At 43.6% G+C, this 1,153,433-nt stretch overlaps 1 protein-coding gene across 3 annotated transcripts; it reads right to left on the bottom strand.

Moving 5' to 3' along the window:
• Positions 1 to 198,299: 198,299 nt before the first annotated feature.
• LOC126198433 (phospholipid-transporting ATPase ID) lies at positions 198,300 to 1,094,949 on the bottom strand. 3 transcript variants are annotated; one of them, XM_049934743.1, is made up of 25 exons: positions 1,094,884 to 1,094,949; positions 946,649 to 946,739; positions 737,327 to 737,395; positions 514,334 to 514,392; positions 411,036 to 411,248; positions 399,069 to 399,274; positions 395,026 to 395,181; positions 394,700 to 394,874; positions 388,764 to 388,975; positions 380,184 to 380,346; positions 376,563 to 376,655; positions 342,214 to 342,376; positions 330,024 to 330,133; positions 314,922 to 315,113; positions 313,186 to 313,357; positions 312,579 to 312,683; positions 299,233 to 299,509; positions 269,909 to 270,063; positions 261,240 to 261,368; positions 244,709 to 244,932; positions 233,245 to 233,470; positions 227,286 to 227,389; positions 226,744 to 226,875; positions 219,006 to 219,154; positions 198,300 to 201,808 (listed from the first exon to the last, which is right to left on the bottom strand). In XM_049934743.1, exons 3-25 carry the CDS (start codon positions 737,340 to 737,342, stop codon positions 201,580 to 201,582), a joined length of 3,660 nt encoding a protein of 1,219 aa, XP_049790700.1. In that variant the 5' UTR covers positions 737,343 to 737,395; positions 946,649 to 946,739; positions 1,094,884 to 1,094,949; the 3' UTR covers positions 198,300 to 201,579. The 3 variants fall into 3 exon arrangements, with proteins under 3 accessions (XP_049790700.1, XP_049790698.1, XP_049790699.1); XM_049934741.1 differs by lacking the exons at positions 737,327 to 737,395; positions 946,649 to 946,739; positions 1,094,884 to 1,094,949 and adding an exon at positions 713,498 to 714,873; XM_049934742.1 differs by lacking the exons at positions 737,327 to 737,395; positions 946,649 to 946,739; positions 1,094,884 to 1,094,949 and adding an exon at positions 713,498 to 714,873 and having other exon boundaries at positions 299,248 to 299,509.
• Between the last annotated feature and the right edge of the window lie 58,484 nt (positions 1,094,950 to 1,153,433).

The raw sequence follows: 1,153,433 nt of genomic DNA, 5'->3' as shown, positions 1-1,153,433 counted from the left end.
TATTGAAATGGAAGAGGATGTAGATGAAGATGAAATGGGAGATACGATACTGCGTGAAGAGTTTGACAGAGCACTGAAAGACCTGAGTCGAAACAATGCCCCCGGAGTAGACAACATTCCATTAGAACTACTGACAACCTTGGGAGAGCCAGTCCTGACAAAATTCTACCATCTGGTGAGCAAGATGTATGAGACAGGCGAAATACCCTGAGACGTCAAGAAGAATATAATAATCCCAATCCCAAAGAAAGCAGGTGTTGACAGATGTGAAAATTACGGAACTATCAGTTTAATAAGTCACAGCTGCAAAATACTAACGCGAATTAGTTACAGACGAATAGAAAAACTGATAGAAGCCGACCTCGGGGAAGATCAGTTTGGATTCCGTAGAAATGTTGGAACACGTGAGTCAATACTGACCCTACGACTTATCTTAGAAGAAAGATTAAGGAAAGGCAAACCTACGTTTCTAGCATTTGTAGACTTAGACAAAGCTTTTGACAATGTTGATTGGAATACTCTCTTCCAAATTCTGAAGATGGCAGGGATAAAATACAGAGAGCGAAAGGCTATTTACAATTTGTACAGAAACCAGATGGCAGTTATAAGAGTCGAGCGGTATGAAAGGGAAGCAGTGGTTGGGAAGGGAGTGAGACAGGGTTGTAGCCTATCCCCGATGTTATTCAATCTGTATATTGAGCAAGCAATAAAGGAAACAAAAGAAAAATTCGGAGTAGGTATTAAAATCCATGGAGAAGAAATAAAAACTTTGAGGTTCGCCGATGACATTGTAATTCTGTCACAGACAGCAAAGTACTTGGAAGAGCAGTTGAACGGAATGGACAGTGTCTTGAAAAGAGGGTATAAGATGAACATCAACAAAAGCAAAACGAGGATAATAGAATGTAGTCGAATTAAGTTGGATGATATTGAGGGAATTAGATTAGTAAATGTGACACTTAAAGTAGTAAAGGAGTTTTGCTATTTGGGGAGCAAAGTAACTGATGATGGTCGAAGTAGAGAGGATATAAAATGTAGACTGGCAATGGCAAGGAGAGCGTTTCTTAAGAAGAGAAATTTGTTAACATCGAGTATTGATTTAAGTGTCAGGAAATTGTTTCTGAAAGTATTTGTATGGAGTGTAGCCATGTATGGAAGTGAAACGTGGACGATAAATAGCTTAGACAAGAAGAGACTAGAAGCTTTCGAAATGTGGTGCTACAGAAGAATGCTGAAGATTAGATGGGTATATCACATAACTAATGAGGAGGTATTGAATAGAATTGGGGAGAAGAGGAGTTTGTGGCACAACTTGACTAGAAGAAGGGATCGGTTGGTAGGACATGTTCTGAGCCATCGAGGGATCACCAATTTAGTATTGGAGGGCAGCGTGGAGGGTAAAAATCCTAGAGGGAGACCAAGAGATGAATACAATAAACAGATTAAGAAGGATGTAGGTTCCAGCAGGTACTGGGTGATGAAGAAGCTTGCACAGGATAGAGTAGCATGGAGAGCTGCATCAAACCAGTCTCAGGACTGAAGACCACAACAACAACAAAACGTGGCTACGGGCATTGTACAGACGTTCCGCTCAGAGTGAGGCTGCAGTTTTCCGATGTACCAGTGACAATTTACTATAACCCTCTCGATATGACAATGGAACAAAGAAATTGCGTCGCGATTCAATTCTACAGTCCCTAGGCGACTTCTCTCCAAGTGACCAACGTGGCTACGGGCATTGTACAGACGTTCCGCTGAGAGTCAGGCTCTAAGATTTTGATGCACCAGTAACAATTTGCTGTATCCGTGAAACTCTCGTAATGACAATGGCACAAAGAATTACGTCGCGATTCAATTCTACAGTCACTAGGCGACTTCTTTCTAAGTGACTAACGTGGCTACGGACATGGTACAGACGTTCCCCAGTGAGCAATGCTGCATGTTTCCGATGCACCAGTGACTATTTCCTGTATCCCTCAAACCCTTGAGCTGACGATGGAAAACAGAAATTGCATCGCGATGCAGTTTTACTGTCCCCAGGCGATTTCTCTCCAAGTGACTAACGTGGCTACGGGCATTTACAGACGTTCCTCTCAGGCTGCAGGTTTCCGATGCACCAGTTACAGTTTACTGTATCCCCCAAACCCTCATAATGGCAATGGAACAAAGAATTTGGGTTGCGATTCAATTCTACAGTCCCTAGGCGACTTCTCTCCAAGTGACTAACATGGCTACAGGCATAGTACAAACGTACCCCTGTGAGCAAGGCTGCATGTTTCCGATGCACCAGTGACAGTTTACTGTATCCCTCAAACCCTTGTGTTGACGATGGAAAACAGAAATTGCGTCGCGAATCAGTTCTACAGTCCCTAGGTGAATCTCTCCAAGTGACTAACATGGCTATGAGACTTGTACAGACGTTCCCCTGTGAGCCAGGCCGCATGTTTCCGAAGCACCAGTGACAGTTTACTGTATCCTTCAAAACTTTGTGTTGACGAGGGAATACAGAAATTCCGTTGCGAATCAAGTCTACAGTCGCTAGGCGAATACTCTCCAAGTCACTAACGTGGGTACGGGCATTGTACAGACGTTCCTCTGAGAGTTAGGCTCCAGGTTTCCCATGCACCAGTGACAATTTACTGTATCCCTTAAACCCTGGTAATGACAAAGGAACAATGAAATTGTGTTGAGATTCAGTTCTACAGTTCCTAAGCAACTTCTCTCAAAGTGACTAACGTGGCCACGGGCGTTGTACAGACGTGCCCCTGAGTGTCAGGCTCTAGTTTCCGATGCACCAATGACAAATTATTGTATCCCTCAAACCCTGGTAATGACAATCGAATAAAGAAATAGCGTTGCGATTCAATTCTACAGTCCCTAAGCAACTTCTCTCCAAGTGACTAACGTGGCTACAGGCATTGTACAGACGTTCCCCTGTGAGCCAGGCTGCAAGTTTCCGATGCACCTGGGACAGTTTACTGTATCCCTCAAACACTTGTGTTGACGATGGAAAACAGAAATTGCGTCGCAATTCTATTCTACAGTCCCTAGGCGACTTCTCTCCAAGTGACTAACGCTGCTATGGGCATTGTACAGACGGTCCCCTGAGAGCCAGGTAGTATGTTTCTGATGCACCAGTTCAGTTCACTGTATCCGTCAAACCCTCGTAATGACAAAGAAACAAGGAAATCGCGTTGCGATTCATTTGTACAGTCCCTAGCTGACTTCTCTCCAACTGACAAATATGGCTACAGGCATTGTACAGACGCTCCCCTGAGAGTCAGGCTGCTTATTTCCGATCCACCTGTTACAATTTACTGTATTCCTCAAGCCCTCGTATTGACCATGGAACACACAAAATGCGTCTCGATTCAATACAACACTCTCTAGCTGATTTGTATCCAAGCGACTAACATGGCTATTGGCATTGTACAGATATTCCCCTTAGAGTGAGGCTGCCTGTTTCCAATAGTCCAATTACAGTTTACTGTATCGCTCAAACCCTCGTATTGACGATGGAACACAGAAATTGCGTCGCGATTCAATATAAGTTGTATGTAGGCTGTTTAGGTTTTTATATTGGTAACGCCACGTAGCGCTCTGTATGATAATCACTGGCTGTGCTGTGTGCAGTCTAATCAGAGAAACACAGCAACAGTTAGACACAATGGAACAAAATGAGAGACAAACACAGCAAAAGCTTCAAAAGTTAGACACAACGGAACAAAATCAGAGACAAACACAGCAAAAGCTTCAAAAGTTAGACACAATGGAACAAAATCTTCGGAAGTTAGACATAATGGAACAAATTCTTCAAAAGTTAGACACCACACGTGAACAAACACGTGTAGATTTAACTACTGAGTTACATCCTAACATTGAATCGAAATGTCAAAAAGTCTGTAATGACGTAAAAACACAAATTTGTGAGCATTTTCAACCTATTTTTTCGCGGCATGAAAATGCATTACAGAATCACGAAGTAGCCATAAAAGAACTGCAAACCATTGTTCATGAAAATCATGTGAACTTGTGGGCTAAAATTGACTCAGTTTGTAACACCTCCGTTTATTTATCCCGACCTGATCTGATCGAATAGCAGCCCAATAATTATTATTAATGTGACCGCGTACGTAATGGGGCTGGCAATCGGAATTGACTGCTACGGAAGTTGTTACTTTCCAGTTCGCTCTTCTCAATACTGTAATAATGAAATGTCTGGTAATAAGAAAAACACCAACACAGTTTCACTAATTACGAACCTATATTCGTCTCAAAAACACAAAAAGGAGGAGACAGCCACTGCCTTCGTCATACATATCTAATTACGGCTAATCTCAGCACAGGCTTCTTCATTTTCCATTATCATCACACGCTAATCCATCACTGCATCCAACACTGCAATCCAACACTGCAATCCAAGGTGATACCAGCACGGTAGACGCGAAACCAAAACATCGGCACTAGAAATGTCACTGACCACTTCCGTAATGATACTTCTTCACTTTCCCGGTATTATTTCTAGTACAAAGGGGTCTAACCACGGCGATGGCGACTCCCTTCTCCGTTAAAGCCTTGCATTACAACAACTGGCCTCCACTCTCGCTCTACCCGCAACATGGCACTCGCTCAACTCCACACTCGCTCTCGCACCACGACACAATCGATTGTTCGCCCTATCGACCTGTGCCGAGTGCAAATTTATAGTAAGGGCCTACAGACCCCTTACTAGTTGCATCTACCGATTCGGTTACGCTACTTGCAAAAACTCAGGAAAACTTAAAGGACACAGTTGATACTCTGAAAATTGGTTCAGAAAGACACATGGGGGAAATTAGTTCATTATCAGAGAAAGTAGTGGAACTTTCGGATCAGCTAAATAATTTATCTACGAAGGTAAATGATAATCTGAATGACGCAAGACCGGTAGTCTTTAATGACACAGAAGAATACGAACAAATTAGGAAATTCAAACAAAATCAGAATCAAATTAATACGCAACACCAAAGAGAAATCCGGGAAGTACAAGTCCAGTTGGCACAAGTAATACAAGAATTACATATTTCAGAGGACACTCGCGCTCCAACACGGGAAGAGGGAGTTAGAAATACGGAAAAGCCTCAAAATAATAACACATTGGCAAGGTATACCGAATTTTGAGATGGAACCGCCGAAACGAAGTAACAATGACCGATATGCGACTTGCCGACATGATGATTTTGACTATAAGCTGTTTATTACTACACGTAAATTCAGAACATTTAAGAATTCTGGCAACGACATCCACAAGCGTGGATTGATCAATTCTCTCATTGTTTTTCTCCCAACAGGTCATTAGAGCACAGATTAGAATTTATGTGTGGCTCCTTAGAGAATGAACCAGCTGTAAGAATGCGATCGGTCATTCACGATTGTCACAGTGATGGAGAATTTTATCATGCCTTCCTCTTAGCTTATTGGTCTCAAGCTACACAAGACCGAGTAAAACATAGCATCATAATGATGAAACATTTCGAACAATCGGAATTTTCAGGTATTGTCAAATATTTCGAAGACATGTTACATAAGAATCAGTATCTGTCAAACCCTTACAGCCCCTCAGAACTCATCCGCATTTGCTTAATCAAATTGCCTGAACATTTACGACACATTATTTTGGCAGGACGTTGCAAAGACGACATTGAAGCTTTTCAGGGACTGTTACAAGAATGTGAAATTGACACTGACAATCGCGGAACACGAAAACAGGAGCAGAAATACAATCTATGCTTGACGAGGGCATTATTGAACCTGCAGTAAGCTCATACAACAATCCATTACATGTTGTTGAGAAGAAAAATGGATCTATCAGGCTTGTCTTAGATTCGAGACAAATCAATACTATCATCATTCCTGAAACAGACAGGCCGCAAACGTTGGAAGAACTTCTTCAAAATTTTAATGGTGTAAAGGTGTTGTCTTCTATTGATCTCAGATCCAGCTTTTATCACATCGAACTTCATCCAGAATGTAGAAAATACACAGCTTTTCTTTGTTTCGGCGTTTGTTATCAATTTCGGAAACTTCCTTTTGGTTTGAAAATTTCTTCGGCAGCGTTCATTCGCGGGCTAAATTCCATATTACCTGATTTCTTAAAACGTCACATCACCTTATATGTGGATGATATTCTAATAGCAGAAGCCTCATGGGAACAACATAATCGCATCCTCAACAGTTTGTTACGTATTTTTGCAGGATCTGGAATTACAGTTAACTTGGAAAAGTCTGAATTCGGTAGGTCAAAGGTGAGGTTTTTGGGACATATTATTTCTTCTGAAGGCATTCAGCCGGATCCTGAAAAGTTAGAAGTTCCATCCACAAGAAAACAAGTCCGCAGTTTCCTAGGTCTCGTAAAATTTTACCGTCGTTTTCTGACTATGCAAATTCTAGTTGAACCAAAAATTTGTTCTCTCACTGTGTAGGGAAGCAGCCTACTCATGCCTTATGAAATTCACATCAGTCTTTCCATTGTGTGCCAGCCAGTCCGCTGTAACTAGCTCTGTCGTCATAAATATTGCGCAATACTTTAAAATGAAGTAAATAACCTGAAACGTTTCTAGCATGTCAGGAGTAATACAAAATCAATATGTGTTGGATATCAGTTCAATAACTTTAACCATTTTCTAAATTTGAACGTTTTTCTGTAAAAATCATTGGCACAACAGAAAATAGCTAGAAACTTAAAAATTTATATTTAGATTCCTTTTGCATAACAATTTAGTAGAAACAGTATTCTGGATCTCACAAATTAAAATTTTAGTTGAAATTCATGATTTTCTGGTTTTTGTCTTAGAAATTAAGGAAGCGATATTGATTAAGTAGGCGAATAAATAAAGCTAGGATGTATAAATTTAAGTAAAAGGGAGATCCGCTAAAATCATAAAAATGTGAGAAGTTTCAACAGAATAACTATAAAACTATAGCTATAGCGTATCTCCAAAGAGCAGGTTCAGAGCTCGTCTACTGCGTGTAGTGTAATTAAATTAATTCTCTCACCCAAAATATTTGACTTAGCCACGTCAGACTTTTATTATGATTACTTACTTGTGTGATGATTGCACAATTACATTGAAAGCTTCATAGGCCATCAGCAAAGGAAGCAATGATTTATTCGATAACTTAAAGTGGTGCATTACTAACCCAGCGGCTAGTCGGGAGAGCAGATTTGATCAGGCATTCCCTTAGCTGTCCGCACCGCGGCTTTATATGTAAGAACGCTGCACGAGAGAAGGAAGGCCCCAGTTCTCTCCAGACGCTGATTAGCGCACCACCTGTGCCGGGAGTCGCGTCACGTCGGTATCGTTGATATAAACAGCCTCGGATGCAGTAATAAGTTACTCGGGATACGCGTAACCATGAAATCGTTTTCGAGTGAAGTGTTAATTTTGGGATGATGTTAATGATCTATCTTTAGTTTGCGTACGTCGTATTTTCACGTGCCACCCCAGGACAGACATTCTACCATTATTAGTGTGGCGTTTGATGAACATTATCATCAAATTATGGCGAGCATTCACCTAAACATTTAATTTGAACAGTTATAGTTGCATCAGCGCATTACACTCTGAACTGCTCTGGTAGTTGGATTGTGTGGATTCTTTTTGGTCTGTGACTTTCAGAATATAGTGAACATTTTAGAGAGAATGGTTTTTGATTATGAATCCCAGACAATCTCCTAATTCCTCAGAGCTATAAGCTGTAGCTATAAATGTATTTCTCAGATGAAGTGGGTACTAGGAATTCTAATTACAGGCTTCACGTTTTGCTAATCACTTTCTGGTTGCCAGTATTGTAGTTAGAGAGCCAGTGTTGAGAACTGCAAACAACAGCATTAAATAAATAATAGGAACATTTAACAAAAATATCCACCTGCTGCCCGACATATGGTGCCAATCGGCTGGGAAAGAAACTGAGTAAAAGTGAAAGTGATTTTTAAATATTCAGATTCGGGAGTGAAATGCGACCCGCAACTGAGTAATAGTTCAGTGATAGTGTTACTTGTGCATGTGGACGACGCAATTGGATTAACAACGCATCTGGATTGACGGAGCTGGCACTGAGTCTAGCGGCGCTGCCGGCATCACGAGAAGCCAGTTTCGCCTCACCGCAGTCGTCCACCGGAGCAACCGGAGCCGCGCCTGCAGTTGCAGGCCACGCAAACACACAGCAGCCGTCGAAGTGCCGTCTGCAGTTCAACACGACGCGTCGCATCAGTAATCCTGGTACGACGCACCGGCAACGTCGTGCAGAAGGAACTAAGTTAAGTGAAAAGCTGTTAAAATTTTTACTAACCTGCACTAAAAGACTGTCGGCGATGGAACCGCCAGAAGAAACTGAGGTTAAACTTAAATCAGAACCTATGTCTGTTGAGGGAACTGTAAATCCAGACAATGGTTCATGTGTAAATATGCATGAAAATAGTAATGTTTAAGTGAAATATGAAGTATTGTCTCCTGACAGTAATGTGAAAAGGGGCAATGATTCAATAATAGAGACCCCTGTAGTAAAGCAGAAATCAGAAATTGTTAATTTATTTGATGGTAGTTTATCTGATGAGTTAAAAACGAAACAGTCATCAGAGGTGGGTAGAGTTTAAAAAGGTTAAGTTAGATATGACTGATCAATCAGATGTTTCATTTCGTTTTGATGATTCTGGTATTGGAGCTAGTTTTTCGTCACCTGAGTGTGATAAAAAACCAGCTAGCGAGCAACCCAAAGATACTGGGGCTATTGATTTAAATGTTATATTACAAGCAATAGCTACCAGTAATGCTAAAATGACAGCTGAATTAAAGTCTGAAATAACTGAGGTCAAAAGCAGTAATGCTGAATTAAAGTATGAGATTGTGGCCAGCCAAACTAATTTTAATAAACGATTGGAGGTAATGGACAATACCTTCAAGGCTGGTTGCAATAAGTTGAAATAGGATCTGGACAGTTTGAATTATAAAATTGATTACAATCATGAGGATATTAAGAAAAACGTTGCTCAACAATTTTCTGAAATGTATAAAACAGTAAAATCCGAAGTTGCTGACGTTCGCAAAGACTTCCAAATGGAAGATGCGAAGCTGGAGCACAAGTTAACAGAAAAGATCGAGGCGTAATCTGAACTGTGCTCAGATAGGTTTAAAGATGTTAATATGAAAGTAAACATATGTCAAGCAGAAGTAGATGCAATCAAAACTGATACTACTCATATTGTGCAAGGAGTAGATAATGTTGAAATGAGAGTAGAAAATATTAGTACTAACATTGCTAACATTGAGAGTAAAGCAGCTTCAGTAACTTCTGGTAATGGTAGTATACAACAAGTTGTAGCTGCAAACGCCGCTTTTATCGGATGTCGGCAGTTCTTGCCGTTCGATCCAGATAAAAATATCCACCCGCTAGATTTCTGGAACGATTTTGAAGATGTGATTCCACCAACTTGGTCTGAACGAGAGAAAAATCTCATTTATTAGAAGCCATTTAGCAGGTGATGCCATGTGTTGGTCAGCTGATGTTGAAGTGTAAAACATTAGCGGAATTTAAAACAGCTTTCATTAATGAGTATTGGTCTAGCAATAAGCAAAATGAAGTGTTGAGAGAATTTGGGAGTGGAAAACGCTTCAATACAGGCAAGGAATCTATTAAAGAGTTTGCTAGGTCATGGATTTCACGTTTGTCACATTTGGCGGAAAACCTGAAACCTGAAATGATAGTACTAGGTCTTGAAACCAAACTGCCATGGTATTGGCAAACTAGAATTATATCTGCCCCTAGAGACAATCTTGATCGTTTCATTGAGTATTTGGAACGTGTAGAGCGTGTTGCTGCCAATGAGGAGCAAGCACGTAATAACAGAAATGGTAATAACACTGGTAGTAATTTTAAGAACGAGCAGAATGGCAATGGAAACATCAGAACAGTAGGTGTTCGCCATCCTAAGAAAGGTAGGAATTGGAGAAATAATTACCAGAACCAACAATGGCATCCAAATGATAGGAGGAGCTAGATAGGATGAGGAGGGAGAAGGGGGTTGGGGAATGGGAGCTGGCTGTTGGCAAGAGATCTGCTAGGAGAAGAAGATTTTCAGATAGTTTTACTATTGGTGTTTACAATAGATATCACCAACTGTCAGAGTCTAGTGGAGAGGAATCTCTAGTAGCTGTAGACGTAGGAAGTATGCAGCAGACCTCAGTAGTTACGGTGGGTAGAACAGGTGCAAAGTCGAAGAGGAAGAAGAAGGTTCTGCTGTTAGGTAGTTCTCATGGCAGAGGTGTAGGCCAGCAGTTGCAGGAAGTGCTGGGGAGTGACTACCAGGTCACCAGCATTGTGAAGCCTAATGCAGGATTGGCTCAGGTGACTGTTAACATAGGGGGGTTATGTAGGGATTTTACTAAAGAGGATCAGGTAGTGATAGTGGGTGGGGCTGGTAATAGTATTGATAGGGATGGGGAGTATGACATAGATGGTGACCTGGAAAAGATAGCCGCCACTCAGACTGGCAACACGAATGTGCAGTTCATGGAACTGTTTCAGCGTCACGATCGGCCTCATCTTAATACAGCCGTCAGGTGTAATAACATGAGACTCGGGGGTGCGCTGATGACAGAAAGCATGGGTCACATTTCAGTGGTGTCGGTGGAGTCTATCAGCAGGACGGGTTTCACTAGACATGGCCTGCACCTCAACAGGTATGGGAAGGGGAGGTTAGCAAAGCTTATAGGTGACATCATAGGTGGGGTTAGTGGGATCACTCATGGGAAAATTTCTGCAGTAGTGGGTGTTAGAGCTGCACCTTTTTTAGATTGAAGTCAGCTGATAGGTATTCCTGCTTAAGGGAAGTCTCTCTAACAAAGGAACCACTTTTGACAAAGCTTAGGTATCCGAGTAATGAGGGAATTAGTATATTTCATCAAAATATACAAGGTATTAGAGATAAAGTTAGTGAATTGCTTATAGATGTTGACTTTGAAATTATTGGTATATCTGAACACTTCTTAAATAAGGAGATAATTCAGAGGCTTCCTTTACCAGGATACAGGTTGGCTGGCAGCTTTTCGAGGAGCTCTTTGCAGTGTGGGGGAGTAGCCATGTATGTGAAAACGTCATCCCATTTGAATCAATTGATGTTTCAAAGTACTGCACTGAAAAGGTGTTTGAATGTTGTGCAGGTGTGGTTAAATTTAATGGAGCTAAACTTCTAACTGTTGTTATTTATAGATCCCCAGACTCCGATTTCACAACATTTTTGCTAAAGCTAGAGGAGGTTCTTGTTTCACTTTATAGGAAATACAAAAAGTTAGTTATATGTGGTGACTTCAATATTAATTGTATAAGTGATTGTGCAAGGAAGATGATGCTGGTAGACCTCCTTAATTCATATAATCTTATGCAAACCGTATTCTTTCCAACGAGAGTGCAAGGGAACAGTAGAACAACCATAGACAACATTTTTGTTCATTCCTCATTACTAGAAGGGCATTCTGTTAGCAAAAAGGTGAATGGCCTTTCAGATCATGATGCACAAATTTTAACTCTAAAAGATTTTTGTGCTGCAACACGTGTTAAATATAGTCATCAGCTATTTAGGAAAGCTGATCCAGTTGCTGTAGAGACCTTTGTAAACCTTATCAAGGAACAAGAGCGGCAAGATGTTTATAGCGCTGATACAGTAGACGATAAATATAATGCTTTTCTCAAGACTTTTCTCGTGCTCATTGAAAGTTCAAAACAGGGTACTAGCACAAACAGGCAGCCTGGGTGGCTGACTAGAGGGATAAAAATATCTTGTAGAACAAAGTGGCAATTATATCAAAACGTTAGAAACAGTCAGAATCTAAATGCAGCAGCCCATTACAAACAGTATTGTAAGGTGCTTAAAAAATTTATTAGGAAGGAAAAAAGTATGTGGTATGCAGATAGAATAGCTAAGTCTCAGGATAAAATTAAAACCATATGGTCAATCGTAAAGGAAGTGGCTGGTCTGCAGAGAGACAGGTCGAGGATATAGAATCAGTGCGTAGTGGGAATGTCCGTGTTACTGATAAGTCGCATATATGTACAGTATTTAATAATCACTTTCTGAATATAGCAGGTGAACTAAATAGAAACCTAGTCCCAACAGGGAATCATATAGCGCTCTTAGAGAAAAGTGTTCCGAGACTGTTACCTGAAATGCTCCTCCATGATACTGACAAGAGGGAGATTGAGTTAATAATTAAATCACTAAAGACCAAGAACTCTCATGGATATGACGGGGTATCTAGCAGAATGCTGAAGTATTGTTCTGTGTATGTTAGCCTAGTACTTAGCCATATCTGTAACTTTTCCTTTAGGAGTGGTCGGTTTCCTGACCGATTAAAGTACTCGGTAGTGAAGCCACTTTATAAAAAGGGAGACAGGGATAATATTGACAATTATAGACCTATTTCTATGCCATCGGTGTTTGCTAAAGTTATCGAGAAGGTTGTATCTACAAGGTTACTGGAGCACTTAAATTCACATAATTTGCTGTCAAATGTTCGGTTTGGTTTTAGAAATGGTTTAACAACTGAAAATGCTATATTCTCTTTTCTCAGTGAGGTTTTGGACGGATTAAATAAAAGATTGCGAAGGCTAGGTGTTTTCTTTGATTTAACGAAGGCTTTTGACTGTGTTGACCACAAAATATTACTGCAGAAGTTGGACCATTATGGAGTAAGGGGAGTAGCTTACAACTGGTTCGCCTCTTACTTTAAGAACAGAAAGCAGAAGGTAATTCTCCGCAATATTGACAGTGGTAGTGATGTTCAGTCCTAATGGGGCACTGTTAAGTGGGGCATTCCCCAAGGGTCGGTGCTGGGGCCACTGCTGTTTCTTATTTACATAAATGATATGCCTTCTAGTATTAAAGGTGATTCAAAAATATTTCTGTTTGCTGATGGCACCAGCTTGGTAGTGAAGGATCTTGTGTGTAATACTGAAACAGTATCAACTAATGTAGTTCATGAAATAAGTTCGTGGCTTGTGGAAAATAATTTGATGCTAAATCACAGTAAGACTCATTTTTACAGTTTCTAACTCACAATTCAACAAGAACCGATATTTTGATCAGACAGAATGGGCATATTATAAGCGAGACGGAACAGTTCAAGTTCCTAGGCGTTCGGATAGATAGTAAGCTGTTGTGGAAAGCCCATGTCCAGGATCTTGTTCAGAAACTAAATGCTGCTTTATTTACCATTAGAACAGTATCTGAAATAAGTGACACTTCAACACGAAAAGTAGTGTATTTCGCATATTTTCATACGCTTATGTCGTATGGTATTATTTTCTGGGGTAATTCTTCTGATTCAAAAGGGTATTTTTGGCTCAAAAACGGGCTGTTCGAGCTATATGTGGTGTAAGTTCGAGAACCTCTTGTCGACCCCTATTCTATAGTCTGGGAATTCTGACATTGCCCTCACAGTATATACACTACTGGAAATGGAAAAAAGAACACATTGACTCCGGTGTCTCAGACCCACCATACTTGCTCCGGACACTGCGAGAGGGCTGTACAAGCAATGATCACACGCACGGCACAGCGGACACACCAGGAACCGCGGTGTTGGCCGTCGAATGGCGCTAGCTGCGCAGCATTTGTGCACCGCCGCCGTCAGTGTCAGCCAGTTTGCCGTGGCATACGGAGCTCCATCGCAGTCTTTAACACTGGTAGCGTGCCGCGACAGCGTGGACGTGAACCGTATGTGCAGTTGACGGACTTTGAGCGAGGGCGTATAGTGGGCATGCGGGAGGCCGGGTGGACGTACCGCCGAATTGCTCAACACGTGGGGCGTGAGGTCTCCACAGTACATCGATGTTGTCGCCAGTGGTCGGCGGAAGGTGCACGTGCCCGTCGACCTGGGACCGGACCGCAGCGACGCACGGATGCACGCCAAGACCGTAGGATCCTACGCAGTGCCGTAGGGGACCGCACCGCCACTTCCCAGCAAATTAGGGACACTGTTGCTCCTGGGGTATCGGCGAGGACCATTCGCAACCGTCTCCATGAAGCTGGGCTACGGTCCCGCACACCGTTAGGCCGTCTTCCGCTCACGCCCCAACATCGTGCAGCCCGCCTCCAGTGGTGTCGCGACAGGCGTGAATGGAGGGACGAATGGAGACGTGTCGTCTTCAGCGATGAGAGTCGCTTCTGCCTTGGTGCCAATGATGGTCGTATGCGTGTTTGGCGCCGTGCAGGTGAGCGCCACAATCAGGACTGCATACGACCGAGGCACACAGGGCCAACACCCGGCATCATGGTGTGGGGAGCGATCTCCTACACTGGCCGTACACCACTGGTGATCGTCGAGGGGACACTGAATAGTGCACGGTACATCCAAACCGTCATCGAACCTATCGTTCTACCATTCCTAGACCGGCAAGGGAACTTGCTGTTCCAACAGGACAATGCACGTCCGCATGTATCCCGTGCCACCCAACGTGCTCTAGAAGGTGTAAGTCAACTACCCTGGCCAGCAAGATCTCCGGATCTGTCCCCCATTGAGCATGTTTGGGACTGGATGAAGCGTCGTCTCACGCGGTCTGCACGTCCAGCACGAACGCTGGTCCAACTGAGGCGCCAGGTGGAAATGGCATGGCAAGCCGTTCCACAGGACTACATCCAGCATCTCTACGATCGTCTCCATGGGAGAATAGCAGCCTGCATTGCTGCGAAAGGTGGATATACACTGTACTAGTGCCGACATTGTGCATGCTCTGTTGCCTGTGTCTATGTGCCTGTGGTTCTGTCAGTGTGATCATGTGATGTATCTGACCCCAGGAATGTGTCAATAAAGTTTCCCCTTCCTGGGACAATGAATTCACGGTGTTCTTATTTCAATTTCCAGGAGTGTATTTTCTTTAATGTCGTTTGTTGTTTGCAATATTAGCCTATTCAATAAGCTACCACAAGAACTCAAAAATCTTAGCAGTAGCCCAAACGCTTTTAAGTCTAAACTGATGAGTTTCCTCATGGCTCACTCCTTCTATTCTGTCGAGGAGCTCCTGGAAGAACTAAAAAATTAAGCAAATTCTAGTGTTACATTGTTGATTTTCTTTATTTAAACTTAGGACCTGTGACCTGAATATGTTTTTTTATATTTCATTTTATCTGTTTCTAATATCGTGTTATAATTTCATGTATTGACTCGTTCCATGACCATGGATACTTCTCCTTAATTTGGTCCCACGGAGCAATAAATAAATAAATAAATAAAATAAAAATAAAAAGTAATTTTGTTCCTAACAGAAATGTGCAAGTAAACACCATTGTTGAAAGCAATGCTGTGCCAGTTAACTACAATGGAAATAAAGGAAACAGTAGTAGGCCGAGGCAGGAAAACTAGTTCCCGTCTATGAGGACACTGGCGCTCACCAGGCGGTTACTTTTCCTAAGCCAGTAATTAGATCAGAATACTCAGACTGAACATGTGGTGAGGGGTCGGTAGCATCTAAGGATACAGCAGAAATATTAGATCACTCAGAGTATTTAATAGATACCATGTTAGAGACGCTTTCTAAGTGGGAAGAGAAAGAGAAGGCGCAGCAGTGTAATGGCAGGGAAGAGCTACAAAATACTGAATTGTCAGGTGAAGAGGCAGAAGAAATTCATGCTTATATTTACGATAAGGATGATGTGCTCTTATCTAAAGTGCCTGTGCAGGATGTTGATACTGTACTAATGTAATTCAGGAAACCCCTACACACTGTGTCCTAAATGTAATGAAGACAGATGTCGATCACTTTAGTTGGAGACAAATCCAAAAGGAACTATTGGATGAGTTTGAGGAACCACCTGTACAACCTAGAATAAGCCACCCTATAATAATAGTGAATATGTTGGGTATCAATGTACGTTGTCTCTTAGACAGTGGAAGTGAGGTGAGTGCGATATCTCAGTCCTTCTTTGATGCATTACCTGGTAAACACAAGCTTACAGTAATGAGGGTATCAGGACTAAGAATAATTGGTGCTACTGTCAAGGTGTCAAAAACGGTAAAGCAAGAAGCTTTACTGCCCTTCGATATTAATGGTAATTTAATTGATCATCCATGCTTAATTGCAAACAATCTCAGTATTGAGGTTTCAATTGGCATAGATTTCTTGTCAAAATATCAGAGTGTTGTTGACTTTGCAAGAAGCCAGTTAAAAATGGTCTTGCCGATAACCAGAGTAATTATGGTACCTTTTATCGATAAACATGTAGTAACTAATGATGAAACTTGGGAGCTGCCTATACGAGTTCTGAAAAATAGGAGATATTGGGACGAAGGTGTTAATCTTAGTAAAAGTAAGCTAAACACAGAAGAAGACGAAGAAGCAATTATTTTGGACAAGATAGAAGCTAAATTGCAGGAAATCGATAAAATTTCAGCTAATCAGAAGGAACAACTGAGACAGGTTTTAAAAAGGCATCATAAGGTATTTTCAAATCGACCTGGCGTGGTCAAAGGTTATGAATGTCAATTAAAGGTGAAACATGGCCAAGTGTTTTTCAGGAAGCCATACCAAATACATGCAGCTAGGAAGGAGGTGGTTCGAAAGGAGATACAGAGAATGCTAGAGTGGGGTGTGATTGAAAAAGCGGTCAGTGAATACAATAATCCTCTTGTTGTTGTACCAAAAAGAGACGGGAGTGTCAGATTGGTCTTGGACGCTCGTTGGTTGAATGAAATAATGGTTAGGGAAAGTGATAGACCGCAGAACATGGACGAGTTATTGCAAAAGTTCCGGGGAGTAAAATTCTTAACTTCCATGGATATCACTTGTGGATATTGGAATTTTCTACTAGCGGAAAGTTCAAGGAAGTACACAGCTTTCTTGTATGAAAGAGTTTGTTACCAACACCGTGTGGTACCTTTCGGACTTAATATCTCTGTTTGTGCCTTCGTACGTGTGATGTGCCATGTTTTAGGACCAGCTTAATTAATAAAATCACAGTCTACGTAGATGATCTGTTATAAAAAAAAAGTTGAATTCTTTTATCTTGGCGGCTCGCGCATGCCCGTCCAGACGCGGGAGATTGCTGCGTTGCCAGTTGCACACGACGCACGCGCCAAGAGAAGCAACGCCATAGTATAGTATAGTTCGCAAGCTTACGTTAAGGGGGGAGCGCGCAGTTTATGAAGTAAAGCCACCACGGCCGCATTAACCCTTTCGCTGCTACAGAGACGTGCTCCCCGCATTCCGCGCTGTGCGCGATTTTGTCACTGCACTGCTCGCCTGTGCTGACACATGGTGTTTCCGACTGCTTTGACACACTTATCATTCGATTCCACAAAAACTATTTGGCCCAAAAATTAGATTTTTACACATCTTCTTGACTGATACCTTCCCCCCACTTCCTTTGACTGATTGAAGTGCTTTAAAATGAAGCCAAACGCGCCCGGTGTAAATAAAACTTTTATTACAGTCGTGAAAGACGGAATATTTCTCAATATTACATACGCCAGCTATGTGGTACTTAAATTAAATGAAATATTGTTATACAGTAAATTTTATATGAAATTTAGGTACCTTGTCCACATTTCATTCTCAACATTGTGGCAACTAAAATCGACCATACGGAAAGTATACGCTATGGACTTTTACCTCTGCAAACTCTTCAAAATTTCGTGCAATAGTTTACTACATTTAATGCTGCACAATAACTGGGTTGAACATCGAAACAAAATTAAGTCATTTATGGGGGGAAGGTATCAGTCAAGAAGATATGTAAAAATCTAATTTTTGGGCCAAATAGTTTTTGTGAAATCGAATGATAAGTGTGTGAAAGAACACCATGTGTCTGCACAGGCGAGCAGTGCAGTGATGACAAAATCGCGCACAGCGCGGAATTCGGGGAGCACGTGACTGCAGCAGCGAAAGGATTAATGAAGAGACAAAGTACTAGAAATTTCAAAAAATTGCATTCAAACGAATAAAATTCGTGAAGTAAAACACTTCGATATTGTTTTTAAATAAAGAAAATATTATCATCACACAAGGTTTGAACTCTTCACCTTTCGCTTTCCAACCCAATGCCTTAACCGTTACGCTAGCACAGCTCGTCCTACAACTTCTCTCCATAAGGAGTCTAACAGGTGACGCAAAATTCTGACAAACACTGTTGGTATGCCTATGATTTATTCGCACTTCGTCGAAGTACAATAGGAAATAAACAATTACCGCAGTTCTTTATTGCGAAAAAGCGGTTCGTGAAATTGATACAAACACCTTTCCTTGCTATCGCCTGAATTAAGAGTCTTATTGCTTGTTTGGTTTAATTAATAGAAAATGAAGCAATTGGTATAAAAAATGGTTTTTCCAAACTTTCAAAAAACAAAGAGTCTGCTATCAAGACATTGCTTTTGTTCTATTACTTTATTTATGACTGAACGTTTCTAAAACTGAAGACACTCGTCCGTGCTCTGCTCTGCAGTCGAGATCTGGCAACATCGTTCTCTGTTCATTGGCTGACTGTATTTTTTGACGTCAGATGCGCAGAACGAACCTAAACTCGGCCGCCAACATAAATGACGCGCACTTTAATAGCAACTCATACCTGGGAAGAACACATAGTTTTATTAGAGGAAGTGTTAGAGGCTATTGAGAGAGGTGGCATGAAACTAAAGATTGAAAAGACAGAGTGCGTTAAAGAGGAAATAGGTTTCTTGGGATATATGATAAATGGAAAAGGTATTCTGCCTGACCCAGGAAAGCTAGCAGTCATTGAAAAATTTGAGGCTCCCAGAAACAAGGAGCAGTTGAGATCGATGTTCGGTCTTTTCGGCTTCTATAGGCGTTTTGGTAATGATCAGGCTTTTAATGCACCCTGTCTTCACCTCCTGCTGAAAAAGAATACCCCTTGGGTTTGGACAGCAGAATGCCAACAGGCGTTCGAGGTGCTTAAACAACCTTTAATTAATAGTCCTATTATACATCATCCTAATTTTGAAAAACCATTCTGTATGTCTGTTGATGCTAGTGGCTATGGTATAGCTGTGAAGATATTCCAAGTAGAAATAGAAAATGAACAAGAAGTGCACAAGACTATAGCTTTCGCAAGTCGATCTTTACAGGCAGCAGAGAGAAATTATGGCATCTCAGAACTGGAAGCATTGGCAATTGTATTTGGGGTACAGAAGTTTGAGCAGTAACTATTAGGTCACAAGATAATTGTTTACAGTGACCATAAGGCGTTGACCTTTCTAAAGACCTGTAAGTTGAGGAATGCTCGTTTGGTAAGATGGTCATTGTATCTCCAGCAGTTTGACCTTGAGGTTAGATATATTCAAGGGAAAGATAATTTGGTAGCTGATGGGTTATCTAGAAGTGCGGAGCTCTGTGATGACGCGGGAATTACAGCAACAGACCTAAGTGTAGTACGAATGTTTGCGTTGCACGAAGTAAAGGAAGAAAGTGCATTAAAGAGGATGATTAAGAACTTGAGACGTGAGCAGAATGCAGATGACCAGCTGAAATTAGTAAAGAGCTATTTAGGAAATGCGAACTATCCTAAGATTTCGCAATACTATTGTCTGCATAAAGGTATTCTGTTTAGAAGGAAAAATGTAGGAGTTTCAGAGTGGAAGCTGTGCTTTCCCTCACAACATGTAGACTTACTAATCGACTATGTACACCTGAGGTATGGGCACTACGGTGCAAAGAAGTGCATTGCCACATTAAAAGAGAAGGTTGTGTTTGACAACATGTACCACCGTGTTGCCAAGCGTCTAGCATCTTGTGTAGTGTGCCAGAAAATCCGTGCTGATAACACCAGAATACAAGGGGATATGCATTCAGTAGAGCCAAATGAAATCCTAGAATTACTGGCTTGTAATTTGTTTGGCCATCTTCCTGCTTCGAGAGGTGGGTGCACCCATGTTTTTGTTGTTGTGGATGGATTTAGTAAATATGTTAAGCTATACCCAATTAAAAGAGCAAATGCAAAAACGTTGGTAGAAAAGTTGGCGTTTCGAAGAATTTGCTGTCAGACAATGGGCCTCAATTTACTTCTGATAGACTTAAAGAATGTCTGGATAAGGCCGGAGTGAAACATCTGAAAATATCTGCGTATTTCCCCCAAGGAAATATGAGTGAACGTATTATGAGAGAATTGAATAGGCTTTGCGGACTTATTGTGCTCGGAAACACTCAAGTTGGGCAGAGCACATGAAGTATTTTGAGAATGTAATTAACAACTTAAGGCATGATGCAACTGGTTTAGTGCCGTGCGAATTGATGTTTGGCCAAGAACCACACAATGTGATTGCAGATATGGTAGAATTCCCTATTCTAACGCAAATATCCACATACGAAAAGAAGTTAAAGGCTAGGGCAAATATAAGGAAAAGAACATTAGAAAGAAAGAAGCGTCATGACGCAAAAGCTGTACCCACCAGTTTTGAAATAGGTCAGTTAGTCCTTGTCAAAACCAAGGAAAAATCAAAGAAAATAAATGCAGAAACAAAGAAATTCATGTTCGTATACCAAGGACCTTTCAGGATCATAGGAAAACCACATGCCAAGGCATATAGTCTAGAGTACCCTAAGAGTAAAAAGCTATTCGGTCTCAGGAACGTGATCGACCTAAAGAAGTTCATAGGTAGTGAATGAATTCTGTAGGGAGGAGGTTGTTCTGTAACCTCTACACAGTGTGGCAGCTGTACAGTCCCAGCTGTGTGAGATCTTCTTTCCTTTTCAGGTCTCACTCATTCTTCATCTTTCCTATCCACCAAAATTTCTGCTCTTACTCTCAAATAGTAAAATCTTCCGGTATGACTATCAAGCCATCATTAAGCTAATGAATTCTGTAGGGAGGAGGTTGTTCTGTAACCTTTACACAGTGTGGCAGCTGTGCAGTCCCAGCTGTGTGAGATCTTCTTTCCCATTTCAGATTTAACTCTCTCTTCATCTTTTCTATCCACCTAAAATTTCGACCTCCTCTTTCCAACACATTAAATTTTCCGTTATAGTTATCAAGCCAATAATAAACTAATGAATTCTGTAGGGAGGAGATTGTTCTGTAACCTCTACACAGTGTGGCAGCTGTGCAGTCCCAGCTGTGTGAGATCTTCTTTCCATTTCAGGTCTCACTCATTCTTTATCTTTTCTATCTACAAAAATTTCGACCCCTTCTTTCCAATACGAAAATTTTCTGAAACCAATGAATTCTGTAGGTAGGAGATTGTTCTGTAACCTCTACACAGTGTGGCAGCTGTGCAGTCCCAGCTGTGTGAGATCTTCTTTCCTTTTCAGGTCTCACTCATTCTTCATCTTTCCTATCTACAAAAATTTCGACCCCTTCTTTCCAATACGAAAATTTTCTGAAACCAATGAATTCTGTAGGGAGGAGATTGTTCTGTAACCTCTACACAGTGTGGCAGCTGTGCAGTCCCAGCTGTGTGAGATCTTCTTTCCTTTTCAGGTCTCACTCATTCTTCATCTTTCCTATCTACCAAACTTTCGACTCCTTCTTTGCAATACTAAAATTTTCTGTCATGGCTATCAAGCCATGAGATCTGTAACCATTCTATCCACCGATCAGTGAAGAAAATACCTACTGTGACAAACCTAACAGTGACATAAACAATAGAGAAGTATGACGTAATTAAGATACAAATGTATTTGAGTAACAAGTATATATAGAACCCTGGTAATATTGTAAGTACAAAGTGTTCTTTTATTGGAAATGGTCCCACAATAATATTTAAAAAAGATATACATGTTCGTTTACAAGCAGGATCTGAAGTGGCATTGAGACCTAGTGTATGCATTAGAGCTAACTAATAAATAGTAAGAGAGAGTGCTTATTGTTATGAAAAATAGACAGATAAGTTGTAAAAATGAACTCACCCTGTGTAGCAAGGAATGGCAGTGTAATAGAATTGAGTAGTGTATGTGGTTGAGACGTGAAGGACACGTCCCTGAAGTACTTATAAGGTTGGAGCTGGCCATTATTTTGGTGTTGGGTGTGCGGTGACACACCTACATGTATTTAGGTTATGAGTTGGAGGCGTGAATGCGACCATAGGTACCCTTATGTTAGATGAGACAGAGCAGCTCATGGTGTCCTACAGGTTTAAGGAAATTAGCATTACGCTCGTCCATAATTACTTAATGCACTTTAGTGGTAGGTCCAGAGAGACTACCTGTGGTTTCAGCGTCCGATCGAGTGGAAATGAATTGCCAAGTGAGCAAACTGATCAGCTGCAATACACTATAGATATGAAATAAATGTGCTATCCTATGCTTTAAATTTTAATGGAGTGAGTATTAGTAAAGTTCGTACACTAGGAAAGTAAGTAAGTACATAATTGCAGATGTGGAACTGACACAGCAGCAGAAGACCAATAAGTGGATTTAGCAGTCAACTAAAGGTAGTGTGTTTTGAACACTCAGAACTGTACTATTACCACAAGTTACTCACATGTACAAAGAAGCTGAGAAGACAACTACTAATCAAATATACTCATACTATCACTAAGAATAAGGTAATCGAAGATGAGTCAGCTAAGTAAATAAAATACAAATGTATCAATAATGTACCGAGCATTGGTTCAGTGTTCTGGCCCAGAAATAATAAATCGAGATTAAATAGGATTCATGATTGTATGCCTTGAGCATACATTTTCTCTAGTACGTGACTAACGGTGTTTTGAGCCATTTGTTTACAGATTTTATGACAGTTAAGTACCCACGAGAGTACCATTGAAAAAGTTCTGTTAACTTTGTTCCAGCAACATGTTGAAAGATAAAATGTATATATATCCCCATTTCATTGTGACCCACCCTTAGATATTAAGTGAACAGAGTCTGAGGCACTCTTTTTGTTTGTTCTACAGGACAAACCAGATAATGGCAGCCTGGTAGCTGCGTGAAAGTGTGGAGTGTCTTGGACACAACTCACAGTGACCCCTCCCCTTTCCCCATGTAATTTAGAGTGAACGTGAAGGACGCACACCATAGCAACTTCCCCTCCTCTATCCTTGTGAATGGAAGTGTAGAACGCCAGCCAAAGCGGCTACAACGACGTGTGTAAAAATGAAATTGTCATGATTTGTGAAATTTTCTTTCAGGTTTAGAAAAGACTGCTAATATATAATTATCTGTTTATGTATCATGAATAGGCAAAGGTCCCGAGTTCGAGACTCGGTAGGGCACACAGTTTTAATCTGCCAGGAAGTTTCATATCAGCACACACTCCGCTTCAGAGTGAAAATCTCATTCTGGAAACATCCCCCAGGCTGTGGCTAAGCCATGTCTCCGCTATATCCTTTCTTTCAGGAGTGCTAGTTCTGCAAGGTTCGCAGAAGAGCTTCTGTAAAGTTTGGAAGGTAGGAGACGAGATACTGGCAGAAGTAAAGCAGTGAGTACCGGGCGTGAGTTGTGCTTCGGTAGCTCAGATGGTAGAGCATTTGCCCGCGAAAGGTAAAGGTCCCAAGTTCGAGTCTCGGTCGGGCACACAGTTTTAATCTGCCAGGAAGTTTCATATCAGCGCACACTCCGCTGCAGAGTGAAAATCTCATTCTGGAAACTGTGTTATTTTCTTTGAATTTGTGTATGTAAAAATATTTACATACAATTTAATGGATTTAAGATTTTCATAATTTTACAAATTTTTATGTGTTTGTCTAACTAAGGCAATATGTATGCCAAAGTGCTTCATGGATTTTGCTTAAATTTTTAGTGATAATGTTGCTTAAGAGGCAGTGAACATGCCAGCAATTTACATAATTGAAGTAGGTAGTAAGTTTTCTTTAAATATTTCTATATGTTTACATTTCAATTTTAATTTTCATAGGGAGTTAAGCTGTACTCTTGCTTCCCTTTTTGTAATTAATTTTTTTTCAATTACATTAAAAAAAATTAGGTAGAGGGTGATGTAGGGAAGCAGCCTACTCACGCCTTATGAAATTCACATCATTCTTTCCATTGTGTGCCAGCCAGTCCGCTGTAACTAGCTCTGTCTTCATAAATGTTGCGCAATACTTTAAAATGAAGTAAATAACCTGAAACGTTTCTAGCATGTCAGGAGTAATACAAAATCAATATGTGTTGGATATCAGTTCAATAACTTTAACCATTTTCTAAATTTGAACGTTTTTCTGTAAAAATCATTGGCACAACAGAAAAGAGCTAGAAACTTAAAAATTTATATTTAGATTCCTTTTGCATAATAATTTAGTAGAAACAGTATTCTGGATCTCACAAATTAAAATTTTAGTTGAAATTCATGATTTTCTGGTTTTCGTCTTAGAAATTAAGGAAGCAAGATAGATTAAGTAGGCGAATAAATAAAGCTAGGATGTTTAAATTTAAGTAGAAGGGAGATCCGCTATAATCATAAAAATGTGAGAAGTTTCAACAGAATAACTATAAAACTATAGCTATAGCGTATCTCCAAAGAGCAAGTTCAGAGCTCGTCTACTGCGTGTAGTGTAATTAAATCTCTCACCCAAAATATTTGACTTAGCCACGTCAGACTTTTATTATGATTACTTACTTGTGTGATGATTGCACAATTAAATTGAAAGCTTCATCGGCCATCAGCAAAGGAAGCAATGATTTATTCGATAACTTAAAGTGGTGCATTACTAACCCAGCGGCCAGTCGGGAGAGCAGAAGTGATCAGGCGTTCTCTTAGCCGTCCGCACCGCGGCTTTATATGTAAGAACGCTGCGCGAGAGAAGGAAGGTCCCAGTTCTCTCCAGATGCTGATTAGCGCACCACCTGTGCCGGGAGTCGCGTCGCGTCGGTATCGTTGATATAAACAGCCTCGGATGCAGTAATAAGTTACTCGGGATACGCGTAACCATGAAATCGTTTTCGAGTGAAGTGTTAATTTTGGGATGATGTTAATGATCTATCTTTAGTTTGCGTACGTCGTATTTTCACGTGCCGCTGCAGGACAGACATTCTACGATTATTAGCATGCCGTTTGATGAACATTATCATCAAATTATGGCGAGCATTCACCTAAACATTTAATTTGAACAGATATAGTTGCATCAGCGCATTAGACTCTTAACTGCTCTGGTAGTTGGATTGTGTGGATTCTTTTTGATCTGTGACTTTCAGAATATAGTGAACATTTTAGAGAGAATGGTTTTTGATTATGAATCCCTGACAATCTCATAATTCCTCAGAGCTATAAGCTGTAGCTATAAATGTATTTCTCAGATGAAGTGGGTACTAGGAATTCTAATTACAGGCTTCACGTTTTGCTAATCACTTTCTGGTTGCCAGTATTGTAGTTAGAGAGCCAGTGTTGAGAACGGCAAACAACAGCATTAAATAAATAATAGGAACATTTAACAATTATTCCACCCGCCGCCCCACAACTGGAAAAAATACTATTTGGAACTGGGACGAACAAGCACAGTAGGAATTCAATTCTTTGAAAGAATCGCTTCTTAACACGCCAATACTAGCTCATCCACATCTGTCACAATATTTCTGCCTTAGCACGGATGCTTCTAAAGTCGGTCTTGGTGCCCATTTATTTCAAGAAGCTATAGAAAATGACACTACTGTTCAGAAAACCATTGCTTTTGCTAGCCGAGTGCTAACAAAATCTGAAAAAAATTATTCCGTTACTGAATTAGAAGCTTTAGCTATCGTTTGGGCATTTAACAAATTCCGTTTCTTTCTTTCTGGCAAGCACTTATAAGTATACAGTGATCATCATGCATTACAATTTCTTATGTCTTCAAAATTAAATCATGATGGGTTAAAACGTTGGGCATTGTTTCTGCAAGAATTCCACTTCACAATAGTCTACATTCCCGGCAAGGAGAACATTGTTGCGGACGCACTGTCACGCGCACCAGCTGGGCTTGAGAAAAGTAACACAGAAGGCAACCTCGAGAAAAATTTCAGTATTCTTTACATTCAGAAAGTCGCCTTTGAAAACTTCATCACCACATCTTTAAAGGACATTGCTCATGAACAAGATAAAGATCCGATTTGGAAAGACATCAAAAGTAAATGGCATGAAAAGACGCACACTCAGATTCGGCATTATTATCTGGTTAGAAACAACATACTCTTCAAACGCTGCACTGTTGATGACAAGCTATGGGTACTTTGCATTCCAGACAATTTTGTTAACAAGCTCATTTGGTACATTCATTTCAGCTACGCACATTTTGCTCCACGAAAATGTTATCATATTCTTCGAACGACTTGTTATTTTAACAATATGGAAAAGAGCATTCGAAGAGTCTTGTCTATTTGTAAATTTTGTGAAACGGCTAAACCATCTACTGTCTCACATCATGCTCCGTTGTTTCCTATCATTCCTTCTAAATTAAAAGAATTTGCTGCTGTTGATCTCTTGGGACCCCTTGTCAGAACATCAAATGGATTTTCGTACGTTCTAGTCGCTGTTGAACTTATTTCAAAATTTGTTTCTTTCACTCCGTTACGTAAAGCCACTGGACGGTCGGTATCCAAAGCCTTTGCTAAAAATTTCTTATGTGAAGTTGGACACGTTGGTAAAGTCATTTCAGATAACGGACCGCAATTCAGATCTGGTGTTTGGTCACGCATGCTTCGGAACCATAAAATCAAACCTGTTTTTATTTCATTGCACTCACCACATTGTAACCCATCTGAACGGATTATGAAAGAAATCAATAAGCTTTGCACACTTTATTGTCACAGAAAGCATCAGCATTGGGACAGATATTTACACTTATTTCAAAACGTGCTGAATGAAATGCCTTATGACTCCACTGCTTTACCATCTATTCTTGTACTGAAGAATGAAGAACCTCCTAACAGAATCAGAGAGCTTGTACCTTTTCCGAACACATGTAAACTTCGACACAAAGACATAATCAATTGATTTGGCTATTAAAAATATAAAATCTGCAGCAGACAAAAGGAGAAAACTACATGGTAAAGTAAATGCAAAGAAATTATATATTGCTCAGAAAGTTCTCATTGAAGCTCATTCATTGTCACATAAGAAGAAACACTTGAGTCACAAATTCTTTCTGATTTACAATGGACCTTACAGAATCCGACGTATACCACATGATAATTGCGTTGAAGTTGAAACTCTGCGTACTAGGAAGAGTAAAGGATTGCACCACATTTCACATGTAAAACCGTTTATTGAGAGATAATCTGTTTTTTTAACTTAGTCTTTGCTATACAATTTTTCACTTTACATTACTAGTAGGCTTTGTCAGACTTAGAATCTGTTAACATGCAACAATGTTTGAAGTTAAATATCCAGTCAAGAACGAAGAGAACTTATTTAATCAGAAATTACTAATGCATTGTTATAGTGAACAGAGGACACGGTGTTATTGTGTGTGTACATTCTTGCTTGTTAATTACACGATTATTTAACGACTATAAGGCTTACATACTTAGAACATATACTGCTAATGAGATTTTAATGCAACATTTTGGTTTAGTTGAAAAGACATTCTTTATTTGAAGTACTTTCTGTGAGATTAAAGATGACTTAGTATTTGGTTTCTTTGACAGCTACATGATTATATGCTTTTGCGGTGTATCTGTTTTATATCTGTACAGTTTTTATGTATTATTCTGGAAAGTAAAACATGTTTTAGTAGTAACTTTTGTGGTATAGCTACAATGAGACAGCCTTTTTCGTAGCACAACAATACATTACAGTACAGTACTTTCTTCATCACGGCAATAAGCACAATAACTACGATCTATACGCAAAGCATTTCACTTTTGTTTATGATGAGGTGAGTACACTGACTTCAGCAGAACTTTGCTTACAGAGGACAATAACTACAACACTTCCACAGAATTATCTTACAGCAAGACGCACATTTAGCGCTACAGGACACGCATTTGAGTGATTAATTTTGTACTTAAAACATTTATTTTTAAAGATTTTTGAATTACAAAGAAAGTTTTCTGTGATACATTTCATTCCATTGCTGTGATCTGTAACACCTGAGGGTATAATTACATTAATCCTCAGGGGGGTACGCGCTTACTTTGTGTACCATGTGTTTGGAAAGCACAAGGAGCCCTAGTTAATATGGTATTTGCTTATACAACTTTACACATCGGTACCATATTTCTCTAACACAGAATTACACAGCTATCTGATTATTTAACAGAGAAACAAACATTTTTTTTTTACTACGTCAGTGACACATGTTTACGCAATTACACAGTTGGATAACTTCACACTTATGAAATTGTACTTTGTGAACTGTTCATGTTTTTTTCAGGAACCATTGTGATACTATGAGAGCTTTGAATGATATATTTGGTATGGGATCACGATTTTTAAAGTACGATTGAGGTAGATGACACTATTGAAATGAGCAGAGAATTTTTTTAGGTTTTGAAATTATTGCAGAAAGCTACGACGTTTTTGAGATTTGGCTGAGTTTTTATGATTTTATTATTACGGTGATAATGTGTATTATGCTGTTGAGGTATGTTTATGATCAATAAGCTGATGCTATATGAGGAATTTGATTATGCTACGTATTTATTATGGTGAAATATTGAAGAAGTGTCGAAGAATATGTATATGTGTAATAAAGTAAGGAATAATGAGTAGTGGTTAGGGACTCTGACTTGTGAAAAAGGATGTTGGAAACCAAGAATCGTACTTTAAGAGTTATGAAATGTGTGTAAATGCATGAATGTATCACAATGCCGACGAATATTTTTTTTACACTCTTATATTTATAGGATTTTGTTTCTACAGATTTGCAACGCAAATTCTCGACCTGTGAAATTTTTATATTAGACTGTCACTGTAGTGCAAACTGGTGTCGTAAATATTTCGGTAAGAAAGTTAAGTGACCACCTTCATGTAATGCATCGTGGGCTCCCAGCTGCACTACAGTCGCCTGGAAAAAAGCCATTAGTGTGTGCCTTTCAGAGGTACAGGTGGAGAAAAAAGGAGGCCATTATCCTCTCTATTGACATTTCTTTGTAGAAAGCATCGCAAATACGACACGCTCAAACTTGAAAACATATGATTACACTGTGGAGCTCTTAATTATGATATTTACTAAAATGCCTAATGAAATGATGAGAAACATTCTACATCTGTTGTCTTTCTAGTTGAGGGATTACTCATTTTGTTTAATATCTAGTTTCTAGCTGCACTGCAGCATTGGTTAGAATAAAATTTAATAGATGTACTAATATAGATATTTTATGCCTACAGATCCAGTAAATAATAACTTTATGATCCACTAAAAGACAAAAAGTACAAAAAGACATTTCCCTTCACAGGAATTGCATAAATAATTTTTAATGACTTGGTAACTTTCTTGCAGAGTAAGTTTTTGTGATGCATCACTCTAGTGTTAAGATGTGACATAGGTATTAGACATGGCCTTCTTTACTGTAATATTTTTTCTGCTTGAGCCTAGTCATGATTAGTTATAAGTTATTGCATTTGCTGATGCTGCTTGCCAGGCATAGTGCTATTAAATTTCACTTTGTATTACTCTGTTAAGTCAGTTTTACTGCTGATTTATTTTTCTTATTTGCTGCACATTGCCTTATATTAGTTGTAATGTTGCATTTGCTTTGCTAATTTGGATATATACTGCTGCTTGCTTTGCCAATTTCCATTTTTTGTCATTGCTGTTTGTGTTAATTGTTTTGTGCTGCTGCATTGCCTCGTCCCTTAGTTTAGCATCTGACCTCAGTAGATTTAAGTTAGCTTAAGATGGGGTAGGCTATATAAGAGAACGAGTTGTGATGAATTGGAAGAAATGCATTGAGAAGCTATAAGAAAATGGTTTGGCCAAAAAAGTATTTTGAAAGAGGATATGAACAAAAAAGTAGGGTTTAGAGACAACAGGTTTAGGTAGGATTTTCTTTGAAATAAATGATGAGGTAAGATAATGGAAAATAAATAATGAGGTAAGAAATATGTGAACACATAAATACAGAAAGGATGCTTGGATTGGATTTTTTTGTGGAAACAAATGTTGAAATAAGACGAAAGATCTATGGAATGAAGTTTTGGGTTGGACTGCAGTACCAAATGTTACACTGAAAACAAACTCTGCCCTTTCCTCTTGTGTTATTCTGCTATGTGTTTGTGTACCCTTGTGTATTTGTGTTTTTCCTGTCTTTATGTGTTTAGCTGATGAGAGTTATGTTGTAGAATTTTTCTAATACTATGTTATTTACTTTGTAAAGATGTTTAGACATTATTAATTCTATTCTGTTTCAATGCTCATGTGTGAAATTAATGTTTCGAAAACTATTCTCATTATTTTATATATTTATTTATGTCATAATTCCTGTAACACTGATGTATATGTTTATTTCTGTTCTTTTGTAAAGCCTGCATTACTACAAATGTTATCTGTATTGTTATGTTTTTTAATGATGTGATGTACTGTATTTTGTACCTTTGTTATTGTATTCTCATGTTATAAAATTGTAATTGACACCAGTTCATCACATTAAGTAACTTGTAAGCATTCATTTCACTGCAGATATTTCTGTTGGTCATAGTATATGCACAATATGTGAAAAAAAGAGGACTGTTATTGTTTGGATGTGTGTTAATAATCCAGCAAGAGACTGGTTAACAGCATTGCTGGTTGTAAGGACAATTACAAAAACTTTGTGAGTGCACAAGTGGTGGTTTATGGACTTGCTATATTCTCCGCAAGACTCTTCGATGGTGATTGTGCACTCGCACACTCACAACAGATGGCTGCTGGCCGTCTCTACAAGGACTACAGTGGGTCTGCATCTTTGATGGCCCACCAATACCATTATTTCTACAAGGACTGCACTGGGTCTGCACCTCTGGTGGCCCACCAATACCATAATCTCTACCAGGACTACAGTGGGTCTACTCCGTGATGACCTACCTACCAATATTCTTCAAAACTTCGACTGACTCTGCAGTGGGTTTGCTCTGTTGTGGTCCATTACCTGTCTGCATGTGAAGAGTCAGCACTGTCTTTCCATTGGAAGGACAACACTACTTCTTCAAGACTGCATGGAAATCCACTACTTCCGTGTGCATTTTCTCTTACTGCTCACACTTTGAGAAAAAAAACACTGTAATTAATACTATGATGAACGATCAGGACTGTCTTTACGGACTGTGAGAAAATTTTAGGTTTTGACCAACATTCTATTGATAAGAGTGTGCATTTGATTTCTTTGTTATTGTAATTATGAAAAATTTTTTCAAATCTGTATTGGCCACTGCCCAAAACAATTTGTAAAATTTTTTGTGGTGTGCACGGGGGCTATGTAAGTAGGCTGTTTAGGTTTTTATATTGGTAACGCCACGTAGCGCTCTGTATGAAAATCACTGGCTGTGCTGTGTGCAGTCTGTGGCTGGTTTGCATTGGTGTTCGCTATTGTAGTGTTGGGCAGCTGGATGTTAACAGCGCATAGCGCTACGCAGTTGGAGGTGAGCCGCCAGCAATGGTGGATGTGAGGAGAGAGATGGCGGATTTTTGAGAGCGGATGATCTGGACGTGTGTCCATCAGAAACAGTACATTTGTAAGAATGGATGTCATGAACTACTATATATATTATGACTTTTGAACACTATTAAGGTAAATACATTGTTTGTTCTCTATCAAAATCTTTCATTTGCTAATTATGCTTATCAGTAGTAAGTGCCTTCAGTAGTTTGAATCTTTTATTTAGCTGGCAGTAGTGGCACTCGCTCTATTGCAGTAGGTCGAGTAACAAAGATTTTTGTGAGGTAAGTGATTTGTTAAACGTATAGGTTAATTTAGTCAGGGCCATTCTCTTGTAGGGATTATTGAAAGTCACATTGCTTTGCGCTAAAAAAATATTGTGTATCAGTTTAAGCACAGTCATGTGTAATTTTTCTAAGGGGACGTTGCAAAGTCAACAGCTGACTAGTCTCCAAGCGAATAACGTGGCTACAGTCATTGTACACAGATTTCCCTGGGAGTCAGGCAGCATATTTCCGATGCACCTGTCAAAGTTTACTGTATACCACAAACACTCGTATTGACGATGGACCATAGAAATTGCGTCCCGATTCAATACAACAGTCAATAGCCGACTTCTCTCCAAGTCAATAACATGACTACGGGCATTCGACAGACGTTACCCTGGAAGTCAGGCTGCATGTTTCTGATGAACCTGTTACACTTTACTGTAACCCTCAAACCCTCGTATTGACGATAGAACACACAAATTACGTCACGATTATATACATCAGCCTCCAGCTGACTTGTCTCCAAGCGACTAACGTGGCTGTGGGCATAATATAGACGTTCCCCTGAGAGTCAGGCTGCATGTTCCCGATTCACATGTTACAGTTTTCTCTATCCCTCAAACCATGGTACTGACGACGGATCAAACAAATTGCGTCGCGATTCAATCCAACAGTCTCCAGCTGACTTGTCTCTTAGCATCTTACGTGACTTTGGGCATTGCACCGACGTTCCCCTGAGAGTAAGGTTGCATGTTTCGGATGCACCTGTTACAGTTTACTGTATCCCTCAAACCCTCGTATTGACGATGGAACACACAAAATATACCGCGATTCAATAAAAAGTCTCCAGCTGACTCGTCTCCAAGCGACTAACGTGGCTATGGGCATTGTATAAACGTTCCCCTGAGGGTCAGTATGCATGTTTCCAATGCACCTGTTACGGTTTACTCTATTCCACAAACCATCGTACTGACGATGGATCACACAAATTGCGTCGCGATTCAATACAACAGTCTCCAGCTGACTTGTCTCCAAGCGACTAACGTGCCTGTGAGCATTGCACAGACGTTCCCCTGAGAGTCTGGCTGCATGTTTCCGAACCACCTATTACAGTTTAATGTATCCATGAAACGCTCGTATTGACAATAGAATACACAAATTGCGTCGCGATTCAATACAATAGACTGCAGCTGACTTCTCTCCAAGCGACTAATGTGCCTGAGGGCATTGTACAGACGTTCCCCTGAGAGTAAGGCTGCATGTTTACGATGCACCTGTTACAGTTTACTGTATCCCCCAAACCCTGGTATTGACGATGGAACACACAAATTGCGTTGCGATTCAATACAGCAGTCAATAGCCGACTTCTCTGCCAGTGACTAACATGGCTACGGGCATTGTACAGACGTTCTCCTGAGAGTCTGGCTGCATGTTTCCGATGCACCTGTTACAGTTTACTGTTTCCGTGAAACCCTCGTATTCACGATGGAACACACAAATTGCGTCGCGATTCAATAGAACAGCCTTCAGCTGACATGTCTCCAAACGACTACCTTGGCTATGTGCATTGTACAGACGTTCCCCTGAGAGTCAGGCTGCGTGCTTCCGACGTACCTGTTACAGTTTACTGTATCCCGCAAACCCTGGTATTGACGATGGAACACACAACTTGCGTCGCGATTCGCTACTACAGTCGCCAGCTGTCATGTCTCCAAGCAACTAACGTGCCTGAGGGCATTGTACAGACGTTCCCCTGAGAGTAAGGCTGCATGTTTACGATGCACCTGTTACAGTTTACCTTTTCCCTGAAACCCTTGTATTCACGATGGAACACACAAATTGCGTCGCGATTCAATACAACAGTCTGCAGCTGAGTTGTCTCCAAGCGACTAACGTGACTATGGGCATTGTACAGACGTTCCCTGAGAGTCAGGCTGCATGTTTCCTATGCACCTGTTACAGTTTACTGCACCCTCGAACTCTCCTATTGAAGATGGAAAACACAAATTCCGTCGCGATTCAAAACAACAGTCACCAACTGACTTGTCTCCTAGCGAACAACGTGGCTACAGTCATGTACAAAGGTTGCCCTTGGAGTCAGGCTGCATGTTTCCGATGCACGAGTGACAGTTTAGTGTATCCCTCAAATCCTCGTATTCAGTATGGAACACACAAATTGAATTGTGATTCAATAATACATCCTCCAGACGATTTTTCTCCAACTGACCAACCTGGCTACAGTCATTGTACTAAGGTTCCCTGCTGTGGGGCGGCGGGTGGAATTTTTATGTTGCTTTATATAAATATGTTTGGATGTTGAAACACTGCATTTCCCGGCCGATGCACCATATGTGGGGCGGCGGTTAGTAAATATGTTGCTGTTTAAAAATTCTGCAGAATGTAGAAACACTGCATTTCCTATTATTTAGAATGTTATTTATGCTGTCTTTCGCCGTTCTCAACACTGGCTCTCTAACTACAATATTGGCAACCAGAAAGTGATTAGCAAAACGTGAAGCCTGTAATTAGAATTCCTAGTGCCCACTTCATCTGAGAATACACTTATAGTTACAGCTTATAGCTCTGAGGAATTAGGAGATTGTCTGGGATTTCTAATTAAAAACGGTCGTGAAAAAAAAACGTTCTGTATTCTGGAGGTCACAGATGAAAACAAAAGAATCCACACAATCTAACTAACAGAGCAGTTCAGAGTCTAATGCGCTGATGCCACTATACTGTCCAAATTAAATATTTACATGAATGCTCGCCATAATTTGATGATTAGGTTCATCAAACGCCACGCTAAATAATGGTAGAATGTGTCCCACGGCGGCACGTGAAAATACGACATACACAAACTGAAGATCGATAATTAAAGTCAACCCAGAATTAACACTTCACTCGAAAATGATTTCATGGTTATGCGTATCCCGAGTAACTTACTACGGCATCCGAGGCTGTTTGTAGCAATGATACCGACGCGACGCGACGCGTCTCCCGACACAGATGACGTGCTATTCAGCGTCTGGAGAGAAATGGGGCCTTGCTTCCTCGCGCAGCGTTCTTATATATAAAGCCGCGGTGCGGACGGCTAAGGGAACGCCTGATCAAATCGGCTCTCCCGACTAGCCGCTAGGCTAGTAATGCACCACTTTAAGTTACCTAATAAATCATAGCTTCTCTTGCTGATGGCCGATGAAGCTCTTAATTTAAATGTGCATTCAGCACGCAGGTAAGTATTGATAATAAAATTTTGACGTGGCTAAGTTAAATATTTTGGGCGAGAGAATTAATTTAATTACACTGCACGCAGTAGACGAGCTCTGAACTGGCCCTTTGGAGATACGCTATCGCTATAGTTTTATAGGTATTCAAATGAAACTTCTCACATCTTCATAGTTATAGCGGATCTCCAACCTACTTAAATATAAACATCCTATCCTTATTTATTAGCCTACTTAATCTATCTTGCTTCCTTAAGTTTTAAGAAAAAAACCAGAAAATATTGAATTTCAACTAAAATCTTAAATTGTGAGATCCAGAAGACTGTTTCTATTAAATATTTATGAAAAAGGAATCTGATTATAAATTTTGAAGTCTCTAGCTCTTTTCTGTTGCGCCAATGATTTTTACAGAAAAACGTCCAAATTTCGAAAATGGCTAAAGTTATCGAACTGATATTCAACACATATTAATTTAGTATTACTCCTGACATGCTAGAAACATTTTAGGTTATTTATTTGATTTTTAAAGTATTGCGCAACATTTATGACGTCAGAGCTAGTTACAGCGGACTGGCTGGCACACAATGGAAAGACTGATGTGAATTTACTACGTCGTGAGTAGGCTGCTTCCCTACACTGGGACTAGGCTCCATGTTTCCGATGCACCTGTAAGAGTTTACTGTACCCCTCAAACACTCTTATTGACGATGGAACCCACAAATTGACTCGCGGTTCAATACAACAGTCTCCAGTTGATTTTCTCCAAGCTACAAACAAGGCTATGGGCATTGTACAGACCTTCCCCTGAGAGTCAGGCTGCATGCTTCCGATGCACCTTTTACAGTTAACTGTTTCCCTGAAAACCCTTGTATTGACGATGGAACACACAAAATGCGGCGCGATTCAACACAAGAGTCTCCAGCTAACTTGTCTCCAAGTGACTATCGTGCCTGTGACCATTGTACAGACGTTCCCCTGAGAGCTTGTGATGCACCTGTTACAGTTTACTGTATCCCTCAAACCCTCGTATTGACGGTGGAACACAGAAATTGCTTTGCGATTCAATACAACAGTCAATAGCCGAGTTGTCTCCAAGTGACTAACATGGCATTGGGCATTGTACAGACGTTCCCCTGAGAGTTAGGCTGCATGTTTCCGTTGCACGAGTGACACTTTACTGTATCCCTCAAACCCTCGTATTGACGGTGGAACACAGAAATTGCTACGCGGTTCAATACAACAGTCAATTGCCGATTTGTCTCCAAGAGACAACGTTGCTACAGTCGGTGTGTAACGGTTCACCTGGGAGGCTGGCTGCGTGTCCCCGATGCACCAGTTACAGTTTATTATATCCCTGAAACTCTCGTATTGACGATGAAAAACACAAATTGCGTTGCGATTCAATACAACAGTCAATAGCCGACTTCTCTCCAAGTGACTAACATAGCAACGGGCATTGTACAGACGTTCCCCCGAGAGTCAGGCTGTTTTGCGTCGCGATTCAACACAACAGTCTACAGCTGACTTGTTTCCAAGTGACTATCGTGGCTGTGTGCATGGTACAGACGTTCCCCTGAGAGCAGGGCTGCATCTTTCCGATGCACTTGTTACAGTTTACAATATCCCTCAAACCCTCCTTATTGACGATGGAACACACAAATTGCGTCGCGATTCAATACAACAATCTCCAGCTGGCTTGTCTCCAAACGACCAACGTGGCTATGTGTGTTGTACAGACGTTCCCCTGAGAGTCAGGCTGGTTGTTTCCGATGCACCTGTTACAGTTTACTGTATCCCTCAATCACGCGTATTGACGATGGTACACACACATTGTGTCGCTAATCAGTACAACAGTCCCCAGCTAACTTGTCTCCAAGTGACTAACATGTCTATGGGATTTGTACAGACATTCGCCTGAGAGTCAGGCAGCATGTTCCCGATGCACCTGTTACAGTTTACTGTATTCCTCAAAGCCTCGTATTGACGATATAACACACAAAGCGCGTCGCGATTCAACAGTCTCCAGCTGACTTGTCTCCAAGCGACAAACGTGACTATGGGCATTGTACAGACGTTCGCCTGAGAGTCAGGCTGCACGTTTCCTATGCACCTGTTACAGTTTACTGTATCCCTCAAACCCTTGTATTGAGGATGGAACACAAAAATTGCGTCGCGATTCAGTACAACTCTCTCCAGCCGACTTCTCTCCAAGTGACTAACATGGCAACGGGCATTGTACAGACGTTCCCCTGAGAGTCAGGCTGCATGTTTCCGATGGACCTGTTACAGTTTACTGTATTCCTCAAATCCTCGTTATGACGATGGGACACACAAATTGCTCCGCGATTCTATACAACAGTCTCACGAGTGAAAGTTTACTATGACCCTCAAACACTGGTATTGACGATGGAACACACAAATTTCGTCGCGATTCAACACAACACTCTACAGCTGACTTGTTTCCAAGTGACTATCGTGGCTGTGGGCATTGTACAGACGTTCTCTTGAGAGACGGGCTGCATCTTTCTGATGCACCTGTTACAGTTTACAATATCCCTCAAACCCTCCCTATTGACGATGGAACACACAAATTGCGGCGCGATTCAATACAACAGTCTCCAGCTGGCTTATCTCCAAACGACTAACGTGGCTATGTGCGTTGTACAGACGTTCCCCTGAGAGTCAGGCTGGGTGTTTCCGTGCACCTGTTACAGTTTACTGTATCCCTCAATAACGCGTATTGACGATGGTACACACAAATTGTGTCGCTGATCAGTACAACAGTCCCCAGCTTTCTTGTCTCCAAGTGACTAACATGTCTATGGGCTTTGTACAGACATTCGCCTGAGAGTCAGGCTGCATGTTCCCGATGCATCTGTTACAGTTTACTGTATTCCTCAAAGCCTCGCATTGAGGATGGAACACACAAATCGCGTCGCGATTCAATACAACAGTCTCCAGCTGACTTGTCTCCAAGCGACTAGCGTGGCTATGCGCATTGTACAAACGTGTCACTGTGAGTCAGGCTGCATGTTTCCTATGCTTCTGTTACAGTTTACTGCAGCCCTCAAACCCTCGTATTGGCGATGGAACACTCTAATTCCATCGCGATTCAATACAACAGTCTCCAGCTGACTTGTCTCCAAGTGAATAACGTGGCTATGGGCATTGCACAGGCGTTCCCCTGAGATTCAGGCTGCATATTTCCGATGCACGAGTGAAAATTTGCTGTATCCCTCAAATCCACGTATTGACGATGGAACACACAAATTCAGTTGTGATTCAATAATACGTTCTCCAGACGACTTCTCTCCAACCGTCCAACGTTGCTACAGTCAGTGTAGAAAGGTTCCTCCGGGAGTTAGGCTGCATGTTCCCGATGAACCTGTTACAGTTTACTTTATTCCTCAAACCCTCGTATCGACGATGGAACATAATTTGCGTCGAGGTTCAATACAACAGCCTCCAGCAGACTTTTGTCCAAGCGACTAACGTGACTATGGGCATTGTACAGACATTCCCCTGAGAGTTAGGCTGCATATTCCCGATGCACCTGTTACAGTTTACTGTATTCTCGAAATCCTCGTATTGACGATATAACACACAAATTGCGTCGCTATTCAATACAACAGTCTCCAGCTGACTTGTCTCAAAGCGACTAACGTGACTATGGGCTTGTACAGAGGCGTTCCTGAGAGTCAGGTTGCATGTTTCCTATGCACCTGTTACAGTTTACTGTATCCCTCAAACCCTCGCATTGAGGATGGAACACACAAATTGCGTCGCGATTCAATAGAACAGTCTCTAACTGACTTGTCTCCAATCGGCTAAAGTGGCTATGGGCATTGTACAGAAAATCCCCTGAGAGCCAGGCTGCATGTTTCCTATGCACCTGTTACAGTTTACTGTATTCCTCAAGCCATCGTATTGACGATGGAACATACAAATTGCGTCGCGATTCAATACAACAGTCAATAGCGGATATCTCTCCAAGTGAGTAATACGGCTACAGGCACCGTACAGATGTTCGCGTGGGAGTCAAGCTGCATGTTTCCGATTCAACAGTGTCATTTTACTGTAACCCACAAACACCCATATTGTCGATGGGACACACAAATTGTGTCGAGTCAATTTGCAGTCTCGAGCCGTCTTGTCTCCAATCCATAACGCAGCTATGGGCACCACACATACGTTCCCTTGGGACTCTCGCTGCATATTTCCGATGCACCAGTGACAGTTTACTGTAACACACAGACCCTCATATTGAAAAGGGGACACACAAATTGCTTTTCGATTCAATAGTACAGTTTCCAGCCGACTTCTCTCCAAGCAACTAAGTTAGGCTATGGGCATTGTACAAACATTCACTTTTGAGTCAAGTAGCAAATTTCCAATGCACTAGTGACAGTTTACTGTAACCCACAAACCCTCGTAGTTACTATGGGACATACACATAATTGTCGCGAATCAATAGTACTTGTCTGCAGGCGACATCTCTCCAAGTGACTAACGGTAAAGACGATGCACTGGGAGTCATGTTGCATGTTTCCATTGCACCAGTGACAGTTTAACACCCAAACCTTCATATTGACGATGGGGCACAAAACTTGCGTCGCGAGTCTACAGGCTACATCATTCAAAGTGACTAACCCGGCTGCAGGCACCGCAGAGAAATTCCCCTGGAAGTGAAGCTGCGTATTTCCGATGCGCCAGTGATAGTTTACTGTAACCCAGCAACCCTCATATTAACGATGGGACACACAAATTACATCGAGATTCAATACTACAGTCAGCAGCCAGGTTACCCCCAAGCGATCAACGCGGCTACGGGCACCGTACAGACGTTCCCCTGGGAGTGAAGCTGCATGTTTCCGATGCACCAGTGACAGTTTACTGTACCGCACAAACCCTCATATTGACGATGATGGGAGGTGCCTGGGTGGAGAAGAATTTGTACCTCTTTCATTCAGACGAATCTTGCATGAGAGCGAGACATGCACGTGACCCCCTTCTTATCTATCAGCTAATAAATTATGCACACAACGGTAACGGAAGGAAATGATGGTGGACCGTGCAAGTTGATAAAATAAGGAGTGCACACTCGAAATAATTTAATGAAAACTGTAATATACTCAAAAAAAGAGAACTTTACCATAATAAACAACATGGAAATAGGATTCTGTCTGTATCTACTAAATGATAAGTGGATTAAATATTACAATGAGATTTATTATGCATCAGAACATAAAGGCACATGATTGTCGACATACACAGTAGGTTAAAGGATAGGGTAAACTGGAATACTATGAGAATAAGTGTTGGCTCGAGAACAAGGGGCTCCTACTCTCTGTGATGCAATAGATTGACGATAGTGACTGGGGGTCCTAATGAAACAAATATTAATCTCCCGCCTATATAGCAGTATCGCAGTTAGTAGTGAGAGCTCAAATGGTTTCACATGGAGAAACAAGCAAGGTAGACTTGTAGCAAAGCGAACGCGCGTGCTGCTGAGGGATTGAGTATAAAATAGATAAGGTCCTACAATGCCGGAGCCGCAAAATACTGTTCCAGTACTGAAATCTACAGCACGTCAGTCGGTAGGCAGCTTCCTGATGGTGTAGGCGCCGACTTCTGACGTGCAGCAACTCTGTGTCAACCCCTGGCCGCGAAAGCTGTCCGAGAATTCTTTCTTCCGAAACGAGCGATCAAGTCGCAAGACCGTCCGACTCCAAGGAAGATCAGATCCCGAATCCACTGCCCGCGCAACGCAAGAGCGAAGTCAACATTGCTCTACTCCCACTCTCCTCGAAAAACTGCGGATCAGCATTCACTTCTGATTCGAAAATTCCCCCACACTGTCTCAGAACATCATTCGCGACGATAGCGACTGTTCCCTCCAATTTCGAGCAGGGCTTTATGACGTCAACTAGCCTCAGTTTAAGTTGACCAATCATGCCTCTGCTATTCAGCTGAGGGCACTGAACTTGCCGTTTGACCAGCTACGAAAACAACCTGCCTGGACCACCGGCCATCCTGTGCCAAACAGTCGCACTCAGCAGGGCACGGTCCACAAGTTTTCTCTGAATCAAGAGGACAATGCAGTCAGTCGGTGCCAGGAATCTTCGTTCCGGACGCGCGGAACGGTAAACACATAAACTGCGGCAACACTCAGACGTCTCGCAGGTCGTTTCACCCTGCATACAATAGGCGAAACTCAACCGAAGTCAGTCGTTCCACCAGGTCTTAAGCCTCTTGTACGAACTCCTCAGATTTCAGGGAATTGCAGCCTCCAACCAGAAACGCAGTGTGCCGCGTCCTATGATGCTCGCCTCGGACAAGCCACCCAGGGAAGTAAAACAACAAACTTAGGAATGGAGTGAAAAGTATTTTTTGAGCTCTCAGTACAAATACTCTCATTACAATAATCTTATTCGGTCTGTTACTACCGTGCAATGACATATAACATTAAAAAAATTGATGAAAATGAGAGGAGACATGCGAAAGAGGGCATGAAACATCTCAATAGGATACACAAATTGCGTCGCGATTCAGTACTAAGGTCTTCAACCGACTTCTCTCCAAGTGACTAACGCGGCTACCGGCACCGTACAGACGGTCCCCTGGGAGTCAAGCTGCATGTTTACGATTCACCAGTGACAGTTTACTGTAACCCACAAACCATCATATTGCCGAAGGGAAACACAAATTGCTTAGCGAGTCAATAATACAGTCTCCAGCCAACTTCGCTCCAAGCGAAAAACGCGGCTACAGGCACCGTAAAGATGTTCCCCTAGCAGAAAAGCTGCATGTTTCCGATGCACGAGTGACAGTTTACTTTAACGCACAAACCCTCATATTGTCGATGAAAAAAAAAAACAAATTGCGTCTCGACACAATAATACAGTCTCTATCCAACTTCTCTCCGAGCGACAAACGCAGCTACGGGCACTGTAGAGATGTTCTCTTGCTAGACAAGCTGTATGTTTCCGATGCACCAGTTATACGAGGGCAGTTCAATAAGTAATGCAACACATTTTTTTTCTCGGCCAATTTTGGTTGAAAAAACCGGAAATTTCTTGTGGAATATTTTCAAACATTCCCGCTTCGTCTCGTATAGTTTCATTGACTTCCGACAGGTGGCAGCGCTGTACGGAGCTGTTAAAATGGGGTCTGTAACGGATGTGCGTTGCAAACAACGGGCAGTGATCGAGTTTCTTTTGGCGGAAAACCAGGGCATCTCAGATATTCATAGGCGCTTGCAGAATGTCTACGGTGATCTGGCAGTGGACAAAAGCACGGTGAGTCGTTGGGCAAAGCGTGTGTCATCATCGCCCCAAGGTCAAGCAAGACTGTCTGATCTCCCGCGTGCGGGCCGGCCGTGCACAGCTGTGACTCCTGCAATGGCGGAGCGTGCGAACACACTCGTTCGAGATGATCGACGGATCACCATCAAACAACTCAGTGCTCAACTTGACATCTCTGTTGGTAGTGCTGTCACAATTGTTCACCAGTTGGGATATTCAAAGGTTTGTTCCCGCTGGGTCCCTCGTTGTCTAATCGAACACCATAAAGAGCAAAGGAGAACCATCTGTGCGGAATTGCTTGCTCGTCATGTGGCTGAGGGTGACAAGTTCTTGTCAAAGATTGTTACAGGCGATGAAACATGGGTTCATCACTTCGAACCTGAAACAAAACGGCAATCAATGAAGTGGCGCCACACCCACTCCCCTACCAAGAAAAAGTTTAAAGCCATACCCTCAGCCGGTAAAGTCATGGTTACAGTCTTTTGGGACACTGAAGGGGTTATTCTGTTCGATGTCCTTCCCCATGGTCAAACGATCAACTCTGAAGTGTATTGTGCTACTCTTCAGAAATTGAAGAAACGACTTCAGCGTGTTCGTAGGCACAAAAATCTGAACGAACTTCTCCTTCTTCATGACAACGCAAGACCTCACACAAGTCTTCACACCCGAGAGGAGCTCACAAAACTTCAGTGGACTGTTCTTCCTCGTGCACCCTACAGCCCCGATCTCGCACCGTCGGATTTCCATATGTTTGGCCCAATGAAGGACGCAATCCGTGGGACGCACTACGCGGATGATGAAGAAGTTATTGATGCAGTACGACGTTGGCTCCGACATCGACCAGTGGAATGGTACCGTGCAGGCATACAGGCCCTCATTTCAAGGTGGCGTAATGCCGTAGCATTGAATGGAGATTACGTTGAAAAATAGTGTTGTGTAGCTAAAAGATTGGGGAATAACCTGGTGTATTTCAATGCTGAATAAAACAACCCCTGTTTCAGAAAAAAAAGTGTTGCATTACTTATTGAACTGCCCTCGTAATTTACTGTAACCCTCAAACCCTCTTATTGACAATGGAAAACACAAATTGCGCCGCGATTCAATACTAGAGTCTCTAGCCGATTTCTCTCCAAGAGGCCTACGCAGCAATGGGCACAATACAACCATTCTTCTTGGAGTCAAGCTACATGTTTTCGATGCACCAGTGAATGTTTACTCTAACCCGCAAAACCTCTTATGGACGATGGAACACACAAATTGCGTCGCCAGTCATTACTACAGTCTCCAGCCAACTTCGCTCCAAGAGACTAATGCGGCTAGGGGCGCCGTCAGACATTCTTCTGGGAGTCAACCTGCATGTTTCCGACGCATTAGTCACAGTTTACTGTAACCCACAAATCCTCATGTTGATGATGGGACGCACATATTGCGTCGCGAGTCTATCCTACATCTCCAGCCAAATTCTCTCCAATCGACTAACACAGCTACGATCACCGTTGAGACGTTCCCCTGGGAGACAAGCTGCATGTTTCCGATTCACCAGTGATAGTTTACTGTAACCCTCATATTGACGATGGGACACACAAATTGCGTCACGAGTCAATACTACATTCTCCAAGTGACTAACATGGCTACGGGCACCATACAATTTTTTCCATGGGAGTCAAGTTGCATGTTTCCGATGCACCAGTGACAGTTTACTGTAACCCACAAACCATCATATTGACGATGGGACTCACTAACTGCGACGCGACTCAATACTACGGTCCCCAACAAACTTCTCGCCAAGCGACTAACACGGCTACGGGCACCATACAACCGTTCCCTTGGGAGTGAAGCTGCAAGTTTCCGATGCACCAGTGACAGTTTACTGTAACCCACAAACCGTCATATTGACGATGGAACACACAAATTGCGTCGCGATCCAATACTACAATCGATTTCTGTCGAAGCGATTAACCTGGCTACAGTCACCGTATGGGCGTTCTCCTGTGAGTCAAGCTGCCAGTTTCCGATGCACCAGCGACAGCTATCTGTATCCTTCCACCCTTGTGATGACGATGGAACACACAAATTGAATCTTGATTCAATACCATTTTCTCCACACTATTTCTACCCAACTGCCTAACGTGGCTACAGTCTCCGTATCTACGATCTGCTAGTAGTCAAAATGCTAGTTTCCGATGCACCACTAGCAGTTTACTGTAACACTCGCACCCTTGTATTGATGATGGAATACACAAATTGCGTCGCAATACAATCCTACCGTCTCCAGCCGACTTCTCTCAAAGTAACTAACGATGCTTCGGCCACGGTATGGACGATCTCCTGAGAGTCAAGATGCTTGTTTCCGACGCACCAGCGTCAGTTTACAGTAACACTTGCACCCTCTTGCTGACGATGGAACACACTAATTTCGTCGCGATTCAATACTACAGTCTCCAGCCGACTTCTTTCCAAGAGACTAACTCGGCTATGGTCACGATATGGACGTTCTGTTGGGAGTCAAGTTAGTTGTTTCCGATGCACCTCTGGCAACTTACTGAATTCACTTCACCCTTACGTTGATGATGGAACATACAAATTCCGTCATGATTCCATACTATTTCTCCCAAAGCGACTAAATGGCTAAGGTCACCCTACAGACGTTCTCCTGGGCGTCAAGTTGCTTGTTTACAATACAACACTGACAGTTTACTGAAACGATCGCACCCTCGTATTGACAATGGAACACACAGATTGCGTCACAATGCAATACTACAGTCCTCAGCCAACTTCTCCCAAAAGCCACAAATGTGGCTACGGTCATTATAAGGACATTCTCCTGGGAGTCAAGGTGCTTGTTTAGGATGCACCAGAGACACTTTACATTAACACTCGCACCCACGTATTGACGATGGAACACACTAACTGCGTCGCGACTCGTTACTACAGTCTACAGACCACTTCCCTCCAAGCGACTAACGCAGCTACACTCACCGTATGGACGCTCTCCTGGGAGCCAAGTTCCCAGAAGCGCCACTGACAGTTCACATTATCACTCACACCCCCACATTGACTTGGGAACTCAAAAATCGCATCGCGATAAAAAACTTAAGTGTGCATCCGACTTCCCCACCAAGCGACTAATACGGCTATGGTCACCCTATGAACGATCTCCCGGGAGTTAAGCTGCTTGTTTCTGATGCACCACTGACAGCTTGCTGTAACCCTCGGCAACTTGCATTGACGATGGAACAAACAAATTGCTTTGCAGTTCAATACTACAGTGAGAAGCTGAATTCACTCCCTCGTATTGACAATGGTTCACACAAATTGCGTCGCGTTTCAGTACAACAGTATGCAGGCGACATCTCTCCAAGCGACTATCGCGGCAATGGACAGCTTATGAACGTTCTCCTGTGAGTCTAATTGCTTATTTCCGGTGCGCTACTGACAGTTTACTGTAACCCTCGCATCCACATATACACGAGGGACCACACAAATTGCGTGGCGATTCAATACTACATGCTCCAACCGAATTCTCTCCAAGCGACTTACACAGCTATGGTCACCATATGCACGGTCTCCAGTGTGTCAATTTACTTGTTTCCGATGCACCATTGAAAGTTTACTGTATTCCTCGCGGCCTCGTATTTATGATGAAGCACACAAATTGTGTCGCGATTCAATACTAGTCTCCAGTCACACTAACGATGGAACACACAAATTGCGTCGCGATTCAATATTATACTCCTTAGCCGAATTCTCTCCAAGCGATTAATGCAGTTATGGTCACTGTATCGACGGTCTCCTGGGTGTCAAGTTTCATGTTTGCGATGCACCACTGCACGTTTCGGTAACCCTCGCAGCCTCGTATTGACGGTGGAACAAACAAGTTGCGTCGCGATTCAATACTAGTCTCCAGCCAACGTCTCTCGAAGGGACTCACTTGGCTATGGTCACCCTATGGACGTTCTTCTGGGAGTCTACATGATTGTTTCCGATGCATCACTGCCAGTTTCTGTAACCCTCGCAGCCTCGTATTGACGATAGTATACACAAATTGCGTCGCGATTCAATACTAGTCTCCAGCCAAATTCTCACAAAGGGGCTCACGTGGCTACGGTTAGCTCATGGACGTTCTTCTGGGAACCTAGTTGAATGTTTCCGATGCACCACTGCCGCTTTCCGTAACACTCCCACCATTACATTGACGATGGAACCCACAAATTGCGTGGCGATTTGAAACTACAGTCAAGCCCAATTTTCTCCAAGCGACTAACGCAGCTATGGTCACCATATGGACAGGATCCTGGATGTCAAATTGCTTGTTTCTGATGCACCACTGACAGTTTACTGTACCCTCGCAGCCTCGTATTTATGACGAAGCGCACAATTACCGTCGCGATTCAATACCAGTCTCCACCCAAATTCTCTCATAGGGTCTCACTTGCCTACAGTCACCTTATGGACGTTCTTCTCGGAGTCTACTTAATTGTTTCCGATGCACCACTGCCAGTTTCTGTAACCCTCGCATCATCGTATTGACGACGGAAACCACAAATTGCATCGTGAATCACTCCAAGGCAGTAACATGGCTACAGTCACCTTACGGACTTTCTTCTGGGAGTCTAGTTGATTGTTTCCGATGCACCTCTACAAGTTACTGTAACCCACGCAGCCTCGTATTGGCGATGGAACACGCAAATTGCTTTGCGATCCAATACTAGTCTCCAGCCAACTTCTCTCCAAGGGACTAACGTGGCTATGGTCTCGTCATGGACGTTCTTCTGGGAATCTAGTCGATTGTTTCCGATGCACCACTGCCAGTTACTGTAACCATTGCACCGTCATATTGACGGTGGGACACATAAATTACTTCGCTATTCAGTTCTACAGCCTCATTCCTCCTGAGTCAGCCTGTATATACAGAAAATTTGAATTTTTTTTCTGAGACAATGACTACGTTCTTCCAGAAATACATTAAGATACGCTGCCTGACGAAAAGAAAAAGAAAATTAAGTTCTAAGAAGGAGCAGAGGAAATGAATTGCTTCACGGTTTGAGAGTTGATCCGCGCTGGCTCGCATCAGTCAGTCGATCGCTAGATCACGACAGCAGGGCACGATCTTCGGTGGTTCTCCTTGCGAGGGGCTTTGACCGGTGCGAATGAGGGGCCGATTTGGAAGGAACAGTTGCGGGGCGCTACAGTTTTCTACAGGTTGAGTACGCCGTTTTATAGAAACAGCTGGTTGGCTCGCAGCTATCTTGTAGCGCGACATGGTCGCTCGCACTCACGACATCCAAGCTTTTCGCCTGATGCTGCTGCTTGTCGCTGGTGTGTAGCATATCCAGAAGTCGCTCGCAGTCGCTAGCTTCTGTCGCTCACGTAGGACACGGCCTAAGCTGGTTCATTTTTGTCTGAAAACTAATTTTCCATTTTAATCATTAACATCTTAAGAACTGTGATTTGAAATTGTTATTTCTGCTGACATATAATTAAATAAGGTGGGTCAGTTTCATTGTCTTTGTGACAGTGCAGATCATATCCTCAATCTCAGCATACATAGAACATGATAATACTTGCCTTTTCTTCTCTGTGGCGTTGAACAAATAGAGATCGTTGGAATTGGAACTACTAATATTTTGAAACGTCTCGCTGCCAAATTTGGTAATGAAACGATGCTCTGCACAGTATACTTGACTATACAGTGGTCGTTTCTTAATCCTGTGTTTTGTCGTCGTCGTCGTCGTCAACTGACCAGACAGCGAGGTCATCGGTCCCATCGGATTAGGGAAGGATGGGGAAGGAATTCGGCCGTGCCCTTTCCGAGGAACCATCCCGGCATTTGCCTGGAGCGATTTAGGGAAATCACGGAAAACCTAAATCAGGATGGCCGGATGCGGGATTGAACCGTCGTCCTCCCGAATTCGAGTCCAGTGTCTAACCACCTGTGTTTTGTTTTTATGATAAATGATTTACAGCAATAAGTATCACTTGTACACGACGTCTTATGACCTTGTGTTCCTGGTCTGACACATCAGTAGTCAGGTCAGAGGCCAATGCATTTAAGTCCCCAAGATCAATATGTAGCTGGGAATCTCAGCAGCAAAATTGTCTACAACCGTCATCGAACACAAGGTGGTTAGCAAGAAATTTAACCATATCTTGAACGCTGCTGTGTCGGAAGTTTTGTCATGGAAAATTTCTGCTACGTTTAGCAGCAGTGATTTGGATCGCTGTTCTTGGGACCTAGTCTATCCTCTAAGGAAGGGTTCTGACATAAATTATCTGCTACTTACCTAATAAAAGACTTATTGAAAGTGTCTACTATTTTAGAGTGACCTTTAGTCAGTTCATTATTAACGTTAATGCTCCCCATTACCTTTATCCATTTTCCTCGCCTCAGTTTTATTCTGTTCCAAGTAGTTCTGATCGTACTACTGAAAAATTATTCAAATTTTTTTATGTTTTTGAAAATATATATAGTGCAACACTTTGGACTCCTATTTCGGTGGCTGGTGGTTCAGACCACCTTCGGGTCATCCAGACCTAGCTTTGGCGTAATTTTCCTAAATCGCTTAAGGCGATTTACTGCTGTTTTTGTATTGCTTTTATTTATTTATTTATTTATTTACCTTTCATTCCCTTGTGCACCACAGGGACCTTACCGTAGGAGGCGTGGGCCTTCGACCCGGTTGCCCAGCCTAGTTCGACCCCTGATTTGAACCTACTTAGGTATTATAGTCAGGCCTTGGTATCCCTCTACAACTTTAACTGCAACATTTTCTTCTATTACCAAACCCATGATTCCTTGACAACATGAAATGTGGCATTAGACAATCCGAGAAAGGTGGTGCCTAAACGAATTGTTGTTTTGCACATGTCTGCTGCAGCATTCAAAATTCGTTAATAAAAACGTCAGCAGATGATGGTTGAAGTGATCGCTATAGCAAAAATCTACTTATACCAGTATTGCTGGCCTCTGGTTTGATCACAACTGGCCGGCCGGAGTGGCCGTGCGATTCTAGGAACTGCAGTCTGGAGCCGGGCGACTGCTACGGTCGCAGGTTCGAATCCTGCCTCGGGCATGGATGTGTGTGATGTCCTTAGGTTAGTTAGGTTTAATTAGTTCTAAGTTCTAGGCGACTGATGACCTCAGAAGTTAAGTCGCATAGTGCTCAGAGCCATTTGAACTATTTTTTTTTTTTTTTATCACAGCTGAGGTAGAATCTTTCCACACGTCGGTCAGAGGCCTGAAGATGGCGTAGTAAAACGCTGAAACTTGTTGCCAAATAAAATAAGGTTGGAAATTAGACGGCTGAAAGGGCTTTAATTTGGCATTCTTATACTGATGAATATCTAAATGTATTACGCAAGTTGGAGATGGGTGATATCCCGAGAGATGTCCATGCTAAAATAAATCCATGAAAAAAGTGGCTGGTTGTTATATTTCTTCAGGCAAGTCTAGAAAGAAAATTATTTTTTATTGTTTGCTTAGGTATATTACTGAAAGACTGTTGTCTCCCGTTTCGAGTTGCGTAGGATAACGGTTTCCAGAGGCAACAGAAATTTGATTGTCAGTGCTTCATGTAATTAAACTGGGGGAAAAATGGTCCTGTCGGAGCACAGAAAAGGTGAATATGTTCATCTTTAAAAGACACTGATAGAAAAGTGGGGAACTTGCTACTTCATTCCGCTTTCCTCACCAAAACTTTTGGCACGCGAAAAAAAAAATCACTCTTTTAACACAGAACACATCAAATACTTCCACCTTGTCTCTCTCCGTAGTGAAACCTCCATACTCAACATCTCCCTCTCGCTGCCACTGTTCATATATGTCTCCCTCTCACTGTTTTATTTTCCTCCCACTGCCACAGTCTCCTTGCCAACTGCATTGCCTCCTTTTGTCTTTCATTCCCACTGTCACTGTCGCCACCATAGCTCGGAAGCTCAAAAATTTTCGATCGTCTAACTTATTTTGCCCCTATACCACCATGTTTAAAATTTCCATCCAAAATGAGCCGCCCCTATAACCTACGCGTTAAAGTTCGACCACCCAAGTCTTTGTACGGTCTGCAGTCAACTGTATTTTTCATTTGCATTGTCTTCTCTCTCTTTTGCTCCCATTGCTTCTATCCCCATCGACCATCTTTCTCTTTTACTACCGGTACCACTGCTTCTCACTGACCATCACCAACCGCTCTCTCTTCTGCTCCTCTTCTTATTGTCTTCACTCACTTCGCCTCATCTTTCAGTGCTACTTTCTCTTTCCCATCATCGCTGTCTCCTCTCTCTTTCTCTCCCACAGGCTCTGCGTCCTCTCTCTTCCGCCGCCGCTGTCTCTCTGCTACTCTCTTTCAGCACAAGAAAGCGGGAACATGTTCGCATTCCAAAATTTTCGGTGAGGAAGGCAGAATGAGGATCTGTCAGTCTTTTGAAGAGCAACATATTCGTCTCTTTTGTTCTCTGACAGGAGCATTTTTCCTCAGTTTCTCATCGTTTCCCTGCTACAGCAGGGTGTGTGCTGCTTATATGAAACGAATTCTATCGGTCAGTGAAGTTTTTCCAGTTTATTTATTAAGACCCTCCTTAGCCCATTTTTTGGCGCTTTAGCACCATTTTGCGTATAGAGTGTATATTACAGAGACCGCGCGTCATGACATTTTGTGGGCGAGAAAACGCTATGCCTCTATAGAACTTGCCATATGTTCTCTACGCCGGTTAAAGCTACATGAATACCTCGATGGGCATCTCCTTAATTCGTACTTTTGATATGGAAAAATTACGGTTTTTTTGGATGTATCTTTATGACGGATTTTTCGAAAACGGAAAAATGGCGTTTCTAGGTGAATGTGTAAAGAATGTACGGTTGAAATTTGCGGGCCACAGTGCAAAATGGTTTCAGCCGTTTTCTGCATAAGTACGCCAATTTCGAACATCTGAATCCCGGTGACGGATAATGACATCGACAAAATTTTCGAAGCTCCCCGAGAATATGATCTTAAGATCGTGTGGTAAAAAAAGTTCGACGATCTGCCACGAACAGAAATTATAGAAGTGGTCATTCCCACAATTGCTTCTTTTGGTACTCAAAAATCATGGTTTTTCGGGGATTTCTCAGGAACCGCCCGTAAATAAATGGTGATTTTATACGCCGCCCAAGGTCCACCCTAGACGACACCCGATGCAAAAGATCCGACCGATTTGCACAATTTGCCTGGCCTAGAGAAACTGTGTGATGTTTAAATTTTGGCCCTGTTCTGTACGACAGCTTCAGTATGTCCGTTCTTCCGATAGATATACAAATTGTCGCTAGGCCACGGGCTATCCAAAACACTTGACCTCTTATCTCTGTGATCAATAGAACCCGGTATATGATCCTCTGATTTTTGCGCGGATATTTGTAAAATACTGCTACCGTGCACTGCCGTGCAACGAACTTTGTATATAACTGAAAACTATTACGTAAATTTTTCACGCTGAGACCACCCACAAAATAACGATAGCAAATAAGTTTATTCCTTACATTTTCACTGAGTAAAACTCAGTAAAACTTAATTATCAGGTATGGCGTTTTAATTTATCACTTCTTTACTACTGACTGTATTGACAACACAAATTGTAAACAGTATCCAAATATACCGCAGAATGTACGTGCGAAATAATATCGTTGTATCACACATAGATCAGGAGATATGACGTCATAAACGTGAGAGTTGAATTCTGCAAGGGATCAGGTGGGGGGGGGGGGGGTTTAACTGTTCTATGAACGAGGTATTTGTTTTGGGTCGTTTGGATTTATAGTATACAGGGTGGTTCTAAGCTATATGTCAAAATTGTAACGGGAAGTAGAGGGGACCGAAACAAACACATGTCGTATGGGAATGTGTGTGCGGTAATTCCGCCTTGACCCGGTAGAGAGCGCTGATGATGGCGCCGTATAAAAGCGCTTCGCTAGCTGGATTCGCGGATCTCGAGCGGCATGCATCGTTTCACCAATACAGAGCTGGCCTACATGCATTTCATGTATGGGGCTGCTCAAGGAAATGGGTTAGCTGCTCAAAGGATGTACAGGGAGCGATTCCCAGATAGGAACCAGCCGGATCGCCGAACATTCGAGCGTCTTCATCGAGAGTTACACGCGAGTGGATCGTTTTATGCTTCCAGGCGTGGAATTGGCAGTCGAAGATATCGCAGAACCCCTGCAGTGGAAGAAAGAATACTAAATACAGTAAAGGATAATACATCGACAATTCCGAGGACTGTAGGACGTGAGCTGCGTGTGAGCCATCAAAGTGTTTTGAACACTTTACATGAAGACGGAAGGCATCCGTAACATTACCATTTATAGCGAGCCCAAGCAATGACCCCTGGCGATCATCTTCCAGTCTCAACTTTGCTCCTTGGTACCTACAGCAGACTGCAGCCTATGAAACCTGCCCTGCAGACGTTTTCTTTACTGATGAGGCGACTTCTACGCTGTCGGGTACGTTGAACATTCATAATTCTCACCTGTGGGCTCATGGTAAGCTACGTGGCACAATAGCACACGCCTACCAAGAAAGATTTTCCATTAATGTTTGGGCGGGCATTGTGCACAGTAACATAGTAGGAGCGTACATTCCACCTAATCGTTTAACTGGCAACATATACATCTTCCTACAGGAGGTCTTACTTTAAATTCTGGTCGATGTTCCTCCAGCTGTCTGCAGACGAATGTGCTTCCAGCACGATGGAGCCCCAGTTCACTTCAGTCGAAACGTCAGGAATTACCAGTACGTTGTCTACGGCCAGCAGTGGGTAGGACCGGCCGGTCTAGTTCAGTGGCCACTGCGTTCTCCCGATTTAACCTACATGGAGTTTGTCTTGTGGGGTCACATGAAAAGTCTAGTGCACAGGATACTGTCACATCTGAATGAAATCTAGTTCCCCACGTGTCTGTTGCTGCTGGACATGTGGTCGTCATGCCTGACGTTTCTTCTAATGTACGTCAATCCGTGATCCGTCGCTGTGAATCGTATATTGCTGTTGGTGGCCGCTCTTCCTAGTACCTCTTGCAAACTATTAATACACTACTGGCCGTTAAAATTGCTACACCACGAAGATGACGTGCTACAGACGCGAAATTTAACCGACAGGAAGAACATGCTCTGATATGCAAATGGTTAGCTTTTCAGAGCATTCGCACAAGAATGGCGCCGGTGAAGACACCTACAACGTGCTGACATGAGGAAAGTTTCCAACCGATTTCTCATACACAAACAGCAGTTGACGGGCGTTGCCTGGTGAAACGTTGTTGTGATGCCTCGTGTAAGGAGGAGAAATGCGTACCATTGCACCGTCCCCTTTGAACAATTATAAATGACTGTGCTTAAACTGACACGCAATATTTTTTTGCGCAACGCAATCTGACTTTCAATAATCCCTACAAAAGAATGGCCCTGACTAACATTAACCTATACCTTTCACAAATCACTTACCTCACAAAAATCTTCATTACTCGAACTCCTGCAATACAGCGAGCGCCACTATTGCCAGCTAAATAAAAGATTCAAACTACTGAAGGCACTGACTACTGATAGGCACAGTTAGCAAAGAAAGATTTTGATAGAGAACAAACAATGTATTTACCTCAATAGTGTTCAAAAGTCATTATATATATATATATATATATATATATATATATATATATATATATATATATATATATATATCAGTTCATGGCATCCAGTCTTACAAATTTCAAAACTCCGCCATTTCTCTCCCCACATCTACCACTGCTGGCGGCTCACCTCCAACTGCGCAACGCTACGCGCTGTTAACATCCAGCTGCCTCTGCCCAACACTACAATGGCAGACAACAATGCAAACTAGCCACAGAGTGCACACAGCACAGCCAGTGATTTTCATACAGAGCGCTACGTAACGTTGCCAATAAGAAAACATAAACAGCCTATAACACTCCTGTCTGCTACTGTTATACCTTAACCTCAAAACTGGGGCAGTTTACAAAACAGAATTATTTTGTTACAACGATTATGGTATAAAGCAACAGAGCAGTGTTACCCTCTGAGAGGAATTTTGTTAAGTTGACCGTGTTGTTCCTAACGGAAGTGGCTTATCGGAAATGAAAGTCAGAATTACGTAAATATTTGAACAGTACCAAACAAAATTTTGCCTATCTGCACTGTTCAACGGATAAAGAAAACGGCCGCCAGCCTAACTAGGCAAGAGAATGATTGACATTCTCGTTTAAGAAAGTAGGTATAAGTAACTATAACGGACAAACACAACCTAGACTTGGCCACACGCGAGTGCAATGAACTCTGACACACATATGTTTTACGATTGAAGCTACCCACTGGAGTAGCACAAACTATTTGCAAAATCATAACACGTACAGGAAAACACTATCACTTTCAAGGCTTACACAAACTGAGTGGTCTTTATACTGTTAATATGCACACAAGAGAGACAAACACTTAGTAATCATGAACATATAATTTCCTACTATGCAGTTTTCCACTTTTACTACCGTGAGACATAAAATTAACATTTATGTAAGATACTGACTCACATTCTGCGATTTACAACAGGCAGTAATGTGATCATTTACTAAGCAAAACTTTATAAGCCTGAGTCTTAAGAACTTTTAATTTTGCAGTTGGCAACAGCACTTTAATAAGCAGTATTAATAGGAAAATTCTTTTTATCAACCAACATTTATATTAACCCACTTTCTTGCCACATTAACTTTAACTTTCTTTTTACTAAGGACAAGAGACATTAATTAGCATAACATTGGTCATAAAAGTTCTTTCAATAAGGACACTCGGTAATTACTTTAGTTCAAACGGAAAGGACCCTGAGAGGTGTTATGATGAGGAGAAAAGTCAAGGTAGGTACATAAATCCAGATATCAATTACCTTATATTTCAGCACAATAACACATCCATTAAGCTGATCCTTCACTGTACATCATTATAGTATTACGTTGCAACGATTGCGCAATGTGGTGGCAACTGCATGCTGGTAGGTGGAATTGCAGGCAGAATTGCTGGACTCTGTAATTTCTTGGTGGCGATGATAGATACAAATTCCAGAATAGCCCAGCTATTTATCCATCAATCCGAGGCATTGGAAAATAACAGAAAAGCCCTCTCGAAACCAGCACTATGCAACTTTTACACGGCAGTGCACGGACTCGTAGCTCATCTCTGACTGCTGCTCGTCCCCGACTCGTTGCTTGTTCACGACTGCTGGCTCGTCCCCGACTGACTCTTGTTCCACCTTTTCCACCTACGCCAACCACATTTTGCGCGCGCTACACAGTTCCGTTCCCGAGGGGAACCACTACACCTCTTATACACAGAATACTAAGAGCCCTAAGTGAGGATCAGCAGTTTACATAACAGCAATTAAATACATTAAATAAGACAGAACATTTTCACATATTGACACCTCTACAAAAAAATTATTCATACAAAATTACAATTATATACAGTAAGTTTTGTTCCCTCCAAATGGGACAAAGAATTTTAAATTACAGATACACTACTTTGCATAGAATCAAATCACGACATCAAAGGCTTGACAAAGAAAAGAGTACACAATTTTATGTTATCGATTCAAACACATTTACAGACGATCAACAATGTAACATTAAATAAAGCAAAAAAAAAAAAAAAAAATAAATCCATACAGCATAAGAGCTGTGGTGTTACAAGCCTACTTACATAATCCCCATGCTCCCCACAAAAAATTTTACAAATTGTTTTGGGCAGTGGCCAATAATGATTTGATAAAATTTTTCATAATTACAATAACAAAGAAATCATATGCACACACTTATTGATACAACGTTGGTCAAAAGCTAAAATTTTCTCACAGTCCATAAAGACAGTCCTGATTCATCACAGTAAAATGGCAGTGTTTTTCTCAAAGTCCAAGAAGTAAAAGAAAATGCACTCAGAAGTAGTGGATTTCCATGCAGTGTTGAAGAAGTAGTGTTGTCCTTCCAACGGAAAGACAGTGCTGACTCTTGACATGCAGACGGGTAATGGGCCACAACAGAGCAAACCCACAGCAGAGTCAGTCGAATTGAAGAATTTTGGTAGGTAGGTCATCACAGAGCAGACCCACTATAGTCTTGGTATTGGTGCGCCACCAGAGGTGCAGACCCACTGCAGTCCTTGTAGAAATAATGGTATTGGTGGGTCATCAAAGGTGCAGACCCACTGTACTTCTTGTAGAGATGGCAAACAGCCATCTATTGCGACCGTGCAGGTGCACAATCACCATTGAAGAGTCTTGCGGATAATATAGCAAGTCCATAACCACCACTTGTGCACTCACAAAGTTTTTGGAATTGTCCTTAGAACCAGCAATGCTGTTCTCCAGTCCCTTGCTGAATTATTAACACACGTGCAAACACTATCAGTCCCTACTTCTCAAATATTGTCCATATACTATGACCAACAGAAACGTGTGCAGTGAAATGTAACTTACAAGTTACTTAATTCGATGAACTGGTGTCAATTACAATTTTATAACATAAGAATACAATAACAAAGGTACAAAATACATCATTAAAAACATAATAATACAGATAACATTTATAGTAATAGGGGCTTTACAAAAGAATAGGAATAAACATGTACATCAGTGTTACAAGAATTATGACATAAGTACATCTATAAAATAATGAGAATAGTTTTCGAAACATTAATTTCACACATGAGCATTAAAACAGAACAGAATTAATAATGTCCAAACATCTTTACAAAGAAAATAACTTAGTATTTGAAAAATTCTACAACATAAATCTTATTAGCTAAACACATAAAGACAGGAAAAAGACAAATTCACATAGTGTAATAACACAAGAATACAGGGCAGGGTTTGTTTTCAGTGTAACATTTGGTACTGCAGTCCAACCCAAAACGTCATTCCATAGATCTTTCGTCTTATCTCAACATTTGTTTCCACCAAAAAAAATCCTATCCAAGCATGCTTTCTGTATTCTGTTCACATCCTCTTTCAAAAATAGTTTTTCTCCACTGTACACTACTTTTTTGGCCAAACCATTTTCTTATAGCTTCTCAATGCATTTCTTCCAATTCATCATAGTTCGTTTCTTATATAGTCGACCCCCTCTTAAGCTAACTTAAATCTACTGAACTCAGATGCTAAACTAAGGGACGAGGCAATGCAGCAGCACAAAACAATTAATACAAACAGCAATGAGAAAAAATACTAATGGCAAAGCAAGCAGCATAAATTAGCAAAGCAAATGCAATATTACAACTAATATAAGGCAATGCGCAGCAAACAAGAAAAATAAATCAGTAGTAAAACTGGCTTAACAGAGTAATACAAAGTGAAATTTAGTAGCACTATACCTGGCACACAGCAGCAGCAAATGCAATAACTTATATCTAAACATGACAAAGCTCAAGCAGAAAGAATAGTAACCTAAAGACAACAATGCATATAAGGGAAATGTCTATACACATCTTAATGTCTATGTAATTAAAGTGGTGCACCACAAAAACTAATTCTACAAAAAATTACCAAGTACTTGAAAAGAAAATTATATATGCAGTTACTGTTATTAGTCCCTTCTTATTGTTCTTTCCATTCCAAGAGCTCCTTTTTCGAAGAATGTGGATCAGAAAATAATTATTTAATAGATCTGTTGACAGAAAATGTTTACATTAGCAAATGCATTTAATTTTATTTTATGAAACCAATGCTGCAAGACAGCTGGAAACCAGATATCAAATGAAATAGCAACTACGCAAACCCAAGCATAAAAACATCATTTAATAGCTATGTGGCATTTCGTAAGTCAGTAGCTCGCAACTCTCGTAGAAAGACACTTGTCATAATCAGGTTTGCAGATGTAAGAATATTTCCCATCAATTCATAAGCATTTCAGTAAGTAGCACAAAGTACGATATGTTTCCAAATAATGAGCGTGTCGTATTTGCGATGCTTTCTACAATGGAATGTCAATAGCGAGGATAATGGCCTCCTTTTTTCTCCACCTGTGCCTCTGAAAGGCACACACTAATGGCTTTTTTCCAGGCGACTGTCGTGTAGCTGCCCACGTAATGCGTCGTGCCCACGACGCATTACGTGAAGGTCACTTAACTTTCTTACCGAAATATTTACAACACCTAACATTAACCTATACCTTTCACAAATCACTTACCTCACAAAAATCTTCGTTACTCGAATTACTGCAATACAGCGAGCGCCACTATTGCCAGCTAAATAAAAGATTCAAACTACTGAAGGCACTAACTACTGATAGGCACAGTTAGCAAAGAAAGATTTTGATAGAGAACAAACAATGTATTTACCTCAATAGTGTTCAAAAGTCATTATATATATATATATATATATATATATATATATATTATATATATATATATATGTGTGTGTGTGTGTGTGTGTGTGTGTGTGTGTGTGTGTGTGTGTGTGTGTGTGTGTGTGTGTGTATATATATATATATATATATATATCAGTTTATGGCGTCCAGTCTTACAAATTTCAAAACTCCGCCATTTCTCTCCCCACATCCACCACTGCTGGCGGCTCACCTCCAACTGCACAACGCTACGCGCTGTTAACATCCAGCTGCCGCTGCCCAACACTACAATGGCAGACAACAATGCAAACTAGCCACAGACTGCACACAGCACAGCCAGTGATTTTCATACAGAGCGCTACGTAAAGTTGCCAATAAGAAAACATAAACAGCCTACTTACACCATCACGTTTCTGACTTTGATAAAGGTCGGATTGTAGCCTATCGCAATTGCGGTTTATCGTATCGCGAAATTTCTGCTCGCGTTGGTCGATATCCAATGACTGTTAGCAGAATATGGAATCGGTGGGTTCAGGAGAGTAATACGGGACGCCGTGCTGGATCCCAACGGCCTCGTATCACTAGCAGTCGAGATGACAGGCATCTTATCCGCATGGCTGTAACGGATCGTGCAGCCACGTCTCGATCCCTGAGTCAACAGATGAGGACGTTTGCAAGACAACAACCATCTGCACGAACAGTTCGACGACGTTGCAGCAGCATGGACTATCATCTCAGAGACCATGGCTGCTGTTACCCTAGACGCTGCATCACAGACAGGAACGCCTGCGATAGTGTACTCGACAACGAACCTGGGTGCACGAATGGCAAAACGTCATTTTTTCGGATGAATCCAGGTTCTGTTGGGCGACATCGCGGTGAACGCACATTGGAAGCGTGTATTCGTCATCGCCATTCTGGCGTATCAGCCGGCGTGATGGTATGGAGTGCCATTGGTTACACATCTCTGTCACTTCTTGTTCGCATTGACGGCGCTTTGGACAGTGGACGTTACATTTCAGATGTGTTACGAGTCGTGGCTCTACCCTTTATTCGATCCCTGCGAAACCCTACATTTCAGCTGGATAATGCACGACCGCATGTTGCAGGTCCTGTACGGGCCTTTCTGGATACAGAAAATGTTCGACTGCTGCCCTGGCCAGCACATTCTCCAGATCTCTCACCAACTGAAAACGTCTGGTCAATGGCGGCCGAACAACTGGCTCGTCACAATACGCCAGTCACTACTCTTGATGAATTGTGGTATCGTGTTGAAGCTGCATGGGCAGCTGCACCTGTACACGCCATCCAAGCTCTGTTTGACTCAATGCCCAGGCGTTTCAAGGCCCTTATTACGGCCAGAGGTGGTTGTTCTGGGTACTGATTTCTCAGGGTCTATGCACCAAAATTGCTTGAAAATGTAATCACATGTCAGTTGTAGCACAATATATTTGTCCAATGAATGCCCGTTTATCATCTGCATTTCTTCTTGGTGTAGAAATTTTAATGGCCAGTAGTGTAATTTTCTGACGTCATTTGCCTCTACATGCCTTTTCACTTTCCAGTTGTAACGTATCGAGGCAATACGCAATAGCATTTTATTGCAGTAAGCTACTTTGCAGTACGGCTTGTAGCTTTGGAGCCATTGGCGGTAATAACAGCTTCTTGTATCTTAGCGTGACTCATTCGCACCTGTCGCTAGCCTAGCCGTTGGAAGCGGTACCTGTGTCAATTCGAGTGACAGAATATTCAAGCCCCATAAGAGTGTAAATAAACGATATTAAATATTATTCAATTTACTTAAAAGTCAATATACTGTCCTTTGTTATTAAACCGACACTTGTAAGATTAAAGGCATTTAGGATTCATCATAACTGTTTGTCTTTTAGTATCATTTGGAATCATTAATGAAGCAAAATATTAGGTCAATGTGTTTGAATTTTCATAATTAAAAACGTTAATTATTTTTCATTTTCGTAATATAAAATTCAGAAAAGATCAGTATTTATTTAATGTGTTGTTATGTGAGTAAATGAGAATGAGTGAGTGTGTATGTGGGACATACGGACAAAATCAATATTATCTCATATTAAACATTACATAACTATGTCATGGGAAAGTGTTAAGCAAGTTGCAGTGAAAAATGTAATTTCCCCGCCGTGCTGATGACGTATGTCCATGGGTACTTGCTTTTGTAAGAAGGCAGCCAGAATAGCAATCTACAGAGTAATAGTTTTCTAAAGTTATTTCAAGATTAGTTTTCTTTTCAATAATTACTATTAAAAACAGTCTTGATCACGATTTATTTAACAAGGTGACCGGTTTCGACCACTACTGTGGTCATCTTCAGACCATTGAGTGGGAACCTCTTTCTGTTGGAGAATCACTAGTGATTCTCCAACAGAAAGAGGTTCCTACTCAATGGTCTGAAGATGACCACAGTAGTGGTCGAAACCGGTCACCTTGTTAAATAAATCGTGATCAAGACTGTTTTTAATAGTAATTATTTATAAGACATTGATCACTGCTGTTCCCGTAATGCATTCAAAAGTTTTCGTTTGGTTTTGTTAAACATTTTATTAATATTTGCATGTTGATGTGACGTAAATGCATCTGTGAATGTTGATTGACATAAGACAGTTTTAGGGCGAAAAAGAAGTCGAAGGATTGTTTTGATTGGCTGGTCATTTTGAACAACCAATCAGAGTTAAGCATTTCCCGCGCATTGCAGGTAGTTATAGGCCCTGGAAGGAACGGCAGTGAGTCAGTCACTAGTCAGCTATCGGACGTGCAGGTCATGTTGAACTCTTCCGTCTTTATTATGTGTAAAAAGAAAAAAATATTTGGCTTCTCGCGTCAAGATTGTGTGGCCATAATATCAGTTGCATTTACAGACAGATTTGTGAAGTTTGGAAGTATTTGGATTGTTTTGTTGGAAAGAGAACCGCGCGTGAACTTCCGGCCTTCCGTGGCATGTTTCATATTCGTCTATGGAATATTTGCCGAGCAATTTCTTTGTTAGATATCCACTGAAAAAGGGCCGAATGTGAAACTCGTATATTGTAGCAGAGTAATGACTGTAAATCGCGTGATAATTCTGGCTGCCTTGTGTGTGTACTGGGTTGTCTAACCTGTGAGCTGAGGACAGTGATATTATTCGTTAATCAAATACAGGCTGATGGCAAGTTTTATTTTGAACCTGAAGAAATAAAAGAAATTGTTGCAGGATTTTGACATTTTTCTAAAGAGATGAAGCAATCGCCCTCCACCCGAAAACTGTTATAAGATATTACGGGATAGTTTGCTACCAGAGTTTACGCAGACTTAGCAAACGTAAGTATTGACGGTGTTTTTTTTTTTTTTTTTTTTTTTTCTTCAACGCTGCTTTTAACGCCGTCTGAACAGTATTTACGTACGCAGAAAAAAATGGTTCAAATGGCTCTGAGCACTATGGGACTCAACTGCTGTGGTCATAGGTCCCCTAGAACTACTTAAACCTAACTAACCTAAGGACAGCACACAACACCCAGCCATCACGAGGCAGTGAAAATCCCTGACCCCGTCGGGAATCGAACCCGGGAACCCTGGCGTGGGAAGCGAGAACGCTACCGCACGACCACGAGATGCGGGCTACGTACGCAGCGAAACGGGCTGGTGATCAGACAGCGTACTGAGCTATGTGGAACTTTTGTAGCGCACAGTACGACGAGAGGCAGTGTTCAAACTTTACGCACAAATTGCAAACCCGCCCCACTGCACGGTGATTCATACTGCTGGATAAGCTAGTGCTATAATCTGCTTATTTAGGTCCGCTCTACCCGCCTCTACCTTTCTGGCATATCGTTTAGGACCACCCTGTATATCTAAATCCACATAAACCGAAATATAATTATTTGGTTAACTACAAATGTTTTATCAATTTTTTCTTTTGTAAAGAAGTGCCTGCAGAAATTAATGTAACGTATTTAGTTAAAAGGCAAAAGCAAATTTCATTTGCCAAAAATTAGCTGTATTTATTATTACCTACACGATAAGTCAGAGGAGCATTTTTAACTTAAACATATAGTTTTTCGTTCCGAAGCTGGAGAGTTTCTCCTTGCGCTCGAGCGTAACCGTGAAACACGACAAAAGTTAGTCACGATACGAAGGAATATGTGGAAAGGTCACCTTTCTAGTAGAAGCCGAGGAAGTGAAACTTATTCGAGAGTTGAGTTTAAACAGTTCACCCTTCGACGTGCCCATAACGTGAAACAATAGTTCTTTATCTGCTTCTGTGTTTGTGACAGTGTCATGCGCCTCTTAGATAACACCTGTGTTAGATACGGTATCATCTTCCTCTCGCATGCAGACGTTTCGGCTCTTACGAGATCATGCAGTCACTTGACATCAGGTAAAATCTTCAAAGTTCGTTACGAGGAAAAAAATTCGTACACAACATCCAACAGACCTTCATGAGCTCTTCAAAATACACTCCTGGAAATTGAAATAAGAACACCGTGAATTCATTGTCCCAGGAAGGGGAAACTTTATTGACACACTCCTGGGGTCAGATACATCACATGATCACACTGACAGAACCACAGGCACATAGACACAGGCAACAGAGCATGCACAATGTCGGCACCAGTACAGTGTATATCCACCTTTCGCAGCAATGCAGGCTGCTATTCTCCCATGGAGACGATCGTAGAGATGCTGGATGTAGTCCTGTGGAACGGCTTGCCATGCCATTTCCACCTGGCGCCTCAGTTGGACCAGCGTTCGTGCTGGACGTGCAGACCGCGTGAGACGACGCGTCATCCAGTCCCAAACATGCTCAATGGGGGACAGATCCGGAGATCTTGCTGGCCAGGGTAGTTGACTTACACCTTCTAGAGCACGTTGGGTGGCACGGAATACATGCGGACGTGCATTGTCCTGTTGGAACAGCAAGTTCCCTTGCCGGTCTAGGAATGGTAGAACGATGGGTTCGATGACGGTTTGATGTACCGTGCACTATTCAGTGTCCCCTCGACGATCACCAGTGGTGTACGGCCAGTGTAGGAGATCGCTCCCCACACCATGATGCCGGGTGTTGGCCCTGTGTGCCTCGGTCGTATGCAGTCCTGATAGTGGCGCTCACCTGCACGGCGCCAAACACGCATACGACCATCATTGGCACCAAGGCAGAAGCGACTCTCATCGCTGAAGACGACACGTCTCCATTCGTCCCTCCATTCACGCCTGTCGCGACACCACTGGAGGCGGGCTGCACGATGTTGGGGCGTGAGCGGAAGACGGCCTAACGGTGTGCGGGACCGTAGCCCAGCTTCATGGAGACGGTTGCGAATGGTCCTCGCCGATACCCCAGGAGCAACAGTGTCCCTAATTTGCTGGGAAGTGGCGGTGCGGTCCCCTACGGCACTGCGTAGGATCCTACGGTCTTGGCGTGCATCCGTGCGTCGCTGCGGTCCGGTCCCAGGTCGACGGGCACGTGCACCTTCCGCCGACCACTGGTGACAACATCGATGTACTGTGGAGACCTCACGCCCCACGTGTTGAGCAATTCGGCGGTACGTCCACCCGACCTCCCGCATGCCCACTATACGCCCTCGCTCAAAGTCCGTCAACTGCACATACGGTTCACGTCCACGCTGTCGCGGCATGCTACCAGTGTTAAAGACTGCGATGGAGCTCCGTATGCCACGGCAAACTGGCTGACACTGACGGCGGCGGTGCACAAATGCTGCACAGCTAGCGCCATTCGACGGCCAACACCGCGGTTCCTGGTGTGTCCGCTGTGCCGTGCGTGTGATCATTGCTTGTACAGCCCTCACGCAGTGTCCGGAGCAAGTATGGTGGGTCTGACACACCGGTGTCAATGTGTTCTTTTTTCCATTTCCAGGAGTGTAGCTCCTGGAATTAGGAAGGAACTGACATTTGACACTGCGGACTGCCCATGATGTACCAGCAATGTGCACAGAACCTGCCACACACGGTCTGCTGCGACGTGAAGAAGCTGATCCACTGTCTCGGCGACTGATCTCCGTCGTCATTTCTCTGTAACAACAAAATAGTTGTGTTGGGAGAGTCTTAGATCGCTAACTCAGATTTCCGACACTGACGATGGTCACTTTTCACCGTGTTGCGATGAATTTCCTCTTACTATTGAAATGACAGTAATCGCTATAGAATCGATATTTCCTCAAACTGTCCTCAGACTTCTTTGGCACAACTCCCGCCCCTAGGGGCTATTACTCTCTTCTATTACACCGTCGACCAACTGTTGATTAATAAACTCTTCGAAAATTGGCTACAGAGACCGTGGTATTTTGTACAGCCTCCGGTGCACCGGCGTTTCGTTCCTTGTGAGAATCCTGCTGAGTCACGGGTGTTGTACACAACGACTCACATGGCAAAAACAAATCCTGAAACTCTAACAACGGCTCTTACATCTGTGCCCTCGCTGTTCGTTACAAATGCTTCACTTTTCCACGAACGCAGTCTTAGCAGCGTCCTGGGCTCTCTTATAGTCTACACCTTCTGTGCGGCAGTCTTCCATCTCAGTAATTTCTAACACGCGAGCAATGTTCTCTTTAACTACTTAACCTCTTCGGCACCAAAATTTTCCACATTGAAAGGTTCTACCTTACCTCCGTCCCTTTCCTGTACGTGAACGATACTGAACAATACGCTGCACCTAATAAATCGCTATCTTCCAGCGGTTCCATTACGCACAGCATATCTACTGGCACGTCAGGCTCCTTCCCGGAGCCACTCGATACAAAGGCATATAAAATAAGCCTTAATGTTACAGCTCGCAGTTCAACTAGATTGCCTTGTTCGACAGACGCTCTTCGCGATGGATCAACATTTCAACGTTGGCGATAGCTTCCCCTAGCTGGAATGTTTTCCCACTAAGCCCCACCACACGCCGTTGAATGTCTTGTTATGGCATGATTCTGATACACTAGGATCATGGACTAGTCCTCACTCACATGGAACACCATATTCGCACATAGCCTAAATTTGGTTGCCTCCAATTACAGATTTATCATTATCGGTCCTAGTGGTCCTGTATCACTATCCTCTATCCGACGCAGCTTATAACGTGATGGTTCCACTGCCTCTTACCCATTAACTCTCTCGAAGCTACCGTCAAATGCGCCCCTGGACCAACAAAACTTACACTCTTTACTATAGTTGAATTCTTTTATCTTGGCGGCTCGCGCATGCCCGCCCAGACGCGGGAGATTGCTGCGTTGCCAGTTGCACACGACGCACGCGCCAAGAGAAACAGCGCCATAGTACAGTATAGTTCGCAAGCTTACGTTTAGGGGGGAGCGCGCAGTTTATGAAGTAAAGCCACCACGGCCGCATTAACCCTTTCGCTGCTACAGAGGCGTGCTCCCCGCATTCCGCGCTGTGCGCGATTTTGTCACTGCACTGATCGCCTGTGCTGACACATGGTGTTTCCGACTGCTTTGACACACTTATCATTCGATTCCACAACAACTATTTGGCCCAAAAATTAGATTTTTACACATCTTCTTGACTGATACCTTCCCCCCACTTCCTTTGACTGACTGAAGTGCTTTAAAATAAAGCCAAACGCGCCCGGTGTAAATAAAACTTTTATTACAGTCGCGAAAGACGGAATATTTCTCAATATTACATACGACACCTATGTGGTACTTAAATTAAATGAGATATTGTTATACAGTAAATTTTATATGAAATTTAGGTACCTTGTCCACATTTCATTCTCAACATTGTGGCAACTAAAATCGACCATACGGAAAGTATACGCTATGGACTTTTACCTCTGCAAACTCTTCAAAATTTCGTGCAATGGTTTACTACATTTAATGCTGCAAAATAACTGGGTTGAACATCGAAACAAAATTAAGTCATTTATAGGGGGAAGGTATCAGTCAAGAATATGTGTAAAAATCTAATTTTTGGGCCAAATAGTTTTTGTGAAATCGAATGATAAGTGTGTCAAAGCAGTGGAAACACCATGTGTCTGCACAGGCGAGCAGTGCAGTGATGACAAAATCGCGCACAGCGCGGAATGCGGGGAGCACGTGACTGCAGCAGCGAAAGGGTTAATGAAGAGACAAAGCACTAGAAATTTCAAAAAACTGCATTCAAACGAATAAAATTCGTGAAGTAAGACACTTCGATATTGTTTAAAAAAAAATATTTAACATCGCACAAGGTTTGAACTCGTTACCTATCGCTTTTTAATCCAACGCCTTGACCATTATGCTAACGCAGCTCGCCCCGCAATATGTCTCCATAAGGACTCTAACACGTCACGCAAAATTCTGACAAATACTGTCGGTATGCCTTGAATTACTCGCACTTCGTCGAAGTACAATAGGAAATAAACAATTACCGCTGTTCTTTATTGCGAAAAAGCGGTTCGTGAAATTGATACAAACACCTTTCCTTGCTATCGCCAGAATTGAGAGTCTTATTGCTTGTTTGATTTAATTAATTAATAGAAAATGAAGCAATTGGCATAAAGAATGGTTTTTCCAAACTTTCAAAAAACAAAGTCTGCTATCAAGACATTGCTTTTGTTCTATTACTTTATTTATGACTGAACGTTTCTAAAACTGAAGACACTCGTCCGTGCTCTGTACTACAGTCGAGATCTGGCAACGTCGTTCTCTGTTCATTGGCTGACTGTATGTTTTGACGTCAGATGCGCAGAACGAACCTAAACTCGGCCGCCAAGATATATGACGCGCACTTTACCTGTTACATCTCATGTGGCACATCCCGCGTCTGCTTTCGTTTTTACTGCATTTACTTTTATTGGGACCGACTTTCGGAGGGTGCGGGGTTCCCTCTTACATTTAACGGGTGCTTCTTACTACCCAGACCAACACTACTATCATTCCTGTTATACTTTTGCTGTTTTACACCATCCCTATTGCTATTCCCTCCAAACCGTTGATAGTTCGTACTTCCCTATTATTACATGGCTGACAGCATTGCCTCTGCACATGCAACGTGCATCCACAATTAGAACATCTTATATTTTCTGTCAATACACTTCGATGATCTCTACTTCTGTCGCAACATTAGTCTCCTGACAATAAAACGCCAACCTAACTGCTGCAGGGAGATATGTAGTAGCACTGGTGCGCACCCTCATAGACGTCACCGCGCGGTCTAGGGAGTCTTGTCACGGTTCGCGCGGGGAGTCCTCCCTCGGGCATGGATGTGTGTGTTGTCCTTAGCGTAAGTTAGGTTAAGTTAGAGTAATTAGTGTGTAAGCCTAAGAACCGATGACCTCAGTTAGTCCTTACCACAAATTTCCAAAAAATATTTCGTAGACGTCTCTGGTGCCAAACCCCTCACGAAAGCATTGAGTACTCATTGTTTGCCCTCCTGTAGTAACACCTTAATTACCTTCTCACTATGTTTGAACTCATATTTATGTCGGTTACGTTTTCCAATACTATCAGCAGAATCCTCCGTGACTTCGTTAGGCTTCTTAGAAATACCACTCATTTGTTCACGGAAAAACTGTGCTCTGTTTTATGTCCTGTATCTCTGTACCAATCCCAACTTGAGTTGCTCAAAATTTCTGCTGTGTCTAGCGCCTCCGTGCAACGTACGAATGACTTCACTTCCCCTGACAGGCACAGTCTTGCTATCTGTACAACTGTTTGTCTGATCAACCTCCTATGTCAGCAGATGACACGAGATCCTCTAAAATGATAACACATCCTCAGAAGACGTCCCGGAAAATAGAGACACAAGGTTCGCAACATCTGTATCTACCCCCCACCTCTGTGTTTTCAACAATCCTTATTCTTCACCCTTCTCTGCCATTTTATTATTCACAGACATATTCTCTGTCTTCAGCTGCGCTAACTGATTAATTTACGGTTGAATAGTCTGCTCTCCACTGACACATTGTGTCTCTGGTTTCGCCATTGCATCATAGTTACTCATTCTTACGACTGAGAAATAACAACTCGAAAATAATACGAACAGCACTCTTGTCAGCTAGTAACATTACCCTGCTCATTTCCTCTGTCTAATCATGAGGCACCTGTACTCCCTATACTGCCTAACCATATGACCAAAACAGCGACACGAGTGCCACAGCCTCGGCACAAGGGGAAGAATGCCAAAGTAAATTACAGTGCGCGCTTCGCACAGACTCTAGCCATTCGTGACTGGAGTTACATTTGAACTGAGAGATATCCACTGACCCTTCTGGCCTCACAAAAGTAACTCTACAGTTATTGCAACCCTTATCTCTTGATCCCATGATCGTCACCACACACTGTTGTTGTTGTTGTTGTTGTGGTCTTCAGTCCTGAGACTGATTTGATGCAGCTCTGCATGCTACTCTATCCTGTGCAAGCTTCTTCATCTCCCAGTACTTACTGCAACCTACATCCTTCTCAATCTGCTTATTGTATTCATCTCTTGGTCTCCCTCTGCGATTTTTAGCCTCCATGCTGCTCTCCAATGCTAAATTTGTGATCCCTTGATGCCTCAGTCAAGTTGTGCCACAAACTCCTCTTCTCCCCAATTCTATTCAATACCTCCTCATTAGTTATGTGATCTACCCATCTAATCTTCAGCATTCTTCTGTAGCACCACATTTCGAAAGCTTCTATTCTCTTCTTGTCAAAGCTATTTATCGACCATGTTTCACTTCCATACATGGCTACACTCCATACAAATACTTTCAGAAATGACTTCCTAACACTTAAATCTATACTCGATGTTAACAAATTTCTCTTCTTCAGAAACGCTCTCCTTCCCATTGCCAGTCTACATTTTATATCCTCTCTACTTCGACCATCATCAGTTATTTTGCTCCCCAAATAGCAAAGCTCCTTTACTACTTTAAGTGTCTCATTTCCTAATCTAATTCCCTCAGCATCACCCGACTTAATTCGACTGCATTCCATTATCCTCGTTTTGCTTTTGTTGATGTTCATCTTATACCCTCTTTTTAAGACACTGTCCATTCCGTTCAACTGCTCTGCCAAGTTCTTTGCTGTTTGTGACAGAATTACAATGTCATCGGCGAACCTCAAAGATTTTATTTCTTCTCCATGGATTTTAATACCTACTCTGAACTTTTCTTTGTTTCCTTTACTGCTCGCTCGATATACAGATTGAATAGCATCGGGGAGAGGCTACAACCCTGTCTCACTCCCTTCCCAACCACTGCTTCCCTTTCATGTCCCTCGACTCTTATAACTGCGATCTGCTTTCTGTACAAATTGTAAATAGCCTTTCGCTCCCTGTATTTTAACCCTGCCACCTTCAGAATTTGAAAGAGAGTATTCCAGTCAACATTGTCAAAAGCTTTCTCTAAGTCTACAAATGCTAGAAACGTAGGTTCACCACACACTAAGACTGCTGATATTTTTAAAACCGTCGGGAATCCGATGTGTCAATATTTAAAGAATATTTTTATCGGTCCTGGGTCAATCGAACAACATCGATATATCCATGGAAAAATATCGACATACCAGCCTATAAAAATACTAGCTGCGCATAGTAAATATACAGCCGGTTTTAGAGCTTTATATTTAAGCATTGATTTGTTATTAGGCACTGAGTACATCAACAAGCTAGCAGCCTGCTAATCCTCCTTAGAGCAAAAACTGAAAGGAAAACTGTTGTGGACTGTTAAGGCAGCCAGTCCACAGTGAAGTAGCCGAAAGGGCACACGTACACACACGTCGACTGGCGCGAAGTCTGGAACAGGATTCGTAATGAATGTGATAAAGAAAAGAACGTAGCTACTAGAACACTTAACTTTTATATTGTCCTTTGGTATACAGCATTCTGGATGATACAAGTGAGACTCTATCTTGAGGTACATGCAACGTTACAAATGGTTAATGGCGCCTTGCTAGGTCGTAGCCATTAACTTAGCTGAAGGCTATTCTGTCTCTCGGCAAATGAGAGAAAGGCTTCGTCAGTGTAGTCGCTAGCAACGTCGTCGTACAACTGGGGCGAATGCTAGTACGTCTCTCGAGACCTGCCTTGTGGTGGCGCTCGGTCTGCGATCCTGACAGTGGCGACACGCGGGTCCGACATGTACTAATGGACCGCGGCCGATTTAAGCTACCACCTAGCAAGTGTGGTGTCTGGCGGTGACACCACATTCCTCCCCCGCAAATCGGCGAACGGTCGTGTGATAAGGCTTCCGCCCGCCGTGGGGAGGACCCCATGTTGACGTATGCGATGAGGTGGGGAGCCTAACAACAGGCGAGGCTGTGCCACCCGCACCCGGCCATTCGGTCCGAGGGGAGCTAGGAAACGCCTGAAAACCTAGTCCAGGGTGCACGTCAACATGCGGTGTATGCGCCCGTAATGAGACAGGAGGGGCCGAAGGGTCGACCGCCATTGCGTCGGGGGATCCGACGCGCGACGACATCTGGCCCGGAGCGGACAAGAGTTCCATGGCGGAGGACAGCTGGTCACGGGAAGCGAGCGGCGGCGCGTGACCCAGGGAGGCGCCAGGCGGTTGCAGCGAAGCGTCCACTGCCGGCGGCGGCAGCGGCGAATTGCCATGGGGCAAAATGGAAGGCATCGTCGGGAACACCTGGGGATGAGGCGAGCCAGTAGATGGGTTCCCAGGGCGCTGACCGGACGGCCCCGTCGCTGAAAGCAGACGGGGAGCGGCAGAACCCAGGCGACGACAAAGGCGCAGCTGATTGAGATGCCGACGCACCTCACCTGAGGCCCCCAAAACCAAATACATCGCGCGGCCGAGGCAGCGAAGAATGCGCCCTGCGAGCCAACGCTGTGAACCGCGATAGTTGCGATAATAGACAACGTCGCCAGGAGCAAAAGCAGGAGTCTGCCGCTGCACAGGAACCTGATGCGGCGGATGCAGCAAAGACATCAGGGTGCGATGAGGACGACCGTGGAGCAATTCAGCCGGCGAGCGACCATCGCGGGGCTGAGAGCAATACGAAGACAAAAAGAGCAACAAAGCGTCCTCCCGAGAATGCGACTCCTTCAACTTCAACATTTGTGACTTGAAAGGCCGGACCAATCGTTCAGCGGCACCGTTTGACTGAGGCGAAAACGGCGCGGATGTCAGATGGTGAATACCATTGGCCTTGCAGAATGACTGAAATTCTGCGGACATGAATTGTGGGCCATTGTCGGAAACAATAGTCTGCGGAAGACCTTCAATGCAAAAGATAGCGGACAACGCTTGGATGGTGGCAGATGACGTCGTGGAAGACATCCGGACAACAAAAGGAAAATTACTGAAAGAATCGACCACAACCAACCATCGAGCATTCCAGAATGGACCAGCAAAATCGATGTGCAAGCGTTGCCAAGGGGAAGTGGCTTTCGGCCATGCAAAGAATTTCCGCGGCGGGGCGGATTGTTGTTCGACACACGCCATGCAAGAAGAGCACATAGTCGTAATCGCAGCATCGATTCCGAACCAAGTACAGTGCTGACGAGCAAGTTGTTTCGTTCGCACTATACCCCAATGTCCTTGGTGAAGAAGCCCTAAGACAGAGGACTGTAACGAACGTGGGACCACGACTCTGGACTGATCATTATCAGAACGCAACAACAAAACACCACGTCGTACAAAAAGTCTCTCCTTGTGAGCAAAAAATCGGCGAACCAACGGATCCGCGATCCGTGACTTCGACAAGGGCCATTGCGTAGCAACAAAACGCAAAACAGTAGCAAGGACAGGGTCAGCAGCTGTGGCGGTAGCTACCCGACGAAAATCAATCGGAAACGAGTCGACCACATCATCGGTTTCCGAATCAATGAACATGCAAGCAAGTTCGGAAGAATCGAATGCTTTATCCGCAGCAACAGGCAAACGGGACAACGCATCTGCTAAGTCCAACTTGGAAAAATATGTTCCCGGGCACAGTTTGTCAAAAAGATCTTCCGAGCGGGGCAAAGGAAAAGTAGCAGTCACAAGTTGTGGATTCACAGTTGCCTTGAAGTCCACGCAAAGTCTCAATTTTCCGGAAGGTTTTTTAAAAATTACTAATGGTGAGGCCCAGAGAGAAGCCTGCACACGTTCAATGACACCTTGTTATTCTAAATCGTTTAATGTTCTGGCGACCTCATCACGCAATGCGTGTGGAACATTGCGTGCTCTGAAAAATTTCGGTTGCGCATTTAATTTCAGGTCCAAATGAGCTTCATAGTTCTTAGCGCAACCAAGGCCCTGTGAAAAATTGTCTGCAAATTCTTCACATAGACTAGAAACACTGTCTGAAGGCACAGTCTCGTTCATTGATAGGACCTGATTGACTATAGACATGTTAAACAACTGAAATAAATCTAACCCAAACAAGTTCACTGCAGTAGAAGAACGAAGAACGGAAAATGACACAAGTTTTGTTTGTCCCTTGTATGTTGCAAGAAGAGTGCACTGCCCTAACACAGGGATCTTGTGACCTGAATACGTAGTTAGCTTAACATTTGCGGCACGCAACGGAGGTGTGCCCAGTTGTTTGTACGTGGCGTGATTGAGCAATGAAACTGCAGCTCCGGTATCGAGCTGGAACGGTATCACTTGTCCGGCAAAGTCCAAATCTACAAAAAGTTTATTGTCCTGCTGACGACAAGAGCGACTGTTTTGTGCAACTTGAACAGACACTGGAACAGAATCACGCGCGACGTGACGGGACTTCCGTCGACGTCGACGCACACTTTTTGTGGGACAAACACAGTCACTGTTAGCGAGAGGAACACTGGGCGGAGTGGCATGAACGACATGAACGTCCATGGGCAAAGGTTCACGAGCCTGAGTGTCCTTGGTGCGATTCCGGCGCGAAGCAAAGGGCCTGGAATGGTTGTGATTGTCTGATCTGAGCTTTTTCTGGCAAACACTTTGAACATGTCCTTTCTTATGACAGTAAAAGCAAATAGCTTGGCGTGACGGGCAATTCTCACGCGAATGTCGAGTTGCACACCGCGGGCATGATTTCACTGCATTTGCTTGCTTGCGCGGGACACGTGGCTGCGCGGACGTGCGCGAGGGCAGGTTAGCGTTCCGTGCAGCGGGCCCGGCGGGCCGGTTAATGTGACAGACGGCTGGCGAAGTTGCAAATGAGTCCTGAGCAAAGTCAAGTGTGTCTTGCCTATCCAATATGTCTATCACTTGTTGAAGGGAGGGATTGACGAGTTTCAAAATCTGTTCCCATATGCGAACATCAGAAACGTTCTGTGCAATTGCATCACGCACCATAGTATCTGAATACGGGACTCCACAGTCACATTCAAACGCACACTCCCTAGTAAGTCCTTGCAAAGTTGCAACCCACTCCCTATTAGTTTGACCGGCCGTACGTTTTGTACGGAAGAACGCATACCTTTTTGCAACTACATTAACTGTTTCTTTGAAATAGGCATCTAAAGCAGACAAAATTTCTTCGTAGGACAGAGTTGCTACGTCGCGTCGGGGAAACAATTTCACTATCACACGGTAGGTGGACACACCTACACACGAAAGCAAAAACGGCTGCCGCTCATTACCTTGAATTCTGTAGGCGGCGAGATGAAATCCAAATTGTCTGGACCATTCTGTCCAAGATTCGTTGGCTGCATCAAAACTACGGAAGGACGGTGCAACGGCGTGTTGTGGCTGCGGTAGCGATGAAGCGGCGGCGGCCGCATCGTTTTGCAGCGCATGTTGACCCTGGACGAGCTGTCCCAGGGCATCCAATAACGCCTGCGTCTGCTGATTCTGCAAGCGATAAAATTCGGACAGTACATCTGGAGAATGTGGCGAAGCCATGACACAAGTAAATGGAAGCAATGAGAAAGAACAAGATCCTGATCCCATCCTCGTCGCCAATGTTGTGGACTGTTAAGGCAGCCAGTCCACAGTGAAGTAGCCGAAAGGGCACACGTATACACACGTCGACTGGCGCGAAGTCTGGAACAGGATTCGTAATGAATGTGATAAAGAAAAGAACGTAGCTACTAGAACACTTAACTTTTATATTGTCCTTTGGTATACAGCATTCTGGATGATACAAGTGAGACTCTATCTTGATGTACATGCAACGTTACAAATGGTTAATGGCGCCTTGCTAGGTCGTAGCCATTAACTTAGCTGAAGGCTATTCTGTCTCTCGGCAAATGAGAGAAAGGCTTCGTCAGTGTAATCGCTAGCAACGTCGTCGTACAACTGGGGCGAGTGCTAGTACGTCTCTCGAGACCTGCCTTGTGGTGGCGCTCGGTCTGCGATCCTGACAGTGGCGACACGCGGGTCCGACATGTACTAATGGACCGCGGCCGATTTAAGCTACCACCTAGCAAGTGTGGTGTCTGGCGGTGACACCACAAAAACAATGCACATTAACCGTTGGTGATAACCACTTCGCTGACGATGGTAACTGCATGTAAGTGGCGCAGTACAAGATGTCCGGTGGGTCCGTCGTTCGCTTTTGTCACATATCGGATTTGTCCGGAACACTTCATGTCGACTTCCCTGATTTTTCATTTGTGCAAACGCCGGCAATCTAGAAGGCGTAGTGTCAAAATTGCGTGGTGAAGTTAAACATCGCAGTTTCTGTTGGTAGCGCCGAGCGCCGATTACGTCAGTATTTCCCCTCACACGTCTCCACCCAGCGCAAAGACCAATCTTATAATTTAGAATTTTGTTTATCGTTTTCAGCAGCCGTTTCTTAAAAATGCAATGTGAAGAAATAAAAAATTGCCTTTTAACGCAATTGGTGTGCAATTTCTTCACATCGTGTATCTTGTCATTCCATTTACATCCCCCCCCCCCCCCCCCGCAACCCCTCAGTGCAATCGGACTACTTCCTTTGCGTCATCTACACTTGCTTCACAAAGTCAAACAGAAAAACTGGACGTGATGAAAGCTCAAAAAGTAGTAAGATTCCTTCACACAGCGGAAGTAAAATTTTGTTCTACTACAATTTGAGAAAAACAATTTGAAATATTTGCCAAAAACTGCGAAAAAATATAATATAAAATGAAAATATCGGCACTCGATATTTAAATTTCGATATCGATGGTCCTCAGCTCGTGGTCTAACGGCCAGCGTTGCTGTCTCTGGATCACGGGATCCCGGGTTCGATTTCCGGCTGGGTTGGGGACTTTTTCTGCCAAGGGACTGGGTGTTTGTGTTGTCCTCGTCATTTCATTATCATCATCATCATTCGTGACAGAGGCTAGACTGGATTGTGTAAAAACTTGACTGTGTAAAAATTGAGATTTTGTACGGGCGCTGGTGACTGCGCAGTTGAGCACCCCACAAACCAAACATCATCATCATCATCATCTGAATGGTGGGCGCCATGTGGTTCCCAAGTTGTGCAGCGACCGTAAACTATAAAATTACCAAATAAGCAGCAACCAGTCGCAAAATCATGTTTTCTTTATTTACTTTTTCAAATCGATTTCAATTGATTAACAGCCATTATCGGTGCTTTCAACGAATATGTGCCCTGAGTAGTAACACTGTCTAAAGCAGAGGTCAAACATAACATATGTTTGACCCTGAGTAGTAACACTGTTTTAAGCAGAGGTCAAACATAACATATGTTTGACGTCTGCTTAAGACAGTGTTACTTCTCAGGGCACATATTCATTGAAAGCACCGATGATGGCTGTTAATCAGTTGAAACGGATTTGCAAAAGTAAATAAAGAAAACATGATTTGGTGACTGGTTGCTGCTTATTCGGTAATAATATCATCATCACCATCATCGTCGTTGACGTCAGTATCGATATGTAGCGACAAGTAACATCGCTGATGTCTACCGACATTTCATGGACAAAATATCGATGTACCGACCCATCGATACCTAATCAGCAGCCCTACCACACACCCTTCGCCGTTCAATGCGGCGACGTCATCTCTCTGACATCCTTGACGTCACTGATGAGTGCCAGAAGTTGTGACGAGTTGGCGGCGCCTAGCAGATATAGTGATGACCGAGAAACAATGCTTTATTAGCTTCAGATATACTTTACGTCGTTGGCGACGTGAGGCAGACATACCGGTCTCCAGCGACCCAGTCTGGCGACGCTCGTAGGTGGCGGCTTCCACCGCGGCGAGAAGGCACAGTGTCAGAGCCCTGCGATACTGAAGTCAGACGTAGGGAGGACATCCAATGGCCAAACAGTGGGCCACGGCTTCGACGTCAGCGGCGCTCTGTGTGTCGGGAAGTCGTTTCTGAAATTATTTGTGTGGAGTGTAGCCATGTATGGAAGTGAAACGTGGACGACAAATACACTCCTGGAAATGGAAAAAAGAACACATTGACACCGGTGTGTCAGACCCACCATACTTGCTCCGGACACTGCGAGAGGGCTGTACAAGCAATGATCACACGCACGGCACAGCGGACACACCAGGAACCGCGGTGTTGGCCGTCGAATGGCGCTAGCTGCGCAGCATTTGTGCACCGCCGCCGTCAGTGTCAGCCAGTTTGCCGTGGCATACGGAGCTCCATCGCAGTCTTTAACACTGGTAGCATGCCGCGACAGCGTGGACGTGAACCGTATGTGCAGTTGACGGACTTTGAGCGAGGGCGTATAGTGGGCATGCGGGAGGCCGGGTGGACGTACCGCCGAATTGCTCAACACGTGGGGCGTGAGGTCTCCACAGTACATCGATGTTGTCGCCAGTGGTCGGCGGAAGGTGCACGTGCCCGTCGACCTGGGACCGGACCGCAGCGACGCACGGATGCACGCCAAGACCGTAGGATCCTACGCAGTGCCGTAGGGGACCGCACCGCCACTTCCCAGCAAATTAGGGACACTGTTGCTCCTGGGGTATCGGCGAGGACCATTCGCAACCGTCTCCATGAAGCTGGGCTACGGTCCCGCACACCGTTAGGCCGTCTTCCGCTCACGCCCCAACATCGTGCAGCCCGCCTCCAGTGGTGTCGCGACAGGCGTGAATGGAGGGACGAATGGAGACGTGTCGTCTTCAGCGATGAGAGTCGCTTCTGCTTTGGTGCCAATGATGGTCGTATGCGTGTTTGGCGCCGTGCAGGTGAGCGCCACAATCAGGACTGCATACGACCGAGGCACACAGGGCCAACACCCGGCATCATGGTGTGGGGAGCGATCTCCTACACTGGCCGTACACCACTGGTGATCGTCGAGGGGACACTGAATAGTGCACGGTACATCCAAACCGTCATCGAACCCATCGTTCTACCATTCCTACACCGGCAAGGGAACTTGCTGTTCCAACAGGACAATGCACGTCCGCATGTATCCCGTGCCACCCAACGTGCTCTAGAAGGTGTAAGTCAACTACCCTGGCCAGCAAGATCTCCGGATCTGTCCCCCATTGAGCATGTTTGGGACTGGATGACGCGTCGTCTCACGCGGTCTGCACGTCCAGCACGAACGCTGGTCCAACTGAGGCGCCAGGTGGAAATGGCATGGCAAGCCGTTCCACAGGACTACATCCAGCATCTCTACGATCGTCTCCATGGGAGAATAGCAGCCTGCATTGCTGCGAAAGGTGGATATACACTGTACTAGTGCCGACATTGTGCACGCTCTGTTGCCTGTGTCTATGTGCCTGTGGTTCTGTCAGTGTGATCATGTGATGTATCTGACCCCAGGAATGTGTCAATAAAGTTTCCCCTTCCTGGGACAATGAATTCACGGTGTTCTTATTTCAATTTCCAGGAGTGTAGTTTAGACAAGAAGAGAATAGAAGGTTTCGAAATGTGGTGCTACAGAAGAATGCTGATGATTATATGGCTAGAATACATAACTTATGAGGAGATATTGAATAGAATTGGAGAGAAGAGAACTTTGTGGCACAACTTGACTAGAAGAAGGGATCGGTTGGTAGGACATATTCCGAGGCATCAAGGGATCACCAATTTAGTATTGGAGGGCAGCACGGAGGGTAAAAATCATAGAGGGAGACCGAGAGATGAATACACTAAACAGATTCAGGAGGATATAGGTTGCAGTAGGTACTGGGAGATGAAGCAGTTTGCACAGGATAGAGTGGCATGGAGAGCTGCATCAAACCAGTTTCTGGACTGAATACCACAACAACAACAAGAACAACCTCTTGATCCAGTCCCGAAAGGCGATTCAGCGTAGGAGCTGGGTGGCCCGACGCAGACTCCAACCCGTGGCTGCTCAGTCGTCTCGTCGTCTGGCGTGGCCCCGGTCTCGTAATGCTGCTGGTGGACTACGAATGCCTCTGCCTCAAAATCCACTGCTGTTTATATGGACTCGGCGTGCAGCTGTTACACTAAAACCCCACACCCAGTCCCGTAGCTCGTAACAAGACTCTTGCGCTGGTGTGCTGACACCGCCCTACCCACTCCGGCTATAACCGCTGACCGGTGCAGTTTTCCCACTGAGTGTGGCCACTCCATCTCGCAAACCTTTTGGTCCACGTTTGTTGTGACCCATACGTCGCCACATTGCGCTTACTGACCAGCGGTTTGCACTGCATTATTTCGCGGCGGCTTCATCCAAGTTCTGGTAAAAGTGGGTAGTGACACAACAACAAAAATCGGGAAACTTCAAGTACAGTCCGGAGGTGACAGCTCCTTTCTGTCATTCTGTCACGCCTTCGGGTCAGGGATGTAACTACAGTCACGAATCCCCCGGGCAATTTCCTAAATTACATTCACCCAGTTCCCAGGTCAACATAACATCGCCCTTACGTCATCCATCAGAGCACGTTCTTGCGAGATGTAACGCTTCCTGCTTTAAGTTTTGCCAGTTAAGATATTTCAACATTTCTCTTACGCTCGCTAACCATTCACACAATCCTGTGACCGTGTGCACTGCCCTTCTCCTATTCAGACAACCTTTTCTTACTCAATGTAGAACGAAGTATTTTAAATTTTTTAAATGCCGTCATCTTTCCACTGTTGATTGTATCGAAAAATAAATCATTACAGTAAACGATCGAAGATGATGTCCTTCTAAAAATTCGTTTTGGTGTGATGTTCCAAGCATCACAAGTTACATTTAAAAAAAATTTAAGCCGGAAAAGGAATGCTTCGCTTTTCCAGCAGCTGTAGATTCTTTTAGATACATCAGGAGGGCTGTACTTACGTAAGGGTAGATAGATATCAGCTCTTCTTAATTATGCAGTGATTATTTACTGCACGTCTTGAGTCGGAAACTATGTATACCGACGTGACGGAGTTCGCAACAATACACGATCCCCTGCTGCAGCCCATGCCGTTGCTTAGCATCAGTTTGAATCGAGACAGCAGCGAGTAACACGAATGTTTCCGTCCTCAGTCATCAAAATAAGGAAAACGTGAAATGTATGAACAGCACGCCGCAACGATAGCAATCAGAAGGTAAGCCGTCGACAAGCATCTGATTTCTGCCAATCCGTAGCACCAAAAACACAGGCGTACAGTCGACTGCACATTACTGCAGACGCTCAACATAAATTAGCGCAGCCGTATATGTGTAATGAATATGCAGATTTTGAATCAACTGAAGAATGGGATACAACCTGTCGGCTTCGACAAGTGACGTCTTAGTTTACTCATAGATATTAATGTATTTATTTTCGAGTCATAGATATTTCCGTTATCTTCTGTGGATAAGCGCCATCATTTAAATTTAAATAAATGTATGTATTATTGAAAGAAAGAGCTAGACATTGTGTAACATTTTTGTCGTTCGTATTCATTTAAATCATTTGTTCTTTCCAATTCACTCGGTACTTATTTCCGTTCTTAGTGAGTTTAAATATCCCGTATTGCAGTTAACCTATACAGACCAACTAAAGTTCGCGATATAATTTATATATATGTCAACTAATGAATTCCGTGTTACTTTTTTTTGCAGGAGTATCCCGTTTTCAGGTCAGCTATATAGGTCAGCTGAAGAATAGGATATTAGGACTCAAACAAGCGATACACTTTATATTATTTCGCAACATTAATGGACGTGATAAATTTCTACCATCTGTTTTCTCTCTCCTGCATTCCTTTGTTTCTGAACACTCGTCTTTGCTGTTAAGTCTGTGTAATATATCATATCTGGTAAATTCTGACGTCATTGGTCAAAGCCGACGGGTTGCATTCCATTCTTCAGTAGTCCCCAGATTTTCGAGACGGCGGTTATATTGTGGGTAATTTGAAGCTGCAAACCAGTCATCCAGAATGGTTATCATGGCCTGTCTGAAGCACTCTATCTTCGAAAAACCTGAATTTTGCAAATCTTGTAATTATACGAAAATCAGAATGCTACACGTTACTCGTTCTACTATGAAGTTTCCCTGCCAAGTTTAGTTCTGTGTTCGCTCGTAAAGAGACTTTTCGACTAGTTGAGTGTATCACCATGGTTTCTTGCAGCACACGTTTTCCTTGCACGTAACACAAGAAATAACGTATTTTTATAAAGATTTCTAACACATTGTAGATGGATTTCATGCATTAAGCTCTATTTCTCCCAAAAAAATAATTTGCCTATTAAATTAAAGATGGCTTGAAAAGTCTGGGTGTTAACGAAATTAAATGTGATTTGAAATTGATGCTTCTGCCGACAAATAATTAAATCTATCGTCTTTGTACCAGTGCAGTCTCTATACTCAGTGACCGTACAGCGTGCAAATATTGGCTTCTCGTCTCCCTAGTGCTGAATCGCTAGAGGTTGCTGGAACTTGAGCTGCTATATCAGAGGGTGGACAAAAATATGAAAAAAAAACAGAAATACAACACATTACCATGCATAATACAGTTCAGGAAACCTCTTGGCTTTCAAAACTGGTTCCAGTCGTCTCGAAATAGATAAATACGAATCCTGTATAGATTTCAGGAAATCTAATTCTTCCTGCAAGCCGCGCGGGATTAGCCGGGCGGTCTAGGGCGGTGCAGTCATGGAATGTGCGGCTGGTCCCGGCGGGGGTTCGAGTCCTCCCTCGGGCATGGGTGTGTGTGTGTGTTTGTCTTTAGGATACTTTAGGCTAAGTAGTGCGTAAGCTTAGGGACTGATGACCTTAGCAGTTAAGTCCCATAAGCTTTCACGCACATTTGAACTTTTTTTTCTTCCTGCAAAGTAATGGAAAGTAGTGGTAACATTGATGGAGGTGGATAACGATAACGCACCCTTCTCAACAAAGTAGATCACACAGAGTCAATAATATTGAGATCTGGGGCTGTGGTGGTCAGGGGAAATGCAACAATTAATGCGCACAAAATCAGTCCTGGGCAGATCGGTCTGTGTGAACAGGGGCCCTGTCATGGAACACAGCATCAATTAGGGAACAAACATTGTACCATGGGCTGCACGTTATCAGCCAAAATGGTTACATGTTCCTGGGCAGTAACGCGACCTTGGAGAGTAGCCATGGGGCCCATGGAATACCACGATGCGGCAGCCCAAATCATCTCGGAGTGTTCTATACTAGTCCCGTCGAGAGTCTTCATGCTGAAGCCGGTGAATTGCCACTAACCTACCAGCTATTGTCAATGACCGACCACCCGTCTTATCGTTCGATTTTTGACGACTGTCTCGACCGTCAATACGGGTTGTATGTATCTGCCCTGCTACCCCCTGGAGTTCGCTTTCGTCGCCTCCTTCAGCACCTTGATTTTTCACTCCCTGCAACCTTTCGAGTGGGCGAGAGCCAAACGCCACCTTGGCTCCAGGCTCAGGTTCGCGTTCACCTTGACCTCAGCTCGCTCCCGAAGGAGGTTACCCCAGCTTCGGTATACCGCTCCCAGTTTGTCGAACTTCGTTCGAAGTTCATTAATACGATCATCATTTATACAGATGGCTCTAAGACCAATGACGGTGTCGGGTGTTCTTTTATTGTCTAGGCACGCAGTTTCAAATACCGGCTCCATGGTCATTGTTCGGTCTTCACAGCTGAGCTATTTGCCCTCTGTCAGGCTGTCCTTTACGTCCGCCGCCACCGACGTTCTGCTTATGTCATCTGCTCTGATTCTCTGAGCGCCATCCAGAGCCTCTGTGATCCGTATCCGGTTCACCCTTTCGTGCACCGGATCCAACGCTCTCTTCAGCAGCTGGCGGACGACGGTTCTCCGGTTACCTTTATATGGGTTCCTGGCCATGTCAGTATCCCTGGGAACGAAACTGCAGATGCCGCAGCCAAGGCTGCGGTCCTCCAGCATCGGACAGCTTCTTATTGTGTGCCTTCATCTGATTTTAGCAGAGTCATTTGTCAGCGCATTTTGTCGCTGTGGCATGCCGATTGGGCTACACTTACTGACAACAAGCTTCGGGCCTCGAAACCTCTCCCCACGGCTTGGACGACCTCTTCACGCCATTCTCGGCGGGAGGAGGTCGTTTTGGTCCGGTTACGAATTGGACACTCCCGGTTCAGCCATCGCCATCTGCTGACGGCTGCGCCGGCGCCGTTCTGCCCATGTGGGCAATTGCTGGCGGTACGCCACATTTTAACGTCTTGTCCGAATTTTAATACACTGCGCGTTTATCTTGGCCTGCCATGTACTCTGGATGCCATATTAGCGGATGACCCAGGAGCAGCTGCTCGCGTTCTTCGTTTTATCCACTTGACAAACCTGTCTAAGGACATTTGATCTTTTAATCCCTTGCCTGTTAATGTGCCTTTTATACTGTTGTCCTTTTTAGTTGCTGTTTTAACCTTGTGCCTCGCAGTGCATTCCTAACTCAGTCTGGGCGCTAATGACCTCTAGTTGTGCGCCCTAAAACCACAAAAAAAAGTTTCACTCTTGGGACGTAAATTCTGCGAAAATCTTATCAAATGAAATTCTTCCATTTGTCGTATCCTGACAAAGGTGGGAGAGGGAAAAAGGGGTTGCTGATCAGTCTGCGCTCCGGAGCGGTACAGAGCAGAAGGCAGAAGGACAATTCACAGTGAAGGCAACTAATTGTTTTCTTCTATCTGAGCCAACACTAATACAGGCATTTACTAGAAATGCAGGTGGTGAGACTCGGTAGGGAACTCGTTGTGGAGACTCTTGGACAAACAGGGTTTTGAAATAGTTGTATATTCCAGACGGGACTAACTAATACACTGGAGGCTAGTTCTAGGGTTAGAAAAAGCATGAATAACACTGTTACAACAGAAGCCAGTGCAGAAGTCCCAGGAGTGGATGCTAGCCACAGTAGCAAACACTAACAGCACCTTAAGGCAACAACTTAGTTGCAAAGCAAAACATAATGAATGTGACACTGTTCACTGAGGCACTCCAAGTGAGAGAGAGCAGACTGGAGCTGGACCGAGGCTGGAGTCGACGGACGCGGATTCGGCGCCCAGATCGTCTGACTGAGATCTCTGCCAAAATGCGGAATCTAGGGGTTTTAAAGAGTCGCGTGGGGGCACTGTTTTTCCCACTTAAAGCCATCCAGCCAATCCCGTAGGTCTCTTGCAGGTGCCTGCCAATCATGGTTTAGTTAGGTCCCCTCTACTGCTCCTAAGGCGGGGATGTTAAGTCCGTATTTGGTATCAACATCGTTCACCTGAAAGCTAAACGTAACTGCTCTGCCAAATAAGGCTTGCAACATTATTGTTATACGTCATTTAGCCTCGCCCCTCGGGCTCCCCGGAGTAGGGACTGCTGGGTCAACAGTTTTTGGCGTTTTCGCTCTCTTTCTAACCCTTGTGAGTCTACTGACGTTGCTGTTCTCAGGGCTGATATCAAGCTGGCTTTATACACTAGTACGTGCCTGTTGGTTACAAAGTTCTACGGTGACAACCTACTACAGCGGCATGGCTGTAACGGATCGTGCAGCCACGTCTCGATCCCTGAGTCAACAGATGGGGACGTTTGCAAGACAACAACCATGTGGACGAACAGTTCGACGACGTTTGCAGCAACATGGGCTATCAGCTCGGAGACTGTGGATGCGGTTACCCTTGACGCTGCATCACAGACAGGAGCGCCTGCGATGGTGTACTTGACGACGAACCTGAGTGCACGAGTGGCAAAACGTCATTTTTTCGGATGAATCCAGGTTCTGTTTACAGCATCATGATGGTCGCATCCGTGTTTGGCGACATCGTGGTGAACGCACATTGGAAGCGTGTATTCCTCGTCGCCATACCGGCGTATCACCTGGCGTGATGGTATGGGGTGCCATTGGTTACACATCTCTGTCACCTCTTGTTCGCATTGACGGCACTTTGAACAGTGGACGCTACATTTCAGCAGGATAATTCACGACCGCATGTTGCAGGTCCTGTACGGGCCTTTTTGGATACAGAAAATGTTCGACTGCTGCCCTGCCCAGCACATTCTCCACATCTCTCACCAATTGAAAACGTCTGGTCAATGGTGGCCGAGCAACTGGCTCGTCACAATACACCAGTCACTACTCTTGATGAATTGTGGTATCGTGTTGAAGCTGCATGGGCAGCTGTACCTGTATACGCCATCCAAGCTCTGTTTGACTCAATGCCCAGGCGTATCAAGGCCGTTATTACGGCCAGAGGTGATTGATCTGGGTACTGATTTCTCAGGATCTATGCACCCAAATTGCGTAAAAATGTAATCACATGTCAGTTCTAGTATATTTGTCCAATGAATATCCGTTTATCATCTCCATTTCTTCTTGGTGTAGCAATTTTAATGGCCAGTAGTGTATAATTTTACGTGATCTCTTACGCAGTTGTGTTCCGCTTTGTCTGGTTCATCAAACAGTCCCATCGATGACGTGTTCATTATGGGCCTCATACACGAGAGATATATCGCTGGAAATATCGGGAGCAATTTCGCTTGCCATTGGCCGCTCTCATCGCTTACGTTACGTACGATTTACCAACCAATTTCAACCACCACTTCTCGAAAGCCACTACGCCGGCAAATTCCGTCATGTTATGTAGCAGCGGCACTTCATCTGGGTTATGTCAACCAATATTAGGACGGAAAAAATTAACAGGAATCTCTTGAGGAATCGATTTTACTAACATTTCGAATTCGCCCCTCCATTTTAACTTTCCTTATTCTTTTCTTCCTTTGATTGCTTCGGGCTGCAGAAGGTCCGTTGTTCCTACGCCCTCTCACCCTCTGTAATTCGTGTCGAGCCACGCAGGGTGCCCGTGCGGTCTAGGGCGCCTTGTCACGGTTCGCGCGGCTCCCCCCGTCGGAGGTTCGAGTCCAGCCTCGGACATGTGTGTGTATGTTGTCCTTAGCGTACGTTAGATTAAGTAGTGTGTAAGCCTAGGGACCGATGACCTCAGCAGTTTGGTCCCATAGAACTTACCATACATTTCCAATTCGTGTCGACTCATCACATCTTATTACGCTGAGTTCATACAACCGACTGTTACGTACAGATCATTTCACCGCCATGACTAAAGCCATCGATGGAGACTCACATAACGGCCACGTGCGACTACGAGCTCCACACCACCTACAGCGTTTAAAAGCGACCAGTGCGTTCTTTTATGGTGGTAACTAATGTTTTGTTCGGTGTTCTAAAATCTAAGATAACAGTTGGTTTTACAAGCCGCGACTTTATTCATTTTTCATTCTTTACCCATGAAGGCGTAGTTGGTTATTCGGCAATTTTTCCCATTTCAGCCAAATCTCAGCAAGATGGCAGTGGATTGGTTCAATTGGCTCTGAGCACTATGGGAGTTAACATCTGAGGTCATCAGTCCCCTAGAACTTAGAACTACTTAAAACTAACTAACTTAAGGACATCACACACATCCATGCCCGAGGCAGGATTCGAACCTGCGACCGTAGCGGTCGCGCGGTTCCAGACTGAAGCGCCCAGAACTGCTCGACCACATCGGCCGGCGTGGCAGTGCAGCAAAGGGACTTGCAGTCGGATATATTTGGAATTTCCAGTTCTGGCATTCAAACTGGAACTATTTTCAATATCAAACTGAAAAAATGTGAAAGTTCGTGTGATGATCGTGTGCTGGGAAGTGAATGAGAGTTGCCCCTCATCACTCAGCCACTCACCACCCGCTCTTTGTACGTCTCAGTGACTCAACAGAGAGATGACAGCCTGGAAGGCAATGACACATTGTGTTACCCTCTTGTCCCTTCAGCTATTTGTTACGATACATAAACAGTTGATAGACACGCGTTTCATACACATTGCTCAGTCATTACCTTGTACCCCCTGAAATATGCATTATTCGCTTCCGAATCATCTACTGTCTCCCTAATTTTGATCCTAAACGTCTGACAACGTGTCAAAACTGTAAAGAAATGTAGAAATTAGAGGAGTCGCGATGACGTGTTACCGAGGAAAGAGAATATTTACTTTACGCTACTTCATACAGACATTTAGTAAATCCACGACAACTCTCACCAGTAAATAAAAAACTGGAACTTCCCTGAGCATCCGTGTGTAGGTGTCTGTCTGTGGTGCGTGCGTCATAGGATGCCACAGTTGAACGCTGATTGGGATTGACAGATACAGATGGTCACTTTTTCTGCCAGCAACCTCATCGATCAAGCCATAGGTCCGGGACGTATCAACAGAATAGTAGTAAAAGTAGAGAATGTGATTGTTTTTCGGAACAAAAATCTCTTCCTCACTGTGATAACTGTCGATGACTTGCAGCTCAAGTTCAAACAGTGCAAATGGCTCTGAGCACTATGGTACTTAACTTCTGAGGTCATCAGTCCCCGAGAACTTAGAACTACTTAAGCCTAACTAACCTAAGGACATCACACACATCCATGCCGGAGGCAGGATTCGAACCTGCGACCGTAGCAGTAGCGCGGTTCCAGACTGTAGTGCCTAGAACCGCTCGGCCACCTCGGCCGGCTGCAGCTCAGGCTGTAGAAGAATGGTTATCGTTATGTAATGAGGGCGTTAACTTCAAAGGAACTTGGTATTGGGCTGTCCAACAGTTGAAACCACATACCCCGCGGTTTCTCATTCTTGTCCCAAGCAGAAGGGCATCGTCGCCATTAACGCATTAAGCGCAGGCCAACAAAGCGAAACATAGCTCACAATTAACACCCTCTCCAAATTACGATTCCTGTACAAAGGAAGATGACATCCTGCGTTTTTCATTGCAGCGTATTAAATATAAAGAAAACAAAGGAAGCAAACACTATACAAAGAACTCAATACCGCTCACTATTTCTCACACCAAATTCTTATAATTTGAAATCTACTGGCCAATCAAAACTGTGTGCTGGACCCGGATCAAGCACAGAACTTCGCCTTTCGTAGGCAATGTTTTTACCCACAGAGCTATTAAGTTAATTTAAATTATAAAACATGGTTCAAGTGGGTACAATTTTACGATAAAAAAGTTAGGATTTCATAGTGCGGCAATGAGTTGGCAGTTGACGCGCCGCTTACGCATATGTTTGTATTGTGACTAACACTGTGATTTGTTTTACGAGTTCTGTGTTTTAATGGTGAATTTTTACTTTTATTGACAGGTCATGTACACACAGTCTTTAACCTGGCCGTTAACCCGTATCTTCACGTCTAATAGTGAGTGTGGAAAAACGTCCCTTTGCGTTGCAAGAAGTAAATTATTTGGGTGACAGAAATAGTACGGATGGTGTCAAAACTGACCTGAGATTGATATACGCAGTGAGAGATTTTTTCAGTGCCAGGAATGAGCAAGATTACAGTCTTTTTTGAGCATCATAAATTATTATAGAGAGTTTATGAGAGGATTTGCGGATATAGCATGGCCACTTACACAGTATAAATTATGTGTCGTTTGGAAGTCAGATCTGGAAACTGGAGAGATGTGGAGAGATTGAATAAGAGTCCCTAACCGTTCTTTCCACCAACCTGTCGTGTTCTGAAGTTGTGTCCCCAGCGCAGAAGACAACTCGTCGGTCGTGGGATCTCCTTCGGCGGAGGCTGCTATGCTGTCATCTCGAACCTGTGATTGTGCATTTTATGGGATGCAACTTTCCCAGGTTAGTCTCTGTATCTACAGAGGGCAAGATCTGTAGTACTGACAATGATGGTAGTCGACACTTCTCATTAATGTATCCTGTTTGGTTATTATTAAAATATTCGCACATTTTATTCTATCTTTTACAACACTCGACATAGCTTTCTTGATTTCCATTCGACTTGTGATTTAGAGTACGACATGTCCGTCCCTCCAGAACGCCCGAAACCGAGTTACGTGTCCGGCTCTAAAGAACACCCGAAACAGAGCAGAGTTGTGGCGATTCGTGAATGAGTCGTTCATTGGAACGACTCTAAATAAAGAATCGTAAGAATCGAATCGTGATACGGACGAATCGTCGTTCAAAAGAATCGTAAGAACGATTGCGTGTTTCCGAGTCGTGACGATTCTAAGTTCCAACGATTCATCGATTCTTAGTACGCTATGCTTCGAAGGGAACTTCCCGAATCATGCCGAATCGTGCTGAATGATTACGACCGCCAGATGACAGTCAAGTGGAGGTTGCGTGTGAACAAAGGAAGCTCGGAACGAACCAACGAAGTTCGTGGGCCGTACTATTACTCGTGAAAGCAAGCTGACATTTGGCGGTGGCTGACGGGAACGAGCGTAAAGGCATTTCCCATTTACTATCCGTATATAGTGCGCATACGCGGATTCGTGTCATCCTACGTTTTTCTGCGCTCTTTACAATTCCACAGCACCTTATATTTCACAATAAAGCAACTGTCAGCCCTCACACACTGCAAATTTAGCTTAACTTTTGTTTCGTCATAATTCAAAGCATAGGTATTTTGCTTTTAATTTGTCTGAGAACTTGCTTCTGCCACTACTATTTATGTGAGAAGACGACATACTTCTAAAGTGTAGGATACAATCGTATTCAGCGACATTACTTCACTGCTAATTTGCCAATTCTGTTAGTTCCACCAGTCCCGGCACTAAATGGCTGTCGCACTAGACCAATATTACAGAGCCTATATAGAGAGAATATAGGCACTCTAACCAATACCTTTCTTGGCGGATCGCCGTGTAATACCGTCTTTAAACAAAACCTTTTTTATTAATAATTTCCAGTTCGAGTTTTCGAATGTTATCCTGTTCAGATTCATATTAAATTTTAGTGAAGTAATGTCGACGTATACGATTGAATCCTGTTGTTTAGAAGTATGTCGCCTTCTCACGTAAATAGTAGTGACAGCGGCAAGTTCTCCTACAAATTAAAAGCCAAATACCTATGCTTTGTATTTAGAAGAAATAAAAGTTAAGCTAAATTTGCTGTGTGGGAGGACTGTCAGCTGCGTTATGAATTACAAGGGTGATGTGGAATTGGAAAGACATCTTAGCACAGAAAAACTTAGAATGATATGAGCCAAACCACGGCTGCCTCACTACTAGATTTTGTTATTATAAAACAGACGTCAGTAGTTAGGCGCGTTCAAGCCACACAACCAAACTGGCATACCACGTAATTTTGCACCACCTTCCGCACACCTCCTGGCATGCTGAAATAAAACAATAGATGCAATCAAATCAAACGTGACCTTTCAACAATTAAAGGCATTACACGTATAAATCGAGAATCACACTTGTAACGTCATATGCATGTTTACTCATAAATAAACTATTTCTGGCATATCTTATCAGTTCGATTCTAACCCCATTGACAATTTTAGACTTGTCCTGCCATCTGTGAGTAAGATGTAGAACTTTTTGCATTCAGTAAGAATCGTGCCATCGCAGACTAGAATGAATCGTGAAAGAACCGTGAACGAATCGCAGGAATCGATTCGCAATGTGAGATTGAATCGTAGGAATCGAATTGGGAAAAAGAATCGTGTTGCCCAACTCTAAAACAGAGTGAAGTACCTTGTCTCCCAGGCGCGCCAAAGCGTCCCGAAGGTGTCCGAAGCACTTCGGTTGCAGTATCGTAACTCTTATGTTTCTAAAAACTAGTAAAATTTAATAAACAAAAACGATAGACTCGTAGGGTAACCATGAGAGATTCTCATACTAAAAACTGGGTTAAAAGTATATAAATAATTAACAAGAGAAGTTAGGCGTTTCGGCCCCTAGCACCCGAATGTGCCGACCAATCATAAGCAAGTTCAGTACAATTGGCGGCTCTCTCACGGGACAGGTACATACTGTACCATCTGTCGCTTGTACCTCAATCCACTTCTGTACCATATGCTGCTTCAGGTGTTTCAAGCTGCATCAAGGCGGGCTTCTAGCAAAATAAAATACTGGCGGCCACAGTCGGGAATACCACAACAGTTATTAAAGAAATGTATCTAACTTGTGTTGTCTGAAAGTGTCAGAGAGCATTTGTCGAATTAATGGAGGTACTAACGTCGAGTCCAATGGTAGTGTTCCCAAATTTTCATAACGAGTTTATATTATCATGTCATGCATCAAACTATGCTCTCGGGTGTATTCTGAGGCAGGAGATCGATTAGAGGAACACCCTATTACTTCTATGTCAAGACACTTCATGCTTCATGGAGCGGAGAGAATTTATTCTATGATGGAGAGAGAGATGCTTAGTCTGATGTAGGGAGTAACATGCTTCGGTGTTACCTGAACGGAAAAAGGTGTATAGTTGTGAAGGACCATGCTACTTTGAAGTGGTTACCGGGACTGCAGGACCTATCTAGTAAACAGCCAAGGCGGGCATTTAATTTAAGTGAATTTGAGTATGAAGTAATCCATAAACCAGGAAGAAGCATGGAAATGCAGATGCGCTAAGCAGGAAAACAGCAGCGTTCAAAAAAATGTGTGTCAAATCTTATGGGACTTAACTGCTAAGGTCTTCAGCCCCTAAGCTTACACATTACTTAACCTAAATTATCCTAAGGACAAACACGCACACCCATTACCCGAGGGAGGACTCGAACCTCCGCCGTGTGCCAGCCGCACAGTCTATGACTGCAGCGCCCTATACCGCTCGGCTAATCCAGCCCGGCGAAGATAGCAGTGGTCCAAGCATTAGGTCAAGACCTTGTTGAGTGGCAAGCAGCACAGAACGTCGACAGAGAATATAAGCAGCGTAGCCAGTAACAGCATTTTAGCAGCTACTGTACCGGGAGACGAAATTACGCAGCACGTGTGATTGTGCCAGCAAAGCTGGTAGAAGAAGTATGAGGAAAATGAAACTTCCTGGCAGATTAAAACTGTGTGCCCGACCGAGACTCGAACTCAGGACCTTTGCCTTTCGCGGGCAAGTGCTCTACCATCTGAGCTACCGAAGCACGACTCACGCCCGGTACTCACAGCTTTACTTCTGCCAGTATCTCGTCTCCTACCTTCCAAACTTTACAGAAGCTCTCCTTGGTAGAGCACTTGCCCGCGAAAGGCAAAGGTCCCGAGTTCGAGTCTCGGTCGGGCACTCAGTTTTAATCTGCCAGGAAGTTTTCATATCAGCGCACACTCCGCAGCAGAGTGAAAATCTCATGAGGAAAATGCATGATCACGTTTTATCTGGCCAAGGAGGGTGCAGAATGATGAATCGGAGGGTGGTGGAGAAGTACTGGTGGAGAGTTTGAAAAAATGAGGTCGATCAGTATGTCAGGAATTGTGTACAGTGTGTACAGCGTACGGATTTAAGTCGAAAGCAAATGCTGCTGCATAGGTTGCCAGAAGCAATGGAACCGAAATCGTTTTGTGTTAACGATCATAGATAACTTTTCTTGTTATTTCGAGATGGTGCTGATGTTTGATGTGGAACCAGCAGGCAGTCACAGCCACGCAAGCATTGCTGAATAGATGGGTACTGAAGTTTGGAGTGCCAGTAACAATAACAGCCGATCAAGGAACGAACAACATGTCAGACATGATAAAGGAATTGCGTCTGTTGGTGAAGGTGAAGATATTAGGGATCATTCAACTTCATCCTCAGTCAGACAGAAGGACGGTGCGAGTTCATCGGACGACCAGGAAGGTGCACCATGCAGACTGAGACACACATTTATCTTCTGGGGTGACGACGTTAATTCAGAAGTATTCGCTAGAACAGAGTTGTCGCCACTCGAGCTGTGTATGGTAAGAAGATGCTGTCGCCATTCGATATGATTAAGCAGAAAGTGAGCAGGAATGGAGAGTCAGACGGGAATTTGCATGAACAATGAGAGAGGTTTGTAAGACGTTTCACCAAACAAACACCAAGGCATTGTAAAGGCAAGAGGAAGCACTGAAACTTAAGGGGTTTTACCTCAGTAATGCTGTTAAGTTTGTGTGCTCCAAAAGGAAAGACAAAGAAATATGTAAAGGTTTTTTTTAAAAAAATTACCGCTACTAGTCACAAACTTTGTCAACTCTTGTATTACTCATTTATTTAGCGACATGTTTCGAGGGAATACCTCATCTTCAGGCTAAATGGCATCACAAAAACAATTTTACAATAAGGTCATACTGATGTAGACTACAGAACTATTTATGATCGTGTTTCCAAGTTACTGCTATGTTAGTGACAATTTGTGAACAGTGACTAAGAGAGCCACGGAAATGGAAACACCTCAACGCATCACAACGAGACTGCCACCAGAAAAACAAAGATGACCACAGCATTTACGAAAAGACTATATAACATCAGTATGACCTTACTGTAAAGTTGTTTTGGTAATCCCATTTAGCCTGAAGATGAGGTATTCCCTCGGAACATGTCGCTAAATAAATTAAATAAATAAGTAATACAATAGTTGACATAGTTTGTGAATGTTAGCGGTAATTAAAAAAAAACTTTACATATTTCTTGAGACAGTCAAAGACAAAGAAGTTTGTGACACGGTATCAGCGTCCGTGCTTAGTGATAGAAATCACATCACCTGTGAATGTGAAGCTACAGTTGCTGACGAGGTCAACAGTTGTACATGTCTGGCGCCTGCAACCGTTCAAAGGTGCGTCAGAAACAATCTTGTTATTGTTATTTGTGGAACAAAAGAACAAAACGAGAAAGGAGTGGAAGAATGAACGACAGGAGAAGGAGGTCCATATACCTCATATGTTGTATGTATTGAAGTCAAGGAAGTAGTTAATAAGTGGTTGCTCAATTTTGGTTATTTTTTGCATGAAGGCTGCTGGTCGGAAACAGCAGGCTCCTGTGGGGATGAGAGGTTATGTGGGTCCGCGTCCTCAGGTTTCTGGTCGGTGGACGCGAGGAAGGAAGGATATTACTGTTACGGCGCTGCACCTCTTCACCTGGGATGGAGTAGGGGAACTGCTGGATCATCGCGTTGATGAAGGAGTTTTGTTTTCCAGGCAGCAGGCTGTGATAATACTTAGCCACAAACGGAAATTAAGCTTAGCCTTCAATGTATGGGAGCTAAGGAATGAGATAAGGAGGTTGGGGGAAGTGTTTACAGAGATCCAGAGCCAGAGTGGTAAGGTTACTATATGTTCTATTCGCGAGATTCAGATGAGAGGAAGTACTTCTGCCATGTTCAGGAGCAAGGAAAAGGATCGTCCACGCCGAAAACAGGTGATAGCACCGAAACCATTCTTAATAGCGAGCAGGACTACATTGACTGTATGTAGTGTATGACAAAACAGTAGTGAATTCGAATTGTATGAGTAAGGGAATTACGAGGCAGTGGGTTGTTGATAAACTATGTGTAATATTACAGGGCTAACTTTTCATTTACCAGCTGCAATAATGGAAGTTACTCTGTTAAAAGTAACACAATTGCAGCTGTATTGGCCAGACCATCCTTTGTGATATTTCCTAAGAAAAACGTTACATTTTTAACAATACCTGGCAACCAGCCCTTGTTGTTTCGCTAAGCAGATGACAACTGCACAGAAGGGACGGATCACTGTGGAGCAGGTAATGCACCACATGGAACAGTATCAGGAAGACGGATGTGACCTGGAGTGTCGCAGTTGCTAGCTTCACGGTGACTCTGATTTTGCTGTGCATAGCTTTCGTTTATCTGAGACGACGAGCCACACAGAAATGTGATCTGTGAGAGCTACAGGTTCCGGTAGACTGGATCCCGAGAGCAAAAGATGGAGAGTGAATTTGTGGAGTGAAGAAGATAGGAGGCATCCATAAAATTTATTTTAAGACGGTAAAAGTGTGTAGCTTGGTATAAAGATGGAAGTGATCACAGTAAGGAACCAGTCATAAGTAAGATCTGAGGGACCAGGTCTTCATCGTGGAAGGGGGTAGTGTTGTGTGACTATCTAGTTTTGCAGAACCCAGAGTAATTTGGAATACACCTCAGCGAAATACTGCAGTAGCAACTTCTGGTCGGTAAGTGCAGTGCGGCGACATGTGGGACACAAACACGTACGGAAAAGGATTGCCAGACGGGCTAGCCGTACTCTTTGGAAATCTGCACCACGCGGCAGTAATAGTCGGCATGGCCAGGATGGTGTCACCATACCACGGTAAGTGTCTTGCTATGAGCTATGTAATTGAGTGCAGGGTTTTAGCTTATCGAGTGCACACCAGGGCCACGCCAGATGATGAGACGATTGGGCATCGTCAGCTGAGGCCACGGGCTTGAGACAGCGTCGGGCTAGCCAGCTCCTGTGCCGACTCTCGTTCCGGGACGTGGCCCAACAGCACTGCTGACCTGCTGTCCGTGACTACGACTCCGTCCAGGGGCCAACGGGTCGTGTTCCGTGCACGGCAGTTTCCCTTCGCCTTCACGAGCTTCATTACCGGACCTGAGCTGCCTAAGAGCGGACGTGTGACACTGCAGAGCACCTCGACAGCACAACACGGAGCACCGCCGACGTCAAAGTCGTGGCCCACAGTCAGGCCATCGGCCGTCGCTCTGATGTGTGAACCGCAAGGCGCCGACGTTGTTCCTTCTCACGACGGCAGAAACCGAAGCCTGTGAGCTTTCGCCAGCCTGGGTGGCTGGAGTGGGGCGTATCTGCTTCACATTGCTTATGACATAAGGTGTATCTGAAGCTAACAAAGTATTGTTTCTCCGTCATCAGTGTATCTACTGGGCCGCACTGGCCCGTCACCGCCACCACTCGCCCAACCGAGTGCCGTAGGGTCTCATCAGTGTATGAACAGGGCCGGTCCAAAGTGTCCACAGTAAATCGTGAACCACTCACAGCTATGTAACACAGAGTAAGAGTAGTGGTCGTAAGAGGATTCTAACTGACAGCGACTAGTGACAGCCGGCCGGGGTGGCCGAGCGGTTCTAGGCGCTACAGTCTGGAACCGCGCGACCGCTACTGTCGCAGGCTCGAATCCTGCCTCGGGCATGGATGTGTGCGATGTCCTTAGGTTAGTTAGGTTTACGTAGTTCAAAGTTCTAGGGGACTGATGACTTCAGAAGTTCCATAGTGCTCAGAGCCACTTGAACCATTTTTTGACTAGTAACAGATATCACAGGATGTCAGTAATGGCCGGCCGTTGTCGCCGAGCGGTTCTAGACGCTTCAGTCTGGAACCGCTACGGTCGCAGGTTCGAATCCTGCCTCGGGCATGGATGTGTGTGATGTCCTTAGGTTAGTTAGGTTTAAGTAGTTCTAAGCTCTAGGGGACTGGTGACCTCAGATGTTAAGTCCCATAGTGCTCAGAGCCATTTGAACCATTTTTTTGTCAGTAATGAATGCCTGCAAACACAACAGGAGCTGCTGCTATCAGTGAATGCAGGTCTATCTCAACTAACTTCCGAATGAACATTGCGATGGGAACTGTGTCCAATGGAAATTTGAACTCGAGTACCTCGCAGAAGGTCATTTCCCACAGCACATAGCGGTGCACACCTCCAACGATCCAAGCAACACAGAAGCTGGACAGTAACTAACTCGATAGGTGTGTGGTCCAACGAGTCGCCAGCTTCTCCTTTACCTGCTGATGCAAGGTGTCGAGTGCACCGTCGTCCCAATGAGGCGCTTAGCCCGTAGTCTGTGAAGGAAAAAAATGGTTCAAACGGCTCTGAGCACTATGGGACTCAACTGCTGAGGTCATTAGTCCCCTAGAACTTAGAACTAGTTAAACCTAACTAACCTAAGGACATCACAAACATCCATGCCCGAGGCAGGATTCGAACCTGCGACCGTAGCGGTCTTGCGGTTCCAGACTGCAGCGCCTTTAACCGCACGGCCACTTCGGCCGGTCTGTGAAGGATGTGGTTCACGCTGGTGATGGTTCTGCGCTGTTATGGTGCGCTTTTTGTACCACGACTTTTGTCTTCTCATTCATGTTACTGTGAACTTTAGCCAGGATATTAATTTCAACATTCTCGGTGATCTAGTATTACTCTTTGTTCTACACATTCATGATAAGTATGCAGTTGGCACTCCCATCATATCCGCCTCTATAGCTCAGTGGTCAGAGCGGCGGAATGCTGTGCAAAGGGTCCCGGGTTCGATTCCCGGCTGGGTTGGAGATTTTCTCCGCTCAGGGACTGGGTGTTGTGTTGTCTTCATCATCATCATCTCATCCCCATCGACGCGCAAGTAGCCGAAGTGGCGTCAGCTATAAAGACTTGCACTAGCCGATCGGTCTCCCTGACGGGAGGCCCTCGCCGCTCGACATTAATTAACTCCTATGATTCAAGATGACAGCAGCTGTGTTCGCAGGACTGCAAACGTACGTTCCTCGTTTGACGCCTGCTGAGGTACCCCATATCGCCTCGACCGGCCCGCTAAAGCAACCGAACTTAATCCCATAGAAAATGTCTGGGACCATTTCGAACAGCGGGTGGAACATATCGATCGACGTCCATGTAATCTGATAACGCTGAGGGATAAAATCGTCAACAGTAGGTTCATCTGGATAGGACATTCCTGAAAAAAAAAATGGACTAATTTTCTCACGGAATTGAAGCCATTATCAAAGCTAGATGCGATGTTATGCATTATGAACATGGGTTGTCATGGTGGTGACTAGTTTTTTTTTTTTTTCTCCCTGTGCATGTATGCAGGTCCGGTGTTATTTGTGTGTGCTCGCATGCAGAAGTGCACGTTTGTGTGTGTGTGTCTGTGTGTGTGTGTGATGCTGGCATTGCCTATCTTGAAATCAATCTGTGTTACTGGATTACTTCGCAGCTGATGGAATTCAGGGGTGACAGTTTTCCCAACCCTCATCGGGCCAAAATCTTCATATTCAACGTGAATGTATCCAGCAGTACTGCACGTTAAGTTTAATTTTATTCTGGAAAAACTAGGTCACTCAGTGTGGTTGACTGTTGTAATTCATTTATTAGCGTTTTGTGTATTACGAGACTTCAGTTACCGAAATTCATTTTATCGTTCGTTACCTCTGCAGGCTATCATTAACTCAACAGTTCTTTCAAACGCAGTTCTCATTTCTTGAGTTTAATTCCCAGCATTGCACGGGTGATGTTATCCATTCTCGCGGCCCTTTATGAGGATACTTTCCAAAAATGTTCAAATGTGTGTGAAATCTTATGGGACCTAATGCTAAGGTCATCAGTCCCAAAGCTTACACACTACTTAACCTAAATTATCCTAAGGACAAACACACACACCCATGCTCCAGGGAGGACTCGAACCTCCGCCGGGATCAGCCGCACAGTCCATGACTGCAGCGCCTTAGACCGATACTTTCCCCTCTCTTTGATAGAGTCGAAGAAAATCTTTCTTTTGACATTTCTCATAAAAACATCTAAGACAAAGAAATTTTTGGTAGCACAGTACTCCAGTTTATTGATCTGAACGGAATGCTACACACAGAAACGTAGCTATAAAGAGGCGTACAAACAAAAACTCCTCACATCAAGTTGACAATCAACTTACTTCGCTTTCCAATGTGCACGGAACTGATGAGAACTAAATTTCATTGACATTAACGGCATATGCAATGTGATTCATTTATCTTGAGCACTCCAAATAAATTTTTCTCCAGAAGTTAAATAAAAATTATCATACAAATGTTGTTTAGCTACCGGGGGGGGGGGGGGGGGGGGGGAACACACATTCACCAGTATGGCTCCCTTTCATGTAACTACTCGTTACAAAGATATGAAGAGCACTACCATACGTGTTTTTGTAAACAGAAACCTACAATTTTTGTTCGGTAATCGCTTTCTCTTTTTAAGATCTATTCGGCAAAGTATCACAGTGTGCCATTCGTGTCAGTATTATGTTATTAACACAACACAGCATTTTCTTTGACTGTCATGTACTAGCACACAGGGCAGTTAGCCGGGGTGACGTAACTCGTTCACTTGCTGAAGTTGGCAGTAAACCAACGGAAACACACTGAAAATGGATGCCGATCATTCAATAAACCGTCTTCAGTTGAAGGTTTGTGTGAGTACAGAGTACACCAACGACGAAATGGTAGAATTGCTGTTCACCTGTAGAGGAGGTAAGTTACCAGAACACTATCTGCAGTAATGTTCCCTTATTTAGAGTAGGGGTTGATTCAGTATGGTACTATGTACTTTTAAACGAAATGTTGTGTACAGTAAAGTGAAAGGTATATACACAGTGTACATTAATTGAAGTTTTAATTCGTTGACTAAATCTTCAGGTATGCATAAGACCAAACAGTCGCTGTGTGGATGTGTACATCGAAAGAGAATATTGTTACGTACTAAACTGTGATGTCTGATTGTAGAATTGGATTTGTCATGCCAAAGCTGCCTCAAATTTTTCCAGATTCAGCCCTTATCCTGTTCTTTGGAAATGTCTTTAAGAGATGAAAAAAAAAGTTTTCAAATGCTGCTTGCTGTATGTACAAAATACCGTAATTAGTTTGACAAAAATGTGTGGCAATGTCTTGATGCCTGGAAGTAAGAGAACGGGATAACGTATCAGCTACCATATTTTGAGAATCGGGAATATGGTTGCAGTAAAGTCAAATTCATGTAAATATAACTTCCATCTTCCAAGACGGTGGTGAGAAAATTTTGCGCAAATCAGAAATTGAACAGCACAGTGGTCAGTATAAACAGTGGTATGTCTTCCACACAAAAAGTGTCTATGTAGTATAGGCCCTAACGACAGATAAGGTTTCCAACTCTGTAATCGGATTGTCGAGTTCTGCAGCGGACAGAAAGCGGCTCTCAAATGCAATGGTTTTAATAACAATGATGGCAATTGTTCTCTCTTGGAAAATATATACGCCGAGGGCTGTTTTGGAACTGTCAGTGGCGATCGAAAAGTTCTTAGTGGCATCGGGGTGTGATGGTACCGGTGCCACAGCATGCTCTCGATCCACTATATCCCATTATACCCATTAAATTACGTCACATGACCGCCTTGGATATCTATGGACCAATTCCCAGAAGCAAAAGTGGATTTTATTACATTTTCGTAGCAGTAGAACTAACTTCTAAATTCGTAACATTCACACCGTATAGTAAATCTACAGCCAAAACTGTTTCAGCAGCTTTTACAAAACATTTCTTACCGATTGTGGCCACGTACAAAAAGTTATTTCTGAAAATGGACCACAATTCGGATCAGCTATATGGACATGTACTCTGAAAGCTAGGAAGATTACACCTATATAAAATGTCCAGTTACCATGGTCCATCAAACCCATCTGAACGCATTGTGAAACAAACTGGTAAGCTTTTTCGCCTATACTGTTCTAAGGATACCGATTGTGATAAATATATCTAAACATTTCAAGAAATTATTAACTCCATTCCAAATGACTTTACATTGTTGTCTCCGTACATGGTACTAAAGAATGTTGAACCGCCGCACAAAATTGAGGAATTAGTACCATTCCTGCTTCACGGCGACTACGTTACCATCAAGTCATGGACATTGCAATCAACAATATTAAGCGTGCACCTGAACGAACAAAGAAGCAACAGTAACAGTTAAGTCATCTCCACGAATTTAAAATCAGTCAAAAAGTATTAGTACGTACTCATCATCTTTCGAACAAAGCCAAAAATAGGTGCAACAAGTTCGAATTGCTGTGGAGTAGTCCGAACAGAATAAGACATATTTCGCATCCAAATGTTGTTCACTTTGAAACTTTGGGTGCGAAAACGCCACGAGGGAACCATCATATCAGTAATGTAAAACATTTTATTGAATGAAACCATTTTTCTCCTGATTGACGCTATATTTAATACTATACTGTCACAGCGTGACATGACAATTCCGTTTGCATTTTTCTCTAGTTTTAGCACTTTTATTTCCGCTATGTACTATGTATTTGTTATTTGTCTTGTAACTTAGTACCATTTTAGGCACTATTATGTTTTCACAGATAACCACCTTTTAGGTAGTGACAGTATTTCACATGTTTACTGTATATTATCATTACTATTTACTCATCATGCTTATTCACTGTTTCAGAAAAAGCTGTTACAATGTAAAGCAAAATAAAAACAAGTAAACACATATACATTTTGAAGCATCGGGGATATGCAACCAGTTAATTCGGAAAATGAATGAAACAAGTGCAACAAAGATCATCCTTCGTCATATACCATTTTTTTTTCTTGCGGGTTTTACAGGAAACAACAAAGTATGAACTTTAGGGTAACATCTGTATACTACAAACTCATTTATATGCTGTCGCTAATCACTTATTTTTCAGCGTGCTACATGAGTATTACAGCAATACCAAGAATGATATATACTAACGATTTTTCTATGCATGCTAGATATAAGTTTCAATTTGACTATGGTAATACTTTATGAAGTGATAATGATGAAGACTCAGAAATGTTCTACTAATGATAATGATTATATGTGAATGATAAGCTAAAGAAAAGTGATGACACAGAGGTCACACAGTTTTAATGAGAAATGTTTTATGATAATTTGAAGTTAATGAAAACACATTAATGGATTAGTGGAGGTACAGATACTATTTTTTTTAACTATTGTAAAATAACATGACATTACGTGGTACACACACATGTTACTCGTTGTATTACAAAGAAGAGATCTGCTTTTGAATGGTAGAGTAGTCATGCATATTCCGCTTGATACATTGCATTTTTCTGAACTAATGATGATTCTACATCATATGAACACTAACATTTAGCACCTGCTGATATTATCTTTGTGTGCATTAACTATGACATTAACAATTTCGGCGTAATAATTTCCTCATGCTTTACGGGTGCAACGAGCCATTTTTCATCACCCATTTTTTCTTTTGTATACTTGCAATCTATGCTTATGCTATATGCTTCTAGTTGTTAAGTCATTCTGATGTCTTTAACATTTTCAAGTCTATGCTCAGAATAGCCTTGCCATCATACATTTTTATCTTGCTTTATTTTGAATGACCTATTTGGTGACTATGGACGATAATGATTTTCTTTTGCAGCAAAAGTGCACTTTCCTTAGCCTAACACCCAATTTTCCCAGTAGTTCCTTACATCTGCTATTTTTAGGTTATTTTCACTTCCCTGTACGAGAAATATTACTTATGTACAGTCAATATTAGCAACAAATACCATTTTCAAATCTCATGTACTATAAAGGTAATCTACTATACTGATCTTTCTTATGAGCTCTGACAGCATATAGACTGATTAATTATTAACTATGTATTTTGTCATTTATTACTGTCAATCTTCATGTACTATTTTCTACAAGTTTTCGAGTCTACTTACTGGCACAGCCACTATTATTCTATGCGTAACCACTGCTGTTCTGCGGGCAGTCACTACCAGTAAATGTATTTATCACAAGCTTACTACTACAATAGCTCAACTATGGGTATAAAACATACTGTATGTATCACATTGTTAGTTAATGAACTTTGAACACAGTTTTTCATTTATACACTCCTGGAAATTGAAATAAGAACACCGTGAATTCATTGTCCCAGGAAGGGGAAACTTTATTGACACATTCCTGGGGTCAGATACATCACATGATCACACTGACAGAACCACAGGCACATAGACACAGGCAACAGAGCATGCACAATGTCGGCACTAGTACAGTGTATATCCACCTTTCGCAGCAATGCAGGCTGCTATTCTCCCATGGAGACGATCGTAGAGATGCTGGATGTAGTCCTGTGGAACGGCTTGCCATTCCATTTCCACCTGGCGCCTCAGTTGGACCAGCGTTCGTGCTGGACGTGCAGACCGCGTGAGACGACGCTTCATCCAGTCCCAAACATGCTCAATGGGGGACAGATCCGGAGATCTTGCTGGCCAGGGTAGTTGACTTACACCTTCTAGAGCACGTTGGGTGGCACGGGATACATGCGGACGTGCATTGTCCTGTTGGAACAGCAAGTTCCCTTGCCGGTCTAGGAATGGTAGAACGATGGGTTCGATGACGGTTTGGATGTACCGTGCACTATTCAGTGTCCCCTCGACGATCACCAGTGGTGTACGGCCAGTGTAGGAGATCGCTCCCCACACCATGATGCCGGGTGTTGGCCCTGTGTGCCTCGGTCGTATGCAGTCCTGATTGTGGCGCTCACCTGCACGGCGCCAAACACGCATACGACCATCATTGGCACCAAGGCAGAAGCGACTCTCATCGCTGAAGACGACACGTCTCCATTCGTCCCTCCATTCACGCCTGTCGCAACACCACTGGAGGCGGGCTGCACGATGTTGGGGCGTGAGCGGAAGACGGCCTAACGGTGTGCGGGACCGTAGCCCAGCTTCATGGAGACGGTTGCGAATGGTCCTCGCCGATACCCCAGGAGCAACAGTGTCCCTAATTTGCTGGGAAGTGGCGGTGCGGTCCCCTACGGCACTGCGTAGGATCCTACGGTCTTGGCGTGCATCCGTGCGTCGCTGCGGTCCGGTCCCAGGTCGACGGGCACGTGCACCTTCCGCCGACCACTGGCGACAACATCGATGTACTGTGGAGACCTCACGCCCCACGTGTTGAGCAATTCGGCGGTACGTCCACCCGGCCTCCCGCATGCCCACTATACGCCCTCGCTCAAAGTCCGTCAACTGCACATACGGTTCACGTCCACGCTGTCGCGGCATGCTACCAGTGTTAAAGACTGCGATGGAGCTCCGTATGGCACGGCAAACTGGCGGACACTGACGGCGGCGGTGCACAAATGCTGCGCAGCTAGCGCCATTCGACGGCCAACACCGCGGTTCCTGGTGTGTCCGCTGTGCCGTGCGTGTGATCATTGCTTGTACAACCCTCTCGCAGTGTCCGGAGATAGTATGGTGGGTCTGACACACCGGTGTCAATGTGTTCTTTTTTCCATTTCCAGGAGTGTATATTGATGGCGCTGCCATAAATAATGCAGTTGTTACGTGCATAAGTTTAGGGTTTTGTGTTAAAATCCATTTCTGTCATACTTTGTAATCTTAAAAGCAATTATTGCCTCTTTAAGTCCCATTCTCTCTTTGTGCTATTGTCCACTGCCTTATACACTGAGATGGTCATGAAACATACAGTTGTTTGCTTGTTTGCAAAAATATACATATAAGAAGCTTACTGATGTCGACGATAATTACAAATGAGAGAGCTGTAATGACACCATTCATAGTGCTCACGACTGTACTAGGCAGCATTTAATACATAATTGGCTGAGTTATCATTGTGTACCATATCTACCGCTACCACCAATGAGTCTGCTCATTGCCAAGACTCACTACTTTGACATACCTAGTGATATTCAAAAAAATATTCTAGTTATAACATGACTTAAGAATATAATCTTCTGATGAAATATGAACCAATGTTTATGGATTTGTAGACCATCCAGACTTTAACTTTACCTCAACCATAGCTTTATGCTTGCCTTTTCCACTCTTTACGTTATATTTTATACTCATGATATTGCTACACAATGCTTTGTGTAACAATGCCTATGATTAGTCATAACTACGGAAATGAGAGTTATAAATGACCACTTAATTCACATATTAGTGCACATAAGCACTACATTTCTTAACAAATTTGTAAATACTTAGTAATGTTTTTTCTGTAACTCTGTATTGTATAACGGAGGTTGTTTTAATTCATTTGTACTTTGTAAAGAGCGAGTTGCTCATACTATTGTATTTTTCTTAGCTATTAGGCTGCATTTTAAAGTTTCATATTACACATGACCACTATCATACCTGACTATTTATACATTCATAATTCCTAACCACAGATGTTTGATGGTTGAAGAAAATGCTTCACAATTAACCATGATACTTTTATGTTATTCAGAGAACCAGATGCTCACAAAGATTTGTATTTCTTTATTAATTATCTCTTTTATGTTACATTTCCGAACTTTTATCAGCCTATGCTTATGTAACGTTAAGAACCTGTTGTGTTATTATGGCCAATTGCCATAACGACCCTGCCAAATTCCTCAAAAGGAGGCAGCAGGGTTATGAAAGGTAAATTAATCCAAGTTTTCTAAGAAAAAATTATATTGAACCAGAGATGGTCAAATGTGGTGTCGATTGTGTAGTAGCGTTGCTGCTCAACAGTGATCGCTGATTCAAGGTGTTATGGGTAATGTGTTAGAGTAACTTTAGATCGAGTAATGTAGAGGACTCTAGAGTGTAAAGACGTTTTGTATCTGATGTGTGCTGGATATATAGTTACTCGCTATGGGCAGTAATGATTTTTTATTTGCAAGATACTATGATGTTTGTTAACTGTAAAATGAATCTCAACAGAAGTTGGTAATAGTTAAGGTAAAGAAAGTTGTTTTGTTACGAATGCAATGCGCGTATTCGTAAGTGATGATTGAGGCACATCCAACGATTTTGTCAAGCTAATTGTTAATGTACGCCCAGCAAAAAAAGTTCTGCATCACCCTGGTTCTCAGAACTCCTGAAGATAGACGTTGACTGCGGATATTGTATCACAGACACACTCCGTTTGACTGTTCAGATATGTCCCTAAGCCCGCCCAAAGATGTAAACAACCATCCATGAGCAGCGCCTATTAGACGGATGGGGTCCGACAGCCCATCAGTTCCAGTCATTCCACCAGGAAGGAGGTACACGGCTCATGTTGTCTGTAGTTCACCAAGCATGTCTAGACGATCAATAGCGCCGTTCGATCGCGTCCGCATTGTTACTTTGTGCCAGGAAGGGCTCCCAGCAAGGGAAGTGTCCAGGCGTCTCAAAGTGAACCAAAACGATATTGTTCGGACGTGGAGGATATACTGAGTGACGGGAGCTGTCGATGACATGCTTCGCTCAGGCCGCCCAAGGGCTACTACTGCAGTGGATGACCGCTACCTACGGATTATGGCTCGGAGGAACCCTGACAGCAACGCCACCATATTGAATAATGCTTTTCGTGAGCCACAGGACGTCGTGTTACGACTCATACTGTGCGCAATAGGCTGCATGATGTGCAACTTCACTCTCGATGTTGAAAGGTGGCTACACTGAGCCACAGCGCCAGAGATCGCGCTAGAGAGCATTGTTCCGCCGCCTCCACTGGCAGTGATTATTGAGAACTCGTAGTGGGCAGTGCTTTGGGAGAACTCGTGGTAGTCAGTGCTGAGATGTCGTAGTGAGGAGTGTTTGTTGAGATGAGCTAGTAGGCAGTGCTTGCTGAGATGTGATACTGAAAAGTTCTTGTTGAGATGTGATAGTAACGAGTCGGTGTGGAGAGATTGTAATGTCTAGAGTGCTTTTCATCAATATAAATTAAGGTAACAAACTACTTTTCTTTTCTTTCTCATTATTTCAATGTCCTGAATAATGCGTCATTACAGGTTCAGTCAACAAAGCATCTGGCTTGTGTTCTTGTATTAGAGTGTAATTCTGGTTTTCTTTCTTTAACTCATCTTTCATATTTTTGAAACATGTCCCTATTCGTAAATCTAACCGTGTTTCCAGTGTTCCCATATCAGTTTTTAATTCAGATCCCAAAGTTCCCATCTCGGTTTTAATTGTTCCTATTTCTGTTTTTAATTCAGATCCTTGTGAGTCTAACCGTGTTGCCAAAGTTCCTATCTCTGTTTTAATTGTTCCTATTTGTGATCCCAAATTTAATATTGCACCCATCAACTGCTCCATAATAGCCGGTTCGAAATTCCTTTCGCCCCTAACATTTCCCGCAAAACCAGTTTCATTCGTCATAGCTGTAAAGCTATCTGTGTTCGATGCTATTCCAGAATTTTCTATCGTTAATCTCGTATTCTGTGAATTTTCTGATTGAGAAAAATTTTGAAATGGTTCCGGACTGTCTTCCCGACTTATTAAATTGTTTTCAACTCCATTATTCATCATACTGTTGTCCTGTGTTGGCGAGTTCGCCATGTCGACAATTTCGTCATTCTCACTATTCATCATTTTCGCCTTTTTCATTGATCGCGTAATCATTTACAAAACATACAAAACTCGTTACTGTACGAAAATTACACACAATACCTCTTTATTTCCAACAATACCATTCACACGAAATGCTTCCCTCAACCACGATTAACGAACAATTGAAATCTTCCTAACTGCACAAAATTGTCAAGCCCGTATACAAGATAACAAAATTAAATTCTGCAAAAAAAATACCATTAGAAGAGTGACAATTACCAAATCTACACATGCAAAATAGACTACAATTACTAAACTACAAAGTACTACAACAATACTACTGTCTACTATTTTTACAATCAGAAGAATTCCAAGGGACGATCCGAAACAGCGGTCGCCACGTGCATGGGGGCTTAATTAAAATAGAATGCTAATAATTTTAATTTTTTTTTGATTTAGTAGTTTGTCCGATTACGAAGTCTCGTAACGGTTGGCCCTGACTAGTATTATTACGCAATCTGACTTCATAGAACAACAACAAAGAATGAAATGGAAATTTTCATTAACACAATTAATTAATTAAGTCCCCAGCAACTATAAAACCTACGAAACCAAAGCACAAGTGTAACTGTTCTGTGTGTGGAAGTATGACTCAACGTACGCATCTGGCACGGTTCTTCTTCAACAACACAAGAAATTTTAAATATCATTTATACTGAATTAATTAAAGAAAATAGAAATACCATAATTACTCAAGAAAACCAGAATTACACTCTAATACAAGAATACAAGCCAGATGCTTTGTTGACTGAACCTGTAATGACGCATTATTCAGGACATTGAAATAATGAGAAAGAAAAGAAAAGTAGTTTGTTACCTTAATTTATATTGATGAAAAGCACTCTAGACATTACAATCTCTCCACACCGACTCGCTACTATCACATCTCAACAAAAACTTTTCAGTATCACATCTCAGCAAGCACTGCCTACTAGCTCATCTCAACAAACACTCCTCACTACGACATCTCAGCACTGACTACCACGAGTTCTCCCAAAGCACTGCCCACTACGAGTTCTCAATAATCACTGCCAGTGGAGGCGGCAGAACAATGCTGTCTAGCGCGATCTCTGGCGCTGTGGCTCAGTGTAGCCACCTTTCAATGTCCATGGCGAGGTCTATCTTTGCAACCACGACACCATGCAGCGCTGTACAGATGGGTCCAACAACATGCCCAATGGACCACTCAGGGCTGGCATCGTTTCTTCACTGATCTGTGTCGCATATGTCTTCAACCAGACAATCGTCGCAGACATGTTTGGAGGCATCCCGGTCAGGCTGAACGCCTTAGACGCACTGTCCAGCGAATGCAGCAAGGTGGAGGTTCCCTGCTGTTTTGTGGTGGCATTATGTGGGGCCGACGTACGCCGCTGATGGTAATGTAAGGCCCCGTAACGGTTGTATGATACGTGAATTCCATCCTCCAACCGATAGTGAAACCATATCTGCAGCATATTGGCGAGGCGTTCGTCTTCATGGACGACTATTCGCGCTCCCATCGTGCACATCTTGAGAATGAATGGGCAACATGTTCTCCAGACATGAACCCTATCGAACATGCCTGGGATAGATTGAAAAGAGCTGTTTATGGACGACGTGACCTACCAACCACTCTGAGGGTTCTACGCCGAATCGCCGTTGAGGAGTGGGACAATCTGGACCAACAGTGCCTTGTGGATAGTGTGCCAAGACGAATACAGGCATGCATCAAAGCAAGAGGACGTGCTACTGGGTTATAGGTACCGGTGTGTACAGTAACCTGGACCACCACCTCTGAAGGTCTCGCTGTACGGTGATACGACATGCGATGTGTGGTTTTCATGAGCAATAAAAAGGGCGGAAATGATGTTTATGTTGATCTCTATTCCAATTTTCTATACAGGTTCCGGATCTCTCGAAACCGAGGTGATGCAATTTTTTTTATGTGTGTATAATATGTTTATTGAGTGTGTGAATTGTGAGTATTATCAATTCTGAAAGAGTCAAAATACAAGTTTTAAAGCTAGTGCCATATTGTTACTTACCCCATGTCAATACCAGTTCCCAGATCCATGTCATATTTGGTTAACTATTTTTCTCAGGAAGTTATTATCTCAGTAATATTCGATTTAATTAAAATGTATGCTAAGCAACACCCTTACACAACAGCTGTTTGATAACTATGCAATTTAAAGTAGTAACAGAGACCAGTGCGAAAAGCATTACCATTGCACAGATAAAGGTAAGAAATTTTATTGTTTCAGGGATAGCATTCATTAAGCACATTGACCATTATTTTCAAATTGATCAAGTTTTGTTTTATTACCAGGGCCAATTTAAAATCTACAGTGTCGCATCAGATGCAGTTTTTGTGTTCCGTAAATTCATACAGTTTCGGTTTGGTTTAAAGTTATTGACAATTTACATTTTCTCAGCAAAATTAAATTTACATTCTCGCAGTCAGAAAAGTTCAGTACAGGGCAAAGCGCAAAAGCGACGAGATAAAATCCACTCTCACATGCCATTCCCATTCTAACAGTTGTGTTTCAGACTGTCAGCTACGTAATTTGAAGTATATTTCAAACATACATGTTTTAAAGTAAGTCCTCGATTAACGACATTATCATTACTTTTGCTTTATAGTGGTTGAAGTTAGGCGCAGTGCTACTCAGACTGTGGAACTCTACAGAGAGCAGTATCGTGACAGGAACCCAACACCGCGAAAGACGTTTTCTCGTCTCGTTGTGACACTTCAGGAAACGGCAAGTTCCAACTCAAGGCAACGCAATCATTCTAGAACTTGCACAGACAAAGCAGCCGAAGTTACTGTTCTCGCTTCTGTTGCAGTGAATCCGCATGTGAGCACACGCTAGCCTGAACAGGAGATTAGCATTCCTAAAACCGATGCACTTCGTATACTAACACACCACCAGTTCCATCCTTATCGTATTCTTTAAGACACTGTACTCACACAAACGTTTCACTGAGGACGGTCGACTGAATGACCATAGTGCATATTCCATAAGTTTCCATTTGTTTACTGTCAACTGCAGAAAGTGTTCGAGTTACATTACCTGATCTGCGTGCTAGAACAAGACAGTCAAAGTCAGTATTGTGTTGCGTCAGATTTACGTGAACAGTAAACTGTGATATTTTTTTGAACAGGTCTTAAGAAGAAGAATAGATTAAGGAATGAAAAAATATAGGATGCTATTTATAAAAAAGACGTACTGCTGTTCATGTCTTAATAATGAACAAAGGCAGTCACGCTGGTTGACGCCCCCTGGTAGCTAAACAACATTGACATAAGTTTTGTATTTTGCTTCTGAAAAAAAGTTATGTGGATGGTCGAGATAAATGGTGGACACCTTGCATTTACCAACCTCACCGGGAACCGCCAACCGTGCGCTAGTACTGCGCGTGGAGTTCGTGCTTCGACTACATCTGTAACACTCGTTGATTCGTAGAATCCGGTGAGTGACTTAACCTTGGATGTGGAGGAGCAAAACAACTAAAGTCCACGAGTGAAAAGCTGTATCGTCACCAGCGCAGCGCTTCGATTAGGATCGGGGCAAAGTTACAGGGGGCGAGGATTCGCATCTCCCCGTCTGCTCGTGACGCAAGGGACAGGTCAAATGGTGCCAAACGCGTCTGCGGCCGCTGAATTGGAGCCGTTACTCGGCGCTGGCTCCGTCTGTTGGCACTCTGGAAACGCGTAGTTTGTACTCAATGGCGCACTTCTTGAATAGCGAGAATTATATTACAACACCGTGCAAAAAATGTAGTATATTATCTTTAATTAACGTTATCAGTCAATGGCTCTCCCAGCTAGCTAATTAGTTCACGATGCAACACGAGGCCGGTGTCTACCAAACCGGAGCGCAGCATCCATCTACGGAACAGGAAACAAAAAAGCTGATCAGAATTCCACGCTCGCACGAGTGAATGCGCAAGTGCATTATTGCAGGCTCCCTGTACTGGAATAATAACTTTACCGATTACTGTGAGTTACCAACTTCCGGCACCGAAAACCAGTAACACCGTCAAACAATTCCTGCGCGCCAGACGTCCCACGACTCGATTCGTTCTCTGGGGACGGCTGCAGGTGCCGAACGACTGCTGGGTTTCGTGGCTACGAGTCAACTCCCCAGATTGTAGCCCCTTCCCTTCGGTTTTCCAAGTGTGACTGTGCTTTCGGTTGTGTCAGCTGTTGTTTGTTTGTTTTCGACGACCACCGCTTGATCCTCTAGCTTTGAACTATTGTCCTATTTCGTCTTGGTGGAGATTTCTGCGGAAACAGCAGTTAATCACATGGGGCTGGTGCATTGGCTGTTTATGGTTTATGTTTTCCAATTCTGTAGTTTGAGTTTGGAATCTTTCAGAGAGTACTTAGATTGCTACTGTTCTTATTTCATAGGTGCAGTTGTGGTAACTGCTTTAACATTGTCTCGTGGGTCAAAGACACGCTGCTGGCCTTCTACAAACTCATTAGGATATGTATCTAAAGTTCACACAGATCCTCCTCACGGTGGTTTCTTTAAACTCATTCTGAGCCTCAAAGTTTGTCATTTGTGACTTTCAAATTTCAGAGCACGTACTGGTCTGTTGAGATCTGCCAAATCTCAAACATGAAACATGGTACTTCCTGGTTTATTGGGAGTCAAATTAATGGAAACGTAACGATGTGCAATAAGGTATAAACTCAGCTGGGAGACACCTATAGCGTGATGATTACGCACCGGGTGCGTGGTGCAGTATTTGAAACGACTGAAAAACATATTTCTCGTCTCAACTGGCTATCCAGTGCACGATTTTATTACGGAAGCGTTGTCTTTTCTGTCCTCTGACTAACGTTCGAGAATAGACACCAGGACAGCCTGGCTATAGGGTTAGCTAGGTCAGTCTGAGGGAGCACGTGAGTGGAGAAAAGACGTGCACAGTGCTGTCGCGTGTTGTAAATAGCACTGATTTTAACTGTGTTGTATTTCAACTTTGTAGAACGATTTATATTCTCACTAAACTAGACAAAGAGGCAGTGGAGTCATATTTCAACGAGGAACTTGAAACTTTTAGCTCAGGACAGGTGCATGTAGAGGAACTAAGGCTCAAGTTTAAAAGGGTATAGGTGACTCTGCACTGGATGGATGTGCAGCCCACGGACCCTCCGTGGTATACAGTCACTGTAAATGAACTTCTAAACAAACAGAGACTACTGCGCAGTGTGTGTAAAATGGAGACAGGGTTTACAGATAGAGAGCTGCTAAATGAAATGCAATTGCCAGTCAAGAGAGTAACGCGAGGAACCTTCAGTGACTACCGTAGCAGAATATTACCGGACGATCTTTTACAAGCACCAAAGAAATTGTCGCATGTAATGGCAGTTAGTGAGGCCAAAGTTAGTGTCCAGTCAGGAGAGACAGGAACCGAAATCGAGGGTAACAAAGCAGATATCATTAACTGTGTCTTCAAATTTTCCTTTAGATGGTAACACCCGGAAATATTGCCCAATTTACACTACTGACCATTAAAATTACTACACCATGAAGAAATGCAGATGATAAACGGGTATTCATTGGACAAATATATTATACTACAACTAATATGTGATTACATTTTCACGCAATTTGGGTGCATAGATCCTGAGACATCAGTACCCAGAACAACCACCTCTGGCCGTAATAACGGCGTTGATAAGCCTGGGCATTGAGTCAAACAGAGCTTGGATGGCGTGTACAGGTACAGCTGGCCATGCAGCTTCAACACGATACCACAATTCATCAAGAGTAGTGACTGGCGTATTGTGACGAGCCAGTTGTTCGGCCACCATTGACCAGACGTTTTCAATTGGTGAGATATCTGGAGAATGTGCTGGCCAGGGCAGCAGTCCAACATTTTCTGTATGCAGAAAGGCCTGTACAGGACCTGCAACATGCGGTCGTGCATTATCCTGCTGAAATGTAGGGTTTCGCAGGGATCGAATAAAGGGTAGAGCCACGGGTCATAACACATCTGAAATGTAACGTCACTGTTCAAAGTGCCGTCAAGGCGAACAAGAGGTGACCGAGACGTGTAACCAATGGCACCCCATACCACCATGCCGGGTGATGCGCTAGTATGACGATGACGAATACACGCTTCCTATGTGCGTTCACCGCGATGTCGCCAAACACGGATGCGACCATCATGATGCTGTAAACAGAACCTGCATTCATCCAAAAAAATGACGTTTTGCCATTCGTGCACCCAGGTTCGTCGTTGAGTACTCCATCGCAGGCGCTCCTGTCTGTGATGCAGCGTCAAGGGTAACCGCAGCCCTGGTCTCCGAGCTGATAGTCCATGCTGCTGCAAACGTTATCGAACTGTTCGTGCAGATGGTTGTTGTCTTGCAAACGTCCCCATCTGTTGACTCAGGAATCGAGACGTAGCTGCACGATCCGTTACAGCCATGCGGATAAGATGCCTCTCATCTCGACTGCTAGTGATTCGAGGCCGTTGAGATCCAGTACGGCGTTCCGTATTACCCTCCTGAACTCACCGATTCCATATTCTGCTAACAGTCATTGGATCTCGACCAACGCGAGCAGCAATGTCGCGATATTATAAACAGCAATCGCGATAGGCTTCAATCCGACCTTTATGAAAGTCGGAAACGTGATGGTGCGCATTTCTCCTCCTTACACGAGGCATCGCAACAACGTTTCACCAGGCAACGCAGGTCAACTGTTGTTTAATGTATGAGAAATCGGTTGGAAAGTTTCCTCATGTCAGCACGTTGTAGGTGTCGTCACCGGCGCCAACCTTGTGTGAATGCTCTGAAAAGCTAATCATTTGCATATCACAGCATCTTCTTCCTGTCGGTTAAATTTCGCGTCTGTAGCACGTCATCTTCGTGGTGTAGCTATTTTAATGGCCAGTAGTGTAATTCTCGTGCGCACAGAAAGATGAGTGAAATAGATATTAGTGTCAGTGTCGTTGAGAAACAGCTGAAACGTTGAAACTGAACAGAGTTCCAGGGCCCGACGCCATCTTTGTCAGATTATCCACCGAATTTGTGGCTGTGTTAGCCCATCTTTCAACTGTAATGTACATTAGGACCCTCGAACAAAAAAACCGCCTCCATTAGTTGGAAAGAAGCACAGGTCACACCCGTCTACAAGAAGGGTAGCAGAAGAGATCCACAAAAATACCGTCCAATGTCCTCGAATACTTTTGTTGCAGGCCCTTAGAAAATATTATGAGCTCAAACGTAATGAGGTATCTCGAACAGAAAGGCCACCTTCAGGCCAACCAGCATGAATTCCGAAAACATAGAAGGTGTTTTACTCAACTTGCACTTTTTCCGCATGACATTCTGAGAGCCGTGGCTGAAGGCAGTCAGGTAGATGCAGTATTCCTCGATTTCCCAGAAGCATTTCACTGTGTTCCACGTCTATACTTATTACCAAAAGTACGCTCGTATGCGGTATCAAGGGAAATTTGTGACTGGATTGAGGACTTTTTGTTAGTGTGGACGCAGGAAAAATGGAGAGTCATCGGCAGGCGTAGAAGTAACCTCGAATATGTCCCAGGGAAGTGTGTTGGGACCGTTGCTGTTCATGTTGTATATTAATGACTCTACGCACAACATTAATAGTAACCTCAGACTTTTCGCAGATGATGCAATTATCCATAATGAGATATCATCAGAAAAAAATGCACAAATATTCAGACGTATTTTGGTAAGATTTCAAATGGTTGTAAAGATAGGCCTCTTGATTTAAATGTTCAGAAATGTAAAATTGTCCTCTGTACAAAACGGTTGTCGTAAAGCTCTACTATCAGTAAGTCATAGTTGTAATCAGTAGATCTGTACAAATTCTTGAGTGTAACTTTTTGTAGGTATATGAAACTGGATGGCGACACCGTCTCAGTCGTAGGTAAAGCAGATGACATAGTGGTTCATTGTTTGAATGTCCGCCCGCGGTAGCTGAGTGGTCAGCGTGACAGACGGTCAATTCTAAGGGCCCGGGTTCGATTGCAGGCTGGGTCGGAGATTTTCTCCGCTCAGGGACTGGGTGTTTGTGTTGTCCTAATCATCATCATTTCATCCCCATCGACGCGCAAGTCGCCGAAGTGGCGTCAAATCGAAAGACTTGCACCAGGCGAACAGTCTACCCGACGGGAGGCCCTAGCCACACGACATTTTTATTGTTTGAATGATACACGACTGCAGTGAGTCTACAAAAAAGACTGCGTACAATGGACTTGTCGGTACCAAACAGGAGTAGCAGAGGATAATGGGGTCGACAGAAGCGTCCGATCCCACGCTTCAGCTTTGACCCGTGACGTAAGGGTGTCGTCGTGTGTGACGTCATGACGGCGCGGAGTTTGGTTTGAGTGTGGCTGTCTCCAGTTCTGTTTTATTTTATTTACTTTTCTGATCTGTTCGTTCTATCTCGTGAGATTATTTTTTTTTAATTTAAAAACACTTATTACTTATTTTAATTATCTGTTTCCTCCAATTTCTGTTTTAGTTTATTATATTTATCTTTCTGATCTGTTCGTTCTATCCCGTGAGATTTTTGTTTAAAAAAGACAAAAAACACTAATCAGCTACTGAAGCATCTTTATCTTCTATGGGTTGCAGGGGTTACGACCCCTGGGGAGGTGGGTGGGTATTCATGCATGGCTGTCTTCACTTACACGTTGTAGCTATGCAAGGCGTCTAAATTTGTTTATATTTAGTTTGCCCCCCACCCAAAAACACCCCATTTCCCGCGCTTGTCCCGTTAGTGTCATTAGGCTTCTTGTGGAAAGTGTGTGTGTTTGTTTTTGTTTCCGCCATATTTGTGACGTCATGGGTCAAAGCAGACGGGCGGGATCGGACGCTTCCGTATTTCCGGATAATGACAGGGTTCAAAGAAGGGCGGCATGGATTGTCACTCGTGGTAGTGTGTCACGGAGATGCTGGAAGAACTGAACTAGCATTGGCATGAGCAGAAACCGTGTGGTGTCGTCCGAAGAACGAGGCACCGTGACAGAGTTGATATCTGACGACGGGTCCACAAGTAGGCGCAGTCGCCGTCACTCGCAGCGACGAACGAAAGACGTCAGCGTAGACACGCTGTCAGGAGTTCCCACAGGCCGCCGCTGCTGGAGGCTGGCTTACGTCACAGCGGTGTGCAGACCATTCCGCTCTCCAATCATCGCCGAAGATGAAAGCATCGTCTCACTACAGAGCCAGCAACCAGAGAGTTTTAATACGGCTATGTAGCGAAGTCTATAGTCGATTGCACATTGAGAGAAGAGACTGCTGTTCTGTACTGTAACAAGTGATATTTTAGTTTTCAGCGACGGCAACAAATATACGTATACGGTCCGGTGCATAGGGATTATTTCAAAGTAAGTATTTCATCTCGTTAAAGTTATAATAAAGTGATTTAATATTCTATATTTGTTGTATTATCCATTCGGGCTCCTCCAGTGGTGCAAAAATTCTCCTTCCAGCCTCCCAACCCCTATGTCCGCCGCAACCATTAAAGCAACAGAAACACAAGAGTACATGTGTACTGAAGCACAGTGGTTTAGCAGGGCCTGGCAACCTTCACGGGACCCGCTCAGCCTGCTGCACCTAACGCCGGTATTACACTATCAAATTTCTTTGTCAAATATCTTTGTCAAAGATATTTGATGGTGTAATAGGGAACTTTGTCAAATGTCGTCCAATATTTGGTCAAATCTAGGACCTCGCTGTAGATTTGATCAAAGAAGTCGCTTGTCTTCTGTCCACTGCAATGTGACATGTTACCACATGGAGCGCTAGCATCGCTGCAGCGTTCTGTCGTCTGTAGTGTTTTTATAAACATTGCCGGTAAATACAATTGGTGTGTGCCGACAACTACAAAATTAATAGAGATGTATAAAGCAGATGAGGCGCTTTACAACGTGAGGTACCCTGAATACAAAAATTATTCATTCGGGCTAACCCTTGAAAGGTGGCTACACTGAGCCACAGCGCCAGAGATCGCTAGAGAGCATTGTTCCGCCGCCTCCACTGGCAGTGATTATTGAGATGTCGTAGTGGGAGTGCTTGTCGAGGACTCGTAGTAGTCAGTTCGTGTTCAGATGTGCTAGTAGGGAGTGCTTGCTGAGATGTGATACTGAAAAGTTCTTGTTGAGATGTGGTAATAGCGAGTCGGTGTGGAGATATATTGTAATGATTAGAGTGATTTTGGTCAATATATGAAGGTAACGAAACTTGATTTATTTTTCATTATTTCCATGTTTTAAATAATGCGTCATTACAGGTTCAGTCAACAAAGCATCTGGCTTGTGTTCTTGTATTAGAGTGTAATTCTGGTTTTCTTGAGTAATTATGGTATTTTTATTTTCTTTAATTAATTCAGTATAAATGATATTTAAAATTTCTTGTGTTATTGAAGAAGAACCGTGCCAGATGCGTACGTTGAGTCATACTTCCACACACAGAACAGTTACACTTGTGCTTTGGTTTCGTAGGTTTTTATAGTTGCTGGGGACTTAATTAATTAATTGTGTTAATGAAAATTTCCATTTCATTCTTTGTTATTGTTCTAAGCAGTCAGATTGCGTAATAATACTAGTCAGGGCCAACCGTTTACGAGACTTCGTAATCGAACAGACAGCTACTAAAGCAAGAAATTAAAATTATTTGCATTCCATTTTAATTAAGCCCCCATGCACGTGGCGACCCTACCAGGATCGTCCCTTGGAATTCTTCTGATTGTAGAAATAGTAGACAGTAGTATTGTTGTAGTAATTTGTAGTTTAGTAATTGTAGTCTATTTTGCATGTGTAGATTTGGTAATTGGCATTTTTCTAATGGTATTTTTTAAAATTTAATTTTTGTTGTCTTGTCTATGGGTTTGACAATTTAGTGCAATTATTTCAATTGTTTGATGATCGTGATTGAGGGAAGCATTTCATGTGAATGATATTGTTGGAGATATTGTGTCATTGTGTGTAATTTTTTTATAGTGACGAGTTTTGTATATTTTGTAAATGATCACGCGATCAATGAAAAAGGCAAAAATGATGGATAGTGAGAATGACGAAATTGTTAACATGGCGAACTCGCCAACAGAGGAAAACAGTATGATGGATAATGAAGTGGAAAACAATGTAATAAGTCGGGAAAATAGTCCGGAATCATTTCAAAATTTTTCTCAATCAGAAAATTCACAGAATACGAGATTAACGACAGAAGATTCTGTAATAGTATCGAACACAGATAGCTTTACAGCTATGACGAAGGAAACTGGTTTTGCGAGAAATGTTAGGGGCGAAAAGAATTTCGAACCAGATCATACGGAGCAGTTGATGAGTGCAATATTAAATTTGGGATCACAGTTACGATCTGAATTAAAAACAGAGATGGGAACTTTGGCAACACGGTTAGACTCACAAATGGAAACACGGATGGGAACAATGGAAACTCGGTTAGGATCTGAATTAAAAACAGTGGCAACACGTTTAGAAACAGAGTTGGAAACAATGGAAACATGGTTAGACTCACGAATAGGGACATGTTTCAAAAATATGAAAGATGAGTTAAAGAAAGAAATCAGAGAAGAAGTACAACCGATTTTGAATTCTCACAATAATAGATTAATTGCAGTAGAGATTAGACAAAGGGAACAGGATAGAGAACAGGAAGAAAGAGATCGCGTGATAGTACAAAAATTTTCTGAGTTAAATTTACAACGTGCACACGATAAGAAAGAAATATTTGAGAGAATCGAGGAATCCGTACCAAATGACAGAATAAATAATCTAACACAACAATATGAACAGTTAACTACCAAATGTGTCAACACTGAAACCCGAGTCGCGACACTTACGGAAGACGTAAATAAACAGAAAGAAAAAATAGGTGACTTATCGGAAAGAGTTGAGGAGATTTCAGATAAATTGACAAATCTTAGTTTACATGGGGACAGAGATTCAGATGATACAGCACCATTGCCATTTGCAGAAACCGAGGAGTGCCAGAACATAAATAAGCATGTTGAAAATCAGGGAAAATTTAATGAACTTGTTAAAGGGGAAGTTGAGGCGTTGCGAAGGCGAGTCAAACAAATTGAAGGGGAAATTGTAGGAAAGGACGGCAAAAGAAATTTGGAATCACAGATAGCAGAGGGGTTTGAAGAAAATAATTTGTTTCATTTACGGGATGCAACAAGAGAGCGCCAGGCGCGCGAACTTGACAATAATCGACATTCGGACTGGGACAGACGCGGTAGGTCTTTGTCGCCGCGAGGCGGAAGCTTTGACTGTAAACACTTCTTGACTGTTCGGAAATTTAAGATCTTTCGTAATTCTAAGAATGAGATACATCCATGTTCATGGTTAGATCAATTTATGTACGCACTTCCGCCAAATTTGCCACTAAGTCACAAACTGGAAATTATGTGCGGCTATTAAAGTCCTCAGGGGATTCACTACACTAAGTGAATATATGCAGTAGCGATCACAGGGCCCCGAGCTGTGGTGGTGCTATTTCCCTTTTAGTTTTCTGCACCGCTAACTACTCTTTCGCTATTCTTTGCATCTATAAAAAACAATTCTTCTACTATCCTTCTATCTAAACAGTAGGTAAACAATAACCGGATATGACTATTTTACCCAAAAGTGACTTTGGAAATTACCGTTTGGACTTACTATATTTTCTGCAGCATTCATTCGTAATTTAAACGAAATGTTACCTGATTATCTTCGTGACAATATTACTTCATATGTTGACGACATTCTTATTGCTAAACGTTCTTGGAGTGAGCATAACAAAATTTTGAATTCATTATTACGTATCTTTGCAAGAGTTGCCATTACAGTGAACTTAAAAAAAATCTGAATTTGGTCGTTCTCAGGTGAAATTTCTCGGTCACATTATTTCTACAGAAGGTATTCTTCCTGATCCAGAGAAACTAGACGCTATTCGTAATTATGCTGTTCCTACCACAAAACGTGATGTTCGTAGTTTCCTCGGTGTCTGTAATTTTCTTAGACGCTTTGTTAGATTGGACAATTTGGCTACACCTCGTTTATGTGAACTATCTGGAAAGAATTCTAATTGGTGTTGGGATGAGGAAGCTCAGTCAGAATTTGAACAACTTCGTGATGCTTTAGTTGTTGCTCCACTTCTTTCACATCCGGATTTATCTAAAGATTTTTGTTTGGCGACGGACTCATCGTACAAAGGCCTAGGTGCATATTTATTTCAAGAGATAGAAGAAAACGGCGTTGTAGTACAGAAAACTATTGCATTTGGAAGTCGTGTTCTCTCTAAATCAGAAAAGAATTATTCGATAACGGAACTTGAAGCTTTGGCTGTTGTATGGGCTTTCACAAAATTTCGCACATTTTTGTTTGGCAGACATACTAAGGTTTACACCGATCATCGAGCTCTGGAATTTCTTATGTCGACAAAATTAACTCATGGCAGATTGTCACGATGGGCGTTGTACCTACAGGAATTTGATTTTAGTATTGTTTACATACAGGGATCTTCAAATATTGTTGCTGATGCTTTATCACGTGCACCTATGGGTTTGAAACAAAGTGCTGAAGAGGACTGCAAGGGAAACAATTATTGTCTGATGTACATTCAAGGTGTTGCGTTTGAGAACTTTATTTCGTCTTCGCTCCAGGACATCGCTAAGGAGCAAAATAAGGATCCAATCTGGAAGGACATTAAGGACAAGTGGAGGAGAAAGGAAAGCGTAGCGATCAGACAGTATTATTTAGTTCGCAATGATATTCTTTTCAAACGAAAATCAGTCGACAACTCTGTTTGGTTAGTTTGTATTCGTGATGAGTGGGTCAATAAATTGATTTGGTACACACATTTTAGTTATGCGCATTTTGGTCCCAGAAAATGCTTTCATAAATTACGAGAAAATTGCTACTTCAGTAATATGGAAAAACGCATTCGATCTGTTCTTGCCAAATGCAAATTATGTCAACAGGCTAAGCCGCCAACTGTTTCTCACAGAGCACCGTTGTTTCTTATCATTCCAGCGAAATTAAAGGAGATGGCTGCAGTTGATTTGTTCGGTCCAGTGGTTCGATCTACTAATGGTTTTGCGTACATTTTTGTAGCAGTGGAATTGACATCAAAATATGTGTGTTTTACACCGTTACGCAAAGCAACAGCTCGTTCAGTATCTAATGCTTTCATCAAACATTTTCTTAAAGAAGTTGGTCATGTTGATAAGGTTATATCAGATAATGGATCACAGTTTCGCTCTAAAATTTGGCTTCGTACTCTACGGCGTCGTAAGATTAAACCAATTTTTATTTCACTTTTTCACCCTCAATCTAACGCTTCAGAAAGATGGACGAAGGAAATCAATAAATTGTGCCGTCTTTATTGTCATCAGAATCACAGAACTTGGGATCAGTATCTTCATATTTTTCAAAACATTCTGAATGAACTTCCTAATGACTCAACTTCTTTACCGCCTCTATTGATATTAAAAAATAAAGAACCAACAAATCGCATTTCTGAAATCGTTCCTTTTCCGCCTTCACGGAAACTGCGGCATTCTGAAGTTGTCAAACTGGCTCTACGAAATATTGCATTGGCGGCTGCTAGAAGAGAGAAATCAGCGAAACGTCCTGGTCGTTTAAAAATCTTGTCAGTTGGCCAGAAGGTGTTAATTAAGTCCCACCGTTTGTCTCATAAAGGAAAAGGCTTGTGTCGCAAATTTTTTCTGCTTTATAACGGTCCATATAGAATTCGCAAAATTATCCATGATAACACTGTTGAAGTAGAAACTCTTAAATCTCGACGCTCTAAGGGAATACATCACATATCTAACGTTAAAATTTTTGTGGAATGACATACTTTTGAGAAACCAACAGTTTACGTAAACATGGAGAGAGTACAAGGATACCGCGCTGTGTTTTGGCGGCGGCACATACTCAAAGCAACAGTCAGTCTGCGCGCCGCACAAGGCAGTCGTTGACCGCAAACTATTACTTCCTACGTCACGCGCCTACAGCTGATCGAGCGCTCAGTGCGAATGCACTGACAGCCGTAAACAAATACACAGTCTAATTTCTCGGATTAAATTCAGTATAAAGCTATGGTGACTTTATAAATTATGTCATTAACGTTCAGTATTTTTCAGGATACGGTTGTATAAAATATTTAAGAACTTCATGTAAATTCTGTGTGTGTCCGACGTTAAGAGGACTTGCTATCGAGAAATTTTCAGGAAGAATGTAATTTAAAAAAAAAAAAAAGGAGTAAAAAACCAAAAAGGTAACGATTAATTAAGTTTCCACTTAGGTACGTACTTTAGACGTAATTTGCTGCTTGCGATTACGTGATTCATACTTTGTGCTAAATCTCATGTTCTATGAATTTACTTGTGAAGCGACGTGCTTGTGTACATTTACTGATTATGACAATTGATTAATGAACAGTGTTATTACTTGTGTATATTATGCATCGCTTGGCTGCTATGCTTTTTCACTGATGTCATATTTTTTAATTATGTGCCTGCTGTGCTTATTTATTTAAATTATAATTGCCACCTGATTAGTTGTGCTGTTATGTATGTAGGTTACACTTTGTGATTTATCTGCTTACGCCTTCATGTTTACTTATTAAGATTACATATAAACATTTATTTGCTTATGCTGATATTATGCTAATGACTTGTTTATCACGTAAGATATATGTTTGCTGCTTTTTGTATGGATTGCATATTTACACATTTCTGTTTTGTTGTCATAACTACTCTTCAATTTAGAATATAGCAATGATGATGTACAGTGTACGAACATAGAGTTTAGGTTACACTGTGGTATTAATTATAGATTGTTCGCTTGGCAGAGCCTCGTTGTAAGAATTGTGCTGCATCCACTTGTTGACATTCTGTTCTCTACTGGTATATTTACTCGCTATTGCATGTTTTGCTTATGCTCAGTGCCTTATATTTTTAAGATAAGAAAATGAACTGCTATAATTCGACGAACGACATTAGTACAAGAAAGTTCAAATGGTTCAAATGGCTCTGAGCACTATGGGACTCAACTGCTGAGGTCATTAGTCCCCTAGAACTTAGAACTAGTTAAACCTAACGACATCACACACATCCATGCCCGAGGCAGGATTCGAACCCGCGACCGTAGCGGTCTTGCGGTTCCAGACTGCAGCGCCTTTAACCGCACGGCCACTTCGGCCGGCTACAAGAAAGTCATAGAAGTCACATGAGCTGAGGTTTTATGGAAGCTGTATAAATTTATGCTAATAGGAAGGAAGCTAACGACATGACATACCAAAACTAGGTTTAGACCATTGACAGTATCACACTGCATTTTTCGTGAGCAATTGAAATAGGAAGTGACACTTGACACAAAAAATACTCCACATGTTTGCTTCTGCTATGATTCTTGAAGTGGTGTACACACTGTGTAATATTATGATCATTCACACTCCGTAATCGTAGTTAATTACTGAGAGTTATTCGAACTTAGTCTGTTAGAGCTCATGTATGCATTTCTTTTATTTAATGATGGACAAGGAACCAAAATGTATCTTATAATTTATAATGAGTAGAAAATTTGGGTCAGATGGATTACACAGAGGTTGTGTGTAGACACTGTGTCTTCGGATTGTATGGGATGATGAATTGAAGTTGCACTAGGATTTTGTCTGTACTTGTTCGAGGAGACTGACTAGAGGAAAGAGTTGTTATGGAAGTGAAATGATATTGGTGCTGAGGTTTATATATATCGACGTAGTGAAGAGGTATTATTGAAGTATTAAGATTAAGTGATGATTATTGGAGTTTTCGTGGACAAGAGGTAAGGTAAATGATATTGATGATAAGGTTTATATGTATCGACGTATTGAAGAGGTATTAGTGAAGTATTGAGATTATGCTGATGATTATTGGAGTTTTGGTGGATAAGAGGTAAAGTAAGTGAGGAGCATATTTTTTTTGTTGGTCCATATGGAACAAGGAGGATGAAGATGGCAGACTAGAACACTCAAGTAGAAGGAAGATTGTCTACACACACACTTTGTCAAATCACTAAGCAGTATATACTTTTTTTTGAGAGAGGAAGCATTTGCATATCTTGGTACACTGACAGTTGTTCAGCAACCGTACATTTTGATCTGGCTTGGCAAACATTGGTCTTGACATGATGACTATGACGTTGACTTAACTATTATTGACTGTTATACATTGCTGCCACTACTACTTGGTACACATGATGAACATCAAATCTTGGACAGAGTTACATTTACACAGTTAACACTATTCAATTACACAGTAGTACTTAATGTGGATGAAAGATGAGTGAGTGTGTTTTGTGTGTTTTCCTTTCCTAATCCTACCCACCTATCTCCTAAATATTATTTTATTTGTTGGTAGTGGCTTGCACTGACACCCATAAATGTTATAGGTTTACTGGTATTTGTGTATTGTAATAGTTAATAGGACAATTATCTGATATCATTTGTGTGTTTGTTATGATTTGTATGTTTAGTGTAAAAGCATTGTATGTGTATTCAAACTATTGTTCATGCCTGAACTGTCTGATTAGTGATGGTGCTGCACTTTTCAACATGATGTGTGACATTTAGTCACATTTAATTTCTGCTAATGAACTGTGTGATCAGTGATTGTAAAAATTATGGACTGTTACTTGTACCTTTTCTACATGATTGGTGCCACTAGGACATGTTTAATTTCTGCTTATAAACTCTGATGAACAGTGTGATCAGTGATAGTGAATTTTATGGAACTGCTTCTGCTGAGAAATGTGACTTGTTGGTGTCTGCACCTATTCAACATTACTGGGTGCCACTGATGGACTACTGCTACTGAAAAGATGTCACCTGTTGATATCTGCACCTGCTCAACATTGCTGGTGCAACTAATGGAACTGCTTATACTGAAATGGTGTTCCCTGTTGATGTCTGCACCTGCTCAACATTGCTGGGTACCACTGATGGACTGCTTCTACTGAAATGATGTTGCTTCTTGCTGTCTGCACCTGGTCAACATTACTGGGTGCCACTGATGGACTGCTTCTACTGAAATGGTGTTACTTGTTGGTGTCTGCACCTGCTCAACATTGCTGGGTGCCACTGATGGACTGCTTCTACTGAAATGGAGTTACTTGTTGCTGTCTGCACCTGCTCAACATTGCTGGGTGCCACTGATGGACTGCTTCTACTGAAAAGATGTCACCTGTTGATGTCTGCACCTGCTCAACATTGCTGGGTGCCACTGATGGCCTGCTTCTACTGAAAAGATGTCACCTGTTGGTGTCTGCACCTGCTCAACATTGTTGGGTGCCACTGATGGACTGCGTCTACTGAAAAGATGTCACCTGTTGGTGTCTGCACCTGCTCAACATTGCTGGGTGCCACTGATGGACTGCTTCTACCGAAATGGTGTTACTTGTTGGTGTCTGCACCTATTCAACATTGCTGGGTGCCACTGATGGACTGCTTCTACTGAAAAGATGTCACCTGTTGCTGTGTGCACCTGCTCAACATTGCTGGTGCCACTAATGGAACTGCTTATACTGAAATGGTGTTACTTGTTGGTGTCTGCACCTATTCAACATTACTGTGTGCCACTGATGGACTGTTTCTACTGAAAAAATGTCACTTGTTGGTATTTGCACCTGTTGACCATTGCTGGGTGCTACTGCTAGAACTGTCAACTTCTTATTCTTGAGCTATGGAAAGCGTTTATGTGAATATTTGTATAAACTGATTTTTTTGTGTATTACTGTTTGTGAAAAGTTATGAGACTCTTACCTGCACATTTTCGTCATTGCTGACGCTATTGATTGAACTGTTTAACCACATAATACTTGTGTAAACTGTTATGTAAAGTCACATGTATGAAAGAATTTGTATTGCTTACTGTATTCTATATAATAGGTTATTGAAAGGTCAGTGCAAAGCCAAAATTTTATCTAGTTATATGATATTTACGTATTAATATTATCTTTTATTTTTGTCTGTATTTTTTTGACGAATTTAGTGGTATTTTCACCACCAATGCTGGCAAAAATACCATCAAATTCTAGCCGTGGAGGAAGGGCATATGAAAGGTGGCTACACTGAGCCACAGCGCCAGAGATCGCTAGAGAGCATTGTTCCGCCGCCTCCACTGGCAGTGATTATTGAGATGTCGTAGTGGGAGTGCTTGTCGAGGACTCGTAGTAGTCAGTTCGTGTTCAGATGTGCTAGTAGGGAGTGCTTGCTGAGATGTGATACTGAAAAGTTCTTGTTGAGATGTGGTAATAGCGAGTCGGTGTGGAGATATATTGTAATGATTAGAGTGATTTTGGTCAATATATGAAGGTAACGAAACTTGATTTATTTTTCATTATTTCCATGTTTTAAATAATGCGTCATTACAGGTTCAGTCAACAAAGCATCTGGCTTGTGTTCTTGTATTAGAGTGTAATTCTGGTTTTCTTGAGTAATTATGGTATTTTTATTTTCTTTAATTAATTCAGTATAAATGATATTTAAAATTTCTTGTGTTATTGAAGAAGAACCGTGCCAGATGCGTACGTTGAGTCATACTTCCACACACAGAACAGTTACACTTGTGCTTTGGTTTCGTAGGTTTTTATAGTTGCTGGGGACTTAATTAATTAATTGTGTTAATGAAAATTTCCATTTCATTCTTTGTTATTGTTCTAAGCAGTCAGATTGCGTAATAATACTAGTCAGGGCCAACCGTTTACGAGACTTCGTAATCGAACAGACAGCTACTAAAGCAAGAAATTAAAATTATTTTCATTTCATTTTAATTAAGCCCCCATGCACCCTCTCCTGTAGCAAGGAATCGGAGTGTTACAGTGAGCCTGTCTTCTGCAGATGTAGCAATTCATAAGTGAATATTGTGCTTTGTGATATGAGGATACACTTCACCGAGCACATACAGAAATGTATGCTCATCCATTCTTAAGTAATTGATGTACGACTTGACATCCTCCACTATAAGCTCACGCAACAAGTTTTGTTGAATGCTTTTATCGTGTCGTAAAACCCATGGCTTCACCCGGGTATGTTTCCTTTTTTTTCCCCCACTTCTCTTCCGCATGTGCACACAGTGCAATTGTGGTACATGCAACTGCTGCGGCTAATAACAAAGTCATTGTTGTCAGTCATCTTGAACTTTGACGAAAAATATGATGACAATGTAATATCCCTTCTAGCGCTATGTCAAAGATCTTTGTCAAATATATTTGATGAATATTTGATCACATCTTTGATCAAATCTTTGACAAAGACATTTGATAGTGTAATACCGGCCTAACCAACAGGTTCCACTGTCAATCCAACGTGACTACAGAGCAGCCAGGTATATGTTTGCGTAGGTATTTTCACTACAGGTCGTTTATCGCAACGGTGGGAGCAGCAAAATGAACAAACCAAACTTGAAGGAGATTGAGAAGAATTTAAGAACTGGGAAATTTCTACCAGTCACGAAACAGAGCCCACGTCCAGCAGGGGAAAAGTTTTCGTTGTTTATGAGGCAGCTTCAGGTAAATCGGTAGGTATCTCCAGTGCAAACTGCGTAAAAAGTTACTTCACAGTCATTCGGGAACCTCGAGTATGTTACAGCAGGTTTGTAAATGTGACTACCAGTTTCCTCACTACATGAATATTTTGAAACAGAACAAAGACTTAGAGGCTGCAAACTTTGTCGAAATATATGCTAAGGACATGAGGCACTTTAGCAGTATATACGCTTTCTGAATTCAGAGCAAACATTGACTGAAATAGGAAAAATATGTGGCTCAGTGGATATTAAAAAAATGTTCAAATGTGTGTGAAATCTTATGGGACTTAACTGCGAAGGTCATCAGTCCCTAAGCTTACACACTACTTAACCTAAATTATCCTAAGAACAAACACACACACCCATGCCCGAGGGGGGACGCGAACCTCCGCCGGGATCAGCTACACACTCCATGACTGCAGCGCCTAGACCGCCCGGCTAATTCTGCGCGGCGGATATTAAAAACCACATACCCATGCTATGTAACGTAGTGCGAAGAAAGCTTAGTATGAAATAAAAGCTTCTTCTTTCAGAAATGTACTTTTTAGATTAATATAATATGAAAAACGAACTTCGTGTTTGCTACATCGTATGTGGGGAATTTAGAATTAGCTATTTCGGCCACTAAGACTAAATTCAGCGAACCCGCAATACACATCCTGGAAAAAGAACTTAAAATTGGTTTAATTAGGGCCATATTTGTCTGAAACAGTCTAAGGTTACAGAAGCTAGACTTCCAAAAATTAACTTTAGTTACCGTTGCAGTATAATAGACACCTTCAGGTTCTCAGATGAAAAGGATCTCGATTTTCAGAGATGGTTGTGCTTTGTACAGAAAACATGTATTAGAGGTGGCCTGATGATGATTCCAGATGAGAATAGCCAGTACTCGTCGAAAGAGGGAGAAGTTGCAGAGAAAACCGTTCATATCGAATTAAATAAATAAGCCCGAAATACGCCAAACGGAAAAAAGGATAAATAAAATCCACCATTTTCTAGTCTATAGAGACACAAAATGGATATATACACTCCTGGAAATGGAAAAAAGAACACATTGACACCGGTGTGTCAGACCCACCATACTTGCTCCGGACACTGCGAGAGGGCTGTACAAGCAATGATCACACGCACGGCACAGCGGACACACCAGGAACCGCGGTGTTGGCCGTCGAATGGCGCTAGCTGCGCAGCATTTGTGCACCGCCGCCGTCAGTGTCAGCCAGTTTGCCGTGGCATACGGAGCTCCATCGCAGTCTTTAACACTGGTAGCATGCCGCGACAGCGTGGACGTGAACCGTATGTGCAGTTGACGGACTTTGAGCGAGGGCGTATAGTGGGCATGCGGGAGGCCGGGTGGACGTACCGCCGAATTGCTCAACACGTGGGGCGTGAGGTCTCCACAGTACATCGATGTTGTCGCCAGTGGTCGGCGGAAGGTGCACGTGCCCGTCGACCTGGGACCGGACAGCAGCGACGCACGGATGCACGCCAAGACCGTAGGATCCTACGCAGTGCCGTAGGGGACCGCACCGCCACTTCCCAGCAAATTAGGGACACTGTTGCTCCTGGGGTATCGGCGAGGACCATTCGCAACCGTCTCCATGAAGCTGGGCTACGGTCCCGCACACCGTTAGGCCGTCCTCCGCTCACGCCCCAACATCGTGCAGCCCGCCTCCAGTGGTGTCGCGACAGGCGTGAATAGAGGGACGAATGGAGACGTGTCGTCTTCAGCGATGAGAGTCGCTTCTGCCTTGGTGCCAATGATGGTCGTACGCGTGTTTGGCGCCGTGCAGGTGAGCGCCACAATCAGGACTGCATACGACCGAGGCACACAGGGCCAACACCCGGCATCATGGTGTGGGGAGCGATCTCCTACACTGGCCGTACACCACTGGTGATCGTCGAGGGGACACTGAATAGTGCACGGTACATCCAAACCGTCATCGAACCCATCGTTCTACCATTCCTAGACCGGCAAGGGAACTTGCTGTTCCAACAGGACAATGCGCGTCCGCATGTATCCCGTGCCACCCAACGTGCTGTAGAAGGTGTAAGTCAACTACCCTGGCCAGCAAGATCTCCGGATCTGTCCCCCATTGAGCATGTTTGGGACTGGATGAAGCGTCGTCTCACGCGGTCTGCACGTCCAGCACGAACGCTGGTCCAACTGAGGCGCCAGCTGGAAATGGCATGGCAAGCCGTTCCACAGGACTACATCCAGCATCTCTACGATCGTCTCCATGGGAGAATAGCAGCCTGCATTGCTGCGAAAGGTGGATATACACTGTACTAGTGCCGACATTGTGCATGCTCTGTTGCCTGTGTCTATGTGCCTGTGGTTCTGTCAGTGTGATCATGTGATGTATCTGACCCCAGGAATGTGTCAATAAAGTTTCCCCTTCCTGGGACAATGAATTCACGGTGTTCTTATTTCAATTTCCAGGAGTGTATTTGTTTGAGTCTCTTCATCTACATCTACATCTACATTTATACTCCGCAAGCCACCCAACGGTGTGTGGCGGAGGGCACTTACGTGCCACTGTCATTACCTCCCTTTCCTGTTCCAGTCGCGTATGGTTCGCGGGAAGAACGACTGTCTGAAAGCCTCCGTGAGCGCTCTAATCTCTCTAATTTTACATTCGTGATCTCCTCGGGAGGTATAAGTAGGGGGAAGCAATATATTCGATACCTCATCCAGAAACGCACCCTCTCGAAACCTGGCGAGCAAGCTACACCGCGATGCAGAGCGCCTCTCTTGCAGAGTCTGCCACTTGAGTTTATTAAACATCTCCGTAACGCTATCACGGTTACCAAATAACCCTGTGACGAAACGCGCCGCTCTTCTTTGGATCTTCTCTATCTCCTCCGTCAACCCGATCTGGTACGGATCCCACACTGATGAGCAGTACTCAAGTATAGGTCGAATGAGTGTTTTGTAAGCCACCTCCTTTGTTGATGGACTACATTTTCTAAGCACTCTCCCAATGAATCTCAACCTGGTACCCGCCTTACCAACAATTAATTTTATATGATCATTTCACTTCAAATCGTTCCGCACGCATACTCCCAGATATTTTACAGAAGTAACTGCTACCAGTGTTTGTTCCGTTATCATATAATCATACAATAAAGGATCCTTCTTTCTATGTATTCGCAATACGTTATGTTAAGGGACAGTTGCCACTCCCTGCACCAAGTGCCTATCAGCAGCAGATCTTCCTGCATTTCGCTACAATTTTCTAATGCTGCAACTTCTCTGTATACTACAGCATCATCCGCGAAAAGCCCCATGGAACTTCCGACACTATCTACTAGGTCATTTATATATATTGTGAAAAGCAATGGTCCCTTAACACTCCCCTGTGGCACGCCAGAGGTTACTTTAACGTCTGTAGACGTCTCTCCATTGATAAAAAAATGCTGTGTTCTGTTTGCTAAAAACTCTTCAATGCAGCCACACAGCTGGTCTGATATTCCGTAGGCTCTTACTTTGTTTATCAGGCGACAGTGCGGAACTGTATCGAACGCCTTCCGGAAGTCAAGAAAAATAGCATCTACCCGGGAGCCTGTATCTAATATTTTCTGGGTCTCATGAACAAATAAAGCGAGTTGGGTCTCACACGATCGCTGTTTCCGGAATCCATGTTGATTCCTGCATAGTAGATTCTGGGTTTCCAAAAACGACATGATACTCGAGCAAAAAACATGTTCTAAAATTCTACAACAGATCGACGTCAGAGATATTGGTCTATAGTTTTGCGCATCTGCTCGACGACCCTTCTTGAAGACTGGGACTACCTGTGCTCTTTTCCAATCATTTGGAACCCTCCGTTCCTCTAGAGACTTGCGGTACACGGCTGTTAGAAGGGCGGCAAGTTCTTTCGCGTACTCTGTGTAGAATCGAATTGGTATCCCGTCAGGTCCAGTGGACTTTCCTCTGTTGAGTGATTCCAGTTGCTTTTCTATTCCTTGGACACTTATTTCGATGTCAGCCATTTTTTCGTTTGTGCGAGGATTTAGAGAAGGAACTGCAGTGCGGTCTTCCTCTGTGAAACAGCTTTGGAAAAAGGTGTTAAGTATTTCAGCTTTACGCGTGTCATCCTCTGTTTCAATGCCATCATCATCCCGGAGTGTCTGGATATGCTGTTTCGAGCCACTTACTGATTTAACGTAAGACCAGAACTTCCTAGGATTTTCTGTCAAGTCGGTACATAGAATTTTACTTTCGAATTCACTGAACGCTTCACGCATAGCCCTCCTTACGCTAACTTTGACATCGTTTAGCTTCTGTTTGTCTGAAAGGTTTTGGCTGCGTTTAAACTTGGAGTGAAGCTCTCTTTGCTTTCGCAGTAGTTTCCTAACTTTGTTGTTGTACCACGGTGGGTTTTTCCCGTCCCTCACAGTTTTACTCGGCACGTACCTGTCTAAAACGCATTTTACAATTGCCTTGAACTTTTTCCATAAACACTCAACATTGTCAGAGTCGGATCAGAAATTTTCGTTTTGATCTGTTAGGTAGTCTGAAATCTGCCTTCTATTACTCTTGCTAAACAGATAAACCTTCCTCCCTTTTTTATATTCCTATTAACTTCCATATTCAGGGATGCTGCAACGGCCTTATGATCACTGATTCCCTGTTCTGCACATACAGAGTCGAAAAGTTCGGGTCTGTTTGTTATCAGTAGGTCCAAGATGTTATCTCCACGAGTCGGTTCTCTGTTTAATTGCTCGAGGTAATTTTCGGATAGTGCACTCAGTATAATGTCACTCGATGCTCTGTCCCTACCACCCGTCCTAAACATCTGAGTGTCCCAGTCTATATCTGGTAAATTGAAATCTCCACCTAAGACTATAACATGCTGAGAAAATTTATGTGAAATGTATTCCAAATTTTCTCTCAGTTGTTCTGCCACTAATGCTGCTGAGTCGGGAGGTCGGTAAAAGGAGCCAATTATTAACCTAGCTCGGTTGTTGAGTGTAACCTCCACCCATAATAATTCACAGGAACTATCCACTTCTACTTCACTACAGGATAAACTACTACTAACAGCGACGAATACTCCACCACCGGTTGCATGCAATCTATCCTTTCTAAACACCGTCTGTACCTTTGTAAAAATTTCGGCAGAATTTATCTCTGGCTTCAGCCAGCTTTCTGTACCTATAACGATTTCAGCTTCGGTGCCTTCTATCAGCGCTTGAAGTTCCGGTACTTTACCAACGCAGCTTCGACAGTTGACAATTACAATACCGATTGCTGCTTGGTCCCCGCATGTCCTGGCTTTGCCCCGCACCTGTTGCGGCTGTTGCCCTTTCTGTACTTGCCCAACGCCATCAAACCTAAAAAACCTCCGAGCCCACGCTACACAACCCCTGCTACCCGTGTAGCCGCTTGTTGCGTGTAGTGGACTCCTGACCTATCCAGCGGAACCCGAAACCCCACCACCCAATGGCGCAAGTCGAGGAATCTGCAGCCCACATGGTCGCGGAACCGTCTCAGCCTCTGATTCAGACCCTCCACTCGGCTCTGTACCAAAGGTCCGCAGTCAGTCCTGTCGACGATGCTGCAGATGGTGAGCTCTGCTTTCATCCCACTAGCGAGACTGGCAGTCTTCACCAAATCCGATAGCCGCCGAAAGCCAGAGAGGATTTCCTCCGATCCACAGCGACACACATCATTGGTGCCGACATGAGCAACCATCTGCAGATGGGTGCGCCCTGTACCCTTCATGGCATCCGGAAGGACCCTTTCCACATCTGGAATGACTCCCCCCGGTATGCACACGGAGTGCACATTGGTTTTCTTCCCCTCTCTTGCTGCCATTTCCCTAAGGGGCGCCATTACGCGCCTGACGTTGGAGATCCCAACTACCATTAAGGCCACCCTCTGCGACTGGCCGGATCTTGCAGACTGAGGGTCAACCTCTGGAACAGGACAAGCAGCCATGTCAGGCCGGAGATCAGTATCAGCCTGAGACACAGCCTGAAACCGGTTCGTCAGACAAACTGGAGAGGCCTTCCGTTCAGCCCTCCGGAATGTCTTTCGCCCCCTGCCACACTTTGAGACGACCTCCCACTCTACCACAGGTAAGGGATCAGCCTCAATGTGGGCAGTATCCCGGGCAACCACAGTCGTAGTCCGATCGGGGTATGCGTGGGACGAGCTGGCTATCCCCGACAAACCCCCATCCGGACCCCCACAGTGATGCCCATTGGCAACAGCCTCAAGCTGTGTGACCGAAGCCAACACTGCCTGAAGCTGGGAGCGAAGGGATGCCAACTCAGCCTGCATCCGAACACAGCAGTTGCAGTCCCTATCCATGCTAAAAACTGTTGTGCAAAGAACGTCTGAACTAATCTACAGAGAGCGCAAACAAATCGACAAAATTTAAACGGTTATTAAAATACAAGATTGCCTAGTAAATGCAGTAATGCTGCTACTTGCGCACTGCTGACACACTGCTCGTCGGCGGAAGGAGACTACGTGATTTTACACTATTCTTGTGATAGCCGGCCGTTGTGGCCGAGCGGTTCTAGGAGCTTCAGTCTGGAACCGCGCGACCGCTACAGTCACAGTTTCCAATCCTGCCTCGGGCATGAATGTGTGTGATGTCCTTAGGTTAGTTAGGTTTAAGTAGGTCTAAGTTCTAGGGGACTGATGACCTCAGATGTTAAGTCCCATAGTGCTCAGAGCCGTTTTCTTCTTGTGATATTCGGGTAAAAAAAAAGACTTTTCATCAACTTCCGAACAATGCTCATAACACTTTGATGAAAGCGTACAGAATAAACAGCCACGTAGCGTATCACAGCGGGCAGGCAGGCAAGAAAGACTCCACCAGCCGCCTTGGTTGGGCGTAGTCTGGCTTGGATGGAAGTAAAGGAGCCTGCCCATTTTCCTTTCGGCGGCTTGCCTAACTGGCTAGCACGCGAGCACGGGCAGCTTAAAAGCGCAATGTCTATACCTCAGGCCTCCTCCAGAAGTAAATCTAAAGATCCGTAGCACTGCCGACAGGCGTTGTTTCTTCCTGCACACCAGGCCCGTATTGTCAGTGAAAACCTACAAATAAAGCTTCTAGGGAAAACTTTAAATGATGGAGATAGGAATATATTACAATTCTCTACATATAGCACCCATAGGAATCGCGAAGACGAGAGGTAATCAAGTAATCATCTTTCGCACACTCCGTACTTGAATGGAATGGGAAGAAGCCCTGGTAACGGGTACAATGGGACGTACTTTCTGCCGTGTACTTCACAGTATTTTGCAGAGTACATATGTAGATGTAGATATTGGAATTTTTAAGGGCAGTTAGAACGGAAAAATTTTCTTTCACATATTCGGATTTTCATATCATTAAAAAATTTGCAATTTTCCGAATAAAATGATATATATATCACTTATAAACTCACATGGGAAGTATTTTTTTAATGTAATCTACACTGGTTGAAAATGTTAAAATTTTTAAGTGCGTTACTTCAAGATCTAATAAAATCGGTAAATTTTTATATAGAAGGCTGTGGATTTCCATGTTGGTCATATCCAGAAGAGTATGGGCACCAGGTTGAGGAAGTTGAAAGAAAGTTTGAGAGACAAGAAACTTCCTGATGGAAAACAGGCAGGCTGACAGACGAAATGATTCATGAACTACAGCAGTATTATGGGATGGCCATTAGAAATAACAGGATTTGTTGCAAATGAAGCAGGCAGTATTTTTCCACAGACTGTCAACTGATGTGATTACCACAGTGCCCAGTACTCAAACAGTTCATACAGCCATAAACATTCCATCCCAGCAGCAGTCATGGGTATCATAAAGCCTATTTACAAAGACCTGGCAAATCATGAATTACTGAAGAGGTGTCTGCATGGTCAGACTCAAAAACCCAGTGACTCGTTCAATAATCTTATATGGACTCGCTTACCAAAAAATGTTTTTGTTGGAATGAAGACACTAAAGTGGGAGTCAGTTATGCTGTTATTGCTTTTAATTATGGCAACATTGGTAGGGTGAAAGTGCTACAGCATATGGGAATTAATCTCTGGAGCAAACTGCATCAGAGAACATGAACGATAAAGCAGAGTATGCAGCACAGTTGGCCACTAAGGAGTTCAGAAAGAAGAAGAAACCTTGGAAAAAGATCAAGAGGATGATATACAGTATGGTGCAAGGTGCTTCTGAGTGACAAAATAAAAAATTAAACGTATGTTAAGTGAGTTACAGTCTTTTGAAACTTTAGAAGCCGTTCCTGAAAATTTACATTTTCTGTTGCATTTTTCCCTAAATCTCAGAAACCACTTCGAGTACAGTATTCAAATTTTCAGGGAGTAATAACATACATATCCAGAGTCTACTGAAGTAAAAGAAGAATATAATGTTATGTATAATTAAAATTATTTAGGATAACGTACAAAAAAGTACAGAAAATTTTAACCGTGTAATTAAAAAATTGTATTTCCGAAAGCAGTGGCTGAATGCAGTTCAGTAGACTCAGAAGATACAGTTTCATGTCCTTTAAAGTGGCTATAGTGATTCCTGAAATACAGGGAAGCCAAGTCACTAAATTTAACGTTGTCGGGAAAGGGTGTTCCAACTCCCCGTAAGTACTGTAAGTGAACTGGTTCCACCACCTTGGATTTTTACCCCAATTTTTCGTCATTTTAACGCAGAGCAACAGAGAGTTAATTCAACCATTTTCTATTTATAATTAGCAAGGCCCTGATTCAACACAAGGCATATGAAGATCACGGATTTCAGCTTTTCAGGTACCCGACATTTGCATACTTCCACTATTAATTTCCCGCCGTTTTGACTTGAGAGAAATAAACTACGTCTCCACGATTTTAAGTAGCACAACTGCGCTACACCTTAGACTTTTCACACCATACATAAGAAAATGCTGCAATGGAGAGGGGTAGTGGGGAGTAGGGAATTTGGCAACAGTGCAGCTTAACCCGGAATCAGGGTTCACCATGTCCTATCATTTCGATGTTTTGTTATCCCTTAGGATACAGCGATGACCTTCCTTCACCCATTCACCATCCTCTCACCTGAGTACAAATCCCGCATGCTCATATTTCAGTTCATTACATATTATACACTACTGGCCATTAAAATTGCTACACCAAGAAGAAATGCAGATGATAAACACGTATTCATTGGACAAATATATTATACTAGAACTGACATGTGATTACATTTTCACGCACTTTGGGTGCATAGATCCTGAGAAATCAGTACCCAGAACAACTACCTCTGGCCGTAATAACGGACTCGATACGCTTGGGCATAGAGTCAAACAGAGCTTGGATGGCGTGTACAGGTACAGCTGCCCATGCGGCTTCAACACGATACCACAATTCATCAAGAGTAGTAACTGGCGTATTGGGACGAGCCAGTTGCTCGGCCACCATTGACCAGACGTTTTCAATTGGTCAGAGATCTGGAGAATGTGCTGGCCAGGGCAGCAGTCCAACATTTTCTGTATCCATAAAGGCCTGTACAGGACCTGCAACATGCGGTCGTGCATTATCCTGCTGAAATGTAGGGTTTCACAGGGATCGAATGAAGGTTAGAGCCACGGGTCGTAACACATCTGAAATATAACATCCACTGTTCAAAGTGACGTCAATGCGAACAATAGGTGACCGAGACGTGTAATCAATGGCACCCCATACCATCACGCCGCGTGATACGCCAGTATGGCGATGACGAATACACGCTTCCAATGTGCGTTCACCGCCATGTCGCCCAACACGGATGCGACCATCATGATGCTGTAAACAGAACCTGGATTCATCCGAAAAAATGACGTTTTGCCAATCGTGCAGCCAGGTTCGTCGTTGATTACACCATCGCAGGCGCTCCTGTCTGTGATGGAGCGTCAAGGTTAACCGCAGCCATGGTCTCCGCGCTGATAGTCCATGCTGCTGCAAACGTCGTCGAACTGTTCGTGCAGATGGTTGTTGTCTTGCAAACGGCCCCATATGTTGACTCAGGGATCGAGACGTGGCTGCGCGATCCGTTACAGCCATGGGGATAAGATGCCTGTCATCTCGACTGCTAGCGATACGAGGCCGTTGGGATCCAGCACGGCGTTCCGTATTACCCTCCTGAACCCATCGATTCCATATTCTGCTAACAGTCATTGGATCTCGACCGACGCGAGCAGCAATGTTGCGATACGATAAACCGCAATCGCGATGGGCTACAATCCGACCTTTATCAAAGTCGGAAACGTGATGGTACGCATTTCTCCTTCTTGCACGAGGCATCACAACAACGTTTCGCCAGGCAACGCCGGTCAACTGCTGTTTGTGTATGAGAAATCAGTTGGAAACTTTCCCCGTGTCAGCACGTTGTAGGCGTCGCCACCGGCGCCAGCCTTGTGTGAATGCTCTGAAAAGCTAATCATTTGCATATCACAGCATCTTCTTCCTGTCAGTTAAATTTCACGTCCGTAGCACTTCATCTTCGTGGTGTAGCAATTTTAATGGCCAGTTGCAGCTTCCGTTTCTGATTGTTCCTGATGATCCTTTTGAATCATCTTATTGTATCACTTAGTAATTCCTGGGGTCCAACGTTCCATTGTTCGCTGGTTAGTCATCCGTTTCTTGCGTTAAATGCGTACATTTTAGGATAGGCTTGTTCGTGACCGTTATGAATAACAATAGTAAAGACGAATTGCTGTAACCAGTGAAATGTTCCTACTCTCGAACCGTACGTAATTCAAAATTGTTGCCGGCCGGTGTGGCCGTGCGGTCTAGGCGCTTCAGTCTGGAACCGCGTGACCGCTCCGGTCGCAGGTTCGAATCCTGCCTCGGGCATGGATGTGTGAGACGTCCTTAGGTTAGTTAGGTTTAAGTAGTTCTAAGTTCTAGGGGACTGATGACCGCAGATGTTAAGTCCCATAGTGCTCAGAGCCATTTGAACCATTTTTCAAAATTGTTCAGGCTTTCGTGATCCCTTGTTGACGTGTCACCTGTTGGCTTGTGTTTCAGGTTTTTTGGCTGAAGTTTGTTTGACGGTGTTTCTGACATTTAGCCACCACGAGTGACTTGCATTGTCAAAGCTTCACCCTGGATTCCAGCTCGTGGCCACAGATAATATGTACCTTTCAGGCCAACATCTGAGGGTTTTTCGCTGGCCATTGCCGCTGTGATTCTCCCGTTGCTATGTGAAACTCTCGTTCGTTGCAGCACGAGAATCCAGGATCTGTTCACCCTGAGACTTTCCTCTTTCCTGTCAAATCTGTTGTCATGCTTGTGGGGATTTCTATGGCTTCCCTGAACAAGCGGGTGAGCTAGCTCTTTTCCACAGCGAGAACTTCCGTGTCAGCAAATTTTATTATGTTTGCTCTCTCACACGACGCATTCTCCACTTGTCACAACCTGTAGTATCATTCATGTTCGGTGACCATGATGTTGATGGATCATCCCAGCACAGACATTTCCATACGCACAGGTTATGTGGTATATTCTTGACCTTTTAAGTGAATCCCTTTTTACCGTTTTCCGATTTTGAAACACTCTTTGATCATCTTGGTCGGTTTGTAGACAGTCCTTTCACCGTATCTGGACAATATGCAGCCGATTCTGTCCGTCACCCTGGTGATGTACGGCAGAAAGGCAGTAAGTATCCTACAGTTCTTATACCGACGTGTCAGTTCGTCGAGTATTTATTTCTTGACACTTCTTATGCGACAGATGGGGCATCCGTTGCTCTTCAGAACGCTTTCCAGGTGTTGAATCTCGCGTCTGAGGTGCTGCGGCTCACCTACTCGTCTTGTGAGCGTTTCGAGCGCGTTAATCATCCATCTTTTCTGCCTCAGGTGATGATTTGACAGTTGTCAAGGTATCGACCCATGATTCTGAACCTATTAGATCCGACGATGCACCGAAAGCAGAGTGCAGATCCGACACTACGGGTTACATGGACTACAAACCCGCCGGCCGGTGTGGCCGAGCGGTTCTAGGCGCCACAGTCTGGAACCGCGCGACCGCTACGGTCGCAGATTCGAATCCTGCCTCGGGCACGGATGTGTGTGATATCCTTAGGTTAGTTAGGTTTAAGTAGTTCTACGTTCTAGGGGACTGATGACCTCAGCAGTTAAGTTCCATAGTGCTCAGAGCCATTTTTTTTACTACAAACCCAAACCAGTTGTGTCGTCTCTCTCGGCAGATATACAGTGGAACTTGCGCAACACAGTAGCACTACAGCCTAGGCTGTATGGATTACCAAAACATCCATGAAGATGGTGCACTACTAGGACCAACAGTGAGCACTCTGGTGTATCAACTAGCAAAACACTTGCTGTCTCTGCTTCGGCCACACAGACTGATACAGACATAAATGACTCGGGACATTTCACTGAAAAGCTTGGACCAAACAACATTTGGCCAGCTTTGATGTTGATTCTGTGTTTACTGAACTATCACTTACTGATTCTCTGGAGCCGTTGGTTCCATTTTCCCTCCTAACTCTTTCATGCATGGCTTACTATGAGCTATTTCATGTGGAATGTCGATTCGTACGAACAGCTGGAAGGCATTGCCATGGGTCAATTTCTTCATGGAGCATTTCGAAACAAAGGCGCTGTACTTGGGATCTTGTAAACCAAAGGCGTGCTACAGGTGCACCGGCGACACCTTTGTCATGTGGAGCCACGATGAGGAACTGCTCGGTTACTTCCTAAGACATCTGAACAATCTTTACGCCAACATAAAATTGCTATGGACGTAGAAAAGGACCAACAGCTACCGTTTCTAGGTGTTCTGGTTACGTGGAATGGTGAGAACCTGGTAACAAAGCACGTACCGTAAGTTGACAAACGTTGACGGATACCCACACAAACCGTCAAATCATCACCTGAGCCAGAAAAGAGCAATGATTAACACACTCGTAAAGCGCACAAGACGAATATGCGAGCAGCAGCACCTCGAACGCCGGATGCAACACCTGGAAAGCGTTTTGAGGAGCAATGGGTACTTCATCAATTGCACAAGAGGTGTCACGAAATATAACACTCAGTGAAGTGACACGTCCGAATAACAAATATAGGCTATGGTCGAAAAACATCCGAAGGGTGACGGACAGAATCGACTGCATGTTGCCCAAATGCGGCTAAGAACTGTCTACTAACCGATCAGAAGGACCAAAGAGTGTCTCAAATCGGAAAAGGACAAAAGGGGCCCACTTAAGGGGAGTCGTACCGCCCTATGTCGACAATGTTAAACTGGCTATACAAATGCCCCATTTTCTCAGGAACTGTTGAGCATATAAACGTGGTGTTTTTATCACATGTTCTCCCATGTTTTGTGACTGTATTGCTCTACAATCACTTTAAAATAACAGCTTGAAAAAGTTATGTTTTTTCCCTAAACATATAATTTTTTCGTGTAAAGTTTCACAATTTTAATTTCTTGAATTTTAACTATTACAGTAAATACTACTAAAGTAGAGCTACAACATCATTGTACTATCTATGTTATGTGGTAAATAATTCACTGATGTAGATTCAGAAGTTTCTGAGAAAAAGGGGTTTTTGTACTGAAAAATGTCATGTTGAGAAATTTGCGTTTAAAGAAAAATTTTAATATACAGACAACTGACACATAAAGAATATGTTAGAATCCTCCTGGACGGTAGCCCTCATCTCCTTCCTCATCGAGTGCTGCCCTCCTTCTCTTGGATCTGGCTTCTTTTGACATATTGTTTGCTGCAATCTCTGCCTCCATGATTCGCAGTTGGTCCAAGTCCATCACACTTTTAGTGGTATTGTAACCTTTATGAATGCCAAGATATTCCAAAACCTGTAGTCGTCCAGAATAGCCATCATTAAAAGTAAGAACAGCATCTAAAACAGCAAGTTCAAAGACTGACCTCCCAACAAACACATTTTTTGGTGTCCTTGACCATACAACATTGTTAAATGATTCATTCGCATTTTGTGTTTTGCCCTTGAGACATTTCTTCAACAGCTCTGGTTGGGCAAGATCCTGAAACACAGGTTTCATGGCAAGCATAACAGCATTTGGTATAGTAATTTTGTGTGAGAAACTGTCTACTTTACCCTCCTCTTTTGCCTTCAAGTATTTACACCATTCAGTGGAACACAGGTTGTGTATTGGTTCAGCATCTGTAGTCAGCTTGTGAAAATAAATTGCCCAGACAGCTCTCTTCATACCATCTAAATTATCTCTGTTACTTCTAATAGTCATACCATAATATTGTGTAATCTGATCAATTTGTTTATCAGTCAGTCGACGTCTTATACTTAGATCATCAGATATCTTGGTACTTCCTAACTGCTGTTTGAGTCTACTTAGTCTCGCGCCCATCCTCTTTTGCACATGATTAATGCGCTCTAGTTTTGTAATTGACAAATCACCATAGGGTTTACTCTCCACCACTGCCTTATACGATCGTGAGTCTCCATCCCCAAGAAAACTCATGTAGCTAACGGCACGGTCATGCTGGGAACGTTGGAACATTTTCACTGCAGAAACAATCCACCATCCCTCCACTAGTTCCTTCATAGTTTCTCTGACAATTCATTTCATGCTTAGTTTGCTTTTCAGTACTCTTGCCTGCTTGCCTACAACCCTGACAGTACATGGTTAACACATCAACATCCAACACTTTCCCATTGTCGATGCTGATAACGGATGCACATGAATTCTTTGACTGGAAACCTCTTTTTTGCCAGGATCCGTCGAATGATATTGCTATGTCAGAACTTCCATTTTCTGCTGCAGCCTGCTCTGCTGCTGTAGTCATTGACTCCATACCACATGCCTTGACACTACTTCTTATTATGGAGTTGTATTTGATAGATTTTGTAGCGGGACTAGGGAGGTTCAGCAAGTCACAAACAACCTCACCAGCGTAATGGCCTTTTCCTGTGCATCTAAGTCCATAGAAGTATCTGAGATTAGTGTCAAAAAGTCCATTCTTTACACTTACTTCTGAAGTCTTGAAAGTATTTTCGCTTTTCACTTTATGTGTAAAGTGCTCACCACACCATTGCATTGAGGTAGCTTTCCAGAAATTTCAGTTTCCTCTCCACATACACGACAACACACTGTTTCATACAAAGCTGAAATACGTATATGGAGATTAATAATGATATTGCAGTTTGTTTCACTGTCTGAAGCTGCATTGTATTTTACATCATTGCCCAGCAGTTTTTCTTGGAAGCACTCGGAGGAGTAGAAGGACTGTCACTATTTACAACCAAATTATCACGCCCTTCGGCGCTAACCACTCTTTCTACCGCTGCTATATTTGTTCTGTAGTATGTTTCCTTTGTTTCGTATTTTTTTAAATACTCCTTTTGGTTTAGTCATGACGAAAACTATCACAGGAAACACAGAAACTAAAACGCGGCTAGTGGATAACTGTTATTGTCAAACACAAACAAATGTACAGTTCAAAGAGTTTACTGCGGAGAACCGCCAGTGTAGGCAACTTATGAAACGGTCAGTTCTCTACAAAACAAAAGGAACCACAGCCTTCTAGACTATATAGATCCAGAGAAAAATGCCAATATGCGAAATGATGGAAAACAAAATTCTCGGAAATGTCATTGCATGATTATTTTCAAATATTTATTTAAAACAGTAAATAATCGAATAATTCAATAAAACCAACGCCAAATTAAGCATAAACATCCATATTTTCATAATTTGCATAAAAGTAAAAATGTCAAATTTTGTCATTTTGGGCGGTATGACTCCCCTTAAAATATCGGGAATATACCGCATACCCTGTACGTATGGAAAAGTTTGTGTCGGGATGACTGGATGAGCCATAAACGCTGGGATCACCGAAATAAACGGTATTGCAGGTTGCAGAAATGGACCGTGGCTGTGCACACTCTCTGTGAGACTGACAGTATAATAAAATTGTTGACAAACGAAAGTTCTCGCTGTGGAGAAGAGTTATCAAGCCCACTTGTTCAGGGAAGCCATAGAAATCCAAAAACATGACAATAGTTCCAACAAGCCAACAAGAAAGAGGAAGGCCCCAAGGTGAAAAGAACTAGGACTCCCATGCTGCAGCAAACGATTGTTGCAGATAGCAAGGTGAGGTCCACAGTGGTAATCATCAGGAAAAAGCCCTCCGACTTTGGACTGACGGGCAAACGTAATCTGCGACCGCAATCTCGGCTCCAGTCCACCACCAGCAATGGCGGGTGAAGCTTCAGCAGTATCTGCCACTCGTGACGGCGTAACATAAGAAAACTCCTCAAACAAATGTCGGCCCAAGAACCCTAGACAGAAGCCAAGAGACAGTTCATCTGTACGCAAATCCATTTTTTTGTATTTTGAATTATACTCTACACTGGCAAGTACTTAAAAGAAGTTTGTTGGAGCAAGAAACATGTCGTTAAAAATTGATGCTTAAGTTGTTGAACTTGTTCAACTGGAGTCATACATCATTGTTGACCAATTTAACATAGTATTTTCGTACGCTGCACACAGTATTGTGGTGACTCTCTTTGACATATTTTCTGTTGTTATGACGTACCGAATGACTTTCCCATAAGTAATGTTGTTTTCCAGCATTCATTATTTATTTGTAGCTTCTTCATAACAAAATTTTTCATTAATGTTTCTGAATCGAATTCAACGAAATCTCAGCTGCAAGTTTTCACTTTTAAAATTTGCAACTGCATTCCCTATGTTTACAGCTGCTGTTGCTTATAAACTGAAGAGCCAAAGAAACTGGTAAACCTGCCTAATTCCGTGTAGGGCCCCCGAGAGCACGCAGAAGTGCCGCAACACTACGTGCTATGGACTCGACTAATATCTGAAGTAGTGCTGGAGGGAATTGACACCATGAATCCTGCAGGGCTGTCCATAAATCTGTAAGAGTACGAGGGGGTCGAGATCTCTTCTCAACAGCACGTTGCAAGGCATCCCACATATGCTCAATAATGTTCGTGTCTGGGGAGTTTGGTGGCCAGCGGAAGTGTTTAAAATCAGAAGAGTGTTGCTGGAGTCACTCTGTAGCCATTCTGGGCGCGTGGAACGTCGCATTGTCCTGCCGGAATCGCCTAAGTCGGTCGGAATGCACAATGGACATGAACGGATACAGGTGGTCAGACAGGACGCTTACGTACGTGTCTCCTGTCAGAATCGTATCTAGACGTATAAGGGGACCCATATCAGTCCAACTGCACACGTTCCAGACCATTACAGAGCCACCACCATCTTGAGCAGTCCCCTCCTGACATGCAGGTTCCATGATTCATAAGCCTGTCTTCAGATCCGTACACGTCCACCTCGCTCGATACAATTTGAAACGAGAATCGACCGACCAGGCAACATGTTTCCAGTCATCAACAGTCCAATGTCGGTGTTGACGGGCCCAGGCGAGGCGTAAGGCTTTATGTCGTGCAGTCATCAAGGGTACACGAGTAGGCCTTGGGCTCCGAAAGCCAATATCGATGATGTTTCGTTGAATGGTTCGCACGCTGACACTTGTTGATGGCCCAGCATTGAAACCTGCAGCAGTTTGCGAAAGCGTTGCATTTCTGTCACGATGAACGACTCTCTTCAGTCGCTGTTGGTCCCGTTCTTGCACGATCTTTTTCCGGCCGCAGCGATTTCGGAGATTTGACGTTTTACCGAATTCCCGAAATGCAGGGTACACTCGTGAAATGGTCCTACGGGAAATTCCCTACTTCATCGCTACCTCAGAGATGGTGTGCCCCATCGCCGTGCGCCGGCTATAATACCACGTTCAAACTCACGTAAATCTTGATAACCTTCCATTGTAGCAGCAGTAAGCGATCTAAGAACTGCGCCAGACACTTTTATTATATTGGCGTTGCCGACCGCAGCGCCGTATTCTGCTTGTTTACGTATCTCTGTATTTGAATACACATGTCTATTCCAGTTTCTTTGAAGCTTCAGTGTATAACATACCGACAATCTGAGGTATTTTAGTATTTACGTTATCTGTAGATTTCAGTGCAAAAAGATTAATATACATAATTTCACTTGTGACAGAAAGGTTAGCGGATAACAAAGACATCTTTTTAATAAATTGTTGTGTAAAATACGGGGCCTTTGAGTGCTAAATGTAACATAATCAATCTTTTTAACTATTAATATTATTAGGTTGGTGCATAAGTTCATAGAATTTTCCCATAAGTTTAATATACACAAGAGATATATATAACACAGATTTTAGTCATCACTAATGTATTCTTCTTCACTATTTACAACAAACTGCCCATGCAGGGGTAACTTTTCTATTAATCAACTGCAGAAATCACGTGGTTTTGAGGGAAAGAACTCATCAAGACTCTTCTGGAGAGCATTTTCATCCACAACGGAAATTTCTTGAAAGCTGTTCGATAAAGAGCACAAAAGATGAAACTCTAATGGTACAAGGTCACGTGAATAATTTGGGTGCAGAATGACTTCCCAACTCAGCTCCTGTATAGTGTGGATCTTTATCAATATAGCAGAATGCGGGTGGGTGTTGTAACATCCACACCTATATTTTAGTCAAAATAATATTCACGACAGCATTGCATTTGTAATGTGACTGAACTTTGATCGTATTTCTCGTGATACTGATAAAAGCGACTTCATCGTTAATAAAATAAAAAATAATTATTGTCAATGACGTAATTCAATATTTTGTAAAAAGTTATATCTCAGACAATACCTATGTAAAAATATAATGAAAATCTCAATCTTTTGTTATCTATGATTTTTGTAGAAAAATCCTTCTTCTTGTTCGAACTGTTGTACTGATAGGATGTGATTGATGTCTCGTAACACTGAGGTCAGTAAAAAACTGTGCTAAAGTATTGTTATGTTGCTACCTGATATTTGGAAATAGAGTTTATGTGCTGTTGAAATGAATCTTCTATGTTTGGAATTTTATTTCATCGTAATTCTCGTCCTATATAAATGTTTTCTGCTAAGCTATCAAAGAGCGTAGCCATTAGCGCTATTGATCTACATTGGTAGATAGTGAATATTAATGTGTCATGAAATATTAAGAAATATTTTCGAATGTTAATGCATATAGACAAGGTGAGAAAAGATTTAATATACACTCCTGGAAATTGAAATAAGAACACCGTGAATTCATTGTCCCAGGAAGGGGAAACTTTATTGACACATTCCTGGGGTCAGATACATCACATGATCACACTGACAGAACCACAGGCACATAGACACAGGCAACAGAGCATGCACAATGTCGGCACTAGTACAGTGTATATCCACCTTTCGCAGCAATGCAGGCTGCTATTCTCCCATGGAGACGATCGTAGAGATGCTGGATGTAGTCCTGTGGAACGGCTTGCCATGCCATTTCCACCTGGCGCCTCAGTTGGACCAGCGTTCGTGCTGGACGTGCAGACCGCGTGAGACGACGCTTCATCCAGTCCCAAACATGCTCAATGGGGGACAGATCCGGAGATCTTGCTGGCCAGGGTAGTTGACTTACACCTTCTAGAGCACGTTGGGTGGCACGGGATACATGCGGACGTGCATTGTCCTGTTGGAACAGCAAGTTCCCTTGGCGGTCTAGGAATGGTAGAACGATGGGTTCGATGACGGTTTGGATGTACCGTGCACTATTCAGTGTCCCCTCGACGATCACCAGTGGTGTACGGCCAGTGTAGGAGATCGCTCCCCACACCATGATGCCGGGTGTTGGCCCTGTGTGCCTCGGTCGTATGCAGTCCTGATTGTGGCGCTCACCTGCACGGCGCCAAACACGCATACGACCAACATTGGCACCAAGGCAGAAGCGACTCTCATCGCTGAAGACGACACGTCTCCATTCGTCCCTCCATTCACGCCTGTCGCGACACCACTGGAGGCGGGCTGCACGATGTTGGGGCGTGAGCGGAAGACGGCCTAACGGTGTGCGGGACCGTAGCCCAGCTTCATGGAGACGGTTGCGAATGGTCCTCGCCGATACCCCAGGAGCAACAGTGTCCCTAATTTGCTGGGAAGTGGCGGTGCGGTCCCCTACGGCACTGCGTAGGATCCTACGGTCTTGGCGTGCATCCGTGCGTCGCTGCGGTCCGGTCCCAGGTCGACGGGCACGTGCACCTTCCGCCGACCACTGGCGACAACATCGATGTACTGTGGAGACCTCACGCCCCACATGTTGAGCAATTCGGCGGTACGTCCACCCGGCCTCCCGCATGCCCACTATACGCCCTCGCTCAAAGTCCGTCAACTGCACATACGGTTCACGTCCACGCTGTCGCGGCATGCTACCAGTGTTAAAGACTGCGATGGAGCTCCGTATGCCACGGCAAACTGGCTGACACTGACGGCGGCGGTGCACAAATGCTGCGCAGCTAGCGCCATTCGACGGCCAACACCGCGGTTCCTGGTGTGTCCGCTGTGCCGTGCGTGTGATCATTGCTTGTACAGCCCTCTCGCAGTGTCCGGAGCAAGTATGGTGGGTCTGACACACCGGTGTCAATGTGTTCTTTTTTCCATTTCCAGGAGTGTATATTTCGTGGATGCACGGAGGTCAACTACAGGGAGTATCTGCTTTGTTTGGGCTTACCCATTCGTTTCTTTTTCTTATGTTAGCACAAGTACACCACTCTCATCACCAGTAACGACAAGGAATAGGAATGGTCGGTGTTGTTTGTGACCCATTTTATTGATGACAAGCAATCAGAAATGCTGATTTTTGTGGTTTTGGCTTAGAACATAAGGTACATGTGGAAGCAAGTTGCTCTGCCATGTGGTGTTTTGGTGTGTGTTAGTGAGTGTTTTGACATCGATAAGGTTGGCTTCCCCTGACGTCACAAGAGACAAAAGAAGATAGTCTTGTTTTAGTGAGTTGCAAATGTATCGTTGCCTAAGTAACGCGCCTATTCATGTCTTATAAAATTGTATAATAAAGAATTTATGAGTTCTTATTTGTGTGTGTTTACCTTAGTAAACACCAATAAGTGGTGACCCCGACGTGATCACCGAGGCCAAAAAAAAAAAAAAAAAAAACCTGCAACGTAATTATAGGCGAATTGTCCAGCGCGGAATCTGCTGGCATTCGTCGTAGACGGTGTTTAATAAAAATACTCAAAATCCCGACAGGAAGTGGACTTGAAGGGGGCAATCCTGTGAGTACTCCGGAAATCAATAAGGTAAGCAAAAAGCTTCCTCTCTTTTGGTTAGAAAAGCCCAATATTTGGTTTTGCCAAGCCGAAGCTCAGTCTGCAATCGCTGCTATAGCAACGGAAGCAACTAAGTTCACTTACCTGCTGGCCCAGCTTGAACCGAAATATGTCGGAAACATCTGGGATCTGGTAACCGGTGATGAAAATAATAAATATTCGCTGGCAAAAGAACGACTCTTAACAATTTTCAAGGAAAGTGAAGAGCGCAAAATTAAAAAAAAAAAACTGTTAGAACTGGGCGATATGAAACCTAGCCACTTATTACGAAACATGCGAAACTTTACTGGGATCAACTTGTCGGAAAACGCTTTAAAAACATTGTGGCTCGATAAACTTCCTAGTAGTAGTCGAAGTGTATTAGTGATATCGGAAGAAACAACGGACAAAATCGTGCAGATGGCCAATCGTATAGTGGAGATGCAATATGCTGAGGAGCTTCAAATTACCTCAGCCCTTCCACATCCTTATCAGTACAAGATCTTCTTGTAAAAATTAAAGATTTAGAAAATGAATTTAAGGTGCTCCGAGAACCAAATAGATGCAGATCGCGCAGCAGAAGTAGAAACAGAACACAGTTCAAAACAAATGGTAAATATTATTACTATCACATCAAATTTGGGTCACGGTGTGAACCTGAAAAGTTTGTACCGCCTTGCCAATGGAAAAATAAGGAAAACAAGGAAGGGTAGACTCAAAAGCGGCTGAGTGTTCTTCCCCAGTTCTTACAGTAAGCCGCCAATATCGATTATTTGTTAAAGACAGAACTTGTGGACGATCTTATCTGGTAGATAGTGCTACAGATTTGTCTGTTATACCTGTGTCAAAAACTAAAAACCTTGAACCCTCTGACTTTAGTCTCTATACCGCAAATGGTTCTGAAATAAAAACTTACGGGTCAAAGCTGTTAACCATTGATTTAGGTCTTAAACGTGAGATTGAATGGGTGTTTATAGTTGCAAATGTATCAAAAGGAATACTGAGAGCCTATTTTCTTCATCATTTTGTTTTACTCGTAGATCTGAAAAATAAAAAGCTGATAGATAACATTACTAAGTTAAAAATATCCACTGTGAATGCTAACGATTCACTAAGCTCACTCTATGCAAAATGTCAGTATTCAAAGCTGTTAGAGAAATTTCCTGAGCTAACAAAACCATCTATAAAGTGCAGCATTATATCACTACTTCTAGTGGGCCATCGGTGTATAGTAAAGCTCGTAGGTTGGACTCACATAAATTGCAAATAGCTAAGAAAGAATTTCAGTTTTTGTTGAGTAATGGTATTATACCTCCATCACAATCACAATGGGCCAGCCCACTGTATCTTATTAAGAAGTCAAATGGTCAGTGGCGAGTTTGTGGGGATTATCGTCGTCTTAATGACAGGATTCTCCCAGACCGGTATCCAGTCCTTCGAGTAGATGACGTAAATTTTGTGCTGCAGAGTAAGAAGATATTCTCCAAGATTGACCTACTAAAAGCGTATTATCAAATTCCGTTAGCCGAAGAACACAGACCAAATTACTCCTTTTGGTCTGTGTGAATTTAATTATATGCCCTTCGGATTTCGAAATGCACCTAGCACATTTCAGAGGTTTATACACGAAGTTATGAGAGAGTAGGATTTTTGCTTTTCATATCTGAATGATTTTTTAATAGCATCAGAATCTCCAGAACAACATATTGAGCATCTAAATTTACTCTTTAAACAATTGAATCAGTATGGTATGGTAATAAACGTTGGAATATCTGTATTTGAAGTGCAAGAAGTGACATTCTTAGGACAATTAAACACATCTGCAGGAACGAAGCCGGATCCAGAAAAAGAGTCTGCGCTGATGAACTACAAGCGACCTGAAACTGTTCGTGAACTTCGTAAATTTTTAGGAATCATAAATTTTTATCGTAGGCATTTAGAACATGCTGCAGAAAACCTAGCCTTGTTGAATGATTACCTAAAAGGAACAACTAAAAATGACCGAAGGCATATTGATTGGGCAGAAGAAGCAATTGCTCAGCTGCAAAAATGTAAAGAAGATCTCGCAAATGCAACGCTTTGAACATTTACGGGTATGCACAGCCAACTGGCATTATTTGTGGATGCATCAGGTTTTGCAGCTGGTGCTGTGTTGTAACAGTGGCAAGATGAACAATGGAAACCTATTGGATTCTTTTCAAAAATTTCACGATGGCACAGAAGAAGTATTCCACATATGACAGAGAACTACTTAGTATATATATGGCTGTCAAGTATTACAAGTATCTGTTAGAAGGTAGAGACTTTGTTATTTATACTGATCGTGCCACTCTAATATATGCATTCAAGCAGAAGAATGAGAAAGCAACGTCAACCCAATTACGTTATCTCCAATATATTTCACAGTTTACAACAGATTTGCGACATATTTCTGGTAAAGCAAATGTTGTGGCTGATAGCTTTTCAAGGCTTAAAGAATTGGTTCCAATTAATTTTTAAGAGATAGCCCAAGCACAAGGAAAGGACGAGGAGCTTAATCAACTGCAATCTGGCAATAATACTTCGCTTGAATTAAAATACTATTTGACTCACACAGGAAAGCAGTTGTGGTGTGATGTCTCGACACAGAGTATTCGACCCTATATTGCTGAACAACTCCGTTATGCTATTTTTCAACATTATCATAATTTGGCTCGTCCAGGTATCAAGACAACTGTAAAAATCCTTTCTTTCAGGAGTGCTAGTCCTGCATGGTTGCCGGCCGTGGTGGCCAAGCGGTTAAAGGCGCTACAGTCTGGAACCGCGCGACCGCTACGGTCGCAGGTTCGAATCCTTCCTCGGGCATGGATGTGTGTGATGTCCTTAAGTTAGTTAGGTTTAAGTAGTTCTAAGTTCTAGGGGACTGATGACCTTAGAAGTTAAGTCCCATAGTGCTCAGAGCCAGAGCCTGCATGGTTCGCAGAAGAGCTTCTGTAAAGTTTGGAAGGCAGGAGACGAGGTACTGGCGGAAGTAAAGCTGTGAGGACGGGGCGTGAGTCGTGCTTGGGTAGCTCAGTTGGAAGAGCACTTGCCCGTGAAAGGCAAAGGTCCCGGTTTCGAGCCTCGGTCCGGTACACAGTTTTAATCTGCCCGGAAGTTTCAACTGTAAAAATGATTACATCAAAATGTGTCTGGATGAATACGAAAAAGGATATTGCAAATTGGTCCCGAGCGTGTAATGCTTGTCGAAAAAACAAGGCATCACGACATGTGCATTCACCAATAGGACACTTTCCCGACACTGATAAACGTTTTAAAGTATTTCATCTGGATCTGATAGGGCCAATGCCTCCTTCTGATGAATATACGTATTGCTTAACATGCGTTGATAGAGTTAAGCGTTGGACAGAGGTAACACCACTTCGGGATATACAAGCAGAAGCTGTAGCTCAAGCTTTCATTAATTGTTGAATTACTAGATTTGGCACACGTTATCAAATACACTCCTGGAAATGGAAAAAAGAACACATTGACACCGGTGTGTCAGACCCACCATACTTGCTCCGGACACTGCGAGAGTGCTGTACAAGCAATGATCACACGCACGGCACAGCGGACACACCAGGAACCGCGGTGTTGGCCGTCGAATGGCGCTAGCTGCGCAGCATTTGTGCACCGCCGCCGTCAGTGTCAGCCAGTTTGCCGTGGCATACGAAGCTCCATCGCAGTCTTTAACACTGGTAGCATGCCGCGACAGCGTGGACGTGAACCGTATGTGCAGTTGACGGACTTTGAGCGAGGGCGTATAGTGGGCATGCGGGAGGCCGGGTGGACGTACCGCCGAATTGCTCAACACGTGGGGCGTGAGGTCTCCACAGTACATCGATGTTGTCGCCAGTGGTCGGCGGAAGGTGCACGTGCCCGTCGACCTGGGACCGGACCGCAGCGACGCACGGATGCACGCCAAGACCGTAGGATCCTACGCAGTGCCGTAGGGGACCGCACCGCCACTTCCCAGCAAATTAGGGACACTGTTGCTCCTGGGGTATCGGCGAGGACCATTCGCAACCGTCTCCATGAAGCTGGGCTACGGTCCCGCACACCGTTAAGCCGTCGGCACACGGACCGTGCTGTCAAACGTTAACGTTGAGCGTGCCAAGTTCAACGTGCTGCTGAACGCTCAGGAACGATGCGACTTGTGCATACGGTAGGTGGGTCCCAAGGTGGTATACGTGATCGCAACGCACTCCAGCGGCAGTTTGAGGGATGTTTCTAGTTCGTAAATCACACTGTTTACTCAACGGGCGCGCGTAAAATTCCCACGTTAGCTCTATTAAAACGCACATTTCCTCTATCGTCCACGAAAAGGAAAGTGCCATGTCCAATCAATAAGGACACAGGCTTATAAAAGTTCCATTACAAACAGTGCGGTACAAATTTAGAATACTTCTCCGAATAAGATAAACATTATTTCATCATTCCCACATTTTAGTAAAACCCCAAGGTCAGTCTTACTTGATCACTGTTCCTACCCAGCAGCAGAATCTCTGCAACATGTGAATTACGAAGCGTAAAAGAAAAAGGAGCAAAATATCTTTATACAAGTAGCGCAAGCTGTCCTGTAGATTAAGCCAACCCAACAAAGTCACCCCTCATAAAAAGGTGAACTTATATTTACATAACATCAAATATTGGAGCATATTCTTATATTAAACTAATAATAATAAAGTATCAGAACCTAATAAAAACGCGAATGTTGGGAAACAAAATTTGGACCTGCTCAGACGCGAACCACTGCCCCAACAAATGTTCATTACTGGATACTGACGCTACTCATTACGCTAAACACACAACACAATCGATGTCCTTAATCTTAATGGATTACCCCTTCCCAGATACGTTCATAGTAGATAATTATGTTACTAATTGAAATTTAATTATAACAAATTGTACTAAGAACAATGCGTTTTGGATGGATCTTCAGTGTGTCGCTGCCTTCAAATAGCCTACTCTCATAATACGCTCGTTACAATAATTCTTTTGCCACGACTATGATGTTTCTCATTATTTTATTGGAACGAATCACACAGTTAACAACGGGGTTCCCAGTGATTCTCACTTCGCTGGTGCTCAGAAACGGCATATACATGTATAGACTCGAAATGAGTGCCAATATGGCGCCTCACAACTCTGTGCTGAAGGGAGATGGCGTGCGTGTGACGTAGGTGGCGTTGTGCCATCTAATTGGTCAACGCTCAGACGCACGCTCAGAATATCTGACATGCTAGATATTGCTCTGCACGTTCGGAAAGACTGCCGAGCGTGCTGTTCCACGCTATGACGTCAGAAACTGGGCACGCTCAACGCTCAACGTTCGGATGCACGGTCCGTGTGCCGACGGCTTTAGGCCGTCTTCCGCTCACGCCCCAACATCGTGCAGCCCGCCTCCAGTGGTGTCGCGACAGGCGTGAATGGAGGGACGAATGGAGACGTGTCGTCTTCAGCGATGAGAGTCGCTTCTGCCTTGGTGCCAATGATGGTCGTATGCGTGTTTGGCGCCGTGCAGGTGAGCGCCACAATCAGGACTGCATACGACCGAGGCACACAGGGCCAACACCCGGCATCATGGTGTGGGGAGCGATCTCCTACACTGGCCGTACACCACTGGTGATCGTCGAGGGGACACTGAATAGTGCACGGTACATCCAAACCGTCATCGAACCCATCGTTCTACCATTCCTAGACTGGCAAGGGAACTTGCTGTTCCAACAGGACAATGCACGTCCGCATGTATCCCGTGCCACCCAACGTGCTCTAGAAGGTGTAAGTCAACTACCCTGGCCAGCAAGATCTCCGGATCTGTCCCCCATTGAGCATGTTTGGGACTGGATGAAGCGTCGTCTCACGCGGTCTGCACTTCCAGCACGAACGCTGGTCCAACTGAGGCGCCAGGTGGAAATGGCATGGCAAGCCGTTCCACAAGACTACATCCAGCATCTCTACGATCGTCTCCATGGGAGAATAGCAGCCTGCATTGCTGCGAAAGGTGGATATACACTGTACTAGTGCCGACATTGTGCATGCTCTGTTGCCTGTGTCTATGTGCCTGTGGTTCTGTCAGTGTGATCATGTGATGTATCTGACCCCAGGAATGTGTCAATAAAGTTTCCCCTTCCTGGGACAATGAATTCACGGTGTTCTTATTTCAATTTCCAGGAGTGTAGTAACCGATCGCGAAAGACAATTTCATTCTGAGCTATTTCAAGCCTATCAAAAATATGTGGTTGTAATCGGACTCAAACTACTGCATATCATCCACGATCCAATGGAAAAATAGAAAGATTTCATCGCACACTTAAAGCAGCAATCCGTTCACACTAAACTACGAAATGGGCTCAAACAATACCTGTAATCCTTCTTGGTCTTCGTTGCTCAATCAGAGAGTTTATGGTTCACCCATCAGGACACCTGATGATTTTTTTCAAGAATACGGAACAAAAAGGGATACAGACTGACCCCAATTTGTTTAACAACTAAAACAATATATGAACCGGCTGAAACCTGTGCAAATAGCTGACAAAGTAAAACAGACACATTTGTATACAAGGACCTTAGCACGTCAACACACATATTTGTAAGGATTGACAGACTTAAAAACTCGTTAGAACCTCCGTATGTAGGCCCATACGAAGTCTTGGAAGGAATACCAAAATTTTTTGGACTCAAATTGAAAAACCAAGTAAAAAACATTTCCATCGACCGATTGAAACCTGCATATTTGCTAAATGAAGACGTTAAACTGCCGGAAGATACTCCAGTTTCCCCACCACCCCAGGACAAACAATCTGACGATAAAAAAACCACGAACGTCAAGATCAGGTCGCGTAATTCGATTTCCCGCAAGACTAGTAGCAGTGGTACAGTGAATTGTGACCGTCTTACTGAGAAGGGGGTGATGTGATGTGGGAGCAGATTGCTCTGCCTTATGGTGTTTTATGTGTGTTAGTGACTGTTTTGACATCGATAAGGTTGGCTTCAGAGATATATGTTCTGTGACGTCACAAGAGACAAAAGAAGATTGTCTTGTTTTAGAGAGTTGTAAATGTATCGTTGCCTAAGTAACACGCCGTTCATGTATTATAAAATTATATAATAAAGAAGTTATGACTTCTTATTTGTGTGTGTTTACCTTAATTAGACACCACCAATATACCCATACACCCTACTTTTGAACCTCCCCCATCGCATGCAAATGGCGCACGATGGTGGAATGATCACAGCCCATCCATATTTGTCAGTTCTCGAGTACAGTGAGTGGATTATTATAGATTAATGTGTTTAAATGACTATCGTCAAACCCCAAAGGTCTTCCTGAACGTGGAGAGTCACTAATGTCAAAACGATCCTCCTTGAACCGAGAAAACGATTTCAGACCGCGCTCCGACCGTTGGCACTATTCCTATACAATGCGCAAATGTTTTGCAGCCGCCTCCACTGCTGTTATCCCTTTACTGAACTGAAACACAAGAATATGTCGGAAATGTTCCGATTCCTCCACTTGTCACTCAGTTTTCTAGTGTCCACTGCTCCACTCACTATCTCTAAATAACAAAATGACAACATGCAAACTCAAATACCAACAGTGAACTACAAATAAAAAATGACAGTCGCTAAATAAACCCATAACAACCGGAATACCTACATGCAAAATAAAAACGCTACGAGCTTACGCACCAATACAATATGGAAATTTTGATTGCAATTAAATAAATATTTCATTTGCTGGCAAACATGGTAGTTCCATTTATCACTCCTAATTACATCATATAAAATATACTATCCCAATTTATATTGAAAACTAGCAATTAAGGTATGTGTTCAAACATTGTTGCTCAAGAAGTCTTGAGCAACAATGTTTGAACAGAATTGTATTAAAGTATTTTCTTTATCGCTTCATATGTCATTAATGAATAATTAAGAAAGTTGAAAATAAAGACATGACCGAAGATATATGTAACAATGAAATAATACTACAGTGTATCATGTTCTTTATTAATCAGATTTATTATAGACTATAGTAGCTGAATCTCCATCCTTTACACCACACCAGTCATATTTATTGTATTATACTGTCCACAACTCGTTTCAAAGGTTTATAAACTCGATTCTCAGCCAGATTTCTGAGGCGCAGATGTACTGTGAGGAATACTTGTAGTTTCAAATGAACAGTTTTTGCGTTAACGTATTAACATTCCATTTCTTATTACCATAAACAAAGACTGGTAATACTCATTGTCCTTTTTTGGTGCTTCAGAAGCTTAGGTTTGAAACTCATATTTGATTTTGCGAAAAGCGCTCCAGGCCTATTTTGCTCTCCTGCTTTTTTATCTTCAACTGTGCCAATTACAAAAACTGGAGACCTGTATCTATGACTTAATTATTAGATTATACAGGTTTTTTTCCAGTGATCTGGCTGTATATTGATTTAATCTTAATGTGAGTGATTTTCAAGCCTACTTTCAAACCATTTCTGTTTTAGTTCTGCATTCCTTGACAAAGTGTATCTGCACTCGAGGCTAACAGTTGAATATTTTGGATATCACAGAGAGCCTCTCCCACGGTACACTGCCTTATCGAAGGCACCTTCAGGGTTTGCGTGCTTCGATGAAGTTGAATTCTGTGCCGGTGATAGCGAAGCTAATGTCAGCGTCACCAAGGACGAAGTGGTCTTGACTGAGGAACCAGACAAAGTGTGTCCCACAACTCAGGGCAGGGAGGGCTCTAGAGGCGTGGTGAAGACAGCTTCCCTAAGGGAGACAACCCCGACAGAAAATGAGGCAGGTCGCGATACCTAGAGGTGGCAGACCCATCACGTGACTCAACCTGCATATCGCTGCTAACACAGCCAGAGGGTTATAAAATTACTGGCAAACTCACAAACAGCCTCGGATACAAGAGTGGATCAATTGGTTACAACAGCAGGATCTTCAAGGACAAACGATTATGATGATGTTTGGTTTGTGGGGTGCTAACTGCACGGTCATTAGCGCCTGTACAACGTCCCAGTTTCTTACACACTGTGTTATAATAAAAAAAATATAATAATATTACATATATGAATGGAAATAAAAATTAATTTAAAGAATATTACAATTGCATTATTAGAAATGTTGTGCTTGTACGATTTGTGGCTAATCGGACTTCCTGTCTTACATTTCAATTGTAATGCAGGCAGCAGACTTCAAGGGCACCAGTGCGTGTCCTTACTTGGTTCCACTTCACTTCAATAAAGAAAACTTAATACTGATAACAAAACTTCTCTTATTTCGAACCATATATTCCTGTAAATTTTCCACCATAAAATTCAAGGAAGGGAATAATGAGAAAAGGTCTGTATCTACAACAAAAGAGGCGCTACAAAGCTTAACCATGCAAGCAACTTCGTGGCCGTCCTACCTGTGCTGCACCGAACAAAACACTCGTAGCCCGTCATACTCCGAGCCGCACTTGTTAACAGAAACTTCTACATACGAAGAGAGTCAGATACAAAATCATGTACAAGGGTAAAAATGAATGAAGGTTTTTATTTTTCTTTTGTCTGAGCCTTACCGCGCGTTCATAATTAACGTCTTTGCCATCGCTTATGGTCGATCGGTGTTTCATTTTTCGTTTTTTATCAATTTTAACTTTCGATATCCTGGGGGTCTTTCACCATGTACCTACACAATTTCCCCCACACAGTACATTGACATAATATGGAGATGTACAGTTGTTTTTTTTTCTTTTTTTGCATATGCCTATTTACATTTGCCGATAGGGGTCGATGCCCTTTATTCGTCGGCTTCTCTTTTATTTAATGGAATGCATATGCCAGCTTATCCTACGTATGTTAAAATTCTACAAGAAGTTGAAAGATTATGTACATAATAAGATAGTCCATTTCATATTTGAATTTAGCGCGCTGACAATAATGTACAGTTTGATTCGGCGTGACATTGTCTCGTCAATTGTAAACATTGTGTCGTCAAGGTTATACCGCTGTGGAGCGTCGCTATCATTTGCCACACCTGCGACACTCATCTCTGACCCACTTAAACTTTCTGCAGTAGTCATGCATGGCGCCTGAACTTCAATTGTTCGATTGCGCAATTCTCGCCATCTTGGCTGATAGCGTTTTCGCTATTGCTGCAACGATGGACATATATTTTTCTGCCTTGATGCATGAATATTCAAAAATAAAAATTTCATAAAAATGTTAAAATTTCATATGCTAATCATTACACTTGATAATTATAATTTACGTGATGTCAAAGCCTGTTTTACGTCTATTATGATAAAGTATTGGCCGCAATTCTTTGTGTTTTACTCATCACGCGTATCACAGTAAAAAATTCCTGTAAATTTTCCACCATAAAATTCAAGGAAGGGAATAATGAGAAAAGGTTTCTATCTACAACAAAAGAGGCGCTACAAAGCTTAACCATGCAAGCAACTTCGTGGCCGTCCTACCTTTGCTGCACCGAACAAAACTGCTTATTATGGAAAATTTTACGTAACTTGTGCCCAATTTTTATTTCTTTCCAAAATTTTCTCCTCAATTTTGCCTTTTTGCTTTACTTGCTCCACGTTGTGATTCATGCAAACAGAAAATACCGACAATTAGTTTTTATGACTAATAACAATGCCAGTTGTGTTACAATGAAAAATAATAATAATACTACATATATGAATGGAAAGAAAAATTAATTTAAAGTATATTACAACTGCCTTATTAGAAATGTTGTGCTTGTACAATTTTTGGCTAAAATTTTAACATATTTTAACTTTACAATATCCTGGGGGTCTTTCACCATTTACCTGCACAACAGTCCAATTTTTTTTACACAGTTCAATCTACCCACTGTCACCAACGACGGCGATGATGATGATGATGAAATGATGAGGACAACACAAACACCCAGCCCCCGGGCAGAGAAAATCCCCAACCCGGCCAGGAATCGACGCCGGGACCCCATGATGCAGAGCTAGCAAACGCTAGCCGCTAGACCACGAAGGACAAACGATTTCGCATTACTCATTATACAGGGTGACTTTCTCCACCGAGGACAAACTCCAGGGATTGATCGACGAGAGGACATCGAACAAAAAAGTCTAATGAACTTATGTCCGGAAATGCATGGTTTCCATGTTAGATATCGTGTTGTCGGCTTCTACTTAACCCTACCATATTTTCCCCATGAAAATACCGGGACCCCTGAAAAGCTGTGATAAACTAATCAGCAGTTTCTTCAACACTGTAACATGTGTGGACCTCAGTACGTAAAACCCGACTCTACTTACATTTATTATAGAAACTACGGGGAAGTATCAAGTCAATCATTCATTACTGTAATTGATGTGAAAGCTCTGTGATCTTCAATATCTGAGGTTCGATTTAATGACACCAGTTCAACAAAACATGTTGATACTGGGAATGTTTTACATGTTTAAACACATGTTTATACGAAAAGAACAATATCTAATATATCCATATCTAATATATCTAATATCTAATAATGTGTGAAATACACTTCACAACAGTTTAAAAGTTTTATTTATTTATTTACTAAGTTACTTTTTTTGCGAAAAAAGAAGAAGAAACAATCTTTCATTTTTCTCATTTATTGTGCGGCAGCCTGCACGATATCAAAGTTCCCACGCTCTGCAATCGAATAGTATGTGGCATTGCAAATTTTGTATTACACTTTTTAACCAAGCTTTTTTTCTTCGAAGAAAGGTTATTTTTATTTTATGTTGGAACAAAAGGTGCATTTACGTGAAGATGTAACAGCAGCGTTCACACAAATGAAAACACACCACATCAACTGCCAACAGGACTAATTAAACTTTGTAGTCTGTCTTCTCTGCCCGCAGAAACCGCTAAAATGTTATAAGAATAAGTGGGATAAGAGTCGATCCAGACACCTCACTGCAAGAAATTGCAAAAATTATTTGCTTTTGAAATTAGAAAGAGAGTCAAGAATATTCAGAACATATTTGCGTCCCAGCTAAAATTCCAGCGACACGGGAAACAGAGGCCAAAAAAGGGACTGCCCAGTTTTCTTTACGAGACGACTTCCAACCAGCAGGTGTGCTTCTACTGTTCACTGACAACAGAGAAACAGGCGACAATGAAATTAAATTATTCGGCATTGTTCGTCTTTCATAGCACTGTGCTCATGTGCGGTGGAGTACGATTGGAACTGGATACAGTCTTTCTTTCTTTCCTTCCTTTTACAATTTTTTTCTTTTGTTTGGCTGTTGGTTGGCAATTTTGCAAGTGCCTTAAATGAGTAAAAGTGAAAACAGCAAACGTGAAAAATTAAGTGAGGCTGCATTTCGGAAATTATCGAAGGAAAGGCGAGAACGAGAAGCCAATGTTCTAAAAACGCTTGGCTGAGTAGACAAATTTTTCGCAAAAAAATTTTGCTGGTTCGACTTCGAATTCCAGAAGTACGGATGATATTTTTGGCACTGCAGCTGTTGTAAAAGAAGTAAATACAGACGAAACAAAAGTTAAAAATGAAAACCAAATTGTTCCTGATTTCGAACTTCACGAAAAACTGTGTCGAGTGAGATATTACAAAAAGAAATAACCTCGTTAGTGATGATCCTGCCGAATGGTGAATTCTCTTACGACGTGGCATTAATCAAAATTGTAATGGTGATTTTTCTAATTCAAGAAGATGAATAGGCGATAAAACCAGATATTTGAACAAAAATGTATTTTACCGTAAACGTTTAACTGATGAATCAACTTTGCATGATTTTGTAGTACACTCCTGTAGTACCAGTGCTGTCTTTTGTGCACCATGTAAATTGTTCGGAGGTAAGGCCGTGATTGCTACTAATGGTATTGCAGATTGGAAAAATATTTATGATATTTTATCTCATCATGAGAATTCACTTGAACACAAAAATTCTGAGATATCTCTCTTAACAAGAAAAAAGTCACTTGGAACAACAGATAACCATTTCGAGTCATATGTTGAGACAGAAGAAATGTACTGGCGCAGTGTTTTGAAAAGGGTGTTCGCAGTCGTGAAGAAGCTAACAAGTCGTGGACTTCCCTACGTGGACGCGCTGGAAGATTCCATTCCCTACATAATGGTCAATTTATGATTTCTCTTGAACTGAGAGCCGAGTTTGATCCTTTTCTCGCAGAGCACGTTGAATGACACGGAAATCCAGGGCAGGGACATACAAGTTATGTTTCTTCAACAATCTGTGATGAAATAATAGAGCTTCTTTCTGAACAAATAAAAAGAATTATCTTAAGTGAAATAAAACAGGCCAAATATTTCTCTATAACAGTAGATTCTACCGCGGACATTTCACATATTGATCAATTATCTTTCATATTAAGTTATGTGAACGAGAATGGTGAACCTGTTGAACGTTTCTTTCTGTTTTTACCAAACCTGGGACGCAAGTCCGAAAACTTAGCTGAGGCCTTACCAAAAGTCGTGCCCACAAATTCCATTGATATAGGCCTAACTGACTGTAGAGGTCAGTCATATGACAACGCAAGCAATATGGCAGGGACCTACACTGGTTTGCAGGCACGCGTTAAAGAACGAAATCCGAAAGCCCACTATGTGCCTTGTGCAGCATATTGTTTGAATTTTTCTGGCACTAGTGCTGCAAGCTGTTGTCGGGAAGCATGTTCATTTTTCAATGTAGTGCAAAACCTTTATAATTTTTTCACTGCTTCTACACAGCGCTCGGATAAACTTCTTTCTTTCATGAAACCAAGAAGCAAAATGGTAAAAAGTTTATCAAAAACACGTTGGTCAGCAAGTGAGGAAGCGTATGTAAGTCTATATGAAAACTAGGACGGCGTTATCAATGCCGTCACACATGTTGCCAATAATACATTTGAAAAACCACTTGTACGAAATGAGGCTTCAGCTTTATTGAATCAACTGAGCAGACTAGAAACAGTATTCATGATGACAGTTTGGAATGACACACTCCAGAGATGTAATAGTGTGAATCTGAAATTGCAAATGTAAATATTGATATTAAAATGGTACATGAATTATATGAATCACTTGTAGGATTTATTGCATCTATTCGTGGCATGTTCGACTACTATGAAAATAAATCCACGGAGATTGCGACTGATATAAACTATGATTGCACCTGTAAAAGATCACAAAAACGCAAACTTCAAAAGTCAGGAGGAAGAAAAGTTATAGAACATTGCTGGACTATGGTTCACCTGACGATATTACTGAACATGCAGCAAAACTCGAAGCGTCATATGACACAGATTTAGAGCCTTCCTTCCCTAGTGAATGTGTACATTTCGCGGAACTTTTGAAATCTTCTGAGATTAGTGATATACTAGTCGAAATGAGCAAATTTTTACGAAAAGAGAGGTTACAGTCCATGTTTTCGAATGTTGACATTGCTCTTCGAATATTTCTATGTATGGCAATTACAAATTGTTCAGCAGAACGCTCGTTTTCGGCTCTTAAAAGACTGAAATCGTACCTTCGTTCTACGTTGTCTGAGGAGAAATTGAGCGCTTTGCCCATTCTTCACATCGAAGCCGACCTCCTAACTGATAACCGTCTCAACTATGAAGACATGATCAACGAGTTTTCTACCGTCAAAGCCAGACGCAAACTTTGCTGACTAGTGAGTTTGTTTATTTATTCATATTAGTTTTAAGAATTGAAGATTATAATGTGATTTTTATAATAACTTAGAGCAATTTCATTGGATTTACAAACTACGTATTACCTGTTTGTTTTACAAATCGCGGAACTAAACCTCGTTTAAGTGCAGACTTGACCCAAGGCGCCCGACAATACTAAACAATACCCGAGTGACCCAGGCCGCTCCGCGCTGTACAGTCAAGTCATACTGATACTGTAGTATATTAGAACTGATGCGTATTTCTGGCGTCTGCTGAAATGTATAGCTATCGCGGAAATATACGTTATCGGAGTGTTCGCTCAGATGAAAAAGTGTTAATAAATAACGTAGTTCAGTTCTGTCGATAAATTCGTAAAAGCTTTGTTAATACCGTTAGAAAGAGCTGTGGTGAGAGCAATAGCTGCAGTACAAAACTGTTTAGCCCTTACATGGATTAAAGGTATTGTGTACACTTATTATGCAGCATCTAGCTACACAGACCCTAATGCTTTACACGTTAACTATTAGATTATAAAACAAATTTGATTTTTCCACACTAGTCTGTAAAATTATGTGGTAGGAAATTCAGTTCTGTGTTTGTTTGTCTTTATTTAGTCATAAGTTCGTGCACCGAAATCTCTATTTCATTTTCATTTCTTATGCTTTCCTGTAGATTCACGTATCAATACCGGAATGGTTTTTTTTTCTGCTACACATTCAAGTTATTAGATCGTAAAACGACAGTTAAATTTTAATTTTGAACGCATCTCTGTAAAAGTACGTATTAATATCTAACGTATGACACGCTTGCTTCAATTTTTAGATCGTAACACAAATTTTTATTTTCATTTTTAACGGCTTCGTGTAAAAGAACATATTAAAAGCGAATGTATAGTGGAAAGTATCCATAAGTGCACCCCCCATTTTGTTTTTATTTTGTTTAAATATTTAATGTCTGAAATTTACGCTTTATTAGCATTCTATATATACTTCATTTAGTTTTAACTTGTTTAAGTGAAATTTTTAATAGTCTGAAACAATTTTCTTACTCTAAAAAAATTACAAAAAAGCTTACATTTTTTCTTTTTGAAAAATTGGTGCCCAATTCGGACCCCCTTCTAAAATATTTTAAATAGCAATGAAAATGTATCACAGAGATGTCACGGTGGAATACAACACAATTAAGGTTAGAAGTGTTGCTTTAATGAAACCAAGAACGTATTTTGAAGTAGAAAAAATTACAAAATGAAACAAAAATCGAACAATTTATGAATACATTGCCTTTAGCGGCATAAGTCACAAATGTAATTGTCTTTTTCAGCCCCTGCACACTCTGTATGGAAAACTTCCCAGAAAAGAAGATGCACTCAGTGTCTTCATCTTCTTGGGAAAGCGTAGCTCCTGGAACGACTTCTAATTTAAACGTTCCACTAGAGATGCTGGCATGTTCATCTTCATTGCTGTATTTATCGTCTTCTTCCTTGAAATGAAGTCGCTTTTTTACTGGAGCTTTTCCTTTTCCTGAAGACCTGACTGATGCGGAACCGTGACCGCAACCACGTCTGCCCTTTTGTCCTTGACCACGTCTCTCTTGCTTTGTAGCTTCTTTTTCTTCTTTAGCTTTCTGAGTTTCAACCAGTTGTGTTTTGTAGGGCGAGGAAGTGATCACAGTAGAACTACAACCTTTTCGTCCCGTAGTAGAGGTCCGCTTTTTGATATGCGATACCGGAAATAAGTCGAATGGACCTTTTTTTTTTTTTGGTAGCCGAGCTAAATTCTGGTTATGCACCACATAGTGGTGGAGTTAACCCCTGATCTGCCAAAGATGTTGATGGCTTGTTTGGACTGAATGGCAATGGCCGAGCTGCTGAAGATGTCGATTGCTTGTTTAGATTGAATGGCTCTGTCTGGTTTGCCAAACAAGTTGATGGGTTGTCTGATATCAACGGTTGTCTCTTAGCGGTTTCATAAAAAGAGGTTGTTTGCTTTTTATTTGCTTTGTCAATGTATTCTGCATCTGAGAAAAGTGTCTTGTTCAAGGGATATATCCCGGTAACTTTAAAACCATTGATAGCAATTCGAGCAGTTTGACATTTGACATAAGCTTCGCCAAGTAGCTCCATGATGTCATGAGCACAGAGAGCCCATTGATTTTTGTCTCAGCCACAGCCTGACTTCTTCACTGTAGTAGACTTTCAAAGGGCTCATAAACGTCCTATCCAATGGATGCTATTTATGCGAGCTATGAGGACGCAATGACACTATGGTAACATGGTTTGCTCTCGCCAGATCAATTAAGTCAATGTTCTGTGTACCGGTATGGCCATCCAAGATCAGTAGCACAGGCTTTTGCTTTGTAGGATTATTGTTTTCAATGAAATGTGCGAACCACTGAGTGAATAGATTGGTTTGGATCCAACCAGAAGGATGCACTGCAAATATTGTGCCTGGCGGTGCCCCTTTCTTCAATCGGTCACTCATATTTTTGCGCGGAAAAATTACCAGAGGAGGTAGGCCTACAAATGAACCAGCAGCATTCATACGCCAGACTATAGTTATATAAGGGTTCCTCTTTTTGCTTATGTTACAGTAGCTGTTTTTTCCCCTTAAGGCCGATTACTTTTGCAACTTTGGACTGTACAACACTAATCCCGATTTCGTCCACAGTATAGATTTTGTCTGGGGTGAACATTCCTTTATCGCAAACTTCCTCTTGAAGTTTGTAGAACTTCTGTGTATTTTCTTTGGTGAAACCAAAGGCCCTGCTGTGAGACGTACCAGTAGGTTTTCTTTCTGATAATTTAGGGTGATGACGTTTTCAAAAAGTCTAACCCACTTTCTTCCAGCGATGTCATTATTGAAAGGATGTTCAAGGCCATTGTTTTCTGCCAACTGGACAGCCATTCTCCTCACGTCACTACGAGTAAGCCCAAAACACAAAGCCTCCATTGCAAGACAATAATTGACAAGCTCATCTTCAAAGGTACTGCCTAAAACTCTACGTCTGCAGCTTTTAACATTCGCTGCTTCCTCTTCAGTGCCATATTTCATTTTAGATAATCTCATTAGTGTAGTTTTCGGGGCATTATATTGCTTACTTGCTTTTTTCCAGCCCATCTTTTTACTTCTAATAGCACCTATAGCCTCTTTCATTTTGGCTGCACTCCACCCCTTCTGTTTCGTTTCCACCATTTTATTCCCTTGGATTCTGGAACAGAAATCCAAAAGAATACTGGTACATTAAAAAACCAAGGGGGTCCAATTTTGGAACCGGAAGGCGGGTTCGATTTGAGGCACCTGTACTATCAGATTTATAATTAAAATACCATTTTAGATAAAGATGACCCCCCATCCTCCGCATTAAAGAATGTGTACAGATATTATTACTCACCTTCCAGTATCCTAATGAAAAGTAGCAATAAGTAGCACTGTCTCTAAACTTTGATTTCACGAAAAACACGTGTTCGTGTTGTCATCTGAGCAAGCGGCTCTTAATGTTTAGAGGGATTTACACCAGAATTCAGCACAATGCAGAGTCTGGAACCCTAATGGTCTGCTTTGGGGCCAATGTCCAGATTTAGATACTTTCCTCTAACAAAAATCCGTTCTCTCCTACACGCTCTGCAGAATTTTTAAGCGATAAAAGAAAATTTATTTTCCTTGTGTTCGTTTCTGTTGTCTTTCGACAGAAGAATGTGTTAACACAATGCAGTTATAAGTTTGTTTCATCCGTTGTTGTACACCAAGTACAGTTCAGGAACCATATTACATTTTGATTGAGAGCGACTAGACCGCTGACGCGTCCTTCAGAACAACGAATAGCAGAGTACGGAAACAGCTCACAGCACTCCCACCCAAAGCAGCAATTTTGAAGTGATCGGGTAATAGTTGTTATTTACAACATGTTTTCTTTTTATCTGGGGGGGGGGGGGGGCATATAATATGGTGTGCCTAGGGGTGCAAAATTTTTAAATCCGCCACTGATGATGCACCACCAAATGAGGCAACGAGGTCAGGGTTGGATCCAAACACAATAGTTCCTTTCTGCCGTCCTGGCACACCTCTACATTGATTCATCTTACTGTGTTGATTTGACAGAATGCACTGGCACTTACACACCACGTCACTGCCATGACAGGTCGACAGTGGGCAAGTGTACCCATGTCCATGAGCAAGGGGTTGGTGGGGTGTGTCCCCCCCCCCCCCTGTTAGCTCTCAGGGAAGGGAGAAAATATAGTGTATTCAGATGTTTTTCTTCCATGAGAACGATTTATTGCTGGGTTTTTAACAGGGTCGTACCTGAAAATTTTTTGTGCCTTCTTACATGTCACTATTCGTCTTCCAAAATATTAAAAATACACCACACCCCCAGGTCTATACACTGTTGTGTAGGTGCTTTTGGCGGTGGATGATCACATGATCATCTGGTAGTAGCTCTACACTATGTGCAGAGCACCAAAGTGGCCAATCTGCTCTTTTAAGGTGGTAAATAATATTTTCTCCAGTGGGGCAATATAAGTATATAAGAACATTTAGTAGCAGATATTAGCTAGGCTATGTTTCTATGCAGGCTCTCCATTACATCGGAGATCGTGAAGATGATATGTGACAGTAACAGCACATTTACTCTGTTAGTCTATAATAAGCAATATAAGCACAGTTCCAAGAGCAGACATCTTTGCATAGAAAATGTGAGGATTAAGAAATGATCTACAGAGTTCATTTACATGGCCTACAATCTTTAATTTTGTTATATTTTTCTGGATTCCTTATCATCAATTTTAACTGGGAATGCTAAAGCCGAGTGCCATTTGGATGTCGGGTGATTCTTCTGTTTCAATGGCCTATTGTTACATAAGCTATATTTTTCACGTGAAGAGGTGATTACAACATAGCGAAACTGGTCACTTATAATCTTGGAATCCACTAGTTAAAGCAATTTCTGAAAGTTTTTATAGAAGCTTTTAACAAAATTTCGAAAGAACATTTTTTATTAGGATTAAGAGGCTGAAATAGCAGCAGTTCTTTCCATAATGAAATGTAAATGAACAACATTATGTTCAAATGCAGCATGATTAGTATCAGACTGATACATTTGTTGCCTCCACACAAGATGAGAAAACAGAATATTATCAGTGCCTTGTGTACACAATCTTAAAAGGATTAAAGCGGTATATCATTCTGTATGAGATTAACTCTATGGGTTCAAAGCCCTGAAGATTATTCAGACAAATGCAAATTTCTGAAGACCAAATACTTTTCTGGAGGAGCGAATTCATGGAATCAAACTATTGGTGATATTCATGAGGAAACATGAATAACAAATCTATAAGAACAAAAGCTACTAGCTCTTCTACAGTTAATGGGCTTTTTAATGGTACCAATATGTCACCTGTTTACAGATCAAACACTATCTCTAATGGTAATCAAGTCATAACTACTTAGTATTCAGTGTGGCTATGCCAGATATAAATAAACAGATGGAAACATCCCAACAGCAGATTGGCAGGCAACAAAAATTATGCAGTAACTTTCAGACATCTGCACCATAATGCTAGAGAGCTCTTTACTGCCAGGCACATGAAGTTATATGTATTCTGCAGCTTTATTATGATGTAGCATTTCCAATCAAACTTGCATCTATGTCATACACATGCAAAGTGTCTAGTAATAAAGAGCTAATATCAGTAATACAAACCTCTCGCAGAAATACAAGATTGTGCTATGCTTGTATAAAATTAATGACAACAAATTATCGCATAAAAAATTCTGAACTAAGTCATCCATGAAGCCAATAAAATGTACTATTTTCAGTTTAAAGTCACTTTAAGGAATAAATTAAAATCAGTGTGGCAAGATTTCAATGAGACAGTTGATACAAAAAGCAAAACATAGATTAAGAATGGAGATAGTTTTTTTCTCTCTTGCCCTAAATAATTGCGAACTAAACTTTAATCCATTCTACTGCACCCACTCAGTGTGCAGATCTGGTGGCACTTCCAAGAGCAGTGTCTTCCTCCAGTCATTGGAAGTATTATATCACAGAAACCAAACAAACATCCCAGTGGTTTCGATGGTAAACCTGATTACCTCCTAGAACAGGGCTTCACAACATACGTGCTCGCGGAGCAAGCTGTGAGCAGCAAGGCGCGAGCACGGAGCATCGCGAGCACGCTACCCCCACTACCGGACCAGAGCGGAGAGTGGGGAGAGTCACGTGGGGTACACAACAGCTGCCGCCAGTCGATGTAAATCCGCGGCCACCTGCAGGGATATCACTCACGAATTATTACTGTAACAAATGAAACAAATAATGAAGAATGTACACGTGCCACATAATTTTATTAGCTTAGTGTATGCCTCTACCATCTGTAGACACTGAATCTAAAGAATTCCACGACAATCCTATATTTTCAACACTTTCTTCAACACTACTTACAATATCACCTCCGGTTGTAGTGTTCTTCATGGCTACTACATCGAGGAGCTCCTTCCTTACCTGAAGATCTCTATTAACACCTCTAATAAATATGGAAAGCTGCGCTGTTCCAGTGATATCAACACTTTCGTGCAGAGCTAGAGAATACACCATAAAATCTTTACAGATATTTGCAAGCTGACTCTGGACGTCGTCTGCCATGTCCTGTATGCGACGCATAATGGTCATGTTAGATAATGGCACAATCCGAAACTGTTCAACTTGAGATGGACACAAGTGTTCCGCTGCAACTACCAAACATTCTTTTATTAAATCGCCATCAGTTACGGGGCGCAGGGATTTTGCTAAAAGCAAAGCAATTTTGTAACCCACTCTGAGAGCTGCCTCAGTTGATTTTTCTTTGTCGTCCAGATCTTCAGATAGCTTCCTTTTAAGTTTAATAACTTCCTGTGCACGATCTGGTCAATCACATTTTCCACGTCCATAGTCATTCGCGTGGTACGACATATAATGTCGCTGCAAATTAAATTTCGTAAAAGAATTCAGCGTTTGTGACATACTAAACATTTTGCAACACCATCTTTTTCTGTGAACAGATACAATTCCTCCCAATGGGGGTTGAACTGCGAAAACATGGTTGGGGTTACACAACGGCGACTTCACATGATTCTTAACCAGCGAAGTGACTGCTAAGAGCTGAGCGTAGTACTTTAAACGTTACACAGTCGGCGTGAATTCAATAGGCACGCTGCGGCCCTATTCAAACCTGCGCGCGCATTTCCCCTCCCTCCCCTCCCTCCCTCCCTCCCCACTCCACGACCTTTCAGCTGCTCGCGAGCACGTGCCTGAGCAGACGCGAGTACTCGCGCTCAAAACCGGCCAGTTGTTAAGCCCTGTCCTAGATCAAAACTGCCGTCATGTGTCTGATCCCTGCCATCTACAAAAGTGATGCGTAGTTGACAAGATAAAGGCCTTTGTGAGATTAAGGAATAAGAATGCTGTATGTTTTCATTGACTGAGTACAAAACTGACTGATGCAGACTCATGAAACAACTGGTTTCCAGGAAATTGATAGTATGGCCATATGTTGCACCCCCAAGAAAATTTTGGTGTGCTTGAAAGAATAAAGATGGGCCTCTAGTTGCTGACATTACTCCTCTCATTTTAATGTTATCCATTTTTTGTACTTGAGGTAACAGAAGTACTTCATCAGTAATAATTATTTGCTATATTATATTTAGTGAAAATGATTCAATTCCACTACTTGTTTCAAAAGACAATGTATCTTTTATTTTATTTAATAAATGCCACAAACTGAATGTCAACAACCTAATGGTGAGAGCATTGTCTCTTGAAATAAGTAGTTGAATTGTCTCATGTACCGCTATAGTGATTGAATGCAAATAATTTTTACTGAATCCACATCTCTTTTAAACAAAGGAAAAACCTTTGTGGCTTCGATAATTTGGGGAAGTGACTATAGCAGTACGAAATTAGAGGACAGTATGACTGGTTGATTTGCATCTTTTGGACACAGCCCAAAAAGGGGTAATCATCTCAAAAAATGGTAAAAGTGTTGCGTCAAAGGAGCAGGTAGTAAGACAAGGCATTCCAAAGGTTTCACGAATTTGTTTATGATATTATTACCTAAAATAACAAAAGAAAGTTCAGCAGTATTGTTTGTTGATGATACCAATATATTCTTTTAAAATCACTGAACTCATCAACTCAAAACTATGAATGCTGGTCTAAACTCCAGGATGGTAAATTGGTTAAATATAAACAAGCCGCTACTCAAAAGACAAAAATCTGTACATACATTTTCCCTCATTACAAGAGACAATGTCAGTAATAGGTTATGTCATTAATCAAAAAGTTCTTTAGTGTGTGGAGACACAAAGCTCTACAGTGGTAAATAGGTAAACAGAAGTTATTAAACAGACTGAGCCAGTGGTCGTCAGCCTTTTTTGCCCAAGAGCCAAAACTGCCACTGAGGAGTGGCATCTCGGGCCACACTTGTGTCAATCTTGTTAGCAATTGGTAACCCACATACATCACTATGTTATGAGCTTCTGACATACTAGCTGTAGTAAGAGCGTGATAAGTTGGCTGCCAGCCCCCAAATACTGACTGTTATTCGGCACCATTTGGAATGCTGTGTGTCGACTGCTCTGTTTTAGATTTCTGCCACCCTCAGTGACCTCCAAGTGGTGACACTGCAGTGCTTGTGTCGTCTCTGCGAGTGGATGATAATTCCATAATAACAAAAATTGTACTTAGATTCAAATGATTTTTGCAGTATGAGACACAATTGCAAATGTTTACTAAATGTTTTTAATGTCACTTTTCTTCTACTCAATGCTCTACGAGGGCAGTTCAATAAGTAATGCAACACATTTTTTTTCTGAAACAGGGGTTGTTTTATTCAGCATTGAAATACACCAGGTTATTCCCCAATCTTTTAGCTACACAACACTATTTTTCAACGTAATCTCCATTCAATGCTACGGCCTTACGCCACCTTGAAATGAGGGCCTGTATGCCTGCACGGTACCATTCCACTGGTCGATGTCGGAGCCAACGTCGTACTGCATCAATAACTTCTTCATCATCCGCGTAGTGTGTCCCACGGATTGCGTCCTTCATTGGGCCAAACATATGGAAATCCGACGGTGCGAGATCGGGGCTGTAGGGTGCATGAGGAAGAACAGTCCACTGAAGTTTTGTGAGCTCCTCTCGGGTGCGAAGACTTGTGTGAGGTCATGCGTTGTCATGAAGAAGGAGAAGTTCGTTCAGATTTTTGTGCCTACGAACACGCTGAAGTCGTTTCTTCAATTTCTGAAGAGTAGCACAATACACGTCAGAGTTGATCATTTGACCATGGGGAAGGACATCGAACAGAATAACCCCTTCAGCGTCCCAGAAGACTGTAACCATGACTTTACCGGCTGAGGGTATGGCTTTAAACTTTTTCTTGGTAGGGGAGCGGGTGTGGCGCCACTCCATTGATTGCCGTTTTGTTTCAGGTTCGAAGTGATGAACCCATGTTTCATCGCCTGTAACAATCTTTGACAAGAAATTGTCACCCTCAGCCACATGACGAGCAAGCAATTCCGCACAGATGGTTCTCCTTTGCTCTTTATGGTGTTCGGTTAGAGAACGAGGGACCCAGCGGGAACAAACCTTTGAATATCCCAACTGGTGAACAATTGTGACAGCACTACCAACAGAGATGTCAAGTTGAGCATTGAGTTGTTTGATGGTGATCCGTCGATCATCTCGCTCCGCCATTGTAGGAGTCAGAGCTGTGCACGGCCGGCCCGCACGCGGGAGATCAGACAGTCTTGCTTGACCTTGCGGCGATGATGACACACGCTTTGCCCAACGACTCACCATGCTTTTGTCCACTGCCAGATCACCGTAGACATTCTGCAAGCGCCTAGGAATATCTGAGATGCCCTGGTTTTCCGCCAAAAGAAACTCGATCACTGCCCGTTGTTTGCAATGCACATCCGTTACAGACGCCATTTTAACAGCTCCGTACAGCGCTGCCACCTGTCGGAAGTCAACGAAACTATACCAGACGAAGCGGGAATGTTTGAAAATATTCCACAAGAAATTTCCGGTTTTTTCAACCAAAATTGGCCGAGAAAGAAAATGTGTTGCATTGCTTATTGAACTGCCCTCGTATATTGCAACAGCCTTAGTTTAACTCTATATCCATTGCTACAGACAAGTACCTCATTTTAAGATGACCATCTCTGTAAAGCACATTCAAGAATTCATGTTACTTCTGTGTCAAAATTTATGCAACGGCAGCTGATCGGTAAGAGTTGCACACATCCATGAGTTGTCAGTGCTGAGAAGACAAATGATAAAACGTTCCCCCTGTCACATCCTCTAAACCCACAGTGGCTGTGCAACTTCCCTCTTTGGCAGCTAATTTTACTTAGCTCACGTCCGAATTTACCACCATTTTACAATCACATCTTAAAAAAATATTACTGTCCTGTAAATATCTTTGTAACTGAGCAGAAGTTCTTAACATTAGGTGACATGTTTATATTTAGCTGTTAGTTGCAATGTGTGTGTGTGTGTGTGTGTGTGGTGTGTGTGTGTGTGTGTGTGTGTTACAAGAACACTAAAATGTGCCTACTTTGCACTCGTATATCACATACTGCATTCCATTTTGGCACATCTTTCATAAAAAAATATTTATTATACAGAAGTGGGTAATTAAGTAAATCAAGGACATAGCCAAAGACCAAAGGGGGGAAAGGGGGAAGGGGGGGCTTGTCCAGGGGTCCTAGCCGCCTATCACCTTAATGAAATTACATGTGACCTAGGTGATGTGTAATAAAATTGGAAAGTATACGGGACAATATAAAGTGTCTCAGGGTGCTGCTGCAGTGTATATGGAACACAGCATAACTTCAGTACAGGATATATAAGCACAAACATGTAGGCAAGGGATTAGTCATGGCATTTGTGTCTTTCCAAAATGCGTGCAGTAAATGTGGAAATGTGAACTGTAGTGACATTATTGCCAAATGTTTCCAAACACAACCCATGTACTGTTATTCTATTCTTGGCTGCTGAACAAAACATACTGGTAGACATCCATCAGAGAGTGACGAATGTGTGTGGAGCAGCACGTCCATTGAAAAGCACCATTGTGGAATGGTGCGATCACAGCTGCTGGTGATTCATGATAACACACACCCCATATCGCAATTGGCACAACAAAGAAGTTATGCAGACTCGAGTGGGAGACACTCGAGCACCTATCCTGTAGTCCTGACCTCTCCTCGTGCAATGATCACGACTTCAATCCCTTAAAACAGGTCTCAAAGGGTCGACGATTCCTGTCAGATGAGGATTTGCAGCAAGCAGTTACATAGTTCTTAACACAGCAGTGTGTTACCAAAAGGGTATCTTCAACCTGGTGCATCACTGGGTTGATTGCCTCAATGTCTGTGGCAATTTCACCTGAGTGCATACCGATCCCAGACTGTATGGCCATCAGACAGAAACTTTTTGATCGCCCCTTACATTTTGATTTTCAATCATACGATGAAAAAGAGATAAGCACTATCAACAGGCAGCAAAGTCATCAATAGACTTAAACTATTGTTATATCGATAGCCCTACCAGCTTTTGCTTAAGCCTGCTTTAACCAAGACCAACTACTATACATTGTTGGCCTTACCAGTTCAGTTTTTGTTTTGTTAATCAGTTCATTTCTTACTTGCAGATTAATTTAACGTATGTGCTACCATTTGTGGTTTGCACGCTGTGTGCTGTGCTCATAGTTGCTGATTATGGGTAAGTTTGTTACAAGAAATAAGAAAAACGATTTTGATTTGTCGACTAGCGTCATGATAAGTTAAAAATATGTATTCACTACTACAATAGTCTAATTACCCAACTGTAGCAATTTAATGTCGTCACTGGAATTGTTATTTGCAGACTGGTAGAAATTACAGGTTAAAATATTTCAGTATTTCCCAAAGCAGCAATCTGGTAAACATCATTGCATTTATACTCTTATTTATATGCGCATACACATGTTCACTCATACTGCGCTTCAAAACCATGTATCCACTACCAGATGCAGTAAGTTATCTTTCGATTTGTCTTAGTTTTGTAAACATATATTCACAATGTGCCACTTTGTAATATACTGCCGGCCGGCATAGCCGAGCGGTTCTAGGTGCTTCAGTCCGGAACTGCGCGACTGCTACGGTCGCAGGTTCGAATCCTGCCTCGGGCATGGATGTGTGTGATGTCCTTAGATTAGTTAGGTTTAAGTAGGTCTAAGTTCTAGGGGACTGATGACCTCAGATGTTAAGTCCCATAGCGCTCAGAGCCATTTGAACCATTTGATTTGTAATATACTGTTGTTATCTTATCAGAACCAGAATAAATCTAAATCTGGGAAAAGAAAGAAAAATGATATAGATAGTTAACTGAAGATGAACCCCCAGGACTCAAAATGTCTCGTGCATGGACATAAAATGACAATTGTGGCAGAAGACGGTTATTCTTTACTTCATGAAAGAAATATTAATTGCTCATTTGGGTATTCCTTAACATGTCTTATCAAACAATGGAAAATCCAGGCTGGAATGTATTATGAAAAGGAGAGTTGCTACTCAACATAACACCAGAGTCCCACTAATCCGAACCCCGGTAATCCAAACATCCGGTTAATCCGAACACGAAAAATGTTAGTCTAAGTATGGAAAACTGTGCAGTAAACTGCTATACATACACACTATTTTAATTTACACAGTACAGTAAACATATATTAGAAACATTGGCAAGAAAACATCAGGTTTAAACAATGCATAACAATGAAATAAAAGCTGTCAAACTCAGTCTTTTTTCTTTTTGGCATAATGAAGACAGTCTGTTATATGATGCATAGTTGCGCCATCGTCTCATATACATCAAATCAGCAAGTGTAGCAGTGTGCTGTTGCTCCAAATAACATAGCGCGAGGTCAAGGGCTTCTGCTGCGTCACTGTGCGGCACCAGCTCTCCTTTGTCGCTTTCAGGCTCATTGTCACTTCGGTCATAGCTGTCCACTTCTTCCTGATCTTGAGTCACATCAGCAACTAAATCAGCGTCAGTAAGGTTCTCCACACATGCCCCATCTGCTCCCATCCACTCATCTATGTCTCCTTCACTACCTGCTCCACATCCAGAGATTGTCTGTATCATTTGTAGTAGATTTTCCTCTTAATTTTCGATTAGGTTGTCCTGAAATTCAGGAGGTGTCCACAGTTTTCTCCACAATTTTCTCAGAGTATCCTTTACATTGGTATTTTTTATTTTGTCCACTAAAAGAATTCTATCATCTTGGATCAGCATTCTTAAAAATTGTTTTCCATAAATCGGTTTTAATGTTTGTAGTACGCCCTAATCCATCAGCTGTAGAAGTGGCGAAACATTCGGCAGCAAAAACTTTGTCACAATTTCTCCATACATAATTCTTCAGTGCTGGGGTGATATGGTGTGTTATCAATCAAAAGGATTGCATGGGGAGGCAAATGATTTTCCTTAGAAAAGAACAGCTTACCATTCATCCATGCTTTTTTCTGGTTGCGATAATATACGGGCAGCAACTTCATGTTGCGGTTAATAAAAGCTCTGGGCCTCACAGAGTTGCCGATCAGCATTAAAGGCAGCTTGTAATTACCAGCAGCATTGCTGCACACTAATAAAGTCACACGATGTTTGCACATTTTAAAACAAGGAGCATGGTCTTCTGCTTTTGATGCCAGGCTTTTTGTTGGCAATGCCCTAAAATTAAGGCCTGTCTTGTCAGCATTATAAATTTGTTGGGGAGAATACTTTCCCTCTCTTATCATTTTTTCACACTCGCCCAAGTATTCTTTCACTGCATCATGGTCAGAAAAAAGCTTCTCTCCAGTTATTGTTAGCTGACGGATTCCATGACATTTTTTGAATCTGTCCAACCAACCCGCACTCACACTAAAAGATTCATCAGTATTCATTAACTTGTTCAGGTAAACAGCCTTCTGAACCAGTGCTCCACTCAAAGGAGTTCGCCTTTCTCTTTCCTGCATAAACCAAAGGAAAAGAGCTTCATCCACTTTATCGTACTGGGACTGTTTGAAGGACTGCCCAATTTCGAGTGTTTTTCCCGAAGAGGCTGCACAAGATTGTTCTAGCTTCACTCGGTTCTTCTTCCAATCACAAATAGTTGCTTTACCTTTGCCAGTTTAGATACATTCTCACCATTGTCTATCCATTTCAAAGCATTCCGTTTTTCTTTGAGAGTTAACATTGTATGTTCCTGTTTACTCGTGACAAAAATACGTACGCCACTACACCTGAACGAATACAATACAACTGTTACCCATGTCAGCGATCGATAACTAACATAATCAAGCATTTTGCGAGCCAACTGGCAGTGCACTGACCTCACACAGTACAAAGGTCTCAACAATGCACAACAACAAGGGCAGGGAGTGAGAGTGAGCCATTGTCCCACACTTGTTACCACTTGTTACCATGGTGTACCTACTTCTCTACTTGCTATACTTCATTCTAGAAACTCATCACTGTATTTCCGGCTAATCCGAACAAATCGGTGATCCGAACAAGGTCCGGTCCCAATTAGTTCGGATTAACGGGACTCTACTGTATATACTGTATAAATACACTCCTGGAAATGGAAAAAAGAACACATTGACACCGGTGTGTCAGACCCACCATACTTGCTCCGGACACTGCGAGAGGGCTGTACAAGCAATGATCACACGCACGGCACAGCGGACACACCAGGAACCGCGGTGTTGGCCGTCGAATGGCGCTAGCTGCGCAGCATTTGTGCACCGCCGCCGTCAGTGTCAGCCAGTTTGCCGTGGCATACGGAGCTCCATCGCAGTCTTTAACACTGGTAGCATGCCGCGACAGCGTGGACGTGAACCGTATGTGCAGTTGACGGACTTTGAGCGAGGGCGTATAGTGGGCATGCGGGAGGCCGGGTGGACGTACCGCCGAATTGCTCAACACGTGGGGCGTGAGGTCTCCACAGTACATCGATGTTGTCGCCAATGGTCGGCGGAAGGTGCACGTACCCGTCGACCTGGGACCGGACCGCAGCGACGCACGGATGCACGCCAAGACCGTAGGATCCTACGCAGTGCCGTAGGGGACCGCACCGCCACTTCCCAGCAAATTAGGGACACTGTTGCTCCTGGGGTATCGGCGAGGACCATTCGCAACCGTCTCCATGAAGCTGGGCTACGGTCCCGCACACCGTTAGGCCGTCTTCCGCTCACGCCCCAACATCGTGCAGCCCGCCTCCAGTGGTGTCGCGACAGGCGTGAATGGAGGGACGAATGGAGACGTGTCGTCTTCAGCGATGAGAGTCGCTTCTGCCTTGGTGCCAATGATGGTCGTATGCGTGTTTGGCGCCGTGCAGGTGAGCGCCACAATCAGGACTGCATACGACCGAGGCACACAGGGCCAACACCCGGCATCATGGTGTGGGGAGCGATCTCCTACACTGGCCGTACACCACTGGTGATCGTCGAGGGGACACTGAATAGTGCACGGTACATCCAAACCGTCATCGAACCCATCGTTCTACCATTCCTAGACCGGCAAGGGAACTTGCTGTTCCAACAGGACAATGCACGTCCGCATGTATCCCGTGCCACCCAACGTGCTCTAGAAGGTGTAAGTCAACTACCCTGGCCAGCAAGATCTCCGGATCTGTCCCCCATTGAGCATGTTTGGGACTGGATGAAGCGTCGTCTCACGCGGTCTGCACGTCCAGCACGAACGCTGGTCCAACTGAGGCGCCAGGTGGAAATGGCATGGCAAGCCGTTCCACAGGACTACATCCAGCATCTCTACGATCGTCTCCATGGGAGAATAGCAGCCTGCATTGCTGCGAAAGGTGGATATACACTGTACTAGTGCCGACATTGTGCATGCTCTGTTGCCTGTGTCTATGTGCCTGTGGTTCTGTCAGTGTGATCATGTGATGTATCTGACCCCAGGAATGTGTCAATAAAGTTTCCCCTTCCTGGGACAATGAATTCACGGTGTTCTTATTTCAATTTCCAGGAGTGTATATACTGACTTCAGCTTCCGAGGCTGCGTGTGTGTGTGTGTGTTTTTTGCCCATTTTCGACAAATGCCTTGCTGGCCGAAAGCTCATTTTGTCGCAGTCTTTTTGTTGTGCCTATCTGCAATTCAGCATCTCTGCTATAGGGTAAGTAGCAGCTATACTCTCCACATTATTAATATATTTTATACTTTTTTAAAGAAAGCTTTTCCTGGATGATTTTAAAGACCAAATACTATTTGTATGAATACCTCCTGAAAACAAATTGTGTAACATACGATAAGTAGATAAATAAGTTTTCAAAATAGAAAGAAAAACATGAGGCTTCCTAACGTTCTCTTTAACAAATTTGACCCCTCGACACTCGACACTGCCCCTCCTCCCCCGCACACACATTTTTTCACAAAATCTTGGCTATGTTTTTGAGAAAATTAAACAAGTGCCCTCTCTTCCACTAATAGAGAAGTTGCCAGTGCATCACAATTATAGTCATGAAACAATGTGTATTCTCTTTGAAAAAAATAAAGATTTCTACGATCATCAAGCCCATGATTTTCTATGTAAAGGTCACAACAGTGTAAGACACACGAGCATACTTCTGTAGAAAAAGCTAGATGGATGTTAAAGCCTGTTGACTAAGGATTCAGGCCCAAAATAAAACCAATGCTACAGCACCCTGCTTTTATTCTGTGTAGGAATTAATGAGTCTTAATTGTAAAATAATACAATTTAATGCCCTTTATAAATTTACATATACTATGCGAGCAAAAGTAGCCGGACACCTGGCTGAAAATGACTTCCAAGTTCGTGGCGCCCTCCATTGGTAATGCTGGAATTCAATATGGTGTTGGTCCACTCTTAGTCTTGATGACACCTTCCACTCTTGCAAGCATACGTTCAATCAGGTGCTGCAAAGTTTCTTGGGGAATGGCAGCCCATTCTTCACGGAGTCTGATTAGAGGTATCGATGTTGGTAGGTGAGGCCTGCCATGAAGTCGGTGTTCCAAAACATCCCGAAGGTGTTCTATAGGACTCAGATCAGGACTCTGTGCAGGCCAGTCCATTACAAAAATGTTATTGTCGTGTAACCACTTTGCCACAGACCGTGCATTACGAACAGGTGCTCGATCGTGTTGAAGTTAATAATTGGCTCCTTCTACCGACCCCCAGACTCCGATGATATAGTTGCTGAACAGTTCAGAGAAAATTTGAGTCTCGTAACAAATAAATACCCCACTCATACAGTTATAGTTGGTGGGGACTTCAACCTTCCCTCGATATGTTGGCAAAAATAGTTGTTCAAAACCGGTGGTAGGCAGAAAACATCTTCCGAGATTGTCCTAAATGCTTTCTCCGAAAATTATTTCGAGCAGTTAGTCCACGAACCCACGCGAATTGTAAATGGTTGCGAAAACACACTTGACCTCTTAGCCACAAACAATCCAGAGCTAATAGAGAGCACTATGACTGATACAGGGATTAGTGATCACGGGGTCGTTGTAGCGAGGCTCAATACCGTTTCTTCCAAATCCACCAGAAACAAACGCAAAATAATTTTATTTAAAAAAGCAGATAAAGTGTCACTAGAAGCCTTCCTAAGAGACAATCTCCATTCCTTCCGAACTGACTATGCAAATGTAGAAGAGATGTGGCTCAAATTCAAAGATATAGTAACAACAGCAATTGAGAGATTCATACCTCATAAATTGGTAAGAGATTGAACTGATCCCCCATGGTACACAAAACAGGTCCAAACGCTGTTGCAGAGGCAACGGAAAAAGCATGCGAAGTTCAGAAGAACGCGAAATCCCGAAGATTGGTAAAATTTGCAGACACGTGAAATTTGGCACGGACTTCAATGCGAAATGCCTTTAATAGGTTCCACAACGAAACATTGTCTCGAAATTTGGTAGAAAATCCGAAGAAATTCTGGTCGTATGTAAAGCACACAAGCGGCAAGACGCAGTCAATACCTTCGTTGCGCAGTTCAAAACGGCTCTGAGCACTATGGGACTCAACTGCTGAGGTCATTAGTCCCCTAGAACTTAGAACTAGTTAAACCTAACTAACCTAAGGACATCACAAACATCCATGCCCGAGGCAGGATTCGAACCTGCGACCGTAGCGGTCTTGCGGTTCCAGACTGCAGCGCCTTTAACCGCACGGCCACTTCGGCCGGCGTTGCGCAGTGCCGATGGTACTGTTACCGACGACTGTGCCGCTAAAGCGGAATTATTGAACGCAGTTTTCCGAAATTCCTTCACCAGGGAAGACGAATGTAATATTCCAGAATTTGAAACACGAACAGCTGCTAGCATGAGTTTCTTAGAAGTAGATACCTTAGGGGTTGCGAAGCAACTCAGATCGCTTGATACGGGCAAGTCTTCAGGCCAGATTGTATACGATTAGGTTCCTTTCAAATTACGCTGATACAATAGCTCCCTACTTAGAAATCATATACAACCGCCCACTCACCGATAGATCTGTACCTACAGATTGGAAAATTGCGCAGGTTGCACCAGTGTTTAAGAAGGGCAGTAGGAGTAATCCATCGAACAACAGACCTATATCATTGACGTCGGTTTGTAGTAGGGTTTTGGAGCATATACTGTATTCAAACATTATGAATCACTTCGAAGGGAACGATCTATTGATATGTAATCAGCATGGTTTCAGAAAACATCGTTCTTGTGCAACGCAGCTCGCTCTTTATTCGCACGAAGTAATGGCCGCTATCGACAGGGGATCTCAAGTTGATTCCGTATTTCTAGATTTCCGGAAAGCTTTTGACACTGTTCCTCACAAGCGACTTCTAATCAAGCTGCAGGCCTATGGGGTATCGTCTCAGTTGTGCGACTGGATTCGTCATTCCCTGTCAGGAAGGTCACAGTTCGTAGTGATGGACGGCAAATCATCGAGTAAAACTGAAGTAATATCAGGTGTTCCCCAGGGAAGCGTCCTGGGACCTCTGCTGTTCTGATCTATATAAATGACCTGGGTGACCATCTGAGAAGTTCTCTTAGGTTGTTCGCAGATGATGCTGTAATTTACCGTCTAGTAAGGTCATCCGAAGACCAGTATCAGTCGCAAAGCGATTTAGAAAAGATTGCTGTATGGTGTAGCAGGTGGCAGTTGTCGCTAAATAACGAAAAGTGTGAGGTGATCCACATGAGTTCCAAAAGAAATCCGTTGGAATTCGATTACTCGATAAATAGTACAATTCTCAAGGCTGTCAATTCAACTAAGTACCTGGGTGTAAAAATTACGAACAACTTCAGTTGGAAAGACCACATAGATAATATTATGGGGAAGGCGAGCCAAAGGTTGCGTTTCATTGGCAGGACACTTAGAAGATGCAACAAGTCCACTAAAGAGACAGCTTACACTACACTCGTTCGTCCTCTGTTAGAATATTGCTGCGCGGTGTGGGATCCTTACCAGGTGGGATTGACGGGGGACATCGAAAGGGTGCAAGAAAGGGCAGCTCGTTTTGTATTATCACGTAATAGGGTAGAGAGTGTGGCAGATATGATACGCGAGTTGGGATGGAAGTCATTAAAGCAAAGACGTTTTTCGTCGCGGCGAGATCTATTTACGAAATTTCAGTCACCAACTTTCTCTTGCGAATGCGAAAATATTTTGTTGAGCCCAACCTACATAGGTAGGAATGATCATCAAAATAAAGTAAGAGAAATCAGAGCTCGAACATAAAGGTTTAGGTGTTCGTTTTTCCCGTGCTCTGTTCGGGAGTGGATTGGTAGGGAGGTAGTATGATTGTGGTTCGATGTAGAAGATGCAGTTTCCATCTGCGAATTGCTCTTTAACAGTGGGAAGCAAGAAGCTGCTTAAAACGTCAATGTAGGCCAGTGCTGTGATAGTGCCGTGCAAAACAACAAGGGGTGCAAGCTCCATCCATGAAAAACACGACCACACCATAACATCACCGCCTCTGAATTTTATTGTTGCCACTAGGCAGGCTGGCAGGTGACGTTCACCAGGCATTCGCCGTACCCACACGCTGCCATCAGATGGCCACATTGTGTACCGTGACTCGTCACTCCACACAACGTTTTCCCACAGTTCAATTGTCCAACGTTTATGCTCCTTACACCAAGCGAGGTGTCTTGGCATTTAATGGTGTGATGTGTGGCTTATGAGCAACCGCTCTACCATGAAATCCAAGTTTTCTCACATCCTGCCTAACTGTCATAGTACTTGCAGTGAATCTTGATGCAGTTTGGAATTCCTGTGTGATGGTCTGGATAGATGTCTGCCTATTACACATTACGACCCTCTTCAACTGACGGTGGTCTCTGTCAGTCAACAGAAGAGATCGGCCTATATGCTTTTGTGCTGTATGTGTCCCTTCTCGTTTCCACTTCACTATCACATCAGAAACAGTGAACCTAGGGATGTTTAGGAGTGTGGAAATCTCAAACACAAGTGAACCCCAATTGCCTGACCACGTTTGAAGCCCGTGAGTTCCGCGGAGTGCCCCATTCTACTCTCTAGCGATGTTTAATGACAACTGAGGTCGCTGATACGGAGTACCTGGCAGCAGCTGCCCCTAATATGAAAAATGTATGTTTTTGTGGGTGTCCAGATACTTTTGATCACATAGTGTATATATAATGGTTTTTTAATTTTTATCTTATTTATTGGTTTTATGTGATATGTTTATATGTAGTATAAGTGAGGTGGCATCAACTTTCTTCATAATTTACTTGTTTAAATTTAGCTGGCACAGCATTAATCATAATTGTGGCAGGCGATTGTTAGTAAAGTTTAGGCCTACACATTTTCTATGATATATCTTTTTTTCGTGTACATCTTGACTTGCTTCACAACGTTAAAGGTTCTCTTTCTTGATAGGGTCTATGGAAGTTAGTGAATGAACATGTAACTGCTGGGTTTTTGTTATAACTTATTTATAAATGGAACAACCTAGCAGAATTAGTACGCATGTATTTTGTTTTGTTTCAGGGTGCAAAAACAACTGGGGTCATACGCGCCCAGAACACGAAGACAGAGAGGAGTTAAAAAACAACTAAAAGTAAATCCCAATTACCATAAGAGAAGACAACTAAAAACAGGAACGTAGAGGAAGGGCTACAAAAGACACCAATAAGAAACAGAGTTTGAAAACTTAAAAATTAAATGGCCTAGGCCATATTACTTTGACGGATAAAAAGTAAAACGCAGTCAACTGCCCATGCATCATTTTCTAAAATGGCCGATAACTCGGATGGCAAACCCACGTGGGAATGTAAAGGTTAAAAAGTGGACTCCTAAACATCCCTTGGTCCACTATTTCTGATGTGATAGTGAAGTGAAAACAAGAAGGGACACGTACAGCACAAAAGCATACAGGCCGATCTCGTCTGTTGACTGACAGTTAAAACTTGGGCGCAATTTGTACAAAGTGGTGGGGGAGCACCACTTATGAAATGACGATGGCTGAAAAGGCAGTGCTCAGTACGCAACCCAGTTAAAATGTCCTCCCAGGAGGAGGGCCGACAGGAGTTCGTCCAAGCTCCTGGGAGAGGCTTAATAATCCTGATCTTACTCCCATGAAGGGAGGACCAATGGCCATGCCAAAGGGACACCACCTGCTGACAGACGGCAACACAGGGAATATAGGAACTAGTGGGCTTAGGTACGAGGACTGCAGCCTTGATAGCAGCATCGTTTCCTGGCAGACCGATATGACCAAGAACCCACATAAAATTCACAGTGGCTCCACCAAGAGTGAGCAAGTGATAGTTCTCCTGGACCCATTGCACTAAGGGATGGGTGGTGCACAGTGCACATAGACTTTGAAAGGTGCTTAGAAAGTGTGAGCAAATGACACAATTGAAAAGTCTGTGTCACTGGATGTACTCAGTGGCCTGATACAGGGTGAAGAGCTCGGTTGTAAATACTGAGCAGTGTGCCGGAAGCCGATATCGAAAGACACGGGTGCCAATGATGGAGGCACACCCGACACCGTGGTCAGTCCGAGAGCCATCAGTATACACAAAGGTACTATTGTGAAATTCCATGCGAAGGTCGTGAAACTGAATGCAATATAGAGTGAGTCTGGGGTAGTGTCCTTAGGAAGCGAATAAAGACCACTTCATGACGCCAAGGTGGTGAAGGGCTCACACCCACTGGGAAAGCGCAGGTAGTGTGAAGTTAAGCGGCCGGAGCAAGCGCCCAAAGCGAACTCCAGGAGTTAACATAGTAAAGGTATGCGCCCCATACTGACGATCAAAGGAATCATCGAAGGAGGAGGCACTGGATGGGTGGCCACACATGGCCAACAAACGGCACACATACCTGCTGAGGAGAAAGTCACGGCAGTAGGACAGTGGTGGTTCAGCAGCTTCAGCTAGTGTAAAAGGCACCAGTGGCCAAACGGATGCCACGATGGTGGTAGTGTTGAGACAGCATAACAGGTATCGATGTGCAGACGCATAAACAAAACACCCATAGTCTAGTTTCGAATGGACAAGGGACCGCTACAAATGGAGGAGGATGATTCAATTGGCACCCCAAGCAGTACCATTGAGGACATATAGGACATTTAGGGTCTGCATACAGTAGGCTGCCAGGTAAGACACATGGGAGGACCAAGAGAATTTCATATCGAGCATGAGCCCCAGGAATTTTGTAGTTTCAACAAATGGAGGGGCAACAGGCCCAAGACGTAAAAATGGTGGAAGAAACCATATGCACTGCCGGAAATTCATACAGATGGTTTTGTCAGTGGAGAAACAGAAGCCATTGTCGATGCTCCAGGAGTAAAGGTGGTCAAGACATTGCTGAAGACACTGCTCAGTGAGACAGGTTCATGGAGGACTGCTATAGATGGCAAAATCGTCAACAAAAAGGGATCCGGAGATGCCTGGCAGGAGACAGGCCTTTATAGGGTTACTGGCAATAGCAAAGAGGATGACACTCAGGACGGAACTGCGAGGCACACCGTTTTCCTGAATAAAGGTGTACAACAAGGCAGAACCAACACGCACCTTGAAAACTCGGTCTTTTAAAAATTTCCGTAGGAAACAGGTCAGGCAGCCATGGAAGCACCCCGTGTAAAGAGTACAGAGGATACCAGTTCTCCATAAGTGTCATAGGCCATCTCCAAATCAAAAAAATGGCCACAGTCATGGTTTTCCACAGAAAACCTTTCATGACATGGGTGGACAAAGTAACTAGATGTTCAACTGTAGAATGGCTTGCTCAAAATCCACTCTGTGCAGTGGTTAGTAAATTGTGAGACCCGAGCCACCATACCAGCTGAGTATGAACCATACATTCCACTACTTTGCAAACTCAGCTGGTGAGAAAGACGGGGTGATAGCTAGAAGGAAGGTTTTGGTCGTTACCAGGCTTAGATATGGGTATGACAGTGATTTCACACCAACATCCGGGAAATGTGCCCTCTGCCCAGATGCAGTTGTACGCATTAAGCAGAAAGTGCTTGCCTGCAAGAGAAAGGTGCAGCAACATCTGAATGTGGACAGCGTCTGGCCCTGGGGTGGAGGAGTGGGATGAACTGAGAACATGATCTAGCTCCCTCATAGTAAAGGCAGCATTGCAGCACTCATGATTCTGAGAAGAGAAGGGTATCACTCGAGCCTCCTCTGTTCGCTTCTGATGGAGGAAGGCAGGGTGATTGTGGGAAGAGCTATAAATTTCTGCAAAAATGGCGGCCAAAGGCATTGGAGACAGTAACAGGACCCACAATAACATTGTTCGATACTGTCGGGCTGGAAATTGGCGAATGGATCTTGGTTCCAGGCAGCCATCGGAAGTTGGCCCACACAACAGAGGAAGGGGTGGAACTGTTAAAGGAACTAGTGAATGAAATCCAGCTACCTTTTTTTGCTATCCCAAAGAATGCATCTGTTTGTAATGAATGCAGTTTGCTACCATAGCATGACAGTGAAAAACATGGAGAGCACATCTTCATGTGCGAATTGCATTGCAGCATGCCTCAGTCTACTAAGGGACTGGGACACAGCATGGTAAAGAGGAATTGTGAGGAATGGAATGTTCTCCAGCAGTAAGGTTTAACATTTGTGAGATATTCCACCTGGTAATCACAACTGGGGAAATCCTGTTCTTCGAAGGTCGACATGGAGGAGTAAAGCCACCAGCCATTCTTAGTAAGCTGCCATTTGGGTGTGCACGCAGGTGGAGTAGGAGTCAGGAAATGGATAGCACATGGGAAATGGTCACTCGAGTAGGTCTCAGAAAGAACGGACCACTCAAGACAACGGGCAAGCTGGGCAGTCCAGAAGGATAGGTCCAAATGGGAATAGGTGTGTGAGTAGTCGGAAAGGAATGTGGGTGCTCCACTGTTAAGGCAGAAGAGGTTGAGCTGATTAAGATGGCTCTGAGCACCATTGGACTCAATTTCTGAGGTCATTAGCCCCCTAGAACTTAGAACTACTTAAACCTAACTAACCTAAGGACAGCACACACATCCATGCCTGAGGCAGAAGTCGAACCTGTGACCGAAGTGGTCACGCGGTTCCAGACTGAAGCGCCTAGAACCGCTCGGCTATGAGCTGATTAAGAAGATCAGTCAAGAGGGCACCTCTCTGACAGGTTCTGGGAGAACCCCAAAGGGGATGATGTACATTAAAGTCACCAAGTAACAGAGATGGGGGAGGTAGCTGCACATTAAGCTGAAGGAAGTCTGCCTGGTGACATCGAATGATGGAGGGACATAAATGGTACAGAGGGAAAAGGTCACATGAGAAAGGAAAAGGCGAACTACAACAGTTTGAAGTTGGGTAGTTAAGGAGATGGGTTGAGAGTTCCTGGCAGATTAAAACTGGGTGCCGGACCGAGACTCGAACTCGAGACCTTTGCCTTTCGCGGGCAAGTGCTCTACTGACTGAGCTACCCAAGCACGACACACGCCCCGTCCTCACAGCTTTACTTCTTCCAGTACCTCGTCTCCTACCTTCCAAACTTTACAGAAGCTCTCCTTTGAACCTTGCAGAACTAGCACTCCTGAAAGAAAGGATATTGCGGAGACATGGCTTAGCCACAGCCTGGGGGATGTTTCTAGAATTAAATTTTCACTCTACAGCGGAGTGTGCGCTGATATGAAACTTCCTGGCAGATTAAAACTGTGTGCTTCACCGAGACTCGAACTCGGGACCTTTGCCTTTCGCGGGCAAGTGCTCTACCGACTGGGCTACCCAAGCACGACACACGCCCCATCCTCACAGCTTTACTTCTTCCAGTACCTCGTCTCCTACCTTCCAAACTTTACAGAAGCTCTCCTGCGAACCTTCGCAGGAGAGCTTCTGTAAAGTTTGGAAGGTAGGAGACGAGGTACTGGAAGAAGTAAAGCTGTGAGGACGGGGCGTGTGTCGTGCTTGGGTAGCTCAGTCGGTAGAGCACTTGCCCGCGAAAGGCAAAGGTCCCGAGTTCGAGTCTCGGTCAAGCACACAGTTTTAATCTGCCAGGAAGTTTTATATCAGCGCACACTCCGCTGTAGAGTGAAAATTTCATTCTAGAAGGAGATGTGTTGACTATGAACGTCATCCCACATGAGCAGCATGACAACCCCCCCCCCCAAGAGATAGAATGCTGACCTAAGGGGGAGGGTCAAAATGAACTGGGAAGAAATGTGAATGCTCAAAGCGGTCATGAGGAGGCAATTTTGTTTCCTTAAGGCAGAGTACAAGGGGACACTGCGAAGATAAAAGAAGGGAGGTGGCATGGCTGCCAATGGCAGTTGATATAGCAGGGAGAAGTAGGTGGACAACTGTCCTCGTGCGCATCCCTACCACAGGTTACACATTTGGCTGGGTGTTGACAAGACGTTGTTGGGTGTTTGAAACGATGAGACTGGGAGAAGTGCATTGGGTTCGGAATGCACGGTCGGACTGTGATAATTTCATAGCCTACTTCGATCTCGGACGGAAGCACCAATCTATCAAAGGTGAGAAAAAGAGTGCGGGTGGGCTCTAAGGAGGAATCTACCTTTTTTATCACCCAACGGACGGCAATGACACCCTGATCAGAGAGGTAAGATTGGATTTCAGCCATGGTCAGACCGTCAAGAAGCCTAGTGTAAATAATACCATGAGAAGAATTCAGAGTTGTTTAGGCCTCGGCACGAACAGTGTAGCCGTGGAAAGGCAAGGCGGCAAGCAGTTGTTGCGCTTGAGAATCAGAAGTAGTCTCCAATCTTCAGTTCGTGAGACCACGAGGAACCGTGATGCAGGTGCAAGGGTCTTTGAATCGTTAGCTTCATTCCATATCGATTATGAAGACAATTGACTCATTGCAAGAAAATCCCCCACAGTTTTCAGCGTCTCCGATGGCGTGTTCCTTCGAACTGGGATCCCCCTTCACAGAGGGGTGCACCCGCCTTAGGTGATTGTTTACACCTCAGGTCACACCTCCTGAACACCTGACAGAGGGAGTAATCAGTAATTTAGGAATGTAGGAGCTCAGGCAATCATCCCTTCCTGGGCCCAGCCTGTACCAGCGTACACGCGAACCCTACCTGTCGACCTGGGTCTGAAAAATATGCATTACCCTGTCACCTGTTGTGTGTCAAACGCATGGGCCAGCCTGGAGTGCACAGGGAGGAAGAAGAAAAAGAGGAGCCTGAAATGCCAAAGTGGAGGAACGAGAGGAGAAGGGAAAAAAAAGGGAATGAAAAACAGTGGTGACCGTTCTTATATCGGTGGCAGACAATGCAGAACATTCCCAACAACACCCTAGACACGTTTCCCAAGGGAGAGGAAAAAGAATAGCAAGAGGATAGACATGCAGCACGGAAGGGAAAAGATGCTGCAAAGAGTGGCGAGCCCCCTGAGGAGGGGTTACGAATGAATGTATGTACGTGTGTGTGTCACATTGTAACTGTATCACACTCAACAGATCCATGTAAAAAACATAAGTTAATAGTATTAGTTAATGACTTGCTATTAACAATCTGTGTCTTATATTACTGCATAAATAAAAAAGTGCATACGTTTATAACTTGAATGTATACAACTCTCCTGTGACTTGTCCCTTATCTATGTATAGTGACACAATGCATGATTTCTAGATCAATAAAAATAAAATAAAATAAAAACATCCAGCTAATTTAGTATGTACATTGAGAGCAGAGGTGGTGTGGGGGAGGGGATAAGGGAGAGGGTGAGGAGGGGGGGGGGAGGATAGGAAAGAAAAGAAAAGAAAAGAAAAGAAAAGGAAAAGAAAGGAAAGGATGGGAAAGGATGGGTCTGATGGCATCAGTTGCATCGGGTCTTTATGTGGAATTAGCAGTGAAGACAGAAAAAGTGTGCAGGACTGAAACTTGAAACGAAGGTCTTCTGTCCCCTAGGCTTAACCAATGCACCACCCAGAGATCCAATATCAATTGCAGATGCACAGACTATCTCAGTGCACTCCTCAGCTGACCCACATTTCCACGTAATGCCACTTATCCACAGCTCCTGTCAGTGTCCTCCATGCTCGCTAATTTTAGATTCCCACTGGAGGTCGACTGTAATTGTGCATCTGCACTAATGGTGGTGGATTCGTGATCCGTGTAAGAGTATCAGTTGTGTGAATGCACGATGTCTGTTCTTTTGGGTATCCAAAAGAGCAGACACTGTGCATTCGCACAACTGATACACCTCCATGGGTCATGAATCCACCACCCTCAATGCAGATGCACAACTAAAACTGACCTCCACTGGGAATCTAGAATTAGCTAGCACGGAGGACACAAGCAGTGACTGTGGATAAGTGGTGGCGCTAGATGGGAACTTGGATCAGTCGAGCAGCATGCTGAAATAGTCTGTGCTTTTGCGATTAACATTGCGTCCACGTGGTGCTGAGATTAATGTAACTGCCTAGTAGGTGGGAGATCCCAGGTTCCAGTCTAGTCCAGAACACATTTACACTTGTCGCCACTGATTCCACAAAAGGCCTGATGTAGCCGATATCATCAAATCCTTCTCTTCCCTTTCCTTTCTCCCCCTTCTTCAATTTAAATAATATGTATCACAGTTATGGATTCAGCACGGTGTATGTCCGAAAGAACAGACATCAAGTATTCATGTAGTAGTAGTAGTAGTAGTAGTAGTAGTAGTACTTGTACTTGTCCATGGATCATATTTTGTAATAACATGTAAACATCAATACTGAATTGCATAAATTTGCACGAGATATAGAAACCGTGTTTTGATTCTAGGAGCTGTATTTATAAATGAAAACTCAAAAGCATCAACTTTTAATAAGCACACGTTCTTCTGAGATGGTAAAGAATTAGTTCGTGCTATATCAGTTACTGTCAAAACCTATCAGGAAACTAAACAAATCCCAAAATCTATACACATAGTTAAAAATAAAATCACTGAAATTCCATGTTCCCTGGAAATAATCAGTCATCATTTCCAATAGCAAAACGCCACTAACTGCCACATATATTAGTTGTTATAAGTGGATTCAAGAGCTGTGCATACATGGTGAAGCCCTAAAGTCTTACAGAAGAGTGCTAAAACCTAAACTGTTATGCACATTCCAAAGGAAATCTGTATAGATTACACTGTGCACATAAAAAGGCAAAAAAATTCCCATGAAGGCAATCATACTTGGATCAATTTCTCAATTTCTCTCTCTCTCTCTCTCTCTCTCTCTCTCTACCTACGAGATGGAAGTCATTCTAGCCACATGCAGAGATGTTCCTCCTAAAGGAATTTCTCTGCTTGTGGCATTTACGTTATATGCACAGGCTGAGACAAAGAAGCACAAAGAGAGAATTTCTGAATACCTAGCTGCTTCTGTATGTATTGAGATGACAATGGACACTGGGGTCAACATTACTCACACATTACGAATTTATAAGCTGTAGTGGACGAACTAAAGAAACTAAAACAACCTATATTTCCTGTGCATTAGGTGCTGCCATAATAAAGGTTATTATTTTAAATGGGGAAGGTAAATTGCACAAAACGTAACAGGAAACACTTAGTATCCATTTGTGGTATCCACACCTTAACAGCTGACAAGGGTTTTCAGCTTTTCATATTTACAAACTGTCCAAGTGAGAATCTTAGAATCGACCATCAGTGGCAAATTGACACATGCTATGTCAGATATAGGAGGTCAGTTAAGATTCAGCGATCAGTCACTTATAGAGGCTTTGCATCTTTCTGTCTCACAAATCATAACTTTGGAAGTAATAAACTGTGAGTCAGCTGTGAATTCACCTTCCACACAAGAGACAGTATGTTTTAACATGAAATGTGCTCCACTATCACTCAAGTAGTGATTACAGCCTGGGTTCATAATACATGCGCCCATCAACCAATAGCTCTTGAAGTTATGACAGAAGAAACAACATTAGCATATCCACAAGAGGAACTGAAGATCTTACTATTCTTATACTTCATCGAATTGTTCACTATTGGAAGATCATAGCTATTGCACTACAAATTACGGTATGGCCTTCATTCACATAAAGTCAGCAATAAGCTCACACTTTCCCTGAACAGTATGGGTGTAGCTACTGTTACTGTTCTACTTACCATGCAGTACTGTGATACCCATTTTACGTGTGTGGTGGTGATGATTTTTGGTTTGTGGGGCACTCAACTGCGCGGTCATCAGCACCCGTACAATGTCCCAATCTTTACACAGTCCAATTGTAGCCACATTGACGAATGATGATGATGAAATGATGGGGATAAGACAAACACCCAGTCCCCGGGGCCCCATGATCAAGAGGCAGCAACGCTAGCCATTATACCACAAGCTGCGGACCCATTTTATGTGTAACTCTTTGAGTGCTGACTGGAGTCATGTTATTAGCACATGCGAGCACTGCTTCTTTCAAATCAGCAGTCCATTGAGTTCATTGGTCTCCTTGGGCGTTACCCTGTTTCTCTTGCCTGTTGCAACAGTTTTTGAAACATAATATGAGTTGGATGTCTCCTAAATGGGTGCCTAAATGGGTGTATGGGCTAACACATAGGGTGATTATAAAGTTTTCATTATCACATAAAAAAATAAAGTTAGTTTGTATGTACGTAACTGCAGTCCTGGCAGTGGTATACTTTGAAATTCCTGTCCACAGCACTGTAACCCAACACTACAGGATCTAAATCAAAATGCCACAGCTCACTGATAAAGTAGATTATCATGCAGTTTTTCGTTTTCTGCATTAGAAAGACAAACAATGGTATACCAATCTGTGCCAAACTGGTGAAATGCTCTACCACCTTTATGTATAGAACTGGGAATTGCAAGAGTAGTAATGACTCCGGCATTTCATAATCGAGCCAATAGCAGAAAAACTTGAGGGGATAGCAGAAAAAGCGAAAATCACATGCAGATTAATTTCAAATATCTTAACAACATTTTGAACATGACAAAAGTCTGCACACACTTGGTTCTGCAACTATTCATACTGATTCAGAAAGCACACTGAACTGTGACAAAAGTGGGAGTACTGCAGCTCACAGGTCAGTCCAAATAACTTCTTTAAGCAACCAATCATTGTGGACAAGTACAAGGTGGATTACTGAGACCCCAAGACAAAGGAGCAAAGCCAGCAGTGGAAATATGTGGATTCACCACTGCCAAAACAACTGTGAAGATGAAAAGTCTCGGGTAGTGCCGAATGAGATGTGTGTGTTCCGTGGCAGCGCCCCATAACATTCCGCAAAGGATGGTGCTTCTGTGGGCTATCGAATTTTGCCCCCTCTTGCAACCCAATTGGCTCCTGACGACTATGTCTTCACTCCTTGGGAATCATTGCATGGCAGGCATTTCCAGAATGACAATGAGCTGATTTTAAACATGGGAGGTTCCTTAAACAGTTGAAACTTAGACTTCTACAACTAAGGTCTTTGCCAATTCATCTATCACTGGGAAAAAATGTCACACACTGAAGAGTGTATATGTAGAGAAGGATTAATACCATCACCAAGTTTAACGGTCACAGTTTGACTATTAAAACATCATTACTAACACAGTACAACCTTCACCTTCCCTAGAGTTACCATTTGATAGTCTGTGCAAGTGAATCATTTCTGCTAATTCTGTAACTAGATGCAAAGTTCTATCATTATGGCTGATCAACTCTCTATACTTCAACTTGTAAAAAAAACTGTAGCTTTTGCAGCCCTTTACCCCAGGACTTATCATCAATGTGTACACATCATATCATCTGTAATATATTAGTGGAGCTTTCCGATTCTCCTCCTGACATATGCCTACATATTGGGTAAGTTTTCCCAGCCTATTATGTCAGCAATTCCAAACGTAACAAATTAATTTATTACAACAAACAAATGATGATTTACAGAATATTTTATTTTATTGGGATACTTATTCCAAAGTACATTTTGCATTGTAGCCTTGAAAACAGTTATTTCTGAAACAGGATCCAGTATCTCAAATTAATTCATTTGCCCTTTCCAATCGGTGCTGAAAGTCAGTATCATCATTATGGAAATCTACATCGATACTCTGCAAGTCACCATATGGTGTGTGGCAGAGGGCACCCTGTACCACTACTCATCATTTCCTTTCCTGTTCCACTCGCAAATAGAGCAAGGGAAAAAAGGACACTCTGTATGCCTTCGTACGAGCCCTAATTTCTCATATTTTTTTACGGTCCTTAAGCGCAGTGTATGTCGGTGGCAGTAGAATCGTTTGGCAATCAGCTTCAAATGCTGGTTCTCTAAATTTTCTCAACAGTGTTTTACAAAAAGAACATTCTCTTCTCTCCAGGGATTCCCATTCGAGTTCCCAAAGCATCTCTATAACACTTCTTGTTCAAACCCACTGGTAACAAATCCTGCAGCCCACCTCTGAATTGCGTCGATGTCTTCCTTCGGTACGGATCCCAAACACTCTATCAGTACTCAAGAACAGGTTGCACAAGTGCCTACATGCAATCTCCTTTATAGGTGAACCACTCTTTCCTAAATTTCTACCAATAAACCGAAGTAGACCATTCGCTTTCCCTACCACAGCTCTCACATGCTCGTTCCACCTCATGTCGCTTTACATTATTACGCCCACATATTTAAACGACTTGACTGTGTCAAGCAGGACAATAGTAATACTGTACCTGAACATTACGTGTTTGATCTTCTCACCCTGTATACTGTCCACATGTTAATTAAACTATTACTTACACAGGTACGAATGCTGCTTAAGACGACACAGAATGAAGAAGTATCAGTGTGTATCATTGTGGTTCATTCAGATTCCTGTGGTTAGACGGTACCCAATAACTGTCGATTTTTCCATTTACCTCACATTTGTACTGTGCTGGTGTTTGCCACACATCTGCAATTTATGGTGTGGCAAATTTTAGCAACATTTAACTTCCTAAACTCAAACAGAATCCTACAACACAATGCTGTTTGAAACTAAGAATTCCATTAACTGTACCAAATATGACACACGTGCATATTTCAAATAACACAATCAACTTTATGCTTCTTTTAAGTTTCCTGACAATCTTCAATGAAACACTGTAGAAATATCCAAAGATGGTCAATCTTTTCCAACCGTGATTTCTTCTGGCTGCTCCCTCTAATTTATAGATGCGGACTGAAATGCTCACCAAATCTGTGTTTATAGTATTCATACTGATGAAAAATGTCCTGTAAATGACTAATCTCATATTGTAAAGTTTTCAAATTTGAAGTGGCACTACATAGTTGGTTAGGACCACTATTATGTTATTTTCTATGAAACTAAAAGAAGCCTTTGCCAGTAGATATGCCTACTGGGAAAATTGGAAAAAATTAATGAGCACCTAAGGGGAACTGATCGAGAGACATTCTCAATAAAACTGAAAATTTTAAACCAAAATGGAAAGAGGATTCAAAGTAACTTCATGAGAGGAAGTGTCAAAAATAGTATAAGGGACTGTGAAATGAAAATAAAGACAGATGGAAAAATGTAAGTAAACTGTTTATTATTTCAAAAGTAATCACCTTAACTGTTAAAAAATTTATCCCACTGTCAGACAAGGTGGTCAATGTCTCGACGGAAAAATATTTGTGTTTGTCTACAGAACCATGATGGTACCCTGGCATGTACCTCTTCGTCCAAAGCGAATCGATGGCCACACATGTATTTCTTCAGAGCTCCAAAATATGGAAATTTTATGGAGAGAGATTGGGACTGCATGGAAGATGTGTGAGGGATGCCAAGCGAAACTTGTGCAGTATAGTCTGCACAATTTTGGCAATATATGGGCCCACTCACATCCTCCATACAGTCCCAATCTCTCCCTATGCGATTTCCATATTGCAGCAGTTGATTTGCTTTTAATTAAGAGGTACACACATTGGTACAATCGCAGTTCTGTAGGCAACCACCAACTTTTTACAGTGAAGGCATTGACCGCCTTATCTCAGTGTGATAAATGTATAAGCATTTAAGGCAATTACTAATGAAATGATAAACAGTTTGCTTATTTACAAAAAATCTATAATATTTTCTTCTTCGCTTTCCTCTCTCCTCTGAAAATCAGAATACCTGGATCCATAAACATGAGATACAACTGAGCTTTACTACAGAGTTCTCACTCTGCTCCCATTTGAAGAGGACCTATCTACTTTTGGTTGAAGCTCTTCAAAGAAATGAGGATTTAACAATAAGTAAAATAAGGGAAAGACAAGACTTCTGCTGTGGCCACAGGCATGTGCATTTGGGAGTGCTAGTTGTGTGTGTGACTGTGTGTACTCTTGCTAGGAAAAACAGCTACACCTTGACAGCTAATGTGAAAGCGTTTTCTGTCACATGTTTCTGTACCCAATGCATCGATCTGCTAGGGGTGGTAGGTTACCTTTCCCTTAAGTACTGCTCATCCAGGAATCTCCATTATTGTTATGATCTAACAAAAGAGTGGAGAAGACTGAAGTAACCGCAACTGCTCAGAGATTAAGAGTAGTAGTCTCCCATGAGAGCAACACAGTTCGCTTTCTACTTCATCGGCAACTCAATTCAGCTGTCAGTGACCAAGAAAATGAGTACATACAAGTAGTACCTTTAGTAGCTATATAATTCAAAGAGAATGATCTGTAAAACAACCTACTACACTACACAACCTTAACTCATAACTTTCCCAGTGGAAAATTTCTCTGCATTTGCTCATTTCTCATCTCCGATTGTCCTTAACTTCTGTTAATACCCCTGTTGTCCTTTTCTTCCTTATTGATTCTCACATCCGGTTTCTTCATCATTTTCATACTCTTCTACCATTCCCCCCCCCCCCCCCCCCCCCCTTTCCTGGTGTTTTCTTCACTACTTGCTTGTTTTTCTTTTATATCAGTCTGTCCACCCTTATATCTGAATTGCTGACATGCCCTTCTGCTTTTCTTCAATTTCTCAGAACTACTGAAGCCTCTCGACCCACCCCCAAGATGGCGAAGAGAGAGAAACTTTCAATTCCGTCAGATTTTACAGCTATGCAATTCATTACCAATCCTTTTGAATTTCTATTTAGACAGCTCCTTTGTCACACATCTGTACCAGACCAACAAAACTGATATGAGGGGCAGTAAGTACTGTGAATAAGCATGTGAGCATACTGTCAAGTTGTATCTCAGGATTTACAGACTTTTAATCAAAACTGCCTACTGAACCAATGAAGCTGTATAAGTATGCTGCAACTGTTGTTGGGATAATTTAAAGAGTGGAAGTCAGGACTGAGGGATAAAAGCACTATACATGAATGTTTGTATGAATTGCATGGTACAACTGTTCTCATTAAGTGAGGATGGAATTCCAAGGGTGAAGAAACATTTATATTACATCAAATTGTGCTAAACCAATATTAGTTTCACATGCAATGATGAAAATATGTGTAAATTGTAAGTGAAAAATGAGTGAAGCAGAGGGTAATCTTGTAGAATTTGGCTATCATGTTAAATGAGTTATGTTACATTAATTACTAAACAACTATAAACTGTGCAAGTGGATATTTGTGACATTATTGTGAACAAAAGTAACTGCTGCCAATGGCTCATTGTGATTGCTTCTGTAGTCAATTATTTGTAGCAACGATGTCATTTAATAAACAGCAGCAGCAACTATCTAGCTGAATTATTGTAGGAAAGGAAAGTACACAACGTTAAGATGCACAGTCTTCTAGAAGTTGATTAACCAGGTTCCATTAGACAGCATGTGGCCCTGCATGTTTACCTGTCATGTTTTCAGGGCGCTAGTGCCATAGTGTCATTTGTTGTCAAAAACAGTACCAGCAACACTATTTCAGGTTTCTATGTCGCATATCATTCAAATGACATAACTTCCAAATCAGGACATGAGAGTTGTACAATGCGAATGAAGACATATCGAATTCCACCACATTTTACTGTTGACATAAAAATTATAGTAACTGTTTATTTTACAGCACAGAATGGGCAAAACAACTTTAAGCACCACTTGGACATACATTCACATATATTACTGATAGAGTGTCTCTCTGTGCCATCTTTAGATTTTTACAATGCTGCTACTATTTTTTTTCATTTTTTACACATTACATACAAGAATATATCAACTAAGTACATTTATTTGATACATCCAATACTGATGAAAAAACAACAATAATGTATCACACGCAGCCTTCAATGATAGTCGCACTTTCATTTCACAATATAGTATTTAAAACAAAAATAGTTTTTCTCGTAACAACAAGAGATGGCAGTTTAATGTGCACTTAAATTGTGTTTCAGTACTGTTGTGAACATAATACTAACTAGAGATTGGAGTACAAAAATCATTAAACTATTTTTTATAAAACTTATAAATAGCTTTGTGATTTTTGTTGACATTTTTATAAATTATTAAATTCACATTCTTAGAAAATAAATTTATTCTGTAGCTTATTTTCAATCACATCAACAACATTTTTATACAGCAGATGACAAATTCAACATTCAGACACATCATTTATCACTATGCCATATAAATCTTCCACAAATCAATAAGGCATTTTTTAGAAAATCATATGCATATCACAAATACATCAAATGATGATTCAAAATTAAATGAATGGAATATGACCAAAAATATAGTTTTCACCAATTCTCATTTATAGCCTCATATTTACTTCTTTCAGAGATATGACTATCAAAAGAAGTTTAATTTGATAAAAAAAAGCTCAAACAGAGAATACTTTGAAATGATGACAAAACATGTACTCAAATAAGAAAAACTTTTAAGAAATATGAGGAAGTATGTATGTGGACAGACAACAATTATATACAGATAACCAGAATTTTATTTTGGAATCTTTTCATATGAAACTAGAACTTTAATCTAACATTGTTCTGGATGCTAATAGAAACTCTGCAATTTGTGTCACACAAAAGCCACACAAGCAAAATGCTTGCATCTCAGTCATCTTCAATATATTAGCTGACTTGTGTATCTTTAAGAAATAGAGGTTTAGGAAGAAATTAGGGTGAGAGTGGGTTGAGATGCATTATGATTTGAATAATCTTTGTAACATTAATGTAACTGAGTGTAGTCCAAGTAATGAGGACAGCACTTTGCATAGATCTTATATTGGGAGATAATGGATTCTAATATACAAAGCACTGCTAACATGAAGCTTCAGTCTTTGGTTTCAATAGTTTTACGAGTTTGTTACTCAGTTATGAAATCATTTTACAGAATCAGCTTGCATTAGGCAACACTGCAGCATACTAATATATCCATTGTGTTTAGTTATGGTCCCCAACAGAGCACCCAAACCCATGCCAGCCACAGCATTATAAATCTTTCTTACATAATATGACAAAAATCTGTATACCCATTACATACTTTTTGCAACAACCACAAATTATCTACCACATCTCCCACACTCCCATATATAGTTAAGTAAATTACAGGAATGGCCATAGCCCTTTAGACAGCAAAATATTTGAGAGGTGACTTACGAGCCTGACAACATTAATAGTTCTCCTTAAATTTTTTTCTTCTACAAAAATATGTGTTTCACTTACAGCATATCTCTTACTTAAAAGAGAAAGACAAGGTTATATGTTTGAAAACAAAGATTGTCTCTCATATTTTCCATTGTATGGTCTCTCACATTCACTCCAACATAAAGGCAAACGAATTATTATATTGTAACTCTGATTTAATTTTATTAAGACAGCAGTTACATAATGCCCAGCATATTGTCTCTTCAGAATAGCTGAACACACAGCCAATGATTTAGGACTAAAAAAAATTATATATATTTATTAATTTTTTTCAGGACACACTTCAAAATTAAAACTGTGTGCAAGTTTATGAACTCACAGGGAAGGGGGGAAACAAAATTACCTACTTTTCTGCAAGGCTCATCCGAACAATGACTGTGGCGCAAACGTGGTATGAAATAATCAAAGTCTACACCTTCTTCATTGAAGTTTTCAGCACGATTTGTGATAATGCACTCATTAACATGTAAGTATACAACATCTCATCTTATTGTACCACACTGTGTTTTGTGCATAAAAGTATTTGTACAGCTACAGACAGATTTGTAGCAACACTTAAAGAAACAAGTGAATTATTTTGAGAGTATGTACCTCAGCATTATTACACAACTCCCATCATAATCAAGTGGCAAATAAATAAAAAAATAAGAAATGCAGCAGAAATATTTACAATACCCTTCCACAAAAGTGGTAAAAACATACATTAATACTGTTTACAAAGTGAAAGCCAACAAGCATCATAGATATACATATAATTATATACATATTTTATAAAAGTTATGACGTCACTTAAGAGGTCTCTCCAATACATTAAGCTGAGCAGCGAAAAAAAAAAAAAAAAACACAGTTCCAACATGAGACTGAACCCAGCACCACACTACTTCCAGCAACTTTCAGTAGTGACTCATGAGGCAGTCAATAAAATTATCATCTTAAAAAAATGATACATTTTTAAAAAAATAAAGAGGGAGGATTATTTTCTTTGGTCACTTCACATCCAGCACATACCACTGCTAGAACTTCAGCAGAATAGCAGTATGACACTTTCATTTGTCAAGAACAAAAGAATCCTCCTCTCTGAGATCTCTTTTATTTCTAATTTTTTTAAAAGCAAAAATTTTTTGTGGAAGATTGACACATTTTACATTTTATGGATCCAGTATGACTAAAACATTTAATAGGAATTTTTACTACTGGTATAGACACAGAAAGACACAGACAATCATGTATCTTACAGGGGATAGTTTACAATAATTTTAATAGCTCCTGTTCATCAAATACTGTAGTATAAAATTAGACAATATAAATTTATTTTAGTATAGCTCCTCACAATTTCAAAATAAATGTCAGTTCCTACTTAGCGTCCTCTTTCAAACCAACGCCAGTTGTTTAACAGCCACTCACAAACTACACAACACGGACGAGATTGTTCAACTGACTGGAATGAATTGGAGACTGACAATCTGGCACAATTTAGAGGTAGTGAAATGCACTTAACAACAGAGGCAGCATATGGGAACTGCCAACAAAATCTGAGGCACTGTAACACTGCAATCACAAATGTGGTTGCATGTCCACAGAATTTGACGGTCCTCCCAACGAATGGTTGCTGAAGGATGGAAAGAAGAATTCTCCATTTGGCCTCGGTAACTTGCGCATTATCTTGCCTGATGTTATGAGACGTCCAAAACCCTCCTGGTGAGCAAAAGCATAGCCTGAGCGAATGGAACGACGCGTTCTGCGAGCAGATGGTGTACGTAAAACATCTTGTGACTGTCGTGACCTGGAAATTCAGAAGTTCAATATAAATTATGGGTGAACTGAATGCAACTTATCATAAAGTAATGATAATCACGGAATTACTAATGATGATGATGATGATGATGACAGTAATAGGAATTACACTGTTCTGTTGTATGTGAACTTCAAAACATTCTTGAAAATTCAACCAGGAGGCAGCACCTGCATCACACAACATTTCAGAAACACACAGTCGCATCTTTGAGCAGTTCTGTTGATTTCAAACTATTTTATGTGGATTACATGACATATTATTATTATTATTATTATTATTATTATTATTATTATTATTATTATTCTGTGCAATGACAAATGGGTATTTTGGAGTTAAAGAGTTCTGTAAGCCTTACTTGCAAATCAGGCACCTACATGACTGCCTGCTCAAAACTATTAGTATTAATGTATATTGATACAACACTAAGATTGACAAATTTAATTAAAGATGATAGCTGAACACAATATCCTTCTCATATGAGTATACATAACGGCTCACGAAGGGAAGTACACAAATTCGTCAGCAGCTTGTATCTCTAAAAATTAACAGCAATTTCTGGCACCCATATATGGCATGGAAAGAGATGGAACAGGTAGCTACTGCATGATGAGCGTAGTCTGGTGTGCATTTTGTCCACTGCGTTCTATACCATGTTTAATGTGTAAAACTAGGTACAAGATCAATGTGGCATAGGGGCGAAGGAGGGTGATTGACCTCACAGGTACTAAAGGTCTCTCTGTGACGAAGTGGTGGATTTCACAGGACTACTGCGGACTCTGTTCATTGGGTTCACTGGCAGTTGCAGAAATTGTTGCCAGAATTCAACATTACAGCTGAAAGATGATTGTAACAGATCAGTGTTGTCAGCATACGTCCCAACTTGGTGAGGTTTACAGTTCACTAATGGTGAATGGCAGAGTTCGAGTGTGAATACAGCAAGAGTGGGAGAGAAAATCACCTGCCTCTTTCTCAAAGGGATCATTCATGGCATTCACCTCACTGGATTTACGGGCAGTGGAGCAAACCAAAACCTGTATGGCTCAACGGAGGCGTGAACACCCGTCTTTACAAATGAGTCACTGCCTGAAACCCCTGCATCCTACTGGCCATAAATCTTTTCAGTTACAATGGGCAAAGGGACATAAACAGTGGATAACAGATGACCAATATGTGTTATATGGGCTAGAAGAATATTGCTCCAGCCTGTATAGGAATTACATGTTATGTTCGTCATAAATTACAGGAATCATTCTGGTTATGATTGCTGAGTAGGTGTTATGCAATGTCTAGGCCACTCTGTCGCATTCTGGGGATGTTTTAACTACAGTACATAAAAATGAGTCCTATGGGTAAGGTAACAGGTGTGTTAAGATTAACAGCAACAATGAACTACAACACAAAATGTTTTGTCATTTGAAGCGTTACCAGCCTTGCCTTTCAGTAATAACTACAAACCTGGACGCATCCATAAAGTTGAAACAGAGACTCCATAGAATTCACGACCTCAGTTATGCTACTTCACTTCTTGATTACATGATTCTTCAACCAACTGCACAATTCTGAAGACTTGTTACCCTCCCGCATATATAATTTTTCAATGTGTATTTCCATAAAATCGTTTAATGGCATATTACTAGCATCAGGTCATCCAACTTTTAGCATAACTGGCTTTGACGTTTTAGAAACTCATTACTAATGATTGTAATATGATGCGGAGTAACTCATCAAAAGGATGCCTACAGCACTTTGATAAAAAGTGCAGGTCAATTATATGCAGGACCACTGCAATTTTTACAGTGATTTATCCCAAGATCATGGAAGTGGTTCTATTAATAGTACTCTTCCAGCTACAACTCTCTCTCACCTTTCACATACATCAATCTTGCAATTACTTTCATTTACATAGGTATAAATGAGTAACTGTTATAGGTGTAAAATCTAAACAGATCAGGAAGTTAGCACCCTGTACTCCATTTATTTAATTTGTTATATTTGTCTAGAGATTACTGAAATAAAATTTATCAATGAAAATGACAGATTTAGATGCAATATAAATTGTCAAAGGGTTCAGTCCACAGGCTGGAACAAAATATTAATGATATATCATCTATGGGTATGAAAATGGTAGTCCGGAACACTGCTTCAGTGCCTCAGGTAACTGGCTAACATGGAAGACTGACAATGGCAATACCTGTCAAAACACTTTCCACTTCACAAGGTTCATTGCAAAAATAAACTCTGGAACAAGTAACTAGTTTAACTAAACTCGAACTCCTGAGTAGAAACCAGCTGATTACCATTTTGGACAATGTAGTTTGTATAAAAAACTGATACATAAATCTTCAATGCAAAGAATGAAATTTACTGTCTACTTTCATTTGCACCCATCAGTGGCAGTGAGGAAGACCTACATTTACTCTGAACTGCATAAAGACCAGTACAGTATAGTGGTCAATAGTGTATCATACCATACCATACCATACCATACTTTAAAAAGTAAATTACCACACAGGGTACAGTGGAGTTTGGCCTATGTGCCTGACGACACCACTGAAGAATTTTTAAGATTTGTAGGCAAATTGGACTTAGCATGGGAAAGAATCATACCACACCATAAAAATTGTCTTCGTTGAAAAGATTAAAGAAGTGAAGAATGGATACGAGTATCTGTAGCAGCCAGTTGTACGACTCCATATATTATTCTTCTGCTAAAAGGCACCTCCAGAGGCAAGCCGAGTGTGCACTGTGACACGGACCTGATCGCCCAAAGCATCCACACAATTCTTAACAGTGATCCAACCTTGCTGTCTGATGTTGGTCTAGCACACTAGCATGTTATAGTTACCCACATAATTACAGCATATCCACTATGATTCAGCTTGGCACGAGAAGGTGCTAATCACATACGCTATGACAGAAAAGAATTACAGAGACTGGCTGCAAGTGGGCATTGATTTAAATCAATTGGGAAGGTTGAAAATTTATGCCAGACTGGGATTCAAACCTGGATCTCCCGCTCACTAGGCAGATGTGCTGCCAACTACAGCCTTACTCAAAAGTCATGAGAATTAAGGGGTAAGGAGCACTACCTTCACAGTTGAGGAGCTGGGTCCGACTCGAGGCTGCTAGGGTAATTCACACAGTTGCGATGACAACTGTGTATATATGGTGCAGTGGTCAGCACATATACCTAGTAAGCACAAATCTTTGAACTTCCCCATCGATTCAAATCAATGCCCACTTGTAGCCAATGTTTGTAATTTTGTGTCTTTTATAGTGGCTGCTGGGCCAATATGATATCTGTTCTTTTGAATATGTCCATTCCTTTATATTTAATTTAGAACAAGCACATGCTTTCCCTGTGGTAAATGGATTATCTGACCATGATAAACAACTGATTAACTTACAAAACCTAACAGGGTGTACACTTCAGAAACCATTAAGTAAAAGGGTGAGGGTGCTCAACCCAGTATCTATAGATCACTTCAGAGGAAGTTTAGGAAATGTGAACTGGGAAGATGTATATAATGAGCCAAATGCTGATTATAAATGCAGCATATTTCTTGATAAATTTATATCTCTTTTTGAACATTGTTTTCTAAAGAAAATTACTAAATGTAACACCACAAATTTTTCAAAGAAACCTTGGATTACTACAGGTATTAAAGTGTCTTCAGAAAGAAAAAGAAAACTGTATCAACAGCAAGAACTAGTAAAGATCCAGAAGTAGTTTTACATTATAAAAATTACTGTAACATACTGAGAAAAGTTGTAAGGAAATCAAGAAATTTGTATGTTGGAGAAGAAATTAACAACTCCAGCAATAAAATCAAATCAGTAATGAATGTTGTTAGAAGGGAGACAGGAAAAGTAACCATTGGGGTAGGTAGTATTACTGTTAAAGAGAATGAGACCATCTTAACCAACGGTACACAGATAGACAATGTATTTAACAATCACTTCTTAAGTGTAGGAGAAAAAATTGGTGAGAATAGTGCAAAGGAAAAAGCCAGGCACTACATGGAAGAGTCAGTTTTGAAAAATTTTAGTCACATTAAGTTTCATCTAACAACCTCTTGTGAAATAAGGAACGTTATTAAATCTTTGAAAAATAAATGTTCTGTTGGAGTAGATGACATCTCTAACAAGTTATTAAAACAATGTGGAGCAATTACAGCTGATGTTCTGAGTCACATATGTAATGCATCACTGACTAAGGGTATTCTTCCAGACAGGTTAAAATATGCCATTGTCAGACCTCTCTACAGAAAGGGGGAAACCACAGATATCAATAATTACTGGCTAGTATCCTTGCTTACAGCATTTTCAAAAATCTTTGAGAAAGTAATGTACTCAAGAGTGGTTAGCCATCTCAACAGTAATGGGATGCTTAGTAAATCACAGTTCGGATTTCAGAAATGCTGCTCCACTGAGACAGCAATATACAGTTTTACTGTCCACAAAATAGAGTCTTTAAATAGTAAAATGTCACCACCATAGGAATATTCTGTGACTTATTCAAAGCATCTGATTGTGTGAACCATGACATTATGTTAGAGAAATTACAATTCTATGGTATAAATGGGACAGCATATGAGTGGTTTAAGTCATATCTACAGAACAGGAAGCAAAAAGTCTCTCTATATGCTTCAAGTGATTCAAAGGAGGTTGCCACTTCATCTAAATGGGGTGAAATTACATTAGGTGTTCCACAAGGTTCGATCATGGGTCCACTCCTGTTCTTGATATATGTGAATGACCTCCCTTCTTATGTGAAACAAGATGCTGAACTGACACTGTTTGCTGATGACACAAGCATAATTATTAATCCAGTAAAAGAAAGTCCGATAGAAAATGATACAAATAAGGTCTTTGGAAAAGTTATTAATTGGTTTTCTGCGAATGGGCTTGTTCTGAACTTTGAAAAAACGCAGTACATCCAATTTTCTGCTGCAAATAGTATAATTCCTTCAATAAACATAACACATCAAAAGAAAGTAGCCAGGGTAGAGCATACTAAGTTTTTGGGTGTACATATAGATGAGAATCTTAATTGGAAAATTCATATTTTGGATCCCCTAAAGTGACTAGGTTCGGCAACTTTTGCAATCAGAATAATTGCCAATTTTGAGGATGTAGAAATTAGTAAGCTAACATACTTTGCATACTTCCACTCTCTGATGTCATACAGAATAATATTCTGGGGCAACTCAACACTTAGACAAAAGGTATCCAATGCTCAAAAGAAAGTAGTTAGAGTAATGTGTGGGGTTCATAGTCACACATCTTGTAGCCATCTGTTTAAAAGGTTAGGAATTCTTACAACTGCTTCACAGTACATTTACTCAGTAATGAAATTTTTTCTCAACAACATGGACCAGCTTAAAATCAACAGCGACATTCATGTTTACAATACCAGAAAAAAGAAACACCTACACTATCCTTTACTCAGCCTATCTTTGGCATAGAAAGGGGTAAAATATGCTGCTATAAAACCTTTTGATAAATTATCAGATCAAATAAAATGTCTGACAGGCAGCAGTAATAGTTTCAAAAACAAATTGAAATCATACCTCCTTGACAACTCCTTCTATACCATAGATGAATTCTTGAATATGAGTAAATAAATCTGGAGATATAATATCCATTTAAGGGAATGGGATAGATAATAGAAATATTTAGGTATAACATGATAATGAAAAGAAAAGAAAAAGAAAAGAAAAAGAAAGGGGGGGGGGGGAACTTGTTTCCTGTGTGCATTTCTTATGAATTTGACACGTTCCACATCATAACGGTTTTTCCATCCTATTGATCAATGGAACACGTAACTAACTAACTAACTATCTTAATTCTTACTGACTGCTGGATCAAAATAGTGTCTGTTATTTCGGATTTGTCAAAAATAATCACTTCTCTTGGAAAAAAAAAAGAGTGATAATTCCTAAGACAGCTTTCAGCTGGATAGCAGTCAATTATTTGCATCTGTTAATGCACTATCTCTCAATTTCATCTTTCAAATGACTTTAAAATTGTGGCTGTTCAAGACAGGCAGTAATTCTCTCCACTCTTCATTACAGTAATGAATCTTAATCATGCCTTAAATAATAAAAAATGAATGAGGTGTGTCTGAGAGGATCTCTGCAGAATAATTTCAAGAAAAGATTGATGGTTTGACAGAGACAGCAAGTGTGTCTGGAGTTGTTGGCAATTCAGAGAATGGGCAGCTACAAGATTCCACTGTGAAGGGAAAAAAAATCATGATGGCATGTTTAAATGCCCAAGAGTTTCTCTTGATGAGGAAATTGACAACAGACACTATGCTCATAGGTTCCACATTGTTGCTACTGGTCTTATAACAAAAAAGCATCTTCAAAGTTAATCAATTTCAGTTTGATGGTAAAATGGTTTTGATTGTCTATCAGCAAATGTTATTTGCTTCAGAGGTAAGTTTAGCTTTGTTTAATTCAGCTATATGTGTTATGAATCATTTGTACAATATGCAGAATTGATGTGGAATCAGTTTACAGGCTGTGAATCTTCAAGCATTCACAGTGTATTACTTGACCCATAAAAATGTGGTAATTCAATTGTAACCAAACTGTCTAGCATTAATATTTTGGAAATTTGTGGTAAGTTCCTATGGGACCAAACTGCTGAGGTCATCGGTCCTTAAGCTTACACATTAATCCAACTTAAACTAAGTTACATGATACACACACACACACACACACACACACACACACACACACACACACACACACACTCACACCTGAGTGAGGATTCGAACCTCCAACGTAAGGAGCCGTGCGAACCATGGCGAAACGCCTCAGACTGCGCAGCTACCCTGCATGGCCGTGCACTAGCATTTCAGCTGTAAACCAACCAGCAATCCTCCCAGCAATCTGTAAAGATTGGTGGTAAAGCACTCCTGTACATGTTACGTACCAGTAGGATGAGCCACCTGTGCATGTATTCACAAAAAATTTGTGACAACATCCTTCACAGAAGGCATCATGGTGGCACACATCTACCCGCCTCTGTGGTTTTTCTTCCACTATGATTTTCTGTGTATGCTTATGCAGTTGGCATGCCCTACCATTATACAGAAGCATTTTGCTATCTGACTTTAGAGCTCACTCCAACGCTGGCTCAATGGTTTATGGCCAAAACATTAGCAGAAGACAGTTTTGTTACAGCTGAGTTCCCACAATTCTATGGACCAATTTACACACAGTTAAATGCAACTTATTTTAAACAAAGCTGCTTACTAGCCAATTACAGATAACAGAAGTAAAAAATTAATTCCTTTATATATCAGGCTGCACATTTTTTGTTCTTCTGTGGAACTCAAGGAGCTGCCCAGAAGAAACTTATTACCCTCTGGCACATTTTAACAGTATTTGAATATTAATAAAAAAAGAAAGAAAGGAAGATTGCATTAATTGCTCATTCTATGCTGAAGGCTTGAGTACCAGATCAGGTTATCCTTAGCACTATTATCCACATTTGGGGTCCATTTCCTTTTGAATAGACCCAATCCAGAGGCTGATTATTTGTCTGTATTTAATCTCACTCAAAAGCTGTTTCTGATTCATTCCAAGACCATCGCTCATTTGTAAGTAACATCAAACCATTTCCTGGCAGAAAAAAAAAAAAAAAAAAAAAAAAAAAAAAAAAAAAAAAAAAAAAGCTTCCATTATGCTATTCTCAGGATGTTTTTGGCTCTCGCATTGCAAAGAGCACTGAAACTGCCTGCCTGATGATATTCCTTCATTTTACACAGTAGTGTGTTGAAGTATTATGTAACAGAATATCACTGTTTGATTAATATTAGAGGTCATTTACGAGGCGTGTTTTTTAAGTAAGTACTGTTTTGAAATTAAAAAAAGACGTGCTAAGATACCTCAATTTTATTTTTACATGAAAGCCTGTACCTTAATCTACTTTTCTACATAATTTCAGTCAAAATTGAGGCACTTGTCATAACGTTGTACCAGGTTTTGAATACCCTTCTCATGGAAGTATGCCGCCTGACTTGTTAACCACTGCATCACCACTGCTTTGACTTCGTCATCGTCTTGAAGATGCTGACTTCCCAGGTGTTTCTTCAAGTGCAGGAATAGATGGTAGTCACTGGGCGTAAGATCAGGGCTGTACAGAGGATGATCTAGAGTTTCCCATTGAAAAGATGTGACGAGATCTTTGGTCTGATTCACCACATGCGGACGGGCAATGTCTTCCAGCAAAACGATGCCCTTGATCAACTTCCCACGTCTTTAGTTCTGAATTGAACAGTGCAAATTGTGCAATGTCTTACAGTAAGTTGCTGCATTGATTGTCTCACTAGGCAGAAATTTCACAAACAATACTCCTTTTCTGTCCCAAAAAAACTGTGCACATGATTTTCTGGGCAGAAATTGTTTGCTGAAACTTCACTTTTCTGGGCGAATCTGAATGCCGCCATTCCATGGACTGTTGCTTTGATGCTGGTGTGACGTAGGCCACCCATGTTTCATTGCCCGTAACAGTTTGGCTTAAGAAATCATCACCATCGTTGTGGTACCGCTCGATGAAAGTCAATGCACTGTCTAAACATTTGGTTTTGTGCACATCCGTCAACATTTTTGGTACCCAACGTGCACACAATTTTCGGTAATTCAAGTGCTTGATCACAATGCCATACAAAACACTAAGAGAAAAATTTGGAAAGTCATCCCGCAAGGAGGAAATCATAAAGTGTCTGTTTTCTCTCACGTTGTAGTCCACTTCCTGCACCAAACTTTCATTAACGACCGAAGGACTGTCACTCCATTGTTCATCATGCACATTTGTGCGGTCATCTTTAAGTGCTCTCACCCACTTTCTTAGCATTCCATCACTCATAATGTTTTCTCCATAAACTGCACAGGTCTCACAATTAATATCGATCACTTTTAGGCCTTTAGCAGTAAGAAATCTTATAACAGCCCGTACTTAACAGTCAGCGGGACTCACGATTATCGGAGGCTTCTTAAACACTCAGTACACAACGTAAACAAGGAAGAATCAGACTGTAATGGCATCAGTGCGTAGACAACAGATGTAGGTACCCAGTGTGCATATGCAGAATGCCGACCACAGCGCTGTGGCTGTGGTGTGACAAAACGGTACTTACTTAAAAAACACGCCTCGCATATCAAACAAGAGTAGAAGAGGATCCAATCGCAATCGCAAAAATCCAATTGCAAAAGCTCTGGCAAAACCAGGATGATCTGTTATTTACAGGATACAACTGATGAACATACCCAACATGTTTTGCTTCCACTTACTTAAATATGGACTAGATCAGTTTTTTAGGGAAACATTCCACGTGGGAAAAATATATCTAAAAACACAGATGATGTGACTTACCGAACGAAAGTGCTGGCAGGTCGATAGACACACAATCAAACACACGAAATTCAAGCTTTCGCAACAAACTGTTGCCTCATCAGAAAAGAGGGAAGGAGAGGGAAAGACGAAAGGATGTGGGTTTTAAGGGGAAGGGTAAGGAGTCATTCCAATCCCGGGAGCGAAAAGACTTACCTTAGGGGGAAAAAAGGACAGGTATACACACACGCGCGCGCGCGCGCGCGCGCGCACACGCGCACACACGCACACGCGCACACACGCGCACGCGCACACACACCCATCCGCACATACACAGACACTGCCTGGTCTGTGTATGTGCGGATATATATTATATCTGTGTGTGTGTGTGTGCGTGCGCGTGTATACCAGTCCTTTTTTCCCCCTAAGGTAAGTCTTTCCGCTCCCGGGATTGGAATGACTCCTTACCCTCTCCCTTAAAACCCACATCCTTTCGTCTTTCCCTCTCCTTCCCCTCTTTCCTGATAAGGCAACAGTTTGTTGCGAAAGCTTGAATTTTGTGTGTATGTTTGAGTTTGTTTGTGTGTCTGTCGACCTGCCAGCACTTTCATTTGGTAAGTCACATCATCTTTGTTTTTAGATATATTTTTCCTACGTGGAATGTTTCCCTCTATATATATATATATATATATATATATATATATATATATATATATATATATATATATCTGTGTGTGTGTGTGTATGTGTAAAAACAAAGATGATGTGACTTACCGAACGAAAGCGCTGGCAGGTCGATAGACACACAAACAAACACAAACACACCACAAAATTCAAGCTTTCGCAACAAACTGTTGCCTCATCAGGAAAGAGGGGAAGGAGAGGGAAAGACCAAAGGATATGGGTTTTAAGGGAGAGGGTAAGGAGTCATTCCAATCCCGGGAGCGGAAAGACTTACCTTAGGGGGAAAAAAGGACGGGTATACACTCGCGCACACACACACATATCCATCAACACATATACAGAAACAGACATATTTAAAGACAAAGAGTTTGGGCAGAGATGTCAGTCGAGGCAGAAGTGCAGAGGCAAAGATGTTGTTGAATGACAGGTGAGGTATGAGTGGCGGCAACTTGAAATTAGCGGAGATTGAGGCCTGGTGGATAACGGGAAGAGAGGATATACTGAAGAGCAAGTTCCCATCTCCGGAGTTCGGATAGGTTGGTGTACGAGTGTAGGACATTAAATCTTTGACGAGGGCTGTCCTACACTCGTACTCTCTGCTGGAAGTATCACATTGCCACGAAGAAAAATGATCCTACTCCTACTCCTAATGATCCAACTCCCCAAGACACTATCCAAATTGAACTCTGCCTGGTACAGTTCCGTCCTCCGTCACAGCGGGACCCACCTCCTCTTCCTCAAAATCACCGTCTCCAAACCTTTCAGGAATTTCTGACTTCCAGCCTTGCCTCTCAATCCTTCTTAAAAAACCTTAATCCTACTCCCAACATCACCACTGCTGAAGCCCAGGCTATCCGTGATCTGAAGGCTGACCGGTCCATCATCATCCTTCCAGCGGACAAGGGTTCCACGACCGTGGTACTTGACCGCCGGGAGTATGTGGCTGAGGGACTGCGTCAGCTTTCAGACAACACCACATACAAAGTTTGCCAAGGTAATCCCATTCCTGATGTCCAGGCAGAGCTTCAAGAAATCCTCAGAACCTTAGGCCCCCTGCAAAACCTTTCACCTGACTCAATCAACCTCCTGACCCCACCGACACCCCGCACCCCTACCTTCTACCTTCTTCCTAAAATTCACAAACCCAATCATCACAGCCGCCCCATTGTAGCTGGTTACCAAGCCCCCACCGAACGTATCTCCGCCTACGTAGATCAACACCTTCAACCCATTACATGCAGTCTCCCATCCTTCATCAAAAACACCAACCACTTCCTCGAACGCCTGGAATCCTTACCCAATCCGTTACACCCGGAAACCATCCTTGTAACCATTAATGCCACTTCCTTATACACAAATATCCCGCACGTCCAGGGCCTCGCTGCGATGGAGCACTTCCTTTCATGCCGATCACCTGCCACCCTACCTAAAACCTCTTTCCTCATTACCTTAGCCAGCTTCATCCTGACCCACAACTTCTTCACTTTTGAAGGCCAGAAATACCAACAATTAAAGGTAACAGCCATGGGTACCAGGATGGCCCCCTCATACGCCAACCTATTCGTGGGTCGCTTAGAGGAAGCCTTCTTGGTTACCCAGGCCTGACAACCCAAAGTTTGGTACAGATTTATTGATGACATCTTCATGATCTGGACTCACAGTGAAGAAGAACTCCAGAATTTCCTCTCCAACCTCAACTCCTTTGGTTCCATCAGATTCACCTGGTCTTACTCCAAATCCCATGCCACTTTCCTTGATGTTGACCTCCACCTGTCCAATGGCCAGCTTCACACGTCCGTCCACATCAAACCCACCAACAAGCAACAGTACCTCCATTACGACAGCTGCCACCCATTCCACATCAAACGGTCCCTTCCCTACAGCCTAGGTCTTCGTGGCAAACGAATCTGCTCCAGTCCGGAATCCCTGAAGCATTACACCAACAACCTGACAACAGCTTTCGCATCCCGCAACTACCCTCCCGACCTGGTACAGAAGCAAACAACCAGAGCCACTTCCTCATCCTCTCAAACCCAGAACCTCCCACAGAAGAACCACAAAAGTGCCCCACTTGTGACAGGATACTTTCCGGGACTGGATCAGATTCTGAATGTGGCTCTCCAGCAGGGATACGACTTCCTCAAATCCTGCCCTGAAATGACATTCATCCTTCATGAAATCCTCCCCACTCCACCAAGAGAGTCTTTCCGCCGTCCACCTAACATTCGTAACCTCTTAGTTCATCCCTATGAAATCCCCAAACCACCTTCCCTACCCTCTGGCTCCTACCCTTGTAACCGCCCCCGCTGTAAAACCTGTCCCATGCACCCTCCCACCACCACCTACTCCAGTCCTGTAACCCGGAAGGAGTACACGATCAAAGGCAGAGCCACGTGTGAAAGCACCCATGTGATTTACCAACTGACCTGCCTACACTGTGAAGCTTTCTATTTGGGAATGACCAGCAACAAACTGTCCATTCGCATGAATGGACACAGGCAGACAGTGTTTGTTGGTAATGAGGATCACCCTGTGGCTAAACATGCCTTGGTGCACGGCCAGCACGTCTTGGCACAGTGTTACACCGTCCGGGTTATCTGGATACTTCCCACTAACACCAACCTATCCGAACTCCGGAGATCGGAACTTGCTCTTCAATATATCCTCTCTTCCCGTTATCCACCAGGCCTCAATCTCCGCTAATTTCAAGTTGCCGCCACTCATACCTCACCTGTCATTCAACAACATCTTTGCCTCTGCACTTCTGCCTCGACTGACATCTCTGCCCAAACTCTTTGTCTTTAAATATGTCTGTTTGTGTCTGTATATGTGTGGATGGATATGTGTGTGTGTGTGCGCGCGCGAGTGTATACCAGTCCTTTTTTCCCCCTAAGGTAAGTCTTTCCGCTCCCGGGATTGGAATGACTCCTTACCCTCTCCCTTAAAACCCACATCCTTTGGTCTTTCCCTCTCCTTCCCTCTTTCCTGATGAGGCAACAGTTTGTTGCAAAAGCTTGAATTTTGTGTGTATGTTTGTGTTTGTTTGTGTGTCTACCGACGTGCCAGCGCTTTCGTTTGGTAAGTCACATCATCTTTGTTTTTAGATATATTTTTCCCACGTGGAATGTTTCCCTCTATTAATATATATATATATATATATTATATATATAACATTCCACGTAGGAAAAATATATCTATAAACAATGATGATGTGACATACCAAATGAAAGTGCTGGCAGGTCGACAGACACACAAACATACACACAAAATTCAAGCTTTCGCAACAAACTGTTGCCTCATCAGGAAAGAGGGAAGGAGAGGGAAAGACGAAAGGATGAGGGTTTTAAGGGAGAGGGTAAGGAGTCATTCCAATCCCAGGTAAGTCACATCATCTTTATATATATATATATATATACTTCCAGCTCCACTCCCTCCAAAACCTCATAATTCCAATCAACACAATCTGGAACCACAACACCCTAATTCAGTAGTTAACCTTTCCTCCAAACCTCTCTCCCAATCCGAAACCTCTGTCCTATCCAAAGGCCTCACCTTCAGCACCACTCCCAGATTCAACCAAACAGCCCTTGTCAACGATTTACTGTCCTACACACGTACTTCTGCTGGAAATATCACTTTGCCACGAGGAAAAATGATCCTAATCCTACTCCTAATGATCCAACTCCCCAAGACACCATCCAAATTGAACCCTGCCTGGAACAGTTCCGTCCTCCGTCACAGCGGGACCCACCTTCTCTTCCTCAAAATCACCCTCTCCAAACCTTCCAGGAATTTCTGACTTCCAGCCTTGCCTCTCAGTCCTTCATAAAAAACCTTAATCCTACTCCCAACATCACCACTGCTGAAGCCCAAGCTATCCGTGATCTGAAGGCTGACCGATCCATCGTCATTCTTCCGGGGGACAAGGGTTCCACGACCGTGGTACTTGATCGTCGGGAGTATGTGGCTGAGGGACTGCGTCAGCTTTCAGACAACACCACATACAAAGTTTACCAAGGTAATCCCATTCCTGATGTCCAGGCGGAGCTTCAAGGAATCCTCAGAACCTTAGGCCCCCTGCAAAATCTTTCACCTGATTCCATCAACCTCCTGACCCCACCAACACCCCCCACCCCTACCTTCTACCTAAAATTCACAAAACCAATCATCCCGGCCGCCCCATTGTAGCTGGCTACCAAGCCCCCACAGAACGTATCTCTGCCTACGTAGATCAACACCTTCAACACATTACACGCAGTCTCCCATCCTTCATCAAAGACACCAACCACTTTCTCGAACGCCTGGAATCCTTACCCAATCCGTTACCCCTGGAAACCATCCTTGTACCCATTGATGCCACTTCCTTATACACAAATATTCCGCACGTCCAGGGCCTCGCTGCGATGGAGCACTTCCTTTCACGCCGATCACCTGCCACCCTACCTAAAACCTCTTTCCTCATTACTTTAGCCAGCTTCATCCTGACCCACAACTTCTTCACTTTTGAAGGCCAGACATACCAACAATTAAAGGGAACAGCCATGGGCACCAGGATGGCCCCCTCGTACGCCAACCTATTAATGGGTCGCTTAGAGGAAGCCTTCTTGGTTACCCAGGCCTGACAACCCAAAGTTTGGTACATATTTATTGATGACATCTTCATGATCTGGGCTCACAGTGATGAAGAACTCCAGAATTTCCTCTCCAACCGCAACTCCTTTGGTTCCATCAGATTCACCTGGTCCTACTCCAAATCCCACGCCACTTTCCTTGACGTTGACCTCCATCTGTCCAATGGCCAGCTTCACACGTCCGTCCACATCAAACCCACCAACAAGAAAAAGTACCTCCATTATGACAGCTGCCACCCATTCCACATCAAACGGTCCCTTCCCTACAGCCTAGGTCTTCATGGCAAACAAATCTGCAGTCCGGAATCTCTGAACCATTACACCAACAACCCGACAACAGCTTTCGCATCCCGCAACTACCCTCCTGACCTGGTAGAGAAGCAAATAACCAGAGCCACTTCCTCATCCCCTCAAACCCAGAACCTCCCACAGAAGAACCACAAAAGTGCCCCACTTGTGACAGGATACTTTCCGGGACTGGACCAGACTCTGAATGTGGCTCTCCAGCAGGGATACGACTTCCTCAAATCCTGCCCTGAAATGAGATCCATCCTTCATGAAATCCTCCCCACTCCACCAAGAGTGTCTTTCCGCCGTCCACCTAACCTTCGTAACCTCATAGTTCATCCCTATGAAATCCCCAAACCACCTTCCCTACCCTCTGGCTCCTACCCTTGTAACCGCCCCCGCTGTAAAACCTGTCACATGCACCCTCCCACCACCACCTACTCCAGTCCTGTAACCCGGTAGGTGTACACGATCAAAGGCAGAGCCATGTGTGAAAGCACCCACGTGATTTACCAACTGAGCTGCCGACACTTTGAAGCTTTCCATGTGGGAATGACCAGCAACAAACTGTCCATTCGCATGAATGGACACAGGCAGACAGTGTTTGTTGGTAATGAGGATCACCCTGTGGCTAAACATGCCTTGGTGCACGGCCAGCACATCTTGGCACCGTGTTACACTGTCCGGGTTATCTGGATACTTCCCACTAACACCAACCTGTCAGAACTCCGGAGATGGGAACTTGCTCTTCAGTATATCCTCTCTTCTCGTTATCCGCCAGGCCTCAATCTCCTCTAATTTCAATTTGCCGCCGCTCATACCTCACCTGTCTTTCAACAACATCTTTGCCTCTACTTCCGCCTCGACTGACATCTCTGCCCAAACTCTTTGCCTTTACAAATGTCTGCTTGTGTCTGTGTATGTGCGGATGGATATGTGTGTGTGTGCGCGCGAGTGTATACCTGTCCTTTTTTCCCCCTAAGGTAAGTCTTTCCGCTCCCGGGATTGGAATGACTCCTTACCCTCTCCCTTAAAACCCACATCCTTTCGTCTTTCCCTCGCCTTCCCTCTTTCCTGATGAAGCAACCATTTGTTGCGAAAGCTTGAAATTTGTATGTATGTTTGTGTGTCTATCGACCTGCCAGCACTTTCGTTTGGTAAGTCACATCATCTTTGTTTTTATATATATATTTTTATTATTTAGTAGTTGAACTGATAGATAAAGCAAATTCTCAATTATGTGCAGGCCTGTTACTGCATGGATAACTGAAAATGACAGATAATTAAAAATATACATGTTTTAATGAGAAACTACTAATTGCTCTATTTACAAAACATCCTACATGTCATATGTGAAAGCTCACTAGATTGCTTGCACATTACGTGCCAGAAACAATGGACTGGAAATCATTGAACTTCAGCTCTGAGGGAAAAGTCCATGCACGCATAAAGACAGAAAATTGGCCCTGAATATGTTAAGAGGGTAGATTCCTCATTTTATGTTGTGATGAAATTAGAAACAATGGAAAAATATTTCGGAGATGTCCAGCAGTGGGACTGGGTCCTGCATCATCTGCCGGAAGCAGAATATTCGCACCAAATTATTACTGAATACCCTCTGTGTGTGTGTGTGTGTGTGTGTGTGTTTCCGTATCTCCTCCTAAACCACAAGAGCAATTTCAACCAAACTTTGTACACATGTCCCCTCCTGTCAGGCAACAATCACTGTGGGGGCAAGACCAACCCACCACCATAGTTCGGGAGACATGATGGCATAAACAATTAGATACATGATAAACTGCCATATCATGCATGATGTTTCAGTGTATTACTTATGTGCTACTAACTGTATCCACAATAAATTTTGTAGGCGGTATCCATATATACCACTAAATGCACCTACGAAAGTACCATATTTCATGGTACCACACATAGATCAGGAGATATGATGTATTAAACACTGAGATAAGTGCAAAATGCTACATCATGCATGATGTTTTAGTACATATATTCTTTACCGCTGAGGCACTCCTCTAATCAGGCCAACTTAAGGAAACCCCTAACATTTGGCAAAACTTTTGACAGTTTTCTACTATGCAGTGCAAACAACTGTAGGTGGAAACAAAAACTGCCTATAGAGCTATGAAGAAACGTTGCCATGGAGACATCTACAAAATCACATTGTAGATATGCGAAACAGCTGTGCCTAGCTTGTAAAAAGTGCAAGAACTAACCTGAGCTGTGCAAGGCGTTGCTTCAAGCGTACCCTGTCAGAGAGAGTTGGACGGACGTTCACAAAGTAGAACCTCCAGGCCAGCACAGGAACCATTAATACAGTTACTGTCAGCACCGTAGTGAACCAGAATGTCGCTTCACTCATTGCCTGCAGCAAGGAACAGTTACTTGTAGATTACTACCTCTAAATGTTGAAACAATGTTAATATTAAATGAGAAAGTGCATTATGTACAGAAATAAAAACTCTTTGATTTTAAAAAAAATTCCATTAAGCAAAATAACATAAGAATCAGTGCAGCTAAGTTAGAAAAAAAGCTATACAAGGAAGATGGTACATTATTAATATGAGAACAGTGTGTATTACTTGGCTACAATATTTCTCCTCAGGTTTTCCTATTTCGTTTGAAGCTGTACCTTCTTGTTTTGTACATATTTGTCTTTACGCACAAGTAACAGTTATATGGAAAGACAAGAAGTAACTGTTAATATACATACTAGAAATTCAAAGCACAAAGTCCTCTGTATATGTCTTGAACAAGAAATAAATAATTGTCTAATTGTAAGGTGTCGTTATGTCTGGTCAGTTCTTACCTTCAGGAAGCACAATACTAAGTACAACCAATAAACATCACCTATTACTTCCTTCCTCAGGGAGGCAAGTGGGAGAGATTGGGGAAAGGTTAGTACAGAAGGGCAGGTAACTCAAGATCGTGGAGTGAGTAACCTACCTGTTGGAGGATGAAGGTCTCCCCTCCCTTCTGCTTACAAAGAGAGCTAACTTTTAATCCTCATTTAAAAAATAAAGTTATACAATTAATTATTTGCTATTTTGTCAAAAATTGACATTTTGAGACTGTGGCAGTGCACAAAATACAAGTTACTTCTAGCAAGGAAGATAACAGCAACCAGTCACTGTCATTAATGCTATTTATTTACACTAATCACACAGTTACCAGTTTGAAAGATTCAACTTCAGACAGCTGTTCATATTTACACACATCAAAAGATGTTTTGCAACACCTCGGTTCCCAGAACTCCTGAAGATAGACATTGACTGTGGATACTGTATCACAGACACGGTCCCTTTGACTGTTCGATATGTAAACAACCATGCATGAGCAGCACTTATTAGATGGAGGGGGTCTGACAGCTGATCAGTTCCAGTCATTCCACCAGGAAAGAGGTACAGGAATGGTTCTCGACCAGGGAAGTATCCAGGCATATCAGAGCGAACCAAAGCGATGTTGTTTGGACATGCAAGGAGATACAGAGAGACAGGTACTGTCAATGACATACTTCGCTCAGGCCGCCCGAGGGTTACTACTGCAGTGGATGACCGCTACCTACGGATTATGGCTCGGAAGAACTCTGACAGCAACGCACCATGTTGAATAATGCTTTTCGTGCCGCCACAGGACGTCATGTTATGACTCAAACTGTGCGCAATAGGCTGCATGATGTGCAACTTCACTCCTGACGTCCATGGCAATGTTCATCTTTGCAACCACGACACCATGCAGCGTGGTACAGATGGGCGCAACAACAAGCCGAATGTACCACTCAGGATTGGCATCACATTCTCTTCACTGATAAGTGTCGCATATGCCTTCACCCAGGCAATCATTGGACACGTGTTTGGAGGCAACCCTGTCAAGCTGAACGCCTTAAACAGCGAGGACAGCAAGGTGGAGATTCCCTGTTGTTTTGGGGAGGCATTTATGTGGGGTCGACGTACGCCACTGGTAGCCGTGGAAGGCGCTGTAATGGCTGTACAATGCGTGAATGTCATCCTCCGACCGATAGTGCAACCATATCGGCAGCATATTGGCGAGGCATTCGTCTTCATAGATGTCAATTCGTGTCCCCATTGTGCACATCTTGTGAATGGCTTCCTTCAGGAAAATGACATCACTCGACTAGAGTGGCCAGCATGTTCTCCAGACATGAACCGTATCGAACATGCCTGGGGCAGATTGAAAAGGACTGTTTGTGGTCGACATGACCCACCAACCAGTCTGAGGGATCTAACCCGAATCGCCCTCTGAAGGTCTCACTGTATGGTGGTACAACACGCAATGTGTGGTTTTCATGAGTAATAAAAAGAATGGAAATGTTGTTTATGTTGATCTCTATTCCAATTTTCTGTACAGATTCCGGAACTCTCGGAACTGAGGTGATGCAAAACTTTTTTTTTTAATCTGTGTAGATTCCATTTGTTTCTGTTTACATTAATTGTACACTGTATTTTCCTCCTTAATGCCAAAAGTTCCTTGGAATGGTGGTGCTGTCATATTTCCCTCATATCATTATGTTGGACTGATAACTGATTGGGCAAAAAAACTATAAAACTTTTTTGATGTACAAATACGCAATGTGTTTTATATACTTTTTACCATTACATGAACACAGGCTGCCAACAATGCAACATAATGATGCAGGAATTTCTATGCTGCCGCCGCCACCACCTCAAGGAACTTAAGCCGCAATGGGGGAAAAAAACAGACAACAACAACTGTAATTTAAATGTGAACAGCTGTTTAAAGACAAACCTATCTGTTCAAAATTGGTAAGTGCACTATTTGTTTAATTAAATAATGCCATTAACAGTGGCTGGCTGTTGGTTTCTTCACTGCAAGAATAAACTATTAACTATTTCTTTCTTTTTTCCTAGGTACACGACTGCAATCCTGGTATGCACTGAAATCCTGAGCCCACAATATACAGGAGGCCATTGATAAAATGGAGTGTAGTAGATAAATCACTAGGTCTGGATGGAATTCCAGTTCGATTTTACAAAGAGTACTCTACGGCATTGGTTCCTTACCTAGCTTGCATTTATCATGCAACTCTCGTCCAGCATAAAATCCCAACTGGAAAAAGGCACAGTTGACTCCAGGATATAAGAAAGGTAAAAGACTGGACCTGCAAAATTACAGACCAATATCCCTAACTTTTGTTTGCTGCAGAATCCTTGAACAAATTCTCAGTTCGAATATAATAAATTTTCTTGAGACTGAAATGCTTGTATCCACGAATCAGCACGGTTTTAGGAAGCATCACTTGTGCGACACTCAGCTTGCCCTTTTCCTACATGATATACTCTGAACTATGGATGAAAGGCAACAGCCTTAACCCATATTTCTAGATTTCCAGGAAGCATTTGACACAGCACCCCACAGCAGGCTGTTAACGAAGGTACAAGTACAAAGAATAAGTTCACAGATATGTGTGTGGGTCGAAGACTTCTTAAATAATAGAACCCAGTATGTTGTCCTTGGCGGCGAGCATTCATCAGGGACAAGGGTATCAACACGAGTGCCCCAGGGAAGTGTGATAGGACTGCATTTGTTCTCTATGTACTTAAATGATTTGGTGGACAGAGTGGGTAGCAATCTGCAGTTGTTTGCTGATGTTGCCATGGTGTCAGTAACGTGTCGAAGATGAGTGAGTGTAGGAAGATACAAGATGCCTTAGACAAAACTTCCAGTTGGTGTGATGAATGGCAGCTAGCCCTAAATGTGTAAAAATTTAAGTTAATGCGGATGAGTAGGAAGAACAAACTTGTGAGGTTCGGATGCAGTATTGCTAGTGTCCTGCCTGACACAGTGAAGTTGTTTCAATATCTGGGAATAATGCTGCAAAGTGATACGAGATGGAACAAGCATGTGATAACTGTGGTGGGTAAGGCTAATGGTCGACTTTGGTTTATTGGGATAATTTTAGGAAAGAGTGGGTCTTCTTTAAAGTAAACCGCATATAGGATGCTGAGTAATGCTCGAGTATTTGGAATCCCTACAAGTTCAGATTGAAGGAAGACATCAAAGCAATCCAGAGGCAGGCTCCTAGATCTGTTATCAGTAGGTTCGAACAACATGTAAGCATTACAGAGAAGCTTCGGGAACTCAAAAGGGAATCCCTCGAGGGAAGGCGACTTTCTTTTTGTCAAACACTATTGAGAAAATTTACAGAACCAGTATCTGGAGCATACTGCCAAACGATTCTACAGCCACCCAACATACATTGGCATAAGGATCATGAAGATAAGATATGAAAAATTAGGGCTCACATAGAGGCATATACACAGTCATTTTTCCCTTGCTTTGTCTGCGAGTGGAACTGGAAAAGAAATGACTAGCAGTGGCAGAGGGCACCCTCCTACCATGCACCACATGTGACTTGCAGAGTATCTATGTAGATGTAGATGCATTGTGTAGTAACACATTTCCTGCATTTGAAGGGGAACAGCACAGCAGCAATCCATGTTGTGATGGTGGAAGGGTACAACAACGATGCACCATCAAATGTCAAGTCTCAATTGCAAAGAATGAATTGTCGGTTTCTCTCTCCTTGAAGAAATGTGAGACCTAGCACTCAAAGACCAGCATATCGCAGTCAAGGCAATAGTAGAAGAAATGAAAATCAGTCAGAGATCAGTTTTCAATAAGTTGCATAATATTTTGAAACTACAATGGTTGCCGCTCACTGGGTTCTGCAACTGCTCACACCCATTCAACTCATTCAACACGACTGTTGAATTGAGGTAACATTGCAACTGCATGAAGTCGATTGAGATTACTTCTTTAATCACTAAGGATGAGTGGTGTGTGGTATTACTATGAACCCGAGACAAAGGAGTAAAATAAGCAGTGGAGGGAGGGGGGGGGAAGGGAAGGGTGACACTGAGTGACTTTTGGGACTGCCATGGCAGAGTACCAACAGATTACGCTCAGAAGGGACAAACCATCACAGGAGCGTATTGCAAAAATCTCCTGGCGAGGTTATGGGAAGCTGTCCTGACAAACTGTCACGGCAAACTGACTGTTGGCGTGTTCTTACTCCACAACAATCTCCCAGCTTATCGGGCACAGGACACCGACTGCTTCTTTGGGTTATCAAACTCCTAAATTCTCCTGATATGATACCCAGTCACCCATTCCTCTTTCCTCAAGTAGAAAAACCATTGTGTGTTGAGCATTTCCAGAATGACAAACAGGTGATTTTTTGGGTAAAAGGTTTCCAGAATAGTCAAAATTCAGAGTTCTACAACTAAGGTGTCGGCCAAATCATACATTGTTGGGAAATAAATGTAACATTGTAGGCTGGAATAAGTAGACAAGGATTGATATCATTAGCACATTTCATGGATGCAACTTTATAGTTCCAAGGTCATAAATAATGCTTTATGAATACTCGTTGTATCTATCAGCAATACTTGTAATTTCACCTCCATAAGGTGAACACTGGCCAGACATTTTGTCTCCGTATAAGTTTACCGTTCTCAAGTGAGTTTTCCTTTTGAAGAAAAAAAATGTAGACCCAGTGGAGTCTGCATTTAATTTGACGCATTAGACTTGAAGGCTGGAATCAACCACTGCACACAGGAACATAGCACTACGAGAAAGACTAACATGCTGTAAGAATGCTTAGTAGTAAATTTTAGAATCACACTAATATCATCACTGAACTCTGTTCTAGATATGCACACTAATCTCGCTGAAGTTACAGTGAAGCTGCTATTAAATAAATTTATTCTAAGTTATTTTGTTTCATTTCATTCTTGTATATTTTCTGGTTATTTCCAGAATCTGAAGTCTGAGAAAGAAAATTTTGCAATACAGAGTGTAAATGATAACTGTTTACAATGAATCACAGTGATGTAGGCAAAGCTGAGGGTAACAATTTTATACAGGACACTTATGGTCCATCATGTCAGTAAAGTAGCTCAAACTGCCCTACAAAAACTACCTAAGTGACAGCGCAAATGCTTCACCTGAGACTTTCATATTCTCTCACTCTCTACATACAAACTATTTGTACTAAGAAAACATGAATAGGACCTTTTTTTACAGGTAATTTAATTTTGTACTGGGATATGTTTCCACAAGAGGCTGCTGTTTTCGAGTTATTCACGAAAAACATATGAAAGTTACTGCCAGACTTACACGTAATGTTGAGTACAATCAAATGAAAACAATCAATTGAATTGCTTGTTGGAAAACTACTGTCTCATTTGGTTGTAGCATTACGCATTTGTTGAATTATTCATTCATTCTTTTGAGTGAAACCAGTCTGTAGGAGCAACCTAATGAAAACAGTTGATGCAATATGTTGGTGTTTTGCATACTGATGGTTCTTCATTCTCTCTTTTCAAGTGAAATCAGTCTTTAGTTTTATGTCAGTTGAAGCATGTATTCATTCATTCATTCAACTGAGACCACTGTTTAGCACCTGCCTATCTTGGATGTCTTGGTTAGATGAAAGAATGATTTTTCTCTGGGGCTTTCAGTTTATCGTAAGCCCATTCGTACAGATTCATATTTGCAGGCATCAAATTATCAAAAATTTTATTACCATCTTGAAAAAAGAAGTTAAGCTAAATAATTAATTTTTTGTAAGTTTTCAGGTACATGGCTGCAGTACTGGAACACAACGAAATTCCTGTGACACAGTACCAGAGCATGCTGCAACATGAGCGAAAGCACAATAGCACAGCCCATTGATGAAGTGGAGTGTCGTGCAGTTTTTTCCCCCTTTGCAGCATCAGAAATGTTGGAGCTGTGTGAAGCCGACCCACATAGTGAGAGAAGTTGCCAGGATTCACCTTACATAGCTAAAACATTTCCATTGCTGTTGAAAACTAATCATCACATGATAATCTACTGTATTGACAGGCCTGTGTTATTTCATTTTGGCTCATTTATCAAAAAGTGAAGATACTGTAGTGTAAGGATTTCAATGTGTACCAGTACTGCAGAAGTGTACCTGCAAACAAACAAAAAATTAACTATATAACTTTACGCATGTCAGGTGATAATTAAAACTTTATGACTACCTCTGTTATAGTTTATGCTCTTTCTCGATTCATAGTCTACAGTCCCGAGCAGTGCTAGCTCTCATCACAATGATTAAAAGATCCTTTTTCGTTTTTTTGCATCAGTTTTGTTGGAACAGTATTCAAATCAAAGTTATGTAAGCTTCTACAGCTGCTGGAATGTTCTCCAAGGTGACTGGCTACCAACTGATGAAGATGTGTATGCAGCAGGCATAAGCTGGCCTCATTCATTTTAGAATGCATATTTACATCCGTATCTACACTCTACAGACTGCTATAAGTGCATGGCAAAGGGTACTTTCCACTGTACCACATATTAACATTTCTTTCCACTCTATGTGCTTATGGAGCATGGGAAGAGTGAGTGCTTATATGTCTCTGTACATGGTGTTATTCGTCTAATATGGCCTTCACTCCATAGTGTAGGACTGAAACAGCAGTATGTTCTTAATATGTAAAAGTTGAATCATCATCACTACTTACCTCAAGTTGGCAGCACAGGAGAAAGGAGACTTCTATTATGCTAGGTTATGTTTCCTTATGGGGGCAAGGCAAAAAATTCTGTCTAACAAACATTGCTACAGTGTGACATGTTGCATATGTGGTTCAACTGCCCACTGGATAACTCTCAGATTAAAAACCAAATGGTCAAGGATGCAAACCGAGTCAGATTGTTTATCTCCAAATTTATTTATACATAAGGAGACTAGGACAAAAAATAAGTCCATTTTTCACCCAGATAACAGTCTTTCATTGCCACACCAAGAGCTCCTCACTTTGCTCTTGCACTGTTATTACACAGCCAACATGAATGACCACTGAATATTTTTTATCCATTTCTTAATAGCTCTCATGAAAAATTATTTTTACTGGCTAAGCATAATTACTGAGAATCATACTGTACCATAGTGAGAGATCCAACGTAGCTCCCACCAATGACGTAATTGTAAAAGTATTGTAAAATAAAGTACCACACCAGGGATCCCCACACCATGATGTGGTTGAACACTGTCCAGTAAGCAGTATCTAAGGCAATCTGAAAAGGAAAGGAAGCACACAGTCACTTTTTAAGGAACCATCAATGAGCTGAATTTAAAGTCCAAGGACTACAGCTACAAAAAAGTAATAAAACTAATGAGCTATAGAAATCTGAATTACTGGAGGCTGGACAAGTGTCCTAGGTTGTTGGAGCTCCAATTCTGCTGTAATGATACAGTAATACCTATTCCAACAATGAAAAGTCCAGATTGGAGTAACCACTACCCTATTCATGTTATTATTGTAATACATGTTATATGTCCACCACTCATCATTGAGTAATTTCACATTTGAATAGTATTCCAATATCTTCTTAAATGCAAATAGCTTTGAAAATTACCTTCACTATCCAATAAATGTGTATAAATCGATTTTGAAAGATAAACTATTATATTAGTCTCAACTCACCTGTGCTGTGACCACAATAACAAGGTCTGTGGCAACAACACTCCCAAGGAGCATGTGATCTGACAGTACATAACCATTTGGTGAAACACCATCTTTGTACGTACCTGAAACAAAGCACAAAATCAAGTTCAGCACTGAAACTGACTTCTTATAAGAAAATGACACTTTCTTCCACGTTTGATCAAGCATTCTTCTCATATGAACATAAATATTTTTCTTCCAGGTTTGATCAATGCATTAAACTGTTAATTCGTAACAAGGAGCACACACTCAACTCACCATAATTTTAACAGAGAGAATTAATGAACTTGAACTTGTTGACTGAAGTCTAACTAAAAAAGCTATACCTGCACACACAATTTCAATGATAAAAAGGAACAAAGTCAATCTTATCTAAAATTGCATGGTCTCCTAGTTTCACTCAAGTTCATCATAAATTGAAGATACTGCAGATTTAGTCAAATGTGAAACATTCTATTAAAACAGAAGTACATACCATGTATGAGCCATTCAGCATAGTAGCACATTTACAACTTCTCCATAAAATTTTAAGGAACAAGTTTCACATTTCACAGAATCATAAAATCCACACCATGTTTGTCTCATACAGATTTAAAACAGAGACACCATACAGAGTGAGTGCTTGAGGTACCTAGATCTTGTGGACACGATCAAAGAAAACAACAGAGCAACCATAGGAGACCCCCCCTGTTAAGACCCATCTGCATTGTTGTTGTTGTTGTTGTTGTTTTCTGCTGCTGCTGCTGCTGCTGCTGCTGCTAGGTGAAAGTACCTGGCACATTAGGTGAGCAGCAACATTCAATTCTCTGTTTCCAACTTTTTGGGTTTGCAGCTGAGATGTAATTTTTTTTCTATTCTTTGCATGATATTTCACCAACTTCCCTAGTTGTCTTATCATGGTTTGAGCACTGGTTTCATTGTGGGCTGCTTGGACTTCTACCAAATTGAATGGTATACACTGTGTGCCACTCTAGCTATGGTTTCCTACACCTTAATGGAAGGGTGGGGAGAGAGTGGAGTCAACAGGAATTAAAAGCCAGTACAGAAGCTATGCGAAAACATGGATACCTGGAGGAGGATAGTGGAAGACAATATCCTTAAAAAAATCTAATAGTTACTTATCTATGAGCAGAGAGAGAGATTGCTTAAGTTGTTTGGAAAATCAATCAATCAAAGTGAGTGCAGTATCCCATTCTTAGCTTAAACTGCTCCTGTTGATTAAACTACACACCACTCTACTTTTGATGATCTTTATTACACTGTCCTAGAAATTCATCACCTGCATCATTATGCTAGTTGGAAAAACATTGTGAAAATGTTTGCAGCCCCACCAATTCCTTGTCAAAATGTGGCTCGAGTGACATATATTACAGTTAATTTTGATACGGTTTCTCTCTTCACGGCAATCCAAGTATAAAAGTCACAATGGAAATAGAACAAGAGGGTTTCTAGGGGACAGTGTCTACACGAGGCCCACCCATATCAACCTCTTATCTACAGGCCATGAGTCATCCCCACCCATTACAGAGAAGCTCCATACTTAGCACACTGGTCCACAGAACATGTACGCTCTCTGATAAAGAGTGCCCTGCGAAAGAACATAAGACTTCTGACAGAAGTTTTTAAAACTAATGTGTACTCAAAATAATATATTGAACATGTCCTACAATGCAAACTGACACTGCCAACAAAAGGAGATGATACCAATGAACAAAAAGCCAGAATCTTATGGTACCTTTTCCAGGAAGATAATGAAAATACTTTGAAAATATGGTTAAAATTTATACATCAATCATTCAAACAAAACTAAAAATTCTACTATGTTATGTGAAATATAATGTAGGACTCCAAGAACTAGGAGAATACTACAAACTGTGCGAATGTGGCAGGTCGTACATTGAAAAATTATAAGAACTTTTGAACAAAGACATTAAGCACAAAAGGATTAGATCCAACTTGAGCAACCAACTATATTAGTTGTCACTGAATACTGCCTGACCTGTGTGGATAACATGAAATCTGAAAATACCAACATTGTTGTGCAGTTGACATACTTGTGGGACAATCTAACAAAAGATGCAACTGAGATTTGAGTGGCCTGTAATTTAATCAACAAGAATAAGGCTTTGGCTTAAGCAAAACATTGTATCTAGCACATAATGTGCTTCAATCAGATAAGGAAACATTTCAATGCTCTCTCGCCATCTGTTTTGAGTTTCTGTGAGTCTGTTTTATTGTTTAATCATGCCACGAAACATTCCCAAGGGCAGTGTTTGGTTTGCATAAAAAATGCGAGAAACAAAATCCGCTCTTGATGCCTGATGAGAACAACTTGGGATGTTGTTCAAGTATTGTGGAAAGGGCAAATAACCTGTCTGCAAGACCAAAAAACTTTTAAATCATGAGTTCTGCTGAAGAAGGATCACACTCAACTTCTTGTTTATGTGCATATCCACTGTTCAACAACTCCTCTAGAAATTGTCTTTGCTCATCTCATTGTTTATTAATAATTATGTGTGTATGAAAATGTATGGAGCCATGAAAAGGCAGGCAGAATATCAACAAACTGCTTGGCTGCCAGATAGAAATCACCACCTCAAAGCTGACATTCAACTCCACTGGCACAGTACTATAAGATAGGCTTTGAACATCATGGAGCACCTCACAGTTAGATCTGTTCCACACATTCACAGTGAGGAGACCCTCAATGATGTATAACTTGTCATAAAACAACAATATATAATACATATTTAAAAGAAGGGGATGTGCTACTGACCCTTCCACATATCCTAACTGAAATGGTCCTCCTCATCAATGTGAAATAAAAATTCAAACTCCCATGGCTTGGCACCTCTTCTGCTTGGTGAGCAATGATCTGCTCTCATACATGTATTTTATCTCATACATGTATTTTACCTGGATTTTCCTTGTGTGTTTATTAATGTAAAGAAAAAACATTATACCAGAATGGAGGCCACCATCTTCCAACACAAATATGTTCTGAACTAGCTGAGTACCTGGGTACCGTATTTACTCGAATCTAAGCCGCACTCGAATCTAAGCCGCACCTGAAAAATGAGATTCGAAATTCAAGGGGAGAGAAAAGTTTTAGGCCGCACCTCCAAATCGAAACAAAGTTGGTCCATTGTAATATGAACCCAATTTAGGTTGAATGAATGACAATATAGCTACAGTAGTTTGGTTCGAGTCATAAGCTAAGCAGTTAAGCTTTACCAGGTAGCCATTGCTATGTGTCAGGCGCTCCGTCCGTATTTATACGGGTACCCTTCCTTTTTCACGTGCTTCGTCTGGTTTGAATCGATTGTTTATTTTGCTTTGATCTGATAAGTGCCATTTTCTTTGTTATAGGCGTTTACGTCACTCTAAGCTGAAAATGCATTTCTGTACTGTGTCATGCATTGATTGTCGCATTCTGATAGTGCGTGTTTACGGCCTGTCGCCGCTTCTTTAGTACATCAAATTCTGCACAGAAATTAGAGTCATCTTAGATTTAAAAATATAGTCAGTTGCCGTGCTTCATTTCTGACTGTATCACTATTAGGCATAAGAATAATACGAATATAAACATGACACGATATGTATATCCTTCCACATTTTCTGTTGTGTCACTCTAGTTTCGTAGTTTATTAGGCAGACAGGATTTAAATGAGATAGCAGCAAACACAAAAGAATACATGGCAAAATGTTTATATTCGTATTATTCTTATGGTGAAGAGAATACTACATGTGATTCACATTTCATCAGGTTCCTATTAGCAACAATCTCTTCTCACAGGCAGAAAAAATTCAGAATGTAGAGTTGGCCATATTGACAAACATCCCAAACAGTCTTGCCAGTCAGATTTTCGTAGTATATTGAAATTCTGCTACATTCGAAGATAAACAATACGGAATTTGTATTTCCTTCGTTGGATAATGTATGAAAATGCACTGGTCGAAACTCGGGGCGGAGAAAGAAAGCTCGTCTTCCACCTTCTTTTTAAAATTTATTTACTGACGCAGAGGTTTCGGCGCCAGTATTTATCTTTGTGCCTAAAAAGCATGCCTGTGGAGCGCTACATATATATTCAGTGGCAGAAGTTAGTTGTGGCGGCACCTACCAACATTTTTCAGAACTTCCGCTTGCTTTGCACTCTATTCTAAGCCGCAGGCAGTTTTTTGGATTACAAAAACCGGAAAAAAAGTGCGGCTTAGATTCGAGTAAATATGGTATATATTTATTACAGTTCTATTAGTCCACCTCCTCCTTCCCCCCTGTCTATCTCCTTCTACCTATTCTCTGTACCCATCTCCTCTGCCCCCTCCCCACCCACTCTGTCATCTCCTCCTGACCCTATCTCCATCCATCTACTACCCCCTTCCTCTCTTTGTCTATCTGCTCTGTCCATCTCCTTGCATCCCTCCGTGTCCTATCTCCTCCTCTTTCCTTCCTCTGTCCTCCTCTCTCTCTCTCTCTCTCTCTCTCTCTCTCTCTCTCTCTCTCTCTCACCCCACCCAACACACACACACACACACACACACACACACACACACACACTTTTTATTTCTTTCCAGTCAGTAACATGTGTACAAAGTTTGGTTGAAACTGGTCCAGTGGTTTAAGAGGGAGATGTGGAGCATATATCAATACACTCATTTTTATAATATGTATGAATTAATGTGATGAATTCATGTAGATATGTAAATACTCTTGGATGTGATGCAGTAAGACAGCTTATAGTTCACTGTCAAGTACTGGTTATAATTACTTCACTTTCTTACTTCTTTCTTAAGTAATGAGCAATAACACATCTCAGCTCTTGCCGGAGAAATAGTTTAGCATTCACCCAAATTACTGTACAGAAATAAGAAATATCTAGAGAGAGAGAGAGAGAGAGAGAGAGAGAGAGAGAGAAAGAGGAGGAGGAGAAGAGGAAGAATATTCTCTGAATAGTCAAAATACCAAATTTCAGTTACTTAAAGGAGGAGTTGTCCATGAAAAACACTATTTATAAAATGCACCAAATTCACAATTTTGAAGATACGGCAATGAAATTTTGTACCATGCTTTACTTGAAATTAACATATTTACTGCATTGCATTGTGTATATTTAACTTTTTTCATGGAATTAAAAATTTTATTTTCACAAATAATATATGTGACTAATAATTCTAGCCTTTGTAGAGTCTGAGAAAAAGAAACATCAACATTAAAAAACAATTTTCAGGAAATGCTGTTTAAAGTTCAACCTAATGTTTTCTCTTATGTCAACTCTTCAGAAGGCCCCAGACTTGTACTCAAGAGTCCTCTTCTCCTTCAAGGCTTTTCTTATGATTCTTTGTTTTCTCCCTTCTTCCTTTACAGTGTTCAACTAACTTTTCAGTTGCAGAGAGGTGTTGTAAATCTATTTCTTTCAAGATGTCTGGTGTGAAATTTCCTATCTTAATGCCCATTCTCCCTAATACCACCAGGCTCCCTACATTCCCATCTTAAAATACAAGAACAGCACTGTAAGTTGCAATTCTGACAAACTTTGCACATTAAAATTTGCTTTCAGGGCATCGTTCAATATGAGTGAAATCAGAGACTCATATGGATTCTGCGTTTTGCCATGAACACAGTTTTTAAAAGTTCAGGATCATCCAGAAACATGCAAGTGAACTTGGCAACATCATGGCAGGAATGTCGCATCAAACGTTTAATTATTTTCCAGGCACTTCAGATGCGATTTCATCACTGAAACTTTAGGAACCAGTTGTTCACAAGTTCTACCAATAAATAAAACATAAATTTAAAATTGACGTTCTAGGTCAATTACTTGTTTTGGAAAGACCTGCCACCCCCTCACTACCTTGACACACATAATTTATATTTAAAGTTACATGTAATCATAATTTGTTTCATAATCAAAGCAACACATTTGGACATACAACTTACCATATGGGATAAGAAACAGAACACATGATGTAAATATTCCATGCAATGCACTCCGAAAGAATTCCATCTTATTGAAGAGCAGGTTTGTATGTCCAGGAGTGTACAGTTTTGGGTACAATATGCTGTTACGATCATTGACATCCTGGTCAAAGATCCCCAGCGCCAGCACTGGTAGCGAAGTGTAGAAAAGGTTATAAACGGAGATGAACATAGGGTCGAAAACAGTCTGTAAAAGCACAAATCTCTATTAACAGTATTATTCTAATGGCAGTTACCATTCAACAACAACTTATAAAAAATACAAAAATGATTAGGGATACCCTCAAGTAAGCCGAAATAAGTCATTTAACTTTGAACAATAAAAATTTAATGTCCTTTAAAATAATTTACTTCTACTTTACCACATTACTGCCACATAATTCACTATGGCTGGCAGGTAGCATTAAATGTCAAAGGGACAACTTATATATGTTCTACACATATGATAGAAGAAACAGCTTCAAAAAATGGATCAGAGCTATGAAGGTAGTGGGTAATGTAACTATCCCCCTTTCTATTATTTAAAATCTCTCTTCCATCATTGATTTATCTAGTTTTCAAATTTCACCTGCTAATAATACTTCAATACTAATTTTCCTCACAGCCTATCCAGATTCTCTTGTGTGGAACAGTTTTTTTTTTACTTGTACACTCAAATTTTTGTACAGCTTTGTTTTAATGCACTTCTTGTTTGTGGCCAATGACTGGACCTCTCTACTAAAAACTAACAACTTATGTACCATTTGTACATCTTCCTTGCTTGTAGTAAATGTATAATGTACTTAAGAGTGAGGAGTGGCTCAGTGTAAATAATGATATAGTGTTGCAGCTGTCAACATATACAGCAGCAAGCTTCATCTCATTTTCATTTAATATACTATCAAAATTAGTAGGATCATTCAGTGCCAGCTGGTCCATCTTCCCCATCTCAGATTAGGTTGAAATTAACACTCACCAACATAGTTCCACAACTTTTTAATCCTGGTATGCAATATCTGAGTCACTGAATTTGTTCAGGATGTCTTAAGTGATAGTCCATATTTTCTGTCATTTCTGAAAAAAGATTACACAGTAGTTGCGAGCAGTTTCTCCTGGAAACTTTCTGCATCAACTCCCTGGTAAGTGTAATAACCAGCTTACAAATTAAAAGATTCAACATTGACAAGTCTCGTTACTGTGGCCACTCAAAGTTGAGAACAAATTTGTCACAGCCAATATTTACTGAAGGTTGGTCATTATGCTTTCCTAAAGAAAAAGCTTTGGGAAGGCCTCCTTGTGTAATTATGTAAAGTTCTTCCTAACCAGGAAAATCACCAACATCTATGCATTACAATCACTCAGTTTCAGATACATTTTAAGATAAAATGATTCTAAAAAATTTGGTACTGAATTTTACTCCTTTCTTTGAAATTCCTATATTCCTATAAGAGATGGGGAGGTACTCCATAGACTAGGGACACATGGAAAATACTGAGGAGGAGGAGGAGGAGGAGGAGGAGGAGGGAAAAGATGACAGGACTTGCATTAATGAGTGTATACAACAAATAACTGATAACTGAACACTGTGTGCAAGTGCTACTCTGAGACGGAGAGGTTGGCTTCAGAGAGGAACTCTTACTGGGTCACTCAAAACTGTCAGATGACAGATGAAAAAGAAAGAGGAGGGAGAAGAGGTCAAAAGAGAGAGGTCAAAAGAGAGAGGTCAAAAGAGAGAGGTGGGGGTGGGGTTAGAAAGGAAAGTTACCAAGCGTTTTCAAAGAAATAGCCCCAGGGGGAGGGGGAGATTGCACACCCTGATTTTTTAGCTTTAATAACCAGAAGTGAATCGATCTTTGCCACCAATCTTCAACACTAGTAGAAAGTGCTATGAAAAATGCATTCTGACAACTCGGACTTATGCCGCCACCATCAAATGGCAACCCAGCACTATCAGTGCAGGTAAAACCAGCTCCTCCCTAAGTATATCGTCCCAAAGAAGAACAGATACCGTGCCTGTCTGTCTGCCTCCACTGTGGCTGCTCTGGACACGTTGTATGTTTCTACAGAGAAAGTAAATGAGTGTTTGAAAAGTATTACGCAGCAAGACATCAATCATCACAACAGTCCCGTTCACGCCAGTCAACTGCAGACAATTACAGTCTACCTGTGGGACGAAGGCCATCCCAGTACTCCAGACACAGTTATTCCCAAACACGTTGTAGCTGTTCATACAGGTATGAGCTGCTCACCTAGCTGCCAAATTCAAGGAAACTAAGCAAGGCAACCATCTACAGAGGCTAGGCTGCCACAGATGAAAATCCTCCATGGACGACAGTCACGAAGATGTCAGGAAATGTCGGTGATGTCATTATTAACAGTCAACCTGTCCAGGCACTAGTCATCTCAATGGCTACCTTTTCTGTCATACTGAATGCTTATCGTTGACAGCTAAAGAAGACTATGTTCCATGATAAGAAAGTGACAGTACTGAAAGTTGCTAATGGGAAACACATCCAGCCAGCAGGAACACGAGTAGCAAGGATAATCATCAGTGACAGAACCAAACCCTTTGAATTTGTCATCTTAGCAGAATGTGATCAGCAATGTCATTCTCAGATGTGATTTCTTTTGCAGGCACTACAAATAATCGTAGACTGCAGAAGATCAGATCTTCAGACTGACAAAGCTGCTTCAACAAGCAAACATAACAAAAATTGCCCTGTGTGTTGTCTGCCACTGGAGACATTGCTATCCCACTGTCACCAGCGAGACGAGTTCCACTCGTCAATTGAAGTGTTCAGTTAAACTGTAAAGCTTTTGTCGATTGCAAAAAGCTACTTGGGCTCACAAAAGATATCTACACGCCAGCAGTAATCATAAACATAGTAGATAGTCAAGGAGAACTTTGGATCAGTAAATGTCATGAGCAGTCACAACTCCTCCCTAAAGGTATGTGCATAGGGCTTGCTGAACTAGTGTAGGAAGTGCAGTTTAGTGTGACAAGAAAAGAAGTGTGCTCTGCTATCACAAGAGACAACAAACAAGAGGAAGCTACTATCGAACTGCCAATAGTGTCTGGCCTCACAGAGCAACAACAATGGCGAGTGTTAGCAGTTCGGTACCAATTTTTGGATGCTTTCAAATCCGGAGTGGAGAAAAGAAATATCAAGCAGTCCATGGTAAAATATCATATCAACACTGAGGATCATCCATCAATTAACCGGCACTCATGTAACATGTTACTGGAAGAATAATGGATAACCCAGCAGGAAGTGAAGAAAATACTGCAAGCTGACATCATTGAAACTTTCAGAACGTCCTCAGTCCCCTCCTACGATCTTTGTGAAGGAGGATGGCAAATGATGTTTCTGCATCAACTACTGACAACTGACCAAAATCATGAAAAAGGTTGTCGATCCATTGCTGCGCACTGGCGACGCCCTCCTCCACTTGAAACAGGGAAGGTATTTCTCAACTATGGAAATTCAGACAGGCTACAGGCAAACAAACTGATGAGGCTGACAGGGAAAAGGTTGCCTTTGAACACCAGGAGGACTTCCTGAATTTGACATTATGCCCCTTCAACATTCCAGCCACCTTCGACACATTAATTGGACGACTTATCTTTGCTATCTGGATGACATTGTTGTTTTTTGAAGACATTTGAGGAACATTCAACATGCTTAACAACTGTGTTTAAGCGTATTCAAGCTGCAAGTCTCAACCTGAATCTGAAACAAGTGCCTCTTCATCACCCAAAAAATAAAAATTGAGCACCTAGCGAATGACGATGAAGTATGACTCAATCTAGAAAATAAAAACAGTCCATCACAGATTTTCTGATTCCTTGGTACATTGGTGATGAGAGAGATTTCATCGGAATATGCTCGTGCTACCAGCTACTCATATAGGACTTTTGTACCAAGGCACAACCCTTGCAAGAACTATTACAGGAAGATGCAAAATTTTCCTGAAATGAGAGACAAGAAAGATCTTTCTTTCTCTCAAAGTAAGTGCTATCATCATCTCCTGTTCTAATACTGAGACACAATAACGCCAAAACAGAACTTCACACCAATGCTAGTGTGCAAGTTAGGTGCAACTGCAGTACCAATTTCAGGAAGGTGCTGAAAAGGAGGGAGCTTATGTTTCGTGATTATTCTTGAAGTCCGAGATGATCTACTCTACAACTGAGAAAGAGTGCCTTGCAGTTGTTTGGACTGTCAACAAGTTCCAACCACATTTATTTGGCAAACTATTCATCTTTGTGATGGTCCACCATTCTTTTTGCTGACTGACTAATCTGAAAGATTTGTCTGGTTGACTGGTGAGACACATTCGATGTAGCTCCAAATAACTATGTAAGATGTGCCGCTTGCTTTCACATCAACAAGAACATTTATTTACATCAAAGTCAAAAAGAACACTTATGAAGATTTTGTAATATGTATTTCTACTTAATGCACAGCCATATCCTCGTAACCCTGGACAACCTCCAACAGTATAAGAAAAATCCTTTATCATTTAGCTACAATATAGCAGGAACCATGGACCTTGCCGTTGGTGGGGAGGCTTGCGTGCCTCAGCGATACAGATGGCCGTACCGTAGGTGCAACCACAACGGAGGGGTATCTGTTGAGAGGCCAGACAAACATGTGGTTCCTGAAGAGGGGCAGCAGCCTTTTCAGTAGTTGCAGGGGCAACAGTCTGGATGATTGACTGATCTGGCCTTGTAACATTAACCAAAACGGCCTTGCTGTGCTGGTACTGCGAACGGCTGAAAGCAAGGGGAAACTACAGCCGTAATTTTTCCCGAGGACATGCAGCTCTACTGTATGATTAAATGATGATGGCGTCCTCTTGGGTAAAATATTCCGGAGGTAAAATAGTCCCCCATTCGGATCTCCGGGCGGGGACTACTCAAGAGGACGTCGTTATCAGGAGATTGAAAACTGGCGTTCTACGGATCGGAGCGTGGAATGTCAGATCACTTAATCGGGCAGGTAGGTTAGAAAATTTGAAAAGAGAAATGGATAGGTTAAAGTTAGATATAGTGGGAATTAGTGAAGTTCGGTGGCAGGAGGAACAAGACTTTTGGTCAGGTGATTACAGGGTTATAAATACAAAATCAAATAGGGGTAATGCAGGAGTAGGTTTAATAATGAATAAAAAAATAGGAGTGCGGGTTAGCTACTACAAACAGCATAGTGAACGCATTATTGTGGCCAAGATAGACACAAAGCCCATGCGTACTACAGTAGTACAAGTTTATATGCCAACTAGCTCTGCAGATGATGAAGAAATAGATGAAATGTATGACGAGATAAAAGAATTTATTCAGGTAGTGAAAGGAGACGAAAATTTAATAGTCATGGGTGACTGGAATTCGTCAGTAGGAAAAGGGAGAGAAGGAAACATAGTAGGTGAATATGGATTGGGGGGAAGGAATGAAAGAGGAAGCCGCCTTGTAGAATTTTGCACAGAGCATAACTTAATCATAGCTAACACTTGGTTCAAGAATCATGAAAGGAGGCTGTATACATGGAAGAAGCCAGGAGATACTGACAGGTTTCAGATAGATTATATAATGGTAAGACAGAGATTTAGGAACCAGGTTTTAAATTGTAAGACATTTCCAGGGGCAGATGTGGATTCTGACCACAATCTATTGGTTATGAACTGCAGATTGAAACTGAAGAAACTGCAAAAAGGTGGGAATTTAAGGAGATGGGACCTGGATAAACTGAAAGAACCAGAGGTTGTAGAGAGTTTCAGGGAGAGCATAAGGGGACAATTGACAGGAATGGGGGAAAGAAATACAGTAGAAGAAGAATGGGTAGCTCTGAGGGATGAAGTGGTGAAGGCAGCAGACGATCAAGTAGGTAAAAAGACGAGGGCTAATACAAATCCTTGGGTAACAGAAGAAATACTGAATTTAATTGATGAAAGGAGAAAATATAAAAATGCAGTAAATGAAGCAGGCAAAAAGGAATACAAACGTCTCAAAAATGAAATCGACAGGAAGTGCAAAATGGCTAAGCAGGGATGGCTAGAGGACAAATGTAAGGATGTAGAGACTTGTCTCACTAGGGGTAAGATAGATACTGCCTACAGGAAAATTAAAGAGACCTTTGGAGAGAAGAGAACCACTTGTATGAATATCAAGAGCTCAGATGGAAACCGAGTTCTAAGCAAAGAAGGGAAGGCAGAAAGGTGGAAGGAGTATATAGAGGGTTTATACAAGGGAGACGTACTCGAGGACAATATTATGGAAATGGAAGAGGATGTAGATGAAGACGAAATGGGAGATAAGATACTGCGTGAAGAGTTTGACAGAGCACTGAAAGACCTGAGTCGAAACAAGGCCCCGGGAGTAGACAACATTCCACTAGAACTACTGATGGCCTCGGGAGAGCCAGTCATGACAAAACTCTACCATCTAGTGAGCACGATGTATGAGACAGGCGAAATACCCTCAGACTTCAAGAAGAATATAATAATTCCAATCCCAAAGAAAGCAGGTGTTGACAGATGTGAAAATTACCGAACTATCAGTTTAATAAGTCACAGCTGCAAAATACTAACGCGAATTCTTCACAGACGAATGGAAAAACTGGTAGAAGCCGACCTCGGGGAAGATCAGTTTGGATTCCGTAGAAATGTTGGAACACGTGAGGCAATACTGACCTTACGACTTATCTTGGAAGAAAGATTAAGAAAAGGCAAACCTACGTTTCTAGCATTTGTAGACTTAGAGAAAGCTTTTGACAATGTTGACTGGAATACTCTCTTTCAAATTCTGAAGGTGGCAGGGGTAAAATACAGGGAGCGAAAGGCTATTTACAATTTGTACAGAAACCAGATGGCAGTTATAAGAGTCGAGGGGCATGAAAGGGAAGCAGTGGTTGGGAAAGGAGTGAGACAGGGTTGTAGCCTCTCCCCAATGTTATTCAATCTGTATATTGAGCAAGCAGTAAAGGAAACAAAAGAAAAATTCGGAGTAGGTATTAAAATCCATGGAGAAGAAGTAAAAACTTTGAGGTTCGCCGATGACATTGTAATTCTGTCAGAGACAGCAAAGGACTTGGAAGAGCAGTTGAACGGAATGGACAGTGTCTTGAAAGGAGGATATAAGATGAACATCAACAAAAGCAAAACGAGGATAATGGAATGTAGTCAAATTAAGTCGGGTGATGCTGAGGGAATTGGATTAGGAAATGAGACACTTAAAGTAGTAAAGGAGTTTTGCTATTTAGGGAGTAAAATAACCGATGATGGTCGAAGTAGAGAGGATATAAAATGTAGACTGGCAATGGCAAGGAAAGCGTTTCTGAAGAAGAGAAATTTGTTAACATCGAGTATAGATTTAGGTGTCAGGAAGTCGTTTCTGAAAGTATTTGTATGGAGTGTAGCCATGTATGGAAGTGAGACATGGACGATAACTAGTTTGGACAAGAAGAGAATAGAAGCTTTCGAAATGTGGTGCTACAGAAGAATGCTGAAGATAAGGTGGGTAGATCACGTAACTAATGATGAGGTATTGAATAGGATTGGGGAGAAGAGAAGTTTGTGGCACAACTTGACTAAAAGAAGGGATCGGTTGGTAGGACATGTTTTGAGGCATCAAGGGATCACAAATTTAGCATTGGAGGGCAGCGTGGAGGGTAAAAATCGTAGAGGGAGACCAAGAGATCAATACACTAAGCAGATTCAGAAGGATGTAGGTTGCAGTAGGTACTGGGAGATGAAGAAGCTAGCACAGGATAGAGTAGCATGGAGAGCTGCATCAAACCAGTCTCAGGACTGAAGACCACAACAACAACAACATAGCAGGTCAGCAACTGGAAGCAGTTAAATCCATAAATTATCTGGGAATAAGCATTAGGAGTGATATAAAATGGAATGATCATATAAAATTGATCATCGGTAAAGCAGATGCCAGACTGAGATTCATTGGAAGAATCCTAAGGAAATGCAATCCGAAAATAAAGGAAGTAGGTTACAGTACACTTGTTCGCCCACTGCTTGAATATTGCTCAGCAGTGTGGGATCCGTACCAGACAGGGTTGATAGAGAAGATCCAACGGAGAGCAGCGCACTTCGTTACAGGATCATTTAGTAATCGCGAAAGCGTTACGGAGATGATAGATAAACTCCAGTGGAAGACTCTGCAGGAGAGACACTCAGCAGCTCGGTACAGGGTTTTGTTGAAGTTTCGAGAACATACCTTCACCGAGGAGTCAAGCAGTATATTGCTCCCTCCTACGTATATCTAGCGAAGAGACCATGAGGATAAAATCAGAGAGATTAGAGCCCACACAGAGGTATACCGACAATCTTTCTTTTCACGAACAATACGAGACTGGAATAGAAGGGAGAACCGATAGAGGTACTCAAAGTACCCTCCACCACACGCCGTCAGGTGGCTCGCGGAGTATGGATGTAGATGTAGATATAAACAGTTTGACTGACCTGGTAATCTTTATCCAAATGTGGGACCACTCTTAGGGAATGACGATGTTGCCAATTCCAATTTCTAGCTTCCAATTCTATTGACAGTCTGAACTTTATGAAAACTCCTGAGTAGCAGTAAATAGTTTATACTAGATCTTTAATTCTTCTACTAAATCAGCTGACTTTGAGGACTCGCTACCTCTTATTAAAGTAGTAAGTCTCCCCCCTTCAAGGAAGGGTGCTGGCAAGGGGACACCGTCATCGGTCAGGGAGATGTGTCTCAATCTGAGTGTGGCTACAGGGCTTACAAGAACAGTTTGAAGTCTCTGCTCGTCCAGACTGCTTCGCTCAAGTACTTTATCAAGGCATCATTTTACTGAACCAACTATTCTTTCTCAAAAGTTTCCCCACCAAACTGCAAATGGGGCGATGCTTCGGGCAACATACTGGTGTGCTCAATAGGATGGAAGGATTGTCCATAGTTCCAACAATTCTCAGTTAGCTGCCTGAAAGGTCTTAGCATTGTAACTGTAAATTTTATGCAGGACACCTCACTTACTAATAAATCTTTGAATGGCTAACAATAATTTATCTGCCATGGCAGCAGTAACAAGCTAAAGGTGGATAGCTCTGTTTACTGCACAGGAAAACAGAGCTATTTAACACTTGGTAACAAAGCTTCCAGTTTTAGAGAATAAAGGTCCTGTGAAATCAATTCCAGGGACTTTGAGGGATTTGAGTGGTATCACCCCATCCGTATGTAGTGAGGCCTCTTATTTCTTAACCTGCAATGCAATGAGCTATTTTGCTTGTAGACAGTGATGGAGGGCACATGTTATATAACACAGGAGACATGTAAAATCCAAAATAATGGTCTAAGTTCAAGATGTTCAATTCGAAGGACACACACACACACACACACACACACACACACACACACACACACACACACATATTATCAATAGCTTTATGAGATGGTCATTTCCTTCCAGAAAGAATGGCTGTTTTTCCTCTGAAATGAATTCTGAATACTGCATAAGACCACCTGGATGCAGTAGACCTTCACGTAAGAAAAGCTTTCAGTATGAACTAAATCTCTTGGTATCTGTTATTGGCTTTATAATGCGAGGACAAGTAAAACTTGCAAAGATTTGTATGATATCTTGTATTCCAATGAGGAAGCAAGAGTAGCAAATTCATTAAAGTCATCTGGCCATGGAGGTGGGTGCCAAGATAAACACATTGGGCCACATACCAAACTGATAACAATCCCTGTAGTGTTTCTGTACAGACTCCTCACAAAAGAATCAGGATATTTTACCCAATGAAGGATGATCAACTTGACCATCCTTTGCTGGCCAATGTCCACACTCAGATGGTGATGTGTGTATGTTTGAATTTCAGTAACACTTTTACAAATAAATGCTTCAAGGTGTTGGGTTTTCATAGTACCTATGGTGGGTCTACAGAGCAGTCAGTCCAAAGTGTTGCTTCGCCGAAGCCACAGTTGGTAACATTGCCATAAATATGCTGCAGCTTGCAATTTGAGATGTGGTATTGCCACTCTCTTGACTGTGCTAAATAGTTTTTACTGCGCATCAGGTGCGTATAGGTACAGTACACTACCAATTATTTGGTATAGTATGGAGGAGAAGATGCATGAATAATCGAAAAACATGAATAATCGAGAAATTTTCAAACATGTATTCTTAGCTTAAAAGTTTACAAAGTTCTGTGCATAGCTGTCATAGGCTTGTTTATTTCTTAAAATGGTCTGCAATGTTTCTCCGTTCATGAGAGGAGGTGACGTTTTTTCCGCACAGCATTTTGAATTTTTCTTGCAGCAATAATGTCACTATACTGAAACACCCTCTGGCCCATATAATCTAGAAGAGAATCAACAGACTGCAATGCAGTATGACGACTGACTAGGTTACTGACTTTATCCCCACTTTCACATTCACTGTCCTCTGCCATGTTTTGTTGTGAAGTAGCAGTCACAATTTAGGCATCACTCATGTACTGGAAGAGGGGTTGATATCCTTCAAACTTCAGCTACTCATTCAAGTTTTACCAGCCAAGATGGTTAGCACACTAAGACTTGCATTCAGGAGGACAACAGTTCAAACCCACATCTGACCATCCTAATTTAGGTTTTATCCGATTTACCTAGATTGCTTCAGGCAACAAATGCTGGGATGGTTCATGTGAAAGGGCACAGCCAACTTCCTTCCCCATTCTTCCCTAATCCAATGGGACCGATGAACTCGCTGTTTGGTATTCATCATTAAGTGAGCTTGCCCCATCATCTGTGAAGAGCAGCCTGGGTATTTGTTCCTTGTTTCTCTAGCAAAGATATATGCAATGAATACTGTGTGAGCATAGCATCCTTCCATAATCATATAGCTTGATCATTTTCTTTTCATAAAAGAACGCTATTTCAGTTCACAACAGGCATTATGTCCCACAGCTTGTCGTCAAATTCCTCACAAACTACAACTTTGTGTTCTGAATTAATATCATGAGCATAGAGATGAAAGGAGGAAGTCACTGCACATTTAAGAGATCCTTCTGAACTACTTCAAGTCTTCCCTGTACATTTCATTCAGAGATATCAGTTGGTTACTATTCTGATTCTGTCCTTAATTTCTTTTTTATTTTCCAATTGTACCATGTATAAAAAATACAGAGATTCAAAACAGTGCTTCTGTGTTAGGATTATCTTTTCAACTTAAACGAATAAATAAATAAATAACAACACAAACACAGTATTTCTTTACACAGTCTAGTGGTACGACAGGTAATCAATGTAGCCATAGCACGCAAACTGCAATGTTTCTAAAGTATATGAGCAGTATATATTGGGAAGGGGAGGGGGGGAGGGAGGGAGAGAGAGAGAGAGAGAGAGAGAGAGAGAGAGAGAGAGAGAGAGAGAGAGAGAGAAAGAGAGAGAGAGAGAGAGAGAGAGAGAGAGATATCATAATTTTCTTACCTGTGCACTAAATCCACAGAAGAAGGCGAACCAAAAATGGCACAATGTGAACGCAAAGTTCTTATAAAAAAAGTATCGAAGAAACTTGCACATGCGGTAATAGGACCATCGGCCATGAACTAGTAACAGTCGCTCAAGGAACCTGAACTGTGCTATGGAGTAGTCCGATGCCAACACAGCCTGCATTCCTTCTTGGCCACTGATGCCAACACCAATGTGTGCAGCTACAAGAAAATATTTGTACAATTACGTCTATGAAACACACATTCTGACAAGTGAAAATTTCAGTTATAAAGCTAATAAAATAAGTAATAAATTTGATTTAAAACTTGAAATGCTTTATTTTTCCTACGAAATAATATGTTAGTCCCCATGCAATAATGCTTTAATCACTAGGATGCAGAATCAAACACTGAAAGTCCTGGACAGAACAACAACAAATTTGAAACAGTAGATCGCTACTTACCACATAGGAGGAGGTGCTGAGTCCTGAAAGCTGAAATATTTCTAGTATTCTTTTTCACTGTGCTTGTTCATGGTTCAATGCCTCCTCTTAAAGGATGCAGAGTGTCACATTACTAAATCCAGGAAGAGCACAAAACCAAGCAGCCTCTTCAGAATGGGGAATAACCACTATACATGTACCAAAGGAACAGATACTGGGCACACTCATGTTCTTGTTATACACTAATGATCTGCCATCATACATCCAAGAAGCAGAAAGAGTTATCTTTCTGATGATGCAAGTATTATAATCAAGCCTAACAGAGTCTACATATAAAAAAGTAAATAAAACTTTCCAGAAAGTTAATATCGGGATCTCTGCAAATAGAATGTCACTGAAAAAACAAGTTCAATTCTTCACTGCTAAAGAAATAATCAGTAAGAGTAAATCACTAAATGAACCAGATAACTGTAAACTTTTTCGAGTTTGTAACCTACTCTTCCTGTTATCATTCACAGATGCTTTATGAAATTATAATGTGGGTAACTCACTCCTGAAGACTCTAGAACCACTGGCAAACAGCTTTTAAACAGTTGGGTGTACTGACAGTAGCTTCACAGTAAATTCATTTTCTTACAGGGTTTGTTGTTAACAATCAGTCATGGTTTGAAAAAACCAGTTACGTTTATACATTCCTGGAAATGGAAAAAAGAACACATTGACACCGGTGTGTCAGACCCACCATACTTGCTCCGGACACTGCGAGAGGGCTGTACAAGCAATGATCACACGCACGGCACAGCGGACACACCAGGAACCGCGGTGTTGGCCGTCGAATGGCGCTAGCTGCGCAGCATTTGTGCACCGCCGCCGTCAGTGTCAGCCAGTTTGCCGTGGCATACGGAGCTCCATCGCAGTCTTTAACACTGGTAGCATGCCGCGACAGCGTGGACGTGAACCGTATGTGCAGTTGACGGACTTTGAGCGAGGGCGTATAGTGGGCATGCGGGAGGCCGGGTGGACGTACCGCCGAATTGCTCAACACGTGGGGCGTGAGGTCTCCACAGTACATCGATGTTGTCGCCAGTGGTCGGCGGAAGGTGCACGTGCCCGTCGACCTTGGACCGGACCGCAGCGACGCACGGATGCACGCCAAGACCGTAGGATCCTACGCAGTGCCGTAGGGGACCGCACCGCCACTTCCCAGCAAATTAGGGACACTGTTGCTCCTGGGGTATCGGCGAGGACCATTCGCAACCGTCTCCATGAAGCTGGGCTACGGTCCCGCACACCCTTAGGCCGTCTTCCGCTCACGCCCCAACATCGTGCAGCCCGCCTCCAGTGGTGTCGCGACAGGCGTGAATGGAGGGACGAATGGAGACGTGTCATCTTCAGCGATGAGAGTCGCTTCTGCCTTGGTGCCAATGATGGTCGTATGCGTGTTTGGCGCCGTGCAGGTGAGCGCCACAATCAGGACTGCATACGACCGAGGCACACAGGGCCAACACCCGGCATCACGGTGTGGGGAGCGATCTCCTACACTGGCCGTACACCACTGGTGATCGTCGAGGGGACACTGAATAGTGCACGGTACATCCAAACCGTCATCGAACCCATCGTTCTACCATTCCTAGACCAGCAAGGGAACTTGCTGTTCCAACAGGACAATGCACGTCCGCATGTATCCCGTGCCACCCAACGTGCTCTACAAGGTGTAAGTCAACTACCCTGGCCAGCAAGATCTCCGGATCTATCCCCCATTGAGCATGTTTGGGGCTGGATGAAGCGTCGTCTCACGCGGTCTGCACGTCCAGCACGAACGCTGGTCCAACTGAGGCGCCAGGTGGAAATGGCATGGCAAGCCGTTCCACAGGACTACATCCAGCATCTCTACAATCGTCTCCATGGGAGAATAGCAGCCTGCATTGCTGCGAAAGGTGGATATACACTGTACTAGTGCCGACATTGTGCATGCTCTGTTGCCTGTGTCTATGTGCCTGTGGTTCTGTCAGTGTGATCATGTGATGTATCTGACCCCAGGAATGTGTCAATAAAGTTTCCCCTTCCTGGGACAATGAATTCACGGTGTTCTTATTTCAATTTCCAGGAGTGTAGATACAGTGTGTAAATGATATAAGCTGCCAAAATGATACAGACAGTACATCTCAGTACGCTTTACAAAAAGGTCTAGTGAAACGTCGTGTCACATTCTGTATTTCTTTGTTTCTAAAAGACAGACACTTGTAGCACTGATAGTAGACACATCTCTGTTTTCATTGTCAGCTGCAGCACACGATGTTGCTTGCATATTACTGACATCAACGTGGCGGTCTGAGAAAGTAACAGATGAACCAGAACAATGTAAACATTGGACATGAACAATGACACGGTGCGGTGGCTATGCATTACAATGTAAACGGTCACTGGGTTGTCAAGAACGTGTAATTCATTTTACATAAACAATGAATTAAGTACAACCAGACTTTTCTCTTTTACAACATTACCATAAAGGAGGTCATGGCAGTTAAAATAAAATGTGTACTTCATTGTGTGTTAATTACAATCAACTGCTTCCTCTTTTTACAACAGTACTACAACAAAAATTAAATTCAGATTATTTTCCTTTTCTACAACAGTATGATAACAAAAATGAAACCTACATTACTTTGTTTCCTGTTACACCAATACTACAATAAGTGTTAAAAATGTCCAACATTTGATTCAACACATGCTTCATTATGGCAAACCTAGTTTTGTCACACTCATTCATACACCGAATATTTGCCTTTATGGTACTGGCAACATCGAAAATCCTCTGCCCAATTTCATCCACATTATTTATTTGCTGAGCATAAATAGGTTCCTTCATATGGCCTCAAATGTAACAATCTAGTGGATTTAAATCAGCACTGTGTGCTGGCCATTAACATGGACCAAAATGTCCTATACATTGTCCTGGAAATTGTCTGTGAGCAATGTGGGGTGGAGCACCATCTTGGAGGAATCATGTGTTATGATGTACAGCTGCAAGAATATTTTCTAATAAAGACGGTAGCAACGTTTCCTCTACAAAAAAGGTTCGGTAATTGTTACCAGTCAATTGTGCAGATAAAACGTAAGGCCCAATACTGTTATCATCAATTATACCTGCCCATACACTTACGAAAGAGTGACGCTGAAAATATGTTGCTACTACTTGGCACAGATTCTGTACACGCTTTGTATGTACGTGTGTGTGAGGGGGCGGGGCCACATGCGCACAGCCGTGCACGTTTTCTACTTTAGTAGGAGACCTCTTTGCTGAACTCTCTAATGTATAGCTGTCTTTTTGTTGTGCCCTTCAGCAACTCAATGGCTCTTCTACATGGTGTTTATTCCGTTCTGGAGTTTCCATTTTTCCCACAGAAAGGAGTGAGGTGTTTATAGCGAAAGGTTGTAATTATGATCTGTTGAACATGCAAACAACTAAACTAAAACTAATCATGTTGTGCTTGTACAGTGCCAGCCTAATCATAGTAGTGATCAGAAGTGCGTTTTTGAAGTTAATGGAGGTTGACCAGAATATAAAAGCTTGTTTGACAATAAAGAACATGTCGAAGAATTCATTCATTAATTCCTTCCACAATTTGAGTCATGGCTGGGAGGTCTCAAGGCTTTAGAACAAGTCACATACATTACTGCAGAGATGCAAAATCAGAAAATTAGAACCATGGACCTTGCCGTTGGTGGGGAGGCTTGCGTGCCTCAGCGATACAGATAGCCCTACCGTAGGTACAACCACAACGGAGGGGTATCTGTTGAGAGGCCAGACAAACGTGTGGTTCCTGAAGAGGGGCAGCAGCCTTTTCAGTAGTTGCAAGGGCAACAGTCTGGATGATTGACTGATCTGGCCTTGTAACAATAACCAAAACGGCCTTGCTGTGCTGGTACTGCGAATGGCTGAAAGCAAGGGGAAACTACAGCCGTAATTTTTCCCGAGGACATGCAGCTTTACTGTATGATTAAATGATGATGGCGTCCTCTTGGGTAAAATATTCCGGAGGTAAAATAGTCCCCCATTCGGATCTCCGGGCGGGGACTACTCAAGAGGATGTCGTTATCAGGAGAAAGAAAACTGGCATTCTACGGATCGGAGCGTGGAATGTCAGGTTCCTTAATCGGGCAGGTAGGTTAGAAAATTAGAAAAGGGAAATGGATAGGTTAAAGTTAGATATAGTGGGAATTAGTGAAGTTCGGTGGCAGGAGGAACAAGACTTCTGGTCAGGTGACTACAGGGTTATAAACACAAAGTCAAATAGGGGTAATGCAGGAGTAGGTTTAATAATGAATAGGAAAATAGGAAGGCGGGTAAGCTACTACAAACAGCTTAGTGAACGCATTATTGTGGCCAAGATAGATACGAAGCCCACACCTACTACAGTAGTAGAAGTTTATATGCCAACTAGCTCTGCAGATGACGAAGAAATTGAAGAAATGTAGGATGAAATAAAAGAAATTATTCAGATAGTGAAGGGAGACGAAAATTTAATAGTCATGGGTGACGAATTCGAGTGTAGGAAAAGGGAGAGAAGGAAACGTAGTAGGTGAATATGGATTGGGGCTAAGAAATGAAAGAGGAAGCCGCCTGGTAGAATTTTGCACAGAGCACAACTTAATTATAGCTAACACTTGGTTTAAGAATCATAATAGAAGGTTGTATACATGGAAGAACCCTGGAGATACTAAAAGGTATCAGATAGATTATATAATGGTAAGACAGAGATTTAGGAACCAGGTTTTAAATTGTAAGACATTTGCGGTGGCAGATGTGGACTCTGACCACAATCTATTGGTTATGAAGTGTAGATTAAAACGGAAGAAACTGCAAAAACGTGGGATTTTAAGGAGATGGGACCTGGATAAACTGACTAAACCAGAGGTTGTACAGAGTTTCAGGGAGAGCATAAGGGAACAATTGACAGGAATGGGGGAAAGAAATACAGTAGAAGAAGAATGGGTAGCTCTGAGGGATGAAGTAGTGAAGGCAGCAGAAGATCAAGTAGGTAAAAAGACGAGGGCTAGTAGAAGTCCTTAGGTAACAGAAGAAATATTGAATTTAATTGATGAAAGGAGAAAATATAAAAATGCAGTAAATGAAGCAGGCAAAAAGGAATACAAACGTCTCAAAAATGAGTGGAAGGAAGTGCAAAACAGCTAAGCAGGGATGGCTAGAGGACAAATGTAAGGCTGTAGAGGCTTATCTCACTAGGGGCAAGATAGATACTGCCTACAGGAAAATTAAAGAGACCTTTGGAGATAAGAGAACCACTTGTATGAACATCAAGAGCTCAGATGGAAACCCAGTTCTAAGCAAAGAAGGGAAAGCAGAAAGGTGGAAGGAGTATATAGAGGGTTTATACAAGGGCGATGTACTTGAGGACAATATTATGGAAATGGAAGAGGATGTAGATGAAGATGAAATGGGAGATACAATACTGCGTGAAGAGTTTGACAGAGCACTGAAAGACCGGAGTCGGAACAAGGCCCCCGGAGTAGACAACATTCCATTGGAACTACTGGCGGCCTTGGGAGAGCCAGTCCTGACAAAACTCTACCATCTGGTGAGCAAGATGTATGAAACAGGTGAAATACCCTCAGACTTCAAGAAGAATATAATAATTCCAATCCCAAAGAAAGCAGGTGTTGACAGATGTGAGAATTACTGAACAATCAGTTTAATAAGCCACAGCTGCAAAATACTAAGGCGAATTCTTTACAGACGAATGGAAAAACTAGTAGAAGCCGACCTCGGGGAAGATCAGTTTGGATTCCGTAGAAATACTGGAACACGTGAGGCAATACTGACCTTACGACTTATCTTTGAAGAAAGATTAAGGAAAGGCAAACCTACGTTTCTAGCATTTGTAGACCTAGAGAAAGCTTTTGACAATGTTGACTGGAATACTCTCTTTCAAATTCTAAAGGTGGCAGGGGTAAAATACAGGGAGCGAAAGGCTATTTACAATTTGTACAGAAACCAGATGGCAGTTATAAGAGTCGAGGGACATGAAAGGGAAGCAGTGATTGGGAAGAGAGTAAGACAGGGTTGTAGCCTCTCCCCGATGTTATTCAATCTGTATATTGAGCAAGCAGTAAAGGAAACAAAAGAAAAATTCGGAGTAGGTATTAAAATCCATGGAGAAAAAATAAAAACTTTGAGGTTCGCCGAAGACATTGTAATTCTGTCAAGAGACAGCAAAGAACTTGGAAGAGCAGTTGAACGGAATGGATGGTGTCTTGAAGGGAGGATATAAGATGAACATCAACAAAAGCAAAACGAGGATAATGGAATGTAGTCGAATTAAGTCGGGTGATGTTGAGGGTATTAGATTAGGAATTGAGACACTTAAAGTAGTAAAAGAGTTTTGCTATTTGGGGAGCAAAATAACTGATGATGGTTGAAGTAGAAAGGATATAAAATGTAGACTGGCAATGGCAAGGAAATCGTTTCTGAAGAAGAGAAATTTGTTAACGTCGAGTATAGATTTAAGTGTCAGGAAGTCGTTTCTGAAAGTATTTGTATGGAGTGTAGCCATGTATGGAAGTGAAACATGGACGATAACTAGTTTGGACAAGAAGAGAATAGAAGCTTTCGAAGTGTGGTGCTACAGAAGAATGCTGAAGATAAGGTGGGTAGATCACGTAACTAATGAGGAGGTATTGAATAGGATTGGGGAGAAGAGAAGTTTGTGGCACAGCTTGACCAGAAGAAGGGATCGGTTGGTAGGACATGTTTTGAGGCATCAAGGGATCACAAATTTAGCATTGGAGGGCAGCGTGGAGGATAAAAATTGTAGAGGGAGACCAAGAGATGAATACACTAAGCAGATTTAGAAGGATGTAGGTTGCAGTAGGTACTGGGAGATGATGAAGCTTGCACAGAATAGAGTAGCATGGAGAGCTGCATCAAACCAGTCTCAGGACTGAAGACCACAACAACAACAACAACAACAACAACAGATTCATATCTGACTAGAAGTTTCACCATCGCTGCAAGTGACACAGGACATGTAATACTGTATAAATTATTGTATGAATATAACAGAGGGAAACATTCCACGTGGAAAAAAAATATATCTAAAAAGAAAGATGATGAGACTTACCAAACAAAAGCGCTGGCAGGTCGAAAGACACACAAACAAACACAAATATACACACAAAATTCAAGCTTTCGCAACAAACTGTTGCCTCATCAGGAAAGAGGGGAAGGAGAGGGAAAGACGAAAGGATGTGGGTTTTAAGGGAGAGGATAAGGAGTCATTCCAATCCCGGGAGCGGAAAGACTTACCTTAGGGGGAAAAAAGGACAGGTATACACTCGCACACACACACATATCCATCCACACATACAGACACAAGCTGTGTCTGCATGCGTGGATGGACATGCGTGTGTGTGCGAGTGCACACCTGTCCCTCCTTCCCCCCAAGGCAAGTCCCTCCGCCCCCGGGACCGGAACGACTCCCCATCCCCTCCCTCAAAACCCACATCCCCCCGTCCCCCCCCCCCCATTTTCTCAGGCTTGTCTCACATTTGGCATTACCCCCAAAGGCCTGACACTTAAAGTTCCCATCTCTGGCTGCAACCCTTCCTTCCATCAGTCCCTATACCAGTTCCAAACTGAACAATCCATTGCCCTCACCCACCTAATCCTGCACCTACACATCAACTCAGCCAATGAACACACCCGTCAACTCCTATCCTTAATAAAAGTCCTTAATCTTTCCTCTCCCACAGCCACACCGGCTGTTCAGAGCATCCTCCTACAGGCCAACCGTAAATTAGAACAGCATGCCACCCTCCACCTCAAAAAACTATCCAATCTCCTGGTTTCCCACCTCCGGAAAGGCAACTCACTCACCCTTCACAACCTTTCCAGCAAACCTCAACCTCCTCTCATTGCACACAAACCCAGTCTCTCCCATCTACTCAATCTCCCACTTCCAGCTCCACTCCCTCCAAAACCTCAAAATTCCTTTCAACACAATCTGGAACCACAACACCCTAACTCAGTAGTTAACCTTTCCTCCAAACCTCTCTCCCAATCCGAAACCTCTGTCCTATCCAAAGGCCTCACCTTCAGCCCCACTCCCAGATTCAACCAAACAGCCCTCGTCAAAGATTTACTGTCCTACACCCGTACTCTCTGCTGGAAATATCACTTTGCCACGAAGAAAAATGATCCTAATCCAACTCCTAATGTTCCAACTCCCCAAGACACCATCCAAATTGAACCCTGCCTGGAACAGTTCCGTCCTCCGTCACAGCGGGACCCACCTCCTCTTCCTCAAAATCACCCTCTCCAAACCTTCCAGGAATTTCTGACTTCCAGCCTTGCATCTCAATCCTTCTTAAAAAACCTTAATCCTACACCCAACATCACCACTGCTGAAGCCCAGGCTATCCGTGATCTGAAGGCTGACCAATCCATCGTCATTCTTCCGGCGGACAAGGGTTCCACGACCGTGGTACTTGATCGTCGGGAGTATGTGGCTGAGGGACTGCGTCAGCTTTCAGACAACACCACATACAAAGTTTGCCAAGGTAACCCCATTCCCGATGTCCAGGCGGAGCTTCAAGGAATCCTCAGAACCTTAGGCCCCCTGCAAAACCTTTCACCTGACTCCATCAACCTCCTGACCCCACCGACACCCCGCACCCCAACCTTCTACCTTCTTCCAAAAATCCACAAACCCAATCATCCCGGCCGCCCCATTGTAGCTGGTTACCAAGCCCCCACAGAACGTATCTCTGCCTACGTAGATCAACACCTTCAACCCATTACATGCAGTCTCCCATCCTTCATCAAAGACACCAACCACTTCCTTGAACGCCTGGAATCCTTACCCAATCTGTTACCCCCGGAAACCATCCTTGTAACCATTGATGCCACTTCCTTATACACAAATATTCCGCACGTCCAGGGCCTCGCTGCAATGGAGCATTTCCTTTCACGCCGATCACGTGCCACCCTACCTAAAACCTCTTTCCTCATTACCTTAGCCAGATTCATCCTGACCCACAACTTCTTCACTTTTGAAGGCCAGACATACCAACAATTAAAGGGAACAGCCATGGGTACCAGGATGGCCCCCTCGTACGCCAACCTATTCATGGGTCGCTTAGAGGAAGCCTTCTTGGTTACCCAGGTCTGCCAACCCAAAGTTTGGTACAGATTTATTGATGACATCTTCATGATCTGGACTCACAGTGAAGAAGAACTCCAGAATTTCCTCTCCAACCTCAACTCCTTTGGTTCTATCAGATTCACCTGGTCCTACTCCAAATCCCATGCCACTTTCCTTGACGTTGACCTCCACCTGTCCAATGGCCAACTTCACACGTCCGTCCACATCAAACCCACCAACAAGCAACAGTACCTCCATTATGACAGCTGCCACCCATTCCACATCAAACGGTCCCTTCCCTACAGCCTAGGTCTTCGTGGCAAACGAATCTGCTCCAGTCCGGAATCCCTGAAACATTACACCAACAACCTGACGACAGCTTTCGCATCCCGCAACTACCCTCCCGGCCTGGTACAGAAGCAAATAACCAGAGCCACTTCCTCATCCCCTCAAACCCAGAATCCCCCACAGAAGAACCACAAAAGTGCCCCACTTGTGACAGGATACTTTCCGGGACTTGACCAGACTCTGAATGTGGCTCTCCAGCAGGGATACGACTTCCTCAAATCCTGCCCTGAAATGAGATCCATCCTTCATGAAATCCTCCCCACTCCGCCAAGAGTGTCTTTCCGCCGTCCACCTAACCTTCGTAACCTGTTAGTTCATCCCTATGAAATCCCCAAACCACCTTCCCTACCCTTTGGCTCCTATCCTTGTAACCGCCCCCGGTGCAAAACCTGTCCCATGCACCCTCCCACCACCACCTACTCCAGTCCTGTAACCCGGAAGGTGTACACGATCAAAGGCAGAGCCACGTGTGAAAGCACCCACGTGATTTACCAACTGACCTGCCTACACTGTGATGCATTCTATGTGGGAATGACCAGCAACAAACTGTCCATTCGCATGAATGGACACAGGCAGACAGTGTTTGTTGGTAATGAGGATCACCCTGTGGCTAAACATGCCTTGGTGCACAGCCAGCACATCTTGGCACAGTGTTACACCGTCCGGGTTATCTGGATACTTCCCACCAACACCAACCTATCCGAACTCCGGAGATGGGAACTTGCCCTTCAGTATATCCTCTCTTCTCGTTATCCGCCAGGCCTCAATCTCCGCTAATTTCAAGTTGCCGCCACTCATACCTCACCTGTCTTTCAACAACTTCTTTGCCTCTACTCTTCCACCTCGACTGACATCTCTGCCCTAACTCTTTGTCTTTAAATATGTCTGCTTGTGTCTGTATGTGTGGATGGATGTGTGTGTGTGTGCGAGTGTGTGCCTGTCCTTTTTTCCCCCTAAGGTGGGTCTTTCCGCTCCCGGGATTGGGGTGGCTCCTTGTCCTCTCCCTTGAGACCCGCATCCTTTCGTCTTTCCCTCTCCTTCCCCTCTTTCCTGGTGGGGCGGCGGTTTGTTGCGAAAGCTTGAATTTTGTACAAACACAAATATACACACAAAATTCAAGCTTTCGCAGCGGGCTGTTGCCTCGTCGGGGGGGGGGGGGATGTGGGTTTTGAGGGAGGGGATGGGGAGTCGTTCCGGACCCGGGGGCGGAGGGACTTGCCTTGGGGGGAAGGAGGGACAGGTGTGCACTCGCACACACACGCATGTCCATCCACGCATGCAGACACAGCTTGTGTCTGTATGTGTGGATGGATATGTGTGTGTGTGCGAGTGTATACCTGTCCTTTTTTCCCCCTAAGGTAAGTCTTTCCGCTCCCGGGATTGGAATGACTCCTTATCCTCTCCCTTAAAACCCACATCCTTTCGTCTTTCCCTCTCCTTCCCCTCTTTCCTGATGAGGCAACAGTTTGTTGCGAAAGCTTGAATTTTGTGTGTATATTTGTGTTTGTTTGTGTGTCTTTCGACCTGCCAGCGCTTTTGTTTGGTAAGTCTCATCATCTTTCTTTTTAGATGTATAAATTATTGATATGAATATAACAGAGGGAAACATTCCACGTGGAAAAAATATATCTAAAAAGAAAGAAAGTGATGAGACTTACCAAACAAAAGCGCTGGCAGGTCGACCTGCCAGCGCTTTTGTTTGGTAAGTCTCATCACTTTCTTTCTTTTTAGATGTATAAATTATTGTATATACAATCGACACAGCAAGCAACAAATTTATACTACGACCTGTCTCTTGTAGCACCATCAATAACATGCTTTATATGTCAAAGTTTTGCATTTAATATTTGAAAATATATATATCTGACTACTTTCATAAAGAGCATAAGGTATTAAAAGTGACAAGCAACAATGCCAATTACATTTAGACTTTTATATTCAGTACGATAATGGAGGCATTTTGACACAAATATAAAAGCCAGAGTCACTGAAACAGGAATAGGACCAACACACAAATATTAAAACTGTTCATTTCACAGCCCCCCCCCCCCTACACATGTTAAGAAAAAGGAGAAAGATACAAGGGATAATTACCGTATATACACAAATAATCTGCACCATTGAAGAATCTGTGCACCTAATTTTAAGGGAGGGCAAAAAAAGATATAGTGGCTTTAATTTGTGTTTTATTCAAAAAAAATTATTCTGACATAATGATTCTATTCATGATTGCTTTCATTGTGAACATTAGTGGAAGAATCATGTTGCCTTCATCTTCCATAGAATTTTGTCCTTGCTTCCGTCCAGTGAAATTGTGATACCACATTTTTTGAAGGATTTTTCCACCAGTTGTAGCTGAATGGAGTCTCATACATGTTTCTCCCACTCATAAATCAGGAACAAAACTGCCTGATTTTTCCACTGAGCATGAACATGTGGTTTTCACCAGCCATTCATTGTGTGTATCGCTATTTAAGTGCAACCTTGATTGGTCGATTTATACACACATCTAGTGGTTGCAGGACAGATGTTAGGCTTTGAAGTATAGTGACTAAATCAGTTTTCCTGTTTTGTAACTTGTCTCGCACTTCTTCAGTTGTTTGTCTACGGAAGCTGGCCAAGACCAATGTGCTACATAAATTTAGTAACACACCAGGCCTTCATTGCCAAACATGAGTCACCCAGTCAACCCCAAGATCATCATCCATCTACCCTTTCAGATTCGCTCTCACCAATATGCCTTTCAAGCCTTTCACTGATATTTTCAGATTAGTTTTCATTTTAAATAACATGTAAAGTGGTAGCTTTCATCCAGCACCAATTGCACGCAACTTCACTGCACAGGCTTGCCTCTCATTACCACGAAGTTGAATTCCCCTCTCCTGTTCACTTTGTTGTTGAGTGGCATCTCAAAATAATCTGTTGTCTGATTCATGTAACTAATTTGTGATAATGTTTGCAGCACAAATTTATCACACAGCGACGAAAAATCACTAATTTTTCCTTATAATCACCTGGAAGACGTTGAGTTATGGTAGTTTTCCTCTGGAAGCCTAATCCATTTCAAATGAAAACTTTTGAGAGTCAGCCCTGGCTAGTTTTGAAACAAGTGATGCCTAGTTCTTTGGCTAAAGCCAATGCTTCACTAATCAACATGCATCCATACTGTAGCTTCTCATCTACTTAACCCACAGACTTTATTCAAGGTAGGGATGCTTCAGTTTTTGACCACAAAATGCCTAGTGATTATCTTTTATTTCTTGAAGCCGCACTTTGCTTTCTTGCTAGTCGAGAATATAACCACGGCTCACACAATACTTTCTTCCACTTCACAGTTTCCACTGTTCTCTGGTTTCTTCAATAATTTTAAGTTTTTCTTTAGCTGTGTATGAGCAATAACAAGAAATTGTAGCCATAATTAACAAGTTAATATGTGGTTTATACCTCAATTCTAATGTGTTACTGACTCATCACAGACTGAAGCCGCAACAATGCTTTAGTATAACACAATTTATTGTTGGAGGCGGAGCAGTACCAATATTATTACAATTAATCTCCACACCCCAGTTTTACATCCTTAAATTTGAGGAAAAATATGTGCAGATTGTCTGCATATGTATGATGTACATGGAGGCATCTGCATCTTAAACATGGTTCTTTTTCATAGGTGGTAGCATTTTACTAACTTACTGCTACAGTGATTGAGGATTTATCACATGCAGCATAGTCACACAACACAGGATCGTTTCACCTGCCCAACAGTATTACACTACATTTGGTAATATGAGAGCCTACGCTGAATTCCGTGAGTCAGCATGCTTTTAGCAAGAACTTCCTGTCACAGTGACCCACTTGTAAACAATACCACTGGTTGTGAACAGTCCAAGAAAATGTTTTTAATGTAGAGAGACACTAAGACAAACCTGAAAATAAATTTAATTTTATATTTATATTTTATATGCTGTGTCCTGTAGGATCAAATTAAGGAGCAAGTCTCAATGGTCATGAAACGAGTTAGTACTTGAAATTATAAAAGAAGAGTAATAATAGATAAAATGAAATGTATATAAATCCTACGCAGATGAAAAGCCATAAGTTTAAATCAACATAATTAACAATGTTAACAGAAGAATTAGCTTAATTTTTTTAAATTTTTCCAGGAGGTACTTGACAAAATAGAGAGTGAACCATGATGAAACCCTTCAGTTTATTGCATAGATTATTGCTAAGATTTTTGAATTCTTGTGGCAACGTATTGAAAATGGATGCTGCAGAATACGTCATGTCTTTCTGCATGAGAGTCAAGGAGGTGCGTTCCACATGCAGATTGGATTTCTGTCTAGTATTAACTGAGTGAAAGCTGCTATCTCTTGGGAATAAGCTGATACTGTTAACAACAAATGACATTAAAGAGAAAATATAATGAGAGGCCACTGTCAGAATTCTCAGACTAATGAACTGGGATCAACAAGAAGTTTGTGAACTTACACCACATACTGCTCAAACTGCCCGTTTCTGAGCCAAAGGTACCCTACTTTCACCAGAAGAGTAACCAAAAAATAATGTCATACATCACACGTGAATGAAAATAAGCAAAGTAGATCACTTTCGTGTGGAACTATCATTTATTTCAGACCTGTTCTAGTGGTAAATAGAGCAGCATTTAGGTTTTAATCCTGAACACGGGCTTTCCACAACAGATTACTATCTATCTGAATGCCTAGGAATTTGAAGTGTTCAGTCTCACTAATCAAATGCCCTTTCTGTGTGACTAAAAAGTCAGTTTTTGATTAAATGTGTATTTGAAAGTGTAAAAACTGAGTCTAACTGTGATTTAGCATCAATTTATTTTCTATGAACTTATGTCTTGGACGGCATTATTTGATAATAAGTCAATATGGCACACAATAGCCTTCATTATCTAGCTGGTGTCATCAGCAAACAGTAAATATTTTAGGATAACCTGTAGTACCAGAAGGCATATCATTTATGTAAACAACAAACAGCAGCAATCCCAGCACCAACCTGTGGGGTGCCCCCACTTAATTGATTCTTCTATTGATTCAGAGGCCTTGACAAATGCACATAATCTAATAATTGCTCATTTGGATCTGTCAGGCTTGTCAATGACCCACCCAGATAGCTAAGTGTATTAACACACTGCATCTGGGATATATGGAGGTGAGTTTGCCACAGATGAAATCGTGCCTTGTGGATTTGTTATAAGGGCTGGTGAACTGGCCAGCCTGGCTGTGTTTTTCAGGCAGCTTCCCCACATCTTACTAGGTAAATACTGAGCTGCTACCCACGTCCCACCTAAGGTACACAATGCACAAACATTTATAAAATATTCCTACACTTGAACATTGAGATCTAGTTTGGATGCAAACAGATGGGGTACACACAGACTGTGTCCTGGGAGGGGGGGGGGGCAGTGGTGGCATCAGGAAGAGCACTTTGGCACCTGGCCACCAACTGTCACTAACATTGCCCCAACCCATGTAACAATGCCAGCCCCACAGAGAAATGGGAAAAAAAACAGCGGAGAACGAGAAGGAGGTCTATCGGCATTGTCACTATCAAATGACATACTTTTGCAAGTGTGTGATAATCAGAAGCTAGGACTATGGCTTAATCTTCTTCAAGTAGCAATTTCGTAATGCAGAATTCCTTCTTTTATCATCTTCTATTTTAGTTCCTCCATCATTAGTGTGGGTAGGCCAGATAACCAATACAAAGGTACTGAACTGAACTGAGGAAAAAGAATTTACAGATCAACTTTACTAAAAGAAGCGATCGGTCGATAGGATACGTCCTGCAGCTTCAAGGCATCATCAATTTAGTAGTGGGTGGGAGGGAGGGAGAGGGGGAGAGGGGGAGAGGGGGAGAGGGGGAGAGGGGGTGAGGGGGAGAGGGGGAGAGGGGGAGAGGGGGAGAGGGGGAGAGGGGGAGAGGGGGAGAGGGGGAGAGGGGGAGAGGGGGAGAGGGGGAGAGGGGGAGAGGGGGAGAGGGGGAGAGGGGGAGGGGGGAGAGGGGGAGGGGGGAGAGGGGGAGGGGGGAGAGGGGGAGACTGGCCTTGTTCACCACCAAAAGATCTAGGGTATTACCACTTCAGGCAGGTAGACTCGCTGCCCCAGATAACATAATAAAATAAAATAAAATAAATATGTTTCCTTAATGACTGGACTTCCCAGTCAACAACAACTACCGCAGATTACTGTTGGACATTCAAAAACTTAAAACTGTGATAATGTGGAGAGGGAGCATTAAAAGTTCAATAAATCCATACAATAATTTATGTTGTCTTAGAATACGGTGTCTACACATACAAGGGGCGATCAAAAACCTTCCAATTGAGGATGCTGCTGCCGTATTTATGCAATGTAGTACAATTTCAACCAGCAGGACACAGGTCTCTTCAACCTGGTGCATATGTGTGATGATCACATCAATTGTCACTGTGATTTTGCAAGATGGGAATACTCATTCTGAACTATAGTCTTTAAAAGAAATGTTTAGATCGCCCCTTCCAGTAACATCTCCTTAGAAATCTTCATAACAATTGTATTTTTACCTTTTATCATAGATACATCATTGGCACCATCACCAATAGCGAGAGTTACTGCACTTTTGCTTTTCTTTATTAACTCTACCACCATTGCCTTTTGGAGTGGAGTCACTCGACAACAGATGACAGATTTACCTACAAGAGAAATAAAGGTAATCATTCATAATATGCTCTGGTATAAAAATGTCTTCAATAGTAAGCCTGAAGCCAATCACAAGTTATGCATATAATATTATTCTAAAATAGTACAGGGTGTCCCACATAAAACCAGTAAACCTCACATACTGGTCAATCATCTCTAGTTGAATTGCTTGTGAAGTGGCAAAATTTTATTAAAAGTTAGCTACATTGCATTTTATCGGAAAGCTGAGTGCAGCTGTGTGTTTGTGCATCAGTTGTTGTGAGAAGCTCATACTGTTGTTACAGAAATGGGGCAGTCTGCTTTAGAACAGTGAATTGATATTGTGAAGTATTACATAAAGGCAGGTTCCATAGGAATGTAAAGAAATTTTCAAGCAAAGAATCCTGGTAGGAAACTGCACACGACCAGTACTATTCAAGATCTCTACAAGTAATTGAGGGCTGCAGGATCCATTCAGAACATGCAGAGGAATAGACAAACGACAGTGACGACCCCTGAAACTATAGATAGAATTGCCACAGACATTACAAGAAGTCCCCGCAAGTCAATAAGGAAGTTATCACAGCAGGTTTGTGTATCTTGTACATTGTGTCATAAATGTACTAAAATATATGAAATTAAAAGCCTATCATGTAAGTGGTGGTGCAAAAGCTGAAATTTGAAGATCACAAGGGGGGGGGGGGGGGGGGAAGAACAACAACAACAAGAGAAAATTCATTACACAAAGAGCCTCTCCACTCGTAGCAGATAGGTGTTTGGTGTGCATTGTCCGGCATGTGCATAATTGGTTCCATATTTTTAAATTACACCTTAAACAGTGTCACATAACTACATATCTTTGACTGTTTCTATGCACAATTAACATATGCAGAGAAACCATATGCAGTATTCCAACAAGAGAGGCCAACAGCTCACACATCCGACCGAAGTACGGCCCTCACCACCAACATCTTCCCTGAAGACACACTTTCCAGTCGAGGCCTCTTTTTCCAAAGCCCCAGACTTAACATCATGTGATTTTCCCTTATGGGGCACACTAAAAATCAAATTATATGCTGACAATACTCACATAATAGACAATCTTAAACATAACAGAATTACAAATTGTTGATGGTAACGTCGTCACACAAAGTCAGCGATATCTGGATGCCCATGGCCACCACTTCCAGCTTCTTTCATAAACAGTAACTACATGTTTTTAATGTTACTATTATCTAGTCTTTTGAGTTAGTTCATTGTTGCTTAATCTCGGACATGTGGCATACCGGTTTTATTTTGGACACCCTGCATATAAGGCACAGTCAAATGGGAAAAAAAAGTAAGTGAACTGCTAATTATTTCAATAGTAATCATCATAACTGTTAATAGATTTATCCATCTGCAAGATAAGACAGTCAGCTATCTATTTGTTAGATAAGGTGTGCAGCTCTTCATTCAGAGCAAATTGATGTCCACAAAGGACTTTCTTCAGTTCTCCAAAAATATGGAAATCGCATGGAGAGAGATCGGGACTGAAGGGTGGGTGTGTAAGGGCTTCCTAGCAAAACTTCTGCAGCATAATTCAAACATCCAGGAATGTTGACAGAAGGCGGCATTCTGTCTCAGAATAATGCCCGCCCACATGTTGTCCAGGTTTTTGCAAATACACTACAGAAGCTTTGCTGGGCAGCTCTTACATATCCTCCATACAGTCCCAATCTCTCTCCATGCGGTTTCCACATTTTTGGAGCCCTGAAGAAAGACATTCATGGCTGAGAATTTGCTTCAGACAAAGAGGTGCACACTTGGTAACAATCATGGTTCTGTAGCCAACCACAGGTATTTTTCCTTAAAGGCACTGATCGTCTTGCTTGTTAATTGGATAAATGCATTAACAGTTACAGTGATTACTTTTTAAATAATAAAAAGTTACCTAATTTTTTCCATCTGCTTCATTTTTATTTGACTGTCCCTTATATTATCAAGCCCTCACTCTTTCGGAAAAGATAATCCTTGTCCTTCAGATCTACGTATCTCTTTCACAAACCTAACAGCATCTTCCTTGTAGGCCCTTACCTTATCTTTTTCTTGCATCTATTCATTCTGTAAGACACGGTTATCAAAAGTGTCATATTCACTAAGTGAAGATGATAAAAGCCAATGCCAACTGAACTATAAGCAAAAGTCTATTGTAGGTTCTGTATTCTCAGAATAACTTTTTCTATTATCAGCTCATTACAAAAGATAATCAGCTCTTCTTGAACAGACTTAGAACCACACAAAGTCTAACTTTAGGCACAAGATTTAGTTACAGTAGATATGCAAGAAAAACCGTTCTCATACTACAGTCTTAAGTGAGACACTTGAAAATGAGCTATGCATCTATCATACATACTGTTTTCAGCAGGTTCTACAGTTAATAAGAGTTATAGCTAAGTATTTTTACCTATGCTTTCTATTGTTATTTTCACCATCATGCACACCATTAGAATATTTTTATGGAAAACATTAATTGTTATATATGTTTATTATTTAAAAGCAAGAAAATTATTCCATTATCAGTTTTCTAAATCAGTATCACTCAGAAGCACAACTGATTCTTTTGTATTAGCTGTCTCAAGGTATTTTGTGGTTTTAGTTCCTTTAAATTGCCTAGGCTGTTCCACCTGCTTTCTGTTTAAAATCTTTTATTTCAACTAGTACTTCAGTATATTAAGTCTTGATCACTATCAATCACCTGAGTAACTCTCTGTGGTCCTTAAATTCTTTAATGAATCTCAGGTGTACCAAAATAGACAACTGATATCTTCTTTGCTCCCCTGGTGTCTTGACGTATACTTTCTTTTTAGGAGGCTTGCAAAATGTGTATTCCCAACAAACAAACAAAAACACAAGCTATGCACACTGCACAGAAACTTTATTTAAATTTGTAAAAAAAATCTCGGAGAATGATTTTCATGAAATAACAATTGTTTCACAAACTGAAACACATTACTGGTTCATTTAACAGATAAAAATCTGCTGAACACAGCTAAGTATTTATTATGAAAATTGTTAATGCTGTGTTTTCAAATGTATCCCATTTTCTTTCAATTACAAACTGACAAAAAATAGATCACCGTGAGATAGCTGCACACAACAGGCAAGCAAATATAGTACACAAAAAGTAAGTCCTAAGCTTGACAGAAGTGGCAACAGCTTAATAGTAATAACATGAGCCTTCTCAGTGTGGAGTACAGTAAATGTTGTCACTACACAGTTGTTAATTAGAAAGCTCATCACAAATTATTTCCTGGAACACATACCTACCACAACAGACAACAAAATCAGTATTCTCTCTCTCTCTCTCTCTCTCTCTCTCTCTCTCTCTCTCACACACACACACACACACACACACACTCACACACACAATTACTTGTTGTAGTTGGCTCTGTAGGCAGTGAATCAAGTACAAGTTCACAACTGTTCTGTATTCATATTGTGTGCACACAGAGCAGGTTTCAACATTCTGGGCATGAAAATGGAAATAGCAGTGGGATACATTAGACATCACAAGCAGTTCGCCAAACAGTTATCATCTAAATCTTAAAACTGTTGCAGTCATTTTTGTAAATAATGAAAGATAGGATTTGATGATGGAAGACATGAGTTCTATGGGCCTTTGCATTCAGTTTGTACATCTGAACTGGAAGAATGTACTGAACAATACACTGAGTAAAACCTGCACAAAGTTCCAGGATGGTGGACAACCCGCATGAAATAAATCAGTGGACTCTATTTCCCCACATGAAAGTCAATGCAATCTTGGCCACCCTTTGCAATATGTGTACAGTGATTGTTAGGAGCATGTGGTTTTTATAGACAGCTCTTGCAAGAAACCACCACTTTCCTTTGGCTTTCTATCTCGGCATTCTTCACTGATGAATTAACCTCTGACTGGGATGGCCCATTCACCAACGTATCATCATCTGCAAGCTGCAGAAAATACTGTACACAAGAATATTTTACATCTAAATCTACTCTGCAAACCACCGTGAGGTCCATGGCAGAGGGCACATCCCATTGTACCTGTTGTTAGGGCTTCCTCCCTTTCCATTCATGTACGAAGTGTGGGAAGAATGATTGATTGAATGCCTCTGTGCATGCAGTAATTATTCTAATCTTATCCTCAGAATCCCTATGTGAGCAATATGTAGGGGATAGTAGCATATTTCTCGAGTAATCATTTAAAGCCAGTTCTTGAAACTTTGTTAATAGACTTTCTCAGGATAGTTATATCTATCTTAAAGAGTCTTCCAGTTCAGTTCCTTCAGCATCTCCGTAACACTCCCCCATTTGTGCTGCCTTTCTCTGTATACATTCAATATCCCCCATTAGTCCTGGTTAGTACTATCTGGTACGGCTCCCACACACTTCAGAAATACTCTAGAACCAGTTGCACATGTGATTTGTAAGCAATCTACTAATAAACCGAAGTTGAGCACCTGCTTTACCCCAACTGAACCTATGTGACCATTCCATTTCGCATCAGTACAAATTGTATTTGTATGAGTCGGCTGATTCCAACAGTGACTCACTGACGTTAGTCATAGAATACTTTGTTTTTTGTTTTGTGAAGTGCACAAATTTACATTCTGAACATTTAAAGCAAGTTGCCAATTTTTCATCACTTTGAAATCTTATCATGATCTGACAGCTTCTTTCAGATAGTACTTCATTACAGATAACTGCATCTTCTGATATTTCTATTAATATTGTCTGCAAGGTCATTAATACACAACATGAACAGCAAGGGTCCCAACACACTTCCCTGGGGCACACCCAAAGTTACTTCTACATCTGATGACGACACTATCAGAGATAACAAGTTGCTTCCTCCCCCAAAAAGTACTCAATCCAGTCATAAATTTCACCTGATACTCCACGTGATCACACTTTTGACAATAAGTGTAGATGTGGTACTGAGTCAAATGCTTTTCGCATGTCAAGGAATAGAGCATCTCCTCGCTTCCTTCATCCAAAGCTTTCACTACGTCGTGTCATGTGTAGTGATAATATTTGGGCAGGTATTACACTTTACAGCAAAAATGCATTTGTTACTCTTGTAAAGCAAATTGCATTTTGGGTACAAGAGCATAACACAGAAGACACAGTAGAGGTCAAACATACTTGTCTCATTACTAACAATCGTGGTTGAAAACAAACCTTTCAATTTTTAATTTCAAAATAAATTACTAAAATATGAGGCCAATAGTAAATTTTGAATAAAAGCATGATGAAGAGAAGCATTTAGCTGGCAAAATGTACACTCTTTATGTGAGTATTAAGCAAACAACTTTCTCTCTCCATTGTGGTAGAGAGGGTGAGTGGTAAATGGCGAAGGTGGCAAGTTGAAGTAAGAGTTCTGGAGTCCCCATGTAAAGTGATACAAGCTGGAGAGAGGATACTGTATAGTTTCTCTGCCTGGATGCCCACTGGAGAGCACAAGGCCACCTTTCAGTCACAAAAAATTCCACCTTTTACATTTTGTTGATGCATTTGGGAAGCAATGTATTGCTGGGACTGGAGCAAATAACATCTGCTAAGAAGCAGATTTAGGACAAATAATGAAATATAGGCAACTACATATAGAAAGGAATTTTAAGTAAACGAAATCTGAAGGAGGCAAGATAAGCCCCTACCAGTGCACCAGGTAGGGAGAACAAAGCTCTTGGCGCGAGTTGCTGTTCCACCATTGCCACAGAAGCTCGCAGCTGCTGACTTCACTGCTAATGGGTGAATAATTGCTTTTGCACTCTAATTACCTAGGCATCATGCTTTACATAGCTGCTCGATTGCTGAATGGCTATAACAAAATATCTTAAATTGCATGCCTAGGTAGGTGCTGAATAATGTCTATTTAATTTTTTATTGCAAAGAAATTTTCCCTAAATCTGCAAGTCAATGAAAACACTGAAGAAGACCTGTGTACTACATACTGGTAACTGAAAGCCCATAGTCCACTGTGACGATCTATATACTAGGACACCATAATTATAAGTCCTAAAAAGGAGATTGCAAGAACTTTACTTCTAGGGCATGTAATTCATATCAAAAAATTGAGCACTTACATAGTATATCAAGTCAATGGTATTTCTCTTCTCTTTGTACTATCACCATTCACTGCCTGTACCTACTGAGAACTATGACCGCCATCGCAATTTTCTGCTGGTGCCCGGTACTCCCAGAAGATCAAGCTCAAAGTAGCAGTTGTGTGCAGTACAGGTAATATTGCAGCTCCCCATACTTTTCAGTATTACAGCATTAGTCTTACAGGCATGCAAAGCTCACCTTAGATACCTGCAATTTGACAAGTGTGTTGCAGATGTAACATGATCGATGTTTGGTTCTATGCAAGCACTCTTCCCTATTACTGTTCGCCAAAATATGGAAAATATCATCCCCCCTAAGATACAGACAGTGAGAAGGAACTGTTGCACAACCTAGCAAATTGCCATATTGATATCTCCTTCACTACTGTTTGTGAGGCATACGAAAAGCCTTTGTGTACTGAACCAGTTCTTAATGCAAGGCATGTTCTGAAACTTATGTAGTAGATTTTTATATATCTTTAGAAAAATGTACAGGGAAAAAATTATGGGTAAGTGTTGATACAATTGTTGACTATTTTTCCACATCATCACCATCCTGTACTATGCATGTGATGAGCTGTGGCACAAGCTTCTTTGTGCCCTCCTTGAAGAATTCTCCTGCCAGCTCCTTCTCCCATTTCAGAACCTTTCTGCATCTGCTTGTCTGGTGACAGTTTAATTCCAGTCATGCATGCCTTCAGGGAGAAGAAAAGATGATAATCTGGAGGCACCAAAGTCAGGGGGATACAGGTGCAGCACATGCTACAAAGTTCCCACCAGCTAACGATGTTATTGTATCCAGTGGGGCAGTGTTGAGTGCGTGCTCTGAGACGGTAAATGAGTCACAGCTGTCACACAGCTTCTGTGCCAGCCACCAGGGGTGCTATGTTTTGTAATACATTTTTACATTCTCTTATATTTTTTATTCTTTAGCATATATATTTTTATATGATTTTGTTTGTTCCATGTTTTTACGTTCTGTGATTATGTCTGTCAATTTGGGATACAGTGTCGGCGACCATTTTTGACTCTATTCTTCCCTTTGTTATATGCATATTCAGAAAGTTTCACCTGCTAGTTAACTTTTCGATTCAGATTCGACTTGGGGAGTAACTGCTTGTCCAATCTGTTCAGCAGATGCAGTTACCACAATAAAACAATTTTGTTCTATTGAAACCACCAGACTCAATTTTGTTCATGCTAAGCAAACACTCAAATACAGGCATTCTGTTCATAGCACCTTTACTATAAACCATTCTAATTAGCAAAAAAAAAATTCAGTAGGTGTTATTCCTTCCGCGAGATGGAAGCCGATTGCCACACACGGCTCACACTTAGTGGGATTTGTTACTGGCATCTTTCATGCACCTGGACACTATAACATGAGTTTATACAGTGTTCCTGGAATACTTGCTTTGGTTAGGAACACACCCATTACCACTCAGTGCTGCCAACCGTCAAATAAACAAAAAAACACAGCCCATTATGAACACAATAACTTACTTTCTGAACATGCTTCATACACATTCATGTTGCAATACATACATGTGACCCACAACATTATTCAGGAACTGAATGGAATATTCAAAGTTGGGGGACAGAAAAGGGAAGAAGAGTGAGGAAGGGAAGGGGGGTAACATCCACATATGCTCGCACTACATCACACGCTGACATGAAGATCGTTTCAAATAAGTACTGTAAAGTTATCAGCATTAATTCCAACATATTTTTCTATAATAAACACTCAATTTTAGACCCACAGCCCACTTCTGGAAGAAAGTTGAAATTAACTTACATGTACCTTTTCTTATCAATAACACTTTTCTGGAATTCCTCACTACCATTTTAATTCACCTTCTACAATAAGAAAATACAGTGATATAATAGCATCAAAATATAGCTAAGATAGAGAACAAATAACTGATAATACTAATAACATAATAAAATAGCAGTAGCAAATTATAAGCAAGTTCTCATACAGCGCAAAGTTATATGCTTTTACTATTCTTTAGGCAGACAGCACAGTCATACAAAATTTGACTGTGACTATTTTATTCTCTAACACTGGTACTCAGTGATTACAGCTAATGGCAGAAATGTTGCCAATTCATTTGTCTGCTTTTTGAGTATGGCATTACCTCCACTGCAGTGTATGGTACATTTTATTTTTTATATTCTTATGACTCATTCAGATGGAATTCACATAATACAGCTTTGTGTTTGTTCAGATTTCTAAATTGTTCCTTATCCTCCTGCCCTAAAGCAACACTTACCTCCGAAACACAAATAATTCACTGAATCTCTCATACTTTCATCGCCGGACTATTAATTCAGTGACTGATGTGCCAATGAGTGACCTAACGGATTCATTAACGCAAAAATCAAATTTTAAATCAAAATTTTTAGTATAACCAAATACTTACAAGCACTTGCTACTTCTAAGAACAGTGCCTCCATTTGCGGATGCAGAGCATGTACCAATGAGTGGCCATTGATGACAAGCGCAAATGAACTAGTTGGGTCCATCTCGTCATTACTGAGACCACCCGCACTTGTACCTCGCTGGTATTCCGATTCACTGTTGGAATGCATAAAATTTAAAATTTAGTATGACAAATTGCTAGAGCCATAATTCAAATCAGAATATAATCTATTCTACAAGTACTAAATGAAACAATTCCCTTTATATGTAAGTGTGGAAATTTTTGGCCATACTACATCAACATTTTTCCTGCATTTCAAACAAAGAAGTAGGGATGCAGAAGCGTGTGGGGTGGGGTGGGGTGGGGGTGGGGGGTGGGGGGTGGGGGGCAGGAAGATGACGATGAATTATCATATTGGAGTAGTTGGAAAGATCCTTATCAATAGGGAAAACTGGTGATGTTTTCAAGTGGCAGAATTTCACGGTAGCAAAAATAAAGAGGCTGAGGTCAAAGCTCAGTCACAACAGTTTAAGCTTAGCAACTAAAAATGTCACCAAGACAATCTTACAGCTGAAATACATTTTATTTTTGCATTCCAAACGAAAATCTTGATGGTCTGCTTAACACGGAACAAGTACAGATGGGATGCTTACCAACCTGCACTGTTGACAGCCTACCAACAAAACATACTACATGCGATAACAAAGACAGACTGCCAGTTACATGATGCTACCGATTGGAGATCACCAGGCTCTGCTGGTACGTGATCAGCAGGCGAACTCATTATGTTGATTCCAGGCTCTGACATGAGAAGCACTCAAGTCTTGGCAGAGAATGGTGTGACTGCAGCTCTGCTGAGGTTAGCACTGATCTCCTGTATCCCTGAATCCCTAGGACCCTAGCTGACTAGCAGAGGCTCTACTACTGCTGCAAGTTTCTAAGAAATTCATATTCTGGCCCACATCAAAGAACACTGGGAGTTACAGACTGAGGGAGCTCCAGGCAGAGGCTTTAGGCCATGGGGCTCACACCCAGCTTCCTCTACACCAGCCCTTTGTTACAGAAAGTTTGGCTGTATTAACAATTGCATGGACCTTGGAAATTCAACTGCTTCAACTACTTTTTTGAGACTGTGAAATGAGGAACTCAATGGACTGCACGAAGGTTAGTGGAATTATGCAAGATCAAAATGGGGTATAGAATGTTTAGCAAAAATGTTATGAAAATCAAAATTAAAATCAGGTCAGTATGTAAAATTAGGAAAAGGCAACCACTCAGCCATAGGAGATCAACACTTTGAGTATAGGACCACATAACAGTAAACAACATTCACACTAGCTTTCAATCACTAGCTGTTTTTCCAGAAAAAGTACACACAAAACACACACAAAACACACACACACACACACACACACACACACACACACACTGCAAAAACAACATTCACACTAGCTTTCAAGCACTAGCTCTTTTTCCAGAAAAAGTACACACACACACACACACACACACACACACACACACACACACACACACTGCAAACTCATGTGCCCACAGCTTGACTAATACCATGTCATATGCTTTACTACAGGTGAACAGAGCATGGTGCAATCTCACACACAGATATACTGTGAACAAGAAGATTAAACACAATGTTACAGACATAGAAAGAATCTCCGACAACAGCCATAACTGTTTTAAAAATCAATAAAAGATATGGCACAGGAATCATTAAAGCCCATACTGACAGAATGTAAAAAAACCTCTATGAGAATCTACAGAAACTGATAAATGATAGCAATTTCCTCTACAAGTTGTGAATGGGGAATTTTAATGTGAAAATAATGCTTCTTCAGTAAGAACTTTTTTCAGTATGACAGCAAAAATGACAGATGTCACATGTTAGTAAAATTTGGTGATGATAACATTTTGTCTTTAACATATTCTTCTGGAAGATACCAAATAGCAATTAGATTTGGCAAGAATGAAATGGAATTAAAAATGAAATTTACTTCATTTCATCAAATAATAAATCAATGGTACAGGATGTGATAGTCATACTCCAGTTTTTAACTACACATGTATGCAAAACTGGATACCATCCATGTCAAAAGGTAAGAAGCCAGAAATGTAGATTATAAGAATTTATTTAAAAATGGAAATACCTGATTAAATTCTCATCACATACAACTACAAAAGTATGTGACTACAAAAGTGAAGGTGAAGATTTTGAGCAAACAATAAAGGGATCAAAATAACACATGCTGATTTAAGCATTACTACTCAAACATTTCTTCAAGAGGACATGAGAACATACAATTAAATCTCAGTGAGAAAAACAATGGGAAACAACAGTACCATGAAGAAAACCGAAGAGAAACAAGTCATCCCATACGATCAGTTAAAATGGTTGGTGGCTCAATATTTAAGAATAAATTGTTACATTGGGAAACAGGAAAGAATACATGTTAATAAAACATATCTGAACAACCTTCATTTTGCAGACATACTGGTTGGCCCTTACGCAGATGAGATTCAACAATGACTGGAAGAACTTAACACAGCAAGGTTGAAAGCAGACCTACAAATTGGTTACCATTAGACTAAAGTCATACATCGACTGATATGCAAATGGCACAAGCTAACAAAAAGGTGACAGAACCGGTTGACAATTTTTTGTAATTAAGGAAGCTGACGACAATGACTAGATGGACAGTAAGAAATAAACAGAAAAATAAATATGGGCCACAGATAGGGTTTTCACAACCAATCTTCCAATGTTCCTGAGAAAGTGTATATCACTCTTCACTTGTGGCAGCGAGACATGTAGTTATGTGAAAAGCATCCAAAACAGGGGAGTTACTCCGTAAGCAATGGAGAAATGAGGGCCGAGAATAATCAGGAGAGACAGGAAAACAAACGAACTTACCAGAGAACACATTGGAGTTAAAGACGCATTACAACTGTAATGAAAATGAATTGAAGATCAGCAAGAAACGGAGCCCAACAAATTGATTGTAAGTGAACCGAGGATGGTCTTTGCTGGATTTCCAGAGACAAGGAAAGATCAAGGATACAATCTAATGGAAGCTGGATAAGTGAGTTTACAGGACAAGGAAGACCAACTTCAATGCATACAAATGAAAAGCATTATGCACAGAAAATTCTGGAGGAGACGTTTATCCAGAAGTGGTGGCAAGACAGTGTGGTGGAAAGAAGTGATAGATATAAAATACATAGTAGTGTAATGACATACAAAAAAATCCTTGAAAAGCAAATCTATAACTAAAAAGTTACAGGTACCCAAGTGATTTGGAGGTAAAGTACATTGACCTCTTACAATATTTGTCCTCTACATCGAAGTTAATGATACAAAGATAAAATACGAAATTTTTTAAAAAGTTGGATCGACTGATAATCCACCTTTGCAATATTTTAGATTACTAACCATCTGATCTGATTTTCCAGACTATTAAATACAAATAAATATCTACAGCTACACAAAATTCTTTTTGTATTATAAGAAACCAATTATAAAAGCCGATCACCCTAGCAATTTGATTCAAGCAAATTACAAGAAGAAAATATATAATCTGAAAGTATAAACTTAATCCAACATCAGCACATTCAAAAAAACATTCTCAGTCCAGTCTAATTTATTTCAGACATTCATTCAGGTAAGTGAAGATCTTTGCCTTTAGGCAAAATAAAAAAATCAGATGTGCAACCACAGCAAGCAATCAACATTTCCTGTTTGTTATCTAAGTATGAAGAGTACCTTTCTTTTAATAAACTGTGCTATCATGAAGTTAGGAAATTTACTTACCAAATGGCAACAGACATAGGCATACATAGAAAGTGGCACAAAAGCCAGCTTTCAAGACCATGGGGTCTTCAAAAAGGAAATGTAAAGGTATTGGTTCAAAGAATGAAAAATATTCAGGACTTAACTGAGAAAATGCCAAACACCACATATGAAGGACAGTTTACCAGATCCTCAGTCTTGTCTTGCACCTATCCTCCTCTGTCCACTATCTGGAAGACTTTTGTTACTGAATTCTTGAATAAACTTCATTCCCTCAACCTTTTTCTCCCTTCAAATGGACGGAGGAACATTTTGTTCCAAAACTTACTTCTCAGTGCTTCTGATACCTTTTTGTGTGCACCTACTGCCAGTCAGTAAGCAGAAGTTTATATCTTTAATGAGAACAAATTTGTCTGCCTTAGCATATCATATCACATGTACAAAATTATTTCCACACAAACTTAAAATAATTCATACCATATTACATTCGATTTACACAAGGAAAAGATATATATCATATAGTTTTCAGCTGGCAGAAAATAATGAAATTACATTACCTGAAAATAGTTAGTGTAGCTGTATGGGTTTTTCTAATGAACATTAAGATGAATGCAACATCTACTCGTCTGAAATATTGCAGCAGATTAAAAGTCACATTAAATAGTAAACAATCTCAAATTTTGTGAATTATGAGGTTCCTTTATATCGTTCTGTTTCTGCAGTATCTCTGAATCTAGAGTAATCTTGATAAATTTACATGCCCCCTTGCTTATCCTGTGGCCAAACAAAACTCTTGATTCCTAAAACATGAGAGCCATTCACTTTTCCATCAGTGACTGCTAATAAGCTGCTGGTTTCCAAGCTGTTAGATGTTTTTACTATTTGTGTTCTCTAGCTATATGTTACTTTGTCAAAAACTGCTCCACAATGACATTACAATTAAAAAAGAAGGAAGTATAAGAAAACTTCTAGAGTTCACAACCATATCAACAACACACAACCTCTAGTGTGACATTCTATGTTTAAAATAATGTTGGAATTTTGAGAAACAGGAAAAAGAATAACTGCAGCAGTGAACACAGATGAGCTGAAAAATGTACATTCACTGGAGGCAAGATGAGATCACAACGTAGGCAGCAAGTACCATTAAAAATAGGCACTGAGCACAATAAGATATTACAGATATGGCGCTGTGCGACAGGTTGGTGTTTGGACATAACTAAAATGGCAACAGATCCATTGTTATCTCTTATTAGGAGGAGAAAGGTGAAGTTACGAAGGAAATTGTAGAACACTACTGGTTTGCCTCCTTTGTTTGAATACAATCTCTCTTTTCTCTCTTCGTAGACCGACAGGAGAAATAATTTAATAACCACACTGACGTTTGCAACTGCTTAGCAACTTGTCTACCCTGATGTTATTTGTTTTAGGAATACGGGCTGTAGTTATTTTATTTCTGTGACCAGATATCATTTCTACCATCACATTATTATTATTATTATTATTATTATTATTACACTGTGCTTGAGAGTGGAAAGCCATTTATGTTTTATGCCTGCGAACTGTATTGTCTGTGTGTTTTGTTTCCCAGGTTTAGAAGTAGAATGGAATTTAGGATTAAGCTGGTCCTTTGGCAGTTGGATATGCCTCCCCAATTAAAAATGCCCACTCGAGCTGACTAGGTCATGGGAATGTAAACACTAATCAGATGAGCGACTGGATCCAATAAATGTCTGGCTCATATCAGTATTTTTCAAAGCTAGCATGCTACATGTTAAGTTACGTTAAGCAGGACTGTAAGGTCTTCATTCCACACAGTACTCTTATGTAGCCCCATTTTTGGGTGTATTACTTTCAAATCTTACACTAGAAAAGACTGAACATAAAAACCGACCATTATATTCTGTCAGGTTACTCTGCAGCACACATTTAACAAATTCATATAAAACAATAGATTTGGAAAAGTAAAAATATGCAAAATCATTAGGGGAGGGGAAGAGAAGGGGAAGGGAGGCAAGCGAGAAATGCACACCAACAATTTCGATCCACTGTGCAGGATACTTAATTCACAAATCTGCTCATTTCACAAATCTGCTCAATTCACAAATCTGCTCATCATTCTTTTTAATGTTCTAACAATTCCGTAATATTTTTAAGTTGTGTGTTGCTGAATAGTTGAGAATTAATTTTCAAGTTAAAAAGAATTTTAAGTTAAACAAGAGGAAAACTTTGAAGATTTATTTTGAAAAGCTCAGAAGCATCTACATATTGCACTTATGGAACATGTTACACACTACACTACACATCAGAAAGCAAGCACAAGTCCAGTCCAGTAACCACGACAGAGAGATCAGGCTCAAGATGACATTTCACAATCAGAGAAACACGAAATAGACAGAAACTCACAGTTCCTTACATGTCAATGTTTACATACATTGTGTTCAGCACCCATTTGTGCTTTGTTAGTGCATTTCATCTGCAGATGAACTAAAAGAAAAAACAGATTATGTAATAGTGTATAACATTAAGACAGGCAAGAAACTCAAAGCATGCTAGTTTTATCAAACTGTGCAGATATGATCTAATAAAACCTCTTCCCCCATTGCCGGCTACAGTAATTTATAAAAAAACTGCAAAAGTAAAGGTACAAGTTGAAAGATTCATAATTACTCTTCCAAAAGACACAGTAAAATACTTATATGATCTGTCAATTACCGATATCAAACATGCTCTACCTGTTATAAAATGAACTTAAGTTTATATCAATCGTCAGACAACAGTTACAATACTGCAAGCTGCTGAAACTAAATACTCCTTCCTCAGGAACAAGAAACAAAATATCATGAAACCAAAATGTCCCATCAAAGTTACTTGCACATATCCTCTTTTTTCTTGCACATCCCCATAAACTTGTCAGGAAGATTCTTCAACTTAAAACAGCTGTGAAATGTATTAGGTGTCACAACCAATTCAGCAATCATTAGAAATTTTCACGTAACACAAATTTAAGTGCCGAGTGAAATATATTGATTTTTCAGTACAAATATGAATTTGAATAAATAACTGACTGAAATAATAATCAGAGCCTACAATAAATTTAAACTCTTTCTCGTTTTTACATTGTGCACACTGCATTCATCAAAAATTATTTAGATTCACTATCTGTTGCTTCTGAGAGACCTCTCCAAACAACAGGGCAAAGTACACTTTCCTGACTAATGGTGCCCCAATTATCCAACACGAATAAAATCAGAGATATACAGCAAACATGGCAATATTCCCAGAGACCACTGTCTATAGTCAGGTGTGATCAATTCCCAAATTTGTAATTACCAATTACAGGGTGGCACACGAAATGTGTTACCAATTGTTTTTTTCACAATTTGCAACGCACATTAGATATCCCTCTGGGATCTCTACAGCAGTACCAGCAGAGCTTGGAAAAACAAATGAGTTACAACAGTTTAACACATGATGGGTCCCTTGCAAGAAGATCATCCACAGGTTGTACGATAAATTTGTACAGGAAGGAACAGTATTGGAAGCGAAGTGACCTCGGCCAAAGCCTGTTTGTTCGCCGGAGAATATTGAAGCAGTACATGTTGCTGCACAGAGAAGTCCCAGGAAATCGTGTAGAAAGGCAGCAGTGCAACTGGGAATTTCCAGATGCTCCATGAACGACAACATTATGCTCCGATGATTACAGCGTGGGCAGCAATTTCCAGTCATGGACTTATTGGACCCTTTTTCTTTGAAGAAACTGTGAACAGCGAGCGTTATTTGAGCATTCTTCGCAACAGCTTCATTCCACAGCTTCTTGCTACTACCTTGCCCTTCAACACGCAGTGGTTCATGCAAGAAGGAGCAAGGCCACATACTGCAAACACTGTGTTGGAGTTTTTACACGAGCATTTCGACATGCGTATCATTTCACTCAGGTTTCCAGGTCACTTCAATGACGGACAAAATTGGCCCCCCCAATAGTTCAGACCCCAATCCATGTGACTTTTTTCTTGGGGGGTAACTAAAGGAAAAAATTTTCCTGAAACGTCCACGTGATTTATGGAGCTCAGAAGACTTATTCTTCAAGGTTGCAGTGAAATTACGGAAGACATGTGCTGTAGGGTAATGACTAACTTCAGTGTTTATTTGAAGGAAGTTAGGAAACAAAATGGTGGACATATTGAGCATGTGCTGAGTTAGAACAAATCTCCATGGACGGCTCTTCATTGTAGTATATTTTCCTTTCAGATTGTATTGACAATAAACAAAATGGTAACACATTTTGTGCACCACCCTGCATATACTTCCAAACAACTGTATGAAATGTAGTGGATCCCATTTGGAAAATAAAACACTCTTCAATCTCTTCTGCTGCGAGTTTTATGATCAACTGATGTTAACCTCAACATTAACTCTGTGTGATTATCCCACCAGCCTAGTTCAAATGTGGATTTCCAGACCATTACATCTAAATTTGATATTGCTGATCCAACTTCAGAGAACCATAGTACTACACTGGACTTAAATGTATTGATCAGCTACTGTGACAGGGCTATAACTTCCTCAAATCATGCCCTGAAATGAGGTCCATTATGTTTGATATATTGCCCCCCCCCCCCCCCCTCCAAACAGAATAGCTTTTCGTCACTCTCCCAATATTCACAATACCCTGGTCAGACCCTTTCCTCCCTCTGCAACCATTTCTCTACCCTAGAACTCATAACCTGTGACTGTTGTCATTTAAGACTAGCCCAATGCACCCCACCTTTAATATCCGAGGTTCCCATATCTTGTCTGGTGCAATCTGTCTCTTCTTCTCATCCTGTCCACTAAGCCTTTCCTGATCTGCAAATCTGAAACTTTTCTGTAACTCTTCCCATTTTTTAACCTCACCAGTCCTTTCCTTACACACACACACACACACACACACACACACACACACAATCACATATACATGTGTCCCTCTAGAAGGCATATTGACAGCTTCACACATCAATGTCATAACTCAAAACTGTCAGAAAATGAAGTTTAAAAGTATAAATCCAAATTTACTTCAATTTTTTTGAAACTTCACAGATAAACAGATACAGATGAAGGGGTTTAAACATCCCATTCTAGAACACACTACCATTTTCAAAAATAAACTTTGGGGCCTTGACAATTTTTATCTCTGAAAAACATTGTAACATAAGTTGTGATATTTTTCACTGGTGAATGATTTCCTTTGACAACTTACGGTATTCTGAAGATTGGTATTGCTGCTTAAGTTCCGGTGCTACAGATATGATTTTTATACAGCACAATAACAATTCTAGTGAACATTATAACTAATGATGTTAATACTTAAGAGCCATCACTAAGTAAAATGTCAAAATTTGAAAATTTCCCCTCTAGTGGTTGTGGCTATTTATGTATGTATTTATATCTAAAAACAAAGATAATGTGACTTACTGAACGAAAGCGCTGGCAGATCGATAGACACACAAACAAACACAAACACACACACAAAATTCAAGCTTTCGCAACAAACTGTTGCCTCATCAGGAAAGACGGAAGGAGAGGGAAAGACGAAAGGATGTGGGTTTTAAGGGAGAGGGTAAGGAGTCATTCCAATCCTGGGAGCGGAAAGACTTACCTTAGGGGGGAAAAAGGACGGGTATACACTCGCGCACACACACACATATCCATCCACACATATACAGACACAAGCAGACATATTTAAAGACAAACTCTTTGTCTTTAAATATGTCTGCTTGTGAGATGTCTGCTTGTGTCTGTATATGTGGGGATGGATATGTGCGTGTGTGCGCGAGTGTATACCCGTCCATTTTCCCCCCTAAGGTAAGTCTTTCCGCTCCCGGGATTGGAATGACTCCTTACCCTCTCCCTTAAAACCCACATCCTTTCGTCTTTCCCTCTCCTTCCCTCTTTCCTGATGAGGCAACAGTTTGTTGTGAAAGCTTGAATTTTGTGTGTGTGTTTGTGTGTCTATCGACCTGCCAGCGCTTTCGTTCGGTAAGTCACATCATCTTTGTTTTTAGATATATTTTTCCCACGTGGAATGTTTCCCTCTATTATATGTATGTATTTATGTATGTACATACAATGTTGGTGGAAATAAGGCTTAATAAAACTGCATAAAAAATTATAAATCATCCTATACTTGGATAAGATTCATATTTCTTGCTTCTATATTATTACTATTATTATTATTATTATTATTATTATAAACTAATTTGTAAGTCTTTATATGATTGTGTTAGATTTCAAAATGTTCTCTTTTGAAAAGAATAATGCATAATTTTAATACCTGATGACAGAACTTATATAAAAATATTTCACAGGTCAAGAATTAGCGTTACCAATGTGTAGAAACAAAATCTTATGAATTACACATATGAGGAAGAAAAGCCCAATTTTGTCTAGAAGAACTAACTGGCACACGAAAGCAGCAATTCTTCATTCTGAAATTAGTGTCCTGCATTCAGAAGCAAACAAAAACAGGTGCTACAAAATAAGGAAAATGTCAAACATAAAAGCTATCAAAACAACAGAATATAAAATAATAGGAAGTTGAAGACTATAAACTAAACTGCGACATATAAGAAGAAAAGAAATCTGTGTGACCCATCAAAACTTGTATCTAGGAAAGATCCTGCAACTGAAATTGAGAAATCATGATTTATGAAAGTGCAATAAAGCACAAATATTCAATCAAAAATTAAAACAAAAAATTTTTTCCAACTAAAACGAAATCAAGAGAAGCAAAAATTATTTTTTAAGCAATAAAGCTAATTTTATCAAATGGAAAGTACCAACTTTTTGTTACAGTATCACAATTTAAAATTCACTGTAAATACAGATTTACATCCCAGCTATAGGGATGAATAACATGAATCTCAAGTCTTTAATTTAGATTACTTATAGTGTCACCAACACAGTGCACTGAAGTCCTTCAAGAGAGTTCCCTATGAAAAGCTAACTAAACTACTACAGAAAGTATGGTGTGTTGCAGGCTTCCACACATTGGTATTTATGTGTTACTAAATACACGAAAAGACGAACTGATGGCACTACGTCTGGCCTGTTAACTGAGTGTAAATTCCCACAATGTATCACTGGTGTTCCACAGACAAGCAAAAACACAAGGAAACTGTTTGTAAAACATATCATAAGAAGTAGTTTACACTGCACTTTTTTTTTGTATTTCCATCAAGTCATTCTCATAATAACGGATACAGAAGATGTTCTGTTACTTGCAATACAAACAAGAAGATTGCATATTATTGTGTAAGCTGAAAACATCCTCACTGGCATGTATGAACACACGTGTATCTTTTTAAGAGAAACAAAGACATCAGCCGCAATTGGGCATTGATATAAATTTAACAATAACAAGATTTAAATTTATGCTGGACTGGAACTTGAACCCGTATTTCCCACTTGATGCAAGTGGACACGTCTGACGGAACAGACACCACGCGTATACATAGTAATATCTACGAGCACAGGAAGCACACGGTAATTTTGCACGGATAGCATATAAAATCTTGAGTAGCATTTGCATAAACATGTGTGTGTGTGTGTGTGTGTGTGTGTGTGTGTGTGTGTGTGTGTGTGTGTGTCTGACGACTAATTCAGAAGAAGACCTTTTGGCCGAAAGCTTACATGTTTATCAATTTTTTTTTTTGGTGGGCCTGTCTGTGTCTCAACATTTCCACTATATGGTGAGTAGCAATTCATCCTTTTCACAATACTGTCATTATTCCATCCTGGATTTTCCATGGTTTGTTTTAATCTGACACTGATATCAACATGATAGCACACTGGTGCCTATTCACTGACCAATAGCTCTCAAGCACAGAGATACAAGACTCGTAGCATGTCAGTTTTCTTCGAGGATTCAGGTGAGCAACTGTGTTTCATGAGCCTTTTAGCACAGCCCATATAGTTATTTCCAGGCTTCTAATTACAAACTTTTGCAGGCCACATGATGAACTCACTTTCCGTTTGTCCAGAAAACCATGACATGATCCAGCAACTGGTGTGAATGACTGAACTATCCTGAAGTTTGATCTATCAAAATTCATATTATCACCCCCTCCCCCGCCTGCCACTCCCAAATTGGTTGTTGTTTCTGTGACATGCTTTATGCTCATGCAGTACGACTCTTACGGAGCACATGAATCTCATCTGTCAGATCAAAATGAATTCTGTACACAGCTGTCTTGTGAAAACTGGTCACTGGCCATTCAAGAGATTCAGAGTGAAGTAAATGAGAACACCCAAGATTATGCCATATTCTGCTTAGGGAAGGCATTCGATACAGTTCCACGCTGTTGCCTTGTGAGCAAACTATGAGCTGACAAATATCAGAGCACCTTTGCAACTGGATTCAGGACTTTTTAGCAAATTGTAATCAACATGTCATTCTTAATGGGGTGAAAACATGAGATATAACAGTAACTTATAGGAATGGTATTGGGCAATTAGTATACACAATATATGTGAATAACTAGCAAGCAAACCTGGCAATGCTTCACAACTGCTAAATATGTATGGGAATCAGATGTATGTCCTAATCTCCATCTCCCCCGTCTCTCTCTCTCTCTCTCTCTCTCTCTCTCTCTCCCTCTCTCTCTCTCTCTCCCCCCCCCCCATCTCCTCCTACCCCCTCTTTTTGCCCTCCATTTCCTCCTACCCCCTCTTTTTGCCCATCTCTTCCTCCTCCTCCCTCCCCCCCTTTCTCTGTGCATCACCTCCTGCTCCCCCTCTCAGTCATTTTCCTCTTCTCCTTCTCCTTGTCCATGTCCATCTCCTCCCTCCCCTTCTCCATGTTCCTCCCTACCCCTTCTGTCCACTTCCTCTTCCTCCCCCTCTCTCTGACTTTTGAGCAGTGTTTACTGTTGTTGCAAAAGAAACCTTGATTGGAAATTTGAAGTCACTTAAAATGAATGGGTAAATCCGTTAGGATCATTGGTACACGGGACATGAGAGAGACCTCCGCAGGTGCTGGATCTGTACAGATAGTAACTTCAGTGACAATACTTTGCACAGTTTTAATCTACGAATGTGCAGAATAAAATGAAACAGCACATTGTTGCCACTTAAATAGTGACAACTATTTATTCACAACCGATACAAAAGAGTTACATGTTTGCACCTTTTACTGGCCTTCAAAGTAGTCACCAGTGTCGTGTAGAACCCGTTGCCAGCAATGTGGAAGGCGTAGTATGCTGTTAGCAGGGCCTGTTCTGTTGATGGTGCGAATGGAGCTGTCTTTTGCATGTCGAATCTCTGGAACAGTTCTGAAGCGAATGCCATGAAGTGGTTCCTTCATCTTCGGAATTAAATAAAAGTCACAAGGACTGAAGTCTGGGGAGTATGGTGGATGGTACAGTACTTCCCAGTCCCACCGACCAAACAGAGCAGCCACAGCTTGCACTGTATGCACCCGCACATTTTCATGCAAATGATGGGTGGGTTACGCAGAAAGTGTCACCACTTCTTTCGCAAAGCTGGTTGCAGGTGATGCTCCAAAAATGAACAGTAATACTGTGCAATGATGGAATGCAGTGGAGGAACATAATGCACTAGGATAACACCATCACAGTCATACACGAGAATAACCATACTGGGGCTCTGACGCACTTTAGACTTTCGCGGCGACCCATAGTGACACCATTCGTAGGATTGACATTTCAGTTTTGGCTCTTAGGATGTGGCCCTTGTCTCATCCAGTGTTACGATATGGTGTAAGAAAGCCTCTCCTTCGTACTCTTAGTGCTCCACATGCGTCTGACCAGCATCGCAACGCATCCATTTCTGCATTTCGTCAGGTCACGCAAAACCCATCATGCTGCAATTTTTCTCATGCCCAGTGGTTCCTTCAGGATGCAAAGCACAGTTGTATGCGCTAATCCGGTTTCATGGGCGAGCTCACGAATGGTATGGCATCGATCACTGTAACAGCATGCACGTCTTCAGAGATGCTAGGATGACCTGCCCGATGCATGTCTGCCACAGTTTGCTGACCTTCGTTAAAGGCTTTTACCCAATGTGCCACTGTTCTGTATGGCAATGCCGATTCCCCGCACACCTCTTGATGATCTTTACAACACTGTCGTGCTGTGCGACCTCTGGCACAGTCAATCTTGATCCAACTCTGCTGTTCCTGTTTTGAAAATGTAGCAACACCATTACATTAAACCGCTCGCTCACAAATGACTGTGTTTCCCTTGATTGTGCGTACACCGGTGACGTGGGACGGGTGAGTCCATTTGCTCAGAGGTAAGGTAGGTATGTCAATAATGTGTGCTATCAGCAACAATAGCAAATTCCATTGCATAGTTTCTCCACAGCAGTGTTGCCACTATTTTAAGTTCAAACCTACGTATATACAAAGTTTGTTTGAAATTATACATAATTAGAAAGAATATAGAAGAAACAATTTGTATAATGGTTTAAATGTCTTGATGTCATAGCTAAAATTGACTGTGAGAAACAAAACTAAACCACACATTTTCACAGCACAGCATTTTTCTTTCTTGCAGTCAGTTTTAACAGAAACCTGTGCATCACTGTTTAGAGGGGGAAAAAAATTATATCCGTCTCAATGTTTATTACAGTAGTGTGCAAAAGTTTGAAATAAATTGCTCATGAACTTTTAGAGATGTTTGCTAACAATGTTTCTCTTATTTTATGAAATGTGCAGCCCATGTCTGTCCCAACATTTATTATAGCAACATGTAAAAATCTACACTAAATTGGTCAAGAAGCTTTCAAGATTTTTGGTAACAATATTTAAGTACGAATTGTCTTTATTCAGTACTACAGATAATTATTTGTGGGACACGTTACAAGCTCTTTAAGGCTGCTTACAGGCACTGTTTTTATATTCAGAAATGTTGTAACCTAGGAAAACTTCAGTGGAATGCCAGAAGACCTGCAGAGAACTAATGCTTGGTGCAGAGATTGTCTGTTTATGCTCAACAGAAACAAATATAGTGCAATTCGTGTTAAAAGGCAGAAAGTCCCTTATTGTTTTGTTATGCAATGGGCAACGAATGATAGTAACCCATATAGTTCAGACACTATAATGTGGCAGTCAAGTCCAAGAGTAAACAAATGAGAACTTAGACTGTTTTAGGGCAAACGAAGGTTAGAAGAAGACAGCCCACCTCCCTGTCAAAAACCTTGCTGCCTACCCTCATGTTATGTAGGACATGCAGAAAATTTTCAAGTTTCATGGTCACAGTTTGATTTTTTTTCCCCCCAAGGTGTTAATTAAAACTTTATGACTACTCTTTGTATGCACTGCAATGTTCATATGAAGAGGGTTTCAAGCCTTACCTCACAGAATAAACCTTAATGTGGAAACAAATGCCCAGCTACGCGGAGTGCAATCAGTTTTCGCAGTATGTTCTTGATCAAACTAGGGCTTTATAAGTAACACACAGACTGCCTGACAAAAAAAAAGTGAAGTAGCCAGACAACATAGCAGCTGCCAATGTAACTTCATTCAAGTACGCACTATCAGTGGGTATGTAAATGATTTGAGTTGCAACTCTCTGCGAGAGGTAGAACAGCTAACAGAATGCATTAGTGTCGTTTGTGTTTTTTATTGTTACCAGAATTGGTAGGGTATACAAGGGGCACGAACAGCGTCAGATGTCGAGTGATCACTGAAGGACATGGGATCCCCATACTTGTGCGAGATAGCAATATCAGCATCTGAGTGTGTTTGAAAATGGCCTCATTGCGGGTCTCTATTTGACCAGTTGTTGAATTTTGCAGTTTCCAGATTTGTGAGATATTCGGAGATGGCAGAGGCCTGATGTTAGACTGCTTGGGAACCTGAGGGCAGACATACTTGTCATCAAGGATCCAGTCCACCATGTCTGACTACCACAAAGTAGATTCACCACACTGAGTGCCAAGTGCATCATAACCCCTTCAACACTGTGTCTGCCATCTGAGAACAAGTAATTTACTCCCTCCAGCATTCTGCATCGTGCCACACTATTATTGGAGACTATCAGCAGCTGCACTAAGGGATTAGCATTCCACGTGTAGGCTAACATTAACAATACAGCACAAAGGGTACATTTGGGCTTGTGCTGTAACAAGGAAACATGGACTGTCAATGAATGGCATTGCACTGTGATCAGTGATGACCAGCAGTACAACACTACCACAGATGACCACCGTCATCATGTATGGTAGCAACCAACTCCAATACTTGGAGAGGCACAGCAGCGTTACTCTTAGTGTCATGTTTTGGGAAACCATCAGGTATGACTTCAGGTCACAGCTGGTAGTGACTGAGGGGACTCTGATGGCACAACAACTCATCACAAACACCTTAGGCCCTCACGTGTAACCTCTCTCACGAGAATGTGAAAGTTCAAATGGTTGGCTCTGAGCACTATGGGACTTAACATCTGTGGTCATCAGTCCTCTAGAACTTAGAACTACTTAAACTTAACTAACCTAAGGACATCACAAACATTCATGCCCGAGGCAGGATTCAAACCTGCGACGGTAGCAGTCGCGCGGTTCCGGACTGAGCGCCTAGAATCGCGAGACCACCGCGGCCGGCAATGTGAAAGTTCCTTTTTCAACAGGACAATTCTTGTCTACACAAGGCACATGTTTCTATGCACTGCCTGCATGGTGTTTGAGCTACTCCTGTGCCCAGAAAGATTCGTATATCTGTTCCAAAAGAAAGTGTGGGATCAGCTTAAATCAACTCTGACCCAGTGATGATATCAAGGATCAACTACAACTATTGTGAGCTTGTTTGCTGCAGGTGTGGATACAGCAGCCTTATGACCTCCTTCTCAATTGAATCAGTGCACACATCCAAGCTACGTCATACCGATAAGTGGGTTCATACCACCAAGTTCTTTCTAAATGTGAATCGATTTTATAATCAGCCAAATAACATCACACAGCTTCTCAATCTGTGATGTTTCATGCTGTTTCCTCCTCCCCTTCTGGGTGTTTCCACAGAGCGGCTAAAAGTGGGCAGTCCAGCAAGATGTGGACGACACTCATATGTGAGCCACAGTGACACCGATGTGGGTACTCGCGACGGAGTAGACAGCCATGTGTTAGCCACGTATGGCCAACGCGGAGCTGGCAGAGAACCACAGAGTCCCTGCGAGAGGCCCGTATGGAGGTCTTCCACACATTCGTAGTCTCCTCAAGGGCAGCAGTTTGCTGTGCGTACTGCGATTATGCCATTCCGTCTCCCAAACCTGAAAAACCTTGTAGCCTTAATAATGATCACAGGTCAGTTGCAGTGATGCCGATCTGCAGAAGCGGTTTCCGTGTAGCCTACATGGACAGCCTGTCGGCAAGTTCATTTCCTGGGATTCCGACCTGGTCTGGGGTCCACACAAACACCACAGAATGGTGGGTCTGTTCCAGGGCATGAATGGACGTTACCAGAGGGTGACGAGGGTAGCACTGTTTGATAGCTTGTAGGCTGCTCAATGAGTCAGTACACAGGAGAAATGACTTGCCAGGGCATGAGTGGGTGTACTCAAAAGCACGAGATATGGCCGCCAGCTCTGCAGTGAAAACACTGAAGCCAACTGGCAAGGAATGCTGTTCAAAATGTCCCCCATGAACATCTGCGAAGCCTATGTGACCATCAGCCATTGAGCCATCAGCGTAAACCACTTCAGATCCCTGGAACACATCAAGAATCTAGAGGAATTGACAGCGGAGAGCGGCGGGGTTAACGGAGTCCTTAGGGCCATGCAAAAGGTCCAGACGAAGCTGTGGCTGAGGTGTACACCACGGAGGCGTATGTGAACGTGCCGCAAGCAGAGGTGGTAAAGGGAAGGACTCCAGTTTGGAGAGAAGGGACCGTACACAAACCGCAACTGTTAGCCCCGATCTGGGCCGCCGATGTGGGAGATGGACTGCCACGGGCGGGAAAAGCAGATGCAGATGGTTATTCGGATGCGCAGGGAAACTATGAATGTGTGCTGCGTAACTGGTGACCAGTCTCGCACGTCTGATCTGTAGTGGAGGGACACCAGCCTCCACCAGTACGCTGGTCACCAGACTCATCCTAAAAGCTCCTGTCGCCGATCGAACCCCACAGTGGTGCACAGGGTCAAGTAAATGCAATGTTGAAAGTGCCGCCGAACCATAAACCACACTCCCATAATCAATTTGGGATTGGACAAGGGCTCTGTAGAGCTGCAGCAGCGTGCAGCGATCTGCACCCCAATTGGTGTTGCTCAGGCAATGGAGGGCATTGAGGTGCTGCCAGCACTTCTGCTTAAGCTGACGAAGATGAGGGAGCCAAGTCAATCACGTGTCGTAAACCAGTCCTATGAATTTATATGTCTCCACTACAGATAGTGGATCATCATTAAGGTAAAGTGTGGGTTCCGGATGAACTGTACAATGCCGACAGAAGTGCACGACACGTGACTTTGTGGCTGAAAACTGGAAGCTGTGGGCTAGAGCCCATGACTGCGCCTTATGGATGGCACCCTGGAGGCACCGCTCAGCAACAACAGTACTGGAGCAGCAGTACAAAATGCATAAGTTATCTGCATACAGAGAAGGTGAGATGGAGAGCCCAATAGCTGCTGCTAGACCGTTAATGGCCACTAAAAAGAGAGACACACTCAATACAGAGCCCTGCGGGATTCCATTCTCCTGGATAGGGATGGAACTATGGCAGTCACCAACTTGGACACGGAAAGTACGGAGCAACAGGAAGTTTTGGATAAAAATCGGGAGTGGTCCCCGGATAACTCACTCATATAATGTGGCAAGGATATGATGTCATCAAGTCGTGCTGTATGCTTTACATAAGTAAAAAAAGACCGCAATCAGATGTTGCCGTCTGGAAAAGGCTGTTCGGATGGGAGACTTGATGGACACAAGATTATCAGTGGTAGAGTGACCCTGGCAGAAGCCGCCCTGACATGGACCCAGCAAGCCACGTGACTCCAGGATCCGACCCAACCCAACAGCCGACATACCATATGTTCCAGCAGCTTACAAAGAACGTTGGTGAGGCTGATGGGCTGATAGCTATCCACATCAAGCGGGTTTTTACTGGGTTTGAGCACTGGATTGATGGTGCTCTCCCGCCATTGCGATGGAAAAACGCCATCACACCAGATCTGGTTGAAGATGACGAGAATATGTCGCTTGTAGTCAGCTGAGAGATGTTTTATCATCTGGCTGTGGATGTGATCAGGTCCAGGAGCTGTGTCAGGGCAATGTGCAAGGGCATTGAGGAGCTCCCACTCTGTAAATGGGGCGCTATAGGATTCCCTGAACCGTGTAGTGAATGAGAGGGCGTTCCGTTCTAGCCACGTTTGAGTGTGCGAAAGACTGGGGGAGGGGGGGTTTAATTGTTCAAGGCAGAGGCTCGAGCAAAGTGCTCGGCAATCGTGTTTGTATCTGTACATAACTCGCCATTTATGGTAACACTGGGGACAGCTGTTGGGTGGGGCCTGGAACCCGAAAAGACGTTTTATCTATGCCCAAACTTGGGAAGGGGATGTGTGGCACCCAATGGTGGAGACGTATCTCTCCCAACACTCCTCCTTCCATTGTTTGATTAAGGTAGCGAGCATGGGCATGGAGCCGTTTAAAGGCTATGAGGTGCTGCTGTAGAGCTCGAAGATGCTCCTTAATTGCTTCAGCGATTTCCGGCGACCACCTACGGACTGCCTTACACCTTGGGCACCCTAAAGAGAGAGGGATCGCATTTTCTGCAGCAGAAACAACTGTGGTAGTCACTTGCTCAACCATCACATCAATGTTACCTTGTGGGGGAGATTCAGCGGTGACAGCAGAGGTGAAAGTTCCCCAGTCCGCCTTGTTCAAAGCCCATCTGGACACACGTGTGTGTGCCTGACGCTGGGGCAGTGACAGGAAGATGGGGAAGTGGTCACTACCACACAGGTCATCATGTGCTCTCCAGTGTATAGATGTGAGAAGTCCTGGGCTGCAAATTGATAAAGCAATGGCCGAGTAACTACCATGAGTCACACTGAAATGTGTGGCAGCCCCAGTATTGAAGGGGCAGAGGTCGAATTGCGTCAGTAAAGTATCGACATCTCTGCCTCGGCCAGTAACCATGGTACCACCCCACAAGGGGTTATGGGCGTTAAAATCTCCCACAAGTAGGAAAGGTTTAGGGAGTTCATCAATCAGTGCAGCTAATACATTCAGGGGTACTACACCATCGGGAGGAAGATACACATTGCAGACAGTTATTCCGTGTGTTGTCCTTATTCTGATAGCCACAGCTTCAAGAGGGGTTTGAAGGGGCACATGTTCACTACAGACCAAGTTTAGGACATAAACACAAACTCCACCTGACACTATTATAGTTGCTACTGTTCCTGTAAAATCCCTTATAGACATGGAGGGCAGGGGTCCGCATTGCTGGGAACCAGGTTTCCTGGAGGGCAATGCAGAGAGCAGGTGTAAAGCTTAACAGTTGTCGTAGCTCAGAGAGGCGGTGGAAAAAAACCGCCGCGATTCCACTGGAGGAGGCATGGAACATTCAATGAGGCAGTTTATGCCTCACAGTAACTTCCTGCCACTGATTTACTGCTTGAGCAGTCTATATCCATTGTGTCTGAGGGTATGGCGAGATCTAGGGTATCAGCGGACACCAAAATCTCCACCCCGCCCTCTGCCACAGAGCTTGTAGGTAACGGTGGTGTGGGTGCCACTGCAATTTCCTTGGTCATAGGGCTTTTCTTTTTGGATTTCTCTCGCTGCTCCTTGGGTTTCCCTGGCTGGGAGGACTTCCCTAGGTCAGTCTCTGGGACTGAGGATGAACGTGAAGCCGTATGACCAGCTGCTTTTGGGCTCTTCAGCCACTGGCGGGTGTCGTCTTTCCCACTAGAAGAAACCTGGGAAGGGAGTGACCCAATTGACCCCTTCCTAGCGAGAGAAGCCGAAGAAGACTTACGCTTCTCCAGCTTAGAAGTGGGGACAGATGTCCCCGATGGTTGGGGGGGGGGGGTATTGCTCCTGAAGTAGGTGGTGCAGGAGCAACAGGGAAGGAAATGCCCCCCACCATCAAGGGTGCAGGTGTAGTCCTCCGTCTCTGAGAGGTGACCTGGGTTGGCGGAGCTGATGGTGCCACAACTGTTGTAGCAGCAGCATAAGACGATGTCATACACACAGGGTGCCGGCATTCAAATTTTCTCTTAGCCTCAGTGTAGGTCAGTCTGTCCAGGGTCTTGTACTCCATTATTTTCCTTTCTTTCTGAAGAATCCTGCAGTAAGGCAAGCAAGGCTCTCCACAGTTGACACAGATGGGAGGCGGGACAATTGAGTATTGGGATGTGATGGGCACCCACAAACTCTGCATGTGATGCTGGAAGTACAACAGGAAGACATATGGCCGAACTCCCAGCACTTAAAGCACCGCATCGGGGGAAGGGATATAGGGCTTTACATCACACCAGTAGACCATCACCTTGACCTTCTCGGGCAATGTATCACCCTCAAAGGCCAAGATGAAGGCACCAGCGGAAACCTGATTATCCTTCGGATCCCGGTGGACACGCCGGATGAAATATACACCTCGCCGCTCTAAATTGGCACGCAGCTCATCTTCAGGCTGCAAAAGGAGATCTCTATGAAATATGATACCCTGGAACATGGTGTGGCCATGGAGGGGAACGATTCGAGGTCGTACTTCTGTGCATTGAATTGAGCTTGTGATCGCTTATGAGACTGCTGGTGTTTCGCCACCAGCAAGAGATGATGGCCTACGCTTCATCGGATGTCATCCACCCTGATGCCACCCACTCTGACCAGGGGCCCTCCCCATGGGCGCCACCCAGCCACAGTAAAGGTCACCTGGCAGGATGGCCTCTGCCGGGAGTCCCGATGCCCCAGGGGGATGGGCATCTACCCCTTGGCATACGTGGGGAGTTAACAATGCAGGCATCAGCAGAGCGATCCCTGTGTGGTCAGGGGGCTACAACCAACAGGGTACATGGCGGCTCCAGCACAATGCACTGGCTACCGTGCTGGATATCAAGTGCAAAGAAGTCCATGATCATCGTCTACGCAGAAATCGACACTGCATAGTGCATGCACGATAATGCACCCAGGAAGGTGTCCTTGCCCAAGAGATGGAGAATGGGCAGGACTGCAATGCGACGATGAAAAAGTGGGCTACAGATCTCAATACACGATGCACCTTGTGAGGTGCCCTTCCCCATTTGTCTCGCTCTTCGGGAAAATTTTGAAGAATGGAGGTCAAACCATACAAGGGACCGTCACATAAAGGCCGAAACGTGTGAAACTCCTTTTAGTCGCCTTGTACGACAGGCAGGAATACCTCGGACCTATTCTAACCCCCTGACCCGCAGAGGGAGGGTCTAACACAGAGCGTGCTGTGCCATGACCGAATTCTCCACCTGCTTCAACCTGAAATATCGTTTGTGTTCTGTGATTCTGGTGTTGATTGATCATCCAGTCATTTCAACATAAACTTTTCTGCATGTGCATGGTATGCGGTATATTCCCCACATTGCAAGTGGGTCCCTTTTTTCCTTTGTCGATCTAAGACACACTTTGATTGTCTTTGGCAATTTGTAAATAGTCTTTACGCCGTGTCTGCACAACATACCACCAATTCTGTCCGCACCTGACATTTCTTTTTCTTATGTGTCACTTTGCCGAGTGTCTGACTTTGTTATACTTCTAATATAACTTTCAGAGTACCCACTGCTCCTCAGAACACTTTCCATGTGTTGCATTTCGTGTCTCAGGTGCTGCGGTTCTCATGTTATTAGCGTATTAATCATGCCTACTTTCTGGCTCGTGTGATGGTTTTATAGCTTGTGAAGTTATCTGTCCATGTGCGTCACAGTATGTCCCAGGTTTTCACCATCCCTTGTGACCAACACATCTACAAGGGTAGTTTTTTGTCTTTTTATATTTCCACGGTAAATTTTATGTCGGCATGGAGGCTGTTTAAGTTTCTTAGGAAGTCTTCAAGCTGTACCTCACCATGGCTCCAAACAACAAAGGTACCATTGACATATCTGTACCACACCTTAGGCTTATGAGGTGCCGAGTCCAGTGCATGTTCTTCAAAATGTTCCATGAAGAAGTTGGCGACCCCTGGCGACACCTTCCAGCTGTTCGTAGAAGTTGCCATTCCATGTGAAATAGCTCATGGTGAGACAGGCATGGAAGAACTTTGTGATGGCTTGTGGGAAAATGGAATTGATGTGCTCCATAGTGTCACTGAGTGGCACTACAGTAAACAAACAACAACACAGCTGACCAGGATGTTGTTTGAGGGAAGTTTTAGTTTATTCAGCTTCTCAAATGTCCTAAGTCCTTTACGAATGTGTAAGTCTGCCTTGCATGCGGCTGGAGCAGAGAGGCCAAGTGTTTTGCCAGTTTATTTGTCAGTTAGCCAGGAACACTAACGCTTGGTCTTAGTGGAACATTACTCTTATGGAACTTAGGTATTCCGTACAGCCAAGATGGTAGGGCTTACGTGTTGCACAGGTTCCTCTGTATGTCTGCCAACTGAGGAGACATAGTGCAAAGACTATTTACAAATCAACAAAGAAGGTCAAAGAGGGTCTCTGATTGGCAAAGGAGAAAATGGACCCACTTGTAATGTTGGGAATACACCACGTATCATGCACATGTGGAAAAGTGTGTGTTGGAATGACTGAACAATCAATCAACACCATGATCACAGAATACATGGAAGTTCTGGCTGTAGAGAAGAGCTATCATACCTGCTTGTTCAGACAAGCTACAGAAATACACAAACACGAGAAAAGCTTCAACAATAAAGAAGAAAGCCGCAAGGTAAATGGCTCCTGGCTTCTTGTGCTACAGCGAACAACTGTTGCAGGTAGCAAGAGGAGAACCGCACTGGAAATAACCGCAGAGAAGCCAGGTACATATAGTCTGTGGCTGTGAGCTCTGCTCCAGTCCATCACCAGCAATGGAAGGTGAAACTTTGACAGTGCCAGCCACTCGTGGTGACGAAACGTCAGAAAAATCATCATATGAACATCGGCCGAAGAATCTGAGACAGAAGCCAACAGACAGTTTGTCAACAACTGGCCATGAAAACCTTAATGTTTTGTATTATGGCACCACAGGGAGAAGATTTGCAGACTGTACTGATGTCTTGATCAACGATGGAGGAAGAAGGCGTGACTGATGTCCTCTCTTGCCTTTCTGTCGCGGTGCCGGGATGAAGGTGCTGCACCGAAGTTCTTTAAATGTAAGCTTGTTTGCCACCGCCCAAGCACTTCATATCTGTGACGGAAATGAATGCACTTTTCTTCACGAGTGAATTCATGCAACACAGAGATACTTGGCAAGAACACATGAGGAACTTTTGGATATTTTCTAACAACTAAGTAGCAGAATGCTTCGAGACAACTGGGAAAAGATCAACAGCATCACTCACAAAAGCATGCAGGATGGATCTGAGCACTGCACTGAGTGACAGAAGAAAAAGTTTGCAAGATTCTGGATGCAGACTGTAACGGAAATTCCCGATATGTCATGCACAGTGGTCAACCTCACAGACTGACTATTGACTGAACAGGAAAAGTCTGTCATTCAAAAAGGAGGGAATTTAGCTATCATCCCCAGAACTATACCTATGGAGGAAATCATTACTAATACTGAAGTGGTCATTTGGAGCCTTCCTTGTGAAAAAGCTGAAGAAATATGCACTGAAACAGCGAGATACTGTGCAGAGCAAAATCACCAGCTAGCAACCTGAAGAAAGAAGAAGTAAAAGCTATTACGAATCTTAATGTCAACAAGAGTACATTAGTACAGTCCGCTGATAAAGGAAATGTGACTGTCATAATGAGATTATGATCAGAAAATCATGGACCTATTAGATTCAATGACATACCAAAACCTAAACGCTGATCCAACGCAGTGTACCACATGGAATATGAATCAGCTAGGCAAGGCATCTTTTCTGCAGGTGAACATACAAAGGAACCTGCACAACACACAAGCCCTGCCACCTTGGCTGTATGGATTACCTAAGATCCATAAGAATAATGTTCCACTAAGACCAAGTGTTAGTGCTCCTGGCTCATCGACACACAAACTGACAGAACACTAAGCTTTCTGCTCCAGCTGCATAAAGGACATTCATAAAGGACTCAGGACATTCTGTTGGGAAGCTGAAGAAACAAAAAATTGCACCAAATAACATACTGCTCAGCTCTGATGATGTTTCTTTGTTTACTGAAGTGCCACTCAGTGACATTCTGGAGCACATCGGTTCCATTTTCCCCATAAGACATCACAAAGCTCTTTCATGCCTGTCTCACCACGAGCTATTTTACATGGAATGGCAACTTCCACAAACAGCTGGAAGGCGAAACCATAGGTAGTCCTCTTAGTCCATTGGTGGGCAACTTTTTTTATGGAACATTCTGAAGCACAGGCACTTGACTTGGCACCTCATAAGCCTAAGGTGTGATACACGATACATCGATGGTACCTTCATTGTGTGGAATCATGGTGAGGAACAGCTCGGAGACTTCTTAAGACACTTGAACAGCCTCCATGCCAACATAAAATTCACCATGGAAGTAGGAAAGGACAAAAAACTACCCTTTCTAGATGTGCTGGTCACAAGGGATGGTGAAAACCCGGGACACACCAAGTATCAAAAACTGACAAATATGGACCAATACCTGCACAAACTATCAAACCACCACCTGATCCAGAGAAAAGGCACGCAAAGTAACACTTGAGAAAAAGGAATGTCAGTTACGGCAGTTTTGCCATACATTCTCAGAGTGATGGACAGAATCGGCCATATATTGCGCAAACACGGAATAAAGACTATTTACAAACCGACAAAGAAGATCAGAGAATGTCTTAGATCGGCAAAGGAGAAAAGGGACCCCACTTGCAATGTCGGGAATATACTGCATACCATGGACAAGCATAAAAGTTATGTTTTAATGACTGGACAATCAATCAATGCCACCAGGATCAAAGAATACAAGCAACATTGCAAGTTGGGGCAGGTGGAGAAATCAGCTGTCGCAGAGCACAAACTGTGCGAGACCACCCACACAGTAAAGTTCACTGACATGGGAGTTCTGGCTGTAGAGAAGTGTTATCACACCTGCTTGTTCAGAGAAGCTATAGAAATACACAAACACGAGAACAGCTTCAACAAGAAAAAGAAAGCCTCAAGGTAAATGGATCCTGGCTTGCCGTTTTGCAGTGAATGACCGTTGCAGGTAGCAAGAGGAGAACCACACTGGAAATGACTGCAGAGAAGCCTTTGGACATTGGCATGCCAGGTATAAATAGTCTGCAGCCACAAGCTCAGCTCCTGTCCACCACCAGCAATGGAATGTGAAACTCTGACAATGCCAGCCACTTTTGCTGGTGAAACGTCACAAAAATCATCAGACGAACGTCGACCGAACAACCCGAGAAAGAAGCCAACAGGCAATTTGTCAGTTTTTATGTTATCTATTATCTGTATACATCTTCATAGTTGAGGTTGCTAAAGCATGCCTATGCAGTCTAGCTACACACTGATGTAAGCCAGTTCTAATCCCAATGGTGAAAAATTTTCACATCCAGTATCTGGACAGCAAAGGGTTGAGAGGTGGTTACATAAAGTTCCCAATCAACAGTCTTTGTGCAAAGTCATGGATTAAATTCCAAACTTCTCCACAGTGCCTCATGAAATGTATGTGACACTGATGGTGAATCACCAATCAGATGAGGTCATTTAGCTCGGCGGCCACCTTTGAGATATTTGAGAGGAACAGGATATGTGCCGGCACTGGATTTCACCCTCTCCCTTACCGTCATCCAAAACAACATAAACCCAACACTACACTATACAAGCACTTATCAGTCACACATTCAACACAGATACACGCGACACTTCACTTCATAACAGGTCACAAGAAGGCAACGGCAAAACGCTATGACCTTGTCTCGTATGGTGATGTACGATTCCCACATCTGCTCCCTATACTCAGTCCCCAAGTATGAGGCTAGTCCGATTATCAGTTATTATTCAAACTATTTATTTTATTATGTTTGCAAGAAAGTCCATCTATAAATTAATTTCTACTACTGAAAAATCCCAGTATATCAGCTGTTAACTGCTATATATGAGGTCTGTTCAAAAATAAGCTACATTTTTATAAACACCACTTATTTTACTTGCTAATGTTTACTGCTTCAAAGTACCCCAATCCTCTCATCACAGTTGTCATTAATATTACGGGTGGTGTCTAAACAGCACCTTTTCTGCACTCATATTAACTCTGGAAACAACAAAGTCACAAGTAGTAGAGTGATTAGAGGACAGTCATCTGATTTCTGGTACAAAATTTGCAAATTATGAAATCTAAGTGGTGGAGGCATGTTGTCACTGTCAAGGAACAAGGAGCTGTTATGCAACAACTGTAGTCTTCTTTTTCACATTTTCTCACACAACCTTTTCAAAATGTTTGGACAGTAATGATGGTCAACTGACTGACTTTGAGATAGAGCTTCATAAGGCACAATTCCATTGCATTCTAGTCTGACGTGTAGTTTCAATACAGGCACAACAGGTTGCTGATGTAACTACAAAGATCTGAAGATGATCCAGGGAGATCGAAATTAGTCATATCTTACAAAAATGTGCAAATGGGACTGAAAAATCATGATATTTTGAAACTGTTCTAAATATCACTAAAGTTGCCAATTTCTCTCGTGACGAATACGTCAGCTTCAGTAAATTCTGTTGAGTGAGGAAAGATAATCCACACTATCATGGTCACCACATACAAGACAACTTTACTTTTTCAGTAAAGCATATTTAAATATATCTGCAGTAACTATATTAGGGCCATGATACACAACTGGATGCAGAATAAATCCTTCAAAATGTTACTAACCTTCATTAAAATATATTGTTGCACAAGGCTCAACATTAAATGAACATTTAAATTTTAATTTTATTTCTGGTTATCTGTTATTTCTCATTGGACATATACCACACAGGTTCCAAAATTATAATAAAAGTAAATGCTAACCTATCCTGTTTTCCTGCAACACAGAATTAATGGCCAGTTAAAGGTGAATATGTTACTTCAATGAAATAGGGCAACACCAAAAAATGTCATTAAAGTATTACTGATAATAGTCATTACGGAATGACAAAGACGAAGTAAGAAGTTACTCATCACTCACTGAAAATGGCTTATCAAAGCAATGCTATGAACCAAATGACAGGAAGGAAGGAAGATTAGGATTTAACACACTCTCAACATTGAGGTCATTACAGGTAGGGCATAAGCTCTAAATGCTGCAAGGCTGGAGAAGGGAATCGGCCAAGCCCTTTCAAAGGAACCACTCCAGCATTTGCCTTGAGAGATTTAGGGAAATTGTGGAAAACTAAAATATGGGTGACCACATATGGATCTGAACCATTGTCATCCTTAATGCAAGTCCAATGTGCTACCCACAGTGTCACATTGTTCCATGAAAGACCACAATTCTCTAGCTTTTCAATATGACCGTTTCTCTCTCATGGGCAAAAGTCATAAACAAAGACCGCAAACAGCACAGAGACAGCAAGACAAAGTTTGCAGTGATTATGAAGTCCCACTATGGAAGTGATAAGACAGGGTTAAGCCTCTCAGTACAGATGCCCACTGGAATTTGCTCATGATGAAGAATCTACAAATTCAAATGTAACGAAATCTCTGTTTTTTCACTTATCCCTAATGCTACAATTGATTGAAGTGCAGGACTCAGTAAATAAGTACTCTAATATCATTCTCTTCCTTTTTTTCATTCTGTAATTTGTTATTTTGCTGAATATCCCTGCAAAGTGAAATGAATACAAACAACACATTCAACAGTGATCAAAACATAAACGAATATCCCCCTCCCCTTATCATTTTAAAGTTTGTCATGAAACTCTTGTTACCTCTTGACGATTATCTTCCCCCCTTCACTGCAATTATTAAAATAATGTTTACGAATAGCTTTTACTCATTCTCATGGCAATATTTCTAACTTTGTCAGTTCTGTTCCTCATATATTGCCAGTTCCACTGAATGTCACACAGCTAATTTTCTTATGCAAAGGAACAACTGTAACACTGTAACTAGCTACTAAGATATAGTGTGCTGTTAATTGACTATTCTGCTCATAACATGCTTTTTGCAACATGAGTTAACATGCTGAAACTATTAAGACAAATTTTCCTGCAAACTAACAAACAAAACATGCATAGGAAGAGAGATACTCCAGCTTGTGCAGTTAAATTGCCATTAAAAAGCAGATTAAAAGAAGCAGTGCTGATATACACTAATACGGACACAGTTTCCACGAGATCTCACAAACAGACACTAATTCGGCAGCCATATGCACAGTCAAGCAGTGAAATGATTTCTGAACGTCGAATCAACTTTTCCGAGTTCCATCGAGGCCTAGTCTCTCTGTCGTCAATTACGCTAACCTGTGACGGTCCCACCTGAAAGTGACCACGCTGACTGCACTATCAGGTTGACGATGACGATTGCCTAATGCCAATGTTTGATTCTGCAGCTGTACCCCATCTGGTGCATGATGGTTGCTGTTATCTCCAGCTACAAGGTTGGTGCTGCTTTGCACAGTATCTTTGAATTTCAAAAGCTGTGTCTCCACTTCATCATAGATATGGGCATCCACAATGAAGGTATCTGCCATCTCATCTGTCAATAACTGACACGAGTAGCCGATGTTTATTGCAGTCTCTGTAAATGAAAAATAAATCATTCAGATGTAAACACTTAACTCTTAATCATAACAGAGAGAACTACACAGTTCATTTGCTCAACCAACTTTGTGCATGTCATAAATGAAGAAACACTAAAAATGAAATTATTAAAATGAATGAATGTTGCCCATTCAGTGACAGAATTTCTAAAAGAACAATAATCGCATTACAATATGTACGATGCTTTATGACATTATCTGCTTACAAGAAAGGGTGGGACGAAGGAAGGCAGGAAGATCAGGGTGTAATTTCCCATGCACAACGAGATTATCAGAGATGGAACGTAAGCTCAGAATGGAGAAGGGAATCAAATGTGCCCTTTCAAACAGACCACCACAGCATTTGTCTTAAGCGATTTAGGGAAATTATGGAAGACCTAGATCAGGATTACCAGACAGGGTTTGAACTATCACCCTCCAGAATACAAGTATGCCACCTTTGCCAGTAGGCAGGAGGGAGAGAGGGAGTTTAATGTATCTTAACATGAAGGCTGCTAGTGAAAGAACACCCTCTTAGTTCGTTAAAGATGATGTCTTGTTGTAGGAACAACCCAGCATTTAACTGAAGTGATTTATATAAATAACAGAAAACTTTGTTCAGGAACTTTGCTTTATCCAAATACTGGTCCAGCGATTTAAGTACTACATCTTACTCTGTTTCTACTTCATGTGATATTGTACAATGTCTGTTCAAAAGATAAATGACTTTATAATAACATTTGACATAACATACAAAATTTTAATTCTTGTTTCCTTCAAAGTACTCCCCTTAATTCCCTCCTCTATCCATGCACACACAGTCATGGAAGGTCCTTGGATCCTTCCTTGCATATGACTTCTGATAAATGTCATCACTAGTGGCAAAACAGTGATCTTTCAGCACAGATTTCTATTTTGGAAGCAAGAGAAAGTCACATGGAATGAGGTGCAATGAGCAAGGTGGCTTGGAAAGGAAAGGCATCTATCTTTTTTATACAGAACACAAGAAATGATTAAGTTCAATCAGCAGGCAGAAAAAGAATCAAGAGTAGTCTTGGTGCAACTGCAGTCTCTTTTATCCAATTTTCTCACATCATGTTTTGAAAGTGAACCAGCTAAGAAACAAGTCTCTTCTTTAAGTTCTCTAAGAGTTTAATGACATTGCACTGGATCATGAATTTTTATGAATGTGAATGTTACCAGTTGAAGTATAGGGCCTTCTTGATCAAGGGTCACCTTCAACTGATTGACTACTACTTTTTAATTGGGTGAATCCTTCATTTTAAATGGGTGAATCATTCACAACACTATGCTCAATCCAGGGCATTACCTCCTAAAGCTTCTTAGAAAACATCAAAAGTTTTTTTTTATATTTTTTTTTTTGGGGCGCAAAACTGCTATGGTCATTAGCGCCCAGCCCGTGACTTAGGAAACAGTAAAAAAAACCGAAATTGAAAACCAGCAGCAATGGGAACAAAGTCATAAAATTGGAGAAACTAAAAGCAGAAGGAAGGCTTAAAAATCCGCTACAGAAAGGGGTTGGTTGTCCCCAAAAAAAGCTTCAAATGACTGACGTCATTTCACTGGCACTAATAAACTGGAGAACGCGGTCGGCTGAGCACGTGTTATCTGCTAAAATCGACGATAGATCAGGCGATAGCTGTAGACGGGCGCGTAATGGATTAAAATAGGAGCATTCAATTAAAAGGTGTCTTACCGTCCACAGCTGAGAGCAGTGGGGACAGAGTGGGGGAGGATCGCTGCTTAAAAGATGACGATGGCTAAAAAGACAGTGCCCTATCCGGAGTCTAGTTAAAATTACCTCCACCCGACGACGCGTTCGGGAGGAAGAAGTCCAAGTGCAAGGAAGAGCTTTCACTTCCCGCAATTTATTATTGGGAAGTGTTGACCAATGCGCGTGCCATAAATGAACAACACAACGACATAAAACGCTCCATAGATCGCAGAAAGGAATCGATGGAATAGCTGGCCGAGGAAGAGAGACTGCAGCCTTGGCTGCAATATCGGCCGCCTCATTTCCACAGATACCAACGTGTCCCGGGAGCCAGAGGAACGCCACTGAGACGCCCCCCAGGTGGAGCAAGCGCAGACAGTCCTGAATCCGGTGGACCAGAGGGTGCACAGGATAAAGAGCTTGGAGACTGAGGAGAGAGCTGAGAGAATCTGAGCAGATAACGTACTGTATCCACAGATAGCGGCGGATGTAGTGGACAGCCTGGAGAACAGCGTAAAGCTCCGCAGTATACACCGAACACTGGTCGGGAAGCCGAAATTGATTTGGGGTGTCGCCAACAATATAGGCACTCCCTACACCTAACGATGTTTTCGAGCCGTCAGTGTAAATAAATGTGGCGTCCGTCATTTGTGCACATAGAGCAGCAAATGCCCGATGATAAACAAGTGTAGGGGTACCATCCTTGGGAAATCGACAAAGGTCATGGAGCAGGCAGATCCGGGGACGGAGCCAAGGCGGTGCTGTACCCCAAGTTGTCAAGAAGGTTTTAGGAAAGCGGAAGGAAAGAGAATGGAGCAGCTGACGGAAGCGGATTCCCGGGGGTAGTAGGGAGGAGGAGCGGCCTGCATACCTTACATCAAAGGAGGCGTCGAAAAAGAATAGACGGCCGAGCAGAGGAGTAGACTATGCTTCCATAATCCAATTTCGAGCGCACTAAGGCGCGATAGAGGCGGAGAAGGACCACTCGGTCCGCTCCCCAGGAGGTACCATTCAGGACACGGAGGGTGTTAAGGGATCGCAGACAGAGAGCCGAAAGATAGGAAACATGGGAGGACCAGCACAGTTTTCTGTCAAACATAAGACCCAAGAATTTAGCAACGTCTGAAAACGGAAGGTTGACAGGTCCTAGATGTAAGGAGGGCGGAAGAAACTCCTTACGTCGCCAAAAATTAACACAAACGGTCTTACTGGGAGAGAAACGGAAGCCGGTTTCGATGCTCCAAGAGTGGAGGCGATCGAGACATCCTTGAAGACGTCGTTCAAGAAGGCTGGTCCGTTGAGAGCTGTAGTAGATCGCAAAATCGTCCACAAAGAGGGAGCCCGAGACATCAGGAAGGAGACAATCCATAATTGGATTTATAGCGATGGCAAACAGTACAACACTCAGCACGGAGCCGTGGGGTACCCCGTTTTCTTGGGAGAAAGTGCGGGGGAGAGTAGTGTTCACCCGCACCCTAAATGTGCGCTCTGCCATAAATTCGCGAAGAAAAAGGGGCAGCCGGCCTCGAAAGCCCCAAGAGAACAGTGTGCGGAGGATGCCTGTCCTCCAACAGGTATCGTATGCTCTCTCCAGATCAAAAAATACTGCTACCGTTTGCCGTTTCCGGAGAAAATTGTTCATGATATAAGTGGAGAGAGCAACAAGATGGTCAACTGCAGAACGATGCTTTCGGAATCCGCATTGGGCAGGTGTTAAAAGACTGTGGGATTCCAGCCACCAAGCTAACCGGTAATTCACCATACGCTCCAAAACCTTACAGACACTACTCGTGAGAGAAATGGGGCAATAGCTAGAGGGGAGATGTTTGTCCTTTCCAGGTTTCGGAACGGGAACGACGATAGCTTCCCGCCATCATCTGGGAAAAGTACTGTCGGTCCAAATTCGATTATAAAGGCGAAGGAGGTAACGCAGACTATGGGTTGATAAATGCAGCAACATTTGGACATGGATACCATCCGGTCCTGTGGCGGAGGAGCGAGAAGAAGAGAGGGCATGTTGGAGTTCCTGTATGGAGAAAACAGTATTGTAGCTTTCGTGATTTTGAGAGGAGAAAGCAAGATGTCGCACTTCCGCTGCACGTTTCTTCGGGAGAAACGCTGGCGGGTAATTTGAAGAGCTCGAAATCTCAGCAAAGTGCTGACCCAATGAGTTAGAAATTGCGATGGGGTCCACTAAGGTATCATGCGCAACAGTGAGCCCAGAGACCGGGGAGAAACTAGGCGCGCCTGAGAACCATCTAAGCCGACTCCAAACTTCCGAGGAGGGAGTGAAGGTGTTAAATGAGCTAATAAAGAATTTCCAGCTTGCCTTCTTGCTATCGCGGATGACGCGACGGCATTGCGCACGGAGCTGCTTATAGCGGATACAGTTGGCCAAAGTAGGATGGTGACGGAAAATGCGAAGAGCACGTCGCCGCTCACGTATTGCGTCACGGCATGCCTCATTCCACCAAGGAACTGGGGGGCGCCTGGGCAATTCGGAGGTGCGTGGTATTGAACGTTCCACAGCTGTAAGAATAACGTCGGTAATATGTGTGACCTCATCGCCGACGCTGGGAAAGCGACGGTCATCGAATGTCGCTAGAGACGAAAAAAGTGTCCAATCAGCTTGGGCAAACTTCCAGCGTCGCGGGCGCTTATATGGCAGTTGAGGCTACAGTCTAAGGACATATGGGAAGTGGTCACTCGAGTGTGTATCATCAAGGGCGAACCATTCGAAGCGCCGAGCGAGCGGAACAGTACCGATCGCAAGGTCCAAATGAGATAAATTTGTCGTGGAGGCAGACAAAAATGTGGGGACCCCAGTGTTGAGGCAAACTAGATCCGCTTGGTGGAAGACGTCTAGCAATAGGGAGCCACGTGGACAAGGATGTGGAGATCCCCAAAGCAGGTGGTGGGCATTGAAGTCCCCAACCAGCAAATAGGGGGGTGGAAGCTGACCAAGAAGATGAAGGAGATCAGCTCGTGCCATTGGTGTGGACGATGGAATGTATACAGTACAAAGAGAGAACGTTTATCCGGAAAGGGAAAGACAGACAGCGACAGCTTGGAAGGAACTGTTTAAGAGGATTGGGTGATAATGGAGAGTATCATGGAGAAGAATCATTAGTCCTCCATGGGCTGGAGTGCCTTCAACAGAGGGGAGGTCATATCGGACGGACTGAAAATGAGGGAGAACAAAGCGGTCATGGGGACGCAGCTTTGTTTCCTGAAGACAGAAGATGACCGGCGAGTAGGATCGTAAGAGGATCGACAATTCATCCCGATTGGCTCGAATGCCGCGGATATTCCAGTGGATAATGGACATCGGGTGAACGGAAAATGGAGGATTGTGACCAAGGGTGCTGTCAACTCAACGACTGCTCAGAGCTTGCGACCGACAGCATGGAATGGCATTCAGCCGAAGGCAGAAGATCCTGATCCATAGGTTGGTCAGGAGCAGCTCCTGCCACCAGCGATCGGCCGGTTGACCGGCCACCAGCAGGGCGCCTCGGCGACACAGAAGACGGCCGAGGGCGATTTCTGCCAGGTGGCGCTGTAGATGGGACACGCCTTCGCGGAGAAGGAGAGGAACTGTGTTTCTTTGTAGCCTTCTTGGAAGTATGATGTTTAGATGAAGGAGGAACCGATTGTTGTGAAATTGCGGTACGTAAAAACTCTTCACGAGTATGCTCTTTTTTCGAAGACTTGGTGTCTGACTTTTGGGCTCGAGATTTAGCAGAACTCGACGAAGGGTGAGCCATAGAGTGGGCAGGCGAAAGTGGTGAGGTTGATCGGGCGATCTTTGCGCTGGCCGATCTGATGACCGTGGCACTAAAGGTGAGGTCGCGAGTCTGCGTGGCCGCCTCCTTTGTTGGGCAAGGAGAAGCAAGGACAGTGCTGTATTTGCCTGTCTGAGGCACGGTGGGCTGTCGACTGGCGAATAATTTTCGAGCAGCAAAGGTCGACACCTTTTCCTTCACTCTAATTTCCTGGATGAGCTTTTCGTCCTTAAAAACGGGGCAATCTCGAGAGGAAGCAGCGTGGTCACCCATACAGTTGATGCAGCGAGGGGATGGAGGTGGACAAGCACCCTCATGGGCATCCTTGCCACACGTAACACATTTGGCCGGATTGGAACAGGACTGGCTGGTGTGATTAAACCACTGACATCGATAGCAACGCGTAGGGTTTGGGACGTAAGGGCGAACGGAAATTATCTCATAGCCTGCTTTGATTTTCGATGGGAGTTGAACTTTGTCAAATGTCAAGAAGACAGTGCGGGTTGGAATGATGTTCGTGTCAACCCTTTTCGTAACTCTATGAACAGCCGTTACGCCCTGGTCAGACAGGTAGTGCTGAATTTCTTCGTCAGACAGTCCATCGAGGGAGCGTGTATAAACAACTCCACGCGAGGAATTTAAGGTACGGTGCGGTTCCACCCGGACAGGGAAGGTGTGGAGCAGAGAAGTACGCAGCAATTTTTGTGCCTGGAGGGCACTGTGTGTTTCTAACAACAGGGTGCCATTCCGTAATCTGGAACAAGACTTTACAGGACCTGCAATTGCGTCGACACCTTTCTGAATAATGAAAGGGTTGACCGTGGAGAAGTCGTGACCTTCGTCAGACCGAGAAACAACAAGGAACTGTGGCAACGATGGAAGAACTGTCTGTGGCTGAGACTCAGTGAACTTACATTTGTGAGCAGACATAGTGGAAGGTGAGGAAACCATTGCGGAAGAATCCCCCATGATTACCGGCGTCCCCGATGGCGCGCTCCTCCCTTGTGGGGGCCCTCACTGAGGGCACTCCCGCCTTAGGTGATTGTTCACACCTCAGGTCACACCTCCCGACAAACGGACGGAGGGACCAATCGGCACTTTCGGAAGGTATCAGCTCGGGTAATCACCCCTCCCTGGGCCTGGCCATTACCAGGGGGTACGTACGTGTCCTACCCGTCTACCCGGGGCGGGGAATTACGCATTACCCCGTCACCGGCTACGCATGGAAGTGCGTGGGTCGGCCTTCAGACACGCACAGGGAGGAAAAAAGAGAAAGGGAAAGGAAAGAAGAGGGGTCTCAAACGCCGCAGCGGAGAAAAGGGCAAAGAGAAGAGGGAAGGAAAAGAGAAGGACAGAGGAAGGACGAAGACTTGCAAGTGTTGAAAGCAAGGAATTTGTAACAGTTTCGAGCGTCCGGGCGTCTCCGGATGTAGGCACAAACCATACTCCCAGAGGGGGAGAAAGGGAAGGAAAGAACCAGAGGCGGGGGGGGGGGGGGGGGGGGGGCGAAGATGAGGGACGGGGAAGGATGCGGAAAGTGAAGGTATGCAGCCCGGAAAGGAAGGAGGGCCACATTAGCTCGGGGTCCGTGCTCGCTACGCACGTGTCCCCAAAAGAGTTGTGGACCCCCTGGGGGGATCAAAAGTTGTGACAAACGTTGCACCAAGTTTCTGTATGTTCATCTTTATACAAATGGTTGTAGGACCTCGGCTGATCAGTACAGACTATCAACCAAAACACCTTGATGATTGTAGGAATTCTGGCCTCTATTTTGACTCTGCCAGAGTTGGCCATCTTCCTACATGTTGGGCATGGGGCCTGAAGATGTCATAATATATTGGCAAAATTGGTTGCTCAATAAAATGTAGACAGCTGAAAGGTGTTTTGATTTGACTTTCTGCAATGTTGCACCAGTTCCCTTGAAAATTTCACATGTAAATCAGACACTGCTAAAACCTCTAAGAACACTGCACCACATATCACTCAAATAAAAATTTTGTGGGTACTAAATGTGGCATCAGCTACGTAAAACACTGCGGTTGCTTTGCGAGCTGAGATGGATAGTGTTGTCATTCGCTTTGTTGTTTCATGTTGTGCAAAAATGTTCAATTACTTTTTCAATTGACTCTGCAAATAATGTGTCACTGCCAACAACTGCTCCACAGCTTTGAAGAGGAAATGACATTCATTCAAATTATGAGTAGCAACTCATCTCAGGGTGGAGTGATTTAGACATAACTGTTAAATTTGTACTGGAAGATCCATGATGGACACGTGTATCCCAGTGATGACTAATATTACTCACTTTGAAGACTGACGAGACAGTGAGCAGAAATGGCTAGTTGTCCAAACTAAGATTCATTATCAGTTAGATAGCAAAATTCATTCTAAACTTAAGAATAAAACTTCTTAAAATGCTAAATTCACCTACCCAATTTATGTGATAATCTAAACATTTAAAATTAACTGCATGAGACAGACATCCAGTAATTTCAATAAAATCTCTTCCCAAACAACCAAATGTTAAAAAACACACTCATTCTTAGGTCAGATTAAAATGTTATCCGACAATGGCCCTGTTTTCAAAAAGTGTACTGTAAATAAATGTATCTTCTAATAGCATTGTAAAATGGGGCTACGGCACATGTGTAACCAAATCAAAATAATTTAATATAATTGTAACTACAACTTGACAAAAACCATTGACACATCTGTTGAGTATCAACTGTGGCTTGTTCTTGCTCACTACGTCATCCTTCTTTCCAATGACACAACTTCTAAGCTAGCAGTGTTGTAATGACATGCAGTGGATTGCATATTCTCACTCCACATTCAGTATATAGGACTACTTTCCACTGAACATGTGACTGAGAATACTACTTATTACAAGGCCACAAGTTTTTAATGTCTTGTTGGAGATGATACCAACTGCAAATGACGTTTTTTTATTTTGTTTTTGAAAGTTGTTACGATATTCCTTATTTTGAATGAGAAACTGTGAAACATTTCAGTTCACTATTTTCTCTGTACTGCTTCTTCAGTACACTATACTCTACAGGATACTTTCTCTTCTGAACTTCTTGGCCAATTTTCTAACCTATTTTTTAAAAACTAGTTATTAAAAATATCTGCTTCACATGAACTTCTAGTCTCTCTAACAGAAATAGTTCCATCTACAACTGTTTCTTTCACTGCTTCTCTCTTAACAACCATCCATAATTATTTGATTTTTGTCACATTTGTCGCTTACTGACATATTTTTTACAACTTTTCCTAAAACACAACAGTTCAACAAGTACAGCAGACTGTGCCTGCACAATGTATGCAACATTATGTGCTATGTGGTCAGACTTAATGTTAAGCCGATGCAAAAGGAAGGGATAGTTTACTGTAAATTTTTGGTTTTATTAAGTGCTTTCTTTGATGAAGAATCTGTTCAGGCATCTTATTATTTGAGTGTATTTTGCTTGAGATGTTAATTTAGATGTTATAATGTGCATTTATTTGAACTGTATCTGGTGCATAGTAATTTTGGGAATTTGTTTCTTCTCTGCAAGAAACTATCAACGATGTGGGGTCATGGTTTTTTTTTTGTCAGATAAATGCAGGGTAACTAAGTATAGCTCCAAGTATTTTCTGATTATAGATTTAGAAGAAAAATTAGGAGTGGGTGTAACTCACAGTCGACACGTGGTGTGGCATTAGAAAAGTTATGGTGGCCAAAACTGTCACACAGGCATGTGAGATAGAGTTGATTCTAGGGGGATCAGTGTGGAAGGAAGTCAATGGGACATCCTCGCAATAAGACCATATTTCCAGAAGACAGTACCTAACTGGGTATTAACGGAGTTGCTGTCATTACCACTTGATATGAGGAGGGGTGTTCAAAGCTACAAACAGTGGGATACAGTTGGATGGGTCAAAGTGCAACATGTTGGGACCGACCTTTTGGCTTCTAGCAACAACAACTGGGGCTATGGCTCTGAACCTGACATACCCACTTCTGCAAGCATCCATTAATCCCCACGAAATACTGCCATCTAGGAACCAGACATGCCTGAACAATCCATTGGATTCCAACATACTCTGTTCTCTCAACAAGCTTACAGGCACACATAAGTGGTGCATCTGTAAGTGTTCAGACATACTCAGCAGTACCACAACAGGTACCAGCACAAGAATCTCATCTCTGGGTACTAGACTGATGACCATAGATATTAAGTCCCATAGTGCTCAAAGCCATTTGAACCATTTTGCTCTGTGTACCATCTCGATCCTGTACTTCACTTGCGTAACCTATGTCTATCGACGGTGAAGAACCATCTGCTCTTCCACACTTCCAGCCCATTAAATACAGACCCAGTGAGCAACCCCTAAGATTTGAACAGTGTACCACTTCCTATACAACTTGTGACAGAGTGAGCAAGGAAGAAAAGAAAGCCAATATGGAAATTGGAAATAAGAGTGTAAAACAGTGCAAACAGTACTATGTCATTTTAAGCAATTCACACGTATAGCAGCAGCCAGTAATTTCGGGGACCAAATCTTCCTTCCTGGCTTCATTACCCATGGCGAAGCGGGCAAGCTAGCTACCCGAGTGCCTCAGTGCTGTCTTGGTCCCCTAAGTGATTGAAGGTGGGCCTCTGTTGCATAAAGTTTGGCAGTGCCTCTCTGAATACTCCCCACTCAGACCCCAGCCGTACCTTTTCTTCAACTGTTGCCAATGTTGAGAAATATTCCACATTAGCCATCAGTCCACTGTGGGTCAGCTCTGTCTATGTCTAGCCACATTGCCCACTAACTGCTGGTCTGTGAGCCACTGGTAGAGCTGACGATTTCAAGACTTGAGCCAGCGCCACCAAAATGGGACCACTTCCCAGGTGACTTTGTCCACTCTCTGGACATCTCCACGAGAACCTGGGTACCAGGCCTGTACACCAGTGTGCCACAAGCCTGAATGAGTGCCAGAGCTGCTGGCTGCCTAGAGCATGTGTCTGCTGCCTGCTGACATCAGTCTCATGTCTGCAAGGTCACCAGCTGCTGCTACTTTGCTGAAGCAGCTCTCTTGCCCAGCATCCACATGCTACTGCAGCCAAACGTGCTGCTGTACATCATGGTACGCTAGCAGCTGCTGCCTGGGTGTCTTTTACACAGCACTGAGTCACCACTATCAGTGACTGTACAAGCGTCTTATTGAATAAATGATTATACTATTAACTGAACCCTTCTGATTCTGTAACCACTGGGGAGCTGGTAATATGCAACCCATAAACCTGCACATGCCAACCAGAGATGACCATCTTGACATAAATGGTGCCCGCCCCTTGACCCCATTGTAATATGCAAATAACTTATAAGCCCTTAGTTTCAAGATTCTCTTTCCCTGTGGTTATATGAGGCTCAGGGAGACAAATAACCAATTTCTTGCCAATTACTAAGATTTTCAAAATGAACTAAAATCTCAGGTCACTTACTTTATTTTTAACACTCCCACTTTTTTATAACATTTAACCTAAAACAGTTCCGTCACCTGATCCCAGCCATCAGAGGGATTTGTCTTTATGTGCTGGTGTACCTCTCATCCTTTTTTCTAACAGATCTGCTAACATGTCTTTAGACCAAAGGTCTGAATGTGGCACTTATGCACATGCAGAATGCTTATTGTATCTAATTCTGTGAAAGTCTAGTAGATACCAATGCAGTTGCTTTGGATCCTGTGGGTTGTTGAATTCGACTTCATTCATGCTCAGTGAAGTGTCTCGTCCTCAAATGGCCAACCCATGTAATTGCTTACTGCAGGATCATAGTATGTAAATATAAGTGGGGAGGGGTGGGCGGGAGAGGGAAGATTCTAAAGAATATGCCCCTAGTGTGAAAGGCACTGTTTGGGACAGCTTTTCATTAGTGACTTTTTATGATGGAAATCATGTTGATTATGCGTGCAGTTGTTTTGTCCTAGCATAGGACAAAGGGGGGAAACTGAGGATTACAGGTCAGTCTGCAATTTTGACAACGTTCGAAGAAATTTCAGAAAGACAAACTTCCAGTGATGGCAGGTTGAGTGCTTGGATCAGTTCCAAGCACACTTACAGGGTAATATTGAGAGGCGCAGATTTTGGAACTCTGTAGGGTACGTGCACGTGACTCTAGGGACTCAGTGTCTGAATAAACTTATTTATTTTCTTCAGAGAAACTGCTACATTGCAAGCTAATTCTAAGCACTAGAAAAGCAAATGAAGTGAATGGTTGCACAACAGATGTCACTATTGAGTCCCTGGGGGGCAAGAGCTAACAGAAGTAGCAATCACTAGCTGCACTGTAAAGTATTAACTTTGAGATCGTCATTCCAAGTGAGAGAACATACTTCTTGGAGTTTACCAGAAGCTGGTGACAAGTGACACACCGTGGGCACCTAACAATCTGACTCCCTTGAATACGAAAATCGAGGGTTTTTAAAAGGATTGCAGCTGTGCCCTGTTTCTCTATCTGTAGTCAGCAGCAAACTCAGCAGCATTTCACAGGCATCAGCCAATATGATGTGCAACTCTTCACCTCCAGAGTTATCCTGGTTGACCACATTCAGATGGCTTCCCTTCCCCTACTCTGTAGTCAGAGATGTTCCTGGCTTTTACACTAAAACTCCAAATTTGGTAGCACCATAACCTGGCTGAAAGCTTAATGACACTGCTTTTCCTACTGTCGCTGGCAACAACAGTCTCTGACATTACTTCATCCAACCCTGAGGTCTCTCTTGAGTTGGGACCACTGTTTGCGCAGTTCTACTCATTACTGTTTGCCTCTGGCAACCTAAGCTAACACTTCTGCTAGCTCTCTGCATTGTGTCTTTGACTTCCTACCTTGGAGTCTCCTTGCTGGCTACAGCAGCCTTAAGCTTAACAATCTACAAGTCAAAAAGCAGTCAATACATGACACTGTGACAGGTGCTATGCTTCTATCTCATTCAGGTCCACTACAATGGATTTGAAGGAAGATGTCTGCAGAAATTAAGTTTGAATTTTCTAATGAAATATTCAGCTATCTGCTCTTGCTTGCGACAATTTGCCAGGGAATTCTGCCGCCCACCACCATCCCAATCTACTGCTGTTTTGTATATTGTAGAATAGTTGGTGAAGTACTCAATTAAAGTTGTGACTTTGACTAACACTATACAAACTTCTGTCAGCTGAATGAGTGCAATACCACTAGGAATATGTCTGTAGTAAGTGGAAGAAAAAAATTAAAAAATATTACAGTTTAATTTTCTGCCAATAGAGGAGGCAAAAGAGAAAGAGCAGAAGCTCAGATTAGACAAGCATAAAGAAAGCCATTTCCTGTGTCCTTTTCAGAAGGATCAGTCCTACTGTTTCCCTTGAGTGATTTGGAGAAACCCTGGAAAACCTAACTCAGAATGGTTATAAAGCAGTTTGAACCTTCTCCTTCCAAATACAAACCCATTGCCTTAAGCACTGTGTCATCTATCTCGTCAACACATTTGTAAAATCCAGTTCTGTTACAATTACAATAATATAAAATCTGCAACTGATATATTACCTTGTTTATCACCTGTCAACACCCAAATCTTTATACCAGCCAGTCCCAAATTGGCAATAGTTTGTGGAACTCCATCTTGAAGTTTGTCTTCAATAGCTGTCGCTCCTGTAGACATCAAAACCAGAAATTATTGTATTACCAAATTGGGTATTACTTCCACATCTGAATTGCCATCACAGTTTTACAGACAGAGGCATTAAAAAATATCTAAGCAAAAAATAAAAAACAGGAAGGGAATCTCACCTGCAGAAGACTGAAGGGTGGCACCTAGACACACCTGATAAATTAACACCCCCCCCCCTTCTCTCTCTCTCTCTCTCTCTCTCTCTCTCTCTCTCTCTCTCTCTCTCTCGAGCAGTATAGGTAACACAGCTACACAGACTAAACCAGACCAGTACCCTCCCTAACACAAACTTCTATTCATTTCTTCAGTTTATTTTGCCCTTAAAAGTTAGTGCAACGTTCCGATTTGTTATGTGTCTATTTATTGTAGGTAAGTGGTTCACTTGCCTCATTTTTGTTTCTTGTTTCTGTCACAGAGTTTGCATTATCATAAGATACATACACGATCTTTCAAATACAAAACAGTTCCGAGACCAATATTTACCTAATAAAGTCATGTCTTTCTCAATTTCTTCATAAATTGCATCTAATTTTTCTTCCCGATTATCCATAGACACAGCTGCTTCCTGGTGACGTTGTTTCCAATTGTTGAAAAACACCTCATCCAGGTCACGAATAGCAAGGCACAAAGTACGCAGGCCCTCTCCTGCAAATTTCTGAAAGTGGTATTCTACATTATTACAAGGTTTTCACTTTAAAATGAAATGTTACGGTGGCTAATGTCTATAACATCCACAAAAAGTGAAATAATTAATTAAATAGTGAATCCAATTCTTCAGGTACTACATTTGCCATAGTCCAATGCTGAACACTTCGTACTGACACTAATATCAACCAACTTTTTTTACGCTCACTGCTGTTCTCATGTAGATATAGCATTCAAAAATAATTTATATGAAATTTCACTGAACCTCTTTATACAAAGCCCCATTAATTGAAGCATGTAATTACGTTGCAGAAATCCCTCACAAACAAAAATAATATTACAGGCATCTAATGAGCATAAACATTATCCTACACAGAATAATGAGCCACAATTGATAATTGTATGATGCCAGAAACCACATATTAAATGACATAACACAGAACAGTTTTGTCCTGTCAGTAACTGGTCAGTCCGAATTATCTTGCTTTGGAATATTGTCATCATATGGACATGTTGGGATGTGCTACAGCCTCACAAGTGCATGCAGGAAGTCACATGTATGTACTATTATAAAAGAGGGAATCTCTGTTTTGATTCAGTGTCTGTCCCACAACTTAAAGATGTAAACACACAATTAATGACCAGTGCCATGCCAGTCATAAGAATATGAATGACAGCAGCAGTATAATTCCCAACTCAGGAAAATACTTCACAGCCAAATGTGCATAACAGTAAACTGTTTCAGAATTGCATACTGTTTATATCAATCTTTCTCATTCATAATGACAATGACTACTGGACTGAAATCTCAGTGTGATAGAGACAGAAAAAAAATGTTCTTTTTGCCAAGAAGCACATGCAGCACAAACAATAAAAGGGGTGATACAAACATGAGATATCAAAACCAATGCATCATAACCACTGCAAATTTGCATTGTGACATACAGCAACAGCTGTACAGACTCATCCAAAATAAACAATTTATCACTCCTAACAACTGTGTTTATCTTATTATTAATCATGTCTTGTGACATGACAACCTCATAACAATTACTGAATGACTGTCTGACGCAATTTCTTCATCCTTCTTGCAGGCCTGAAGTGTGTGCCATTCTTTTCACATCTCTTATCATTTCTTGCTACTTAATGGTGTTATTGGAAGTATCTAAATGTTCATGTGATTGTGTTATAAAACATACAAAAATAGGTGACAATCAGTATTATCAAATGCTACATATCTATGAAATAATCCCATTTCTGTACAGAAGGCAATAAAATTCTATATATTTTCCTAACTTGTATGGGCACCAAAAATAAAAATTTAAAACTTTTCATTTTTTCTGTAATGAGTATATTTCTGGAACAACTGAAATCAAAAGTTTTAAACATAAAAAATGAAATATGAATTAAGAGTGCACTAAAACAATTTTATTGTTGCCATGAGTGTGAAAACAAATACGAGTTACAATCATCATCTCATTTAAAAACCTTTGTCTAAATAACAACCAAACCTATGGGAAATGATTCAATGCATTGGAAACTGGTTAACAGACAGTAGTATAGTAACAACTTACATTTAAATGTTCCTGCGTTTTTGTTTTTATATCGATGTCACCATCTTTTAATCGCTCATAGATCACATTGTCAGCCCCTTTGCAGTACAGCCTTAATTGTCCATTTTTTCTAAGTATTACTGACATCCGTTTACGGACGTTATTAAAATCCAGAATGCACAGGAGCTCATAGATTTCACTCTTACCATTCACCTAGAAAATTAAACACGAATTATCTGCTACAGTCACTCCAGTTAATCAAACAATGGAAAATCCAGTTACTCAGAGAAGAATATTCTAGTATTTTCATTAGAGTAATACACTACACATGAAGCTGACAATGATACGCACTTTAAAATTAAAGAAAATAAGCTGTAGGAATAGCATTTTGGGTACCAGAATGTGTAAATAACAAGAATTTTCACATTAAAATAAATGCCCAGAGAATCCATCAGGAACTGTGTATGTTGTTTAAGTTGGAAGAAATCTTCCTGGTGTGTTGAAATATACCAAAGTCAGACCTCTGTTCAAGAAAGTGTAATCCAATTGTGCATGAAGCTGCAATGGGATAGCCCCCTCTAGCATTACTTTTCCCCAACAGTAATTGTTGAGACAAGTATTACTTTTCGAATTTTGGAGAGGTCAATATTATCTCAGTTAGTTTTCTGTAAACTTTCATATAATTTTAGAGAAAGTATGCTATATTTCAAGCTAAAATTAATGAAAAGGAATTACTTTATAAAATATTTTAGTTTCGGTGTTATAATGTAAGTACTAGTTCTGAATGTACAGTTAAAATTATTTTTTTCACAAACATTTGAAATTACAAATTACTCGTACACTCAAAATTTCTATTATTAATTACACAATCCTGTACTGTTTACTATGTTTATTTCTGGATTTGTTTATGAAATAATAATCGAAATTAATAATGTAACAGAAATTAGTAGAAATCCATTTGTTACAAAAAATTGTAAACCATTTGGAACATCGTGATTTCTGCACAGTGAGAGAGTCTTGAGAATGCCTCTGATGTGATCGGACGTATTTTTGTGCAAACAGTGTAATTTTGGCTTCGTTAATGTGAAAAATCAAAAGACTGTATGATGTACTAAAATGTCAGACAAAATATTTACATAACAACAAAAACTCTGCAACAACATTCTACAAATTTATTTTGTTCAATCCAACCATGGTGACCTGATGTGACTTTCAGCTGCAAGAAGCAGACCCCTAGACAAGAAGAATTGGAGCCAACTCAACATGACAAGCTAAGTAAACTAGAAAGTTCATTGTAATCTTAATTCATTGTAATCTTAATTCATCTCAAATCTTCATAAGAGACTTTGCTTATTGCTTAATGTGACAATAGATGGAAGTAGCAAGGAGGGGGGAGGTTACAAAGTGGAGGAAAATTGACAACTCAAATGCCTCTGGATGTTCTGTATTTAGTTTAATTATGTCTCTTTGGAAGAGCTACGTAGGAAACTGTAGCATATTCCTAGATCACTCACTTACTACTGGTTCTTTAAACTTTTTAAGTAGGCTTTCTCAGGATAGTATGCATCTATCTTCAAGTGTCTCCTAGTTTAGATTTTTCGACATTTCCAGGTCTCTCTCCACGGGGCCGACATACTTGGGACCATTCATGCTGCCCTTCTTTGAGTATGATCAATATTCTCTGCTAGTCCTATTTGTATGGGTCCCATATATTTGAGCAGTATTCTAGGATGGGTCACATGAGAGTTTAGTAGGACTCCATAGACTTATTGCATTTCTCAGATCCTACCAATGAACCTGCTTTACTTATGGAGCAGCCAACGTGATCATTCCACTTCATATTCCTGCAAATTGTTACACCTAAGCTTTTGTATAACTTGCCCGAGTCCAACTGTGATTTGTGAATATTCAAGTTATAGGATACTATGTTTCTGCGTTTTGTGAAGTTCACAATTTTACATTTCTGGAGAATTAGACCAAACTGTCAATATTTTCGCTTTGAAATTCAAACAAGAGCTTTTGTCAATGACTCAAAGATAACATGCTGCATCCTCTCTACTGAGAAAATACTCAATTGAGTAGCAAATTTCATTTGATATCTCTCATATGATCATAGTTTCATTAGTAAGTGTTCGTGTGGTATTCAGTCAAATGCTGTTTTTAAAGTCACAGAATACTGCATCTATATAATCGCCTTTATCTATGGTTTCAGGTTGATACAGGAGGAAGGCATGTGATAGGTTTCACATGAGTGATGTTTATGGAATCTATGCTGGTTGGCCTGGAGGTGGCAGTCATTTCATTTGCCAATAGTTTTGTCGATCACTTCTGCAAATTCTTGTAGATATGGTGTGACCTATGCTTTCTTCCAATTACTGTGTACAGTCTGTCTGTCTGTGGGATCTGTGATGTATTTTTATCTCACTGCTGTAGATCAAAAAACAGAATAATAACTTTATATCAAAGAACGATATACATAAATGATGAATATCTAACAGTATTTTTGCTATATCTGCTAGGTAAACATTCAAATAAAAACATTCCACAATGATAAGATCCTGATATGATCCACAAAGCGTTGAAAAGCACATATTCTGAGAAATATCAGTTTTATTAATTACAGAACATTAATGTGTGACTATAGTCAAATTTCCTGAAAATTCTTCATACTGCCTTGGAACAATTAAAAAAATACTGTTTGTCTTAACAGGGATAGTGTCTTCCTAGAGTGATTTGCTAATATTTTGAACACTTTTGGGGTAACGTTCAGATTTGTGTGAATACATTCAACATTTACATTTTTAGTTCTCGACTTTGGCTGGTAAGGTGAGAAATAAAAGTGAACTGAAGGTGCATCAGTACTGGAAGCTTTAAGAACTCACAGTTATGTCATTTCCAGTTTCAAGGAGAATAGTGGTAAATAGGGAAATACTTTTGAAATTTCTTAACAAATCACTTCTGGTATGCATGCTACTATTAAATATCCGTTACAGGCTCTGGATTGCCTCAAACTGGTACTGCATTGGTATGTTCATGTGTGGTAGGGCAGGCTGCAAGGTCAATTCGCAAAAATCTGGCATCTGTCCACCACTTCTCTTGCTGAATATGGCCATGGACTTAGGTAGAGCACAAATCTGTTATTTGACTAATCAAAGCAACAAGCTATTGGATAACTGAAGGGAGTAGCAGATGTTTCTACCAATAATTTCTGGATCCCAGTAATTGGACACCCTAGTTCCAAAGGCCCATGTGCGAATTTGTGGGATCTCTGATAAAGTGGTCTAAGTAACAGGTGCAGGGACACGGGAGGTGGGGGGGGGGAGGGGAGGCTGTTCAGGGAGGAGGTGTGTGTGAGCTTAACCTTAAGCTACATATATAAACAGTCTCTGGACAGGATGTTGTTAACAAGAGAGATTTGCCTTCGCATTTTTAAGGCAATCTGGTCACAGAGACTACACTCCTGATTCATGAAGGACAGCCAATATGGCACCCTTACAAAAACCAAAGACGGAATGTACAATAGCACATATACTATCAGTTATTTTAGTGTCACTCTCACAAGCTACATAGGAAACCACTGTATGTAAATAAAATTGCATCTTAACTGAGTTCCAAAAATAAAATATTTGATAATTTGATCAAACAGGAGGCATTCACACAGGAAGCTTCCCTACACAAATCCATTTCTACTTCTGACACACCTCTGGTACTATATAGTACACACAGGCATGTTCACAGCTGCTGTGAAAGTTTGCATATTTGCTATAAAATCTTCCCTTTATAGTAGGTAATCTCCAATTGAACAGGGGACAAATTTGATGAAAGAGACTGGTAGCCTCCAGCTGTATCTACACATCATGTAAATGATATGGTGAAGTGTCCAGAGGAAATTTTTTTGTCTATTGATAATTTTATGATTTGCAGATCTTCCTACAGTTTCAAAACTGTAACTTCTCAATTATAACTATTATTTCCAAGACTGGAGGAATGGGCAAGAAAGAAAGGTTTTTACATTTTCTACAGAAAAAAAACAGTATTTGCCCATTTTAGCCATGTCTGTAGTAACCTTACTGTAACACTTATTTTTTAATAACTGTCATTTTCCACATTAATGGTTCAGTGAGGTTCCTGTGCCTCATATTTGATGAAAGGTTAAACAGGCATCACAGCTGTCAAACCTTAAGGTAAGAATACTACTAGAAACTCCGACATTTTAATGGTCTTCAGCAGTTAGATCAAAAATGCAGACAGATCCAGCCAACAAAAGTTTATGTATCATCCGAAAATGATTGTGGGGCATCATTTAAGGTTGATTTACTTTGGTGATCAATTGTTACAGGGTACCATGGTAGCATCTTGTCAAACGATCATGTGTTCACACAGTAAATGGAATATCATCATGATTTATCACAATGAAAAGCACTGAAAGGGTACAGCAGGGTACAGAGGGACCATCTAACTCTCAAAAATTCAGGATCAGGGAACTAACATTGGCAATAGTTGAATTTATTAAAGTCCAAAGCAGAATTCATAATTTATATTCTAGACAAATGTCATCTGCTAAATTCCACACAATGCTGGGAAAAGATAGAACAGGTTTTGCAGAAAAGATTTTGCAGAAAAGGTTTTGCACAGAAATTTTAATGTTCTCCATTTAGCTACCTTTTTCCGCTTTAGGAAGCAAACATTGACAAAGATGAGATTCTTGGAATTTGTTTATGGGAGGTCAAACTAATAGTTGAACACGAGACATGCCAATCAAGATTCTTCTGATGCAGGTTCACTTAGTTTCTATTCAAAGAGTATTAGATTACTCTAACAGTAGTTTAAAGAAAATGCTGCTCAACATGTTGTCAGTTAGCATAGCAATTTCTAATAGGGAAGGACACTGATGATACTGAGTAAGTGTCCTGTCAGATGCTGTCATAGGCAGATGTCCCGTCTAAGAAAGCACATGTGTAAATCTTCATCTTGCCCAAATTTCTTTTTATTATCTTTTCTTTTTTTCATTTGAGTTGCTATTCAATGAAACCGTCCACAACAGTCTTCCAGGTCTTAATTCAGTTTTTTTTAATGAAAATATTAGTTCATGATTTATTTTTGGGGGAAAGAAGTGGAGAGGGGGGTGGGAAGGATTCTAATTTGGTAATATCTCAATATCTCATTTGTAGAGTCGCAGGTTATGCAGCTTGGTTGAGCATTTTATATACTATATTTTCTTTTTAATGTTTGAGAATGTATATGCAGGACAGAGAACCTGTATTTCGGTCACTTCTTCACCTTAAAAGATTGTTTGTCAACAGAAAATTCACTGGGCTGTTTACTGCCAAGATTCCGGCAACTGCCACAGTGTCTGCGGTTGCAAGCCACGATGATACATAGGTACCAGTCATGATAATCAGTCACGTGTCCATGTGAAGCCACATCTGTATTTCTCTGTTGATGGGTGCTTAGGTGACCTCTCAGCCCCTCGACAGCCATTCCTGCTCCGGGCTAACAGCAGCCTAAGACCTACATTTTGGATCACTACATCTGTGCTGCTGTAGTTCCTCGCGCCTCTGCCGGGATTGTCAGCCACTGGACATTTATCAGCCACTCCTGCACTTGGGGCTGCATCTCGACAGCCCAGGAGCTCACAGCTTCATGATACACTGCCACCAATCATCCACGGTTTCTCTCAGCTCATCACCATTTCTGACGATCGTTGTGCTAGTGTTGGCACCAGCTACACATCGTCAAGCTGTGCTTTTCAGCTGTACTCGAGCATGGACTGTCATTCTCTGATGGTGTGATGTGTTTAGTTGCAGGTTAATAAAACAAACAAGTAGAGTTGTTATTCCAACAGGTGAATTCAACCTCTACCAGTTGCACCACTCAGCTAAGGATATACCACTGGCGATGAGGCTGACTCTCCCAGGTGTGAAACTCTTGGGTCATATGGATTTTCAATACATAGCCTGTTCACGATTCACAAACTCAAGCACCCAGTAAAGGTTTGCTGACTGCAGCTCCAGGTCCAGCTCCAGCTCTCATTTGAATGGGCTCTAGCAGCCAACCTCCTCCACACGTAGCCCGATGCTGCCGCAGCCAGCCCTCTTCCCGAGCATGGCACTGCCCAGACACAACAGGGATGAGGAGGCTGTTGTGTCTAGACAAGACAGCCTAGACACAATGAGAGGAAGCCGAAAGGCACGCGCTTAAACTCACGCAGGCTGGCGTGAGGTCTGAAACAGGATACATAATGAATGCTATAAAGAAAAGTACGTAGCTTCTGGAATACTTAACTTTAATCCACATTTGTAGAACATCGCTCTTGATGATACATTAATAGAATCTCAATATCAATTGAATACGGCGCCTTGCTAGGTCGTAGCAAATGTAGCTGAAGGCTATGCTAACTATCGTCTCGGCAAATGAGAGCGTATTTGTCAGTGAACCATTGCTATGAACGTCGGCTGTACAACTGGGGCGAGTGCTCGTACGTCTCTCTAGACCTGCCGTGTGGTGGCGCTCGGTCTGCTATCACTGACAGTGGCGACACGCGGGTCCGACGTATACTAGCGGACCGCGGCCGATTTAAAGGCTACCACCTAGTAAGTGTGGTGTCTGGCGGTGACACCACAGAGGCTGCTGCCTCACATATGTTTCAGTGATGTGTCTTTCTTCATTTCTGCTGGAGCTTGAGTTAATTCTTTCTCAATTCGTCTTGTGTTTTTCCAGCGAACGCATTTTTGCTTATGCGCCAGTTCAGCTCCGTGTTATTGTGTTGAGACAGTTTGTATTCAAATCTACCTCAGTGCAAGTGACCAACTGTGTATAGGACATGGACTGTTCCATTTTGGGTTACATATATGTGTTCATTTGTGTGGTTGTCTCGCTTTCAATAGGAGTTCATTTTGCAGTTACTGTACACATTTCTCAGTAGAAGCAAGTAATGGGCAATGTTCTCTCTTCAGCACAGTTCAGACACTCCATTCGTGTGTTTTCTAATGGTCATACTCTTGCACGATGTTGTTGGCCTGTGTTGTTTCCAGCAGTTCCTAGGTGTATTCCTCCTCTTTCTGTGTACCACGTCTGTTCAATTTCAGGAGCTGTCATTGCCTAAGGCACTTCCATTCCAGTGTCAGGCAATTCTGGGCGTGCTACAGAATCTCTCTCTGCTTACTCAGGATTTACAGTCACTCTCACAGTGTTTGAATGGGCTCGATAAGGACCAGCTTTCAGACAGAGTGCTCAGGAGTTTATGTACAACAAGCTGCTCCAGCTTCTGTTGAGTCTGTTGCATTGTTATCATACTGTGCAGCACTCTGCTTATTGTTAAGAATTCTCTGGCATCCCAGCCCTTGCGCACAACAATACTGGACACAAACTTCTTATTATCACCCCTTTAGCTATGGTTCAGTCATCACCAGCCTGATTACTGCTGCCCCTCTAGTCACCTCGGGCCCTATCACGGCCCGCCCTCACTGCCACTGCCTCTGCGGCCGGCCCAAACGTCTCCGCCGACACCACCGTGGCCGTCTGTGCAGCCACTTCTGCAGTTACCACCAGCCTTGTCACAGTCGGCCCTCTCAGCACCATCCCTAGCTACTGTTGTCCTCCCTGCCGGTATCACCAATCCCGCCGTGTGAACCAATCCTGTCACGCGGTCTTCCAGGCCTTGGGTTGAGACTTCTTGGAAACTCCTGGCCAGCTCTACCTCAGCTATATTTTCTTTTCACTGTTTAAAATGTATATGCAGGGCTGGTCTGTTGCACTTCGCCATCGCACGCACAGAGATGCCTCGCAGGGCAAGGTACACCCCTGCTTTACCCGGGGGTGGGAGGTTGTTTGTTTGTCAATAGAACATTAAATGGACTGTTTACCTCAAAGACTCTGGCAGCCACCACAGAGCTGGGGGCGCAAGCCATGCTGTTATGTGGCATTCAGGTCGCAGTAATCAGCACTGCGGTCGCAGGCGCCTACTTGTGTCCGTGCCATAATATGCCCATGTGTCGCTGCACCTGTATTCCTCCACTGACAGGTACTTAGGTCGCTAATCAGTCCCTCAACAGTGCATTCTGCTCCAGGCTGAATGATAGCCATCACGAGTCTATACTTTGAACCACTAAGCCAGCCACTTCTCCTATCCACCAGATGGCACCATCTCGTGCCTTTGCTGGCATCGTCGGCCACTGGACGTCAGTCAACTACTCACACAAACAGGCCTGTGTCTTGACAGCCTGTGAGCTCACAGCCTCGTGGTATAGTGCTCCTGATTATCCATGGTACCTCCCAACTCATCACCACTTCCAATGATCACAGATCTTGCCACAGGTTGGTTGGTTTGTTTGGGGAAGGAGACCAGACAGCGAGGTCATCGGTCTTATCGGATTAGGGAAGGATGGGGAAGGAAGTCGGCCGTGCCCTTTGAAAGGAACCATCCCGGCATTTGCCTGGAGCGATTTAGGGAAATCACGGAAAACCTAAATCAGGATGGCCGGACGCGGGATTGAACCGTCGTCCTCCCGAATGCGAGTCCAGTGTCTAACCACTGTGCCACCTCGCTCGGTTGTCTTGCCACAGTGGGCATCTCCTACACATCATCAAAATGTGCGTCTCAGTTGTGCTCAAGTGTGGACTGTCGTCCTATGAAGCTGTACTGAGTTTATGTTTTTTTATGTCCATCCTTTTAGCAGGACATCTCTGGGACGACGGCCGTTTACCATTGTGACAAAAAATAAAAACACCTACAGCCGTCCTTATGATTTTATTTTACTTTGTTGCTACCAGTTTCAACGCTTCATTGCATCATCTTCAGGCTGTTTTGATGTGGTACAGGTTGATACGATCCCCACGCATAACCCATCAGTTGCCAGCATTACTGGATTCACAGATAATGTTGATGGTTGGAGTGCTGACACATTATCTGCGAATCCAGTAATGCTGGCAACTGATGGGTTATGCGTGGGGATCATATCAACCTGTACCACATCAAAACAACCTGAAGATGATGCAGATAATGTTGATGGTTGGAGTGCTGACACATTATCTGCGAATCCAGTAATGCTGGCAACTGATGGGTTATGCGTGGGGATCGTATCAATCTCTACTGCATCAAAACAGCCTGAAGATGATGCAATGAAGTGTCGAAACTGCTAGCGACAAAATAAAATAAAATCATAAGGACGGCTGTAGGTGTTTTTATTTTTTGTCACGGTACTGAGTTTAGTTCAAAATTAATAAACTAACAGTTTTTACTGCAATGGGTGAATTTAGACATTCCCAGTCACACTACTCATCCAAGTTTACAACAAAAAACCTTACAAAATTGAACATTTTTTAAATGGACATAAAATACAGCATAACACTTTATGAAACTGGATAATAATTTTAGTTATTCCTATACCCAGCAACTAATTTCTTTCTCATGTTTTGGTGATTGGTTATGAAGTGTCAAGGTATGATGTGTATGTATATGAACATTACAAACAGCAGGAAATAAAATGTTTAAAAACAAAAATTCCACCTCCAGTTCAATGTCTCTTTCTTAAAATAAGAGTAACAAAATATGATATTTATAGTTACAAATAATAATTGACTCTTTATTCTGCTTAATAACCATGTTAAACTGATGCACCTCAATTACTGATAGTATTATACAGGCTCAGGTCTATTCTGTGTCTCTTCATCCATTTGTGTTGAGCGTTCCTTGACCAAAAGACCTTGGCATCATTTTAGAGATGTTACTAAATTAATATTACCCAGTAGGAATGTAGAACGTATATAGATTGAAACTGATGTACATTATGAGCTGCGTGATAACAGGTGTATTGAATATAAAAAGGCTAACATACATCTTTGTGATTGCACACAGAAATCGGTTATAAAAAATAAAGTAAATAAGAATATTCATCAGTTGGCCTGTTGAATTGCCAAGCCATAGGAGCACATGTCAGATGAATTCACTATTAAGTGCGTGGCAGACAGTTCATTAAACCACCTTCTAGCTATTTCTCTACTGTTCCACTTTCGTACAATACATGCAAATCTTTTTGTGTGAGCTCTGTTTTCTCAAATTTTATTATAATACTCAGGACCATCTCTCTCTATGTAAGGGGCACCAAAAAGATATTTTCACATTTGGAAGAGAAGGTTGGCGATTGAAATTTTGCGGAAAGATCTTGCAACAACACATCCCAACTCATTTATCATATCTGTGACACTGTCTCCCTCCTATTTCACAATAGTACAAAAAAATGCCATCTTTGAACTGTTTCAATGTCCTCCGTCTGTCCCATCTAATGCAGACCCCATATCATACAGCAGTACTCCAGAAGAGGATGGACATGCGTAGTGTAAGCAATCTCTTTAGTAGACCTGTTGCATCTTCTCCGTGCTCTGCCAGTAAAACACAGTCTTTAGTTCACTTCCTCCACAATATTAACCATGTGATCATTCCAGTTTCAATTATTCATAATTTTAATCCATAAGTATTTAGTTGAATTCACAGTCTTCATTTTTGTATGCTTTATCAAAATGTTTCCAATGTAATTATGGATGCACAATGGGAATTCACAAACTTTGAATGAGGATTAGGGAAGAATTGGATCTAGATCCATGGGACATTCTATTAAAGAACTCATTAGGGGATTCAATATTCCAAAATCCACAGTGTCAAAGAGTGTGCTGAGAATGCCAAATGTCTGGCATCACCTCTCACCACGGGTAATGCAGTTCCCGATGGCCTTCACTTAACGACAGAGAGCAGTGGCACATGCGTCGAGTTGTAAATGCTTACAGACAAGCAAAAACACATGAAATAAATGCAGAAATCAATGTGAGACGTACGACAAACGTATCAGTTAGGCCAGTATGGCGAAATCTGGTGTTAATGGGCTACGGCAGCATACGACTGACTTAAGTGCCTTTGCTGACAGTGGATCATTTCCTGCAGCGCCTCTCTCCTAGGCTTGTAACCATATCGGTTGGACCCTAGATGATGGGTAAACTGTGGCCTGGTCACAGGTGTCCCAGTTTCAGTTGGTAAGAGCTGACGGTAGTGTTCGAGTATGATGCAGAACCCACAAAGCCATGGACCCACGTTGCCAACAAGGCACTGTGCAAGCCGGTGCTGGCCCCATAATGGTGTGGGCTGTGTCTACATGGAACGGACTGGGTCCTCTGGTCCAAATGAACCGATAATTGACTGGAAATTATTATGTTTGGCTAGTTGGAGACCATTTGTAGCCATTTGTGGGCTTCACGTTGCCAAACTGCATTGGAATTTTTATGGATGGCGATGTGCCTTGTCAGAACATTTTGGATAATTCGAGTGAATGATCTGGCCACCCAGATCGTCCGACACAGATCCCATCGAACTTCTATGTGACGATTGAGAGGACAGTTCATGCACAAAATCCTGCACTGGCAACACTTTCACAATTATGAATGGTTACAGAGGCAGCATGGCTCAATATTTCTGCAAGAGACTTCCAACAACTCGTTGAGTCCATGCTGCACAGAGCTGCTGCACTACGCCTGTAAAAAGGAGATATCTCCTAGCTTGTCACCTCAGTGTATTTAGGGTCAACTGCCACTTTTCACACCATACAGACATCTTGTCTAAATCATTTTGCAACTTGTTTTGATCATCTGGTGACTTTATTAGATGGTAAATAAAAGCACTGTCTGCAAACAATTTAAGAAGGCCTCTTGGATTGTCTCCTAAAGTATTTATATGGATTAGGAGCAGCAGAGGGCTCTTAATACTTCCTTGTGCAATGCTAGATATCATTTCTGTTTCACTCTCAACTTTCCATCAATTACAATGAACTGTGAACTTTCTGACAGGAAATTAGGAATCCAGTCTCACATTTGAGACAGTACTCCACAGTCATGCAATTTGATTAGAAGCCACTTCTGGGAACCTTGAAATGTGGAATCAATTTGAGATTCCAAGTGGATAGCACCCACTTAAAATGTTCAAATGTATGTGAATTTCTAAGGGACCAAACTGCTGAGATCATTGGTCCCTAGACTTACACACTTCTTAAAATAAGTTATGCTAAGAATAACACCCACACCCATGCCCAAAGGACTCGAACCTCCGGTGGGAGGGGCAGGACAATCTGCGACATGGCACCTCTAACCACACGGCCACTCCGCGCAGCTAGCACTCATTAGTTCGTGTGAATGAAGAGCTAATTGTGTCACACAAACAATATTTTCTGAATCCCTGCCAACTGAGTGTCAATAAATCGCTTTCTTCTACGTAATTCACAATGTTTGAACACAGTATAGGTTCCAATATCCTATTGCACATCAATGTTAGTGATATACGTCTGTAAATCAGCAGATTAGTCCTATTTTCTTTCTTGAGTATTGGTGTGACCTTAGCTATTTTTCATCTTCAGGCTGTGTGTGATTGCTAGCATGGAGTCATCATATAAACATCTGCTTTGCGCACCAATGTTATCTACTTCTACATTACTTGGCAGCAGTTCTTGATTTGAATTCTGAAACATTTATCTCATCATCTTTGGTGAAACAATTTTGGAAAACCACATTTAGTAACTTCGCTTCAGTGGCACAGTTCAAATGGTTCAAATGGCTCTGAGCACTATGGGACTTAACATCTTAGGTCATCAGTCCCCTAGAACTTAGAACTACTTAAACCTAACTAACCTAAGGACATCACACACATCCATGCCCGAGGCAGGATTCGAACCTGCGACCGTAGCAGTCGCGCGGTTCCGGACTGAGCGCCTAGAACCGCGAGACCACCGCGGCCGGCAGCGGCACAGTCATCAGTAACATTACCATCGCTATTGTGCAGCGAAAGTACTAATTGTGTCTTGCCACTAGTGTACTTTAGATCTGTTCAGAATTTCTCAAGATTTTTTGCCAGGTTTTGAGACAAGGTTCTGTTGGGTAAAGCATTCAAAGCATCCTCAACTAAATCCGCCTCAAGTTTGAAGCTTCCCTAAAATATCACCAATCTTTGAGATCTTGAGTTATTTAAAATCTGGCAGTTGAGTGGGCTCCTGAAGTAATTGTTCAAAATAATTTTCGGGGAAAGCATTCAATACAATTCTGGATAATTTTTATGCATACCACCGATTCTAGATGTGTATTTTGCCAACACTGGTAGACTGAAGCCATTGCCAAATATAATTGTATGAATGCCTGCCCCCCCCCCCCCCCCCACACACACACACACACTAGATCCTTTGCAAAAATGTTGGCTGTTCTTATCTCTGGTTTCAACTGCTTACATTATCTTTCACTATTGAGCTTCAGTGCTTTCTATTAGCACTGAGTACTTGGTGCTCTGGTTTTTCTCCCAACACAGCTACAATTTACAATACCAACTGTTGCTATGTCTGTTCTCGTCCTGCATTTCCCCTGCACCCTTTTGCACTGATGCCCTTCCTGTAATTGCCTGAGACACTATAACCTAAAAAACAGCACACTCCCCCCTCCACAGCCCCTGCTACCAGTGTGTACTTAAGTATTATTTTTGTGTTTGTCAACACTAGTCTTTTCCTTTTAAATTTAACCATCTCTCTTTTCTGTATGAAATAAAATCTAAAAGATCCACAAAGACATTCTGAACTCATAAGAATTGTGCGATTATTATACTATTCTACAGGACAGGTTTTCATCTTTATAAGAGGAAAGATAATAATCATAATTCTAATATTAACAACATTCTGTTTCCACTGACAATGAACTTCTATAAGTAACACAGGACATCAGTACTCAAATTCAAATTTTCAGCTTTTACTCCATTGTATTGTGTGCAGTGCTCACATTTATTACAATCTCTTCAAGAAATCTCCAAAAACTCATGTTGTTGTTGTTGTTGTCTTCAGTCCTGAGACTGGTTTGATGCAGCTATCCATGCTACTCTATCCTGTGCTAGCTTCATCTCCCAGTACCTACTGCAACCTACATCCTTCTGAATCTGCTTAGTGTATTCATCTCTTTGTCTCCCTCTACGATTTTTACCCTCCACGCTGCCCTCTAATACCAAATTGGTGATCCCTTGATGCCTCAACACATGTCCTACCAACCGATCCCTTCTTCTAGTCAAGTTGTGCCACAAACTTCTCTTCTCCCCAATCCTATTCATTACTTCCTCATTAGTTATACGTTCTACCCATCTAATCTTCAGCATTATTCTGTAGCACCACATTTCAAATGCTTCTATTCTCTTCTTGTCCAAACTATTTATCATCCATGTTTCACTTCCATACATGGCTACACTCCATACAAATACTTTCCCACTATCAAGTACGGTATTGTTTTTTTGGGGTAACTCAAACATGGTGCGGATAAAAAAAAATCCATATGAAATATGGGCACTGTAAATCACAAATAACCACGTCGACCATTATTTAGAAAACCTAAAATATTAACTCTGCCATCCTTATACATATATGAGATTATCATATTTTTGTACACCAGACATGAATTATTTGAGGGAAACCATTTTGCCCATTCTCATGATACCAGAAACAAAGAAAATTTTATGCTCCCCATCCTCCACCTCAGACTGTATGCCCAGGGACGTCAATACACGAGATTGAAAATTTGTAATAAATTAAAAGGGAACAAGCTGATACAGATGAATTTAGGTTCACTTAAAAGAAAGCTATATGAGGTACTGACACTGAAGTGTTATTACTCAGTGGATGAATTCATGTGGGACAAACTGGAAATTTGAGCTGGGTACAATGTGTTACACGTTCCACGAAATAGCATTATAGTGTTGTTATTTATTATAGTTCTATTATTTATCAATGTAAAAATCATTGTAATTATTTTATAAATTTTTGACACATCTCCTGTATGCAGACCAAACGGATTGCAAATGTACGTCATGAGATGAATAAAACACAATTCACAACACATCTAATTGGCATTATGTATTTACAAGTACCATTTTAGATCTTCTATATTTGTATTGATATTATGCAAAGCCCATATTCGTAGTATTAAAATTTAGTAACTTAACCGAGACTTTTTCAGTGTTTCGGAAAAAACAAAGCGACAGACTAATACTAATACACTTACTCAGGTTTGAACTCCACAGTTCCAAAAACACCTGACAAAAAATATTAAAATGAATATATTTACCTCAATTGTAATGCTGTTTGGACTTCTCTCTCTGAAGACGAAACCAAAATTTCTAGCAGCAGATACGAGTGCTGCTTCATCTGGAGACTGGGCTTGGTACTCTAATCTCCCTGCAAATAAATAAGCAAACAACTTAATTCTAATTTTCTGTTGCCTATGTAGGACAGTGTCCACAGGTCCCAACTTTTACTTGCCTTCGGCAACTAGTAAGATGTGGAGGCTGCAGTTCAGAATCACAGAAGATAGTAACATGGGTTAAAGGGCACACATTACAAATTAAAATCAACATAGTGTACACAAGGAAGGCGGTGGAGGAGAGGACGAAATTTTGCCCTTTTCTCTATGCCTCCATCATAGAGTCATAATTATTTGTTCCAATGGGAAAAATTAACCTGTGGAAACAATAAAATTACAAAAGACAAAATTGCTTCACAGTACTTACCTTCAGAACGTGAAATTTTAAGTACTGTCAACAGACAGAGGTACAAATAGCTTAGCTTTAAGAACTCTCCTTTCCTTCCTCCGGGAGGAAACATAGGTATGTTGGAATTAAATTAGCAATAGGGGTCAAGTCACTCAGACAGCTGGATAAGATGAATCAATGTGTTGCGAGTACATGAGGAAAGTAAGGTGATAGAAGGACATAGAGAAAAGAAGGTAGATAAACAGGAAAGAAATGAGAATGCAATTTATACTGCAAGTGAGAACTAGGAGGAAAGCAGAACAAGAAATGGAGAAAAATGAAACAGGAAGGTTAGGGTAGGGGAGAAGACGGGGGGAGGAATGGAGAACCAATTCAAAAAGAGAGGAAACAACTGAGTTGATAAATGAATTAATTGGAGTGCATGTTAACAGAGTTTAAGTCCACAAGAGTGACAGGATGTGAGGATATGTTGGAGAAAAATGTGACATCTCTGAAGTTCAAAAACAGCTAGCACCAGATGAGAGGATCCAGAGCTCATGTTGGGCAGCAAGCACTCAGGTCCCTCGACTCACGCTATAGAGCATGCTCAGCAACTAAGTACTTAGCATTCCAAATATGGGCAGTAGTTTTGTGCCCATTCAGTGACTCTCAAGTGAATATGAAAGGCAGAGAAACATCTGAAACTAAATATTTTGTTTACTCATTCACTGCATGGAATTTTACATAGGAATGATCACCATTAACTGGCTGAGTGCTTGAACACATATAGAAGAACTGCCTACCTTCAGAACACTCAAGACTTAGTTCTGCTCATGTTGCACAACATGACTCGAGGGACATGGGTGCCTATTACTTAATACAGACTATTTAAATCTGCCCACCCAATATTAGTTTCCCTGAACCCCAGTGATGGCAACTCGTACGCCAACATATCTTCACATCTCACCACTCTCCTGGAGTTAACTCCATTAATATGTACCTATCCTTTATTTATTTTCTCTATGATCTTGAGCTTCTACCATCTCTGGACTGAAACTGACTCAGAGCTTACCAAAGTACTATCTTTGACCTTCTTCCATCTCTGAAACCTCACACTCCATTTTTGTCTCCCCTCATATAGAGAGTAGATATGTCCCTCTCATCAATGTGTGTGAGTAAGCTGCTGCTCTTTTCTAACCTCCGTAAACCTAATCCTCTTTCCTCCCTCAAGGTAGGGTACTTTTCCTGCTGTTACAGTTATGTTTATTTGAAAGACATTCTAAATTTTTTTAGAAGAACTAAACTTATACATTTTGAATATTTTTGAACACTATGATCCTATATTAAATCAACTATAGAACAAACAGCTGTACCCAATCACTTACTGAAATATTTACTTCTTTCTGTTACTAGTTTACTGTTCTTCAACCTCACAGGAAGTGTCCAGAATACTTACATTATAGTTATTAAAGCATTGTGATGGGCACTGTATGTCGTTTCATTATGTTAAAAGACTTAATATATTTAATAAAGTACTTTACATTGCAATTTTTTTTGCCTCTCATGTTGAAAGCAGAATTTATGTACTTAAAAATAACTGATAACTTTCACATTGGTATGAGGAAAACCAATATTAAATTTCCACACGTCAGTCCTCAACGGCAAGATAGAGACAGAAGTTTAAGCTATTGCAGCATCCCCACAAATTTTAAAATGATCGGCTAGTAATAGTTTTCTCCACAAGACCTGTAGCACAAAAACGCCACCATGCCCAGAGCTTTGTTTAAAAATACTGGTTCTTTAATGCTAATTATGAATTCAATTCTGTACCCTTCACAACTCTTCCCTCTTACAAAAACACTGCCTTAGTCTCTGTATTACTTCTACTTTCATGAGTATAGTGGACAATTGTTGAAATGACTCTTCTGCAATGCACTATATCTGAATTGTCAGTGTCATGAGGTGTAAACTCTCTGTGGTACAGATATTCTGTGCAAAGAAAGTTAATTCGGTCGATGTTCAAACTTCGCATTATAATCGTTTCCCGACATTTTTGGTGCTGAAACCCAGGAGGCAGCAGCACAGGTGGGAACTTTCAGAATCACGAGGATGTCAATAATCAGTAACAAGTCAAGTGAGTGCACACTGATTCCAAGCGACTACACAGTGACTCCACGGCGGGATATCTTTGCATGTAAATTGAAGTAACAAATGAGTAGAATGTAGGAGGATAATTGGTTGTTACGAAACATAGTTGACTCCTAGTGAGAAGGTCAACACAGAATCTTGCAGAGTACTATCATAGATCATGGCCACGAATACTGAAACAGTAGACTGTCTCTCCAAGCTAAAACTTAGATGAGGAATGCATTGTTCCAATGTTGCTCACTTCAACAGACAAATTCATTTCATGACTTAAAGCATAGAAATGAGGTGGAAAATGTTTGAACCTTCTATTTTTTTTAAGGAGCATCAGTTAGAAATTTGATGATTTTTAATTTACTACTGCTTCAGATACTTCATAAACAGGTGCACCAACTGATATTAAAAGGGTTTCTGTCCACCAGTTATTGTGTATTTTATGAGATACTGAAAAACAGTTATTTTTATAGTAGCATCAATCAATTATTCCTGCCCTTTTAAAAAAGAAGAATCATGGTTTGACTCATGCTCCCTTGAAAATAAAACTTTGGTGGCAGCACAAACTGATGTTGCAAATCCGCAATGCTTTCTAATCACACCACTAGATGGTGTCATTGGCAGTGTTGACAAACAATATGCTGCAACTGTGGGGATTTGATTGTTGTCCTTGTTTTCCATACCGTTAAATGTGCATTGTATTATATGTTGCCTTTAGCATCTACCGAGTATTTTACCATACAATGTGTGCTTCCAAAAGCGACAATAATATTGGAGAGTAAGGCTATAATTCGAAAAAATTGAAAGAAAGTTAATCAACCAGAATGTAATAAAGCCAATAAAATCAAATCTGCAATGATGTGAGGTGAAACATATGTGAATCACAGAGGGGAAAGTATTCCAGCAAAAAAGCCTGGATTCACTTGCAAATAAGTAGCTACTTTTCTATTGTCTTAGTAAATGAATAATATGAGGGTTGCCCAGAAAGTAATGCATCACATTTCTTTCTTTAACAATTCTTTATTGAACATAATGAGAACTAAACACATGAAAGAATGGTGTTTTATCTACATGTAATCTCCATCCCATTCTATGGTCTTCCTCCAGCACAAAACAAGGGCATGTATGGTTTCTCGGTACCAATCCTTGTCCCGGTGGTGGAGCCAGGGCATCACTACGTGAATTACTTCCTCATCATCCTCAAAATGTCTTCCACTAGTGGCATCCTTTAATGGCCCAAACAAGTGGAAGTCAGAAGGGGCTAGGTCATGTGTGTCAGCCATGGACAGTCTCCTCTACCACTGCAAATCATGGAGCTCCGCCAAACTGCCTTCCAATGACCTCACTCTCTGTGCCCAGCAAATAACTGTACTTCTGTCAACGGCAGATGCTCCATAGACTTTGCAGAAGTGTTTGTGAATGTTCCCTGCAGTTTCTTTCTCTGCAGTGAGAAATTCAATGATGGCACATTGCTTGTAATGTACATCACCTACAGATGCCATTTTGAAACTGTCCTGCAGCTACACTATCAGTCAGAAGTGACAGAAACTTGGCGGGCTCACTCAGGACACTTCATATAATATATATTTTGCATTTGTAGCATTGTATTTGGCTGAGCAAAAAAATGTGGTGCGTTACTTTCTGGGCAACCCTCATATATTATGCCACCTAAATCCTAGCCATAACTTCTAATGTTTCCACAATCTTATTTTGTAACCAAATCACATTATACCAATATTGTTTGATGAATGTTTGCTCACTGAAAAGCATACTGTGTACAGAGAATGTGAATGATTTAATGTTTCTTTGTTATCGGCATGTGTCCTTTATTTTTGTGTGTACTATGTTTTTATTTAGATGAGATGGATGTTCTATGTACAACACATTTTTTAAGTTCCACTCTTCTGCAATGGGTCTGCTATTGTAAATTCAGACCATTTTTAACCAGTAGCATTTACTCCAACAAATCTCAGTAATATTGTGTTACAGGAGTATTCTACACAAAGCACTTCCAGATAATGAAAGTCTGTTACATTGCTAGCAGAACACATGAAGAGAAGAGAGGAAGGCATATTTCCCAAAGCCTACTAACAGTGGTGGACGATTTGCTGCAAGATAATATATCACCCTTTGTGTGGAAAGAATCCCATTATGTAGGTAGGTCAACAAGATACTGCTGAAGTGCCAACCTCAACATCAAGGTGATGTGGAAATTATTCCTCGAAAAACACCCTCGAGAAAAAGTAAATTGTAATCTTTACTGGACATCCTCCAGCGACTATTTTAATTATAAATTTGAGAGGCCAAAGACAGACTTGTTGCACATGTGAGAAGCTAAATGTAAGTCTACACGATTAAAGGATACAGCAAGGGCAGAGCTGTGATTGAGCTGGTTCTCCATAAGCAGAGGAGCAGAAAATTTTACATTGCTCTTCAACATAAGAAATCTGAAGCAGAGATATTAGAAGACGAAATTTTTTCTTTGTCTGTCAATTTTGTGCAGAATGTCTTCCTACCAAAACTTCCAGTGTAAGATGCATTTTATTTAAGGCTACTTACTGTTAATGTATTTTGCATACACAATGTAAAGACTGACAAAAGCACAATGTAAGTCTATCACAAAGGTAAAGGAAAGGAAAGTCCTAATGAAGTGTCGCCATTTATAAATGGATACATAAGGGATATACCAAAAGAATACATCGAACATCTCTTTTCAAACAACTGCTAAGCTCAAAATAAGAATCATACCCTCAACAAATTTCTGTTGTAAGTAAACAATTCTGGGAGATTCAACAAAATTCAACAATACTTTCCAGTGAGGGAGCACAGTTTTCTGCTTGAGATAGAGGTTTTGGCATTATAAAAAAGAACCTAAGGACAAACTGTTACTGTGCACGATGTTACAGAGGTGGTTCTTACAAGTCTGAAGGAAGGTAAATTTCTTATTAAAGAAACTGGTGCTACTGAGATATTAGACTTAAAGTCATGGTGGTCACTGTGTAACAGAACAACCAGAATTTCTGAAGAAACTAAGAGTGGGAGACAAGGAAAGGTAACTTTCAGCACTTTTTCACATTTTAATTTTGATGGTACAAGATCGGGTTGTGTTAGAGCTTCTACAATGATCAAAGAACTTATTAGTCACACTTTTCTTCTGGAACTCCATCATGGTCCACTGACTGTGCTAAATAAACTAGGTTACTCATCAGAAAAGGTTCCGAGTAAGTTCAGTAAAATAAAATACTTGGAAAAATTGCAGTGTTATCTGCCTGAAGAACACAATTTTCTATGAAGAAATTCCGAAGCTGCCTGTCACAAACAACAACCAAGACAAAGATTAAATGGACTATGAAATACCAAATTTTGTTGTAGAATTGTGCATAACAACTGTAAAATGTAGAACTGTAAATTTTATATTGTTTGGTTTAATGGTAACAATAACTTGTATAAGAAGTATATAATTTCTGATTTTCTTTAAGGCATCAATTTCCAACTTTTACCAAAATCACTTTACTTTAATATTACACTAGCTATCCAATCTTTCATCAAACAATCACATTTGCATCATATTAAATAAAGAAATAATGAAATATGCCAATAAGTAGTTATTTTAGGATTTAAACAGTTTTTTTTATTTCCCACAAATATGTGTTAGTTGATTCAAGCCTATTTAAAAATATATGATTTGTTTGTAGTCACCTTCAGGAGACTTAAGTTATTTGATGACCTTGGATTACACTATTCAAGACTTACTTGCTGGAGTAGAGTATGAAGGTGGTGCTTCAGCACTAGAACAGTACACAAACTTGATGAAAAGAGCAATACTAAAAGCTAAACACAATATTGAGGAAAGAATTTCTGACATCAGGGCTGTCAGGATGACTTTGGGGTTTTCTATGTAGTCATGATTACCACAGATTAAGCTAGGACCAGTCTCTAGTAACATTGAGCATTAGGCTCACTTCTGGGAACAATCTGAATCTTCCACTGACACAGACCCAAACTTGTCAATTGCCAATATACACAAGTTTCTTAGAGCCTATCTTGAAGGGGAATTCAAGAGTTTGGTAGAAGGAACTGCTGTAACTGCAGCTTCCTTCGAGTGATGGTGACAAAGGCCGAATTATTGAGGCACATTTTATCTGGAAGCCATCCCGCATCTATCATCTGATTCCCCAGAGCTTACTACTTAGCATTTATTGGATGTAAAATGCACATCCACGCTGTACAGATGCTAGGGGAGAAAGCAGAACCTAATTGTCGAGTGTTAGTTCCTAAAATGTTTTGTGCTTTCCCAGAGGACATAATTATGTCAGTGCTGGATAATCTATACCTAAAAGAGTACTATTATCAGAAGGGAACATTCTGAAACTAATGTAAGTCTTGTCAGAACAGGTAGATGGGCGCTGACAACACAAAGCATTCAAGGGGAAGCTCTTACATTAACTAGCATTGTACCACCTACAGTAGCCTTCAGTGTTTGCTCTAAGCCAGGACAAAAGTACATAAGTCAGTACAGAAGGTACAACTCTCCTGTGTGTTTTGTAAGCACCGTGCTCACTGGGCTCAAGATTGTGAGACAGTAAAGAATGATCATGATCACCTCAAGATTTTGGGATTGAATAATAGATGGTTTCTTTGCCTTAAAACTTTCAGCACTATGCCCATGCATCATGCAGGCACGCACATTTCGGCTATGCAGATGTCTTCTGCATCTTGTACGGGTGCAGCTTTTCCATTTGCTGAAACTTGTTTTGCCCGCATGCTACACGACTGCAAGCTATAGGATATAAATAACAGATAGAATGCTAGATCTAGCAGGAGTTGATCTACAAGTGTGCATTTACTGAACATGTTGTAGGAACATCTGAAGACACTCGCTATCAGAACTGCCATCAGGAGCAGAAAGGGCCTACCAACAAGCTATGTCTCTGCATTTTCAAAAAGAGGTATAACATGAACAATAAAGCTAAACATTATTATAATCTAACATGAACAAGACTGGTGAAGACTGTGTTGGCCAGCTAACCAGCTACTACCCACTTGCAAGAAAAACAATAAATTGGTGGAAAATACTTTTCTTTCACATTTCCCCAATGTCTACTGTGAATAGTTTTATTTTGCACAAGGATGTCACCACGGAAAACATATCTTGTGGAATTTATAAAAAAATGTTAGCAAGGACTAGGTAGCTGCAGCTGACAAAGAAAAGAAAGAAACTAACAAGTAGGTCAGGAAAGAAAGCAGATGGTGGTACGAAGACCACAGTGTTCAACTTCACATACCCACAAACGCTCAACTATTAGGTTCTATGTTCTCCCCTAGCATCTGTACAGCCTGGATGTGATTTTTACATCCAATAAATGTTAAGTTGTAAGCTCTGGGGAATCAAATGATAGATGCGGGATGGCTTCCAGATAATCAAGATGCGCCTCAATAATTCGGCCTTTGTCACCATCACTCTAAGGAAGCTGCAGTTACAGCAGTTCCTTCTACCATTTGAAGAAGTAAATTATGTGTAAATTACATGTAATCATTTTTTTGTCATAAAATATGAAATATATATACCAGTGCTGATGTGAAGATATGCAAGCTTATTCCCTAATCGATAATGTATGGGGTTTAAAATGACACTCAATATGTGCCAGTAAGATGCTTCACTGTTGTGTAATTGTTCTTTACATTTTATGGAAAATTGTCAGTTCACCTACACAACTGAAGACAAGGGATAAGAGTGTAGAATGTGTTAACCAAGGCCATACAGCAAAAGACTGATGGAAGAAAGGAAAAGCATTTTGCCTCTTTTGCAAATATTTGTAATCATAAGTTGGTTTGAACAAATTTGAAACATTCTACTGTATCAGATCCTCTTGTTGAACACAGTTCCATCAGCAATGTGAACACTGAGCATTTAAGACACACATCTGTAGACAACCCACATGTGTGCAATAGGGCCCACTGGAGGAGTAAAAAGACTCACACACTGCATTCTATACCGTGGCAGCAAGTGTAGTTTTATCAGAACATCACTGATCTATAAGTTAAAACTAGAATTCACTGCAACCCATCCACTGAAAATCGATGCATTCGAGTCTTCATTTGCAACAACACACTCTCGACATCTGGTCTGACTGGCATTGAGAAGTGTATGTAGCTGTGCTGATTTAAGGTTACTGCATTTGAGAGTTTTCATTCCTTTTTAAGACACCTGTAGGTACCTAAAGAATTCAAAATGAAACACATTAATAATCTGCAAATGGTTGACTAGCAGAAGGATACGACGATCTTCCCATCGAGTTACTAATCAGAGCAGATTATTAGTGGAGAACTGTTAAGGACACAGCACCAATACATGTCTCTCAATCACTGGCATTACTGCCTTTGAAATACGGATGGATTCTTGGTGCAAACTGCTTAAGAATTTCTGCAGACTGAACTGTCATTAACCTCATCACCCTGCTGTGTAACCAGGCATCTGACAGTGCAGTCATGATTTTTGGGATTTATAGGCAGTAGGGATATGTGATGATCAAGATCATGCAAAGAGTATAAAAGATTCAGAATACTGAGGAATTGCACAATTACTACTCTATCAAGGATCAACAATAAGTAGTTTATCTTCCACAAACATTGGGAGTCATTCTTCCAAATATCCTCAGTAATGGTGAAAAATTTTCACTTATGTTGCAGAGACATCTGGATAAGAATGATGCCCTTCGTGTCATGTACGAGATTCAGATGTTGAACTACATCCAAAACGAACAAGTCGAAGTAGCCCCACCCCAGAATTCGACCAACTCCTTTCATTTGCCTCATTGAATAATAAGGAGGGAAAAACATGGAAGCACAAAACAGCAAATCGTATTCAATGCACCTTCACGTGAAAAGGGCTCTCCTTCACTTAATGATGTCTTAGAAAATAGACCTAACCTGCTTTTTGAAGTAAACACAGTGCTCAATACTCTTGCTCTATCAACTGTGGCATTTTGCCACTGTCACAGATATTACACAAGCATTTTTACAGTTAGTCCTCCACCCAGATGACAGAGAGCTGACTATATTCTTCTGGTAAAGTGACAATAAGCATGGCATACATGAAGCATATGGCAACTGAAGGACAGCTATGTATTAATTTAAAAAGACTTCCCTTTTGGCTGAAATGTAGTCTGTTCTTATGTTCAGTGGCTCTGAGAGAAGGCAAGCATGTATGCATCACAATTTTCTACCGCAAGTTTGTTGTTAGACCACAATACTTGCATGGAAACATTTTCAGGATGTGCTGCAGATGAGAATGGACTGATAACTCTTATTACAAACTGACCATACTCATGAATCAAATTAAACTGTGGGCAACAAACTCCCAGCAGTTAGTTGCAATATTAAATCTGAAGGACAAGAGCCCACAAAAACTTCGTACGTGTTGGGAGTTTACTCGAACACAGCAGACAATATGTTCTGTATGGGCCAACACCAAGTTATTGGCAAAATACCTCTGACTGTGGCCATCATCAAAATGAGCTTACTACAAGCAACCACTAGTTGCTATGACCCTCTGGGCTTAATAACACTATAACCATAATATTAAAGATATCAACTCTTGCCTCAGCACCTTGCCGTTTGTTGGCATACTTGGATCTCGATGGCTTACTTCAATCTCCGAACTTCCAAAACCATCACACATTTACGTAAAAAGGTGGGTGTAAGATTCCAGGACCACAGTCACTGACATCTTTTGTGATGCTTCAGAGAGAGCATACAACATAGTCTTGTATATTAGGTCAACTGCTAGTAGTAAGTCCCTTGTTCAATTAAGGTGTAGTAAAAGTAGACAAAACCCATAAAAAGGATTATGTTGCCACAACTGGAACTATACACTGTATTGATAGGAACATGACTTCTACATTACTACTGCAAAGCTACCAATCAGATGTAAGCAAGGCAATTCTTTGGATTGACTCCATGGTAACACAGTTGCATGGATAAATGGTAATCCTAGAACATGGAAAATCTTTACATCTAACAAGGTAATGAAAATTCAAAAGTACACCTCGCCATTCCAGAGGTAGCATTGCCCAGGTAAAGATAATCCTGTGGATCATCTATCTAGATGAATCACAACTCAGACTCCAGGTACAATGGACATATGGTGACACGGCCCACCATAGCTATTGCAATGGTGCTGTCTCTGTCCAAATGAGTATCTTGCACCATGTAAAATAGCACACAGTGTCACCGGTCAAGAAACAGAATTTGCACTGCCAGCCAACCAGATGACAATTGATTTTGCAGGACTGCTATACACCAAAGTAAGAAATACCAGTGCTAAAAGGTATGTTGCACTATTTACCTCCACTGTGATTGGAGCCACCCACCCGAGGTAGTCCGCAGTGCATCACAAAAATGTACTGGTCGACACTGCACTCCACGCACCATCTATGGCAACAATGCTCAAATATTCCATGTAGCCAACAAAAAAATACTGGAACTGTGATCGACATCATCCGCTGATATGACTCACAAACACTTCATTCAACAAGGTGTAACTTGTAAATTTATATCTCCACATTTGGCTTGATGGGGAGGGTTCTGGGAAAGAATGGTCAACTCAAAGAAAAGGTATCTCAAGAGTATTCAGACACTCAACTATAAACCAAGAATGGCTACACACTGTGCTTATAAATACTGAAGCTGCCCTGAACTCAAGACCCATTTTCAGTATTGAGGATGGAGTACTAACTCCAGCACATATCCTTGAGGGAGAGAGACTTACGTCACTGTCGACCAGACCTGAGCCACTGACGACAGCAGACTTGACAAGAGAATTCAAACTCCATCAGAAAACAGCAGAATATTTCTGGGAGTGCTGGGGTAAGGAGCACCTCAAGCTCTTGTGGAACATTCATTATGGTAAATGCCTGAATGGAGTAGCAGTGAGAATCCAAATTGGTGATGTTCTACTTCTACAAGTAGCAGTTGTTTCACAACATCTGTGGAAGAGGACAAGAGTACAGGAGCTGAAAGAAGGCAAAGACAGAATCCTGTGCACAGCCATCCTTGTGACTGCTGATGGGACGTACATCACTAGACCTGTCCAGCAGCTGGTGATACCTCTGGAGGTAGACCAGCATGGGGAGGATGTGGAGAACCACAGAAACAACACACTCACAATGCATTCTATCTGCGAATTGTTGGTGACATGTTATGTAATCTCTTTTTGATACTGATGCTCTGTGCAAATAAAGTTAATTGTGTCTGACATTCAAACTTTACATTCTACTTGTTCCCCAATGTGTAATGGACAGTCTTCTCAATACAGTCAAAAATAAATGTTACTACTGGATCATGGAATATAAATATACAAATAAGGCCATCACTACTAGATGAAAAGCTAAAACACAATTAAATAAAATAATCAACTAATAATGCAATAAGACAATCCATAAGCACTTGAAAATGAGGAATAACTTCATAATAATGAGTGTCACATTTGCCTACATCAACCTACTTTTCAAGTAGCTCATTGATATTTACTGCAACAGTTTCTTTCTTGCCTACATTTAGGTTTATAAAAGTATCTTAACTTAATATATTGCTTCACCTAAGATTTTGTATAAGGTTAACCATGTTGCTAAGTAAGAAATTACTCACCATTTCTTTCTTCGGGCATTACAGTGTGACAAAGAGCTAGCAAACGAAAAAAGTTGTGTGCATTCTGGTCCCCTTGTCTGACAGCATCCAAGAGGCTGCCATCATAAAACTTAAATTCTGGTTCATAGTCAGGATTTGCAGAAAAGTCCACTGTTGGCGTGCTCTGTATTATGAGTGGGAAGGAAGAGTATTAATTTCTGCAGTGTGAAAGGCTTCTAAATAGAATGACAGGCAAAACACAAGTGGTCAATTAAACACATATCTCAAGATTTACTGCATATGAGAAAATTTAAGAATGAATTGTCTGAAGTAAACACTTCTTTTGTGAAGTTAGCATACAAATGTAACATATATGCAAGCCTATTTCTAAGAGATGTCACACACTGGTGATGTGTAATTCTGGAAGTATAGTGAAGGTCAAATGTGAGACAAATTACATGCATTCCTGACGTTTTACAAAGAGCAATACATTACGAACTGCCTCTATTACTGTCAGTTTGCTGTAAGTAGTATGCAACACACAAAAAAGGTCAAGTGCTAAACTCAATAAAATTTACTATGCCCTCTTATTTCACAATGAAATCAGTTTTTGCTGTCACTTGAGATATACCCTCAAACCAAACTGTATCTAGGAAGACAGAAATGACAAACAATTAGATAGCAACTAGCCAAAGAGTTATTTCTGAGCTCTTGAACATCTGATGAACTTTTGCAGTTAAGTATTGTGTGTGTGTGTGTGTGTGGGCGTGCGCGCTCCCGTGTGTGCGAGACATGTACAGTAGCTAAACTTCATACTACAAATGGAAAGGTGTGCAGTTAAATCTTAGTCAGTCCTACAATATTGTTTCTATCATTTATCACTTCTTTCACCTCTGGCAATGATTAAAATATGCCATGTTGCAAAAACTGTCAGAGTTAGTTTTAAACTATACATGTTATAACCATCTCTGCAGATCAATTTGAAGGTTTGAGTGCAAGGCAATACCATGCCACCTCCAATAGGGTCATGCCTAGTACAGCATTGTAGTGGTTAACCCAATCTTTGGATTAAAGATTGCTTTGCACATGCACCACTAGTATGTTGTTTAATTTCTGATTCTCTTCTCAATTTCCCTTTCACATAACAGAAGTGAGTATCCCTCAACAGTACCACACACACACGTCAGATTTTCACAATAATACACTCACAACAGAAAAATAGTGGTTATCACCAAGGAAAGAGGATTAACAAAATGCTAGTGTTGCAAGGCTCACATGTTGAGTGAAATGAGGAGCTTGTGAGTAATTTAGACATGCACTTGTTCCCTTATATGCATGTATGTCTTAACAAACCTGTGAACAGGTGCAGTGTGAATATTCCAATACTTTGTGATCCCATAAATTTGTTTAAAATAAATTTCTGAATGATTATGAATATTAACTTAGTGCATTGTAACTCAAGATTCATTTATGACAGATGGAATATGAACTTATGCTGTTGTATTCCATAAGTCTTTGAATAATTTCATTTCATTAATAACTATTTTATAGTAAAAAATCTTTTGTCCAAATTGTGGTAAAATTATCATTGCAGAAATTATGACACTGAAAGTGACTAATTGTCTGAGCAAATGAAATTATTGAGAGGCAATAGATATGCAAGTAAAAGTATCAGTAAGAATTTTAATTTTACATTTTACTACTTTAAAATGCCAGACATTCATTCACCATGATACTAGCAGTTCCAGTTTCTTTAGTAAACAATCATTTATAAGTGAATTTTACAGCCACATTTACTGCCTGGTTTCAAACTTTCTTATAAAACCAAAACAGAACCAAACAAAGTAACCTGACTTTTGTCCAAACTATTTATGAATTATCAGACATTAATCAAAACCGTTGTAGTAGTTTTTAGGCTACCTGTGCAATTTCTCATATTAAATGAGAATTAGAGCTGGAAACACAACAACATCAAAGCCAGCTGCCTGCATCACACAATGTGATTATAAGAAACTGGGTACATTAAAAACATTTACATTCACAAGAAACTAGCACAGTAAATTAAAATATCCTTCATTATTTTTATTACAAAATCAGATAACAAATCAAAATGAAGGAAAACCAAAACTTTTGACACTGTCTGGAGCATCCACCTATAGTGTAGAACATTATGCTGCTGTGTTCCATGTAGTGTATAGTTTCCCATAATAAACGATAAAGTTGTAATAATACTGGGTGATTTTTATCCAAAATTTTGTAAAATGGTTTCTAGGATAAAAAAGAAGCCCCACTAAACAAAGTTACACATATTACAGTGAATAAAATAGCACGGCATTGTAAAATACTATGTACTTATCAGTATTCACAAATAAATATTTCCAAATTGTTGCCTTGATCTAAAAAGCAGAGTTGTCATGTAATGATATTTTAATTATATACACAGAAATTCATTGACTAAATACAAAATTATCAACACTGAGCTTTTGTTGAGACGGGAAATTGGGAGCTGATGGTATCTATAACGTACAGTAAGTATAATGGACACCCAAAATACCAAAGAAGATGCAGATTTGGTGAATGAGGTGCAAGTGCTTGATGGTGCTATGCATACAATCAATGTACTGATAAAGGATCAGTCATTATTGCCAGAACAGACTATCTTGACATTGTGCAAACACACTTATGCAGCAAACCAAGGTCTTGCTTAGCAATAGAAGATTGCAGGGCAAGATTAACGACAATGTGGAACAGCTGAAGGAAAACCTGAGCCTCAGGAAGATGACGGACAGGATATGAGGGGAGGGAGTTTATGAAGGTGGGAGATATCCCTGGGTAATTAATACAATGTCACTGGGACACATAGCATTGAACACATTTCTTATCATCATAAAGATGGTAGATACAAAATATTTATCATATGACATTTGGGATATTATGATATTAACTGGGAGTGAAAGCGCTGCTTGGAAATTGTTAGCTGCTCATCCAATGACATTATACATTTACGTGATTCAGATAATCTAACTTGTGTAACCTGCACTGATAATCAATGGCTTTAACGTAGTCTCCTAAGAAATAGATACACATTAAAACATTTAAGAACTGAGAAATAAACAGATCGTCACGAAAATGAGGGACCAAATAGCCAGAAAACACACTACACAGATAACCCTTAACACTGTGTGTGTGTGTGTGTGTGTGTGGTGTGTGTGTGTGTGTGTGTGTGTGTGTGTGTGTGTGCTCTTTTTATGAATGGGGAGGGGACAATACATAACATTTTGGTATATTCCCTATACCATCACTTCATGGACAGGAGGGCAGTATGTAATTCAGCTCAATACATTCATTACATGAATGACATGGAAGTACACTTCGCCACTCATTATGGTAATTGTTCCAATCTCATCGTAGTCATTGTCGTCGTCGTCATCGTCATCATCATCCCTTTTACAGATTATGCCAATTTCACCTTTCTGCCCCATCTTTCTACCAAATGTTTGCCAACTGACTAGCAAAGGTACTGTTGTTTGCATACTCTTCTGCATATGCTGTCTGCTCCTGCACTGTTCTGTAATGAGCAAGGCGGAGCAATGGTGAAGACATGGTGCCACATTTGAGAGGACAGTGGTTTAAGTCCCCTCATCCAGTGATCCATGTTTATACTTTCCAAAGTTTGTTCCATTAACTTAAGGCATATGTCATGATGGTTCCTCTTAAGAAGACATACCCATTTCCTTCCTCATCCTTTGCCAATCCAAGCTTGTGGTCCATTTCTCTTGGCCCCAAAAAAATGGCTCTGAGTACTATGGGACTTAACATCTGAGGTCATCAGTCCCCTAGAGCTTAGAACTACTTAAACCTAACTAACCTAAGGGCATCACACACAGCCATGCCCGAGGCAGGATTTGAACCTGCGACCGTAGCGGTCGTGCAGTTCCAGACTGAAGCGCCTAAAACCGCTTGGCCACACCGGCCAGCTCTCACGGCCTCATCGTTGACAGTTTGTTAAATCTTAGTCTTCTTTATGATTTGGTAGGTATGGATGTTCAATTTAAATTGCAAGCATCATGAACAAATTATTTTGTCATTTTTAGTCCAATAATTGTTTCAGCAGGATATATCATTGCCCTCCATGTTTTCTGGTAGCCTCAGTTGTTACTAATGCTGAGTTGCTGCCATTTTGGTAGAAATGCCATGTTTGGAATTACTACATCAATATGAACACAGTTCTCCAATTGTGAATGTCTTCACACCAACCACATGCAAAATACTTCCCAATTCTGAAGTACAGATCAACAACATAAATTCCTGCAGTGTAGCAATTGCTCAGAATGAAGCCCGACTTCTGTGTAATTACATACCGCTTGCATCATATTATCCATTTCAAAAATATGTGACAACCTTGGGACACTATTATTAGTAAATAAAGATCTGCACCAAATTATGGCCCCAAAAATAAATTTGCAGTGAAATGTAAGAACTGTAAGCAAGTTATTACCGTTATAATAGCCCATACTTCATATTAAATGTAAAGTTATTATCCCTTAAAAGATCAAGAGTGGTCTGGGTGGAAGAAATACAACTTGCTATAGGCTATACAAACTGCCCTCCTTTGTACCATGAGATGGTTTGTTGAAGGTCCTTAATATCCAGGTTTTTTCACGTGTTCCCACTACGCTCATTAGTCCAGAAAGTCCAACTGCTCAAAATGGAAGCATCATCTAATTATTTTGGTCAATACAATGTGCCGTGCTGACACTAAACAACTAATAACACTGTAAATAAATTCTCATTAAAATGTTTATATTATGTCTTAATTTCAGTGTGCAAACATAGTGCTACTTTCTACACACAGGCTTCTAGTGTACTGCACACTATACAATGATGTGCACAGAACTTTAGAAGTGCGTGCACACACACAGTAACTGCACAAACCACTGAAAACTTACTGGGAGCTGCAATCAAGAAAGAAGAAGAGAAAAAAAGAACAGACAAGGATTAGATTCTAGACTACAGAAAATCTAATGTACATGTAGCATTTACTACCATAATATAAAATACATATGAAATTCACTTATGGCATGACAGGCACCAACTAAGACTACATTTACTCCTCGTACTGCAAAAAAATTCTTATTTACATATTACATAACAGTAACTGTATTTTCTAGTGCAAGCTCTAAGTTAATCATCAGCATTTAAAGCCAAATATGAAGGCTAAACTGTATTTAGAGAGATGAAAGCACCTACTAGCCAGTTCTTCGACTAACATAAAAATTTTCCCAGATTTATTTTCTCTAGATTGCTGGGCCTTAGTGTATGTTCTGCCAATAGGTCACCTCTTTCTACATGGATCTTCTACACATTGTTACTTATGTAATCCATGTGTCACTTCTACATTTCACACTATGGTCAGGTCGCGCCAGTAGGATAACATAATCATCTTTATTGCCCCCACTGCTTGTGTCTGACACAAAATTTTCCAGTATAATATTAATTTGATTACTTTTTTGTACATTTAATTTTATACAAATTTCAAATATGTATTTTGCTAGTTTTCTTCATTTTTCTACTTATTTTCACTTTTATAACTACTTTCTCCCACTGTATACTTATGTCTCTTCTGGTCTGCTAATTTTAAGTGTGTTCACTCATTCGCCCTTTGCCATCACTCCTCCCCTTCACCTCACACTACATAAACAGTTGTTCTGCAAGCAGAAGATATGTCACATTTTATTACAATACGTTTTGCTGTAGTCCTTACCACAGCCCCAGGTGCTTTTCATCTATCTTGCTACAGGTTTCTCAAATTAACACAATTTTTAAAAGTATCCAAAATGTTCTTGGCATAGTTAAATGGCTCTTCAAATATTAGCTGCTAGAAATTCACCTGAAAGTTATATAGCAGTAAAGCTTTAATCAATATTTCAACATCAGATGTGCTGTGATTTTATCCTTTGCATTCCAAAACATATCAGTATATGAAATACAGCTAGCAATAAGTTGAGTGCTTATATGACATGTTTTCTTCAAGGTGAACTTCCAAGTTCAGTCAACCACAATGTAATACCAAATTAAAAATAACAAATCCCATTTGCTTCACAATCTAATAAGAAAATGTTGTACTGAAAGCACACAAACACAATTAAAAATGAATTTTTCTTCTCAGGTATCACATAGTTGACTGACAGCAGAAAAGAAAAATCTACATCTATTTGACGGTGTGCTGAGTGATTTTTTTTTTATTATTTTGTTTTTACCATATGATAAAACAGCTGACTGCACAACTGTATCTGAAGAACTGTAGTTTCTGGATCAGTATGTGACTAAACGAAATTGGCTTCTCCATATAAATTTATCTTTTAACTTATACTAGTTAGTGTGATATATATAATGTTAAGACAAGGCTAATATTATGCTACTAGTGCTCTGTCTATAATTACATATTCCAGCTTAGCTGTAATAAGCAAAAGCAACCTGAGGGAATGGAGTGGAGTTTGGAAGTAGGAAAAACAAAATGAAAGAATTAAGTTTGAAGAACATCATGAAATAGTTTCTAAGAATATTACTGAATAGGTAACGGGAAAATGGAAAACAGAAGATTCAAGATCAGTGGGACATGCAAGGAACTTCTAAAACTCAGCAGAATCTAGAATGCATTACAGTATCTCAGTAGAGTTTCATGCAATCTGATTAACTGTGAGTGCTAAGCTTTTTGTAGGCAAAAATCAGCAATTATGAAGCAGTTCTAAGACGTAGTGCAGTTTTATCCCTACCAAATTCTTTACGTAGTCAGTGTTCATGGGCTACTGTTAACATACACTTACTTTTACACATGTTTCTGTCTTCCCTTGATTATTTTTTGTTAGTAGTAACAGTCCCACAAAACAATGGTTGATAGTTTTGTGTCAACAAACAACCAGAAAATTAAGCACGTTCAGTCAATAGTTACTTTTCCTGCAAGTGTGCAATCCAAATCTTTGCAGCATTCATTGGCTGAAGCAAACTTTGTGCAATGATTGACTAGCCATGAATCACTTGATCTCACAAAACATTGTGTGACAGATGTAAGTGATTTCTAATAAAAAAAAAATAAAAATTGTGTGTGTTAAAGCTTAATGATGTCCAGAATATGGACAATATTTATGTGGAAGTGGAATTGATTAAATCATTTTGAGACACATTCCCTGTATGTGCATAAAATTTCTCTGACTATTCTGCTTTCATGATCCCATGTTAAACTGAAACTAAGATGAACATAAGGGAATGCTGCCTCTGCTGCATCTCATGTTCTGTGTTCTATATTCCACAAAATAATGAATGTTCCTCATGCATCAAAATTCAATTTATTTTTTCTAAGCACAACAAGTAAGTATCCCAGGTGATAAATGACAAACAGGTGATAAATGACAAAAACAGACTTGTTAGTACATCAAACACGGAATTAGCAGTACTACAAACTTGCATCTCATTTTAACAAATATAAACTGTACATTTAGTACAGATAACAAATAAGATGAGGACTAAGGTTGACATTAAGGGTTTCACATTGATGTTAATGGTGATGTTCTTGTTTTTGCTGACGTTTTCAGTCCAAAGAATTTACTGCTGTCAGTCATGATTCTGTTTGTGTAATTTATCTTGCATACGTTTCGGGAAGTAATTCATGTTGCAGCTTACCAACAAATAGCATCACATTCAGGTCACAAATAATGATGGGTTTGAAGCAGCTTTCCACACTATCCCATGAAAACCCATCTCTGCACAGCTGTTGTAACCCATATCCAACTGAAACATTTTACTCTAGTTAAGCTTTTGCCCTCATTTACAATAACTATTCGACCATGCCTTAGGACATGTCCTATCCACTTATTCCTGCTTTCAGTCAAGTTGTGCCATAAATTTCTTTCTTTCTCGATTTGATTCATCATTTATACAATCTATCCATCTAATCTCCAGCATTCTTCTGCAGTACCACACTTCCAAAACTTTTATCTTCTTCTTGTCCGTAGTGTTTATCATCCACATTTCACTTCTGTACAAGACCGAACACCAGACAAATGCATCCAGAAAAGATTTCCCAAAATTAAATTTATATTACAATGGCAAAAGAGATAGTCTTTGCCCCACCCCACTTTCTTCTTCTTCTTCTTCTTCTTCTTCTCCTTCTCCTCCTAGCCAAATTACACCTGTAAATGCGAAGTCAACATATCCATTCCCACCCTTGGATCTTTCTCGGTTCATGTCAGCCTTAACTGCCGGTAGTTCTGCCACATGGCGCAGCTGTCAGTTGTCAAAAATGGCAAATGCACGTCACAAATCCACGGTGTTAGAGCAACCTAGTGTGATTCACTTTCCATGGAGCAAGGAATGAACACACAGAGACCTACAGGGAAGTGCAACCCACATCTGGGGAAAACTGTCTCACTTCGACAATTGTGAGGTTGTGGTGTTGAGAGTTCAGCAAAGGCCGTGAAGTCTTGCATGACAATGAGCAGTTGGGGAGGACACACTCGTCACTGACAACATTTCCCGCATGGGTGCAATGGTGAAAGCAGATCAGTTTGTGCACATCACGGCCATATCCTGGAAGACTGGCATATTGTAGGGGAGTGTTTACATTGTTCAGGGTTCTTAGGGTACCAGAAGGTACCATGTTGGTGGGTGCCTAAGCAGTTGGATGACATTCTGAAAGACAAGCAAATGATGTCTTCGTTGAATCATCCGGGATGGTACTCCAAGGAGGGTGAAGCTTTCCTGGAGAGCATTGTTACTGACAATGAAACATGGATACTGCATTTCATGCCGGAATCCGAACAGCAGAGCACGGTGTGGAAACATTTGCGTTGATCTTGACAGCCTTCTCGGATAGCCAGGGACCGCTCCAGCTGGATTTCATGCCACAAAATGTTATCATCAATGCCGACAGTTATTGTTCTGCACAGTCACGTCCAAGAGCTGCCATCAGGCAGAGGCGCCATTGGATTCTCAATGTGGACATCCCGATTCTGCTCCACGTCAATGCACGAGCACACGTGGCAATCAGAACTGCCGAAAAGCGCCGAGCATTTCACTGGGAGATTCTGGACCACCCACCATACAGTCAAAACTTTGCCCCTAACAATTTCCACATTTTCGGAATGCTGAAGAAGTCCCTGGCAGGACAGTGATTCACAAGTAATGACGACGCCAAGACAACAGCTCAACAGTTGTTCCGTAGTCAGCCGGATGAATTCAACTGCACGGGCATCTCAAATTTAGTGCTGCAATGGGACATATATGTGAACTGGTGTCTCTAATAGACCTAGATGCAAGACCTGTCCCATACATCCTTCCATCACCACCTACTCCAGTCTGGTCACAAATATCACCCATCCCATCAAAGGCAAGGCTACCTGTGAAACCAGTCATGTAATCTACAAGCTAAGCTGCAACCACTGTGTTGCATTCTATGTGGGCATGACAACCAACAGGCTGTCTGTCTGCATGGATAGCCACCGACAAACTGTAGCCAAGAAACAAGTTGATGACCCTGCTGCCCAACACGACATCCTTCATTTCGATGACTGCTTCACAGCCTGTGCCGTGTGGATCCTTCCCACCAACATCACTGTATGGTACGTAGAGTAGCATGTATATTTATTATTTCCTGTACGTACCTTACTTTGGCTAGTAAAAAATAGGAGCAAAAATTTATCTGACTTTTCCTCGTATAACAAATTTATCTTTTTCAAATAAACTTTTCTTGTTATGGCCAGTCCGTATTTTATTTATTCTATAATTCTATTTGATTTAGTTAGCTTGGTGCCAAAGAAGCACAGCTTCTCAACTACCTTTAGTTTCCCATTTACTAAACCCTCAAGCACCATCTTATTTAATCTGACTCATGCTCCATTCTCCTCGTTTTCATTCGTTTACATTCATCTTATAAATTCTCCTCAGATAACTATTCATTCCATTCAACTGCTCTCCCAAGTATTGTAGTGCTTCTGAAGGAACTGCAACGCCACAGCCAAACATAAATGTTTCTAGCTCTTCTCCTTAATCTTAAACTCCTTTTCCAAGAAAATGGATATTCAGACACTACAAATATTTTTTTTTAATTACTAGGTTCTTCTCCCAAATATAGCACGTAAGTAAAAAATGTTAATATCAACATGTAAAGTTGTGTAGCAGAGCATGACACAAACCTTTATATCAGAATTTCTTGGGCACTGTTAAACCTATACTAGTGATGGAAGAAACCACATGATAATCACCATGCCAGTCATTTTAAGTTTTACACGATGGTTGTATTATTAATCATTTCTTTCTTTCATATGAAATCAGGCTGTGGAAGCAACAAGTCAAACCAGTCTATTATTTCTCTGCTAGTTGAAATATATGTTCGTTTTTTCAAGTGAAATTACTCTTTAGTGTTTCAGTTGACTGAGCTGTCTGTTTATTCTTCTGAATGAAAGCTTGAATCATTCCACCACCTATTATTCTGCACCTTTTAAATTATTATTTATTTTCCCCTTGATCTTCATCTAAACTTACTTATACAAATCATGTATAAGCGATGTGCACCTAAATCTACCAAAATGCTATTAATACAATGTTTTATGTAACTATTATTCAAACAGTGATTTTCAATATGATAATTATAGTGATGTATTTAATTTTGCTTGAAACCATGTACGTAAAGCTACTGATAATAGTGGTTCAAATGGCTCTGAGCACTATGGGACTCAACTGCTGTGGTCATCAGTCCCCTTGAACTTAGAACTACTTAAACCTAACTAACCTAATGACATCACACACATCCATGTCCGAGGCAGGATTCGAACCTGCGACCGTAGCAGTCGCACGGCTCCGGACTGCGCGCCTAGAACCGCGAGACCACCGCGGCCGGCTACTGATAATAGTAATTATTAAAACAGCATGAAGTATGAAAATCAGTGCAAGCTAACCAGCAGTTCACAAAGAATTGCCACCACTTATTAGAAAGCCCTCGGTTCATTCTTTCCAGCAACTTGTTCCAATTTTACGAAGACTAACGAGCTTAAAAGCTACCTGCAATCAAACATGGTCACACTCTAATTTAATTTTGCCATTTGAGTCACTGTACATGGTAAAATTTAATTCTAAAGATCACAAAATATCATTATACCAATCTTTATATACCACCACATCCCAAAAATCTTCAGTCAGCATCAAGTTCAGACACTGTTAACATTTTTCAATGACAGTGATTAAGAAATACGTAAAATTTGCACACGCTGCAATCCCTGTGCTAACATCTCTGCATCACTCACTTATTAATCAGCGTGTATCACTTATCTTTGTGAATGTGTTTGGAAAAAAAAAAAAAAAAAATCACCCTACGAGTATCTTTCATCCCATTTCTGAAAAAGGAAGTTGCTACTCACCATATAGCGGAGATGCTGAGTCACAGATAGGCACAACAAAAAGACTGTCACAATATGAGCTTTCGGCCATAAAAGTCTTTCTTGCAAATAGAACTCTCTCTCTCTCTCTCTCTCTCTCTCTCTCTCTCTCTCACACACACACACACACACACACACACACACACACACACAGAGAGAGACTGCAGCCTCTGGCAGCTGAAGCCACACTGCGAGCAAAAGTAGCAGTGCATGATGGGAGTGGCAACTGGGTGGGGTAAAGTGGCGGCTGGGGGCGGGGAGGGGGAGGGATAGCAGGGTAGGGGTGGGGGACAGTGACTTGCCGCTGGGGAGCACAGGAGGATGAGGTGGAGAGATGCTAGGGCAGCTAGGTGCAGTCGGGAGGTTAGACAGACGGCAGAGGAGAGGTGGGGGGAAAGGGTTGCAGGAAAGGAGAGAAGTAAACAGACTGGGTGCGTTGGTGGAATGAGGGCTGTGTAGTGCTGGAACGGGAACAGGGAAGGGGCTGGATGGGTGAGAAAAATGACTAACTAAGGCTGAGGCCAGGAGGGTTACAGCAACGTAGGATATATTGAAGGGAGAGTTCCCACCTGCACAATTCAGAAAAGCTGGTGTGGGTGAGAAGGATCCATATGGCACAGGCTGTGAAGCAGTCACTGAAATGAAGGATCTAATGTTGGGCAACATGTTCAGCAACAGGGTGGTTCACTTGTTTCTTCGCTATGGTTTTTCGGTGGCCATCCATGCAGACAGACAGCTTGTTGGTTTTCATGCCACATAGAATGGTCTGTGAAGGCCTCAGACAGTAATTAGCCTCCCAACCTTGTACAGAAACAAATCTCCCATGCCTTATCTTTCCAGTCTCCCACAACCTCCCAAAGTCTCACTGTCTGGCCTTGCAGGACCATTCCACTCTTAACTCGCCACCACCCAGGACTGGAGCAACTGAATTACATTCTCCACCAGGGTTTCGACTACCTCTCGCCGTGCCCTGAAATGAGAAATTTCCTGCCCACTATCCTTCCCACCACTCCCACAATGGTGTTCCTCTGTCCACCAAACCTACACAATATACTCATCCATCCCTACAAAACCCCTGCTCCCAACCCCTTACCTCATGGCCCATATCCCTCTAATAGACCTAGTCTAATAGACCTGTCCCATACATCCTTCCATCACCACCTACTCCAGTCTGGTCACAAATATCACCCATCCCATCAAAGGCAAGGCTACCTGTGAAACCAGTTATGTAATCTACAAGCTAAGCTGCAACCACTGTGTTGCATTCTATGTGGACATGACAACCAACAGGCTGTCTGTCTGCATGGATAGCCACCAACAAACTGCAGCCAAGAAACAAGTTGATGACCCTGCTGCCCAACACGACATCCTTCATTTCAATGACTGCTTCACAGCCTGTGCCATGTGGATCCTTCCCACCAACACCAGCTTTTCTGAATTGTGCAGGAGGGAAGTCTCCCTGCAATATATCCTGGCCTCAACCTTCGTTAGCCATTATTCTCATCCATCCAGCCCCTTCCCTGTTCCCATTCCAGCATTATGCAGCCCTCATTCCACCAACGCACTCAGTCTTTTCACTTCTCTCCTTTTCTGCAACCCCCTCCCCCCACCTCTCCCCTGCTATCTGTCTAACCTCCCAACTGCACCTAGCTGACCTAGCTGCCCTACCTTCTCTCCACCTCATCCTCCCATGCTCCCCAGCAACAAAGCAGCAATTCACTGACCCCCCCCCCCCCCTTTACCCCGCTATCTCTCCCCCTCTGCACCCCAGCCTCCACCTTACCCCCACCCAGCTGCCACTCCCATCATGCACTGCCGCTGTTATTCACAGTGTGGCTTCAGCTGCTAGAACTGCAGTCATGTTTGTGTCAGTTGTGTGTGTGTGTGTGTGTGTGTGTGTGTGTGTGTGTGTGTGTGTGTGTGTGTGTGTGTTCTATTAGCAACAAGGGCTTTGATGGCCAAAAGCTTATATTGTGACAGTCTTTTTGTTGCGCCTATCTGCAACTCAGCAACTCCACTACATGCGAGTAGCAACTTTCCCTTTTCATAATATTATTACATTCCATCTTGGATTTTCCATTGTTTGATTTCATTCCATTTGTTTTTCATGTCAACAACATGGGGATCTTGGTGTTTCTATCTGTGATCATAGTGTTTACCATGTTTAATGACTGGGTAATCAAAAATTATGCACTATGTGGATGTGCCTGTAAGTATTTTGCCATTATCATGCTCATTTGCAGATTATTTCAAGTGTGTGCCTACGATTAACATGTTAGGTGAGTTCTGAGACTCGTCATTGTGTTGCTGTAAGTTTCAATAAATGGGAAAATGAGCCAAATTAACTAGATATTGTGTTGAATACATTATTGGAGAATTTCCCACAAAACTAAAATTTCTGAATATGACGAATTTCTGACAAAAACCTTTTGAGTGCAAATAAGAAATCACTACAGGTAAGGCAGGATTAAAGTGGTACACAACCAGTGTACACGTACCTGAGAGGGTAGCCCTACCGCAAGGGACAGGTGAAGATGTTAAAGTTAAAAATAAACATTACACTAGGTAGTTACTATTCAACTGATGATGTTCCGAGTGCTGCCGTGTGGGATGAGCACATCACAGGACACAAACATTTTAGGCATATTTATTAATCTGCGAGTATGCTAGAAAAAAAGGAACTGTTCCAGTTTCCCGCCATCAGGTGAAAATATAGCACTGTACACAGTCCGAATATGAAATATTTCCTGTTTTGATGTCACTATGTTGCCTGCTGCTTCGCAACACACATTGATTTCTTTTGTGAAGTGACAGTTGATGCACAGCATTAAGAAGGTTGAAGTTTAACTACAATGTAGGAAAAGATAAGATTGCTGCTCACTGTAAAGATAACACACTAAGTTGCAAACTGGCACAATTAAAAGACACTTACACATAAGCTTTCAGCTGCAGCCTTCATCAGAAGAAGAGGAACACACACCATTCATTGCTGTAACTATAGCCAACCATGCAACACAAGCCTGGTCAACAGTTCAAAAGATTCTGCAGTGCATTTTACGTTGGTATTCCCACAAGATTCAGAGAGTGAAATAAGTGAAGCCCTAAGATAGGCTATACTTCCCAACAGCGTTGATGGCCTTTTGGCAGACGATGCGCAGTAGATGGCTGCGCAGCTGGCCAATGAGCACTCATTCGGTTTCTGCGCCTCGTGCTGTCTGAAGCTCTGTCATATTTCAGAGTTCTACAGTGTTTTACGTGCGGAACAGTGCGGTTGGCCAATTTCTGTTGTGTAGGGTCTTCTCTGAGTTTTGTCATAATGGCTGAAACACCTAAACATCGTCTAGTGTTTCACAAACAGGCAAGAGACCTTATTTTTAGAGTGTACTCTTTTTTCAAGCGTGTGGCAGTTTCAGGCGAGCTGATCTGCGAGGTTGCCAAGGTGCAGGAGCGCACTGCAGTGGCCTGTGGCGATATTGGTGTACGAACTGTCAGGCGAGTTATACAGGAGGCAAAGCTGTCAGAGCAGGCAGTTGGCAATGTGGTGTTTCGGTCTCCAGGGAAGAAACATAGCGTTCCAAAGAGGTTAACAGGAATCAACAATTTGATCAAAATGTGTTACGTCGCAAGGTTTTCGAATTTTATGAAAGAGGCGAGTTCCCCACAGCAGCGAAATTGTGCACTGTTATGCACGAAGCTACTGGGTTTGATGGAAGTGCAAGATCAATGCAAAGAATGTTGAAGAACATCAGATTTAAATATGTAAAGTCCAATGATGGGCACAAATTTTTAATGGAGTGTAATGATATTGCTGCTGCTAGGATTACGTTTCTAAGAAAAATGCATGACATCGGGTCAAAAGGAACATCAACTGTCTATTACTTGGATGAGACTTGGGTGAATCAAAACCATACTAGAAATTTTATTTGGCAAACAACAGATGGACAAGGCGGTTTGAAAGTTCCAGTGGGAAAAGGAGGGCGTCTTGTAATATGTCACACTGGTTCTGCTGATACAGGATTTGTGCCTGAAAGTAAACTTATTTTCAAGGCAAAATCAAAAACCACATCTGACTACCATACCGAAATGAATGGAGAAACATTTCGAGAATGGTTTCAGAATCAGCTGTTGCCTTATTTGCATCCAGACTCTGTCATTGTAATGGACAATGCAAGCTATCACTCTGTTGTTCTCAACAGGCCTCCCACTACAAGCCCAAGGAAAAGTGATATTGTTTCTCGGTTGTGAAATAATAATGTAATGCACAGTGAAACACAAACACAAGCAGAGCTTTTGGAACTGGCGAAGATGTCAAAGACCAGCGTTAAAAACTATGAAACTGACTCCATCGCTAAGCAACATGGACACACAGCGATACGAGTAGCTCCTTATCAGTGCCATTATAACCCCATTGAACTGGTGTGGGTACAGGTGAAGAAATACGTAGCAGACAAAAATACTACATTTAAAATAGCCGACACTGAAAGACTAACCCATGAAGCAATAGAGAAAATCACCATTGTTGATTGGGAAGCTTGTGTGCGTCACACTGGCAAATTGCAAGAAGAAGATTACCAGAAAGAAGTTGTCAGAGACGAAATAATGGATTCGTTAATCGTGAGTCTAGCTCTCACATCCAGCGACTCCAGTTCCGGAGGCAGCGACAATGAAAGATCCGAGTAAAAAGATATGTGAATGGACAACCCGTCTGTGCGGTAGAAAGTAGTTCAGTGGAATATCTATTCTGTAATGACAATTTTATTTTACTTCGTTTTCTTCTTTAAATTAAATGCCTTTTCATGCTGAAATCTGTTTTATTAATTCAGACACATTTAGAATTTTATTTTAAGGCATAATTGGTGGATATCATCTGATGTAGTACACTGTAGCTATTATATGCCGTCATGTAGATTTGAAAACAGTTTACGCCCTTATTTTCGCATAAATAAATTATTACTTACGATTATATGCAAAAATAAGGGCGTGAACTGTTCTTAAACCTACAGTGATGGCATATAGCCACAGTGTACTATTTCAGATGATATCCACCGATAATGCTTTAAAATAAAATGTGGAACGTGTCTGGATTAATAAAAGAGATTGCAGTTAGAAAAAGGCATTTACTTCAAAAAACGATTATTTATATACTAGCTGCAGTAATGGCCATTCAAACAAATTTGTTTATTTTACTTCTCTCTCTATTCTGTCTACGACATAACGTAGATTAAAATGCTGTTCGCCCTGGGGACTGGGGTAGGTATGTTAGATTTGATTCTTTCGTCTTTTTATTTATAAAGCAAAAGGAATGGAAGGCGTAATCTTTCTGTAATGTGCAATTTATTATAGAATCCATTCTGCAGTGAGAAAGTATGTATCACTATTTCATAAAGTAATTATGACTGGGAAAGATTGAATAGACATTCCATTCTGTTATGTGTATGTCACAGTTATTAGGCACATTTAATAAATTTATCACGGAACGGAGAGTAAAGCACCATGAACCTGACAGTAGCGAGACAGGTGAAACATCGGCTAAAGCAGCTGTCTGTAGCATAGCTGCCGTCAATTCGCCCAGCGCCGAGTTGACAACGCAGCATTCCTTGGAAGCTGCGCGGCGACAGACCATTAACGCTGTTGCGGACTATACAATGCTGTGACTGTCTTTCATTTTCTGGCACACATGGAAATTGATGATATGGCCAAGGAATATTCCATTGATGGACAAGGCGTGTTTTACTCCACATGGCGCCAGGAATGCACAGATCTGTCGTATGTATGGTTCTACTGTATCACATGTTGTCCAAAACATCCACAGCAATCAGCTTATGTGACTGTGTGGTGATGCTTCACAAGCTCCTTCACACTCAGTCCATTTTTCTTTGAAGACATTACATCACATGGGCCTGTCAGTTGTACAATGACATCTGCACGTTACAATGACCTTGTGAAACATGAGAGTCCAGCTTTGCAACATAACTGTGTCCCAACTACTATTTTCATGCAAGATGGGGTGACTCCACATGTTGCTTGCCAGGTGAAAGATTTACTTCAAGAAGCCTTTGGTAATGGCAGCATCATCTCTATGCAACTTCAAGATGTGTGGCCATCCAAGTCAACTGATCTAAACCCATGTGATTCTAGTTGTGGGGATATATGAAAGATTGTGCCTATCACGTATATATCCTAAGCTGAAGGACAGCATACGATGAGCTGGACTCTCATGTTTCACAAGGTCATTGTAACGTGCAGATGTCATTGTACAACTGACAGGCCCATGAGATGTAATGTCTTCAAAGAAAAACGGACTGAGTGTGAAGGAGCTTGTGAAGCATCACCACACAGTCACATAAGCTGATTGCTGTGGATGTTTCGGACAATATGTGATACAGTAGAACCATACATACGACAGATCTGTCAATTATTGGCGCCATCACACAGGACATGTTGTGAGCAACCACTGACCATGCTATGTTATGGATGCAGAACATCGATGAGTCGGGAGACCATAATGAACACACATTGTAACTTGTGACCATATCCTAACAAAAGTGGCAGAAACACTATTAGCAAGTGTCTGAGCATTCCTCTCCTTTTCCTGCACTGCTTCATATTCTGACTGCTTACAGCACCAGAGTTTCATCTAGTGGGAGAACATATATTTTTCAGCATCCTCTGCGAGTGTACCAATTACTGAACATACATACAACATTCCAGCAACTTACAATGTATACAGCCCACACAGCAGCACTTTGAAGACCATCAATTGAATTATCACCACTTAGTACATAGTCATTTAACTATGTAATCAACAGACTAACTCTTCTGTTCATCATTTAAAATTGATTAATATGAGGATGTTCCACAGCAAAGCAATGTTCCTAACCTTTTTTTTTTGTGAAAACACTTAAGTTTTTTAAATAAAACAAATGTTATTAACATTCTATATACCTTTATTCTTCATGTCGTCATATTTGCAGCCCTCTACAGTTACAGTGAGGCAATACAGACCTTACGACTTATCTTAGAAGAAAGATTAAGGAAAGGCAAACCTACGTTTCTAGCATTTGTAAACTTAGAGACAGCTTTTGACAATGTTGGCTGGAATACTCTCTTTCAAATTCTACAGGTGGCAGGGATAAAATACAGGGAGCGAAAGGCTATATACAATTTGTACAGAAACGAGATGGCAGTTATAAGACATGAGACATGAAAGGGAAGCAATGGTTGGGAAGGGAGTGAGACAGGGTTGTAGCCTCTCACCGATGCTATTCAATCTGTATACTGAGCAAGCAGTAAAGGAAACAAAAGAAAAGTTCGGAGTAGGCATTAAAATTCGTGGAGAAGAAATAAAAACTTTGAGGTTCGCCGATGACATTGTAATACTGTCAGAGACAGCAAAGGACTTGCGAGAGCAGTTGAACGGAATGGACAGAGTCTTGAAAGGAGGATATAAGATGAACATCAACAAAAGCAAAATGAGGATAATGGAATGCAGTCGAATTAAGTAGGGTGATGCTGAGGTAATTAGATTAGGAAATGAGACACTTAAAGTATTAAAGGAGTTTTGCTATTTGGGGAGCAAGATAACTGATGATGGTCGAAGTAGAGAAGATATAAAATGTAGACTGGCAATGGCAAGTTAAGCATTTCTGAAGAAGAGAAATTTGTTAACATCGAGTATAGATTTAACTGTGAGGAAGTAGTTTCTGAAAGTATTTGTGTGGAGTGTAGCCATGTATGGAAGTGAAACATGGACGATAAATAGTTTGGACAAGAAGAGAATAGAAGCTTTTGAAATGTGGTGCTACAGAAGAATGCTGAAGATTAGATGGGCAGATCACATAACTAACGAGGAGGTGTTGAATAGAATTGGGGAGAAGAGGAGTTTGTGGCACCACTTGACTAGAAGAAGGGATTGGTTGGTAGGACATGTTCTGAGGCATCAAGGGATCACAAATTTAGTATTGGAGGGGAGCGTGGGGGTAAAAATCGTACAGGGAGACCAAGACATGAATACACTAAACAGATTCAGAAGGATGTAGGTTGCAGTAAGTACTGGGAGATGAAGAAGCTTGCGCAGGATAGGGTAGCATGGAGAGCTGCATCAAACCAGTTTCAGGACTGAAGACCACAACAACAACAGTTACAGAGCTCCAAATTGCAGTAAGTGGTGTGTATAGGTGGACAAGGGAAAAACAATTCCTGGATTTTTCCTGTATTCCCTGGTTAAAAGTACACCTTTTCCTGGGTGAAGATACACTTTTTCTGTGTTAAGCAACAGTACATTTTCCTCGGAACTGTAAAACCTATCAATCCTTTAAATGGTTAATGTTTTATACACTGGTGTAGAACTCCCTGGCACCTTAGATAACAAAACCCACACAAAAAAGGCATTTTTGAAAGAACATTGATGTACAACAACATGTACACTGCACATTTTCTTGTTACAACATGCTGCATATTTTTGTATTACCAAAGTATATATTCGAATTCCACCAAACACAGCACGTTAGTTTCTGAAGCAATGAATTCGAAACTGCGATGCGCTTTTGCAAGCCAATCACAGCTTATGTCATGTGATCTTGCCAGCTGATGATAGCAGATATTCAGAGCATAAGACACATGGTGTAGCCAGCCAATAGCAATGCAACTGTTACGCAGCGCGAACACATGAATAGGAAAAGTTAATGGTTTAAATTAATATACATAGTGTGGCTATGAGAAAAGCTAAGCTGTAACATGTAATATTGGTCTTTTTTTTGTATATGTAACACTTTAAGATACATCAATCAAATTTGCCAGTAAAATTTCAAATAATGACATAAATGTCTGGTCTTCTGGGTCCAAAATTCTTCGAAGTCACTTGCCCTCAAAGTGTTAAGCATTAAATGAGAATCAAACGCTCTGTGATTTAAGAAATCAATCATCACATTCTCACATATAATTCATTTTGCGTAATCTGAAATTTATTTTGAAAGTAACGCTTTTCAAACCACCATTCTCAATATCTTCCTGCGACCTGTTAGAATTTGTTTCAACAGTTGTCAGAGAGTGCCAGAAAAGAGGCATTACTGCGCTTGCACAGCTATGATGATGTAGCAAGCCCCTATGTTCGTAAGTATATAGTATTAAGAGATCTTACAAACATCATAAATGAAACAGGACATCAGAGGATAATCCAAGAGCATTGGAAATTTTTAAGCCATACTAAATGTATAATTTGGCTTAAAGTGCACATTCATATATCTAGATTCACAAAGCAATAGGCCTCACCAGATATTAAACTTTTCAGTGTGGTTTTCAGAATGCAAATTGTCTTGGAGTACCAGTACTTTATTATCTAATGTTTGGTGCTTTATTATAGGACAATGCCATACATGCCAGAAGATGAAAATGTGCACTTGAAATTCAGCAAACAGTTGTAACTAGCCACTAGTGTGGAATGAGACAATTTGTTTCGAATAAATTGACTGCATCTGTGGAATACATTAATAAAAGCCAGATTTCTTTACCAAATCGACAAAAATTACTTCATTGTTCTGCAATGTGATTGATGCTTCACTGCCACAAGCACTTAAATAAAATAAAATTGATACTAATAATATATTTCAGCCTTTCGTAATTATGTGAATGTATTTTAATTCATTGATAGCTCTTGGCCATAGAAATCCATTTTCTTTTCATTTGACATGAGAGCTATAAACAAGAGGAAACAGAAAAATCACTAAACGTAAGCATGTATCACATGGAGACTAGTCCCCTCCCCACTAGAACTCTGACTGCTTTGCACTTGCTCGAATCTGGCGGCTTTAAGTAGCTGGATGGTACTGCTCTATGAGCAACTGAACTGCGCATGCCCATGAGCCCACTGCTGATTTCCCAATTGTCCCGGGGCATATGCACCCTGAGTAACATGGCAGTAAATATGTCGTTGCATGAGAAACAGTGAGCTGTAACCAAGTTTCGAATTGGAGAGTTCGTCCACAGTTGGAGCACTCCCCCTCGTTCAGCATGACAATGCCATACCACAAAAGAGCCCTGCGACATCTTCAGCAATCTGACACCTTGGGCTCACTACCATCAAACAGTCCTGACATAACACCACTTTATTTTCACCCGTTTCCAAAATTTGAACACCACCTTCAAAGACTTCACTTTGACAGTGATGAAACACTGCAAGCAAAGGTGAGCTTGTGGGTCCATCAAGAAAGTCATACGTTCCACAGAGAAGGTATCAACAAACTGGTCTCTCATTAGGAGAAATGTGTTCATCACAAGGATAATAAGTTGACAAATAGGTATAAAGACGTGAAGAATAAAGATGTAGGAAGTTAATAAAGTTTGTTCTATTTAAAGGGTTTTCACAGAAAAAATTCTGAGGCATTACTTTCCAGCCTGCCCTTGTACATTGCTGTGGATTAAGTGGTTCCAGATGCAATTAATAAGTAACTGATTAAACTGATGTATCACTTCGCAATGAAGTTGAGCAAAAAAGTTCCATTATGGGAATATGAACAAGAAAGGAAACTTTCCAAATTTCAGCAACTATTTGCATTCCATTTTACTGAAAAATGTGATCACGTCCATTAATTAAAAACACTTTACAGCTTATATGGACTTTTATATGCCTGGAAGATGAATACACTGTGCAGAAAATTATGTTACTGGTTAAGCAAGCACAAATCGTACTTCTGCACGCAAAGCCGTTTACACTTTGAAGCTTTTGAAAATTAGGAGGTGTAGTATTTCACAGGCACGAATAAGTACTTTTTTTCACATCTATATATTGGTACTTCAGTTTCACAGTTAACCTAACACTGTAAAAAGTCTGATGCCACATTCTTCGCACCCCTCTCGACAGTTTGAAGCAGCATGTTACTTGTTGCGTCACCTGTGCTGACACCCCAAGGCAGCAGATGCTGTGGAGAGGAGGAGCATATCGTCCGCTGGCTACAGCTGCCCATTACCAGCAGGCACTCACTACTTCCTGCACTTGGGAGCTCTCCTGACAAACCAGGAGGCTGGCTATGCTCTGTTCTGTCAGGTAGGTATGAAAATTGCCAGAGGAGGGGTGGGAAAGGTTTGGGTGGTGGGTGTTGGGTAGGTGGAAGGGTTGTTAATGTAAGCAGTAACCTTCCACTCATGTGAAGTAGCTCTCAGCACATTTGTTGGCATTCACAGCCCATACAATATCCAGTATTGGTCTGTCAAGAGTTCATGAAAGTGAAACATGCAAAATTCATCCCCCCCCCCCCCCCCAACAAAACCAATAACTCTAGAAATATATTCTTTACTCGCATCATGTTCAAATAAGATTCATTATTTGTCTCTAAAAAAGTTGGCAACCCTCGTCAGCATTCTTGTGTAACTGTACAGGCTGAAAAAGTATGTAACAGAATCAGTCAGTTCCAGAGAGTGAGTGAAAAACATTTGTATAGTTGATGCAGACACACAGGCTAGTTCAATTCAACTGAACAAACAAACTGTAGACTGGCTTATCAGTTGTTAAAACCAGTCGCTTAGTTCAAATAAAATAACCAATTTAATATTAAAAGAGCCCACGAATTAACACCAGTTTAGTATATACTGTTGGCTAATGGAAGTTAGAGTCATTTTTATGTTTGTCACTGTCGCAAACAGAAACATGGACATGAACATCTCTCCTTTATGTCTGTCCCAAATTTTGTTCAAAAGATTCAGAATCTTTTGAAAGACATTAATTCTTTTTATTTTAACAGCGCTTCATGTCTTGTTAAAACAGCATTCTAATAATTCAGAGAAAAATAAATGCAGACGCAATACTATCAACTGCCTTGATAGCTTCACAGCAGTGTTGTCATCCACAAAGTAAATAACTTGGCTGTCTACAAGCAACACTAAAAGATACACACACTCAGAATGGCAGTGTTGCAACTAAACCATATAATTTATATTGAAGGCTATTTCAAATTCAGAAAAAGCATTTAAAACAGCCTAAAAATTAAAAATGCTGCCAAAAGAACAGGGACAGAACATTAGCATCAGTCCATTATCACAATTTTCAGCATCGCGGAGTTATCTTGTCACATCACTCAACACACCAAGCAACCTACAAGGTTATTCATACTGGAGTGTGGCCTACATTTGGCCTTGCCGTGCCAGGATCAGAAATACCCCTCCGATATATGACCACGGATTTAGAGGAGCTCGAAGGACGCACGAAACGAGTCCAATCTTTGATCGCCGTGCGGTATGTAGCAGTAACCTGTGCCTACAAATCAGGGACACAACAAGACACATACATGCACAAAATGGGATGACTCAGGAAGTGCTGTGGGGAGACAAATAGTGGAACAGTCACACACACCTTGAAACAAAATGTGATGACTTTTTCAGTGTTTTTATACCATTTGCTGTCTCTATAAAAGAAGATAGTGTTGTTCAATGATGGCTCAAGAGTTCTTGTAATAGGATTCTGTACTGAATTCTGAAGGCACTGAATAGTCTATTAAATGGATCAATATTATGGAACACTTTTAGCCTTCTCCAACTCCTGTACAAAATAGGCCCCAATCGCAAAGGTCGTTGACTGCCGCTATCTGTGGCCCATGTCTCAATTACCCATTCTCTGTCCTCTATGCTTTATTTTCCCTTTCTTTCTTCTCACTGTATACCACATTAAATTTGAAGGATCTCTTCCCTCTCCGAACATTACATTCCATTCTGTTAGCTGGTTTCACACTCAGATCTGTCTAGACGAAATCATATGACTTGTATAACTTTTTGTCAAACAGTTTTCCAATTAACATTCCAAAAAGACTAACACTTAATTTATAACTCATTCACACATTGTAACCCAGAAAAAAAACCAGATTTTTCAATAGATTTTAGTTTTTAAGTGCCATTTTGTTAAATTAAGATACTACACAGTTTGCCAATACGGAAAAAATAATGCGCCACCTACATCTACAACCAATGGTGATTGATACCAACAATGTGTGCCAACTCCTTTCGCACTATACTCACAGACACACACCACTCCCTTGGCCACAGCACTCTGGGACCCAGCAGTTAAATCCTGATTCTCCAAAACATTTCAAGCACAAGATTTTCTGCAGTCCTGAGTTACCACCTCAGATCTCTTTGTGCAAATCAAGTGGTGTAACCTCATTATATATAATCATCGTAACTACAGAGTAATTTAAAAGATTTTATTCTGTAGTTGTAATGAATTTTTGCAACCAGAAACATGTGGTTCATTAAAGTGCGAGACTTAAGTGATGTGTGATTACAGAAATTACTTCCTTTACTGGCAAACATATGTATTTAAAACAACTGACTTTTTTTAAGATTTAGTATCCACTGTTCATTCTATTTGTCTCCGCACTGCTTATTGATACAGAAATGCATTACTGACTTAAAGTGCAAAAATGACACATACACACAAATACTGGATGCATAAACAAATGCAAGTGAGTGACAGGGGATATCAGGCAATAATTCATGCTATTAGATAACTAATTAAGGCATATATCATGTATTTTTGAAATTGATCTGAAGAGCATACAAGTAATAGACCAAGTTCTTTATTTATTACACTCATTAATGTTCTTCAGAGTCCATTTCACGTTGTTTTTTGCTGTGTGGATGTGTTCAGAAAAATGAATGTTCAACTTCAAGAATTCACAAAATTGTTTGCAAGCTGGGTGAGACTTTTGCATTTGTCACTTTCTAGTGAAGAAAATGTGGTCAGTTGAGAAACTGCTATTAGTTCAGAGAGAGAATACATTTCACTAAAGCAGTCATCAACAGAAGATTGTGTTAAGCACCACTTGATTTAACAGGCAAAGTCCCATTGGAGGAAGTATTCTCATATTTTGCTTTGACTTTTAAACCAACTCACTCAGCATATTTAATGATTTAATGTGAAATACAAAACATGCTGTGATTCAGTATGTTTCACATTCAGAAAATTTTTCCAGAGGTTAAAGTCACATTAGCAAAAATTCAAGGCTCCATCAGGAACCAAACGCTGAATTCAGTTCCAAGTACACACATTAAAAATGGAAGTAATAGGATTCAAAAGTTATGTTGTGTGCTTTGCTCAAGAAGAGCTACTTCTCATTGTAACCTTTTCTACAGCACAATGAGACACCCCTTTATATACACTGAACATGTCACAATATCACTTCCTCTTGTATACTATTGGAGCAATAACTAAAAATTTAATGTTGTTGCAAAATTTTCTGCTTAACTATTCACCAGCTGTGTATCATCTGAACGTATACATAAATATGTGTTGGTGGAAAAAAAAAATCTTAAAGGTTGTAGGATTAATCAGAATCCATATTAATAAATACTTCCCTCACTCTTCGGTGAAACAGTTTCATATTTGAGAAAGAAGAAATTCAATTTTGACTGCTGTGTTGTATTTCTGTTGCTTGCTAGTTTTTTGCTTACACATGCATCATCAGATACAGTCTCCAAATGGCCTTGTAAGCCAAAAACTGTCAGGAATAATAATTAATAGAAAATAACATTCTATGCAGTAACAGTACTACAAGTTGTGAAATTCATGTGAGATTTTGATGAGTAAGGTATCATCAAAACAACAACTATGTATTTGTCAAAATAATCTCCCATCCACATGTCCACACAGATACTATGCACGAATAAAACAGGTGCAATGTCAAAAGATATTTGCTCACTTTGCACGTTTCCGTATCTTATGTGTTCATTACATTTTTGTCATTTAAATCAAATCCTAAATTTATGAATTTTTTTCTTTATTTCCACAACGAAACTAAGAAATAATTACTTACACTGACTAAACAACAGTGCATATCCAATACCACTTGCATAAAAAAGAGAAGAGTTCACTACAATCATTACAAGCAAGAATGAGGGAATATGTGAAGAGACTCTTCTGTTCCTCATTTTTCTCTGTTGCTTGCAGTTCAGTATGAAAACTCATTGCATTAAGACATTTCCAAAAACACAAAGCTTGGCAGAAGATGGTTAAAAAGAAATAGCAATGAAGTGGACATAGCTGAATAAAACTAACTTTGAATTTCACTCTGTAGAAGCCTTCAATTGATCATTTGTTACAATTGCAAATAGTATTAAATGTAGAAATGAGAGAATAAACAAAACTGTCTAGGTATGGTACATATATGGTGTGAAGTCAAAGCCATGATTTATGCCTTTTTGTGTGGTGCAGTGCTTGCATGCACCAGACAGCTAGAACTTACTGACTCAGAGGTTTGTCAGTATAAGAATACACTATTAAAACCAACTATAAACTATGAGTTCATCAGTATATTTAAGTAACTCCAAAACTGTATTCTTCATATTCAACCTGAAACTTCCCATCTGCTACTACTTTCATCTGATACAATTCTAACAAGCTCCTAAGTATTTTAACAGTCACTTTTGCTAATATTTTGCAGTAAGGTTGCAAAGTAGAAGCTATTACTTGCCACCCAAAAACAGACATAGAAAATGTTGCATAGAAACCACGAGCTCACAGATGCTATATTCTAAACAGTCAAGAGCAGCAGGTCAAAACTGCAACAAGAAGTGCATTACACTTCGCTACGACTTAAGTATAGTAGTTCATTTTCTTCCAGTATTATCCCGCTTCATTGGGTGTGCACTTGATAGCTCTGCTCTCATCAAGCATCTCACACTTGTTTCTGTGGTTACATTCCCTTTTTAATAAAACTATGTCTATATTTTTTTTTAAGAGTATCAGTTATTGTCATACTTTCCCTCATTGTTTTCAGTATCTTCTAAGAAAGGTTTTTGCATACAAAAAATTTTCCAGTATCATTTGACTAAGCAAATAATTATTTAAATAAAAATCAGTTATTACAAAGATACACACATTTTTAAACTGAACTAAAAAGAACAAAAATTTCTCTGAGCCCCATACAGACTTCTAACACCATGCAGATAGACCTGGAAATTTGTGACTATGGATCTTTAATAGCTATCAAAATACTTTTAATATTTACAACAAGCAACGTGGAGTGCATGCAACAGATATTACTTATGAAGTAAACTATTCATGTATCACTTCTGTATTGCATGCTCTACACACTTTTCATTATAAATCTAGCACAAGTATTTTCACTGTTATTAAAAATTCACAATTACTAATTTTCAGAACAACTTTTATAGGTTTAGGAATTTGTATGGAGTTAGGATAAATTGTTTCATGCTTTTTAGTTCAGTTTGAAACTTGTTATGTTAAAAACTGATATTTACTTAATTATTTTTTCTGCTTTTTAGTCTTGTGTGTGTGGACTTTTTTTATCAATTTCAAATATTTTTATGAGCTTACCACAAAAACTTGTGGTATATTTCGGATTTATTTCAGCTTCTCTTCACCTGAGTCAACCTATCTATTGCTGCTTCTTATGCATTTCTTGCAAAGAGAATGTAAAAATTAGAGAGATTCAAGCTCACACATAAGACTACCAGTAACCATTCTTATTGCGGAAAAAAAAAAAAAAAAAAAAAAAAAAACGGGGTTGAGGGGGTTGGGGGGTGGGGTGGGGGGGAGGAACAACAGTGCTACACAAACTACCAGCCACACACTGCTCAAGAAAGCAAGTTAATATTGGTCTGTCATCCAGTTCTGAACCATGTTCAAAGTTTCTAGTCTCCACCAGTGGAGAAGGAAGCACATGCAAAATTTCCCAATTTAGCCTTGGAAATGGATTGGATCAAAACAAAGACAACAAGTACAAAGAAGAACAATGAGAATTGCAACATGGAATATAAAATGAATTTCCATAAAGAAACATGAAGTCTTTAAAGAAATAAAATTAAGAGAAAGGGCATGGTACAGAAGAGAGAGAGAATTACACAGACATTTATAGTGGTGTACCAAAAGAACAAGAAGTCCAAGTGAAGTTGTCAGTGCCATAAAAAACACCTTGAAAAAGCTAATCAGCTGGGAATACATCAGAAACAGAATTCTGCAAATACATACGAAGCTGAAGGATCACTTTGTCACGATTATCATATTCACCAAATGACAACACCGATTTATCGAAAGAAGGCTTATTCCACACCCAGTTGACAAAATTCCTTGAAAATATAGGGAATCACAAGGAAACAGTTTTACTATAAGACAAACACAAGAACAGGGTGGAAAGCCAACAATGATATAGTGGTGCAACATGATGAAAACCCCATAAAATAGTAATGGTGAAAGTTTGATACAATTCTGTCTGCAAAATGACCAAAGAATTCAAAATATCTGTTTCAAACACAAGATGTCCATAAGTGTAACTGGACGAAAACCAAGCATTAACCTTAAATCCATTATAGACTTTCTCACAATCAAGTGAACAATAAGGCTAGTAGTAAAAGATATGGGGGCTATGAGAGAGAGTGCTGATCACAGATTGTATCAGATCACTTTTTGCTAATATTTACGAAGTCTTAGCCATAATACCACCCCCGTTTTGTACCAGCTAAGGCTAGCGGAAAAACTTGCCACTGTTGAAGAAATTTCTACAGATAAGATGTATGAAATGATTAAAGATTCAATTCATAAGCCAGCTATGAAGAACTGGAAAACAAAGAAATCCAAGAGATATGGAAAATTTGAGGAGTGGTGGAATGACACAGTGCCAGAATAAGTAGAAAATAAGAAATCTTATAATAAATGGTGAAACCAGAAAGCATACAGTGGTTGGTGGGAATACAGAAATAGAAGAAAGGATACACAGAAAACAGTGATTAAGACTAAGTATGAAGCTTGGCATAAAACTGCCAAAGAGATAGAAAAAAAGCATGGAAAACACATGAGCAAATAAAACCTGGGAGGTAAAAATAAAGCACACATCAACCTAATTATTATGCAAGAATGTGTACAACACCACTAAGAATTACTGAGAATAGGGCAAAACACACACACACACACACACACACACACACACACACACACACACACAAAATGAGGTTATGCATATGCAAGCTTTTGGAGCCAGTGGCTCCTCCTACTGGGAGAAGGGCGGAAGGCAAAAGGAGACACGTGAAGCAAAAGGACTGGAGAGGTTTAGGAGAAGAGGTAGATTTCGGAAAAGTCACCAAGAGCTGTGAGTCAGGAGAGACTTAACAGACGGGATGAGAAGCACAGACTGATTGTTGGGGACTGCACCAGACAGAAATATCATCCCGTGCAGTCCCAAACAGTCTTTCCTTCTCATCCTGTCTGGTAAGTCTCCCAAAACTGACAGTTCTGTGGGACTTTTCCTGAAATCTACCCCTTTTCCTAAACCTCTCCAGTCCTTTTCCTTCACTCCTCTTCCTTCCCCTTCAATCTTTCTGCTGGAAGAAGGAGCCACTGCCTCCAAAAGCTTGCATATGTATAACCTCAATTTTTGTGTGCGTGTGGGTGTTCTCCTGCCGCTGCTTGGTGAACAGATTTTTATATCTACCCAAGTCAATTATATTGTCAAAAATGATTATTTTCATTGTTATAACTGAGAACAGAGTACCATTCACTGGGAACCCAATGGAAACTGTAATTAATAATGATAATATCCCACATACAACTCCTGAAGAGGTTCAACATGTCACAAAAAATGAAAGAGCATAGGTCCTGAAGTAATTTACATAGAACTGATTAAAGCAACACCATTGAAACTTAGAGATATTGGCAGTGGTCTTTGACCAAAAAAATCTTAGAGGTAACAAATTTCCAAAGGAGTGAAAAAAGGCTATGATCATGTACATATTTGAGGAGGAAATAGGGCGAGACTGTGCCAACTATCGTTTGATATTAGTGTGATGCCATCCACGACGACAATCTACAGTCGTATCCTAAGAGAAGACGATAGAAAAAGATAGAACTGAATCTGAAGAACAAAATGGATTCACATCTGGTCACACCAATACTGATAGACTCATTGTCTTCAAAAAATCTCATTGGGGAAAGGACAGCAAGGGGCTTACCATCCACCCACCTTGTCTTTATACACCTCCAAGAAGTTTATGACACAATTCTACAAAATAAGTTTAGACATGTCCTATTGATAATGGTGTGCCCTCAAGCTGCATGACAACTGTCAGATTGTACTACAAAGACTGTACGGCAATGGTAAAAGTGAAACATCAGCATTTCAAGAGTCTGATGTGACAAAGGGTCTACACCAGGGATGCACACTCACCCCCTACACTGTTTAAATTCTACCTGGAGGCGGTGTTGAAATCTTGGAAAGGAAATGTAGAAAATTTGGTATTCCCTTAGAAAATGAGATCTAGCTCACCTTATTTTTTGCTGACAACCAAGTGATAGTAAATGGGGACAAGGAATGTAATAACCACATGCTTTGCAAATTAAAAGAATAATATGAAAAATGGGGACATATTATATCATATCTGCAACAGGATATATGAAGGCGGGAGAAAATACTGTTTATGATACCCAAGTGCATGCTAATTTTGTTAAAGGGTATCATAACCTTAAATACTTCGGAGTGACACTGTAATCAAAAATAGAAGTCTGAATGATATAATCAATAAAACCCCCCACGAACCATGGACTTTGCCGTTGGTGGGGAGGCTTGCGTGCCTCAACGATACAGATAGCCATAACGTAGGTGCAACCACAATGGAGGGGTATCTGTTGAGAGGCCAGACAAACATGTGGTTCCTGAATAGGGGCAGCAGCCTTTTCAGTAGTTGCAGGGGCAACAGTCTGCATGATTGACTGATCTGGTCTTCTAACACTAACCAAAACGGCCTTACAGTTGCGGTACTGTGATCGGCTGGAAGCAAGGGGACACTACAGCCGTAATTTTTCCTGAGGGCATGCAGCTTTACTGTATGATTAAATGATGATGGCATCATATTGCGTAAAATATTCCAGAGGTAAAATAGTCCCCCATTTGGATCCCCGGGCGGGGACTACTCAAGAGGACGTCGTTATCAGGAGAAAGAAAACTGGCAGGTAGGTTAGAAAATTTTAAAAGGGAAATGGATAGGTTAAAGTTAGATATAGTGGGAATTAGTGAAGTTCAGTGGCAGGAGGAACAAGACTTTTGGTCAGGTGAATACAGGGTTATAAATACAAAATCAAATAGGGGTAATGCAGGAGTAGGTTTAATAATGAATAAAAAAAAATAGGAGTGCGGGTAAACTACTACAAAAAGCATAGTGAACGCATTATTGTGGCCAAGATAGACATGAAGCCCACGCCTACTACAGTAGTACAAGTTTATATGCCAACTAGCTCTGTAGATGATGAAGAAATTGATGAAATGTATGATGAGATAAAAGAAATTATTCAGGTAGTGAAGGGAGACGAAAATTTAATAGTCATGGGTGACTGGAATACAACAGTAGGAAAAGGAAGAGAAGGAAATGTAGTAGGAGAATATGGATTAGGGCTAAGAAATTAAAGAGGAAGCAGCCTGGTAGAATTTTGCACAAAGCATAACTTAATCACAGCTAACACTCGGTTCAAAAATCATGAAAGAAGGTTGTATACATGGAAGAACCCTGGAGATACGAGGTTTCAGATAGCTTATATAATGGTAAGACAGAGATTTAGGAACCAGGTTTTAAATTGTAAGACATTTCCAGGGGCAGATGTGGATTCTGACAACAATCTATTGGTTATGAACTACAGATTGAAACTGAAGAAACTGCAAAAAGGTGGGAATTTAAGGAGATGGGACCTGGATAAACTGAAAGAACCAGAGGTTGTAGAGAGTTTCAGGGAGAGCATAAGGGAACAATTGACAGGAATGGGGGAAAGAAATACAGTAGAAGAAGAATGGGTAGCTCTGAGGGATGAAGTAGTGAAGGCAGCAGAAGATCAAGTAGGTAAAAAGACGAGGGCTAGTAGAAATGCTTGGGTTCCAGAAGAGGTACTGAATTTAATTGATGAAAGGAGGAAATACAAAAATGCAGTAAATGAAGCAGGCAAAAAGGAATACAAATGTCTCAAAAATGAGATCGACAGGAAGTGCAAAATGGCTAAGCAGGGATGGCTAGAGGACAAATGTTAGGATGTAGAGGCTTATCTCACGAGGGGTAAGACAGATACTGCCTACAGGAAAATTAAAGAGACCTTTGGAGAAAAGAGAACCACTTGCATGAATATCAAGAGCTCAGATGGAAACCCAGTTCTAAGCAAAGAAGGGAAAGCAGAAAGGTGGAAGGAGTATATAGAGGGTCTATACAGGGGCGATGTTCTTGATGACAATATTATGGAAATGGAAGAGGATGTAGATGAAGATGAAGTGGGAGATATGATACTGCGTGAAGAGTTTGACAGAGCACTGTCTTGAAAGGAGGGTATAAGATGAACATCAACAAAAGCAAAACGAGGATAATGGAATGTAGTCTAATTACGTCGGGTGATGCTGAGGGAATTAGATTAGGAAATGACACACTTAACGTAGTAAAGGAGTTTTGCTATTTGGGGAGCAAAATAACTGGTGATGCTCGAAGTAGAGAGGATATAAAATGTTGACTGGCAATGGCAAGGAAAGCGTTTCTGAAGAAGAGAAGTTTGTTAACATTGAGTATAGATTTAAGTGTCAGGAAGTGGTTTCTGAAAGTATTTGTATGAAGTGTAGCCATGTACAGAAGTGAAACATGGATGATAAATAGTTTGAACAAGAAGAGAGTAGAAGCTTTCGAAATGTGGTGCTACAGAAGAATGCTGAAGATTAGATGGGTAGATCACATAACTAATGAGGATGTATTGAATAGAATTTGGGAGAAGAGGAGTTTGTGGCACAACTTTTGACTAGAAGAAGGGATCGGTTGGTAGGACATGTTCTGAGGCATCAAGGGATCACCAATTTAGTACTGGAGAGCAGCGTGGAGGGTAAAAATTGTAGAGGGAGACCAAGAGATGAATACACTAAGTAGACTCAAAAGGATGTAGGCTGCAGTAGGTACTGGGAGATGAACAAGCTTGCATAGGATAAGAGTAGCATGGAGAGTTGCATCAAACCAGTCTCAGGATTGAAGACAACAACAACAACAACAACAACAACAACAAGCAATAAAACTGGCCATGGCAAGCGACTCATAAAACAAATAAATGGCATCCTCTGGAATAACAATGCAACGCAAAACAGAACATATCACCTGTCATTCATTATTGAAATTATCACAACATGTGGTGCAGAGTTGTGGGAACTATATCAGAGGCAGACTGACTGACTGCCAAGATGGATTTTTGGAGACAGAGTTACAGATTTTCTGCCCTTACTCATGATAGATATTACAGAATCAGGGAGATCACGGATGTCAATAGCACAGTTCTCGGGCCTGCTCAGGTATGGACACACATGCCAGACACAAGATGGCAAGAAAGCATGGCAGACCTTCAAGGTGCTGGAAAGATGTCACAAAAGCAAGACCAGTGAGAGGCCTTAATGAAGGAGACTGGAACACCTGAAAATGTTGGAATCTGGGATGCGAGAGGTGGTGCGAGTCTTAGAAAACTTTGTGATGTGTACAAAAAAAGAAACTCAATATCATTATGATAGTGTGGGCAATGACACGTTTTCCTTATTCCTGACTCTCCACAAAAATTTTTCACTTTAAGCTTACGGTAAATGTACTTAACAAAATGATTCACTCTTCAAATACTACTCCTCTGTATTTTTTCTTCCTCATCATTTTAACTCTGATATTTCATTTCTCACTAACTCCAATTGAAAGCTGCCAGAACCAATGCATATTGGCTACATTTTCATCTACTGACATATTTAACACAATACTATTCTAATTGTATGTTTACATCAGTAACTAATGTACGTGTTAACCAAATGATAAGCATTTCCAAATGTTTAAGCAGGCATTTATAATCAAATAATTCTCATACTGACAAATTGTCTGAACCAGCAAGTTATCACTACCTAAATCCTACGTAAGGTGAGATGCTGAATAAGATCACAATTAAATGTCTTTCCATGCACTTACCTCAGTGATTTCTATAAGTTCATTAGTTTGTTCATCAAATATGTCCCCATAACATTTTCCAGCAATTGTACATTTGTTAAACGTCATTATATTCTGCAACAGAATTATTAAATTAAGAATTTCAGAATTATTAAATTAAGAATTTTAGAATTATTTCTCTCTCTCTCTCTCTCTCTCTCTCTCACACACACACACACACACACACACACACACACACACACACACAAGAAAAAAAAAAAGATAAAAGGAGTAGGAATGGGAAAGAGTAGACTTCTAAAATCTGTTTCTTATGAGCAAAATAATAACTCTCATAGATCCCCTAACTCAAAACAGAATAATATTGTTAAATAATACAAAATCATTGTTGCATCATTACATAGTTAAAATTACAGAATCATTTATTCTAAGATATAAACAGTGAACAAAAAAGAGAAAAGACAAATATATACTTGCATCAATGACCACACTTCAATCAGCTACAGGTGTGAATAGCTGTCTCTTTCCTCTCCTTTTTTCTCAGATACGTAAAATAGGTATCACTGTTACAGTTAGCACATTATCAAAAAATTTTATCTGGTTAAATTAACTAAATTTGATATGCTTATTGTCCTTCAGGCAAAATAAGTACACGTAATCTGAACTATAACACTCCAAGGAGGAAAGAGATGGGGTTCTGGGGAGAAGTGGCCAAGAATCAGTGGACAGGCAAATATTTTGTTGTCTAACTCAAAAGAAAGTTAATCAATAGATACTGCTCACTACTGGGATTAGAGGGGGGAAAACCTTATACAAATATATATAGATGTACACTGCCCCAGAACAATACTGGGAATCTTACAAATAAGTTGGGAGAAAAAAAGAATGAGAGCAGCAGGGGGGTGAAGGTGAGGGGAGTTAGTTTCAGCCAGTTAACAGACAACTTGGAAGCAACATTTAAGGATTTTAGCAGAGCCTCACTTGTGACATTTGAGGCAGCTGAAAACAGCCTGGATAAAAACGTAAAACACAGCAGTGTGTGGGTTTTGTGGAGGTTCTGTGGTGCCACGACCACCCACGACTTCGAGTAAACTTGGAGCTGGGCTGTCTCTTCAGCACGGCTGCAAGATCTCATATTGTTGCTGTTCCAGCAGATGCTATTGACGATTGGGCTGTACTTGTCCTGGTCTACACTTGAATAGAAAGGTAAAGACAAGACAGCTAATCTCCTAGAACAAAGTCTAAAGCAAGCCACCAACAAACACAGGTGCACACGAGTGTAGGTAAATAGTTGAGCCGAAACATTGTAAACATCTGTTTCGTGGCAAGTTTGTCCACCTCTGAAACCCAACACAGCCGTGATTCCCCATCATGTAGGTTTTACAAGACCTCGGTAGGTTTCCGGAGGTACATGGCACCAAATGTCTAAGCATACGACTCGCAGTTCCCAAAATTACATGCTGGTGGTTTGTGGGCCAGAGATGGCATCCGGTAGTGTCCCGAATGTATTCCCTTGGGTTCAGATTATGCAAGTTTGGTGGTCAGGGTACAAGTTCACTGTTATGTTCTTCAAAGTTGATTTCTGTGTGAATGCATCTGTGTTACTGGAAATTTTATTAATATAATTTCATATGTTGCACGGCTTTGTACAATTATTTGTTATTATTATTATTATATTATATTATTATTATTATTTCTTTCTTTTCTCAGACGTTATGTCTGGTCAAAAATGGAAAGTGATGCGGACCTTGACCAAGCGTGACTTCCTTTTAACTGTACGGTATGTGTTATATTGCATTTAGGAACTTTCGGGTAATTGAACATGTATCAATAATTACGGATTTCTGTAGTTGTATATATATGTAGCTGTATTGCATTGATGTACTGGTAGATATTGTGTGGTATGACTCCTGTAGTTGATAGTATAATTGGTATAATGTCAACTTTATCCTGATGCCACATGTCCTTGACTTCCTCAGCCAGTTGGATGTATTTTTCAATTTTTTCTCCTGTTTTCTTTTGTATATTTATTATTATTATTATTATTATTATTATTATTATTATTATTATTATTATTATTATTATTATTTATTATATTACATGCTTGGTAAAGAAGCCCACTCCTATGTGCTGGCTCTCAGGCTCCTCAATTGGCATCTAATTCTTAAAGCAACTAGCCAGCCAGTTAAATTTATGTGCTCCTACTATAATTTTGTATTCTTGAGCCACATTTTGGGTGAGCTGGACCCTTTGTGATACTGCCACCATTTTCTGTTATTATCCATTATTCTGCATATTTCTGCTGCCTCAGTGAGCACAAGCTAATTTAAGGATTTCGTACTTGCTATTTCTGGCTGTTCAATGGCGCGAACTGCTAATTTTTAAAAACTGATTATCAATAATTTAATTTTAGTTTAAAAAATTTTAATTTGTTTGTTGCCATAAGATGTTTTACCTGATTTATTAATCTGATACCAGAAAACGTTTTAAGTCAATATTTAGGTTGTACGAACCCGTTAGTGACATGTATTTACTACTCCATTAAGATGCTTCTTCTAAGCCTTATTGTAAGAAGCTGCGGATGGTGGTTCCTTTTGGTTAAAGCAACTAAAGTAAATCTTTGCTAGTACCATCATGAAGCTGTTTTCAGTCTCTAACTTGTAACCAGCCATAGTCGGCAAATAATGACTTAAATACTTTTCTGAGGTGCTCCACTTACTGTGAACTTTTAATTGGCTGTTGGCTGTAAATATTTTTTTTTTTTAAATTATCATTTATTTATTTGCCAGACGTCTTTATCATTCTTAAAATTTTGGAATTCTATGTTGTTTTTTATATATTGTCATGAGGCTTTTCCATTGTTATTAAGCTTGTATTTGTCTGTGGTGCTAAAAGAACAGTAACCAACTGTCTTTCTACATTAGCTTGTCAGTGGAGAACTGTAACACATATTTATTTATTTGCCTTACAAGGCACTTTCTCCAGAACCATAAGAGCTTGCAAATTAAGTGTTCACTGTTTGTTTATTTAGTGACTCTTAATGTTAATAAATTATTGTTAAGATTCTATACGCTTTTATTTGCTCAGCACATTGCCACTCCCCAAGAGACACTACACCTTGCATTCTAGTATTTCCGTAAGAGTCCATCAGAATGTGAATGCCAAAAGGTAGCATATCTTTCCAACGTCATCTTTAATATATTTTTCCTTTTTTCATTCAGGGAAATGACATTACTTAAAATTTCAATTTCCCTGCATCACCGTGTACTTGCGCATGTAATAATGGCACAGTTTTTTTTTTTAAGCCAGTGGCACAAAATATACTAATGAAATCTAAATGCCAACATAATTTTAATTATTTTATGATGACTGTACGTCAATGACCTTTCTGTTACGTCTACAAATTTAAGGAAACAATTGTTGCAGTTCTTGCTGGTGGCAGTGGTGGTAGTGTTTAGCACGCACAGGAATAGGCTCAGAAATGAGATGAGTCATATTCAGCGTATTGTAGAATGTACAAAATAGGTTCAAGAATGGTTGACTCCAATCGTCACTCATAGTTCCACAATGTATTCACTGTGCAGTGAATTGTTAAATGAATGTTCACTTTCTTGGATTACTACCAATAACCGGCATAAAACTTACCTGAGTAAGGGTTCCCGTTTTATCCGAGAAGATATACTCAATCTGTCCCAGTTCTTCATTTAGAGTGGTTGTACGAGCTTTTGCCGACGTATTTGTTTTGTCATAATGCATTTTTTCATCCCAATTTATTAAAAAACTCTGGGCAAATCTTATCACTTCCACACTACAAAAGAATTTGTTATGTTAAAAGCAATTGTGGATTTTGATAAAAATACGGTACTTAAAGTTTTATATGTAATGAGTATTATGTAGTGTTAACAAAAATTTCAAAAAACATTAATACACATTACATAGCATTCACCAATCTACACACAGCGCTGTATAAAAACTTGCATGAAGGAGAGCCTTCAGGAATGTTGAATGAATTTGTGTGTCTTGAAGGAGAGGGAGTAAAGGGGTACACAGGGGCAGAGGGTGACGGGTTAAAGGGGTACACAGGGGCAGAGGGTGACGGGTTAAAGGGGTACACAGGGGCAGAGGGTGACGGGTTAAAGGGGTACACAGGGGCAGAGGGTGACGGGTTAAAGGGGTACACAGGGGCAGAGGGTGACGGGTTAAAGGGGTACACAGGGGCAGAGGGTGACGGGTTAAAGGGGTACACAGGGGCAGAGGGTGACGGGTTAAAGGGGTACACAGGGGCAGAGGGTGACGGGTTAAAGGGGTACACAGGGGCAGAGGGTGACGGGTTAAAGGGGTACACAGGGGCAGAGGGTGACGGGTTAAAGGGGTACACAGGGGCAGAGGGTGACGGGTTAAAGGGGTACACAGGGGCAGAGGGTGACGGGTTAAAGGGGTACACAGGGGCAGAGGGTGACGGGTTAAAGGGGTACACAGGGTCAGAGGGTGACGGGTTAAAGGGGTACACAGGGTCAGAGGGTGACGGGTTAAAGGGGTACACAGGGGCAGAGGGTGACGGGTTAAAGGGGTACACAGGGGCAGAGGGTGACGGGTTAAAGGGGTACACAGGGGCAGAGGGTGACGGGTTAAAGGGGTACACAGGGGCAGAGGGTGACGGGTTAAAGGGGTACACAGGGGCAGAGGGTGACGGGTTAAAGGGGTACACAGGGGCAGAGGGTGACGGGTTAAAGGGGTACACAGGGGCAGAGGGTGACGGGTTAAAGGGGTACACAGGGGCAGAGGGTGACGGGTTAAAGGGGTACACAGGGGCAGATGGTGACGGGTTAAAGCAGGGCAGATGGGGAGGGAGTAAAGTGGGACAGAGGAACAAGGGGATAGGGTGGGGGTGGAGAAAAGGGGATAGGGTGGGGGGGGGTGGAGAAAAGGGGATAGGGTGGGGGGGTGGAGAAAAGGGGAGAGGGTGGGGGTGGAGAAAAGGGGAGAGGGTGGGGGGGTGGAGAAAATGGAGGAGGGTGGGGGGTGGAGAAAAGGGGAGAGGGTGGGGGGTGGAGAAAAGGGGAGAGGGTGGGGGGTGGAGAAAAGGGGAGAGGGTGGGGGGTGGAGAAAAGGGGAGAGGGTGGGGGGGTGGAGAAAAGGGGAGAGGGTGGGGGGTGGAGAAAAGGGGAGAGGGTGGGGGGGTGGAGAAAAGGGGAGAGGGTGGGGGGTGGAGAAAAGGGGAGAGGGTGGGGGGTGGAGAAAAGGGGAGAGGGTGGGGGGTGGAGAAAAGGGGAGAGGGTGGGGGGGTGGAGAAAAGGGGAGAGGGTGGGGGGGTGGAGAAAAGGGGAGAGGGTGGGGGGGTGGAGAAAAGGGGAGAGGGTGGGGGGGTGGAGAAAAGGGGATAGGGTGGGTGGGTGGGTGGAGTAAAGGGGAGAGGGTGGGTGGGTGGAGTAAAGGGGAGAGGGTGGGTGGGTGGAGTAAAGGGGAGAGGGTGGGTGGGTGGAGTAAAGGGGAGAGGGTGGGTGGGTGGAGTAAAGGAAAGAAGGTGGGTGGGTGGGTGGAGTAAAGGGGAGAGGGTGGGTGGGTGGAGAAAAGGAAAGAAGGTGGGTGGGTGGGTGGAGTAAAGGGGAGAGGGTGGGTGGGTGGAGAAAAGGAAAGAAGGTGGGTGGGTGGGTGGAGTAAAGGAAAGAAGGTGGGTGGGTGGGTGGAGTAAAGGGGAGAGGGTGGGTGGGTGGAGAAAAGGAAAGAAGGTGGGTGGGTGGGTGGAGTAAAGGGGAGAGGGTGGGTGGGTGGAGAAAAGGAAAGAAGGTGGGTGGGTGGGTGGAGTAAAGGAAAGAAGGTGGGTGGGTGGGTGGAGTAAAGGAAAGAAGGTGGGTGGGTGGGTGGAGTAAAGGGGAGAGGGTGGGTGGGTGGAGAAAAGGAAAGAAGGTGGGTGGGTGGGTGGAGTAAAGGGGAGAGGGTGGGTGGGTGGAGAAAAGGAAAGAAGGTGGGTGGGTGGAGAAAAGGGGAGAAGGTTGGGGGTGGTGAAAAGGGGAGAAGGTGGGGGGTGGTGAAAAGGGGAGAAGGTGGGGGGTGGTGAAAAGGGGAGAAGGTGGGGGGTGGTGAAAAGGGGAGAAGGTGGTGGGGTGGTGAAAAGGGGAGAAGGTGGGGGGTGGAGAAATGGGGAGAAGGTGGGGGGGTGGAGAAATGGGGAGAAGGTGGGGGTGGAGAAAAGGGGAGAAGGTGGGGGTGGAGAAAAGGGGAGAAGGTGGGGGTGGAGAAAAGGGGAGAAGGTGGGGGGTGGAGAAATGGGGAGAAGGTGGGGGGTGGAGAAAAGGGGGTGGATGGATGGATAGATGGATGGAGAGGTTGGTATGGGCGCATTACAGCAAGTTCTTCAGAGCCCGCTCAAAAACAGATTGAGATGGATGTCAAGAAGATACCCAGAACAGAAAGATAAAACAAAACATAAAACACAGGTAACAATGATTGGAAAACTATGTGCGTACCCACACCGAAGCATGGGCGAAGCATGGCGTCAGCAGTAAAACATGGACAACACAAGACGAAAGTGGTAGAAGTAGCTAAAACAATATAGCATATATGGAAGTGGCTGGCTGAACAGAAGGAAAAAAGGGAGGAGCCAGCCACTCTGAAATACACTAAAACCTCCAGCCTAAAAGTTTGGGGGGCCAGAGTCCAGATATCACAAAACTTTAAAACCCTAGTTACACTCGTCTCATCATCAGCTAAAATAGAGAACGGATCACCACCAATTGTTGCCTCTGCCCTTGCATCACGGTATAAAACTCGTTCTGTTAAAATGTGGCATACGGAGATGTGCACACCATAAGCATCACAAAACGGGGGATCCTCCTGCCATAATAGAAAGCTTCGTGTGAGAGGACAGTTCCAGATCAGAAGCTTGGTATGGGGCTAGTTCTCAGTGTCCCAGTGGCCAACCTAATCCCTTCATTGTGCACAACATCCAACATCTTTAAATAAGAAGGTCTTGCAGGCCCATACATCGTGCACCCATAATCAAGCTGAGATCGCACAAATGGTGAGATCAAACAAATGGTCTGTAAAACTGGAGCAGGCAAGTCCTGTCTGCTCCCCATGTACTGTGTCTAAGACATTTTAAAATACTTAAAACCTTAAGTGACCATTCTTTAAGGTCTCTAAGATGAGGTAACCATGTAAGCTTCGAGTAAAAAATGAGCCCCAGAAATCTCACAGTGTCTTTAAAAGTAAGGACAGTATCCCTCATCCTCAATTCAGGAAAGGTTAAAATTGAACGAGAACGGTGAAAAAGAACACACACAGACTTCTCGTTGGAAAAATTAAAACCACTCTTCTGCACCAATTCATCTGAACTTCTAAGAGGAAGTTGCAGCTGACGTGTTGTTGCAAAACTTGAAAAACAGCAAAACACAGAGAAATCATCCATGAACAAGGAACACTGGACAGGACTTTACACTATGGACTTAATCGTATTAATAGCTATGGCAACGACAGTCACACTTAAAATGCTACCTTGAGGGACACCTTTCTCCTACTCAAAGCGATCAGAGAGGAACATCACCAACTTGGTATTTGAAATATCATGACGAGAGGAAAGACTGAATAAAAATGGGAAGATAACCACGAAAACCCCATTTGTGAAGCTGCTCCAGGATGAGACACCTCCAAGTAGTATTGGAGGCCTTCTCGATGTCAAAAAATACACCCAGAAGGTGGTGATGGTGTAGGAAAGCTTGTACAGCCACCTCCAGCAGAGCCAGGTTATCAAAGGTTGAACCAAACCACCTGAACCCACACTGAAAGCAACTAAGAAGTTGCCGGGATACTAATATCCAGACAAGACGGTGGTTGACCATCTGCTCCAAGGACTTTCACACGTAACTAGTGAGGGCAACACTACGGTAACTACTTGGACATGTGTGGTCTTTCCCAGGTTTTAAAAGAGGAATTAAAACAGCCTCACGCCACAGGTCAGGAAAGCGACCTGATGCCCAAATGGCATTAAAAATTGCAAGGAGGATATCTTTGTTGCACCTTGTGAGGTGCCGTAGCATACTGTAATAGATCCTGTTGTGACCAGGGGATGTGTCACGAGCCGCAGACAATGCAGAATCCAGCTCCCACGTGGATAATGGGCAATTGTGAACGTCATTAGAGGTGGACTGGAAGTCCAAGCAACCCCTCTATGACACTGGAAACCTGGATCCTGACTGGCTGTTTCAGTAACTGTGGCAAAATATGCCACCATAGTCTGGGCAATGTCCTGCGAACCTGTGTGGAGAGTGCTGCTGTTATTTACAGCAGCCATGGGGCACTTCCCTCCCCACCCATAAATTCTCCTGATTGTCTCCCCCACAATGGAACTTTTGGTGGAACGATTAATGGTGTTCAGGAACTGTATCCATGACCTCTTCTTGCTCTCTCGAATAATTCAGCGACATTTTGCCCTCACCACCCAAAAGGCTCCAAGATTCTCAGCAATTGGCCAACACTGGAACCTACACAGAGCTGCACACCTAGTCCTAACTGCAGAGCGGCATTCGGCACACCACCCAGGGACAGGTTGACTCTTCTGGTGGCCCATGGACTGTGGAATGGATGTTGCAGCGGCGAGGTGGACCATTTTGGTAATATGATCCATCCGTGCCTCGACACGCACAATGCTCGAACTGTCCAGTTGGCTCTACTGAGCACCCATTGCAGCAGTTTCCATTCAGGGCCCATGCCATCTGGCAGGTGAATCCAGATTGGGAAGTGATCACTTCTGTGCAAGAGCTGGAGAGCAAAGTGAGAGGTCAATGGCAGAAAACGACCCAGTTGCTGTGCAGAAGTGACTGCTCTGTCCCACATTTATCAAGTATGCACAGGATGACAGGAGAAGCCTCTCAATTGCTTTACCCCTGGGACAGGTAATTGCAGAGCCTCAAAGCACATTCTGGGCATTAAAATCAGCTGATGAATGAATGGCTGGGGAAGGTGAGTAATAAGGTCAGTGAGGGCCTCTTCATTATCTGCATCATGTGGGGGCAAGTAAAGGGGACATATAGTCAATGGATAATACATGTGCACAGACACATCAACAGCTTATTAAAGTTGTCATAAGTGAGAGAGGAGAGGAGTGGTTATCCGTCCTGACGAAAATACCTACGCCTTCTCTAGCTCCCTCTCCACGCAGGTCACCCTTTTTGCAGAGTGTATAGCCTCGTAGCTCAGGGGAGTACGATTGATGGAAATAAATCTCCTGGAGACACAGACACAGTGGTCTACCCTGAGAGAGTAGACGAAGTTCCACCACATGTCGTGAACCCCTGCAAGTTATACTGAAGTACGGGAGTCATCTATGACAGGGGTAGCACCTTCATCCTATCTTTTTGACAGGGTGGGGAGACTGTAGCAGGTGGAGGGGCAGTCGTGGGGTGAGATGATTGCCCCACACATCCATCATACTCATCCAGCTCTGGGGAAGAGTCAGATGAAGCATCACATAAAATGACATTGACATGGTCAGACAGTTTATCACATGATTTGACCTGCTGTTGCTGCTTTATAGGAGCTTTTGCAGTTTGGTGGGCTATGGTGGTTGCCAAAATGGGAGTGGTAATGGCCATATGGGGCTTCTGAACCGTCTCAGGTGTCTGAGGCACCAGGGTCTGGCGCAAGTGGGCAACTGTACCTTTGTCTGCTGTTTGAGTAGGGGCTACGGGCTCTGAAACACTTGCTGCCTTGCAAGTGCACTGACATCTGCAGGTGTTAGTGCCAACACTCGCCACCTCCGTCTGTGTAGAGGCAACCACTTTTTGGAGTAGGCCTCTGAACCACTGACACAAAAGATGTAGCAAATGTGGCCTCACCGTGGGGGACACACTTGGTGGTTTTCATTTCCTGCACATTGCATTCCTCTAAAAAGATTCGGCAGTCCCTACTCCAAACAGGGTGGTTTCCAGAGCAATTTAAACATTTGGCTGGAGACGAGCAACCAACTCCTTAATGAGTGGCCTTACCACTGTTGCCCCAAGTCACTTCGTCTTTATACCCTAAGATGGTATGCCCAAAATGCTGGCAATTACAACAGCACATTGGGGTCAGGAAATAAGGCCTCACACTAAGGCGAAGGAAGCCAGCCTTAACACGCTCAAAAAGTTTTGTGCTACTGAAGATCAGAATAAAGGAGTCGGATTTGATAAGATTATCATCAACCCTCTTCACGATGTGTTTCGTGTCAACTATACCTTCCGCAGCCCACTCACGTTTCAGTTCCTCCTTGGGAATGTTGACTAGATCCCGGTATGTCAACACCTTTGCTATTATTCGAGGTGCGGTGCAGTTCAGTGTCTACGGCATATTACCCAAGGCATTTAGCAGTTTGGAGGTTAGCTGCCTGCTGGGAATTTGAAGTTTCCACTATCAAGGTCCCATTGCGCAAGCACCTCACCAATTTTAAGGAGCCACAGATTCCCTCCAAACCCTTTTGTATATAGAAGGGCAACACCTTCTCGAAACTACTCTCCTTCCATTCACTATGAGGAACACATTCTGAGGACCAGAATGCATTCTGTTATTAAAGACTGGACTTTTCAAAGAAGCAACGGAGTCAGGGGACTGACTACGCAAGCCCTCTTGATAGATTGGGTGTTAGAACCTTCCAGTGGCCCACCCTTTCCACTGGGAGGAGGAAAAAGAGGATTTCGGAGGATCCATTTCAGTCCCACGAGCAGCTACGGAAGTAAGGATCCACTCAGAAACAGCCCCGCATGCCTGAGTAAGCCTTATACAACTGAGATGCGGCAGGTTCCACAAGACTGTACCCAGAAAATGAATGCTGTGCCCTTGGGGGCAGGAGGAAAGGGAAGGGAAGGGAAGGGATGCAATCTGGGAGAGCGAAAGTAAGAAGATGGATGGCCAAGGAGAAGAATGAGGGGGGGAGCGAGAGAGAGGGGGGGAGCGAGAGAGAGAGGGGTGGCAGCGAGAGAGAGAGGGGGGGGCAGCGAGAGAGAGAGAGGGGGGGGCAGCGAGAGAGAGAGAGGGGGGGGCAGCGAGAGAGAGAGAGAGGGGGGGGCAGCGAGAGAGAGAGAGAGGGGGGGCAGCGAGAGAGAGAGAGGGGGGCAGCGAGAGAGAGAGAGGGGGGGCAGCGAGAGAGAGAGAGGGGGGCAGCGAGAGAGAGAGAGGGGAGGCAGCGAGAGAGAGAGGGGGGGCAGCGAGAGAGAGAGAGAGGGGGGCAGCGAGAGAGAGAGAGAGGGGGGCAGCGAGAGAGAGGGGGCAGCGAGAGAGAGAGAGGGGGAGCGAGAGAGAGAGGGGGGGGAGCGAGAGAGAGAGGGGGGGGAGCGAGGGAGAGAGGGGAGCGAGGGAGAGAGGGGGGAGCGAGAGAGAGGGGGGGAGCGAGAGAGAGAGGGGGGCGAGAGGGAGGGGGGAGCGAGAGGGAGGGGGGGCGAGAGGGAGGGGGGGCGAGAGGGAGGGGGGGCGAGAGGGATGGGGGCGAGAGGGATGGGGGGCGAGAGGGATGGGGGGCGAGAGGGATGGGGGGCGAGAGGGATGGGGGGCGAGAGGGATGGGGGGCGAGAGGGATGGGGGGCGAGAGGGATGGGGGAGCGAGAGGGATGGGGGAGCGAGAGGGAGGGGGGAGCGAGAGGGAGGGGGAGCGAGAGGGAGGGGGGAGCGAGAGGGAGGGGGGAGCGAGAGGGAGGGGGGAGCGAGAGGGAGCGAGAGGGAGGGGGGAGCGAGAGGGAGGGGGAGCTAGAGGGAGAGGGGAGCGAGAGGGAGGGGGGGAGCGAGAGAGAGGGGGGAGCGAGAGAGAGGGGGGAGCAAGAGAGAGGGGGGAGCGAGAGGGAGGGGGGAGCGAGAGGGAGGGGGGAGCGAGAGGGAGGGGGGAGCGAGAGGGAGGGGGGAGCGAGAGGGAGGGGGGAGCGAGAGGGAGGGGGGAGCGAGAGAGAGAGAGAGAGAGAGAGAGAGAGAGAGAGAGAGAGAGAGAGAGAGAGAGAGAGAGAGAGAGAGAGAATGGCGGAGAAGAAAATGCTGGGGGAAGGAAAAGGTGACGGGGCAATTGGGGGAGGGGGAAGGAGAGGTAGTATTGTTTTCTATTACTGGAGATGCATTATTGTACTAGACCAGACCAAAATTATGGTTTTAAACTATAAATTTACACTGGTAGAACATTAATCTTATTCATATTACTCTAAAAACATATTAAATTCATTACAGTGTTCTCTCCACTGAACATACATATTACCAGAATTATTACGAACATACCTGACATACAAAGAAATAGGCACGACGGTGTTGAGCACAATGGCATACGAGAAAAACACCAGCAGTGCAATAACGGTAGCACCCTCTAGAGGCTCAGAAGGAACCAGTTGGTCCCAAGGCAGGTATACTTGGAAATAACGACCTACCATTGTCTCCCAAATGCCACAAGCAATCATACAAAAGAGGCACATGGACAGTAGAAAAAATACAATCTGCAACATAAAACATACAAAACATTAAGTGAGATTTCACAAATATTAATATTACAGCAGATGTTAGTATGTTTCTCTGTAATGGAGTATGTCTGTATAAAACAATGGAAACTGCACATAGGAATGTCAACACTGTAGAAAAAGAGAGATTGCTACTTTCCGTAAAAAATACATTTCTATTTGTGACATGCACAATGTTGGTCTTTTAATTGAGACCTTCTGCAACTTGGCATGTCTTATGGTAAGTACCAATCTGTCTTTTCTTACCTAAGTCTTTAGTCTCATCTCAGTGATAGGTTTTGAGCTGGAATCAAACAAGCAAAATATCTGTGATATGGAACCATATGTTTTCTAGATGCAAAGAAGTTATGAGAGGTGTGAGTATAATGCAGATGGGACGCAAAGAGCAAACTGCAGAGTGATTTTGTTTCACTATAAAATTTATTATATTAGTGATGCAAAGCTATATCCTCTCCTGAAATTGATTCTTCCATTAATATTTTAATTTCTGTAAAACAACTGAAAATCATGGTTTCTGGATTCCTGTGTTTCCATGAGTATGATAGTTTCTTCAGAAATTTTATGGAAGCTATTCAGTAAAGCAGCTAATACTTCCACTGTAGTCCAACAGTGCAAGATGACATTTAACTGTCAGCCTTCTTGTTACACGATGTGATCAAAAGTGTCCGGACACCCGCAGAAACATACATTTTTCATATTAGGTGCATTTTGCTGCCACCTACTGCCAGGTACTCCATAACAGCGACCTCAATAGTTATTAGACATCACGAGAGAGCAGAAGGGGGCGCTCCATGGAATTGAAGGACTTCGAACGTGATCAGGGGATTGGGTGTCATTTATATCATACATCTGTAAGAGAGATTTCCACACTCCTAAACATTCCTAGGTCCACTGTTTCAGATGTGATAGTGAAGTGGAACCGTGAAGGGACACATACAGCACAAAAGCGTACAGGCCGACCTTGTTTGTTGACTGACAGAGATCGCCAACAGTTGAAGAGGGTTGTAATATTTAACAGGCAGACATCCATCCAGACCATCACACAGGAATTTCAAACTGCATCAGCATCCACTGCAAGTACTATGACAGATAGGCGGGAGGTAAGAAAACTTGGATTTCACGGTCGAGAGGCTGCTCATTAGCACCTCTTCTGGTGTAAGGAGCATAAACATGGGACAATTTAACAGTGGAAAAACATTGTGTGGAGTGACGAGTCATGATACACAATGTGGCGATCCGATGGAAGAGTGTCAATATGGCAAATACCCGGTGAACGTCATCTGCCGGCATGTGTAGTGCCAACAATAAAATTCAGAGGCAGTGGTGTTAAGGTATGGTCGTGTTTTTCATGGAGGGGGCTTGCACCCCTTGTTGTTTTATGTGGCACTATCACATCACAGGCCTACAGTAACATTTTAATAATCTTCTTGCTTCCCACTGTTGAAGAGCAATTTGGGGATGGCGATTGCATCTTTTAACACAACTGAGCACCTGTTCATAATGCACGGCCTGTGGCGAAGTGCTTACACGACAACAACATCCCTGTAACTGACTGGCCTACACAGAGTACTGACCTGAATCCTACAGAACACCTTTGGGATGTTTTGGAATGCCTACTTCATGCCAGGCCTCACTGACCGTCATCGATACCTCTCCTCAGAGCAGCACTCCATGAAGAATGGGCTCCCATTCCACAAGAAACCTTCCAGCACCTGATTGAACGCATACCTGCGAGAGTGGAAGTTGTCATCAAGGCTAATGGTGAGCCAAAACCATAAATTCCAGCATTAACGATGGAAGGCGCCACAAACTTCAGTCATTTTCAGCCAGGTGTCCAGATACTTTTGACCACATAGTGTATTATTCATAGTTACAGTGATGATGTAGAATTAAATAAGCAACAGCATCTAACTGAAATAATTTGCATTGGAAGATACTTACACTAGATGATTCATATTAGATTCACATACAATGCTGATCCAAAAGATTATCACTATATGAAAATAGATGTTAAAGGTGGAAGCAGACTATGCATGCGTAGGAACAAGCAGAGAACAATTTAAATACTTATTAGTTTATGACATCAATGCTTTGTAAAATTTCCTTTCCCTAATAACACAGAAAAAAAGAATATTCAGACCTACTGTTTTGGTACCCTTCTAAAGTGATTGTTGTTGTTGTTGTTGTTGTTGTTGTTGTTGTTGTTGTGGTCTTCAGTCCTGAGACTGGTTTGATGCAGCTCTCCATGCTACTCTATCCTGTACAAGCTTCTTCATCTCCCAGTACCTACTGCAACCTACAGCCTTCTGAATCTGCTTAGTGTATTGATCTATTGGTCTCCCTCTACGATTTTTACCCTCCACGCTGCCCTCCAATGCTAAATTTGTGATCCCTTGATGCCTCAAAACATGTCCTACTAACCGATCCCTTCTTCTGGTCAAGTTTTGCCACAAACTTCTCTTCTCCCCAATCCTATTCAATACCTCCTCATTAGTTACGTGATCTATCCACCTTATCTTCAGCATTCTTCTGTAGCACCACATTTTGAAAGCTTCTATTCTCTTCTTTTCCAAACTGGTTATCGTCCATGTTTCACTTCCATACATGGCTACACTCCATACAAATACTTTCAGAAACGACTTCCTGACACTTAAATCTATACTCGATGTTAACAAATTTCTCTTCTTCAGAAACGATTTCCTTGCCATTGCCAGTCTACATTTTATATCCTCTCTACTTCGACCATCATCAGTTATTTTACTCCCTAAATAGCAAAACTCCTTTACTACTTTAAGTGTCTCATTTCCTAATCTAATCCCCTCAGCATCACCCGATTTAATTTGACTACATTCCATTATCCTCGTTTTACTTTTGTTGATGTTCATCTTATATCCTCCTTTCGAGACACTGTCCATTCCGTTCAACTGCTCTTCCAAGTCCTTTGCTGTCTCTGACATCGGCGAACCTCAAAGTTTTTACTTCTTCTCCATGAATTTTTCTTTTGTTTCCTTTACTGCTTGCTCAATATACAGATTGAGTAACATCGGGGAGAGGCTACAACCCTGCCTCACTCCTTTCCCAACCACTGCTTCCCTTTCATGCCCCTCGACTCTTATAACTGCCATCTGGTTTCTGTACAAACTGTAAATAGCCTTCCGCTCCCTGTATTTTACCCCTGCCACCTTCTGAATTTGAAAGAGAGTATTCCAGTTAACGTTGTCAAAAGCTTTCTCTAAGTCTACAAATGCTAGAAACGTAGGTTTGCCTTTTCTTAATCTTTCTTCTAAGATAAGTCGTAAGGTTAGTATTGCCTCACGTGTTCCAACATTTCTACGGAATCCAAACTGATCTTCCCCGAGGTCCGCTTCTACCAGTTTTTCCATTCGTCTGTAAAGAATTCACGTTAGTATTTTGCAGCTGTGACTTATTAAACTGATAGTTCGGTAATTTTCACATCTGTCAACACCTGCTTTCTTTGGGATTGGAATTATTATATTCTTCTTGAAGTCTGTGGGTATTTCGCCTGTCTCATACATCTTGCTCACCAGATGGTAGAGTTTTGTCATGACTGGCTCTCCCAAGGCCATCAGTAGTTCTAATGGAATGTTGTCTACTCCCGGGGCCTTGTTTCGACTCAGGTCTTTCAGTGCTCTGTCAAACTCTTCACGCAGTATCTTATCTCCCATTTCATCTTCATCTACATCCTCTTTCATTTCCATAATATTGTCCTCAAGTACATCGCCCTTGTATAAACCCTCTATATACTCCTTCCACCTTTCTGCCTTCCCTTCTTTGCTTAGAACTGGGTTGCCATCTGAGCTCTTGATATTCACACAAGTGGTTCTCTTCTCTCCAAAGGTCTCTTTAATTTTCCTGTAGGCAGTATCTATCTTACCCCTAGTGAGATAAGCCTCTACATCCTTACATTTGTCCTCTAGCCATCCCTGCTTAGCCATTTTGCACTTCCTGTCGATCTCATTTTTGAGACGTTTGTATTCCTTTTTGCCTGCTTCATTTACTGCATTTTATATTTTCTCCTTCCATCAATTAAATTCAATATTTCTTCTGTTACCCAAGGATTTCCATTAGCCCTCGTCTTTTTACCTACTTGATCCTCTGCTGCCTTCACTACTTCATCCCTCAGAGCTACCCATTCTTCTTCTACTGTATTCCTGTCAATTGTTCCCTTATGCTCTCCCTGAAACACTCTACAACCTCTGGTTCTTTCAGTTTATCCAGGTACCATCTCCTTAAATTCCCACCCTTTTGCAGTTTCTTCAGTTTCAATCTGCAGTTCATAACCAATAGATTGTGGTCAGAATCCACATCTGCCCCTGGAAATGTCTTACAATTTAAAACCTGGTTCCTAAATCTCTGTCTTACCATTATATAATCTATTTGATACCTTTTAGTATCTCCAGGATTCTTCCAGGTATACAACCTTCTTTTATGATTCTTGAACCAAGTGTTAGCTATGATTAAGTTCTGTGCAAAATTCTACAAGGCGGCTTCCTCTTTCATTTCTTCCCCCCCAATCCATATTCACCTACTATGTTTCCTTCTCTCCCTTTTCCTACTGATGAATTCCAGTCACCCATGACTATTCAATTTTCGTCTCCCTTCACTACCTGAATAATTTCTTTTATCTCGTCATACATTTCCTCAATTTCTTCATCATCTGCAGAGCTAGTTGGCATATAAACATGTACTACTGTAATAGGCATGGGTTTTGTGTCTATCTTGGCCACAATAATGCGTTCACTATGCTGTTTGTAGTAGCTTACCCGCCTTCCTATTTTCCTATTCATTATTAAACCTACTCCTGCATTACCCCTATTTGATTTTGTATTTATAACCCTGTAATCACCTGACCAGAAGTCTTGTTCCTCCTGCCACCAAACTTCACTAATTCCCACTATATCTAACTTTAACCTATCCATTTCCCTTTTTAAATTTTCTAACCTACCTGCCCGATTAAGGGATCTGACATTCCACGCTCCGATCCGTAGAATGCCAGTTTTCTTTCTCCTGATAACGACATCCTCTTGAGTAGTCCCTGCCCGGAGATCCGAATGGGGGACTATTTTACCTCCGGAATATTTTACCCAAGAGGACGCCATCATCATTTAATCATACAGTAAAGCTGCATGTCCTCGGGAAAAATTACGGCTGTAGTTTCCCCTTGCTTTCCGCCGTTCGCAGTACCAGCACAGCAAGGCCGTTTTGGTTAGTGTTACAAGGCCAGATCAGTCAATCATCCAGACTGTTGCCCTTGCAACTACTGAAAAGGCTGCTGCTCCTCTTCAGGAACCACATGTTTGTCTGGCCTCTCAACAGATACCCCTCCATTGTGGTTGTACCTACGGTACGGCCATCTGTATCGCTGAGGCACGCAAGCCTCCCCACTAACGGCAAGGTCCATGGTTCATGGGGGAAGCTAAAGTTACTACCTGTTATGTATTCATTCAAAGTGTACAGTGTTGTGTCCAAATTCCAGAATCATACAAAACACATGTATCAAAAACCAGAAAAATGTGTTGTATAATGAAGCACTTTATATTTCAATAAAGCAACAGACTATATTGGATTGTTTATGTATTCTGACCAGTAGAATGCAACAGTAGTGAGAAACAAGTAGCATCCTGCCATAATTCAATTAATCAACTTCCTGAAAGTTCTACAAATTAAAAAAGTTTTACTTACCCCAATAATAATGAAATTCAATAACCTATCAATGCTTGTGCGTTTGAATTTGGTTTTTCCAGAATTCATCATCAACTTCGTGTCTTTACCAGCAAATATAACAACTCCATAGCACCACTGTGTATTCCTGAGAACACATCCTCTCAAAACAACTTTGTCATTATCAAGAGGATACCTGAAACAGACACAACGTAAATTAGCTTTAGATTAACTGAGATTACTCACCTATAAATTTTAAAAAAACTTTCCTACAACACGGGCACACACTAATGCACATTTAATTTGTTTTATTTTTGTTGTTGATGTTTGGATGCTGCATACAATACCTTTTGCCTTTCCATGAAAGTGTTCCTTCAAATTTGTTAAGCAAATTATTCGGTGTTTCACAAACAATTTCCCCATCAAAGGCTCCAATCAATGCATCATCCTGACCCATTTCTGCTGTTTCTGGCAGACACTGCCTGCATTTTAAATTTGTCTCCCTGAAAATATAATTCAATTAATGCACCAAAGACATAAACGAAAAAAGTTGTTACATTCACTTTACTCTTTACTACAGTTCTTCTTCTGAATATGACTGCTGAGTGCGCTTCACCTCTTTTACAAAAAAAATGGGGAGGGCTCTCTGAAAAGCTCCTCAGGCGCTACTTTGGACATTATAAGGTTGTAAGACAGTTGTCTGATGTTACTTATGAAGTTGAAGATTTCGACCCGAACACAAGACGACGAAAGATCAGAGATACGGTCCACGTTCTTCGAATGAAGCCCTATAAGGATCCTGCAACCCAGGGTAAATTCAAAGCTCCAGTGAAAGGCAACAAGCGGAAAGGTGATGAAGAGTGTAGTGGGAAAATGAGTTCTAGGAAGATCACCACCAGGGCAAGAATCAGTCATCGGGAGTCGGAGTATGCAGGACCGATGACACATTCCCAGACTAGAAGGATGTAACATCGAGACGCTGTTCTCTTAAGGAAGGAGCAATGTTGCAGAAGAAGCCGAGTAGCACCGTGGTGTAGTGGTTATGATACTAAACTGTTGCATGGAATGTCGTGAGTTCAAAACTCACATGGACTGTACAATTTTAATTTCTATATTCGGTTCGAGTACATTCTAGAAGTATCCACAAATGTCAAGAATCATTCTACTGGAACGGTCAGTAGCTGTATATATACTGTATGTGTTCTGGCCGGAGCCAGTTTGCTCCGCGCTCTCGTAAGTGCAAATGCTGAATAAACCTTCATTACGTGAAGTTAGTGTCTGTCATTCATCTAATTACACCTTCTTCTATGTGACAATAGGAATTTCATCTGGTGCATCTGGATTAACATGAAACTATAATGGTAAAAAAAGGAAAGAAAGAAAGAAAGAAAGAAAGAAAGAAAGAGAGAGAGAGAGAGAGAGAGAGAGAGAGAGAGAGACAGATTACTCACATACAGAGGAAGCCAACTCATTAAACATTCATTCTCTTGTTCTTCAGAGGCTGTGGCAACAAATTTTAACAGATTCAGCACCTGACATAAGGGACAGTTTTTGAGGGTATGTATCATATCAATAGACAAACCCGTACTCCTACTAATATCGTTACTGGAACACCCAAGCCCAAAAGATTTTACATTCTGATACCTAGGAGGGTGTGCTGAAAAATAATGTCTTTGAATTTCTTATGTGAAAATTCTTCAAGCTATTTGAATAAAACAAACCTTATTAACATTCTGCACCTTTATTCTTCAAGTCTACACGTTTACTTTTCAACATAGTCAAACTATCACCAAACACATTTCTCCCAATGAGAGACCAGTTTGTCGATATCATCACTGGACAATGTCTGACTTTGTTGACACAGCCACAGCCTCACTTCTGTTTGCAACACTTCATCACTATCAATGTGAACTCCTCGAAGGTGTTCTTTAAGTTTGGGAAACAGATCAAAATAGGATGGTGCCAAGTTAGGGCTGTATGGAGGATGATCGATGACAGTGAACCGAATGTATCACAGCCCTGTGTGTGGTCTGACATTGTCATGCTAAAGTAGAGGGAGCTCCACATGTGGACGAATTCTTTTAACTCGAGTCGATTACAGCATGCTCTTTCTCACTAATTGAGATGGTAAAATTACACATTACCATGTTACATCCTACAATTTGGAGCCCTCTAGAGGCAGAGCGGTAAAAATATGTTGACGTGAAGGATAAAGACATAGACATGAAGGATGAAGATGTAGAATATTATAATGGTTGCTTAATTTAAAAAATTTGGAGGCATTATTTTTCATCACACCCTCCCATGGGCAGAGACTGGCCTGCAAACCTTGTGTTTCTCAGTGGGTACTGGATGACTTTTCTTAGGTTGTGTGCCCACTGACAAAATTTCTTACAACAGTATACTTATGAGAATGACATGGCCATGTCAATTTGTGCACTTGAAAATGAGTCAAAGCTCATAAGTAGCCAGCAGTGCTTAGTAACATACTTATTCTAACCTAACAGTGTGGTGATAATTATATCATACCTCGAAACACGAGCCTACATTTACGGCATTTGCATATTTACAAAAAGCTTACTATGTTGGTTGGAATACTCTCATTAATATTATGAAGTTAGCAGCAATTCTTTAAGAGGGGCTGGGGGGGAGGAGGGAGGGAGGGAGAGTTAGTCTTTGCTAAGTTTTAATACATCATAATAGCCGTATATGGCACCTAAAACTTTAATTGTAGAAAGTGCTCATCACAGCAGGAAATTTATTTGTGAATGAGATGACAAAGAAATTGTGACCTTACATTCAGATGTTACATCAGTTGATATTGGACTCTAGAATCAATACCCCCACTGATGCTGTCTGTTTCAACAATAAGCAAGTTCCAGTATCCATTCAAAAAATGTGCCTGCCACCTGCCACCCTACAACTGGTAGCCACAGAAACAGCTCTAAGATACAGTATGACAATCCAAGCTGACCATATCGTAATAACAGCAGAGTCCCTCTACACGTCAAAAAACACTATTATCAATTGGTAATGGTAAAAGGAGCTTCTATTGGGCGTATCAAATAGCTGATGTACCAAAAGCACAATGATACACTGGAAAGTGTGATATGAAGCATAGCTCCACCGGGAAAGGGAACAAGAGAGAATTCATAATGAGGAGATTTAATTGTGCCTGCTTTCAACACAACCTCAACAGAATTTACAGTATGTCATACCACTAACATCTGGGGGGACATTCACGACATCAACGACATGCACTTTGCCTGATCTAATAACAGAAAGAATCAGACTGGCTATATACGGAGCTGGCTGAAATGAAACAATAGGTTACCTCCAATGTGTCAATAGTCTTGAGAAGAGTGAATATAAATATTTATAAATTGTTCATGGAATTCCTGAGAACATGACAATTTGAGGAAAGGCAGCCACTATACGTCTGAACTGGTAGTATTTATGTGCTCACAGGCAAATGAAATTAAATAAAGTGAAATATAAAACAAATTACTACTTCTTTTTCTCCAGTTTTTATTTATTTATTTTTTTTATTTGGGTGGGGTGGGGGGGGGGTGGGGGGGGGGAGACAGGACTGACTGACTGACTGACTGGAGGCAGGAGGGTATCAAAATACGTAGAGCAAACCCTGTGGTAGAGTATTCCCAAGGGGTAAATATGTCTCAGTAATAATAAATAGCTACAAAATATGGAGAAAGGAAAACATCACTTCATATGAAATGTATTCAAACACTTATTTTTCAAATTTGAATCATCATAAACACTTCACTGTTTTGTGCATTTACATATCTTGTGAGAAGTTATTAAATGTTAAATTAAATAAAGGGGAGTAGTCAATCACCTTACGGGTTGTATATTCGAAGGCACCATTTGCTCGTAACAAGTAATTTCACATGAACTGATAGTTCTTTGTATCTCCTACATAAATAGTTTTGTCTTACTGTATTTATGTTCATTTCTTTGTATTTATAAACATATAACAACTCAAAATCTGCTTCTTCCACCGACACCTTCAAAAGTTTTATTTTTATATTTTTATTTTATATACATATTTCTTTACCATTTCTGCACCCATGGGGACCACTTTACTTCTGATCTGTGGAAGGGACATTAACATATTTATTTTTTGTAAATATGTATTATTTATTTTTTATGACCTGTCCTACATGCTTGAGGCTCTCCTCACTATGAATGTATGGAACAAAAACTACATCTAAAATATTATAATCTAATCTCCATGTATTTTGCAATTTCTACACACACCAAATTTTTTAAAATGACAAAGTTTGGGTGGCAATTGATCTAATGCAAACTTGTGTAATATTATCAATTATTGTGGTTTAGTAAATGCAAGAGTAAAGGTGAGTAATAGTACCCATCCAGCTCGGCAGTCTCGATGAAGCAGAGCCCGTTCGGCTCACTGGTGGTGAGCAGCAGCACGTCTGCAGCCACGAACTGGTCATTCTCCATGCGGATGACGTCGCCCACTTGCACTTGCGCCCAGCGCTCCTCCACCAACTTGCCCTCACGCAGTGCCTTTGAACGCCGCTTGTTCACCTGCCAGTCGCTCATGTGCCGTTGCTGCACTCCCAAACAACACAACATAAGTCAGCACTTGGTAACAGAAGGAATCACGTAAGGTGGACAAAGTGAAAAGTTGCCAAAGCTACAGCCATTCACAATGGGATGGTGGCAAAGACCATAGGATTGCCATTTTTTATATGACAGAGTTTGTGAGTTTGTTGGGTGTGTGTCATGCCACAAGAAAAATTTTATACGAGGTACAGAAAAAACATTATATCTCAGAGGCTCCAGGATGTTACCGATTCCCACAATATGTGTGGCCCTGTGCTCAAACCACAATTTCCCAAAAAGCCGCACATGTTAAATGAAAAATAAAGTGTGAGAAAGTTTGGATGGTGCCACATTAATTGACTGCTGACAGAAAGAAAATGTAAAAAGAATCACTCAGTAACATTTGGAACAATTTAAACAGACTCAACCTGATTTAGAGTGCCAATTTATTAATGTCGATGAGAAGGGGGTCATTCACTTCCCTCCACAAGCCAAACAGAAATCAAAGCTGGTGGCCCTGTGTCGTCTGTGATGCAAAAAGGAGTCCTCCAATTCACTTTCTATCATAGGTCGAAACAAAAACTGGTTAATACTTCTAAACCACCTAGTTGATAAAAATTGAACTAAGGATCTGGACTGAGAAAGAAAGAAACATCTTTCATCCAGAGAATGTGGCCAAGCGATTCTGTGTGCCATCTCAAGACACAAAAAGGAAACTGTGTGTGCTGCTTGCATAGGAAATCCTGTTGAATTGCCACCTGCAGCAGTGTCATGTAACCATCAATGGAATAATATTTTTTTAAACCCAACTGGAAGTGATTAAGAAGCTTCCTTTATTTGGGAACAGAGACAAGTCAGTGGTTCACCATTTGATATTTTCCTCCCTATACAGCCCATGAACGTCAGACTACTATTTATTTGGGCAAGTATCATCCTTCTCTGGTTTTAAAAAAGGGATTGAGGTGATCTCCTTTCCTATGTTGTGGAATTACCCCATCTCTCAGATTCAGCTGAATGCTACAAGGAAGACTACTGTGAGATGCTAACCAAAGAGTGTGAGTAGTTTCATGGGAGAAATGGCACTTGCTGGGAACAGAATAGTTATTCCCAGGGTGGAAACAACATAGTCGGTATCCTAAAACTCTCTCTTCAAAGGGAAAAGGGAAGCCAGTTTGAAACAATGGCCGGAGGAAGATGGTCCCTGCACAGGGCATCCGTATTCTTTAGGGTCAAAGTTATACAGACGTTAGACTATCCTAAACTGAGAAGCTACTTGACATTAACGGTCAGAAACGAATATTTTATTTTTTGTAGTGTAAACATTTTATATCTTATAACAATTCAGCAAGTTATGACATGTTCGTGGATTAAAACAGCAATAAAGGAAGTGTGGAATGAATTTATTTCTACTAATGATCACAAAACTTTTGGTCCTTAGACTACCAGTTTCAGTCAGCAGTGACAGATCTGAAGGTGGTCACTGTTGACTGAAACCGGTAGTCTAAGGACCAAAAGCTTTGTCATATTTGGCAGAAATAAAACAAATTCATAATAATTTAGGCACATAGCAATTGTTCAAAGTATTAGCTGCATGTCTCAATCCAGGCATTACTGACTATACAATCCATGGACAGAGATGAACTTTGGGCTCAAACACACGTGGCCCCAGAGCTTGCACATACTGTTCACGATAGGGGTGTAACCGATGCTATTAGTAATCTCTACACCAAGCTGTTCCGAACCAGCATAGACAGGCACACATGGGAAGGAGCGGCCAAAAGGCTGATGTACAGGCAGTCAGGCAGGAGCCTACGTGACAGTTCTGCACCAGCTGAGTGCACACGGGCAGGATTTGCCACATGGTTAGCCTATGTGCACAATGCGTGTAACAACATCACCTGGTGGGTAGCCTATGATGTCTGTGGCTAGCATTGAGAGAGCTGACGGCAGCCCGGCAGTACCCGGAACCTCATGGCAGCATTTGAGTAGTGTGCTGTACACTGTACTGTTAGAAGTATGTAATTTACGTGCAAGTTCACTGGTGTGTGGTGATGGATGAACCTTCTCGCACACAATCCAACACAAAACCTCAAATTCCACTTTGGTAACACTCCAATGTCAAGGATTTTGAATAGCTATCTGTGGCTTAACATGACCCATTACCCCCCTTGAATGATCCAGCTTTATGTAAGGTTTTACCCACTATGATGTACTGCTACTGATTAGGATGTTATCTATTCTGAAACCCATCTTTGGTACGTTCATCCAGTTTTACAGGTACAACAACCTCCAGCTTCATTAAATACATGTGTATTTACAAGTGCATCTAGCAACTGATGACCACATTTTCAATAGTCTTTTTTTTGCCCATCCCTCTTCTGACTAGTATAATGCAGCCTGCCATGACCCCTGTTGTACCTCCCTCACAGGATAGCACTTGTACCCAACATCTTTGATTATTTGTTGGATATATTTGTCTCTCTCTTCCCTTCCAGTTTTTGCCCTCTACAGCTCACTCCAGTACCACTGAAGTTATCAGCTTATGTCTTAACTGGTTTTGTGTTTCTTATGCTTAATACTATGTCACATAAAAGAGAAAGTTATTAGTTATAGACAATAAGGAGTGCAAATTTTCTGAAAAGTTCTTATACTCCCAGTTACAAATAATCCCACCCAACATTAATTGAGCAGAATGTCAAACTGGCTGACTGGGAGCAGGAAAGGAGTATACGAGTTTGAATTCCACAGAGTGAAATTCAGTGACATATGACAGAAGAATGCTGTGTGAAGAGGTGTGGCACTGCACTTTGGCACACTTAAGATCAAAAAACGTGTTACATTTCCTCAAACATATATGTGTTACATATTAAACTATTCAGAAAGATGTGCACTACAAAATGAACATATTTTAGAAAAATCATGTTTTTGAAAAATTTTTTATGTCCTACCTCAAACGCTCGAGGGGGACAGGGCACCACTATCAAGTTTTTGCCCTAGTTCGGGAATACTGTAGACCTGGGGCTGGAGTTCTTTCACTTACAATGTAGTCCACAATTTTGCTATGTATATCACCAATCTAATTTCTAATACTCCTCACTACTATCGTCTTTCTTTGATTTACTCTCAGTCAGTATCCTATTCTTATTAGACTCTTCATTCAATTCAACAGGTCCTGTAGGCCTAATTCTTCTTCACCTTCACTGAGGATAGTGCAATGTCATTAGCAACTCTTATCACTGGTGACCTCACACTGAAGTTTTAGCACACTTCCGAACCTTTCTTTCATTTCTTTAATTGCTTCTTCGAGGTATAGGTTGAAAATCAGTGCAGAAACAAAGGGAGTAAGACAGGAATGCAATCTATGTCAAGAACTACTTCTTGGTCACTCTAACATTTTATGTTGTCGAAGTCTTATTGCTCATTGATGAATCCAATAAAGTGGTCAAGTGGTCCTTATTTTCATTAAGTCTTGCTTCCATTATCAAGTGCAACATCAGAACTGCCACTCTGGTGTTTTTCCATTTCCTAAAGCCAAACTTATCATCTAACAGATCTTCAATTTTCCTTTCCATTCATCAGCATATTATTGTTGTCAGAAAATCAATGCCTTAGCTATTAAGCCACCTGTGCCATACACCTTGCATTTATCCACCCTTGCTGTCTTTGTAATTTCCTAAAATGAGTTACAGACTGTAGTATGTGGCGAACTCCACTATGGACTCATCAAAGATAACTGTGTACAGATTTACAACATAGTGTCACCAATGTCTGTACAGCAGGTAGTTGCTTGCAATGAAATAAAACCAATTCTCAAACACACTTGTCGCATAATTGTTCATTCAAGACCACAGGCGACCAGAAGTATTAATTTCCAACCCCTGATCTCAAAATACTCTCTTTACAATCCTCTACAGGGAATATAGTGGTGATCCTTAACCCTTGGGGCACCTTAGAAGTGAACTGATGATGAATATTGAGCCATGGTGAGTCTTCTATGAGCTAAGCCCTTTCCTGGCAAGAGCAAAGGAGATAGATCTATTGATTTTTTCAATATATGTCGTGACATTCATATGATCCTACATAACAAGGGGCTGTTCCTGTGTAATTTCTGTGTAAGTAAGTGGCCAGACACTTTGGGAAGCATTTTCAGTAAGTGTTGAATTATTGTCAAGAAAAACTGTTGTTGTTGTTGTTGTTGTCGTCATCTTCAGTCATGATGACTGGTTTCATGCAGCTCTCCATGCTACCCTATTCTGTGCAAGCTTCTTCATCTCCCAGTACTTACTGCAACCTACATCCTTCTGAATCTGTTTAGTGTATTCATCTCTTGGTCTCCCTCTATGATTTTTACCCTCCACGCTGCCCTCCAATGCTACATTTGTGATCCCTTGATGCCTCAGAACATGTCCTACCAACTGGTCCCTTCTTGTCAAGTCGTGCCACAAACTCCTCTTCAGCCCAATTCTATTCAATACCTCCTCATTAGTTACATGATCTACCCATCTAATCTTCAGCATTCTTCTGTAGCACCACATTTCGAAAGCTTCTATTCTCTTCTTGTCCAAACTATCTATCGTCCATGTTTCAATTCCATTCATAGCTACACTCCATACAAATACTTTCACAAACGACTTCCTGACACTTAATCTATGCTCAATGTTAACAAATTTCTCTTCTTCAGAAACGCTTTCCTTGCCATTGCCAGTCTACACTTTATATCCTCTCTACTTCGACCATCGTCAGTTATTTTGCTCCCCAAATAGCAAAACTCCTTTACTACTTTCTGTGTCTCATTACCTAATCTAATTCCCTCAGCATCATCTGACTTACTTCGACTACATTCCATTATCCTCGTTTTGCTTTTGTTGATGTTCATCTTATATCCTCCTTTCAAGACACTGTCTATTCCGTTCAACTGCTTTTCCAAGTCCTTTGCTGTCTCTGGCAGCATTACAATGTCATCAGCGAACTTCAAAGTTTTTGACATCTTCAACGTTTGTAGTCCTGTCTTCCTCAGTTGCGTGTAATATTACGGTATATTGATAATTTTTACTTATGGACCGTCTGACTGCAACTGAATAAAACACAATTTTAGTGCCATACACGTTTCGCCTTTATTTTTTGCAAGGCATCATCAGTGGCCTGGAGTATGTACATATGTTAGCTATTTTATTTACATTTTTGTCACTGTGCCTATAGGTTATAAACAGTTCTGGTGGTTGCTATTTCCTGTTAAGTTGTAATGTTTTGAACTGTACTTACAGGTTGCGTGGACAATTTCTTACATATTACGCTCCTGTTGCAGTTTTGGTGGTGTTCTTCTTCTTATGAACGCCAATTTGCGGATTTTTCCACATTCAACAGCACTATGCACTGAACGCTTGTTTTAATGCAATGTTTTGGTTTCTGTTGCCAACTGTCAAATGTTTTTGCCAAAGATCGAAACTTATGAGTGTAATTATTGAAGTATCTGTGGTCTGTTCGTGTATGCATTTGTGTGTGTGTGTGTGTGTGTGTGTGTGTGTGTGTGTGTGTGTGTGTGGGGAAGATTTTTCTTGTTTTATGTTATCATTTCCTTTATTAAGTGTCGTAGGGAGCCTGTGCTGATGTGTGTTTGTTCATTTATCACATGTTTGTTTTCTGCTATGGCTTTCTGGATGTGGAAGTTTCCTTGTGTTTGTATAAGATGTTTGTCATGGTTGCTTATTCTCATTATTTTCATTTCTTGTTCCATGTTTGTAGGATGATGGTTGTAGTGTTTTAAATGCTCTGCAAATGTGGAATGGTTTGTTTCATACTTCCAACATCTGATATGTTCTTTGTATCTTGTTTCAAAATTCCTGCATGTCATGCCTATGTATACTGTATCACAACTTAGACATTCAAGTTTATATATTCCTGATTGTTGGAATTTGTCCCTCTTGGTAGCTGACTGGCGTAGGTGTGATTGAAGGGTTTGCCAGGTTTATACGCTATTTTGAAGCCCTGTCTCTTTAGGATGTTTGCAACTCTGTGTGTTAGTTTATGTGTGTAGGTCATGGTGTACCATCTGGTTCTTTTCTGTGTGGTGTTGTCATTGCGTGTGTTTGTTGAGTGCGTTTGTAAGTTTTCAGCTTGTGAGTTCTTTTGTATTCTGGAAATGTTGTGTTTGGTTTTTATTTGTGTTCTTATTTTTTGATTGAGCCTGTGTACCACATGTGTGTCATACCCGTTGTTCCTAGCTATTTGTATGATTGTACTCATTTGTTGTTCATAGTTTCTCTTGCTGAGTGGGATTCTGTTTAATCTATGTAACATGTGTCTTAGTGCTGCAAGTTTCTGGCTATGGGGGTTGTTGGATGTGGAATGTATTATTGTGTCTGTGGCTGTTGGTTTTCTAAAGATGTTAAATGTATGTTTGCCATTTTCTTTTTTAATTGTAATGTCAAGAAAATTTATTTAATTTTCTTTTTCAAGTGTGAAAATATATATATTGTGTCTGTATATGTGTGGATGGATGTGTGTGTGCGCGCGCGAGTGTATACCCGTCCTTTTTTCCCCCTAAGGTAAGTCTTTCCGCTCCCGGGATTGGAATGACTCCTTACCCTCTCCCTAAAACCCACATCCTTTCGTCCTTCCCTCCTCCCTGATGAGGCAACAGTTTGTTGCGAAAGCTTGAATTTTGTGTGTGTGTGTGTGTGTGTGTTTGTGTGTCTAAATATATATCACACCAAAAAAAAAACACACACACACACACACACACACACACACACACACACACACACACACACACACACACACACACACACACAAATGCATACACGAACAGACCACAGATACTTCAATAATTACACTTGGCAAAAACATTTGACAGTTGGCAACAGAAACCAAAACATTGCATTAAAACAAGCGTTCAGTGCATAGGGCTGTGGAATGTGGAAAAATCCGCAAATTGGCGTTCATAAGAAGAAGAACAACACCAAAAATGTAACAGGAGCGTAATATGTAAGAAACTGCCCACGCAACCTGTAAGTACAGTTCAAAACATTGCAACTTAACAGGAAATAGCAACCACCAGAACTGTTTATAACCTATAGGCACAGTGACAAAAATGTAAATAAAATAGCTAACATATGTACATATTCCAGGCCACTGATGATGCCTTGCAAAAAATAAAGGCGAAAAACGTATGGCACTAAAATTGTGTTTTATTCAGTTGCTGTCAGACGGTCCATAAGTAAAAATTGTCAATATAACGTTCAAAGTTTTTATTTCTTCTCCATGGATTTTAATACCTACTCCAAATTTTTCTTTTGTTTCCTTTACTGCTTGCTCAATATACAGATTGAATAACAATGGGGATAGGCTACAACCCTGTCTCACTCCCTTCCCAACCATTGCTTCCCTTTCATGCCCCTCGACTCTTATAACTGCCATCTGCTTTCTGTACAAATTGTAAATAGCCTTTCACTCCCTGTATTTTACCCCTGCCACCTTTAGAATTTGAAAGAGTATTCCAGTGAACATTGTCAAAAGCTTTCTCTAAGTCTAGAAATGCTAGAAACGTAGGTTTGCCTTTCCTTAATCTATTTTCTAAGATAAATAGTAGGGTCAGTATTGCCTCACGTGTTCCAACATTTCAACTGAATCCAAACTGATCTTCCCCGAGGTCGGCTTGTACCAGTTTTTCCATTCACTGTAAAGAATTTGTGGTAGTATTTTGCAGCTGTGACTTATTCAACTGATAGTTCGGTAATTTTCATATCTGTCGACACCTGCTTTCTTTGGGATTGGAATTATTATATTCTTCTTGAAGTGTGAGGGTATTTCACCTGTCTCATACATCTTGCTCACCAGATGGTAGAGTTTTGTCAGGACTGGCTCTCCCAAGGCCGCCAGTAGTTCCAATGGAATGTTGTCTACTCCTGGGGCCTTGTTTAGGCTTAGGTCTTTCAGTGCTCTGTCAAACTCTTCACGCAGTATCATATCTCCCATTTCATCTTCATCTACATCCTCTTCCATTTCCATAATATTGTCCTCAGGTAGGTCGCCCTTGTATAGACCCTCTATATACTCCTTCCACCTTTCTGCTTTCCCTTCTTTGCTTAGAACTGGGTTTCCATCTGAGCTCTTGATGTTCATACAAGTGGTTCTCTTATCTCCAAAGGTCTCTTTAATTTTCCTGTAGGCAGTATCTATCTTACCCCTAGTGAGATAAGCCTCTACATCCTTACATTTGTCCTCTAGCCATCCCTGCTTAGCCATTTTGCACTTCCTGTCAATCTCATTTTCAAGACGTTTGTATACCTTTTTACCTGTTTCATTTACTGCATTTTTATATTTTCTCCTTTCACCAATTAAATTCAATATTTCTTCTGTTACCCAAGGATTTCTACTAGCCCTCGTCTTTTTACCTACTTGATCCTCTGCTGCCTTCACTACTTCATCCCTCAGAGCTACCCATTCTTCTTCTACTGTATTTCTTTCCCCCATTCCTGTCAATTGTTCCCTTATGCTCTCCCTGAAACTCTCTACAACCTCTGGTTCTTTCAGTTTATCCAGGTCCCATCTCCATAAATTCCCACCTTTTTGCAGTTTCTTCAGTTTTAATCTACAGTTCATAACCAATAGATTGTGGTCAGAGTCCATATCCGCCCCTGGAAATGTCTTAAAATTTAAAACCTGGTTCCTAAATCTCTGTCTTACCATTATATAATCAATCTGATACCTTCTAGTATCTCCAGGAGTCTTCCATGTATACAACCTTCTTTTATGATTATTGAACCAAATAATAGCTACGATTAAGTTACGCTCTGTGCAAAATTCTAGCAGACTGCTTCCTCTTTCGTTTCTTACCCCCTGTCCGTATTCACCTACTATGTTTCCTTCTCTCCCGTTTCCTACTCTCGAATTCCAGTCCCCCATGACTATTAAATTTTCGTCTCCCTTCACTGCCTGAATAATTTCTTTTATCTCATCATACATTTCATCAATTTCTTCATCATCTGCAGAGCTACTTGGCATATAAACGTGTACTACTGTAGTAGGTGTAGGCTTCGTATCGATCTTGGCCACAATAATGCGTTCACTATGCTGTTTGTAGTAGCTTACCCGCATTCCTATTCATTATTAAACCTACTCCTGCATTACCCCTATTTGATTTTGTATTTATAACCCTGTAGTCACCTGACCAGAAGTCTTGTTCCTCCTGCCACCAAACTTCACTAATTCCCACTATATCTAACTTTAACCTATCCATTTCCCTTTTTAAATTTTCTAACCTACCTGCCCGATTAATGGATCTGACATTCCACGCTCCGATCTGTAGAATGCCAGTTTTCTTTCTCCTGATAACGACGTCCTCTTGAGTAGTCCCTGCCCGGGGATCCAAATGGGGGACTATTTTACCTCCGGAATATTTTACCCAAGAGGACACCATCATCATTTAACCATACAGTAAATCTGCATGGCCTCAGGAAAGATTACGGCTGTAGTTTCCCCTTGCTTTTAGCCGTTTGCAGTACCAGCACAGCAAGGCTGTTTTGGTTAGTGTTAGAAGGCCAGATCAGTCAATCATCCACACTGTTGCCCCTGCAACTACTGAAAAGGCTGCTGCCCCTCTTCAGGAACCCAAGCCTCCCCACCAACGTCAAGGTCCATGATTCATGGGGGGGAGAAAAACTGTAAGCAACTGAAAATTAAATATCATTTTACAATAAACAACTGAATATATACTGTTACAGATTAAAAATTCTTACGGACTACAACAAAGAAGAAATAGTACAGTGTTCTTAGCATGCAAATGCACATTGCCTGTTACAGCATAATGCATTGTTCTGGTGAAACCTATATTTCACATATGTATCATTAAACACCCAAGTTCACAATAAGAAACTGTAAGAAGGAATGACTTTCACAGAAAACTACACAGCAATGTCCAAAATCAGAAAACATGTTACACCTACCTAAAGTGATCTTCAACAGACTGTTCACAGAAATAAAAACATGAAAACATTACATTTGTTAAAGAGTTTAATAGCATGCTAATATCAAATAGTAAACATCCACAGCAGTATAAAAAATATTGACACTGACATAGGTCTGCCAATTTTTCTATAATGTTTGTCACGTGGTTGAAACGTCTTTCGCATAAAGAGTATTTCCACTACTACTACTACTACTACTACTACTACTACTACTACTACTTCTTCTTCTTCCTCTTCTTCTTCGTTTAGTTTGTTTCAGTGTAACTAGGTAACAAACTGAAAATGAGCCTAATGAAGAGGAATAATTTGCCGAGGGTGTGAATATGCAAAATCCTAATTGTGTTGGTTTTTAGCGTTCTAGACTTTAATCGGTAAAAACGGAATCCTTATAGGATCATTTTGTTGTCCGTCTGTCTGTCTACCCGATGGTTAAAAACCCTTTTCTCTCCGGAATGAGTGGATGTATCAAGTTGAAAATTATGACACACATTAAGGTCTACAGTCCCTGGTAGTCTAATAAATATAAGCTTCTATGTCAATGCAGTTAAAAAGACAAGACCATTTATGTCAAATATTTTGATACTCGTAACCTCATTCATCAAAATGTATAGGGTATGTGCTGTTGGCATATAACCCTGAAATATAGCAAGAAGAGAGGTTACACAGTACAACTAAAGGAGGAACATTCAAAAATTGTTAATTTGTAACTGTAACACACGAAAAATGACTTTTTTGTCATTTGTTATCCTACTGCCTGTCTATCCTGCTAAGACTTCACTTTCTCAGGAATGGGTAAACGTATATCTTGCTTATATCAATATCATTAACAGGCGGAACCCTTTGAGGTTCTCAATCCTCAGTATACATAATTAAGTTTTTACCAAACCCACAGTACACAAGTTCTATCTGCACTTATGTGGATTTTACTAGTGTCGGGTGGGTACAGTCTACGTAATCTGTGCTACATTTTAAGGAAAGGTAGTTTTTCACACATCTTAATATTTATGACATCATATCTCCTGAACTGTGTGGCATATAACGATACTATTTTGCTTGCACCCTCAGTGTTCTATGCGGATACTGCTACAAAATGTGTTGCAAATAGACTTAGTAGTAAAGAAGTAATAAACCAAATTGTCATGCCCCATGTTTAATTGCTACTGCACGAACAATGAAAATGTAGCTTTCATTATTTTATGGGGTATGACTGCGAGAAAAAGTTTGGAATAGGTTACATTATGTGCAAAGTTTGTTGGAAGCCACCAAGTGCTCTCATTCTCAAACACTGGAGGAATGGTATGCACTGATGAGCCAAAACATTATGACCACCTGTTTAATAGCTTCTTTGTCCATCTTTAGAATGAAATACGTCACTGATTCTGCATATCAAGGATCCGACAGTTTGGTGGTAGGTTTGTGGAGGTATGTGGCACTACCTGTCTACACACAGGTCAAGTAATTCTCGAAAATAATGGGCTGCCGGTTTGCATACTTGGCGACGGCACCCGATAGCTACCCAGATGGGTTCCATAGGAATCGGGCGAGTTTGGTAGCCGACCCAACAACGTGAGTTCACTATAAGGCTCCTCAAAGCACTGTCGCACGGTTCTGGCTCCAAAATATGGACAGTTACACTGCTGAAAGATGACATCACTATCAAAGAAGATATGAAGCACGAAGGGATGCAGGTGTGACGCAGCTGGCAGCGTGTCTTCGGTAACTACCACTATGCAACCTGTGACGGACTAGGTGAGCGTTTTAACCGTAGCTTGTCTCTACTGCTACATGCTGCGAGCACTCACATAATCGTCGTAGGCGTCCTTGATGGCGGTGAGGGCGAGCACGCCGAGCAGCGGTACCGCCGTCGTAATGGGCGTCAGCGACGAGATGGCGGGGATCATCTGCAGCACGAGCAGGCACAGGAAGTAGAAGTTGGCGAGCCGCTGGAACTGCTCGAACAGGTTCAGCGGCAGGAACGTCAGCACGCTGTACTTGGACGTCTTGATGTAGTTGTTCTGCAACACAAATCCACCCTCGGTTAACCTCCCTCGGGATCGGAGACTCTGAGGCCAAAAGTTTAATCCTGGAACCCACGCCGGTTTTATAGATCCTGAAAAAGCTTTCGATCGAACAGATCGAAATAAATTGTGCGTAATAACGAATGGTTCCAATTACTGTTGACTAAGTCGTTAAAATTGGAAACCAGTTAATTATACAAGAATTAAACAAACAATGACCTAACTGCACTGTTAAGTGGGGCGTTCCCCAAGGGTAGGTGCTGGGGCCACTGCTGTTTCTTATTTATATAAATGATATGCCTTCTAGTATTGACAGTGCAACATGAAAAGTAGTCTACTTCGCATATTTTCATGCGCTTATGTCATATGGTATTTTTTGGGGTAATTCTTCTGATTCAAAAAGGGTACTTTTGGCTCAAAAACGGGCTGTTCGAGCTATATGTGGTGCAAGTTCGAGAACCTCTTGTCGACCTCTATTCAATAGTCTGGGAATTCTGACATTGCCCTGACAGTATATATTTTCTTTAATGTCGTTTGATGTTAGCAATATTAGCTTATTCCCAAGAGTTAGCAGCTTTCACTCAGTTAATACTATGCAGAAATCAAATCTGCATGTGGAATGCACCTCCTTGACTCTTGTGCAGAAAGGAGTGCAGTATTCTGCTGCATCCATTTTCAGTAAGCTACCACAAGAACTCAAAAATCTCAGCAGCAGCCCAAACGCTTTTAAGTCTAAACTGAAGAGTTTCCTCATGGCTCACTCCTTCTAGTCTGTGGAGGAGCTCCTGGAAGAGCTGGAAAATTCCAGTGTTACATTGTTGATTTTCTTTATTTTAAACTTACGAATTGTCGCCTGAATACGTTTCTTGTATTTCATTTTACCTGTTTCTACTATCGTGTTACAATTTCATGTATTGACTTGTTCCATGACCATGGAGACTTCTTAATTTGGTCCCACGGAACAATAAATAAATAAATAGAACATGCACGGCTGATACTTTTCCACGAGAGAGTTAAGATACCTTACCTCGGTGTCAGGCTGGTCAGGAAACTTCCACGGAGGAACCACACAGAATACGTTGCCAACAGAGCACACGTGAGGCTCAAACATCTCTACCCAATGCTCAATATGGAAAGCACACCAAATAATAGGGTATCGAGGTCGATATACGTAATACTGATCAGACCTCTGATGACGTACGCAGCTCCTGTCGGGGGATATGCAGCTCTTACACGCCTGCAGGTCGTACAGAAAAAAGTGCTACGTATCATTAGCAACGCTCCACGCTACACTAGCACCGCGGCTCTTCACAATGAATACCGCCTTGAAACACTCAAGGAAGTATTCAAAAAACTCGCCACACGACGATACTGGAACTCGAGACACTAACAATGGAACTCTGCGGAACTACGATCACAACCATAAGTGGAAGCATAAGCGGCCAAAGAGGCTGCTAGCTAGGGCATAACCACCTACGGCGAGCTAACACACACTCAAAAGCGACATCAGCGATGCCCTGCACATCAGCCGTACTGACTGGATATGCCAGCTACTCACAGCCGACCGGCAGGAAACAGCAGGGAAGGAAATAAAACTCGCACACTAACGCACAATCAAACCGCCAACACTACCGTACACTCTGCCCTTCAAACTACCCTTCGTTAAACTTTCGATCCAATCTGTCTACACACGATCGCGTATTAATGGTCAACCATAATCAGACGTACGCTAACATAGCAGTACCCACATCCTGCGAAGATCTCACTCAGTGAAAACTAACCACTATGCAGAGATGGCAGTAGATCTGTTTTGTCGACCAACCTGCCGGTGTGGGCATGGAGGAGCTCTACCCTATACAAAAATGTGATCGAACATTATGAATTACCTCGAAGAAATCGGTCTATTGACACACAGCCGACATGGGTTTAGAAAACATTGTTCCTGTGAAACACAACTAGCTCTTTATTCACATGAAGTGTTGAGTGCTATTGACAACGGATTTCAGATCGATTTCGTATTTCTGGGTTTCCGGAAGGCTTTTGACACTGTACCACAAAAGCGGCTCGAAGTGAAATTGCGTGCTTATGAAATATCGTCTCAGTTATGTGACTGGATTTGTGACTTCCTGTCAGAGAGGTCACAGTTCGTAGTAATTGACGGAAAGTCATCGAGTAAAACAGAAGTGATTTCTGGCGTTCACCAAGGTATTGTTATAGGCCCTTTGCTGTTCCTTATCTATATAGGCGATTTGGGAGACAATCTGAGCAGCCGTCTTCGGTTGTTTGCAGATGACGTTGTCGTTTATCGACTAATAAAATCATCAGAAGATCAAAACAAACTGCAAAACGATTTAGAAGAAATATCGGAATGGTGCAAAAAGTGGCAGTTGACACTAAATAACGAGACGTGTGAGGTCATCCACATGAGTGCTAAAAGGAACTCAAACTGTTGTTACACGATAAATCAGTCTTATCTAAAAGCCGTAAATTCAACTAAATACTTAGGTATTGCAATTACGAACTACTTAAATTGGAAGGAACACATAGAAAATGTTGTGGGCAAGGCTATCCAAAGACTGCGTTTTATTGGCAGGACACTTAGAAAATGTAATAGACCTACTAAGGAGACTGCCTACACTACGCTTGTCCGTTCTCTTTCAGAATACTGCTGCGCGGTGTGGGATCCTTACCAGAAAGGACTGACGGAGTACATCGAAAAAGTTCAAAGAAAGGCAGCAAGTTTTGTATTATCGCGAAATATGGGTGAGAGTGTCACAAAAATGATACAGGATTTGGGCTGGAAATCATTAAAAGAAGGCTTTTTCGTTGTGACGGAATCTTCTAACGAAATTCCAATCACCAACTTTTCATCCGAATGCGAAAATATTTTGTTGGCACCGACCTACATAGGGACGAACGATCAATACGATAAAATAAGGGAAATCAGAGCTCGTACGGAAAGATATAGGTGTTCATTCTTTCCGCGCGCTATACGAGATTGGAATAATAGAGAATTGTGAAGGTGGTTCGATGAACCCTCTGCCAGGCACCTAAATGTGACCATGTAGATGTAGATGTAAAGCCTGCCTCTGCGCATACGTCTCCGTACCAATACCTGGTAGAAAGTTGTGAACTAGCGATCTCCAGATAAAAACACTCACCTGAAAATGAGTGAATGGTTATCAGCCGAAATATCGTGCCAAGAGTCAGTCTCCATGAATGAATTTTCATTCTGCAGCGAGCGTGCGCTGACTTGAAACTTCCTGGCAGATTAAGACTGTGTTTCAAATCAGCGCAATACGCTTCACGGTGAAAAGTCATTCTGTAAACAATTCCCCAGGCCGTGGCTAAGCCACGCTTCAGCAATATGCTTTCCTCTAGGTGTGCTAATCTCCCAAAGTATGCGGGATAACTTCAGTGAAGTCTGAAAGGTAGGAGATGAGGTACTGACGGAAGGAGGACTGTGATGGCGAGACGTGAGTCATGTTTGGATACTCAATCTATACAGCACTTCCCTGCGAAAGACAAAGGTCCCAGATTCTTGTCACTGTCCGCCACACAGTTTTGATCTGCTAGGAAGTGGCAACCCGCCCTGTAATATGCAGACGCGAGAAATTGACCTTAAGCAGATCAAACAAGAGGAAATCACAAACCGCCGAGATGAGACATTTTTAATATCTTCGGCAGGCTGTATACTCTAAGATAAAAACGTGTAATGATACGCTGAAGAAACTAAACATTTTCAATACAAGTAACAAAATACTGTAAAGCAAGCTAATACAGTTGTTTAAACAAACGTTGAAAATTATAGCCATATCCTATACATTCACAGACAATTAAAGGCGGCTCATCTTGAACAGATGTCATACTTTAGTGACTTGTTGGTTGACAAAATTTACGATGAGATGGAGAACAACAAATACAACGCTGACAAGGCGTTGAAAGGCAACGGAACAAAAAAAAATCCTAAAATAATGGTGCCACATATTCTGAAATGGGACTGAGTCGTTGGGTCTCCTTACAAAGAGACTAACGATATTCAGATAGCGGAAATGAGATTTCTAAGAAAAGCGACAGACTGCTCTAGGTTGGATACTGTAAGTTCAAAATGGTTCAAATGGCTCTGAGCACTATGGGACTTAACATCTGAGTTCCTCAGCCCCCCTAGAACTTAGAACTACTTAAACCTAACTAACCACACACATCCACGACCGAGTCAGGATTCGAACCTGAGCCGGCCGAAGTGGCCGTGCGGTTAAAGGCGCTGCAGTCTGGAACCGCAAGACCGCTACGGTCGCAGGTTCGAATCCTGCCTCGGGCATGGATGTTTGTGATGTCCTTAGGTTAGTTAGGTTTAACTAGTTCTAAGTTCTAGGGGACTAATGACCTCAGCAGTTGAGTCCCATAGTGCTCAGAGCCATTTGAGCCATTCGAACCTGCGACCGTAGAAGTCGCGCGGTTCCGGACTGAAGCACCTAGAACCGCTCAGCCACAGTGGCCGGCGATACTATAAGTACTATGAGATAATAACAGAGTAAAACATTATGAAAACTGGAACGAAACAGAGGGGAATGAGATAAAATTTAAATCTCATACTAACAAAGTGAACAAGAGAAGATTTTGAAACGGAACGAGTCACCTGTGGTGTGATACGTGTACGACCCTAAATTGATAAATCGACAGCGAAGGGTGATCGACAGCAGAGAATGAAATACGGCAGTCGATGTATCTTTCGGCTTGAGACAGCAGTAGTTATGATTTCATATGACTGTAATAGCAGTTATTAATAGAAATGACTGGAGCCGCAGGAACAGTTACGTTTTTTCTGGTGGTTTATTGTTGATAAACAGTTAATTTGAAGAAAAATACTTGCGAAGTGAATGAAACTGAATGGACGAGTACAATAATGAACGGTTCCAGTTCAGTGTAGGAAACATTAATCAGGTTAAGTAAGTAGAAAGTTAACGCACGTTTGAGGAGAAAAACTGAGGAATTTTCAATGTCTTACATTCGGCAGAAAATACTGCAGTACAGTTCTTAACCGTTGTCTTTCCCTCAGCTGTCAGGGTTCTGTTTGAACTGAAGTGTAATAATCAACACACTATTTTAAATCTAATTTTTAAGAAGAGTTGCAGCAGGCGATCCTATAATTTTCCTGCACCTCAACTCCACTGAAGTCTGGAGGACAGTCCAGCTCATTAACGCTCGTGTAACCTCCAGATGCTTATGAGCACAAAACTATAATTATTGATGTTCTCGGCGGTGCAGATAAACAGCATTCAAATAAATAACATTTCAGGAGTGCATGCTGATCGTCACTACGAGGGTTGGAACTTTAATAGTGGCAACTATTTATTTACAGCTCGTACAAAATAGATACGTGTTTCAAAGTTTTACCGATCTTCAACGTAGTCACCAGCATTGTGTACAACCCGTTGCCAGCGATGTGGAAGTCGTAGGATACTCTTAGCAGTTCCAGTTGTGTTGACAGTTCGAGCGGCGCGGTCTATCGGCCGACGAATTTGTAGCAGTTCTGAAGCGAATCCCGTGAAAGGTTGCCTTCAGTTTAGAAATCGAGTTGAACTCACAAGGGCTGAAGTCAGGGGAGTCCAGTTGGTGGTATAGCACTTAGCAGCCCCATCAACAAACAAATCAGTAACAGCTTGCACTGTACGTGCTTGAGCATTGTCCTGCGAAATAGTGGTAAGGTCCTGCAGAAAGTGTCATCACTTCTGTCTTTAAGCTGGTGGTAGGTTGTGTTCCAAAAATGAACAGCATGTGCATGAACAAAAGACTAACAGTAACTAGTAACTTTTTTGTATACGATTGTTCGTTTTTGTGCTGCAATTGTGACTTTATTATTGCATAGACTTGTGAATCAAAGGCTGTATGATTACATCACGGAGAGTAAGATTCTGTCAATATGTATCTACCAGATATTGGCAATGGGGTTGGGAGCGGTTAGTATCGCGAAGTTTAACTGGACTGTGTACCAATTTGTAACTCTCTCTCTCTCTCTCTCTGATCAAATTTACTAAAGAGGCATATAGTAGCAGCTTCTGAAAGGATGTCAGCAAATTTAATAGCTTGCCTTTTGTCGCTACATGTTTCGTTGTGTGGCGCGACGTCATAGTGGCGCAGTGTTCTTGAGTTGGGTCGAGTCTGTAGACTGGGTATTTAGTATTCTGCGACGCTCTCTTGTCTTGGATGTTTATGTCCTGAAGCATGTTCTGTTAGGCAGGTAATATAGCCAGTGATTTGACGTTGAGAATTGAGTGTGTCAGTTTATTATTTCAGAAGTTTGTGTCGATTTGCTAGTGAGATACTTTGATTTTGTGTATTGTGGCTGATGTACGAGGGCTATTCAGAAAGTGCGGAACGTTTCCGTCTGACGCCGCTACGCGCGCGCCGATCGCGTATACACCACTGACCATTAAAATTGATACACCAAGAAGAAATGCAGATGATAAACGGGTATTCATTGGACAAACATATTATATTAGAACTGACATGTGATTACATTTTCACGCAATTTGGGTGCATAGATGCTGAGAAATGTACCCAGAACAACCACCTCTGACCGTAATAACGGCCTTGATACGCCTGGGCATTGAGTTAAACAGAGCTTGAATGGCGTGTACAGGTACAGCTGCCCATGCAGCGTCAATACGATACCACAGTTCATCAAGAGTAGTGACTGGCGTATTGTGACGAGCCAGTTGCTCGGCCACCATTGACCAGACGTTTTCAATTGGTCAGAGACCTGGAGAATGTGCTGGCCAGAGCAGCAGTCGAACATTTTCTGTATCCAGAAAGGCCCGTACAGGACCTGCAACATGCGGTCGTGCATTATCCTGCCGAAATGTAGGGTTTCGCAGGGATCGAATGATGGGTAGAGCCACGGGTCTTAACACATCTGAAATGTAACGTCCACTGTTCAAAGTGCCGTCAATGCGAACAAGAGGTGACCGAGACGTGTAACCAATGGCACCCCATACCATCACGCCGGGTGATAGGCCAGTATGGCGATGACGAATACACGCTTCCAATGTGCGTTCACCGCGATGTCGCCAAACACGGTTGCGACCATCATGATGCTGTAAACAAAACCTGTATTCATCCGAAAAAATGACGTTTTGCCCAGGTTCGTCGTTGAGTACACCATCGCAGGCGCTCCTGTCTGTGATGCAGCGTCAAGGGCAACCGCAGCCATGGTCTCCGAGCACATAGTCCATGCTGCTGCAAACGTCGTCGAACTGTTCGTGCAGATGGTTGTTGTCTTGCAAACGTCCCCATATGTTGACTCAGGGATCGAGACGTGACCGCACGATCCGCTACAGCCGTGCGGATAAGATGCCTGTCATCTCGACTGCTAGTGATACGAGGCCGTTGGGATCCAGCACGGCGTTCCGTATTACCCTCCTGAACCCACCGATTCCATATTCTGCTAGCAGTCATTGGATCTCGACCAACGCGGGCAGCAGTGTCGCGATACGATAAACCGAAATCGCGATAGACTACAATCCGACCTTTATCAAGGTGGGAAACGTGATGGTACGCATTTCTCCTCCTTACACGAGACATCACAACAACGTTTCACCAGTCAACGCCGGTCAACTGCTGTTTGTGTATGAGAAATCGGTTGGAAAGTTTCCTCATGTCGGCACGTTGTAGGTGTCGCCACCGGCACCAACCTTGTGTGAATGCTCTGAAAAGCTAATGATTTGCATATCACAGCATCTTCTTCCTGTTGGTTAAATTTCATGTCTGTAGCTCGCCATCTTCGTGGTGTAACAATTTTAATGGCCAGTAGTGTATTTTGGTATGTGCATGCTCGGCAGCTCAGTCGGCATCCATCCGTGACAGCGGAAACTTCTCTGCGCGTCTGGTTTTTTCGATATTCGAAAATCCCGCCAGTTGTGAGATGCAGTCTGTGATATGGTTTTTGTCGGCAAAAAACCTTAAAACCTACAGAAGTTTATAGTGAACTGTGCGAAGTGTACGGAAACAACGCAATGAGTGAATGCTCCGTCCAGAAATGGTGCATTCGGTTTAAAAATGGCCGAGCCAACGTTCATGACGAAGAGAAGAGTGGACGCCCAAGCATTGTGACTGACGGTCTTGTCGCTAGAGTTAATGAAATGATTCGTGAAAACCGTCGCTTCACAATAACGGAGCTTTCGCTTTGTTTTCCACAAGTTTCACGGACTTTCTTGTTTGAAATGGGTGCCCAAAATGATTACAGAGCACCTAAAGAACAGCTAATGGGAGCAACGTTGACATTTCTGGGAGCCTACCACAAACATGCTGATTCATTACTGGACCGAATCGCAACCGGTGACGATACTTGGGTGAAACACGTCAATTGAGAGACAAAATTTCAGTTCATAGAGTGAGGGCACACAAGGTCCCCCCAAAAGCCAAGAAAATGTTTGCAAACCTTGTCAGCAAGGAAGTTGATGGCGACAGTGTTTTGGGATAGGCGAGGTGTGCTTCTTATTGGTTTTCTCGAACGTGGAGCAACCATAAATTCTGCCCGGTACTGTCAAACTTGGCACAGTCTTAGAAGAGCAGCTCAAATCAAACGCCGAGGAAAGCTGACGTCCAAGATTTTGTTTTTGCACGACAATGCCCGACCTCACACCGCAAACAGCACTAAAGAACTCCTTAATTCATTCAAATTGGAAATTTTCCCTCATCCGCCTTACAGCCCCGATTTTGTATCAAGTGACTTCCACTTGTTTCCCAAGATGAAGAACTGGCATCCAACGCAACATTTTGATGACGACGCGGAACTCCAGGCGGGCGTGACTCGCTGGTTGAAGTCTCAGGCGGCAGAATTTTACGACGAAGATTTTTCAAAAACTTGTTCACTGTTATGATAATTGCCTCAATGTGTTTGGTGACTATGTGGAAAAGTAGTATGTCAGTCGTTCTTTCAGATGTATATAATAAAATGTTTTTCTTGTACTTAGTTTTTTTTTAAATACCAAAACGTTCCCTACTTTCTGAATAGCCCTCGTATTCGTGTTTGGATTGTGGATGATAGATAACGTGGATATTGGTTTATCATCGTTGGTTATGTTACGTTTGTGACAGTTACCAATGAAGAGGTGTTGACAAGAGTACAGCAAACTAAATCTCTGTTGAGGCACATCCAAACAAGAAGAGAGAACCTCGTAGAACACATTTTACGACAACAGCATCACTGGAACAATGAGGGAAGGAATCGCCACAGACGACCAAGTCTTACATGCAGCAGGTTATGTGTGACATGGAATGCTTTACATACGTGGAAATGAAGAGGAAGGCAGAAGTGGAGAATGGCGTACTGCTGCAAAACTAAACAGAGAAGAGAGAAAGAGAGAGGCTAAGGAAAGGTTTGGATAACTGATGTGACGATTTGAGTGTCCTCCCTACCCCTGTGGGGATCGTTTTAGCTGCCGAATAGGTCATCTGAAATTTGCGGTATTGGGTTTTCGAGTTGTATATTTGTTTCTCAGTAACGAGCGCTTAATTTCAGCTATATAAATCAAGTGAAATTTACGATACCCATGGTTTACGTTTTTGCATTTCTTGGTTGTGGGGAATGTTGGAAATTGTGTGTTCTTGATTTTTGGGTTAGTATCTGTTTTTGAATGGTGTCGTTATTCTTACTGCCGTACATTTAGTTTGTACCCACCCAAAACTACTACTTCCCAAAATTATTCCGTTTTTTTTAATTCTACAAGGGTGATTTGATAAGTCTGGTAAAGTTCCATGTAAGAATGGAACATTTCTGTTGCGCCTTCATGGTTGGTAAGCTTGATTACTCCAAGGATCGTGTAAAGAATTTCAACAATGCAGAATGAACAGTTCATTGTTGACAGCCAACTGGTCAATGTGTCGACTGTGACTGAAAATGGAGAAACCGAGTTTCGTGCTGTTATTAAACATTTTCATTTCAAGGATTGGATAGCCGCACAAGACAAAACATAACTGGATGAAGATTTATTTTGGATTTATGAATTGTGAATGTGGTCGGACAAGCACCGAAGACGAAGTGCACTCCGGCCGTCCAATTAAGGTCACCACAACGAAAACCATTGACTAAATCCATGATATGGTAATAAAAGACTGCCGAATAAAAGTTTATTAGATTGCTGAGGCTGTAGGCATCTCAAGTGAGCGAGTGCACAGTATGCTGCACGAAGGATTGGCTATGAAGTAACTGTATGAGAGGTGGGTGCTGCAATTGCTAACAATCGACCAAAATCGCATCCGGCACTACATTTCCACACAATGTCTGGCGATATTTAATCGCAATCCTCAAGATCTTTTGGGCTGGTCCGTGACTGTTGAGAAACCAGGATCCAGAGTCAAACTGGTAGTGAAAACAAAGAGCAAAGGCTGGCGAAAGCGCACTGAAGAAGGTGAAGACTATTTCGTCAGCTGGTTAAGGTGATGGGCACTGTCCCTGGGGATTTTTCAAGGAATAATCTTCATAGATTACCGGGGAAAAGGTAGAACAGTAACTGGACCTTATTATGCTTCAGTGTTGGATCATTTTACACTTGCATTAGCTGGAAAAAGACCAAGGTTTGGACGCAAAAATGTGTTCTTTCACCAGGATATTGCACAATCCCATGTATCATCAGCAATAACAATGGCATGAATTGGGCTTTTAATTGGTTCCTCATCCACCTCAGTCACCAGACTTAGCCATAAGTGACTTCATACAGTTCTCTACATTGAAACTTTGGATTGCTGGGAAGACAGGCAGTGATAGTTTCAATCAACGAGTGTTTTGCAGAGGTTGAATGAACCTATTTTTCCGATGGAATGAAAAAACCGGAAGAGACAATGCATATCCCTCAAAGGAGAATATGTCGAGACATAAGGTGCGTTGTGTATGAAACTTTTTTCCTTGTGAACAAACTTTTTTTCTTGCTTTTCTACTAGACTCATCAAACCTCTGTCATATTGTTGGGGTTAAATATTTCGTGTATTATTTAGGTTTGTTCTTATTTTATTTTTATTTTATTTTATTTTATCACAATAGTCGTTTTTACCTATATAGATGACCGTAAACAAAATATTTTGGCTTCTGGAAAAGGTGGTGACAGTAATTTCGTGGAAAGATCTTGCGGCAATGAAAAGTCATTGATTTTATGATTGTCACACCAACTCGCTTATCGTATCCATGATATACACGCCTCTATTTCGTGATGACACAAAACGAGCTCCATATCTTCAAACGTCTTCAATGTCCTCCGTGAATCCAATCGGCAAGGACTTGATGCCGCACATCGGTACTCCAGGGACGACGGACAAGCATAGTGTAGGCAGTCTCATTAGTAGACCTGTTGCACCTGGCAAGTGTTCTGACAGTAAAGCAGGCATTCAGTTGAAGCCAAGGGCTTTAAACGTTTGTCACTTGTCGTCTAACTGAAATTTAATGTGTTAGTTACAATTTTTTCCACACGATATAGATATCTTGTCTAAATAATTATATAATTCGTTTTGATCATCTGATGACTTTTCTAGACGGTAAACGGCAGCATCATCTGCAAACAATCTACGAGGGTTGCTCAGATTGCCCTTAGAGATACCTACTACTACTACTACTACTACTACTACTACTAGTACTTCTTCTTCTTCTTCTTCTTCTTCTTCTTCTTCTTCCGAATACCTTGCACACGACACGTCAACAGAAAGTGTATCACAGCAGACTGCATCCAAGCTTTAGATGATGTACCTTCGATAGAGCAATCACAACAGGACTGTCACGCATTATGGTTTTTGGTCTAAAACAGAAAACCAACCAGTGTCTAGGATTTTTTTACAGAAATAAAAACTACAGCGACCTCTTAATTTATTGATAGGGGATAAACGGCGAGACCGGTCAAAATGTTTTACTTCCGTGTTCATGGGAATAATGGCTATAGTAGCGTCGTGCACCGTCAGATCCAGGAAATCGCATTTTGAAGTCACATTCTTCATTTCTCGTCCAGTTTCACCCTCCATCACCAGCACCACTAAGCAGAAAGTAAGTTATCTAATGACGCTATACGAGAATGGAAAGGCTAATTTGATGGAGATATTCAAACACCCTTGTTTATTCGATGGACAGACGTCGTGAATATTATCTACCACGATCGAGACTGGTTGCAACGAAGAGGCAGCATGTGTTTGGAGCTGAGTCGGAACACGCACATTTGGTCTGTCACCCGACGTATGGTGTGTTAATTTACCTTTAATTTAATTAAAATGGTTCAAATGGCTCTGAGCACTATGGGACTTAACATCTAACGTCATCAGTCCCCTAGGACTTTGAACTACTTAAACCTAACTAACCTAAGGACATCACACAACATCCATACCCGAGGCAGGATTCGAACCTGCGACCGTAGCGGTCGCGCGGCTCCAGACCGTAGCGCCTAGAACCGCTCGGCCACCTCGGCCGGCTAATGTAATTATTTCGTCGTTATGTGGAGGTCCTCCAAAGCAGTATCTCCGTAGAACCGTGCGTAGCTCTGGCAAGACAAACTCTTCGCCTTTGCAGCTGTTACTGGTGGAAGGAAAAACGATGTCTACTCTAATCACGAAATGACTTCAAAATTCCATCATTGACTACCTTGTATTTGTTTAAATACGTGCACAGATCACAATTACTTCGTAACTTGGAGCAGACAGAACATAAACTGAATAGAACATCCGCCTTGAAACACTACAGAAGAAGAACTACAACAACAAGAACTACTACTACTACTACTACTACTACATTATCATTATTATTATTATTATTATTATTATTATTATTATTCTCTCTCTTCTCAGACGTTATGTCTGGTCAAAAATGGAAAGTGACGCGGACCTTGATCAAGCGTGACTTCCTTTTAACTGTACGGTATATGTTATATTGCATTTAGGAACTTTCGGGTAATTGAACATGTATCAATAATTACGGATTTCTGTAGTTGTATATATATGTTTGGATGTAGCTGTATTGCATTGATGTACTGGTGGATATTGTGTGGTATGACTCCTGTAGTTGATACTATAATTGGTATGATGTCAACTTTATCCTGATGCCACATGTCTTTGACTTCCTCAGCCAGTTGGATGTATTTTTCAATTTTTTCTCCTGTTTTCTTTTGTATATTTGTTGTATTGGGTATGGATATTTCGATTAGTTGTGTTAATTTCTTCTTTTTATTGGTGAGTATGATGTCAGGTTTGTTATGTGGCGTTGTTTTATCTGTTATAATGGGTCTGTTCCAGTATAATTTGTATTCATCATTCTCCAGTACATTTTGTGGTGCATACTTGTATGTAGGAACTTGTTTTAAAAGTTTATGTTGTAAGGCAAGCTGTTGATGTATTATTTTTGCGACATTGTCATGTCTTCTGGGGTATTCTGTATTTGCTAGTATTGTACATCCGCTTGTGATGTGATCTACTGTTTCTATTTGTTGTTTACAAAGTCTGCATTTATCTGTTGTGGTATTGGGATCTTTAATAATATGCTTGCTGTAATACCTGGTGTTTATTGTTTGATCCTGTATTGCAATCATGAATCCTTCTGTCTCACTGTATATATTGCCTTTTCTTAGCCATGTGTTGGATGCGTCTTGATCGATGTGTGGCTGTGTTAGATGATACGGGTGCTTGCCATGAAGTGTTTTCTTTTTCCAATTTACTTTCTTCGTATCTGTTGATGTTATGTGGTCTAAAGGGTTGTAGAGGTGGTTATGAAATTGTAGTGGTGTAGCCGATGTATTTATATGAGTGATTGCTTTGTGTATTTTGCTAGTTTCTGCTCGTTCTATAAAGAATTTTCTTAAATTGTCTACCTGTCCATAATGTAGGTTTTTTATATCGATAAATCCCCTTCCTCCTTCCTTTCTGCTTAATGTGAATCTTTCTGTTGCTGAATGTATGTGATGTATTCTATATTTATGGCATTGTGATCGTGTAAGTGTATTGAGTGCTTCTAGGTCTGTGTTACTCCATTTCATTACTCCAAATGAGTAGGTCAATATTGGTATGGCATAAGTATTTATAGCTTTGGTCTTGTTTCTTGCTGTCAATTCTGTTTTCAGTATTTTTGTTAGTCTTTGTCTATATTTTTCTTTTAGTTCTTCTTTAATATTTGTATTATCTATTCCTATTTTTTGTCTGTATCCTAGATATTTATAGGCATCCGTTTTTTCCATCGCTTCTATGCAGTCGCTGTGGTTATCCAATATGTAATCTTCTTGTTTAGTGTGTTTTCCCTTGACTATGCTATTTTTCTTACATTTGTCTGTTCCAAAAGCCATACTTATATCATTGCTGAATACTTCTGTTATCTTTAGTAATTGGTTGAGTTGTTGATTTGTTGCTGCCAGTAGTTTTAGATCATCCATGTATAGCAAATGTGTGATTTTGTGTGGGTATGTTCCAGTAATATTGTATCCATAATTTGTATTATTTAGCATGTTGGATAGTGGGTTCAGAGCAAGGCAGAACCAGAAAGGACTTAATGAGTCTCCTTGGTATATTCCACGCTTAATCTGTATTGGCTGTGATGTGATATTATTTGAATTTGTTTGGATATTAAGTGTGGTTTTCCAATTTTTCATTACTATGTTTAGGAACTGTATCAATTTAGGATCTACTTTGTATATTTCCAATATTTGTAGTAACCATGAGTGGGGTACACTATCAAAAGCTTTTTGGTAATCAATGTATGCGTAATGTAGTGACCTTTGTTTAGTTTTAGCTTGATATGTCACCTCTGCATCTATTATCAGTTGCTCTTTACATCCTCGTGCTCCTTTACAACATCCTTTTTGTTCTTCATTTATAATTTTGTTGTGTGTTGTATGTGTCATTAATTTCTGTTTAATGATTGAAGTTAATATTTTGTATATTGTTGGTAGGCATGTTATGGGGCGATATTTAGCTTGGTTCGCTGTGTCTGCTTGATGTTTAGGTTTCAGATAAGTTATTCCATGTGTAAGTGTATCAGGGAATGTGTATGGGTCTGCAATGTAACTGTTAAATAATTTAGTTAGATGTGAATGTGTTAAGGTGAACTTCTTTAACCAGAAATTTGCTATTTTATCATTTCCAGCGGCTTTCCAATTGTGAGTAGAATTAATTGCTTGGGTGACTTCATGTTGCAAAATTATCACTTCAGGCATTTGTGGTATCATCTTGTATGTGTCTGTTTCTGCTTGTATCCACCGTGCATGCCTGTTATGTTGTACCGGGTTAGACCATATGTTGCTCCAGAAGTGTTCCATGTCTGTTATGTTTGGTGGATTGTTTATTTTAATGTGTGTGTTATCTATTGTCTGGTAAAATTTCTTTTGGTTTGTGTTGAATGTTTGGTTTTGTTTCCTTCTATTTTCACTTTTTTTGTATCTTCTGAGTCGTTTGGCTAATGCTTGTAATTTCTGCTTCTTTTCGTCTAATTGCTCTGTCGCTTCTTGTTGTGAGATTTTACCTAACCTTTTTCGTTTTTTTTTCCGAGATTTCATTTCTTATAAACTGTGTTAGCTGTCCGATGTCTTTTCTCAGTTTTTCTATTCTGATCTGTAGCCTGTGTTGCCATGCTGGTTTTGTGGGTTTCTTCTGTGTGTTGGTTGGTTCTGATCTCTGTCTAGTGTGTATATTTAGTGTAGTGAGTGCTCCTACATAAACCAGTAGTTGTAACTCTTCCATAGTTGTGTTTTCATTTATTTTGTTGTGTATGATTGTGTTGATAGTTTTTATTGTTGTTTCGACTTGTGGGTTATTTGGTGGTCTATACAAGAATGGTCTAATGTCTGTATTTGTGTCTTTGTATTCTATATATGTCAGCTGAAATTTTTCTTCTATATCTAACATGTGTGTCACTTCGTGTTCTATTTGTGCTTGTTCTGGTGGCTACCGCAAGATTTCGTTTTCCTCTGATTGTTTAATTGGTGTGTGTTGTTCTTTGTTTGTTTGCTCTGGGATGTTTGAGTCCATTACTGTATTTTCTTCTTCTTCTTCTGATTGCACATTATTTTGTTCCAGTATTTGTTGTACTTGTTGTTTGATGTTTTCTAATTCTGACTGGGGTATCCTGTTATTTTTGATTATTACACGGATCTGATCAGCTAGTCGTTGTTCTGTTAAAAATTTTAATTCTGGGTATCTGGTAATAAATGTTGTGTATACTTGTGATCTGTATCCAGTTGTGTTGGTTCCTAGGTTTGTTGCTTGGTAATAACAGAACATAAGGTGTCGATTAACTTCATCTGACCATCTCATCTCTGTCTTTGTTTTCCTTCTAGGGTGGTTGCAGGAAGCATATCCTGCAAAACACCTCTATTTGGATTTAAATCATTTTCCAGTTGGCTAGCAGTGTCGTTACCATTGTGGGCAGGCATAGGGTTCAAGCGTCGTCCCCGACCATGACGGCGCTTGTCCGAGGCTTCTTTAGTTCTGTCCTGAACCAACTAATCACACTAAAGGGGGGTTAGCCTTATTAGTGGTTTGTTCTTTTCGTCGCCTTTTACGACTGGCAGAACATACCGGAGGCCTATTCTTTTCCTATTATTATTTCCTTACTTTCTCAGACGTTAAGTCTGGTTGAGAATGGAAAGTGACGCGGACCTTGATCAAGCGTCACTTCCTATTAACTGTACGGTATGTGTTATATTGCATTTAGGAACTTTCGGGTAATTGAACATGTATCAATAATTACGGATTTCTGTAGTTGTATATATATGTTTGGATGTAGCTGTATTGCATTGATGTACTGGTGGATATTGTGTGGTATGACTCCTGTAGTTGATACTATAATTGGTATGATGTCAACTTTATCCTGATGCCACATGTCTTTGACTTCCTCAGCCAGTTGGATGTATTTTTCAATTTTTTCTCCTGTTTTCTTTTGTATATTTGTTGTATTGGGTATGGATATTTCGATTAATTGTGTTAATTTCTTCTTTTTATTGGTGAGTATGATGTCAGGTTTGTTATGTGGCGTTGTTTTATCTGTTATAATGGTTCTGTTCCAGTATAATTTGTATTCATCATTCTCCAGTACATTTTGTGGTGCATACTTGTATGTAGGAACTTGTTGTTTTAAAAGTTTATGTTGTAAGGCAAGCTGTTGATGTATTATTTTTGCGACATTGTCATGTCTTCTGGGGTATTCTGTATTTGCTAGTATTGTACATCCGCTTGTGATGTGATCTACTGTTTCTATTTGTTGTTTACAAAGTCTGCATTTATCTGTTGTGGTATTGGGGTCTTTAATAATATGCTTGCTGTAATACCTGGTGTTTATTGTTTGATCCTGTATTGCAATCATGAATCCTTCTGTCTCACTGTATATATTGCCTTTTCTTAGCCATGTGTTGGATGCGTCTTGATCGATGTGTGGCTGTGTTATTATTTGTTATTATTATTATTATTATTATTATTATTATTAGGGCACTTAATCGTGGCACTTTGAGGGGTGGGGGGGTGGGGGTGTGGGGGGGGGGGGGGAGCTATGGCTGCATAACGTACCGCTACACGTCTGGCAACCTCAACGAGCATTCGCGCCTCAGCCGTTACCAAATGCTTTGTGTAGTCAGTTTTGCTTTAGGTTGCTTGTCGTTTTCTCGAAATGAGTGAAGAGACTAATCCTGGTCCACCACAGCGTTCGAGGACGGGTGTCTCGCAACGTCCTGGACGCGGGTGTGAATCACCAGCGCTGCGACAGGGAGGCGGGGCTTACAAGTGAACCCCTTACAGATGTTAGTCCCGCAGAAACACGTAACGAGAATGAATTCCCGAAACACGCCAACAAAGCATTAAGTGCGATAACTTCGCTCTTTTGAATCTACACTAAACAGCTGCAAATCGTCATCAGCATAATTTCTGATAGAAATAATCAAGTCAGGAAATATTTATGTGTATCGTTACTGTGACTACTCCAGATCCGCGGGGATGTAACGGTGCGCTGCCGACTGGTGACAGCTGCAACTGCTTACACAAGACCGAGCCGATCCCGACCTCGGCGCGAGTAAGTGGCCTCAACGGGTCGACAAGCAGAAAGGCCAACACACAGGAACGCTACCTCCCGAACAGATTATCTTCCAACTTTAATCCATCTCCGGCCCCGTTATAAGCTACTGCAAGATACAGTCAACTATGTTTTCGTCAACAGTAAAAAAATAAATTATCTTGGAACTATTTGAAAAACCGAAGTTGGGATGTTCGATTTTGGCTTATACACTACACCACTTTTGCTATGTAACATTAAACTGTTAAGATATTCAAACTTGTGTCGTCGTCTTCCCGTTAATAACAACGAAGCGAAACATTTATTTGCGTTAAATATACAATGACTAATCTCAAAAGCATCGTCAAACGTATTATTACATGAACGGGCTCTCTTATTATTGGGCTGCTCTCAAACACCGATGATCCTCAAACGCTTTTCATTTTATCATCGAGATATTAATATAAACATGTAGTCCCGGGGGTAGAGTGAACTCGTAAGGTCAGTTAACTATCTATCAGCACGTTCCAGTACAAACTAGCGCAGTAATCACTAGTAGTCGCTGATTTGTAAATAAAATACGCCTACATACAGTGTATTTGCATTTAGGCATCCATTCACGAAGAAATTTGGATGTTGCAACGCTCCTGCTCCATCTGAACATAAACTTCGAGACAAAGAGTACATGCGTCACTAGCGTAGTCTTCTTCTTCTTCTTCTTCTTCTTCTTCTTCTTCAGTCTGAAGACTGATTTGATGCGGCTATCCACGCCAGTCTATCCTCTGCAGTACTCTTCACCTCAGCGTAACTATTGCATTCTACATAGATTTCAACCTGCTCAGTGTAGTCACGCCTCGATCTCCCGCTTCTACAATTTTTACCTCTACACTTTCCGCCATTACCAAAACTGGCGATTTCTTGATGTCTCCTGTGTGGTATCAATCGATCCCTTCTTTCAGTCGAGTTGTGCTATGAGATTCTCCCCCCCCCCCCCCTCATTAGTTACCTGATCTCCCCAACAAATCTTTACCATTCTTCTGTAGCATCACGTTTCAGAAGCTTCTATTCTCTTCTTGTCAGCCCATGTTTCATTTTTGTACAAGCTTACATTCCCGATAAATACCATCAAAAAAGACTTCTCGACATTTACGTTCGAGAAGTCTACATTTTACATTCTTTCTACTTGGAATCTCGTCAATTATTTTGCTGAACAAACAGCACAACTCACTCATCTACTAATATTAGTGTATCATTTCCTGATATTCCCTCAGCACTGACTAAATTCCATTTATCTTGCTTTACTTTTGTTGCTGTCCATCTTATAAGTTTATATACTGATTGAATAACATGCGGGATACGTTACAAGCCAGCCTCACCCCCTTTGTAGCTACGATTTCCTATGCATTGCCTTCGACTCTTATAACAGCAGTCTGGTTTCTGTACCAGTTGTAAACAGCTATTCGCCCCCTGTATTTCATCACTGCAACTTCAGAACTTGGAAGAGCGTAGTCCAGTAAGCATTGTCAAAACCTTTGTCTAGCTCTACAAATGCTGTTAATGTAGGTTTGCCTTTTTCATCTTCGGCGAGAACTCGTAGGGTTATTATTGCCTTGTGAATTTTTACATTTCTCCGGAACCCAAACTGATATTTCTCGAGGTTCGTTGCTATCAGTTTTCTCCATTCCTCTGTAAGTAATTCGTGCCAATATTTTACAATCATTACTTCATTAACTGGCAGATCACTAATATTGACCTGTCAGCACCTGCTGCCTTTGGAACTCACAGGATGTAAATTGTTTATTTCAATGAAAAACTAAATTCTCCTTTCTGACGAATAATTCCTCGTCTGGAGGTACCCGAGTCATGATATATTAGCATCTATACAAATTTCACCCTGTATTATCTTCGTTTTCTCGTGATTCGACGCTGAGAGTTACAGTTAAGTTAACTACATTTCTCTATACGCAATAACATGAGACAGAACAATCTGATGGAACTTGCTCAATCTCCGGACTGTGTCATGCCACGGCTTATGAACAAAGCCTACTACCCACTACCTTGTACACGGTTTGTAGTAAATGTCAAGGAAGCGAAATCTAAGTTTCTGAGAGGCTGTGGTGCCCACCATGTACTGCCGCGCCTGGCTTTGGGCGAAGTACAGACATATCAACGCACGAAGATTAAAATGACCGTGCACTACGTCGTCAGTGCTACGCACAATTAAGCACGGCATGTTATTTTTGAATGACGAAAAAATGGTTCAAATGGCTCTGAGCACTATGGGACTTAACATCTGAGGTCGTCAGTCCCCTAGTACTTAGAACTACTTAAACCTATCAAACCTAAGGACATCACACACATCCATGCCCGAGGCAGGATTCGAACCTGCGACCGTAGCGGTCGCGCGGTTCCAGACTGTAGCGCCTTTAGCCGCTTGGCCACTCCGGCCGGCTTTGAATGACGAGATGAGGATGATGTATCATCATCTGTTACAGAGGCTTTTGAAAATAGGCCATGCTCAAAGAAAGTAGTTATGAATAAAGTGCAGTTTTAAAATACTGCCGGCCTGTATGGAATAATGCCTTTCTTTTTAGTTAAAATTTACTTTAAAAATGAGAAACTTGAGGAATATGCATATATGCAGACAGAAGCGACGAATGAAAATTTGAACAAGGCCAGGATTCGATGCCGGGTTTCCTGCTCACTTGGCAGGTGCGCTAACCACTGCGCCACCCCGTAACAGCGGCCTTCGACAACTGCATGGAGTACCCTACCGTGCCTCCCTCCTCAAACCAAATGCCCAATCACGCCTCAGCGTTTTTTCGCAGTACTGACCTTAATTATCATCACAAAAGTCTGATGACTGACTTTGTCAATTACCCCTTCAAATATTGGCGCTAACCCACAATCATACGGATGATGAGTGGTATAGTCGCGTTCTACTGCCTCGTGAGCCACACCGAATGTACGAACTATGTGACGACCGTATCAAAATTTTCGACTAGTATTATTGTTCAAAACTTGCTAATTTTCCAAAAGTAGGCCTACATTGTCACACTTCTTTTTCGACTTACGTAGATTCACCAACCCCGCTCTCTCAAATATCTTATCGCGTTACTATTAAAAACATCAAAGATGAAATCAATAATAATTCTCTATGAAAGCCAATCGATGAAACACGACTGAGCTGAAGTTCACTGCAAGTATTGTAATCGGATCAGTAAACAAAAATCTCTTAAAATTTGGAAATTTGTGCTAAGTTCGCCCGAGGGAGGACTCGAACCTCCGACGGGGGAAGCAGCGCGAACCGTGACAAGCTGCCTGAGAATGTGCGGCTATCCCTCGCGGCCACCAATTAGCTCTACAGTATCATCATTTTTTAGTCATCTCATTATTTAACTACGGCCGGTACTCAGTACGATTGCTTGTTGCTCTCAAAATTAATTTGAAACAGGATATCCGAGTTAACATGTACATGTACTACATCGCGTGGCGGGCACTATTCGCCTAGATTCCGAAAATGTTCAAATGTGTGTGAAATCTTATGGGACTTAACTGCTAAGGTCATCAGTCCCTAAGCTTACACACTACTTAACCTAAATTATCCTAAGGACAAACACACACACCCATGCCCGAGGGAGGACTCTAACCTCCGCCGGGACCAGCCGCACAGTCCACGACTGCAGCGGTTAAGACCGCTAGGATAATCCCGCGCGGCTCATAGATTCCGAGCCTGACGGTAAAGTGGTTTTCTCTGTTGGGATAGTGTTTTAAACGTTTGTTTTCTGTCTGGTGTGTTAAGAAGCACCAACATCTAACATACCGCTACCGTCTCAATGGTAAGCAACATGACAGTGTGCAATAATTTACTGTACTGACACTGGGAAACTCTTAATATATTCGACTCTCAACCTGTGCCTTGATTTCAAACTTGTCAAGACATCTGAAGATCGAATTTCTCAAGTCGACGTTAATCAAGCCAATATCAGTTGCATTTTCACAGTTGTGAATAAGATCCTTGACTGTGTGTTTACCTGGGGTTCGCTTGCTCGCCTGGGGCATTCTTATTTGAGGCATAGTAGCGACCTGTTGAGTTTTTAGATGAGATTTGATATTTGTGAATCTGAAATTATATGGAATACTTTACTATGGAGATGAAGACTGATTCATAAACGTATGTTATTGATTCTTCTACTGAGGAATAAGATTTCTGGAGGAATTTTTCAATGTGACGAATACATGCGCAAGAATGAAATTTTTGTTTGTCAGAACTATTAATTGAATCAAATCTTCGTCCCCCACAGCTAATAACATTCACTTCTATTGTTAATCTCATCTCTTAGTTTCCATTACGTCAGCTATAACGCAACGGGCTGGAATGTCTGTAATTTTTTACTTTCTTGAAAGTGAAACCCTCCTCCATCATTCGTTGTAAGGTTTTAAATATTCTGTCGTCTGTGCATTGCCAAGTGAAGCCACAGATTCTTTCTGACAAGCAAAGGGAAAAAAAATTTAGTGAGTAGTTTATTTTTTTCTTTACCTGATGTATCTGCTGATTTCTGATTGCTTTCGAGATCGTCAGTATACCAGACACGAAACAACTTGTTGAGCATAAGATAAATTACTTTTATTTCAGAGCAGATATCACTTTGCATTCTTATGAGTAAACAGTTCGTATTCAGAATTATCAGGCATTGTGGTAAGCTACCAGATTAATGTGAAGTGAACAGTGTAGGTTATCTCAAACAGTTATTTCTTCTTCAGAGTAGAGCACTACTTTATTTTTTTGCACATTTCAAGTTACAAATTCCATACTTGTCACACAACTTTCATAATGACTTCAGTATTGACTTGCAGTTATATAGTTTTCACTTCGCACACCGTTAGCTACTTTGGTATTTATTTAGCTATCATTATTTTAAATTCAGTATTTCACTAAGTTTTATTTCACCGCACAAAACAAAAAATGGTTCAAATGGCTCTGAGCACTAAGGGACTTAACTTCTGAGGTCATCAGTCCCCTAGAACTTAGAACTACTTAAACCTAACTAACCTAAGGACATCACACACATCCATGCCCGAGGCAGGATTCGAACCTGCGACCGTAGTGGTCGCGCGGTTCCAGAATGTAGCGCCTAGCACCGCTCGGCCACCCCTTTCACCACACAGTCCACACGCACTGCACAGGGTCAACCAACAGCCACTTTTTGATCAGTGATTGAATACGACATCCAAAGCACACGTTACACGAGAAAAAAGTTTTTGAAAAAGGAATATTCAGTACTTTCATTAATACATAAATTTTTATACAATGCTTGTACATGGGATGGCGAAATTTTCCCTATTTGTCGTGGACAAACTGCTAGAATGATTACGTTTCAACCTACAATCAACATGTATAGACCTTTCACACGGAATTTAGTCCTAGGATTGAAGATTTTGCCTATGGAAATACCACAGCGGATTGTCAAACCTTGCAGCGATATGAAGGAATGGACGTCATATTACGAGAAGTAGTCATCGGAATAAGCTCAAAAGAAAAACTTACGATGCAGTTTAGCCACAAATACCAGCAATTCTGGCTTCAAAGAGACGTACATGTTACTTAAACCGTATTAATGAGTATTCAGCGTAGATGCGTATCTTTTTTACATCAGCTGTCGAAAACACATTGCAAGTTGACTTAGTTGTAAAAAATCAATTGACGAAAGACAGTGGTCTACCGAAAACAGAAAAATAACTGACACGTTGTCTACGAGACAAAAATGTATGAGGATGAGTAAAGCTATGTTCAAGTGTGAGAACGTTTTCCTAATATTTGCGTGTCTTTTATCTAAGGCGGAACGTGGGTACCAGCCCGGTACTCAGCTAGCTGAATGTGGGAAACCGCCTAAAATCCAAATCCATGCTGGCCGGCTCACCGGCCCTCTTCGATAATCCGCGCGGTGGATTCGATCCGGGATATACCCATTTTCCCGTATTCCGGAAGCAGCGCTTTAACGCGATCGGCCATCTGGGCTGGTAGGAGCAAGTTACACTTACTGGAACAAAAGAAATTATGAAAACTGGAGAAACAAAAACATTCGTGAGACGACGAACGATACGTCGCTACTGTAATCTAAAAGCCCGCCATTTGGGTGAGAACTCGTGTAAGTGGAAATCGAGCACCTTGGCACACTCCTGACGCTGTACTGCAGCGAGTTGTTGCCCTGGATACATCAGCGCTTCTCGCGCCACTGCAGCTATCGCATCTTGGACTAGCTATCTATTTGCGAGACACGTAGTCAGCTCTACGTGTCCGGAATACGATCACTTGGCAGCGGCCCAACCAGCCTTCTCAGCGGTCGGGACCGATCAACTGGGGACCGGGTCGATGTTGCCTTGCGCCGAACCACGTCTAAATCACATTAAAGCTGCTGCATCAAAGAATGTGTACATGATAGGTGAGTTTTGTTGGATGAGCATTAGGCGGTGTTCTGAGGCATGTTTCTGTGCTTAGCGTTGCCTCTCCTGTTGCTAGAGGCATCATCTGATGCTATAACGACTTTTTTGGCTGCTTTTAAAAATGGAGTAAGCTCACCACACCGAACGACACTATCTACACCTTAACCGCGTAACGGTCGAGCAGTGACGTCACCCGACCGCTACCACAGATAGCGGAATATCGCCGTCGTTACGTGGGGGCATGTACTGCAGGCCGTTGCGCGGCTACGTACACTGTCCAGTCACATCAACGTGAGCACGTGTCAAAAGCCTAAACAACCACCCTTCGTAGTGCGAGAAGAGAGCCAGTGAGGTTCTGGAAGCTACCGACAGGTATAAGGAGGCCTACCAACTGCAGTGCCGTGGCTAGCGCTAGGTTTCTCGGTTGAGGATGTATAGTGCGAACAGCTGTAAGTAGGCTGTTTAGGTTTTTATATTGGTAACGCCACGTAGCACTCTGTATGAAAATCACTGGCTGTGCTGTGTGCATTCTGTGGCTCGTTTGCATTGTTGGAATTTGCTAGTGTAGCGTTGGGCAGTTGGCTGTTAACAGCGAGTAGCGTTTTACAGTTGGAGGTGAGCCGCCAGCAGTGGTAGATGTGGGGAGAGAGATGGAGTTTTGAGAGCGGATGATCTGGACGTGTGTCCATCAGAGACAGTAAATTTATAAGATTGGATGTCATGAACTGATATATACATGTATAATGACTTTTGAACACTATTAAGGTACACTGTTTGTTCTCTATCAAAATCTTTCATTTGCTACCTATGCCTATCAGTAGGTAGTGACTTCAGTAGTTAGAATCTTTTATTTAGCTGGCAGTATTGGCGCTCGCTGTATTGCAGTGGTTCGAGTAATGAAGATTTTTGTGAGGTAAGTGATTCATGAAAGGTATAGGTTAATGTTAGTCAGGGCCATTCTTTCGTAGGGATTATTGAAAGTCAGATTGCGTTGCGCTAAAAATATTGTGTCAGTTTAGTGATGATCAGAGTAAGTAAAGAGAGAAATGTCTGAGTACGTTCAGTTTTGCTCAGCTGTTTGAAAATCAAATAACGTAAGGGGTTTACCAGCACAATCATTCATAAATTTTTCTAAGGGGACGTTTCACAGCTCGATCGAGGTGGTCCCACAGATTCTCGATTGGGTTTTAATCCGGGGAGTCTGATGGCCAGGAGAGTACGGTAAACTCATCCCCTACTCTTCAAACCGCGCGCGTACTGCAGGCTGTGTGAACCGTTGCATTGTCTTACTGGTAGATGACACTGTGCCAAGGAAAAACAAACGCCAGTCCCAAGGATACAACATACTTCTGCTGATCCATTAAGCCTTCCAGAATGACGAGATCTCCCAGAAATGCCACGAAAATATCTCCCGTCTGTCCAACTAAGCATAAAACGTGATTCATCTGAGGAGGACACCTGTCGCTCCTCAGTGGACGACGAGTTGCGGTTTTTGCCTGCAAATTCCAGCCTTCGTCGCCGATGGACAGCAGTCAACATGGGTGCATGAACCGGACACCTGCTACATCGGACCATACGCAGCAACGTCCGCTCAACGGTTGTTGGAGAGACACTTTTGATAGGCCACTGGTTCATATGGGCAGCCTGTTGCCCAACAGTTGCACGTCTAGAAGACACCGAGAGGTAGCTACTGCTGCCAAATCTGAGAGCTTCTTTTAAAAAAAATTACCCCCATTTATTATATTGTCAAATTTATTTGAAAAAGATACTTGACCAAAGCCTTTGACAGTTTACTAGGAGAGGTTTTATCAAAGATTTCTTTGAGCGAAGATCTCTGTTCAAAGCTCGAGCATCGGCCGAGCTTTTACCAAAGTTCGACATATTACATACTTGACTCGCGAGAGATGCTTCTAATTTGTATACAGACTGTACTTGAATTACGTAACCATTACGGCACCTCATCTCAACCTCTCGATACCATCAATATTCTATTGTGTTTCTGTAAAATAGTTAACATATTTCTGTGACAACATTCAGATTTGGTTTCATTAATGTAGAGGTACTTTGATACATCGATATGTTTATGTTGCAATGATATTCTTGTGTGTATTTCTTTTGTCACTATGATCTTTAACGTACTTGTAACTCTGATTTTTGCGCGCGTAAGCGGTTATTAGAGAGTCAAGTCTTGGTCGTCATGTTGAAAAGACGCAAATTGCAGTCAGTTTATGAAATATGAACTTTAACAGTGAGGAAGATATTTTCAAGTATGTTTTATATTGTGAAGTGATATTACAACAAAAGTAATAAAAAAGTGTAACTTAAATTCGGAGTGCTGATCACTATTTTACATCATCATTGTCCTAACTTGCAAAAGTTTAATCTTCAAGAATGGTTTATGAAACACATCTATAAAACTTTTGAATATCGCAGAATAACACCTAGGCCTCTTTGCATCCGAGCTTGGAATCACCACCACCTAGATTTTCGACGATTGAGCCACGAGTTCACAACGAGACCAGCGTGGGAAACACGAAAATATGAGTGCCTAGTTTATCCATTATTTAATGAAATGACTTTATTAACTATGCTCTAATGACACCTGCCACATAATATAACTTTGTTGTTGCCCGAAAATGCAATATTTAGCAGCGTGAGCAACACTACAATCATAATTAAATTTTACCTTTGTTGTGGTAGGGTTGTTAGAAGACTTTAAAGTTTACTTTGCGTGTGGCTAGTGGCTATACCACACCACTGATAATTTCCAAGTATGAAGAAGGCATCATTCTGCATAACACCATACATACTGATTATAAAACCTCAAATAAGAGGTCAGAATGCCATAAATAAGTGCAGCCATCAGCTGTACTAGAAGTGTCGGCATTGTGAATGACGCGAGGAAGGACTTAAATGGACTAAGGTGTCTATATGACGTGAAAATAAGACAGTCGACAATAAATTGTATGTAAGTGAAATATGTGTCTGTTACTCGAAATAACGTGACCTAACCTACATAAAGACCAATTTAGGTGATTTTTATATTGGTTCACGTGTTTCTGGTACAATAAGTGATACGGTACGTTGTGTGATGCACGTATTATATTGCAAGCTCTCACAGCTTTCACCTGGTCCTAAAAATCTTAATGTAACCATGAAACTATCTTTAGCAGGAATCTCATTTCTTAAATGAGTGCATTATTTATAAATATAAGGGGCTACTTTCATCAGGGGAAACTGTTTGTTGGCACATTCTCAAATTATTTTCGTATCCCTTTATGTCCTTGTAACGTGTCTCACGAAGCAGACTCAAGTGAACGCTTCGCACAGCTTCTCTCGCTATCCGTGGTTTAACCCACAATCGTTTCCTTCTCTCTTTCACTTTAAGCAATGCTGCTCACCGATAAACATTCAATTAAATGCTGTTGCACAGACGATTAACTGTTCAGTACCCATTCTGCAACAAGAACGACGAAAAATCTGACGATAGTGTAACAGCCCCAGTGAAGTTGTTTGGTCGAAGACGTTTGACAAAATCTTTGCTCTAATAACTCTTCGTGAAAATTCAGACAATGAAGGGTCAATAATTACGTATGTTGGGATGATGTTCAACATATTATAAGTAGTATAATAGGTTATTATTTCATCAGTCTTCCAACGGAAATCATAAAACAAATAAAAACATTTACGAACTTAGTGGTTTGCGTGCAGTAAGGGATGATATTGTGTATTGAAGACACTGTGATGTAAATTTACTGACGTAACTGTTTACTTTTCAGAGAGTTACTATACAGCTTCGATTACATTAAGTGTATTTTTTTACGCTTTGCCGTATCTCATGTATGTTTATTGTATCAATGTGTGAATTTTATTTTTTATATTTTTCGTTTATTCTGACTGAAGGTAGTATTGAGTTAGTTTCCAATCTGTGATTTGAAAGGAATATTTTGAATTGTCATATGAGACTGCTTTATCGTCAGCTGGCTAACTGGAAATCAACAGATGCGAAGCATTCCGTTACAGCTCGTTCCAGACACGCATCACTGACGCCACAGTATAGTTGGCGGGGAGGGGGGTGGAGACATGAGCTGACACGCCCGTCAACTGGACATCATCTGCGTTTCCTGCAGACGCGCATCTGCTGCGGTACGGACAATAGGGGCATTTATAGTGTCGGAATGGAATGGCGCGCTAACTGGAAGCTTACTGTAAATTGGGAAAATTTTGCTATTAAAAGAAAAAATGAACGACAGACTTTTAACTTGGCAATGTTCCACGGGGAAGCTTAATAAAAATGGGCCAACTTGTCCAATCTAGATTTTAACCTTTTTCTTACCTGTTTCGCACTTTTTTCTAATCGAGTATTTTTGGGTCTCTTTACAGTTAAAATGTCAAGGCTCGCTAGAACTAAACTGGGAGCACACAGGTGTCAAAATTTTTGCTTTGAAGAGGATCGTAATTCAAACATATGTGAACATAATCAAATGAATCAAGCACGGCCCATGATATTACATAGCTACAATGAAGAGACAAAAGTGATGGGATAGCGATATGCACATGTAAGCAGTTGGCGGCAGTGTCACGCACACAAGGTATGAAAGGGCAGTCATTTGTACTCAGCTGAATAATGTAAAAAAAGTTTCCGACGTGATTACTTCTGAACACCGCAAATGAGGCGTGAGTGATAAACTACCCTCGTTTGATTTTGTCATCATACCTAAGCAGTGGTAAATACGGTTTCGACACCATGTATATCGGTCATGACTCACCCATACAATAGCTACCCAGGGCCCCCGACTTGAAGCTGTTCGATTTTGTGTGTGTGTGTGTGTGTGTGTGTGTGTGTGTGTGTGTGTGTGTGTGTGTGTGTGTGTGGTGGGGGGGGGGAGGGGATGGAGACATTTTAAAGGTTTAGTGCGTTCCAGCCCTGTTGACAGTGGTTGATGGTTGTCAATCTATTCACACAACACTCATGGGAGTTTACCATGTGTGCGCCGCCGATGAGCAGACATGCTAAAGACTGCCGTTTTATGAACGATGGCCATGTGCCGGCCGGTGTGGCCGTGCGGTTAAAGGCGCTTCAGTCTGGAACCGCGTGACCGCTACGGTCGCAGGTTCGAATCCTGCCTCGGGCATGGATGTGTGTGATGTCCTTAGGTTAGTTAGGTTTAATTAGTTCCAAGTTCTAGGCGACTGATGACCTCAGAAGTTAAGTCGCATAGTGCTCAGAGCCATTTGATGGCCATGTACAACACATGTTGTAATGTGTTTGTCCTCTTATGAGGTGTTCATGTACTCACATGTCATGTACTCACATTGTCAGTCATAATAGTCGTATCGGAGAAACCACTGGTTTCCGGACCTACATTTATTACCATTACTGGCGTATGGCACTGCTATCTATTCGCCCTGTACTTGTCAACACCGTGAATACGCCAAGGTCTATGCAATGCTAACCACTTATTACTAGTGTACATTGTATTCAGCTTCGAGTCTGCACTGATAAGGAATTTTTTTCTAGGTGTTTGGATCTCCGCAAACTTCGGTGTTTTATCAGCCTTTATATCGCCCCCTGGCAATGAGTCATCTATAAGTGAAGCTTATGGCTTTCTTCACGCCACGGTAGCAGCATTCGCTATGGTTATACAGCACCTAGCCGGGAGACGTCGGTTACCGCAGTGCTATCGACCACAAGGCTGAGATGTATGTTTCTTGCTCCTCCCCCGTAGTCGGTGACTTCCGGCTCGCTGTCTTCGTGTAAAGTGATGGGAGGAGGGGGAGAGAGGCCCATATATTCACAAGTGTAGATGTTAGCGCAACCGAAAATATCGAATGGATACCAAAATTTAGTTTAATATACAGACGTGTCCAAATTGTTAAGACTAAAGACATTTTTTTCTTCAAAACTTTACATTTATTACACAGTTGCATCCACATACAGACTATATTTGTAAATTCAATACTTCGTATGCATGCCTTTGTTCTTAATCAAAATTTTTATCCTCTTTGGCATAGTTTTTATTAACGTTTCATATGACATTTTAATATCATTGTCATCGTACCAGATTTCCTCTAGTTTCTCCACGAGATCTTGTTTGGTGGTTATTGTAAATCTCCTCATCCTCTGTTAGACAACAGCCCACAAATTTTCAACTGAGTTCATATCAGGACTATTCTCTGGCCAGGGCAACACTTTCAGTTGCTTTTCTTCCAAGTACTTGAAAATACTTTTGGTTTTGTGGCAAGGTGCCCCATCATGCATAAAAATGGTATCTTTGTTACGATACCACTCATTTATTTGGGGAAATGTCCTTTTCAAGGATTTCTTTATATTGTTCTTGCCTCATTGTCCCTTCAACAATGTGTAACCTGCTAGGACCTTTCACGTACATCACACTCCAGACCATAATGGAAGTTGGATGCTTCATACATTGCTGCACACATTCAGCTTTGAACTGATTTCCAGGTCTGCGACGAACATACTGGCCGCTTTCTTCCATCACAGTAAATACAGATTCATCACTTAAGCATACCAGAAGCATGTGTACAAAATTGCAAGTTAGAAAAGTTGGGAATAGTAGCATACGAGGCCTCAACAGTCCCAAAATTCAAATGTGCATTTCTTCAGTATCAATAAAACATCAAAATTTCAAGTGAAAACTCCTAACTTTAGAAATCAGACCCAGTTAATTTACCATACCACTGCACATACATTAGACCAGTCCTCACTTATCCACTCAAAAAGTTATTTAACCCACTGCAATCTTTTGGTTTTCATGGCAGGTGTGCTTTTGTTTTTCCCTTGGTCGGCATGCCTTTAAACCACATTCAAACAGCCTCCTCCTGACTGTCACATGTGAAAGTTCAACACCCAAAACTGTGAGCTGATGGCTCATGTATGTAGAAGTTGATGGTTCATTGTTGCGTGTTCGTAAGTCTTCTCATTGTTCTAGGACTGATTTTTCTTGTATGTCCACATTATCCTTTCCTGTTTGGCTTGTATTCACCACCTTTCTGCACTGAAAGTTTGATTCTGCTGACAGTTTTCTGTGCTATTCTAATTCAGTCAGCAGTTTCTTGCTGTGTAAAACGATTTTCAGCAAGAAGTGCTACTACAGCCGAAGCTTTCCGAGGTGAAACATCTTTTGTCTTCCCCATAACCTCACTTTCTTTGGAAACTCCAGGACTTATTTCTAAAACTCAAAACAAGCAAGTTTACAAGATACAGTATATAATGTCTTGTTAATGTACCAAGAAGTTGATAGAATAAATAACAAGCTAAAGTACACCACAAAAACGTAAAACATTACAGTAAACACAGTTTCAAAGCACATGTACACAGGCAACCAACACCAACACGATTTGGAGGAAAAATGACATGCTTCCAAGTGAGAAAAATTCAGTGATCTGTGAGTTGCTTCGAATGGAAATTTCGTGACATCAATCAAACCATTAAAACAAATGAATTATTACACTTTTCTCTCCTATTTTTTACACCAGAAAACTTAAAAGAGTGTCAAAAATAATCATTTAGTCTAATAATTTGAACACGTCTGTATAACAAAGACTAAGCGCCTGTCATAATTATTAGACATAAAATAAATGTTAGATATAGAATATAAAATCTTAGATATAAAATGAACTTTGATAAAACTTGAGTTTCTCAGTCCTGTGCAAAAAAATTAACAATAGTAAATTGTAAATTCTATATTCTGACATAATTGTCGTAAGGAGTGTGACCTAACCATAATTTAAATGTTTGACACTACATTAGTGAAGCCATAGTCAAGTCACAGTACATATTTGTTTCTTTAAAAAGAAAGAGTTACATTACCGGTTCAACGAACTACGTAGTCATTTGCAAATGTAACACATCAGCTGGAGAATATATATAATGGGAATTATGACCATACATCTGACAAAAATTACGAGAAACAATGAGACCAGTCAACCGAGGCAATGGTGGTACAACCAACAATGTAGAATGGGTAAGAACTACACCGTGGTGAGAATTACCCAGAATCCTTACAATGACCCTGCTGCGACACCACACTCATATGGCTGATATAAATTCACAAGTCTTAAAATGAAACACACACATGTATATTTAGTCACTGTCAGCGCGCAAACGTCCGTGAGATAAACACACACAATAGCCTCACGGTAAGCGTATCGAAGCACAGCAACATTCCATACATAATGCAGCACATAATTTTGCTATGTTTTGGAGAAAGAATCTCAAAACACAATGTACTTTCATGTAGGACTGACACACTACTAACTTGCTAACATGGCATTGCTCCATTTGCCCGGTAGCCCGTTCTGTCACTAGTGGGCATGAACGTATAATGGAAACTCAAACAAAACAGGCTAGATGGCGCCACTGTCAAGTCTTAACGGAACTAGTCTCTAGTTGAAATATAAACACAAACTGAACACTGGTACACAATGCAAACCATTGCTATACATTGTTTACAGATTTAAAATTAGCTAGCACGGCATAGTCGATAAGACATAACAAAGAAACGAAGTTTCGTCTCAGTACAGCATTATAACAACCAAAATATTCTTGTACACACGTTAGAAAATGCCAATCCCAAGCTTCCCATTAAAAGTCGTTTGTTTGAATCTTTACACAGGCAATTACAAAAACAAAATCCTATTTACTAGATATAATAACTGTGTATCGCGTATACACACTAGCTGTTATTATTATTATTATTATTTTATTATTATTGACACGAAATTGCCAGTTAAGGACCGTGTTACATATTCTATTTCATGTTCACTTTTCTTTCTCTTCTCTCGGGCTGCTCTTCTGCCTGCTGCCATTTTTGCCAGATGTTCAGCTGTTAGTTTCCTGTTGGTCTCATGTTTTGCAGCCTCCTCAAAAACCTCGAATTCAGTTATTGCCTTTCTGTACTTTCCCTATTCATTACATCCATTTCTGTAAGTCCAAGTTAACCGAGGTCTTCCTGTATTCCTTGCAACCAAGAGTTGGGTGTTTTCCTCTATTGAATTATATTGAAGATTTTCTTCGTTAATCTGCCATCATCTATCCACACCAGATGACCAAGGAACACCAGCCTTCTATTACTCATTTTCGTTGTGACTGGTTTAATAAATTGGTATATCTTCTCATTGCTCATGTTTACCCATTCTCACCAATTTTTTTGTGTCCACCAAGAACCTTCCTTAGAATTACTCTTTCCTTCTCGTCACTGTACTCGTATTGTGGTGTAATAACTTTGCATTTCGAGATTTGTTGTACAGCTTCTGTGTTAAAATGTGTACCCTCCTAAGTTTAGCTACTCGAAGTTTCACAGCTTCGTTTTCTATGCCAGTATCCGTCATTGTTTCTCCCAAATATTTAAAGTGTTTGACCCTTTCGATACATCCAGTAATTGTGTGTAATTCTTTGATTTCCTTATATTTGTTAGACATAAATTTAGCTTTTTCTTGTGATGTCCGTAAACCAAATTTAGCTGCATGCTTTGCTAAGATTTCTACTTGTTTAATTGCATCTGCTATATTTGTGGATAGAAGAGGAATATCATCTGCAAAAGCTAGTGCATGTATCGTAAGGTCTTTAACTGATCCTCCAAAAGACATTCCCTTTACTTTTTGTTGTGTGTATTCCTCCAATGTCTCCCTCATAATCTTTTCCAAAGTGATATTGAATAGTTTTGGGGAGAGTCCATCCCACTGCCTCAATCCCATTTGGATTTTAGACGGTTCAGAAATCTTGCCTAGAAATTTGACTTGGTATCTTTCAGTGCTTGCTTTACTACCTCTCTAGTTTTTCTGTCAATTCCAAATTCCTCCAGAGTTCTAATGAGGCTCTCTCTGTCTATGAAGTCATACGCTTTTCTAAAATCAATAAACGTCGTAACATATGGTTGACTAGCACGTGTTCAAATTATGTTTTTAAGGTTAATAATTTGCTCCGAACAGCTCCTCCCTTTTCTAAATTCACCTTGGTATTCTCCTATCCGTGCCTCGAGAACTGGTTCAATCCTATTTAGTAATATCTTGGAAAGGACCTTGTATGGAACGGATAGAAGGGAAATCCCCCTGTAAGTGTTCACATCTGATCTGTCACCCTTTTTGTGAAGTGGACGTATAAGTGGCGTCCTCCAATCATCTGTTACCTTCTCGGTTCTCCAAATTTCCTCAACAATTCTACCGAGGTGTAGTGGTACTGTTTCCTCACCTAGTTTCAAAAGTTCAGCTGTGATTCCATCTTCACCAGAAGACTTTTTGTTCTTGAGGGATTTTATAGCCTGACGGGCTTCATTTAGAGATGGTCGATGTGATTCTGCAGCGATTTCTTCTGGAGTTTTGAATTCCGGTTTCTCTGGAGGCACTTTGCAGTCGAGGTCTTCGAAATGGTATGCTAAAATGATGCAGTTTTCTTGGCCATTTGTGCCTAATTTCCCTGATTTTTCACGAAAATTTAAACTAGGTGATTCGTAACCTTTCAGGTGTCTTTTGAAAGATTTGTAATAGTCTCTGGATTTGTTTTGAGTGAAGTACATATGTATTTCTTGAAGGGATAGTCTTTCATACAGTCTCTTTTCGTTTCTGATTGTGTAGGAGACTATTTTTCTACCTTATCTGAACCTTTCCAGGTTGCTTTGTGTTAGATTCGATTTAAATTTTGGCCAAATCTTTTGTCTGTTTTCCAAAGCTTCATTGTACTTTTCATTCCACCAGATATTTTTCTGTTTCGTTTTGACTGGAAGAGATTCTTCTGCAGCTTTCATTATTTGAGACTTCAACTCGTCCCATGTCTCACCTTGCATGTTTGATTTGAAATAATTTTGAGTATCTGTCTCAATATTCCCGGTTTCAAAGTGCTATCTCATAAGTTTATTATAATTTCTTCCTGAATTTGGGATGAATTTAATTTTAGACTTAACAAGATAGTGATCCATATCTATTTTGGCTCCTTTCTGTACCTTAATATTTTGAATTGTCTTAAATTCTCTTCTAGGAATGGCTATGTGGTCAATTTGGAACACTACAAGGAGTTGATTTGGTGCTTTCCAAGTCTTCATCTTCTTGGGATGTTTCTTGAAGAGTGTAGTCATAATTTTCAGGTTGAAGATTCGGCAGAGTTGAAAATGGTTCAAATGGCTCTAAGCAGTATGGGACTTAACATCTGATGTCATCAGTCCCCTAGACTTAGAACTACTTAAACCTAACTAACCTAAGGACATCACACACAACGATACCCGAGGCAGGATTCGAAGCAGCGACCGTAGCAGCAGCGCAGTTCAGAACTGAAGCGCCTAGAACCATTCGGCCACAGCGGCCGGCATTTGGCAGAGTTCCACAAGTCTTATTCCATTGTTGTTTGTCCTCTCATCCGCTGGGTATTCACCAATGATGTTTTTGTATTTCTTCTCCTTGCCGAGCTGTGCATTAAAATCCCCGGGCAGAAGGATGGTACTTTCCTTCGGAATCTTCGGAATCGTGTCTTCTAATTCTTCCCAGAAACTCTGTACTTCGTTCGGATTTTTTTTATTGTCAATATTTGCTGGAGCATGACCATTTATTAGCATATACATTTTGTTTTTACATTTGATCATCAATTTTCAGAGACTGTTGGACGTAGATCTTAAGTTTCTTACGGACTGCGTTATATTTATTCTAACAAGACAGGCTGTACCTAATAGAGAACATATGGATGTGTTATGTATTTTGATCTAATAATTAAATTTAATTAAAATAGTAAGTAGTCAAATAACATGAAATTCACTAAAACTCCATGCAATACACTGTTTCTTTTTTTTTAAAAAAAATATATTACCTCTCAAATGTCATAATTTAAGTAATATCACTATTGATGAAAAAAATATAGATTAAAAATTGATTTTGTCTTACGGAGTTCCGCTAACCACTTGACCACCATGAACCCTAACACTTAGCATCTAGTTTAGATACATCCGGTACATTTTAGACGCGTAAAACTTCTCTTGCGATTTTCTCGGAACTGCCAAAGTAGTGCAGCTAACTACTTGTACGTTATGTTGTTTGAATGGCCTACTAAAGGTGTACAGAGTTCGAAGTAAATCTTTGATCCCACCGTCGTGACCTCCCCTTGTGAGATGGGACCACAACATAAATCCTTTAACAGAAACCCAAATGCCAGACAGATTCACTCTGTGTATCCTAGGAAAGTGGAACTGATCTATTAAAGAGGTGGCTCAACACCCGTCAAACTGTTTCTTGACCACTGGCTTCTTTACCTTGTTTCAATAGCAGAGATGAAGCCAGGCAGTACAGACGGAGAAACTGCACAAGAGAGCGCGAGTGTCTTACGGCAATGCTCAATAAACTCAACTGGGAGACGTTACAAGAGAAATATTTTGCGTGGCCTACAATGATTCACTTTCCGTAGACGTACTCCCTCTTTGTTTCTGTCTCGGGTTCTTCGCCGACATTTGACTGACGATTTTCCTGACGTTTCGCCAGCACGAGTGGCTGGCATTGTAAGCTTCACCCTACGTTGCTCGTGGCGACATGAAAACGAGCTCGTGGCCGAGGATCGTATGTACCTCACACAGCTCTTCCCTTTGTTCCTCTTGCTACCAGCAACGGTTGCACGGGATGCCAGGATACGATTACCTTGAGGCTTGCTCTCTAGTTGAAGCTATCGTCATGTTTGTGGATTTATATGGCTTCCCTGAACAAGCTAGCGCGGCGGCTCATGCTCAAGAAATACGAGAAGGGACCTGTTCCGCGCGTGATGCACACTTCCTCAGGAATGTCCCAACAAATTTGAGTCTGCCATCTGCGTTACCCACCGCTGGTTTCAGGTGGTCGTCCCATCTTAAATCTCTGAAGATAGATAGGCGTACTGTAGATACTTTAAGGTTCTATTAAGCTAGTGACTCATCGCCCATCGCTTATTCAAACGGAAACTTCTTTTTTTTTTCACAACTTTCCTCAGATTGATACGGCAACACCCTTTTCGTACTTTAAATGGGGAGATAGCATTGTAACACAAGCATCACAGAACAACTTAGATTTAATTTGGGAGTGAATTGTAACTTATACCAAGAGTAGAACTAATCAGTTACATTCTTCAAGTGATGCAGAAGGCCTGTTTGTGTGTTTGCCTAGCATTTTACCCAGTAAGTATTTTCTGTAGTTATAAACCTGCTAAGATTAGTTTTACGACGTCTGTTTTTTAGACGTCGAATTAACATCGTGAACCTTGACAGCGTGTCTTACACTGTGGTACATTACTCGAATTAAATGCGTTTACAAGTGCAATCATCTGTTCGTAATGACAAGCAACAGGAGCATAATGCAGCATTTGATTTTATTTCATGTTTTGAAGTGTTGTGGAATACCATGTAAAGTTAAACTCGTCTTCAGCAACTATGTATTACTAATCCGTTAATTACACTGCATTTGCAAATGTTGGTTGTAACTGTTTGTGGAAAGAATATTTTATATTCTTACTAATAATTCATAGCGAATGCTGTATAGATTCCAACAAAACTTACAGACTGGATTGACAAGACACTCCACAATCCATTTTTTTTTTTACTGAAAACATAGTTATAAGTTTCCTTTAATTTACGTCTATGCTCACAAATTTTTTGTTAACAGATTACCGGTTTCGGTCTTTAATGACCGTCATCAGGTCTGCAGCAAAAATGGGAAAAAAACATAAATACACTCGCAAACTGTCTACAGCTTAAGAACAATACACAGACCATAATGAAAAGTAGCACTGACAAAATTTACATTTGTGCGCTTTAAATATGAAGAGGCATACCTGTTTCATAAAAACTAAAATGGCTTGTGAAGCGGATGGGATGACTAAATTAGAAATCGCGGACACAGCTCTTAAGGTTGATAAGGGGTTGTCTGTTCAAAATAGTTCTAATAATTAATCACGAGAGCCGTATTTTAAAGGGTCTCAATACCAAGTTAGAGAAGGAGAAAGCAATGGTCATTCGTGCTGACAAGGGGAACACGCCAGTTCTTATATATGAAGATGACTACATCAAGAAAAACAGAAGAATTTTTTGCAGAAAACGATATAGAAATTCACAAAGACCCAACTGATAAGTTTCAGACTAATTTGCGGCGAAAGATTGACAGCTCCCAGTTTCTTCTTAACGATTATGAAAAGAAATGCTCAAAATGATGAATGTCAAAATTCCCCAGCTCAGATCTCAAGTTCCACAAAGATCGAAATCCAGTTCGTCCGACTGTGAACAATGTGTCATCACCATGCTATAAATTAAGTTCCTTAATAATAAACTTAAATCAGTTTACACGTTCAAAAATGGCTCTGTGCACTATGGGACTTAACATCAATGGTCATCAGTCCCCTAGAACTTAGAACTACTTAAACCTAACTAACCTAAGGACATCACACAACACCCAGTCATCACGAGGCAGAGAAAATCCCTGACCCCGCCGGGAATCGAACCCGGGAACCCGGGTGTGGGAAGCGAGAACGCTACCGCACGACCACGAGATGAGGACAGTTTACACGTTCAATAATTATTTTGGGGTCAAAAACAGTGCTGAGCTAGCCAATGTAATTAAGAATATACATATACCAAATAATGCGACATTAGCATGCTTGGATGTAAAAAATCTATAATAATGTCCCAGCAAAAGAAACTATTGACATTATTAGACGCAATCTCCTCTCCCACAACAAAACTAGTACTGCAGAGTGTACAGAACTAATTGAACTCCTACATTTTGTCTCAGCTTACAATTTTTTTGCCTTTAATGACAAAATTTATTATCAATAAATGTTTAATATTTATGTCATCGTCTACAATATTGCCACTAGAGCAGATGTCAACCACTGTTTCTTAACTCTTCCTCTTTTTAACAATCTTACTTTTGTCGTGTTCTTTTTCTTGCTTCTTATTATTGTAATGCCTTTTATACGTTATAAGCTTATTACAGACTTCAACTATTGTATCCCCCTTTATTTTCGCTGTTTCAATTAATTATTGAAAACTAGTGTATGCCGACATTAGCGACATCTGGTGAACTTATAACACAAACATCTTGTGGCTACTGTACGGCAGCTTGTTTTAAGCAGTAGTACTACTGACAACATGACTCGTGCATGTGATGTGACTCATATGTATTTGACGATGCTGGTGCTGATTCCGCATTTAACAGTTGACGATGGCTGTAGTACATTAGGACTTTGTTTTTATGAAACAGGTGTGCCTCTTCATATTTAAAGCGCACAAATGTAAATTTTGTCAGTACTACTTTCTATTATGAGCCATGTATTGTTCTTAAGCTGTAGACAGTTTGCGAGTGTATATGTTTTTTCCCCCATTTTTGCTGCAGATCTGATGATGGTCATTAAAGACCGAAACCGGTAATCTGTTAACAAAAAGTTTGTGACCATACACGGAAATTAGAGGAAACTTATTACATATACGGGTCACTGTTTTTTCGCGACGATGTCGCAGCTTGTGAAAACATAGTTGTCTTATTCTTTGGTACAATTTTAATCAATGTAAGGTGGAAGTTTCGTTTTTCTGAAATATGTGTTTTGATGATTATTTTAAGTGCGGAAATGCAGCAATGCAGCAAACATAATTTTTTGATAAATAATTCTGGTCGTTCGGATATTTTTGTGCACAGCTGAGTACTCTGCGACAACCTTGTGAATTCATTGTAATATCAGCTAAAATGCTACGCACTGATTCGAAGATAGGAGAAGGGTTACAAACCAGAATTGGCCTAGTTCCATCATCTTGGATTCTGACTGGCTGTTTCATTTTAATGACTCGTAAAATATTACATTGTGATCGGCTGTAAATGGAATGGGTGGGGAGGGGCTACAAACGACAATGGGCTAGTTCTGCCAGCTTGGCTTTTTGTAAATTTATTTTATGTCTACGTTTATTTTTTTATGTCTACTTTTATTTCATGTCTTCATTTATTTGTTTATTTACTGAAACTACATACTGACTGACTACCGCATTTTAATACTACGCTGTGACTGTCTGAGGAGGAGGAGGAGGAGGAGGAGGAGGAGGAGGAGGAGGAGGAGGAGGGGGGGAGGTGTATAGGGGGAGGGGGATGGAGGGGAGGGGGGGAGGGGAGGGAAAGGGAGATGGAAGGGACGGGAGACTGTGGTGAGGGAGGAGGCAGGACTTGTCACGTGTTGGTGATGACGTCATACGTACAAAGTTGGTGTGAACAAAATATGCTAGAATACTCAGTGTAAACAAAAAGCACCAGGATCGCCATATAAGTACTACTACTACTACTACTACTACTACTACTACAGCTACAGCTGTAGTAGTACCGTGGAAGTTATTCCCTGGTGTATGTCTTAGCACAGTCCTCCTTGTCAGTGTTCAGTACGGATTTCTTTCCTCGCCATTTCTGCGGAGAACCACTTCAAGTCTTATTTTCCATCTCCTCCTGACCTCTAACATGCAACTAATAAGGGAAAAGCATCGTAGTAATCCATGGAGAATAATCTTCGTTTCGGAGAGACATTGTGGGGTCTTTTTTTCCGAAATCCCATCACGTCTTTGCTGATCTTCACTTCCAGGTGGCCGAGGACGGTCTGAGGATCACCGGAGTCAAGACAGAGCTGGCAACACTCACGATCGACGACGACATCGCCTGGAGGATTACAAAGCAGTTTCTGCGGCGCAGCCTGAGCATCCCACAGTGCAAATGGCATGTGACGTTATCTGTGAGCCAGATGCCAAGGCCACCGACACATTCAACTAATTTCACGCCGATTAACTACAACACCGACGAAGACCACATCCGCCTGATGGCCGACCGGCTCCCGGTGCTCGTGGCAGACAGGGAAAACGATGACGTAATCAACGCCATCGTAGAGATGTTGGTCCTACAGCAGGTCGGCACCCGCAGCCCAGAAAACAGGAGGATGCGACCGGGTCAACAACGCGATGCTGAAGCAACTGCTGCCGAATGCAGTGCGCAGTCAGACGGCAATCTTCAACAGCATCCTCCGAACCTGCCGCTACCTACCTCCGTGGAAACGCGCGGAAGTGGTAGCCATACCAAATACAGGCAGAAACACTAGGCTGGCAAAGGACCACCGGTGCATTTTTAACTTACTGAACCACCGCCCCCCCTCCCTCCCCCCCTCTCTCCCCCCCCCTCTCTCTCTCTCTAACCTGCGCCAAAGGAACAAAGAAGCTGCCACCTGATCTACAGCTAGTGTTATCATGGAAGGCTCCATCCCCTGGCCTCGTACTGGCAAATACCTCGGCGTCACCATGGACCGACGCCTGACGTGGAAGCTTGCATATCCGAGAGCGAAGGGGTAACTGACAACACTGCGCTTACTGCACCCTTTACTGAAGCCCAAAACAACATGCAACACATTCGGCAGAAGATGAGTAGGATACCTGCCGAAACGGAAATTTTCCTTACCCCAAGAAGAATTCATCAGCGTTATTCGTAGGGAAAAAGTGTATCCGCGAGAAATAATTTATATTCACATGTCACCAATAAAATCTTTTCCTCCCAAACCGACTTCAATCAGGTAATTTTGAGCAATGATTCCATTCCAAAATAACTGACATTCTGTATGCACGATCGCCGCCTGCTATACAATGAGGCGATATGGAGATATACAGACAGCGCTAGTGTCGCGTCCACAAGGTATAGAAGGGCACGACACTGGCGGAGCTGTCATTTGTAATAACGTGATTATTTGTAATCAGGTGATTATTTAGTAACCTTGAGGTGATTCAGGTGAAAAGGCGTCGTACGCGATTATGGCCCACGATGCGAATTAACAGATTTTGAACGCGGAATAGTAGTTGGGAGCTAGACGCACGAGACATTCTATTCCAGAAATCGTTACGGAATTCAATATTCCGAGAACCACAACGTCAGGAGTGTGGCGAGAATATCAAATTTGAGGCATTACCTCTCACCTCTCGTCTGGCATGTCAGATATTCTAAGCGTGCGTCTGAGCGTTGACCAATGAGATGGCACAACGCCACCTACGTCACAAGAACGCCGTGTCCCTTCAGTACAGAGTTATGAGGCGCCATATTGGCATTCATTTCAAGCCTCTATGTACATATGCCGTTTCTGAGCACCAGCAAATTAATCACTGGAAAACCCGTTGTTAACTGTGTGATTCGTTCCAATAAAATAATGAGAAACATCATATTCGTGGCAAAAGAATTATTGTAACTTGCGTATTATGAGAGTAGGCTATTTGAAGGCAGCGACACACTGAAGATCCACTCAAAACGCAGTTCTTGGTACAATTTGTTATAATTAAATTTCAGTTAGTAACATAATTATCTACGATTAACGTTTTCAGTACGGGGTAAGATAATACGATTAAGTACAAGGAGCATGATGTTGGTTTAGCGTAATGAGTAGCGTCTCTGTCCGATAATGAGTTTTTATTGAGGCGGTGGTTCGGGTCTTAAGAATTCCAAATTTTTTCCTAACATTCGTGTTTTTATTAGGTTCTGATACTTTATTATTAGTTTAATATAAGTATATGCTATAATATTTGATGTTACGTAAATAAAGTTGACCTTTTTTTGAGGGGTGTCTTTGTTCGATTGGCTTTATCTATAGGACAGCTTGCGCTACTTGTATAAAGATATTTTGCTCCTTTTTCTTTTACGCTTCGTAATTCACATGTTGCAAAGACTCTGCTACTGGGTAGGAACAGTGATCAAGCAAGACTGACCATGGGGTTTTACTAAAATGTGGGAATGATGAAATAATGTTTATCTTATGCGGAGAAGTATTCCAAATTTGTACCGCACTGTTTGTAGTGGAACTTTTATAAGCCTGCGTCCTTATTGATTGGACATGGTACTTTCCTTTTCGTGGACGATGGAGGAGGTTGGTTAGGTTGTTTTGGAGAAGGAGACCAGACAGCGAGGTCATCGGTCTCATCGGATTAGGGAAGGTCGGGGAAGGAAGCCGGCCGTGCCCTTTGAAAGGAACCATCCCGGCATTTGCCTAGAGCGATTTAGGGAAATCACGGAAAACCTAAATCAGGATGGCCGGACGCGGGATTGAACCGTCGTCCTCCCGAATGCGAGTCCAGTGTCTAACCACTGCGCCACCTCGCTCGGTGACGATGGAGGAAATGTGCGTTTTAATAGAGCTAACGTGGGAATTTTACGCGCGCACATTGAGTAAACAGCGTGATTTACGAACCAGAAACATCCCTCAAACTGCCGCTGGAGTGCGTTGCGATCGCGTGTACCACGTTGGGGCCCACGTACCGTATGCACAAGTTGCATCGTTCCTGAGCGTTCAGCAGCAAGTTGAACTTGGCACGCTCAACGTTAACGTTCCACAGCACGGTCCGTGTGCCGACGGTTTTAGAGTTGTCATTGCTAAGATACAAGCAACACTGCGTGAAATAACCGCCGAAATCAATGTGGGACGTACTACGAACGTAGACGTTAGGAGAGTGCGGCGAAATTTGACAATGGCTACGGCAGCAGGCGATCGATGGGAGTGCCTTTGCTAACAGCACGACATCGCCTGCAGCGTCTCTCCTGGGCTCGTAATCATGTCGGTTGGATCCTAAACGAAAACCGTGGGCCCGTCAGGTGAGTCCTGATTTCAGTTGGCAAGAGCTGACGGTAGGGTTCGAGCGTAGCGTAGACGCCACGAGGCCATGGACCCGAGCCGTCAACAAGGCACTGTGCGACCTGGTGGTGGCTCCATAGCGGTGTGAGCCGTGTTTACGTAGAATGGACTGCGTCTTCTGGTCCTACGGAACCGATCATTAAATGGAAATGGTTATGTTCGGCTACTCGGAGACCATTTTCAGCCATTCATGGACTTCATGTTCCCAACCGGGCATCAATTGTTCGCGATTGGTTTGAAGAACATTCTGGACAATTCGAACTAATGATCTGGTCCCCAGATCGCCAAACATGAAACCTATCAAACATTTATCGGACATAGTCGAGAGGTCAGTTCGTGCACAAAATCCTGCATCGACAACACTTTCGCAATTACGGACGGCTATAGACACAGCAGGGCTCAATATTTCTGCATGCGATTGCCAGCGACTTGTTGAGTCCATGCCATGTCGAGTTGCTGCAGTAAGCCGGGCACAAGGTGGTCCGACACGGTATGAGAAAGTATCTCGTGACTTGTCACCGGAGTGCAGATTATTTATTTATTTATTTTTAAATTTTAAGCTAGCAACAGATTAGCCACGTTGGCTTGCAAGCAAGAGTAGTATTTTCCTTGTTCTTTACAAAATACGAACTTAGATAAATTAACCGTAGTCCTTTAATTAATGAGGTGATCTCCGAAAAACCAGTCATTTTCCAACGGTAAACCGCTGCACTACGCAACTGAGCAAAAAGCTAATTACGTGTAACTATTTTGTAAGTGGACAATCCTGAGTTTCCGGAGTTTACCAGATATATTCGAACAAATGCCTAAAAATGATTCGGAAATTATCATAAATAATAAAGTGATTCACGCAGATTTGTTCACAGCGCAGCTGCCACAGCAATGACCAATCCGACGATGAGCTTTTTCAAGCTTTCTATTCTCGTCAATGCTGTCATATCGGGTTGCTTCCTCATTTAACATATCATTATCACTTGCAGATCCGTTCTAGTTTCCATTCTTTCTCTGCGCGGTTTGTCTATTTTAAGTGACAGTCTCCGAAATTCTGCAGCAAGTGACTAGTTAACCGAAACCAAACGTTGAAGAGAGTGAGTGCATCCAGAACAGAAATGCACCTCTATTGCTGCAATCATTTTGTCAGCGTGGACCAAGACGAGCCAATAACATCACAGCCCCTTCAACACTCAACCGTCAATTACTTTGTTATTTTTAACGGTGTATATTCAAAAAACGAAAATAACATCGAGAACCTCCCGCGAGAATGTGCACCTCCGACGTTTAAAAACACGGCAAGCAATGGCAACATAACCATGCCTGCGCCAAGTCCCAGACTACAAATGAAAAAAAGTGTATAAAAATGAGAGCAGCGACAAATTTAAAAAATATATATATATTTAAACCAGTTAACTGAATAAAATCGCAGCCTTTTCAATGCAAGCGAAGTAGATTTTATCCGACGCGATTCGAAAGAATCTTCGGCATGTCATTCAAGTACATAAAATGTTAGCCTATGACGATGATTTGAATGAGTGATATTGTAAAGAACTTAGTCAATCAAAAGAAACTCTCAATTTTTTTTTTGTCCATTACTCGCAGATTAGGGTCCGCCAGAGTGAATGGCCGGAGGGTGCGATACTACACCGCCGTATACGAGGTTTCTAGAAAATCCACGCCTGGGAATCTCTCCTCGTTAGCTGGACGAGATAGGATGAACTGACGCCCAACGAGAATGCAGTGTGTCGGCACACACGCCTCCAAATCTCAACGAAACGTATGATTTCTCCAGCTCCAAATTTAAATGAAATTCAAATAATTATTTTATTGAAAGAAGCTAAAAATTATTTAACTGAAAGTGGAATTAAATGATTATTTTAACTGAAAATGAAATTAAATAATTATTTTAATTCAAACCGTTAGGGATACCTCACAGGAAGTGGCTAGGAACGATGTGTTCCAGTTCCAGTGTAATACTGATGCAACGGCTTTGTGTTCAGTGCGTTACTTTCTAATCGTCATATGCTCGGTTTCATGACGACAAAATCATTGTTGCTGACGCTCATGAGACTGCGAGAGTGAAGTGTTCCGGATGGAGTGTCCGTAAGGAAAGCATTGCCAAAAATTATTCTCTCCCTTCACCAGTCGGTGCATGTAAACGCCACAAACAGCTTTAATACGGATGAAATCACGGGATCCGCTTCGCTCGAAGCCCGAATGAGCTGTAACGGTACCCTGGAGCGCCATGAAGCGCGATGACCGTCGTGTTGTCTCCCTAATGGAGTCTCCCATCGGGTCAAAGCGGCCAACAGTGATGCGGGCGTAAAGTGAACAGCGGAACACGGCTCTGACGTTACGCCACCCACACAGGCAGCATGCACATCCAGACAGCGACAGCTCAAGGCACGTATTTCAGCGCTTGGGACCCGAAGTCGAACTGCCTTCTAAATAATCTGCTCATAAAAACTTACGCGTCGCTTGTACTCCTGCGAATTCGAGTGGACTTCGATTGGCAGGGAATACGGAACTAAAAAATGAGCCTTATGAAACTAAAACAAGAATCTGAATGCGAAATAACAACAACAAAAATTGCGAAAATAAAGACTGTCTGTTGGGAAGTGCTCATATCTCGACTTACACTGATGAGCCAAAATGACTACCCGATTAATAGCATTATAGTCCCATTTAGAAAGTAATACAGCGGCGTTTTTGCGTGGCATGGATTCGACAAGTCTACGGTAGGTTACCGAGGTATGAGGCACTACAAGTTACGCACAAATCACGCAAATTCCGTAAAATGCGGATCAGTTGTTTGTGGGCGCTGAGCTGCTGTCGGGCAGCTTCATTCCGTTTACGTTTGGTAGATATGGACGGCAAAGATGATGATCGGCTCATTGCGAGAAAATCCCCAATGACTACCGGCATCTCCGATGTCGGGCTCCTTCCACCTGGTGGCCACCCTCAGAGGGTTGCTCACCCGCCTTAGGTGATTGTTCACACCTCAGGTCGTACCTCCCCAACACGTGACAGAGGGAGGGATCGGCAATTTGGGAAGGTAGCAGCTCAGGCAATCAGCACTCCCTAGGCCTGGCCTATACAAGTGGGGTACGTGTGAACCCTATCTGTCGACCTGGGGCTGGAAATTACGCGTTGCCCAGTCGCCTGTTACAAGTCAGACGCCTGAGTGGAAGAAGGAGAGAAGGTGAACGAAGAAAGGAAAAAGGAACGAAAAACAGTGGTGAGACCGTTCTTACGTCAGCTACGGACAATGTGGAAGTTTCCCAAAAACACCCTAGACATGTTCCCCAAGGGAGGGGAAAAAAGGAACAGCGAAAGGATACACATGCAGCACGGAATGGAAAAGACGCTGCAAAGGCTGAGGATCCATGGTAGCCAAGCACGAACCCGCCAAAAAGCGGCGAGCCCCCTGGGGGGGGGGGGGGGGAAGAGTTCGTTTGAAGTGGTTGTATATGAAGTGTTACTGTAATAAATACGACGGGTTTTTCTGCCTGCAGTATTATTAAAGTTTAATGAACTTATTCAGTTAAGAGAGAAATTTATTGCATTAACGGAAGGACAGAAATGTTGAAAATAATCGTATAATAAAGCTTGTTATCAAGCCTCCTCACAACACATTTGCTGCAGTCCTCGTAAGGGACGTTTCTCAAAGCGAACACACCAAACGTGGGGAAAAGTGCTCCCCAACGTCACCGCAACCGCAGCGTTCTCTAGTCGCAGGTGTCTTATCTTTCAACGTCAAACATGTTAAGCATATTTAGTAATTTGCCCTCCCATTCCTTTGGAATGCATTTTAGTTTCTCAAATGGTAAAAAGCGCCTCTCCTCGTCAACGTTTACTGCAACCGTTGTTACTTTTAACATTATACAAAAACTGCTTCTGTTTCACTGTGTGTTGTTGTTGTTGTTGTTGTTGTTGTTGTTGTTGTTGTGGTCTTCAGTCCTGAGACTGGTTTGATGCAGCTTTCCATGCTACTCTATCCTGTGCAAGCTTCTTCATCTCTCAGTACCTACTGCAACATACATCCTTCTGAATCTGCTTAGTGTATTCATCTCTTGGTCTCCCTCTACGATTTTTACCCTCCACGCTGCACCCCAATGCTAAATTTGTGACCCCTTGATGCCTCAGAACATGTCCTACCAACCGGTCCCTTCTTCTTGTCAAGTTGTGCCACAAACTCCTCCCCAATTCTATTCAATACCTCCTCATTAGTTATGTGATCTACCCATCTAATCTTCAGCATTCTTCTGTAGCACCACATTTCGAAAGCTTCTATTCTCTTCTTGTCCAAACTATTTATCGTCCATGTTTCACTTCCATACATGGCTACACTCCATACAAATACTTTCAGAAACGACTTCCTGACACTTAAATCTACACTCGATGTTAACAAACTGTTAACACTGTGTGTATTGAACTGTATATTTGCTCTGATATCCATACGCTAGCCAAGTTGTTCTATCTATAGTGTAAATTGTTCGAAATGGCGACGGAATTACCCAGTGACACATCGCAATCCTCCAATTCGTTTGTCCATTTTCCCTGGCGCCTTCACAAAATCGAAAAACTCATTCAAAGGTGAATATAAAAATATTTGGAGAAAGCAAATGACCGGCTATCTGCCAGCTTAACCCTGCACATCTCTAACCCCTACACAACAGTTAACAGATGTTATTGCAGTCTTTATCTTATCTCACAATTCCGTAAAGGCTCTGATCGCAAATACGTCAATAACTGACATTGATTTATATCAGCTTGTACAGAAAACAGCACGTTTTTGATAAATCTTCAATGAGCCAGTGCTGTGAAAGAGCCTTCTTTCACAGAACGCCAGTTACATAACGATGTGACAAAATCATGGGATAGTGATACGCACATGTAATACATATGTGCGGTGGTATAGTATGGCGGTGGTATAGCGTACGCAAGATATAAAAGGGCAGTGCATTGGCGGAACTGTCATTTTTGCCCAGATGATTCATGTGAAAAGGTTTCCGATGTGATTATGGCCGCACCACGGGAATTAAACTATGAACGCTGAATGGCAGTTGGAACTAAGCGCATGTAACATTCCATTTCCGAAATCGTTGGGAATTCCGTACTCCGAGATTTTTAGTGTAAAGAGTGTGACGTGCAAACCAAAGATCAAGAAACGCAGTGGCCGACGGCCTTCACTTGGCCACCGAGATCAGCGGCGTTTGCACACAGTCGTCAGTGTTAACGGACAAGCAGCACTGCGTGAAATAATCGTAGATATCTGTGTGGGACTTTCGACGAATGTATCAGTTTGGACAGTGTATCGAAATCTGGCGTTGAAGGGCTATTGCAGCAGACGAGCGATGCGAGTGTCATTTCTAACGGTACGATGTAGCGTGCAGTACCTTTCTGGGTTCGTGACCATATCTGTTGGACCGTAGGGTACTGAAAAGTCGTGGCCTGTTCAAATGAGTCCTCATTTCGATTGGTAAGAAGAGCTGAGACTCATTTCAACTGGTAAGAAGAGCTGATGGTGGGATCCGAGTGTGGCGTAGAGCCGACGAAGCAATGGAGCCAAGTTGTCGATAGTGAACTGTGGAAGCTGGTGGTGGCACCATACTAGTATGGGCTGTGTTTATACGGAATGTAGTGGAAATTGGTATGTTCGGCTACTCTGAGACCTTTGCAGCCATTCATGGACCTCACACGATAGAATTTTTGTGGATGGCAATTAGCCATCGCAGCAGGCCACAATTTTTCGCGATTCGTTTGGAGAACATTTTGGACAATCCGAGCGAATGATTTGGCCACGCAGATGGCCAGACTTGAATCTCATGGAACATTAGGGGACGTAATCGAGACGTCAGTTCGTGCGCAAAATCCTGCATTCGTATCATTTTCGCAATTTCGCAAATTCGGTAGCTATAGAGACAGCATGGCTCAAGGTTTCTGTAGGGGGCTTCAACGACTGTCTGTCCATGCCAGTTGCTGCACTACGCCGGGAAAAAGAAAGTGCGACACACGTCACTTCAGTGTAATACGCGAAGCGACAAATAGGAAAAGCCTTCATCCGCTGGTATGTCTTACTGCATTATGCATTTGATGATCTGCAGCTTGTAGAAACTGCAAGTATGCCACAATTGAGCCCGCCCGGTTAGCCGTGCGGTTAACGCTCTGCTTTCCGAGCGGATTAAGAGTCGAGGTCCGGTTTGCCGGCCAGTCTGTGGATGGTTTTTAAGGCGGTTTTCCATCCGATCGCTGCGCAAACACTCTGTCCATGTACGCGTACACCATAATTACACCACAAACATTTGGGGTACACTGGTCTGGTGTGAAATGTTCCAGAGGGAGGGGGGATGGTCCACTGAATGCGAACCGCACAATAACCCTGGGTTCGGTGTGGGGCGGTGGCGGCGGGGTGAGTGGACTGCTGTAGCCTGTTCTGGCGTTGTGAACCACTGAGGCCTACGGCGGGGACGAAGCCTCTCCGTCGTTTTCTAGGTCCCCAGTTCCATACAATACAATGTCGTAATTAGGTATCTGACATAAGCTGATTTTTGTTCAATGCTGTAAGTGGTTTCAGAGGGACACGAGTTCTCCCTCCAAATCGTCTGTCAATTTCTGAAAAGCTGTTTTGTAGAATACCACAGGGAACACCCAGGGTCCAATTTCAAGGCCAGCTATGGCAGGTGGAAACAGGAGTCCGATGCAGAAAGGAGCGTGTTGTTTATCCCAAGAAGACCAAACGCCGAGCAGTAATTGAGAGGCCGTGGGCAGAAATATCGACAATTCTTGATTACAAAACATTAAGGTCAGAGGAAGTGTATTTCTCCTAAGCCTTTTGAAGGGAAAGATAGGACTGGATTTTGACACAGGCCCTACTTTGAAAAAGGCAGAGTGCAAGAATATATATATATATATATATATATATATATACCGGGCTAGTTTCGGACATTCACCCATTACTGGTGGTGTCTCTATTACAAAACACACGGTTTTTATAGTATGCTCAGTTGTGCCTTATGACTGTCGTATTTTACATTATTGCAATATTATTTGCATTTTATGTACTGCTTTTAGCTTATGCCAAAGACGATGTTCCGTAAAATTCATATAATATTATGATTATTACATAGGTTTGGCTGTACGCCCGAGGCGCAAGCGCACGCCATGCGTGGCCAGATCGGGCACAGTGACATGACACAAAAGAAATCTTATGAGGTAACTCAAACTGTCCGTTTCTTTCCATACTGTTGGTAAGGCATGCTATGTTACACAAGCCGAGCCAGACATGTCATGTGATAAACGTCCCACGCAGTTAGCGTCTGCACTTAATGTGACTACGAGTTCATTTGATAACGAAAAGCACGCAGTCCAACAGTGGCGACGCCACACTTTCTGAGGTTGTGTATTTGGCAACAGCTGAAAAAACTGCTCCGACACGTCGCCAACCTTCCGCCGGCATTGATCCCAAATGACCCTACATTGTATTCGTCGCGCAAAGCTTTTCCGGTACAGAAAGCATCAGTTCAGATTCCACGGCCGTCCAGCAATCCGAACAATAATCGTAATACTCAGAAACGCCAGGCGATGACTAGTGTTATAAAGAGGCACGACACATGTCTATGAAACACTAGGAAGTCGTTTCAGGCAGCGGGAAGTTATGCATACCGTTGCCGTCGAAGCGTACACAGTTGAAGAGCGTTTGGTGAGCAGCGTCAATCTCCCTGTGTAAGTTGCATAGTTTTAGCCCCAACGTCACAGACTATTTTCAGCGTACTGTTTCAGTACCACCTGTTAATCACCCTTCCGGCTGTAGCAGTCTTCCGAACAGCAGCAAATACCTTTAGATACATGGAAATGTTTGATGCGTACGAATTTAATCTTAAAAAATTCGTCCCGTGATTTCTGTGTAGGCATTCGTCGCAAGGTCCACTTAGGCGTCCACTAATTGTTCAATCATGGGAGTTGTATTATACCGCAGAAAGCAATGTACAAGTAGTCACGAAGTTTTAATCACTACTTCCTGAAAAGTCAAGTTACGTTCATCAAATTTGGTGATGGTGGTAGTCCTCTTTTAATTTCCCTTTAATGCGAGATATTTTTCATAACTATGGATGACTTGGGTGAAGCTAGGCTGAGGTAGGTGGGAGATGATTGTAGAAGTCTGCAATTTAGCCCGTGAGGAAACGTTCCACGGCGGAAATCAACTAAGTCATTCCGGAAATGCCGGTCTGTAATAGTTCCTTAACGTGAAGAAACGGGGCGAAGTCACTGGGCGCATTTCAGAAAAGTACAGAGGGTTAGACTAAATCTGATACCCCAACAGAACCATCGTGGATAGCTGGAGCGTTTTCATGGAGCAAAAACATCCCTCATGAAAGCCTCCCGAACCGCACCAGGAGATTGAGATATCTACATACACATTCCGCACACGTAGGGTGCAGTTACCACTGTTAGTCATTTCCTTTCCTGTTCCACTCGCAAACGCAACGAGGGAAAATGAATGTCCGTATGTCTCTGTACGAGACTTACATTGTCGTATCCTATCTTCGTGGTCCTTACGCAAAATGTATGTTCGCGGCAGTAGGATCGTTCTGCAGTCAACTTCAAATATCTGTTCTCTAAATGTTTCAATAGAGTTCCTCAAAAAGAATGTCGCCTTCCCTCCAGGGATTCCCATTTCAGTTCCGAACAGGCCTTCAAAGGCCCAACGGTACCGACCGGCCGCCGCATCATCCTCGGCCCACAGGCGTCACTGGATGCCGATACGGAGGGGGATGTGGTCAGCACGCAGCTCTCCCGGCCGTATGTCAGTTTACGAGACCGGAGCCGCTACTTCTTAATCAAATAGCTCCTTAGTTTGCCTCACAAGGGCTGAGTGCACCCCGCTTGCCAATAGCTCTCAGCAGACCGGATGGTTACCCATCCAAGTGCTAGCCCAGGCCGACAGTGCTTAATGCGATCTGACGGGAACCAGTGCTACCATTGCGGCAAGGCCGTTGGCTTCTAATGAAATTAGCGAAATTTTTATCAAATCTTCACGATTTTAGCTATTGTGTTCAAGTCGGGACGTTTCCTAAGCGCCTAACTGTCGAGAACATTTTCAATGCTGGCCTTTGTACTACAATTTAAAAATAAAGTAAGCAAAATTTTTTGTGTCTATTTAATATATTGAAGAAGGAAGAGAGTATTTCCTTTCAAAAGTAATTAATACTACCGTATGTAGGTCTAAACTGCCAAGAAATTGGTAAAATCTGTTTGTCGTCGGAACGTTCATGAAAATTAGGAAACTTCTGGAAATTTGTGGTAAGATCTTATGGGACCAAACTGCCGAGATCATCGGTCCCTACGCTTACACACTACTTAAGCTAACTTAAACCTACTTACGCTAAGGACAACACACAACCCATGACCGAGGGAGAACTCGAACATCTAATGGGGGGAGCCGAGCGAACTGTGCAAGGCGCCTCAGACGCCGCGGCTAACTTTTCGAACTGCTTTATATAACGCGCATATAAAAGAACTAGTTCATAATGAACTACTTCATAATGAACTAATAGTACAAGAATGTTTTCTGGTACAGTACTCTGAAAATGAACTACAATCGGCGCAAAGCATCAAAAAGAACGTGCCAAGCACACGGGTATTCACTTTATCATTTACTCCTGCAGTTTTGGTGACATTCTCCGCACAGTAATATCATGGCAACCATTTTCTCATTTGTAAATACCATGCTGAGTGCCTAGAACGGATGTTCAGGAAAATTAATGTCACGATTACAACAGTTACACCAATTACAGTGTACAGTACCAATACGTCCTTCCACACTTCATAGTGAGCCGTTCCCACGCAATGCGGCGATTGCGGCCTATTCCTGTACACAACTGCAGAGGCGGGGGGTTGACATGGGCGGTGTAACGGGGCAGCGTACACCGGCCAATGCTATTCCATAGTCTGTACATAGCTATATAACATCAACACGCACGAGGGACACCGTTATATACGTATCACTGTTTGTGGCAGGAATCCATATTATTACTTTCGGCCCTCATGATAATAGCGAAAGCAAGAATATTTAAGTCAGTCACATCGCGATTGTGAGCAACGAGCTGGAAGTGGGAAGTGCAACAGCGGAGCGTTTCGTTCTTTTCACGTGTCAACCCCGCGTTCTAATTTCTCGGGATGTAACTGACGTATTGCGATGCAACCAACGCCGTTATTTTTATGATTTCTCATGGTATTGATTGCATATGGAATAACATATGCATGGAATAAAATGTTGATTGGCAATGGCAAGGAAAGCGTTTCTGAAGAAGAGAAATTTGTTAACATCGGGTGTAGATTTAAGTGTCAGGAAGTCGTTTCTGAAAGTATTTGTATGGAGTGTAGCCATGTATTGAAGTGAAACATGGACGAAAATAGTTTGGACAAGAAGAGAATAGAAGCTTTCGAAATGTGGTGCTACAGAAGAATGCTGAAGATTAGATGGGTAGATCACATAACTAATGAAGAGGTATTGAATAGGATTGGGGAGAAGAGGAGTTTGTGGCACACCTTGACTAGAAGAAGGGATCGGTTGGTAGGTCATATTCTGAGGCATCAAAGGATCACAAATTTAGTATTGGAGGGCAGCATGGAGGGTAAAAATCGTAGGGGGAGACAACAGATGAGTACACTAAGCAGATTCAGAAGGATGTAGGTTGCAGTAGGTACTGGGAGATGAAGCTTGCACAGGGTAGAGTAGCATGGAAAGCTGCATCAAACCAGTCTCAGGACTGAAGACAACAACAACAACAACAACAACAACATGGAATAACTCTGAGTGTCCATAAATACGAGGGTTGTTCAATAAACAATGATTTTTTTTTGACAACATACCTTTGCTCATCCTCATAATTTTGATGGTCCTTCTCAAAGTAGTCTCCCATGAATGCGATGCACTTGTCCCAGCGTCTCCGCCGGTCTTCAAATACATGCTGGAAACTATTTTTTGAGAGGTCCTTCAGAATAGCCTCTGTAGCGTTCAGCACTGCTTCTGATGATTGATAATGCCTCCCACGAAGGCGTTTCTTCATGTTAGGGAATAGAAAAGAGTCACATGCGGATAAATCCGGACTATATGGAGGGTGAGGGATGCACTTCACGTTGATTTTTGCAAGATATTCAGCAACAACACTGGCAATACGCGGCCGCGCATTATCGTGGTGCAGCATCCAGCCTGCTTCACGGAAATGTGGTCTTTTGCGTATAATATGGACTTGCGATGTTTTCAGGGCATCCCTGTAGTATTGTCCAGTTACTGATGTGAATATCAAAGAATGAGATGACCATAACTTTCCCAGCAGAAGCAACCACTTTTGCTTTTTTAGGGGTTGGTGATGAAGATTTCCACTCTGAGCTTTTCTGTTTGCTCTCAGGACCAAAATGATGTAGCCAAGTTTCATCAGCAGTGATTTCATTTGAAAGAAACTCCGGATCTTCATCTAACATCAATTTAACTGCATGCAGACCTGCACGCGAATGTCCTTTTGTTCGGGAATCAACAGTCTTGGAACCCACAGCGCATAAGCACGTGTCATGTGTAACGTGTGGGTGGCACCCAAGGAAATGTTCAGTAGTTCAGAAAGTGATCTTAAGATAATCTGTCGATTCTCTGTCACAATGACAGCAGCAGTGTTATGTTTTCTTCCGTAAGAGCAGTAACTGGAGCACCGGGTCCACCGTTCTTTGAAATTGTCTCCCCTCTTTAAACATTTTAAACCACCTTCGAGCTGTGCTGTAGGGAAGAACAGACTCTCCATAGGCTCCTGTAACATTGTATAGGCCTCAGCTGAAGATTTGTAGAGACGAAAGCAGAATTTTAAGCCGCATATTGTTCCTCGCGTGTTACCTCCATTGCAGCGGTAGGCGATACTGAACATACCTGACCTTGCCTGCCTCTCACAGGCGGGAACCAGGAGTCCCCACAATGAAACTACTACGATGTGTTTGTTGCACATTAAGCTAACAGAATATCGTAAGATTAAAGTTTAGAGCGAGAAATTACGACCAAAAATAATTGTGATCATTCTTTGTTGAGAATGCCCTCGTATATATTTGCACACGGTTTAGAATGTGTCATAGTTTTTACTTTCGCGAGCCTCTGCCGTACATTCACACCCCTGAAAGCCGTTTGTCAATATCTATTGTGGTTACAGAGATATTGGCAGTGAAAAGTTTATGTAGGACACCCCGTATACGAGCGAGGGCGGCTGTAGTACTTTCAGTGCGTTTGTACCGTATCTTTTGAATCCCTGTGAGACTACGAATGCATGAAGGCACTACTTGTCCGTGACAGGTTGAGAATTTGGGAAAATGGGAAGCGTGGCGGAGGAAGGAGGAGGAGGAGGAGGAGGAAATTAGTATTTAACGTCCCGTCGACCGAAGCGGTTCAGGCAACCGTTCTACCCAAGCGGAGCACCAGGTTCGAGCCCCGGGCCGGCACAGATTTTCAACCTTCACCATTCATTTGATTCAATGTCTGTGAGGCGGCTGAAGTCCTGTTTCTCGTAAAATAGTGTTTGCACGTCACAGCAGATAGAGAAGCAAACGTTGACATCACCCCGTCCACTGTAGTGGGCCATGCTCACAAATGGCCTCATTCTTGTACCGCAGTGTATTCCTTTCACTGATAACTAACACTCCGATGAACTGCACTGGAACACCCTGTCCTCTCCTCTCTGGTTCCTCCTCACGTTACCACTATCGTCAACGCAAGGCGCCACGTGGGTGTAACTTTCCGTATAGCTTGACCGGCGCAAATCACGCGGGGTTTCGGGAGAAAGGGGAGTGTGTGTGTGTGTGTGTGTGTGTGTGTGTGTGTGTGTGTGTGTGTAAAAGCACTGGGTACCTACCGTATTGCCTGCCAAATACGAATACATATGTTGCGTGCACGTTTGACCTGTCGGGCGCTGTACGCCCGATACAGCCAGCTACATAATTGCTTTTTGCCTTTTTTTAAATTTCATTTCCGACGTCGCGTAACTGTCGCATTCGCTCAGCACTGGACTTTTTAGGCATTCGACTTTCCTCTGATTTTCTTTTTCTATATTTTCTGCTAATCCAGAGCACATCAGATATTTTCCATTACTTTGAGATTTTCTATTTAATTCCGATTTCCATTTACGTTTTATTGTCTCACTTTTGGCCTTAACAGTGCTCCCCATACTCTTCACAATGTAGTTGCTTAACGCGCTTCCACGCTATACCGATTTATAACCTTAAGGCCCCCTCCTCTCCCGAGAGGTGAATAATACAGCGCAATATTTGCTAACGAGCAATAATACTGAACGTGTACGGATGAGATTGAGAGAATATTAAAAACTTCTGAAATTTCTTGCGCTGGCTGGAAATATTGTGCCACCTACGGGCAGTGATAACAGAATACCTGGCAGTGTCTCGCGCGGTACAGACTTTTGCTATCACTGCTAATTGTTGTAAATAACCAACACAAGACGAAAGAGCATCGAAACGTATAGTTCACTACTGGCATTGTGGATGTTAGGGCATATGAGCACAAAAACCGAAATGTTAAGAATAAATCGTACCATTTGTTGCTCAGAAAATACAGGGAACGGCTAGGGAGGAAGCTGTTAAAAAATGAATTAGTGCAAAGCACATATATGATCGTGTGTACACTACTCACCCGAATATAAAGCTTTCGTGTACGTATTATTGCACGATAGGTTTCTATAACTATGTCTCAAACACTTTAAAGTGAAACTGTACTTGTAAATTTCAAGTCTTCGGGAGAGAAATAGACAAGCGCTGACTTGGTGGAGCTGCGTCTCTAATTGTATTATTTTGTTTTTTGATCATGGAGATATAGGATTCCGCAAAAATTTATCCAGGGGAAGGATGTGCAAGAAACAAATTATCAGTTTTGATTGAAATGAGGAGGAGGAAATCGATGTTTAACGTCCCGTCAGCAACGAGGTCATCAGAGAAGGAGCGGAGCACATCCTCGAATTTTGGAAGGATTAAAAAGGAAAGCGGCCGTGCCCCTCTGAAGGAACCATCCAGTCGTATGTCTTAAGCGATTTATGGAAGTCATGGAAAATCTACAGTAGGATGGCCGGACGCATATTTGAACCGTCGTCCTCCCGAATGCGTGTCCACAGTGCTACTCGGTTCGGTTTGACTGAAACGAGTTGGTCACTTTCGAGATGTGTCATACCACAAGAAATAAATTTTACACGTGCGTCACAAAACTTACTAAATCGCAGAGAACTGATGGTTACCGACTCAATTTTTATTGTAAGTAGATTACTCTGGTTGGCTGTTGGTTTTAAGTATCAATTATAAAGCAATTGTTGCAGCCGTATCTCACTGCAAGTAGCCACATTTGGCTAAACAAGAAATTTAGCAGAATCACAGGAAATCACTTCTTAAGTGTATTCTCTAATGGATAAAAGCTCCGTACTCCAGATTCCATGAGGGAAGGGGGTGGGGTGGAGATGGGGGGCGGGGGAGTCAAGTGGCTATGTATGGGATGCCTATGCATGGGGACAATGATTTTCAGTTGTGTGTCAAGAGTTTGGACCATCGACACACAAAATGTTACGATGATATATTTTTCGTTCAATCTCAACTCAAATTTTCGTGAGTGATCTTTGATACTCCTTGAACCAATTTTTCGATCCACCATTTTTTGTTTGCAAAAACGTACAGCAATTATCACAGCAGCAGTGTCTTAATCGCCCAACATCTCGCACGCAATATTCTTGCACAATATTACTGTGCAGTCTAGGGAAAACTTCATTAATATTATTGGCCGTCTAGTGAACACTTTACCCAAAGCTAATTCATAACACTCACTCCCACTCGCGTACACGGGGTGCATGACGTCAATGGCGAAACAATCCGTTGTGAGCTCCAACACTGTTTAAGTATTTAGCAATGTAATTACTAGCGACACAAATATGACGTTATTTGTCACACAAGGAAGTTCGACCGCAGAGCGATCAGTCATTTTCATCTCAAAATTAATTACGTCACTATTTTTTGAGTAGATCAGTAATACTGTGACTGGCCTTCGTTCAGTTTTCGTACGGACAGTAACCAAACACATTCCACTGGAGTGGAATGTAAACAGGTGGAGAGACTGTTACGAAAAACAAATCCGGTGGTTTGCAGCTGGCGTGCGATCCCGGAAGAGGAGCAACTCGCTACAGGAATACTCGTAGGCGCGAAGCAACAAGCAGCCGTGTCGGCTATCTGCGTGCAAACAAGCGACAGGCGGCGGCGCGCGCAGTCAAGTGCTCTCGCGTCGAGGGGACAGCTGAGAGAGAGAGAGAGAGAGAGAGAGAGAGAGAGAGAGAGAGAGTGAGTGAGAGAGAGAGACGGCGACACAAAACAATCGTTAGCGCGCCGCGACCACCTCCGCGCAGCCCGGAAATACGCATTTGACTCTGACTGCGGCATTAGTACCTCCTCCCCAGACTCTTTCGTCGCAGAGCAAAGTGGAGTACTTCACCGACGATGGACTGAAAAGGTATTTGGAAAGAAAACAGACACAAGGCACACTAGCTCTTGGTACAACATTTCGGCTGTTTACTTGTTACACTACCACCTCCGAAGCCACCTGGCTAGCCTTCGGTGCGGAAAGACCCGGGTTCAATTCCCAGTACAACCACAGATTGTCTTCTTAAGTAGGGATGTCTGGAAGGGGGTCCTTTCAGCCTCTTGACTCCAAAATAGGATGTGCTCGAATAAAGAAGTGGAAGCATGCCACGATTCGTCTAGATGCACTAACGGCCTGAAGGAATGCTGACCACATGTCCCACGACCAAAGATCGCTCCTCATACTGCTAGATAGCAGCAAGTCAGTCGAACAGGCCTATGGCCTAATGTACGAGCAGTGTTTACGTTACATTGTATCAGAATAGCTTCAAAGTTGGTCTCAAAGAGTCTTAACCAACTCCCTCCTATTCCTTCGCCGGCCGATGTGACCTAGCGGTTCTAGGCGCTTCAGTCCGGAACCGCACTGCTGCTACGGTCGCAGGTTCGAATCCTGCCTCGGGCATGGACGTGTGTGATGTCCTTAGGTCAGTTAGGTTTACGTAGTTTTAAGTCTATGGGACTGATGACCTTAGCTGTTAAGTCCCATAGTGCTTGGAGCCATTTGAACCTATGCCTTCCGGATGCAGCAAAATGTGAGATGGTCGTCGAGGATCAAAGCCGTATACACTTCGGTTCAGAAGTAAGCTGTGTGCATATTATGAATGTCACTATGTCGCGGGGCAGATACCGTTCTGAAGCACTGCGGATTTTGTACACGCGTTTCATGGGCATCCTAACAAATTGCTTTCTATATCTGAAACGAGCTTGATTTAAGACTTTGAAGAGATCAACGCATAGGGATATCGTTGGATTGTGACAATAGCCACCACTATTTTTCAGGTTTTGCACTCCACTCGATCGTATGGCCGTGCACTTGGTTTAATAAAGTATTAACTGAGAAACCTGGTATTGCGCGGGTATTTATTTATTCCCGTCTTCTGTTAGTCAGCCTGCTCCGACCTTCTCTCTCTGTCCATTTCCTCCTCCTCCTATCTGTGCCTATCTCCTCGTCTTCCCTTCTCTCTCCACGTTATCACACTCTCACCAATAGGAGGCTGGTGGTTCTTACCCTAGATTACTTCTTCCCAGACTGCAACTAAAATGTATACCAGATTTGATTGAAATCGTTACAGGGGTTTAGCCTTAGCTTTTACATTGCTTTTGCTCCCATGCGCATATGTCAAATATATTTCAGATCAGCGCATATGTCAAACATATTTCAGATCATATTTAATATATATTACGATTATTTGTACACATATTTCACTTGTATGTCTAGCGAATTCAGCCCTGCAGATTCATTTTCACGCAGCTTAATGTTTATGACGACATTTCTCCTGAACTTTGTGTCGTACAGTGATATATTTTTGCAGGTACTTTCAGAGACAAATGTCGATGCTGTCTGGGAAATGTGTTGCGAATAGAGTTACTAGCACCGAAGTAATATTTTAAAGTCTTGCACTATGCACTAGTTTTTCACGCATTAAGTATTTATGATTTATTTCCTGAACTAAGTGTCGGACAATGGTGTAATTTTTGGGGTACATTCTGTGTCATGTGTGAATACTGTCTGCACAATGTGTCACGAACACAGTTATTAGTAAGGAAGTAACAAATTAAAACGTCTTGCTTGATGTGGCGGTTTTACTGCACGAACAGCAAAAAGGTAATACCTTTCATTATTTTGAGGGGGTCGTCAGCGAGAAAAAGTTTGTAATGATTTGAAATTAAGTGTTAAGTTAGCTGCAAGTTTCATTCTCAAATAGTGGATAACGAAAGTACGGGTAATTTCGCGTCGTCGGCTACACTGCTTTCTCACCACCACCACCACTTTGACAGGTGGGTGCTTAACCCCGCACTGATTCTTTCCAGACAGTAAATGTTTACCAATTTTGATTGAAATCGGTCCAGTCGGATAGCAGATGTCTAACATACATACATCCATTTTTATAATTTGAATGGATTTGGATGTGCGGTGGTACTGGGGAATGTCCTATAGTCCGCCAAAGTGAAAGTGCCCCGAAAAACATCGCGTTTGGAGCTTTTGCATGTAACAAATTAGCGATGCCACTCTTCTAAATATTTAGGGAAGAAATTGTTTCGATTTCACTGTCCGCAACAATCTAAATTAATCCCTATGGAAACTAAAATATTAACTGAACAAGATCTACGACTTCAGAGGAACTTAAAACTAAGAAACAAAGTACGGAGACGTGTGTCCTACGATACATGAAGGTCATTTACCTGTAAAACTCAGCATTAATGTGCAATCGATGTCCAAAAATTAACTATAGAAGCACAAGTAGTTCAATAGACAATTGTGGCCAAGATTCACGAGAGACATAAATGAGGTGTTCCTTGACAAACAAACACCGTTTGTTTGAAACAATATATGTTAGCACGCAGTACTTATGAGACATAACCATAGCTTTAATTATCATGTCGAAAAAATCAAGTTGCGACCATGAAACTACAAATCCACCCTTCAAAGCGACGCATTTTTTTTTTTTTTTCCAACGATGGAGGAGTTTGCGAAGACCTTGGTTGCATTTTGTATAATTCTGTATGCTGAAAATACTATCCGGCGTAAGTCCAGTTTCCCCAAAACATGATTCCGTAAATCATTACGTTAATGAAAACATGTAAACTACTTTCTTCCTTTTTAACTCATATATAGTATTAGCGACATACAAGCTACATCAAACTACCTACATATACTATATCATGGAAGAACATTTGAGGATGGCGCTTACGTTTTGTTTCGAGCGAACGAACGTCTTGAAACACTATATTTCATTACTGAAGCGTTTGTAATTGTGCAAGTGCACACGCGAGGCAGATAAGCGTCGACTAATCAAACAGGAAAAAGTGATTACGAAGATCGGGCTAAGATAAAGTGCCACTTGAAAAACAATTCGAAAGACTGACTACGAGCAAGATTAAAATGTATGTTGAATAGCCCGCTCACAAGTGATCGATCTGTAGTATCATCATCATTATCTGCACAGTAGCATGCGAGACATATATTACTATCAAGAGCTCCAAAGTGACTGTATCAAATGCCCACCTGTGATTAGAAGAGACATGGAACCAATCTAACTGAAAAAGCAAGCGACAATAAATCACCTAAGCTGCTAAACCTATAAGGATCTGACATCAAACAAAAGGTCAACTCCTGGTATTACCAATTTTATACCACCTAGTGATGCGGAATACATATACTGATTGACTGATTACAGGAAAATTCGTATCTTGTTGACTCACTAACAAGGCCGGCTACAGGGATTTCGCGAACATTTCAGCACGCCCCCCTCCCCTCCCCCGATCCTTTTTTTTTCCTTCCACAAAGACATTCATCCACGACGTCGTCTTTTCACGTATCACACTTACACGTGTTTCCGGCTTGAACACACACACGTCTAAGACCAGAGCCAAATATTGGACGTCAGTCAGTGAAACAGAAGTGCAACGTTTACAGTGAATATTTCACTTATTCTTTACTTATTACAAAGTGATTTTTTCAGTGCCTCTGGTATAAGTGTTCAAGTTTGCTTTTTAAGAGCTGTTAGGTCATAATATACTGATAATCTTTATTTACTTTATATAAATTTTTTCGCTCCTGTAGAGGCCTTCAAGCCAACATAGGTACATTTCAAGATTGTTTACGCGCACGGCAGAGATTAAGTTGGCGACACTGCCACTAGCAAGTTTTACCATTTTGAAAGACGCACAGAATACAAGCAGGAAACCGATCTTACCACAGCCTAGCACAACTGGTTCTGTCCAAATCTCTCTCCAGACAGTTCAAGATTCGACTGTACAAAACCCTGATCCAGCCTGTTGTTCTATATGGTTGTGAGACTTGGAGAATCCGGAAACAGGAATTCCATAAGCTCCTTGTTTTTGAGAGAAAAGTGCTTCGGAACATCTTCGGTCCGGTTCTGGATGCAGATACAGGGAAATGGACAATCAACAGCTTGAGGAACTATACCAGAAGCCCAACATAGCAGCAACTGTCAAAGCCAAACGAATGCAGTGGGCCGGCCATGTGGCCCGGATGGAGGGTCACAGATGGCCTCGGAAGCTCCTGGATTTCACACCTACAGGAAAGAGACCGCCAGGGAGACCCAAGAAGCGTTGGAGGGATGGACTCCATGAAGATTTAAACCAAGTGTCAATAGATGTGGACGAATGGCGGATAGCAGCAATGGACAGAATACAAAAAAATGGCTCTGAGCACTATGGGACTTAACAGCTATGGTAATCAGTCCCCTAAAACTTAGAACCACTTAAACCTAACTAACGTAAGGACATCACAAAACACCCAGTCATCACGAGGCAGAGAAAATCCCTGACCCCGCCGGGAATCGAACCCGGGAACGCGGGCGTGGGAAGGGAGAACGCTACCGCACGAGACAGAATACAGTAGAGGAGGAAACTTGTAGATGCGTGCGGTCCACTGGGCCTGATCACGTAGTAGTAGTAGAAAGACGCACAAGGTCTCCAAATCCTGCGTTTCACGTGTGATCTGTTTCGCAATTCCACAGATAATTTCCACTGGATTTTATGAATGATTTGTATTTCGAATTTATTCTCACACTTCCTATTTGATGTAAAAAAAATTTCATTGTCCACCTGCCCTACAGTGCGGTGGTACGATTTGTCTCTCCCCCCCCCCCCCAAAAAAAAAAAAAAAAAAAAAAACAAAACGAATGGTCACACGCTGTAATGAAATGTGAATGTAGTGGGTTTAATGCCGCACGTCCTTAAAGAGATAATCTAATTAAACGATATCCCATCTTCTGCTCACGAATTAAGAAGGAAGTTGGATCCAAGTTTCTCGTGACAACTCCCTTGTCTAAAATGTTTTCGATTTTCTAGCGGCGTCACATTAGATTTACGTTGTTCGGCGCTATGAAAATCGCTTTAGAAACTCTCAAATGTTCGTTGACATAAACAAGCGAATATGATATGCCCCAAAAAATTTGACGGTCATCATGGATTTAGTCTCTCTGCTTACAATACTCACTGTGGGAGATACGCTGGACTTTACCGGTACATACCTTTTCTCTCGAGATCATAAACTTGTTTCGTCACACTTAGACGAATTCTAAGAAAATGGGTAGGGTCCTGGTTAGACAAGTCATTAGAACAAAGCACACAGGGGAAAAAACCGTTAGTCATTCCCCAAGGAAAAAAAATCACTCTCACACTGTGTAACACGGCCCCCAGCCTCTAAAATGCCATCAACTTGGCTTTTGAACAACATCAGCGATGGTTTGTTAGGCTCTTTACATTACGTCATGACTAATGAGGCATGTTTTCATCTTCTCGGTCATGTGAATTCACAGAACACAGGGTACTGTACAACGGAAAACCCTAACATTGTGTGTCAGCAACTGCTTTGATGGAAAAAATCTGCTTTTGGTGCGGTGTAACTGGGACGCGCATCATTGCGCCGGTGTTTTATGACCCTATCCTCAACACAGTTGCATATATGGAAATACATTTTGTGCTCAGCTCAAAAAAATGGTTCAAATGGCTCTGAGCACTATGGGACTCAACTGCTGAGGTCATCAGTCCCCTAGAACTTAGAACTAGTTAAACCTAACTAACCTAAGGACATCACAAACATCCATGCCCGAGGCAGGATTCGGACCTGCGACCGTAGCGGTCTTGCGGTTCCAGACTGCAGCGCCTTTAACCGCACGGCCACTTCGGCCGGCTGCTCAGCTCATTGAATATAAAACACAATACTGCTTCTTCCAACATGATGATGCAATATGCCACACGTCTAAGGTATCCCTGAAAACGAGTCCGTGCTGTCTTCTCTAAGGAATGAACTGTCAGCAAAAGTTTGTGGCCACCACGTTCGCCGGAGCTAACGACATTTGATTTTTTCCTGAGGGGTACTTGAGGAGCAAGGTCTACCAAACAAATCCACACACAGTACAGGAACTGAAAGAAAACAGCCGCGAAGTTACCGCCATCGATATCCGAACTTCACGCCGGGTGTATCTGAATATGCTTAGATCTGCACAGCTGAGTATTTATGTTGCAGGGGTCACTTTAAAGATCTCCTCTAATTGTGTTTTTCACTGTATTTTATCTGCTTCACCTTGTATAACTCTGTAATATCGGGAAAAAAGTATCGATATCGAGAATATCGCGGTGTGCCCATCACATTTTTGTCTATTTTTAAAACATTTATTTAACAGAGTGGCGACTTGTCTGGAAAATCTGAAATTTTCAGGGCATTGGGATTTACTGAGAAAGTCCTACTGTGACAGCGTTTCTTAATCTTCGAATCCTAAATAATGTCCACTTTTATCTAGAAACCCCTTATTTCAGTGAAGCCTGTCATTGTCAATGAGGAGGCGGCGGTCTTAATGTAGTTTATTTACTAAATTTTTTTATGACTTAAGAAAATTTGTAATGCCTTGACCATACTTTTCCTCTCACAAAATACGATAACTAGTTTCGGTCGCTTCTGCAACAGTCTTCAGATCGTTCAAAATGTGAAAAAGGGGTAGGCATGCAAGAACATACATTCGCAAATACCGAGACGACTACATACGTAGTTTAAAAACATCACAGTAAGCAAACCAGGTTGTAGACAGTAATCTCGCAGAATGGCGGTAGTATAGGAAAATGTCGAGTTGCATGATTAAAAGTTGCATCAAAGGCTCATTATTTGCAGTAGTACAGAATGTACTATCGTTAGAACAGTATATCCAATGGTTCCAAAAATTCACAGCTGTTCTGTAACATGTACTGTTCTCACGATAATACTTGCAATACTCTTGCAAGTAATGAGCCTTTGATGCCACTTTTACTCAGGATCTCGACATTTTCCTATATTACCGCCAGCCTGGCTATCTCACGGTGATGTTTTAAAACTACGTAGTCATTGTCGTATTTACAAATGTGATTGCGTGACTACAGCTAATAATGCTTTCCACTGCATATTCACCGCTTTTCCACATTTTGAACGATCTGAGGATGGTTGCAGATAGCAAGCGAAACTAGTTACCGTACTTTGTGATACGAAAATGGAGGTATCGGCATTTTAAATGTTTTTTTTTTACTTTATAAATTTTTAATAAACCCCTGATTTGTTTCTATACTATAATTTTAAAGCAACAGTGTGTTAATTGATTTTCTGCAAGGAGTGGCAGTTATTTCAAATACTATTTATTTGCTTCAAAAAGTAACTTCAAAACTGAAAACTTAAATTTAAATTAGCACCCTAAAGAGGACAGGAACATTAATTCTATGATTGGTGCTTATTCTTAACCTTCCAGACATACTTAATATTTGGATTTCTGGATGAAAATTTAATGCTCTAGACAGGTTCGGCATCAAGTCTGTTACACTACTGACTCCCGTCGACACAATCTGAAAATTGTTTTTTCACATATAGGGTGAGGCAGTCGAACAGGAAGATTTGACGACCGTCTCGCTGCGTGATGGTGGAGGGATGTTATAATGGCAGGATTTTAGCTTAGCTGTGCAGGCGGGTAGATGTCCCAGTAGCCGTGGAGCGTTGGTCAAATGCACTAAGTGTGTTGCTATAAAGGCATTTTACAAAAACTTACACAGTTTTGCTGGAGGGCAACGCGGTTACCGCATCGAAAGTTTAATTTACTCCCACAAACTTCTGTGGCATATGCCAATGCTATCAGCGTCTGGGTGAGAAACTTTGAAGCTACTATTAGCACGCAGAGAATAAACTCTATAAACGCTAAGCTGATACGTTGCTAACATTTTCTGTGCCTGAACTCGCTGTCTGTGATCATGGTGCAGAAACACACGTCCAGCACGAAGGTGCAAGAAGCCCGTACTGTTTGAGCGTCAATGGATTTGTATAGACGCGCATTTCCTGGTCGCCTCATGAGCTGACAGTGGCGCTTTCGGCTCCAGGCTTTTTCCTTTAGGTTATCTCAAGTCCAAAGTTTTACTAGAAAACCATCCAAGAACCAGTGATAACATAAACAAGCGAATTCACTAATAAAGTCCCAATAAGTGCGAGCAGGACTAGCGCACTGGCGGTTTTGTACAAACTTAATTGCGCACGCAGAAAGTTCATCCAGCCCAGAAATCGAGAATTTCCAAGATTTTTGCCTGTTATCGATACTGGCAAGATATAAAAATACGAGGGTAGGCTGAAAAGAGAGAAACACGTGCCTACCTATAGAAGACGATGTAAATGACCTCGAGAAACGCGCCAGGTGGCATACGTATGCGCAGTTTGAAAGTGTTGCGTTTATCCAGTGTATTTTGAGTAGCGGAACTACGGAGACGTGTTACAGTGCTGTGTCAACGCGAATTTTAGCGTGCTATTATCGAAATTTTAACTGCTGAAAAAGTGACTTGTGTGATTCATCGTCGTGTAAAGGCTGTTTATGGTAACGATGCTGTTGGTAGGGCTACCGTAAATGTGTGGATAGTAAAGCTTCGTGGCTCCGAGCGTGGAAAAGCCATAATTATTGATGAAATACGCAGCGGACGTTCGATCACTGCCATAGACGATAAACATCGCGAACTTGCCCACGGTTTGATTCAAAAAGACCGACGAATCGCTTAAATGAGTATCGCAAACCATATTGCAGTATCCAAGGAACGTGTCGGCTTCATTATGGAACGGTTAGGATTCCGTAAAATCTGTGCACGATAGGTACCACACCAGCTCTCAGACGAGAACAAACACTGTCGATTGAAATGCTGCGAGTAACTTCCGCAACGCCGCCGCCACGAAGGAGACAGACTTCCTTTTGAACATTGTCGGGGAACGAGTTACGGGTCTCGGAAGAGAAAAGACGCAGCGCCGAATATCGAAATCCGTCTTCTCCTTAGGCGAAAAGTTCAAAACAACCAACAAAATTCCTTTGCAGCCGGGCGCCAATAATCTTTGCAACGTGACATCGCTCGCCCACACACCTCGCGCGCAACTGAAGCAGGTCTGCGAAATCTGAAGTTTGTACCGATATCACACCCTCCTTATTACTGTACCGATGTTGCATCGTACGATTTTAATTTTTTCTTCTACTCAAGAGAGACCTCAAGGGTTATCGTCCCACTTCGGACGGTGAGCTGAAGGCAGCTGTGTGAAGTTCTGGACTGGAGAAAAGTCAGAAGAATTTTTCAGTATTGGAATGAAAGAACATGGTACTCGTTCGGAAAAATGTCTTGAATCTTAACGGTGACTATGTTGAAAAATAAATACATTATTTTCAGACTTAAGAATTGTACTTAAATGCGATTGTTCTACAAGCATGCTTTTCAGCCTAGCCTCCTACGTGACATAAATGGCGGGATCTTGTGACTGTATTGACGTAGAAGCTTAACTTTTTTACGCCGCCAAGGAACAATAGACTTTAGTGTGTGGCATAAAATTCAACTTTATACCTCCACTCGTTCGTGAGAGAAAGGCGTCTTAAGAGACGGACAGACAGTTGGTTGGATAGCAAGAGATAAAACACTTCCGTGTGACATACTTACGAATTAACAGTTTTCGGATTTTTAGGATTCAGTGCCTGAAGCGGTACCCTTGTAGGAAGACTTCGTTGTCCGCCTGTCGGTCCGACTGTTAATAACCCTTTTTTCACAAACGGGTATGTGTTTCACGTTCAAATTTATGTCACATGTTATGGCTTATTGTCCCTTGGAGATGTAAGAATTTTAAGCTTGTAAGAGCCTTCAGTCAAAAGATACAGCCGTTTGTCACATCTTTTGATACTCAAACTCACTCATCAAACTCTGTAGGGTGCTTCCCGTTGAATTGGAATCATGAAATTTGGCAAGAACCAAGGTTTCGCAGTACAGATAAAAAATGTGGAACTTGTTAAACTGAAATTCTATCTAATAAAAACTATCTTTTGTCATTTGAACATACATTGCATTCATTATCCCTCAAAAGCATAGGAGATCAACATTATTGCTGTTTTATTAAATCTTATTTCTCGACATATATAAATTGAAGCAGTCCCGTGCTCGCTTCTTTTTGTGTGTCCGGGCAGTCTGAGGAACTACTGTAGAGATTTTGATACGCTCTTGGAAGTCCTGGAACCAATATCTTGCCGGTATCGATAGCGATAATAGGCGAAAATCGTAGAGATTTTAGATTCCCAGGGAGGATGAACTAATACATATATTTTCAGAAGTGATGGTCAATATTCAGGGATGTGAGAGGAGTGAACATTCGAAACAAAGAGAGTCAAGTAAAATGAACTCTAAAACGCATAGCGTAAGAGCTATGAGCTATTCTTGACTGATACTGTGAAACAAATCTCGTCTACTGCAACCAATCTCTTTGCTTTCCATATTTTGGGAACGGGTGGTATGGAGGAAAAGAAGAAAAACGTGTGTGTACACAAGTGCTCTAAAATGCGTACCTTAAGAGCTGTGAGCACTTGTTCATCTTCGCTGTTTTGAAACAACTCTTGTGATGAACAAGTGCTCATGACTTTTAAGGTATCCATTTTAAAGCACATGTTTGCTGGTCACTGTTTTCTTGTTTCGGTCCGGCCGAAGTGGCCGCGTGGTTCTGGCGCTGCAGTCTGGAACCGCGAGACCGCTACGGTCGCAGGTTCGAATCCTGCCTCGGGCATGGATGTGTGTGATGTCCTTAGGTTAGTTAGGTGTAACTAGTTCTAAGTTCTAGGGGACTAATGACCTCAGCAGTTGAGTCCCATAGTGCTCAGAGCCATTTTTTTCTTGTTTCGGTCCATACTGCCACTTCTCAAAATATGGAAAGCAAAGAGATTTGTTCCACAGTATCGAAGATGAAGAATTGCTCATAATTCTTAAGGTATGCGTTTTAGAACGAATGTTTACTTGAGTTTTTTGTTTCGAATTATCATTCCTGTCATACCCCTGAATATTGAGCATTCCTCGTGGAACACTCTGGATTTGTACGGAATCCTCAGTCAACGATTCCTACTCAGACGTGGCCAATTTTATCCTTTAGTTGTGCTCTAAAACCTTGCTTCTTGCCAAATTTCATTATTGTAGGTGAACGCGAAGTAAGTTGTAGGTGTTTCTGATTAGCATGTTCATAAAATATCTATAGACCGATATATCGATGTATTTCCGACGAAATACTGATATATGTCGACAATGTTTTCGAGGTATAAATATATCAAAACGGCAATACCGTGAGCCGATATTTTTATTTTATGTTTTTTTTCAAAATTTTCGGAAAATATTTGAAGTTGTTCTTTTGAAATTGTAGGAGGACATAATTTTACTTTTACTGTGTGAAGGTGTCTTACAACTTATTGGGCTTTCTGACGCCCAATCTTTCTCTCTGACTGTGTGAAGCAAGTATATGTGAAACAAAAGGAGTTCGATTGCACTGAGGTGTGGCGATGTGAATCGAATAACGAGATTTCCAATGTGAAGAAACAGAACGCCAGTTGTATTAAAAAAACAATTTTTAACGTAACTAGTTTGCCATTTCTTCACATCGACATTCTTCAAAAACAGTTGCTGAAAATGACGAACAAAAATATAAATGATAGAGATTGGTCGTTGGGCAGGGCGGAGACGCGTGAGCGGAAACGCTGACGTAATCTGCGCTCGGCACTAACAACACGCACTGCGACGTTTAACTTTTGCACGCAATTTTGACAGGACTGCTACAGAATGTCAAATTAAACACATTTCAGCCGTCTAGTTTCCAAACTTGTTTTATTTAGCTACCAGTTTCAGCGTTTTAGTATGCTATCTTCAGGCTCCTTACCGACGTGTAGGAAGATTCTGCCTAGCTTCACAGCGGAACAGGGAACTGCATTACTGGTATTGGTTGAAGCGATCGCTATAGCAAAAATGTGCCATCATCTGCCGACTAATCGACGCTGAAGCTGGCAGCCAAATAAAACAAGTTTGGAAACTAGACGGCTGAAAGGTGTTTAATCTGACATCCTGTATTGAACAGCCGAGTCCGGCAACCGTCTCTAAAAAGATGGACATACCGGAGACTACAACCGCTAGGTCGCTGACGTTTGCAGAAATGATAAAACAGGGAAGTCGACACAAAGTGTTGCGGACAAATCCAATATGTGACGAAACCGAACGACGGACCCATCTGACACCTTTTATTGTGCCGCTTGCATTCAGTTACCATTGTTAGCAAAGTGGTCATCGCCAAACGTGAACGTGCATAATTTTGCTTTCAGTTCCTGCTCTAAGGGGGATAAGCAAGCTGCTAGCTTGTTGTGCAGAATATCTAATAATAAATCAATACTTAAATACACAGCTCTAAAACCGGCCGCAAATTTACAACGGGCTGCCGATATTTTTAAAGACAGATAGGTTGATACTTTTTCCGCCTATATATTGATATTTTTTTCCATTTATCGAGAGCCTATAATATTTTAAGAAATATCGATATATCGGAATCCCGATATTTTTTAAAATCTCAACAGTGCTATTTCTGACTGTCAGCCTCCCTAACCGCTGCACACCCGGCACACGAAATGGCTTCAAGTTAAGACTTCAATATCTGCTGGCAACTACTTACATGTGCTTGTTGGGCCAATTTACGTGTAGACTTCTCTCGGCTTTGAATAATTCTTCGGCGAATGTCTGCTATAATCTCTGGTGTGCGATCTTGACGAATTCTTTGTCGTTTTCCGGATACCTGATTGTGAAAATTTTTCGAGTTTCCTTAATCGAACCTGTTCTCACGTAAGCTTCTACAATTTCAATTCTTTTTCTACAGAAAACGTCATTTTGCACACCGCAAAGAGAAAAGTCTAACTTCACATACGAAATAAACTTAAATGCTGACGGGAATGATAACGATCTACACTAGTGGCCATTAAAATTAGTACACAAGAAGAAATGCAGATGATAAACGGGTATTCTTTGGACAAATATATTATACTAGAACTGACATGTGATTACATTTTCATGCAATTTAGGTGCAGAGATCCTGAGAAATCAGTACCAAGAACAATCAACTCTGGCCGTAACAACGGCCTTGATACGCCTGGGCATTGAGTCAAACAGAGCTTGGATGGTGTGTACAGGTACAGCTGCCCATGCAGCTTCAACACGATACCACAGTTCACCAAGAGTAGTGATTGGCGTATTGTGACGAGCAGTTGCTCGGCCACCATTGACCAGACATTTTCAATTGGTGAGAGATCTGGAGAATGTGCTGGCCAGGGTAGCAGTCGAACATTTTCTGTATCCAGAAAAGCCCGTACAGGACCTGCAACATGCGGTCGTGCATTATCCTGCTGAAATGTAGGGTTTCGCAGGGATCGAATGATGGGTAGAGCCACGGGTCGTAACACATCTGAAATGTAACGTCCACTGTTCAAAGTGCCGTCAATGCGAACAAGAGGTGACCGAGATGTGTAACCAATGGCACCCCATACCATCACGAGGGATGATACGCCAGTATGACAATAACGAATACACGCTTGCAGTGTGCGTTCACTGCGATGTCGCGAAACACGGATGCGACCATCATGATACTGTAAACAGAACCTGCATTCATCCGAAAAAATGACGTTTTGCCATTCGTGCACCCAGGTTCGTCGTTGAGTACACCATCGCAGGCGCTCCTGTCTGTGATGCAGCGTCAAGGGTAACTGCAGCCACGGTCTCCGAGCTGATAGTCCATGCTGCTGCAAACGTCGTCGAACTGTTCGTGCAGATGGTTGTTGTCTTACAAACGTCCCCATCTGCTGACTCAGGGATCGAGACGTGGCTGCACGACCCGTTACAGCCATGGATGCCTGTCATCTCGACTGCAAGTGATACGAGGCCGATGGGATCCAGCACGGCGTTCCGTATTACCCTCCTGAACCCACCGATTCCATATTCTGCGAACAGTCATTGGATCTCGACCAACGCGAGCAGCAATGTCGCGGTACGATAAACCGCAATCGCGATAGGCTACAATCCGAGCTGTACCAAAGTCGGAAACGTGTGATACGCATTTCTCCTCCTCACACGAGGTAACACGCCAACGTTTCACTGGGACAACGCCGGTCAACTGCTGTTTGTGTATGAGAAATCGGTTGGAAACTTTCCTCGTGTCAGCACGTTGTAGGTGTCGCCACCGGCGCCAGCCTCGAGTGAATGCTCTGAAAAGCTAATCATTTGCATATCACAGCATTTTCTTCCTGTCGGTTAAATTTCGCGTCATCTTCGTGGTGTAGCAATTTTAATGGCCAGTAGTGTATTACTGCACAAAACTGTCCACTGTTGTAGGTTTAGTCTATTTTATAAGTTGAAATATCGCATTCGCATTCAAAGAGGAGACGGCCTCATTTTAAGTGCGCCATTCTGTGTTCATGTGTTGGTATCGATTGCAGCTATCGTGTGGAATGTGGCGCTGGACCGTCCTGTGCCCTCCGCAGCCGCCCAGCAGTGGCTGCGGAGCCCCGGAGGGCGCGCCTCGGCCCTTCCGCGGCTGCAGCTGGGCGTGGTCGGCAGGGCGCAGGGCCACGGCCCACGGCCGCCGGGTTGTGGCAGGCGGCGGGGCGGCAGCAGGGAGCGGCGCCGATCAATAGCGGCGCGCCGGCGGCCGGCGCCCGGGGCAGCCATCCCACACTCCCCCGCCGGCGCCGCTGCTCCTTCTGCCGCTGCAGACGCCGCCTCGCCGCCCGGTACCGCGTGCTACCAATTACTTCCTCTTCCGAGAGTGCGTGGAGTGAAGTACGAATGGATGCTCAAATGCCTCAGGAGCGCACTGTAATTAGGCAAGCGAGGGGATTAGCCGAACGGTCTCAGGCGCTGCAGTCCTGGACTGTGCGGCTGGTACGGCGGAGGTTCGAGTCCTCCCTGGGGCATGGGTGTGTGTACGCTTAGGGACTGATGACCTTAGCAGTTAAGTCCCACAAGATTTCACACACATCTGAACATTTTGTAATTAGCCAAATACTGTCCTCGATCCCTGCGACAGCGACACGTCACCAAAGAGCTCCTTTTTTGTGCGGCAGCCGCAACTGTGCAAGTCCATTTTCAAAAATGAATAAACCGCAGAATAGTTGCTCAACCCACAATATTTTATCAGGTACACAACCGGTTTCGTAACACTAAAGTTCCATCACCTGGTGTAAACCGTAACAATAAAAATATTCTGTTACACGCGAATGGGAGGAAAGATAAGGAACTATGCGGCTAAAATTTCTAACTTAAAACAGAAGAGAAAACCGGGCGTTATATACAAATAAAATCAATCATCTGAGGTCCTCCTCACCCCAACGTTGACTGGAACCGAAGGTCCAGCGCCAAAAAGAGTACGTCGGACCTAAAAATTCCGAAAAACGGGCACCACGACTGGACACAAAGTTACTACAATAATGAAACACGTAAAAGGAAAAAAAATTGAAGGGGGGCAGAGAAATCACGTTGTTGTTGTTGTTGTTGTTGTTGTTGTACGCCACTGCGTACCTTCACCTTTCATTCAAACGTAACGGCAAGGAACTGTTGAGGAAATTCGCCATTTTGAGTATTTTCTACATTAACCAAATGGAGAAAGTGAAAATTACTCTGCCCCCTCCATTGTATTGACCGCCATGTAAGCAATCATTCGGTGACATTCGTTTGCTGGAGGAAATTACTCCAGTTGCATGAAATACCCGATTTAGTTCTATGACTTGTTGATTAAAGATCCGTCCGCTCTCAGGTCGTCATCAATGAGGTTGAAATTTTGTTGTTGTTGTGGTCTTCAGTCCAGAGACTGGTTTTATGTAGCTATCCATGCTACTCTATCCTGCACAAGCTGCTTCATCTCCCAGTACCTACTGCAACATACATCCTTCTGAATCTGCTTAGTGTATTCATCTCTTGGTCTCCCTCTTCGATTTTTACCTTCCACACTGCCCTCCAATACTACATTGGTGATCCCTCGATGCCTCTGAACATGCCCTACCAACCGATCCCTTCTTCTAGTCAAGTAGTGCCACCAACTTCCCTTCTCCCCAATCCTATTCAATACCTCATCATTAGTTATGTGATCTACCCATCTAATCTTCATAATTATTCTGTAGCACCACATTTCGAAAGCTTCTATTCTCTTCTTGCCCAAACTATTTATCATCCATGTTTTACTTCTGTACATGGCTACACTCCATACAAATACTTTTAGAAACGACTTCCTGACACTTAAACCTATACTCGATGTCAACAAATTCTTCTTCTTCAGAAACGCTTTCGTTGCCATTGCCAGTCTACATTTTATATCCTCTCTACTTCGACCATCATCAGTTATTTTGCTCCCCAAATAGCAAACTTCCCCCATGAACCATGGACCTTGCCGTTGGTGGGGAGGCTTGCGTGCCTCAGCGATACAGATGGCCGTACCGTAGGTGAAACCCCAACGGAGGGGTATCTGTTGAGAGGCCAGACAAACGTGTGGTTCCTGAAGAGGGGCAGCAGCCTTTTCAGTAGTTGCAGGGGCAACAACAGTCTGGATGATTGACTGATCTGGCCTTGTAACATTAACCAAAACGGCCTTGCTGTGCTGGTACTGCGAACGGCTGAAAGCAAGGGGAAACTACAGCCGTAATTTTTCCCGAGGACATGCAGCTTTACTGTATGATTAAATGATGATGGCGTCCTCTTGGGTAAAATATTCCGGAGGTAAAATAGTCCCCCATTCGGATCTCCGGGCGGGGACTACTCAAGAGGACGTCGTTATCAGGAGAATGAAAACTGGCATTCTACGGATCGGAGCTTGGAATGTCAGATCCCTTAATCGGGCAGGTAGGTTAGAAAATTTAAAAAGGGAAATGGATAGGTTAAAGTTAGATATAGTGGGAATTAGTGAAGTTCGGTGGCAGGAGGAACAAGACTTTTGGTCAGGTGATTACAGGGTTATAAACACAAAATCAAATAGGGGTAATGCAGGAGTAGGTTTAATAATGAATAAAAAAATAGGAGTGTGGGTTAGCTACTACAAACAGCATAGTGAACGCATTATTGTGGCCAAGATAGACACAAAGCCCATGCCTACTACAGTAGTACAAGTTTATATGCCAACTAGCTCTGCAGATGATGAAGAAATTGATGAAATGTATGACGAGATAAAAGAAATTATTCAGGTAGTGAAGGGAGACGAAAATTTAATAGTCATGGGTGACTGGAATTCGTCAGTGGGAAAAAAGAGAGAAGGAAACATAGTAGGTGAATATGGATTGGGGGGAAGAAATGAAAGAGGAAGCCGCCTTGTAGAATTTTGCACAGAGCATAACTTAATCATAGCTAACACTTGGTTCAAGAATCCTGGAGATACTAACAGGTATCAGATAGATTATATAATGGTAAGACAGAGATTTAGGAACCAGGTTTTAAATTGAAAGACATTTCCAGGGGCAGATGTGGATTCTGACCACAATCTATTGGTTATGAACTGCAGACTGAAACTGAAGAAACTGCAAAAAGGTGGGAATTTAAGGAGATGGTACCTGGATAAACTGAAAGAACCAGAGGTTGTAGAGAGTTTCAGGGAGAGCATAAGGGAACAATTGACAGGAATGGGGGAAAGAAATACAGTAGAAGAAGAATGGGTAGCTCTGAGGGATGAAGTAGTGAAGGCAGCAGAGGATCAAGTAGGTAAAAAGACGAGGGCTAGTAGAAATCCTTGGGTAACAGAAGAAATATTGAATTTAATTGATGAAAGGAGAAAATATAAAAATGCAGTAAATGAAGCAGGCAAAAAGGAATACAAACGTCTCAAAAATGAGATCGACAGGAAGTGCAAAACAGCTAAGCAGGGATGGCTAGAGGACAAATGTAAGGATGTAGAGGCTTGTCTCACTAGGGGTAAGATAGATACTGCCTACAGGAAAATTAAAGAGACCTTTGGAGAGAAGAGAACCACTTGTATGAATATCAAGAGCTCAGATGGCAACCCAGTTCTAAGCAAAGAAGGGAAGGCAGAAAGGTGGAAGGAGTATATAGAGCGTTTATACAAGGGCGATGTACTTGAGGACAATATTATGGAAATGGAAGAGGATGTAGATGAAGATGAAATGGGAGATAAGATACTGCGTGAAGAGTTTGACACAGCACTGAAAGACCTGAGTCGAAACAAGGCCCCGGGAGTAGACAACATTCCATTAGAACTACTGATGGCCTTGGGAGAGCCAGTCATGACAAAACTCTACAATCTGGTGAGCAAGATGTACGAGACAGGCGAAATACCCACAGACTTCAAGAAGAATATAATAATTCCAATACCAAAGAAAGCAGGTGTTGACAGATCTGAAAATTACCGAACTATCAGTTTAATAAGTCACAGCTGCAAAATACTAACGCGAATTCTTTACAGACGAATGGAAAAACTGGTAGAAGCGGACCTCGGGGAAGATCAGTTTGGATTCCGTAGAAATGTTGGAACACGTGAGGCAATACTAACCTAACGACTTATCTTAGACGAAAGATTAAGAAAAGGCAAACCTACGTTTCTAGGATTTGTAGACTTAGAGAAAGCTTTTGACAACGTTAACTGGAATACTCTCTTTCAAATTCTGAAGGTGGCAGGGGTAAAATACAGGGAGGGGAAGGCTATTTACAGTTTGTACAGAAACCAGATGGCAGTTATAAGAGTCGAGGGGCATGAAAGGGAAGCAGTGGTTGGGAAAGGAGTGAGACAGGGTTGTAGCCTCTCCCCGATGTTATTCAATCTGTATATTGAGCAAGCAGTAAAGGAAACAAAAGAAAAATTCGGAGTAGGTATTAAAATTCATGATGAAGAAGTAAAAACTTTGAGGTTCGCCGATGACATTGTAATTCTGTCAGAGACAGCAAAGGACTTGGAAGAGCAGTTGAACGGAATGGACAGTGTCTTGAAAGGAGGATATAAGATGAACATCAACAAAAGCAAAACGAGGATAATGGAATGTAGTCGAATTAAGTCGGGTGATGCTGAGGGTATTAGACTAGGAAATGAGACACTTAAAGTAGTAAAGGAGTTTTGCTATTTGGGGAGCAAAATAACTGATGATGGTCGAAGTAGAGAGGATATAAAATGTAGACTGGCAATGGCAAGGAAATCGTTTCTGAAGAAGAGAAATTTGTTAACATCGAGTATAGATTTAAGTGTCAGGTAGTCGTTTCTGAAAGTATTTGTATGGAGTTTAGCCATGTATGGAAGTGAAACATGGACGATAACCAGTTTGGACAAGAAGAGAATAGAAGCTTTCGAAATGTGGTGCTACAGAAGAATGCTGAAGATAAGGTGGGTAGATCAGGTAACTAATGAGGAGGTATTGAATAGGATTGGGGAGAAGAGAAGTTTGTGGCACAACTTGACTAGAAGAAGGGATCGGTTGGTAGGACATGTTTTGAGGCATCAAGGGATCACAAATTTAGCATTGGAGGGCAGCGTGGAGGGTAAAAATCGTAGAGGGAGACCAAGAGATCAATACACTAAGCAGATTCAGAAGGATGTAGCCTGCAGTAGGTACTGGGGGATGAAGAAGCTTGCATAGGATAGAGTAGCATGGAGAGCTGCATCAAACCAGTCTCAGGACTGAAGACCACAACAACAACAACAACAACAAATAGCAAAACTCCTTTACTACTTTAAGTGTCTCATTTCCTAACCTAATTCCCTCAGCATCACCCGATTTAATTCGACTACATTCCATTATCCTCGTTTTGCTTTTGTTGTTGTTCATCTTATACACTTCTTTCAAGACACTGTCCATTCCGTTCAACTGCTCTTCCAAGTCCTTTGCTATCTCAGACAGAATTACAATCTGTTTTCAATTCGTCTGTAAAGAATTCGCGTTAGTTTTTGCAGCCGTGACTTATTAAACTGATAGTTCGGTAATTTTCACATCTGTCAACACCTGCTTTCTTTGGGATTATTCTTTTTGAATTCTGAGGGTATTTCGCCTGTCTCATACATCTTGCTCACCAGATGGTAGAGTTTTATCAGGGCTGGCTCTCCCAAGGCTATCAGTAGTTCTAATGGAATGTTGTCTACTCCCGGGGCCTTGTTTCGACTCAGGTCTATTAGTGCTCTGTTAAACTCTTCACGCAGTATCGTATCTCCCATTTCATCTTCATCTACATCCTCTTCCATTTCCATACCCAAGTACATCGCCCTTGTATACACCCTCTCTATACTCCTTCCACCTTTCTGCTTTCCCTTCTTTGCTTAGAACTGGGCTTCCATCTGAGCTCTTGATATTCATGCAAGTGGTTCTCTTTTCTCCAAAGGTCTCTAATTTTCCAGTAGGCAATATCTGTCTTACCCCTAGTGATATGCGCCTCTAGATCCTTACATTTGTCCTCTAGCCATCCCTGCTTTGCCATTTTTCACTTCCTGTCGATGGAATTACAAAAATTACATAACAACTGTTCCCCCATGTTGCGACAGCGATAACACGAACAGGAAAGTTATGTAATAGTTAAGTATGGACCGTGAATACTGAAGCCGCAAACGACAAGCGCAGGTGCGGTATTCGGACACTATGAGATCTTTACGTTCTAGCTGGTTCAAATGGCTGAGCACTATGGGACTTAACATCTTAGGTCATCAGTCCCCTAGAACTTAGAACTACTTAAACCTAACTAACCGAAGGACATCACACACATCCATGCCCGAGGCAGGATTCTAACCTGCGATCGTAGCAGTCCCGCGGTTCCGGACTGCAGCGCCTAGAACCACACGGCCACCGCGGCCGGCTTTACGTTCTAGCATTATAACTTTATTCTAAACAAAATAAATCTAAAAAATAATCAAGTGTTATATTAAGGTAGATGTCCAGTAAATAACAGAATGAACGTTTTTTGCAGAACTTTTAACAGTTATGAAATAATACCATTTACATGAAAGATTTTTCGATTTTCATGTTACTTTAATATTCCGACAGCTGGCAGTGTAGCAATTTTTTGATCGTTGTGGCGAAGTTGTATACTCCGAGTTGGAAGGCAGTGTTTGTTCACAAGCGCGTTGGACTGTCCAGGCGGTACAATGCCACGCGAAACTACTACTAGTTTTGATACACAACAGTTTATGACTTTCATAACGCGAAAGGTAATCATATAGAAGAATTGCAGCCGTGCTCAAGATGAGTAAGGATACTGCGGCAGGTATCGTCAGACGATTCAAAAACGAGGACCGCACAAACTCTGGCCGCCCAGGGAAGTTCTTTGTACATGACAAAGAGGAATGTAATACGAAAAAATAAAAAAGGATTCTATGCTCAGTGCACCGAGATCAGCAAGTCAGCTTCCAAACGAGTCTATAATTATGGTATATGCTCAAACGATTCGCAGAGCGGCTAGGAAGAAACCATATGTGAATAAACACAACTGAAAGAGGACATTAGAAATTTCTAAAGAGCTTATTACGAAAGAAGAAAATTGGTGAAACAATGTTATTTTCACCGAAACAAGTAAATTTAATTCTTTTGAGATGGATGAACGAAGGAGGATGCGGCGAAAGATGAATTACGAATTTAAAGTCACAATTGTTAAGCCCACTATAAAGCATGGAGATGTTCTTGTCAGTCGGCAGCTCGTGGTCGTGCGGTAGCGTTCTCGCTTCCCGCGCCCCGGTTCCCGGGTTCGATTCCCGGCGGGGTCAGGGATTTTCTCTGCCTCGTGATGACTGGGTGTTGTGTGATGTCCTTAGGTTAGTTAGGTTTAAGTAGTTCTAAGTTCCAGGGGACTGATGATCATAGCTCTTAAGTCGCATAGTGCTCAGAGCCTTTTTTTTATGTTCTTGTATGGGGCTGTAAAACCACATTTGGACCGGGCGAATTGGTCTTCATCGTCAGTATTATGGATAAATATGTCTATCTGAACGTATTCAAAAACAAGTTACGCAAAAATGCTGTAAAAAAGCGGATATCAAACACTTTCAAGTTTTACCAGGACAATGACCCGAAACAGAGCTCGCATTGTGCAAGAATATTTGTTGTACTATTACACGAAAGAATTACACCTCGATTACCAACCTCCAACTCCACTGAGAATGTGTGTGAGAGCTAGAGCAACGTATTAACGAAACAATATCCTCCATTGAAACTCTGAAGCGTCGATTAAAAGAAGAACGGGGCGATCTATGGAACAACCATTTAAAAAAGGTCATTAGCAGTATTCCACAGCGTTTGAAAAAAGTGACGCAACACAATGGCTACCCGACAACATGAAACATACATTTATAACAAAACTTTGATCTGAAATAGTCAGTCCTGAAAAGTTTATGAACATTAAAGTAACGTGAAAGTAGGATAGAGTTTTATTTCAATCGTATTATTATAGAACTTACGTAATTTAGTTAATAAAGTTTATGCAGTTATATACAAGACATAAAACTTAATGTATTACTTGTTTGGTTAAAGATAAAGTTATGATGCTACAAAGTAAAAGTCTCATAGGGTCCGAATGTTAACGTTACTCACTGTACACTGACCAGACGGGCAGGAATTTTTATGCGTGATTCCAGGACAGCTCTGACAATACATTTAATACATTAAGGACCATGAATTGCAGCAGGTTAGCGATAACTTAACTGTCTCACACACTGCAGAGAAATAACGTATACTCGATGTTATGGAAGAAACTTAAATCTTAACAAGTCTCATTGCCATACTCTCGATACAAGTAATGAACGAACAGACCTACATCACAACAGTATTTTAGTTAATTATGAATTTATGACATTATTCAGGCAGAATAAGGCTTCCATATAACGGTTCAATTTTCGTGTTCTTTTACATGTACAGGTCCTCTTCCCTCTTTACTGTAGTGATGGTTTCGTCTCCTTTCTGTTGTTACTTCCCTCTTTTCCCCTCCAAACAATTCACCAGTGTCATGTCTGTTTCGTACCGTGCCTGCGCTTGGCTCTCGTGCGACTTCAGTACTCACAGCTAATACTGACTATTACCTAGTTCTCCTGTTTGTATTCCCGATCGCGCAGCACGGGGAGTGGTTGTTATAGAATTTTGTAAGTAATCCCACGCAATATCTAATCTCCCCTCTCCCAATTCTTATTTTATTTTACACTTTTCATTATTTCGGTAAATTCTTATTGTATTTTACACTTTTCATTATTTTGGTAAATTTTGGTGTCCGAAAGTGACGTGCGTTTTTTCGGATTTTAGGTGCCTTTTACTCTCTTGACACAGCACCTTGGTTCCATGACGAATTTTGCGTGAAGATGACCCCACACGATTAAGTGACTTCATTTGTAAGAAACGTGCGGTTCTGTCTTTTAATTTGTTTTAATTTAGGAATTTTAGCCATGTAGTTCCTTAATTGATATTTCAGACTTGAGAATCCCCTGCCACTCACGTGTAACACAATACTTTTATTATTACAGGTTACACCCGATGATGGAACTACAAATATTCCGAAGCCGGCCGCTTACCCACTAAAAGGTTGTGGATCAATTAAGTATTCTACGGTTTCTTCATTTCTGAAAAAATATACCTCTAAAGACGGTTCGTGAAACTTCGTCAGTAGGCTTTCCCGAGGTAAGCGCATCTATCTTTAAGCGTCTGGTTGTTCAGTCTCTGCAGCATCTCCGTGACTCAAACAAACCTGTAACCTCTCGTGTTGCCTTGTACACGATCAGGGTCCCTTTTTGGTCCTATCTGATATGGGTCCCACACACTTCTGAAATATTCCAACATATCTACATCTACATTTATACTCCGCAAGCCACCCAACTGTGTGTGGCGGAGGGCACTTCACGTGCCACTGTCATTACCTCCCTTTCCTGTTCCAGTCGCGTATGGTTCGCGGGAAGAACGACCGCCGGAAAGCCTCCGTGCGCGCTCGAATCTCTGAAGGAAGTGAACGAATCTGAAATACTTTTCGAGGTTTTTGACGCTAATTACTCACAAGGAACCTCTCGATTTCGATGTCGCAAAAGGTCAATGATGTTACGGCATTCGACACCTGTTGTGTACATAGTTCCGCGTAGTCAGCGCGTACACAACCTTCCCACTAGAGCGCGCCCCGCCAAGCACAACAGCGCAGGCGCAGCGCTCGTCCGTCTCCGCACTACGAGATGGCGCTGCCACAGAGACAGACCCAATGTGGTGTGCGTACTGTAAGACCTTCAGTACACACACCATCGGATTTTTTGGCTTGTCGCTCTAACGAAGTAGGCCAGTGTCAGCAATATGTCTCGTGGTCCTATCGTGGCGTGTTTATCTTCTGCCGTTAGGTCAGACGATAGAAATTCCACTTGCACGCTTAGAGTAGCAGATTGACAGTAACCAACTTTAAACAGAACTTGATTAATTTTCAAACACATTTATTAAAATAATAACAAGCATAAAAATTACTAAACTTGGTTCGGGATGCTATTTACAATTGTCAATATGAAGTTCCTTTGGTATTGGTACGTTAATCTTATTCTCACATATATCTCTGATACTTGACAAAAGTGTCAATACATTTATCTTCATGGCTGTGTACAGGAATATGGTAATCTTATTAGGCGCAGACTGAAACTTGACTATAGACTGGTACAGACAAATGCAGACTGACTAATCTGAGGTCTGTACACCGCGAGGAGAGAAGGTTCTACGTTAGCAGCAATCTCATTGGCTGCGTTAAATATTAATACGCGGATCGGCGGAAGCAGAATTTGGTCCGTCTCTAAGGCAGCGCCACCTCGTAGTGCTTAGACGGACGAGCGCTGCGCCTGCGCTGTTGTGCTTAGCGGGCCGCGCTGACTACGCGGAACTAGGTAGACAACAAAACGCCATATACTGACTACCATAGAACCACAGTATTGCCTGATAATGGCAACAAGGAGCGGGACTGCAGGTATCCAGCGGTGGACACGGTACGAGGCTACGGAGCAGAGTTGAACTGCTTAGTCAAGCACTATCTCACAACAGTGCTACAGTCCTACTGGTTTGATATAAAGCATAGCTATTGCACAAAGCAAGCATCGTATTATATCTATAACAGTTGCCGAAATTGACAATTCGTCAGGAAGGAAGCCAAGGAATTTTGCGGAATGAGAAAGAGGGCGGATGAAATACGAGGGTTGGAACTTAAATGGTGGCAACTATTTATTCACAAAGCCTTATGGGTCGCCGCGAAAGCCGAAAGTGCGTCACAGCCCCAGTATGATGAAAGTTACGGTGATTCTCGTGTACGACTGTGATGGTGTTATCCTAAAGCATTACGTTCCTCCACGGCAGGCCATCAATGCACCGTATTACTGTTCGTTGTTGGAGTCATTTGTAAGCATCATCCTTCGCAGACTCACTGCATTTCCCCAATATCGCGCTAGTGGAATGTGTTTTCCCAGATGCACTTGGCCATATGTGATCATTCTACTCCATTCCATTCCATTGCCTGCACATTGCTACAGGCAGGTATTTGTACCTGTTGAACGATTCAATTGACTCATCGGTATTATAAACTAAGGTATTTCCGTTTTGTGAGGTGCTACATTTTAAATTTCTGTAAATTTAAAGGGGTTACCAATCTTAAGAAAACTTTGTAATCTTATCAAGATCTTACTAACATCAGATCCAAAGCATTCTTCGAAGGAAATACGATTGCAACGTTCCTTTTTCTACTAATAACAATTTGAAGAAAAAAAACACTTCATTCATAATTTACATTCTATGCGTTCCCCTTTAGAAAATTCTGGTGTCTACAAAACTGTCTGCGATACTTGCTCCTCTTGCTATATAGGACAAACTGGAGGTGCCTTCACTACTACATATAAAGAACACTTGCTAAGAAAAAAATGGCACTAGCCCCCAAAATTCGTCTTCTGCCGACCATCTTCTAATTACAGGTCATTCACCTAACGCCATCTGCGATAGCAACATTTTGCACACCGAAAAGAAAGGACGTAGACTAGATATTCTAAAAGAATTAGAGATTTTCAAGCATTTTGCTCGAAATGACAGTCTCGTCCTTAACGAACAGCTACAGCTACGTAACAAAAATTATTTCAGCGGTATAAAGCCTTCACTCGATATCTGACTTCGGGTCTCCTTGTGCAGGTTGCCGAAATGTTCTCTTCCTTCTAAGGTTTTTCAATTATCAAATGTTTCTTGGCTGCATTTCACGTCAATGTTGCTTTCTACAAGTTGTCATTCAGTCCTACCTACATGTTCATAATGATGTTTTCATGTTTTAGCTTACTGGTTTTTAAGCTTCGATGTAGACAAAATGTTATGTTGTATGCTACTATCAGACAAACATTGCTTTCAATTATGTACCAAATACTGTTTATTTATAATCATTTCTGCCTATATTTCAATGTGAAGTAACCTAATTGTATCTACAGCTACTAGATGGTGCGCTCGTTGCATTGCCATGTTCACCTGGCCGCATTTGTTAACGCGGGCACCTCAGTCCGTTTTGCATCCTGCACCACGCAAGTAACGAGCAGCTCTTAGTGGCTCGCCATCACAGTTTTCTTTATCTTAAATATCTTTGTGACTAATGCCTTTTGGGATATTTATTATTTTATAAATGGCATATAAGTACTGCCAGTCTTTTACGATGATTCCATACTTATACCCTATCATACGTTTTAAGTCATAAGTCTGTTACCATGTTATAGGATATAGACCATTCTTTGATTTAAATTCTGAGGAAGACACTCCTAGCAGTGTTGAAACCAGGTTAATTTGTTAAAAATAGTGACAGAAGGCTGTTTTTCTTTCAGTTATATCAGTGCACCTTTTTTCAGACAGTACTTCGTCACAGATGACTATCATCAGCAAAATATATGTTGACTACCAATACAGTCTGGTATGTAACTACACTGAGATGATTAAAGTCATGGGATAGTGATATGCACATATACAGACGGCGGTAGCATCGCGTGCACAAGGTATAAAAGTGTAATGCATTGGCACAGCTACCTTTTTCACTCAGGTGATTCACACGGAAACGTTTCCGACACGATTATGGTCGCACAACAGAAATTAACAGACTTTCAACGCGGAATCTCAGTTGGAGCTAGACCAGTGGGACATTACGTTTCGGAAATCGCTAGAGAAATCAATATTCCGAGATCCACAGCGTGAAGAGTGTCCGAGAGCACCAAATTTCAAGCATCACCTCTCGCCACGTACAATGTTGCGGCCGACGGTCTTCACTTAACGAACTGCCTTTGGGTAGAGTTGTCAGTGCTAACAGACAAGCAACACCGCGCTAAATAACCGCAGAAATCAATGTGGGGCGTACGGCGAACGTGTTCGTTAGAACAGTGTGGCGAAATCTGGCGTTAATGGGACATGGCAGCAGGCGACTGACGCTGGTGCCACTGCTAACACCACGACACGGCCTGCAGCGCCTCTGTTGGGTTCGTGACCGTATCGGTTGGACACTACACGGCAGGAAAACCTAGGCACGGTCACATTATATGAAAGCGTGGTTTCTCTTCTTTCTTTGATACTGTGACAATTTATATTTAAATTGCAAAGGCAAGGAACGGACGTATTTGTGCATCTACATCATGGAGACTCTGCAAATCACACTTACATGCCTGACAGAGTTCATCGAACCACCCTCACAACAATTCGCTATTATTCCACTCTCGAACGGCGAGTGGAAAAAAAGAACACCTATATCTTTCCGTACGAGCTCTGATTTCCCTTATTTTTATCATGGTGATCGTTTCTCCCTATGCATTCGGAGGAGAAAGTTGATGATTAGAAATCCGGGAGAAGATTCCTCCGCAACGCCTTTTTTTAATGATGTCCATCCCAAATCCAGTACCATGTCCGTGATACACCCCTATTCCGCGATAATACAGAAAGTGCTGCTCTTCTTTGAACTTTCTCGATTTACTCCGTTAATCCTATCTGGCAAGGATCCCACACCGCGCAACAGTACTCCAAAAGAGGACGGACAAGCATAGTGTAGGCAGTCTCCTTAGTAGGTCTGTTACATTTTCTAAGTGTCCTGCCAATAAAACACAGTCTTTGGTTTGCCTTCCCCACAACATTTTCTGTGTCTTCTTTCCAATTTAAATTGTTCGTAACTGTAATTCCTAGGTATTTAGTTGAATTTACGGCATCAGTTTAGACTGATTTATCGTGTAACCGAAGTTTAACGGATTCCTTTTAGCACTGATGGGGATGGTCTCACACTTTCCGTTATTTAGCGTCAACTACCGATTTTCGCTCCATTCTAAATCGTTTTTGCAATTTATTTTGATCATCTGATGAGTTTACTAGACGATAAAAGTCAGCATCATCTGCAAAAAAACCTAAGACGGCTGCCCAGATTGTCTGCTAAATCGTTTATATGGACAAGGAACAGCAAAGGCCCTAGAACACTACATTGGTGAACGCCAGAATCATTTCTGTCAGTTACTACAAAATGTGACCTTTCTGACAGGAAATCTCGAAGCCAGTCACGTAACTGAGACGATATTCCGTAAGCATGTAATTTCACTACAAGCCGCTTGTGTGGTACATTGTCAAAAGCTTTTTGGGGATCTAGGAATACGGAATCAATCTGAAATCCCTTGTCAATAGCATCCAACAATTCGTGTGTGTATAGAGATAATTGTGTTTCACAACAACGATGTTTTCTAAATCCGTATTGACTGTTTGTCATTAGACCGTTGTTCTCTTCGAGGTAATTCATAACGTTCAAATGACTCTGGGCACTATGGGACTTACCGAGCGAGGTGGCGTAGTGGTTAGACACTGGACTCGCATTCGGGAGGACGACGGTTCAATCCCGCGTCCGGCCACCCTAATTTAGGTTTTCCGTGATTTCCCTAAATCGCTCCAGGCAAATGTCGGGATGGTTCCTTTGAAAGGGCACGGCCGACTTCCTTCCCTGATTCGATGAGACCGATGAGCTCGCTGTCTGGTCTCCTTCCCCAAACAACCCAACCCACTATGGGACTTAACTTCTGAGGTCATCAGTCCCCTAGAACTTAGAACTACTTAAACCTAACTAACCTAAGGACATGACACACATCCATGCCCGAGGCAGGATTCGAACCTGCGGCCGCAGCGGTCGCGCGGTTCCAGACTGTAGCGCCTAGAACCGCACGCATGTTCTAAAATCTTGCTGCATATCGACGTTATGGGCCTGTAATTTGGGGGAATATTCTTACTAGCTTTCTTGAATACTGGTATAACCCGTGCAACTTTCCAGTCTTTGGGTACGGATCTATCGTCGAGCGAACGGTTGTGTAAGATTGTCGAGTATGGAGCTATTGCATCAGTATACTCTGAAAGGAACCAAATTGGTAAACTGTCTGGAGAAGAAGGCTTGCTTTTATTACGTGATTGAAGTTTCTTCACTATTCCGAGGATGTTACTCATGCTGGCAGCTATTCTTGATTCGAATTCTGCAATATTTACTTCGTCTTCTTTGGTGAAGGAATTTCGAAAGGCTGTGATCAGTAACTCTGCTTTCGCAACACTGTCGTCGATAGTATTTTGGTTGCTATCGCACAGAGAAAGCATTGACTGTATATTGATGCTAGCATACTTTATATACGACCAGAATCTCTTTTGGATTTTCTGCCAGGTTTCGAGATAAAGTTTCGCTGTGGAAATTATTAGAAGCATCACGCATAAATGTCCGCGCTAAATTACGATCTTCTGAAAGAGATCGCCAATCTTGGAGATTTTGCATCCCCACTGAAGGTTGATTCGTTGCCCTTAGAGGCGAATTCGTTGTATGTATGAGTGGTGTGTGTGCTTTCGGATACGTTCGCTTTTGTCAGGGCTATTAAAGCTAACCCCTTCTAGCAAACAGAAGACAGAAAAAGTTCAACTGCGTTAAGAGGAAACTTTAATTTCTCGCTATCATTAGTTACCTGAAACTATCGTTTCAGTGGCTACACGAACTGCCGCATTATTAACCGATGACCAGTCCTCGTTGGCATTTGGTTGCAGATTATAGGCGACGCAGACGGCTCCAAAAGAAAAGAGAATGATAGGAAGAAAAATAAGAGCAAGTAAGAAAGTCAACACAATAATGAAAATGACGTGGCAAAGAATCAGAAATAAAAAATTACATTCAAACAAATTAGCTCAATAAAATTGATGATCAAATTCTTTTGATTAGATTTCGAAACAAAATAATTGCGATATTTGTCGAGATTCGATCGTATGACTTCAACACGGCAGGTTCATACGCCAACCATTGCGCTGTAGTACGACACTGAGATAATTTGTTATATTTTCTTCTGTGATCACCTAGTCGCAACTATGAATAGCAGCCTGCATAATCTCTGTTTCACGCAATGTCATGCGAAGCTTATGCAATGTAAGCCGATTTGTGAGTATGATAACCGAATCTGTGGCGCTGAACACGTTTGGCGCTGAACTCGTCTTGTGCCGAAGTATCGAGTACTTTTTAGTTATAGCTGTGTATGAAACGTGTGTATTTCATTGGCATTATTATGTGAGTGTTGTTTTTGATGTGGTTATGATGTATGATGAAATACGAAATAAAGTGCCAGGCCCGTGACTCGAGATTCAAACACATCAAGAAAAAATCGAGGACAAGGAATAGGACGTGAATTGACCGACAGCTGTGGCAGTTTGGCAATGGCGAACGGCTTGGGTGTGACGTTGAGCGCTCTGATTGGAGGAACACCGCTCCAATGCGTGAAGTGTCAACTACCAAGTAATTTTAATCAGACTATAGCGATCAGGGGATCCCAGCTTCGGGTCCCAGTCCGGCACACATTTTCACACGTCGCCACTGATTCCGCACGCAACTGAAAATAGTTTCCTTCCTTCTCTTCCCTCTGCTTTCAGTTTACATCATAGCGGCTTAGAAGGTTGTGAATAGGGTTGAGCCGCAGCGCTCTTACCGCACGGTGACGCTTACAGCGAAACCCCCACCACAGTGGTTGTTCCCTCGCCTACCACGCCACCTGCGCAGGTGCGGGCCAAGTTATTTTGCGCGCAGTCACTAGTGTTATCGACTATGGAAACTACGAAATATACAGTGTGAGTAGAAGCACTCTAGTTCACTCATTGATTCATCTATTCATTCAGGCACTCCCAGCGCCATTACGATGGCGCGCTCACACACGCGCGGTTCATTGAGTGGCCGCCCCGGAAATGTCGCGTGCAAGGCAGACCCCGCCTGTTGGCACGAACAGGCCCCAGCGGCATTTAACGCGCGGATTCTACAGCAAGCCGTCACAGCCAGGTTACAAGGCCGGCGCTCTGAGGTATCGCCGGTTGCCAATGGGCACGCGAGTTCACTCACTCAAAGCCTTCTAGATACGAGGCCTACGCACAAAGGCCATATTGGCACGTGCCGCCACAAACTGTTGGCCAACTTATCTTCAGTCGGCAGTCCTGTTGGCGTGTATGTTGTGTTGAAAGTGACATATTTCATACAGTATTCGCCTACAGTTCTTCGAAGTATGGGCTACAAGTGCTGCGTTCCCTTTTCCCAGGGAAATTATAAATCCCAAAAAGGCATAAAAGTGCACATTTTTAGAGTTCCCAAATGTGTGAAGTTGAGAAATCGCTGGATTGAAGCTATTCCCAGACAGGAATTTGTGTCTAGGCATCATTCAAGGATATGTAAATGACAAAAAATTTGTAGCGTGTTATTTGTTTCCATTGCAACACATTTGCCAATTGTTTTTAAAAGCAGTTGTGTATCATGTACCAATATCATTTGTTTCTGAATTCTGGATCATTGCTGCGAGGTTAATACGAAGCTGGCTGTGAAATGTGTCTCATATTTGCAACTATTGTCACACAGAATAGTTATTTTAATTAGTGTGACTCGAAAATGTTTAGTATTCCTTATAATTCCTACCAGATTATTGAGTTTCCAGTACTTTTATTTGGAAGAGCTACAGAATGATTTTGTTCAGTTTTAAATATACAGCTATTCGGAAATAATTTCAATTTGAGTAAACTACCTTAGAAAATTACTTTAATGAATTCAGTGTACGACAGTTAAGCAGTATAGAAAGAATAATTTCGAGGTAAGTGCATTATGATTAAATTAACAGCACTCTGTGACACGAATTTCAATCAAGGATATAGGAGAAAAATTTTTCATATTGAAGGTTCTAAATTTCTAGAGAAACAGGGAAATAAAATATTTTTCGGGTTTTTTGATTGGAAACCTTAAATTCTGTAGGAGCTCCAGCTGCTTTATTTAAAACCGGAAACGTCTGCTTGTTGTTGCATATTGCCGATTTTTTACTGCAAGAAAGCGTAGTTCCTGAGGTAAAAGACAGAATTTAAAATTACAGTTTGTATTCAAGCCTAGAAACGCGTATTTAAGGCAAATCGTCAAAATAATTTTACATCTTGAAATATCATAGGGCAGTTTTGTTCAGTTACTTTACGCAGTGATATAAATTTCCATACTTGCATTACAAGGACATGAAGAGGAAGGCACGAGTGTCTCTATGCGGTCTCAGCTCCAAAACTAGTAAAGTTCGTATAGTTGCAGAGTGCTTAACAGGAGCGTTCCCACACAGACCCGGCCATCAGTATGTGACGTCACAAGTGAGCGCGCAGGCCTGTAGTCTAGGAGGTGTTGGTTCACTGCGGGGAGCCCTCTCTCGGCCGACGTCAACCCTGCAGTTCCTGTGGACGTAAATACGTGAACAAGGAAAGGCAGTAGATAAAGGTAAATGTCGTGAACGTGAAGCGGTTCCCCGATGCCTTTCTTAGGTAACTGCTTGCTTAGTTGTGGCCTTTGGGTGCTGGTGGATGGAACTGCAGCAGATTAGAAAAGAAGCACCGACTATACGTCGTTCATTATACGAACAAACCAGATGTACACAAACACAAACGCGATGGTTGGCTAGCAGCCGCAGCTCTCGTATACTATTGCTGTTCCGCTCTTGGAAATACAGTAAGTCCAACTTACGTACTAGATATCTTATTACTATGTCGCTGTATATAAAACTTGAGAAATTCTACTGTATTAACTGCCTTCATAGTTTCCCTTAATCTTACTTTAGCTACGTAATTTTTATTTCAAAAGTCGTGTGCAGTCACAGTCTCTGTAAGCGCTGCTTGTGCTCTTGTTGTCCCGCTGTTCATACGTACCATGAAAATGGATGACACTGATAGTGAACTTCGTACTGAAACACACGTGCGAGAGAGAAGTTGTTCTTAATGTTTTTCACAACATTACAGAGAAAATTCGGTTTTGACGTTCTTTCGAGGAACATCGGTTCGTAACCCGTTGAGGTCTACAATTTTTTTTGTTCGGTTTGAATACCTAAATCATTTAAATATGAAATTTATCAACTATGTGGTAATTAACTCACAGCGAGCCATTATTTTTTCAACAAAAATGCACGTCTCGTAGTTTCTAGTTATATTATCACACGCAAAATTCTGGTCTTCATTGCAAACACACATTCTTAACTGTTGGTATTTTATAAAAGATTGTTAAAGATTTTAAAGTTAAGAAAACTTTACACAACTAAATTTTTGGATAAAAATACTCTGAATATCCCCATTGTTTTATGAGACAGAGTGATAAGCGTCGTAGAAACACGGAAAACTATTTTCAAGGCGTCGAGTGTTGTACAAATTCTACAGTTTTACAATTGTCACCGTAACAGTGACGCTTTCCCCGCGAATAGATCTTCACCAAGAGCCGTAATCGCAATGATTTGCGAATGAGTTCGTTGTTATATTTGTCGTCGTCAGGCCTAAGACAGATCTGATGCAGCTCTCTGTACTAGTCAATTTTTACCTCCTTCGCTTCCCTACATTACGAGATTGGCATTTCTTGATGTCTCATCATACGCCGTATGAATCAGTACCTTCTTTTCGTCAATTCAGTACCTTATCATCTATTCGATCTACTAATTGTCTGGGTTCTTAAGTAGCACGCCACAACAAAAATTTCTGTTCACTTATCTGAATTGCTTATCGTCCACGTCTCACTTCCGTGGAAGACTACACTCCAGAAAAGACTTCGGTACACTTAAATTTATGTTAGTGGTTGAGAGGAGGACGAGATTAATGTTTAACGTCCTGTCGCAATGAGGTCATTAGAGACGAAGCCCAAGCTCGGATTAGGGAAGGATGGGGAAGGAAGTCGGCCATGCCCTTTCAAAGAAGCATACCGGCAATTGTCTGAAGCGATTTAGGGAAATCACGGGAAACCTAAAACAGGATGGCCGGGCGCGGATTTGAACCACCGGCCTCCCGAATGTGTGTCCAGTGTGTAGTGATTAACAAATTATTCTTTTTCAGAATTGCTTTTCTTACTATTGACAGTCTGCTAATCCGGCCATGTACAGTACTGCCCAAATAACGAAACTCGTCTCCTACTTTTACTGCCTCATTTCCTAATTAGATTAGGATTCACTCAGCATAGCTTGATTCATTTCGACAACATTCTATTACCCTTGTTTCACTTTATGTGTATCCTATAATCTCTTTTCAAGGCACTACCTATTCCGCGTAACTGTTCTTCCAAGCCCTTTATAAGTCTCTTGACATAATTACGTCGTCGGCAAACTCAAAGTTTTTATTTCTTCTCCGTAAACCTTAACTCCCATCCCAACTCTCTTCTTTGTTTCCTTTACTGCTTGCTCTATGTTGCGGATTTAATAGAATTTGCAGTGGTTGTCCATTGAACATTTTCAGAAGCTACATGTAATACTTTTTTAACCACATATTCTTCTTACGACTGGTTACAGAAGCAAAACTGAGTAGATACTGCGATCAATATGGCGTGTGTCCATTAGTATTTCATTTTGGCCTGTATCGAGACTAACCGTTATTAGTTTGTGATTCGAAGGATTGACCACCATATATTTAGGTCTAAAAATACACCTGTCTATGTTAAAATTAAACTATGACTGGCTGCAATGAAAGCTCAAACTCCCTTTTGTAGCCGGTCGCCCTTGTCCATTAATCCTGAACTAAATTTAGATTGCTCTCTTTTATATCAGTTATACGGTCGGAGTGTTAGAAACCCAAATGCTGGTTCGAACACCACTAGGTATGGTTGTGTACTGGATGTTTGTATGCAGTTGCCTTCCACCCTTGAACTGACTTAATCAGCTAATTAAGGGGTGGGGCGGGGACGGGGGGATATACCGTCCAAGAAGGACTGGGAAACATGGTGATTTAGGAATGTTTAATTATTAAAGAGCAAAAACTTGGGAGGGTCGAACCCCAGACCTTTGAACCTAAGGCCGCACAGGTACTCAGACTTGTTGGAGGGGGGGGGGGGGAATGCCTGAGAATTCCATGTATGGACAGGTAGATGGTGTAAGAAGCTCCCTGATAAACTAACGGCGAGCGGGGAGGGGGAGATACCACAATAACGACTTTCCTTTCCTCTCAGCTGAAGTATAACAGCCGACAGTAGTAACTTAGCCGCAGTTTTTAAACATGGATAATTTATACGGAATAATACTCGTATAATCAATATTTTTAATATTAAGTATTTTAAAATTTTTGATTTATAAAATTCAATTAAAATTAAATTTCAAAGCTAAATTAAAACCACAGAATTTCCTGAGATTTTGCGAAATTTCTGAAATTCCCTGAGATTTTCCTGATTTCTCCAGCTAAAGTTTAATTCCTTGAGAATTTCAGGTTTTCGAGAAGAATCGTCATCCTATGTAGTTTCTCATGTAAAAACGGAGTCAAGGCTCAAAAAACTTAATCGACGAAGTTTCCTGGTATTTCAGATGTCCGGATGCTCTATTGAGCTATTACCTAAGATTACAGGAAGGCCTGCAGAGGTTATAGACTATTAGTGCACGGACTGGTAATGGGCCTAAATGCAACTTATTGCGCATGAAGTGGGAACCGCTCCATTACTGTTGGATTATATTACTGAAAATAAATCACTGGAAACAGGAACAACCGTGCGGATCGACTTAGTGTGAAATGACAAAGCGAAACGCATTACAGGAACTGCAGATACCAGCGTATGATTCATTGCAACAATCGGGGTTTAAGTCACCCATCAAAGAAGTGGCTTACATATGTCTCGTTAGACTTGTTCTTGGGCTTTACTTGTCAATCCAGGACCCGTACCACATAAGCATAATAGAACAGAATGAGAAGATCAAAGATGGGCGGCACGTTTCGTCGTGGGATTGTTTAGCGTTACAGAGGCGCTCCACAAACTCCTTGGTAGACGCGTAGTACAAAACCGTCGGCATGTCTAGTGCGTAAGTTACAAGAAAAATCGAGGAACTATCTTCCCCACACGCATCTCGCGAAATAACAAGAAAACATAATCAGAGAATTAGAGCGCATAAGGTGGTTCGTATGTACCATTCACATATAGACAGACCCTTAAAAGGATTGAAAACGTTAAGTTTGGTCTTGAATGTTTTGGTGTACCCAGATGCCAATAAATAAATAAAACTGCGAAGAAGACGAAAGGCCATCAGCGGTAGCGGAGCCAATGTAAGAGTGCGCGGGCACAGATATATGCGGACAGCAGGGTTTGCCGGAGATTTGTGGACACCACCTCTTAATATTTTGTTAAATGTAACCGTCGACATAATAAGAAAATGCATAAGTGAATAGTTAAGAAAAAACTACGACATGATCCATGTTAATATGTTACCTGAAATACGATATCTCTTGCAACTTATGAAAAATTATTAATGATGTCAAAGGACAGAACAGAAGGAAACATAGTAATTTGAGAGGAAACTGCAGTTGGAAAAAAGTCGGGAGTAATTGACATTTGTGGCGATAGGAAAGTAGTTTGAGTGAAGTTGTGATGTTAGCAGACACCTGAAGTATAGCTGTCAAGAACACCCGGAAAGCAATTCTATCTGTCGTGTAATTTGTTTTCTAATTATTATTTCTCACGGTACAAATATCAATGGTACTGTAGAGTATTATGCAAATATAGACGAATAGGGATAAAAGTCTTTAATATATGGAAATTTAGATCTTTATCAGCACAAAGTATTGTTACAGTTGGGTGTCCAGGTCCCTTAACCATTTGCGACAATTTCGTGAGACTGACATGCATTTTGCAGACTACCAATAGTATTATTCAACGCAGAAGCAGTTTTCCGCAGCAGCAATGTAGAATACTGGTGTTATTTAAATCGACAAGATAAAATAGTGTTTTAATATGTAAACTGAAACTGAAAGCATTGTTCCAGAGAATCATTTACAAACCACATTGCAAATTGCATAAAATTATGCTATCTATGAATTTCGCACGGAAATACTATTACAAATTGTTTTGTTTTAAATGCGCAGTACAGAGGTATGTATAGATGCACATGCCACTATTTCTGGGATATTCTTAGGCCAAATAATGGTTTCTGTTTATGAACTACAGAACAATGACTACTATCTGAACAATTTGCCTTTTTCATGTTAAACACCACGATGTCGTGCCCTTGATCCGGATACAAAGTAAGTAGCGGGAACTGTGCTTCGAGCAGCGCGACGTTGCTCAGTTCTTGCGAGGTGGGGAAGACGGGGTGAGACGACCAGGAAAATCCCTCCGTGAACCGCTTGCGTTTGCAAATCTCCGGTGTGCGCTGTCTTTGTGTCCGGACACTAGCGGAGCTACGTGATTGAAAACATTATTTGTCCACAGTACTCCCAGCAAAAAATATTTTGGAAAGATCTTTAACGCACGGCAACATGTACACTGCTGACTGTTGTAATACAAAATCATTAATACTAATTCACCAAATACAGCGCGGTATTTTCCGAACACAGACTACCAAAATGTAAGAAATGCGATGCCCATGCTACGATACGTAAATAGACCGCAGTAGCGCCCCGAGCGGCCTGGCAGTGAACTTCGGATTCGGGAAAATATGCGCACTAACAGCTATTCTTCCTTTGCGAAATCCGACTACTAGATGATATTTTTCTTCAAGAAAGACTAAGCTTTCACATATAATACTGGTCTTCAAGCATTTTTGCTGTTTTTTCCGAGCGTGTGGTTATTCAGGATCCTAAGAGCACAGCTTAAATTGCAGCAGCTTAATATTTCTGACAACCACGATCGCAAATTTCACTGCTGTGCATCGAACATTTCATGGGTTACCTGGCTAAATACGTGTTCCGTCGAGCACTTCGACTTTTCCACTGAAAAGATTCATGTGAAATTGCTCAAAAACTCACCCTGCACTTCAGTTTGAACGATAACTCTACTTTTTGGATCGTTATTGAGTAATTTGTAATCTATGAAAGAACTAAGATAAATATGAAAAACTAATCTTGACGAATGGTCTTTCTTAGCGTGTGTTGCCCTTTAAGATACATCAAACTCGAATTTGCCAGTAAAATTTTAAAGGATGGCATAAATGGCTGGTCTTCTGGGTCTGCAATTTTTCTACGTTGCTGGTCTTCGAAGTGTTAAGTTTTGAAAGAGTCAAATGCTCCACGATTTAGGAAACATAAATCGTCTTGCACTGAAACAAGTCTATCGTTTAGGTTAAGCATCCACAGAAGTTTTAGTTTTTCCATCGTAGCCGCCCGGATAAAAATTAAGACGGAGTTCGACACCCAGCTTCCCTTCTGCTGGCAATATTTGTATTTCGCAAACACTGGAGACCACTTCTTCGAGTCTCTGTGCCGTCATTACCTGTGTGTTCCGGCTGCCCAGTGTCTGCCACTGTCACAATGTGCTTTGAAACTTGTCTGAGTGGGATCATTTTTAAATATGATTTTTATAATCATACTTCTTCACGATTCAAAGAGAAATAACTACAATACAATCTTCAATAAATTTTAACCCATTTTCTTTTGACATTGAGAAGCTATTTGAGTGAGAAGTAGCGGTTGTCGTCCCGTAAACTGACACACGGCCAGAAGAGCGGGGTGCTGACACATGCCCCTCCATATCTGCATCCAGTGACACCTGTGGGTTGAGGATGACACGGCGGTCGGTCGGTATCGTTGGGGCTTCCTAGGCCTGCTCAGGAGGAGTTTAGTTTTTTAGTCATCACTCTTCTTGGTAAATAGATCCTTTATTATAATAAAATGGAATGCGAATGAGGTCCTGGACCAGAGGAATCTTCCAGACTTCCTAGATTCTTATACGGCAGACTTCGCTTTTGTACCGGAAACCTATCTAGCTGCTTCCAAAACACGAATTCAAAAACTGCAATATTTACAGGAACAAAAGGTTGTGTCTGCTTGGCGTTGGGAATGCCATTCATATGAAAAACAAACAGTACAGATACAGCGCTGCACCATTTAATAGAATACAAACTAAGACTGTCCGAAATCGCATAACAATGGAAGTATCTAGCACCAGCCTACAATCACCCGACCATACCAAAGATTCTGTCTCAAGAACTGCGTTCTCTGACCAACAGGAGTCATCAAGTATTGACTGGTAGCAGGCAAACCCCAAATATCGGTAGTGAACCGCAGGCCAACTAACACCCGTGGTAGAACGTTTCACGGATTTCTCGATGCAAATTGACTGGTGTGCAGATTATGCTGTTACATATCAGTCTACTACCACTACGACTCCGGACATTGGCTGATACACTACATATACTCCTACGCAAAACAATGTCATGGTAAATAACAAAACAGTCAATGGTGCAGCAGTCCAGTGCTTCTGGAAACTGACGGAGGCTTACTTCGCTAACTAGGAAACAGAATAACATTAAGGTACACAAACTGGACCAGATTTAATCCGATGGCATATAACAGTACGCCTTAGACATGCTGAGTCGATACGCACACCACGAGGAGATACTAATTTACTGTCGATGAGAAAATGGGCAGTGCGAGGTGTAATAGAGCGCGTTTGCAAAACGGTGAAGTTGGAACTGCAGGAAGCAGCGCACGGTGACGAGAGGAACGGGGTCCGAAGAATAGGAAGCAGAGAGTTCACACTGTCAGTTTCACTAATGATTTGCATAAATGTGCTACGAGAGAGCAATTTCTGTGGTACGATGAAGAAGTAAAAAGGGAGAAACTGCCCGTCGATGTTAGAAAATTCAAATGGCTAGTGATTTATTTCCATGTCATGGATCCACATACAACAGGCTCTGCATAACTGCCCGCAAAGTAACTATCTTTCAAGAGTACTGTCGAAGTATATACCTTACCGTTCCACTGTCGGATATCACTAAAGCCCCCACATATGAGACGCGGATATGACCTGCAGTCGGTCGTTCACATCGGCCCGCCATACACGAGCAATTTCAACCAGTATTTCGAATGCCACTGCGTGTCTTTTACCCCTGCTATGGAAAATGAACTATGTTTAGTAGCAGTGACAGTTAATTCCGACGTCGACTAATATTGTACTTTCAAAAAATTAAAAAACTGCAATTGAAAATTATTAAACATGTCTTCAACTTTTTTTAAATGACAACGTTTGACATCGACTGCACTATTAATTACAATTTCCACCATTGTAATTTTGAACGTCTTAACCACCTGAAACTGTCGAAACAGCAACCTGGAAAATTATAACTGCAATTTGGGAAATTGTAATAAATAGTATGGATGTTTAATTTAAAAATTAAACGAGACTGTAATCCCAAAGCAAATAAAATTGTTTCGAAACGTTTTTTGGGAACTGTGAGTTGCTTTCCAGAGCACCTTACATTTTTCATAGACGCCAACGTGGTTGTGTACATGTTTCTACACACATCAAACAAAGTATTGCGTCATCTCGGTTCCGAGAGTTCCGGAACCAGTACAGAAAATTGGAATAGAGATCAACATAATCACCATTTCCCTTTTTATTGCTAATGAAAACCACACATTGCATGCTGTACCACCATACAGCGAGACCTTCAGAAGTGGTGGTCGAGATTGCTATACATACCGGTACTTCAAATACCCAGTAGCATGTTCTTTTGTATTGATGCATGCCTGTATTCGTCGTGGCATACTATCCACATATTCATCAAGGCACTGTTGGTCCAGGCTGTCCCACTGCTCAACGGCGATTCGGCGTAGATCCCTCACGAGTGGATGGTGGGTCACGTCGCCCATAAACAGCCCTCTTCCATCTATCCCTGGCGTGTTCGATAAGGTTCATGTCTGGAGAACATGCTGGCCACTCTAGTCGAGCGATGATGTTATCCTGGAGAAAGATATTCACAAGATATGCACGATTGGGAAGGGAATTTTCGTCCATGAAGACGAATGATTCGCCAACATGCTGCCGATATGGTTGCACTATTGGTCGGAGGATGGCATCCACGTATCGTACAGCCGTTGCGGCGCCTTCCATGGAACATCCACCTAGCTGCACTCGCTGGACAGTGTGTCTAAGGCGTTCAGCCTGATGGGGTTGCCTTCAAAGACGTCTCCGACGATTGTCTAGTTGAAGGCATATGCGACACTCATCGGTGAAGAGAACGATGCCAATCCTGAGCGGTCCATTCGGCATGTTGTTAGACCCATCTGTACCGTGCTGCATGATGTGGTTGCAAAGATGGACCTCGCCATGGACGTCGGGAGGAAGTTGCGTATCATGCAGCCTATTGCGCATAGTATGAGTCGTAACAAGTCTCGTGGCTGCACGAAAAGCATTATTCAACATGGTGGCGTTGCTGCCAGGTTTCCTCCAAGCCATAATCCGTAGGTAGTGGTCATCCACTGCAGTAGTAACCCTTGGGCGGTCTGAACGATGCAGGTCATCGACAGTTCCTGTCTCTCTCCATCTCCTCCATGTCCGAGTGACATCGCTTTGGTTCACCCCGAGACGCTTTAACACTTCCCTTGTTGAGAGCCCTTCCTGGCACAAAGTAAAAATTCAGACGAGATCGTACCGCGGCATTGACGGCCTAGGCAAAGTTGAACTACAGAGAACACTAGCCGTGTACCTCCTTCCTGGTGGAATGACGAACTGAATCGAATGTCGGACGCCCTCCGTCTAACAGGCGCTGCTCATGAATGGTTGTTTACATCTTTGGGCGGGTTAGTGACATCTCTGAACAGTCAAAGGGACTGTCAAAGGGACTGTCAAAGGGACTGTCAAAGGGACTGTCAAAGGGACTGTCAAAGGGACTGTCAAAGGGACTGTCAAAGGGACTGTCAAAGGGACTGTCAAAGGGACTGTCAAAGGGACTGTCAAAGGGACTGTCAAAGGGACTGTCAAAGGGACTGTCAAAGGGACTGTCAAAGGGACTGTCAAAGGGACTGTCAAAGGGACTGTCAAAGGGACTGTCAAAGGGACTGTCAAAGGGACTGTCAAAGGGACTGTCAAAGGGACTGTCAAAGGGACTGTCAAAGGGACTGTCAAAGGGACTGTCAAAGGGACTGTCAAAGGGACTGTCAAAGGGACTGTCAAAGGGACTGTCAAAGGGACTGTCAAACGGACTGTCAAACGGACTGTCAAACGGACTGTCAAACGGACTGTCAAACGGACTGTCAAACGGACTGTCAAACGGACTGTCAAAGGGACTGTCTCTGTGATATGATACATATGATATAATATCCACAGTCAACGTCTATCATGAGAAGTTCTGGGAACTGTGATGTTTTCCATAGATCTCGTTGTAAATTGTTTGATGGGAAGTTAAAGTATATGAAATGAGGTACTTGACTTATGGCTGTAGCATAGGTACGCCCTTAACATTTACTTTAAAATTCTCCGTTAATATTACCTCACTCCGTTTAGAAGTTACAAACCGTAATACTGCGTTTCGTTGTTTCACCAAATCACCAGCGAAATTCACTGTATCGTGACTACTATTATGAACTTTCCACGAATTTCTACTTCCATAGTACAAGCTTCAAAATGCTGCCCACTGAAAAAAGAGGGTCTATGCTTTCAAATTCGTACTCAATGTAAGTCGCAACAGCGTCTTCAACTTCACTTTTCAGAGTGGTTCACGCTCTGTGAATAATTTTAAGAACTTAAGGCGAGGCACCAGAGTCTTAGTCACTACAGTTAATTCTGGTGATCGAACAAAAAGTGGTTACCAATGGGAATGGATATACGGCCCATTTAAGTAATTCACATCAGTCGTATACATAAACGCCACTATTTACAGTTGCATTCTCTAGAGGAAAAATGAAAAAGTGCAAGTACACAGGGTATGGCAATAGCCTATCCGAGGTTTTCCCACTGTTGTAAGACAAATAATGAAAACGGTAGCCCCCTTTAAGATCTTCCCAAGTGGATCTCCCGCTCCCAGAGTCAGCTCGATGGGATCTGGATGGAAAGAACCAATCACTTTACAAAAGTCCTCTCTTCATTCTCTGGGTAGGGAGTGTAAGGTATTAATTAACAAGGAATGAGCATAACTCGTTGAGGGACATATGGAATGCCTTAAAGAGACAGCTACATAAATAAATAGATGCTCGTAACAAAGGTACAAATAACGAACTAGAGCGTTCAGCCAAGTTGCAAACTGATGTGAATTCATCTTAAACATACTTCTTTTTGCATTCCTACTGTAAGGCACCATATTCCACAAAAATCAGCATATAACCTCTGTGTGTGTGTATTCTCGAGAAAAATTTAAGATCACCAACTACAATATCTGTGTTTAACATAAGGAGATGAGAGATGACTCACCGCGTAGCTGAACTGGGCATTGTACTCCCGGTCGTTGGCGCGGATGCGTCGCTCAGTCTCTGAAAAGACAAACAAAACCGCCAAGTCAGGCACGAAACATTCTGTGACAGCGCCAAACATCTGACACAGCACACTCCTTCAACACCACCAACTTCTCCGAGATTAGTCATTTGTGTACTCACCAACAACGACGGGCGGCGAAATGCATTTCTTTAAAATCGGTGTTTTAAGGAGCAGTCGTTGTAAACCTGTGTACATTTATCATAATTTCTCAACCCACCTGACACCTAAAAGGCTTCACCGTCTGTAGCCAAATATATTTAGACAATATAGTTGAGAACCAAAGTTAAATTTAAATAACGCGGCAAATTTTCGATAAGTCCGGTTGTCTGCTACAACAACCGGAGAAAAAGACCATTGCTGCAAAGACATTCATTCACCACGAAGATGTTGCACTCCATAAGCAGAGTCGTGACATGATTTGTCAATTAAATCGAGTCACATGGCGAGTACTTTTCTGCATGATCAACATGGACGTAAAAAAAATAAAACATAAATAAAATAAAATAAAAAAAAGAAGGGAGATGACGCTATCGACTTCCGCTAGAAGTTGTTTTGAAGCCGGAGTGGGCGGGGCCTGTCACCATCTTAAACAGCCTAAAACATTAGCGCACTACTGTTTACGATTGATCTTTTTCATTGTATCTGTTGCGCGCACGCACCAAATGTTAAGTACAAAAAATTACAAGGCTTGCATGAATAACATAACGGCAGGAAGGCAATTTCGAACGTTTTTCCGTTCTTGAATGCGTATTTGGTTTAGTAATACGACACATCTGGCATCATTAAGGTAACTCAATTTTTTTTTGTTGAAGTATTTCCAATGAGCAAGAAGAGATAAAAGTGGTGTGAAAAGCGCACTTTCGTAATCCATTTAATTCCACTTTTGGTATATTTGTATCGATAGCAAATGAAGCTGGAAATCGGAAAACAATGCTTGTTTATTTACCGGTACTGCTTCCTGTTCGTTACATTTTCAGCTTTCAACTCGTATGCACAACATTTTTAATGTTCACGTCTGCAAAAAACTTACCTACGTGTTCTTTCCAGCCCATAAACGTGTGCAATGAGGAAAGAGGCAAGGTATGTTATCGTATCTTGTACATGTCAAAGAAAAAGAACTGCACGGAGGTATATCTCCATACAGAATAGAGTTCTGTTTTATTAGATTGTCAGTCCATTAGTTTCATTGTAGTTAACAGTTCCTCAATTTGAAATCTTACGTATGCCCCGTCATTGTGTGTGAGATCAATAATAGTAACGCCTGTTCCACCATTGTGCAATACTATAAATGTGATCTCGCGAATGGTCTCAAACCCTTAGACCCCGTACAATGAGTATTCTGCTTTAAAATCTAAGTCACTTTTTGAGTAATGGTAGCCTAACCTGTGTAACATATAGGCTTACCTTTCCAACAACAGCCTATTTGCATCTTTTCCCGGAATATTTCTCGCCAGTAACTGTCAGTTTTTCTGAAATAACCAAACGCATCACAATTGAAATGGATCATCTGGTTCACTTTACATTTGACTTTCATTTTAGGATTTTCAACATGTCTACGCCTATATCAAGCTTCGTGATATACCAATAGTTATAGTTTCATGTTCCATGTAGCATTTGCACAAGTAGCAATGATGTGAAACGAGTAATTTTATATTAACATATTTTTTGTGTAAACATGCCGCTATGATAATCGTTTATTAGTTGTTTTTTTAATTAAATACCTATACATGTTAGTAATTCCTATCCATCACTAGTTACACATTACAATATTAGATAGTCTTCTGGGAAATAGGAGCTGTCAAAGTGGAACTGGGTAAGTGATTAACACTTTTCACTGCAGGATTGTGAACCCTTGTTTGCGCTGCAGAAAACTTTAATGGGGCGTAATGAATGTGTTTTTCTTCTGGTATTGTAATTATGTACAATCCTGGAAATTGAAATAAGAACACCGTGAATTCATTGTCCCAGGAAGGGGAAACTTTATTGACACATTCCTGGGGTCAGATACATCACATGATCACATTGACAGAACCACAGGCACATAGACACAGGCAACAGAGCATGCACAATGTCGGCACTAGTACAGTGTATATCCACCTTTCGCAGCAATGCACGCTGCTATTCTCCCATGGAGACGATCGTAGAGATGCTGGATGTAGTCCTGTGGAACGGCTTGCCATGCCATTTCCACCTGGCGCCTCAGTTGGACCAGCGTTCGTGCTGGACGTGCAGACCGCGTGAGACGATGCTTCATCCAGTCCCAAACATGCTCAATGGGGGCAGATCCGGAGATCTTGCTGGCCAGGGTAGTTGACTTACACCTTCTAGAGCACGTTGGGTGGCACGGGATACATGCGGACTTGCATTGTCCTGTTGGAACAGCAAGTTCCCTTGCCGGTCTAGGAATGGTAGAACGATGGGTTCGATGACGGTTTGGATGTACCGTACACTATTCAGTGTCCCCTCGACGATCACCAGTGGTGTACGGCCAGTGTAGGAGATCGCTCCCCACACCATGATGCCGGGTGTTGGCCCTGTGTGCCTCGGTCGTATGCAGTCCTGATTGTGGCGCTCACCTGCACGGCGCCAAACACGCATACGACCATCATTGGCACCAAGGCAGAAGCGACTCTCATCGCTGAAGACGACACGTCTCCATTCGTCCCTCCATTCACGCCTGTCGCGACACCACTGGAGGCGGGCTGCACGATGTTGGGGCGTGAGCGGAAGACGGCCTAACGGTGTGCGGGACCGTAGCCCAGCTTCATGGAGACGGTTGCGAATGGTCCTCGCCGATACCCCAGGAGCAACAGTGTCCCTAATTTGCTGGGAAGTAGCGGTGCGGTCCCCTACGGCACTGCGTAGGATCCTACGGTCTTGGCGTGCATCCGTGCGTCGCTGCGGTCCGGTCCCAGGTCGACGGGCACGTGCACCTTCCGCCGACCACTTGCGACAACATCGATGTACTCTGGAGACCTCACGCCCCCACGTGTTGAGCAATTCGGCGGTACGTCCACCCGGCCTCCCGCATGCCCACTATACGCCCTCGCTCAAAGTCCGTCAACTGCACATACGGTTCACGTCCACGCTGTCGCGGCATGCTACCAGTGTTAAAGACTGCGATGGAGCTCCGTATGCCACGTCAAACTGGCTGACACTGACGGCGGCGGTGCACTAATGCTGCGCAACTAGCGCCATTCGACGGCCAACACCGCGGTTCCTGGTGTGTCCGCTGTGCCGTGCGTGTGATCATTGCTTGTACAGCCCTCTGGCAGTGTCCGGAGCAAGTATGGTGGGTCTGACACACCGGTGTCAATGTGTTCTTTTTTCCATTTCCATTTCCAGGAGTGTATATCATTATTTCTGTTGAAGTGCAGCGGATTATTCGCAAAAAAATTCTTGAGGTAATATCTATACTGTGAGGCTGATAGATTGCTACTCTGACGCCGAGCGGCAGGCAGGCACAACGGAAAGAGTGTTCACATAACCTTTCGGCCTAAGTCGACTTCTGAAAGGAACCAAAGCACACACACACACACACACACACACACACACACACACACACACACACACACACAAAAACTACTGTCTTAGCCACAATATTTTTAAAGAGGGAGGAGACGTGAACAAAGAATAATTGTAGGCGGGAGGAATTTGGGGCACGAGATGCCGCATGAACAATCAGCGCGGTCATCTAGCTGTGTGTTGTGCGGGGACGAGACTTTCACTATGTGGCTATGGGATCGATTACTTCACCCGTAAATGACGCAAGCTGGCATTTCTGATGAAACAACTACGACTCCCAAAATCGAAGCACGAGATGCTAATTAGTAAACAACTACAAAAATCGATAGCTACCCCCACCGGTCGAAACTGAACAGGGACACGTCAGAATGACATCACGAGGAAGTATGACCGCGGTGAACCATGGACGTATAAATACGGTGAACCTACGCTCGCTGGTGTGGCCGTGCGGTTCTAGGCGCTTCAGTGTGGAACCTTGCAACCGCTACGGTCGCAGGTTCGAATTCTGCCTCGTACATGGATGTATGAGATGTCCTTAGGTTAGTTAGGTTTCAGCAATTCTAACTTCTATGGGTCTGATGACCTTAGATGTTAAGTCCCATAGTGCTCAGAACCATTTGAACTTAATGCTTTGGGTCATGTAAGATGGCGGAGATAGGCTTCATGTCTGAAGTAATGACAATTCCCTTCTTTTACCTCCATGATGATCACAGCACGCTATTGTATTTACTTTTTATGATTAAGGGGCTCCGGAACGCCCTATACTTGCAATGTTAAAATAACGCTTATAAATTACATCTTTCCTCACAAAGTATTTGAGGTAGGAAGTTGAATTTTTACAGATTATTTATTGGAATATGGGCTACGACTTAACACAGGGATTTTACAAAATTTTAGTTCAGTTATTAAAGATGATTTTTTTTCATTTGTAATGAAAATTCACAACATTTTTTTGCAATTTTTTATTTATATATTCAAAAATATACAGTTTTTTGGAAAAAGGCTGTGTTAAATTATGCAGAAGGTACTGTGTAACATTTACTGAAAGTTTGAAACAAATATGTTTGGAAGATCCTTAGAAAACATGTAATTAGTATGAGAAAATAAAAGTTTTGGGAATCGAGCGACAAAGATTGGATTAACTTTTTAGTGCATTCCAGGTCCATAGGATGGATTATCTTCATCCTCTGCAAACTCCTCCTCCAGCTTCCTCTTGTTCCTCCTCCTGTTTACTCTTGCTTGTATTTCTAGACTCTTTACAGCCCTGTCTGCAGCCCGAATGCGTTCCTTGTCTAAAGCAAGCATCGCTCGTACCATGTTAGAACCTATCTTCATTCCCATATTTCTAAATACCTTTGGCTTTCCAACATTTCTCCTTTTCTTAAAAGCCTTCAGAGGATTTCTAATAACTTTACTTTTACTCATTGTTATACTTCAACAAAACAGAGACTCAAGAAACAGAATTAATTACGAATATTTTCGAGATAACGACAGAGTAAATAAACATGAAACAATCGACAATCACACCAGCGATATATATTGAACCATCACAGGTTAGCCACAACACATACTTTATCTCACATCACTAAAATGTACCTGATGAACACGGACGTTAATAATAACACCATTTGACAGCAGTCTAACAGCGCCACAGTGGGTCACGCCCATGTAGAACACATTTCAAAAAAAATTTTAAAATAGTTGTAGTCTTCGGAATTGAATAAATTATATATCTATTAAAAGGTAATAGTCTGCAGATTCAGAAAACGCAAAAAAGTAAAAATTGAACTTTTCATGATTTTGAGCCTTTCCGGAGCCCCTTAAAAGATGTCGATGGCTAAAAGGACAGTGCCCTATCCGGAGTCTAGTTCAAATTACCTCCTCCCGACAACGAGGTCGGGAGGAAGAGGTCCAAGCACAGGAAAGAGCTTTCACGTCCTGCAATTTATTATTGGGAAGTGTCGACCAATGTGCGTGCCATAAAAGAGCAACACGACGACATAAAACACTCTGCAGATCGGCGATGGGAATCATGCGAATGGCTGGCTGAAGAAGAGAGATTGCAGCCTTGGCCGCTATATCTGCCGCCTCATTTCCACAGATACCAACATGTCCTGGGATCCAGAGGAACGCCACAGAGACGCCCACCCATGTGGAGCAAGTGGAGGCAGTCCACAGCAGCACGTCGTGTCGCACAGTTGGCGAATTTCGAGATGGCAGGGTTAGAGGGCAACGCGTCTGCATTAAATTTGGCGTGAAACTTACGAAAACCTTTACAGAGACACACCAAATGACGCAGGACGCCTGCGGTGATGAGTCGTTAAGCCATACTCGGTGTTACGAATGGTTCACACGGTTTAAAATTGGCCAGACGGAAGTTAAAGATGACCCTCGTTCGACGTCTACCGACAACGCTCATGCAGGAACGTCAACAAAATTGTGCGTGCCAATCGAAGACTGACTGTCGGAGAAATTGCAGAAGAATGTACATTTCAGTTGGATCATGTCACGAAATTATGACACACCATCTTTAAAGCATCGTGTTGGAGCCAATTTCGTCCCGTGGCTCACGAGTCAAGACCAGAAAGTCCTTTGCCTCGCAATCTATGAAGAGCTCCTCGATCGTGCAAATAAGAACGGCATGTTTCTTAAGAGAATCATACGTGGTGATGAGACGTTGATCTACGGTTATGATGTTGAGACCACAGTTCAATCTTCACAATGGGTCGGGGAAAGTTGTCGACTAATCAGAAAATCTGTGGTACGTGCCGCAACTGCTGTTTTGAGGAAATTGCAAAAAACTCCCAGAAAGCATTCTTATTTGATATCCTTATACTATCAGTTTAATAAGTCACGGTTGCAAAATACTAACGCGAATTCTTTACAGACGAATGGAAAAACTGGTAGAAGCCGACCTCGGGGAAGATCAGTTTCGATTCCATACAAATACGGGAACACGCGAGGCAATACTGACATTACGACTTATCTTAGAAGCTAGACTAACAAGGGAACCTCCCCGTCGCACCCCCCTCAGATTTAGTTATAAGTTGGCACAGTGGACAGGCCTTGAAAAACTGAACACAGATCAATCGAGAAAACAGGAAGAAGCTGTGTTGAACTATGGAAAAAAATAAGCAAAATATACAAACTGAGTAGTCCATGCGCAAGATAGGTAACATCAAGGATGTCAGTTCAGGAGCGGTGTGGTCCCGTGGTTAGCGTGAGTAACTGCGGAACGAGAAGTCCTTGGTTTAAGTCTTCCCTCGAGTGAAAAGTTCACTTTATTTATTTTCGCAAAGTTATGATCTGTCCGTTGGTTCATTGATGTCTCTGTTCACTGTAATAAGTTTAGTGTCTGTGTTTTGCGACCGCACCGCAAAACCGTGCGATTAGTAGACGAAAGGACATGCCTCTCCAATGGGAACCGAAAACATTTGATCGTAAGGTCAGAGGTCAACCGATTCCTCCACGGGAAAACACGTCTGATATATTCTATACGACACTGGTGACGGCGTGTGCGTCACATGACAGGAATATGTTGTCGACACACCTAACTTGTACACTTGGCGAATGGGTAAAAAGATTCTTCTAGGTTTTCTTGTGGATGTGATAATCACTCCCAAAAAAGTTATGGAAACATAAGAGTTTGTCACATAAACTGCAAGAAATGAATGCAACAGTTTCACAGTCGCACAGTTTTCCCTGTGCTCTGTCAAAACATATGTTTTTAACGTTTTCCAATTTTTTCCGTGTGTAGACCCTCAAACCCTGCATATGTCCAAGCAAATCTGAATATGTTCTGGAATTTTGGAGAGCGAAGTTGATTATGTGTGGGTACCTGAACTTTGATAATTGACACACGTTAATTGTCTGAAAAAAAAAGTTAAACTGTTTACTCGAGGGAAGACTTGAACTAAGGACCTCTCGAACCACAGTTGAGAGGGGACCAAGGCGCTCCTGAGCTCACAGTATCCTTGATGTTGCCTATGTTGCGCATGCACTACTCAGTTTGTATATTTTGCTATTTTTTTCATAGTTCCACAAAACTTCTTCCTGTTTTCTCGATTGACCTGTGTTCAGTTTTTCAAGGCCTATTAACTGTGCCAACTTATAACTAAATCTGAGGGGGGTGCGATGGGGAGGTTCCCTTGTAAGAAAGGGCAAATCTACGTTTCTAGCATTTGTAGACTTAGAGAAAGCTTTTCACAATTTTGACTGGAATACTCTCTTTCAAATTATGAAGGTGGCAGGGGTAAAATACAGGGAGCGAAAAGCTATTTACAATTTGTACAGAAAGCAGATGGCAGTTACAAGAGTCCAGGGACATGAAAGGGAAGCAGTGGTTGGGAAGGGAGTGAGACAGGGTTGTATATCCCCGATGCTATTCAATCTGTATATTGAGCAAGCAGTAAACGAAACAAAAGAAAAATTCGGAGTAGGTATTAAAACCCATGGAGAAGAAACAAAAACTTTAAGGTTCGCCGATGACATAACGGAATGGACAATGTCTTGAAAGGAGGATAAAGATGAACATCAACAAAAGCAAAACGAGGATAATGGAATGTAGTCGAATTAAATCGGGTGATGCTGAGGAATTAGATTAGGAAATGAGACACTTAAGGTAGTAAAGGAGTTTTGCTATTTAGGGAGCAAAATAACTGATGATGGTCGAAGTAGAGATGATATAAAATGTAGACTGGCAATGGGAAGGAAAGAGTTTCTGAAGAAGAGAAATTTGTTAACATCAAGTATAGATTTAAGTGTCAGGAAGTCGTTTCTCAAACTATCTGTATGGAGTGTAGCCATGTATGGAAGTGAAACATGGACGATAAATAGTTTATACAAGAAGAGAATAGAAGCTTTCGAAATGTGGTGCTACAAAAGAAGGCTGAAGATTAAATGGGTAGATCACATAACTAATGAGAAGGTATTGAACAGGATTGGGGAGAAGAGGACAAATTTAAGAAAAATAGCATAGTCAAGGGAAAACACACTAAACAAGAAGATTACATATTGGATAACCACAGTGACTGCACAGAAGCGATGGAAAAAACAGATGCCTATAAATATCTAGGATACAGACAAAAAATAGGAATAGATAATACAAATATTAAAGAAGAACTAAAAGAAAAATATAGACAAAGACTAACAAAAATACTGAAAACAGAATTGACAGCAAGAAACAAGACGAAAGCTATAAATACTTACGCTATACCAATATTGACCTACTCATTTGGAGTAGTGCAATGGAGTAACACAGACCTAGAACCACTCAATACACTTACACGATCACAATGCCACAAATATAGAATACATCACATACATTCAGCAACAGAAAGATTCACACTAAGCAGAAAGGAGGAAGGGGATTTATCGACATAAAAAACCTACATTATGGACAGGTAGACAATTTAAGAAAATTCTTTATAGAACGAGCAGAAACTAGCAAAATACACAAAGCAATCACTCATATAAATACATCGGCTACACCACTACAATTTCATAACCACCTCTACAACCCTTTAGATCACATAACATCAACAGATACGAAGAAAGTAAATTGGAAAAAGAAAACACTACATGGCAAGCACCCGTATCATTTAACACAGCCACACATCGATCAAGACGCATCCAACAGATGGCTAAGAAAAGGCAATATATACAGTGAAACGAAAGGATTCATGATTGCAATACAGGATCAAACAATAAACACCAGATATTACAGCAAGCATATTATTAAAGATCCCAATACCACAACAGATAAATGCAGACTTTGCAAACAACAAATAGAAACAGTAGATCACATCACAAGCGGATGTACAATACTAGCAAATACAGAATACCCCAGAAGACATGACAATGTAGCAAAAATAATACATCAACAGCTTGCCTAACAACATAAACTTATAAAACAACACGTTCCCACATACAAGTATGCACCACAAAATGCACTGGAGAATGATGAATACAAATTACAGCTTTTTCGTGTTGTGTTCTTTAGCTACTTTGGAGAAGTCATAAAAATCATCATCGTTCATCATAGTGGTTAGAAAACGAGTTTTGCTATTGGCTTTACACAAAACTTTCACAAGAGCCAAAGGAATTTCATATTTTTCTAGTCTTTTTCTGTCACAGGTTAAGTATGAGTGTCCAGAGACGACATACTTGTGGTGAACATCGTCAAAGAAATCATTACAGACCAAGTATATCCACAGGAATAATACCATTGATTTTTTTTAACCGCAGCTGTTGTCAGACCACGTTATTAACTTTTTTCTGGACAATTTTACTTTTAATCCTTCTTAACGCACAGCTCACTATTTCGTTGCCTCCCCTGCCACTCATGCCCTCGTCCCAAAGAAACATAAAACCTCTGTTATTATCTGCCATATGCAATCCCAAATTGTAGCAAGAAAGTTGACGTAAATAATATATTTGGCAGTGTGACAATGTTGGCAAAGAGAAACCCTGCTGTAAATCTATGGATACTGTATACGCATCACTTGTAGTGGTGGTAGAATGTACATGATCAAGCTTCGTCTCTTCTCTAGCTTTTTCAGCGCGTCTATGATGAAATTCTACCGAAGTACAATGTCCAGCTCTATTGGTTGAGTCATTCAACATTTTAATTTTAAGCAGATAATATGTGTTACATGTATCTTTCCTTGGGCGGTGAAATCTCAGTTTGGGAAAGTGTTCTTTCAGTACTTTTTTGTAGTGCAAATATCTAACATTTGTGTTTGCATAAAGCGTAACAAAAGCCTCATACATTCTGCTATAATGTAAATCTTGGTTTTAAAATAGAAGGGAGCTTCTAGCCCTTGTGTAATGGCTTTCGTCCTTGGGGAAACTTTTGATGTGTTCAACAACGCGTTTTACATCAGCAGCTGTATATTTCCTTTCTTTGTTTTTATTTCCACAGCGCTCCATGTAGGTAACATCCCCAGTTTTTTTTTTTTTTTTTGCTTTTACCAAGGTTCCCACTCTTCGCCCGGTAATTTTACGTATTTCCAGAAAGTTTTTTTTGCAAACTTGAAAATGTCCGCCTCCGTAATCAGGAACTGTATAAAAAACACTAGCCTGTCTATGACTCTCCTAAAGTTCTTCGTAAGAACCATCACGCCTTCTTTTAATATTGCATACACTTACGTTTCCCATCAAATAAGAGTTTTGCTTAACATTATCAACTAGCTCGTAGAATTGATTGAATATGTTTAATTTGTGCTCCAATGCAATGTGTCTACACGCGGCACCGGCATGAAACCTACAAACAAACAAACAAACACGGTAATTAGAGGCATTAAATAATTTGTGACTGCCACGAATAGCCTGTGTGTTTGCTACTCTGCACAGTTAGTAGGTCTACTATAGTCTAGAAACCAAGTCAAACGTAACCTAACGTGGTCTGCATAATCTAAACATAGGTTAGCTTAAAACGCCACAGAAAAATTATAATCGACCGAAGTTCTTCAAAATTGCGTTAGTCCTAAGGCGTTAAAGTTATCATATACACTTACCTCATCAGGTGGAGGTTGTTGTAGAGGTACAGTAACTTTCTTATTATTCTCACATGGTTTCCCCTCGGCTCTTAGCTTCTTATTTATTTGGGAAACACTAGCTTCATCCCTTTTCCGACTTTTTCTTGTTTCATCCATCACAGAAACCACAATAGTAAACACAACAGACAGGACTAATCACTGCAACTTGAACACAGTCGAATCTCAAACTAAAAACAACAGCACGGGCACATAGCCTGGATTTTCTTTCAGAACAGCACCTGGAGCATTCTGGTTGCAATGTTTTAAACCACTTCCATACTGATTACTAGATAGCCCCGTTTTTATCGACGAACGTTAGGCACATAGATCACATTTTGACAATAAAACGAAATTTATTTTTGGCACTTGGACCGAATTTTATAATTAGTCGACAGTTCTCCAAGACCACAAAAAGGTAGTCAGGTCAAATGTCAAAGCCACGCTGATAGTTTTCTTTGACTTTGAAGGATTAATTCATCATGAATTCCTGCCACAGGGTGAAACTGTTAATCGACAATACTATCGGGACGTGTTGCGACGTCTGCGAGAAATGTGAGAAGGAAACGGCCTGAAATGTGGCGAGACAATTCATGGGTCTTGCATCACAACACACCCGCACATTCATACCCGCTGGAGCGTGACTACTGCACAAAAAAATCACTCTGCTGCCTCGTCTTCCGTACTCTCCAGAGCTGGCACCTGCAGACTTTTTTTTAATTTCCAAAGGAGAAAACCCCGTTGAAAGGACGAAGATTTGCAACGATAGACGAGATAAAAGAAAATTAGCAAACGGCGCTTCGCACGATCCAGCAAGAGCCGTACCAAGACTGCTCCCGGAACTGGAAACTGGGTTGGCAGCCGTGTATCAACTGTGGAGGAGAGTATTTCGAAGCTGACCAACCACAATGAGTATAAGGTAACCGTAGAAAAATTTTGCGGACAAAGTTCCGGAATTTTTTGAACAGACGTCGTAACAAATAACATTGCGAGACCTTCCATCTACATTTGCTTCGAAGGAGTGGTTTTAGTGGCCAATCGCCGATGCCTACGACTTCGACGCTCTGTAGCGTCGTTGCATGACGTTCCAGAGACGGGTTCCCATCCTCTGTTTCCCAACGCACCATCTACAACACCTCCAAGTTAGTCTCAACTTTTCTGGGTCACGCTATATACTCGGCAAACTACTATACTTGCGATACCACTATCCCTTCCCTCCATTGCCGTTCCCTGTACGTGAAAAGGATTTTTGTCGCTCAATTAACGAATGGAGTTTTCAATTTCTCTGATTTTCACGTGATGGTCATTACGTTAGATGTACGAGGGAGGAAATAATACGCTGCCCGAAACTTATTTTGGAACAAACGCTGTGATTCACAAAGCCTCTCTTGTTGCGCTTGCCATTGCAGTTTGCGGAGCATCTCCGTAACAACCCCGCGCCGACTAAAAAATAAAACCGCCCCTCGAAATATTTTGAGACTGACACGGAATTGGCTCTTGTTAATGAACATGAGGAGGACTGCCCGTCAAAGAAACCGCTGGAAACACATGCGTTAATCGGTTGCTATAATTTGTCTGCGCATGCTCGTCTCTCGCATGCTCTGTCCCGAGTACTTCGTTGCGTCTTCAGATGAGGCCTGGTTCAGTCATGCACCATTATGCATCGGAAAATTCCCATCAGTACTTCGAAGAGCCGTTGAATAATATCAGGACTGGCAAAAATGGAAATGAGCGTACGACATCGTTGGCCGGGAGGCCCCATCCGGGTAAGTTCGGCGGCCAAGTGCAAGTCTTATTTCAGTCGACGCCATACAGGGCGAGTTACGCGCCGGTGATCAGGATAAAATGATGACAACCAACACCCAGTCCCCCGAGCGGAGAAAATCTCCAATCCGCATTGCGTGGGAGGCGAGCACGTTACCACCCAGATAAGCAGGCGGACATCAGGACTGGTGTTTGGTGCGCAATGTCTCGTGTCCGCAAAGTAATAGGAATCTTTCGTCATTACTTAATTCTAACTGTTATATCCAGAAACTGTTTAATCTGTAAGTGGAGAATAGTAGGCTATATGCCGGCACTGGGTTTCACCCTTCCCCTTACCTTCAGTTATAACAACACAAACCCCACACTACACTTAACAGCAGACAGAACAGCCAGCTACGCGACACAGATGCCCATTGGCACTACTTAACAGAACGGGTGAATGCAATGACAATACACCTCCACTAAGACCTTTCCCAGACAGGATCACGCGCATTCCCACAATGTGGGGCTACTTTGAATTTCGACCGTGGAAACTTGAGCCTATTCACTCTGAACTGTTATTCTGTTTTGCTTTCCAGCTCAAGCGCTGCGAACCAGCTGGTGACGGTGTACCGACTGTTACCGTGGTAGTTTTTCCGCTCCAGTGAACGGATCTCGGAAACTTTCTGAATGAAGTTAGGCTGCTACGGTACAATAAGTTTTTTCGGTGCACTGACAAGTTTAACCCTTTCTCGTGGTTCCAAGAAAGGTTAGCATCTCTTATTTAGACTGGTTTTAGTACTCTAACGGTGCAGTAAATTGATCCGCGTCTGCCAATCAATGTTTCCTCGTTATTCTTCGGAGTAGCACCTCACGTCGATCCTGGTTTATGCCGGAACTGACATAAGCCAACGAGTATCAGCGTACGAGCAACCTATGTGACAGGTCGGTATATATTATCATTTCAATAATCGTATCATACTGACAAGTACTTCAAATCTTTGAAGTGTTTCGCGTATGCCACTGCAAACATCAGAAACTATCTGAGATATGGCAGTAATTGAAAAGCGGAGCTACCACTAACGTAAACATCTTATTGCTAAAAATCACAGGGTAAATGTTACCCTTGTCTTCGCGTTATATTGGTCATCGGCAATTAAGTGTTCTGCTTTGTTCTGCTTTTAACTTTCCTACTCGATGGTAATGAGAAGGCAGCGAATAGCGTCAACCAACATACGTGCAAAGTTTTGGACTAATGGTAAATTTCTTTGATAAATATTTTAGAATAATCCCCATATTTCTTTGAGAAAGATCCTTGACTTGGTGCAAAAGTGGGTATTACACTATCATAAAATATTTCGTCTTATTTCCTTGAAAATGGCTGGCTTCTAATAACAGAAGAACGAAGTGGTACGAACTGAAAAAAAGAAAAATGGTTCAAATGGCTCTGAGCACTATGGGACTTAACATCTGTGGTCAGCAGTCCCCTAGAACTTAGAACTACTTAAACCTAACTAACCTAAGGACATCACGCACATCCATGCCCGAGACAGGATTCGAACCTGCGACCGTAGCGATCGCGCGGTTCCAGACTGAAGCGCCTAGAACCGCTCGGCCACACCGGCCGGCGATACCAATTGAGAAATTGATATTTTTAATGCTGTTAGTTTCATAGTTCCCAGTCACTACATAGAGAGCACTGAACAGATTAAGAACAGGAGTCGCAAAATGCAAAGTAAATATGTTTAAGTGGGGCTACTCTGAAGATGATCTGTGTGAATGTGGAGAAACACAAACGATTGAACATTTGTCATGTACCCATGGATGTTGTCTGCACAGCAGGAGATCTTTTTGTGCGGTGACAAGGCTATTGAAGCTGCAGGTTTTTTTAACGAGGGTTCACTTTATATTATACCAATACATTTGAGAAAACAACTTTATCAAACAAATAAATTTGATAGTGTAATACCAACATAAGGAAAGCTGGAGTTGCAGTTCAGTGTTAAGTACACTACCTCCACGCAGTTCACGCTTACATACGCAGTCTTCTCTGAACGTCAACGTTTCGCACTGTGACTAACTGCATAGTGTTGTATCCTATGTGGCGATTATCAGCGCCACAGAACAATAGCGTAGCGTTCATGGACTATGCTCGCTATCTCTTGTTCTCTTCCGTTCCCTCTGGTGTAAAGGCTTGTTCGCTTCCAATCGCTCCGCTGTAAACAAAGGTATCGCGCACCAACACAGCATGGAGCCGGTCGCGGCCGGACTCCACGACGCCACTCAATTCCGGGAACGAGACGAAGCGACTTTTCTTTCAAGATTACCCCTCTGACTGCTTTCTGAGTCCTCAGACTTTTGGGTCGTTTGATGCGGTTCGCCACGGATTCCTGTGCCAATCTTTTTATCTCATAGTAGCACTTGCAACCTACGTCCTCAATTATTTGATCGATATTGGAACGCCGGCCGCTGGTGGCCGAGCGGTTCTAGGCGCTTCAGCCTGGAACCGCGCGTCCGCTACGGTCGCAGGTTCTAATCCTTCCTCGGGCATGGATGTGTGTTATGTCCTTAGGCTGGTTAGGTTTAAGTAGTTCTCAGTTCTAGGGGACTGATGACCTCAGATGTTAAGTCCCGTAGTTCTCAGAGTCATTTGAACCATTTTTTGAAATTGGGTGCATGAGCTATTAAGCTGATTGTGCGATAATTTTCGCACGTCTTGGCTCTTGCAATCTTGGGAATTGTGTGGATGATGTTTTCCGAAAGTCTCATACATTCCACACGTCAACGTGAATAATTGTTTTGTAGCCAATCCCCCAGACTTGAGAAATCCCGATGGAGTGTTATCCATCCCTTCTGTCTTGTTTGGTTTTAAATCTTCCAAACTTCTAAATTCTGTTCTAATACTGGATCCCCTATCGACTCCTGTTTCTCCTACCAGGTCATCAGTAAGGCCCTGAATGTACTGTTCCTACCTGCCAGCTCTCTCCTCTGTATTTAACAGTGGAATTCCCATGTTACCACCAATCATCCTAATTTCACCGAAGATTGTTTCGACTTTTCTAATGCTGGATCAGTCCTTCCGACAGTCAATTCCTTCTCGATTTCTTCACATTTTTCATTTTGCCATTTCACCTTACCTTCCTTGCACTTCCTATTTAATTCATCCCTATGTGCTTTGCATTTGTGCGTTCCCGAGTTTCCCTGAACATTTTCGTACTTTCTTCTTTTGTCAATGAACTAAAGCATTTCTTCTGTCATCCATGGTTTCTTCGTAGTTACTTTCCTTGTACCCACGTTTTTCTCTCCAACTTCTGCGATGCCCTATTTTTAAATGTCCGTTCCATTTCAAATGAATTGCCTATTGCGCTATTCATTAGTGCAGTACCTACGGCTTCAGAGAAGTTCAAGCGTCTCTCTTCATTCCTTAGTACTTCCGCATTCCACTTCTTTGCGCATTGTCTCTTCCTGGCTACTCTCAAACTCCAGCATATTCTTCATCATAACCTCACTACGGAAGATCCTATAATCCAGCTGAACGAAGTACCCTGGGAACGTCGAGAATGAGACGGGCCACGCAGAGAGACATCATACATGAAGTGCAGAAATAGATGAACGAAGGAAGTAAAGAAAACAACTTTTGCATATTTTTCTTCGTCCATTTTATATGGCGCGAGGAAGGCTAAGATACTAATTTTCCATTAGCACATGGTGAGTAATAATGAATGGTGGTGGTGGTGGTGGTAGTGGTGATTTCCCTGCGGACGGGGCAACGCTGCAGAGGAGATACGGTTGTACAGCTGAAGCCTTTATATAAACGCGGCCTCTCGCAGAACTTCTGAACTTCTAAACTACAACTAGGGAGTCCACGAACGACCGCATTGGCAGGTTGTGCCAGGGCGACCAATAATTCAAGTCAACCGTTTATTATTAAACTCCCAATGGGTTATACGATTACGTTAAAATTGCAACAGAAGGGGGCGATTATTTCCGCCTGACTGCCAAACCCGTTCTTCTTTTCGATATCTCTAACTGCTTATGATATGTGAGAGAGATTATCAATACTTCTCTTTCACTCTATTACTTGTGCAGGGAATCAGAAGTCAGTCCACTAAAGACAATCTATTTTCTTAACATTGGAAATACGTATATATTTCGTCTCAAGTTTAATGTAAATTCGATACGTTCCCACGTACGACATAACGTGCACCAAAAGCAAACTCACAGCGACTTCTAGTTTTACACTGAATACTATTCGAATTTTGAGCAGTATCTTACTTAATGTCGAAAAATTTCAATAACTATGATCATTAACGAAATGATAGGCAGTTAATCGTGAATCTGACGAATATGGCTGTGAGATGCGAGAGAATCAATGGTTTTCACCGAGGAGTTTCCTTACAAATAGTTCTATAAAACAAACATTCACCAGCTTAAAATGTATTTCTTTTGTTGATAAACCGGTATTACAAGTCCTCCAACTGTATGCAACGCGCGCGAAATCCACGTCAAAAACAAGATTGATCCGTTTATAAAATTTACATTTCCTTTAAGTTATTGTGCAACATGCACCATAATTTCTGCTTTTCTAGCTGGTCTTTTTAGCACATTCCTATCATCACCGAATCTGTGGAGAACGTCCTCATTTCTTGTCTTACCAAGCCACTTATTCTGTAACATATTTTAAACGTCCATGATTCACTTCCACAGAATGCTGTGTCATTAATGTAATTTCCGCTGCTCCTTCAAAACACTTTCGTGTATCTCTCTTTACTCTCAATGCATATAGTTTAACCTCCAGTCCGTTCAACATAATCCATTCAACAGATCCTGTGATTCTTCCTCAGTATGGGTGAATGTGTCATCAACGAATCATATATCACTGGTATATTTTCACTCTTAATTTTAAACCCCACTTGCAACACAAAGTTGAGTAACTTCTGGAAATACAAGTCCACTTTCTGTATACATTATTTAAATGAACTCATTTCCGCTTTGGGTTCTAACTGTTTTCATTTAGCTATTAACAATTTCGGTTTTTTGTGTCACTGTAAAGTATCTCGAAAGATGTAATACACTGTTCCAAGAAAAACATAGGAGAACAACAGTATGTACGATGAATTTGCAGTCTTAAACTTAACATATTTGCAAGATTCTGTATCATATTACGGACAACAAAATTGGGAAATAGTCGGCACACCAATGTACTGGTAGTCCTGGAGAGAACAATATTTATTCAAATGGAATTACGAACGGTGCAATGAATTATGACTTTTATGATTCTTGAAAGACGTACGAAAAAATGTACAGAACAAACATTTATCATTCAACGTAATTGTATTTAAAAACAATATCGATTTATTATGTATATCAGTCTTTGTTCTGTGTTAAAAATATTAGTAACCGTGAAATAGTCAAATGATTTTATATAATTACTTACTCTGGTCTTAATGATAGATAATAATAGACGTGAGAGACAACACTTACATATGTTTTTATTTGTCTTTATGTATCTTTAGCACCCCTACACGTTAGAAAATTAATGACATTTTTTCAGCGTAACAGAACGCGCAATATAGCGCGAGCCTATGAATAATTGTTGTCGGCCATTTGCGCGGCCGCCACGTCTTATCTGAATATTGCCAATATAAAACGGCACAGAGCCGCGGGAATAATTACAAAGTTTGCATTTTAATTATATGATCTAACTTCAGTGTCATTTTAATTTATCTCCAGAGGTTAATTGTAGCTTTCATTAAATTCTTGTGGTTGCAGCATCTTTTATCTCACAGAAATTAACTTCCTCCGAAATGATCAGTGATAAATATGCCACACAATAATATTTCTCTAAGCGAACCCATGACATTTAAGCAGTATTAATTTCAAAGAAATCGCAGTGCAAAAAGAATCTGGGATGTTTTGCAAACAGACGAGCTAATACGGTAGTTCACACCGATTTTTGTGTATTTCATATCGCGCCCATTAAACCTACCAATTATATTTCCATAAAAAAGATTATGTAATTTGCCCGTGATAAGTTTTACTGTCACTTTAGTGTGTGTTGCGTCATTTTATGTATAACTATACGTATGTGCGCCTACAAATCATACAGTTTAATAAACTGCACATGTACAAACAATTAAAGCACACCACTTGACGTACAGAACGGAACACAACATACATATTTAAAAAAAACACCCACAAAAGAAAATCATTTACGTAATCAGGAATGTATACAATGAAATGTGGTGATGTGGAGTTTCTACGTGAAACGAGGGGGTAGGTGCATTTGAACCAGATTCAGAAAGCACACAAACACAAGCGAGTGTACATCTGTACAACACCAGCACCACTGAGGAATTTTTGGACGAACTGCATGGAGTGGAGAAGCGTAAACTGACAGAAATTCATATTCATACAATGAAGTCTTTCACGACCGGATGGTACTGTTGTCGATAATTCTTCCGGGTTATATGGCCGTGGTCCATAGAATTCTTCTATTCCTAACGTTTCGTCCAATACTACGTTGGACATCCTCAGAGGTATGGCCGGTCCTGCTGAGTCCCACCTCTGAGGATGTCCAACGTAGTATTGGACGAAACGTTAGGAATAGAAGAATTCTATGGACCACGGCCATATAACCCGGAAGAATTGTCAACAACAGAAATTCATACTTACAGTGCCTTCAAGAGCAACCGAAAGATATACTCAACGAACAAATTGAGCTTAGAAATAAGAGTTTTAGATTGCTTAAGGCAATAAGTACACACTTCTGGTTGTGTAACCTCTGTTGCGATGTACATGGTCCACTCAAGACTGCACTGTATAAAATTTAGTATCATGATCGATACTGTATTACTGACTAGTTACTGTCTTATACGTAAGTCTTTATCCCCAGGCTGACTGAATTCAACACGTACATAAGTTAGAAAAACGTACACATGTTACTTGTGTCACTGACAACAACAGTTGTCAATTACCATCAAGGGTTACACAGCCCTAGAAGGAAGTCAGTTTACTTTTAACCCGTCCTTGTGCTGTAATATTACATCGAATCTTTTAAGCATGTGAATGTCAACAGGCTGCAGATTTACTGTACATACTTCCACTGGGGAACAATTTCCGGACATTAGGACGGCGCATTCAAGAGTTGTTTTCCTCTGAGCGACGGGCGGGAAATCTCTCCCACCCGTTACTCATCGGCAGGAGATATTTTCCAACGGACAGCATAACCGTGCCCGAAACATGACGCGAAATCGTGGTTTGTAGAACTACATGCAATAAGCACTGTGATCAATCTGCATTAATAAATGAAAAGAGTAAGAAAGAAAGGCTACTTATGAAGGGAGAGCTAGGTCTTGAGTTAAGAATAATAAATTATTATTGTTCTGCGACAAGGTGTTGTGTGATTTGTAGTGTGGGATGTGGCAATCACCTATTTGGCTCAGTTCAAAACCGAACAGGTGCCGTTGCAGTAGCGCTGCCAGCCTGCTAAAAGGCATAGAGCAGTATATAAGAGCAGTCAAATATAAAGGAAACACATGGTAAAAAAAGTAAGTAAGGTGTTTATTATTTCAAATTTAATCGCCATAACGGTTAATACACTTTCCCCATTGAGCGACAAGACGGTCAATGCCTTCATGGAAAAATGTTCGCCGTTGCCGAAGGAACCACGACTGTACCCAGGACCTCTTCGACCGAAGAAAATCGACGACCACGAATGTCTTTCTTCAGGGTTTCTTGAGAAAGAGAGAAAGAGAGAGAGAGAGAGAGAGAGAGAGAGAGAGAGAGAGAGAGAGAGGGCGGGAGGGGGGGAATCGAAGGCGGAAAGACCGGGACTGTGGAAGAAGTGTAACGAGATGGACCCGCCCACATGGTGCCAATGTGCAAAGGAAGCCCTTACACATCCTCCAATAGTCGTGATCTCTCCCCAAACGATTTTCACAGCGCTGAAGAAAGACATTAGTCGCTGTCGTTTTGCTTTGGACGAAGAGTTGCACTCCTAGGTACAATCATGGTTCCGCATGCAATCGCAAACATTTTTCATTAAGGCACTGACCGTCTTGTCTCACTGTGAGGTAAATGTATTAACGGTTATGCCGAAAACTTTTCAAATAATTAACAGTTCACTTACTTTTTTACCATAGGTTTCGTTTCCATCTGACTGTCCCTTATATAAAATGACCAAAAATATCCCGACACCCCCAAAAACACGTTTCTCATATTAGGCGCATTGTACTGCCACCTTCTGACAGGTACTCCATATCAGCGACCTCAGGTGTCAGTAGACATCGTGTGGGAGCAGAATGGGGCGCTCGGCGGAACTCACGGAATTCGAACGTGGTCAGGTGATTGGGTGTCACTTCTGTCATACGTCTGTAATCGAGATTTCCACACTCCTAAGCGTCCACAGGCCCACTGTTTCCGATGTGATAGTGAAGTGGAAATGTGAAGGGACACGTACAGCACAAAAGCGTCCAGGCCGACCTCGTCTGTTGACTGACAGAGACCGCCGACAGTTGAAGAGGGTCGTAATGTGGAATAGGCAGACATCTATCCAGAAAATCACACAGGAATTCCAAACTGCATCGGGATCCACTGCAAGTACTATGACAGACGGGAGGTGAGAAAACTTGGATTTCATGGTCGAGCGGCTGCTTATAAGGCACACATCACGCCGGTAAATGCCGAACGACGCCTTGATTGGTGTAAGGAGCGTAACCTTCGACGATTGGACAGTGGAAAAACGTTGTGCGGAGTGAAGAAAAAAAAAAAAAAAAAAAGTTGTGCGGAGTGAAGAATCATGTTACACAACGTAGCGATCCGATGGCAGGGTGTGGGTATGGCGAAAGCCAGGTGAACGTCATCTGCCAGCGTGTGTAGTGCCAACAGTAAAATTCGGAGGCGGTGGTGTTATTGTGTTGCGTTTTTCAATGTTTTTCAAGGAGGGGCTCGCAGCCCTTATTGTTTTGCGTGGCACTATCACAGCACAGGGCTACATTCATGTTTTAAGCTGCTTCTTGCTTCCCACTGTTGAAGATCAATTCGAGGATGACGATTGCATCTTACAACACTGCACGACCTGTGGCGGAGTGGTTACACGACAATAACATCCCTGTACTGGACTGGCCTGAATCCTACAGAACACCTTCGGGATGTTTTGGTACGCCGACTTCGTGCCAGGTCTCACCGACCGACATCGATACCTCTTCTCCGTGCAGCACTCCGTGAAGAATGGACTGCCATTCCCCAAGAAACCTTCCACCACCTGGTTGAACGTATGCCTGCGAGAGTGGAAGCTGTCACGAAGGCTAAGGGTGGACCAATACCATATTGAATTCCAGCATTACCGATGGATGGCGCCACAAACTTTTAAATCATTTTCAGCAAGGTGTCCGGACATTTTGGATCACATAGTTTATGTAGGAAACGTTCGTTAGTATTGTTAGAGGTTTACGTTAGTATTGTTAGAGGTTTACAGACATAAAAACGCAGTTTGTTCACTAATAAGTAATAACAAATGTCTTACGCCGCCTCACGTTACAGCCACCATAACAAAACATTAGTACAGGTCCAGATTCAATGTTCCTACTTACGACTTAAAAATCATCTGAATTTTCTTTGATTCTTGTCTAGGTGATGAAGCCCTGTGGCGGCCGTATTTCGCAATATTTAATTTGTTTATATTGTTTCCCAACAGCATCAGTTGCCTTGTAACAGTGCTAGAAGTTGTGGGACAGTGTACGAGGGCAATAAAGGAGCGCAGAATGTTACAGCCACTTAGGAAAAGCCAGTAACGCCACATTCTACTGTTTTTCTGGGTATGTCGTGTTGTATGAATGTAGGTGCTCTATGAACCGAAACTGCAACAGCACAATAAAAAGTTACAGGTAAGAGGAAAATGGCGTCATTTACAAAGCAGTTTCATTGTTACCAACGCCATCTTTATGCAAAACAATTTTTTATCCTTACTGTAATATTTAGTCATAAGATTATGTCACTGCACTCTTTTTTAAAATTATCCAGTGACCTTTCGTCCCACAAAAAGTACTAAGGCAAACCTGTAAAAAGATAGGTGAGTCCATGGGCCAAGCAGACAGCCAACAGATGGGTTACTGAACAAAAGGAAGCTTAATTTGGTGTATTAATATTTATAGTCTATTAAATTTTGGATGGTCTTGGTGCCTAATTTGCGCAGTTAGAAAGAGAGAGAGAGAGAGAGAGAGAGAGAGAGAGAGAGAGAGTGTGTACTGGTCGTGGCATCAAGACAAGGAGCAAATTGAATTCTGCAGCCCCGGAGGCAGCTGCGTCGCTTATCGATTGTCCGCAGGCGGCAGCGTTGTGTGCTGTGCGGGCCAGCACGCATTATGAAGCCTAATGGAGCGAGCTCCGCCGATGTGCTCTTGGCCTAGGGGCAGCGACCCCAGCGCCCTGCGTAACACTGCCAAGTCTCGCAATTACTCGACATTAAATGTCTTTCGTATCGCGACTATCAAAATGTTTCACCACTCAACGGTCCAAATTCGTCCTTACGAAACAGCACAGATAACTGGACGGGCCTACGGCTGGTTCACTACAAAGCGGTTAAGTATTTATTTATCTGATACTCGTCTCATGGCGAACCACAAAAAATTAGTAGACGAGTATATATTTTTATTTAGCTATCGATTTCCCAATTTCACAGGTAACTTTCGGGGAATTAAGTGGCATGTTAGGTCAGGAGTCTCGGAAATTGCACGCAATTACAGAGATTACAAGCTGCACTTTATACTAGTTAGTTGTTGGCTGAAGGCCTGTCAAGGGGTGAGCCTGCCAGTAACATTTAGGGCAGGTACAGATGACGTTTATCGCTGGATCAACGGGTTTCAGTTTTATCTTTTTTTTTTCACACCAATTTAACCTGATTGTTAAAACCAATCAAAATAACCGTTTTCTGAAATAACCGATTTCCGGTTTTTTATCACTATTATACTACAATAAATACTGCCTACAGGAAAATTAAAGAGACCTCAAAGAAGGGAAAGCAGAAAGGTGGAAGGAGTATATAGAGGGTCTACACAAGGGCGATGTTCTTGAGGGCAATATTATCGAAATGGAAGAGGATATAGATGAAGATGAAATGGGAGATATTTAACAGAGCACTAATAGACCTGAGTCGAAACAAGGCCTCCGGAGTACACAACATTCCATTAGAACTACTGACAGCCTTGGGAGAGCCAGTCCTGACAAAACTCTACCATCTGGTGAGAAAGATGTACGAGACAAGCGAAATACCCTCAGACTTCAAGAAGAATATAACTCCAATCCCAAAGAAAGCAGGTGTTTACAGATGTGAAAATTACAGAACTATCAGTTTAATACGTCACTGCTGCAAAACACTAACGCGAATTCTTTACAGACGAATGGAAAAACTGGTAGAAGCCGACCTCGGGGAAGATCAGTTTCGATTCCGTAGAAATATGGGAACACGTGAGGCAATACTGACCTTACGACTTATCTTAGAAGAAAGATTAAGAAAAGGTAAACCTACGTTTCTAGCATTTGTAGACCTAGAGAAAGCTTTTGACAATGTTGACTGGAATACTCTCTTTCAAATTCTAAAGGTGGCAGGGGTAAAATACAGGGAGCGAAAGGCTATTTACAATTTGTACAGAAACCAGATGGCAGTTATAAGAGTCGAGGGACATGAAAGGGAAGCAGTGGTTGGGAAAGGAGTGAGACAGGGTTGGAGCCTGTCCACGATGTTATTCAATCTGTATATTGAGCAAGCAGTAAATGAAACAACAGGAAAATTCGGAGTAGGAATTAAAATCAATGGAGAAGAAATAAAAAACTTTGAGGTTCGCCGATGACATTGTAATTCCGTCAGAGACAGCAAAGGACTTGGAAGAGCAGTTTAACGGAATGGACAGTGTCTTGAAAGGAGGGTATAAGATGAACATCGACAAAAGCAAAACGAGGGTAATGGAATGTAGTCGAATTAAGTCGGGTGATGCTGAGGGAATTAGATCAGGAAATGAGACACTTAAAGTAGTAAAGGAGTTTTGCTATTTGGGGAGCAAAATAACTGACGATGGTCGAAGTAAAGAGGATATAAAATGTAGACTGGCAATGGCAAGGAAAGCATTTCTGAAGAAGAGAAATTTGTTAACATAGAGTATAGATTTAAGTGTCAGGAAGTCGTTTCTGAAAGTATTTTTATGGAGTGTAGCCATGTATGGAAGTGAAGCATGGACGATAAATAGTTTGGACAAGAACAGAATAGAAGCTTTCGAAATGTGGTGTTACAGAAGAATGCTGAAGATTGTATGGGTAGATTACATAACTAATGAGGAGGTATTGAATAGGATTGGGGAGAAGGGAAGTTTGTGGCACAACTTTACTAGAAGAAAGGATCCGTTGGTAGGACATGTTCTGAGGCATCGAGGGATCACAAATTTATCATTGGAGGGCAGCGTGGAGGGTAAAAATCGTAGAGGGAGACCAAGAGATGAATACACTAAGCAGATTCAGAAGGATGTAGGTTGCAGTAAGTACTGGGAGTGAAGAAGCTTGCACAGGATAGAATAGCATGGAGAGCTGCATCCAACCAGTCTCAGGACTGAAGACAACAACAACAAAAATATTAGCAACAATCAATTTTCGAATTTCACAGGTAAATTTCGGGGAATTAAGTGGCATGTCAAGTTGGGAACTCGGAAATTGCAGGGAATTACAGAAATTACAAGCTGAAGGCCTGTCCACGGGGATGAGCAAGTCAGTAACATTTCAGGCAAATTCATTGGCCAGCAGTAGGGATGACGGTTATCACTGGAACACCGGGTTTCAGTTGTGTCTTTTTTTCCACGTCAATTTAACCTGATTGTTAAAAGCATTCAAAATAACAGTTTTCTGAAATAACCGATTTCCCGTTTTCTATTGCTATGATACTACAAAAAATTAGAAATCTAACAAAGATTAAACATTTTGACTCTTCCAGTTTCGAGGTACACAGAATCAAAAAATTAAATAGCGAAATAAAAGAAAACTTATTCAGTTTACCGATCGCTGCTTTTCTCGAAAAGTGATAAATGGTTGAATACTACAGAAAATCACTAGTATCCTCCTACTGATTGTAATTTTTTTGAAACTCTACTCAAAAATCATGATGCAATCGGAGGACATACCAATATTCGTGCATTATATATAGTCTTTGTCAAGGGTGAAAACTGAGGTTGAAGGACACTGCTTCTCCTATTAATTTGTCTGGTTTCAATGGCTACAAGCATAGAAAAGGCATATTATACAGGCACAGGCAGCAGATCACCTACTTTCTATTTTTATTGTATCCTATGAATGAATTTTTGTTCGTTTTTAATTTATTACTGTTACCATAATTCCTTTCCTCTTATTATTTCATAGAAATGGGAGATAAATCTATAGTCTTTTAAGCAAATGAAGCATTGTACTTCATTTCTGTATCACTTCGTAAAAATATTTCCAGACTAGGGCTGGCGCCATTCTGCCATGCAACAGATGTCTGGTGACAACGAGAATGTGCCGTATAGACCATGTGGAGACAAGTATTGCGCAATGCACGTATCCACGTATCTTAAGCCATGACACACGGCAACGGGGACATTACTGTTTTATCAATGCTGTACCAATTCTTACGTCATGTCGCTCGTTTCCGCCGGCACTGATACTGAAACAGCACGGATCGCTTTTTCTATTTTCTATAGAACACAATACTTCAAAACCATGGAAATTTTACGAATAAAAATTCCTTCTTTTTTAAAAAGGTTTATTTGGACACGAAAAATATGGCATTGCTGCTATGGCTAATCGATGTTTCGGAGTTCTTACTTAGAACTAAAATACAGATATAGGTTCCAATCGGTCGGTTTTTCTTCACCCTAGGCAGAACCTTCTGTTAACAACTCATCCGACACGGTTCATGAATGATAAAACACCGGGAGTAAGGGGAAGACTCGCCATTACGTCAAAAATAAAATAAATCTAAAATTAATAATAATAATAATATTTATTATTATATAATAAAGAATAGGCCTCCGGTATGTTCTGCCAGTCGTAAAAGGCGACGAAAAGAACGAACCACTAATAGGGCTAAGCCCCCTTTAGTGTGATTAGTTGGTTCAGGACAGAACCAATGAAGCCTCGGACAAGCGCTGTCATGGTCGGGGACGACGCTTGAACCCTATGCCCGTCCACAATGGTAACGACACTGCTAGCCATACGGCAAATGATGTAAATCCAAATAGAGGTGTTTTGCAGGATATGCTGCCTGCAACCACTCTAAAAGGAAAACAAAGACAGAGGATGAGATGGTCACATGAAGTTAACCGACACCTCATGTTCTATTCTTACGAAGCAACAAACTTAGGAACCAACACAACTGGATACAGATCACAAGTATACACAACATTTATTACCAGATACCCAGAATTAAAATTTTTAACAGAACAACGACTAGCTGATCAGATTCGTGTAATAATCAAAAATAACAGGATACCCCAGGCAGAATTAGATAACATCAAACAACAAGTACAACAAATACTGGAACAAAATAATGTGCAAACAGAAGAAGAAGAAGAAAATACAGTAATGGACTCAAACATCCCAGAGCAAACAAAGAACAACACGCATCAATTAAACAATCAGAGGAAAACGAAATCTTAAGACAGCCACCAGAACAAGCACAAATAGAACACGAAGTGACACAAATGTTAGATATAGAAGAAAAATTTCAGCTGACATATATAGAATACAAAGACACAAATACAGACATTAGACCATTCTTGCATAGACCGCCAAATAACCCACAAGTCGAAACAACAATAAAAACTATAAACACAATCATACACAACAAAATAAATGAAAACACAACTATGGAAGACTTACAACTACTGGTTTATGTAGGAGCACTCACTACACTAAATATACACACTAGGCAGAGATCAGAACCAACCAACACACAGAAGAAACCCACAAAACCAGCATGGCAACACAGGCTACAGATCAGAATAAAAAAACTGAGAAAAGTCATCGGACAGCTAACACAATTTATAAGAAATGAAATGTCAGAAAAAAAACGAAAAAGGTTAGGTAAAATCTCAAAACAAGAAGCGATAGAGCAATTAGATGAAAAGAAGCAGAAATTACAAGCATTGGCCAAACGACTTAGGAGATACAAAAAAAGTGAAAACAGAAGGAAACAAAACCAAACATTCAACACAAACCAAAAGAAATTGTACCAGACAATAGATAACACACACATTAAGAAATTTTACCAGACAATAGATAACACACACATTAAAATAAAACACACAGAGCACCAACCAGCCATAGACCAAAAATTCAGGGCATGAAATTAGTTCTCGAGAGACCACACGAAAGGTACGGAAGTGCTATATTTGTGAAACCGAACTTAGACGTATGCTCCTGTGCTCTGACCTGCGAAAAAAATATAGAAATTTGAACTATTGAGCTACCTTCATGTACTGTAACATCCGTGTACAAACCACCCAGTGCGAAGTTCAAATTTACGGAGCCTGGAAATTTCCATTCAAAAAACATTAAAGTTGTACTAGGAGATTTTAACTGTCACGGTCTCGCATGGGGTTATAAAGAGACAAATGACGATGGCGAAATGCTGGAGACCTGGGCAGACCAGGCTAAACTGAAATTGATACATGACCCAAAGTTGCCTGCATCATTTAACAGCGGAAGATGGAAACGAGGATATAATCCAGATAACATCTTGGTCTCCGAACAGGTATCCCTGCAAACTGTAAAACAAATCGAGGACCCAATTCCAAGATCGCAACACAGAGCAATAACTTGCTGCATTACTGCAGTAATCAAATCAGATGTAATGCCCTTTAAGAGACGCTTCAATTTCAAAAAAGCTCATTGGGAACTTTTTACAGAGGACCTTGATAAGGAGATCTTGGAAATTAAACCAGAGATACAATCATATGAAACTTTTATAGACTTCGTCAAGAAAATCTCTCGACGGCGCATACCTAGAGGGTGCCGCACCCAGTATATCGCTGGACTAAATGGCAGCAGCAAGGAAGCTCTGAAAAAGTATGAAGAACTATACAATAAGGACCCCTTCTCAGAGGAAACGATCCAGGCAGGTGAGGCACTGATGTCTGGTATCTCCGAAGCGAGAAAGGAAAAGTGGTGCAACCTCCTACAAGAGACGGACATGAAGCACAGCAGTAGGAAGGCATGGAAACTGGTCAAAAGTCTCAACAACGACCCAACAGAACCACAACCAAATTACAGTGAAGTTACACCCGATCAGATAGCTCACCAACTACTCATGAACGGAAAAACTAAAAGGAAGATCAGGAATGGCAAAATTAAAAGAAAATTGAACGAGGAGATTAGCTTCCTAGCTCGCCCGTTCTTCATTCAGGAGCTACAAGATGCCATCAATGATTTGAAAAACAATAAGGCCGCTGGCCTCGAGGATCTGAGATCTGAGCAAATTAAACATTTTGGACCGGGAGTACAAGCATGGATCCTAGAGCTAATGAATAACTGTATTACAACAATGCAAATTCCTAAACTGTGGAGGAAAGCTCGGGTTATTGCGTTACTAAAACCAGGAAAAGACCCAGCTGAAGCTAAAAATTTCCGGCCTGTATCACTGCTTTGTCATTTATTTAAAGTGCTGGAGCGAATGGTCCTCAAACGCATAGCTGATTATGTGGACAAAGCCCTCATTAACGAACAAGCTGGATTCCGACCAGGAAAATCATGCTGTGGCCAAATTCTTAATCTCACACAGTACATCGAAGACGGCTATCAGAGAGGAGAAGTAACTGGGGTCGCATTCCTGGATCTCAGTGCTGCATATGACACAGTTAACCATAAGTTGCTTACCCAGAAAGTGTATAATGTCACTAAGGACTACACCCTTTCTATGTTCGTGCAATGTCTGCTACAAAACAGACGCTACTATGTAACCTTACAATCTAAAAACAGCCGTTGGAGGACACAGAAAAATGGACTTGCACAGGGTAGTGTCTTGGCTCCAATATTATTTAACATCTATACCAATGATCTTCCCATCAGCCGCCAGACACGAATGTTCGTATATGCTGATGATGCAGCAGTGGCCACACAGGATAAAACCTTTGAACAAGTGGAGGAGAATCTCACAGGAGCCTTAACAGAACTTGCTACCTATTACGACGGCAATAATCTCAAACCAAACCCTAGTAAATCTCAAGTATCCGCCTTCCATCTTAGGAACAAACAAGCCAAACGGAAACTCCGAGTCATGTGGCAAGGGGAAGAGCTGAAACATACAAACAGCCCAAAATACCTGGGAGTAACATTGGACAGAGCACTTACTTTTAAGCAGCACTGTCACAACACTAAAAAAAGGTCTGTGCCAGGAACAACATACTGCGGAAGCTAACAGGTTCATCGTGGGGAGCTCAACCACATGTTTTGCGCACCACGGGTCTGGTGCTGAGTATCTCAGCAGCGGAATATGCGGCGCCAGTTTGGAGGAACTCTGCTCACACTAAGCAAGTTGACGTCGCCGTAAACGAAACTGTACGTATTGCCACAGGATGCCTCAAACCAACTCCCACAGACATCATTTACCCCATCATAGGCGTAGCACCACCCACTATCCGCAGACAAGTAGCCCCCGAGATCGGAAGATCAAAACAAAAGAATGATCCTCGACACCCGATGCATATGCACCGAAAACAACGTGTCCGGCTGAAATCCCGCAGGAGTTTCATTGAAACTACTGAAGAGCTCGCCACCAAGCCCGTCGCAAGGCGGCTATCTCTTTGGGAAGAAATGGTGCCGCACTCCACAATGGAACTACTTGAGGAGGGATCTGCAGGATCTCTACTACCTTTTACAACTTGGAGGTCATTAAACCGGCTGCGAACTGGAGTAACTGGGTGCAAATCAAACCTATTTAAATGGGGTTACAGTGATAGCGATAGGTGTGAATGCGGAGCAATACAGGACTTGGACCACCTACTGATCTGCCCAGATATGTCTATGACATGCACTAAAGATGATATTTTGAAAGTCAATGACAAATCAATCTATGTTGCTAATTTCTGGGAAGGGAAGATATAATTGGTGCATCCGAACACGGAAGAAGAAGAAGAACATTAAAATAGACAATCCACCAAACATAACAGACATGGAACACTTCTGGAGCAACATATGGTCAAACCCGGTACAACATAACAGACATGCACGGTGGATACAAGAAGAAACAAATACATACAAGATGATACCACAAATGCCTGAAGTGATAATTTTGCAACATGAAGTCACCCAAGCAATTAATTCCACGCACAATTGGAAAGCCCCTGGAAAAGATAAAATAGCAAATTTCTGGCTAAAGAAGTTCACCTCAACACACACACACATCTAACTAAATTATTTAACAATTACATTGCAGACCCATACACAGTCCCTGATACACTTACACAAGGAATAACTTATCTGAAACCTAAAGATCAGGCAGATACAGCAAACCCAGCAAAATATCGCCCCATAACATGCCTACCAACAATATACAAAATATTAACTTCAGTCATTACACAGAAATTCATGACACATACAACACAGAACAAAATTATAAATTAAGAACAAAACGGCTGCTGCAAAGGAGCACGAGGATGTAAAGAGCAATTGATAATAGATGCAGAGGTGACGTATCAAGCTAAAACTAAACAAAGGTCACTACACTACGCATACATTCACTACCGAAAAGCTTTTGATAGTGTACCCCACTCAAGGTTACTACAAATATTGGAAATATACAAAGTAGATCCTAAATTGATACAGTTCCATAACATAGTAATGAAAAATTGGAAAACCACACTTAATATCCAAAGAAATTCAAATAGTATCACAGCCAATACAGATTAAGCGTGGAATATACCAAGGAGACTCATTAAGTCCTTTCTGGTTCTGCCTTGCTCTGAACCCACTATCCAACATGCCAAATAATACAGATTATGGATACAATATTACTGGAAAATACCCACACAAAATCACACGTTTGCTATACATGGATGATTTAAAACTACTGGCAGCAACAAATCAACAACTCAACCAATTACTAAAGATAACAGAAGTATTCAGCAATGATATAATGTAAGAACAATAGCATAGTCCAGGGAAAACACACTAAACAAGAAGATTACATATTGGATAACCACAGCCACTGCATAGAAGCGATGGAAAAAACAGATGCCTACAAATATCTAGGATACAGACAAAAAATAGGAATAGATAATACAAATATTAAAGAAGAACTAAAAGAAAAATATAGACAAAGACTAACAAAAATACTGAAAACAGAATTGACAGCAAGAAACAAGACAAAAGCTATAAATACTTATGCTATACCAATATTGCCCTACTCATTTGGAGTAGTTAAATGGAGTAACACAGACCTACAAGCACTCAATACACTTACACGATCACAATGCCACAAATATAGAATACACCACATACATTCAGCAACAGAAAGATTCACATTAAGCAGAAAGGAAGGAGGAAGGGGATTTATCGATATAAAAAACCTGCATTATGGACAGGTAGACAATTTAAGAAAATTCTTTATAGAACGAGCAGAAACTAGCAAAATACACAAAGCAATCACTCATATAAATACATTGGCTACACCACTGCAATTTCATAACCACTTCTACAACCCTTTAGATCACATAACATCAACAGATACGAAGAAAGTAAATTGGAAGGGGAAGGCACTACACGGCAAGCACCCGTATCATCTAACACAGCCACACATCGATCAAGACGCATCTAACACATGGCTAAGAAAGGCAATATATACAGTGAGACGGAAGGATTCATGATAGCAATACAGGATCAAACAAACACCAGATATTACAACAAGCATATTATTAAAGATCCCAATACCACAACAGATAAATGCAGACTTTGCAAACAACAAATAGAAACAGTAGATCACATCACAAGCCGGTGTACAATACTAGCAAATACAGAATACCCCAGAAGACATGACAATGTAGCAAAAATAATACATCAACAGCTTGCCTTACAACATAAACTTATAATACAACACGTTCCCATATACAATTATGCACCACAAAATGTACTGGAGAACGATGAATACAAATTATACTGGAACAGAACCATTATAACAGATAAAACAACACCACATAACAAACCTGACATCATACTCACCAATAAAAAGAAGAAATTAACACAACTAATCGAAATATCCATACCCAATGCAACAAATATACAAAAGAAAACAGGAGAAAAAAATTGAAAAATACATCCAACTGGCTGAGGAAGTCAAGGACATGTGGCATCAGGATAAAGTTGACATTATACCAATTATATTATCAACTACAAGAGTCATACCACACAATATCCACCAGTACGTCAAAGCAATACAGCTACATCCAAACTTATATACATAACTACAGAAATCTATAATTATTGATACATGTTCAATTACCCGAAAGTTCCTAAATGCAATATAACATATACCGTACAGTTAAAAGGAAATCACGCTTGATCAAGGTCCGCGTCACTTTCCATTTTTGACCAGACATAACGTCTGAGAAAAGAAAGGAAGAAATAATAATAATAATAATAATATAAAACGAGTAACTTTCACAAAGGCCAGGAAAAAATAATGAAGAAAACACCAGTCTCCTCATTTACACGCTGGCATAGGCACAATCGACAGACTTTAATGTACATTGCGGTTTCGTATTACGTTCTTTTCAACCTCTACTTGGAAAATATGATTGACCAATGTTCATTAGATGACAAAGGCGTAGAAATTGGAGGAAGAAGAGTAGGGTGTTTGAGGTTTGCTGATGACATGGTCCTTCTAGCCACAGGGGAAAAAGAATTATATTATTTGGTGGACACCATTGAAACTAATGGAAAAAATATGGAATAAAAATTAACACAAATAAAACAAAAGTATTGGCACTAGGAGAAAATAAGGAAAAAAATTATGCTGAATGGAGAATTACTAGAACAGGTGCAAAATTTTAAGAGAAGAAAAAGAAATTGGATTGGGCATATATTAAGAAAGAATGACGGACTGATCGAAACAGTTTTAGAAGGTTATGTAGAAGGGAAAAGGAAGCAAGGAAGGAATAGATTCCAGATACTGGATGACATGATGGATGGTACAACATACAGCAGCCTTAAGAAGGAAGCAATGGATCGCAGAAAATGGAGAGGTAAAGAATCTGCTAATATAGCAGATAACATGATGATGATGATGATGATGATGGATGATGATGATAACGTCTAAGTCTGGACAGTTTGTTATTACCATAGTACCTAAATCAACTGCGTGACACATTAACTTGTAAAATTATTTGATCAATCAATCCTTTTCAAATGGTACGTTTATCTGAATTGGTTGATCGTCATGCTAAAGCGATCCATTACAAGGAGACTGCGCGCCTACTCGTCATCACTGATTTGGTCCAAATTTATGGCAGATGCAGCTGCTGGCCAGATATAAAGTGGCAAAAGCGGAAGCTGCAGATGGAGAAAAGTTTCTAAGAGATACAGCATTTTCCCGTGGTTCGAGCGAGGCATGAGCAATTTATGTTAGAACAGTTTCCATGTGGCGGTCGGCGCAGCGGAAAGAGTACAGAACGGGAACCCAAGGATCGTGGGGTCGAATCCCATTTCACAATTTTGTTTTATTTTCGGTCATTATTTTCATATCTGGCCAACATCTCCATCTGCCGAAAATTTGGACCACTGCAATTCAGATAAATGTAGCATTTCGAAAGGACTGATCCAATTCCACTGTACATCACCGACTATCCTCTCATCACCACCATTGGCGAAATAACGCATTACGCGTAATTTGCTGGACGAGAGAGCCTTTTATGAATGCAAACAAAGTTTGTATTTCAGTATTTTAAACATAGCTGCACAACAGCAACGGTTCCACGTAATAAAATTATAAACAGCCGACCAGTTGCAATGGATATTTGTCGAAACCTATGTACAGAATTCTTTATCCATTGCAACTGTTCGGCTGTTTATAATTTTATTAAAGTTTGTATTTCTGTTGTTGTTGTCGTCTTCAGTCCTGAGACTGGTTTGCTGTAGCTCTCCATGCTACTCTATCCTGTGCAAGCCTCTTCATCTCCCAGTACCTACTGCAGCCTACATCCTTCTGAATCTCCTTAGTATATTCATCTCTTGGTCTCCCTCTATGATTTTTACCCTCCACGCTGCCCTCCAGTACTAAATTGGTGATCCCTTGATGCCTCAGAAGATGTATTACCAACCGATCCCTTCATCTAGTCAAGTTATGACACAAACTCCTCCCCAATTCTATTCAATACCTCCTCATTAGTTATGTGATCTACCCATCTAATCTTCATCATTCTTCTGTAGCACCACATTTCGAAAGCTTCTATTCTCTTCTTGTCCAAACTATTTATCGTCCATGTTTCACTTCCATACAAATACTTTCAGAAACGACTTCCTGACACTTAAATCTATACTCTATGTTAACAAATTTCTCTTCTTCAGAAAAGCTTTCCTTGCCATTGCTAGTCTACATTTTATATCCTCTCTACTTCGACCATCATCAGTTATTTTGCTCCCCAAATAGCAAAACTCCTTTACTACTTTAAGTGTCTCATTTCCTAATCTAATTCCCTCAGCATCACCCGACTTAATTCGACTACATGTCATTATCCTCGTTTTGCTTTTGTTGATGTTCATCTTATACCCTACTTTCAAGACACTATAGAAACTTTTACACAACCACGCAATTGCAATAAAGCGGCGTTTGTGTAAGATCCCGGTAACATTACTGGTTCCAGTCTTTTTTACGATAAATGTCAGCTCAGCAAGCGTAAATCAACCAAAAATAACAGAAGTATCTAATTTTATACACGAATTTGTGTAAGTCTTACAATCCCTTCCTGGAAGTTTATTTTCTATCACAAATTTTCTTTCACCTTCCCCTCTCATGCTTTTTGCTTTTATGGAAATAATAAACAACATGCCCTGCATACATCATAATTTTGATGAAACAGGTGATGACGAGTAGACGCAGAGCCTGTGTATACATAAATCGTTTCGCCCTCTAAGGGGCACGTGGAACCATTACTTGCTTTCTTTTTCTTCTTGTCTTCCCAAAATTTGCATCATTTCACTTCTAGCCTGTATTCCTTCCTGCGTCCATGCTTTTTCAAGTTCCAGATTCCTTCGTGTTGGGTTATTGGGTATGAAGTTGCGTGTATTCATCTTCTGCCTTCATTGTAGTCCGTGTAGTTGCCAGTGGGTCAATAACGATTTCTGTGAGGTCACTTCAGGTGTCCGCTAGCCAACGTATTTTTGATTATAGGGTTCCGGTGATGAGATGGAAGATTTTCTTAATCAGCCGAGAGTCGTCCATTTGTGCTATATGAAAGTACAATTTCATACGACTTTTCCGTGCAAGTGAGGTGAACATATCAGTCAGCGAATACAGTTGTTCTGAGAAGAGCGCATCAAGATACCATCTTGAATTTTGGGCCCAAATATTTTTATCATTATCTGTCGTTCTATTTTCTCGATGTGTCTGACATCGGTAGTTAATGATGACGTCTCTGTTGCGTGGAATGCTTCTGTACGGAGGACATTGTGGCAGTGACAAAGTTTGGCTCTTACGGACAGCAATTTCTTGTTTTACACATTTCAGGTAATTGTATAGGCTTTACGCAATTTTTCTGCAGGTGTTTTGTTTGCCTGTAATTTCACCTATGTTTAGCCTGTGTAACGATGCCGTACTTAGTTGGAAGTGATGCAACTTTTGGGCCCTTTTGAGTCTATTTATGGAGTATCTTGGTAAGATATTTGGACTCCGGTCTTGATGGCAGTCTCTTTAAGTTTCTGTATGGCGTGGTTGGCTTCATCTGGAGTCCAGGTAATTATTGCTAGGTCGCCGGCAAAAGCAGTTTACCTACTGCTGATTTGTTTATATTAAACAGGGTGAGGCTTTTTTGAAGTAAAATTACAGATGTCTGCACATGATCGGCCCGGCCGGGAGACTGCCTGGTATTCATCTATCATAGCCTATGTTCTGTCCGTTACTCGCTCCAGTCTAGTACGCAGCGCATGTAAGAAAACACTGAAGCCAACTGCTAGAAGTTAAGTACCTCGGCAATTGTTTGGACCCGCCTTATCGCCGTTTTTGTGTAATGGGTAGGTCAAAGCATTTTTCCAATCTGCTGGTATGATGCCGTTTCCTAATTTATTGACAATGGTGGCTTGTCAGTCAATCAAGACTTCACCTCGATCTTTGGCATTTCTACTATTATACCACCTTCCCCCAGCGCTTTGTTTTTTGTGAGATGCAAAATCATGTTTTGTATTTCCGCATGTGTAAGTGGAAGAGAGTTTTGACGTGATGCAGTTAAATGAAATTGGTTGGCATTTGTGTAGTTTTGCTTCAGGATTTCACAGTTTGTGTATTCGTCGTAAGTGTTCCAGCAGGGCGACGAAAACGAAGGCTGAATGGCTTATAGTTCATTACTTCTTCCCTAAATATTTTGTGAAAATTTCGTATGTTGTTCTTTTTGAAATCAATGTCGTTTTCCTCTAATCTTTCGAGGTAGTATACCTGTTTAATACGTACGAAGGTGCTTTCCTTCGCATTTCTAAGAAATTATGCCAATTATCTAGAGTTTCGTGGCTATACCGTGTCTTCAAGGATGTATGTTGCAGTAGGTACTGGGAGATGAAGAAGCTTGCACAGGACAGAAGCATGGAGAGCTGCATAAAAGCAGTCTCTGGACTGAAGACGACGACAACAACAATAACCACCGTGTCTTCCATGCTCTGATACGAGATTTTACGACTCTATCGCAGTCTGATGTCTGCCATTTGTGTTTACGTTTCCGCGGTGGTTTAGCAAGTTTTCTTGCTGATTGTAGGACGCCTCCAAGAAGTGAGTTCCATGTATGTATTTTCATCTGTAGTGATTGCACAAAGTTCTCTGCGTGTTCTTTTCAGTTTACACTTTCGGTACCTCTTTGTTGAATAAGAAACGGATTTTCATTACTGCGATTAAAGAGTTTCTTGTTTTATTAAAGCATTTTATTGTCATTACTAAAATCTTACGCATCTGTCGCACATTGAGAGTATGGCAGCTGGAAAGTTACATCGCTGGGTGTGGGGGCAGGGAGACAGTAGCAAACTTATCCCCTCCACCGAAACGAACCTTGCATGATCATACACTAAATTAAACAGTGTCTCTGAAATTCCTTTCGTGTCGAACTGGATACTAAATTAAAATGGAGTCGTAACGTACATAATACATCAGCTCAGGGTCTTTTGCTTTTAGAAGGGCCTCACTGTGTTTCTCTAAACGCAAGAGATTTTCCACTTCCTCTTGTCTTACGGTATTATCTACTGGGGCAGACCAACTCAAGTAAACAGTGTTCAGCTCAAACGAGCAGTGCTAATATTGCATACAATACAAGATAAGAAAATAATAACAAGTAGACTGTCAGTTTATGTCTCAGATCGGATTGGCGTATTCTCTTGAGAAGGTATTCAACTAACACCTATCGGGTATCGTCATCAATTCGAACGAAAATTAAAAACCGAACCTCAGTAGCTACTCTTTCACAAAATCATCTGAATATTTAGACCCAAAGATGAAAATTCCTGTTAGATACATGGCAAATAGCTGTGTTGATTGTAAAGCTGGATCACAACCAATAGCGTATTATAAGCAGACCTCTTGTTTTTACGACTGTACAGTGTCCCAGGAGGCGTAGTCAATAATCACGGACATGACAAAAAAGATCATTCGAAGCTGAAAAGTCTAGTATACAAGGGCTCTAAAACGCATACCATAAAAGCTGTGAGTGCTATTTCATCTTCAGTACCGTAAAGTACATCTCTTCTACTGCAAGCCATTTGGAAGCAGTGGTACATTAATATGTAGTAATCTAGTAATTAATATTTGCTTTTCGTATTTTGGGAGGAGGTAGTACGCACAAGAAAAGACTAGTTAACATGGGTTCTAAAATGCATACCGTAAGATCTATTAGGGGTTGTTAGTAGAAGAGACGAGTTTCACAGTAGCGAAGGTGAACAAGGGCTGATAGGTCTTCACGCATGCACTATAGAGTCCATGTTTACTCTATTTCTTTTGTTTTGCTCCATACTACTGCGTCTCAAAATATGGGAAAGAAAGCGCGGTACAGATGTTTGTTTCACAGTGTCGAAGGTGACGAAGTGCTTATAGCTCTTAATGTGTGGATTTCTGTACTCATGTTTGCCAGACTTTTGCTTCGATTTATAGTTCCTGTCATAAAACTGAATACTGACCACTTCTCCTGAGATACCACGTATGTCCATATTTTCTTTGCGAGTAACTGTATCCAAATATTAACAATCTACCACTAGAAAGTAAACAGCAGCTATTTAATGTGTTCACGGAAACAGTAGCTTTCTTTCAAAGCAACGAATATTCTTGGAAGTTATTAGGTTACGTTTAGCTGGCGTAATCTAAAATAGTAAGGAGTATACTGAAACTTCCTGGCGGATTAAAACTGTATGCCGGACCGAAATTCGAACTCGGGACCTTTACTTTTCGCGGGCAAGTGCTCAACCGACTGAGCTACCCAAGCACGACTCACGCCCCGTGCTCACAGCTTTATTTCTGCCAGTACCTCGTCTCCTACCTTCCAAACTTTACAGAAGCTCTCCTGGAAGGTAGGAGACGAGATAACTGGCAGAAGTAAGGCTGTGAGAACGGGGCGTGAGTCGTGCTTGGGTAACTCAGTTGGTAGAGCACTTGCCCGCGAAAGGCAAAGGTCTCGAGTTCGAGTCTCGGTCCGGCACAAAGTTTTAATCTGCCAGGAAGTTTCATATCAGCGCACACTCCGTATCAGAGTGAAAAACTCATTAAGGAGTATAATGAGTATTCCCAACACTTCAGTCCTTTACCAAATTGATGATTCCTTGACTCAGTACTTTCATATCAACCTGTATCTTCTAGTCACGTTTTACCCATCTTTCCTCCGTAATTCCATTCATTACACCCTCTTCCTAGTCATTCGAGCTACCATCCAAATGAAAACCTCGAAAAAGATTTTCTACCTCCATAAAGTCATTTGCGATGTTAACAAATCCCTCTTTTAAAGAAATGGTTTTCGTCTTATTTCCAGCCAGGATTTTAATACACACTACTTCGGCCATTGTCAGCTTTTTTTGCGCAAAAAGGCAAAACTAATCTACTTTCATCCCCTATTTTCCTAATTTAATTCCCTCAGAATCGCCTGACATTTCACTACATTTCATCACCCTTGTTTTACTTTTGTTGATGTTCATCTCATCACCTCTTTTAACGTTACTATTCATTACCTTCAACTGCTCTTCCAAGGCCGGCCGCTGGTGGCCGAGCGATTCTAGGTCTGGAACCGCGCGACCGCTACGGTCGAAGGTTCGAATCCTGCCTCGGGCATGGATGTGTGTGATGTCCTTAGGTTAGATAGGTTTAAGTAATTCTAAGTTCTAGGGGACTGATGACTCATATGTTAAGTCCCATAGTGCTCAGAGCCATATGAACCATTTTTTTGCTCTTCCAAGTCATTTGCTGTCGCATAGAATTACAATGTCAACAGCAAATCTCAACGTTTTAATTTCCTATCCTTGAACTTTCATTCAGTCCCCAAATTTCTTCTTGGCATTACTGAGTACTCAGATTGAATAACATGTTGGATAAACTACAACGCTGGCTCACCCCATTGTACATCACTGCTTCTCTTTCGTGTCTTTCGATTCGTACAACACAGGTTTTAGGTATACTTGGACTTCATGCATTTTATCCCTGTCAGGGTTAAAGGGTTTATTCCGGTCAACGGAATCGACAGAGTAGAAAAATCTTCGGTGTAATTTCTAAAATGGAGATGATGTAGGAATCGCTAACTCGTAATTGGAGACAGTAGTATTACTAAATCAGGGTGATGACTTATGTATGAAGACACTCTCTCTCTCTCTCTCTCTCTCTCTCTCTCTCTCTCTCTCTCTCTCTCTCTGTGTGTGTGTGTGTGTGTGTGTGTGTGTGTGTGTGTGTGTGTGTGTGTGTGTGTGTGAGAGAGAGAGAGAGAGAGAGAGAGAGAGAGAGAGAGAGAGAGAGAGACTGCTCCCCTCCCACAACATCGACCGCTGCCACTTATAGCGCCTAATGTTGCACACGCACCATCTCAGCTCCCCAACACCCTCCCTACCCTAATTCAGTGGTTCACTGTGAGGGGACTAACTGTCCAGTTCGCGACAAATGTTAAACTTGTTCAGAATAAAAAAAGCACGCTGCACGTATCAGCGATCGAGGAACGTACATTGCGACAATTTAACGCTTGAAGTGCCACTGGTAAAGAAATAACCCTGTATAAATGTTTTTCTCCTGACTCATTGGTGTGAATATCCTCACCCCACACTTCATGTTTAACTTAAAAATACATAACACATTCGGCAGATTTATTCATTGCTATTGCGAAAGAGTACATACTGACATGCTTTCCTTCGTTATGCTGGGAACGACCTTTTGCCGATTAAAGGTAAAATGCCCTTCCTCACATATCTTTACGAACTGATGACATAATTTCAAATTTTTGAAGTCAGTGCATGGGAATTACGTCTAGTGTCAGTTCCGGAAAACCCTTCACAGACTTCTTCAAACAACTTAGTACTTTATAACTACTTTGTTCCTAGTTCAAAAAATTTTCCCAATGTAAGATAGTAATCCTGAATCCCGCTCCTTCCGAGTGGGAGTCTATTGGTCTGAAGCGGTAGGGCACTACAGCTATGCCTTGTACCAAACAACCACACTACATGTGGTTGTACCGGTGCAGCTACTGACAGAGGTTCAGTGTGGGCTCTAATTATCATACGCCAACGGAACTATGTAAATATTCTAATGCGTAAACGCAGAACCGATTTACCACCAGGTGCAGTTCTGGCGTTGTTATTGCAATAAAGACGTACAGAAATGTTTCCATACGTAATGGATCAGAAACGGGATGTGGGTAAAAATGATAAAACAAGTGAGAAAGACCAACCACTTACACAATTTGTTCGATATGAGCGCCAAGAGACGACGAGATGCTGTAAGCGTCAGATTTGTACCTGAAGGCCGAAACTGCAATTAATTTTTACCAATGTAAATCTGTACAACATCAATGCATTAGAATGTCTACGAATTGCGATGGACATTCCAGCGAGTCGAAGCGTTAAGAGCCAATCGCGGTTCTCTCTCTCGAGTGCCACGTGCTCCCTGTGTTGGCTGTTTTATTTTGTAGGTACATATTTCACTCCGGCGACGCTGCCCACGCCACTGGGTAGTCAGCAAGCTGTTCCTACCCAGCAGTTGTGGTTAGCACGCGCGACGGATCGCACCCGTTCCACCACTCAGTCAAGCACAGACTGACAACAGACGCACGAAACCATTTCTTCAACAATGGCTACCACAGGACGACTGTACATAGTGTTTTTGAGTCACTAATATTTGCAATGGGCAGCCACAATAACGCGTTCGGGGCATTTTTTTGCGATGTTGGTTATTTTTTACAGTCGGTTATCTGCACTATGATTAGCTACTTGTTAGCTGACCGAGCAGATGCCATATTCGCTGTCAACGTTCTGGAGAGCAATGTACGGTATTTGATGATCTTCGCGTTACAATTCACATCCAACAGGTAAATTCAAAAGTGGTACGAATATAGGCCGGTATTACACTATCAAAATTCTTTGTCAAAGATATCTGATGGTGTAATAGGGAAGTTTGTCAAATATCAATATTTGATCAAATCTAGGGCGTCGCTGTAGATTTGATCAAAGAAGTCGCTTGTCTTCTGTTCACTGCAATGTGACATGTTGCCACATGGAGCGCTAGCATCGCTGCAGCGTTCTGTCGTCTGTAGTGTTTTTATAAACATTGCCGGTAAATACAATTGGTGTGTGCCGACAACTACAAAATTAATAGAGATGTATGAAGCTGATGACGCGCTTTACAACATGAGGCACCCTGAATACAAAAATAGATTAATAAGATTGGAGACCTAACCTAATCCTCTCCTGTAGCAAGGAATCGGAGTGTTACAGTGAGCCTGTCTTCTGCAGATGTAGCAGTTCTTGAGTGAGTATTGTGCTTTGCGATATGAGGATACACTTCACTGAGCACATACAGAAATGTATGTTCATCCATTCTTAAGTAATTGATGTACGACTTTACGTCCTCCACTATAAGCTCACGTAACAAGTTTTGTTGAATGCTTTTATCGTGTCGTCGTAAAACCCACGGCTTCACCCAGGTATGTTTCCTTTTCTCCCCCGCTTCTCTTCCGCATGTGCGCACAGTGCAATTGTGGTACATGCAACTGCTGCGGTTAATAACAAGTTGTTGTCAGCAATCTTGAACTTCGACGAAAAATATGACAGTGTAACACCCCTTCTAGCGCTACGTCAAAGTTCTTTGTCAAATATATTTGACGGAATATTTGAGCACATCTTTGATCAAATCCTTGACAAAGAAATTTGATGGTGTAATACCGGCCATACGTATGTAGCATAAATGTCGCCTACTGTCCTAAAGCTTGCGAAGTATTTCAATGACTAAAGTGAGTAAAATCATTAGGTCGTAAAATCATTGCTGGGTAATTAAATCGTAGAACTGACTACCGAACTACTTCCAGAATTTTCCCAAATGTCTTGTCACGTTACAATCCACTTAACGTCGTCTACAATAAAATTTATCGCTAAAAGAAGTAATTACAGCGACTCAAAATGGTCCCTGTGTTCGAGCACAAACAATTAATAAGCTACAAGCAGACATAAAGCACGAAACAGTCTGAATGAATTAACATATGGTTGACCTCAGTTTCATCAAGTTGGTAGTGGCCGATTCGTTTATTTACATAGAGCTATAAATCGACTGCCAACTGAATTTCTTGGCTCCGCTGACTTAGTGGTTAATTGTACGCGGGACAAATCGGCTCAGATCCGTACATTCTTTTACTGTTACTGCCACGTAACGGAAATAGGAATAAATACCGGACTTCAGTAATTTCCGCGGAACTAGGAATACCGTACGGTCAAGAAGCGCACTTCGGTAAATAGATGTCGTGCAGTTATTTGAATTACTGACAAATGCAAATGACTGGTTGCTGTAAAAAACGAACATTTAGCACATTTACGTTATTTCTTGCCAGATTTACAAATTACTAATGGTTACAAGCTCTCCTACTTCTACAGATTCCGAACTAGAAAACCGAGGAATCAAGACTATATAATATTCCTTTTTCCTTTCAAAATTAATTCCATGCATTCAGTTTTCGTCACATAATGATCACCAGTATCCCTCAGCTGCAGCATTGATAAAAATTTCCTTGGTTGCAAATAAGTGATTTTGTGAAACAAGCGCCGAACTATATATTCTGAGCATACAGCAAACATGTAGTGGAACTTTCAGATGATGAGGACCGTGACACTAATATGTGTTTACTAAATAGTTGGTATGTTGTAAGTCCACTGTTAATGCGTGGGTCCACTTTTCTGTCAATCTCAGATACTAACTACATTTGCTGCCTGTTAACAACACTCCGTCTTATAACTTACTATGTGCTCTATTCGTACTCTCAGAAATTTGATTTTTTGGTCAGTTTTTCCGCTAACGTAATATTACGCTTACTGGATGATATTTACACAAATGCCAATAAACAAAAAATTATATGCACGATATACTGGTCGCCCCATATTAACAAAAGAGCTATTGAGCGGTAACAATCAGCTTTTTAATAATCTGCGATAAAATTAGCAATAATGTCTTCAAAATTCTAACAATAGCTTTTACAATACTTAATAGCGTACTTCCAAAAGTAGGTCTGATTAGATATGAACGTGCGCCATGTCTCTAACCGTGAGATGTAAATTAAATGCATAAATATATAAAATGTGCTTACAGTGTAGTTGACACTAACAAATAAAATCCTTGCATATTTACCTTCGACACAAGGAAGATTCTTCCAGTCTATGTTTGAGTCGCCGCCTCCCCGAATGCACACGTACCACATTTCCAGAGTATTCATGGCAAATTGATAATATTTATTATTAATACTTCAACTGAAAATCAAGCTAGCTGACCCCCGTCCACTTTCATAAGTTCGGTTCTTGCTGACGCAAAACTTATTTCTTGAGCCGAGTTTCAACGAACGATTCGGTAAACATAACAGTTCAAATTTCCCGATAGTAACTTAGTATTTCCACACATCTTTACCGCTGCGACTGTCCACTAGGAATTGCACAGCCAGACTCGTCGTTTGACTGTCCACGTTGTGCGCATGCGCGGTTCAGCTAGTTCTGGAACAACGCCGCTATGCATCCAACCGCGACACTGCACCTCAGTCAACGCCACTCATTGCGGTCTGTGATGATGTGCCAACGGCTGAAAGTTAACTGCCGTGAAATACTAAGCTTTCGCTGCAGCAACAGTAGTTGCTGGCGGTGTCCTCTACAATGAAGAGCAAATACGGTGCGAGCTACGCAGCATGCCGCTTTCACATGAGCACGTTAATCGGTCATGTTGGAGAAAAAATGTACACAGAATGTGGCTGAAATTAAATGGTTACATTAATAAAACCCTGTCTAGGTTTGAAAGAATTACATGGTTACAGCTAATAAAGCTCCATCTCGATTGTTTAAGAAAAATTAAAGAGAGAACGCACAACGAGTTACTCGACTGTTTGCTTATTATCGTGCATACTGCTGAGTCCACCTTGGCTGTTAACGACTAGTTGAAAAGGACCCGCTTCCCTTGGTGCTTTTCTTCTAGTTGTTAACTGAATTGGAGCAAAATGTGCAGTTAATGGTTCAAATGGCTCTGAGCACTATGGCCGGTATTACACTATCAAATTTCTTTGTCAAAGATGTGATCCAATATTCCGTCCAATATATTTGACAAAGATCTTTGACGTAGCGCTACAAGGGGTATTACACTGTCATCAAATTTTTCGTCAAAGTTCAAGATGGCTGACAACTTGTTATTAACCGCAGCAGTTCTACGTACTCCAATTGCATTGTGTGCACATGCGGAAAAGAAGTGGGGGGGAAAAAATGGAACCATACATACGAGGTTGACAGTCTTAAAAATCCTGGGATTACAACTTGATAATAAATTCAGTTGGGAGGAGCACACCACAGAACTGCAGAAACGCCTTAACAAATCTGTATTTGCAATTCGAGTGTTAGCAGACATAGGCAACATAAAAATGGAAAAGCTTGCATACTTTCATTCCATAATGTCATATGGGATAATATTTTGGGGTAAATCTTGAAGTCAAACAAAAGTTTTCAAGGTCCAAAAGCGTGTAATACGTATTATTTGTGGAGTAAATTCACGTACCCCCTGCAGAAACCTCTTCAAAGAACTGGGTATACTAACTACTGCCTCTCAGTATATTTGCTTCTTAATAAAATTTGTCGTAAATAATATATCTCTTTTTCCAACAAACAACTCAGTTCATACATACAATACCAGGAACAAAAATGATCTGCACAAGGACTTAAAAGCACTTTAGTTCAAAAAGGGGTCCACTACTCAGGAACACTCATCTTCAATAATTTGCCAGGAAACATAAAAAATTTAGTTAGAAATAAAGATCAGTTTAAAAGGAGCCTGAAAGACTTACTACTGGCCAACTCCTACTCCATTGGCGAAATTTTTAATAGAAACAAATGATGTATTTATTCATACTATTAGTATTTTTATTTCAGCTTAAAAAAAATCGACATGCTCCACATCCACGAGGATCTCCTCAGCATGGATCTATGGAACGAAAAACTAATATAATCTGGGTGAAGCCGTGGGTTTTACGACGACACGATAAAAGCATTCAACAAAACTTGTTACGTGAGCTTACAGTGGAAGACGTCAAGTCGTACATCAATTACTTAAGAATGGATGAGCATACATTTCTGTATGTGCTCAATGAAGTGTATCCTCATATCACAAAGCACAATTTTCACTTAAGAACTGCTACATCTTCAGAAGACAGGCTCACTATAACACTCCGATTCCTTGCTACAGGAGAGGGTTATGTTATGTTAGGTCAGGTTAGGTCTCCAATCTTCTTAATCTATTTTTGTATTCAGGGTGCCTCAAGTTGTAAAGCGCCTCATCAGCTTCAGACATCTCTATTAATTCTGTAGTTGTCAGCACACACCAATTGTATTTACCGGCAATGGTTATAAAAACACTACAGATGACAGAACGCTGCAGCGATGCTAGCGCTCCGCGTGGTAACATATCGCATTGCAGTGAACAGAAGACAAGCGATTTCTTTGATCAAATATACGGCCTCGGCCTAGATTTGATCAAATATTGGACGACATTTGTCAAAGATCCCTATTACACTATCAAATATCTTTGACAAAGATATTGGACAAAGATATTGGACAAAGAAATTTGATAGTGTAATACCGGCCTATGGGACTCAACTGCTGAGGTTATTAGTCCCCTAGAACTTAGAACTAGTTAAACCTAACTAACCTAAGGACATCACAAACATCCATGCCCGAGGCAGGATTCGAACCTGCGACCGTAGCGGTCTTGCGGTTCCAGACTCCAGCGCCTTTAACCGCACGGCCACTTCGGCCGGCGTGCAGTTAATCATCTCATTTGTACCGCATCTAACTTCTACAAAATATATTCTTATAAATTAGAATTGGTGTTTTACTTTCAGGTGCAAAGGTGAATAAGTTTAGGGTTGTCTAACACACGAACACGGTACATGCAAAAAATGTGAGTCTTTTAAATTCACTCCGCAACATTGGAATGCTGCTGTTTTGATACGTAGTTATACTGCACGATATTCTTACTGGAAATTGCAGCCTTTTAAAGCTGAATGGTAAGTTAGCTGCAATGAGTGGAGTTCGTGGTATGAGTATTGACTTGCCATTTTCTTTCAAGTTTAATATTTTCACATTTATGGTGGTGGTAGAAGTTTTTTGGCGAGGGGATAACGGCAGCATTGCTTCATCGCTGTATCAATGGATTTAATCATTGTTTCTTCCCCTGGCATTATATTCTGAATTCGCTGATTTATTGTTTAAAATGTCGTTTTTTGTTTATGAAATTGTTCTCTCACTCCACCATTCCTTGTTTACGTAGTTTCCCTCTGAGCGGATACGCTTTTGCGATGAGTCGTTCCTCAATCTTCAGTACGTAGCACAATACATCAGTCGATCAGTGCGGTACGTGTCATTTCCGAGTTGTATTCTAGAACATTCATTGAATATTATTACAATTTTCAGAACATGAAAGAACAATTTCGAATTGTTTCCTTGAAAAAATACGTTAATGCGAACGAGAAGAGCGCCAGGTGACGGCTACAATGTGATGGCGATCACTTCAATCAATTTCCACAACAGCTGCAGCCACTATTGTGCACAACGGGAGAACCAAGGGAATCACCAGACAGAAAAACCATTGATTAGCTGTGGTGTTTCGTGACAGATTAGTCAGTTAATTCGCTCACTCATCGTGTTCCGTAGATTCCATCAGCTAGGAGAGTGTTCAGGGATATACAACGAGAGTCAAGACAACATAAATACAAGAGAAGCGACTGTGGAAAATTTAATTTATACATCTTATCAGCTAGGAGTGTGTTCAGGGATATAGAACGAGAGTCAAGGCAACATAAATACAAGAGAAGCGACTGTGGAAAATTTAATTTATACATCTTATTGTTAATAATCAACTATTTAATACTATTTGTGCTTATTCCAGCTCAACGTAACCTAGTAACAAGCAGGAAAACAGCTACTTTGGAGGAAAAGACTTGTTCCGTCGTCAGTTACATTAAATATTTGCTGTTTGTCTTTTTCTCGTAACTTAATGCTTAAATGACTATAATGGTACCTTTCAAAGAAAATGGTTAGCTCTATCGAAAGAACAGAGTCGCGTTTACAGTGCTACTGCTCGTCATGCAGCTAACAAGACATTTCAGTCCTTGAATATAGACAGCAACCGAGTTGTAGGTGTGGATCGAATATTACCACTTTTCTCAGCGTAAACGTCTTTTCATTTCTAAAATTAACTGCTGGGTAACACTTGTGCAACAGATCGTCTTTAGAGCGGCGCAGCCCTGTTGGGGCTTCCGCGCACGGGGATTTTTATAAAGTGGAGTGCGCTCACGAAAGATGACAGTCACTAAACTATTTTTGAAATCCAAGCGTCATTTGCCGATACGGATTTTAAAGAGAAGGTCATTACTTGCGAACTCATGAGACTAAAAGAAAATGTCGTAAAAAGAAATACTGGGTTCAAATGGCTCTGAGCACTATGGGACTTAACATCTGAGGTCATCAGTCCCCTAGAACTTACAACTACTTAAACCTAACCACCCTAAGGACATCACACACATCCATGCCCGAGACAGAATTCGAACCTGCGACCGTAGCAGTCGCGCGGCTCCGGACTGAAGCGCCTAGAACCGCTTGGCCACCGCGGCCGGCAGAAATAGTGGGTACATTCACGTTTGGAGTCACTGGCTAATAAGTGAAGTTTTCCAGAATGTTTCATAAACCTCGACAATATCCAGGTACTGGTAATTTTTCAGTGTTTTCGACTGAATGCTGGAAGTTATGACGAATTACTTCTAATTTTACCTACATTAACATACAGAAATACAAACATGAGAATGTCTGTCCCGGCTCTTCAGAAGTTCTCCCACGCACTTGAAAATATTATTCGGCTGATTTCTTCCTAACCTTTAATTTTCATAATTACGTCCGAATAATGCCACAAATTTTTGTAGAAAATGCTAGTCTTTTTTTCCACTTCTGTAAGAATATCGTTATCGACATCGTTTTCGTTCACAGTCAAGTTGTGTGAAGAAACTGACGCCACTGTTTCGCGTCGCTGTGTCGACAGTCGGAAAGCAAACGGGGAGCCGAGAAAGCACACTGAGAATTTTGTCACGCGTGCGCGCGCGGCCTTCAAAACCTAGCGGAGCAGTGACACATTGTCACTGGCTTGTTCCGAACTCAGCGGGGCAGCAGACAGAAGCATCACTGAGCTGCCACGCCGTAACACACACGCATCTACAGGGTGTTTCAAAAATGACCGGTATATTTGAAACGGCAATAAAAACTAAACGAGCAGCGATAGAAATACACCGTTTGTTGCAATATGCTTGGGACAACAGTACATTTTCAGGCGGACAAACTTTCGAAATTACAGTAGTTACAATTTTCAACACAGATGGCGCTGCAAGTGATGTGAAAGATATAGAAGACAACGCAGTCTGTGGGTGCGCCATTCTGTACGTCGTCTTTCTGCTGTAAGCGTGTGCTGTTCACAACGTGCAAGTGTGCTGTAGACAACATGGTTTATTCCTTAGAACAGAGGATTTTTCTGGTGTTGGAATTCCACCGCCTGGAACACAGTGTTGTTGCAACAAGACGAAGTTTTCAACGGAGGTTTAATGTAACCAAAGGACCGAAAAGCGATACAATAAAGGATCTGTTTGAAAAATTTCAACGGACTGGGAACGTGACGGATGAACGTGCTGGAAAGGTAGGGCGACCGCGTACGGCAACCACAGAGGGCAACGCGCAGCTAGTGCAGCAGGTGATCCAACAGCGGCCTCGGGTTTCCGTTCGCCGTGTTGCAGCTGCGGTCCAAATGACGCCAACGTCCACGTATCGTCTCATGCGCCAGAGTTTACACCTCTATCCATACAAAATTCAAACGCGGCAACCCCTCAGCGCCGCTACCATTGCTGCACGAGAGACATTCGCTAACGATATAGTGCACAGGATTGATGACGGCGATATGCATGTGGGCAGCATTTGGTTTACTGACGAAGCTTATTTTTACCTGGACGGCTTCGTCAATAAACAGAACTGGCGCATATGGGGAACCGAAAAGCCCCATGTTGCAGTCCCATCGTCCCTGCATCCTCAAAAAGTACTGGTCTGGGCCGCCATTTCTTCCAAAGGAATCATTGGCCCATTTTTCAGATCCGAAACGATTACTGCATCACGCTATCTGGACATTCTTCGTGAATTTGTGGCGGTACAAACTGCCTTAGACGACACTGCGAACACCTCGTGGTTTATGCAAGATGGTGCCCGGCATCGCACAGCCGACGTCTTTAATTTCCTGAATGAATATTTCGATGATCGTGTGATTGCTTTGGGCTATCCGAAACATACAGGAGGCGGCGTGGATTGGCCTCCCTATTCGCCAGACATGAACCCCTGTGACTTCTTTCTGTAGGGACACTTGAAAGACCAGGTGTACCGCCAGAATCCAGAAAAAACTGAACAGCTGAAGCAGTACATCTCATCTGCATGTGAAGCCATTCCGCCAGACACGTTGTCAAAGGTTTCGGGTAATTTCATTCAGAGACTACGCCATATTATTGCTACGCATGGGCCGGCCGCGGTGGTCTAGCGGTTCTGGCGCTGCAATCCGGAACCGCGGGACTGCTACGGTCGCAGGTTCGAATCCTGCCTCGGGCATGGGTGTGTGTGATGTCCTTAGGTTAGTTAGGTTTAAGTAGTTCTAAGTTCTAGGGGACTTATGACCTAAGATGTTGAGTCCCATAGTGCTCAGAGCCATTTTGCTACGCATGGTGCATATGTGGAAAATATCGTACTATAGAGTTTCCCAGACCGCAGCGCCATCTGTTGTTGAAAATTGTAACTACTGTAATTTCGAAAGTTTGTCTGCCTGAAAATGTACTGTTGTCCCAAGCATATTGCAACAAAGGGGAGTACAGGGATCATCTTGTAAACGAAATTATTTTATCAAGTTTTCGTGCTTCATCTCACATAAATGTTGCTCCAATCGGTTTCAAACTACTTACAAGGGCCAATCAAATAAACACGAGACAGATGGAAAAAGTAAGTAAACCATTTATTATTTCAGAAGTAATTGCTATTTCATTTAATAGATTTATCCCACTGCGAGACATTACGGTCCATGCCTTCATGGAAAAATGGTTTTGCAGTTCCTTAAAGACTCACGATTCTACCCAGTGGTGCAAATGTATACATCCAAAAAAATTATTAATCGAATTAATTACAATATTGTCATGTTTGAATTTCATGAACTTTGCAGCGAATGAATCGCTGCTCGTTTAGTTTTTATTTGTCGTTTCAAATATACCGGTCATTTTTGAAACACCCTGTATGTATGTGTGCACAGACTTGACAAAACAGACAGAACAATCACGGTGACAAAAATCCTCCTCGCGCGCTAGCCGTACTTTGAATGACACGTTGACAGTCTCATGTAAGTGACGTAATCGATTTGTTGTAGTACCGATCTTTACATCTTTGCGACAAATCGATGCAGCTAATTGTTGCTTTATAATATTTTCTGTTCATAATTGAGGACTTGGTCTTGTGGCTGTTAGCATTCAACATGTAAGACCGACGGCAAGGACGTACCAGTATGCGTATCGCTGGAAATGCTTCCTCCATCGAAGACAAAGAGAAAAGAAACAATGTGTGTTCACCTGGGAAATCTTTAGCGGCGGGAAGTACCAGAGTTAACTGCTCTCTCTCGACCGATACGCATCATTTCCTCCGAGTCGCGCAGGTGCGCGTTGCAGAATGTCAACTGCCTTTTTCCGTAACATAATTAGGATGCAGACACTGCCGAAGAAATGGTCGTGAGCGATTCGATCTCAGGACAGAAGATTCTCAAACGAAGTTTTTAACTACTATGAAGAATAAAACAAAAATACCTCACTGTTGTGTTGCACAAAGGTTAACGGATGGACATTACAATGAACTGTAAGTGATTACAGCAAGAACATATTACAAATTCCCATAATTAGAAAGGATGTAAAAGACAGTTAAAAAAATTTTTTTACGTTCTTTATATGACTCTCCTCGGTCATCACGGACAGTATCTAAGCGATAATCCGTCTCATGGCACACATTCTGAAGGATATGTCAAGTCATCGACACGAGTTCGTTAGAAACTCCTTACGGCAAAGGAGATCTAGGTGACCACGAGCAGAACACAGCGCTATCATGTATAGTACGAGTGATCAAACGGTTTCGAATATGGCGATTCAAAAAGTCAGCATCTTCACATCAAAATGGAGGGAGGGGAGGGGGGGGGTGGAATGGTCTATTTTACTGAAAGATGTAATCCGCGGAAACTGTATAAGGCTGTGGCATTTTCAACCATTACACAAGCGTCTGCAGGTAAACGTTTGTCAAACACGTATGCGTGGCTAGCCGGTACTTTTCCCTTCACACAAACATCCTGTTTGCACAAACCGCCGATGCCGTCTGCGTATGTTGTTGACAGGAGTGGGTGCTAGATTGCATCGCGGACGAAATTTTAACAGTTATACAGTTATAGTCGTTTGTAATCTCTGGTTCCATTCTGAACTGCCTGTACATTAACACGGTTGAGGCGCACACACACACACACACACACACACACACACACGTCTGCGACACAAGACATCTCCTAGTGAGAACAGTTACAAATTCTTAAAGCAAATAAGCCTAAGCCTTTGGGACAATCTTCGGCATTGTTCTGTAACATCATGGTTCAACAGCTTCTTGCCTGAGCAAATCGTCCGCGTTCCACTTACCTACAAATATCTTCCATACAAATACCTTCAGAAAAGACTTCCTAACATCAATTATAACAATGCGAAATGGACACGGGTGTTATCTTGCGCACCTCTACAGAATCAAAATTTTAATCTCTCCATACTACAACGATCATCCCTCAGAAGCAGCAGATCTAAATCACCTACTGTTCGGCTGTTTCAGCACGCCACTCAACACACCAAACCAAACTCCAAACGGCAGTTGTCAAACTGGGTGTTCCTCCACCCACAAAAGTGAGTAGCCTTGCCCGACTACCCAAAATTTATGTCCACATCGCAATATACTTTCAAGAGACGGATATTCGTCTCCGAATTCCAAGCTGTGAAGACATCGAGCCACAGTAAAGACAGTACTTTGATTCCACAGTTGCACACCAGGTGTCACTTATTTTGCACAAAATATGTTAAACTACATTGAATACAAATATGAGCTGCTAATAATAGAAACGCAAGAAAAGCGTATGGGCACGTTCTACGTAAATCTCTGCACACGCAGTTCTTGGAAAGGCGATTTCTGCACCATAAACACTACTAGCTTCCCAGTTTACAGACAGACCGTATCTCCCCAGCGTTTCCTGTCTAGTTCTCGAATTAAGCACACAAAATAACTTCACTGAGCTCGTGTTTACACGCTGCGGCAATTTTCAGTGCACACTGAGGTGACAAAAGTCATGGGACACCTCCCAACTTCGTGTCGGACCTCTTTTGGCCCGACTTAATGCAGCAACTCGACGTGGCACGGACTCAAAAAAACGTTCCGTCCCCTGCAGAAATATTGAGGCATGCTGCCTCTACAGCCGTCCACAATTCCGAAAGTGTTGCCAGTGCAGGATTTTGTGCATAAACTGACCTCTCGAGTATGTCCCATAAATGTGCGATGGGAATCACGTCGGGCGATGTGGGTGGCCGCGCGAACTTCCCGGCATGTTCTTCCAACCATTCGCGAACCATTTCGTCCTCCCGTATGCGAGTCTAGTGTGCTAACCACTGCGCCACCTCTCTCGGTTTAGTGATGATTTGGACAGCCATATCGTTATATTCCATAGAGCCCACGAATAATCTGAATGTCGCACTACTGCCAACACTTATGTGCATTTTGGCTGATCCCATTTATTCTTCAATGGTGATGGCGTGTTCCGTGACCAAAGGCCCCCTGTTCACACAGCTCGCATCGTCCAGGACTGGTTTTGTGAGCACGAGGATGAACTTTCGCATCTCCCCTGGCCAGCAGCCACCACATCTCAACATCACTGAGCCTTTGTCGTCTACTATGGGACGAAAACTGTCTGTTGGTACCCATCTCCATCATCGTTACCTCTAGGTGCCACTATTTTGCAGGAATAATTATATAAGACTCCAATGAGAACCGTACAGGACCTGTATTTCTCCATTCAGAGACGACTGTCAGCTGTTTTGAATGCCACCGGGTTTTCCTACAGCGTATTACGCACGGTAATGTGCTGTGCTTTTGGTGCTTCCACATTTCTGTCCGGCCCCTGAGTATACAGGGTGTTCGGAAATTCCCGTTACAAACTTCTAGAACTTGTAGAGGGAAGCGATTAGACAACATTTTGAATTGGAGACCATGTCTGGAGGTTGGAAAACATGTCTGCTAGGTAGGTAGGTATGCAACAGGGTGGTCATGGTGGGGGGGGGGGGGTGATTATGTCGAATCGGGCGATCATACCTTTCTGAACTGGTGCGAGCTTCCTTCACATGTCTGTGAGTGTTAGAGCAACATGGTTGTGTACATGTTTGTAGAATGCACCGACACGATCCTTCTGTATGGCGAAGCTCAGGGTATTGGAAGAGTTGCTCGTCGCCTTTTATCCAGAGCGTTATCCGCAACGTCCGACTCCATCGAATACCCCATTCGCCACAGTTACGCAACGGCTTCGAGAAAGCGTCAATATACGTGACTGTGTTGCTTCAAGGAAACGCCGTTCTCCTGAATTGGAAGAGTGTTTGTGGTTCAAATGGCTCTGAGCACTATGGGACTTAACTTCTGAGGTCATCAGTCCCCTAGAATTTAGAACTACTTAAAACTACCTAACCTAAGGACATCACACACATCCATGCCGCAGGTAGGATTCGAACCTGCGACCGTAGCGGTCGCGCTGATCCAGACTGTAGCGCCTAGAACCGCTCGGCCACTCCGGCCGGCGAGTGTTCGTGAAAACTGATTAAGTTTACTTTTTGTTTACAAGTGATGCACTGGGTCACGCCTAACAAATTACTTGTAAAAGTGGTCGCGTTATCAATATCTTTTCAAATAGTTGTTTCCGGACGTGGGCTGCTATTCAAAATATTATCTACTCACTTCCCCCTAGAAGTGCTACAAGTTTGTAACAAGAATCATCTTTTAGTCAGTAAGTTATGACACCTTTATGGCTTGCGCGCAACGAGTTACGCTGCCTCGGTCAATAATTTTTCGAAATACCGAAAATAAAATTTTTGTTGTCCCTGGAAGCAGTTAGAAGGCAACTTGCAACTGGTATTGGGTGACTGTTTCAGCTATTAAGTAATAGAGATTTCCATCCAATAATAAACCATATACAACTCCTCGAAGTCTTTTGCGACAGCCTGATTGAATGAAATGTTTTCGGTTTTCAAGCCGCGTCAGTTCCACTAAAATTCGAGCTTTCGATGTCTATCTCCGCCATCGTCGTCAGGCGTAAAACGACGCGGCTTCGAAACAGAGAAAATTTTATTCCCGCAAAACTTACTTGAATGAAATGTTATTGCCAACTATTGACTTGTTCACGATAAAAAGTGAAAACTTTATGTGTTTTCGTTATTTGTAGGGATCACTCACTCACTCCCTCCGTTAACTCCATCCGAACAGGTCTTTGAACGGCCAACGGTACCGACCGAACGCCGTGTCATTCTTAGCCGATAGGCGTTGCAGGGTGCGGATAGGGAGGGACATGTGGTCCAGCACACCTCTCTCCAGGCCCTTGTCGGTTTCCGTGGCGGGAGCCGCTACTTCTCACTCAAGCAGCTCCTCAATTGCCCTCAAAAGGGCTGAGTGCACGCCGCTTGCCACCAGCACTCTGCGGACCCGAACGGCGGTCACCCATCAAAGTGCTAGCCAAGGCTGACAATGCTTAACTTTGGAGATCTGATGGGAACCACTGCGGCAATGTTAACACAACAAATGAATATTTAATTGTTCATATACTAAATACACTAATGGCCATTACAATTCCTACGCCGAGAAGAAATGCAGATGATAAACGGGTATTCATTGGACAAATATATTATGCTAGAACTGACATGTGATTACATTTTCACGCAATTTGGGTGCATACTTCCTGAGAAATCAGTACGCAGAACAACCATCTCTGGCCGTAATAACGGCATTGATACGCCTGGGCATTGAGACAAACAGAGCTTGGTTTTCGTGTACAGGTACAGCTGCCCATGCAGCTTCCACAAGATACCACAGTTCATCAAGAGAAGTGACTGACGTATTGTGACGAGCCAGTTGCTCGGTCATCATTGACCAGACGTTTTCAATTGGTGAGATATCTGGAGAATGTGCTGGCCAGTTCAGCAGTCGAACATTTTCTGTATCTAGAAAGGCCCGTACAGGATCTGCAACATGCGGTCGTACATTATCCTGCTGAAATGTAAGGTTTCGCAGGGATCGAATGATGGGTAGAGCCACGGGTCGTAACACATCTGAAATGTAACGTCCACTATTCAAAGTGCCGTCAATGCGAACAAGACGTGACCGAGACGTGTAACCAATGGCACCCCATACCATAACGCCAGGTGATACGCCAGTATGGCGATGACGAATACACGCTTCCAATGTGCGTTCACCGCGATGTCGCCAAACACGGATGCGACCACCTTAATGCTATAAACAGAACCTGGATTCATCCGAAAAAATGACGTTTTGCCATTCGTGCACCCAGATTCGTCGTTGAGTGCACCATCGCAGGCGCTCCTGTCTGTGATGCTGCGTCAAGGATAACCGCAGCCATGGTCTCCGAGCACATAGTCCATGCTGCTGCAAACGTCGTCGAACTGTTCGAGCAGATGGTTGTTGTCTTGCAAACGTCCCCATCTGTTGACTCAGGGATCGAGACGTGGCTGCACGATCCGTTACAGCCATGCGGATAAGTTGCCTGTCATCTCGACTACTAGTGATACGAGGCCGTTGGGATCCAGCACGGCGTTCCGTATTACCCTCTGAACCCACCGATTCCATATTCTGCTGACAGTCATTGGATCTCGACCAACGGGAGCAACAATGTCGCGATACGATAAACCGAAATCGTGATAGGCTACAATCCGATCTTTATCAAAGGCGGAAACGTGATGGTACGCATTTCTCCTCCTTACACGAGGCATCACAACAACGTTTTACCAGGCAACTCCGGTCAACTGCTGTTTGTGTAAGAGAAATCGGTTGGAAACTTTCCTCATGTCAGCACGTTGTAGGTGTCGCCACCGGCTCCAACCTTGTGTGAATGCTCTGAGAAGCTAATCATTTGCATATCACAGCAACTTCTTCCTGTCTGTTAAATTTCGCGTCTGCAGCACGTCATCTTCGTGGTGTAGCAATTTTAATGGCCAGTAATGTAATATATAGTTGCCTAAATAGCTGAAAAACCAGACGCCAGACAAACGCAATAAAAAAAATGATGTTTCGAAACGGTTGGTATTTTGTATTTGCAGTTTCCCATTCCTCGTGGCGCGAAGTCGACTGCCACAGACAAAACGCCAACGGCCCCACCTCCCCCGCTTCTCTGCCTCCAATGGTAAATTCATATTATGCCAGACAATAAATCGCAGCTTATTGTTTTCATTCGCGGGGTGCTCGCTTCTGACGATGCTCCCCGTCCCTTCACTCGCCACACTGCCAATCAGAGCGCTGTTTCCTCGCCAGACCCTGATACAGGGTGACACACGGGAGACGGTTTTGAACTGCGTAGTTCTGAGGGCGCGGTGGTGGGAGGTGGCCGTGGTGGGGATAGTTCTGATCCACACAAGACGCCATTTCATTTACTCAGTGCGACTTGCAACGTCGAGTCTATGACAGTTTCGTGAAAAGTGGTGAGTCTATTATTGCTACGCAGCGATTGTTTCGTGCGCGGTTTAATGTCGGTCGACATGGAGCTGTTCCGAGCCGTAACACAATCCTCAGATGGGTGGAAAACTTTAGATCAACTGGAAACATACTGGATAAGAAGCACCCTGGCCCGAGACGCAGAGTAACGACACCAGAAAATGTTGAAAGGGTAAGGCAAGTGGCAGTCAGAAGCCCAGGACGGTCAACTAGACCTCATGCTAGTGAGTTACGAATCAGTTGTGAATCGGTTAGACGAATTTTGCATAAAGAATTAAAATTCCATCCCTACAAAATGCTCATTGTCCAACAACTTAAGGAAACTGATTTTGCTGTACGAGAAGACTTCGCTTACAGAATGCAAGTGATTTTGGTATCTAATGAAAATGAAATTTTATTGATGAGCGATGAAGCTCATTTCCATTTAAACGGGACCGTGAATAAGCAAAACCTACGTAACTGGGCTCCAGAGCATCCACACCTTATACCAGCGTCCTCCACACTCAGAAAAAGTAACAGTCTGGTGTGCTCTTGGCTCTGTTGGCATTATTGCACCTTATTTTTTGAAGAGAACGGGGCCATAGTTACTGTTAATTCGGTTCGCTACATTCGTATGCTTGAAACATTCTTGAAACCAGAACTAAGAAGGCGACGAATCCCTTTAAAATGCGTTTGGTTCCAGCAGGATGCGGCAACATCGCACACCGCAAACACTTGAATGACAGTTCTCAGACGCATGTTTCCTGGCCGGATTATCTCACGTTTTGGCAATGTTCCTTGGCCTCCCAGGTCTCCCGACATGTCAGTGACTTTTTTTTTTCTGTGGGGGTACCTTAAGAACTGTGTCTACAACCACAAACCACGAAATTTGGACGAGTTGAAGAATGCAATCAATCAAGAAACTGCTGCCATCCCTGCAGAGATTTTAGTCCGCGTGATGGGAGACTTGAGTCCTGCAACGAAATGATGGACATCACCTTGATGTCATTATTTTTCACAAATAACTTCGTTAACTAAAATGGCAAATAACGAGCTTTGATTTTGTGTAAATAAACATGCATTAATTTTAAAGTTTGAAAGGTGGCTACACTGAGTCGCAGCACCAGAGATTGCGTCAAAGATTATTATCCTGCCGCCTCCACTGGCAGTAGTAGTTCAGAGGATGTCGTTGTTCTGTTGGGCAAGAGACTAGACGATCTGAGCGTTGACTGAAATGTTGTACTGTTCGGTTGGTGTAATGTATAGATGGAAGAAGATGCAATTGTCAGAATATATTTGAGAAAGGAGATCGGCTTTTGATTTATGATGCTCGTGTAATGGAATATTTTCGTCAATATAATGAGGTAAAAAGGTAAAAAAGACGTTCATGGGGGCTTGATTAAAAATAAATGGTGCATCGGCCGGGAACGTGCATGGGGGCTTAATTAAAAAGAAAAGACTAATATTAATGAATAAATACAATAATTGTACTAGCTGTGAGACCGGTTACGAACTCCGTAACCGGTTGGCTCTGACTATTATTAGCATGCAATCTGTCTGCATAAATTAAAAATAATGACAAGGAATTTCCAATAACAAAATTGATTAAGTCCCCTGCAACTATAGAAGCTACGAAACAACAAAGCACAAGTGTAACTGTTCTTTGTGTGGTAGTGTGACTCAACGTACATGTATCTGGCTCGGTTCTTTCTCAATACGACAAAATATTTTAAACACCATTTACAATGAACTACAGTAGGGCGTCGATTATCCGAAGTAATTGGGGGGCATGGGTGTTCGGAAAACTGGTTTGTTCGGATAATCGAACTGTACATTGATTGGCGACTCCATGTTGTCTTGTGCACTACGACCAGATAACACCGAGCGGGGTGGCGCAGTGGTTAGACACTGGACTCGCATTCGGGAGGACGACGGTTCAATCCCGCGTCCGGCCATCCTGATTTAGGTTTTCCGTGATTTCCCTAAATCACTCCAGGCAAATGCCGGGATGGTTCCTCTGAAAGGGCACGGCCGACTTCCTTCCCCATCCTTCCCTAAACCGATGAGACCGATGACCACGCTGTCTGGTCTCCTTCCCCAAACCATCCAACCAACCAGATAACAGGTATACTTGAAAAAAGAGACAGCATTGGTCGTATATTTTTTACTATTTACTGAGTGACCATCTTCAGTGCTATATTGTATAACTTAAATTGGGATGCACTGTTGTCACTAAGCTTACGGCAATCACATGCTGTCTCTTTTTTCAAGTCGAACTGTACATGTTTATTTGCCAAAAAGAAGTGCAGCACAGCGTCGATTATCCGAACGACCGCTTAACCGAACTGTGTACTCGCTCGCACCTGTTACTTTCCCACCCTACCGTCCATCATCCCCCTCACTCCCAAACCCAGTTTCCCACAGTAGTCGCCCCCACCGGGCCACTGCTGGCGGAACATAGCTTCTAATGGGGCCTTCACAAGGCGCTGCTGACCGGCCGAGCCGCCAGTGGCTGTGTTTCAACAATCACTACACTTCTGTCGGCTTGGCACTGGCAGTGGAAGTAGCGGCAGTATCAAAGTTGTTCACAGCAACAGCTGCGCCAGCTTACAGTTGAGGCGTGCCGCTCCGCGCAGTTTGAAAGGTTGCGCGCCCCCAAGAAGAGCTTCTCACGGTGCAAACAGTCACCTTCTGTTCTCTGTTATGACCACTTCTGTGCTGCTGCGTGAAGAAGTGAACTTGACGATACAAAATGCTTAAACGTAAACGTGTTGTCCTTTCTATGAGGGACAAGTACGAAATTATTAAATGGTTAGAAGAAGGTGAATCTGCAACCACTTTATTCAATGAGTACACATACTAACCGAACAGTACAACATTTCAGTCAACACTCAGATCGTCTAGTCTCTCGCCCAAGAGAACAACGACAGCTCTCGACATCCTCTGAACTACTGCGGCCAGTGGAGGCGGCGGAATAATTATCTGTGGCGCAATCTCTGGCGCTGTGACTCAGTGTAGCCACCTTTCAAGTTGGCTGGGTGTTATTTGATTAAAAGCCGTCCGTCTGCCGTGTGTCACCCTGTACAACTGGCACACGTGGCGCGCACGGCACACTTGACGTATGTGAGGCTTCCCTTGCCGCCTTGTTTCCGCGTCAGCCTATCTGTCCCTGTCTCAGTCCAAGCACCGGCCACTGCACGCTCGGTACATGACGGGCTAGGCGGCCGGTTGCAGTTCACTCGTAGCCACGCAAAGGGTCTCCTCTTTACACGCCCACGCACTAACGAGTAACGAGTACAGGTAAGACACGACCACGCGATGCCCCTTTCCTCCCGCGCTTTCGCAGTCGTATGGGAACCGAGCCACTTGCGCAAAATGTACTGCGGACGTGCGCGCTGCCCCATTATTCGAGCAGTATTCTTCACGTCTACATCCGTAGTCTGCAAATCGCTGTTACGCTACTTCCCAGAGTGCCATTCACAAATGAACGCGTAGACGCTGACTGCTTACGCGAGATTAATGCATATGTTCGGGGCGTTTTTGCTTTGCACGTCGGTATTCCGGTTGCTGTGGGTTTATGTATCGATCGTCATTTGTATTTCCGTGTTGCTACGAGGGTGAGTCAAATGAAAACCTTAAATTTGTAATAACAAATCGAAATTTCGCGCCGTTATCCTGTAAGTTGGTAAGTGTGCTACAAACAGTGTGCAGAATGGCCCGTAGGTGGCAGCATAGTGCAGATGCACACATACCGTCGCAGTATCAGTATAAAGATGGCCGCCCCACTTGCGACTTGTACAAGGGAAAAACAGCGTTCTGTTATTCGGTTTTTGCGTAGTGAAGGTGTGAAACCTATTGAAATTCATCGACGAATGAAGGTTCAGTACGGTGATGTTTGTCACAGCAGCAAGTTTGCGAATGGAGTAGGAAGTTCGCATATGGTGTGACTTCAGTGAAAGATGCTCCTCGTCCAGGTTAGGCACAACGGGTAGTGACTCCACAGAACATTGCAGCAGTTGAAGCCATAGTGAAGGAAAGCCGCCGAGTGACACTGAATGACATTGCAGCATGTTTACGTATTAGTCATGGGTCAGCACAGCACGTTGTGATGGGTGCCACGGCAGCCGACTCCTAAAATGAGAGAACGACATGGTGATGCTTGTGAAGAACTTCTTGGGCGCTCTGAACGAGAAAGTGATGGCTTCCTTGCTAGAATCGTTACTGGGGACGAAAGCTGGGTTCACTTCCACCAACCGGAAACGAAGAGCGAGCAAGGAATGGCGCCATTCCTCATCACCAAAACCAAAGAAGTTTCGAACAGAACCATCAGCAGGGAAGGTTATGCTGACTCTCTTTTGGGACGAAAAAGGCGTCATTTTGGAGCATTACATGCGTAGAGGGACCACTGTCATCAGTGCATCGTACACAGATCTCCTAAAAATTCATCTGCGGCCTGCAATCAAATCAGAACGCAGTGGATTGCTGTCAGCAGGTGTCCTTTTGCAACATGACAATGCCCGTACAACAGTTGCAACACTCACAGACCTGCATTTTGAGTGTCTTCCTCATCCACCATACTCACCAGACCTTGCCCCAATTCATTTCCATATGTTTGGACCACCCAAAGACGCAATGGGAGGGAAGAAGTTCCGTTCTGATGAAGAGGTACGCCACGCGGTGCATGAGTGGTTGCGCAGACTACCAAAAGATTTTTTTTCTAAACGAATTTATGCACTTTGTAAGCGCTGGAGGACTTGCATTGAGCGTGGGGGAGATTATGTTGAAAGGTGATACAGCTTTGTACCACTTCTGTACAATAAGTAATACTTAAAAAAAATATTTAAGGTTTTTATTTGACTCACCCTCGTATTTGAGTTTACATAGTGTCATTTTGTCATTTGGAGATAGTGAGTGGAGCAGTGGGCGCTAGAAAGTGGAGTGCCAAGTGGAGGAATCGGAACATTTCCGACATGTTCCTCTGTATGAGTTCAGTAGAGGGGTGACAGCAGCGGAGGCTAACAGAAGGATTAGCGCCCGGTGTGGAGATAACGCAATTGGAAAGTGCGCGGCAAGAAAATAGTTTCCTCTTTTTAACAAACACCTTCGGGGTCTACATCTACATCCATACTCCGCAAGCCACCTGACGCTGTGTGGAGGAGGGTACTTTGAGTACCTCTATCGGTTCTCCCTTCTATTCCAGTCTCGTATTGTTCGTGGAAAGAAAGATGGTCGGTATGCCTCTGTGTGGGCTCTAATCTCTCTGATTTTATCCTCGTGGTCTCTTCGCGAGATATGCGTAGGAGGGACCAATATATTGCTTGACTCTTCGGTGAAGGTATGTTCTCTAAACTTCAACAAATTTTGATGGAGAGCGTTTAAACGCATTGATCCACAGTGATCCATGTTAGTGAACTCGAGAACTGGCAAATGTGATGAAATGTGATCATTCCACAACTGTGCGACATTCGCTTGGAATGTGGAAGGATCAAAAATTGGGTGTATTGGTGCAGCAGGCTCTAAGCCAAAAATCACAAAAATCAGCAACTGTGCCAGCGTTCTCGTCGGTAATTGGCTCGTGAAGAACACCGACCATTCCTAATTCTGCATCGTGACTGGTCACGAGAAATGGCGTCTTTATACTAACATACGGAAAAGAAAGGAGTGGTTGAGCCCAAACATTTAGCAACTCCCCATAAAGAGACCTGCGCGCATCCACAAAAGGTAATTACGATAAATTATGATGCATACATGGCCAAAGGAACAGGCACTGTGGCAATTACAGCCTTTATGAAATACATTAAATGTATTCACAATTGCAAAATTGGACTACCATCAGCTGTAGAACAGAATGGCGACAGTGAAAATTTGTGCCGGACTGGGACCCGAACCCAGATTTCCCCTTATCGCGAGCGGTTGCCTTAGCTTTTTTTTTTTTTGCGTTTTGTTCGTTGTTGATCGTTATGTTTGGTCGTTGCGGACGTCCCATGACATCTGATCAAGTTCGAATGTTGATCCTTCCACTTAGTTTTTTTTATTACAGAGGCCGTGCCGGCAGCATTTGACTATCCGTACAGACTCGAAATTCCATACGTCGTCAGTCATGTGTCTAAACATGGTTGACGACATATCGAAGTTTGGGTTAACCCGTACATGATTGACGACATATGGAAGTTTGGGTCTGCATGGACAGCCGCGAAATGCTAAGACGACCGCTCGGCATAAGCGAGAAATCTAGTATCCAGTGCTGGTCCGACACAAATTTTCATTGCCGCCATTTCATCCTACGGCTAATGGTAGTCCAATTTCGCAATTGAGAAAACACTTAATGTATGGTTAATATAAATATCGGGCAGCTACACTGCCGTTTCAATGATTTTTTTTTATAAATCACTCACGATGATCCCATTTCGGCACATTGTTGTTGTGGTCTTCAGTCCTGAGACTGGTTTGGTTCAGCTCTCCATGCTACTCTATCCTGTGCAAGCTGCTTCATCTCCTAGCACCTACTGCAGCCTACATCCACCTGAATCTGCTTATTATATTCATCTCTTGGTCTCCCTCTACGATTTTTACTGCCCTCCAATACTAAATTGGTGATCCCTTCATGCCTCAGAACATGTCCTACCAACCGATCCCTTCTTCTACTCAAGTTGTACCACAAACTCCTCTTCTCCCCAATCCTATTCAATACCTCCTCATTAGTTATGTGATCTACCCATCTAATCTTGAGCATTCGTCTGTAGCACCACATTTCGAAAGCTTCTATTCTCTTCTTGTCCGAAATATTTATCGTCCATGTTTCACTTCCGTACATAGCTACACTCCATACAAATATTCTCAGAAACGACTTCCTGACACTTAAGTCTCTACCCGATGTTAACAAATTTCTCTTCTTCAGAAAAGCTTTCCTTGCCATTGCTAGTCTACATTTTATATCCTCTCTACTTCGACCATCATCAGTTATTTTGCTCCCCAAATAGCAAAACTCCTTTACTACTTTAAGTGTCTCATTTCCTAATCTAATTGCCTCAGCATCACCCGAGTTAACTCGACTACATTCCATTATCCTCGTTTTGCTTTTGTTGATGTTCATCTTATATCCTCCTTTCAAGACTCTGTCCATTCCGTTCAACTGCTCTTCCAGGTCCTTCGGCATATGCCATATATAAGAAAAATTCAATGTAGTACAAACGATTACGTTATGCATCTGGTGGAACAGCGGCAACGTGGTGCACTACGAATTGCTTCCCCGGGGTGTTACCATCACTGCCGACACTTACTGTCAACCGAGACATCCTGCAGAAGCAGTCTATGAACAATGACAAGGAAGGCTGCCTTTAGTGATGCTACTTTACGTTAACGCCCGCGCACATTCTGCTAGACTGACAAAAAACACTCTACATGATTTGGGTTGGGAAGCCACTCCGCACGCACCTCATTCACCTGATCTAGCGCCATCAGATTTTCACTTTTTCCGCTTTCTAGCGAACAATCTTCAAGGATCTTCCTTTCCGCTTGAAACTAGCTCGACAAGTTCTTCGCATCGAAAGTTATCCCAGCGTTGGCAAACTGTTGTAAATAGTGAAGGAGAATATACAGCTGATGACTACAGCCTCTGTTCTGTTTATTAAACTCGAAAAACGCTACAAACTTATGTACCAACCAAACAGTTTGCGTCTGTTGCATCAAAAGAATCTGCGTCCATTCCTGTTGCCTTTATTTGTGTACGTGCATTATCTCATGTTAAGTCCTATTTGATACGGCTCCCATACACTTGAGCAGTACTGATTTTACTTAATACATCGTGGTTTATGTTTTGTAGTGAAGACGGATAAATGTCGTGTGTGTGTGTATCATTACGTCACATAGCTGTACCTCATCAACATGCTTTCGTTAAGAATTTGTTCGTTAACCGTGAGATCGTTACGCAAATGATCAAGATAACAAAGTGGCAGACGCTACAAGACTGGCGTTTTGTATCTTGGAGATTTTTACTGTTACCGTCACTATACTACGATTGTAGGTTCCAGGAAGAGAGGGGCAACAAACGTGCACCGTACAAATAATTATACTCTGTAGCGTTGCCTCTAGCATTGGCAGTGACCTAGATTCTCGACGAAGACACTCTACAAGTTTCTTCGAATATATCATATCCAACTGAAGCCACTTATCCATGATTAGATACCGTTAAGATATCCAATTGCGAGGATGTTGGTTGCTACAGCGTACTTAATATCACAAATAGACCGAATAACAGACCCAGTTGTAGTTAGTTACATAGAACATAGATGAATATAATAAGCAGATTCAGGTGGATGTAGGCTGCAGTAGGTGCTAGGAGATGAAGCAGCTTGCACAGGATAGAGTAGCATGGAGAGCTGAACCAAACCAGTCTCAGGACTGAAGACCACAACAACAATGTGCCGAAATGGGATCATCGTGTGAGTGATTTATAAAAAAAAATCATTGAAACGGCAGTGTAGCTGGCCGATATTTATAATAACCATACATTAAGTGTTTTCTCAATTGCGAAATTGGACTACCATTAGCCGTAGGATGAAATGGCGGCAATGAAAATTTGTGTCGGACCAGGACTGGATACTAGATTTCTCGCTTATGCCGAGCGGTCGTCTTAGCATTTCGCGGCTGTCCATGCAGACCCAAACTTCCATATGTCATCAATCATGTACGGGTTAACCCAAACTTCGATATGTCGTCAACCATGTTTAGACACATGACTGACGACGTATGGAATTTCGAGTCTGCCCCTATAGTCGTGTACGGATAGTAAAATGCTGCCGGCACGGCCTCTATAATAAAAAAATTGAGTGGAAGGATCAACATACGAACTTGATCAGATGTCATGGGACGTCCGCAACGACCAAACATCGTTATCGAAATGATACGAAACGAGTCAATTTACAGGGTATGTATACACGTTCAGTCCAAATATTAATACGAGTAAACATATTTTTTAGTACTACTCAAATAACTAGTTTTCATTATTACTGTGATTATTACACTGGGCGCCAGCTATAAACAGAAATTTGTCCACGGAATAGAAGGAGTTATCTAGGAGAAATCAAGTTAGCAACAGCTCCGATAGCACATTTGCTGACCACCTTGTAGCCAACAATCACCACCCAACCACAATAGAAACATACTTAAGAATACTAAAAGCCAGCCACAGCCTATACAGCAAACTGACCATTGAGGAAAACTTCCATATACAGAAGGCAATAGCAGAAGGAAAACAGGTCTTAAACGAGTACACTACACTCTGCAAGGCCACACTATGTAACACATTAAAGGAACTTTACAAATAAATACATCACAAACAGATAAAGTCTACCTACACACACACACACACACACACACGAAAAAAAGCACTGAAATCTGCAAAGACTCACCATTTACACACAGAAGGAATACCATATAAAAGACAACAAACACAGCTAAGAAGCGCACAGAAAACACACACATACACAAAGATAAAATGCAAACATAATTCAAATTTGGCGCAGAACTCTCTGCAGAACAAATGAACTGGGCTTGGACAAAATGGTTCAAATAGCTCTGAGCACTATGGGACTTAACTTATGAGGTCATCAGTCCACTAGAACTTGGAACTACTTAAACCTAACTAACCTAAGGACATCACACACATCCATGCCCTAGGCATGATTCGGACCTGCGAGCGTAGCGGTCGCGGAGTTCCAGACTGTAGCGCCTAGAACCGCTCGGCCACCTCGGCCGGCGGGCTGGGACACACAACAAATCACAATCACACTGTTTTGGTGGGGTGAAAAGTGTTTTTACTACGTTATTTGTGGAAAATACTTGTTATAGTTACGTGTGCATCACAACACCTCAGCATGAAGCGGCGAATGGAAGTGCTTGCCACACGATAAGTAAAAACGAATATAGCCGCGAAAACATCGCGACAAACTACATTACATTCTAGAAGATAGGTTAACTTCCAGCAAAAACTTTCTCATCAACATCGTTTCGTTGCAGATGACAAGCTACCTGTAGTACTTAACACACAAGTGATCCAGAAAATTCATGCACACCAAATGGAAAGGTATTTACAAAAAGAAACGATCTGTTGTTTGAACTAAAGATGCACATAATTTTATAATCACTTAACAAAAATGTTCACATTGCACAATAAATAAAAACGAAAACCCACTGATGATGGCACAGTGGTGCCGAAACATGTTTGGGTACTGAGAAAAAACGGTGTCTTGCATAACTGGCGGACCTTACATCCAACATTTTAAGTTAGACTTGAAACTTGCTTTGTTACCTGTCAGATATTCTTTATCACTGGGCAAATTGTCAAAAATTTTTGGATGCTGCATACTGAACTCTTTTCTGAGCCACTGATTGCTTTGACCTCCATTCCCTCAAGTGTTGTAGGCATGGACATCACTACTCTTCTCAAATTGAGATGGGACTATTTATAGTGAATTTCATTAACGAATGTGTCTACTGTCACGGTACAGTTAAAGTTATCGATCCACTGAAGAGGTTCACACACGGCGACTGCAGGTGAACGCCGCATATTAACTTACTGCCACCGTTTGTCCGATCAGTACTTTCTTTTCTAACTGAAGAATTACCCTACAAAACAGTTCCATAAGACATTATTGAGTGGAAATATGCAAAATATGCTAGGAGGTTGATTCGTTTGTTTACAGTACTAGCAATTATACGAAGAGCAAAATCTGAACTAAACTGTTTGAGAGGTTCAGTAATATGCTTCTTCAAGTCTTCATCAATACGTACACACAAAAATTTGGAGCATTCTGTACTATTTACTGACTCCTGTTCATGTGCTACATCAACTGTTATTATGACACTACTTCTTGTACATAACTGAAACGAGCGAGAACCACTTAATAATTCTTTGAAAAATATCATCAGCTGTCTCCTCTGTTGCTTTCTCTCTAATAAGATTTATTAAAACACTAGTATCGTCTGTGAAAAGGACCAATGCTGCTTGATGAATGTCAAGTGGAAGGTCATTCACATACAATCCTGGAAATTGAAATAAGAACACCGTGAATTCATTGTCCCAGGAAGGGGAAACTTTATTGACACATTCCTGGGGTCAGATACATCACATGATCACACTGACAGAACCACAGGCACATAGACACAGGCAACAGAGCATGCACAATGTCGGCACTAGTACAGTGTATATCCACCTTTCGCAGCAATGCAGGCTGCTATTCTCCCATGGAGACGATCGTAGAGATGCTGGATGTAGTCCTGTGGAACGGCTTGCCATGCCATTTCCACCTGGCGCCTCAGCTGGACCAGCGTTCGTGCTGGACGTGCAGACCGCGTGAGACGACGCTTCATCCAGTCCAAAACATGCTCAATGGGGGACAGATCCGGAGATCTTGCTGGCCAGGGTAGTTGACTTACACCTTCTAGAGCACGTTGGGTGGCACGGGATACATGCGGACGTGCATTGTCCTGTTGGAACAGCAAATTCCCTTGCCGGTCTAGGAATGGTAGAACGATGGGTTCGATGACGGTTTGGATGTACCGTGCACTATTCAGTGTCCCCTCGACGATCACCAGTGGTGTACGGCCAGTGTAGGAGATCGCTCCCCACACCATGATGCCGGGTGTTGGCCCTGTGTGCCTCGGTCGTATGCAGTCCTGATTGTGGCGCTCACCTGCACGGCGCCAAACACGCATACGACCATCATTGGCACCAAGGCAGAAGCGACTCTCATCGCTGAAGACGACACGTCTCCATTCGTCCCTCCATTCACGCCTGTCGCGACACCACTGGAGGCGGGCTGCACGATGTTGGGGCGTGAGCGGAAGACGGTCTAACGGTGTGCGGGACCGTAGCCCAGCTTCATGGAGACGGTTGCGAATGGTCCTCGCCGATACCTTAGGAGCAACAGTGTCCCTAATTTGCTGGGAAGTGGCGGTGCGGTCCCCTACGGCACTGCGTAGGATCCTACGGTCTTGACGTGCATCCGTGCGTCGCTGCGGTCCGGTCCCAGGTCGACGGGCACGTGCACTTTCCGCCGACCACTGGCGACAACATCGATGTACTGTGGAGACCTCACGCCCCACGTGTTGAGCAGTTCGGCGGTACGTCCACCCGGCCTCCCGCATGCCCACTATACGCCCTCGCTCAAAGTCCGTCAACTGCACATACGGTTCACGTCCACGCTGTCGCGGCATGCTACCAGTGTTAAAGACTGCGATGGAGCTCCGTATGCCATGGCAAACTGGCTGACACTGACGGCAGCGGTGCACAAATGCTGCGCAGCTAGCGCCATTCGACGGCCAACACCGCGGTTCCTGGTGTGTCCGCTGTGCCGTGCGTGTGATCTTTGCTTGTACAGCCCTCTCGCAGTGTCCGGAGCAAGTATGGTGGGTCTGACACACCGGTGTCAATGTGTTCTTTTTTCCATTTCCAGGAGTGTACATAAGAAATAGGAGTGGACCCAAAATTGAACCCTGTGGGACTCCCTTTGTGATTTCTCTCCAGTCGCTAGAATTTTCTACATTTCCAACGCTGCTTGAATTATTCAGCACAACGTGTTGCATTCTGTTCGTTACGTACGGATTAAACCAGTTGTGTTTATAGCCATAAATTGCAGAAAAGTTTTTCTTAGATGTAAGACTTGTAATATTCAGATTGGTTCAGATAGCGGCTCAGTCAAGATGCGATAGAGTACCTGCGTAGTCGTCGAGCCAGGAACGTATGCATGTAGCCCCGTTAACGCAGCTTTGGTCGTCTTGGAAGATGGTGTGTGCACAGCATACTCACCATGAAGATGTAGAAGAAAGGGCAACACCTGTCACAGAGAGTGTCGAAATAAATAAGCTGGTTCATGTTTTCAAAAACATGAATGACTGAGCGCAAGTTATGGTATTATAAACATTCCAAAACATCACATAACGAACTTCTCGCTGACGATAAACCAGCAAAACCTATGAATTCTTATGGCGACGCATTACTTCATTCTATTAATTTGAACTAGAGACACACAATTTTTTTTATAGTCATCCGTCTTCAAATTGGTTTGATGCGACTCGCGATGAATTCGTCTCTTGTCCCAACATCTTCATCTCTTGAGTAGCACTTGCAGCCTACGTCCTCAATTATTTGCTGGATGTATTCCAATCTCTGTCTTCCTACACAGTTTTAACCCCTACGTCTTCTTTACTGTCTAGGAAATTATTCCCTTACGACTGAACAAATGTCCTATCATCCTGTTCCGTCTTTTTGTGACTGTTTTCCATACGCTCCTTTCTTCTTTGATTCTGCGGAAAACGTCCTCATTCCTTAACACTCCACCTCTTTTTTTAACACTTCGATTCTCTTCTTTTCCGGTTTCCCACAGCCCACGCTTCACTGCCATATAATCTTGTGCACCAGACGGACATTGTTACAAATTTCTTCCTTAGATTAAGGCCAATGTTAATAGTGGTAGACTTACTCAGGCCAGGAATGTCCCCTTTGCCTGCGCTGATCTGCGTTATATGTGCTCCTTGCTTCGTCAGTCACGGGTTATTTGGGTGTTTCAAAAATCACCGGTATATTTGAAACGGCAATAAAAACTAAACGAGCAGCGATAGAAATACACCGTTTGTTGCAATATGCTTGGGACAACAGTACATTTTCAGGCAGACAAACTTTCGAAATTATAGTAGTTACAATTTTCAACAACAGATGGCGCTGCGGTCTGGGAAACTCTATAGTACGATATTTTCCACATATCCACCATGCGTAGCAATAATATGGCGTAGTCTCTGAATGAAATTACCCGAAACCTTTGACAACGTGTCTGGCGGAATGGCTTCACATGCAGATGAGATGTACTGCTTCAGCTGTTCAATTGTTTCTGGATTCTGGCGGTACACCTGGTCTTTCAAGTCTCCCCACAGAAAGAAGTCACAGGGGTTCATGTCTGGCGAATAGGGAGGCCAATCCACGCCGCCTCCTGTATGTTTCGGGTAGCCCAAAGCAATCACACGATCATCGACATATTCATTCAGGAAATTAAAGACGTCGGCCGTGCGATGTGGCCGGGCACCATCTTGCATAAACCACGAGGTGTTCGCAGTGTCGTCTAAGGCAGTTTGTACCGCCACAAATTCACGAAGAATGTCCAGATAGCGTGATGCAGTAATCGTTTCGGATCTGAAAAATGCGCCAATGATTCCTTTGGAAGAAATGGCGGCCCAGACCAGTACTTTTTGAGGATGCAGGGACGATGGGACTGCAACATGGGGCTTTTCGGTTCCCCATATGCGCCAGTTCTGTTTATTGACGAAGCCGTCCAGGTAAAAATAAGCTTCGTCAGTAAACCAAATGCTGCCCACATGCATATCGCCGTCATCAATCCTGTGCACTATATCGTTAGCGAATGTCTCTCGTGCAGCAATGGTAGCGGCGCTGAGGGGTTGCCGCATTTGAATTTTTTATGGATAGAGGTGTAAACTCTGGCGCATGAGACGATACGTGGACGTTGGCGTCATTTGGACCGCAGCTGCAACACGGCGAACGGAAAACCGAGGCCGCTGTTGGATCACCTGCTGCACTAGCTGCGCGTTGCCCTCTGTGGTTGCCGTACGCGGTCGCCCTACCTTTCCAGCATGTTCATCCGTCACGTTCCCAGTCCGTTGAAAACAGATCCTTTATTGTATCGCTTTTCGGTCCTTTGGTTACATTAAACCTCCGTTGAAAACTTCGTCTTGTTGCAACAACACTGTGTTCTAGGCGGTGGAATTCCAACACCAGAAAAAGCCTCTGTTCTAAGGAATAAACCATGTTGTCTACAGCACACGTGCACGTTGTGGACAGCACACACTTACAGCAGAAAGACGACGTACAGAATGGTGCACCCACAGACTGCGTTGTCTTCTATATCTTTCACATCACTTGCAGCGCCATCTGTTGTTGAAAATTGTAACTACTGTAATTTCGAAAGTTTGTCCGCCTGAAAATGTACTGTTGTCCCAAGCATATTGCAACAAACGGTGTATTTCTATCGCTGCTCGTTTGGTTTTTATTGCCGTTTCAAATATACCGGTCATTTTTGAAACACCCTGTAGCTTCGTACACTTTGTGGTGTCACTGCCAGACACCACACTTGCTAGGTGGTAGCTTAAATCGGCCGCGGTCCATTAGTACATGTCGGACCCGCGTGTCGCCACTGTGTGATCGCAGACCGAGCGCCACCACACGGCAGGTCTCGAGAGACGTACGAGAACTCGCCCCAGTTGTACGACGACGTTGCTAGCGACTATACGGACGAAGCCTTTGCTCTCATTTGCCGAGAGACAATTAGAATAGCCTTCAGCTAAGTTAATGGCTACGACTTAGCAAGGCGCCATTAGCCTTAAATAGCTTGTATATAAAGAGTCACTTGTATCGCCACAATCTCCAGATGTCTCATCAAGAACGATGTATACAAGGATGTATTAAAAGTTAAGTATATTCCAAAGATACGTATTTTCTTTATCACATTCATTAAGTCTCCTGTTTCAGACCTCACTCCATCCTTCGTGAGTTAGCGCGTGCATCTTGGCCGCCTCTTTCAATTAGTGTGCGTAGTGTTGGGAAGTCTGCCGACACTACACACTTCGTGGTCCCAATTTTTATAAGTTTATCGCTAATGTCACTTCTAGCATCCTCATTATTGTCACCTTTTTTTCTGTTTTTTACTTACTAGACTGTTCACTCATTCAACACGTCCTGTAATCTTCTCCACTTTCATTGGGCATAGGAATGTCATAAGTGAATCTTACACGTATCCTTTCCCGCTGAATTTCAATGCCACTCATAAACTTTTTTTTTCTTCAGTCACTGGTTCTTCGATGTATCGATTGAACAGTAAAGGGAAAGTCTACACTCATGTATACACGTTCGTAAATCCGAGCGGTTCGCTCTTGATCTTCTGTTCTTGTTGTCCCCTTTTGATTCTTGTAACCATTGTACACTGAAGTGCCAAAGACGCTCGTATAGGTAGGCGTATTTAAATACAGACAGAATACGGCGCTGCGGTCTGCAACGCCTATATACGACAACAAGTCTTCGGCGCAGTTCTTACACTGGTTACTCTGCCACAATGGCACGTTATCAAGATTTAAGTGAGCTTGAACGTGGTGTTACAGTCGGCGCACGAGCGACGGGACACAGCGGTTCCGAGGTAGCGATGAACTGGGGATCTTCGCTTGCCGGCCGGGATGGCCGAGCGGTTCTAGGCGGTACAGTCTGGAACCGCGCGACCGCTACTGTCGCAGGTTTGAATCCTGCCTCGGGCATGGGTGTGTGTGATGTCCTTAGGTTAGTTAGGTTTAAGTAGGGGACTGATGACCTCAGAAGTTAAGTCCCATAGTGCTCAGAGCCATTTGAACCATTTGATCTTCGCTTACGACCATTTCAAGAGTGTGCCATGAATATCAGGAATGCGGTATGGAGACAACCGCATGAATCCATGGACCCTGCATGTCAGCAGAGAACTGTTCAAGCTGATGGAGGCTCTGTAATGGTGTGGGGTGATGATGTTTGGTTTGTGGGGGGCTCAACTGCACAGTCATCAGTGTCCGAACAAAGTCCCAGTTTTTACACAGTCCAATCTGTTGAGAGGCCAGACAAACGTGTGGTTCCTGAAGAGGGGCAGCAGCCTTTTCAGTAGTTGCAAGAGCAACAGTCTGGATGACTGACTGATCTGGCCTTGTAACAATAACCAAAACGGCCTTGCTGTGCTGGTACTGCGAACGGCTGAAAGCAAGGGGAAACTACGGCCGTAATTTTTCCCGAGGGCATGCAGCTTTACTGTATGATTAAATGATGATGGCGTCCTCTTGGGTAAAATATTCCGGAGGTAAAATAGTCCCCCATTCGGATCTCCGGGCGGGGACTACTCAAGAGGATGTCGTTATCAAGAGAAAGAAAACTGGCATTCTACGGATCGGAGCGTGGAATCTCAGATCCCTTAATCGGGCAGGTAGGTTAGAAAATTTAAAAAGGGAAATGGATAGGTTAAAGTTAGATATAGTGGGAATTAGTGAAGTTCGGTGGCAGGAGGAACAAGACTTCTGGTCAAGTGACTACAGGGTTATCAACACAAAGTCAAATAGGGGTAATGCAGGAGTAGGTTTAATAATGAATAGGAAAATAGGAATGAGGGTAAGCTACTACAAACAGCATAGTGAACGCATTATTGTGGCCAAGATAGATACGAAGCCCACACCTACTACAGTAGTACAAGTTTATATGCCAACTAGCTCTGCAGATGACGAAGAAATTGAAGAAATGTATGATGAAATAAAAGAAATTATTCAGATAGTGAAGGGAGACGAAAATTTAATAGTCGTGGGTGACTGGAATTCGAGTGTAGGAAAAGGGAGAGAAGGAAACGTAGTAGGTGAATATGGATTGGGGCTAAGAAATGAAAGAGGAAGCCGTCTGGTAGAATTTTGCACAAAGCACAACTTAATCATAGCTAACACTTGGTTTAAGAATCATGATAGAAGGTTGTATACATGGAAGAACCCTGGAGATACTAAAAGGTATCAGATACATTATATAATGGTAAGACAGAGATTTAGGAACCAGGTTTTAAATTGTAAGACATTTCCAGGGGCAGATGTGGACTCTGACCACAATCTATTGGTTATGACCTGTAGATTAAAACTGAGGAAACTTTAAAAAGGTGGGAATTTAAGGAGATGGGACCTGGATAACTGAAAGAACCAGAGGTTGTACAGAATTTCAGGGAGAGCATAAGGGAACAATTGACAGGAATGGAGGAAATAAATACAGTAGAAGAGGAATGGGTAGCTTTGAGGGATGAAGTAGTGAAGGCAGCAGAGGATCAAATAGGTAAAAAGACGAGGGCTAGTAGAAATCCTTGGGTAACAGAAGAAATATTGAATTTAATTGATGAAAGGAGAAAATATAAAAATGCAGTAAATGAAGCAGGCAAAAAGGAATATAAACGTCTCAAAAATGAGATCGACAGGAAGTGCAAAATGGCTAAGCAGGGATGGCTAGAGGACAAATGTAAGGATGTAGAGGCTTTTCTCACTAGGGGTAAGATAGATACTGCCTACAGGAAAATTAAAGAGACCTTTGGAGATACGAGAACCACTTGTATGAACATCAAGAGCTCAGATGTAAACCCAGTTCTAAGCAAAGAAGGCAAAGCAGAAAGGTGGAAGGAGTATATAGAGGGTCTATACAAGGGCGATGTACTTGAGGACAATATTATGGAAATGGAAGAGGATGTAGATGAAGATGAAATGGGAGATACGATACTGCGTGAAGAGTTTGACAGAGCACTGAAAGACCTGAGTCGAAACAAGGCCCCCGGAGTAGACAACATTCCATTGGAACTACTGACGGCCTTGGGAGAGCCAGTCCTGACAAAACTCTACCATCTGGTGAGCAAGATGTATGAAACAGGTGAAATACCCACAGACTTCAAGAAGAATATAATAATTCCAATCCCAAAGAAAGCAGGTGTTGACAGATGTGAAAATTACCGAACTATCAGTTTAATAAGTCACAGCTGCAAAATACTGACACGAATTCTTTACAGACGAATGGAAAAACTAGTAGAAGCCGGCCTCGGGGAAGATCAGTTTGGATTCCGTAGAAATACTGGAACACGTGAGGCAATACTGACCTTACGACTTACCTTAGAAGAAAGATTAAGGAAAGGCAAACCTACGTATCTAGCATTTTTAGACTTAGAGAATGCTTTTGACAATGTTGACTGGAATACTCTCTTTCAAATTCTAAAGGTGGCAGGGGTAAAATACAGGGAGAGAAAGGCTATTTACAATTTGTACAGAAACCAGATGGCAGTTATAAGAGTCGAGGGACATGAAAGGGAAGCAGCGGTTGGGAAGGGAGTAAGACAGGGTTGTAGCCTCTCCCCGATGTTATTCAATCTGTATATTGAGCAAGCAGTAAAGGAAACAAAAGAAAAATTTGGAGTAGGTATTAAAATCCATGGAGAAGAAATAAAAACTTTGAGGTTTGCCGATGACATTGTAATTCTGTCAGAGACAGCAAAGGACTTGGAAGAGCAGTTGAACGGAATGGATGGTGTCTTGAAGGGAGGATATAAGATGAACATCAACAAAAGCAAAACGAGGATAATGGAATGTAGTCGAATTAAGTCGGGTGATGTTGAGGGTATTAGATTAGGAAATGAGAGGCTTAAAGTAGTAAATGAGTTTTGCTATTTGGGGAGCAAAATAACCGATGATGGTCGAAGTAGAGAGGATATAAAATGTAGGCTGGCAATGGCAAGGAAAGCATTTCTGAAGAAGAGAAATTTGTTAACATCGAGTATAGATTTAAGTGTCAGGAAGTCATTTCTGAAAGTATTTGTATGGAGTGTAGCCATGTATGGAAGTGAAACATGGACGTTAAATAGTTTGGACAAGAAGAGAATAGAAGCTTTCGAAATGTGGTGCTACAGAAGAATGCTGAAGATTAGATGGGTAGATCACATAACTAATGAGGAGGTACTGAATAGGATTGGGGAGAAGAGGAGTTTGTGGCACAACTTGACCAGAAGAAGGGATCGTTTGGTAGGACATGTTCTGAGGCATCAAGGGATCACCAATTTAGTATTGGAGGGCATCGTGGAGGGTAAAAATCGTAGGGGGAGACCAAGAGATGAATACACTAAGCAGATTCAGAAGGATGTAGGTTGCAGTAGGTACTGGGAGATGAAGAAGCTTGCACAGGATAGAGTAGCATGGAGAGCTGCATCAAACCAGTCTCAGGACTGAAGACCACAACAACAAACAACAAGTTTTTTCGCAATCAAATGTAGCCACTGTCACAAATAATGATGATGATGATGAAATGATGAGGACAACACGAACACCCAGCCCCCGAGCAGAGAAAATCCCCTACCCGTCCGGAACCGAAACCGGGACCCCATGATCCAGAGGCAGCAACGCTTGCAACCACGAGCCACCGAGAATGGTGTGTGGCGTGTGCAGTTGGAGTGAGATGGGTCCCGTGATACGTCTAGATGTGAGGTGACACGTACTAAGCACCCTGTCTGATAACTTGTATCCATTCATGTCCATTGTGCATCCCGACGGACTTGGGAAGTTCTAGAAGATCAATGCGACACCCTGCAAGTCCAGAATTGCTACAGAGTGGCTCTAGGATCACTCTTCTGAAATTCAACACTTCTGTTGGCCATCAAACTGCCCAGACGTAAACATTATTGAGCATATGTCGGATGCCTTGCAACGTGCTGTTCAGAAGAGATCTCCGGCCCCTCGTCCTCTTACGGAGTTTTGGACAGCCCTGTAGGAGTCATGGTGTCAATTCCCTCCAGCACTGCTTCAGTCGCCGCCCGGAGTGGCCAATGAGGTAAGCTTTGTGTCTAGGTCCTTGCTCCTGTTTTCGTTATACGGATCTCATGCCTAGCACCTTATCATTGTCTCGCTCAACCAATCCTCTGTGAGATGTATTTTCTTATTTCAAGTGCCGGCCGAAGTGGCCGGGCGGTTCTAGGTGCTATAGTCTGGAACCGCGCGACCGCCACGGTCGCTGTTTCGAAGCCTGCCTCGGGCATTGACGTGTGTGATATCCTTAGGTTGGTTAGGTTTAAGTAGTTCTAAGTTTTAGGGGACTGATGGCCTCAGAAGTTAAGTCTCATAGTGCTGAGAGCCATTTGAATCAACTGCTTCAGTTATTAGTCGAGTCCATGCCACGTTGCGTTGCGGCACTTGTGTGTGCTCGCGGGGGCCCTACACGATATTAGACAGCCCTACCAGTTTCTTTGGCTCTTCAGTGTATATTAACCGTGTTTCCCTAAAGCTTACTCCTATTCTTCTCAGAATTTCAAACATCTGTAGAACGTTTCTTTGAAAAGGTACGCGTAAAAATGGCGAATAAAGGAAACTACTCCGCGAATCAAGTTGGCACTGGACTCACGTGATTGAGTAACGTGAATCAAAACAACAAATACCTAGTACGACTGACACGAACGCCATCTATGCGACTGCCGGCGGGCTTTCCACCTCGAGCTCACGTACGACCCGTGGTCTGTCAGCTGGAATCGTGCCCTACAGAACCAGGTGTTGCCCCAGCCTGATAAACGCGAGCAGCCGAGAGCGGCGCAGTTTGTGCGGAGGCGACGGCCCGGGTCCGGCGATCGATGCCGGGAGCGCCAGCGTCCCGGATATTACCGACGCGGGCTGCTAATAGAAATCTGCCGGCCATCTCCAGCATCCAGCATCTGGCGCCTGACGAGCCAATTACTGGCCGGGCGCAGGGAAATGGACGACGCGACGGCTGGAAAACTCATTTCCCGACCCTCGCCCCGTGCACTCGGCTAACTCACTTTCTGCCTCCCAGTGAGTGATACACTCCTTTTTCTTACAAGGGAACCTCCCAATCGCACCCCCCTCAGATTTAGTTATAAGTTGGTACAGTGGATAGGCCTTCAAAAACTGAACACAGATCAATCGAGAAAACAGGAAGAAGTTGTGTGGAACTAGGAAAAAAATAAGCAAAATATACAAACTGAGTAGTGGCTGAGCGGTTCTAGGCGCTTCAGTCCGCAACCACGCGGCTGCTACGGTCGCAGGTTCGAATCCTGCCTCGGGTATGGATGTGTGTGACGTCCTTCGGTTAGTTAGGTTTAAGTAGTTCTAGGAGACTGGTGACCTCAGAGTCATTTGAACAATTTAGTTGTTTGCTCGTGTTCCGATGGCTGTCGACATTCTAGCTCAGTGGTCGTCAAACTCCAGCATGCGGCCTCAATCAATTAATCGTGCGGCCCGCGATCAACATCAGATATCCTGAATGAGATTTTCACTCTGCAGCGGAGTGTGCGCTGATATGAAACTTCCTGACAGATTAAAACTGTGTGCCCGACCGAGACTCGAACTCGGGACCTTTGCCTTTCGCGGGCAAGTGCTCTACCAACTGAGCTACCGAAGCACGACTCACGCCCGGTACTCACAGCTTTACTTCCGCCAGTACCTCGTCTCCTACCTTCCAAACTTTACAGAAGCTCTCCGGCGAACCTTGCAGAACTAGCACTCCTGAAAGAAAGGATATTGCGGAGACATGGCTTAGCCACAGCCTGGGGGATGTTTCCAGAATGAGATTTTCACTCCGCTGCTAACAAATGTTACAGTTTCAGAAAAACTGAATGGTTTATTCAAGAGAAAGAACTTCACAAATTGAGCAAGTCAATAACGCGCTGATTCACCTCTGCACCTTATCCAAGCAGTTATTCGGCTGGTATAACACCCTAATTACATAAACCCTAATAAACAACCCTTTGTTGTAAAAGAAGTAGGAAAATTAGCCATCCTGACAGTGACGGCGGCTACTGACGACGAAATTTACACTTGTGCTAATTTGATCAACAGGAATGTCATGAGAACAATAATATTTATCATGAAATATAGACTGAATGAAAGAATATGATAGGATACCCAACAAAACCATCAAAGAAAGAATTGCAAAATAATTAATAACGAAGGTTAAAGCCCAGATGGTAAATTGGCCAAAGATAGCATTTACCATAGAAGAGAGTTGTAGCCGCATCGAAAAGGAAGTTCCGTGTGACTACAATGTAACTCGGAAATGGAAATGTTAGCTTCAGTTGCTATCTAGTCGCTCTCTAGTACTATTGCGATAGTAGCATGCATGTAAGTGTTTTAAGCTTATCGGAAGTTTGAAAATTTTGCGGTATAGACTGAAGTATTATTCAGAAGTCATACTAAAGCAAAGTCATGTTTACCGTTAGCAAGATAACGGGATACGGAGATTCGCAACGAAATTAAATCGTGTGAGAGTTGTGATGGAACTCAGCCTTCGTGATACTGAATAAGCACGAACATTCAAGGACACTGAACAGGAAAGATCGCCGACAGAAAAACAATTATTACTCTCGAGTAGGTAACAGACAAAGGCCAACTCGAAGAACGCACAACCGCGCCGACTTGGTCAGAAGTTGTCGTCAACGACAGGATTACTGATGCAAACGGAAGCAATTCCCCGAGTGAGAAATCGGTGTGCGTGCTCAGCGTAGGGACAATTAATTACAAGGAACAATAAAATTGGATTCAAACTTTAAGTCTTCGTGTCGCCTACATAACTAAATAGACATTATCATGTGCATTAGTGAAAATTGGCTATTAGAATACTATGAAGTGAAAAGTGAATTCATGGTCATTTAACAGTGAACAGTCCTCAATTTGTCCCAAGATTACGACGCATTCTGAACATTGCTTAAGGGGCTCTGGAACGCCCTATACTTGCAATGTTAAAATAACGCTTATAAATTACATCTTTCCTCACAAAGTATTTGAGGTAGGAAGTTGAACTTTTTACAGATTATTTATTGGAATATGGGCTACAACTTAACACAGGGATTTTACAAAATGTTAGTTCAGTTATTAAAGATGATTTTTTTTCAATTGTAATGAAAATTCACAACATTTTTTTGCAATTTTTTATTTATATATTCAAAAATATACAGTTTTTTTGGAAAAGGGCTGTGTTAAATTATGCAGAAGGTACTGTGTAACATTTACTGAAAGTTTGAAACAAATATGTTTGGAAGATCCTTAGAAAACATGTAATTAGTATGAGAAAATAAAAGTTTTGGGAATCGAGCGACAAAGATTGGATTAACTTTTTAGTGCATTCCAGGTCCATAGGATGGATTATCTTCATCCTCTGCAAACTCCTCCTGCAGCTTCCTCTTGTTCCTCCTCCTGTTTACTCTTGCTTGTATTTCTAGACTCTTTACAGCCCTGTCTGCAGCCCGAAGGCGTTCCTTGTCTAAAGCAAGCATCGCTCGTACCATGTTAGAATCTATCCTCATTCCCATATTTCTAAATACCTTGCACCTTACAATGTTGCCATCATAGAAAGTCGCAACAGCATCATACACACCAAAGTGAAGTGTTTCTATTCCAACAAATACAGTCTTGGGGATTCTCGACCATATAACACTATTTACACTTTCATTGGGGTTTTGAGTTTTTCCGTGAATACACTTTTTCAACAGTTCAGGTGCTGCTAAGTCTCTGAAAATAGGTTTTATCACCTCCATTATTGCATGAGGCAGACTATGCTTATGAGTGTACACTTCACCAGTTAGCAATCCTTTGTTATATTTACACCAACTGTCTTCTTCTTTGGGACACAAGCTATGTTGGGGATTTTCATCGTCTTTATTGTTTACAGTAATAACACATACCTTTGGCTTTCCAACATTTCTCCTTTTCTTAAAAGCCTTCAGAGGATTTCTAATAACTTTACTTTTACTCATTATTATACTTCAACAAAACAGAGACTCAAGAAACAGAATTAATTACGAATATTTTCGAGATAACGACAGAGTAAATAAACATGAAACAATCGACAACCACACCAGCGATATATATTGAACCATCACAGGTTAGCCACAACACATACTTTATCTCACATCACTAAAATGTACCTGATGAACACGGACGTTAATAATAACACCATTTGACAGCAGTTTAACAGCGCCACAGTGGGTCACGCCCATGTAGAACACATTTCAAAAAAATTTTAAAATAGTTGTAGTCTTCGGAATTGAATAAATTATATATCTATTAAAAGGTAATAGTCTGCAGATTCAGAAAACGCAAAAAAGTAAAAATTGAACTTTTCATGATTTTGAGCCTTTCCGGAGCCCCTTAAGTATATGTTATCTCTGTAATTACGTCGTATAGTTATTGAACGTGCGACGTAGCGACGCCTTGACGACGGAATAACAATTTATCAACTTAACATCCTCGCAATTCCATAATATGGCCACGACTTGGATGATGAATCGAAGATGCAATACTTTATATTATTAATATTCAACATCCAACCGGGCATAATAAAAAGAAGAACTACAGTCAGACAGTTCGCACAAGCTGTAAGTCTGTCGCGGACTCACAACAAATGAAAACTGGTGGTCATCATTTCAGGTCAAGGCAATCATCGCGTCATCGAGTGGTGCAATTGCCGCGTTTATCAGTGAAGAAGCAAGAGCGGCTTACGCATTCTGACGCGCTGCTCTATCGAAATATTGACATTAATCACGGAAGACGGTATCTGAAATATGACCAAACCACGCGAGGAGAGTTTGTGTTTTTGTACTAGTTACAGGGTGGCGTTGTGAGCGACGGACGCCGACCCACGTCATACCGACTGGACAACCATCACCACCGAGTCGAGTCAACTCTAAGGAGGCGCAGACGCATTGATTGATAGAGTTATGGCATATCCTCTTGAGGGATATCTAGGCGAATTCTGTCCAACTGACGCGTTAGATCCTCAAAATCCGTAGCTGCTTGGAGGGCTGTCCACAGTGCTGAAAACGTTCTGCGGCGACCTTGTTGGCCGAGGTAGGTTTTGGCTAGCACTAGAAACTCTCGTCGTGTGGGGGCGGGCATTATCTTGCTAAAGTATAAGCCCAGGATGGCCTGCCAGGAAGGGCGTGGAATACCGCCCACGTGCCGCTGAGGTGTAAGGATACCGCGGATGACAACCAACCGAATCCTGCTATAAAAAGAAATGCCCACCCTAGAGCGCCACGCCTGCCTGCCGGGCGTTAAGGCGGGCGATGGCCAGGTTTGTAGGCCACCGCTGGCTGGCGCGTGTCAGCGAGGCTCCTCACAGAAGACATCTCCACTACAGTCAATGATATTCCAGCCCGCCACACGCGATAAAATGTTGCACTGCACAGAGTGCCGCACATAAAAATGGCCCCTGCGCAAAAAGGAATATGAATGAAGAAAATCAACGTACATCATCGCTTTCGTACATTTTTATTGTACAGATTGATTATTAACTATGTAATTAACAGTTTAAGTAACAGATTTTCTTTTATTAGTTTGTTGTTGTTGTGGTCTTCGGTCCTGAGACTAGTTTGATGCAGCTCTCCATGCTACTCTATCCTGTGCAAGCTTTTTCATCTCCCAGTACCTACTGCAACCTACATCCTTCTGAATCTGCTTAGTGTATTCATCTCTTGGTCTCCCTCTACGATTTTTACCCTCCACGCTGCCCTCCAATACTAAATTGGTGATCCCTTGATGCCTCAGAACATGTCCTACCAACCGATCCCTTCTTCTGGTCAAGTTGTGCCACAAACTTCTCTTCTCCCCAATCCTATTCAATACTTCCTCATTAGTTATGTGATCTACCCATCTAATCTTCAGCATTCTTCTGTAGCACCACATTTCGAAAGCTTCTATTCTCTTCTTCTCCAAACTATTTATCGTCCATGTTTCACTTCCATACATGGCTACACTCCATACGAATACTTTCAGAAATGACTTCCTGACACTTAAATCAATACTGGATGTTAACAAATTTCTCTTCTTCAGAAACGCTTTCCTTGCCATTGCCAGCCTACATTTTATATCCTCTCTACTTCGACCATCATCAGTTATTTTGCTCCCCATATAGCAAAACTCCTTTACTACTTTAAGTGCCTCATTTCCTAATCTAATTCCCTCAGCATCACCCGACTTAATTAGACTACATTCCATTATCCTTGTTTTGCTTTTGTTGATGTTCATCTTATATCCTCCTTTCAAGACAATGTCCATTCCGTTCAACTGCTCTTCCAAGTCCTTTGCTGTCTCTGACAGAATTACAATGTCATCGGCGAACCTCAAAGTTTTTATTTCTTCTCCATGAATTTTAATACCTACTCCGAATTTTTCTTTTGTTTCCTTTACTGCTTGCTCAATATACAGATTGAATAGCATCGGGGAGAGGCTACAACCCTGTCTCACTCCCTTCCCAACCACTGCTTCCCTTTCATGTCCCTCGACTCTTATAACTGCCATCTGGTTTCTGTACAAATTGAAAATAGCCTTTCGCTCCCTGTATTTTACCCCTGCCACCTTTAGAATTTGAAAGAGAGTATTCCAGTCAACATTGTCAAAAGCTTTCTCTAAGTCTACAAATGCTAGAAACGTAGGTTTGCCTTTCCTTAATCTTTCTTCTAAGATACGTCGTAAGGTCAGTATTGCCCCACGTGTTCCAGTGTTTCTACGGAATCCAAACTGATCTTCCCCGAGGTTGGCTTCTACTAGTTTTTCCATTCGTCTGTAAAGAATTCGTGTTAGTATTTTGCAGCTGTGACTTATTAAACTGATAGTTCGGTAATTTTCACATCTGTCAACACCTGCTTTCTTTGGGATTGGAATTATTATATTCTTCTTGAAGTCTGAGGGTATTTCGCCTGTTTCATACATCTTGCTCACCAGATGGGAGAGTTTTGTCAGGACTGGCTCTCCAAAGGCCGTCAGTAGTTCCAATGGAATGTTGTCTACTTCGGGGGCCTTCTTTCGACTCAGGTTTATTAGTGCTCTGTCAAACTCTTCACGCAGTATCATATCTCCCATTTCATCTTCATCTACATCCTCTTCCATTTCCATAATATTGCCCTCAAGTACATCGCCCTTGTATAGACCCTCTATTAGTTTAATAAGCATATTTTAGAAACGAATTTAAAGTCTGCGTTCAAAATGTTCTCCGCCAACGTCCAAGCAAAGTTGTGCACGTCGAAGCATGCTAAGGACAACACTTTTCAGTACTCTTTGAGGAACGTTCGAAATCTCTTCACGTATGTTGTTTTTTTAATGTGTCAAGTGTTGTGGGGTGTTACGGTAGACTAGCCTTTAGAAATCCTCAGAGGTAAAAGTCACATGGTGACAAGTCGGAAGAGCGGGGTAGCCACAAGCCCTTACTAATGGTTCTCTCTTCAGTAAAATCAGTATGTATACAAGCTAAGGACAAATACGACGTATGAGAAGTTGCCCCATCTTGCTGGAAATACGCGCAACATTTTTCGTTTGGAGGCAACAGAGCCGAAAATTCATTGTAGACTTGCAAGTAAACATGTGTGTTGACAATCAAAATATCCACGGGTGTACTGCCGGTCTACAGTGTCCTTCTCTTCTTCTGTAGTGGTCAATCCAAGGATTGGTTTGCAACAGCTACAATGGCAGCTTGTCTCCATTCTGTGCGCCTTTCAGCTTTTCTCTTCATTTCTTTATAGGTGTTACATCCCACATTTTTCACGATTTGATCCATGTACCTCAGTCGTGGTCTTCCTCTTGGTCTTTTTCCCTCGACATATCCCTCTATGATTGTGTTCAGGAGTCCTTTATGTCTTAATAGATGGCCTGTAAATTGCACTCTTCTTTTAACAATGAAACTCCAGTGTCCAACGGGCACAATATTTCGGCGATCATACATATCGCCATCATCAGGTGAACTGACGGACTGAGCTCTTGTGAACGTGCCGGCACGGAGACCCGTACACTATGGCTGCTCAGAGGGAACTGGATTCGGTCGCGGCGGCGGCCGATTTAAATACCCTCCGCCCGCGGCGCGCTCCCCCCGCCGTCCGCGCCCAGCGCCACGGTCGCGGGGTGGAACAGATTGCGACGGCGTCTGAGATGACGTCGGAGTGATGGCTCTGTCCGCCGTGCTCGTCACAACTATACGTTTGCTCGATTTACTCTCGATTAACCCAATCGCTGGTTCCCAAGCCTTGCTAAGATTATAGCCACAGCCACGGTTTATGAGGTCGTCATGTATGATCGCCGAAATATTGTGCCCGTTGGACACTGTAGACCGGCAGTACACCCGTGGATATTTTGATTATCAAATACGCCGGGAGAAACTCAAGAATCACATGTGTGTTGACAGTTTCGTTGAAGAACAATCGCCCAATAATTCTGTTACCAGATACAGCAACCCATACACCAATTTTTAAATCGCGTAACGGCTTTTGCAGAACGCCATGGGGATCCTCTGTAGCCCAGTGTCTTGTGAATTAACGTAACCCGACAGATGAAGCCAAGCTTCATCCTTCGAAAAAAGGTGGAACGGATCAAGATGTGCCCCAGCGACATTTTCCAGCAACCAATTACAATAATGTGTACGCGTACCCTTGTCCGCTTCTTTTATTTGCTAAACAACACTCACACGGTAAGGTTTCCTTTTTAATCCATGACCTGCGAGATATTCCACATTGCTGTGATAATCGTCGACTTGTAGGGACTTCTTACAACGCGTGCCGTCACGTTTGCCACAACTTCAGGTGTACGTACAGTCGGTGCCGTATTTCCCTTTGAATTAACAACACTGCCTGTCGAACGCCACTTTCTCACTAGATCCTGAATCGTTGATTTTGCAGGAATACTATTTCAGGAAACTTTTCATGAAAAGTGTCACGAACAACTTTAATGGATTCAGACCGCACATATTCTTCAACAATGAACACACGTTCTTTTATGGAGTAAGGCATGACAATGAAGTACACGGTTTATAACGACTACTTTCCGTATGAACTACTCACACGCTACTGCTGTTGGAAGGTGCAAAGAAACTGACAAGCTAGTAATGCTACTCACGCGCGTTCGCAGCCCGGTTTGGGCCGGTTTTATGTACGCCACTCTGCAGTTCATAGTTTTGTTGGCAGTCGACATGGAGCGAAATTTGAAGATTCGATGCAGTAAAATAGTTCTGAAGAGACGGGGCCTGGCTCGGTTACAAGCTGCAGTTGAAGTGCAGGGAAAACTTTTGACATTAATTTAGTAGATTACTTCGTCAGCAGTGACGGAAAACTCGAAGGACAGTATTCTCGAATTTACATCTGAAAAATTGTATAGATGAAGCTACAATTTTGTAAGTTGTTGTCGTCACTTGGCACGGAAAGAATTGCAGTGTGACGTGTAAACATGTTTGTACGATAAATAACTCGCTTAATATTAATAAAAAGTATCACGAGTACTTACCTGTCATGCTATTTTCCAGTGGTCTGCAACGTGTAAAATCCCTGTTATATAACCCACGAATTTCATTCCAGGCCTCTTTCCTTTATTTATTTATTTTAAAGCGGCTCTCTGCCTACCGTCTGAAGAAAGGTCCCCCATTTGGTTCTGCGTAGAGCGAGTCGCGGCGATTTGCCAGACAAGTTAATGCGAGCCAAAGAAAGAAGATTTGCGCCTCTCGTCTGAAACGACGCAGAAGGTTCAACGTAAAATAAATCAATTTCTCGTCCAGTAAGGAGAACATGATGGTGCCGGTTCCGCAGCTGTAGTCATTACTTGGAAACAAACAGTACCAGATGCACTCTTAGTTTCGATCACCATGGCCGATTTCGGCCACTAAGGCCTTTTTTCAGTGGCTATTTGAACAATACTGAAAAACAAGGTATATCAAAAAGGACGTAACAAGAATATCGTCAAAAAACGTTATATAAAAAGTCGTCAGCAAACATCATCGGAACAACATAATAAATTGAATAATGCTGTTTAGCTGCTCCTTTACCAACCAAAAAACTAACATATGTAACGTGAACTTACGAATCTATCGTTGTGGAAATGCGCAGACAGAATGGTGTGACAGAAGAATAGGCAGAGCTTAAATAAGTAACTGGAAGGCAGGAAAGGTTAGGAGAAGGAAAACTGCGTCTTTTTTTTGGGGGGGGGGGGCTTTTCAGAATGTCTTCGGTTTGTTGTAAAGCAAATGATCCCAGCGCCGTCACTTACTGTTATGCAGTATGTGTGACTCACTCGCTGTAAACAACAGGCCACACTCAGCACTTCGGGCCTCACGTCGTGTAAACATCTTGTTTGTGAACAGAGATGCATTTGCTGTCCTACTTGTTTACCATCGCTGGTTTTCGCAGCACTGCGCTGTTTTCGTCTTAGACTCTCTCAGTGTCGACTGTTGACTGTACATTTTTCGTATCACAACTTTGTACGAGGCTTTCTCTTTCGTGCCTGTGTGATTTTTTTCTGTGCGGTGATTATGTATATTATTATTATTATTATTACTATTATTATTATCATCTGCTTCCTCTGTCCACCTCCTCTGCGCTCCACAGCCTCTCCCTGAAATCAGCCCCTTCTCTATTTATGTTCTGCCTCTTCACAGACAGCTCCATTAAACAGACCTCTTACACATCCAGCCCGGCACCTGCCTTGTAACTAAAAACAACGAGCAACACACATTAGGTTCTTCAACTAAAGGAAGGCTTTCACGGACTCGCTATTAACGAATATAACGCGAAGGATCCCTGACGCCCCCCACTGTTTGTTCCTTGAGGAGAAATTTATAAAAACTTTTGCCATTACTAATACAAAAATTTATATCAAGTTGCATAGGCGTTCGGCCTGCCAACAACGACTGTGTACTCCCATGACCAGCATATTATGCTGTTTTGATGTTTAAAGACAAGTTGTTGTACACCATTATGAATTTTACAATGCCTGTTTCGACGATGTTTCTTGTTACTTTCTTTTCCGTATAACTTATTCCTTTGTACCTTCACCTCCAATATTGTTCAGATAACGGCACGAAAATCCCCTTGGTGATCGAAAATTAAACTGCAGATGCTGCTGTTATACGGGTCTAAGTAAAGTGAATTGTTTCACACGTTACTCTCAGAATCCTGAGTGCTGACATTTCAGTGTGAATGATGATACTATTCGCGCACTCCACGAAGATAGCTGGCGCGGTGGATGATGGGGCCAGCTGAATCGACAAAAGGCGAAGTCACTTGACTGGCACTGAGAGCTTTCCAAACATAGCGGAGGTATTAAGCACAGTTTTCCGAAATTCCTTCACCAAAGAAGACGAAGTAAATATTCCAGAACCCGTATCAGGAGCTACTGCCAACATAAAACAGAAGTAGATATCCTTGGTGTAGCGAAGAGCTTAAATATCGCAACAAAGGCAGGGCCTCCGGTCCAGATAGCATACCAATAAGGTTCCTTCAGGGTATGCTCGTACAGTAGTCCCATATTTTGCAATCATAGACACTGAACAGTCAAAGAAACTGGTATCTGCCTAATATCGTGAAGGGCCCCCGAGAGCACGCAGAGGCTACGCAACACGACGTGCAATGGACTCGAGTAGTGCTGGAAGGAACTGACACCATGAATCCTGCAAGGCTCTCCATAAACCAGTAACAGTATGAGGGGGAGGAGATCACTTCTGCACAGCACGTTGCAAGGCATCACAGATATGCTCAATAATGTTCGTGTCTGGGGAGTTTGGTGGCCAGTGGAAGTGTTTAAACTCACAAGAGTGTTCCTGGAGCCACTCTGTAGCAATTCTTGACGTGTGGGGTGTCGCATTGTCCTGCTGGAATTGCCAAGTCCGTCGGAAGGCACGATGGACATGAATGGATGCAGGTGATCAGACAGGATGCTTACATACGTGTCACGTGTCAGGGTCGTATCTAGACGTATCAGGAGTCCCATATCACTCCGACTGCACATGGCCCACACCACCATTACAGAGCCTCCTCCACCAGCTTGAACAGTCCCCAGCTGAAATGCAGGGTCCATGGATTCATGAGGATGTCTCCATACCCGTACCCGTCCGTCCGCTCGATAGAATTTGAAACGACACTCGTCCGACCACGTAACATCTTTCCAGTCATCAACAGTCCAGTGTCGGTGTTAACGGTCTAGACGAGGCTTAAAGCTTCGTGTCGTGCAGTCATCAAGGGTACACGAGTGGGCCTTCGGCTCCGACAGCCTATATCGATGATGTTTCGCTCAATGGTTCGCACGCTAATACTTGTTGATGGCCCAGCATTGAAATCTGCAGCACTCTGTGGAAGGGCTGCACTTCTGTCACGTTCAACGATTCTCTTCAGTCGTCGTTAGTCCCGTACTTGCAGGATCTTTTTCCAGCTGCAGCGATGTCGGAGATTTCATGTTTTATCGGATTCCTGATATTTACGGCACACTCGTGAAATGGTCGTACGGGAAAATCCCCACTTCATCGCTACCTTGGAGATGCTGTGTCCTATCGCTCGTGTGCCGACTATAACACCACGTTCGAACTCACTTAAATCCTGATAACCCGTCATTGTAACAGCAGTAACCGATCTAACAACTGCGCCAGACACTAGTTGTCTTATATAGGCGTTGTCGACCGCAGCGCCGTATTCTGCCTGTTTACATAACTCTGTATTTGAATACGCATGCCTATACCAGTTTCTTTGGCGCTAGTCGAAAGATCTGTACCCAAAGACTGGAAAGTTGTACAAGTCTCACCAGTACCCAGGAAAGGAAATTGGAGTAATCCGCTGAGCTACAGAGCCATATCAGTAATGTCGATTTGCAATATGATTTTGGAATACATATTGAGTTTGAACATTATGATCTCGAAGAAAATTGTTTAGTGACAACTAGCCATCACTGATTCAGAAAATATTATTGTTGTGAAACACAACTAGCTCTTTATTCTCACGAGGTTGTAAATGCTATCGACAGAGACGTCAAACTGTTTCCACCCTTCTAGATTTCCGGTACGCTTTTGACACAGTTCCTTAAAGAAGACTTCTGATCAAATTGCGTTCGTATGGACTATCGCTTCAGTTGTGCGACTGGATTCGTGATTTCCTGTCAGAAACGAAACATTGCATAGTAATCGACGAAAAATCATGGGGTACAACAGAAGTGATATCCGGCGTTCCCCAAGGAAGCGTTACGGGCCCTCTGTTGTTCCTAATCTATATAGACGACTTAGGAAACAACCTGAGCAGTCTGTTTACAGATGATGTCTTTCATCGTCTAGTAAAGTCATCAGACGATCAAAACCATTGGCAAAATGTAAATGATGCTGAAAGAATAAGGAAAAGTGTAAGGTCATCCATATGAGTGCAAAAAGAAATCCGTTTAATTTCGATTACACGATTAATCATACGAGGGCAGATCAATATGCAATGCAACACATTTTTTTCTGAAACAGGGGTTGTTTTATTCAGCATTGAAATACACCAGGTTATTCCCCAATCTTTTAGCTACACAACACTATTTTTCAACGTAATCTCCATTCAATGCTACGGCCTTACGCCACCTTGAAATGAGGGCCTGTATGCCTGCACGGTACCATTCCACTGGTCGATGTCGGAGCCAACGTCGTACTGCATCAATAACTTCTTCATCATCCGCGTAGTGCGTCCCACGGATTGCGTCCTTCATTGGGCCAAACATATGGAAATCCGACGGTGCGAGATCGGGGCTGTAGGGTGCATGAGGAAGAACAGTCCACTGAAGTTTTGTGAGCTCCTCTCGGGTGCGAAGACTTGTGTGAGGTCTTGCGTTCTCATGAAGAAGGAGAAGTTCGTTCTGATTTTTGTGCCTACGAAGACGCTGAAGTCGTTTCTTCAATTTCTGAAGAGTAGCACAATACACTTCAGAGTTGATCGTTTGACCATGGGGAAGGACATCGAACAGAATAACCCCTTCAGCGTCCCAGAAGACTGTAACCATGACTTTACCGGCTGAGGGTATGGCTTTAAACTTTTTCTTAGTAGGGGAGTGTGTGTGGCGCCACTCCATTGATTGCCGTTTTGTTTCAGGTTCGAAGTGATGAACCCATGTTTCATCGCCTGTAACAATCTTTGACAAGAAATTGTCACCCTCAGCCACATGACGAGCAAGCAGTTCCGCACAGATGGTTCTCCTTTGCTCTTTATGGTGTTCGGTTAGACAACGAGGGACCCAGCGGGAACAAACCTTTGAATATCCCAACTGGTGAACAATTGTGACAGCACTACCAACAGAGATGTCAAGTTGAGCACTGAGTTGTTTGATGGTGATCCGTCGATCATCTCGAACGAGTGTGTTCGCACGCTCCGCCATTGCAGGAGTCACAGCTGTGCACGGCCGGCCCGCACGCGGGAGATCAGACAGTCTTGCTTGACCTTGCGGCGATGATGACACACGCTTTGCCCAACGACTCACCGTGCTTTTGTCCACTGCCAGATCACCGTAGACATTCTGCAAGCGCCTATGAATATCTGAGATGCCCTGTTTTCCGCCAAAAGAAACTCGATCACTGCCCGTTGTTTGCAACGCACATCCGTTACAGACGCCATTTTAACAGCTCCGTACAGCGCTGCCACCTGTCGGAAGTCAATGAAACTGTACGAGACGAAGCGGGAATGTTTGAAAATATTCCACAAGAAATTTCCGGTTTTTTTCAACCAAAACTGGCCGAGAAAAAAAATGTGTTGCATTACTTATTGAACTGCCCTCGTATATGTTTAAAGATTGACAAATCGAATAAATATCTACGAATTACAATTACGAACAATTTACACTGCAGTCATGGATTGTGCTGCTGGTCCCGGCGGAGGTTCGAGTCCTCCCTCGGGAATGGGTGTGTGTGTTTGTCCTTAGGATAATTTAGGTTAAGTAGTGTGTAAGCTTAGGAACTGATGACCTTCGCAGTCCCATAAGATCACACACACATTTGAAAATTTTTGAACAATTTAAATTGGAAAAATCACATATATAATGTTGTGAGGATGGTGAACGAAAGATTACGTTTTATTGCCAGAACACATTGATGATGCCACAGTTTTATTAAAGAGACTGCCTGCACTACGCTTGCCCGTCCTCTTTCGGACTACTTTTGGGATCATTACCAGGTAGGATTAAGAGAGTACACCGAGAAAGTTCAAAGAGGGGCAGCTCGTTTTGTATTATCACGAAATAGGGAGAGAATGTTATGGACATGATAAGCCATTTGGGATGGCAGTCATTAAAACAAAGGCTAGACCTTTTTACGAAATTCCAAATCACCAACTGTCTCCTCTGAATGTGAAAATGTTTTATCGTCGCCAATCTACACAGGGAGAAATTATCATCAAAATAAGACAGGAGAAATTAGAGCCCGTACAGAGAGATTTAAGTGTTCATTTATCCCGCGCGCTGTTCGTTAGTGGAACGGTAGAGAAATAATCTGAATGTGGTTCGAAGAACCCTCTGCCAGACACTTAAAAGTGAATTGCAGAGACGTCATGTAGATACAGAAGTAGATAGCCCGACTGTGACGTTGGAAGACAGCAGTGAAGTTAAGCAAGTCGTCTGCTTTTGTATGCGAAAGAAAGAGTGCGTGCGCATCACACTACCTCGTATCAGAGATTAAGTGGCTGGCACGTCATCACAATCTAATCACAAGGTCTTACTGATCTGGTATCCCAGCGGTGCCCATCCTTAAAACATAATGTGGTGTCACCGCAGACACCACACTTGCTGGGTGGTAGCCTTTAAATCGGCCGCGGTCCGCTAGTATACGTCGGACCCGCGTGTCGCCACTATCAGTGATTGCAGACCGAGCGCCGCCACACGGCAGGTCTAGAGAGACTTCCTAGCACTCGTCCCAGTTGTACAGCCGACTTTGCTAGCGCTGGTTCACTGACAAATTACGCTCTCATTAGCCGAGACGATAGTTAGCATAGCCTTCAGCTACGTCATTTGCTACGACCTAGCAAGGCGCCATTATCATTTGCTATTTATCTTGTGATGCATGTACCGTCAGACCGATGTTCACCAATTATGGATTAAAGTTAAGTATTCCAGAAGCTACGTACCTTTTTTGCTAGTCTTAATACCTTGGCCTGTTCCAGACCTCACGCCAGCCTGCGTGAGCTTAAACGCGTGCCTTTCGGCTTCCTCTCATTGTGGGTTGGTGCTCTGGCCAATCCACAACAGTTGGCGAAGAGAGTTTTGCGTTCGTATTGATCTGGCCCTGATTTACTTGTGTCGTGGCTTCGCCACAATCTCCAGATGTACTGTCCGAATTTTATCGATTGCAGAATCAGCAGACGCAGGCCTTATTGGATGCCCTTGGATAGCTCGTCCAGGGTCAACGTGCAATGCAAAACGATGCGGCGGCCGCCGCTCCACCGCTACCGCAGCCACAACACGCTGTTGCACAACCTTTTCTTCCGTTTGATGCTGCACTGGAAAGCTGGACAGAGTGGTCACGCCAATTTGGATTCATCTCGCCGCCTACAGAATTCAAGGTAATGAGTGGCAGCCTTTTTTGTTAGCATCAGTACGTGTCCAGACGTACCGAGTGATAGTGAAATTATTTCCCTGACGCGACGTAGCAACTCTGTTCTACGACGAAATTTTGTCTGCATTAGATGCATATTTCAAAGAATCAGTCAATGTCGTTGCAAAAAGGTATACCTTCTTTCGTACAAAACATACGGCCGGTCAAACTAATCGGGAGTGGGTTGCAACTTTGCAAGGCCTTACTAGGGATTGTACTTTTGAGTGTCAATGTGGACTCCCTTATTCAGATACTATGGTGCGTGATGCAATTGCACAGAAAGTTTCTGATGTTCGTATAAGGGAACAGATTTTGAAACTAGTCAATCCCTCCCTTCAACAAGTGATGGACATATTGGATCGGCAGGACACACTTGACTTTGCTCAGGAATCATTTCAAACTTGGCCACCCGTGTGTCACGTTAACCGGCCCGCTGGGCGAGCTACATGGAACAGTAAACAGCCCTTGTGCCCGTCCGCGCAGCTGCCGCCAAGCTCTCCTCCAAGTGTGCCGCGCAAGCAAGCAAGTGCAGTGCTAAAATCATGCCCGTGGTGTGCTACTAGACATTCGTGTGAGAATTGCCCGTCACGCCAGGCTATTTGCTTTTTCTGTAATAAAACAGGACATGTTCAAAGTGTTTGTCAGAAAAAGCTCAGGTCGGACACTCACAACCAATCCAGGCCCTTTGCTTCGCGCCGGAATTAGAATCGAACCAAGAACACTCAGGCTCGTGAACCTTCGCCCATGGAAATTCATGCAGTTCATTCCACTCCGCCCAGTGCCACTCTCTCTAACGGTGACTGTGTTCGTCCCACCAATAGTGTGCATCGACATCGACGGAAATCCCGTCAAGTCGCAAGTGATTCTGTACCAGTGACAGTTCACGTTGCACGAGACAGTCGCTCTTGTCGCCAGCAGGACAATAAACTTTTTGTAGATTTGGACATTAACAGCAAAGTGATACCGTTCCAGCTCGATACCGGAGCTGCAGTTTCACTGATCAATCACGACACGTACAAACAGCTGGGCTCACCTCCGTTGCGTGCCGCAAATGTTAAGTAGTTATTCAGTACAAGCTATCCCTGTGTTAGGACAGTGCAGCCTTCTTGCAACATACAAGGGACAAACAAAACTTGTGTCATTTCGTTCTTCTTCTGCAGTGAACTTGTTTGGTTTAGATTTATTTCAGTTGTTTAACTTGTCTATAGTAAATCAGGTCCTCTCAGTGAACCAGACTGTGCCTTCAACCAGTGTTTCTTGTCTATGTGAAGAATTTGCAGACATTTTTGCACCGGGCCTCGGTTTGCTCTAAGAACTATGAAGCACATTTGGAACTGAAGTAAACGCGCAACCAAAATTTTTCAGAGCGCGCAATGTTCCCCACGCATTGCGTGATGAGGTCGCAAAAACATTACACGATTTGGAATCACAAGGTGTAATTGAACGTGTGCTGGCTTCTCTCTGGGCATCACCCTTAGTAATTTTGCCAAAACCTTCCGGACAATTGACACTTTGTGTGGACTTCAAGGCAACAGTGAATCCCCAACTAGTGATTGCAACTTTTCCTTTACCCCGCCCGGAAGATCTTTTTGACGAACTGTGCCGGGTAAATATTTTTCGAAGTTGGACCTAGCAGATGTGTACTTGCAAATACCGGTGGACGAAGACTTCCAGCGCATTTTGGTGGTTAACACGCATCTTGGTTTGTACCGATTCAAAAGACTGCCATTCGGGTGTGCATCCGCCCCTGCATTGTTTCAACAATATTTACAAACTGTTCGTGCGTCGGTCCCTACTGCAGCAAACTATCTGGACAATATTGTGATCTCCGGAAAGACAGAAGAAGAACATTTAGCCAATCTCAGAACATTATTTCAGGTCTTGCGCCAAAATGGTCTTCGCTTACGGAAGGACAAATGTGTGTTTTTTGCTCGTGACTTACCCTATCTGGGACATGTAATCAATGCCCAAGGCATACATCCCAGTCCAGAGCACCTCCGTGCCATACAAGACTTGCCTTCGCCGCAGAATTTGAGGCAGCTACAGAGTGTGCTGGGAAAAATCAGTTATTATCATCGCTATGTGCGCCACGCCTCTTCCATTTCAGCTCCGCTTCATCGCTTACGCCGTAAAGGTGTTCCGTTCGTCTGGACGACGGAATGCGAACGCGCCTTTCGCCAGTTGAAATCGGCGTTGCTTTCCAATACTTGCCTTACGCCATTCGATCCCCAGAGACCCCTTTTATTGATGGTGGATGCATCGGATTTCGGGATCGGTGCTGTGCTTGAGCACAAAGATGGATCGCATGATCGCCCTATTGCCTTTGCGTCCAAATTGCTCTCGTCTGCGCAAAGAAATTATTCACAGATCGAGAAAGAAGCTTTGGCTCTCGTATTTGGTATTACTAAGTTTCATGATTTCTTGTATGGTCGTCACTTTACCATCATCACAGACCACAAACCTTTGACGTCGCTTTTTCATCCGAACAAGCCTGCACCTCCACATACAGAGCAGAAATTCATTCGCTGGTCTAGTTTCCTCTCGCAGTACCGCTACGATATCTAGTATCGGTCCACTGCTAAGCACGGAAACGCCGATGCATTGTCCCGTTTACCTGTTGCTGAGGATAGAGCATTCGATTCTTCCGAACTTACTTGCATGTTCATTGATGCGGAAACCGATGACGTGGTCGAATCATTTCCGATTGATTTTCGTCGTGTAGCTACAGCCACAGCTGCTGACCCTGTCCTTGCTACCGTTCTGCGTTTTGTTGCTACGCAGTGGCCCTTGTCAAAGTCACGGATCGAGGATCCGTTGGTTCGCTGATTTTTTGCTCACAAGGAGAGACTTTTTGTTCGACGTGGTGTTTTGCTGTTGCGTTCAGATAATGATCAGTCCAGGGTCGTGGTCCCACGTTCGTTAAAGTCCTCTGTCTTACGGCTTCTACACCAAGGACATTGGGGTATAGTGAGAACGAAACAACTTGCTCGTCAGCACTGTACTTGGTTCGGAATCGATGCTGCGATTGCGAATATGTGCTCTTCTTGCATGGCATGTGCCGAACAACACTCTGCCCCCCCGCGGAAATTCTTTGCATGGCCAAAAGCCACATCCCCTTGGCAACGCTTACACATCGATTTTGCTGGTCCATTCTGGAATGCTCCATGGTTGGTTCTGGTAGATTCATTCAGTAATTTTCCTTTTGTTGTCTGGATGTCTTCCACGACGTCATCTGCCACCATCCAAGCGTTATCCACTATCTTTTGCATTGAAGGTCTTCCACAGACTATTGTTTCCGACAATGGCCCACAATTCATGTCCGCAGAATTTCAGTCATTCTGCAAGGCCAATGGTATTCAACATCTGACGTCCGCGCCGTTTTCGCCTCCAACGGTGCCGCTGAACGATTGGTCAGGACTTTCAAGTCACAGATGTTGAAGTTGAAAGAGTCGCATTCTCGAGAGGCCGCGTTATTGCTCTTTTTGTCCTCGTATCGCTCTCAGCCCCGAGATGGTCGCTCGCCGGCTGAGTTTCTCCACGGTCGTCCTCATCGAACCTTGATGTCTTCGCTACATCCGACGCATCAGGTTCCTGTGCAGCGGCAGCCTCCTGCTTTTGCTCCAGGAGACGTTTTATACTATCGCAACTATCGAGGTTCACGGCGTTGGCTCGCAGGGCGCATTCTTCGCTGCCTCGGCCGCGCTATGTATCTGGTTTTGGGGGCCTCTGGTGCGGTGTGTCGGCATCTCAATCAGCTGCGCCTCTGTCGTCGCACGGGTTCTGCCGCTCCCCGTCTGCTTTCAGCGACGGTGCCGTCCGGTCAGCGCCCTGGGGACCCATCTACTGGCTCGCCTCAGCCCCGGGTGTTACCGACGATGCCTTCCATTTTGCCCCATGGCGACGCGCCGCCGCCGCCGCCGCCTGTTCTCCCGCCGGCGACGCCCGCAGTGGACGCGTCGCTGCAGCCGCCGAGCGCCTCCCTGGGTCACGCGCCGCCGATCGCTTCCCGTGACCAGTTGTCCTCCGCCATGGACTTCTTGCCCGTTCCGGACCACATGGCGTCTTCGCCCGTCGGGTGCCCCAGCCCGATGGAGGTCGACCCTTCGGCCCCTCCTGTCTCTATACGGGCGCATACACGGCAAGTTGACGTGCACCCTGGACTAGGTTTTCAGGCGTTTCCTAGCTCCCCTCGGACCGAATGGCAGGGTGCGGGTGGCACGGCCTCGACTGTTGTTAGGCTCCCCACCTTGTCGCATACGTCAACATGGGGTTCTCCCCACGGCGGGCGGAAGCCTTATGACACAACCGTTCGCCGATTTGCGGGGGAGGAATGTGGTGTCACCGCCAGACACCACACTTGCTAGGTGGTAGCCTTTAAATCGGCCGCGGTCCGCTAGTATACATCGGACCCGCGTGTCGCCACTATCAGTGATTGCAGACCGAGCGCCGCCACACGGCAGGTCTAGAGAGACTTCCTAGCACTCGTCCAAGTTGTACAGCCGACTTTGCTAGCGCTGGTTCACTGACAAATTACGCTCTCATTAGCCGAGACGATAGTTAGCATAGCCTTCAGCTACGTCATTTGCTACGACCTAGCAAGGCGCCATTATCATTTGCTATTTATCTTGTGATGCATGTACCGTCAGACCGATGTTCACCAATTATGGATTAAAGTTAAGTATTCCAGAAGCTACGTACCTTTTTTGCTAGTCATAATACCTTGGCCTGTTCCAGACCTCACGCCAGCCTGCGTGAACTTAAACGCGTGCCTTTCGGCTTCCTCTCATTGTGGGTTGGCGCTCTGGCCAATCCACAACACATAACATTAGGGAACTTCTCTGTTGTTTCCGTCCGCTTCTGGAGCGGGGTGCCCTTCGCTTCGCTCAAAATTCAGTGCCCCGACGCTTTCAAATAGAACACTTCTTTCTTTCACCGTCACAACGTTTCCCCAAAAACTAACGTACATGGCCAGATTTCCAGCTGCAAACGTTCCCATGTTCTCCCATTAATGCTTCTTTCTCTTTTCATTTCTCAATCAGCGACGTCACTTTCTAATCGCCTGTCTTTATTTATTATGTTTTTTCTCACGGTCCTTTTTCTCTCCATTCTCTCATGTGTACTGCTGTTAGAGCTCATAGTTTCAACTTACCTAACTGTAATTTCTCTGTATTGTTGGACTGCATGTAGCCATGAGGGAATGTAGACTATTTTTTCTGCACTACAGTAGTTTTAAATGTTCGATTGTATATTAGATGTAACTTACAACATTGTTTTCGTAATGACTGTTACGTGCAATATGTATAATACATAGTTAGATGACAGACAGGGCCTGTTGGCCATAATCTTACTACATTAAATCTCTATATAAAAGCTTGTTTGTGTATGTACTGACAGACTTTACTCATTCACTGCAACCCACTGCTGGTTGTGGTGCTAGATAGCCGTTGGTCTCATGCTGTTAGCAGGGAAGTTTGGTCGCGATGCGTGGCAGTGGGTGAGAGTGGCAAGCAAAAATCCGCGAAATATGGTGCAATCTCTTAGGAAAAACTATATACTCAGTGACTTGCGAACTTTATAGTACAAGTGAAAATGCGTTTGTTGTTTCCTTCGTTCGACATAATACGATGCTTGCGCGGTTTAGTCATTCAGATTTTAGTAACGACGTGTAATATCAAATAGATCAGTTTTTAATCTCTCAGCGCGTTTTCGTTACTTACACTTTACCGACGATCAACAGAGACACAAAGAAAAAATCCAGATAGACACAAAGATAAAAATACTCATAAGTAACAAATGGATAGTCGATCGGTACCTTACAGTGAGCCGGCCTGAGTGGCCGAGCAATCCTAGGCGCTACAGTCCGGAACCGCGCGACCGGAACGGTCGCAGTTTCGAATCCTGCCTCGGGCTAGGATGTGTGTGGTGTCCTTAGGTTAGTTGGTTTTAAGTAGTTCTAGGGGACTGGTGACCCCAGAAGTTAAGTCCCATAGTGCTCAGAGCCATTTCAACCACTACAGTGATTTTGGATAAACATTTCGCTAACTCTTCATGAGTATAATCCTTTTCATAATTTAGCGCGTTTCCGTCAATCACTTCGCTTGTTCTTCTTTTGCATTATTCTTCATACATATAATCTTTATCGAACTTCTGTTAGGTACTGTGGCTGATTTAATACTACTCATTACGTAATTTTGTTTGTACACAAGATGCCGAACAGTAAAACTATTTTCATGCACTCTTCTGTGAATTGACAACAAAGAAAACTTGCACGAAAAAACGAAAAGGAAGACGAATACTATTACGTCACGACGATATTACTAAACTAGCATTGGCCCCATGGTGTTACCTGCGGTTAAGCACGTCTGAGTAACGTAATGTTAACGTCAGTATGGATGGCACAGGACGAGGATTGTGAGTCCATTAACCAGTATGTAATGTTCAAAAGTCACAGAGAATACAGTTTTTTCTAAGTGAACTAAGTGTTACATATGGCGCATTATACTGAGATATCCGCCAACCATAATTACGCACCTCTCACCACAGTATGGATGAAACACGTTGAGGACTCTATCACCATTATATTGTATCGTGAATGAAACTATAAAAACATTTTCACATGCACGGTAAATTTCGTAAGTTATATAGTCTATTATTTACATGGTGACAATTACTGAACTATATGACATACTGAGAGCTCAGATGGAAACCCAGTTCTAAGCAAAGAAGGGAAAGCAGAAAGGTGGAAGGAGTATATAGAGGGTCTATACAAGGGCGATCTACTTGAAAACAATATTATGGAAATGGAAGAGGATGTAGATGAAATGGGTGATATGATACTGCGTGAAGAGTTTGACAGAGCACTGAGTCTTCAGCATTGGGAGAGCCAGTCCTGACAAAACTCTACCATCTGGTGAGCAAGATGTATGAGACAGGCAAAATACCCTCAGACTTCAAGAAGAATATAATTCCTATCCCAAAGAAAGCAGGCGTTCACAGATGTGAAAATTACCGAACTATCAGTTTAATAAGTCACAGCTGCAAAATACTAACGCGAATTCTTTACAGGCGAATGGAAATCTGGTAGAAGCCGACCTCGGGGAAGATCAGTTTGGATTCCGTAGAAATATGGGGACACGTGACGCACTACTGACCCTACAACTCATTTTAGAAGGTAGATTAAGAAAAGGCAAACCTACGTTTCTAGCATTTGTAGACTTAGAGAAAGCTTTTGACAATGTTGACTGGAATACTCTCTTTCAAATTCTGAAGGTGGCAGGGGTAAAATACAGGGAGCGAAAGACTATTTACAATTTGTACAGAAACCAGATGGCAGTTATAAGAGTCGAGGGGCATGAAAGGGAAGCAGCGGTTGGGAAGGGAGTGAGACATGGATGTAGGCTCTCCCCGATGTTATTCAATCTGTATATTGAGCAAGCAGTAAAGAAAACAAAAGAAAAATTCGGAGTAGATACTAAAATTTGTGGAGAAGAAATAAAAACTTTGAGGTTCGCCGATAATATTGTAATTCTGTCAGAGACAGCAAAGGACTTAGAAGAGCAGTTGAACGGAATGTACAGTGTTTTGAAAGGACGATATAAGATGAACATCAACAAAAGCAAAACGAGGAAAATGGAATGCCGGCGGGAGTGGCCGAGCGGTTCTAGGCGCTACATCTGGAGCTGAGCGACTGCTACGGTCGCAGGTTCGAATCCTGCCTCGGGCATGGATGTGTGTGCTGTCCTTAGGTTAGTTAGGTTTAATTAGTTCTAAGTTCTAGGCGACTGATGACCTCAGAAGTTAAGTCGCATAGTGCTCAGAGCCATTTGAACCATTTTTTTGATAATGGAATGTAGTCGAATTAAGTCTAGTGATGCTGAGGCAATTAGATTACAAAATGAGACACTTAAAGTAGTGAAGGAGTTTTGCTATTTGGAGAGCAAAATAACTGATGATGGTCGAAGTAGAGAGGACATAAAATGTAGACTGGCAATGGCAAGGAGAGCGTTTCTGAAGAAGAGGAATTTGTGAACATCGAGTACAGATTTAAGTGTCAGGAAGTCGTTTCTGAAAGTATTTGTATGGAGTGTAGTCATGTATGGAAGTGAAACGTGGACGATAAATAGTTGGGACAAGAAGAGAATAGAAGCTTTCGAAATGTGGTGCTACAGAAGAATGCTGAAGATTAGATGGGTAGATCACGTAACTAATGAGGAGGTATTGAATAGGATTGGGGAGAAGAGGAGTTTGTGGCACAACTTGACTAGAAGAAGGGATCGGTTGGTAGGACATGTTCTGAGGCATCAAGGGATCTCCAATTTAGTATTGGAGGGCAGCATGGAGGGTAAAAATTGTAGAGGGAGACCAAAAGATGAATACACTAAGCAGATTCAGAAGGATGTAGGCTGCAGTAGGTACTGGGAGATGAAGAAGCTTGCACATGATAGAGTAGCATGGAGAGCTGCATCAAACCAGTCTCAGGACTGAAGACCACAACAACAACAACAACATGATATACTGAACTATATGATATAAAATCTTCATAACTTGTGAACGATTTGCGTTAGGACCTTCAAACTTCACGGCTGGACGCGGGACAAGATGGGAAATAGTATGCGCATGCACACGCGGCTTATTGTTGTCGGCCCACTTTCATTTGGATCGGTTCGTCAATAAGTGAAATTGGCGAATTTGGGGGACTCACAATCCGCACTGCGCGACCTAGAAGTCTCTTCAGCCTTAACGGGTGAGTGTGTGGTGTACAATGTCCAGTCTCGGAATAACTGGTGCGATATTCCTTGATAACACGGTGACTACCGAATGGTAATCCAAAGTGACCCTGATTTCGAAAAGATGTGGCGCACGCAAGACGGAGACGGAACTCGTCCTCTTCAAAGCAGGAGAGTGTTCAATGTCCAGGAGGAGCGCTTTGGAGACCGCATTCTGCTTCTGGGGTACCCAAAGGCCATTGGCATGGGCCTCGATTAGCCGCCATATTCTCCGGATCTGAACACTTGCGACTCCTTTTTGTGGGCCTGTATTAAAGGCAAAGTGTACAGCAATAACACCAAAGCCATTGCTGAGCTGAAAACAGCCATTCTGGAGGTCATCTTATAGCATGGATGTTCCCACATTTCAACAGGTCATGCAGAATTTCGCTATTCGTTTGAACCACGTCATCGTCTATGATGGCAGGAATATCGAACATGTCGTAACCTAAATCGGAATACCTGTAGTGACGTTTACATGTTGAATAAAGTGTGTGGACGCCGTGGTTTGTATCTGATTTACGTTTTTTTCATATAGTTCAATAACTGTCACCCTGTACCTTTACGTAAGAGTGTTTTTTGCTCCATATTTCGCGGATTTTTGCCCACCACACTCACCGACTGCCAAGAACCGCGACCAAACTACCTTACTAACAGGATAACTGCATCAATAATATCCTCAATGATGTATACTTCTGTACGTCTTTCATATCTAGAATGGTACTCATCTCTTCTCCCATGTCATATACTCTCACCAGTGCAAAGGCACGTTTCTCGTCTAATAAATAAATATAACTCAGCACATCGATGACAACACAGAACGACGAATACGCCAATGTATACAGTACTGTGTGTCGGTAGCGAGCGGAAACAAGTGAATATCGGTCCAAAGTCGTATATCCTCTTGTGACTTCTCTTGATTCTGCTATTCCCATATACCATTGCGCCAAGTGTATTCTTGCAGTCCGCAATTAGCATATTATCAGTAAACCACTGATTCTTTAAAGAATCCAAGTCTCATGTGTAAAACAGCTTCAAACGTGTGACAGCGTTACGAGTGAGTTGAGGTGTTAAATCTTTGCCTTTAAGCGTGTAAACGAGAAAAAAGTCTAGAAAAGGTTCGAAATTTCGCTTAAAATTTGTTGGAAATCGCCAAGTGCTCGAAATATAAAACACTGAACGAATATAGTCTCGACAATTAGCACTCAATTTTTAGCAAAAGCTAGTTTTTCACGCGTGTCAACGTTATTAACGTCGTATCTGTTGAACTATGTGTCGTACAGTGACATAATTTTGCAGGTACATTCAGAATAATGTTTGCAAACAGTGTTGCGAATAAAGTATAACGAAGTAATAATTTAAAACGCCATGGGTGAGCAGCGCAAATGTAGTAAGCGATATCCTTCGTGCATTTGAACACTTTGTGGAGGTGTCAGCAAGAAAAATTTTTGAAACGTTGGAAATTATGTGTAAAGATTGCTGGAAGCCGCCAAGTGCTCTCATCAACACTGGAGGAATATAGTCTGGGTAATTTGCGCGTCTTGAAGTACCCTGCCTGAAGGCATATTATACTCTGTTCCTAATTTGTATACTAAATTTAGTGAGTTAATCTTCTGACAGAATGTTATATTTCTTAATTGAGTAAATTATGACAGCGTTTCAGATCTTTAAATTCGGTCAGTAACTACGCGAAATACTGAAAATCAAAATTTTATTTCCTCTGGAGCCGTTAGGCGGGTAGCCTACGACTTATATCGGGTTCTGGGGCAGTGGTTAGTATACTGCGCAACAGAACTACAGGATCACTTTTTCGAAACCCCGTAACTGTCTCCCATTGTGACGCATAAGTTTGAAATTTGATTCAAATGTGCGTGCAAACTTCCTCTGTAATGGTGCGAAAGGGTGACGCTCTGCGACTTCACCCTCGGGCTCGACGACGGTTCAAACGGCAAGGCGTCGACGTATACAGTAAAGAGGCAGAGCCCAGAAGTTCATGCGACGTGTAAAGTGGGTTAATAACATCACACTGGCATCAAATCTCATCACAATTCTGCTTAATGCCGCCACGGGCGTGTCACATGATGGGAACGTCGTCACACTCCATCTTATCCACATTTCACTCCTATTGACGCGTCTGCGATGGAAGTCAGAACCGCGACCACCAGGATTGAAATCCCGCGGTTCTTTTTTTTATGAATGGTGGAGGAAAACATTTCACACACACCACAGCTCAGAATCGAGACGAATAGGCCTCGGTGGGTAGCACAATGGAGGTCTCTGAAAGCACCCCTTTCTTTGGTAAGTTGATTCCCACACATTTCGCAGTCGAAAAGGTTTTTGACAATCTTTGATACTGCTGGTATCTCTATTACGCTTCTACCCTTCTCTACTGACATCGCGGGGCTGCAACCACACTGAATGTTATCGCACCCCTTTGGAGTGTAGTGCGACCGCAATTTTTGTTCTGGTGTACACTGTGGAACTACTAAGGGCTGTTCAAAACCAATCGACGAAATTTGAACTTGATCTGAAACAGCCAAGGGTTCTTATGTATTTTCAGTGCTCCTGTTTCACACCCTCCTGTGGCGTGATCACGAGGGATGCTAAATTAAGTCATGCGAGAATAAACCGGCAAAGGTAATGAACCGTGATTTACTTTCAAAGAATATTCTTAAGAGTTTATTTTATTTACTAGCGATTCATTAAGGAAATTAACACATTTAATCACACTCTGTAAGCATGTAAGTAGTTGCCAGGGAATAACTGATGAAATCATAACCAAATTCCTTTTAACAAATGGGAATTTTATTCACTTTAATAGTGCCTAAAAGCATTTTTAAAAGAAACAGATTTAAAATTATAATCAGAAAGCACCCTGTAAATATGAAAGTTACAATTTATTCAGAGGCAGAAAGAAACCAGTTTTGACTATATGAGCTTTCGGCAAGAGAACCTTGCCGCTCGCTTTTGACACGGCCGTAATTACGACCGCTCACAACAGCCTCTGAAAGACTACACTGGTGCAAATCTGCAACACACCAGATTACTTTAAACTAAGAGTTTTAACAAGTCACACAAGCACACAAACTAAGCACCTCCCCGTAGCAGGGATGGAAATCGTACAAAACACTAACAATTAAAATATTAACCTTGCCACCGAAGATGCAACTTGATTTTAACTTCTGAGAAAGGTCTTACGGTGAAAGGGTGGCAACTTTATATACTAAAATGATCATTTAAATAAGAGCCCATGAAATGCAATCTTATATAAAATTCTACAAGGTTGGCCAAACAATAGTTAAGATGCTCTACAGTACACAGATACCGCCTCTCAAGATCATAGGCAATAATATCAAAGTTTCCAAAGATCAAAACATATTCCAGATATTAGGCCGTTACACTTCAAGCAATAAATTCGTTAACACACCAAATCCGACAAACATGACAGAGGCAGCTACTAACCTACGATAGATTGATAGGGAGATTATTGAACAACCCGAACCGCAGGTTGCTCTAACCCGCCCCTACTTCACAAGGGAAAAACGGACCACCCAATTTATAAACAACCACCTTCCCGTGGGTGGGCAAACGGAGAAGAATGGTGGGACGACCCCAAAGCAAAAGGGCTGGTGACCTCGCCAGAAAACAAGTAGTATTTTACAAGTAAATGAAACTACATATCTCCAATCACTTAAGTTCTAATAAACTGCGATTTCTCGAGAAGACCTGCCGCAGCACCCCCAACGCTCTCCCGAACCGTCCGCTGCCAGCCGCTTCAACGGACGCAAGAAGGCGCGCCGATCTCCCGTCTCACGGCGTCGCAGCTCGCACCTGCCAGACCGATGTCGTGGGTTGACTCCTGTTGCTGCCGTGTCGACCGCGAAGTCACTACCCCTCGCTATACGCCGCGGCCCACTGGACTCACGTGGCGACCTCACATGCGCCGACGCTCAAGGCGGACAAGTCATCTTGTGTCTCAGTGCGCGACCAACCAACCGATCGATCCAACCGCCAATGACCGTTGTCCGAGCAACTCGAGCAGACTGGCGGCCTAACGCACAGACTCAGATGCAGGAACTCAGCCGCGACCGGGCGACCACTAGCTGAGTTCTGTTACTGGCGGAGTGCCAAGACTCTCATTTTGCCGGCTTCAAAGGTTGATCCGAACGACAGACATACTAGCACTCCGAACGACAGACAGACACTAACTGCCGCACTAAATGCGAACGAGAGACAGACCAGCAACTGGTGACGAGTGACTGACCCAGACTGACCAACTGCCACTGGCGATCTCCTAGCGCCCCTTAAATGCACGTCAACAGGCAACCTTTCCCCTTTCCCACCAGATGGAGACACCAAAGCTGCGACTGCCACAGCGGCGCCACCGCCAGAAACGGAGGGCGACTGCTTCACACTACGCGCTGCGGCGCGCTCTTCAAAACAGCAGTTTTTACCGCGGCTCAGTTTTTCTGTAAGGCCCCCCAGTTCGACGATAGCCACAGTGGCACCCGCCCACACTTTTTGAGAATCTTCATAATGTGCCTTTACAGAGAAAAACCTTCGAAGTGTCTCGAGGCGCCTGCAGGTAGGCAACTATGTGTCACAAATGTTATGGCAGTTGCCTTCCTGGAGGCGCCTAGCACCACTACGAAGTTTTTCTCTGTAAAGGCACATTTTTGAAATTCTCAATACAGCTGACGCGGACCGTATGTGGCCCATGTGAGATTTCTTGCACCATCCCAACTGCGTGCTGGCAAGCTTGGCCAACTGGTTCGCGCATGCGCAGAACGATGCCGGCGGGCGAGCCGAAGTGCCGGCGCCCTATGCCTGCGTTACAGGGTTCACAGGCAGGCGGTGCACAGTCTCTTCCCCCCTCTAGTTAACTGACAACTGTGACGTCAGGAAGTGTGTCCGTGCACAAGGGTAAAACGAAATAAATTTGCCTAATTATGAAAAACGGCGGCCTCACACAACAGGGTAGACAATGGGAAAGAGCTATACAGGGTGAAAAGTATTTAAACAGCAGGGGACATCAAAACAAATATTATTCACTAATGTCTTTTTTTCCTATGAGGATTACTTAAAACGGTGGACGCCGTATTACGCTCTTCAGTTGTAGGCAACTGCTGTCCACCAGTGTAGTAGTGCATTGTCTCTGTTTACTAATGGAGCGATACACCTGGAGTGGGTACACTGATATGGTTGGTGCGTACTAAGTAGCGCACTACAACGGACGAACTCCACAGCGGGTTTATCAACAACAATACCCTAATCGCCGTATCCCGCATCATACAGCCTTTGCTGCTATGTACCAACGTTTGCGAGAGACCGTGTTATTTAGCAGATTACCTGGACAGGGACGCCATCGTACGGTAAGAACGGTGCAATTTGAGGAAACTGTCTTGCAGCATGTGGAGCGGGATCCTTCAATCAGCACTCGTGCAATTGCACGTAACATGGGGACGAATCAGACGAATGTAAGAACAGTCCTTCGAGAGCAATTGTTACGTCCATTTCACTTACAGCGTGTCCACAACCTGGAACCAGTTGATTATCCACCCAGAGCACAGTTCTCGCAGTGGTACCTCGAACAGTGTGAAATGCATCCTACATTTCCATCCTCTTTGTCGGCCGGCCGGAGTGGCCGAGCGGTTCTAGACGCTATAGTATGGAACCGCGCAACCTCTACGGTCGCAGGTTCGAATCCCGCCTTGGGCATGGATATGTGTGATGTCCTTAGGTTAGTTAGGTTTAAGCAGTTCTAAGTTCTAGGGGACTGATGACCTCAGCAGTTAAGTCACATAGTGCTCAGAGCCATTTGAACCGTTTGAACCATCCTCTTTGTTGTTTATCGATTAAGCAACGTTCGGGCGTGATGGAGTCTTGAACATGCACAATTCGCATGTTTTGAGTGAGGATAACCCACATGTCACAGTTACTAGCGCTTATCAAGAGGGGTTATTCGTTAATGTGTGGCTCGGTGTTGTTGGGGACTGTTTAGTTGGGCCGTATCTGGTACCTAGGCCATTAAATGGCAGGCACTATTACAATTTTCTCGCCAGAGCATTGCCAGAATAGCTGGAAGACGTCCCGCTCCCTAAAAGACAACGCATGTGGTTCCAACATGACGGGGCGCCGGCACATTTCAGTCGTCATGTCCGTCGATTCCTGGACCGACGGTTCGCAGGAATGTGGATTGGGTGGATTGGCAGAAGTGGTCCTGTACCATCGCCTGCTCGATCCCCTCTGGACTTTTTTGTGTGGGGAGAGATGCGCAACCTTGTTTACGCAACCCCTGTTGCATCAGAAGGGGATCTGGTTGCCCGTATAGTAGCAGCAGCAAGAACAGTTCAGAATACTCCTGGGGTTTTTGCCTGTGTCAGACAGAACATGATCCAACGGTATAGCCTTTGTTTAAGTGTGACTGGAGGCATTTTTGAAAATCTACTGTAATTGAAATTGGGTTGTGTTAATGTGTTGTCTCTTGGTGATAAGAAAATGTAAAACTGTTTGTTGGTTTAATTAATTTGCCGCCAGAGAAATCTTTCTCTACAGGGTTAAATACTCCTCATAGGAAAAAATGACATTAGGGAAAAATATTTGTTTTGATGTACCCCACAACCTCCCAGAGTTTGTCCGTTCAAATACTTTTCACACTGTGGTCGTCCAGCGTGCCGTGCAGTGGAACACAAAGGGGAGGAAACAGTTCTGGAACGCTACGAATGTTGCACCACACAGTGTGTGACTGGTTTACGGGACGCAGTGTATGACCGCTGCAATACGACATTGATTTGCAGCGTGCGCCACATTGTGTCCCTGTATCTGAACCGCTGCTGCTGCTACTGCTGCTGCTGACTGACTGTGTGCCGCATTATACTTTTGTTTACTCGTGTCGCGCGTCCGCTGCAGGTTGCGAGGGACTGGCGGCTGACAGATAAGGCGCAGAGCCGTGCGTAACCTGGAACAAGAACTGCACGGCCGGCGAGCGCATGGGGCGGGAGAGGGGGGCGGGCATCGTACAGCGTAATGAAAGCGGCAGATAAACCGGCGCGCTTTGTCCGCTGCCACAATGGCCGATCTGCTGCTGCGGGGGCACGGCGCAGCGAAGCCGCGGCGAACGCCCGCCCTACACTGCGCACTTGACCTCATTACAGCCGCGCACTCCACCCAACAACGGAGCGCCTCTGCTGGCTCTTCCCTTCCAGGAAACAGTCCAAGTATGTAATTTAGAATACCATAAAAATCGGTAACTACTACCACATCATCAGACACGTCGATGCAGCCACCTTCCTGTCCCTTACTGAGCCGTGGTACAAATTGCTGTTTTGAAGAGCGCGCCGCAGCGCGTGGTGTGAAGCAGTCGCCCTCCGTTTCTGGCGGTGGCGCCGCTGTGGCAATCGTAGCTTTGGTTTCTCCCTTTGGTGGGGAAGGGGAAAGGTTGTCTGTTCACGTGCATTTAAGAGGCCGCTATGAGCTCGCCAGTCGGTCAGTCTGGGTCAGTCTCTCGTCCCCAGCTTGCTAGTCTGTCTCTCGTCCGCATTTGTTAGGCAGTCAGTGTCTGTCTGTCGTTCGGAGTGCTAGTATGTCTGTCGTTCGGATCAACCTTTGAAGCCGCCAAAATGAGAGGCTTTCCACTCCGCCAGTAAGAGAACTCAGCAAGTGGTCGACCGGTCGGGGCTTAGTTCCTGCATCTGAGTCTGCGCGTTAGGCCGCCAGTCTGCTCGAGTTTGCTCAGGCAATGGTCATTGGTTGGATCGATCGCTTGGTCGGTCGCGCACAGAGACACGAGATGACTTGTCCGTCTTCAGCGTCGGTGCATGTGAGGTCGCCACGTGAGTCCAGTGGGCCGCGGCGTATAGCGAGGGGTAGTGGCTTCGCGGTCTACACGAGAGCAACAGGAGTCAACCCACGACATCGGTCTGGCCGGTGCGAGCTGCGACGCCGTGAGACGGGAGATCGGCGCTCCTTCCTGCGTCCGTTGAAACAGCTGGCAGCGGACGGTTCGGGAGAGCGATTTGGGGGTGCTGCGTCACGTCTTCTCGAGAAATCGCAGTTTATTACAAGTTATGTGATTGGTGATATGTTGTTTGATTTACTCTTGTTAAATTGTACTTGTTTTCTTGGTGAGGTCACCAGCCGTTTTGCTTTGGGGTCGTCCCACCATTCTTCTCCGTTTGCCCATCCGCGGGAAGGTGGTTCTTTATAAATTGGGTGGTCTGTTTTCCCTTGTGGAGTAGGAGCAGGTTAGACAACCTGCGGTTCGGGTTGTTCAGTAATCTTCCTATCGATCTACCGTACCTGCTTCTGTCATGTTTGTCGGATTTGATGTGTTCACGAATTTATTGCTTGGAGTGTAACGGCCTTATACCTGAAATATGTTTGGATCTTTGGAAACTTTGATATTATTGCCTATGATCTTGAGAGGCGGTATCTGTGTACTGTAGAACATCTTAACTATTGTTTGGCCAACCTTGTAGAATTTTATATAAGATTGCATTTCATGGGCTTTTATTTAAATGATCATTTTAGTATATAAAGTTGCCACCCTTTCACCGTAGGACCTTTCTCAGAAGTTAAAATCAAGTTGCACCTTCGATGGCAAGGTTAATATTTTAATTGTTAGTGTTTTGTACCATTTCCATCCCTCCTACGAGGAGTGCATAGTTTGTACGCTTGTGTGACTTGTTAAAACTCTTAGTTTAAAGTAATCTGGTGTGTTGCAGATTTGCACCAGTGTAGTCTTTCAGAGGCTGTTGTGAGCGGTCGTAACTACGGCCGTGTCAAAAGGGAGCGGCAAGGTTCTCTGCCCGAAAGCTCGTACAGTCAAAAATTGTTTCTTTCTGCCTCTGAATGATTGTAACTTTGATATTTAGAGGGTGCGTTCTGATTATAATTTTAAATCTGTTTCTTTTAAAAAATGCTTTTAGGCACTATTAAAGTGAATAAAATTCCCATTCGTTAAAAGGAATTTGGTTATGATTTCATCAGTTATTCCCTGGCAACTACTTCTATGCTTACATAGTGTGATTAAATGTGTTAATGTTCTTGATGAATCGCTAGTAAATAAAATAAATATTTAAGAATATTCTTTGAAAATAAATCACGGTTCACTTACCATTTTGATGTGGCTGCTGCAGTTCATTCCACTGCTAAGACTGTGATATGTTTTTGAATACTTCTCGGGTATTCGGCGGGGTGGCGTTGTCCATGAGGCGCCAGATAAAAGAGAAATATTCGAAATCTTCCTAGACGGGCAAAATCTAAAATCACAAACTGTGTAACGCTGATATTCAGGATCTCACTCTTCATATTTTCCCCAGGATTGTTCCTTCCAATGTATCTTTTTATGAAACTGTGTTGACGAACTGGGCATGGAATTACTTTTCTACTTTGCATCATGTGAATTGATATCATGTTCTCTGTCATTTCCTTTACTATTTGCTCATAATATATCCTTTCAGTCCGGCATGTTTCTGTAGATTTTCTCCACATCCAACTGCTGCTAATTTTTCTTTTTTTGATCCCCAGGTTCCAACCTTCACAACCACAGACAAAAACGAATTTCTTTCTAGTTTCTGTATTGAAGTAGTTGTTTGTTAATAAATTTCTCTTATTTCTGAGTGCTTGTTTAGTTATTTTAATTCGTCTTTTAATATCCATTTGATTGCTTTAATTTGTCAGCTGGATTGTACTTTCCAAGCAGCAAAATTCATTTACTTGGAGTCGCATTTTATTTTCTATCTTAATGTATGCGCCTAGAACCGCTCGGCCACGCGGCCGGCATAAAATGAATATAATTAGGGTTTTGCATCTACAACCATAATGCTTTTATTTGTTTAACGTCAACTGTTTAATACACTAACTCAGCTGTCATACGTTACAAACTATTTTATACGTGGAAGTTTGATTATTTGAAGGATCGTATTGAGGATGGGGTTACTGGTGTCTGTTTCAAGGGGATCGCTCTTGAATTCAGTTTATTTCCGTAAGTTAAGGTGTCTGCGAGAATATTACAGGATCGTTTCTTTTCATATACAGTGAATAACTTATAACTTACAGCCTATTTATTTCCTGAACCATTCAAAGTACTGAAACAACATTTTTAGCATATGAAAGAACGCAGAGGGGCGCGCAGTTATGTTGCACTCGAAACTTTTGAAAAGACGAGAACTTGACGTTAACATTTTTCGCAAAAATGCCCGAGCAATGAAGTAAAATTGAAAGGCAAGGCGACCAAATTCGGTTATTGCGGCGTAAATACCGCTGATTGGGTGTCTCATACCAAACGCCGCCGTTTAACGTTGGTCAAGCCCTTCACGAGTTCAATAATTTCCACAAAAGCTGATCGTACAGTCATTTTGCTAAACTCCTTCTGATATGTTGGAACTTAGCACACAGTTCCAATTACGACAGTCGTAGGTGTCCCCGTATGTATGCGCTATATTGTAGGGCGAAGAGGAAACAGGTTTATTCTTAGCAGCGTGGACCTACATTCTTGATGCATATAGCGGCGGAGCCAGACATAACAGCCACACCAAGCGCACTTTCGTCAGTAAGAGCAGTTTCCAGTCACCATGTCTTTTAATTTTGGCTCACTTCTCGGATGGTGAGCCGGCCGGGGTGGCCGAGCGGTTCTAGGCGCTACAGTCTGGAACCGCGCGACAGCTACGGTTGCAGGTTCGAACCCTGCCTCGGGCATGGATGTGTGTGACGTCCTTAGGGTAGTTAGGTTTAAGTAGTTCTAAGTTCTAGGGGACTGATGACCTCAGCAGTTAAGTCCCATAGTGGTCAGAGCCATTTGAACCATTTTTCGGACGGTGAAAAATCAGTGTCAAAGCCAATAACAGTTACAGCAAGTGCATCATTCCATTTCAAGAAATTGGACAGGCGTGCGAAGAACTAGCGCACTGAACGTTCCGTACAAACTTAATTTTTCCATTCCGGGAATCAAAATTTTGCCTGGCATGGGGACTGATACTGGGAAGACATCGGGCCCACGGACTGCAAGACTTCCCAGAATGTCGGACAACAAATGACAAAAGGAACATTTTTTCTGTGGTACAGTTATAAACTAACAATTGTATGATTTTTGTCATTTATCTGTACTGCCAAACCTTTCTTCTTCCCAAATATCATAATTCTACTTCAAGGGGAAGGTTTCAATGACTCAGTTTGCGCTAATCAAAGAATGTGACATAAATGGCCGTATCTACTGACTGCATTGACCAAGATGCTTCGCCTTAATATGTCATATACATTTCAACTTGATACGGCTGCCCTTTCGTGAGAAAAGGGTTTTGAAGAGTCTGACAGACAGATCGACGACAAACTGAACCTATCTGGGTTCTATTTTTGCCGACTCAGGTTCGGAATCCTACAAAAGGAAAAATACACTACTGGCCATTAAAATTGCTACACCAAGTACAAATGCAGATGATAAACGGGTATTCATTGGACAAATATATTATACTAGAACTGACATGTGATTACATTTTCACGCAGGTTCGAATCCTGCCTCGGGCATGGATGTATGTGGTGTCCTTAGGTTAGTTAGGTTTAACTAGTTCTAAGTTCTAGGGGACTAATGACCTCAGAAGTTGAGCCCCATAGTGCTCAGACCCATTTGAACCATACATTTTCACGGAATTTGGGTGCATAGAACCTGGGAAATCAGTACCCAGAACAACCACCTCTGCCCGTAATAACGGCCTTAATACGCCTGGGCATTGAGTCAAACAGAGCTTAGATGGCGTGTACAGGTACAGCTGCCCGTGGAGCTTCAACACGACACCACAGTTCATCAAGAGTAGTGACTGGAGTATTGTGACGAGCCAGTTGTTCGGCCACCATTGACCAGACGTTTTCAATTGGTGAGAGATCTGGAGAATGTGCTGGCCGGGGCAGCAATCGAACATTTTGTGTAGCCAGAAAGGCCCATACAGGACCTGCAACATGCGGTCGTGCATTATCCTGCTGAAATGTAGAGTTTCCCTGGGATCGAATGAAGGGTAGAGCCACGGGTCGTAACACAGCTGAAATGTAACGTCCACTGTTCAAAGTGCCGTCAATGCGAACAAGAGGTGACCGACACTTGTAACCAATGGCACCCCATACCATCACACCTGGTGATACGCCAGTATGGCGATGACGAATACACGCTTCCAATGTGCGTTCACCGCGATGTCGCCAAACACGGATGCGACCATCATGATGCTGTAAACAGAACATGGATTCATCCGAAAAAATGACGTTTTGCCATTCGTGCACCCAGGTTCGTCTTTGAGTACACCATCGCAGGCGCTCCTGTCTGTGATGTTGCGTCAAGGGTAACCGAAGCCATGGTCTCCGAGGTGATAGTCCATGCTGCTGCAAACGTCGTGGAACTGTTCGTGCAGATGGTTGTTGTTTTGCAAACGTACCCATCTGTTGACTCAAGGATCGAGACGTGGCTGCACGATCCGTTACAGCCATGCGGATAAGATGCCTGTCATCTCGACTGCTAGTGATGCGAGGCCGTTGGGATCCAGCACGGCGTTCGGTATTCCCCCCTAAACCCACCGATTCCATATTCTGCTGACAGTCATTGGATCTCGACCAACGCGAGCAGCAATGTCGCTGTACGATAAACCGCAATCGCGATAGGCTACAATCCGACCTTTATCAAAGTCGGAAACGTGATGGTACGCATTTCTCCTCCTCACACGAGGCATCACAACAACGGTTCACCAGGCAACGCCGGTCAACTGCTGTTTGTGTATGACAAACGGGTTGGAAACTTTCCTTATGTCAGCACGTTGTAGGTGTCGGCACCGGCGCCAACCTTGTGTGAATGCTCTGAAAAGCTATCATTTGCATATGACAGCATCTTCTTCCTGTCGGTTAAATTTCGCGTCTGTAGCACGTCATCTTCGTGGTGTAGCAATTTTAATGGCCAGTAGTGTACTTCTTATAGCGTCTCAGCCAACCCACGAACACGCAGTGTAGGCCATTCTTCGGCAGGTCGTCGAGAGTCGCCTCACTTTTCTCGAGCAATCTTCAGAGTTCTCAAATCGAATGCCCCGTAGCTTTATGCCTTTGGTGATGGGAATAAAAAAATCACAGGGTGCAAGAGCGGGACTATAAGGCAGATGCGGAACATGGGTAATGTTGAACTGGACCAGAAACTGCATGAACTGATTTGTGACATGAGGCTGCACATTGTCACAATGAAATCGCCATCGAGTCAGAGAAAGTTCTGGTCGTTTCGTTGCAAAATGTTTCTTCAGTTTAGCCAATACTGACGTGTAGTATGTTGCTGTAACAGTAGTGTGAGAGGCAACTGCATTCTCGTGTGAGTCAAAAAAGTGATCATCATCACTTTCCCTGCCGGTGGAACAACTCCCACTTGTTTTGTTGTGATAGAACCTGGCGTTTTCCACACTCTGCTGGGTTGCTTTCCTTCACGATCATCAGAAACGCATTCCCTCCATCAACAATGAGACACTGCACTTCATTGTTAGGTAAGCAGAATGCAAAGAGCGTTAACTACCAACCTACCGATAATAGAGCGCTGTCACATAGGAGCTACACGAAAGAATCAGTCGCAGTCTTTGTTGATCAGCCCTCGTACAATCCAATCTCAGTTCGACTAGATGTCCATTTGGGTTAAAACTATTGTTCCTGTCTCGACATCGTAGATCTGTGTATGAATTTTGCACCCTACATACCCCTAATCACGTTTTCGATGCCTCCCTTTCACGAGCGTTGCTTAAAAATGCCTTCTTAGTTCGAAAGTGCCCATTAGTAACTCAAAAGTTTTGCAGAAGGTATGCAGGTTTGGTCGAAAGAATTATACACTCCTGGAAATGGAAAAAACAACACATTGACACCGGTGTGTCAGACCCACCATACTTGCTCCGGACACTGCGAGAGGGCTGTACAAGCAATGATCACACGCACGGCACAGCGGACACACCAGGAACCGCGATGTTGGCCGTCGAACGGCGCTAGCTGCGCAGCATTTGTGCACCGCCGCCGTCAGTGTCAGCCAGTTTGCCGTGGCATACGGAGCTCCATCGCAGTCTTTAACACTGGTAGCATGCCGCGACAGCGTGGACGTGAACCTTATGTGCAGTTGACGGACTTTGAGCGAGGGCGTACAGTGGGCATGCGGGAGGCCGGGTGGACGTACCGCCGAATTGCTCAACACGTGGGGCGTGAGGTCTCCACAGTACATCGATGTTGTCGCCAGTGGTCGGCGGAAGGTGCACGTGCCCGTCGACCTGGGACCGGACCGCAGCGACGCACGGATGCACGCCAAGACCGTAGGATCCTACGCAGTGCCGTAGGGGACCGCACCGCCACTTCCCAGCAAATTAGGGACACTGTTGCTCCTGGGGTATCGGCGAGGACCATTCGCAACCGTCTCCATGAAGCTAGGCTACGGTCCCGCACACCGTTAGGCCGTCTTCCGCTCACGCCCCAACATCGTGCAGCCCGCCTCCAGTGGTGTCGCGACAGGCGTGAATGGAGGGACGAATGGAGACGTGTCGTCTTCAGCGATGAGAGTCGCTTCTGCCTTGGTGCCAATGATGGTCGTATGCGTGTTTGGCGCCGTGCAGGTGAGCGCCACAATCAGGACTGCATACGACCGAGGCACACAGGGCCAACACCCGGCATCATGGTGTGGGGAGCGATCTCCTACACTGGCCGTACACCACTGGTGATCGTCGAGGGGACACTGAATAGTGCACGGTACATCCAAACCGTCATCGAACCCATCGTTCTACCATTCCTAGACCGGCAAGGAACTTGCTGTTCCAACAGGACAATGCACGTCCGCATGTATCCCGTGCCACCCAACGTGCTCTAGAAGGTGTAAGTCAACTACCCTGGCCAGCAAGATCTCCGGATCTGTCCCCCATTGAGCATGTTTGGGACTGGATGAAGCGTCGTCTCACGCGGTCTGCACGTCCAGCACGAACGCTGGTCCAACTGAGGCGCCAGGTGGAAATGGCATGGCAAGCCGTTCCACAGGACTACATCCAGCATCTCTACGATCGTCTCCATGGGAGAATAGCAGCCTGCATTGCTGCGAAAGGTGGATATACACTGTACTAGTGCCGACATTGTGCATGCTCTGTTGCCTGTGTCTATGTGCCTGTGGTTCTGTCAGTGTGATCATGTGATGTATCTGACCCCAGGAATGTGTCAATAAAGTTTCCCCTTCCTGGGACAACGAATTCACGGTGTTCTTATTTCAATTTCCAGGAGTGTAGTATATTTGTATAGGTAAGAGCTAACTTCGCCTTTTGCAAGACCTCCATTTACACTACGAGATCAAAAGTATCCGGACACCCCAGAAACATACGTTTTCCATATTAGGTGCACTGTGGTGCAACCTACACTCCATATCAGCGACATCGTGAAAGAGCAGAATGGGGCTCTCCGCCGAACTTACGGACTTCGAACGTGGTCAGATGATTGGGTGTCACTTGTGTCATACGTCTGTATGCAAGATTTTCACACTCCTAAACATCCCTAGGCCCACTGTTTACGATGTGATGTGAAATGGAAACGTGAAGGGACACGTACAGCACAAAAGCGTACAGGTCGATCTCGTCTGTTGACTGAAAGAGACCGCCGACAGTTGAAGAGGCCGTAATGTGTAATAGGCAGACATCTCTCGAGACCATCACACGAATTCCAAACTGCATCAGGATCCACTGCAAGTACCATGAGAGTTAGGCGGGAGGTGAGAAAACTTGGATATCATAAGCCACACATCACGCCGGTAAATACCAAACGACGCCTCGCATTGTGTAAGGAGGACATTGGACGATTGAACAGTGGAAAAACGTTGTGTGGAATATACAATGAGGCGGTCCGATGGCAGGGTGCGAGTATGGCGAATGCCCTGTGAACATTACCTGCCAGCGTGTGTAGCGATACCTGTAAAATTCGTAGACGGTGGTGTTATGGTGTGGTCGTGTTTTTCATGTCGGAGCTTGCACCCCTTGTTGTTTTGCGTGGCACCAACACAGCACAGGCCGTCATTGGTGTTTTAAGCACCTTCTTGCTTCCCACTGTTGAAGAGCAATTCGGGGATGGCGACTGCATCTTTCAACACGATCGAGCGCCTGTTCCTAATGCACGGCCTGTGGCTGTGTGGTTACACGACAATAACATCCCTCCTGGATGGACTGGCTTGCGCAGAGTCCTCACCTTTGGGACGTTTTGGAACGCTGACCTCATGCCAGGCCTCACCGACAGACGTCGAAGACCACTCCTCAGTGCAGCACTCCATGAAGAATGGGCTGCCATTCCCCAAGAAACCTTCCAGCACCTGACTGAACGTATTCCTGCGAGAGTGGAAGCTGTCAGCAAGTGTAGGCCAACACCATATTGATTTCCAGCATTACCGAAGGAGGGCGCCACGAACTTGTAAGTCATTTTCAGCCCGGTGTCCGGATATTTTTGATCACATAGTGTATATGGACAATGTTTCTCGTTGTCTCTGATTTTTTCTTCTTGCTTGCTATCACTGCTACGTCAAAGCAATGCTGGTTGATGTCGAATACGTAGGTTTCGCAGCTAAATGTCAAGCAGCTGTCACACATAACCTCCACGAGTTAAATTATATTAGATGGCTGATATTGGCCGATTTCCGAAAATCCATACGGAACGTCGAGCTGTTTGTCGACTACCTTGCGCACTGTGTTAATCCCAGATAAAAGCACTCACGAAAAGGTCACGCGACGTGTTATCAGCTGCTACTTGCGAGTCGCAGGAAACTCTACGATATCTCGTAAATTTGTCATCTAGATATGACTGGGTACGACTAAGAACTCTTACATAAGTTATCAGTAAACACTTCCGGGCTAGATTGCCGTAGTCGATCTGTAGAATTTCTTCTCCCTGACGTTTCGTTCTCAACTACGGAGAACATCTTCCGAGGTGAGTCGACGTCAGGGAGAAGAAATTCTACAGATCGACCACGGCAATTTAGCCCGGAAGTGTTTACTGATGAAGACGCCGGCCGTGAAAGCCTACATGGGATGATTCTTACATAAGTTAATTATATATACGAACTTGTTTGAGAATTTCAGTGCGAATTTAATAATGCCCCAAAGTTATTTTTTTTTTAAATTTTTAGGACGTTGTTCTCATGGATGCTGGTTCCCAGCAAGTACCGGAAAATTTCTATCGTAAATAGTAGCAGGATATCGTCTGCCGTTAGTCTGCCTTTGTTTACTATACTACACATTGTGTGTTACTGTGGAAGTGTCAGAAACTATAATAATCACCGAAATTATTTCAAATTTTGGTCACAGTCCAATACTACCCAATTGGATTTTATACGTCTGACGGTTAATCACCACGTACTTATGAGACTACTATTCTGGGCACTGTATTTCGGATTTGCCATTTCGTTGAACATCGAAGAGTCATCCATTATAAGGAAGTAAACACTATTTGAAGTTAAATCTATCAATAGTGCTGTTGTATCCGCCTGGCGGTCGATTCCTCTACACTCCAGGTGGCTGTGCGGGCAGCTTGCCAACCACGAGGGCATGTACAAACGGCTCTCGTCAAAACAGAGGCAGCGTGCCCGTTTCAGCAAGAGAGCGCAGTCGGCAGTCGGCAGGGCTCTCTTTTGCTACACCAGACCACGTGCCTTCGCAGGGCCACGCACATACCCATTCGCGCCCGACTCCGAAGTGAGTAGTTTCGTCTCAGCGCTCCATGCCGGCAGAACAGGCCCAGTTCATAGTGGTCTTTACCAGCAGGACGTCAGCCGCCAGGCGCCAGCACCACCGTCACCGTAACGTCCCAGGTCTTCACCGGCTGAGGGTGTTGCACTGAAATTTTTCTTCGAAGGGGTGTGGCGCCACTTCATGGATTGCTGTTTCGTTTCCAATTGGAAGTGATGGACCTGTGTTTCATCGCCTGTGACGATGTTCGACGAAAAATTGTAACGACCAGCTTCGTAATGTGCAAGCAATTCTGCACAGATGGCCCTACGTTGCTCTTTATGGTCTTCTGGTAGGCAGCGGGGAACCCAGCGGGGAAACACCTTTGAGTACCCAAACTGACGGACGAGTGTGACAGAGTGTCCGCACGGTCCATCATTGCAGCAGGCCCTGCTGCGTGCGGCGGTCCGACATGCGGGACCTTGTTGAAATGATGACAGAAGCCTCGCCTAACGACTCAGCACGCTTTTGTTCACTGCCAGGTCTCCATAGACATTCTACAAGCGGTTATGAATATCTGGGCAATGGCTCTGCCGCAGTGGATACACCGGTTCCCGTCAGATGGCCGAAGTTAAGCGCTGTCGGGCGTGGCCGGCACTTGGATGGGTGACCACCCAGACCGCCATGCGCTGTTGCCATTTTTCGGGGTGCACTCAGCCTCGTGATGCCAAATGAGGAGCTTTTACAAAGCTGTTTCGCAGAGGAAGACCACACTGCCGTTCCTTCTCTAAATCCTCGCACAAACGAAAAATTGGCTGACATCGAAAAAAGTGTCCAAGGAATAGAAAAGCACAGGTAGTCCCAGTCTTCAAGAAGGGTCGTCGAGCAGATGCGCAAAACTAATAGGTCTATATCTCTGACTTCGATCTGTTGTATAATTTTAGAAAAGGTATACAGCCGAAATATTAGAAGAAGAAGCAGAATTTATGCGGCTGCATTCCCGAAACTTAATGGAGCAATTTTAGAAAATGTTTTTTGCTCACGTAACATGTCATTTCTGGAAACCCAGAATCTACTATGTAGGAATCAACATGGATTCCGGAAACAGCGATCGTGTGAGACCCAACTCGTTTTATTTGTTCATGAAACCCAGAAAATATTAGATACAGGCTCCCAGGTAGATGCCATTTTCCTTGACTTCCGGAAGGCGTTCGATACAGTTCCGCACTGTCGCCTGATATACAAAGTAAGAGCCTACGGAATATCAGAACAGCTGTGTGGCTGGATTGAAGAGTTTTTAGAAAACAGAACACAGCATGTTGTTCTCAATGGAGAGACGTGTACAGACGTTAAAGTAACCTCTGGCGTGCCACAAGGGAAGTGTTATGGGACCATTGCTTTTCACAATATATATAAATGACCTAGTAGATAGTGTCGGAAGTTCCATGCGGCTTTTCGCGGATGATGCTGTAGTATCCAGAGAAGTTGCAGCATTAGAAAATTGCAGCGAAATGCAGGAAGATCTGCAGCGGATAGGCACTTGGTGCAGGGAGTGGCAACTGACCCTTAACATAGACAAATGTAATGTACTGCGAATACATAGAAAGAAGGATCCTTTATTGTATGATTATATGATAGTGGAACAAACACTGGTAGCAGTTACTTCTGTAAAATATCTGGGAGTATGCGTGCGGAACGATTGGAAGTGGAATGATCATATAAAATCAATTGTTGGTAAGGCGGGTGCCAGGTTGAGATTCATTGGGAGAGTTCGTAGGAAATGTAGTCCATTAACAAAGGAGGTGGCTTACAAAACACTCGTTCGACCTATACTTGAGTATTGCTCATCAGTGTGGGATCCGTACCAGATCGGGTTGACAGAGGAGATAGAGAAGATCCAAAGACGAGCGGCGCGTTTCGTCACAGGGTTATTTGGTAAGCGTGATAGTGTTACGGAAATGTTTAGCAAACTCAAGTGGCAGACTGTGCAAGAGAGGCGCTCTGCATCGCGGTGAAGCTTGCTGTCCAGGTTTCGAGAGGGTGCGTTTCTGGATGAGGTATCGAATATATTGCTTCCCCCTACTTATACCGAGAAGGTCACGAATGTAAAATTAGAGAGATTCGAGCGAGCACTTTCCGGCAGTCTTTCTTCCTGCGAACCATACGTGACTGGAACAGGAAAGGGAGACAATGACAGTGGCACGTAAAGTGTCCTCCGCCACACACCGTTGGGTGGCTTGCGGAGTATAAATGTAGATGTAGATGTAGGAGCTACTCGACCGAATAGTAGCGGCTCCGGCCAAAGAAAACCATCATAACGACCGGGAGAGCGGTGTGCTGACCACACGCCCCTCCTATCCGCATCCTCAGCTGAGGTCGGATGGTCCCGATGGGCCACTTGTGGCCTGATGACGGAGTGCTTGTTATGAATATCTGCGATGCTTCGGTTTTCCGCGAAAAGAAACTCAATGACAGGCTAAGTAAAGCGCCGCCACCTATAGGAACTTAATGAAACTACAGTGGCCGAAGACAGAATATTCACCGACGTCTCACAACAAATTCCGCATTTTCGCGACCGAGGAAAATATGTATTCCATTACTTACTGAACGCCCCTCTTAGATTGAGGTAGCATTGACGCATCTTTGAATGATGCTCGAAATCGTACACAGAAAATGGAGTGGTGATTACCAACTGAAAGTTTTTAAGAGTACTAGACAGTGTTTGTCTGGTGAATTTCGAGTACATTCAAAGGTACGTCATTTTTTTCTGATCTGTTTTACTTCTTAATTTCAGCCAAATTATTTCACAAAACATTTGAGCGCTTATTTTTCAGTTTTTTTTATTTTCATATTTTGTTCGAAAACCATGAGCTATATTAATCCATCGGCATTCTTTTATAAAGAATTTATAAAGCACTCCGTCTTCAGGCCTCGAGTAGCCTACCGGAATCATCCGACCGCCGTGTCATCCTCATGGAGGATGCTGATAGGATGGGCGTGGGGTCAGCACACCGCTCTCCCGGTCGTTATGATGGTATTCTTTGGCCGGAGCCGCTACTATTCGGTCGAGTAGCTCCTCAACTGGCATCACGAGGCTGAGTGCACCCCGAAAAATGGCAACAGCGCATGGCGGCCTGGATGGTCACCCATCCAAGTGCCGACCACGCCCGACAGCGCTTAACTTCGGAGATCTCACAGGAACCGGTGTAGCCACTGCGGCAAGGCCGTTGCTCCATTTAAGAATTTATAGCTCACAAGAATTCGTGCTGCTAAATTTAGTTTCAATTCAATAAAATAATTTGTCCACTTTCCACTCTTCGTTTGGCTATGAAATTTCGGACAAAATTCCGTTGTGCGATTTCTGAGGGGTTCCTGTTTTCGCTCTGATCAAAGCAATAAAAGATGGAATGAAAAAAATTAGGTCAGCATGCAAAAGTACAATGGACTGTATCTGTTACTTACATTTGATTGCCCCTAGACTGGTTTCAACAAGAAGAATGAATGATGACGCCGAACTGCAACCGAATGAGTCGGTTATTTTCATTCGGTTGTTCCCATCACTATGTGTGTCTGTGTGAGTGTGTGTGGCGAAGTAGTCGGAGGCAGCGGCAGCGGAAAGTCGACAGAACGCAATTTCATGGGTGCGCGACACGTTTGGTTCGCCCCAGCAGCCACGGATCTGACCAAGCTCCCTCGCTTAAGCCCGTCTCACACGGAGCAAGGTTCGGCGCAAGTTTGCGAGATGGCGTGCATGCCTGCCGGCTTGCACGGAAAGGAGGCGGCTGTCTTCCGTGCAGAAGCTCTCCCACGGTGCAAGATCGGCTGCATGTTGTATCGAACGAAGATGGCTGCTTAAGGTAGAGATGTTCAGAGCAAACTGGCGTTATTAGCTGTTTTGGTGCTAAACGATGCAGAAATGCATGCTAATGAGAGAAGAAGAAAGACAGAATAGATGAAAAACTGGATTAAGAGGAGAAACGCTGGAAAAGGTGTGCTCTCCATGCTTCATAAAGAGTTGAGGTTAATTCGCATAACACGTGCTTTTGTTTGAAAAGTATCACCATTTCATTACTGTTTCATTTTATAAATATACCGATAATGACTGTTATATACGACTTTATTTTATAGGATAGAAGATCGTACATCCTTTGCAAATTTTATACGAATGGCTGTATTGGTATTTGCAACTCTTTCGAGTGCCTCTGCACGCAAGTGTTTATTATAATAGTTTGCGCTTTTCACGACGTACAGACACTGTTCTTCCCTATAAGTACATATCAATGCTTGAATCGCTTCCTTGGACCACTGCGGTGCCATTATTTAATAATTATATGAACTTCCTACCGCACCTCACAACAGCAGAAAAGCGACTATCAACAAAGGCTTCCCGCCCAAGCTTTCCGCGTCTGACGTCACAAACGAAACGCCTCATGATTGGCCAACGCAGGTAGCACGCAGGGAACCTTGCAAGAAAAATAGCACCGGACCTATCCTGGAAATCTTACAAGGTTCCCAGCGAGGTAGCCCGCTAGCAGACGACGGAGCCCGCAAGGTAGCCGCCGCGCCAGCCAGCAAGGAAACTTACAGCGAATCTTGCTCCGTGTGAGACGGGCTTAAGGTGTCTCCACCTGTTCTTCCCTTCTCTTCTGACGTGCAGTGTAGCAGACTCGACCGGAAACCTGACCCCCGCGCCGCAGCAGCTGCCGTTCACGGGTGGGGGGGGGGAGTAGGGGGGGGGGCGGCGTGCGGGACGTGATGTCGTCGTCAGCGGATGACGCTCGTGCCGCCGACCTGTTGAGCGCTGTCCGCTGGACCTGTTGATCGCGCTGAGGCTGGGCGCAGGGGCGGGCGACCACGGTGCGCTGTCCGGGAGGCCCCTGGTTCGAGACCCGCCAACGCCGCGGCAGTACATCATTAGCGCTTTAAAGTGTTGCATTCTCGTCACGCCTTACCCATGAAACATTCCAGAGCGGAACGGTGAACAAACTCTGCTTCAAAGGAACTGTGGTGTCTGTGGTGTCACCGCCAGACACCACACGTGCTAGGTGGTAGCTTAAATCGGCCGCGGTCCATTAGTACATGTCGGACCCGCGTGTCGCCACTGTCAGGATCGCAGACCGAGCGCCACCACACTGCAGGTCTCGAGAGACGTACTAGCACTCGCCCAGTTGTACGACGACGTTGCTAGCGACTACACGTACGAAGCCTTTCTCTCAATTGCCGAGAGACAGTTAGAATACCCTTCAGCTAAGTTAATGGCTACGACCTAGCAAGGTGCCATTTGTAACATTGCATGTATCTCAAGATAGTCTCACTTGTATAATCAAGAATGCTGTATACCCAAAGGACGATATAAAAGTTAAGTGTTCTAGTAGCTACGTTTTTTTCTTTATCACATTCATTACGAATCCTGTTCCAGACTCGCGCCAGTCGGCGTGAGTTGACGCGTGCCCTTTCGGCTACCCGTCTCTGTGGACTGGCTGCCTTGTCAGTCCACTACAGTGTCACCGCCAGATACCACTCTTGCTAGGTGGTAGCCTTTAAATCGGCAGCAGTCCGTTAGTATACGTCGGACCCGCGTGTCGCCACTATCAGTGATTGCAGACCGACCGCCGCCACACGGCAGGTCTAGAGAGACTTCCTAGCACTCGCCCCAGTTGTACAGCCGACTTTGCTAGCGATGATTCACTGTCTGCTTACGCTCTCATTTGCAGAGACGACAGTTTAGCATAGCCTTCAGCTACGTCATTTGCTACGACCTAGCAAGGCGCCATATTCAGTTACTATGAATGTATTCTGAACAGATAATATTGTGAATCATGTATCGTCAAGAGCGACGTTCATCATTAATGGATTAAAGTTAAGTATGAAACTAATTACGTCCGCTTTCTGAATTCTCATTCCTTGTCATGTCCCAGACCTCACGTAAGTATAGTTCTTCCCTCCTCACGTCAGCCTGCGTGAGCTAAAACGCGTGCATTTCGGCCTCCTCTAGTAACACGGTGTTGGGTCTTCTGCCAGCCCAACAAGAACCGTCCCGGCATCCGCCTTAAAGCGATTTAGGGGAAAATCAGGGGAAACTTAAATCTGGGTGGTCGTTCGGGGATCTATACCGCCTTTTTCCCGAATACTAGGTCAGTGTCTTAACCGCTTTATGCGCTTACTTCCTTCACCTTTCCCCTACTGGAGCTACACTGAAGCGCCAAAGAAACTGGTACAGGCATGCATATTCAAATACAGAGATACGTAAACAGTCGAAATACGGCGCTGCGATCGGCAACACCTATACAGGGTGGTCCATTGATTGTGACTGGGCCAAATATCTCACGAAATAAACGTCAAACGAAAAAACTCCAAACAACGAGACTTGTCTAGCTGGAACGGGGAAACCAGATGGCGCTATGGTTGGCCCGCTAGATAGCGCTGCCATAGGTCAAATGGGTATGAACTGCCTTTTTTTAAAACACGAACCCCAATTTTTATTACATATTCGTGTAGTACGTAAAGAAATATGAATGTTTAAGTTGGACCATTTTTTTCGAATTTGTGATAGATGGCGCGGTAATAGTCACAAACATATGGCTCACAATTTTAGACGAACAGTTGGTAACAGGTAGGGTTTTTAAATTAAAATACAGAACGTAGGTACGCTTGAACATTTTGTTTCGGTTGTTCCAATGTGATACATGTACCTTTGTGAACTTATCATTTCTGAGAACGCATGCGCCGACCAGACTGGCCGTGCGGTTCTAGGCGCTACAGTCTGGACCCGAGCGACCGATACGGTCGCAGGTTCGAATCCTACCTCGGGCATGGATGTGTGTGATGTCCTTAGGTTAGTTAGGTTTAATTAGTTCTAAGTTCTAGGCGACATGACCTCAGAAGTTAAGTCGCATAGTGCTCAGAGCCATTTGAACCATTTTTTGAGAACGCATGCTGTTACAGCGTCATTACCTGAAAATACCACATTAATGCAATAAATGCTCAAAATGGTGTCCATCAACCTCAATACATTTGGCAATACGTGTAACGACATTCCTCTCAACAGCGAGTAGTTCGCCTTCCGTAATGTTCGCACATGCATTGACAATGAGCTGACGCATGTTGTCAGGCGTTGTCGGTGGATCACGCTAGCAAATATCCTTCAACTTTCCCCACAGAAAGAAATCCGGGGACGTCAGATCCGGTGAACGTGCGGGCCATGGTATGGTGCATCCACGTGTCATGAAATATGCTATTCAATACTGCTTCAACCGCATGCGAGCTATGTGCCGGACATCCATCATGCTGGAAGTACATCGCCATTCTGTCATGTAGTGAAACATCTTGTAGTAACATCGGTAGAACATCACGTAGGAAATCAGCATACTTTGCACCATTTAGATTGCCATCGATAAAATGGGGGCCAATTATCCTTCCTCCCACAATGCCGCACCATACATTGTCGCTGATGTTCCACTTGTCGCAGCCATCGTGGATTTTCCGTTGCCCAATAATGCATATTGTGCCGGTTTACGTTACCCCTGTTGGTGAATGACGCTTCGTCGCTAAATAGAACGCGTGCAAAATATCTGTCATTATCCCTTAATTTCACTTGTGCCCAGTAACAGAACTGTACACGACGTTCAAAGTCGTCGCCATGCAATTCCTGGTGCATAGAAATATGGTACGAGTGCAATCGATGTTGATGTAGCGTTCTCAACACCGACGTTTTTTAGATTCCCGATTCTCGCGCAATTTGTCTGCTACTGATGTGCGTATTAGCCGCGACAGCAGCTAAAACACCTACTTGGGCATCATCATTTGTTGCAGGTCGTTGTTGACGTTTCACATGTGGCTGAACACTTCCTGTTTCCTTAAATAACGTAACTGTCCGGCGGACGGTCCGGACACTTGGATGATGTCATCCAGGATACCGAGCAGCATACATAGCACACGCCCGTTGGGCATTTTGATCGCAATAGCCATGCATCAACACAATATCGACCTTTTCCGCAGTTGGTAAACGCTCAATTTTAACACGGGTAATGTATCACGAAGCAAATACCGTCCGCACTGGCGGAATGTTACGTGATACCATGTACTTATACGTTTGTGAATATTACAGCGCCATCTATCACAAAGCGAAAAAAAGGTCCAACTAAAACATTCATATTTCTTTACGGACTACACGAATATGTAATAAAAAATGGGGGTTCCTATTAAAAAAAACGCAGCTGATATCCGTTTGACCTATGGCAGTGCCATCTAGCGTGCCAACCATAGCACCATCTGGTTTCCCCCTTCAAGCCAGACGAGTTTCGTTCTTTGTACTTTTTTCGTTTGATGCTTATTTCGTGAGATATTTGGCCCGGTCACTATCAATGGACTAACCTGTATAAGACAACGAATGCCTGATGCATTTGTTAGATCGGTTACTGCTGCTACAGTGGTAGGGTATCAAGATTTAAACTAGTTTGAACGTGGTGTTATAGTCGCCGCACGAGCGATGGTATACAGCATCTCCGAGGTAGCGATGATGTGGGGACCATTTCACGAGTGTACCGTGAATATCAGGAATTCGGTAAAACATCAGATCTCCGACATCGCTGCGGCCGGAAAAAGATTCTGCAGGAAAGGGACTAACGACGACTGAAGTACATCGTTCACCGTTACAGAAGTGCAACCCTTCCGCAAATTGCTGCAGATTTCAGTGCTGGGCCTTCAACAAGTGTCAGCGTGCGAACCATACAACGAATCATCATCGGTATGGGCTTTCGGAGCCGAAGGACCACTCGTGTGCTCTTGATGACTGAACGACACAAAGCTTTAAGCCTCAACTGCGCCCGTCAACACCGACATTAAACTGTTGATGACAGGGAACATGTTGCCTGATCGGACGAGTCTCGTTTCAAATTGTTGCGAGGGGATGGATATGGGTATGGAGACAACCTCGTGAATCCACGAAACCCTGCATGTCAGCAGCGAATTGTTCAAGCTGGTGGAGGCTCTGTAATCGTGCAGGGCGTGTGCGGTTGGAGTGACATGGGAACACTGACACGTCTAGATACGACTCTGACAGGTGACACGCACGTAAGCATCCATTCATGTTCATTGTGCATTCCGACGGACTTGGGCAATTCCAGGAGGACAATGCGACACCCCACACATTCAGAATTGCTGCAGAGTGGCTCCACGAGCAGTCTTCTGAGTTTAAACACTTACGCTGTCCACCAAACTCCCCATACATGAGCATTATTAACCATTTATGGGATGCCTTGCAACGTGCTGTTCAGAAGAGATCTCCACACCCTCGAACTCTTACGGATTTGTGGACTGCCCTGCAGGATTCGTGGTGTCCAGCACTACTTCAGACACAGTCGAATCCATACAGCGTCTTGTTTCGGCACTTCTTCGTGCTCGCGCGGGGGACTTACAGGCACACAATTTTTTTAAAAATATTTCGGTTTTAGTAACTGTATATTAGTCACTACGCAGCTATTGTTGTCTCCATATTATGTATTTGATAAAGTAGTGGCACTTCAGATGTTAGTAACTTGAGAAACACGTGCACTCACAACAACCATTTATTTACGTTGGAATACAGAGGTTATGGTCACAGAGCTTAAGTCAAAGAAGTGCAGAGATATTACACATATAAGCTATGTATCATGTCTGTACGTTCTCAGTTGTGATTTCCTATCAGAAAGGTCACAGTTCGTAGTAACTGAGGGAAAATCTTCGAGTAAAACAGAACTAATACCTGGCGTTCCCTAAGGAATTATTATAAGCGTCTGCTGTTCCTCAGCTACATATACGATTTAGGAGACAATCTGAGCAGCGCTCTTAGCTTGATTGTAGATGACGCTATCATTTACCGTCTCGTAAAGTCATCAGATGATCAAACCCAACTGCAAAATGATATAGCCAACAAATCAGTATGATGTGTAAAGTGGCATTTGACTCTAAACAGTGAAAATCGTGAAGTCATCCACATATGAGTACGAACGGGAGTCCGCTAAATTTCGGTTACAGGATAAATCACACACATCTAAATGCAGTAAATTCAACTTAATGATTTAGGGATTAGAATTAGTAATCAGTTAAACTGGAACGACTACACAAATAATATTATAAAAGAAGCTAACCAAAGAGTGCGATTTATTGGCAGAACACGTTTAAAATGCAACAGGTTTACTAAAGAGACTGCTCACACTACGCTCGTACTCCCTGTTCTGGAGTATCCCTGGGCGGTGTGGGATTCGCGTCAGGTAGGATTGACGGAGGACATCGAGAAAGTACAAAGCAGGGCAGTTCGTTTTGTACTGTCGACAAATATGAGAGAGAGAGCCGCGAATATGATACATGAACTGGAGTGGCAATCTTTAAACCAAAGGCGTTGCGGTAGGGACTCCTCATGAAATTCCAGGCACCAACTTTCTCCTCCGAATGAGAAAATATTACGTTGGCGCCCACCTACATACGGACAAACGATGATCATAGTAAAATAAGAGTTAGCACGGAGAGATTTGTGTGTTCGTTTTCCTCTAGCGCTGTTCGATAATGGAACGGCAGAAAAATAGCTTGAATGCGGTTCAAAGAACGCACTGCAGTCTGTAAATTGTCACTTGCAGAGTAATCATGTAGATCTAGATGAAACTTCCTGGCAGATTAAAACTGTGTGCCGGACCGAGATTCGAACTCGGGACGTTTGCCTTTCGCGGGCAAGTACTCTACCAACTGAGCTACCCAAGCACGATTCACGCCCCGCCCTCATACCTTCACTTCCGCCAGTACCTCGTCTCCTACCTTCCAAACTTTACAGAAGCTCTCCTGCGAACCTTGCAGAACTAGCACTCCTGAAAGAAAGGATATTGCGGAGTCATGGCTTAGCCACAGCCTGGGGGATCTTTCCAGAATGAGATTTTCACTCTGCAGCGGAGTGTGCGCTGATATGAAACTTCCTGGCAGACTAAAACTGTGTGCCGGACCGAGACTCGAACTCGGGACCTTTGCCTTTCGCGGGCAAGTGCTCTACCAACTGAGCTACCCAAGCTTCGAGTCTCGGTCCGACACACAGTTTTAATCTGCCAGGAAGTTTCATATCAGCGCACACTCCACTGCAGAGTGAAAATCTCATTCTGGAAACATCCCCCAGGCTGTGGCTAAGCCATGTCTCCACAATATCCTTTCTTTCAGGAGTGCTAGTTTTGCAAGGTTCGCAGGAGAGCTTCTGTAAAGTTTGGAAGGTAGGAGACGAGATACTGGCAGAAGTAAAGCTGTGAGGACCGGGCGTGAGTCGTGCTTCGGTAGCTCAGTTGGTAGAGCACTTGCCCGCGAAAGGCAAAGCTCCCGAGTTCGAGTCTCGGTCCGGCACACAGTTTTAATCTGCCAAAAAGTTTCATATCAGCACACACTCCGCTGCAGAGTGACAATCTCATTCTAGATGTAGATGCTTCTCCAACAAGAAGTAAACACGAACTCAAAAAAATGGCTCTGAGCACTATGCGACTTAACTTCTGAGGTCATCAGTCGCCTAGAACTTAGAACTAATTAAACCTAACTAACCTAAGGCCATCACACACATCCATGCCCGAGGCAGGATTCGAACCTGCGACCGTAGCTGTCGCTCGGTTCCAGACTGTAGCGCCTAGAACCGCACGGCCACTTCGGCCGGCAAACACGAACTCAGTTTCAGGAGGCATTCAACTGAATATTCAACGCAATCTATAGGTTTTTCACTGTGCTTCGAATCCCATGATGGTACTGTTCAAATTGTGGCAAGTGATATGATTGGGTGTCGCACGGTAGCTCGGTGGCAGAGTGCCAGACTGCAAATCCAAAGCTCCTGAGTTCGACCCCCGGTCAATCGTACGATTTTATAAGTAGTTGGTTCAAATGGCTCTGAGCACTATGGGACTTAACATCTGTGGCCATCAGTCCCCTAGAACTTAGAACTACTTAAACCTAACTAACCTAAGGACATCACACACATCCATGCCCGAGGCAGGATTCGAACCTGCGACCGTGGCGGTCACGCGGTTCCAGACTGAAGGGCCTAGAACCGCACGGCCACACCGGCCGGCTAATAAGTAGTTTTTAATTTCTTTCACCGTTGGGATGCCTATTAATGTGAAATACGACATGCTGCACCGTGGTCCGGTATCCGCCTTAAATGGTTGGGTAATTCAGTTTAAAGGGCGGAGAAAGTCGACGACATACCACCTATAAGAGGACGATGCCTAGGGAAGCACTGTGAGGCACTCTCGCTTCTGGCTGGTGCTGGCACACTGCCCAGGCTGTTGTCGGGGCAACAGCACTCACGTCTGTCTACCTGTTGCTGTGCGGGCATCCGCCGCACTCGGCATAAAATCTGGTTAGCAGCTTCAGCGCCGTCACCTGCTCGTCACCGGTCGCCTGAAAAAGCTGGGAACAGTCGCACCGGTGGAAGCCCGACCAGCGACTATGGCCAACACCGACTCAAAGGAAGGCCTCGGCGCTTGTTGCTGACGTCACGTCAGCTAAGCACGGCGAACGCCAGGTCTGTTGCAGGCAGAAGCGCCTGGGCGTGCTTACCATATAAATCTCTTATTTTTGGACAAAATGTTTGGTATCGTTTTGGATTCTGCAGTTTTATTTTGATGAAAGATTTTCTTACATTCGTAAAGCTACATAGTTCTGTATTACTCAATCCTGTCGAAACAAACGTAGATCAATAAGAGAAGATGCTTTGCCCCATTGCAACTATATTTACTTGATCCATTTTGTTATCGAAACTTACCCCAACCCTCTTACAATTAACTCGTTCCTTTCATTTATTTATTTATTTTCGTTTGACATCGTCACTGGAAATGTGAACTAATTTGTATGTGTAAATGTCCAACTGTTGCCAGTCATTACATTACAGTCGTTTTCAACGAAAGGAATTCTAAACAGGAAACAAAATAGCTTCATACATCGAAAATACTGCTGAGCTTAAACTTTTTTAAACATGCACATTAGAAAAGTTAAATATTCCCCTCCTGCAACTGAAAGGAGAAACTGTATAAGATAAAAAAAATTTATTTGATAAAACAAGTATCTCTCTTTTGCCTCTTCTTGTGTCCCCCACCCCCTCCCCCAACGTGTACAATCGCAAGAGATTTCATTAACATTCAGTGCTCCTCACCCCATAGTCAACCGAGATACCTAAAGAAGAGCACCAAAATGTTCACAATTTCTTATAAAAGCAACCCAGTACAAACGTAACTTCCTCAGATTTACAAATAAGGTAAAGAAGCACATATTCTGTTGGTGCTGGACCATGAAGTTGTTTTTGTATGTCAATCCTTAAAACAGGTGGAAATTTAAGTTTAGGACTACACTGTTTGTTAAGAAGTGTAATGAACTGCACAATTAATTGATTGCAGAAATCTCTCAGAGCAATGTGTGTTGGTCAATTACCGCCAATAGTTCGACATTTTCCTGTGTCAGAGAGGGAGACACCACCATTATGAGTATGCCTGCAACAGACCTGGCGTTCGCCGTGCCTAGCTGACGTGACGTCACCAACAAGCGCCGAGGCCTTCCTCTGAGTCGGTGTTGCTATGGCTCGCACCCTCCCCCCCCCCCCCCCCATCACATGCCCCCTCACACACACACACACACACACACACACACACACACACAGAGAGAGAGAGAGAGAGAGAGAGAGAGAGAGTGCTGCGGACAGAAGGGTGGGTTCAGGAGGGAGGGGGTGGGAAGTTACGGCCTCTTACTTTATCCCCTCCTCAAAAAATACTGGTTCTCTAATATGTGAAAAAACCCCTGGGGAACAGATAGGAGACTTAAAAAGAAGCAAAAATGTTCAGGTATGCTTACTGTAATTTTTTTATTTTCTTATGTAGACACTTGTTTTGTTGTTACATGTTTGCTTCGTTGTTGTCCTTTTGTTTCCAAATTTCGAGTTGATTTCTGGAGGTATTTTTTTTTCTTTTCTACATGTAAGGGAGTGAGACAGGGTTGTAGCCTCTACCCGATGTTATTCAATATGTATATTGAGCAAGCAGTAAAGGAAACAAAAGAAAAATTCGGAGTAGGTATTAGAATCCATGGAGAAGAAATATAAACTTTGAGGTTCGCCGATGACATTGTAATTCTGTCAGAGACAGCAAAGGACTTGGAAGAGCAGTTGAATGGAATGGACAGTGTCTTGAAAGGAGGATATAAGATGAACATCAACAAAAGCAAAACGAGGATAATGGAATGTAGTCGAATTAAGTCGGATGATGCTGAGGGAATTAGATTAGGAAATGAGACACTTAAAGTCGCAAAGAAGTTTTGGTATTTGGGAAGCAAAATAACTGATGATGGTCGAAGTAGAGAGGATATAAAATGTAGACTGGCAATGGCAAGGAAAGCTTTTCTGAAGAAGAGAAATTTGTTAACATCGAGTATAGATTTAAGTGTCAGGAAGTTGTTTCTGAAAGTATTTGTATGGAGTGTAGCCATGTATGGAAGTGAAACATGGACGATAGATAGTTTGGACAAGAAGAGAATAGAAGATTTCGAAATGTGGTGCTACAGAAGAATGCTGAAGATAAGGTGGGTAGATCACGTAACTAATGAGGAGGTATTGCCGGCCGGTGTGGCCGAGCGGTTCTAGGCGCTACAGTCCGGAACCGCGCGACCGCTACGGTTGCAGGTTCGAATCCTGTCTCGCGCATGGATGTGTGTAATGTCCTTATGTTAGTTAGGTTTAAGTAGTTCTAAGTTCTAGGGGACTGATGACCTTAGAAGTTAAGTCCCATAGTGCTCAGAGCCATTTTTTTGAGGAGGTATTGAACAGAATAGGGGAGGAGGCATCAAGGGATCACAAATTTAGCATTGGAGAGCAGCATGGAGGGTAAAAGTCGTAGAGGGAGACCACGAGATGAATACACTAAGCAGATTCAGAAGGATGTAGGTTGCAGTAAGTACTGGGAGATGAAGAAGCTTGCACAGGATAGAGTAGCATGGAGAGCTGCATCAAACAAGTCTCAGTACTGAAGACCACAACAACAACAACAAAAACAACAACATCTACATCTACGTGGATACTCTGCAAATCACATTTAAGTGCCTGGCAGAGGGTTCATTGAACCACCTTCACAATTCTCTGCTTTTCCCGTCTCGTATAGCGCTTTTTTCTTGTGTTGTCTTCTCACGGCTAAAATACTCAGAATCTCTACCATCTGCTCTAACAAACGGTTCTAAACGCCACATCATGGATTGTCTTGCTGGCTTCCATATTCCAGGATTCTGCTGTATCCGTCGAAATCCCTGTTGAAAACGCTGGAGAAGAATGTCAGCATTCGCGATAGTCTAGAACACTCTATGTCCTTTAAAGCCACCCCCCCCCCCCGGCCCCTCTCCCAAAATTAAATTCAAATGGACTCAGATCGGCAGGCTAAGATGTCGATACCCCACGACCAGTCCATTTATTTGGGAAACGCCGATTTAAAACTTGTTGCACGTGGCGCCACGCCCCATCGTGCATGAACCACATGCTCTGAAGTCTAGTGGAAAGTCCTCCACTCCAGTCAGAAGAATGACAGGTCCAATTACTCTGTTTCTAATTATGCTAACGCATACATTAATGCTAAACTGCTGTTGACGTCTTGCTTCCAAAACTACAAATGGTTTCTTATTCGTCTGTGTACGAGTGTTGGAAGAAGTCGTACTCCATTTCTGCTATACTTTGCCTCATCGGTGAGTACCGTAGTAGGCAGAAAATGGTGATCCTGAGCAGACATCTCCAGTAAGAAAACACAAAAAGCTTTTCTGAGATGAAAATCTGTTCGGATAAGACCTTACACTCTCTGAAGATGGTTTCTATAAAGGAGCTGCCCTCGTAACACTTTCCGCGCTGTCACAAGACTCGCATTCTCAGTTTCTGTTATTTTTCTGGTACTGCTGTCATTAGTGTCCTCAATACGAGTATGATGAAGTACTCGATCTCCTAAATCAGGTGTTTTAGCCCTATTTCGTCTTCCACTGTGGAACGACATTTTCTCAAAATAGCGTGTCTGCACAAGACGACCATGTATTCTTTGAACGGTCATATTGTTCGGTAAATGTCTATTAGAAAATGCTTCAGCATACGAACGCCTGGCTTCAGACTCACTACAATTTGCAAGTCCATACGTGAGATGCACGTCCGCCATGTGACGATAAGAGTACATTTTAGCCAGAAATGTACAGGACACAATAGTCCGATAAGAATACGGCAGAGCAATCGTGACGCCCGTGACTTCAACATGTCGCTATCCAGCCGAGGTCGCTAGCGCAGGGTGGTTCGGTGATGCCCTTCTCGAAAACAGCCGGGGAACAATATTCAGTACACACTAAACACCAGTCCGGTAAGAACTGTAGCGTCAGTTCCCAAAACTGATTGTGTTCTCAATACCAACAGGATTTGTTTATTTAGTAGTACCGTCGCAAGTACGACAAGCTTAAAAAGGCTTTCAATTAACACTTCAGATTCTGTAATTGTAGCACAGCGAGCGGTATACAATGCTGAAAATCAATTAAAAGCAATACCGATGCCGTTTTCAGATTCTTTCATTTGTTAGCAACCGGTTTTGAGCCTTTCCTCAGACCATCTTCAGTGTTTTCACCGCCATTTGGCTGCTGGCGGCGGCAGAGGGAGCGAGATCCGTAGAAGAAAGACTTGCACCAGGCCATTGAGACACACGAACTTATTATACACTTTTGTTATATTTTTCATTTCTACTCTCATATTTAATGTCCAGCTAGGATCATGTCTGCAGAAAGTTCAGAACCTAAGTATAAGTACAGATGTGTACATGACATACATATCAATTATGCTGTAATCACGATATGCATATGTGGTCTGTTGGGTGTCAGCATGGATACTTTAAATTCTTCACGCTCTGATGATACACCTTTAACGGGGATAATTCTGATAGTTTTCCCCATTACGCCGGCCGGGGTGGCCGAGCGGTTCTAGGCGCTACAGTCTCGAACCGCGCGACCGCTACGGCCGCAGGTTCGAATCCTGCCTCGGGCGTGGATGTGTGTGATGTCCTTAGGTTAGTTAGGTTTAAGTAGTTCTAAGCTCTAGGGGACTGATGACCTCAGAAGTTAAGTCCGATAGTGCTCAGCCGCGCGGGATTAGCCGAGCGGTCTGAGGCGCTCCTTCTCATGGACTGTGCTGCTGGTCCTGGTGGAGGTTTGAGTCCTACCTCGGGCATGGGTGTGTGTGTGTGTTTAGGATAATTTAGGTTAAGTAGTGTGTAAGCTTAGGCTCTAATGAACTTAGCAGTTAAGTCCCATAAGATTCCACACACATTTGAACACAACATTTTTGATAGTGCTCAGAGCCATTCCCCATTACCATAATCCATTTGTTTTGCGCAATACTTTACTAGGGTGCAAATTCCTAGTAAAAAAAATATAAAACATGTACTACGTACTACTGTATACATTCAGGTAAAAAAAGTCATTAATGGCGATATGACATACACAGATCGTGGCTGTCCCGCGTACACAACTTATAAAAAGGGTAATGCATTTGCGGAGCTGCTATTTGTAGTCAGGCGATTCATGTGAAAAGGTTTCCAGCGTGATTATATCCGCACGACGGCAATTAACGGACTTCGAAAGCGGAATGGTAGTCGGATCTAAACGCATGGGACATTTCATTTCGGAGATCGTGGGGGAATTCAATATTCCGAGACCCACAGCGTCAAGAGTGTGCCGAGAATACCAAATTTCAGACATTACCTCTCATCGTAGACAACGCAGTGGCCGACGGCCTTCACCTAACGACAGACAACAGACAAGCAACACTCTGTGGAAATGACCGCAGACATCAATATGGGACGTACGAGAAACATATCCGCTAGGTCACTGCGGCGAAATTTGGCGTTAATGGACTGTGGCGTCACACGACCGACCCGAGTGCCTTTGATAACAGCACGACATCGCCTGCAGCGCCTCTCCTGGACTAGTGGCCATATCGGTTGGACCCTAGACGACTGGAGAACCGTGGCCTCGGCAGATGAGTCCCGATTTCAATTGCTCGCGCCAAGACCCCACAAAGCCGTGAGCCCAGGTCGTCAACAAGGCGGTGTGCAAGGTGGTGGTGGCTCCACAATGGTGCGGGTTGTGTTTACATGGGACGGAACCGATCACCAACGGGAAATGGTTGCCCCGGCTACCTGGAGACCATCTGCAGCCATTCACGGACGTCACGTTCGCAAACAACGATGTTCAGTGCATGCCACATCGGTCTGCTGCTCGACGCTGGTCAAATACGACATCAGGAAGAACAGCACGACTTTCGCCACCTCTGCGTCTTGTAGTCGAGATATGTGTGGTCTGTTTGCCGCCAAGCAGAGATACTCTGAATTCTTCACGCTTTGGTGATACACCTGTAACGGGATATTGCTAATTATTTCCCCCACTACCATACTGCATTTCCTTCGAACAATACTACGTTAGAGTGAAAGTCCCTTTCCAAAAATACACTACTGGCCATTAAAATTGCTACACTACGAAGATGACGTCCTACAGACGCGAAATTTAACCGACAGGAAGAAGATGCTGTGATACGCAAATGATTAGCTTTTCAGAGCATTCACACAAGATTGGCGCCGGTGGCGACACCTACAACGTGCTTACATGAGGAAAGTTTCCAAACGATTTCTCTTACACAAACAGTAGTTGACCGGCGTTGCCTGGTGAAACGTTGTTGTGATGCCTCGTGTAAGGAGGAGAAATGCGTACCATCACGTTTCCGACTTTGATAAAGGTCGGATTGTAGCCTATCGTGATTGCGGTTTATCGTATCGCGACATTGTTGCTCGCGTTGGTCGAGATCCAATGACTGTTAGCATAGTATGGAATCGGTGGGTTCAGCACGGTAATACGGAACGCCGTTGCTGGATCCCAACGGCCTCGTGTCACTAGAAGTCGAGATGACACGCAACTTATACGTATGGCTGTAACGGATCGTGCAGCCATGTCTCGATCCCTGAGTCAACAGATGGGGACGTTTGCAAGACAACAGCCATCTGCACGAACAGTTTGACGACGTTTGCAGCAGCATGGACTATCAGCTCGGAGACCGTGGCTGCTGTTACCCTTGACGCTGCATCACAGACAGGAGCGCCTGCGATGATGTACTCAACGACGGACCTGGGTGCACTAATGGCAAAACGTCATTTTTTCGGATGAATCCAGGTTCTGTTTACAGCATCATGATGGTCGCATCCGTGTTTGGTGACATCGCGGTGAACGCACATTGGAAGCGTGTATTCGTCATCGACATACTGGCGTATCACCCGGTGTGATGATATGGGGTGCCATTGGTTACACGTCTCTGTCACCTCTTGTTCGCACTGACGGCACTTTGAACAGTGGACGTTACATTTCAGATGTGTTACGACCCGTGGCTCAATCCTTCATTCGATCCCTGCGAAACTCTACATTTCAGCAGGATAACGCACGACCGCATGTTGCAGTTCCTGTACGGGCCTTTCTGGATACAGAAAATGTTCGACTACTGCCCTGGCCGGCACATTCTCCAGGTCTCTCACCAATTGCAAACGTCTGGTCAATGGTGGCCCAGCAACTGGCTCGTCACAATACGCCAGTCACTACTCTTGATGAAATGTGGTATTGTGTTGAAGCTGCATGGGCAGCTGTACCTGTACACGCCATCCAAGCTCTCTTTGACTCAATGCCCAGGCCTATCAAGGCCGTTATTTCGGCCAGAGGTGGTTGTTCTGGGTACTGATTTCTCAGGATCTATGCAGCCAAATTGCGAGAAAATGTAATCATATCTCAGTTCTGGTATAATATATTCTGGATTTCTTCTTCGTGTAGCAATTTTAATGGCCAGTAGAATATAAAATACTTACTACGCAATAGATATATGATGTACCGTGATTCTGTCTTGATAATAAATGAGCAGTTATGAAAGATGTGTAATATAATACCTTGCAGGAGGAAATGTAGAGTCTGGTTTCTCATTTAAAACTTGCTGCCACAGCAGCGTGGCTGTTGTAGCAATAGGGGTACGAGTCGGCTGGTAGTCAGGACCACACGACGTTCCTCTTGTTTGCGAGAAAACAGCGAAAGTACACAGTGCTAGGAATAAAGCGCACGTTTCATTCCGCCGTTTGGTAGAACTTGTGTGACGTAGCTGTGAAGTATGCGCCACAAGTAAATTTTCTTCATTTTCGCGAACCGAAGCTGGTAAGCGGTGTAATTTTCAGCATTGGTTTATACTTTTAAAGGTAAGAAGTAACATTATGATAGTAGTAATAATATTTAAGTATTCTACAGTTGATTGGGTAGTAATAAGGAAACTCACGCAAGCCGGTTTCTGTTTCCGCTTGGTTTTAATGAGTAGTATCAGTCGGGTAATATGGGCCACATTAAAGTCGAATGGTATGAGCCACACAACTAAGTTTTGTTTTGCTTTTAGGGCACGACGCCCAGCTTGCAGCTTGCCGGTGAGGATCGAAGAAAGCGTTGCAAGAGTGTAATGAAGCAACAGGTTTCTATTGTTTAAGAAGATGAAAGGGATTTTCAAAGAAACCTTTGAAGAAAATTTCGAAGAAATGTTTGCAGCGTACAAGAGAGATTTTAACTCCCGGTTAATGCCACTAACTAGAAGAACAGAGTTTCAAAAGTAAAGTTAAAACTTCTTCAAAATATTCAAATGTGTGTCAAATCTTATGCGACTTAACTGCTAAGGTCATCAGTCCCTAAGCTTACACACTACTGAACCTAAATTATTCTAAGGACAAACACACACACCCATGCCCGAGGGAGGACTCGAACCTCCGCCGGGACTAGCCGCACAGTAAAGTTAAAACTGTCTCAGATTTAACAGAGTAAACAAATTATACGTAATGATTCCTATCAAAACTTTATGAAGAGGCATCCAAAACTGTCTTACAAAATCTCAGTCCACAAATTTAACGCTACCATAATGTATAAGTTTTTTTTTTTTTCATAATGTGGGGCCACAGTCATAATACATTTCTTTAAAGTCAGTACCGCTATTAGACTATTTTTTATTTGCAGTGTTACATTTACACGATCGCGATTTCGGCTTCAAAGTGCCACTATCAAATGTTTTAAGTGTTATACAGTGCCTAAGATGGGATACTGTCGTATTTAAAATACTGTAGATGGTATACTCCGTGATAAAACAAAGGAGTAGGCTTAAATACGACCGCATACCATCTTAGGCACTGTATAACACTTAAAACACTTGATAATGGCACTTTGAAGCCGAAATCATGATCGTGTAAATGTAACACCGCAAATAAAAAACAGTCTAATGGCGGTACTGACTATAAAGAAAAAACGTACAAGGTTTTTTAACCAAATGTTTTTCATTATCTTATGCTTTTGATAATAAACAGATTAATTTTGTTTCTGAACCACAATCTATATTCTCTTGTATGGTCCGTCCATACTACCCGACACTTTTCTTAACATTTCGAATCGTGAGTCTTGCAAATTCTTTTCTTGCTGTGTGTTGTTTTGGTGATAAATCTTTGTTTCACCATTTACACCAAGAGAAATGTTCACGTAAAGGTTTTATGCAGTGATACCTCATTTCAAAGCAACAACAGCAATTTTATACCAAATTTGTCTTTGTGGTCCATAAGCAGTCGCCGTTCCCATATACAATTTGTTTTGGCAAATTTCTTTAAATTGCTGCGAGGTCTACGACAGAAGTTCTGTGTCTGTTCCACAGTTTACAATTTTCCTTGCAAAAACGATATTTTACGATCTAACACTGGTTACCCTTCCCTGCTTCTGAAGATTCGAGATGATCAGTTGAAAGCTACAGATACTTACGCCAACCCTTAACTACCTGAGAGCTTGCTGTTGTAATAGGAACTACGAAATCTATCACAATCGCTGTTAATAAATGTTACAATGGCGAAAACTGAAGTTTGATCTGATCATAAAATATATTTTTTCGACACACTATGCTTCCATTTTTTGATACTTAAAATTCTAGACGTTCGTTCTGAAGCTTGTATCTTACGCTTTCTTTAATAATCTATAAAAAAACCGCTAAACACACTGCAGCGGTCAAGGTGTAAACAGCACCGCGGTATGAGCAACGTGGCCCCTGCCGGAAGTTGGCCACACTTTCCTTTCACGGAGCTCGACACGCGATGAGACTGCGAGCGCATCCGCGTGGGCAGGCCTCACACGAGCATATGGGAAGTTTCCTGTGTTGAGGTTCGCGGCAACTACCCACCTGTAAGCACTTGCTGAGGTCTTCACGTTAGAACAAAAATAGTTTGACCTCTACAAGTCGCTTGAGTGAGCTAATTTCAGTAATTGGTTGCAAGTGCTTGCACAAGTGTTTCCACCAGCGTCACGCCGTGAGATGTGTAAGTGGAAGTTTGCAGTGTCGTGCTAAAAAACCACATCAGCCGCCACAATTGTTGCATTACTATTAAGGAAGAAAAATCGTGACGAAAATAGAAAAGAGAAAAAGAAACATGTGGGCGAATAAACAGATACAGAGGCGAGCATATTTCAGTTATTAAGAAGCAATACTGAGTGAACTAAAGCAGAGGACTTCAATCAGATTTAACGCTCTCCTAGAGTGTCACATGCGCGTTTCGAAGATCTTTGGTCTGTTGTACAATAAAATATTCGAAAAAGGGATACAAACATGCGGCAAGCTATATCACCTAGAGATCGCCTTTAATTACTCTTTGATTTTTCCAAACATGACTTATTACTTTTATCACAAATGCTACAAATGCGATGCATTTAAGTTCACGCTAACATTAAAACGGACGTCTCTACTGCAATTTTACTTCCCCTTATGGTACAGAAACCAGATGGCAGTTATAAGAGTCGAGGGACATGAAAGGGAAGCAGTGGTTGGGAAGGGAGTAAGACAGGGTTGTAGCCTCTCCCCGATGTTATTCAATCTGTATATTGAGCAAGCAGTAAAGGAAACAAAAGAAAAATTCGGAGTAGGTATTAAAATCTATGGAGAAGAAATAAAAACTTTGAGGTTCGCCGATGACATTGTAATTCTGTCAGAGACAGCAAAGGACTTGGAAGAGCAGTTGAACGGAATGGATGGTGTCTTGAAGGGAGGATATAAGATGAACATCAACAAAAAACGAGGATAATGGAATGTAGTCGAATTAAGTCGGGTGATGCTGAGGGTATTAGACTAGGAAATGAGACACTTAAAGTAGTAAAGGAGTTTTGCTATTTGGGGAGCAAAATAACTGATGATTGTCGAAGTAGAGAGGATATAAAATGTAGACTGGCAATGGCAAGGAAAGCGTTTCTGAAGAAGAGAAATTTGTTAAGTTAACATCGAGTATAGATTTAAGTGTCAGGAAGTCATTTCTGAAAGTATTTGTATGGAGTGTAGCCATGTATGGAAGTGAAACATGGACGGTAAATACACTCCTGGAAATTGAAAAAAGAACACATTGACACCGGTGTGTCAGACCCACCATACTTGCTTCGGACACTGCGAGAGGGCTGTACAAGCAATGATCACACGCACGGCACAGCGGACACACCAGGAACCGCGGTGTTGGCCGTCGAATGGCGCTAGCTGCGCAGCATTTGTGCACCGCCGCCGTCAGTGTCAGCCAGTTTGCCGTGGCATACGGAGCTCCATCGCAGTCTTTAACACTGGTAGCATGCCGCGACAGCGTGGACGTGAACCGTATGTGCAGTTGACGGACTTTGAGCGAGGGCGTATAGTGGGCATGCGGGAGGCCGGGTGGACGTACCGCCGAATTGCTCAACACGTGGGGCGTGAGGTCTCCACAGTACATCGATGTTGTCGCCAGTGGTCGGCGGAAGGTGCACGTGCCCGTCGACCTGGGACCGGACCGCAGCGACGCACGGATGCACGCCAAGACCGTAGGATTCTACGCAGTGCCGTAGGGGACCGCACCGCCACTTCCCAGCAAATTAGGGACACTGTTGCTCCTGGGGTATCGGCGAGGACCATTCGCAACCGTCTCCATGAAGCTGGGCTACGGTCCCGCACACCGTTAGGCCGTCTTCCGCTCACGCCCCAACATCGTGCAGCCCGCCTCCAGTGGTGTCGCGACAGGCGTGAATGGAGGGACGAATGGAGACGTGTCGTCTTCAGCGATGAGAGTCGCTTCTGCCTTGATGCCAATGATGGTCGTATGCGTGTTTGGCGCCGTGCAGGTGAGCGCCACAATCAGGACTGCATTCGACCGAGGCACACAGGGCCAACACCCGGCATCATGGTGTGGGGAGCGATCTCCTACACCGGCCGTACACCACTGGTGATGGTCGAGGGGACACTGAATAGTGCACGGTACATCCAAACCGTCATCGAACCCATCGTTCTACCATTCCTAGACCGGCAAGGGAACTTGCTGTTCCAACAGGACAATGCACGTCCGCATGTACCCCGTGCCACCCAACGTGCTCTAGAAGGTGTAAGTCAACTACCCTGTCCAGCAAGATCTCCGGATCTGTCCCCCATTGAGCATGTTTGGGACTGGATGAAGCGTCGTCTCACGCGGTCTGCACGTCCAGCACGAACGCTGGCCCAACTGAGGCGCCAGGTGGAAATGGCATGGCAAGCCGTTCCACAGGACTACATCCAGCATCTCTACGATCGTCTCCATGGGAGAATAGCAGCCTGCATTGCTGCGAAAGGTGGATATACACTGTACTAGTGCCGACATTGTGCATGCTCTGTTGCCTGTGTCTATGTGCCTGTGGTTCTGTCAGTGTGATCATGTGATGTATCTGACCCCAGGAATGTGTCAATAAAGTTTCCCCTTCCTGGGACAATGAATTCACGGTGTTCTTATTTCAATTTCCAGGAGTGTAGTTTGGACAAGAAGAGAATAGAAGCTTTCGAAATGTGGTGCTACAGAAGAATGCTGAAGATTAGATGGGTAGATCACATAACTAATGAGGAGGTACTGAATAGGATTGGGGAGAAGAGGAGTTTGTGGCACAGCTTGACCAGAAGAAGGGATCGGTTGGTAGGACATGTTCTGAGGCATCAAGGGATCACCAATTTAGTACTGGAGGGCAGCGTGGAGGGTAAAAATCGTAGAGGAAGACCAAGAGATGAATACACTAAGCAGATTCAGAAGGATGTAGGTTGCAGTAGGTACTGGGACATGAAGAAGCTTGCACAGGATAGAGTAGCATGGAGAGCTGCATCAAACCAGTCTCAGGACTGAAGACCACAACAACAACATATGGTGAAATGAAGTAATCGGTAAATTCATTTCGTAATAGCTGCCAGTGGTCATCTTTTAAAACAAAAGTAATGTTGCCACATAGAAAATATTTTCAATAGTGATTGTGAAAATGACGTCAGTTGCGTTGAAGATATACGAGGAATGACAAAAAAGAAGAGAGACAACGCGAATTACTAAAGAGCTGATTGACGATGGGCCTATTTAGATGTCGTCTGACGCATGACCAACAAAAACCAAGAAATTCGAGGAAGCAAATTGCTGTACTAACTTCCCTTTTGTCACCACGTTTCTGCCCACGGTTCTTTCCAAGCGTTTGCGTGTTCTCGCCTTAAGTTCAAGGATGTAGTCAGGTACTGTGAATTTGGAGATAAGCGAGTATTTATCAGTGTCATTTCTTTGAACAGGTGGGTTATCACCAAGCTATTCTCACATCGGATCAACGCCCATTCAACCACGGCTATGTAAATATCACAGGTCACAGAAGTGTGCAATGAAGGTAACAGGTGCACCCACGTACTTTACTGTTCAGGAAGTTGCCCAGTTCATACCAGTGCTGCCACCTACATTCCTACTCACTCAGGCTTGGATTTCTATATCTACATTTCCCCTCTCCTCCCAATGTTGTTTCCCTGGGGGGTCTCGTATGAAAAATAATATTGTAGGCAGTGTCGTTTACACACAGCTGGTGCGATTTTGAGAGTGACAGTTTCAAAAAAAAGGTTCACATGGCTCTGAGCACTATGGGACTTAACATCTGAGGTCATCAGTCCCCTAGAACTTAGAACTACTTAAACCTAACTAACCTAAGGACACCACACATATCCATGCCCGAGGCAGGATTCGAACCTGCCACCGTAGCGGTCGCGCGGTTCCAGACTGAAGCGCCTAGAACCGCTTTGCCGGCCGCGGTGGTCTAGCGGTTCTGGCGCTGCAGTCCGGAACGGCGGGACTGCTACGGTCGCAGGTTCGAATCCTGCCTCGGGCATGGGTGTGTGTGATGTCCTTAGGTTAGTTAGGTTTAAGTGGTTCTAAGTTCTAGGGGACTTATGACCTAAGATGTTGAGTCCCATAGTGCTCAGAGCCATTTTTTTTAGAACCGCTCGGCCACCACGACCGGCGACAGTTTCCACCTAGGGTGAAACATCTCAAAATTATTTGTGGATGTACTGTTTTTATTTCTTATTATACGCATTAGTTACTCGCACTGAAGTTATTGTAAAATCCGTACTTAATTTTAATCATTTTGTGTCTTTGTAAAGCACAGTTAATGTGGGTATTCTTCAGCAGGGAAGCAATTTTATTTTATTATTTACATCATGGCAGCGACAACAGCAAACGTTACGAAATTGTCTCGAATGAAAAACGACCCACAGTTGCACTAAATTCTGTTGACCATGGTTTCTGCTATAATAATATAGCCTTCTTCAGAAGTCACACACACTAATAAATGAAAAATGTTATAACAGAGGTAGTGGCGGAAGATATACGTTGCCATATGTAATTTTATTTGTGTTCGAAACAGGCTTTTCATCAAATAATTCTTTTTTCACTTTTGAAATAATTTTCGTTAAAAATCTCTTGCAGGATAACGCCAGCAGAAAAAAATATCACGTCCTCGTGCAATCTTCTCAGTGTGTCACGAAACCAAAGCAAACAAGAAAATAAAGATTAAAAAGACACGAAAGCACAAAATCCATTTCTATAATAGAATTGACCTCGAAGTCGGTCAAGATATGTTAACTTCCGATTGTAGCAGACGCTGCCCAGCCGCACATTCCGCGCATGCGCAGTGTACAGTATATTCGGAAAGTTAGAACTCTGCACAATCTATGCATCACTGACGTCACAGACACACTCGTCGCGTGGCTCGCTGCTGATTCACAGGCAGGCACGAAACGCACGCACTTCGAGTAGTCGAATTTGACCAGAAAGTCGCTCGTGTAAAAGGAACTTACGCTGTATAATAATAGAGAAAAATACTATGTACCAGAAACAGCCAAGGGTCGACCCACGGTAATTTCGTAACTCAACATTTTCTCCGTCATACTTAACGTGCAGTGAGACGTTGTCGCGTTAGAAGTATTGTTGAAGGACCTTCTGAGCGCATTCTGTTAATCTGTCGTGAAAATTCTTGAAGGACTTTGTTTAGAAACCGATATAATTTGAAATGGTTTGGGCTTCACGTTATTATTTGTTCTTGCTGTTGCTGTCGTTTTCAGTCCAAAGACTAGTTTCATGTAGCTTTCCGCGCTACTCTATCCTGTGCATGCCCCTTCATCTATGCATAGCTACTACAACCTACATCCATTTGTATGCCTACTAGCTACGCATATGGGGAAGAAATTGAAAGAAATTATGATGAGATAAAAGAAAATAATTGATCAGTTAAGGGAGATGAAAATATAATAGTGATGGGGCACTGATATACGATATTAGGTAAAGCACGAGTACGAAAAACAGTAGGAGAACGTGAAGTGCGGGCAGAGTCATGAAAAGGGGATGCCCATCTCGTAGAATTCAGCAGCAAGCAGCATTTAATCATTGCTAATACGTGGTTCAACAATCATGGCAGCAAGGTGTATACGTGGAAGACATCTGGAAGCACGGGAAGATTTCTAACAAATTACATAATTGAAACCCTGAGATCCCGAAACCAGATTTTAAACTGCAAAATATTTCCAGTGCAGATGTGAGTAGTACGACTATAGGTGTTCCAGACCAATCTTCGTTGGGTATACAGGGCGTTTCCGTAAGAACGTGCAAAAATGTAAGAGGGCATATCGAATGCCCCCCTGAACGATTTGAGGTAGGGAACCTGGGGTCGGAGACATGCGTACAAGTTCACGCGCACTGTGCTATTTATTTATATGTACACTACTGGCCATTAAAATTGCTACACCACGAAGATATCGTGCCACAGACGCGAAATTTAACCAACAGGAAGAAGATGCTGTGATATGCAAATGATTAGCTTTTCAGAGCATTCACACAAGGTTGGCGCCGGTGGCGACACCTACAACGTGCTGACATGAGGAAAGTTTCCAAACGATTTCTCATACGCAAACAGCTGACCAGCGTTGCCTGGTGAAACGTTGTTGTGATACCTCGTGTAAGGAGGAGAAATGCGTACCATCACGTTTCCTACTTTGACAAAGGTCGGATTGTAGCCTATCGCGATTGCGGTTTATCGTATCGCGACATTGCTGCTCGCGTTGGTCGAGATCCAATGACTGTTAGCAAAATATGGAATCGGCGGGTTCAGGAGTGTAATACAGAACGCCGTGCTGCATCATAACGGCCTCGTATCACTAGCAGTCGAGATGACAGGCATCTTATCCGCATGTCTGTAACGGATGGTGCAGCCCCGTCTCGATCCCTGAGTCAACAGATGGCGATGTTTGCAAGACAACAACCATCTGCACGAACAGTTCGACGACGTTTGCAGCAGCATGGACTATCAGCTCGGAGACCATGGCTGCAGTTACTCTTGACGCTGCATCACAGACAGGAGCGCCTGCGATGGTGAACTCAACGACGAACCTGGGTGCACGAATAGCAAAAAGTCATTTTATTCGGATGAATCCAGGTTCTGTTTACAGCATCATGGTGGTCGCAACCGTGTTTGGCGACATCGCGGTGAACGCACATTGGAAGCCTGTATTCGTCATCGCCATACTGGCCTATCACCCGGCGTGATGGCATGGGGTGCCACTGGTTACATGTCTCGGTCATCTCTTGTTCGCATTGACGGCACTTTGAACAGTGGACGTTACATTTCAGATATGTTACGACCCGTGGCTCTTCCCTTCATTCGATCGCTGCGAAACCCTACATTTCAGCAGCATAATGCACGACCGCATGTTGCACGTCCTGTACTGGCCTTTCTGGATACACGAGCACATTCTCTAGATCTCTCACCAATTGAAAACGTCTGGCTCGTCACAATACACCAGTCACTACTCTTGATGAACTGTGGTATCGTGTTGAAGATGCATGGGCAGCTGTACCTGTACACGCGATCCAACCTCTGTTTGACTCAATACCCAGGCGTATCAAGGCCGTTATTACGGCCAGAGGTGGTTGTTCTGGGTACTGATTTTTCAGTATCTATGCACCCAAATTGCGTGAAAATGTAATCACATGTCAATTCTAGTATAATATATTTGTCCAATGAATACCCGTTTATCATCTGCATTTCGTCTTGGTGTAGCAATTTTAATGGCCAGTAGTGTACGTCATCGAACGTCCAGGCCAACATCCTGCAGTAGTACCGGTAGTTCCAGTTCCAAAACCGTTCGATATTTGCGTGCATTCAACGTGCCATCGATGAAATATGGACCACTGAGTTTGTTCCACATGTTGCCACACCGTACGTTAACGGACCACGGACGTCGATGTGGTGCACAGTTGCTAGTGCGGCTATTTCACTAACTTCTCCTGTAACACTTTTGCCGGTCTGTACGGTGCCATCAGGGATTAACGCGTTCACAAACTTGTACAAGAATGAACGAGAGCGACATTCCTCTGGAAAACGCTTGGCATACAAGGCAGCAGCAGCCTCAACATTTCTCCTACATTCTCTGTAAATCAGGATCATTTCAGCTTTTTCTTCTGTGGTTGCAACATTCATCGTCCACTTGCACGTCTGCTCTCCCAATGATAGACATGTGTTCAGGCAAGTACTTTAATGTTTAGAGCCGCTACCTGTTCTACGTCTGCACGACACGTGAGCTGCGGTCGCAGTCTACTGCCTGTTATGATACGTCGTAGTTCGCTACTCGGCCACGGATGCGCGTCGAGTAGTCCCCTGTTTGATATGTCGGAGGAATACAGGGTGAAAAGTATTTAAACCGACAAACTCAGGCAGGTTGTAGGGGACATCAAAACAAATATTTTTCCCTAATATCATTTTTTCCTTTGTGGATTATTTAAACCGGTGGAGGCCGTATTACGCTCTTCAGTTGTTAGAGGCCGTATTACGATCTCAAGTTGCAGGCAACTGCTGTCCACCATTGTAGCAGTGCATTGTTTCTCTTTACTAATGGAGCCATACACCTGGAGTGGGTACACTGATATGGTTGGTGCGCACTACGTAGCGCACCACAACGGACGAGCTGTACAGCGGGTTTATCAACAACAATACTCTAATCGCCGTATCCCGCATCATACGACCTTTGCTACTGTGTACTAACGTCTGCGTGAGACCGGGTCATTTAGTAGATTACCTGGAGAGGGACGCCATCGCATGGTAAGAACGGTGCAATTTGAGGAAGCTGTCTTGCAGCATGTGGAGCGGGATCATTCAATCAGCACTCGTGCAATTGCACGTAACATGGGGAGGAACCAGACGAATGTAAGAACAGTCCTTCGAGAGCAATTGTTACTTCCATTTCACTTACAGCGTGTCCACAACCTGCAACCAGTTGATTATCCACCCAGAGCATTGCCAGAATTGCTGGAAGACGTCCCACTCCCTACAGGACAACAACGCATGTGGTTCCAACATGACGGGGCGCCGGCACATTTCAGTCGTCGTGTGCTTCGATTCCCGGACCGAGTTTTACCAGAAACGTAGATTGGCATAGGTGGTCCTGTACTATGGCCTGCTCGATCCGCAGATATGTCTCCTCTGGACTTTTTTGTGTGGGGAGAGATGCGCATCCTTGTTTACGAAACTTCTGTTGCATCAGAAGAGGATCTGGTTGCCCGGATAGCAGCAGCAGCAGCAGCAGGAAAAATTCAGGATACTCCTGGGGTTTTTGCCCGTGTCAGAAAGAACATGATACGACGGTGTAATCTTTGTTTACATGTCAATGGAGGCATTTTTGGAAATCTACTGTAATTGAAATTGGGATGTGTTAATGTGTTGTCTCTTGGTCATAAAAAAATGGAAAAGTGTTTATTGGTTTAATTAATTTGCCGCCACAGAAATCTTCCTCTACCGGTTTAAATACTCCTCATAGGAAAAAAAAATATTTGTTTTGACGTCCCCTACAACCTCGCAGAGTTTGTCGGCTTAAATACTTTTCACCCTGTATAACGTTGCGAATGGGGTTCCCAATTATAAGTTATGAAATACTGGTCTGTCCTCGCTGCACGGAAGTGGCGTCCCACGTCACATTCGATATTCAAGGGCCATTGAGTAGCATGCCGTACATTACTATTGTGTACTCGTTTCTATTCTTCCGATTACAGTGCAATCTGTGTCGATACGAAGAAAATGCTTCAGACAAAACGTTGTAGATTTTGCCGTAGAATCGTAATCTGCAATAAAAACGGGAGTTCACATTGAAGGTTTCAAAATTGACCCCCGCCACCAAGCACCGGGTGAGGTCGCGAATCGAGACAAACAAACTGGGATTATAACTTTTTTTGATCCGATGTGTGGTTTTCGAGATATTTTCATAGATTTCACGAAAGCATACGATTCTGTTGACCCAAAATCCTTGTTTAAAATCTTATAAGAACAGTGACTCTATCCAAAAACAGTTCGACTAATCAAACAGACGGTAGTTCGCACAACAGCGAACGTTAAATTCGTGAGTGAAATGACTGATCCCTTCTTGATCAAAACTGGCCAAGGCGACAGATTATCCCCACTATTGTTCAACCTAATCCTAGACAAAGAAAGGAGTGAATGGGAAAAGGAAATAAAAATCTAAGGACACTGCAAACCAACACGACTAGAACAATACCAGGACGAGACAGAGAGCCGGCCGTTGTCACCGAGCGGTTCTAGGTGCTTCAGTCTGGGACCGCGCGAACGCTACCGCCGCAGGTTCGAATCCTGCCTCGGGCATGGGTGTGTGTGATGTCCTTAGGTTAGTTAGGTTTAAGTAGTTCTAAGTCCTAGGGGACTGATGACCTCAGATGTTAAGTCCCGTAGTGCTCAGAGCCATTTGAACGAGATAGAGATCTTAAATCTAGTTTTCGAAGACGACCCGGCCATTGTCTTAGGTGGTCTCCTACACATATTTTTTTCCATACTGCACTTGTTCATTGAGAATAATGAGAATCCGCCGACAATCAATTAGCCACCCGCGTTAGATGAGTATGTGCCAAGCAAGAGAGATGGAAAGGAGCCACCGTGGTACAACAACCGAGTTAGAAAACTGCTGCGGAAGCAAAGGGAACTTCACAGCAAACATAATCATAGCCAAAGCCTTGCAGACAAACAAAAATTACGCGAAGCGAAATGTAGTGTGAGGAGGGCTATGCGAGAGGCGTTCAATGAATTCGAAAGTAAAGTTCTATGTACTGACTTGGCAGAAAATCCTAAGAAATTTTGGTCTCATGTCGAAGTGGTAGGTGGATCAAAACAAAATGTCCAGACACTCTGTGACCAAAATGGTACTGAAACAGAAGATGACAAACTAAAGGCCGAAATACTAAATGTCTTTTTCCAAAGCTGTTTCACAGAGGAAGACTGCACTGTAGTTCCTTCTCTAGATTGTCGCACAGAAGACAAAATGGTAGATATCGAAATAGACGACAGAGGGATAGAGAAACAATTAAAATCGCTTAAAAGAGGAAAGGCCGCTGGACCTGATGGGATACCAGTTCTATTTTACACAGAGTACGCGAAGGAACTTGCCCCCCTTCTTGCAGCGGTGTACCGCAGGTCTCTAGAAGAGAGTAGCGTTCCAAAGGATTGGAAAAGGGCACAGGTCATCCCCGTTTTCAAGAAGGGACGTCGAACAGATGTGCAGAACTATAGACCTATATCTCTAACGACGATCAGTTGTAGAATTTTGGAACACGTATTATGTTCGAGTATAATGATTTTTCTGGAGGCTAAAAATCTACTCTGTAGGAATCAGCATGGGCTTCGAAAAAGACGATCGTGTGAAACCCAGCTCGCGCTATTCGTCCACGAGACTCAGAGGGCCATAGACACGGGTTCCCAGGTAGATGCCGTGTTTCTTGACTTCCGCAGGGCGTTCGATACAGTTCCCCACAGTCGTTTAATGAACCAAGTAAGAGCATGTGGACTATCAGACCATGGTGATTGGATTGAAGAGTTTCTAGATAACAGAATACAGCATGTCATTCTCAATGGAAAGAAGTCTTCCGAAGTAAGAGTGATTTCAGGTGTGCCGCAGGGGAGTGTCGTAGGACCGTTGCTATTCACAATATACATAAATGACCTTGTGGATGACATCGGAAGTTCACTGAGGCTTTTTGCGAATGATGTTGTGGTATATCGAGAGGTTGTAACAATGGAAAATTGTACTGAAATGCAGGAGGATCTGCAGCGAATTGACGCATGGTGCAGGGAATGGCAATTGAATCTCAATGTAGACAAGTTTAATGTGCTGCGAATACATAGAAAGAAAGATCCTTTATCATTTAGCTACAATATAGCAGGTCAGCAACTGGAAGCAGTTAATTCCATAAATTATCTGGGAGTAGGCATCAGGACTGATTTAAAATGGTATGACGACATAAAATTAATCGTCGGTAAAGCAGATGCCAGACTGAGATTCATTGGAAGAATCCTAAGGAAATGCAGTCCGGAAACAAAGGAAGTAGGTTACAGTACACTTGTTCGCCCATTGCTTGAACACTGCTCACCGGTGTGGGATCCGTACCAGACAGGGTTGATAGAGAAGATCCAACGGAGAGCAGTGCGCTTCGGTACAGGATCATTTAGTAATCGCGAAAGCGTTACGGAGATGATAGATAAACTCCAGTGGAATACTCTGCAGGAGAGACGCTCAGTAGCTCGATACGGGCTTTTGTTGAAGTTTCGAGAACATATCTTCACCGACGAGTCTTGCAGTATATTGCTCCCTCCTACGTATATCTCGCGAAGAGACCATGAGGATAAAATCAGAGAGATTAGAGCCCACACAGAGGCATACCGACAGTCCTTCTTTCCACGAACAATACTAGACTGGAATAAAAGGGAGAACCGATAGAGGTACTCAAGGTACCCTCCGCCACACACCGTCAGGTGGCTTGCGGAGTATGGATGTAGATGTAGATGTAGATGTACGCAGGCAAGCCGGTTGTGCAAGTGTGTCTTTCACTACACAGGGCCGGGCCGTTCGTGGCCTTATTCGTCTCGGCCAACTTATCGTCGACGGACGGTGTGCGTCCGGGAAAATAACCGAGTGGACCCAAATGTCCGGGGTTTTCGAAGTCTTTGTCCGGGGTCAGCAGTTCGAGTGATGGCAGTCCGAGTTTTTCCTCCTCCGTGCGCATCAGCAGAGCCGCGTTCCTAGCAGCCGACGTTTACTTCTGTGCTCCCAGACGACAGAAGTGTCAGCAGACAGATAACGACGAGATGAACCGTCGTGTCGGTCACAATTGCGACAATATGCTGCACTGTACTTCACAGGCTTACATCACTTGGCGATTTGCGTAGCTGGGGTGGTTATCATTAGCTACGTAAGAAAGTCGTTCCCAAAGAGATGTGTCACGAAACTTCGTCTGAAATTAGGCATGACGCAGGGCTGACTCGCGTACACAAACAAATGATTAGCGTAATCACGCACACAGGAGCGGCGTCAACGCCACCGCGTGCCAAGAAATGTTCAACAGAGGCCTGAGGATCACCGCGCGCATCGTCTTCTTTAAACTTACATAGTTACACGTTCCGGCGCGATGAGATCACCAGGGAGCACAACTAAGTGCAGGGTGAACACAGACAAAAATTTATTTCTAGGGCACAATGTTAGATACCGCTTTGCTATTTGTTGCAAATCGTAGCTTCACTCAAGGTTTTTTTTATGGATATACTTCTAAATGTCCATGTCGTATTTCACAAACAATAGCGTACCTCATTTAGTTTTTGTGGTTACCCTCTTGCTCGCACTTTCGTAACATCTGATTTCTTCTCTCTCTCTCTCTCTCTCTCTCTCTTGTTACAGGAGCGCTGCTGTCACAATCGCGTCGATGCAGGAGGAAAGCCAGTGTGTTTTGTCGTTTGATGAAACACGGTCGCCTATTAAAGCTAAGCGAAAGTCCCGAAGTGCCCACCTGCCAGACGAGAAGAACATCAGAGGCTGGTATGAAATTTTTAAAGAGACTGTCGCTATTGACGATAAGGCAAGAAGTACAACAATATCAGAAATTGAGTCCGCCTTGATGCAAAACACCTTGTTATTCGTTTATTTCTTTATTTTCCCAAACTAGTTTCGGCGACAAATATAACCGTCATCAGTGGGTTTTTTAATCTAAGACATGCAGAAAATACCATGGTTATACAAACCGAGTGGCACATTATTACATTTTTACTATTCATTTTTTTGAAACATAGTTTTCTATGAATACTTTCATACTATCTTATTTCTTGTATGTTACAGCATGTTTTCGAGAATTATTTCCTGTGCGCTTTTTTTTTTTTTTGTTGCCGTTTTTACTACCCGACCATCATGTCATCTGCATCAAGGCGGACTCAATTTCTGGTATTGTTGTTTTTCTACGCAAACACGGACCAAATGGAAGAGTTCCAAGATAAAATTATTAAGGCGAGAAGTGGTGCGGACGACACCGTGCGCTGACCATTTCAGCACTGTGCGCAGAAACCGACGCTCCGTGTTTCCAGAAAAAAATGTTCAAATGTGTGTGAAATCTTATGGGACTTAACTGCTAAGGTCATCAGTCCCTAAGCTTACACACTACTTAACCTAAATTATCCTAAGGTCAAACACACACACCCATGCCCGAGGTAGGACTCGAACCTCCGCCGGGACCGGCCGCACAGTCCATGACTGCAGTGCCTAAGACCGCTCGGCTAATCCCGCGTGGCTTCCAGAAAAACAGGCATACTTCAGAATAGAACTATTGATACTTTTGAAAATATCTGTACTCCGATATATCGATATTTAATATGTCCACATGTCGACGAAAAAATATCGACGTACTGGCCTATCAAATATCGGCTGCACATTGTAAATAGACGGCCGAGGTGGCCGAGCGGTTGTAGGCGCTACAGACTGGAACCACGCGACCGCTACAGCCGCAGGTTCGAATCCTGCCTCGGGTATGGGTGTGTGTGATGTCCTTAGGTTAGTTAGGTTTAAGTAGTTCTAAGTTCTAGGGGACTGATGACCTCAGATGTTAAGTCCCATAGTGCTCAGAGTCTTTTGAACCGTTTTATTTCGGGCATAGGTGTGTGTGATGTCCTTAGTTAGGTTTAAGTAGTTCTAGGGGACTGATGACCTCAGAAGTTAAGTCCCATAGTGCTCAGAGCCATTTGAACCAACATTGTAAATATTGTGTCTGTTTTATTATTAGGTATCCTGTATATAAACAAGCTAGCAGCCTGCCTATCCCCCTTAGAGCAAGAACTGAAAGGAAAACGACGCACGTTCACGCTTGGCGATAACCACTTCGCTAACAATGGTAACCGTATCGAAGTGACACAATAAAAGGTGTGCAATGAGCCCGTCGTACGGTTTCCTAACGTGTCGGATTTCTCCGGAACAGTTCATGTCGACTTCCCTGTTTTCTTTTTCTTTTATTTCTGCCAACGCCAGCTGCAGCAGTTCTAGAGTCAAAATTGCGTGGAGAAGTTAAGTGTTACAGTTTCCTGTGGTACCACCTAGCGCTGATAAGTGAGCACTTCCTATCACACGTCTTCACCCATAGCGAACACCAGTCTTGTCATTTAGATTTTTGTTTATCATTTTCAGCATTTTTTTAACGCAACTGTTATGCTATTCCTTCACATCGGAAATCCTGCTATTCCATTCACATCGCCATCACACACTGCAATCGGACTTCTTCTATGTGCCACCTGTTCTTGCTTCACACAGTCAAAGAGAGAGACTGGACGTGACGAAGGCTCAAAAAGTAATGAAACTCCTTCACACAGTGTAAGCAAAATTATGTTCTACTACTACAATTTCAAAAGAACAATTTCAAATATTTACCGAAAACTGAGAAAAAATTATGAAATAAAAATATTGGCATTCGGTATTGCCGTTACGATATCGATATATCTGTAAAAAATATCGCCGAATTATATCGATATTTTTGGGAGTATATATATAAAGGGTGTTACAAAAAGGTACGGCCAAACTTTCAGGAAACATTCCTCACACACAAAGAAAGAAAATATGTTATGTGGATATGTGTCCGGAAACGCTTACTTTCCATGTTGGAGCTCATTTTATTACTTCTCTTCAAATCACATTAATCATGGAATGGAAACACACAGCAACAGAACGTACCAGCGTGACTTCAAACATTTGTTACAGGAAATGTTCAAAATGTCCTCCGTTAGCGAGGATACATGCACCCGCCCTCCGTCGCATGGAATCCCTGATGCGCTGATGCAGCCCCGGAGAATGGCGTATGGTATCACAGCCGTCCACAATACGAGCACGAAGAGTCTCTACATTTAGTACCGGGGTTGCGTAGACAAGAGCTTACAAATGCCCCCATAAATGAAAGTCAAGAGGGTTGAGGTCAGGAGAGCGTGGAGGCCATGGAATTGGTCCGCCTCTACCAATCCATCGGTCACCGAATCTGTTGTTGAGAAGCGTACGAACACTCCGACTGAAATGTGCAGGAGCTCCATCGTGCATGAAGCACATGTCGTGTCGTACTTGTAAAGGCACATGTTCTAGCAGCACAGGTAGAGTATCCCGTATGAAATCATAATAACGTGCTCCATTGAGCGAAACTAAAATGAGCTCTAACATGGAAATTAAGCGTTTCCGGACACATGTCCACATAACATCTTTTCTTTATTTGTGTGTGAGGAATGTTTCCTGAAAGTTTGGCCGTACCTTTTTGCAACACCCTGTATATATAAAATCAACAGCCCTACCTCAGAGCACTTTGGTGAAGACTTCACACAAACAGCTGCATTTCCATGCATGTAAAGGGCAACTCCTCCAAGCTTTGCAGCTGTATCATAGATCAAGACGTGCTGAATCTGCTAGCAACGTGCTGGAACGAATCGGTGCAGACAATGGCTATCTTAATAACGGCTGTTTCTCCGATGACGTGACTTTCCGCGTATCTGGGAAAGTAAACAAGTATAATGTCCGGATCTGGAGGTTCAAGAACCCACATGTCGTGGAACAGCACACAAGGGACAGCCCTAAAGTGAATGTCTGGTGCGGCTCAAAGCACACCATAATTATTGGTGGTAAGGAACTATGGGATCAAACTGCTAAGGTCATCGGTCGCTACTACTTAATCTAACTTAAACTAACTTATGCTAAGGACAACACACACCCATTCCCGAGGGGGACTCGAACCTGTGACGGGGGAAGCCGCACGAACCGTGACACGAGACCCAGACGGCGCGGTCATAATTATTGGACCGCTCTTTTTCGCTGAGCCTGTCAGTACGGTAACAGTTTCACTGGAGGTGTTAGAACTTTGTTTTACACCTCAGTTAGGATAGATGGATCGATAGAGACGGTCCAACATCATCGCGACCGCGTTCACCAGACGTAAACCCGGATGACTTTTTCTGGCGTTGCATTAACGATAAAGTGTTCACACTTGGGGCAGGAGCAGAAGATACGGTAGAGGTGCTGACGGAGGATATGACAGCGAAGATACGGTTAAAAGCTGAGTATCGCCTACACGCTACACAGGCTGTACAGCGCTATATAGCATAGTTCCTTGGAAATAATTTTTTGTAATAAGGGAAACACTTTCTGCTCTCACACTTCCTGGCGTTCATGAAAGATAACTTCAAAGATTACACTGGTGACCAAAATACAAAATCAAATTAAAAAACTTTTTCGTAGAGGAAAATTGACAGTGTGTCAGCTTCACATGTAGAAACTTCTTGGCTCATACCCCAGTTTTTTTTTAATTTTTTCCCTTCTAACTTTTAAGGGGGTATGACATGTATTTACGTTCAGGAAATCGAATTTTCAAAAATGTTTATTTTTAGTGTAAGAGTAATCTATGTTGAGTATAAAATTGACCTTGATAAGAACATTACAAATGCCTTTAAAATATTTAAGAGTCCAAATCTGCATTTTTCAACCACGCGCACCTTTCTCAGACATTCGAGACGTGGTGGTGGGGACTCTTATTTCAAATCTACAATAGGTAGTAAAGCATAAAATACTGGAACAGAGAAGTTGGAACGTATTGGCCACACCCAAAGAGGCTTGGTGGTAGGTTTCATCACCTGCTAAGCAGCATGCGATTTGTGCTTTTACCAGTGGGGGGGATGTCGTAAGGGCTTAGTATAACTATATATGTTAATAGCTTGGACCGTGGCGTTACCCATGATTAAACAGTTATTTATAAATAGATGTTAATGCCGAAACACACTATTCACGCGTATGCACTATCAGAAAATCCATCCCTTGTTATATCTTTAAAAGTACGTTATGGGTAAAGCTTATTTACAAAATCATCTACATATAGGTAGGTATACGAGGGGAATTCAAAAAGTAAAGGTACATTTGTGAAAAGCTGTACTTATTCTGATGATAGACAACTGAAACATGCGTTATTTTTCTACGTAACATCCCTCGACTTCAATGCAGTTTTCCCGACGTTTTACGAGTTTTTTTTTATTTCATCAGAAAATACTTTTATCGGTTCCATCTGTAACCAATTCACCAGCAATGACGTCTTCATCACTTTCAAATCTTCTTCCCTGTGATGCTTCCGTTAAGGGTCCAAACATGTGAAAATCGCTTGGAGACAGGTCTGGACTCCATGGTGGATGTTCCAGCACCTCGAATCTCAACTCCTTTATTGTGTCGGCTGTCCGTTTGGCAGAATGTGGGCGAGCGTTATCTTGCTGCAGGATGACATCTCTTCACAGTTTTCCACGACGTTTCGATTTGATTACAGGTTTTAGTTTCGTGCGCAACACATCACATCCACCATACAATACAGACCTGGCTCTAAAGCCTCGTTTACGCTAGGTTGACGTCTTGCAACATCGTGGCATGCTACGTCTTGTCATTTAGTTCTAAATGTTTTGAAATGCTTACCTACTACATAACACGTTTTCAATATTAATAAGCAAACATATTAATAGTAATACTGTATTAAAAACTTTCAGTGTCCGGCTCGACAAATTTAAATTATATGTATAGTATTACTCCAGTGCGTGGGAAATAAACATCCCAGGTTGGGATGCATAAACTAAAACCAGAGGAGGGGATGGTCTGATGCAGAGGGGGGGAAATCCCCCCCCCCCTGCAAATCGCACACTGCTGCTAAGAGAATGTGAAGCGCTTGAGGAAGGAACACAATTGGGAGATAAAAAACACCCTTAGTCTTGAGGAAATCGAGTCTCTTATTTCACGGGAGAGCTCTTAGGAAAAATACAAAAAATTTAGAGGCAATGAGATGTGCTGGTGGAAGATCTACTTTCACAAACTATTCATCATCGAAACACCAACGCATAATCTGTGCCCGAAAAACGGCTGGTTTAAGTAAAACTCAAGAAAAGAAACATATTCACAAAAGCACAATCACGACCAGAACCTGTTATGAATGCAATTTAGCCCGCTTTTCAGGTTACTTGCAAACTCTGATTTACTGGAGAAGTGTTCATAGGAAATGGAAACCTAAATAATATAATTTCGATTAGAAGTTCAAAAAGTACATTCTGTGGATTTAATACGCTAAATAGGTTATTCCATAAAATTTCGCGAGAACTACCGGATATCTGCAACCTTGTGCCACGATATTTCGGCACAGAGTTTTCTGGCCATCTTCAGGAGAAAATGCACTGAGCTCACGTATTTAAGATTCCGCCGGCATATGCGTGGTGTATCCAGTTGACGTTGCGTACAGGTGTCTATGATGCAGTTTTATATTTCACCGAGGAAAATACTGGCAGAATTGAAGTGCAGAAGAGAGCTGATGTAAATCCAGGTGTGTTTTCTGCAAAACTATTTTACACCGTCGATCAGAGCGGTATCAACAAAGATGACAGAGGACTGTCTGATCTACAGACAGAGGCCAGACAGATGAGAAGAGAAACCTGGAGGATCAGGAGTATCAGTTTGGACGTTTTTGAAGTATATATAAACCTGTTACAAATATGAATGTATGAGCTAAATCTCCAAACTGTAGTCTCTCGATTTTACATTATTTAAATTATTAGAAGCCTTTTATCAAGAAGTATATCAGCTAATGCTATGAAAATTTCAGAAACTCTTCAAACATGTAGCTGTCTCATTGAAACTAAAAAAGACAGTATCCTTTAATTAAATTCTGGTTTACAGGAAAGAATGTTAACAAAAAGTACTTAATTTTCATTTGTAAATAACAAAATTTTAAAAATAAATTAATTATTTTCAACTTCATGGCAAAACTAGAGTTACAGTTACGACCTTTCATAAAAAGGGCTACTAAAAATTAACATTTTTGGCAAAATATTCTTCCTAGACCTTTTACTGTATTTTTCCATTAAAATACATCTCTTGTGCTTCGCAGATGGAAAAGTCCAGTTCTCTACTTTACTAACTGTGGCTGTAAAGATTGTTTTAAAGTTATCTCTACATCAGCGGAAGCATCCCCCTCTTAAAGGGCGACATTTTTCGCTAACGGCTGTACAATTTTTTATTCCGTTATTGCAATTTAGGCGTTACGCCACTGTCATGCACAGATATAAGTAACGATACCATTGCAGGCTTGTACCCCACTTTATAGCTATGGAGGCAGCTGCTATCGTCACTAACATAACTGTGATTGCGCAAATAAGTCACTGTGGCACCGTAGCTGTATTTTAACCTTCTTGTGGCGTTACGGTCTCTGTAGGACCTCGCTAGTCTCTTCATGGATTGCATTTTGTTCTTCTCCTCCCACAATCTCCTCATCATTTCTTTTTTTCTTTCCCGCTCTTCTTCTATCTTCTGTATTCTCTTCTTCTGTCTGCTCCACTGTATCCTCCTTTCTGTCGTCGATCTGTGGTGCGTTGGTCGGTGTGCACTTGGTTCCAATCTCTCCAGGGTTCAACAACCCATTTGGCTCCTGTCTTTCCTGTTGTCTTCCCTGTTGCTTCCCACACTCTTTTCCTCATTGTATCCATCCATCTATCTATCCATCTATCCGACCTCGGGGAAGATCAGTTTCGATTCCGTAGAAATATTGGAACACGTGAGGCAATACTGACCCTAAGACTTATCTTAGAAGAAAGATTAAGCAAAGGCAAACCTATGTTTCTAGCATTTGTAAACATAGAGAAAGCTTTTGACAATGTTGACTGGCATACACTCTTTCAAATTCTGAAGATGGCAGGAGTAAAATACAGGGAGCAAAAGGCTATTTACAATTTGTACAGAATCCAGATGGCAGTTATAAGAGTCGAGGGGCATGAAAGGGAAGCAATGGTTGGGAAGGGAGTAAGACAGGGTTGTAGCCTCTCCCCGATGTCATTCAATCTGTATATTGAGCAAGCAGTAAAGGAAACATAAGAAAAATTCGGAGTAGGTATTAAAATCCATGAAGAAGAAATAAAAACTTTGAGGTTCGCCGATGACACTGTAATTCTGTCAGAGACCGCAAAGGACCTGGAAGAGCAGTTGAATGGAATGGACAGTGTCTTGAAAGGAGGATATAAGGTGAACATCAACAAAAGAAAAACGAGGATAATGGCATGTAGTCGAATTAAGTCGGGTGATGCTGAGGGTATTTAGATTAGGAAATGAGACACTTAAACTAGTAAATGAGTTTTGCTATTTGGGGAGCAAAATAACTGATGATGGTCGAAGTAGAGAGGATATAAAAAGTAGACTGGCAATGGCAAGGAAAGAGTTTCTGAAGAAGAGAAATTTGTTAACATCGAGTATAGATTTAAAATGTCAGGAAGTCGTTTCTGAAAGTATTTGTATGGAGTGTAGCCATGTATGGAAGTGAAACATGGACGATAAATCGTTTGGACAAGAAGAGAATAAAAGCTTTGGAAATGTGGTGCTACAGAAGAATGCTGAGGATTAGATGGGTAGATCACATAACTAATGAGGAGGTATTGAATAGAATTGGGGAGGAGTTTGTGGCACAACTTGACCAGAAGAAGGGATCGGTTGGTAGGACATGTTCTGAGGCATCAAGGGATCACCGATTTAGTATTGGGGGCAGCGTGGAGGGTAAAAATCGTAGAGGGAGACCAAGAGATGAATACACTAAGCAGATTCAGAAGGATGTAGGCTGCAGTAGGTACTGGGAGATGAAGAAGCTTGCACAGGGTAGAGTAGCATGGAGAGCTGCATCAAACAAGTCTCAGGACTGGAGACCATAACAACAACATCCATATCCATCCTTTTACAAATCCGGCAACCATTTACCCTTTTCAATCTGATTTCGCATGATGATGTTATCATGATCCGGTAGGCACAGTTCCTCCCTAGCTCTTCGCCTCCAACAGTCACCATCTCGTCTAGGTCTTGTATTTTTTCAGTATTATTCCCTCCTATTTATCTGGTTATTCTGCGCCATTTCTTCCTAGTGCTATCGTCTCAGCCACATATACACAGCCGGAAGAAAAGGTGTAACACGTTCAAGGACTGTGTTCAGTGGCAGCAGGGCATAGTACTGTACATACTGAGGTGGTGCAAAGTTACTGATCCACTTGTCACGGTGATCGGCGGTCAGATGGAGCTTAAAGGGCTATCTGTGCACACTCTGTTTTGACCCTGTAGGCAGTAACTTTGCGGAGATTAGAAGTGAACAATGTTTGCAACATTAATTGTAGGGTACACTCATGCCACCAACTTCAGCCATTTGAACAGGGGCGTATTGTTCAATTGTGTGTGAAATCTTACGGGACTTAACTGCTGAGGTCATCAGTCCTAACTTACACACTACTTAACCTAAATTATCCTATGGACAAACACACACGCCCATGCCCGAGGGAGGTCTCGGACCTCCGCCGGGACCAGCCGCACAGTCCATGACTGCAGCGCCCCTGACCGCTCGGCTAATCCCGCGCGCCAAACAGGGGCACACTTTGGGCCTGTGGGAAGCTGTAAGGATATGTCGACGTACTGCGGCGCATGTTGGACAAAGTGTATCGTTGGTGTGTCGCTGTTTGCAACAGTGGTCCGTGGAACATTCCCACACCTGTAAAATAGGTTTTGGACGTCCGCGGAGTACAGACGGATGACAAGGTGGATGCAGTGTGCGAGCAGCTGTGGCGGACCGATCGTCATCGAGGGACGAAATCCGGGCAAGTATTGTACCTGCTGTGTTATCAGAGACCATTGGGAGCCGTATGTTTGCAGCATTACTAACAAGGGAGAATCCTCGTCGTAACCCCTTCAGGTTAAGTGGTAAGAGGGCTCAGTGGACAGCCCGTCGAAACCTGAACGCAGATTAAGCAAAAAAACAGGAAGAAATGTGAAAAATAAAGCAAAACAGAGAGAGTGAACGGTCGAAGACAAGAAGTGCAACACAGAGCAGCCCGAAAGAGCAACGGAGTCGCAGTTAAGTGGTCACGGTGTTGGAGGGCCAAGCGGGCGAGACATAATCAAACCTCCCTCGTGCTAATTATTCTTCTTCTTTTTTCACTGTACTGAAATTTGTGTCTGTGACGTGGTGTAACGCCCGTTTGCAACAGCGAGGTGTAAGGAAGGGCTTCACAATGACAACTGATTCTACGCAACTGCTCTGCTAGCAGCCGAAAGGAAGTGGCTTTCGAATGGGAAGCGCAAACCTTTGATGACGCAGCGATAAGTCAACCGAATCCCCCACCGGAAAACACGTCTCGTCTGTCATACACGGCGTTAGTGACAGTACGTGCGTCATATGACAGGAATCTCATACCGACGCACCTAATTTGTAGGCCTGGTAAGTGAGTGAGATACGCCTCCTTGCCCGATTTTGGTGTTCCTGTGAATGTACATGTGATCACTTTCGTGGAACTGACGAAAACATAACAGTTTGTCACATGAGCTGCAACCAATGAAGGCAACAGTTTCACCATCACACATTTCTCTGTGTTCTGTCAAAGCACATTTTTGAAGTTCCTTTCCGGTTTGGCACTCTTGTCCCTTCAATTCCTTTGTTGTTACATAGTTCACACCCATCTATTTCTTGTTTCATTTATGTGAGTCGTCTATGTGGTATGTCGCCTGCTCTCACTATTCATCACGTTTACTTGGGACGTTAACGTATGCTTACCATATGACCCATGTTCTACGAGGTGTGATTCGTACGTTTTAAGAATGGATCCGCTACTGCTTACTGGTTTGGCAGGCAGGCACACGGAGGGTGGGGAGTGAGTCATCGCCTTGTCCTTGAACGCCCTCTGAGAGGAAACTGCGTTTCCTTTATTCAGTTCGTTGTGGCAGCTGGTTGAGTGCGGGTCTGTTAGGGCTTGTTGCCGGATTCTGTCTGCGTGAAAATGGGCGTAAAAACGAAGCAACAAGTTTCTGTGAAATTTTGTTTTAAAAGTGGGAAATCATCTTCTGAGACTTACAAACCACTAAAATACTGTATGACACAGTTAAATGTTTTTGTCTGGTTCAACAGATTTAAAAATGGCCGCAAATCACTTGAAGGCGAACCATGGTCCAGCCGACCTTCCACCTCAAAAACGAATGAAAATGTTGTGAAAGTTCGCGACACAGTGCACTCTGGTCGTAGACTTACAATTAGGGAGATGGCTGATGAACTTAAGTTTCTATGCAGTTCAGTCAATTTTAACTGAAGATCTAAACATGCGTCGAGTGTCCGCAAAATTCATTCCAGAAGTGTTGTAAAGTGACTAGAGACAATACCGACTTGAAGTGTGCCAAGAACTAATTAATCGGACTAAAAATGACCCACATTTGTTAAATAGGGTAATTACGGGTGACGAATCGTCGGTATATCGATATGACCCTGAAACCAAAGTGCGGTCTTCGCAGTGGAAGACTCCAGGTTCACCACGACCGAAGAAAGCGCGGCAAAGTCGGTCGAAGGTGGAGACAATGCTGGTGATTGCCGGCCGGAGTGGCCGTGCGTTTCTAGGAGCTGCAGTCTGGAACCGCGAGGCCGCTACGGTCGCGGGTTCGAATCCTGCCTCGGGCATGGATGTGTGTGACGTCCTTAGGTTAGTTAGGTTTAAGTAGTTCTAAGTTCTAGGGGACTGATGACCACAGAACTTGAGTCCCATAGTGCTCGGAGCCATTTGAACCATTTTTTTTGTTGGTGATTTTTTTAGATTCTACCGATATTGTGCATCATGAATTTACCCCTGCAGGACAAGCAATTAACATTCCGTTCAACTGCTCTTCCAAGTACTTTTCTGTCTCTGACAGAATTACAATGTCATCGGCGAACCTCAAAGTTTTAATTTCTTCTCCATGGATTTTAATGCCTACTCCGAACTTTTCTTTTGTTTCCTTTACTGCTTGCTCAATTTACAGATTGAATAGCATCGGGGAGAGGCTACAACACTGTCTCACTCCCTTCCCAACCACTGCTTCCCTTTCATGTCCCTCGACTCTTATAACTGCCATCTGGTTTCTGTACAAATTGTAAATAGCCATTCTCTCCCTGTATTTTACCCCTGCCACCTTCAGAATTTGAAAGAGAGTATTCCAGTCAACATTGTCAAAAGCTCTCTCTAAGTCTACAAATGCTAGAAATGTAGGTTTGCCTTTCCTTAATATTTCTTCTAAGATAAGACGTAAGGTCAGTATTGCCTCACGTGTTCCAACATTTCTACGGAATCCAAACTGATCTTCCTCGAGGTCGGCATCTACCAGTTTTTCCATTCGTCTGTAAAGAATTCGCGTTAGTATTTTGCAGCTGTGAGTTATTAAACTGATAGTTCGGTAATTAACCGACAGGAAGAAGATGCTGTGGTATGCGAATGATTAGCTTTTCAGAGCATTCACACGAGGCTGGCGCCGGTGGCGACACCTACAACGTGCTGACATGAGGAAAGTTTCCAACCGATTTCTCATTCACAAACAGCAGTTGACCGGCGTTGCCTGGTGGAACGTTGTTGTGATGCCTCGTGTAAGGAGGAGAAATGCGTACCATCACGTTTCCGACTTTGATAAAGGTCGGATTGTAGCCTATCGCGATTGCGGTTTATCGTATCGCGACATTGCTGCTCGCGTTGGTCGATATACAGTGACTGTTAGCAGAATATGGAATCGGTGGGTTCAGGAGGGTAATACGGAACGCCCTACTGGATCGCAACGGCCTCGTTTCACTAGCAGTCGAGATGACAGGCATCTTGTCCGCATGGCTGTAACGGATCGTACAGCCACGTCTCCATCCCTGAGTCAACAGATGGGGACGTTTGCAAGACAACAACCATCTGCACGAACAGTTCGACGACGTTTGCAGGAGCATGGACTATCAGCTCAGAGACCGTGGGTGCGGTTGCCCTTGACGCTGCATCATAGACAGGAGCGCCTGCTATGGTGTACTCAACGACGAACCTGGGTGCGCGAATGGCAAAACGTCGTTTTTTCGGACGAATCCAGGTACTGTTTAGAGCATCATGATGGTCGCATCCGTGTTTGGCGACATAGCGGTGAACACACATTGGAAGCGTGTATTCGTCATCGCCATACTGGCGTATCACCCGGCGTGATGGTATGGGGTGCCATTGGTTACATGTCTCGGTCATCTCTTGTTCGCATTGACGGCACTGTCAACAGTGGACGTTACATTTCAGATGTGTTACGACCCGTGGCTCTACCCTTCATTCAATCGCTGCGAAACCCTACATTTCAGCAGCATAATGCACGACCGCATGTTGCAGGTCCTGTACTGGCCTTTCTGGATACACGAGCACATTCTCTAGATCTCTCACCAATTGAAAACGTCTGGCTCATCACAATACGCCAGTCACTACTCTTGATGAACTGTGGTATCGTGTTGAAGATGCATGGGCAGCTGTACCTGTACACGCGATCCGAGCTCTATTTGACTCAATGCCCAAGCGTATCAAGGCCGTTATTACGGCCAGAGGTGGTTGTTCTGTGTACTGATATCTCAGGATCTATGCACCCAAATTGCGTGAAAATATAATCACATGTCAGTTCAAGTATAATATATTTGTTCAATGAATACCCGTTTATCATCTGCATTTCGTCTTGGTGTAGCAATTTTAATGGCCAGTAGTGTATTTCAACGTGAAATTATTGTTGTTTTAAAAAAGTAGTCATCTTTCTCAAATGTTATAGGTAAAAAAAAACTACAAGAGAGTTGACAAACGAAAACTGTAAAATGTACGAACTGTTTTAAAATAGGGGCTACCAGGTCTATACATTTACCAAGAAATAAATAAATATATATAAGACTAACGACCTTTTGCAGTCTTGCGCTGCACGCAATAAGGTAACTTGCGGCGGCAGTAGTAGATGAAAGTGTAGAGGAGCGTTCAAGTAAAATACGAGTAACCTTTGGTGCAGAGCTAGAGTTGGGATACTGTAAGGGCAGCAGAACTGCGGGCTGCGTCGTTAGTGACTGTCGGCAAACAGCGTTAGACACGCGGGTACCGACGGACGCGCCGCGCCACTATCGACCAGAGGGCAGGCTTCGGGTTACGCCCACTGCCGCTAGCCGTCCCGTTTATCGACCATGCCGCCGTCGCCGGAGAGACCGCTCCCACGTGGCCAAAGTCGGCAGACAGCTCAGACGGCTGACTCACTCGGCAGTTGCGCCAGTCCGTCACCTCTCGTCTCGCAGACGCCACTTCTCCCACGCAAAACCCAACACTTACGCCCCCTCTCTCGTTCTCCGCTGACTGCGCGACTTAAGCCCTTACCGTCACGACAGTACGGTAGCGCGCGCACTTCTTTCAGTCGAGCGTCCGTTTACTGCCACGGTACGTTCGTCACGTCACGCAGAGACTTTCTGAGGGCATACGACGCCCAGGGCGCAGCCACAACGGCAGTACACAAAACGTCTCAGGCACAAATTTAATTAATTTGATGATTCCAACTACAGATTCGAGATGCCTGCAAAATACTAACGCGTATTCTTTACAGACGAATGGAAAAACTGGTAGAAGCCGACCTCGGAGAAGATCACTTTGGATTCCGTAGAAATGTTGGAACACGTGAGGCAATACTGACCCTAAGACTTATCTTAGAAGAAACATTAAGCAAAGGCAAACCTACGTTTCTAGCATTTGTAGACTTCGAGAAAGCTTTTGACAATGTACACTGGAATACTCTCTTTCAAATACAGGGAGCGAAAGCTATTTACAATTTGTACAGAAACCAGATGGCAGTTATAAGAGTCGAGGGGCATGAAAGGAAAGCAATGGTTGGGAAGGGAGTGAGACAGCGTTGTAGCCTCTCCCCGACGTTATTCAATACGTATATTGAGCAAGCAGTAAGGGAAACAAAAGAAAAATTCGGAGTAGGTATTAAAATCCGTGGAGAAGAAATAAAAACTTTGAGGTTCGGCGATGACATTGTAATTCTGTCAGAGACAGAAAAGGACTTGGAAGAGCAGTTGAACGGAATGGACAGTTGTCTTGAAAGGAGGATATAAGATTAACATCAACAAAACCAAAACGAGGATAATGGAATGTAGTCGAAATAAGTCCCGTGATGCTGAGGGTATTAGATTAGGAAATGAGAGGCTTAAAGTAGTAAATGAGTTTTGCTATTTGGGGAGCAAAATAACTGATGATGGTCGAAGTAGAGAGGATATAAAATGTAGACTGGCAATGGCAAGGAAAGCATTTCTGATGAAGAGAAATTTGTTGACATCGAGTATAGATTTAAGTGTCAGGAAGTCTTTTCTGAAAGTATTTGTATGGAGTGTAGCCATGTATGGAAGTGAAACATGGACGATAAATAGTTCGGACAAAAAGAGAATTGAAGCTTTGGAAATATGGTGCTACAGAAGAATGCTGAAGATTAGATGGGTAGATCACATAACTAATGAGGAGGTATTGAATAGGACTGGGGAGAAGAGGAGTTTGTGGGACAACTTGACTAGAAGAAGGGACCGGTTGGTAGGACATGTTCTGAGGCATCAAGGGATCACAAATTTAGCATTTCAGGGCAGCGTGGAAGGTAAAAATTGTAGAGGGAGACCAACAGATCAATACACTAAGCAGATTCAGAAGGATGTAGGCTGCAGTAGGTACTGGGAGATGAAGAAGCTTGCACAGGATAGAGTAGCATGGAGAGCTGCATCAAACCAGTCTCAGGACTGAAGACCACAACAACAACAAAATTTCAACCTCATTGATGATGACCTGAGAGCGGACCGATATTTAATTAATTAGTCATAAAACAAAATCGGGTCTTTTATGCAACTGGAGTAATTTCCCGCAGCAAACGAGTGCCACAGAATGATTGCTTACATGGCGGAAAATACAGAGGGGGCAGAGTAATTTTTACTTTCTCCATTTGGTTAATGTAGAAAATGCTCAAAATGGCGAATTACCTCAACAGTTCCTGGCCGCTGCGTTTGAATGAAAGGTGAAGGTACGCAGTGGCGTAGGCATACCAGTTTTCCCTCGTTCGGAGAATTCGAGCCCAAACAGGTGTCCCACCCTAAGAGGCAAAGAGATCGAGCCGGACTCCGTGGCGCGGCTACACCAGCGGTTCGTTCCCTTATGTTGGTTCCTGAGACTTACTTGTGAACTGCGGACATACGCTGACTGCGGTGCAGCGCCCGAGTTCTCGTAAAGCGGCGAGAGCCACGGTCCAGCCCATTCGGTTGCTGATGACGGACGTCTTCACTTCGTGGACAGTAGTGTTGCAGAAGTTCAAAATGGTTCAAATGGCTCTGAGCATCCTCTGGTCATCACTTAGAACTACTGAAACCTAACTAACCTAAGGACATCACACACACCCATGCCCGGGGCAGGATTGGAACCTGCGACCGTAGCGGTGACGCGGTTCCAGACTGAAGCGCCTAGAACCGCACGGCCACACCGGCCGGCTGTTGCAGAAGTCACCGCCATATTGTTACCGAAGTTTCCCCTCTCATCACCGTGGGGGTGGTGGTGTGTCAGCGCCGTAGCGTTGCCTGCAGCACTCGCGTTGGTTGCTACCGAGCAATTACACCGGCTGCACAACGAGTACCCAGTGTCGCGACCCCACAAATTCCAATGAGGTAAGCTTTGTCTTTAGGCCATTGCTCCTGTTTTCGTTATACGGATTTCATACCTAGCACCTTATCATTGTCTCGTTCAACCAATCCTCTCTGAGAGACTGGATGTCATCTCGTTTCACTTCAGTGTGTTCCACTTTCTTATCTCAACTTCCTGTCATGCCAACGGTCTTGCCGCAGTGGTAACACCGGTTCCCGTCAGGTCACCAAAGTTAAGCGCTGTCGGGTTGGGCCAGCACTTGGATGGGTGGCCATCCGGTCTGCCGAGCGCTGTTGGCAAGCGGGGTGCACTCAGCCCTTGTGAGGCAAACTGAGGAGCTACTTGATTGAGGAGTAACGGCTCCGGTCTCGGAAACTGACATACGGCCAGGAGATGGGTGTGCTGACCACATGACCCTCCGTATCCGTATCCAGTGACACCTATGGGCTGAGGATGACACGGCGTCCGGTCGGTACCGATCTTTGGCCTTCGTGCCCTGTTCGGGAGGAGTTCAGTTTAGTTTAACTGCCTGTCACAGCAAGCTGCCTTTGAGCCAAGAACTCACATTTGTCAGAGCATGTTATAAGACTTGTGACTGGGCTGCCTCACATGCATGTGTCTTACTGCAAAATATATATGCCTATTTTCATCTATTTACTGCCTATCATATTTCTTAACTTTCCCACTGGCCCTCTGTCATTAAACGAAGGTATCAATTAGGCGGTGAAATACTAGCAGACGCGTTTACGGTCCAGGGACCGCACATCGGCAGATGAGTGTAGCTTCCTGTCTAGAGGGAAAGGCGACGGGCAGAACTATACCACACCGTATCAGTCACCCACAGATAGCTGATATCAGTGAGATGAATGTGGCTGAGGAGAAGCAACAAAATGATTGATATTCAGTTGACAGGCAATTGGTAAGTTTTAGACGCAAATCACCACGGTTTTCGAAGTTCAATCTGTTCCACTGTTTAGTCAAAACTCGCGTGGCTAAAACCAGCTTCAACTATGTATGAAGTTGGGGATGCAAGTAAGAAAGGTTCTGCTTCTGCTCTGGGCTTGGGGTGTTTAGCTTCGAGATCTACACTATTTCAATCAGTTCACCTTCTAAACCAGGTTCGCCGCCTTCATTATCTACACTCCTGGAAATTGAAATAAGAACACCGTGAATTCATTGTCCCAGGAAGGGGAAACTTTATTGACACATTCCTGGGGTCAGATACATCACATGATCACACTGACAGAACCACAGGCACATAGACACAGGCAACAGAAAAAAATGGTTCAAATGGCTCTGAGCACTATGGGACTCAACTGCTGAGGTCATTAGTCCCCTAGAACTTAGAACTAGTTAAACCTAACTAACCTAAGGACATCACAAACATCCATGCCCGAGGCAGGATTCGAACCTGCGACCGTAGCGGTCTCGCGGTTCCAGACTGCAGCGCCTTTAACCGCACGGCCACTTCGGCCGGCCAGGCAACAGAGCATGCACAATGTCGGCACTAGTACAGTGTATATCCACCTTTCGCAGCAATGCAGGCTCCCATGGAGACGATCGTAGAGATGCTGGATGTAGTCCTGTGGAACGGCTTGCCATGCCATTTCCACCTGGCGCCTCAGTTGGACCAGCGTTCGTGCTGGACGTGCAGACCGCGTGAGACGACGCTTCATCCAGTCCCAAACATGCTCAATGGGGGACAGATCCGGAGATCTTGCTGGCCAGGGTAGTTGACTTACACCTTCTAGAGCACGTTGGGTGGCACGGGATACATGCGGACGTGCATTGTCCTGTTGGAACAGCAAGTTCCCTTGCCGGTCTAGGAATGGTAGAACGATGGGTTCGATGACGGTTTGGATGTACCGAGCACTATTCAGTGTCCCCTCGACGATCACCAGTGGTGTACGGCCAGTGTAGGAGATCGCTCCCCACACCATGATGCCGGGTGTTGGCCCTGTGTGCCTCGGTCGTATGCAGTCCTGATTGTGGCGCTCACCTGCACGGCGCCAAACACGCATACGACCATCATTGGCACCAAGGCAGAAGCGACTCTCATCGCTGAAGACGACACGTCTCCATTCGTCCCTCCATTCACGCCTGTCGCGACACCACTGGAGGCGGGCTGCACGATGTTGGGCGTGAGCGGAAGACGGCCTAACGGTGTGCGGGACCGTAGCCTAGCTTCATGGAGACGGTTGCGAATGGTCCTCGCCGATACCCCAGGAGCAACAGTGTCCCTAATTTGCTGGGAAGTGGCGGTGCGGTCCCCTACGGCACTGCGTAGGATCCTACGGTCTTGGCGTGCATCCGTGCGTCGCTGCGGTCCGGTCCCAGGTCGACGGGCACGTGCACCTTCCGCCGACCACTGGCGACAACATCGATGTACTGTGGAGACCTCACGCCCCACGTGTTGAGCAATTCGGCGGTACGTCCACCCGGCCTCCCGCATGCCCACTATACGCCCTCGCTCAAAGTCCGTCAACTGCACATACGGTTCACGTCCACGCTGTCGCGGCATGCTACCAGTGTTAAAGACTGCGATGGAGCTCCGTATGCCACGGCAAACTGGCTGACACTGACGGCGGCGGAGCACAAATGCTGCGCAGCTAGCGCCATTCGACGGCCAACACCGCGGTTCCTGGTGTGTCCGCTGTGCCGTGCGTGTGATCATTGCTTGTACAGCCCTCTCGCAGTGTCCGGAGCAAGTATGGTGGGTCTGACACACCGGTGTCAATGTGTTCTTTTTTCCATTTCCAGGAGTGTATTTCCACATCAAATGGAGTAGCAAATCATTCCGTAACATACAGAGTCTCCAAGACTTCCAAACTCGCTGCTTTAAAGTTTTCTCTTAATTTCCCAAGATGTTTAATGTGTAACTCTAAATCACGGTCGGAAATCTTTTCATTTTCTTTTAGTAATCCCAAGTTAAAATCTGATCGTGCCAGTGAAGATTTAAATAGCTCCATTTTTACTTGAAAAGCCATTATGACTATACGAACTTGACCAAATGTAACGTTTTCTTCCTTGGAAACACTCTTGTACTTTGTTAAATTTCGATTCGTTTAAACATGTCACAAAATGATAGATCCACATTCCTACTTAGGTTGAGTCGTACACGCCAACAAGCCCCTGCAAACCATCAACTTTTGACAAGCATCTTACCTCAATGTGCAAAAGTAATTGCTTTAAAGTTTCACCATTTTCTTCACATAACCTCGCAAACTGATTTTTAATATGAAAAACACAATACCGTTCCAGCACAATAAACCAGCAGCAGCAAGTGACACAAGTTACTACCTCGTTAAATATAAAGACCTCCCTATTCTTTCTCAGGGTGCAATGTGGCCTCCTTTTGCTGGCAATAGATATTTAGTGTTGGAAGGAACTCTAATTATATCTAAATTTCATCTATTCAGTACCATTTGATAGGAAAAAGGTAATAAAATCGTATCTACCTTTAATCGTTTTCGATATACGACGACATTTTTATTGGAATATTCAAATTGATCGTCTTCGGTATTAATCAACCCCCTTTCGACCCTCGTGTATTGATCGATCTCTGGAGAACTCTAAGACCCCTATCGGTAGGCGGAAGGGATCTCTTTTGTAGACTGATTGCATTTCTCTATTGTTCTACTAATAAACCGCAGTCTGCCAGCTGCTTTACATATGATTTGGACTATGTGATAGTTCCACCTCATATCCCTACAAAGTGTCATATCCAGATGTTTTTAGGAGTACACCGACTTCAGCTGTGACGTGTTGATATTGTAATCAAAGGACAATACGATTTTTTTCGTTTTGCGAAACGCATTTTTCAACTTTTAAAACAAGTTGCTAATCTTTGCACCATTTTGGAATCTTATCGGGATCTGACTGAATATTTGCGCAGCTTTTTTCACACGGTGCTTCGTTATAGACAACAGCAACAGCATTATCGGCGAAAAATCTGAGTTTCTTTTTCAATATTGCCTGCAAGGTCATTAATAGACACTGTGAATAGCATGGGTTCAACAGACTTTCCTACACCTACAGTTACCTCTACATCTGTGTATGACTCTCCACAGATCATTATTCACTGCGTTCTCCCTACCGGGAAATTCTAAATCCACCCTACATGATCGCACTCTGGATAATAAGCGTAGTTGTGCTACTGCGTCAAATGCTCTTCAGAAGTCGAGAAATACTACAGTACCCTGACTGCCTTCATCCCTTGCTTTCGTGACGCCATTTGAGGAAAGTAAGAGTTGGGTTTCACGTGATCCATGTTTTCGAAATCCACATTCAAATGGTTCAAATGGCTCTGAGCACTATGGGACTTAACATCTGAGGTCATCAGTCCCCTAGAACTTAGAACTAATTAAACTAACTAACCTAATGACATCACACACATCCATGCCCGAGGCAGGATTCGAACCTGCGAGTGTAGCGGTCGCGCAGTTACAGACTGAAGCGCCTAGAACCGCTCAGCCACACCGGCCGGCTTTCGGAATCCATGCTAATTCATATGGAGGAGGTCAATCTGTTCAGGGCAGCTCACTACGGTTGAACTCAGCGTGTGTTCTGAGGTTCTACAACAAACGGATGTCATGGTCACTGGGCGATAATTATGTGGGTCAGTTCTGCTTGCGTTCTTGTAGACGGATGTGACCTGTGCTTTTCTTCCAATTCCTGGCCACGGTTTAGATACAGAGTAGTTAAAAGAGGCACTGACTTAGCTACAAATTCGGTACATAATTTGATAGGAATTCTCTCGGGTCCTGGAGCTCTGTCCAATTTTAGTGATTTCAGCTGTTTCTGAAAACCACTGACATTATTATCTGTATCGTTCATCTTTGCAGTGACACGAGAATGAAAGCAGAAATATCATGAAGCCAAGTCAGGAAAACGCAGTAGCTTTCTGTTTACTGAAGGTCTGTCTCGGGCAGTCCAACATTTTTTTTTGCAACACGTTACTCGACGTGAACCAATGCGATGTGAGCTTCCTTTTCATCACACGCCGAACTAAACGATCGTGATGAAATTGGAATTCCGAAATAAGCTGCAATAGGGCATTGGGTCGCCTTAGCAGCTTCGGCTATCCGAGCACGTTTCACGTCCAGCCCAAATTCCCAACTTGTCGCACACCACATACGTGACGTCCCCTGTCCATTATCCTGCTCGCAACCGCACGCTGATCCCCGCAAGACGTCGGACGTAGAGTGCATCTGCACTGAATGATCATTAGTTGCCGTCACGTCGAGATGCATATAGGCTACTCTTATCTTACATGTGTGGTGTCTGTTCTTAAACTCGCCACACTACGATGTAACGATTTAAAGCTCTAGTCCGTTGCTGGTTTTTATCTTAGAACGTGCGAGCTATGAAGGTACGCCGTTTCAAACCACCGGCGCACTAAAGATATATAAATAACAAATGGTTCAAATGGCTCTGAGCACTATGGGACTCAACTACTGAGGTCATTAGTCCCCTAGAACTTAGAACTAGTTAAACCTAACTAACCTAAGGACATCACAAACATCCATGCCCGAGGCAGGATTCGAACCTGCGACCGTAGCGGTCTTGCGGTTCCAGACTGCAGCGCCTTTAACCGCACGGCCACTTCGGCCGGCTATAAATAACACTTCTTCTGGGGTACGATTTGTTGTAATAGAATGTCCGGAAACGGTATGTCGGTGGTTACAAGTACCACAACATCTCTTAAATGCAAATAGATAGACTGGAATTTATACCACTTCAAATATTTAACTCAAACAATGTGACTTCACCGAAAAAAATTGCTCTAAGCAATATGGGACTTAACTTCTGAGCCGGCCGGAGTGGCCGTGCGGTTCTGGGCGCTACAGTCTGAAACCACGAGACCGCTACGGTCGCGGGTTCGAATCCTGCCTCGGGCATGGATGTGTGTGATGTCCTTAGGTTAGTTAGGTTTAAGTAGTTCTAAGTTCTAGGGGACTGATGACCTCAGAAGTTGAGTCCCATAGTGCTCAGAGCCATTTGAACCCATTTGAACTTAACTTCTGAGGTCATCAGTCCCCTAGAACTTGTTGTTGTTGTGGTCTTCAGTCCTGAGACTGGTTTGATGCAGCTCTCCATGCTACTCTATCCTGTGCAAGCTTCTTCATCTCCCAGTACCTACTGCAACCTACATCCTTCTGAATCTGCTTAGTGTATTCATCTCTTGGTCTCCCTCTACGATTTTTACCCTGCACGCTGCCCTCCAATGCTAAATTTGTGATCCCTTGATGCCTCAAAACATGTCCTACCAACCGATCCCTTCTTCTAGTCAAGTTGTGCCACAAACTTCTCTTCTCCCCAATCCTATTCAACACCTCCTCATTAGTTATGTGATCTACCCATCTAATCTTCAGCATTCTTCCTAGAACTTAGAACTACTTAAACCTAACTAAGCTAAGGACATCACACACACCCATGCCCGAGGCATGGTCGCGCGGTTCCAGACCGTAGCGCCTAGAACCGCTCGGTCACCTGGGCCGGCGACTTCACCGAAGTTAAGTGCAGCCCGACTGGGCTAGCACTAGGATGGGTGACCATTCGGTCTGCCGAGCGCTGCTGGCAAGCGGGGTGGACTCAGCCCTAGTGCGGCACTCTGAGGAGCTACTTGATTGAGAGGTAGCGCTCCGGTTTCGTAAACTGCCATACGGCCGGGAGAGCGGTGTGCTGACCACATGCCCCTCCGCATCCAGTGACCCTGTGGCCTGAGGGCGACACGGCGGCCGATCGGTACCATTGGGCCTTCATGGCCTGTTCGGACGCAGTTTAGTTTAGTGTCAGACTGCATCATCACTGATTACGTACAAGAGAATTTACGATGAAAACGTCTACGCCACTGGTGGACGTTTAGATCGTTGTGTGACTTAAAAGCAAGCCTGCAACGCATTGATTCACGTTCTGTAACACGTTGCAAAAAGACTGTATTTCACTTCCGGGAACCTTCTGAATGGTGAAATTCCCAAGTTATGGTATCACAGATCCCGTCCCAAAAACCTGTCAAGCTGTTGCTCTGGTTTGATGCAGCTCTTCACGTTATACTAGCCTGTGATAGTCTCTCCATGTCTGTAAAAGTACATACATTTGAACGTGCTTACTGTATTGAAGTCTTCATCTCCCTATACTGTTTCTACCCTCCATATTATTTTTCATTATCAAATTAATTTTCTGATGCCTCACGATATATCCTATCAAGCAATTACTTCATTCACACAGATTGTGGCATAAAGTTCGTTTCCCCCACTTCGGTTCAGTACATCCTCATTAGTAATCCGATCTACTCATCTTCAGTATTCTTCTGCAGCACCACATTTCAAAAGCAACGAATTGTCCTGACTCGTTTGAGAATGCTGTTCACTTGATAGATATGTACCTAGCAGAACAATTCACGATGTGATCGGTCCTCCATGGTATACGGTCACTGTAAAGGAACTTCTAAAGACACAGCGACTACTGAATAATAGATGTAAAACAAAACATAGGGCCATAGAAAGGGAGACGCTGAATGAAACGCCTTTGGCTGTCAACAGCGCAATGCGTGAAGCCGTCAATGACTACCGTGGCATAATATTATCGAATGGTCTCTCACAAAACCTTAAGAAAATATGGCCATTTATAAAGGCTGTTAGTGGTGTCAAAGTTAAGGTCCGGGCACTTACATCTACATGGATACTCTGCAAATCACATTTAAGTGCCTGGCAGAGGGTTCATCGAACCACCTTCACAATTCTCTATTATTCCAATCTCGTATAGCGCGCGGAAAGAACGAACACCTATATCTTTCAGTACGAGCTCTAATTTCCCTAATTTTATCATGGTGGTCGTTTCTCCTTATGTAGGTCGGCGTCAACAAAATATTTATGCATTCGGAGGAGAAAGCTGGTTCTCAAATGATGTCCAACCCAAATCCTGCATCATTTCAGTGAGACTCTCTCCCCTATTTCGCGATAATACAAAACGTGCTTCTCTTCTTTAAACTTTTTTGATCAACTCCGTCAATGCTATCTGGTAAGGATCCCACACCGCGCAGCACTATTCTAAAACAGGACGGACAACCGTATTGTAGACAACATTCTCTATGTGTTGCTTCCAATTTAAGTTGTTCGTAATTGTAATTTCTTGGTACTGAGTCGAATTTACGGCCTTCAGATTTGACAGATCTATCGTGTAACCGAATTTTAACGGATTCCTTTTAGCACTCTTGTGGTTGACCTCACACTTTTTGTTATTAAGGTCAATTGCCAATTTTCGCAGTACACATATATCTTTTGTAAACCGTTTCGCTATTTGTTTTGATCTTCTGATGACTTTACTAGTCGATAAACGACAGCGTCATCTGCCAACAACCTAAGACGGCTACTCAGATTGTCTCCCAAATCATTTATATAGATAAGGAACAGGAAAGGGCCTATAACACTACACTGGGGAACGCCAGAAATCAGTTCTGTTTTACTCCATGACTTTTCGACAGTTACTACGAACTGTGACGTTTATGACAGGAAATCACGAAACCAGTCACATAATTGAGACTACATTCCATAAGCACGCTATTTCACTACAAGCTGCTTGTGTGGTACAGTGTCAAAAGCCTTCCGGAAATACAGAATCAATTTGAAATTCCTTGTCAGTAATACTGAACACTTCGTGCGAGTAAAGAGCTGGTTGTGTTCCACAAGAACTATGTTTTCTACATTCGTGTTGACTGTATGTCAATAGAACGTTTTCTTTGCGGTGCATTACAATGTTCGAACACAATATATGTTCCAAAACCCTGATGCATATCGAGTTACAGACGAGACACGGACTGAAACTGAAGGTGGCAAAGCAAAGTCGGGAGCGCTGAAGATCCGAAGTGTTTCTTTACGAATGAAAACCCAGGTGTATTGCCCCACTTTAATTCTCGTGTCAGTGCACGATGGTGTTGTGTCAGTGCACGATGGTGTTAAAGTGGATTACTGCACCCGGCGAGAGTGGCGTGCGTGAGTAGTTCACAGGCGAAGGAAGTTGTCCATCAGACGATGATTGCCAGGGCCTTCGACGAGCTCAGGCCAGAGGCCGTTGTTACTGCGGCGGCTGCAAGTGCTGCCAAATCACTCCCAGGCTTCTTTACTTGAGCGGCTGTTGGAGCGCAGGACACCGTCCAACTTTCCCCAGCCTCGCTCCTTTCTGTTTCGGGCTGTTCATCGTACAATTGAGGTGGGTAATCAGCTCAGATCTGGTCGCAGTTGCGGTAATGTGGATCACGCTCTATACTACACTGAAGCGCCAAAGAAACTGGTATAGGCATGCGTATTCAAACACAGAGATATGTAAGCAGTCAGCATACGGCGCTGCGGTCCGCAACGCCTATAAAAGACAAGTGTCTGGCGCAGTTGTTAGATCGCTTACTATTGCTACAACGGCAGGTCATCAAGTACACTCCTGGAAATTGAAATAAGAACACCGTGAATTCATTGTCCCAGGAAGGGGAAACTTTATTGACACATTCCTGGGGTCAGATACATCACATGATCACACTGACAGAACCACAGGCACATAGACACAGGCAACAGAGCATGCACAATGTCGGCACTAGTACAGTGTATATCCACCTTTCGCAGCAATGCAGGCTGCTATTCTCCCATGGAGACGATCGTAGAGATGCTGGATGTAGTCCTGTGGAACGGCGTGCCATGCCATTTCCACCTGGCGCCTCAGTTGGACCAGCGTTCGTGCTGGACGTGCAGACCGCGTGAGACGACGCTTCATCCAGTCCCAAACATGCTCAATGGGGGACAGATCCGGAGATCTTGCTGGCCAGGGTAGTTGACTTACACCTTCTAGAGCACGTTGGGTGGCACGGGATACATGCGGACGTGCATTGTCCTGTTGGAACAGCAAGTTCCCTTGCCGGTCTAGGAATGGTAGAACGATGGGTTCGATGACGGTTTGGATGTACCGTGCACTATTCAGTGTCCCCTCGACGATCACCAGTGGTGTACGGCCAGTGTAGGAGATCGCTCCCCACACCATGATGCCGGGTGTTGGCCCTGTGTGCCTCGGTCGTATGCAGTCCTGATTGTGGCGCTCACCTGCACGGCGCCAAACACGCATACGACCATCATTGGCACCAAGGCAGAAGCGACTCTCATCGCTGAAGACGACACGTCTCCATTCGTCCCTCCATTCACGCCTGTCGCGACACCACTGGAGGCGGGCTGCACGATGTTGGGGCGTGAGCGGAAGACGGCCTAACGGAGTGCGGGACCGTAGCCCAGCTTCATGGAGACGGTTGCGAATGGTCCTCGCCGATACCCCAGGAGCAACAGTGTCCCTAATTTGCTGGGAAGTGGCGGTGCGGTCCCCTACGGCACTGCGTAGGATCCTACGGTCTTGGCGTGCATCCGTGCGTCGCTGCGGTCCGGTCCCAGGTCGACGGGCACGTGCACCTTCCGCCGACCACTGGCGACAACATCGATGTACTGTGGAGACCTCACGCCCCACGTGTTGAGCAATTCGGCGGTACGTCCACCCGGCCTCCCGCATGCCCACTATACGCCCTCGCTCAAAGTCCGTCAACTGCACATACGGTTCACGTCCACGCTGTCGCGGCATGCTACCAGTGTTAAAGACTGCGATAGAGCTCCGTATGCCACGGCAAACTGGCTGACACTGACGGCGGCGGTGCACAAATGCTGCGCAGCTAGCGCCATTCGACGGCCAACACCGCGGTTCCTGGTGTGTCCGCTGTGCCGTGCGTGTGATCATTGCTTGTACAGCCCTCTCGCAGTGTCCGGAGCAAGTATGGTGGGTCTGACACACCGGTGTCAATGTGTTCTTTTTTCCATTTCCAGGAGTGTATTAAGTGAGTTTGAACGTGACGTTGTAATCGGCGCACGAGCGATGGGACACAGTATCTCCAATTTAGTGGGGATTTTCTCGTACGACCATTTCACTAGTGTACCGTGAATATCAGGAACCCGGTAAAACACCAAATCTCCGACATCGCTGCGGTCGGAAAAAGATCCTGCTGGAACGGGACTAACGACGACTGAAGAGAATCGTTCAAAGTGACAGAACTGCAACCCTTCAGCAAATTGCTGCAGATTTCAGTGCTGGGCCTTCAACAAGTGTCAGCGTGCGAACCATACAACGAAACATCATCGATATGGGCTTTTGGAGCCGAAGGCCCACTCGTGTGTCCTCGATGACTGCACGACACAAAGCTTTACGCCTCGTCTGGGCCCTTCAACACCGACAATGGACTGTTGATGACATCTGTTGCCTGGTCGGTCGAGTCTCGTTCCAAATTGTATCGAGCGGATGGACGTGTACGGTATGGAGACAACCTCACGAATCCACGGACCCTGCATGTCAGCAGGGGACTGTTCTAGCTCAAGTTCAAGCTCTGTAACGGTGTGGGACGTGTGCAGTTGGTGTGATATGGGATTCATGATACGTCTCGATACGACTCTGCAGGTGGCACGTACGTAAGCATCCTGTCTGATCACTTGCATGTCCATTGTGCATTCACACGGACTTCGGCAATTCCAGCAGGACAATGTGACACCCCACACGTCCAGAATTATTGCAGAGTGGCTACAGGAACAAACTTCTGCGTTTAAACACTTCCGCTGGCCACCAAACACCCAGACATGAGCATTATTGACCATACTTGGGATGCCTTGCAAAGTGCTGTTCAGAAGAAATCTCCACCCCCTCGTACTCTTACGGATTTATGGACTGCCCTGCAGTATTGATGGTGTCAGTTCCCTCCATTACTACTTGAGACATTAGTCGAATCCATGCTACGTCTTCTTGCGGCACTTCTGCGTGCTCGCGGGGTTACTACACGAAATTAGGTAGGTGTTCCAGTTTCTTTCGCTCTTCAGTGTATACTGGACCAATTCATGAAGAGAGAGAGAGAGAGAGAGAGAGAGAGAGAGAGAGAGAGAGACGAAATGTTTGCGATCTCCTGCACGCCACATTCTTGAATATTGCATCCAACTTGGACGTCATTTGCCCTCTACTTTCCTCGACGGCAGTAAATGTATTCAACGTATTATAAAGTTATCTACAGTTTATTATCTGACCGCAACTGTTTAGGGATAACAAAGCGACTTATTTATTATTTTTTCCATCAATCGTTTGACTGGTTTTACGCACCTCCCCACGACTTCTCCTCTTGTGACAACCTCTTCGTCTCACAGTAGCGCTTACATCCAGCGTCTTCAATTATTTGTTGGATAAATTTCAATATCCGTCTTCCCCTAAAGTTTTGCTATCTACGGCTCTGTGTAGTTCAAATGGCTCTGAGCACTATCTTCATATGCTCCTGTCTTCGCCAAACATGTGGAGAGCCTCGTCATTCCTGATCGGTCCACCTAATTTTCGACATCCTTCTACGGAACCACACTCAAACGCTTTGATTCCTTTCTTCTCCGGTTTTCCCGCAGTCCATGTTTCACTACCGTACAATGCTGTGCTCATAACGTACATTCTCAGAAATTTATTACTCAGGTTGAGGCCTTATGTTTGGTTCTACTAGACTACTCTTGGCCAAGAAGCTCTGTTTACTTGTGCTAGCCTGTTTGTTATGTCCTCCTCGCTTTGTCCATGATATTGTGCTTCCGAGGTAACAGAAGTCGTCCACTTTATCTACGGCGTGGTCCCCAATTTTCTTGTTCAGCTTAAAGCTAATCTCATTTCTGCTACTTTTTATTACTTCGCCTGTCTTTCGTACACTACCAGCTCATTAGGCTGTTCATTCAGTTCAGAAGATTCCGTAACTCATCTTCACTTTCATGAGGATAAGCGAGTCTTATCATTGATATCCTTTCACCCTGAACTTTGATGCAACTGCTAAACATTACTTTAACGTCTATTTTTGCTTCTTCGATGTACAGCTTGAATGGTAGGGGAGAAAGATTGCACTCTATTTTTGTGAGAGTGTCAAGTATCTGGCACCAATTTGGATAGCAGAACGTTTTTTCTACGACGACAAGTCGTAGAACAACTAAAATATTCGTAAAATATATCTACAATTTGAAGGTCGCTCCGTGCCTTTTACCACGCTAGTTGGCGGTCTGGACACGTTTTCCGGAGAAGTGAGGCTAATACCCCAACCCGGCCACCATTATTTATGTTTTCTATGTCTTCCTCTCAATCATTTGTGGAAAATGTCGTTGGTTCGTGCAAAGTTTTCTACTCCTCTGCCGGCCGCTGTGTCCGAGCGGTTCTCGGCGCTTCAAAAATGGTTCAAATGGCTCTGAGCACTATGGGACATTCGGCGCTTCAGTCCGGAACCGCGCTGCTGCTACGGTCGCAGGTTCGAACCCTGCCTCGGGCATGGATGTGTGTGATGTCCTTAGGTTATTTAGGTTTAAGTAGTTCTAAGTCTAGGGGACTGATGACCTCAGATGTTAAGTCCCATAGTGCTTGGAACCATTTGAATTTCTACTCCTCTGTGTTTTGTGTCTCTGAGGGCAATGGCTTAAAACAGTCGTCTCGTTCCTTATATTCCTTGTAAGCCGCATTCATTCCGTTCCACACATGCTGACGTGTCCTAAAAATCATTAATATAGGCTACTATTTGTTAAGTATTGAAGAAGAAAACTGAGGACCTCCCAGAAGACTATTAGTTTGGCGTTGGGAAACGTAGACACCACAGATGCAGTTCTGACGTTGCGACTGATAATGGATGCAAGACTTAATAAAAATCAACACATATTCATAGATTTGTCTCCTAGAAAAACCGTCCGACAATGTACAACTGTGCAAGATATTCGAAATTCTGTGAAAAATAGGAGTACGCTATAGCGAATAATGAAAAATATACAATATGCGCAAGCACCAAGAGGGAACAGTAAGAATGAAAGACCACGCACGAAGTGCTCGGATTAAAATGGGTGCAAGACAGGGTCACTCCAAACGAAATGCACACTATTTTTGTAAAAAAGTTTTCATTCTGCATGTGTGAAAGTTTTACAGTGTGTAGATACATCCATCCCGCTTGTTTCCAAACTTAGTTCAACCTGTTCCCGTGAGTGGCGCCGCATGTCTTCAAGATGGCTGCTCCACTTGACGTTCGTCAGAAGCAACGTGCTGTCATAGAATTCCTGTGCTCTGAAAACGAGACAGTGGGAAACATCCACAAGAGGTTGAGAAAGGTGTATGGAGATGCTGCTGTCGATCGCAGTACAGTTAGTCGGTGGGCAAGCAGGTTATGTGATGAAAGCTGGCACGGCAATATTGAGGACTGTCTTCGCAGCGGAGGGCCTCGTACTGCACACACTCCAAACAATGTGCAGAGAGTTGACGAATTGGCGAGTGCTGACAGACGCATCACAGTGAACGAATTGTCACGCTACGTTGGGATAGGGGAAGAACGTGTTTGCAGAATACTGAAAATGTTGGCGTTGGAAAAGGTTTGTGCCAGGTGGGTTCCCAGGATGTCGAAACAAGAAGAACGGTATGTAGGGAAATTATTTTTAACTGTACGAGAAGGGTGGAGATGAATTTCTTGGAAGAATTGTGACAGTTGATGAAACATGGCTCCATCATTTTTCACCAGAGACGAAGAGGCAATCAATGGAGTGGCATCATGCAAATTCACCCAAGATAAAAAAAAATTCAAAACTACACCTTCCGCTGCAAAAGTTATGGGTGTGACGTTTTTCGATTCCGAAGGACTCTTGCTTCTGCACATCATGCCAAGTGGAACCACCATAAATTCTGATGCATATGTGACGACACTGAAGAAACTTCGAGCTCGACTGAGTCGTGTTCGACCACATCGGCAAAAGCGGGATGTTTTGCTGTTGCACGACAATGCACGGCCAAAAGTCAGTCACAAAACCATGGACAACACTGAAACACCCGCCTTACAGTCCTGACCTTGCTCCATGTGACTATTGTCTCTTTGGGAAACTGAAAGACTCTCTTCGTAGAACAAGGTTTGAAGATAACAACTCCCTTGTGCACGCTGCCAAACACTGGCTCCAACAGGTTGGTCCAGAATTTTACCATGCGGGTTTACAGGCGCTGGTTCCAAGATGGCGCAAGGCAGTTGAGAGGGATGGAAATTATGTGGAGAAACGAAAATATTGTTCCTAAAGGATCTACACACCGTAAAACTTTTAAACATGTGCAATAAAAGATGGATTAAAAAAAAGTGTGCATTTCTTTTGGAGTGACCCTTGTATATCTAAGAAGCAAGGACGAAAATAAAAGAAAGGTTCAAAAGTCGGATTGGAATGGAATGGAATGAAATGTCGTGCGACGAGGGCGTCCCGCCGTGTAGACCGGTCGCCTGGTGCAAGTCGTTACAGTTGACGCTACTTCGACGACTTTGCGTGTCGATGAGGATGAGATGATAAAGAGGACAATACAGCACCCAGTCTCCGAAGCAGCCGCGAATCCAACCCGGGCCCCGCGCATGGCGTTCTGCCGCGCTGAACACTTTTTTCCCTTTATTTTGTTCGGTGCTGTTCGTTGCGTTTGGTTTCGGCGGACGTCACAGGACGTGAGTTCAAGCTGATCGTTGATTGCTTTACTCATTATTTTTTACAGAGGGCCAGCGCCTCTCTGACCGAACACGCTTCCGCTACCGCGCCGGCGACTACGGCCTGTGGTTCTGTCAGTGTGATCATGTGATGTATCTGACCCCAGGAATGTGTCAATAAAAGTCGGATTAAAATCCAGGATATCAGTGAAAGGATTCGCTGATGACATCGCTATCCTCTAAAAAGGCGAAGACAAATTTCATGATCTGTTGAACGGAATGAACAGTCTATTAAGTACAGAAAATGGATTCAGAACAAAACCGATGAAGACTAATTGAGGGGTTACGGAAATAAGATTAACGGAAGACCAAGTTATGGAATTTTGCTACCTCGGAAGTCAAATAACATACGACGGGCAATGCAAAGCGGACAAAAATGCAAATTAGCACCGGCAAAGGGGCATTCCTGCCCCAGAGTAGTCTGGTAGCTTCGAAGATCGGCTTTTAACTGAGGAAGGAGTTCCTGAGAATTTACGTTTGGAGAACTGGGCTGTAAGAAAATAGGAAAATAAGAGAGTCTAAGGGTTTTAGATGCAACAAAGCGTTACTGAAAAATTGCATGGACTGGTAGGAAAAGGAATAAGGAGGGTCTCCGCAGAATCGGTGACAAGATGACGGGACAAGCTGGTAGAACCCGTGTCGTACTCCTACTGATACTAAAGGGAACTCCAGAGTGTGCAAGCGTGCCACGGCAAGACAGAGACTAATACATCCAACAAATGATTGAGCATGTACGGTGCACATGCTACTCTCAGATGAAGCGATCACAAAAAAACTACTTCTTGCTTCGGTTCATGCAACATTACTTACTGAGACCCTAAAGCTCAATTTGATCCAATACGCCGGACGGGAGTATTGGTGCCAAAGAAGAGGTGATTTCCCGTCGCTTTCCTTACGCAGTCTCTGGTGTGTATCTGCGTCGTGTATACTACTGTGATGGTCGCCTGTGAGGGAAGGTGAAAACCTGTGCTGACACACAACAGACACAACTTGGATAGCGTCAATGGGGACCACTGAGGTCAAGGTCCAGATCTGACGACCGCATGACCATCGACAGCGTCGCGTGCCCTCATTCTGTGAGACACGGTCGACGATGGAGCCGGTGGTCACGACCTCTACCGCACTCCCACTCCTTCTCTTTCTGTGCAAATACTGGCGTTGAAAAATGTCTTACGTCACAAGCGTTCGGAACGGTTATAGAGCCGAGCGTCTTCCCACACGAGTGTGTTCAAATGGTTCAAATGGCTCTGAGCACTGTGGGACTTAACTTCTGAGGTCATCAGTCCCCTAGAACGTAGAACTACTTAAACCTCACTAACCTAAGGACACCACACACATCCATGCCCGAGGCAGGATTCGAACCTGCGACCGTAGCGGTCTCGCGGTTCCAGACTGTAGCGCCTAGAAACCCGCTCGCACGAGTGTGTTACCGACACAGATTGCACAGGAGGGTTTTATTGCAAGCACTGGATCCAAAAACAGCTACCACCCACACGTTGAAAGCTGAGTGTTAAACGGGTACTATTGACCCCACGACATTGAGATAACTTGCGGCTTCTCAACATTTCGAGTGTATGCCACCGGCTCGTGGAAAGGGAAGCAGAAGAGCTCACTGTTCCGTGCGATCGATTGTGACGTATCTGCGTCGATTCTCTGGCACAGGCGTCCCCGCTTCGAGAGCTACTGCCGCCAGTTTCCCCCGGCTGTACTCGTCGCCCACGCCAGTCTGGATGTCTGACCTTTTAACTTAGTGCCCCATTTCGCGTGCCCGTCGATAGAAGAGCACTTTCTCTGACAACGACCGGGACAGCTGCTTAGGCCGTAAATGCTCGGGGCAAACAAAATGAGGCACCTACTCTGTCCACTTAACAACATCCTGAAGATGGTCCCCAGTTCCGTAACAGCCGAGCCCTTCGTAAGCCCTGGCAACTCCATGTTGAAATTAATATTAGATCTCGTAAATGAAGTAGTGTAGCTCATTCGGCGGAACTGATTCTTAAGCATTGTACAGGGTGATTCAAAAAGAATACCACAACTTTAAAAATGTGTATTTAATGAAAGAAACATAATATAACCTTCTGTTGTACATCATTACAAAGAGTATTTAAAAAGGTTTTTTTTCACTCAAAAAGAAGTTCAGAGATATTCAATATGGCCCCCTCCAGACACACGAGCAATATCAACCCGATACTCCAACTCGTTCCACACTCTCTGTAGCATATCAGGCGTAACAGTTTGCATAGCTGCTGTTATTTCTCATTTCAAATCATCAATGGTGGCTGGGAGAGGTGGCCGAAACACCATATCCTTAACATACCCCCATAAGAAAAAATCGCAGGGGGTAAGATCAGGGCTTCTTGGAGGCCAGTGATGAAGTGCTCTGTCACGGGCTGCCTGGCGGCCGATCCATCGCCTCGGGTAGTTGACGTTCAGGTTTCATAACTAACCTTTTTCGTAGGACTCTCCATACAGTTGATTGTGGAATTTGCAGCTCTCTGCTAGCTCTGCGAGTCGATTTTCCTGGGCTGCGAACAAATGCTTGCTGGATGCGTGCTACATTTTCATCACTCGTTCTCGGCCGTCCAGAACTTTTCCCTTTGCACAAACACCCATTCTCTGTAAACTGTTTATACCAACGTTTAATACACCACCTATCAGGAGGTTTAACACCATACTTCGTTCGAAATGCACGCTGAACAACTGTCGTCGATTCACTACTGCCGTACTCAATAACACAAAAAGCTTTCTGTTGAGCGGTCGCCATCTTATCATCAACTGACGCTGACGCCTAGTCAACAGCGCCTCAAGCGAACAAATGTACAACTAAATGAAACTTTATAGCTCCCTTAATTCGCCGACAGATAGTGCTTAGCTCTGCCTTTTGTCGTTGCAGAGTTTTAAATTCCTAAAGTTGTGGTATTCTTTTTGAATCACCCTGTATTTGCAGGTTATAATACAGCCGGTAGGCAGGGAACATGATTTTTACATTGCCTGCGCCTTTGTTTTCTCCTGAAATTCTTCTAAATTTATTTCTTGACTAAGCGACACAAATTCTCTAGACGGTCCTGGAGACGCCACAATTTCTTGTGTTATTTGTTAGTAACCAGGCTGGAAAGAAATGTGGTATATAAAACCACGTGAACATCAATACTCCATTTTTAATAGGTGAATGTTGATGACCCATCGCACCCTCTCCTTTAAGAGTCCATTTTTCTCGGTCTTCTGCATCTCAGAGAAGCTGGCCCCATGTTTGGTGTGTCTTCTCCTTTATCTGGTCCATCCGTCGCCTCGGCCTTTCCTGCAATCTTTTTCCTTTCACTGTGCCTAGGATGGCGACCTTTTCCAAGTTATACGCTTGTCATCGAACAATGTGGCCAAAGAACTGCAGGATTCTCAGGAAACAAATCCCTGACCTCTTCTCGACCGTGAGTTCTTGAAGGATGATTTGCTGGTTGTTTGGCCGTCCATCTTATTCTCAGCAACCGCCTGCATGTCCGCATCTCAAAAGCATCTATTCTTTTGCGGTCACCTTCAGTTACTGTCCACGTTTCAGCACCACAAAGGAAAATTAGGAACACCAGACATTTCGGCACACTCAATTTAGCAACTCAATGTGTCAGGAGTAACTGTTGCGATAACAATGTCGGATAGATCAGCTGGTACCGGAGGCGCACACACATGATCGCGTCAGATCGTGTGTGAACGTGGAGGTCATGCATAAAATGCTTTGTCACCTTGCCCCTTTCGCCCAGTGCACCGGTCGGATACAACGTCGTTTAACCAGTCGCGCACTGAGTTATGCCATTGAGGCGGCGCACCATCTTGCTCCCGAATAAATATGTGTTGTTCACCTTCTTCAAATGGTTCAAATGGCTCTGAGCACTGTGGGACTCAACATCTGTGGTCATAAGTCCCCTAGAACTGAGAACTACTTAAACCTAACCTAAGGACATCACACACATCCATGCCCGAGGCAGGATTCGAACCTGCGACCGCAGCAGTCGCGCGGTTCTTGACTGAGCGCCTAGAACCGCTAGACCACCGCGGCCGGCTCACCTTCTTCCCAATTGGGCACGGGCCATAGCTGTAGCACATCAAGATAAGAAACATCGGTTACAGTTGACTCACCGAAAAAGAATGGCCCATAAAGTTTCCGCGGGGATATTTCTTGGGGCTAAGCGTGAAAGACTCAAACTCGTTCAAGACGTTTTTCACTCACTCTTTGTCATTCCACACTCTTCCCGTTGCGCACAGATATACAATCAAAAAGGTTTGAGTTCCTCTTTCATTTGGTGTATTATTTGCCAGAATCACAACTCAAAGATGGTAAAGAAAAGAAAATTTTGTCTAATTATGGACAAAATCCTGAAACTGGTTGGGGATAAAAAGAACAAACTGTCCAGAAACAAGTAAAGGAAGCTAGTAGTATCCTGAATTTGTGACGTTTTTGGATAGTAGTACGAAGCAATATGAAATCGAAGGAATTCGTGAAATCAGTGGGAAGTTGGCTTATTGGATGATTTAGGTTTGTCGGTAACATTCTGGGGAAGTGCTCTGCATTTGTAAAGACGCTACTGCCCCTCTCCTAACCCAATACGCCTGACAGGTGACGTCGGCAAATCAGGGAGACGCAGCTATATACAGGGCGTTTGATAGCTCTCTATTTTTAAACACTTATTAGTTATTTATTTACGGACCAATTTTCTTAGAATCATTTTTGATAGAAACAGCACTCCTTGGGATTGTGTATAACATCATTTTTTCTTTTGTTTCAGTTGGAAAATGGTGTCTGTGTTGACTGTTGAAGAATAAGCCAAAATAGACGCTCCTTATAAGGCCGGGCGATCTGTGTTGCGAGTACAAAGGTGGCGGAGGACTGAACGTGACATCCAAACAACACTGGATGCAAAAACAGTTAAAAACTGTCATTACAAATTAAGGGAGTGTCGCCGATGCAAGATCAGGAATACAACCGACTTCAAAACACCAAAGAATGTTGACAGAGTTCGTGAAATGTCCACGAGGTGCCCTAAGAAATCACTGCGTCAAGGATCTCGTGAAAGTGGTCTTTCACGTTACTCAGTTGCAACGATTCTTAAGGAAGATCTCACTTCCGCGCCGTGGAAGCCACGTTATGTGCAGAAACCGTTTCTGATGACTGTGGCAAAAGAATAAAGTTTGTAGAAATTTTCTTAGGTTGGAATGATAATTGGCCTGATCTTTTTGAGAACATTCCATGGACTGATGGAGCGTTTTCCACACTGGAGTATTTGTAAACAGGTATAAATGCCATTATTGGGAAGCCGAAAATTCGCACGAATGTGTTGAAAAAGGACATGGGCGTCGGGAGGTGACAGTATGGTGTTGTATCACGTCATCCGAATTTGTTGGTCTTTCTTTCTGCGAAGAAAATGAATAGTGAAAAGATACCTGGAAATGATGCAAGATCGTGTATGACCACTAACTTCACAATGGAACAACCCACAGCTCCACTTTATGCAGGACGAAGCACCGGCACATTTTGCAAATAATGTCCGCGAATGGTTGCTTGATTATTTCCCAGGTCGTTGGATTCGCAGACGTAATGCAGGCCCGCAGCCCTGATTTAACACCTTGCGATTTGTTTTTCTCTGGGGGTGGGATAAAGAGCAGGTTTACCGAAAAAACCACGGAACTTGGATGAATTGGAAGCCGTAATATCTGACCCATTAGCCAAAGTTCCACCTAATATGTTGCAGGCAGCAGCATCGCACGTTCCAGTCCGTTTAAAAAATGCGTACAGAATGATGAAGCTTACGTGGAGGTTTAAAATGATGTTAAACAGAGCGTCAAGGAGTGCAGTTTCCATCAAAAGTATCCCCAAGAAAATTGATTCATAAATAAAGAAATTATAACTGCTCAAAAAGAGAGAGTGACTTATCAGGCACCCTGCAATTATGTGACAGATCGATGTAGCCAGTACGAAAGTGTAACAGTGAAGCGCCGTTAGCATTGAACGGGAAAATTCAGCCTCTATCAAAGTGTAAAACTCGGAGAACTTCAACTGAAACTTGATGGAATCATGTAGGGAACAAGTATAATGAGCTTGCAACAGTGCTGCTCCCTCCATCTTAGTACATTTCTCATACTGATCTTGACAATACAGCCTTTTTATCTTCACCCCATTTGTGAATGGAATAGAGCTGGGAGTGGTTAATACTGGTACAAGGTACAGTGACTTCCAGAGTAGATATGATTTTTTCCGTGTATTTGCTCTACTACATCAGAGCAACAGCCAATGTCAATTGACATGCGATAGTGATTTTTATCAATCATAATCAAACCATTTATCACACTGCTGTAAAATATTTCGATACGGGTGTCATCTTCAGATTGCTTATCTCGCTGCATTCGAGTCCGTATGGCTCCTGAAAGGGATAGTATACACTACTGGCCATTAAAATTGCTACACCAAGAAGAAATGCAGATGATAAACGGGTATTCATAGGACAAATATATTATACTAGAACTGACATGTGATTACATTTTCACGCAATTTGGGTGCATCGATCCGAGAAATCAGTACCCAGAACAAATACCCTGGCCGTAATAACGGCCTTGATACGCCTCGGCATTGAGTCAAACAGAGCTTGGATGGCGTGTACAGGTACAGCTGCCCATTCAGCTTCAACACGATACCACAGTTCATCACGAGTAGTGATTGGCGTATTGTGACAAGCCAGTTGCTCGGCCACCATTGACCAGACGTTTTCACTTGGTGAGAGATCTGGAGAATGTGCTGGTCAGGGCAGCAGTCGAACATTTTCTGTATCCAGAAAGGCCCGCACAGGACCTGCAACATGCGGTCGTGCACTATCCTGCTGAAATGTAGGCTTTCGCAGGGATCGAATGAAGGGTTGAGCCACGGGTCGTAACACATCTGAAATGTAACGTCCACTGTTCAAAGTGCCGTCAATGCGAACAAGAGGTGACCGAGACGTGTAACTAATGGCACCCCATACCATCACGCCGGGTGATACGCCAGTATGGCGATGACGAATACACGCTTCCAATGTGCGTTCACCGCGATGTCACCAAACACGGATGCGACACCATGATGCTGTAAACAGAACCTGGATTCATCCGAAAAAAAAAAAATGATGTTCTGCCATTAGTACACCCAGGTTCGTCGTTGAGTATACCATCGCAGACGCTCCTGTCTGTGATGCAGCGTCAAGGGTATCCGCAGCCACGGTCTCGGAGCTGATAGTCCATGCTGCTATAAACGTCATCGAACTGTTCTGCAGATGGTTGTTGTCTTGCAAACGTCCCCATCTGTTGACTCAGGGATCGAGACATGGCTGCACGATCCGTTACAGTCATCTCGACTGCTAGTGATACGAGGCCGTTGGGATCCAGCACGGCGTTCCGCATTACCCTCCTGAACCCACCGATTCTATTTGTGCTAACAGCCACTGGATCTCGACCAACGCGAGCAGCAAATTCGCGATACGATAAACCGCAATCGCGATAGGCTACAATCTGATCTTTATCAAAGTCGGAAACGTGATGGTATGCATTTCTCCTCCTTACACGAGGCATCACAACAACGTTTCACCAGGCAACGTCGGTCAACTGCTGTTTCTGTATGAGAAATCGGTTGGAAACTTTCCTCAAGTCAGCGCGTTGTAGGTTTGAACACTGGCGCCAACCTTGTGTGAATGCTCTGAAAAGCTAATCATTTGCATATGACAGCATCTTCTTCCTGTCGGTTAAATTTCGCGTCTGTAGCACGTCATCTTCGTGGTGTAGCAATTTTAATGGCCAGTAGTCTACGTGGCAGTAATACGCCTTAGGTTAACGGGTTTATGAGACACCGGGGCAGATAAGGCTATTCAAAACGGAAATTTCTATTGAAAATGGTTATACTAGCGGAAGACGTAGTGTGGTGATGATTCATGTAAACAGGCGTTGGTTTTGTACAGATTTGCTCCCGTTGATTCTTCCCGTACAGCTACCTTGAATGCAATAGTAATGGTCGAGGAGGAGGAGAGAACGAATACACCACGCGTGACGCAACGCGTGGCAGGTTGTGGCGCAGAAGTAATAGCAGTCTGTAACCGTTCACGTTAAGTGGTCGCAAAGCCATGGTGAGAGAGAGAGAGAGAGAGAGAGAGAGAGAGAGAGAGCGCAGTAATCGAACTTCCTGACTATGCCTGGACCTCGCCGTTCGTGCGAATTGCTGTTCATCAATTGGGCTATCGAGGCAGCACTCGCGATTCATCCTCCTTCTTCCGTCTGCCAATAAGCCCAACTTTCAACAGTCCATCAGTGTGGCACAACAGTACAGCGCACATGTCGATGCAAAGTAAAAGATACATTCTGGAAACAAATTGTATATAGACTGGTCTCCCGCAGTTCATTCTGGAAACAAATTGTATATAGACTGGTCTCCCGCAGTTTTCTGTCAACCTTAGGAACGTGTGGTTTTTTAAATATGCTCTTACTATCTGTCTGTTTCGTTACTCGCTGGCAGAATTACAGAAAAAAATATCTATACAAAATATCAAGGGACACTTTCCAGATGATTGTACAACTATTACCTATTTAACCACAAATATGTTTTCGGCTTCTTTGGCAGTCGAGTGAGAAGTCATCGTCCAAACTTCAGACATAATGACGAGTGACTTGCAGAGATACAAATCATCCGAATACAGAGATTTTACAAAGGATAATAATACGCTCCTTTAATTATATTTTGTTTTATGAAGAAAATTGTTACATATCAAACGTAGACGCATAACTGAAACTTATTTCAGCAGAGAGGAAAAAGGAATTTTTGTTTGGTCCTTTAAAGTGACATACTGTCATTTGTTTTTGTTTTTGACACTGTCCCATCATTATTGTTATTCACTTTTTAAATGTATCTATTTCATTTATAAAACTAAAAAAAAAAATTAAAACTTGCAAACACTCTCATGTCAGTATCACATGTCGGACATTCAGGAGGGATAAATAGCTTCTAAGCCGACAAATAGATAGATAGATAGATAAATTATAAGAAAGCGGGTAGTCTTCGGGGATGGCTGAATGAGGATGATAACATGTAACGGATGTGACTGCAAGAAACAAGCTGGCTAATCAGAGTTCTAACCGAAGTAAAAATATAACATTAGAAGGAAATGAAAAATGTGTCTGCCTGCGATATGCTTTCGCCATGCTCGTCACGGTATTTCGGACAATTTGCTCTTCTTCACGAAAAAGTAAAGAAAAATGAGATAGTATCACTCTCTTACAAGAAACATAAAAACTTTGTTTGAACGAAAAGACATAAGCCTAGGTTCAATACTTTAGCCACGATTATTTTTTTTCCAAATGGGATTAACAAGCACAAATCAAAATAGTCTTAAAGCAGAAGCGAGAGTCATCGAGAAATGTAGAAGTAATTTGAGGTGCGCCCCAGGGAATAATGTTAGGACCTTTGCCGTTCAAGATGTGTGTTGCTGACCTTACAGACAATACTAATAGTAACCACAGATTTTTCACAGAGGGTGCAGTTATCTATAGTGAAATCTGAAAAAAAGCTGTATAATTATTCAGTCAGATGTTGATATGATATCAAAGTGGTGTAAAAATTAGCCACTTGCTTTAAATATTCAGAAAAGTGAAATTTCGTACTTCACAAAACGAAAAACATGGTACCACAGGACTATAACGTCAATGGTTCACAACTGGAATAGGTCAACTTTGGTGTAACAGTTTGTACGGATGACATGGAACGATTACATAGGTTCAGTCGTACGTAAAGCAAGTGGCAGACTTCGGTTAGAACACTGCAGAAACGCAATCAACCTACGAAGGAGATAGCTTGCAAAACACTCGCGTGAGCCGGCCTAGAATATCTTTGAAGTGTGCGGTATAGGACAGCGGATACTGAACGTGTACGGAGCAGGGCAAGACAAGCCAGATGCAAAGTATTCTGGTAACTTTCAACAAGAAACAGCTATAACAGATGAATCTAGGAATATACTACGACCCCCTACGTATCGCTCGCGTAGTGATCGTGAGGATTGTATTAGGCTAATTAGATAACAAGCTCGCACAGAGGCGTTTAAGCAACCATTCTTCCCGCGCTCCGCTCATGAATGGAACGGGAAGAAGCCCTAATAACTGTGGGAAGTACTCTCTGTCATTCACTTCACAGCTGTTGTACGGATGTACACGTAGATGGGTATAAGTATCTACTGTTAATCTGAGGGAATTGTGTGCATCATACCGTCCTGCCCAAAGAAAAGCGAGTTTAGGTACGTGAAAGGGAGAGGTACTGGCTGACGAAAGTAGAGACGAGGGTCGGTAAGAGCGTAGCCTATGTACGATCGCGTCTGGGTCCGGTACACAGTTCTGGGAGGTTCGCAGCGGCGTACGCGATGGCAGCACTAGAACAGGTGACGGAGGAGGGACTCACCGACGGGGACGAAGCCTCGCAAGTACTCCGGGGGCGTGCTGCGCCGGTGCCTGCCGCCACGCCACACCAGTTTGCCCAGCACGGTGAGCAGGCTCTCGCGGAGACCGCGCTCCCGCTGCCGCGCCTCCGCCTCCGCCGCCTCCGACGTCTCGGAGCCGCCCCCGCTCCGCCTCCGGCTGCGCCGTCCGCCGCAGCCTTTCCGCCTCCGCCGTCTCCGTCGGCGCCGCCTGCGGCCGCCTTCGTGATCCTCCTGGTCGTCCGTATCGTCCGTGTCAGTCGTCGTTGCCGTCGGCGCGGCGGCGTCCGCCCCCGCCCCCGTGATCACCGTCGTCACCGCCGCCGCCGCCCCCACAGCCGCGGGGGCGGACGATGCGCGACGCTCCGACACCTGGGCCGGGGGCGGCGCAGCCTCGAACACTTCCAGCTCCACGGCGTCGTCCAGATCCATCTGGTCCGCCGGAATCGATACGGCACAATAGGACTAGTATAGACACTCTACAACTGATGAAGGAAACCAAAAACACTACACACACGCGTGTGAACCGTTCGCGCGCTCGGCTCTCACACTCACGCACACGGCAGAGCTCAGGGAGGTGGCACTCCCTGGGCCACTACATGTCTGTCGGCCGCTCCGCTCTCGCTACGCACACGAGTAACGGCGATTCGCCATACGCGGGCACTTATCACACACTGACTGCAAACGGCGCTCGCGTAGGGCCCGTTAGTTATGCGGGTGGCCGCGCGCCACACGTGGCGCTGCGTGTCACTCGAATGACCGGCTCACACATGGATGCACTACGCGACGTCGCGAAACTCGCGTCAGAAGTCACGCAGGATCGCACGCTCTCATCCCACCCCTCGTTCGGGCCTCCTTCGAACAAGCTCGGCGCTACATCGTACACTTTTATCTAACAACAGTTGTATAATGAATAACGACAGACTTAAGCAGTGGGGCAGGCGATACGGGCGCCGCTCCGCGGGACGCTACTACAACGCGAAACAATTGACGCGTGGGAGCAGCGCCAGCAACAGCACGATCGATAAAGCGAAGGAACCGCACAGTTCTCGTTTTCTTCAGAGAGATCAAGTACGCACATTAACCGTAACAAATGCGAGAGATGATAGTACGCCTATACTATTCGCCAGTTGCCATGCGTTTACGCTTTACGCCGCAAACTCTGAATTGTAAACGGTGGCAACCAGCTAGCACGTCTACCCTCGCATTCAGTAGTTCCGCCGTCGGCCACTTCCCAAGCGCAGCGCTGCTGTGGCCGCTATGTGGCAGCACACTCTAACGTTCGATGCTGTCGCAAACAGCAGCCGCTTAATTTGAAAAGCAGCCAGGCGAAATATCTCCGTAAATTTACAACAATACACTAATTTCGTATCGCTGCCATAACGCACAAACATTATTTCAACTCACCTAATGACACACCTATACACAAAGCACTTTCTCGACATAATCTTTGGGAAGAAAAAATAGTCAAAGGTTTCACCCACGCAATAGCAGGGGGGCGGTGCGGGGCGGTGCCCACCTAGTGACAATATCGTAACCCAGTCAGGCACTTTATATATTTAAATTTTAATGAAAAATTACTTTATATTTAAAATTTTAATAAAAAAGTATACATTGTTTTCATCCTTTCTTATTCCAGATTCGGTAACTATTTTAAATTTTTCAGTTAAACTTAGCCCATTAAGAAGTATATCGTGAATGAAAATCAACGACAATTAACGAAATTTTTAAATTTTTTGTTATGGATATAAAGTACTCCACTCAGTGTAAACATTACGGAAAATGTTTTGCTGTTGTTAATATTGTGCTAAAAGATATTGTCAGGTTCTGTACCTTACTTATACATCGGTATCTTTTTAGAAAAGCATGTTGTTAATAAAAGTTAAATACATTTAGCAAAATTTGTTTGTTTAGGTTTTTTTGATGATGGGCACAAAGTATCCCCTCCCCCCCATTCCCACCCCCTTGCTATTACGCTTATGGAAAATGTCTTGGTATTGCTAGGGTTAGTCCCTTTACGTATGACGACGATGACATACCACTATTACGTTCCTTTGCAACTATTTTGTCTTTAGCTTCATGCAACAATCTCTCATATTAGTATATTTTCTCTTTTGCGTACAGCTGCTGGAGGCTAATTACGTTTACTGCGGTGAGAAAAGTTTATTAATGCCAGGGGTTGCTTAAAGTTTTTGACATGAGCTTTATATTACGTGCCACCATGACCCACATTTAATGTTGCCGAACATGTATAGTTCATAATACGTGTACATTCATATACGCCGTTTCGGCTTGAAAGTGACCCCACAATCTAAACTGCAATTGTGGTGATTATAAATAAAATTGGCACTCAGAGCCGAAAGTGCGGCCCTTCGAAAAACTTTGCGAAGCTGTTAACAAGTGCTTGTGTCTGTGAAAACAATGATTTCGCTCTTAGCATAAAAAAGTACTCACTGCTGCTAGTAACCACTTTTATTTATTTATCTTCATCTCGTCGCTCTTAAAGGCATTACTTGCCATTCTAATTACTTCGTTATGCCATCTTACATGTAATGTGACTTTTCGCACCTGAGCTGTTGCCATCGTTCTAGTAACTTCAATATAACGCAAATACTCATTAATCTATTGTTATGGCAGTTTCTCACTTTTCAGTTATTGGGAAATATAAAAACAACACATTTAAAAAATTTCTGTGACATTTTAGAGTGTAGTTACGACCGAAATGGAGGTTTCTCTGAACCACTTAAACCAAATTCAGTGATGTTTCCTTTAGAAAGCCACGTCCGCTTACCTATTCCACAAGTCGATACACGTGTTCCATCTCAAATGACTTGTCGTTCACGGGATATGAAATTCAAATTGTCTTTACGTTGTATGCAAACGGTGGTGAGCAAATACAAATTTCATAGCACAGTGTCACTCGATATGCACATCTACCCACCACCAATTTGGCAATAACGATTATATTTTAAGCAAGTTCTCCGTGACGTTTTCAGCACACGACTGCCAGTGTTAGGAGCAATAATAAAAAAATCGATCACAGTGAAAAGCAGATCACACAAGATTTTTGTAAGCTGTTCCTTTATTGTGAATAGCATGGGTCCAGTATTCTTCCAATGAGTGTCAGCCAGGCATCTGCTTCCTTTTCGACTAGTTTTACGTGGTCATTCGAATTTAGGCCGCAACATGTGTATACTCTCAGATATTGTACGGCTGTTAGTGTTTCAGTGATTTACCATAAAGGCGTAGTTGATCAATAATAAGTCCTTCTGTCAACATTTGCGCTAGGCGATACACTTAAATATAAAATGGTAGGGGTGTGTGTTGTCCCTACGAACATATGATGTTTCTTGGTCGGTGTTGCAATCTACAGGGTGAAAAGTATTTAAAACGACAAACTCTGGGAGGTTGTAGGGGACATTAAAACAAATATTTTTCCCTAATGTCATTTTTTCCTATGAGGAGTATTTAAACCGGTAGAGGAAGATTTCTCTGGCGGCAAATTAATTAAACCAACAAATAGGTTTACATTTTCTTATCACCAAGAGACAACACATTAACACAACCCAATTTCAATTACAGTAGATTTTCAAAAATGCCTCCATTGACACTTAAACAAGGGTTATACCGTCGGATCATGTTCTGTCTGACAAGGGCAAAAACCCCAGGAGTATTCTGAACTGTTCCTGCTGCTGCTACTATCCGGGCAACCAGATCCCCTTCTGATGCAACAGGGGTTGCGTAAACAAGGTTGCGCATCTCTCCCCACACAAAAAAGTCCAGAGGGGATCGAGCAGGCGATGGTACAGGACCACTTCTGCCAATCCACGTTCCTGGGAACCGTCGGTCCAGGAATCGACGCACACGACGACTGAAATGTGCCGGCGCCCCGTCATGTTGGAACCACATGCGTTGTCTTTTAGGGAGCGGGACGTCTTCCAGCAATTCTGCGAATGCTCTGGCGACAAAATTGTAATAGTGCCTGCCATTTAATGGCCTAGGTACCAGATACGGCCCAACTAAACAGTCCCCAACAACACCGAGCCACACATTAACGAAGAACCCCTCTTGATGAGCGCTAGTAACTGTGGCATGTGGGTTATCCTCACTCCAAACATGCGAATTGTACATGTTGAAGACTCCATCACGCCCGAACGTTGCTTAATCGATAAACAACAAAGAGGATGGTTCAAACGGTTCAAATGGCTCTGAGCACTATGTGACTTAACTGCTGAGGTCATCAGTCCCCTAGAACTTAGAACTGCTTAAACCTAACTAACCTAAGGACATCACACATATCCATGCCGAAGGCGGGATTCGAACCTGTGACCGTAGTGGTTGCGCGGTTCCAGACTGAAGCGCCTAGAACCGCTCGGCCACTCCGGCCGGCCAACAAAGAGGATGGAAATGTAGGATGCATTTCACACTGTTCCAGGTACCAGTGCGAGAACTGTGCTCTGGGTGGATAATCAACTGGTCCCAGGTTGTGGACACGCTGTAAGTGAAATGGACGTAACAATTGCTCTTGAAGGACTGTTCTTACATTCGTCTGATTCGTCCCCATGTTACGTGCAATTGCACGAGTGCTGATTGAAGGATCCCGCTCCACATGCTGCAAGACAGTTTCCTCAAATTGCACCGTTCTTACCGTACGATGGCGTCCCTGTCCAGGTAATCTGCTAAATAACACGGTCTCTCGCAAACGTTGGTACATAGCAGCAAAGGTCGTATGATGCGGGATACGGCGATTAGGATATTGTTGTTGATAAACCCGCTGTGCAGCTCGTCCGTTGTGGTGCGCTACGTAGTGCGCACCAACCATATCAGTGTACCCACTCCAGGTGTATCGCTCCATTAGTAAACAGAGACAATGCACTACTACACTGGTGGACAGCAGTTGTCTACAACTGAAGAGCGTAATACGCCCTCTAACAACTGCAGATCGTAATACGGCCTCTAACAACTGAAGAGCGTAATACGGCCTCCACCGATTTAAATAATCCTCATAGGAAAAAATTACATTAGGGAAAATATTTGTTTTGATGTCCCTTACAACCTCCCACAGTTTGTCGGTTTAAATAGTTTTCACCCTGTAGAGACCGATTTCGGAATCACAAGAACGGTTGCGCTCTAGACAGCCTACTGCCATAAGCAGTTTCTTGCATTTTCTACAGTTTCTGTTGTTGTGAGACATGACGTTGTTTTTGTGCAGTATTTATAAATGATTTGAGTTCTTCATATTTAAGTTATGTACACACTAATAAAAAAATGACGCTCTATGAAGGAGTTACGCAAACTGGGTATTTGTACATTTATCGAAGGAAAATGTAAACTGTTAAATCTTGGCGGCGTATGGACGAATGTGTGACGCTGCAGCGCAACTTCACCGCACAGCTGGCAAGGATACACTATGTGATCAAAAGTATCCGGACACCTGGCTGAAAATACTTACAAGTTCGTGGCGCCCTCCATTGGTAAACTGGAATTCAATATGGGGTTGGCCCACCCTTAGCCTTGACGACAACTTCCACTCTCGCAAGGATACGTTCAATCAGGCGCTGGAAGGTTTCTTGGGGAATGGCAGCCCACTCTTCACGGAGTGCTGCACTGAGGATAGGTATCGGTGTCGGTCGGTGAGGCCTGGCACGAAGTCGGCGTTCCAAAACATTCCAAAGGTGTTCAAGAGCATTCAGGTCAGGAGTCTGTGCAGGCCAGTCCATTGTTATCGTGTAACCACTCCGCCACAGGTCGTGCATTATGAACAGCTGCTCGATCGTGTTGAAAAATGCAATCGCCATCCCCGAATTGCTCTTCAACAGTGAGAAGCAAGAAGATGCTAAAAACATCAATGTAGGCTTTTGCTTTGATAGCGCCACGTAAAACAACAAGGGGTGCAAGCGCCTTCATGAAAAACACGACCACACCATAACATCACTGTTGGCACTACACACGCTGGCAGGTGGCGTTCACCAGGCATTCGCCTGCCATCGGACCGCCTCATTGTATACCGTGATTCGTCACACCACAGAACGTTTCTCCACTGTTCAATCGTCCAATGTTTTGGCTGCTTACGCCAAGCGAGGCGTCGTTTGTCGTTTACCGGAGTATAATAATAATAATGTCGTGTGGCTAGGGCCTCCCGTCGGGCCGGTCTGAGTGGCCGAGCGGTTCTAGACGCTACAGTCTGGAACCGCGCGACCGCTACGGTCGCACGTTCGAATCCTGCCTCAGGCATGGATGTGTGTGATGTCCTTAGGTTAGTTAGGTTTAAGTAGTTCTAAGTTCTAGGGAACTGATGACCTCAGAAGTTACGTCCCAGTGCTCAGAGCCATTTTGAACCTCCCGTCGGGTAGACCGTTCGCCGGGTGCAAGTCTTTTGATTTGACGTGACGTCGTCGACTTGTGCGTCGATGGGGATGAAATGATGATGATTAGGAAAACACAACACCCGGTCCTGAGCGGAGAAAATCTCTGACCCAGCTGGGAATCGAACCCGGGCCCTTAGGATTGACATGTTGTCGCACTGACCACTCAGCTACCGGGGACGGACGTTTACCGGTTTGTGATGCATGGCTTATGAGCAGCCGCTGGACCATGTAATCAAAGTTTTCTGACCTCCCGCCTAACTGTCATAGTAGTTGCAGTGGATCGATGCATTCTGAGTGATGGTCTGGATAAATGTCTAATCAATGTCTACCTGTTACACATTACGACCCTCTTCAACTGTCCGCGGTCTCTGACAATTAACAGAAGAGGTCCGCCTCTACGCTTTCGTGTTGTCTGTGTCCCTTCACGTTTCCACTTCACTATCACATCGGAGGCAGTGGGCCTAGGGATGTTTAGGAGTGTGGAAATCTCGGGTACAGACGTATGACACAAGTGTCACTCAATCACCTGACCACGTTCGAAGTCCGTGAGTTCCGCGAAGTGCCCCATTCTGCTCTCTCACGATGTCTAATGACTACTGAGGTCGCCGACATGGAGTACCTGGCAATAGGTGGCAGCACAATGCACTTAATATGAAAAACGTATGTCTTTGGTGGTGTCCGGATACTTTTGATCACATAGTGCAGGAAGCAGGAGGTATGTCGATACCAGGGCATAAGGACTTTGCGAATTTCGTTCCGTGTACTCAATAGGACAGTAACTATGCCTTGCAGACAGGAGCGGTAACAATATACGAAGATGTCAGCATTTGAGAGGACATGTAACTGAGCTCAAAGAGACCGCGAATCGCTTGACATCCAAACAGAAACGATGCCAATATTCGGCGGTGTTGTCAGGAAAGTGTGAACCATGGCCGAACGCAGAGTCTACCTCAGGGCTTAACAACTGGCCAGTTTTGAGCGCGAGTACTCGCATCTGCTCAGGCACGTGCTCGCGAGCAGGTGCAAGGTCGCGGAGTAGGGAGGGAGGGGAGGAAGGGGAAATGCGCGCGCACGTTTGAATGTGATCTCGCGTTCTTAGCAGATTTAACTAGCCATCTGAATGCTTTGAACATTTCACTACAAGGTAAAGATCTGCTAATTAGTCATTTCATAGATCGAATACGAGCTTTTAAAATGAAATTGACACTTTGGGTGAGTCAGCTGGAAACAGGGAACCTAGCTCATTTTCCTAAATTATCATCCATGCAAGATGTTCACAAAGACTGTGAACGTTATTCACATAGTTTAGTTGATCAGCGCTTTCAAGATCTGACAGCACTAGACAGTGATTTTGATCTGTTCTCTCCATATTCAGCGAATATTTAAGAGATTCGTCCTGAGCTGCAGCAGGAAATTATTGACCTGCAGTGTGACAGAGAATACAGAGACAAATTTCAGAACAAGAAAAACATTTTGGAATTCTACAGACACTTCCCTCAGGATAGAATTCCTCGTTTGCACAAACTGGCGGCTACAATAATATCAATGTTCGGTTCCACGTATGTTTGTAAACAACTGTTCTCTGCAATGAAATGTAACAAGACACGCCTGGGAAACGCATTGTCTGATCGAAATTTAAACTGCACGCTGCGCCTAAAATGCACAAGAACAATTACTCCGAACATAGACGCAATTGTAAAGGGCAAAAAGTACAAGATAACCGAGAATCCCACACTTCAGTGACACCTTTTATTTTGTAACAGTTCACAAATTAATGCGAATGTAGAGGCATACACTAAGCTAATAAAATTATGTGGCATGTGTACATTCTCCTTTGTTTCATTTGTCGCAGTAATAATTCGTGAGTGATATCCCTGCAGGTGGCCGCGGATTTACATTGACTGGCGGCAGCTGTTGTGTGCCCCACGTGACTCTCCCCTCTCTCCGCTCTAGTCCGCTGGTCCGGTAGTGGGGGTAGCGTGCTCGCGCTGCTCCGTGCTCGCGCCTTGCTGCTCACAGCTTGCTCCGCGAGCACGTATGTTGTGAAGCCCTGGTCTACCTACTCGGCGACCTTGCACCTGCTCGCGAGCAGGTGCCTGAGCAGACGCGAGTACTCGCGCTCAAAACCGGCCAGTTGTTAAGCCCTGACCTAGAGAGACGACGGAACTAGAGGGCCGACAGTCGTCAGAGAGACATTCAGAGTCCCAGATTCATCGTTATCATCGATCCGATGTGTAACCGGTGCTTTAATGGCCACAAGGACCATTAACAGGCGGCTCATAGAAAGGGTGCTGAATTCACGGCGCCACTTGTGCCGACTACCCCCGTAAACCAATAAGCCCGTTTGCAATCGTGTCGAGTGCATTCGGCTTGTAACATCATTAACTGGAGTACAGTCCCGCTTCGAAAAGAGGCCGATGACCAGGGAAGACGTGTGTGGAGACGCCCCAAACAGCGGTGGGACACCAAAGCGACTGTCGGCCGCTATACACACCCACAGAGTCGTGGTCTGTAGAGCGATTTCATTTCATAGCAGGACCGCTTTGGCTATCTTCCGCGCCACCCTTTCAGTACAGCGATACGTTGACGATATTCTATGCCCCGTTTTGTTGCCCTTTCTGGGAGACCACCCTGGACTATCATTTCAGCAAGATAATGCCCGCCCGCACGCGGCGAGAGTTTCTGCCGCTTGCCTACGTGCTTCCCAAGCCCTACGTCGACCAGCAAGGTCGCCGGATCTCTCCCCAACTGAGAACGCCTGGAGCATTATGGGCGGTGCTCTCCAACCAGCTCAGGATTTTGACGATCTAACAGCTAATTTGACAGTGTTTGGTACGATATCCCTCTGGACGACTCAACAACTTTGTCAATCAATGCAACGCCGAATGACCAACGCGTTATTGATTCGCTTAGTTTGTGAAGCTTTTGTTTTGATTACTGCAGTCTGGAACCGCGAGACCGCTACGGTCGCAGGTTCGAATCCTGCCTCGGGCATGGATGTGTGTGATGTCCTTAGGTTAGTTAGGTTTAACTAGTTCTAAGTTCTAGGGGACTAATGACCTCAGCAGTTGAGTCCCATAGTGCTCAGAGCCATTTGAACCATTTTTGTTTTGAATAAATAATCCAGTTTTTCTGAAACTGTAATCATTTGACTGTACATGTACATTACATTTGCGGATTTCCGTCCCGCTGGCATAATTCCATCGTGGTGCATCGTTGTTTTTGTCTCACAGTGTATAATTTATTGAAGGTATTTGGAATATACTGATAATCCTTCACTTACGGAATTGTGTGATGCGTAAATTTCTATAATTTTTTAAACAATTAGTTACGTAATGTGTGAACAGTTCAGCCATACTTCGTGGGTGGAGCACCGTCTTATACCCCGTAACAGAAGAAGGGATTCTACCACGGAATACGTGATATTTGAAAGTGAACTGAGTTTCTTTAAAGTTTTTGCAATGGAACATCTCTTGAAAGTATAAATATGTGTTAAATTCAAATATCTTCTGTTTGAACCTGTATTTAACCGGTAACTAGTTTTTATAACACTTCTACTTCATCTGATTTCATTTACAAATTATTGGTATGTAGCAGAGTATTTAGGTAACAGAGAAATGATTAAATACAGTACTGTCAGGTTTTCTCGAATTCCACATTTTTAAATATTAATAGAATATATTGTCTCAGGTACATGAACTTTGTAACATTTTTTCACATTTGGAAAAACCTAATGTGTCCGGAATGTTTTTTACAATTCCCGAAAAAGACAGCAGCACACAAAATGTGGATGCTATCATTTAAATATGGAATAAGAAATATATTTAACTTCAATTACAGAGCTGGCTAGAGGCGAAAGCTGAAAGGTTTATCGACATACAGGAGTCTCCCGTACCGGGCACACGGATGATGCCTTCACTACGTTATTGTGTATGGTTATGCCCAACCACGACACGGTTAACCACATTCACAACGAATAGCTGAGTATTCCGGAAGTTGGGGAGATGTTGCGGCCGAAGCAGGTGCTTCAAAGAAGGTACAGAACTGCCAGTACGATAGGAACGAGCAGAACTAATTGTGTCTCCCTGTTCGCACAATGACGCAGCACGTAAGGTTTCACTATTCTTAGTTCACTTTCATTACTTGGAGACAGTTTGACTCGCAGAACTTGTAGTAGTTCTATTGTGTTGTATAAATGTCTTTGCTTTGTTTTAATGAGCTTTGTATGTTGTTTCCTTTTGCTTTGCTTCAGCTGTTACCAAAACGAACCATATCATTATCATTAAATGTAAATAACTTTAGTGCTCAATATGCGTACATTTGATCACACATATTTATGAAGTTACAAGTGTAGGGCATTGAAACATTTTACAATTATTTTTTTTCTTTCACTTACATGCAAACACAAAAAGATAGGCCCCAAAATCTAATTTTACAACTAGAAATTTTCGAAACAAATATTAAAGCTGGTAAAGATCATGTCTGAGGAAATCTCGCCTATACTTCAGGTGTAGGTGATCTATAGAACCGATAGAATTACATTATCCTGGATACAAGTGAGTCTGAAATTTACCTCCGATAAGGTCGAAGTAGAGAGGATATAAAATGTAGACTGGCAATGGCAAGGAAAGCGTTTCTGAAGAAGAGAAATTTGTTAACATCGAGTATAGATTTGTCAGGAAGTCATTTCTGAAAGTATTTGTATGGGGTGTAGCCATGTATGGAAGTGAAACATGGACGGTAAATAGTTTGGACAAGAAGAGAATAGAAGCTTTCGAAATGTGGTGCTACAGAAGAATGCTGAAGATTAGATGGGTAGATCACATAACTAATGAGGAGGTACTGAATAGGATTGGGGAGAAGAGGAGTTTGTGGCACAGCTTGACCAGAAGAAGGGATCGGTTGGTAGGACACGTTCTGAGGCATCAAGGGATCACCAATTTAGTATTGGAGGGCAGCGTGGAGGGTAAAAATCGTAGAGGGAGACCAAGAGATGAATACACTAAGCAGATTCAGAAGGATGTAGGTTGCAGTAGGTACTGGGAGATGAAGAAGCTTGCACAGGATAGAGTAGCATGGAGAGCTGCATCAAACCAGTCTCAGGACTGAAGACCACAACAACAACAAGGATGGAAGCTGAAGCAATGATTTGAAATTTGTGCCCTGCCATGGGCTTGAACCTGGATCTCACATTTACTAGGCAGAAACACTAATAACTACACCAACGTAGCATTGCGGCTGTTACAGCTACACGGACTTGTCTCAGTCAATGCCCTCCCTAGCGCGAGCTTCAATTCACATCTTCTGTCCATTTTTCCCGGTCTGAAATCGTCAGTACTGCCGTGGCTCCACGACATTAGAATAGCACCACAGCTTTGTACGTAATGAGGAAATCCTGCCCCTACCTCCGGAACGAATTTTAAAGTTATGTTTGTTCACATAGTCTGATCGTTGAGTGCTCTGAAACCAGTGTTGAATGCTCTCCATAATCCTGACTGTATTACAGAAAAGACATTTACAAAACACAATAGGACATTACCACTACTAGAATGTTGAAATGAACATCGCGGTTGACATTCAATGTAAATTGCATGACTGGGTCCACGCCAGGGTAGGCAGAAACGTCCCAAAACATCACAGAACCAACTAAAACCTGGGGGTGGCAAAAACCGACCCCTTAAATCCGATATCAGTATTTTAGTTCTGAATACCAGGTATTTTTCAGTGTTTGTTTGGTCTCCGTTATAACAAGCGTTTTTTTAAATTTTTTTCACTAATACGGGAAACATCAATTTTTAGAAAAAAAGGCGTAATTTTTATTCGTAAAACTTGTATTGGTTTGAAATATTGTGTTATTATAAAATGGCAATCAACACTATTTGCCATTTTATAATAACACTGCCGACAGAAATGAGTAGCAAACACATGGGATAAGAATTGGTACTGCATTGTTGAGACAATAATGTCCCTGTTGGCGTGTGTCATGGGTATACGGTAGGTTCTCGCTGCCATCTCGCAGACATCTGCTGTATTGCAGACTGGCACCGACCCTTGTCTGGAAATATAGCAGTGAAATACAGCGCTTCATTTCCCTTAAAATATTAAACAGATATCTGTCATTTCTATGAAATAATAAAGGAGAAAGGAAATTTGGCAGCAGTAATAAACTAAAAACTTAACAATTCATTCATGGCAAACAATATAGACACTAGCTGCTCTGTTGTCTGTGTCTATATAACATGCCTGTATCTGCTTGTAGCCCATGGAAACTGACAAATACACACGGACAGTTTTTTTCAATCTCAGTTTTCAGCCTTTAGCACTGAATATTCGTAATGCCAAAGTAGTGGTATAATTCCCGATTACAACCTGATTTTTGTGCAGAGTTTTAAAACATTAGATCAACGGGAGAATGCTGGCGATTTTTTGTAGTATTCAACTATTTATCACTGTTTCCAGAAAAGCAGAAAACGCTTTTGTTTTTGCCTGTTTAATTTAATGTTTGGATCTAGGTATCTCCAAACCGAGGGAGTCAAATTTTTTTCAATCTTTGATACATTTCTGCGTTTATTACAGGAAATAACAGCAATAAAAAACCGAAAATATGTTATTTCAGAAACCAGTTGTTTTGAGCGGTTTTAACAGCCGGGTTAAACTGGCGCGGAAGAAAACTGATATAACCGAAAACCGTTTGCTTCGGCCATAACAGCCATCCCTGTAGACCCTCTACATACCGTGAGTTAAACCCGTTACTGTGCCCTCTGTGCATCCCACGGCTTGCATCATTTGAATGAGACAAAACCGCGACCGGTCACACCACACTGCACGCCTCCAGTCATTTACTGTCCAGTTTCTGTATTGTTTGTATAATGCTATGATGACTAAATAGACACAAATGAAACATCTGGAAGCGGCTAAGCGACATGTATTCTCAAATATAACAGTGCTTACATGTAGGTGGTGTTTCGCTGTTATTTTCACATTAAATTTATCACATTTTTTACAGCAATATTTCGTTTTTTACACAGTAGGTGCATATTAGTCACCGTGTTAGTTATTGGTGCTTCCATATTATGTCTTTCATAAAGTATTACGAAGAAAAAGACCACAACAACGACCGTAAAACGGAGGCGAACGATGTCATTCTGCAAAACCCGCATCACAAGCTGACAGACCGAAGTCATTGTTCACCTACCTGTCGTAGCCAACGTATGTTTTCAGCTGAGCAGTAGTCACTATGGTGGACACTCATTAGATCTGTGTACAAAGTCCTGTACAGAAACGCCGCTTCACTCTGGACGTTTTCGTAGACATCATTCAGAAAACTCTAACAAATTTTGAAAGTCGTCGCCATGAAGTTGTTGATGAGTAAAATACGGAAAGGATGAAATACGTCGGTATGTAGTATTCGTGGAATACTCATTCGGCTGATCCCATTGACATTTCCGAATATGTCTAACAGTGACATGTGTGTTGTGTGTTACCGCTGCTAAAATGTTAGTTGCAACTGTCTTATCGATTGCTATTTGTTCTTCTCTCTTTCAGTTTCGTGAATTTTTTTTTACAATATTTGCAGAGGTAGCTCGTAAGCGCTTGGTACTACCAACATATTTTTTCAGCATACAACCGCACGTCTGCTCTAAATGATTGGCGACATTGTACATAAAAGAAAACCATATCCACGTTATACGACTGGAATATACTACACTCCTGGAAATTGAAATAAGAACACCGTGAATTCATTGTCCCAGGAAGGGGAAACTTTATTGACACATTCCTGGGGTCAGATACATCACATGATCACACTGACAGAACCACAGGCACATAGACACAGGCAACAGAGCATGCACAATGTCGGCACTAGTACAGTGTATATCCACCTTTCGCAGCAATGCAGGCTGCTATTCTCCCATGGAGACGATCGTAGAGATGCTGGATGTAGTCCTGTGGAACGGCTTGGCATGCCATTTCCACCTGGCGCCTCAGTTGGACCAGCGTTCGTGCTGGACGTGCAGACCGCGTGAGACGACGCTTCATCCAGTCCCAAACATGCTCAATGGGGGACAGATCCGGAGATCTTGCTGGCCAGGGTAGTTGACTTACACCTTCTAGAGCACGTTGGGTGGCACGGGATACATGCGGACGTGCATTGTCCTGTTGGAACAGCAAGTTCCCTTGCCGGTCTAGGAATGGTAGAACGATGGGTTCGATGACGGTTTGGATGTACCGTGCACTATTCAGTGTCCCCTCGACGATCACCAGTGGTGTACGGCCAGTGTAGGAGATCGCTCCCCACACCATGATGCCGGGTGTTGGCCCTGTGTGCCTCGGTCGTATGCAGTCCTGATTGTGGCGCTCACCTGCACGGCGCCAAACACGCATACGACCATCATTGGCACCAAGGCAGAAGCGACTCTCATCGCTGAAGACGACACGTCTCCATTCGTCCCTCCATTCACGCCTGTCGCGACACCACTGGAGGCGGGCTGCACGATGTTGGGGCGTGAGCGGAAGACGGCCTAACGGTGTGCGGGACCGTAGCCCAGCTTCATGGAGACGGTTGCGAATGGTCCTCGCCGATACCCCAGGAGCAACAGTGTCCCTAATTTGCTGGGAAGTGGCGGTGCGGTCCCCTACGGCACTGCGTAGGATCCTACGGTCTTGGCGTGCATCCGTGCGTCGCTGCGGTCCGGTCCCAGGTCGACGGGCACGTGCACCTTCCGCCGACCACTGGCGACAACATCGATGTACTGTGGAGACCTCACGCCCCACGTGTTGAGCAATTCGGCGGTACGTCCACCCGGCCTCCCGCATGCCCACTATACGCCCTCGCTCAAAGTCCGTCAACTGCACATACGGTTCACGTCCACGCTGTCGCGGCATGCTACCAGTGTTAAAGACTGCGATGGAGCTCCGTATGCCACGGCAAACTGGCTGACACTGACGGCGGCGGTGCACAAATGCTGCGCAGCTAGCGCCATTCGACGGCCAACACCGCGGTTCCTGGTGTGTCCGCTGTGCCGTGCGTGTGATCATTGCTTGTACAGCCCTCTCGCAGTGTCCGGAGCAAGTATGGTGGGTCTGACACACCGGTGTCAATGTGTTTTTTTTTTTTTCCATTTCCAGGAGTGTATTTGAAAGTCTGTAGTTTCACTAACAATTTGTCTGACCGGTACAACAGGAGAGTACCGACTGACCGGCTTCAGGCGTACAGCCAGAAACACGGACCGTACCTGAGTTACGTGTTTGCTTAAGTTTGGTACAGTAATGCACATGATTTTGGACTCTCCGACGCCGGGGCAGTTGTTCGCGTTGCTGTTACTTTGGTGCCATTTGATCAGCGTCCACAAATGTTATGCAGTTGAATTCCTCTTGGAAGTCTCTTTCCAGTGTCATAGGAAAAATATATAGTTCCATTAAAAAAAGAGGAATGGCGGTGGCATAATTTGGCAGCTATAGCCCCATTTCTGCCGCTGCCTCTAACCTCCTGAATGGTGCAGATGAACAGACCAATTATCACCGGGAACTGGGGCTCGAGTGGCATTGTTCGTCAAGATTTGGCGTTACAACTGGAGAGGTTAGCCTGCTGACTCAGAACTAGACCCAAATACTGGCCTACTAGTGCAGCTCAGACACTCTGTACTCCCCGTAGTCTTTCAGTAGCTGTCTTCCAACTACCTCCACGACAACTGACACAGGGCTCTACTGCAGATCTTTCGTTGTGGTTACCAGCTGAAGACCGGTTAAATTGCTATTTTTTGTGTTCTTACACAACGTGTCTGCAGAATCTGTTAGGTTGGTGCGTAAGTTCGTAGCGCTTTTGTTTTGCATGTTGGTATTCCGGTCGCTGTGGGTTTGTTTAGCGATGGTCATTTTTTATTTTTAGTTCACTGTTGCTATTTGAGTTTACATATTGCCACTTTGCCATCTGGAGACAGTAAGTGGAGCTGTGGACGCTAGAATATGAAGTGGCTAGTGGAGAAATCAGGGTGTTATTCTTCTGTTTGAGATCAATAGAGGGGTGACAGCAGTGGACGCGGCCAGAAACTTTGCGACGTGTATGGGGATAACGCTACTGGGCAGAACACTGCAAGGAAATGGTTTGCTCGTTTTAAGGAGGATCGTTTTGACATTAGTGATTTTCCACGTTCAGGAAGAGCTTCCGAGTTTGATGAAGATCGTCTAAACGCATTGATGCACAGCGTTTCCACGTCAGTGTACTTGAGAAATGGCAAATGTGACGAACTGTGATCATTTCACCATCGTGCGACATTTGCATGCGATGGGAGAGGTTTAAAATCAAGTGTGTGGGTACCGCATTACCTACGCCAAAATCACAGTAATCAGTGAGTGACCATATGTGCATCTCTGCTTGCTCGTCACCAATGGCCTCGTGAACAACACCTACAATCCTGTATCGTTAGTGGTAACGAGAAATGGTGTCTTTATGCTAAAATAAAGAAAAGAAAGGCGTGGTTGAGCCCAAATAAAGCAGCAACTCCCCGAACAAAGACACGCCGCATCCACAGAAGGCAATGTTATGCATGCGGTCGAACGGCGAAGCTGTGCTGTACTGCGAATTGCTTCCCCGTGGTGTAGCCCTCACTGCTCACATTTGCTGTCAACAACTGAGGCTTCTTGCAGACGCAGTCCAAGAACAACGACCAGGAAGACCGCGTGAAGTGATGCTATTCCATGATAACGCCCGTCCGCATTCTGCTACTATAAGAGAATTGGGTTGGGAAGTGGTTTCGCACCCACCTTATTCTCCTGATCTTGCGCTCTCAGATTTTCACCTTTTCCGCTCTCTGTAGAACAATCGTCAAGGAACTTCCTTTCCAGATGAAACTGCTCTCTGGCTCGACGAGTTCTTCACCTCAAAACCACGTGATTTCTGCAGCCTCGGAATGAAAAGGTAGCCCATTGTTGACAGACTGCTGTAAATAGTGCAGGAGAATATACAGGGTTATTACAAATGATTGAAGCGATTTCACAGCTCTACAATAACTTTATTATTTGAGATATTTTCACAATGCTTTGCACACACATACAAAAACTCAAAAAGTTTTTTTAGGCACTCAAAAATGTTCGATATGTGCCCCTTTAGTGATTCGGCAGACATCAAGCCGATAATCAAGTTCCTCCCACACTCGGCGCAGCATGTACCCATCAATGAGTTCGAAAGCATCGTTGATGCGAGCTCGCAGTTCTGGCACGTTTCTTGGTAGAGGAGGTTTAAACACTGAATCTTTCACATAACCCCACAGAAAGAAATCGCATGGGGTTACGTCGGGAGAGCGTGGAGGCCATGACATGAATTGCTGATCATGATCTCCACCACGACCGATCCATCAGTTTTCCAATCTCCTGTTTAAGAAATACCGAACATCGTGATGGAAGTGCGGTGGAGCACCATCCTGTTGAAAGATGAAGTCGGCGCTGTCGGTCTCCAGTTGTGGCATGAGCCAATTTTCCAGCATGTCCAGATACACGTGTCCTGTAACGTTTTTTTCGCAGAAGAAAAAGGGGCCGTAAACTTTAAACCGTGAGATTGCACAAAACACGTTAACTTTTGGTGAATTGCGAATTTGCTGCACGAATGCGTGAGGATTCTCTACCGCCCAGATTCGCCCATTGTGTCTTTTCACTTCACCATTAAGAAAAAATGTTGCTTCATCACTGAAAACAAGTTTCGCACTGAACGCATCCTCTTCCATGAGCTGTTGCAACCGCGCCGAAAATTCAAAGCGTTTGACTTTTTCATCGGGTGTCAGGGCTTGTAGCAATTGTAAACGGTAAGGCTTCTGCTTTAGCCTTTTCCGTAAGATTTTCCAAACCGTCGGCTGTGGTACGTTTAGCTCCCTGCTTGCTTTATTCGTCGACTCCCGCGGGGTACGCGTGAAACTTGCCCGCGTGCGTTCAACCGTTTCATCGCTCACTGCGGGTCGACCCGTTGATTTCCCCTTACAGAGGCATCCAGAAGCTTTAAACTGCGCATACCATAGCCAATGGACTTAGCAGTTGGTGGATCTTTGTTGAACTTCGTCCTGAAGTGTCGTTGCACTGTTATGACTGACTGATGTGAGTGCATTTCAAGCACGACATACGCTTTCTCGGCTCCTGCCGCCATTTTGTCTCACTGCGGTCTCGAGCGCTCTGGCGGCAGAAACCTGAAGTGCGGCTTCAGCCGAACAAAACTTTATGAGTTTTTCTACGTATCTGTAGTGTGTCGTGACCATATGTCAATGAATGGAGCTACAGTGAATTTATGAAATCGCTTCAATCATTTGTAATAGCCCTGTACAGGGTGAGGCAAATAAAAGTGGCCTGGACGAATGAACACGACTGGACCTGAATTATGCGTATAACCTTTCCCTGTGACACACACACACACACACACCACGACATACGCGTGTCACGTGATCCACACCGGTTCAGAGCTTAGTGCGGTCCGTGTCTCTGAGTGGAGCTGTGCATAGGGAATTATGGTACCCACAGTGGAGCAGCGGGTGTTCGTTGTGGAAAGTTACGTGACAACGAAGCCGTGGAAACGGTGTGGTTTGCTGAGAAGTTTAATGGTGTCAAAGAGCCAGAAAAAATGTCCATGCAACATTTAGTCCGAATATGGCGACAGATAGGATCTATTTTGAACAAGTAAAACACATTCCGAGACGTGCCCTCACATTAGAAAATGTCGCTGCAGTTCATCAGAAAATGCTTCGGAGTCCTACCATATCAACCCGAAGCCTGTCGCAAGAGACCTGCATGTCACGTCGATCATGCGGAATAATACTCCACCTGGACCTCCACATGCATCCTTACCAAGTGTCTGTTGTTTATGCATTAGAACCAGCAGATTCTCCTCGGCGCCTCCAGTTTTGTGACTGGCTGTTCACTGAGATAACAATGACTGGCTTCGACATGGATCTGTCCTTTATGTGTGATGAAGCTTAATTTCACCTGAGAGGTTATTGCAACGCACAGAATCACAGGTTCTGGGCAGCGGAGAATACGCATAACTTCCACGAAACGCCATTGCATGATCAGAAGGTTGGGGTTTGGTGTACAGTGTCTGCACGCCGCATTATTGGCTGGCTCTGAGCACTATGGGACTTGACATCTGAGGTGATCAGTCCCCTAGAACTTAGAAGTACTTAAACCTAACTAACCTAAGGACATCACACACATCCATGCCCGAGGCAGGATTCGAACCTGCGACCGTAGCAGTCGCGCGGCTCCAGACTGAAGCCGAATTATTGGTCCCATCTTATTTCATCAGGCGCTGACTTCGGCGCATTGCATTGCCAACATTTTGAAACCATTTGTGTCGGCATTAACTCAGGAGGAAAAGACGTACCGTTAATGCCAACAGCCGGCCTAGGTGGCCGAGCGGTTCTAGGCGCTACAGTCTGGAACCGCGTGACTGCTACGGTCGCAGGTTCGAATCCTGCCTAGGGCATGGATGTCTGTGATGTCCTTAGGTTAGTTAGGTTTAAGTAGTTCTAAGTTCTAGGGGACTGATGACCTCAGAAGTTAAGTCCCAAAGTGCTCAGAGACATTTGAACCATTTAATGGCAACAGGACGGAACAGCTGCCATTGCAGCTGGCCAAACCTTGGAGTACATTTACCAATCTTCAGGCCTGACAGTTGTTGGCAGAGGTCAGTCTGGTGGCGGCCACCAAGGTCACCTGCTCTGTCAGTCGGCGATTACTTTGCGCGGGGAAAACCCTCCAGTCTAAAATGTATCGCAACAATCCTCGTAGCCTTCAAGAACTGCAGCAGAATATTTCAGATGAGACTGCAGCAATTCCAGCAGTCCAGTTTCGATCCGCCTTTCGCAACTTGCTGTCCGGCGTCCAAAAGTGCCAAGACATGAATGGTGATCACTTTCAGCATCTGCGATAGTCAAGTTAGTAGTGCATTCCCTTTCCTCTGCTGTGTTTCTTTGTACCCTGGAACTTTGTTCTGAGGGCCACTTTTATTTCCACCACCCTGTATAACCGAGCGAGGTGGCGCAGTGGTTAGCACACTGGACTCGTATTCGGGAGGACGACGGTTCAGTCCCGCGTCCGGCCATCCTGATTTAGGTTTTCCGTGATTTCCCTAAATCGCTCCAGGAAAATGCCTGAATGGTTACTTTGAAACGGCACGGCCGACTTCCTTCCCCGTCCTTCCCTAATCCAATCAGACCGATGATGACCTCAGTGTTTGGTCTCTTCCCCCAAACAACCCAACCCCCCACCTCGTATTACTGATGACTAAAGTCTCTGTTACGCATTACTGTTTTGCTTATTAAACTTACGGAAAAACGCTACGAACTTATGCACCAGCCCAATACATTACTGAACAGGTATTACGATACCTGGTACCAGTTGCAGCCGGCCGGTGTGGCCGTGCGGTTCTAGGCGCTTCAGTTTGGAACCGCGTGACTGCTACGGTCGCAGGTTCGAATCCTGCCTCCGGCATGGATGTGTATGATGTCCTTAGGTTAGTTAGGTTTAAGTAGTTCTAAGTTCTAGGGGACTGCTGACCACAGATGTTAAGTCCCATAGTGCTCAGAGCCATTTGAACCAGTTGCAGGTTGCCTATCTAGCGACTTCCTGGACTACAAAAATTTGATTTTCAGTATTTCCCTCAATTACTGACCGAATTTAAAAATCTAAAATACTGTCATGATCTGCTGATTCAGTGATGTACTCTTATTTTAAAAGTTTAGGTTAGAGACTGTGCATATCTCTTGAGACAGCTTAACTGACTGCGAGCATATGCTCGGACTCTACTCATAAAGTACTTGAGGATAAAAGCACTCAGCGACTTCCAACATTTTACACTGACAGTATCATAGTAATTGACGTTACCTGCTACGCTACAGTTTTTACTTCTTTTTTTGTTTTATGAGAGCTTTTATTGGCAGTGTGGGGTTGGACATGGTTTCCTTTGGGTGATCCTTTGTTTACGCAACTGTTTCTTTTCTAGTACTGTTGTGAGATACTGTACTAACCTGTTAATATGATTGTTTGCAAACTTGCTAGCTGGAATGTTTACGGTATGCAAGATATGAGTCTGTGGATACGCTTCAGCTGTGGAACTGCCCCTCGCCCCACTGTGCTGTGACCGTCACGACGGAGCTGTTTTCCTCTAAAAGTTACTCAAATTACACACAAGTCTATAATAAAACCATGGATTACACAAGGAATAAAGATTTCCTGTAAGACAAAAAGGAAAATGTATCTGTCGACCAAGAATAGCTACAATGCTGATGATTTAGCTAAATAAAGGAATACCGTAAAATATTTAAAAAAGTAATTCAGACATCTAAACAAATGCACTACGAGAAGAAGATAGCAATGTCAGGGAACAAAATAAAAACAATATGTGATATAGTGAAAGAGGAGACTGGTAGAACCAGAAAGGAACAGGAGCAAATAGCATTAAGGGTAGATGATACATTAGTTACCGATGGGCATAGTGTGGCAAATCTATTTGACAAGTACTTTATATCCGTTACTGATAGAGTGGGATTGTCAGGATCAGTAAATAATGCTCTTGAATATCTGAAACTACCCTTTACAAATAGCTTCAGGTACATGAATATGTCACTCACTTCACCAAAAGAAATAACTTCCATAATAAAAATCTTTAAAAACAAAGCATTCAAGTGGTTACGATGAAATATCAACAAAGTTAATTAAGGCATGTTCTTGTGAGTTTAGTACAATTCTAAGTTACTTGTCTAACCAGTCAATTATAGCTGGGACATTTCCTAACTGGCTAAAATATACAGATGTTAAGCCTCTTTTCAAGAAAGGGGATAAAGAGATACCATCAAACTACAGACCGATTTCACTTTTGCCAGCATTCTCAAAATTTTTAGAAAAAGTAATGTACAGGCAGCTTCTTAACCATCTGACCACAAGTAACTTATTATCAAGAACACACTTTGGATTTCTGAAGGATTCTGGTATCGAGAAAGCTATTTACACCTACAGTGAAAACGTACTTAATTCATTAAATAACAAATTACAAGCAGCAGGTATTTTCTGTGATTTGTCAAAGGCATTTGATTGTGTGAACCACAACATCCTTTTAAATAAATTAGAATTCTATGGTGTCACGGGCAGTGCTGCAAAATGGTTCAAGTCATACCTCGCTAACAGGAAACAAAGGGTGTCAGTGCAAGGGACTAGTGAATTAAGTCATCAGTCATCATCAGAATGGGAAGAAATTACATGTGGTGACCCACAAGGATCCATCTTAGGGCCATTGCTTTTTCTTGTGTACATTAATGATCTCTCATCAGTTACACTGCCAGAAGCAGGGTTCGTTTTGTTTGCAGATGACACAAGTATTGCAATAAATAGTATGTCAAGGGTAGTTCTAGAAAGATCTGCTAACGATATTTTCATGGATATTAATAAATGGTTTAAAGCCAACTCACTGACATTAAACTTCGAAAAGACTCACTATATGCAATTCACAACCTGTAAGAGGTTTCCACCCAGCATATGCAGGAAGTATGAAGAAGAGCAGATAGAAGAGGTTGACATTCTTAAATTCCTGGGATTACAACTTGATAATAAATTCAGTTGTGAGGAGCACACCACAGAACTGAAGAAACACCTTAACAAATCTGTATTTGCAATTCGAGTGTTAGCTGACATAGGCGACATAAAAATGAAAAAGGTTGCATACTTTGCCTACTTTCATTCCATAATGTCATATGGTATAATATTTTGGGGTAACTCTTCAAGTCAAACAAAAGTTTTCAGAGTCCAAAAGCGTGTAATACGTATTATTTGTGGAGTAAATTCACGGACGTCCTGTAGAAACGTCTTCAAAGAACTGGGTATACTAACTACTGCCTCTCAGTATATTTACTCCTTAATGAAATTTGTCTTAAATAATATATCTCTTTTTCCAACAAACAGCTCAGTTCATACATACAATACCAGGAATAAAAATGATCTGCACAAGGACTTAAAAGCACTAACTTTAGTTCAAAACGGGGTCCACTACTCAGGAACACTCATCTTCAATAATTTGCCAGCAAACATAAAAAATTTAGTTACAAATAAAGTTCAGTTTCAAAGGATCCTGAAAGACTTACTAGTGGCCAACTCCTACTTCATTGACGAATTTTTTAATAGAAACAAATGATGTATTGTATATATTCATACTATTAGTATTGTTATTTCAGCTTAAAAAAATATTGACATGTTCCACATCCACGAGGATCTCCTCAGCACGGATCTATGGAACGAAAAACTAATCTAATCTAACCACTTTCGCCTACCCTCCTCTACTGAGCCATCTGCTGAGGTACAGGCCAAGTAATTTTGTATCCACTCTACGAGTACTCCCGGCGATTTCAGCGCGAATGCACAGTCAGTGGAAACAAGGATGCTTATTGTGGAACATTTTTACTGGCACTATTGTTTACTCACCTCGGGGGGCGGCCATTTCTGCGACGGCGGCGGCGGTGGCGGCGGCTCACAGACTGCCATGCGCCCAGCCTGCAACACACCGAACAACAATCAACACCGTGCAACGCTTGCAGGGGTGTGGATTCAGGAGCTGGGCGTGGGACTGGCTGCAGTGTACAGTGTATGCAGCGATTTTTTGTTTTTAACAATTTACACTGCCGAGAAGAAAACTATTTCACCCTTTTAGAGGTTTCCAATTCACTTAATATATATTGCAACAGTGTATACATAGTACATGAAATGACTACATTTATAAATCAGTATCACCAACGGCGACATTATCCTACTGGAACAACACACCACATTTCTGTTGGAAGAACGACAAGTACTTAACGCTTGTTAGCGTTCCCTCCAGAAACGCGAAAGGTGAACGGGAACTGTGAATGCCGGACATTTGCCACGCCGGACATTTGCCACACTTGCCCCTTCGCCAGGTAGCGATCCCTCAGGTAAGGAACCCCCTCCCTCGTACTTCTTCTGTCCGCTTTCAAACCGCCGTCTCCACATCTTACTCGATACAACCAGCACCTAAGGGACCTTCTCCTTCGATATCTTGGCGAAATACAAAGCTTCTTTTCCGAAATCGAAATATTTATAACTTTTGGGAAACGAAACCAATACCGACTATTATGTTAGTATGTAATTAGTTCCACCAAGTATAAATATACACTCCTGGAAATGGAAAAAAGAACACATTAACACTGGTGTGTCAGACCCACCATACTTGCTCCGGACACTGCGAGAGGGCTGTACAAGCAATGATCACACGCACGGCACAGCGGACACACCAGGAACCGCGGTGTTGGCCGTCGAATGGCGCTAGCTGCGCAGCATTTGTGCACTGCCGCCGTCAGTGTCAGCCAGTTTGCCGTGGCATACGGAGCTCCATCGCAGTCTTTAACACTGGTAGCATGCCGCGACAGCGTGGACGTGAACCGTATGTGCAGTTGACGGACTTTGAGCGAGGGCGTATAGTGGGCATGCGGGAGGCCAGGTGGACGTACCGCCGAATTACTTAACACGTGGGGCGTGAGGTCTCCACAGTACATCGATGTTGTCGCCAGTGGTCGGCGGAAGGTGCACGTGCCCGTCGACCTGGGACCGGACCGCAGCGACGCACGGATGCACGCCAAGACCGTAGGATCCTACGCAGTGCCGTAGGGGACCGCACCGCCACTTCCCAGCAAATTAGGGACACTGTTGCTCCTGGGGTATCGGCGAGGACCATTCGCAACCGTCTCCATGAAGCTGGGCTACGGTCCCGCACACCGTTAGGCCGTCTTCCGCTCACGCCCCAACATCGTGCAGCCCGCCTCCAGTGGTGTCGCGACAGGCGTGAATGGAGGGACGAATGGAGACGTGTCGTCTTCAGCGATGAGAGTCGCTTCTGCCTTGGTGCCAATGATGGTCGTATGCGTGTTTGGCGCCGTGCAGATGAGCGCCACAATCAGGACTGCATACGACCGAGGCACACAGGGCCAACACCCGGCATCATGGTGTGGGGAGCGATCTCCTACACTGGCCGTACACCACTGGTGATCGTCGAGGGGACACTGAATAGTGCACGGTACATCCAAACCGTCATCGAACCCATCGTTCTACCATTCCTAGACCGGCAAGGGAACTTGCTGTTCCAACAGGACAATGCACGTCCGCATGTATCCCGTGCCACCCAACGTGCTCTAGAAGGTGTAAGTCAACTACCCTGGCCAGCAAGATCTCCGGATCTGTCCCCCATTGAGCATGTTTGGGACTGGATGAAGCGTCGTCTCACGCGGTCTGCACGTCCAGCACGAACGCTGGTCCAACTGAGGCGCCAGGTGGAAATGGCATGGCAAGCCGTTCCACAGGACTACATCCAGCATCTCTACGACCGTCTCCATGGGAGAATAGCAGCCTGCATTGCTGCGAAAGGTGGATATACACTGTACTAGTGCTGACATTGTGCATGCTCTGTTGCCTGTGTCTATGTGCCTGTGGTTCTGTCAGTGTGATCATGTGATGTATCTGACCCCAGGAATGTCAATAAAGTTTCCCCTTCCTGGGACAATGAATTCACGGTGTTCTTATTTCAATTTCCAGGAGTGTAGATCCCTCTGTCTGTAAGATAGCTTCCTTTCACGCTTACTGATTGCGATAGAAACAGTCCATCGCCATGGGAGCAACTAGAAAGGAACGATGTAAAGAGATGTGGCTGTACGATAATCATTTCTTTTTGATCACTGCATTTGTGCCTACTTTAATTACTACAACTACATGCCCAAAAGACAATAAGGAAAGAAGAAATGGGCATGTGAATGTCTGAAAAGAAGAACGACATACACCATTTTAATTTACTCTCTAAAATCCAATATCCCTTGCGGCGTAACATTAGTTAGTAAAGTGTAGCGGGAAACACAGGCGGCCATTTCTCAAGGGTTGGCCATAGCAACTGCAACTGGAGGGTGGGCAGAGGAAAGATCATAGAATTTACGTAAGAATACGAGAAACCCGATATGTTGTCGCGGATCATCATTGAGCTGTGGTCCCAGGGACCCTGAGCAGCTTTGGCTGCTGCGGTCGCGATTCCTGGAGTGAAACATGCAGAAACTAAGGGCACAGAAGACCAGACCAGCCACGGACAGGTAAGTTGACAGATAGAGGACGTTAGCCCATCTGTGCATGACTGTCAGTCTTCTGGATTGCACTCTCTGTGTTCCGAAGGTAAACACAACCTCCAGGACAGGGCGCAAGGGCGGAAAAAAGCAAAGAAATGACAGGAGGAGGCCTTACACATTCTTCTACAGTGAAACGTAGGAAGGATTGCGGTCGTTTAGAAGCAGCAATGTTATTAGCTTTTTTAATTTATTTCGCCATTTAATTCGTTAATATTTTTCTACATTTATTTAGTTATATGAGTTACGGAAATAGCTCAAACACTGAATTTAAGCCACATCAAAACTTCCTGGACCCTGGACGGTTGGTTCCAGAGAACCAGATTGTTACCATAACCTGGATAATGACAGTTAACATTCAACATGTCAGCTTTTGATTATACGTACAAAGATACGGTGTGTTACAGGATGTACGGTAGAGACTGTACTGTACTAACCTATGCCACGATAACAGTATGCTTTTGTTGTTGTTATGCTCTTCAGTCCTGAGACTGGTTTGATGCAGCTCTCCATGCTACTCTATCCTGTCCAAGCTCCTTCATCTCCCAGTACCTACTGCAGCCTACATCCTTCTGAATCTGCTTAGTGTATTCATCTCTTGGTCTCCCTCTACGATTTTTACCCTCCACACTGCCCTCCAATACTAAATTGGTGATCCCTTGATGGCTCAGAACATGTTCTACCAACCGATCCCCTCTTCTAGTCGAGTTGTGCCACAAATTCCTCCCCAATCCTATTCAATATCTCTTCACTAGTTACGTGATCTACCCACCTAATCTTCAACATTCTTCTGTAGCGCCACATTTCGAAAGCTTCTATTCTCTTCTTGTCCAAACTATTTATCGTCCATGTTTCACTTCCATACATGGCTACACTCCATACAAATACTTTCAGAAACGACTTCCTGACACTTAAATCTATATTCGATGTTAACAAATTTCTCTTCTTCAGAAACGCTTTCCTTGCCATTGCCAGTCTACATTTTATATTCTCTCTACTTCGACCATCATCAGTTATTTTGCTCCCCAAATAGCAAAATTCCTTTTCTACTTTAAGTGTCTCATTTCCTAACCTAATTCCTTCAGCATCACCCGACTTAAATCGACTACATTCCATTATTCTCGTTTTGCTTTCGTTGATGTTCATCTTATACACTCCTTTCAAGACAACTGTCCATTCCGTTCAACTGCTCTTCCAAGTCCTTTGCTGTCTCTGACAGAATTACAATGTCATCGGCGAACCTCAAAGTTTATATTTCTTCTCCATGGATTTTAATACCTACTCCGAACTTTTCTTTTGTTTCCTTTACTGCTTGCTCAATATACAGATTGAATAGCATCGGGGAGAGGCTACAACCCTGTGTCACTCCCTTCGCAACCACTGCTTCCCTTTCATGTCCCTCGACTCTTATAACTGCCATCTGAATTTTCCCTTGCCACCTTCAGAATTTGAAAGAGAGTGTTCAAGTCAACATTGTCAAAAACTTTCTGAAAGTCTACAAATGCTAGAACGTAGGTTTGCCTTTCCTTAATCTTTCGTCTAAGATAAGTCGTAGGGTCAGTATTGCCTCACGTGTTCCAACATTTCTACGGAATCCAAACTGATCTCCCCCGAGGTCGGCTTCTACCAGTTTTTCCATTCGTCTGTAAAGAATTCGCGTTACTATTTTGCAGCTGTGTCTTATTAAACTGATAGTTCGGTAAGTTTCACATCTGTCAACACCGGCTTTCTTTGCGATTGGAATTATTATATTCTTCTTGAAGTCTGAGGGAATTTCGCCTGTGTCATACATCGTGCTCACCAGATGGTAGAGTTTTGTCAGGACTGGCTCTCCCAGACCATATGTCCAGTTATAGGTCGAGTGTGTGTGGCACCCAGACACGTTGGTTGCAGGCTCCCAACTGGCCTCCTTCTAACGAACATACCGCCGTCACTGGCACCGAGGCAGAGTCAAGTCTTTCTGCAACATCGCAGAACGAACATTCAGCTTCGTATAGCCCAATTACACGATCTCTTTCAAATTCAGTGAGATGTTGACAATGGCGTCTTTGTCGCCCTAAAGGCATTCTTGTCTAACAACAACTCGCCACATCCAATTTCAAAGGTAACTAACGCTCACGGCCGATACAGCGTGTCTTTAAAACAAACGTGATTTGCATCTTCATAGTGGCGCTACAAGCGTCACATTTATGCGGATGGTGCGAAATTTGAATAAACATCATATCTCAGAAGAAGAAACACGCCTACCAATTTCCGTTTACGTCGCGCAACTCTTCCTTGGTACTAAATTTTTTTTTCTGTTAGTACTGGAGAGATGGAAAAAATCAGTAATGCGTGGAGCTGTAATTATATGTACAATTCGTCAAATATATGGTAACTAACGCATATCTGTTATCTTCATGCCGGCCGAAGTGGCCGTGCGGTTAAAGGCGCTGCAGTCTGGAACCGCAAGACCGCTACGGTCGCAGGTTCGAATCCTGCCTCGGGCATGGATGTTTGTGATGTCCTTAGGTTAGTTAGGTTTAACTAGTTCTAAGTTCTAGGGGACTAATGACCACAGCAGTTGAGTCCCATAGTGCTCAGAGCCATTTTTTTTGTTATCTTCATGAAAAGTACTCGGCTTTTTATTTCTAATTACATACTGCACAGAAAAATCCAGTTTTGATTGGCGATATAAATTCTTAATTAGCGATATTTTATGAAAGATCGTTTGAATTTAAAAAAAATATTATAAATTAAATTTGTTTCATCTCTATGTATTTTATGCTTCACGGAATGGTCGTGGAATATGCACTTTTGTTTAAAACTTTGCCGTTCGTGGGAATAAGCCAGGCGGCCCGTCTAGTAACGAATCTTGCTTTAGGGTATTGACGGTCCTCAGAAAACTGCGACGGCGATTTTTTCGGAAATTTTTGAGAGCCGGATGGAACTGCTTTGCGCCATTGATATTTCAGTCTTGAGCTTCACGTACCATAAGTATTAAAAAAATACAAAAATCCGACTGCTGTGTGATCTCGTTGATAGAGTCTTCCGCTTTAAGTTGTACACAAGCGTCCAACGAAATACGGGCCGAATCGGTTGGCCATGTATGAGGCCGTCCCCTTGTCACTTATACAGGGTGTTCGAAAATTCCCGTTACAACTTCTAGTACTTAGAGAGGGGCGTGAGTACACAATATTTTGAATAGGAACCCAAGTCTGGAAACGTACCGTTTCCGTGCTGCAGCAGTTTGAAAACCTGTTTAATAGGTGGGTATTCAACGTGACAGTCATGGTTGGGGGTAGTTACATCGGATCGGCTGGTGTGGTGTCATTAGACGTCTGTCCTACCTCTCTCGGAATGCAACAGTTAAGGCGGTTACGTAGGATCGGCTCATGTCATTTGAATCTCTGTTGGTCTATTATGGCCGGGGGACATACGAACTTTTCAATTCAATGAACTTTACCAAAAGCCATACTCTTTAAGATATTTTATTTCAAAATCAACCAGTTTCGGCAATTTATTTTTCCATCTTCCGGCCCCATACGCTTTTTTCGGATCAACGAGCTTGTCGTATAACGCCATATAACTGGATATCGTGAATCCCAATCGTTGTGCAGCTGAATCATAAGAAAGCGTGACAGCAACTCTGTTGGGGTCTATGAGGCCTGAAGATGGCAAAATGAATTCCCGAAACTGGTTGCTTTCGAAATAAAATAAAATATCTTTAAGAGTACGGCTGTTGGTAAAGTTCAATGAATTGAAAAGATGTCGTTTGTCGTCCATCCTACTTCTCTGATCTGGTTCGAGTCTCATTCACGTGTCTGTGAGTGTTAGAGCAACAGGAACAGTACACCGACTCCATCCTTCTGGACGACGACGCTCACAATAATGGAAGAGGTGGTCGTCGCCTGTACCAAGATCGTTCTGCACAACGTCCGATTCCACCGTATATCCTTTTTGCCACAATTACGCAGCGGTTTCGAGACAAGGTACTTCCGCGGGACTGTGGTGCTCCAAGGAAACGTCCCACATCCGACCTGGAAGAGACCGTACTGCAACACGTTGAAGAGAACCCGTCAACAACTACGCGAGTGATTTCTTTGGCTGTTAATAAGTGGAACTGTTAAGCAAGTGAAGTCAATCAATTACTTGTGAAAGTGGCCGCGTTACAACCCGTTTCCAAATGGTTGTAGCACATAAGCGATACGTTTCCGGACTTGGATTCCAATTTAAAATACTCCATTTGTCAGAAGAGTTCCAGGACAGTCTTTTTATTTCGGAGTTTGCTATGGTAAGATCTAACACATATTGTTTTTATGCTACCTGCGCCCTTGAAATGACCTTGGCCATGTTTCCGCACAAACTCACTAGGTGGCAGGGTTGTGCTTAGCAGCACAGTGTTTGGGCTCTTGGCGCATTAGTTATGGTTCAAATGGCTCTGAGCACTATGGGACTCAACTGCTGAGGTCATTAGTCCCCTAGAACTTAGAACTAGTTAAACCTAACTAACCTAAGGACATCACAAACATCCATGCCCGAGGCAGGATTCGAACCTGCGACCGTAGCGGTCTTGCGGTTCCAGACTGCAGCGCCTTTAACCACACGGCCACTTCGGCCGGCCATTAGTTATGGTTATACAGTTGATGCTGATTGTGAGTAAAAAGCGAAAATCAAGTCATCGGGAAAACCACTAGCGAAACGTGGACAACGATTACGCACGCGTATGCAGGCGTTTCGTGGAGGCAGAGATTCTGTGCAAGACGATCCCAGAACTGGTCGCACGTCTGCAGCACATACCGAAGCAAACTTGGAGCGTGTAAGGCCGTTATTGCAAGAAGATCGTCATTTAACTGTGTGTACGACACCATGAGACCTTAATTTGAATCGTAATGTGTGTCATAAGATTTTACGTGAAGATTTTGAGGAACGGAAACTTAATGCGACACCCATCCTTGACATACTAACAGACGAACAGAAAGAGAAATGACGAAAAACTTCTGTTGAACTATTGGACAAGGCCAGAGTCCTGGATCACCAACCTAGAATAAAGTCAAACGATAACCTTCGAGAACAAAGATGTTGTTCGCATTCTTTGTAAATAAAGGATTAGTTGCGCATGTGAAACCAAATTCTTTACATCGGAGTCTCGAAACGTTTGTGAAAAGCAATTCGACGTCGCCAGTCTGACTTGTGGCATTCTCAGAATTGACCCTTACTGCATGACAATACAAGACTCCATACTGCTTTATCTGCTACCGGGTGTCCGCCCCCGGTAGCCTGAGTTAACAAGTCAACAACGAACTTAAATGGATGTCTTACGACGTCCGCCCCGAGCAGATGCAACGAAAAAAAAAAAAAGTGGTAGTGCGACAGAACGTCAGTCCTAAGGGCCCGGGTTCGATTCCCGGCTGGGTCGGAGATTTTCTCCGCTCAGGGACTGGGTGTTGTCCTAATCATCATCATTTCATCCCCATCGACGCGAAAGTAGCCGAAGTGGCGTCAAATGGAAAGACTTGCACCCGGCGAACGGTCTACCCGACTGGAGGCCCTAGTCACACATTTTTTTTTTTGCTACCGGGTTTCTGGGCAGACGTTCTGTTGCTGCCACCCCACATCCGCCATATTCGCCCGACCTCTCGCCTTGCGGTTTTTTGTTGTTGTTGTTGTTTCTGCGAGTGAAAAGGCGACTGAAAGGACAGGTATCAAACACATACAACGAGCTGTGACAAATGAGCTTACAACATCACAGTTGAAAATTTCCGTGCTGGCTTCCAAGCCCTCCAGAAACGTTGGCAGCTGTGTGTAGATAGCCAAGGGGGCTATTTCGATAGGGGCTAGTATCATTACTTGCCATGTACAGTTTTCTTTTCTTTTCTTTTGTTTTACACCTGCCACAGAGTTCTTCTGACAAAGGGAGCATTATCTACTCACTCCCCTCTACTAGTCCTAGAAGTTTGTAACGGGAATTTCCGAACACCATCTAAATAGCGGGAGAGACGTACAGTAGTTGACAGTCTCAAGATTTTAAACATGGCTGCAGCAGCAACTGTTAAAATTCTTCACACTAAAGGATGACAGCCAGAAACAGTTGCAGGATAGAATTTTTTAATTAAAATTCTTGACCACGGTTTCGGTACATATAAACATACCTTCATCAGAAGTAAAACTTCCTGAACAGAAAGACACATTCATTAGAAAAGCCATATCAACGAAAGTGAGAAACAGAAGCTTAAGTAACAGTGAAATTACTAAAGTAATACAGGCACAAAATCTTTAGTACTTACTAAAATTACATCATGCCATGGAGAATAATAAAATAATTATGCCAATGGCGTCGTCAGTAATTTAAAACATCTCCATTTATACGACATGTGTAATGGGCACAAGATCATAGCGAACAGTTTAACACCGTTGCTTCGCCTATGAACTATTGAGACACGAGTGTGAAAGCACTAAGGGAGACTGTTTCGCCGCGAGAGGGCACTTGCATGTGCAAGACTCGCGTATATTAAAATCCATAAATACATACATAAGAAAGCTTGAGCTTGGGAGATCTAACGAGAGAGGGCACAAGTGTCTTTTAGAGACAGATGCTTAAAAATCTCTAATTCTTCGAGCAATTCGGTGTCAAATGGCGTCTCTAGCCATACCTGTTTTCAGGATTTTAAATGAGATGTCCATGTATTTCGAAACAGCCTTTGAAACCTGGGCAGGTACATATTTCAAGATTTTAAACATGGCTGCAGCAGCAACTGTTAAAATTCTTCACACTAAAGGATGACAGCCAGAAACAGTTGCAGGATAGAATTTTTTAATTAAAATTCTTGACCACGGTTTCGGTACATATAAACATACCTTCATCAGAAGTAAAACTTCCTGAACAGAAAGACACATTCATTAGAAAAGCCATATCAACGAAAGTGCCTGTATTACTTTAGTAATTTCACTGTTACTTAAGCTTCTGTTTCTCACTTTCGTTGATATGGCTTTTCTAATGAATGTGTCTTTCTGTTCAGGAAGTTTTACTTCTGATGAAGGTATGTTTATATGTACCGAAACCGTGGTCAAGAATTTTAATTAAAAAATTCTATCCTGCAACTGTTTCTGGCTGTCATCCTTTAGTGTGGAGTTGACAGTCTACTTGTAGTCCAGGCTGCGAGCACTCATAACCGTGCAACTCGCTAAACTGCTGAACAAGGCTGGGTTGGTGATCGAAATAATGTACGTACATTGATAAGCCAGAACATTACGACCCCTGTTCACCGCGGCGTTGGGTGCCACCTAGTGGCGTTGCGGGAACGTGCCGCGCTAACAAAAGAACACTATGTGATCAAAAGTATCCGGACACTTGGCTGAAACTGACTTACAAGTTCGTGGCACACTCCATCGGTAATGATCAATATGGTGTTGGCCCACCCTTAGCCCTGATGACAGCTTCCACTCTCGCAGGCATACGTTCAATCAGGTGCTGTAAGGTTTCTTGGGGAATAACGGCCCATTCTTCACGGAGTGCTGCACTGAAGAGAGCTATCGATGTCGGTCGGTGAGGCCTGGCACGACGTCGGCGCTCAAAACCATCCCAAAGGTGGTCTATAGGATTCAGGTCAGGACTCTGTGCAGGCCAGTCCATTACTGGGATGTTATTGTCGTGTAACCACTCTGCCACAGGCCGTGCATTATGAACAGGTGCTCGATCGTGTTGAAACATGAAATCGGCATCACCGAATTGAACATGAAATCGGCATCACCGCATTGCTATTCCACAGTGGGAAGCAAGAAGGTGCTTGAAACATCAAGGTAGGGCTCTGCTGTGGTAGTGCCGCGCAAAACAACGGGAGTGCAAGCCCATTCTATGAAAAACAGGACCACACCACAACACCACCGCCTCCGAATTTTACTGTTGGCATTACACACGCTGGCAGAAGACGTTCACCGGGCATTCGCCATACCATACGCACACCCTGCTATCGGATCGCCATATTGTGCACCGTGATTCGTCACTCCACACAACGTTTTTCCAACGTCCAGTCGTTGCAGTTTCGAATACCTGTGTGACGGTCTGCACTGATGACTGCCTATTATGCATTACGACCTTCTTCAACTGTCGGCGGTCTCTGTGTCACTCAACAGACGAGGTCGGCCTGTACGGTTTTGTGTTGTAAGTGTACCTTCACGTTTCCACTTCTCTATCACATAGGAGACAGTGGACCTAGCGATGTTTAAGTGTGGAAACCTCGCGTACAGACGTATAGGGCAGTCACCTGATCACGTTTGAAGTCCGTGAGTTCCGTGGAGCGCCCCATTCTGCTCTCTCTCGATGTTTAATGAGTACTGAGGTCGCCGATATGGAGTTCCTGGCACTAGTTGAAGCACAATGCACCTAATATGAAAACCGTATGTTTATGGGTGTGTCCGGATACTTTTCATCACATAGTGTATGTATGCGGAGCAGACACGTACGGGGTATCACCCTAGAGAAAATATGGGCTGCAAATGGGGAAATCCATTGAGATAAGAGACTTTGACAAAGGGCAGATTATTATTATTACGCAAAGCCTGTGAATGATTATCTCGAAAACGGCGAAGCTGGTCGAATGTTCGCGTGCTACTGTCGTGAGCATCTAGGGAGAGAGATGGAATGACAGTGACAATAGCAGTAGGCGCTATATGGTTGGACGTCCCCGACTCTTCACAGAACGTGGGGTTCAGAGGCTTGTCTGCTCTGTAAAGGAGGATATATGGTGACCTGTGGAACCTCTGTCGACAGAGCACGATCCTGGTGCACACACAAGTGTTTTGGAGCACGCCGTTCATCGTACATTGTTGAACATGGAGCTCCGCAGCAGACCATCCCTACGTATTCACATGTTGAGCCAACGACACCATCAATTACGATTGCAGTGGGCACGGGACCATCGGGATTCGACCGTCGATAAATGTAAACGTGTCGGCTCTTCGGGTGATATCACAACCACAGGTGGAAGCATAAGCGGTCAAAGACACTACTAGATAGGGCATAACAACCTATAGCGAGCTAACATACACGTACAAGCGAAAACATTGACAAGCCCCCGTATATCAGCAACATTGATTGGATTTGCCAGCTGCTGTTAAAGCCGACCAACAGGCTACAGCAGGGAAGCCGACAAGCTCGCACACTAACGCACAAACAAATCCCCAACATTACCCTACACTGTGATTCCGCTCGTATGACCTATCGGACACTAGAAGATGATGAACCTGTTACAGGTATGCTGGCACTGACGGAGAAGCCAACACCAACACCCAGTTGCAGCCGCCGAGAAACACCACCGCACGGCGTCAAAGGTATCCGCCTGCATGATACCCACTACTGACAAAGCCCACCCTTGCATGAACTGTCGCAGGCGCCAATAAAACCGCTACTGATCTTACAACCCGACCAGCTGTCGCAGAGGTTTTTTTCCCCCTTGGATCTTGCCTTGGCACTTCCCCCCGCCCTCTCTCTTCCCTTCAAACAGCTACCCTTCGTTCATCTTTCGACCCAATCCATCTCCAGATGAGTGTATTGTTGTTGTGGTCTTCAGTCCTGAGACTGGTTTGATGCAGCTCTCCATGCTACTCTATCCTGTCCAAGCTCCTTCATCTCCCAGTACCTACTGCAGCCTACATCCTTCTGAATCTGCTTAGTGTATTCATCTCTTGGTCTCCCTCTACGATTTTTACCCTCCACGCTGCCCTCCAGTACTAAATTTGTTATCCCTTGATGCCTCAGAACATGTCCTACCAACCGATCCCTTCTTCTAGTCAAGTTGTGCCACAAACTTCTCCCCAATCCTATTCAATACCTCCTCATTAGTTACGTGATCTACCCACCTAATCTTCAACATTCTTTTGTAGCACCACATTTCGAAAGCTTCTATTCTCTTCTTGTCCAAACTATTTATCGTCCATGTTTCACTTCCATACATGGCTACACTCCATACAAATACTTTCAGAAACGACTTCCTGACACTTAAATCTATATTCGATGTTAACAAATTTCTCTTCTTCAGAAACGCTTTCCCTGCCATTGCCAGTCTACATTTTACATCCTCTCTACTTCGACCATCATCAGTTATTTTGCTCCCCAAATAGCAAAATTCCTTTACTACTTTAAGTGTCTCATTTCCTAATCTAATTCCCTCAGCATCAGCCGTCTTAATTCGACTACATTCCATTATCCTCGTTTTGCTTTTGTTGATGTTCATCTTATATCCTCCTTTCAAGACACTGTCCATTCCGTTCAACTGCTCTTGCAAGTCCTTTGCTGTCTCTGACATAAAAACTGAGGTTCGCCGATGCAATTGTAATTCTTTCTTCTCCCTGGATTTTAATACCTACTCCAAATTTTTCGGATCTCCGGGCGGGGACTACTCAAGAAGACGTCGTTATCAGGAGAAAGAAAACTGGCGTTCTACGGATCGGAGCGTGGAATGTCAGATCCCTTAATCGGGCAGGTAGGTTAAAAAATTTTAAAAGGGAAATGGATATGTTAAAGTTAGATATACTGCGAATTAGTGAAGTTCGGTGGCAGGAGGAACAAGACTTTTGGTCAGGTGAATACAGGGTTATAAATACAAAATCAAATAGGAATAATGCAGGAGTAGGTTTAATAATGAATAAAAAAATAGGAGTACGGGTAAGCTACTACAAACAGCATAGTGAACGTGTTATTGTGGCCAAGATAGACACGAAGCCCATGCCTACTACAGTAGTACAAGTTTATATGCCAACTAGCTCTGTAGATGAGCGTATATTAGCGGTTAATCATACCTAGACGTACGCTGACATCGCAGACCCACATCCTGCGAGACTTCACTCACTGAAAACCGACTAATGTACACAGATGGCAGTGGACCTTTTGTGTTGGCCATCACGCCGGTGTGGGCGTGGAGGTGTTCCACCCCTACAAAAAAAAAGAGGGTGTAACATTTTTGCTACACTAGATCACTGGTCGGCACTAGATCGCTGGTCGTCTTCACAGACACCGTCATCGAGGTGAATGGCGCTTCGAAACGTACTGCGCGCCACGGAGGCTGATCTGAACAGCATTACGCTACGGGAGACATTCTCCTGCGCTTGCATGGGACCTGAGGTAGTAATCGAAGACACGCAGACAGCTGAGAACCGCATGCAGCCCTCGATGCTTGATGTCTTCCCCGACAGCGGCGTCATCTCTCAGCGGTATAATTGGCCGTGTCTCGGGGCCAGAACCGTGCTGCAGTGGTTTCAGGAGCATTATAGTGAACTCTCGTTGATGTCTCAGCGACCAAATTCACCTCATGTAAGTCCTATGGAACCCATCCGGATCGCCATCGGGAGCCATTACCGCGTACGCAAATCAGCAGCTAGCTATTTACGCCAATTACATGACCTGTGCGTGGAAATTTAATGCCACATACCTCCACAAACCTACCATCAAACGGTCGGATTCCTGATAAGCAGTATCAGTGATGTATTGTGTCTCAAAGAGGGATAACAAGATACACTAATGGCCATTAAAATTGCTACACCAAGAAGAAATGCAGATGATAAACGGGTATCCATTGGACAAATATATTATACTAGAACTGACATGTGATTTAATTTCACGCAATTTGGGTGTATAGATCCTGAGAAATCAGTACCCTGAACAACCACCTCTGGCCGTAATAACGGCCTTGATACGCCTGGGCATTGAGTCAAACAGAGCTTGGATGGCGTGTACAGGTACAGCTGCCCATGCAGCTTCAACACGATATCACAGTTCATCAAGAGTAGTGACTGGCGTATTGTGACGAGCCAGTTGCTTGGCCGCCATTGACTAGAAGTTTTGAATTGGTGAGAGATCTGGAGAATGTGCTGGCCAAGGCAGCAGTCGAACATTTTCTGTATCCTGAAAGGCCCGTACAGGACCTGCAACAAGCAGTCGTGCATTATTCTGGTGAAATTTACGGTTTCGCAGGGATCGAATGAAGGGTAGAGCCACGGGGCGTAACACATCTGAAATGTAACGTCCACTGTTCAAAGTGCCGTCAATGCGAACAAGAGGTGACCGAGACATGTAACCAATGGCACCTCATACCATCACGCCGGGAGATACGCCAGTATGGGGATGACGAATACACGCTTCCAATGTGGGTTCACCGCGGTGTCGCCCGACGAGGATGCGACCATCATGATGCTGTAAACAGAACCTGGATTCATCCGAAAAAATGACGTTTTGCCATTCGTGCACCCAGGTTCGTCGTTGAGTACACCATCGCAGACGCTCCTGTCTGTGATGCGGCGTCAAGGGTAACCGCAGCCACGGTCTCTGAGCTGATCATGCTGCTGCAAACGTCGTCCAACTGTTCGTGCAGATGCTTGTTGTCTTGCAAACGTCCCCATCTGTTGACTCAGGGATCAAGACGTGGCTGCACGATCCGTTACAGCCATGCGGATAAGATGCCTGTCATCTCGACTGCTAGTGATACGAGGCCGTTGGGATCCAGCACGGCGTTCCGTATTACCGTCCTGAACCTACCGATTCCATATTCTGCTAACAGTCATTGGATCTCGACTAACGCGAGCAGCAATGTCGCGAGACGATAAACCGCAATAGCGATAGGCTACAATCGGACCTTTATCAAAGTCGGAAACGTGATGGTACGCATTTCTCCTCCTTACACGAGGCATCACAACAACGTTTCACCAGGCAACGCCGGTCAACTGCTGTTTGTATATGAGAAATCGGTTGGAAACTTTCCCCATGTCAGGACGTCGTAGGTGTCGCCACCGGCGCCAACCTTGTGTGAATGCTCTGGAAAGCTAATCATTTGCATTTCGCAGCATCTACTTCCTGTCGGTTAAATTTCGCGTCTGTAGCACGTCATCTTCGTGGTGTAGAAGTTTTAATGGCCAGTAGTGTACTAAGCAGGTGGTCATGGTCCATCACGCAAGTGTCGCCGTGCTGGGCGACGCCTCGGGCTGTGGCCCGCGCCCTGGCCTCGCTGCGTCAAGAGGGGCGCGCCGCGGCGGGCTGGGGATCGATGCCCGGTCCGGCGGCCGGCGCCCGGCTGGCGCGACGCGTCAGACGCCGCTCCCGCCGCCCACGCTCCGCCGGTCCACGGGCGTGTCGCTACGCCGCAGACGCCCAGCGCCGCCGCGATTAACGAACGCCCCGCGGCCTAACGATCGGCCATAGCCGCTGCGCAGTTTCTGCCCGCTTCCACTAATTACTCTTCTCCAGTTGCTGATAGTTCGACCTACAGCGAAACGCAGTTGAGGACTGTGCAGTTTACCAAGTCGTACTTTTGTGTCCTATCTAAAGCATCTATGTGGACCACAGTATCCTCCCAAATAAACTGAGGTTTTATGTAATTGATAGTTAGCCAACTAACGGGTAATGTGATGTCTAACGAAAACAATTCAGGAAGTTGTACATACACTACCGGCCATTAAAATTGCTACACCACGAGGATGTGCTACAGACGCGAAATTTAACCGACAGGAAGAAGATGCTGTGATATGCAAATGATTAGTTTTTCAGAGCATTCACACAAGGTTGGCACCGGTGGCGACACCTACAACGTCCTGACATGGGGAAAGTTTCCAACCGATTTCTCATACACAAACAGCAGTTGACCGGCGTTGCCTGGTGAAACGTTGTTGTGATGCCTCGTGTAAGGAGGAGAAATGCGTACCATCACGTATCCGACTTTGATAAAGGTCCGATTGTAGCCTATCGCTATTGCGGTTTATCGTCTCGCGACATTGCTGCTCGCGTTGGTCGAGATCCAATGACTGTTAGCAGAATATGGAATCGGTAGGTTCAGGACGGTAATACGGAACGCCGTTGCTGGATCCCAACGGCCTCGTATCACTAGCAGCCGAGATGACAGGCATCTTATTCGCATGGCTGTAACGGATCGTGCAGCCACGTCTCGATCCCAGAGTCAACAGATGGGGACATTTGCAAGACAACAATCATCTGCACGAACAGTTCAACGACGTTTGCAGCAGCATGGACTATCAGCTCGGAGACCATGGCTGCGGTTACCCTTGACGCTGCATCACAGACAGGAGCGCCTGCGATGGTGCAGTCAACGACGAACCTGGGTGTACGAATGCCAAACGTCATTTTTTCGGATGAATCCAGGTTCTGTTTACAGCATCATGATGGTGGCATCCGTGTTTGGCGACATCGCGGTGAACGCACAGTGAAAGCCTGTATTCGTCATCGCCATACTGGCGTATCACCCGGCGTGATGGTATGGGGTGCCATTGGTTACACGTCTCGCTCACCTCTTGTTCGCATTGACGGCACTTTGAACAGTGGACGTTACATTTCAGATGTGTTACGCCCCGTGGCTCTACCCTTCATTCGATCCCTGCGAAACCCTACATTTCAGCAGGATAATGCACGACCGCATGTTGCAGGTCCTGTACGGGCCTTTTAGGATATAGAAAATGTTCGACTGCTGCCCTGGCCAGCACATTCACCAGATCTCTCACCAATTGAAAACGTCTAGTCAATGGTGGCCGAGCAACTGGCTCGTCACAATACGCCAGTCACTCTCTTGATGAACTGTGGTATCGTGTTGAAGCTGAATGGGCAGCTGTACCTGTACACGCCATCCAAGCTCTGTTTGGCTCAATGCCCAGGCGTCTCAAGGCCGTTATGACGGCCAGAGGTGGTTGTTCTGGGTACTGATTTCTCAGGATCTATGCACCCAAACTGCGTGAAAATGTAATCACATGTCAGTTCTTCTTCTTCTTAAGTTGCCAATCCTAAGATTGATTTGCAGCAGCTCTCCATTCAGTGCGATTGTCGGCCAGCCTCTTCAATTCCGTGAAACTTCCGCATCCTACGTCCTGCATTATCTGGCTTATGTACTTTCTTCTAGGTCTGCATCTTGCCCTTTTGCCCTCCACAAGGCCTTGCGTTATAGTGTGGAGAAGACTCTCATGTCTCAGAATGTGTCCTATCCATATATCTCTCCTCTTCTTGACCGTCTTCCAAAGAACTGGAACTTCCTCCGCTCTCTGCAGGACTTCTTCATTTGTCATCCTGGCCGTCCATGGAATTTTTAACATCCTTCGCAGATACCACATTTCGAATCCTTCAGTCCGTCTTCTTTCGTCCTCTCCAAGTGTCCAGGTTTCGCTGCCGTAGAGAAGCACACTCCCAACAAAGGTCTTTATTAACCGCTTCCTTAACGACAGACTTATCATATTTGATGTGAGGAGTCCTTTCCTTTTATAGAATGCATTCTTTGCCTGATTTATTCTACTTATTACATCTTTCCTACTACGACCATCTGATGTTATTCTGCTTCCCAAGTAGACAAAGTCTTGTATTTCTTTCAGCTTCTCTCCATTCAGCCTTATATTCGTAATTGCTTGATTATTTTGTTTGCTTGCAACTAAGATTTTTGTTTTTGACTTATTAATTTACCGTGTAGCAAGAGTGTTTTCCATTTCCTCCAACACTACTTGTAATTCTTCCTCATTTTCCGCTAGGACAGCAATGTCATCCGCAAAACGCAGCATATCAACTATTTTTCCCTGGATCCTGATTCCATTAGCTTGTCCTAACTTTTCTCTGACCTCGTCCATTGCTTTCTGTATGTACATATTAAAGAGGACAGGGGAGAGTGCACATCCCTGTCTCACACCCTGTTTAATTTTTGCTTGTTGTTGATGTTCCCCACATCTCACTATTGCCACCTCTTCTTTGTATATGTTCCATATCGTTCTCCTGTCCTTGTACTTAGCTCCAGTTTCCCTCAATATCTGGAATAGTTTTTTCCATTCAACCTTATCAAAGGCCTTTTCGAGGTCAACAAATGCTATGTAGGTGTCCTTTCCTTTTTCCATTCTTTTTTCTATTATGAGCCTTAGGGCCATAATGGCTTCTCGCGTACCTCTCCCTCTTCTAAAGCCAAACTGGTCTTCTGTGAGCATGCATTCCACGTTCCCTTCAATTCTTCTGAGGAGGATGGTCGTCAAAATTTTTGATGCATGTGATGTTAGGCTGAGGGTTCTGTATTGTGCACACGATTTTGCTGGCATTTTCTTTGGTAATCGAACAATAATACACTTTTTGAAGTCCTCAGGCAGCTCTCCAGTATCATATATTTGGCAGATTAATTTATACAATTTATCTTTTATTTCTGTTCCAGCTGCTTTGATGATTTCTGCAGGCAATAAGTCAATTCCTGGTGCTTTTCCGTGCTTAAGTGCCTGTATTGCCTGATCAAATTCAGACCTTAGTATGCTGTCTCTTAGTTCATCTTTATCTACTTCGTCCTCACTTTCAATCATGTCATCTTGTACGTTGCCTCCATATAATTTCTCTAGGTATTCCTTCCACGTAAGTGCTATATCTTCATGATTATACACCATCTTATTATCCTCTCTTATTAGGGCATTACATCTAATCCTTTGTCCTCAGTTCTAGTATAATATAATTGTCCAATGGATACCCGTTTATAACCTGTATTTCTTCTTGGTGTAGGAATTTTAATGGCCAGTAGCGTAGTAGTTAAATTATTGTACTCAGGGGAGATTCCTTTAATTGGAGAGAAATCACGTATGGATTTCACAATGGCTCAATTTTGGGGTCGCATTATTGTTTCTCATACATTGTTCCCTCTAACACACAACAACTACCATAAGTGAATCGAGGGAAGATGCTTATTGGGCTATGATGCCTATTTGCTCGTGTTACTTCAGTGTGTCAAGAGATCGCAGCACCCAGCGTCCACCGGTTCCGTAAGTCTAGAGGTCCAAGCGATAGCTGCAGTTGTAACGCATATTTTTCGTCTTTGACGGCAAAAAACCTGTAGTATGTAGTCATTTTTAGCATTTCTAACCACCAGTTTATCATGTTCTCTGTGTCTTCAAGTATGTGTGCATCCCGTTATTTGTCGTTAGCTAACATACTGGAACACATTTCAACATCCACCTCACCCCGATACATGGGAGAGACGCCATGTTTCCTTTCTGGTAACATGGACACCCGTAATAACTTTTTTTGTGCCTTTACTTATTTGCGGACGATGCCTAGAAATTACTGAGAAGCATCTTATTGGAACCAATATTCTTGATGGACCTGGCAACTCGGAACCCCACACACACAATGAATCTGTAAGCGCAGAAATTGCATCTAAAGCGAGCTACCTCATTTGAAAAGATTCCACCGATATCAGTTTTAGAAACACCACAGAAAAGGAGCAAGAAAACTGCATCGGTTCTGACAGACCAGGAGACCCTACAAAGTTTGAAAGAGCGCAGCAAAAAAGGAGTGACGCAGAAAAAAGCATCCGACCATCTAACGAGAAAGAAAAGTAAAATCGATTGCTAAAGGCAATGACTGTAGTGTAAAAGGCACTATGAAAAGAAAAGGGACCGTAAGTGGATTGGATTCAGTGCATGCACTGTAAGAAGACACTTCATTAAACACGCACAAATGAACCAGATATGTGTAACGGCTCTGCTGTAAAACAGTAGGTATCAACAGCAGAACGGTCGGTAATTGCTAAACAAAATTTCATTTTGTATTACTTGTGGTGACACGAAAGGTATGATTTTATCATATTCATCGGTTTTTAGTTTCAAGAAACCTTGCCAAACATGAGTGATCATTTTCGATTAGAAAACCTCAAAATTCCCATAATAATTTCATGTCGAAGCAAAAAGTATGCCATGTTCGACCATCGTGTTATATTTCCTTTGCGGATTCCCGGCTGGGTCGGAGATTTTCTCCGCTCAGGGACTGGGTGTTGTGTTGTCCTAATCATCATCATTTCATCCCCATCGACGCGCAAGTCGCCGAAGTGGCGTCAAATCGAAAGACTTGCACCAGGCGAACGGTCTACCCGACGGGAGGCCCTCGTCACACGGCATTTCATTTCATTTCATTTATTTCCTTTGCGGATGATACTATTACAGGGTGTCCCACATAAAATCGGTACGTCCCTCGTACTGGTTAATTATCTTTAGTCGTACTGTTTGTGAAGCCGCAATATTGTCTCGTAACTTGGCTACACTGCATTTTACCGGAAAACTGTGTGTTCGTAACTTCCTGGCCGATTACAGCTCTGTGCCGGATCGAGACTCGAACTCGGGACCTTTGCCTTTCGCTGGTTGAGCACTTGCCCGCGAAAGGCAAAGGTCCCGAGTTCGAGTCTCGGCCCGGCACATAGTTTTAATCTGCCAGGAAGTTTCATATCAGGGCATACTCCGCTGCAGAGTGAAAATCTCATTCATTATTTTATTACGATGATCATTTCTCCCTATGTTGGTGGGTGCCAACGTTCCAACAAAATAGTTTCACACTCTCACGAGAAAATTGGTGATTGGAATTTCATGAGAAAGACCTGCTGCAGCGAAAAGCACCGTTGTTCTAATGACTGTCACCCCAATTCGTGTATCGTATCTGTGTCACTCTCTCACTTATTTTGCGACAGTACGAAACGAGCTGCTCTTGTTTGAACTTTCTCCATGTTCCCCGTCAATCTGTAATGCGCCAAAGTTTGTAATACGTTTAATCGGCATTACTAGTAGCTGTCGCCACATCTTATTATCAAAATTTGCTGTTATGAAAAGAAGCGAGGGTGTAATGAGATGTTTGAAAACTGTTCTTACACGTATCTTCGTAAAATTTTGTAGAGTTTGTCGCCTGAGAATATCTGGGAAGCAGAGTCCCTCGAAAGTCTGCGACTTTAGTACTCACGAACGACTGCCGAGTTGCAGCTTGGGGCAAAGATAACGTCTACGGCGCAGCCGGCCACTGCGAAACCAGCTATCGTTAAAAGGGAGAATTAGCGTGCTACGTTTGTTCCTGGTAGCTGGTTCTTCGTTTTTCCCTAGAGAAATTCAACTAGTCGTTGTTGGTTGGTAGCCGGGCTAAGATCTATACGGGTCGGTGTTTGGCGTTTTTAAACGCTACGGTAGTTTAGGAGAATTCCGTGGGTTTGTTATCGGCTTGTTTGAAAGATATTTACGCCGATCTCTGATAATTTGTGGGCCGAAAAGCGTTAAGTGATTCATTCGTGTGGGAACATAGAATAGATAGCAGTAGTGGCTACGGTATATTGTAGTTTATGATTGGTTTCTCGTGGATGGTGATTTTATGTAGAAACAGGTACTGAACGAAGTGTAGCTGGAAAGGTATTCATTTGTAGGCGAACCATATCTCGATTGGAGCGCAGATCTTCCATTTTGTTGTGGGAGATGCGTCACGTTATCACGTGAAGTCTTTACATGGATTTGAAGGTGGAGAAAGTACCCACTAAGAATACAGTGTCCCTGCGATGGTGTAGTAGTTGATTTGAAGGTGGAAGCAAGAACTTAGGAAATGGTGCTTCGCGATATTATCTTTGTAGTTAAGAGAACGGACGTCTTACTGTTGTTTATGATATAGCGGAAACTAATCTAAGTTAGTAGGAGATTTGCACGAGCTGTCTCGAATTTAGTAGCTTTATCTATAAAACTCTAAACGGCAAAGCAAGAACTATTGCTATTGAGGACACGCTAATTGTGTCTCCTATTGTGCGAGTGCTGTACTCTAAATAATTTCGATAGTAGTGGGTCCGCGGAAGGTCAATGCCTGATGTGGGATTAGTTTCGTGTTTATTTTAAAGTTCAAGTGGTTTAAAACTGGCGGTGACACCCCCAGGTTTTTAATTTAAATTTTTTTCAGCTTAGAGAGGTTTGTTTGATTGGCCACCACTTGTAAAATCAGAGCTGACTTCTACCTGCACATTAAAGAAAACAGACAATAAAGGCGGAATCGGCCGCGGTGGTCTAGCGGTTCTGGCGCTGCAGTCCGGAACCGCGGGACTGCTACGGTCGCAGGTTCGAATCCTGCCTCGGGCATGGGTGTGTGTGATGTCCTTAGGTTAGTTAGGTTTAAGTAGTTCTAAGTTCTAGGGGACTTATGACCTAAGATGTTGAGTCCCATAGTGCTCAGAGCCATTTGAGCCAAAGGCGGAATAGTTTCTGTTTCAAAAATAAAAAATTGTCCCGAGTCTCATTTACCCCACATTTAGTATTCTAGGATATTTTAAAAGAAAAGTTCAGTTTTATAGCAAACGAACAATTTACAAATATTGTAAAGTGGTAAAAGGAAGTCAAAGATTAAATAAAGAAAGGTGTGCAAAGTTGTAAGAAGCAAAGATATTTGTTCCCAAAGAGATAAAAATATTAGTTAAGCTCTGTTAATTTCCAAAGACAGAAATTATTTCATTCTTAAGTTAAAAAGGAGAGAAATTATCTCCAGAATTTAATTTAAAGGGTGAAAATTTAAAACGAACTAATACGTTGGTATTCACGTTACGCAACGACATTGTTGTAGCGTGGTTGCTACGTGCAGAAGTTATCTCTGATTAATATCGCCAATTAATAAAGTGAGTAAATTACACCTCTGAAATTGCCACGTATAATAAATATTGTTTAAGCGCAGACAAGTACGCTGCAGTTAGATGGTTCTACGCAATTTGGTTGTGGTTTTGAATTGAAAAAAAACATTTATACGGTATTATAGAGGACGCTAGCTCGCATTTTCTTTTTATAAAATAGTTGAGCATTTCTGTTACTCCGTTGATTAGCGAAGCGAAGTGCATTGTCGTGTGTCCGCAGCTCGTGGTCGTGCGGTAGCATTCTCGCTTCCCACGCCCGGGTTCCCGGGTTCGATTCCCGGTGGGGTCAGGGATTTTCTCTGCCTTGTGATGACTGGGTGTTGTGTGATGTCCTTAGGTTAGTTAGGTTTAGGTAGTTCTAAGTTCTAGGGGACTAATGACCATAGATGTTAAGTCCCATAGTGCTCTGAGCCATTTTTTTGTATTGTCGTGTAACAGAGTTACACGCTGGAAGATTTAATTTGTGGCTGTGAGTGGTGAGGTCAAGTATCTGATTTTCTATCCAACGTATACTATAGTACATAGCATTTTCCATTGAAGCTGGGATCGTCTTTGGTGGTAGTTATTCGCAGCTACCTCGTATATCTTCTGATATCAGATGCGTTATTAATATCATTGTTATCATATTCCGGTAGCTACCACTAGTCCGTCAAACACAACAGTATCTTTGGCAATTCTGTAGCTCATACCTCCGTAGTGATACGTAGTTCGGGCTGCACCGAGAGAATTTCAATATGCATGTAAATGTCTTTGTGCCGTGATCTGGACAGACGATATTTCCAAAACAGAAGTTTATGCCTTCTGGTTATCTTAGGCATAGCCATTACCCGTGAAATCGAGAGGCGTACGTCCACAATACAGCTAAAATAGCAGATTTTTGTGTTGTGCTTCTTGAGTACAACTGAGCGAAACTAAAAAAATGGTTCAAATGGCTCTGAGCACTATGGGACTTAAGTTCTGAGGTCATCAGTCCCCTAGAACTTAGAACTACTTAAACCTAACTAACCTAAGGACATCACAAACATCCATGCCCGAGGCAGGATTCGAACCTGCGACCGTAGCGGTCGCGCGGTTCCAGACTGTAGCGCCTAGAACCGCTCGGCCACCTCGGCCGGCGGGCGAAACTAAGGTGTTGATTTCTGCTGTGCGACGTTGCTCTCCCCTTACGTGTCACTGTGCCTTTGTAGCGTCAAATCGTTATGTTGTTTCTACGAGGGTGTATCGCTGCGCAGTGCAAGTCCTATCTGACGCGGTTCCCACTAGAGATGGGCAAACTCGTTCATCCTTGGGAACTAGTTCACTGGTGATTGCTCTTTTTTGGGAACCGTTCATTTTTACCCGTTCACCGTTCATTTGAGCTCAGCGTACCGTTCTTATGAAAAATTGAGAATTAGTAGCATAGGTGACTGAAGATGGAAGGCGCCAAGAGGAGGCACTTGCCTCCGCCCTGGCGTACAGAGTTTTTATTCATAACAGAATTCTCACACACTTATAATTTTCGTGATTCTGCAAAACATCTCGTTTAGCCAACCTAGCGTTATGTGGCTGATCGCAGTGAAATAATATGAGGTGGCGCACGAAAAGCCGGCCCGCAATTACGCAGCATTTGTCGACCGCTACCAGCAGAATAGATAAACATTTAATAATTAGCCAGTGAAGAAATAACAAATAAGCTAATGCAAACTACAGATGACGATTGGTACGCGACTATGAGTAGTCAAGTACTCGTGGCCGATTTTTCGTGCGCCACGCTGCACCACTGATATACACTCCTGGAAATTGAAATAAGAACACCGTGAATTCATTGTCCCAGGAAGGGGAAACTTTATTGACAGATTCCTGGGGTCAGATACATCACATGATCACACTGACAGAACCACAGGCACATAGACACAGGCAACAGAGCATGCACAATGTCGGCACTAGTACAGTGTATATCCACCTTTCGCAGCAATGCAGGCTGCTACTCTCCCATGGAGACGATCGTAGAGATGCTGGATGTAGTCCTGTGGAACGGCTTGCCATGCCATTTCCACCTGGCGCCTCAGTTGGACCAGCGTTCGTGCTGGACGTGCAGACCGCGTGAGACGACGCTTCATCCAGTCCCAAACATGCTCAATGGGGGACAGATCCGGAGATCTTGCTGGCCAGGGTAGTTGACTTACACCTTCTAGAGCACGTTGGGTGGCACGGGATACATGCGGACGTGCATTGTCCTGCTGGAACAGCAAGTTCCCTTGCCGGTCTAGGAATGGTAGAACGATGGGTTCGATGACGGTTTGGATGTACCGTGCACTATTCAGTGTCCCCTCGACGATCACCAGTGGTGTACGGCCAGTGTAGGAGATCGCTCCCCACACCATGATGCCGGGTGTTGGCCCTGTGTGCCTCGGTCGTATGCAGTCCTGATTGTGGCGCTCACCTGCACGGCGCCAAACACGCATACGACCATCATTGGCACCAAGGCAGAAGCGACTCTCATCGCTGAAGACGACACGTCTCCATTCGTCCCTCCATTCACGCCTGTCGCGACACCACTGGAGGCGGGCTGCACGATGTTGGGGCGTGAGCGGAAGACGGCCTAACGGTGTGCGGGACCGTAGCCCAGCTTCATGGAGACGGTTGCGAGTGGTCCTCGCCGATACCCCAGGAGCAACAGTGTCCCTAATTTGCTGGGAAGTGGCGGTGCGGTCCCCTACGGCACTGCGTAGGATCCTACGGTCTCGGCGTGCATCCGTGCGTCGCTGCGGTCCGGTCCCAGGTCGACGGGCACGTGCACCTTCCGCCGACCACTGGCGACAACATCGATGTACTGTGGAGACCTCACGCCCCACGTGTTGAGCAATTCGGCGGTACGTCCACCCGGCCTCCCGCATGCCCACTATACGCCCTCGCTCAAAGTCCGTCAACTGCACATACGGTTCACGTCCACGCTGTCGCGGCATGCTACCAGTGTTAAAGACTGCGATGGAGCTCCGTATGCCACGGCAAACTGGCTGACACTGACGGCGGCGGTGCAGAAATGCTGCGCAGCTAGCGCCATTCGACGGCCAACACCGCGGTTCCTGGTGTGTCCGCTGTGCCGTGCGTGTGATCATTGCTTGTACAGCCCTCTCGCAGTGTCCGGAGCAAGTATGGTGGGTCTGACACACCGGTGTCAATGTGTTCTTTTTTCCATTTCCAGGAGTGTATTTTCTAAGCGTTCTGACGATAAATCGCAGTCTTTGGTTTGCTTTCCCCATAATATTATCTATGTGATCGTTTCACTTCAAGTTATTCATAATTGTGATGCCTAATTATTCAGATGAGGTTATAGTCTTTAGATTTGTGTGATTTATCGTGTAACTGAAATTTAACAGATACTTTTTAGCGCTCATGGGGATAACTCCACACTCTTCATGAGAGTCAGTCGCCACTTTTTGCACCATATAGATACAGGTTGACAATTATATATGAAATAAAATCGTCATAACTTGTGAACGGTTAGAGTTAGGACGTTCAAACTGCACGGTTGGTCGCGGGTCTTGATGGGAATTAGTATGCGCATGCACGGTTTCCTTTAGCGACGAAGCCCACCTTCATTTGGATGGGTTCGTCAGTAAGCAAAATTGGCGCATTCAGGGGACTGAGAACCCGCATTTCGCGATCGAGAAGTCTCTTCACTCTCAGTGGGCGACTGTGTGGTGTGCAGTGTCCAGTCACGGAATAATCGGTGCGATATTCCTTGATGGCACGGTGACTACCGAACGGTACGTGAAGGTTTTGGAAGATGATTTCATCCCCATTGTACAAAGTGACCCTGATTTCGACGAGATGTGTTTCATACAAGACGGAGCTCGACGCCACCGAAGCAGGAGAGTGATGTCCTGGAGGAGGACTTTGGGAACCGCATTCTGGCTCTGGGGTACCCAGAGGCCACTGGCATGGGCCTCGATTGGCCGCCACACTCTCCGGATTCGAACACATTCAACTCCTTTTTGTGGGGCTATATTAAAGACACAGCAGTAACCCCAGTGTCACTGCTGAGCGATTCAGGAGGTCGGTGACAGTATCGCTGTTCCGAAACTTCAGTGGGTCATGCGGAATTTCGCTATTCTTCTGCGCCACGTCATCGCCAATCATGGCAGGCATATAGAACATGTCATAACCTAAACCCGAATGTCTGTAGTTACATTTACACGTTGAATAAAGTGCGTGCACGCCGTAGTTTCTAACTAACTTACGTTTTTCTTTTTTTTAATATAGTTCAATAATTGTCACTCTGTAACTTGTCTAACTTATTTTGCAATTAGTTCTGATCATCTGATGACTTTTACAGACGGCAAACGACATCGTCGGCTGCAAAAAATGTAAGAGAGCTGCTCAGATACTCTCCTGAATCGTTTATGTAAATCAGGTACGAGAGAGGACCTATAACACTTCCTTGGGGAACGCTAGATATTACTTCTGTTTTACTCGATGACTCTCCATCCATTATTAAGAACTGTTACCTTTCTGACAAGAAATCACGAATCCAGTCTCACAACTGAGACGATACTCCGTAGGCACCTAATTTAATCAGAAGTCGCGTTTCAATAATGTCATATGGAACTTGAGGTAACTCGTCTTTAAAAAAGGAAGTCTTCATTGCTCAAAAACGTTATTCTAATGTCAAAAAGGTAGTGGGTAGGAATCACTAACTCCCATCTGTATATTTAATAATAATAATGATGATAATAATAATAACAAAAACAAAATATGCTTATAATGTAGCTATATTTACAAGTTAATTTGCAATGTAAATTTACAATTACTCGTTTCACACCATTGCGACTTAACGTGCAAATGGTTGATGGAACATGAAATTACTACTAACTCAAGTTTATAACGAAAGATTCTGCATACAGAAATGTCAGAGCAAACGCCTGTGAAATTAAAAGCCACGGCGACAACATTAAGATGCAAAGAGAATGTCGCTGTTTCGTTCAGACGAGAGAGCTGGTGAGTGAAATAAGTACAATGAAGGATTTGACGAGGCACATGAAATGAAATGTCGTGTGGCTAGGGCCTCCCGTCGGGTAGACCGTTCGCCTGGTGCAGGTCTTTCGATTTGACGCCACTTCGGCGTCCTGCGTGTCGATGGGGATGAAATGATGATGATTAGGACAACACAACACCCAGCCTCTGAGCGGAAAAAATCTCCGACCCAGCCGGGAATCGAACCCGGGCCCTTAGGATTGACAGTCTGTCACGCTGACCATTCAGCTACCGGGGGCGGGCTCGAGGCACATGACTGAGGAAGAAATTGGCGTTGATATGGAAGACATGGGGGACCCAGATTAGAGTCAGAGTTGAACAGAGCCTTGGAAGCCTTACGATCAAATAATGCGCAAGGGACAGATAACATTTCTTAGGAATTTCTGAAATCGTTGGGGAAAGTGGCAACTAAGCTACTATCGTAGTTGGTATGCAGAATCTATGAGTTTTCTGGAGACATATCACTACACATTCCGAAAAATATCATCTACAAAATTCCGATTATACTAAGGACAGCTAAGTGCGGAAACTATTGCACAATCAGACCAGCGGCTCATGCATCCAAGTGCTGACAAGAGTAATATACACGAGAATGGAAAAGAAAATTGATGACTTGAACATGACGACCGCTTCGGCTTTCTGAAAGATGAGGGCGCCAGAGAGGAAGTTCTGACGTTGCCACTGACAATACAAGCAATACTAGAAAAATCAGGACACTTATTGAAACTGTCGTCCTGGAAAAAGCTATCGACAGTGTAAAATGGTGCAAAATCTTCGAAATTCTGAGAAAACCAGTAATAAGCTATAAGTAAGGACAGATAATATACGGTATGTCCAAGAACCGAGACGGAAAGATAAGAATGGAAGACCAAGAACGAAGTGCTCAGACTAAAAACATGTAAGATAGGGATGCAGTCTTTCGCTCCCTGTGTTCAAATCTATTTATCGCAGAGCAGTGGCGAAAGTAAAACAATGTTCAAAAATGGGATTAAGTTCAGGGTGAAAGCACATCAATGATAACACTCACTTATGGTACTACTATCCCCAGCGAGAGTTGAAAAGAATTATAGGTCTTGCTAAATGGAACGCACGTATACTTGGTGCAGATTGTGGATTCAGATTTTTGTTGTTGTTGTGGTCTTCTGTCCGAAGACAGGTTTGATGCAGCTCTCCATGCTACTCTATCCTGTGCAAGTCTCTTCATCTCCGAGTAACGACTGCAGTCTGCAGCCTCCTGAATCTGCTTAGTGTATTCATCTTTTGGTCTCCCTCTACGATTTTTACCCTCCACACTGCCCTCCAATACTAAATTGGTGATCCCTTGATGCCTCAGAATATGTCCTATCAACCGATCCCTTCTTCTAGTCAGGTTGTAGGTCATCAGTCCCCTAGACTTAGAACTACTTAAACCTAACTAACCTTGTAAGACGTGTATATTTCTATTGTCTATTGTCAAACCACAATTTATGAAAGATGTTTATATTTTATTAATAGGATTAAGGAGGAATAATTAATACGAGGGCGGTTCAGAATGTAACCTCCGATTGGTCACAGTGCGGGTTGTGGGGGGAGTAGCGACGCCATCTGTGCGTTCACGCACTCAACAGTCGGCATCAAGCCGTGGTCGAGTGAACGTCGTACCTGCGCTAGTTTAGTTTTTGTGGCGGTTTGAAATGTGTGCTGCAATAGAAAACCCCGCCAAATGTGAAGTGCGTGCTGTCATAAGGTTTTTTACAGCCAAAGGATATTCTGCAGCAGCTATTCATCGTGAGCTTTGTGCCGTGTACGGACCAAGAGTTATGAGTGAAGGAGTTGTCCGTGAATGGGTACGTTTATTTAAAAGTGGACGAGAAAACGTTCATCATGAAGAGAGGAGTGGTAGACCATCATTGGTGACTGACGTACTCGTTCAGACAGTTGATGCAAAAGTTCGTGAAAATCGACGTTTCTCAATGTCGGAGTTGTCTACTGGTTTTCCACAGATTTCTAAGACTCTCTTGTACGAGATAGTGACAGCAAGATTGGGTTACCGTAAGTTCTGTGCACGATGGGTGCCCAAAATTCTTGCCGACCACCACAAAACTCAAAGAATGGCCTCTGCATTAGACTTTCTGTCACGTTATGAGGACGAAGGAGAACCATTGTTAAACAGAATCGTGACCGGTGACGAAACCTGGATTAAGTACGTGAACCCTGAGACAAAAGAACAATCAAAGATGTGGGCACATTCAAATTCGCCTACCAAACCAAGAAAATCCTCGCAAGATTTTTCTGCCAGAAAACTGATGGCAACGGTGTTTTGGGATGCCAAAGGGGTGTTGTTGGTTGAATTCATGGAACGTGGTACGACCATTAATCAAGACGTGTACTGTGAAACAATAAAAAAGTTACGACGGGCTATACAGAACAAACGCCGTGGTATGCTGACTTCCGGTATCGTTTTTTTGCACGATAACGCCCGTCCTCACTCTGCTCGCAGAACAACGGCCCTTCTTGAGCCCTTCAAGTGGGACGTTATCAACCATCCACCTTACAGCCCAGACCTGGCGCCAAGTGATTATCACCTCTTCATGCATTTGAAGAAATGGCTCGGGTCACAGCGGTTTGATGACGACGAAGAGCTCAAAGATGCGGTCACAGGCTGGCTCCAGGCACAAGCGGGTGATTTTTATGCAGAAGGAATTTCAAAGCTTGTGAAGAGATACGACAAGTGCCTCAATCGCTATGGAGACTATGTAGAAAAATAGTGCAAAGATGTAGTTGTAAGATGTATATATTAAAATATTTTTATTTAACTTGGTGTATTTTTTTAAATCAACCGGAGGTTACTTTCTGAACGGCCCTCGTATTTGTCATGTTGGAAATAATTGTGGTAGCAGAGAATGTCTGCACCAAAGTATTGTTGGCAAGATGGTTCAAATGGTTCAAATGGCTCTGAGCACTATGGGACTTAACATCTGTGGTCATCAGTCCCCGAGAACTTAGAACTACTTAAACCTAACTAACCTAAAGACATCACACACATCCATGCCCGAGGCAGGATTCGAACCTGCGACCGTAGCAGTCGCGCGGCTCCGGACTGAGCGCCTAAAACCGCGAGACCACCGCGGCCGGCATTGGCAAGAGAGACCGCACATTGATATAATTTTAGAAAGGGAGGGAGAGACCGCGTATGGATACATTTTAAGAAAAGAGCGGGAAAGACCGCGCATTGATACATTTTGTAATGGTACCAGGGATTGTCTGCACCAGAAAGCATTGTTGGCAGGAGAGACCGCAGTTTAGCGTTCGTAGGAAGTCAGTAGTAAGCGAGATGTGAAGCGAGTCGGTAGCAGGTCTGAAGCGAGAGGTTGAGAGGAGCGGTGTGCCTGCCAGCCACCAGCTATGATTTACAAGAGATTATAAACGGATGTACACAGTCATCAGCTAACTATTATCATAAGAAGAACTAATATTATTGAATTATTTTTTTTGAGAAACTCAAAAATACTGAAGGTATGTTTGCGCAATGCTAGTTGTAAGATTATTGTAAAAAGTAAGTCTCATTTGAACGTTTGTAAAATCATTTCATTCAGAGTATAATTAATTTTTGCCAGCATTATTGCATTAATGATTATAATCCATCCCAGAAACCATCAACGTAAAACTCTGCAAAATTTTATTGTTGCCAAGAAAAAGTTTAACTATGAATTACGTAACTTCAGTCAAATTAATTAAAGAATAACGTCAGCTTTGCTATTAAAGAATAACGTCAGCTTTGGTAATAAATACAGCCACTTATTATGACAGCCCACCAGCAGCTAATAAAGTATAGTAAAACAGAGTAAGTATATTCATGTCGCAGCTCGATGTAGCAGTCAGATGGAGATCCAGTAACAGTAAAAAAGGTAAGGAACAGTTTTGGGTTATTGAAGATAACGACTGAGGGCCACGACGACGACACATTCTATGTTTCGTCTAAATAATCAGAAGATCAGTTTCAATAACCAGCAATTAAATTTGTATGCGAAGATTGAGAAAGAGAATAAATTTCAAAGGGAAGATTTCATTTGTTATTATTAAGCAAGAGATAGAAATCCTAAGGGAAGGTTTCATAGGTTATTGTAGAAGGGAAAGTTGCGTAACAAAAAAACAAAGAGATATAGAGGAGACTGGAAGGTTTCAACCTAAGAACATCACACACATCCATGCCCGAGGCAGGATTCGAACCTGCGACCGTAGCAGCAGCGCGGTTCCGGACTGAAGCGCCTAGAACCGCTCGGCTCTCTTCTTATCTAAACTGTTTATCGTCCATGTTTCACTTCCATACATGGCTACACTCCATACAAATACTTTCAGAACAGACTTCCTGGCGCTTAAATCTACACTCGATGTTAACAAATGTCTCTTCAATGAAAAACAGCAGAAATGATATTAGCGATAAACATAACATCATAATTAGAGATCACGAAGTAGATGAATAAAAGGACTCCTACTACCTTGGAAGCAAAATGACACATGACGGACGAAGTATGGAATACCTAGAAAACAGACTAGCACAGGCAAAATGGGCACTGCTGGGCAACAAAGTCTGCTAGTGTCAAATAATCGAAGGAAGAAATTTCTGAGAACGTGCGTTTGGTGCACAACATTGTATGTTAGTGACACATGGACTGTGAGAAAACCGGAAAGACGGGTAACTGAAACATCTGAGACGTGGTGCTACAGAAGAATGTTGAGAATTAGGTGGGAGATAGGGTAAGAAATGGGAAAGGGTATACAAAATCGTTGGGAAGTCCCCCTCCTATGGAAAACATTGACAAGAAGAAGGGTCTGGATGTTAAAACATGTTTTATACATCATCAAATAATTTCCATGATACTAGAGAGAGCTGTGGGGGATAAATACTGTAGGAGGAAAACAGATATTGGAATACATCCACAGCAAATGACTTAGGACGTAGGAAAGGAATTAGCTTCACTCATCTGCAGATGGTCGTCAGTATGAGATAGGGTAGGCAAGTGATCGGCTCCGTTTTATTGGGAGAATTTCAGGAAAAAGTGATTCATCTGTAAAGAAGAACATATAGGACGCTGGTGCGACCTATTCTTGAGTACTGCTCGAGTGTTTGGGATCCGTACCAGGGCGGATTGAAGGAAGACATCGAAGCAATTCAGAGGCAGGCGGCTAGATTTTATTACCGGTCCGTTCGAACAACACATAAGTATTACGGAGATCCTCCGGGAACTCAAATGGCAATCCCTGGTGGAAGGCGACGTTCTTTTCGGGAAACACTATTGACAAAATTTAGAGGACCGGCATTTGAAACTGACTGTCGAGCGATTCTACTTCCGCAAAAATAAATTGCGCGTAAGGTTCAAAATGGTTCAAATGGCTCTGAGCACTATGGGACTCAACTGCTGAGGTCATTAGTCCCCTAGAACTTAGAACTAGTTAAACCTAACTAACCTAAGGACATCACACACATCCATGCCCGAGGCAGGATTCGAACCTGCGACCGTAGCGGTCTCGCGGTTCCAGACTGCAGCGCCAGAACCGCGCGGTGCGCGTAAGGACCACGAAGATAAGACACGATAAATTAGAGCTCTTACGGAGGCGTATAGGCAGTCGTTTTTCCCTCGCTCTATTTGGGGGTGGAACAGGAGGGGAAATGACAAGTAGAAGTACTGGTATGGGGTACCCTCCGCCACGCACCGTACGGTGGCTTGCGGAGAATCTGCATAGATGATGATGCAGACGAGAGATCTGTTTCGGATATTTCACAGCTACTTCGGGTCTTCCACATTACTAACATTTTGGATGGAGAAGTAAAGATACACCGTCTCTCTCTAAAACATTCTGCGTTACAGAATGATGCAACACGTAAGTAACCTTCGTTATTCCAAGGTGTCACGTCAGAAAAGTGGAACTTAAATCGCTGTTGATGGTGATGATGTAAAAGGGCTCCAAAAATGAGTAGCCAGGCTTTGTTGAAGTTGGAGTCTTTGTCTACCAAAGTTTATTAGCAAATTGACGCACGTGAGCGGGGAGTTTCTGAGAGGACGAGAGGCGAGTGATTACAAATGCAGGCGTATACAGCTGTTCGACGCATACATCACACAACTCAAGCTAGCGCCCATTTGCACTTTGCTAATTGGAGCCGTTCGTTAGGCGGGCCTCAAGAGCGTTTCATTTGCATGCAAATCAGCAGGCGGCGAACAATTTACGGTGCAACAGCGCCCTAGCAACTGCTGCTGCATACGGCTCCAAGTTTAAGAGTTCTCACTCCAGCGACACCACGAGTATTAGGGCGAGGAGAAAATATCTCGTCCAGGCGCGTCAATGACGTTGATATCCATGAAACCGTCTTCGTACTTTTCATATAGGTGCATATTCTGCAATAACGTAAGCCAAAGCGAGCTTGTTCGTCTAATACACTCCTGGAAATTGAAATAAGAACACCGTGAATTCATTGTCCCGGGAAGGGGAAACTTCATTGACACATTCCTGGGGTCAGATACATCACATGATCACACTGACAGAACCACAGGCACATAGGCAACAGAGCATGCACAATGTCGGCACTAGTACAGTGTATATCCACCTTTCGCAGCAATGCAGGCTGCTATTCTCCCATGGAGACGATCGTAGAGATGCTGGATGTAGTCCTGTGGAACGGCTTGCCATGCCATTTCCACCTGGCGCCTCAGTTGGACCAGCGTTCGTGCCGGACGTGCAGACCGCGTGAGACGACGCTTCATCCAGTCCCAAACATGCTCAATGGGGGACAGATCCGGAGATCTTGCTGGCCAGGGTAGTTGACTTACACCTTCTAGAGCACGTTGGGTGGCACGGGATACATGCGGACGTGCATTGTCCTGTTGGAACAGCAAGTTCCCTTGCCGGTCTAGGAATGGTAGAACGATGGGTTCGATGACGGTTTGGATGTACCCTGCACTATTCAGTGTCCCCTCGACGATCACCAGTGGTGTACGGCCAGTGTAGGAGATCGCTCCCCACACCATGATGCCGGGTGTTGGCCCTGTGTGCCTCGGTCGTATGCAGTCCTGATTGTGGCGCTCACCTGCACGGCGCCAAACACGCATACGACCATTATTGGCACCAAGGCAGAAGCGACTCTCATCGCTGAAGACGACACGTCTCCATTCGTCCCTCCATTCACGCCTGTCGCGACACCACTGGAGGCGAGCTGCACGATGTTGGGGCGTGAGCGGAAGACGGCCTAACGGTGTGCGGGACCGTAGCCCAGCTTCATGGAGACGGTTGCGAATGGTCCTCGCCGATACCCCAGGAGCAACAGTGTCCCTAATTTGCTGGGAAGTGGCGGTGCGGTCCCCTACGGCACTGCGTAGGATCCTACGGTCTTGGCTTGCATCCGTGCGTCGCTGCGGTCCGGTCCCAGGTCGACGGGCACGTGCACCTTCCGCCGACCACTGGCGACAACATCGATGTACTGTGGAGACCTCACGCCCCACGTGTTGAGCAATTCGGCGGTACGTCCACCCGGCCTCCCGCATGCCCACTATACGCCCTCGCTCAAAGTCCGTCAACTGCACATACGGTTCACGTCCACGCTGTCGCGGCATGCTACCAGTGTTAAAGACTGCGATGGAGCTCCGTATGCCACGGCAAACTGGCTGACACTGAAGGCGGCGGTGCACAAATGCTGCGCAGCTAGCGCCATTCGACGGCCAACACCGCGGTTCCTGGTGTGTCCGCTGTGCCGTGCGTGTGATCATTGCTTGCACAGCCCTCTCGCAGTGTCCGGAGCAAGTATGGTGGGTCTGACACACCGGTGTCAATGTGTTCTTTTTTCCATTTCCAGGAGTGTATTTTAGGTTATGCTGCTTCTTAAACGAAAAAGGAAAAAACAACTTGGGTGATGATGATACTTTGTGATTTGCGACGCTCATCTGGTTTGTCTTCAGCGACGATACTGGACACGAATATACCCATCTCCTGGTTTGAATATTATATGTTTTCACAGCCGAAAATTCCAGCAATGGTCTGGAGACTTCCCTTACCACACGCTGACACGTACCTGTAAAACATGAAATTTCTGTTTCCACGTTGGGTCGTTAATTAGGGTCTTCACTAGCATCTTCATAATTGACGAGAACTTTACCCATGCTGACTAGAGATGCTACATAATGAAACAAAAGTCAGCTGAATTAAAAAATTAAAATGGCCTGCAATATTTGGACGATGAACCACTTAATAAAAAGGCGGGGGGCTTGTCAGGTCTCGGAACGCAATGATTTCCTCTTCCTAACCCATTAGGTAGGAGGCGCGGCAGTACATGAAACTTTAAAATGCGTGTTACACTGTTGCTGATGTCAGCTAGGATGGTAGACTGGTCTCCAGCCAAGTTGAGGGTTGCCTTAATGTCGACATATTAAACACGTTTAGTTAAAATACGTTGTACCGAAAGTGGTATTTCACAAGCTTCACGTATTGGTCGATCTTCCCGCCGGAGGAGGTAATCAGTAGTCAGTGGACAGTCTCCTATTATTATTTTATGTCGTCGTCGACACTGTAGAGACCGGTACCAAGGGAAGCAAGGAGAGGATGTCGTTTGGTGGCCGGTATCCTCTTTCTACAACACAAGTGCACTGTTGTATTGACAGGGTTCTTTATTGACAAGAACAAGAAAGCTACTTATCTTTAAGTTGGTCCATGTGTTGTGGTACAAGCTCTTCCGTAATAGCCGGCCGCGGTGGAACCGCGCGACTGCTACGGCCGCGGGTTCGAATCCTGCCTCGGGCATGGATGTGTGTGATGTCCTTAGGTTAGTTAGGTTTAAGTAGTTCTAAGTTCTAGGGGACTGATGACCTCAGGAGTTAAGTCTCATAGTGCTCAGAGCCATTTGAACCATTTGACCCAGTTGCAGGTTGCCTATTAATGCCTTTCAGGGATAATACAGCCTTGATTTTCAATATTTCGCGGAATTATTCACCGAACTTACAACTTTAAAACGCCGTCTTAAACAACTCGATAAAAGGTGCAATCTTATGTCAAAAGTTTAACACAATAAGACAAGTAGTACATTCAGATTCTGTATGTCTGTGTCCAGTAGTCGACAATGACAGCACTCAGTACCTTTCAACAAACTTTACACAGAATTTCAAATGTTTACGAAACATTTTCTTGCTGACACCACCCACGTAAAGCTGCAGAGAGAAAACTTTGGCGCTTACTTTATTTTCGCTGTCTATGCAGTGAATCTTCGGTATCAGATGTGACGTTTTAATTTTTTACTTCTTTATCACCAGCTCTATTCGCAGCACAGTTTGTAGGCAGTATCCACCAATGCCACTGAATCTACGTGCAACATTGTATCATTGTACGATATATGGTTCCTGTGCTATGACCTCATAGACATTTAGATGCGCGAAAATGCAGCTTCAGCATCAGGCATCACCTTTCAATTTATTACTGCTTTTCTGCCGACTCTATTCGCAACACAGTTTGCAGACAGTATCCGCATATGCCGCTGAATGTATCTGCGAAATTATATCATTGTACTACACGTAGGAGATATGAACTCATAAACATTGAGATGTGTGAAAAACTTGCTTTTGCTTGAAATGGAGTGCAAATTACCCGACTACGTTCATACAGCGTTTCATAACGAGAGCACTTAACGGCCTCGAACAAACGTTACGCAAAATTTCAAACATTTTCTAACTTTTTTTTCGCTTGCATGCTTAACGTCAAATATTTAACACCTTAACCCATTTGTAATGTAATGGGACGTTTGGAGCTGTTTTGTTCATGGGAGCTCGAGTTTTTAAAAGAATCAGGAATGTACTGGTTTCTGCCTATTTGGCATGTCCCGTTCATGATTTTTTGTATATAGACTGAAGCGGCGGGTGAAAACTAGTACCAAGGCCGGGAGTCGAACCGGGGCCTCCTGCTTACTAGGCAGATTCGTTAGCCACTTAGCCCCCTTACACACGAACAGAGCTGCTGAGGCTCTCCATCTTCTGGAACAGCACCTCAGCATCGATTGTGGCCTAGTGGCTGACTCTCCTGTCTAGTAAGAAGGTGACCTTGTGTTGGATTCCCATCGTTGGTACAAATTTTCACCTGCCGATCAGCCTATATTCTCAAAAAAAAAAAAAAAAGGTTCAAATGGCTCTGAGAACTATGCGACTTAACTTCTGAGGTCATCAGTCGCCTAGAACTTAGAACTAATTAAACCTAACTAACCTAAGGACATCACACACATCCATGCCCGAGGCAGGATTCGAACCTGCGATCGTAGCGGTCGCCCGGCTCCAGACTGCAGCGCCTAGGACCGCACGGCCACTCCGGCCGGCTATATTCACAAAACCTTATGTGTATGAGACCAGTAAAGTCTCTGATGTCGTGTCATTTCATTTGCATATTTCGTTTACCATTGCAACACACGTAAAATCGCGAGTCAGATTATACTCAAAATTAATTCATTTACTAATATCATTGCTACTCGCAAAAGCTTGTTAATTTATAATTAACCTAATTCTAATGTGGCAACACCAGTTCGCTATCCCTGCAAAGAGAGTCATCACACAGTTAATGTTGGCTCTGAAACTTTTCGCAAGTGCATCTCACAAATGTGCTGAAATAAAATGGCAAGACGGCCGGAACCAGTTATTACATTGTAAACTTCGCTAAGTGGGGTTCTCACGAAAAGTTTCCCTTTAGCACAGCCCTTTTATTCTACACTGGAGGTCCTCACAAAAACTGACAATCTTTCTTTGTCGTGTGTTATTTATTCATATATTACACCGCAATTTTTTCTTCAGTTTCTTTTGTTTATAAACTTATCAATATTCTGTAAAGTAGGTATTGACTCGTTCCGTGAACAAGAAGCATTAGCTCACATAGTCCCACGGCAGCTGATGAGTAAATACACGGCAGTTGATGAGTAAATAAATGCAATAATTGCGAAGAAAGTTGTTAGTTGGCCTGCTGCACACTCCACTGTTCGCTTCTTCACTCACGCCCAGTTCCTGCGACGCAAAGTGCCTGTTCCTTTTCTATTTACGTCTGCTTTCGTCCGTCAAGAGAGCAACTATTTTTCTGTTGCTCACAGCTGCTGCTGACGCCCATTGAGCGGGTGACCTCCCGCTAAATAACTGCGACAATTCCACTGTGGTCGTCGTGCGTGGCAGGCATCAGCTGATCTCCGCCACTTGACGGACCCTTTTGTGGTGCGATCGCGCCTCTCAAAAGCCACTAACGCTGCGACGCTTAGCTTGTTGAGCGCTGTGGCCGGACTCGAGCGGAACACAATGCCCCCAGAACACTGGGCGCGTTCTCCACCGCCGAGCATCGCCTGTCATCTGCGTTCTGCTCCTCACACTACGTCACATTGCAACCGGATAACGCTCTGAAGATTCCAACAATGTCTAGGTGGCAACTCTGAATCGTTACATGGCGGGAGTGTAAGAAATTCGTAGAACACTTGCTGACAGGAATGGATAACGTATTCCTCGAGAAAGCGAACCGTAGACCCGTAGAGAACTAACTTCATCACGCGCTAGGTACAGGCACATTCCAGCTTAGAGTGATTCACACTGATGTAGATATGGCAAGGGGACCGCGCCTACTTGTCATCACATATGCAGGATCTTACTAGCAATGAAAGCCAAAGAAATGGGAGCGCGAGATCGCCAACAGTTTAGAAGAAAATAGTGTTTTCGGCGCAGATCGGACGAACCAGTAGCCATACACAGGGTGTTTTTCAATTCATGTTACACGCTTCTAGAGGTTGTAGAGGGGACTTAGTAGATCAGGTGTTACATAAGAGCCCGTGTCCGGAAACGTCATCCAATGACGGTACAGAGCGTCAAAGTTATAGACGCCAGCGCCGGCCGGGGTGGCCGAGCGGTTCTAGGCGCTACAGTCTGGAACCGCGCGACCGCTACGGTCGCAGGTTCGAATCCTGCCTCGGGCATGGATGTGTGTGATGTCCTTAGGTTAGTTAGGTTTAAGTAGTTCTAAGTTCTAGGGGACTGATGACCTTAGAAGTTCCATAGTGCTCAGAGCCATTTGAACCATATAGACGCCGCGCCTGCAAATACACTCCTGGAAATGGAAAAAAGAACACATTGACACCGGTGTGTTAGACCCACCATACTTGCTCCGGACACTGCGAGAGGGCTGTACAAGCAATGATCACACGCACGGCACAGCGGACACACCAGGAACCGCGGTGTTGGCCGTCGAATGGCGCTAGCTGCGCAGCATTTGTGCACCGCCGCCGTCAGTGTCAGCCAGTTTGCCGTGGCATACGGAGCTCCATCGCAGTCTTTAACACTGGTAGCATGCCGCGACAGCGTGGACGTGAACCGTATGTGCAGTTGACGGCGTATAGTGGGCATGCGGGAGGCCGGGTGGACGTACCGCCGAATTGCTCAACACGTGGGGCGTGAGGTCTCCACAGTACATCGATGTTGTCGCCAGTGGTCGGCGGAAGGTGCACGTGCCCGTCGACCTGGGACCGGACCGCAGCGACGCACGGATGCACGCCAAGACCGTAGGATCCTACGCAGTGCCGTAGGGGACCGCACCGCCACTTCCCAGCAAATTAGGGACACTGTTGCTCCTGGGGTATCGGCGAGGACCATTCGCAACCGTCTCCATGAAGCTGGGCTACGGTCCCGCACACCGTTAGGCCGTCTTCCGCTCACGCCACAGCATCGTGCAGCCCGCCTCTAGTGGTGTCGCGACAGGCGTGAATGGACGGACGAATGGAGACGTGTCGTCTTAAGCGATGAGAGTCGCTTCTGCCTTGGTGCCAATGATGGTCGTATGCGTGTTTGGCGCCGTGCAGGTGAGCGCCACAATCAGGACTGCATACGACCGAGGCACACAGGGCCAACACCCGGCATCATGGTGTGGGGAGCGATCTCCTACACTGGCCGTACACCACTGGTGATCGTCGAGGGGACACTGAATAGTGCACGGTACATCCAAACCGTCATCGAACCCATCGTTCTACCATTCCTAGACCGGCAAGGGAACTTGCTGTTCCAACAGGACAATGCACGTCCGCATGTATCCCGTGCCACCCAACGTGCTCTAGAAGGTGTAAGTCAACTACCCTGGCCAGCAAGATCTCCAGATCTGTCCCCCATTGAGCATGTTTGGGACTGGATGAAGCGTCGTCTCACGCGGTCTGCACGTCCAGCACGAACGCTGGTCCAACTGAGGCGCCAGGTGGAAATGGCATGGCAAGCCGTTCCACAGGACTACATCCAGCATCTCTACGATCGTCTCCATGGGAGAATAGCAGCCTGCATTGCTGCGAAAGGTGGATATACAGTGTACTAGTGCCGACATTGTGCATGCTCTGTTGCCTGTGTCTATGTGCCTGTGGTTCTGTCAGTGTGATCATGTGATGTATCTGACCCCAGGAATGTGTCAATAAAGTTTCCCCTTCCTGGGACAATGAATTCACGGTGTTCTTATTTCAATTTCCAGGAGTGTATATCTACAGTGTGATTCTCTGATAATGTTAAAAACTTTTTAGAATGGTGGTGAAGACTAAAAATGTACCATTTTGAGGTAAGGGCCCTGTACTGGAAACGAAAAAGTCGAAATTTATAAGCGAAACCCGTTCTGACGCCTCTGACAGTGAAATACACGTATTGGAGGTGTTATTGCTGTGATTGTAAGGTAGCAAAGTTCCAGAGGTGGTAAAATGGACGAAAAGAAGGAAAATAAGTCCAATAAACATGGGCTCCAAACCGCATATCTGAGGATCTCTGAGCAATTGTTCATCTTCGCTACTGCGAAACACATCTTCCCCATTAAAGAAGTGTGCACAGTTCTTAAGGTATACATTTTAGAGTCGATGTTTACTTGACATATTTTCCTTGTCTTGGTCCGGGATAGCCAAAGAAACTGGTACACCTGCCTTTCTTCCAAGAGTGCTGGTTCTGCAAGGTTCGCAGAAGAACTTCTGTGAAGTTTGGAAGGTAGGAGACGAGGTACTGGCGGAAATAAAGCTCTGAGGACGGGTCGTGAGTCGTGATTGGTTAGCTCAGTTTGTTGAGTACTTCCCGCGAAAGCCAAAGGTCCCGAGTTCGAGTCTCGGTCCGGCACACAGTTTTAATCTGCCACGAAGTTTCATATCCGCTCACACTCCGCTGCAGAGTGAAAATTTCATTCTACCTCAAATGTGTCTGCGATCTATTTTCAGCTATACGGAAATCTTTACTCAGATACAGATTTGGTAATGTTATGAAACTGTCCACCATCTACTCTGCTTCACAAGAGTTGAAGGCTCACACTGTTTTGTGAATCGTACTCTGCTGATTTTCATCAACTTCTTTACACCTGAAACTCCTCTCACTTGGCGTTTAGTCATAATCATGAATGAATAATATTAAGAAAGCATTTTGGTATTAGGAAATTTTAGGAAATTTCCATTGTATCTAACATAGGCTCAAACTTTTGAGGGGGGGGGGGGGAAGAGCGCGAGCCCCTGCCTCTCCCCTCCCCCCCCCCGCCCCCTCACCTGTGCCGGCCGCGGTGGTCTCGCGGTTCTAGGCGCGCAGTCCGGAACCGTGCGACTGCTACGGTCGCAGGTTGGAATCCTGCCTCGGGCATGGATGTGTGTGATGTCCTTAGGTTAGTTAGGTTTAAGTAGTTCTAAGTTCTAGGGGACTGATAACCACAGCAGTTGAGTCCCATAGTGCTCAGAGCCATTTGAACCATTTTTTGAACCTCACCTGTGTGCTGGTCTGGCAATTTTCATGCCTGGCCAAGCCGCACCCATACCATAAATTTGGGCGAAATCTTTGGTGACCAGTAGGGGCGGTCCCCTTGTCAGAGCAGGGGTGGAAAGCTAGTGCGGAAATCGGCTTTTCAGGTAGGCACTACACACTGCTCAGGCAGAACATTGCGACCACCTACGTAATAGCCATTATGTCTACCTTTGGCAGGGATAACAGCGGCGACGCGTCGTGGCGTACAAGCAGTGAGGCCTCGGTAGGCCGCTGGAAGAAATTGGCACCGCATCTGCAAACACAAGTCACCCAGTTCCCGTAAATTCCGGGGAGGGGGCGTGAGCTGTGACGCCATGTTGAATCACACATCCCAGACGTATTCGATCGGGTTCGGATCTGGCGAGTTGGGCGGGGGCAGCACATCATTTGGAACTCGCCGCTGTGTCCCGCGAACCACTCCATCACATTCCTGGGCTTGTGACTTGGCGCATTATCTTGTTGAAAAATGCCACTGCCGTCGGGATACATGGTCGTCATGAAGGGGTGTACGTGGTCTGCAACCAGTGTGCGCCACTCCTTGGCCGTGGTGGTTCTTTGCACGAACTCTGCTGGACCCAGGGATGCCCACGTGAATGTTTCCCAGAGCATAATGGAGCCGCCGTCAGCTTGTCTCCGTCCCGCAGTATAGGCATCAAGGAACTGTTGCCTTGGAAGAAGACGGATTCGCGCCCTCACATCGGCACGATGAAGAAGGTATCGGGATTCGTCAGGCCACGCAACGCTCTTCCACTGCGCCAACGTCCAGTGGCTATGGCCGCGTTCCCATTACAGTCGCAGTTGCCGAAGTCGTGGTGTTAACATTGGCACATGCATGGCTCATCGGCTGCGTAGGCCCAACGTTACGAGGATTCGGTGCACTGCCTGTTCAGTCACACTTGTACTCTGCCCAGTGTTAAAACTTCGCGCGGAGTTCAATGCGAGACGCCTATAACAGTTTCCATAACGAAGCTTTGTTTCGAAACCTGGCAGAAAATCCAAAGGGATTCTGGTCGTATGTGAAGTATGTTAGCGGCAAGAAAGAACCAATGCCTTCTCTGCGCGATAACAATGGAAATACTCTCGAAGACGGTGCTGCCAAAGCAGATTTACTAAACACAGCCTTCCGAAATGCCTTCACAAAAGAAGACGAAGTAAATATTCCAGAATTCGAATCGAGAACAGCTGCCAACATGAGTAACGTAGAAGTAAATATCCTCGGAGTGTTGAAGCAACTTAAATCATTTCATAAAAGCAAAATTTCTGGTCGAGACTGTATACCAATTTCGGAGTATGCTGATGGATTGGCTCTATACTTAACAATCATATACAACCGTTCGCTCGACGAAAGATCCGTACCCAAAGACTGGAAAGTTACACAGGTCACACCAATATTCAAGAAAGGTAGTAGGAGTAATCCACTAAATTAGAGGCCCATATCGTTAACGTCGACATGCAGCAGGATTTTAGAACATATATTGTGTTCGAACATTGTGAATTACCTCGAAGAAAACGGTCTACTGGCACACAGTCAACATGGGTTTAGAAAACATCGTTCCTGAGAAACACAACTAGCTCTTTAACACTAGCTCAAGTGCTGAGTGCTATTGACAAGGGATTTCAGATCGATTCCATATTCCTGGATTTCCGGAAGGCTTTTGACACTGTACCACACAAGCGGCTCGTAGTGAAATTGCGTGCTTATGGAATATCGTCTCAGTTATGTGACTGGATTTGTGGTTTCCTTTTCACAGAGGTCACAGTTCGTAGTAACTGACGGAAAGTCATCGAGTAAAACAGAAGTGATTTATGGCGTTCCCCAAGGTAGTGTTATAGGTCCTTTGCTGTTCCTTATCTATATAAACGATTTGGGAGACAATCTGAGCAGCCGTCTTCGGTTGTTTGAAGATGACGCAGTCGTTTATCGACTAATAAAGTCATCAGAAGATCAAAACAAACTGCAAAACGATTTAGAAAAGATATCTGTATGGTGCGAAAAGTGGCAGTTGGCCCTAAATAAAGAGAAGTCTGAGGTCATGCACATGAGTGCTAAAAGGAACTCGTTAAACTTCGGCTACACTATAAATGAGTCTAATCAAAAAGCCGTAAATTCAACTAAATACCTAGGTATTACAATTACGAACAACTTAAATTGGAAAGAAAACACAGAAAATGTTGTGGGGAAGGACACTTAGAAAATGTAACAGGCCTACTAAGGAGAGTGCCTACACTACGCTTGTCCGTCCTCTTTTAGAATACTGCTGCCTGGTGTGGGATCCTTACCAGATAGGGCTGACGGAGTACATCGAAAAAGTTCAAAGAAGGGCAGCACGTTTTGTATTATCGCGAAATATGGGAGAGAGTGTCACAGAAATGATACTGGATTTGGGCTGGAAATCATTAAAAGAAAGGCGTTTTTCGTTGCGGCGGAATCTTCTCACGAAATACCAAACACCAACTTTCTCCTCCGAATGCGAAAATACTTTGTTGACGTCGACCTACAAGGGAGGAACGATCATCAAGATAAAATAAGGGAAATCAGAGCTCGTAGGAAAGATATAGGTGTTCATTCTTTCCGCACGCTATACGAGATTGGAATAATAGAGAATTGTGAAGGTGGTTCGATGAATCCTCTGCCAGGCACTTAAATGTGATTTGCAGAGTATCCATGTAGATGCAGATGAAAATCTGATGTCTGTTCCGCCACAGTCCACCCAGCCTACGATGTCCGACATCCGTAACGAGGCGTGGCCGCCCAGCCTCACGACGTCTTCGTTTCGCCACGTGCTGAAGACACTGAGCGCAGCACTCTTGCAACTCCCGGCAAACCGTGCAGTTCCCGAAATGCTCGTAGCGAGCATCCGGGCCACCCCGATCTGCCTCGGTCAGACTCAAATAGATCGCGCGTCTTCCCCATTCGAGCAGTCATTCCTCGCCAGGAGATGTTGCTATTGCCTGGACGGTTTTACGAGGTGCATTCAAGTTCTAAGGCCTCCGATTTTTTTTCTCCGGACTGGAAAGAGATAGAAACATGCGCATTGTTTTAAAATGAGGCCGCGTTCATTGTCAATACATCCCAGAGATGGCAGCACCGTATGGCAGAGAATGAGAACTGTTTTAAATACTTAAAATGGCGACATTTTCCTTACTCGAACAGCGTGCAATCATTCGTTTTCTGAATTTGCGTGGTGTGAAACCAATTGAAATTCATCGACAGTTGAAGGAGACATGTGGTGATGGAGTTATGGATGTGTCGAAAGTGCGTTCGTGGGTGCGACAGTTTAATGAAAGCAGAACATCGTGTGACAACTAACCGAAACCACCTCGGGCTCGCACAAGCCGGTCTGACGACATGATCGAGAAAGTGGAGAGAATTGTTTTGGGGGATCGCCGAATGACTGTCGAACAGATCGCCTCCAGAGTTGGCGTTTCTGTGGGTTCTGTGCACACAATCCTGCATGACGACCTGAAAATGCGAAAAGTGTCATCCAGGTGGGTGCCACGAACGCTGACGGACGACCACGTGGCTGCCCGTGTAGCATGTTGCCAAGCAATGTTGACGCGCAACGACAGCATGAATGGGACTTTCTTTTCGTCGGTTGTGACAATGGATGAGACGTGGATGCCATTTTTCAATCCAGAAACAAAGCGCCAGTCTGCTCGCTCAATGGAAGCACACAGATTCACCGCCACGAACAAAATTTCGGGTAACCGCCAGTGGTGAAAAAATGATGGTGTCCATGTTCTGGGACAGCGAGGGCGTAATCCTTACCCATTGCGTTCCAAAGGGCACTACGGTAACAGGTGCATCCTACGAAAATGTTTTGAAGAACAAATTCCTTCCTGCACTGCAACAAAAACGTCCGGGAAGGGCTGCGCGTGTGCTGTTTCACCAAGACAACGCACCCGCACATCGAGCTAACGTTACGACACAGTTTCTTCGTGATAACAACTTTGAAGTGATTCCTCATGCTCCCTACTCACCTGACCTGGCTCCTAGTGACTTTTGGCATTTTCCAACAATGAAAGACACTCTCCGTGGCCGCACATTCACCAGCCGTGCTGCTATTGCCTCAGCGATTTTCCCGTGGTCAAAACAGACTCCTAAAGAAGCCTTCGCCGCTGCCATGGAATCATGGCGTCAGCGTTGTGAAAAATGTGTACGTCTGCAGGGCGATTACGTCGAGAAGTAACGCCAGTTTCATCGATTTCGGGTGAGTAGTTAATTAGAAAAAAAATCGGAGGCCTTAGAACTTGAATGCACCTCGTACATGGGCAGTAGGCCGGTGGTCATAATGTTCTGGCTGATCAGTGTAAATTGCTGTTAACATCATTAAATTTATTAACGTTTTGTGGCATAAACAAGAGACTGCGCTTAATGAAGGGTGACGGAACGTGCAAGCAAAATGATGAAGTCCAGTAACTCGATGGTGTATAAAGTACGACAGGAGGGAGACAATTATGAGCAGAGTGTGACGCAAATTTGTATCGCAAAGAATAAGAAGAAGAAGAACATGGAGCAAAGTGCATACAATAAATACCTTATTGGTGATAAGGATAAATGTGTGATTAGGAAGCAATTCGCGGGGCGTTATGAGCAGTACAAGGAAAGAGAGGTTGTGCAAAATAACGTGGCACCGGCGCAGAAACGCATTCTGGGCGAGTGCAGACCTCTGTTCGGAAGGGGCGACCGCTTTAGTTGCCTGTCACTTGATGACACACGCACTTCGAGTGTTCTAGTTGCTGCCTCTTTACTACAAGTCACTGTAGTGGCACCACAGTCTTCGCACACCATAGGTGCAAAGAAAATTCTGCAAAATTAGGCCGCGTGATTATGCGCAATTCCAGTGTCAGAAGAAGCAAGCGAGGTAAACGAGGCGTTTTTAAACGGCACGCTTGTGAGGGTCGCAGGAATAGCCGGTTATTCCAGTCACAAAACAAGGAGAAAATGATGAAAGGCTGCAATTACTTCCCAAGGTTTCAGTACTTCATGAAAGATGCGGAAGAAAGAGGCTGTACTGGGTACAAGTACAGATGTTTCTGCTGCTGACGGCAAACGGTGTATTGAACGTTACGTCAGTATTTACTTCATTTGCAGACTAAAATTGTAGGTATTAGGAGTAGTATATTTTTAGGTTGGTCAGCGTCTCCAACTGGCGAACGGAACTGATCAATACCTTTTTTTCCTGGGGAACAGGTCAGTTGTTGAACTGTGGACGTTGTAATCTGCCCCACCTGCCATCTTCCATCCATTGTCCACATTAAACAATGCCCCGTCCAAGTAATTAATAAGCAAAGCCTTTTATGAAAATTTGAAAGGAGCGAAGATTACAATAAACTTTCAGGTTTACTTAGCTTCTCGTGCTGAGATGACTCCAGTTCTTCTTGTCTAGGGGTCTGATTCTTGAAGCTGAAAATCTAACATCGCGTCCTCACGGTTGGTTTGAACTACATAAATTGGAAGATCGTTGCAGAATTTTTTACGTAAATATAAAAAATGGCTCTGAGCACTATGGGACTTAACATCTATGGTCATCAGTCCCCTAGAACTTAGAACTACTTAAACCTAACTAACCTAAGGACAGCACACAACACCCAGTCATCACGAGGCAGAGAAAATCCCTGACCCCGCCGGGAATCGAACCCGGGAACCCGGGCGTGGGAAGCGAGAACACTACCCCACGACCACGACCTGCACACTTTACGTAAATATATTTTCCACTGATTTTGTCATGTTTTAGTATATCATACGTTATTTTTATTTTTCACATTCACAAACCCGAAATTACGTTCTTTGCACCTATACAAAAATACGTCCGATTACATCAGAGGCAAGCTTACAACTCTTAAACTTTGCGGAAATAACAATATTCCAAAGGGTTTACAACTTTTCTTAACAAATGAATTCCTACCAGGTCTCGTTACATTATTATTTCACAAATGAATCCAGAAAGAAACATCGTAAACAGTTCAGGATTGCGTAATTAATAATAGAGATATTAAGTGTGCCAGTAATTCGTAACTTCAAATGTTTCTGAAAAAAACAATTTAACTGTACATTCAAAACTAGTACTTATCGATTACAACATCGAAACTAAAATATTTTATAAAGTAGTTCCTTTTCATACATTTTGGGTTGAAATATAACATACTGTGTATAAAATTATATGGAAGTTTTTAGAAAAGCAACCGAGATAATACTGATCTGTCCAAAAAGTACTGGTATCTACAAATACTATTCAGGAAAATTAATGCTAGAGGAGGAGTTCCCGTTACAACGTGTGGACACAAATGGGTAGTCCATACTGACAGGCGTAGGCCGCTGAGAGGCGCAACTGTGACCGTTAAGGAAACATCAGGTCGTAAAGTTTGTGAGGTGTCTGTGGGAAGATCGGTCGACGCAGTCAAAAATAAACCAGCACACTGCCATGTGGTCCGTCCCCGGTAACTCAGTGGGCAGCGCGACAGAACGTCAATCCTAAGGGCCCAGGTTTGATTCCCGGCTGGGTCGGAGATTTTCTCCGCTCAGGGACTGGGTGTTGTGTTGTCCGAATCATCATCATTTCATCCCCATCGACGCGCAGGTCGCCGAAGTGGCGTCAAATCGAAATGCTTGCACCCGGCGAACGGTCTACCCGACGGGACGCCCTAGTCACACGACATTACATTTTACTGACGCGTGTACACATTAAGGTACCACATATTAAAATATCTACACTTACACCTGTTACATCCGGTTTGTACCCATTTCGCCAATATTGATGAACTGTTTGCTAGCAAACTGACATAATTTCTACATTGCATTATATACTACTGGCCATTAAAATTGCTACACCAAGAAGAAATGCAGATGATAAACCGGTATAGATTGGACAAATATATTATATTAGAACTGACATGTGATTACATTTTCACGCAGTTTGGGTGCATAGATCCTGAGAAATCAGTACCCAGAACAACCACCTCTGGTCTTAATAACGGCCTTGATACGCCTGGGCATTGAGTCAAACAAGCTTGGATGGCGTGTACAGGTACAGCTGCCCATGCAGCTTCAACACGATACCACAGTTCATCAAGAGTAGTGACTGGCGTATTGTGACGAGCCAGTTGCTCGGCCACCATTGACCAGACGTTTTGAATTGGTGAGAGGTCTGGAGAATGAGCTGGCCAGGGCAGCAGTCGAACATTTTCTGTATCCTGAAAGGCCCGTACAGAACCCGCAACAAGCGGTCGTGCATTATTCTGCTGAAATGTAGGGTTTCGCAGGGATCGAATGAAGGGTAGAGCCACGGGTCGTAACACATCTGAAATGTAACGTCCACTGTTCAAAGTGCCGTCAATGCGAACAAGAGGTGATCGAGACGTGTAACCAGTAGCACCCCATACCATCACGCCGGGTGATATGCCAGTATGGCGATGACGAATACAGGCTTTTACTGTGCGTTCACCGCGATATCGCCAAACACGGATGCCACCATCATGATGCTGTAAATAGAACCTGGATTCATCCGAAAAATGACGTTTGGCATTCGTGCACCCAGGTTCGTCGTTGACTACACCATCGCAGGCGCTCCTGTCTGTGATGCAGCGTCAAGGGTAACCGCAGCCATGGTCTCCGAGCTGATAGTCCATGCTGCTACAAACGTCGTTGAACTGTTCGTGCAGATGATTGTTGTCTTGCAAATGTCCCCATCTGTTGACTCTGGGATCGAGACGTGGCTGCACGATCCGTTACAGCCATGCTGATAAGATGCCTGTCATCTCGACTGGTAGTGATACGAGGCCGTTGGGATCCAGCACGGCGTTCCGTATTAACCTCCTGAACCTACCGATTCCGTATTCTGTTAACAGTCATTGGATCTCGACCAACGCGAGCAGCGATGTCGCGATACGATAAACCGAAATTGCGAGGGGTTACAATCCGACCTTTATCAAAGTCGGTAACGTGATGGTACGCATTTCTCCTCCTTACACGAGGCATCACAACAACGTTTCACCAGGCAACGCCGGTCAACTGCTGTTTGTGTATGAGAAATCGGTTTGAAACTTTCCTCGTGTCGGCACGTTGTGAATGCTCTGGAAAGCTAATCATTTACATATGACAGCATCTTCTTCCTGTCGGTTAAATTTGGTGTCTGTAGCACGTCATCTTTGTGGTGTAGCATTTTTAATAGCCAGTAGTGTAGTTGTTGTGCTTTAGGAATCTTTGTTTCAGCGAATGAGCCGCTGGTCCTCTGAAATGTTTGCTGGAAACTTTTCAACTTATTTCTGACGTTATGCATAACTTATGGTTGTGTTTTGCCCTGTGACGATTCTGAGTAGTTGCTTCGTGCAAGGAAGCCCCTTCTAAACGGCTACTACGTCGTTGGTGGAGGCTTCTCTTCGTGCCACATGAAGGGTGTTTCAGAAGTGATGATCAATATTCAGCGATATGACAGCAATGATCATTTAAAAAAATTGGCTCTGAGCACTATGGGACTTAACTTCTGAGGTAATCAGTCCCCTAGAACTTAGAATTACTTAAACCTAACTAACCTAAGGACATCACACACATCCATGCCCGAGGCAGGATTCGAACCTGCGACCGCATCGGTCGCGCGGTTCCAGACTGTAGCGCCTAGAACCGCTCGGCCACTTCGGCCGGCTGATCATTCAAAACAAAAATGTCAAGTAAACATGGGCTCTAAAACGCATATCTTAAGAGGTGTTAGCAATTCTTTGATTTCCATATTTTGGGAACAGGTAGTATGGACAGAAATAAGAAGCCGGCCGAAGTGGCCGTGCGGTTAAAGGCGCTGCAGTCTGGAACCGCAAGACCGCTACGGTCGCAGGTTCGAATCCTGCCTCGGGCATGGATGTTTGTGATGTCCTTAGGTTAGTTAGGTTTAACTAGTTCTAAGTTCTAGGGGACTAATGACCTCAGCAGTTGAGTCCCATAGTGCTCAGAGCCATTGAACCAACAGAAATAAGAAATAAAGGTCGAGTAGACATGTGCTCTGAAATGAATACCTTAAGAGCTATGAACACTTGTTCCACTTTGCTGCGTTGAAACCCAGTTCTTCTAATGAACACGTGCTCATAACGTTTAAGGTATGCATTTTAGAGCACATGTCTACTGGACATATTTTTCTTGTTTTGGTCCATACTGCCACTTCCCGCAATATAGAAATCAAAGAGCTTGCAGTAGAAGAGATTTGTTTCATAGTATCGAAGATCAAGAATTGCTCATGGCTCTTTCGGTATGCGTTTTAGAACCCATGTTTAGATGAGTTGTTTTGTTTCGAATGATCATTGCTATCATATCCCTGGATATTGACCATCACTTCTGAAACACCCTGTATACATACATGCTTGAAACGAAGTGCGTTTGGTAACCACAAAAGTTTATTCGTACGAAACGTGGACGGATACACATTACCCTGTGAATAAATGTAAAAAATACGAGGGCTATTCCGAAAGTAAGGTCCGATCGGTCACGAAATGGAAACGACTATGAAAATCCGATAAAGCTTTGCACAGATGTGTTGGGTAGTGTCTCTAGTATAACCCCAGTTAGCATCACGTCGCTCTTCTCATTTCTGAGCTCGCAGTGAGTGCGTAAAGATGTCTAGAAAATAGTGTCTGCCGCCAAGTACGGGGGCCTGGTGAGACATTTCCCCTGAAGCTATGCAGCTAACATTACATAACTGTCGTGCTGTTTCGTCTTCAAGACAATTCTCAGCCGCATTCTGCAGGGGCAATGAAGATGCTCCTGCATCGTTTTCAAATGGAAATGTGAGATTACCCACAATACAGCCCGTAATTGTCTGAGTTTCAGCTCAGGTCACATGAACCGCTGGTTATGAAGACATTTCGGCACAAGACAACGAGCCGTAGGCCAGCGTAGAGAATTGGCGGAGAGCACTGGCGGCTGCCTTCTATAGCGAGGGTATGGGAAAGTTGGTACAACGCTACGATACACGTCTAAGTCGGGTCGGCGACTATGGAGATAAGTAGCTGCAAGGTGTATCTAACTGTTGCAAATAAAACATTTTTGATTTTTACCGTGGTTTCCATTTCGCGACCTATCGGACCTTACTTTCGGAATAGCCCTCGTATATGCAAGGAATGCGGTCAAACAGAAACGTAGTCAGAAATCAATTGTGTTCTGCAGGACACTGGGGTAGAGGCGCGTAGCGTGTACACCGCTCCAGTCTATTGAAGTGTATGCTGATACTGACTCTCGACTTTGTCTAGTAGTAGCACTGGAAAAGGCTAAAGGACAAATTGAGCAAGGAACAAGTTGATAATTGAATAGTAGCAAGGACAACACCATGTTGCTTAGACATCAAAGCCGGGAACACTAAGTGAAAGAATTCTACTGTTTTGGAAGCAAGATTACACAGGGCGTTTGAAGCGAGGAAGATATCGTAAGTCGGAGAGAGGCTTTCTTCAAGAAGACGGATCTGCTGATATCGGATGAGGGAGAACTGGTGACTTACTGGATGGGCGGCATAAAAGTCGACACAACGGAAGTCATTAGAACAGAAAATTTGTCATCACATATATGGCTAGTAGCAAACCTACGTAACCGAAACACTGATGCTATTCAGACATGGTAAATAATAAAAGGAGGGAAGTAGAACAATCACGTATTTGCAACAATGTTAGACATAAAGACTTGAAAGAGAGCGGTAATCGTTTTACCTAAGTACAAGTGTGTTGTAAAGTCATTATCACAGTATTATATTACTCCAATAAGAAGTGTTTCGGTCACCGAGCTCTGATATTTCATGTGAACGGTTTAGTGCTGAAAATTTTGCAATTACAGTAGGTTTCTGAAGAGACAGAGGCCTGTCTTATGGAAATAAAATATTTCGGCAATTCTTTCACTCATTAATTCACAGTGTTCCGTAATCCAGTCAAGAAAAGAACCTTCGGGGATGCGGCTCGAATCAAGGTTTACATTAACGCAAGCCAAGCAAATTACGGAAACTTCATCTGTATCGCATATTAGCAATAAAACTCATTTACAGTGTTACAGTAATAGTATGGCATGAAAAAGTCAAGAAAAGCTCATGAACCACAAGACATCGTTTGTTTAAGACAGATCCAACGACTTCAATAAACTGCAGTAACAATGATCACCCCCTACGTATAGACCACCCGCATCATCGGTTAATAGCACCATGCAGAGAGGCATATACAATGTCATCCATACGACACACCATGCACGAATACCATGGGGAGAACACCAATGTATGGCATAAATAATAAGTATGCTTCCCCTTTATAACGAATCGCACATTGAAGACGTAATAACGAATCGCATATTGAAGACCAACGGGAAATTAAAGCGAGAACTCGCGCCAGCTAGTAGTTCTCGTGCTTGACACTAGAGACCCACACCGACGCTGGCGTCAGCTCTGCCCCCTGGCCACTGAAGCTGAAACTACCAATGCGAAGCGCACGTTTTATGTTTCCTAGGAAACAGCAGCCGCGACAGCGGGAAACATGCCTAGTGTAGTCGCTTCCTGGAATGATATAAGTAACGAGTAACAGTGCACTGCGTCGCAATTCTCACTAAAATTCTCGGAAGCCGCCGTGTGTCTGCGCTGAGCTCGTTAGTGTAGACGTATTTTCGAACTTTGTGACACGATTCGTACTCAACAGTTTCCTCTGTGTTGCGTTATTTCGTTCCTGAGTAGGCTAAACTCTCTTGGCGAGGCATTCAATTCGTTTGTCTTCCATTGCTGTTCTTTTCACAACATTGTACCAAAATGTGCCGTGAAAACTATTAGTAGTAAGTAAGCAATAAATTAAAAAGTCATGCCTGATGTGGCAGTTTTACTGTGTGAACAGCAAAAATGTAGTAAGTGATCAGTTTCTCTCTTTTCATCATTTTGTGGGGGTTGTCAGCGGGAAAAAGTTCCGTAAAGATTTGAAATTATGTGTAACGTTTGTTGCAACTCACTCATTGCTTTCACTATCAAATAATGGATGGATAAAGTCTGTGAGCTCACACACATCCCCGCCCCTTTCATAAGTAGATTGTTTTTACTCCTACAGCGATTCTCTCCAGACATTACATGACACTTGTATCAAGTTTGGTTGAACTCGGTCCAGTGGTTTAGAAGATATGGAACATACACACAGGTATACATACATATAGTTTTATAATATGTATGGATTTTGAAGTATAGTTCTCATCAACTTTAGCTGTGATGGATACAGAAAAAACGGTCATGATAAACACCACAGAAACAAATGAGTGCTTCATCTGTAAGATCTTCTGCTCAGAGGGTAGATAATACAACCCCATTCCCTCCCACCACCATCAAAAACATTTCCGCCTAACTAAATTTTAGAATGAAAAAGAAAGTTCTTTGAGCACATTTATTTTTAATATTATGAAAGACAAATGATATTTAGTTTTCTTAGATGGTTTATTAAACTACAAACTAATGAGTCATTGAGACGAATGGTACTGCTTATTTATAACAACATTTTTTACAGAAAGGTCAACCAATAGTCAGTCCATCATGAGTGCTACTTACAAATCCTTCCAGAAAAGAAAGCTAACTATCACCACATTCACGGTAGACACTTGCAAAACGTGCTTCCCCCACGCCATCAGCAACACTTGCATCACGTGTAAAAATAACCAAGTTCAAATGTGTGCCATATACTTAGTTTGTAAATCATTTGATTGTTGGACTCCTTACTTCTGAACTGGCATAAATTAAAGACTTCAGGCTGACTATGCTTCGTATACGACCACTGATACTAGTAACACTAGTCAACAGCCATTTTGTATCTGGGATGTGATACATCAACTAGTATGTATTTTGATGTGTAAAATCCGAATATATCATTCAAAATGTTCTAGCACTACCATTTTTGAGTTTTTAAAGGTTTTTTTGTTTTTCGTACTCAGTATTTAGCTTTTTGCTGATCTTCTGTTTTGATGTTTAGTTCTTTGTTTTTATTTTGCAGAGGAGAGCTAGAAGATCTACAAATCGTCAGTAAATGGTTGGTATGGTAATCCAGTAGTGTGAAAGAGATTCTGAGTAAGTGTTGAAAGGTGGCTACACTGAGTCACAACGCCAGAGATTGCGCCAAAGAGTATTATTCAGCCGCCTCCACTGGCGGTGCTTATTGAGAAGCAGCAGTAGGCAGTGCTTGTTGAGAAGTGGTAGTGGAGAGTGTTGTTGAGAAGTTCCCATGGAGAGAGATTGTTCAGATGTTGTCATATTGTTTTGATGGGCTAGACACCAGATATTGTTGGATTGGGGATGCTGTAATGATCAGAGTGTGCTTTTCGTTAATATATATGAAGGTAAAAAATTCCTTTTTTTATTATTTCCATGTCTTAAACAACAGGTTCAGTCAACAAAGCATCTGGCTCGTGTTCTTGTATTAGACTGTATTTCTGGTTTCTATGTGCAATTATAGTATTTCTGGTTTTTTTAATTACTTCAGTATAAATGGTGTTTAAAATATCTGGTCTTATTGAGGAAGAACCGTGCCAGATGTGTACGTTGAATCACACTTCCACACACAGAACAGCTACACTTGTGTTTTGTTGTTTCCTAGGTTTTATAGTTGCTGGGGACTTAATTAATTAATTGTGTTAACGGAAATTTTCTTTCATTCTTTGTTGTTATTCTATGCAGTCAGATTGCGGAGTAATACTAGTCAGGGCCAACCGGTTACGAGACTTCGTAGACGGACATTCAGCTACTAAAATTAAAATTATTTGCATTCTATATAATTAAGCCCCCATGCAGTGTTTCCTGTGAAAGATAATGAAAATTTCCTGTGTTTAAAACTTACACTAAGAAAATGGTAACTAGTAAATCTTGTTGCTGTCTAAACCACAACTTTTGTTGTGTGTGGAAATTCACTCCAAAAGCCCAAAGAAAACCAATCACTGATTTGGTTAAGAAGGCATATGAGGTGTGACAATGAAGTAATGAGACTGATTTTCTTTGCAAGATGTGTCAACCCTGCAGGCTTGCGTAGGCACAATATCTTTGACCTCGGTCTATAAGCTGCTTCTAGTCCAAGCGGCACATCGATGCAGCTGCTCAGCCGTGAGTTGTGCTGTAATAAGTTAAGACGTGTTTGTGTCTCTCGTCACGGTAATAGAACCGCATAATATTGCGCAACGGTATGCCATTTCTTTTTGCGTTAAATTGGGTGAAAACGCAACCACAACTTACGGTAAGCTTCAGAAGGCTTTTGGAGAGGAGGTTATGTCAAGAGCTCAAGTTTTTCGTTGGCATAAAATGTTTAGTGAAGGCAGAACGAATGTTGAAGACGAAGACCGCAGTGGACTACCATCAACCTCACGGATGGATGTCAACTTGGCCAGGGTGCGTGAACTCGTCCGATCTGATCGAAGATTATCCGTGAAAATGATGGCGGAAGAACTGAACATCAATCGAGAAACGGTTCGTCTAATAATTGAAGATCTTGCGATGAGAAAGATTTGTGCAAAAATGGTCCCCAAAAATCTCACACGACAACAGCGAGAAACACGGAAAAATGTGGCAGCCGATTTGTTAGAGCAAACGGAAATCAATCCAGAATTGCTGAGCCATGTTATCACTGATGATGAAAGTTGGTATTTTCAGTACGATACAGAGACAAAACGCCAAAGGTCGCATGTCAAAGTCAAAAGTGAAGTGCATGCTTGTGTGCTTCTTTGATTCCATGGAAATTGTTCATAAAGGGTGGTTGCGTCCTGGACAAACAGTTAACTAATATTACTACAAAGAAATTTTAGAAAGACTTCGTAAAAGAGTTCTTCGTGTTCGTGCCAACATTGCTGATAATTGGATTCTGCATCACGATAATGCGCCATCCCATACTGCTCTGTCAGTACAGCAATTTTTAATCTCAAAACACATTTCAGTACTACCACAGCCACCTTATTCACCAGATATCGCCCTGTGCGACTTTTTTCTATTTCCAAGAGTCGAAACGGCGGTCAAGGGACACCGTTTTCAAACAACACAAGAGGTACAAAAAAAAATGGCTCTGAGCACTATGGGACTCAACTGCTGAGGTCATTAGTCCCCTAGAACTTAGAACTAGTTAAACCTAACTAACCTAAGGACATCACAAACATCCATGCCCGAGGCAGGATTCGAACCTGCGACCGTAGCGGTCTTGCGGTTCCAGACTGCAGCGCCTTTAACCGCACGGCCACTTCGGCCGGCTAAGAGGTACAAAAACCTGTGACGAGGGTCTTGGAGGATATTACAGAAGATGAGTTCCAGAAATGTTACCATCAATGGCAGAAGCGCTGGAAAAAGTGTGTGCAGTAAGAAGGGAACTACTTTGAAGGAGATAACACTAAACTTGACTAAAACGGGAAGCAACACTTTTTTCACATCAGTCTCATTACTTTATTGTCGCACCTCGTATAAATTGTATTTCGATTGTCCTGTTGGTGATCAAGATAAAAATTTTGCATCTCATATTGCCTGCATAACTTGTGCTACAATATTAACTGAGTGGTTGAAAGGTAAACGCCGAGCCACGCCATTCGCTTTTCCAATGGTGTGGTGTGAGCCTAAAGACCATTATTGAGACTGTTACTTCTGTCTTACAAATACTTCGGGACATTCAAGCAAAACCAGACATAAAATAAAGTATCTAAATGTATCTTCAGTGCATTTGCCTGTGTCCATGATGAGGGATTGCCTGTTCCTGTCTGTAACTTGAAAGCCACGGAACCAGATTCCATGTCCAGTGAATCAGAAAGTATTGAACATATACAAGAGTGCTGCCCTCAACATCATGAAACTACGCCTCAGCTCTTTTGATTAAAGAGCTCTTCGCGTCAGCTCTCCAATCAAAAGGAATTGAACAAGTTGCTTCCCGATCTATAACTTTCGAAACACGAAGATCAACTCGTGGGGTCGAGACGGCAACAACGGAACTTTCTAGCTCCAGGTACAAAAATTTCCTGTTTCAGATCAAGAGGTGCTTCCTTCGCTCAATATGTATTTCGATATGCAGAATTCAATTTGTGTATGTAGAGATGTCAATGGTCTGATGATGGAAACAAGTTGTAAGTAGGCTGTTTAGGTTTTTATGTTGGTAACGCCACGTAGCGCTTTATATGAAAATCACTGACTGTGCAGTGTGAAGTCTGTTGCTGGTCTGCATTGTTGGAATTTGCTATTGCAGTGTTGGGCAGTTGGCTGTTAACAGCGCGTACCGTTGCGCAGTTGGAGGTGAGCCGCCAGCAGTGGTGGATGTGGGGAGAGAGATGGCGGAATTTTGAGAGCGGACGATCTGGACGTGTGTCCATCAGAAAGAGTAAATTTGTAATATTAGATATCATGGATTCATATATACTTCGGGATATATATATATATATATATATATATATATATATATATATATATAAAATGAGTTTTGAACACTATTAAGGTAAATACATTGCTTGTTCTCTATCAAAATCTTTCATTTGATAACTATGACTATCAGTAGTTAGTGCCTTCAGTAGTTTGAATCTTTTATTTAGCTGGCAGTAGTGGCGCTCGCTGTATTGCAGTAGTTCGAGTAACGAAAATTTTTGTGAGGTAAGTGATTTGTGAAACGTATAGGTTAATGTTACTCAGGGCCATTCTTTTGTAAGGATTATTGAAAGCCAGATTGCGTTGCGCTTAAAATATTGTGTGTCAGTTTAGTGTTGATCAGAATAGGTAAAGAGCGAAATCTCGGGGTACGTTCAGTTCTGCTCAGCTGTTTGAAAATCAAATAATGTAAGTGGTTTATCAGCACAGTAATTCATTAATTTTTCTAAGGGGACGTTTCAAAGTGTACAACATAATCCACATGAGTGGCGACTATTTATTGACTCCAGTAAAACAAGCTTGAAAGTAGCACCACTGCATAATGGCAATGCATTTCCATCGTTACCTTTGGCTTACGCAGTAGACACGAAAGAAACTTATGAAACCATGACTTGCTGCTAGAGGCAGTCAAGTATAAGGATCATGAATTGCAGCTTTGCTGTGATTTAAAAGTTGTTGCACTCCTTACAGGTTTACAGTTTGGATTCACGAAATACTGCTGCTTTTTGTGCCTTTGGGACAGCCGTGACACCAAGAACCACTATACAGTCAACGAATGGCCTATAAGAAGTCAAATGTTCCTGGAAACTTAAATGTGAACAATACCCCATTGGTTGGGCCTGATAAAATCATTTTGCCTCCCCATCATATCAAGTTGGGCCTTGTAAAAGCTCTGCATAAAGCACGTGAGGTCTTCAATCACTTACAAGAAAAGTTTCCCAAATTAAGTGAGGCAAAGCTGAAAGAGACTATATTTGTTGGACCACAAATAAGAAAATTGCCGAAAGATCCAACCTTTGATACCAAACTGACAGATATCCGATTAGCTGCTTGGTCTTCTTTTAAAGCAATTGTGAAAGGCTTTTTGGGTAACAGAAAAGACAAAAATTACGTTATCATCGTGAGTCATCTGTTGGAGATCTATAAGAACATCGGGTGTAGGATGTCGCTTAAAATTCACTTTTTACAATCTCACCTTGATTTCTTCCCGGAAAATTTGGGAGCCGTAATCGATGAGCATGCTGAACGCTTTCACCAAGACATTCTCACCGTGGAACACCGTTACCAAGGCCATTGGAACCATTCGATGATGGGTGACTACTCCTGGGGTCTTGTTAGGGAGAGTGATGAAACGGCAAACCAAAGAAGAGCTCCGTCGTCGCATTTTTCAAAAACCAATGGCGATTAAAGGTGAAAATATCTTCTGAACTTGTAAGACGTGTATATTTCTATTGTGACGTGTATATTTCTATTGTCAAACCACAATTTATGAAAGACGTTTATATTTTATTAATAGGATTAAGTAGGAATAATTAATATTTGTCATGTTGGAAATAATTGTGGTAGCAGGGAACGTCTGCACCAAAGTATTGTTGGCAGGAGAGACCGCACTTTAACGTTCGTAGGAAGTCAGTAGTAAGCGAGATGTGAAGCGAGTCGGTAGCAGGTCTGAAGCGAGAGGTTGAGAGGAGCGGTGTGCCTGCCAGCCACCAGCTATGATTTACAAGATATTATAAACGGATGTACACAGACATCAGCTAACTATTATCATAAGAAGAACTAATATTATTGAATTATTTTTTTTGAGAAACTCAAAAATACTGAAGGTATGTTTGCGCAATGCTAGTTGTAAGATTATTGTAAAAAGTAAGTCCCATTTTAACGTTTGTAAAATCATTTCATTCACAGTGTAATTAATTTTTGCCAGCAATATTGCATTACTGATTATAATCCATCCCAGAAACCATCAACGTAAAACTCTGCAAAATTTTATTGTTGCCAAGAAAAAGTTTAACTATGAATTACGTAACTTCAGTCAAATTAATTAAAGAATAACGTCAGCTTTGCTATTAAAGAATAATGTCAGCTTGGTAATAAATACAGCCACTTATTATGACAGCCCACCAGCAGCTAAAACAGAGTAAGTATACTCATGTCGCAGTTCGATGTAGCAGTCAGATGGCGATTTAGTTTCGAGACGGAAACAGAATCAAAACCTTTTGTTCTTACCCCTTAGAAAATTTCACTTTACCCCTCATGAGATAATTACTGCCGGACTGGGATCCACTGGTCTATGACATAAAGTATCAATTAAAACTACATCTCCCCTTGCGAATTTCTGTCGTCAGTCATTGGATAAAAAGAAAAAAAAGTTCACGCGCTTTGTCTGCCTTTCGTCGTAGCGCTACTCTACTGGTTTGTCGTTTTTTTCAGGCAATTTACACTCGATGGCCTACTGTTCACAGATGTTGAGAGTTTCTTCAAGCAGTTTGTCGTGTGATCCATTTCATGCAAGCTGTTTCTCACAGCAACCGAGCCATATTTGCGGCGGTTAGACACTGGATCGTAATTCGGCAGGACAGCGAATCAAATGCTCGTCCGCCAATCCAGATTGATGTTTTCCATGTCTTTCCCTCAAACCGCTAGATGTAAACGCTGGGACGGTTCCTTTGGAAGAGATACGGCATCTTTACCCATCCTTCCACTACGAGAGCTCGCACCCCCGTCACTAAAGCTCATGTCGTCGACGGAACGCTAAAAACCCTCTCCTTCCATCTTTGTTTATGACAGCGTCGTCGCTAAGTAGTCGTATGCACTTACAACGTCCATACTCTCAGACTGCACGGCCTTAGTGCTCTATTAATTTTTTCTAGTGGTTTAACGGTAAATTGAATCTGACAAGAGTGAGACATTGTGTTTTTAAGATCTATTTCTCTACTTTGTTTCTTAATCAAACGAATTATTTTTGTCACAGCCTTAAGAATGTGAATGAATCTCTCTTTAGGAGTGCGTAAATGGTAACTTATCTGACAGTACAACTCCCAGGGTTTACTGTCTTTAGCATTACCTTGGAAATACTAATAAAGATCGTTTTTGAAACCTAGCAAAAAAAAATGTAGATATTTCATCTATTTCGAAATACAGAGCTATTTCCTATTTAGTCTTTTAACCTCTGCAGCGCCTTTAAGAACTAAATTTAATTGGTGTCTTGATTCTTTTTTGCATCGCAATATCTCATGACAGTCCGCAGGTCGTGGTCTTGCGGTAGCGCTCTCGCTTCCCGCACACGGGGTCCCGGGTTCGATTCCCGGCGGGGTCAGGGATTTTCTCTGCCTCGTGATGTGTTCATCATCATCATTTCATCATCATTGACTAGCAAGTCGCCGAAGTGGCGTCAGCTAAAGAGGACTTGCAATACGGCGGCCGAACTTCCCCGCATGTGGCCTCCCGGCCAACAATGCCATACGATCATTTCGTTTCATCTCATGACAGAATCTCTGTCGCAGCCTTTGCATCTATAGATTCAGTTAACTCATGTTCGTATGCTAAAGCGCAGTGACATTTGACCTGGTATAGGAGGTAAGTTATTTGCATATCTTTACGTCAGAATGATTCCCAAAACAATCTTTCATCGTTTTAGCACAGCTAAATATTTTTCTGGACTCTTTGATCTTACTAATTTTTCCACATTGTCTCTCTTTTTTCTTTCTTTCCGGTGGCACCCTATCCTTGGGGCACTGCCGGGGTCGCCCGAGCCTAATTCTTCCGCTACAGTTATCGCTGGATAGTTTTCTTATTTTGGGGGTGTTCTCTTCCGCATGTCGTCTTAGAGTAAACAACACACTGCGACATGATGCAGTTTCAACAATACAAGCATTCCTGCAGCGCCCGCGCCGTTGCTTAGCATCAGTCCGAGACGAAGCGAAAGCGGGCGACATGTATGTGTTTGTAACGAGTTCCCAAATGTCACGAAAACAGTGAAGTGCAGTTAAGAAAACGGAACGTGAATGGCACTGAGAAGATGAGACATCAGCAAACATCCATGGTACCCGAAATAAGGACGTCAAATCGACTGCGCCTTTCTTCCGACGCATAACGTAAGTTGTCACAGGCATGAGTCTTAAATGAATATGGAGATCTTTGACACTGTAGTTATATTCAGGGTAATCTGATTTTGGAGACCAGTCATCCAGACTGTTTATAAAGGTTTCCCTGAGGCACTTTGTGCTGGAGAAGCGTGAATTTTATAAAACTTGTACTTCTAGGAAAATCGGAGTAATAGAGATTATACAGTCTGCTGCAAACTTGTCATGCCAAATAATCTCTTGTGTTCGCTTGTGTAGTCGATTGTGACACCACAAATTTTCCATGCTCATTCATAAGAAATATTACATTTTCGTAAAACTTGCTGACAATTGTAGGCGAATTTCAAACATTAAACAGGAATTTTGTCGTAAAATTAATTTGTCTTACAAGTAACAGGTGTCAAACGGAATGGAATGCGATTTGAAACTGCTGTTTTGCTTACGCGTAATTAAATTCGCCTTAGTGCCAGTGCAGTTCGTATCCTAACTCCCAGCATAGTGCGACCACATTTACTTGGCTTATAATCCTCCCAGCAGGTCTTCTGAATCAGCAGAGGTCGTTTAAATTCGAACCGCTAATATCGTGAAACTTCTCGCTGATGATCAAATGGTACTGTACGCACTATGCCTGACCCTATATTCGTCGTTGTTTAACGCTGTGTCTCATTTCGGTGACATGTGATTTGTAGCATGAACTGTTATGCCGTTGTGTACCGCCTGAGCTTACACAAGTATTAATCGTTCACTCTAAGAAGACTCTTTGAACGTTGACTCACGGGAGTAACAGTTTCGAAGGAAGCTGAAAGACTCTCTTTGACTCCGGACTGATATTCATTTATTTGAATGCGCTGCAGCTGATAGCAGTGAAACCCTTTCCCTTTACACACAGTGTTTCACAACTGCTGGATCTGCGCAGTGTCTGTTCTTTCGAAGGAATAGTAACCGTGCATTCAAGTAATTGATAAGCTTGGCTGGGCAATGGATGCACTTTCTTTAGTGCGAATGCACAAATACGTCCGAACTCCTATGGGAGTCTCTGAGTAGCAACAGGAGTGTGATGGACATGGACTGCGGACAGGCGGCGCTCGATGAGTGTGTGGATCGGCCGTGAGGCGTACCGAGATAGTCTGGGCACCTGCCTAGTAAGCAGGACATCCCGTGTTCGAACCCCGGTCCGTACATATTTTCGCTCGTCGCTGCTGTTTCCGCTTAATGTCCTGGTGCAGCTGATAGCAGTCATCCCGCTTCAGTTTTCATATATGATGTTCATTTGTCGCCACCAGTCTTATCTTTCGATATAATGTGCAAAGATTATCTTCATTGAACGAATCAATAAATTGAAACCATTTCAAGTTAAATTACATGTAACAATTTTGTGATTTTTAACTCCATGTGTTACGTCTCCTTTCGCTTACGAGAATATAAACGCACTGAACACATCGTCGCCTGGTAACTAAAGTTGACTAATTCATTCGCATTTATTTACGCCACAATGGTCTCCAAAATCAACTTCGATCGACTTTTCTAACTTTTACATTTTTTGCTTCCCATTTTAATTGTTGCTTGTTTTCTTTTTCTCGTTACTTCCTATCGACTGCCGGAGCCCCCTCCCCAGGTTACGCCCTTGGTTCTGAGACGCGTGTGGGCATGCGTTATCACGTTGGAGCAAGACATCTTTTTCTTGTCAGATACAAGTCGAAAACGGCTTCAGAGTCTGTTTAGAGTCTCCCCATGTATATCTCTGAATTAATTGTTGACGCTTTCGACAACACATTCAAGAGAATGACACTGTCACGGTCTAAGGAACACACGCTGTGGACCGTTGTCCAGCGGCACTGCGTTTCTTCACGATAACGCTTGCCAGCACTCAATTGCCTTGACGAAGCAACTGTTTCGGCAGTTTAAGTTTTTGAACTTTCGCCTTGTAGCCCAGACTTGGTCTCGAGTGATTACCATCTACACTTAACGCTGGAATCCAGTATGGTGCTGGCCCACCATTAGCCTTGATGACAGCCTCCACTCTCGCAGGCATACGTTCAATCAGGTGTTGGAAGGTTTCTTGGGAAATGGCAGCCCATTCGTCACGGAGTTCTGCACTGAGGAGAGGTATCGATGTCTGTCGGTGAGGCCTGGCGCGAAGTCGGCGTTCCAAAACATCCCAAAGATGTTCTATAGGATTCAGGTCATGACTCTGTGCAGGCCAGTCCATTACAGGGATGTTATTATCGTGTAATCACTTCGTCACAGGCCGCGCATTATGAACAGGTGCTCGATCGTGTTGTAAGATTCAATTGCCGTCCCCAAATTGCTGTTCAACACTGGGAAGCAAGAAATGCTTAAAACATCAATGTAGGCCTGTGCTGTGGTAGTGCCACGCAAATCAACAAGGGATGCAAGCCTCCTCCATGAAAAACACGACCACACCGTAAAACCACTGCCTCCGAATGTTACTGTTGGCACTACATACGTTGGCAGATGACGTTCACCGGGCACTCGCCATACGTACACCCGGCGATCGGATATGCACATTGTGTACCGTGATTCGTCACTCCACACAACGTATTTCCACTGTTCAATCGTCCAATGTTTACGCTCCTTGCACCAAGCGAGGCGTCGTTGGCATTTACCGGCGTGATGTGTGCCTTATGATCAGCCGCTCGACCACGAAATCCAATTTTTCTCACCTCCCGCCTAACTGTCATAGTACTTGCAGTGGGTCCTGATGCAGTCTGGAATTCCTGTCTGATGGTCTGGATAGATGTCTACCTGTTACACATTACGACCCTCTTCAACTGTCTGCGGTCTGTCAGACGAGTTCGGCCTGTATGTTTTTGTGCTATACGTGTCCCTTCACGTTTCCACTTCACTATCACATCGGAAACAGTGGACCGAGGGATGTTTAGGAGTGTGGAAATCTCGCGTACAGACGTATGACACAAGTGACACCGAATCACCTGATCAAGGTCGAAGACCGTGAGTTCCGCGCAGCGCCCCATTTGCTCTCTCACGATGTATAACTAGTACTGAGGTCGCTGATGTGGAGCACCTTGCAGCAGGTGGCAGCACAGTGCATCTAATACGTAAAACGTATGTTTTTGGGGGTGTTTGGATACCTTTGATCACATAGTGTATCTTTCAGATTGAAGGATTTTTTCTTTCTTTTTGCGGTGAAAGCATTATGAAAACTACAACGTAATGAAAGATGACATTAGCGACTCGTTCAATAATATGACGCCGACTGAGTATGCAGAAGGCATATCAAACCTTATGGACCGCTAGGATAAATGTTTAAATTTGTAAGGCTTTTACGTAGAAAGACAGCTGCCAAATCAAAACATGATGTAAAATAAGCTTTCTTTGATTGTTTGAATAAAAAGTATAGAAAAACAAACGTGATGATAAACTATGAAAAAATACTTAAAATTAAAGCACTTCAGAAATTTGGCCAATAGAAACCAGTCAATGGTTACAGAACTGATGCGTAATCCCATACGTTGACTAAACTTCTGATAACCTCGCAAAAAAGTTGAAGTCTCCCACCTACAGACTTGCATTTTATACTAGTAACAGCATATCAAATTTTCATTCAATAGTAAAGACCATCTGCAGCCCTTGGCTCAAAGTGATGTGTATGAAATCGGATGCAAGCACTGTGGAGAAGTTTTTCTTGGCCAGTCAGGCGTAGCTGTGGCAATTAGCTTATCTAAACATGAGAGAAGATAGCGATTAAGAAAGAAAGTTTCAACCTTTCTCCAACAACTTTTATCAGAAAACCATTCATATGATGTAGATTGTGAAGTTCTGCACTCTGTTAAGAAAATCGGAGAGATCACTCTACAGTAAGAACACTAAAAAAACAAACATATGGTACAGCGCACCAGCTTGTTGTAGGTATTAAATAACAAGACTCAATTTCCTTTTTCCCCTCTGTCAAATTAAGTCTCTGCTGTACAAATACTGGATTACAGTTGTATGTTCAACTTCAGTTTTCGTCTATTGCTAAACGTATCTCCACATAAAAATATTTACGCTTCCGTTTTTATCTGTGTTGTTGTTGTGGTCTTCAGTCCAGAGACTGGTTTGATGCAGCTCTCCATGCTACTGTATCCTGTGCAAGCTTCTTCATCTCCCAGTACTTACTGCAACCTATATTCTTCTGAATCTGCTTAGTGTATTCATCTCTTGGTCTCCCTCTACGATTTTTACCCTCCACGCTGCCCTCCAATACTAAATTTGTGATCCCTTGATGCCTCAGAACATGTCCTACCAACCGGTCCCTTCTTCTTGTCAAGTTGTGCCACAATCTCCTCTTCTCACCAATCCTATTCAATACCTCCTCATTAGTTATGTGATCCACCCATCTAATCTTCAGCATTCTTCTGTAGCACCACATTTCGAAAGCTTCTATTCTCTTCTTGTCCAAAATATTTATCGTCCACGTTCCACTTCCATACATGGCTACACTCCATACAAATACTTTCAGAAACGACTTCCTGACACTTAAATCAATACTCGATGTTAACAAATTTCTCATCTTCAGAAACGCTTTCCTTGCCATTGCCAGTCTACATTTTATATCTTCTCTACTTCGACCATCATCAGTTATTTTGCTCTCCAAATAGAAAAACTCATTTACTACTTTAAGCGTCTCATTTCCTAATCTAATTCCCTCAGCATGACCCGACTTAATTCGACTACATTCCATTATCCTCGTTTTGCTTTTGTTGATGTTCATCTTGTATCCTCCCTTCAAGACACTGTTTTTAGCTACACATATCTATTTATTCATGACATGAAAGATGTAAGGCTCTCCTATGAAAAGACTACACGCCATCACTTTTGTATCTTCCGTATAAGTAATAACTGTCTGAATCACAGGTTATTTGCATCTATGTTTACGACATATAGTTCTCACCTGACGATGGTATAAGAAGCCGACAGCCGGTTCGTAACCAAATAATTACAATTTTGCAGAATGTTAGCGAGTTCTTTCTACTTAATTTTGGTATCATGTCCTCCCAAGCACCGACGGAAAATTCATTTAATATTTGTGCGATTGTATGCTATGATTTTATTTCAACTTACTATTGTGATTAAGATTATTAGTTGTCTCTTTTTAAAAGAATGTAAAGCCCGCCATAGCATGCAGATGGCGGACTATAAAGCAAAGAAATAATAAATAATTAGAATAACATTTTGAGATGGTTCCACCGAAGAGACTGCAATCGGTCTGCCTCCCACAATTCTTGTCTAACTGAGTTAGCGCTCCGTTAGTTATGACCTGGTGGTCGACGGGTCTTTTATCTCTACTTCTCCGCCCCCTCCTCCCCCTTCGCCTTTCCTACCATGCGGCGATGCGGAGTCCGTTCGCCCTTGCTGCAACTTGCCGGCAGTAGACGCGGACTGCAAATCACCAGACGGTGTGCTGCAGACGTACCGCCACTTTATTCGTTTAGCAGCCCATCCATCCCACTCCAGGCCAGACGTCAGTCGAGCCAATGACACTCTGTTCATGCCTGCTGCGCTCCCCCATTGGTTGGCAACCGTGGGAACGTAAGCACAGGGCGCAACTTGCAAGGGAATCCCCCTCCCCCCGTCCCAGTCACACCCCCCTCAGATTTAGTGGTAAGATGGCCCAGCATGAAAACAGGAAGAAGATGTACTGAACTGTGAAAAAAGAAGCAAAATAGAAACAGTGAACGGTCCAAATTTAACAAGTTTAACACTGAGTTGGGTGTAAAAGTCTTGGCGTCGTAGTTGTTGGGCTGCAAAGTGTACGAGCCAGGTTCAGAACCCCCTCGTGACATTTTTTTTCACAACTTTATGAACTGGATTCATTGGAAGAATCCTAAGGAAATGCAATCCGAAAACAAAGGAAGTAGGTTACAGTACGCTTGTTCGCCCACTGCTTGAATACTCCTCAGCAGTGTGGGATCCGTACCAGATAGGGTTGATAGAAGAGATAGAGAAGATCCAACGGAGAGCAGCGCGCTTCGTTACAGGATCATTTAGTAATCGCGAAAGCGTTACGGAGATGATAGATAAACTCCAGTGGAAGACTCTGCAGGAGAGACGCTCAGTAGCTCGGTACGGGCTTTTGTTGAAGTTTCGAGAACATACCTTCACCGAGGAGTCAAGCAGTATATTGCTCTCTCCTACGTATATCTCGCGAAGAGACCGTGAGGATAAAATCAGAGAGATTAGAGCCCACACAGAAGCATACCGACAATCCTTCTTTCCACGAACAATACGAGACTGGAATAGAAGGGAGAACCGATAGAGGTACTCAAGGTACCCTCCGCCACACACCGTCAGGTGGCTTGCGGTTCAAATGGCTCTGAGCACTACGGGACTTAACATCTGTGGTCATCAGAACTTAGAACTACTTAAACCCAACTAACCTAAGGACATCACACACATCCATGCCCGAGGCAGGATTCGAACCTGCGACCGTAGCAGTCGCGCGGTTCCGGACAGCGCGCCTAGAACCGCTAGACCACCGCGGCCGGCTCGTGGCTTGCGGAGTATGGATGTAGATGTAGATGTAGAACTGTCCGTCCGGTCACTGAAATGTTTCTTTTCTTTCTGTGGTTTTTGTAGTTGTTATACTACACATTGATTGTAGTATGTAAGTCATGCGGTAAGAATACGTTACCATCGGAAGTAAATGGCATGAACAGTGAGAGCAGGCGAGATATCACATAGAAGTCTCACAGAAATGAAAACAACAAATAACGGTCGTGATCTATTTTACAACAAAGGAATTAAAGAGTGAAAACTTCCAACGCGGAACGCAACTTTAAAAACATATTTTGGCAGAGCACAGAGAAACTGTGTGATTGTGAATCTGTTGCCCTCATTTGTTGCAACTTATGTGACAAGCTATTATGTTTTCATCATTTTCTTGGGAGTGATGACATTCACATTCATACGAACACTTAAACCGGGCAAGGAGGCATATCTCACTGTCTCACCAGGCGTAAAAATTAGGTCCTATCATATGATATTCGTTGCAACTTATGTGACAAGCTATTATGTTTTCATCATTTTCTTGGGAGTGATGACATTCACATTCATACGAACACCTAAATCGGGCAAGGAGGCATATCTTACTGACTAAAAAAAAAAAAAATGGCTCAAATGGCTCTGAGCACCTTGCAACTTAACATCTATAGTCATCATTCCCCTAGAACTTAGAACTACTTAAACCTAACTAACCTAAGGACATCACACACATCCATGCCCGAGGCAGGATTCGAACCTGCGACCATAGCGGTCACGCGGTTCCAGACTGAAGCGCCTAGAACCGCACGGCCACACCGGCCGGCTCACTGACTCACCAGGCGTAAAAATTAGGTCCTATCATACGATACACGTACTGTCACTAATGCCGTGTATGCCTTTGTTGCCGAGCGGTTCTAGGCGCTTCAGTGTGGAACAGCGTGACCGCTAGCGCTCAGAACCATTTGAGCCGCCATGACAGACTAGACGTGTTTTCCGGTGGAGGATTCGACTGACTTGTCGCCTTGTCGTAAAAGGTTTGCGGTTCCCTTTCGAAAGTCACTTCCTTTCTGTTGCTAACAGAGTAGTAGTGCTGAATCAACTTTCATTATAGGTTCCTTCCTTACACCTCGCTGTTGCAAACGGACGTTACACCACAACACAGACGCAAACTTGAAAATAGCAAACATCGGGGAAAAAAATTAAAAAAAGAAACTAAGGCACGAAGGAGCTTTCAACAGCGCTCGCACGCTTAGCAGTCCGTCGCCATTACCCCTCGGCCACGTCGCTGTCCCGCCCTTTCCTCCCTCCCTCAGTGTTGCAGTTCTCCAGCTTGGATCGTTCACTGATTCTATTTTGGTTTTTTCTTCACAGTTCAGTACACCTTCTTCCTGTTATCATGCTTGATCTGTGTTCAGTTTTTCGCGGGCTATCCACTGGGTTCTTTTACCACTAAATCTGAGGGGAGGGGTGTGAGGGGGGGGGGGGAGGGGCGATGGAAATTTCACTTGTTAGATCGCCAGCATCTGAACTGGAGAAGAAGTCTCTCTTTAGCAGTCTTTTTTAAATGGCTTCTTTGACATCATGTCCACGTGATTTGACTGAAGAGTTCCCAACACACATAACACAGCAGTCGTTTGTAACGGAGGAAAATCTTCATATGTAAAAGTATCTTCGGGCATATGCCAAGTGTCTGTAACAGGGTCATTACAGTTCACAATATCTCATATAAATAGCATTCTGGATAGTATCGGAACTCCCGTGGGTGGTGATACCGTATGGAACAAAAGGTATCGATACTGCATTCATGAACAGCTTCGTAAGCAAAGTTACGTACTCGCAAAAATGTCGGGAGAAAAGCATCGATACCTTGAGGTACCGAAACGTATGTCTGATAGAAAGGTTCAAGTAAATATTCTCTATCTGCCTCCAGCAGGTCGCAGGGAATGGGCGTGGACCACAGAGGAAGCGCCTGCAGCCGTTGGTGGAGGGGGAAGGCCATAGGCATAAATACTGGACCAGGTCCACTCGAGGAGCAGTCTCAGGTCGCACCTGATGAAGGTTACGAGCTACGTGACCGAAATATCGTGCAAGTACGACGCTGATATCCGGCAGAACACCCAACAACCCTAGATGTCATTAGATCGCCGGGAAAGCCTGAAGAGTTACAATTTAAAAATTGGTACTTGAAATACGAAATTACAGTACGTATTATCAGAAAAACATCTGAATACTAGCCCACATGTACCAAGGACCCTGCCGAGGTACAGTGGCTGGTGTGCCTCATTGACACGGGTGGCCATACGGCAGGTGCAACCACAACTGTGTCTCCTTTAATATGCGGTGACATTATGTATAATTCATTGAAATATTTTATACGACCTCATGCCGTGTAGAGTTCATAACTGGAACTGTTGTACAGGGTGTCCCAGAAATGTTCCGACGAACTTAAAGGGACTGCAGAGAGGGTCTTGAGTAGCAGATCGAGGATAGTAAGCCACGTCCTGACACTCCATGACGCTGCAGAGTGTCGAACGTTTTGGGAACGGCCCTCTGTCGGATGGAGCATAAAACTGACTGGCCTGAAAAGATCACTTGTCGCCAGTTGCGGTACTGGCGTGCAAAATTGGAAATTTGTGGTAAGGTCTTATGGGACCAAACTGCGGAAGTCATCGGCTTACACACTAAGCTTACACACTACTTAATGCAGGGCTTAACAACTGGCCGGTTTTGAGCGCGAGTACTCGCGTCTGCTCAGGCACGTGCTCGCGAGCAGGTGCAAGGTCGCAGAGTAGGGAGGGAGGGGAGGGAGGGGAGGGAGGGGAGGGAGGGGAGGGAGGGGAAATGCGCTCGCACGTTTGAATGTGATCTCGCGTTCTTAGCAGATTTAACTAGCCATCTGAATGCTTTGAACATTTCACTACAAGGTAAAGATCTGCTAATTACTCATTTCATAGATCGAATACGAGCTTTTAAAATGAAATTGACACTTTGGGTGAGTTAGCTGGAAACAGGAAACCTAGCTCATTTTCCTAAATTATCATCCATGCAAGATGTTCAAAAAGACTGTGAACGTTATTCACATAGTTTAGTTGATCAGCGCTTTCAAGATCTGACAGCACTAGACAGTGATTTTGATCTGTTCTCTCCATATTCAGCGAATATTTAAGAGATTCGTCCTGAGCTGCAGCAAGAAATTATTGACCTGCAATGTGACAGAGAATACAGAGACAAATTTCAGAACAAGAAAAACATTTTGGAATTCTACAGACACTCCCCTCAGGATAGATTTCCTCGTTTGCACAAACTGGCGGCTACAATAATATCAATGTTCGGTTCCACGTATGTTTGTGAACAAATGTTCTCTGCAATGAAATGTAACAAGACGCGCCTGAGAAACGCATTGTCTGATCGAAATTTAAACTGCACGCTGCACCTAAAATGCACTAGAACAATTACTCCGAACATAGACGCAATTGTATAGGGCAAAAAGTACAAGATAACCGAGAATCCCACACTTCAGTGACACCTTTTATTGTGTAACAGTTCACAAATTAATGCGAATGTAGAGGCATACACTAAGCTAATAAAATTATGTGGCACGTGTACATTCTCCTTTATTTGTTTCATTTGTCGCAGTAATAATTCGTGAGTGATATCCCTGCAGGTGGCCGCGGATTTACATTGACTGCCGGCAGCTGTTGTGTGCCCCACGTGACTTATCCCACTCTCCGCTCTGGTCCGGTAGTGGGGGTAGCATGCTCGCGCTGCTCCGTGCTCGCGCCTTGCTGCTCACAGCCCTGACTTAATGTAACTTAAACTAACTTACGCTAAGGACGACACACACATCCATGCCCGAGGGAGGACTCGAACCTCCGACGGGGGGAGCCGCGCGAACCGAGACAAGACGCCCAGACCGCACGGCTACCCCGCGCGGGCTATTGGTGTACAAATCCCAGCCCTCGTCGCGGATGGACAGCAGTCAGCATGCATGCGCGAAGCGGCTGCCCGCTGCCCGTGCTCAAACGCAGCAATGTTCGCGGAACGATCGTTGAGGAGACATTGTTGGTAGCCCGTTGGTTGATAACGGAGGTCAGTTGCACCGTTGCTTCGGCTCTGGTTATGGACAGCGCTATTTTGCTATGCATTTCATACTTTAACCAAAGAAGCACGCGAACAGGTTACAAACTTAGCCACTTCGAAAATAGTTTCACCCTTGGCCCGAAAGCCAATGATCATGCCTGTATGGACGTCAGGTAAGTTGTAAGGTGGCTGTAATTTCGCACCTTACAAGTACTCACCCACATACTTTGCCGTGATCTACAAACACAATTTGGTATGATTTGATAGGTTGTACATCGTATATATAGATTTTATTTATTTAGCGTATGGCTAATACAGATATATCATGAAATTAAATTACATATACATATGTACATATTGACACACAAGAAACTTAAGTTTGTCTTTACAACTGAATATCCAGTCCTTCAATCCAGCGCACTGCATCTGGAGTTGCTAGCAGGAAGTCCTCTTTGGCGCCGTGATAGGCTCGAATCCTGCCTTCACTGACAATGTGGTGAACAGTCTGGTACGGAGCCCCGCAGTCACAGGCTGGATCAGGCAGCTTCTTCCACTTAAAGAGAGCATCTCTGCATCGGCCATGGCCGGTACGGATTCTGTTGAGAGTAGTCCAGGTCTTGCGTGGTAGGTCGAATCCACTTGGAAGTTTAGCACCTGAGAAATTGTTATGCATGTGCACATGTGTCACTGCTTCCCACCGACCTTTCCATTCTTCTGTCAGCAGCATCGCACAGAGTTGGATGGCGTGATTTCAGTCTCTTATGATTTAAAAGTGGCAGGTCGCTGTGCGCGGGTAGGTTAGAATTCCTGGAGATCTTCTGGAATTCTCTCATAAGGGCGGTACATCTGCGTAGATCAGGAGGCATTATACCGGTTAACAGTTGAAGCCAATAAACTGGAGTAGATCTGATAGCGCCAGATATTATGCGCATTGTCGTATTCAGCTGGATATCAACAAGCCTTGTATGATGACTGTTCGTCCAAACAGGTGCACAATACTCAGCACTTGAGTACACCAAGCCCAGAGCTGAAGATCGCAGGGTGGTTGCTGAAGATCCCCAGGTAGTTCCGCATAGCTTATGGAGGATGTTGTTTCGAGTCCTCAACTTTTGAGCTAAGTTAAGAAGGTGTCGTTTGAAGCATAGTGTACGATCCAGGATGACACCAAGATATTTTGGGTTCCAATTATGACGAAGAATTCTGCCTCTAAAACCTACTTCCAGTTTTACGTTCGCCAACGTAAGTAACGTTGCTCACGTCCGTAGGTTTAACCTTGAAATACCTTACGCGTGCCTCCTGGGTGATGCTAATTGAGCAACAGTGATCACAGCCAGCCAGATTATCAATAGGATCTCCTGGCAATGACATATCAACTAAACAGCAGAAACAGTTCTTTTCAGAGCTCATTAACAAGAAACATTGGACCACCTATATATGGATATATAAAGGAGACTGACATAGTCGTGTACGTCTTGTAAATAATTGTTAACGCTTATTGCATGAAAGGTGACGGAGTGTCTTTATTATAAAAACGGCGTAATGAATGATTGCCTATACTAGTAGAGGTTGGAACGCCAGTGGAGATGAAACGGCAGGCAAAACTCAAGCTCTGGGTGGAAGGCCCGCACAGGTAATGGTCGAGCTCAAACACAGGAAGTAGCTAGACGGACGTCGTGGCACCCGAGCTCTGGCGCACAACAGGGTGACGGCCGGCCGCTATTGTAGTAGGGGCCGGAAGGATAATCGGATAATACTTCCGAACGCTGAAAATCGTGGACGCAGGTGGAGCAACGAAGAAGCGGCACCTCGGAAACCACGCAGTCTGGGCTATTTCCAAGGATTTTTACTCAGAAGCGTACCATTGTACGAGTATGGGTTTTTCCTCGCAAACTTTCCGCGCTGGACGACAAAAGACTAAAATATGGTCGGTCGGCGTTCGGAAGAATCTGTAGAGAGGGAGAATATTCCGTGGTTTCGGGAATATGATTCGTTCTCGGAATTATGAGGGTGGGGAGCCGAGCCTTGCTGGGAAGACAGCAGTGGAGAGAGGAGGTCTTCCGTTGTGAGCGCCCGTGTGTGACGGTCGGTATCAGCTTTTGTTGGTACGGACAGACTTGCTGTCTTTGCTCTCAGTAGAGTTTATAGTTAGAACCGTTAGGAACTGTCCTGTTGCGAACCTATACTATTCTGGACTTCACCTCCGGGTTGGAAGTCGCCGTTGAGTAAGTACGCAGCGTTTGGTAATTGAGAGCACTTCCTCTGCGTACGTTGAGAGGTTATCTGCTGTCTTTGCTCTCAGTAGAGTTTATAGTTAGAACCGTTAGGAACTGTCCTGTTGCGAACCTATACTATTCTGGACTTCACCTCCGGGTTGGAAGTCGCCGTTGAGTAAGTACGCAGCGTTTGGTAATTGAGAGCACTTCCTCTGCGTACGTTGAGAGGTTATCTGCTGTCTTTGCTCTCAGTAGAGTTTATAGTTAGAACCGTTAGGAACTGTCCTGTTGCGAACCTATACTATTCTGGACTTCACCTCCGGGTTGGAAGTCGCCGTTGAGTAAGTACGCAGCGTTTGGTAATTGAGAGCACTTCCTCTGCGTACGTTGAGAGGTTATCTGCTGTCTTTGCTCTCAGTAGAGTTTATAGTTAGAACCGTTAGGAACTGTCCTGTTGCGAACCTATACTATTCTGGACTTCACCTCCGGGTTGGAAGTCGCCGTTGAGTAAGTACGCAGCGTTTGGTAATTGAGAGCACTTCCTCTGCCTACGTTGAGAGGTTATCTGCTGTCTTTGCTCTCAGTAGAGTTTATAGTTAGAACCGTTAGGAACTGTCCTGTTGCGAACCTATACTATTCTGGACTTCACCTCCGGGTTGGAAGTCGCCGTTGAGTAAGTACGCAGCGTTTGGTAATTGAGAGCACTTCCTCTGCGTACGTTGAGAGGTTATCTGCTGTCTTTGCTCTCAGTAGAGTTTATAGTTAGAACCGTTAGGAACTGTCCTGTTGCGAACCTATACTATTCTGGACTTCACCTCCGGGTTGGAAGTCGCCGTTGAGTAAGTACGCAGCGTTTGGTAATTGAGTGCACTTCCTCTGCGTACGTTGAGAGGTTATCTGCTGTCTTTGCTCTCAGTAGAGTTTATAGTTAGAACCGTTAGGAACTGTCCTGTTGCGAACCTATACTATTCTGGACTTCACCTCCGGGTTGGAAGTCGCCGTTGAGTAAGTACGCAGCGTTTGGTAATTGAGAGCACTTCCTCTGCCTACGTTGAGAGGTTATCTGCTGTCTTTGCTCTCAGTAGAGTTTATAGTTAGAACCGTTAGGAACTGTCCTGTTGCGAACCTATACTATTCTGGACTTCACCTCCGGGTTGGAAGTCGCCGTTGAGTAAGTACGCAGCGTTTGGTAATTGAGAGCACTTCCTCTGCCTACGTTGAGAGGTTATCTGCTGTCTTTGCTCTCAGTAGAGTTTATAGTTAGAACCGTTAGGAACTGTCCTGTTGCGAACCTACACGATTCTGGACTTCACCTCCGGGTTGGAAGTCGCCGTTGAGTAAGGACGCAGCGTTTGGTAATTGAGAGCACTTCCTCTGCCTACGTTGAGACGTTATCTGCTGTCTTTGCTCTCAGTAGAGTTTATAGTTAGAACCGTTAGGAACTGTCCTGTTGCGAACCTATACTATTCTGGACTTCACCTCCGGGTTGGAAGTCGCCGTTGAGTAAGTACGCAGCGTTTGGTAATTGAGAGCACTTCCTCTGCGTACGTTGAGAGGTTATCTGCTGTCTTTGCTCTCAGTAGAGTTTATAGTTAGAACCGTTAGGAACTGTCCTGTTGCGAACCTATACTATTCTGGACTTCACCTCCGGGTTGGAAGTCGCCGTTGAGTAAGTACGCAGCGTTTGGTAATTGAGAGCACTTCCTCTGCGTACGTTGAGAGGTTATCTGCTGTCTTTGCTCTCAGTAGAGTTTATAGTTAGAACCGTTAGGAACTGTCCTGTTGCGAACCTATACTATTCTGGACTTCACCTCCGGGTTGGAAGTCGCCGTTGAGTAAGTACGCAGCGTTTGGTAATTGAGAGCACTTCCTCTGCGTACGTTGAGAGGTTATCTGCTGTCTTTGCTCTCAGTAGAGTTTATAGTTAGAACCGTTAGGAACTGTCCTGTTGCGAACCTATACTATTCTGGACTTCACCTCCGGGTTGGAAGTCGCCGTTGAGTAAGTACGCAGCGTTTGGTAATTGAGAGCACTTCCTCTGCCTACGTTGAGAGGTTATCTGCTGTCTTTGCTCTCAGTAGAGTTTATAGTTAGAACCGTTAGGAACTGTCCTGTTGCGAACCTATACTATTCTGGACTTCACCTCCGGGTTGGAAGTCGCCGTTGAGTAAGTACGCAGCGTTTGGTAATTGAGAGCACTTCCTCTGCGTACGTTGAGAGGTTATCTGCTGTCTTTGCTCTCAGTAGAGTTTATAGTTAGAACCGTTAGGAACTGTCCTGTTGCGAACCTATACTATTCTGGACTTCACCTCCGGGTTGGAAGTCGCCGTTGAGTAAGTACGCAGCGTTTGGTAATTGAGTGCACTTCCTCTGCGTACGTTGAGAGGTTATCTGCTGTCTTTGCTCTCAGTAGAGTTTATAGTTAGAACCGTTAGGAACTGTCCTGTTGCGAACCTATACTATTCTGGACTTCACCTCCGGGTTGGAAGTCGCCGTTGAGTAAGTACGCAGCGTTTGGTAATTGAGAGCACTTCCTCTGCCTACGTTGAGAGGTTATCTGCTGTCTTTGCTCTCAGTAGAGTTTATAGTTAGAACCGTTAGGAACTGTCCTGTTGCGAACCTATACTATTCTGGACTTCACCTCCGGGTTGGAAGTCGCCGTTGAGTAAGTACGCAGCGTTTGGTAATTGAGAGCACTTCCTCTGCGTACGTTGAGAGGTTATCTGCTGTCTTTGCTCTCAGTAGAGTTTATAGTTAGAACCGTTAGGAACTGTCCTGTTGCGAACCTATACTATTCTGGACTTCACCTCCGGGTTGGAAGTCGCCGTTGAGTAAGTACGCAGCGTTTGGTAATTGAGAGCACTTCCTCTGCGTACGTTGAGAGGTTATCTGCTGTCTTTGCTCTCAGTAGAGTTTATAGTTAGAACCGTTAGGAACTGTCCTGTTGCGAACCTATACTATTCTGGACTTCACCTCCGGGTTGGAAGTCGCCGTTGAGTAAGTACGCAGCGTTTGGTAATTGAGAGCACTTCCTCTGCGTACGTTGAGAGGTTATCTGCTGTCTTTGCTCTCAGTAGAGTTTATAGTTAGAACCGTTAGGAACTGTCCTGTTGCGAACCTATACTATTCTGGACTTCACCTCCGGGTTGGAAGTCGCCGTTGAGTAAGTACGCAGCGTTTGGTAATTGAGAGCACTTCCTCTGCCTACGTTGAGAGGTTATCTGCTGTCTTTGCTCTCAGTAGAGTTTATAGTTAGAACCGTTAGGAACTGTCCTGTTGCGAACCTACACGATTCTGGACTTCACCTCCGGGTTGGAAGTCGCCGTTGAGTAAGTACGCAGCGTTTGGTAATTGAGAGCACTTCCTCTGCGTACGTTGAGACGTTATCTGCTGTCTTTGCTCTCAGTAGAGTTTATAGTTAGAACCGTTAGGAACTGTCCTGTTGCGAACCTATACTATTCTGGACTTCACCTCCGGGTTGGAAGTCGCCGTTGAGTAAGTACGCAGCGTTTGGTAATTGAGAGCACTTCCTCTGCCTACGTTGAGAGGTTATCTGCTGTCTTTGCTCTCAGTAGAGTTTATAGTTAGAACCGTTAGGAACTGTCCTGTTGCGAACCTATACTATTCTGGACTTCACCTCCGGGTTGGAAGTCGCCGTTGAGTAAGTACGCAGCGTTTGGTAATTGAGAGCACTTCCTCTGCGTACGTTGAGAGGTTATCTGCTGTCTTTGCTCTCAGTAGAGTTTATAGTTAGAACCGTTAGGAACTGTCCTGTTGCGAACCTATACTATTCTGGACTTCACCTCCGGGTTGGAAGTCGCCGTTGAGTAAGGACGCAGCGTTTGGTAATTGAGAGCACTTCCTCTGCCTACGTTGAGACGTTATCTGCTGTCTTTGCTCTCAGTAGAGTTTATAGTTAGAACCGTTAGGAACTGTCCTGTTGCGAACCTATACTATTCTGGACTTCACCTCCGGGTTGGAAGTCGCCGTTGAGTAAGTACGCAGCGTTTGGTAATTGAGAGCACTTCCTCTGCCTACGTTGAGAGGTTATCTGCTGTCTTTGCTCTCAGTAGAGTTTATAGTTAGAACCGTTAGGAACTGTCCTGTTGCGAACCTATACTATTCTGGACTTCACCTCCGGGTTGGAAGTCGCCGTTGAGTAAGTACGCAGCGTTTGGTAATTGAGAGCACTTCCTCTGCGTACGTTGAGAGGTTATCTGCTGTCTTTGCTCTCAGTAGAGTTTATAGTTAGAACCGTTAGGAACTGTCCTGTTGCGAACCTATACTATTCTGGACTTCACCTCCGGGTTGGAAGTCGCCGTTGAGTAAGTACGCAGCGTTTGGTAATTGAGAGCACTTCCTCTGCGTACGTTGAGAGGTTATCTGCTGTCTTTGCTCTCAGTAGAGGTTATAGTTAGAACCGTTAGGAACTGTCCTGTTGCGAACCTATACTATTCTGGACTTCACCTCCGGGTTGGAAGTCGCCGTTGAGTAAGTACGCAGCGTTTGGTAATTGAGAGCACTTCCTCTGCGTACGTTGAGAGGTTATCTGCTGTCTTTGCTCTCAGTAGAGTTTATAGTTAGAACCGTTAGGAACTGTCCTGTTGCGAACCTATACTATTCTGGACTTCACCTCCGGGTTGGAAGTCGCCGTTGAGTAAGTACGCAGCGTTTGGTAATTGAGAGCACTTCCTCTGCCTACGTTGAGACGTTATCTGCTGTCTTTGCTCTCAGTAGAGTTTATAGTTAGAACCGTTAGGAACTGTCCTGTTGCGAACCTATACTATTCTGGACTTCACCTCCGGGTTGGAAGTCGCCGTTGAGTAAGTACGCAGCGTTTGGTAATTGAGAGCACTTCCTCTGCCTACGTTGAGAGGTTATCTGCTGTCTTTGCTCTCAGTAGAGTTTATAGTTAGAACCGTTAGGAACTGTCCTGTTGCGAACCTATACTATTCTGGACTTCACCTCCGGGTTGGAAGTCGCCGTTGAGTAAGTACGCAGCGTTTGGTAATTGAGAGCACTTCCTCTGCGTACGTTGAGAGGTTATCTGCTGTCTTTGCTCTCAGTAGAGTTTATAGTTAGAACCGTTAGGAACTGTCCTGTTGCGAACCTATACTATTCTGGACTTCACCTCCGGGTTGGAAGTCGCCGTTGAGTAAGTACGCAGCGTTTGGTAATTGAGAGCACTTCCTCTGCGTACGTTGAGAGGTTATCTGCTGTCTTTGCTCTCAGTAGAGTTTATAGTTAGAACCGTTAGGAACTGTCCTGTTGCGAACCTATACTATTCTGGACTTCACCTCCGGGTTGGAAGTCGCCGTTGAGTAAGTACGCAGCGTTTGGTAATTGAGAGCACTTCCTCTGCCTACGTTGAGAGGTTATCTGCTGTCTTTGCTCTCAGTAGAGTTTATAGTTAGAACCGTTAGGAACTGTCCTGTTGCGAACCTACACGATTCTGGACTTCACCTCCGGGTTGGAAGTCGCCGTTGAGTAAGGACGCAGCGTTTGGTAATTGAGAGCACTTCCTCTGCCTACGTTGAGACGTTATCTGCTGTCTTTGCTCTCAGTAGAGTTTATAGTTAGAACCGTTAGGAACTGTCCTGTTGCGAACCTATACTATTCTGGACTTCACCTCCGGGTTGGAAGTCGCCGTTGAGTAAGTACGCAGCGTTTGGTAATTGAGAGCACTTCCTCTGCGTACGTTGAGAGGTTATCTGCTGTCTTTGCTCTCAGTAGAGTTTATAGTTAGAACCGTTAGGAACTGTCCTGTTGCGAACCTATACTATTCTGGACTTCACCTCCGGGTTGGAAGTCGCCGTTGAGTAAGTACGCAGCGTTTGGTAATTGAGAGCACTTCCTCTGCCTACGTTGAGACGTTATCTGCTGTCTTTGCTCTCAGTAGAGTTTATAGTTAGAACCGTTAGGAACTGTCCTGTTGCGAACCTATACTATTCTGGACTTCACCTCCGGGTTGGAAGTCGCCGTTGAGTAAGTACGCAGCGTTTGGTAATTGAGAGCACTTCCTCTGCGTACGTTGAGAGGTTATCTGCTGTCTTTGCTCTCAGTAGAGTTTATAGTTAGAACCGTTAGGAACTGTCCTGTTGCGAACCTATACTATTCTGGACTTCACCTCCGGGTTGGAAGTCGCCGTTGAGTAAGTACGCAGCGTTTGGTAATTGAGAGCACTTCCTCTGCGTACGTTGAGAGGTTATCTGCTGTCTTTGCTCTCAGTAGAGTTTATAGTTAGAACCGTTAGGAACTGTCCTGTTGCGAACCTATACTATTCTGGACTTCACCTCCGGGTTGGAAGTCGCCGTTGAGTAAGTACGCAGCGTTTGGTAATTGAGAGCACTTCCTCTGCCTACGTTGAGACGTTATCTGCTGTCTTTGCTCTCAGTAGAGTTTATAGTTAGAACCGTTAGCAACTGTCCTGTTGCGAACCTATACTATTCTGGACTTCACCTCCGGGTTGGAAGTCGCCGTTGAGTAAGTACGCAGCGTTTGGTAATTGAGAGCACTTCCTCTGCCTACGTTGAGACGTTATCTGCTGTCTTTGCTCTCAGTAGAGTTTATAGTTAGAACCGTTAGGAACTGTCCTGTTGCGAACCTATACTATTCTGAACTTCACCTCCGGGTTGGAAGTCGCCGTTGAGTAAGTACGCAGCGTTTGGTAATTGAGAGCACTTCCTCTGCGTACGTTGAGAGGTTATCTGCTGTCTTTGCTCTCAGTAGAGTTTATAGTTAGAACCGTTAGGAACTGTCCTGTTGCGAACCTATACTATTCTGGACTTCACCTCCGGGTTGGAAGTCGCCGTTGAGTAAGTACGCAGCGTTTGGTAATTGAGAGCACTTCCTCTGCGTACGTTGAGAGGTTATCTGCTGTCTTTGCTCTCAGTAGAGTTTATAGTTAGAACCGTTAGGAACTGTCCTGTTGCGAACCTATACTATTCTGGACTTCACCTCCGGGTTGGAAGTCGCCGTTGAGTAAGTACGCAGCGTTTGGTAATTGAGAGCACTTCCTCTGCCTACGTTGAGACGTTATCTGCTGTCTTTGCTCTCAGTAGAGTTTATAGTTAGAACCGTTAGGAACTGTCCTGTTGCGAACCTATACTATTCTGGACTTCACCTCCGGGTTGGAAGTCGCCGTTGAGTAAGTACGCAGCGTTTGGTAATTGAGAGCACTTCCTCTGCGTACGTTGAGAGGTTATCTGCTGTCTTTGCTCTCAGTAGAGTTTATAGTTAGAACCGTTAGGAACTGTCCTGTTGCGAACCTATACTATTCTGGACTTCACCTCCGGGTTGGAAGTCGCCGTTGAGTAAGTACGCAGCGTTTGGTAATTGAGAGCACTTCCTCTGCCTACGTTGAGACGTTATCTGCTGTCTTTGCTCTCAGTAGAGTTTATAGTTAGAACCGTTAGGAACTGTCCTGTTGCGAACCTATACTATTCTGGACTTCACCTCCGGGTTGGAAGTCGCCGTTGAGTAAGTACGCAGCGTTTGGTAATTGAGAGCACTTCCTCTGCCTACGTTGAGACGTTATCTGCTGTCTTTGCTCTCAGTAGAGTTTATAGTTAGAACCGTTAGGAACTGTCCTGTTGCGAACCTATACGATTCTGGACTTCACCTCCGGGTTGGAAGTCGCCGTTGAGTAAGTACGCAGCGTTTGGTAATTGAGAGCACTTCCTCTGCCTACGTTGAGACGTTATCTGCTGTCTTTGCTCTCAGTAGAGTTTATAGTTAGAACCGTTAGGAACTGTCCTGTTGCGAACCTACACGATTCTGGACTTCACCTCCGGGTTGGAAGTCGCCGTTGAGTAAGTACGCAGCGTTTGGTAATTGAGAGCACTTCCTCTGCCTACTTTGAGACGTTATCTGCTGTCTTTGCTCTCAGTAGAGTTTATAGTTAGAACCGTTAGGAACTGTCCTGTTGCGAACCTATACGATTCTGGACTTCACCTCCGGGTTGGAAGTCGCCGTTGAGTAAGTACGCAGCGTTTGGTAATTGAGAGCACTTCCTCTGCGTACGTTGAGACGTTATCTGCTGTCTTTGCTCTCAGTAGAGTTTATAGTTAGAACCGTTAGGAACTGTCCTGTTGCGAACCTATACTATTCTGGACTTCACCTCCGGGTTGGAAGTCGCCGTTGAGTAAGTACGCAGCGTTTGGTAATTGAGAGCACTTCCTCTGCCTACGTTGAGAGGTTATCTGCTGTCTTTGCTCTCAGTAGAGTTTATAGTTAGAACCGTTAGGAACTGTCCTGTTGCGAACCTACACGATTCTGGACTTCACCTCCGGGTTGGAAGTCGCCGTTGAGTAAGGACGCAGCGTTTGGTAATTGAGAGCACTTCCTCTGCATACGTTGAGAGGTTATCTGCTGTCTTTGCTCTCAGTAGAGTTTATAGTTAGAACCGTTAGGAACTGTCCTGTTGCGAACCTATACTATTCTGGACTTCATCTCCGGGTTGGAAGTCGCCGTTGAGTAAGTACGCAGCGTTTGGTAATTGAGAGCACTTCCTCTGCCTACGTTGAGACGTTATCTGCTGTCTTTGCTCTCAGTAGAGTTTATAGTTAGAACCGTTAGGAACTGTCCTGTTGCGAACCTATACTATTCTGGACTTCACCTCCGGGTTGGAAGTCGCCGTTGAGTAAGTACGCAGCGTTTGGTAATTGAGAGCACTTCCTCTGCGTACGTTGAGACGTTATCTGCTGTCTTTGCTCTCAGTAGAGTTTATAGTTAGAACCGTTAGGAACTGTCCTGTTGCGAACCTATACTATTCTGGACTTCACCTCCAGGTTGGAAGTCGCCGTTGAGTAAGTACGCAGCGTTTGGTAATTGAGAGCACTTCCTCTGCGTACGTTGAGAGGTTATCTGCTGTCTTTGCTCTCAGTAGAGTTTATAGTTAGAACCGTTAGGAACTGTCCTGTTGCGAACCTACACGATTCTGGACTTCACCTCCGGGTTGGAAGTCGCCGTTGAGTAAGTACGCAGCGTTTGGTAATTGAGAGCACTTCCTCTGCCTACGTTGAGACGTTATCTGCTGTCTTTGCTCTCAGTAGAGTTTATAGTTAGAACCGTTAGGAACTGTCCTGTTGCGAACCTATACTATTCTGGACTTCACCTCCGGGTTGGAAGTCGCCGTTGAGTAAGTACGCAGCGTTTGGTAATTGAGAGCACTTCCTCTGCGTACGTTGAGACGTTATCTGCTGTCTTTGCTCTCAGTAGAGTTTATAGTTAGAACCGTTAGGAACTGTCCTGTTGCGAACCTATACTATTCTGGACTTCACCTCCGGGTTGGAAGTCGCCGTTGAGTAAGTACGCAGCGTTTGGTAATTGAGAGCACTTCCTCTGCGTACGTTGAGAGGTTATCTGCTGTCTTTGCTCTCAGTAGAGTTTATAGTTAGAACCGTTAGGAACTGTCCTGTTGCGAACCTACACGATTCTGGACTTCACCTCCGGGTTGGAAGTCGCCGTTGAGTAAGTACGCAGCGTTTGGTAATTGAGAGCACTTCCTCTGCCTACGTTGAGACGTTATCTGCTGTCTTTGCTCTCAGTACAGTTTATAGTTAGAACCGTTAGGAACTGTCCTGTTGCGAACCTATACTATTCTGGACTTCACCTCCGGGTTGGAAGTCGCCGTTGAGTAAGTACGCAGCGTTTGGTAATTGAGAGCACTTCCTCTGCCTACGTTGAGACGTTATCTGCTGTCTTTGCTCTCAGTAGAGTTTATAGTTAGAACCGTTAGGAACTGTCCTGTTGCGAACCTATACTATTCTGGACTTCACCTCCGGGTTGGAAGTCGCCGTTGAGTAAGTACGCAGCGTTTGGTAATTGAGAGCACTTCCTCTGCCTACGTTGAGACGTTATCTGCTGTCTTTGCTCTCAGTAGAGTTTATAGTTAGAACCGTTAGGAACTGTCCTGTTGCGAACCTATACTATACTGGACTTCACCTCCGGGTTGGAAGTCGCCGTTGAGTAAGTACGCAGCGTTTGGTAATTGAGAGCACTTCCTCTGCCTACGTTGAGACGTTATCTGCTGTCTTTGCTCTCAGTAGAGTTTATAGTTAGAACCGTTAGGAACTGTCCTGTTGCGAACCTATACGATTCTGGACTTCACCTCCGGGTTGGAAGTGCCGGCCGCTGGTGGCCGAGCGGTTCTGGCGCTACAGTCTGGAACCGCGCGACCGCTACGGTCGCAGGTTCGAATCCTGCCTCGGGCATGGATGTGTGTGTTGTCCTTAGGTTAGTTAGGTTTAAGTAGTTCTAAGTTCTAGGGGACTTATGACCTCAGCAGTTGAGTCCCATAGTGCTCAGAGCCATTTGAACCATTTTGAACCGGGTTGGAAGTCGCCGTTGAGTAAGTACGCAGCGTTTGGTAATTGAGAGCGCTTCCTCTGCCTACGTTGAGACGTTATCTGAATTCCGTCCTTGTGGCTGCGAGTTTGCGTTTCTCGTCTGTAGAACACAGAGAGGTTTAAATGGCTCTGAGCACTATGGGACTTAACATCTGAGGTCATCAGTCCCCTAGAACTTAGAACTACTTAAACCTAACCAACCTAAGGACATCAGACACATCCATGCCCGAGGCAGGATTCGAACCTGCGACCGCAGCAGTCGCACGGTTCCGGACTGCAGCGCCTAGAACCGCTCGGCCACTCCGGCCAGCTGAACACAGAGAGGAGAAGAAAGTATTAGGGTATATTAGTCAGAGCACCGCCTTCTGCCGTTCTAGTGTTTGAAAGAGTTCATTTGTGGCTGGAGTTTTTCCATCGTCGCGGACGAGTACGAGAACCATCACTTCGACGCATCGGACGCAGTACATACGGTGATATCGCAAATTGCTTCGGCTTATTATGGCTATAAAAGCTAAACAGCTGTGATCACGTTAGTTTATTTCCACTGAGGTTCCACACCACCGTAGATCATCTTTGAAAGTAGTGTCTTCTAGTGTTTGGTAGATGATGTCAGTTATTTCGCGTTATTGATATTAGACCGCCCAGTGATAATAAGGGGCAGAGCTGGGCAATTGATTAGTAATTTTACTTAGGAAACGTAAACTTTGTAATATAAAGGGTTTTTTAAGTTACAATAAAAATATAAGCAGGAACAACGTTTACCATTTAGTAGGATTAGTCGCCCTCATCATTAATTTGTGTTTAGATTATAATTTATAGAATTAAGAGATCCTAAGATCTGCTTCGGGAGGGTAATCAGACAGGGCCAAATCTTCATTTTAGCGTTTATTATTTTCCGTCGCGCAAATTCATTTTACACCTGCCTGGAGTAGCATCTTGGAAAGTCGCTCCTTCTCCGCGTTACGACAACGACCGCTGTGTCCCCCATGTCCCCCGACTCCTCTGTCCCCCTCGTCCCCCGACTCCTAGTTCAAATGGCTCTGAGCACTATGGGACTCAACTGCTGAGGTCATTAGTCCCCTAGAACTTAGAACTAGTTAAACCTAACTAACCTAAGGACATCACAAATATCCATGCCCGAGGCAGGATTCGAACCTGCGACCGTAGCGGTCTTGCGGTTCCAGACTGCAGCGCCTTTAACCGCACGGCCACTTCGGCCGGCCCCCGACTCCTGGCGCGCTTTATGTACCCTCCACAGCTAGTGCTGACCGCAGTCGTCTGTGCGTGGTACACGCACGATAGCGTCGAGCATAGGCGGTGGTCACGTTAATGTGACTGGGCCGTGTGTTTTGATCTTGCACTTCAAGAAGGTTAGACGTGGACACAATAAGGCATTCTTATGCTATTTTGTCTTTACGATTAGCCTGTAGGGAAAGACTTGGCTTACCCATGAGAATAATATATGTCTTCGTGATATGGCAACACTAGCGTACCTAACATATTGAATAATTGCCATTTGTTCGCATAAGAAATTTATGTGGCAGGGAGATTATTGTCAGTTCATGGTAATACACTCCTGGAAATTGAAATAAGAACACCGTGAATTCATTGTCCCAGGAAGGGGAAACTTTATTGACACATTCCTGGGGTCAGATACATCACATGATCACACTGACAGAACCACAGGCACATAGGCACAGGCAACAGAGCATGCACAATGTCGGCACTAGTACAGTGTATATCCACCTTTCGCGGCAATGCAGGCTGCTATTCTCCCATGGAGACGATCGTAGAGATGCTGGATGTAGTCCTGTGGAACGGCTTGCCATGCCATTTCCACCTGGCGCCTCAGTTGGACCAGCGTTCGTGCTGGACGTGCAGACCGCGTGAGACGACGCTTCATCCAGTCCCAAACATGCTCAATGGGGGACAGATCCGGAGATCTTGCTGGCCAGGGTAGTTGAATGGTTCAAATGGCTCTGAGCACTATGGGACTCAACTGCTGAGGTCATTAGTCCCCTAGAACTTAGAACTAGTTAAACCTAACTAACCTAAGGACATCACAAACATCCATGCCCGAGGCAGGATTCGAACCTGCGACCGTAGCGGTCTTGCGGTTCCAGACTGCAGCGCCTTTAACCGCACGGCCACTTCGGCCGGCAGGGTAGTTGACTTACACCTTCTAGAGCACGTTGGGTGGCACGGGATACATGCGGACGTGCATTGTCCTGTTGGAACAGCAAGTTCCCTTGCCGGTCTAGGAATGGTAGAACGATGGGTTCGATGACGGTTTGGATGTACCGTGCACTATTCAGTCTCCCCTCGACGATCACCAGTGGTGTACGGCCAGTGTAGGAGATCGCTCCCCACACCATGATGCCGGGTGTTGGCCCTGTGTGCCTCGGTCGTATGCATTCCTGATTGTGGCGCTCACCTGCACGGCGCCAAACACGCATACGACCATCATTGGCACCAAGGCAGAAGCGACTCTCAGCGCTGAAGACGACACGTCTCCATTCGTCCCTCCATTCACGCCTGTCGCGACACCACTGGAGGCGGGCTGCACGATGTTGGGGCGTGAGCGGAAGACGGCCTAACGGTGTGCGGGACCGTAGCCCAGCTTCATGGAGACGGTTGCGAATGGTCCTCGCCGATACCCCAGGAGCAACAGTGTCCCTAATTTGCTGGGAAGTGGCGGTGCGGTCCCCTACGGCACTGCGTAGGATCCTACGGTCTTGGCGTGCATCCGTGCGTCGCTGCGGTCCGGTCCCAGGTCGACGGGCACGTGCACCTTCCGCCGACCACTGGCGACAACATCGATGTACTGTGGAGACCTCACGCCCCACGTGTTGAGCAATTCGGCGGTACGTCCACCCGGCCTCCCGCATGCCCACTATACGCCCTCGCTCAAAGTCCGTCAACTGCACATACGGTTCACGTCCACGCTGTCGCGGCATGCTACCAGTGTTAAAGACTGCGATGGAGCTCCGTATGCCACGGCAAACTGGCTGACACTGACGGCGGCGGTGCACAAATGCTGCGCAGCTAGCGCCATTCGACGGCCAGCACCGCGGTTCCTGGTGTGTCCGCTGTGCCGTGCGTGTGATCATTGCTTGTACAGCCCTCTCGCAGTGTCCGGAGCAAGTATGGTGGGTCTGACACACCGGTGTCAATGTGTTCTTTTTTCCATTTCCAGGAGTGTATGTCGTAGGACTTGCAAATTCGGTGACGATTTAAATTTATTTACTACGTCTGAGTGAAAATAGCGCCAACCATTAGCTGAACAACTGAGCTCGCATCGCATGGCGCGAGGCTTTATACCACCCACCAAGAAAGATAAAAGCTACTATGAGAACTACCTATAACTCATAACTCAAATTTCAATAAATCTCATTCTTTCATTGGACACGGCAGAGAAACACTTCAGAAGTGGCGACTCTGACAGGGCTTTTTGTTTGCAAGCTATTAGGTACTAATCAATTTTGGATATAGACCTACATAGTCATGAAAAGTTGAAATGGAAGAAGCTTATTACTGAGCTTCTCAAACAATTAAGTTCAGCTGCTTTTGCTCTTCGTATAATTGCTATTCTTGGAAACAACGTATCAACCTACCGACATATTTTGCATATTTTTCACTAAATGATGTCTCACGGAATAATTTTCTCGGGAAATTCATCATTTGTGAAGAAAGTATTGATCACACAAAAGTGAGCAGTGAGAGTAATATGTAGCGTCCACCCAGAGACGTCATGCAATTAATCTCCGAGCAGCTAAGCATTTTAACTGCGCCCTCACAATACATATACTCGCTAATGAAATTCGTCATAAATAATCCACCACAATTTGAGAAAAATAGTTATATCCCTACCTACGACCAAGAGAGAAAAGTGACCTTTATTACCCACTGTTAAAGTTGTCAGTGGCGCCGAAAGGAGTTCAGTGTATGCAAGCACTCCGTCACAAGTGCCCCATCGGGACCATTCGATCACCGTGTCATCCTCAGCCAAGGATGCGGATAGGAGGGGCGTGTGGTCAGCACACCGCTCTCCCGGTCGTTGTGATGGTTTTCTTTGACCGGAGCCGCTACTATTCGGTCGAGTAGCTCCTCAATTGGCATCAAGAGGCTGAGTGCGCGTGGCGGCCCGGATGGTCACCCATCCAAGTGCCGGCCACGCCCGACAGCGCTTAACTTCGGTCATCTGACGGGAACCGTTGCCAAAGGAGTTCAATATGCAGCAACATAATTTTTTGATCATTTGCCCAGTAACATAAAATGTCTGACAGGCGGCGAAGCCATTTTTAAATCTGATTTAAAATCATTTCTCCTGGACAACTCCTCCTAGTCCACTGACGAATTTTTATTTAAAAACTGGTAGCTACCAAAAAAAAGGGCAGTCGCTGAACGGAACTAAAAGTAATAATGTGTTCATTAATGTTAACGCTAATCATGTACACATATCATGTAAACTTACTCGTTCCACTTCATCTCGATAAAAGAATCGTTCAAACTGTAGATGGATCACGTAAGTAACTAAAACTAAATGTAAATTCTAAATTCGTTATCAGTGTTTCATGTTCAGAACGGGCTCGTTTCACGACAAAGAGTCATCAATATTAACGAAAGGGAAGGAAGGAAGAAGTATGATTAGAGTTTAGACACTTGTCGACAGTGCAGTCGGTAGAGACGGAGCACAAATTCGGATTACGAGCGGATGGGGAAAGAAATTGACAATGTCCTAATATAATGGAACCATTCCGGCATTTGCCTGGGCCAATTGAGGTGAATCACAGAAAACCTAATTATGGATGGTTGGACTGAGATTTGAACCGTCGTCCCCCCGAGTGCGAGTCCAGTGTGCCACCTCGCTCAGTATTGCGAAATGGAATGACGAATGCCATTTGTGGTTACCGTGATAGCGTGACCGGATGATCCATACTCGTCCCGTAGCGTGCCAACGAAGTCTTGTTGCGCAAGTTAACTCGCCGTATGACGGCCGTGGCGGCCTCAATTTTACATGACGCGGGTGGGTCCCGTGGCTTCACACGTGACCTGGGTCAGGGGATCCTTCCCTGCAACAGGTGGCTGGACCGACTGCAGCTGACCCAAGCGCGCGCCTAGCACACCAGGAGGCGGGGGAGTTAATGTTCCGGAAGGCCTAGTCGAAGGAGGACGTGCTCTTTTTGGGTGGAAGCGCATTTCTTCTCTTGTGAAGGCATAGTACAACTACTCGAACGCCGGACATTTGCCACGCTGGACATTTGCCACACTTGCCCCTTCGCCAGGTAGCTTCAGTAGCGATCCCTCAGGTAAGGGACGCCCTTCCTCGTACTTCTTCTGTCCGCTTTCAAACCGCCGTCTCCACATCTTACTCGATACAACCAGTACGTAAGGGATCTTCTTCTTCGACATCTTGGCGAAATACAGAGCATCTTTTCCGAAACCGAAATATTTATAACTTTCGGGAAACGAAAGCAAATCCGACGATGATATCAGTATGTAATTAGTTCTGCCAAATATAAATATAGATCCCTCTGTCTGTACGGTAGCATCCTTTCACGCTTACTGATAGCGGTAGAAACAGTCCATCGCCATGGGAGCAACAAGAAAGGAACGATGTAAAGAGAATGCGAATGTACACAAATCATTTCTTTTCGATCACTGCATTTGTGCCTACTTTAATTACTACAACTGCATGCCCAAAAGACAATTAAGGAAAGAAGAAGTGAATATGTGAATGTTTGAAAAGAAGAACGACATACTCCCTATTAATTTACTCTCTAAAATCCGATATCCCTCTCGGCGAAACATTAGTTAATAAAGTGTAGCGGGACAATGTTCAAAACATGACTGAAAGTACGTTTATAAACAGAGATAAGAACATCTATGATTAACATGTCATCTAAAGTCGACGTACAATTTTAAAATGTTAGAAATAAGGAAATGAAGTAATACAGAATGCTATGCTTGTAACGTACGTTCTTGTGCTACACTGTTTAGCTCTGGTATTTACAGGGTCACGGAGCAAGCATCCTAGATTTTGGAGGGAAAAGCCGTAATTGTAATGATGTCCACTACAACAGTAACAAGAAGCACAACTTAAGGAAAAATAATGTAATGTGCGTTCCAGCTCACAAGCGACATTGAAGCAGGTAGTTCCTATGACTTCGTATGGACAGAGGTTATATTCGACAACCGGAATAAATTAATAACTGGCTCCTTTTACCGACCCCCGGTCTCAGATGAAACAGTTGCTGAACTTTTCAAAGAAAACTCGAGTCTCGTCGCAAATAGGTACCCTACTCATACAATTGTAGTTGGCAGTGACTTCAATCTACCTTCCGTATGTTGACAAAAATACATTTTGAAAGGTGGCTACACTGAGTCACAGCGCCAGAGATTGCGCCAAAGATTATTATTCCGCCGCCTCCACTGGCCGCAGTAGTTCAGAGGATGTCGAGAGCTGTCGTTGTTCTGTTGGGCGAGAGAGTAGACCATCTGAGTGTTGACTGAAATGTTGTACTGTGCGGTTGGTGTAATGTATAGGTGGAAGAAGATGCAATTGTCAGAATATATTTGCGAAAGGAGATGGGCTTTTGATTTATGATGCTGATTTAATGGAATATTTTCGTCAATATATAATGAGGTAAAGAGGTATTACAGTTTTCTTTAATAACAATCCCTCTTGGTCACAGGTACAGTCGCGTTGATTTATTAGACTTCTAATTCTGTTTTCTATGTGCAATTATACTATTTCTGGTTTTTCAATTAGTTCATTGTAAACGGTGTTTAAAATATTTTGTCGTATTGAGAAAGGACCGAGCCAGATACACGTACGTTGAGTCACACTACCACACAAAGAACAGTTACACGTGTGCTTTGTTGTTTCGTAGCTTTTATAGTTGCAGGGAACTTAATTAATCAATTGTTTTAATGGAAATTCCTTGTCATTCTTTATTTTTATTTTATGCAGCCAGAGACTTCGTAACCGGTCACACAGCTAGTAAAATTATTGCATTTATTCATTAATATTAGTATTTTCTTATTAATTAAGTCCCCTTGCAATATTCAGATCCTTCTGTAGATAGAAAACAATTTCCGTAATTGTTCTAAATGCTTTTTTTAAAATTATTTTGAACAATTAGTTCACGAGGCCATTCAAATTGTAAATGGTTACGAAAACACACTTGACCTCTTAGCCACAAATAATCCTGAGCATCACGACGAATGCAGGGATTAGTGAACACGCAGTCGTAGCGAGGCTCAATTCTGTAACAAAGAAATTCACCAAAACTAAACGCGAAATATATATATTTATAAAAGCAGCTAAACATTCGATTGACGTCTTTCTAAGAGACAATCTCCAATCCTTCCAAACTATGTAAGTGAAGACCATATGTGGCTTAAGTTCAGAGAAATAGTATCAACAGCACTCGAGAGGTTCATAACAAATAAATTAATAACAGACGGAACTGATTCCCCACGGTACTCAAAACACAACAGAAAGCTGCTGCAGGAGCACCGAAAAAGGCACGTATAATTTAGACGAGCGCAAAATCTCCAAGATTGGCGAAGTTTTGCTGAGGCTCGAAATTTGGTCCGGATTTCAATGCGAGATGCATTTAATAGTTTCCACACCGAAACTCACTCTAGAAATGGGGCGGAAAATCCATAGAGATTCTGGTCATATGTTAAATAAACCAGCGGAAAGGCTCAGTAAGCGATGAGGAGGGGGAGACAAGGGACCCAACCCTTCGGAGCAGGTAAAATCGTGGCAGATGTCAGGCGTGGCAAATGCACGGCGTGGCAAATGTCCGCACACCCAACTACTCACATATCACGATATCAGTACCTGTCGTCAAAATGTGTGATTTATTTAATTTAAAGAGACAGCATGTTTCGGTGAGACTTATCAAGTTCCATAAACAAGGAAAATACAAGCCATTAGTTCGCATTGTTTCACATGTTAACATGCAGGCAATGGAGACCTGTCTGCATTGTCCGTGTGGTGTGGAGCAGCACTCGCTAGTAAACATCTCATACATCTTGAATGTATTGCATTCTTAAGAAAAAGGTTGGTTGCTCTCCAGCTTTGAGTACATACAAATATTTTGCACCATTACAGATGAACGAGTCAACGTATTAAACGAAAAGACAGAAGGATCTAGCGTAGTGATGTTCCTGTCAAAAACAGCCACCAGACTAAATCTCCTTTAGTAGGAGTTAGGTTTTTTGCACCATAATGTATGTAACGAGTACATTTTGGAAAGTAGATCAAGAGTTGATCATGAGGATTCGACTGCTTTTCAAGAGTTACTTAGGTGGGAATACTATGTCCTTTCAAATTGTTAAAACTTCCTGGCAGATTAAAACTGTGTGCCGGACAAGGCTCGAACTCGGGACCTTTGCCTTTCGCGGGCAAGTGCTCTGCCAACTGAGCTACCCAATCACGACTCACGCCCCGTCCCCACAGCTTTAATTCCGCCAGTACCTCGTCTCCTACCTTCCAAACTTCGCAGAAGCTCTCCTGCGAAAGCTGTGGGGACGGCGCGTGAGTCGTGCTTGGGTAGCTCAGTTGCTAGAGCTCTTTCCCACGAAAGGCAAAGGTCCCGAGTTCGAGTGTCGGTTCGTCACACAGTTTTAATCTGTCAGGAAGTTTCATATTAGCGCACACTCCGCTGTAGAGTGAAAATTTCATTCTAGTTTCAAATTTTTTTTGACGTTTTGCTACGGCACTGACAAAAAGACGTTCAAAGATGTTTGAGTCGACAGCTGTATCGCTGACGGCACTAATGCATACCTAGGATGATATTAAAATCTTTATTTCGTGATTTACAGTTGATTTTCATCAGTACACAGAGGTCCGTGAAAGTATTAAGCGTCACCATTAACTTCGACTCTTACACCACGCTACATATAATGGACAGTATTTTATGTTTGACGACGCATATTCACTGCTTACTTATTTTTGACTGTGCCTAAGGTTATGTAATACTACATGGGCACTGTAGACGAAGCTCCTTTATCTGTATGCTAGCATGTGAAATAATGCGAAGTGTTTTTCTGGTTTATAGAGCTTGATACTGGGATCATGCTTGATACTGGCAGCATGCCTTTCTGAAACAAATTGTGTTTTTAAATTTAATAAATCACACATTTCGACAAACGATGCGTCATAATTTCCGTAATGACGCAATTTTTCGCCGTAGTCTCCCGTTCAGGAACAGCCGTCGATGATGACGATGATGTTTGGTTTGTGGGGCGCGCAACTGCGCGGTCATCAGCGCCCGAAGGAACAGCCGTCGCAAAAATGTTTGCAACTATAGACTGACATCAGGCTGTTACAGAATTTTAGCACCAGTTTTATGCTCGAGTATTGTGACCTTTCTGCAACCGACAATCTCCTTTGTAGGAATCAACATGGATACCGCAAATGATCGTGTATAGCACAGCTCGCTCTGTTCGTCTACAAGACCCAGAAGGCATTAAACACGGGCGCCCCGCTTGATACCGTATTGCTTCACTTCCGGGAGGCGTTAGAACCAGTTCCATATTGTTGCCTACTGGACAAAACATCAGTGCACGGAATATCACACCAGCTGTGTGGTTAGACGGCAGAGTTCCTAACAAACATGATGGAGAGACATCTGCAGACTTAAAAGTAACCTGGGCTGTACGCCAAGGGCGTGGTATGAGACACTAGTGGGTAACGTCATTAAGTTCTCTGAGGCTTTTCGTCCGCAGCTCGTGGTCGTGCGGTAGCGATCTCGCTTCCCACGCCCGGGTTCCCGGGTTCGATTCCCGGCGGGGCCAGGGATTTTCTCTGCCTCGTGATGACTGGGTGTTGTGTGCCGTCCTTAGGTTAGTTAGGTTTAAGTAGTTCTTAGTTCTAGGGGACTGATGACCATAGATGTTAAGTCCCATAGTGCTCAGAGCCATTTGAGGCTTTTCACGAATGATGCTGTTGTATGTAGACGAGTCGCAACGCTAGGAAATTGTAACGAAATACTCGAAGACCTGCACAGGATCGACGCTTGGTGCATGCACTGCCAGTTGACCCTCGCCATAGACAAATGGAACGTATTGCGATTATTAGGCAGAAAGGCACGTTATTGTGTGATGGCACGATTGCAGAAGAAGCAATTACATCCACGAAATGTACAAGAGTATGCGTACCAAGCGATTTAAGATGGAACGGTCACATAAAACGTAAGGCAGATGCCACACTGAGATCATTAGAACATCAACAGGCAGCACAGTTCACCCACGAAGCTAGTAGCTTACAAAACACTCGTGCAACCGATGCTTAGGTACTCCTTGTTAGCCTGTGACCCGTGTAATTGATAGATGGAATAAGGAAGATTCAAAGAAGAGCAGGCAGTCCCCCATATGCTCGTTTCAAAAGCGCGAAAATGTGATGTCACCGCCAGACACCACACTTGCTAGGTGGTAGCCTTTAAATCGGCCGCGGTCCGTTAGTATACGTCGGACCCGCGTGTCGCCACTATCAGTGATTGCAGACCGAGCGCCGCCACACGGCAGGTCTAGAGAGACTTCCTAGCACTCGCCCCAGTTGCACAGCCGACTTTGCTAGCGATGGTTCAATGACAAAATGCGCTCTCATTTGCCGAGACGATAGTTAGCATAGCCTTCAGCTACGTCATTTGCTACGACTTAGCAAGGCGCCAGTACCAGTTACTATTGATACTGTAATCATGTACCGTCAAGAGCGACGCTCATCATTAATGGATTAAAGTTAAGTATTCCACCAGCTACGTCCGTTTTTCTAAAGTCTAAATTCCTTGTCCTGTTCCAGACCTCACGCCAGCCTGCGTGAGCTAAAACGCGTGCGTTTAGGCTTCCTCTAGTACCCGGTGTTGGCTCTCCTGCCAACCCACAACAGAAAACGTCACGGAGTTGCTCACAGAACTCGAGTGACAGACGCAACAAGAGAGATACTGAACATCACTGTGCAATTTATTGTTAAAATGACGAGATCGTACGTTCTTTCTACACATCAACATTAAAGGTGTTCTGCCTATTGGCAGGTCCCTGATACCACTGCTGCCTCCGTCTGGTCCTATTCCAGGGCCGATGCTTTGTAATGTGTATCTTCCCTCTTTTCGCTTCGTGCACCATTTTTATTCTTCCCTCTCCTATTTTCTGTTCTGCCACAGTGCACTTTTGATAGCTAATGTTAGAAATCCATTTCCTCGTAGTATATGTCCCACATAGTCTGCTTTCCTTTTCTTAACGACGTTTAGGATATTTCTCTCTTCCTTTAACTTTTCCATTACTTCACCGCCTTCGCTTCCAATTTTATTTTATGCTTTCTCCCACAAACTCACATATCGAATGCTTCAATTCTGTCATTTCTCTCCTCTTCGATATTTAGATTTCACAGCTGTGCAGAAAAACACGCAACACAACTCGAAGCATTTAGCGAATCTAATGTATTGAAAAATCCGCCTCAGTTGCGAAAATTTTCTGGTCTTTACACAGGTTTCGGCTAGAATAATCTAGCCTTCTTCAGAAGCATAAATTTACTATAACATGCCAGAGTAAGGCACAGTCAACATTAAAAATTAAAACCTATAGTACCGTGGTACCACGTCGAATTAAAACTACTTAACTGCAGTGCAGCCCCGGCGTAACTTCACCACGCGGTAGGTTGACAGCGGCAACTACGTTTGCACTGACCGTTGCACGTGGAATTGCTGCTGTGATGGTGTCACGCAAAACAACAAGGGGTGCAAGCCCATTCCATGAAAAACACGACCACACCACAATACCACTGCCTCCGAATTTTACTGTTCGCACTATATACGCTGGCAGGTGACGTTCACCGGGCATTCTCCATACCCCCACCCTGCCATCGGATCGTCACATTGTGTACCGTGATTCGTGACTCCACAAAACGCTTTTCTGTTCAATCGTCCAACGTTTACGCTCCTTACACCACGCGAGGCGTCGTTGGCGTTTACCGGCTTGATGTGTGCCTTATGAGCAACCGCTCGACCACGAAATCCAAGTTTTCTCACCTCCCGCCTAACTGTCATAGAACTTGCAGTGGATGCTGATGCAGTTTGGAATTCTTGTGTGATGGTCTGGATAGATGTCTACCTATTACACATTACGACCCTCTTCAACTGTGTGCGGTCTATCAGACGAGTTCAACCACTACCACATCGGAAGCAGTGGACCAAGGGATGTTTAGGAGTGTGGAAATCTCGCGTTCAGACGTATGAGACAAGTGACACCCAGTCACCTGACCACGCAATTTCACTACAAGCCCATTGTGCGGTGCAGTTTCAAAAGCCTTCCGGAAATCCAGAAATACGGAATCAATCTGAAATCCCTTGTCAATAGCACTCAGCACTTCGTGTGAGTAAAGAGCTAGTTGTATTTCACAAGAACGATGTTTTCTAAATCCGTGTTGACTGTGTGTCAATAGACAGTTTTCTTCGAGGTAATTCATAAAGTTGGAACACAATATATGTTCCAAAATCCTGCTGCACACCGACGTTAATGATATGGGTCTGTAATTTAGTGGATTACTCCTACTACCTGTCTTGAACAGTGGGAACACAGCCGTCGTCAAGCGTTTGGTCGACCACGTCCTGTCGTCACAGGAGAGGATCACCATGTTGGAAATGGAAATGCCGTGTGGCTAGGGCCTCCCGTCGGGTAGACCGTTCGCCTGGTGCAAGTCTTTCGAGTTGACGCCACTTCGGCGACTTGCGTGTCGATGGGGATGGAATGATGATGATAAGGACAAGGCAACACCCAGTCCCAGAGCGGAGAAAATCTCCGACCCAGCCGGGAATCGAACCTGGGCCGGACCTTCAGTACACACACCATCAGATTATTTGACTCGTCGCTCTAACGAAGTAGGCGAGTGTCAGCAATATGTCTCGTGGTCTTATCGTGGCATGTTTATATTCTGCCGTTAGGTCAGACGATAGAAATGCCACTGGCACGCTTAGAGTAGCAGATTGACGGTGACCAACTTTAAACAGAACTTGATTAATTTTCACACACATTTATTAAAATAATAACAAGCATAAAAATTACTTAACTTGGTTCTGGATGCTATTTACAATTGACAATCTGAAGTTCCTTTGGTATTGGTACGTTAATCTTATTCTCACATGTATCTCTGATACTTGACAAAAGTGTCTATCTTCATGGCTATGTACAGGAATATGGTAATCTTATTTGGTGCAGACTGAAACTTGACTATAGACTGGTACAGACAAATGTAGAACTCGTACAGACTCTTGCAGACAAATGCAGACTGACTAATCGGAGGTCTGTACACTCGTTATAATACCTCGCGCTTTCATTCATCACTGCGCGAGAGTGATCCGCGAGGAGAAAAGGTTCTATGTGTTAGCAGCAATCTCATTGGCTGCGTTACATATTAATACGCGGATCGGCGGAAGCAGAATTTGGTCCATCTCTATGGCAGCGCCATCTCGTAGTGCGGAGACGGACGAGCGCTGTGCCTGCGCTGTTATGCTTAGTGGGGCGCGCTCTAGTGGGAAAGTTGTGTACGCGCTGACTACGCGGAACTATGTACACAACAGGAGGACATCACCATGCTGTGCGCTGAGCACATCGTAACCACTTCCCATCTTCGCCTGCCGCCTGTAATGGACTCGCTGAAACATTCCGTGCCATGCCGCGCTGTTCGTCAGAGGCTATCAGCATCCAATCTGCGGAATTACCGTCTTACGTGTGGTCTGCCGTCAACAGCAGAACAGAAGCGGCTGCATTAGGAGTGCTGCAGTGACCGGGAAGCAAGGACTGCTGACGAATGCCGTCTCATTGTCTTCAGCAACGAATCGGCGCTCTGCACTTCCAGGGATGACCATCGTCGGCGAGTACGGCGACGGTCTGGGAAGACGTCCCTCTAACGTTAGGGAGAAGCATAGCGGCATTACTGCTGGTGTCAAGATGTGGGGAGCAATCGGGTATGACTTCAGGTCACCGCTAGTAGTGACAGAGAGAACTGTGGCAGCACAACGGCACCTTAAACCTCGCGGCTACCCCGCGCGTCGGCGTTGCGGTTGATAATGGAACCAGGACTAAAGGAAAATCAGGTCACGTTCATTGGATTTGTCGATCTGGAAAAAGCGTTCGACATTGGAAAATAGTGCAGGATTTTCCAAATTGTGAGAAAAATAGGGGTAGTCTACAGGCAAGGGCTGGTAATGTACAATATTGAAACGAAGTCTTTAATTTTTTTTTTTTAAAACACTGATCTACAGAATTTTCCCTGACAAAGACAACTCAGACTTCACCTATTCATTTATTACCCATAATATACAAGCCCAACGCAATCTCACTGCTATACATTGACAACACGGCTTCCAATAATTAACACAAAAGAATGGCCCTGAATTGTAAGAAATCCTAACAATAACACAAATCCAAAAAAAAAAAAAAAATGAAATTAAAGAAATATGAAACTGCCTCCAACTCTGTTAATTGCCTAAACTCATTTCAGTCACGAATCGCCGTAGTAGAAACTCCATTCCTTTTATAAGTCGCTTACCTCAGATAAAATCTTCATAAGATGAACTACAGCAATCACAGCAAACAGCAACTAGAGCCAGTTAAATAAAAAGTTTCTAACTACTAGTTGGCATATGGTTAGTGAAAGAAAGATTTTATTGAAGAACAAACAATGTATTTACAAAATTTTATCTTATTCTTGTAACATCCAGTTCCAAAAATTATATAGTTGTCAATAATTCCACTACTAAAGTATTATCAACCATACATCCATTATCATACCTTTACCTGAATCTTTTCTTATAAGAAATTTCACCTCACTTTACATCGCGTGTCCTACCAACACAGAGTCTCCACTAAGAAGAAACATGTCGGTACACTTCTCTATCCACTCGCTAACTGCTAGTCAGTCCAATCACAGAATCTCTTGCCAAGGACGCAGAGCGCTGTTAGCGATATTAACACAGTCTTTAGCGCTTGCAACATACTGACAGGCTACTTACAATATGTAAAAGAGCCAATAGGGAATAATAAGAGTGGAACACCAACACGAAGTGCTCGGATTCCCAAGGGTGGAAGACAGGAAGTCAGTCGCCAGTACTGTTGAATCTGTGCATCGAAGAAGCAATGATGGAAGTAAAAGAAAGGTTCAAGAGCGGAATTAAAATTCAAGGTGAAAGGATATCAGTGAAAAGATTCGCTTATGATATTGCTATCCTCAATGAACGTGAAGAAGAATTACAGGGTCTGCTGAATGGAATGAATATTCTAATGAGTACATGATATAGATTGAGAGTAAATGGAAGAAAGACTAAAGTAATGAGAAGTAGTAGACATCAGAAGAGCGAGAAACTTAACATCGTGATTGGTGATCACGAAGTTGATGAAGTTAAGGGGGGGTAGGACGTCAAACGGACCGACTTGGAGCAGGAGAGGCACCACAGGACATTTTAATTTCCACTGTCTACACTTTTACAAAAAAATTCATAAAACTTTGTCAGCATGACCAGGAAGGATTCAGAATTCACACTCATAGCAATGGAAGTTAGAAAACATAACGAAATAATTTTTTTTACATGTGAAGTTTCATCATTTTTTTCACTTACTAATGGCAGTATTTGTTGCTATAGGTACACTTTTCTTCATAAGTAAGAGAGATTCTTCGATGAATTGTGCACAGCATACAAACCATACTTAAAGGTGTATGAAACTATAGAATTTTCGAAATCTATTAAAAACTGTGGTAAAAATTGAGGTAATTAATTATAAAATTTGTGTTTTTCCTAAACATGAAGTTTAAAATATAACAGTTCATTCATTTTTTCATAAATTAAATAAATTCTAGAGTTTCATACACCTGTAAGTATGGTATGTATGCTGTGCAAAATTCATCGAAGAATCTCTCTAACTTATGAAGAAAAGTGTACCTATAGAAACAAATGCAGCCATTAGTAGTTGAAGAAATGATGAAAAAAATTTTTTGTTATGTTTTCGAACTTCCACTGCAATGAGTGTGAATCCTGAATCCTTCCTGGTGATACTGACAAAGTTTTATGAATTTATTTGTAAAAGTATAGACACTGGAAATTAAAATGTCCTGGGATGTCTCTGCTGCTCCAAGTCAGCCAGTTTGACGTCCTACCCCCCCCCCTCCCCTTAACGAACTCTGCTACCTAGGCAGCATAATAACTCATGACGAACGGAGGAAGAAGCAGACTAGCAATGGCAATAAGGACATTCCTGGCCAAGAGAAGTCTACTAGTATCAAACTTAGACCTTAATTTGAAGAAGAAATTTATAATAATTTACGCTTCGAGCAGAGCATTGTACCGTAGTGAAACAGGGACTGTGGGAAAACGGGAAAAGAAGAGGCTCGAAATTGGATGGTTAGTTGATTCGGGGGGAGGGGACCAAACAGCGAGGTCATCGGCCCCATCGGATTACGCAAGGAAGTCTGCAGTGCTCTTTCAAAGGAACCATCCCGGCATTTGCCTGAACCGATTTTAGAAAATCGCGGAAAACCTAAATTGGTTCAAATGGCTCTGAGCACTATGGGACTTAACATCTATGGTCATCAGTCCCCTAGAACTTAGAACTACTTAAACCTAACTAACCTAAGGACATCACACAACACCCAGTCATCACGAGGCAGAGAAAATCCCTGACCCCGCCGGGAATCGAACCCGGGAACCCGGGCGCGGGAAGCGAGAACGCTACCGCACGACCACGAGCTGCGGACACGGAAAACCTAAATCGAGATGGCCGGACGCGGGTTGGAACCGTCGTCCTCCCGAATGCGAGTCCAGTGTGCTAACCACTGCGCCACCTCGTTCGGTAAGAGTCTCGAAGCATTTGAGATGTGGTGCTAGGGAAGAATGTTGAAAATTAAGTGGACTGACAGGGCAAGGAATGAGGAGGTTCTCCGCAGAATTGGTGAGGAAAGGAGTATATGGAAAACACTGGCAAGAATAAGGTACAGGATGGTAGAAAATCAGTTAAGACGCGAGGGAACAGCTTCTATGGTACTAGGGGGAGCTGTAGGGGGGGGGGGGGGGCAAAAACTGTAGAGGAAGACAGAGTTTGGAATACATCTATCAAATGATTGAAGGCGTAATTTGCAAGTGCTATTTCGAGATGAAGAAGTTGGCACAGGAGAGAAATTCGAGGCGGGCCCCAAAAAACAACTCAGAAGACTGATGAATAATGTTTCGCGGTATTAACGTGACGTTGTTGGGCCTGTTTACTTTGCCGCAGACGGCAGCATCAGGGGCTAATGATCGGCCTGCAGTCGGTGACAGAGGTCTGCTTCAGTCTGCAGTGTCCCTCACGGTAGGGAACGCCTTACCTCGGGGCGCTCCGACGCTGAAGCCAGCAGCAACAAGAAGTTGAGCGTCGCCTGCCGACGTAGTCCCAGCTCTGCTCGCGCGGTGCACATCAAAGTCCGCGAGCAGCTTGCACAGCGACAGACATAGCAGCAGCAGCTAGCGAGGTGGAGCGGCGCTGGCGAATGCAAGGCGCTGGTTCCCGGACTTCTCGTCTCATTTTATCTCCGACTCGGTGTGCCAACGGATCGCGGGGCTTAGCCAGTTACTCAGCCGGTTACAGCCAGACCCGGGAGGCAGCCGTGTCAGGTGCCTCGGCGGACAACGGCTGCCGTCGCTTTGTCTGACTCACAGGGGGAGGCCACGACGTTTGGAACGCGGATTTACTGCAAACTCCGTACACTCGTAGTACTCCATGAGGACAACAAAATGTGTAAGCAGTAGCGCGTACTTCTCAAGCGTTACTGAGAAAATCGCAAAATAATTGCGGTCGTCAAATATATATATATATATATATATATATATATATATATATATATATATATATGTGCGTGGCCATTTTAACCACGAAGCGGCTGCAGCCGGGTGCTGCCGGCACGGTAGCTCAGCGTGTTCGGGCAACACCGACTCAAAGGAAGGCCTCGACGCTTGTTGGTGACGTCACGTCAGCTAGGCACGGCGAACGCCAGGTCTGTTGCAGGCAGAAACGCCTGGGCGCGCTTATCACTAAAAATCTCTTATTTTTGGACAAAATGTTTGGTATTGTTTTGGATTCTGCAGTTCTATTTAGATGAAAGATTTTCTTACTATTGTAAAGCTACAAATGAAGATCGTAGTTCTGTGTTACTGAATCCTGTCGAAACAAACGTAGATCAATATGAGAAGACGCTTTGCCCCATTGCAAGCTTCGAAAAATTTAATATTCAAGTAACTATATTTACTTGATCCATTTTGATATCGAAACTTACCCCAACCCCCTTACAATGAACTCGTTTCTTTTATTTATTTATTTATTTTCGTTTGACATCGTCACTGGAAATGTGAACGAATTTACATGTGTAAATGTCCAACTGTTGCCAGTCATTACATTACAGTCGTTTTCAACGAAAGGAATTCTAAACAGGAAACAAAATAGCTTCATACATCGAAAATACTGCTGAGCCTAAACTTTTTTAAACATGCACATTAGAAAAGATACATATTCCCCTCTTGCAACTGAAAGGAGAAACTTTATAAGATACAAAAATTTTATTTGATAAAACAAGTATCTCTCTTTTGCCTCTTCTTCTGTCCCCCACCGCCTCCCCCAACGTGTACAATCGCAAGATATTTCATTAACATTCAGTGCTCCTCACCCCATAGACAACCAAGATACCTAAAGAAGAGCACCAATATGTTCACAGTTTCTTGTAAAAGCAATCCAGTACAAACGTACCTTCCTCAGATTTACAAATAAGGTAAAGAAGCACGAATTCTGATGCTGCTGGACCATGGAGTTGTTTTTGTATGTCAATCCTTAAAACAGGTGGAAATTTAGGTTCAGGAGTACACTATTTGTTAAGAAGTGTAATGAATTGCCCAATTAATTGATTGCAGAACTCTCTCAGAACAATGTGTGTTGGTCAACTACCGCCTATAGTTTCACATTTTCCTGTGTCAGGGAGGGAGACACCACAATTATGAGTATGCCTGCAACAGACCTGGAGTTCTCCGTGCCTAGCTGACGTACCGTCACGAACAAGCTCCGAGGCCTTCCTTTGAGTCGGTGTTGGTTCGGTCAGAGCCTTAGCTACCCTTTATAATAATAATAAAAATGAATAAAAAAATAAAAAAAACTGCGTGAACGGGTTATCGAACGTCCGCCCTGAACAAATTCAGCGAACAATGTAGAACAATTTTTTTTTTTTAAAGAGTCGTTGGCGTTCAAGCCACTGGATCACTGGATCGAGTTCCGTTCGTCAGTTTTTTTTATTTTTATTTTCAACACAGTCATTTTCTTTATTATTTATATTACAATAGGTATAATGGTGAAAATACGTGTAATCGGATGAACTTTTATTAAATTTACAATGTTTTTATTATCACAAATAATGTAATATTCATAACTATCGACTAGTAAACGACCAAACGCATAAAGTGATACTGAAAATGTATGCTTGTCCGTGATTTGAGAAATCCCTTATACCTGGAAGGAGTCCGAGACGACTTGTTGCCTCCAAGTTCTGACCGGCACAGACGGCTTTCGAAAGACGTACAATTAATCGTCGCTTTCGACATTACGAGTACAAGTTGCAGGATGGTATTTTTCGTAAAAACATGGAAAACATAAAGTTAAACGGCACTAGCTACATTGAATAAATGCCATGTTTCCGCACACGCAACGCCATTTGACGTTTTCAGTGGAAAAACAAACCTCGTTAACATTTTCAAAAACCTCTCTTTCAGATGATAGTTTGGCAGCAAACCATACATAACGCAGTGTTTCCTTAAGAACCGGCGCTGATAATTGGTTATGCAGTATCAAGTGTATTGTAATAGTGTCTTCCGAGAAGCAACTTCTCGTTCTCTTTCGATCAAATACGAACAGATTTGAAGACACGGACAAGAATACATTTTCAGTATCACTTTATGCGTTTGGTCGTTTACTAGTCGATAGTTATGAATATTATGTTATTTGTAATACTAAAAATTAGTAGACTGCCAAATAACATTGTAAATTTAATAAACGTTCATCCGATTACACGTATTTTTCCCATTATGTCAATCGTAATATAAATAGTAAAGAAAATGACTGTGTTGAAAATAAAAACTGACGAACGGAACTCGATCCAGCAATCCAGCGGCTTGAACACCAACCACTTTTTCTAAAAAAATAAAAAAAATTGTTCTATGTTGTTCGTTTGATTTGTTCAGGGTGGACGTCCGATGACACCCGTTCAGTTTGTTCGTTCTTTCGTTCGCTCAGTATCCTTTATTAGAAAGGGAAGCTAATGCTCTGACCGAACACGCTGAGCTACCATGCCGACACCACGCGGCTGCACCCGCTCCATGGTTAAAATGGCCACGCACAGATATATATTTGACGACCGAAATTATCGTGCGATTTTCTCAGTAACGCTTGAGAAGTACGCGCCACTGCTTACACATTTTGTTGTCCTCATGGAGTACTGCGAGTGTACGAAGTTTGCAGTAAATCCGCGTTACAAACGTCGTGGCCTCCCCTGTCGAGCGTAGTGCTCTTTAAAAATGTAAGCAAGCGCGTAATCGATCTCTGTGCCACTGAAAGCACTTTGTTCCTTTTAAATTCAACTTAACAGACACTATCGCCTACAACATAAAATTCCTTGAAACTATCCGTCTTGTGCGTACCGATGATCCGCCCTCTGTCCCCCATCCCCCTCTTCCCACAATTCAAGGTTTAGAAGTGCGATTAAAATTCAGCGTGAAAGTATACATCACTGAGTCACAATTGTAATTAGCCAACTCATACAAAAATCCTGATGTAACAATGAAATAGAATCATTACATAGCCTCAGTCGTACACTGGTGTTCAAAATTAAAGCAACAAACGGAAATTTTGCAAGGCTCCGTTTATTTTGCCACAATATAGTATACGCAATGAAGTAGAAACACTGTAAAGAATACAGAAAGTATACAACTGCAACGTGCATAAAGGTAGACAAAAAAGTACTTCGTTTCTTCCAACTCAACGGATTTGCACACACGTCCTGACAACTGGTTAATATGCTCAGTAAGGAGTATGACCACATCTGGCAGCAATACAGGTATGACAGCGGCAGGGTATGCTGTGAATGATGTCATCAACCTCATGTTGAGGCAATAACGCCAGTTCCTCCTGCAGACCTGCTCGCAAGTCTTGGAGAGCGCATGGTGGAAGCTGACGTGATGGAACCCGTCTCCCTGGTGCGTCCTAGAGTATCATCCTAGACATTATGCGATTCAAATCGGGAGAGCGAGCACGCCACCCCATGGGTGTAATATCTTCCGTTTCGAAGAAAACATGTCACCTGTGCTGTACGAGGTGGAGCGTTATCGTCTATCAGTACGAAGTCTGGGCCCACACCACTTCGCAACAACAACACATGAGGTCCCAAGATCTCGTCACGATACCTGGTAGCAGTTAAACCTTGCCGATTCACCCGTACAATTTCGTGAAGAGGTGTTCATTAACATAATTTCTCCCTGCACCAGTAGGGCTCCTCCTCGATATGGACCTCTTTCCACGGTGTTTGGGTCCAGAAATCGAGTTCCACGTTCCCTCCAGATGCGAATCCGTCGAGAATCTCACTCTAGACCAAATCGGGATCCATCTGTGCAAAGAACATTGGCCCACTGTTCGGTCGTCCAGGTGGCATGCTGAAGATTCACATTTTCTAGACGTTCCCTTCTGTGAAGAAGCGTCTCCGACAGCAAGGCTTCGGTACACCGTTTGTCTGGATACACGTCCAACGATGCTGCGCGGTCAGATGCCAGTTGCCGTGCAGTACTAAGGCGGTACTGACGTGCCCTTACAACCAAATAACGGTCCTCTCTTTCTGATGTCACAAATGGTCGGCCCTGCCCTGGTCTTCGGAATACAGTTCGGTCTCTATAAACTGTCACCACACCCGAGAAACAACAGAACGAATGAGATTAACCCATCGGGCCACATCAGCTTGCGACTGTCCTGCTTCTATTCTTGCTACGGCCCTTCACCGCAGAGAGTCTGGAAGGCGCCTTCTCTGCGCCATACTGCACCGTGTGTGACTGTGTGCACACTAACTGTGGGTGACGAACTACCCTGCAAGTACTACCCCGTCTGATGGATTCCCTGACGTCATCGTTGGTGTGGTTGTCCGTCGACCGGAATTCCACCTTCCATGCAGAACACGATCGTCCGGACATCTCTTGACAGTTTGTACGATTATGTCGAGAATCAGTCACAGAACGGGGAAATTGGCGTTTGTTCATTTTCACCCATGACAGAGCGTCACGGAAGTTCTGTGGAACCTATACTGGCAGACGCTTTGTTCAGCGAAATCCTGTTTACAAGCTGTTGTGGCGTAACAAGCTAGTCACGCCACACTGAGGAGGAAGCCGAAAGGCACGCGTACACACACGCCGACTGGCGTCAAGTCTGGAACAGGATAAGTTATGACTGCTATAAAGACAATACGTAGCTTTGGAATATACTTAACTTTTAATGCTTCCTTTGGTACATCTCTCTTGACTATACAAATGAGACTCGTAAGATACATGCACTGATACAATTGGCGCCTTGCTAAGTCGTAGCCATTAACTTAGCTGAAGGCTATTCTAACTGTCTCTCGGCAAATGAGAGCAAAGGCTTCGTCAGTATAGTCGCTAGCAACGTCGTCGTACAACTGGGCGAGTTCTCGTACGTCTCTCGAGACCTGCCGTGTGGTGGCGCTCGGTCTGCGATCACACAGTGGCGACACGCGGGTCCGACATGTACTAATGGACCGCGGCCGATTTAAGCTACCACCTAGCAAGTGTGGTGTCTGGCGGTGACACCACACAAGCTTTCAAGAGCGAATACTGAGTGATGTATCTAGGAACATACTACAGCGCGTAGGAAGTCATTAAAATTGCTATACCAAGAAGAAATGCAGATGATAAACGGGTATTCATTGGACAAATATATTATACTAGCACTGACATGTGATTACATTTTCACGCAATTTGGGTGCATAGATCCTGAGAAATCAGTACCCAGAACAACCACCTTGCCCACCATTGACCAGACGTTTTCAGTTGCTGGAAGATCTGGAGAACGTGCTGGCCAGGGCAGCAGTCGAACATTTTCTGTATCCAGAAAGGCCCGTACAGGTCCTGCAACATGCGGTCGTGCATTATCCTGCTGAAATGTAGGGCTTCGCACGGTTTAATTAGTTCTAAGTGACTGATGACCTCAGAAGTTAAGTCGCATAGTGCTCAGAGCCATTTGAACCATTTGAGAAGATCCGGTCGCAACGAAAACCGCCTTTGTTTTAATGATTGCCGCTCCTATTCACGTATCATGTCTGTGGCACTATCTCTATCTTCACGATAACACAAAATGAGCTGCCCTTGCTTCACGTTTTTCGATGTCACGCGTCGGTTCCACCTGATGCGGATCCCACACCGCACAGCAATACTCCAGAATAGGGCGGACAAGCGTGGTGTAAGCAATCTCTTTAGTAGAGCTGTTGCACTTTCTAAGTGTTCTGCCAATGAATCGCAGTCTTTGGTTTTCTCTACCCACAACATTATCAATGTGATCGTGCCAATTTAGGTTATTTGTAACTGTAATCCCTAAGTATTTAGCTGAATTTACAGCCTTCAGATTTGTGTGACTAATCGCGTAATCGAAATTTAGCATATTTCTTTTACTACTCACGTGAATAACTTCACACTTTTTTTTATTCTGATTCAGTCGCCACTTTTCGCATCATACAGATATCTAAATCATTTTGCAATTCGTTTTGGTTGCCTGATGACTTTACAAGACGGTATATCACAGCATCATCTGCAAGCAAAGTAAGAGGGCTACTATGATTGTCTCTTACGTCGTTAATATAGACCGGGAACAATAGAGGGCCTACAACACTTCTTTGGGGAACGCCGGATATTAATTCTGTTTTATTCCATGACTTTGCGTCTGTTACTACGAACTGTGGGCTTTCTGACGGGAAATCACGAATCCAGTCGCACAACTGAGGCGATATTCCATTGGCACGCAGTTTGCCTGCTGCCGTCGCGCATTGTTATCCATAGAAACGAAGTGAGAGCCGAACGCACCCCTGATTAGACGCACATGGGAAACGAGTATAGTATCGCAATGACGTTGGCCGGTGAATGTACCGTGGTCAAGGATTTAGGGGTCAGTACACACGTCAAACGTTATGCCTACCCACACCATAGCTCCTAGAGTACCAAAACGATCATGCTGGACAATGCTGGACGTGACTTCATATGCCGAGATGGGGGAACAAGTAATACAACCAGGAGAGACATAAAGTTCGTTGCGTGTACTGACCTCCAAGTCTGTGAACACGGTACACACTGGTAAACGTTATTGCCACACTGTACTCGTTCGCCATGTGCGTCTATTCAGCGGTGCATGCGGTGCTCACTTCATTTTTAGGGATGACAATCCGGGACTGCATGGAACAGCGCAGGTGGAAGAGCTCTTGGAACCAGAGGATATTCGGCGAATGTACTAGCCTGCCCATTCCCTCGATTTAAGCCCCATCGGGCACGTGTGACATGCGTTGGGGAGGATGTACTGCGGCACGTGTACATGCACCATAGACTATACAGCTGTAGTGGACCACTCTGGTCGAGGAATGGAATGCCTTACATCAAGAACTCACTACGAACCTTGTGGGCAGCAAGTCAGTACGTTGCAGAGCTTGCATTGCTGTTCTTGGTCATCGAATAGCCTAGTAAGAACCATGTGCCGCCTGCTCGTTGTAATTACGAACTTCCAGCATGCTGGAGTAACTTGGGTCAGCAACTTCTGTTAATCAATAGAAGGAAAAACCAGTCCAAGTTGCAAATATATTAATTTTTCATTTCATGATTGGTTTCGGGCCGAGACCCATTTCAGTGCATACAGATAACACATTTTTTGACATCTTTGGAAACGCCATTTCCCACTATTTCAAATTGATTTGAAAATGGGTCTCGGCCCGAAACTAGTCAAGAAATGAAAAATGAAATATGCAACTTGGACTGGTTATTCGTTCTGTTCGTTGTAATTATTGTATTTTAAATGGTTCAAATGGCTCTAAGCCTATGGGACTTAACACCTGAGGTCATCAGTCCACTAGGCTTAGAACTACTGAAAACTAACTAACCTAAGGACATCACACACACCAATGCCCGAGGCAGGATTCGAACCTGCGACCGCAGCAGCAGCAGCGCGGTTCCGGATTTTTTTAATGAAAGTGTTATTTCTGTTCCTCTTATTGCATATTTCTTTCAGTTACCTTCTGCACTATACGGTAGTATCATTCTGTGTATAGCTTGATTTTCATCGATCTGTGTTATTGGCACAGCCAACGTCATGCCGCAGTGGTAACACCGGTTCCCGTCAGATCACCGAAGTTAAGCGCTGTTGGGCTGTGCTAGCACTTGGATGGGTGACCCTCCGGTCTGCCGAGCGCTCTTGGCAAGCGGGGTGCACTCAGCCCTCGTGAGGCAAACTGAGGAACTACCTGACTGAGAAGTAGCGGCTCCGGTCTCGGAAACTGACATACGGCTGGGAGAGCGGTGTGTTTACCACATGCCCCTCCATACCCGCATCAAATGGTTGAAATGGCTCTGAGCAGTATGGGACTTAACATCTATGGTCATCAGTCCCCTAGAGCCTGCGCGCCGTAAGGCACGGAGGCTCGCACTGGGGCGTATCGCTTCCAGTCGGGCGTGCCGCGGCAGTCCTCACAAGGGGAAGTGACGCGTCTCTCATAGCCTCTCCTTCCCAAGTGGCTCTTTCCGCCTTCCCGTGGTGCCAGATGTCAAGCTCGACATTCTGCCTTGCGACGGCATTACTGCGGAGGTGGTGCAATTCCTTGCGCCCCCCCCCCCCCCCCCCCCCGGCTGGTAGCTCCTCTCACTAAGTTATACAACGAGTGCCTGAGACTCGGGAAATTCCCAGCAATCTGGAAAAAAGCAAACACAATTATCATCAAAAAGGGTCCAGATAAAGATCCTACCGAAATTAAGTCATACAGACCCATCTGCTTGTTAGACATACTGGGCAAACTTTTTGAGAGGCTACTGGCAAACAGACTGACAGCACACCGCATGTTGTGCGGGATGAGTGACAGACAATTCGGTTTCCGGTCTGGGCGTTCTGCGTCTGACGCAATCGCCCTGGCCGCCGAGGTCTGTGGCTCCACCCCGCACAAGTATGTCGTCGGCATCATGGTGGACATCAGTGGCGCCTTCGACAACCTGTGGTGGCCCTCACTCTTTTCCTGCTTGCGGGAGAAGAACTGCCCAGGGCTACTGTATGGCTGTCTGAGGAGCTATTGTACAGACAGGGAGGTCTGGCTATCGGCCCCTAGCGGCATAGTCAGGAAGACTGTGACCAAAGGATGTCGTCAGGGCTCTGTCCTAGTACCTCTCTTTTGGGATATCAACATGGAGCCACTACTGGAAGACCTGAAGAACAGTGACGATGTGCTAGAGGTCATAGCATACGCAGGCGACCTCCTCCTGCTGGTCGGCGGCCGTAGCCGCGAGGACGCGAGGACTTAGAGCCCAAAGTGGAGAGAGCCATAACCATACTTACATCATGGTGTCATAAAACCAAAATGACGATTGCGCCCAGTAAATCTACACACCTGCTTCTCAAGGGCCAACTGGTCAGAAACCCTACCGTAAGAATTAATGGCTCGCCAGTTCTTCGGCGCCGCGAGGACCGATGTCTAGGTGTAATCATCGATGAGAGGTGGAACTTTGCATCACACATTGATACCGTATCTCAAAAATCCTTGGTTTTACTAAACAATCTCACTGGAATTGGTCACAAACGATTTCACCTTCCACCCAACTTAATCAAACTATATCATAATAGTATCTTGACCTCAATAGTAGGATACGGATCAGGGGTCTGGGCACACAGACTCACGAGGGTCATGCCTGCCATGGCTGTAAGAAGAGTGCAGCGGAACATGCTCCTACGTTCAGCAGGGGCCTACAGGACTACACCTGTGGGAGCGCTTTTAGTGCTAATGGGGATCTGTCCACTGGACATAAAAATCCGTGAGCAGGTCGCCTGGTACTGGGCGAAGAAGGAGAACAGGGACAAAATTAGGGAGATACTTGGGGTTTATTCTGGGGATAAGAACGCCATTAAAAAGAGAGGGATCGAACTGTGGCAGGAACAGCGGAGCAACGAGGATACGGGACGCAGAACCTACGAGCTGCTACCGGATATAGAGGAACGGATAAAACTCACATTTTTCATGCCTACGAGAGGAATGCTGCACTTTCTTACTGGACATGGACCATACCCAACATATCTATGTCGGTTTGGGAAGCAGGCTACACCCGCGTGTGACTGTGGTGCTGTGCAAGGCATCCCAGAACATGTGGTGTATGAGTGCCACCTCTTCGATGACGTAGCCAATGACCTAAGACAACAGCTACCAAACAATGACACGTACCACTTACTAAGGCACGACAACACTTTCAACATCTTAAACAAACTCACAGACGAAATATCGAAAAAAGTCCTTAAGAACTTTTTAAGGGACAATCATTAAAAGCAAAAAATTTGTTCACCGACTCAGACTCCGTGCACCCTTCCTGTACCACCGGGTAGGGACTTGGCCAGCCGTTTCACGGCTGGAATCCGCCTTGCCGTGGACTAGGAGGGAGGTGGGCACAAAAAACACCGGACTGGAACACGCACCAATTATGACTTAAGTAATTTAGGTTAGTATGTAGAAGAGCGGATAAGGTTTTCTAGGACAGACTGCAGCGATACCAAGTTAAGGGCCAGCCCAGTGACAGGGGAACGCCCACCGGGATTAGCTCAGTGGGCCAGGCCAACATCCGTCAGGTTTATAGGTCACTGGCACACCTGTAACGCTGCAGGTAGCATTAAGTTTCCTTGTAGATTAAGTAGCTTAGAACCACATAACGGTAAGATTATAGTAATAATAATAAAATCACCTGAAGTGTAGAATAGAGAGCTGCATTTCTTTGTATCATTATTAGGACCCACTAATGTAGTTAGGTAGTGGGTTAAATATGTATAATGCAATGAATTGAATAAAGAATTTTTTTTTTTTTAGTAACTAACCTAAGGACATCACACAACACCCAGTCATCACGAGGCATACCCGCAACCAGCGACGCCTATGCGCTGAGGATGACACGGCGGCCGTTCGGTACCGTTGGGCCTTCATGACTTGTTCGGGAGGGGTTTAGTTTTTTGTATGTTATTGCCACCGTCACATCATGCCAAAATTACTTTCGTCTTTAGATTTTTCACACCAGTGTACATGGTAGAACGGCAAGCACGCTCTGCCATCCACTTTACAGTGGTTGGTTAGGTTAGGTTAGGTTATCCGGATATACATGTGAATGTAGACCTACGTTATTGTGCAGATGTAACAATACAAGCCGGCCGAAGTGGCCGTGCGGTTAAAGGCGCTGCAGTCTGGAACCGCAAGACCGCTACGGTCGCAGGTTCGAATCCTGCCTCGGGCATGGATGTTTGTGATGTCCTTAGGTTAGTTAGGTTTAACTAGTTCTAAGTTGTAGGGGACTAATGACCTCAGCAGTTGAGTCCCATAGTGCTCAGAGCCATTTAACAATACAACGAAAACAAAACGTTATTTATTCAATATCGTCTCCTTCCCAGACCGAGATATTTTAGCAGTCTTGTAATTATAGAAAGATGCTGTCAGTAGATGAGTGGATGCCTTGCTTCTGTCTTGCAAACAAAAGGGCACGGAAGTGAGACCTCACTGTGCGCTTACAGTTCTGACGTCATCTCGCAGGAACGCTCCTGTTTACAGGAGTAATGGCTAGCGGAGAAGAAGGCAGCCAAAGCGACGCTACAGGTGGGACAAGGAAAGACGCGCCGTTTCTGAAACTCGACAGAAGCGCCTCAGCTCTGTTCGGCGTCTTTGTGCGCAGCGCGTTTTGCATACGGCCGCCCGCAGCTGCTTGCCGTTAAAAGCGTCCGCCCGCAAATGCTCTACCGCACAGACGCGTCACGTAGCGGCTCAGCTGTGCGGCACAAGTGCTGTAAGGATGCGCTGATGCGCCATTTTCCTCTCTCGTTTGGCAGAAATAATGCCGCACTACACAATTCTTACGGCCTTGGTCCGGAGACTACTTGGTCAGGAGACTACGAAGGATAAAATAACATTGTAATGAGAATAAGGCTTCGCAGTATTTATAAAAAAACTGTTGTGCTCGATCAGGACCCTAACCCGGAACCTCGGCTTACGAAGCATTTCCCGAAATGTAGAATACTGAACCTTCGAAGATCGACGGGATTTGCTTTCGACAACGACAAGACATTGCCGGTGGGACGCACACTGTGGCGTCGATAGTTACGATGCCACAACGTAGATGCACGCCCTCGCAAGTTGGCACTACGAGAGAAGACTGACTACGCCGACCACAGCGCCCTCTGGTTCACACTGTGTAGCTCAGCAAGTGCCGTCTTGGTTCGAATGACTCTGAGCACTACGGGACTTAACATCTGAGGTCATCAGTCCCCTGGAACTTAGAACTACTTAAACCTAACTAACCTAAGGACATCACACACATCCAGGCCCGAGGGAGCATTCGAACCTGCGACCGTAGCGGTCGCGCGGTTCCAGACTGAAGCGCCTAGAACCTCTCGGCCACAGCGTCCGGCGTGCCGTCTTGATTTCTGCCCATTTCATGAAGAGCAGATGGCCTGGAAACATCGCTTCGACTACCGAGTGGGTAAATTTGCTATTGAGACTTTGATCCGGCATGGACTACGGCTTCACACCTATGTGCTCATCCTAGCCAAGTTATGTACGCCTTTATTATTTACTTGTGTTTTTTTACTCTAGTAAAAAAAGGGTTAGTCCGCGCGGGGTTAGCCGAATGGTCTAGGGCGCTGCAGTCATGGACTGTGCGGCTGGTCCCGGCGGAGGTTGGAGTCCTCCCTCGGGCATGGGTGTGTGTGTTTGTCCTTAGGATAATTTAGGTTAAGTAGTGTGTAAGCTTAGGGACTGATGACCTTAGCAGTTAAGTCCCATAAGATTTCACACACATTTGAAATTTTGAAAAAATGTGTTAGTTACGTGCAGTACCTCTCCAGCTCCTACTTGCTTCCTACACTCTCGGTCTATATTACAGAAGCAGTTCACAGGAGCAGACCCACGCGCCGTCTATCCAGGCAGGATACAAAACACACTCGTTTGTCTCGGTCCGGTTAACTCTTGTTGCAGTGCCGGGTTGAAATGAGGAGCGTAATCCGGTAAGTACTTGTAAAGGGAGACGCGCCGTTATGCATTTTTAACGAAATCTAAACTGTTTACAGGGCGGGTATGATGAATCGTACTAACTTGTACAAGTGGAATAGTCGATGTAACGCTTGCAGAACGAATTTTCATGATGAACAAAGGAGCGGGTGTGCCGGCCGGAGTGGCCGAGCGGTTCTAGGCGCTACAGTCTGGAACCGCGCGACCGCTACGGTCGCAGGTTCGAATCCTGCCTCGGGCATGGATGTGTGTGATGTCCTTAGTTTAGTTAGGTTTAAGTTAGGTTCGAATCCTGCCTCGGGCATGGATGTGTGTGATGCCCTTAGTTTAGTTAGGTTTAAGTTAGTTCTAAGTTCTAGGGGACTGATGACCTCAGCAGTTAAGTCCCATAGTGCTCAGAGCCATTTGAACCATTTTTTGAAGCGGGTGTCCCTCAATCGTGGCTGACGACATGGTCAACAAGTTCGAAGAAATGATTTGAGGCGGTCGTCGATTGACCTCAACGACTGGATAGGTTGTTTCCAGAAATGTCCAGATCTCGTCTGCAGGAAATCAGTACTGAATAGGTTTTCGAAAATTCTGTGCGAGTTGGGTAGCAAAACAGCACGCATGAAGGTTGTATAGCATTATTGACCGCGAGAAGGCATTTAGGGTTGTTCGGCCGCCTGGTGCGAGTCTTTTCTATTTGACGCCACTTGGGCGACTTGTGGGTCGATGATGGTGGAATGGTGATGAGGAGAACACACATACACCCAGACCCCGAGTGAACAAAATCCGATCCGGTCGGGAATCGAACCCGGGACCCCCACGATCTATAGTCTACAGAGGTGAACAACGTACGGCCCGCGGGGCCAGATGCAGCCCGTTACGTTTCTCAGTGTCGTTCGCGGGAGAATCTTTGAAGAATAATGAGTTCCTTACCCTTTTTGGTATAATTCTATCATTTTTTCAGGTGAATCTATTACGACAGTAAATCTGGATATCATTTTAAAATTATTTGACTTGTTAGCAGTGGCAGTCTCTCCGAAAGCTACGTTAAAACAGACTTGTGCTATAAAACTTGCTAGTGATGGGAATGATTGCGACAAAGTGACAGGTCTGGGCTTGGCTCCAGCGGCGCTATCAGTAAACTTAACTGACGAACGTTCAGAACACATAAACTCCATCGTCAAACAAGACTCCATACTTTGAAAAACTTGTAGCTGACGTGAGATTCAATGTTTCACATTATAGCTTTGTTTCAGTTTAGTATCTTTTTATACTATTTTCGTAAGTAACAGTTTGTCGTGCTAGTACGCTACTAAAACAGTAAATACTCACTGTCATTGAATGAGTCTTTTAATAAAAGTGCTTTGTAAATAATTTATTTATTCAAGATTTCCAAAATAAATTTTGTGCAGTTTCATCAGGTTTAATTTTTTTTGGTTGCTCCATACGTTACGTAGCCTATATCTATACAGCACGTCAGGTATTTCTGTGTCACGGTTCAACGAAAATACATAATAAAATAATAATTAATAATTCGAATAATGCGTAATTTTTAGTAATTTTAAAGACTGCGTTCCACATAATTGAACAAGATGCCTACTGTGGCCTGCACTTTAGATTGTAGTCTTGGGTTGGCCCGTGACTACTTCTGAGTTGTGCAGCCCTGATCTAGATAATGGTCACCCCGAGCCGAGGACGACACCTCGCAGATGAACACACAAAGCCAACAGCATCGCATATACAGGGAAGTGCGCTTCTGACTCGAAGGTGGACAATTCCTTGACCCCAGAATGACTGGCGACGAAACGTGAGGGACCACTACAACCCTGAGACATTGGCTACCCTCGTCATCATCAGCGAAAAAATTCAAATCTCTTATTTCGGCCTGAACAATCATGGTCTGCATCTTTTGGGACGTAAGACGATTTTCCTTATCGAATTTTTGCCCTCGGTGGAAACAATTAATGCTGCCCGGTACGGGAAACCTTAAAATTTCGGAACAAAAGTAACGAATGTGAACGAAGGGAGTCTCCTTGTATGATAATTCACGCCTCACACACCTAAAGCCACAAAGACACTCTTAGATTCATTCGGTTGCGACATCAACAATCACTTCGCTCACAGCCCTGATCTTGCTCCTTCAGATTCATCTTTTTAGCTCTGTGAAGTTGTTTCTGGGTGGAAAATTTTTTTCTGCCGACGATGACTTCCACAGTACCTTCAAACAATGGCCAAAGAGGTGGCGGGAGACATTCTTGACGAAGGTATCAGACAGTTCGTAAGTCGATCCATAGAGTGCACAGACAACGAAGTAACACACCTCCGAGGTAGCGATGAAGTAGGGATTTTCCCGTACGACTCATTTCACGAGTGTACCGTCATTATCAGGAATCCGATAAAACATCAAATCTCCGACATCGCTGCGGCCGGTAAAAGATTCTGCAAGAATGGGACAAACGACAACTGAGGAGAATCCTTCAACGTGACAGAAGCGCAACTCTTCCGCAAACTGCTGCATATTTCAGTGCTGGGCCATCAACAAGTGTCAGCATGAGAACCATTCAACGAAACACTATCGATATGGGCTTTCAGACCCGAAGCTCCACTCGTGTACCGTTGATGACTGCACGACACAAAGCTTTACGCCTCGCCTGGGCCCATCAACAGCTCGAAATACGCAGCTCGGTCGGACGAGTCTCGTTTTAAATTGTATCGTGCGGATGGACGTGCACGGGTATGGAGCCAACCTCATGAATCCATGGACTCTGCAAGACAGCAGGGGACTTTTCAAGCTGCTGGAGGCTCTATAATGGTGTGGGGCGTGTGTAGTTGGAATGATATGGGACCCCTGATACGTCTAGATACGACTCTTGACAGGTGACACGTACGGAGGCATCCTGTCCGATCACCTGCATCCTTTCGTGTCCATTGTGCATTCCGGCAGCCTCGGGCAATTCCAGCAGGATAATAAGACCACCCACACGTCTAGAATTGCTACAGAGTGGCTCCACGAACACTCTTCTGAGTTTAAACACGCGCTGGCCACCAAACTCCCCAGATATGAACATTATTGAGCATATTTGGGATGCCTTGCAACGTGCTGTTCAGAAGAGATCTCCAATTTCTCGTTCTCTAACGGATTAATGGACAACCCTGCAGGATTCATGATGGCAGTTCCCACCAGCACTAATTCAGGCCTCAGTCGAGTCCATGCCACGTCTTGTTGCGGCAGTTCTGCGTGCTCGCGGGAGCCCTACATGATATAAGGCAGGTGTAGCAGTTTCTTTGGCTCTTCAGTCTAGTTAATTGCTTTTTTAAAGTAGTTTGATCTAACAAGAGTGATGTAAATCTGTGAATTTTTAAATTTGTAGTAAATATTTTGCCTTTTCGATTAAAACAACTGAGTGGCCTACTCTTAACTCCAGACATGCCTCGTTATGGCAAAGTGGCCAGCGAATGGGGAAAAAACAGCACACATCAACACACGACTCTCAAGACAAGTTTCGAGGATTCAATCAGTCTGTGAAGCATATGCATTTGACTTCTGAGAACTCACCGTGCGGTAAACCAAAGTGGAATGGTTGCATGAAAAATGTGATGAAATCGAGAAATAAATGGCTGTCGGAAGGACTGTTAAAGCATAAGGAAAAGTCAAAACAACAAATTAAAAGCAAGGACGTCAGCATTTTTCCACCGTTAAGGATACGGTGCAGATAGGAGGAAAGAGTGCACTGAAGGCCTCTGCGAGGTGAGACTTGTCTGATAAAATGAATGAGGAAGAAATGAGAGTCAGTGTGGAAACCACAGGAGATTCGCTGTTAGAGTCATTGTGTAACAGAGAGTTGGTAGACTTGCCATCAAATAAAGCAGGTGGTACACATAATATTCCTTTGGAATTTCTGACACCAGTGACGGGAGTGGTAACCTAGTGACTATTCAAGTTGGTGTGTAGAATTTTTGAGTCTGGGGACATACCATCGGACTTACGAAATCCAGAAGATAGCAAGAGCAGATACCTGCGCGACCTACCACAGAAGTTAGCTTAACGAATCAAGCGCACATGTTGCTTTAAGGACGATATGCGGAAGGACGGAGAAGAAAATCGAGGATCTATTAGACAGCGATCCGGTGATCACATTAGGTTTCGAAAAAGTAAGGCCACCAGAGAGACAGTACTGAAGTTGCAACTGATAATGAAAAAATGCTTAAGAAAGGAATTTGTCGGCCTGGAAAAAGCGTTCGCCAGTGTAAAATGGTGCATATGTTCGAAATTCTGAGCTATAGGGAAAAGCAGATAATACCATTCTAAGGCAACAAAAAAAAAAAAAAACGAGGTACCACAAAGCAATTATCCGAACTGGTAGGAAAGTGGTACATGAGGTGTACAATTACAAACAAACAAATGATTACAGTTTAGAAAAACTGGATGATTTATTTAAGAGAAAAATGTTTACAAACTGGATGGTAAATAACGCGTTGCTCCACCTGTAGCCCTTATACAAGCGGTTATTCGACATGGCGTTGATTGATGGATGTGCTCCTGAGGGATTTCGTGCCAGACTCCCTCGAATGGGCGCGTCCTGCCCATAACGCTCCAAACGTTCTCAATTGGGGAGAGATCCGGCGACCTTTCTGATCAAGGTTGGGTTTGGCAAGCACTAAGACACAGCAGTAGAACCCTTGCTGTACGCGGACGGGCATTATCTTGCTGGAATGGAAGCTCAGGATGGCTTGCCATAAAGGACAATAGCCGGCCGCTGGTGGCCGAGCGGTTCTGGCGCTACAGTCTGGAACCGCGCGACCGCTACGGTCGCAGGTTCGAATCCTGCCTCGGGCATGGATGTGTGTGTTGTCCTTAGGTTAGTTAGGTTTAAGTAGTTCTAAGTTCTAGGGGACTTATGACCTCAGCAGTTGAGTCCCATAGTGCTCAGAGCCGAAGGACAATAAAACGGAGCTTTGTCCGCATCTCGTGGTCGTGCGGTAGCGTTCTCGCTTCCCACGCCCGGGTTCCCGGGTTCGATTCCCGGCGGGGTCAGGGATTTTCTCTGCCTTGTGATGACTGGGTGTTGTGTGCTGTCCTTAGGTTAGTTAGGTTTAAGTAGTTCTAAGTTCTAGGGGACATGACCATAGATGTTAAGTCCCATAGTGCTCAGAGCCATTTGAACCATTTTTGTTACTCAAAATAGGTCAAATGGCTCTGAGCACTATGGGACTTAACATCTGACGTCATCAGTCCCCTAGAACTTAGAAAAAAATGGCTCTGAGCACTATCGGACTCAACTGCTGTGGTCATTAGCCCCCTAGAACTTAGAACTACTTAAACCTAACTAACCTAAGGACATCACATACATCCATGCCCAAGGCTGGATTCGAACCTGCGACCGTAGCGGTCGCACGGTTCCGGACTGTGCGCCTAGAACCGCGAGACCACCGCGGCCGGCGACAGAACTTAGAACTACTTCGACCTAACTAAGGACAGCACACACATCCATGCCCAAGCCAGGATTCGAACCTGCGACCGTAGCAGTCGCGCGGTTCCGGACTAAAGCGCCTAGAACCGCTCGGCCAGCGCGGCCGGCTTCTGCTATTCATCACTACTTTCATCCTCCTTTGGTTTACTCTCAATTCATATTTTGTATTTACTAGATTGTTCATTTCATTCAGCTCGTCCTGTAATTCTTCTTCACTTTCAATGAGCACATCAGTATCATCAGCGAATATTGCCCTCGACGTCGGCTTTTTATCCCACTCTTGGATGTTTCTTTTATTTTCGTCATTGATTCTTCGAGGTGCAGGTTGAACAGCAGGGTAGAAAGACTACATCCTCGTTTTATACCCATTTAATCCGAACACTTCGTTTCTGGTCATCCATTCGTATTGTTACTTCTTGGCTCTTGTGCATATTGTACACTCTAAGGCAAAAAACGACGCACCACGAAGGAACTATCCAAATAGGACGAAAATCGATAGATGTCATGTACATGTACAGACAAAGAAAATATTACAACTTCAAAAATATTGGACGATTTGTTCAAGAGGAAGATCTTCACAAATTGACCAAGTCAATGATGCGTTGGTCCACCTCTGGTCCCTATGCAAGCTGTTATTCGGCTTAACATTAGTTGATAGAGTTGTTGGGTGCCCTTCTGAGGGGTATCGTGCCAAATTCTGTCCGACTAGCGCGCTAGATCGTCTGAAATCCGAGCTGGCTGGAGGGCGCTGCCCATAACCCTCCAAATGTTCTCGATTGGTGAGAGATCTGGTGACCTTTCTGAATTTGGTAGCACGTACCCAAGCACTAGAAACTCTCGCTGAGATGTAAGCTCAGGATGGATCACCACGAAGGGCAACAAACGGCGGGCCATATGGTGGGCAACAGTGAGGTTAGTTTCCCACCACTGTCTGGGGCGTCTCCAGCCTGGGATCTCACTGACAGGAGTAGAATTGTCTTCAGTGGTGAGTCCCAGTTCGAGCTGAGCCCCGGTGACCATCGACGACCTGTCTGGAGACACCCCAGACAGCGGTGGGATACCAACCTGGCTGTCGCCCACCATATGGCCCGAGAACCAGGAGTGATGGTCTGGGGTACTATTTCCTTTCATATCGGGAACTCTTTTATTGTTATGCGCGGCACTCTTGCAACACAGCAATAGGCTGACGATATTCTAAGCTCCGTTTTGGTTCAAACGGCTCTGAGCACTACGGGACTTAACATGTATGGTCATCAGTCCCCTAGAACTTAGAACTACTTAAACCTAACTAACCTAAGGACATCACACAACACCCAGTCATCACAAGGCAGAGAAAATCCCTGACCCCGCCGGGAATCGAACCCGGGAACCCGGGCGTGGGAAGCAAGAACGCTTTACTTTGAGTAACAGAAGTGTGAGATTAGCTGTCAGCTTAGCGTCAAAACTAGGGACAAAGAAGTAGGCGAAGTGACGGGTTCTGTTATCGTAGAATGAAAACAACACATAACGAACGAAGCAAAGATGAGTTAGAAAGCAGGATAGTACAGCAAACGGGGTATACCTGGCTAAAAGAAGTGCACCAGTATCAAGCGTACACCCGAACTGGAGGAAACAATTTCTGAGAACGCCGGTTTGAAGTACAGAATTGTATGGTAGTGAGCCGTGCATCTGCGAAAACCGGAACAAATGAAAATCGAAGCATCAGAGATGTGATGCTACAGAAGAATGTTAGAATTAGATGGACTGATGAGGAAGGCTTGAGGAGATTCTCTGCAGCAGCTGCTAAGAAAGGGACATGTAGAAAGCACTGACCAGAAGAAGGGACGGACTGTAGGACATGAGTTGAAACATCAGGGAACGACCTCGACAGTACTTGAAGGATCTGTAGACGGTAAAAACTGTAGGGGAAGACAGACCAGAATAAATCCAACCAATAATTGAGGCCTCGGGTGCAAGTGCTACTCCGAGATGAAGATGCTGGCACACGAGAGGAATCGTGGCGGCCTGTATTAAACCTGTCAAAGGTCGGATGAGTTTAAAAATGTGTTGTTGTTGTTGTGGTCTTCAGTCCTGAGACTGATTTGATGCAGCTCTCTACGAAATATGTATCACTGTATAAAACGTTACTCTAAGCGAAGAGCCGGCCGCGGTGGCCGTGCGGTTCTAGGCGCTTCAGTCCGGAACCGCGAGACTGCTACCGTCGCAGGTTCGAATCCTTGCCTCGGGCATGGATGTGTGTGGTGTCCTTAGGTTAGTTAGGTTTAAGTAGTTCTAAGATCTAGGGGACTGATGACCTAAGATGTTAAGTCCCATAGTGCTCAGAGCCATTTTTTTTTCTAAGCGAAGATGGGTTTGGTGCAACAGTAGCAGTGCAGCAGCGCTGAAACAAATGTCAGCTCGCCTGTCGTAACAGTTGTTTACGTACGTAATCCGACTCCTAGATAATGAATAGTGCGGGAAGTGCGCAGCACGTCAACAGCGCTCTGCGCCGCGGTCTAGTCGCTGGAAATGTCGCTCGCAGCGGTCGCGCTGTCGGCGTTACGCAACGTGTAATTAGCCACGTTCACTCGGGCTGCTACCGGAACTAACGCGGCATCAGGTAGACGTAAACCTCAGTGTGCAGTTCAGTTGAAGAGGGATGGACGTCTCCAAAAACAGCAGTCACAGCAAAGAAATACAATGCTACAAAGAAGGTAGTTCCGAAGAAACCGTAGGTAACAGAAGAAATACTTCAGTCGACCGATGCGAGAAGGAAGTACAAGAATGTTCATGGAAATTCAAGAATACAGAAATACAAGTAACTTAGAAATGAAATAAATGGTAAGTACGGGAAAGCTAAGGCGAAATGGCTGCATGAAAAATATGAAGAATCGAAGAAGAAACGACTGTCAGAAAGACTGACGCAGCATAAAGGAAAGTCAAGATAACCTTCGGTAAAATTAAAAGCAAGGCTGGTAACATTAAGATCGCAATGGGGGACTCCACTGTTATATGCCGAGGAGAGAGCGGATAGGTGGAGAGAGTACGCTGAGAACCTCTGTGAGGGGGAGGTGACGGGACTGAAGAAGAAACAGGAGTCGATATAGAAGAGATATGGCACCCAGAATTAGAATCACAATTTAAGAGAGTTTTGGAAAACTTAAGATCGAATAAAGGAGAATGCATAGATAACATTCCATCGGAATTTCTAGAATCATTGGGGGAAGCAGCAACTGAACGATTATTCATGTTGTTGTGTAGAATGTATGAGTTTGGCGATAAAACATCTGACTTTCGGAAAAACATCATCCACACAATACACAAGATTGCAAGAGCTGACAAGTGCGAGAACTATCGCACAGTCAGCTTAACAGTTCATGCGTCCAAGTAGCTGACAAGAGTAATATACAGAAGAAAGAAAAAAAATTGAGGATGTGTTAGATGACGATCAGTTTGGTTTTAGGAAAGGTAAAGGCACCACAGAAGCAACTGATGTTGCGGTTGATAATGGAAACAGGAATAAGAAAAAATCGACACGTACTTAAGATTTGTCGACCGGAAAAAAAGAGTTCGACAATGTCAACTGGTGCAAGATGTTCGAAATACTGAGAAAAATACGGGTAAGCTACAGGGAAAGACGGGCAATATACAATATTTACAAGGGAATTCTGCTACCTAGACAGCAAAATAACCCATGACGGACGGAGTAGGAAGGATCTAAGAAGCAGACTTAGCACATTGCAAAAACGGCATTTCTGGCCAAGAGAAGACTACTAGTATCAAACCTAGCTCTTTATTTGAAAAAGAAATTTCTGAGAATGTGCGTTTAGAGCACAGCATTGTATATTAGTGAAACAAGGACTGTCGGGAAACCGGAAAAGAAAAGGCTCGAAGCACTTGAGACGTGGTGCTATTAAAGAATATTAGAAGTTAGGTGGTCTGATAAGATAAAAAAATAAGGAGGTTCTCCGCAGAGTCGGTCATAAAGCAGTATATGGAAGACACCGACACGAATAAGGGACAGGATGGTAGTACATCTGGAAAGACATCAGGGAATACTTCCCATGCCACTAGAGGGAGCTAAATGTAAATGTCGTGTGACTAGGACCTCCCGTCGTGTAGACCGTTCGCCGGGTGCAAGTCTTTCGATTTGACGCCACTTTGGCGACTTGCGCGTCGATGGGGATGAAATGATGATGATTAGGACAACACAACACCCAGTCCCTGAGTAGAGAAAATCTTCGACCCAGTCGAGACTCGAACCCGGGCTCTTAGGATTGACATTCTCTCGCGCTGACGACTCAGCTACCGGGGGAGCTGCAGAGGGTAAAAACTGTAGACTAAGAAAGAGACTGGAATACATCCAGCAAGAGGTTGGCACAGGAGAGGAATTCGTGGCGGGCCGCACCAAAAGTGCCAAAAGACTGATGACTAAAAAAACAAAACTATCAACTTCACTATTCAGTTGCAGGAATTTTTGCCGATGGGTGCTGTTTCAACAAGATGGTGCACCACCACATTGGGGGTTATTTCTTCGCCAGTTCTAGGATGAAATTTTTCGGACAGACATATCGCAAGAGATGCTCCAACATCATGACTCCATGGCCGCCATTCACGAGACATAACCCCTCTTGACATCTCTGTGGGCTTCACCAGTTCCTGATATGCAGACTCTTGTGGCACGAGTACGAGTTGCTATAGAGGAGTGACGAAAGAGATGTTGGTAAAGGCGTCTAGACAAACTACACTAAACTAAATATCGCCAATCTTCCGGCAGCAAGCGGGCCACATGTGGTAGAGTATCTATAAAAAAAACCTTTATGAGTTAAGCTATCTGTTGCAACAAACCACGTAGTTGCATCTTGCACGCTTCCTCAGAAATAATATTTTCAGTCAATGACTTTACGCTCAGCCCGTACTACCAGAAGTCCCACTGACTTCCCATTGGTCTCTGCTCCGCTTATGAATTTTTCGTTACCGCACCACGTGCCCGCAGCACAGTTGGGAATGGTCGTAATGGGGCCCTCACACACATTGTATTCATTGCGCAGTACTGAGTGTTCTGTGAGGATCTAGACCGACTGACAGCGTTACTGGCGGTTTGCGCAGTGTACTGAAGGAGATTGCAGTGCCTTAAAATATTGGCGGTAGCTGAATCTATTGCGCTGTGTATATCCTGTACAATACACGACAGTTCTTGCCGAGAGCCGGCCGGTGTGGGCGTGCGGTTCTAGGCACTTCAGTCTGGAACCGCGTGACCGCTACGGTCGCAGGTTCGAATCCTGCCTCGGGCATGGATGTGTGTGATGTCCTTAGGTTAGCTAGGTTTAAGTAGTTCTAAGTTCTAGGGGACTGGTGACCCCAGATGTTAAGTCCCATAGTGCTCAGAGCCATTTTTTTCTTGCCGAGACTTCGTGGTTTGCTCAATGCAAACAACTTTTTTGTTTGTTTGTGGGAAGTTGAAATCAGCTTTACCGGTTTCTCGCGGTCTGACTGTGTTGGTGGATGGTAAAACTGTTCCATGCGCCGGCCGATGTGGTCGTGCGGTTCTAGGCGCTTCAGTCTGGAACCGCGTGACCGCTACGGTCGCAGGTTCGAATCCTGCCTCGGGCATGGATGTGTGTGATGTCCTTAGGCTAGCTAGGTTTAAGTAGTTCTAAGTTCTAGGGGACTGGTGACGCCAGATGTTAAGTCCCATAGTGCTCAGAGCAATTTTTTTTTGTTCCATGTGACAGTAATGGTATTCCAAGGACATCACTGGGGTGAGGTGTGACGGTGGGACTTGAAGTCCCAGACCACCCCCCGAAGGTGGAAGTTCAGGTTACAGGCAAGAAGTAACATAACGACGACCAACATTAGGTACCAACATTTGTGGTTTACGATGGTCGACACGCATCGAGTAGTCAAGTCAGTACTAATGCTGCACGAGTGGCCATAAGAAGGCTATCGTTAGCCGTGGTCGGAATCGGAGTCCTCGAGGATGGTGAGAGGAATAGGGAGTCGGTGCCAGTGTCAGGATGTCGTGGTGGCAACGTTTTGTAAACCAGCGGCCGTGTAGCGTAGAACTTCTACTTTGGCATAGATACGCCTTCTTTCGCATGGACGTCTTGAGAGTGGCTATGTCCGTTTCCTCGTGGAGGGTAATTACCCTCGTCAGAGGAGGGGCATGTAGGCTCCATCGAAGCACCTTATTGTGCAAGCGCTGGAGCGTCTGCATCAGCGAGGTACTAATTGTAGCCGATGCAGTGAAGCCATAGGCGGGGGAAGGGTGGACAACCATCCGGTACAGCCGGAGCTTGGTGTCGAGGTTTAGTTCCCTGCTGGTGAATATTTGGTACAACGCTTTTATCAGCTTGAGTCCTTTTTGGGTTACATGTTCTCCATGGCGATGGAATAGCAGTTTTTTATCCGTCCGGAAACCCAGGTATTTGGTATCAGGGGACCATGGGACCTGAAGCCTGCAATAGTGATGTTATGACGGAGGATGAGGTGCCGTTTCGCGAAGTAGACTGCCGTGGTTTTGGCGGCATTGAGGGCAATCTTGTTGGGACGACACCAGGTCACTGTCGCGTCCACTTGCCTCTGGAGGCGAGCAGTGAGCTGGTGTGTGTTGCAGCCGGTGGTATAGAGCGCCGTATCATCGCCGTATTGCGATAGGCGGCAGTGAGGGAGGACTGGCATATCGTTAACATATATGTTAAAAAGGATGGGAGACAACACAGAGCCTTGTGGGGTACCCATCGACATGTGACGTAAGCTGGAGCGTCGACCTTGCTGAGTAACCAAGAAAGTCCTAGCGTGGAGGAAATTATCCACGATCTTCACATAGATGTCGGGGATGGTCGTTTGTGTCAGCATTTTGCACACAAGGCAAACAACTAATATAGCGACGCCATATCAATATGAATGCGTCAGGAAAGACAGATGAGAGTAATCGTCAATTGTGGTGCATCAAAGGGAGAGTGTGATTACATATTTAATACTTCTTCAGTAATTAGCTGTAGGAACATTCGACAAAAGCGTTTTTAGTGTATGGAAATCACAAATGGTTCAAATGGCTCTGAGCACTATGGGACTTAACTGCTGAGGTCATCAGTCCCCTAGTACTTAGAACTACTTAAACCTAACTATCCCAAGGACAACACACACATCCATGCCGGAGGCAGGATTCGAATCTGCGACCGTAGCAGCAGCGCGGTTTCGGACTGAAGGGCCTAGAACCGCTCGGTCACAGCGGCCGGCAAGAAGAAACTGTGTTTAATAAAGAACTGGTAAAAATCCTCCTGTTTACCGGCTGACATAACTAGAATTACGGGAAGAGAAACCGCAAAGTTAACTCGGTTTCACTGCACGAAACAGGGGGCTGAGAACACATTTGTTTTTCTCCTTGTGTAAATCGATCAATCAATCAATCAATGAGCCAGAACAATATCTGAGTCTGCATCTTGTGGTCTAGTGGCCAGCGTTGCTGCCTCTGGATCACGGGCTCCCGGGTTCGATTCCAGGCCTGGTTGGGGATTTTCTCCGCCCGAGGACTGGGTATTTGTGTTGTCCTCATCATTTCTTCATCATTCGTGAGAAGTGGTGAGATTGGACTGTGTAAATATTGGGACTTTGTACGGGCGCTGATAACCACGCAGTTTTAGCGTCCCAAAAACCAAACATCATCATCATCAAACAATATCTGATACTGCAGTCAGCGTCGGCTAGTCGGGTGCATATTTACTGAAACGCTTCGGTTTCTGCTGTAGCACACTGTCTGCCGTGTCAGTTTCCGCTGCTAATGATGACGCCCCTGTACACAAATGTTGCACCTCAGACCCCCTCTCAGCTTTGCCCTTGCTGCCCACTTAGGCGTCTCTTTTAGCGCACAACAGGAGTCAGCGGAGCCCGAGGAGTGTCTAAACTCACTGCCCCCACCCTGCTGCTGCAGGCTGGACCGAACCAAAGTCAGATCTATATCTCTGCATGACAGCGCATAGGATGACACAAGAATGCTGACTACAGAAACCGAAGCGTTCGATCACAGGCGTGCTTGCAAACGAGGAAGATTTCAGTAGCTGCGCACTTCACTGCTGTCACGGCGCACCAACAAAGGTATTTCGAGAACAAGGGGGGGTTGCCTCACACGTTCGATGGTTTTGTTCAGCTTTCCACTTATTGTGCCTGCAAACCCTGCAACCGCCCTGCCCCCCAGGGTAGCACAGTTGCCTAACCGCTCCTACCTCGTAGAGGTGGACAACCTGACGCACCGTTGGATGTGTCAGAGCGTGTTTGAGCCAGGTATTGGATGGAGCAGCGTGAGGGTGTGGTTACTAGCTATGGAAAGTAGAAAAGAACATTTCCGACATCTTTTGCTGTTTTACTATCGTATGGGGAAAACCGCCTAAGAATGCTGGCAGAAGATTTGTGCTGTATACAGAGGCGACGCGGTAGTGGCCGTGGTTTCTCGTCAAGGCCTTCAACGCGAAAAATTCCACGATTCCTACAGAGTGAGTCCAGACAGTTTACACTTTTTTGGGGCAATTGGTATCAGCTACTCTGACGAAGCAGGACACAAATTTTCTACTTGCTGTTCCTCCGTCTGACAAACTACTCGCTGCAATAAAGTAAGTTGTTGAAGGTGTGTGAATGACGATAAAAATGCCACCATGAAACTTTTTTTTCTAAGACGAACTAGAATCGTACCTTATTGAATGTGGTGCATGTAAAAATAACGGGTAAAAATAACGGTTACAAGTAACAAAAAACCGTAGCGGTCGCGCGGCTACAGACTGTAGCGCCTAGAACCGCTCGGCCACTCCCGCCGGCGGGAAATCACACAGTAACTGCTCATTCACTTGACAAGATCGGATTATTTATTACACCATTTGAAGAATGCAATTCAATAACTTACACCAGAAGACTGCAAAGAGCAGTGAGAAATACAGGAAGCACGGAAAAATTAAGGTTACAACAGTGTGCCGAAGACCTGATAATATCAACGAACGGTGACGCCGATAATTTGACTGACCCTGAATCAATCGGTGTTTTCTCATTCTCTGATTAGGTTATAGTGTACTGTAATGAACCTTTTACTTCCGTTACGTCTTGTGTTTGCGAATTTATTTCGATTGATTTTCTTCCCTGTTGTGAGACTAAGGAATACTGTACAACCAACTCCCATCACCTGCTCATAGTAATTTAGACTGTATTTTAAACATATTTCATCTTGTGTAGACGCCAAGATGTTATTTCTGTGTGTGTAGTAGGTTTCGATAATGCGGTCATATGAAGGAAACTTTTCCGGACGCGAAAATTTCTCCTATTTCAATAACGAACCTAATACCAGCCCTAAATATAAATGCGAAAAGATGTTTGACGTGCTTAAAGATATTACTGAGAGTGATACTACATGCAAATTTCAGAATTTTTACATTATTTTTGTGCGACATAGAACCTTTAAAGTTCATACTTGTTACAAGTTAAATATTGACACAACTACATAAAAATGTCGTTTTCAGAAGCTCATACGGGATGTTCGGAAATTCCCGTTACAGAAGTCCAGAAGTTTTAGAGTGAAATGAATATAAAGTATAATGAACAGGAATCCATGTGCGGAAACGTCATCCAACGATACTACAGAAGGCAAAGTTTCAGGCGCCGGCGCCTGTAAATGTATGTATATACAGGGTGATTCTGTCACGATGTTACAAACTTTCAGCGATGATGGAGAAGGATAAATGTATCAATTTGAGGCAAGGGTCCCTGTACCGGAAACGAACGAGTCGAAACATATAAGCGAAAACCGTTCTGATACCTCTGACATATACTGACTGTTGTTAAGATTGTAGAGTGGGCAATTTTCAGATGTGATAGTATGGACCAAGACAAGAAAAAGTATCTAGTAACCATGGGATCTAAAATGCATACGTAAGAGCTGCGAGTAGTTGTTCAATACAGATGTGTTTCACACTAGCGAAGATGCACAACAGGTTATGGCTGATGAGGTATGCATTTTAGAGCCCACATTTTACTAGATGTTCTTTCTTGTTTTGGCCCATACTATCACCTCTGAAAGTGGGACACCCCACATTCCTAGCAACAACTGTACCGGTAGATGTATTCCACTGTCAAAGACTTTTGTGGAAGATACAGGCTTTAAAATGATTATCTATCGTCGTGGAGAGCGGGGGGATGCTGGTGTAGAGTTAGGGGATGCTGGTGAAACAGGCTTTAAAATGATCTATCGCCACGGAGAGCGACGCGCTGTGGCAGTTGCCTACAGACAAGACCTCAACTTTGGACCTTAAATTTCAGGTGGCAAGTGAAGCGATGAAAGTCGTGGGATACCTGCTAATATCGTATCGGACCTGTATTTTTTTTAGTGCAGTAACTCCACGTGGCATACACTCAACAAGTCGTTGGAAGTCACCTGCAGAAATATTGAGCCATGCTGTCTCTATAACCGTCCATAACTGCAGAAGTGTTGTCGGTGCGGAACTTTCTGCACGAACTGGCCTCTCGATTATATCTCCTAAATGTTGTGATTCATGTCGAGCAACGTGGATGGCCAAATCATTCGCTCGAACTCTCCAGAATGTTCTTCAAACCAATCGCGAACAACTGAGCCCCGGAGACATTTGGGAACATGAAATCCATGCACGGCTGCAAATGGTCTCCAGGTAGCCGAACATAACCACTTGCAGTCAATGACCGGTTCGGTTAGACCAGAGGAGCCGGTCAGTTAAAATGTAAACACGGCCAAAACCGTTATGGAGCCGCCACCAGCTTGCACAGTGCATTATTGGCTTTGTGAGGTGAGCGCCACCCACGAAACCCTCCTGTCATCTCTGACCGACTGAAATCGGAACTCATTTGAGAAGGCCGCAGTTATCCACTCGTCTAGGGTATAATCGATATGGTCATGAGCCCAGGAGAGACGCTGCAGCCCATGTGTTGTGTAACGTCTCCTGGCAAAACACGTATTATACACTCCTGGAAATGGAAAAAAGAACACATTGACACCGGTGTGTCAGACCCACCATACTTGCTCCGGACACTGCGAGAGGGCTGTACAAGCAATGATCACACGCACGGCACAGCGGACACACCAGGAACCGCGGTGTTGGCCGTCGAATGGCGCTAGCTGCGCAGCATTTGTGCACCGCCGCCGTCAGTATCAGCCAGTTTGCCGTGGCATACGGAGCTCCATCGCAGTCTTTAACACTGGTAGCATGCCGCCACAGCGTGGACGTGAACCGTATGTGCAGTTGACGGACTTTGAGCGAGGGCGTATAGTGGGCATGCGGGAGGCCGGGTGGACGTACCGCCGAATTGCTCAACACGTGGGGCGTGAGGTCTCCACAGTACATCGATGTTGTCGCCAGTGGTCGGCGGAAGGTGCACGTGCCCGTCGACCTGGGACCGGACCGCAGCGACGCACGGATGCACGCCAAGACCGTAGGATCCTACGCAGTGCCGTAGGGGACCGCACCGCCACTTCCCAGCAAATTAGGGACACTGTTGCTCCTGGGGTATCGGCGAGGACCATTCGCAACCGTCTCCATGAAGCTGGGCTACGGTCCCGCACACCGTTAGGCCGTCTTCCGCTCACGCCCCAACATCGTGCAGCCCGCCTCCAGTGGTGTCGCGACAGGCGTGAATGGAGGGACGAATGGAGACGTGTCGTCTTCAGCGATGAGAGTCGCTTCTGCCTTGGTGCCAATGATGGTCGTATGCGTGTTTGGCGCCGTGCAGGTGAGCGCCACAATCAGGACTGCATACGACCGAGGCACACAGGGCCAACACCCGGCATCATGGTGTGGGGAGCGATCTCCTACACTGACCGTACACCACTGGTGATCGTCGAGGGGACACTGTATAGTGCACGGTACATCCAAACCGTCATCGAACCCATCGTTCTACCATTCCTAGACCGGCAAGGGAACTTGCTGTTCCAACAGGACAATGCACGTCCGCATGTATCCCGTGCCACCCAACGTGCTCTAGAAGGTGTAAGTCAACTACCCTGGCCAGCAAGATCTCCGGATCTGTCCCCCATTGAGCATGTTTGGGACTGGATGAAGCGTCGTCTCACGCGGTCTGCACGTCCAGCACGAACGCTGGTCCAACTGAGGCGCCAGGTGGAAATGGCATGGCAAGCCGTTCCACAGGACTACATCCAGCATCTCTACGATCGTCTCCATGGGAGAATAGCAGCCTGCATTGCTGCGAAAGGTGGATATACACTGTACTAGTGCCGACATTGTGCATGCTCTGTTGCCTGTGTCTATGTGCCTGTGGTTCTGTCAGTGTGATCATGTGATGTATCTGACCCCAGGAATGTGTCAATAAAGTTCCCCCTTCCTGGGACAATGAATTCACGGTGTTCTTATTTCAATTTCCAGGAGTGTATGTGGTAAAAAAGGAGAAAAGAATAATTGAACTGGATGATTGTAATTGCGTGGACAACGATTGTGTGAACTTTATGTAATAAAGAGAAACCATTATGTGCCATGTTCTATACATGTATAGAATTATGTAACGCCTTTTTTTTATAGATAATATCTGTGTCGGCGAGTAGTGAAACCGCCACAGACGATACTTATTACATATCAAACAAAGTTGAGAATATGTCACAACGAGTATAAATAGTGTGACCGAGCATTAATTTCTCTGTCGTCTTCTTCGAGTTACGTGAGTAAATGGTTCAAATGGTTCTGAGCACTATGGGACTTAACATCTATGGTCTAGAACTTAGAACTACTTAAATCTAACTAACCTAAGGACATCACACAACACCCAGCCATCACGAAGCAGAGAAAATCCCTGACCCCGCCGGGAATCGAACCCGGGAACCCGGGCGTGGGAAGCGAGAACGCTACCGCACGACCACGAGCTGCGGGCAGTTACGTGAGCAGGAAGAGCCTTTGACGCTATATTGCATGCTTGTGTAGCATTCTTTTGTCCAGATTGAGAGAAGGACGCCAGTAGGTACCGATTTGTAAAGGTGTGTAATCATTTAATCTGTCTAAAATGTTTTGAATAGAGTTACTTAGTGAAAACCTGCATTATGATTTGTAATAAGCTTGCCTGGTATTTGATCACATCCCCTTAAGACATTTTCAGCTATTTATAAATTATCCGTGGTGCAGAGCTGCGCTACGAACGAACGAGCCGCTGCCGCGGCGCATTCAAACTGCATTAAATGAAACCAATCACACCGCAAGGAAGCGGACAGGTAATAGTGAACTAAAGTTATTTCTTTCAGCTTTCGGAATTGCAGAGCAGAGCAGCAGATTTTATGATGTGTTTTACAGGTGGACGCGGTCTGCGGATGATATATTATTAACAGTGCAAAAAGATAATTTACCTTCATAACATAAAATCAATCTCGCTGTGCGTAGTTCTGGTCTGGCAAACATTATACTAAAAACATCTTTTTCTCTGATAATAGTCTCATGTTCTCGTGTTAGTCGTGGTACTTATTGGCGTTTTACTGTTAACAAAAATCCACTGCCAAATTTTGATGTTGAACCAACATTGCGTACTGTAACATCAGTATTGATAACGAAATAATTTTCAGTAACCTTCTCAATAACTGTTAAGTAAGGAAGATATGTTGAACTTTATAGCGAGTTACAGTAACGAAACAATGTTGCTTTAATAGAAAGCCAGATCCAGAATAATAAGAACATAATATAGTTTGTTTCGTTGAAAATTAATGATCCAAAGAAAGTCACAGCACAGTATCCCTAAAAAGAATTTCAGGGCTGTTTTCGTAGCAACATATTTTATCTCATACACTCCTGGAAATTGAAATAAGAACACCGTGAATTCATTGTCCCAGGAAGGGGAAACTTTATTGACACATTCCTGGGGTCAGATACATCACATGATCACACTGACAGAACCACAGGCACATAGACACAGGCAACAGAGCATGCACAATGTCGGCACTAGTACAGTGTATATCCACCTTTCGCAGCAATGCAGGCTGCTATTCTCCCATGGAGACGATCGTAGAGATGCTGGATGTAGTCCTGTGGAACGGTTTGCCATGCCATTTCCACCTGCTCAATGGGGGACAGATCCGGAGATCTTGCTGGCCAGGGTAGTTGACTTACACCTTCTAGAGCACGTTGGGTGGCACGGGATACATGCGGACGTGCATTGTCCTGTTGGAACAGCAAGTTCCCTTGCCGGTCTAGGAATGGTAGAACGATGGGTTCGATGCCGGTTTGGATGTACCGTGCACTATTCAGTGTCCTCTCGACGATCACCAGTGGTGTACGGCCAGTGTAGGAGATCGCTCCCCACACCATGATGCCGGGTGTTGGGCCTGTGTGCCTCGGTCGTATGCAGTCCTGATTGTGGCGCTCACCTGCACGGCGCCAAACACGCATACGACCATCATTGGCACCAAGGCAGAAGCGACTCTCATCGCTGAAGACGACACGTCTCCATTCGTCCCTCCATTCACGCCTGTCGCGACACCACTGGAGGCGGGCTGCACGATGTTCGGGCGTGAGCGGAAGACGGCCTAACGGTGTGCGGGACCGTAGCCCAGCTTCATGGAGACGGTTGCGAATGGTCCTCGCCGATACCCCAGGAGCAACAGTGTCCCTAATTTGCTGGGAAGTGGCGGTGCGGTCCCCTACGGCACTGCGTAGGATCCTACGGTCTTGGCGTGCATCCGTGCGTCGCTGCGGTCCGGTCCCAGGTCGACGGGCACGTGCACCTTCCGCCGACCACTAGCGACAACATCGATGTACTGTGGAGACCTCACGCCCCACGTGTTGAGCAATTCGGCGGTACGTCCACCCGGCCTCCCGCATGCCCACTATACGCCCTCGCTCAAAGTCCGTCAACTGCACATACGGTTCACGTCCACGCTGTGGCGGCATGCTACCAGTGTTAAAGACTGCGATGGAGCTCCGTATGCCACGGCAAACTGGCTGACACTGACGGCGGCGGTGCACAAATGCTGCGCAGCTAGCGCCATTCGACGGCCAACACCGCGGTTCCTGGTGTGTCCGCTGTGCCGTGCGTGTGATCATTGCTTGTACAGCCCTCTCGCAGTGTCCGGAGCAAGTATGGTGCGTCTGACACACCGGTGTCAATGTGTTCTTTTTTCCATTTCCAGGAGTGTATATTAGTTGTCACGCAAGCAATAACAAAGTAAAGAGAGCCGGCGAAAGTTGTCAGCAAAGGCATTCGCACCGGTCGTCTGCTGCCATAGGCCATTAACGCCTAATTTCGCCGCACGTTCGTCGAAAGTCCCGCATTGATTTCAGCTGTTATTTCGCACAGCGTTGCCTGTCTGTTAGCACTGACAACTTTACGCAAACGCCGCTGCTCTCGGTCGTTAAGTGAAGGCTGTCGACCATTGCGTGTCCGTGGTCAGAGGTAATGCCTGAAATTCGGTATTCTCGGCACACTCTTGACACTATGGATGTCGGAATATTTAATTCTCTAACGATATCCGAAATGGAATGTCCCCATGCGTCTAGCTCCAACTGACATTTCGCGTTCAGGGTCAGTTAATTTTCATCTTGCGGCCATAATCACATCGGGAACCTTTTCAAATGCATCAACTGTGTACAAATGAGAGCTCCGCCAGTGCACTGCCCTTTTATACCTTGCGTACACGACACTGTGCTGTCTGCATATTTGCTTATCGCTGTCGCATGACTTTTGTCACCTCAGTGTAAATCAGACTTGAGTGCAACAGTGACCTGTGATCAGCAGTTAGTTGCAGTGGGCGAGCACTGTGGTAGGGGCGTTTGCTTCCTGCTACCTCTGCCTTGTGTGCCAAAATTGTATGGTGAATACAAACATTCATATAATTACATAAAACTGAAGAGATGATCAGGAACGTGGGACGAAAGCAATAGTCGGTAATAACCTCAGAAAGTGGCAGCCATTTACTTAATGGCGATAGCTGTAAGCAGGCTTTGAGCAAGTATATTCCCCGTGTGCCAGGAGCAGTAATACTTTGTCAGCAGTGATTGGCTCGCTGCCTCTTAACACTCCCATCAGCAATTATTGTTCGATGATCTGACTCGTGTTGCGCTTCCTGAAGTTTTTGTCGGAAAAACTCTGACACGACTCGGCCCGTCAATACTGTCAAGACCGTCTGCGTGCGCCTTGCTTCATTTAGGCGTCCAGTCCGTAACAGTTTTTTTGTTTTCCATTTCTCGCAGCAATGGCAGTGCTTTACGATGGCGCGGAGACAAACGACAATCTGCCACGACGAATTTCGACGGTTTTGCATCATTAACTGTGTAAAAGAACTCTCAAAACATTATTTTATGCTTTGTAATGGAAACTAACCAGGGTTCGGATTTCACCTTTAACATCAAATTCCCCTACAGACGGTTAGTCAGCGTCCCACACGATCTTGGGGTTCAAGACAGCTTCACCTCTCTAAAAGGAAAGATCACAGAAGTACAGTGATTGTCAAAAAAATGTCCAAATGTGTGTGAAATCTTATGGGACTTAACTGCTAAGGTCATCAGTCCCTAAGCTTACGCACTAGTTAACCTAAATTATCCTAAGGACAAACACACACACCCATGCCCGAGGGAGGACTCGAACCTCCGCCGGGACCAGCCGACAGTGATTGTCAGTAGCACCCATATCAAGAGCCGCTGGCACATATGACGATCCAGACAGACAGTTTTTCTCACTAAAATACACTAGCGCTGGAAGCCTAAGGAGGAAACTAACTGTAATGTGATGTGTCACTGACAAATAGACAGCTCGATGAAATTTGAACTATCTGTAGAAAGAACTGCTAAAGTATAGTATAATATAGTATAGTATAGAAGGTAACTGAAAGAGATACACAATGAGACGAACAGAAATGACACTCTTGTTCAAAGACAATAATTATAGCGAAGTCAGCGCGATTCGTGACGGACCCCAGTACATTGCAAAAGATGGTACATGCTTCTTAATAGTGTGTGTGATCACCACGGACTTCAGTGTAGGTTATGCAACATGCTCTCATGCTGGCTGTAATGTTGAGAAGGAGTGTTGTGGTAAGGCGTTGCTTTCGTCCACCAATGCCCTTGACAAGTAGTCTCGAATGGTCTTTGGTGCATGTGGGCTTGGTACAATACGTCTCCGCAAGGTATGCCACACGTTTTCGATGCATGCCCTTGGAACGTTACACCTGCCCACCCGTGACACCTGGACCCAAAAAACGATCATATTAGACATTACAGAATGAGATTTTCACTCTGCAGCGGAGTGTGCGCTGATATGAAACTTCCTGGCAGATTAAAACTGTGCGCCAGACCGAAACTCGAACTCGGGACCTTTGCCTTTCGCGGGCAAGTGCTCTACCAACTGAGCTCCCCAAGCACGACTCAGGAGACTAGGTACTGGCAGAAGTAAAGCTGTGAGGACGGGACGTGAGTCGTGCTTTGGTAACTCAGTTGGTAGAGCACTTGCCCGCGAAAGGCAAAGGTCCCGAGTTCGAGTCTCGGTCCGGCACACAGTTTTAATCTGCCAGGAAGTTTCATATTCGACATTGTTCGCGTGTGCAGTGTCTGTGGTTCGGAACGCTCTCCATGCGCGTGAAACAGTGCCGTGAGCAATACCAAATTCCTGGGCCTCGTGTTGCCGGGCCAGCCACATTTGTCGGTGTAGACACGCTGACACCATGCCATGTGATATCAAAAAAAGGTTCAAATGGCTCTGAGCACTATGAGACTTAACTGCTGAGGTCATCAGTCCCCTAGAACTTAGAGCTACTTAAACCTAACTAACCTAAGGACATCACACACATCCATGCCCGAGGCAGGATTCGATCCTGCGACCGTAGCGGTCGCGCGGTTCCAGACTGTAGCGCCTAGAACCGCTCGGCCACGCATGGCCGGCCATGTGATATCCAGCTCCCTGTGCACCACAAGCAGACCTGAGGCAATATGCTTCCGCACTTTCATTCGTTTACCTCGTCTCTTAACTTTTAGAGGACAGTGTATTAATAGCAAATATAAAGCTAGGAAAATATGAACTTCAAACTGTTGGTGAGTGATGAGAGAAAGGCGACAAGTGGGAAAATCCTTTTATTGATAATGTTGAAAAAAATCTATTTCATTCTAAGAACATCCGAGCTGCTACACAGCTTCGTGTTCTACGGACTGCAGTAGCCTAGAAACGTGTCAGTGTGGTAGAGGCACAGGACAATGGTGTCAGAGGCATGGCGTCCATGAGTTGCGGTTCTTTCCAAAAATGCAAGACGATGTAGTAACAGTCAGTCACTGTATTGTATTCAGTCCGCAGTGACGTGTTGCGTTAGGCCTACTGGAGTTATCATTGGTATTTTAGACAGTGGAAGTTTAATTTTACGAGGCGCAGTGGCTGTAATATGATTTTTGTTCTCGGGAGCTCGTTGTTTCATTTTTAAAAAAACCGACGTGAGAGTCGTTTTATTTATTTTCATTCATTTTTTACATTGCTGTGTGAGGCGCAGAGAATTGTTTGCTCTTTGTTTTGTCATTTGTTATTTTTTGGTTTTGTTGTGGCGGAACACAACTGATGGCGGCCAGATGCGCATTTTTCGGGTCCAGTTATGATTTTTATACTAGTTACTCAAATCGTCTAGGGGATTTTTGTTTTAGGACCACATTAACAGTGGTTCATCGGAGACAGACTATAATAATTTTAATTTTCACTGAACTTTAGCGTCTGGGGTCTGACAACATTGTTTAACATTTCAGTAAATTCAAATCTCGATTTTTTTAGTGAGGGTGCCAAGACACACACACACACACACACGCACACACACACACACACACACACACACACACACACACACACACACATTAGTAAGAATACCTATCAACACTGCCTTGCCACTTGTGATCATAATTAGCTGTGAGTCAGCCAGACGAAGATACCTGCTTGGGTTTCATGTGACAACCAAAGGGGTTGATTTATTAATATAATCACATGGGTAAAGCTGAACGACATGTGGTTAAATTCAAGTGTGATACATTGTTTAGAAAGTAGAAATACGTCTTGAAACATTAAATAAGGGTATGGAATGTAGTCCAGTTAAATTAGGTGATGCTGGTGGGACTAGGTTAGGAAAACAGATAATAAAAGTAGTAGACCGTTGTTTGAGAACATGAAAACCATGAATGGATGTAAATGGTCTGCCGTAACTGATACGTTCGTCGTACGTCCCACATTGATTTGAGCTGTTATTTCATGGAGTATTGCTTGTCTGTTAGCACCGACAGCTGCACGCAAACGCCGCTGCTCTCGGTCGTTAAATGAAGGCCGTCGGTCACTGTGATGTGTGTGGTGAGAGGCAATACTTGAAGTTGGTATTCCTGGCACACTCTTAACACCGTAGGTTCAAATGGCTCTGAGCACTATGGGACTCAACTGCTGAGGTCATTAGTCCCCTAGAACTTAGAACTACTTAAACCTAACTAACCTAAGGACATCACAAACATCCATGCCCGAGGCAGGATTCGAACCTGCGACCGTAGCGGTCTTGCGGTTCCAGACTGCAGCGCCTTTAACCGCACGGCCACTTCGGCCGGCTAACACCGTAGGTGTCGGAGTATTGAACTCCTTAACGATTTTCGAAATGAAATATCCAATGCGTCTAGTTCCAACTACCATTCCGCACTGAAAGTCTGTTAATTGCTTTCGTTCTGCCGTAATCACGTCGGAAACGTTTTATCATGAATTACCTGAGTAAGACAAACGACAGCTCCGCCAATGCATTGCCCTTTTATACCTTTTGTAGGCGATACCGCTACCATCTGTATACGTGCATGTCGCTATCCCACGGCTTCTTGTCATCTCAGTGTTGTTGTAGCTAGACGCTTGCACAGAATAGGCTAGAGTGCAGAGGTCCATCAAACCAGTCTTCGGACTGAAGATCACAATAACAAGTGCAGGAATAATTTTCTAGTATAGGAAGCCATGGAAATTAGGTCTTTTTATTTGTTAGCCATTGAAGTTTTCTAGTGTGATTTAGCTATGTAAATGCTTTCACTACATAATTATAACTCATTGTTAGAGAGGTTCCTTTATCTGCAGTGACTGAGAGCCACATCGAGAACTGTGGTTCGACGTCAGCCGCACAGTTCATGACAAGAAGACATTGCTACAGCAGATTGCCAGGGACCGATAGGCACAACGATTCGTTCGTTCGATTAGCGGTCTCTAGAATGGACGTTCTGTTCCATTGGGAGAGTTATCTTCATTTACTGTCAGTTTCTTGTCGTGCAATTACTGTTTACCCACGAGACCACTTCGAGTGTCTGTAAGTACAAGGTGGGGCAAATAAGAGTGGCCCGGAGCACGGAGTTGTATGGACAAACAAACACAGCAGTGGAAAGGAAATACAGAGGTAACCTATAGCACACGCTGAAAGTGACCACCATTCACCTCTTGGCACTTTTGGACCCTGCTCGGCAAGTTGTTCGAAGGGAGATCCAAGCTGGACTGCTGGGATTGCTGCAATCTCATCCGAAATGTTCTACTGATGTCCTTGAAGACCACGAGGGTTGTTGCGATACACCTTACACTTGAGGCCTACCCACACAAAGTTATCGCACACTGACAGATCAGTAGGCGTGGGTGGCCAGCTAGGGCAGCGACCGGACTGACCTCTGCTAACACCTCTGTCAGGCGTGAAGATTGTGTAAATGTACTCCAAGGTTCGACCGGCTGTATGGGCAGTTCCCTCCATCCTGCTGGAAGTAAGTGTGGGTCTTTACCTTCTCCGTTAACGCCGCCACTCCTCCGGGCCGCTTTTGTGTGGCCCACCCTGTATATCTGAAGGAATTTCCTTTTAATACACAACCTGTAGAAGCAGTACTTTCTGTGTGTGGTGCAAGACAGAATTTCTGGGCATTTCTTATCTTCAGGAGGCACAACTCCCAGTATTGCACATAGAAACAGCGTAAAAATAGATTACAGCATACCCGGATTTTGGAAAGGAAATTAGATCAAAGGAAAACTGAAAACATCCCATAGTGGATACACCGGTTCCCGTCAGATCACCGAAGTTAAGAGCGTGGTTGGGGCTCGGATGGGTGACCGTCCGGGCCGCCGTGCGCTGTTGCCATTTTTCGGGGAGCACTCAGCCTCGTGATGCCAACTGAGGAGCTACTCGACCGAATAGTAGCGGCTCCGGTCAACTAAAACCATCATAACGATCGGGAAAGGGTGGGCTGACCCCGCGCCCAACCTATCCACGTCCTCATCTGAGGATGACACGGCGGTCGGATGGTCCAGATGGGCCACCTGTGGCCTGAAGACGGAGTGCTTTATCTCGTTGCCCCAATTTCTACAAATTATGCGAATATTTTCGTTGAGGGGTTGAAAATGTTCGTTTCATGGCAACTAACAATGTTTACTGTAAAGCTGTAAGACAGGTAATTATGTACTATCAATAGGATTCAGTATTTACTTAAGTAAAAATTATTTTCTCTAAGAAAACAGTGTAATCAAGTACACATTAAGGTGCAGACAAACAGCAGCTCTACCAGGTGTATCTCCTAGGAGTCGTCAGACGCTTTTTCTCCGATGTTTCGGCAGACATTTGCCGTTTTGTTTTTGCACTGTATAGCTGGAGTCGGCGTAAACAATTACTGCACGTCAATGTCGCTTTGTTTCCCATTACAAACAAAATCACTTTTAAATCGGAATTTTCTGTCCCCGTTCTATAGAGCGCTACAAAATTAGTCTGGTCCGATATTCGTTGTATCTACATGTGTTAACAAGGACAGTAAAACACGAAGAAGCAACAATCCACCAGCCAGTCGGTAGCGCTGCACGCTAGGCCGTAGCAGTCAACATGGGGTAGGGCAGTGCCGTCGATGTTTGAGTACTGATTATTCTTCGAGTTTCACTGTTCCTGTTAATACATAGCGATAAAACAAATATCGCACTAGACGAAACTGGGGCCTCTCTTGAGGGTATTTTTGTTCTGTCGACGCAACTAAAAAAATGCGTAATTTTTTTCACCACACACATTTCGCTTTACTGAGGTAAACCATCATCAGTGGTCTGTAATTAAATTGTTTACATTTTAATTTATTTTAAGATAAAAAACAGTTCTATTACAGACCACTGATGAAGCTTTACCTCAATAAAGCGAAACGCGTCTGGTGAAAAAAATTACGCATTTTTGTAGTTGCAACGACAGAACTTAAATATCCTCAAGAATTCTAAAGCAATCACAGACAATATGGCCACAAAAATGAAAAATGGGACCTCTATCTAATGGGCACGTAAAACTCTGTTTTACAAGTCATTGTGTTTGTCACTGGAAACAAACAGACGCTTTCCATCGACACTGGGAGTCGCATAAATGACGTTGTGAGTAAAACTGATAAAGCAGTAGCTCTTTTCAAAGTAGCAGATTTCTTTCTTACTTATTTATTAAGTAAACTATAGATGGCTTAAGCGTGAAAAGCATTATAGTGGCACTTCATTGTTAATGTGCACGCTATACATACACCGAAGGCGCCGACGAAACCGGTATAGGCATGCGTATTCGAGTACAGGCAGAATACGGCGCTGCGGTCGGCAACGCCTATATAAGACAACAAGTGTCTGGCGCAATTGCTAGATCGGTTACTGCTGCTACAATGGCAGGTTATCAAGATTTATATGAGTTTGAACGTGGTGTTATAGTGGGCGCATGACCAATAGGACACTGCATCTCCGAGGTAACGATGAAGCGGGGATTTTCCCGTACCACCGTTTCACGAGTATTCCGTGAGTATCAGGAATCCACTAAAATATTATATCTCCGGCATCCCTGCGGCCGGAAGAAGATCCTACAAGAACGGGACCAACGACGACTGGGGAGAATCGTTCAACGTGACAGAAGTGCGACCCTTCCGCAAATTCCTCTAGATTTCAATGCTGGGCCATCAACAAGTAGCAGCGTGCGAACCATTCAACGAAACATCATTAATATGGGCTTTTAGAGTCGAACGTCCACTTGTGTACCCTTGGTGACTGCACGACACAAAGCTTTACGCCTTGCCTGGGCCTGTCAACACCGACATTGGACTATTGATGACTAGGATTATATCAAGCGGATGGACGCGTACGGGCATGGAGACAATCTCATGAATCCGTGGACCCTGCACGTTAGCAGGAAACTGTTCAAGCTGGTGGAGGCTCTATAATGGTGTGGGGCGTGTGCAGTTGGAGCGATATGGGACCCATGATACGTCTAGACACGACTCTGACACGTGACACGTACGTAAGCATCCTGTCTGATCACCTGCATCCACTGTGCATTCCGACGAACTTGGACATTTTCAGCAGGACAATGCGACACTCCACACTTGCAGAATTGCTGGAGAAAGGATCCAGGAACACTCTTCTAAGTTTAAACACTTCCGCTGCCCTCCAAACTCTCCAGGCACGAACATTATTAATCATATCTGGGATTTCTTGCAACGTGCTGTTCAGAAGAGATCTCCACCCCCTCGTACTCTTACGGATTTACGGACAGCTCTGCAGTAATCATGGTGTCAACTTCCTCCAGCACTACTTCAGTGTGTTCGCAGCGGGGGCCCAACATGATATTCGGCAGATGTACCAGTTTCTTTTGCTCTTCAGTGAGCAAACATTACTACGCAATATAGGATCATCATTACTGTGTTTCGTCGCACGAATATATTGAAACCTAGAAGCCTACAGGATTAAAGAAACATGTCTTCAGATACAAAGAGGAAGTTAAGTCTTTCTGGGGACCAACGAAGTGTTCAACTTCACCTGCTGTACCAGTGTAGGACGTCGGTGTCAACTCTATTAGTTTTTTGGTTTGCTGTTACACTAGGATTGTCATATGGAAATTTGACTTTGAGGCTGGACAGATTCCTGCTTTTCACACTCACAAGGGAACCTCCCCATCGCACCCCCCTCAGATTTGGTTACAAGTTGGCACAGTGGATAGGCCTTGAAAAACTGAACACAGATCAATCGAGAAAACAGGAAGAAGTTGTGTGGAACTATGAAAAAAATAAGCAAAATATACAATCTAAGTAGTCCATGCGCAAGATAGGCAACATCAAGGATGGTGTGAGCTCAGGAGCGCCGTGGTCCCGTGATCAGCGTGAGCAGCTGCGGAACGAGAGGTCCTTGGTTCAAGTCTTCCCTCGAGTGAAAAGTTTACTTTCTTTATTTTCGCAAAGTTATGGTCTGTCCGTTCGTTCATTGACGTCTCTGTTCACTGTAATACGTATGGTGTCTGTGTTTTGAGACCGCACCGCAAAACTGTGCGATTAGTAGACGAAAGGACGTGCCTCTCCAATGGGAACCGAAAACATTTGATCGCAAGGTCATAGGTCAACCGATTCCTCCACAGGAAAACACGTTTGATATATTCTATACGACACTGGTGACGGCATGTGCGTCACATGGCAGGAATATGTTGTCGACCCACCTAACTTGTACACTTGGCGAATGGGTAAAAAGATTCTCCTACCTTGCCCGTAATGAGCTCATAATAACTTTGATGTTGCCTATCTTGCACATGGACTACTCAGTTTGTATATTTTGGTTATTTTTTTCATAGTTCCACACAACTTCTTCCTGTTTTCTCGATTGATCTGTGTTCAGTTTTTCAAGGCCTATCCACTGTGCCAACTTATAACTAAATCTGAGGGGGGTGCGACGGGGAGGTTCCCTTGTCAGATTCCGCGCTCCACAGTCAAGGACAGCTAGCTACTACCAGGTGGGAAACTACTTTTTTACGCCCGGCTGCCAGGAGAAGCGGAAACTTCGTAGGCTAGTGGTAGGAAGGCAGGTGGTGAGACAAGTGTCTTGTGGTGTTTATCGAGCTGTGGGGGGAGGTCAACAGCGGCTGCGTTCCAGAGGAGAGAGCGTTGCGCCCGCGTGACCGCGGCGGTCTCTGGTCAGCCATAAATCATTCACGTCGGCCCGCGCGCTTTGTGCCTCATCCGAAAAGCCGAGCCACTAACTAAATCCATAGAGCCATCACGGCCCGAGGGAATTAATTACCTGTTTTCTTTCCCCGGGCAACAGCCGGAGCTTTCAAATTAGCTTTTGATGAAAATGTCAATAGAGTGCGCACCTGCGGAAGGGCACAGCGCAACTGAGCACGAAACCGCGCCGTCACGAAGTGCTGACACGTGAGAGGGTCCGCAGCCCTTTTGACGCGAGCGACTTTCTTGTCTCAATCGACTGCTGCACGAAATCCACTGCAGCGCCCCTGGCGGTTTGTTCCCGTACTGAGTCCCGCTGCCGCGAGTGGTCGTTTCCGATTCCAGGGCAGCGCCGAAACTGTGTTACGTTCTGCAGTCTGGCACGTAAGCAGTCAAGGTGGGGTTACGAGAGACCATCCTTTTTTACGAAAAAGTCGTAATATAGTAACAGAATGCGGAAACAGAATGATAATAGAGTTTACTAATCCATAGTGGATGTTCTTGACAAAAGTTGTATTGTAAGTTTGTAACACCGATAATGCAGGATGTCTACATCTACATGATTACTGTGCAATTCACATTTAAGTGCTTGGCAGAGGGTTCATCGAACCACAATCATACTATCTCTCTACCATTCCACTCCCGAACAGCGCGCGGGAAAAACCAACACCTAAACCTTTCTGATCGAGCTCTGATTTCTCTTATTTTATTTTGATGATCATTCCTACCTATGTAGGTTGGGCTCAACAAAATATTTTCGCATTCGGAAGAGAAAGTTGGTGACTCAAATTTCGTAAATAGATCTCGCCGCGACGAAAAACGTCTTTGCTTTAATGACTTCCATCCCAACTCGCGTATCATATCTGCCACACTCTCTCCCCTATTACGTGATAATACAAAACGAGCTGCCCTTTTTTGCACCCTTTCGATGTCCTCCGTCAATCCCACCTGGTAAGGACACCGCGCAGCAATATTCTGACAGAGGACGAACGAGTGTAGTGTAAGCTGTCTCTTTAGTGGACTTGGTGCATCTTCTAAGTGTCCTGCCAATGAAACGCAACCTATGGCTCGCCTTCCCCACAATATTATCTATGTGGTCTTTCCAACTGAAGTTGTTCGTAATTTTAACACCCAGGTACTTACTTGAATTGACAGCCTTGAGAATTGTACTATTTATCGAGTAATCGAATTCCAACGGATTTCTTTTGGAACTCATGTGGATCACCTCACACTTATCGCTATTTAGCGTCAACTGCCACCTGCCACACCATACAGCAATCTTTTCTAAATCGCTTTGCAACTGATACTGGTCTTCGGATGACCTTACTAGACGGTAAATTACAGCATCATCTGCGAACAACCTAATAGAACTGCTCAGATTGTCACCCAGGTCATTTATATAGGTCAGGAACAGCAGAGGTCCCAGGACGCTTCCCTGGGGAACACCTGATATCACTTCAATTGTACTCGATGATTTGCCTTCTATTACTACGATCTGCGACCTTCTTGACAGGAAGGCATGGCACCTGCTACAGATATATAGTTTTTTTTAAATTGTATGTAAATATTTGTAATTTAAATGCTTTCTTTTAATAAGTAAGGACATTGCTCCACTGTATTGTGTACATTTAGGTAGAAGTCTGTTGACGTATCATTGTATTTATCTGTGTTTTACTGTGAAACTTATAAGCTCTGGGAAAAGGCCAAAGGAATTATTTGCATCGACTAGCAACGATAGTAGCAGTGCTTGTGCGTTGTAAAATCTTTGGGTAGGCAGTTGTTGAGTGGAGCGCGCGGAGTTAAGAGGGAGACGGGTTCCGCTCTCGCAGTACAGAGTACGCATTTCGGCGTCATGATGTACGCGCGCCGGCCAGATGTCTGGAACAGGAGTACGGAGAGTGGACTGGCGGAAGAGGCTGTATTAATTACGATCGCCCCTTCCTGTAGTTAGCCGTGGCTCCACAATATGATACCGTCTTCAACAACAGCAGCAGTTCCAGCGACATAGTTCCGTCGTCGGTTCCGCGTTTCGTCGTATGCACAGCACTGAAGTAACACTGTTCATTGGTAGAAAGTATTAACGGCTAACCCAGCAGCTCAACTGAATGCGATTTGATTGATAAGATTTATCTAAATAATAATCAGTTAAATTCAGGGCGATTGTGTCCTCATTGACCCCAGACATTGTTCCTTTTTTTCCTAATATGCTAATTGAGTGTCGTAAGAAACAAACTGAATAAATACAACCAGTTTATTAATGAATAATTTCTCTTTTAAGAATTTTAGCCTCAGTCTACTTTCAATTAACTGTCGTACAACAGAGGCTTCAGTGTATGACTGAAGTAAAGCAATTTCATTTTTCATGTTTGAGATTCAATCACTGGAAAAAATCGAAATCTAAAGAAATGCACAAATTAAGATTGCGGAAGTTTTATTTATTTTACATAAAGCTTGGAGCACATGGCTATTTGGTTTGGTACATATTCTAGTATTTAATTCTGTTCACGTCAGTAAGAAAGGCTCAGTTGTTCAGACAGTAATATGAAATCCAATTTGCAAAATAAGTAACGACAAAGTAAAAAGTGCTTGTTTTCTTTCTAAATTTTTTTGATGACGTTATGTTGAGGTCACTGAAAGTAATTGTTCACGTAACGAAGTTCAGTACTAACATACAGTTTAATTACATATTTTCAAATCATTACTCGGTTGCCTTTTTCAAAATTTAATGTCAAACATAACGTAAGAGTACTTCTCAGTTTTCTTTATCATTACATACTCACTTGAAATTGGTGTAAAAAAAAAAAAACAAAAAAAAAAAAAGAAAAATCGTGGCAGTCTTAGTTGCCATTTCAGTGTTTAATAATATGTTTTTCTTTACCATCATATTGTACAGGATTTTGGATGTAAATTGCCAGAGTAGGCTGGCGACCGTTTATCACTTCCTTTTCGTTCATTAGTGTAACTTTTGGGTTCATGATCAGTGGTACCCCTTTCTGTCCAGTGTTGTTCGTGAGTGAATGCACAAAATAACTTTCATTTTCCAAATTATAGCCCTGTTCGGTTTTTTATTTTTAGTAGACTTTCCATCAGAAGGGTCGGTTGTGCACTTTCCTCCTACTTATCGGCATCACTTCTTCGGGAAAGATAGCCTTATACAATTAGAAAAAATACATTAGGCACACACGCGAACCACGGTCATATTTTATATCGCAAGCAAGATAGGCAGATTAGTAAGAGGGAGGTTACAAGTTCTCGACGCTAATGAGAACTGAAAGAATAGGAAAACTGTATGAGAAAATACGTGCTTACAAACACACAAAACAATATACAGAAGGCAGAAAGTAGCGCCTTTTTAACATGTTTTTATAGGTCGCTTTCTTGTCTGTGTATTCGGCACAATACTTTATAAAGGTTTTAATCTAATTTTACGATGAACTAGAGACCTGAAATTTTAAACATAATTCAGAACTGGATTACAGTGCAGTAGTGATGGGTTAAGAACCACCCGCTTGCAACAGGGGAGGGGGCGGGAGTTAAAACGGGCTGACAAAGAAGAGTTTGTGACACTTGTACTGAGTGACACCTGCAAGGAGTTGGAATGTTCTGACATTTTCGCGGGGCCCGAGACACTTCTGGTAGTAGTACCTCGGAACAGGCTGTTTCAGAAGTAGGATACACCGGCCTTTCAGTCGCTAGGAGTTACATACTGCTGGGAAAGTCCGCTTTGTGTTCTAAGAAACGTATCCGGAAGGGAAGCCTTGATTCATTTACAACAGGCATCAGTATTTCGTGGACGATACCAACAAAGAAGATGTAACATATTGGCGCTGTTTAAACTATAGAAAATGTAGGTGCAAGGGAAGGCTATCCACTAAAAATACCATACTTTTAGGTGAAGATAGTCATCTTTGTATTCCAGATGAAACAGCAAGTGGAGTGCGGAAACATTTTGTAAGTAACATTTTGTAAGTACATTTTGTAATGAACAGGAACAACGATTTCATCAATTTGCGCTGAGGAAGTAGGGCAGCAGTTCAATCGAGGCTACGAGTTCCTAACATCGTTGCCGTCACATAGAAGTGCGAAACAATCTTGATATCGTATTAGGTGACCTACAAAAGATCCGATCGATGCTGGAGGAGTATTCTATCAAGAAAATAATTTGCCGATGAACGATGGCAGCAAAATCTCACTTGCAGATGTCAACAGACTAAGGAATGACATAATGTTGGTGTTTTTTCAGAAAAAAGGGAAAAACCGTGTTTATTGCGCTGTGCATAATTCTTTGTGAACCGAACGTTCAAGAATTCGAGGGAGCAGTTTGGACAGTGCTTTATACTTCGCGCGGATATCAGAAGTACTTGGGAGGAAACACACACTATTCCAGCTGTCTACGCGTTGCTGCCGAACAAAAAGCGAGAAACATATGACCTTTTTTAAAGCTATTAAATACTGCGTATCTCATAACGGATTTCGAAATTATTGTCTTCCAATCAGCAACAAGTTTGTTTCCTGGAACACAGACTGCGAGCTACAATTATCATTTTAATCAGCGTTTGTGGAAACAACTTCAATGCTGCCTATAAGGAAAGTGAAGAGACTCTCTGTCACATAAGAATGTTCAGCACATCTTCCTCTGGATATGTTGGATGATGGTTGGTTGGCTGTGTATTCAGGAGGGTACGGTTGAAAACCAAAAGGTTCAAGACTTCTACGACTATTTTGTGGACCAGTGGCTCGGTAACGAGCATACGCCAAGAAATATGTGGAACTGCAGTGGAAGGTGCCATAAACTAACAATCTCCGAAGGATGGAACCGAAGAATAAACACGTTACTATTAAAAGTTCTTAAAAAAAAGTGTTAAATCTTATGGGACTTAACTGGTAAGGTCATCAGTCCCTAAGCTGACACACTACTTAACTTAAATTATCCTAAGGACAAACACACACAACCATGCCCGAGCGAGGACTCGATTCTCCTCTGGGACCGACCGCACAGTCTATGACTGCAGTGCCTTAGACCGATCGGCCAATCCCGCGCAAAAGTTCTTCCAAATGGTTATTCTTTAGTAAAAAATCTTCACGATGACAAAGAGTATCACGCTCGCCAGTTTGACCGAGTGACTTTAAATATCGATAGGGAAAGAACAAAAAAAAAAAAAAAAAACAAAAAACTTAGGAATTAAAACCGCTCTTGAAAACACTCAAAATTGACGGTAAAGCAAAATCGTTTCTAACTTGTGTGGCCTACGCACAGGAATTAGTGATGAAGAAAATGTCATGATCATTGGAAATTATGTAGACACTGATAAGGATTTAGTACTCATTATACTAATTGGCAATCTTGTAAATAAATTTAATAGGGGACGAGGAGAGATGACCTCTTCGTAGCGTTCCCTGGAAACGGCACAAAGTCGACTACATGTTTCTTGAAATATGGGAAATACATTATTTATCCATGTTGGGTGTTTGACCGGTTTATATAATGAGAGACCCCGGAAGCAACAGTTTTGTTTCTTTCATCAAATATTGAAACTAAATCGTAGTGACACGTGCCATAGTGTAGAGCACACTTTGGTACAGCGCTATACAGAAAACTAATTCTTAGGGTGCCTGTACTCGCCTGTTGCTACCTCGGGAGCCCCAGGCTCCGTGGAAAAGTCCCTCCGCGCAGGTGTCACTCCGTGCAAGTGTTCAGCCCTGACAAAGAAGGCTACAGTCGAGACGGCGTAAGAAGACCCTGACAACCGGCGGCGCTGTTTCCGGGATTATCTGCTGTAGAAAGGGTCTGCGACAACTTTTAGATACGGGTGCATCTCAATAACGCCTGAAACAATTTCCACCAAACTAGACGACGTATTACTTGCAACCTGGAAAAAAATTATTGTGACCCTAACGCCCCCTCCGCACATCTATGCCTGAGGTTGGGGTGGTTAGACCTGATATAAAAGCATATCTGAGGTAGCCTGGAGCAACGTCAACGAAATATGGTATGCACATGACGCATTTCAATATATTTTCTATCTTATCTGTCTGTTTATCTCTTCGGTAAAAATTCTGAAATTGATTTTAAACTAACGTCCATTGAGCTATATTGTAACTTTCCGATAAGCTAGAAACTAGAAACATTCAGCCTAACTCAAAAGTGGATGACAAGGCAGTATTAACTCGGTTTGTTGTTTGGTGTGCGGCGGAGAACACTTTATTAACCACTGTCGCTCCCGATGAGCTACAGAGTTGAAACTTTCAATATGGTTCAGAACTGGATGAAAGTCCAATACTAAATCGCTTTCTTATGTGATGTGTAGCAGAGGGTACTCTGTGCAGTACTGGACTTTCCTCCTTTCCATCTTCCAGTTGTAAATGTATCGTGGGAAGAACGGTTGCTGGGAAAGCTCTGCGTCAGATCGAATTCCTCATACACGTAATAAATCACAAATTTACCACATGTCTGTTTTAATCGGATCAAGATGTTTGAAATCCATTGAAAAATTTCACTCACGACTAAAAAGAAAATAATTATTTAAATAAAAATAAATTTTTAATATAGCACGTTCTGTATCGGACTAAAAAGTATATAATCATTTCTCACAGCCTCACATAGATTCCTAACCCCTTACATACAGGGTGGTCCATCGATCGTGACCGAGCCAAATATCTCACGAAATAAGCGTCAAACGAAAAATCTAGAAAGAACGAAACCAGATGGCGCTATGGTTGGCCCGCTAGATGGCGCTGCCATACCTCAAACGGATAACAACTGCGTTTTTTAAAATAGGAACCCCCATTTTTAGTACATATTCGTGTAGTACGTAAAGAAATATGAATGTTTTAGTTGGACCACTTAATTCGCTTTGCGATAGATGGCGCTGTAATAGTCACATACGTGTAAGTACGTGGTATCACGTAACATTCCGCCAGTGCGGACGGTACATTACCTGTGTTAAAATGGACCGTTTACCAATTGCGGAAAAGGTCGATATCGTGTTGATGTATGGCTATTGTGATCAAAATGCCCAACGGGCATGTGATATGTATGTTGCTCGGTATCCTGGACTACATCATCCAAGTGTCCGGACCGTTCGCCGGATAGTTACGTTATTTAAGGAAACAGGAAGTTTTCAGCCACATGTGAAACGCCAACCACGACCTACAAAAATGATGATGCCCAAGTAGGTGTTTTAGCTGCTGTCGCGGCTAATCCGCACATCAGTAGCAGACAAACTGCGCGAGAATCGCGAATCCAAAAACGTCGGTGTTGAGAACGCTACATCAACATCGATTGCACCCGTACGATATTGCTATGCACCAGGAATCGCATGGCGACGACTTTGAACGTCGTGTACAGTTCTGCCACTGGGCACAAGAGAAACTACGGGACGATGACAGATTTTTTGCACGCGTTCTACTTAGCGACGAAGCGTCATTCACCAACAGCGGTAACGTAAACCGGCATAATATCCACTATTGGGCAACGGAAAATCCACGATGGCTGCGACAAGTGGAACATCAGCGACCTTGGCGGGTTAATATATGGTGCGGCATTATGGGAGGATGGATAACTGGCCCCCATTTTATCGATGGCAATCTAAATGGTGCAATGTATGCTGATTTCCTACGTAATGTTCTACCGATGTTACTACAAGATGTTTCCCTGCATGACAGAATGGCGGTGTACTTCCAACATGATGGATGTCCGGCGTTGAAGCGGTTTTGAATAGCATATTTCATGACAGGTGGATTGGTCGTCGAAGCACCATACAATGGCTCGCACGTTCACCGGATCTGACGTCCCCGGATTTCTTTCTGTGGGGAAAGTTGAAGGATATTTGCTATCGTGATCCACCGACAACGCCTGACAACATGCGTCAGCGCGTTGTCAATGCATGTGCGAACATTACGGAAGGCGAATTACTCGCTGTTGAGAGGAATGTCGTTACACGTATTGCCAAATGCATTGAGGTTGACGGACAACATTTTGAGCATTTATTGCATTAATTGTGGTATTTACGGGTAATCAAGCTGTAACAGCATGCGTTCTCAGAAATAATAAGTTCACAAAGATGCATGTATCACATTGGAACAACCGAAATAAAATGTTCAAACGTATCTTCGTTCTGTATTTTAGTTTAAAAAACCTACCTGTTACCAACTGTTCGTGTAAAATTGTGAGTCATATGTTTGTGACTATTACAGCGCCATCTGTCACAAAGCGAAAATGTGGTCCAACTAAAACATTCATATTTCTTTACGTACTACACGAATATGTAATAAAAATGGGTGTTCCTAATTTTAAAAACGCAGCTGATATCCGTTTGACCTATGGCAGCGCCATCTAGCGGGCCAACCATAGCGCCATCTGGTTTCCCCCTTCAAGCTAGACGAGTTTCCATCTTTGTAGTTTTTTCGTTTGATACTTATTTCGTGAGATATTTGGCCCGGTCACGATCAATGGACCACTATGTATGCTGTATGTGCTCTGGCCGGAGGCAGTTCACTCCGCGCTCTTGTGTGTGCAAGTGCTTAAGTGAAGTTAGTGTTCGTCATTCATCTAATTACACCTTCTTCTGCGTGACAATATAGACTGACAGATATTTGTAATTGCGTTATTCATATTCTGTCTTGTTGGATGGATCGATGTAAGCGCGTCTCGGTAGTAGTACGGAGACTTCTTATTATTTCTGCAAATACTGAAGCGCAAGCACGACGTATCGCTGTTTCAACACGTCTGGATTTTCCGGTTCCGTTGCGTAAACACTGGCTTTGATATAACCCCATAAGAAAAAATCCAAGGGCGTTAAATCAGGCGATCCCGCTGGCCATCGAATGCAACCACCGCGACCTATCCACAGTTCGGGATGCACACTGTTGACATTTTCTCTACCCCAGTACAATAATGGGATGGTGCACCATCGTGCTGAAACCAGTGCCTCTCAGAAAACTGAAGTGGTACGGCTTCTAGGAAATGCCCAAGATTCACCTCATTCTGTAGGAACTGCAAATACAGTCGACGAGTTAGTCTGGGAGCCAAATACACTGGTGTCCCAGAATGCATCATCATACGTTAACACCCCAGAGCGCTTTGCATATAGTGCGGCCGTAACCAGTGAAGATTTGCAGGAGCCCAGCAATGTAGATTGTGCCTATCGACAGTGGTCATTTGCGAAATAGCATTCATCTCTCCTTAAAATTTCGCTGGTGAAATCCGGATTTGCGGCTACTTTTTTTGCGAGGTGTGTGCAGAAGAATACCCTATTTTGGATGTCGTTTCCTTCTACACTATATGATGAAAAGTATCCGGACACCCCCAAAAACTTACATTTTTCATACTAGGTGCATTGTGCTGGCATCTACTGCCAGGTACTCCAAATCAGCGACCTCAGTAGCCATTAGACATCGTGAGAGAGCAGAATGGGGCACTCCGCGGGAGAAACGAACTTCGAACGTGGTCAGGTGATTGGGTGTCACTTATGTCATACGTCTGTACGCGAGATTTTCGCACTCCTAAACATCCCTAGGTCCACTGTCTCCGATGTGATAGTGAAGTGGAGACGTGAAGGGACACGTACAGCACAAAACCATACAGGCCGACTTCGTCTGTTGATTGACAGATATCGCCACGGTTGAAGAGGGTCGTAATGTGTAATAGGCAGACATCTATCCACACCATCATTCAAGAATTCCAGACTGCATCAAAATTCACTCCAACTACTACGACAGTTAGGCGGGAGGTGATAAAACTTGGATTTCATGGTCGAGCGGCTGCTGATAAGCCACACATCACGCCGGTGAATGCCAAACGACGCCTCGCTTGGCGTAAGGAGCGTAAACATTGGACGATTGAACAGTGGGAAACCGTTGTGTGCATTGACGAATCACCGTACACAATGTGGCGATCAGATGGCAGGATGTGGGTATGGCGAATGGCAGGTGAACCTCATCTGCCAGCGTGTGTAGTGCCAACAGTAAAATTCGGAGGCCGTGGTGTTATGGTGTGGTCGTGTTTTTCATGGAAGGGACCTCTTTTGTTTTGCGTGGCACTATCACAGCACAGGCCTACATTGATGTTTTAAGCACCTTCTTGCTTCCCACTGTTGAAGAGCAATTCGGCGATGGCGATTGCATCTTTCAACGCGATCGAGCGCCTGTTCATAATGCGCGGCCTGTGGCGGTGTGGTTACACGACAGTAACATTCCTGTAATGGACGGGCCTGCACAGAGTCGTGACCCGTTTCCTATAGAACACCTTTGGGATGTTTTGGAACGCTGACTCCCTGTCAGGCCTCACCGACCGAAATCGATACCTCTCCTCAGTGCAGCACTCCGTGAAGATTGGGCTGCCATTCCCCAAGTCACTTTCCACCACCTGATGGGACGTATGCCTCCATGTGTGGAAGCTGTCATCAAGACTAAGGGTTGGCCAACATCATATTGAATTCCAGCATTACTGATGGAGGGCGCCGCGAAATTGTAAGTAATTTTCAGCCAGGTGTTCGGAAACTTTTGATCACATAGTGTAATTGTTCGTTTAGGTGCAACTTAAAGTGATGCCATTTTCGTGCCTCCAGAACCCTTTGTACCGAAGACTTCGATACCCGCAAGCCCGCTGCAGCTGTTCTTTACCCCAATTACGACGAGAAATACGTATTACTCGGCGAGATCTAATTACTTTAATGATATTAATAATAATGACCATATTACTATTATTATAGGTACAAATAATACTGCAACCTTAATTTAATAGTACAATAACGCTTTCGTTTATAGTACATTTTACATACTCGTTTATCATTTAAGCTGTACGTACCGTTCGTGGGATGTGCTCTAAAATACTCAGTAACGTTCATGGCAACACCGGGAGCATCGCGGATTGGTCTTTCCACGACACGTTGTACCTACAAATCTCCCTCGGTACTTAAACTCATCTCTGTACCTCTAAAACCACGAGTAGAAGGTAGACGCCACGTTGGAAAACGTTGTGAGTGCAGCCTTCGGGCCTCGGCTGCATCGCGGAGCTTCTCCCCGTAGATCAGTGTCATATCGGTGTAGTGTTCGCTGAAATACATTGCAGTTGTTACCTGCCGGAATGTAAGACCTGGCTCGAACTGCAAACAGACGGCCACGCGACCTTATCAGAGCGGAACGAGGAGGAAAACGCGTGCAGATGGGGGCACAGCTCCGTGGAAGTTGGCTTGTACCTGCACTTCCAGTCTGGATAGCAGTTGCGAGGCAACCCTTCTTGCACCAACTAATGTGGGAAACATAAAACTACAGAGGACGGCTTGCTCGGGCCTCCTGGTAAGTATGTATACATTGCATACATGTTCCACATCTCCTCCTAAACCACTGGACCGATTTCAACCAATCTTAGTATACATATCATTTCGTGCCTGGAGAGACTCACATTGGTGGTAAGAACCATTCACCTATGAAATGGGTGGGTCGGGGGGTGAAAGAGCACTGTAGTCCACGACGCGAAAATACCCATACTTTACGCATACAGTAATTAAGAATGAGGGCACTTAAAGATTTGCAACAAACTTTACACATAACTTCGAGCCTTTAAGAAAGTCTTTATCGCTGACGACACCCACAAAATGATCAGAGGAGAAAGCTTTACCGCCTACTACATTTCCGCTGTTCAAGACGTGAAACTGCCTCACGAAGCATAACATTTTACACTACTGGCCATTAAAATTGCTGCACCACGAAGATGACGTGCTACAGAGGTGAAATTTAACCGACAGGAAGAAGATGCTGTGATATGCAAATGATTAGCTTTTCAGAGCATTCACACAGGGTTGGCGCCGTTAGCGACACCTACAACGTGCTGACATGAGGAAAGTTTCCAACCGATTTCTCATACACAAACAGCAGTTGACCGGCGTTGCTTGGTGAAACGCTGTTGTGATGTCTCGTGTAAGGAGGAGAAATGCGTACCATCAAGCTTCCGACTTTGATAAAGGTCGGATTGTAGCCTGTCGCGATTGCGGTTTATCGTATCGCGACATTGCTGCTCGCATTGGTCGAGATCCAATGACTGTTAGCAGAATATGGAATCGGTGGGTTCAGTAGGGTAATACGGAACGCCGTGTTGGATCCCAACGGTCTCGTATCACTAGCAGTCGAGATGACAGGCATCTTATCCGCATGGCTGTAACGGATCTTGCAGCCACGTCTCATCCCTGAGTCAATAGATGGGGCGTTTGCAAGACAACAACCATCTGCACGAACAGTTCGACGACGTTTGCAGCAGCATGGACTATTAGCTCGGAGACCATGGCTGCGGTTATCCTTGACGCTGCATCACAGACAGGAGCGCCTGCGATGGTGTACTTAACGACGAACCTGGGTGCACGAATGGCAAAACGTCATTTTTCCGGGCGAATCCAGGTTCTGTTTACAGCATCATGATGGTCGCATCCCTGTTTGGCGACATCGCAGTGAACGCACGTTGGAAGCATGTATTCGTCATCGCCATACTGGCGTATCACCCGGCGTGATGGTATGGGGTGCCATTCGTTACACGTCTCGGTCACCTCTTGTTCGCATTGACGGCACTTTGAACAGTGGACGTTACATTTCAGATGTGTTATGACCTGTGGCTCTACCCTTCATTCGATCCCTGCGAAACCCTACATTTCAGCAGGATAATGCACGACCGCATGTTTCAGGTCCTGTACGGGCCTTTCTGGTTACAGAAAATGTTCGACTGCTGCCCTGGCCAGCACATTCTCCAGATCTTTCACCAATTCAAGACGTCTCGTCAATGGTGGTCGAGCAACTGGCTCGTCACAATACGCCAGTCACTACTCTTGATGAACTGTGGTATCGTGTTGAAGCTGCATGGGCAGCTGTACCTCTACACGCCATCCACCTGTTCGTCCCTGCAGTTTGTCGGTTTTGCTGATGTGAACGCCTCTTCCATAACAGCTGTATCATAGCATTGCACGCATATGTTCCTGGTTTGACCAGTCAGTACTCAGGCATGCTATCGCACCTCGACGGGCTCCCCAATCACCTGGTCTTAAACCCATAGAAAACGACTGTTATTGTTTCGAAATGGTGGTGAAACGTAGCACTGAACATCTCAGCAATTTCTTATCTATACAGGATTTAGTCATCAATAAGTACCTTCACGTGGATGTGGCATACCTGAAGAAACTTGTCAACTCCCTTGCTCATCGAATGCAGGCGGTCTCGCACGATATTTGCATGATGTATGCTGGGGCAGGGGGGGAGGGGGGGGATGACGACTAAAATTTTGTCCGGTGGTCTCAGTAATTGTGTTGTTTACGTTGGGAAATGTCCCGAAACGTGGACGTCCCCGTTAAGACGTCGCAGATCTCGTCTCGCTCCACATGTCGTGTGAGGATGGATGCAACGTGTCTACACGAACGGTTTCTGGCACAACGACCTTTGTGGACAGCTCTGCGTGTTGTCTCGGCAGTGTCTGTTGGATGTGTAATCAACGGTGACCACCGCCTGTCGGGGGAGGTGTGAGAGATGGCCGGCGCGACGGTGGCGGTAAATCACAGCCACGCGACGTGCCGCAGTATTGGCGCCCCTCAGCGCCGCAGACAAATGAAGCTCGTGGCGTCGCGGCCCGTACTTGCCTCTGTTGTCCACTGCGACAGCCGACCGAAGCTGGCAGTGACTCTCGCGTCTAGGATTATATGCGACTCAACTGGCGAAGGACGAAAACCAAATTTCGAAAACCGATTTTCGAAGACGTGCTTGCACGTCAGTCCTGAATCCATATTTCTAGCACGATCAAATATCTTCGTAACATTTTTAATAAAGAGAGAAGACGATTACGTTACGTATTTCAGTGAGCTCATAAGAGAGAGGAAGAGATCAGGAATGCAGTGGCAACTTTGGGAGAAATCCACACGACTAGCGCCCGAGAGAAACCTCCCCCTGTCCTACGCCATACTCCCCATTCCTTCTTCCTTCCCTTCCCTTCTCTTAAGCCATGCCCTTTTCTTGGAAACAGGCCAAACAGAGAGGTTCTGTGCCAACACACACGTTTAAATCATAGAAGTCATAAAAACTGTACAGATTAGCGGAATGAAATGCAATTTAAAATTGTTGTTTCTGCTGACGTGTAATTAAATGAGATAGATCAATTTTATCGTCCTTGTACCACTGCGTCCCCAAGAACTTAGAACTATTTAAACCTAACTAACCTAAGGACATCACACACAACCATGCCAGAGGCAGGATTCGAACCTGCGACCGTAGCGGTCGCGCGGTTCCAAACTGTAGCGCCTAGAACCGCTCGGCCACCCCGGCCGGCCACCCACAGATATTTGACTTCTAGTCTCCCAGGTGCTGGATCGGTAGAGATCGCTCGATTCTGATAATGCAGTGATTCATATCGCAGCCAACTTTGGTGATCAAACGACGTTGTTGTTGTTGTTGTTGTTGTTGTGGTCTTCAGTCCTGAGACTAGTTTGATGCAGCTCTCCATGCTACTCTATCCTGTGCAAGCTTCTTCATCTCCCAGTACTTACTGCAACCTACATCCTTCTGAATCTGCTTAGTGTATTCATCTCTTGGTCTCCCTCTACGATTTTTACCCTCCACGCTGCCCTCCAATGCTAAATTTGTGATCCCTTGATGCCTCAAAACATGTCCTACCAACCGATCCCTTCTTCTAGTCAAGTTGTGCCACAAACTTCTCTTCTCCCCAATCCTATTCAATACCTCCTCATTAGTTACGTGATCTACCCACCTTATCTTCAGCATTCTTCTGTAGCACCACATTTCGAAAGCTTCTATTCTCTTATTGTCCAAACTATTTACAGTCCATGTTTCACTTCCATACATGGCTACACTCCATACAAATACTTTCAGAAATGACTTCCTGACACTTAAATCTATACTCGATGTTAACAAATTTCTCTTCTTCAGAAACGATTTCCTTGCCATTGCCAGTCTACATTTTATATCCTCTCTACTTCGACCATCATCAGTTATTTTGCTCCCCAAATAGTAAAACTCCTTTACTACTTTAAGTGTCTCATTTCCTAATCTAATCCCCTCAGCATCACCCGATTTAATTCGACTACATTCCATTATCCTCGTTTTGCTTTTGTTGATGTTCATCTTATATCCTCCTTTCAAGACACTGTCCATTCCATTCAACTGCTCTTCCAAGTCCTTTGCTGTCTCTGACAGAATTACAATGTCATCGGCGAAACTCAAAGTTTTTACTTCTTCTCCATGAATTTTAATACCTACTCCGAATTTTTCTTTTGTTTCCTTTACTGCTTGCTCAATATACAGATTGAATAACATCGGGGAGAGGCTACAACCCTGTCTCACTCCTTTCCCAACCACTGCTTCCCTTTCATGCCCCTCGACTCTTATAACTGCCATCTGGTTTCTGTACAAATTGTAAATAGCCTTTCGCTCCTTGTATTGCACCCCTGCCACCTTCAGAATTTGAAAGAGAGTATTCCAGTTAACGTTGTCAAAAGCTTTCTCTAAGTCTACAAATGCTAGAAACGTAGATTTGCCTTTTCTTAATCTTTCTTCTAAGATAAGTCGTAAGGTTAGTATTGCCTCACGTGTTCCAACATTTCTACGGAATCCAAACTGATCTTCACCGAGGTCAGCTTCTACCAGTTTTTCCATTCGTCTGTAAAGAATTCGCGTTAGTATTTTGCAGCTGTGACTTATTAAACTGATTGTTCGGTAATTTTCACATCTGTCAACACCTGCTTTCTTTGGGATTGGAATTATTATATTCTTCTTGAAGTCTGTGGGTATTTCGCCTGTCTCATACATCTTGCTCACCAGATGGTAGAGTTTTGTCATGACTGGCTCTCCCAAGGCCATCAGTAGTTCTAATGGAATGTTGTCTACTCTCGGGGCTTTGTTTCGACTCAGGTCTTTCAGTGCTCTGTCAAACTCTTCACGCAGTATCTTATCTCCCACTTCATCTTCATCTACATCCTCTTCCATTTCCATAATATTGTCCTCAAGTACATCACCCTTGTATAAACCCTCTATATACTCCTTCCACCTTTCTGCCTTCCCTTCTTTGCTTAGAACTGGGTTGCCATCTGAGCTCTTGATATTCATACAAGTGGTTCTCTTCTCTCCAAAGGTCTCTTTAATTTTCCTGTAGGCAGTATCTATCTTACCCCTAGTGAGACAAGCCTCTACATCCTTACATTTGTCCTCTAGCCATCCCTGCTTAGCCATTTTGCACTTCCTGTCTATCTCATTTTTGAGACGTTTGTATTCCTTTTTGCCTGCTTCATTTACTGCATTCTTATATTTTCTCCTTTCAGCAATTAAATTCAATATTTCTTCTGTTACCCAAGGATTTCTATTAGCCCTCGTCTTTTTACCTACTTGATACTCTGCTGCCTTCACTACTTCATCCCTCAGAGCTACCCATTCTTCTTCTACTGTATTTCTTTCCCCCATTCCTGTCAATTGTTCCCTTATGCTCTCCCTGAAACTCTCTACAACTTCTGGTTCTTTCAGTTTATCCAGGTCCCATCTACTTAAATTCTCACCTTTTTGCAGTTTCTTAAGTTTCAATCTGCAGTTCATAACCAATAGATTGTGGTCATAATCCACATCTGCCCCTGGAAATGTCTTACAATTTAAAACCTTGTTCCTAAATCTCTGTCTTACCATTATATAATCTATCTGATACCTTTTAGTATCTCCAGGATTCTTCCAGGTATACAACCATCTTTTATGATTCTTGAACCAAATGTTAGCTATGATTAAGTTATGCTCTGTGCAAAATTCTACAAGGCGGCTTCCTCTTTCATTTCTTCCCCCCAATCCATATTCACCTACTATGTTCCCTTCTCTCCCTTTTCCTACTGACGAATTCCAGTCACCCATGACTATTATATTTTCGTCTCCCTTCACTACCTGAATAATTTCTTTTATCTCGTCATACATTTCATCAATTTCTTCATCATCTGCAGAGCTAGTTGGCATATAAACTTGTACTACTGTAGTAGGCATGGGCTTTGTGTCTGTCTTGGCCACAATAATGCGTTCACTATGCTGTTTGTAGTAGCTAACCCGCACTCCTATTTTTTATTCATTATTAAACCTACTCCTGCATTACCCCTATTTGATTTTGTATTTATAACCCTGTAATCACCTGACCAGAAGTCTTGTTCCTCCTGCCACCGAACTTCACTAATTCCTACTATACCTAACTTTAACCTATCCATTTCCCTTTTTAAATTTTCTAACCTACCTGCCCGATTAAGGGATCTGACATTCCACGCTCCGATCCGTAGAATGCCAGTTTTCTTTCTCCTGACAACGACGTCCTCTTGAGTAGTCCCCGCCCGGAGATCCGAATGGGGGACTATTTTACCTCCGGAATATTTTACCCAAGAAGACGCCATCATCATTTAATCCTACAGTAAAGCTGCATGTCCTCGGGAAAAATTACGGCTGTAGTTTCCCCTTGCTTTCAGCCGTTCGCAGTACCAGCACAGCAAGGCCGTTTTGGTTAATGTTACAAGGCCAGATCAGTCAATCATCCAGACTGTTGCCCCTGCAACTACTGAAAAGGCTGCTGCCCCTCTTCAGGAACCACATGTATACATCAAACGATACTGTGCACAATAGATTGGTTGGTTGATTTGGGGGAGGGGACCGAACAGCGAGGTCATCGGTCCCGTCCGATTACGGAAGGATGGGGAAGGAAGTCGGCCGCGTCCTTTCAAAGGAACCATCCCGGCGTTTGCCCGAAGCGATTTAGGGAAGTCACGGAAAACCTAAATCAGGATGGCCGGACGTAGGTTTGAACCATCGTCCTCCCGAATGAGAGTCCAGTGCGCTAACCACTGCGCCACCTTGCTCGGCACCCTTGCTTAATGTTGTGAGTCGTTTGGTGATAAGTAATTTATAGCAGTAAGTGTCTGTTACGACCTTGTGTTCCTCGTCTGATACATATAGCAGTCCCATCGACAATAAGATCATTTAAGGGTTCACGTCGCTGTACCGCTGGGAATCTCGGTAACAACATTGCCCATGGTCGGTCGCCCTCAACGATGGCGCCACACACGATCTATTTACTAATGTACTTAAACCAGTATTTTGAATGCCAGTGTATTTGGCAAAAAAGTTATGGAAAATTTACTGCTATATGCAGCAGCAGTCTTTTGTACAAGTCTCTTTGGAAGTGTAATCTATCCGTTAAGGAAGTGTTCAAACCTAAATTATCTGCTACTTATATAAAGAAAAAATTAATAATGAAATAAGAAAAACTTATTGAACCTGTCTACATTTTTCGGACTCCCTTTAATCAGTTCATTCTCCGCCCTTTCAAGAATTTTCCTCATTACCCTGGTTGCTTTTTCCTGTCTCATTTCTACATTTACACCTACATATGCACTCTGCAAGCGACATCACGGTGTATGGCGGAGGGTACTTCGTCTGCCGCAGTCGCTCCCCCCCCCCCCCCCCCTCTTTTCCTGTTCGGGGGGAGAACGATTGCTGGTAAACCTTTTTCTGACCTCGTATCTCTGTAACTTTTACCTCCATGGTGTTTCTGCTGGGTATACGTAGGAGGAGGCAACATATTGCTTGAGTCTTGTAGAACGTACGCTCTCGGAACGTTAACAACAAAGCATACCAAGGCGCAGAGCGCCTGTCTTCCAGCGTCTGCCACAGAAGTTTGCAGAGGATCTCGTTACGCTTTCGCACTTACTAAATGTACCTACAACCAAATTCGTTCCTCTTTTTTGGATGTTATGTATTTCCTCTACCAAGTCTATATGACAAGTGTCACAGACTAACGACCAATATTTAAGTATTTGTGGAATGAACTTCCTATGAACTACTTCCTTTGTTGATGTACTACATTTCCAATAAATCTCAGTCTGACATCTGCCTAACCTGCGATTAGTTTTATGTGTCATTCCACTTTAAATAGCTCCGTACGCACGCTCCTAGATATTTTATGGAAGTAACTGCTGCCAATGATTGTTCCGCAATCCTGTAATTATACAATAAATGGTCTTTCTGTCCATGTGTACCCGCATCTCGTGGTCGTGCGGTAGCGTTCTCGCTTCCCATGCCCGGGTTCCCGGGTTCGATTCCCGGCGGGGTCAGGGATTTTCTCTACCTCGTGATGGCTGGGTGTTGTGTGCTGTCCTTAGGTTAGTTAGGTTTAAGTAGTTCTAAGTTCTAGGGGACTTATGACCACAGCAGTTGAGTCCCATAGTGCTCAGAGCCATTTGAACCATTTGTCCATGTGTGGGCAGTACGTCACACCTGTTTATGTTGAGAGTCAACTACCACCCCCGTGCACCGAGAGTGGATCATTTGCAGGCCTTCCTGCATTTCGGTACAATATTCTAGCGTTGTTTTTTCTCTGTTACAACACCATCATTCGCAAGCGTTGTGGAACTTAACGACGTTATCTACTTTGTCATTTATATATACCGTGAAAAGAAAGCCCTAAGTTACCTTTACGTCCTAAGACTTCTCTCCGTTCAGAATGACATGCTGTGTTCTGTTTGCTAGAAGCACTTCAGTCTAGTGACACAACTGGCTTGATATTTCGTACGCTCGTATTTTGTTCACTGGTGGCAGTGCGGAACTATATCGAACACCATCCGGAAGTCATGGGACACGGAATCTGCTTGGGGGCGGATGTCCACTGCTTTTCTGGGTCTCGTGTACGAACTGAGTGAGCTGAGTTTCACACGATGTTTACTGTGTTCGAAATAGTTATCTTGTAACTGAAGAGCTTTTTTTCTTTCAGGATGGGACGTGGTTTAGAAAGTAGGTTTTTTTGAAGATTTCACCAATCACATTTATTTTAAAGCGCATTAGAAACCAAAATCTACGTAAGACAGTCAACATTCTACATAAAACGATAATATTCGCTGTTAATAAGATTAACCACAAACATTTAATTATGACGAATGTTATCCTGTTTATTTGAATTAGAATTTGAGATCACTGCATCGTAATGTGAGAGCAAGGAAGGAAACATGGGGTTTCACGATGAAAATAACTGAATACGGACTCAAACTTTCTGTCACTCACGCAAAATAGATTTAACAAGAGAGAAACTGCCACACCACCGTATCTGCTGAAAGCTACTGCAGACTGGGCAGAAAAGCAAGTGTTGACAATGAACAGGTACCAAAACCGCGAAAATTCTTTAAATTAAAAAAAAATAAAAATTAATTGTGGTGTCACCGCCAGACACCACACTTGCTAGGTGGTAGCCTTTAAATCGACCGCGGTCCGTTAGTATACGTCGGACCCGCGTGTCGCCACTATCAGTGATTGCAGACCGAGCGCCGCCACACGGCAGGTCTAGAGAGACTTCCTAGCACTCGCCCCAGTTGTACAACCGACTTTGCTAGCGATGGTTCACTGACAAAATACGCTCTCATTTGCCGAGACGATAGTTAGCATAGCCTTCGGCTACGTCATTTGCTACGACTTAGCAAGGCGCCATTACCAGTTACTATTGATGCTGTAAAACATGTACCGTCAAGAGCGATGTTCACCAATTATGGATTAAAGTTAAGTATTCCAGCAGCTACGTACGTTTTTTGTTAGTCTCACTTCCTTGTCCTGTTCCAGACCTCACGCCAGCCTGCGTGAGCTAAAACGCGTGCCTTTCGGCTTCCTCTCATAGTGGGTTGGCTGTCTTGCCGATCCACAACATTAATAAAATGCCACTAGTTCTGCACCAAACACAGAGAGCAGTTGGCTACAGAAAGAATCAGGCAAGATAATCACGAAAAGATATGAAATTAGAAATCAGAAGAACAGATACAATTTAGCTACAAAGACAAGCATTGATTTTATGAAGAAAATTTAGCACGATTGCATAGTGAACATGAATATGCACCTCAAGATGATCTAGTGAACACGTGGTAGAAAACCGATGAACACGCAAAGTACAAAACCAGATTATTTAGCCACAAACACAACAGCTTAATGAAAAATCATACGCACGTAATGTGCGAACACGAAAACAAAAGACATCGATCCTACCACAGTGTCACATGACAACTTGAGTGAAACAAAGACACCGTTAAAATTCAGAAATTTAGAATTCAAATGCCGCGTTAACCGCTGAGAGACCCCTTTAATTTACCTAAAACGTTGAGCATGAAATAATCTGATAAAATATCTAACTACGCATGGTTCCTTTGTCTTACCACCCCGCGTCGTAGCCATACCATTTATAGACAAAGTCTTCCTCATATAAAATCTGAAACACTCCCGCACATGCAAAATGTTGTCAAAACGAATAAAGAAAATTTTTTCCCAAAATTTCCAAGCCTTCTCGCTGTTATCATTTCCGCTAATACTTACTATTTTCGTCTTTCTTCGATTTACTGTCAATCCATATTCTGTGCTCATTAAGCTGTTTATTCCATTCAGCAGATCCTCTAATTCTTATTCACTTTCACTGACGATAGCAATGTCATTAGGGAATCTTATCATTGATATCTTTTTGTGCTGCACTCTTGAACCTTTCTTTTATTCCCGTCATTACTCTTCGACGTATAGATTGAACAGTATGGGCGAAAGACTACACCCTTGTCTTTGTGCCGTTCTAATCCGAGTACTTCATTCTTGGTCTTCTACTCTTAGTATTTACTCTTGGCTCTTGAACATGTTATTGAGTATTACCCGTCTCTCCCTATACTTTACCCCTGCTTTCCTCAGAATTTCAAACATCTTGCACCATTTTACACTGGCGTACTCTTTTTCTATGTCAACAAACTCTTGAAGGGGTCTTGGTTTTCCTTCACTCTTGCTTCCATTACCAAGCGCAAAGTCAGAACTGTCTCTCTGGTACCTTTACCTTTCCTAATGCCAAACTGACCGTCTTCTGACACATCCTCAGTTTTCTTTTCCACTCTTCTGTATATTATTATTGTTAGTAACTCGGATTCATGAGCTGTTAAGCTGATTGTGCGATAATTCTCGTACTTGGAAAACCTTCCAATCTTCGGAACTGTGTGGATGATATTTTTCCGAAAGTCTGATGGTACGAGGTGTGGCTAGAAAAAAACCGGACTAGTACTGGTGAAACAATAAAACGAATGCAATAAGGCTGAAAGTCGCGTGGCCTGTCACGTGACTCTCGCTCCGCCTACTGCTCGAGTTTCATCTGCCTCCTGCACTCAGTCTGCCCGTGGCGTCTGTTTTAAGTAGTTGACGTTTTGTCTGTGCGTCGGAAAATGTTGAGTGTACAGAAAGAACAGCGTGTTAACATCAAATTTTGTTTCAAACTATGAAAATCTGCAAGTGAAACGTTTGTAATGTTACAACAAGTGTACGGCGATGATTGTTTATCGCGAACACAAGTGTTTGAGTGGTTTAAACGATTTAAAGATGGCCGCGAAGACACCAGTGATGACACTCGCACTGGCAGACCATTGTCAGCAAAAACTGATGCAAACATTGAAAAAATCGGTAAACTTGTTCGACAAGATCGCCGTTTAACAATCAGAGCAGAGTTAACAGGAGTTTCCAGGATGTCAGAACAAATCATTCTTCGGCGTTCCTTCTGTTCAATTGTGAGACACTTTGGAACCATTTTTGAACACACTTTGTTCATGTTGAAACTTCCATGAAGAATCTGCCTAACACTTTCCTTGACAACTCCTGTTAACTCAGACAGTGCTCTGATTGTTAAACTACTTAAAACAGACGCCACGGGCAGACTGAGTGCAGGAGGCAGATGAAACCCGAGCAGTAGGCGGAGCGAGAGTCACGTGACAGGCCACGCGACTTTCAGCCTTATTGCATTCGTTTTATTGTTTCACCAGTACTAGTCCGGTTTTTTTCTAGCCACACCTCGTATATCGCCAGTCTCATACATTTTACACACCAACGTGAAGAGTCGTTTCTCTGCCACTTCCTCCAATGATTTTAGAAATTCTGATGGAATGTTTTGTATCTCTTCTGCCTTATTTGATCTTAAGCCTTCCATAGCTCTTTTAAATTTTGATTGAAATACTGGCTCTCCTGTTTCCTCTGTATCGACTCCTTTTTCTTCTTCTATCTCTTGAGACACGTCTTCCCTTCATTGGGGCTTTCAATGTAATCCATCCCGCTCTCTCCTCTGTATTTAACAGTGGAATTCCCAGTGGAATCTTAATGTTATTACCCTTGCTTTTAAGTTTAGCGAAGCTTGTTTCGGCGTTTCTATGTGCTGCATCAGGCCTTCCGACAACATTTATTTTTCGATTTCTCCACACTTTTCTTGCAGCCGTTTCGCCTTAGCTTCCCTGCACTTGCTATTTACTTAATTTCTACGAGGGTTGTATTTCCGTATACCTGAATTTCCCTGAACATTGTTGTACTTCCTTCTTTCATCAATCAACTTAAGTACTTCTTCTGTTACCTAGCCAGCCGGAGTGACCGTGCGGTTCTAGGCGCTACAGTCTGGAACCGAGCGACCGCTACGGTCGCAGGTTCGAATCCTACCTCGGGTATGGATGTGTGTGATGTCCTTAGGTTAGTTAGGTTTAATTAGTTCTAAGTTCTAGGCGACTGATGACCTCAGAAGTTAAGTCACATAGTGCTCAGAGCCATTTTTTTCTGTTACCTATGTTTTCTTCACAGTTACCTTATTTGTACGAATGTTTTTCTTTCCAACTTCTGTGATTGCCCTTCTTAAAGATGTCCATTCCTCTTCCACTGTGCTGCCTACTGGACCATTCCTTATCGCAGCATCTATAGCGTCAGAAATCATTCCTTACTACTTCCATATCCTACATTTTTGCATATTGATTCTTCCTGACTAACCTCTTAAACTTCAGGGTACTCTTCATCACGGCTAAATTTTTATCTGAGTCTATATCTGCTCCTGGGTACGCCTTACAATCGAGTATCTGATTTCAGAATCTCTGTCGGACCATGATATAATCTAACTGAAATCTTACAGTATCTGCCAGCCTTCTCCAAGTACACCATGCTCTTGTGATTCTTGAACGGAGTATTCGGTATTGGTAGCCGAAATTTAGTACAGAACTCAATAATTGTTTCTCCTCTCTCATTCCTAGTACCAAGCCCATATTCTCCTGTAACCCTTTCTTCTACTCCTTCCCCTGCAACCGCATTCCAGTTCCCCATGACTATTAGATTTTCATCTCCCTTTACGTACTGCATTACCCATTCAATATCCTCATACACTTTCTCTGTCTCTTGATCTTCAGCTTGCTGACCTCTCGTTGTCAGTCTTAGTTTGCTGTTGATTCTGATGAGAACAACCCTATCACTGAACTATTCGCGGTGTCACACTCTCTGCCCTACCTTCCTATTCATAACGAATCCTACTCCCGTTACACACCGTATTCTGCTGCTGTTGATATTACCCTACACTCCTACGACCAAATATCCTTGTCTTTTTTTCTATTTCGCTTCACTGACCCCCACTTAACTTAGATTGAGCCTTTGTATTTTCCTTTTCAGATTTTATAGGTTCCCCACCACGTTATCCTTTGTTGGTTATCCAATCTTTTTCTCACCTCCCGCTTGGCAGTCCCCTCCAGAAGATCCAAATGGGGGACTATTCCGGAATCTTTTGTCGATGGAAAGATCATCATAACACTTTTTCAGTTACATTCCACATTTCCTGTGGAAACGCATCACGTGTCTTTAATGCAGTGGTTTTCGTTGTCTTCTGCATCCTCAAGCCGTTGATCACTGCTGATTCTTCCGCTTTTGGGGGCAGTTTCCCAGCCCAAGTGCAAGACGGTGCCCTGATCCTCTGTCCGTCCCTCCGCCGTCTTTGACGAGGCCGTTGGCAGAATGAGGGTGGCTTCTTATACCGGAATTCTTCGGCCGCCAACGCCGATTATTATTGAAAATTTAATCGGTGGCGAGGTTCTAGCCCAGTCCAAGGAAATTCTGATTACTAATCAAAGATGCTACCCCTAGATCATGCTTATAGGAAGCTAGAGGCATCGAAAACCTTGAAACAGCACAACTACGTGGCGCAAACATATGGAATGGATCTGATGTATCCCTTTCACTATTCGTGTACCTGGTGGTCCAGATCTCCATCCGGCCATCAATGGGTTTGTCATTAATTTTTGAAATCGCTTATGGCGATTGATTTCGACGTTAATTTTTCTGTAACGTTGCTACGGTTGTTTCTTTCTCTCCTTTGGGCGCCAGGTGCCGTGGGACATTGCCCTGGCTGTCCCAGCCTAGCTACGCCTAGGACTATTGATTTTTTCAAAAATATCGATTTTTCAAAAATATCGATATTTAAAAAGAAACCCGTAAAAGTTCTCGATGTATCGAAATATGTATCGATATGTCCAGACAGCGACGGAAAAAAAGTCGACGTACCTGTCTATAAAAATATCGACTGCACATATAAATATTGCCGGTTTTAGAGCTGTATATATGCACACTGATTTATTATTAGGTATTCTGTACGTCGACGAGATAGCAGCCTGCCTATCCCTCTTAGGGAAAGAGTTGAAAGGAAACGATGCACGTCCACGCTAGGCGACAACCACTTTGCCAACAACGGTACCTACATCTAAGTGGCATAATGAAGGGTGTCCGATGAGTGCGGCGTTCGGTTTCGTGACATATCAGACTTGCACGGATCGCTTCATGTCGATTTCCGTGTGGTTTTTTTTCCATGTTTGCCAAAGGCAGCGACCTAGCAGTTGTACAGTCAAAACTGCGTGATGGAGCTAAACGTTGAACTTTCTGTTGACAGCGCCGAGCGCCAATTATGTCAGCATTTCCCCTCATACGTCTCCACCCACTGCAAACACCAATCTTGTCATTTAGATTTTTGTTCATGATTTTCAGCAACTATTATTGAAGAATGCCAATGTGAAGAAATAGCACCCTACTAGCAATAAAATTGTTTTTTACCATGATTGAAGTGCTATTTCTTCACATCAGAAATGTTGTTATTCCTTTCACACCACCGTACCCGAATGCAATCGGACTTCTTCTTTGTGCCACCTATACTTGCTTCACACAGTTAAACAGAAAGACCGTCGAAGCCAAAAAAGTGTAAGACTCCTTCACACAGTGAAAAAGAATTATGCTCTACTACAATTTGAAGAGAACAGTTTCAAATATTTACCGAAAATCACTAGGAAAATATAATATACACTAGTGGCCATTAAAATTGCTACACCACGAAGATGACGTGCTAGAGACGCGAAATTTAACCGACAGGAAGAAGATGCTGTGATATGCAAATGATTAGCTTTTCAGAGTATCCACACAAGGTTGGCGCCGGTGGCGACACCTACAACGTGGTGACATGAGGAAAGTTTCGAACCGATTTCTCATACAGAAACAGCAGTTGACCGACGTTGCGTGGTGAAACGTCGTTGTGATGCCTCGTGTACGGAGGAGAAATGCGTACCATCACGTCCCCGACTTTGATAAAGGTCGGATTGTAGCCTATCACGATTGCGGTTTATCGCATCGCGACATTGCTGCTCGCGTTGGTCGGGATCCAATGACTGTTAGCAGAATATGGAATCGGTGGGTTCAGGAGGGTAATACGGAACGCCGTGCTGGATCCCAGCGGCCTCGTATCACTAGCAGTCGAGATAACAGGCAGCTTATCCTCATGACTGTAACGGATCGTGCAGCCACGTCTCGATCCGTGAGTCAACAGTTGGGGACACTTGCAAGACAACAACCATCTGCACGAACAGTTCGACGACGTTAGCAGCAGAATGGAGTATCAGCTCGGAGACCGTGGCTGCGGTTACCCCTGACGCTGCATCACAGACAGGAGCGCCTGCGATGGTGTACGCAACGACGAACCTGGGTGCACGAATGGCAAAACGTCATTTTTTCGGATGAATCCAGGTTCTGTTTACAGCATCCTGATGGTCACATCCGTGTTTGGCGACATCGCGGTGAACGCACTTTGGAAGCGTGTATTCGTGATCGCCATACTGGCGTATGAACGGGCGTGATGGTATGGGGTGCCACTGGTTACACGTCTCGGTCACCTCTTGTTCGCACTGACGGCACTTTGAACAGTGGACGTTACATTTCAGATGTGTTACGGCCCGTAGCTCCACCCTTCATTCGTTCCCTGCGAAACCCTACATTTCAGCAGGATAATGCACGACGGCGTGTTGCAGGTCCTGTACGGGCCTTTCTGGATACAGAAAATGTTCGACTGCTGCCCTGGCTAGCACATTCTGCAGATCTATGACCAATTCGAAACGTCTCGTCAATGGTGGCCGGGCAACTGGCTCGTCACAATACGCCAGTCACTACTCTTGATGAAGTGTTGTATCGTGTTGAAGCTGCATGGGCAGCTGTACCTGTACACGCCATCCAAGCTGTGTTAGACTCAATGCCGTTATTACGGCCAGAGGTGGTTGTTCTGGGTACTGATTTCTCAGGAAGTATGCACCCAAATTGCGTGAAAATGTAATCGCATGTCAGTTCTAGTATAATACACTCCTGGAAATGGAAAAAAGAACACATTGACACCGGTGTGTCAGACCCACCATACTTGCTCCGGACACTGCGAGAGAGCTGTACAAGCAATGATCACACGCACGGCACAGCGGACACACCAGGAACCGCGGTGTTGGCCGTCGAATGGCGCTAGCTGCGCAGCATTTGTGCACCGCCGCCGTCAGTGTCAGCCAGTTTGCCGTGGCATACGGAGCTCCATCGCAATCTTTAACACTGGTAGCATGCCGCGACAGCGTGGACGTGAACCGTATGTGCAGTTGACGGACTTTGAGCGAGGGCGTATAGTGGGCATGCGGGAGGCCGGGTGGACGTACCGCCGAATTGCTCAACACGTGGGGCGTGAGGTCTCCACAGTACATCGATGTTGTCGCCAGTGGTCGGCGGAAGGTGCACGTGCCCGTCGACCTGGGACCGGACCGCAGCGACGCACGGATGCACGCCAAGACCGTAGGATCCTACGCAGTGCCGTAGGGGACCGCACCGCCACTTCCCAGCAAATTAGGGACACTGTTGCTCCTGGGGTATCGGCGAGGACCATTCGCAACCGCCTCCATGAAGCTGGGCTACGGTCCCGCACACCGTTAGGCCGTCTTCCGCTCACGCCCCAACATCGTGCAGCCCGCCTCCAGTGGTGTCGCGACAGGCGTGAATGGAGGGACGAATGGAGACGTGTCGTCTTCAGCGATGAGAGTCGCTTCTGCCTTGGTGCCAATGATGGTCGTATGCGTGTTTGGCGCCGTGCAGGTGAGCGCCACAATCAGGACTGCATACGACCGAGGCACACAGGGCCAACGCCCGGCATCATGGTGTGGGGAGCGATCTCCTACACTGGCCGTACACCACTGGTGATCGTCGAGGGGACACTGAATAGTGCACGGTACATCCAAACCGTCATCGAACCCATCGTTCTACCATTCCTAGACCGGCAAGGGAACTTGCTGTTCCAACAGGACAATGCACGTCCGCATGTATCCCGTGCCACCCAACGTGCTCTAGAAGGTGTAAGTCAACTACCCTGGCCAGCAAGATCTCCGGATCTGTCCCCCATTGAGCATGTTTGGGACTGGATGAAGCGTCGTCTCACGCGGTCTGCACGTCCAGCACGAACGCTGGTCCAACTGAGGCGCCAGGTGGAAATGGCATGGCAAGCCGTTCCACAGGACTACATCCAGCATCTCTACGATCGTCTCCATGGGAGAATAGCAGCCTGCATTGCTGCGAAAGGTGGATATACACTGTACTAGTGCCGACATTGTGCATGCTCTGTTGCCTGTGTCTATGTGCCTGTGGTTCTGTCAGTGTGATCACGTGATGTATCTGACCCCAGGAATGTGTCAATAAAGTTTCCCCTTCCTGGGACAATGAATTCACGGTGTTCTTATTTCAATTTCCAGGAGTGTACATTTGTCCAATGAATACCGGTTTATCATCTGCATTTCTTCTTGGTGTAGCAATTTTAATGGCCAGTAGTGTATAATATAAAATAACAATATCGGCACTCGATATTGACATTCGGATATCGTAATTTCGATATGTAGCGGTAACTGGTATCGCCGATGTATATCTATCTCTTTTTGAAGAACAATCTATATAGCGGTATTTCGCCAGCAGCCCTACGCTCGCCCCCGGCCGCGCAGCACACCAGCTCGCGTTGCGTCACGGCAGATCCCGCAGCAGCGTCTGCCGGCCTTGTGAGTCACGGCCGCACCAGCCGCCGCGCCGTCGGCTGCCGTGACTCACCGGTTCGGCTCAGTACTCCTGCCCTGCGCCCGCCCACGCCCTGGCCCGCTGCCGCCCACTGTAGCCTCATCTTCAGCCTCCTTTACCCCGGCCACGTTTTATGGCAACATTTGGTAGCAGTAGCGTTGCGGAAATGTGGCTGCAATATACGGCAGTTCTGCGGTGTGGCCGGGCAGTATTTCACATACGAGGTTTGTCCGGAAAATACGTATGAAAGTTGAATAATGTCTTTATGATACAAGTTGCAATCACCGCCAGGTGGGACTACTGCTGTAATCAATCCCATCAACGCTCAGTTCGAGTCAGAGCACTCTGCGTGAAGGTGGGAGTGTGCGGCAGCTTGTTGACAGTCACCCTTTTTCACCTGCCGTCGGCATGGAGCTCTCTCTGATTGAGGAACAGCGCGTCAACTTGAAGTTTCTTGCAAAGCTAGGCAAGAATGGCCGTGAGATTTTTGAGTGTTTGAAACAGGTTTACGGAGACAATTCTCTGAAGGAACCAACCGTGAACAAGTGGTTAAAAAGGTTCCGGGATGGCCGAGAAGAAGTGAACGATGACCCTCGCCCAGGACGCCCGTCGACATCGAGTTCCGATGCAAATGTTGAACGAATTCGGGCTTGTGTTCTTAAAGACCGTAGATTGACAGTCAGAATGATTGCTGACGAGCTGTCAATCCCCAAAACAATCCTTCACGAAATCCTGACGCAAAAACTTTAAATAAAGAAAATGTGTGCGAAAATTGTACCGTAGCTCTTGACGCTAGAACAGAAAGCAAAGAGGGTTGAGTGCTGTGAGGATTGGTTGGAAGCAGAGGAACGAGGGGACTTTCTCAACCGAGTCATCACTGGAGACGAGTCCTGGTTTTACGAATTCGATGTGGAGCTCAAATCTCAAAGCAAGGAATGGAAACTAGCAGGAGAACCGAGAACAAAAAAGTCGCGAAAATCGAGGCCCAATGTGAAGACAATGTTGATTGTTATCTTTGATTCTAGGGGCATTGTTCACAAGGAATTTGTCCCTCCCGCCCAGAGAGTGAACGGAAATTTTTACGTTGAAGTTCTGACACGTCTCAGAGCTCGTGTGGCCCGATTTCGACCGGAGTTGGCAAAAGAGGGCAGGTGGATCCTTCATCACGACAATGCGCCCGCTCACACGTCGCTCGTTGTGCGCGAGTATTTGGCCCGAAGCTCAATCACCGTGACAGACCACCCGCCTTATTCACCCGATTTAGCCCCGTGTGACTTCTTCAAGTTCCAGAAATGCAAAATGGTGCTTCGGGAGCGGCACTTGCGAGATGTGGAAGCCATCAAGGCGGAAACGACAAGGCAACTGAACAACATCACAACTGAAGACTTTCAGCAATGTTGTCAACAGTGGAAACGGCGTTGGCAGAAGTGTGTCACGTCTCAGGGCGAGTACTTTGAAGAGACCATATTGTAATACCTGAATAATTGTAAAATAAAGTTATTATTCAACTTTTATACGTATTTTCCGGACGTACCTCGTATAGCAAGTTGATCGCAGTAGTTTCCGAGGCGTTGCCGGTGTTGTCCAACAAGGGTTTAGAATATGAGGCGTGGCTATAAAATAGCGGGACTGACGCTGTCAAGGAGTAAATTCGCCTGCGCAAAAGATGATCGACCGAGAACCGTGAAGCGTACAATTAGCGGTTCTAGGCGCTACAGTCTGGAACCGCGCGACCGCTACGGTCCCAGGTTCGAATCCTGCCTCGGGCATGGATGTGCGTGATGTCCTTAAGTTAGTTAGGTTTAAGTAGTTCTAAGTTCTAGGGGACTGATGACCACAGATGTTAAGTCCGATAGAGCTCAGAGCCATTTGAGCCAAGCGTACAATTAATTTAACCCTTCGGTGGGGAGCGGCAGATAGCCGCAAGATTTAGTTTTCTGTTAGTATCACAGATAGCGTTACAATTACGTCCACGTCCAGATGCGTATTTGTTGTTCTCAACGGATGTCACCACTTGCTACATTTGCGCGATTCATGCTTTCAGCAGTTTGGTCACTATTGTTGTTTGAAACGTGAGCGTTGCGTCTGCAGTGCGCCTTGTGATGTAAGTATTTTCTACACTTGTGTTTTTCTTTCGCCTCAAGGCAATCTTTCTTTTATATTAGTATATAATGAATATTCGAATGGAATCAAAGTTCCTATATGCAATTTTCATTACTTTTTACAGTCTTGGATATTGATTTGCTACAATATATTACTTTTACAAAAACGTGTTTCATTATATCTCATAAAAGCGTAGAAACGGAGAAAAAGAAGGCATTTGACAAGCAATGTCTAATTGTGCGTCCAGAAGACAATGAAAGTACTGCGAGAATTGTCAGAAGAAGAATTACAAGAATTGCCAGATTGATGTGAATCTGAGTGGAAGAGGACGTTATTGAAGAAGAAAACCACAGCAGTGACTCCGAACAATCAACAGATGACCACCTGGTTGAAGAGGGGAGACAACATACAGAGGATTACCGATTTCACGTAGGAAAAGATGAAACTATTTGGATAAGTGAACCGCTTCCTTCTTCTTCTAAAACCAAGGCCAAGAACATCCTAAAAGTTTTGCCAGGTCCAAAAGCAAGTGCTGAAATTACGGAAAAAGAAATTGAGACATTTTACCTATCTATTACTGATGGGATGATTATTTTTCCTTAGGTTAAAAATGTAATACTAATTGCGGTGCAAAAGCCGCAACGCAATCACTCATGGAAGTATGAAAGGCCCGCCCACCGAAGGGTTAAACGAATTTTTCCTTTCTAATATTGCCAGGAAGTTTGACTACTGTGTATCACTTGATTGCCGTGAATAAACGATCTTTCCAGGTTTTTTCAGCCTTCCAAAGACGTGTAAAATATTAGTTTCTGTGTAGGTAGACAGCTTGTTTCATCGTCATAAGCAAAACATTTCGTCCAACGAATCCATTCTCTTCCCTTGCGTTTCGCCATACTGAAAAAGTTAAGTAATCATTATAAACAGCAAATAAGATCAGTTTGTAATAAGAGTTCCAAATTTCGTCTCCGGGACGAAACTAGGAACTGCACGGGGGACGAACATCTCTATATTTATTGCACTGGCCGCTGCGGCAATATAGCCCAAACCCTTGGCTGCAAGGATTACACAACAGAGGCTACAGCACACTTCATTGCTTACACTAGGAATTTCACGCCCTTAATTTGACTGCTACACTAATTTACCTTAAAAAATTAATTCCTTCGTACACGAAATCTACAAGTTCTGCGCTCTCCCAACAAAACGGTGGACAGAAGTCACTCATTTTTGCTCAGCTAAACATTTGTTACCAACTGTGAAAACCGAAAAGTCCTAAGGGGGCGATATTATGGCCGCTTACCTTACTGTAACCTGTCTGTAAAAGAAGTGTATGGCAAAGACTATTTGTCACGTACGCCAGTTGTTTAAGTGCTTCCAAGATTGCCAAGAAGACGCTGAAGATGACTCACGCTCGGAAGGCCAATCAACATCAAAAACGGATGAGAACATCGAAAAGGCAGGTAATCTGGTTCGATCTGAGATTAGTTTGAGTATTCGATCGATTTCTGAAACTGTAGGAATTGCCAAAGCATGCGTAAGGCATATTTTACGTGACTAATTTAACATGAGAAAAATGTGTGCGAAACTGGCGCCAAAAGTTTCGCGATCGATCAAAAAGGAGCTCGTGAAAATGTACCGACACCTTGAATACCGACTAAAATGATCCTAATTTCTTGGAAAGAGTGATAACATGTAAGGAATCTCGGTGTTTCACTTATGACCCAGAAACTAAGCGCCAGTCCATACATTGGAAGGGTAAAACTCCACCGAGAGCGAAAAAATCTCAAATGAGCAAATCAAGGTTCAAAGCGATGATGATTGGTTTTTTTTCGATATTCATGGAAGTGTACCTACACTGTGTTCCTGGAGGTCAGACTATTAATAAATGTTACTACCTTGAGGTTGTTGCTGAACTCGGTGAGAAAATAAGAAGAAACGCCCCGCAATTCGGAAGAACGAGTCATGGGTCCTGCATCGACACGACGTTGACTGTTAAGTGGTTTCTAGCAAAGTACAGTGTTAGACCATCCATCTCAAGGGCCTGACCTAGCGCCATGTGACTTTTATCTATTCCGCTGGGTCAAATCTGCATTAAAAGGAACAAGATTTCAGTCCGATGAAGAAATGAAGGAAAAATGCGGTACGTATTATCAAGGAACTCACAGAGGAAGAGTTGCAGCACTGTTTCCCTAACGGAAAATTCTCATGGAGCGTTGTAAGGCATACAATGGTACTGTGTAGAGGATTGCAATAATTAAATTTGTATGTTTTTGAGAGAAAATGCTTTACAGTAATACTCCCGTTATTTTATAGCCATTTGCAGGGCAATGTCTGTCTCTGTCCTTGCCTGTAAACACTTCCCTCTCGCTCTCATCTTTCTTTCGTCTTCTCTCACCGACAGCGCTAAAGTCACATGTTTGACCGAAAACAGTAGCGCTTCGCTTTTGATCGAATGTTCGCACGCGTACATGTAACCACCTGTTTCGTTAGTCGTTTGTTGTGAGCAGCAGTGGAGAAGTGGACAAACGAGAATACTGTCAATCTCATGACTGCGATACATCTACGACCAGAATTATGGGAAGTCGAAAGTTATCTATACAAATGTCGCACTCTGAAGCTCATGAAGTCGAAATAACAGTCGATTTTGTTGTGAGCCCCATTACGTGTGTTTTCCGTGTAGGCTTTTTTCGGAAGGTCGTCAAAGAAGAGCGCAATGGGCGACGTTCCTTCATCAACGATCACCTGGTTGAGATACCGCGGCAGGCCATCCTGGATGGCCATCGCTTCACGATTACGGAGTTCAGCAGCCGTTTTCCGCAGATATCGCTACGCTTGTTGCAGGAAATTGTCACTAAGCACCTCCTGTTCAAGAAATTGTATGCCAGGTGGGCGCCGAAAAACCTGACACCCGAGCACAAAACGAAACGCTTTTGAGCAGCAGTGACGTTTCTGCAGCGGTATCAAGATGACGGGGACGATTTCCTCGACAGAACCGTCACGGGCGATGTCACTTACCGCTGAAACCGAGCAGCGGCCAATGCATTGGTGTAGCAGTGAATATCCAGTCAAGACGAAATTCAAACAAACTGTATCGGTGTAGAAAGTGTTCTGGAACAGGAGAGGCATTCCGCTACTGACTTCCTGTCCAGAGGTGGAACAGTGAACGCTGAGCGTTGCTGTGAAACAAGGGGGAAATTACGACTTGCCGTTCAGAACAAGAGTCATGGAATGCTTGCTCCAGGTGTTGCGCTGCTCCGTGACAACGCTTGTCCCCATACGGCTCGGCGAACAACAACTGTTTTGCAGAAGTTCGGCTGCAAGCTGTTTGATCATCCAGCACACAGTCCTCATCTTGCTACCAGAAATTTCCATCTTTTTTTACACCTCAAGAAATTCCTGTCCTCCAGCTAGCCGGCCGAAGTGGCCGAGCGGTTCTAGGCGCTACAGTCTGGAACCGCGCGACCGCTCCGGTCACAGGTTCGAATCCTGCCTCGGGCATGGGTGTGTGTGATGTCCTTAGGTTAGTTAGGTTCAAGTAGTTCTAAGTTCTAGGGGACTGATGACCTCAGAAGTTAAGTCCCATAGTGCTCAGAGCCATTCAACTGTCCTCCAGCCAGCGTTTCGACAACGACGAAGAGCCGAAGACGGCTGTCAGGCGCTGGTTCCATTCACAGGTGGCAGGCTTCTACGATGCAGGAATACAAAAGTTGATACCACGGTATGATAAGCGCCTCAATTCTTTTGGTGATGATGTCGAAAAATAGCTCAAACATTCCTGCACCTATTGCCAATAAAGTTTTTCACGTAAGTATGTTGTCTTTCTTTTTAAAAAAAGAGGGAAACTTACTTTCTGGGTGCGTCTCGTACATTAAACTTCTGTACGAATTAGCAGTAGGTAAAAATAGAAGTGCCCACGAGCTGGGTTGTAATTGATACACACTCTGTCATATGAGTGTCGCTTTTAGCAATTCTCATACAAGTTACTTGCACGACATATTCGAAATCGTGTTTTGATATTCTTGTAAAATTCTGGAAAAACATATGTATCCATAATCGGTTCCCAAGTTAAATTTTCTGAAGCATTCTGCTTTCTTGAAAAAGAACACACCTGGAAAGCCCGATTAATCTTGTTCTTTGTAACTCTATCAAATGGCTCTGAGCACTATGGGACTTAACTTCTGAGGTCATCAGTCCCCTAGAACTTAGAACTACTTAAACCTAACTAACCTAAAGACATCACACACAGCCATGCCCGAGGCAGGATTCGAACCTGCGACCGTAGCGATCGCGCGGTTCCAGACTGTAGCGCCTAGAACCGCTCGGCCACAACAGGCCGGCATAACTATATCTCTTGTGTGATGTAAATGCAGTAAATCTGCATTCTTCTGTGCTAACTCTCGTTCGTCCAATTTGTGGGTATAGCTTCAAGACTTCTGCCCTGGAAATTTGTCGCCACAAACACTGCCGGGCAACAGTGACCCATATGTTGTGATTAGAATTCATATGGCCGTACTGTCGGATATATTGCCGGCAATATGCAATTTTTATTGCCTGTCTAAACGCACCTTTAGACAGTAGACGATATAGACCGCGATAATGATTCACAGTATTCGAAACAACTTCTTGATCAGCTAACTGCTGGCGACCTCCACTAGCAGACGACTTCTACAATGCTGATCCATTTAAATTTATCGTAACTGTAGTACTTGTAGTAAAGGTTTTTTTTTAATGGATTCGTCCCGTTAGGTGAGTGGTCAGTGCGTCTGATTGCCTTGCAGCGGGCCCTGATTCGGTACCCGACCGGTTCGTAGATTTTCTCCACTCGGGGACTAGGTGTTGTGCTGCCCTCACCTTCATTTCATCATAATCAACACGCAAGTCGCCCACTGCAGTGTTAGCTCGAAAGACCTGGAACTCAGCAGCCGAACTTCGTCAGGTGGATGTTGTTGTTGTTGATATAGCTATCATTTCATTCCATTTTTTTTTTAATTTGGTCACTAGTGCTGTGTCTGGACACAGGACACATAGTCCACCAGCGTAACAGGCCAGTGCAGCGGGTAGCCGAAGTGCGGATTTGTAGGCGCCACGGCATCGTAAACCGCAGACTAGCAATTCTGGAGGACAACAGCAACAGCAGTTTTTGCCATGGGCGACCGTTTCGCCAACAGGCGGCGTCCACGTCGCCAATAGGAGGTGGGACAAGCGCAGCCCTCCACGTGGCTGCAACTCGAGCCCTACGAGAAAGACAGGCAGCGGCACGTACGTCACAGCACGTGACGCTAGAGGTCAGCCGTCTCCGGCGGGGAGCGAACAGCTACACTCCTGGAAATGGAAAAAAGAACACATTGACACCGGTGTGTCAGACCCACCATACGTGCTCCGGACACTGCGAGAGGGCTGTACAAGCAATGATCACACGCACGGCACAGCGGACACACCAGGAACCGCGGTGTTGGCCGTCGAATGGCGCTAGCTGCGCAGCATTTGTGCACCGCCGCCCTCACTGTCAGCCAGTTTGCCGTGGCATACGGAGCTCCATCGCAGTCTTTAACACTGGTAGCATGCCGCGACAGCGTGGACGTGAACCGTATGTGCAGTTGACGGACTTGGAGCGAGGGCGTATAGTGGGCATGCGGGAGGCCGGGTGGACGTACCGCCGAATTGCTCAACACGTGGGGCGTGAGGTCTCCACAGTACATCGATGTTGTCGCCAGCGGTCGGCGGAAGGTGCACGTGCCCGTCGACCTGGGACCGGACCGCAGCGACGCACGGATGCACGCCAAGACCGTAGGATCCTACGCAGTGCCGTAGGGGACCGCACCGCCACTTCCCAGCAAATTAGGGACACTGTTGCTCCTGGGGTATCGGCGAGGACCATTCGCAACCGTCTCCATGAAGCTGGGCTACGGTCCCGCACACCGTTAGGCCGTCTTCCGCTCACGCCCCAACATCGTGCAGCCCGCCTCCAGTGGTGTCGCGACAGGCGTGAATGGAGGGACGAATGGAGACGTGTCGTCTTCAGCGATGAGAGTCGCTTCTGCCTTGGTGCCAATGATGGTCGTATGCGTGTTTGGCGCCGTGCAGGTGAGCGCCACAATCAGGACTGCATACGACCGAGGCACACAGGGCCAACACCCGGCATCGTGGTGTGGGGAGCGATCTCCTACACTGGCCGTACACCACTGGTGATCGTCGAGGGGACACTGAATAGTGCACGGTACATCCAAACCGTCATCGAACCCATCGTTCTACCATTCCTAGACCGGCAAGGGAACTTGCTGTTCCAACAGGACAATGCACGTCCGCATGTATCCCGTGCCACCCAACGTGCTCTAGAAGGTGTAAGTCAACTACCCTGGCCAGCAAGATCTCCGGATCTGTCCCCCATTGAGCATGTTTGGGACTGGATGAAGCGTCGTCTCACGCGGTCTGCACGTCCAGCACGAACGCTGGTCCAACTGAGGCGCCAGGTGGAAATGGCATGGCAAGCCGTTCCACAGGACTACTTCCAGCATCTCTACGATCGTCTCCATGGGAGAATAGCAGCCTGCATTGCTGCGAAAGGTGGATATACACTGTACTAGTGCCGACATTGTGCATGCTCTGTTGCCTGTGTCTATGTGCCTGTGGTTCTGTCAGTGTGATCATGTGATGTATCTGACCCCAGGAATGTGTCAATAAAGTTTCCCCTTCCTGGGACAATGAATTCACGGTGTTCTTATTTCAATTTCCAGGAGTGTATTTGAGACGAGTTTAATAGCTCTTGACTGCGCATTTAAATGCATGCAAGCTCTCGATAGCGCACCACGAAGTTAAGCCCTTTAGTGGTACCTTTTCAATTACGTATTGATTTCACGAAATGTGGTGGACAGGCCGACTAGTGTGACGTCACAAGTCGTTGAGAGGCTCGTGTTTCTCGTGGGCCCCGGCTACAAGCAGACCGTACCGTACCCATCTGTCGACACTATTTGGGATGCCGCAAGGCCACAGAAAGGCCAACTGAAGCGAACGCGCCATCTTGGACACCATCTCCTTCAGCGCGTTTTACAAGGTGACAGCCGCCAACAACGAGCCACGCTCACCATCCATTGGCTCTGAGGCACCAGGACTTGGTATCGCCCCAGTTCTTACACATTTTCGTGATAGTGATTTCTGGACTGCCGTGCAACTGTGCTTTGTCTCAACATAGACTTTGTACTGTTAGACTCGTGGTGATGGTGATCCACTACGAACGTCTGCTCCAGACTTTTGATTATCGCGACGTCAGACAGTTTTCCAGTGTTAGCTCCACCAAGAAGTCTTGTCCTGCTCCTGTGACTGCATAACTGCAACCCTTTTGGTTTTATGATAAGTGTCTCTTGTACGTTATGTCAAATAAAGTACTCTATGTCTATTTGGGAACATGTTCTTACCTAGTGAGCCCCTGTCAGGTCTCCATTTGGGTAGCGTTTGGTTGCACAGAAAGACATGTGCAAGGAAGTAATATTTCGTTTTACAGGAAAAAGTTCTTCAAAAAATTAAAAAAAAAATGCGAAACATGTTTTTTCGAGATTAAGTCAGTGAATTTACAGACTAAAGCTAAGGAATGATATCGTTACGAAACAGATCCGAAAGGTCTTCTATTTGAGAGTATCTACATTTGTCTAAATATTACAATTTGAATTATACGGGAAGTTACATATCCTTCCTGCAAAAATACGTTGGTCCTCAGATCTAAAACACCATGAATGACGAAGATTTTGAGAAGATACAAAATGCTACAACAAGATACAATAAGCTACAAGAATTTTCTTTATAATCAACTTTTTTATAATACACTATCCTTCTTATCGTGATATTGTTACGGTCTCTGTGTTGGATTAAGGAAAAAGTCATAAAATATAAACGCTTATTTTCTCTGTAGAAACTGGACATTTTTTGTAACAGTGTAATAAAAAGTTTCACATGTATTGTCGAGGAATGGTTGGAAAACTAAATACTTTCCGCCGAACAGATATTTTGTCTCCCACTCCTATCGAAGCAGCGAATTAAATGACTTGCAGTGCAAAAAGACAGAAATTCACTGAAAAACTGTATTTATTTTATTTGTAAAAAGAGGGAAGTGTCAATACAATATTTCAGACTGTCTGTTACCGTTTTCACCCGGACAAATGTAAAGACAATACTCATCACATTATTATTTGGTGTTTCAGAGATTTCAGTGCTGGGCCATCAACAAGTGTCAGCGTGAGAACCATTCAACGAAACATCACTGATATGTAGCCCGCATCTCGTGGTCGTGCGGTAGCGTTCTCGCTTCCCACGCCCGGGTTCCCGGGTTCGATTCCCGGCGGGGTCAGGGATTTTCTCTGCCTCGTGATGGCTGGGTGTTGTGTGATGTCCTTAGGTTAGTTAGGTTTAAGTAGTTCTAAGTTCTAGGGGACTGATGACCATAGCTGTTAAGTCCCATAGTGCTCAGAGCCATTTTAGCCATCACTGATATGTGCTTTCGGAGCCGAAGGCCCACGTGTGTACTCTTGATGACTGCACGACACAAAGCTTCACTGCTAGGCCCGTCAGTACCGACATTGGACTCTTGACGACTGGAAACGTGTTGCCTGGTCGGACAAGTCTCGTTTCAAATTGTATCGTGTACAGGCATGGAGACATCCTCATGAATCCAAGGACCCTGCATCTCAGCAGGGGACTTTTCAAGCTGGTGGTGGCTCTGTAATGTTGTGGGGTGTGTGCAGTTGGAGTGATATGGGACCCCTGATACGTCTAGATACGACTCTGACAGGTGACACGTACGTAAGCATCCTGCCTGATCACCTGCGTCCATTCATGTCAATTGTGCATTCCGACGGACTTGGGCGATTCCAGCAGGACAATGCGACACCCCACACGTCCATAATTGCTACAGAGTGGCTCCCGGAACACTCTTCTGAGTTTAAATACTTCCGCTGGACACCAAACTCCCCAGATATGAACATATCTGGGATGCCTTGCAATATTGTATTCAGAAAAGATCTCCGCCCCCCCCCCCCCCAACCCGTACTCTTACGGATTTATGGACAGCTCTGCAGGATTCATGGTGTAAATTCCCTCCAGCACTACTTTAGAGTTTAGTCGAGTCCATACTACGTCGTGTTGCAGCACTTCAGCGTTCTCGCGTGGGCCCTAAACGCTATTAGGCCAGTATCAGTTTCTTTTCCTTCTCAGTGTACATGAGAGGCATACTGAAAAGTAAAGCGTATCAGAATAGCAACTCTTGGAAATGTCAGAGTAGAAGTAATATTTAAAAACAAAAGATATTTTTGTATAATACTGATAACAAATTATATGTAAGAGAACAACAGTAAGTAATACAAAACAACAATTTTTTTGATCAATGCATATTAGATCGAACTGTATGTAACAACTTACCCTACCCTCTGTAACGACATGCCCAATTGTAGAGTAAATTGTTACAACATGCATGACTGAAACTAATGTCAAGTCAGTGATATTCCTGATAGCAGAGCATAAGGGAAAAATATGAGGTGAATCTATCATAATGGTGCTACATTATACGGTATTTCAGATCAAAATGGCTCTAAAACCGTCTTGTACAAAAATTATCGAAAAAATTTGCAACAACTAGCTCTGTTCTTCTCTACAATGTTTGTCTGAAAGAGGGAAAGAAAATGTAGTGATCAAAATGCACTGAAGTGCCAAAGAAACTGGTACAATTACTTAATATCATGTAGGGCACCTATGTTTAAACTCAAAAGAGTGTTCCTGGAGTCACTCTGTAGCAATTCTGGACATGTGGGGTGTTGCATTCTCCTGCAGGAATAGCCCAAGTCCGTCGCAATGCACAATGGACATGAATGGACGCAGGTGATCAGAGAGGATGCTTACGTACGTGTCACCTGTCAGAGTCATATCTAGACGTATCAGGGGTCCCAAATCACTCCAACTGCACAGCGTCTAACCATTACAGAGTCTCTACCAGCTTAAACTGTCTCCTGCTGACCTGCAGGGTGCTTGGATTCATGAGGTTGTCTCCATATCCGCACACGTCCACCCCTCTCGAAACAATTTGGAACGAGACTCGTCCGATCAGACAACATGTTTCCAGTCATCAGCAGTGCAACGTCGGTGCTGATGGGCCTAGGCGAGGCGTAAAGCTTCGCGTCGTGTAGTCATCAAGCGTACATGGGTGGGCCTTCGGCTCCGAAAGCCCATATCGATGATGTTTCGTCGAATGATTCGCACGCTGACACTTGCTGATGACCCGGCATTGAAATCTGCAGCAATTTGCGGAGGGGTTGCACTTCTGTCACGTTCAACGATTCTCCTCAGTTGCCGTCGGTCCCGTTTTTGCAGGGTCTTTTTCTGGCCGCAGTGATGTCGGAGATTTGATATCTTACCGGATTCCTGACATTCACGGTATTCTCGTGAAATGGTCGTACGGGAAAATAACCACTTCATCGCTACTTCGGAATTGCTGTGTCCCATCGCTTGTGCGCCGATAATAGCACCACGTTCAGACTCACGTAAATCTTGATAACCTGACGTTGTAGCAGCAGTAACCGATCTACAACTGCGTCAGACACTTGTTGTCTCGTATAGGCGTTGCCGACCGCAGCGCCGTATTCTGCCTGTTTAAATATGTAGCTGAATACTCAAATCTACACTCCTGGAAATGGAAAAAAGAACACATTGACACCGGTGTGTCAGACCCACCATACTTGCTCCGGACACTGCGAGAGGGCTGTACAAGCAACGATCACACGCACGGCACAGCGGACACACCAGGAACCGCGGTGTTGGCCGTCGAATGGCGCTAGCTGAGCAGCATTTGTGCACCGCCGCCGTCAGTGTCAGCCAGTTTGCCGTGGCATACGGAGCTCCATCGCAGTCTTTAACACTGGTAGCATGCCGCGACAGCGTGGACGTGACCGTATGTGCAGTTGACGGACTTTGAGCGAGGGCGTATAGCGGGCATGCGGGAGGCCGGGTGGACGTACCGCCGAATTGCTCAACACGTGGGGCGTGAGGTCTCCACAGTACATCGATGTTGTCGCCAGTGGTCGGCGGAAGGTGCACGTGCCCGTCGACCTGGGACCGGACCGCAGCGACGCACGGATGCACGCCAAGACCGTAGGATCCTACGCAGTGCCGTAGGGGACCGCACCGCCACTTCCCAGCAAATTAGGGACACTGTTGCTCCTGGGGTATCGGCGAGGACCATTCGCAACCGTCTCCATGAAGCTGGGCTACGGTCCCGCACACCGTTAGGCCGTCTTCCGCTCACGCCCCAACATCGTGCAGCCCGCCTCCAGTGGTGTCGCGACAGGCGTGAATGGAGGGACGAATGGAGACGTGTCGTCTTCAGCGATGAGAGTCGCTTCTGCCTTGGTGCCAATGATGGTCGTATGCGTGTTTGGCGCCGCGCAGGTGAGCGCCACAATCAGGACTGCATACGACCGAGGCACACAGGGCCAACACCCGGCATCGTGGTGTGGGGAGCGATCTCCTACACTGGCCGTACACCACTGGTGATCGTCGAGGGGACACTGAATAGTGGACGGTACATCCAAACCGTCATCGAACCCATCGTTCTACCATTCCTAGACCGGCAAGGGAACTGGCTGTTCCAACAGGACAATGCACGTCCGCATGTATCCCGTGCCACCCAACGTGCTCTAGAAGGTGTAAGTCAACTACCCTGGCCAGCAAGATCTCCGGATCTGTCCCCCATTGAGCATGTTTGGGACTGGATGAAGCGTCGTCTCACGCGGTCTGCACGTCCAGCACGAACGCTGGTCCAACTGAGGCGCCAGGTGGAAATGGCATGGCAAGCCGTTCCACAGGACTACTTCCAGCATCTCTACGATCGTCTCCATGGGAGAATAGCAGCCTGCATTGCTGCGAAAGGTGGATATACACTGTACTAGTGCCGACATTGTGCATGCTCTGTTGCCTGTGTCTATGTGCCTGTGGTTCTGTCAGTGTGATCATGTGATGTATCTGACCCCAGGAATGTGTCAATAAAGTTTCCCCTTCCTGGGACAATGAATTCACGGTGTTCTTATTTCAATTTCCAGGAGTGTATTTGAGACGAGTTTAATAGCTCTTGACTGCGCATTTAAATGCATGCAAGCTCTCGATAGCGCACCACGAAGTTAAGCCCTTTAGTGGTACCTTTTCAATTACGTATTGATTTCACGAAATGTGGTGGACAGGCCGACTAGTGTGACGTCACAAGTCGTTGAGAGGCTCGTGTTTCTCGTGGGCCCCGGCTACAAGCAGACCGTACCGTACCCATCTGTCGACACTATTTGGGATGCCGCAAGGCCACAGAAAGGCCAACTGAAGCGAACGCGCCATCTTGGACACCATCTCCTTCAGCGCGTTTTACAAGGTGACAGCCGCCAACAACGAGCCACGCTCACCATCCATTGGCTCTGAGGCACCAGGACTTGGTATCGCCCCAGTTCTTACACATTTTCGTGATAGTGATTTCTGGACTGCCGTGCAACTGTGCTTTGTCTCAACATAGACTTTGTACTGTTAGACTCGTGGTGATGGTGATCCACTACGAACGTCTGCTCCAGACTTTTGATTATCGCGACGTCAGACAGTTTTCCAGTGTTAGCTCCACCAAGAAGTCTTGTCCTGCTCCTGTGACTGCATAACTGCAACCCTTTTGGTTTTATGATAAGTGTCTCTTGTACGTTATGTCAAATAAAGTACTCTATGTCTATTTGGGAACATGTTCTTACCTAGTGAGCCCCTGTCAGGTCTCCATTTGGGTAGCGTTTGGTTGCACAGAAAGACATGTGCAAGGAAGTAATATTTCGTTTTACAGGAAAAAGTTCTTCAAAAAATTAAAAAAAAAATGCGAAACATGTTTTTTCGAGATTAAGTCAGTGAATTTACAGACTAAAGCTAAGGAATGATATCGTTACGAAACAGATCCGAAAGGTCTTCTATTTGAGAGTATCTACATTTGTCTAAATATTACAATTTGAATTATACGGGAAGTTACATATCCTTCCTGCAAAAATACGTTGGTCCTCAGATCTAAAACACCATGAATGACGAAGATTTTGAGAAGATACAAAATGCTACAACAAGATACAATAAGCTACAAGAATTTTCTTTATAATCAACTTTTTTATAATACACTATCCTTCTTATCGTGATATTGTTACGGTCTCTGTGTTGGATTAAGGAAAAAGTCATAAAATATAAACGCTTATTTTCTCTGTAGAAACTGGACATTTTTTGTAACAGTGTAATAAAAAGTTTCACATGTATTGTCGAGGAATGGTTGGAAAACTAAATACTTTCCGCCGAACAGATATTTTGTCTCCCACTCCTATCGAAGCAGCGAATTAAATGACTTGCAGTGCAAAAAGACAGAAATTCACTGAAAAACTGTATTTATTTTATTTGTAAAAAGAGGGAAGTGTCAATACAATATTTCAGACTGTCTGTTACCGTTTTCACCCGGACAAATGTAAAGACAATACTCATCACATTATTATTTGGTGTTTCAGAGATTTCAGTGCTGGGCCATCAACAAGTGTCAGCGTGAGAACCATTCAACGAAACATCACTGATATGTAGCCCGCATCTCGTGGTCGTGCGGTAGCGTTCTCGCTTCCCACGCCCGGGTTCCCGGGTTCGATTCCCGGCGGGGTCAGGGATTTTCTCTGCCTCGTGATGGCTGGGTGTTGTGTGATGTCCTTAGGTTAGTTAGGTTTAAGTAGTTCTAAGTTCTAGGGGACTGATGACCATAGCTGTTAAGTCCCATAGTGCTCAGAGCCATTTTAGCCATCACTGATATGTGCTTTCGGAGCCGAAGGCCCACGTGTGTACTCTTGATGACTGCACGACACAAAGCTTCACTGCTAGGCCCGTCAGTACCGACATTGGACTCTTGACGACTGGAAACGTGTTGCCTGGTCGGACAAGTCTCGTTTCAAATTGTATCGTGTACAGGCATGGAGACATCCTCATGAATCCAAGGACCCTGCATCTCAGCAGGGGACTTTTCAAGCTGGTGGTGGCTCTGTAATGTTGTGGGGTGTGTGCAGTTGGAGTGATATGGGACCCCTGATACGTCTAGATACGACTCTGACAGGTGACACGTACGTAAGCATCCTGCCTGATCACCTGCGTCCATTCATGTCAATTGTGCATTCCGACGGACTTGGGCGATTCCAGCAGGACAATGCGACACCCCACACGTCCATAATTGCTACAGAGTGGCTCCCGGAACACTCTTCTGAGTTTAAATACTTCCGCTGGACACCAAACTCCCCAGATATGAACATATCTGGGATGCCTTGCAATATTGTATTCAGAAAAGATCTCCGCCCCCCCCCCCCCAACCCGTACTCTTACGGATTTATGGACAGCTCTGCAGGATTCATGGTGTAAATTCCCTCCAGCACTACTTTAGAGTTTAGTCGAGTCCATACTACGTCGTGTTGCAGCACTTCAGCGTTCTCGCGTGGGCCCTAAACGCTATTAGGCCAGTATCAGTTTCTTTTCCTTCTCAGTGTACATGAGAGGCATACTGAAAAGTAAAGCGTATCAGAATAGCAACTCTTGGAAATGTCAGAGTAGAAGTAATATTTAAAAACAAAAGATATTTTTGTATAATACTGATAACAAATTATATGTAAGAGAACAACAGTAAGTAATACAAAACAACAATTTTTTTGATCAATGCATATTAGATCGAACTGTATGTAACAACTTACCCTACCCTCTGTAACGACATGCCCAATTGTAGAGTAAATTGTTACAACATGCATGACTGAAACTAATGTCAAGTCAGTGATATTCCTGATAGCAGAGCATAAGGGAAAAATATGAGGTGAATCTATCATAATGGTGCTACATTATACGGTATTTCAGATCAAAATGGCTCTAAAACCGTCTTGTACAAAAATTATCGAAAAAATTTGCAACAACTAGCTCTGTTCTTCTCTACAATGTTTGTCTGAAAGAGGGAAAGAAAATGTAGTGATCAAAATGCACTGAAGTGCCAAAGAAACTGGTACAATTACTTAATATCATGTAGGGCACCTATGTTTAAACTCAAAAGAGTGTTCCTGGAGTCACTCTGTAGCAATTCTGGACATGTGGGGTGTTGCATTCTCCTGCAGGAATAGCCCAAGTCCGTCGCAATGCACAATGGACATGAATGGACGCAGGTGATCAGAGAGGATGCTTACGTACGTGTCACCTGTCAGAGTCATATCTAGACGTATCAGGGGTCCCAAATCACTCCAACTGCACAGCGTCTAACCATTACAGAGTCTCTACCAGCTTAAACTGTCTCCTGCTGACCTGCAGGGTGCTTGGATTCATGAGGTTGTCTCCATATCCGCACACGTCCACCCCTCTCGAAACAATTTGGAACGAGACTCGTCCGATCAGACAACATGTTTCCAGTCATCAGCAGTGCAACGTCGGTGCTGATGGGCCTAGGCGAGGCGTAAAGCTTCGCGTCGTGTAGTCATCAAGCGTACATGGGTGGGCCTTCGGCTCCGAAAGCCCATATCGATGATGTTTCGTCGAATGATTCGCACGCTGACACTTGCTGATGACCCGGCATTGAAATCTGCAGCAATTTGCGGAGGGGTTGCACTTCTGTCACGTTCAACGATTCTCCTCAGTTGCCGTCGGTCCCGTTTTTGCAGGGTCTTTTTCTGGCCGCAGTGATGTCGGAGATTTGATATCTTACCGGATTCCTGACATTCACGGTATTCTCGTGAAATGGTCGTACGGGAAAATAACCACTTCATCGCTACTTCGGAATTGCTGTGTCCCATCGCTTGTGCGCCGATAATAGCACCACGTTCAGACTCACGTAAATCTTGATAACCTGACGTTGTAGCAGCAGTAACCGATCTACAACTGCGTCAGACACTTGTTGTCTCGTATAGGCGTTGCCGACCGCAGCGCCGTATTCTGCCTGTTTAAATATGTAGCTGAATACTCAAATCTACACTCCTGGAAATGGAAAAAAGAACACATTGACACCGGTGTGTCAGACCCACCATACTTGCTCCGGACACTGCGAGAGGGCTGTACAAGCAACGATCACACGCACGGCACAGCGGACACACCAGGAACCGCGGTGTTGGCCGTCGAATGGCGCTAGCTGAGCAGCATTTGTGCACCGCCGCCGTCAGTGTCAGCCAGTTTGCCGTGGCATACGGAGCTCCATCGCAGTCTTTAACACTGGTAGCATGCCGCGACAGCGTGGACGTGACCGTATGTGCAGTTGACGGACTTTGAGCGAGGGCGTATATTGGGCATGCGGGAGGCCGGGTGGACGTACCGCCGAATTGCTCAACACGTGGGGCGTGAGGTCTCCACAGTACATCGATGTTGTCGCCAGTGGTCGGCGGAAGGTGCACGTGCCCGTCGACCTGGGACCGGACCGCAGCGACGCACGGATGCACGCCAAGACCGTAGGATCCTACGCAGTGCCGTAGGGGACCGCACCGCCACTTCCCAGCAAATTAGGGACACTGTTGCTCCTGGGGTATCGGCGAGGACCATTCGCAACCGTCTCCATGAAGCTGGGCTACGGTCCCGCACACCGTTAGGCCGTCTTCCGCTCACGCCCCAACATCGTGCAGCCCGCCTCCAGTGGTGTCGCGACAGGCGTGAATGGAGGGACGAATGGAGACGTGTCGTCTTCAGCGATGAGAGTCGCTTCTGCCTTGGTGCCAATGATGGTCGTATGCGTGTTTGGCGCCGCGCAGGTGAGCGCCACAATCAGGACTGCATACGACCGAGGCACACAGGGCCAACACCCGGCATCGTGGTGTGGGGAGCGATCTCCTACACTGGCCGTACACCACTGGTGATCGTCGAGGGGACACTGAATAGTGGACGGTACATCCAAACCGTCATCGAACCCATCGTTCTACCATTCCTAGACCGGCAAGGGAACTGGCTGTTCCAACAGGACAATGCACGTCCGCATGTATCCCGTGCCACCCAACGTGCTCTAGAAGGTGTAAGTCAACTACCCTGGCCAGCAAGATCTCCGGATCTGTCCCCCATTGAGCATGTTTGGGACTGGATGAAGCGTCGTCTCACGCGGTCTGCACGTCCAGCACGAACGCTGGTCCAACTGAGGCGCCAGGTGGAAATGGCATGGCAAGCCGTTCCACAGGACTACATCCAGCATCTCTACGATCGTCTCCATGGGAGAATAGCAGCCTGCATTGCTGCGAAAGGTGGATATACACTGTACTAGTGCCGACATTGTGCATGCTCTGTTGCCTGTGTCTATGTGCCTGTGTTTCTGTCAGTGTGATCATGTGATGTATCTGACCCCAGGAATGTGTCAATAAAGTTTCCCCTTCCTGGGACAATGAATTCACGGTGTTCGTATTTCAATTTCCAGGGGTGTATATCAGTTTCTTTGGCGCTTCAGCGTATGATGGTGATGAAATAGTGTATTCGTTAGGCACGTGCTGTACTTGTGTTGCACGCAGTTCTCATTGCACGTACTTCATTACGACACTTGTCCGACTTGGCTCCCGCTACGAGAACGCTCTAGTCGACTCACTCTTGCACTCGAGCCACGAGTTTTTGCCGCTGCCCCACTCCAGAGCGGCGGGGAAGGCCAAGGCCGCGGCAAAACTTGCGAGTCTCGTGCGCGTGCTGACCGCCTCCACGCGATGCAGTAGCGTGTCTTCAGCGTTCTGTGGCGCTTGTCTCTCACTGAATTCGACAACTTCGTTCCAGTTGTCCCCTCCTACTCGGGAAACCAGCTGCCGACATCTTCAGTTTCCAAAACTGAATTTTCTTCGATATTTCTCACATTATTGCAGTTTATATTCCTGGAAAGTGCCGTTCTCTATTTATAGTTTCAAGTGAGGTCACAGTGAAATCAAGAAGCTGGTTCGCCAGTTTCACAGAATCGTTAAGACAATTTTCCCCGAACTTTTTACTACAGAGCAACTGTACAAAAGTTATGGAGGGATTTACCCTCCTTCGTCCTTATGTAGCACATACATTACAGCATACTTTTGCTTTTTTCTAACTCAGAGAATTAACTAAACATACTGTAACCGATCCTTTACAGTATGAATTTTCTCTGTATCACTTGCTTCCATTTCCGCATGCTTCCATTATCTGGCAGCATCTTCTTGAAAACGCTGTTTATCGCAGTGTTAGTTAACACAGCTTCGAGAAATAAACATACGACCCTTCGTGCCGGAGGTTCCAGTCCTCCCTCGGCCAAGGGTGTGAATTTGTTATTCTTAGCGTAAGTTAGTTCAAGTAGTGTGTAAGTCTAGGGCCCGATGACCTCAGCAGTTTGGTCCTATAGGAATTCATACACATTTGAACAAAAAAATGGTTCAAATGGCTCTGAGCACTATGGGACTTAACATCTGTGGTCATCAGTCCCCTAGAACTTAGAACTACTTAAACCTAACTAACCTAAGGACATCACACACATCCATGCCCGAGGCAGGATTCGAACCTGCGACCGTAGCAGTCGCGCGGTTCCGGACTGAGCGCCTAGAACCGCTAGACCACCGCGGCCGGCCACATTCGAACATTTTTGAATAAACATACGAGGGGTGTTCCGTAAATAGTGCTACTTTTTTCCTGAAAGCAGGATGGTTTTATTCAGGATTCCAAAAATCATATTATTCCCCACTCTTTGTGCTACAAATCCATATTTTTCAAGGTAATCTCCGTCCAATGCGATGCTTCCACTGTACTGGCCGACGTCGAAGCCAACGTCTTGCTGCATCAATAACCTCCCCATCAGCGACGTAGTGCTTCCCGCGAAGTGCATCCTTCATAGGGCCAAACAGATGGTTGTGGGATGGCGAGGAACGCTGCGGGGACACACCTCTGACTACCCCAACAAGCGCACGAGTCGGCCAGCACCACCAACAGAGACGTCCAGTTGAGAGCCGAGGTGTCTCATTGCGATCCGTCGATCAGCTCGAACGAGAGTGTCCGCACGCTCCAGCATTGCTGTAGTCATAGACGTGTGAGGACGGCTGGAACGCGGGAGACCAGACAGTCTGAATCTGCATGTGATGATCGAAGGGACTGTGTTGTTGAAAAGAAGTCTACGGATACCAGTGACTGCATGCTGGCCTCCTATTAGGACTGTACAAGAAGTGAGACTCTTCCAAGACGTCGGTCAGGAAGTCTGAAGCGTAATGCTGAAACTGGTACCAAAATAAGATGAAACTGAAAATATGGACGGCTCAAGGTGTTTTGATTTGGCATTTTTATTTGGAGATCGGACAGGTTAGCGCGACCTTGTTCCGATGATGACAGACGCTACGCCTAACTACTCGTCGTGCTTTTGTTCACTGCCACGTCTCTGTAGACGCTCTGCAAGCGCCTGTGAGTATCTGCGATGCTCTCGTTTTCCGCCAAAAGAAACTCAATGACAGCTCTTTCCTTGGAACGCATCTTCGTTTCAGGCGCCATTCTGAAGGCTCCGTATAGCGCAGCCACCTATCGGAACTTCGTGAAACTACAGGGGCTGAAGCGGGTACATGTCACGACGTCCCACAACAAATTCCGCATTTTTTACAACCGAAATCGGCCGAGAAAAAAAAATGCGTTGCATTACTTATTGAAGAATATGTTTAGAATACGGTAACACGCTGATATACCTTCCTCTATACCATAAGTGATTTTTTATTTCACCATAACAATACAGCGACGCACTTGTTTTTCGATGTAGCAGTTTTGTCTACGTTCGGAACAACCTATACTTTCAGGTTCAAAAGACAGAATGCAAGAGAAAGAAGAGGATGAATGTGATGATAAAGATGACGCAGCGCCCCAGAACACCAAAGCCCGCGCCACCACGAACGGCAACGACGTTCCGTACCATGTGTGTGCCTCAGACGATGAATCAAACCCAGAAGAGTTGCTTCAGATGTAAGTTTTTCACATTTTCTCAGGGAAGCAAAAGCAAAATGTATCTCCGCTTAATACAAAAATATAACTATTCTTTGCAATTAAAAAATTACCAGAATTATGAAAAATTTACTGACGGGACTTTCACATACACTATATGATCAAAAGCATCCGGACGCATGGCTGAAAATGACTTACAAAAATGGTGCAAATGACTCTGAGCGCTATGGGACTTAACATCTGAGGTCATCAGTCCCCTAGAACTTAGAACTTCTTAAACCTAACTAACCTAAGGACATCACCCACATCCATGCACGAGGCAGGATTCGAACCTCCGACCGTAGCGGTCGCGCGGTTCTAGACTGAAGCGCCTAGGACCGCTCGGTCACAACGGCCGGCAATGACTTACAAATTCACGACGCCCTCCATGCGTAATGCTGGAATTCAGTATGGAGCTGGCCCCGCTTAGTCTTGCTGACAGCTTCCACTCTCGCAGGCGTACGTTCAGTCAGGTGCTGGAAGGTTTCTTGGGGAATGGCAGCCCATTCTTCACGGGGTGCTGCACTGAGGAGAGGTATCGATGTCGGTCGGTGAGGCCTGGCACGAAGTCAGCGTTCCAAAACATGCCAAAGGTGTCCTATAGGATCCAGGTCAGAACTCTGGGCAGGCCAGTGCATTACAGGGATGTTATTCTTGTGTAACCACTCGGCCAAAGGCCTTCCGTTATGAACAGGTGCTCCATCGTGTTGGAAGATGCAATCGCTCTTCAACAGTGAGGAGCAAAAAGGTGATTAAAAAACATCAGTGTAGGCTTGTGCTGTGATAGCGCCACGCAAAACAACAAGGGGTGCAAGCCCCCTCCATGAAGAAAACGACCACACCATAACACCAACGACTTCGAATTTTACTGTTGGCACTACACACGCTGGCAGATGACGTTCACCTGCCATCGGATCGCTACATTGTGTACCGTGACTCGTCACTCCACACGTTTTTCCACTGTTCGATCATCCAATGTCTTCGCTCCTTACATCAAGCGAGCCCGTCGTTTGGCATTTACCGGCGTGATGTGTGGCTTATGAGCAGCCGCTCGACTATGAAATCCAAGATTTTTCACCTCCTGCATAACTGTCATAGTACTTTCAGTGGAACCTAATGCAGTTTGGAGTTCCTATGTGATGGTTTGGATGGTTGTCTGCCTATTACGCATTACGACCCTCTTCAACGCAATCACCTGACCACGTTCGAAGTCCATGAGTTCGGCGGAGCACCCCATTCTGCTCTCTTACGACGTCTAATGTCTACTGAGGTCACTGATATGGAGAACCTGGCAGTAGGTGGCGCCACAATGCACCCCATATGAAAAACGCATGTTTTTGGAGGTGTCCGGATACTTCTGATCACATAGTGTGTAGGTAATAATTAACGTTTTGTGGTACTTTAGAGTACATAAATATATTTCGCATTTAATGTGTCAGTTAATAAATAACATCGAGCATTGCAAACACTGGAAAAATTCTAATATTTGGATCAAAAACGTTTATTTCAGTGTTGATGAATATACGCTGCACGTCCTAAATTTTTGATGAATCAAGCCAGTTTTCTTAATTTGGTATTTTAATTCTCCTTTTTCCAAGAAAAACAGATTGCCCGCCAATATAAGCGTTTCGTTCATAAAATCTGAGCACAGGAGTACGAAAGTTAACACAAAAGTTTCGTAACCATTCCAGCAATTAAGCAAAAATATGAGAAAAACGTAATTTTATTCGCGAGTTCTTAAAATCGCAGTGGTACGGAGGTAACAGCATACAAGCAGAGACTAGGTAAAACTGATCTTTTGCACTACGTGCTCCAGCATTTTCTGTTACAGCCACCAAACTCTGCTGCATTGCGCCAGCGCTGAGTGAGTAGAGTTCCTGCATCGACAACAGGCTCTGGAAATAGCTTGTCAACTGGAAGTGGCGTCTGAGAGACATCTCCAGTTGATCCTGTCCGAGACGCACGTTACCAGTCTCAGACAGGGGCAGAAAAAATGCACGCGGAAAAGAACGAGCAGAAGGAACATGCGGGCTGGCGCAAAGAGAAACTTCTAAGCAAACCCCTCCATCTGTTATACGATGGCAGCGGACTTGGACTGAATGCGAAATAGAAAGATTTCTCGCGAACAGAACCTTTTTAGAGCAATACAATCTTGGCATAGATGATACCCGAGCTGTAAGAACGTGTTCTGTCGCTAAGTTCGTTGTTTCCGTTCCTTCGGACGTTGAAAATGTTAAGAAATTATCAACATTACAGTGGAACTTGGTTTATTCGGACTAAGTGGGACCTGTGGTCATCCGGATTGTCTAAAACTCGGATAACCTGGAAATTCATAAAGAAATTATAAAGACTTTGGTTAAATGCCACAAAAACGCACGTTATACAGGAGGCAGTATAGGTCAAAACTAGATATGGGGAAATCTGTCCTCTTATTCCCATCTGTCTGCTCCGTAGAAGTAGAAACTACAGGCAGTGCTGCATGTGGTTAGCACACCCACTGACACAGACTTCAGCCCTTCTTTCAGATATATCTTTCTCTATTCTAATTGCGTCGTGTCCACTTACAAAGCGCTCTTGTAACTTCTCCACAGTGTGGATGGGTTGAGATTACACCAGTTGCTTTAAATACCCCTATAATCGGAAATCCAACGTATTCTGGCCCGGCGATGCCATGCTACCGGAACATCTCGAGCAACACACGACCCTCCAAACGTTGCGGTCAGGTGCTGTCGCTCGATCAGTAGCAAATTGCGTGGTGCTCCACAATGACTGCCTACTACAAGGGTAACGTTCTCCAAAGGCGCCGTTAATTCACTGCACAGAAATCGGTGGTACACAACACCAGTTAATCTTTTTGGTAAAGTCTATGGCCTTATGAGTCTGTCACTGACAATTCCTGCCTATACATTGGACACAGAGAGAGATTGATGTCTCACCTCATCACCGCTCGAAGAGTTGCATCTGCCCATGTGTGTGTGTATTGTAATAATTTACTAAATTTACTATGCCGTCTCTCAGGACTGCCCACACCACAGAATACTACACATTACTCGTCCCTAGTAAGGCGCGCCATATCTCAACATGATTTCAGCAATACTACCTCCAGTACGAATACGTCGCACTTTCATTGTAAAAACATCCTGGATATTTAAACTCTCCATAGTGATGGAACGTAGAAACGGAGTCGTCTGATGAAATTAGGAATAAATTTGCCTATGACTACAAAACGCGATCTTCAATTTCTTTTCATTGTGTCACTTTCGATTTCGGGGCTACCAACGCCATCCGCAGATGCTCAAAAAGGTACGGCCAAACTTTCAGGAAACATTCCTCACACACAAAGAAAGAAAATATGTTATGTGGACATGTGTCCGGAAACGCTTAATTTCCATGTTAGAGCTCATTTTATTACTTCTCTTCAAATCACATTAATCATGGAATGGAAACACACAGCAACAGAACGTACCAGCGTGACTTCAAACACTTTGTTACAGGAAATGTTCAAAATGTCCTCCGTTAGCGAGAGTACATGCATCCACCCTCCGTCGCATGGAATCCCTGATGCGCTGATGCAGCCCTGGAGAATGGCGTATTGTATCACAGCCGTCCACAATACGAGCACGAAGAGTCTCTACATTTAGTACCGGGGTTGCGTAGACAAGAGCTTTCAAATGCCCCCATAAATGAAAGTCAAGAGGGTTGAGGTCAGGAGAGCGTGGTGGCCATGGAATTGGTCCGCCTCTACCAATCCATAGGTCACCGAATCTGTTGTTGAGAAGCGTACCAACACTTCGACTGAAATGTGCAGGACCTCCATCGTGCATGAACCACATGTCGTGTCGTACTTGTAAAGGCACATGTTCTAGCAGCACAGGTAGAGTATTCCGCACGAAATCATGATAACGTGCTCCATTGAGCGTAGGTGGAAGAACATGGGGCCCAATCGAGACATCACTAACAATGCCTGCCCAAACGTTCACAGAAAATCTGTGTCGATGACGTGATTGCACAATTGCGTGCGGATTCTCGGCAGCCCACACATGTTGATTGTGAAAATTTACAATTTGATCACGTTGGAATGAAGCCTCATCCGTAAAGAGAACATTTCCACTGAAATGAGGATTGACACATTGTTGGATGAACCATTCGCTGAAGTGTACCCGTGGAGGCCAATCAGCTGCTGATAGTGCCTGCACACGTTGTACGTGGTACGCAAACAACTGGTTCTTCCGTAGCACTCTCCATACAGTGACGTGGTCAACGTTATCTTGTACAGCAGCAACTTCTCTGACGCTGACATTAGGGTTATCGTCAACTGCACGAAGAATTGCCTCGTCCATTGCAGGTATCCTCGTCGTTCTAGGGCTTCCCCAGTCGCGAGTCATAGGCTGGAATGTTCCGTGCTCCCTAAGACGCCGATCAATTGCTTCGAACGTCTTCCTGTCGGGACACCTTCGTTCTGGAAATCTGTCTGTCTCGATACAAACGTACTGCGCCACGGCTATTGCCCCGTGCTAATCCATACATCAAATGGGCATCTGCCAACTCCGCATTTGTAAACATTGCACTGACTGCAAAACCACGTTCGTGATGAACACTAACGTGTTGGTGCTACGTACTGATGTTCTTGATGCTAGTACTGTAGAGCAATGAGTCGCATGTCAACACAAGCACCGAAGTCATCATTACCTTCCTTCAGTTGGGCCAACTGGCGGTGAATCGAGGAAGTACAGTACATACTGACGAAACTAAAATGAGCTCTAACATGGAAATTAAGCGTTTCCGGACACATGTCCACATAACATCTTTTCTTTATTTGTGTGTGAGGAATGTTTCCTGAACGTTTGGCCGTACCTTTTTGTAACACGCTGTATACATTTAATCGATATTGACTAGGTGCATACATTGTGACCAAATATTGAAAAAGAAGTGAATTTTATGTCCTGAACTAATTTCTATTCAGCCAAACTGGTATGCTGTTTACGGACAGCACGATAATCAATAGTTGGTAGTTCCAAATAAATCATTATTTTGTCCTGCGGTGTTCTAGACTGTGTATTTGTCTTCAGACTGAGCGCCAACTACGTCAGCTAATCCGCCATTGCAATCGTCATTATCTGCGGACGAACGAATGATGATGATAATGTCGTCATAAGAAATCGTACTGCGGCTGGCGTCATTGACATTTCGCAGCCTGCCAATTACGTCCTCACCACTTATGTCTGTGCATCATGGAATCTTTGCAAATGATTCAACGAAATCGTTTTTCAGCAAGCTAGGACGTGTACTGCAGACACATGGATTGAGACCAGTGCTCCGGCCCGCCCCCCAAGATACGAGATACCTTGCGCACTGTTAAAGATGACATAGCGCTTCGTGTGCCCGGTGTGTATGGTGTTTTACCGAGCACAAGAGACATATTAAGCAAAGGGAGTTCGACAAGTCGCCCATAGCTGAGCATTGCCTCGAAAAGAGACACAAAATACAGTTTCAGAACATGGGAAGGGAGTAAGACAGCGTTGTAGCCTCTCCCCGATGTTATTCAATCTGTATATTGAGCAAGCAGTAAAGGAAACAAAAGAAAAATTCGGAGGAGGTATTAAAATCCATGAAGAAGAAATAAAAACTTTGAGGTTCGCCGATGACATTGTAATTCTGTCAGAGACAGCAAAGGACTTGGAAGAGCAGTTGAACGGAATGGATGGTGTCTTGAAGGGAGGATATAAGATGAACGTCAACAAAAGCAAAACGAGGATAATGGAATGTAGTCGGATTAAGTCGAGTGATGCTGAGGGAATTAGATTAGGAAATGAGACACTTCAAGTAGTAAAGGAGTTTTGCTATTTGGGGAGCAAAATAACTGATGATGGTCGAAGTAGAGAGGATATAAAATGTAGACTGCCAATGGCAAGGAAAGCGTTTCTGAAGAAGAGAAATTTGTTAACATCGAGTATAGATTTAAGTGTCAGGAAGTCATTTCTGAAAGTATTTGTATGGAGTGTAGCCATGTATGGAAGTGAAACATGGACGGTAAATAGTTTGGACAAGAAGAGAATAGAAGCTTTCGAAATGTGGTGCTACAGAAGAATGCTGAAGATTAGATGGGTAGACCACATAACTAATGAGGAGGCACTGAATAGGATTGGGGAGAAGAGGAGTTTGTGGCACAACTTGACTAGAAGAAGGGATCGGTTGGTAGGACGTATTCTGAGGCATCAATGGATTAATATTGGAGGACCGCGTGGAGGGTAAAAATCGTAGAGGGAGACCAAGAGATGAATACACTAAGCAGATTCAGAAGGATGTAGGTTGCAGTAGGTACTGGGAGATGAAGAAGCTTGCACAGGATAGAGTAGCATGGAGAGCTGCATCAAGCCAGTCTCAGGACTGAAGACCACAACAACAACAACAACATGAGAGTCTTGGCTGATGCGTCAACATACCGAGATTCCGTTATAAAAGAGGCGGTCGAGATTAGAATGAACAGCAACAATTTTAACGGAGACCAGGGCTGCACACTGAGTAGGGCGTGGGGGCGGGCTTTGGACGTCAAAAGGGACGCTTATAGGGGGGCGGGAGCGGCAGTTTCAAACGTGGCGCCGGCTCATCTCGCCACCTGACGTCATTCGGTCCCGCGGGGAAAGGGGGGGGGGGTGGCGGAGCTGCCCAACTTCCGCTCACGCGCCTTTTCGGCCCCCTCTGATTGGTGCCAGCTGCCGTAATAGTAGGTTTATAAGTGGGAAGTAATACCAACCCCGGCGTTGATATGCCCAAACCTGCCCCGCCTGTTCATCTCCTCCAATTTGCTGATGACATCGCCTTCCTGGCATTCTATCCTACCCTTCAACGGTCCTACCATACCCTTCAACACCACCTCGACCAGTTCACCGCCTAGTGCAACCAGTGGCTCCTTCGCATCAACCCTTCCAAGACACAGGCAATCATCATATGTCGTACCACCCGCTCCTTCCGGATGCACGATTTTTACCTCGCCATTTATGGTCGTCCTATCCACCTCACTCCTACCCTGAAATGCCTTGGCCTCACCCTTGACTGTCACCTCGCCTGCACTCCCCATCTCCACACAAAGCCCTAAATAGACTCCTCCTCCCGAAACTCCTGTCCGCAAAGCCATGGGGACGGCATTCTTCCACCATCCTTCACATCTACAAATCCTTGATCTGCAGTCGCTTTGATTTCCGCCCCTCCCAGATTCTTTAAAGTCTTCCATATCGTAGAACGCCATGCACTCCACCTTGCCGTCCGAGACACTAAAAGCAGTATACAAGTTTTCCTGTTTAGGCAGCAAAAAACTGACGGTAGCTGAAGTAGAGAGGATTTTAAATTCCTACTGGCAGTAGCAACAAAAACTTTCTGAAAAAGAGGGATTTCTTAACATCTAATGTAATTTAAGCGTTAGAAATTTTTTTCTACAGGTGGTTGCCTGGCATGTAGCCTTGTACTGAAGCAAAAACGTGGACGAGGAGAGAACAGAAGTGTGGCATTACACAGAGACTACGTTGCCACGCCAAAGTCGGTGCAAGCCGCAGTGACGTGTGGCAGGCGCTCCCGAAGGCCTCGCTTCCCCTCTCATCAGAGCAGCGCCCTCACACTGAGGTCAATATAGTGCTCAGCTAGCAAGAGCTTTGCCCAGTTTGTGACCTCATCTGAATGAGTCAACATCACAGTATATGACCATTTAAATGTGGAACATTGTTCTGCAAGGGAATAGTTTGTTAATTAGTGCATCAAGTGTTGCTTTGCTAATCTTATTATGACACTTGCAAAATTGTCCAGCACGCCTGTGACAAAGAAGAGCGTCAAAGTTAAGTAAATCTAAAATTCATTTATGTAATAAGGTGGACTAATATTTCATGTGTTCTAGTTGGATGTGCCGCCTCAAAAACTGGTTCAAATGGCTCTGAGCACTATGGGACTTAACATCTATGGTCATCAGTCCCATAGAACTTAGAACTACTTAAACCTAACTAACCTAAGGACAGCACACAACACCCAGCCATCACGAGGCAGAGAAAATCCCTGACCCCGTCGGGAATCGAACCCGGGAACCCGGGCGTGGGAAGCGAGAACGCTACCGCACGACCACGAGATGCGGGCTGTGCCGCCTCAAAAACCAATCAAAGAACCCATAGTTGAGGCTGGACGAAAGTAGTTTCGCCTGGTCACAACAAGACTCTTTCGAATTGTGCTATAGAAAGATGCTAGAGATTATATAGGAAACTACAAATGAACGTAAACACGCTCGAGTGGCACTGATTGCTCGGAGTCCCTACCTCAGAAAGTTCGGCCACCGGGTTGCCAGTCTTTTCAATTGACACCACATGGGGCAACTTGCGTGTCGATGATGAGGAAATGATGATGAGTATAACACAACACCCAGTCACCGAGCGCAGAAAAGCCCCGACCCAGCCGGGAATCGAACCCGGGTCTACTGCATGGCAGTCAGACGTGCTGATTACTCAGGTAAGGAGATGAACTCACACAGGAACCAAATGAAGAGGAAGTGAATCGAATTAGGAAGAAAAGGAATTTACGGCATATATGACTAAAAGAAGGGATCAGTTGACACAACACTTTCTCCTGCGTCAAGGAATCGTCAATTTCGTAACGTGGAAAGTGTGTGTGGCTGTGTGTGTGTGGGGGGGGGGGGGATAAAATTGTAGAGGAACATGTATGTTTGAATACAGTAAGCAAAGGGTATAGCCTTCGAACTCAATGCAACAACAACAAAAGCCGCATGAAGCTGGAATACCCCACCAGACGCTCGAGGCAGTTCCAAATGATGACACGAACTTCGGCTAAAGTCAGCAGTCGGTCTGATGTTCAAGGCAGCTAAATCGTGTTCTAAATATTGTAATAAATATTGTAATTTCACCGATACTAGAAGTAGAAATTATTGTAGTTTCATCCTCAAAGCGAAGCTGATGCCGATATCTCTTTAATCAATATACACTCCTGGAAATTGAAATAAGAACACCGTGAATTCTTTGTCCCAGGAAGGGGAAACTTTATTGACACATTCCTGGGGTCAGATACATCACATGATCACACTGACAGAACCACAGGCACATAGACACAGGCAACAGAGCATGCACAATGTCGGCACTAGTACAGTGTATATCCACCTTTCGCAGCAATGCAGGCTGCTATTCTCCCATGGAGACGATCGTAGAGATGCTGGATGTAGTCCTGTGGAACGGCTTGCCATGCCATTTCCACCTGGCGCCTCAGTTGGACCAGCGTTCGTGCTGGACGTGCAGACCGCGTGAGACGACGCTTCATCCAGTCCCAAACATGCTCAATGGGGGACAGATCCGGAGATCTTGCTGGCCAGGGTAGTTGACTTACACCTTCTAGAGCACGTTGGGTGGCACGGGATACATGCGGACGTGCATTGTCCTGTTGGAACAGCAAGTTCCCTTGCCGGTCCAGGAATGGTAGAACGATGGGTTCGATGACGGTTTGGATGTACCGTGCACTATTCAGTGTCCCCTCGACGATCACCAGTGGTGTACGGCCAGTGTAGGAGATCGCTCCCCACACCATGATGCCGGGTGTTGGCCCTGTGTGCCTCGGTCGTATGCAGTCCTGATTGTGGCGCTCACCTGCACGGCGCCAAACACGCATACGACCATCATTGGCACCAAGGCAGAAGCGACTCTCATCGCTGAAGACGACACGTCTCCATTCGTCCTTCCATTCACGCCTGTCGCGACACCACTGGAGGCGGGCTGCACGATGTTGGGGCGTGAGCGGAAGACGGCCTAACGGTGTGCGGGACCGTAGCCCATCTTCATGGAGACGGTTGCGAATGGTCCTCGCCGATACCCCAGGAGCAACAGTGTCCCAAATTTGCTGGGAAGTGGCGGTGCGGTCCCCTACGGCACTGCGTAGGATCCTACGGTCTTGGCGTGCATCCGTGCGTCGCTGCGGTCCGGTCCCAGGTCGACGGGCACGTGCACCTTCCGCCGACCACTGGCGACAACATCGATGTACTGTGGAGACCTGACGCCCCACGTGTTGAGCAATTCGGCGGTACGTCCACCCGGCCTCCCGCATGCCCACTATACGCCCTCGCTCAAAGTCCGTCAACTGCACATACGGTTCACGTCCACGCTGTCGCGGCATGCTACCAGTGTTAAAGACTGCGATGGAGCTCCGTATGCCATGGCAAACTGGCTGACACTGACGGCGGCGGTGCACAAATGCTGCGCAGCTAGCGCCATTCGACGGCCAACACCGCGGTTCCTGGTGTGTCCGCTGTGCCGTGCGTGTGATCATTGCCTGTACAGCCCTCTCGCAGTGTCCGGAGCAAGTATGGTGGGTCTGACACACCGGTGTCAATGTGTTCTTTTTTCCATTTCCAGGAGTGTAGATATTACAAGAGACTATACAGCCTTTAATGAGGAATATCGTATAATTTAGAGCCACCGTTCCTTAATTTTATGGAAATATTTGAGGCGAACAGCTTATGTCAATCACCCTGTGCAGCAGTATCGTTCATCGAGTATACATACATGGTTAATAGAGGAGGTTTGTCCTCAGTGATCTGCAGAAGAAATTCTACTAACCCTTGAATTACGTGGTAGCACAAAAATTAAACAGAAAAATATATTATACATAATTCTACAGGTACTTCCACTACGGTTTGTAGGACGCACTGAATATCGCGCAAGTGATTTACAGTGGTTAGATAAAAAGTGAAAGAGCCTTCGAAGAGTCTTATTTATATAGAAGTTCTTACTGACAAAACATGTTCTACCACATCTTATCGTCCCGGCTGCGATGTGGATAAAGACATTGTTTCACGTAATCTCCTAAAAAAAGTATGTTATCGCACAGCCGTGTACAGGAGTAATATTTGCCTCATAAAGCCTTATGTATTCGGCCAATAGCGAAGCGTTCATGGCCGCTCCTGGCTTACTTACCTCTCCCGAATTCCAGTTGTGTTCGCGTTAGTTCAGTGTCAGTACGCTTTTTCTCGATATTTCTAGCCGATGTAGACATCAGGAAACTGACCTGAAACGAAAGAGAAATATATCTGTAAGAATTAACCTCGAAATTTTTGTAGTTCCTTATCAGTATTGGTTGCTATATTTTTACAGGTGTCGACTAGCAGATAAGTGTCAAGAAAAATAGTGTAGACTCTAAAACAGAATGTGGTAAAGTAAAACTGTCCTCGACTCAAAGGATGGTTAGAAAATCGCAATGCCTAACAAGGGCAGATCCTATTATGAGGTGGTGTGCTCCGGCCTGACGAATGCCGGGGTGGTCCCTTTGAAAGGGAAGTACGAATTTTCTTTTCTCTCCTTTCCCAATTCGAGCTTGTCCTGCGTCTTTAATGACGTTGTCGTCGATGGGACGTTTAACCGTAATCTTCCTTCCTTCCTTCGTTCCCTTCCCTCAGTCTTTCTTCGATTTACGAACTGACTTACGCAGCCGGTTAGGGGGTGGGGGTGGGGGGCTATTGTTTAACATAGATTTCCAACCACGGTATTCTCGGCATTTTTCACATCTGCGCCAAGGGCGAAAGAAGCAAGATTCACAGTCTGGTGCTTACCTACTTTCTTTTTCTATTCACTCTTCATTTTTCTTGTCTTTCATTGCATTCCCTCCTTCTTTTGGCAGTACTTTGAATTTGATTATCTTTTCCTTTGCCTACAGAATGTTTTACGTAACTAACAGCGTCACCTCTTATTTATGTGCGAGGAGTGGTTCACAGCAATTTGTTTTGCTTTTCGTCCTCTGGATAATGTTCTGAGAACATAAAAATCTAGCTGATTAGCAAAAAGCGTGCAAAACACAGAACCAGAATCTTATTTACCTTTGGTTAGTTATTATTTGCTTCGAGCGTTTCAATTGATAATACTCCAAGCATGTACTTTGTTACATGCCAACTAAAATTACTTCAAGTATTTACGTCGCATCAAATTATAATCGCTACGTCTAATACAGCGAAGGATACCTGCAAATGGCGGAGTTCTTTCAGCGACTCAATTACTTTTCTTTGTTGTTGTCTCCATCTTCATAAAGTGAGAGACAAATGAACGCTGAGAGAGTAAATCAAATCTCTGCTTTACATATCGAGTATGACAATAAAAATGAGTATTGCTGCACTGGTGGTGCAAAACAATACTGAGATACAACACATCATACAAGGTAAGCTTAATTTTTAGACGATTGTATTTTTAGTTGGTTGGTTTTGGGGAAGGAGACCAGACAGCGTGGTCATCGGTCTCATCGGATTAGGGAAGGATGGGGAAGGAAGTCGGCCGTGCCCTTTCAGAGGAACCATCCCGGCATTTGCCTGGAGTGATGTAGGGAAATCACGGAAAACCTAAATCAGGATGGCCGGACGCGGGATTGAACCGTCGTCCTCCCGAATGCGAGTCCAGTGTCTAACCACTGCGTGTATTTTTAGTAACTGTTGCACTATTACCTCAAGGTTACAAATAAGCTGTTTGCATTACGTAAAAAAGTGAATTATCAAAGACGTCTGAAACAGAAGGCGCTTTTGTTGGCTGTTTTGACAAAAAATGGTTCAAATGGCTCTGAACACTATGGGACTTAACATCTGAGGTCATCAGTCCCCTAGCACGTAGAACTACTTACTTAACTACCCTAAGGACATCACACACATCCATGCCAGAGGCAGGATTCGAACCTGCGACCGTAGCGGTCACGCGGTTCCAGACTGAAGTGCCTAGAACCGCTCAACTACTCCGGCCGGCAAAGGAAGTGTAACCAAAAGACCACAATGGCACTGCAGGCCACACAGAGATTTTCGTAATCACTACGGTGGGTTACATTTTTAGATGGATCAATGTCCATTGGCATTAACAAAATGAAACCAGAATAAATTATTGTTGTTTCTGTTCTTTGCTGTGTGAACTACAAGAACGGCAAAAGCAAGACAGTCAGATGTTATCAGCGGAAACGTCCAACGTCGTTCTCTTAGTCAGGGGGTGCGATGTACGTCGTCAGCCGAGGGAAATACACTCCTGGAAATGGAAAAAAGAACACATTGACACCGGTGTGTCAGACCCACCATACTTGCTCCGGACACTGCGAGAGGGCTGTACAAGCAATGATCACACGCACGGCACAGCGGACACACCAGGAACCGCGGTGTTGGCCGTCGAATGGCGCTAGCTGCGCAGCATTTGTGCACCGCCGCCGTCAGTGTCAGCCAGTTTGCCGTGGCATACGGAGCTCCATCGCAGTCTTTAACACTGGTAGCATGCCGCGACAGCGTGGACGTGAACCGTATGTGCAGTTGACGGACTTTGAGCGAGGGCGTATAGTGGGCATGCGGGAGGCCGGGTGGACGTACCGCCGAATTGCTCAACACGTGGGGCGTCAGGTCTCCACAGTACATCGATGTTGTCGCCAGTGGTCGGCGGAAGGTGCACGTGCCCGTCGACCTGGGACCGGACCGCAGCGACGCACGGATGCACGCCAAGACCGTAGGATCCTACGCAGTGCCGTAGGGGACCGCACCGCCACTTCCCAGCAAATTAGGGACACTGTTGCTCCCGGGGTATCGGCGAGGACCATTCGCAACCGTCTCCATGAAGCTGAGCTACGGTCCCGCACACCGTTAGGCCGTCTTCCGCTCACGCCCCAACATCGTGCAGCCCGCCTCCAGTGGTGTCGCGACAGGCGTGAATGGAAGGACGAATGGAGACGTGTCGTCTTCAGCGATGAGAGTCGCTTCTGCCTCGGTGCCAATGATGGTCGTATGCGTGTTTGGCGCCGTGCAGGTGAGCGCCACAATCAGGACTGCATACGACCGAGGCACACAGGGCCAACACCCGGCATCATGGTGTGGGGAGCGATCTCCTACACTGGCCGTACACCACTGGTGATCGTCGAGGGGACACTGAATAGTGCACGGTACATCCAAACCGTCATCGAACCCATCGTTCTACCATTCCTGGACCGGCAAGGGAACTTGCTGTTCCAACAGGACAATGCACGTCCGCATGTATCCCGTGCCACCCAACGTGCTCTAGAAGGTGTAAGTCAACTACCCTGGCCAGCAAGATCTCCGGATCTGTCCCCCATTGAGCATGTTTGGGACTGGATGAAGCGTCGTCTCACGCGGTCTGCACGTCCAGCACGAACGCTGGTCCAACTGAGGCGCCAGGTGGAAATGGCATGGCAAGCCGTTCCACAGGACTACATCCAGCATCTCTACGATCGTCTCCATGGGAGAATAGCAGCCTGCATTGCTGCGAAAGGTGGATATACACTGTACTAGTGCCGACATTGTGCATGCTCTGTTGCCTGTGTCTATGTGCCTGTGGTTCTGTCAGTGTGATCATGTGATGTATCTGACCCCAGGAATGTGTCAATAAAGTTTCCCCTTCCTGGGACAATGAATTCACGGTGTTCTTATTTCAATTTCCAGGAGTGTATTTTGCGCGTGGAGGCCCGCTTGTCTCCTGTAACAAGGTGAGCGAAAAAACTGCTTCAGCTTCGAATATAAACAAAAACACTTTAGTGATTAAAAATGGTTCAAATGGCTCTGAGCACTATGGGACTGAACTGCTGTGGTCATTAGTCCCCTAGAACGTAGAACTAGTTAAACCTAACTAACCTAAGGACATCACAAACATCCATGCCCGAGGCAGGATTCGAACCTGCGACCGTAGCGGTCTCGCGGTTCCAGACTGCAGCGCCTTTAACCGCACGACCACTTCGGCCGGCCTTTAGTGATTAGTGGCAAGGAAATGTTAGAACACGAACAGGAAGCTAGAAAATGATCGAAGCTGGAAACTATGCGGGAAAAACAATCTACACATAAGGGGACGGTCAACATAGATCCATTTGCTCAGGATGCAATACGTCGTAATTTTTATGATTATATCACAGAAAGGAACATCCGACACTCAGAAAATTATCACCCTGAAGGAGGAACTGCTGTTTTCCCCCAAGGAAATTTATTTACATTTACAGTTCTGCACAACGTGCGTTCTCACGACGGACATAAGCTGTTGATGGAAAGAGAAGATAAAACTGCGTGGGTAACCAGAAAATGTAGCGAACAGGTTACTTATAAATGTAGGCATTTGTTTCTCGTAATGACACCAAACGGACGACCGCTTATTTCATGAATTCTCCATTTGTGTGGCTATACTGTCCGTGTTTGCTTTGTAATTACTGAAAATATTTTAATCTGTCTTTGTAACAATTAAAAAATACATATTTTGTCAGAAATCACTGTGTTGTCCTTCAAAGCAAATGTTCTGTTATGAGCGAAAATCGGACACAAAATACCGCAAGAAAAACCATCTTTTGTAAGAACTGTCTTAAAGCTAAAAAAATAGCCAAATTTGAAATATGTTTTCATTACAGACCGCTGATGATGTTTTATATCAATACAATGAAACGCATTTGCTGACAAAATACGCATTTTCTTGTAATTGCAAAGACGGATTAAAATTCATTCAATGCTTATTTCTTGGCGTGCGAGCGGAGCGTTATGTGTTACACCTAAATGAAATTATAGTGTGTTAGAAATATTTCACAGAATTCGCGTTTCGTGATTTAGTGTCAACTGCCACTTTTCGCACCATACAGATATCTTTTCTAAACCGTTTTGAAATTTGTTTTGCTCTTTCTGATGACTTTACTAGTCGTTAAACGTAAGAGTCTTCTGCAAACAACCTAAGACGGCTGCTCAGATTGTCTCCCAAATCCTTTATATATATAAGGAGCAGCAAAGGACCTATACCACTACCTTGGGGAACGCCAGAAATCACTTCTTTTTTAATCGATGACTTTCCGTCAGTTACTACGAACTGTAACCTCACTGACAGGAAATCACGAATCCAGTCACATAACTGAGACGATATTGCACGCAATTTCACTACAAGCCGCTTGTGTAGTACAGTGTCAAAAACGTTCAGGAAATTTAGAAATACGGAATCATTCTGAAATCCCTATATAGCACTCAACACTTCATGCGAGTAAAGAGCTAGTTGTGTTTCAGAAGAACAACATTTTCTAAATCCGTGTTCACTGTGCGTCAATAGACTGTTTTCTGGGAGGTAATTCATACTGTCCGAACACAATATATGTTGAAAAATCCTGCTGCATATCGACGTTAATGATATGGGCCTGTAGTCTAGTGGATTACTCATACTACCTTTCTTGAATATTAGTGTGACGTGTGCAACCTTCCATTCTTTTGGTACGGATCTTTCGTTGCTTCACTACAGTGAAATGAATACCCCTAGTTTCATACGGGCGTTGATATAAGTCAACGGGGTCAGTTGAAAATGTGTGCCCCGTCCGGGACTCGAACCCGGGATCTCCTGCTTACATGGGAGACGCTCTATCCATCCGAGCGTCTGAGGACACAGCGGATATTGCGACTGCAGGGACTTATCTCTGGCACGACTCCCGTGACACCCACATTCTCAACTTATTGTCTCGCACCATATTCATGGTGCTCCTGCCCATTATACTCATTACTCGCAGCTTTTTGTCGATTCCCGTAAGAGTTCGGGCACTGTTTGTGCATCCGCACAGAAGAAGATGGTCAAACAGCCGGTGAGCCTTAACCATATATGAAGATAGTATCTGTTCTTTCGGACATGTCATATCCCAGATCCCATTTCCCATCTTCCGGATTGCTTCCGTGCAAGATATGGAACTTCGTTCTGCATCTTCACGTGCTGCTTCCGAAGTGACAATCCCATGGTAATTTCGGACATGTCCGGAAGAACACACACACACACACACACACACACACACACACACACATATATATATATATATATATATATATATATATATATATATATATATATATATATATATATATATATATATATTGACTACTCCGAGGATATCTGCTTCTACGCTACTCATGTTGGCAGCTGTTAGCTGTTCTCGATTCGAATTGTGGATTATTTACTTCTTTTGTGAAGGCATTTCGGAAGGTGTGTTTCGTAACTCTGCTTTGGCAACACTGTTTTCGATAGTATCTCCATTGCTATAGCGCGGAGAAGACATTGATTCTGCCTTGACGCTAGCATACTTCACAATATTAATATTAATAACAAAGAGTTTCTCGCTTGTTGGGAATTCAGTAACGTGTTTATGGAATGAAGTTTCGTAAATAGTCGTAAGAATTTGTGAGTGTTAACAAAACTGAAATGAAACATAGTCCATTTATCCCAGATCCCATTTGCCATCTTCCGGATAGGTTCCGTGCAAGATATGGAACTTCGTTATGCATCTCCACGTGCTGCTTCCGAAGTGACAATCCCATGGTAACAGTTATAGAAAGGTCAAGTCGCCAAAGTGAGCAAGAAACAGTACAGTAAAGAAATGTGCGACGCGTCTCGCACGCGCGCGCGCGCACACACACGCGCACACGCACACACACACACGCACACAGACTGGCGCTCACTCTTGTAGTCGGCCGCTTCCTTACCGCGCGGTGTCGTCCTCGGGATCGATGGCACGCGCGTGGGTGGGCAGGCACGCGCTAGCAGGAAGTCGGTAGTCGTAGCGCGGAGCCATCGATACCCCGTGAGGCCACCGCAGACCCCGAGACCTCCTTTCGCAAACCGGTTGCTTTGGACGAGCCGCTACCCGGACGCTAAAGGCAGCGCACGAGCGCGACAAGGCCAGAGCGAGCGAGCGAAGCCAAGTGCCGTATCGCACCGCCCCTGCTAGCAGTAATGCGAGGACTGCACCGACGTTCCCTGGCGCCTTTGTCACGCTCAAGAAACAAGGCCAGCTATACAGAATAGTGACCAAATAAACAACACCCTGTAGGCCTCGTGAAGCACTGAGCAAGCTTCAGCAAAGCTGAGAGACAAGTAGCTGTACCCGTATATCGTATTTCCTTCTGTGCACACACAATGAGAGGCAGCCGGCCGAAGTGGCCGTGCGGTTAAAGGCGCTGCAGTCTGGAACCGCAAGACCGCTACGGTCGCAGGTTCGAATCCTGCCTCGGGCATGGATGTTTGTGTTGTCCTTAGGTTAGTTAGGTTTAACTAGTTCTAAGTTCTAGGGGACTAATGACCACGGCAGTTGAGTCCCATAGTGCTCAGAGCCATTTGAACCATTTTGAATGAGAGGCAGTTATTCTACAGAAATCAGATTGCAGTTCTGAGACTCGAAGGACATGAAACAGAGGCGGTAGATGAGAACTGAGTTAGGCAGGGTTGTAGCTAAATCCCCCATGCTATTCAATCTCTACACTGAGCAAGTAATGAAGGAAACTTGAAAGAATTTTTGAGAATGTATTAAAATTCGGAGAAAAGAAATAATTATGGTATATCAATGACATAGTAAAGGCCAATTCACATTGGCCGTCACGTCACCCCCAAACACTCCACAATGCATTTCAAATGGCGGCATTACCACTGGCCATCACGTCGCGTCAAGGTTCCACCGAAAGGAAGTTTTGACGGCGTCGTCGTCTCTGCTAACATCGCAAGATAACCTATTTTCACCGCTTTCACTCATATTACAGTAGTGGATTTCTTAACCTTTATTTCGTTACTGTCTGACAAACTCTGCAATGCCGGACAATTCATTTTGACAAGTTTCTATTAGAAACAAAGAAGAAAAAATAAACTGTGTTTGTAAAGAAATGTCGAAAAAATTTCGATTGCGCGTATTTGTGAAAACACTCTAGAAATTATGAAACAGTCGTACAAAGAAATATGCATAACATACAAATGTATCTACATCTACATGATTACTCTGCAATTCACATTTAAGTGCTTGGCAGAGGGTTCATCGAACCACAATCATACTATCTCGCTACCATTCCACTCCCGAACAGCGCGCGGGAAAAGCGAACACCTAAACCTTTCTGTTCGAGCTCTGATTTCTCTTATTTTATTTTGATGATCATTCCTACCTATGTAGCTTGGGCTCAACAAAATATTTTCGCACTCGGAAGAGAAAGTTGGTGACCGAAATTTCGTAAATAGATCTCGCCGCGACGAAAAACGTCTTTACTTTAATGACTTCCATCCCAACTCGCGTATCATATCTGCCACACTCTCTCCCCTATTACGTGATAATACAAAACGAGCTGCCCTTTTTTGCACGCTTTCGATGTCTTCCGTCAATCCCACCCGGTAAGGATCCCACACCGCGCAACAATATTCTAACAGAGGACGAAGGAGTGTAGTGTAAGCTGTCTCTTTAGTGGACTTGTTGCATCTTCTAAGTGTCCTGCCAATGAAAAGTAACCTTTGGCTCGCCTTCCCCATAATATTATCTATGTGGTCTTTCCAACTGAAGTTGTTCGTAATTTTTTACACCCAGGTACTTAGTTGAATTGACAGCCTTGAGAATTGTACTATTTATCGAGTAATCGAATTCCAACGGATTTCTTTTGGAACTCATGTGGATTACCTCACACTTTTCGTTATTTAGCGTCAACTGCCACCTGCCACACCATACAGCAATCTTTTCTAAATCGCTTTGCAACTGATACTGGTCTTCGGATGACCTTACTAGACGGTAAATTACAGCATCATCTGCGAACAACCTAAGAGAACTGCTCAGATTGTCACCCAGGTCGTTTATATAGATCAGGAACAGCAGAGGCCCAGGACGCTTCCCTGGGGAACACCTAATATCACTTCAGTTTTACTCGATGATTTGCCGTCTATTACTACGAACTAAGTATAGTATAAAAATTAAGAAACGTGCTTATATGAATGCATGGTGTCTGTTCTTTCTGACAGTTCCGGCAGAACAGACACCACGTAGTTATATAATTGAGTCTCCTCGATGGGCTACGAATCCATCGCTTTCAGTGCGAATACGCAATCAGCCATGCGGTTCTAGGCGCAGCAGTCTGGAACCGCGAGACCGCTACGGTCGCAGGTTCGAATCCTGCCTCGGGCATGGATGTGTGTGATGTCCTTAGGTTAGTTAGGTTTAAGTAGTTGTAAGTTCTAGGGGACTGATGACCTCAAATGGTTCAAATGGCTCTGAGCACTATGGGACTTAACAGCTATGGTCATCAGTCCCCTAGAACTTAGAACTACTTAAACCTAACTAACCTAAGGACATCACACAACACCCAGCCATCACGAGGCAGAGAAAATCCCTGACCCCGCCGGGAATCGAACCCGGGAACCCGGGCGTGGGAAGCGAGAACGCTGCCGGACGACCACGAGATGCGGGCACTGATGACCTCAGAAGTTGAGTCCCATAGTGCTCAGAACCATTTGAACCATTTTGAATACGCAATCACGTTCGATGTCCTACGGGAATCGAAAAGTAGCGAGCACGGAAGACATGTATGCGGATTCTGGACAGGCGGCGCTAAGCGGGAATGTAGGTAGGCCGAGGGGCGTGCCGACATAGTTCGGGCAGCTGCGGTGAACACTGTGCGGGTGGCGCACTGGATAACGCAGCTGCCTACTGAGCAGGAAGTTCCGGGTTCGCGTCCGGATCCCGGTCCGGCTGCTGATTCCGCACGAAGTTCCGATGCAGCTGACACCGTGTGTTCCTTCCCTTCCCTTTCATTCCCCCCCCCCCCCCCCTCCGTCTTCAACTTACACAATAAGAAACACGATTCCGGACAGTTTCTGTACGCTAGGCGCAGCTAATTCGCGTCTTTGTAACCGTCTCTACGGCGGCAACGCCTCTTCGTAGCTCTGTTGATGGCCACTGTTTTGGCCTACAGCCGTCTGCGCTTCGCAGTTGAAAGATGTCAAAATAACTGCCAGGTGTCACGGATTTCCTTAATTTGACTCAGCTGTACGAGTGTTCTAGAACTAAAGAACAAATGTATGAAAACTTGGCGCATGAGGCGGTAATTTTTCATACACCTCAGTATTTATGAGGTTATATCTCTTCAACGATGTGTCGTACATTCAGTGGTATATGTGGATACTGTCTCCGAAATATGTTGCTAAGGAGGTACAGTCAGCGGCATGTATGGATATTGTCTGCAGAATGAGTTGAGAACAGATTTAGTTGCAAAGAAGTAAAAGTTTAAACGTCATCCACAATACGGCAGTTTTTGACACAGCTCAGCGTTTATGACGCCGCATCCCCTTAACTAAGTTTGGTATCATGATACACTTTGGTAGATGCATTTAGTGGCATATGTGGATATTGTCGGTGAAATTTATTGTGAGTACAGTTAGTAGAGCAGAAGTACAGCCAGTTCCACAAGAAAGTGTACGGCGTTATCTGTATGAAATAAAAGACGCTATTGTAAATATATGTTTACAAGAAAATACATGTTATTACTAATTGCACAATTACCTAATAGTTAAACCAATCGCCTCTATTATCAATTACAGATTGGCACCTTAGCTCTCTCTTTGGTAAATCATCCACGTTTCCAACCTCTACATACAGTTTGATCCACATCGCAACGGATGTCTTTGACTTTGTAAGAGTTTTAGCAGCAGCTCCATATGAAATATGGAATATTGGAATGAATGAATATGTGAATATTAAATATTTGGGCGCAACATTGCAGAGCGATATGAAGTGGGACAAGCATGTAATGGCAGTTGTGGGGAAGGCGGATAGTCGTCTTCGGTTCATTGGTAGAATTATGGGAAGATATGGTTCGTCTGTAAAGGAGACCGCTTATAAAACACTAATACGACTTATTTTTGAGTACTGCTCGAGCGTTTGGGATCCCTATCAGGTCGCATTGAGTGAGGACATAGAAGCAATTTAGAGGCGGGCTGCTAGATTTGTTACTCGAAGGTTTGATCATCACGCAAGTGTTACGGAAATGCTTCAGGAACTCTGGTAGGAGTCTCTAGAACAAAGGAGGAGTTCTTTTCGTGAATCGCTACTGAGGAAATTTAGAGATCCAGCATTTGAGGCTGACTGCAGTACAGTTTTACTGGCGCCAACTTACATTTCGCGGAAAGACCACAAAGATAAGATAAGAGAGATTATGGCTCGTACAAAGGCATATAGGCAGCCATTTTTCCCTCGTTCTGTTTGGGAGTGGAACAGGGAGAGAAGATGCTAGTTGTGGTACCAGGTACCCTCCGCCACGCACCGTATAGTGGATTGCGGAGTATGTATGTAGATGAAGATGTAGATGCAGAACCTCTAAATATAGTTTGATCGACTTAGCAACGGATGTCTTTGACTTTCTTAGAATTTTAGCAGCAGCTCCATATGAAATATTTGGTCCCTTTGTATGATTTGCAAAGAACACTGCCTCGTGACGCTTAAGATATTTTGCACTTATTTTAACCTGCAAAACAAAACATTTAACTCTCGCACTGTTTATCTATACACTGTGCAAAAGCGCATTCATTGTAGTTTCGAGACCACTACCAGAGATGTCGCTGCGGACGTTACATTTAAAATTATGGTGTACAGTTTCTTGTGGAACTGATTGCAATACACTTAAACGACATGCACGATGCGGCAGTCTTTCACTCATCTTATTGTTTATGACGCAATATCTCCTGAACTATACACGGTAGGTGGTTGTGATTGTTGCCTACCAGTAAAGGATATGTGTGCCATGTTTGGTTGAAATTGCTTTTTTTTTTTTTAATGTGTGAAATCCTATGGGACTTAACTGCTAAGGTCATCATTCCCTAAGATTACACACTACTTAACGTAAATTATCCTAAGGACAAACACACACACCTATACCCGAGGGAGGACTCGTACCTCCGCCGGGATCAGCCGCACAGTCCGTGACTGCAGCCCTCAGACCGCTCGTCTAATTGAAATTGCTCCAGTGGTTTAGGAGGGGATGCGGAACATACATGTACACACACACACATTCTTTTATAATATGTATGGACTGTGATTTGTTTTCTCGGCAAATTTCAAATATTCCATAACGACTCGGATATTCTTTTCCATTGAACGTTCTTCCACAAGTGAAGTCAAATATCTGAAAACGGAAAATTATTTAGGTTTTACAATAACATAACGAAGCTGATTCCCACAATACACAAAATAACAAAATTTGTTGATGAAGCGATTTTCATTAAACAACGCTTTAATGAAGGGCAAAATTACACATTTTTATGAAGTTATCTGTTACGTAAAAAAACCGTAATGAATGAATCACACCGGCTCTGTTTATTCTCTTATAAAATTGTTTGATGTATTGTATATTATATTTTCGCTGTCAAATAAATGTCGATGTTTTGAAATGTTGTTTTTCACCACGCAAAAATGATTAAGAACATACGTTACGAAGTTCGACTTGGACATTAATAAACTTTACCGTTGTTACTTTCTCAGTTCTGATACTATAATAACAGTTTTTGTTTGTATCACGGATGATGCCTCATAACTTCACTTTAACTTTTCGGTACTGGGCTAGGAAAGTTAACGTGACGTGACGGACAATGTGAATACACACTGAGGCGACGGAGCGGTGGCGTGACGTGGCGGTCAGTGTGAATTGGCCTTAATTCTGCCAGAGCCGCCAAAGAACTTTGAAGAGCCTTGAACGGAATGGACAATGTTCGAAAAGAGTTACAAGATGAACATCAACAAGAGTAATGGAGTGTAGTCGTACTCATACCGACGTTGCTGAGGGCATCAGATTGCGAAATGAGACTGAAATAGTAGCAGATGAGTTGTGCTATTTGGGCAGCAAAGTGTTTCTGAGAAGGAGAATTCGTTAATATCGAACATAAATTCAAGTATTAGGAAGTCATTTCTGAAGGTATTTATTTGTCTGGAGTTTAGCTTTAGACGCAAGTGAGTCTTAAGACGACAAACCGTTCAGACAAGAAGAGAAGAGTGGCTTTTTAAATGTGCTGCTTTAGGAAGGTGCTGTTCGAGTAGGCTAATCGGATGTACTAAGTCGAATTGCGAAGAAACGATATTTTTTGCACATCTTAACTTCAAGAGGAAAGTGATTGGTAGGGCATAGAACATATTTATATAAATGACACACTCTCTAGTATTACAGGTGATTCTAAAATACACTCCTGGAAATGGAAAAAAGAACACATTGACACCGGTGTGTCAGACCCACCATACTTGCTCCGGACACTGCGAGAGGGCTGTACAAGCAATGATCACACGCACGGCACAGCGGACACACCAGGAACCGCGGTGTTGGCCGTCGAATGGCGCTAGCTGCGCAACATTTGTGCACCGCCGCCGTCAGTGTCAGCCAGTTTGCCGTGGCATACGGAGCTCCATCGCAGTCTTTAACACTGGTAGCATGCCGCGACAGCGTGGACGTGAACCGTATGTGCAGTTGACAGACTTTGAGCGGGGGCGTATAGTGGGCATGCGGGAGGCCGGGTGGACGTACCGCCGAATTGCTCAACACGTGGGGCGTGAGGTCTCCACAGTACATCGATGTTGTCGCCAGTGGTCGGCGGAAGGTGCACGTGCCCGTCGACCTGGGACCGGACCGCAGCGACGCACGGATCCACGCCAAGACCGTAGGATCCTACGCAGTGCCGTAGGGGATCGCACCGCCACTTCCCAGCAAATTAGGGACACTGTTGCTCCTGGGGTATCGGCGAGGACCATTCGCAACCGTCTCCATGAAGCTGGGCTACGGTCCCGCACACCGTTAGGCCGTCTTCCGCTCACGCCCCAACATCGTGCAGCCCGCCTCCAGTGGTGTCGCGACAGGCGTGAATGGAGGGACGAATGGAGACGTGTCGTCTTCAGCGATGAGAGTCGCTTCTGCCTTGGTGCCAATGATGGTCGTATGCGTGTTTGGCGCCGTGCAGGTGAGCGCCACAATCAGGACTGCATACGACCGAGGCACACAGGGCCAACACCCGGCATCATGGTGTGGGGAGCGATCTCCTACACTGGCCGTACACCACTGGTGATCGTCGAGGGGACACTGAATAGTGCACGGTACATCCAAACCGTCATCGAACCCATCGTTCTACCATTCCTAGACCGGCAAGGGAACTTGCTGTTCCAACAGGACAATGCACGTCCGCATGTATCCCGTGCCACCCAACGTGCTCTAGAAGGTGTAAGTCAACTACCCTGGCCAGCAAGATCTCCGGATCTGTCCCCCATTGAGCATGTTTGGGACTGGATGAAGCGTCGTCTCACGCGGTCTGCACGTCCAGCACGAACGCTGGTCCAGCTGAGGCGCCAGGTGGAAATGGCATGGCAAGCCGTTCCACAGGACTACATCCAGCATCTCTACGATCGTCTCCATGGGAGAATAGCAGCCTGCATTGCTGCGAAAGGTGGATATACACTGTACTAGTGCCGACATTGTGCATGCTCTGTTGCCTGTGTCTATGTGCCTGTGGTTCTGTCAGTGTGATCATGTGATGTATCTGACCCCAGGAATGTGTCAATAAAGTTTCCCCTTCCTGGGACAATGAATTCACGGTGTTCTTATTTCAATTTCCAGGAGTGTATTTATGTTTGCTTATGACTCTAGCTTCGTAGTAAAGGATCTTGTGTGCACCGTTGACACTGTTTCAAATGGTGCAGTTCGAGACGTAAGTCCATGGCTTGTAGAAAATAAATAAACGCTAAAGCATAGTAAGACTCAGTTCTTACAGTTCCTAGCATACGATTCAACAAAACCTGGCGTTTTAATTTCACAGAAAGCGCATATGATTAGTGAAACCGAACAGTTCAAATTTCTAGGTTTTCAAATAGATAGTAAACTGTAGTGGAAAGCCCACGTCCAGGATCTTGTTCAAAGACTTAATGCTTCCATTTTTACTATTAGAACAGTATCTGAAGTAAGTGATAGTTCGACACGAAAAGTAATCAAATTTGCTTATTTTCATTCGCTTATAACTATGGTATTATATTTTGGGGTAACTCTACGCGTTCTCAAAGGGCATTTTTTGTTCAGAAACGGGCAAGTTCGCGAAGCTCTTGTCGACCCCTGTTCATCAGTCTGGGTATTCTGAAATTGGTCTCTCAAAACATACATTCTTTACTGTCGTTTCTTGTTAACAGTATCAGCATATTCGTAAGAAGTAACAACTTTCGCCCAATTAATACCAGGTAGAAATCCAATATGCATTTGGATCGCACTGCCTTGAATCTAGTGCAGAAAGGCGTGCAGTATACCACTGCATCCATTTTCAGTAAGCTACCATAAGAATTAAAAAATGTTAGCCGTAATTGACGCGCTTTCAAATCTAAACTGGAGAGTCTCCTTCTATTCTGTCTAGGACTTCCTTAAGAAATTAAGCTAATTCCTATCTTATATTGTTGATTGCGTTTACATAAACTTATGGCTTGTTGTTTTTTCTGGTTCATAAACGTTTTATTTATCTGTTATTACTTTTCAGTTGTAATTTCGTGTACTGACATCTTAGAAAGACCTTGGAGATTTGCTCCCAGATTTGGACTGCGGAACTACTCATATAAAATAATAATAAAGAGAAGACAAAGCGCCGGCCGGGGTGGCCGAGCGGTTCTAGGCGCTACAGTCTGGAACCGCGCGACCGCTACGGCCGCAGGTTCGAATCCTGCCCCGGGCATGGATGTGTGTGATGTCCTTAGGTTAGTTAGGTTTAAGTAGTTCTAAGTTCAGATGTTAAGTCCCACAGTGCTCAGAGCCAGTTTTGAAGACAAAGCCTGGAACACAGAAAGCAGGTTGCGCTAGATACGCAGAGTTCAAGAGTCTTGCACACAATAGACTACCTTGCCTTTCTCCGACCGTTTAACTGTCTTGGCAGACTGTTATGGGGGATCTACAGTTTGACGCGTACTAACAACCAAGGTGCAGCTCGCACTTTTCTCGTTAGCCAACACTGCAGGAGATGAAAGACCACTGACAGATAAAAATCGTGACATTTTACCACAGATTGTGAGCGTCAAGAATTTGCTACATATGTACTACTGTTACAATGATCTAGTTTAAAGTAAGGAAGGAAGATTGGGTTTAACGTCTCGTCGACATCTAGGTCATTACAGACGGGCCACTAGTTTACTGCAACTGCAAAGGAATTATTAGCCCCCTACACACTATCCTATCAGAAGGTAGTAGCTTCGCGTTTTTTTTTCCGAACGTGGCACTGTTTGCCCACAGGAAAGATCGTCGGCCGCATTTGCACTGTTACGAATGACACTTCGATCCAGTGCCCTCATCATCGGACCAAGTTTTGGAAAACTCATTTACTCCAGGGACAGTACCGTGACTGTTTTCGTCAGTGTTCGTCAATTGTCCATCTCCATGGAACACCGACTGTCAGTGAAGGTTTTTGGTAGATCAGCACAAACACACTCCTGCATCAAATATCACAACGGACAATGCGACGCTCCAGTCGTCACCACGTCGCGTCGCCTCAGCGCAGCGGCCCTGCCGGCTCTGCTCCGGAGGCCCCGCGCTTCCCACGGGCTGCATCCACCAGCAATCAGAGCAGAGCGGGGCAGGGCAGCGCCGGCTGACCTGTTGCTCTGCACTCTGCAGCGTGGCCGCACCGGCCGCCTCGCCTGCCGACCGCCTCGCCTCGCTCACGAGGCTGTGAACGCTTTTCAAACCACCCACACCCACTAGACACACCAACGAAACTTAAGGATTAGGAAACACTTGAGGCTAGAAATCAAGTCACAAAGTTCGGAAATTAAAGCGAGGGAAAATTTACACGCCAGTGATACAATCAGGTCGTAAAAGTCATGGGGTACATCCTAATATCGTGCCTGACCTCCTTTCTCCCGGCATGATGCAGCACCTAGAGGTGGCGTGGGCCCAACAAGTCGTTGGAAGTCCCCTGCAGAAATACTGAGCCACGCTGCCTCTACAGGCTGTTACAAAAAGGTACGGCCAAACTTTCAGGAAACAATCCTCACACACAGATATCTGGACATGTGTCCGGAAACGCTTACTTTCCATGTTAGAGCTCATTTTATTACTTCTCTTCAAATCACATTAATCATGGAATGGAAACACACAGCAACAGAACGTACCAGCGTGACTTCAAACACTTTGTTACAGGAAATGTTCAAAATGTCCTCCGTTAGCGAGAATACGTGCATCCAGCCTCCGTCGCATGGAATCCCTGACGCGCTGATGCAGCCCTGGAGAATGGCGTATTGTTTCACAGCCGTCCACAATACGAGCGCGAAGAGTCTCTACATTTGGCACCGGGGTTGCGTAGACAAGAGCTTTCAAATGCCCCCATAAACGAAAGGCAAGAGGGTTGAGGTCAGGAGAGCGTGGAGGCCATGGCATTGGTCCGCGTCTACCAATCCATCGGTCACCGAATCTGTTGTTGAGAAGCGTACGAACACTTCGACTGAAATGTGCAGGAGCTCCATCGTGCATGAACCACATGTTGTGTCGTACTTGTAAAGGCACATGTTCTAGCAGCAGAGGTAGAGTATCCCGTATGAAATCATGATAACGTGCTCCATTGAGCGTAGGCGGAAGAACATGGGGCCCAATCAAGACATCACCGACAATGCCTGCCCAAACGTTCACAGAAAATCTGTGTTGATGACGTGATTGCACAATTGCGTGCGGATTCTCGTCAGCCCACACATGTTGATTGTGAAAATTTACAATTTGATCACGTTGGAATGAAGCCTCATCCGTAAAGAGAACATTTGCACTGAAATGAGGATTGACACATTGTTGGATGAACCATTCGCAGAAGTGTACCCGTGGAAACAACTGGTTCTCCCGTAGCACTCTCCATACAGTGACGTGGTCAACGTTACCTTGTACAGCAGCAACTTCTCTGACGCTGACATTAGGGTTATCGTCAACTGCACGAAGAATTGCCTCGTCCATTGCAGGTGTCCTCGTCGTTCTAGGTCTTCCCCAGTCGCGAGTCATAGGCTGGAATGTTCTGTGCTCCCTAAGACGCCGATCAATTGCTTCGAACGTCTTCCTGTCGGGACACTTTCGTTCTGGAAATCTGTCTGTCTCGATACAAACGTACCGCGCCACGGCTGTTGCCCCGTGCTAATCCATACATCAAATGGGCATCTGCCAACTCCGCATTCGTAAACATTGCACTGACTGCAAAACCACGTTCGTGATGAACACTAACCTGTTGATGTTACGTACTGATGTTCTTGATGCTAGTACTGTAGAGCAATGAGTCGCATGTCAACACAAGCACCGAAGTAAACATTACTATCCTTCAATTGGGCCAACTGGTGGTGAATCGAGGAAGTACAGTACATACTGACGAAACTAAAATGAGCTCTAACATGGAAATTAAGCGTTTCCGGACACATGTCCACATAACATCTTTTCTTTATTTGTGTGTGACGAATGTTTCCTGAAAGTTTGGCCGTACCTTTTTGTAACACCCTATATAGCCGTCCATACTTGCGAAAGTGTTGCCGGTGCAAAAGTTGTGCGCTCGGACTGACCTCTCAATTATGTCCCACAAATGCTCGATGGGATTCATGTCGGGCGATCTGGGTCCCATGTATTTAAATGTACGCCGCCTGTCCGTTGCAGTTTGCCTTGAAAATGGCGGGGTGTTCTCCCGCCGAAATATCGGCGGTTGCTGAAAGTGTTACCTGGCTGAATTCCCGGAAGTTATTTGAAAGTTGTATACGCCAGGAGAAACTCAGGTCTCACTCTGCTAGTTCTCGATTTGCGGCTAGAATCACGTCGGAAATCTTTTCATATGAATCAGTTGAGTACAAACGACAGGACCGCCGATGCACCGCCCTTTTATGCCTTGTGTACCCGATATTACCGTCATCTTTAAATGCACATATCACTATCCGACGACTTTTCACCTCAGTATATGTGTAATGTGATGACGGTCAGAGGTGATAATGACAATGTATAGTTTTACAAGTATTTTTCTCTGATTTTTTGGGAGTCGATACCTGTTTTTATTAAGAAGTTACTAACTAGAATAACATCTCCTATACATAAGAACAGAGAAAAATTAGCGTGTGAAATCTATAGAGGCATTGCCTTATTGAGTGCAACACATACGATATTTTCTGGGGTGCTGAACGAAACGATAAAGAAACGCGCTGAAAATATCCTCGCAGAATAGCGATCTGCTTTCCGACCAAATAGAGGTATTTCCGACAAGTAGCTTGTTATCACACATATAATGGAAAAATAATTTCGACTTCTTGTTTGTTGATTTTAGACAATCTTTTGAGAGTGTTAATAGGCCACTGTTATGTGGTGTATCCCAGGACGAAGAGTGCAGTTTCAGGGATACAACGCGAACGATCATTCGAAGCACAAAAATCTAGTAAACATGGGTTCTAAAATACATATCTTAAGAGCAATGATCACTTCTTCATTTCGCTACCTCACAACTCTTAAGGCACGCATTTCAGAGCACCTGTTTAGCAGACTTTTTTTGCTTCGAGTCATCGATCCTGTCATCTCCATGAATATTGACCATCCTACTAGGAAACCCGGTTTATAGCACTAAAAGAATTAAGTGTTTCAGACAAGCTAAGAACATAAGATGGTGATGAGGTCCCATACTTCGAGAAGCGTAGGGGGCGATACGGGAGACCCACACCGCCGACTGGGCCAGCTCCTAGCGGAGGTGGTTTGCCATTGCCTTCCTCAACCCTAAAAATGGAGGAGACGAAGAAGGAAAATGACACACGGAGTAAAACAGGATGATGGCCTGCTTATACTCCTGTTTAACTTAGCACTGCATGGCGTGATAAAAAGTAAATAAATACATAAACGAGAGGGGTGAAATAATGATGATGTACATGTGCAAATGATATTGCAATTATGTCAAGAGATATAAACACCCTTAAAGAAACGTGCAAGATTTTAGCATGTCATGTGAGAAAAGCGCGAGTTTTAGTGACTTCGGCTGATTCTTAATGCGAACGACGCTGATGTATTTTTCACTCATGTAGTGCAAGAATTAAATTGTCCTAGATTTTTAGTTATCAAAGAACATTTGAAATCAGCTACTGTTTCTGGTTTTGCTGTCCTCAATTTCAGTTCCTGTCTCGTTCATGAGTGCCCCAAACAGTCTTTACATGTAACCAGAACTTCTTTGGATTTTCTTAAGTTGTGCATAAGTGAATCTAAAATTTGCAATTATTCTGCATTTAATCGGACGGTGCCTCACTGCAGTCTGTTAACGAAGGTTCGAACATACGGATTAGGTTTCGACATACGAGGGCAGTTCAATAAGTAATGCAACACATTTTTTTTCTGAAACAGGGGTTGTTTTATTCAGCATTGAAATACACCAGGTTATTCCCCAATCTTTTAGCTACACAACACTATTTTTCAACGTAATCTCCATCCAATGCTACGGCCTTACGCCACCTTGAAATGAGGGCCTGTATGCCTGCACGGTACCATTCCACTGGTCGATGTCGGAGCCAACGTCGTACTGCATCAATAACTTCTTCATCATCCGCGTAGTGCCTCCCACGGATTGCGTCCTTCATTGGGCCAAACATATGGAAATCCGACGGTGCGAGATCGGGGCTGTAGGGTGCATGAGGAAGAACAGTCCACTGAAGTTTTGTGAGCTCCTCTCGGGTGCGAAGACTTGTGTGAGGTCTTGCGTTGTCACGAAGAAGGAGAAGTTCGTTCAGATTTTTGTGCCTACGAACACGCTGAAGTCGTTTCTTCAATTTCTGAAGAGTAGCACAATACACTTCAGAGTTGATCGTTTGACCATGGGGAAGGACATCGAACAGAATAACCCCTTCAGCGTCCCAGAAGACTGTAACCATGACTTTACCGGCTGAGGGTATGGCTTTAAACTTTTTCTTGGTAGGGGAGTGGGTGTGGCGCCACTCCATTGATTGCCGTTTTGTTTGAGGTTCGAAGTGATGAACCCATGTTTCATCGCCTGTAACAATCTTTGACAAGAAATTGTCACCCTCAGCCACATGACGAGCAAGCAATTCCGCACAGATGGTTCTCCTTTGCTCTTTATGGTGTTCGGTTAGACAACGAGGGACCTAGCGGGAACAAACCTTTGAATATCCCAACTGGTGAACAATTGTGACAGCACTACCAACAGAGATGTCAAGTTGAGCACTGAGTTGTTTGATGGTGATCCGTCGATCATCTCGAACGAGTGTGTTCGCACGCTCCGCCATTGCAGGAGTCACAGCTGTGCACAGCCGGCCCGCACGCGGGAGATCAGACAGTCTTGCTTGACCTTGCGGCGATGATGACACACGCTTTGCCCAACGACTCACCGTGCTTTTGTCCACTGCCAGATCACCGTAGACATTCTGCAAGCGCCTATGAATATCTGAGATGCCCTGGTTTTCCGCCAAAAGAAACTCGATCACTGCCCGTTGTTTGCAACGCACATCCGTTACAGACGCCATTTTAACAGCTCCGTACAGCGCTGCCACCTGTCGGAAGTCAATGGAACTTTACGTGACGAAGCGGGAATGTTTGAAAATATTCCACAAGAAATTTCCGGTTTTTTCAACCAAAATTGGCCGAGAAAAAAAATGTGTTGCATTACTTATTGAACTGCCCTCGTATATGTACTTCGCAGAGTACGTAAGTACAAGAACTCGGTATGTTGTCCTCGACGGCCAGTGTTCATTAGAGACAATGGTATCGCCAGGAGTGCCCCAGGGAAGTGTGATAGGAGCACTGTTGTTCTATATGTACATAAAAGATCTGGCGGACAGGGTGAGCACCAGTCAGCAGCTGTTTGCTACTACCGTCTACGGGAAGATGTCGTCCTTGAGTGATTGAGGGAGCACAGAAAATACTTACACGGAATTTCTAGTTGGTTTGATGAATGGCAGATACTTCTAAATGTAGGAAAATGTGAGATAATGCAGATTAATGGGAAAAACAATCCCGAGAAGTTGGAATACAGTGTTGGCAGTGCTTGACAGCCACATACATTAAAAATGCGATATGCGACAGAACGACAGTGCAAGGACTGTAGCACGGAGAAGGCGCGTGTCAGTTGGGTTTACCGGCAGAATTTTAGACAAGTGTGCTTCACCTGTAAAGGAGACCGCGCTTAGGACGCTAGCGTGACCCATTCTTGAGTACGGCTCGGGTGTTTGGGATCCGTATCAGGTGGGATTGAAGGACATCGAAGCAGATCAGAGGAGGGCTGCTAGCTTTATTACATCAGCACATGAGTGTTACGGAGATGTTTCGTGAACTCAAATGGGAATCCCTGGAGGGAAGATGACGTTCTTTTGTCGAAACACTACAGAGAAAATCGAGAAAGCCGGCATTTCAAGTCCACTGCAGAGCCACTCTAGCGCCGCGAACGTAAACTTTTCGGAAGGACCGCCAACATCAGATGAAAGTAAGTCTCTTACCGGGGCGTATAAACAGATGTTTTTTTCTAGGTTGTCCAATGGAACAGGAAAGGAAACGACTAGTATTGGTACAAGGTACCCTCCACCATGCACCATACTGTGGCTTTCGGAATAGCGTGTAGGTGAAGAGATAGATAATTTCTCAGAGGGCATCATCCTCTTTTTACCGCTTTCGCTACCATTGCAACATACGAGGGCTATTCCGAAAGTAAGGTCCGATCGGTCACGAAATGGAAACGACTATGAAAATCCGATAAAGCTTTGCACAGATGTGTTGGGTAGTGTCTCTAGTATAACCCCAGTTAGCATCACGTCGCTCTTCTCATTTCTGAGCTCGCAGTGAGTGCGTAAAGATGTCTAGAAAATAGTGTCTGCCGCCAAGTACGGGGGCCTGGTGAGAAATTTCGCCTGAAGCTATGCAGCTAACATTACATAACTGTCGTGCTGTTTCGTCTTCAAGACAATTCTCAGCCGCATTCTGCAGGGGCAATGAAGATGCTCCTGCATCGTTTTCAAATGGAAATGTGAGATTACCCACAATACAGCCCGTAATTGTCTCCCTCTGAGTTTCATCTCTGCTCACACGAACCGCTGGCTATGAAGACAACATTTCGGCACAAGACAACGAGCCGTAGGCCAGCGTAGAGAATTGGCGGAGAGCACTGGCGGCTGCCTTCTATAGCGAGGGTATGGGAAAGTTGGTACAACGCTACGATACACGTCTAAGTCGGGTCGGCGACTATGGAGATAAGTAGCTGCAAGGTGTATCTAACTGTTGCAAATAAAACATTTTTGATTTTTACCGTGGTTTCCATTTCGCGACCTATCGGACCTTACTTTCGGAATAGCCCTCGTATGTATCTCACGAGAGGTTGTCAGAAAACCAATGAGAAATTACTGCATGTGACAGCTACAGATCAATGTGCCACTGGTAAAGATAAGGGTGCTAATGGTGTGCAGAATTCTTTTAATTACAGATCGCACTTGTAAGCTGTGATTTCTTCAAGTTTCACTGTTAACTGTCTGCTCACTAGATGTCTCGTTGTAAAGAAACAACATTCACTGATTTTCTTATCCCACTTACAGAGAAATAAAGACGTGATTCTCAAAAGAAACAGAGTTGTTGGACGTTCAAAACGGCGTTGTGTATCATTTGTCAAACTGCTTTGTGCAAAATCTGTTTCTCACTGTATCACAAGTAGGAGGATGAATGCGGCTGTAACAAGAGACTTGAATTTGCATGTAATGGCAATGAGCTTGTCATCCTGAATACTTTACTTAAATGTCAAATGTTTGTAATCATAACTGCGAGCCAAATGCTTTTCTGAAAACATGTGATAAATCAAAATAGAGGATGATCAGGGCAAGTACGTCCCACGTAAAAATACCAATGAGGCACACGCAGGGTTGTTCACAAGTACTTCAGAGTTTCGTAAGACAGAAGTGCAAAACCTACACGACACGCAGAAAAACGACACGTATTGATTGAGCATGTCTCCAAGATTCGATCGTTCTGCGTGCTGTGGCGCGCGCGTGACCGAACATCCAGTCGTCTCACCCTCACCGTGCTGCCGCATTGTATTAGTTCTCGCCTGCAGATAGGCATCCCTATCAACAGTTTTGCAAAGCGGGCTGCTGTCTTCTTCGCCGACAGTTTGTATCGATGAACTGCACGCTCATATTGACATTTGTCGCGCCTCAAGCGGTGAGCACCTGTAACGTGAGTTAAAAGTGGAAGAGATGCTGTATCCATTGATGTGTGTCTCTTTTCTGCATGTTTTATAGTTTCTGGGTAGCCATCTTCTGAAAATTCAGGCGTAATTATAACACTGCATGTCCCGCCCCTCTCCGCGTTAGAAAACGAAACATCGAGAAATATTTTTTGATATTGTTACTTCTGATAACGATATTAATTAAAATAACCGTACGCTATTGTCTTTCACTCCGAAAACAAAACTGTTAGTGAAAGAACAGAAGCGGTGACGCCTTGAAATCTGTGAAACGTACGTCCAGACTGTCTCCTCTCTATGCTGTCATGACGTCTCGCAGCTAGAGTAGGAACCAGCGCGCCGTTAAATGAAGTGCGGCACGGAAGAGAAGTTAACGAGACGTGTTGCACCGCTAATTAGCAAGGCAAGCACGTTACAGGGCCCATATCAATTTGAAACGTCCCCTTTTAACAATTTTACACGACTGTGCTTAACCTGACGCACAATATTTTTTTTTTTTAGCGCAACGCAATCTGACTTTCAACACACAATATTTTGTTAGCGCAACGCAATCTGACTTTCAAAATTCTCTACAAGAGAATGGCCCTGACTAACATTAAACTATACGTCTCACAAATCACTTACCTCACCAAAAATCTTCGCTGCTCAAGCTACTGCAATACAGTGAGCGCCACTACTGCCAGCTAAATAAAAGATTCAAACTATGGAAGGCACTAACTACTGATAGGGATAGTTAGCAAACGAAAGATATTAATAGAGAACAAACAATGTATTTACCTTGATATCATGACAAATTACAAAACTCCGCCATCTCTCTCCCCACATCCACCACTGCTGGCGGCTCACCTCCAACTGCCCAACGCTACGCGCTGTTCACAGCCAGCTGCCTAACACTACAATGGTTGAGTATTACAACAATGCAAAGCAGCCACAGACTGCACACGGCACAGCCAGTGATTTTCATACAGAGGTGGCGTTACCAATAAAAAAAACCTAAACAGCCTACTTACATAGCCCCCATGCTCCCCACAAAAAAATTTTACAAATTGGGTTGGGCAGTGCCCAATACAGATTTGAAAAAATTTTTCATAATTACAATACCTAAGAAATCAAATGCACACACTTATTGATACAATGTTGGTCAAAAGCTAAACTTTCTCACAGTCCATAAAGACAGTCCTAATCGTTCATCACAGTAAAATATCAGTGTTTTTCTCAAAGTCTGAGCAGTAAAAGAAAATGCACACGGAAGTAGTGGAATTTCATACAGTCTTGAAGAAGTAGTGTTGTCCTTCCAACAGAAAGACAGTGCTGACTCTTGACATGCTGACAGGTAATGGGCCACAACAGAGCAAACCCACAGCGGAGTCAATCGAAGTTTTGAAGAATATCGTTTGGTAGGTCATCACAGAGCAGACCCACTGTAGTCCTGGTAGAGATTACGGTATTGGTGGGCCACCAGAGGCGCAGACCCACTGCAGTCCTTGTAGAAATAATGGTATTGATGGATCATCAAAGATGCAGACCCACTGTAGTCCTTGTAGAGATGGCCAGCAGCCATCCGTTGTGACTGTGCAGGTGCACAATCACCATTGAAGAGTCTTGCGGATAATATAGCAAGTCCATAACCACCACTTGTGCACTCACAAAGTTTTTGGAATTGTCCTTAGAACCAGCAATGCTGTTATCCAGTCCCTTGCTGAATTATTAACACACGTGCAAACACTAACAGTCCCTACTTCTCACATATTGTCCATATACTATGACCAACAGAAACGTGTGCAGTGAAATGATACTTAATTTGAAGAACTGGTGTCAATTACAATATTATAACATGAGAATACAATTACAAAGGTACAAAATACATCATTCAAGAATATAACAATACAAATAACAGTTGCGGTAATAGGGGCTTTACAAAAGAATAGAAATAACATATACATCAGTGTTACAGGAATTATGACATAAGTAGATACATAAAAGATCAGAATAATTATTGAAACATCGACTTCACACCTAAGCATTAACACAGAACAGATAAATGTCTAATCATCTTTACAAAGTAAATAACATATTATCAATGCAAATTATATTTGAGGATCACAGTATTCCTCATCATAGTGAATGTAGCTTAGTATTAGAAGAAGAAAAAATTCTATGAAACTACACAAAGACAGGAAGAAAACAAATACACAAGGGTACACAAACACATAGTGGGATAACACAATGGAAAGGACAGGGTTCGTTTTCAGTGTAACTTTTGGTACTGCAGTCCAACCCAAAACTTCATTCCATAGATCTTTCGTCTTATTTCCACATTTGTTTCCACCAAAAAAATCCTATTCAAGCATGCTTTCTGTATATATATATGTTCACATATTTCTTACCTCATTATTTATTTTCCATTATCTTACTTCATCATTTATTTCCAAGAAAATCCTACCTAAACCTGTTGTCCCTAAACCCTACTTTTTTTTGGTTCATATCCTATTTCAAAATACTGTTTTGGCCAAACCATTTTCTTATAGATTTTCAATGTATTTCTTCCAATTCATCATAGTTAGTTTCTTATATAGTCTACCCCCTCTTAAGCTAACTTAAATCTACTGAGCTCAGATATATATACCAAGGGACGAGGCAATGCAGCATCACATAAAACAATTAATATAAACAGCAATGAAAAAAACGCAGATTTGCGAAGCAAGCAGTATTAAGAAATTAGCAAAGCAATTGTAATATTACAACTAATCTAAGGCAATGTGCAGCAAACAATAAAAATATAAAAATAAATCATTAGTAAAACTGGCTTAACAGAATAATACAAAATCAAATTCAATAACACTATGCCTGGCAAACAGCAGCAACTTATACCTAAATATGACATAGCTCAAGCAGAAAAAATAGTACACTAAAGATAACAATGCAGATAAGGGAAATGTATAATCACATCTTAATGTCTAAGTAATTAAAGTGGTGCACCACAAAAACTAATTCTACAAAAAATTACTCAGTAGTTGAAAAGAAAATTATGTATGCAGTTCCTGGTATTAGTCCCTTCTTATTGTTCTTTCCATTCCAAGAGCTCCTTTTTCGAAGAATGTGGATTACAAAATTATTATTTAATAGATCTGCAGACAGAAAATATTTATATTAGTACATCTATAAAATTTTATTTTAACCAGTGCTGCAGTGCAGCTAGAAACTAGATATTAAACAAAATGGGCAAAGCAAGGCGTGAAACGTCATTCACTAGCCATATGGCATTTCTCTCAATTAGCACGACAATAGCCGTGAAATGTTGCGATGCTTTCTACAAAGGAACGTCAATAGCGATTATAATGGCCTGGAAGGCTAATGGTTTTTTTTTGTTCGGGCGGCTGTCGCCCAGGTGTCTGACACAGCTGTGTGCCCACGACGTATTACGTGCAGGTGGTCACTTAACTTTCGTACGGAAATATTTACGACACGCTACAATGGCAGTCTTAAATAAAAATATTTCACAGGTCAAGAATTAGCGTTGCAAACCTGTAAAAACAAAATCCCATGAATATAACAGTGTCCAAAAAATTTTCGTCGGCATTGTGATACATTCACGCATTTACACACATTTCATAATTCTAAAAGTACGATTCTCGGTTTCCAACATACGTCTTCACAAGGCAGAGTTCCTAACCGCTACTCATTACTCCTTACCTTATTACACATATACAAATTCGTCGACGCTTCTTCAATACTTCATCATTAGATACATAGCATAATCAAATTCTTCATATAACATTAGCTTACTAATCATAAACATACCTCAACAACATAATACACATCGTCGTCGTAAAAAATAACATCATAACACCTCAGTCAAATCTCAAAATCGTCGTAGCTTCCTCCAATAGTTTCAAAACCTAAAAAAAATTCTCTGCTCATTTCAAAAGTGTCATCTGCCTCAAACGTACTTTAAAATCATGATTCCATACCAAACACATCATTCAAAGCTCACATTGTATCACAATGGTTCCGAAAAAATATGAACAGTTTACAAAGTACAGACAAAATACAATTTCATACGTATGAAGTTATTCAACTGTGTAATTACGTAAACATCTGTCACTGACGTAGTAAAAAAAAAAATGTTTGTCTCTCTCAGTTAAATGATCTGATAGCTGTGTAATACTGTGTTGGAGAAATATGGTACCGATGTGTAAAGTTGTATAAGCAAATACCATATTAGCTAGGGTTCCTTGTGGTTGCCACACACATGGTACACAAAGTAAGCGTGTACCCCCCTGAGGATAAATGTAATTATACCCTCAGGTGTTACAAATTACAGCAATGGAATGAAATGTATCTCGGAAAACTTTCTTTGTAATTCAAAAATCTTTAAAAATAAATGTTTTAAGTACACAATTAATCACTGAAATACGTGTCCTGTAGCGCTAAACTGTGCGTCATGTTGTAAGATAATCTCTGTGGAAGTCTTGTAGTTATCGTCCTCCGAAAGCTATGTTCTGCAGAAGTCAATGTACTTACCTCATGATAAACAAAAGTGAAATGCTTTGCGTATAGATATCGTAGTTATTACGCTTATTGTTGTGATGAAGAAAGTACTGTACTGTAACGTATTGTTGTGCCACGGAAAAGGCTGCCTCCTTGTAGCTATACCACAAAAGTTACTACTAAAACATGTTTTACTTTCCAGAAGAAGTCAGAGAAACTGTGCAGATATAAAACAGATACACCGCAAAAGCAACAAGGTGAATTGTGTCACACATTAGTAGCGTCGTGATATAGTCGTGTAGCTGTCAAATAAACTAACCACTGTGTCACCTGGTATCTCTCAGAAAGCACCTTGAATCCATAATGTATTTGCAAGTAAACCAAAATGTTGCATTAAAATCTCAAGTTAAAAAAGCACATTATCTCTCAATAAACAGTTTTACGTGTGAAATGTGGTGTAAACCTTTACTCTTCCTAGTACTCAGAGTGTGAACTTGAATGCAATTATCGTGCGGTATACGTCGGTAAAGAATACTGGAATTTTTCTCAAGGTTAGCGTCTATGATATTTTTCTCGGAGCCAGCCGGCGCACGCGGCTCCCTGCGGTGCGGGTCATTGTCTGTTGGCGCGCGTCGTTAATGGGATTCGGAGACCGAACCTCTAGAAATTCGCCTTGCCGAGAGGGCCCAGCTCTGTTATAATCCCGCCAGTTCTGATGAAACTCAGGTCTGTCGTTATATCGGTAGTTTACATAGTTTCTTGTTTGTCGGTCATGTGGTGGAGAATTTCTCCCGGAATCGTAAGTGCGCGCCGAACTGTTGCGTCTGAAGTTATTCTGCCCCCTTTCTTTTTTTTTTTTCTTTTTAACAGCTTATAGTAAAAATCATTGTGTCGGCGAGTAGCATATCGGTCATTGTTAGGTCGTGTCGGCCGTTCCATCTTAAAATTCGGTGTGCCTTGCCAATTTCTTTCATAATTTCCGAAGTGTCCTGTGTTATTATTTTGCGGCTTTTCCGTATTTCTATGTCCCTCTTCCCGTATTGGGGCGCGAGCGTCCTCTGAAATACGCAACCCTTGCATTACCTGTGTCAGCTGATCCTGTACTTCGCGGACCTCTCCTTTGCACTGTGTATTGAATCGATTTTGATTTTGTTTGAATTTTCCAATTTCCTCATACTCTTCAGTGTCAGTGAAGGCTACAGGTGTTGTGTCATTCAGATCATCATCTACCTTTGTAGATAAGTTAGTGAACTGTTCCGAAAGTTCGGCTACTTTCTCCGATAGTGTACTTCTTTCCTCAGTGTGTTTTTCTGAACCAAGTTTCAGAGTATCTACTGTGTCCTTTAAGTTTTCCTGAGTTTTTGCAAGTTGCGTAACCGAATCGGTAGATGCAACTGAGTCAATTTTAGCTTGCAATGTGTCGTGATTTTCATGAACAATGGTTTGCAGTTCTTTTATGGCTGCTTCGTGATTCTGTAGTGCATTTTCATGACGCGAAAAAATAGGTTGGAAATGCTCACAAATTTGTGTTTTTACGTCGTTACAGACATTTTGACATTTCGATTCAATGGGATGTAACTCAGTAGTTAAATCTTCACGTGTTTGTTCAAGTGTGGTGTCTAACTTTTGAAGATTTTGTTCCATTCTGTCTAACATTTGTTTCTGATTTTGTTCAATTGTGTCTAATTTTTCAAGCTTTTGTTGTATTTGTCTCTGATTTTGTTCAATTTGTCTCTGATTTTGTTCCATTTGTTGCATTAATTGCAATAATAATGTATTAGTGTCTGGAATCTGTTTCTCTATGCTTTTTGGCAGTGCATTTTCACCGGCAACATTCACATTTTGACAAGCAGAAAATGTGTCTTGACTCATTTGAGAAAACGGTGATGACCCAGAACCTGAATCTACAGTATTTGCGAGATCGTGTCGTGTCATTTCGGCTTCCTGAGGCGAGCTATTGCCGACCGATCGATCGATAATGCTTCCCTCTTCACTAATTGTTTCACTGTCCACGCCATTGTTTGAAACCCGCTCCATTTCCCTATGCGCAATTACCAAATTACTACTATTAACATTAGTTAATTCATTATTCTGCGGCGCTAACATACTGCTTTCGTCTTCGCTGTCATTTTTCAATTTACTTTGGAGCCTAGTGTTACGTTTTTCACACGCCATTATTGTCACAGTGTTTCACACGACAACACAGAAAAACACAATTTCAAGAGCAAAAATAAGAGAACACATTAACATAACACTGAAAATAATATCTAGTTAATTGCAGCTGCGAAATACTTGGTGCAAATCTACATGCATGCCACAACTGTTTTACTGTACAACAATGAAAAAACTACAACTACAATGGAAATTCTCTACAATTACGCGCTAGCAATAAACAAAATCTACACTAATTACACAAACTACAAGAAAAAATCAGAAGATTCCAGTGAGGTATCCTCGGCTAAGGGTCGACATATGAAACGTCCCCTTTGAACAGTTTATACAACTGTGCTTAACCTGACGCACAATATTTTTTTTTTAGCGCAACGCAATCTGACTTTCAACACACAATATTTTGTTAGCGCAACGCAATCTGACTTTCAAAATTCTCTACAAGAGAATGGCCCTGACTAACATTAAACTATACCTTTCACAAATCACTTACCTCACAAAAATCTTCGCTGCTCAAGCTACTGCAATACAGCGAGCGCCACTACTGCCAGCTAAATAAAAGATTCAAACTATGGAAGGCACTAACTACTGTTAGGGATAGTTAGCAAATGAAAGATATTAATAGAGAACAAACAATGTATTTACCTTGATATCATCATATATATAGCAGTTCATGACAAATTACAAAACTCCGCCATCTCTCTCCCCACATCCACCACTGCTGGCGGCTCACCTCCAACTGCCCAACGCTACGCGCTGTTCACAGCCAGCTGCCTAACACTACAATGGTTGAGTATTACAACAATGCAAAGCAGCCACAGGCTGCACACGGCACAGCCGGTGATTTTCATACTGAGGTGGCGTTACCAATAAAAAAAACCTAAACAGCCTACTTACAAATTCTCGCCACTGCTACATCTTTAAAGAACAGCCTCACTCTGACACACAAGGCAGAGATAAAAACAGTCACCAATGTCGATTATAAATGTCCTTTAGCAATCTAACTGCTTTCAGAAATATTTAGCGGTCAGTGGATCCGGAAACGTATCAGGCCAACAGTCAGTACACCGCCTACAAATGCTTCCTTGCAACTTTTTTTTTTTTTGGTCATCATTCTACTGACTGGTTTGATGCGGCCCGCCACGAATTCCTCTCCTGTGCCAACTTGTTCATCACAGAGTGGCACTTGCAACCTACGTCCTCAATTATTTGCTTGACGTATTCCAATCTCTGTCTTCCTCTACAGTTTTTGCCCTCTACAGCTCCCTCTAGTACCATGGAAGTCATTCCCTCATGTCTTACCAGATGTCTTATCATCCTGTCCCTTCTCCTTGTCAATGTTTTTACATACAGTCTTTTCCTGTCCGATACTGCGCAGAACCTCCTCATTCCTTACCTAATCAGTCCACCTAATTTTCAACATTCGTCTGTAGCACCAAATCTCAAACTTTACCGAGACAAAACAGGTTCATGGTTCAAACCTAAACAAGTCACGAGTCATACCGAAAGCCTCCCATGAAAAAAAAAAAAAAAAAAAAAAAAAAAAAAACAAAAAAAAAAAAAAAAAAAAAAACGCAATTCATCAAACTTAATTAAAGCTTGCCATGTGTGTCTCTTCAGTTCCACACCTGTTCCAATCAGCTAACTGCTGCACAATCTTTCACGAAGCATGTACCAACCAAACATGGGCGGACGCACCAATCTGCAACTCATTGGCTGTGGGCCTTTTTCCGGCTTCAACGCGGGGTCGGCCCCTGGGAAGGGATGAGTGTACCCGAGCTGTCTGCATATAGTACAAGCCAGGGAATAGTGCGAACGTTTTCAAATGTCTGCGAGTCGTGTAACTGGGGCGGAATGTGGGGACCAGCCCGGTATTCACCCAGCGGGATGTGGAAAACCGTCTAAAAACCAAATCCAGGCTGGCCAGCATAGCGGCCCTTGTCGTTAAGCCGCCAGACGGATTCGATCTTGGGCCGGCGCATTAGCGCTCTCAGCTATCCTGCTGGGCCACGTACCAATCTGCAACTCTCGTCCACAAAACTTGAAGCGACTAATTAAGTTTCCACGTTAGCGAGCGAAAACACAAATGTAAAATGTTGTGATCTTTCTGTATTGGGGAAAAAAATATGTGAATCACTGAGAATCGCTAACATTCGTCATCAGAAGCCAGTGGTTTTTGATCTCACTGGTTTGCTTCGGGCCGCCACCACTTCCTAGTGACATTCACACCCAGAGGCCTTAGTTATTTGTTCGATTTGTTCCAATCTTTTTCTTCCCCTACACTTTTCACTCTCTACAGTTCATTGTAATACCACGGAAGATATTGCCCGTCCGGTTGGCCGTGCGGTCTAACGCACGGCTTTCTGGGCGGGAGGGAGCGCCTGGTCCCCGGCACGAATCCGCCCGGCGGATTTGTGTCGAGGTCCGGTGAACCGGTCAGTCTGTGGATGGTTTTTAGGCGGTTTTCCATCTGCCTCGGCAAATGCGGGCTGGTTCCCCTTATTCCACCTCAGTTACACTATGTCGGCGATTTCTGCGCAAACAAGTTCTCCACGTACGCGTACACCACCATTACTCTACCACGCATACATAGGGGTTACACTCGTCTGGTGTGAGACGTTCCCTGGGGGGTCCACCGGGGGCCGAACCGCACAATAACCCTGGGTTTGGTGTGTGGCGGCGGACGGGTGAAGTGGACTGCGGCGGTCGTCGCGGGGTTGTGGACCACTGCGGCTGCGGCGGGGACGGAGCCTCTCCGTCGTTTCTAGGTCCCCGGTTAACATACAATACAATACAATACAATACAAAGGAAGATATTGCCTGATGTCTTAACGCACGTCCTGTTATGCTGTCTCTTCATTTAACAGTTTTAAACATATTCCTCTCCTCGCCGATTGAGCGGAAAACCTTGTCATTTCTTGTGATATCAGTTCTAATTTTCAGCATGCTTCTGAGAGCACCACATCCGAAACGTTTCCATTCTCATCTATTTCGGTTTTTCACACAATGCTGTGCTCCATTCGTACATGCTCATAAATTTCCTCCTCAAATTAGGAGCAATGATTGACATTAATAGACTTTTTTGCTCAGGAATTCCCCCTTTGCATGTGCTAGTCTACTTTTTATGTACTGCTCGTATCGTTCGTTGTACCTTATTTTGTTTCCTTCACTTCGTGTACTTCGTGGTAGCCAATTTTAACGTTAACTTTATCGCTAATCTCGACTCTGCTATAATTTCGTCGTTGTTAGATCTCAATCCGTGTTAGCCTAGTCAGCAAAACCCAAAACAGATCGGATACAGGATAAATTTATGTAGTCGTGGGGAGGCCTTTATCATAACTTTTTTATCTTCCTTTTCAAAATTCGAAAATCGCGGTTCCTAGCGAAAATGTTTCCTAGTATAAAGTTAACTATATTAAATATGCCACAACGAAGATTGTAGTCATTTTTTCTCTAGGACTACCAGTCAAAGGGTTGCAGAGGATGGAAAAATAGTAGTTTCTTGAAAGTAGTTAAACATTAATGTTTGATGTTAAATGATATGAGTTAAGAACAAGTATTAAGTGCGTGTACCTTATCTAAATACAGCAGAACAGTGTAAAGGGATAAATTCTATTCTGGTGGTGTGACGGGCTGAAGTGGAGAAGGGTAGACACACAATGGAAGGTGTGCCACCGGGTTATGGTAATATATCTCCCTGCTTCGTAGGTCTGCAAATTGAAGAGGGAGCAGGCGAGTCCGCACTCTCTACCCCACTACAAGAAGCAACTGCAAAGTGTTTTGCGAAGTTAGACACCATTCCTCAACAGCGCTTTTAATCAGATTGCGTGCCTATGGAGTACTGTTTCAGTTCTGCGAATGGATCCGTGATCTATTGACAAAAAGTTCACATTTCGTAAAACCTGACGGAAAGTCATCGTATAAAACAGAAGTGATATCTAGGGTAGCCCAAGGCAATGTTATAGGCGCTCTGCTGTTCGTGATTTATATGAAAGATTTACATCATGTGAGCGACCTGTTAGATTGGTTGTAGATGACGCTGTTGTTTACCGTCTAGTAAAGAAGATCAATTAGAATTAGAAGATTATGTACATAAGACATTTGCATGGAGAGTGAAGTGGCAATTGACCCTGAACAATAAAAAAATGCGAGGCCCTCCATATGAACACTAAAGAAAATCAGTTTATCGGTTTTACGATAAATCACAAAAATTTAAAAGTTGTCAATTGAGGTAAATGTCTAAGGACAAGAATTACGAACAACTTAAATTAGGACCATCACATAGTAATAACTGTAATAACTGCCTTGTACTGGTAGAATACTTAGAAGATGTGACAGGTGTATGAAAGAGACTGCTTATACCACGCTTGTCCGTCTTCCTCTCGAGTACTGCTGCGTAGTATGGGACCCTTACCAGATAGGATTGACAGAGGACATCTAAAACGTTCAAAGAAGAAAAAAAATAAATTGTAAATTTGTGGGAAGATCTTATGGGACCAAACTGCTTAGCTCATCGGTCCCTAAGCTTACACACTACTTAATCTAACTTAAACTAACTTACGCTGTCGACAACACACCCTCATGCCCGAGGGAGGACTCGAGCCTCCGACGGGTGGAGCCGCGCGGACCGTGATAAAGACACCTCAGACCGCGCGGCTACCCCGTGCGGCTTCAAAGAAAAGCAGCTCCTTAGGTATTATCTTGAAACAGGGATATGACACGCGAGTTGGGGTGGCAATCATTAGAACAAAGGTGTTCTTCGTTGCGGCGAGATCTTTTCACCAAATTTCAGTCACTAACCTTCTGTTTCGAATGCGAAAATGTTTTGTTGGCTCCCATGTGCATAGAGAGACACGACCATCGTAATAAAGTAACAGATGTCAGAGCTCAGATGGACAGATTTATGAGTTTAATTTACCGGAAGTCGAGAGATGAACCTCTGCAAAGCAATTAAGTATGGAATTATGTGTAGTCATATAAATGTAGATGTAAAACAAGGCGAAATTGGCGAGGTTTTCATTGAAGGCAATAAATTATTTCTCTGGAAATTAGAGTGTGGTGTTCTATGTCACTCTTACCCTATTGAATTCGAATTGTATTTCGTTTCGTTGTTGTGGAAATTATGGGCGGAATCTTCCAGGTGCAGGTGGGAGGTGGAGCATTGAACTGCTGGCAGTATACACGCTCCACTCCAGTGGTCCCACCCCGGAATATTTCTGAACGTGACTGGACTGCTACAAGGCTTTGCGTTTGTGAGAAGTTTAACCGCGACTTGCAGGTCAAAGCTAGACTGGCGACAGTCATTTAGACTGACTGGATGGCGTAGCAGTGCAGAAAAGCAAGCCTGATCCGCCAATAATAGCTTCTGAGCAGTAGTTCGCGTGATCTGTCTAGCGCGCCGTCACGCTAATAAAGCCCCTTTTACAAGACCGATTTTCGTCTCTTAACTGACTACTCGAGACAAGGGATTCTAGTGCAGTGCCCCAGGCGTTTTATTCCTGTTGTGAGTCCCGTGTGTGTCGAGTGGTCGTTTTCGTTTAAATGGCGGTGCAAAAAATGTCTGTGTCGGGAGAGCTGTCTGCTGTGCAGTTAGGCACCTGAACGGCGAAAGTGAGGTTGTGAGGGACCATACGTCTTACGAAAAATTCGAAATATAGTAACAAAATTAATGACCAAAGCAAAGTTCGTAGTGGATGTTCTTGACGAAGGTGTAAATTTTCTATATTCCTGATAACTGAAAGAATAGGAAAAGTATCGTCCAATATATATATATATATATATATATATATATATATATATATATATATATATATATATATATATATATACTCCTGGAAATTGAAATAAGAACACCGTGAATTCATTGTCCCAGGAAGGGGAAACTTTATTGACACATTCCTGGGGTCAGATACATCACATGATCACACTGACAGAACCACAGGCACATAGACACAGGCAACAGAGCATGCACAATGTCGGCACTAGTACAGTGTATATCCACCTTTCGCAGCAATGCAGGCTGCTATTCTCCCATGGAGACGATCGTAGAGATGCTGGATGTAGTCCTGTGGAACGGCTTGCCATGCCATTTCCACCTGGCGCCTCAGTTGGACCAGCGTTCGTGCTGGACGTGCAGACCGCGTGAGACGACGCTTCATCCAGTCCCAAACATGCTCAATGGGGGACAGATCCGGAGATCTTGCTGGCCAGGGTAGTTGACTTACACCTTCTAGAGCACGTTGGGTGGCACGGGATACATGCGGACGTGCATTGTCCTGTTGGAACAGCAAGTTCCCTTGCCGGTCTAGGAATGGTAGAACGATGGGTTCGATGACGGTTTGGATGTACCGTGCACTATTCAGTGTCCCCTCGACGATCACCAGTGGTGTACGGCCAGTGTAGGAGATCGCTCCCCACACCACGATGCCGGGTGTTGGCCCTGTGTGCCTCGGTCGTATGCAGTCCTGATTGTGGCGCTCACCTGCACGGCGCCAAACACGCATACGACCATCATTGGCACCAAGGCAGAAGCGACTCTCATCGCTGAAGACGACACGTCTCCATTCGTCCCTCCATTCACGCCTGTCGCGACACCACTGGAGGCGGGCTGCACGATGTTGGGGCGTGAGCGGAAGACGGCCTAACGGTGTGCGGGACCGTAGCCCAGCTTCATGGAGACGGTTGCGAATGGTCCTCGCCGATACCCCTGGAGCAACAGTGTCCCTAATTTGCTGGGAAGTGGCGGTGCGGTCCCCTACGGCACTGCGTAGGATCCTACGGTCTTGGCGTGCATCCGTGCGTCGCTGCGGTCCGGTCCCAGGTCGACGGGCACGTGCACCTTCCGCCGACCACTGGCGACAACATCGATGTACTGTGGAGACCTCACGCCCCACGTGTTGAGCAATTCGGCGGTACGTCCACCCGGCCTCCCGCATGCCCACTATACGCCCTCGCTCAAAGTCCGTCAACTGCACATACGGTTCACGTCCACGCTGTCGCGGCATGCTACCAGTGTTAAAGACTGCGATGGAGCTCCGTATGCCACGGCAAACTGGCTGACACTGACGGCGGCGGTGCACAAATGCTGCGCAGCTAGCGCCATTCGACGGCCAACACCGCGGTTCCTGGTGTGTCCGCTGTGCCGTGCGTGTGATCATTGCTTATACAGCCCTCTCGCAGTGTCCGGAGCAAGTATGGTGGGTCTGACACACCGGTGTCAATGTGTTCTTTTTTCCATTTCCAGGAATATATATATATATATATATATATATATATATATATATATATATATATATATATATATATATGTGTGTGTGTGTGTGTGTGTGTATGGTCGAAGAAATATATACTTGCAAACGCATCAAACAATATCTAGAACGCAGAAAATAGAGCCATTTTACTTTGTTTTTTATATCTTACTTTCTTGCTAAGTACCAAATAACAGAAAATTATTTTTCTCGTCGAATAATTGCGATATTTCCGCTGCTGAAATAATTTTCACTAAAACACGTTTACCTGAATGAGATTTTCACTCTGCAGTGGAGTGTGCGCTGATATTAAACTTCCTGGCAGATTAAAACTGTGTGCCGGACCGAGACTCGAACTCGGAACCTTTTCCTAACGCGGGAAAGTGCTCTACCAACTGAGCTACCCAAGCACGACTCACGCCCCGTCCTCACAGCTTTACTTCCGCCAGTACCTCGTCTACTTTCCAAGCTTCACAGAAGCTGTCCTGCGAACCTTGAGAACTAGCACTCCTGGAAGAAAAGATATTGCGGAGACATGGCTTAGCCACTACGTGGGGGATGTTTCTAGAACGAAATTTTCACAGCCGGCCGCGGTGGTCTAGCGGTTCTAGGCGCTCAGTCCGGAGCCGCGCGACTGCTACGGTCGCAGGTTCGAATCCTGCCTCGGGCATGGATGTGTGTGATGTCCTTAGATTAGTTAGGTTTAAGTAGTTCTAAGTTCTAGGGGACTGATGACCATAGATGTTAAGTCCCATAGTGCTCAGAGCCATTTGAACCATTTTTTTTTCAAATTTTCACTCTACAGCGGAGTGTGCGCTGATATGAAACTTCCTGGCAGATGTAAACTGTGTGCCGGACCGAGACTCGAATTCGGGAGTTCGAGTCTCGGTCCGGTACACAGTTTTAATCTGTCAGGAAGTTTCACACGTTTACCTTTTATGTCCTGATTTATGCATAGTGTAGTCTCTTTCACTGTAAAAAATAAATAACTTTTTGCTTTCAGATATTTCTTCTCTCTTGTAGGAGAACACCAGTAGGAAAAACACCAGGTTCTCGTCTAACATTCTCAAAGTGTAGCGAAAAAAAAGCAAACAACAGAATAAAGATTAAGAAGACGCGAAATTACAAAATCTGTTTCTGTAACAGGAGTGAGTTCGGCCAGAACAGGTGTAACATCCTGTGTTAGCATACGCCGAGACAGTCGACTGTTTCTGCACATGCGCAGTGTGCAGCATACTCGGAAATTTACAACTCCACACTCGGTACAAGCTACACCACATTGACATCATACACACACTCGCGACGTGGTTGGCTGCTGAATTACACGCGGGCGCGAGAGGTGCACGCACTTCGACCAGTCGATTTTGACCAGAACGTCCCTCTGTAAAACGGGCTTAAGTGAGCTCGGTGGCAAGAAGGAATTTGGCTGCGACGCAGCGGAAGTCGCGACGAACGGACGAAAGGAACGTCTGAATACGACAGTGCGGTAGACAGAGCTGAAATGTATAAAGGCACATTTGCATGCTGTGAGTGAGTTTCCTCGGAAACGCGAAATCTTAATTAAATAATTAATCTCTGACAAATAAATAAAGCCTATGGCACAGAACTGCAGCGCTATGCCGCTGATAAAACAAAATACAATTACGACACTCTTATGTTTCATTAAGAAGAAGTAGGTCTTGTACAATAACTGGTGCGGGAAGCACGTATATTTTATTAACTGGCACACCGCCATATTTGATGTTATATAAGAACACTGCGTGTTGCAATCTCACTAGGCACTCGACCCTGTAAAGATTCTGTATTTAGGAAAGTAAGTTGAATTATTTAACTGTAGGCTTAGTCGTTGAATATATCTGATTTAACTAACTATGTAAACTTTTTTATGGTTAGTAGGCAGTCACCTCTGTACGACGTATTGACATGGCTGGCAAATTATTCTAATATTGAGATTTTGAGTCCGCACCTACCGCAGCAGTCTTTGGAAACGATTTAAATACGAAGTCCGATTATTTGAGTCTTATTTCACGGTCAACTACGAATAACATTGCATCTACGAAAAAGCCATTGTCAAGCGTCTGATACCAAATAATTAAACGTCCACGTTCCAGATAAGCAAATATTAATTACAACCAATCACTATCATACATATAAAATAATTAATATTTTATTTAATTTTTTTATTTATTTGTTTTATAAATGGTTAGAAGCTTTTGAAATGTGATGTTATAGCGCAGACAACGGGAAAGAAATGCCTCGTAAGGAGTATAAACAATCGAAGAGGTAGAATCGTCTGCAACATACGACGGCTATTCGGATACTGAAGCCCGATCGGTCGCGAAATGGAAACCACAGTGAAAACCTGATGGAACGTTGCGTAGTTGTGTTGGGCAGTGTCTCTGGTATGCCCATCGATCGCGTCACGCCGTTCTTTTCTGTTCCGAGCGTACAGTGAACGCGTAAAAATGTCTATAGTGTCTCCCACCAAGTATGAATGCCTGTGAGAGATTTCGCCTGATTTCAGGCATCCCACATAACGTAACTGTCATGTTTTTTCTTCTTCATGACAGGTCTAGGTCGAACACTGCAGGGGTAGTGAGGACGATCCTGCAGCGTTTTCGATGCGAAGTGTTTGATCAACTCACCACGCAGCTCGGACTTGGCTCTCTCTGACTTTCAGCTCTGCTCACATGAACCGCTGCCTATGAAGACAACATTCTGGCACAGAGAACAAGCTGCAGATCAGCGTAGAAAATTGGCAGAAGACAAAGGTGTCTGCCTTCTACGACGAGAACATTGCAGAGTTGGTATAATGCTACGACAAATGTCTCACAAGGGGAAGGCCTCAGACACGGCCAACGGATTCGGCTGAAATTTGGCAGGTCGCTTGTGTACAACCTAAAACGAAGGAATATAAGTTATTTTCGGTCAACACCCCCGCGTTTTTGATAAAATCACCCCTAAAGGTTGTGAAAGGTAATCGACACAAAATTGGAGGGATCGATAGATAATTGTAAATAGAGCATTTTTCATCATCGGGTATGGGGTCCGCAAACGCAAACTTTTCCAGAAATCGAGGAAATAAACTTATATAACTGCCGCTTCTGTACCCACATGGTAAACGCTATTCGGCGACAGCGCTGATAGCGCACCGGCCAAGGTAACTGGCTGGCTCTCGAAGACCCCGGGTTCGAATCTCGAAAGATAGGACACAACAAACAATAACTAGTTACTACAGCATAAACAGACGAGTTAATTACCACAAACTACATACAGTACTCGTCATATGTTACTTACGGAAGGGCACTGTATTCATTCACAAAACGTATTTCATTCGGTGCATTAACGATGGAAAAATCACTACATGTATCCGCGAGGTTCGCGGCAGCCTAATGACGGAAAACAACTCTTTCCGATTGACTTCTATAAGGCTAGTGCTGGACACCTTCACTCTTCCAGGTTCACAACTATGATATGACGAGGCAACCAGGACAACTTAACTCTCCGCGCGTGCATTCTGTCCCGTGCCTCGCTGTAAACAAGCGTCGCGCGGTTGGCTATCTGTGATCCCTCGTGAGGAATTCGCAGCACTCTTACTGGGAGTTGTTTTCATGTGACAAGGCTTAAAAGTTTAATACTTTACTAACTCACGGCGTTTGGGAAATTTGTTTGCCTACCTTATTATTATCATTCCTTATTCATTTATTTACCTTATTAACCCTCCTGTCACTATCAATTGAGATATGGAAAGATACAAACGAAAAGAATAACATCCGGTAGGTTTCTTCGAGATTCGAACCCGGGTTCTCCCATTCCGAGCCAGTTACGTTAGCCATTGCGCTATCGTTGCTGCCGGCGAAAAGCTTTTTGCATGTCGGAACAGAAGCGGCTGTTGTAAAAGTTTCTTACTCCCATTTCTGGAAACGTATGCGTTTTCGGACCCCATACCTGATAATGAAAAATGCTCTACTTACAATTATCTATCGATCCCGTCAATTTTGTGTTGATTGCTCGTCATAACCTTTAGGGGTGATGTTCTCAAAAACGAGGGGGTGTTGACCCAAAATATCTTAGATTCCTTCATTTTAGGTTGTACACAAGCGACCTGCCAAATTTGAGCCGATTCGGTTGGCCGTGTCTGAGGCCTTCCCCTTGTCAGTCGGAGCGGCTACTATGTAGAGAAGGAGCTGTAAGGTGTAGCAAACTCTCGCAAATTAAATATTTTTGATTTTGACCGTGGTTTCCATTTCGCAACCGATCGGACCTTCTGACTAGCCCTCGTATTACGACTGAGTCGTTCCTGAAAACTGTAGTTGAATGTATGGCGGAAGGAAAGAAGCACAAGGGGCAGTATAAAGCACATCCATCGCTGGTAATGTGGCATGCTGCAGTTGTGCTGAAATGGAGAGGGCAGAAATGAAGGGTTGCATGGACCCAAAGTTACGGCTCATGACCGCAGTTGCTACAAAAGCATTCCTCAATAAATTATTTCATTTGTTGTTTGTAAATTTTATCATCGAACAATCAGACGTGTAGCGCCTCAGTCTTCTGACTGATTCGTTGCGGCCCGCCATGAATTATCTTGTACAACCTCTTCATTCCAGAGTAGTACTTGCATCCCACGTCCCGAATGATTTGTTGTATGTCTTTCAATCTCTGTCTTCCCCTACAGTTATCACCCTCTACAGCCTCCTCTACTAGCAAGAAAAATTATTCCCTGATGTCTTAACGCTTATTATCATCCTGTCCATCTTGTCACTGTTTTTTTTTTCCCTGCAGTCCACGATTCACTACCATAGGATGTTGTGCTCCAAACGTACATTCTCAGAAATTTCATTCTCAGACTGATACAGACGTCTGACGCAGGAACACTTATCTTTGCCATAAATTCCTTCTTTGGCTGTGCTTATCTGCTTTTTATGTCCTCGTTGCTTCGTATGTCGCGTGTTATTTTGCTTCCACGATAGAAGAATTCCTTAACTTCGTCTACTCATGGTCGCCAATTTTGATAGTAAGTTTATCGCTTATCTCATTTCCGCTACTCCTCATTACATGCGTATTTCTCATGTTTATTCTCATTCCATTCCATCATAGACTGCCGTTTCACCCAACACAACCGGTAATTTTTCTTCATGTTCACCGAGAAGAGCAATTTCGTCAGCGAAGCTTACCGTTGACAACGCTTCACCTTGAATTTTAATCGTCTGGAACCGTTCTTTTATTTCCGTCATCGGTTCTTCGACGTACAGATTGAGCATTAGGGACGGAAGGCTACATTCCTCGCTTTCACTCTTTTTAATGCGATCACTTCCTTCATAGTCTTCCAGTTTTATTATTCCCTTCTGATCTTTGTGCGTATTCTGCTTTCTTTCCTTAAAGCTCAAACCAATTTTTCACGGAATTTCAAAAATCTTGCACCATTTTACTGTGCCGAACACTTTTCTCAGGTCGCGAAATCCGATGAAGGTGCCGATTTTTCTGTAGTCTTGCTTCCGCCATCAGCCGCGACGTCACAGCTGCCTCTCTCTAGGCCTTACGTTTCCGAAAGCCAAACCGATCGTCATCTGACAGATACTAAATTTTCTTTTCCATAGCGGCATTAAAACTGTCGCTCCTAGCATCTTTTTTTTCGTTTCCCACCTTATTTCATAATTATGTTTTTTGGCATATTTTAAAGTCATTTCACAACGTTCTTTGGCTGTACCGCATGGCAAGTGCCCAACGCCACGATAAAAATATAAATGAACCATTATTTTTAGTGTTTGGGGCTATTTCTGAGATGTAGTCATTACACCGAAGACGAAGTTAGCGGCAGGTAGAGGAAATTAACGGCACGCGTGAAAAAGGGCCTCCATTAGCTGTATTTTAAACCCCGGAAATTAGTGGAGCAAAAATTTTGTCTACTCGCTCCAATATTACTATCCGACTGTTAAAATAATAAAAATCATTAATTGACATCATCAAAAATTATAATTGTAATATTCAGGCGATTCAGTTGGAGGAGTAAGCCAATACTTACCCCCAAGAGTCCAAATTTCATCGCAGAGACGTTAGAAGTTAATTTATTTTAAATACTTCGCTTCGAATGGTGGGTAAGAAGGTCCAGCGTAGACGTTAATTAATAACACAAGAACTTATTGCACATGATCTTACTTTTATACATTCCGGAAGCACCAGTTATAGTCACATTTTGGTACGGTCACCCTTTTTCGTTTGGTTTCAAATCCATCACAAATTTAATTTAAAAACGTAAAACTTGAACTCATACTGCAGCCAGCTGAAAGTGACATCGCTGTAGTGATGGGGAGCTCGTGAATGAGTCGTTCAAATGAACGCTTCACTCCAGTGAAGTGTGAACTAACCACTCAATTTCGCTGAACTGGTACTTCAAACTCTTCACAGATAGCACACTCCACACTTTTTTCTAGTTCACTCACTCTCTTCTCCTCTTCCCCTCTCCCACTACGTCGGCGCTACGTCACTCATTCTCCGTTCACTTCTATGCTCCCTCTACTGCCTGTCGACGAATCGCGCGGCGAAATAAGAACAACAGTTGCACTTCTTTCCGATCACCTAAATCGGCGAAGAAACCCCAAATTTCACTACTTTTACGCGATCGCGAGTTGCTAGCCATTGTATAAGCGTGAACAGACACAAAAACTGCTTTCCGAATAAAATAAAGAGGGATTTTACCTGAAATCGTACCAATGACTACAGGTGACAGTTTACGTTTTGAATTTAGAGGGGTATTATTCTCAACAAAAATAAAATCAACAAGAAAACTTCTGAATAATTACTTCACGTAGGTATATAGACTTTGTGACAGTGGTAAACATACTCATTCTATTTTGGATTAAATTTTAAACGGAACATAAAATTGGACTGCATTTCGTTGGTAGCCCTAGTTTTCAGTCCATGAATACAGCAAATAAGGTTTCACTTGGCAGATAAAGATTTTTTTGGGCGCTTCATGAGAAAATGTCGAGCAAGATTAAACGTAACACCTTCTTTATATGTGACAGGCTTCTCTGTTTATCTTTCCTTTGTCCCCTTTGACCATGCTCTACTTCGTTAACCCAGACGCTGTAAGAGCGTAAAATGTTGCGTGCACATTACTGCATAGATCGGCCATCTGTTGGTAAAATTATGAAGTATTACGAAGCTTTATTGTACGAGCGAGGCGAAGCGAGCGTAGCTGCGGCTGAGCAGCGAACTGGGCAACTTAGCCAGGCTTCCGTACTTCATGAATGAAATACTTCATTTGAACGCTTCACGGCAAAGAGTGAAATGAATGAAGTAGTTCACGGGAATGAACGAGTTCGACCCATCTCTACATCGCTGACACAGTCTTCTATGTATAAATAAAGTCGCAACAATGGAATTTTATAAATTCATTACTGACATATTTACGCTAATAGATTTATAACGAAAAACTGCGAGTTTACAAACTTTCAAGTATAACACTAGGCTTCGAAAAAGGCGGAAAATATTTGGCATAAACACATGTTGGCATCCTGAGTGAAATTTTACATAGTATGATCTGTATAATCAGTTACTTCCATCTACGAGGGCAGTTCAATAAGTAATGCAACACATTTTTTTTCTCGGCCAATTTTGGTTGAAAAAACCGGAAATTTCTTGTGGAATATTTTCAAACATTCCCGCTTCGTCTCGTATAGTTTCATTGACTTCCGACAGGTGGCAGCGCTGTACGGAGCTGTTAAAATGGCGTCTGTAACGGATGTGCGTTGCAAACAACGGGCAGTGATCGAGTTTCTTTTGGCGGAAAACCAGGGCAACTCAGATATTCATAGGCGCTTGCAGAATGTCTACGGTGATCTGGCAGTGGACAAAAGCACGGTGAGTCGTTGGGCAAAGCGTGTGTCATCAACGCCGCAAGGTCAAGCAAGACTGTCTGATCTCCCGCGTGCGGGCCGGCCGTGCACAGCTGTGACTCCTGCAATGGCGGAGCGTGCGAACACACTCGTTCGAGATGATCGACGGATCACCATCAAACAACTCAGTGCTCAACTTGACATCTCTGTTGGTAGTGCTGTCACAATTGTTCACCAGTTGGGATATTCAAAGGTTTGTTCCCGCTGGGTCCCTCGTTGTCTAACCAAACACCATAAAGAGCAAAGGAGAACCATCTGTGCGGAACTGCTTGCTCGTCATGTGGCTGAGGATGACAATTTCTTGTCAAAGATTGTTACAGGCGATGAAACATGGGTTCATCACTTCGAACCTGAAACAAAACGTCAATCAATGGAGTGGCGCCACACCCACTCCCCTACCAAGAAAAAGTTTAAAGCCATACCCTCAGCCGGTAAAGTCATGATTACAGTCTTCTGGGACGCTGAAGGGGTTATTCTGTTCGATGTCCTTCCCCATGGTCAAACAATCAACTCTGAAGTGTATTGTGCTACTCTTCAGAAATTGAAGAAACGACTTCAGCGTGTTCGTAGGCACAAAAATCAGAACGAACTTCTCCTTCTTCGTGACAACGCAAGACCTCACACAAGTCTTCGCACCCGAGAGGAGCTCACAAAACTTCAGTGGACTGTTCTTCCTCATACTCCCTACAGCCCCGATCTCGCACCGTCGGATTTCCATATGTTTGGCCCAATGAAGGACGCAATCCGTGGGACGCACTACGCGGATGATGAAGAAGTTATTGATGCAGTACGACGTTGGCTCCGACATCGACCAGTGGAATGGTACCGTGCAGGCATACAGGCCCTCATTTCAAGGTGGCGTAAGGTCGTAGCATTGAATGGAGATTACGTTGAAAAATAGTGTTGTGTAGCTAAAGGATTGGGGAATAACCTGGTGTATTTCAATGCTGAATAAAACAACCCCTGTTTCAGAAAAAAAATGTGTTGCATTACTTATTGAACTGCCCTCGTATAAAATTTTTTCAAGCGCTACCATTGTGAAAAGATATTGTTTACGAGTTGCACATTTTACTTCAGCTGGTTCCTTATTACATTATGGAGTATACACTGACGGAAAAAAGTTGCACCACCAAGAAGGAGTTGCGCGACATGAATGAAAGTTGGTAGGCGTGTTCCTACATCTGGCAGATGATGTCTGTTCAAATTTCGCGCCAGTTGCATTAGAGTGGCGCTAGTAGTGCCACTGTGAGGATGCAAAACACGTTTGCTTTAATTAGACGCTGTAACGGTCGTGAGCGTCAGTTACCTTTGAGAATGGACGCGGTGAATCGCTGTCGGTCAACAATGCCTTTAAGGCGACGAAGACGCCATTATCACAACCTCACTGAGTTTGCGCGAAGTCGTGTAATAGGCCTACGAGAAGCTGGATGTTCCTTCTGCGATACTGCAGGAAGACTATGCAGGAATGTAGCCTATGTACGTGACTGCTGGCGGCGGTGGTCACGGGAATATACGGTCACTAGAAGACAGTTGGCCACGTGGCGCTACCGGGATGGAAGACCATCGTATTCGGCAAATGGCTGTTGCGTCACCGTACTGCACCTGCAGCAGCAATCTGAGCAGCAGCTGGCACCACAGGCACAGTGACACAACGAACTGTTACATATCGGTGCCTGAAACTGGTAGTGTTGTAAGACGTATGCTTTGCCGGCGATGGGCGAGGCATGACAGAATCTCTGACCAGAGAGTAGTTTATCGCAACAACTAACGATAAACTACTCTCTGGTCAGAGATTCTGTCATGCCTCGCCCATCGCCGGCAAAGCATACGTCTTACAGTGTAACACCTCGACAACGTAACAGAAGGAAACAAGTGGCGACAGAAGAGGGGGAAAAATAATGTTCTTGCTCCTGTTGCACTTGATCCGCACGTTAGCTCCCGCGCAATCGAAAGAGGATGTGGCACGAGAGACGGAAGTGTCCTATGCAGTCTTCCAACAATATAGGTTCCATCCCTATCACATGTGTCTCCTTCAAAAGCTGCATGCAAACGATTATGAGAACCGTGTTAACTTCTGGACGTGGGCATTAAGACACGATACTCCATATGTATCTTGTTGACGAAGCCACGTTTACCAGTCATGGCCAGGTAAACTGCCGAAAGATGCTCTGCTGTCTGTTGACAATCCCCGTTGGCTTCGCGTCCATGGACTGTAAATGTGTAGTGTGGGATAGTGAACCATCAGCCTGTAACGCCGGAAATGCATATCCTCCTATTTCCATCTACTGTACCATAATTTTTTCCTTATTTTGTTACCTGAAGATATAACATTTCTGTGTCTTTGTATATTGTAATTGTTTTACTATTTGTATATATATATATATATATATATATATATATATATATATATATATATATATATATATATATATATATATATATATGCATTAATGTCGATGTATAATTGGTTTGTTGTGTAAAGATTATTTGTATTTTTACGCTGGGTCTGGCCTAGGGAAATCTATGCTATCGAACGAATACATCGATAGGTCGTGTGGAGAAGTAAAGTGTTTAGGATCTTTGGTAGTGTTATCTCTGCCGCGTGGAGCGCGGGCAGAGCATGGGGGAGTCTGGCTGGAGTAGCGAGTGGAGCAGGTGTGTTGTGTGACGCTCCCGCGAGTTGCCGCGCTTTCGGGGTTTGGCAGCATGTAATTGCGCTCGACTTGCGATGATAGTTTCTGGCATGGTGTCGCGGACGGGAAGCATTAGCTGGCGCACATCAAGAGCCGGTTTCGTCTGGTGACCGTGTCGAGAAGAAGGCGCGCCAGCATCCAGCTTCTGCAACAGCGACGGCCGACAATGAGTGACTGTCGCCACCTCCTCGATCGACGACTTCAAACCTTCAATCAACCAACAAGGAAGACTAAAAGCACGTAAAGTTTCAGAACTGTATGGCAGACCTCAGCTTTTCAAACTGTTCCATTTGCCTCGCAACTTAGCATGAACCTTTGTTGCTCACTGTCCCAATTGCATTACCAAGCAGGGTCCCTTCCTTTTCCTAAATGAACCCGAGTGTCGTTGAAATTCAGACGCCAGCATTAAAGTACAATCATTCCATTTCACTGCTTTAATTTCAAAGTTCAGTTTTAGTATTCATAGCTGGCTACAATATTTAGATTACACAAGCACAAATTAAGAGTGCGAGTTTTGTTACCGTATTTTAGCTTACCTGTGACTGCAGCTCAGCTTGGTACGTACTAAATTTTACTATTGTTAATTGTTCAGAATCATTTAATTTAAGTTCAAAGCTAAATCTCTTATTTCTAAATTGCGTAGATTCAAGTAGCTTTTGAAATGATTGTTGAGGTAGTCCAAGACTAACCGTATTTTACTGAATTTCGATGTGCTTAAGAAAGAAAGCTTCTTATTAATTTCAGTCACTAAATTAACTTTCAATTTTCCGGTTTTATTAATTCTTTTGCTAAATTAAGTCAGAGTGCAGCGAAATTTATTACTTCTGACAAACTTTCAGTTTTCACACTACACTCGTCAACCTTCAGTTGCCACGCTTCTAGTGCTAATTATATGTGTAATTACCTTTCTTTTTCAGTTACTATAGTAATTGTCCTTAGGACTGGCGACCGTAATTTCCCCCAAATCTCAAATATCTAATTACCGCTAGTTAATTGATAACGTAACGGCCGCACATTTACTTTCTTTATTAACTTTACCCCTCTTCAAAATTAATTTCCACCAGTTTCATTTGCATTTTTCCTTTCATTTAGATGTAACCCTTTCCTCCCTCTTTACCGACAGATTAACTTCGGTGACGATTGCTTTTCCCAAATTTCCATTAGGTACACGCGGTTTAATTTTTCACTGTCATTAAGGTCGATAAGTGAGGGGGAGGTTACAAGCCCATGGGTCCTTTGTTCATAGATGGGGCACTGAACGCGCACAACTATCGCTGCCTACCACGGATGGTAGAAGACGTTCCTCTGTAAGCTATGAGGCACTTCTGGTACCAACATGATGGCTGTCCAGCCCCTAGTGCACGAAATACTACAGCACGTTTTCACGAATTGCTTTTCAAATCGTTGGACTGAACGCAGAGGACCTGTACGTTGGCAGCTCGTTCTCCGGATTTGGCGACTGTAGACTTTTTCTGTGGGGAAAGTTGAAAGATGCTGTCTGCAAGGCCATACCAGCTACAGCAGATAATATGAAACGACGTATTACTGCAGCTTCCTCGGACATCGCCGCTGAAATACTTGCTCGTGTACAGCAATCGTCCCATACCAGACTGCTAGAGTGTACCGCCTCTGCCGGTGGTCACAACCTGTGACGGTTAGTTCTCTCGTTATTGGTCAGAATCCACACAGCTAGTGTATGCACTTGCGGTGTTCTCTAGTGTGTGCTATCACAGGTACTGTAGAAGTGTTTCATAATACGATATCTGGTAAACGACTCGCGTAGCAGTCCTGCAACAAGCACAACTGACATTCTAATTTACGCAACTTTTAGTCTGTTGATGTGAATAGACATTGTTCCATTTAAAAGAGTGTATGTTTGCACAAAAAATACAGCTTCTAAGCATTATTACAATCTGTGTGTCGGCTAAAAATATTAGGCCCGGCGTACCAATCCATTCTGATGCAATCCATTGTCCAGATGCAAATTACACAATGTTTCAAGCAAATGTTCTTTAGCCGGGCACAGCATCTCCGAGGTAGCGATGAAGTGGGTATTTTCCCGTACGACCATTTCACGAGTGTACTGTCAATATCACTGAGCCGTGGTAAAATTTCCTGTTTTGAAGAGCGCGCCGCAGCGTGTAGTGTAAAGCAGTCTTCCGTTTCTGCCGGTGGCGCCGCTGTGAAAATCGCAGCTTTGGTGTCTCCGTCTGGTGGGAAAGGGGAAAAGTTGCCTGTTCACGTGGATTTAAGAGGCGCTATGAGCTCGGCAGGAGGGTCAGTCTGGGGGGTCAGTCTGTCTGTCTCGGCGAGTCTGTTGGTCAGCTGGGTCAGTGTGGGGCAGTCAGTGTCTGTCTGTCGTCCGGAGTGCTAGTATGTGTTAGGCCGCCAGTCTGTTCGAGTTTGTTTAGGTAATGGGCATTGGCGGTTGGATCGATCGGTTGGTCGGTGTCGCACTGGGACGCAAGATGACTCGTCCGTCTTGAGCGTCGGCGCATGTGAGGCCGCCACGTGATTCCAGTGGGCCGCGCCGTATAGCGAGGGGTAGTGGCTTCGCGGCCGACACGAAACAGGAGTCAACCCACGACATCGGTCTGGCCGGCGCGAGCTGCGACGCCGTGAGACGGGAGATCGGCGCGCCTTCCTGCGTCCGTTGAAGCGGCTGGCAGCGGACGGTTCGGGAGAGCGATTTGAGGGTGCTGCGCCAGGTCTTCGCCAGAAACCGCAGTTTATTAGAAGTTAAGTGATTCGTGATAGGTTGTTTCAGTTACTTGTTAAATTCTACTTGTTTTCTTGGTCAGTCTCTCGTCCGCAACTGCCTTTGTCATGTTTGTCTGATTCGGTGTTAACGAATTTATAGAATTAAGGTGTACAGGCCGAATTCCTGAAATATGTTTTTATCTTGCCTATCATCTTGCGAGGCGGTATATGTGTAATGTAGAGCATTTTGTACATTTTATGTAAGTCTGAATTTCATGAGGTTTTATTTAAATAGTCATTTTAATAAAGTTGCCACCCTTCCACGGTAAGAGTTCTTTTGAAAACAAATTGCACTTTCGGTGGTAAATAATTTCTTAGTGTGAGTGTTTGTACCATTTGCACCCCTCTTACGGAGTGCATACTTAATGTGTTTGTGTGAGTTGTTAAAATGTTTAGTTTAAAGTAATCTGGTGTGTTGCAGCTTTGGATCAGTGTATTCTTTCAGAGGTTGTTGTGAGCGGTCGTGACTACAGCCGTGTTGAAAGGGAGCGGCAAGATTCTCAGCCCGAAGGCCCATAGTGTCAATATTGTTCTTTCTGCCTCTAAATAAAATTGTAACTTGATATTTCGGGGGTGCTTTTCTGCTTATAAATTTTAAATCTGTTTTTGAAAAGGCTTTTATGAATAAAATTTCCATTTGTTAAAGTTAATTTCATTTTCATCAGTTACTCCGTGGCAATTACTTCCACGCTCACCCAGTGTGATTAAATGTGTTAATGTTCTTGATGAATCGTTAGTACATAAAGTAAATTCCTTAAGAAAAGATTTTGAAAGTAAATTCACGGTTCAATCACGAATCTGGTAAAACATCAAATCTCCGACATCTCTGCGGCCGGAAAAAGGTCCTGCAAGAACGGGACCAACGACGACTGAAGAGAACCGTTCAACGTGACGGACGTGCAACCGTTCCACAAATTGCTGCACCTTTTAGTGTTGGGCTATCAACAAGTGTCAGCGTGCTAACCATTCAACGAAACGTCATCGATATGGGCTTTCGGAGCCGAAGGCCCATTCGTGTTCCCTTGATCACTGCACAATGCAAAGCTTTACGCCTCGCCTGGGCCCGTCAACGTTGCTGACATTGGACTGTTGATGACTGGAAACATATTGCCTGGTCGCGCGAGTCTCGTTTCAAATTGTATCGAGCGGATGCACTTTTACGGGTACGCAGACAACCTCGTGAATCCATGGACCCTACATGTTAGCAGTGGAGTATTCAAGCTGCTGGAGGCTCTGTAATGGTGTGAGGCGTGTGCAATTTGAGTGATATGGGACCCCTGATACATCTACACCTACATCTACATACATACTCCACAATCCACCATACGGTGCGTGGCGGAGGGTACCTCGTACCACAACTAGCATCTTCTCCCCCTGTTCCACCCCCAAACAGAACGAGGGAAAAATGACTGCCTATATGCCTCTGCACGAGCCCTAATCTCCCTTATCTTATCTTTGTGGTCTTTCCGCGAAATGTAAGTTGGCGGCAGTAAAATTGTACTGCAGTCAGCCTCAAATGTTGGTTCTCTAAATTTCCTCAGTAGCGATTCACGAAAAGAACGCCTCCTTTCCTCTAGAGACACCCACCCGAGTTCCTGAAGGATTTTCGTAACACTCGCGTGATGATCAAACCTTCCAGTAACAAATCTAGCAGCCCGCCTCTGAATTGCTTCTATGTCCTCCCTCAATCCGACCTGATAGGGATCCCAAACGCTCGAGCAGTACTCAAGAATAGGTCGTATTAGTGTTTTATACGGTCTCCCTCACAGATGAACCACATCTTCCCAAAATTCTACTAATGAACCGAAGACGACTATCCGCCCTCCCTACAACTGCCATTACATGCTTGTCCCGCTTCATATCGCTCTGCAATGTTACGCCCAAGTATTTAATCGACGTGACTGTGTCAAGCGCTACACTACTAATGGAGTATTCAATACACCAATCACAAATCCTGTCCAAGTCATCTTGTATCCTCCTACAGTCACTCAACGAAGACACCTTCCCGTACACCACAGCATGATCAGCAAACAGCCGCACATTGCTATCCACCCTATCCAAAAGATCATTTATGTAGATAGAAAACAACAGCGGACCTACCACACTTCCCTTGGGCACTCCAGATGGTACCCTCACCTCCGATGACCACTCACCAACGAGGACAACGTACTGGGTTCTATTACTTAAGAAGTCTCCGAGCCACTCACATACTTGCGAACCAATCTCATATGCTCGTACCTTAGTTAGGAGTCTGCAGTGGGGCACCGAGTCAAACGCTTTCCGGAAGTCAAGGAATATGGAATCCGTCTGATACCCTTCATCCATGGTTCGCAAGAAATCATGTGAAAAAAGGGCGAGTTGCGCTTCGCAGGAGCGCTGCTTTCTAAAGCCGTGCTGATGCATGGACAGCAATTTCTCTGTCTCAAGGAAAGTTAGTATATTGGAACTCAGAATATGGTCGAGAACCCTGCAACAAACCGATGTTAAGGATGTTGGTCTGTAATTTTGAGGATCCGTCCTTCTACTCTTCTTATATAGAGGCGTCACCTGCGCTTTTTTCCAGTCGCTCGGGACTTTACGCTGGGCAAGAGATTCGCGATAAATGCAAGCTAAGTAAGGAGCCAATGCAGTACTCTCTGTAAAACCGAATTGGAATCACATCAGGACCTGGCGATTTATTTATTTTCAACCCATTCAGCTGCTTCACAACTCCAGGGATGTCTATCACTAAGTCCTCCATACGGGAATCTGTACGAGACTCAAACGGCGGTATGTTTGTACGATGCTCCTGCGTGAAAGATTTCTCAAATGCTAAATTTAAAATTTCTGTTTTCGTTTTGCTGTCTTCCGTTGCCAGGCCAGACTGATCAGTGAGTGACTGGATGGAAGCCTTCGACCCGCTTACCAATACGACTCTGACATGTGACACGTACGCGAGCATCCTGTCTGATTACCTGCATCCATTCATGCACACTGTGCATTCGGACAGACTTGGGCAACACGGCAGGACACCCCACGCGTCCATAATCGCTATAGAGTGGCTCAAGGAACAGTCTTCTGAGTTTAAACACTTCCGCTGGCCACCAAACTCCCCAGACATCAACATTATTGAGCATATCTGGGATACCTTGCATCGTGCTGTCCAGAATAGATCACCACCCCCCTACTCTTACGGATTTATTGACAGCCCTGCAGGATTCACGGTGTCAGTTCCCTCCAGCACCACTTCAGACACTAGTCGAGTCCATGCCACTTCATGTTGTGGCACTTCTGCGCGCTCGCGGGGGCCCTACACGATATTAGGCAGGTGTAGCAGTTTCTTTGGTTCCTCCTTGTACATATCATATGATGTTTGTAGTAGGTACTTCGCCGGTCGCTGTGGTAGAGCTTTTCTAGGTGCTTCAGTCCGGAACCGCACTGCTGCTGCGGTCGCACGTTCGAATCTTGCGTAGGGCATGGGTGTGTGTGATGTCCTTAGGTTATTTAGGTTTAAGTAGTTTTACGTCTAGGGGATGATGACCTCAGATGTTAATTCCCACAGTGCTTAGAGCCATTTGAACCAAGTAGTTACTTCGGGCGGTTACGCTGAAATGCTAATCATTTGCCTATCCAAGAATGTGGTACGCTCGATGCCAGTTCGGCGTCTGTTGTTGATAATTCTTCCGGGTTATATGGCCGTGATCCATGGAATTCTTCAATTCCTAACGTTTCGTCCAATACTACGTTGGACATCCTCAGAGGTATGGCTGGTCCTGCTCAGTCCTGCCGACTGACGAATCGGGCGTCCGTGAGCGGCCTAAATACCGAGGAAAGTGGGCGTGGTCTAGCTTGCGCATAGTAGCAGACAGAAAACTAGTCAAAGATAGAATGTAACTATCGGTAATAGTCCGTCATAGATAAGAATCACTTATCGATTCTGTAACGCCACTGTCCATATCTCGCTTAATTTCAAGGTCTCTTCTTTTCTTTTAAAATTATCTTCATGTTTATAAACTTCAATAGCCTCCCTATACAGTCGTGGATAATAGTTCCTGGTAGCACTTAAAACTGTAGTTTCAGAAAACTTAACTACATGGTCACCTGACTGAAGTGCATGTTCCGCAATGGCCGATTTATCTATTTTTCCCAGTCGGCAAAGACTTTTATGCTCCTTTACCCTCGTATTCACACTTCTTTTCGTAGTACCAATATAGACCTTGCCACAAGTGCACGGAATTTTATACCCACCGCTAGATGATACTGGTGTATAGGGAGGCTATTGAAATATATAAACATGAAGATAATTTTAATAGAAAAGAAGAGGCCTTGAAATTAAGCGAGATATGGACAGTGGCGTTACAGAATCGTGATATTTATCTATGACGGACTATTATCGATAGTTACATTTTATCTTTCGCTAGTTTTCTCTCTGCTACTATTTGGATTCCGTAGAAATATTGGAACACGTGAGGCAATACTGACCCTACGGCTTATCTTAGAAGCTAGATTAAAGAAAGGTAAACCTACGTTTCTAGCATTTGTAGACTTAGAGAAAGCTTGACTGGAATACTGTATTTCAAATTCTGAAGGTGGCGGGGGTAAAATATAGGTAGCGAAAAGCTATTTACAATTTGTATAGAAACCAAATGGCAGTTATAAGAGTCGAGAGACATGAAAGGGAAGCAGTGGTTGGGAAGGGAGTGAGACAGGGTTGTAGCCTCTCCCCGATGCTATTCAATCTGTATATTGAGCGAGCAGTAAAGGAAACAAAAGAAAAGTTTGGAGTAGTTATTAAAATCCATGGAGAAGAAATAAAAACTTTGAGGTTCGCCGATGACATTGTAATTCTGACAGAGACAATGAATAGCAGTTGAACGGAGGATATAAGATGAACACCAACAAAAGCAAAACGAGGATAATGGAATGTAGTCGAATTAAGTCGGGTGATGCTGAGGGAATTAGATTAGGAAATGAGACACTTAAAGTAGTAAAGGAGTTTTGCTATTTGGGGAGAAAAATAACTGATGATGGTCGAAGTAGAGAGGATATAAAATGTAGACTGGCATTGGCAAGGAAAGCGTTTCTGAAGAAGAGAAATTTGTTAACATCGAGTATTGATTTAAGTGTCAGGAAGTCGTTTCTGAAAGTATTTGTATGGAGTGTAGCCATGTATGGAAGTGAAACATGGACGATAAATAGTTTAGACAAGAAGAGAATAGAAGCTTTCGAAATGTGGTGCTACGGAAGAATGCTGAAGATTAGATGGGTAGACCACATAACTAATGAGGAAGTATTGAATAGGATTGGGGAGAAGTTTGTGGCACAACTTGACTAGAAGAAGGGATCGGTTGGTAGGACGTATTCTGAGGTATCAAGGGATTAATATTGGAGGACAGCGTGGAGGGTAAAAATCGTAGAGGGAGACCAAGAGATGAATACACTAAACAGATTCAGTAGGATGTAGGTTGCAGTAGGTACTGGGAGATGAAGAAGCTTGCACAGGATAGAGTAGCATGGAGAGCTGCATCAAACCAGTCTTAGGACTGAAGACCGCAACAACAACAATTATGTGCAAGCTAGACCACGCCCACTCTCCTCGGTATTTAGGCCGCTCACCGACGCCCGACTCGTCAGTCGGCAGGACTCAGCAGGACCAGCCATACCTCTGAGGATGTCCAACGTAGTATTGGACGAAACGTTAGGAATAGAAGAATTCCATGGACCACGGCCATATAACCCGGAAGAATTATCAACAACAGCACCATCCGGTCGTGAAAGCCTTCACTGTACGATTAGTTGGGCGTCTGATGCTTGCCGCCGGACGATGTGTCTGTTTTAGAGGCCAGCAGGGCAGATGACAGTCAGTGGGGGCGCTGACGCCCCAGTGGCGCGGGCTCGTGCTGCCGGAGTGTGGGCGACGCGGCGCAGCCCGCAATCAGGGGCCCGCCGCCTATCCGGCTGGCTGCTCGGCTGCCACTGCATTAGCAGATTGGCCCGGCAGCGGGCCACGCCCTTCGCCCTAGCGCGGCGCCACTTGCTGCCCAGCAGAGCAGTGGCCGCACGTCTCGGGCGGCAGGGCGCTTCCACAGCGACACTCTCTGCTGCTCTCGAGATCTGTCAACAGTTTAGTTGCGGCACGATCCGGGATGACGGTTCAAAAGATGCAAGAACATTTTTCGGTGTTATTAAATGTGAGCCGTGTATCGACTCGTGCTACACCTTGTGTTTAGATTGCATTGGTTTTCCTTTTCTTCCCCTGACATGTCGGTTTGATATGTTGTCTGTCATTGAGTGGCTGCTTCCAGAATGAGATTTTCACTCTGCAGCGGAGTGTGCGCTGATATGAAACTTCCTGGCAGATTAAAACTGTGTGCCGGACCGAGACACGAACTCGGGACCTTTGCCTTTCGCGGGCAAGTGCTCTACCAACTGAGCTACCCAAGCATGGCTCACGCCCCGTCCTCACAGCTTTACTTCTGCCAGTACCTCGTCTCCTACCTTCCAAACTTTACAGAAGCTCTGCTGCGTTCCCTGAAGAACTAGCGCTCCTGAAAGAAAGGATATTGCGGAGACATGGCTCAGCCACAGCCTGAGGAAATCTCATTCTGGAAACATCCCCCATCTGGCTCACCTCCAACTGCGCAACGCTGCGCGCTGTTCACTTCCAACTGTCCAACACTACAATAGCAAATATTCCAACAATGCAAACCAGCCACAGACTGCACACAGCACAGTCAGTGATTTTCATACAGAGCACTAAGTGGCGTTACCAACATAAAAACCTAAACAGCCTACTTACAATGGCCATCCGCTGATTTCTGTAATTTTGGTTTAGAGCATGTGGTACCCATATACCGCATTTTTTAACCTTTCCTATTGCATGCACGATGGTGGAATGATCAGAGTACACCACATGTGGCAGTTCTAGAGTTCACTGACCTGGATTATTGGGGGTTAATACGTTTAGACGATTCTCATCAAGCCCCGTAGGTCTTCCTGAACGTGGGAAGTCACTAATGTCAAAACGATTCTCCTTAAGCGAGAAAACCATTTTCTTGCTGTGTTGTGTCCAAAGTCTTTATCCCCATACACGTCGCAAATGTGTGTGGGTCCCTCTGCTGCTGTCACCCCTCTACTGAACTCAAGCAGAAGAACATGTCGGAAATGTTCCGATCTCTCGACTTGCCACTCCATGTTCTAAGATCCATAGCTCCACTCACTATCTCCAAAAGATAAAACGACAATATGTAAACTCAAGTAGCAACAGTGAACTACAAATTAAAAAATGACAATCGATACATACCCATAGCAACCGGAATATCAGCATGCAAAACAAAAACAACGAACTTATGAACCAACCTAATACTACTGATGTGATATTCACGTTCTGGCAAGTGCAGGAAGACTGTCGCAAGCATTGCTCTCATCGACATAATCAAGCCATTTGATACAGTCAGCAAGTAGGGACCGTGTACTTCACTAGTGAAGACAGGATGTCCTCGAAAACTCCTGAAGATGATCAGCGCTTTTCACGACGATGTGGACGGTGCTTTGGTATCTGGCGGAATCACATATCATCTGTTTGCTGTGGAAAGGGGTGACTGTCAAGGCTGTGTCTGACCCTCATCGTGTTTGGTATAATCTTCTCGCTAGTTCTCAAAGTGGCTTTCGGCGAAGCAAACGAGGCCTAATTGTCAGCAACATTTCAGTCGCTGACAATGCAGTATTCTTAGCACATACTCAAGACTGTCTCCAAAGACTTACGGACAAATTTGCTATCGCGTGCAAGCTCTTCTCAGTATGTGCGAATGTGAAGTCGACCGTATTTACGTGCAAGGACACACTGTTGCACTAAACTGCAGAAACTGTGTGCCGGTGCCGGACCGAGACTCGAACTCGGGACGTTTGCCTTTCGCGGGCAAGTGATCTACCACTTGAGAGAGCACTTTCCCGCGAAAGGCAAACGTCCCGAGTTCGAGTCTCGGTCCGGCACACAGTTTTAATCTGCCAGGAAAGTTTCATATCAGCGCACACTCCGCTGCAGTGTGAAAATCTCATTCTTGTTCTAACGTACTTTTTAAAGTCTTTCAGACATGTGTGCACTGTACTGTACGCACTGCAACGATCGACAGCTGTATGAAATACGAGAATCATATTCGCATTAGCGTATATGGCTGAACTTTTGCTGCCCGGCCGGGACCTAAACCAACCCTGGACCCGCATCTTCCGCTTGACGCTAGCGGTCGCCCAGACCGCCTCAACCAGCCGAGCACCCCGCCAGGAGCGACCCAAACTTCCATAATTCACCGCTTTCGCCTACATCCTATACATGCACATACGAATTGTGAGTGCCGCACAAGAAGAGACGTATGCTTAAAGTCGAAGCCCAGTTATTAGGCATGAAACATTAAATTGCGTTGCCTGTGTTGTTCTAATGTACTTTGCAGTGTTCTTCAGATCTCAATTTAGTGTTTCATGCATAATAAGTGGGCTTCGACTTTAATCATACGAGCGTGAGTCAAATGAAAACCTTAAATTTGTAATAACAAATCGAAATTTCGCGCAGTTATCCTGTCAGTTGGTAAGCGTGGTACAAACAGCGTGCAGAATGGCCTGTAGGTCGCAGCACAGTGCAGATGCACATAGAGAGCCTGTATACAGAGTGGCCATAAGTGAAGTTGCCCGTGATTGGTTGATTAGCTTTGGCGCCATTTTTCTGCCAAACGTGTCTCGCGCTTCCTATGTTCGCCGTGCTTCTGAGTTGAATCGAAGTTCAGAGGACTTTTGGAAACGATTAAAAGGTATTTGAATTATTGAGAGACTTGTTATGCGTTGTGCATGCAAGTTCGATTTAGTTGTATACCGTTTTTAGTACGTAATTAGCGTTTGCGTACATACTGGTAGCATCACAAGCTTTTCTGAAGCCAATATCTGACAGTCCTTGCTGGAAACGGAAAGTTCCTATAATTTTTGTGCCATGCTCATTCGACTTTATAGCGTCAAACTTTATTTCGTTCCGAATCAGACACTAGGCATTATTTTGGTTTCAGTATTATTGCCTGACTATTGACGCAGGCAAGTTGTAAGCACGTTTTCCGCAGTTGTCGTGGTTGCTGAAACATTATTCGTAGTAAATAATTGTAGGTACTCTTGAAGACAGTTTTTAATAGGCCTACTTACTGTGGGGTAGAAGGGATACGGTAGGTTTTTTGTTATCTTTGGTCGTTATTACAGTAGCCTACATTTCACATTACCTGATTTTTGTAATCTTTTTCGTTTGTTATCTACGAGAGGTATTCGTAAGCAGTTGTTTACTTGTGACATGCAAAAGGTTTGAAGACCTGACAGGAAGTACTGATACGTCTCACACTTTTTGCATGTCACAAGTAAACAACTGCTTACGACTTTCATTCATCTGACGTAATACAGGTACGTTAAATCCTTAGCGTTATGCACTTCCGATACAAAACAAATGCCATACACTATTTTTTTTATTTACGTTACTTTCATTGCAATATGTCTAGTAAACGAACTTTAAAGGAGATAAATGCAAGTAACGAATAATTTTTACAGCCACTGTATCAAATTTTCCTGTGCTGTTAATGATTTCGCCGTATTGTGTTGTGCTTTTGATTCGGTGAGTGTGTACTCCACTACTCCACTACTGGCCATTCAAAAGTCCCGCCCGCAGTTTGGCAGAAAAATGGCCGCCGCATCATCCGGTTGGCCACTCTCTCCCTATACAGGCCCTCTAGATGCACACATACCGTCGCATTATCAGTATAAAGATGGCTGCCCCACTTGCGACTTGCACCAGGGAAGAACAGCGTTCTGTTATTCGGGTTTTGCGTAGTGAAGGTGTGAAACCTATTGAAATTGATCGACGAATGAAGGTTCAGTACGGTGATGCATGTTCGTCACAGCAGCAAGTCTACGAATGGAGTAGGAAGTTCGCAAATGGTGTGACTTCAGTGGCAGATGCTCCTCGTCCAGGTCAGGCACAACGAGTTGCGACTCCACAGAACATTACAGCAGTTGAAGGCATAGTGAAAGAAAACTGCCGAGTGACACTGAATGACATTGCAGCATATTTACAGATTAGTCATGGGTCAGCACACTACATTGTGCATGATGTGCTCCAGTTTCAGAAAGTGTCTGCAAGATGGGTGCCACGGCAGCTGACACCTGAAATGAGAGAACAACGTATTGATGCTTGTGAAGAACTTCTTCGGCGCTTTGAACGGAAACGTGATGGCTTCCTTGCAAGAATCGTTATTGGGGAAGAAACCTGGGTTCACTTCCACCAACCGTAAACGAAGAGAGCGAGCAAGGAATGGCGCCATTCCTCATCACCAAAACCAAAGAAGTTTCGAACAGAACCATCAGCAGGGAAGGTTATGCTGACTCTCTTTTGGGAAGAAAAAGGTGTCATTTTGGAGCATTACATGCCTAGAGGGACCACTGTCACCAGTGCATCATATACAAAGCTCCTAAAAAATCATCTGCGGCCTCCAATCAAATCAAAGCGACATGGAGTGCTGTCAGCAGGTGTCCTTTTGCAACATGACAATGCAAGGCCCCACACTGCCCGTACAACACTTCAATCACAGACCTGCATTTTGAGTGTCTTCCTCATCCACCATACGCACCAGACCTAGCCCAAAGTGATTTCCATATGTTTGTACCACTCAAAGACGCAATGGGAGGAAAGAAGTTCCGTTCTGATGAAGAGGTACGCCACGCGGTGCATGAGTGGTTGCGCGGACTACCAAAAGAATTTTTTTCTAAAGGAATTTATGCACTTTGTAAGAGCTGGAGGACTTGAACTGAGCATGGGGGAGATTATGTTGAAAAGTGATACAACTTTGTACCACTTCTGCACAATAAAAAATATTTAAGGTTTTCATTTGACTCACCCTCGTACGTCTTCCAGTACGGGACTCACAGTATCTGTATCTGCGAGAGTTGTCTGTGGACGAAAGCGGTGACATGCAGAAGTTTGGGTCGGACTGGGGAGCGTGCTCGGGTTTCCGAAGCGACCGCTCGGGCCAACAGGAAGATCCGGGTTCGAGTCCCGGCCACGCACAAATTTTCATTAACATCAATGCCTACCGCAGCCAAAGGTTACCCATATTCGAATATGAGTCGCGTATAGATAACATGCAGATCTGGCTGCCATAACATTGGCTGGTTCATTTTCTTGTATGCAGTCAATAAATTCTGCTACCTCGGCTCCGTAGTGTCAGAAGATCTCTCTCTCTGGACGAGGAAATAATCGCGAGAATTGACAAAGAGGCGAATACTTTGGGGAAGCTCCGCACAATAATAAGGGACAAGGAACACCTTACGGTGGCCACAAAAATGCTCGTCTTATCAAGCGTGTGTACTGAGCACTGTCTTGCTTGGTGCCGTGATTTGCACGACATATGCTTAACAACAACGTAAACTTAACAACTTTCAGCTGCGTTGCTTACGAAATATTCTAGGCATAACACGGAGGGTTCGTGTGACGAATGAGACGCTCCTGAATACTCTCATGCTACCTGGTATCATCGCCACTCTCAAGAAATGCCTGCGGTTGCCGGGACAGTCACTTCGCATTGACCATTCCCGTCTTCCCCGAAGGACACTAATTACGGTCTCCGGAATTCAGTTCGGAATGAGATTTTTGAACTTAGAGTACACCCTCAAAAGATTCCGAGAAAAAGAGCTCTGAAGTTGTACGAGCAGCTCATGTACCTTTCAAATTATTTACTCTGCCAGCATAGCGAAATGGCTGTGCGTGCAGCGGCATTGCTTGCCACGCGGGGATCCACGTTCGAGCCTGCCTTCGGTTAGTTTTTATTTTGTTTTCTAAACTGTTTTTAAAATCATAACAACTTTTAAATGAAGTTAATGACCTAACATATTACCTTCGAAGTCTGGGAAGATAACGACAGGGCTCTGTACTGACATTCTCAACCTTTCCTTAAAGTCTTATGAGGGAAGAAAATTGTTTGTCTTGGGGGAGGACAAGCAAAGTCTGAATTGTATGACGAAATCTTTCAGGATGAGAGAAATCACCGAAATGTACAATGAAAGTGATTTTTCCAAAATGTACTCCTCTGACGACGTCTATTTTTATAGACAGGTAAAAGAACCTATTAAAGCGTAAACAAAAGTGCGCCTATCTGATTGAAAGTAATAAAGAATTCCCGTGAGGACTGTATAAAAATACAATCAATAGTCCACCATCAAATTTCATCAACAATTTTTAATTAAATGATCCGGTATGCTACAGGATTTTTGATGAAAGAGACGTTTTCATGAATGTTAACAGAGTATATTTTCCAAGAGATCTTTTAAAACCAGGTTGTTCGTGTAAACGAACGTCCTTCATAAATTGTACAAGATGTCAAAATATTTATTGGTTTCAAGATTTTAACTACAGTTGTCATTCTGGTGCTGTATGTAAAATACGAAACTGACAAATAAAGGGGGTATTGTAAAAATGTTTTCATAAATAAAACCCTATCCGAGATTTTGTTGCAGTTGTAGTTAAAGCATTAACTTACCTCCATTAAAATGCATTTGCAATTATTCAGTTTTTTTAACATAAAATATTAATTGTAGTTTATATTTTAAGTTAATTAGCTGTAACAATTACTTCATGATGATGTCCCATACTCCGAGAAGCGTAAGGGACGATGCGGGAGACCCGCACCGCCGTACTAGGCAAGGTCCTAGCGGAGGTGGTTTCCCATTGGCTGCCTCCGACCGTAACGGGGATGAATGACGATGATGATGATGAAGACGAGGCAGAGAAAAATCCCTGACCCCACAGGGAATCGAACGCGGGACCCCGTGCGCGGGAAGCGAGAACGCTTCCGCAAGACAATTACTTCCTGTATAGAATAAAATTCTTTATTATTTAAATGATAATATTTTAGATCATTAACTTTATTTGAAGGTTTTTAAAACTTTTAAAATACACTCCTGGAAATTGAAATAAGAACACCGTGAATTCATTGTCCCAGGAAGGGGAAACTTTATTGACACATTCCTGGGGTCAGATACATCACATGATCACACTGACAGAACCACAGGCACATAGACACAGGCAACAGAGCATGCACAATGTCGGCACTAGTACAGTGTATATCCACCTTTCGCAGCAATGCAGGCTGCTATTCTCCCATGGAGACGATCGTAGATATGCTGGATGTAGTCCTGTGGAACGGCTTGCCATGCCATTTCCACCTGGCGCCTCAGTTGGACCAGCGTTCGTGCTGGACGTGCAGACCGCGTGAGACGACGCTTCATCCAGTCCCAAACATGCTCAATGGGGGACAGATCCGGAGATCTTGCTGGCCAGGGTAGTTGACTTACACCTTCTAGAGCACGTTGGGTGGCACGGGATACATGCGGACGTGCATTGTCCTGTTGGAACAGCAAGTTCCCTTGCCGGTCTAGGAATGGTAGAACGATGGGTTCGATGACGGTTTGGATGTACCGTGCACTATTCAGTGTCCCCTCGACGATCACCAGTGGTGTACGGCCAGTGTAGGAGATCGCTCCCCACACCATGATGCCGGGTGTTGGCCCTGTGTGCCTCGGTCGTATGCAGTCCTGATTGTGGCGCTCACCTGCACGGCGCCAAACACGCATACGACCATCATTGCACCAAGGCAGAAGCGACTCTCATCGCTGAAGACGACACGTCTCCATTCGTCCCTCCATTCACGCCTGTCGCGACACCACTGGAGGCGGGCTGCACGATGTTGGGGCGTGAGCGGAAGACGGCCTAACGGTGTGCGGGACCGTAGCCCAGCTTCATGGAGACGGTTGCGAATGGTCCTCGCCGATACCCCTGGAGCTACAGTGTCCCTAATTTGCTGGGAAGTGGCGGTGCGGTCCCCTACGGCACTGCGTAGGATCCTACGGTCTTGGCGTGCATCCGTGCGCCGCTGCGGTGCGGTCCCAGGTCGACGGGCACGTGCACCTTCCGCCGACCACTGGCGACAACATCGATGTACTGTGGAGACCTCACGCCCCACGTGTTGAGCAATTCGGCGGTACGTCCACCCGGCCTCCCGCATGCCCACTATACGCCCTCGCTCAAAGTCCATCAACTGCACATACGGTTCACGTCCACGCTGTCGCGGCATGCTACCAGTGTTAAAGACTGCGATGGAGCTCCGTATGCCACGGCAAACTGGCTGACACTGACGGCGGCGGTGCACAAATGCTGCGCAGCTAGCGCCATTCGACGGCCAACACCGCGGTTCCTGGTGTGTCCGCTGTGCCGTGCGTGTGATCATTGCTTGTACAGCCCTCTCGCAGTGTCCGGAGCAAGTATGGTGGGTCTGACACACCGGTGTCAATGTGTTCTTTTTTCCATTTCCAGGAGTGTAATAAAAACAATAAAAAGTCATCCGAGAGCAGGGTGGAACTTGGATCGCCCGCGTGACAAGCGAGTCCGCTGCAGGCGCAGCAATTTCGCTGTGTGAACTGATCGGTATATGAGCGGCGCATAGAACTTCAGAACCCTTTTTCTCGAAGTCTTCTGGATAGTGCGCTTAACACCTTAGCTCCCTTGAGGTACACTAGTAGCCTGCGAAGTCTCATCCCGAACTGAATTTCCGTTACTGGAAGGTCCTCTTGCTAATGAAACAGCACTTACCAAGACACCGCCTGGAAGACTGCTCTCGTGGTCGTGCGGTAGCGTTCTCGCTTCCCACGCCCGGGTTCCCGGGTTCGATTCCGGGCGGGGTCAGGGATTTTCTCTGCCTCGTGATGGCTGGGTGTTGTGTGCTGTCCTTAGGTTAGTTAGGTTTAACTAGTTCTAAGTTCTAGGGGACTTATGACCACAGCAGTTGAGTCCCATAGTGCTCAGAGCCATTTGAACCATTTTTTTGGAAGACTGCGTTAAGCGTAACATTGACGCTTTTAATACTGCGACAAATGGTGGGACATCTGCAAAGACCGCAGGAGATGGAGGAAACTTATCACGGACGGCAGCAAGTCCCACGAGGGCGCCAGGGTAAACAACTTATCAGTAAAATGAGCTGGTAGAAAAGCACCGAGGCGAAGCATTCTTGGGGATGATGTACACGACCGTGCCTGTGGGTGTCAAGTCGGTTCTCGCATCGGACTCTTGAGTCATCAGCGAAAATGCTAGCGCTGTACTACTTGAATTTTCCATTAGGAACTACAGGTCAATGAGAGGGCGACGTGAGGGCAAACCGGAGTCTATAGTAAACAGAAAGTGATAAGACTGCCAAAAGCAAGTGAACTTTAATACATCCTGTAAGCTGGGCATTTCATTTTGATTTTTGTAAGTTATCGATATGCATGTCAGAGAGAGAGGTCAGGCTATGATACTGTTAAACTATCTTTGGTGTGGTTGTGGCGCAGTCTTTGCCTCTGCGCAGACTGATATATTCTTAGTTGAAGTGTGACAATCGATGGACGTATTCAGTAGTGCCGTGTCGACTTGTGATTGTATCAGTTAGGTGAAAAGACAGCAAGGATGATTATGATGTCTGTACCGAAAGGCGAAAGGAATATAAATTTTGATAATGCTATTTATGTAAAAGAAGAATTTTAAGTAAGACTGCGGCACTGCGCACCTAATTTGTAGAAATGATTATTGCCAGTTAGTTAACTTTGTTCACTTGCTCAGAGCGGAGAGATAAACACCTCACTTCCATGGATCATGCATGAACATATTAACTGATTAAGCTGATTGGGTTTTTACAGAAACTTTTAAAATCAGACCAATGTTACGTGTGAAGATCACGCGAAGTTTTAAGTCGTAGCCGGCCGAAGTGGCCGTGCGGTTAAAGGCGCTGCAGTCTGGAACCGCAAGACCGCTACGGTCGCAGGTTCGAATCCTGCCTCGGGCATGGATGTTTGTGATGTCCTTAGGTTAGTTAGGTTTAACTAGTTCTAAGTTCTAGGGGACTAATGATCTCAGCAGTTGAGTCCCATAGTGCTCAGAGCCATTTGAACCATTTGATTTAAGTCGTAGTTTTGAATTCATACTTCATTCCAAAATCGTTGTCTTGGAATATCATTTCATGGGAATGATTACGCTCCCCACCCCACTGTTTATCATTACGCATTACCATATTGCACTATGAGGTAAGGAACAACTTGAATATTTATTTAGAAATACAAATCTAGCTACCTTTTTGCTGTTGTGCTTTCGAGAAATCGACAACAATGTTGTCAAGACGCTAGATAAATGATTAGGACCAGATAATTGTTTTACTTCTGTTGCACATTTCATATAAAACAATTTATATTCAGTTAATTTACAGTTCAGTTCAAATTAGATACTCTTCAGCAAAGGTTAGCATACGAGTTTGTCAGATAATAGTTCGTGAGTCATAATTTTGGTAATACCTACATTTTTAAAGAATTGGAGGTAAATTTGTACTAAATTCCATACAGAAACAAAATACAGTATGAATCACTAACTATTAACACCAAGAATGTCAGAAAGCATGATAGGAGCTGAAAAGTTTGTGGGACAAAAAGTTACATGGGACAACGGGCGCCATAAAACGACGTGGGATTTTTGTTGCTAGGTGAAGACGCTTGAGAGATATGAAGGTCAACTTTGTTTTCCTAAATGGGATGCTACAGTCTGGTACTTATTTTCTGATAGCTATCGAGACGAATGCAGTGGTGTGAAACAGTAGGGTCTTTGAAGGTCAACGAAGGTCACAAAGGTGGCATGAACGTCCATTTACAGAAGCTGTTCGAAGCGATGACCATTGGTATCAATGCAGTGCTGCAATCTTCTTATCATGGATTGAGTGGTATTCCTTATCACATCGGCACTTACCGAAGCCCATGCTCTGACAATTCTCTCTCGCATATCTTCAGGTGTAGTTGGAACGTATTTATAAATGATGGCTTTTACGAATCCCCACAAGAAAAATTCCACAGGCGTCAAGTCTGGCGAACGAGCTAAGACACATCTCCGCGTCCAGTCCAACGATTTGGGAATTGTGTCTGCAACTCATTTCTAGCCATCAGCGACAAATGTGACGAACAGCCATCGTGTTGATACCACATTCTGTTACTTATTCCTAAAGGTATTTTTTCCAATAACAGACCTAATGTTTCTTGCAGGAATGTGGTGTACGTCATACTATTAAGATTTCCTTCATTGAAATAGGGGCCTATAATTCTGTCCTCCAGAATCCCGCATCATACATTCACCGACCACGGTGTTTGGTGTGCAGCTTGCCGCAGCCAACATGGATTTTTCAGTTGCCCAATAATGCATGTTAAGCAAATTAACATTGCCATGGTTCGTGAATGCAGTCTCGTCACTAAATAAAATCAAATTAATAAATGTGTTATCCCTCTGAAGCTGAGCCCATCGGCAGAATTCAAATCGACGCATACAATCCGTACCAGTTAATTCGTGGTGGGGACTGATATGGCAAGGATGATATTTATGACGGTGCAGAACACGAACAACACTACTCTGGCTCATGCCAGATTCCCTTGCGATTTGACGCGAACTAACACACGGAGTACTAATTTCCGTTTCCTCATTAGTAACTTTCCTTTGCCGATTATGTTTCCGGTGCGTTAATGATCCAGTTGGTTCAAAAAAATGGTTCAAATGGCTCTGAGCACTATGGGACTTAACTTCTGAGGTCATCAGTCCCCTAGAAGTTAGAACTACTTAAACCTAACTAACCTACGGACATCACACACATCCATGCCCGAGGCAGGATTCCAACCTGAGACCATAGCGGTCGTGCGGTTCCAAACTGAAGCGCTTAGAACCAGTTGTTATCAGTTTATCATACACATATTTAAAGGTACGACGTGCAGGGTGAGTACGTTGAGTATATCTTTCAGTCCGCATCTCGTGGTCGTGCGGTAGCGTTCTCGCTTCCCGCGCCCGGGTTCCCGGGTTCGATTCCCGGCGGGGTCAGGGGTTTTCTCTGCCTCGTGATGGCTGGGTGTTGTGTGATGTCCTTAGGTTAGTTAGGTTTAAGTAGTTCTAAGTTCTAGGGGACTGATGACCATTGATGTTAAGTCCCATAGTGCTCAGAGCCATTTGAACCATTTTTTTTTTATATCTTTCAGCGTATAAATCTCTAGCTCTCACTGAATTTCGTTGGCATTCTCCGTAAATGAGAAGCATATCGACTTGTTCTTCGAAGGAATACATCATTCACATTCGCTTGATTCGACGATACTAGTCTTACCGCTCCTATTAGCGTTCTATAGCGAAACCGTCGAATGGTGTTCACATGTGAATGACACGTTAGATGGATACGCCGTATTCGGCGAATATTTATTATTTGCTCAATATACGAGAGAGAATTGTCAGAGCACGTGCTTTGATAATTGCCGAAGTGATAAGGAATACCCCTCAGTCCATGATGAGAAGATTGTAGCACTGCATTGATATCACTGGTCATCACTTCGAACACATTCTGTAAATGGACGTTCATGCCACCTGTGTGACCTTCGCTGACCTTCAAAGACCTTACTGTTACACATCATTGGATTCGTCTCTATAGCCGCTATCAGAAAATAAGTACCAAACTACAGCATCCTATTTAAAGAAAAAACAATGTTTACCTTCATATCTCTGACGCGACCCAACCTAGCAACAAAAAATCAACGTCATATTATGGCCCCCGTTGTCCCATGCAACATTTGTCCGACAAACTTTTCAGCTACTATGATACTTTCGGAGTTATTCTAGGTGGCAATAGTTAGTGACTCACCCTGTATAGTGGGGAGGTTACAATCCAACTTGTGTCGTACTATGATTACAATGTTACGTTTTATAATTTCCTTTTCACGCTGTGTAGTTCTTCAGTGCATACAGGGGCAAGTAACAGACGCGGTTCATGAACAGAGAAGTCAGATATTAATTTATTCTACATCTAATATCAAGGAGTAAAAATAATATATAACTTTGTTGCTGTAGCTGGAGCGTCGGTTGCTAACGGTAGACTTGAATGTTGAAATATATATCGATGCAAATGATTTGCAGTTCAGACAATTAATAAATGACGAGCACTGGCCACTAAAAGTCTGTAAATGTTATTCAGCTGGCAAACACACAAAAATGGGATCACTTTATGAATGTTCGGACTTGAACACAACCACCGCTGGAGCTCCGGAGAGGGGATGCTTGCATCGCGCTGGCAGCGGCGTAATGGCTCATTAGCAGCGGCCTCGTACCGGGGTGGCGTAACCGGCGGCGCACGTATTCCTAAGTGCGGTCGACCGGATAGCGACCGATACCGCATTACGAAATTGACTTTCCTTGCTATTAATTTCCTACCAAAAACATACACGGAACGAAATTCTTTTAGACATTTTTGTACTGTTACTACGCAAAGAATAGTGCTGTGGCGTCCGAGAGCGAAGACTGTGGTTCACCCTGTATATTATACACTACTGGCCATTAAAATTGCTACACCAAGAAGAAATGCAGATGATAAACGGGTATTCATTGGACAAATATATTATACTAGAACTGACATGTGATTACATTTTCACGCAATTTCGGGTGCATACATCCTGAGAAATCAGTACCCACAACAACCACCTCTGGCCGTAATAACAGCCTTGATACGCCAGGGCATTGAGTCAAACAGAGCTTGGATGGCGTGTACAGGTACAGCTGCCCATGCAGCTTCAACACGATACCACAGTTCATCCAGAGTAGTGACTGGCGTATTGTGACGAGCCAGTTGCTCGGCCACCATTGAGCAGACGTTTTCTATTGGTGAGAGATCTGGAGAATGTGCTGGCAAGGGCAGCAGTCGAACATTTTCTGTATCCAGAAAGGCCCGTACAGGATCTCCAACATGCGGTCGTGCATTATCCTGCTGAAATGTAGGGTTTCGCAGGGATCGAATGAAAGGTAGAGCCACGGGTCGTAACACATCAACTGTTCTAAGTGCCGTCAATGCGAACAAGAGGTGACCGACACGTGTAACAAATGGCAACCCATACCATCACGCCGGGTGATACGCCAGTATGGCGATGACGAATACAGGCTTCCAATGTGCGTTCACCGTGATGTCGCCAAACACGGATGCGAACATCACGATGCTGTAAACAGAACCTGGATTCATCCGTAAAAATGACGTTTTGCCATTCGTGCACCCAGGTTCGTCGTTGAGTACACCATCGCAGGCGCTCGTGTCTGTGGTGCAGCGTCAAGGGTAACCGCAGCCACGGTCTCCGAGCTGATAGTCCATGCTGCTGCAAACGTCGTCGAACTGTTCGTGCAGATGGTTGTTGTGTTGCAAACGTCCCCATCTGTTGACTCAGGGATCGAGACGTGGCTGCACTATCCGTTACAGCCATGCGGATAAGATGCCTGTCATCTCGACTGCTGTGATACGAGGCCGTTGGGATCCAGCACGGCGTTCCGTATTACCCTCCTGAACCCACCGATTCCATATTCTGCTAACAGTCATTGGATCTCGACCAACGCGAGTAGCAATGTCGCGCAGGGATCGAATGAAAGGTAGAGCCACGGGTCGTAACACATCAACTGTTCTAAGTGCCGTCAATGCGAACAAGAGGTGACCGACACGTGTAACCAATGGCAACCCATACCATCACGCCGGGTGATACGCCAGTATGGCGATGACGAATACAGGCTTCCAATGTGCGTTCACCGTGATGTCGCCAAACACGGATGCGAACATCACGATGCTGTAAACAGAACCTGGATTCATCCGTAAAAATGACGTTTTGCCATTCGTGCACCCAGGTTCGTCGTTGAGTACACCATCGCAGGCGCTCGTGTCTGTGGTGCAGTGTCAAGGGCAACCGCAGCCACGGTCTCCGAGCTGATAGTCCATGCTGCTGCAAACGTCGTCGAACTGTTCGTGCAGATGGTTGTTGTGTTGCAAACGTCCCCATCTGTTGACTCAGGGATCGAGACGTGGCTGCACTATCCGTTACAGCCATGCGGATAAGATGCCTGTCATCTCGACTGCTGTGATACGAGGCCGTTGGGATCCAGCACGGCGTTCCGTATTACCCTCCTGAACCCACCGATTCCATATTCTGCTAACAGTCATTGGATCTCGACCAACGCGAGTAGCAATGTCGCGGTACGATAAATCGCAATCGCGATAGGCTACAATCCGACCTTTATCAAAGTCGGAGACGTGATACTACGCATTTCTCCTCCTTACACGAGGCATCACAACAACGTTTCACCAGGCAACGCCGGTCAACTGCTGCTTGCGTCTCAGAAATCGGTTGGAAACTTTCCTCGTTTCAGTACGTCGTAGGTGTCGCCACCGGCGCCAACCTTGTGTGAATGCTCTGAAAAACTAATCATTTGCATATCACAGCGTCTTCTTCCTGTCGGTTAAATTTCGCGTCTTTAGCACGTCATCTTCGTGGTGTAGCAATTTTAATGGCCAGTAGTGTAAATAGCAACGGCGCTATAACAATCCCTTGGGTTTCTCCCGAAGTTAAGTTTCTCAAATGACGATTTTGTCTCGTTAAAAACTACGTGTTGGGATGTGCCTACTAGCGAAGTCTGAATCCGCTCACGAGACTGGTGCGATACGGTATGTGGCTCACCAAAACACAGGCGTGCTGACTAAACTCTGACAAACGAAACCCATTGTGCACACTAGTAGCACATACAATCTGATTTGCAATCTCATTTGGCGCTACATTTGCGCTATGAATCAATACGTATGACGCAGGTCTTATGCTGAGGCGAACTGCTGGTTGTCGGTTTGTGTGTTTCCCTTGATCATCAGGGTCGATGTCCCGCCGGCCGCGGTGTCACTGCCACGCCACGCCACGCCCATCGGCACCAGCGGGCGGCCGGCCCCCGTCCCTCGGCCACGCCCACCGGCACCCCTCGCCACGCCCTGGTGACGCACGCCGATAGCCGCCCCACCTGGGACCGGCCGCTGCCGCTGCCGCTGCCGCAGCCGACGCCGCTCTTCCATTCTCTTAATTTCCCGGCCTCGGCACTTGTCTCGCTCACTCTTGGCAAACTTACCACCTGGGATTCCGTGTACGCCACGTTTCACAGAACTCTCCCATTCCATTTTCTTATCAGGGCCACTGGAATTTCCTTCCGGGAAGTGAATCGCGCCACGCCTGTCTTCATTTTCTGCCTGTTTCAGGCTGTCCATTATGCGGTGAGCAGGTCGGGCTACTGTTCACTTAACTGCAACCGTCACCTGCCTCGGGAACAAGCCACCGACAAGAGGAAGGCCTCTCAGACTCGCCCAACCGAATCGGCTCATATTTGACAGGTCGCTTGTGTACAACCCAGAATGAGAGACTCTAAGACATTTTGGGTGAATACGCCCCTGTACGGGGTACGCTATAGAGAAAGACGGGTGGCGTACAATATGCACAAAAACCAAGAGGGAACAATAAGAGTGGAAGACCAGTTACGAAGTGCTTGTCTTAACATGCGTGTAAGACAGGGATTTAGTCTTTCGCCTCTAATGTTCAATCTATACATCGAGGAAGCAATGTGAAAGTAAAAGTAAGGCTCAAGAGTGGGATTAAAATTCAAGGTGGTCCGAAATCAATGACAACATTAGCTGAGGACATTGCTATCCTCAAGTAAAGAGAACTACAGGATCTGTTGAATGGGTTCAAATGGCTCTGAGCCGTATGGGACTTAACTTCTGAGGTCATCAGTCCCCTAGAACTTAGAACTACTTAAACCTAACTAACCTAAGGACATCACACACACCCATGCCCGAGGCAGGATTCGAACCTGCGACCCTAGCGGTCGCGCGGCTCCAGACTGTAGCACATAGAACCGGTCAGCCACACCGGCCGGCTCTGTTGAATGGAATGAACAGTCTAATGAGCACACAATATGGACCGAGAGTACATCGAACAAAGACGAAAGTGATGATAAGTAGCAGAAATGAGATCAGCGAGGAACTTAACATCGGGATTGATGGTCCCGAAGTAGATGAAGTTAAGGAATTCTGCAGCTAGGCAGCAAAATAACCCATGATGGATGGAGCAAGGAGGATATAAAAATTAGACTAGCATAGGCAAAATGGGCATTCCTGCCCAAGAGAATACCGCTAGTATCAAACAAAGGCTTTAGTGTATGGTAGAAATTTTTGATAATGTACGTTTGGAGCACAGCCCTTTATGGTAGTGTAACATGGAGAGTGGAAAAACCGGAACGAAAGAGAATTGTAGCATTTGAGATATGGTGCTACAGAAGAATGTTGAAAATTAGGTGGACTGATATGGTAAGGAATGAGGGAGGAGGCTCTGTGCAGAATCGGAGAGGAAAGGAATATGTGGAAAACACTGGTAAGAAGAAGGAATAGGATGATACGACATCTGTTAAGACATCAGGGAACAAGCTCCGTGGTACCAGAGGGAGCTGTAGAGGACAAAAACTGTAGAAGAAGACAGAGATTAGAATGCATCCAGCAAATAATTGACGACATAGGTTTCAAGTGCTAATCTGAGATGAAAAGGTTGGCACAGGCGAGGAATTCTTGGCGGTCTGCATCAAACCAGTCAGATAAAAACCTGTTGTTGAGGAAACCACTCCTAAAGTTCATGACACGCAATTGACGCAATAGATGAATGAAACTGAACAATTTTCGTCATCGTATGTAGGGGTCTGCAAAAGCAAATTTTCCTAAGAATCGTGGAAAGTTTTATGAACGACGTTTGTGCATCCGTAACGTAAACGTTGTTCATCGTAACTTCCCCTGCCATAGTGACCGAGGGATATGGCTGGAGAGCAGAGAGCAGAGAACCTGTGTTCGGTTCACAAACGCATTCCGTATCGAAATTGGTAGGAACAGATGGTTTATTAAGGTAAGTAAATCAATAAAAAATAATAACAAGATAGGCAAATAAATTTCTATAACGACTTGTATTACTAAAAATTTAAAATATTAATCCTGATCCCTATGCAATAGCTTCTTGACTCTCTCCGTTACATGTTCTCGTCTTCCTTCGAACAACTGTAGGATGCTCTTGTCATATCATTATTGATTTATTTACCTTATTATCCACCCTATTCCTGACAATTTCGATATGGAAAAAAATCAAATGAAGGAAACTGCGGCATTTCGTAATCGCACAAGTTATTTGTTCCCCGGCCAGACGCCCTTGTCCTTTCTTCCCTTCTATCTTTTTTTTCTTCGTTTTCTCTTCTTAAATTCTCTACGGATGTCAGGTGACATCTCTCAAACTGCAACGTTGAAGACTTTTCTCCATTTTTTTTTAAATTACTGATGGGGGCTATTCCCCTGACCGATCACGTTGGGCTACTGTGGCGGCAATGCATAGTCATTACGCCACCACTCTTTCGATGGATAGAGAAGATCCAACGGAGAGCAGCGCGCTTCGTTACAGGATCATTTAGTAATCGCGAAAGCGTTACGGAGATGATAAACTCCAGTGGAAGACTCTGCAGGAGAGACGCTCAGTAGCTCGGTACGGGCCTTTGTTGAAGTTTCGAGAACATACCTTCACCGAAGAGTCAAGCAGTATACTCGTATTGCTCCCTCCTACGTATATCTCACGAAGAGACCATGAGGATAAAATCAGAGAGATTAGAGCACACACAGAAGCGTACCGACAATCCTTCTTTCCACGAACAATACGATACTGGAACAGAAGGGAGAACCGATAGAGGTACTCAAGGTACCCTCCGCCACACACCGTCAGGTGGCTTGCGGAGTATGGATGTAGATGTAGATGTAGATGAACAGCGTTTACCTTTGGGTACACAAGTAGCAGTCGTAAACTGTCTTTCCTCGGTTTCTAAGAAAATTTTCGTTTTCGACCCACAAATAGCTGAAAAATGGTCAATTTTCAGTCTATCGATCCCCATCAATTTTGATACGATTCCGCGTCATGAACGTCAGATGAGCTTTTCTCAAAAACAGGAGGAGTGGGGGGTATTAAGCCAAAACATCTTGGACTCTTTCATTTTAAGCTGTACACAATCGAACTACCGTGTATGAGTTAAATCAGGCCGGCCGTTGTGGCCGAGCGGTTCTAGGCACTTCAGTCCGGAACCGCGCGACCGCTACGGTAGCAGATTCGAATCTTGCCTTGGGCATGGATGTGTGTGATGTCCTTAGGTTAGTTAGGTTTAAGTAGTTCTAGGTTCTAGGGGACTGATGACCTCAGATGTTAAGTCCCGTAGTGCTCAGAGCCATTTGAACAAGTTTTGATAACAATGAATATCAAGTGCTCGTCAGCTATAACCGAGAATTATTCCGTTTCAGTCTGTATTTGCTCTACGTCAATCGCTAGATGTTATTTCGTAGTTGCTTGACATATTATCAACTCGTATCCAACACTGCGCCTATTAGCTCTGAGTACATAAAACACAGCGGAGGTCTGTTTACTTCGCCTCACTGCCGCCGTGGTATTCTGTCTGTCTCTTTGGAGGCGCCAGGTCGGACAGCCTGCGCGCTTGTGCTAAGTGACGAAGCCCTGGGCGGTCGGTGAACGAGGTCAAGTGCAAAGAAAACGCCTCATTCGGAGAGCGCTGATTAGGCGGCTAATACGTGGAATGGAAAGGGCCTTGAACCGTGACGCCCGCCTCATCGCTTTTGCAACGCAAGCATTCATTCTCCAGCGTAACGTGCGGTACCGCACGACTGACCTCACCATCCGCCCTCTGCACTAGTACGGACAGCTAAATCATAACTGGATCCTTCTGCCGACCACCACAATCACTTCCTGATGTAATCGGAAACTTTAGAGAAAACGTTACTTCGCTACTACGTAACTACCCCAATAATACCAAAATCTTGGGAGGAGACTTTAGCCATCCGACGTTCGACTGTGATAACTACAGTTTTGTTAGTGGCAGGCGTGACATGACATCTGAAACCTTGTTAATTGCGTTATTTGTTATATGTAGAACAGATGGTTCGGAACCCTACTCATGATGGAAATAAACTGAGTGATCAAAAGTATCCGTACACCTGACTGAAAATGACTTAGAAGTTCGTGGCGCCCTCTATCGGTAATGCGGGCATTCAGCACGGTGTTGGCCCAGTTTACGCCTAGACGACAGCCTCCACTCTCGCAGGCATACCTTCAATCAGGTGCTGGAAGCTTTCTTGGGGAATGGCAGCCCATTCTTGAGAGTGCTGCACAGAGGAGAGATATCGTCGGCGAGGCCTGGCACGAAGTCGGCGTTCCAAAACATCCCAAAGCTGTTCCATACGATTCAGTTGAGGACTCTGTGCAGGCCAGTCCATTACAGGGATGTTATTGTCGTGTAAACACTCCGCCACAGGCCGTGCATTATGAACAGGTGCTCGATCGTGTTGAAAGATGCAATCGCCATCCCGTAAATTGCTCTTCAACAGTTGGAAGCAAGAAGGCGCTTTAAACATCAATGTAGGCCTGTGCTGTGATAGTGCCACGCAAAACAACTAGGGGTGCAAGCCCCCTCCATGAAAAACACGACCACACCATAACACCACCACCTCCGAATTTTACTGTTGGCACTACATACGCTGGCAGATGACGTTCACCTGGCATTAACCATACGCATACCCTGCCATCGGATCGCCACATTGTGTACCGTGATTCTTCACTCCACACAACGTTTTTCCATTGTTCAATCGTCCAATGTCTACGCTCCTTACACCAAGCGAGGCGTCGTTTGGCATTTACCGGCGTGATGTGCGGCTTATGAGCAGCCGCTCGACCATGAATTCCAAGATTTCTCATCTCCAGCCTGTCATATTACTTGCAGTTGATCCTGATGCAGTTTGGAATTCGTGTGATGGTCTGGATAGATGTCTGCCTATTACACATTACGACCCTATTCAACTGTCGGCAGTCTCTGTCAGTCAACAGACGAGGTCGGCCTGTACGCTTTTGTGCTGTACGTGACCCTTCACGTTTCCACTGCACTATCACACCGGAAACAGTGGAGCTATGGATGTTTAGGAGTGTGGAAATGTCGTGTACAGACGTATGACACAAGTGACACCCAATCACCTGACCACGTTCGAAGCCCGTGAGTTCCGCAAAGCACCCCATTCTGCTCTCTCGCGATGTCTAATGACAACTGAGGTCGCTGATATGGAGTACCTGGCAGTAGGTGGCAGCACAATGCACCTAATATGAAAAACGTATGTTTTTTGGGGTGTCCGGATACTTTTGATAACATAGTGTATATTTAAATCTAATGTCAACAAACAGACGAGGATGTGCATATCGAAATGAGTATCATTGACCTCGGCGCAGTTGTAGCAATATTGATTACCAAAGTACAAAGAGAAACTAAAACAAATACAAAAAATCATTTGTTCACTGAAACATAAAAGAAGCTGTAGTGTAATTTCTCAATGAAGAATTTGAAATTTTTAGCTCTAGACTGAAGGACAAGTTGCACTGGATATATATGTACCCAGTACAATAGTTCATAATGGGAGGGAAACTCCATGGTATACAGTCACGTGAAAAGTAACAGAGACTACAGCATAACTGGTATAAAACAAAGTATAGGGCTATAGATAGAGAAATGCTGAATGAAAAAATGCGTTTGGCTGACAAGTGAGCAGCGAGTGAAGCCTCCAATAACTACCGTAGCTGAATACTTTGACAAGACGCAAAGAAATTCTAATAGTATGTAATGGCTGTTAATGGCACGGAAGTTAGTGCCCAGTCACTCGGGACAGGAGGCGAAACTGAGGTAATAAGGCAAAACCAGATAAGCTTAACTCCGTCTTCAAATGTTCCTTTACAGAGGAAAACAAAGGAGTACTGCCTCAATTTAATTTCAGTTCCACTGGAAAGACGAGTGAAAAAGACATTACTGTGAGTGATATTGATAAATACACTCCTGGAAATGGAAAAAAGAACACATTGACACCGGTGTGTCAGACCCACCATACTTGCTCCGGACACTGCGAGAGGGCTGTACAAGCAATGATCACACGCACGGCACAGCGGACACACCAGGAACCGCGGTGTTGGCCGTCGAATGGCGCTAGCTGCGCAGCATTTGTGCACCGCCGCCGTCAGTGTCAGCCAGTTTGCCGTGGCATACGGAGCTCCATCGCAGTCTTTAACACTGGTAGCATGCCGCGACAGCGTGGACGTGATCCGTATGTGCAGTTGACGGACTTTGAGCGAGGGCGTATAGTGGGCATGCGGGAGGCCGGGTGGACGTACCGCCGAATTGCTCAACACGTGGGGCGTGAGGTCTCCACAGTACATCGATGTTGTCGCCAGTGGTCGGCGGAAGGTGCACGTGCCCGTCGACCTGGGACCGGACCGCAGCGACGCACGGATGCACGCCAAGACCGTAGGATCCTACGCAGTGCCGTAGGGGACCGCACCGCCACTTCCCAGCAAATTAGGGACACTGTTGCTCCTGGGGTATCGGCGAGGACCATTCGCAACCGTCTCCATGAAGCTGGGCTACGGTCCCGCACACCGTTAGGCCGTCTTCCGCTCACGCCCCAACATCGTGCAGCCCGCCTCCAGTGGTGTAGCGACAGGCGTGAATGGAGGGACGAATGGAGACGTGTCGTCTTCAGCGATGAGAGTCGCTTCTGCCTTGGTGCCAATGATGGTCGTATGCGTGTTTGGCGCCGTGCAGGTGAGCGCCACAATCAGGACTGCATATGACCGAGGCACACAGGGCCAACACCCGGCATCATGGTGTGGGGAGCGATCTCCTACACTGGCCGTACACCACTGGTGATCGTCGAGGGGACACTGAATAGTGCACGGTACATCCAAACCGTCATCGAACCCATCGTTCTACCATTCCTAGACCGGCAAGGGAACTTGCTGTTCCAACAGGACAATGCACGTCCGCATGTATCCCGTGCCACCCAACGTGCTCTAGAAGGTGTAAGTCAACTACCCTGGCCAGCAAGATCTCCGGATCTGTCCCCCATTGAGCATGTTTGGGACTGGATGAAGCGTCGTCTCACGCGGTCTGCACGTCCAGCACGAACGCTGGTCCAACTGAGGCGCCAGGTGGAAATGGCATGGCAAGCCGTTCCACAGGACTACATCCAGCATCTCTACGATCGTCTCCATGGGAGAATAGCAGCCTGCATTGCTGCGAAAGGTGGATATACACTGTACTAGTGCCGACATTGTGCATGCTCTGTTGCCTGTGTCTATGTGCCTGTGGTTCTGTCAGTGTGATCATGTGATGTATCTGACCCCAGGAATGTGTCAATAAAGTTTCCCCTTCCTGGGACAATGAATTCACGGTGTTCTTATTTCAATTTCCAGGAGTGTAGCTGAAATTACTGAAACTGGACAAAGCTCCAGAACCCGATGGAATCCCTATCGTATTCTGTACTGAATCTGCGGATGATTTGTTTGCAGGTACATGTTTGTTGTGTAGCAGTCTCATATAACAGCTGTACTGTAGGGTCCAGAAATGAAAGTGTGCAATATATTTAGGTGTTTTACAGATGTTCTCACTTTTACTAATGACAAATCTGGCCTGTATGACCAGATATGCCTTTTCGACAAGGACTTGTATTTCATACGAGTCTGATGGCCTTTGACGTTTAAACAAGTTTTCGTATTTGAAATGGCCTAAGGCCGAAATCTAGATCGTATAACAATAAAATTAAAGTTATCAAATGAAGTCAAAATTATTACATTCAAATGGCGGCAGCATCATTCAGAAAATTTGCCATGACTGCGACTCGTATCAGAATAAAAATTGTCAAAATTAGACTAATGGCAGCACGAGCAGAGATATTTAAGCAATCAGTCTTTGCGTGCTCCGTACGTGGATGGAACGGGAAAAGGCCACAACGATTAGTAAAATCGGTGTACCCTCTGCCACTCTGCCATGCACTTCAAAGTGGTTTGCTGAGTATGGATGTAGATGTAGAATCCTATAATGGCGTGACTCACAACATAGTTCATGGCCGAGGAAAAGTTGAACAAGTATATAGAAGCTAACTCGTTTACTTACACGAAGCGTTAATAAGTTTAGTGAGGTTATCAGTATAACGTGAATATTTTTTTAGTTTATCAGATTAAGTGCCGAAGCAAGGTAAAGAGATTAGTGTTTAACATCCGGTCGAAGACGTGATCGTTAGAGACGAAGCTCGGCCGCGGGCTGCGGAAGGATTAATGGAAGAGGAAGACAAGATCCAAAGAAGAGTGGCACATTTCGTCACGGGATTGTTCAGTAAGCGCGAGATACTCAACGGACTCCAATGGCAGGTGTTCAGTATTGAATCTTCGAGAGCTTACGTTTCAAAATGGGCCGGGCAACATATTATTTCATCCCACACATGACTCGCTAAATGATTGCGACGAGAAACTCATAGGAATTATATGTCGTACGGAGCTTTACAGACAATTTATCTTCCCAGGCGCCGTTCGCGAACGAAACAGAAAGTGGGGAACAAATAATGGTAACATAAGTACTCTCCGCCACGCACCGTAAGGAGGCTTAAGCGGGGCGGAAAGAAAATTAGGGTACAACGTCTCGTCGACATCGAGGTCATTAGAGACGGAGCACAGGCTCGGATATTTTTTATAGATTCATTTCAAAGGAACTACGCCACATTTACGTGGAGCGATTTAGGGAAATCACGGAAGAACTAAATCTGTATGGCCGGACGGGGATTTGAACCGCTGTTCTACAGGATGCGACTTCAGTGTGCTGACCACTGTGCCAACTCACTCGATGAGGCTTATGGAGTACAGATGCAGATGTAGATACACTATAGATCGAAAGTGTACTGACGCCCGTATATAATGCGGAATTGACCACTAGGTGACATTAGAGGCGTATCCGTCAATATAAAAGGATAGGGGAGGGGGGGGGGGGAGTATTGTGCTGTCAGTAGAGAAGCAGCGACAGCGAGAAGGGTCGGTTGGGACAGCTCAGTGACTTCGAACGTGGACTAGTCTTCGGATGTCACCTGCAATGAGTAACAAACCCACCAGACATTTCAGCCCTCTAAAGCTGCCCAAGTAGACTGGTGGTCATGCGATTGTGGAGCGGAACCGCGAAGGAATAACTACAGATAAAGCAAGACCGCAAAGACCTCACTTACTGATGGTCGGGAACCGCTGAGAAATGCGGAAGATGTTTGTAAAAATCGGATGGATTCATCGGGAGGAATCGCTCGTGAGTTCCAAAGTTTTACAATGACTGTGCGTAGGGAGGTTAAAAGAGGGGGGTTCACTGGACGAGCAGGTCCCCATAAGTCACACAGTTTTGTAGATATTGCTAAGCGAAACTTGAGGCGATGTAAAGGGCGACATCGCTGGGTGGTGGAGGACTACAAACGAGTTGATTTGGACTCATCAATCACGGTATGCCCTGTGACAGTCCGATGGAGGGGTTTGAGTTTGGCTAGAGCCTGGAGAACGTTACCTGGCGTCGTGTGTAGCTCCTCGAAGTAGAGGCGATGGTGTTACGGTATGGAGATGTTTTTCGTAGTTAGGGTGTGGTCGTCTTATTGACCTGAAGAGTCTAACTCTGAACCCATTGGAACATCTTTGGGATGAGTTAGAACATTGACTTCTCTCCAGACTGGCTTCGGCTCTTGAAGAAGAATGGACTGCCATTCCTCCACAGACATTCAGACACTTCATTGAAAGAGTCCACAGCAAAGCTGAAGCCATCAGAAGATGGAAGGGTGTACACACCCCATGTTAACGTCCACTAATAGGTGTCCGGGTACTTCTGGTCAGACAGCGTAAAGTGTCGGGTCGGGTTTACAATGAAGCGGACGGATTTGTTCTTGTCGCTGGCATTCACTTCAAGCTGTGACACTAGTTTCGGATCGTCTCCCGTAGTTACCACCTGGAGAGATGTTCCGCCGGTTTCAGGCGTGTTACTGCCAGTGCAGTGCTAGAGTGACATCCGCACGGCTGGAAAGCGTGTCGACCAACCGGCCCATTTTGGGGAGACCCGCACCGTCGTACTACGCAAGGTCCTAGTGGAGGTGGTTTGCCGTTGCCTTCCTCCGACCGTAATGGGGATGAATGATGGTGATGAAGACGACAGAAGAACACCCAGTCATCTCGAGGCAGGAAAAATCCCTGACCCCGCCGGGAATCGAACCCGGGACCCCGTGCGCCGGAAGCGAGAATGCTACCGCAAGACCACGTGCTGCGGACAATAATATAATTATTTTATTTTATTTTTTATTTCTTTTTTTTTTGTTTCTGGCAAAGTAGCAGCTGTTTTATGAGGTGGCCAGCTAGCACGTAGCAACTTTACCGATTTCTCATTGAACCAAATAGGGTTAGGCAACACCTGTGACAAAAATACATGGCCCCACAGATTAATGACAATTTACAATCTTTTTTTTTTTTTTTGCTGTGTTTCGTCTCGCTTGGGCCAACTACGGAACACGTGCCAATTTCTATTCCTCGTTCGTTCTTCTTTTCTTCCGGTGCACTTTCAACTGTTCACTAAGATTTTTCTTCCTGTCTTCTAAGCATTTCGTACCAGTTCTTTTCACTCTCCTAACTTGTCTCAGTACTTTTAACGGAAACACTGCAGGCCAGGAGAATATCTCGTCAGAAAAGGATTTCACATTAAAAAATCAAATGGCTCTGAGCACTATGGGACCTAACTTCTAAGGTCATCAGTCCCCTAGAACTTAGAACTACTTAAACCTAACTAACCTAAGGACATCACACACATCCATGCCCGAGGCAGGATTCGAACCTGCGACCGTAGCGATCGCGCGGTTCCAAACTGTAGCGCCTAGAACCGCTCGGCCACTCCGACCGGCCGATTTCACATTCTCTTCAGTGGATAAATATTTCTGCAACTTTTTCACGTCTCAATTTTTAACATTGGTTGGAACATGCCATTCTGGGTATGCTTTCACAGTGGGTAATAATGGAATTTGTAACGCATCGTTTTTACAGACAAAGATAGAATAACTTTACCGAGAGTTAATCCCTAGCGTATACGACAATTTTTATTAAAAAAAAATCATGTAACAGTTGTTTTCAAAAAATTGATGTACGATTTAATCTGGGATCATCACTTATCTTTTGCGCCTCGTTCGCTCTCTCAAACGGACGTGCTGAGATGGATACGATAGTGCAGTGCCTGTGTTACTCCGAGTTACGATGTAAAGTGCCTTTGGACATGCATGCAAGCACTGCGGCGACTACAGCCGTTATGAAATGCATTAAATGTGTTCCATTATACAGTTTACGGCTTGTACATGGGAAGTGCTACGGGTGTGCTGTTCTCACAGAACATATTGATAGTCAGGGTTCTTAGTGTTAGCCAATTAACAGACTGTAATAACATTAGAAAACGTATTTTTTGTGCGGATACACACTCCTATAAATGGAACAATACCTCCTGACATTAACAAACTAAAAGTACGGTAAATTAGAGTGTCAGTTGTGTTTGTTACAGGGTTCTAGTGCGAGTCCATTTTGAAAAGAACCCACACTGACACTTGTGTAATACCTATGGCAGCACAGACTGAAGAACACCACAAATGCATACAGTAGTTACGTGGATTCTGACCACTATCGAGACAACTCACCACCACGGGTTGTGGTCAAAATGACCAGTCTGGTATGGAACGACTGCTGTCTTAATGCCCTTGTACAGAAGTTAACACGATCTGTTAATCGTTCTCATACATCTCTTCATGGAGAGAGATGTCACAGTGACGGAACCTCTGTGGACGGAGAATGTGTAGGACACTTCCCTGACTCATGCCACTTCCTCATGCGATTGGGCGGGAACTAACAGGCGGATCAGCTGCAACAGCAGCAAGAACATTAATTTCCACCTCTTCTATGTCACTGGTTTCCTTCTGTTACGTTGTCTAGGTGTCACTCTGCCACTTACACGTAACTGGTTGGAGAGTTCGATAAATAATTGCCCAGAGGGTTCTACATCTACATCTACATCTACATCCATACTCTGCAAGCCACTTGACGGTGTGTGGAGGAGGGTACCTTGAGTATATCGGTTCTCCCTTCTATTCCAGTCTCGTATTGTTCGTGGAAAGGATTGTCGGTATGCCTCTGTGTGGGCCCTAATCCCTCTGATTTTATCCTCATGGTCTATCCGCGAGATATACTTAGGAGGGAGCAATATACTGCTCGACTTCTCGGTGAAGGTATGTTCTCGAAACTTCAACAAAGGCCCGTACCGAGCTACTGAGCGTCTCTCCTGCAGAGTCTTCCACTGGAATTTATCTGTCATCTCCGTAACGCTTTCGTGATTACTAAATGATCCTGTAACGAAGCGCGCTGCTCTCCGTTGGGTCTTCTCTATCTCTTCTATCAACCCTATCTGGTACGGATCCCACACTGCTGAGCAGTATTCAAGCAGTGGGCGAACAAGCGTACTGTAACCTACTTCCTTTGTTTTCGGATTGCATTTCCTTAGGATTCTTCCAATGAATCTCACTCAGTCTGGCACCTGCTTTACCGACGATCAACTTCATATGATCATTCCATTTTAAATCACTTCTAATGCGTACTCCCAGATAATTTATGGAATTAACTGCTTGCAGTTGCTGACCTGCTATATTGTTGCTAAATGATAAGGGATTTTTCTTTCTATATATTCGCAGCACATTACACTTGTCCACATTGAGATTCAATTGCCATTCCCTCCACCATGTGTCAATTCGCTGCAGATCCTCCTGCATTTCTATACGATTTTCCATTGTTACAACCTCTCGATATACCACAGCATCATCTGCAAAAAGCCTCAGTGAACTTCCGATGTCATCCACAAGTTTATTTATGTATATTGTGAATAGCAACGGTCCTACGACACTCCCCTGCGGCACACCTGAAATCACTCTTACTTCTCTCCATTGAGAATGATATGCTGCGTTCTGTTATATAGGAACTGTTCAATCCAATCACACAATTGATCTGATAGTCCATATGCTCTTACTTTGTTCATTAAACGACTGTGGGGAACTGTATCGAACTCCTTGCGGAAGTCAAGAAACACGGCATCTACCTGGGAACCCGTGTCTATGGCCCTCTGAGTCTCGTGGACGAATAGCGCGAGCTGGGTTTCACACGATCGCCTTTTTCGAAACCCATGCTGATTCCTACAGAGTAGATTTCTAATCTCCAGAAAAGTCATTATACTCGAACATAATACGTGTTCCAAAATTCTACAACTGATATCTATTGGGATGTCTTGCTGCATACACTGAACCAAAACGAACTTCATTCTTCCAGCACTCTCCACGCACCTTGAGCAGGTCGTCTTTTTCTGCATCGGTAAATCCCATCGCCCACTCACGATCTACTGTCTGGACTCTCACACACTGCCTAAAGACTCCCAATGCACTTAAGAAACAGAAAAGCACACTGTAAGCAAACATAATAACACTGTAACTAGCAACTCCGCAGGTTCAATGGTACAAACAAGTGCCAGTGTGGGTGCTTTTGAGAATACGGTATCTCGCAAACGACTCGCACTGTATCCTGCAACAAACACCAGTGACATTCTATTTTCCCCCCTTTTAGTTCGTTAGTCAATACGCATGTTTGCACAAAACATACTTGCTGAGTATTATTACAATTTGTTTATTGGCTAAACCCAATACGAGCCCCTGTTTACTAATCCATTCTGTGAATCAATCAATAGCATTTTCCATTTCTGCAATATATGCGATACAAGTTTTAGGTGGTTCAGTCTGTATATGTATTATACCCCGTTTTGGCTGAAAATGGACATGAGTGGCTTGTCAAATAACCGACTCAAATACATATTGTTTTATCAGCGTCATAAACCGCCTTTTGCCAAGCATACGAGGTGTGGCTAGAAAAAAACCGGACTAGTACTGGTGAAACAATAAAACGAATGCAATAAGGCTGAAAGTCGCGTGGCCTGTCACGTGACTCTCGCTCCGCCTACTGCTCGAGTTTCATCTGCCTCCTGCACTCAGTCTGCCCGTGGCGTCTGTTTTAAGTAGTTGACGTTTTGTCTATGCGTCGGAAAATGTTGAGTGTACAGAAAGAACAACGTGTTAACATCAAATTTTGTTTCAAACTAGGAAAATCTGCAAGTGAAACGTTTGTAATGTTACAACAAGTGTACGGCGATGATTGTTTATCGCGAACACAAGTGTTTGAGTGGTTTAAACGATTTAAAGATGACCGCGAAGACACCAGTGATGACACTCGCACTGGCAGACCATTGTCAACAAAAACTGATGCAAACATTGAAAAAATCGGTAAACTTGTTCGACAAGATCGCCGTTTAACAATCAGAGCAGTGTCTGAGTTAACAGGAGTTGACAAGGAAAGTGTCGAACAAGTTTACCGATTTTTTCAATGTTTGCATCAGTTTTTGCTGACAATGGTCTGCCAGTGCGAGTGTCATCACTGGTGTCTTCGCGGCCATCTTTAAATCGTTTAAACCACTCAAACACTTGTGTTCGCGATAAACAATCATCGCCGTACACTTGTAACATTACAAACGTTTCACTTGCAGATTTTCCTAGTTTGAAACAAAATTTGATGTTAACACGCTGTTCTTTCTGTACACTCAACATTTTCCGACGCATAGACAAAACGTCAACTACTTAAAACAGACGCCACGGGCAGACTGAGTGCAGGAGGCAGATGAAACTCGAGCAGTAGGCGGAGCGAGAGTTACGTGACAGGCCACGCGACTTTCAGCCTTATTCGTTTTATTGTTTTGAAAGGGTACAGTACCGCCCAACATTGAAAATAGGTACGAAATTCTTGTCAAAACAACGCATTTTTTGTGTAAAAGTAACTCAATTTCAATTAATACAGCGAAGCCGGATACGAGTGTGGGAAAGAATGACAATTTATTTATTTAATTGATCACATGTGCACTCCCTCAAAATAAATCCCTACATCCAGTTTGGTGAGATCTGTGAAATGAATGAATGTATGGTCGTCTGCTAACCACAGATAGTGAATCGGAATATATGATCATCTTTGAGTCGATCCTTTGGCTACCTTTGGTGAGATCAAAGAGATGGAAGTTACCAGAGCTTTGGAGCGTCTGAAAGGTGGCTGACCAATAAGGTAGCAAGGTGCTTCTCCCACTTCGACAGAGGTGCGAGAGAACCGGAATACGGCCATGTTTCGGCACTCTGGCGCCGAACCTTCTGCTGTAAAGACCTGTTTTTTTGTTGTGCTCCGTAATGAAAGTGTGGAGGCATGGTATGGATGTGGAATATTTAAGAGTAGTTAGAACTAATCATTTCTCTTTCCCAGGAACTTTTGTGGGGAAAATTACAAAGTGAGGCAGGTAATTTTAAGGGGATTGTAGTAAACCAACGGTCACAATGAGCCCACGTGTAGTTATAAGTTGAGATACTAGCGTGTGTACAATAAGCTGAAATATTTAAGAATTAATAGCGTGTGTACAATAATCTGAAATATTTAAGAAATAGCGTGTGTATCATAAGTTGAAGTATTTAAGAAATATCATTCCGTGTGACGCTAAATTTAAACTCTGAGAGAGAATCAAGGTGAGTCGGCCGTTTTTCCAGCAACGCCACTTGGCTTGCATTGCACAGGAAGACGTGCGTTTATCTCCAGAGTTCACAGTAGGAAAGTAGAATTACAAAGTGGGGCAGTGTCGTGTGAAACTGGGATAGATATTGATTGAAGTGGGAAAGCGGAAAGTGATGATGTTGTAACAGTTCTTTGTGTTGTATTTCATATTGTTGTGTTGTATATGTCATGTAATTTGGGTATGTGTGTTTTGCATGGGGGTAGCAAGGTAGTTTCGAAAGATTTGTGGGTATGCCTGTTCCTTCTGTATCGCTCGATCTGGAGGAAAGTTTCGTGAGGATGATTGTGAGAGGCGAAGTGTGAGGTATAATAAAAGATCCACCATCCGATCCAGGGAGTGCACTGTTGCGGTAAATAGATTACGAGACCATAGTATAGAGATTCACTAACGTAAAGCCATGCCCACTGGGCGGAATTTCTCATGTGATTTTGTTGTAGGTTGTAGAATTTGTGTGTTTAGGAATAAATCAGATAGTGAATAGAAAGAGATTGGTGGCCTTTTTCCTTAAATTGTATGTTGTCATAATGTCCCGAATTTATATAAAAGCCGTTAAATCAAAGACAAAAAGTAAATGTGGTATTGCCAGTGCGTAGTGTGCAGTCAGAGTTCTATAAATCACTGATAGTCAGATGCGTGTTTCCGTTGCGTATTATTCATGCAGGAGGATAATTTGTAACTAAATAGTAAGATACGAGAATTCATGTTGCTCGATAAATTAAGGAAGAATCCACTCGCTTGGCAAACCACTCATCTTGCAGGCCTGACTGCTTGATGCCACAGTATGAGAAAGGCAAGTGGGTGCCTCTCAGTTTCACCAGTACTAGTCCGGTTTTTTTCTAGCCACACCTCGTATTGTAATACAGGATCGTATTTCTGTGCAGATACTTGACTGTACATTGTTCTGTTACAACTTTGCTTTGACCATTTCACTGAAATCCGACACCCGCAACTTGAAGGCTGAGTGGCTCTCCAACACTGTGAAGTCAGTCGAAGAAGCTGTCGAGCGCAGGCCGGGGCGGCTGACGTTGCTGACGCCGGTCACGTCAAAGTAAGCGCCTGGGGTCAGCGGTCGTCGCCTCGCTCATTCGCACCCGGAGCCGCCTCGCCGCCGCTCTTAAGTGGCCTCGCGTTCCAGACAGCCAGAGCACGTCCCCTCACCTCGAGTCCGAGAGGAAGAGGTAGGAGGTGCACGGGGAGGGAGGGGGGCTGCGGGGGCGGGTCGTGGCATGCCTGGATAACTCACAAGCATACCTACCCAAGGGACACACTTCGATTTTAATCGGCATTCAATATGCTGTAGTGTAGACGAAAATAAGAGACACATACTTTTAATACGTGCACATACGGCCGATAAGGGGATGAAAAAACCACTTGAAAAATATTGAGTTTAATAATATTTCCGAATGAATATCACTAAAACGATATAAAGAAACTGGTATAGGCAGGCATATTCAAATATATATATATAAAGAAACTGGTATAGGCAGGCATATTCAAATACAGAGATATCTAAACAGGCAGAACACGGCTCTACGGTCGGCAGCGCCTATATACACTACTGGCCACTAAAATTGCTACACCAAGAAGAACTGCAGATAAAAAACGGGTATTCATTCGACATATCTGTGATTACATTTTCACGCAATTTGGATGCATAGATCCTGAGAAATCAGTACCTCTGGCCGTAATAACGGCCTCGATACGCCTGGGCATTGAGTCAAACAGAGCTTGGATGGCGTGTACAGGTACAGCTGCCCATGCAGCTTCAACACGATACCACAGTTCGTCAAGAGTAGTGACTGGCGTATTGTGACGAGCCAGTTGCTCGGCCACCATTGACCAGACTTTTCAATTGGTGAGAGATCTGGAGAACGTGCTGACCAGGGCAGCAGTCCAACATTTTCTGTATCCAGAAAGGCCCGTACAGGACCTGCAACATGCGGTCGTGCATTATCCTGCTGAAATGTAGGGTTTCGTAGGGATCGATGAAGGGTAGAGCCACGGGTAGTAGCACATCTGAAATGTAACGTCCACAGTTCAAAGTGCCGTCAATGCGAGCAAGAGGTGACCGAGACGTGTAACCAATGGAACCCCATACCATCACGCCGGGTGATACACCAGTATGGCGATGACGAATATACGCTTCCAATGTGCGTCCAGCGACATGGTTTCTTATCTTATCGGTATGTAGACGATACATTTGTGGTCTGGCCACATGGTAGAGAAGCCTTAGACAAATTTTTTGATTACCTTAATAATATAAATCCAAGAATCCAGTTTACCATGGAGAGAGAAAATGATAACAAAATACCTTTTTTGGATGTTTTACTTATGAGACAGACAGATGGAAGATTGAAGCAACAGATTTTTAGAAAAATAACGCACACAGACAGATACATAAAAACTCTAACCACCATCCACAACAAAAGAGAGGTGTGATTAAAAGTCTCGTTGACAGAGCCAGACGGATTTGCACGCCGGAGTATCTAGACGTCGAATTAAAACATCTGAAGCACGCTTTTGAGAAAAATGGCTACTCAAAGAAAGAAGTAAGCAGAATTCTGCACCCAAACAACAAAAAGCCTAAGGACAAGCCCGAAAAACGATGGAAGAATACAGTCTCTCTCCCTTTCATAAAGAAAGTAACGGATCAGATTGGAAAGATTTTAAGTAAACATGATATTAGACCTGTTTTTAGACCGACGAAGAAAATTTGTCATGTTCTCCGGTCTGTAAAAGATAAACGCACTCCTCTATCAGCCAGTGGCGTATATAAAATTCCGTGTACATGTGGAAAAGTTTATATTGGAACAACAAAAAGAAGCGTAAATACACGGTTAAAATAACACAGAAGTCTTTGCCGATTAGGAAAAACAGATAAATCGGCTGTAGCAGAACACGCTTTTCAGTCAGGAAATCATCAAGTGAGGTTTTCCTAAGCAAAAATTTTATCTACGACGACAAACTGTTACCCACGGCTTTGTAGAGCAGCAATTGAAATACACTCCTGGAAATTGAAATAAGAACACCGTGAATTCATTGTCCCAGGAAGGGGAAACTTTATTGACACATTCCTGGGGTCAGATACATCACATGATCACACTGACAGAACCACAGGCACATAGACACAGGCAACAGAGCATGCACAATGTCGGCACTAGTACAGTGTATATCCACCTTTCGCAGCAATGCAGGCTGCTATTCTCCCATGGAGACGATCGTAGAGATGCTGGATGTAGTCCTGTGGAACGGCTTGCCATGCCATTTCCACCTGGCGCCTCAGTTGGACCAGCGTTCGTGCTGGACGTGCAGACCGCGTGAGACGACGCTTCATCCAGACCCAAACATGCTCAATGGGGGACAGATCCGGAGATCTTGCTGGCCAGGGTAGTTGACTTACACCTTCTAGAGCACGTTGGGTGGCACGGGATACATGCGGACGTGCATTGTCCTGTTGGAACAGCAAGTTCCCTTGCCGGTCTAGGAATGGTAGAACGATGGGTTCGATGACGGTTTGGATGTACCGTGCACTATTCAGTGTCCCCTCGACGATCACCAGTGGTGTACGGCCAGTGTAGGAGATCGCTCCCCACACCATGATGCCGGGTGTTGGCCCTGTGTGCCTCGGTCGTATGCAGTCCTGATTGTGGCGCTCACCTGCACGGCGCCAAACACGCATACGACCATCATTGGCACCAAGGCAGAAGCGACTCTCATCGCTGAAGACGACACGTCTCCATTCGTCCCTCCATTCACGCCTGTCGCGACACCACTGGAGGCGGGCTGCACGATGTTGGGGCGTGAGCGGAAGACGGCCTAACGGTGTGCGGGACCGTAGCCCAGCTTCGTGGAGACGGTTGCGAATGGTCCTCGCCGATACCCCAGGAGCAACAGTGTCCCTAATTTGCTGGGAAGTGGCGGTGCGGTCCCCTATGGCACTGCGTAGGATCCTACGGTCTTGGCGTGCATCCGTGCGTCGCTGCGGTCCGGTCCCAGGTCGATGGGCACGTGCACCTTCCGCCGACCACTGGCGACAACATCGATGTACTGTGGAGACCTCACGCCCCACGTGTTGAGCAATTCGGCGGTACGTCCACCCGGCCTCCCGCATGCCCACTATACGCCCTCGCTCAAAGTCCGTCAACTGCACATACGGTTCACGTCCACGCTGTCGCGGCATGCTACCAGTGTTAAAGACTGCGATGGAGCTCCGTATGCCACGGCAAACTGGCTGACACTGACGGCGGCGGTGCACAAATGCTGTGCAGCTAGCGCCATTCGACGGCCAACACCGCGGTTCCTGGTGTGTCCGCTGTGCCGTGCGTGTGATCATTGCTTGTACAGCCCTCTCGCAGTGTCCGGAGCAAGTATGGTGGGTCTGACACACCGGTGTCAATGTGTTCTTTTTTCCATTTCCAGGAGTGTATATAAACATAGGGATAATTTTAATCGGAAAGAAGAGACCATGAAACTTAGTGATATTTGGACAGTAGCACTACAGAATTGCTAGACAGTTTTATCCGTGACGAGATTACGATCGATAGTTAAGTTTTATCTCTGACAAAGATTATCTCTGCATATCACGTGTAACTCTGGTCACGCCCACTTTCTACGACATATAAGTCGCTCTCAGACGTCCGACCCGTCAGTCGGCAAGACTCACCGGAGGAGAAACACCCCTCTGAAGATGTCCAGCGCAGCTCTGGACGAAACGTTAGGAGCTGAAGAGTTTCATGGACCACGACCTTACATCCCGGAAGGTTTACCAGAAGATATGTCATCCGGTCGTGAAAGCCTTCAGACTATGGTCCTTAGGTTAGTTAGGTTTAAGTAGTTCTAAGTTCTAGGGGACTGATGACCTCAGATGTTAAGTCCCATAGTGCTCAGAGCCATTTGAACCATTTTTCCGCAGTGCTGGGCAATCAACAAGCGTCAGCGTCAACGAAACATCATCGATATTGGCTTTCGGGGTCGAAGGCTCACTCGTGGACCCTTGATGACTGCACGAGACAAGGCTTTGCACCTCGCCTGGGCCCGTCAACACCGTGATTGGACTGTTGATGACTCGGATATATTGCCTGGTAGGACGAGTCGTTTCAAATTGTATCGAGGGGATGGACGTATACGGGTATGGAGACAACCTCATGAACCCATGGACCCTGCATGTCCACAGGGGACTATTCAAGCTGGTGGAGGCTCTGTAATGGTCTTGAGCGCGTGCAGTTGTACTGATATGGGACCGTTATACGTCTAGATACAACTCTTGACAGATGACACATACGTAACCATCCTGGCTGATCACTTGCATCCATTCATGTCGATTGTGCATTTCGACCGACTTGGGCAATTCCAGTAGGACAAAGCGACAGCCCACACGTCCAGAATTGCTACAGAGTGGCTCCACGAACACTCTTTTGAGTTTAAAGACTTCCGTTGGCTGCCAAACTTCCCAGACATGAACAGTAGTTAGCATATCTGGGATGCCTTGCACGCGTTGTTCAGAAGAGATCTCCAGCCACTCGTACTCTTACGGATTTATGGGCAGCACTACAGGATTCATGGCGTTAGTTCCCTTCAGCACTAATTTAGATATGAGTCCATGCCACGTCGTGTTGCGGGAGCCCTACACGGTACCAGTTTCTTTGCCTCTTCAGTATATGGTGTTCCATGTGTGTTACAACGGTGCACATAGGTTTGTCGAAAAAGTCATTTTTCTAAATCCCCCCCCCCCCATTATTTTGTTTTTCATTTCGACATTTGTCTAATAGCAAAACTATACCATCGTTCGTTCCAAATTCAATCATATATGATGAAGTTGTATTCCAAACACGGGGCTGTCAGAAATAAGCTACAAATTCTCTATATCGCTGTACTGTGCACGATATGTCTCTGCTTCAGTGACAGTCGTCATGTTGGGTTGTTTAGTAAGTCTGTTCCACATAAACTAATTCTAAATGTACATTCTACATATATTGTTGTACATACATATTGTCTTTTAATTTTATGAAATATAAAATACCTTGTATTGTATTTGTGTTTTATTTTTACGATTTGGTGGCATTCTTTTGAAGTTTAACCTTTCCAGATTTAATTATATTTGAAGTTTTTGCGCATTACTGTGGTAACATTATTGTAAATGTATGCAATAATTAGGAAGTACAGGTCTGTTTGGGCCAAAAAAATTTTCAAGCGGGTGGGAGGATTCATCCCGTTAACGGCCTTATGGTCGCCTATAAAAATACGTTACTCTTATTTTGCTCTGCCTTCAACATATTGAAATCCGTTAAAAATCTGAGGGTATCTCTTGTGTAGCTTTGCTTGTCAGGCGATACAGCAATTATCCGCGAAATGCAAACGTCCCAGGTTCGAGTCCCGGTCCGGGGCACAATTTTAATCTGGCAAGAGGCTTCATAAAATAAAGACTTCGATGAAGAAGCTTGCTAAACTTACAAGCACTCAGCACCGGGAGACATCGCAGTAATACTGCGAAACGGCCTCGATAACGAACTCAATTCAGGGAGGAAGGGGGTCGACAAGTTTCTTCAGGTGTGCCACACCCTGCTGAAAACACTCACTGATGAACAGATCTCCTAGAGCTACCAACTTGTAGAAAGCGTAGGTTGGTACGTTTCAGCTGCTGTTCCAAACAGTCTTAGCCGTTTTCTATGGAAATTACATCGGGTGATAAAGCGGACCAGTCGTATATAATAGGATGCCTGAACGTTCCTCAAACGAAGAACGTAAGTGTGCAACCCTCTGATCGGAGCTGTAGTCATCATTAAGAAACAAAAGGCAACAAATTGTCACTGAAGATGCTGAAATAGACACCATGATTCGTGTTCAGGGTAAGATGAGTGAGTAGGCGCATACCACGGTATAGAAAACACTCCCCAAACATCACAGAACCACCTCTAGTCTGAATTACGAACTACACTCTCCGCAAACTGAGTGTTAAACACCTTAATTTGTTGTCGGTGGACTCCACGCCTTGCAGCATTTGAAAAGAGGAAAAATCACGACTTCTGGGTTCACTCTAAACGCCTCCAGTCAGCTCCAGTGTTGTATGGCCCGCTGAACAGTGGATGACAAGCAGCGTTGTGGGCCTCTGTGAGCTATGACCTTCTGAAATGTATACGACTTCAAGTGCAGACTGCATGCAGGACCTCGCAGCGTTCGCTCGGAAGTGGGTTAGGATTCATGAATAATTTAGCTTCTTTGATCCTGAGGTGTCCCGGTGGTTACAATTAGAAACTGCCAGTAAGCCATCCACTGTGATGGTAATGTAGATGATTAACAAATGTGGTGCAATGATTTAAGGGTTCTTGGCGTTTCTAATTTTTTATATTATGTTCAATTTCACAAATTACTGAAAATGCTACTCTACGAGGGCCTTTGTTCTACAACATCCGATCGGTCGTGAAATGGAATCCACAGCGAAAATCTAAAATGTTTTATTTACAATATATAGCAACACCTTCCAGCTACTTCCCTACGTAGTCGCCCGTCCGACTTTTGACATATTTCGTAATGTGGTGCCAATTTTCCAGTAGCGTCGTCGTAGAAGGCAATCCGTCTGTGATTTTCGGCGATTCCCTGTGCTGGTCTGCTAAAATACTGTACTCATAGCCGGAGGCCCATGCGAGCGAAGAGATGTATATGAGAGAGAAGAAGTCCGGGATGTAAGGAGGGTGATCAAACACTTCCTATCGAAAACGCTGCAGGCACGTCTTCGTTGGGTCAGCAGCGTATGGCCGAGAATTGTGACGATGAAGGAAACGCTGAACAGTTATGTTACGTGAGCTGTTTGAAAATAGCCCTTCAGAAGCTATTCCACACTTGGGCGGGGGGGGGGGGGGACACTGTTATAAGAACGAGCATTCATACAACTGATCCACCTCGATCGGCAGCGAATCCAGAAGCTTCAGTGTAGATGTACATTTATGTTCGATCTTCAGCGGGAACCTAAAATTAGCGTCTTGTGGAACATGTACGGAGACTGCGGACATGTAGCGCAACGTGGGAATGGCCGGAGGCCGCGCCGAGAAAGTCCGGGCATTGGTGGCGCAGTGGTTAACACAACTAACTGCCTAGTAAGCAGCAGGTCCCGGTCCGGCACACATTTTCACTCGTCACCGCTGATTCCGCATAAAGATGTAATTTGTTACTTTCCTTTCCTTTCCGCCCCTCTCCGCCTTTACTTTACATAAAAGAGGGTACTATTATTGGAGTCATCTTTACTGAAAAGGCGCTGCAGTCATGGACTGTGTGGCTGGTCCCGGCGGAGGTTCGAGTCCTCCCTCGGGCATAGGTGTGTGTTTTTGTCCTTAGGATAATTTAGCTTAAGTAGTGTGTAAGCTTAGGGACTGATGACCTTAGCAGTAAAAGTCCCATAAGACTTCACACACATTTGAACATTTTTTTTTTTTTACTGAAAAGTGCGACGTGACGCGATAGACGTGCATACCACAAACACTGCACAATACGTCTGTGCAAATATTCATCGGCTTTTCACTGTCAGTGTCATTTTTTGACCGATTGGACGTTGAAAAAAATACCAAATCTTGAAATAAAATACAGCTGTGTTTACCTATGTAGAAATACGGTGCGCATCAGGTTCCATGTGGCGGGTGTCCAGAGTGTAAGCTGTGTTAAATAAATGAATACCAGAAAAAACTTGTAGACTACTCTTCCTCCCCGAACTGACACCATTACCTGGGCTAGAGACGGCGTTACGCGGTATTAGCGTGATGTTTCCTGGGGGCGGGGGGTGACAACTTTTTTGCCCGCTGTGCTTAGCAACAGCGGCGCTACAAACGCGGGCGGGCACGTGGGCGCCGTTCCATCATTAGGCGGCTCGCCTCGGCTGCAGTGTTTTGTTGTCTAAGTCGCCTGTGTAATGGGTGCGCGCCGCCTTAATGATGCCGGCGTTTAATCGCCGCTTCCAGACAAAAGCACCCAACCCCGGCAGTGTCAACACGCGGCGACAAAAGGCAAAAGGCGTACGCAGCAGCCACGGCCGTAACGTTAGGCAAGCGTTAGTTACCTTCTCCGACAGCCTGTTGCGTTATGCTTGATCATTTATACTACTGCTCTCAGTACGCCACGTACGCTTCACAGCTGCCTTCGACCACACGTCTGCCTTTGCGTTGCAGACAGCTTGCACCCAGCAGTGTCTTCCGAATCCTTTGTCAACTTGAGGGATGGCAGCGGGTCGGCACACGTGTTGATAATCGCCTCGCCGTCCCAGGCGTGGGAAGCAGTAAGCCCTAATTAACTGCAAGGACTGCACACGTGTTGGGGGTGGGGTGGGGGTGGGGGATGTACTCTTGTCCGCTCATGATCCTTGCGATGATTCGCGGCATGACTTGCGTACAGTACGAGGATATTGGAACATGTACTTTGTTCGACCGTTATTAAATACCTCCAATCTACTGAAGAGACTGACTCTACTGTGCTTATCTGTCCTCCTCTGGAGTCTTGCTGTGCGGTATGCGATTCTTAGCAGGCAGGATTCGCGGAGCTTGTCCCAAAATGTCAAAGAAGGGCAGCTCTCGTTGTATTATCAGGAAAGAGTAGAGAGAGGGTCACATATAGTAAACTAGTTGGTGTGATGATCGTCAAAAGAAAGACTTTTCCTTTGTGGGGAGACATTTTCCCGAAATTTCGATCACCAAGTTTCTCCTACGAATGAGAAGATATTTTGTTAACTTTCACTTACACAGGGAGAAGGACAGTGTTAATAAAATGAGGAAACATCACGCTAATACCGCGATACACCGTCTCTAGCCCAGGTAATGATGTCAGTTCGGGGAGGAAGAGTCTACAAGTTTTTTCTGGTATTCATTTATTTAACACTGCTTACATTCTGGAGACCTGCCACGTGGAACCTAATGCGCACCGTACTTCTGCATAGGTACACACAGCTGTATACAATTGAAATTACACATTTGTTTCAAGATTTGCTATTTTTTTCAACGTCCAATCTGTCAAGAATATTGGAAGAATTTAAGTATTCATTAGTCCTGCTTGTTAATGAGAATGGAACGGTCGAGAAATATTCTATAAGTGGTTCTATGAAGCCTCTGTCAAACACTCAAGTGAGAATTGTAGATCAAATCAAACGAAGTCATTTTTATCACTTTGTAGTAAACACCACAGCCGTGGTGTCTCCAAATAAAAGTAGCCTTGGAGACTAATAGCGTTGTAACATTCATACGCTGTATCGAGGAAACTATTGGTTTCCGGTTCCATGTTTGTTAGCATTATTTACTTGTTCATTGTCCTCCACTTTCCGCTTTCGTTTCTACCGATGATAGTCAATGCGCGTGTATATTCTTGTTGTAGAACTGCTAGTACAGCAAAGTATGAGATAGAATTTCTGCAGTGTGGAAGGTGGGAGACGAGGTACTGGCGGGAATGGAGCGGTGAGGGCGGCTACGATAGTTCGGTCGGTAAGGGCATTGCCCGATGAAGGTAGAGTTCTGCGTTCGAGTCTCAGTCTGACACAGGAAGTTTCAAGACAGCGCTGCGGAGAGATAGAGGAGGCGGTATTCAGTGCTACCCACAAGCAGATGTAGGTTTTACGCGTGTGATAATATGTGCTTTTACTTTTGGGCAAGGTTTTTATATCACAGTAATATTTTTTTAAATTTTTATAACCTTTATCCTCTGATTGGCTGCTCACGTTAAATCTAACACCACACACCTTTGCTGATCTACCGATGGTTTGTCGTTGTTGTGGTCTTCGGTCCAGAGACTGGTTTGATGCAGCTCTCCATGCTACACTATCCTGTGCAAGCTTTTTCATCTCCCAGTACCTACTGCAACCTACGTCCTTCTGCTTAGTGTATTCGTCTATTGGTCTCCCTCTACGATTTTTACCCTCCACGCTGCCCTCCAATACTAAATTGGTGATCCCTTGATGCCTCAGAACATGTCCTACCAACCGGTCCTTCTTCTTGTCAAGTTGTGCCACAAACTTCTCTTCTCCGCAATCCTATTCAATACCTCCTCATCAGTTATGTGATCTACCCATCTAATATTCAGCATTCTTCTGTAGCACCACATTTCGAAAGCTTCTATTCTCTTCTTGTCCTAACTATTTATCGTCCATGTTTCGCTTCCATACATGGCTACACTACATACAAATACTTTCAGAAACGACTTCCTGACACTTAAATCTATACTCGATGTTAACAAATTCCTCTTCTTCAGAAACGCTTTCCTTGCCATTGCCAGTCTACATTTTATATCCTCTCTACTTCGACCATCATCAGTTATTTTTCTCCCCAAATAGCAAAACTCTTTTACTATTTTAAGCGTCGCATTTCCTAATCTAATTCCGTGAGCATCACCTGACTTAATTCGACTACATTCCATTATCCTCGTTTTGCTTTTGTTGATGTACATATTATATCCTCCATTCAAGTCCCTGTCCATTCCGTTCACCTGCTCTTCCAAGTCCTTTGCTGTCTCTGACAGAATTACAATGTCATCGGCGAACCTCAAAGTTTTTATTTCTTCTCCATGGATTTTAATACCTACTCCGAATTTTTCTTTTGTTTCCTTTATTGCTTGCTCAATATACAGATTGAATAACTTTGGGGAGAGGCTACAACCCTGTCTCACTCCCTTCCCAACCACTGCTTCCCTTTCATGTCCCTTGACTCTTATCACTGCCATCTGGTTTGTGTACAAATTGTAAATAGCCTTTCGCTCCCTATATTTTACCCCTGCCACCTTCAGAATTTGAAAGAGAGTATTCCAGTGAACATTGTCAAAAGCTTTCCCTAAGTCTACAAATGCTAGAAACGTAGGTTTGCCTTTCCTTAATCTTTCTTCTAAGATAAGTCGTAAGGTCAGTGTTGCCTCACGTGTTCCAACATTTCTACGGAATCCAAACTGATCTTCCCTGAGGAAGGCTTCAACCAGTTTTTCCATTCGTCTGTAAAGAATTCGTGTTAGTATTTTGCAGCAGTGGCTTATTAAACTGATAGTTAGGTAGTGGCAGAAAACGTTTTTAGCAGTTTAGTTCTGTCCGACTAACGGTTGTCGTTGGCATGGACAATGGCACGTCAGGAAATTCGCTGGTGGTTACCACATCTGAAAGTGGTGACTGACACTGCTTCGCAGTAGACGTCGCTTGAACAGGAGGCAGACTCTCCAGACGACTCCCAGCTTCCAAATAAGCAGCTTCATTACCGGAAACTCTTCCGGTGTGGAATGTAGGCCACACGTGGAACAGACGGGTGCGGCGTGTGGGAGCAACACCGACTCAAACGAAGGCCTCGGCGCTTGTTCGTGACGTCACGTCAGCTAGGCACGGCGAACGCCAGGTCTGTTGTAGGCATACTCATAATGGTGGTGTCTCCCTCTCTGACACAGGAAAATGTGGAACTATTGGCGGTAGTTGACCGACACACATTGTTCTGAGAGATTTCTGCAATCAAATAATTTGCAATTCATTACACTTCTTAAATTTCCACCTGTTTTAAGGATTGACATACAAAAACAACTTCATGGTACAGCACCAACAGAATTCGTGCTTCTTTACCTTATTTGTAAATCTGAGGAAGTTACGTTTGTACTGGGTTGCTTTTACGAGAAACTGTGAACATATTGGTGCTCTTCTTTTGGTATCTTGGTTGACTATGGGGTGAGGGGCACTGAATGTTAATGAAATATCTTGCGATTGTACGCGTTGGGGGAGGGGGCGGGGGACAGGAGAAGAGGCAAAAGAGAGAAACTTGCTTTATCAAATAAAATTTTTTTATCTTATAAAGTTTGTTCTTTCAGTTGCAAGAGGGGAATATTTATCTTTTCTAATGTGCATGTTTAAAAAAGTTTAAGCTCAGCAGTATTTTCGATGCATGAAGCTAATTTTGTTTCCTGTTTAGAATTCCTTTCGTTGAAAACGACTGTAATCTAATGACTGGCAACAGTTGGACATTTACACATGTAAATTAGTTCACATTTCCAGTGACATCAAACGAAAATAAATAAATGAATAAAAGAAACGAGTTAAGTGTAAGGGGGTTGGGGTAAGTTTCGATAACAAAATGGATCAAGTAAATATAGTTACTTGAATGTAAAATTTCCGAAGCTTGCAATGGGGCAAAGCCTCATCTCATATTGATCTGCGTTTGTTTCGACAGGATTCAGTAATACAGAACTATGATCTTCATTTGTAGCTTTACGATAGTAAGAAAATCTTTCATCTAAATAAAACTGCAGAATCCAAAACAATACCAAACATTTTGTCCAAAAATAAGAGATTTATAGTGGTAAGCACGCCCAGGCGTTTCTGCCTGCAACAGACCTGGCGTTCGCGTGCCTAGCTGACGTGACGTCACCAGCAGGCGCCGAGGCCTTCCTTTGAGTCGGTGTTGGCGGGAGGCGCCAGCCTCTGCCCTGTCGGCCGGCTGAGACGCGGTATCGCTCGCCGCACCTTTCCATTTCGCCGACCGTGGGAACTGCTGGCTGCCAGTGGCAGGTTGCGCAATCGTGAAAGCTGGCGGAAGCGATAGCCTCTCGCTGCGGCGTGGGGGCGCGTGCCTTGCGAAACTGCAGCGCGAGCCGCCACTGCCCGCCCCGAACACTCATCTACCGGCCTTCAAACAGCGAAACATCGATTTCTTCTGTCAGCCTTTGTCATTCGTGCTGTATAAACGACCAAAAACTACAGTCTTCTTTTCCTTCTGTGTTATTTCTTCAGTATGTTGAAGTATTGAATTGTCTCATAAGTTCCTTCGCTTTCCGTTACAGTGCAGTCAAAAAGAACGCATTGAGCTCCAATGCCAGAACCCGCGTTGTCATTCATGGATTCTTGACTATCATGTCATTAAGACGTTCCACGTCCAGGTTTGTCTGTTAGGGCGAAACTCCCAGCTCGGAATCGACTATACCACTTTTGATATGCTAGAGTCGTTACTGAATCGTCCCCATACAGGGTGTTACAAAAAGGTACGGCCAAACGTTCAGGAAACATTCCTCACACACAAATAAAGAAAAGATGTTATGTAGACATGTGTCCGGAAACGCTTAATTTCCATGTTAGAGCTCATTTTAGTTTCCTCAGTATGTACTGTACTTCCTCGATTCACCGCCAGTTGGCCCAATTGAATGAAGGTAATGTTGACTTCGGTGCTTGTGTTGACATGCGACTCATTGCTCTACAGTACTAGCATCAAGTACATCAGTACGTAGCATCAACAGGCTAGTGTTCATCACGAACGTGGTTTTGCAGTCAGTGCAATGTTTACAAATGCGGAGTTGGCAGATGCCCATTTGATGTATGGATTAGCACGGGGCAATAGCCGTGGCGCGGTACGTTTGGATCGAGACAGATTTCCAGAACGCAGGTGTCCCGACAGGAAGACGTTCGAAGCAATTGATCGGCGTCTTAGGGAGCACGGAACATTCCAGCCTATGACTCGCGACTGGGGAAGACCTAGAACGACGAGGACACCTGCAATGGACGAGTCAATTCTTCGTGCAGTTGACGATAATCCTAATGTCAGCGTCAGAGAAGTTGCTGCCGTACAAGGTAACGTTGAGCACGTCACTGTATAGAGAGTGCTACGGGAAAACCAGTTGTTTCCACGGGTACACTTCTGCGAATGGTTCATCCAACAATGTGTCAATCCTCATTTCAGTGCAAATGTGCTCTTTACGGATGATGTTTCATTCCAACGTGATCAAATTGTAAATTTTCACAATCAACATGTGTGGGCTGACGAGAATCCGCAAGCAATTGTGCAATCACGTCATCGACACAAATTTTCTGTGAACGTTTGGGCAGGCATTGTTGGTGATGTCTCGATTGGGATAATCGACCTGTGCTGCTAGAACATGTGCCTTTACAAGTACGACACAACATGCGATTCGTGCACGATGGAGCTCCTGCACATTTCAGTCGAAGTGTTCGTACGCTTCTCAACAACAGATTCGGTGTCCGATGGATTGGTAGAGGCGGACCAATTCCATGGCGTCCACGCTCTCCTGACCTCAACCCTCTTGACTTTCATTTATGGGGGCATTTGAAAGCTCTTGTCTACGCAACCCCGGTACCAAATGTAGAGACTCTTCGTGCTCGTATTGTGGACGGCTGTGATACAATACGCCATTCTCCAGGGCTGCATCAGCGCATCAGGGATTCCATGCGACGGAGGGTGGATGCATGTATCCTCGGTAACGGAGGACATTTTGAACATTTCCTGTAACAAAGTGTTTGAAGTCACGCTGGTACGTTCTGTTGCTGTGAGTTTCTATTCCATGATTAATGTGATTTGAAGTAATAAAATGAGCTCTAACATGGAGAGTAAGCGTTTCGAGACACATGTCCACATAACATATTTTCTTTCTTTGTGTGTGAGGAATGTTTCCTGAAAGTTTGGCCGTACCTTTTTGTAACACCCTGTATAAAGCACAAGTCTTCTGCCGGCATTGTGAGGCGGTTTTCCCCTTGGCATAGTAAAACAGCTAAGAATGTTGATTTCCGTAGCTTGGAACCACACGTTCACGCTGTTATATGAAACGCCAGACCCAAACACGCACTCACAGGTCGAATAGCGCGTCAGGTTGTCCACCTCTACGTAGTAGGGGCGGTTAGGCAACTGTGTTACGCAGGGTTGCACCGCGGGCGGAGGGTTTGCAGGCGCTATAGGTGGAAAGCGCGAGCTAAACCAACTAAAGTACGAGGCAACCCAGTATTTCATCACTGCTTATTAATATTCTTGTTTTTGTGTGTTATTCGACGTAAAAGGTTCCTTTTTTCTTTAAAATTTCTAGTTAATCTAATTTTTAATTTTGTGTCACGCATTCACTTGCGTAGAGTTACTCTCCTTTCAGTGCTACATTGTAATGATTTTTTTTACAACTCTTCATATGAACTATTTACCGTAAATATTTTTTTAACGTTTGATAAAGTCCAAAAAAACAAATTATTACAGATTTTTAATTTCGTGTCACGCATTCACTTGCGTAGAGTTACTCTCCTTTCACTGCTACATTGTAATGATTTCTTTTTACATCTCTTCATACGAACTATTTGCCGTAAATATTATTTTAACGTTTGATAAAGTACAAAAAAAACCAAATTATTACAAATTCTGGCAGATGACCATGTTCCCCAGCAACACTTAACACATAACACACACACACACACACACACACACACACACACACACACACACACACACACACATTTACAGAACGAATTTAATCTTTGTCAAGAAGAACGACAATTTATCGCGGTTGGGCAGAATACATGCAGTACGACAGGGATGCAGCTTTTCGTCACTCTTGCTTGTTATTATTTGTATGAATAAAATCATCCAAGTGTGGAAACACATTGCATATGGACTCATTCAAATCTACAGAGTCTGTAACTCACGTTTACGTGCCTGGCACAGGGTTCATCGAACCCCTCTCGTATAGCGCGCGGAAAGAACAAACACCTACACCTTTCCCTACGAGCTCTGAGTTCCTTTATTTGATCATGGTGATCGTTTATCCTTGTGTAGGTCGGTGTTAACAAAACATTTTCGCATTCGGAGGAGGAAGTTGGTGAGTGGAATTTCGTGAGAAGATACCGCCACAACGAAAAACGCCTTTGTTTTAATGATGTCCACCCCAAATCCTGTATCATTTCGGTGACACTCCCTCCCCTATTTCGCTCTAATACAAACCGTGCTGCCCTTCTTTGAACTTTTTAGGTGTACTCCGTCAGTCCTACCTGGTAAGGATCCCACACAGCGCAGCGGTATTCTAAAACAGGACGGACAAGCGTATTGCAGGCAGTCTCCTTATTAGATCTGTTACATTTTATAAGTGCCCTGCCAATAAAAAGCAGTCTTTTGCTAGCCTTCTCCACAACATTTTCTGTGTGTTCCTTCCAATTTAAGTTGTTCGTAATTGTAATTCCTGGGTATTTAGTTGAATTTACGGCCTTTAGATATGACTGAACCGAAGTTTAACGAGTTCATTTTAGCACTCATTTTGATGACCTCACACTTTGCCAATTTTCGCAACGACAAAGCTACATGCTTTTCTTCTTGCACACGATTCATTTCTTGTGACGCCTTCAGAGGATCACATCAAGAATTATGTACACAATTTACAGACTATTGTTATTGATTAGCCACTATAACTGAATGTAATTACGCAGGCACTGTGTTACTGACCCTAATTCCTCATACATAGCGACTGCTAAATCGGTAGCTAGCCTCAGACTACTGTACTGAGCTGACTGCAGGAGCTACACGGAACTGTCTAACTGTTGGTTCGCAACAGATTGCTGGAGCGGAACTGTGTGAGTGGCTGTGGCGCGTCGTGTTTTGGTGCCTATCGGTTGCACAATTTGTATGTCCGGCAGCACAAGGCGGAAACGAAGTAATCCACCGTCGACAGCGTTCCCTGCTGGCTGTCCGCACTATCGGCAGTCTTACACGACGTGCTAGTGGGAATGGCGCAGAAGCAGGAAGAGGTCGGTGTTTGTGAGCGACATCTGGAGGCTGAGAGGCGCCGGGCGAGTGGTGGCGCCTGTGTGGTAGCAATCTGTCACGTTGTTTATTATGTACCTCTTGCTTGATACACAATACAGATTATATCCGAGAAATACAGCATCGACATCAACACTGAAAAAATAAAAACTATGTACTTCTGCAGAAAATACTCAGTACAAAGAAAATTCTATTTGAAAAATACAATTCTAGGAAAACTGAGCACAGTTACATATTTACTTCGTTGACTATCTTTTCTAGAAGAGACTTAGGTGAAGAATCCACCAAGTATAAAAAAGCAACGGGAGTTATTAACAGTGTAATGGAAGCTTCCCTGGTCCAGAAACTTTATAAGAACTTAGCAAGAGATGTGCTATGCTATGCCAGCGATGAATGGACAATATAAACGCAACAGGTGCGAAGGCAGCCTGTGAAATGAAATTCTTGAGATAAACAACTGGTTACATAAAATGGGACCACTAAAGGAGCCGGCTGAGGTGGCCGAGCGGTTCTAGGAGCTACAGTCTGGAACCCCGCGACCGCTACGGTCGCCGGTTAGAATCCTGCCTCGGGCATGGATGTGTGTGATGTCCTTACGTTAGTTAGGTTTAAGTAGTTCTAAGTTCTACGGGACTGATGACCTCAGATGTTAAGTCCCATAGTGCTCAGAACCATTTGAACCATTACAAAAGGAAACAAGACGCGTTGAAGGAACTTAAAATGGAATCACACATTATAGCCAAAACTACCAAAACAAGTGGAAAGACATCAACAATGAATGAGCTCAAATAGGATGCCAAAGTCCATGCCACACTACCACCCCAGTGGTTTAAGATCGCTGTGTCGACCAGTAACAGTATGACAGGAGCGCTTCCAGATGATACCGTAACAGGAGAAGAGGGTCAATACTTGGAAAGAAGAAGAAGGTGATGATTGTTGTTAATTCACATGCCCATTGCACGTTGAATCCTCTTTCACTTTTATCAGTTGATCTCTTTTAATTATTATACTCCTACTAGAACATTTTATGCACGCTTGAGAACTTCGCTACAGCATATATGCAGCCCAGCGCGACTCTGATGCCGCTATATAAGCACCGACATGTTGGCAAGGGGTAACTGTGCCACTCCAAAGGAAACTTTTTGATCGCCCTTCTATATTGCAATCTCTTAGGTTTTCTCGACGTCATTGGCTAATGGTGTGCTCCCGGATGATCAGCACAGTTGCTGTTTGCATTTAATGCAGAACATTTCCACTACCAATCCATTTGTCTTCATCAGGTGCTGCGAATTTTGCTGTGTGTGTACTCGCTACCTGCACTATAACCAGATTGTCAACTACAGTTGGTGTCGCGACGCTATTTATAGCGGTGTTCGAATTCGACGCCCAACTACAGCCTTTGATGTTTTGTTTTTCAGAACCCACACTCATATTCCGTGAAACGCAAATTCTTTCAGTGTTTTCCAGCCCTGGTGGATGTGAAAGCTGGTGAGATCTTTATAAGCTGAGTGTTGGATCCCAAGCCTTGTTTAAAATGAAGCTTTTGTCCTTCTTAAGAATCATATTGGAATAAAAACGTCGGCAAACGTAATGAACAAGGACGTTGTTTTCATTTTTAAAAAGGCGTGTGGCCCGGCATTCAATTTATTAACATCTCGTCGGCCATCACATCCATCAGACGTGGAAACGCTGAGAGAATTTGCTTGGGCTCTGACAAGCTAAAAGGGCCTCAAAAGGTGTAGTGGATACCGTGAGTCGCAGTCGGCAATAAGTACCGCTGCGACACCAGCAGTAGTTCACAGTCTGGTTGCAGACCAGGCAGCGAGAAAATATGGGCACACGAACCACTGGCATTTAAAACAGCGTCTAGTCGTTTCGGAATGGATTAATACAGGTCCTGTATGCAGAATGAGATTTTCACTCTGCAGCGGAGTGTGCGCTGATATGAAACTTCCTGGCAGATTAAATCTGTGTGCCGGACCGAGACTCCAACTCGGGACCTTTGTCTTCCGCGGGCAAGTGTTCTACCAACTGAGCTACCCAAGCACGACTCGCGCCCCGTCCTCACAGCTTTACTTCTGCCAGTATCTCGTCTCCTACCTTCCAAACTTTACAGAAGCTCTCCTGCGAATCTTGCAGAACTAGCATTCCTGGAAGAAGGGATATTGTGGAGGGAGACATGGCTTAGCCACAGCCTGGGGGATGTTTTCAGAATGAGATTTTCACTCTGCAGCGGAGTGTGCGCTGATATGAAACTTCCTGGCAGATTAAAACTGTGTGCCGGACCGAGACTCGAGCTCGGGACCTTTGGAAGGTAGGAGACGAGGTACTGGCAGAAGTAAAGCTGTGAGGACGGGGCGTGAGTCGTGCTTTGGTAGGTCAGTTGGTAGAGCACTTGCCCGGGAAAGGCAAAGGTCCCGAGTTCGAGTCTCGTCCGGCACACAGTTTTAATCTGCCAGGAAGTTTCTGGTTTGTATGGTTTATAAGAAAATCTCATGCCTTTCTTCTTCCAAAACAGTGCCAAATTCAGGTAAAGATGATGGAGGTGGATAGCGATCAAGCAACCTTCCCTCAAAAGTAGGCCACAGAGGCTGATTAATATTGCGATCAGGTTACTATGGTGGGCAGCGGCATGTGGCAATTCATCCTCATGTTCTCAAAACCAGTTCTGGACGATACGAGCTGTGTGGACAGGGGCTCCGCCGTCTTGGAAGACAGCAGTACTGTTCAAGAAGAAACACCGTACCAAGGGGTGGACCAATGGCCGCATAATCCTTGACAATAATGCAGCCTTGCAGAGTAACCATGAGGCCCACGGAATACCGCGAAATCAGAGAACTCCCCCATTTGTTTCACTCTAGGGCCGTGTACTCGACTAGAAGATGGTAACAGTCGAAACAAGACTCATCGGGACAAATTGCTTTCTTCCATTGCTTCGTAGTCCTGTTTTTATGGCTTCGGCAGCACGTTTTCTTGTCATGGACACTTGCACCACTAATGAGTGGCTTTGGAATTACCTGCTTATGGAACTCCTTTCGTGTTTTTTGGTGCTGACAGGGTTCGCGAGTGCAACGTTCAGTCTTGTACTGACTTTTGTAGCTATCGTCCTCTTATTTTTCTTCACAGTCCTCTTCAATGACCGCCTGTCACGATCACTGAACTCGCACTTTCGTCAGCGTGACTAAGCGGATGAGGTTTTTTCTGCTTTTCCTTTAAGCGGTATAAATCTTCGATACGGTGTCTCTTGAATCAACCTTGATTACAGACGCACCTACGAGTACCATCAAGTTGGATCCCACTGTGCTCAGACATAATACGAGAAAACTGTTCTGACCACGACTGACACACACAACGTATTGAGGACTGTGGTGTGCGTGCTGTAAGACCTTCGGTACACACACCATCAGATTATTTGATTTGTCGCTCTCACGAAGTAGACGAGTGTCAGCAATATGTCTCGTGGTCTTATCGCGGCGTGTTTATCTTCTGCCGTTAGGTCAGACGATAGAAATGCCACTTGCACGCTTAGAATAGCAGATTGACGGTGACCAACTTTAAACAGAACTTGACTGATTTTCACACACGTTTATTAAAATAACAAAAAGCATAGACATTACGTAACTTGATTCTGGATGCTGTTTACAATTGACAATGTGAAGTTCCTTTGGTCTTGGTACGTTAATCTTATTCTCACATATCTCTGATACTTGACAAAGTGTCTATACATTTTTCATGGCTATGTACATGAATATGATAATCTTCTTAGGTGCGGACTGAAACTTGACTATAGACTGGTACAGACTAATGAAGACTGGTACAGACTAATGCAGAGAAATGCAGACTAACTAATCGGAGGTCTGTACACTCGTTATAACACCTTGCGCGTTCAGGAGAAAAGGTTCTACGTTAGCAGAAATCTCATTGGCTGCGTTACATATTAATACGCGGATCGGCGGAAGCAGAATTTGGTCCGTCTCTAAGGCAGCGCCATCTCGTAGTGCGGAGACGGACGAGCGCTGCGCCTGAGCTGTTGCGCTTAGCGGGGCGCGCTCTAGAGGGAAAGTTGTGTACGCGCTCACTACGTGGAACTATGTACACAACAAGGATATTGTACAGATGCCGTACGTGGCCAAATTCAACAGCTCAGCTTGCACGCTTGGCCAGCAGCATACATTTCTCGCTGTGTTTCCTATACTTTTTACACCGCCTGTAACAGAAAATCTGGCTCGGTTGGTGAAATAGTGGGCATAAAACGGAAACAGCACCTCGATCAAACACCCTGAATCAAACCATCGACGGTATTACTAAAGTTGTAAGCATCTGCGGCTCGTTAAAAATGGATTGGTGGTGTGGGGGGGGGGGGGGTATATTCACGGGGTTGGGGCGGCAATGACATACTGTATCCCCCACCCTCTTTTCACCAGAAACGGATCTGCGCCTGCCATCGCACTATGACGCTCCAGAAATGGCAGTAGCTGTCTCATTCTCCGCACTCTTGGTCCACGGCGTCGGAGAGTCGGTAGTAACTGTGCCGCAGCAGAAGAGATGCTAAAGTGAAGCGAGCAGCCGGCAGGAGCAACAGGTAGCAGCTGCCTGGGTCGGGTGGAGGTGGAGGTGGGGGGACGTGTCTTCATCTCGCTCGGTCCACTGCGTCCTGCCAGCCGGCCGCCGCCGCCGCTGCTGCTGCCCTCTACAAGCACGTGGTCAGCGCGATAAGCGATAAGGCGCATCTGCCGTCTGCACGGCATAGCATCGCTGACTAGTCGCGTTCCTGTACACTCTACGTCGCATCTTCTGCACACACGCACACAATGTCCCTCGTGAATTAATCCATCAAGTGGACACGGCGGATATATCCGTCCGGAGCCTCCTGTGGCTGGCAACGCAAAGAATGACAAGTTTCAGGCCAGCAAATACTATTAGTAAATCCTTCCTCCATAAGATACACTATGTGATCAGAAGTATCCGGACACCCACAAAAACACATGTTTTTCATATAAGGGGGAATTTTGCTGCCACGTAGTACGAGGTACTCCATATCAGCGACCTCAGGAGTCATTAGACTTCGTGAGAGAGCAGAATGGAGCGCTCCGCGGAACTCACGGACTTGGAACGAGGTCACGTGATTGGGTATCACTTGTGTCATACGTCAGTTCGCGAGACTTCCACACTCCTAAACATCCCTATGTCCACTGTTTCCGATGTGATAGTGAAGTGGAAGCGTGGAGGAACACGTACAGCTCAAAGGCGTAAAGGCCGACCTCGTCTGTTGACTAACAGAGACCGCCGACAGTTGAAGAGGGTCGTAAAGTGTAATAGGCAGTCGTCTATCCAGACCATCACACAGGAATTCCAAACTGAATTAGGATTCACTGCAAGTACTCTGACAGTCGGTAGGTGAGAAAACTTGGATTTCATGGCCGCGCGGCTGCTCATAAGCCACACATCACGCCGGTGAATGCCGAACGACGCCTCGCTTGGTGTAAGGAGCGTAAACGTCGGACGACTCAACAGTGGAAAAACGTTTTGTGGAGTGACGAATCACGGTACACAATGTGGCGATCCGATGGCAGGATGTGGGTATGCTGAATGCCCAGTGAACGTCATCTGCCAGCGTGTGTAGCGCCAACAGAAAAATTCGGAGGTGGTGGTGTTCTGGTGTGGTCGTGTTTTTCATGGAGGGGGCCCCTTGTTGTTTTGCATGGCGGAATGACAACACCACGACAATAACATCCCTGTAATGGACTGGCCTGCACAGAGCACTGACCTGAATCCTATAGGACTCCTATGGGATGTTTCGGAACACCTACTTCGTGCCAGATGTTACCGACCTACATTGATACCTCTCCTCAGTGCAGAACTCCGTGAAGAATGGCCTGCCATTCCTTAAGAAACCTTCGAGCACCTGATTGAACGTATGCCTGCGAGAGTGGAAGCTGTCATCAAGGCTAAGGGTGGGCCAACACCTTGTTGAATCCAGCCTTACCGGTGGAGAGCGCCACGAACTTGTGAGTCATTTCTAGCCAGGTGTCCGGATACTTTTGTTCACATAGTGTATTATTCCGCACCAGACAGAATGAATTTTGTGTAAGCTTTCTGGATATACAATGTGTCCCATTTATCTTAATCATGTTACATAACTTTTCGCCGAAAACAAAAATAAAAAATTTACTAGACAAATATTAGGTAACTACCGGGCGGACATTAGTTGCCATGACTGCCTTTCTTGTAACATTTTTGTTTGCAAAGATGTGACCAGAAGTAGGTATTTTTTGCAGCCTATATTACTTTTGTTGGGTAGTCTATTTCTTCTCCTCAAGACTTGTCAAAAACGTATCACAGGGTACCATTCACGTAAACATGACATTACTACAAACGTAACATAAAACTGACTTTTAATCTCCTGTGCTACCATACAGAGCAGGTATCCGCTTTAACGTAATTGATCTACGCCCTGGAATTAACAGCAAATAAACAGAAGACGCATGACTGCAGTTACTGTTCGGCTTACATTCTCCGTAGATGAGTAGCATTTATACCTGATCTTCTTTGGTATGGTCTGTACTCACACAAACCTTCAACTGAAGACGTTTTGCTGAATGACCTGTGTACAGGTTGCTTGAGTGGACGAGTTACATTACCCCAGGTTGGTTGGTTGGTTGGTTTTGCGGAAGGGGCCAAAAGCGAGGTCACTGGTCACTTCGGATTAGGGAAAGATGGGGAAGGAAATCGGCCGTGCCCTTTCGTAGAAACAGTCCCGGTATTTGCCTGAAGCGATTTAGGGAAATCGCGGAAAGCCTAAATCCGGATGGGGGCGGGTTTGAACGATCGTCCTCCCGAATGCGAGTCCAGTGTGCTAACCAGTGCGCAGTCTCGCTCGGTACATTGCCCCAGGCTAACTGCACTTTAAGCTTGTGCAAAACGGGCAAAGTCAGTTTTACTCTTTGTTTTTAATAACGTCATGTTATGTGAATGGTACTCTGTGAAATGTTTTCGAGCGAGGTTTGAGGAGAGGAACTGGAGTACCGAAAGAAAATGTAGTGTGCTATTTAAAATGGACGTATGCTGTTCATATGTCCGTTATGAACGAAGTTACAAGAAAGGCAACAGTGCTGGTTGATGCATCCCTTGTAGCTAAACAAAATTTAAATGACATATTTGTTATTTTGCTTTTGGACAAAACGTTATATGGTGCGGTCAAAATAAATAAATGGGGCACCCTGTCTTTAGATTCCAATATTTATGCTAGTAAGGGTACGTATCATCGCAGTCGTTATCCTGAAGAGAACTTCTTTATTTGTCTTTGAGCTTGTTCATGAGTTTACTGGAAAAGATTTTTGCATTTATTTCAACTGGTGTGCTATATAATCGCGTTTCCAATGACAGATGCGAGTTGCTTAAATTATCGTGAATTGAATGGTAGTAGCACAGGCCTACGAATCAATGAAATCAATCTGCCATTTTCCACGTCACTGTCGATTTTCCCCGGGCAGCTGGAACCACCGATAGCCTGTCTCAGTTGACGAATGTCGAATGGTGCGGGCACAACAGATTTCACGAGAAGCATTATTTAATGCGTAAAATATACAAGATCGCGAAAAGTGACAGAAGTTCCAAGGCCGCTACTTTCGAATTCAAGCTACAGCAGTACCGGCGCGTGGGAACACTGATACCGCCTGCATTCACAGGACTGGCGCCAAAGCAGGGCAGGGTGACCAATCTGAGCACCGGTAGGCCGAGCTGCCCCCTCCGACGAAAGCAATGGGAACGGTTTGCATTGCCACCCCCAGTCAAGTTGGCTACAGTGGTGCTTTTCTGCCGGAGAGGACACTCTGCTGCGTTGCGCCCGGGGTTACAAAAGTACCGAGAGAAGCTCTCTCAGACCCATTCCGTTGGCGCTGTCAGTCATCTTCACTTCGTAACTACCAGAAATACGGCAGTTGCTGCCATTTCGCGATACATGTGTTGATTTCGATCATCTTTCAAGCAACCATGTGTTGACTCAATTTTAGTGCAGAGTTTTCACGGTAGAACTCTCGTGGTATCTTCGACCGTGATTAAGACGAAAAAAATGCTATTTGCACGATGAGTAAACAGCCGTCGACGATGTTAAGCCGTAGGCTTTGTCGCGCTGCTCCTGTCTGCGTCTTAGTACACTACTGGCCATTAAAATTGCTACACCAAGAAGAAATGCAGATGATAAACGGGTATTCATTGGACAAATATATTATACTAGAACTGACATGTGATTACATTTTCACGAAATTTGGGTACATAGATCCTGAGAAATCAATACCCAGAACAAACACTTCTGGTCGTAATATCGGCCTTGATACGCCTGGGCACTGAGTCACACAGAGCTTGGATGGCGTGTACAGGTACAGCTGCACATGCAGCTTCAACACGATACCACAGTTCATCAAGAGTAGTGACTGGCGTATTGTGACGAGCGAGTTGCTCGGTCACCATTGACCAGACGTTTTCAATTGGTCAGAGATCTGGAGAATGTGCTAGCCAGGGCAGCAGTCGAACATTTTCTGTATCCAGAAAGGCCCGTACAGGACCTGCAACATGAGGTCGTGCATTATCCTACTGAAATGTAGGGCTTCGCAGGGATCGAATGAGGGGTACAGCCACGGGTCGTAACACATCTGAAATGTAACGTCCACTGTTCAAAGTGCCGTCAATGCGAACAAGAGGTGACCGAGACGTGTAACCAATGGCACCCCATACCATCACGCCGGGTGATACGCCAGTATGGCGATGACGAATACACGGTTCCAATGTGCGTTCACCGTGATGTCGCCAAACACGGATGCGACCATCGTGATGCTGTAAACAGAACCTGGATTTATCCGAAAAAAAGACGTTTTGTCATTCGTGCACCCAGGGTCGTCGTTCAGTACACCATCGCAGGCGTTCCTGTCTGTGATTCAGCGTCAAGGGTAACCACAGCCATCGTTTCCGAGCTGATAGTTCATGCTGCTGCAAACGTCGCCGAACTGTTCGTGCAGATGGTTGTTGTCTTGCTAACGTCCCCATGTGTTGACTCAGAGATCGAGACGTGGCTGCACGATCCGTTACAGCCATGCGGATAAGATGCTTGTCATCTCGATTGCTAGTGATACGAGGCCGTTGGGATCCAGCACGGCGTTCCGTATTACTCTCCTGAACCCACCGATTCCATATTCTGCTAACAGTCATTGGATCTCGACCAACGCGAGCAGCAATGTCGCGATACAATAAACCGCAATCGCGATAGTCTACAATTCGACCTTTATCAAAGTCGGAAACGTAATGTTACGCATTTCTCCTCCTTACACGAGGCATCACAACAACGTTTCGCCAGGCAACGCCGGTCAACTGGTGTTTGTGTATGAGAAATCGGTTGGAAACATTCCTTATGTCAGCACGTAGTAGGTGTCGCCACCGGCGCCAACCTTGTGTGAATGCTCTGAAATGCTAATCATTTGCATATCACAGCATCTTCTTCCTGTCGGTTAAATTTCGCGTCCGTAGCACGTCATTATCGTGGTGCAGCAATTTTAATGGCCAGTAATGTATTACGTGACTCCTCGTGGCTCACTGGTTTCGTTCGTGAGCCTCAGTTCCCAAGATCCATATCAGTGTTTGCCCATTATCGCTCTTTCATAACAAAACCGAATTATCGTTGTTTCTATATCTGCTCTATGTACTTTTACGTAGTTTGACACGAAGGAAGATGACAGCTCGTCATACAGGCTTTAATTGTGCGCTACTTAAATCCAATTCTTTGTGAACAGAAAATCTGGCATTCATGTGTTTTTATCCATAATATACTTGCTTTAATTACGGTTCTCTGTTATTGCTCTGCAGGTTCCCCCTGTCCCCTTCGTTAGTGAAGTAATTTATCTCGGCAAAAGAGTTCCCTGCTAATGTCTCCAAGGTCCGGGAAACTGAAGATTAGTAATGAGATCGTTGTTATCTGGTTCTAGGGCAAAGGGTGACAGGCAGAATCTGTCATTTACAAAGTTTGGAAAGTAGGAGACGAGATACTGGCAGAAGTGAGGCTGTGAGGACGGGGCGTGAGTCGTGCTTGGGTAGCTCAGGTGGTAGAGCACTTCCCTGCGAAAGGCAAAGGTCCCGAGTTCGAGTCTCAGTCCGGCACACAGTTTTAATCTGCCAGGAAGTTTCATATCAGCGCACACTCCGTTGCAGAGTGAAAATCTCATACTGGATCTCTCATTTACGTTCCTACAAACACGTACGGAACTGACAATACAGTCGGCCGCTGTGGCCGAGCGGTTCTAGGCGGTTCAGTCCGGAATCCAGCCACTGCTACGGTCGCAGGTTCGAATCCTGCCTCGAGCATGGATGTGTCTGATGTGCTTAGGTTAGTTAGGTTTAAGTAGTTCTAAGTTCTAGGGGACTGGTGACCTCAGATGTTAAGTCCCATAGTCCTCAGAGCCATTTTCAACAGGAGGTCATGAAAGCTCGAAAAGTAGAAAGACTCCTTCAAACGGAGTCTTGCCAGACAGCTTTTCTGGTAAAAAGGGAAATGCGAGTTCGTCAAAGTAACTGGACAGTGTTGGAAGATAAAATGGAAATACACTCTTAAAAAATAAAATACAATAAAAATAAAAATTAAGAACACGACGCACCATGAAGTAATTATCCGAATGGGACGTAAATATGTAGATGTGACGTAAATGTTCAGAAAAACAAATGATTACAATTTTAGAAAAACTGGATGATTTATTCAAGAGAAAGAGCTCCACAAACTGAGCAGGTCAATAACGCGTCAGTCCATCTCTGCCCCTTATGCAAGCAGGTATTCGCTTTGGCACTGATTTAAGCAGTTGTTGGGTCCCCCTTTTGTGGGATATGGTAGCAAATTGTGTCCTTTGGGCGCGTTAGATCGTCAAACTGCCGTGCTGATTTGGGGGCGCTGCCAATAATGCTTCTAACGTTCTGAGTTTGGTAGAGATCCGGCAACCTTGCTGGCCAAGGCAGGGTTTGGAAAGTACGAAGACGACCTGTAGGAACACTTAACACTCGCAGTGTGAGGCTGGGGCAGGGGGTGGGGGGCTTCTCTTCCTGAAATGTTAAGTCCAGGATGGTTTGCCTTGAACGCCAACAAAACCGGGTGTAGAGTACCGTTGACGTACCGCTGTGTTGTAAGGATGGCGCGGCTGACAGTCAACAGTGGCATCTTCTGTGAAAAGAGGTGGTACCACAGACCATTACTCCTTGTTGTTGGTCGTCCGGTTGGAACCCCACTGATGTCTGGGTCGGGTCCAGACACGTCTTCGATCTGGAATCCCATTTGCTGCAGTAGATTTGTCTTCAGTGATGGGTGCCGCTTCGAAATGAGCCCCAATCACCAGCGACCTGCTGAACAACGATGGGATAGCAGTCTCACTTTCGCGCACCATACGGCCCCACGTCCAGGAGTCATGGTCTCGGCCTCCATTTCATTTCACAGCAGGACCTCTTTGGTTGTCATCCGCCGCATCCTCACAGCACAGTGGTACGTTGACAATATTGTACGCTCCGGCTTTTGCCCTTAATGGCGCGCCAACCAGGGCTTACATTTCAGCAAGGTAATGTCCTCCCGCACATGGCGACAGTTTCTACTGCTTGTCTTTGAGCTTGCCAAATGTTACCTTCACGAGCAATACCGTCGGATCCTTGCACAATTCAGAACGTTTGTAGCATTGTGGAGAGGGCCGTCCAACCATCTCGACGATATTAACGCTCCATTTCGACAGAATCTGGCACGGCATCCAAGGACATCCAACAACTCTGTCAAACAATATGAAGCCGAATAACTGCTTGGATATGGGCCAGATGTGTGGCAATGCGCTATTGACTTACTCAATTTGTGAAGCTCTTTCTCTTGAGCAAATCATCCAAGTTTTCTGAAACTGTAAACATTTGATTGTCAGTACATGAACGTCACATCTACCGATTTTCGTCCCATTCGGATAATTTCTTCGGGGTCGTACCACACAGCCACAATATTGGCTGTTAATGGCAACAGGGGCAGGAACTGGAGGTATCCAATGGCGAGGACAGCACGAGGCTATGGAGCGTAGTTGAACTGCTTAGTCGACGAGAAACTCACAACGCCGTTACAGTGCTAGTGGTATTGACACAAAACAGAGCAATGGCAACGATAAGCAAAGCAAACATTGCTTTATATCTACAAAAACCGTTGCCGAAGTTGACATTTCGTGAGAAAGGAACCCAAGGCATTTCGGAGAGTGAGAAAGAAGTGGCAGATCAAATATTATCGTTTCTCCAGACGAGTCCGTGGAAAGTACTGTGTCGTATACGCCCACCTGTGAGGACAATGTACATGAGGAGTACACTGATGACGATACGTGTGTAACAAGTGAAAGTGATACTGAAACAGGTTTCGGGTCATGTAGTTTATCATCCTAGTCGGACAACGAGCCAAAACTCCCGTCTCCAGTGAATCATAGTATAGGATAATCATTGTTCAAGTAGCGGGTACTAAAAATAGTTACATACGAGGTGCATTCAAGTTTTAAGGCGTCCAATTTTTTTTCTCCGGACTGGAAAGAGATAGAAACATGCGCATTGTTTTAAAATGAGGCCGCGTTCATTGTCAATACGTCCCAGAGTTGGCAGCACCGTACGGCAGATGGAATTTTACCTCCAGCGGCGAGAATGAGAACTGTCTTAAATACTTAAAACGGCGACGTTTTCCTTACTTGAACAGCGTGCAATCATTCGTTTTCTGAATTTGCGTGGTGTGAAACCAATTGAAATTCATCGACAGTTGAAGGAGACATGTGGTGATGGAGTTATGGATGTGTCGAAAGTGCGTTCGTGGGTGCGACAGTTTAATGAAGGCAGAACATCGTGTGACAACAAACCGAAACAACCTCGGGCTCGCACAAGCCGGTCTGACGACATGATCGAGAAAGTGGAGAGAATTGTTTTGGGGGATCGCCGAATGACTGTTGAACAGATCGCCTCCAGAGTTGGCATTTCTGTGGGCTCTGTGCACACAATCGTGCATGACGACCTGAAAATGCGAAAAGTGTCATCCAGGTGGGTGCCACGAATGCTGACGGACGACCACATGGCTGCCCGTGTGGCATGTTGCCAAGCAATGTTGACGCGCAACAGCATGTTGACGCGCAACAGCATGAATGGGACTTTCTTTTCGTCGGTTGTGACAATGGATGAGACGTGGATGACGTTTTTCAATCCAGAAACAAAGCGCCAGTCAGCTCAATGGAAGTACACATTTCACCGCCACCAAAAAAATTTCGGGTAACCGCCAGTGCTGAAAAAATGATGGTGTCCATGTTCTGGGACAGCGAGGGCGTAATCCTTACCCATTGCGTTCCAAAGGGCACTACGGTAACAGGTGCATCCTACGAAAATGTTTTGAAGAACAAATTCCTTACTGCACTGCAACAGAAACGTCCGGGAAGGGCTGCGCGTGTGCTGTTTCACCGAGACAACGCACCCGCACATCGAGCTAACGTTACGCAACAGTTTCTTCGTGATAACAACTTTGAAGTGATTCCTCTTGCTCCCTACTCACCTGACCTGGCTGCTAGTGACTTTTGGCTTTTTCCAACAATGAAAGACACTCTCCGTGGCCGCACATTCACCAGCCGTGCTGCTATTGCCTGAGCGATTTTCCAGTGGTCAAAACAGACTCCTAAAGAAGCCTTCGCCGCTGCCAAGGAATCATGGCGTAAGCGTTGTGAAAAATGTGTACGTCTGCACGGCGATTACGTCGAGAAGTAACGCCAGTTTCATCGATTTTGGGTGAGTAGTTAATTAGAAAAAAAGTCGGAGGCCTTAGAACTTGAATGCACCTAGTACATGGAAGATCATCCGTAGCTTATTAAAAAGAAACAATTATGAACAAAACTCGAATAAGTAAGCAGTAATACGATCGTGTACCGCATAAGAAAAAATGTTCAAATGTGTGTGAAATCTTATGAGACTTAACTGCTAAGGTCATCAGTTCCTAAAGTTCCACACTACTTAACCTAAATTATCCTAAGGACAAACACACACACCCATGCCCGAGGGAGGACTCGAACCTCCGCCGGGACCAGCCGTACAGTACATGACTGCAGCGCCCACGACCGCTCGGCTAATCCCGCGCGGCTAGTGCATACGAAAAGCTACGGATATTAAAGGGAGGACAAGATGCATTTGTTGCAAAAACTGGTGTTTTCGCGTTTAAAGGATGCTCCTCCACACAAATTAGAGAATGTGCATTATAGTGACCTTCTACGTTATGCACATCAAATTGCGGGCGACACAGGTTGCAGTGATTTCAATGGAAGCAGTGGATGGTTGCATAACTTCCAACAGCGCTACAGAATGGAACACGTAAGACAACTAAATTTCAAGTTGACGATGCACAGCAAACTGCAGAATCAGCCCGAAAATTTTCAGATGGAATGAACAAACTTTTCCTATCGTTGAATCAGGAATTTGTTTTGAACTCCGACCAGTCAGATTTTGAAGAGGAAATATACACTCCTGGAAATGGAAAAAAGAACACATTGACACCGGTGTGTCAGACCCACCATACTTGCTCCGGACACTGCGAGAGGGCTGTACAAGCAATGATCACACGCACGGCACAGCGGACACACCAGGAACCGCGGTGTTGGCCGTCGAATGGCGCTAGCTGCGCAGCATTTGTGCACCGCCGCCGTCAGTGTCAGCCAGTTTGCCGTGGCATACGGAGCTCCATCGCAGTCTTTAACACTGGTAGCATGCCGCGACAGCGTGGACGTGAACCGTATGTGCAGTTGACGGACTTTGAGCGAGGGCGTATAGTGGGCATGCGGGAGGCCGGGTGGACGTACCGCCGAATTGCTCAACACGTGGGGCGTGAGGTCTCCACAGTACATCGATGTTGTCGCCAGTGGTCGGCGGAAGGTGCACGTGCCCGTCGACCTGGGACCGGACCGCAGCGACGCACGGATGCACGCCAAGACCGTAGGATCCTACGCAGTGCCGTAGGGGACCGCACCGCCACTTCCCAGCAAATTAGGGACACTGTTGCTCCTGGGGTATCGGCGAGGACCATTCGCAACCGTCTCCATGAAGCTGGGATACGGTCCCGCACACCGTTAGGCCGTCTTCCGCTCACGCCCCAACATCGTGCAGCCCGCCTCCAGTGGTGTCGCGACAGGCGTGAATGGAGGGACGAATGGAGACGTGTCGTCTTCAGCGATGAGAGTCGCTTCTGCCTTGGTGCCAATGATGGTCGTATGCGTGTTTGGCGCCGTGCAGGTGAGCGCCACAATCAGGACTGCATACGACCGAGGCACACAGGGCCAACACCCGGCATCATGGTGTGGGGAGCGATCTCCTACACTGGCCGTACACCACTGGTGATCGTCGAGGGGACACTGAATAGTGCACGGTACATCCAAACCGTCATCGAACCCATCGTTCTACCATTCCTAGACCGGCAAGGGAACTTGCTGTTCCAACAGGACAATGCACGTCCGCATGTATCCCGTGCCACCCAACGTGCTCTAGAAGGTGTAAGTCAACTACCCTGGCCAGCAAGATCTCCGGATCTGTCCCCCATTGAGCATGTTTGGGACTGGATGAAGCGTCGTCTCACGCGGTCTGCACGTCCAGCACGAACGCTGGTCCAACTGAGGCGCCAGGTGCAAATGGCATGGCAAGCCGTTCCACAGGACTACATCCAGCATCTGTACGATCGTCTCCATGGGAGAATAGCAGCCTGCATTGCTGCGAAAGGTGGATATACACTGTACTAGCGCCGACATTGTGCCTGTGTCTATGTGCCTGTGGTTCTGTCAGTGTGATCATGTGATGTATCTGACCCCAGGAATGTGTCAATAAAGTTTCCCCTTCCTGGGACAATGAATTCACGGTGTTCTTATTTCAATTTCCAGGAGTGTATATGAAAGGAATCGTGGAAATCAGAGGCACCACGAGAATTGTATCAAGATCAACTAACCTCAGTGCCTTAACGCATTCGTATACAATTGTGCCGACTGTTAATCTGGATAGTAAATAGGTTGGAAAGTTATTTATAGTGCTGCCATAAGTTGGAGATGCTCTGCACTCTTCGATTCTTTCTCGTGTGTGTGTGTGTGATCTTACAAGGTCGGTAGGGAAATTTTACGTCACAGCAAGCAACAGCGGGAATTTTGGCGTAAGACAAACTACAACTGTGGTATTAGTACTGCATCTGGCCAATAGCTGGTCAAACTAACTTGCTTGATTCCTGGACCGTGGGTAGAAATTGTATTCCGTTAGAGAAAACTACCCTTTTTGAAAAGCGCGTGACACTGCAGTTTATACCTCCTGGATCTACTGGACAAATTCAGCTTCTGGACGTTGGTTTTTTTCCGTATCTGTGAAATACAGAATCGCACTACTTACGGCTACGCCACAAAGGACAGCCAGTGTCACGATAAGCTCCACGACGTACAATTTCGGCTTCGGTCGCATGCCATCATGATCCATCAGTTCTCATGACCCAGTTACAGCTATTTGATTCTCTATTTTCTTTAAGAGTGGGTACCTAGCTGAACGTCCTGCACGGTTTCTGACTCCCACAGGGGTTCGCCTTCGATCTTTATGGTGCGAAAATTTTGTCATCACCGTAGAGCGCTATTTTTCATTCGGTGTTCATGGCGCATAATGTCGAAGATGTCCATTTTATGAAGTGTAATACGTACATCTCATAGAAGGTTGATCTCTGCACCTCCCGGACACTCATTCTTTCTCGCCCTCCTGATTCACGTGGTGAGACGACACTTTCAAATGAGCCTTACTAAAAATTCGACTCGCGACCTCGCGCTCAAGGAGTTCCTTGTTACAGTGTGCTAACTGGAGTAAAATTACTGAAATGAATTGGATGTAACATAAAAGGTTGAACTCGATGGAAAATCTATAAAAAACCTTCAGAAATGCTGAATCTGCAGTGTACTGACTGTTTACTTAGAAGAGTGAGTGACGTATTATACTCGGTTATTTTCATGTTAAGCTCTGTCACGAAATGTGATTACAATCACAGTCGTTTTCGGCCACACATTAGGCCTCTTCACAGTCTATACGTCACAAGCGGTATTTGGCGAAGAAAGCGTTCACGAGATGCTCTTTATCGATTTCGTCCCCTTTGAGTTCGTTCCTGTCATGTCACTGAAGGTATTTCAGCTGGCTTACGCCATCACAATCTTGCAAGCTCGCTGTAAGAATAGCTGGAAGCAATGAATTTGTGAACCGCCACGGGAAGCGCCACCAGTTCGGGCTGGGGCTTCCCCGGAGACTTGTCATCGACTGCCCGGCCGTTTGTGTACGGTTTCCGGGCGTCCCTGACCAGGCGTATCGCGTGCATATTTAAAGCGATATGCGTGCCGCCGGCTGATCGGAACTAAATAAAACACTGGGGGCAGACAAGGGGAACGGGAAATGGGAAGGGGGGTAGGAGGGAGGGAGGAGCCGCGGGTATTTCCCGGAAGCACGCTGTCGTCACCTGCCCGACTCCACTTCCCCTCACGCAGCCAGTATTACGTCAACTGAGTCTCCCTTACTCTAATTGTCAGAACTCTAGTTGAAAGGCTAGAGTGAAATATTTGAAGCGCAATGGTGGTGATGCAGATCTAGGAAAGCACAAGTAAAGAAGTTCCGTAATTTTTATTTGTTATATACCCATCACTGAACATAACTGTTTACCAAACAAGCTATTAGTTTCAGCCGGCCAGAGTGGCCGAGAGGTTCTAGGCGCATCAGGCTGGAACCGCGCGACCGCTACGGTCGCAGGTTCGCATCCTGCCTCCCGCATGGATGTGTGTGATGTCCTTAGGTTAGTTAGGTTTAAGTATTTCTAAGCTCTAGGGGATTGAAGACCTCAGAGCCATTTGAACCATTTTATTAGTTTCAACCAACGATGACCATCTTCAGACATAAAACCATACAAACCTAGGTAGCCAGATGTACAAATATATCGATTTTACTCAGATACAGAATCAAAAATCAATTTAAACAACATGAAAACGTTTCCTCACCTGACGAGAAATAGTATAACAAGAACATCGAGTTGTTACATACACACTACTGGCAATTAAAATTGCTACACCACGAAGATGACGTGCTACAGACGCGAAATATAACCGACAGGAAGAATGGTTCAAAATGGTTCAAATGGCTCTGAGCACTATGGGACTCAACTGCTGTGGTCATTAGTCCCCTAGAACTTAGAACTACTTAAACCTAACTAACCTAAGGACATCACACACATCCATGCCCGAGGCAGGATTCGAACCTGCGACCGTAGCAGTCGCACGGTTCCGGACTGCGCGCCTAGAACCGCGAGACCACCGCGGCCGGCGACAGGAAGAAGATGCTGTGATATGCAAATGATTAGCTTTTCAGAGTATTCACACAAGGTTGGCGCCGGTGACGACACCTACAACGTGGCCGGCCGCGGTGGCCGTGCGGTTCTGGCGCTGCAGTCCGGAACCGTGGGACTGCTACGGTCGCAGGTTCGAATCCTGCCTCGGGCATGGGTGTGTGTGGTATCCTTAGGTTAGTTAGGTTTAAGTAGTTCTAAGTTCTAGGGGACTTATGACCTAAGATGTTGAGTCCCATAGTGCTCAGAGCCATTTGAACCATTTGAACCTACAACGTGCTGACATGAGGAAAGTTTCCAACCGAGTTCTCATACACAAACAGCAGTTGACCCGCGTTGCCTGGTGAAACGTTGTTGTGATGCGTCGTGTAAGGAGGAGAAATGCGTACCATCACGTTTCCGACTTTGATAAAGATCGAATTGTAGCCTATCGCGATTGCGATTTATCGTATCGCGACATTGCTCGAGATCCAATGACTGTTACCAGAATATGGAATCGGTGGGTTCAGGAGGGTAATACGGAACGCCGTGCTGGATCCCAACGGCCTCGTATCACTAGCAGTCGAGATGACAGGCATCTTATCCGCATGGCTGTAACGGATCGTGCAGCCACGTCTCGATCCCTGAGTCAACAGCTGGGGACGTTTGCAAGACGACAACCATCTGCACGAACAGTTCGACGACGTTTGCAGCAGCATGGACTATCAGCTCGGAGACCATGGCTGCGGTTACCCTTGACGCTGCATCACAGACAGGAGGGCCTGCGATGGTGTACTCAACGACGAACCAGGGTGCACGAATGACAAAGCGTCATTTTTTCAGATGATGCCAGGTTCTGTTTACAGCATCATGATGGTCGCATCCGTGTTTGGCGACATCGCGGTGAACGCACATTGGAAGCGTGTATTCGTCATCGCCATACTGGCGTATCACCCGGCGCGATGATATGGGATGCCACTGGTTACACGTATCGGTTACCTCTTGTTCGCATTGACGGCACTTTGAACAGTGGACGTTACATTTCAGATGTGTTACGACCCGTGGCTCTACCCTTCACTCGATCCATGCGAAACCCTACATTTCAGCAGGGTAATGCACGACTGCATGTTGCAGATCCTGTTCGGGACTTTTTGGGTACAGAAAATGTTCGACTGCTGCCCTAGCTAGCACATTCTCCAGATCTCTCCCCAATTGCAAACGTCTGGTCAATGGTCAATGGTGGCCGAGCATCTGGCTCGTCACAATACGCCAGTCACTACTCCTGATGAACTGTGGTATCGTGTAGAAGCTGCATGGGCAGCTGTACGTGTAAACGCCATCCAAGCTCTGTTTGACTCAATGCCCAGGCGTATGAAGGCCTTTATTACGCCCAGAGGTGGTTGTTCTGGGTACTGATTTCTCAGGCTCTATGGAGGCATTTCTTTTTGGTGTAGCAATTTTAATGGCCAGTAGTGTACATCAATGGTATGGTTACAATGGTTGGCCACGCAATCTTCGTCCAAAGTAACAAAATTTGTGTAGCATAAGCAAAACATGTTCACACTCTGAGGAAACATGTCAGACCTTGGCGTGCAGCTACGAGTGACGTGCGTGCATTCCTGCACGTTACGTGTCGCTGCTGCACGTCACTTCACTTGATTTCAGCAGGAATACTCGTTTCCATTAAGTGTACAAAATCTTTCACGAGGGAATTGATTCCAAAAGGTATATAAAGCTGATAACTGTGTTAGCATATCTCTATATATAAAAGGAAATGTCCTGACTGAATCACTGACTCACCGCCGCCCAGTACACACCGCTAAGGATAGAACTTCGTATCCGGAGACAGTGTTGATCTTCTACTGTAAGAACTGTTTAAGAAGCGATTTTTCGAAATATTTAGCTATTAAGACAATTTTTGAGCTAGAACGACGAAAATTGTTATTTGGTTTCTAGGCCAGAAATAAAAAAATATGTCTTTCAGCATTTTTGGAAATTCAACTGTAAGGCAGTGAGATAGACGGCACAACTTTTTTAAAAAATAAAACATTAATGAAGAACTACTAAAGCATTTTTAAAGCTACATCTGTGAAAATTTGTTTGACTTCTCGGTTAGGAATAAAAAAAAGTGTGTCTGAGTTTGTGGAAATCCAACCGCTGAGGAGGATGAAAAGTTGGGGCAGAACCACATTCTGAAAAGACCATGCTTCTACGGCCTCAATTAGTGTGAACTAAATGGAAGGAAACTATTTAACAGTTACCACGTCTAACAACCCTACGACAACAAAGGTCAAAAATTAATTATAACTGTGGTGTTGCTCACGCTGCTTAATATTGCATTTGGGGCAACAACAAAGTTACATTATGTGGCAGGTGTCATTAGAGCACAGTTAATAAAGTCATTTCATTAAATAATGGATAAACTAGGCACTCATCTTTTCGTGTTTCCCACGCTGGTCTCGTTGTGAACTCATGGCTCAATCGTCGAAAATCTAGGTGGTGATGATTCCAAGCTCGGATGCAAAGAGGTTTAGGTGTTATTTTGCGATATTCAAAAGAAAAGTGTTATAGATGTGTTTCATAAACCATTCTTGAAGATTAAACTTTTGCAAGTTAGGACAATGATGATGTAAAATAGTAATCAGCACTCCGAATTTAAGTTACACTTCTTTTTTATTACTTTTGTTGCAATATCACTTCACAATATAAAACATACTTGAAAATATCTTCCTCACTGTTAAAGTTCACATTTCATAAACTGACTGGAATTTGCGTCTTTTCAACATGACGACCAAGAGTTGACTCTCTAATAACCGCTTACGCGCGCAAAAATCAGAGTTACAAGTACGTCAAAGATCATAGTGACAAAAGAAAGAATACACATAAAAATAATACATTGCAATATAAACATATCGATGTATCAAAGTACCTCTACATTAATAAAATCAAATCTGAATGTTGTCACAGAAATATGTTAACTATTTTACAGAAACGCAATAGAATATTGCTGGTGTCGAGAGGTTGAGGTGAGGTGCCGTAATAGTTACGTAATTCAAGTACCATTACACACGACAAATAGGCTTTGTCAGAATTGCACAGAATAACAAACAGATTTTCAGCACGTAAATTTTTCAGTAGGTTTATAAATTTATTTTTTTGTAATTATTACGCAAACTAACCATGTCGAAATAGATACGACTCTTAAATGTGATTCATTGTGCAGTAATATCCATCTGAGATGAGAGAATTCAGTACTGAGTGTAAGACTGGTGCTAACAACTATAGAACCACTTATCCGATTTACCTCTTTCTTTTTCGAATTCGTTATATGAAATTAAATTAAACAGGCCAGAACACTGTAATAATGCAAAGTCTGGCAGCCATGTAGAGGGTTGCTAGCACTTTTATAGTGTGTAGACTTAGACATGAGCAATGGGCGTAATAAGACACTAACTTGATTAAAGAAAAAAATCTGTGTAGACCATACAGTCTACGGGACCGAAGCAGCGGGCTCTAAGCTAGCTATACAATAAAATATAACGAGGAAGGAGGCTTTATTAAAAAATCCGATTGAGAATTGGATTGAGCGGGCGCAGTATCTACGCTCATGTTTGTACAATGTTTAGTTCAATTCAGTTTACTAGCGAGTTGCAGACCTATTTGTTTTTTGATAATGCAATGTGCAGGGACGATCACAGTGTGACAATTATTCAACTATATGAAAAAAACGTAAATTAATTACAAACTACGGCCAGCACACACTTTATTCAACAAATAAACGTCACTACAGATATTCAGATTTAGGTTATGTATGACATGTTCGATATGCCTGCCGTCATAGGCGATGATGTGGCGCAGATGAAGTGTCGGAACATCGATGCTGTCGATGACCTCCTGAATGGCTGTTTTCAGCTCAGCAATGCTTTTGGGGTTATTAATGTACACCTCGTCTTCAATATAGTCCCACAAAAAGGCGGCGCATGTGTGCAAATCCAGAGAATATGGCGACCAATCAAGGTCCGTGGCAGTGGCCTCTGGGTACCCCAGAGCTAGAATGCGGTCCCCGAAGTGCTCCTCCAGTACATCAAACACTGTCTTACTTCGATGGGGTAGAGTTCCGTCTTGACGAAGTCAAGGTCACTTTGGATAAGGGAGATGAAATCATCTTCCAAAACCTTCACGTATCGTTCGGCAGTACCTGTGCTATCAAGGAAGATCGCACCGATTATTCCGTGACTGGACATTGCTGACCACACAGTCACCCGTTGAGGGTGAAGAGACTTCGCGATCCCGAAATGCGAATTCTCAGCCGGCCGGTGTGGCCGTCCGGTTCTAGGCGCTTCAGTCTGGAACCGCGTGACCGGTACGGTCGCAGGTTCGAATCCTGCCTCGGGCATGGATGTGTGTGATGTCCTTAGGTTAGTTAGGTTTAAGTAGTTCTAAGTTCTAGGGGACTGGTGACCTCAGATGTTAAGTCCCATAGTCCTCAGAGCCATTTTTAAACAGGAGGTCATGAAAGCTCGAAAAGTAGAAAGATTCCTTCAAACGGAGTAAGTAAAATTGCGTTCTCCTACAATTTCAAAAGAACAACAAATATTTATCGAAAATTGGGAAAAAATACAATATTAAATAAAAATATATGCACTCGAGAAGGTCATTTCGATATCATCGATTTATTATGAAAGAATAGGTATATATCGATATTTTATCAACAGCCCTAGGTAGGCTAAGTGGCAGCATTAGGTTTCACTCGTCAACATAGAGCACAAACATGAGACCATTATACACGCACGCTGTAAACACCCTCCTCCTTTTTCTGCTTCTTTCTATAATTGAAGAGATTACTGAAGTTTATGGTGACCGGACGAAAGAAAGACGTTCCTTAGATCCTTACGCAGTCGGCCGCTGATCTGAACCGTGTGCCTAAACCAACCTGCACGCTCTGTCCTGTACGTATAGGGGAATACACTGTGCAACAGAATTAAAGGATCACTTTTTCGAAGTCCCATAGTTGCCTCCCATCGCCACGCATAAGTTTCAAATTTCGCTCAAAGGTGCCTACGACGTTCCTCTGTAATGGTGGAAAAGCACGGTGCTCTGAGACATCATTCTCAGCTTCAAACACATGCGAAAAATAGGTTACAGCTTAGGAGACCGTGTGAACCGTAAGGTGGGTCAACATCGACACCAGATGTCGCTAGAGTTGTGCCAAATACCGCCGTCGACGCGTCACAGAATGGGAAACTCGTAACAGCCGCTCTTACCCACACCTCACAACGTTCATTTGAGGTCTCTGCCATGGGGGTCATACATCTACATCTACATCTACATTTATACTCCGCAAGCCACCCAACGGTGTGTGGCGGAGGACACTTTACGTGCCACTGTCATCACCTCCCTTTCCTGTTCCAGTGGCGTATGGTTCGCGGGAAGAACGACTGCCGGAAAGCCTCCGTGCGCCCTCGAATCTCTCTAATATTACATTCGTGATCTCCTCGGGAGGTATAAGTAGGGGCAGCAATATATTCGATACCTCATCCAGAAACGCACCCTCTCGAAACCTGGCCAGCAAGCTACACCGCGATGCAGAGCGCCTCTCTTGCAGTCTGCCACTTGAGTTTGCTGAACATCTCCGTAAAGCTATCACGCTTACCAAATAACCCTGTGACGAAACGCGCCGCTCTTCTTTGGATTTTCTTTATCTCCTCTGTCAACCCGACCTGGTACGGATCCCACACTGATGAGCAATACTCAAGTATAGGTCGAACGAGTGTTTTGTAAGCCACCTCCTTTGTTGATGGACTACATTTTCTAAGGGCTCGCCCAATGAATCTCAACCTGGTACCCGCCTGCCAACAATTAATTTTATATGATCATTCCGCTTCAATTCGTTCCGCACGCATACTCCCAGACATCTTACTGAACTAACTGCTACCAGTGTTTGTTCCGCTATCATATAATCATACAATAAAGGATATTTCTTTCTATGTATTCGCAATACATTACATTTGTCTATGTTAAGGGTCAGTTCTTTTTTTACCTGGGAGCCTGTATCTAATATTTTCTGGGTCTCATGAACAAATAAAGCGAGTTGGGTCTCACACGATCGCTGTTTCCGGAATCCATGTTGATTCCTACAGGGTCGTCGAAATAAGTGTCCAAGGAATAGAAAAGCAACTGGAATCACTCAACAGAGGAAAGTCCACTGGACCTGACGGGATACCAATTCGATTCTACCCAGACTACGCGAAAGAGCTTGCCCCCCTTCTAACAGCCGTGTACCGCAAGTCTCTTGAGGAACGGAAGGTTCCAATTGATTGCAAAAGAGCACAGGTAGTCCCAGTCTTCAAGAAGGGTCGTCGAGCAGATGCGCAAAACTATAGACCTATATCCTACAGAGTAGATTCTGGGTTTCCAGAAACGACATGATACGCGAGCAAAAAACATTTTTCCAATCATTTGGAACCCTCCGTTCCTCTAGAGACTTGCGGAACACGGCTGTTAGAAGGGGGGCAAGCTCTTTCGCGTAGTCTGGGTAGAATCGAATTGGTATCCCGTCAGGTCCAGTGGACTTTCCTCTGTTGAGTGATTCCAGTTGCTTTTCTATTCCTTGGACACTTATTTCGATCTCAGCCATTTTTTCGTTTGTGCGAGGATTTAGAGAAGGAACTGCAGTGCGGTCTTCCTCTGTGAAACAGCTTTGGAAAAAGGTGTTTAGTATTTCAGTGTTTAGTATAACCGCGACACCCACGTTGAAATCAGGCGGATTTCCTACGGGTGGCCGAGTAAAACTTTTCAGACACACCGCCGCCAAAAATCAACAGGAAAAGCCCAGTGGTAGCATAACAGGCGTAGCATTCCCACACGTTTCGCGACCGAAAACGGCAGTTTGCAATGCGATGAGCAGCGTGAAGATGCCGTTGAAATCCTTTGACGCTCGAAGGTTTCGACCCTCCTCTAAGGATATTATCTGTTTGCAACCCCAGTGAACGCGATTCCATCTCTTAGGAGCGCAGCGCGAGGGCAGTTTTTGCTGTCGTGTACGGTTTGAAACCACTAGCGACCGTTAAAAACCATTCGACGAAATTTCAACGTGATCCGAAGGGTAACGAGTACGTATGCGTTTTGAACCCTCCTATTTTCCGCTCTACTGTGGCGTGACCATGCGGGGTTTGCTACATCAACATGTGCGCGAATAAAACGGCAAACGGTCCTTCTAAGAACTCCCCCCCCCTCCCCGCCCCCCGTCCCCACCACCAGTTCGGCAGCAGCGTCGGTGCCACACACACACCTTTATTGAACACGTTACAAATGCACTGTCAGAAACATCGACACCAATTCTGCCTGACTGCTGCTCTAACGCGCCCGAGGGTATCGATTAAGTTTCCTAACACTCATCGCAGCGTCTGACACGCCCCCGGTGGTGCTGTGCAGGATTGTGGTGAAATTTGGCGCCAAAGTGACGTCATCAACTCACGGTACAGCTCACAAGATCTTCCGAGCTGTAACCTTTTGTCCGCATGTGTGAACACCTCGCTATTCGAAGCGTCGCCGATGCTGATCATGACGCCGCAGGGCAACGCGCTTTTGGACCATAACACAGGAAGGCTGTACGCAGCTTTGAGCGATATTTCAAACTTACGCGTCGCTATGTGAGCCGTGGTAAATTTGATGTTTTGAAGAGCGCGCCGCAGGGCGTAGTGTGAAGCAGTCGCCCTCCGTTTCTGGCGGTGCGCCGCTGTGGCAGTCGCAGCTTTGGTGTCTCCCTCTGGTGGGAAAGGGGGAAAGGTAGCCTGTTCACGTGGATTTAAGGGGCGCTATGAGCTCGCCAGGGCGAGTCTGGTCAGTTGGTCAGCCGGGTCAGTGTGGGGCAGTCAGTGTCTGTCTGTCGTCCGGAGTGCTAGTATGTGTTAGGCCGCCAGTCTGCTAGACTTCGTTCAGGCAACGGTCATTGGCGGTTGGATCGATCGGTTGGTCGGTCGCGCTCTGGGACACAAGATGACTTGTCCTTCCTGAGCGTCGCCGCATGTGAGGTCGCCACGTGAGTCCAGTGGGCCACGCCGTATAGCGAGGGGTAGCGACTTCGCGGCCGACACGAGAGCAACGGGAGTCCACCCACGACGTCAGTCTGGCCGGCGCGAGCTACGACGTCGTGAGACGGGAGATGGGCGCGCCTACCTGCGTCCGTTCAAGCGGCTGGCAGCGGACGGTTCGGGAGAGCGTTTTGGGGATGCTACGCCAGGTCTTCGCCAGACATCGCAGTTAATTAGAAGTTAAGCGATTCTTAATACACTCCTGGAAATGGAAAAAAGAACACATTGACACCGGTGTGTCAGACCCACCATACTTGCTCCGGACACTGCGAGAGGGCTGTACAAGCAATGATCACACGCACGGCACAGCGGACACACCAGGAACCACGGTGTTGGCCGTCGAATGGCGCTAGCTGCGCAGCATTTGTGCACCGCCGCCGTCAGTGTCAGCCAGTTTGCCGTGGCATACGGAGCTCCATCGCAGTCTTTAACACTGGTAGCATGCCGCGACAGCGTGGACGTGAACCGTATGTGCAGTTGACGGACTTTGAGCGAGGGCGTATAGTGGGCATGCGGGAGGCCGGGTGGACGTACCGCCGAATTGCTCAACACGTGGGGCGTGAGGTCTCCACAGTACATCGATGTTGTCGCCAGTGGTCGGCGGAAGGTGCACGTGCCCGTCGACCTGGGACCGGACCGCAGCGACGCACGGATGCACGCCAAGACCGTAGGATCCTACGCAGTGCCGTAGGGGACCGCACCGCCACTTCCCAGCAAATTAGGGACACTGTTGCTCCTGGGGTATCGGCGAGGACCATTCGCAACCGTCTCCATGAAGCTGGGCTACGGTCCCGCACACCGTTAGGCCGTCTTCCGCTCACGCCCCAACATCGTGCAGCCCGCCTCCAGTGGTGTCGCGACAGGCGTGAATGGAGGGACGAATGGAGACGTGTCGTCTTCAGCGATGAGAGTCGCTTCTGCCTTGGTGCCAATGATGGTCGTATGCGTGTTTGGCGCCGTGCAGGTGAGCGCCACAATCAGGACTGCATACGACCGAGGCACACAGGGCCAACACCCGGCATCATGGCGTGGGGAGCGATCTCCTACACTGGCCGTACACCACTGGTGATCGTCGAGGGGACACTGAATAGTGCACGGTACATCCAAACCGTCATCGAACCCATCGTTCTACCACTCCTAGACCGGCAAGGGAACTTGCTGTTCCAACAGGACAATGCACGTCCGCATGTATCCCGTGCCACCCAACGTGCTCTAGAAGGTGTAAGTCAACTACCCTGGCCAGCAAGATCTCCGGATCTGTCCCCCATTGAGCATGTTTGGGACTGGATGAAGCGTCGTCTCACGCGGTCTGCACGTCCAGCACGAACGCTGGTCCAACTGAGGCGCCAGGTGGAAATGGCATGGCAAGCCGTTCCACAGGACTACATCCAGCATCTCTACGATCGTCTCCATGGGAGATTAGCAGCCTGCATTGCTGCGAAAGGTGGATATACACTGTACTAGTGCCGACATTGTGCCTGTGTCTATGTGCCTGTGGTTCTGTCAGTGTGATCATGTGATGTATCTGACCCCAGGAATGTGTCAATAAAGTTTCCCCTTCCTGGGACAATGAATTCACGGTGTTCTTATTTCAATTTCCAGGAGTGTATGTTGTTTCATTTACTTGTTAAATTCTACTCGTTTTCCTGGTCAGTTTCTCGTCCCCAGCGTGCTCATCTGTCTCCCGTCCGCATTTGTTAGGCAGTTAGTGTCTGTCTGTCTGTCTGTCAGTCTGCCGTACGTTAATAGCTGCCTCTGTCATGTTTGTGTTAAGGAATTTATTGCTTAAGGTGTAAAGGCCGAATTCCTGAAATATGTTTTTATCCTGCCTATCATCTTGAGAGGCGGTATATGTGTAATGAAGATCATGTTCGTACATTTTATGTAAGACTGCATATCATGAGTTTTTATTTAAGTTGTCATTTTAGTATATAAAGTTCGCACCCTTCCACCGTAAGAGTTTTCTTTTAAAAACAAGTTCCACTTTCGGTGGCAAGTACTTTTTTTAATGTGAGTGTTTTGTACCATTTCCATCCCTCCTACGGTGTGCATAGTTTATGTGTTTTTCTGAGTAAGTAAAGTAGTAAAGTAATCTGGTGTGTTGCAGATTGCACCAGTGTAATCTTTCAGAGGTTGTTGTGAGCGGTCGTGACTACGGCCGTGTTAAAGGGAGCGGTAAGCCCGAAAGCTCATACTATCAACAACAACAAAAATTGTTAGAGGGTGCCTTCTGATTATAATTTTTAAATCTTTTTTTTTTAAAAAAAAAGCAGAGCGTTTTTAGGAATAAATTTTCCATTTGTTGAAAGAAATTTGTTTTCATCAGTTACCCACTGGCGACTACTTCCACGCTCACATAGTGTGATTAAATGTGTTAATGTTCTTGATCAATCGCTAGTAAATAAAGTAAATTCTTTAAGAAAAAATTTTGAAAGAAATTCACGGTTCACTATGGAAGACAATAACGGAGTTTCGGAAAAGTGATCCTTTAATATTGTTGCACAGTGTCCCTTATTGCAATTGTTGCACTGATATGATAAAGGTCACTCAAATTGAACACAGTCTATTACTTCTCTAGCATTACTTGATGGTCCCTCTCTCAGTGCAGTATCATTCATATCACTTAAATACATAATTTCTTTTTCTCGGCTGTTCCGCGTTACGAATATTTCAATTAGTTAGTTACTCCACCTTAAATTGTTCACAATTTCTTCCCATATTTGACTTCTGTACACGGTCGTCTAAGAAATTACACTACTGGCCATCAAAATTGCTACACCAAGAAGAAATGCAGATGAAAAACGGGTATTCATTGGACAAATATATTATACTAGAACTGACATGTGATTACATTTTCACGCAGTTTGGGTGCATAGATCCTGAGAAATCAGTACCCAGAACGACCACCTCTGGCCGTAATAACGGCCTTGATACGCCTGAGCATTGAGTCAAACAGTCCTTGGATGGCGTGTACGGGTACAGCTGCCCCTGCAGCTTCAACACGATACCACAGTTCATCAAGAGTAGTGACTGGCGTATTGTGACGAGCCAGTCGCTCGGCCACCATTGACCAGACTTTTCAATTGGTGAGAGATCTGGAGAATGTACAGGCTAGGGTAGCAGTCGAACATTTTCTGTATCCAGGAAGGCCCATACTGGACCTGCAACATGCGGTCGTGCATTATCCTGCTGAAATGTAGGGTTTCGAAGGGATCGAACGAAGGGTAGAGCCACGGGTCGTAACACATCTGAAATGTAACGTCCACTGTTCAAAGTGGCATCAATGCGAACGAGAGGTGACCGAGACGTGTAACCGATGGCACCCCATCACGCCGGGTGATAGGCCAGTATGGCGATGACGAATACACGCTTGCAATGAGCGTTCACCGCGATGTCGTCAAACACGGATGTGACCATAATGATGCTGTAAACAAAACGTAGATTCATCCGAAGAAATGACGTGTTGCCATTCGTGCACTCAGGTTCGTCGTTGAGTACACCATCGCAGGCGTTCCTGTCTGTGATGCAGCGTCAAGGGTAACCGCAGCCAGGGTCTCCGAGCTGATAGTCCATGCTGCTGCAAACGTCGTCGAACTGTTCGTGTAGACGGTTGTTGTCTTGCAAACGTCCCCATCTGTTGACTCAGGGATCGAGACGTCGCCGCACGATCCGTTACAGCCGTGCGGATAAGATGCCTGTCATCTGGGCTGCTAGTGATACGAGGCCGTTGGGATCCAGCACGGCGTTCCGTATTACCCTCCTGAACCTACCGATTCCATATACGATAAACCGCAATCGCGATAGGCTACAATCCGACCTTTATCAAAGTCGGAAACGTGATGGTACGCATTTCTCCTCCTTACACGAGACATCACAACAACGTTTCAGCAGGCAACGACGGTCAACTGCTGTGTGTGTATGAGAAATCGGCTGGAAACTTTGCTCATGTCAGCACGTTGTAGGTGTCGCCACCGGCGCCAACCTTGTGTGAATGCTCTGAAAAGCTAATGATTTGCATATCACAGCATCTTCTTCCTGTCGGTTAAATTTCGTGACTGTAGCACGTCATCTTCGTGGTTTAGCAATTTTAATGGCCAGTAGTGTAGTTTGCCATGCGCTACTAATGACTCCCATTCACATAACAGCCTGTAATCTCCAAACTGCTCAAAACTCACGATTCGTATTTTTTGTTCAAAAAATTACTCTCCGCGAATTTTCAATCACGAACACGAATCCTTAGCACTTTGAGCCTTTTTATATTTGAATATTAAACTTTCTGTGAGTGCTTCTGGGCCGCAGCCCGTCCGGTACCCCTGAAAGAAAACTAACAAGCTGGGTTGCAGGTAACAGCTCTCTGGAGACGAAGGGAACGGCAAGAAGCGCGGAGGAAGTGCAACAGAGTAGCGATAATACAGGGTGGAGCACGAAATGTGTTACCAATTGTTTCTTTCACAATTTACTTCGCACATTAGATATCCCGCTGGGATCCCTACAGCAGTACCAGCAGAGCTTGGAAAAACAAATGAGTTACGAAATGACGTGTAATTCACGATACTGTCGCTAGGAGACGTAAGCAGCAATGGCTGACAGTGGAAGACTGACGACACAGCAACGATCGATAATTGTATTACTTTTTCGTGAAACGAAAAGCCTTGTTGTGACTCAGAGGCGTTTTCGACAACAGTTTAACACACGATGGGTCCCTTGCAAGAAGACGATCCACAGGTTGTACGATACATTTGTACAGGAAGGAACAGTATTGGAAGCGAAGCGACCTCGGCCTAAGCCTGTTTGTTCGCCGGAGAATATTGAAGCGGTACGAGTTGCTGTACAGAGAAGTCACAGGAAATCGTGTAGAAAGGCAGCAGTGCAACCGGGAATATCCAGACGCTCCGTCCAACGCATTCTTAAAAGTGACCTCCATATGTACCCATACAAGATGACCTGTGCACAGAAGGTCACTGAAGAACACTAGCAGCAGAGACTACTGTTTGCTCAGTGGGCGGAGAATAGGGAAGAAACTCTCAACAACGTTTGGTTTTCAGACGAGGCGCATTTTCATTTAGACGGTGTGGTTAAAAAACAAAATGTACGCTTTTGGGCCACTGAAAACCCACAAGTACTTCATGAACGACAACATTATGCTCCGAGGATTACAGCGTGGGCAGCAATTTCCGTCACGGACTTATTGGACCCTTTTTCTTTGAAGAAACTGTGAACAGCGAGCGTTATTTGAGCATGCTTCGCAATAGGTTCAATCCACAGCTTCTTGCTACTGCCTTGCCCTTCAACACGCAGTGGCTCATGCAAGATGGAGCAAGGCCACATACTGCAAACACTGTGTTGGAGTTTTTACACGAGCATTTCGACATGCGGGTCATTTCACTTAGGTTTCCAGGTCGCTTCAATGACGGACAAAATTGGCCCCCCAATAGTTCAGACCCCAATCCATGTGACTTTTTTCGTTTGGTTACCTAAAGGAAAAAAATTTCCCGAAACGTCCACGTGATTTAATGAAGCTCACTCTTCAAGCTTGCTGTGAAATTACGGAAGACATGTGCCGTAGGGTAATCACTAACTTCAGTGTTTGTTTGAAGGAAGTTAGGAAACGAAATAGTGGACATATTGAGCATGTGCTGAGTTAGAACAAATCTCCATGGACGGCTCTTCATTGTAGTATATGTTCGTTTCAGATTGTATTGACAATAAAGTTTATATTCAGAAACAAATTGGTAACACATTTCGTGCGCCACCCTGTAGTTTACAACTATGGAGGTGAAATATAAAAGCAGGAGCCGACGAGCATGCCTGCTTTCCACTTGTTTAGCACGAGTTCGCTGGGGCAGTTAAGAGACTTTTTTTTTTTTTAATTTTTTAAAATCAAAGCCTGTTCGGCGCCCGCATGGCGTGCCTGCGCGCCGCGTGTCTTGTAATTGCAGCAGCAGAGCCGAGAACAGTACCGGCGGTGACGTCATGCGGGACCCGCCCTCCAACGCAAACAGCGGTCGAGGCCGCTGAGGCGGCGGGCGCAGGCTTTGCTACGCTATGCCCCAGGCAGCGCGGCGTGTGTGTACGCTCGCCAAGGCCCCTCCGAGGTGCTGGCGGCATAAGACCCCGCCAAGGACGCAGGCAGACGGGTGGCGCAAAAAACTGACCGGCGAAAGGAAATCAAAAGAGAAAGACTGTTACCAACCATCCGGGAGAGGTACGTCAGTTCTCCCACCCTGCCGTCTTGCTACCTTCTGCTTACGAGAACAAGCCTTCCCGTCGGCACACCGAGCGAGGTGGCGCAGTGGTTAGACACTGGACTCGCATTCGGGAGGACGACGGTTCAATCCCGCGTCCGGCCATCCTGATTTAGGTTTTCCGTGATTTCCCTAAATCGCTCCAGACAAATGCCGGGATGGTTCCTTTCAAAGGGCACGGCCGACTTCCTTCCCCGTCCTTCCCTAATCCGATGAGACCGATGACCTCGCTGTCTGGTCTCCTTCCCCAAAAACAACAACAACAACAACAACTTCCCGTCGGCACGCTCTTGTAGCAGTCAGATTTCTACCACGTTGTTTCGACCTTAGAATGTTGATGATATATATCGCGCATGACGTCATTTATACTCACAAGGGGACGCTCCATACTGTAAATCACACATTTTGATGCGCTTCAAATATGTTGTAGAGGCACTTACCGTGGGTACCCGGCTATCCAGTTTTTATCGACGGACCGTACTTTTTTGAGAAAATCAATTTTGAAGTTCATTGCGTGCTTTGTATACCCGTAACATTACGTACGCTCCGAGCAAGTCGGCGTAGCGCAGCGTTGAAGGTTCACAGCTACCGTGCTGGAGGTCCCGTGTTCGAATCCTGCTCCCATGCGTTTTTTTATGCATGCAATAACCGTCCGGAAAATTTTGTCCTAGCGTTCAAAAACGTGTAGACGAATTAACTTGGAAATACAGAAATTTAGTCGTGTCGTGCACGAAATCCGGGAAGTTCACGAAACTGGTGTACGAAGAATTTTTGTGTTCTGTAATTCTTCCGTACGTGATTTTTTGTACATTATCGATTCGTGGGGAGGGCAAACCGCTTCAACTTTATACGATCATCTATTCACTGGTGAAAGGAAATGGTTCAAATGGCTCTGAGCACTATGGGACTCAACTGCTGAGGTCATCAGTCCCCTAGAACTTAGAACTACTTAAACCTGACTAACCTAAGGACATCACACAGATCCATGCCCGAGGCAGGATTCGAACCTGCGGCCGTAGCGGTCGCGCGGTTCCAGACGATGAAAGGAAAGCCAGTACCTGCACCCTAAAAGTGCGTCCCCTTATAATGTTACTTGACGTAGCATGTGAAAGTTGCTGGATTTGGACGGGTTACTCCTGTAACTGAAATATCAGATCTGAAGATGGTTCTGAATGAACCGAAACCGGTCATATGAATAAAACTTTGCAATCAAGACGGATTTTAAGTAACATTATAAAATCACTGATTACTGTTATCCCATAAGACATTATGTCTGTTTTTGCGTCCCCTTATTGCCACCCCTCCGACGTTTACTTTTACAGGCAGGTGAAAATATTCGCGAAAATTATTCAGAATCCTCCCGACTTGATGCAAGACAATAGAGAGATCGCTTGTAGGGAAGATTCGATAAAATTACATTCACTAATACTACAGCAATTCAGCGCGCCTAATTTTGAAAGCACGATTAGATACGCATTGTTCGCATAGAAATTAGCGGATGAAACAGAAATCTTTTTGAATGCAAAAGAATTGAGTTTGCCGGTATCGCTCATGAAGAAACCGTGCGCCTGCAAGACGGCTGCTTTCATAAAATGCGCGTGGCGCTGCGAAAATTTGTGCTTCCGTTGTGCTATGGTAAGTATCACCCACAGTATTGTTCTGACACATCAAGCAATGTGGACGATGAAAAATAAGCTTTTGTAATATTGTATGACAGAAAAAATTAATAATTAAATGCATCTTTATAATTTCGCACACCTTACACTGTTTGTTGATATTCTTCGAAATAAAACTGAAAACTTAGGTCGATTTTGAAATAAAAAAAAAAGTACACGAGCAGGACTCGAACACAGTACCTCCAGCGCGGTAGCCGTGAACCTTTACCACTGCGCTACGCTGACTTGATCTGAGTGTACGAAATGGTACAGGTATACAAAGCGCGCAATGAACTTCAAAATCGATTTTCTCAAAAACCAAGGCCCGTCGCTAAAAAACCGGATGCCATGTACCCAGGGTAAGTGGCTCTACAACATATTTGAAGCGCATCAAAATGTGTGATTTACAGTATGGAGCGTCCCCTTGTCAGACCAACATCTCGAACAGCTGACTAGTGGCGGCATCCATTTGCAGCCGACTTCTGTAGTACTTTTCAGCCTATTTTTATCCTGACTGTAGTATTTTTCATTACAGCTTTCCTTATTACAATGATGAAATCTTGAGCAGTGTCTAATGGCACCAAAACATGTCTGAAATTAAGAAATACACCGCCGGATAGAAAACAATGCAACAACCTCAACGACAACGTCGTTTTATTGCCAATTGAGGTGACAGGTTGTTTATTATTGTAGAAGTATATGACCAAATGAAACACATATGTCACAGTAAATTGGACCCAAACACTCACATCAACAGACAGTGCAGCCCACTCTGGCGGCAACGTAGGCGCGTATTCTCCAATGCAAGCGATCATATAGGTGCCGCATGGCATCGTGCGATAGACTGTCCCGAGCGTCTTGCGCCTTCCGTTGCAATGGTTCTTGCAGATTCTAGAAAACGAGTAAATTCACTCTTCAGCATGTCCCTTCCGTGTTCACCTGGTGACAGATCTGTTGATCTTATCGGCCATATCAGTCATTGTACACGACGAGGAGCATTGTCGTGCTGTAAAGGCACATCACCCTCCTGTCGAGGAAAGGGCGGTAGCGCGGGGATAACAGCCTGTGTAAAGTAGCGGGCGCTGGTTACTCTGCCCAGTAGAAACACCAAATGCAATTGCGAGTTGTAACTGATGGTTTCAAATGGCTCTGAGCACTATGGGACTTAACATCTATGGTCATCAGTCCCCTAGAACTTAGAACTACTTAAACCCTACTAACCTAAGGACAGCACACAACACCCAGTCATCACGAGGCAGAGAAAATCCCTGACCCCGCCGGGAATCGAACCCGGGAACCCGGGCGTGGGAAGGGAGAACGGTAACTGATAGTCCCCCACACCAAGAAGACTGGAATGGAGCCCGTGTATTGTGGGCGAATGCACTCCGGAATAGGCCGCCGGTTCCCAATGGTCCTCGCTGATACAGCAGGTGCAAAATGTGGCCAGATCTCTTCCCCTGATGATGTTCCGACGGCCACTGCTGATCGCAAAACGCGTCTGTTGTACGCGGACGCCCAGAACCTGGTCAACGGGTGTGAGCATGTTACACACACTGTTGCTGACAGCAGAGAGAAAACACCGATACACTGATGCCCAACACGTGCAGAAATCAGTCGGCGTCTCCACCCAGCTTCCCGCAGGCCAACAAAGCGATCCCGTTCAAATGGCTGAAGTTGTTCAACAGGAGCACGTACTGGTCAGAAGGGCACGGTTGTACCCTTAATTCAGTGTTGCAAACAGTGTTCACCTCTAAACTCAGCACAGTTGCCGCCCGCAGAGTGAAACCAGAGAGCGCAAAGACAGGCCTACAACGTGTCATCGGATCCCGATGACCGTGGTAGGTCGATCACTGACACTAAAACCCCTCAGTGTGCGCATATTATACCCTGGAGCACTATGGGACTTATCATCTGAGGTCATCAGTCCCCTAGACTTAGAACTACTTAAAGCTAACTAACCTAAGGACAGCACACACTTCCATGCCCGAGGATTCGAACCTACGACCGTAGCAGCAGCGCGGTTCCGAACTGAAGCGCCTAGAACCGCACGGTCACAGAGGCCGGCTAACCTGGAGCCACTGAACACAATCCTAGAAGGTGTCGCATTTTTTCCGACAGTGTGTTTCGTTCCACAGTACGGGCGTCTGCCTACATTTATCCGTGGGACAGTGGGTCAAGAGATACTCTGAAATTGTCATTTTTTGCATAAATAATATGGTCAGTTTCGAGCAATTGTTAAAGCCGTAGTATTGTCTCACTGCACTCAGCCGCGTAAGGCTGTAACTGGTTGTACGAGAGATTTAGCCGAATCAGGATAAATCACTTCTAGAAGTGTATGAGAATTCTGTAATGAATAAAAAGTCTTTGCTCCAGATTCCAGGATAGGGGAAACGCCCCATCTTGCCGCCCGCCCCTCTTCCGCCTCACCCCTCCCCCTTGCGGGCACCTAAACTGTTACATACGGTGCCGTGCCATAAAGGTGTTACTCGCGTCTCCAACGTATTCGTTCCTTCAGAGGCAGTTATCTGTTACATCACAGCCGCGTTCCATTAACAGCACCGCGATGGCAGGTTGTTAATCGCAGCGAAAACGTATACGTTTCTCAGGTAACAGTTTATTTTCTCTATTAGAAACAACTGGTCAAAACCTGCCACTGTAAGAGAATAACAAGAAATAAACAAATAAAAGTTACTTCCAAATACGCCATTAGCTGTAGAGAAAGGTACAGCAGTAATTACAAATTTCTTCGTATTTGTTTATTACAGTAAAGACACCAGAATAAAGTTGCAGCCCACACATTGCAAACATCACTCCTAAAAATGTCATTAGCTGTAGAGAAAGGTACAGCAGTAATTACAAATTTCTTCGTATTTGTTTATTACAGTAAAGACACCAGAATAAAGTTGCAGCCCACACTGCAAACATCACTCCTAAAAATGCCACAATTCATAAAAAATCGCGATTGACAATGGGAATTATTTTCCGAAACGCGTCGTGCAGGTGTTAGTTAAATAAAGGAAAATGGTGACTGGCAGCAACATCTTAACTACGTTATGTTATTAAATATTTTATAATATACGTACAACAGCAAAACATGTTATTTTATAATAAACGAAACCGGAAACAGTTATCAGGTGACATCAGACTGCGCTCAATCACATGCATCACACAAGCGCGACGGACTTCGTACCAACCATACCGACGTAAGGAAGTGTTGCTCACCAGACTGCGAATGGAACACTGCCCACTGACTCACGGCTTCCTTCTCCAGCGGGAAGTCCACCACTATATCAAGTTCGTAGAGTACCACTTTCGGTCCAACATACTTCACCGATGTGTGTTTCATATACTGACGTTAGGGCAGCCCTCAGTTTGGCTGGAATCTGTCCACCATCCTCGGCGTCACAGACAGCGGTGTAACACAGGTTTCGATATTTTGTGAAATGTCGGGCCGCATCCCTAAAGTATTCGCGTTGACAGCTGCACTCATGTGTCGTACAAACGTGCAAATGCTATAGCAAGTGAGGTACTGCAATTTTACGATCAGTAAGAGCGCTGAGGATGTGCGGTTGGAAATTTTACGATCAAATTGGTGTGTAGAAAAGCTTCTACATGTCGTCTCTTTGTTTTTTCGTAGCCTCTCTTTCGCACTCCCAATTTTTGAAGTGATATAGGGGTTACCCAGTCTTTTGCGAGTGTGTAAATTGTTATTTGGACCAAACGCGTTTCGTTTCATTTAAAGCATCTGCAGTGGTCGCAGTAACAACTGTGATTTTGTTTACAAATCGTTTTTACGATATCGTAAACTGGTCTTCCGTTTTAAAACTACTTTTTTCTTGCGCTCTTGTATACACAGGCGTTCAATTTTTAACACACTGGACCGCAGTGACACATTTTTCTCGCTTGCATGTTCTCATACATCAATATCAACTCGCGTACTTAGCGAACTTTTGTTTGTTCCGTTCGCCCGGGATGCAACCGTTTTTGTTTTTGTAACTGTGGCAGTTTCTCCTATTCCTCTGTGTTCCCCCTTATACCAACCACAAGACATTACCACATAAAACAGGCAACATACCCACTCACTCCCATCACAGTGTAACAACATAATAACTGGAACACATGGACATACAAAAGGCAAGACAACTCAATTCCTTCTCCGTACATAACCCCATAAACAAACTACAGCTGGTGGTCCTGGGTTCGATTCTGGATGGGGACCGTAATTTTTCCTCATTCCAGACCCCCCAGGACGGCATCAAGTCTACTCATCCTTCTGTGAAAGCAGCACTAGGAATCTTTCCCGTAAGTAAAAGGTTTATTTCAACTTCTTGAACTTTACCCTCCCTATGGATTTTTCTACCATACTATGGGAACCACAAAATCCTTCACATCACTTCTTCAGAATTTTGATTGGTAAATGGCTGTATGTTGAACATCTTCTATCCTATGGATCGGAAGGTGTTGTTTTTCAGTCCTGCGTCAGTCAGATATGGTATTTGTAATTGTCACTTCTCTCATCTCCATTAATGCTTTGTGTGTGTGTGTGTGTGTGTGTGTGTGTGTGTGTAGAGTGTCAAACACTATAGTTATAAACCGAAGCTTAACATTCTCTTCTCTCCATAATTCGTCCATTCTTCGTCCCATGCTTGGAATGCCTCGAGCATAGCATTATGATCAGAATACCTACCATCAGCATATGTTATCCGCAATGTGAGCAAAAACCTCTGAGAAGGTGGAGCTTTTGCCTGCCGCAGCTGCGAATGCGTAGCCGCAAATAATAAACATGTTTCCCAGTATTTCGTTTGACCAAGTCGTGGTTCTTTTGGCAAAGCAAGTATCTGACCCCCGTAAGTTAGCTGACGATTCCATTTCGATGTAGTTTACCGCTCTACCACAACAAATCCACTTTTAATATATTTATTCCACAGGATTTAAAAAAACTTGGTAATGGACCTAAAGAGTGATTCTTGGTAAACCTACATATTACCTTTAATTTCCAGGATCTTTCTACTGCGAGCCGTATACAGGCGATTTTCTTCCAGCTACAATTCATACTTGGGCTGTCTACCACAGCTGCGTTAGCAACTAACAAGCTCTTACTCCATAAGCACCGCAATAATGTCCACACTGGTGGAAACCACTCTCTCATCATGCGTATCCTATACTACTATCTATCAAACTTCGTGATGCATAATTATCCGGCAGTAGCTCTATTTTATAATGCTAACCAGGTCTTAGTGATTTTGACTAAAGTTTAAATGGACTGCATTCCTTGACGAACAAACCTTGGATATGTATTTAACCATACGCTATTATCAGACAGTACGTTTAAACTACAATCTTCACTTCCTGGTTCTAAAATGTAATTTGCTTACAACGAGTAGCCAGCCAGCAATGCAATGGAATCTCATTTATCACAGAGAATTCCAGTGACAGGTAGTCTATTGTCTTCTATGCTATATATACACCTCCTAATTTTGGTTCAAAATGGTTCAAATGGCTCTGAGCACTATGCGACTTAACTTCTGAGGTCATCAGTCGCCTAGAACTTAGAGCTAATTAAACCTAACTAACCTAAGGACATCACACACATCCACGCCCGAGGCAGGATTCGAACCTGCGACCGTAGCGGTCGCTCGGCTCCAGACTGTAGCACCTAGAACCGCACGGGCGCTGCGACCGGCTCCTAATTTTGAAATGCAGTTTGTTTAAGACGTACAGTCAGTACTTCAGCAGATTGATGGAAACGGAATTTGTACGGTATAGAACCAGGCAATCAGGCCGTTAGAAGAACCAGTTTAACATCAACCAGTACCAGTTTATAGGAATAGTGTATTTGTTTCGTTTAAATAATGCACTGCTATAATATTGTCACGCCATAAGTTTATTTGCTGCACAGTCTCGTACTTAGAGCAGGTATTTGTAGAAAAAAAATCAGCTGAGACTATAGCAAATTACAATGGGAGGCGGAGTGCTTACAGAATGTGCCAAATACTTTGTTGCCAATTGTGTTAATTAAGATACAAAACTTAAAGGTGGCCATTTTAAACCATCAATTACTGTTACACTGCCTACCATTTTATACTATGTGCGACGATACAGTAAAGAGACTGGTTAGAAGAAACAACTTTACTTACCATTTTTCACCAACTACACTGGCACCAAATTCGCAGTAACTCCCTTGTGCTTGCACGCGCTTACTCCACCGATGTTACCATTGTTTTTAGCATTTCTGGAACTTATCTCCAGGTATACCAGCAAAAGCCACTGATACAGTTTTTTGAATGTTCTGCACTATTGCAAAATGGTGTCCTTTTAACGACTACTTTCTCTTTTGGGACTTACAAAAAATCACAAGGAGCCATGTAAGATGAAGAAGGAGGTTGTGGTATCACTGTGCTGGCCTCTGACGCCAAACATACAACGCAGTATGGGATGGCGCCTTAATGTGATGCAGGCTGCAGTTACTACCAATGTGTGGACGAAAACAACAGACCCATTTTCGAAACCTTTCGAGAACTCCTTTACTGTCTGGCCCAGAGGTAACCACCCTCTGTGCACAATACACACGGAGTCAAAGGAACACACAAGCATTCATTTCACCTTTGACATCGACGTGCATGCTTTCTTTGTTCTTGGCGATTCCTTTGAACACCATTGTGAACTTGACAATGTCTTGGGATCACACCGGAAAAAAAGATCATCTTTCGTCACCAGTAATTCTGGGTTCCATTGCACTTGTTCCAACACATCAGCAGAGAGGGTCCTCCGTCGATCTTTCTGTTGCGGTGTGAGATTTTTGTGAACCATTTTGGCACAAAGTTTTCTCACGTCCAGCTTTTCAGGCAATATCAGGTGAACACTTTCCTGATTAACGTTCAGTTTTTTTGCAATCATTTCCATAGTTCATCTTCGGCCAGCTCGCACAAGTTCACTCACCCTGGCTGTGTTGTCACCTGTTCACGCCATTGACCGTCGCCCTCTGCTGTGTTCATCTTCGACGTTTGGTTCTGCCTTCAGAAAACACTGTGCCAATGAAACACTTGTTCCCTTTATGAAGCCTCGTTTCCAGAAGCCTGCTGAAGCTTTCCTTATCCACTGCGGCATACTCATCAACTTTTACGCAGAAAGAAATATCACACCACTGCAAAATATTTCGAGATTCGATTATCGTGCCAAGGAGCAAACACAGGACTTCACTCTTGAAGTTTCTGCTCCCTTTGAAACATTATAGGCGTACGCTACTTACGGTTGTGGGGGTGGGGCGGGGGGGGGGGAGGGGGGGGGGTAAAGACTAAGGTCACAAGCTACCTGCCGTAAAAAGCTGCAGTGTTATCACTCTAGTGAGGAAAAAAGTTAGTCTCTTTACTTTATTGTCGCATCTCATAGTATTTCTGCGAATAAGACAGTGAGTCCATTTTAATACAAACACTATGATGTCACGCACTAGTATGTAGGAGTGACGTAGCTTTTGTATGCAGCAAGTGTTTATTTGTTTGAATATCATGTTATGATGATTGTTAAGCATTGAAAGTCTCTGCTAGAGCGTCTTTATTGTTAAATAATGCATCATGGAAGTTGTTTATCACGCAATGTTGGCATAATTTGTTGAATAATGCGTACTTACTACATGTCTTCTTATTCTTTTTATACTGCTTGAGGGTGGTGGCTGGTCTCTGCTGGCCCTTCATGATGATCCCTCCACTACGGCGCACAGACCTCAAAAGATGTAGCCCATGCAATTGCTCTGGTAATAAAAGGATGATGAGTAGAGAGGGGAGCTTGGTTCTTATTGGTCCACAGGAGAGCGGCAGTGGCTTGTCGAGGGTCCTGGAGGGGGGGGGGTGACAGGGGGGGGGGAAGATAACTCGCTCAATTGTCTCATGTGCAACTTGACACCGGAAGTGTAATATGATACTCCCTTATCTTATCAGTGACTTTGAAAACTGTCCTCGTTCTCTTCTTACCCCCTACTCATATTAAATACATAATTATCAAGGTTTCTGGAACATATTACCTGGTTGGAACAGCACTGTTGTAATCCACTACACTTCACTGATTGCGTAGATAATTTCGCGACATTGGCGAAATTGTTGTAGATGAGTATGCACTTTCTTTCTCTTGTGTGTGTACACCTGGTAAACAGCAGAATTTGTCAAGAAGGATAGGGCTGAAGTCATTTGAAAAGAGGAAGTTAAAAAGTTCGACTACTCAGTCAATAGTCTGCACTATCAAGAATCAATGCGGCTAACAGTACTGCTATTAACGTCGCTGCCGAACTAAATGCTTTTTTGCATCATTTATTTAACACATACAAATACATTGTCATACTGCATGTTTGTAAGTTAACTTACAATGTTACCTGCTACCTTAGAGCAATAAAGATAAAACAACTAAATAACACATATACGGGATATTTAGATACCGTGTTTTTCTCTGTAACTCATAAAACAATAAGTAAAAGGAATATTTATTTATATACGCAAACGTAATACACGTTCGTCTTCCTGCGGAATTACAAACACAGTATATTTAGTTATTTCACAGAGAATTACAGCAACGAGTTGTAATTTTCTGAATGGAACATTTTATTGTTCCTTAGGGTAGCTGAAGTTTCTTAACCAACTGTGTACAAATCAATTTATATCAAATCTCTACGAATTTTAGTTGGGGAGCTAGAACCGTCGACAGTTTTAGGAGTGGTTGTGACATGTACACAACTGGCTGTGTTCACGTGGATGACAGAATGTTCGTTTAAGTGAGCTCTTAAGTACCTACTTTCCTGAAGGTACAACTCACTGCGCCTTCTAAACAACGTGCGGGCGAGACGTAGTGCTGCTGGTGTCTGGTACTCGCTGGATGAGTGTGCCATGTTTATTCCACGTCAGTATCCGTGGCAGACCGAAACTCGTTTGTTTGCGTGTTCCGATCTGCTTTAAATAAGGCAGTGTAAGGATTCATTATACAGTCTATAGAATGTAGCTTCAAACAGGGCTTCGAGTAAAGTTGTCGCTCCGTGAGATATGCAACTTTAAATCTCGTCTACAGGCGGTTTAGAATACGCTCTAAGTTGTGCATTCTGGAAAATTGGCACTCATTTGGTTCAAAATGGATCAAACGGCTCTGAGCACTATGGGACTTCACTTCAGAGGTCTTCAGTCCCCAAGAACTTAGAACTACTTAAACCTAACTAACCTAAGGACATCACACACATCCATGCCTGAGGCAGGATTCGAACCTACGACCGTTGCGGTCGCGCGGTTCCAGATTGAAGCGCCTAGAACCGCTCGGCCACAACTGCCGGTGGCACTCGTTTGAACACGTCACATAACGTTCTGTCACCTGAATATCCACTTCAACACAGCCCCTTAGGTACAGCACGTAATGGTTCTTTATTTACGTGACTATTACGGCACTCCAACCCCAGTTCTCGATACCAGTAATATCGTACTACTTTTCTGCGAAGTAACAGACATATTTTTGTGACAATATTCACATTTGGTTTTATTAATGTATAGGTACTCCGATGTATCGATATATTGCAGTGATATGGTTCTTCTATGTATTCATTTCTGTGAGACTGTTATAATCTTTAACTTACTTGTAACCGTTTTGGCGCGAATGCGCACAGAGCAGTCTTTGTTTCACTTTGCAGAAGTTAAGTTGTTATTTCGCTTTGTAAAAGAACAATCAAGTCTTGTGTTTAGTTAAAGTGGAAATTAAATATATGAAGATTGATACAAAACTGTTTTCTTGATGATGTGACAAATAAGAAGAAGTATATTTGAAATTACAAGAAGTTTAATAAAAATGTGGATCGTGAACGCCAAGTCAGAATTATTTCTACCATACCATTGTTCTGATCTGGGATTGTTTGATCATTAAGAATTTCATGAAAAACGCATTTGTTAGGTCTTCAAATATTGCTAAAATACAGATCTGGACCTTCTAGCAGTCAAAGTGGAATCACCCTAGAATCAACAAGATGAGCCATAACATCCATTCAGGATAAGTGCCAAAATTAATGACTTTTTTACAGTGACTTCGTTATTTCCATTCTGACGATACCATCCACAGTCAATAACTTTGTTGTTGCCCGATAAAGCGAACATATGCTGCGTGAGCAACATTATTAATCTGATTTCTAACCTACTTTGCAAGTGGTGGTATTGTTAGAAGCATGATGCATCTACAATTAAAATAACGTTTCTAGCTCCTTAACTATATAAACATTTCGTCACCAGAAAATGCATAAGAGAACAGCCAATTATGTACAGCATAATTTCGGACTTGTCCGAAAGAACAGATACCATCTTCATACAGTGAAGGCTAACCGGCCATTGACGTTCTTCTTCTGTGCGGATGCACACGCATTGCTCGAACTCTTACGGCACATAGTAGCAGAGAGAAAACTAGTCAAAGATAAAATGTAACTATCGATAATAGTCAGTCATAGATAAAAATCACTTATCGATTCTGTAACGCCACTGTCCATATCTCGCTTAATTTCAAGGCCTCTTCGTTTCTATTAAAATTATCTTCATGTTTATAAATTCTTTGGGTTCTCAAACAAAGAAATTAATAGAGTTTCAAGACCTAATTACAGCAGGCCAAAGGACAAGGATGGTACACAGCAATGGAAGAACACGGTGTCTTTACTTTTCATTAGTAAGGTTACAGATCGAATCGGCAAAATTTTGCTGAAACATAAAGTGAAACCGGTATTCAAACCTACCAGAAAAATAGGACAAGTACTTCGTTCTGTTAAAGATAGAAGGCCACCATTATCATCTAGCGGTGTGTATAAAATTCCGTGCACTTGTGGCAAGGTCTATATTGGTACTACGAAAAGAAGTGTGAATACGAGGGTAAAGGAGCATAAAAGTCTTCGCCGAGTGGGTAAAATAGATAAATCGGCCGTTGCGGAACATGCACTTCAGTCCGGTGACCATGTAGTTAAGTTTTCTCAAACTACAGTTTTAAGTACTACCACGAACTGTTATCCACGACTGTATACGGAGGCTATTGAAATTTATAAACATGAAGATAATTTTAATAGAAAAGAAGAGACCTTGAAATTAAGCGAGATGCGGACAGTGGCGTTACAGAATCGATAAGTGATTCTTATCTATGACGGACTATTATCGATAGTTGCATTTTATCTTTGACTAGTTTTCTCTCTGCTACTATGTGCAAGCTAGACCACGCCCACTTTCCTCAGCATTTAGGCCGCTCTCCGACGCCCAACTCGTCAGTCGGCAGGACTCAGCAGGACCAACCATGCCTCTGAGGATGTCCAACGTAGTATTGGACGAAACGTTAGGAATAGAGGAATTCCACGGACCACGGCCACATAACCCGAAAGAATTATCAACAACAGTACCATACGGTCGTGAAAGCGTTCATTGTATGAAAAGGGTAGTGTTGCCACGGCTGAGAACGCCGGTCGCAGTGTACGATCTTCAAGCGGTGTACCGGCTGTGTCGCGACTGCTCAACATTCCATGGTCCACGGTCCATAAAGTGCTGCGGACACTAATTGTGGAAACGTATCTCTAGTGTTTTTTCAGGCTGTCGTGGACGCAGGTAATCGTTACACTGAGCAACGTTTATTGCCTCGAACGTAAAAATGGTACGCAATTAACAAATGTTTCCCTCTCGAGTGGAAATTAAAATATGTTTCTTGCAATAATTTGTTTTACACGACGCTTCATTGTCCTATGGTCACACGTTTTTCGCGGGGGACCACTCAAGTACAGAAAGTTTAATTATAACCACCATGTACATCAGCTACATGAGAGAAAAAGTTGTTATATTTAAAGAAGTATAACTCGTTGCTGTAAACAATTTAAAAACAATTTTGTAGGAAGAGTAATGTTTGTTAGCCCGCCCGGTTGGCCGTGCGGTCTAACGCACGGCTTTCCGGAGCTGGAAGGAGCGCCTGGTCCCCGGCACGAATCCGCCCGGCGGATTAGTGTCGAGGTCCGGTGAACCGGCCAGTCTGTGGATGGTTTTTAGGCGGTTTTCCATCTGCCTCGGCGAATGCGGGCTGGTTCCCCTTATTCCGCCTCAGTTACACTATGTCGGCGATTGCTGCGCAAACAAGTTCTCCACGTACGCGCACACCACCATTACTCTACCACGCAAACATAGGGATTACACTCGTCTGGTGTGAGACGTTCCCTGGGAGTCCACCGGGGGCCGAACATCACAATATCCCTGGGTTCGGTGTGGGGCGGCGGAGGGGTGAAGTGGACTGCGGCAGTCGTCGTGGGGTTGTGGACCACTGCGGCTGCGGCGGGGACGGAGCCTCTCCGTCGTTTCTAGGTCCCCGGTTAACATACAACATACAATACAATGTTTGTTACCTTTACCTTTCTAAATAAATATCCCTTTAACTTATTACTTTGTAAGTTACAGAGAAAGACACTCTATACATGTATCAGAACGAACCTTCCTTTTCGAGATATTTTCAGTGTAAACCAACAGAGAACTCCTGGTCTGTCCAATTTCTTGTATGATACTGAGAATCTGTTAGCCTTATATCATATATCTAGGTTTATCACCGTATGACGATTCCTTTTCCTTATCTGCTTCTTTGAAGTAGTCTGACATGTTGAATTCGTGACCCAAAGCGATATTCTCGAGGTCGGTTTCTACCAGTCTTATCCTTACTCACAAGGGAAACTCCCCATCACACCACCACCGATTTGGTGGTAAGAGGCTCGGGTGGAAAGGCCGTCGAAAACTGAACACGTGTCAAGCATGAAAACAGGAAAAAGGGGTACTGGACCGTGAAAAAAGAAGCAAAATAGAAACAGTCCAAGCTCAAGTTGTGCAACATCGGCGTCGTGGTTATGTGGTCGCGGTGTTGGACTGAGAGGGGGAAGATCCGTGTTCAAAACTCCCTCGTGTCCCTTTTTTTTTTCACAAAAATAGAACTGTCCGTCCGGTCATTGACGTGTGTGTTCGCTTTCTTCAAACTTGTGTCTGTGTCATGGTGTAACGTCCATCAGCGAGGTGTAGAGAAGGGACCTCCTCACGTAATCCGACGTCCTATTTGTTCTACGCAAGTTCCACGTGTTATGACTCTTGCGTTCCGTTTTGGAAGTTTTGGCTCTTGAATTCCTTTGTCGTAACATAGTTCACACCCGTTTATTTATTTATTTTCGTTTCTGTGAGAAGTCTATGCGGCACATCGCCTGCTCTCGTTATTCATCACATTTACGTGCGACGGTAATACATGGTGAGCACATAGTCTTGCCCTCATTATAACAATTTATTACAAAATAACCGTTAAACATAATACATAGGTTAGTGTTACTAGTTTTTCTTAAGACCTCTCAAATTAGTAAACCTCAACGTTTGTTTCCTTGGTAGCTCGGAGAATGTCGAGGCGGTGTTCCAGTTCCCGCCAGGTGTTTCGTAATGTGTGTCCTGTCACAGTAACCACAGCAAATTGCATCCTCGGTTTCAGTTCGTCGACGTCAGCAAGTGGTGTCACGAAGACTCTGTCCTTGATATAGCCCCAGAAATAAAGTCAAGGGGCGTAGTGTCTGGAGAGGGGAGTAATGTCCGGATCGGTGGATTGGAAGGAACGGTCCAACACCCTGGCCACCCCGCTCTCCAGACATTACACCCCTTGACCTTTTTTTCTGGGGCTATATGAGACAGAACACACATTACGAAACACCTGGCGGGAACTGGAATACCGCCTCGACATTCTCTGAGCTACCAAGGAAACAAACGTTGAGGTTTACTGACGTAAGTGGTCTTAAGAAAAACTAGTAACACTAAACTATGTAACGACATCAAATGTAACTCATTACTCCAAACGGTTATTCTGTTATAAATTTTTATAACCAGGGCCAGACTTTGTGCTCACCCTGTATATTCTTACCACATAACTCATATTGTATAACCAATGTACAGTTTGACAGTTGCCAAGACTGCAAAGCGGAACAGACACATTAGTGACTGGACGGACTGTACACAATTTTGTGAAAAAAAAGGGCACGAGGGAGATTTGAACACGGATTTCCGCAGTCCAACATTGTGACCACACAACCACAATGTCGTCCTTCCTGCAATTCGTTCGATGCAGCACATCTTGAGCTTGGACCATTCACTGTTTTAGTTTGCTTCTTTATTCACAGTGCAGTACACCTTCTTCCTGTTTTCGTGCTTGATCTGTGTTCAGTTTTTGACAGGATACTTACTGTTTACCACTAAATCGTAGGCGAGTGTGATGAGGAGTTTCGCTTCTTAGAAATTGACTTTCAATTTTCATTTTTGGTCAACGTTCAACAAAATATGTCGTCGATATCGCACAAAGCTTTTGCGCAGTTAATCCTTGATATGGAATGTAGCGTTGTTTCTTCTGCTATACCTATGGTGTCAGCTATTTTATTCCCACTGAAGTGATCTTCTAGCCCACGTTCGGGAGCTAATTTATATGGTGATACATATATTTTTTCCTACACTGTTTGAGAAGCTAATCTCATGAATTACGTTTATTCTTTATCAACAGTAAACATTAACAATAATATTAGGTGCACCAACTGCAGGAAGATAATTTAAAGTACATTATCATTGGTTTTATTTGCAAACATTTTTATCAATTTTGGACCATACAAAGTTGGTTGTAGTTACGATTTTCAAAGTTACTTAACATATTCTGTATCTGTTAACATCTTTGCATTACACACTAAGAATAAAAGGAAGACACGTCCTAAAAATGATAATATGAGGTTCATTTTCCTGGATGTTAGTTAACAGATTGAGACAAACGAAATACTGTACAGGGAGGCAGATTTTTAATCGAGTGTACTGGAGTATTTCACTGGTAGGCAGTGCTCGGACCATGTATTTGTGCAGTCAGGGTCGTAGTATATGCGAGACGGCTTCTCTGGACAGCGGACGCAACCTGCATGATGAAGGCGGCACTAAGACTGCGCCAAGTGTTTAACAGCAATGATCACGAAAGCATGCGATCAAATATGACCGCAACGAAGCCATTGAGAGATCCTCCCAGCATTAATTAAAGTCCCTCACGCGAGGAGTTACAGCAAAATGTCTCATAGTAGCCATATCTTCTCATGTGTTTGCAAAATTACCCACATCGGAGTCGGGGCCATTGGGTAACACCGTCTTTCACCACTCTAAAAAAAAGAGATAATTGCTTTTAAAAAAGGTAAATATAGGCACACTCGAGGCAGTATTCACCCTGCGTCTGTAATAACTCTTTATATCCGATGAATTATTCTGATACAATTCTACCCTTGAATGACGTTTACTAATTTTCTATCTTCATACTCGCAGAATCCATGCGCAAAGTAGTTTCATACAATAGCTATGCCATGAGCGAATAATTATTCTTTGTAGTACTCTCTCTGGTGGTTGTTAGAAAAAAGCTTCCGAGATTGTCTTCGTGCCGATTAGCCTGAGCTTGGTTTGAAGAATTGTAATCCGAATATTGAGATTTATGACAAAAGATAACTGAGACGAAATTGTACGATTAAAAGGGAAATATACATATATATTGCTCCTTCATACAAAAGGTGTGTATTTGACATTTGAGAATTAATGATATTCGTCGATATATTGCGTAGTTGTTAATCAGAAGGAAACTTCTGAAAGACTGGATACGAACCTGCATTTAATAATCCAAGAGCTCCATCACTTCTTCGGAAGCTTAAACTTCATCAGAGCCAAATATCCGCTTGATCTGAGGTTTCCCGACTGATTATACAACGCTCCCAAAATTACGAGGCATTTTATTTGTACAGATTAGCAGACTGCCGCAAAGCACGAGCCTCCAGAGAAGAAGAATCATCGCCTCATTTCATTCTAACAAGTAAAATTTATTCCCGGCGGGTTCAGGGATTTTCTCTGCCTCGTGATGGCTGGGTGTTGTGTGCTGTCCTTAGGTTAGTTAGGTTTAAGTAGTTCTAAGTTCTAGGGGACTGATGACCATCGATGTTAAGTCCCATAGTGCTCAGAGCCATTTGAGCCAAGTAAAATTTCTTAATCATTTTGAGTGACTGAGCTGTGACTGTGTTTGTTGACTAGAATCCACTATTTGAAATTGTGAAGGCAGTACGAATAAAATACATGGAGCGAAGGGGTATCTGCATCTTGTACAAAAATTAGAGAACAGTTATAAGACGCGAAGGACATGAAAGGTAAGCAGTGGTTGAGAAGAAAGTGGGACAGGATTGTTGCCTATCCCCGGTATTGCTCAATCTATACAATGAACTGGCAGTAAAGGAAAATAAGGGAAAATTTGGAAAAGGAATTAAAGCTCAGGGAGAAGAAATAAAGATTTTGTGGTTTGGTGACTACGCTGTAATTCTATTGGAGATGGGAAAGGCCTTGCAAGAGCATTTTATCGGAATGGATAGTGTTTTGAATCGAATCATAAGATAAGCGTCAATCCAAGGAAAACAAAGATAATGAAATATGGTCGAATTAATCAGGCGAGGTACACGTAATTTGATTAGAAAATGAGATAGGAAAGGTGACTGACGATGGCCAAAATTGAAAGCATATAAAATGTAGATCTGTAATAACGAGAAAGCATTTCTGAAGTACAGAAATTTATTAACGCCGAATATAAACTCAATTGTTAGGAAGTCATTTCTGAAGGTATTTGTCTGGAATATAGCCCTGGACGGAAGAACAAGGGTGTGCTGAAAACTAATGCTTCCGTATTTTTTGTCCTGTTCTCAATATCCGTTGAGGTATTATGTCATGCATATTACTCGGTCGGCTTTCCCACTTCGCTGACGCAAAATGCAACCGATTGACGTTAGAGGGATTCGAATTGCAGTGTGTTACATGGCGGTGTGTTACGTAACTGTATCGGAGCGTGAGAAACAGAGCGCTGCAATCGAGTTTCTGGCCGGAGAAAACAAGCCTCCAATTGAAATCCACAGAAGAATGAAAGCTGTTTACGGTGATGATTGTATCCACATCAGTTACGTGCGACGTTCTACTGTTCGCGCTCGTAATGAAGAAAACGGTGGTGCTAACCTCAACGTGTGTGTCAGATTTCGGAGTGTACGACGCAAAAAAAGTTCAAGACCATGCCATCAGCAGGCAGAGTCATCATCACAGTGGTGCGAGATGTTCAAGGTTTGGTGCATTTAGAATTGATACTTACAGGTATCACCATAAACTCTGCAAGGGACTGGAACCACGAATTCAAACAGTTCGTCCACACAGTAAGCACCCTCTCCTGTAGCGTGACGATCCAAACCCCACACGTACGTTGCAACAATTTCAGCAACCTGACACCTTCGGTTCACTGCCATCGATCAACTTGCATTCAATACCATGTTTCCAAAACTCAGAGTACACCTTCGATGACTTCTATTTGATAGTCGTTCAAATGGCTCTGATCACTATGGGACTTAACATCTATGGTCATGAGTCCCCTAGAACTTAGAACTACTTAAACCTAACTAACCTAAGGACATCACACAACAACCAGTCATCACGAGGCAGAGAAAAATCCGAGACCCCGCCGGGAATTGAACCCGGGAACCCGGGCGCGGGAAGCGTCTTTAATAGTGTTGAAGTGTACAAGTAGAGGTGAGGTTACGGCTCCGTCAACAAAGGCAGGCATTTTTAAAGGCACATTTTTAGCCATAGCATGCAAATCTACTTTTTTAATCAGAGAACCCTGTTTAATAAAGGATGAAAGGCAATGCAAGTGCGCGGTCGCATGTGATCGCTGGTGAAACACATAAAGGATGCCTAGTCTTTTGTTAATTACTTCTTCTGTTATCTGTTCTGGAATGGAGTCGAGGGAGAGCTTCGCGCGTTAGACTGGCCGCTCTAATTTAAACTCTTTAATTTTATAAAAAGTCACTCCATACTGCAGGGCGCATACTAGTAATTATATAAGGAAATTTCCAGTGCGCACGGACAAGATACCGACGTGCGGATAATCAACATATCACTAGTGATTAATATTGTATTGCCAATGTAAGTAGCATAGTGCACATCAGCAATTATACTTATGATTAATTGTGATTTCATTATTTGTTTAATCCATGATCCTAAAATTTCAACATTATATGTAAACTGTATTTTCAGTATTTATCTCATTTTAGCTCAGAAATAACGTGGCCCACGAACCTCCTTCTTACGGCTACGAAATTCTCAATATCCGATGCTACCTTATCATGGTTTATTCACTGATTTTTTAAATATTTCCATTTATCTCAATGCAGTTCAACAAAAATTAAAATAATATAAATAATCACACACATACACACACACACACACACACACACACACACACACACACACATATATATATATATACACATTTTACACTAATGGTATCAACGAACTGGTGGAAATGTGTCGAACTGGTGGAAATGTGTTAGTCGCCAGGATGACTATGTTAAGAAATAAATATGTTGGCATGAAGAACAAATATGTAGAAAGTTAATGACGTTTGTTTTATTTCAATAGCTTTAAGGGTTTTCACATAAAAAATTTGGAGACATTACTTTTCACCACGCCCATGTAAAATGTGGACAATAGGCAATTCCGACAAGAAGAGAACAGAAGCTTTTGAAATGTGATACTACAGAATAATGAGGAAGATGCAGTTGGTGGTCGCATAACTAATGCGAAACTTTCCAGAATGAGATTTTCACTCTGCAGCGGAGTGTGCGCTAATATGAAACTTCCTGGCAGATTAAAACTCTGTGCCCGACCGAGACTCGAACTCGGGACCTTTGCTTTTCGCGGGCAAGTGCTCTACCACCTGAGCTACCGAAGCACGACTCACGGCCGGTACTCACAGCTTTACTTCTGCCAGTACCTCGTCTCCTACCTTCCAAACTTTACAGAAGCTCGCAGGAGAGCTTGGGAACTTCAAGAAACGCGGTGGGTATAGAAAAAGACGTCCCTAAGGGCAGACTACGCGGTGATGGGGATGAAACGGCACCACATTTAACACTTTGAGTGCCCGCCACATATGCAAATCTACTTACCCCGGTGCCAAAACATTTTCTGAGTCTCCTCCAGGCACAGCTGTCCATTTTTACAGTACTTTGTTTCTTTGGTACAGATTCAGGAATAACCAAAAATCAAAAATATGTTTTTAGACAGGAATAAAGCTTACTATTTCCTCTTCAAATACATGCCACATATGATGCGCTGCCGGCCGGGGTGGCTGTGCGGTTCTAAGCGCTACAGTCTGGAGCCGCAGGACCGCTACGGACGCAGGTTCGGATCCTGCCTCGGGCATGGATGTGTGTGATGTCCTTAGGTTAGTTAGGTTTAAGTAGTTCTAAGTTCTAGGGGACTGATTACCTTAGAAGTTAAGTCCCATAAGTGCTCAGAGCTATTTGAGCCATTTATGATGCGCTGCTTCGTAACGTTTCGTCACCACATTCAGAATTAAAGAAGCTGTTTTCGGGTAGGAAAAAATAAATTGTCCCCCATCTTACAGACTACACTACTGGCCATTAACATTGCTACACCAAGAAAAAAATGCAGATGATAAACGGGTATTCATTGGACAAATATAATATACTAGAACTGACATGTGATTACATTTTCACGCAATTTGGGTGCATACATCCTGAGAAATCAGTACCCAGAACAACCACCTCTGACCGTAATAACGGCCTTGGTACGCCTGGGCATTGAGTCAAACAGAGCTTCGATGGCGAGTACAGGTACAGCCGCCCATGCAGCTTCAACACGATACCACAGTTCATCAAGAGTAGTGACTGGCGTGTTGTGATGACCCAGTTGCTCGGCCACCATTGGCCAGACGTTTTCAATTGGTGAGAGATCTGGAGAATGTGCTGGCCAGGACAGCACTCGAACATTTTCTGTATCCAGAAAGACCCGTACAGGACGTCCAACATGCGGTCGTGCATTATCCTGCTGAAATGTAGGGTTTCGCGGGGATCGAATGAAGGGTAGAGCCACGGGTCGTAACACATCTGAAATGTAACGTCCACTGTTCAATGTGTCGTCAGTGCGTACAAAAGGTGACCGAGACGTGTAACCAATGGCACCCCATAGCATCACGCCGGGTGATACGCCACTATGGCGATGACGAATACACGCTTCCAGTGTGCGTTCACCGTGATGTCGCCAAACACGCATGCGACCGTCATGATGCTGTAAACAGAACCTGGATTCATCCGAAAAAATGACGTTTTGCCATTCGTGCACCCAGGTTCGTCGTTGAGTACACCATCTCAGGCGCTCCTGTCTGTGATGCAGCGTCAAGGGTAACCGCAGCCACGGTCTCCGAGCTGATACTCCCTGCTGCTGCAAACGTCGTCGAACTGTTAGTGCAGATGGTTGTTGTCTTGCAAACGTCCCCATCTGTTGACTCAGAGATCGAGACGTGGCTGCACGGTCCGTTACAGCCACGCGGAAAGATGCGTGTCATCTCGACGAGGCCGTTTGGATCCAGCACGGCGTTCCGTAATACCCTCCTGAACCCACCGATTCCATATTCTGCTAACAGTGATTGGATGTGGACCAACGCGAGCAGCAATGTCGCGATACGATAAACCGCAATCGCGATAGGCTACAATCCGACCTTTATCAAAGTCGGAAACGTGATGGTACGCATTTCTCCTCCTCACACGAGGCATCACAACAACGTTTCACCAGGCAACGCCGGTCAACTGTCGTTTGTGTATGAGAAATCGGTTGGAACCTTTCCCCATGTCGGCACGTTGTAGCTGTCGCCACCGGCGCCGACCTTGTGTGAATGCTCTGAAAAGCTAATCATTTGCATATCGCAGCATCTTCTTCCTGTCGGTTAAATTTCGCGTCTGTAGCACGTCATCTTCGTGGTGTAGCAATTTTAATGGCCAGTAGTGTATTTATTTATACAAGTGGCAGAGTTTAGGTATTTATGTACAGACATCATGACCGTCTTGCATGTTTTCTCCCGCTTCCACCTGAGGTCTGCGAGCGTTTCAGAGAACCGGGGGGCTCTCCAGCAACTGCTGGCATCGTACTCTCACTGGCATTGCTCGATTCTGGAATAATGTGTATATGTTTGAATGAATATAAACGACATTCAGCGTAAGGGCGGAAAAATAACAAAAGGAAATGTCACAACAAGGTACTTCCTCTGAGAACTTGTGCAGGAAATATATGTGAAAAAATTTTAAAAGAATTACAGCAGTTATCTGATCTGATCCTGATTAAGCATAAACTGGATCTTCATCCTTGTCATCACCGTCAAAAATATCATTCATATTACCTTCCGATTCTTCAAGAAAGTGGAAACCCCAGTGTCTCTCTGTGGGCTTCTGCCTGACATGTTTCGAATGAGAATACGCTCGCACTGGTACCCCACAGTCGACTGCTGCATACGCCCGTTTTGCAAAGCCAAAAGCTTTGTGGTGGCAGAGACGTGTACTACAAGTGTTTGTCTCCCTTCTGAGAACTGTTGGACGAGGAGCTAGGGGTTCAACGAGGAGGGCTCACCGTAGAATATGAGCGCGACAGATCGCGTTAAGACTCAGCGAATGTAATATGACGGGCATGGCACTATAAGTGGAACTCTTCCAATGCCAAGCGCTGAAGGTCAAGAGACACGCAACATTCGGGTGATTAATTCAAGAAGAAACTGTTCAAATGACTCTAAGCACTATGGGACTTAACATCTGGCCGGCCGGAGTGGCCGTGCGGTTCTAGGCGCTACAGTCTGGAACCGAGCGATCGCTACGGTCGCAGGTTCGAATCCTGCCTCGGGCATGGATGTGTGTGATGTCCTTAGGTTAGTTAGGTTTAATTGGTTCTAAGTTCTAGGCAACTGATGACCTCAGAAGTCTCATAGTGCTCAGAGCCATTTGAACCATTTGAACTTAACATCTGAGGTCATCAGTGCCCTAGACTTAGAACTTCTTAAACCCAATTAACCTAAGGACATCACACACATCCATGCCGGAGGCACGATTCGAACCTGCGACCGTAGCAGCAGCGCGGTTCCGGACTGAAGCGCCTAGAAGCGCTCGGCCACAGCGGCCGACAAGAAGAAACTGTATTTAATAAAGGACTAGTAAAAGGCCTCCTGTTATTCTTTAAAGGTACCGGTTGACACAACTAGAATTACGGGAACAGAAACCGCAAAGTAAGCTCGTTTTCTGAAGTTGAAATCTGCGTTATAAGGCCGCGTCATGATTCTTCTAAAATGTTCGACGTTTCGACCCCTCTGCTGGGATCTTCCTCAGGACCGCATAAGCAGAATTTTAAAGAAAAATGGGATTCAGACATGTTTCTTTAATCAAAACAAAATAAACGACTTTTCCGACGGAAAACGGATGCACCTGATTACCTCCACAATGCAGGCGTCTATCAAGTGTCATGTGGCTGCGGCAAAGTGTATATAGGCGGAACGGGAAGAACTGTTAAAGAACGCATTAAGGAACACGAACGGCACATGCGGCTAAATCAAAGTGCAACATCGGCAGCAGCGGAACATCACGAGAACTGTTGCTCTGACATCGATTTTAATAACGTACGTGTGCTGGCTAAAGAAACAAACATTTATAGGAGAAAGGTCCGAGATGCGGTTGAAATTTCTAAGAATGCGTCTAATTTCAATAGATAGGATGGCTATAGGCTTCCGGCATCGTGGCTCCCCGCCATCGAGGAAGTAAATACCCGCCCGCGGTGTAAACAACGCGCTGCAAGTCTCCTCGGCGGACAATAATATTTTGGGTAAACATTCCCCCTCTCTTGCTCTGTCCGTTTCGAATCTAGCCACTGATGACGAACAAGCAATAGCGGTAGCAGGCATTGCAACCAATAACCCTTCTACAGCATAAGTGTGAAATAGTGCCTTTCTGTCCAATGGCGATGACCGCCAATGGTATCCACAGGAGATGAGCTACCAACTGTAACAACAACAACGCTGTACTATTGTACACATAATAATTTTTCTTCTGATTTTTGGTAAATTAATGTAATCGATATTCTGATTTCATTTCTTTTTTTTTTCTTGCCATTGTGTTAAAGAAACTGTAAACAATTTTCGATGTGAATGTTAATGTTTATGTCAAATTGCAAGCAATATTATAACAAAACGGAAATGCAAGAAATGTTGAAAGTATTGTAAGATGTTAAAGTTGTAATTGTGCGCCTGGTCCATACGTAGGCAATGTATTAGGATATGTGGAATGCAAAACCTTTGGTGAATATCCTGTCTGTAGGGGAGCGGTAAAAGGTGGATGGCAGGCGAGCGCGGGAAAATGCACACGGGCGCGGCACGGCATAACGGGCTCAGCAGTGGTAGTCGGGGTTGGGCATCGGTCTGAGAAACACGCTCTGGATCGAGGAGGCTCTCCTGGAAAACGTGATTTCATTGAGCCTCGGATGTGCCGTTTCCGACGACTATACAGCATGGCTATATTCCATAGGCACTAAATGGAAAAGTATTGCGACGCTAAGAAGAAGCAAAGTGCCGATAAATCAAGAGCCATAGCTGTGATTGTATGTGTGCTCTGCGCCTCGCCATCTCGCCGCCCGCCAACCGCCGCATCGACACGAACAGGTTGAAACTTTTAGTACTGTATTCGTGTTGACCAGGGTTACTTTTGTTCCTTACTGTTCAATAACAACTTAACTTTTACCAGAACTGTCCTATCATTTAATTATCCTCATCACTAACCTAGACAGGGTCCTTTCCACATGTTGTGCAATCCGAGTGTCCCGAAATGAAGATTTAAAGCTTATGTTAATAATACTTACCTGCAGACCTATCTATGTTAGAATGATGTTTAAAGAACTTTGTTGTTAATGAATATATAGGTCTGGCAAAGTTGGAAGATAATGTTGAAATTGGTGTAGTAATGAAGTTTAATTATTTGAGGCAGATAAAATGGTAATTAAATGAGCAGGAAATAAGCTAAAAAGAGTAGTAACTCACCTATTGGAAATCTTGAGTGCTTAATGAATCCTTTAATCAATATTTTCGATACAGTGATCATAACAGTTTCAGGGTCTCCCCCCCTTTTTTTCTTTTCTATTCATTTGAATTCTGAAGTGAACTGAACTGATTTGACCAGCAAAGTTAAAGTCAATATAAAACCAAAATTTATTAGTGTTTTACCTATTTCCAAATTGACATTGTATGTGTGTTTCGAAAGTGCTATTTCTAGGGTAACCTGTGCCCGATTTTAATCAGATCAATAGACTGTACGAAGTTGGTAGTAAACATTATAGTGTATTGTTGTGTATTTATGGCTTGTTCATATTAGTACAGAAAGTGAAATTATTAGTTCAGTAGATTTTCTGGTTCCAAAATTTTCCGTATTATGCAGTGTTCTTACGTGATGTTTTGTATGAACGCACTTCAACTTGTACTGGGAAGAAACTCAGTTAATGCCTAATTAGGCTGGCGACCGTATTATTAACGATTTGGTAGCATCTGCTGTGTTGTTTCTTGTCCGTCCTAACGTGTATTTGCTCTTCAGACTTGCTTGACGCCGGCCGAAGTGGCCGCGCGGTTCTGGCGCTGCAGTCTGGAACCGCGAGACCGTTACGGTCGCAGGTTCGAATCCTGCCTCGGGCATGGGTGTGTGTGATGTCCTTAGGTTAGTTAGGTTTAACTAGTTCTAAGTTCTAGGGGACTAATGACCTCAGCAGTTGAGTCCCATAGTGCTCAGAGCCATTTGAACTTGCTTGACGTATCATTGTTGTTACTGAGTGGGTGAAAGTCTGATTTTGCCTCCATTCAGGTACACGCGGTCAACATATATACCAAAATCCTTTCTTATAAGGTGAAGCCCGTCAACTTACCATAGTACAGGCTTTAATAAGTATCGTGCGCAGTAGCGTAGTGTTACACAACGCCCCTTCTTCTGCATTAGCCTATGACTATGGCCGACCAATGGTAGCCATATGAATTTTAACCAATGCTATCTCTACTCCAGCACGAACGCCAGAAAACTCCCCATTTATAAGTGGACGCGACACTCGTCTCTGACAGTGTTCTAGCAGTAGTGGACACCAAAAGATCCTGAGGAAGATCCCAGCAGAGGGGCCGAAACGTCGAACACTTTAGAAGAAACATGACGCGGCGTAAAATAACCCGGAAGATTTTAACTTCAGTTACAACGGCCACGAAAGCCTGCAGACTTACATAAACTCAGTTTCACTGCACGCAACAGGGGGCTGAGAACACATTTGTTTTGTCTCCTTGTGTAAATCAATAAATCAGTCAATCAATGAGCCAGAAAAATACCTGAGTCCGCATGTTGTGGTCTAGTGGCTAGCGTTTCTGCCTCTGGATCACAGGCTCCCGGGTTCGATTCCCGGCCTGGTTGGGGATTTTCTCTGCCCGGGGACTGGGTGTTTGTGTTGTCCTCATCATTTCATCATCATTCGTGAAAAGTGGTGAGATTGGACTGTGTAAAGATTGGGTCTTTGTACGGGCGCTGATAACCGCGCAGTTTTACCGTCCCACAAACCAATCATCATCATCATCATCAAACAATATCTGATACTGCAGTCAGCGTCGGGTAGTTGGGAGCATATTTACTGGAACGTTTCAGTTCCTGCTGTCGCACACTGTCTGCCGTGTCAGTTTCCGCTGCTAATGATGACGCCCCTGTACACAAATGTTGCACCTCAGGTGCCCTCCCAGCTTTGCCCTTGCTGCCCACTGAGACGTCTCTTTTAGCGCACAACAGGAGTCGGCGGAGTCGCGAGGAGTGTCTAAACTCAATGCCCCCACCCTGTTGCTGCAGGCTGGACCGAACCAAAGTCCGATCTATATCTCTGCATGACAGCGCATAGGATGACACAAGAATGCTGACGACAGAAACCGAAGCGTTCGATCACAGGCGTGCTTGCAAACGAGGAAGATTTCAGTAGCTGCGCACTTCACTGCTGTCACGGCTTTCCACTTATTGCACACTGGACTCGCATTCGGGAGGACGACGGTTCAATCCCGTCTCCGGCCATCCTGATTTAGGTTTTCCGTGATTTCCCTAAAATCGTTTCAGGCAAATGGTTCCTTTAAAAGGGCACAGACGATTTCCTTCCCCATCCTTCCCTCACCCGAGCTTGCACTCCGTCTCTAATGACCTCGCTGTCGACGGGACGTTAAACACTAATCTCCTCCTCCTCCACCTATTGCGCCTGCAAACCCTGCTGCACCCGCCGTGCCCCCCAGGGTAACACATTTGCCTAACCGCCCCTACGTCGTAGAGGTCGGCAGCCTGACGCGCCATTGGATATGTCAGAGTGTGTTTGAGCTAGGCACTGGATGGAATAGCCTGAGGGTGTGGTTACAAGCTATGAAAAGCAAAAAGGAACATTTCCGACATCTTTTGCTGTTTTGCTATCGCATGGGGAAAACCGCCTAAGAATGCTGTATACAGAGACGACGCGGTAACGGCCGTGGTTTCTAGTCAGGCCCTTCAACGCGAAAAATTCCACGATTTCTACAGAATGAGTTCACACAGTTTCCACTTTTTTGGGGCAATTGGTATCAGCTACTCTGACGAAGCAGAACACAAATTTTTGACTTGCTGTTCCTCCATCTGACAAACTACTCGCTGCAATAAAGTAAGTTGTTGAAAGTGTGTGAATGACGTTAAAAAGGCTACCATGAAACTTTTTTTTTTGTATGACGAACTAGAATCGTACCTTACTGAATGTGGTGCATCTAAAAATAACGGGCAAAAATAACGGACAAAAATAACGGTTACAAATTAATTACCCTAGGATAGTATTTCTACAACTGTTCCATTCCGCAGAATGGTACTGTTTATGATTGAGCTTGAGAAGTATACAGAAGAAATGGTGGGTTTGAAGTGCGGTCAGTCAACATTGGTGTAGCAGTGGGTTGTCAACTCTGTGTAGGGGTAGATAACGTGTTTGAGGAAAAAAAAAAAATAATGAAGAAGCCAATGATAATAAGGAAAATCGCGACGTGTCCTTCCAGGCTTTGACCTGCTCTTTCAGAAACAACAAGAATTTAGCTTTCGGATCTCTTTTACAACAGTGACATAGTTCCCTGAAATCAACGAGGATGGACTGAAAAAAAATCTACGTGTCCAAAGGAACACAGCATCTCAGTTAACAACAGAGGCTCCGCCATACCGTATCGAAAAAAACATCTAGTCAGCATCATCACCTGATGACTCCCGGTGTCTTCGTTTCATTTCCAGCTTAGGCTTGTATTGGCAGCATACGAAAATGAGGAACATGAGGCAATTCTAGATTCCACATAAGAGACCATAGCAGGCAGTAACAGCCTCGTGTTTGGTGTGTAGCTGCCAACCTTGTCGTGGACAACCTACAGTATGTCTCTTGTAGTTTCTTGACAAAAGTCAGTTTCGATATGTTAGCTATGTTTCGCACACAGCAATGTATGACCTAAAACCCACAAAACGTAAATTGGGCAGCGACTACATTCTTCACTGTAAACTTTTCAGAATATGCCCGGTGGTTTATTTATTGAAACAAGCGTTCAGTTCATAGTCCTGTGGAATCTGGGGAAAAACCGCAAATTGGCATTCATAAGTATAAGAACAACACCAAAAATGCAACAGGAACGTAATATGTAAGAAATTGTCCACGCAACCTGCCACTGATGATGCCTTGCAGAAAATAAAGGCGAAACGCGTATGGCACTATAATTGTGTTTTATTCAGTTGCTGTCAGACGATCCATTATTAAAAATTATCAATATACCGTAGTATCATAATACCTTTGGGAAATAGTGTAAAGCCGGCCGGAGTGGCCAAGCGATTCCAGGCGCTACAGTCTGAAACCGCACGACCGCTAGGGTCGCAGGTTCGAATCCTGCCTCGGGCATGGATGTGTGTGATGTCCTTAGGTTAGTTAGGTTTAAGTAGTTCTAAGTTCTAGGGGACTGATGACCTCAGGCGTTAAGTCCCATAGTGCTCAGAGCCATTTGAACCATTTTTTGAAATAGTGTAAAGAAAAGTAGTTTATTAACAAATTGTGATGTCAGACTATAAAACTGAAAGTAATCTCAGCCTGAGCAGGCCATGAAGGCGCAATGGTACTGCCCGGCCGCCGTGTCATCCTGAGCCCACAGACGACACTGAATGCGGATTGTTGTTGTTGTTGTGGTCTTCAGTCCTGAGACTGGTTTGATGCAGCTCTCCATGCTACTCTATCCTGTGCAAGCTTCTTCATCTCCCAGTACCTACTGCAACCTACATCCTTCTGAATCTGCTTAGTGTATTGATCTCTTGGTCTCCCTCTACGATTTTTACCCTCCACGCTGCCCTCCAATGCTAAATTTGTGATCCCTTGATGCCTCAAAACATGTCCTACCAACAGATCCCTTCTTCTAGTCAAGTTGTGCCACAAACTTCTCTTCTCCCTAATCCTATTCAATACCTCCTCATTAGTTACGTGATCTACCCACCTTATCTTCAGCATTCTTCTGTAGCACCACATTTCGAAAGCTTCTATTCTCTTCTTGTCCAAACCGGTTATCGTCCATGTTTCACTTCCATACATGGCTACACTCCATACAAATACTTTCAGAAACGACTTCCTGACACTTAAATCTATACTCGATGTTAACAAATTTCTCTTCTACAGAAACGATTTCCTTGCCATTGCCAGTCTACATTTTATATCCTCTCTACTTCGACCATCATCAGTTATTTTACTCCCTAAATAGCAAAACTCCTTTACTACTTTAAGTGTCTCATTTCCTAATCTAATCCCCTCAGCATCACCAGACTTAATTTGACAACATTCCATTATCCTCGTTTTGCTTTTGTTGAGGTTCATCTCATATCCTCCTTTCAAGACACTGTCCATTCCGTTCAACTGCTCTTCCAACTCCTTTGCTGTCTCTGACAGAATTACAATGTCATCGGCGAACCTCAAAGTTTTTATTTCTTCTCCATGAATTTTAATACCTACTCCGAATTTTTCTTTTGTTTCCTTTACTGCTTGCTCAATATACAGATTGAATAACATCGGGGAGAGGCTACAACCCTGTCTCACTCCTTTCCCAACCACTGCTTCCCTTTCATGCCCCTCGACTCTTATAACTGCCATCTGGTTTCTGTACAAATTGTAAATAGCCTTTCGCTCCCTGTATTTTACCCCTGCTACCTTCAGAATTTGAAAGAGAGTATTCCAGTTAACGTTGTCAAAAGCTTTCTCTAAGTCTACAAATGCTAGAAACGTAGGTTTGCCTTTTCTTAATCTTTCTTCTAAGATAAGTCGTAAGGTTAGTATTGCCTCACGTATTCCAACATTTCTACGGAATCCAAACTGATCTTCCCCGAGGTCCGCTTCTACCAGTTTTTCCATTCGTCTGTAAAGAATTCGCGTTAGTATTTTGCAGCTGTGACTTATTAAACTGATAGTTCGGTAATTTTCACATCTGTCAACACCTGCTTTCTTTGGTATTGGAATTATTATATTCTTCTTGAACTCTGTGGGTATTTCGCCAGTCTCATACATCTTGCTCACCAGACGGTAGAGTTTTGTCATGACTGGCTCTCCCAAGGACATCAGTAGTTCTAATGGAATGTTGTCTACTCCCGGGGCCTTGTTTGGACTCAGGTCTTTCAGTGCTCTGTCAAACTCTCCACGCAGTATCTTATCTCCCATTTCATCTTCATCTACATCCTCTTCCACTTCCATAATACTGTCCTCAAGTACATCGCCCTTGTATAAACCCTCTATATACTCCTTCCACCTTTCTGCCTTCCCTTCTTTGCTTAGAACTGGGTTGCCATCTGAGCTCTTGATATTCATACAAGTGGTTCTCTTCTCTCCAAAGGTCTCTTTAATTTTCCTGTAGGCAGTATCTATCTTACCCCTAGTGAGACAAGCCTCTACATCCTTACATTTGTCCTCTAGCCATCCCTGCTTAGCCATTTTGCACTTTCTGTCGATCTCATTTTTGAGACGTTTGTATTCCCTTTGGCCTGCTTCATTTACTGCATTTTTATATTTTCTCCTTTCATCAATTAAATTCAATATTTCTTCTGTTACCCAAGGATTTCTATTAGCCCTCGTCTTTTTACCTACTTGATCCTCTGGTGCCTTCACTACTTCATCCCTCAGAGCTACCCATTCTTCTTCTACTGTATTTCTTTCCCTCATTCCTGTCAATTGTTCCCTTATGCTCTCCCTGAAACTCTCTACAACCTCTGGTTCTTTCAGTTTATCCAGGTCCCATCTCCTTAAATTCCCACCTTTCTGCAGTTTCTTCAGTTTCAATCTGCAGTTCATAACCAATAGATTGTGGTCAGAATCCACATCTGCCCCTGGAAATGTCTTACAATTTAAAACCTGGTTCCTAAATCTCTGTCTTACCATTATATAATCTATCTGATACCTATTAGTATCTCCAGGATTCTTCCACGTATACAACCTTCTTCTATGATTCTTGAACCAAGTGTTGGCTATGATTAAGTTATGCTCTGTGCAAAATTCTACAAGGCGGCTTCCTCTTTCATTTCTTCTCCCCACTCCATATTCACCTACTATGTTTCCTTCTCTCCCTTTTCCTACTGACGAATTCCAGTCACCCATGACTATTAAATTTTCATCTCCCTTCACTACCTGAATAATTTCTTTTATCTCGGCATACATTTCATCAATTTCTTCATCATCTGCAGAGCTAGTTGGCATATAAACTTGTACTACTGTAGTAGGCATGGGCTTTGTGTCTATCTTGGCCACAATAATGCGTTCACTATGCTGTTTGTAGTAGCTAACCCGCACTCCTATTTTTTTATTCATTATTAAACCTACTCCTGCATTACCCCTATTTGATTTTGTATTTATAACCCTGTAATCACCTGACCAAAAGTCTTGTTCCTCCTGCCACCGAACTTCACTAATTCCCACTATATCTAACTTTAACCTATCCATTTCCCTTTTTAAATTTTCTAACCTACCTGCCCGATTAAGGGATCTGACATTCCACGCTCCGATCCGTAGAATGCCAGTTTTCTTTCTCCTGATAACGACGTCCTCTTGAGTAGTCCCCGCCCGGAGATCCGAATGGGGGACTATTTTACCTCCGGAATATTTTACCCAAGAGGACGCCATCACCATTTAATCATACAGTAAAGCTGCATGTCCTCGGGAAAAATTACGGCTGTAGTTTCCCCTTGCTTTCAGCCGTTCGCAGTACCAGCACAGCAAGGCCGCTTTGGTTAATGTTACAAGGCCAGATCAGTCAATCATCCAGACTGTTGCCCCTGCAACTACTGAAAAGGCTGCTGCCCCTCTTCAGGAACCACATGATTGTCTGGCCTCTCAACAGATACCCCTCCGTTGTGGTTGCACCTACGGTACGGCCATCTGTATCGCTGAGGCACGCAAGCATCCCCACCAACGGCAAGGTCCATGGTTCATGGAGGAAGTGAATGCGGATATGAAGGGGCATGTGGTCAGCACACCGCTCTCCCGGCCGTATGTCAGTTTACGAGACCGGAGCCGCTACTTCTCAATCAAGTAGCTCCTCAGTTTGCCTCACAAGAGATGAGTGCATCCCGCTTGACAACAGCGCTCGACAGACCGGATGGTCACCCATCCAAGTGATAGCCCAGCCCGACGGCGCTGAACTCCGGTGACCTGGGAACCGGTGTTACCACTGCGGCAAGGCCGTTGGCGATGTGAGACTATAGGATGGAAAAAATCAGTTTTTTTACCGAATAGTTTCCTTAGAATCGACTGAGAACACCTTCATACTGCAGAATACACTAAGATCTAAAAACCGTACTTCTTGATTTTTTACGCAAAAAAGTAAATGCTTTACTTAGAAACTACGTAGGGAGACGGATGTAGCTGTGCTTCATTTACATAAAAAAATTTTTTTCGAAGCACATCTGATGACTAGAAATTTGTGTCGTACGATATAGTTGGGTGGCGCAACCAGCACTCCCTATTCCGCTGAGTAATTCAATATCGGTACGCGTCAGTCGCGTATCGCTGTCGTCCCAGTGTGAACCATGAGCTGGTGAGCTGCTGGCGCCAGTCTCCATCGATTGTCACCCCGATCGTTGTGAGTCGATTTTCGATGCCTGCTTGTCTTCTTCGCATCTTTGGCGGATGCCTATTTAACAGCGACGCGCGCGCTCTGCTGGGGCTGGCGTTCGGGTATCAGCTGTGTGGGAGATAGTGGCGTGTGGCGATGGCGAGTGACCGAATCGGTACGACGCAGGTGCTTGGGCAGCGGCTGCGGCGTGTTTAGCCGTTTGAATGCAGATCCGCTGCCGATGGTGATTTGGATTTCCTGGAGATCTGAAGGACAGATTTCCTTCGTGTCTGTTACATATTACTCAAAGTGGACGAACTGGAGCCGTCGAATTGTTCCTTGGTGGGTTCTGTTCACGTTAATTGAATACCCGAGTCGACTGAAAACTATCTTGCTTGTTTCATTTATCTGTCGCTGTACTTGGTCTTGGCGCCTGATATGTTGGTGGTATTTAAGGGAGTGCTAGCTACACACAACAGACATGAAGCCGTGCTTAATGCGTAGCTAGAGGTCATGCCAAGTAGTACGTAAGTCTGTGCCTAACGTTCAAGAGCGGGCCGAATTAATTTTCCTATTTCCTGCTCTTATGTTATTATTTTATTTCTTTGTTCTACAGAATTGGCTAATCAAATTTTAAGAGACGTTACTGGGCAAGTGCTCATCCAGGTTAGTCAGACTTGGGTACATTGGTGCCGTGTGTAATTAAAGGTTTATTTACAACCAGTTGGGCAGATAAGTTTGTCTATTTGATGCGCCAGAATGTTGTCTGCCGCTGATGTATTCATGTTTCAGATAATTGGCAGTGGTCGACGCGAGCAAACTCCGATGGGGCTATCACGGTAGAAGAGGGAAATTTAAGGACCCGGATCGGTGTCTGTGGTTCCGTTGTTAGTGTCCTGCAATTCAACCTTTCCCGGGGAGCGTTGTGGTTTCCTGGAAGCTTAATTGTAGCCCAAAGTTGAGTATAGCTCCATTTTGCCTTCTCGTCCGTGAATCTCCTCTATCTGGTAGGACCATTCGGTGCGCTCGCGTCCATCACTAATTTTCAACGTAAAAATTGTAATGGCTCCATGTTAAGACTATTTAATATGCTATTATTATATGCTGGCCATGAAATGTATGTGAACCTCGTACCTTAGTCGAGTGCATTAATGTGATAATACCTTTAATTTGTCACAAATGCTTAAAATCAGTTCACGAAAGCAGTTTGAGAATTTGATATGGAAGCCAGTTCCTATGTACACTACTGGCCATTAAAATTGCTACGCCAAGAAGAAATGCAGATGGCAAACGGGTATTCATTGGAGAAATATATTATACTAGAACTGACATCCGATTACATTTTCACGCAATTTGGGTGCATACATCCTGAGAAATCAGTACCCAGAACAACCACCTCTGGCCGTCACAACGGCCTTGATACGCCTGGGCATTGAGTCAAACAGAGCTTGGATGGTGTGTACAGGTACAGCTGCCCATGCAGATTCAACACGATACCACAGTTCATCAAGAGTAGTGACTGGCGTATTGTGACGAGCCAGTTGTGCGGCCACCATTGATCATACGTTTTCAATTGGTGAGAGATCTGGAGAATGTGCTGGCCAGGGCAGCAGTCGAACATTTTCTGTATCCAGAAAGGCTCGTACAGGACCTGCAACATGCGGTCGTGCATTATTCTGCAGAAATGTAGGGTTTCGTAGGGATCGAATGAAAGGTAGAGCCACGGGTCGTAACATATCTGAAATCTAATGTCCACTGTTCAAAGTGCCGTCAATGGGAACAAGAGGTGACTGAGACGTGTAACCAATGGCCCCCATAGCGTCACGCCGGGTGATACGCCAGTATGCCGATTATTGAATACACGCTTCCAAGGTGCGTTCACCGCGATGTCGCCAAACACGGATGCGACCATCATGATGCTGTAAACAGAACCTGGAATCATTCTAAAAAATGTCGCTTTTCATTCATGCACCCAGGTTTGTCGTTGAGTACACCATCGCAGCGCTCCTGTCTGTGATGCAGCATCAAGGGTAACCGCAGCCATGGTCTCCGAGTTGATAGTCCACGCTGCTGCAAACGTCGTCGAACTGTTCGTGCAGATGGTTGTCGTCTTGCAAACGTCCCCATCTGTTGACTCAGGGATCGAGACGTGGCTGCACGATGCGTTACAGCCATGCGGATAAGATGCCTGTCATCTCGACTGCTAGTGATACGACGCCGTTGGGATCCAGCACGACGTTCCGCATTGCCCTCCTGAACCCACCGATTCCATATTCTGCTAACAGTCATTGGATCTCGACCAACGCGAGCAGCAATGTCGCGATTCGATAAACCGCAATCGCGATAGGCTACAATCCGACCTTCATCAAAGTCGGAAACGTGATGGTACGCATTTCTCCTCCTTACACGTGACATCACAACAACGTTTCACCAGGCAACGCCGGTCAACTGCTATTTGTGTATGAGAAATCGATTGGAAACTTTCCTCATGTCAGCACGTTGTAGGTGTCAACCTGTGTGAATGCTCTGAAAAGCTAATCATTTGCATATCACAGCATCATCTTGCTGTCGGTTAAATTTCGCGTCTGTAGCACGTCATCTTCGTGGTGTAGCAATTTTAATGACCCGTAGTGTAAGTCATGAAGCATTCAGTTATGTCAGTTAAATTTTATTAATGTGGTTCTATGAACATTGTTTTAATTAGTGAAAATTGCTTGTGTGAATTCTAAAAGATCTGAGTGTGCCACATTTAAATGCATTAATGTTCCAATATGAGTACTGCTGCTGGTTCTGTAGGCCAGGTGCCTTTTATTATAGTCGTGTTACCCTTGGTTTCATTAACAGCATGTGTTTGTAATAAAGAAGTGTTTGGCAACTACAAACTGGTTGTGTGTTTAATTTCGATGGGTCGAAAGGAATGACGCCTCGAAAAAGTTAATTTGCCTCATCTACTTTCGTATTGTGCTCCAAAAATGCGGGTTGCTTCTGCGTCATATTGCGAGTCGCAACACGTATCATACCACTTCTCACTCAGTGAGTGCCGTTCGTTGAGGTACGTATAAATGAATGTTTACGCAGGTCCTAAATAAGGTATTCATCATGACCTTTTACTTTTCGTCTCATCGTCAGAGATCCTCGCGGTATGAGACGGCTGGAATAAAGGCAGAGACACGCACCACGCTGGACGGCCGCTCGGGCGCGCCGGGCTGCATTATTCACGGCGGCGCGGACTCCCCGCTCGCTATGAATATTCCACGGGGACCAGGTGAAGGGAGCACCGCCGCGGCGCGCATCACGCGACGTCGACGAACCCGCTGCAGCGAGACGGCCGCGGCACAGCCGCCAAGTGAGGTCCCAACTCCGCATCGTGAAGGACCAGCTCAGCCTCGAACTTAGACACATCTCAGAGGAAAAGGCTGACTGCTGGAAATGAAACAGAAAAGGATCTGTGTCGATTCCCTTACCGGCCGAGCTAATTTTCTCCGACACAGGAGGGGTAAAATACCCTTACAAGGAGCGATAGGTGATCTACAACTTGTACAGAAACCCCACTGTATTTCTAAGAGTCGAAGAAACCGAAAAGGAAGCACTAATAGAGGACGGAATCGGGCAGGTTTTGTAGCATATACCCCCATATCATTCAATGCGTATATTGGGCAAGAAGTAATGGAAACCGAGGAGAAATTTGGAAAGGGCATAATAGTTGTGTGAGAGGAAATAGAAACTTTAGTTTGGCGATTATATTGTAATTCTGTCAGAGACGAATTGGATGTATAGTGTCTTGAAAAGAAATTACAGGACGAAATTACACTACTGGCCATTAAAATTGCTACACCACGAAGATGACGTGCTACAGACGCGAAATTTAACCGACAGGAAGAAGATGCTCTGAAAAAAATGCTTCAGATGGCTCTCAGCACTATGGGACTTAACATCTGTGGTTATCAGTCCCCTAGAACTTATAACTACTTAAACCTAACTAACCTAAGAACATCACACACATCCATTCTCGAGGCAGGATTCGAACCTGCGACCGTAGCGGTCACGCGGTTCCAGACTGAAGCGCTTAGAACCGCACTGCCACACCGGCCGGCAAGATGCTCTGATATGCAAACGATTAGCTTTTCAGAGCATTCACACAAGGTTGGCACCGGTAGCGACACCTACAACGTGCTGACATGAGGAAAGTTTCCAACCGATTTCTCATACACAAACAACAGTTGACCCACGTTGCCTGCTGAAACGTTGTTGTGATGCCTCGTGTAAGGAGGAGAAATGCGAACCGTCATGTTTGCAGCCAATCGCGATTGCGGTTTATCGTATCGCAACATTGCTGCTCGCGTTGGTCGAGATCCAATGACTGTTAGCAGAATATGGAATCGGTGGGTTCACAAGGGTAATACGCAATGCCGTGCTGGATCCCAACGGCCTCGTATCACTAGCAGTCGAGATAACAGGCATCTTATCCCCATGGCTGCAACGGGTCGTGCAGCCACGTCTAGATCCCTTAGTCAACAGAGGGGACGATTTCAACACAACAACCATCTGCACGGACAGTTCGACGACGTTTGCAGCAGCATGGACTATCAGCTCGGAGACCGTGGCTGCGGTTACCCTTGACGCTGAATCACAGACAGGAGCACCTGCGATTGTGTACTCAACGACGGACCTAGGTGCACGAATGGCAAAACGTCATTTTTTTGGATGAATCCAGGTTCTGTTTACAGCATCATGATGGTAGCATCCGTGTTTGGCGACATCGCGGTGAACGCACATTGGAACCGTGTATTCGTCATCGGCATACGGTTACATGTTTCGGTCACCTCTTGTCCGCATTGACGGCGCTTTGAACAGTGGACATTTCAGATGTGTTACCAATCGTGGCTCTACCCTTCATTCGATCCCTGCGAAACCCTACTTTTCAGCAGGATAATGCACGACCGCATGTTGCAGGTCCTGTACGGGCCTTTCTGGATACAGAAAATGTCGACTGCTGCCCTGGCCAGCACATTCTGCAGATCTCTCAAAAAATGAAAACGTCTGGTCAATGGTGGCCGAGCAATTGGATCGTCACGGTACGCGAGTCACTACTCTTGATGAAATGTGGTATCGTGCTGCAGCCGCATAGGCAGCTATACCTGTACACGCTATCCAAGCTCTGTTTAACTCAATGCCTAGGCTTATCAAGTCCGTTACTACGACCAGAGGTGGTTGTTCTGGGTACTGATTTCTCAGGATCTATGCACCCAAATCGCGTGAAAATGTAAGCATATGTCAGTTCTAGTATAATATATTAGTGCAATGAATACCCGTTTATCATCTGCATTTCTTCTTGGTGTAGCAATTTTAATGGCCAGTAGTGTACATAAAAGTCAAGGATAATGCAATCACTTTGAATTAAATCAGGACCTTCCGGGGAAACAGATTAGGAAATGAGACGCTGGGAGTAGTGGATGTTTTGTTATCTACGTAGCAAAACGTCTGACGAAGGAAGAAATGGAGAGAGTATGAAATGTAGGCTGACAATAGCAAGAAAAGATTTCCTAAGAAAGAGAAATTACAGTAGCCATAGCTAATAGCCATAAGTTAGCTCATAAAAGAAGACTCATCTGAGTTGTCAGTTCGCGAAGACCTCGTAAGCCGTAGAGATTTCTCGGATTCTGGCTCTGCCTTTCCTGCACATACACTCCATCATGGGATCTGTTGATGGATATACTGATTGATTCAGAACAATTTCATTCACTGGACACTACACGGAAAAAACATGTGCATTTCTAACACTGCCTTAGGAAAGATGTGCACTATTCAGCATGTTAACAGTTTCAATGGGCTTTCAACAGAACTGAAAATAATTGAGTGAAAAATCATAGTGATCTAAACTTAGGTTGAATAGTTTGTTTATGATAAAGTCCTATTCTGCACGCGAACTTCCGGCATTAGTTGAGAACTTTTCTCTGCAACGTGTCATTTATTCGCGTACTCGTTTACAAGTTTTTCATCTTTCATTAATACGAGTGTCGTTCAATAATTAAAGAGACTAATTGGTCTGGAGAAAAAAGCGTTTATTTTTAAAAAAACAATACTTTCTCTTCTTTTCAACAAAATCCCCTTCAACATTTATGCACTTTTGCCAACGGGTTATAAGCTTTCTTTCCGGCTCGAAAGAACTCTTTATCTTGTTATTTGAACCAATTTCCCACAAACTTTTTAACGTCCGCGTTGTCCTGGAACCTTTTCCCACGTAATGCCTCCTTCAGTGCACCAAACAAATGGAAATCACTAGGTGCTAAATCAGGACTGTAAGGGGGATGAGCCAGCACTTCCAGCCCATTTTGTCGATGGTTTCATGGGTTAGTTGAACAATATTAGGACGTGCGTTGTCATGCTGGAGAATTACACCTCTCCTCTGAGATCCACGACATCTCTCTCTCTCTCATGGCTGGATTCACCTTGTTTAAAAGCAAATCCGAGTAGTATTGACTGTTCTTTGTACGCTGCTCTTCGAGATAACCACAAAAAACTGGACCTTCAGCATCGCAAAACACCGTCAACATGACTTTTCCCTTCTGATGCTTGGGTTTTGAATTTTTTCTTGGCAGGTGAATTGGTGTGCTTCCACTCCTTGCTTTGTCTTTTTGACAATAATAGTGAACCAAAGTTTCGTCGCAAGTTAAAATTTGTCTAGCCGCGTCAACTCCTTTGGGACCTATCTTGCTTTGCGGTACTTCAGCTTGTTACAGATAATGTTATGAACTGTACCAGTACTAACTTGAACCTTATCAACCATCATTTCCGTAGTCACACGGCGGTCGGCACGAATATGTCATCAGTTCGACTTTGAACGGAGGCAGTTGAAACTGCAACTGGTTGGCCAGAACGGTGTTTGTCAGGCACTGAGTCGCGACCATTTTTGAACCTCTCTACCCACTAGTAAAAATTGCACGATTCATACAATCTTCACCATAAACTACAGTATATATTCACTGGTTTCTCGCCTTCAGCAAGTAAAAAACGAATAACAAAATGGTTCAAATGGCTCTGAGCACTATGCGACTTAACTACTAAGGTCATCAGTCTCCTAGAACTTAGAACTAATTGAACATAACTAACCTAAGGACATCACACACATCCATGCCCGAGGCAGGATTCGAACCTGCGACCGGAGGGGTCGCTCATCCCCAGACTGTAGCGCCTAGAACCGCACGGCCACTCCTGCCGGCAACGAATAACAGAACGTTGTTCAACTAAAGTGGATGTTTCAACCGGAGTCGCCATCTTGAAGTCTATTTTTGAGGTTATAAACAAAACAATGTTGATACATCAGCTGATCAGGGATCATCCCAGGGATGCCAACTTAAAGCCACGAAAGTACCAAACTTGCCCTACTAACAGTTTTTTTCCCCAGACCAATTTATCTCTTTAATCATTGAATGACGCTCGTACTTTCGTTTATAAACTTTCTAATTATCATTCGGTAAACTATGTGCTCTTTCCGTGACCAAATGGCTCTGAGCACTATGGGACTTAACATCTGAGGTCATCAGTCCCCTAGAACTTAGAACTACTTAAACCTAACTAACCTAAGGACACCGCACACACCCATGCTCGAGGCAGGACCGTAGCGGTCGCGTGGTTCCAGACTGAAGCGCCTAGAACCGCTCGGCCACCAGCGGCCGGCTTCCGTGACCAAATAGCTGTGACTCGCATTAATAAATAAATATAGCAAAAGAAGAAGCACAGATTAAGAGAGCATAAAATGTGGCGGTCACTGTGGGTACCACACTATTCCTACAAATGATTAAGAAATCCACATTTACAAGGAGGTGCTGAAGTGTAAGGGCCCGTGTCTTTTATATGAAAACTCTTTAAGCTTTTTAAATAAAACAAACGTTATTAACATTCCACATCTTTATTCTTCATATTTTCAGCCCTCTGCCGCTAGAATTGTGGTGGGTAATATGGTGATGTGTAACATTAACTGTGTTGGTGCGTGAGAAACAGCGTGGTGTAATCGAGTTCCGAATCCGAAGAGTTCGTCCAGCCATAAAGCACCCTCTCCTCCAACATAATGGCAGAACACGCACACGAGCCTGCGACACCTGCAGCAACCAGACGCCTTCGGTTCACTGTCGTCATCACCTCCATACAGTCCTCACTTTGCCGCATCCTATTTTCATCTGTTTCCAAAATTCAGAGAAGACTTCGAGGACTTCAGTTTCATACTGATGAAGACGTGCAAGCAGAGGTGAGGTTATGGCTCCGTCAACGAAGTCAAACATTTTACAGTGACGGTATGAAAAAACTGTTCTCTCTTTGGGATAAATGTGTTCGCCACCAGGGTCACTATGTTGACAAGTAGATTTGTGGAAATGAAGAATAAAGATGTAGATTGTTAATAACGTTTGTTTTATTTATGAAGTTTTCAGAATTTCCGTGGAAAAATTCGGAGGAATTATTTTTCAGCACGCTCTCGTAAAATACACTAAAGCACCTTGCGTTTAAAGTGTGGTACTCGACGTTAAAAAAAAAGAAAGTCGGGAACGTTCAGAATTGGCTTTCTGAGTCAGAGGCATGAGACTATTTCCTCTTAAAATTTTAAACTCACCTTCCGGAACATTACAATACTGCTTCTGCCTCAAGTCTTACCTGCAAAATAAAAAGAAATATATATTAGGAAAGCCTCTGAAAGTACTTCACATGTCGAAAGTACACTATAAGAAATGAAATGAATACACAGTTACGACATAATATACTGCATAGATTTGAAATTAATACACGCAAAGAACGATCTGAAGGGCCAAAAAAATTAGAAAACTGGCGACTTGAGTATTCACAGGAACAGTCAGAACCTCATTTCTGTTCTGTGCACCGACAAATGGTTGAATAGAAAGCGCCAGCTTATTAATTACCACGTATTATCGTTTTATGAGTTATGGTTTGAGAGATTGCCACTATTTACGGATTGTGTATTATTTCAAAAAAACTTCCAGGCAAGCTTAAAGAAGCCGCAGATTCCACCAAGAGCCACTAGGATAAGCAGGCTTGGCATTTACTGAATTGCCAGTCTTTCGACGGAAAGGGGTATCCCCTGGCAGCTTTTGACTGTCACGTTTGCCAGATTAAAGAAGGCGAAGACATAATGCACACAGTGAAGCGAAGGAAGTGCCTGCCCTAAATACCTGGGCTTATAGTTGATCTGTGTTAGATAAGATTTACTCAGTCAACTGAAAGACATTCTGAATGAAATGGAAGCGACAGCAAAAAATAAACTTTGGTACAAATTTAAACCTAGAAAAATCATATAGAAGGTTCACACTCTCAAAGTACACGTATAAAGCTAGTTGTAGTAGACCCCCGTATCTGGACCCTCTTCGCTAGTACTATTCTGTGATAAGGCAAAATATTCAAAATACGATTTGATGTATTAATCCTGTTTTCAGTGAAACCTGGTCTGAACGTCAATAACGTAAAACAGCAATACCAGACGCTTTTAATCAACTGAAGATGTAACACCAGCAATAAACTCTAACTGGAATGCTGACGTTTAATCAGTAGATGCAGACGACGGGATGGAAACCTATTAGAAAAAAAGTATCGGGAAGACGTAGTTTAGGTTGGACTGGTATATTAATTGGAGAATAGTCGATAGTTGCAGCCTTCATTATTGTGAACATCGAGACATGGACAACGGAGGAAGCGCACAAAATTCCTCTCCACCCACGCCTACGTGTCAGATGTGGCGTCAGACCTCCCATACCCGAGAGCGAAGCACAATCAAGCGAATGGATTAACGATCACACAGCGACACGCATAATCCAGAATGTCTGCGCAACATTCGATGATTACTATTTTTAGATCGATTATGAACAACATAAAATAAAATCTAAGTACAGTTGCTGCCATTTATGGTTGTTTCTTCTTCCGTTGTGTCAGACGTTTTTCTTCAGTTTACTGTGACAAGCACTGCATATATCAGGTCATTTGACAGCAGTCGTTCGTTTCTTCTCTAGGTAAGTCGTAAATATCGCTGCAGTGGTCCTGCAGATGTTTTAGCTTCGTGTCTTTTCTGGCTGTATGTCCATTTCCTCTACAATCTAGATTTTTTTGACGTTCATTTATCGGGGAATTCTTGATTTTTATTTTGAGTGAAAGATGTTGAGGATCCATTTCGTCCATTTACAGTCATTTACTGCTCGTATGGACATAAAATTGAACGCTGCGTTTGTAAATTGTGTCCATATGTTTTCTAGCTTAGAGTATATTTCTTGCGATTTGATTACATTTATCATGTTTCCGTAATCCGAGCCCTGTATATCGTGTAAGAGCTTTCCTCTGATTCTGTTACTAAGCACCTGTCAGGGAGTGTAAGGTAGTCCGCATTCTCCATACAAACATGTATAAACGTTGTCGAGTGTCTGTAATGTTATGTTCGTTCGTGACAACGTTTTTACCAGGCGTTACGGCGCGGCAGAAAGGATACGTGGCTGGTAAGGTTTCAGGAACCATTCCATTTCCATTCAACGATCCAGTAAATCACCCAGGTACTGTTGCTGGCCTGTGATTAATCTTTCAGAAGAATAATCTCCCTCCATACTCCTTCACACGGCTACAAGTATCTACGCTCGAGTTGAGGGTGAATTAATACCTCCAACAGCTCCACCCGCCTCCCCCCGCCCCCCCCTCCCCTCTCCGAAATCGCTAATCTAGAGAACTATTCATCTCCTGAAATCTGTGTTTTACAAAAGAATAAGGGTTAGTTACCGTCTCGCAACATCTGTAATGGATTTAGTTTCTGTGCTTGGGACCATATAAAATCCCAGTGACAACAACTGACTGTGGGTCAATACTCTCAATCGTTCTGGCTGTTTTGGTTGCCAAACGCAGACCTTTGCCGTACTACCCGAGCATTCGCGTTATTTTGTCCCGTACGTGTGCCACAGCTACGGATTTGGGCACAGACAGGCAGCTGGTGTGGCCAAAGAAAGTCGACTACTGCCGTGAGAAGCACGTGGCGCGCGTCTGCATTATCTAATAGAGCGCCTGCCCACCGAAGACGCAACATCGCCAACACCGAAGGCCGGCTGGGTTAGACAGTCAGCGCCCTGCAACTGCCCCCCCCCCCCCCCCCACACACACACAACGTCACGCGATTGCCAGAGCGGTCAGTGAGAACAGTCCAGCACGAATGCCTTTCGTGGGTAACAGACAATAAGTGCGAATTTGAAAGATTCCTAGGGTCCCCATAACGTTGGCCAGAAGTTCCTCTTCGGCTAACGTAAACGTTTAATACCGTGAAAAAATTCCCAACAGTAATGGATTGGCGGTTTTCTTGTCTGTAAGTCTGGCACGTGGACATCCAGCACCATTAACAGTGCCGCCGCTGGCGACGTTGTGTACGCAACAGTCATATATATCAAGGCTCCTCGTCAAATTCTCCTCGGGATTTGTACAGCCTTAATTCTTATTTTTTCCCTCTTGGTTCTTGTACATACTGTATATTAAGCGTATTTCCATATAACTTACACTTCCAACGCTTTTTCTATGTCGACAAGTCCTTTGAACGTGTCTTGATTTTACTTAAGTTTTGCTTTCATTATGAACTGCATTATGAACTGTCTCTCTGGTCCTTTACCTTCCCTAAAGCCAACTGATCATCGTCTAACAGACCCTCAATTTTTTTTCTGTTCTACTGTATATTGTTCGTGCCAGCACCTTTGAGGCATGAGATGTTAAGCTGATTACGTGATAATTCTCGCTCTTGCTTCAGGATCGTGTGGGCGGTATTTTTCCGAAAATCTGATAGCAAATCTCCAGTCTCACAGTTCCACACACCAACTTGAATAGACACTTGATTGCCACTCCCTCGAATGATTTTAGAAATTCGGAAAGAACAATACGTATTCCTTCTGCCCTGTATGAGTGAAAGTCTAACATAGCTGTATTAAACTCAAATATTGGCTCCAGTTTCTTCTTCTGTCGCTTCATCAAACAAGTTCTCGCCTCCGTAAAAACCTTCAATGTACTCCTTCCACCTATCCACTCCCTCCTATGAGTTTAGTAGTCGTATTCCTCTTTTACTTTTAATGTTGACGCCTTTGCTTTTAATTTGGCCAAAGGATGTTTGGCTCTCATACATGCTGGAACAGTACTTTTAACGACTATTTCTTTTTCGATACCTTCACAGTTTTTCTTGCAGCCATTATGCCTTGGTTTCCCTGCACTTCACATTTTTTTACTTCGCAACTGTCCTATATTTCTGTATTCCTGAATTTCCCTCAGCATTTTTGTACTTCGTCCTTCCGACTGTCAATTGAAGTGTTTCTTCTGTTACCCATTCTTCACAGTTACCCTCCTTGGATCTATGTTTGCCTCCCCAACTGTTGTGAATTCCTTTTCCACTGACGTCCATTCCGCTTCAAGTGAACCGCTATTTCGGTATTCATCATAACGTTATCTACAGGCTTAGAGAACTCCAATCGCGCCTTATAGTTCGTTAGTACTTCTGTACCCACTTCTTCCCACATTGATTCTCCCGCACGATTCTCTTAAACTTCAGTCTGCTCTTTATCATTACTAACTTGTGATCTGAGTGTATAACTGCTCTTGGGTACATCTTACAATCCAATATCTGATTTCGGATGTCGTAATCTAGCTGAAATCTTCCCGTATCTCAAGATCTTTTCCGCGAATACCTTCCCTTCTTATTGTTTTTGTACAATGCATTCGGTATTACCGGTTGAAATTTATTGTAGATCTCAAGTAATGTTTCTTCTCTCTCTTACCATCGATCTCATATTTTTCCGTAACTCTTCCTGCTGTTCCTTCCCCTACTAAAGCGGTCCAGCCACCCATAATTATTAGGTTCTCCCTTTTCATACTTACACATTCAGGATCCTCATATACTTCCTCTATCTCTTCATCTTCTGCTGTGCCGGCCGCTGGTGGCCGAGCGGTTCTGGCGCTACAGTCTGGAACCGCGCGATCGCTACGGTCGCAGGTTCGAATCCTGCCTCGGGCATGGATGTGTGTGTTGTCCTTAGGTTAGTTAGGTTTAAGTAGTTCTAAGTTCTAGGGGACTTATGACCTCAGCAGTTGAGTCCCATAGTGCTCAGAGCCATTTGAACCATTTTCTTCTGCTGTGACGTCGTCACGTATGCCTTAAGTTTTGTTGTTAATGCAGGTTTGCTGCCGATTCTGATGAGAATAATCCTATGTACGAACTGTTCGCCGTAACACACTCTCTTCCCTACCTTCCTATTCTTGAAGAATCCTATTTCCGTTTTGCCGTTTTCTGCTGCTTTGGTAGGACCCTATACTCATAAGAAAAAATTGTCTTCTTTCCATTTCATCTCAATGACCCCCACTATTGCTAGACTGAGCCTTAACATTTTCGTTTTCAGATGTTCCAACTTCGCCTTTTAGGGGCTGCTTGCCATCACAAAGCTACGAGGATGCCCTGAGTTCTATCCGCTCCTCCGTCCTCTTTGACAAGGCAAGGAGAATGAGTCTTCATAATGGAAGTCTTCGATTGACATTGCCGGTTAGTTTTATTCAGAATTTAAGTAGTGGTTGGAATGGAACCAGGGACTAATAACGTTACGAATCGAAGACGGTACACCTAACTACACAAATTAATGAATTGCGACAGTGACCAACTGTGCCTTACACATTTCCTGATTTTAGCGTCTTGTACCACTCTGTATGCTTCGCTTGATGCGGATGGATCACCATTATATTCCTGCAGCCGATACCACGCAGCCCAATAGTCGGAAGCGTTTTATTCAACTCCACATCGAAAAAGCAGCGCTCGAAGTGCTGTCTTCTATAAAACACCAGTTATTTGCCATATAGTTCATCCTGGCGGTATGTCCTGTGAGGGAAGAATTGCTGTATGTAATGGTGGTCAATTGGTGTCCAGTTGAGGCGTCTAGCCCGGTGGCGTAAGAGCGAGTCATGAGCGTCTGATGGCGTGACGCACGAGGCGGAAGCTTCGCTCACTCTGTGTCGAAACAACATCTCTGGTTACCGTCCTCATACAGGAACACGCGCTGCCACTCCCGAATTCCTTTACGTCATTTAGCATTGTTACCTGCTACGCAAGCAACGCAACTTGGTGGAAAGTCAAGAGGAAGAGTTCTTACGTTACACAGAGATTCAGTAACGTTATTACGAGTTGTAGAGGATGTAAATGCAAGTTATTTGACAGTACAACGTTTTTTTTTCTAACAGCGGTAGAAGCTGTACATGATTGCTGCTAAAAAATGAACGGAAAATAATTATTAAAATTAAAATAAATAAATTTATAATACAACATGTTGTTATACAATACTTAAAAAGTGTAAAATAGTTTCTCATAGTCCCATGTGGATTCGTAATCCGATATAGATGGTTCGGATTGTAAATTTTTTGTAACTACGAAAATATTATAAGACTGATAACGAAAAGTTGACATTGTGATTGCTGGACTCTACTTCTTGCTGTGTATTTGTATTGAGTATTCATTCTCTTGGGGAAATATAAGTTATGTAAATCGTCTGTTTACTCTGTTAACTTTTTCACTTATCATTTGTGCTCCAGTCCTCCAGTTTTCCTACGACAACAGTCGCCGCAGCACTCTGTAGCACAGCTCTCCTTACCGTCGTGTACGAAGATGTGCACAACATTGTGTGTTTCAATAGATTTCAGACGTCTCGATGAGATTACTGTAGAGAGATGTGGTAAATTTCAGGTTTATTTCAATTTAGCTTCACCTGAATACTCCTAAGTATGTCTCGGGAAACGACTGTGACTGTCTAAATTTGACAGATTCGAGCTCGCACAGAGGCTTACTACCAATTGTTCATCCTGTGAACCACTCGTGATTGGAATAGGAAAAGTGGGAAAGTGATAATGCTATATAAAGTACCCACTGCCACAAACCAGACAAGGTTCAAATGGCTCTGAGCACTATGGGACTTAACTTCTGAGGTCATCAGTCCCCCAGAACTTAGAACTAATTAAACCTAACTAACCTAAGGACATCACACACATCCATGGCCGAGGCAGGATTCGAACCTGCGAGCGTAGCGGTCGCGCAGTTCCAGACTGTAGCGCCTAGAACCGCTCGGCCACTCCGGCCGGCGACCAGACAAGGGAGAACCACTTCACATTGCGCTGTCATCCAGTTCTAAGCTCTACTTAAAGTTTCAATTCTACAGTTTATTGGCAAACGACAGTGGTAAATCAAGTACACTGAGCCATACACCACACAAGAAAGCGAGTTAATACTACATTTGTCATACAGTTCTCAGCTGCATTGAAACTTTCAAGTCTCTAGCTCAGTGGAAAGTTAGTTAAAAATCAAGTGCAAAATCTTTACCAAACTGACAAAAGGAAGGAGTTAATAAAAACTGTAGTGGACTGTTAAGGCAGCCAGTCCACAGTGAAGTAGCCGAAAGGGCACGCGTCAATTCACGCCGTCTGGCGTTAAGTCTGGAACAGGATTCGTAATGAATGTGATAAAGAAAAGAACGTAGCTACTAGAGCACTTAACTTTTATATTGTCCTTTGGTATACAGCATTCTGGATGATACAAGTGAGACTCTTTCTTGAGGTACATGCAACGTTACAAATGGTTAATGGCGCCTTGCTAGGTCGTAGCCATTAACTTAGCTGAAGGCTATTCTAACTGTCTCTCGGCAAATGAGAGAAAGGCTTCGATCAGTGTAGTCGCTAGCAGTGTCGTCGTACAACTGGGGCGAGTGCTAGTCAGTCTCTCGAGACCTGCCTTGTGGTGGCGCTCGGTCTGCGATCCTGACAGTGGCGACACGCGGGTCCGACATGTACTAATGGACCGCGGCCGATTTAAGCTACCACCTAGCAAGTGTGGTGTCTAGCGGTGACACCACAAAAACATAATGAAGTAAATCATGTGTTGTCCTGTGCGCACCAAATTTGTTTGAAACTGTTCCAGGCGAATACGAGTTATGCTTTTAATCATCCCTTTTCACACCCACCTTCAGCCGTAACGGGGTCTTACTGCGACAGTATTTTTTTTGACATGTTTCAAGTGGTGCATGCGCCCAGTTCGGTAGAAATTGCTTTAGGCGTAACGGAAACTCTACGTCGACAGGAACCGACCGACCGCCGTGTCATCCTCCGCCAGTGGCATCACTGGATGCAGTGTGGGAGGGCGTGGGGCAGCACACCGCTCTCCCGGCGGTTGTCAGTTTTCGTGACCTGCAGCCGCTACGAGTCGATCAAGTGCCTCCTCAGTCCAGGTTGAGTGCAGCGCGTTCGAGTCTCCCAAGGAAAAATCCCTGGCGGCACCGGAAATCGAACCCAGGTCCTCTGTATGACAGTTAACCGCGCTGACCACACAGCTACGGAAGACAGCCACATAACAGAGGTGCACCTCTACATCGCATGAGTTGTTGCAGATATTTCCTGCCTCTGTGACGCAATCCAAGCACAGCCAATTGGAGAGGCGGTGTTCAGAGTTATTTCTTCTTCCTTACTCCTACTAATAGCTGTGGTATGTCTTGAAACTGCGGCAATCACACTATTGACTCAAACATCTGCAGCACATCTTGCGGGCCGTATCCCACGTTTACCGCTGAATGTCCTCGCAACGTTGTATCGTTATAAGGCACACTTCCAGGAGATATGACATCATTATCCTTGAGATGCATGAAGAACTGGCAGTTTTACACACGCGAGTTCGCTTCTTTAAAGAATAGGAGTTGCACTGGCTCACTGGTTCTTACTGATTTAATGTAAATTAAGATATCCGCTTGGTTTACCAGTGAAATTTCTTACTGTGTTATTAACACTTTAGTCTACATCTACATCTACATCTACATCCATACTCCGCAAGCTACCTGACGGTGTGTGGCGGAGGGTACCTCGAATACCTCTATCGGTTCTCCCTTCTATTCCAGTCTCGTATTGTTCGTGGAAAGAAGGATTGTCGGTATGCTTCTGTATGGGCTCTAATCTCTCTGATTTTATCCTCATGGTCTCTTCGCGAGATATACGTAGGAGGGAGCAATATACTGCTTGACTCTTCGGTGAAGGTATGTTCTCGAAACTTCAACAAAAGCCCATTCCGAGCTACTGAGCGTCTCTCCTGCAGAGTCTTCCACTGGAGTTTATCTATCATCTCCGTAACGCTTTCGGGATTACTAAATGATCCTGTAACGAAGCGCGCTGCTCTCCATTGGATCTTCTCTATCTCTTCTATCAACCCTATCTGGTACGGATCCCACACCGCTGAGCAGTATTCAACCAGTGGGCGAACAAGCGTACTGTAACCTACTTCCTTTGTTTTCGGATTGAATTTCCTTAGGATTCTTCCAATGAATCTCAGTCTGGCATCTGATTTACCGAGGATCAACCTTATATGATCATTCCGTTTTAAATCACTCCTAATGCGTACTCCCAGATAATTTATGGAATTAACTACTTCCAGTTGCTGACCTGCTATTTTGTAGCTAAATGATAAGGGATCTATATTTCTATGTATTCGCAGCAAATTACACTTGTGTACACTGAGATTCAATTGCCATTTCCTGCACCATGCGTCAATTCGCTGCAGATCCTCCTGCATTTCCGTACAATTTTCCATTGTTACAACCTCTCGATATACCACAGCATCATCCGCAAAAAGCCTCAGTCAACTTCCGATGTCATCCAGAAGGTCATTTATGTATATTGTGAATAGCAACGGTCCTACGACACTCGCCTGCGGCACACCTGAAATCACTCTTACTTCGGAAGACTTCTCTCCATTGAGAATGACATGCTGCGTTCTGTTATCTAGGAACTCTTCAATCCAATCACACAATTGGTCTGATAGTCCATATGTTCTTACTTTGTTCATTAAACGACTGTGGGGAACTGTATCGAACGCCTTGCGGAAGTCAAGAAACACGGCATCTACCTGGGAACCCGTGTCTATGGCCCTCTGAGTCTCGTGGACGAATAGTGCGAGCTGGGTTTCACACGACCGTCTTTTTCGAAACCCATGCTGATTCCTACAGAGTAGATTTCTAGTCTCCAGAAAAGTCATTATACTTGAATATAATACGTGTTCCAAAATTCTACTACTGATCGACGTTAGAGATATAGGTCTACAGTTCTGCACATCTGTTCGACGTCCCTTCTTGAAAACGGGGATGACCTGTGCCCTTTTCCAATCCTTTGGAACGCTACGCTCTTCTAGAGACCTACGGTACACCCCTGCAAGAAGGGGGGCAAGTTCCTTCGCGTACTCTGTGTAAAATCGAACTGGTGTCCCATCAGGTCTAGCGGCCATTCCTCTTTTGAGCGATTTTAATTGTTTCTCTATCCCTCTGTTGTCTGTTTCGATATCTACCATTTTGTCATCTGTGCGACAATCTAGAGAAGGAACTACAGTGCAGTCTTCCTCTGTGAAACAGCTTTGGAAAAAGACATTTAGTATTTCGGCCTTTAGTCTGTCATCCTCTGTTTCAGTACCATTTTGGTCACAGAGTGTCTGGACATTTTGTTTTGATCCACCTACCGCTTTGACATAAGACCAAAATTTCTTAGGATTTTCTGCCAAGTCATTACGCAGAACTTTACTTTCGAATTTATTGAACGCCTCTCGCATAGCCCTCCTCACACTACATTTCGCTTCGCGTAATTTTTGTTTGTCTGCAAGGCTTTGGCTATGTTTATGTTTGCTGTGAAGTTCCCTTTGCTTCCCCACCAGTTTTCTAACTCTGTTGTTGTACCACGGTGGCTCTTTTCCATCTCTTACGATCTTGCTTGGCACATACTCATCTAACGCATATTGTACGATGGCTTTGAACTTTGTCCACTGATCCTCAACACTATCTGTACTTGAGACAAAACTTTTGTGTTGAGCCGTCAGGTACTCTGTAATCTGCTTTTTGTCACTTTTGCTAAACAGAAAAATCTTCCTACCTTTTTTAATATTTCTATTTACGGCTGAAATCATCGATGCAGTAACCGCTTTATGATCACTGAATCTCTGTTCTGCGTTAACTGTTTCAAATAGTTCGGGTCTGTTTGTCACCAGAAGGTCTAATATGTTATCGCCACGAGTCGGTTCTCTGTTTAACTGCTCAAGATAGTTTTCAGATAAAGCACTTAAAAAAATTTCACTGGATTCTTTGTCCCTGCCACCCGTTATGAACGTTTGAGTCGCCCAGTCTATATCCGGCAAATTAAAATCTCCACCCAGAACTATAACATGGTGGGGAAATCTACTCGAAATATTTTCCAAATTATCCTTCAGGTGCTCAGCCACAACAGCTGCTGAGCCAGGGGGCCTATAGAGACATCCAATTACCATGTCTGAGCCTGCTTTAACCGTGACCTTCACCCAAATTATTTCACATAATCATAGTCATTAAATACCTTAAAAGATGACGATATTACTTTTATCAGAACATGTGGTTTCTCTTTTTGAGAAATGGCAGTATCGGATCGGTCATCTTTTCAAGGAAGGAGGGGTGGCGCCGAGGGCACTGTCTGCTGTTGACTCCTGAGTAAGTCTGGGCCAACAAGGAATCCAGAAGAACTGGGTGTAACGTAGAGAAAGTTACAGAAGTATCATTCTAGGTGTTTTTCAACACGAATTACATAATACGGATACCGCACAACGATTACATGGAGAGAATACAGCTTGGAAGAAGATAGAAGTTTTCAGTCGAAATCGAATGATGACGTGCTGCGGTCGAGAAATGGCCGCCAGGCGCCTCCGACATTACACACTGTGTGTCATTGCTGGAAATCTAACTGATGAGGTGTAAACGTCAACATACGTACGATAACAGTTGTTTATGGCTCTGTAAATAACTTGCAGGTGGTGTTCCGAGCCAGTATTTAGGTCATTCTAAGAATATTGTCTGTTTTTATACAGCCGTTGTCTTGCCGTCGAAAGCAGTTACTGCAAATGCAGGCTTACAGCGATGTAAAAAATGGGCGTAAACAGGCGATACCAGGTCATAAACAGAAAGAAAAGAAGTAGTATGAAGGAATTACACTGGTCTAATAACGTAAAGACGACTGTTTCCAGCAATCTGACAATATTACAGGGACAGGTATGTGCGACATACTGTGCTGGAATTACAATGAGCGCAGTTTTTTCTTCGTCAGTTTTAGAAGTTGTCGGGAGCACACGATCCAACCGCCACCCCACAACGATTTTTACTCTACTTCATTTGAAAAATTCGTCGCATCTCAGTAAAGTTAAAATCGTTACAATAAATACAGTAGACCTAATTCCTAAGGAAGAGCCACAAAAGGTTTTCAAAGACATGAAGAATAAACTGAAAAATGTCGAATTAATTAAATATGGAGGTTTATCGCTAGATTAAAGACTTTTACAGTTAATAAATGAATTCTGGAGGAATTGCATGACCCAAGAGCCTTGGTATACCGCAAAAGTAACGTCGCTCTTCAAGGAAGGCAAACACTAAGAACTACCGTGGCATCAATCTTTCAGAAACTGGTAGCAAACTATACTCAAAGGTAAGCAATAACCGCATGAAGAATGTCACCGAAGCCGTTGGAACAAAATGGATTTAGAGCAGGTTATTCATGCACCATATGTTTGTAATTAAGAACATCATGGAAAAACACAGAGAAGCCATGGTAGCCTACGAAAGATTTTGTCTGAGTGTGGCTACCCTTATCACCTAACATAGGTAGTGAACAATATACACATTGCGGAAAACACAGGTAGGAATCAATTAGAAGAAGTAGTCGATAAACAAAGATTAAGACAAGGGTGTGGACTATGACTTACTCTTTTTAATATTTACATTGACTTCATTCTTCGTAAGTGTATATGTGAATAAGAAGTAAACAAAGGAATTAAGACGGTGAATGAGGAATATCTGAATGCTCTTTCATTTGCCGATAATATCGTTATTATTTGAAAGAATGAATAAGACCTATAAGATTAGTATACCAGTTGGACGAAATAAAAATTCTGGAAATTCTAGCAATAAAACGAAAATATTGGCATTCCGAGGAAAATATTCAGTCAGGTGGAAAATTGTTTTCGATAATTCAGTTTCAGAAGAATTTTCTCACATCTCTTATTACGGCTGTGATATAAGGTTTGGTTTTGACTCTGCCATTTGAAGCCGGCAGGAGTGGCCGAGCGGCTCTAGGCGCTACAGTCTGGAACCGCGCGATCGCTACGGTCGCAGGTTCGAATCCTGCCTCGGCCATGGATGCATGTGACGTCCTTAGGTTAGTTTAAGTAGTTCCAAGTTCTAGGGGACTGATGACCTCAGAAGTTGAGTCCCGTAGGGCCCAGAGCCATTTTTTTGCCATTTGAAAATAAAATACAAAAATATCATTGTGTCTGTGGTACCATTAACAGAATATTGAGTCTTAAAGAACAAAATGCGACCATGACGAAATTCTATAAACTGATGGTGGTCCTATGTCATCCTGTGGTAGCAAAAGCTGGGTTATCACAAAAAAAAAAAAAAAAATTAGAAAATAAAATTCGGACACCGTAGATGAAGTTCTTAAGGAGGACGAAGAGCTGCACAAGAAGAGATATGATTAGACCTGAAGGTATCATAACAAAAATAAATATTTTCAACAAGAAAGGAAAAATTCAACAGTATTGTGAAAATTAAAGACAAAATCTCATGAGAATGGCATTTGCACATTTTCTCAAAAGATCCTGAGTTACGAGCCAACCGAACGGGACGAGAGATATTGGAAGACCTCGGAAAATATAAGAAATATTTTATTTGTGAACAGGTTATAGCGTAATTCTTGAAAGGAAGATGATGATGGTAGTTACAACACAGTTAATGTATTTTAAGTGCTTTAATATCACATTATTCTGGTACCTCCAAGAACTGAGATTTAAATAAAATCATAAAATCGTTTACAATATTAATTTTTTCATAATCTGGGGCCACAGTCATAATATATTTCTCTAAAGGCAGTCCGGCCATTCGAGTGTTTTTTATCTGCAGCGTTACATTTACACGATCATGATTTCGGCTTTGAAGTGCCATTATCAAGTGTTTTAACATTATCCAGTGCCTAAGATGGCACACTGTCGTATTTTAAATGACGGTACTGACTTTAAAGTTTACAATACTATTTACGTATACATCGTTTTAAAACTGTGTGTTTAATAACAAATGCAGTTACGCGATATGTGCTCGCGACTGCTCTACGCCAATAAATGTGATGAAAAATTCCACAGCAGGCCAGCGGCATCACCGTCTACTTAAAGCTTTCTTCTGCACAGACAGCTGAATTGGCGAAAATCGTTACCTTCCCTGCTTTTTAACGAGTCTGTTAATGGCCGTTGCTATGGAAACCAAGTGGTAGCAGACCCTCTCAATGGCGTCAGATACAGAGATACTTTTTCTTCCCTGTCCTGCTCCTGCAGTAAACTCAATCGGTTTGAGGTGTTCTGCGACGTACCCACGTTCGAGTCTGCTGCTTCTTTTGACTGCAGCCTTCAGTGCTGTTTCCTTCACTAAAACACGCAGGTCCACTTTTGTGTAAGATGTCCCGTTTATCGTCACCATCCCAAATAAAATTTTGTCCGGAAACAAAATTAAAGAAGGTATCCAGCAAACACAGTAATCCACTCCCTATGCTCAAGACCTGCTCAAAAACTTATCACAGTGTGTCATCCACGTAAACAAAAAACAGACTTTCATCTTCCGTAGTAGCGCACAATGCAGGATGCAGAGTAACATAACGAGAGTAACTTGCTGCAGTTGACGTTCAACAAATGGAAACACAAACAAAGAAACTACACACCGGTCGTTACAGTTCTGCTAACTGTCACTGACGAGCCAGAATATTATGACCGACGACCTACTATCGATATAAATCGATCCAGGCGACAGCAGCGTCTTCTCGCGAGGAATGAGGATCGTGTGAAACCCAGGCTCGCGCTATGCGTCCACGGGACTCAGAGGACCATAGACACGGGTTCCCAGGTAGATGCCGTGTTTCTTGACTTCCGCAAGGCGTTCGATACAGTTCCCCACAGTCGTTTAATGGACAAAGTAAGAGCATATGGACTATCAGACCAATTGTGTGATTGGATTGAAGAGTTACTGGATGACAGAACGCAGCATGTCATTCTCAATAGAGAGAAGTCTCCCGGCGACTGTCGTAGGACCGTTGCTATCCACAATATACATACAAGACCTTGTGGATGACATCGGAAGTTCACTGAGACTTTTTGCGGATGATGATGTGGTATATCGAGAGGTTGTAACAATGGAAAATTGTACTGAAATGCAGGAGGATCTGCAACGAATTGACGCATGGTGCAGGGAATGGCAATTGAATCTCAATGTAGACAAGTGTAATGTGCTGCGAATAGATAGAAAGAAAGATCCTTTATCATTTAGCAACAATATACACTCCTGGAAATGGAAAAAAGAACACATTGACACCGGTGTGTCAGACCCACCATACTTGCTCCGGACACTGCGAGAGGGCTGTACAAGCAATGATCACACGCACGGCACAGCGGACACACCAGGAACCGCGGTGTTGGCCGTCGAATGGCGCTAGCTGCGCAGCATTTGTGCACCGCCGCCGTCAGTGTCAGCCAGTTTGCCGTGGCATACGGAGCTCCATCGCAGTCTTTAACACTGGTAGCATGCCGCGACAGCGTGGACGTCAACCGTATGTGCAGTTGACAGACTTTGAGCGAGGGCGTATAGTGGGCATGCGGGAGGCCGGGTGGCCGTACCGCCGAATTGCTCAACACGTGGGGCGTGAGGTCTCCACAGTACATCGATGTTGTCGCCAGTGGTCGGCGGAAGGTGCACGTGCCCGTCGACCTGGGACCGGACCGCAGCGACGCACGGATGCACGCCAAGACCGTAGGATCCTACGCAGTGCCGTAGGGGACCGCACCGCCACTTCCCAGCAAATTAGGGACACTGTTGCTCCTGGGGTATCGGCGAGGACCATTCGCAACCGTCTCCATGAAGCTGGGCTACGGTCCCGCACACCGTTAGGCCGTCTTCCGCTCACGCCCCAACATCGTGCAGCCCGCCTCCAGTGGTGTCGCGACAGGCGTGAATGGAGGGACGAATGGAGACGTGTCGTCTTCAGCGATGAGAGTCGCTTCTGCCTTGGTGCCAATGATGGTCGTATGCGTGTTTGGCGCCGTGCAGGTGAGCGCCACAATCAGGACTGCATACGACCGAGGCACACAGGGCCAACACCCGGCATCATGGTATGGGGAGCGATCTCCTACACTGGCCGTACACCACTGGTGATCGTCGAGGGGACACTGAATAGCGCACGGTACATCCAAACCGTCATCGAACCCATCGTTCTACCATTCCTAGACCGGCAAGGGAACTTGCTGTTCCAACAGGACAATGCACGTCCGCATGTATCCCGTGCCACCCAACGTGCTCTAGAAGGTGTAAGTCAACTACCCTGGCCAGCAAGATCTCCGGATCTGTCCCCCATTGAGCATGTTTGGGACTGGATGAAGCGTCGTCTCACGCGGTCTGCACGTCCAGCACGAACGCTGGACCAACTGAGGCGCCAGGTGGAAATGGCATGGCAAGCCGTTCCACAGGACTACATCCAGCATCTCTACGATCGTCTCCATGGGAGAATAGCAGCCTGCATTGCTGCGAAAGGTGGATATACACTGTACTAGTGCCGACATTGTGCATGCTCTGTTGCCTGTGTCTATGTGCCTGTGGTTCTGTCAGTGTGATCATGTGATGTATCTGACCCCAGGAATGTGTCAATAAAGTTTCCCCTTCCTGGGACAATGAATTCACGGTGTTCTTATTTCAATTTCCAGGAGTGTAGCAGGCCAGCAACTGGAAGCAGTTGATTAAAAAAAAAATGGTTCAAATGGCTCTGAGCACTATGTGACTTAACATCTGTGGTCATCAGTCCCCTAGAACTTAGAACTACTTAAACCTAACTAACCTAAAGACATCACACACATCCATGCCCGAGGCAGGATTCGAACCTGCGACCGTAGCGGTCACGCGGTTCCAGACTGAAGCCCCTAGAACCGCAAGGCCACACCGGCCGGCGCAGTTTATTCCGTGAATTATCTGGGAGAAGGTATTAGGAGTGATGTAAAATGGAACGATCATATAAAGTTGATCGTCGGTAAAGCAGTTGCCAGACTGAGATTCATTGGATGAATCCTAAGGAACTGCAATCCGAAAACAAAGGAAGTAGGTTACAGTACGCTTGTTCGCCGACTGCTTGAATATTGCTGACCAGCGTCGGATTAGTACCAGATAGGGTTGACAGAAGAGAGAGAGAAGATCCAACGGAGAGCAGCGCGCTTCGTTACAGGATCATTTAGTAATCGCGAAAGCGTTACGGAGATGATAGATAAACTCCAGTGGAAGACTCTGCAAGGGAGACGCTCAGTAGCTCGGTACGGACTTTTGTTGAAGTTTCGAGAACATACCTTCACCGAGGAGTCAAGCAGTATATTGCTCCCTCCTACGTATATCTCGCGAAGAGACCATGAGGATAAAATTAGAGAGATTAGAGCCCACACAGAGGCATACCGATAATCTTTCTTTCCACGAACAATACGAGACTGGAATAGAAGGGAGAACCGATAGAGGTACTCAAAGTACCCTCCGCCACACACCGTCACGCAGCCTGCGGAGTATGGATGTAGATGTAGATGTAGATGTAGTCAGACGCAAGCACGGTGCATGCAGTATCAGCAAGCGTGCTGTCCGCGTGTAGAATGAGTTTGACCGAGGGCAGACTGTGATAGCCCGTACAGTCGGCACTTGTATTTCGGAAACTGCACAGCTTGTCGGGTGTTCGATGAGTGGTGTGGCGAGTGCCTTCAACACGTGACGAAACCGACGTGTAACCACGTCCAGACGTCGTGGGTTTGGGTGGCCACCCCTCATTACAGGTGTCGGACGTTGTGAGATGGGATGACTGATAAAGCAGGCGACTAACTGTGGCGGAACTAACATCAGACTTTAATAATGGGCAGAGTACAAGCGTGTCTGAACAGTCCTAACGATGGGCCTCCGCGGCCGACGACCCATGAACCTGTCAGAGTTAACAACACGGCGTCTGCGACTACCACTGAAATCGGAACTGGACAGTGGCGCAGTGGCAGAGCTGTTTCATCATGCCGATGGGTGAGCGGGAATCCGTCGTCTTCCAGGGGGAACAGCTCCTCGGTACCTGTTCTGCGGGACGAGTACAAGCTGGCGGCGACTCCATTGTGTTGTGTGGAACAATCACGTGGCCATCCACGAGCCCATTGCAGCTCGTGCAAGACCCATGACGGCCAAGGAGTACCGCACACTGGTTGCAGACCACGTACACCCCTTCATGACGATCAAGTTTCTCGACGGCAGTGGCATTTTTCAAAAAGATAATGCGCCATGTCACGAGGCCAGGACTGTGATGATACTTTCGTCATCTGGCCCCACGGAGAAGAGGAGTTACAGAACTTCCACAAGCACCTTAACCAACAGCATAGGAAAATTCAGTTTACAATGGAAACAGAGAAGAATGGGGTGCTGCCTTTTCTCGACGTGGAAGTTTATCGAAAACCTGATGGTAAACTTGGCCACAAAGTGTACAGGAAACCAACCAATACGGACAGGTACCTTCACGCCTCCTCCCACCATCACCCAACGCAGAAGAAGTCCGCCCTGCACACGCTAACGAAGAGAGCGTACAGGATAAGCGACGAAGAACATCTGAAGACAGAACTTGAACGCCTCAGGTCCATCTTCGGAACAAATGGCTATGGGAAGCAGATGATAGACAGCACCATGTCGATAAGGGAGAAGACTAATAGGGAAGAGGAGAAGGAGGCACAGGGTATTGCTGTGTTACCATATGTACAAGGGGTCACCGAACGTATTGGCAAAATTCTACGAAAAGCCGACATCAAACCAATTTTCCGAAGCAGAAACAAAATATCAGACATGCTCGGTTCTACCAAGGATGCAGTTGACAAACTACACATAGCTGGCGTGTATGAAATTGGTTGTGCGTGTGGATTAGTCTACATAGGTGAGACGGGACGTCCGATTAGCACAAGGCTCTCGGAACATGAAAGATATATCCGCCTGAAACAACACATTAAGTCAGCAGTGGCGGAACACCGAGACGAGTGCGGGAAACCAATATTTTTTCAAGAAGCCCGCGTCCTGGCGAAACAGCCTCTCACTTTCAAAAGAAAGATTAGAGAGGCGATAGAAATAGCCAAAAGACCCGCCAACATGAATAGAGAGGACGGGTGCAAGCTTCCGAGGTCTTGGCTGCCTGCAATAGCAGGGCTACGGAGCGGCGGCAGAACCGTGGCGGCCCATGCAGACACGCGGAGAGCCGCAGTAGTGGTCGCGAGCACACAAAGCAATGGCACGCCGCAGCCGGTTTCTGGACAGCATGGAAACAATGTGACGTCACAGCCATCACCTGTTCGCTATTCGTCCGTCTCCTCCAATGGGGTGGATTAATATAAAGACCAATAGAAAACAGCTATTTCAGCCAATAACAGATAATAAAGGAAACACCAATAAAGCATACCTTTCACCCCTCCTACACCTCCTTTTACAGCCAATCAAGTAACGACGCGGTTTTCTCGTGCAGCTATTTAAGGAACCAAGTGTGTTCATTTAGCAGTTAACGTAAGGCCCTGATGAAGGCTAGCTGCAACGCTGGCCGAAACGTTGGCGCATTTTAAATTATGACGATGCGGTCTGATACCCTGAAGAATTTTATTGAAGAAGACAACGGCCGCGGAAGCCTACGCTTACACATCTGGGATGTGATTGAACGTAGCGTGAGAGCTCATAGCTCCGCCCCCCCCCCCGCCCCTCCCGGAATTTACGGTAATTAGATGATGTGTGCAACCCCCTCCAGCGACCTACTGGAGCCTCACTGCTTCCATGCCACGACGCATCGCCGCTGTTATCTGTGTCAAAGATGAACATTCCGGCTATTAGGTAGGTGGTCGTGACGTTCTGGCTGATCAGTGTTCATTCTCCATAGGTAGCACCTCCATCTGCTCACACAAACCTTCGACTGCAAACATTTGACTGACTGACCGGTGTGCGTTTTCCCTGTATTTCCATTTGTTTACTGTTAACACCAGCAAGAGGAGGAGTCACATTGCTCTGGATACGTGGAGTGTGCACTAGTACAGCAGAGTTAAAGCCAATTTTGTGTCACATTTTTAATTCCGTTATATTTATGTGAGTGGTAGACTCTGACACGTTTTCCATCAGATCTGGAGGAGCGGAAGTGGGTTACCGAAGAGAAAATATAGGATGGTATTCAAAAGACGGCGCACTGCTGTTCGTACCGTCGTAACGAGCACGGTTACCATTAAGGCAATCGAGAGCGTTGATATTCCCCTTGTACATAAACAATATTTCCTTGGTACATTTTTTTATTTTGGTTGTAGACAAAAAGTTATGAGACATCCTATATAAATGAAATCTTTAACACTTATTGTTAATAAAACAAAAAACCCGATATAGCATCAGCGATAATTACGGGTCGTTTTTGTCTTTCGATCGCGAAGTAGTTAAAACAATTTGATTCTTTTTCTGTGGGAGGGAATCTGCTCTTCTATCCACATGTAGTTGTTCAAAAACACTTGACATGTTACGAGCAGATTCCGGTTACGACACTCTGAAACCTCGAACCAGGTTTTTAGCTCCTGTCACACTATAATTTCTTGTCAACGGATCGAGTCACTACACACAATTATTTGCCACTAAGTTACTGCAATGTTAATGTAAACTATTGTTTAGTAATACTATGTCTTATCAAATTAAATAAATACTACGTGTTTATAAATACCCCCCGCTAGGCGGTTACATATATGTAACCTGAGTATTTTCCCACGTATTAATGCCTTTATGACAGTTGCTTTCTACTGGATTCTCAGCTTATCCCTGGATGGGTGTAGCTACCTGATTTAAATGTAGTCTGATACTCTTCAGTTACAGGTGAATATGTTCCCTCATAGGACAAGGGTATATTTAGTTATCAGGTACCTTGATTCTAGACTTTTTGACATGCTCCATATTGGCCCATTGTACTTCCACAAAGGAGCGTGGACATCCTCCATCCACAAATGCATTTTGGCCACCCAGTATCACATTCTGCACGATAAATACGAGTTTGAAAACTGTACGAAACCAATAAAGCCATTGGATAGGAAAGTAGCATGTGCTTGCAGCACAGCTTGCAGCAGACAAAATGCAACATACTATATTTTTGTTATTTATGTAAGCACTTTTCTTTACATAAAGGACAAAACTGAGGAACGGTCATGTAACGAGAGTGTAAGTGAAATTAACATGAGAAAAATTAATAATAAACAAAATAAAATTTACACTAATCCTGTGCAGACAACAAGCTGTCTATTGGCAGCACCTATTGACAAAATCAACAATATAACACTGTTTTATTTTTTTCCAGGAACGCACCAACAGAATACGTGTGAGCCATGATGAAATTCTTCTGCTTTGACTTGAAAGTGCGCGGGCCGGCCGCTGTGGCCGAGCGGTTCTAGGCGCTTCAGTCCGGAACCGCGCTGCTGCTACGGTCGCAGGTTCAAATCCTACCTCGGGCATGGATGTGTGTGATGTCCTTAGGTTAGTTAGGTTCAAGTAGTTCTACGTTTAGGGGACTGATGACTTCAGATGTTAAGTCCGATAGTGGTTAGAGCCATTTGAACCATTCAAAGTCCGCGGATTACTGCTAAGATTTTTTAATTCCTGTAGTGGCTTACGGAAAATGGATGCGCCAGAATACTGTACGCCTTTCAATACAAAAGTCAAGGAGGTGCGATCCCAGTGCAGATTGCAATTCCGGCTAGTATCAACCGAGTGAAAGCTGTTAATTCTTGGGAATAAGCTCATATTGTTAACAGCAAACGATATTAAAGAAAATAAATAATGACAGGCCAATGTCATAATTTCCAGAATCATCAACAAAGGTCGATAACAGATCGCCCTTTTCCCAGCCCAAAAAACCCTTTGTGAATGGGAAGAGTGACCGCGGAATACAATGCCGACTGTCATAATCTAATGCAAGTCAGCAAAGGTAGACCCTAGCTTATTGGAGAAACTGTTCTAATGGTAAATATAGCAGCACTGAGTTTTTGAACTAGATCCTGAACAAGGTATTTCCATCTGCGTAGCTATAAATTTTGATTGGTCTGCCCATTCAGTGTAACCATATGGTTAATTTTGCTTGAAATGTGTTTTAAAAACTGTAACAACAGAGCCTTACTGTGATGTTTTTTCTGCAAGCGACGAACTTGAATGTCCTGAACTGCACTACACTCAGGTGACAAGAGACACGGGATAGCGATACGCACATATACAGATGGCGGTAGTATAGCGTGCACAGTGTATAAAAAGGTAATGCAATGGCGGAGCTGTCATTTGTACTCAGGTGGTTCGTGTGAAAACGTTTCCGACGAGATAATGGCCGCACCACGGGAATTACCAGACTTTGAGCGAGGAATGGTAGTTGGAGGCAGACGCATGGGACACTCGATGTCGGAAATCGTGAGATCCGCAGTGTCAAGAGTGTGCCGAGAATGTGCACTACCCCTCACCACGGTCAAAGCGGTGGCCGACGGCCTTCATTAACGACCAAGAGGAGCGGCCCGTGCGTAAGTTGTCAGTGTTAACAGACAAGCAACTGTGCGTGAAATAACCTCAGAAATGAATGTGTAACGCACGACGAACGTATCCGTTAGGACACTGCGACGAAATCTGGATCCAAGACGACTGGAAAACCGTGGCCTCATGAGATGAGTCCCGATTTCAGTTGGTAAGAGCTGATGGTAGGGTTCGAGTGTGGCCCAGATCCCACGAAGCTACGGACCCAAGTTGTCAACAAGGCACTGTGCAAGCTGGTGGTGGATCCATAATGGTGTCGGCTGTGTTTACACGGAATGGATTGGGTCCTCCAGTCCAACTGAACCGTTCACTCACTGGAAATGGTTATGTTCGGCTACTTGGAGATCATCTGCAGCCATTCATGGACTCCATCTTCCCAAACAACAATGTAACTGATGTGACTTCTGAAATTTTCCCGGCGTATTTCTTCCTCTGATAATTTCCGGGCACGCAGCCGGATCCCGTCGACATTCTGCCACGATATTTCGGCCCAGAGGCGTCCGGCCACCATTAGGTGAGTACACAACTACTGAAGAGCCCAGGTGCAGTCGCGGTATTTATGCCGAATCTGTACTGGCATTCTACAGAGCATGCGTTGCGTGTTGACATGCGCGGCGTACCCGAGTTGTACGTGCTGCCCTCGATGGTGAAAGTAAAAGATCATCTAGTCATTGAGTATCGAATGACGCCGTCAATTCCGATGTGATTGTGTAATTTTGATAACAGGATTCCAATTTTTATCCAGCTGAAAGCCGTTGTCACGATTTGTAAGATTATCTGCAAGACGTATTTCCACTGATTCTTTGATTACAGAATCCCAAAATCCGGAAACCGGAGCTAAAATTTTTGTTCCACTGTATTCCATTGAATGTCCCAAAGAAATACAGTGCTCTGCTACTGCCGATTTTGACGGTTGCCGCCGACGGGTGTATCTTTCATGTTCTGTACATCGTTCACGGACAGTTCTTATCGTCTGGCCAGTATATGCAGAGCCACATTCACAGGGAATTTTGCAGACGCCTGCTTTCTTCAGTTGTAAATCGTCTTTAACGGATCCAGCCAGAGCCCGGTTCTTTGCTGGTGGACGAAAGATAACCTTGATTTTATTTTTCTTCAGTAATCTGCCTATTTTCGAAGACACATTCTCGTCGTGTGGAAGGAACGCAGTTGATTTATAGTCGCCATCAGCGTTTTCAGTGTGTTGCTTCTTGTTATGACAGTTGCGCATGGACTTCCTTATTTGGCGTGAAGTGTAGCCATTCTCTTTAAAAACCTTCTCCAAGTCTAATTCTGCGTGGAGGTTTTCATATTACCTGCGCTCGATGTATTGAGGTACTGAGAACACCGGCTGTTTGTGCTTGGTGATGGCAGCTTGACGCCTGGAGATACAGATCTGTGTGAGTCGGTTTCCTGTCCACAGAATGATCTAATGACCCATCATTTTTATGGCGTACTAGCACGTCTAGAAATGGTAAAGTGCCATCTTTTTCAATCTCCATCGTGAATTTGATGTTCTCATGTAATGAGTTTAAGTGATGAAGGAATATCTCCAGTTCCTGTCTGCCATGAGACCATACAACAAAAGTATCATCTACGTACCGCCAGAAGACCGTAGGCTTTAAAACAGCAGACTCAACTGCTTTCTCCTCAAAGTCCTCCATAAAAAGATAGCCACCACAGGGGACAAAGGGCTCCCCGTGGCGACGCCGTCTGTTTGTTCAAAGAATTCGTCATTGAATAAAAAGTACGTTGAGGAGAGTGTATGTTAAAACAAGATCGTCAGTTCTGCACTGAATAAGTTACCAATAAGATGTAACGATTCCATTAAAGGCACTTTGGTAAAAAGTGAGACATCAAAGCTGACTAATAAATCCGAGCTGCTAAGCTTAACTTCCTTCAAGCGACTGACAAAATCCTCGGAATTACGTATATGGTGGCAACACCCACATACGGCCTTAGTAGTGACGCCAGATATTTTGCTGTAGAATAGGTCGCAGCACCAATATTACTCACTATTAATCGTAGTGGGGCACCATGCTTGTGTATCTTGGGAAGTCCTGGTGGTACTGCATTGTGTGGTCTCAATCTCTTGATAACTTGTTCAGGTAGAGAACAGTCGTTCAAAAGGGTAGCAGTTTTGCTTGATATCCGGCTTGTTAGGTCCTTTCCAGTTCTGTACCTGGACTCTTGAGTAGTTGTGTACTCACCTGATGATGACCGGACGTCTCTAGGCCGAAATATCGTGGCAGAATGTCGACGGGATCCGGCTGCATACCCGGGAACAAAGTAATTTTTATGGACAACAATGAACCATGTCACCGCAATGTTCTTCAAACCATTAGCGAACAATTGTGGCCCACAATTGTTCGCTACTGGTTTGAATAACATTCCGGAGAATTCGAGCCAATGATATGGTCACCCACGTCGCCCGACATGAATCTCATCGATTTCTAACATTCTGCGTGGTGTCTGTTTGTTGTAAGTCGTGTCTCCCTACCACTTTCACGCAACGACGCTCTGAGCGTGTTTTTTAGGGAATTGACTAGTTTGAACCTGGGACCTGTTGCTGGTAAGGAGACGCCAGACCACACATGACATGTAGAGTTCAGAAGAGTTCAGTGAGACTAGCGATGATATAACCAAATACACTCCTGGAAATTGAAATAAGAACACCGTGAATTCATTGTCCCAGGAAGGGGAAACTTTATTGACACATTCCTGGGGTCAGATACATCGCATGATCACACTGACAGAACCACAGGCACATAGACACAGGCAACAGAGCATGCACAATGTCGGCACTAGTACATTGTATATCCACCTTTCGTAGCAATGCAGGCTGCTATTCTCCCATGGAGACGATCGTAGAGATGCTGGATGTAGTCCTGTGGAACGGCTTCCCATGCCATTTCCACCTGGCGCCTCAGTTGGACCAGCGTTCGTGCTGGACGTGCAGACCGCGTGAGACGACGCTTCATCCAGTCCCAAACATGCTCAATGGGGGACAGATCCGGAGATCTTGCTGGCCAGGGTAGTTGACTTACACCTTCTAGAGCACGTTGGGTGGCACGGGATACATGCGGACGTGCATTGTCCTGTTGGAACAGCAAGTTCCCTTGCCGGTCTAGGAATGGTAGAACGATGGGTTCGATGACGGGTTGGATGTACCGTGCACTATTCAGTGTCCCCTCGACGATCACCAGTGGTGTACGGCCAGTGTAGGAGATCGCTCCCCACACCATGATGCCGGGTGTTGGCCCTGTGTGCCTCGGTCGTATGCAGTCCTGATTGTGGCGCTCACCTGTACGGCGCCAAACACGCATACGACCATCATTGGCACCAAGGCAGAAGCGACTCTCATCGCTGAAGACGACACGTCTCCATTCGTCCCTCCATTCACGCCTGTCGCGACACCACTGGAGGCGGGCTGCACGATGTTGGGGCGTGAGCGGAAGACGGCCTAACGGTGTGCGGGACCGTAGCCCAGCTTCATGGAGACGGTTGC

This window comes from Schistocerca nitens, chromosome 8 (assembly GCF_023898315.1).
Source record: "Schistocerca nitens isolate TAMUIC-IGC-003100 chromosome 8, iqSchNite1.1, whole genome shotgun sequence".
In the NCBI taxonomy this organism is placed as follows: Eukaryota; Metazoa; Arthropoda; class Insecta; order Orthoptera; family Acrididae; genus Schistocerca; species Schistocerca nitens.
Note: the sequence above shows the minus strand (reverse complement) of the source record. Positions and strands in the feature narration are given on the sequence as shown.

Bases quoted from the DNA above. Each gene is read 5' to 3' on its own strand.
- LOC126198433 (XM_049934741.1), bottom strand. From the start codon at position 713,945: ATGGATCTGGACGACGCCGTGGAGCTGGAAGTGTTCGAGGCTGCGCCG. The intron at 394,875-395,025 runs GTATTGTATGCA...TGTCTGTTTCAG, and splicing joins CTTTCATGGAAAGGCAAAAG to GTATCCTCTTGATAATGACA. The intron at 227,390-233,244 runs GTAAGTTGTATG...GCTTTGTTTCAG, and splicing joins TCTGTTTCTTATCCCATATG to GTACGTACAAAGATGGTGTT.